Source organism: Battus philenor, unplaced genomic scaffold (assembly GCF_028537555.1).
Source record: "Battus philenor isolate CCGP_79_NKW_IND1 unplaced genomic scaffold, ilBatPhil1.0.hap1 SCAF_18, whole genome shotgun sequence".
Lineage (NCBI taxonomy): Eukaryota > Metazoa > Arthropoda > Insecta > Lepidoptera > Papilionidae > Battus > Battus philenor.
The window spans coordinates 11,851-1,165,283 of NW_027181680.1; the positions used below are offsets into that span (position 1 = coordinate 11,851).

At 36.8% G+C, this 1,153,433-nt stretch overlaps 22 protein-coding genes and 1 pseudogene across 32 annotated transcripts; 8 read left to right on the forward strand and 15 right to left on the reverse strand.

Moving 5' to 3' along the window:
• Window positions 1–4,720: 4,720 nt before the first annotated feature.
• Window positions 4,721–7,399, reverse strand: LOC137920435 (uncharacterized). The gene is made up of 6 exons (XM_068763801.1): window positions 7,321–7,399; window positions 6,844–6,992; window positions 5,811–5,880; window positions 5,377–5,480; window positions 4,966–5,024; window positions 4,721–4,802 (listed from the first exon to the last, which is right to left on the reverse strand). The coding sequence occupies exons 1-6, from the start codon at window positions 7,397–7,399 to the stop codon at window positions 4,721–4,723; spliced, it is 543 nt and encodes a 180-aa protein (XP_068619902.1).
• Window positions 7,400–8,519: 1,120 nt separating this feature from the next.
• LOC137920275 (uncharacterized) lies at window positions 8,520–11,591 on the reverse strand. The gene has a single exon (XM_068763560.1). The coding sequence runs from the start codon at window positions 11,544–11,546 to the stop codon at window positions 8,781–8,783; it is 2,766 nt and encodes a 921-aa protein (XP_068619661.1). The 5' UTR covers window positions 11,547–11,591; the 3' UTR covers window positions 8,520–8,780.
• Window positions 11,592–26,152: 14,561 nt separating this feature from the next.
• LOC137920437 (dystrophin, isoforms A/C/F/G/H-like) lies at window positions 26,153–534,206 on the forward strand. The gene is given in 62 exon segments (XM_068763802.1): window positions 26,153–26,448; window positions 31,185–31,246; window positions 31,613–31,705; window positions 32,081–32,219; window positions 32,693–33,013; window positions 33,089–33,212; window positions 33,214–33,460; window positions 34,750–34,857; window positions 34,988–35,112; window positions 35,281–35,477; window positions 35,624–35,802; window positions 35,938–36,183; window positions 37,047–37,253; window positions 37,342–37,501; window positions 37,754–38,497; window positions 38,595–38,737; window positions 39,054–39,253; window positions 39,304–39,509; window positions 39,786–39,897; window positions 39,967–40,126; window positions 40,927–41,079; window positions 41,260–41,481; window positions 41,559–41,759; window positions 41,936–42,568; window positions 43,262–44,410; window positions 44,701–44,946; window positions 45,372–45,587; window positions 45,865–46,158; window positions 46,247–46,450; window positions 47,043–47,198; window positions 47,483–47,655; window positions 47,805–47,916; window positions 48,000–48,151; window positions 48,230–48,359; window positions 49,735–50,164; window positions 71,823–71,890; window positions 74,939–75,037; window positions 78,279–78,384; window positions 134,083–134,294; window positions 136,955–137,109; window positions 138,825–138,966; window positions 398,228–398,400; window positions 415,294–415,438; window positions 421,649–421,772; window positions 427,087–427,253; window positions 516,283–516,542; window positions 519,299–519,457; window positions 521,008–521,144; window positions 523,347–523,465; window positions 524,271–524,440; window positions 525,557–525,638; window positions 525,967–526,102; window positions 527,315–527,528; window positions 527,991–528,102; window positions 528,253–528,373; window positions 528,528–528,684; window positions 529,228–529,368; window positions 529,596–529,722; window positions 530,154–530,282; window positions 531,355–531,475; window positions 532,265–532,339; window positions 533,441–534,206. Coding segments are annotated over 62 exon segments (12,033 nt in total). The 5' UTR covers window positions 26,153–26,429; the 3' UTR covers window positions 533,560–534,206.
• LOC137920257 (uncharacterized) lies at window positions 223,080–227,689 on the reverse strand. Of its 2 annotated transcripts, XM_068763540.1 has the most exons (6): window positions 227,047–227,689; window positions 226,440–226,859; window positions 226,159–226,296; window positions 225,193–225,313; window positions 224,048–224,205; window positions 223,080–223,253 (listed from the first exon to the last, which is right to left on the reverse strand). In XM_068763540.1, exons 2-6 carry the CDS (start codon window positions 226,468–226,470, stop codon window positions 223,093–223,095), a joined length of 609 nt encoding a protein of 202 aa, XP_068619641.1. In that variant the 5' UTR covers window positions 226,471–226,859; window positions 227,047–227,689; the 3' UTR covers window positions 223,080–223,092. The 2 variants fall into 2 exon arrangements, with proteins under 2 accessions (XP_068619641.1, XP_068619640.1); XM_068763539.1 differs by having other exon boundaries at window positions 226,440–227,689.
• On the reverse strand, window positions 228,771–232,679 carry LOC137920344 (uncharacterized). The gene is made up of 5 exons (XM_068763644.1): window positions 232,646–232,679; window positions 231,969–232,140; window positions 230,515–230,592; window positions 229,668–229,829; window positions 228,771–228,857 (listed from the first exon to the last, which is right to left on the reverse strand). The coding sequence occupies exons 1-5, from the start codon at window positions 232,677–232,679 to the stop codon at window positions 228,839–228,841; spliced, it is 465 nt and encodes a 154-aa protein (XP_068619745.1). The 3' UTR covers window positions 228,771–228,838.
• Window positions 235,483–249,665, reverse strand: LOC137920434 (uncharacterized). The gene is made up of 17 exons (XM_068763800.1): window positions 249,468–249,665; window positions 248,610–249,344; window positions 248,219–248,254; window positions 247,584–247,640; window positions 246,966–247,166; window positions 246,501–246,638; window positions 246,010–246,036; window positions 245,893–245,925; window positions 244,299–244,406; window positions 242,237–242,374; window positions 241,376–241,420; window positions 239,962–239,988; window positions 238,871–238,987; window positions 237,512–238,738; window positions 237,073–237,117; window positions 235,978–236,092; window positions 235,483–235,652 (listed from the first exon to the last, which is right to left on the reverse strand). The coding sequence occupies exons 1-17, from the start codon at window positions 249,568–249,570 to the stop codon at window positions 235,637–235,639; spliced, it is 3,168 nt and encodes a 1,055-aa protein (XP_068619901.1). The 5' UTR covers window positions 249,571–249,665; the 3' UTR covers window positions 235,483–235,636.
• On the reverse strand, window positions 249,917–258,477 carry LOC137920256 (uncharacterized). 2 transcript variants are annotated; one of them, XM_068763537.1, is made up of 11 exons: window positions 258,343–258,477; window positions 257,137–257,238; window positions 256,397–256,531; window positions 255,765–255,788; window positions 254,990–255,082; window positions 253,146–253,607; window positions 252,478–252,516; window positions 251,419–251,544; window positions 251,293–251,331; window positions 250,125–251,213; window positions 249,917–250,052 (listed from the first exon to the last, which is right to left on the reverse strand). In XM_068763537.1, exons 1-10 carry the CDS (start codon window positions 258,404–258,406, stop codon window positions 250,138–250,140), a joined length of 2,160 nt encoding a protein of 719 aa, XP_068619638.1. In that variant the 5' UTR covers window positions 258,407–258,477; the 3' UTR covers window positions 249,917–250,052; window positions 250,125–250,137. The 2 variants fall into 2 exon arrangements, with proteins under 2 accessions (XP_068619638.1, XP_068619639.1); XM_068763538.1 differs by lacking the exon at window positions 255,765–255,788 and having other exon boundaries at window positions 258,343–258,476.
• A 3,348-nt stretch (window positions 534,207–537,554) lies between the features above and the next one.
• Window positions 537,555–542,157, reverse strand: LOC137920171 (cyclin-dependent kinases regulatory subunit-like). The gene is made up of 2 exons (XM_068763429.1): window positions 541,948–542,157; window positions 537,555–540,181 (listed from the first exon to the last, which is right to left on the reverse strand). Exons 1-2 carry the CDS (start codon window positions 542,004–542,006, stop codon window positions 539,959–539,961), a joined length of 282 nt encoding a protein of 93 aa, XP_068619530.1. The 5' UTR covers window positions 542,007–542,157; the 3' UTR covers window positions 537,555–539,958.
• Window positions 542,158–544,447: 2,290 nt separating this feature from the next.
• Window positions 544,448–549,257, forward strand: LOC137920438 (uncharacterized). Its single transcript, XM_068763803.1, has 6 exons — window positions 544,448–544,525; window positions 545,085–545,571; window positions 546,517–546,785; window positions 547,457–547,671; window positions 547,828–547,939; window positions 549,102–549,257. The coding sequence occupies exons 1-6, from the start codon at window positions 544,448–544,450 to the stop codon at window positions 549,216–549,218; spliced, it is 1,278 nt and encodes a 425-aa protein (XP_068619904.1). The 3' UTR covers window positions 549,219–549,257.
• A 1,462-nt stretch (window positions 549,258–550,719) lies between these two features.
• Window positions 550,720–691,881, reverse strand: form3 (formin 3). Of its 2 annotated transcripts, XM_068763516.1 has the most exons (25): window positions 691,798–691,881; window positions 669,738–669,902; window positions 612,166–612,197; window positions 582,313–582,418; window positions 581,866–581,946; window positions 580,474–580,633; window positions 579,497–579,530; window positions 571,418–571,556; window positions 570,019–570,198; window positions 569,258–569,372; window positions 568,345–568,547; window positions 567,628–567,732; window positions 566,337–566,497; window positions 565,469–565,657; window positions 564,013–564,139; window positions 563,097–563,249; window positions 562,219–562,416; window positions 561,452–561,574; window positions 560,351–560,483; window positions 559,547–559,675; window positions 557,545–557,682; window positions 555,149–555,344; window positions 554,361–554,509; window positions 553,274–553,390; window positions 550,720–552,784 (listed from the first exon to the last, which is right to left on the reverse strand). In XM_068763516.1, exons 4-25 carry the CDS (start codon window positions 582,412–582,414, stop codon window positions 551,352–551,354), a joined length of 4,365 nt encoding a protein of 1,454 aa, XP_068619617.1. In that variant the 5' UTR covers window positions 582,415–582,418; window positions 612,166–612,197; window positions 669,738–669,902; window positions 691,798–691,881; the 3' UTR covers window positions 550,720–551,351. The 2 variants fall into 2 exon arrangements, with proteins under 2 accessions (XP_068619617.1, XP_068619616.1); XM_068763515.1 differs by lacking the exons at window positions 557,545–557,682; window positions 579,497–579,530; window positions 580,474–580,633; ... (3 more) ...; window positions 669,738–669,902; window positions 691,798–691,881 and having other exon boundaries at window positions 571,418–571,610.
• A 17,415-nt stretch (window positions 691,882–709,296) lies between these two features.
• LOC137920729 (U6atac minor spliceosomal RNA) lies at window positions 709,297–709,352 on the reverse strand (annotated as a pseudogene).
• Window positions 709,353–724,637: 15,285 nt separating this feature from the next.
• Window positions 724,638–746,518, forward strand: LOC137920263 (organic cation transporter protein-like). The gene is made up of 5 exons (XM_068763546.1): window positions 724,638–724,702; window positions 731,369–731,786; window positions 741,345–741,752; window positions 742,863–743,106; window positions 745,499–746,518. The coding sequence occupies exons 2-5, from the start codon at window positions 731,389–731,391 to the stop codon at window positions 745,919–745,921; spliced, it is 1,473 nt and encodes a 490-aa protein (XP_068619647.1). The 5' UTR covers window positions 724,638–724,702; window positions 731,369–731,388; the 3' UTR covers window positions 745,922–746,518.
• Window positions 746,519–746,873: 355 nt separating this feature from the next.
• LOC137920439 (pancreatic triacylglycerol lipase-like) lies at window positions 746,874–761,431 on the reverse strand. The gene is made up of 8 exons (XM_068763804.1): window positions 761,359–761,431; window positions 755,400–755,451; window positions 753,327–753,428; window positions 752,003–752,144; window positions 749,647–749,795; window positions 748,769–748,983; window positions 748,330–748,483; window positions 746,874–747,248 (listed from the first exon to the last, which is right to left on the reverse strand). Exons 1-8 carry the CDS (start codon window positions 761,429–761,431, stop codon window positions 747,176–747,178), a joined length of 960 nt encoding a protein of 319 aa, XP_068619905.1. The 3' UTR covers window positions 746,874–747,175.
• A 9,456-nt stretch (window positions 761,432–770,887) lies between these two features.
• Sap47 (Synapse-associated protein 47kD) lies at window positions 770,888–844,302 on the reverse strand. Of its 6 annotated transcripts, none has more exons than XM_068763385.1 (10): window positions 843,920–844,301; window positions 843,247–843,456; window positions 834,869–834,948; window positions 832,152–832,211; window positions 830,025–830,146; window positions 778,135–778,275; window positions 776,740–776,879; window positions 774,922–775,034; window positions 773,818–773,931; window positions 770,888–771,497 (listed from the first exon to the last, which is right to left on the reverse strand). In XM_068763385.1, exons 1-10 carry the CDS (start codon window positions 844,045–844,047, stop codon window positions 771,373–771,375), a joined length of 1,233 nt encoding a protein of 410 aa, XP_068619486.1. In that variant the 5' UTR covers window positions 844,048–844,301; the 3' UTR covers window positions 770,888–771,372. The 6 variants fall into 6 exon arrangements, with proteins under 6 accessions (XP_068619486.1, XP_068619485.1, XP_068619489.1 ...); XM_068763384.1 differs by having other exon boundaries at window positions 832,152–832,217; XM_068763388.1 differs by having other exon boundaries at window positions 843,256–843,456; window positions 843,920–844,300.
• Window positions 844,303–845,865: 1,563 nt separating this feature from the next.
• Usp8 (Ubiquitin specific protease 8) lies at window positions 845,866–896,274 on the forward strand. Its single transcript, XM_068763350.1, has 19 exons — window positions 845,866–846,112; window positions 846,182–846,412; window positions 847,690–847,829; window positions 850,137–850,299; window positions 852,529–852,685; window positions 853,518–853,659; window positions 855,767–855,882; window positions 856,126–856,245; window positions 856,647–856,772; window positions 857,268–857,397; window positions 857,566–857,738; window positions 858,635–858,727; window positions 859,953–860,069; window positions 886,002–886,132; window positions 886,819–886,918; window positions 887,740–887,865; window positions 888,484–888,678; window positions 890,111–890,454; window positions 892,139–896,274. The coding sequence occupies exons 1-19, from the start codon at window positions 846,012–846,014 to the stop codon at window positions 892,239–892,241; spliced, it is 2,808 nt and encodes a 935-aa protein (XP_068619451.1). The 5' UTR covers window positions 845,866–846,011; the 3' UTR covers window positions 892,242–896,274.
• A 3,266-nt stretch (window positions 896,275–899,540) lies between these two features.
• On the reverse strand, window positions 899,541–902,218 carry LOC137920361 (uncharacterized). 2 transcript variants are annotated; one of them, XM_068763668.1, is made up of 3 exons: window positions 902,032–902,218; window positions 900,303–900,540; window positions 899,541–899,838 (listed from the first exon to the last, which is right to left on the reverse strand). In XM_068763668.1, the coding sequence occupies exons 1-3, from the start codon at window positions 902,128–902,130 to the stop codon at window positions 899,729–899,731; spliced, it is 447 nt and encodes a 148-aa protein (XP_068619769.1). In that variant the 5' UTR covers window positions 902,131–902,218; the 3' UTR covers window positions 899,541–899,728. The 2 variants fall into 2 exon arrangements, with proteins under 2 accessions (XP_068619769.1, XP_068619768.1); XM_068763667.1 differs by having other exon boundaries at window positions 902,005–902,218.
• Window positions 902,219–903,281: 1,063 nt separating this feature from the next.
• Window positions 903,282–905,785, forward strand: LOC137920124 (uncharacterized). The gene is made up of 2 exons (XM_068763351.1): window positions 903,282–903,669; window positions 905,179–905,785. Exons 1-2 carry the CDS (start codon window positions 903,363–903,365, stop codon window positions 905,400–905,402), a joined length of 531 nt encoding a protein of 176 aa, XP_068619452.1. The 5' UTR covers window positions 903,282–903,362; the 3' UTR covers window positions 905,403–905,785.
• Window positions 905,786–908,807: 3,022 nt separating this feature from the next.
• LOC137920189 (uncharacterized) lies at window positions 908,808–912,614 on the forward strand. Its single transcript, XM_068763456.1, has 3 exons — window positions 908,808–908,961; window positions 909,322–909,477; window positions 912,264–912,614. Exons 1-3 carry the CDS (start codon window positions 908,892–908,894, stop codon window positions 912,485–912,487), a joined length of 450 nt encoding a protein of 149 aa, XP_068619557.1. The 5' UTR covers window positions 908,808–908,891; the 3' UTR covers window positions 912,488–912,614.
• Window positions 912,615–919,187: 6,573 nt separating this feature from the next.
• On the reverse strand, window positions 919,188–962,622 carry Naam (Nicotinamide amidase). Its single transcript, XM_068763617.1, has 8 exons — window positions 962,296–962,622; window positions 956,854–957,040; window positions 955,810–955,914; window positions 925,451–925,585; window positions 923,727–923,855; window positions 922,708–922,876; window positions 920,261–920,403; window positions 919,188–919,751 (listed from the first exon to the last, which is right to left on the reverse strand). The coding sequence occupies exons 1-8, from the start codon at window positions 962,442–962,444 to the stop codon at window positions 919,662–919,664; spliced, it is 1,107 nt and encodes a 368-aa protein (XP_068619718.1). The 5' UTR covers window positions 962,445–962,622; the 3' UTR covers window positions 919,188–919,661.
• A 483-nt stretch (window positions 962,623–963,105) lies between these two features.
• On the forward strand, window positions 963,106–969,480 carry LOC137920341 (chromatin target of PRMT1 protein-like). Its single transcript, XM_068763641.1, has 5 exons — window positions 963,106–963,444; window positions 965,009–965,169; window positions 966,768–966,866; window positions 967,398–967,582; window positions 969,138–969,480. Exons 1-5 carry the CDS (start codon window positions 963,232–963,234, stop codon window positions 969,281–969,283), a joined length of 804 nt encoding a protein of 267 aa, XP_068619742.1. The 5' UTR covers window positions 963,106–963,231; the 3' UTR covers window positions 969,284–969,480.
• A 4,804-nt stretch (window positions 969,481–974,284) lies between these two features.
• mas (masquerade) lies at window positions 974,285–1,015,856 on the reverse strand. The gene is made up of 14 exons (XM_068763601.1): window positions 1,015,752–1,015,856; window positions 988,974–989,120; window positions 987,933–988,046; window positions 986,367–986,560; window positions 985,036–985,236; window positions 984,419–984,546; window positions 982,753–982,880; window positions 981,445–981,672; window positions 980,246–980,320; window positions 979,373–979,532; window positions 977,308–977,495; window positions 976,464–976,553; window positions 975,825–975,979; window positions 974,285–974,605 (listed from the first exon to the last, which is right to left on the reverse strand). Exons 1-14 carry the CDS (start codon window positions 1,015,834–1,015,836, stop codon window positions 974,438–974,440), a joined length of 2,061 nt encoding a protein of 686 aa, XP_068619702.1. The 5' UTR covers window positions 1,015,837–1,015,856; the 3' UTR covers window positions 974,285–974,437.
• Window positions 1,015,857–1,032,453: 16,597 nt separating this feature from the next.
• Window positions 1,032,454–1,064,038, reverse strand: LOC137920202 (kinesin-like protein Klp61F). 2 transcript variants are annotated; one of them, XM_068763469.1, is made up of 20 exons: window positions 1,063,830–1,064,038; window positions 1,057,150–1,057,297; window positions 1,055,986–1,056,135; window positions 1,054,718–1,054,936; window positions 1,053,330–1,053,418; window positions 1,051,294–1,051,542; window positions 1,049,870–1,050,123; window positions 1,048,562–1,048,791; window positions 1,047,639–1,047,802; window positions 1,046,586–1,046,725; window positions 1,044,996–1,045,087; window positions 1,043,105–1,043,308; window positions 1,041,799–1,041,966; window positions 1,040,944–1,041,325; window positions 1,039,787–1,039,902; window positions 1,037,948–1,038,079; window positions 1,036,895–1,037,117; window positions 1,035,343–1,035,452; window positions 1,033,885–1,034,034; window positions 1,032,454–1,032,645 (listed from the first exon to the last, which is right to left on the reverse strand). In XM_068763469.1, the coding sequence occupies exons 1-20, from the start codon at window positions 1,063,892–1,063,894 to the stop codon at window positions 1,032,517–1,032,519; spliced, it is 3,414 nt and encodes a 1,137-aa protein (XP_068619570.1). In that variant the 5' UTR covers window positions 1,063,895–1,064,038; the 3' UTR covers window positions 1,032,454–1,032,516. The 2 variants fall into 2 exon arrangements, with proteins under 2 accessions (XP_068619570.1, XP_068619569.1); XM_068763468.1 differs by lacking the exon at window positions 1,063,830–1,064,038 and adding an exon at window positions 1,059,510–1,059,708.
• A 15,003-nt stretch (window positions 1,064,039–1,079,041) lies between these two features.
• On the forward strand, window positions 1,079,042–1,140,345 carry nab (NGFI-A-binding protein homolog). Its single transcript, XM_068763676.1, has 8 exons — window positions 1,079,042–1,079,174; window positions 1,126,576–1,126,677; window positions 1,130,144–1,130,898; window positions 1,131,160–1,131,287; window positions 1,132,106–1,132,178; window positions 1,135,159–1,135,220; window positions 1,136,391–1,136,466; window positions 1,140,100–1,140,345. Exons 1-8 carry the CDS (start codon window positions 1,079,042–1,079,044, stop codon window positions 1,140,244–1,140,246), a joined length of 1,476 nt encoding a protein of 491 aa, XP_068619777.1. The 3' UTR covers window positions 1,140,247–1,140,345.
• The last annotated feature ends 13,088 nt before the right edge of the window (window positions 1,140,346–1,153,433 follow it).

The following is a 1,153,433-nucleotide window of genomic DNA, read 5'->3' on the forward strand; positions in this document are numbered from 1 at the left end:
TACTGGACATTTTATAAGATTATTTTTTGAGAAATGAAGTTCATACACATTAAAAATAATGTATGTAAGTACATATAACTTACATCGATTTGGTTCACGTGGTGTAAACACTTCTTCAAGTCAAAACTTCTTCAAATAATCACCTAGTTCAATATTCAATAGCATGATAAAAATAATACTTTCAGAGGATACTCCCTGCAAAACGTTTGTCAAATTTACATAAATTACTTCTTTATTAGGTTGTTACCTCACTTCTTTGTGTTGCGTTTTATTGTCTCGCTACAGATAATATTTAATTTTGTTTTAGATGGTTTATTTCAATTTATTTCATTTTATTACATTAAATACCAAACAATAGTTATTGTTATATACGAGTAGATGGCGCGGGTAAACGTAAATATAATTAAAAAACATAAATTGTTGGCGTGCGTGAGGACTATATAAATGGATTAAATAAGTTTAAACGATGGTGGTAATTTAATTAAAGTTTCACAAAACTAGGTAACAATACATTGACGCGTAACAATGGACTGACCGTAACAACATCGCATCGCATGCAAGAGGGCGCTTAGCGTCACAAACTGTCAAATATAAAGAGTAAAGTCAAACGACTTTCTAGAGCAAAAGCAGCCTCTTTTTTCTTGTTTTCGTTTTTTGATTAACGTTAAAATACTAAAGTATGAAAAAAAATATGCGTATTCGGTGCACTTGTCAATTCTATTTATTAAAAGTATACTGTGTCATGTGTGTGCATGTCGTGGCGATTGAGACTTGTATGAATAGTGCACGAGCGTAGAGGAACTGTACTAGCGTGATGGAGGGTTATCTTCCATACTTGAATTGGAGCCTCGCTAACTCGAGCAAGAACAGCGCCGGCACTAGCAAGAGGAACTAACCCAAAGTAGTATTTGTCTTTTATTTTTAGTTTTGTATTTACCACAACAGGTGGCGTTATCATAATAATATTAAACTTTCATATTGATATAACCTAAAATTAATAGCTATCTGCCTTTTGCCAGTATTAAACTGACTGGTCGCTTGCGGGTTAATAATAATATAATTAAAATAATATTTTATATTACCACGCTGTAAGTGGACTATATTTGTGGGACGGTTGTGCAAATTACGCGGTATGAAATATTATGTAGCTTGAGTTTGTTACAACAGGAAAGAGAATAGTAAGATAGGAAGACAAGGGCCAAGGAACTCACCATGTCAGCATTAATTCCTTATTCTCAGAGTCCTGAGAGCGGCGCGGAACTCGATTCTCGTTTTAGCATTAATTGTCTGTTTCACAGTAAAAAAAAACACACGCGGCGTGGATGCGGTTAGTATCAAAGTTTGCGAAACAAAAATGGTGGGCGGAAGAAAGTTTTGTCGGGTTTTTACCCTGTGCGTCAATGTTGCCACTTCACAGCACAGCTTGTTCCCTCGGCGTATTGATGCGTGAGTGGGAAAAGGATGGGAATATAGGAAATAACCGCTACATTTATACATAAATTACTTATGTAATACATACATAAATTTCGAGTGTGAAATATGAATTCGAAAAAGTAAATGTATTGATAATTAGAATAATTGTACGTATAAAACACATCACGGCGTAAACACTGCCTTTATACTCGTATATTAAGCGAAGGTTTGTTGCCGTATTGAAAGAATGTTTCATTTGATCTGTGTACTAATATATATATTTTCTTTTCTTTTACGTTAATGTTGCCTAGTAACCTCTAAAACAATTTTTTCCGGACACAATTTCGATTTCCGCATTGTGTTAATTATATTACAGAAAATTCTCTAGATCGAATGTACTACGAAATTGGATAGAACTGCATACAGTTGCTAGCGACACAACTAGATGGCGTTATCCTCAACATGCATTGTGCGGAAGAGACAACGCTGTATCATATTTCTCGCTTTTTGATTCGCTGCAAATTTGTATTATTTTTTTAGCTACGTATTGTATTCTTAGTTTAAAGATTTCGTATTGTCACCATCTCCAAGGTCTACCAGCCCTAGGAATAAATCCCACAAAGTGGTATCGATATTGAACAAATAAATAAAATAAATATATTTTTCTTTTGTTGTCGAGTTGCTGTTTTCTTTTACCTACCATCTACAGCATTATAAACGGTACAACATCGATGCCGGAAGTCTAATGGTGTCCTCCGTGATGAAAACATAAGATTACGTTTAATCTTTTCTATTTCCCTACCGGTCGCGTGCAAGCGCACCTACTGACGACTCGACTGGAGTTTTAGTTGCAGTAAGTAAAATAACATAAGAAACTAGTCAGTTAATAGCAAGCTATCCGGAACCAAGGGAGTCATAAAGAAACGAAAATAACGAAGAAACTGCGTAAATAAGTTCCTTGAGGAATAAAGTAAGTCCCATGGGCTGCGTTGTTTCATTTGACTGCTGTTGAGACCACCTCTATTGACATGGCGCCGCGGCTTGCGTGGTCACATTTATAGCGGACTCGTTCAGAGCTTAAAAATAAATACAATATATTTACACTATTTATTCATTACACGTACACACATAAATTTCAACAGTAACATAAGCACAAACACCAAAAATGTATTGGATTCATTTTTACAATGTAATAAAGATTTGTATTCACCTTTAAAGTCATCAGCTTCTAAGCGCTAAATCCAGATGAGAGTGAGTCAGATCGCAGGCCTTTTATTGAACGTACGCTACTGCAGGCCGCGTGCGGTGCCGGCGCTGCGGGAGTCAACGTGCCAGCTGGTTATGAGTTCGAAAACTCACTCGCGGATCAAATATCCATGACATTAGTGAATGAACCGTTACCATCCACGACACTCGGGCCGAGTATCTGGCAGCCAGGCGTGGTTTATGCCGACCTCTCGGATCCGAATAAAGTTTATTATATTAAAATTATAAGAACAACTACTTAGAGTCGTACATATTTTTAAACATTCATTTGTACTTAATCAACATTCTTTATTAAAAAAAATCCCTAGGCAATTTATTAATTTATTTATTTTTATGGCAAAATATGTCTTAATGTAGTTTTGAATATTTGTGAAGTTTACTTCTAACAAAGAAACCATTACAATATTTAAACAAAGTATTTTTTTTAAATTTTATTATTACCATTATTACCATCTCCTCGTCATCACCATCACCATCACAATCACAATCGTTGCACACGGGTCGGGCAGCCTCGTCCCCCCCGCGTGTGTGTGGTCGCGGAGGCTTTTGCATACCGATTTATTATTTGCAAGAACGCGGTTATTTATGTACTGCGCTACAGTTTCCAACGAGACAGCGATTTCTCTTAATGTAAATTTAACCCTTCGGGTCGATGGCGCGTGCACTACACGTATATATATATATATATATGTGTGTGTGTGTGTGTACGATCGTATATTTAATCTACTATCAAACGCGGCACGGAGGCCGGATGGTTTTTTTCTCACATCTCCTTACAATGCCAGAATAGAGTTAAAATCAAGAGGGTCCTCTTTCCTTTGTATACTGATATTAAACATAGAAAAGACATAAAGACTTCTTAACACCTAATTTAATCATCCCTTGGATTTATAAATAATTAAATTAGACCACGGCGGTACAAATATGCTGCTTTAAACCAATTAAGGCTTGTTCGGCTTAATTGCAATGCAATTATGTTAATAATTTCAATTGCAATTGATGCACGTGGCTTATTTCCAAAATAATATTTTGTAAGTCGGTTTTCTTTTGGTCTAATCGATATAAAAGGATTGGGTGATTAGTTTCGGCTATCACAATAATTGCGACTTTCACCCAGTCAAGATGACGATAGACGTTTATAGTTCTTATTATCCCACTATTGAGACCCCAAGTGACTTTCGCCGTAAGGTTATGACTTGCGATAAGCTATGAGCTTACTGCGGAGCAGAATCATCTCCTACCAACAACTGATGAAGTTAGGGCAAAAACATGTAAAAATACGCCCGGAATTTATCAATAGAGGATGTGTGTTCTTTCATCATCATAACGCCAGAGCACACACACGTTTAGCCGCTCGGCAAAAATGAAGAAAGTTTGACTGGAAGATGATAATTTCCACTAAAGAAATTGCCACCTGTTTCGGTCGTTCCAGAATTCTTAAAGCGGTGTTAGGTTAACATAAAGGGAGGACAGTCAAAACTTCTTCGTACACGACACCGCGTCGCGACCTGCGCGGTGACAAAAGTACATCGTAAATATCTAATAGATTCAGGCGTTACTTTGCGGAAGTCCATCCTAAGTAAGAAAAGGACTAATATATAGCTACCTATCGCTATGTATCATGTAGTATAGCGGAAGTAGCTATATATTATAAAAATACATCTAACGAAATGGCACCAACGTACATTACCAAAACGAAAATGAAAAAAAAAACTGTTCTAATAAAATCAAAGATTTTAAAATTTTATTCAAAGAACATTCATTCAAAAAACGTAGCAAGTTTTTCCAGCCAAGTATAGATATCTTATATTATAAATCTATTAATTTTAAAAAAATGCCTTTCTGTGTTACAAAATATGGTCTAAAGTATATAATGGTTGACCGTAAAAAAATTTAAACTAAACGGCTGTGCAGTGGCCTTCAACAACGGTATTATATAATTTAACAATAAATAAAAAATTGTAATTGATATTGTGGGGCGCTTGCGGGTTTTGTTGGTGGCTACAAATGAAACGAAGAGTCAGGTTATTTATTTATTGGTTCAGTAGCGGCGCCGGGCGGCGACGCGTGGCTTGCGCTCCGGCACGATGGCGGCGCCCGACACCGACAGTCCTTCACTGGCCCTGCGCACAGACCACAGCAAACTCGGTGCGTGAACAACCGGTGCAAAATTTCTCTTTCAAGAGATTCTTAATTCGAGTATAAGTCTTCTGTTATGTCTAACAGAGCGCAATAAAACGAGACGTACAAACTTAAATAATAAAAGGCTTAGTCTGGCAGTTGTACCTGATCGGTGTGGACAGGTCGTCTGGAAGCCAGCAGTGTAGGGAGTAACCGCGACGCATCTGAAACAACCGCCTTCTGGATCTCAATATACGCTAGAACCGGAGCAGCGCACTGCGCGGTGCATCGCTCCGGTCAGCATCACACTAATAAGCACATTATCTCTGTTATTTAAGGGGAGGTATGGTCAAGTATGATGCCTCTAGAGTTGCAAACTGAAAACAGACTCGCTTGGCTCATCCCGCGTGTGTAAAGGAGCCACGAGTGCGCTCAGTGGCTACTCCAGAAGACGTCGGTCGCAGAGCTGTCCACGAGCGTTTCAGACTGACGCGACTTCGCATCTCTGAGCTGTAACTGTGCGGCGCGCGCGCGCTGTTCGTCGAGGAGCCGCCGGGACACGTGACAATGCTTTACCTTAAGCGAACTCTTCGTTTTGCTGCGAGAAGCTCGAAAGGTCTCAACGTCGGGCAACACCTCCGTCGACTTCTTCACGCTCTTAGACGCAAGAACTGAAGAGTCTACAAAAAAGGAACGTCTGTGTGTATGAAAGAGTTAAAGCAAGACCAGAAAGCTGTTCGTAATATTTGTAAGCGATGCTTGTTGATGCAGCTGCACCCTCAGCACTGAAGCTGCGAGCACAAGAGCTCGCACAGCACAGTGCCAGCGCGGCGCTGGAATATCGGGCAGTCTCCTTAAATCTGCGGGTTAAACAAACTGAGAAGAATATATCCAACGCCACGTGCACGATGCAACAGCACTAGCGCTCACGCTGGCGTGCCGGGGGGGAGAGGGGCAGTAGTGCGCCGGGAGGGGCAAGTGCACGCGTGCGGTACCAACGAGCGGCTCACCCGAGGCTTCCTTCTTCAGTGTGAGCGAGAAGCGGCCCGGCGCAGGGCCCACGCGTTCGTCGCCGGCCACCTGCCCGAGGTATTTTAATTAAACTAAGTAAAAACAAACACATGGGCGTGCGCCAGAGCTCAGCCCGTTGGTCCCCATATTCCTCGAATATTTGTAACCTCCGCCGTTAATGTACGCGATGCGTGGTGTTCCTTGCATTCGTGACGCTTTGTAGCCCAATGTACGTAAATGTAAGCACTCCCGCGCCGCGGATCGAAATCGAAATATCTTTACTCGGGACTTTTGAACCGTCCAATAATTTGCTTGCACCTTTAATTAACAATACAAGCTGTAAGCTACTACCGGGTCGGGACGCTTATCTGATGAGAACAGTCGCGCAGAAAGTCAACAGTTGCTGTTATAAATGAAATTTAACAATTTTGCACGTGTACATTACAACATCTATTGTGCAAATGAGCCAATTAACCAAGTTCCACGCTTTGTAATCAACTAAAAATTATTTAATACTACAATAGAATTTACTTAATAATATTCTTCAACTTTTTTTTTGATGCATGCCTAAGAAACGGAAGATATTTTAGGCGTTAAAGGTTTGTTTTGTTTTTGGTATTTACCATGTGTCTGTCACTGTTTTTCAAATAAATTTAATTTATGGTCCATAAACAACATGTTATTAATGATCAGATGTACCCCAATGAACTTCGTTTCCATATTCTATTAAATATTATTATTGAAAAAGTAAAAGTACTCGTGCACCAGCGCGCCCTGGCAGTTGCCACGGCCTCCGTGGTGAGTACGTCGCTCACCTTCGGTTTGCCGATGATATCGTCCCAATAGCAATAGCTGAGATCGTGGAAGACAACACAAACAACTTAGTTAAGGTCGCGGGAAGTCCCCGGGCGCGGCGATCCGTGAGGGAGGTCAATGCCGTGCCATGCCTACAAGTGGTCGTCTATCGGTTGGAAAGAAGAGGACAAACTTGCCACCGCTGTTTGACAATTAAAGTATGTGGGACGGACGTACTGCGTTGCGGAGCGGCGGCGGGGCGGGCGTGGGCGGCAGCTGGCGGGCGCGCTGGCCCCGGGCGCGCCCCTCCGGGAAGCGCAGTCGCATCTCCACGTCGGCCGGCAGCACGGCCGCGCATGAGCCCGCCACCGTCACCGCCCAGCGCCCTGCGCACAGCGCCAGTGAACCAACGGCTTGCGGCGGTTTTCGCGGCCAGCGCTCTAGTGCAGCGCTGCGACGCCTTTAGACTTTACATAGCAATATCGTAGGTGCGCGCGGTAGAACCACTCAGCAGAACCGTCTTAGCAGTGATTAATTTTCAGTGTTTTTTGGGGGAAAACTATTTAGATTATGGTATGGTATGATATAATAAATATTGTCGTATGGCAAATTCTAACTAATGTTCGGATGGCCAAAATGATGCGTAACTAGACATGAAAGTTGGGCATATGGGTATGACCGTGAAACAAAAGTGTAGTAGACTGTGAACTTTACCAGGGCTTACTGCAACGTTTGCGAGATGGAGTACGGAGTAAGAAAATGAGCCAACAGTTACATCAGCAAGACAATGCATGGTGCCACACACCGCTGCTGATCCACAAGTTTTTGGGAAAAAAATGTGTGAATTAGTGACATGTGATTTCTGGTTACTCCCAAAAATCCAAATCGTTTCAACACAATTCCCTACATTGAAAGAGCTACGACGGAGTAGCTGAAGGGTCTTTCGAAAGAAGCATTTCATAAGTGCTTCCTGTCGTGGAATAAACGTTGGCATTAGTGCTTCGCTAGCCAAGGAGAGTATTTCAATGTGAATTTAATACTTTGTTCGCAATAAAATTAGTGACCGTATTCCTATTATACCTCGTATGCTTGTTCAGTTTGCGATATAGTTTAGTGCCAAACCCTTTAACCCGGGTCCATTGAAATAGGGCTGAATTATCCCTTGCCTGTCGTACGAGGCTACTAAAACAGCATCCAGTTCGCGGGCACTGAAGGCGGCTATAGCTGCGGCATAGCGCGGACGACGGGGTCGATTCAGCTCCAGTGATGTGTCGCGGCATAGTGCCGAGAAGCCACTGCGAATTCTGTAGACGATTCGGCAGCCCTACCCAAGGTAAAGAGAATGACCACCGAGGGGGTTTAGTAAGTAGAAACCCCACATAATCTTTTCCTTACCCTAGAGAGAAGGATGTCTTATGTCTGTCTAGAAGATATCCCGCTCCGAAACAAGTACAAAAGCTTAACCAGTGCAAAGTGTTTTTGCCGGAAACCGAAGGGGAGGCGAGGAGAATAAAGGTCAGAGGTAACCGGTATATCCATAATTACAAAAAAAAACTCTTAAATTAAATTAGTCTTCTAAACTAAATTTTAGACATAGCTATAGCATAGCTTTGCCTCTTTAACTATCAACTTTGAGAGTGAATGATCTATATTGAGAGCTATGCTTGTCCGGCAGGAAAGATATACAAAGTGTAATCGTTGCCTTTGTAGCAGGTTCGTTCGATTCGTGTGTGAGTATCGTAAACAAATTGGAAAGGCTCGATCGGTGAGCTGTGAAAATGTTCACATCTTACAATTTAATCGGCATCAAAGGATAAAGTGAGTGGATGGTACGTGACCGGCAGCAGGTTGGCGGTACGCGTACCTACCTCCGTCGGGCGCGGCGCGGCGGCGGCGACGTGCGTGCGTCCAGGCGCGCGCCGGCTGCCCGCTGGCATCGCTGGAGCTGGAACTGGAGGCGCCGCTGTCCGCGCGCTCAGCTGCGCTCGCCGGGCAGCGCGGCAGCCGCGCCTCCGCCTCCCCGCGCTCCCCCCACCTCTCCTGGCATCCGCCTCGCACGCCTTCTTAACAATGAAACAAGGTTCTGTGCTAATTGTTTATTTACATCATTCGGACAGTGCTTTCCACAAGGAGCTGAAGTGGTTTCCTGGGTGCGACGGTTTGTACGTGCTGTGCTACTCTACGGGAACGGCAGAAGCGGTGGAGCGGGCCAACAGCGGCGGAGCGCATGAGCGGGCCGTACCTGGCGGCGGGCGCAGCGGACGCGGAGGGCGTGGCGCGGGTAGCTCGACGTTGTGTTGCCGGTTCACGAAACTTTTCCGTCTTGGCAGCGGTGTCTGTGTGGACATTGTGAAATTTCTGATGGGGCTGGTGCCTGCAGTTCTATGCAGCGGATTACCTGGAGACAAGCCGCTCTTTTGTGAGGGCACACCGCGACGAGTGTCAAGGCCAGGCACCGGTGAAGTGGCCACACTCCTCGTTTCTTTGCTATTAAACCGATATGTATCGAATTTCAAATCGCTTCCGTCACGAGAGTCAGCACTGATTCGACTCGACGTCGTGACCCCCGTGGAGAGCACGCGCGCCTCCTCCGCGCTTGCGCTGACTCTCTCCTCGGGTATGACGTCAAACACGCGCCTGAAGCGGAGAGAGTTGGAGCGCGACCTCGACTCGCAGACGGGCGCCGCCGCCGCCGGGCGCTCGGGGCTGGCGCCGCCGCGCCGCTGCTGCTGGGGACAGGAGCCGCTCTTGCCAGTTTTCTGGGAGCCCGCGCGCTCCGGCACCGGGACGGGTATTCGCGATTTCTTTTGCACGGCACTTTGGCTGTCGTCGGAGTTTCCTGTCTCCGGAGAGCTAGCGGAGCTGCTGATGTATTCCAAAATCTCTAATATCTCGATGCATTTTTTACCGTCGTGTATTTCTGACTTTTGATAAATCCTTTTAGGGTTACTCTCTTCGGTCGCAAGAGGAGGACAAGTTTGCAGAGAAAGTTTTCCGCGAATTTGAAATTTCTCTTTATGATAATTTTTATCGGTATCCTTGTGTCCGGCCTTAGATATTTTCTTAATGTTATTATTTATTTCTGCGTCTTTCTTTTTGTTCTTCTTGGATAGTGATTCAGACTTGGCCGACACCATCACGACGGATTTCTGTTTGATGCGCATGTGTTTAATCTCATCTTGAGCAATTTTCGAAATAATCTCTCGTAGCAGTGCATCGAGCAGGAGCTCGCACTCGCGCTCCGTCTCCTCTCTGGAGCTGCGCAGGTGACCCCGGCGCTGCTGTTCCACCTCCCTGCGGAGCTGCTTCACCCTGACGCGGCGCGCGCACTCCATGCGTAGCTCCCGCTTCTTATGCCGTCTGTACAGCCGTTGCTTTATGGTATCCGGCATGTGCTCGGCTACGACTATGTCTTTCTTTTCGCGGTCACACTCGCAGCGGTCGTCTTTGATCGTCACGAAAAAGGATTCCCCTTTGTCCTTCACGGCCGCACTCTCGGGTTTATAAGCGTCCTCCGGCAGCAAGTCCAGGACGTCGATTGCGGAGCGCACTAACTCGCTCCGCCTGCTGCCGCCGGTCGCTCTGCGGAGCATCACGGAACGCGGGGAGTTGGGATCGTCCAAACTGTCCACGAGGCTGGTGCATCCGGAACCGATTGCTTCGGCGTCATCCGAAGACGAAGTGTTTACCTCCATCGACTCCGTATGAGGGAATGCCGAGAAGCGCGGCACGATCGCGTCTTCGCACGTACTATCGTAGTAGTTGGCCGCACCAACTCCGCCGAGGGGGCGCGTCCCTGCCTTTATCTGCGCCCCCTCCGCCCCGAGCCGCGAGTCCGCGCCACGCGTACTCCCCGAGGACGCCCCCTGCTCGTCGATATACACGTCTACGTTCGATACCTCTACATGAGAAATGCTCGGTGAACATTCGTCGGTATAGCGCGCTTCCGGTTCCACTCTGTCCAAATCTTCCCGGAATAGTTTTTGTATCTGCTGCAGAACCGCCCTGTTGACGTGCGGAGTGGGCGCGACGGGCGCGCGGCTTTCAGCTGAGGAAAGCTCGCGCGCGCTGTCAACGCTGGGCAGCTCCTTGCGAGTGCTGGGCAGCTCGTCGCAGGCGCTGGACAGCTCGTAGCGGCCGGCGGGAGAAGGTGCGCTGCCGCTGCACAGCTCCGCGTGCCCGAAAATTATTTGGTTGTTGGACGTGGGGCTTAAGTGCACGATGGTGTTGACGCCGGCGTTTTGCAGTTTCACTTTGATTTCTTTTTCGATAATACTCATTTTGTTCGGCGCGGCGATGGCCGCATTCATGGATTCCAACTGATCGGTTAGCGAATTCAAGCTTTCTACTAATATGTTGGAAACGTACTCGTCGATATTTCCCTTGCCAGCCTCGCCGATGCCCCGGTGCCTCCCTGGCGGGGTTCCGTTCGGGAGCGTCGGCGACGTATCGGTGAAATCGGCTTTAGACAGCGGACCGCTGACCGTGTTCAACGTTTCGGACACAACGATCTCGAGAATATCGTAAGCCGGCGTTTCCAGCGCTAGAGGTCGGTCGAACGGCAGCACGTCGCCGGACGCGTCGTGGAGGCTCGTTGTTTCTTCACTAGTCCTACTGTCCGCGCCGACAGTTTCAGCGCTTTCGCCACCCGAGCCCACCTTGGGGCGAACCGTCTCCTGCGCGGTACAGCCTGAAGTTGAACACGGCTCCGACGAGTCGACGAAGAGATCCTCTGCGCCGCAACTAGCGTCGCCTTCGATAGGGACGGTGGACTCGGTCGCCGCGCAGGACGACATTGTGCAGCGAAGAGTATCGGCATCGGTCGAATCCTTATAATCGGACTCCGAAGTGGACACGGCGAGAACGTTCGCGACGACTCGAGAAGAGATCGGTTCGTCTCCGTGGCTCAAGCGCTCGCAGCCCGCGGGGCAAGGCGACATCGAAGTACCGCAAAAGGAGAGCGGGACTGAGTCCGGGCGCGGCCGCTGTGGGGACGTGTGTCCCGAAGCGCTTGGCGCGGAAGCGGGCCGCAGCTCGGCGCGTGACGCGTCAAGCGAGCGGCATGCGGCGCCCCCCTGCAGCCGCCGCAGCAGCGCCGAGCGCCGCATGACGTCGCGCCGCGCGCCCCTCGCCCCGTCCGCTGCCCCGCAGTCCTCGGCGCCCCGCGCCCCGCACACACACCGCTCGGCCGCGCGCCGCGCCTCCTCGCCACTCAGCTGCGTCAGCCGGTATCTGGAGACCAATGTCAAACAGTTGAATGTAGCGTACTGAATTATTGTCGTAGATATCAATATCTCCTATAGCATTCAAAATAATACAGAGCGTATTTGATTGAACCAATCCGTGCCGTTGATTTCAGAATATTTATTTCATTTAATACTATTGAAAAGGCGCGGCCGTGAAGGAAACCAAATAGTCTTTGGACTGAATGGTGAATATGGTTGTGATGTTAGAAGAAATCCAGTTCGGAAACAAAGAGTGTTATCAACGGCGTGACGGGGCGTGTGCGCGCAGCGCGGCAGCGGACCGAGGCGCCCGGTGCACCCGCCGCTCCCGCCGCCCCCCGCCGCATGCCCGTATAAGACCCGGGTCGCGAGCTGCGCGTGCGCGCTGTGCTCACGGGTACAATCTTTCACGCGTAGCGCCAGCGGTGCCGCAGTTCTGATGACCACAACCGGCCAGCGCTTGGCGACGGGTGCGTCTCGATAAGGACTTACTCTATCCAGGCAAGAGAATAAACACTATACGCATTACTACTATAACGAATGTTTTAGAGTTTCAAGAAAGTATGCTAACGAAGGATATTCGATTATTACATTTTCAGTGGACAGAATGAATTTTTTAATAACGACTCTGTGTTTGGCACTAATCGGTGTAACATAACTCCCGAAGATGCCCCGTGGAGAGGTGAAACACGTGTTGAGTGGTTTAACGGTGGCAGTTGTGTAATTCGCATTGTTTGCCGCATACGCACTTATCAGCGGGCTGGCGGGCGGTGCACTTTGTTGCACGACTACCACTGCATGTGCGGAAGTGGCTAAATATTGGTCCTTTTTTTACTTAGGATGGACTTCCGCAAGGTAACGCCTGATTCTATTAAATATAAACAGAATAATCACGGACATGTTTGGAACTGAAGCGACAGCGCCACGCGCCGCCGCAGCGTATTACTTGAAGCAGAAGGAACCCACCACTGCTTTACGCCGACGTGCGGTGCGAGCGCGCGACTCTACCCTTTTTATCAGAACAGCAGATGTCAAAGGACACGTCTAGTTAAGCGGCGGCGGCGCACCTGCGCATGACGGCCTCGGGCGCGGAGTAGCGGCGCCGCAGCAGGCCGGGCGACGCCGAGCCGCGCCGCCGCATGCCGGCGCTGCAAACCAAGCGCAGCCGTCAGCCCGGGCACACGGCCGTCTGCCAACTACGCTAAGCCACTGCGGCAAGCGCTGCTGCAGCACGCCGGGTACTGCGGTGAGCTGCAAGCGCGACTCGACAAAAAGTTTTAAATAAATATAGACATCATTTTAGACATTTCAAATTTTTTATGATATGTCATCATTGGTTCTAGCCCGTGCTCCGCGGGTTGGCACCGAGCGGCGAGCAAACAGGGAACACTCGCCCGCAGGCGGAGCCGCCGGACCAACCGGAGCGCGGCGCAGAAAATATGTAAAGCGATCGACACAGTGCTCATTATGCACTTTCCCGGCGCATCTGCGCACGCCAGCGCAGCAAATGGAGCGGCGCGGGGCAGCACGCCGCGCGCCCTGCGGCCCCCCGGCCCGACGTCTGCGAATGCCACGGCTCGCCCCCGACTCTCCCCGCACTCATCTGTACTCATCTGCACGTTCCTGCGACCCGTGTAGCGAGAAAGTGCAGACAGACACACGACATTTATACAGTTAATACAATAATATCGTCATTATTACATTATTTTCGCGACAACCGGCCCGCGCTACACGTGCGCCTGGCGAACAGTGGCGAACTGCGGCCGCGCGTGTTCCATTGCCCTCCTTCGACGTCCCGACGACGACCGGCGCCCGGAGGAGCGGCAATGAACGTTCCTTAAGCGAATGCAACCTCGCGCCAACGCGGCCCGTGAGTCACGCCGGGCGGCGGCGCCTGGGTCGTACTCGACTTTTTTTATACATTTTTTTCATTCCATTGCAACGCATTCACTTTCCTATTTACAAACACTTGGTACTTAGGCTGAATCATCTAAAACAAGTAGCACTCAAAACGATGAAGTGCCTCATGCTGCTTTTTAGTGGACCTAGTAACAATTGAATCGTGATTATTAAGTTCATTATGTTTGTTCGACTCTTAAATATAGAAGCGCGGTGCGTCGAGGCGGCAGCCCGCTTCGCGCCCGAGAGTGTCTCCGCCTCGCTTTGTTTCAATTTTATTTTAACAAAACGATCAAAGGCTGCGGCTGTCGAGGCCTGTGATTACGTCGCAGAGCTCGGTCGGGTGCGGCGCGCGCTGCCGCCGGCGGTCACCGCAGCGACGCGAGCGCCGCGGCGACCACGCAACGCGTGACCCTGACTGAACCGAATTCCTGGCGAGTCGGGGGCTGGAAATAATCGTGGCAAAGGGGCGGCGGGGCGCGCTGCGTGGCGCGGGGCGGGGCGGGCTTGCTGGTTATTTCTGTCGGCGCGGCGTCGTCGGGCACGCACGCGTCCCTTGCCTCTTCCATATGAACTGAGAGGAACCGACTGACAGGGTCATAACGATATTTGTCGCAAAAGTTACACTTGTTGGTAACGGACACAACCTTGAACCTGCTGCCGACGTGATTTCTACAGATTCCTGTTGGGTTTGTATTAGGTAGCGCCGCCGGGAGAGGCAAGTCGAGAGCGCGCTCTGTCTTAGTCAGCACCGCACAGCTTACACTGTTTGAGTTTGCGCGCCGTAGCCCGTGGAGGGCGCCGCCCGCCGCGCACGCAGCCGCCGCAGCGCCGAGCGCAGCGCGCGCCCGGCCGCTCGCCCGCCCGTCCGCCCGCCCGCCGGGCCTGGAACGACGGTGGCGGCTCTAAGGACACGTCTCCGACTCGTGCTCTTCCAACATGTTCACAATTTGGCTTAACATTTAGATGCACTGCAGCGAGAGCGAATATTTATTTAAAATTAGGATTTTCTACTAACAATTGTCACATTAATAAAGTCGGAGGCCAGTGCTGACAGAAGCATGTGCAGGGCTCGCGGCATCTCAAGTTATGGTAGGAATAATAAAACCTAAAAAGTACATTGTTGCGCGTGTTATATTATTTGTAATTTTTTGAGTTGTGAAGTGTCAAATTGCTGAGAACATTTCGCTACCTAACTAATATGGAAAAATGGAACTGGAGACAACCTAGGTAATCGAGGTCATGACTGCATGCTGGTGTGGTCTTCAGAGTTTTCGAAATGAAAAGCGCTCGTAAATGATATGGGGAAGATAAAAATGAAGTCAATTTATTTTGAATATGTTGATTCCCAGTGCACAGAGCCTGCATTGTAAATTAATTGCAACAAGTCGACCTCAAGACGCGCGCGTCGCGCGGCCCCGCGCCGCCCGGGAGCCGAACCCGCGACAAACGAGTTCTTGTCGGAGGCGCAGAGCTGGAGGCCGGGCGCGGCCGCGCACCGCCACGGGACACGAAAGCGATGTTGAGACGAGTGCTCGCGACTGCGGTCGCGGGGTCGCGGGGCGCCGCCTCGCACGGTGCCTTGTTATTTAAAGCCGCGCACACACTTATTATTATTATCGCCGAAACCGTTGCAAGAGCAAAGATGCATCGCCGGGGACTCTCGCGGGTACAGACTCTCGAGCGTCGATCGTTCAACTTCAAATGACTCATTAATAGCTATGGTTTAATTACATACATAAGGCAGAAACTGCCAGGTTTAGTAAGTCAATAAACACCGGGACAATTTTAACAGAATTATTGTTGAACTTAAAGCCGTTATTAAGTTGTTCAGACAGATCAATACTGACTGCAGGTCGGCAGCGGTGGCGCGGGGCTTGGGGCAGCGCTGTCCGCGGAGCTCGGGCGCGTCGGAAGCCACTCTCGCGCCCCCACGCACTGCAGCGCACGGAGCGCAACCTCACGCGACGTGCGGCGCGTGTCGCAACCCGCCGGCTACTGGCCGCCGCCCGCCGCCGCCCGCCACCACGCGCCACCACGCGTCACCACCCGCCACCACCCGCTACCACTACACTGTCTAGCCTTCACTCAGACCTTGACTACGTGACCGTAGACGACGTCATCGGTGCGACAGTTGCGCAGCGCGAGCAGCAGCGGTCGCCGGCGACCAGGGCTGCTAAACAATAGTCTGCGTAGGTCTGGCCGAACGTCGAAACGAAACGGTAGCGCCCGCCCGGCAGCTTCTCATTTTATCAAACTCTTTAAAGCTGTATTCAATAATTAAATGCACTAGAAAGTAGTATTCAAATACAAAGTTTAAAGTGAGCCACCTTTTTTCTGATGGTGATAATAATGATAACTAACAAACATAAAAAAGTATCAACTTTTATATTTCCTCGAAAAGCGCCACCGCGTGACCGCAGGCGCCTGTAGGCTTAAGAAAGTGATCGATGCGCACGGCCTGCACCCCGCATCCCGCACCCCGCGCCGGGGGCCAGGAGGAAACCTCCATTCCTTAAAAAGGCATCGCCTCGGTCCTCACTCCGGCTGTGACGAGTGTTAGCTAGAGACAGCGAGAAGTCACGTGCTTGTACTGCGGAAGGTGGGAGGGATTTTTTTTCCTCCGCGACGGGCTGGGCGCACGGTCGTGTCTGGTCCGCTATGTACCGCACGAAGATTGTGTCAGAGCAGGTTATGTCTCTGACTTACAAGCCTAAGGTATACCCTGCCATAGCCTCTGAGCCCCGTGTCCTCAACGTGAAAAAAGGCAACAGTCGTAACAGTAGGAATATTTATTTCTTCTTAAGAGGTCAGCGCGTCGTCAAGCGTACACAGCGCCGGCATAAACAAAAACAGCGACGACGCCTGGCGCCGCGCCGCTGCTGACATCTGTAATTAAATCACTTGCGATGACAGTTCTAAATTTATCCACAATACACGACAGATGGCGTAATTAAACATTTATTTACTATTACTACTCTACACAAACGAATACATGAATTCTGCCGCGTAGCACTGCATGCAGTCGCCGAGCTATCAAGTGTTAAACGAAGATCTAACGTACTCACGTAGCCAGTAACGTAAGCAGGTTGTATTGGCGCGCGGACATCAAATTATGGAAAACAATTGAAACGTGTTATCGTTTGATTGCAAGCGCATGCGCCGACTCACAAGCAACAAGAGTTTCAGGCTGCGCGAATGCACCGGCGCCGCGAGGTCGCTCGCGGGTGTCGATTCATCTCATCCGGACAAAACCAGTTGTATGAAATTATCGGTTATCGCTATCTAATTTGATTAAAGTGTTATTTTATTCACAGGATTATCCTCCTGTATTTTTTTCAAAAAGGTTGACTGATGAATGTACAGTTAATGTTTTAAAAACAAGATAGAAAAGGTCTTTGGCCTGCACACAACCACATAGTTAAATAATTAATAAGCAATTAGCAATCATAAAAATCAGAGCACGAGTTAGGTTCCAAAGCTATATGGCAGGTGGTATGTTGACCTGTCAACAACACGTTATTTAAGTTTAGATCCTAATTGCACTTGAAAGGGCACGATAATTTAATGGTTCGAAATATTTTCAAAAGGTAACTCATCAGAAACAAAGAGGGAGCCACGCGATGATACCGGTTGTCTACAAAAACGTTATTTTCTTTCGCCGCGCAAACCCTTTACGATTTTATTCCTGCGACTTTATATATATAAATATATATAAAGCCACGGAACTTTCTAAATAAAAGCAACCTCGTGGACTCGCCCTGTGGCGTACTTCACTACGTTTTTAGGTTAGGTTACAGACCGTTATCCCAAAGACCGTAAAGTTGTTTTTTATCTGATCAGGAAGTCGCCGAGCTCTCAGGTCTCCTACTCTGATGCTCCATGAAGAAGAGAGAGAGGCGTTCAGAAACTCTTGGAAGTGCTTCGGCTTGAGCTGCTTCTCCGTTTATATTTACGTCTAGAGAAAACCTGCTCGGTGTGAGCGGTGTCTCGTGAAGGTTTGCATCCGCCGCCGCCGGCACGGGTGGCGTAGTTTGTCTGGCTACTGTTCATGTTATTTTTGTGTCGAGTTGTGGTCGCGTCGTCCGAACCGTCGGGAGCGCGTCGCGGTCTCAGAACGAGGCGACGCTAAAATGTCTGTTCGTAGGTGTTATAGGTGAGGCACAATCAACTAATTTAGGTGTGAAGCGACTGGGCCAGATTATTGACAATATGCTAACCAGCGTTTTGTTTGGATTGTTTATTGCGGATTGCTTCGGATACACAAGCAGATGCGGGATGACCGCACGCGCCATAGAACCGTCGTGGCCTATTGTTCATACATCTCCATGACCTGAAGTAAGTGAATGCGTAGGGACACGTACATCTTATGACGTCAGATACTTAGCGTCATGCGCGCGGCGCACGGCTTGAGTCGCCAGTCGTCCCCACGCTCCCGTCGCGTTTTCCAAAAACTTTTATTCCATGTCCCATCGCCGTAAAGGCCAGTAACTCTCACACAGAACTGTCATGCCCTGACAATGGATTGCGGAAACTCGTGCACAAGGAGCGCGCTCGCTTGAGACCGCGCCGGTCGTCCTGTCGCTTCGTTAACAGTGAGGTTGTTCAAGAGGGGCGAGAAAACATTTTTCGCTCTTGTGTAGTGGGGAGCGATGGCTACTTTGTTTCCCGGTTTGATGCCGTGCGCGTGCGCACTGAAATTGAAAACGTGTACAGTATCGGTTTTAGAATCGAACCTTGGCGCGCATCGGGCTCAACGGTCCGCGCTTGTGAACACACGTGCTCGCGATGCTTCCTTAACCATTGACTTTGTCTAAGTTGAAAGCTTTGCACAGGTCAAGGAAGATGGCTTCTGTGTCCGCGTCTTTGATGAGCGTTGTGGTCCGTGAAGCGGTGCACTCGACGGGAGAAGGAGTGCTTGGAACCTAAAATATTCGTGAATGGAGAGTCTTTTACTTATTAACTTTTTAACGAACTGTGTAATGGCAGGCTTAATATCGCATAGGCACTCATATGAACTCAAAAAAGTTCTTTAGCCTTCTTGGATATTTTTTAAATCCGAGCTAGTGATGGTCCTTTGAAAATCTTCCCAGCGGTGTCGAGAAGACGTATGCGCTTAGAAGAAGTAAGGTGACGCCGTTGCACTCGCTTGGAAAAACCGATTGGCAAGGCTGCGTTAAAAGTCATCGCTCATCGATGTTCGCCACTTCGCTCGTAACTGGATATCGTGGAAGGTCTACTCTGACTGAACTGAGCACTGGTCTTTGAATATCTGGCCCCGCAATTAGTTTTCTCTTTGCCACAAGTTAAGCGGTGACAGAAAAAACATAAAAACGCTTAAAACAAAACTCACAAAGTGCGTGTCCTTTGAAGTTCGGTCGCAGTCGGCGGTTGAGCGCGCGCAGCACGCAGCAGCGCGCGTCCGGCGGAAGAGCGCGCGCGCCAGCGCCCGGCGGCGGAAGCGGCGGCACGAGCAGCGGCGGCAGCGCGCGCCGACCTCGCGCCCTCGCGCCCGCCCCCGCAGCTGCCGCCGCCTCTGGCCCAGCGCCCGGCACCGTGGCACGCACCACGCGCAACGGCGGCAAGCGCGCCCCGCCACCCGCGCGCCTTCCCGCCCACCGCCACGTCGGCTCGGGCATCAGCTCACCGGGGCTGAACCAAACGTTACACGCTACACGACTGGTACGTGACTAATAACATAAACAACATAGCAAGCGCAAATTACCAAATGCTGAAGGTCAGCGGAAGCGTGCGGAGCAGCGCGTCAGGAGCAGCCTGGGCGGCGGGGCGCTCGCCCGTAGCCTCCGGGGCGGCAGGAGCGGCAGGAGCGGCGCGCCACGCCGCGTGCGGCGGCTCCGGCGACAGCACCCCGAACGGGTGCGCGAAGTAGTACAGGCACAGTGGGCGGGGCTGCGCACACACACGACGCGCTCACTCGACGGCAGGAGAACGACACGGAATGACACACAACGCTTTCTATTTCTAAGTGACTGACGCATACTGTTTGGAAAAGGTAATCGTTTTGATTTAATTTCTCGGAGTATAATGAAAATATGAAACAAATTAACAAATGCATTTTGAAAAAGGTTTTAAGAGTTTGTTACAACTGAGGCCTCACTTGGAAATCTACCGCGCCTCATTCTGGTCTGCGATACAAACGCGACGTGACAGTCCACACAATTCTCAAAATTTTGTATTTAGTCATCACATTTTTATGACCGACCGTATATACCGACCATATATCAACAATATATGTTCCAATAAGAACAGGCGGTGCGTGGACACATCAGTTTATGCTGTCTATGAACCCAACGCAGCACGGAACACGTAACGAAAGTTCCAATCGGAAGCATTCTACTTTGTCAATTAATGAATTCCGAAGACGACGGAATGGCAGTCAGTAGACAAAACATTTTTTTTATTTGATGTGTATGATTTGATTTATTCATTTTCGGAAAGCATGTAGCCTGCTGGGCAAACTAGCATTTGTACTAGCGCTTATACACTTGCCCGCAAAACTGTTTACAAACGGAACAGAGCTTTACATAATGCGACCAAACAGTGAGACAACAATGACACTAAAAGCGCTTTCAAATATATAAACACACAGGGTCGCTGTAAAACACCTGCAACATGTCCGCTGAGATTCCCTCGCGCTGGGCCCGACCAAGCGCTACCGTACCTTCATGTCTTCAGTGGAGGTCGATGCGTCAGAGCAGCCACTTCTCATAGTTGTGGACAGTCTCAAAAAAAATTCTAGTCACAGAAGTTGGTGTCCGGTGCGAGCGTGTGCGCAGATTGAACGCATTTCTCGCTGTAACGACTGCCTCAAAAGATTCCTTCGCGGTGCAGTCGATGGTGGTCGTATTCCCGTTGGTCCCGGGAAGACTGCCGCGCGGCGAGCTCACGGGCCCGCGCGCGCTCCCAGGGCCGGACCGGCACCTCTCAAACTTTCCAAGTATTTTTCTTCGTGACATCCTTTTATAAAGGGTAGAGTAAGCGTTGCCGGGCGTGCGGGCAAATTTGTTCCTGCGACGAAAGGAGATTTGCCTTTTCTGGAGCGCTGCCAGCGCGGACGCGCGGCTGCGACGGGACGTTAATTGAGGAGGCGATCTTCTTCAAGTTAAAAAGTAAGTTGGCCAAGACGCCGTGCTTACCTCCACTATAGCACGATATCTTTAAACTAAAGTGTAATTTCTTAAAATGTAATTATTACAAATGTTTGCACATTAAATGCACTTGCACCTGCAAACTCAGAGTTGATCACGTGAATTCTCTAAGAAACACGACTGTTACCGCAAGGAAAGCGAGCGCTGATCCCCCGGCTGGAAAATATTTAGGTTCGTACGTTGGTCGACGCCCCGTGACGACCGACGCAGCCAGTGCGCGCACCGCTCCACCGACGAGTACTGCGCGCGCGAGGACCAGAACGCTGTCGTCACCGGCTGCCTGCTGCCTGCAGCCTGCACAACGTCGAGGAGCGGTTAGAGCGGTTATGTAGCAGCGGATCTTCAACAACTCGAAATATTTTTCCTTAACAACACCAACATCTCCTCGCTCAGCGGCAACAAATCGCCTGACCGTGAAGATAATTTTTTTCCCTGCAGCAAAGAAGGACACCGCGGAGACTGTTTTTGGCCATATCTGTTACTGGCGGTAATGGTGGTGAACGGCTCGATATCAAAACGACGCTCACTGTACGTCGCACACATCGAGTGAATTCCCGAACCTTTGCGTAGAAACGTCTCGGGTGGAAAGAGAAGTCCGGCTACGGCCTCGTGGTTTCTAATGCTCTGCTCAGAGCTCGGGGTTTAGAAGATTTTTACAATAAGAATGTTAAGAAATTTTATTTTCGTCAAATATTAATTTGTGGAAGAATGCGGCCCTGTGGCGGGGCGGGCGGTAGGGCGGGCGGCAGGGCGGGCGGCGGTAGGCAGCGACGTCCCGGGCGCACTGGCCACGGGGCCGAATGTTCCGTGATCGATCCTATGAATGGCTGGCGGCAGTGCGAAGGCTCGTTCACGGTGTTCGCTCTGGGAGCCACGTATTTGCGACGCGGATTGTTTCTAAAGGCTAAAACATTACGTACGACGGGGCAGCTGGGAGCGCGGCACTGGCCTCCCGCCTGACCGACCTAGGCCTACTTCTATGTCGAAGAAGTACAGAATGTTTGGAAAAAAGATTCACTCCTTAGCCGCCGTACGACGCCAAGTTACCGGTGCTTTGCGTGGTCTCTATCGCCCGAAGAAATTCCATCCGATTAAGACCAATACTGTGTTGCGCAGATCCTCGTGCCCCTGCCGTGAGCTGCGTACATTTCTATTATTCTTCTTAATGGCCCCCGCTATTAGGGGCCTCACGTACCCCTAAGTTACTTATACGTTAGGGACTTTTATTTCTTTTTAATAATTTGTTCACTTGGTGTTTTCGTTTTCGCGCTCTTCTTCTATGCATCTTTCGAGACCTTTCAATCTCTTCCTTTCTTTCCACATTTCGTGTGTCTTTCCCTTTCATTCTATTTCTCTCTTTTCCGATGCCTTTGATCCATCATCTCGTTCCTTAATTATACAATTTTGATTTTTTATCTTATTTTACAGTATTTGTTTATGTACATATTTTAATTGTTTACGTTAATTTTTATTTCATCTACACAGTTTTCTTATAACATCTTATTTTAACTTTTATTCCAATTTATTATTAGTACAGCAATTCTCTTACACGACCTAAGGAGCTCTGGACGTGTCTCGTCTTCCTTGACAACAAGCGAGGCTCCCCTGGGTTACGTTGATGCGTGCTGTTTCGACCTGAATGCAGAATGCGGGCTGAGGCCTTTTGATCATCGAGTCCGTGTCGGGGCCAACTGTTGCAGCCGGTGCGACGCGCGCTGACAAAGCACCGTGCGTTCCACGAGTGGCCGGCAGCCGCGGCCGCAGCTCGCTTAACGTTGCGCGTTAGCGTTCCATGTGTATAAATTAAAATTTTAACATAAAAAATATAAAAGCAAGAAATGTCACATAATTTGAAACAAAATAAAAATATTTGAACATTTGGCGGAAAACGGTACATCTTAAGTGGCGTGGGATCGTGGAAGTGTGCTATCGTTGCGCGCACCGGCGCTAATTCGAATTTACGTTATAAATTTTCGTCTCGGTTCTTTAACTTCATTCTCAACTAAACAATCACATCAACTGCTTTCGGCTTCTTCCCTTCCTTCATTGCAAGCCATCTCGGGGTTTCTACTGTCAGCGGAGCAGACTGTACGTGTATTTATATATGTATATTATAACCGTTACATCTATTCACAGGAGCGAGTTTTATTTTTAAAAAACCTTCGGTTATTGAGGTTGAATATTTATACCTCGCACCGGCACGAACGTACCCTGTCTACAACCGGCGCTCCTCGTTTCGACCTGCTGCCGCTTGACCAGTCCGGGAAAATCGTGCGGCTGCTCACCAACATTATCAGGGGAGTACCGACTTGCGGTGTAAAATCAGACCAGGCCTTCTGCCCACTACCCTTTTGAATTAAATATTTTTTTTCGTCGCAGAGTTCGCTGTTTCTTTTTGCCTCACCACACACATTAGGACCCGGTACAGCGTGCAGATACGACCCTTGACGCCTTCAGTCCAATAACCCGTGCGAGCTCTCGACAGGTAGCTGTATGAAATGGAAAAAGAGTACAGCCGTTTCGAATTTTTCGAGCAAACATGCAGAGGCGTTTCTTTATTAACAGCTTCAGATTATCACAAGTTCTCACTATTTACCCTCTTTCATTAACTACATACATACTCGGTTGTAAACACAAAATAAAACATCACGAAAAGCGTTTATTTCAGGTCCATTTTAGTTATTTTAGAAAACAAAGAACTTTCATTTGACATCTCAATAACAATTGAACAAATATCAAAAAATGGACAGCTGCGCCGGCACTGCAGCGTAGTGTTTATGTTTTCATTTGTACTCGTATATCTACGTTGCATCGGTACCCACATGACGGGTTGCTCTCTGGTGAAAACAAAAAGTGACAGCCGGCGCGCGGCGCAGGCGCACGTGCGCCGACAGTCGCAGGGCGCGCGGCGCGCCGGCTGGTCGTTCTGCGTTGCTTGTGCCGCGCTGTAAGCGCCGCGCACTTTGCGGAACGTCAACCCGTGCGCCAGTGATAATAATTAATTTATTGGCTCCAAATGACCCACATTCCGAACGACAGGAGCACTTAGATAAAATTAATGTCGCTTTGTTGATGACGTGCACGCGCCGGGCCGCTGCGCCCGCGCGTCGCTGGTCACCCCGGGCCTGTGCGGCTTGTGTACGTTTATAATTTTTTTTTTAAAATCCCCTTAGACTACTGCGGTACTGGCATTGGCGTTTATTTACAGATACAAATGTGGACTAGAGGTATACTTCGATAAGTTTGTTGATCCCAACATTCGCGTGCTGTCGTTGCGGTAACGTTCCCTATCCCATTTCCGGCGAGACTGCAGAGCAAGTGAAGCCGGGCTGTGTGCAGGTCGGCAGCTGCGGAGATGTCTCCTGCGCTGCCGAAGCCGCTACACGTTATCGTGCGGCGTAAAGCAGGGCTGCGCTCGACAGATGAAACGCTCACGCCGACTGGTAGAGCGGCCCAAGTGCTGGCTCCGCCGGACGGGTTTTCTCTGTTCGGTGCTTTTCGTCGGTACGCGAGGTAGCCGTATTAGCTCACCGTTGGTCACCAATTTTGTTACGGTGTCTCTAATAAGCGTCACGGCACCAAAGGCAACGCGGCAGAGGCTTAAACAGTTTTAGCGAATTCCGGTGTCGCGCGGCGCTCCCGGCGCTCCCGGCCCCCGCCTTGCACTTTCACTCGTGCCAGGTATTCACCCCTGCGGGTCTATTTTTAGGAGCGCCTCGCGGCAGTTCACCTTGAGAGGCGCGGGCGCATCCTACGCCCCGTCCCCGACCCGCACGCCCTGCCGCTCGCCGCTCACCACTAGACAAACCAGTAACATTTAATGTTACCGACGGCTTGAACACGCGTTCCGACGAATTCTTTTAACTTATTAATTAGTGAAATTATCTTGAGCTATGTGCCTACCCGAGCCGCCCACGAGCCCGGGGTTCGCACTGCGCGAGCCCACCGCGCGCTCCTGCTCAGCTAGACCGCTTCGTACTTTAGATGTTTAAAACTAAAGTCTGCCGTAATAATAACAATAGATAGAGTGGTTCAACGGTGAAGGCGCCACGTCGGCCCCTGACTGCGGGACATCGCGCAGCATGAGCGCCCCTGTCGGCAGCGCGCGCGAGACAGGGCACTCGCCGCATGGAGACCTGCAGCGCGTAGCCGCCTGCAGCGCGTAGCCTGGTGGCCGTGTGCATCGCTGCCGCCAGATGGCTGCGCGCGCGCTGCGTCGCTTCAAGTGGACCGTACAGGTCGGGGAGCTCCCGGCACACTCGTCCGCGCCCTACGAGAAACATTTAAGCCACAGTAAATGTATGTATTTCCTTATTAATACGAATGAAATATTATCGAGCAACTAACTCTATGCTCTACATGATTTTAAGAGGCTTCACTGTGTAACTAAATACTGTCGTATAGAAGTCAACATTTACGGTGAGGTGTTGACTGCACTCTGTGGCCAGAAGACAGTGGACGAGGAAAGCCAGAGAAGTAAGGTGCAATTCATATTTTCCCAAAAGAAAAGCCAATCTCGTCCAACAGTGAATGAATAACTGATGGTGACTATTACGTCATAGTTTCTGGTAAAATTTTGTGTACAGAGACAACGTGATGAAAATTTTTATTTTTGACCATTCGAAGTCATCATATAACATGTGAATAAAAATCTTTGCGTTTGCTATTACTGCCCGCGTTGTAAGAAAATTTAGGCGATGCCCCGCGTATGCATAGATTTACTTTGACCACAGTGTACTCCAAGGAAGTATAGAAAAAAATGTATCAAATTAAAAATAACAAAATTTTGTTAAACTAATACTTAAGCAATTGAATAAAAAACTTAATAGCGGTTTATGTAAACTTAATCAACCCCCTTAAACGGTAAAAAATGTTAATCTTTTTACCAAAGCAGAAGTGCATCGGGACGCCAGTTCATATCCGTATGCCTGGTAAGACCTTTTCTTTTCACCACATCTGTAGACTCTTGTTTTGTCCATTGTTACAACATATTGAAAGCCGCGTATCTATTTATTTACTTTTATAATAAGAATTATTAAAATCTTCAGTGCCGACAAAGAAAGCTTATGGCTTGAAAGCATAAAAGTATCTGCACATTTTTTCTTCGTGTACAAATCCTAGAGCGAATAGTACATTTAAATAAAAAAAACTGGAGGATGTATTATCTGTGGTGGCGTTCCAAACGTCAGTGCGTCACTAGCGCGACGTCCGCCCGCGCGCCGTCACCCGCGCGTCGTCTTGTGTGAAGTTGTTCGCAGTTTCGCTCCGTCCGAGATAATCCCTTAACTTTTCGCGATTTTATCTTTTATGTATTTAACATTAAGTAAATTTATAAAAGTGTCGAATGCCCGAAGTGTACGCTGTGTGGTAACCGTATTAAATAGTTGCTAACATTTGTTACGAAAGTTTCAAAAAGTTTGAGAAAAGTTATAAGAGTTGTTTGTGCGTGTGTTGTCATGTTTCAGAAAGTTTGTTTCGATACAAAAACTTGATTGAAATCGTATCGCAGTAAGAAGACCGCAATCGGGACATGGAGACGGGTGCAGCGGGTGAGTTCTGGGCGGCGGCGCGCGTGACTTAACCGGTCGGACCTTGAGACTAAGTTAAGAGGTGTGATGCAATGAAGCAACGCGACATCCATTACGCACCCGGGCCCGTCGCGCGACTGTGATGTTAATTCGCCGCTTTATCTTATCAGAGAGTGCGCTCACCAAACTAGATATTCTATCTGCAGGCATTCCACTGATGTCACTTGGATTATCCCATTTCTTGCTTTAACTTACTTGTAAACCAAATTAAACCTCAATTTAAAAAGTAATATTGTTTTAGTTAAAACGCGGAAACTTAATCGTGAGGTATTGATCCATTCTTATAAGCCCATGTTCATCTTTACATTTTTTGCAATATCTGTTATAATTTTTTTTATGTTAAAAAACCAAAGACAGACATTCACTGGTAATGGTTTTTGAAACTTTCAAATTATGGCCATGGCTTACACCTATTTATATTAAATTCCCTACAAATTTACATTAATTTTACTGCTCTGTATTCCAAAGTAAAAAATAATAATGATTTTATATTGGAGGATGCAGTGGTGGTAGGTCTTGTAGTGAAGGGGTGTCTTGAGTGTGCAATGCACACAAAGTGTCACGCACTAGTTGTGTTGAAGAAAGCTGTCTCCTATGAAATCTTACACATGCGCACCTCTCTGCGGAGTGCATTGCTTCTGTGTATATTTGTTGAGCATGACTGCACCAACACTAGATTAAACTTGCTTTGCACTTGGATGTTATAAAGGGGGACATTTTATCTAATACTAAATATTTTATAGTTTTGTGGATGTGCTCATTTAGCTTCTGATAAAAATGTACAAAATTTTTAATATCTAATAAAAAAATAAATTGTTTATGTTCGCACCAAATGTATAATGTCGTGCAAACAGAATGACTACTCTCAAGCAAGATTTTGTCATTTATCCTTCATTTTCTCACATATTGAGTAAACAGTGAATGCAGTTGGAAGTTTTTGGAAATTTATTCCTTTACACCCTGCAAGTATGTCGGGCACCAAAAGTTAAACCCTGCAAATGTTGTTAATGAATGTGTAAAAATGAAATGTCATTTATAAAAACAAGCCATATAGTTTGAGAGAATGTCAACTTAGTTTTATTTTACATTGGTACATTCCCCCTTATTACTTAATTCAAATGTATTTATGGACACTTGAGACTAAGTGAATCTGTTAATTTGTAGCTCTGACTTGAGACCTGGTCTCCTATTTTTTGCAACAAACAAGGGTTCCGTTAGTGTTCAAAGTGCAATGTATTATTTTTAATGTACTGCATTAGATAAACAAAAGCATAGAGATAAACAAAAATATAATCACAAATGGATAATTGTCAGCACATGAGAGTTGGTTGATTTAAATGGTAAATGCCTTACAGATGCTACCGCCTGACAGCGCCCTTTATACAATTTTAATAATGTAGTTGCTGTGTAAAATAATAGTGAGCAGCATGTTTCTATAGCCATTAAAAAGTATTGTTTGTTTCCCTGACAGTTTTCAGAGTTAGTTGCATTTCTTGAGTAGCGAGCCCCACTGTAGCCCAACAGTTATGTAAAAGCTTTGTGAGAAAAGCGTGTTCCTGGATTAACTAGGCGTATTCTGTTTGTACAGAAATTTGATTGAGGCAAATTGGTTTAAGTGTTTAACAAGTCCTGGTCCCGCCCAGCAGCCATGCGCTGCCGCCTTCACTTGCACCTCACTGCACATGATATTCCATTTTGTTCAAAATAATATTTCTTCTGTCAAATTCACTGCAGGTCATAATTCTTCTAACAGGTACCAAGTGAAAAACAGTGTTAAGTACTCGCTTCACATTTATCCTTTTATCTTCTAAATAACGAATCCAATTGTCCGTTTTGAACAAAATGTTGTAATCATTGCCTCTTCGTGCTGGCCACTGCAGCTGCACTTGCTGGTGTTTTAGTAAAGCAACATAATGCAAGTATTGCGGCTGATCGCAACGGCGGATTTTGATATGTTTGAACGGAATTGTCAAATTATATTTGACCTGAGTAGAGTTCGCGACGAGTGGGGTGCCCCGCCCTGTTTCGTGTAGGAACAAAAGTTGTTTGTCTATCATTATCATTTGAAGTCGCGGGCGAGCCGCTGGAGATGAATCATTGCAGTCGGCAGCTTACATACTCATGTTTTAATTCGTTCATTTGTGGCGCGGCAGCGGCGCGGGCACCAACGCACGTGCTCGCTGTCGACAGTAAATGAATCCACCAGGCCTCACTTTGATCGAGTGCAAGTGTCGCTGATATTAAAATCAGTAGTTCCAACGCCTCGTAACACGGCACCCGTGCCAAACCCGGCCCTTCGTGAATTGAGTGGAATTACCGTGTCAATCGTAACTTATTAAGTTTTTCAATTAACATCCGCATGGCGCTTTACCTGCCTGCCTGGTTCCACTTCTAAACCACTTCTAACCTACTAAACTCTATTGCTCTCGATTCTGCGCGTGCAGTGTTTACTTACTCGTAGAAAGTCGAACACCTGGCTTTTTTCTCTTATGTTCACTTTATAGTTTGTAATGTGTGTAGTAGACGAGTTTAGTGAACAAAGTAAAAAAATTGTCAAAACTCTGTTCTTCGTTTGCGACCAGCAATCCGGGCGGCAGGCACGGCCTCGCTGTTTGCGACGTGTCACAAGATATTTCTGTTACACGGATACACAGTATCAAAAGATAAACAATTTTATATAACTATTTTGTACATGAATACATCGTCCACAAATAATAACAACGGCGTAGGATTTTATAGACTTCGATTACCAACAGTCGATGTCCGTCACGACACCCGGTCTAAAACAATCGTTACATTTCCAATGTAGTTCTATATACGCAATAATGACAACAATTAATAAACATGTAATTATAAGTGACGAGTACATTCGCGCTATGCGAGGGAGAGGGCGCGAGACGAATGAAACAGTTTGCCAAACAAGCGAGAGCTCCTGTTCGCGGGGCGCAGGCGCGGGCTCCCTTGCCTGCGGCGACCTCGGTCAGCAATGGGTGATGATGCACAGGATTTGTTGTTCGTTGATTGCTAATGAATTGCAGATTCTGTAAAACCACTGTATCTCCTGTGCGCCAGTGGACCCACTTCTCTCTGGACGTATTTTCCACAGCGTTTCCGCGCGCTGTCACTGCTTCTTCAGCATTTGAAACTATCCATAATTATTTCGCTTTATTAGTAATTTATTGTTTTTTAATATATAAAAAAATAAAGCCTGTAAATATGTTATAACGTCGCGGTCGTCAATTATTTATATTCTTCGTTCGTTCATTGCGCCGGCAGTTGATTCGCTAACCGACAGTATCGCCCCGCGAGCAGCACCAGCGCGCCGCCCGCGCCGCCCGCGCCGCTGCGTCGGTCCATGCGCGGATCATGTCAGTAGCGCTCTGCTGTGTGAACTTACGGGAACGGGCGCTTCGTCATTTTCCAGCAAAGAAATTAAATTCAATTGGCCGCACCTATCTGACAATTGTTTCGTGACCAAAGTCATCATCGTCAACTTCACGTCAGCCGCCAGACGCCCCCGCAACATGTAGCCCTCCCCCGAGTATCGGCACGACGTACGGCCGCGCGCGCCCGCGTCCAGCGACTCCCCGCGATTTTAACTATGTGCCGGAAGAATCTTGACATTATTCCAAACATTGATGTTGTATCCATAACGGTCAGCGGTTTGTGAAGTCCAACTGACTTGTCCGGCTTTCTGTCGTCCGGAAAAAAGAATAATGTCACGAACTATATGCAGACATCGTACTAGACATCGTGCCGGGCGGCGGCTGCTGCTTTTTTCTGCGGCACCCGTAAGAATGTAACAACCGCTGACTCAACCGCGCCAGGTCGCGGGCGCTCGTGTTTTTGGCTGGCGCCACTCTGTACACTAACTAATGATGGATACCGTCAAAGGTTCAGGCGAGTTGTCTGCGCGTTCATCGTGAAATCCTTCTCGTTTCCGAAGAGTTGAAAATGATAAAAAAAACTAAATCCCCGGTAGCGTGGCGGTAAGCTAATTCGTTTCATCCCGCCGCGCTCCCGCCGCGCTCCCGCCGCGCTCCCGTCGCGCTCCCGTCGGAAACGTCATCGGACTAGTTTTGTTTATTCATTAATTAAACCTTCAAGTTGCGGGCTTCTGACTAATGCTCATAATTTTTTGTGTACATTCAAACTGTTTGTTCGCTGGAGTTAATTTGAATTTACTTATATCTACATTTACAAATTACTTTCCGGTAAATCGGGCGCCGGCCTCATAAAATAAATAAATTAGACATCGTCCGCAGCCGTGAGCTGCAACAGTTAAAAAGTTTTTTCTTTCAAATTATTCGGACGACGGCTTCCTGCCGCCAATGAGTTGTCGCACCGCGACAGATGCAAAAGAACGGCCCGTGTAGGAACACCGGGCGCAGTGTGTCCAGGCGCCGCGACCCGCCTTCTGAGCCGTTACCTGCTTAGTCTAACACTTGTTTAAAGGTAGCAAAGCTCGAAGGCTCCCTCGGAAGCCGCGCGTGCGGCTCTCCCGTCGTACAGCCTTGTGTTTTTACTCCTCTCCCAAGTTTGCATTTTTTATTTAAAAACATTAACAATCTTTCAGTCAATTTTAATATTATGCAGACTAAATTACAGTTCGATAAAAAGGAAAAGTTGTCTCCGCATAAAAGCTGGTAGATGGTTCGCCATTAGTGCCGTCGGCCTCACGGTTTGCTCTGTTGCAGACGAGCGGGAGGACGTGCAGAAGAAGACGTTCGCCAAATGGATCAACTCGCAGCTGGAGAAGGTACGCGCGCGCCCGTCGCTACATATATTCACATTATTTTTGACATTGCATCATCACGTTACTTGGTGATGTCGCGTACGTAGAGATAACAATGCTGGAAGAGCTCTAATCGATAGAAACTATAACACTCTCGAATCATATTGAGCGCCCATATGAAGGCAATCTTAAATGACGAGGATTCCAAACATTTTCTGATCCGCGAAGTGTCCACCTCAAACTTAATCGTGTTTTTGACACTCGCACCAGCGTCGTTGTTACTGTGGCTAGAGCAGTTCATTCCCAACGTCAATCAGTAAATAAATTCTTAACCGCGAGGTCGCATACCGCTTGAATTTACCGATGAAGTGTTGTCGCGTGCTGTTTCAGAACAACAAGCCGCCGGTGCAGGACCTGTTCCAAGACCTGCGTGATGGCGAGGTGCTCCTGTCGTTGCTGGAGATCCTCACTGCGCAGCAATATGTAAGCATGTCCCGCCTGTAGGCACGAGCGTCCGGCGTGGCTCGGAGTACAGACTGTTCTCTCGCGCCCACATCGATGTTCCGTTTTAATCCAATTTCCCATAGCAAAGCTGCTTCCACCTTTTCTCTTTAAGCCTTTGCAGTGTTCTAATATTACTGCTCTTTTAAAACGTTAACAATGAGTATAGAATACAAGCAGTAAGGAAATCTCCCTGCCGCGGATGGTTCCTCTGCACGAGGCATATTGACCGCACGTGTGACTGGCCGCGTGCTGCGCGCGCCGTGTGCGTCCAGATGTCACGTCATAGTGACCTGTCACCCGGCGGACACGATGCGCAGGCACCTGATGCGCCGCTAACTACACTCGCGGTTACAGCGCCGCGAGCGCGGGCGCATGCGCGTGCACCAGCTCAACAACGTCAACGCGGCGCTGCGCGCGCTGGAAGCGGCCGGCCTACGCCTCGTCAACATCAGCGGAGCCGACATCGTCGATGGCAATCCCAAGCTCATCCTAGGTGCGCGCTTAAAGCTTTTTGTTTTCTTCTTGGGAAATCTTTCGTAAATGAGACGTCTTAGAGGCGAAATGTTTGGGTGTACAGTCCCTCAGGTTTTCGGATGGGTGCTGGGAGATTGGGTCGTTACGGAAAGCGTCTGATTGTGTTGCCTAGATGTGTCTGGAAACCCAACATTCCTTAACGTTTAAACTAGCGCGGCAATACGAGGCTACGCACGCTTCGCTTCAGGGGACCTGCCTCCCTCGATACAATTTAATCCAAATCATCTGTAATACGTCGGCACATTTTACCCAGTCGAAGGAGGTAAGGATAAGGAGAAAGAATCGAAACTGATAGGTTGATGTGTTGCCTGCTTGATCAGGATTGGATCTAGCCCATAGGCCATCTTCACTGAAATGTATTCAAATTAAAACTGTCGTCTTGCGCATTGTACAGCGTGACGTGACGATGTGTATTTGTTTTTCTTGTGGCAGGCCTCGTGTGGAGTATAATCCTGCACTGGCAGGTGCATTACCACCTCAAGGAGCTCATGTCGGACACGCAACAGAGCAACCTGGAGAAAACGTTGTTGGCGTGGTGCCGCGCGCACACTCAGAACTATGCAGGCGTCAATATCCGCAATTTCACGACGTCGTGGTCAGACGGGCTGGCGATCAATGCGCTGCTGCACCGCTGGCGCCCGCAGCTGTTCGACTACGCGGCCGTGCTGCGCGCGGAGCCCGCCGCGCGCCTCGAGCACGCCTTCCGCCTGGCGCACCAGCACCTCGCCATCGCGCGCCTGCTCGACCCCGAAGGTATCGTGCCGCGTTGTCGCCCGCGCCCTCGTAACGTCAGAGGCGCCGCGCTCACACAAGACCTCTCTCTTGCAGACGTGAACACGGAGCACCCCGACAAGAAGTCCATCATGATGTACGTGATGTGCCTGTTCCAGTCGCTGCCGCACGCGCGCGACGAGCTGCCCGACGCGGCCGACGCGCCCGCCGCGGAGGTGCGTCTCCCCAGCCTGCGAGCGCGGCACGTCCCCGCTAACCTTGTCACTATAGTTGTTGTCGTGCGAACAGAACGCGCCGGCGTCGCGCCCGCTGTCGTCGGCCACCACGGCGTCGGAGCTGGGCGGATACGGCGCGGCACTGGAGGAGGCGTTGGCCTGGCTGCTGGAGGCGGAGGAGCGCTTGGCCGCGCAGCCGGCGCCGCCGCAGGCCGACCTCGCTTTGCTCAAGGAGCACTTCCACGCGCACGAGGTGAGCGCGCGCCGCCGACACTCCGCGCTTTGCTTTTTATTTTGTGCACTAGTAACTATCGAGCGAGCACGCTGTCGCCTCGTGTTCCGCCAGGCAGTTATTCAAAGTGCAATGTATAAAGTTGAGTTCTAGTTGTGGAAGCACTGTCGGGTCAGGCCCCGCCATCAAGGAGGATAACTTAACGTGTTATTAACGTTATAAGTTAAAGTGAATAAACAGATGAGGTGTTTACAAATAAAAAGTTATGATAAGACATAAGTAAAATAGTGACTGACGCCTTGATACGCGGTAGATATTAGTTGACTTTATCAGCGAGGCGGTTGTACAAATTACGCGGTATGAATGCTATGTAGCGTCAGTTCGTTACAACAGGAAAAGGGAATAGAAAGAGAGGAAGCCAAAAGCCAAGGAACTCACCATATCAGCATCGATTCCTTATCTATATCCTGATCGTCGTTGTAGCGTTATCCGATACAATTTCGATGAACAGTAAATATCGGATGCGGTTAGTGTCAAGGTTTGCGAACAATGGTAGACGGAAGAATGTTTGTCCGCAGGATTCACAGTTTTAACTTCCGCGTCAATGTTGCCACTTCACAGCATATATTTATTGTCTAGTTCTAGTTCATCACTCGGCGTATTGATACGTAAGTAGGAAAAGGATAGGAATACAGGGAACGACAAACTAACAGCTACATTATTGAAGCGCGCGGGAATTTTAAACTGTTAAGTTTATAGCTAAGGTATTTAATTACTTTCGAGCGTTTTCTTATTGTAAATGTATATCACGGTGTAAACAATACCTAGTGTAGCCGTAAGTTCTGTAACAAAGAAAATATCCGACAATTTCTAAAAAAAATATTTTATTTTAAAGTTTTGGATGTGAAAAAAAAAAGGTGTTCATTAGAAACTTGATCACTGCTGCCTCCGAAGATTTCTTGTGCGACTCAATATTTGAGTGATGCCTAAAGTAGAGCATGTCCTCTAGCACCGACCACAATTAATAGACAAGAGAGTTTAAGTTCGGACTAGCCGAAGGCCAAACATCAGCCTTTAGGAAGTCTGGAGCATTGGACGCCCCCACCAAACCATGACGTATGCTGGATGATGGCCTCGAATAAAAAAAGATATATGTAAGAATGGAAAGAGAAAATAAAAAATGTTAACCTGCAAAAATTATTTAACCTCTGTATACCAAGTCCCGGTCTCACATGTGAATGATGAAGTAGAGAGAAGTATTTCATGAGATGTGCAAGTGTAGTGTGCGCGGGGCGCGTCTCTGCCGGCAGCGGTTCCTGCTGGAGCTGTCGGAGCAGCAGTGCCGCGTGGGCGGCGTGCTGGAGGAGGGCGCGCGCCTCGTGCGGGACGCGGCGCTCTCGCGGGACGAGGCCAACGAGGTCGGACACCTTTCTATTTTGTTTGTATTAAGTACGATGTCGAAAGGTGATGTTTGGTATCAGTTATTATTGCGATAATGTGAACATTGATGAAGCACAAAGTTGTGTAACGCGGTGCGGGCGGGCGCAGGTGCGGCTGCAGATGCGGCTGCTGAACGAGCGCTGGGAGCAGTTGCGGCTGGGCGCCATGCGGCGGCAGGCCGGCGTGCACGCCGCGCTCATGCACGCGCAGCACCAGCACCTGCAGCGCTTCCGGTGCGTACACACGCGCACGTCCGCGACTGTTTTCTGTTGCAATTTCAAAACAATCAAAAAGTACGACCATATGAACTTGGAACATGCAACCGTACCAACTCACCTGTGCTTTTCACTGTTAATCCTACTAGATGTAGATTTGTAATTACAATCGCATGTTAACTTTAGACAATGGCTAACGGAGACGGAGGATCGCATGTCACGCATGGAGGCGGATGGCGAAGGCGCGGACCTGGAAGAGGAGGCCTTGGAGAGCGCCTTACGCGCAGCGCGGGAGCTGCACGCGGACCTCCGCCGCCAGCAGCCGCTGGTGGACGCGCTCGCCGACTGCGTTGTGGTGGTCGACGACGACGGACACGATGACGGTGAGACTTCCATGTCCCTCTCTGGACTTGGATTACTTTGTTTAACATAATTTACTTTCTTTTTAGGTAAACGCTTCGGATGTAGCGTCGGTACGAAGCATAAACTGCTAATATGAGTTATAGAATAAAGTTTGTCGCGCACGCAGCCGGCGTCGCGGAGATCGAGGACCAGCTGCGCGCGCTAGGCGAGCGGTGGTCGCACGCGTGCCAGTGGACGCTGGCGCGGCTGGGTCGGCTGGCGCGCGCCGAGCGCCGGTCCCAGCGCCGCCGGAGCCTGCGCGCGCGCCGCGCCGCCGCAGACCGTCTGGAGGACACGCTCAAACAGGTCGCGACACGTCGTTTCCTGGTCGTTAGCTATCACAAAATATTTATTTCATGGCGTGGGGCTAAAATGTAGTCATTTATCAAAATAATGGCCACTCACTCTGTATATCAATGTGGACTATGTTTTTTTCTCCAGATGGAGGCGAACCCGGTGAGCGAGGTGGGAGAAGTGTTGGTACGCATTCGGGAGCTGCAGCAAGCGCAGCTCGGCGTGCGGCAGGAGCGGCGGGCCGTGGCGTGCGCGCTGCACGACGCCGCGCCCGCTGCCGTCACCGCCGCCGACACCGACGCGGAGCCCGAGCCCGCGCTGGCCGAGGAGGCGGAGGCGCTGCTCGACCGGCTCGACGCGTTGCTGCTCATATTGGACGTGCAAGCTTCGAGGGTTCGTTGTCACTTCGGTTAATCTGATATACTGTACCGCTTCTAGCTGTAAGTGCAAACTTGGTAACAGAAGAAAAATATATTTAAACCAAAAGGGTAGTGGGCAGAAAAGGCCTGGTCTGATTTTACACCGCAAGTCGGTACTCCCCTGATAATGTTGGTGAGCAGCCGCACGATCACCCAGGACTGGTCAGGCGGCAGCAGGTCAAAGCGAGGAGCGCCGGTAGGAGACAGGATGTGTTCGTGCCGGTGCGAGGTACGAATAGCTTCAACCTCAATGATCGAAGGTTATTTTAAGTATAAAACTTGCATCTGGGAATAGATGTCACAGTTATAATATACATATATGTGCAATTTGTGAACCCCGAGATGGCTTGCGATGAAGGAAGGAAAAAAGCCGAAAGCAGTTGATGTAATTGTTTCTGTCAGAACGGAATTACAAAGTTTAAAGCACTGTAAAACAAAAGTAGAAGAGGTAAGCAAATAAACAAACTGATAAATAACAAGGAATACGTAATGATGGAACTATGAACACAGACAAAATATTGTGCTCTGACTTATAACTTGACACTAGTTAATTTATGTATTTTTATAATATTTCAATATTTAAATAATATTCAAAAAGTGTTCATCAATTTTTTACTGTACTGCAATTTATGTGATATTACTCGTGTTTATATTTTTTTGGTTAAAATTTTAATTAAGACGTACGGGACGTCGACATGCAACGTTGCAATGCAATCAAACGAGACAATCCTGGCTCACGAATCTGTAGTTAAGGACGCACATTACTCTGACTGTTTTTGCGTGAGCGAGCGCTAGTTATTATTCGCTAGTTAGCTAGTTATTATTTTGTTTAAATAGATACGAGAACTGGGATTCGAGTTTGACATGGACACGCCGGACGACACGGCGCAGTCGCCGCCGCCGGGCGAGCCCGCGGCGCCGGGTGGCGACGCGCACTCGGCCAGCAAGAAGCCGCGCCTGGCGGACGAGGGCACGCGCGACTTTCAGGCCGGCTACTGCGCCTTCGAGCGCTGGGCGCGCGACACCCAGGTCGTCCTGCAGCAGGTCAGTTTCCGCCGCGCGCCCGTCGCCCGCTCAACGTTTATTGAATTATTCAAAGTTACATAACAGTCTCAAACTCAAATGTTTCCAGTGCCAGAATTCATTGGAGAGTGCTGGAGTCGAAGCGCGCGCGCTGGCAGACGCGCGTGCGCTCGCGGAGCGCGTGCGGCGCCAGGTGGAGGAGAAGCGGCAAGACTTTGAGCACGTCGAAGAGATTCAGCGCCGCCTGGCTGCCGAACCCGGGCTACAAGGTAACCACACGCCACAGAGGCGTCTATTCTTACCTTCATTCACTGGCACCTGGGTATTTCACATCCAGTCTGAAGGCAGCAGCCATAGTACATACCGGCTCTGAGATGCGTCGTCACCGCTGTTCTGTCAGTGATACCTCAGGGCCTCCTTCACGGAGTTGCGCGTTACTTCGTGTCGATAGATGCTTACGGTAGCCCTATTGGGCAACAGCCTGTAGGTGCGCGCGCATTTACCCGGTTTATGCGTTGCAGATGAGGCGGAGCGTCATGCCGAGAGCATCAAAGAGCTGAAGCGGTGTTGGGATGACATCCAGTGCCAGGTGTCGCGGCTGCAGAACACCGTCGATCTGCTGGACGACAAACACAAGTTCGCGGAGGGCGTGGCCTCAGTACGTGCGCAACTGGAGGAGACGCGCGCCTGGCAGAAGCGCATGCTCACCGACACGCCCTCCACCAACCAGCTCATACATCTGCGTAACAAGATCCGCGCGCTCAAGCAGCTCGAGATGCGCCTCAAGGAGCTCAGCGCGCAATCCATCGTGCTGCTGACGAAGGCGCTCCCGCAGGCGCACAAGGACGACATCGACGCCGAAACGATACGAATCAACGACGAATACGAGGAAATCCTCTCGCACCTTCTGCGCAGAGAAGTCCAGGTGAAATTGGCGATGAACAACAAGGCGGAAGAACGCCGCGAGGACAGGTTTAAAGCGTTGCAAGAGAAGGTGGCGGAGCTCGAAGCGCAGGTACTAGCCGAACACGCAGTCGATTCCACACAGGAGGAGATGGAGAAGGAGATCGAAGTCTTGAAGCGGTTGCAGGAAAATTTCCAAGAGCTGCAGTCGACATGCGATGCCGTCGCAAAGGAAAGGCGTGAGAACTACGACAAGGGCAGCGTGCCCGACCTCAATCTGAGGAGCAGCGTGGAAAACTTGGTCACCAAGTTTTCGGATTGCCAAACGATATTGCAAAAGAAAATTGACAAGCTGGGCAAAGGTAAACACGCGGACGTCGATACGTTTCACCCTGACATTTAGTTGGAGTTTGTTTGTGGTCGTGTGCGTGATGCGCGCGGCGTGCGCTACGTTTGCAGGCGCGGCGGCGCTGGCGCGGCTGACGGAGGCGCGCGCCGGGGCTGAGGTGCGCGCGGAGGCGGCCGAGCGGCTGTGCGCGGAGGCGGCGGCGGCGCTGCCCGGCGACCTGCCGGCGCTGCAGGCGCTGCTGGACCGCGCGCAGGTGCGTTCACTGTGCATCGTTTTTCCTTAAATGTGTTCCAAACATGTTTATCTTTGGTAAAAATATACGTCTTATATACTTCGAAATTGGCCCCTGGCTGGGCTGCGCATCCACCTGACGCCAAAACTTCAGGTGCAGACTTTGTATCAAGAGTGCACTGACCTCTTAGCCGTTGTATATACTTTATAGTTAAAAGTGACGTGTGTCAGTGTTCTACTCCTTCACTGTAGCGGTGGCAACAACAACAATCATCTACAACATATATAACGTTCTTGGCGTGAGATTACCAGAGTAAAAAAGTTTATTGTGCAAACAGGAGGTGGAGGCCGAGAGTGCGGAGCTGGAGCGACTGCTCGCGGAGGCGGAGAGTGCCGAGCGGGCGGTGGCGGAGGAGGTGGGCGCGCGCGGCGCTGCGGCGGAGCTGCGCGCTCTGCGGTCGCGCGCCGCCGCGCTGCGCGTCTCGCTGCCCGCCGCGCTGCAGCGCCTGCGGGATGCGCACGCGCGCACGCAGCGCTTGCTCGACGGCATCGACGACGTACGTCGCGACGACCTTTGCTGGGCCAAAGTTTATTCTGCTCGGATTATATTCAAGTATTTTCCACCTTTTCGCAGTTGGAGCGGTTCTTGCTCGAGCTGGAGCAGCAGATGCCGAGCGAGGAGGAGTGCGCCATCCGCGACTCCGCCGAGTTATACCGCATGAAGACACGCTTCCAGACGCTCAAGGAGCAGTGCGACGAGCGCACCACACAGTTCCGCAGCCTCAACGAGGAAGGTGCGAAGCGCTCCGCTTGCTGGCACTGGCCGCTTTAAAATTTAGGTGCCTCTAGAGGCAAAAATTAGTTCTTATTTCGTCGGATGTGCGCAGCGCAGCTGTCGAGTGAGCGCGGCCGTTCGAATTGTCTTCAACTAAAATGAAAACAATTACGGATAGAATTGTTATGTCCGTCACCTCAGTGCACTGGGGAACCCGCAGAACACGGGGGCGCGCGAGGCATGCGTAGCGCAGTGAAAATATTAAGTAGTGAGTGCGTTGTGCGCGTGTGTGCAGGCAACGAGGTGCTACTGGCGGCGGAGCGCCGCGCCGCCTCGCTGGCGCGCCGCCTCACGCAGCTGTGCGCTCTCTGGTCGCGCGCCACGCACGCCGTCTACGAGCGATACAAGTGAGTGTCCGCGGGGCGCGCAGGGCGAGGCGCCGCGAGCCGCTGTACGAGTGTGCCGTGTCTCCGCAGGGTGCTGGCCGAGGCGTGGCACGAGTCGGGCGAATTGCGCGCTTGGCTGGCGCAGCAGGCGGCCTGGCTGGACGGGCTTCAGCGCCGGCTGCAGCGCCGCGATGCGCACGACGACCAGGGCGCGCGCCCTGACGCCGAGGATATCTCCGACCAGCTTTACGTCAGTTTGCAAACCTTTACTGCATCAAATATTTTTATAACACGTCAACGTTGCTAAAGGTAGGGCCAACGTTCTAAACTCGCCTTCGTGTTCGAGGTACCGACTTGCTATTTAAGATTGATCCTCATCACTGAGGAGCCCGCACAGCATCAACAACGCGTTCCAACAAAGCTCGCCCGTCCACCGGCCCAGAGAGTTGCCGCGTGGGCGCCGCGGGTCGGCCTGCCTCCGCGCGTCCTGCAGCGGTAACAGTTCGCGCTAATGTGTTACCGAATGTGTTACACGCAGAGAGATCTGCTCGGTTAAAAAAAACAAAGTTGATTGAGGGTCTCAATCAACTTTGTTTTTTTAACACCTAAGAATGTATACTGTGTTTTTGTTACTGAGGGACAGTAAAACTGACAGACTTGTGTTGCTTGAAAGAGTATTTATTATTTAGACAACTGCTAAAATTGTTACAAACATTGTTAATAATAATGAACATTATAAATTATGAACTAACCTAGAAAGAGAAACAAAAATTAAAGTTATTATTTCACTGTTATAATTTAATTAAAAGATATATAGGAGATGACATTTCTCGTCTGTTCTTTTCACATACTCTCCGCTGTCCCGACGTCAATGCCACAAACCATAGAACCGCATACAGAACGCAAGTACAAAATATCTCGAAGTTGTTACGCGGCAAATAATTATTTATTAAGCCGTTACGCGGTAATTCTATTGAATGATGTATCACGTACCTCGTCTACAAATATATTTTTAAGTTTAAGTCAAATTTGTATCCGCGGGGATCACAGGACCTGGAGAACTACGTGCAGAACCACAGTGACGAGCGGCTGGCACGCATCCAGGACATCGGACGGCAGCTGGTGGACGCGCACATCATGCCCGATTGGATCCGCGCGGAGGTGGACGCCGTCACCACTCGCTGGCACACTCTGCGCGACCAGGTACCGCGCGGCCCCGCTCCGACGCGCAGGCGTCCAATGTCATACAACCGATGTTGCCGCGATGTTCTTATATCATTTGTCAATAGTAATTTCCCATTGAATACGTCTTACAGCCATTTATCTTTAGAGAAGATATATCGGATCCTCCGTAGGATGTAAAACTGTTTTCCTGTCCGTAAGGCGTTGGAGCGCAGCCGTGAGCTAGAGAAGGAGGCGCGGGAAGCGGCGCAGTGCGAGGTGCACCTGGAGCAGCTGCAACAGTGGGTGGTGGCAGCGAGCGCACGGCTGGCGGCACGCGACCCCCGGCTACCGCACGAGCTGCCCGCGCAGCGCGAACTCCTGCACGCTGTGCGCCAGCGCGCCGACCGCCAGCGACTGCACGAGCAGCTGCAGGAGCTTCAGGTGCGTAGGGCACGACGCACTAGCGGCACGCTCGCCTCAATACATTGCCATTAATAACCTTTGACGTTGCAATCCAGGAGAAACTCGACGACATTGAGGAGCAGCTGAAAGGTGTGGAGTCGGAGGCGGCGGCCGGTGAGGCGGCGCAGCTGGAGGCGCGGCTGCGGCGCGCAGCGAGCGTGCTGCTGGACGTGCAGCGCGCGGCCGGGGCGCTGCCGCCCGCCGCACCGGCGCCTCCCGACCCCGACGCCGTGCGCGCGCAACTGCGGCGCTGCCTGGTGCGTGCGCCGCCCGCCACTTGTTGCATTGATGATAAAATAAACGCATACCACATACCTACTTAATGGCTTTTAAATAAATCAAACAACGAATTTGAACACCTTTTGCAAATTTAGTAGCACCAGGTGCCAAACCGTACCCCGTGCCCCGTGTTCACTTGCAGTTTCTTTTGCAGAAATTCTACCGCACCTTGAGCGAAATCAAGTCCGAAGTGGAGACCATTATTAAAAGTGGACGTAAGATGGTCGAAGAGAAGGCGGTGCCGGAGCCGCAGGAGTTCTCCAAGAAGATCGACAACCTTAAGGAGTTGTACAATAAACTCGGTGCGCAGATCACCGAGTCCAAGAGTAAGCTGGAGAACGCGCTGCTGACCACGCGCGAGATCCAGAACGACCTGCAGTCGCTGACGTGCTGGCTCGACGGGCTCGGGGCCGTCGGCCGCCAGACGCTCGAGCTGGAGATGTCACGCATGGAGGGCATCCGGGACAAACTTAATGCCAACTATCAAGAGTTCTCCAAGAGCTGCGAGCAGGCCTATCTCGAGAACTTAAAGGAGCAGATAGACGACATCAACTCGCGGTGGGAAAAGCTGCGACGGCACGGGGCGCCGGGCGCGGCGGAGGCGGAGGCGCCGGGCGAGCTGCTGCGCTTCGTGCGCGACGTGCAGGGCCAGCTGGACGCGGGCACCGTGGACAGCGCGCAGCTGCAGCGCCTGCGCGCCGACATGCGCGCGCGCGGCCCGCAGCTTAGTGCGGCGCGCGATCCACAACTGGCGCGCCTCTGGGAGGCCACGCTCGAGCGGCTCGTCGTGAGTACTTTTCCTAGTGCAGCTGTCGGAACTAAACTTTTTTGTAACAAATATTTATTTTCGACAAACGTGCGCAGCGCGTAAGCTGACCGTTGGCGCGTTCGCTTCAGCAATCATTTCCTTAATTTGCTATTCATTACACTGAATGCCGGAATGCGTTCGTATCATCCCAGTGTTCGTGCTGCTGCGCTTTATCATTTCGATTTGACGAACTTATAAAGGACGCATTCACATTTGTCATGTCACCGGACGCCGAGCGCCCCGCTCGCCGCATCTGCTCGCCGCATCTGCTCGCCTAGCAGACTTATTCATTCCACGCAACCAATCTCATGCGCACTCCTCGTGGACACAATCGGCACCGTGTGTTGCTCGTCCTGCTTGTACTGTGCGATGCGCTGCGCGTGCGGCGCCGCTGTAAATACAACCATGTACATATTGTTAATACTCGTGGTGTTGGTGTCACTGGCGCGCGGTGCTTCATGTCACCGCGTCGAGCTCACCGCGCACCGCGCCGCGCGCCGCTTGCCGCTCACGCCTAATCACATCATCGCACCGCCGCCGGCGCTCGTCCCGTCCGCGAGCGGCACCGCCCGGGGACGGCCCACTAACCTGTGCATAACTGTCGCGTGGCTTGGCAAATAATCTTAACTCACCTTAAAGTGTGATAAGGCGATCGGCGGTTTGTGCTTGCAGGCGAAAGAGGCGGACGCCGAGAGAGACGCTAGCGCACTCATTGAGTACGAGAACGTGACCGACACCATCAAGCGGCGGCTCGAGAGCCCCGTGGACGCCCCCGACTCGGAGAGGCCTGTGCTCAAAAGGTCCAAAATACCTCTCGCTCGCAAGAGCCCCGTGCCCATTAAAAAAGAAGTTAAAGAAGGTGGCATTCGAAGCAGAGGTTCATCTTTGGAGAGAAAGAAGGAGAAAGCAAACAGCCCCGCGACTGAAGCCACGACCGGTGACAGACTCGGCAGCCCAATGTCCGCTGACTCGATCGAGCCCGTCGCCCCCGCGCCCGCTTCCGTACCGTCGACGCCGGAAACCTCGAAAAAAGACAGCAGCACATTCAATCTTCTGGAAGATAGTGACCTCTTCACGCAAATTTCTGCGAACCAAGTGGTCGCCAACAAGCTGCCGACGCAGAGCGACGAGCCGAACTCGGACCCGTATCACGTGGTCGAAGTGAAAGAGCATGAGATTGTGAAATCGACAGTCAGCCCCATCGAACTTAAGGAGATTTATCCGTCCGAGGCCATCGAGACGGTGGTGGAATTCATCCCGCAGACGGTCGAGAGAGTTGAGATCATCGACGACACTGAGGGCGACTCTTCCGATACCGACGACACGGCCGCTTCTGCGGACTTCGGCTCCGGACCCAACACTTTCGATGTTGAAGTGAAAAAACTCGAAGAACGTATGAAACCCACTCTCGGCATACTGAAAAGAAGAACTCTTGAGGACGGCAATCCCAAGCCCCTGAAAGTGAATCTCACTGCACCGGATACGCCGCGAGAGGAAGACGCTGACACGCGAGACGTGTCGATGAGCACTCCGCCGCCGACGCCCACGCCTACCCCGGTGAACGATCAACCGCGGCGCAACGAACTGGACGAGTATAGGATTTTGGACGACGAGCAGAGAGGTCGAGCCTTCGTGTCCGAGTGCTCCGCCGCGCACGACATTATCGCCGAAGAACAGTTGCACGAGGTGAAAATGGTCGACGCGGAGCCGAAGATTGTTAAGAAAGTAGGAGTCAGCATCGGCGGCGCCACGCCCGACCGCCTGCGCAGGCGCGCGCCCGACGACGAGGCCATCTACTCGGAGGTGCAGGACGCGCCGCAGGTAACGACGCCGCGCGCCACACTGTACACTTTACGAACACAACTAGCGCCGACCGCCGGCGGCCGCGTGCGGCTGCGGGGACCGCGAAGAGCTTGGGCCGTAACAAAGTTATCGGGTAGACCAGTGTTCCTCCAGCTTACTCCTTGTCGCTGAGCGTGAAACAAAACACTGACAAGATTTCGTAACAGTACAGTAAAGTTTACGTGTAAACACAAAGTATATCCCCTTGTCTCGTCTGACGAAACATGAACTCTTTTACCGGACCGCATGTGTGCGAATCTTTATTGCAGGCTCGCGTGAGCTCGACGTCCGAGTTCGAGGACAAGGAGCCACTGTCCACGTCTACGCCGATCAAGCAGGACGAGGGCCGCCAGGCGCAGGTGGTGGGCGTGGCGCGCAAGCCCGCCGCGCACGCCGACCGCTCGTCGCTGCCCGCTAGTCCGGTTTTAAACAGCAAGGCCTTCACTCCGAACAGCAGAGATAGATCCATGAACGTATCAAACGAAAAGTACCAGAAGACTGAGGAATACGAGATTGTGAGTAATGTTCAGAAACAAGCCTTCAAACGCGCGGATACCGAGACCTCTTTCGTTTCTATTGCTATCGCGAGATCTGTTCCGGAATGTTGTTGCACCATCCGATCCTTCGCATGCGGCACGCTCCGCGGCGCGTGTGCTGCGACCGGAGCGAACCCAGGAACAGCGTCTGTCTCTGTTTGTGCAACTACGAATCTCGAATTGTTCAAAATTCATTTCTCACAAGCACAATCAGGAGTAACATAGGTAGTTCTATTTATAATGTTTTGTTATTAAGTAACAGAGCGCTTCTTTATTTTTTATTGTTCGTGGTGTTCGCTTTTAGAAAATCGTACGTTAGGTTGCGTTTTCAACGTCTTACTTTTGTAATTGAAAGCTTGTGGAATCGAGTAGTTTGGTGCACCAAATGTACTTGGACGGCGCAGGAGCCGCGCGCGGGATCGCCGGGTGCCGAAGCGAGCGACGAGGAGGCGGAGTCTCCGGAGCACGAGGTGTGCGCGCGCTTCCCGGCGGCGTGCGCGCGCGATCCGTCGTTGCGGCAGTTCGCACGCGCCGCCGCCCGCATGTCGCGCCGCCTGCACGTCGTGCTGCTCACCGTGCGCGCTGTGCACAGCGAGCGCGACCCCGCCAAGCGCCGCGAGGTACGGCCGCCGCGCCGCGCGCCCCTCTCGCCCCGCCCCCATCCGCACCTCTCCGGCGCGCACTCTTTATTACATTACATTTTACCAGCAAGTACTCAATAGCGCAGTAAATTGGCTTCAACTACAACCTTCACAAAATCCTTTACAAATGTTCATCTTGCGTAACAAGTTTAGGAATGATTCACAGTACACGCCTTTTACTGTGAATCAGCTTTGAACTTACTTTTCAATACATAAGGAAAATTTTGAGTTATTTTTGTTAATATCGATCGGACAGATTCTGAAGAACCAAGTGGCAGGCGTGGCGCCGGACGCGGCGGCGCTCATCTCGCGCGGCGACAGCCTGGTGTACGCCAAGCACCGGGACAACCCGCAGCTGGCGGAGTTCTTGCGCGCGCGGCTGCAGGACGGGTTGCGCGCGCAGTGGGCCGGTGTCATGGCCGAGGTGGACGCGCGGCGCAGCGCCGCCGTCAGGGCCGAGGACGATATCAAGGAGCTGAACGCGCGCATGGAGCGGCTGCAGCAGTGGGTGACCGAGTTCGAGGCGCGGCTAGCGACGGACGACGTAGAGGTGACTTCGGTTGTATTTCGAAAATAACAGCAACCGAGTTATTTCGAGTGGCGTCGGGGCCGCCGTACTAAGCGGGCGCTGTGTGTAGGCGCCGCGTATGGAGCGCGACGAGGCGAGCCGCGTGCGTGCGCTGTGCGCCGAGCTGCGCGCGCTGTGCACCGAGTTGCGCGCGCAGCGCGTCTCCTTTCCCGAGCGCGCGGCGGCAGAGTTGGCCGGCGCCGCCGAGCGCCTGCTGCAGCTGCACGGTGCAGCGCTGCCCGACGCCGCGTTGCCGGAAGACTCCGTCGCCGAGGTACCTCTGCTGCCCCTAGCGTTCCGGCTGGGGAGACATTCGACCCCCGTCGATTGGCAGCCGGAATAACGTGTCCAATTGTTTAGACTAGATTATAACGGAAACTAGTGCGCGGGCAAAGACCAGTACGTTTTGCGCGAGCAGTACGTACTGGTCGTTGGTGCCGGATTAGTAGTGGCTATGTGGTAACTCCAAACAGACATGTTCAACAGGCTAGATTCCATGATGGGAATCGAGAAGTTAGTGTGCCAACAACTCTGGCGCTATATCCGGATAGTTAGGGAGCCAGTTCACCTGGCGTCCCGCGCGAGAAATGAATTGTTAGTGTATTGTTACGTACGTTGCGTACGGGAAGTGAGAGCCTTACAATACCATCACCTGCTTGGACTCTCCAGGTAGTGCGATTGTGCACGGAGCACTCACCTTGAAGAGTGCTGCTGTCAGAAACGGTTGATGTAAGACTTGCCATAAACAAGCTTCTGCCCTGGGCTGATGTACTGTATCCATTGGTATTCCTAGGGTTTATCGAAGGCTTCACTTCCAAGCGCCGGTCGCCGCCCGATCGACATATTAAAAAAAAAAATCCCCGCAGGCAACGGGCACAGAGCTGCGGCTGCGGGAGCTGGAGAGGCGCGCGGAGGAGGCGCGCGGGGCGGTGCGCGCGCTGGCCGGCAGCGGCGGGCTGCGCGCCGCGCCGCTCGACGGTCGCGACTATGACGACTTCCCGCTGCAAGAGGACGCGCTCGAGGTGCCTTTTTTATTCCGGGAGGGGGGAGGGGTCTACATATACTTAAAAAATCACGTTTCCTAACATTCCTTCCCATTAAAACCGTCACTGGGGTCGTTTTCCAAGTGGACGATAGAAGTTCGAACCCTATGCATCCAAGCAGGAGACAATTTAAAATCTTGTTAAAAGCCAGACAGGACAAGGTGTCCGATGCCTCGTCTCGCCGTTTCGGGTCGGAGTGGCGGCGGGGAGTTGGCGACGAATGCTTGACTTTGTGTGCGATGATAATTGTTGGATTGTCACAGGAAATTAAAAGGTCGATGTCGGAGCTGCAGCCGCGCGTGGAGGAGGTAGAGCAGGAGTGGCAGTGGGCGTGCCGGCGCGTGCCCGAGCTCGCGCACGGTCAGCTGGGAGGAGCGCGCGCGCTGCGCGACGAGTGGGCGGCGCTGCGACGCGCGTATCGCGAACGCCTCGATCGGTACGCCACCGCGACACACATTACATGCTTTCTCTTATTTTTAAAATTGAAATATGAACTTTAAATTGTGTTCGGAGCTTATATGGAATGCTCCGCTCGCGAGTGGTGGCATCTTTCCGAACTGAACGTTGAAGGCGGTGTGCGTACAGGTGGACGAGCTGCCAGGCCACATGGACGGCGCTGTACGCGGCGCTGGAGACGGCCGGCCAGCTGCTGGACCGCGCGGACGAGGCAGCGACGCCGCAGGAGCTGAAGGCGCAGGTGCCGCCCGCTGCCCCCTCCCTAATCACATTTGCTGTGAATAGCGTACAGTCGCGGAGTTGTGAGCGTGTGCCTGTGCGCAGGTGTCAGCGGCGCAGCGGCACGCAAGTCAGGCGCGCGCGCTTGGCCGGGGCGTGGTTGCGGCGTGCAGCGGCCGCTTGGCGCAGGACGTGCGCGCGCAGCTCGACGCGCTCGAGCACCGCGTGCAGCAGGCGCTGAAGCAGCAGGACGACAGGTGAGTACCCGCAGTACCCGCAGTACCCGCAGGAAGCAGCGCAGTAGGCGAGAACGTGTACTGACCGCCAATTTACAGGACCGAGCCGGGCGGGGCGGAGTGCGAGGCGGCGCGAGAGCGGCTGCAGCGCGTGCACGACCTGCTGCTCACCACCAGCGCTAACCCTTCCGACCACACCAGCCTCTCCATCCGCCTCAGCCTCGTCAAGGTATATGCACCGCGACCTCGTGCCCTACAAATGTAATTGACGATGGGTTAAAGAATAGTGTTATTTGCGACGAATCAATGCAATGTTTTTCGTTTAATATTTGTGGCGGAGCGTAGATCACCGCCCGTGCGTGCCGGTCGCGTGCCGCTCGCGTGCCGGACGCGTGCCGGTCGGTACCCGGTTGCAGGGCGCGTCCCGGCGTCGGCGCCGCGCTGCGTCTATTTCTGTCCGGTGACTGAGTCACGTTGACGCGGAGACGCGGCGCGGCGGCGCGTACAAATGCGTCGCGGCGCGGCGGCCAGCGGACCAATACTTACTCGCAGTCGGCTGTCAGTTTCATGTGATAAATAAAAAATAGAAACGGCAAAGTAAAACTATTCAAAAGCAGTAAAACACATCCGTCGCAGGTTGACTTGTCGGCGTTGTCACAAAGAAAGTTGATCGCAGGGCGGGCACCAGCTGCGGGCACCAGCTGCGTGCACCGCATAATTAATTTGGCAACGAACCGCGCTGTCCATATCCGCACAGTGGAAGTGTTCCAGTGCCGACGGCGTCGGTGCTCGCTGACTTCGACGACTTATTTCTTAGTTCCATGTTAATTGGTGCCGCACTGCTGACGCGAAAGGCAGGAGCGTTGGATTCTGCAATTTATTTTTGTCTGAGATATCCTAAAATAAAGCCTAGTAGTTTCGAGGCGTCCAAATGCTGAGAGCTCGTAGTGATAGTGCTCTTTATAACAACTAAGTTCAAGGGCTTCCTCAAGAGCGTCGCTTGAGACATTACACATTTTGTTATAGAAATGCGAGGCGGAAACTCGATAGTTCATTATAAGGTGCGACGCAAGAGTGAGCTGGCCCCGACATGGGATGTCGCCAGCAACGCGATTAGCTTACCGATCGAATGCGACTGTGTCAGGCTGCAGCGCGGCTCGAGCGAGCGCCGTCATTTGGTTATTGTAAGGAAACGTCCGGCGGCGTCTGCGACTGCGCGTGCGTCGCTATTTCTGAGCGCGTCAAAATATTTCGGTCGCCGCGCTCGTGTGTGCCTAATGCCGGTGCAATCGTCTCGCCGAACTCGGGGCAGACTATCCGTGTGCATTAATGAAATCTTAATGTTTTTCTGTTTGTAGTGCATTGAAAATAACGTTATAGGTTATTTATACAGCAAGCATTGTCCCTTTGACGGCGATCAAGATGAGAAGTAAAGAAGAAAGCTACCGCTTTGCAAACGAGAGCGAACCATTGCAGTTTGAAATAGTATAATATTTTTGTTTTGTTTTGTGTTGTGTTTTTTGTCACTCGGCGATAATTGTGTTTGATGAGTTGTGAGAGCTCGAAGACTCGACTAGCGGTAAAGTGAAGCTGTGCTGCGGCAGGCGCGCGAGGAGGAGCTGGCGGAAGCGACGCGCGCTGCCGACGGGCAGCAGGAGGCGCAGCTGGCTGGAGAGCTGCAGCACGCGAGGCGGCAGTTGGCCGAGCACCGCGCGTACGTGGCGGGCCGGCTGGGCGCGCTGGCGCGACTCACGGCGCGACTGGACGCCGCGCTGCAGTGGGCCGCCACGTTGCACGCGCGCCGCGCCACGCCGGAAGACGTGTCGGAGCATGAGACGGAGGTGACGGAGGTGCTGGAAAACTTCAAGAACTTGGAGCGCGAGTGCGCCGGCGCGCAGCAGAGCGTAGCGGGAGACGTGCGCGAGCGCGTGCAGCGCCTGCGCGACCAGTGGCGCCGCATCCTGCGGGATGCCGCGGAGCACCGCAGCTCAGCGGGCAGCCCGGCCACCAGCCCGGTCAGCAGCCCGGTCAGCGGTGAGTGCGGAGCGCGCTGCGCAGACAACTGACGCACGCGACTCGCTTTGGCTTTGCTTCTTGGACTGGGAACGAGTCTAATTGTCGGATCACTAATTTTTTTGCTTGTAATTTTCTTAACATCGGTCTGTACGATAGACACGCATTTAATTCTCTCTGGTAAACTGGTAAACACTAACATGTTTGCGAGTGCAGAAGCTTATCCAAGGTCGCATCCAACTCCCTGTTGTGGCTTGAGCTTTGTTTCCATGTTGCAAGCAAAATGCTCTCCTACTAACCGCATTTTTCAAGGAGGCGAACATCAAACCATTGTTTTCGGTTTTTATTGATTAATTTAATTATATCTTTTCCCTTTTGGATCATTTCCACAATTTGGTACAAATTAAGAATAAACCCAAGTGACCTCCCGCTTAACGCCATCTTTGAATTCTTCCACAGCAGCCGCGTGTCCGTCTGCGTGACGTCTGCGTGACGTCCGCGGCGGAGGCGCGCGTGCACGCTGTCCATCGCTTTAAGACCGGCCACGATCGGTTTTGTTCTGCTGGGTGTCACGCTTATTTTGCTTGTTTTAGATTTAACTCTGTTTTGTGGGACAATGCATGATCTCTCACTTGGCATGGTTATGGGAATTGCAAACACATCACGCAGTTCCCGGTTACTGTGCGTCGCCTGCTCTGCTGTTGTAGTACCTGCAGCGCCGTCCCCGTGCCCGGTGCGCGCGCTGCTCGTGTTCAGCGGCACAGACCTACTGAACATTGCGCTAGTAACTAACAAGACCTCAACGGGCAGTGGCGCCGTGCCGCTCCTGTGTAAATAAGTACCGTCACTACTCCATTTAACGCGAATGGACTTTATCGAGAGTCTGTGGCGCGGCCACGCCCCCCGCCCGGGTCAATGTATAATACAAATAAGTTGTGTTGGAAGTGTTAATCATATTTTTAAATAACTCGCACCGCTTGCTTGCCGGCTGCTTAATGACTGGAATGTTGGTTTTTCTGTCGTTTACAATAATATTAAAAATGAATTTCGTTTTTGTTTCAGGTACGTAGTAGTTTGTAATTTTTTCAACGTTTTAGTGGCGGCGGCCCCGGCGACGGCCCTGGTGACGGCCCCGGCGACGGCAGGTCACGTAGCGCGTGCGTCGGTTCTTATTGGAGAGCCGAAGGAACAGACGTACTTAACGTCATCACTGTGCTCGACGCGTACTCGGCCTAATGTTTGCGATGTACAGCGTCGAACACCGATACCCGCGCGCACAGAAGCGACTGCAGACTTGTCGTTGAGTTGTTTCCTTGAATAGGCAGGCGAGTTTGATGCTTGAATTATGAAATTACCGCAACGAGCAAAGAAAGCCCGTTGGCCGCGCCGCCCAGTGTCGCACACGCGGGACGGTGCGCGTGGCCTGTCTGCGAATGTCGGCATAGCGGTGCAGCGAGCTGTAAATCAAGTCCGTTTAATTAAACGTGGGCCTGATAGCCGCGCCGTTGTCGCCCCTTCCCCACCCACACCCCAGCTGCGCTGCGGCGGCCACTTGGGCGACGTACCTGCGTGTTGGTAGCTTGATACGTCGTCACTTACAAGAAAATGTAATGGCTAACGTCTCCGGGTTGTGATTGGATCCGTGACGGCCACGCTATCGCATGACGGCGCACACGCTGCGCTACCGTTGTTTGTCCGATCGCAATGAGAGTCAAACAATTTTCATATTTTTAATCCTTAGCAAGACCAAATGAGCTTTTGACTGCAATTCGTTCGAAAAAACGCCCGACTCTGCGGTGTCATCTTAACAATACAAGCAAATAAAATTGTCAAGTTTAGTTATAGCGCGGCGGCTTTCAAAACTTAACTAAACGGAAAGAAAATTTTAAACGAAACTGGTTTCTTTTAAAATAGCCGGCTCTCGGCAACCGGCGCCTGCCAGCCAGACGGAGGGCCGTGAGGAGCTTTGAGGGCTCTCGAGGCCGCCGCACAGAGGGCCCGTGCCTCACCGCGCGAGTGCTCCGCCGCGCGCCGGCTAATTTTTTTCTGCCGACAGCGGGCTTTGTGCGTGCCGGCGGAGTGGCCAGGCACGCCCGCGGCCGTCGCCGGGTGCGCGCGAACTCGCGACGACCCGCCGCCCCTCTGCCCCCGGCGCGCGGTTTCTTTGAGGGCCTACTCTCGCGTGCGTTGAATGCGTCGCGGCAATCTAACGGAGAAGACTACGTTCAATTAATTAACGACGAGCTATTTCATGGATGCTTTTGTACAAATGTGGGCGTCATTATCTTCAGTTCACTATAACTTTTTTTTGTGGAAGAAATGGAGTTTGCGGGCACGGCGCCGGCAGATCCTTGAGGCATAATTTAGTTTGAAGGTAAATTTTTAGGAGTGGACGATGTTAGGCCTAGACCGCCTGTATTACAAACAAGCTGCGGAAAAGGTGGTCTGAGACGATACCGTTGCATGAGTGCGTCTTTACACATATTCGTATTTGTATGTGTACCAGAGAGAGGGTTTTTTTTTAATGTGACAGGCTATGCAACCTGTTGTAGGTACTGGCATCTCGGTAAACATAAAAGCACCTCGCGGCAGATGTTCGGACATCGAGCATTGCAATTCTAAAGTAATGTTCACTTAGCAAACCTTTATGATCGAGCGAGTGGTGCGTCTATGAGAAATTAGAGTCTCGGTTCGGACCTACATTTGAACTCTATGAGCCGAATATTCTTTGTAAAGATCGTTATTAACACTACAAGCTCAGCGCGTGGAGCGATCGGACGCAAATAATGTAAAATTGAAGAATGAGGTGATGAAAGAAAGATATTGAATAAAAGAAAAGGAAAAATATTAAAAGACAATAAAAAGTCCCTTTCCCGCCAACAGATAGGGGTACTAGAGGCGCTCAATAGCGGGGGCCACGAAAAAAACAATAAAAAACCAGACCCGGAAATAGAAGAAAGGATTACTTGCAAAAGTCAAGAAAATAAAATAATATATACTTTAATTTAAACAGGGACAAAGTATAAAGAGTATGGTTTTTAGAAAAAGTAGTATTATAGGGCCAAATTGTAAAATAAAAAAAGAAATGTATTATTGTATATAAATGAAACAAATATAGTCTGTGATTAAAATATTTTGATAATTAAAAAATAACTGCGATCTAGGAATGTAGATGAAGAAAGGAGACGAAAAAAAGATCTGCGAGCGAAGAATGATAGATCATGTGAAGTGTTATAAGAATGTGAAGGTCGATAGAGTATGCAGAATAAAAATTAAAAAACTCATCTTACCCGGATTTGTAATGTCGCCGCCTCGTACGAAGCAGGCGCGTCGAGAAGCTCCCCAAAACAAGGGTCACATCAAAACAAAGTGCGCGACCAACGGGTCGGCGCTTTGTTTTGATGTGATAGATGAGCTGAATACAAGTGCCCCGTATTAGCAACAGTTAAGGCGTGAGACGCTTGCCGAGTGGAATAAGAGTAACGTGGAAGGCGAGACGGCTTCGACAACAAGGAAATTATTCGCGGACGTCGGGTCTGTCTATCGCTCACTGGGAGCAGGACGCATGTTTGACCCAAACGTCACGGGGCACGAGGGATTCTCTGAGCACCTGCACAGTTTTAAGCACAAAGAGAGTTCCCCGTGCAACTGACACCGGTGCACCACAGGTGCAACTCTGCGGTGAACCAAACCGTGGTGCACGTAGAGTTAGGAAAGAGGCTCAATAATGGAACTATAGCCTCCCTTATAGGAGACAAAAAAGTGTCGCCATATATATATATATATATATATATATATATATATATATATATATATAACAAGTGAAAACGCAGCGTCGGTTAGGTAAGAATAAGGACAAGATAACATTTTTTTTAATAGAATAAACAAAATATCGAAATAATGCGGCAAATGTGTAAGAATGCTAAAATAAAAAAAAGAAAATTGAAGCTGTACTGTGATATTCCAAAGAGTGTGGCGAAGGAAGAGAGGCGAGGTGTGAATGTTGTGTACAAATAAATGGTAATGGAAGAAGAAAATGAGAAGTAAGGAACACAAGAGTGATAAGAAAACAAAATTAAATTAAAAAGGCTCTGACCTCAATATGATAAGGTGTACGATAGGCCATAAAAACAGGGCCTCATAGCAACTATCGAGGCTACCCAAAGGCATCTAAGCTCCATCCAGCACTGTCTTCCTTTGCAAGAGCGCCCCGGCCCAGGAGGCCCCTGGCCCCAGAACACTCGGTATTTTCGTGGCCTCGCACAGAGGCAACGGTAAGTCGCACCGGTGAACGCGTGGCTTACGATTAAACCTAACTCGGTTCCTAAAGCCGTAACCCTCTCAGGTTCCTTTTCAAACTAGCACAGAGTTTAGACTTAAGACGAAGTGTAAAGTTTGCAAATAAATTATCCGCGACTGAGGATTCGAACGTAAAAATGCTTCGTGCCTTCGAATATACGAGTATGTATATATAATTTCGCGGATGGCATGTATTTGTCTGTACAAATACATACCATCCGCGAAATTAAATGAAAAGACTGAGTGCGAATGGAAAAAATAAACGGGCCGCTATTGCGATTGGCAGGATTGGCTGCTGAGACAAATCCAGAGCATTGGCCATTGCGTTTTGTAAACTAATGCGCGAACAATTAATACAATTCGTTCGCAACAACCATGTCGACATGAACTTAGACGAAATTCACTATTCAAAATTTACCAGACTATATGCCAAAACTCAATTTTCCAAGGTTTACACTCTGCGCCATCTCACACCTATTAAGCTTTTAGGCTGTACCAACAGCCCACACGTTCCCATAACGTCGAACCGAAAAATCTGGCATTTGCGAAATCTAAGATAGCGGACGCACCACGGGTGCTGTCTTTTCTCCAGGGAATTTTTAAATTTTTTAATCGTGTGATGTTCTTTACGATCAAAGTATGGTGAACTGAGAAAACAAAATGGCAGCCGGGTTACAGCGGTCGCGTGGGATCAGATTTGTGAAATATTTTCTTTTCCTTTTGGAAAATATCTCCAATTTTAGATCCGAATGGATTTTTTTGGCCTTCCAAAATCACTCTGTCAAGGCCCCAAGTAAAACTTACGAAAAATTATATTTTTCGAATTCGAATATCTCAAAATCGCGACGACGGATTTTATAGCAACTGAGGAAGTGATTGCAAGGAGGATTGGAGTTTTTTTTTAAGTTTTTTACCATTCATTCAAAAAAGGAGTAACATTTTTTATCAAGTAATCACACCAGGGTTTTTCGTAGTATTGACATTTCACCATTTTCGTCGCCGTATACTGGCAACACTGGCCACACGATTTTTTTTCAATCGGGAGTTTCACTCAAGTGTCGCTCCAGGAAGGCGGGAGATAGAGATTCGCAATGTATGAGGCATTTTTTTTCATACTCTTTAGTGTAATCCACAATAATATGACAAATGCAAGGTGGCGGCCGCGCTTCACTTTTTTTGCTTTTTCCTTTGTATCGTTTTCGTCTAATTAGTAGATAACTAATACGGTCAATTTTGTAAAAAAGGAGAAAAACAAGATGACTGCCGAGATATTCGAGTTTAAAGGTAGTCGATTTAGATAGTGACTGCGGGATCGCATTGGGTAGAGTTATGAACGGAATTTCAAAATGAATTTTTCATCTTTGAAGAGTCCTAAATTTTGACAAATGTAAAGGATTTTTTGTCAAAAAGGATTCGGGTCCTCGAAGTGATTCCAGTGGAACTTTTAAAAAATTGACTTGTGTGAAGTGAAATCTCTCGGCGTTATCGAATTCAGAGCGAGTTGCTTAATACGTGACTATTATGAGGCGTGTGAAGTAGTGTTGCTGTTTGTAGTTAATTTTCTTCCATAGATACATTAATTTTGAACTTTTTATTCCAAAATATGAAAAGTAGAAGCAGCAAACATTTTTTATTGGGCGACTGAACCGGATAATGTAACGATGTCGTAGCAATGACATTTAACCATTTTCGTCGCTATTGACTGGCAACACCGGCCTCTGGGTTTTTTTACGAGTTTTTACATAATGATCTCTACAGACGAAAATATAGGTGGGGGATGAACTTGTATGACAAAGTTGCTTCATTTAGAACAGTTATTGCAAGAAAATACGAAAGGTGGGTATTGCCATACGAAAATGTCTATACTTTTTATAATGCAACTTTCGGGTTGTTGCCGTTGTTTTACGAGTATATTAAGAACTAAGAAATTGTCGGCGTTTACAAGTAGTATACGATGCTACAGAAAATTTTGTTTTGCCATACGAAACAAAGGTTTATATCTAAAACATGGAAAGTTGAAGGAAACATAATTTTAAATTATTGACTATACCGGGCTGCGTCTTGCGGTGCAGTAATGACAATTTACCATTTTTGTCGCTAACAACTGGCAACACCGGCTGCAGGATCGGTTTTTTACGTTTCGAAGTCCATAGCCGAAAGCATTAGTGGGGTGACAAAATTGTTTGGTTTATTACGGGGACTACAAGTTAATTATGAAACTAGGGTATTGCCATACGAAAAAAACCTACTTTTTATTTTTCAAACTTCGGGTTGAACGTACCATATGACGTATGTACAATGCACTGTAAGTGTGTTGGTGCTTATAAATTGTATCTAAAAAAGGAATAAAAATTGGGTGTTGTCAAAACATCAAAGGTTTTTATTCAAAAACACGAAAAAAGTACAAAAGACTACTCTGATAAAAAACATACCTATTTTAATCGATGTCACGTGGCAGCAGCGGATGGAATTCGCTCATTTCGTGGTCAAAGAAAGTATTGCATCATTTTTTCGGCTAGGTTAATAAAAATCTGTAAATTTTATTTTTAAGTCGCTTAATTTTATGTTTTGACGTACGATAAACAAAGCTTGGTAAGAAAAAGTGGTTGTTAAATAAAAGCTAAGTATAAATTAAATAAAAAAAAGTTTTCGTTTTGTTGTGCAATAGCATGAATAGAGCCAGTCTCTGGCTAGGAGCATGGTTACAAATGGTTAAGAATACTCAATAAAAGCTAAAAAGAGCAAGATAATAATAAATTAATTATTTTGTTTCGCATGTAATAGTTAAAATGTACTTATACGTTTGTATGTAATGTCTGCGTTGAATAATTACGACCTTAAATATATAGTGACATCATAGTTTTTAAGCACAAACAACGTCGTTAACACTAGCCTACAGAACTAGTCTTTTTTGGATCTAAAGTAGCTCTGAAGTATGCCTACGAAGTTCTGGTGATGGGTCTTGGGTATTGCAAACATCTGTAAAAAAACACCGCCGAGATTTGTTTCCTTAAATTTTTAGCCTGCGGGGTCGGTCCGCAAAGGTTTATTTTTTTTAGTGTTTTTCATCAGCAGGGTACGTGTACTAAATATAATCGATTAAAAAAATATTATCGGTGATAAATGTTAGAAAAGGACATTTCTTGGACTGTTTTTTATGTGGCTTTAGTATTTTGTTTGTCTTAATCGACTTTGTCAAGTGTGTATGCTTTTGGCAAGTGTGTTGGTGCACATGTGCCGCGCAAAAGCGCGCGCATAGAGCAACCCAGTTTATTTATAAAGGTAAATACCACTGAACTGAATCTGATATAATACTAATAGATTATTATTAAACTGTGCATGTTGTGGGTTTTGTGTGTTTGCATTTGTGATTATTAAAGTTCGTTTAGATAGTTATTTCGTTTATAAATCTTTCCTTTCAAATGTTCAAGAATTTTTTACATAGTTCAGTTATTAGTTTTTAAAAAGCCCTCACAGTCCATCCGTGCGCGGCATGTTCGACCTATAACTAACGTCGACCGTACGTCATTACTGCAGCAGCGTCATTACCGCGTACACTATTATATTATTATTATATTTATATTAAGCTCAGTGTCCATAATAGCTAATAGTGATAGCAAGTCGTTTCATTTCGAAATCAGTCACAACAAAAAGTGAACCTTAACACCAACACCCGGGTATCATAGCGATAGCATGATAGCATTTTGCGATAGCATTTAAGGAATTGCGCACCAGTACTGCAATCGCTAGAACACAAATTCGTCCTGCGCTCTCAAGCGGTGGCGAGGAGCGCAATGAACCTTTAACTACGTAGACACGCGTAACTTTGTGATGTGAGTACGCCGATGGATCGAGTTGCAGATCATGCATCGGGCACTCCATTAGTTATTGTTAAATCAAACGCATAATTATTTCTAAACTGTCCCGTTGGCTTTCGCTGTTCCACGTTGTCTAAACCTGCACAAGGTAAACAAAGCAGACATTCGCTAACGCGAAGGGATTGCGTTTATGGGGCTGTATCCTACAGATGCACCCCAAAAACAAATCAAACCCCCGCCGGCGCGGGTTCCACCCCCCGCCGCCCCGCAGCCGCCTGTCGCGGCGTGCAGGCTGCGCTTCCCTCGGGAGCAATCGGAAACATATTACGGGGTGCAGTTAGTCCGCCGCCCCGCGCCACGAGCCGCCGGAAGCGGTAGAAACAGGCGTCCGCGGAACGTCAACCATTGAAAACTGGCGCGGCGACACACGCGAGACGGTCGCATTGGGATTCCGCACGTGCGGCAGAGAGGGGCGGCGGTGGCAGATTTCCCTCTCGTTTGGGCGGGCGGCGCGCGGCAGTGTTCGTGGGGCGGCCGCGCTCGTCGGCGGCGCCACTACGCGACGCGCGACACGCGAGCGCGAGCACGCGCCCGCCGCGTTCTGTGACAGCCGGCCGCGCCGCTGCCCGCGCGAGCTCGCTTTGTAATCACCCCGCGCCGCGCCACGTGCACCGCTGTCACGCGAGAGGCATCGGGGAGACTTTTCGACACCCGTTGTGACATCATATCGAAAGGTTGTGTCCGCGAGCCAGTTGACAGCAACTTTTACTTATATCAAGCGAAGTAACGCGAACTGAGCTGACCGCGCTTATTACTCTTGTTGATTTGTTGATAAAGTTCATTCAAACTTCACGTCTTTATCACTATTTTAATGATTCGATATTATGGGTGCAGTCTCTTTACATCTGCTGTATACATACAGCGGCGCAATGTTTATGGCATATGAACGATGTGAGCGGCCATCGCGCGCCCGTGGAGTCTGAAGCCCTGTAGATGCGTGTCTTCTTGTCGAGTCGCTGGCCCGGACATGCACTCCTTCGCTTCGATCACCAACAGCCAGTTGAGATTTTCCTCATTTCGTCACCAACCAACACCAAGTTATTCAACGGAAAAATCTGATTTGCTCTTTATATATGCAGTGTCTTGTTTATAAATAGTTTCTTGAAACCCATCCGCGCGAACTGTGCACACGATAACGTTCATCGCACGTTTTTACCGGGAGTCCGAACAGGAAATGCTGCGCTTTTATTTAAATGCTCGGCGACTGTACAACAGTTAGATGTTTTGGTTCGGGTCTCGTGTCGAAGTAGCTAAGAAGATAAAAAATATGGGAAGTTTTGTGATTTGGTACAAATGTGTTACAATTTGGATAAAACTAATTTAAGACGGACTATGGCCGTTTAAAATTGTAACAACCCGCAACGTCAACGCAGCCGCGAGTTAAATACGATGAGAAATGTATTGGTATATTTGTTTTGAAATTCAACTGACGTTGAAAGCATTTTAATGAAAAAAGTTTCGTCGTCTTGAGTTCGGGCGCGAACGGCGCGCTTCACCGCGAACAGCCAGCACGGTCCGCTCGAGGGGTCGCATGTTATTCTTTTGTTTGTAAGTTCTTGCAAGCCTTTATCGCGGTAAAGTAAACATTAAAGCCTTTGTTTCGTAAAAGAGCCGAAGCCGCCTGTAATTAGGCCCCGGCGCTCGCCGCCGCTCCCCTGACCTACAACCGACGGAAATGTCGAGCGGGCGCGTCGCACCGCGCCGCGCGGTCGTGTCTTGTCGCTTTCTTTTCTAAGGCAGTATGCCTGTCGCACGATAACAGATTAGTTCCGGTATAGATGTCCTTATATGTCACTACGCACACGAGGGCACATTTGCTAGCTAATTCACATCGACAGTCTTGCGATCGCGCCGAGCGAATGCCGCGCTCCCCGAACGTCACAATAATGTTTGCGGGGATTCCCGGCGCGTCCGAGGTCAAGGTCGCGGCAACGTCGCGTCGCGCGCCGCCGGCCCGCGTCGCCCCCGTGCGGGCGCGTCACACGGCTGCTTATACACTTCGTCTCTCTATTTTCGTTACTGTGCCTAATCCAATTCACCGAAGCGGGCCGAACTAGTAAACTAATTGACGAAGGCTTCCTTAAAGCAAATCCTACGAGCTCTGTATTTAGCCGTGCTGGATAACGCAACAGACTCATACAGCGTTCCTTAGACGACGGACGAAGCCCGTCGACGCCGTCACGTGATGGACGAAATAAAATAATTGTTAATATAAGTAGCGTGTCTTGGTGTTCGGGGAAATGTTTATTCGAGCCTACGGAGCCCTCTCCTTCCCTTGTTTTCGCCTCTCCTCTCCTCCTCTCCTCCTCTCCAGGTCGGTGCCACCGACGCCACCAGGCGAGGGGGTAAAGCTATGTCGGTTTCAACTAGAACCTGTACATCCAGTGCAATGGGTTGGCTAAGTTGAAATCATGCTGTTAATAAAAAAGACAATTAAAACAAAGGGTTCATGAAAATACTGTTCCAAAGGATACATTATTTAAATCACGTCAGGATATGCTTTTTGATTCTATCGAGCGAACACAATAGTTCGAATATCAGTTCAAATCTCAGCAGTGCATTAAAGCAAACATGTCGGGTTTGTTGAAGATTTCAAAATCTACAATTTTAACTAACTAACCACTAACTAACTAACCTTAAACGAAGATCTTCGTTGTCTTTGCAAGAGGAAAGAACCAGCTACAGTGCGTGTCGATTTCATTGAAGGTATTTTAGAAAAAACGAGGACCAGCATAATTCTAATTAGTTCGTTTAATTCTTTTAATTTGCAGTACGTGTTCTCAAAACAAACTCGAATACGCAACAGGCACGGCACCGACATGCACAGGCAATGTGTTTAGTCCGTGTGAAGTATTGGTAAAGCTCGCGCGCTGCTTAAGTTCATGTCACTGCAAAAGTTCAAAAAGTAAATTTGCTCAGAGGTGCACTAAGCGCTCAGTGCATCTCTTTGGTAAGGTTCTGCTTGTGATGTCGTCTATGACCTCAATCCTACGTCACCGACGACCTCGCTCGAGTTCGTCTCTTACTCGCTGCCTATGAATCGTTTAAATAATAAACAAATGTGGTTGGGCTTAAACAGCGAAAGATAAATGATGATACTTTGTTTACAAGAAATTTGTACATTGCGCCCGAGTCACTTCACATCGCGTACCTCGTCGTTAAAGTATTCAAAGCATGCACGCGATACACAAAGATATCCTGTGCTACCGCGCGGTGCGTGTGATGATCTAGATCGAGGTTGAACGATGTCGTCTCGTCGTATTTCTTATTTTCCTTCAAAAAATTTCAGGAATGAAATTAGTTACATAATTTTGTATCAATGTCAAGTTTTTTTTTCCTGTGTACAGAATATAACTTGTGTAATAGTGCTTTTAGCGCGTTCTCAGCGAGTTCTGTAGCGAGATTGAAATAAATAAGCTTAAAGTTTTAGTTTGTTAATAATTTGGGTAGGAATTTATATTTTTTGAAGATAAATACCTAAATGTGTAGTTTGCAATCGGCCGGCGCACGGCGCGCGTTCCTGGACAAATATTGACTGGTGATAACTGAGTTGATAGAAATAGAATTGTTGCTCGGTGCTGCTGGGATTGATTAAATGTATACACATCTGTTTTAAATATTGCTTTGTACAACTTGTCTTTTGAATATACTCGTATTCATGTAAAGCTCACACAAATTTTACAATGTCCGACTTTAATCATTTTTCACCGAAAGGCTGCGTTGCGCACGTACCTCGTAGCGGATGAAGGGTCATGTATACGAAAAGGCACTCCTCTGTGTGAAACATAAGAACGTTCGCGATTCCGTAGCCTCTGCTTATGTTCATTCAGTTTTAAATTTTATTTGAAGAAAATCGTTACCAAACTTTACCGATTGGCGCGAAAGGTCCTCGTAAAAATTAATCGCAAAAGTCGTCAGCGATGGTTTGGGCCGGGGTCGCGGTCGCGCGTACCTACCCCTACTGACTGTCGCAACTCAAACACGCGAAGCTGCAAACTTTGCGGCGCGAACGTTGCCCCGTAAACAAAGCGACCCGCAAGCAATCGGCCGCTTGTAGACAACTTATCCGGAGCAGCGGCGGACTCGCGGCGACGCACTCACTCACCTCGTATTTTTTTTTAAAGCTCGGGCTCGTATGTTGTCTCTGACACGACGCTCGTGTCCCACGTCACTAGGTCGCTATAAAAACTGTTTCATTGCCGGCTACCGTGCGTCACGATAAATTTGGGATTTGAACAATTCGATAGGAAACGCATAAGCCGAACGAAATAGCAAAAAACTGATGATACTCGTATTTTGCTGCTCTGACCGCATTAATTCCCGTATTAAAGTAAATCGTCTTTGTATCATACGGATTCCCAAGAGACGCTTACCTGGTGATGAGTGATGCGGCCGCTACTGACGCCTCGGTGACCCTTCTGATTACTTTGTAACTTGTGCAGGGTACTGGCGAGTGTGACTGTAGACAGCACGTGTCTGCGCTGGAGCGCTGCTGAGAAAGTATGCGGGAAATGAAACCAACAATACTTACTCATCCGGACCCGCTGCACGAGTTGTTTGTGAATATGACAGGAAATTTAGAACAAATTGAATGTACGCAAAGTAACCGGAATACTGTCCGGTGAGAGCACGCACTCGTCGCATGGCGCCGCTGCTGCGGCCGTCGAGTCAATGTCTACTCAAAAGGAGTGAGACGATAATGAGTGCGCTCCCGGGGGCGGCTGCAGGGCGGGCAGCGAGCGGCCGCGCCCTGCTTGTTGTTAATTAACGCACGGCGCCCACGCTCGAGGTCGACTGCCGGGTGGGAAGGGGTTCCTCCGTCCATCAGCTTTACCAACACATTTAAGCCAATGTCCTCTGCGATCATTTTTAATGTATTTCAATATATACTTTATGTCAATATAGCTACTATGACATCACTCAAATTCGCAGTTCTTAATCGATAAAAAAGTTAGTATAAATTTTGCTCCTTTTGGTTACCTCGGCATGCGTTAGAATGTTACACAGTGTAAGTATTTGATTGTAACATCACACGCTCACTATGTTCGCTCCGCTTGTTGTGTGCATGCATATATTCCGATGCCTTGAGTGCGAGCGCGAGCTCGTCGTGGAGCGCCTCAAGAATTTAATTACTGCCTCCAACGCAAAATATGCCTCTAACGCTGTTTCCGCGAATTTCTCATTATACTACATTGCGTCTTTCATACTGACTTCAGTATCGAAAAAAGAACGTTTTTTGAGAACGAATCTAATATAGAAAAAAGTTAATTAAACAACATTGACTATGTTGTTTTATGTACGAAACCCGTCCAAACATCGGCATATTAGTGGACATTTTGAATAATTTAAGTAATTTTTAAGTATCGCGATAGTCTCGAGCCAGTAATGGAAGTTGAGCACAGCAGAAAAATCGCCCGTGTGCATGATTATAGCCGGTGGTTATTTCCGTAGCCGGCGTCGCGTTGTAACTGTCCGGCTTATAAGCGCGCGACGCGGGCGCGCACGCGGCTGCTGTTGCGCGCGGATAATTACACGCGACCCACTGCTGCCGCGTCAGGCGGCGCCCGGCCCAGCGCTGCGCGGCCAGTCCTCGCGCGGATTTTTTAAAATCAGATTTGCGCCCAACACAGGTCGGTGCGGCAGAACATGAGGAGTACTCAGTGCGGCGACGCATTGTTCGTTCGTTTCCGCTAAAGGTATAAAACCAAATCGGGGGTAACTTGCGCCGACGGTCCGTTCACTTTGGCTTCGTTAGAACTTTACACGACAGGCGACGATCCTGACTGTTTTGCAAACTCCGAACGAGGAGTTTTCATGTTACAATATCGCACACCTTCGCAGCAGACGTGCCACGTTGTTACATAAGCTTTTACCATAAATGTGGCAAAAATAAGTTTGAATACGATGTAGAATAAATCACAAGAGCATTCATTGTGACTACAAACGGCGCGAACATCTCGTATCGCAGCGACAATTGTCCGTCACTGTCTATATAGGGGAGCGGCGCTTGTAATTCACCATATTGAATGAAACTTTCATTTAAAAATTTCAACGCTAGAGAACATATAATTCAAACGGACCTGTCAGTTAGTAACCAAATGTAATCCACCACCCATCGAACACCACATAAAGTACTGTGCATCTGTACATGAAGATTCGTGCGTTTAGTTTGGTATGAGACGATCGCAGCGATTTATAAATTTCAGTTCAGGAACCCCGCTTAAGCCAGATAGATGTATTTACCCGGCAGGCGCTCTGTGCAAACTCGATGGAGTATTACTATTCATTGATGTGAGCGCGCGCAATATCCGGCTCGTCTGCCGGCTGTCCGCGGCCCGCTCATCGCGCGGCGGGGCGGCTCCGGGCGCCGCCGTTTAGTTGCTGCCGACTCGCTCATCGATGTCTGGAGTGACCTTCGTTTGCGTTCAAATGATTGACACATGACGACTGCGCTGGAAAAATAATATTCGCTAGACTGGCCGGACAGTTCCGGCCGTTAACTCAAACAACTTATTTTGTGTCGTACAACAGCGCGGGCGTGTAATTATTCATCGTTGTCATAGTTCTGGCCGCAGGATGTCCACTGTCGGTCGTAGACCTTCCTCAAAGACTTTCAATACAAAAGGACCGGATGGAAGCGGCTTGTAATATATTACGGGCAACATTCTGCCCCGGGTTTGGTTCTCTTTGCTCCCTGGTGCGTCGTCCGCGCGCCGCGCATCGCTCGCCGCCGCGCGCCGCGTTTGCGTTGCACTGCACCTCTGTTGACGTCTGCGTACTGCGGGCGCCGCCATCGCGACGGCTTTACGTAGATAAAAAAATTGTTTATGCACACGGTGTCCCGGACTTTTGATTTAGACCTTTATTACCTAAACAGAACGTTGGCCGGTATTTAGAACGGCACGCGTCGGGCGCGGCGAGCAAAATTCCTTTAAGCTTACAGGATTTCTCTGCTTACTTCAGGATTTCAGTGAACTGGCACACGGGGCTCGCTCGGCAATGCGTGGAGTGCTTATCGTGTGATATATTGATATGAGATACGGTCTGTTTTTGTCAATATTTGTGCCTACCGAGGGATATGCAAAAGTTTTCAACACATAACATCATTATTAAGTAAATTGGCAACAAAAAGCAGCGTATTACACACACACACACACACACGTGTGTGTGTGTGTGTGTATTCGATTTTCGATATATTCGTTTCGTCTTAAGTTAAATACCTGAAAGCATATTGCCGCAGTCCAGATAGAGTAAATAGTTATTAACATCTAAGTCGGTAGCGTATAGGCGGAGCGTCGGGGGAGGGGGGGGGGGCAGGGAAACGTGAACTTAGCTGTAAAAAAATTTACTTGAACTGCGTTGGTTAATATTCTGATAATGTCTCATTCGATTCTTTTACCTTTATTATTCAACTATATCCTAATTGCAACAATTGGTTGAAGGCAACTCCTGAATGACATACATTTCTGGTGTTGTACGTGACGCTCATGGTTGCATAAGTCAGGAGCACAGCGTCTACCTGCTGTGTAACTCCACAGTTGTAAGCTCTTTTATAGGCCTCCGTCCTTTTCTTTTTCCACTGCTAAAGCAGCGCTATAAGTATAAAAAAGACCGCGTAGCGTGAAAAATATCCAGCAATTCCAAATAAGTTGCGCAGGTGTCAAAAGAAAAATCTTAAAAGCGGGGCAATTGGAATGATATATACTGCGAGAAGTGGGACCACCAGCGAGGGCGGTTAAAACTAGTTCTTGAAAGTGATGTGTTACGATTATTTTTAAAGGCTCCTTGGAAGTTTATTGTATTTAAATCCAAAACTCAGTTTGCTCTCTGGTCGTTTCTCACGCGACACGAAGGCACCCTGGCGCAGCAACATCGTCACTAGAAAGTAGTGCGCTTGTCGTGTCTCTGCCGATACAAAGACGTCGTTATTTCGTGCGGCGTGTTGATGTCGCTGTGGACCTCGTGGCACTGCCGGCCGCGCGGCGCTCTGCGGCACATTAAATAATTTGTGCGCTCGCTGCCGCGCGACCCCGGCCCGCGCCGCCGTCGCCACTCGGCTTGACTCACGCGGCTGATTTAAATATGCAAAAGGTAGTCTAAAGCTCTGGACCTCGTAATAGTAGAGACTGCAACGGCCACTTCGTACGTCCTCGTGAGCTTGCGTTCCGTTCGCGGGCTAGTCATTAATTTGACATGATGTTTCGCTTACATTTTTGGAGAGACTTTTATCACGAAGCAATATAATTCGATTCAAGATTAAAAATTATCGTAATACGCAATTTCATTATGTCAGATTGTGAGCGCTTTGTCCTCTGCTACGAATTAAATCTCCGCAAGCAGCGGTAAAGTCCGATGGAAACAATGAAATTTAGTCAGAGCGGAGATGTCAGAATTCCTGTCTTGGTACTGGGTTTTATAGCCGTCGTCGCGTTCAGTTTCGGATGGACTCCGACTCGTGACTCGTCTCGTGCGTCGGTGGAAGGAAAGAAAACACGCACAGATGGGTTGTTAATTAATTTGTGCACGTGTCAGTTGACGCTCTGCTGCGCTAAATTGCGCCCTAATTTAATAAACACTGTGGGCGCTTCTGCGCGCGCGCACCGTATACGTGCAACTTTTTTCTATTTAAATATTAATACGCTGAGCACAATTGATGCTCTTGTGTGTCGACGAATTGGTTCGCGGCAATGCATCAACGCCATCAACTATTCGACGCGTGCTTATCAGATTCAAAACAACGAAATGAGTTCCTAAAGCGAGAATAAGCTCTGCGGGCACATTTGCCGCTGCACTGGTCCGGCGCGGGGCGCGCGCGCTGTGTGTCGCAACAAAAGAACACATTTAGGTCGCAGCGGCCCCGCGCGCGGCGGCCCCGGCGCCTGCTTTTTACTTTTTAATATTTCCAACGCTCACATTCTTTTTTCAAAAACGTGACGCAACGCAGCACACTCGCGCTTCGTGTTCAGCCCATTGTTTAAAGTTTTATTAAAATATTTAAATGCTGAGGAAAAGGGCTTCTTTCTGATCGAGAGATATTAAAAGCAGCGATGAGTCACTGCGCGGCTTCGGCGCGAGATGTTTTTTGGCACTCGCTTAGGAAACAAACCTAACGGCAGCTCACCAAGCGGCCTGCTTCGCCTCTGAGAGGGTTCCCAGACAGCTGGATACAAACGGCGTTCAAGTCACCTTCGACGGCGGCCGGAGAATGAATTTGTCACATTATCAATGTGAAAAGGAATCGAGGCGACGGTACAGACCGGCCCCGACGGCGTTGTGCAGCTCAACGACAAACCGTTACGATCGTTCCACAAGTACACAGGGGTGTCCATTCATCATCGTCATTATTTCAATTTCTCGACGACGACCGCTGCACAGGTCGCCACCGGACTTCTGATTTTTGTCTATTGTTATATTTTAAAATGATATTGAGGCATATGAAATATTTACCCGCTGCGGCGTTGTCGCGCTCCAAAATCAAAGACAAAGGCGACTATTTATCGCTGGTGGCGTTTATAAACTGACACGGTTCTGCAAAAGCAATAACAAGCGATGCTATAATTAATTTCAACGTAATCTGGTAAACCGGTGCATTGCATTACAAAACGTCTGTGCCGACTGTCTCGCAATGTTCTACTTCAACTCTATCGTGACCACCGACTCGTTTTTCTCTTCAATTTTCATATCCCTGAGCTGTCCCTTGAGACGAGAAATCCCTTGGGGAAGAAGTCCTCGCAAGTTTGAAACCGTCTTATTTTTAAGTTTTTTTTTTAATAAGCACACTATAGGCTAAAGTTAAAGCTAATTTGTAGCGGAATTCCATTGGAATCTAAAAGTTTTTGCCGGCCGTTCGATATCAATTCTTCTGTGTAGTATAGTAATATATCTCGAAAAATATGTGGGCCGCAGGGGGATGGCGGCTGTTCGATGTTTCCTCCTTATCTGTGCATGTTCAGCGCTTAACTATGCGCCGCAGGGTCAGAGCGAGAGAGTCCAGGTCTAGACCACCGTCACAACTCGTGTACTAACCCGCCTGATCCTAAAACATTTTAGACGATTACCATTCGATTGTCTACTCGTTCACTCTTTTATGCGGCGAATGACATTATATTCAACAGTAAAGAAGGTTTTTCTTTCTTTGTTTCCCTGATCTCTGGCCAATCATATCCAAATATATGTTGTACGAAAGTGCTACCATATCGGATGGACGGTGACTCTCAATAAATGGGATATTATCTTTTTTTACTTTGTGTATTTTAAAGATATTTCAATGTATAATTAAAAGTATTATAATTTAGATACTACTATCGGTACTGTCACATCTTAGTTTTATTTATTTTCTTAAACAATTACAGCTGTAAAGCGCCTTGAGAGCCCTTTCTATGTTCTGCCTAAATTCAAAGTTCTATTCGTCGAGTGCGGTACGTGTGAATGGGCAAACTTCGATGACATCAAAATGTTTTTCTCGTAATTAGATACGGTTAAGCTCAGTACCCGACTTATTATTTCCGTAAGGTCTGGATGCGAATCTAATGTTTTTGTTCATTCCTTTTATGTTGGGTTAAAGGAAGAAAAATGTCTTTATTGTTGTTGAATCGCCATGGCAACAGTGAAGGAGACAAAGAAAACATTCGGAATTAATTATCGATTTGTTCGCGTGTCGTGACCCGTCGACGTGTGTTGTCAGAGTGTCGGTCCGCGGGGCGGGCTGCGGCGGCCGAGCGCGGTTACGCAGCGGTTGCGGTGCGGGCAATCGCAACCGACCTAACGACCCTGCGGCCGGCACTCGCTGCGCCAAATGTGCGGACGCGTCCAAGAGTATCCATGACTTCGTTTCGTTGAGCCTAACTCGGCTTGCGTTGTAACCGCAGGCCTAATGTCTGCGGACGAGCTGCAACCACGTGCCGCGCTGCACGTGCGACTCAGCAAAATAATTTTATTTACATAAGTAAACCTTGCGCTACCGCTTGACTACCGCTGCCAGAGAATTAGGCTTATTGCATGAAGGTACGAACGCTCACGATCTACGCGACTTCGTTTTATTGCGTGTGCTTACTGATTAGGTGTTAGTATTGGCTTCAACTATTGCTGTCAACAGATACATTAGTTGGGCGATGATCCGTATCGGCTTCAAAATAATGCTCACAAGATATGTGCTGCTGACGAAACGCTTCTATTTTAACTCGGGAATGAGGACGCTTGCGCGCGACCGCAGGTTGTCGCAGCGCCGGCGCGGCCGCTGCACGGTGCTCCGGGCGTGCGCCCCGACTGCCGCTGATCGTGCGCGTCTGCCCGGCACGGCGCGCGTGCGCTGCGCGTCACTATACTGACCGATTCATTTGTTTTACGTCGCGACGCCCTCAGCGGGGCCATTGTGAAGTGCGCACGCACTGGAATCTCCGAGTCGCAACTTTATTTTATTTGGAGTTCTCCAAAATAATATTGCATAGGAATAAATATAAATAATTACAATTAACTTGTTTTTCTTGATCTCGTTGGAGATTTAAACTGGTAACCTTACGACTGCGAAGCAATAAATCTGTAGTAAGATGTTGTTTGTTTGCAAAACATACAATTTAAAAAAAAAAACTATGATAGACACAATGTTAATACAAGGAATAAAAATAAGCTGTAAGCTCCCAGTTTTCGTCTTCCAAAATTAAATAAATCGGTTAGGGCACAAAATATACGTGTATATACGTATAATAAAATTTGACAGCCAATTTTAGATCTGCCTTAGGCAGATTTAAAACCAATATTACGAAAATATTAATGAAAAAGTACCTTATTGTATCCAAGAACTACTATACTGTTGTTAATTTGTGGAATCGAATGTTGTCGCTGCTCACTCGGGAAGCTAATTATTGTCGCGCACTCTTTATGAACTATATTTGTACAAAACAACTGTTGAGTTTCTCACTGGCTATCAGCAGAACTGCCTTCCGAGCCGGTGGCAGCTTCTTGTAAAGATGACGATGCCGACTTTTGATGTTGATATACGATTCGACAGCGCTTGTAATAGTCTATTAGGATAAAGAATATTTTGTTTTTGAAAATACAGTACATTACGGCGTGCATTACGGGTTAGAAATGGGCTGCAAATAAATGACTTTTAGTTATAAGTCATCATTATCGGCTATGGAACGTCCGTGGTTGGACTTGGTGTTACTAATTATGAAATTATTTAAACTCAAAATCAAAGCGAAAAATGTTTCAGTCCGTAGTCGGGTTGCGCGCGCGGCGCACCGCGATCGGTTCAAGTAATCGGATAATTCTATTCCTGCCTCGGAGCCTACGTCGCTGCTGTTACTTAAAATCGTTTTCTATTTTTTTATCGATTTTGAAATTTTAGAGTCAGTGCATATTTACGTCTACAGTAGAAAGCCAATTAAAAATTTTTACTTTTAGGAAGCATATTACACTCTTATAACTATAGAGTGTAATATGCTTTCTGCTATGACATTGGCTATGTAGATAATATTATATACGAGATTTATAATGACAACAAAGAATTATAATATTGAATATATGACAGCATTTGAATAGCACTGGAATTTTAAATTATTCGAACGATCCACGGCGGAACATTAAATGCGTGTAGCAATCCAAGGGAAGAATTCGCTACTCGTAATCTTACATTTTGTATCGCATGTGCAGAGAAGGTTCTAGCGGCCTCAAACAATGTCGCTTCTCGTGGCACGTATCGCCGGCGCTCAGCGGCCGGCCCGCGCGCTGGGCAACCCGCGCCCTGCAGACCTTGCTTACTACTAACTACGCGCCTACTGCCACCGCCGAAGTTACAGTTGGTGATAAACTAGCTGAACTTAAGTGCAAACGTGGTGTGTACCGCGGGGCGTGTGGAGGGGCGCCCGCGTACACGATCTGGCCCTGTCGGTGACTTACTGTCGGACGTTAAGGCACACGGCGGGCATCTAACCAGGCATCCAGGGCATTCCACGTGCGCACATGACACGCTTCAAAGATTTTAGTATGTTTCATTTAGCTTGGTTATATTACAAGTTGGCTCTCTCGCTTAAGTTTTTATCAAACTTCTTTAAAATACTTCGGCTACTTTGAGGCCGCATCGCTTGGTGACGGACAAAGAAAGCAGTCTAAGGTTAAACCTTAATTATTTGCGTGTGCTGTAAAATAAGCTCAAACCAAAATGTACGGCATCAGTTGTGCTTTATGCAATATTGTTCACATTCGGGCGTTTGCGTGTCCGCGCGGGGCGGCCGCGACGCGACGCTGTTGGTGCGCCCGCCCTGCCGGCTCAGAGCACCGCGCCGCCGCCCGCACACGTGTTTGTAGTAAACCAACGCAGCTTCCTTTCGGAGCCCAAGTGTTCGTTCGCTTCGTATATTCGAGGGTGTCTCACGGCCCACGCCGCTGCGGTTTATTCTACTTCCACGGTTCATGTTAATCGAAGGTTTATGTAATGAAGACGAATGTGTGCATGCTCGAGTTGCTTTGTGCTCTCGTGTAACGGCGCGCGTTGGTTGCAGGGCGGGACGCGTGGCAGCCGCCGCCCGGCGCCGCGTTGCTCGCAGACTTCGACACGACCGCGCAGCAGGTGAGTGCTCGCCGTGTGCTGCTTTTACTTCAAAACAATTACAGTGGTACCTCGACATACGAGTTTAATTCGTTCCGCAACTTTGCTCGTATCTTGAATTACTCGTATCTCGAAGCAAATTTCCCCATACAAAACAATTGAACTACCATTAATCCGTTCCAACCTCAAAAGTGTCACCCCTGTTATTTTTGTTACGTGGTTTTGAATGATAAAAACGTATTTACAAATATCAAATATTTATTGCACAAAAACAAAAAAGAGAATGTAAAGAAATAAATTAGATATCCTCACTGGTCTTTGCCTTTTTCGCTACATTTTTCTCGCTTTCACCTGTAGGCCGTTTAGAAAAAAAAACATGTCCAAGGAGGTTGGTTTCTTCCTCCCTCTCAGAATGTTCCGGAAATGAGTTAGGCAAGTGTCATTAAAAAGGTCAGATGCACGATCTGTTGCAACTTTCTCTGGGTGTTTTTTTTCCACGAACTGTGAAACTCTCTCCCACATTCCTAAGATCTCCTTTATCTCACTTGTAGAAATAACCTCCTTCTCTGACTTCTCAAAACCAATTTCTTGCATAACCTCAGTATGCTGCTGTGACTGTAACTCTTGTATCTCCTCAGTCGTCATTTCCTGGGTGTGCTCCTCGATGAGCTCGTTCACGTCTCTCTCTTCCACATCTAGACCCATGGATTTCCCCAGAGATACAATCTCCTCCTCTACTGAAACACCGGGTTCCAATTCTTCAATATACAACTACACAACTTATCACAGCGGAAGCACGCTGCTAACTAATCGTGATGGCGCGACTGCGTGTTACTACCGAACCGATCTCGTATCTCGAATTTCGCTCGTAACTCAAAGCAAAAAATCACTTGCTCGTCGGCTCGTATCTCGAAAAACTCGTATGTTGGGGCACTCGTATGTCGAGGTACCACTGTATTTTATTTTGGAATAATATAAACTCCGATCAATAACTTATTTTTTATTTTGTAAAGTGACACTTCTCTATAACTATTTTATTGTATTACAGAATTGTATGTATGTATGTATAATGTAATGAAAGAAGTGAGAATTGGTGGGTCCTTGTGCTGAGAGTATACGTTAAAAAAGGTAAAATTATAACTTGGCTTTTATAACAGCCTCTCACAGCACAATCAACTTATTAACAAATCATTTCTCACTATTTTATAAAACTATTAAATTCTAAAGAAAAAATTCTGGGAAACTATGCGCACCTAGACGTCAATTCCTTGTTTAATCGACTACCAATCATTTCTAAAAAGATTAACTTGACTCTGAACAAGTAGCGCAGGCCGCTCAGGCAATCGGACGGACTTCCGCTGTTCACATCCGTATGATAAACTGCGAACGCAGACAGGGGGGCGTCGCAAAAATTTCCAACACGAAGAGCGTCAAGTGCCCCTAGAGCTACTGTTATATTGACAGGAGTGAAAATATATTGTTTTTGATTATTCCGAAACAAATATACGTGATTTTTTAAAGACATTACTGTACGCGTGGAAATTCAAAAGGCAACTACTTGCCCGGTGTTGGGGTTCGTTGTGGTCGAGCTGCAGCAAGTAGGTAGTAAGGTAAACAATAAAACAATTACTCGTGAAGATACATATGTAACAAACGATAGACAGCAGCGCGAAGTAACAGCTGTGTTGCTTACTAAACATTAACGGAAGAATCAGAACAGAACATATTAATTATATTATTTGCGGTGTAAGATTGTGAATTAACATATAATTTTTGAAAATTAATAATGGTGTTTAATTAATTTAAATAAAATATTAATTTAATAATAACAGCTCGCTTAGGTAATATTGGTATTTGTCACGATGGGGCCCAAAATAAATGCCCCCTGTACTCAAAATACGTGTCAACTCACAGGGTCGAAGTTACGATAGCGCGGCAGTAAATCAACATTCCGCCTGAAACATCGTAACCACGCGACCTATCAGCCCCACTAGCGGACGGACGTTTCCGAGTTTTTCTGCTTTCAGACTGCGAGCCAGACGCCAGTAGGCGCCCTTAGAAGACACGATATCCTGGAGCAGCGCACGCCAACTGTCGTTTCTGTATTCGAACTACTTTTGTAATCCGTACCTTATATTTTCTCTCACCGCCTGCCGGCTGCAGTAAAAGATCCAACAAAGCGGGCGACGTACTCGCCGGATGCCGTTTCCAATTTACATAATGTTGTGAAACAGTTCCTCTTAATGGTTCTGTACGGACGATGATTCTCACACTTCGGTATCAGTCATAAGTTCACACTTTCTGCCATTTATTTCCCCGGTTGCTGTGATACTACCTCCATCACACTAGTGTAAAGAGAGTTTGATTAAAGTCAGTCATTGCTCATCCGACAACTTCTTTACACATCTATGTAAAGTCATACTATATATGTTAGGTACATTTGGTTTTTGTTTTTATTTTCATACCTTCTGTAATATTCGTCTATAACAAAATTCGTCTGCTGCCATATGCATCATGAGATGTTAAACCTCCCGTAGACTTTCTCTTTTAAGTTCGCATGCTGCAATAAAATGTCATTATGCAGCAGCACTATATTTTAATATTAAACGCAATGGGGTAAGTTGTAAAGAATCTAGCGCTAAAAGATAAATTGAAAATAATAAGCCAGATTATGAAACAAACAAAATTTAGACATCAGCGTATGAATGTTAACAAAAATACCGCAAAAATCTTGAACGGAACTGTCAGCGTCGATAAAATAATCCAAAAAGTGCTGACACAAAAATATTTTCGTGGCACAGTCACGGGGATATCGCAGGCCGCCACTGACCTGCCTAAAATGGCGGCCGCGAGTGAGCGGTATCTTACCGTTCCACGACGCGGAAAAACCTCTCTGTGTTTTCATTTTTTGAGTAGAGGTATTTAGATCGGAACAACCTACTACGGTAACTTTTATTCCTGCTGTCCCTTATAACTTTCTTATTTTACTTTACTAAATTCGATTTGATGTCGCATTTTGATGATGCGCCATCTGTGAGCGTATGAGAGCTGAGGGCGCGCTTGTTGCAGATTCGCGACTGGGTGTCGGTGGAGGTGGACATGCTGCGCGCGCAGCCCGTCGCCGTCGGCAGCGTCGACGACATCACGCACCAGCTCGACAAGCAGAAGGTGAGCAGATATGTCAGCGCCAAAACAGCAGCTGCAGAGCGACGGGCTCTTGTTTACTACTGCGTTGGGTCGACGTGAAATATAGGCATTGCAACACATGATCGACCCGCCGCGTATTGAACATTAAGTAGCGAAGTCTCCTCGGGGTAAAATGTAACTTAAAAAGTGTTCAGCGTTAATAGCACAAAGGAAAATACAAAGAGCAGCGCGAAGTGTAACCGGCGCGCTGTCGCACCGGCGGCCGGCATCGATCCCGCGCCGCTTCTGCCGCGAATACAAATGAGGGGCGCTCTCGCCGAGGGGCGCAGCCCCAACTATCGCAGCCCTAGCATTGGGCCACGCGCCAGTTGTACGTTGCAAAGCTAGATGACTGACATAACTCACAACGCGGGTGGCGATGACAGTCGTGTGATGCGGTTCTTCCGCGCACAACGGACACGTGCTCTTCCGGTGCACCGTTCAGATCAATTTAAGTACTAAACCGGCACAAATTTCAGTTACAAATATTTCCTAACGTAACCAGCGAGCGAGCAAGCGGCCAATCGCTTGCCGCCGCGTAAAACAGATGGCGCCACCTTGGCATTTACGCACCTTAAAATATTGATAAGCACCATATAAAATAGACGCTCACTGGAGATTATTAGATTTTTGTAACGTTTTCTTATTACATACAACCGCCATCTATATTTTGATTCCTCAATGAAAATATTTCCTCTCGGTAGTTCTTGTAAATGCCGCTAGATAGCGCGCTATTTAATTTTCCGCTGCATTTTTGTTAAATTACCTCATGGGTAACCAACGAATCAAAATTGAAATGAGTGTGCAGCGTGCGGTGCCGGCACTTATGCGTACCCAGGAGTACACGCTGTCAGAATTGCGATCCAAAAAAATCGTCCGGAATGTTCACCGCGACAACGCCGCGTGCAGAAGACGTCACCGAGGTTAAATTTTTTACCGGCAACAGTGAGACGGTGAAGACTTCCTCTGTTTTAATTATTTATGAAGAAGAGAGAGAAGAAGGAGGCGGCCGAACAGGACAGATCCCGCTCGGAGACGACGCCGTCAGCGCAGGGACGCGCCTCGCGACGGCCCTCCGGTGAATGGTGCTCCCCTACCATAAACGATGCCTTCGAAGTCGCGGGAGTTTAGGGTGGGGGCCTTAAACTCCCACTAGCTTCGACGATTCTGAGGCGGACTATGGTTCGACGTGGTTTCGAACCATTGTGATAGCATCCCGAAGGTTTCGGGGGTAGCGTGTATACGCATACCCCGGGACGGGCTATCGAAAATAGCACGGCGCGAGGGAAGACCGCGTGGCGATCCCTGACTGGGATACCGCGGTCCCCCGTATAGCGCAGAGGGTGATCACCGGGGGGGTAGGAATCCCACATACCCGTGTCCTCGCCTCAGAGGCGGGACATCTTGAACGTTCGGAAGATTTTCCACCCGAAACCAAAAAAAAATAAGGAGCCATCAGTGACCATGGCATTACATTAGGTTATAGATTGGTTACGAATACGAAGCAAAGTAAATTTATAGACGGAAGAAGTTTGGCATTAGACCCCTTCCCACCGAAAGAGCGGCGGCCTGAAGAGGATCCATGTCGCGCTGCCTGTTATAAGCCTAAAGCTAAGCTATTAAAGTTATCTCTCGCTCGCACGATGCACTTATTTTGCCCATTGCTAGTTTATGTATTAGATACACCTGCGGGTGGGTGGATTACATCGGACAGTCTATAAGACGCACCGGTCATTTCTTACCCGATTATTTAAAAAAGATTAGCATGATGAAATCAAAAGAACTACATAAGCGGTACGCTAAGAGATCATAGAAAAAAAATTTAACAAGCAAATTGATCGTATTTGTACTGAAAATTTAACGAAGCTTTCCAATTAGTTAACAGAGTGCAACGTGGGCATTATTCCACTTCAGCGATGGTTGTGTGGGGGGTTAGCTATGAGGGAGAGGCTGAGTCATACTTTCGTGCAAAAGTTATCAAAAAATCGGTATAGGACTCGGCGTCGGTTCATTAAGTCACCCAATCCACCCAATCTTGGTTAGAAACGAACGTCCCGGAATTCTTCAGAGCTAAGCATTGGCCATCCACTAGTACTGATCTTAATCAACTGGATTATCTGATTTATGGTCAGTTTTCCGGAAAAGTGAATGTTTGTATAGTCGTCGAAGATTCGTGTCTAGACGAATTGGTGAATCGTCACGTTACAAAGTTGTGTTAATAGACGCTTGGTCTGTCAACTGCGCTGCTTCGTGTGAGTGCTTTTGACGGTCAGTACCTGTTAGTACTTGAGGGTCGCTTTTTGCGAATGAATGAGGCGGCGCCGCTCCACTTCGGTGTTCACATCTGGGGTCTATATGAACAGAAGACCACAGAGCGGCAGACGGTCGCATATGTAACAAATAACGGCGTCTCCGGCCGCCGTCGTGCGACGACAGCCTGCTTAACTATTTAACGTTTGTAAACAATCGCGCATTGATAATTTTAGGATCTGGATCGCTTAATGCAAAGTGGCGGTGTATTATTCAGGCATGTCCCCGGGCGGCTGTGAATATCATTTTCCTTTCGATTTGGATAATTTAGCTACTCGCTTGGTTAGTGTTCTGCTGGTTCTAGCCTAATCACCGGGGACGTTTGGAAACAAAACTTTTAGTCCGAATGCAGTGTGAGGAAGGGTAAGACTTACCGGAGTACTCTGTCTGCAACGAGTTTGTGAACCGTCGCCCTGACGAACGTAGAAAGAATACCCGAAGTGCGCCCGCGTGCCGAGGCCCGGCGAGCCGCGGCGCCCAACGGATTGTTATTCGTAGATAAATAGGTTGTATTGATCGCCTCCTTGATGAAACCACCGCGGTCGCCAGGGGACGCGCTTGTCCGGATAATGTTCCTTTTCTTTTATGCGCCTCTTGTTCACCGAGGGTTCGTTGTCTTTTTGCAAAACATGTTTAGTAAACGTTGAAGCAAAAATTTAGGATATTTAATGAAATTGTACCAGGATCACAAATGCAGTAACGGACTGATTCGCATCCTATTGGCCAACCGCCTGCTTCAACTCCTGGTGCACTGGTGGGTCCGCTGCACTTTGTATGCAATGCAATCAGCATTGCAGACATGCTGCTACATGCGACATATTTAATTTATTCGTCAAAGTCCAGAATTTTCATCAAACAGTTGTTTTTATCTGACCATGCCGTTCGTTATTAACTGTATGCTTGGCTTTAACAGGGCGTGCTGCGCGAGCTGGAGCAGAAGAAGCCGCAGCTGGACGAGCTGCTGCACACGGCTGAGAGCCTCAAGGGCACCGAAAACCGACAACAGCTGCACGGCAAAGGTAAGTGCCCGTCCACAGGTACCGACGCGCTGAGATCGCGATTCAGTTATTTTCGAAGTCACAAAATGTATAAGTATATTTATATTTCAATGTATTTAATTTTTAGTTTCAATGTATTCAAGCAGAAATAATGAATCGTACTAACCATATATGTAATTAGTCGATTGCACGTTTAGTGTTCGTGTGACGTCAACGGATTTTGTTGATTGTTCGTTAGTCACAGACGCTGGCGAAGATTTCGTTACTTATCGCGACGTGTTGTCTCCAGCAGAGGTAGTCATGTTGCTTACTATTTATTGTTGAACTGTGTTCACAGACCAGTCGCTCGTAGGTCGGAACTTCAGGAGCAGATAGAATTTCCTTTGGAGAGCGGCTTAGCTAACAGACTCGGTACAATTTATCAGATGCTATTCCGGTAGTATTGAATTTGTGTCTCAGTAGCGTCACGCACAATCATATCCACCGCTCGGCCACGCTTACATTCGATCCAAAACCTCCGCTGTTGACGTTCCGCGGCGTGGCCGCACGACGCGAAAGATCAGGGTCTGTAAATGTTGAATAAGGAAGAATAAGGAAAAGCGTGTACGACAAACGAATTACGTAAAATTTCGCGTCAGCTTTGGGGTCGTGTTCTCTGTATTCTTTGTGTTCTGAGAATGTAATTACTCGCTGAAGAAAAGCGAATGCTTTGAAGGATCGCGAATCTAGAAAGAGGTTTCCGGTTGGCCACGGGAGGCATATACTTAGCAGTCGGGCGGCGCGGCGCCTGTGCACGGTCAAAAGTCACGCGGTATTTTGCATATAGTTTAGTTGCTGTTGTAATTTACACGTTGTTTTCGTTTGTTTGTTCGGTATAATTTATGTTCACTGGCCCCGCTGGACCGATAGCATGTAGCGGGCTGTGAAGTCTTTGACTGGTAATACTGTTGTGTCAGAAGTACTAAGGTAAATATTTATTTCAAGCCTGAAAAAGATTGTAACGCGGTTCCACCTGAGTTGAAATTGAAATTTCCGTTTGTACTCGTCGACTGACTCGAGTAACAGAGTTGACGACCGCTTGGCTTCGTCTCGCGTCGCGTCGTATCCCGTCAGGCCTAAATTTAAAATTTTGTTTGTAGATACTGTAAGACCGAGCGCCGCGCAAGCTCACAGCGGAGCGCTGCCATTCATGTTTTTGAGCGAAAATTCATTATTTTGACAGAAAGTACTTCGTTGTTCGCAATGAAATTTACTTCATGAACTCTTCACGGACAGAGGAGCTTGTCGGTCTGACACGTTCCCCGCCGCGTGACGCGGCTCGGGGCTCGTTCAATCAAGCCGAGTTTCATTCAACGACGATAGCAACTCCTCAACCTTATTAGTTCCGCGTAAAAATCTTTTTATTTTCATTTTCCTGGTAGTTCGCGCAAACGCCGATAGTGAATTACGAAAACGCATTTTATGCAAATGCCATTTCAATCATTTTTGTAATTCAGGAATACCTAGTTGAAGACGGGCGCGCTAGTCAGGACAAAGTGATTTGTTGATTTACAAGCCTCCATCTCTCTCGGGAGGGCGGGGTGTAACGAGTCCCTCGATTATTTAATCATCACGAATGAAGTTAACGCGTGAACGAGCGCGGCCGCGTGCACCACGTGTCGTTTGAGTAACATACCAGTTTTGTCAATATTTCGTTCGGTAAATATCTTCGGATTATTTTCCATTACTCATAAAAATATCTTGCTTTCATTTATATGAACTAGTAACAAATTAAAGTCAAAAAGCTACGAAGGTTTCAAATGTCCCATAATTTCAGAGAAGTCACACCAAACTTCGCCGGGGTTTTGTTTCCTCAATGGCGCTCGACTGTCGCATGTCCCCCGCTGTAGAGGTTTACGCTGACGTTCCGTCAAGGTCCTAAAATCATAACACGTTAGTATTTATGCGCAGACGTTATTCGGCTCCGGTGCCGAGTCTAAACTGAACCGCCACTATGTTGGAATAATCTTCAAATCAAATTCATCCCTCTTGCAAAGTCGTAGAGCACTCGTAGCACGTAGTACCTAGGGCTACGGCGTGCGCTACGGAGGGTCGTAGAGGTAAGTGCGGAGCTTGTAGACGTCTACGCGGCGCGTGTGCCTATTATACTATTATTTTCATGTTGTAATACAATTGTATTCTCTTTAATATTTTTTCTGTATTGCGTTCAAATAAGATAATATTTAACAAAAATATTAGCCATAATGAAAATTAATCATGCTATTGTGAGCATACGGGTAGGAATAACTGCCAATCGTTGTTGAACTGAACCACGTCCTGAGCTTTCCGCCAAGATTTGGGACTCCAAGGAATTAACTTTTTATTTATTTTGGTGTCTTGAGTTAAGACAAGTTAGGCAACATTGATTTAAATTGGCATTCACAAGTATATACTGAAGAGAAACATGTTCATCGTCATTGAGAACTAGAGTAATAGCCAGAGAAGATATGACGAAGTAATATCTTGAATTATTAATTACAAAAATCGTATTTATCCACTGTTCTCATTTGCGCCCCGAGTTTGTGTGTATTAATAATGAAAAAGGATATCGTGTCGACAGCGGCGCGATGCCGCGCGCCGCTACCCTAGCGCCGCACCGCCTCTTGACTGTGTGAACAGCGGCCGGCGGTCCTGTTGCCCGCTGTTTGTGAAGCGCGCGTGTGTGAGTACAGTCATGCACGTGGGTGTCTGTGCGCGTGCTTGTAGCAGCCGCCTGTGCCACGTTCACATGCTGGTACTAGCCCTAGAGCTGACCTCAGGAACAGACTTTGGCGTTAACTGTCCGTTGAGTACTGGCTGATGTTGGACGCTGGGAGGCGAGCGAAGTGAACGAGGAGAAAAAAACAAAAGCAAGACGCGAATAGTAAATAAGTTAATCGTTCGGAGCGGTGCGGGCAGCCGCAGCGCGAGCACGCGGTCGCGCGGTGCTGGTGAACGTTACGTCTCCTTCCAATGAAAACATTATCAAAGCAGTCGGCGAACGTTCGCGCCTCGCCCACCAAACAGGAAGTCGGTTCGTTTTGTTTTGGGCGGCGGGCGCTCCGCCGGTGCCCCTGTATCGATTTGTTTTACTTCCGGTGAGACTCGGAAACCTCTTCGCCATAACGGATAAGGGACTTTTATAACTTAATACTCTCGATCAATACCCTGTAAACCTTAGCTCAATTCGATTTTAAACTAAAAATGTGTTACATTTTGTACACTAACAGATTTTGATATATTTTATAAAACTTACTTCGTACATCAAATTTAAACAGTTGCGCGCAGAAGTTGATTGCGACGGTACCTGGGGCTAGGAGGCGACGAGTGAAGCCGCGGCGAATGCGCGCCTTGACTGTCTACGAGTACAAGTTATAGTAAATACGCAAATTTTGACATTTGACCAATACAACAACACTTGATTGACTTAATAAGTAAAGACGGCACGAAAAGGCGCGCGCGGCGCGCGGGCATCAGGCTCTCCCATTCAAAAGGCGGCGGCGGGCGCGGCCTGGGCGGGCGGGCGCGGTGCGAGGGCGGGCGGCGCGGGATCGTTAGCGCGCGGCGGGCGGGCGGGGGCCAGTCGCCGCCCGCCCGCGCGTCGCTGCACACGCGTCGGCCGCCGGCGTCCCGCGCGCGCCGTGGCCTCTCCGCACATATCAGTGTTTACCTAGTGTTTTTATAAGGTCCGACCGCACGCCGCGCCTCCGCTCTGCCTCACCGCTCACAGCCCGGCAAGTGTGGTGTTGACGCGAGTACAAGACTTCGCGACGCCACTGCTTGCTCAACTTACCAAAATGCCACTACTTGCGGTCAGCGGCGCCCGGCCGCCATATCCCGCTACGTTTTACTGTCACACGTACATGTGGACTGACCGTTCAAAGCACCGGCCCGCTGCGCTGTAAAATGTGTTTTAAAATAGCCACGCGCGTGTGGCCGCTACCTCCCACAGTTGTAGCGCTGTCCAAAATATTGGCCGCGCCGTGCTCGTCTACACTTGTTTACAATGTGCAATCGTAATAGTGCAAGCCGGTGCAGTGCATGCTCACCCGGTGTGATAGTCCCGACGGCTTCCTAAAAACCGGCAGCCAGCTAGCACACGAGTGCATTACATAACTGCTCGTTGCCGGGTGTGAGGGCAGATGTGGTTCTGCCCAGCCCGTGCCCGTCCGCGGTGCTCACTGTTCGAAACCTGTCAGCAGAGACGACGTGGAGTTAATGGTGTTGCCGGCCAGTGAATGATAACCCGCGCGGTGTTTGTAATGATGTACACTCAGGCAACGTACAATCTACTGTGCGCTGCGCGTAAACGTCGCCACCGCTGACGAAACGTTTTCGTTTTAGTAAACGTTTGTGTACATTACGCGAGTGATTACCGCGGCGCGGCCGAGACGAGCGCGGAAGCCAAGAAGACACGATGATAACGTTCGGAGCCGCGGAGGTCGGCAGCGTCAGCCCCGCGATCCCACGACTACACGAAGTCGTATAAGTGAGCTCCATCAGAACGAGCTCATGTGGATCAGGGCGCTGCAACCATTAGAATAAATCATTGCAGTAGAAAACTTAAACAATATCTTTTACTTCCTGTTGACGTGATATGTTGTATGTACTTCTTTAGTATTTAATGTATATTTCCGTATGCTCTGACGCCGGCACGTGTCGGGGTGGCGGCGGCGCGCGGGGCGCTTCATTGAGGGCCTGCCCGCCGGCTGCCATAAATCTTACAAATTGGATTCCATTGAAGATAAAGACACTTAAATTATTCAAGAGATCGCGAGATCGTGAGCTCCCGAAGAAACTTTTCTTTGCTGCTTTATTATTTCTTGAATAGGTATGAAGGAAAATCAAATATTCATCCATCAGGCTTGAAGGAGCATCGCCGCGCAGGCCGCGCGTTTAGACGCTTTCGATAACGTCTCGCGATGTAATCATTTATTAGGAACGCTCTCTGTTCCGCGAGCTGCTATATGAACGTGCGTTCAAAGCTTCTTGCCCATCGCACGCGCGCCGACAAGGTCGCGCCGACAACTGCAAAAGAACGCGTCACCTGTCACAGCGCACTCGCGGACGCCGCCGTCGAAACAGGTTAATGACTCCACCCGCCAGGCGCGCGCGGCGCCGCGTGTCGAGATACGATTGCGCAGCTTCAGTTGCTTTATGTCACACGGTATTCAAGTGACAGTTGTGGCGAGGCTCTAAATAATAATTCCAAAGCTGTACGGAAGAGGTTTTCTTGTCGCTCACCGAGCGAGCGCTTCTTGACGGCGCCGTTACATTCGTTCTGCAATTTGCTTGTGCAGCAACGCGGATAGATCTTTGCAATAAAACTGGTTCTCCGTGAACATCAATAAACTCGCACAAAGCACGCGCCGCAGCGCCCGGGTGCCGCCGGTTCGGTTGGCTGGTCGTGGAGCCATTTGATTTCTTTTAAAGAGAAAATCTTCTGCATACAAAATACCCATTATTTCACAGGAAAGCCAGTTTTAAGATTTCTATCCATTAAAATTCGCACAGAAGTTATGAGTGTTCTAAAATAGATCACTTCGTGTTATCCTCAGAGTTCGATTCCGTGGATGTGAAAAGACGTCCTCCGTGCCCGTTAATGCAAAGACATTTTAGTCGCATTCTGAGACGAGCAGAGAACGAGGCGTTCTTTGCCGATGACACGTCGTTTTCATCAGAAAAAGGAGAAGGCTCGGAGCTCTACGGATACAGAGAAACAGGTCATTCACAAACACGAGCAGCATTAACTGTGTTACGTCGCGGCGGGTGCCCGGCCCGGCTCCCGGCGCGCTCGCCGCAGAGACACGTATCGATTGCGCCGCCACTCGGGCGCGCAAACGGGCCGAGCACACCACACCCACAGCGACGCGACGTGTGCGCTTCATTTGGATTGGGTCGTTCGAACCCAAGGAGATCGCGTGCCGCTGACCTACATCGCGGCGGCGGTGACGTCAGCGGCTACGGCGTGCGCTACCCGCGTCCTGTTCACTGGCCAGCGACTGCGCGACGCAGCTCCTCTCGTGAGGTAGTTCCCTCGACCGGCTCGCCAGTTGAGACTGATCTTCTAATTATCATGGCAGCACGGATCCTTGTGAGTTATCCTCTTCCGTAACCTCCTCGCAACCGAGGCGCGAGGAGGGCACGATTCACAGGCGTGACCATAAGTAGAAGTCAATAAGTTGTTTATTCGAATATTTGTCACAATAAAGCCTTCGACAGATCAAAAATAAAATATAGAATCAATCTATTAGAAGGCCCCGGGTATATTTGATTTGTTCAAATTTGTTGTCGGGCGCAGTGGAGCACGTGGCCGCTGGTGGACTCGCCGTTAAGTTTTAAAGCGTATTTACTTTTAATAGTAGTTCATAATGACACTTGGGCGACGTGCTGCACAGTTCAAACATGATAACATAGAAGTACCTACTCTTCCTTAGATTTTCACTGCAGTTCAGACGTTTTTAACTGGTCTTTCAGCTCAATGATCTTCTTTTTTCTTGCGCACTCATCATACACACACATGCACCACATGCACGCGCGCCCTCGGCTCTTCCTGGCACAGACAGTAAACATTTGATTCGCTTGCACGTGTGCGCACGACCGGCGCGTCCAGCTCGCTGTGGGCTGCCGGCTGCCGGCCGCGCGTCGCATACAAACGATCTCTTATTAGGAAAGCGTTATCGATAAACGTTATTTGTTACGGTTTCCATTTCAGCCGACGCGTGTTTTTAAATCGGCGCAAATGCACATGAATATTTAATTTGATCACTATGCATGTTATTGTATTTTGTAATCTTGGCATGACACAGAAACACGACGCGGACATGACACGTGGTCTGTCTCGAGATGCGTCATGCTCTGTCGTACATTAAGGTTTGGCGCTGTGTCTCACGGCTTCGCTTCGTTTGCTCTTAGGTAGCCTTCACAGCAGGCATAAATAAAAATTAGCGGACGCGGTTAATTGACAAGAAGCGCTGCACTGAGTCGCTATTCTCTCTGTGAAGTCTCAATTCCGTAGTTCAATATCAACGGCAACGAACGACGGCTCCCGTTCATACTTAATAACCTTCTCTGTCGCGCGGTGCAAAGTCGACGCGATGGTGTAACTTGTTCAGGGTACAGTGAGTTGTTCAAGATCAAAACGTCGCACCGCTTTGCGACGCATGGATCACACGAAGGCACAGAATCGTCCTCCGCTTCATTCGTGAGGCGCGCCTCGCTGGTGCAAGGACGAAGGACCGTGAAGTGAAAGATGTGCAACGACCCCTGTTGTCACAAATGCTCTGTTAAGCGGCTGCCGCTGTCGAGTAGACAATACCGAATTTGTGCAAGCCGCTAGCCTCGTGCTCGCCACAGCGTGCCCGTCGATCATTTGCCCGCGCGCGAAGACTATTAGTGTGCGTGCGAATTAACGGAAATTACGAGAGACTCACACGACTCCTCGCCGGTGAGCCGCGATCTGTCGTCTGGTCTACGTTCGTACGTGTGATATGAATCTGTATTAAGAATAAAAAAAACAAATGCGATGGTTCTTTTAATTATGAAACAGTCCAAACCGTAAGGAAAGGTCCAATATACAGCTACTTCCGCACATGCAGTCGTAGTCGTGCAATAAAGTGCACCGCCCATACAGTCAGAAACTGTGTTTCGTACTAATCGGTGTAACATTACTCCTGAAGATGTCCCGTGGAGGGGTGAAACACGTGTTGAGTGATTTAACGGTGGTAGTTGTGTAATTCGCATTGTTTGCCGCATGCGCATTTATCAGCGGGCTGACGGGCGGTGCACTTTATTGCACGACTACAACTGCATGTGCGGAAGTAGCTATATATTGGTCCTTTTCTTACTTACGATGGACTTCTGCAAAATAATGCCTGATTCCATTAAATATTTAAGATCAAATCGTATTTAATCTGCTTGTTAATTTCAATATTTCATCAATAATTTAAATTGAAAGGTACAACAGCATTGTAGTTATTAGATCGTCGGGGCCGCCGTGCCGCCGCCGTGCCGCCGCCGTCTTCTTATAATATTCATTTATTTAGGTTTTCCCTAAGTACCGCATCCCGTTTATTTTCTTGCAAATACAACAGCTATGGCCGCGATTGTAGCAACAGCTTTTGAATGATTAAAAAAGCCGTTTCCAACTGCAATGCACCACTTGTGAGATGTACTGCACAACAAAGTACGCAACGCAGAAGATTGGAACAGCCACGTTGAAGTTTTTTTCAGTTTGCTCGCGCCGGTGCTGCGTCTATTGGTTCGTTAGGTTCGAGGGCAGCGGGCTCACCGGCGGCCGAATGATTGAACAGGTCGGCGGCGCCGCAAGTTCCTGCTCGATCCGCGACCCTGCTGCTATTCTCTCGCTTCACGAATCTGATCGTTGAATAGCAGCGCCGGCGGCGGGTCGTTGTAACTTAGGCATCCATCGTCAGTCGCAACGCGCTCGTATTGCAGTAGCCGCCGGTTCCGAATGACCCCTCGTTTTAATTTACAATAAATCCTTTTTAATCGTTGTTAAACATCGTTTGTGTTGTTAAAATGCTTGAATCTGACGTTGACTTGATTTGAAATTGATTATCGAGTAAGGGGACTATCAACATATGATCCCAGCTATTATTTCTTTGTCAACTAGTTGTTGAAGCTTTAATGAAATAATAATAATGTTTGCAAACACTAGACACCTGTTAACATCATGTACTCAGTGAAACTGCAATCGCTATCAACTGCGCTCGGCTCCGTCAGCAACCGGAGCAGCAGTAGTTGTATCTTCTGCATAAGAGCGTCTCTGTGTAAGCACGCGTGTGCGTGTGTGTGTTAGCTTTTTAAAATGATCCTGATTATTCTTCACGGGTACACCAGTTTTTAAAAAAAATCTTAGGTATTGTTTTAAGTAAAATTCTTCATCAAATTTTTATTTTTAATTTGTTTTTGCTAAAAATTATTAAATATAAAAGTTTATGATATAAATATAGCTATTTGCTTCAATAATAACTTTATCGTTGACAAAAATTTATTATTTTAACATAGTGTGTGTTATATAATTTTAAATAATTATTAATGATACTAACAATAAAATACTAACATTGTATTTTTTTTAAAAACACGTCACTGTGCATTATAGACAATGGTAAATAGTATTTGTTGACGTAAAACCTATCAACCAATCATTGGGTTAGTATAACTTAAATAAACTCATTACAAACTTATTTCAGGTTAACAAGTAATCTTTTTGAACGTAAGGCAACTGCGCAACCTGTCATTCAATTCAAAAAAATACTTCGCTATCATTTTGGCAGCCGCAGGCTTGGGGTTGACTCAGGCTGCAGATTCACAAGTGAAGTTGTCGCGGCGTCGTTGCGCGGGCGCAGTTATTTCTCACGCGCCGCGCGGACCCGCGGCGAGAAACAACTTATTAGTAGCTCGCAGCCTCGCTTGCTTATTGCGGACTTTCTAAAACCAATCAGTTCGCATGTACTTGTTTTAGAACGAATTATTAGGGCTAGTCGTATAAGTAAAACTGCACTGAGATTTTGATACGAAAGTCAGAGGCAGGCGGTGTGTCTGCTGTCGTCACCGGCACGCGCGCTTAGTAATGAAAGCTTTTATTGTCAGATTGCTTCAAGCGCTTTGCTTGCACCTTAGTGTTCAGGAGCGATCGCGGCGCCGGACGCTCGGTACCGCTAACACTTACATACACTTCCACATGAAACCTTGCTGATAGTGTAATTGTTTCACTTTCGAGTAACTATTGCATCAAAAAAGTAATAAATATGATATATATAAATAACAAATTCCGGCCTCGAGGATGACACCGCATGCGCAGAGTATGTAGTGCCTCTCACTGCCTTTAGCAGACTAGAGTTTTACTTTTTATTACAAAGTTGTTCAAAACTGAATTTCGGCTTAATGTTTATAACAATAAGCCGTGTTTTTCCTTGAGACCCGCCAGCGTATAGGTCCAGTCATTTATTATATCGGTAGGAGGTCGCCACCGAGGCTCGCGGAGGCTTGCTCGCGCACACGGGCGGCGCCGAGCATTGTGCTGCGGCGGCTTGCACAGCCGCTGCGCGACAAGTTAATGCCGCCGGTGTTAATTTATTTATATTATTATTACTTTTGGATCATTCAAAGTGATCGCTAGTGCACATCAGTGGAAAAATGCCACGAACAAATTTTCATACATACTACAATCTAAACGAGTTCTCCTTAAACGACGTCTCAATTTGAAATAAATCTGCGAGTGTTTTTGATACGTTCTGATCAGTTTTTTTTTGTGATCACTTTATCTAACGCGCTTAATACAGGAGAGCAGTTCCTACCCTAGTTGTATAACACTCTCGCCTAATGTCTCCGAGTTATCACGTAATAAATTTAAGAAGTTGCTGAAACAAAAAATTGACTTTGTTTTTTGACTGATAATAAAACTTGGGAATGAATTGCTTTCCTACTGTGTAGAGGGTATTCTAAATGTGAACACTAGAAAGCCTGAGTTCAGTTCTTCTCAGATCGCGGCGCTTTTATAACATTCGAAGCTTCGTGTTGAGGAATGCCTGTAGAATTAGTCCATCTGACTCAAGTTTTAAGGAATTGGATTCTTTTGACTTTTTTCTTTGAATGAACTTAAGTGAATAATAATTAATAATTGCATAAATAAATAAAATCCACTATATTTTTTGACTATTTTTTATTCGACAAACTTTTTCGATTCGTTGTATGAAGTTGATTCTCGTTGGCCGTGCCTGCGAGCTTGCTCACCTGCGCGGGCACGACTGTCTAAGAAAGCGCAGTTGTTTTTGCGTCCGGACCAAATTGTTCAATTAGAGAGAATATTCACGTGTAATTACGTGATTCGCAACAGTTCTGTCTTATGCTGCGTGTGCTGCGACGCGCATCCGACGGACTCCATTTCTGAATAAATCGGACTGCCGGAGGGTCGGCACCGTAACGATGTAAATAGAACACAAAGCAAATTCGGAATCGATCCTCGGACCACTCAGTCGGAGCATTCTAAACCTTAATGCTAATACATATGTCTTTAAATCGTATCAAGAGCCTTTAACAAAACAAAAATGCGCTGTAATTGGGCGATCGATCCACAGCTCAAACTCACGTTTGATTATCGGTTGTAAGTTGTGTCGGCGCTGTCATTGAGCTGAGACTGCGGCGCGTAAGGCCGGCGACACACGCGCTGTCCGGTATCCGGAGCGCTAAGGGCGCCCGCAGCCGCGGTGCTCCTCCCCGCGCGGCCGGCTTACCGCTGTATAGGGCACAAGTTCGTGCGCGCGGTCACTTGCGTTCTGATGCGTTCAGCTGCCCAAAGCAGCGCTTATCCGCAGGGTTAGCGCGGACGAAACTTGACATGATGGCAGTTTTGTATAACTTTTAACAGAAATTTTATATTGTTAACTCTAACTGCACTATATTTGCTCGATCTCAATTTGCTTGGGTGTATAGAAAAAATAACGTTTCGCAATGAAAACGTCGCCAGGATCGTCGTGTTATCATATCGCTAGGGAAATATTAATGGCTCACGTCCACAATCGTACCGGTCGAGACCAGTGGCGCAAGTGCACAAACACTTGTTTAATGTCTGCCAAACATTTCATTGCTCAGTAGCAGCCGGCTGTTGTTTAGAAATTCTGTTACAACCACGGACAAAACAATACGAGTTGTAATAACAAATAACGATTTTTTGGAAACTTTATATGAAATAATTACAAATCGATTTCGATCGATTGATAATTTTCGGACTGGTTCGTCAAAAATAAGCGACGGTGGGCCAAAAACTGATATTGATCAATGTCAACCTGCTCGACTTTTATGAATGGGTGGCTTGTGATCGCAGGGCAAAGAATTTCGTACCAAGAAGTAGAATTAACTGCTTCCAGCCGGAGATCAATCACGTGCGATATTAGCGTTTATGAGTGAAGAACTTGCTGAGTCTGGTCGGAGGAAGTTTTGAAGTGAGATTGGCTTTTGAAAGAAGCTGTCGCTCCGGGCAGCTTGTAGAAGCGAGCAAAATCGTAACGCCGGCAGAACTTTCTGTGTTTGTCTCTAAAACAATTGGAGATGTTGGAATTTCGTTTACGCAAATTTTGTGCTGCGGTGAGGCAGAGCGGGCCGTCGGCCTTCCGTCTGTTCGGGAACGAGAAATGTAAGGGAGCGCATCCGCGGGGCGCTCCCACGTGATCGATTGATGTTTCCTCGCAGCCCCTTTATATGTATACGGTTGTGATTTTTTCCTAAAATATTTACCTGCCACATTGTAAATGTGGAGCCGACCCGACGTAACCAAGACTGCAGTTTTAGTGTTTTGATAAACGAACTATTGCGTAGTCAATTATATAGTGGTAGTGTATACACAAACGTTTTGATGCCCTTTACATAGTCAGTGTCGCACGAGCATGTCGCAGCTGCCGCAGCAGGGCTTCGTGCCCGAGAAGGTGCAGGAGTTCAACCGCAGGGCCTCGCAGGACGCGACCGAGTCGCCGCCGCATCAGAAGCTGCGCCCGCAGCAGGACAGCGTTCCAAAGAAAGAGCCCAGCCTGAATGGCACGGAGCGCGCCCCGGACGAACGGCCGCCCACCGAGGCCGGGAACGCTGCGCGCCTGCTCGCGGACTCCAAGAACCCGTTCTCGCCGCACTTTCACCGGTCGCGACAGCATGCGCACTTCGAGATGGGCCCGCGTGGCCTGGACTACTCGCCTCACCGAGCGCCCGCCGACTACGGCCGCGCGCGCGACTTCGGCCCGCAGCGCTCCACCTCCATCCACGGCCACGAGCTGACGGACGGACCCGTCAAGCCGGAGTACCTGGGCCACCGCGCGCACTTCGGCAGCCAGATCGTGCCGGGCGGCATGGCGCACCCCGACGTCGTGTTCCGGCACGACTACTACGCGCACGCCGGGCTGTCACCGCCGCGCGCGGCGCGCTTCTCCTCGCAGGAGTACCTGAACGCGCCGCCGGGCGCGCGCTGGCCCGACCACCGCGCGGACCTGCGCGCGGACCTCCGCGCCGACTACCGGCAGCGCCGCCGCTCGCAGCAGGACCTGCACTCGCTCGGACACAGCCCCGAATCAGGTATCCGCACGGCTACCGCACGAGCACCAACGTCAGCTTGCACCCATTTACATTTTCTGGGTCTGTACAATACCATCAGAACATTTCAGATTACACAGCTAGGTCCATAACAAGGTTATTATGTGCGATCCTACTTTCTAAAACACGTCGGTTATAATCTTCAGTATATTTGAAGGGTGGGCACCGAAAATTCTTAGGTAGTGCGCCGGTGGCCGGGAAGCCAAATATTGTTCAGCAGACTCACTCTACGCAGCGACGCGGACCACAGCATCCGCGTGTGCGATGTACTCAACACTCATGTAGTTATCATTCAGAATCTCGTGGCCGGACAGATATAGATTCTGAAGTTTTGTTTGTGCCGGCTCTCGCTGCGCAGTTGCGGGCTTCATAAAAATTATTATTGGCCAAGTTTCCATAGCCGATTTCTTTGGCTTCTCTTTAAATATTTTTGCTGATATTGATTAAAACGTTACCGAGCCTCTTTTGTGAAGACATTTTAATTTGTAATCGAGAACATAACTTTTGTACTCAAATCTCTCCTAACTTGCTGTTTGCGTGGTTCATGTTGCTTATATTCTATATAAATAAATATCTAACCTGTTTCTACTTTATGTTCAATCGTAAAGTGTGGAGGCGAGGGAGGACTTTTGAAGTTGTGTTCCACACAAGCAGATACCGCTAAGCTTAATCTCGTTTAGTACACTTCTGACGCGTCAAATGACCGGAGCGCCGAAGGAATTAAGACAACGAAGGCAAATTGCGGCGCCCCCGGGCCGGCCGCGCCGCGCCGACGAGAGGCCCCAACTTCTCGCGATAAATAATGCATCGGGGAGGGTGCTCGCACTCGTCGGGCGAAGCGGGCTCGCGTAATATTTACATAGAATTTATTTAAAACTTTCACTGTCTCCGCCTCCCCGCGCTAATCTCCGAGGAACCGTCGCGGAGCGAACAGCGGAGCCTTCTAGCTTTCCAGTCGAGCCTCGAGTCTACTTTTGAAAATACAACCGCGACTTTTCTACGCTTCAGGCTCACGTTATGCACGATAGAGGCCACGTCGCTACATAAAGACCGCCCGTTTCTGGGTCTGCGTCAGTGTAACTAAAGGATAGTCTAGTGGCTCCATCTCCAAAGCCTGGACCAAAATTCAGTTTATGGATTAAACGCAACCATGTTCCTTATGAAGACTCGCGTCCCAGTAGCTTGATTAAAAGAATTTAATTTGTATTAGACATGATCTCGGTGCGGGCAGGTGATGAGTTTTTGTCTTTGGACTTGAGTAGTTTTATTTATATAGTCGGTCGTGGTCTTATCGCACGGACAGACCAAACCCGCTCAACACTTGACATCGAACTTCGCGGTGCGAGATAGGAACGTAATTAATTTAATATAAGGAGGAAGATACAATAATATCGTTTGTTTTTATCATTATCTGTGCACCCGCACGGCAATGAGACGTATACCGAGCGCGATAGATATTAGTTAAGTAAGAGGTTGTAGGTGTAGTGCTGAGATAAGAAGAGCGCAGCGCTTTGTGCGCTGTATAGAGTTACGCAAACATAATAACTGCTACGTAGCCTTTATTAAATAAAACACTTCTAAATTAGCAAGCGATCTGTCTGGATCATATTTAAAGCAGGTTTTTTTAAAGGTATTAGAAACAAAACATTGTTGCAAATACTTCTAAAGTAAAATATCAGTTAAGATGTAAATGCCGCCATTTGGCAGCTTCATTTTAGTTAAGCAATATCGTTGTTACAAGCCGGACCCAACTGACAGATATGGTCCCTTCTTATGAATAATAAATTCGTATCTTAATTTATTAAAAAGATACAATTTGAAAAAAAATAGTGTTTGGGATGCAAGTCGCGCGGGAAATTGCGATTTTTCCATAAGAACCTTCTACAAAATATTAGGAAACTAATAAAAACGGATGAAAGAAACCAATAAAGTCGTTCTCAAGTTATGGCGGGGCCAAGGGAAATATAGTGGACATTTTATATACGTATATATAGATGAACATTCTTTGAAAAAGTATCGGGGGTCCGGAATTATTGCGGGTCAGACGAGCGCTTCCTTTTCAGCACAAACTAATTGCAGGCGAAGTTATTTCATCTGCAGAGCGACAACCCTCGTTAATGAGCTTATCAAACACAGACGATTTATGATCTGATTATTAAATGTTACCAACGTGTTGAGTAACGTACATGTTATTGTATCTGCTTGCCTTTGGCTACATTTGGGAGCTTGTAGCTGTTTTCGCATTACTTTGGAATGTACTTGTTAATGCGTGTTGTTGGCCGCGGTGTTCGTTTGTAATACTTTAGACTAGTTTTGTGAAGCCGTAAGTTTTCCAAGTAATTATAAATAAATAGTTAAAAGCCAATGAGACCTCAGGCATGGCAGCGGGTGCGGGCGGCGGCTGGCTGCGCCGCAGCGTGCATGCTCTGGCTGCACGCGTGCGGTGCAACAGATACAAGAGGCGCGTGTGTCACCCAATTGAATGGTCCGCGTGAAGCCGGCGCGTCACAGAGCAGTTGCGATCAGAGCAGCAGGTGGCGATGCGGGGTCGTCGACCCGCGGCGCGTATCGATCGCCGTGCGTGAGTGCCGCTGCCGGCTCTACACTGTGCACTTCGCGGTTCGCACATCTTGAGCAATTGCTCTCAAATATTAAAATACTTTGGGCACGGCGTACGAAAGTTGACGCTTCGGTTAAGTTTAGGACTTCGTAAGAAATACGGACTAAGCCCAGCCCGTGCGTCGCTAACTAGAAAAAGCGTGTTAACAAATCAAACATAACTTATGACACCGTTTTTGAAGCACTTCAGTCGTTTAGTACACTCAAGATAAATTGCCTCCTTGTCTAGTATAAAATCACATCTGCTATAGAATACATCCGACCAAATTATTTATTTGCTGTTGACTTTTGAATTGTGATCCGCTTAGCACTCGGTGCTGCTTTGGACACCTTACAAAACTGTCCGAATACAAGCGGTCACGTCGTGCTTCTGCACCAGCTCGCGTGCGAATATCGAATTTGATGCAGCTGCGTGAGAACTTGTCCATGAAGAGATCCCGTTTCGTGGTCACTTTATTGAACATTGTTTTTTTAAAAGATAGAAGTTAAAGGGGACATGGCACTAAGTTCGTCGCTTCAAGAGATCTCTCGCGGCCCGCGCGTGCTCGTCCGTTTTTGTAAAGTGGCACTGGATCTCGCCGCTTGCACAATCGCACGCACATAAGCCGTTTGACTCGACGTTCGTACAAAGTAGTGAAGCGTGCGCTGCTGCGATGTATAAAAAGCAATTCTAGAAAAGAGGTTAACAGATTGAACTAAATCAATATGAGACGGAGCGGCGATGCACTGGCGCTCGTAAGTGACAAAGTTCTGAACTTCGGTTGGGAAGGATCGGCGCTACTTTTATGGGAAAAGTTTATGAAATGGAGCGGCCGGGGGGCGCGCCGCGGCTGCCCTATTTATTTATAGTTCGTCGTTCAGTTCTTTTACGATGCTAATCGAATTTATGAAAAAACATTTTTGCGATATGTAATACAGTTGTCTGTTCATTCACACATTCAGGACGGCTGTTGAAGTAACACATGATATCACGCCCTAAATAAACGTGTTCAATACTTGATGGATAACGGCGGAATAGTACGGATATATACATGATTAATAAATTCATTACATGTACGTAAAGACAATAATGTCGGAAGAACACAGTTTTAAACAGACTCAAAACTAACTCAGCTTCAAATAAATCATTATCCTTAAAAACTTCCGAACACAGGACACATAATGAGACACCAAGAGGCCACAGTAAATGCTGTCGAGTTATTTTTTCTGCGATAATTTTCACGAACATCCTTAAAGCAGTAGTTAGATATGAACACCTCATAGCTTGAGTATTGTAGGTTTTATTGTTATTGTCAACGGAAAATTAAAGAGTCCCTGCCGGGTGAGGTCTGAGTGTGGCGTTAGGATGCAGGACTCATAAAACTTTCGTAGTCTACAATTACTTGTGGCACGTGACCCAAAGAATACAACCTGCTCGAAATCCTGGAGCAGGTGCGTCTGTGTTCTCTTCATGTATGACGTAAAAAGTCTCATTCCTTTTCAATGTGAAAACTTTCTGCGATTGAATTTTCATGGCGAAAGTTAAACCGGCGCGAGGCGGGCGCGTGCTGCGACCGAACTCGCGCACCTCCCGCCGCGAGGAAAAATATTCATTTAGTTTGGTTCCTAACTCTGAATATTGATGGATGGGTATTTTTTTTTTTGTTATGAAAACATTTTAATGATACATGTCTCCCATAGAAGCTGTGTTCGATCAGTGAGTTTTCGTTTTTAAAGTAACAATTGATAAGTTGTTGTTTCTCGTAATGACAGCGGGGCCCGCTGGCTCGCCGCCAGACCGGCGGGCGGCGGCGGCGGCGGCGGCAGCGGCGGCGGGTTCGATCCCCGCAGATTGTAAGCGCGATTGTCTACAGAATACGATTAGTTATTTCGTGCGGACTGTATGCGACATAACACAAATGTTTTCGCTTAATTTTGTATTATAATACCGACCGGTCCTGAATCTTCTAATTCTCGCACACTCATCGGAGTGATCGTGGCCCAGCCCCGGTCGGCTCCGGTGCCCCGCTGCTCTCGCTGAACGTCGTATTTGATGATGTCTGTCACGTCTCAAATATCCAGAGCGAAAGTATAAAACTTTCTGCCTTGGACAACTCCTAACGTCTACTCTTGATTTTATTATAAAATAAATTTTTTTTTCTGCCTGATGCATTAGGAACAAATTGAACTTTTCAATCCTCGGACGCAAGTTGTGTGCGTTTTGTTATGAAGCAAAAACATTGTTCGTTGTTGACGTTTATTGGAGCCGATTATTTGAATACAGGATCCAATATCTGTTACTAGCGTAACGTGTACGTTCGATTTCGTTCTCTTGTTTATATAAAACAATCATTTTTATTAAAAAAATTCATTTAGCCAAGTTTTTAACAGAAGAGTTTAAGTTTTGTTAATATTGGAGTCGCAAAGTTTTTTTGTACAAAATAGTCAAAATCGACACAAACAATTCATTGGATTTCTTTACACGATAACACTTACAACCTGCTCAGACAAACTTCATACATTTCCTGACGCGATCCTATATAAAACATAAACAAGTAAACGATATTGCAGAGTAAACATTATATTGATTGACTAAGTAAAATAAAAATAAGGCAAAATAAGTTTTATATTTCGTGCCCTTCACTTTCAGACGTAACCCACCTGCTAGAATTAAAGTAAAACGCACGTTATAAGTAAATTGATGGAAAAGGTATATTGTTCAATAACCAATATTTACATTATAAGAATCCACGGCAGCGATGTCATCTGATTCTTTTGATTTCATTTAGACTGTATCTGAAAAAGTGAGTAAACATAAATCTGTGTTAAACTTTTGTAAAAAGACGTGTTGTTGTTGAGTTTCTTCCTGCTTCTTCTCCACAACTATAACACCTTACGTAGCAGAGTCAAAAATAAAATAGATTTAAAAAAGCTCCAATGTTGAGTAGATTAATTATATTCTTATGTTTGCTTTGCTTATTTTGAAGATAAATATTTGACAAGTACTCAAGGCGTTTTAATTTACATTATGATTTGTGTAGATACAACAAAATTATATTTTTAATATTTTGATTTGGATTTTTATTAATTGATTTATGATTAATTATTGCTCACCAAGATATAGTAAAAGAAAATAAACCAAATGAAATAGACAAAATTAGAAATACAGGCTACGGGTGGAGATTGATTATAACTATAAAATCTTTATTTAATACAAAAATAGGGGAGAGTAGTTTTAAAAGAAATCGACTATTTAAATAACAACTTTAAATGTCGTTTTTCTGTTTCCAGAACAACGCATTATTGTTTTTATTTTTAAGCATTTACCTATATAATAAAAAATACTTTACATGTTTATATATATTATATATATATATATATATATATAAACATGTATATATATACATATCTTCAATGACATTGATCGGAACCCCTGCCAGGGACTTTATATTTTGTGTTCTCGCTTGCCGGAGCACATGCGCGCACAAGAAAACTGCCGCCGTCGCGCGCGCTGCTTGCGAGTCATGACAAACGTGCCCCGTCCGCCCCGCAGCGCCCCGCGCCGCCCACTCGGACGGGATCAGCTGCACACGCGAGCGCTTTTTATTGCATTCTTTGTTTTACTGCATCCGCGCTCGAGCCGCGCGCCGGTAACTACATTTACTACACAACACTTGGCACGATGTCAACATCGGTGCAATCTGAACTTTACTAAGTATGTGACTTGCGACTGGAACACTCCCTCCCCGCTGCGATCAGTGGTGACGTCGCGCGCCGAGCTTGGGACCAGATGTTCTCAAGTGACTGCGCGCGACGGGCGGCTATCGAGCGCCGGCTGCCGGAGCCGCCCCCGCCGGCCGCTGCTTTGTGCAATCGGCCGCAGGGTTAGGTTCGGCCCTATAACGATAACGAAATGTTGCCATTAGCGTCGGATATCGTGTTTGGTCACGAACAGCGCGTCTTTGTTATCGCGTCACTAACGGCTCACTACTGCGCACGATTCCCCGTCGACTTTGCTTTGTTTACGACTTTGTCCTCGTGCAATACCAGCCCCACCCCCGCACCCCCGCAGCGTTGCGAGGTGCCGCCGCGTGGTTGTATACGCCATCGTTAACGTCATTATCTCGGCCGCGACCCCGCGCGCCGGGCGCCTTCCGGCCGCGGCCCCGGCGTCACTTGACAAGTGCGCGGTCCAACGCGGACGGTACTTTGACAACGCGGCTTATCTTTACATCTGCTGCTTGTCGCGACTTAAGGACGCCGGCGTAGTATTTTAAAAGTAACGTCTTCTTAGCCGTGTGCTTAGGGCCGAGCAATGGCAACCAGGCGACGCGTTGTTCCTCTCGTTCCGTGTGGGTTACGCGATCCGTTGATCGAAGCTTGTCGATCTGTAGTCCCTGTGCCAAATCTCTGAAAGAAACTCCATCTTTAGTGTATGAAGAAAATTTAAAACGACTAAAACTGTGTAGTTATATTTTTGGATACCGAGCTAGTATTTCGATAATGCGTTCACATGCGTAAGATTACGAACAGTTACTGGTATGATTGTATCTACAGATGTTATAATTTTCAATTTTTAGTCGAATAGCATGACCCACGTTATATGTCGTCGGCAGAACTGCTATGGTATAGCGTTTTAACAAAATTCATACAACTTTATGCTTCCGGCGCCGGAGGGAAGCCCACGCCGCTATCTGCATCCGAGATGGAACTTAATTTAAACGCAGCGGAGAAACTCACTTCGGCTGCCTAGCGCCGCCCGCCCACTAACCTAATTTAGTTTCATTAAAGTCCTATTAAACATCGTTTCGAAACAAAACTTGAAATTACTTCAAAGAATTTTTAAAAATATATATATCGGGAGTTTAATAGAAGCATCTAATGGTACCACCGCCCCGTGCGCTGCCGTGGATGCGACTACACTACGCAGCGGGCAGTGCAAGTGCAGTCCAAACATTAATGACGTTACAGTAGTACGGCGCCGTCGCTGCCGCGTGCGGGCAGACTACGTCGAGATCTGCAAGCGCCAGAGACGCAGCACTACTGCACAAAGTACTCGTGACTACCACTGTGAACGATTGTCGCTGTCCGGCGAGTTTTCACGACCTTCACTATGCCTTCGTTTGCTATATTTGTACAAAAATAAAACAGATTGCATGGTATTAGTACTAGAAAAACATATTACAACTGCGTCGCTTCCGGGATTACGTCATCGATCACTGTCCGTAGCTCTACTTTATATTCCCGAAACCAGCTGAGCCATGACCTACTTGATACGTCGTGGACAATTGCTAATGCCGTCGCAATGTTTAACATATGAATTAAATGTGAATTTTTGTAGGTAACATTTAATGGTATAACCATTCAAAATAATTTGTAAAAACCTATTATAGTACGAAGGATTTTTTAAATGATAATAAATGATTCCTTTATCACTGTAGTAAGGATATTTTTAAAGTGACTAACAAAAACAACTGAGTTGGTTGTGTAGTCTTATTCGATCAGGGCGTGTTTGGAATCCTCTTGGCTTTGAGTTTGAATAATTGGCAGGCGACCTCTCGGAGCATTCCTCGCACTGGAACGCGCTTCCCTTCGATATCAGGATAGTCAGGAATCGTTGCGCATTCAATGCGAAGGCTCGACAGCTGTCGCTTGACAAGCTGACGGAATCGTCACGACAATTGGAATACATTATTAATTATATTTAAATACATATATTATGTTATATTTGTACATACATTTTTGTCAGTAGTAGCCATTGATATATTTATATGAGGAGTTGTTTATCTTCGTTGTTGTTTTCCTTTCGATATTTACTTATTACACCTACTTTAATTAATTTATCTCTGCACCGCCTAAAGGCTTAGCTGGTAGAAAGAGACTTCGGCCTTTGGTTCGCTACTATCCATATATTGTATAAGAAGTATTTAAATAAATAAATTAACATACGGATAATCCAACGAGAGTAATAAAGACAAATGACAGAGAAACAAAAAAATGCAGTTTGTACTCGTTCCTATGCCTCTGCTCTACATGCGCTCAAAGCCTGCGTCTGGATTCATTGGTAACTCAACATAGCGACCAACCAGCGCCACATCCCCGACCACATTGCCAAGCGCAACACGGGCTGGCTCCTGTCGGTGTTTCGGGAGTGACCGGCACAGGCAGCGCGCGACGCGCCGCCTGTGACCTTACGCTTGTGATCAAAACGCACTGCGAAGGTGTCGCGCGGCGCGGCGGCAGCGGGGGCCCGCGCAGGGCTCGCGTGCGCGCCGCAATAAAGCGCAAATTAGCATATCGCACGTGCGATAGCAGCTCCTCCCCCCGCTCCTCCCCCGCGCCGCGCCACCCGCGCCGCCCGCAATTAACCGTTGCTTCACCCCGGCCATGACAAATGGGATTGGCAGGAAAAATACCTTCGTATATTTACGTAATCATTATCGTTTCCGGGGTCGCCGCGGCGGTGAGTCACCGGCACATTTAGATGCAGATATGCCTGCCCGAGCCACAAAAAGGAAACCTATCCGAGTTTGTTATGGGCTCTTCTCAGACCAGGTAGCGTTTGAAACATTCGCAGCTTTTCGTTGAAAAATGCCGTGCGAGTGCTCAGTTTGATGGCAGTTTCTTTGAAATTGGACTCCTCTTGCGTTCTTCTTATAATGCACACAAAGTAACCACACATTAAATTAACCGTGTGAATATTAACTTCACTAAATGAATAAGAATGTCGCTCGCTTTCGTTTCGCATGTTTATGACTACTGAAATTATACATATCAAGTCAATAAAAATTCTCGTGTTTCACACAAGTAGTTAAAAACAGGCTGGATAAAAGCAGTTTGGATTTTTAAAAGTTGAGCACATCTTGAGCTTTGTAACGATGCTGCTATTGGAGGGAAATCTTCAAATATGCAAAATGCAAAATGTAGCTGCATCCGGAGTTCCCCGACAGCGGATTGGCTGGCGACAGTAAGCACCGGTGGCCAACATTACAAGGCTAATGACAGTGTAAATCGTTTTGTGGAGAGTGTACCGCGCTCACAGAAAACTTATAAGGCAAAAGTATAGCGCGCTGAGCGGAAATCAATACGACGTCCCCGCGGGCGCGCCGAGCTCTTGGAGCCGAATTTAGAGCGACAGCCGGGTTGTGTTCACTGCATGCGCAGCATCTATGTATTTATACGGCTTTAGACCTTGACCTCTCAGTCCGAAAGAGGCCGCAGTACTCTGTCCTAAGCGTGGGATAGCGTGACGGGGTTCGTAAGTTTTACAATTCGCTGCAACAAACACTTTCATACTCGCAGAAGCACATCCTCGATTTAAACCATTAGGAGCTAGATCTCTTAGAGAAACAGTTTTTATTCAAATTGCTCTTGCCCGGCCGGCTCTTGACTTTTTTGTTTACCTTAATGGAAAACTATGAATAACCTACAGCAAGTAACGCTCGCATAGAAGAAATAGTTTCCTTATCAGAATTTCTAGGAGAATTTTTAGAGTTTATCATCATTGGCTCTAGAAATAAAAATAAGGTTGTTGTACTTTTTTTCAAGAATTCCTGTAATTGGTTACCCCTTTGTAGCTGTGTTGGCTTTAAAGTCATAATGGCTTCCTTACATAAGATCATAAAAATAATTTACAATAGTTTAAAATAAAATTTACGTTAGTCCGTTATGCTCCACCTACGGAAAAGAATTGACAAGAAACTCCGCGGGGTTTTTAATTTTTTGATGACAGTTTTAACAATATTTTTCTTGTACATATTTGGAAATACAAAAATGTGCCTTTTGGCAGAGCCTGTCCTTAATAAATTTCTTCAATTTTATAAGAGATAAATTTGCCGCGACTCGTGGTAGCGTGTTATAAAATCGTATACATCGACTTACGAGTGAGCGGGACACTTCATGTCGCTAAATAGCCTACAATAAACACCCGTGTAATGATCCTTAATTAGACTGCGACAAATTGTAAGAGTTTTTAAATAAAAATAATAAAATGTCTTACTACTGTGCAAAGGACTTTCGTAATATCACTCCAGAGAGTAAGGAACAAACTAGATGTCAATAAAAATAAAGTTGTAACTGTGATACATAAATATAAGAGAAAAGTTAAAATGAAAAATCTAAGGTATTGCAAATTGTTAAAAGACCTAACTGCAGTGATTGAGGGTGGATGAAAGGTATTTAGAGTGGAAGAGAAAAATAGTAGCAAGATAGATATTGTGACAAGTAAAAGAAGAGAATGGAAATAAAAAAAATAAGTAAAAAAAATTGTTATTAAATCCCTGTCCCCAACCAGACAGGGGTGGAAGGAGAGCTGGTAAATGGCAGAGGCCATAAAAAATACCTCTCCAGTGTGCATTTGTTTTGACTGTTGAATTAAGAACATTTGTGAAAATGATAGCAGAGGGACTTATTAAATTGGTTGCGGACTCTTCGTCTTCGTATAATTATGTTAAGTTATTAAGTTGAAGGATCTCCTTAAAAGAGTCATTTAAGTTTTTATCAAATTAGGCTTTTCCATTAATAACTTGCGGCACACAAATTATCACTGTGTATGGTTCTAACTAGAAAATAATGAGAATTTTAAAAATATATAACTGTAACACATGTTAATATGCGGTAGCGAGAGAAAAAAGTAGTCGATGACATTCCCCTCTCTATTCTAAATAAATACATTTAAAAAACTTTTAAGTTAAACGGTTTTTTGATACCCATATTGTGGTGGTTGTGGAAAAATATGTACCTAGTCCGCTATATTGGAACGGCGTCCATCATGAATTTTAAATTTTGACATAATCATTGTGTTTTACTAGTGTAGCCCTTTCATTTGATACCCATATTGAGGGGGTTAAGGAAAAATATGTAATCCGCCATTTTGTATCGGCGGCCATTTTAGATTTATAATGTTATTGATTTTATTATATTGTATTGTCATCTAAATTAAATGTGTGTACCAAATTTCAGATTAATCTGACAACGGGAAGGTGCTTAAATTTCAATTTATAATTTTGACCCAAATAAATTCCGTACGGGTCGAACTAAATAAAACCGTTTAAAAAGGAATATTCAATTTGATCGCAGGTCCAAAGTAACGCAACCCAATGAACGCGGCGTGTCAGTCCATGTCCGGAGCCCGACACTCGTACAATATTAGTATCACAATGTTATCGTCACAATATTAGCCCCGCCCTGTCACAGCGGGCTTTACCCGGACCAGAACAGAGCGGTTCCCTGGCGGCCTTGTGGATGAATTTCACCAACGACGTTTTACTCACTCACCGTGTTCCCCGTTAACAAACACGAAAGCGTTTACAAGAAATTCGTTCACTGCTGCGATTGCGCGAAAAGACAATCGGGTGATATTGACGCCGTCGACTTTGAATGCAATTCTTGTCTGTTGGTCGGGATTAGAATACTGCCGGCGCAGTGATGAGCTGCAACGATTTGTTATTATTTTAAAATTTTGTTTTCTTTTATATGTATACATTTTGTTGTTGCAATACCATATACCATTGTTTTTACATCAAATTATTTATTTATATATGTAAAGTTATTTTCAAATAGTTTTTCAAAAAATAATTCAGCTGGCATTCGGTGTGGGGATCGACACCTCTCGCAGCTTCATAGATCATAGTCTTTAGAAACCTACTTTACAATTCACTGTATCCATAACAGAATTTTATTTTTAATTTAGTATTTTAAAGCACACAGCCTTGAATAAATTGCACGCCAACGGAAACATTTTCAAATTAAGAGCTATTTTGGTATCTAAAGTCGTAAACCATATGTTTCCTCTTGTGCGTGCGATCACTTTTCTCTTCACTCGGTTTATTTTGATTTGATACGGTCTTAAACATTGTGAATTGTTAATGTCGTGTCGCCTATAAAGCAGCACACAACAGTAACATTATTCATACGGTAAGTTTTGATGTAATGTTAATCTGTGCGTACTGGTGGTGTACTAAATAAATAAATAATCGCTGCGTGAAGCGTATGGTTGTAATGTGGAGGTCACTCTAATACATCGTTATGTTATTCGCTATCAACTCTCTGAATGGGCGCCAGGAGCAATGCGCAGAAGAAGCTGCCCAAGTAACATTATAGATGGGGCGACGAAACATAAATAATAGCGGGAAAGAAAAGATGGGAAATTGAACTGTATGGTCGGTCTGAGCTTCAATGACAGATCGACACATAGCAGCGCTGATTTTAAGGAAGAAATGAATGTTTTTTTCCAGTCGTTCGAATAATACAAACTAAGCTTGAGAGTCGGTTCAGAGATTTTTTTGGTTGGTAGGCTACGGGGGCCGTGTGAAAAATTTTCGCGAGCCTGTCGCTTTACTAGACCGCACCGTCTCAGCTTTCCAGGCATTCGAAGCGATTTTGAAGTTTCAGCTGAAAGTTTTCGCTGTTTTTCCAGGAACAATGATGCCGCCGGGGACTATGAGTCGATTTATTGGGTGTATCATCCATTGAGGAGATATACGATTGGTCAGCGGGCTGTTGATCGCAGTACGGTGTTATGATACCCAAAGAATACTGCTGCTCGTCTTTTATAAATTAATTCCTATGTCGTCCCATATAACACCTACGGGGGAAGTACCCCACTTCCTACCTTCTAATCCGCGGAAATTGTGATGCCAGTAAGAACAACACAAAAAGAGCGCGTCGCAGATGTTCCCGCTGCCGCACGTGCCGCACGCTGGGGCGGCGGTGCTCTCGTTGCGAAGTCGGCGCGCGTTTCGCAATCATATCCGGGCGCCGCTGCATCCATTGCAAATACCTCAGAGGTATAATATCTTCTTTTTCGCGTCATTGAAAAACCATGTGAATTGAAATGAACCGTTAAACCGTATTAAATATAAAATAATATATAATAAGCACAAAACTAATACATATCTATAAATCCGATTAGTTTTTTATTTAGAAAATTGTTTTCTTTAAGGCATTAGAAGATCCTAATAGAGAGAAAAATTTAAAAAATTATTAAGTTAATGGTGAAAACAACACTTATTTTCCCATACCAATGGCAGTGCTAGAAGGTATTAAACAAAAAGTGTTGTATAAAAAAGACAACAATGTACATACAATGCCATTATTATTGAAGCACTGCAGCGTGCGAAATAATAATAAAGCTTTTTACTTGCAAATCCATATGTTACACCTGAAATGTTAGTAACATAAATTTTTAGTAAGTGTTTTGTTTGTTATTACGAGATATGGACCCTTCTATGGATGAAAGCCTCTTCCAACTTGTACGCGTCTCTTCCTTTGGACTGAGTCAAGCAGTATTTCCCTGCTGTGTAAATCATACCATCAGTCTACTGTTTATTTCACCTCCCCACCTTTCCGTTTCCTGCTGGTCCTGTCCAATGTATCTCTGTCTGTTTGTTCCACTGGTTGTCGGTGTAAAGAGACACGTGTCCGGTTCACTGCTACTTCAATTTTAGACCGTGTGAGCGCCTGAGATATTTTAGTTTTTTGCCTTATTGCATCCTTTTTAATTTTTAAACTTTTATTGCGCTCCTCTCCGTACTCCTTTGTGTCGTCTGGATCTTTTGTTTGGCTTTATGTATAATGAAAGCCCATGTTCGGTACACGGTGAACGAGGTAAAAGCAAGGTACCAAAAGCAATTTTATCACATTTATTAAATAATCTCCTTTCAAAATTTCTTTGAGTGACCCAAATTTTTTCTAAGTTTTATTTGCCTTTCTTTCATTTTCTTTCGTGTCATGTACTTTGCAGGATGATATTTGGTTGCGTAAATATATAAACACGTCTACATATTTTATTAGGATCTCTTCTCTTTTAACAGGTTATTTAGGAAAGTGTGTCGGTACTCTTGTTTTGACTGTATGCATACCTAAACTTATTCCTTTACTTTTTTCATTTAAGGTGTTAATTATTTTTTTGTAATTCTTTTGACGGTTCGGCAAATTCTGCAAATCTGAGATGGCTTACATTAACTTTTATCCCTTTTTGTTCCTGATTAATATTTTGAAATATATTTTCTAATCGATCATAAATATACAACTTTGTTGACAGTGGGTCTCCCTGTTCGACAACTCTTTATATTCTTAAAGTTTTTCTCTTTTATTAAAGTTCATCCTTCCTCGTGCTATTGTTGTATTTATGATATATAATGTCTGTATATTTTGATTCAATATTGAGTAGAATTACAGCGTTGGAGATAGAGTTGTGGCTATATATATAGTATCACTTTGCTATGATACGAAAAGCAAAATCCAGCGTTTTGTTATTCTCTTTATATTTTTCAATGATCGTATTTTTTGCACGTGATGCATTGTGCTGAGGCCACAGCGGAACCAGTCCATTCGGCTGGTAGTCCGCTGTCAATGACGCCAGTTACACATTTAGTGCGTAGATTCACCATTCGCATCAAAACAAAGCGAGTGTTGATGCGAATTATTTGTAAACGTCGACCATTAGGCTAATGGGTTCCGTAGTTTCGGATGTTCTACGGGCTGCTTTGTTTAATTGCGACGTTTTATGTTTTGTTGTTTTTTTCGTCCAATTTTTATGAGGCAGTTAATTTACTGAGTTTTTACTGTAATTAACACCACGAGAATTTATTTTCTAATTCTGGCTAAACCAACGTGAACGTGTACCGGGAGATGTTTTCGTAAATAATCATTGTTTTATATTGACATATTAAATCAATAAAACTCCGTCGGAGTGACTACATTCGTTCCAGATACCTCACGCTTCTTTCTGCCGTAAACCATTTTCGCTTGCGAAACACAGCGACTCAGTGCATGCCATGTGCGGCGTATACGACCCCGGCTGCACTTCCCGTTTAGGCCATTTGCAGTTCTCATTGAAAACAAAGGATTCCTTAACAAATGAATTGTAGTCTCAAATATATATAACTTCACATCACGTATGTACGTAATACCAGGGTGAATCAAAAAGTTCTTAAAAGTGCACATATATATGAAATCTTTTTGGATCAAGTTCGATATTCAAAGTAAAGAGTGTCTATCACACTATATTTATGCAGACTGTCACTTGTTTTTGTCAGTCCGTTCGCATGTAATAAATTTTTTTGTGCAACGAGTTGCTAAAAAGTCAAAATTATGGATAAAAGTGAGTTACGTGCGGTGATAAAATATCTCAGTTTGAAAAAAATATCTACGAAGGAAATTGTTTTGGACATTCAGCAGACATTAGGGGGTGATGCTGTACCCTATTCTACGGTTGCGTACTGGGTGGCTGAATTTAAAAGAGGTAGATCAAGCTGTAAAGATGACCCGCGTTCTGGGCGGCCTTCAACCTCCGTTACAGAAGAAAATGTCAAAAAGGTTGAGAATCTGGTTTTGGAAGAAAGAAGAATGACTATAAAACATGTAGCTGAGATCTTAAAGATATCTTTTGGTAGCGTTCAATCCATTTTAATTGATTCACTGGGGTTCAAAAAAGTGTCTGCAAGATGGCTGCCACGAATGTTAACCGACGAAAACAAAAAGCGACGTTTGGAAATTTCCAAGCGTAATCTCGAAATGTTCCAGCGTGATTCGGATAATTTTTGCCGTCGTCTTGTCACCATGGATGAAACGTGGGTCCACCATTTTGATCCTGAAACTAAAAGACAAAGCATGTCTTGGAAACGACCATCCTCTCCATCCATTAAGAAATTTCGAGTTGCTCCTACCGCTGGCAAAGTTATGGCCTCTGTGTTCTGGGATAGTGAAGGAATCCTTTTTATTGATTACATGCCAAAAGGCCAGACGATTACTGGACCCTATTATGCAAATTTAATCCCGAAAGTGCGTGTAGCGATTAAAGAAAAACGTCGTGGAAAACTGTCGTTGGGCGTGTTGTTCCTTCAAGATAACGCTCCTGTTCATCGATCGGAAGTTGCGCTCAACGCAATCCGCTGTGCTGGCTTCAATCTCCTTGAGCACCCACCATATTCTCCGGACTTAGCCCCAAGTGATTTTCACTTATTTCCAAAATTAAAAGAGGAAATTCGTGGAACAAAATTTCACGATAATGACGCGGTTATAGCTGCCGTAGAGGACTTTTTCGAGAGTCAAGAAAATAATTTTTTTTCACAAGGAATAAGGAAGTTAGAAACGCGTTATTCTAAATGCATTGCATTGGAGTGAGATTATGTAGAAAAATAAAATATTATTATTTAAATCTTTGCATTTTTTAATATTGATTCCAAGAATTTTTTGATTCACCCTCGTACATATTAAAATTTATAACTTTTTCCCGCTAAATAGCTTTGCAGTATTGAAAAAGTGTAAAGCATGCGTCTTAAACTACTTTTCCTGTAAATTTTAAAGTGTGTCGTTTACGCCCCACGCGGCCTGAATGGAAAATCTTTAACAACTGCCGTAGCACGGGACGTGAAATGTTGTTATTGTACAGTTGTTGCCAACGGGCGGCTGCGTCGAAGCCTTGTATTTTCACGTACAACTACCGCACGCACTCACTGACGGGTTATTAGGAACCAGCGCGGACCATTGTCCCCGGGCCTCCGGCAGCGAGCGCATCGTAATAATCGTTTAATATCTAACGATTGTTCCGCACAACGGCGGCGCAGCGCGGACCAGCTGAAGACAATTGCGCAATGCGCTCCGGCGGCTTTCACGAGCGCTCAAATAACATCTTCATTTTGAGCGGATCGTGTTTTACTTGAAACGACTTAAAACTTTTCCATCTTGTTTTAACGTTATCTTAGAAGAATTTCAAGATGAGATGCTACTGTTGAGTACTTTATAAATTAGTTTAAATAATGTTTATTTCTCCCGCACTTGGGATGTGGAGAGGAAATTGTGATCTCAGTGTTAACTCGGCTGGTTATAAAACTACAATGTACAGGCTACGAATGGTAGCGTTGACATTAGCCCGATGAATCTGAATACAGATACAATTATTGTTTTTTGTCTCTCTATTAGTTCTTTACACACTTCTCTCCATTGCTGTGCACTACCACAAATTGTTTATTCTCTTGTAGTACTATAATAATGTTAATACAGGACACATCTTTAACAAGCAAGTTATATTAAATATAAACAAACATTAATTGCTATAATAATTATAAATTCGCATAGAGTGTAACTTGTTACACGTCAAAACACCTTATCCTCCGTGACAATAAGCTGGTCTCCTCGTGGTCGCGGCGGCCGCTGCGGCGCTGGTCGTCGCAGTCAACTGTTCACGGCTCGTGTCCACTCGAAGGACAGAAAGCGCCACCGGAATGCGAGCGTGGACGGCTTAGCTTAATGAGTCCGGAGTTTGTTAAGACTGCCGTACTGTTTTTATGTACGGCAGTGCAAATATATTTATGTAGTATTTTTCACTTTGTATCATGTACAGTGTTCATTCATGTACGTATAGAGAAAAATTCTATGTTGTTAAAAACTGAACCGAAATTGAGCTTCTTTGGTTTTCCAAACACATCTACATACACGCGAAGAAGAAGGAGCGGGAAGAAGAGTTCATAAACTCACTCGGTTTTTTTAGAAATAAATATAAATAATGTCTTCATTGCATTTATTTTTCATTATAATTTTAAACATACGACATTCACTGCGGGACATAGACTTCCCCATAGTTTAGTGCAATTTAGTTCTAAACCGCATCTTTTACAATTGGTTTGGGTTTTTCAACTACTTTTTGTTTAATAAGTTTTTTTAAATATATAAAACATAATACTCCTTACATGCTGTTAATGTATACGTAAAAATATTGTAGACTTGTGGGCTAAGGAATATAGTAAGTCATTATATTGTTTCAAATTAAAAAGCAATTATTTATTTTATTTATAAACCGTAAGCAATCTGCGATGCTCACGGCCTTGCTAGCACTGCAGCCGCGCGCGCGGGCACCGACCCGCCGCTATGATTGACTGCCATAGATTAGCGCGACGACGGCGCCCACATGCACCGCTTCCGTCGCCGCGCGACTACTTTCCCAGTCCACACGTATTTCGCACGTCGTTCCCAACGCGCAATGTACGCTGAACTAATTAGTTTAACGCGTACTGACGCCAGACGCGACCGAGGCCGAGTCAACGAGTGATTGACCGCCCAACCGAACTAATTCCATGAGACAGAGCGAGTGAAATTGATGGAATCCTCCACGCGGTGCCGAAATATTAGTTACCACATAGAGTATTCTAACCTGAAAAGCATAGATAAATAAATAAATACATAAATCTCCGACAGATTTGTAAAAGAGTTCCGTAAGTAGCGCTTAACATTGCAGTCGGCGCGTCGATCCCCCGTACACGAGCCGTCAATAATGATTTAATAATTTCAAGACAGTTGCACGTACCGGGGTCCGAATTAGATAACGTAAAAGTAACGTAATAACCACGTGACTGACGGGCGGGGAACTACCTGCGCGCGGAATATTACAGACGGAACAACAGAATAAACTGAATAACTTGACACTTTGTACCTGTGTGCTAGTTGGCCGACACATTTAGCAACAAGTTAACTTATTTGTCAAACGTGTACGCAACGTAATTACACCTGTAATTACACAGGCGGGCCCGCGCCCCCGCCGGACCTCTCGAGCATGAGGCCGTTTTGTTTATTAAAGCTAAATACAACCTTCTCTGATAATATTACAGAGCACGACGACGGGTCGATTTAAAATATCCCGCTGTGTGCGCACATTCCTTCACTACACGCACAGCTAAATCGTAGTTGTATTAGATTTGACAGAACTGCGGACATTATTCAATTTTCTGGTCGATAATACGACACGTAATGCCTCGAAACCATGTCGTCTTTTTAAGAACGTGACGTATTTATGTATTTTAATAAATCACGAATCAATAAACAGGACTAACCTTTATAAGTAGTAGAGTTGTATAAATATCATTAACGGCGTCAGACGGTAGTTCGGTCTACGTATCTTGTAACAAAATGCAGGTGTATAGTAACTGGCCAAGAAAAATTTTTATAATTTGGTCACCAAACATGATAACTTCGAAACAACGGTTAAGTAATTCATCCTGAAGAGTTCTTCAGTAGGAACGACGCTCGGGTCAGGTCCAGGGCTGCAAGGGGAGGGGAAGGGAGGGGGGGAGGAGACTCATCAGTATTCTGGCGCGCGGCTGCTTAGACGGAGGCACCACCGCCCGCCCGCTCTCATTGCCGTTTCTTCCCCGCGCGGGACGTGTCTCATATAAATCTTTTCCGGAAGTGTTTATGACGACTTTAATTCTTCACAATATTGGTAGCTTGTATTAATTAAACTGCAATACGCAGAGTCGGAACGGTACTAATTTTGGGTTTTCTCAACGAGACCAAATCAGGAATAAGGATGATCGTTAACGCACTAAAGTAACCCGCCGAGCGGATTGGCAGGTTGACGTGATGGGAATATCGTAATTGAAAGCGCAGAATAGATGGCCGAAGAGATTTTAAGGTCCTAAAGTAGAAAATCGCAGGTTACAGGCCGCTTCCATCCGGTCTTATTTAAAATCTCAGGAAAACGTACGAAATTTACGGCAGCAATCAGCAACGATTTAATTTCATCGACGTGTAGGTGTCAACAATACTCAGTAACTCTCCAATCTCCGAACACTACTTGGTATTAGATGTTTTTTTTTTATTATTTTCCGACGTAAGCCATATGAAAAGATCAATTCCGTTGCCGCGAGCGTGCAGCAGGTCTGACGTCTTGTCGTCGATCATTTGAAATTGTCACAATAATTACCGACACTTCCAACGCACGTTCCATTGCTTTGCAGAAGTGACTTCGAGCTTTGGTTGGCTCCATCACAATCTCGTATTGAATGTCTTGACCATTTTTTAACAGCTCAGTCGTTTTAATTCGTCCAGTTTCGCGCGGCGGTTGAGCAGATCGTATTGTTTTTATCGCGCCAACGCACAGCGCGTGGAGCGACACCACTAGCGATTACGGCGGCACGAGCGACGGAGATACACGAGCGCGCTTCCCTCTCGTTGCGTCGGCTCGGCGGTTGTAAAGAAAAGATACGAGCGCGTCGGAGGAGATAATTGTTTTTTCTATCTGCGAACAGATGGCCAGCGCTTTATGGCCAGGTTTATGGGCTGTGGCTGCCCACGCCGCATCGCGCAACTCCACTCGCCCAAACGTTGATTGTTCACTTACCGCAAGTTAATAACAATTTCTGATTAATAACGACCTCACCTAGCCTCTACTTGTTTTCAAGTTCCTGATTCACGAGTCGCTGTTCATTATCAAGTATTTACAAAATCTGTCTACTCATAGCGACGTTTTTATTATTCGGAAAACATTAAAAAAAGGACTGTCAGCTAGACTATCAAATTCTATTTTGTATCGGCAGAGTATCTGCCTTGTCTGCTCAATATGTTTGTTTTCTCAATTATAATGACATGTTCAGATAACTTGTCCAGTCGGTTTGGTTAGTGGAGAAAGTATTTAGCTATCTAATCTTTTCCTCACTGTTTGCTAACAACCCGCGCGCATCGTGGCGCCGAGTGAATATACCAAGTTGTCCTTGACTCTGCGCCCTTGCTGCGAATGAATATCACCCATGTTCTGTCCGCGTGCGGTCGTGACTCGTGTCGTGTCGTCCGGTCGGGGCTGCGGCTTCGTCTCACAAACTTGGCCGCCGCTGTCAAATTATTTGCAACCAGTCTCGCCGACTTAAGATTGGACTGTCGAGTTGTCGAGCAATTTGCGAACTAATTCCCAAAGGAATAGAACTTTAATTCGATCGCTCGCCACTGAGACAACTTTTGGAAGTGCTATTCGAGGGGACCGGCGCGTGTCTAACGCGCGGGCAGACGTAATTGAAGCGGCCGCGGCCGGGCGCCTCTCCGCGATCAATCTCTGAACGGACTCCGCGCGTCGCCGAGTGGATCGTTACGTGTTCTGTTACACAAAGCTCCCGCCCGTCCTCTGCTACTGCTTATGATTTATTTATTTTCATACAAACGTTCGGAAACGTTTTTTGGATTTTATTCCAGTGCTTTGTGTATCTCGGATGACGGCTACACAAGATGCTGAACGGTGAACGGAGGGGGCGGTTGTAGAGATATTTATTGGCAGTAAATTCTTCTTGACGTTTATTTATTTTCCGGCGGATTTCTTTACGAGATTCCGACGATCATCATTTCGTGCCAAACAAATCTGAAATCTGCACTTTATGAATCGGATGTAAATTGTGTTGTTATGCACACGCGAGCCGCGCACCGCGCGCTGAGTGCTCGTACGTCTCCCACGTAGTTTATTGTAAAATATTTGTACTCCAATATTTTACAATAAAATGATTGCCTCGGCTTCTCACTGTTCGCTGCGGGCAGGCGACATCTCTGCCCGGCGGTATTCTTTGGTAGTATAGATTAGTAATGGAGTTATCTAAATTCTCACTAACTTACCATTCGGTACGAGTTTTAACCCTTCTTTGCATGATTTTTACTATTTTTTTTAAATAAATCAGGGTGATGTAATTAATGCTCTAGATTAAAGGAAAAATATTAAAAAAAATCCTAGTGTGAATAAAAATATGTATTATGTAAAAAACAATATGATGGAAATTTACATCATCATGCAGTTTCACATATTTAGCTCGGTACTAAATAAATAAAAAAAGTTGTTTACTTAGTCTTCTTTATTCTTAGTGATAATTCAAAAAATAATAATTATTTTATTTAAGCACCAATTGACGCCACATTTATTACACGAAATTGTAGAATAGCCTTTACATTTGGGAAATTTGCACCGGGGTGACCCACCTACTTTTGGTCAATGTTCAGCACCATCTTTTCTTATGTCTTTTGGAGGTGGTGGAGCTGGAGAACCTTTTCTTTTTTTGATTGTAATTCTTCTTCTAGTACACTGGTACCAGGACGCCCTCTTTTAGCTGCTTTGGTGGTTCCTTTGTTGCATAGCACAAAGGACAATTCATTTCTGAATTGGCCCATTGTAAGCAGACTCTTTTTAGGTTCATCACTTTCTTAAGCATTTTTTTATAAACAATCCAAGAGTTTATAATAGCAAGATCAAATAGATGAAAAAAATACGCAAATACCACTTTTTAGACCCCATTTTTATATGATTTCTGCCCAAAAAGCTATCCATGAGATCTACTCCTCCCATATGTTTATTGTATTCTTGGACAATAAACGGACAAGTAATATCAGTATATATACCAGTATGATCTTGTGCTAGGAAATTTGATTACTGGCATGTATAATAATATACCAAAGAACTTATACAAATCATATTCTGTAAATGATATAGATGAACTGGGATTACTCTGTTTTTTATATAAATTTGTCTCCTTTAGTAATGTTTTGATAAAATCTTCAGTGATAAAATGGTTAAAACATTGATATGGAGTTTCTAGGTGTGATAGACCACCTGAAGCAGCAGAACTCCCCAAGAAAGTAATTTTATCTGTGTCACACACCAGATTCCTTTTTTTCCAAATCAAGTTTCTTTTGTCAAATGGAAAACTGGATGAAGACTGCAAATTAGATGAATTTGATGTGTGAGAGGGTTCTTGATCGTCTGGTTTTACAAGAGGAGGTTCAATGTCAGCCGTTTCATCCACATCGTCATCATCATTCTCCTCCTGCAACACTTATAATTTCATTCATCAGCATCGTGGTTTTCATCATCGGAATCTTGGTCATTAAGGCCATCTTCTGAGAGCCAACCGCCTTATAACTTACAAAGATAATCTGCAATATCTTTTTCATTCAAGTTTCCCCAAAACAACAACATAAAATAAACATTTACAAAAAAAAATTCCCATACATTACAAGTGGAGTTACTGCATAGTGATGTAAATTTCTATCACAACGTTTTGAGAAATTCATTTATAGTGTTTTGATATAAATTGTACATAAAATAACAAAAACATGAAAACAAACCTTTTTTCCACTCATTTTCATTTTTTATTGTATTTTACATCTCCGTTTATTTCCATAAAACAATTTAAAATCTCGCTCCTTTCTTCCAGTCTCAACAAACAGCAGAATAACAAGTTCTAGGTCTGGACATTCACAGTCACCTTTGCTATTTTTCGACAACCGCGTTTTATTGTACGCAATAGTCGCTTAAAAAGTTGCGAGCAACAACAAATTTACGTTACAAGGGTTTTGAGTATCTTTTTTTGTTGATTAAATGTTATGATGGAAATTTCCATCACCATGCAAAGAAGGGTTAAAAAACAAAACTATGGTCATGCAATAAGTATAATTATGCTAATGTCATCGGTTTGCGGCGAGGATGCGTTGTTGTATTCGCATTTCGTGTTGATCAAGACATAATGGCGCTGAAAATCGTGCACATGCAGTGGAAAATTTTGTAATTTCGAACATTAATCTGCTCCATGAGCAACGTTAGTTACATAAGGTAACTAAGGATCGAAAACCCACTGTTCATAATCTCAAAAGGCAGCGTTACGTGAACTATGAACTCGGTATAAAAAATTAAATCGAAATTTGAAGATGTGAACATCTTGAACGATGAACAAAATCCGAATAATATACTCACTACGGATTAGAGGGCTATGTTACATCTTTAACCGAGTCGCTAGCAGCGCAATCGCGCTGTTCAGATTTTATGTTAAGAAAGCCCAGAACATTCCGAGTACCGTGGACAAGTGACAGTGCGTTTAAGAGCGCTCAGGTCAAAAGGAGCTGCGTGATGTACTTGCGTTGCTTACGCAAGTACATCACGCTTTCATATACTTTACAATAGATAGAATCGTACTATACAAATACAATAATACTTTACAAAATAAAATCCCGTAGTACCTGTCGTACTGCAGGTAGTTGAGTCGAAGCTTTTCGCATAATTATAATAATTAAAACAATGACCTGTTGACACTGTTCAGATTTTAATGTGGTTCAGTGTATTGTGGCGCGGACCGGGCGGTGTGCGGTGTGCGGTGCAGAGATTAATTTTTGTTTTCACGTTGACAAATGAGTTCCTAGTTTCGTGACCCGCCGGCTCAACGTATTGAAATTCTGCCGCAACGGACGGTCATTAGAACCCTGTCATTAATGCAACCGGGCAGCGACGGTCACTGTTGCTTACTGTTGCAATACGATACCTAACGTATATGACTACATATTAATCCGGTCGTGTACTTGGGAGCTGATAACTTATGCAAAAGCGGAAGAAAGCATGTACACGTGACGGGAGCGGTTTAACCGAATCTCTGTGTGCGCGCGGTGCACAGGGGCGAGCGAACTTTAAATAAAACGCCAGCCACCCCCGCACAAGCCAGCGGGATTTGTTATCCGCGCGTTACACGTTTCTTATGTTCATTTATTTCTGCCTCCTGTTTTATTCTTCGAATGATTCATTATCGCGCAAAATAGTGAAACAGCACAACTCGACACAAACTGCAATCAAAATCACTTCTGTATTGTTTTCTACGTAATGACATTCTTTAAAATAACTCGTCCTGTTCTCAGCGTAGGTCGTAACAAACTTCATTAGATTTTTCGTGACTTGATGCAGTAGTTAGAGAAGTTCATTGCCAAATTTTATTAACGCTCACTTTTTAACATTTGCACTAGCGAAGTTCGTTCACGTTGGTTGCGGTTAGAAATGATAGGTTGAAGTTGCCGGAACTTTCTGTTTGATACGGAAGTCAAAATAATTGGCAGCCAAAAATTTTGTTCAGAGATTGTTAAGGGAGCAACAAGGCACGTCCCCGCCGCCCCCGCGCCTGCCCCCACCCCCGCCGGGACGTTGCGTAATACTCCCGTGAGCCGTCCCCGGCCGCGGACAAATGGGGATACGCATTATGAATTTTTTTACGACCTATATTATTGTAACATTCTCGAAGATATGTTATCAGGGAATTTTTACCTACTTATACGTATTACTCGTCGAAAATCAGCAAATTATTGCTCTCTGTAGTTGATAATGAACATGTTCAAATTTTCTCAACCGTCTTGTCTTGGTAGACCAGTATTGAGCACAAAGGTGACTAATCAAGTTCAGATTTAAACTGCGCTCCCGACGAGACATTCAATGTACTGCCGAGTTTGATAATTACAGTTGAGATAAACTGAAGAATAAACTAAACGAAAAAGTCAGCTAGAAACTTCACATCTTAAGGACACACCCTTTAACAATTACGAGGGTAAATAGAAAGAAATATTGCTACTGCCGCTGGGAAGTAGGCCTTCTTCAAATTAAGGGAGCAATGTAATACGTGTAACAGGAGGAATGTCTCTAAATGACCTCGAGATAATTTTTAAATAAATTATTTTAATGTTAGACTAAAATTTTAATAAAAATTCTGTTATCGTGCAAAGGATTTATTAAGTGATAATAAAGCTTGCAAATAAATTGCTTTACTAATGGATTAATATGATTCTAGTTTTCTCAAATTTAATATCGGAAAAAAGTGTACCAGTAACTTTACAAAAGCATTCCTAGAGTCGTAAAAATGTCCGCCGCAGGTGCATTGAAATCATTGCAAGTGTTACATAATTTGCTAGCGGAGGGTGCCGCCCGGTGTTGGTATCAGACCGGGGAATATGAAAAGTTTTAGTGTCTCTTAGTGTTACATCTCAAATGTTAAAATTACAAGCGCGAGAATCAGGTCACACGTTTCCTTGTTCACCGTACGTTCTCAAACATTTATTATCTACGTAATCTCTAAAGGAACAAACAAAACGTCTGCAAATCGAGTTATACGACGTTGAATAATCAAATAATTTCCCGATGAAATTCGCGCGCCATCTTGAACTTGTTGCGCGAATGTTACTTTATTAAAACGTAATTGGTCCGGGCGCTCCGAGCGGCACTTCCCGAAAGCCGGGACTTTGAAGGCGCGCCGGGGTCAGCGAACGATAGCAACTGATTACGATAACATTGCGTCATCACTTGAAATTTCTTTCATTTGTTTTACATTTTTAATTCAAACGCAATCTGACTGCGGCACGATCTACTTCACGATTTCTGATTACATCGCTCGATACTGACCACACTTTTAACTTTCACTATTTAGTACCGGACGATTGATTATTGACGCAAAAGCTTTAAAGGCGTTTATAGCAGATTTGCAAAAAGCTTTAAAGCTTTTCCATATATTTCTAAACACCCTAAACAGATTGATTCCTCTGAAATTAATTACATCTATTTCTTTTTTCTATTGGTATACGAGATGCTCATAATTTCCGGTGGTACAAATTCCGCAGCGACGGATAGTAAAAATTAATAAATTTTTATTTGTAGTTATCCGATTTAAACGAAAACACCTTTTATTACAACATTATCATTACGTTCATTTCATCATTTCGACGCACCATACATTATCACCAGTTAATGAACTGTACATTTACCACTTTAATTAATAAAACATTAGGTAGACTACAGAAAGAATGATTATCACGATAAATAAGTTCGAATGATTATTCCTGAAACCGAAAATGTTGGTCAGGACAATTTACAGTAGCACAATACTGTAAAGCTGAGAGTATCCTTTGTTATGCGCTTAATTTAAACATTGAACGCTAGCTTTTTAAAGCAAAAACAACGCGGTTATCGTACATCCAAGTTGATTTTAATCAGCGCTCGCGTGCGGCGGGGCGACAGCCACTTGCGTTATAGTGGATAAATATTTTACACTGCAATTGATAACATATTATAATTAAGTAGACACACCACGTCGCTGGAGAATCATACTGTGATGACAGTCCAAATATCGGACACAAAAGAGACCGCCGGTAGCGAAGGGAGAAGTCCACGAACGAGCCAGTCGAGGCTGATGGCGCAGCATTAAAAAATGTGCAGGTAGGGTAAACAAGGCAATAAAGTTATGAGTGTGCTTTGTTGCATCTGACACTGCAGCTGGCAGGCGGTGCTAGGAAATACAGTCCGTGATACGATAAAAGCTCGGCCTTCAAGTGGCTTTATTGTTTCTTTACCTTATCTCCCCACGTCGAACCGTCTAAAAATTACCGGCCAGTTGTGTTGAAGGAGTGGTCTCGAGGCAGTCGGGGAGTTATTCATCTGACCTCGGTAATGCGAAGCGATTGCCGCCGCGTCACCGTGGGCGGCGGTAGAGCTCGAGCAGTTACAGTGTTGTGATTGCATAGTTACAGAAATTGTACGCGGGTAATCTATATTTCCGTGGCTATAGTTATTTATATGCCGTATATAAGCACACTTTTTTAGTACAAGTGGCATTTTAATTTGAGCCCTGTGAACATTAATGAATTTTGTCTTCTGGCGATAGAAGACTACAAATGTATATAAAATATCATTTAAATGTAAATAAGTAAAACATCAAGAGCGGCCCGCATCCGCCGGTGCGTCAATAAGCCAGTTTGCGGTCTGGATAAGTCCCGACTTTGCGCAACTGCTTTAATAACTTCCGCGTGAAATCCCTGGGAAGTTGGTCGGCATTGCGAAGCCTTGCCAGTTCAGTGGCTGTGCCTGTCGATAGGCATGGAGGCGTATCGCACAATAACACTTCACAACACGTAACTATGAGTATGTGCTCAGTGCAAGCAGGCTCTGCGAATGCGTTTAATGATCTTATCGTTTTAATTTTGAGTGAGTCCTTTATTATAGTTTTTCCTCAGCAGTTGTTACAACATGACAAGCTTATCATTAATTACTTCCGTAAATTATAAGACGTTGCATACTTGTTGTCGTGAATGTGTTGTAAAATCGTTTAGTTACTCTAAATAAAATATCAAGAAAGTAGTAGAGAGAGTAAATCTTGTCGGTCAGTATAAATAATGTCCCATCGACAGCTTTATTGGGATAAGTCATTAAGTGAATAAAGTCGACTACGTTTTGGAGATATACATCAACTAACATATTTTAATAGAGAGATTAAAATAGAGATTTAGTAAGTTATGTCAGGTGAGAAAACTCGCGCAGAAATAAAAAGTTGTATAAAATGATTCTTAAGCCAGGCATTGGACTACAAGTTATCTATATTTTTTATTTATTTACATCTGTGCAGTACAAAAGCCATGCACTCCGTCTACCTCTTATTTCACGGCAAATAATTCTAACGTCACCGAGCACTTCAAGTCCGTTTACGTTAGCCGCTCTTTGAGACGTTGCCGGGAAGCGGCGGGGTCGGTGCGGGGGAGGCGGGGGATGACTCCTCAAAAGGGTTTTATTAAAATTAAGCAATCAGCATCCGCCCGCCTCGCCGCCCGCCCCGCCGACAGCTCTTCCGTCCCCGCCGCCGGCTCCTTATCCGTAATTGCAATTTCGTTAATTGCATTCGCGAACATTTCATCGCTATTCTGTACACAATGTAAGCGTTAATGAAAATCAGGAAGTGTATAAGCGTCTTAATTAAACTCCTGGTTTAACTGAATCGACATCGTCACCGATCCGATCCTTGCATTTAACGCGGTAATCGCTATGTAAAAAAATACAGGCCACGCGGCTCACCGGCGAGCCATCTTTCAATGCATCATTTAAGCGGCGGGGTGACCCAAGTGCCGCTGCCCGTTCATACGAGCAATATGTTGCAACTATTAAACAAACGCGCACAGAAGTGAGCCGCGTGACCTTGTTATACAACTGGACAACGTGGATCGCTATATGTATCGATAATAGTAAGTAATTTTTGTTCTATGTATAATTAACCGCGTTTAATTTACTTCAGAATGTAAATTAAATTAAAAAAATAAATTATTTCCCGATTTGGCGTCGCGAATGAAGTGTTACGCTGGGCTCATCGATGGGTCGTAAAGCATGCATATCGCAAAAGTTCATGTTATTATTGTATCTGCGTAAACCGGTGCTTGTCCAATAGACTCACGATATTTATGCGAGTGGTATTGCCATGATCCGTATCATACAGCTATTATTTGTTGGGATAGAGAAATTCCTGTTTACATTGGCGCTTCTGCGATTCCTTGCTAGATACACTAAGCTATAAACTACGGATATAGAGTATGAAAACATTAATAAAACATATACATAATGTTTGTAATGATTTGAAATTCGTGAGCAGCAACTTCTTAGTCATCTTGTTTTACTGTTCAGCCATATAATATAAAGATGCTGAGCGTAAACAGAAAGCGTTGACGAGATTATAGCAGCCGAAATAAAAGAAAGATAAAAATTGTCGAGTCAATACATATGTTTTATAGTCAACGACATCTAAAATACCAAGTTTTTTTTGAAAATGTTTTCTCTATTTTTTTACATTAAATAAAAAATGTAAATTTCTTGTTGTAAATATTGTTGAATAAAATTTGAAAACTCGCCGGTAATTACAATGACGGTCATAACTAAACAAAGTAAGAATTGAAAACTAAGCAAACCTTCCGACATAGTTTTTGTTCGCGGTGATCTATTGATTACTGCCTATTAAAGAACCAATTGTATAATGTAAACTTTTTTATGTTTTCCTTATTTAATAACGCGACAGCGCAGAGCGAAATGCAAATTAAATGTGCGCCCGCAGCGATCCGCTTAGAGTAAATCATCTAGGTCACAACCGGACTGAAATCTCAATTAGGAGAGCCGCGAACTTGACCCGCGCCGCTCCCGCCCGCCCCCGCCCGCCCCGGGGAGAATTTGCCGCCGAATAACATTTCGCAATTATCTTAATGAGCGAACTACTCAATTACATAATCAAGCGCCCTGCAGCGCTGACGAAGATAATTAGAACAGTAGCACAGTATATCCTCATCATCGTGCCAGCTGACTGACGCAGCCTGCCGCGAGCCATATCTTCCATCTGTCTTTTACTGCGCGCTAACACGACCATGTCGTCAGTCACCCGGGGGACGCTTATCCTCGTCATGCTCCCGGCTTACGGTCGCTACTCAAGAATCTTTCTGCTCACATAGCCGTCTGTTACACGGGCGATGTACCGCACCCCTTTCCGTTTTAAAAGAGCAATTTTTCGAGCTACGTTGGTAAATTTTCGAATCTCCTTATTTCTGATTCGAACTCATAGCGAAGCTCCGAGTCTAGCCCTCTACATTTGTGGGCAACCTTGAGCTTTTATAAGCGCATCATAAATGACCACGTCCAGTAGACATTGAGAGAGTATCGCCTGCCGGTACGATGGACATGTCCTCCGTCAGGAAGACAGCGCACCTCTGATTCCACAGCGAGAGTGTTTAAGCCTGTGTCAAGGAAACAAATTTCCCACAGAAGGAATCCAACTTTGATTAAAGAAGCGATATCACCAGTAAATAAGTTAAAGCATTTTCATTGTTTCAATGTTAATTCGTATTCGTTTATCCATCATAATGTATAAAAATTCAAAATATCTTAATTCATATAGTCCTTTACATGCACTTTGGTGTCTGCGATTATGTTAACATTATAAGTAGTGAGCTACCGCCGGCTCGGAACGTTGATCTGCTCAGAAGAGCTTGTCGGAAATTCAACAGTCGCTCTTATAAATTAAACTGAGATATTTTTTATTTTTCTTTATAGTATTGATCGTGTGAATCAGTCTATAAACCAAGTTCCACACATTTCAAAAAACTAAAACTCTTGAATGTCATAGTAAGATTTTTTTAATAAAATACTTTTAATTTTGGATGTATAACTAAGAAACGTAAGGTCTAAGGTATGTGTTAGAACTTTATTATATATCCGTACACTCAGACCTCTGAGGCATTTATTAACTTGTTGTAGACGAAATTTAGGCCTTACGAGCTGTAATGAATATAAGATTATTTCTAATAAAACTTGCCAAAGCAATTGACGAAAATTGACGAAATACAGCAAAAGCATCGGAGCGTAAATTTCTCGCAGAATTGTTGCGCTAAGGGTTATTTTCTAATTTAATATTGATTTTTCAAGGGTTTTAGATTTTTTTATAATTTTTATTAGAGTAGTTCCTGGTTTTTAATTTCTTCACAATATTTGTGTGTCCACTATCTAATTATTAAACTATTTATTTATTATCTATATTGCGGCAACTTCCCCCGACCGACCGACGCGACTGTGCTTCCGGAAGGAGTCGAGATGGATATTCGCGACTCATGGTGGAGTTGTCGCATATCCTGTAGGATCTCGGAATAAATCTGACATTTGCAAAATACAAGATGACGACCACGCCTCGAGTACCGAGTTTTGCTATATGTCGTTTTTTCTTGACATTCGTGTAGTTTTCGGGTCATCTAGGGATGCTCTAAACAATAAAAGTCCGGCGAGTCTAAAAAACACGATGGCCGCCGAGATATCGCACACCCGTATAGGAGCGCAGTCACGCAATGTCAATGGATCTTTTCGCTCTCTCGAAAACACCCCTCCGGGGCCCCCAAATAAAATCTGCCAAAAATTGCTTTTTTTCCAAATACGAATACGAGACGAGCTTACCAAAATGCGAACACAAGACTCTCACTGAAGTTTTTCGAAGTTAAGTTTTTTACCCCTCGCTCATACAAATTTTCCGACTTCTCATACAAAAAAATGTAATAAACAAGGAGCAACATTTTTGATTAAAAAATTACACTGGCAAACTTGTCGCCGTCGCAGTCGTTATATTTGATCATTTTTTGGTAACACTGGCTGCCAGTAAAATGCAAGGAAAAGATTTTTTTTCCTATCGGGAACTATATTCGAGTCTCTCTCTTTTTGAAGATTGGAAATGGAGGTTAGGAAAATATAAGGGAGTTTCTTCACTGTTTAGTGTATTTCAAAAAAATGTGATCTTTGGTGAATTCAAAATGGCGACTGCGCTTCATAACTCATCTTTTTTGTTTTTTCTCCAATATCGGTATTATTTTCTGCTAATCAGAAGTTTAGCAAAAAGATCAATTAAAAAAAAAGAAAGAAACGTTATGGCTGGCGCGATTTTGGAGTTTGAAGTTTGATGATTTCAGAGGTGAGTTTGTGGGCTGGCATCGGGTAGGTTTATGAACGGAATTTTGAAATAAACCTTTCATCCTCTTTAAAGTGTGGTGAAATAGTTGTGAAGGATTTTATTTTTTCAAAAAAGATTCGTGTCCCCAGAGTGATTGGTGTGGAAGCTATTGCACTTTTCGAAGTTAAATATCTTGGTGTTATAGACTACGGAGCCAGTTGCTTCGCATGGAGCGACTATAAAGATCATTGAGTAGTAAAACATGAAAACCAGAAGGAAGCATATTTTCAATGAAAAGAATATACCGGACTATGTCTTGTGATTATAATAACGTAAAAATATAAAAATTAATGTTTGCCTATAAGTATGTCCTTTCTAAAATCGCAAACTTTATACACGATCATATGATGATCTCTAGCAAAATTATTGCGCACGAGCCCACGAAGGTTTTTAAGTTGATATGATCAATTTTCAAGAGATGGCGCCACTGTCATTCAAATGAATTTCATCGACTTCATGCTGATTTGAATTGAAACGATAACAGCGGCCAAATTATGAAGTTTCGAGTTGTGGGTGACATAAGAATTTATGTAAATTGTGAAATTAATGTTCGGCTCACAAGTGGATGAAATCGCGGGGTATAGCTAGTTTATAATATTTTTTTCACTTAGTAAATATTTCCTTTAAATTTATGGCACACACTGTTCACGTTGTTAACGTACCGACTTTATTTTGTACGACTCGAATGTGATTTTGCGCTTTGCCTGGTATTTCGTATTAGATCAAAAGTGTCACAACTTAATTAGTGCAGCGTCATTAATATTACCTGCAGTATCCAAACTATAAGCCGTTAAAACCTGAAACGAAAAACTTGTCGACGCTTTTTGACAAGGAAACATAACGTCATAAGAAAAAAAATATTTTCCTTCAATTTTGCAGAGAAATACAGAGCTGAGAATTCGTTACGGCATTAAAAGTTTTTTTTTCGCGTACAAAGACGTCCCTCTGCGTCCGTAGTGTCTACTACGTACGCGCGGCCTTGTTACGGCGTCGGGCGCCGGCTTGCGGAGGCACGCGGCGGCGGGGGCGGGGGCGGGGGCGGGCGGCGTGCATTCAGAGCAACAGATGTCATTAAGGCGACGTCGAGGGCGCCGACTGGCGCGCAAACCGAATTGAGCCGCGGATAAGGGTGCGAGCACACCAAAGCGATGTTACGTGACTCGTTATAAAGCTTATCTTAACATGCTATCTGAAAATGAAACTCGGAATAGCTTTATACTTCGCGAACATTTGCAAGTTCCACTTTATATCTTTGTTAAAGATATTCTTGAGACGTACTAAGCATATAAAATTGAGTTTCTCGTTGGCTCAAACCTGAACGCGTTTGACACCTTTGCTTTATTTTGAGATGTGGGATGTCGATGCAGTAAAGTAGTAGGCTACTATTTAACTCTGATTTATATAAATGTGGCTTTTATCGCAATAAATGACGTATACGAGTAATCGTTTTAAATGACGCAAAAGAGAAAATAACATGACCAAATAAAATACATTTGTAATTTCACCTAGCAGTCATAGTTTGACAAAACCTTTATAAAAAGCTGCGAGAGGTCGCGCCACTGCCTTGAACCGGATTGACAGCCTCAAAAGGAAACCGCCGAGCCCGCAGCGTGTTCGCGGGGCGGCCATGCCGCTGCCGTGTGCTCGCTATTCGCTTCAATATTTACACGCGCGTACAAACATATGAATATTTTATTTGATTTGCTGTTTTTTGTTTCGGTCCTCAGTGCGGTCTGTTTTTCATGAACGTTGTCTTCAAGAAGCAAGCCAGCTTAACTTAAGGCTAAAAACCGCACATTTGCTTTGGTCTGGTTATAGATATAAAAGTTTTAAAGAGATGCCTCGCTTATTTTTTATAAGATACCTTTCAAGCTTTTATGCCTTTTCCTAATCAACTTGTACAGTTTTATTTATTGAATAAATGTGAAATAAAATATTTTTGTAGTAATTAAGTATATGTAATATAAACCCGAAAACGAGGTATCAAATGTGCAAATTTTGAATACTCATCATATCAAACCATTTTTATATATTTGTTATCAAACATTGCATTGTAGTAGTAGTAACGATATTAATTATGTTTATGTGTGTATTGACGTAGGTGGACTGCCCGTGTCGGCCACCGGCGCGCAGTTCTTGCACCTGAGAAATCTATTGAAAGGTTCGACTTGCAGACCCAAAGCCTTTTCCTACACTAACTGCATTTACTTCTGCTGACGATATACTGCCAATGCTGTGTTTGTCGTGACCGTGTGTTGTGTTACATTTTTATTTTCCTCGCATTAAAGCATGAGAATTAAAATATCCAAGGTGTCATTTTATCCTAAGGACAAATTCCAATACAGCATGTACATATTGCTCGCCTACTCGTCAATATGACAAACCTAAGTTGTTACAACAATATGCATATGAAAAAAAGCGTATTATTTTATTAAATAAAATCATTGCCGAAATCGTTGATATAAATTCGGTGATTACAATGAAACATCCAATACAATACAGTTCGCCAAAATGTCTTACATTTGGCTGACAGTTCAAGTGACAACTCACTCTTCGCCGTCGTTGTTTATGCCCAAATAACTTTCGCCAAAGGATCTAAAATGAATGCATTTAAAAAACTTTTAAGTTAAACGGTTTTTTGATACCCATATTGCGGTGGTTGTGGAAAAATATATACCTAGTCGGCCATATTGGAACGGCGTCCATCTTGAATTTTAAATTTTGACATAATCATAGTGATAGTAGTGTAGCCCTTTCATTTGATACCCATATTGAGGGGGTTAAGGAAAGATATTTAATCCGCCATTTTGTATCGGCGGCCACCTTAGATTGATAATGTTATTGATTTTATTATATAGTATTGTCATCTAAATTAAATGTGTGTACCAAATTTCAGATCAATCTGACAACGGGAAGGGAATTTCAATTTCTAATTTTGACCCAAATAAATAAACAAATAAATTCCGTACGGGTCGAACTAAATAAAACCGTTTAAAAAAGCAATTTACTTATAGTTATTTATTGCAAGAATAAATCACATATTATACTTGTATACTAAATAACTTAGCTGTCAACTTCTGTGGAGTGACTCTATTAATCTCTATTTCTTTATAATGTTGTTTCTGCTCAAGTAGCGCTGTATCGGCAGTTAGCGCCTTGCGTTCTCGCGCCTGGCATATTTGGGGTTATATTGGGAGTTTCATGAAGCGTTGATGTCACGCAAACATAATCCTTATACGATACGTATGTAACGTTACATAACAAGACCTACAAATACTCGTCTGTACCTAAAAGTTACTTATATAGTCTCCCCTTAGTTAAATTTGAATAAATCTAAATGTAATTTACATATCAACATAACTATTTTACAAATAAAACTGTTGGCAACGCCACATACGTCATCTAAATTTTGAGTGCTACGAATGACATAAGAATGTCAGTGCGACAACGACGATATTATAAATATTAATTGGAGCACTCCACAAAACTAACTGCATTCTACCGCTTGCTCGTTACAATAATGTAACGTTCACGGTGCGCGGGGTCTCGGACTCGTCGTCCAGCGCAGGTAAGGAGCTGTGCCCTTCCAGCTACGCCCACTTCTGTCCCACAAACAATTGAGTTGCTATAATGCCCACATCTGGTAGCCACATAGTGGACAAAATCTTGAGTCCTACGCTTTTTAATCGTCAGGTGTTTATTAAATATGTGTTAACTGTAGAATATAGAAATTTAAAAAAAAATGTGCGATTTTACACCGCCGTCACACCGATGATATAATAAGGCCAGGAGTTTTGACCCTAGTATCAAGTAGTTAAGTCACGTTGGTAATATTGTGTGAAGGATATTTTAACTTGTAATAAAAATTGGAAATGAATTTAAAGCAGCCTACAGCAGGACTTTTATTACATCGTTTTAGGTCCACCGCTTGTAATCCTTGTTTTTTTTATTAATTGAACGTTGCTATTATACGGAAAATCTACCTGGTCCTAATTTCTATTAAATTGAGTTATTTTTGCATTCTTCTCATAACGTAGTACTCACTGTAAATAATTTAAAGGGGATGATATAAATAAATAAAAAATGATGTTTTTCTGACCAAAGAGTATGCGTACTGCGTAGTGTGAGCTCGCACGTATCGCCGAATGTTTATTGCTTGCGGTCACACGGCGCCCGCAATTTGCATTTCCTGCAATAATTGCACTGCGGGTCACTAGCGCTTATTGACCTCGGTGTACAGGCAGCGCGAGGATAGTTAATTAGCTCGTAACCCGACGTGCTCGATAATGAGGCGGCTAAGCCGTCCTTCGTGTCGAGTGTCTCTCGCTCTCCCGCGCGCTGCAGCGCGTGAAACTCGTTACCGCGATCATTTTATTTAATTTGTAACTGCGCCATATTCAGACATGAAGTACCAGATATTGTACAACTTATATCATTGGTTGGTAATAGTGAACTAAGAATGCGTTTACATGGGGATAAAACGATAACAGCTGTCATTAGCACGGTACGGCATTATCCTTTTCCCTTATAATGATTATTTATCTTTCGGCCTTGTTTTTAAATTGACTTCTATTTGAACTGTATTTAGTATATTTTTACATTGACTACTGTTAAACGATTATAAATTTATTATAAAATCAACAAAGAAATTGCGAAAACATTTTTTCGTCTGCCAGGAAGACAATAATAAAAAATCGCAAGGAAAAAATTGAGTTATGTGACTACTTCATTACTTTCAAACAAATAACCGTCTGCAAATCAACATTTATATTTGTTTATAGTTATCGGAGCCGACTACAGTCTGTCTGTCTGTTTCGCTTACACGAGTACAGTAAAAAGATCGTTATATTAAGTAAGTCGCGCGAACAAAGTGTAATTTCGGGGTTGAATGCTTTAAAATATCACGTTGTACCGTCTCAAGGTAGAGATTATCGTCTTAATTTTAAATGCAAAACACGGGGCGGCAACTGCGCCCGACACATCCTATTAGCCGTTAGTTCCGCGCTGCAACGACTTTCAAAGAGAAAACTAATTACTTCCGGGCGAAAGTTTATATCTGCACGAGAAATAAATGCCGCACTGGTTTCCTCTGCAACCTTGAGACCATAGAGCTTTGATAGACACTGATACTCTCTTTTTCTCAAACAATTTAGAAAAATTAAATCGCCCCAAATGAAGCAATGTTTCTTATTTTCAATTTATATTTCGAATTAAATAAGAATAATGACCGATACTTTATTTTCGGTTCAATTGACCCGAAGGTACAGCGTGAACCACTCGAAGTCGGAGCAACTAAGTGTTCCTCTCAATTAGCAAGTCGACCTTTGAATATTCACGAGCCGTGTTCAATGAATAAAGCACGAGGTGAATACACTCGGTGCTACGTCAGCGCTACGCGAGCGCTACGCCGCCGTAGGAATGAGATAAATAATCGTAGCGCCAGTCACAAGTGCTACGAGGAACGGGAGTGTAACATCAAAACTGTAGCGTTTAATTACAGTTTAATTATATTTCCATGTAGCAAGGTACTGCCTCAAATAGTTTAATAAATGACTACTTAGGATTTACACTAGACAAATAATTAGGTCGTCTATTCAAACCAATTATATTTTACACCCTTTTGCAAAGCTTACTATACTGTACTGTACTTACTATACTGTAAATAAATACGTAAAAGACATCACACCTTGGTATTGATATGTTCACCTCCAAGCTATTCCAATGTTTATTGTATTTATCTCTACATTATTTAAAATGAAACACGTAGTCCCGTTGAGTTTCTCTTGCCTGTTCTCAAGTCTGAGACATTACATCCCATCTAGCGGTCGACTCATGTGTTGAATAAAGAATATTCGAACTTGTATATACACACCCTACGGTTGTAGTCTGTTCTCGACGAAACAAAGCTAATGCCACTCGAACCCTCCGTCGCCGCGCAGGGCTGATGTGAATTATTGTGAGGCGCTTACTACGCGCGATGTAGGTGGTATATCGGCGGATTGAGAGCGTCCTCCGCTTTTAGGGGAACATGTGAAATTATTAAAACTCAAACAGCACCTGAGCGAATACGCAGGGGAACGAAACGCGCGCATCCTGCTTGACTTGCACACTTTGTCTTGCGTAGTGATCGCAAAGAACTTGGGTACTCGACATGCGGACTCTTCAGTAACGTCAATTAATTTGGTTACAACTGAACGTGCTCGTGAGATAATATCATCTGCAGGTTACAAACGAAATGACACAACGTAAAGAGAATATTTCAATACCAAATGTATTTCTAAGCGCAAACGTCGAGAACGTTCCAATCCATTCGGCTAATATTTACTTGACGTATCCCCGTGAAATGCTAAATGTAAATGCGTGAAAAGTTCGTATGGAAAAAAATCTAAGTGTTAGAAAGAAGTTAAAGAAGGAGAAGCTAAGTGAGAGAAAAATAATTTAACAGTGAATAAATAAATATAATTCTTACGCCACAATGTGCGTGATTGAACTCCTCCGAAATGACTCGACCGATTTTCGTGAATCTTCCCGACAACATCTATTTTTCATCCCCATAAATGTTGAGGGTGGTCCACTCCTGTTTTCTTTATTTCTTAGACAACATTTTTTGTTTTGATTTTTTATGATACAGCATACAAAAATAAATACAACCCTAAATTTTCACCCCTCTTCGATCAACCCTTATGTTTTATTTGATAATTATTTTTTTTTTGCAAAACGACGTTTGCGGGATCAGCAAGTATGTATATATATATGTAAGGAAAATATACTTTCCATAATAATTAATTTATTTAGAAGTTAAATGCTTCGAATGTCGTTTCTTTCGTTACAGAAACAATTACTGAGTTTGACTTCACAAATATTATAAAGCATTACATATAAACACACGTGTGTGTGTCTGTGTGAATGCATTTGATTTGTCGCATTTATTTTAACACGGCATTTGCCTTCTGTCGTCACTTCATACGTTAAAGTTAAATGTGTGTTCACATAAATTATAGTATTTATGTTAAAAAAAAAAAAAACTTTCGGACTCCGGCGTGCTTAACTAACAAATTCTTGTAAATAACCCCCTGAGAACGCTTTCATTAACCTTTTGGTAATTGAAGTAGTGTTTTTAATTTAATAAATTATTATTTGCTTGTCAAATACGCTTACAGATATTTGTATTTAATTACTCTTGTTACTTTAAGGACATTTCTGAAAAAAAAATGTATTCATGTGTAATTTATGTTTCAAAAAGTCCCTGCCGGAGAAAATGATGTAATCTCTTCGATGTCGCCTAAATGAATATAATAAAGCAGCGAGGATAACATTTTCATTAGAATGTTGTTCGTTTTTTTTTATTAAGTTCTACCTCTTATATTCGTATTACATATATCATAAAGTTATATTTATAAATATGTAGTAAAAATATGACAATCAGATAACTAATGAATAGTTTGTTTAGTAGTTGTATAGTCTGTGGTAGTTCACTGCGTGGTGGTTGAGTTGCCTTTGTGTTCGATCGGCCGCCTGTGCCTGCGCAAGGCGCCGGTTACTTAATTCAGTTGCTTTGTGTATTTTATAAATAAACGTGTACGGTGTTTGGCCACGTCTCGTGGGACGTGAGAATAGACCTCTCCGAGAGCAGCTTAGGTTTGGTGTCCAAATTAATTAATGGTACACACATTACAGTAAAGTCGCCAATTCTGAGTCAAATGTTGTAATATTGCTTGTATGTCACTACAAATAAGGCACAAGTGCCTCTTGGCTTTGGCTTTGGTGTCTTTCCGGAATAAAAGAAAATAAACAAATTCGTTTAAAATTGATATACCGTTAGAGAATCAAATCTTGCAGATGGCTGTCTTATATGGTAACTGTAAACATTTATCTTTTGTTGAGCATTTAATTATGACATGTATTTTACACTTACATCTTATGAACGCAACTAAATGCTCGGGCAGTAAAATATTGTAGTTTGTTTACGCGCTACAAAACTAAGTCGCATTACTACAAGCGCGCGTATAAAGTTTTAGACACAGAGCGACCGCCCCCGGCAACTAGGAAGTCATTAATTAAACTTTACCTCTCTGTCTGCCGTATGAAACGCTAACCGTTTAAGAGTCAGATGTTTCAACTTCGCAGAGGGTTCATATTTACGAGTTAAATTTGCAAAATTAATTAAAGAGCACAAAGTATAGATGCAGCCGTCCACTGACCTTAGGTAACTGTAATGTTATTAATATCGTGTAAGAAGACAGTTGCCGTGCTTTTCAAAGTGCCTTCCGCTGCCGACGTCTTCCTTGTGGCCTCGTGGATGTTAAGCGCGTCTGGTTCGTGTTTTAAAAATTTAACTTCGCAATGCGTACTGATATAATTTATCTTTACAATAGCACCGTACTCGTGAGGACCTGGAGAATATGTGGGCTCACGAATCTTTCAATTAATCTTAAGTTAATAAATTTAGGCTAGACCGTTGCCTGTACCAAAAACAATGATTGAAATCAGAAAACCGTGCCTGAAGAATTTTAATTTTCAAGTTATTTCATGTTTTATCTTCTCGTTTAAAACTAATTGTCGGTCGATAAAATCGGGTCTGTGGTTATCACTCTTCGTATAAAAAGTAAAATATACGTACTGGAGCACAAACACACTATTGCACTAGTATTAAATGATTCCTTGTCCGCGTCTGTTTTGATTGCTATATTTAAGTGTCAATTGACACTTAAATATAGCAATCAAAAATAATAGTCTACTACGTATTTTAAATATAAATAATCTTGTAGCGTTCCGTTTCTCCTTTAAATTTACGACTTGTACTATTGTTGCACCGATGACTTAGCATTATTGTTCAGGCTGTTGACTCATTCAATTTTACAGTTTGATGCAAATTCCGATCGAAACTCGGCGACGTCCGGCAACATACAGTTCGCTTACTGTACTATTCGACAGCGTGCAATATTGATAAGCTGCAGTAATTTCATGCGGTTGATCAGTTACTGTAACATTAGTTAAATAAACAAAATAACGGTTTTAACATATAACAGTTTTTATGTAAATAATTATCTTAACATATTGCGTTTCGTTAAGTACAGAGAATGTGCCGAATAACTTTGATTGGAGCTGTCGATATTACAGTTATTAACCACGTGGATTACTAAACAGATTCAAATACATTTATAGTCATCACTCAAGCTTTCGTTGTTTACATGGAATCGAACTCGACTTCTTATCGGCTGGGTGGGTGTGCTCCGCGCGCAGTTTATTTTCGCCGTGCAATTCAGCGGACACAACAATTACCCGGCTAACCGGCGGAGCGCGGCCGCCGCTCAAAGGGAACGAGCGCGGCGCCCGCTCGGGGTCACCGGCAGGGCTGCCACCTGCCGATACCTTTGAATTGAAACATCACCAGCGAACTCGTGTACTCAGCCACGCCTTTATTATCACTATCATATCACCCGATAGACGTGCGCTGCAAGGCAAAGGCTTCCTTAAGATATCATCTCTATTAGCAGCCTTGCGCTACCTACATCCAGCAACTTTCCGTGACCTTGACTATGTCGTCGGTCCACTGAGAAGGTGTTCTACTCATCAGGTAGCCATACTACTCGGTCAATGAGGTCTTTAACAAATTTTAAGAAACCTCTCCTTAGTTTTCTGATGCAAACGGCTACATAATTTAATTAGTATTTTTAAAAGTAAATGGACTGTAGTCGCCAATTTGTATGTAATAAAACCTATCACTAGTTTTGTAATTAGCGTGATAGAAAATACCGAAGCATGAGAACAGAAATTTACTAGATGCTATCATTCGAGTTTTAAAGAGGTATTATTAAAAATTAGCTGACCCGAAATACGTTGGTCTTTCTTAGCTATGGATAATCAATTAGAATAAATTGATAATTATTTGCTTTTTTACATTTTGTTTTTTAAATTAATAATATCCTAGTTGTTGCAAGTGAAGACAGGAGTCAATCACTAGTATTTACTTATAACATTATGTTAGAATAGTAAAGTAAATTTATAGACGTAACCAAAAAATAGAGTTAGACACCTTCTTAATGAAAAAACGATAACGAGTCATGGTGTTGGCAGCTTGCGTGACGTGCACGTGGTCTGCCTTTTAAAGTTATTGCTTGAAAATTGTAGCGTGAAGTCGATATTGAGTTGAGTGTTTGCGTTGCAGTGACGGCGCTGCGCGAGCACTGGGATGAGGCGAACGCGCGCGTGCTGCAGCGCAAGGCGCAGCTGGACGCCATGCTGGCCGACTCGCAGCGCTACGAGGCGCGGCGCCGCGACGCCGACGCCTGGCTCGGGCGCATGGAGGCGCGCCTGGCCGCCATGCCGCCGCCCGGGCACACCGCCGACGTGCTCGACGCGCAGCTGCGCGACCAGAAGGTATGCCCCGACTCCTACATTACCCGACTCCATGATTTCTCACCACGGCAGTTGCTGTCACGGGAGTCGTTTCTCTCTTCCTCACCATCTTTTTTTAGCTAAGGTATTTAACACAAACGGATCTAGAGTTAAATCCATAAAAACTTTACCGGTTTTCACAGGACTGTGGCTTATCGTGACAATATCGTGTGTACCGTCGTACGTCGTATGTACACGCAAAACCGACTTCATTGTATAAGCAAATATTTCTATGGATATACGTATACCATACGCGTTTACCTGAGGATCACACAAAATGTTCAAAAAGGTCTTTTGTTTCTTTGATAAAGGTTAATATACCGTCAGCATGCCTTGAGGATAGAAAGTTCGCCTCCAAGCTATATAAATGTTAACATCATATCCAAAAATACATATATATGTTTATATTATTTTATAATATTTAAAAAAATAAATAGTCCCGTTGGCTTTCTTTTACCCGTACTTCTCAGGTTTGTGGCATTTGTCGGACGAACAGGTAGTGAACTTAACTTGAAGTTAGCAAGAAATGTAATTCATCGTATGCTAATTAAAACATTTTTGAACTTGATTTCGGGAGTGCTTGCTGTCTATCCGTCTTGCGCAGTGTCGTCTGCATAACTTGTGCAAATTATTGTAAAACTTTAGACCAACCGATTGCCGAGTCGTTGCTTGATGTTGAGCTCCGATGTAGTGACTGTATCCGTGACTTTCGTGATTACTTACGTGTCAAGTGAAGAGTACTAAAATAGCGCAATTTGGTACAGACTAGAATCAAATAGAGCTTCTTTTTTTAATGATATCTGACTTACATAGGTTCCAAACAAAGGAACGCATACAACAATATCAAGCAGAATTTTTCGCAATCATATTTGCTAGAACTTCTTAACACAGTTCAAGCAACTCAATCCAAAACTAATGTCACATAAATAATCCTTCTCATTGCATTTACGAATTATTTCTTTATCCTGAAATAGTTGTTATATTAATTTCAGAAAAAGATCAGGCTGTCTAATACAAATAGTAAAATTGTAAAATTCTGTTGATTATCCGTAAACATATTATTGTTCAGCTTTTAATATAGTAAATAAAATGTAAGTCTGGTGGGTACCACGGGCCCGGACACAGATGTTTTGTTAGCTTAAAGCATGGTCTACATAACCCTATTACTCGTAAAATAAAAACAAGCAAAACTTAAATTATAAGTGTATAATTAAATAAATTTCATTATAGCATTCAGCAGTTTTAGTTGATCGAAATGTATGTAACTTGGTTTGTATAACTCATTTGCAGAGTTTATGTTATAATGTACACACCAAACATTATTAAATTTAGTTAAAAAAGAGCAAATGTTGAGTTTCCGGCACTTTTCGACAGACCAGCCTTCCCACCCGGAGATGGCTTATAAATAATAATGTTAATTGATGAATCAAAAGAACCTGTAAATGCCTGCTTGAAAAAAATTATGTTAAACTTTAACTTTTTTATGAACACCATTGCTGCCAGCCCTGGTTACGTTTAAACAGTTCAAAGCGCTCACTCGCGTAATTGTTCCCATTCGTTAGGTCACGCGCCGCGGCCGCAATTAGCGCCGCCGACGCAGCGCTGCAGGCAAGAGCATAGCGCTGCGGCCGAAAACATATTATTTTGAACATAGCGCGCGTCTTGGCACACCCAGTTTTGGATTATTTAGACTAAAGGATATTGATCTTCGCCTAACTACTGGGGCAAAGCGAATGGCCGCGGGCGTTCTCAGAGATCTAGCAACGCGGCCACGTAATGGACGGCTGCGAAGTAAAGGGAAACTTTACTTGACTTGCCATCGCATCGCCCGCGGCTTTATACGATACACGAGAAGCTCCTGACCTGCGGCGTCTATCCAAATAAATTCTAGAGGGAATTTCGTTTTTATGTGTACATAAACTGATCAAATATTTGATTTTCATATCAGATTATGTTGATATAATGTATATAGAACACTAAAGCAACAGATAAACAGTCTCGCACATCGGATCTACATCGGATATATGTTATACTCCAGAGATGCACAGTAACGCCCTCTTGTCGTCTCTCGAACGCTCTTCGCACAAGTAGCACGTAATCCGTATGTTCATGATTATTTATCGAAGTATTAATATTAAATAAGGTTAGAATAAAAGTGATATTTTTTGTCAGTTATTTGATTTGTGAGTTGTAAAACAGTTTGTGAACAAATGGCTCTGCAACACGGATTATTATATTACAAATTATAACAGATGTTTCCTAAAATTGTCAGGAGAAAAAAATCCGACTTGGTTATGAGTTCTTCTCAGAACATGACACGTTTGGAACCTTTGCAGCCTCGGATATAAAGACAAATAATACCATTATATATAAGCAAATTTTATTATACATTAATCTATTTCTTATTATCAAAGAGTGTTTTTGAAGAAGTTGCAAATATATAATTTATAAATATTGTATGCATTCCTCTGTTGAAATACTGCGCAATTATTTTTACCGCTCCTAATGCCCTGCTTAAAAGGAGGAATAAACCTCAGACATGACCAAAGTTACAGAAGCTTATCCCTATTTACCTCCTCTCACGAACCTTTTGAAACTGCTGTGTTCATAATTGGTGACGTATGCTGGTTTTGTTGTTGCAGTCGTTCCACGCGGAGGTGCACCAGTACAAGCACCAGGTGGAACTGTTCGGGCAGCTGACGCAGCGCCTCATAGCCGTGTACCGCAACGACGACACCAGTCGCATCAAGCGCGCGACGGAGGCCATCAACCATCGTTACAACGAGCTCAACAACAGGTGAGCCTTCGCCGCTGCTATGGTACCAGCATTTTTCCCATCGAAAATATATAATAGCATAATATACGTAGCAGAGACCACGTCCGGAAACCGCAGCGCAAGTCCTCAATCTATAAGGCGACAAACAATCTTGTAAAGGTCACTGGATGACGCTGGATGCAAGCCGCTTCCGACCGGTCCTCCAATAGGACCGGGGGAGGCTTACGTCCAGCTGTAGACGTCGCCTGAAATTATGATAATGAACTTACTTGGTTTTTATAATAGTAATCTTTGGAAGAATATGAATTTTTATGAACTATGACCTGAATACATGATGTAGTCACTCCGCTCGGCTCTGAATCGAGGTCGAAGTATTATTTATTAACCACTTAAAATATTACCCTACTCAACCTATATTTTAAGATCAATGTTACAGTACCTAAAATTGTGAACAGCGCCCTCTAAAATCAAGGAGTAGAAGTACTTTGGATGTGGTTTTAGCGCCCTCTATAGGAAAATGTTTGCTCTGCTGTTTCTGTTTTTCAACAGTTCAACACAATTTCACCAAAATTAAAATAACTTATTTTTGACAAAATATCACTTTGTCTATTTATTATATTACAACGATTGATTCAATTTTTTTGCTCAATAATTAAAGTGTCAAATGTGGTGGCGCCCGGAGCGAATAACTTTACAAATAATCAAAACATTTGCTGTAGTATGTATTCAAACTGCAATAATGTCAACGGCAATCAACGTTTTCAGAAAATATAGGTTATATAATTAATATTACGGATTCAGAGACCAATAATAAAAAGCCACTCAAGTACGGAAAACAAGTTCTCTGCAACTTTACATTTATATCGCAAACATTATTTTGTATTGTACCCATTGTGTTGTGTCGTACTGCATAACCAATTAAGTACGGTCTGCTACGTACAATACTGAAGATATGAATTTCAATTGGCGCCAACTTTGTATGAATTGTTACTGCTTGAATGCGGTGAAAGAATATATCCAAATAAATTACGAGACAAATCTCTGTTATTAAAAAAGTCATCAAAGATTGCCTCAAACGCATATATGAGAGTTTCTTGTTCTATATTTTGAAACGAGTGACAGCCGATTAACAAGCCGAAATTTCTTCGTACTGATCTAACTCGAGAGCTGTTTTACAACACCGATAAATCGTTAGTACTTACATGTTTGATCACCATTTTACGTAAGAAAATCAATAATCAAACGCATTCACACACATAACGGACTGTGTATGAATGCTAATGATACTATATACTCTTTCGTTTTCAAATGTCGCTGTTTATATTGTATTGTATTAATATTACTGTGCTTGGCGTATTGTAGCCATTAATCACTCAGAAGTCGTAAAACTGAAAAATCGAAAACTAATAGAAGGCTTCCACGTTTATATATTATGTAGCTACTATGTTTTAATGTAGGATAAAATGAATGTTACGGTAGCAAGTGGAATTTTAAGCTGAAACGGTGTTATGTATTATTAAATTGGCGTTTTGCGGCATGAACGCGATACATTTAGCTAAAATGGGCCCGGGGACTGTCGTAAGTTTGTAGACTCATTAAGTCAGTCGTGAAGGACCTTAAAAAGAAATAAATAAACCTTGATATATCGTCTTGTGGTGCCATCTGCCGGAGACCAGTTGTTATTATAGTAGCATCCACACACAGCAACAGATAAAAACATTTGTCTGGTTGTGTAGCATCGTGGGCCGCGGGAAGGCGCTGCACTCGGCCGTGTCGTCGCTGCAGAACTTTGACCGCTCGCTGGAGAAGTTCGTGGCCTGGCTGAGCGAGGCCGAGTCGCTGTTGGACGCCGCCGAGCGCGACCCCCATCTGCTCAAGGTAAGTGCGCCTGTGAATGCATTCTACACACGTAATGTATTTTTCACAGCGACTGCATCGAATGTGTATCTTGAGATTACCGTATTATTATTTAGAACTTGAGAAATTTAAATAAAATGAAAGACTATTATGTGAAGTGAACCGCAGGCATGTTCCATATGGATATCTGTTACAGAATACTTGTATTGCATTTGATGTTATTGCCGTTGGCCGTTGGGCTTTGTGCAGCTTCGTCGAAATTAGTTCGCATAACAGAGTGATCTGTTAACTAAAAACAAAAAAAACCCTTTTCGTTGCACAAGATCACCAAACACGTTTGTATGCAGTAGACTAAACTCGTATAGTATATATTGTAATGAAATGGAAACAAGGACTACCATCGCCTTTAAGAAGGTAAAAGGAACGGGTACAGCCTATGCGAAGCCTTTTGGGCACCTTCAGTCACCCCGGTATTTTAACAGACAGCTGTTGCTCTTGCAGGAAGGTGCTTTCTTGCATTATTACATAAAAAAATTACATGGGTATTTGTGCACCTGCTGGAATAATACTATAGTTCGCTCGGGCTCCAATAGTCGCGCAAGTAGCGGCACGTCGCGACGACGCTTGTCAAGGCGGTGCTCTTCAGGCGATACTCAGTCATTTAAAGGTTGTCGTGGGCTAGCAATTGAACAGTACCACAGGTAGTTTCTAGTGAGTCAGTGTGAATGAGTGTACGTTATAGTCGCTCGTGAGTTTGAGCTCGTGTCGGTCGAACTCTTATTGTGGATGCGCCGTCTAAAAGAACTTACAAGAAACAATAATAATATTAATACAGTCAGATAGAAAAAATAAATAACCGTTAAAAAAATGTAGCAACAAACGCGTCCGGCTTATGTGTGAGCAGGTAACTTTCTCACCGCGACATGTGTAGTCAAATTATGGGGTATTGTCTTCTGCTTCGGCGCAATGAAATTAGGATAGTAGATGACTCGTATAATATTACATAGCTCCACGATATAATCGAACAGAGAGATATCCAATGCGGGTCGCGTGTCTACCAGAAGATACGTCACTGACGTTTAGTTTCATTCGTTTGGGAACGATGAATGTTAAGTGGGCGAGAGTTGCCCCAGTGATGTTGGGGCCACGTATTCTATATTCTTATATTTAAAATGTATATCTTGTATAACTTTGTTTACATTTGTGCTCTTTAACGAAACATAGATGGCAGTGTATTCCAAATTAAATATATGTAGTAAAGTTTATTTCATTCTTTTAAAGCAATTCCGCGAGGTGGCGCTTTGTTAAAATAAATACAACGCCATCTCTGAAATTGTACTTGTACTACGAAGTGAAACGGCTATGTAGTAGCCTCGTTTTTCAAAATAGAAATGTTGCGTGTTTGACTTGATACTTCATAGATGGCAGTGAAGCGCATTGTTTACGTGAAAATAGTTGCAACAACGAAAGACTGACATGTTTTGGTCGACCGATGTCGCCACTAGCCGTGCAGATGCGATGTCGAGTAGAATTTCAGCATTTACGTTATTTTTCCACATTAAGTCACGTGAGCTTCTGAATGAAACGATCCAGAGTTCCTAAATTAAGAGTAATTAGACTCGATGCGGAAGCTGCGCTAATTACTTTATGGCCATCTGAATAGGCTTTTATTAGAAGAGAGAAGATAATAAAAAATATATTTTTATTGAACTATCTAATCTAAATATCTTGATCGAGATACTCTTTGAACTTTCTATTTTTCTACCTTCGATGTAATTAATTTTCAAAAGTTTTTTTTTCGTTTTTTGTTATGCTGTCATCTGGAATCGATCGTTAAAGTATTACTAGATGTTTTACGGGGACGTGAGTTTTAAAAGGCCAGTAGACGGAGGCCTCACTGTTTAATCAAAGCACGTGGTTCTGCAATTTTTTAAGCACATTTTCATCGAAACGCAGTCCGCGAGCGATCGGTTTGGGTCTTTGTGTGAGATATTTACGCTGTCGTTCATAACGCTCGACATCTTTTTATAAACAATGGAGCGTTTGTAATATTCAGTAGGATAACACTTTGATTAATATTAAATGGAATCAGGCGTTATTTTGCATTGTCCGTTGTTTTGCATAGTTGTAGTCCATCCTAAGTAAGAAAAGGACCAATATTTAGCCACTTCCGCACATGCAGTCGTAGTCGTGCAACAAAGTGTACCGCTCGCCAACCCGCTGATAAATGCGCATGCGGCAAACAATGCGAATTACACAAATACCACCGCTAAATCACTCAACACGTGTTTCACCCCTCCACGGGGCATCTTCAGGAGTTATGATACACCGATTAGTGTGACTCTGTGACAGTCTACTATAAGATGATTACATGGAAGTGTTAATGTCTATATAACTCCAATTATATTAGTACTCCTCATACTTTTCGTTTCATATGAAAGTTTAATAAACACGCTGCGAGTGACCTTACAAACGTTGACGTCGCGGCGATGGGGTAGAGTTGCGCTCTCGATAGTTATGTGTGTGCGTCTCTTTACGCATGTTAAATTGTGTTACCTAAGTCCTGTGTACATAAACTAAGAATATGCAGCGATGTCGCTTCGGGAGAGTCGTGCGCTGAACCATTTTGCCCACGACTGCTGTTATCATAGGAGAAATTACATAAAAAACATTTCTTGAACGCCTCTATTATATTTAGCGACGTTTGAAAAATTGTCATTCACTTTGATTTGTCTTACAAAAGTAAATAGAGCTATGTAATAGAGACGCTAGCGAGCCGGGTTACTTTCTTTGATAAATATTTGAGTGCAGAACGCTAAAATCATAGTTTTGTTTTTTAACTCCGGCTGCCGGGGCAAAGTTGGCAGAGCGCCGGAACCGGCTTATTATGGCTCAACCGAAAGTTTGCAGCGCGAATTGACCGCGCGAAGTTTTCGGCCCCGCACAGGGATTGTACCGACCTTTCTGTACTCGTATTTGTTTTTGCGTTAATCTCACAAATAAATCAATTATAATACAAGGTTAGTCCTTGAGCGGTATACAATGCACAATATAATATAGCTCAGGGTGAGCTTATAGATTCATGTTGTGTTTTAATATATATGAAAACCAATCTCGTGGTCGACGAAGTTCCAAAATCGACCGCTTGTTATTAACTCAAGTTCTTATTTCAAACTTTCAAGATACTGCATTAGTTGTGTTACGTGTCATCATGATCACCATTTCAGCTGTAGATAGTGGACGCCCACTGGACCATCTTGTTCTAGAAGTGTCTAATTTTCTAGCAGTAAATGCCCGGTTGTTCTTATAAATAATATTATATTTATTGACTTAACCAACCGTAATGTTTTTGAATTCATAATCATTTTGTAAGAATATATACGAAATACAGACATGTCATTTTTAAAACCGGTTTTTTTTTGGAAAAAGAATCTTCTGTCGTCAATCTCTGCAGTAGAATATCGCAGACCGATGGCATCACAACATTTTGCACATTTCATGTAGTCTTGTGAAGTCGCAGGACCGCAGTAACCTGTGTTCAAACGCTCGTGTTATTGAACTACACAGAAGTATTGTTGTCGATAGAAAAATTAAAATAACAAATCCAAATTGATGCAGAAATATTGAAATGTCCTTGCAAAAATGCAAACCAGGAGGTAACAAGAGTGTATGAGCAGATTTTTAGATAAGCTAATTTAGTTCTTCGACTCATTTAATATGTACCGCAGAAAGTATATGAATTATTGCAGTGTTGATACGTAATAATAAATACAATACGCAAACTGTATTAGCAAGATAAACAAAACGCTAGTTATGAGTGGACAGAAACGTAAAAAAAAGCGTACACACAACGGAGTTTTATTTTGTTAGTTAGGTGCGCAAACTGTAACATTAAATGCATTCATTGAATAAGCTGCGAACGACAAACTCAACGCGCGCCCCGATGAGCAGCGCGATGAAGTAAACAGGTAAAAACGTGGCGCGGTACTAGCTCTCTGTTTTCACTACTGTGTTGTGTTCGAAGCCATTAAATTATTTTGACAAATATCAATAAAATATTAATAATAGTTCAATAGTGATGTGATTGATTTCATTCCGTTGCAATAAAGAACGCATGGCGACTATTTCTTTGAAAACTCTGAATCTTGCTCGATAATAGGCGTTAAATATGACGGAAAAGAAAATTATTAAAGTAGTCAGATCACGCAAAATGCAGCCCAAGCCGCAAGTACACCATCAAGCGATAACTGTATACAGGCGCACTTTAGCCTTGGGAGGTCCTCCCTATTCGTGTAGGTTTCCAATAGGACTTGTATGAAATGTCCTACGTTCAGTATCTTTTGTGAACTTTAACAAAATCATCTGTCCAACTTTCAAAAGGTCGTATACTGCGCCTGTGATATTTTACCTTTGTTATTTATATTCCTTAGTGGCAATATACTTTAATAATATTTTTTAGTTCTCAGTGCATTGTGTTGGTTACGAGCACCTATAATTATTTCATAATTTTCGTACGCGGAGGCTAACGAGTGTTTGTTTGCCCTTGTCAGTATTACTGCGTATGTTACAAATTTCTTAGAAGATTCCTCACTGGGATAGACGCTTTATATAAAACAAAATTGTTATAAGTTGTCATAAATAAACTGCAGCTTAGTAGGTCTTTGTTATAGAAAGTGAAAGGGCCGATTAGTTGCCATCCACCTTGATACATACCCTTTGCATGCGCACAGCACTTTCACTAACATCCTGCTTTACGTCTTTTCGCTGGAAACGCTCTTCAGTAAATACAGTTATTTCGTTAAGACCGCCGCTCGAAGCGGACGCGCCGCCGAATGATTCCATTATAATTTTTCCGCTCCCGTAGCTCCAATTTCTGTAAATTAGAGCATTTCTAGGGATGGCCCCGCGCCGAACTGATCTCGCCGCAGCTCTAGCGCGCCACTTTTAATAAATTTTCCGTTAGACTCGATGTCATCAGATTTACTCTGCAAACGCGCAATTTATTCATTTTAATTTAGAAAAATCAAATTGTATAAAGTGGTGCAATATTTGAGTGGATGTGATGGAGCCGTGGGTCGGCCGCGTCGCGCGCTGTTCGGTTTTGTTTTTAATTAGGACCGTCCGGCCGCGCCTCGAGCGCTCACGGCGCGCGGACACCGCCACGTGCGGTTGATTACTTGAGAGGATCTGTAACATTTTAATTTCTTAGTATTACTTGTAAAGTGTTTGCGCGCATTCACATCAGTGCAGGGTCAGGTGGATCAATTCTTAGTCGCTTTTTTTACTACACAACCACTCGGAAATCTAAGGAAGGATACTAATACTACCTCGCATCGCCCATGCTGTTCGGGGCTTTGAAAGTGGAAGGCCGCTCCCGGAAATGGATCGGTTTATGTGATGTGCCAAATGTGACTTTTTTGGCTCCAATGTTGGGTCTAAATTTACATGAACAATATTTCAATGAAGACTTCTTATGGCGAAAAAAATTCTAAAAAACAATTAGAAACAAACTATAATTTTTACCATTATCATCATCATGCCAGCTGATAGACGCTCACTCCAGGGCGTAGGTCTCCATCAAAGATCACCACAATGACTTCCGCTAAGTGAACAGCGGTGAACTCGGTCCACTTAGCGGGGCGCATAACCGCGCCGCGTCTGCCGGCTTGCAGTCGCTGCTCGAGTACCTTTCGGCCCTAACGGCTGTTGTTTGCACGAATTATGGATATTGATATTAATGTTACTTATCTTAACTCGTTCCGGTTCGGTCACTAGCACTTCATGTAAAGACGTCTGCAAAGACTGAGTTTGTTTTTGCGTTTTAAAATGTATATTTCAAATTGTTTATTTTAAGTTGCTTTGAAGTTTCAGTTGGGAAATCATTTAAAGTAGCAGTTGTACGCGTAACTTCTGTCCCGGAAGACTTTCTGCGTGTTGAAGCTGTCGCCGCTTGAGTATTATAAAAAATAATAATAAGAACTAACAGCTGTATTAATTTCTAATCCTATTGCAATATATTGATGAAGCGTTTAGGAGGATGATCATTGTAATAGGCTCCTACAAATAGGTTTTAGTTTCAACAAAATATACCATTTTCTTATCGAATTTAAATTTAAACGTGATGGGACATTAAGCGCTGGCAGACGGAATTTCCGGTCCATTGTTACTCTATATGTTTTAATACACTTAAGATGGCCGCCACATAACGCAACTAGCATTTATTTTCTTGCCAAATTAACTATTTTTACTTCGCTCTGTCCATCTTCAAAACACGTGTACTTGTGTTCGGCGCTACACTGCAATCATTCCCTCTGGACCCATTGTCATCATTTTAGGTATGTATCGAGTCTCTGTTGATACCTTTTAGTTAATTAATACTGACACTTTATTCGAAAGTTGATGGGCGCTGTTAGCCGTTTTGGCTTTTACAGCTTCATCGGATTCAGGGCTCGCGGATCCGAAATCCGCGAGCTAATAAACTAAAAAAAAAAATAAAAATAAATAATACTGACAATACCAATAGGTGTCCTTATATGCGTCTACCCTTGTCATACGATAGCGCGATGCAATCTACTACTACCGCCATCTATCGACACTGTCCGAATGAACAACGTTCCATATATTTAATACCAACTGCTTCCAAATATTCCGTTAACCTCCGTCGCTTTAGCGAGTTTTACGCTTGGGCTCCTTAGTCACCGCTACTTTGGGTTAAAGTTCATTGTATATTGACACTTGCTGCTCTAATTACAGAGCCGTCGCTTTTTAGCAACAAATGCAAATATCAACAGCCACTAAACTTCTGCTCAACGGTTACCTAATTATGATTTCGACATTTTCTCAGTTAGTTCGCAATCGCTTCGGTTGTTGTGAATGACAAGTCACTCATCTCATTGCGCATGATCTGATATATTAAAAGGGTTTCATAATATAATCAATGTCTCTGTTGAGTGGCCAGCGAAAAAAAATGTTTCTATTCTTCAGTCAGAAAGTCTTCGGGTATCGAAGCATTTATCTATTATTTTTCATGGCAGCCTTCTATAGCAAATCTATTTAATTTCCCCTGCTGACAGGATTACCAATAGTACCGATCTCACTTTCCCTCTTTGATGGTTTCCTTCTCTGCTGAGTATCTTGGTTTTTTCTGAGTCCGAAAACTGGTTACTTCATTTGTCATGCTGCCTTATGTGTTGCAGTAGTAATCAGTAAGCCTGTAATAAAATAAAACTCACCTACTCCTGCAGTATCTGTTTTGACCGCCACTAGGAACTTCACCTTTAGGTTTATCTTTTTATATTACTACTGTATAAAAACTGTGAATAATATAATTATTTATGTATATAATAAAATAAAACCTACAATGTTGGTACTAACATTAAAGGCGAGGTATTCAAAGGCTTTACTTAAAGCTTTTCTTATTTTTGGACCAATGTCGCCGGTGAAATAAGCAGTTTCTGTTATATGAGCCGCGGAATCCGCAGCTGGTGTTGACGCGAGTTGTCGTGTCGTGGTGTTGACGTGGTGCCTCCGTGACTCCGATCACTTAACCTGCTGGCGCCCGTGACGCGCGCTGTCTAACTGGTCTACTGTCTGAAACGTGAGCTTTCTAACTCGCGGGTATGAATTAGAACAATTAAATAGCAGTTCTGGTTTACACGGCGACAACTAAATCTGTTGCGACGACACAAAGCGCGACGCCGCGGCGCTGCATCGTCGGTACCGCTAATGACTTTTTAATGTGCGCTCCTGGTGCTCCGTCTTCAAGTGCTTTAGGCAGCGACTGCGTCTGTACATTTCTCCATTGTTTACTCAGCGTACGACGGAACTTCTTGAACGACAACATTACACGAGCGAGTGATGCCGCGCAGTTCGCTCAGCAGGTTTCGCTTAGATTATTTCGGTTATTGATGTCGTACGCCAAGAGTCTGCAAAATATATTGCCCTTTTTTGATTTTGGTTGTTTGTATTCCATATTTTTATAATTCGAGGAAGGTTTTGTAAGTACAACTTTACTTTAGCAACTCTAAGAGCAACGATGGATCAAAGTCATCTTGTACCATCTAGATAGCGGACGTAACTTAAACAAGGAACATCACGGGATGGATATTCGATTTTAATCGTACAGAGCTGGTGGGTTCTGTCATCAAAGATAAAGACTTGAATAAAATAAATATATTCTACATTGAAAGTTTTAACAGAATTCATATAGATTACCAACCTTTTTTATTTTTATTTTGGACTCTAGTCTGCTTCGCAAGGTTTTATAGTTGCATAGATGATTAGGAAGAAACTAGATCATTAACTAAATATAAGTAGATAAGAATCGTACGTAATCCTCTCCTCTCCGAAGAGCAGAGTATCTCGTTTAGTATAGAATATTCACAAGATTTTCTCTCTGAAATCAGAATAAAACTGTTCTAGTTTTTTACTCTAGCATTAAGATACAGTAAACCTTTGAAATGCTGCCGCGTCAGGAACATATTAGCCAGTGCATCGGTTGGATCGAGTTATGCAATGACGTTAACTTTGAATTTGACATTAATCCGCGAGAGCCGTCTACCAAGGTTGGCTGCGCACTCGATTTCTACGAGACGACAGCCTTTGACGTAGAATTTACCAGCACTCAGCACTGTCCTGCCGCGGGCGATGATGTGCGTAGTAACAATATCACTTAAAGATATATCTACTGTTATTGAGAACAAGTAGTACTTATTTACACTTGCAAATTTTGGTATCCAGGAGAGGATGTAAACAATAGAGGCAATCGACCGACAACTTTCACATTTAAAATCAATTCGTCTATATGTTTTATTTATTTGTTTTAAACAGGTATGACAACTGCAGCAAACTTATGTTAGTTTCTTAAATAAAAAATTGTAATCTTTTAATACTGTACAGGAATTATTTAAGTTCAAAGTTTTGAATATATAAATGCTACCCTTATTATATAATACACGATCCTTTTACTATAATGTATCTCACCGAAGGCAGAATATATTTGATAATTATTTCGGCTTCGGTCTCTTGTAAAATACTTTTTGGACGATGACCACTACAAACCGGAAAAAAGTGGATCAGTCTTTGCTAATTTGAATAATAAAACGCTGAGTCGTACCGCTTTAAAGGCTCAATCAGGTAAACGAATGGACTTACAACTAAACTTAAGTCATATTTTGAATTAACTAACGCCGACAAAAGTTTCAAGTGCATCTGCAAATATTAGACGCAAACGAGAGACTTGGGCTCCGCTACGCACTCGTATTACATATACGTTTATATTTACCGCACTAACTTGTGTTGGGCGAGCTTAATCAACCCTCATATTGTATATAGGCTTTGTTTCCCCAGTGCTGGAGCACCATAAAAAACAAGAATTCATTACACAGTGGAAATAATTCCAAACAATCGACGCATGTATTATTCTCTCTATTATTCGACCAAAAACGATTTTCGTTCGGCAAAATAATCAACCGGATTAGTTGCAGCGACCCGGAACTTTCGCTTCCGTGTGTAGAAAACGAAACTTTGCCGATAAGCTCCGCGCCAGCATCCGGCGCCGGACAAACAAAGCTCGCGCACTGAGCCGCGCCGGCCGCTCACTTCATTTCTAGTTTCGTATGAAAACTGGCGCGGGCCCCTCGCGGCGGCACATTGCTAACAGGAGACTTACTTTCAGGCACTTTTTGATCCGTTAGCGGCCGGGACGGGTGCTGTTAAGAGGGGCCGAGCTTTTATTTTCAGAATTATTTCCCCGGGGCACGATTGATGTTTAATAAAAAGCTCCGCGAGAGCGAATTGCGAGCGGCTACAGTTCCTTGCGTCCGTCACGCTACAATGATTTGAACGCGCGTCGGATTTATTTCAGTCCATTGTTTCAACCGCGGCCAGGCTATTGAAACTTAACGTCGGTCGCTTCCAGATCATAAAGAATTATTCATCAAAAACCTTTTGTTTAACATATACATTACTGTTAATTGCTATCTGAAGTGACATGTCACATATGCGCTAAAAAAATATTGCAACATTAATTTACCAATTACATCAAACCGCAAAATTAAGATGTTAATTGCCCGTCTCAATAACGGTGCTTAGCACCAAAGGGTTAATTTTTTGAACTTATGTTAAAAATGTGTTATCTTTAACATAGATCTCATAAGCAGTGCCGCAGAAATGTGACAAAATTTTTGTTGAAATCTTAATTTAACAATGAAATTAACAGTTGTATGCGTGGTCGCAGTAGGTGATTACCACATAACTATGTTTATATACTGCTTTTTTTTTAGCAAAAACTATAAAAACTCAAATGATTTTAGGAAAATAATTGTTGTATTTTGGTTTAAAACACAAAGTCGTTGTTAAAAAATTCATTACTACAAAAAATATAATTTAAATTCGAAAAATTTCTTATGGAGATGGACCAGGTGTTTTTTCTATGTATCTTGATGGTATGCACTTCAAGTCATCTACTCTTGCCCACCGTTGAGTCACGGGGACCATTTATCCCCATGGCCGTGAGTGCAGGGTTCGAGTGGGCGAGTTGAACGCGCCGTGCTCTCGAGTGCTTCTATTTCCGTTGCACGACGCTGTGAATAACAAGTGCCTGCAACAACCTATAATTACGTTATATTTTTTTGTAATCCTTACATCTCGAGTAATTGTTTAATCGATTGTTGATAAAAGTCGCGCCAAAGTTGCACGTCGCGAACACTGCGCGCCGGGAGGGGGGGCGGCGGTGAACAGTTCAAATAAACAATCTCTCATCGTTAAATGCTCCCCGGAGCTCTACGGCGGCGGCTGGGCGGCTGGGCGGCTGCCAGCGCACCCTCCCCGACTACTCATTTGTTTAACTGAACTTTAAATGCTATTAAGTAATTGAACGTCGGGAAGCGGTGATTCTCTCTTACGTATTATATGAGGCCATGGCGTGGTGCTGGCGGCAGGGCTTCGAATTCCGTAGACTGCTCGTAGAATCGATGCTTCTCGCACTCGCCTTTTCACAACATTGCACAAAGCGTATTTTCGAATTACCGGTCACATAGTCAGAAAATGCGGTGACAACTTGGAAAAACTTTCAATCACCATGAAAGTTGATCGACGGAAACCACGAGGCTGCAGTCCAATGCCTTTGTTCGATCAGGTCTGAACCACGCTCGGTACTATAGAAGACCGGCACAGATAGCGTAGCATAGTGCGCTACAAACTTTCAAAAAGGCTATGTTACTTAGTTGTCAGAGATACGACATTTAAGGAGAAGGATGACATGTAACTATAAATATATAGGTTGAAATGTGATATTATCACGCCTTTCGGAAACTAAGCGTCAACTTGATGCTACATCAGTTTGACCATCAAATATTACAAGGTACTTCATAAATTGCCATATAAACCGATTCGTCAATTGAAATCGGTAAATATTAATGAATAGAGCTGTCGAGTGTTGTGCCTCGCGGGACGATTTCCCCCCACCGCGCACACCACCCCGTTTGGCGCCGGGGTGTAAAAGCAAGCTCAAAAGTACAAATGAAATCAGAATAACTATAAACATAAAGCCAACACCGAGCACTTACTTTTCACTACAAGCTTTTATTAAGTCTTAAGACTTTCGGCGGCGCGCGTGTGGGACGAAAGGCAGTTAAGTGCAGGTGCACTAACGGCGCGATCGCGCCGAGTGCCCGGCTGTTGCCCGCTGATGTACGGCGCGACCCGTGCCGCTGGGGGCCGCTAGTGTATGTGACTGCTTTGTGACTGTTTTATCGCCAGAAGCACTTGGTAGTCGCGACAGGCCTCCACAGGTAGTTATTCATCACACGCTTATGCTCGCAGTCGTATTAAATTTTTATCTTCACCGTTATCAATAAGATAGACAGAAGTTTATGATTTTTTTTCTTATCTGTGACTCTCTATTGCATTCTTACAAATTTTTATTAATATTCATAAAAACAGAGTGAAGAATGAAGAACATTATATATTTTACCTTTATTTTGATAAGAATTAACAATACGTTTCTTGTCGTAGCATTTTTAAATCATAATATGTTACACTAATTGCATTGCCTGTAAAGCGGCAACGTAAACATTCAACGTAAAGACGCAGCACAGCGTCGATGAAATAAAATCCTTACGAACACTTTAATTACCGACTCGTGAAAAATCACTCGAGCTGTCGTTCATTCGCGTAAATCTATTTTAATTGCCTTACGTCCTCCGCGGGCCTTTAAAACTAAAAACGCACCGTCAATCGTCCCCCGAAAAAACGCCGCCGGAACCAAAACACGCGCCCAAAGCGCGGCGGAGCAGGGCGCGGCGCCAGTCGACCGGCGGACGCCGCGCGCGACGCACGCCGCCGCGCCATGTGACGCTGCCGGCCGCGGCCGCCATGACCGAGGGGGCGGGCAGGCCTCGGCCCGCGCCGCCCCGCAAGCCGGACACGCTCAGCCTGGCCTGGCCACGCTGGGACGACCCGCCGCCGCCCGCGCCAGAGCCCAAGCCCAGCGCCGCCGCGCTCGCCGACGACTTCGGCGGCTTCGCGCCTTACTCGCCATACGCACCGCCCGCGCCACCGTCACCCGTGCAACCGGTGCGCCGGCCGCGCCGCCCGCTCAGCGCCGCCGCGCCGCGACCGCCGCCTGCCCGCGCGCGTCGACCGCACTCGCTCGGCGCGCCCGATGACTGGGCGGCGCAGCTGCTGCAGCCCGTGCCGCGCCGCGTCGCGCCCGCGCCGCTGCCGTGCTCGCGTAGCGACTACCAGCTGCCGCGCCCCGCCATCATGACCAACGGCTACGGTGCCGTGCCGCCCGCCGCCTCGCGCCGCCTCTCGCTGCCCGGCTGTGGCCCGCACAATCCTCCGAAACCGTCGGCGACCTTCCACGGTCTATCAGCTCTGATGGGACACCCGCCGGGCGCGGGCACGCCGATGACCCCTAGCACGCCGGCCGCCGTGCGCGAGGCCGTGCGGCACCTGCTGCAGCAGCCGAGGAACGGGTTCCCCATCATGGACCACAAGCTGTCGCTGTTCATCGACATACTGGACGCGCAAGAAAAATTTTCGCAGGTGACTGCTGACAAATTCGAAGTGTTTACTGCCGCCGAGCCGGCCGCTGTCGTAGCGATTCGCGCGCATATTTACTAAACAGATTAAAACTGTGAAACGTCGCTCTACGGAAAGTCTTTGTGGAGAGCTTTTGATTTATTGTGTACGAAACATACGCGAGTGGGCACCTTGTGAAATTATGCACCGGTGCAGCGGAAACGATTCCTTGCGGTTCATTGTGCTTGAAATGAATTACCCGACTTGCATCTTCGAAATATTTTCTATGGAAAAAAATATAGAGCTGGTCGTGTGTCGCAGGGGCTGAGCGCCTGCACTTGCGCGCCGTGCGGAGTGCAAAGTGTTGAAGTGCAAGCCGCGGCGCAGCTCGAGTGTCGCTTAACCACTTGGCGAACACTGCCGGGATCGCGAACGCGCTAACTTGCCTGCTTTTATAATATACAATTATCTTTGTCTAGCGAATAGTCTTGTCGGAGTAAAACGTTTGTGAATTTTGGTGAACAGATAAACTATGCGTTTACTTTATATTTTTAGGCATCAGTGCGACCCGCGTCCGGTCATAATTACATGCAACGCGGCATTACAACGTGGTTTATAATGACTAGAAAGTTAGACAGTTAAAACGTCGCATACCGCGTCTGGTGTTTCTGTTTCGCCATCAGAAAACTTCGTAGCCATATCGTAAAACACTCTTACGGATACGTTATGATGACCATAATAAGTAAAATGAAACTCGGTCGTGTGTTGATATTCTAATTTTAAGTTGTGCACAAACATAAAACCTCGCGTCTCGGGTGCGGAGCGGAAGTTAAGTTGGTGCGGCGTCGGACAGGTCCCGCGGGGCCGCGCGGCGACCGCGTAGCTACGCCGTAGCTACGCCGTAGCAGCGGCAAGGTAACGCGGCGCGTGCTAAGAGTAAACTTAATTACCGAGAACCAGTGATTCCGTGTTCCGTGACGGCAGTAAATTTTAGATGTTAGGATAGTCACGGGCCAGACGCGTTGAGTGAAAATTATTTTATGAGAAAAAAGAACAGTCAGGAACTTAATATCTGGTTTTGCAAAAGTTTTCTCTACGCGTATGCTTGTGTTTCTACTCTAAAGTTCCATCCGATCCATTGCGTTAATTTTGAAATACTCTTTTAATCAGTGAATTCAGTTTTTTCATCACTCCTTCAGTAATATGATTCATCACCTCAACCTGTTTATAAAGATGTCTTAGGGCATTAAGGCCGCCTTCCTAAATTTCGTTCTTAGTAGCAAAGCTTAATGACGACCACGAGAGTCGCGGCTCAGATTGTTATGTAGATTTTTTAACCAGATTTGAAATTTGCTGAACTCTTAGTTCGCAAGAGCCTTTGAGAGGGACCCTCCGCCGTCATTTTTATCATTTGAGCCCATAGATTTCCGATAGGACGGTTAGATTCCTATTTAAGAATAATCGAAAATGCTGAGACTTGGTTTCATTGGTTGTTGTTGTTGGGCTACAAAAATTATAAAATTCACTTCTTATTTTACTCGTGGCAGGTGTCAACGGTGAGATAATTTAGGCGGGAGACGCGGGCGGCGGGCGGGCTGCGCGCGGGGCGGGGGCGGGGGCGGGGGCGCGACGGGGGGCCGCAGCTGCCCGCCCGTCGCACTCTGAATTCATAATACTTGCAACGCTTTATTCAATAACTTGCTGCCGGAATTAGGCTTCGAACGGACAGCTGCAGTTCGCGCGGCCACGCGATCAGTGATGCTCAATGGTTCACTACGAGTGACTTGTGTAGCTTTCAATAATACTACCAGTACGGACGTTCAAGTATACGTCGCCTTATCTAAACCACTTACATCATTATCATCATCATGTCGTTTCTACGACGTTCACTGCTCACTGCTGAACACACTGCCTCCACATTTGATTCCAATACGACTAGTAGGAAGTTGCTCGCATCTAGCTTTTGTACAACCTTTTATTTAATCTTCTTATTTTACAAAATGCATTAAACAAAATGGAGACTGAATAGTTGTAAATGGAACATGAACGCTACAAAACTACTCAACAAACACAAAACTATAACAGAAACGAAGAAGTGATTTTGTGACAAGTTATGAGCAGTCACAATCAGGAGAGAAGTAAACTGAATTAACGTTACCAGCACCACACATAGCGTAGAACTGGTAGCCGGGATCTTTAAGGTTCTGGAGTCGAGATCACGAGTCGATAAGACGTCTTAAGCTCCTTAAGACGTCCCATTAAGTGGATAGATGACCTTGTTAGGATCTTCGAAAGACTTCGCATTTAATCGGTCCGGAGGAAGATCTATGTTCAGCAGTGAAGGTCTTACACCTGAAATAATGATGATAGGCTGACGATGATGAGGGCGCATTCTCAAATAAAATATATTTATACGTAGCAGCTGTTACCTGCACTTTCGAATCGTCAAGTCAAAATAAAATTTCGGCATTGGTGTCCCCACAGCAAGCTATCACCGGCTAATAAGGCAGTTGAGCATGATGAGCACTCAACTTCAGTATAATATTCTTGAATAGATCCGGAGCAGGTCTGGAATTGATTGTGGAATTTTATTGTACATACGTATAGTTTGTGATAAAAATTACTACTTCGTGCTTGTCCCTGTGTTCAAAAGTCCATCAGTGCGAAAGGCATGAATGTATACGTTGAGCTATATATGTTTAATTTTTACATTTACTTTGTGGTGTTGATGCATTTTTCGTGAAATTTTTCTATTATTTATTTATTACTCGAAATGGGTAAAAGATAAAAGGTATCGCATGTGATAATTAGCGGGCCGGTGCAGCGTCGTTACGGGCAGTAATTTTGTTTGTATAAAATCGATATCCTGTTTGTACCAGCACGTAGTCACATAGCTCTATAAAAACACACAAGTATGTGTCGATTAGGAACGTGTCAGAGGCGACGTCATCCCTGAGGACTAAACGGGATTTCCTTTGCCTGCTTCCGTCCGCAGCTCAGCACTCGGCGCTAGCGAGTGTAGTCCCGCGGAGATGTTCCCCTTGCAGCGACTTGTTTTTGACTCTTCAAGTTGTTTGACTGTATATTTTTCTATTAAGTTGGTCGTGCCTCACAGGGAATAGTTCTCGAGGAGTTTGTCTTTCGAATACAAACCTGCATGAGATGCAGCGTCAATATTTGTTAGTTCGCGAGCGGCGCGGGGTCGCGTCGATTGTAGTCGAGTGTTGCGGGTAGACGCCCGGCCCGCGCACGGGATTCGACATCAACTCGATGTAATTGCAACAATTCAATCAAAAACCACTTCCTATCGCTACACAGTGAAATAAAATATAAACATCTTTGATATTCTTTAATATTTCCACTCTGTTACAATTTCCAGTATGATCCGAGACTCTTACTATGTGGATAAATTGCCTCGTGTGATAAGACCGTCCATTGTACTTTTTCTTTACTACTATGCAACTATGTATATATTTTGTAGCGTGTAAAATAAAGAAAATTAAATTAAATTAAAATTATATTCTATTGGTGTTGGCCGCGCTTCGGTAAATGCTAAAAGCAGCTGCGTAATATAGCTTCATCTGACTTAGGGCTCGCGGATCCGGATTTCACTGACTAATACTTGATTTTTTTTTATGTTAAATAAGCTTCTATTGCTCAATTTAACCGTTAATACACGTGTGTCTTAAGAGTTCCCACACTGCAAATGAGTTCATAGAAGAAAGAACACATTTCAAATGGTGTGTTCGCTTCCAAGTTATTCCCATGTTGATTAAATGTGTAATTTAATTTGTTTTAAAAATATGTTGTCGTTCCACTGAGGTAACTCTACCTGGTCTTTTCAGGTCCGAGGTATTTATTATCCGAATAGATCGTATACACATCTTGATATCAATAAGAGATGTAATCGTCGCATCCCTAAATATTTTTTTAATTTTGAAATCACAAGTTATTAAGTAAACAATGAAAGAATACAACTACAATTCACACTGTAACATGGTACTCAACTAACGGAGAATATGACATGCAAACACAGCCACAAAATGTTAAACGCTTCAGAAAATTTAAATAATGGAAAAAGCCCACGACTTACCTGCCTCACCTAAGTGGTAATTATTCGAGATGGATCACCAACATACACTTATACCGTTCATTTATTGTTTCTACGTAATGCTGTTATTTTCTAATTCAATTTTTTCGTGATACCAATTTAAAATTCAATGACTTAGTCGTCATGAGGTCGACGTGTGGTTGTCATTGCTTTAGTCCATTGAGGTTCACTGCAAGGTATATGCCTCCCCTTAAGCTATCTATGGAGATATACCACAATCATCACGCTTGGCTGGCGGGCTGGCAGATGCAGTGTGGTATTATGGCACGCAGAGGACGCTGCTGTCCATCCTGTGGAACATTGTTTGTTCCGTAGCAATGCTATATAGTTAATACACAGTGTGAATTATACAAGATTGTATTCTGAGAATGAACCCCGCGACCGACGTCTTAAGACTCAGTCTTCTACCAATGAACTACCACCATTCAAATGTTTATAATTCCATTTATATTTTTAGTTTTTGGTAATGAAAACACGAGTAAATCAATTATAATTAAATCGCTGCTCCACTGGAACGCTGTCGACGGCGACGCCCGCGGTTTTGTTACTCTGGACTTCGTAAAATTAGTAGGCAGCAGTATTAGTAAAACTTTTGTGGGCAACTTTGTGCGATTTTACAACATACTCTCAGATCATTCTTGAATTGTCATATAATAAAATTAAAAATTTAATCGAACAAAAACTTAAATCGCAATGTAGCGTAGAATAGAAAGATTTTTTATGTGACATATTTAGAAATGAATTGACTTACAGCTACAGTAAGAGTTTGAGAGTGATCACAAAAAAACTCGTCTAGAGTTATTTATGGCTTCTTACCTATATTAGGATATACACAAGTGATCACTGAATATTATTTAGTGGATAACTATATGAAATCTTAAATACACAAGCAAATGCCCGCGCCAACTAATTTAATGACTATATCATCTCACCAAAGAAATATAACATATGCAGAGACGACTACCAAAAGTCTGAAACGCGTTACAAGAACAAGGAAAACATTGACACAGATTTACGTTATTGAAGAAAGATTAGGAAACACCAATGAAATCGTGTAGTGTACACCGAGTATAAGAAAGAGAGCAGCCGTTATTAACACCGCTCGAAGGCACTCGATTTTCGGAATTGAATGCGCCCGTCAGCGCCGGTTCCGGGTCGTTAGCCTCATCATCTCGTAAAACCCATTTCAAATAAAAGGTTAACACGAGCGCGCTCCGCTACGACGCAAAAAGGTCATTAATATCTATAAAAATCCCACAATGAGGAATACAGGAGGCGTCCCATTAAAAAATATGATTCAGTTGGAAAACTCCCGCCGCGAAAGAAAAGGGGGCCCCTTCCCCCCACTCGTCGTATTGTCGCTATTTCATGGACGCTCTCGTCACTTGACCCCGTTCTTTAAGCTTTTGTTTCAATATGAAATATCGCCGAAACGAAAAATGTGGAGAGCGGGACTTGCTTATCGCGCCCGAACCATTCCTCCGTCAAGTAGTTATTCTTTTAATTTCTTTTATTCAGGCCCCGCGGCCTCCGCGCCCGAGAACCGACCCGAAGTACTTCGTCCTTGTGTTATTGTTCACAGGACTCCACTCAACACTACACAAGTACAAGCCGCACACAGCGTTTTAATTCCAATATTGTCTTAACTCCAGTAACTAACCGCCTGCACGTTTACGAAAGTGAACCAACGTAGATAGAAGTAAACATTCATATTTAATAAACAAAGCTAACCATACTACTGCGTGTAGCGTAGCGGCTCGTAGCAATGTCGTAGCACGTACACGCGGCCCGACTGCAAAAACCTTTTCTCCCCCTCATGAATTTAATAATTTTGATTGCAACTATATAAATGAAAAGTTTATGTTTTTTTTTTTAAGTTATGGCCAAACTTATCGAGACTCAATAGAATTTCAATTAATTAATAACGTAAATAACTAAAGTGATAGAAAAGTAAATAAATAGCGTCACTTGCTGTGTACCCAAGGTGTCAGCGAAAACACGGTCGTTTTTATAATCAGACCTGGCCCGGCCGCGAATAAGCGTTAACGTTGTAAGCGCCTCCAGCGGGTCACGTATTCACGATTACAGCTGTTTATGGACATTATTCTTTTTAGATTTTTATGTATTTTAAAGCAAATTTTTTGACAGGTTGATAAAGTTGCTAAGTTACATTCTACTGTATATACTATTGTTGCTAGCGTACAAGTGTAATATGAAATAAGTGACCTTTTTAATACAATGAAATTTTATGAAAAGAAAATATTCCGAATAAAAAGTTTCAATGTTGTAATGAATTCTGGCTCGGTCAATGTCTTCGCAACTCGTTCACTTTAAATTTTCACACTTTGTTATGTTAAAAGTTTTTCGCGTTATGGCCGCGGTTTTGTATTTTAATTAGCAATCGGATACACGCGCGGGAACCGCTCGGGAAAAACGCTCGCGTGACTCGATCGGCCGGTCGCTCGCTTTGCGCGCCGGAGAAGTTATCAGCATCTGGTTACTCACGAAAAGTACAATACAAAGTAACAGTAACGAAATTTGAGTTTCGACCTCATTCAAACATGTCGGGACATGTTTTTCCTTGTTTAAATATTTTTTCATTAAACGTTTATGATAACAATATTTGTTTATCAAAGGATTGTCACTGGTGTAGTTTAAAATATACTTAAATTGAATATAAGTAGGTTCTTGAGTGGCGATCACAGGCCGGTAGACGCGGCGCGGGTAGACCGCCTGCTAGGTGGACCAGTAACATGGTTAAGTTCGCGGAAAATCGCTGGACGTGGGCACCACACCACCGCTTATTGTATTATGATAATAATGAAAAATACAAATAGATCGTCATAAGCGTAGCGTGCGACGATCGAAGCAAAGTTAGGCGCGATGGTTGGTGCTGTTCGTGCTTTTAACTAATCTAAACAAACGGCAATCGATACGCTCTCAGTTCGTCACCATCGACGGACTTGCTAAAGGCTTCCGAATATTTCCTTAATCTCCGCCGCCGTTACAGTTACACGTAGCGAAGCCTACGCCCGGTGAGCTTTTCGTTTCAAACCTTCAAAGTCACTGCTACAGTGGATTGAATTTCATTGTAGATTTACACTTACTGTACTGATTACAAAGCCGACGCTTTGTTTCGAAAGTATACGCTATTGACGACGAATAATGAAACTTAATCACGAAATAATTAAGTTTCATTATTCATTTTATTACCGTTTTTACGTAATTTCGCCAGGTGATTACTGCGTTGTGATTTACATTACTATAACACATCACGATATTAGGCTGAGTAATCGTGACATGTTCATTTTTTTATTTCAATATATCGAAAAGGTTTGCAATAAAACTTTATAGACTATATATATATATATATATATATATATATTTATATATATATATATATATATAAATAGATATGTTATTTACGTATATATTATATTATTTAAATAGATCTCGTATTTAATATCGTGCAACCGATGGCCTTCGGGGCCGACAGGTTCTCGAGTCGCGACCACACGCGGCGGGAGCGGGCCCCTCGGTGGACTGACGACATAGTTCAGGTCACGGGAAGCAGCTGAATGCGGGCAGCGAGGGGTGACCATCGTGGCAATCTTTGGCTCAAGCCTTGCAGTGTGGGCTTATGCCTCCATTGGCTGAAAAGGAGAACAAAGTATTCAATATGTATCTATAGCGTACAGTTTTGTGCCTTCGCTTTTTTCTTTCACGACATTTACAAATGCGTATTCTGATAGAGAGTAACTGTAAGGTATTTAGTCCATCATTGCAATATCAAAGAAGCGTATATACTCGTAAATAGATATGTAACATGAAAAAAATACATTTTTGTGGTTTGCTATCTTCAAATAGAATTATTTCCGTTAGTAGATCGGAACTTTTATGCCGTTATATCTAACAAAGGAGCTTCCGGTTGTTCAACGTAATCGCTGAACGATATCTTCGTTAACCCTCGTCCGTCACGATCGGATCGCGTTCAGACCTTTGCGAGTATCAAAACTAACGTATTAAAAATATATTCTGTATTGGCGATTCTTGTTTGGTTGTACTCTTTTGCCCTGATTGGCAAGTTCACAATTGTTCTAATAGCCACGGAGCGATCTATGCACGGGTTTTCAATGCATGCATGCAATGAGGAGATCCGTAAACGAATGTAAATAACCGATATAGCGCAGGTATCGGCAAATTAAATACACCACAATAAATGGTCACTGGAACCTTAAAGTCTGGAGACCATGGCTCGGCAATAGCGGTACAGATCATTCACTCGGAGGATAAATAGACGATCTTGTCAAAGTCTTAAGTGGAGGTTTGATACAGGGTGCTCTCAGCTAGTGTTATTGGAAATCTATAGGTTAGACTTATGCCCAGGAATAAGCGTCTAGCGTCCAAAATGATGCTGATTTTTTTTAAATTTATACTAATTTATGCTCAATTTATTTTAAAATAATGAACGTGTTATTATTGGTGAATGCAATAAGTGGAATGTTTTCGTACGATAAACATTCTCTCAGCGCTATCGGCGTCCCCGGCGCGCCGCGAGCCTCCTTTGATCTTATAACTCCATTAAGTTATGTACACTAGCTTCTACCCGTAGCTTCGACTTCGTGGAATTTATCATCAACTAAGTCTCGTGTATGGTAAATAATCTTCCATCTCGACCGTTTTGCTTTGTACTAATTTTGTTAAATATGTATACACATTAAAGTTTATAGCAAAGATAAAAGATAAAACTGCTGTCATGCAATGGAAAAAGTTCAATGCAACTTGATTCTATTAACTATGCTGGGATTGTTTTATGGTCTCTATTTTAGACGACCTTGCGTTTCTCCCTGCTATGTTTGTGTACTTTTCGATCACCCACTTTTTCCATGTTTCGCCTTCCTTCCCTCATCTACATTCTTAGATCACAGTGTTTATTGGTTATCACAGACTAAGCTGGGATTAAGTTGCTCCCGCAGCCGGAACTAAATATCAAGGCATCGAATGTCGTGTCGCTACCGTGCCGTGCAGTGTAAGCGGCTCGCGGCTAGAATTCATTTTTATTTTGTTTCCGGGGCTGAATATTAGTAGGTGCTCCGCTCCGAGCTTCGAGCGGTTTGCTTTCCGGATGCGCTTGGTTTCTTTTTTCAAACTTTGTATCCGCTGCGCTAATAAACCGAGGCCCGGGGCGACGTATAGAAGATAATTTGTCTCCGACTGCGCCGGTTTCTCTGCAGACGCTCTGACGATTTCTCGACTTGATTTAATTGCGATGTCGATTTAGTTTGCGCCTTACCAGAGCAAACTCAGTTGAGAGTTGTAGGAACAATTTTTTACAACAAACAAAAAGTTTAATGAATTTTGAGGATTTTATTATGTTCTGTTTTCCGATAAGGACGCATCTGAAACCTATTAGCATGATTCTAGTTTGTATTACATTGGACTGTTCTGTAAATTCTTCTTTTCAACTTTTATACTTAATGATTAGTATAAATGATCCTCATGTAGATGGCGTATCAACAGGCAGGATCACTTTGTCAAAGACTGTAAAGATTCTGTCGGCAAGGCATCTGTTTATGCTAAAAAACAATTGTGTATGACCATGTTCATGCTTAACCCTTAATAACCTAGAGTTTCAATTTTGATACCAATCTTTTAAACCAAATGTTCACATTATTATTAGTTTTTTTTTTATAGGTTGGCTGTATGTATTTTACTGTTGTATAATATTCTTTCCAACGAAATTAAAAAAAAAAAACTGTTTTGCCCTTCATCTAGACTCTCAAGCAAACACAGTAATATTAAAAAAAATCACTTTCGTAAATCAGGATATTAAGGGTTAAAGGTGATCAGAACTTAACAAGATACTTGAATAAAGAATAAACACGTCCCATTTATATTTCAAAATTATGCGTAAAATCGATCATATGATTTTAAAATTATTACCATAAAACGTTATATTCTTTTATATTTTTGTTACCCCTTTTGACGACCAAAAAAAATTTATGCGGTAAAGTCTTAATTTTAAAAGACAATACCAGTAGCAGTTTGTATGACTGCCTTATAACTGGATTTCAAAATGTCGTTGATTTATGGATCACACTCTACATGTATGTATATATGTGTATCTTCTTGTGAGAGGGACCTTTCTTCATCTGTTCATGCTCTACGAACAGTTTGCTTACAGCGTGTTGCAGTAAAGTTAGAGTTTAACTTAATCTCGGTGTAACAAATGACCGCGCAGTCCGTCCACTCCTTTTAAGGTCATTAACAGAAGCGCGCGAGTGCGCGAGGCATTTGTCATCCCCCGTAATTACCGGCGGCCAAGTTAAATTTACCGTAATATATCTCCGCGCAGCTGCACTAAGGACGATTGAATAATATCATTACGTTTTTAGCGAAGCAGCTACGAGTATAAGTTACGCTACCAGTTTTGAAGATGGTCGCGTGCAAGGCACTGGTGGTTTCACTTGATATCTACGTCGTGTCGTGGGAGACAACTTTTGTGTTGCACCATAAAATACGATCTACAAACAAAATCCTTACTCTTTCTTTCCCAGTATTGTAGTCCACCAGAAAGACATCGAATAATATCGAATAAATGTGATTGTTAGTGACAAACGATTTACTTTCTCTTTAATATAAAATCTGTCTGGAACACTAATTGTCGATGGCGCCATCGTTATGGTCCAAATCCCTCACTATCATCGCAATACATTATTAAGTGTACGCTTCACACTGCCAGTATATTTGTATGGGAGTCGACTTAGGAGTAAATCCCCTGTGAACCAATGTGGACGAGATACACGTTCATGATCCACCGCAGGTTCTCAAACATTTCAGTTACATCTATATTAAGTCTTCGATATCTAAGTTGATCTGGACGTGGCGCACGTGGCGCACGTGGCCGCTGGATTATTGCCAATGTGTAGTTTTAAGTGACATGTTTTCGAATATTGTTTTCTGATATCACATGTCATATTTTTTTCCTCGCCAAATAGTTTTTCTACCTTATTTATAGCGAGTGGCGCCATATATCTTCGTTCCGATATTCGGCGCGGCTCCCGGCGATGGCTATATAATTTTATCTCAGGTTTTACGGGTTACGCCGACCCGCGCTTCCTATTTTATATTTTCCTGTATTTTTTTAATAATTTTGAGCGCGTGTCTAGTAGACTTTCAAATTAGGTTCCCTCTCTCTTGACGGCTTCCAATATCCCGGGCGGCAGGTGTTGTATTTCGATATAAACAGTTTACCGTAACGCGACAAAGAGAGCCTTATTGTGTCGTTGAACTCGGTTTCGCTTTGTGTGAGGTAATTTCTGCACGCCATGTACAAACTGCGCTAATTTAGCGCTTCGTTTGAATAAAATCAATATGCGAGCGCCATTAGTCATCGCGATTTATAGCACTGCGGCCGTTTGAAACATAGCTATCGCGCTGCTCTTTGTGTTGCACCGGCCCGGGCCTCGGCGCTCATTCACACGGACCACACGTCTGCAGCGCCGGGGGGCAGCGCGCGCTGTCTCCGGGGCGGGGACCCGCCTCTGGTTTTACGATATCGTTAGTTACAAATTTAAGTTATTACACAGAGTGCACCACGCAAATGACTTCATTTGTATTCATATCAAATAAAGAAGATACGACACGACATCCTACACAAAGTCGTAGTTGAAGTATCACTTACCCAGTAATTGTTACACTTAATAAAATATGTCTAAATATGTTAAGGCTTCTACAGGTTGACTTGTTGGTGTAATAATTTTAAAGAGTACCACCCTGTCCAAAACTATTTAGTTTAAACGTTATGTCAGAAAATACGTTTTATAACTTAAATTGCAACATATATTTTTTGTTTACTATCGGTACTAACTGCACATTTCGAACTGCCTCAAGTTTTCGATATGTTGCTTTCCATAAAGTTTAAAAGTTTTTTTTTTGCTTTTAAATGAATTATACATTCACTCCTTTAAAGATTTTACATCTATAACCAAATTAAGTTAATTGTGGATTTAAATAACGAACCATACAAAATCAATCAAAAATCAAACAACAAAACTATACATTAGCAGAATTAATTAAGATTTACACCGCATCCACGCTGACGATGGAGTTCAGACAACAAATCCTTTTTGTTCGGAGGGCAAAGCATCCTTTGTTTGAAAATTTCATCCCGACGCTTAAAAATACAGTTCTAGACTCGTAATTGTTTTCAAATTAGAGTGACAAAATGCAATTGTTTTCCGATTGAAAGTGCAAAGAGAAGAGTTATTAGTATTTTGTTTTTAAAAAACCGTGCTCGCAATATCAGGTTGCGTTATAAAAGATAGATGAATGATATTTGCTAAAGTCAAAATGCAACCAGCGCGTAAAGAGTATTCAAAGTTGGAAAAGATTCCGTTCATCTAGCGGCCGCTCGCGTAGCATTTAAAGGTTTCATAGAAACTACGACAAAGATTTGTACTTCACCGTTAACAGGATGCAGTCGACGCGGAAAACATTTCAATTCTTACAATTCTCGTTTCTACGCGCGGTTCAGAGCTGCATAAACGCAAGAGGTAAAACGGATCCGAGAAAAAAGTATTGAAAGAGAGTCGCGTTCGCGCCGGTAGTTTGTAATTCGAACCGTAGCGTCTAAGGCCAGTGTGGGGTCAAGTGCCATCTCCAGCTTGCGGGTCCGGCGTAGCTCCCGCGAGCCATGGCCCGGACGCGAGCCGCCCCGGCCGCTCCTTGCCGATTCACTTTGTCCGCAGTAATTGGCGACTAATTCTTAACGACGAGCCGGTTTCAATCAGCACCGGTCACTGAATTAATCCACTCGCGTCCACTGTATCGGTTTGTCGTTCTGATTGGCAACGTTAACATTTAATTATTCCGACTCTGTTGCGGTGAAATGACATCATTTATTCCCGTCGTTGCGGAAGATCGCGTTGTTTTTAATGAGATATATCTTTAATCGTGCCTCCCACGCAAAGTTCTTATCTTAAGCGAGTTTCTTCGAAAAGTAAATGGGACATGTCCTATTCACGATGACGTCACGCCTACACGTTAACCTGAGAATCAGTATGTTCATATTTTTAAATATTTATCGTTTTTTTTTTAAAAACTAAATTCTTTAAAATTTATTGAAGGCTCTTTTACAGGTTACTTTTGAAATCCTCATAAATATGAATTTTGAGTTGAAGAATGACATTATTAGGTAGCTCTATTGTAATTTGTATTGTTTTTAAGTGATATATGAGTAAAAGAAGATGAGAGATTTCTCTTTTATCAATATTCTTTCTTCCGTCCGTCAACGACCCCGGCACTCTCGGCTGTATTTGTGCTTCCAGCTGCCTACTACACGATCGTCATTACAATAAATTAGGTACATTAGACTTGTCGGGATGTTTAGAAAAGTAAACATGATTAGTTTATTGTACAGCAGTAAAGAAAACAAAGATAGATGAATAAATGATGGTGTATAATGAGATCGTATAGACGGTTTGTGATCCGAGGGCAGCTTAGACCGTGGTGCATGTCATTGCCGGCTGTCTTGTGCTTATAGGACTCCACTCCGATAACGAGGTCGAGATGGGGAAGAAGGTTGAAGAAAGCAGCATTGCCCCCCCTCAGGGATGAAGGCTAATATCGCCTCATATTTCTAGAATCCTCTAAAATGGTACTGCAATATACGATTGAAAATAAGACTTGGAACTAAGAACTTTTGTATTAGTTTTGAATCGAAGGTCGTGCAAGAACCCAAGCTAGTCATGAATAAAGAAATATAGCTTTAATAAATAAGAAAAGAAAATAAAATAGCTAGAATTGTATAAAATAAAACGAGAAATTCAAATTACAACAAGTGAAATGTAAATAAAATCATAAAATAGAATAAAAACTGTGGTAACGTAACAAACTGTGGTCTAAGAACGAAGATGGGGGAAGGAAGGTGATTGACGCGAGACATTTTGAATGTAAAGAAAGATTGAGATTTTGAAGTACAGACCAAATGAGAAAGTGAAATAAAAGGATAAAATAAAAAAGTAGTTTACCCTAGTTGCAACGTTCCCGCCCCGCGCATGGCAGAGTCCTCAAGAAGAAGACCTTTCTAAAATTTCACTTCTTACAGGTCTTATTGGAAATCATTTTCTGCAGTAAACGTGCTAGGGCTGGAAATATTTAGACCAAAGAATTATAAAGTTTATTTCCAACCCAGATTCCAATTTTATTATTTCCATCTTGTGACGAATATATTACTGGGGAACAAAAATGTCACCTATTATGATAATTAATGGGATCCAGTGTTTGTGTACAATGTCACATTAAGCTGAGTGAGGCGCGGGGCGGGGGCAGTTCGCGCGGGGCGGGACAAAGCGACGCATTCCGTCGCGTCCCGACAGGGGCTCGTTGAGGAAATTTGCGACATTCCTCTGCACGCGCGCCCGCGCCTTGTCCATGACTTCTCAGATGCTGGCGGCGGGTTTCATGTTTGGGGAATCGGAATTGTAATAAGTAGCTAGCGTCCGGAGCTTTGCGGATGGGCCTATGATTCTAATAATCAGTTTTACTCTTTACATCCTCGCTCTCTCACACTATCTATCAATCTATTTCGCGTATACATTCTTTTTTGAGTAACTTGGCGGTGGCGGTTGTGTGATTCGCATTGTTTGCCGCATACGCATTTATCAGCGGGCTGTTGGGCGCTGCACTTTGTTGCACGACTACCACTGCATGTGCGGAAGTGGCTAGATATTGGTCCTTTTCTTACTCAGGATGGACTTCCGCGAGGTAACGCCTGATTCCATTAAATACATTCTGTTTAACGCATACATAATCGTTTTCTCTCTTTCACTCAAACACTGTATCGCACTCTCTTTCTCTTTACTACTGAATATTGCGATTCCTTCTGACTCTGTCAACCAACTATCTTGCAACCCATTGCTCGATGTAAACCACTATTTGGTGAGTCCAGATACTGCGATCTGTCTGTCTGGTCTGACCACTGTTTGAGTCTTTATTTCGGTCTTGTTCATTTTACATCGACAGTCATTAACAAGGGGTCAAGTTATGGCCATCCTTGCTAGTAAAATAGACAAAATGTAGTGCAATTACTCTCTTTAACAAATACTAAATACTTGATAATATCTAATGATTTCTTGTTTTTTTATTCAAATATAATTTTGATAGTGGTTGTTTTGATAAAAAAAATAGTATCAAGTTAAACTCCTCTGTAATGTCACTCTTCAATTAAAAATACTTCGGTTTCAAATGGATCCCGATCTGAAAGAGTCGATAATAAATTCATTAGAGTAGCTTAGTTCTTATAACGTCATCTTCATTGACTGGAATCCTGTGATCTCTTTATTTATAATCACGTCGTGCGAACAAACCGACTTACAAATACAAATGTAAATGAGCACGCACACCTCGAGCGGTGGTGGGCAGTGGGCGTCGACGGGCGGAAGCAAGGGGAGGAGGGCGTTGCGCTAAATCTAACTGGACCCTAACTCGATCCTAACTCGATCAAGCCAACCGCGCGCTTCCCTAATTCAATATTCGAATTAACAGCCTCCGGGCTTGTTTAGCGTCCATCCAGTAAGAAACTGCAGCCTCCGACACGTTGATATTGGCTCTGATGCACACATGTTCATAACTAATTCGCGCATGTTTCGAAATAATTTAATTTCACTAAAATCTAAATGAACATATATTTAATTGAGGTTCGCTAATGGACAGGGCCTTGTTCGAAATTTATCTACGAGATTTCATCAGGAATGAGTAGATCCCTGGAGGGGTTAAAGTAACCGACGTAGACCAGCAAATATGCAAGTTAATGTGACAGTGGGCAGGTCACGTAGCGCGTAGAAGAGACGCCGGAGGTTCTGCAGCAGAGACTGAGGTCTAGAAAGTGTAACGAAGGACGTCGACCTGCAACGCAGACAGGCGACTTTGCTAAGATCGTCGGAATAATGAGGAAATGAATCCTTGACTTTCCATGACTTTACGTGCTTCATTTATCTTTCTTTATTATATATCCTAATACATTGTGGATTTTCTTAAGGAAAATAAAATTAAGGAAATTGTAACGTAAATATTTCAGATAATACTGGAACTCTAGAAATTCATCCGCTGTTTGACAGTTCATCCGCTGCAAATTTATATGGTCTTTTAACAGCTACTTCAATTAGTATTTATGGATTACGATACCAATGAATTTATTTGACATTTAATCAATAAATAAATCACTTTCAAATATATCACATTAATATAATATTACTATTGGAATGCATCAGGACACACTTTGTTCTGTCAGCTAGTCTAGGACATAAGTATAGTTCCGTGAACACAGTAGTTACATTTTCGTGTCACATTTACTGCACTCAAAGTTTTCATGTAATGAAAAGATAAACATCATATCCGTTACGTACGTTTGCGATAATTATAATTAATTTGATAAAAAAGGTCTCTATAGTGTCAAGAAGGCACCAGGAAAAACTGGCTAAACAAAAATTTCGATTGGTAAAAATATGCAATTGATTTATAATAAACGGTATCAATTTTTTTTTTAAAAATTCGCCATGCGTTATTAAACTACCATTTATAAAATTCAAAACGAATATTAAAACAAAATTGTATTAATAAACGAATATTTAAATGACAAGAATCATTGGCAGTGATGTCGCTTGATTATTTTTTTCTCATTTAGGCAGCATCTGCTAAAATGTATAAACAAAAATCTTTATTATTTAACATTATTAAAAGATGTGTTGTTGTGAAGTTTCTCCCTTCTTTCTTCCACAACCACAACACCCTGCGAAGCATAGTAGCGTCAAAAATAAAACAGATTAAAAAATAAATAGATAATAAGTTGTCAATTAAAAAGTTATGTTAAAAGTTCTAGTGTTGTATATACTTATATTTATCTGTTATTAATAATCGTGCAGTTGGAATATATGTAAACTAAATTCACGCAGTGTTATTACATTAAAATAAAACGGCTCATTGAATAAATAAATACATTCTTACCTTTTTGTTACAACAAACAAATTGAATTGTACATTAAACTGTGTACATTGTTCCGTAACATTTGTAACACTTCAGTGGGCTGTGGCTACGGTTTTACAACGCAGTCCTCTGTATTACTTTTAAATTATAAATGTACGTTTAAAGTTAAGAAAAAGTAAACTCACAGTGTTAAAAGATTTTTAAGTAATAATACGGCTTAGAAATTCATCGCTCTAACTAATGCACAAAGGTATCGTAGAAATGATCATAAAATTAAACTCCGACTCTGATTGTATGTTCTCTTAGAGCAGTATGCGTTTGGAACTCTTATAGGTCTAAGTTAAAGAATGGCATTTTAAATAAGCTTACACTGATAATTAAAAATATTTCTAAATAGTTTATAAAAGTAATGAAGAAAATTTTAGCGAAAGTAGAGCACTTTTGGGGCGGGCGGTATGATGAAAGTTAGTTCATGTGATCATTAGCAACTTTCATCATGAGCTGCCACGTGAACTTCTCAGCGCAAATAACTTGTTCGTCTTTGTCCGGCATTCCCGGACGCCCGGTATTTGTTACGAGACGAACTTTTCTCCAAATGATATCAATTACAGACATTTCGACGTCGCGCTTCATTTGGTTCTTTTGACAGTTAAATTAAAAAAAAGTAATGTCTCCATCGGACGTTGGAGTCGTTTGTCCCCGGGGAAGCGATGGTATGTCTTGTAGTATTTGCACATCGCGTTATATTTTTTTTTGTATTTACGTTCATCATCGCGTATAAAGACAATTCTGTTGCTTATTTTACTAATGGATAAAAAATTTATTGCTTCATAATAATTTTCAATATGATATACAAATCAAAAGATTGTCAATGTGTGCAGGTAAAATTTAACAATAATAGAGGATAAAGGGTATACAATATTAAACATAGTTTGTGTCTATCTCTATCAATTACAGAGATACAAAACAATAATTAAACTTAAAAACTTCGTGTTCGGGTGGTTCTAAATGAAACATTAACTCTAGTACTTAAATGGCAGACAAATTCGTTACCTTACCCTGAGGTAGTCTAGTCCGCTATTTATCCAACATATAGATGTCTACTGCGAAGCATAGGTCTACCCCAAAGGTATCTATTAGGGGGATATGCCTACGCCACGCATGGCAGGTTAACAATCACAGTGTAGTACTGTGGAAAATCGCAGAGGACGCTGCTGCTCATCTTCTTGAAACTTCTTCCTGAGCTGTGCCAATTCCGTATCTAAAAAACTATGCCTGTGGTCTTAGTCTTCTACTGCAGGTCTACCACTGTCACTAGTACATTACAACTCCTTGTTGGCAGACGTACAGAAGGACTTTTAGAGCAGGATGTTAGATCTTATCATCCTCCATAGCATAACCTTGCTGTTGGCAGACGTGCTCAAATTGAAACCCTGTAATGGCACAGCAGTTATTTATTCCACTGTTTTATCTCTGAGAACTTCTTTTCTGCTTTTAGTCTTTGAGGCATCAGACTATCTTTGTGAAACCTACATTAGTGTATGACAACATGCGTTAAAAACCCATCCCCTGCCAAGGTAGTAGAATGATATTTCATAAAGCATTTATGTGTATGTTGAACTCAAGGTTCGTATCTTAAATCCGCGTGTTATTAATATAAAAATATATCAATAGTCTAAATGATATCTACTCGGTTGTAGGAGGGGCAAAAGATCCTTCTAATGTTCATCAATTGTCTCGGTATCGGAACTGCTTTCTATTTAGTGCGCTAATGCCGGAGGTTCATTCACTATGCATCGAGTTTCCATTTAACGAGCTCCGCGACGGGCCATTCAACAAAATAAAACGCCTGCAATCGTTCATCGAGACGCCGATCGTATCCCCGGCGCCGCATTGTGTCCGCTACATTGTCTGCGAGACTGTCGCCATCATTTTTCAACGCAATTTTAAAAGAGATCGAATAACACGCGTAGCGCCTAATGACCCGTGCAATCGCGCTGGCTCACCGAGCGCCGCCTAAACAAGTGGCTCGCGGGGCGAGACGGACCTGCCGAGCCGTCCGCGCCGAGCGCCTCGGAGACATTCGCAGCGGGCACATCTCACTTAGTTTAATGAGTTTCGCTGCACCTGTTTGTTGCTGTAAGCGAAGCAATTTCACGATGTAACATTACATTATTATTTTTATTACATAAATAAAGTCTGAAAAGTTAATACTTTTTCTGCGCTATTAATGCTACATTCAAAGGATTATTAAAAAAATCCTAGCCGACTGCGGTATTTTCTACGTCAATTCAAACCTAATTGTAATCGAGATAACGTTATACAATAAGATATAATAACGATCAAAGAATAACTAGTAAAAGAACGTAATATAGTCCAAAGGTAAAAGTAAATTGAAAGGAATGTCTTATAGAGCAACATTTTCTCTATTTAATATATAAAGAATTCTCATGAAAGAGATCTGTAAATAGATTAAAAACTCAATTGAGACAGTTGCGGAATCTTTTGTAATCAGAACTCGCTTTATTATTAGTTAATTGATGTTATTATCATCATCATCACTTCTGCCGCTGGACCTGAGCTGCCAGACACACGTCTCCCTGATAATCTTTCCGGCTAGAAGCGGCATGCACCCAGCATCTTCTGAACACCTTAAAAAGGTCGTCTCTCCACATTGTAGGCTGGATGTCTTTGTAGAATCGCCCAATTTGATTCTAGTTTCTATTGAAATGACCTGTTCTGGAATTCTTATCATGATGTTCACAAGTGTTAACAGTACTGATGTGTTGAAAAGCAAAATAAATGAATAAATAACTAAGTAACTGCGCCAAAGATTAAAGACACATTAGGTTTGATCCTGGCAGACTAAATGCGTAGTATGTATACTAGTTACATAGATTAAAATAGGTTCAGATCTTTTGAAATGACTGTCGAAATGGGATCTTGTATTGGCTTGTCACGGCAAGGAAATTGGACACTCAAAACAAACGCCGGGCAGTCCGCCCCGGCCCGGCAGCCGGCTTACTTTTCAATTTAATTTCCTGCCCGCCCGCGCTGCTGGCGCCCAACGAGGGCACAATATCCTAAAAATGAAATCGTCATTGATTTGCGAAGGGACCCATTCTGTCGCCTTTTGACATCTAATCATTTCGCTCTGATTCTTTAATTAAATATTTATTATTACCGTTTCCCCGTTCAAACATTTATCAAAAAAACGTCGTTCCATTAAGACCTTTTGCGTAATATTTAATTTACCGGCACAACGCGAGCGTCTCACTTTTAATTCCATCTCCTCTGCGCGTGCAATTTTTAACCCAGAACAAATAATGTATAATAACTTCTCAGATTTACGTGAACATTACTCTCGAAATAAAACTAATTTTTAACGAATTATATCACAGAAACATTGGGAACATGAAACTAAACGAAGTAATCTAATAAAAATTACTTTTATTAACCAAACAGACTTCGTACCGAAGAGAAATATTTGCCTGTTGCGCGCCGTTACAAATAATAATAATAAAACGTGTTTCAAAACTAACTGTTTATTTTTTATTTATTTATTTAATACTCTATCACATGGACCCGCTTGTGTGGCCTCTCGTATCATCTGTCTTATTCTGTCATAGGGACTTTTCCTTTAAAAATATTATTTTCATAACTTGTTTTATTATCATTCTCTATCTTCCATCCATTACAATTTCTTCTATTCTCTCTTCTCTCATTCTTGAAATTGTCTATCACTCTCACGGCTTGCACTTACACAACATTAGTGCATCGCATCTTATCCTTCGTCACGTGTCTCTCAATTTTAATCTTTTACATATTTACAAATAAATTTCATTTAACATTTTTTCCATTAAATATTTAAAACATCTTATTTTATCATTACAGTTTATATCTAGCCTGTATTTTCTTCTTACTCGACCTGTGTTTATGTATAATTTATAACCTGTTTATTAATAAAAAGAAATAAATAAATTGGTCAAGCCGTCCACGAGATTTGCACAACGACACGCCTTCGACGGCTCATAGGATTCAAGTATTGAAATGATTTGTAATTAAATTGGCTTGTTATACTGATAGACAATTGTTGTTATTGGGATAGGTAATGAGAGCGTTAAACAATAAGACAGATGGAAAGGATAAGTAATTACGCAGTCAGGACTCGCACGAGTTCGCTTCACATCTGCAGCGCGGCGGCGCCACGGTCGCTGCGATCGGGGCTGCGACGTTTTTTATTCATAACAATCGCAGCGGAGCCGAAGTACTGCCATTGCTCCGCGTGACCTGTTTCTAAGGGAGATTTGTTTCAATTTTTTTAAAGTTTTTTTTTTTAATAGCTCTCTACGGTAAAGTCTGTACGTCTTCTTCTTAACCGCGTTCTCTCGGCCGATAGGTTGCGATCATCTCATCATCATGTACCTTATCATCTTCCCTTCCCCGGGGTATATCGCAAAGCTGACGCACCTCTAGACCTGGTGCCAGCTTTATTTATTTTAACGTCGTTCACAGCTGACAAAACCACACATAGAAGAATATAAACATTAAATAGTACACTTAAGAAGACAAACGAAAGGGAGCATAGTGTCTTATGACAGTGTGGACGGTGTGTGTTTGTAAAGAGTCCGTCTCTACTTTAGACTGCAAAATTTGTAGAAAATATTTTGAAATGTGAGAGTAAATGAATGTCGAGAGGCGTTGGTTGATTTTCAACACTTGTTACATGGAAATATTAATCTATGTAAATATTGCGAAGTATGTTAATACAGAGTCATTTGAAAAGTTGAGCGAAGGTGAGACTGCAAACTTAAGTCGCGTACAATCTCGTCACGACCGCGAATAGAAGCCCTGTGCCTAAACTTGTACATGTAGTCTACAGTCATTCTTTAAAAGATGATATATCATGAATCTGATCACAATTATCGCAATGAATTAATAATCGTTACGGATTATTAGCAAAGTTGTTATGCATGATTCCACGAAGGTTACTAAGTTGGTAGATTTTTTTGAATCAATAAAATGACATAAAATGTTTTGAATATTTATGTAATGTTTTTCTTTTAAATTTGTTTTGGTTGGTGGCGTAGCAACGTGCGCAGTGTACAGCTAAACTAAAATTTTCGATCAAAGTACACGGCGGTGTTTTACGAAGATGTCTGTTTGTGATCTCACACAGTTTACCTGTTTAACCTTACGCTGGTTTATCATTCTGTCTGTACATATTAACTACCGCAGAACTGTGTTAATTGCGAGAAGTAGAAGGCTTACGAGAGACGAAATTTGTAAAATAAATAGTAGACAATCGTGGGAAGCCTTCTGGTGGATGGCGGCATGTGTATGTTAAATTGATTCTGTTTCAACCGCAAGTGTGCTTGTCACCATCATCAATATTTTAACAGTAAGACATCTTTACTGGGCGTAGTCGTCAAACATTGATTTTCAATAGGAACGGTGGTAAACTTAGGTCCGCACTGCCGTCCCGCTGAGCAAGGAACCGCCGCTGGGCGAGCTCGGTGCGGCTGGCGTCGCGTCGTCCGGGCTGCGCGCTGACACGGAAAGCGCAGCGATTATGTTTCAGCCGAAGCAAAAACTTTCAACCTCATTTCGCGAAGTGGGTCGGCAGCGGTGCGCGGCGCGGCGATTCTACGCAATCGACCTAATTATGCAGTTTCAAAGTGAAAATGTCGGCTCAATTCGTGCAAATATTATTTCTGTTTACTTTTCCGTTACACTCTTAAATGTTTCAAATTACCCTTTGACTTGGAACGCGGCCGCCTCGCGCGCCGGTAACGAGCTCTATGCACATTGACTCCGAGCGCCCCACTGCTGCGCAACAGTAGTAAATCCAAAGTTCTGTTTTGTGCAATTAGTAAGCCAAATCACATTTCAAAGTTATTAGACGAAATCTGTGTTTCTTTCCTTACAACAGGTGTGACTGTTTTTCGCGTCGTCGCTTTATCAATATAAACATCCCATCACAAAGTGACTTCATCTGGCAGACGCGTAAACAATCCGGGAGGAGTAAATAGTGATGAGCTGAAATCTCGTCGCGGTTCCATTGCGCGTCCGTTGATAAGTGAGGAGGAAAAATCTCAATTTAATGAAGCAACTCCGACTTCTCGGCTGAATGTTCAACGCTGAGGCCCTACTGCCGGTTCTCGATCGAACGTCTATCGGTCCACTTGCGATGTAACTCAGTTTTACGAATGTACCGTCATTTCTCATTACGATTCAATTTGTTTTATCAATATTCGTACAACATTTTGACAGCTGTCATCTGTATTGATATACACGAAGGCTTCGTTAGAACGTTATACATACATTTCTACAATAACCTCCTTTGTAATGCTTTAGAATTAAATAATAAAAAAATTAAACACACCGATCTACCGATTTCATACAAACGGCGGCCGTTGGGTTGCGAAAGTAAAGTAAAATCACAATGATTTTTGGCGGAGTCTTGTGCCTTGATATGGGTATCTATACTCACATGGTAATAATGAAGTTTAAAAACTTCCATTGTAAATTCAATTGTAAAATATTTTTAGACGATAACAAACCTTGTGATTGAATTGTTCTAATTACTGCATCAAGGAAATATGTGAAAATGATCACAATTACTCGATCGAGTTTATATTAGGTTCTTTATGTATTGAAAACAACTGAAAGCCTTTAAGCTTCAATTTAAGTTGACTAAAAACATTATAGAGAAGTCTGACTTAATCCTACCTTACACTAATTTTATATTTACATAAGTTATCACTTTATCGCTACCAAATAGAAAATAATGTGAACAAAGAAAAACATTTTACACTTGTTTTTTTTCCGCCATTATAAGCTAGATACATAAGAAGTTTATATATTATCTCGCAAAATAGTATAGTACAATACAATTAGATTTATTCTCAGTACGGATCAGAAGTTTGTAACAAAATTTTCTTCGTCGCGATCGAGAATGAATGATAATGCGTTCTGTCAGTCGGCAGGAAGTGCCTGAACTAATTTAGAGTTTGGTGAACGAAGGACTGTTTGATTATTCTGTTTATTTAAAATAAATAAAGCTTTCGACTTGGATCCGCTGCATTCGTGAATCGTCGGTACTACGGTCGTTCCGTAGCACCGTCGTAGACGTTGCGTAGCGGTAGACGTTGCGGCAAAGTGTACAGTGTATACGAGGGCAAAGTAGACCGGTCAGCGTGGCAATCTTTGGAAAGGGCTTGTGTCTGTAGTGGCCGTCTATCGGCTGATATAATGTTGATAATAGAATGTGCAAGGGAATGGTATTGCAACCTTTTTTCATAGTGTTTCATATCTCATAATTTTACAATTACTTAAACACGAATAAACTATATGTTTATTACCTGCGAAGAAAAATCAAACCGTATGCTTGTAAACTTGAATCTTATATTCATTTATTAATTTTATTCTCATTTATAATCTATTATATATCAATTATCACTTAGAAGCTATTATCAAAATTATGCACATGACATCTCTTAACGTAAAGCTCCGAGAGATCCAAACGCACTCTGCTCGTCACACAACAACAATATTCCGTGAAACATTACATCGATCAAGATGCTTTACAAGCTTTCTGCGCTTTAAGCATTCAGCGCCTCGTTCATCATCTGGGACGCGTTCCGCGCGACGTTAATAAATCGACCGTTGTCTTGAGCTAAATGGTCACTCGCGCTCCGGTGTGCGTCGATGAACTGCTTTCTTTATTCAATCATTTAAAATACTAATATCATCTTGAAGTCATTATACGACAGTGGGTTGCTTTGTTAATGAACAATACTCGGACATTTAATATTATTCATTTAAAATTTTTCCCAAGAAGATCTGTTTGTTTCTACGTCGGATTTAAAGTGTCGACAAGACTACATATCCTCATTTTTGTAATTTGGTAGTAGGGTAGATGAGAGAAAAAACCTTGTGGCGCATTGTTCATATTTATTCACAAATTAAAAGTCACAGAAGCTCAAGAGATTGGACAGTAGAGGAGTTTATAGGAGACCACCAAGCGACCAAAACGCTAGTTATCATAATCGCCTCGTTTGGCAGGCGGGTTGGCGATCGTGATATGATATAATGGAACGCTAATAACGGTGCAGCCATCCCTTGCAAATTTATTTGTGGACAGTAGCAGTCATTTACAATTATTGCACAAATTGTGAATTATATAAGATCGTATTCGCACGTTTCAATCATCTACTCCTAGGCCACTCTTTGGGTCATTCTAATGGCCATAAGCGATTCTAGTAAGGAATATATCTAATTAAGATGTAACCTGCGTTATTGTGCATTTAGTTCTTGCGCGGATGCTTTGCCGGCAGACCGTGACTCCAACGGTGACTTTTAATATGCATCGACCCGCTGCACCTTCGCACGAGTTACGACTCGAGTGGCGTTGATTCAGACCAAAAGCCGCGCCTCTCCTATTACTGATTCCCTTTTCTCTCAATCGTTCGGCGCGTGTTTATTTTTAATTCCGGCACGCGCAGCGCCAACTTACTAAGTTTCATACCGGGCCGCTGCAGTGCTACAATTTTAAATGAACTATTTTTCATAAAAAATTCTTTTTCAGAAAATTATTTACAAGAAAAAAATCCATTCGTGAAGTCGACTCTTGCTCGGATTATAAATAATGTTTTGACATTTTGGAGTTTACACCGAAGTGAAGAGTTATTACAGTTTGGAAGTCTATAGCCGCAAATGAAAAATTAGGATTGCAAAATAGATTATATATTGCAGTTAATTGCTACGTAATGAATTTTATTACCATGCACTATTTAATCGAAATCACTAAAAGGCTCTCTCCCACTGACTCAAATTAGTGTATGAGTATATGAGATGTATTGGCAAGACTATTAACAAATCGGAGAAAGCGATAATCACAAACAAAGGTACCTTGATGCCGTGGTCCGATTCGTATTTATAATGGTGCCAATTCGGCATTGACACCGCTGTATAGCACGCCATATAAAGTAATCTAGTCGTGATCGATGACGTCAGAAACCGGAAACCTAAGGTGTTAGAGAAGATTATAAAAGTGAGATTCCAAAGAAGTTTAAAAGTTATAGTAAATGTTTGTTCGTATCTTTTTTACTTATCAAACGGACTTAGGATATCAGCGAACAGCTTTCTGCGTGTATATAATTCATGTAGGTTATGTGCAGCTTAGGGGTATAGCATTGAACAACAGTAAATCTGATATTAAAACTCCTTCACTCCAGTTGTAACTGCTGTGATGCGTTTGATCGAACTGCGGTAATTTGTTCTGTTAGCAAACGATACAGCTCGTATGAGAGATATTACAATTACCACAGAATAAGTATAGGGCGCCATTGGGTGTACCAATAACGCACCTCCGCCGCCTGCTTCCGCCCCTGCACCTGCCCAGTACCCGCGTCCGCGTGTGCACGCTCTCGCAATTGTTATACAAGCATACTTACCTCCTGAGTCGGAATTACTAATGCAATGTAATGAAAAACATCCAAAGAAAACGCCCTATACTCCTGCGGATGCTTCATTAGTAAGGCAAGTTGAAGGTTATTAAGTCCAACGAGCGTTTGTTAAGCAAAACTGTTACTTGAACGCTTCAACTTGTGGTTTCATTCAAGTTATTCTCGCGTTGTCTCGATGGCAATGTACATCATAAATATAATGAAAAGTGCTTGTTTTATTTCTCTGTTCGTCTTCAATTATAATTGCAACATAATTAGACTTCGCTGTTAACACTTACTCATTCTTTCCATTTTATTCATTCAATCATATTCTAAGGCCATCTTCACCCAAAGAAAAATATTTAATTATAAGCAGCATTCACAATAAACACACCATATTAAGAAATCGAAGCATTAGCTTGCGCTTTCTGGTCTGTTTTAGTTCTGGTCCTCCTACAGCAAAGCAGAAGGTAGCGACATGTATGTACAAGTGCAATGGAGCAGACAGTTTCTTTCCTTACTTACCTTTGCCATTTCTCTTCAATGTTGTGCGTATTTGATATCGTTCATTGCCGCAATACGAGTCGACCGCCGGCGTCGCGGGACGCAATATTGGCTGCCGGCTGCGTTATATTCTAATATTAAATCATTTGCGAGTTCGCGCTGAGATATTGCGGCGCGGAGTTTACCTCGCGAGGCCGCCAGGTGCCGGCGAGGGCCGCGCGCCGCGGGAGTTGCCGCAGTTCGCTCCGTCAACATTATTATACAACGAATAACAGAAAATAATATCTACTACCTTCTATAGTTTTAATATTGCTACTATTGCCGTTATATACACTTAGCGTATGTGAATTAGTTTCAATCGCTGGGAGCCCTCGGGGTGTTGTTCAACGGAAAAAATATTTTTTTTTCTATATACAAACTTTACTTTCAGTAAATAAATACACAATTATTATTTATTATATTCAGTGTTACAAGTGGCTTGTTAAATGTTTAAGAACTTGTCTTATTTTAGTGTTTGCGAAACACAAATCAATTAATTTGCTTATTTAATGGAATCAGGCGTTACCTCGCGGAAGTCCATCCTAAGTAAGAAAAGGACCAATATTTACATACGCATTTATCAGCGGGCTGGCGGGCGGTGCATTTTATTGCACGACTACCACTGCATGTGCAGAAGTGGCTAAATATTGGTCCTTTTCTTAATTAATTTGCTTGCGCGCTTACCTTTTTCCTCTAATTTTAAAACTTACTTATTTATAAAGCGCAGCGCACTGTAATGTGTAGCAGTGCTAAATAATAAAACAAGATCGGTCGTTTAAGTTACCTAATTTTTTTGTATATTAAAAACATCTACTGCGCTTGACGGTGTGCGTTTAACGTATGATGTATGGATTGGGATGATTTTGAAAAATAAAAAGTTTGAGGAGAAAAGTACGGAGCCGGGGTAAAGCCGGTGGCAGTTATAAAAATGTTTGATGCAAACAAAGCCAATTCTGCGAGCACTCGAACCGGCCGGCGGACGGCTCCGGGGAGCGGGACTAAAGTTATAAATAAATTTAGGTGCGCGCCGCCCCCGCCGCGCCCGCCCGCCCCCGCCCCGCGAGCTTCTGTTGCGCCGCACAAAGCTTTGAATGTTTGTGCTGGTTAAGGAATGCAGTTACGGAGCCGTTACGTCTGTGTACTTTGCGTTCCGCCGCGCCTCGGCTGCAGTTCATGCAGATTGTTTTTATTAACGTCTTACTTCTCCTGCCTGCTGAGAAGCAGCTGATGGTGCCTAATTTTTTTTAAACATCACATTAATATTGCAAATTAACTCTAGTTTATTTACTATATGAATTTGTCAGCCAATTGTAATTATGATTAAGTTTGCGTATTCTATTATTTATATTTCGTCCGCCGCATTCGAAAAAAAAAATTACAACATTTGAATTAAAAAATTAACTTTACCCTGTCCAATTCCCATAGATTGTTTCTCATGGCAGGCGCCTATATTTTCTAACACACTGCTTGTCAGAACATATGGGTGCATCATAATTCTACTACTACTACAAATCTTTTTTTGAAGACCACTATAAAGACTCTATATAGAAATGAGGTCGCCAGCCCACGAGATTGTTTCGGACCTTGTTAAGGTAGCTGGGACACGCTAGCTACAGGCCACTTCGAACTGGTCCTATTGGATATCTTTTGGAAAGGCTAGTGGACTAGTAGCGCCAGTATAAAATATCTATCGCTTAAAAATACCGCATTGATATACCATGCCATTCTATCGAATAAATTTATTTCTTTTATGCTGAAAAAAAAAATACAATTTGACCGATTTCATACAAGCATGTATTATTTTAATTCCCGTCGCCGGGTTTCCGCACAGGAAGCTCCGTGCCAGAGGTCACCGAGTTTTCCTTTCTTTCAATGCGCTCGCGTTGCGAAATATTATTTTTCACTTTTTATTTTGACCCCGTTCAGCAGAGGGCGCTGTGTTCATTAGTCGCGACTCAATTTTTGTTATTACGTGCACATAAAAGTTTAGTGCGCTATGTGCGGAACAGTAAATGCTTGTGAATTAACATGAAAGATGAATAGAACGGCCGGCGATACAATTACTTTGATGTTTTGTGTTTGTTTAGATAGTTTTGTTTACACTAAAATGTATGACCGGTATTTTAGGCTTTAAGATTTTTCTAGACTCCTCCACAAGTATAACTATTCATCGTGTAAACTACCTAACTTTTACAGAGTGTGGTTAGATCACATTTGCTGTAGACGCTTGGTTAGTATTGAATTATTTTTTTAATTCTCTATCATCTCTTCTAAGCTGCAAATCTCAATTAAACTTAATCTTTGTGTCAGAAACAAAGGAAGTTTTATTGTATTATAATACAAAGATATCATCATATCAGCCGACAGATGCACGCTGCAAGGCATAGATCTCTATCAAAGATCGGCACGGTGGCCGTCTTGCGCTGTCCGCATTGCACGCCGCGTATGAATAAAGTCATTTATTATAAAGACACAAACATTGGATTTATAACAAGTGGATGGAGAATTCTAAATTCTTTCACAATTTTTATTGCATAAGCAGCCTCGTGGTAAGGACATTCCGGAGGCGTCGCAGTGATATAGATCTTATAATTTAAAATAAGATTCGTCTTAGTTCTTCGCTTTTGGCAGAGCAGTGGTAGCGCATGCCCCAACTCTCCCTCTCCGGTATTGAACAGAATATCACTTGTCAATTTGGCAATAATTGCGAAGGCGGTTCCAGCCCGTGCGTTACCCGGCGTCACGATTTACCGAGCCGAATATCCTCAAAGGGGAAATTTCCTATATAAAATTCGACAATGGCCCGTATCGACGGCTCTTTATTAAGTCGGGGGTTCCCCGGACATTCGTCTTGTTGACACATCAATAGGCGAACCCTCCAATTATTTATTTTGGGGCGCAGCGGGGGGCGCAGCGGGGGCCGCACCGTGCCCGCTGGATATCGCGACGTTACATCACGGGGTTTATTAATATTTCTACACGGAGAAGAATGTAGCGGATGTACGCGCCGCCTACCTAAACTCGAGTGAGCAGTCGTGTTCCAAGTCTTCATAGATCATAGTTAGAAGAATAAGATTATCATAATCGTCTGACCTAAGCTACGTCAGACACCTGACGTAGAACGAAACAAAAAGCTCTCTTTTGAGTGTACAATACCACATTCATCCCTAACTTAAAAGGTCCCCTTTGCGAACCGTTTTTTTGTTTATATTTAGTATTAATTTTTAAATAATCAATTAAATAATATCCATAGGCTGCAAGTTCCAATTTATCTTTTAAAATTAGAGACATGATTCAGAGAGCTTTATTCGTTTTCTTAGTTTGTTTTTACTTGATTTCGGACAGGATTTCCTAAATTTTTTATTTACAGTTTTGGCAGCCATTTTGTAAGAATACAACGTAGACGGCAAGATCTTTTCCTGTTACAAACAGACGAGGTTTCATTGAAACTGCTTATAGGTGTACACGCAAACATTCGAGTATCAAGCCTATGTTTAGTTATACATTTGCGTTTGGCTCCACAGCTACTTTGTGTGATGCTATCACAGTAACTCGGTTTTCACTCGCTTCCTTTAAATATCAAAAAAAAAATATATATATAAAAATGATTCATATAAAATTCAAAATTGAAATGTAATATTACGTAATATGTATAGCTGTATGTATGTACTTTTCCTTGTATCTGGTGAATAACACACAACAACTGGCATTATAGCATTTGTGGTGGTGGTGAACGGATTTATGCAACAAGTATTACGTAGGAAAAAGATCCGCGATCCGTATTTGCGACTGCGAAACTTTGTCTTTGAGACGCGACAAAAGCAAACACAGCGTCGATGTTTGAATGTTTTAACATCATCGATTGCCGACGCAGTGCTGGGGATATTTTTGTATGTTTGCCTCATATTCGAGGCGAGCTATTCTGTTATTCGATTAACTACTCGTTTTTAATTATTTACTTGTTATAGGTTTACATAGATATTTCTCACAAAGGTTTCTGTCTCTAAGAGTTCGGATTTATTAGTCGTTAGATAGATTTCTCTCGAATGTGATTGCTAGATTGTTAACCGTATTTGAATCGAAGGATATGCATGCGGTCACCTGAGTTACGAAAAATTTTTTAATATAACAATTTTACTACGAACAGATCGTATAGCGTGCAGAACGTATCGCTACTAGAGCCTTAAGGTTTTTGAGTACAAATCACGGTCTAGCAAACGTAGCGTGGAACCTCTGCACATAACGTGGACAGATGACCTTGTTAAGGTCTCCTTGGAAACCTATTGGGGAGGCTATAATGATCATGAAGTTGCTATGTGCGTATGTTCAATTGTAATACTGTCAATAGTACCACAGGCACGCGTGTGCATGTGTATAGTGGCAGCTGCGGGAGGCTGGCGGCTGGTGTGTAATCTCGCAGTTAAAAAGCAGGGTTCATTGTGCAGATTGGTTGCGGGCGCGGGTTCGCTGCTGCAGTTCGGTGCATTGTGCGGCTGCGAGCGGCTGCAAGCGGCCCGTAATTACGCGCTCATTAGCGACGCGTTTCTAGGTCGCCGCGACCACCTCGCCCCCTTGTGTTCCCCATTCACTGCGTCTCGTGACTACGAAATTGCTATTAACAATATTTTTGTAACAATTAACTATTTATGTATTTTTGTACTGAAAATATTGTTCAAAGTACCAAAATGCATATTCTCCTTCATTTAATACCTTGCACAGCGATCTTGTTTAAGGTGCAATTTCTTAAAAAATATTCAAATTTCCAATTATTAGATATTTTATTTATTTTCCTTCAATATTTCATTTTGATACTATTTTACAAAATATAATCTCCTAATTATTTTCTGTTTTTTTTTTTTTTTTTTTATAAAATTTTGTTTGTAGATGCGTGATTAAAAGCGCTTGTATCTGGGCAGAGACGCGCGCGGCAAGTGGCGACACTCGTCGGTGAAGTCGTTCGGAAACTCCTCACCTTAACCAGAGAATGCATTCTCTTTAACACTAATTTATTGAAACTTTCTGCGCTGTAACGTACTCGCTAGGCTGTTTCATATATATGAACATATTTATAAATATGTGTGGGAAATTGTAAGAAATGATACAGGTAGAGCCTTCAGGTCCTGCCCGACTTATGGTATCACCATCAGCCCAGCGTTATCTTTATGAATTTATTTTTTCCGGGGGTCCTTTTTAATGTTTAGTTTATTACTTACTTCTAAAGTCTGTATAAGATTTAAAACGACTGGTGGATTAAACGTGGCGCAGGGGTGCGGGACTTCGATATCTATTCATTTCAACTCCTAACTATGATCTCTTACTCCAGGGCCACATTTGAATCCAGTCTACTGGGATCTAACATAATAATGAAAGTTTTATTCAAAACATTTAAATACATGTGACCTTCGTTCGGGCACTTCCACGGTTTATCTGTCTGTATATTCACTCGTCATATTTTACATAACGTTGGCCCTCGGCCCCTCGGGACGCGCGGCGCCGAGCGGAGCGGCGGCCGCAACGTTTATAACGGTTAAAGGGAAATGCGGCGACAAAAACTCTCACCTCAACCGCTCCCGGCGGACAGGCCTGAAATCCGATCAGAACACGAACTCCAAATGAAACACTAGGAAATATTACAGTCAGTAACACTCATCATCGATTCAACCTCAGGTCATTCACTGCTAGAACTAAGCCTCATGTATATACATAACAAGGATTGGTAAGTAACAGTCCACGCCCGCGACCAATGTGTTCAATGAATTTCGCTTTTTAACTCCGAAACTACACACAAGACCTTCCACAGCTACAACTTCGCATGTCTGCGTTGCAGTGACTCGTATCACAACTAAACATTCGTACGCGCTCGTAGCAATTTTTGTTTAAGTAGAATCTACGTTCCACAGACATTAGCGACCGCGCCTTTGTTTTTACAATTAGATTTATTATTTCGGAATTTAATCGCTCTCGTTATTGCACGTTACAGTGTTTACCCGGTTTCTTAAACTATTTACTAAATTACACCCGTATGCTATTTCAAATTAAATTGAAGTCAACTAATCATTGGTGTCTTGTTTGGTGTTTTAGCGACGCCGTAATGATATCCAGTTTTTAAAATTACGGTTCGAAACAATTTCAGATTTTTCTTACGCTCGTAGCCAGTTTATCTTTATCATTTTAGGCTTAGGACATCTACTGTTGCACATAGACTTTTCCCATGGATTTCCAGTAGAACTGCTTGAAAGCAGTATCATAATTAAAAAATCAATTACGCTATATTAGAATGTTTTTACAAATTTCTTTGTGGTAACAAAACACGAATAAACACTAAATAGCTGCTTATTTTGTGTTGTCGCACGTGCCCTCGCCGGGTGAGCACAAGACAGCCTGAACCAGGCGCCCCGCCGCGCCGGCTGCGGGCCCGGCTGGATTTAAATTTAGCATTTCATCGATCCGCACACGTCCAGCTTTGTCTGTTTCCGGCTCTACCGATTATTGGATTTATTGCGAGTGGTTATAAAACGATAAAGGAGAGAATGGAAACTAGATGCTCACCAACAGGTAAACAGTAGCAGCGCAAGACAGTTCATCATGATGATCTTTGGGGATGATGATGATGTCTCAAGATTGAAATACTTTAATAGTGGTCAACAAACAACTAATTTCTCTTTGTTTCTATATTATAAATGTCAAAACACAGTGACATTTCGCGCCATTTTGTAAAAATTAAAGCAAGTTCATATTATAACATTACTTTTGTTTCAAATGTATAAAGTCATAAATAAAAAATACTCTTCGTTGTTCATCGTAAACTCTATTAATAAGTGCGAAAGTGCTTGTGATAGCCTATACGAATATAGAATGTTTTGATTTAAATGCGTACGAAATGCCTCTTTGAGAGAAAGTTTTGGAAAAAGAGGCATAAGACGGGCCGTGCAATGGCACTCATGATCTTTTGTTTTTCAATAATTATAATTTGTATAATATAAGCGTTTTACGAAGAGGATTTGTTACTATTTCATACGGATTTTTCTTTTCCCAGCTACGAGTCACGACCGCTTTTTCATACAATTTTTCTTATTGGTAAACAAGTAAAATTTATATAGGTATATGTAACAAAATATAATTTATGAATTTTACTAAATTATGTATTCATTTCAACATTGATCACAACTGCTTTGACGAGAGCTCTATAAGGTATTAGTACAGATAATAAATATCTGTCTGCAGAGGTCTCGACCTAAAACAAATATGTATTTATCTTCAAAATTCTTCAACAAATCATTCATTAAATGTAATCAGGAATAGTATAACAACGATCATATTCCGACGTACAAGTACTTACACGAGTACACAACGTCCAAGTGGTGCGCGTGCAAATAAACCTCAGTACTGTAATTAAGATTGATTGATGGTTCTCGATAAGCAGACATTATTTGAATTATTGATATTGTCTCTGTGTAAGCGGAGGTAACAATACATCACAGTCTAGGATGTGTTGCTTTAAAATATTCTTACTTACTCCGCTGGCTCAGTGACCCAAAGTGGGTCTTGGCCTCCGAAACGAGAGACTTCCACTTTCCTCTATCTTGCGCCATCGTCTACCATTGGTTGACGTTCAATTCGCGCAAGTCTGCCTCAACGCGATCGATCCAACGATACCTGGGCCTACCCACTGGTCTTCGACCCCTCAGTTTTTCCAGGTACGCTACCTTCACGCTCCGATCCGATCCCATTCGCTCCAAGTAACCAAGCCAGCGGATTCGTTGAGCTTTATATTCGCCAATGATATTTGGCTGTGCTACTAAAGTCTCAAGTTAAGTCTTAAAATATTCTAAGATTAAAAATTTAAAGAAAGGCACAAAATGGAACAGGGAACTATCGAGTACTATTTATACCCATGTTACGAGCAGTTTTTTCCGGATATTTTTATATGCTAACAATGATCTCAAATATCTCATGACTGTCTGAGACTGTTGAGTCTCCTGTAGATTGATTAATAAACGAGCATCCTGAAAGTGAGGCAGCCGAAGTGCAAACCGCTCCACGACAGACCAGTTCCCGCCGCGTCCACTTTTAACGCCGCCAAAGTTTGTCTGACCGACCGGTGAAGCCTAATTACCGCAAGCCGGACTTAATCCGGAACAGGTAGCCCGCCGCATGCAAATGCAACGCCCGCACGCTCGCCCGCATCCGCTGGCTTTAACTTTGTTGTTGTTCTATGTAATTGGCCGGTCTCTCATACTAATATACCTGGCTTCGGTCTACTGAGTTATATATGGGATCACACTAAGCCTTTTATTTATAAAGTCTTCATTAACTATATAGATTACACTTTACGCACGTCGGATCATCGTTACTTTTTAACTACCCACATCAAAAGACAGTGTGAGGCAACCGACTGCTAACGCCATCTATCGATGTTGTAAGGACAACTTTCCGAGCTATTGTTGTAATAGTTTTATAAAAGCTAGTTTTAATTTTCATAAATAGCAACACTATTTGACCCCGTCACTCTTTTGTGACCACTTCCACAAAATGATTGAGAGTGGTAGGGTTGAAACAGCGTTTTGATTATTGAGTCCGGAGCTCGGTCACTCGTTTGATTACCATCAAAGTGATAAGTTGTCAAGTGGAAACTATGCTAGTTGGCTTATAAGAGTATTAAAAGTAGAATAAAAGTAAGTACTGTGCTGTGAATTGGAGTTTTTCCGATACTATTTAAATTCAAAAAATTATTTACTCAACATACGATGGACAACATCTCTTGGTGATGTTATGTTGAGTTGATCATATGTTCGAAATGCCTCGAAACTGAGAAGAACAGGCGTAAGAAACTCAATCATGTCGACGCATAATCACTAAACAACGAAGCACTGACGGTACAGACAGACTGTGCGTTCAGATATATCAAGATATTATAACTCTTTTAATCGAATATAAGAATATTACTTGAAACTGCGCTGTGTATGCATATAAAATTTGATAGGTATTTAATGAAGAGGCCAGCATGGTGATTAATATTTGGAAGGGCTGCACAAAAGTTCGACTTTATAAATAATATGTTGTGGTTCGTTCGGCTCATTTGTTACACATATAGCCTTCACTTGGCGGACAATAGACACAAGGCTCTATGTTCATCGGCTGCGTTTAGTTCGAGACAACAAAAATAATATAAAAACGACAGAAGTACAAAAATATCTTCAAAAGTATCTAATTGTATTTTTTTTTCATTTCAGGTAATGTAACCATTCTCAAGTAACACGACGCACTGCGTGAGTATTCTATTTGGTGAATTTGTTGCGGGGACAAACGAAAATCTTTCGAACTGGTCCCAACCAACCTTTGGATGTGTTACCTAGTATGTATACACCGTTAACTGCAAAAGCAAAACCTTAAACTAATGGTAGAAAACCGCGGGTTAACTGCGTCGTTTAACCCGGGAATCAATTAAAAAACCGATACACTCGGAACTATTGCGCCGAACCGACACACCCGGCAGCCGGGCTCCAATTAGCGGCAGGTGGGAATTTAATCTTGGAAATAAAATCGCTCGCCCCCCGGGCTGGTGCATACCTCCAGCGCCGGCGCACGAATTAATTGTATTGTCGTGTTTGGTTATGATAAATCCCTGCGGCTCCTTATTTCAAAAGATAGAAGGAAGTAAATGGAGGATCTGTAGGTTCTTCAGCAATAATGATTAACAAGTTTGAAGGTACCTATTAATGTGATGTTGGAGTCTAATGCAGTCCTCCTCGAGAACATATGTAGGTGCTGTAAACTGCGCATAACTTTAACTAAATTCAAAACACCAAACATTAACTAAATTAACATTAATGCAATAAAAGTAACTTGTATAATTTACTAGTTTAACCTTTTCATAAGAAAATCTATACTGTAAAAAGATATTGAAGAGCAAATTCCGATAATGGTCGTCACAATTGGAAAGCATAATTTTTTTTATTTAAACAGTTCGAGGCGGCGCGGGCCCCGCTCGCAGCGCGCCTGCCCGTGCGCCTGTCCGCGCGCCGCCACTATTTATGCATGTCCTATTTACATTTATTCCAGCGAATAATAAAGTGCAAACGGCCGTTTCATCCAATTCCATCGCGGCCACTCAAAGAACCGACATTTTTTTAATTAGCCGCGCCGCTTTCATTGCGGTCGCCGTTAAATAAACACTGTCGCGTAACGTTATGAACCTTAAAACCACGACGTAAAGTTCGGAATGCGTCGCAACAAAGTGTCAGGGGTACTCGACCGCCGGGCTGGGAGCGGGTCGACCGAAACGCTTGGCGTTTTGAATTTTTAAAAAGATTATTTCGGAGAGACCCGGTAATGGTTGGATCGCAGGGAGGGGTTTTACGCGACGCTGCAATTACTGTCCCTAACTATGTGACGGGTCCGCGTTGCGGCGGCGCACCTGTAGATGTCGCTAATCTATTATTAAACGAAGAAATACGCCGCTCCTTTAAATAGCTTTCTACGTAACTGCAGAGGTTGAAAGAATGCGTGATTTCGGCAGAGTTTGCTTCGGGGATAAATAATACAGTGGGTCGCGCTCGCGCTCGTGCCGCTGCAAGACGTTCGTCGCTTCGCTTTTAGCGTCCGTGTACGACTTTACTCTCTTTCTGTTCTCAATGGATTTTGTGTTGAAATGTATTTGAATCCGTCTCAAAGGTGATTATACAAATATTTGTTGGCAGACGCACGCTCTGCATTTTAAATATTTTCACCAAAATCTTGTCTACAGAACGCTTCACGGCTGATTCACAATTAAAATATATTCGCTGAACCTTATAAAGGTTCATACAATTTCAATAAAATAAGGTCGTGCGTAGAATATAAATGTTTAGTTATAATTTCCATTAAATAAAAGATTTTTAAAAATTAAGTTTGGGCTAATTTTACACGTTGAATCTCTTTACCTCACAGACTCTTTCAGATTTGATCTTTCAGTTTTTCTTCTTTTCAACTAATAGACGCCCACTGCAAGACATATGCCTCCCCCAAAGATTAAAGAATTGAGATTCTTTCTAGATACAATTAATAACTTCTTTATGGCATATCCCATAACCCCATAACGCAGTGCATTTGATGAACAAAGATAATGTGGACACGACTCCTCTTATGTTCAGTAAAGCCTCCATATCCTAAATGAAAGGTAAGTTTTGTTTGAACGAATAATGTCATTAAAGAGATGGTATGTTGCGGTAACACATGTGTTATCTGTTACACAGTAACCTCTGTGAAAATCTCCAACGTACTGATTCAGTCCGCCTAGTGGCCACCGGCCACGAGCGTCTTTACCAAAATTCGGTACGGTATTGGCGCACGAAGCCGCAACACAGATCGCTATTCTTTTGCCCCGCATATCAAAAATGAACAATGTAATTTCCATTGCGCTTTACATTCCGTCCGCGCACCATTCATCCGATAATCCTTTTAAATACCAAGTCATATCTCGTAGAGATAATTGAAATATTCCGGAAACGAGAACATTTCACATGCTTCCCAGCCTTTATCAAACGAACCCTCCGATCCAGCCAACGGAACCGAATCTTCCTTTTAATTCTCATTATTAGTATTCTCATAACATCGGACCGGCTAAGCCGTAACCCCGAGATAACCGGAATGAAAAGCCGCCCTCCGGGACGCTACAAAGAGAGCTCGGACGAATTAAAAACAACAGATTTAATTTCATCGGTTTAATCAAATCTGCTACAACCGCCGCCGCATTATCCGCCTTATACTATTGTATTAAGGGCGTAATCTGTTCGAAGACGGGTTGTTAACTTTTGGGACCCTCCTCACCTGTTGCAGCCAACAAAGTGTTATGGGTCAATAAAAACTCTACAATTCTAGGTAATGGCAGCCTCTGCGGCTCCCTCATGAATACAGAATGTTCCAGAGACCGCCGACGACTTCAGGATTTTGTACCGCAGCGTAAGACGTAGATTCAAGAAGCATTATCACATAGTTTCGTATAACAAGCAAGTTTGACCTAGTTTGTTTTCGTCGTAAAATTTTATACGCACTAGAATACATTTGCCTCTTTTGACATTAGATATATCTTGTTGGTAGCTTTGCTGAACTTGTTTTATTTTTTAGTTTGAAAAGGTATTTTCTGAATTTAGGCCTGGAAAAGCACACGGAGCGCATGATTTCTTTCTAAAAAAACAATAGAAAACTAAGTTGAAACTTCAAATACCAGTTGCAAGATAACGATTTAGTAGTAAATGGTACGCGAGTATTCATCAAGACTAAAAGTCAACGTACATTTGTAAAGTTTTAATAATTTTTAAACTTTCACAAATCCCGCTCTAACAAGACTGGCAACTTATTCAAACTCGGAAGACAGAGTTATTTGTAAATTTCTTCAAAGTTATTTAGCGAGCGAGGAAGAAGACCCGCGGAAATCGGCGCGGCGCGGCGCGGCGCGGCGCGGCGCGGCGCGGCGCCTGATCAATTTGTCGAACTCGTCGCTCGGGGGAACGCGTTTGTTTCGCTTAACTCGCCGCGGTCGGGCGCTCTACACACTTATCTCTATTTGAAAGATCGTTTTCCCTTTTATTTTGCCGCACGATTGAGTCGGAGGGCCTGTGGCCGTTTGTTAGGGAACGAGTTCGTGAAAACATTAAGATTTTTTTTTCTATAACTCTCTGTCGGTAGCCGGGTATTTCCCTTATCGTAGTTTGACAATTACTAAACAATTTTATCATCCTAAAACACACTACATTTTTTCTTAAAATACCTGTTTGTCGTATGAATAACAAAGATAAACCTTCCTTCCGTTAATTTTAAATTTAAAATTAAAAGCATATCATTAAATAAATCTTACTATAGTATTAAAAAGTTTTTAATTGATCGAAATGTGTGAAACTTGATAATTGTTTATATCAGACATTGTTAAATTTCATTTATTTAGTAAATCATGAGTCTCTCGTTGACTCTTTTCAGCGGATAAGCATTCGGAGCCCAAAGTAGCTAACAACTTATACTAAAATAATTGACGAATCAAAAGTGCGTGTGAATTTCTACTTGAAGAAAGATATTTTCAATTTGAGCTCGGGAGTCGTGAGACGCGGGCTGTCAAATTAGAAGTGTCGTGTAGCATTACAATGGTAAAATAAGAAAAAAATTCGATGTATTAGCGATACAATTTTGTATAGGACATTGCACCCAAATCCAAATTCATACAAATAAAAATAATACGCAACAATAAGAAAGCGTGTAAACAGCTGAAGAAGTTAATAGTTTGTTTCATTTAGTTTGTAAACTGCTTTGGTATCGTGTTTGAAAACAAAAGCATAGTTTTTTTTGGTTTATATACATTAGCGTAGTTGTTTCTCGTACATAACTAAATTAAAATAATCAAGTATAAGTAAGCAGAGGTTCGTAGTACGTGATATCATTCCGCCTGGAGTGTGTGGCTCTGCAGCAAATAGCGAATATCGATAGCACCGCCATCGCTCACGGTTTTTACGTCTGTGTGCGAGGTTTCGTTTCGTTCGTTTCTCCTCCATTAGCCGTAGATGGCTGTTCACGTCGCGATCGCCCCGCGCGTTACCGAGTCTTCACCGACATTCCCGTTCTCTTTAATATTGATTGCTTTGTTTTGTTGTGCTTTTTGTATTGTTTTCCACGTCTGTGTTCCGAGCTGATGGAGATGCTTTATCATTAAGACAACCGTGTAAATATTATTTCTTTAAGGAAATTTCAATCACGTATTGTTATAGCTATCAGTTGTCTTTCACTTTAAAAAGCTTTATGATTACATACAGCACAAATGAAACAATAGTTACTAGAGATTGAGTCATAACACATCGTTTTCTGCACATCTTGTGCAAGTGACGCCACAGTGACCACTAGTGTACGTTATTAGAATTATTCCAGGAGAGGTCAATTTGATAGAATCTAGAATTAGATTGTATCTAAGCACAGCTCTTATTTTAGATCCTCAATATAGGTCCGCAATAAACAGATGGGTTTTGCTGTTATTATCACTTTTATAATATATTTAATACTTTACTGTAGCAATTCATGCCCAAGCGTTGTCATGACTTCAAAGTTATTTCACACTGTAATAGAATTGTTTTATAAGTATTTAATGGACTTCTACACTACACAGAAATATTTTCAAAAACTGCACTCGGTTGCTAATAAATTACTAATTTTATGAAGCAAACAGATGTACCATGTACCATATACAATATATATGTGCAATATGTTTGATTCGATGAATTGTGTATGTTTTCTATTAGTCGAATGTAAAACGGTTGCAACAGCTATTAAGAAAAACGTTCAAATCGATAGAGCACTATGATATACTGTCACCGAACGCGACCTAAAACAATAATTAAAACAAAAGCTTAGCTGTAGCTTTTCTTCGATCCGCGACTCGGTGCACGCGCGGGAGAGCAAAAGAAGTAACTCGATAACTAGTTATTTTGATGAAACAACTAAAGTTTAGGCTCCATTGTGTGTTTCTATAACACAATTCGAGTCGTTACGATAAATAGGTTAAGATTTGTTCGAAAAACTACTGACTTATTGAGTTCGCTGTTGCGAACTAACCGGCGGCTCGTGTGAGCTGTGCGTAACTTGTTGATAATGACATTATTGTACCAAAGTGTAACGTCTGACGTCCCCAGGCGGTAAATGGAAAGTGTTTAGTTCTACTTGCTTCTAAGTCTTCTTCTTTTTTAATACTATCCACTTTTAAACATTCATAGCGGTCACTTGCGAGCCCAATGCCATAGAAACTAGAATCAATCTGACCTCCTCTGAAGTTCTTAACATCAATGATCATCATCATCAGATGGTTCCAAACGCATACCAAGAGGGCAGACCAGTTGTATTTAATTTTTGATTTATCAAAACCGTGTTGTATCGGAGTAATAGCTATCACTAAGATGATGTCAGTAACAATAATCGGATATTCTACTGTTTTAAATTACTCCACAATAAAACATTCCTATTCCTATGTCGTCTGAAGATATTCTTCATGCCAAAGATGATTATATGTCACAATGAAAACCCCTTTTTTACGTTTTACTAAAGTCGAAAGATAATGAAAATATATCAACGAAAGGTATGTACAGTAGGACTTATCGCGTAAATTATTCATCATCTTCATCACCATTTGAGCCGCTAGATGTCCATCTCAAGCCACAGGTCTTCCTCAGAGATCGTTACGATGACCGGTCTTATGCTGCAGCGACTTCCCGCAATCTCAACAATATCGTCGTTACACTTAATGAGTCGCCGACCCGCGCATAGGTTGGCTGCTACAAATTATTTAGACATTATGTAGCGAGTCGCATACTCAAGTAGCGGTCCATTTACTTTAAAATTTGTAAACCTGTTCCAAGTTTAGCAGAGATTTGTTCAATTTAAAACCAAGAGCATTGATTTTTCACGACAGACGACACCGGAGCCGCCGCAGCCAGCGCGCGCGCTGTTCGCCAATTTAAATCTTTATTCCATTTCCAAAGATCCCGATTTGATCAGAAGCCGCGGGACTCGGTAATGAAAGATGTATTTTAAAAGTCTGGAGTGAATTTCATTTTGTTCGAACGCGTCGCTTGGGGGAGCTAACGAGCTGTCAAACAAGATGGAATGAAGGCGGAGAGGGAAGACAAAAGAGGGACCTCCGATTGAGGATTTCGAAGGAACTACTTTAAAATCATTGTTTCAATTTTTTTCACTTTTCATTGAAATATATTTCTATTCGTAAGTTCGATTTGTTCTGAAATTCATGTCGGAAATTATAATTTATTATTATTAAATATGCTTATTAAATTACATTTGAATACAAACTTAACATTACATGAAATAAATAAAATTAATAACGGCTATATATGAACATTGCAATTACCAGATGTAAGCAAAGTTATATATTATAACTAATTGGGAGCACTTCAACTGAAGAGCATCCACTGGTGGACATTGGCTTCTTCTAAAGATTTGCAATAGGATCGGCTGGAAGTAGTATCTATCCAGCATCAAACATAATTACGTAATATTTATTAAAAAAAAACTCAGTGGTGTCTGCAAGAATTTGCAAAATGCGATAACACTATAGTAATGTTTGTATAATATGTTCATAATAAAGTTATTAATTAAGTATAGTTAAAAATATAGTAATTGTGGGCAGTGATGCAGTCATTAAATTTTATATTTAATTCCAATATAAGAAAGGACCAATATCTAGCCACCTCCGCACATGCAGTGGTTGTCGTGCATGAAAGTTCACCGCCCGCCAGCCCGCTCGTAAATGCGCATGCGACAGACAATGCAAACTACACAACCGCCACCGTAAATTCACCCAACACGTGTTTCACCCCTCCACGGGGCATCTTCAGGAGTTGTTACACAGATTAGTGCTAAACACCGAGTGAGCTCAGTCCGCTGTCGCTTTGTTATTTATATGTCACCTCCTCCCCACCACAACTTAATGTCACGTGATCGACCACGTGGGTGTTTTTATTTTACCCTCTCTTACGCATTTGTTATATTTGAGATTTACGTAATAGACGAGTGCCCCGACCGATTCCCCAGACAAACCTGCAATAATGGAGAGGAGGAGACATTGACCTGCTCATTAAATACAAGGGTTGAAGTGTGGTGGGTGTGAAGGGGTGTACGTGGGCCAAACTGGTCGAAGTTTCAACATTCGTTATAAGGAGCATATTTCCGCATATAGAAATGATCGCCCTGAAAGATCTCATTTTTCTAAACATTTATTAGAGACTGGACATAGTTTGCCCCATGGTCATTCCTATGACGTGCTGCACACCTGTAGCAAAGGATTACGTATGGACGTGTTGGAACGGCTAGAAATAATAAGACACGCGGGTAGTGGACCTGTATTTAATGAGCAGGTCAATGTCTCCTCCTCTCCATTACTGCATTGTCTGTCGCATGCGCATTTACGAGCGGGCTGGCGGGCGGTGAACTTTCATGCACGACAACCACTGCATGTGCGGAGGTGGCTAGATATTGGTCCTTTCTTATTTAGGATGGACTTCCGCAATGTAACGCCTGAATCCATTAAATAATTCCAATATGTCGCAGCGCTACCCTTCTGGAGCATAACTTGTCTTTTGTATCGATTACTAGTCCGCCATTGAACACCAGCTTGCCTGTTGGATAGTAACGATGTGGTTGAAGATGAAGTACGTAGACTCTGTACTTGGTCACACTGGCTTTGAAGAGATCCGGGTTATATTTCTCAGGGAATAAGGATGCCCTCAGATTGTTCCATCCACGGGCTGGATCAGAAACGTAGGTGGTAGGAGGTGGTGGGATAAGGTCGTGGAGTTCTCCCGCGCATTCACCAAAACACATCCTGTAGATGATTGATAAACTCGCTGCTTGTCAGCAGTGGTCTAGGCTGCGTTTCTTAGAAACTAACTCATTATCACCTGTAATTTTATTCGGTACAGCCTTAGAGACAGCAAAGCGTTATAATGTATATGCTTCACTGAAGTATAGACGGCGGGGTCGACCTTCCAGGTTTCCTAAACAAACGCTCCACAATCCGTTTTCTCTAATACGAAACTTATTTACGAAAGCATCCGGAGACATAGTGTCTCAGACAATTGACGTCGTTACAACTAACAATATATGTATTTATTAACATATCAGGAACCATTATGGTTTAAAAAGAAAGTTCGAGAACTTTCTCTCCAATTGCATATATATATAAATGTGTGTGCAATTTATGTGTATATAATACGCTCCTACTTATGTGTTTATTTGTTATTAATTATAAAAGACAGTATTTAAAAAAATAAGACATGGGCATACAAGAGACTTGAAAATTGAAAGGAATATTCCTTTCTTTCCTTTAAAAAACAGTGACTTTATTGAATATCGGAGTACATGGATGCGTACAATTCTCAAAAAGGACCCTCGTTTCTCGCTCGTCGCGGCCTTCCCGCGTCGTTCGGACAATGAAATCTATATTTACTTTGTACCGCAGTCAGTATTACTCTAGATAAGAAAATGTTTTCGTTCCAATGCTTTTTAATATCTACGAAACGTATACACGGCGGCCTCCAGCTTCCGATCAAAGAAAACACAATAACGAGTGATGTTATTCTCGCATAAAAACATGAAACTTCTTGTCGAAGTTTTGCCACTTCGAACTTGAAGTTGTGTTTAAAAACTTTTCAATCTAAAGTTATAAGATTTCAATTACAAGAGAACTTTGTTTACAGTCTTCCGCACTCCGTTTTTCTTACTATACAGCGTGTTTCAAAATATTTTGTGCATATTTATTTAAATACAATAATTATTTGGTCATAGTGTGCAATAATGTTTAAATTTTCAAATGTTGATTACTATATTCAACGTAATTTTTCTGTTTTAGAAACGACCTTGTAATAAATACACTAGAAGTTTTGAAAATCGTTCAGAAACTTTTTTTCATCTTGCTGTAATGATAGTTAAACAAACAAAATCGTTACGTTTGCAACCACAGAACAATTGCTTTTAAATGTAACATTGTCGTGTAATGTTGCAACAGGTTTTCACGTAATTTTCTTAACTGAATTCGAGTTCATACTGTATAGTTTGCGCTCCGAAACAGTTTTCACCATATTACTTGAGCAACAAAGTTGAAATTCGTTCGAGCCGAATGAAACAATCTTACATCTAATAGGAATTGACGAAAACTTTAACCGTTTTGAGGTGAGAAGAGTATTAGTTCGACAAGTCGAGGGTGTTTTCAAGTAATCTTGGACGTTGGAAGGAAGTCGTTTGAAAATAAACTTTAATGGAACAGCAGAAGGCTGGTATTTGTGCAGTGGTGGTCGCGGACGGCTGGGTCTCGTGCGAGTGCCGACAGCGAGTGTTTGCGCTCGTGTTCGCGCCGCGGGTTCGTCGGAACAAATGCAGCGAGCGCCCCGCACGGCCTCACTTTTGATTTTTCTATTTCCACTTTGCAAAGTTTCCGACTTCGTTTCGTTCAGTGAGTAATGGCTTGGGATCGAGTGAATAATTGGTTCCGTAGTGCATGGGTTCGATGCCTGGTTGTAGTCCGTCCGACGTATTCTGTATCGGTTTCGAATTCTTTCTTAAATTGTATCTTAGTGCTTTTGTCTACCATAAAGAATTATAGCAGAAATATATTTTACGTGAATACTGACGGCTTGCCCTGTTATAAATAGAAATCTTTAATTTATTAGTAATCTTTGTTTATGACTTTTTGTTGTTTTATTGCTTTTGCCGACCGGTGAATAACTGTTGACAGAGCAATGTTTAAGGGGCAGTTCGTAAATAATACTTTATTAGTGAACAATTTGTTTTTATACATTACCATATTGCAACACCTGTAAAAAGGCTACAGTAAAAAACAGGTTGTATCCTGCAACTAATGTTATGATTTTTTTGCAGCCGTCCACCGTTGGACAATGGCCTCTCCCATAGATTTCCAACAAGACAATGAATACAATTAACCAATATATAGTATACGTGTAAATGTGGTCGCACTAAGCCCGCGATACGTGACGACTCCAAATGAAAATGACCCGACGTGTGCGTATCACGGCGGGCTCGCATTCCGCCGCAGCGATCGCTCGCACGTGGGCGCGCCGGCATCCCGCGCTCTCCCATTAAGGCGCCCTACAAAGTGCTTTTGTCTACCCCCGCATTGTGTACACGGCCTCTTAATTCCGACTCCAATCAAAATGCCTATTCTCGGTAATCGTAGGGAAACGCAAACGTTTAGGGCCCTCGCGTCGTGCGCTGCTCAACCCTTGTGCGTTGTAGCGATTTCGATCTTCTCATTAACTAAAGCTACCCAAATAGAGGCGGTCAAACACCTGCGACACAATAGTTTGGGTCGCCAGATATGGCGCTAAATATAGATTTACTTAAAATATTTGTTTACTAATTAAATAAAAATTGCTTACCTTTAAAGTGACGTGTTCGTGTCCAGGCTATTTCTATGTTTATTTAACACGTAATATTATTTAATAAGAAAGTCATTTCTCGCAGTTTCTATGGCCTATTCTTCTGAGGCCTGAAACATTTCATACGAGCACGCAGTAGACTCAATCAGGCACCAAGAAGTATTGTGATCAATCGATTTTTTTAAATTTGAATCTATTTAAAACAAAAAGTGTTGCTCCTTAAACAAGCTATAACTACTGTTCATTAATTTGTATATTGTTTCATTTATTTGTAATATCATAATAAATTTCTTCACGCTAATCCAAAAATACACGTGCTCTCATTATTGATTCTCATATTATTTAGAACCCATTTGGTTTATAAAAATCTATGGATAATACTTAACTACCTTACTTACTGTATTTCTTAATGTAATACTGACATGTAACAATAAAAGCAATTTCATCATTACTTCAGCCCATAGATGCCCATAGGTGGGCATATGCCTGCTCGTAAGATCGCCGCGATGATTGATCTTGCGCTGTTCAAATTCAGCAACTTCTCATCACCTTAACTGTGCCATCGATCCGCATAGTGGAGAACCGCCTGCCCACGCCACGTCCACCGGCTCGTATTGTATCGGCACAAGCACACAAAAATAAATAAAAACACTTTATCACTCACGTATTGCTGTCAAATAGTCAATTGAAATGTTAGATTTTAAGTTAGGTGTTATGTAACATTGATAAATAAATAAGTATAAATAGAATAGTAAATGATGAGGCCACGTTAATAATTAGAATGGTACGAGAGCTGCGACACCTCTCGAGCGCGCAACAAAATGCGGTACGTTTTTCCAGAGGGCGGGCCCGTTGTTTTGTTTATTCGAAATATTAATTAAATTAAGAGTAAGCTGTGCACATCGCGGGCGGGCGGGAGGCTGTTCGCTCCGCAATTGTGCGGCTGCAATATCGCACGCCTGAACATTTCCGCACAGCAACTGGAGTGCCATTCGCATTGCGGATGCAAAAATGTAGGCGTTTTTTCTGAAATACTAACAACGAAATAATATTTAATTTCGTGGATATTCTTAAAGCGCGCTTTACAATTTGGGCACAATGCGCTTTTCGAAATATAAAACTTTCGCGCTTACTTTGAGTTAAACACGAGTTATAACTTGAAGCCCCAAAAATTCGACCTGAAATTTTAACCTAAAAGTAAATTTTTGAAGGATTACGGAGTTTTAAACACGTGTCCAAATTACGCTCCGTTCGAAACAGTGGCCGCTTGTTTGCGGACCCCGCCCCGCGGCGCCGCGGCCTTCGGGGTCCTTTATAAATTTACTCAGGTTCTCTCCGGTTCAAACACACAACGGAACTTGTCTTTACTGACAAATACTGACTGTTCACATATGGTGATTAATCTTTCTCTTATAGACATATAACAAATAGCCGTGTTTGGCCTCAGCACTGGCTCTTTTAACCTCAGCGATGACGATAAGGATGCGAGGATATAAGGAATACGTTCATCATGCTGGTCAAGACCTTTTTCACAGTCCCCTGCATCTCTCTATCTCCAAGACATTCCCCACGGGCAGCTTCTGTAGTACATTAAATGCCTCCACCTAATCCTTCCATCGTCAAGCCAGGAGAACTTTGGATATTGAGCCATTTTTTTCTATGCTGACGACAATTCCATGCACAGCTCTCGGTTTTTCTTCCGCATGTAACTAAACTATGCAAGTGGGTGCTGAGAGGCATTGCTTGATCTTTAGCTCCTGGGGCATGGAGGTATCAGTGCGTTGCCGGCTCCATGAAGTCCCCATTGTTAGGAGTGTGGCGTCAGCGCTTATTGGTTTAGACCAGTGCTATTTTAGTTCAGCATTGAAATTACTTCGGAAAGGATCCCAGCAAAATAATTTACGTTATTCATAAGTCGCTGTCGGTGTATATTAGAGTGGTCGTGTACTTAGTTCACCTAGCATTCAAACTAGATTATCTGCCGCAGATTTCGTGTACAGATCACGTCCACGATATTATCAAAGTGACACAGATTTATTAGTGAATGCTTGTTGTCTCATTTGCTGCACCGCCGGCGACGGCGCTCGGCGTGGCTTCGGCGCCGCGGGCCGGGCCTTGGAGCGACGCGGGTGTTTCGGTCGCCGGCTGTCGGGAGATACCGCGCACGTCAGCCAGCCCGTGCACCCCGCCGATAAGCCTGCCACGGGCACAAATCACACTTGCGATCATTTTAAATATACGTAACCTTAATAATTACTCACTTATAGGATATATTTTAAAAATGTCATGTTGATTTTAGCATAATAACACAGACTGCTTTAAGTGATGAAAAAGCGCTGAAACTGTTCGCTTTCATGTCACTTCATAAAAGTTTACTGCTTATTAATAGCTTTTTTAGTCGGAATAAGGCCTATGTCCTGCTGTGAACGACCTATAAATTAAATTATTATGATGAGTCGTATGTTACTGTTCGAGCAGCAATGCTCGCGGTGTTCGTTCCACGGTCCTTATAACAAACACTTCAATCTCAGAATCTGTAATGTGATGATATACCACTTGATACCTCCATTTGTAAAGCTGGACAATGTCTAGATCTTGCGCCATTCACTTTACACTTGACTTCAATTATCTCCAAATCTTGGTCTTTATGCTTGTAATATAGCTGTTTATTATTTAAATGAAGTATGCAATTAATCAATTATACAAGTGTATGTGACAATTGTTAATTGAATTTAAGTTATGTGTGATACAGACTGTAAAAAATAAATAAGAATTAAGAACAAATAAATTATTAAACTAATGTATCAAAGTTCAATAATATAGAAATAAAAATAATAAATAAAAAACTGTAGAACCTTTGATGATAGACGAAGGAAGTGAGACGATGTATGGATGTGAAGAAAATTGAAGAATGAAAGACATTGAGTAGGACGAAAGATGAGTATGGAAATAAAAAAAATATGTAAATAATGACCCTGTCCACTTATTACATGATGAAAGAGAGACTTCAAAAACGGGACCATTTAAAAAACCGTCACATGAAAAGGGTAGTGTTGTCGACTTAAAAAAATTATAAAACTAGAATAATTTATCGAGTGATAGCTCTCAACGCTTAAAGCGCATATTAATTGAAAGAAACTGCCTAATAATAAATAGCCAGACCACCGGCCTCAGCTACTATGTAAATACCTGGTAATGTATTCAGCGTCCGGCGCATGACTTTTACACTGAAAGTTTGTTCGTCTTCGTCTCCAGACGAAATTGGACCGCGCCCGGACAACGGCGGGCTCGGTGCAAGTTTGCGACCGCATCGCGTCGCTGTACTTGCACGTCGAAGCCCACCCCTGTGTGTGATTTACAATTCAATTCCAAATGTATTCCTGTACTAGGAACGAAGTGCCTTTATTTGATTTGAAAAATTTGTACAATATTTTTATCTCCCCAATCCAACATCACTTTAAAACAATGTAGCTATCATCATGATCATCACCATGTTTTCTGCCGCAGGACGTTCACTGCTGCGCATTGATTTCTTTCAGATTTCCCATAGGGCTGGTAGGAACTGTCCTGAATTAAGTGTCTTGTAATGATCTTACCAAGGTCTTCATTTCATGTCGCGGACAGACTTTGTCGAATTCTTAAGTTCTGTGTGCTCAGTGGTGTGGCTTTCCTGAAACACACATTGGTCACATTGTTATTATTCCACCGCTAATTTAATAAAGGAGCCATCCGCTCGTATAGTTTTGTTACACGGAGACAAATACACTTCATGTAATCATTCAAAATTTGGCTTCAACAGATAGTCAACATTTTTCCTAAATGCCGAGAAATACAAAATTAAAATATGAAATTACCGGATAAGAATCTAAAATTAAAAAACATCTGGTTCCCAATGTATTGTTGTGTCCTTTTTGATTATAAGATATGTGCGTGAGTGTGTTTGTATGTGAGAAGTAAAGGTGTATTTGACGTCGCTCCAACCTCGCTCCGATGCGTGCGCACGTAGTGTAACATTATTCGATTATTGTAACCTTACCTGCAGTTAACAACTATGGTTACTTGTTGCGACCAAATCTCGCAGTTAGATTGCAAATAATATACATACACTTCATTAATACATTTTAGACGTCAAAGTGTGCATGTGTTAAACCATATACACACTATCATAATTTATTTTGGTATGAGTAGACGAATGAAAGTGTCAGGTGTTGTCTTTTTTATTAAACTGTGCCGGATATATAATAATATATTGTAGGTTAATATCTTCCATGAGTCTGTCTGTTATTGAAAGTTTATTATTTATTTAATTTACAAAACATTGAAGTTGAATTCTGTTTGACTGGAACCTTCTAAATGCGATAGCTACCGATATCAGTTCGAATGTAGAAATCGCAGAAGTTCACTTTCGTAATTCGACAGAAAACAAGCACGGATACTTGTTATGATTTATTATTTACGAACTGTTCCGGCAGACTTTGTGCTGCGAGATGTTACTGGCCTATGACACATAAAGAATAGATAAATAACTGTGTCATATGACAGAGGGATCACTTTATTTATTTAGTGTAAAGCCATCTGGCTCAACCAGTGACTCCCCGCGATCTTAACTAAGTCATTGGTCTACTTAGTGATCAGCGTACACCCGCACCTTAATGTCAAATAAGTAAATTAATTAGTTATCAATAAGTAATGTTCGATGCAGCTGTTAAATGACAATTTAAACTTGCAGAAAACGGACGCGTAAAACAATAATAGTGGGATCATTTAAGATTTGTTACAGCAGGTAGAAGTGTTCCTTTAGGTAATTTGAACGGCAATGAATTGCAGAAGGGTTTCTTTAGACCTTTTACGAGGTTCCACTGCCTATTAATGAAATGCTAAGAAGTTACGTCTCAAAGTTTCGTTTTGTTTTAGAAACTAGGGATTCTTTTTACTCGAAAGAGGTTGGAGGAGGTTAGTTTATGTTTGGCTTCAAAGGTAGATGTATTCAGAATATAGGTAGGTAGGTAATAACAACACAAAGTCCGAAGTAGTAGTGTGTATATTCATCCAGCTAAGCCCATATTTTAAGGGGTTTAATAAAAACTGTTGTCAGCTAATAGCAAGTCGAGAAGTATTGTAGATCGCTCTCTTTTCCCCGATGCGTATAAAGAATTATATTTTTGTGGGATTCCCCTTTTCGATGCGCCGCTGACGATGACGTTATATAGTTCCTACACCTCAATAACCGATCCTGCGCTGCCCAACGACTTATAATTGAATATCCATGTACAAATGTCGATGAAGTTAATATCCAACAGTTAATATTTAACTCACAATTCATGTGTTTATATGGCGCACCATTCAGTCCGCATGTCATAATATTAACCACGAAAAATGTCAGCGCGCCGCCCCCCGACATGATCCTATTTAATACTGAGCTGCGACATCACTCCGCGGCCGCGCTGTGACAGCCCGCCGCCCTCTCGCCGCCCTCCCGCTGCCACCCCTCCCCGCCGCGCACAAACGTCGTCCACCTCGTGCAACATTTCATTAATGCAAATTCCACGGTTTAGCGAATTCGGGGACTCCCCGGGGAAGGGTCTCAGCCACGTACGCGCGAGTTCTCCGTCGCCTGGGCTTACCCGCTGACTGACGCATGTCACGTGCAAATGTTTTAAGATTATTGACCGCTTACATGACATTTTTGTCTTAATATTTTCTAATACATAAAGATTCGTGCGGATATAACGTCAATCAAAAATATTAATTAAAATTAATATTTTTGAGTTCACGTTCACGAATTTTTAACTCGGGTCTTTGGTTATTACGATTGTGGCAGCAGTTATCTGCGACGCCGCGAGCTTCTCGGTTGTATTTCGCAGTTCGAGGCGACGTATCGCGCGTGTCAATCTAACGTAAGCCGGGCTCGTCCGCGATAAAGCTTCGCCAATTTATCTCTTAAACATACATCACGTCAGGCGTGCTTTGCGCGGGCTGCACAATTCACTTCGATTTATTTTCAATAACGCCCCCGAGGCGTCCGGAGTAAAAATCGTTGGGATTGTCTACAGCGTTGCCGAGACGGGCGCGTAACGCTTCCGAGATCACTTCAGTAAATAGAGTTAAAGGTGCCGGAATGAAACTCGCTCTCGGTAGAACTTACAGCGCGTAGCCAGGCTCTGTATACAATGAAACTTTCATGTTATTTTTATAAAGCACTTAATTTTAAAACGAACTGCGTAAATATCAGTAAACAGACGCTGTGAACAGTAGATGTTATTAGAAAAAAAAAATATTTGGCCTTTACTCTAAGAACTGACCACACTCGTATTACTTAATTACACGCTCGATAGATAATTGAAAAAAAAAAATATCGAATTATGAAACAAAAATCATTTTTCTACTCGATTAGTAAATGATCAAAAAAGACTGACGCGTTGTAGATTTACTTGTAGTACTTATGTTTATTTTTGTTTATGTACACATGTTGTTACTACATATAGCGGCAATGGGAAACCCACTGAAAATAGATAAGTACAAGCGGAAGCGTGTAAATGTATAAAATATAAAAATTATCACGAATCTTTATACTTCCAGTAACTTCTTCAAGGACTTTTTATTACTATACAGCCATTTTGTAAAATGTTCATTCCAGTTGGAAAGTTAATCAATAAATACCAAGAAGTTTTAAAATATTATTGCATTGATTTATGAATTTAAAGTAGCAAGAATTTGTAAAATGGGTTTTATTCATATTTCGTATTTGTAAGTTTCCTCGTCATGTTCATCCTCTGCACGACTTCCTCCCCGAAGATCGCCTCGATGCGCGGTCTAGCCCTGCCCGCCTCCAGCGACTCACCGCGACCTTTAATGCGACTATGTTTTTAATTTTTTTGCCAATAATATGCTACTTATTTTTATACCCTATTGATATACAATAAAGGGTAAATTCTCCTCCTCTCACTAATGAGGATCGTGTTCCTGTTCAGAAAGTTTTTCGCTCACTATGTTAAGCTATCTATGCCGATCTTCAGCTGTCTATATTACTTCGGTTTCTGAGATATCGAGCGATATGAGAGTCAAATTGAACCAGCTAATAGATCTGGAGTGTCGCGGTAATTGTTCGTTCACTTTTCCAGTGATTATTTTTTTTTCTGTAGTTATACAGAGTGATTAAATAAAACTTAATAAATGGTATTGAATGCATATTGCATAATAGTAAAACTGTTTTGAATCAGCTGTATATACGCCATATGTTCACACTACACTCACAATATAATTACAACCTAATATATGTATATAAAAATCAATGTAAGTCTAAGATATATAGTGATCGCTGTCAACTTAATCTAATGGAATAAAAATAGAGTTGCTGTATCCGTTGTTAGGTTTCATTACATGCTTCGTACTGTATGTCAATATTTACGATTTTATATGAAACTAACAAACGACGAGGCAAAATTTTCGATTAGCAAATTCAAGAAATTTATTAAGCACACGCTCTTCCAAAAGGTATATCAATGTATTTCAGACTAGAAGTTTGTTAACAATAAAGAGTTTTGAATATGGATTAGTATAATTTTAATCAAAAAATGTTTTTTTGTTAAAACTGTAATAAAAAAAATAATCTACCGAGTTTCTCACTAGTTCTTCTAATAGAGGTGGCATTACGAACTAACTTTAAGTTGATGATTATAAATGATTGCAGTGATCTCATATAACAAAGGCATTTCGACTTTGACAGGGGCGTATAACGCTCGTTGGAGAGAAATGTCAATGATAGTCGATACACGAACACCCAGTAAAAATCTATTTTCGCGGTGACACCTCGCTTATTAGATTCCCGCGCCGCCGAGCGCTCATCTCTCCGCAAATAAGTTCTCAGTAGTGCGAAAATTCGATTGTCTTTGCTGCGACGTACACGGGGACATGCAGAGCTGAGAGCTGATATGAGGGTTTCTTTTTTTGGGGAAAATTGTCCTCGCGCTTAAAGCGATCCTTACACGTATACATCACGTAGCGCTCGCGTTAAATTGCAATCTTGTACAACATCGCCGAAGCGTGCGTTGACGCGAGAGAAATATTTTCAAGGCGCATAAAGACGTAGCGATTGGCTTTGCATATTACTTCTTTGTGTGAAAATAGTTACACGAAATACATTGCTTCTTAAGTATGTTTTCAATTTCTTTGCTTTTGCCCATTTGATGCACATAGAAAATCATTTATAACTAATTTAGGTTACACATCGTCTTTGATCTTCCTTTATAATAACATCTTAGTACTACTAAACTATATTTTTTTAAGTTACCAAGGAGATAAACATTACAATATACACAAAGACGTAAACAAATTTTTAGTAACATAATATTAATTAAGCATCCAATACAGACAGTAATACTCGTATATACGACAATATCTTGTATTCAATACATACGAATCACCTTCTGCTGTTTAAAGTACTAAAATTACATAAGTAAACAAAATAAAATATAACCGCAAAAATAATTTTTAAAACTGAACGTCAATCTTGTAGCGTCAAAGATAAATTTATTAATTTAAACGTGTGAGAAGTGGCCGGGTTCAGAAGTCGAGATCACGCACTGACAAGCGTTGTAAAGGACATTCAACTACAAGGTGGAAGAACAACACTACACGTAGGCCGCTTTCTACATGTCTTGTTACAGATCCGTGGGGCAGCCGATGTTAGACGATATTACACTATGGCTGAAATGATGAAGAAACCTGTCAAGTAAAAATGATCCTTCATATATAGGGATAACTTGTGGCATCTTTCAATTCAAAAATACGACGTGTTATATACTGCAATATGCTTAAAAAGAGAGATAAGACACTGCAAAAGAGGCACTGAATACAAAATGATGTTAATCCACGCGCGGTTAGAAAAAAAAATCCAAAGAGATTTAATTTACATAGCTCACGTATTATTATTCAAAGGTCAGTGAAAAAGGCTGCCCGCGCGGCAAACGCCGGCGAGTCGCGCGCGCGACCGCCCGCCATGTAACCTACTTAGCGCCGAAAGTGGGACAGGCAGCGCCGCGTGAAAAATTAATAAGTTTCGCCGCTACACTCTCGTAGCGCTCTACGCAGCCTACGGGCTACGACGCCCTGCCCGCCCGCGCGCCCGCGCGCCCTGCATGTTTTCTTAATTCACAGCGCGGACTTCGGACACTGGGGTTGTTAAGTAGGATCCCTAAACTCCAGTAACCTGTAACTCGAATTGACGATTGGATTTGATCTCGAGATGTCGCGCCGAAAGTAGCGTTCATAATATACACCGTTGAGGAGATATATGTTCGTTTTAAATTATTAAAGAGACCCTGGTTTTTTAAGTCAAGGACATAAATAAAAATAAAAGTTATAATAGATTTATTTTAGTAGGCATTTATATGCTCGTTGGTATCGTCGATTATTTTAACATTATAGGTGGTAAGCTACCACCTACTCAGAACGAAGATTTGCTGAGAAGAGTAATCTAGAAACTAAACAGTTGCGCTTATAAATTGCATTTAATTTATTTCATGTACACATTATAATATCAATCATGTGAATGAAGCAACAAATCAAGTCCCACACATTTCGATCTACTAAAACTGTTGATTTATTTAATATTATAGTTTTAATTTTAGATCTAAACCTAAGAAACGGACGGTCTGAGATATATCGTGGAACTTTATTATATATACAAGTACACTCAGACTCATAAACCTAACTATTCACACACGTCTAGAGGTGTTTGAAGTGTACTCGTAAAGAAAAAAGCTTACAATATCGTGAACGTTACATTCAATGGCAGAGTGTCAAAGAGTCAATAAGAGAGAGATTTTATATACAATTTAATTATATAAATCGGAACCTGTAGTTTGGATGTTTAATAAGTGAAAAGAAATATAATCTTTTACATTTATCATTGAAGGTAAAACCTACAGAAGCCAAACATCTGGTAAAAAACGCAAGTTTCGGCTGCAAAATATCTGGACAAGGTTTAAAATGAGCAGACAGGGTGATGTTCAAAGATGCAGCCTTGAGGATCAGAATAAATCCTAATAAAAATACCATAAGAGGAAGCTGTTACATTAGTGAACCTGATAGATATCTCTATTAGATTTAGTAAACAAGCAATATATATATTTCAGTCCAAACTGAAATAATTACGCGGTGATAGAGAAGCCGTGTTAGGGGTGATGTCCCCGCGCACATCTTACAACAGACGGCGCATTACACAGGTCGCTGCATTTGTAATCGAGCTCCTTATTTGATTTTTAAATACGAAAGCTCTCCTCAGCTGCATCGCTTAGACGAGACGGCTTATTAATAGGCAATGAGCAGCGCATTGCTTATTAAAACCTGCGAGCGGCAGGTGACTGGACTCGGCGATCTTTACTTAGATGTACATCGCAATATCTTGAGTTCTTATCTATAGAACAAACAGAAAGCTTCAAACAAGTGTATGTACCTTATTTTCTGTCAATAAATGGTGTATACACCGTATCCAAAAATCATTTGTTTCAAAATTTTCCGAAATTCGAATTACTACATATAAAAATATACCTTGTTTACTTACAAAATTCTCTCATCTCATTCATAAAAAAAGCTATTAATTTGATTGTAAATTGGTGTAAAAGCTTAAATAATTACATTCTGTTGACAGAAGCTCGAATTAATGCAGTTTTAAAGAGTATAAATCATTTAGCCGTGACAATTGATAAGTTTTAAAACAAAATATTAAAACGAACCGCTTATTTTGATACATTTTAATTAAAAAATATGCTAAATATGTAAACTTTACTAAAAGCAGTGATAATGAAAGCTCCGCGTTATATCATCCGCTCGCCTTACCCGTTTCGTAAGCAGTAATTGCGTGCTCGAGTGTTGAGTGTAACGACTCTGCAAATGTAGTTACAGCGCGGACGTTTGAAAGGCAAAACATTGAGGCGACGCCGCTGATCTCGTGCAATAAAAAGCTTTTACATTGGACAAAGCCTGGCTGCGCTAAGCACTGCATTAACTTCGTTTTCAGACGGACTTCGAGCTTTACCTCGTAATGCTGTTTCAGCACAAATGGGTTGAGTGGAAAAAGGCAGCAGGCTCCGTCCCAGGATCTGCTTCAGCGTTTCACACAGTTGTGTGTATTTAAATCTATTTTGAGTAATAAATTGAATTCTTTATCTTGCTATAAATGTCACAACTTTATTAAACAACCGCTGAAAATCAATATCAATATAATTAATATTTAGGTATTAAATCAATTTAAAATGAATTGGTGTAACTAAAATGTTAAGGTCATTTGTGAAAGTGATCATCTTGGCACCCGATACACGCCCACTACTGGGCATAGGCCGCCCCCACTCATCGCTTCCATAGCCATCCAGCGACTTCCTATGAGAAAGTAGTCAATGTAATTAAAATTAGAGGCAAAACATTTTGTCGGTAAACTCAAAATTCGCTAACGGTTTGATCAATTTCGATAATTTTCAATCGGGGCACGAGTGAGATTCTGATGAAATGGAAAAATTGTGATGAAAATGGTAATACAAGTCTTCTTTTGTCGTACAAACAATAGCGTAATTAAAATACATGTCTCATGTCATTTATCGACTATCAAAATCAAATAAATCAAAATTGGTGAGAGTGTAATCAAACAAATAAAATATATTACTGTGTGTTAGTTTAATAAATTAATAAAAAATTATTAAAAATCGTCAGGTAGTAACACTACGTCGACGGTCAGATCTTTTCCTGTCACAGAGGAGGTTTTATTGTACCTGTCCATAGCTCGGGGTACAGACATTTGACTAAAGCCAGCGTACTTGCGAAAAGGGAATTTCAATTTTATGTAATACAATCACAGCGATCCGAGTCTCTTGTTCACCCCACTCCATTATAATATCGCAAAACATTTTACAATATGTTAGCGGGAAAATAAGAAAATACAATGAACAGTCATATAAAAATGACAGATTCCAAATTCAAAAGGTATATTTTGTTTATTTATAATTATAACAGTATTTATGGCCCGATTAATTAGTTTTGATTAATAGTAAACAAAATTAAATACTATAACTTTTTTATTTTTTCTTCTGCATTGGACAAGCCAATAATATTGGACAATAACTTTTATTATTTTGATTAAAATTACTACTACAGTAAGATATATAAAAAAGGATTTACTATCGGATGAAATATCTAAGTATTATATTTTTGTTGATGAAAATAATGTTAAGAATCTTCAAAGTTTTAGTATAAAGTTGAACTAGTGTCAGTTTCGAGCACAGGCTGAGTACAGGGCCGTACTCAGACGCATGTTATTTATGTTTGCGGGCGACGTGCGAGCTGGTCTGGCCGCAGCGGCCCCCGTCGTCGACACGCCGCACGCCGCACGCCGCAAGCCTGTTAATTACCTTTCCAAAATTCACGAATTTAACTAAATTCATGAATATTTTGATGTTTTCAAAAGTTTGCAATTGAGACGTGTCAAATTATTTTTACTTTTAATATTTTTTTATCTACACTCGACATGTCCACTATTAAATATTTTTAAGCACACTTGCTTCCGGTAAGCTATATAATTAAAAATCGTAAAAATGCACTCGTCAACAGCTATATCCCAAATATTCGTCACAGAAAGTAAGGGTTCAACTCGTGCAACAAAATTGGTCATACAAAAAAAATCCTGTGCTGACTTGTGGTGTCATACTTCGTATTTCGAATTTTAGAATGAGAGTATGTATGTATGTATGTCGCACATGGTCATGTATAGAATGCTATGTCCATCTGTGGGATTGATCGGCGAAGTACCAGATCGAAGCTTTGTAATCCATACAGAGACAATCCAAGAGGCTGATTGTAAGGATGCTTTGGTGAGCGCTAAGTTGGGAGCTGGGAGCTTCGGCGAAATGTTGCCAGTTTATTAATGTTCTTCAGATTGCATTTTGGAGAATGTGTCGCGACATTACACCAAATAATTCCACATCACCTTTCTTCCATCGGAAAACAAGACATACAGATTCACAACATCCGTACACGGTTGAAATTCCTTCCAACTAAGACTAAGCGTTTTGATAATACTTTTGTAGTGCGATTTTGTAGGAATAGATCTACCAGAAAACTATAACTTAGGTTTCTTCTAGGCAAGCGTGGTACCATCATAGATCACGTCATCGGTTTACATCAGGCGAGACAGATGTTAAATGCTTTGCATAAAAGCGATAAAAAGAAAAGTTAAAAAAGCCAGAATTGTCGCAATTTCTTTATTATTTTTAAAGAACAATGAAGTGAAATGTAAAATAAATTTAACATTTATTTACGGTATATTAAACAATATACTTTTTTTTTCAATATGTATTGTCAAAAGAACCCATGATGGAAAATAGAATCTTGTTGTAGTCCCCTATTATGACATACTTTATCTTAAAATACAACTTCGTGTGTTTCATCTACATCTTCAGATGGCCTTATTTGTGATTACTTAAAGTTTGATCACGTAAAGACGTTAAAGTTATAATTTAATATTTTGTATTTACTAATACCTAAGGATCGTATATTTACTGACTATCTAATATAATATTTTTACATGATACATTTTGAGTTTGTACATTATTTTGCAATGTGAACCTGTGATTATTTCTCGTGTATTTGTTTTTGGAGAACTTAATGTAAATTGAAGACAACAGCGCAATGTACTCTTTCAATAAGAGGCGAGTTAGTTAAAGTATGTTGTGAGTACACAGAATAACATGCGGTAATAAAGATCGGGGCGCGGCGTGGGTGGTGTGAGATAATTTGGGGTCCGGGGGCCGGGCAGCGCGTCATGCGTCGGCAATCTATTAACCGACAAAAACGGGGCCGCGTGCGCTCTCCTGGATCCCATCAAATATTTATGAGTCCTCTACCCTCCCGGCGGCGCTGCAATTTACGAGAGACATTACAAGTTCACGTTCAAATGTTACAACATACTGTACGAATGCGAGTGGCCGCGGATGATCATCGTTCCTTCTGTGATGACGAGGAAAATGGAAGGTGTGATAGAAGCGGTTTATGCAACATAAACATAGACTATGTAAAATCATGAACTATGTACAATTTTAATCTTAACAGATTGACTTGACGGATTGCTTTCAACCATCCGCATACTTCTAATCTCTGGTCCGAGGCCGAAGATTTGCTCACTTCAGCTGGATTATAGTCCCCGGTCTAAGACTTTCGTTCCTCGTTTGCCGCTACTAACACACATAGACATGACAAGCCCCGTGTTATTTCAGTTTTCAAATTTATAGAGACATGTTTAGTTCTCTGTCGATCATTATCGCCTTTTATTTGATGCCAAACAGTGTCAAGCAATGTCAGTTTAACATTGAAATAAGTCACTTAAGCAGTCACTTTACGCACACTAATAATAGTTTGTTTTTTCACATTTTCTTATGTATCTCATGACTAATATAATTTTCAAGTATCCGTAAATTTCTTATATTATCTATATGTATATAATGAACAAAGTAAAGATGCCTATGGTACATAAGGCACTTTTTAAATATTTCCCCGCCTAATTCGCGTCACTTGGGCCACCGCCACTCCGAGCGATGCGGGCAGAAGCCGCTCTGACCGGATCCTATCAGACCCACGCTATACGTGAGTCCCGGCAGCTCGCACCGAAAGTTAGCTTCCGCTGGTACACGGACCTGTGCTGGCCGGAAACTTAACATATTGTTAGTAAGTAAAACTTTTCTATTAAATCAGAAAAATAACTATAGATTTGGTGACCGTTGAAACTTCATTGTACAATATAATAGCGCGATAAATAAATATTTTCACGATATTTAAATATTTGGACAATTCTACTTTCGTAATTGTCGAGTACATCATAATCATTTCACAATCGACATAATAATTTAATTTTAGCGTTATAATGTAAAATAATATTTAAAAACCGAATACATTAAAAGAAGTTTCAATTTATTTTTAAATTACATGTATTGTTTTTGTGCCAGTGTCAATATTTTAGGACTGGCTATGAACATTGAAATCTTTGATAAGCTCTAATATGTGTATCAAATATTTGTAGTATAAGCTAAAAAAGATGAGTTATTGTTTAAAAAAAATAATTATAAAATCTTGTTTTCAAAACAAAAATAACTTTATAAATATGAGTTTCATTCGTTTCACTGCGCCCTGTTTGCACGTATGCCGTGAAGCTGAGCGCGTCGCTGTTGCGCCATAACTCGCAAAAAAAATTGAACAAGGTTCACGCGTCCAAAAAATCCGCCGCAACAAATACAGGCTTACGTTCACAAACTTGTATCCGGAACGCCATCACACCGTCGCGCGAGGTATATACATTTTCAGTCGATTACTAACAAATATGAATTTTATTTCACATCGCTTCATGTCAGACGATAGACGCCTACTGCGAGGCATAGAACACCCGCAAAGATCGCAATGACCTATTTTGCAATTTAATAAAAGTTGTCGTCGTTTTAATTAAGAAAAAGACCAATATTTAGCCACTCCGCACATATAAATATTGGTCTTTTTCTTACTTAGAATGGACTCCCGCAAGGTAACGCCTGATTCCATTAAATATGTCGTTCTAATTAGTGGACTCGTGGACTTAGCTCGTCTCCAACAGCCTTCGTTTCATCGAGTGACGTTTCGCCCTCACTGCCACTTACCTGAATACACATACCTGAATTTGTTCGACTTACGTCTGTAAATCTGGTTGTTCTGCAGGTATCGTCATCTGTGATTTGATTTCGCAGAGAACGTTCTAATGCTGTTCTTGTTTTACTTTCTTCGCTCACAATGCGGATAACACATATTTCTTACTTCTAAAATCGTCTAAATTACTATAGAGAACTAAAAAGTCTTGTGAAATTTCTTATAAAAAATATGCATGTTATTGCTATTGCAATACTTATTAAGAAACTGCTGAAATTCAATTAATACGCACCGTGAGTCAAGAATAAAATGAATCATATGATAATAAGTATGTACTACAGTTATAGTATATTTCAATTAATTTGTAAAAGAATAATGTTCTACGCTTCACGAGGTGATTGTTTATAAATGTAAAAGCTTTAAATGGGTGAATATATAGCTCATTTGCTGTCAATTAATGTATGCAACACCCTTTCCAGAAATCAATGGTTTCAATAAATTACATAACATAATGATACTGCAGTAAGGAAAAGTGTTTTAAAACTCGTATTACCACGTATTAAAATAAATTATTATTTACTGTCTGGCCTTGCAGAGCTTGTGCTGCCGAAGGTTATTGGCCATTCGTTTTCCGAAAAAAAAAAAAATTTTCAGAGTTATCACTTTACACAAGATGATTGGAAATAGATATGCTAAACAGATTTTTGTGTAAATAACAAATCACTCTATATAACACCACTTTTTAATTTTAACAAATTATCATACATTTGCATAAATAACTAGAGCTCTAAAATTTTTTATGACTCAGTATATATAAGCGGTGTTTAAACGGAGAACTAGAATTTGAACCGCGTCGGTGTGATAGGCGCCAAAACAAGCGCCGTATATCAGGTGCAGATGTGCGTAGCGCGCGGGTCGCTGCGGCGCGCTGATAAAAGAATAACACCTTGTTTCAGCGCCGCGGCCGTTTATTTAGGCAGCACTGCGCGGGCCCGAATTTCGCTTACCTAACAGGTTTTACTATTTGTTATTAGACATCGCAAGGGGTTTTTTGTTCCGTTATTAAAGTCAATTTTGACTTGAAATATTTTTAATAAAGGGATTGCAAAACATAGCATTGTTTTAATCGGGAAATTAGTAGATGCTATTATCAACATGTCAGCCGAAGGTACTCACTATGTCCTCGGTCTATACAGTGCAGATAGATGACCGTAACGTTAAAAGTGTCATCTTGTTAATACAACTTCTATATGATAGGTGTTACGATGTACTGAGCCGCCATAACTTAACATATAAGTTATGGCGACTTGTTATGTTGACAATATACTCGTATGTCACGATCGTGAGTTGGGGATAGGGAGACGCAGACACCAAAAATACGCCTTTTAATGTTCTAGAGTTCGGGCAACGAAAATAGCGATTCTGCTCACAGCAGCTCTTTCTTTACTGTTCTCATTATTATGAGTCTTCTTGTTTTTCGCTTCTCTTCTGGATGTAGACTGACTTAAATGCCGCCAGTATCGGCTTTTATAATCGTCAATAAAATTGAATCGGGCATTCTAGTGTGGAATAATTTTGATTTCTGAAAGTTTGAAATTATTGATATTATCTTACGATTTTTTCTCACAAGCCAGCTGGAGTATAAAACCTCTGTAGTCGTTACAAAACTGTAACTTGAATACTCGTTCTAACGGATTTTAGTCATATCAACTTTTTGAATCTTTTCTAAACATGTTTTTTTCGTGATAGCTATATTGTCGTTTCCTGCCTTTATGACAATGTGTATAAGTTATTTCAATAAAAAAACATCATGCTTCATATCTGAATTCGAGTAAGGAAGACCTTATGCTGTGCACCTGAAACCTTGTAAAATTTGAAAATTCAAACAGTGACAATCTTGCGTGAAGCCGCGAGTTATCACCCAGCGCAGCTGGTCGAGTTAACGATATCACAATTAACCAACACTACCCGGGTAACGGTTACCCGGTTCCCGCACCCCGTTGTCCGGTTAATTCGACCGGGAGGCGGGCGGTGTCGGCGCCGGCGCGCCGCTTCATTACCGGCTTAAATTAGCCCCGGCGCCGACAAACCGGATAACCGGAGTTTCGGTTTACTTATCATTTTCGCTCTTTAAGCAGGATTCGGTGACATCAATGTATTTTACTGAAATCACAATATTTGTTATCATCACATTTGTATTTGTAAGTACTTGTTATTGAGATGATGGGTTATAATTAGCTGCCGGAATTTGTCGAGTGGCGATCATGTGCAGACGTGGCGCGTGTTGACTGCCCACTTGTTCAACCGACGACACAGTTCAGCTCGCTGTTAGTCTCTGTATGCGGGCAGTGCACGACCGGTCACAGTAGCGATCTTGGGGGGAAGCCTATGCCAAGAGAACTGGAAGGAAGTACACGAGGATCCAGAGCGAAATTGACTTTACAAAGGGACATTAAGTCAAACTGTCCGTTACTAGCAACTTATTGAAGTTATCTATATATGGGTGGATAGGGTTATGTGGGAATACTGTCCACAAGTGAATAGAGGCCGGGTTACTATGTAGGATACTGAATATGAACTCCCAAGTTACCACGTACCATATAGGAAGTCTTACATATAGCAGTTAACGTGCTTGGAAAAGGCCTTAGCAAATATATTCAACTGTATGTAAGTTGTGTGACGTCACACTTTACCAGACAGGTGGCATGATCTGTGACGTCATCGCTTTCGTACAAATGCAGTTGACACAGTGTTTAAGCGCATTGTGCGCAGCTGCCTGTTCTGTGGTGATCGAATCTGACACACTTACTCTTTTTTAACTTACGATTAGTGTTTGGAATCATTAAATCGATTTTTGATACTTGTACCTTAGTCGTAGTATGGGTAAACAGTTACGTTGAACCATAATTATTTAGAAAGCCGAAAAAAACTGATCAAATATGTATTCAGTGGCCATTTTATATAAATGTTCAAACCTAACAATACGAATATATAACCAAAAATATCAACAGCCGTCCAGTTCAACTAATGCGGTTTCTAGAAATAAATTTTTAAATATTTTATTTTGGAATACCGGCATATCCCTATTAATATGAACGCTTGCGGTCACTTTTGTAAATAGTATCTTGAACTAGTCAATTGCAATTGTTAAATACAATTTTGCTCATTGTAATTGTCTCTGTATTTAAACTATCAAACTAAACTATATACACACACATAAATATATATTATTTTATACTTATTATTATATACAATAAAAATAAATTTCTGGTTGGCCATGTATATTGTTTCTAGAATTAAACTTGTCTTAAACTTTTTATACTTTACTAAAGACTCCCATAATTCCTTCGAATTCTTCTTTTTCTAAGTCGTGCACTCTTGACAATACACAGAGATAACTTTAAAATCAAATGTGCAGACTAAGCAACGCTGAGTGGCTAAGTATTGAAGTAAATATTTTAATTACTACACAGGGTGATTGTTTATTGGTGTAAAAGCATTAAACGGTTTATCTCATTTGTCATCAAAAAGCTTTAAAGTTTTACACCTATTTTGTGTATAGTGTTGTCATTCTGAAACATCAAAATGTTTTTATTGGAATGCGATAGGTCAATGTAGTAACAAGGTATGCAGGGACAGATAGTAAACAGTAATTATTTTTAATATGTAGTAATATGAATTTTAGAAACGATATTTTTAACTTTATTATATTAGGTTAATTATTGTATATAAAATTTAGTTTTTTTAAATAGGATGTTCCATGTAGAAGTTGACGGTAAATAAGCTATAGATTCTTCCATTTAAATCTTTTACACCTATAATCAATCATCCTGTATAACCAAATCTCATATAAAAGAAGTTAATTTCCAAATAATTATTCACGGAGTAGGAGGCGTCGGAATAAATGAGACGGTCTGTTTTCTTACGCACCGAAGAGAGTTCATACGCTTGGTTCAGCTGCCACCCGATTACCCGTAACAACATCATTAGGAGGCAAAGTGACGCGTGTTGTTACGTGCCGCCCGCCCGCCCCCGCCCCACGTCGCCTCGCCCCCGGGGGCTGCGGACGATCGCAGCATTTGCATAATAATTACGTACCCACAAAACCTTTCCGCCTTCAATGTTATAGTCTTTTTGTTCAGCAAGAAAACACAAACGACTCTTTCACCCTAGACCAGTGATTCCCAAAGTGGTCTATATCGACCCCTAGGGGTCTATGACAACCTGCAAGGGGTCTACGTCAGCGAAAAAAAAATTGGGGGTCCATGAAATGAAAATGGGGTCCACGATAGTGGACATCAATTTACAGGAAATCAATATCAGGTAAGTAGGGGGTCTACCCAACAAGGAAATACATGGCAAGGGGTCTGCGACATAAAAAAAGTTTGGGGAATTCTGCTCTAGGCAGTGAACACGTTCTGAAATGAACATCGAACTCTCACGTGTTTATTGAATACTACTTCTAACTGTTCTTACATGATGTTGAATGCTAAACGGTTGTTACCTACCAGTGTCAGTCCAAGCCGAGATGCCCTCGCGGGGGAATTTATGCCTAGTCACTTTATAGAGCGTCCCTCTGAGCCACCATAGAGCTCAACGGCCTTCCTAACAGAATCTCCAGATGTTATTAGAGGAGCACTAAGCATTCGGTCCAAAAGTTATTGAAGCTCTTACGTAAGTTATTGTCACAGCCTGATCATTATCATCAAAATTAGTGCTAGCCACCTATGTAAGAAATAATAATGTGAACGCTTTATTTCACTTGTTCTCATAATGCAAGAAAATATAAAAAGACGAGTTTTCATTGAGACACAATATTATCTTTGAATCTTTTGACGTGCTCGATTTGTGGTACATTAATCGAAATGAGATACTCATTTGCGAGAAGATGACTTGAAGTTATTTGAAAAGTAATCACAGGAAACTCAATGAAGCATATGAATGAGTATAACAGCATCATCACCTTCGTTTATGCCATAAGACGTCCATTGTTCATCATAGGCCTCTTCCGTAGATTTCCTATTGGATTGGTAGTTGGTGTCGTTGTGTGTAAATATGCATCTAAAAGGTGGATGTCCTGTGCTGCGTTTGCTACTCAAATACAACAAACAGTTATGTATGATAAGCGGAAAAAGAGAAAGAGACGTCGAGGGCGACTATGAGACTACTCTACTTAGAACGCAAGAATAAGAGAAGAAGAAGGCACCAACTCTTCAGGTGGTTAATTTTGTTTTCTTTAGTAATTAAACCTATCTATCGACGTGCTCGCAAACTGATAATGAACGTAAAAACCCGCACAAGATGTTACCGGCTCATTACTCCGATCCTCCCTCCTCCCGCCTCCCCCCCGCGCTTAGAGGCGAATAAAAATACGTTGGCAGGTCCACATTACAATGTACATATTGCTCGCATTTCTAAATAAAGGTGAGACTACATTCACACGTTAAAGTTTATAAGAAAATCAAGCTTCGCGTCTCATAAACGAACGCAGAATCGTAATGTGGCTAACACGTTTTAGTTTGTATCAAACGCGCTATTTTATATTCGTGTTTTAAAATTTAAAGAATGAAATGAATCCCAACTTTAAATAAAGCTAATATGATTTAAAACGCATCCTTTTATGAGAAGAGTCGACAACAAACACTTTCACTTTGGTCTCTTCTGTGATCACATTTTCAAATCTCCTTAATAAACTAAGTAAAGCAACTAATATATAAGTTTTATTATCACTTAAAGCATGCAGAAGGATATTTGACTAGTTTTTGGTTCATAAATTACAAATTCCACAGAGTGATTGATAGTAAAGCAAAGGTAAAGATTTAGATGCTAATAAAAATGAGAACAGAAAATATTAATATCAAAATCTCTAACTTAGCTTAGGTCGCTTAGGTCGAACAAGACAGCATCTTCCTATACTATAGACAGCCTTTTTTTATAACTTTAGTTAAACCTTTTTTAAGATCAGTTATAGTTTTACGTGGAGTCATAAACTCTGATTCTGCGACTACAGCTGAATATTTTGGTTTTGAACTTTTCTGAAAGCTACGAAGTTTTTCAGAATTAGCCTGAACGACACATATCCCGGGACATTATGTAAATATAACAGCGAAAGAACTTCTGCGAATTTGGAAAGGAGTTTCCGGAGTCTCTTAGTGTAGAGATAGATCTATGAGGTCTCAGTGGGTAGGTATACCACATACTCGTATCTTCACTAAACAGCCCTGTATCTTGCACTCGCAGAAGATTAATATCCGAAATAACGAAACAAAATTGTCGCTTCCGCTTGTGAGCGTGTCGTGCCCCGCGTCTCGGCTTCGCCCGCATTATCTCCTGCTTCGAACCTTTTCCGAAAAGATTGAGCGCCAACCGCGTCCCGCTGTGTTTGTGTGTGCGCATTGTTACAATATTAGGGTTATTTTTAACGGCTCGCAGCGCACAAAAGCTTGTGTTAGACGATTTATTTCACTACACACAGGTTCGAAAAGCAGCGAACGAACTCTATTTATCGTACGAAACCATTTCTATTTATATTTTTAATCTTTTCTCTTAAATTACAAGTGTCTTAAGATGGTATGGGCGATGTATTTATAACCTTAATAACTTGATAAGTTGATTTAGTTGGAGAGAGTTACACTCGTACGTAATCTACGGTTGGTAGTCCTTATGTTCGGATTTGTTTTAAGTTACAACGTACACTATGTTCCGCGTTCAAATATTATTTCCGTTTTTTATTTGCTAGGGAAAAAACTATTAAACAATTTCTATTACACTGTAAAGGATATTCAAATAATAAACAAATAGATTGGTGTGGATAATGGATTGAGGATATTTATTAAAAAAATTCAACTGAATTTTTTGCGGGTTCTTCGAAAGAAGAATTCGCGTGTGGCACCAAATAACAACGAAATAAAATGTAGGTTTCTAATATTTATCGAATATCACAACGTCACTAATTTATTTTAATACAAATAAAAAATAAAATTGAAACTAATGTAATTTACTAATTTTATATTATCTATTTATCATCATATCAGCCGACAAACTCTCACTGTAGGGCATACGCCTATTCCAAGGATCGCCACACGACCGATGTTGCGCAGTCCATATCTAGCGACAACAACTTACACCTTAGTTATGTCGTCATTCACATCGCGTCTACCTGTTCGTGGTCGCCACTTATTAATTTTAAACGTATTTTTCGTAGGAGATGGTCAATGGAATAATTAATTAAAAAATAAAAGAACGCCATATGTTTAAGCAATATTCCCCTTCCCCCTTTGAAAAGCTTCAACACTTAATGAAGGCAGTATCGACCACCTCAGGAACCTACAGCCCGCGAACTTTGTAACGAAAACAGAGTGAACGTAATACTTGCTGCCATAACACTACATTCACAGTGTCGGTTAAAGCAAATCCGTCTTGATTTTCCTTTCCCCAATAATGGGACGTTTAAATATAGAAAAATGAACCGTATCCCCCCGTAATAAGTCACAGAAGGCGACACGCGCGCTCCACTTAGCGTCACATTGTGTCGGTCTGTCTACTAGTGTATGACAAATTACTCGCTCCATGCGATTAATGGAGTCCTGACAAGCCGTGCAGCTACAGCCGATGTAGATAAAAGGCGGCGTGCTGAATGTACCCGACGTACATTACGTACGGAACACCCAGATTGAGTACCCGCTGTGGTACAGGCTGGAGCGAAACAATTATGTTACTAGACAATTCATCTTTCGAGAATACCTTGGAGATATTTCCAAGCCAACCAAACCGTCATTTGAGAATTTAATTTATAATAAATAAAATTTTAACTGCTATTGCGAATAAAGAAGTTACTCGGATTAATCCTGGAACTGATAGAGCTTCAAAAAATTTCAAATTGCGGACCAATCGTCATGAAAGTTTACTAGTACACTAATCTGATTCCATAAACCTGGATCTCGAAGCAGGTTACACCATCTCCTGTTACTCCCATAATATCGGTATGCCGATGGATCCACGTGCTTTTTAATGACGAGTAAGAATCCTAAGTAGTCAAGATACAGTCCCAGTAAGGTCGTCCATCGATCCAATGCTTATTATTTTCTCTAAAATTGAAATGATCTTTCAGCGGATCTAAGAACTGTACTGCTATTGGAACAGCTGTACCGCGCCAGAGGAAATCTCGGCGGTGGGGGATGAGATCGAAAGAGCATCAGCATCACAGCCACGAGTTGTGACGACTGAACGAAGTACCTAAGGAACAGTACAGGGCTTTTGGTATCGTTTTACTAGTTTCCTTCAACCTTAAGATATGTATCATAGATACATACATGAGGACTTGGAGATGACATATTCAAATGCCGGACACAGCGATCTTTCGGTTGAACCCGCAAAGTATTGTATTCCCCTGCTCTGTACGTTTGAAATGCTGGAAGAAAAAAGAGGAGAAGAAATAAAGAACCCAAATATTATTTTAATGCTGTTAATAAGTAAGGACGTGGCTCTCTTCGGAGGTGGTGCCGGAGCTTTTCTTTGATTCCTCGCTGAGGGAGACCGCGTACTCGTAGAAGAAGTGGTCGCCGTGCGGGAACTGCTCACCAGCGCTGTCGTTGTTGCAGCGTCCCTTGTGTATCTCCACGAACACTGAAACGCGCCACCAGCTCAATGGATACCATAGTTTTTGTTTCGAAATGAAATTGTGATAACTAAACTTTGTATCTGAGTATTTGTTATTAGATAAACATTGTTTATTTAGTGTTTAGTCGTCTATGTACTGTTTCCTGTTCAAATCTATGGAGGCTGGTTGTACACGCGCTCTGCAGCTGGGATTCGAATTGATTGATAACTCACATCAGTTCGATTGTTCCAACCAACTCAATACGATGTTTTAGAGAGAAGGGGAGAGGATTTTTACACATATATATAGATACTCTGCTTTCTGATAGGAGTAAATAAATAAAGAGGAGAAAGTATGAGAGAATCTAATATACTAAAACACACTGGCTGGTTGTCGAAGTTACTGTATCATGGGCCATTGGTATAAATATGTACTTTCTCCATCATTCTTGCTGTATCTGTACGTGACCACTTCGTGTTGCTCCTGACTGCGGATTTCCTTTGACCCCATTCCCATTCCAATGTGATAGAAAATTTTATTGCCTTTGGTGCTATTCAACAAAGGAAGTTGCTACAGCAGTTTGGCTTCTAAAAATTGGTAAAGGTGTCTATAACGAAAAGAAAATTGTAAATAACGATAAACTGAATACAATAAAAAAGTTCTGAGATGTCAACTCTTTATCCGGAAGATATTTTCGGTTATTAAAATCTCCTTTAACTTATTAAGATATGCACTTTAGTAATTGTCGCTTACCGATTTTAGGTACCAACCGACTGAAGCTAAACCTTAATACTGTTTAAAAATGAGTAAATATGTATACTTGTGCCGTCCTGGCAGTTTCGATAAAACATCATGCACTCGCTCTTGAAGGAGCGCCGCGCCCGCTGGTAGGCTCCGCAGATCCACTGTATCCTGGGGTCACGCCACTTCAGCAGCATGTCGTCGAGGCACCTGTGACACTTGCGATGCCACTTCTTCCTGTTAAAATTGACCCATTTGTATATATATATACAGGGCGGAAACTCGTTGGATGCAGGCCAAAAACTTTCATATCTAATGGATTCAGGCGTTATTTTGCGGAAGTCCATCCTAAGTAAGAAAAGGACCAATATATAGCTACTTCTGCCAATGCAGTAGCAGTCGTGCAATAAAGTGCACCGCCCGCCAGCTCGCTGATAAATGCGCATGCGCCAAACAATGCGAATTACACAAATACCACCGATAAACCACTCAACACGCGTTTCACCCCTCCACGGGGCATCCTCAGGAGCAATGTTACACCGATTAGTGCCAAACACAGTTTTTTTTTTAAATTTTGACACTACGAAGTCACACACATAAGGTATGAAAAATATATATGCATTTATGTACAGGTTGTCAGCGCATATTTAAAAATAATAACAATAGTAGTAGCTATTAGGAAAAATGTTTAATGTCACAGTTTCATCTTGATAATGAATCTATATGTAAACGTCGGCATGAAACGAAATGAGGTAAATCCTTTCTAAGCGTCGCCGCCACGTGACGACGCTGTTAGCGATATTGCGAGGTAATTAACACGAGCTCGAGTGAGATGGGTTACCGCGTTAATTATTGAGTTAACTACGAGCTACATCTGCAGACAAAACTGACAAATCATTTATAAAATTAAAACCTCTCTACATGTTAATGTATCTTTTAATAATTGTAATCGCTATGCCTCGTCAACATAATATTAGATGTTCATTAGATCTATGTTAGTAACCTTATTTTTAGGCGCTACGTCTGTTTAAATTAAATCGTTGATAATACTCGATGAATCATTTCTAATTTTAGAATAATGTTGGATATCAGATCACAAGGAATCGCCGTCTTTAAAGATTTGATTATCCTAATGCCTACATTTTGATTTCACTGCACCTTTTGAAGTTCGTTTTGGAACTCAATAAACTTTGAATACCGACTTTCTGTTTAACCGTATCTTACCACCCCGTTCTCTCGATGCTGGACTTTGGTATGATGCCCTTCTTCACTTTGAACAACTCGCTCGAGCTCATGTCCGAACCGCTCATGTCCAAGCTCTCGGACGACGCTTTACTGGAGCTAGCTACAAGTAACCAATCTGATCAGTTTTACTTGAACTATTCAATTATTTATTTCTTTATTCATGTATATTTACCATTTTAAATCAATTTTATTGATCACAAGCGTGCTTCATTGAGACATTCAGACAGAGCTGCTCAATTTGATAACAACAAATTGAAGAATCAAATTGCGTTCCTCCATATTGATATTTTAAATTAAAGCGACGAGAATCGTATTCAATAAAAATATTATAACAATATACAATTTTGAACGAGTATTGTTCATTTTGTTATTAAGTTTAAAGATGTATTGAGCAATAAAAACAGACTCAGTATCAAACTTTGTGGGATACTTATTTTAAAAAAAGTATTCGAAGTATGTTTTCTATTCACATCTATCCTTTTAATTGTATCGTTTTAAATTGATGGCCACTGAGAATTTAAGATTCTAGAGTAGAGAGCATGAACTGGTAATCGCACCGTAAGATCAAATCCCAATATTCATCTCTATATATATTGTACGCTGATGATGTACGCTGGATCTAGGAAGCTTTCAACCGTCCTATAGGAAGTTAATATGGAAAGCCTGTATCTAGCAGTGGAAGTACTATGGTTAAATTTGGTGATAATGATTGCAATAATATTGAAAAATGAAATATACTACCTTTCCCATGTTATCATTGCATACTGAAGACAGTAGTTAAATACAAATAATCTTACCATTGTAATTCTAATTAAAACGTCACATGTTATATCCACGCTAGATCTGTTTATGAAGGGTCTTAGTAGTACCAGCTTAATTTCCGTCAAAACCTGATAGATTTTATCTATATAATAATAACATTACGGCGTTTAATGATCTACACACCGTCTCCAGAAGATGATGTGGATCTGCCTTTCTTCGTTTTTAACTCTTTTCTGCGAGTTATTTTAGTGTTGGCTTCATTGTTGGCGTCAACCGATGATTTGTTTTCCGGTTTAACATTGAACGCTATCGCTGTACTGGCTGCAAAGTGTTATTGAAGACATATTAAAGTAAGTTATTGTAGCATGTGCATCCATTTTCGTCGGACGTAATCATCGTTCAGATAAATATTTAAATGCGAGCTGAAGTTTGTCGTCCAAGTTCAAAGTGGCCGCTCGACTTACCGAGCGCGACGAGTATGACGATCCGCTTCATTTTGTTCAGCTCGTGATATTTCTGCCCGGGCGTCGCCACGCCGGCCAGCGAATGCGTTTATCGGTGTTTCGATTTTATGAATTTACGAAACGTCGCCCCGCCTGCCTTTATTTCCTTCGCAATTTTCAATATCGCATCACGTATTCGCTTGAATTTACATCGTTTTCGTATTTTCATTTAAAATTTCGCATTACAATTTAAAAGCTTTCAATTTTTTACTCACCTTTTTATTTCTTTGACTGAAATGTATGTAAAGATTGTACGTACATTTTGTTAACTAATTCCACCGAAAACGCTATTTGTGACGTGGTTGAAGCGGATTGTTTTGAATAACAATGCACTTTTTACTTGTTTTTTTAAGGTCCCCTGTTTTTACTTTTAATCTGGATCTAGAATTAAGCATTTTATAATTCATAGTTTCCGTACCTTGAAAGTTCTCTCGAAGACCTACTAAATCATAAAGCATATGATCGGAATGGGAGGCCGCTGATATCTTGGACTTAGTTTTCTTAAACACACTCTAACCATGTCTGTGAGTTTTGTCACAGCAAAAATGAATAATATATTTTTTGTTACCTGTCTCTATTTTGGGCGCGGTCTTTTCTTCTTCATTTGATACATTTCGTTGAGAAATTCAGTCTCTTATTTTTTCTGTAATAACCTTTGATTCTCCCTATGTATTCTACCATTTGGGAATATAACAATTTAATTTCTACTAAAATTCTCCCGATGATCGGTATCAGGTTCGGATTTCGCCCTATGTGGTTGTGATCATTGTCGTTGTTTCAGCAGTTCGTCTACCGTCGGACATGGTCTTTTCCAACAGAACCGGTATTTCCAACAGAACCGGTAGAATCTAGTTTCTGATGACCTTGGTGGTTATCCCTGAACAGCTTAAGGTCTCAGTGACCATCTGTTCTGTGTGTATCCTGCCTGTTGATATAACGCTGGCGTTATAGTATTTCAAATTTGAGAATCTTGTCGGCTGGTATGTGTTATTTTAGTAAATCTGGGTCAGTGTCAACTACTAGATTAATGTCCTTTGATGATCAACTGAAAGAGTTAAGAGAGAGCTGGACTCCACGCGACGGCCGCGCACGAGTGTAACACGCAGACGGACTCTGCCGCTAATGGTGTCTCCCAATAACGCTTAGTATTCCCGCGGGCGCGCGGCAAATGGTTAGTCTCCCGATTTGCGCGCGGTATGTTTTATTTATCGCACCGCCCCCAACGCGTTGCGCTCCGGTGTAATTTAATTTGATATTCCTCGCGTTCATATCGCACGTGATAAGGACGTTTAGTCGATTTCATCGTTTTTAGATACGCAATGATTACATTTACTTACCACGCCTGATTACCAATTGTTCTATTATATATTACTTTTATTTTTCATTAAATAGGTTTTCTATTCATATATTTCAGTATCACGATATTTTACTGTGTAAATAATAATTAATTACATATCAGAAAACAAATGATGAGGAAGTGGACTCACGAAACGTATTTTCAAAAACTGGACAATATTTGGTCGTCGTTAAAAATAAACATGACAACAATGAATAAATATATTCGTAATATTTTTAAACTAGAACTTAGTTTTAGATAGTTTACAATATAAATTTGTAAATAGTGTAGGAAAGTGAATACTGTAACATGCAAAACGAGAAAAATTCGGAAATATTAAATGTAAATGTGAAAACGAAAGCATGGATGTTAATGTCTATGGAATATATATCCTTATAATAAAAAACAGTAAATCATAAAACAAGCGTTGAAGATATTTATGAAGCAGTCGCTGAGACTAACAAGTAGCAAATATATAAAAAAAGTTGAATGTCATTCTGACTTTATTCATCAGGTATTTAGTGTTATCAACCGCTTGCATAGATTAATACAAAGCTAGGATCTCTAAACGAAAAGAGTGTGTTGAAAGTACTGTAAAGAGAATGGTATATATAAATACGAATGCATCCGGTCATCTATGCATCCGGTTGATGTCGCTACTTGTATATACATGTATTTTTACATTAAATACGAACTATAGCAGCCTGGAACATCACCTATTGTTGGTTGTTTCGGTCTCAGAATAACACAGAACTGACGCATGCTATGTCTGATATATACTATTGTCACAGTTCTATAAAAACCTTATCTATTAATCATACAAAAAGCAAAATAATATTTAGTTTTATACAATAAACACATTACTTTTATTTAGGATCTATATTCAGGCTCTATAATGACTGTCAGTGTTAAGAATTTAATATTTACACAAATAATTATGTTAATAGAAACAGAACGTTGGTATCAAACTTTGTAAATGTAAAACCAATGTCGTCCATAATATGTGTCGTTTTTGCACCGGCTGTCAGCTAACTTCACAAACACTGCAAGCAAATCAAATATGGAATATTAAAATGAGTAACGTAAGTCCTTCAGACAAGATATGATCATCATTTGAGCCGATAGTCTCCCATTGATTGTCTAATTGTGAGCCACTTTGCCAAAACTATTTACGACCATAACAAAAAACTTAAATATTTTATATAAAGCTAAGTAATCTTGCCTTCGCTATTTTGGCTTGTTATCCATTATCACTTGACCTCGAGGAAATGTCTACAGTTTTCTTTGACAAATTATGTGTCATGCTATTCTTGTTTATTAATAATAAACAGATTTCTTAGCTAATAGTTAACAAATGCCTTATATAATAAAGATTCACGAGATATCTTAGACCTTCCGTTATATTATAAATTAAAATATATATTTTAAAATCAATCTTATTATAGTATTCATGAGTATTTTGTTGATGGAAATGTATGGAACTAGGTTTGACTCATTTACATGGTCGATGTTATAATGTACACATCAAAAAATGTTAAATTCCGTTTAAAAGAGCAACTGTTGAATTTCAGGCTGGCTCTTTTGAGCAAAGTAGCATTCAGAGCCGATGGTTGCTTATTATTATATAGTATTAAAATAATCTTGGATTCAATAGCGCATGTAAATGTCTACTATAGGTGGCCCGATGACATAGTAACAGTCACGGAAAGTCGCTTAGTTCAGGCAGGGCGAGATCAGTTATTTTGACAATCTTTGGGAAGCTTACAGCGGGCGTCTATAATAATGTTGTTGCAGATATCATAACAGAAACCCTGCATCCAGCTTCTTCCTTTATAATCTTCATAATTAAGTACCCACTGGTGCCGTCCTGGCAGTTCCTGTATCGCATCATGCACTCGCTCTTGAAGGTGCGGCGTGCTCGCTGATAACCACCACATATCCACTTGATGCCCAAGTTGGTGTGTTTCTTCAGCATGTCATGCGCGCATGGCGTGCATGTGCGGTATACACGCCCTCTGGAACATGTACCTTTGTTAGCTAATAGATTTTTTACAGAAGGTCATTGTACCATTTATTGACATAGCTTTTGCTGTTTGCTAGTAGCACAAAATCTCAAGTTCAAAGTTCAATTTTCTCGGGAGCCCCTAGCCTTACATTGTGTTTTCAACTTTAATGAGAGGCTGTTGAGCTTTTTTATCGTTTGTTTGGACGTTACAATAACCAAAGGGCTTCCTCGAGAAAACTTCGGTTTACGCTGCCACGCATTGTGTTCTGCATTCAGATTCAAATTGAATATCCACGAGGATATTTCGCAGAGATACTAGTGTGTTAGACTCAGAACTCTTGATTAGATACCTTATTATGTAAGGTTGCTATTAATTTGATACAGCCTTGTTACCATAACCGCTATCTAATGGCTACAATTGTAATTTCGTAAGGCTGGACCAAAATGGAATGTTTTATTTAATGTTACATTAGGAAAACCCTTCGTAGAACAAAGGCACTTAATACTAATCACGTGTCCCTGGAACGTATCAGGTGTTCAATTATTCCGTTGCGACTAAATTCTTCGTTCAGCTTCAAATTTATCGATGTAAATCTACATAGGTTTTGAAACGAATGGCGATTTTGTTTATAATATTGGAATTTTAGCTGTGAAAATATTAGAATAATTTTTGTCAGAATGGATTCGACACTCACGCTCTCTCTTCGATGTTGGATTCTTTGGAGGAGGCGCTCATCGTGGTGGAACTGTGATGCGACCCTGAGCTGATGGAACTGCGAACACACCGTCATCTTACTATTCAAGTTTCTCTACTGTTGCAATATAAATGTAGTGTATTGTATTTTCGATACCATCAAAAGCAATCTCATAAAAGACTATATCATACTACTGCGGCATATATTGTTAATATACAATTAGAGTATTTCTTCTTTATGTTGACTTGTTCTGTTTTAGTTCAGCCTATTTGTCTTCTGCTTTAGTTTGTGTGTATTATTTTGTATAAGTAATTGTGTGTATTCTTGTGGTGTGAAAGAATTTTTTTATCTATTTACATAAGCTTTAATTTTATTGTATCATACGTAAATATGAGGTTTCAGTCTAAGGCATTACATCGGTGACAGCTATATAACAAGCTGTTCCAATAGAATTTGAACTGTCATGAATACGGCTCTATAAAAAAAAAGGTTTTTATATTATAATGATCACTTTACAATCACTAACATTATTTTCGTTTAGAAAAAAATGAAAAATCGTGATTAAAAGAGTTCAAAACATATTTATTGCTAAAATACAATAAGTTTTAATTTAAAACTTTATTTATTTCCCAAATAATTACCATAACAATAATTTTCATAAAAATAATATAACTTTCATTTAACTAACTATTGGCTGCGCTAATACACTTTTACTTTCCCAAGTTATTGGCTCGTAATGTCAATTGAAAAAAAATATTTCAAAGTAATCTGTCTTTGATAATTTTTTAAGTTAATGTATACAGATAAATAAAACCGGAGTTTCATGTTCTATTATTAAAATAACCTTTTTTTACTACATGCAAATAAATGTATTGACGATACATATAAAAAGTTACAACCTTAAATATTTTGTTTGTTTCGGCTAATATCTGAAACGGCTGGACCGATTTTGACGAGACCTATACTGTCAGGTAGCTGTTGTAATAAAGTGTAACTTAAGCTACTTTTATTTTTGAAAAATTCTTTAACGAAAAATAAAAACTAAATAAACTTGATGATTTTGTAATCTCCACGCGGATTTAGTCGCGGGCACAGCTAGTGTTAAATAAAGATTGGTTACAACAATACGTACTATTCCGAGCCCATAATATTATTTGTTCGGTTACATTTTGCATTTATTTGATTTGCAAGCCGCTTCCAACCGGTCTTATAACAAATCTGTGGGAGAATTCCATGTCCAGCGGTGGACGTCTTGTGACTGAAATTATGATTACACTCTAACATATGTTTAGTTCTTTTTGATGGTTCTTAAATATTTGAGTCACGAATCGACGTTTTAATTGAATTCATGGTCTGTTCAGGAGTACTAAAGTATTGTTTTCATATTTTATCTTCGAATCTATGATTATGACTATTTGATGTAAAATAGTTATGACAAAGATCTCGTGAGTGACCTGGTGGACTCGCTGCTGGGGTGGCTCTTGGAGATGTCCCGCTCGCCCGAGGTCATGGAGTACCATTCGGGGCCGCGGTGCTCTGCGTCGCCGAAGCCCGGCGCCTGCTTCACGTCCTCGATGTAAGGCAGCTCATTATACGGAGTCACGCCTTTCTTCCAACACTCAGTTACTAACAATAGATACATTTACTTTAATTTAATAAAATATTTAAAGACAAGACGGAAACATTTTTTAGTTTCAAACTTTTGTGTTTATCTGAAACTTTCTTTTCTTTTTGCTCTTTACTATGTGTTATTGTAGCGCACTACTTTGGGTATATATAAATCAAATCAAGCTGAATCATGACACTCTATAGATAACATTAGAGGCGTGATGAAATGTGAATTCCCGGGTATCACATTCCTTGCTGCGCACAAGTAGAGCCAACGCTTTGAACCGCCGCGGTGATTCCCCCGCGCGTCGGTTGATTTATTCAGTAGACTCGGCGTTAATTTAATATCGCCCTAACAGAGTTTTAGAGCACGTAAATGTATGATTTGAATTTTGCTTGGCCGCGTTATCGCGCCGTATGAAATCACGCGCCCGCATGCATTTGCATGCTAATCCCGCCCGCCCAAGAATGCGGGAATATGCGCATAATCAGCGGCGGCTGCGGCGGCAGCTCGCGGACGTACCTGCCGCTAAACCGCTTGTTCTATATCTAAGCATTGCCACGCTACGCAACGGGAAATATATATTATAATAGTAAAATTGTGACTTCCGGTGCGATCACTTAGTTGTACTAAATAATTTATTTTATAAAATGATGATATTGTAACATATATCTTAAACATTATTAAATTACATTTAAAAGAGCAACTCTTGAGTTTCTAGTCGGATCTGTTTAGCAAATCGGTATTCTGAGCTGGTGGTAGCTAACAAATTGTAATGTGAAAATAATTGACGATTCGGATGGGTGTGTGAATAGGCTCCCTGAACAGAGATATTTTAAATTGGAATAACGTGTTAAGGAATTGCAAGACACCGGCTAAGGTATGTGAGCAGTGAAAAAGGACGGGTGCGCGATTGTCTAGACGAGATGTTAAAGAACAGACCGTTTGACTTTTCTCTATGTCCTGTAAAACTGACACACTTGTTAAAATCACAATAAATATATATGTAATCTTTTAATTATGTTTATTACTCTAAACACGGGGTTAAACATTGTGAAACTTAAATGTAATTCTCGGCATTGACATGCCGTTCGTAAAAAGTTTTTTATCAATTTATTTTTCGATAGATTAATTATATATATAGTATGGATGGTATAGGAGTAACAGATTCAAATGGATGTAAGTATTTCATTTGCTAACAATTAATGTTCAACAGTTTCAGAAATAATAAGTACGTGATGATAATGTAATGAGAAAAATGCTTGTAAAAATTGATTAGTAAATATGTAGTAATAGATATTAAAATTATTTATTGTTTACTGTCTGTTCCCGCAAATTTTGTACTGCTAGAAGTAACAGGCCAGTCGTTTTCTAAAGAAAATAACATTTTTGTAATAATTACTTTATGTGCAACTTTAGATCGCTTTAAAGCTCTTTGCTGAAAATATAAATATAATACGCAATGAATTATCAGCGTTGTTGGTTAATTAACAATATTTTTACTTAAATATTACAGATATTAATAACAGATTTTGTAAAAAAAAGCTCAGTCTGGTGTATTAAATAGAAAATAGGAAAGCTCGTCGGACTTACATCTAACAAGCAAAAGCACAACGAGCGCACCGGCCATCGCCGCGGTACACACCTGCCAGCCGCGAGCGCGAACACGCGCCAGTATAACTTTAATGGTTATTGTATTGCTACAGCGCTCGATAAATCTCCAATAGACGATTGTACCGCTTCCAAATAGAAATATTGTGTACTCGGCAGCCTGTAAAAGGTTTCGTTTACACGTTCAACAAGGCTTTCATTTCTGGAACGCTTTGTGGAGTATCCTCCGGCTTCTTTTTAAAGGAATGTTATATATTACTACCAAATGATTCAATCATATTGTTATGAATTTCATTTTATTTTCTACGCGCCAACAAAACCTACTCTGTTTATTGTTATTTATCTACTTCTATTAAGATACGGCGTCTATGTTACATACTTATCATACTTTAGTACAAAAGTATATACTACATAAGAATGCACATAAATATAACACTCATATATCCTTCCGTGATATCCTTTGGTCACTCCACAGCACCGACTTTTGACTATTTACGTAACCACGTGGTGACCTTATGTGAAAACCTTAATATACTTCTGTTGAACTAATAAGTTTTTAAGTCCAATAGGACCTCCTCAAGAAAAAATCTACGGCAGAATCTTTTGATGATTTGGCCCGGCACATTGTCCTAAACCTCAAGGCATTTAACTGCTTGAAGCGCTTGGGCAGCGACTTGAAATAAAATAATGTACCAATTAATGTATAATTGAGTAATACTTTTAAATTGTGTTGTTTACATGTATACATTTTGGCTGTATTTACCATAAAATTGTAAATAATGAGAAAACGCTGTCGTGATTCGCAGCTGAGAGAAGAAAGATCTGTTGCGAATAGCGGCAACTCTTCCCCAACTGTGCGCTCGGTAAAAGCGAAAAAGAAATATTGCAAATAAAACACTAGCGATACAAATTACAATTAATTAAAAAAAATCCTTTGGTGTTGTAGATTTTTTTGTTAGTGTTTATTTATTAAAATTTAAGAGTGATTTAAGGGAGTGTCTGCTTAAAGTGTAGATGGTTGCCAACAGAGAAAATAAACTCGTCTCTGTTTTTCATTGCTAACCTTATGTATATCGTAATTTTTCGTGCTTTTGGCATTTATCGCGGTGTAATAAAATTGTTAAGAATACGTTTAATTCGTAACATCCGCGACGCAAAATGTTTAATTCCCGAGATCCGTCTTAGTAGCTGCCGCGAAGGAATCGGCCGCGGCGCCCCGCCCCGCGAGCTGTCTCATTACATGCTCGAGGTGCAATTAACTTGCCGTTTTAATTTCACCCGGGGCCCTCCATCAATTTAGCGCAACATTTAATAAAGATTTTTACGCTTTAGATATGTTTCAATTATAGCTAAGCACTTTATCATGAAGTATTAAAAAAGTCATGTACAGGATGATTGTCTAGAAATGTAAAAATTTTAACGTGTGAATAATATTAACTCGTTAAAAATTTCGACAAAGAAGCTTTATCAATTAAAAGACCTGCCCTAAAAGATTTTCAATAAGAAAGACTTGGAGCTGCCTGCATCCAGCGTTGTCTGATGACCTTAACAGGGTCACCACCTTTGGGCGGTGGATGTCCTATGATAAGGCTGCCGCTCCGTTATCTCCTCACCAGAACTGTAAGGCCAGCTTACTACAACTTCCTAATCCGCTGGGCCCTGTTTGTTACATTCGTTTTCTGTGGATCTCCATGTGGATGGATCTTCGTGTATAAAGATTATTTGCTAATCATTTAAAACGAATGTAATTTCGTGCCAAGTATTTTATTAAATGTATTCCGCCCCGTCAAGCGCGCCTTGTCTTTGCTGATCACACGAATTATAAAAATAACATCATCGCTCCTCGTTGTGCGCCGGCCGTCGTCGTCTTATCATCTGCTTACGGCTATTACGTCTCACTGCTCATTTGCGGGCGCTCCTGCAACGGATAATATCATAATCAATATAATATATATAATCTATAATAACATGATGTTAAATGGAAAATATTAGTATAAATTGATTTATTTATGTCTCACAGGCACTTAAACCTGAAGCATGAAACCTAACTGTCGTATTATAAGTACGGAAGGACGTCCAGAAACTTGTCTGCGACCGCCAAATGGTGAGTGTTGTTAAAGCCTAGGCCCAGTTGATACAAGAGAAATTGTACAAAAAAGGAATAGAATAAGAAAAGATGTCGAATCAGAATGTTCGATAGATTGCTCAAGGTGTTGATAGCGTTCAATCTTCTCACTGTTTACCCGCAAGGAGTGCTCAAGCACATGGCAACGAGTCCTCCGCCCTCGCCCCGCACGCAGTGGCAAGCCTGACAATTGTGGTGGTACTTGTCGCCCACGTACTTGCACAGCCCGCGCCCTACGAAACCGTTCCACAGTTAACTACCGCTCAGGTTCCTCGTGGTCTCTACCACTCTACCACTCTACCGCTCCATACTTGTGTACCGAAAGAAGAGCTGGCAATCGCTTATTCATCTTGTTAAACATTTTAAGAAGCTACGGTCACCGACTTTGCAGTAAAAATGTTGTCAGGGGTCTCTCACGTTGAGCCACATTAGCCTCATTACATCACGTTTTCATAACAAGAGAGAATGTAGAGATCCGTAGACGAACGAAAGTTTGGAAATTTCAAGTGGCACTGGTCAGGCCAAGTAGCGCGTAGAACAGATGGCATCGAGGTTGGCTTTAAGGTTCTGAAGTAGAGACCACAGATCTACTGACGACCTTTTTACGATCATAGGAATATACTGGAAGCTTTCCGCTTCCAACCGATTCTTTTAGAAATCTATGGGGGATATATGTCTAGTAGCGGATGGCTTATGGCTAAATTAATAATAATGATAGCAGGTACAGTTATTTTGGTTCATGATGTAACTGTCCATATTCGCAATTTAAAGCGCGTCGAGGAAAATATTGTTACTACTTTCCCTCCAATGTCAACAAAGCAGAAATATTTTGACCGACGGCTCTCTATTTTCTGATTAAGGCACCACGACACGGCCTCCGGTGGGACTGTACAAATATGAACTGCCTACGAGAAAATCTTTTTCGGAATCGCGTTTGTGCTCGAAAAAAATTCAATAAGTAGTGACGTCCAGAGGGAGTCGCTGAAGTTTGATTAAATAGAATTTACATGCGGCCCGCACGCAATCTGCCCCGTAATATATTTTTAATTTAGACCCCGAAGTTACTGGCTGGCCTCCGGGGTCGACAGTGTACTTGTCAAGTTTTGTAACTTTTTCCCGAGAATCCTCTGCGGTCTTCATAAAAGCTCCGTGTTGATGTCTCAAATAGAGATTTACTTAATAATTCAACGAATAAAATGTTAGTTTTGCTCACCCGATCTTATTAAAGGCCGCCCCGCTAGCGCTTGGCTTTGTGCACCTGTAAGGCGAAGGATTATGAATATGTAATTAGGAGCTTCGTCATTTGTATGTGTGCGAGCTTGTACTGATCATAGACATTAACATTCGCTAGTTGTTGGATTGGATGAACAAGTTATCGAAATGAAATCGACTTTATGTCAGACCTCAATGACCTTACGTACATGGAATACAATGACTCCTAAGTGTTAAGTTTATTTGAAATTATCAACAAAAGTGTGCAGGAAAGATATATAAATGGATAGGTCTAGTGCAACGATAAACAGTAATATATCTGAGAACGATCTTTTCCAGTGACAGAGTTGTACTAACTAATGATTATTAAACTAAAATGATACAAGTCTAAAGGAGGGTAATTCAAAAAAAAAAATTAAATAAATCATGTAAAACCTTACTTGCTTGGCTTTGTGAACCACCGAATCCAGGATTTGTGCCCAGTCCAGAAAACAGGTTAGCATTGGCTACCGCGTCGGCTTCTGCGGCGCTGTACGGCGAGAAGCCGCCGTAAGGATATGAGTTGACGTTAGCGGACGCCTCGGATATCGCGTTAGCGGAGCCGAATGCGCTGCTCGGGGAGCCGGGCAACAGGTACCCTTGGTACGCGGACGGAGGGGAGTACCCTAAATTCGCGTTCGCTATAGCCTCTGCCTGCGCCGACGAAGACCCGGTCTGATAACCGGGGACGTATGGATACCCTGCATTAGCATTAGCGGCGGCCTCGGCCTGCGCTGACGCGGGGAAAACGTTTTGTAATAATTGACCATAATTTGTATAACTAGGTTGATAGGTAGTTTGCAAATTTGGATATAGTTGATAAGTCAAGGGGTTGACTCCATAATTTAGCCCACTACTCGCCTCAGCATTGGCCAGTGCAGACGCTGATGATCCAGAGGGATAGCTGCCTGTGGGTGGTAAGTTATAATACGGCTGGTAAAGAATCGGGTTTGCTGAGTTACTTGCGGCATTAGCTTCAGCAAACGCTGACGATGACGCTCCAGAAAATGGTGATAATCCTGAATTAGCCAGAGCGTCTGCTTGCGCTGATGAAATAGAGCTTGGATTGTATAGTGGAGATTGTAGAAGATACGGGTTATTAACGTTATTGTAACCAGCTAATGCTTCTGCATTTGCTGCCGCGGACGCTGAACTTCCAGGCAGATAACCGGGACTGGAAACAAATGGATTATATCCAGGGCCTAAATTGGGAAAGCCTTCAGCGGGACCTGCTGTTGGATATGCCGGGCCCAAAGTCGGTAAAACTTGAGATTGTAAAGGATTTGATCCAGCATTAGATATCGCGTTAGCTGCCGCTGACGCTGCGGATTCGGATAAACCGCTGTAAGCGTTGGCATTGGCTAACGCTTCTGCTTCTGCCAATCCCGTTGATGGTCCAGGTAGATAACCGAGTCCTGGTACGACACCACCACCAACTTCTGCATTAGCCAATGCTGAGGCGGATGAGCCTGCGTTACCAAAAGCAGAGGCATCGGCTAATGCCTGGGCGCTCCCGACGGCGGATGGGAAAGAGTATAAAGAAGGATTAGAGCCATATGACACAAGCGCGTTTGATTCAGCGACTGCGTCCGCGCCTCCGTATGCACCTCCGTTGAACGGACTCACAGCTGAAAAAAACAGTATCAAATTAATGAAGTCCAGTGTGGTCAATTGTCAATATCTTGATAAGTTTTGTCATGAATTTCATTTTATGTATTTTTGTAAGTTGTGTATATCGTAATAATGTCAGTGGGAGTTACCGCAGTTGGGGTCCTGGTTGCATTTGGCAACGACGTAGTTGTACACGGTCTCGCAGGTGCATATGCTGCAGCCGATCACGAACGGCTGCAGGGGCTGTTGGTAGCGGCAGCGCGGTTCTGTTTCCAACGCATTGATTTATTATCCTCAAGCCTACTTTCATACGGTGAGATAAGCATGCTAATATACTAGCAGAGGGTAGCATTGGATTAATTTATGAAAGTAACTTGCAGAACATGTTTTAATTAGAAAACGTTACGTATATGCTCTATTTGGGTTAAGTTTTTTAACCATATCGGCAGGTACCCTAATGCTTTTGACCCGAAACGATACTATGCCATTTTTTCAATTTTTTTAGATGTTGGGTCCGCCTGGAAAGCTCTATTCACGTGTTCATTTATACACAGCCTTCATTTTATGAGATTTCTTTATCCGCCGTTACCGATGCGACTAATTTGGTCAGCTCATTGGCAGTTGGGCTTACAGATTTTGCAGACCTGATGTCAAAAGAGTGTTACTCTATCCTATCCCTGATCCTATCTAGCTGACTTTAAGTGCAAGGCATGGACTTCCCCCATAGATCGCCATGATGCCTGGTCCTGCGCTGCCCGCGACCTAGCTATGTAACCGGTCCACTCGGTGGAGGGTCTACTCACACCACATCTATCAGCTAGTGGTCGCCACTCGGGAACCTTTTGGTCCCAACGGCCATTGGTTTAAGTGATTGGTAAAATTGAATAGTAATACGTTATACTAGAAACTTGTAAAACGCTTATGCGTTTTGCTTACAGCAAAATAATTTAATATCACTGTGAAATAAATCCCAGACTGCATAAATTGAGAATGCGTGTAATACATTTATATATCAGACGAGCTAAAAGTATCATTATGATCAATTCCCTGCCGCTTGCGTTTTGACGGCATTGTCGAGGAATGTCTGTATTTACAGATAACACTAGTATATCTAACTTATTGGTGCCTTGATCTTAGTATTCTAGACAAGAAAAATGTCTAAAAAATATTTCTTAATCTTTTCTAATGGCTATAACATATAATATTAGTATTTATTTTATGTAATTTGAAAGACACTTACCGATATAAACAATGTTTCCATAAGGAGCTGAAAAAAATGAAAAAACGTTTAATATAATTAGATTTTTAATCATAGGACCTTACGTGTATAATAAACTACGTAGTGAGAGGTTTTATATCTCCTAAAATAACGGAACCATGGAGGCTTTGTAATGTAAGGTGACAAGTGCAGGAGTGTCTATGCTTAGAATATACATTCCAAAATGGCGTGGTTATACTGCCGCAGACAGTGCGTATCAATTTGCGGTGAACCGGTACCGCTTTTGCGGTATTAATTAAAATAGAATCCAAATAGAATAGAATGGAATCAAAATGAAACATTTTTGCTGCAGAGTACGTTTGGAATCATTCGTTACTTGGATCGGAGTGTGCGTTTCAAATCGTTTCGTTCGCGCTACCCGCCGCTCCGGCGCCAAATTTTCATCATTTTATTAACGACACCTGTGGCGGCGCCTGTTGTCAATTCCGTCGCTGCGACGCTCTCTCATAAATTTTTACTTCGTTTGTTGTTTTGATATATCGCATACAGTTTGGAGGGTAGGTGGACATTTTTTGTGTCCCCGACGGTATCGTTCCGCGTGGGTTTACGGAGCTGGTATATTATTTCTTGTCCAAGACAATTATTTCTCTCCGAGGGGCTTCTTATTTGAATCTGTCTCGTACGCGATACACTCTTTTGAATTTTAATGTCGCTTCCAGCGTACGCCAGTAATAAATTGTTGGATTGTGTATTATTTCAGTATATTTATTATTATTTTAAAAAACTAAGAATCTAATTGTCCCTTTTTTTAAAAAAAGTTCACGTTAATGATTTCCTCTATGTTTGAAAAATAGACGTTGTTATATATAGCTCGTAGAGCAATTTTCTGCTAATTTATTCTAAAGTTTCGGATTGTAATAATGAATCGTATGTGTAAAAATGAATGTTTGTCTGTATATCCTTAATAGAATCATAAACTATGCATTTGATCGTGTGATGATTTTTAGCAAAGTTGTTGTGCATGAGTCCACGTAGGTTTCTAAGTAGATATCAATGACAAATTTTTGACAGATTGCGGCATTGTCATTCAAATGAATTTAATATATTAGGCAGTTTGTGCTGATTTGAATTGAAACGAAAATAGCGTACGAATGATGACATTTCGAGTTGTGGGTGTTAGTTTATGTATTGTGAAATTCATGTCCGACTCACACAATTAAAATGATAACGAAAAAAAAAAACTAAATGAACTATTTTCTTTTTTAAAATCCACGAGGACGAAGTCGCTGGACACAGCTAGTTTTTTTTTATATAATGTAGTCACATTTCTCGGAAATCGTCCACCTAGTCCCGTTTCCTTATTCCCACTTTCTTAATTTGAAGTTGGTAACCAGTATTGCCAAAGAAATGTAAATTATTTATCAAATATAATTACCCGGTGCAGGCAAAGGTAGCGGCGGCTGCGGAGGTTCTTGAATGCCTGGAATAGATAAACCAGCATATGTACATTTTATATTTACACTCTTACAATACCGAACTTATACCACATTTAACTTCAATATCAGATTCAATCTTTACAGGCAAGGTACCTGCTACCACTATCACTAGCCGCTAGTGTCTGCAAAAGATGTATTTATATAAATATGTGGTGAATAAAGAAAATGTATTCTGCAATCGTCAAAAAAACTCACTACGTCTTGGTCTAAAATATTAAAGATTGTTTGAAAGTGGTCACATATCAAACTTGATAGATCGGGACGTTTTTGGAACTTCCGTAACTTCATTCTTCTTTTTTGAGCTAATAGATGTTATGGAGAAGCTCTGTTTTAAGCTAGTTTGTATCAAATTGGGTTCTTCTGGTATCTCTATTTCGAAATACACAACTTTAAATGTCAGTTGAACATAATCCTTCATCTCTTGTTAAAATAACAAATCTTTCGAATAATAAATATAAGTATACCACCAACTTGTAGTCGCGTGTGTAGCATTCGAATCATCAAAGTACCGAACAAATATAAGTTAACGGTTAGGAAAAACTCCAATAAGCAAACTCGATACGTAAAGATCTTGACTTGTTTCTTGCTTTGGAGGCTTCAATGACAGAGAAATATAAATGGAATTGTTTTATAGAACCTCATTGTGGTTTTAAATTAAATTTTGTAGCTAAGAACTGTATGAAGTACAGTTAAAGAAATAAATAAATAAATTAGGTACGCAAGTGTGATCGTATATATAAATCAGTTTTGTGAATCGAAATAGACAGAAATTTTCTATGTGAAAGTAATTGGTTACTCACAGCAAGAGCTCTTAGTGTAGCATGAGACTTCGACATTGATGATGCCCCAGGCCTCACTCTCGGTGCACACGCACTCCTGGCACTCGTCCCATGGGTGATCGAAAGGTTGTGCGGGCACGAACGGTCGGCATGAGCTATCTGAAAATTGTGTATGACAAAACTGCAGGAAACCTTAAGAAATGGTCTAAATGCACACGACATCAATAAATTTCGATTGTGTTAATATAAAGATATTTAGATACAGTCGAAGTTGTAAATGATGATGATGAATAGTAGGTTAGTAGTTTTGAAACAACTTAGATAACACATTTGACGAAATAGATTTGTACTTGAATCTTAGACATTCATTGATTAGCTCACATGTAGGAGAAATTTCTCCACGAGATCGAATTATAAATGAGCACACCCGTAGACGAGCGGAAATACCGATATAAATATAAAGATAAAATTTATTTATTCAACGTAAACATTTTTAACAGAGCTCTAATTGATCGACAAATTATTATATATTTATGTAGAATGGAACGTTAGAGCATGCGTGAATAGGAACGTCAGATGGTACAAGCGAGAGGCATGTAAGAGGAAGGGAGACAGACGACGTTTGAACGACGAAGGAGCGTGCGCAGTTTTAGGTTAGGAGTTCTTTTTAAAATCAATATTTGTGCCCCACGAAGGACTTTAAAATTCAATCCCTGCATCCTGATTACCACATTTATTTTTTTAATATATTTTATTTTTGACCCCGTTTCGCAAGGTGTTACAATAGGTATATAGTTCAGCGGATTAGTGTGTTTAAGTGTGCAGGCCACATAGTGCTTAGCTTTAATTAAAAGATGGCTTGAAGGCCTTAATGTTCTGTAGAGCAGACCATGGATCGACAAGCAGATCGTATAACGTCCATGCATAAGGTTGGCAGATGAGCTAGAGCTTCGACTTCACGTTTCTGATTCGCATAATTCAACTACGGAACGATCTAGCGCCTTAATTATTTCCCTGGAATTATGACCCAGGTATCTTCAGAATTAAAGAGGTTTCTGTATCACATCGTCGGTTTCCATCAGACGAGTTGGTGCTCAAAGGCAGACAAGAAAGCGTTAAAAAATGACCTTATTAAGGTCGACAATTATACCAAAAAGTTGTTCGAAGAAGAATATAGTTGTCTCTGTGCATTAGCGAGCGTAATAAAAGGAGAGAATCTTTATGACTCGTGCATATTAAACGGAACTGAATTAAATAACCATTAGGCGGCGCTGCGAGGGCAATAAGAGCGCAATACTAGACTATCTGCTGGTGTTCGTTGCGGCGCTGCGGTCAGCTAATGGCCGCTGTTGTGATCGCATTCAAATCTCCGATTCGTAGCTGCCATCCCTCACGAACGAATGCGACTTGACTTACTGTTATTACCTTTGTATCTTTGTCATTGAGGAGTAAACATCTTTAATTTTGATAACTCTACTCATATAAATATATTTTATCCGGCATTTGATTTGGAACATGAGAGCTATCTGTCTACAAATCAAAACTCAGATAATCTAGTTCCTAAGTTTTATTCTTATGCCCCATGTGACAAATCAATTGCCTTAATTAAATTAGTATTGTATTAGCTTTATAATCATCACATTACTGGGACACAAGGTTCCTATCAAATAGAAAGCACGAAGGTCTTGCAGATAGGTGGAGATAATTAGATTGTCAGGTTTTAAGTCCGAAATGCTATGTTTCCATGTGTGCCATTCAATCTTCAACATATGATCTAAAGTTATACTTAAATCTTAATTACTGAGCCATCGGCGCACAGTGAACAAGAGCTGTGCGATATTTTATTTTATATTTTAACCACGCAATCGATTATGTTCGATTTTTATCGATTATCTCGGTACGATTTTATACTAATGTACTATATGCTATATAGTATTTTTAAACATAAATAAAAAGCTTTATCTTACAAGCATAATAAATACTAGGATATTCATTTTATGAGAACATCGTCCTTATTATTCATTTTTTATAGACAAATATACATTTGATAATAGTTTATTATAGTGGATGTTTATGTACTCACGGGGCGATGGTCCCGGCAGCGGACCCGGGCGGGGCGCAGGTGGCGCCGGCGGGGCGGGCGGCAGGGGCAGGGGTAGGGGCAGCGGCTGGGGCGGAATCACTGGGTCCACTGTCCACCAAATGTTTTTATTAACTCAATACTGATTCAGTACAGTCTTCAGAGAAGAGTTTTACACCCGCCTCCGACTACCAAGTACATCTCACATTTTTTGTACAGTTTAACTACTGCACTGTTGTACTGTTTCACTGCTGCTCCGACGAACAATTCATTCTTATGATGTATTATTACTTAAGAAACTTTGCACTATAGCTTTGAAGATCTTTTTTAAAATTTATTGCATTATAATTCTGGGTTGTTTGACTCTCTTTTTATTTTCATATTAATTTATAAGTCTTTACTACGCGGTAATTTATTGTTGAAGCGTATATTTATCGGAGCAAATAGAGAGAAAACAAGTCTTTATTAATTTCTAGTGTAAATCTTAGGTATATCAATAATCTTTTAAAATTTATTATTATACCGTTGTTATGGAGATAGATCAAACATTGTTTATATATAGTTACTTTTACTACTTATTATTAATGAAACAACTTAATAGTAATAGCAATTGTAGCATACCTCGATCTGTTTACATATATTTGTTGAATCTTACCTTGTGCCTGTAGGAACCTAAGTTAAACATTCGCCGTAAAGATAAACGTACTCGTACTTACCGCACTGTGATTTCAGATAACGTATTATATTGTAGATGTAAGTTCTGAATTAACTTGCATTCTGAACAAGTATCGTAGAATTGTGTAAAATAGGCATTTTCTTAGATTCACACAGAGAGGCAGTGCGAGGAAAAATTTGAATAAAGAACTCCTGGCCTGCTGTTAACAGCATACGACTGCTGATCGAGGGATATTTTTATTTATGCGGGTAGAAATACAACGCGCGATAATAATATATAAAGAGGGTTAACCCTCCCTCACGTTGCGTTGCAAAGGTTTGGGCAAACAAAACAATATAATTATTTTTTATGCTTTATCATGATGCTATAATGATCTCCTATTCAAAAATCTGTTTTATTTAGATGTCACCATAAAACGAAATTGAAAAATGTAGAAAGTGTATCCATATATTTTTCCAAGAACCAATGTTTCTCTGATGCCAGAACCTGATCTTTTTTGATGTTTTCATCTGTGATTACTTCTTTGGTGTAATTATTAACAAATGGTGGCGTTAATATTTAATGTAAATTGTCTAACCTCTTGTCGAGCTGCGTAGCGGATCGGTTCTCCGTCCTATTGAAATTATGCACTTTTCTAATCTTCCCAGTCGATTCGGAGGTGGAAAGATATTTTGTTACTTTAGTTACAAAAAACTACGTTTGTTAATGTAGGTCGCCTGCGTTAAGAATTGTTCAACAAATTACTGTTGCATTCGAAAGTAAGCTTTATAGTAGTGATTGTAAATTTGACTTTGTATTTAGCGACAATTTGATTGATTATGGGGCGTAGGCCGACGAACAACGGCATTCTTAACGCGGGCGACCTATAGAATACTTTGGGCTTAAACTGTCCTAATGTAAATATTTAACAACGCTACTCACTCGGATGCAGAGTCGGTGGTATAATTCTCGTGGCTAAAAATAAAACACTCGAAGATAAAATAAGCACTTGTGGAAACTAAAGTTAACAAACTGTTTTTTTGAAAGCGTCTCACTTACGAATAGGCACGATTATTTCTGTATTCACTGTAATGAAACGAGAAAATCCTTTTTAATTAACGAACGGACGAAACGCGGGATCATAATTATACGGCTTTGAATTCAGCGCGCTTAACCTACTGCCGGCGCCGAGTGGCAGTCTTTGCAAATACGAAAAAGGAAAACTAAAAAATTGACTTTCATATTTCCACGCCGGTGTGAAACACGGCCGAGCTGGGTTGCAGGGGCTATCGCTTCATCACAAGGATACCTCATGCGGATATACAAAAACTATATTTATTTACAAAAACCATATACACAGATCGAGATATACTTACGCAGATTGCTATTCAAATTAAATTTTATTATACTTTTTAAAGTAAATATAGAAATGATATGTATGTATAGAATGTATTTTTAACTGAAACATTTTTTAAGATGCCTATCGGGAAAGTAAATAAGGATGTCGTTGGAGAAAAGTAAACAAAAATAGAGCGACCGCAAACACTTACAGCACTCGGGGTTCTCCCGGCAGACGATTTGTACGTCACGCTGCCCGAAGTTGTCCAAAGTCAAGTGGCACACGCATATTTGACACGGGTTCAACGGGTTCTCGAACGGCGTCTCCGTGGGCAGCGGGTCGCATGACACTGTGGATCGAAAAAGAGTTCAGTTCTCACTTTCTCGGCCTGTTTAAATGAATTTGTGATTTATTTCTATATGACGTATTAAATCCTGTAGCAGTTTTTGCATAAGGTGGAATCAATCTCTGTGCATGTTTAGAAGTGTCGTTTACTATTAATTTTCACAACATAAAGTAAAGACGACAACCATCGACTTTCCGAGACCTTGCTTTGCCTGCCTTGGCCTGGTTAGTTTTTATTATTTTTCCAAAACATATTACGTAAATGTCACTTCGACCTAGTGATTATCTTTCTGTTAAAAGAGTTTGTTGTGATGAATTGAGAGAGAGATACCTGTGGGTTGAGGCGGTGGTGGTGGCGGTGGTGGAGGCGGAGGTGGAGGTGGCGGAGGAGCCAGGCAGCCTGCGCAACTGGCACATATTGGCATCAGCTGCCCGCCTAAGTTGACACACGCGCACACGAGGCATTCGTACGCCGATGACCAGAAGTTGTGAAGCTCGCCTTCCGTGGAACACTGCAGCACCTGTTGTCCCCCTGGAATAGACTTATGGTTTCATACAAGACAAAATATCCTAGCGAAGTGTCATACTAGATATAAAATATATTATTTAAAAATCAGTCAAAAAAATCTGTTGTAGTTAATGTATAATTGTAACCAGGGAATGTTGTTTTGATAAGGGAATAAAGGCGACGTATGGACGAAGATTTGCAAATGAGGAAAGGTACAATATGTCAAGGATAAAAGGAAGCCATAAAAGATAGTATCAAAGAAAGAAAACTCATTTACTTGCCATATAACGTCCTTGCCCCTCACATAGCAGAGGAAACGATTAAAAACAACAACCACGCTGACACTAGATTTTAACAAAAACACTAACCTGACTTATAAATAGTTGAAGTATAATATTTTTGAAGTAAAAAAAGGTTATTAGATAGGTCTTTGATATTCACCTGGGATAGTATACGGCAGCACGTACTCCTGCGCAGGGATCACCCTGGTCCTGGCATCTGTTGAAAACTTAAAATCAGTATTTCAACGAAATTAAGCGATAGAAATTAGTGTACAATGATCCATTCGATTGATTTCCGTGTCTTTATTTTGTCAAAATTCATGGAACTAAAAAGTTCACCTTTCGCTTTCTTCCCAGATCTTCGGCGTGCTTACATAGTGTAAGCAAATATTTCTTACAATTCTTTCCATCTGACTCTTAAGTTACAAGGTTTATTTATGTGCCCTTGTGCTGTCATAATTTGTTACGTAAAGTTTTTGGAATTGGTCAAACGTGAATTCAGTGAGTTGAGTCGTCTTCTTGAGTTTCGACTTACAGTCAAAGACATGGTTTATCCCTGATTTTATTGTTAAAGAAAGGATGATGTAAACTGAATGTAGGCTTATGTTACCTATCCAGAAAAGACTATCTAAAATGGCAAAGAGCGAAGAAGATCGCGTGGTGATCCCTGACCGGGAGATACCGCGGTTTCACTGGGTATTAAACCCACAGAAACCTGTTCTCCCCAGAGGCAGGGTATCTTGAACATCCGGAAGATTTACCTCCCGAAAACCAAAAGAGGAATGCTTATGTTACCTGCTAAGGAGTGTGCGTAAGCGGATCCCTGTGCATCTAAAAAGAAAATAATATTAATTTTAACATCATTAAACGCTCTTTATTTCTATTTAGAAAATCTTATTTACGCAATTTACATTTTTTTTGTATAAATAATAATTTACTCTTTGACAAGGTGAATATACTTTGTAAACTATTCTGTGGCGAATGTACCCAAATGTTTAGGTGCACTATGACAGTGACAAGTTTTTTATAGTTAACTATTTAATAGGAAAGTTGAATAACTCAATCGTGTTAAATAATTAAAATTGCAACGGATAGTCTAAAGTAGCGATTCGATACCACGTTTGTGTATCTAATGCCATCTTGCGGCTATAAACCGAAACTCACTAGGATAATTTTATTAACTTACTTGCTTGAGCTTGTGCTTGTGCTTGTGCTTGTGCTTGTCCTTGTGCTTGTGCTTGTGCTTGAGCCTGCCCACCCAGGGACATCGATTGTGACTGGGCTAACCCGTTCCCTGCTTGCGACTGCGACATTGAGCCGAACCCAAGAGCCTGTGCCATCGCGTTAGCTTCTGCAGAACTCGCTCCACCACCTGGATATCCATTGAAGCCCGGTTGCAACTGCGCGTTTGCTAGCGCCTGCGCGTATGCATCTGCAGACCCATAGCCCTGTCCACCTCCTGCCAGCGCTTGCGCCAGTGCGCTTGCATCTGCTCCGCTCCATCCGGACAGAGGTAGACCTGCCTTATCTTGAAATTCTGCCGACGCATCCGCTTCTGCTTGTGAACCAAGGCTATTGTACCCTGCTCCTTTGGAGACCAGATTAGATAAGTAAGGTGAATTTTCTCCGCTTCCTAAAGCGTTTGCTAAAGCGAGTGCTTGAGCGGCACTTAGAACTTTCCCAGCGTATTGGTTGGGTGAACTTGGTCCCAATAATCCAGAGTCCTGTAACGCCTGGGCTTGCGCCAGGGCTTGAGCCTGGCTGGAGCCGTATCCGGGATATGAATCTAGTCCTGCTGCGGCCGCGGCGTGCGCTTCTGCGTTCTTCCCGAGCGCCTCGGTGTCGTAGTCTTCAAAATTTAATGAACTTGAATACTTTCCTTCTGCTAATTCAGAGTCGTCGAAAAGTTCTTGTAACCCGCCTAAATATTAATACAAAAGGTTTCATTGGTGAACGCTTATTTAAATAATCAAATTTTCTTTTGCAAGCAGAACATTGGTCTGTTACACCATACAACAATGGATAATTTTAATGTTTTACTTACCGTTGAGATCCTCCGCATTAAGCGAATTTTGACCTGAACATTTTACTCCTGCAGATAACAGGAAGGCGAGGAAGCAGAAGCTTCCAAGTAAGCCCCCCTGCATCTTTGTTTTGAAATGTTGTGCTTTCGCCCAAAGTCCTGCCAATGGAGTGAATCAGAACCAACAGCTCGACTGCGGGGGCCACGCCGCACCCGCCACTTATATGCACACGCGATTAGCCCTCCGTGCAAATCCGGTGATATTGATTTATTGGTAATTCGTGATATATTATAGTTTCAAATCTCAGTCGATTCGCTCCGCGTGCGGCCGGTTCGTTCCGTCACAAGTATTGGCCGCGGGTGTCGCGGTGATTTGCGTAAATACCGAATGATTTAATTATTCCACAAGCACGCAGCTCGTTGGGCATCGGGAGGTCGCTAATGTTTTTCTTTTAAATAAAACACTGTCATTTGTCAGTCCCACTAAATTTATTTTTAAATGTACGAAGCGTGTTTGTCAGTTTGCTCTGCCGAATTTAACTAATGCTAACGAATCCAGGAGGCTCGCCGTTTTCTCGTAGGGAGATCATTTGAAAGACCGTCGATCTGTAACAAAGGACAATTTGTTGGTATTTTTCTTTTCTTATACGAAATTTACGTGCAGAGGGAGTAGGATACCTCGCAGATGCTTCTAGGCGGAGGTGCGGGCGCTGACGTCTCTCTTCTTCCTTTTGCCCTCTCCGCTCTTGAAGCTTGTGGCTTGTGCAAGGGCCTGCGCCTGTGCGTCGGCTCCGCCCCAGCCGCCCCAGCCGCCGTAGCCGCCGGCGTTGGCCGCTGCGTTGGCATCAGCGCTGGACCAGCCGCCGAGCCCACCAGAGACGGCATTGGCTGCCGCGTTGGCATCAGCGCTGGACCAACCGCCGAGCCCACCGGAGACGGCGTTGGCCGCCGCGTTGGCATCAGCGCTGGACCAGCCGCCGAGCCCGCCGGTGACGGCGTTGGCCGCCGCGTTGGCGTCGGCGCTGGAGCCACCGTAGCCGCCATATCCGCCGTATCCGCCGCTTAATGCGTTAGCGGCGGCGCTTGCATCTGCGCTTGACAGCCCTCCATAACCTCCGTAGCCCCCCGACGCCGCGTTAGCAGCAGCGCTAGCGTCCGCGCTCGAGATGCCCCCGTAACCCCCTGTCATAGCGTTGGCTATGGCGTTGGCGTCAGCGCTGGCTCCACCGTAGCCTCCGTATCCTCCGGTGAGAGCTTGCGCGGCGGCGCTCGCATCAGCGTTTGCCATCCCGCCGTAGCCTCCGTATCCTCCGGTAAGCGCTTGCGCTGCAGCGCTCGCGTCTGCATTTGCAATTCCGCCGTAGCCTCCATATCCTCCCGTGAGCGCTTGTGCTGCAGCGTTCGCCTCAGCATTTGCGACTCCACCATAGCCTCCGTATCCTCCGCTTAGCGCTTGTGCTGCTGCGCTGGCGTCGGCGCTTGATAGACCGCCATAGCCTCCGTAGCCGCCGGCGGCCGCGTTGGCGAGGGCTTCAGCGTTGGCGCCGCCCCAGCCGCCGTAGCCTCCGCTCGCGGCGTTTGCTACGGCGTCAGCTTGAGCTTGTGAGACGCCTCCGTAGCCACCAATGCCTCCGATGCCTCCGATGCCTCCGATGCCTCCGTTGGCGATCGCGTTGGCCTGCGCGTTGGCGTTGGCACCGCTCCAGCCGCCCCAGCCGCCCGAGTTCGCGTTGGCGTTAGCGATTGCGTTGGCCGATGATGATCCCGCTGCAAATTCGAAAACAAAGGTTTGGAATCGAACGTGTGAGGTGAATAAACCAAACATGAGTTAATTTAACAAACTTACGGATTATGGGGTAAGGGCTCGGTGCGATCACGGGTTGTGCTGAAATTTAAGAAGATCGATTCAAATATTGTAGCATTTCACGATAGCATTGGCTTGGTAGCGATGCTGCCAATGTTCTGCACTCACCGCAAAGCGGGTCGATGGAGGTCTCGATGTACACGTAGTTGTATTTGATCTTGCACACGTGTATCCTGCACCCGCCGCCCGGCAGCCGGAACGGTACCAAAGGTCTCTTGCCTCTGCACAGCGGTGCTAAGTAAAAGCGAAACATTTGTTAATTATTGGATACAGATAAAATGAAGTCTAGAAGTTTAAATAATTATCTTCTTTTACTGAAATTACACCACGAGACTTTTTGGCGCAGGAAATACTTTGAGAAATTTAGGTTAAATTTATGCCTTTACCATCTTTATAGGCACAAAAGCTAAAATATCAAGTTGTATCGGTCTTCATCTATCATTTCGATCAGAACTCGAGCCAGACACAGCTGTCTGTATTTGAAGTTTAGCTGTCCGATTTGCAGTAGCAGTGAGCAGGCCAAATAGCGCGCAAACAAGTTGGCAGTTGGGCGCTTAAGGTTAACGTTTAGTGGAGACTGAGGATCAGCAGCCCAAGCTTAGGACCACTCATGAGGTGAACAGATGATCATGGTGATCCTATTGTTAGTCTGTGTAGAGGCCTATAACTAGCAGTGGATGTCTTTTGGCTCAATAATTCTGAACATATATAAAAAGATACAAAAAATTGTAACACATTGAATGTTAGAGCATTGGCAGGGTTAAATCAAGATACGCAAATTATTTGTTTGAAGTGATCAGGCAGCGCGAGAGCTATTGGAGCGGTAATTCGAATCGATTATATAAATTACGTTCTCCATGCTTTGTTTCCGACGATAATTTATTATTTATTGTTCAATTATATTTACACGATTACTCTGATTTAACTTAACGTTTTTTTGAATTCTCGGTAATCTTTCGTAACAGATCCAATACTTGGATATCCAATAACTTAGAATTTAAAATTCTGTCAATATCACCTCAGTTGTTGGTTTTCATGTTAAGTCATATTACCCGCCTGAACAGCCTCACACGGCGCCGAAAGCATGGGTAGATTTAGATGACATTTCTTGTCATTTTTATCAGAAATAAATGTGCTTGGTATTTCTGTAATTTTTCAAATACTCACCTACGTAGATGATGACTGGTACGGGATAAATTTTGGTGTCTGAAAAATAGATATTAGGACTGTTTACAAAAAATACTGTTTTGGGCTAATATTTAAAATAAATTTATGTATATTATAGAAGTTCAGAAGCCTAGGAACGAAGATTTTGTTGTTAATATTTACATTCGTGTACTTTTCAACTTCAGATCGCTTGTAGTGATCACTTGTGTACGTTTCGGGAAGAAAGTCAAATGCGCTCAGTTGGACTGAAACTTGATCAAATTGTGTTCTTCTTTAATGAAGTCTTTCAAAACTATTTCAGTTTCAAACATCTGAGAGGTTTCAAACATCTCGTGATCATTTACACAAATATTTTCACTAAAATATTTAGGGAGATCGTGTCCCGACGACGTTGTCGGAAAATACGTATCCTATTTCCTGATTTTCGGTTGAACAAAAAGGCCAAGTGCGAGGTAAATTTAACTAATTGTAAATTAAATTTTGAGTCATTCATATAAAAAAAGAACAGCGAGCACCTGCCTCTTGGACTAACCGAATTATCAAACATCATCACTTCTACGTTTGTAGCGTCAATGACTATTTTCGACACAAATTTAATAAATTTTAGAATAAAAATATGATAACATTTATCGGTATGCATTATTTTGGGATCACTTCATTGTACATACCATGAATGGGGACTGGAACGGGCACGAGTCGATCTTTGCCGGGGATGGTGATGTAGCGGTTAACGGGGTAGGGCACAGGTACAGGCGGTGAGGGTACTGGTACAGGCACAGGCACGTCGCGCACGGGGCCGGGCACGGGCACGGGGTAAGGCACCGGCGGGGACGGGACCGGAACAGGCACTGGAATCTTCCTCTCAGGACCTGGGATCAACTCTGGTACGGGGTATGGAACTTTCACGATTTGTGGCGGCGAAGGAACAGGGTACGGACGGTTAACCGGATACGGGATGGGGACCTTCTTCTCGTAGGGCACCGGCACGGGCACGGACGGGCCGCGGATGTAGATCTTCTCGGGCGGAGACGGCACGGGCACCGGCACCGGCACGATCACGCGCTTCCCAGGCACCGGCACGGGCACCGGGTAGGGGCGCGGCGGTCCGGGGATCACTATCGGCGGTGGGCCTGCGGGTCGCACAATTATTTGAAGAGTTTTAAATATTTTATGCGTCGTGAGAACCCCAGAACACTCAAATTTAATTGACACCGGAATAAAATGAAGCCGTATGACATCCTTTAATATAATAGACAATTTTAATGAAATCTCTCAACATAATTTAACATCTAATTCATCAACTTGTAAATTTATGTATTCGAACACAGACGTTTTTGATTGTTGAAAATTAATCTCTTTGCAGGGACTTGTAATGCCTTTTAAGCATCATTTTCTCTCTAGCGTACAATTATCTTCAAGACCACCAAGATATTCAATGATGAATTTTATTATGACTATTGAAGGTGTACATTAGATAATATACTTATTTATGTCGATATTATAATAAATCTTATGTCATAATATCTATGTTATGGGCGCGAATAATAATAGTATTGGCCATTTTAAATAAGTTACTTTTATAGTATTGTTATATGAAATTGTTAAGGTTTAGTCACAGTGGTCGTCCTAAATCGGAACAAATTTGTTTTGCTGTATATAAACCGCATATTATAAGCAAATGCTTATTGTTGTCACAGCCGCGAACAGGCGAGACATGCGGTAAGGCTTTATATACTTAGATGTTAGCTTAGAAATAAATATATGTTTATTCGTTATTCCTTTATATAAACTCGATTAAGTTTGCTTATTTGAACACAACCGTGTACAATCACATAAAAATAATTTGCAGTGGGCTCTTTTCGGGCATTTCAATCCTTATTTTAAGTTGAAGTAAATCACTGAAGGGAAATATCTGTTCTGTTTCTATTAAGGTGAACTCCTTTTAAAGCCTTCTTGTAGATTAAACAGGGGATAGCTATGTTAGTTGTGGGCTGATACAAGATTGAGGGATATTTGAATCTCTTCCAGTTTTGTTTTGAGTCGAAGGATGTCATTATAAGAAAGCTTAGCTTGATATAAGTTAAGTAAGTTTTAGTAAGATAACTGTATCTTAGTTTATGGAATCGGGCGTTAACTCGCGGACGTCCATCCTAAGTAAGAAAAGGACCAATATATAGCCACTTCCGCCCATGCAGTGGTAGTCGTGCAATAAAATGCACCGTCGTCGCATTGTTTGCCGCATACGCATTTATCGAGTGGTTTGGCGGTGGCGGTTGTGTGATTTGCATTGTTTGCCGTATACGCATTTATCAGCGGGCTGGGGGGCGGTGCATTTCATTGCACGACTACCACTGCATGTACGGAAATGGCTAAATATTGGTCCTTTTCTTACTGATAACTGTATCAGTTAACTGTCAAATTGGTTTTGGACGTTCTTACTAAGGTTAGTTTATTTGTTAAGGTATTGTAAGAGGTTGTTTTGAATAAGTGCATATGATAGCTTTGTACTCACATATCGGGTTGATAGGTTGCGGAATGGGCCCGATATTGTCATGAATAGGGAGCGGTCTTGGTGGACCCCACGGTCCGTCGATGAATAGCGGACCTGAAATAAAACAGTGATTTATATTTATCAGCAGGACATTTTAGTTGTAACGTAACATTTCTACTCATCTGTACATAAAACATTTCTGCAGAGTCCTGGTCTTAACCGTTTGTTAGGTTTTACGGTATGCTAGAGAATATGGGTGACGGGGTGAACGCAAGTATAGAGAGTAAGGTGCGATGATTCTCCAACAGCGCTCCCTTCCCCTCCTGTCACCGACATCGCATGCGCAGCGGGGTTGTTTATTCTATTTATTATCGCTACTTCATTACGATGTTATAATGCAAGAAATAAACATCTTATGTCAGTGTTGCCAACATTCTAGTGCTTGTCATCGAGGTATGTTTTGTACGGTTTACGTGACGTGTATTAAATTTAAAGTTGTAGTGTGAAAGAAATAACTTTTTGGATTTATCGATTTTACTCTGTGACCACACGTCCGATGGTACATTGAAGCCAATGTAAGGGAGGTGAAATGCAATATTTGATTTAACTTCAGATCGCCGCAGATCCACCGCCAACTTCGTTAGCGGGCGCGGCCGCGGCCGAAGCCGCTGAACTAACTACGAACTTGCTATTCCCATGCGTTGAAATGCAATTAATTACAATTGAAAGGCAACTAAAAAGCGCAAACCGCTTTAGTCGAGTGTTATATGAATTGTGTTATGTGAATTTGTGTTACCTGGGGTAGGTGATATGATCGGCGCTGTAAAAGGAATATTTATATATTAATTTTCAAAGCTTTAGTCAATTGAAAAATGTATACAGGTAATCATTTTTAAATTATGACACGAACAGACAGATTCGGTTTTCTTATAAATATTATTGAAATGTAAGATCGAACAGAATAGTGGCTTAAATATAAATTTAAAGGATGTGTTTTAAGTGCAAACATTTTTTTTTTGTATGTAAATACATATTATCAAGTAATACCAAGTCTTCTGCCATCGGTGCACCAAGCGGACAAGATTTGCGTGTTTGTGTTACTTTGTCTTGTTTTATTGATTCGTTCCTAAGAATTGTTTGTAACTGTAGACGAGTTTTTATTATTACTAGGGATTATATTCCACAGACATTAGCGCCCGTGCCTTTGTTTTATATTAACGTTTAATATTTGCGATATTTTGGTTTACATTTTTGCATGTCGCAGTGTTTACCAAGCCAAGTTATTCTGGTCTCTTCTTAAATTATTTCCTAACTTAAGCCTTAAACTTCAGATGACTATATTTTTTAATTAGAGAGTAATTTATAAGGGGTAAGTTCTATAATAAGTTACAGTGCTGTCCCGTCAGTGTTTTCTTTCCGGGTACATACCTGGCGCGGGACAGTTGCTGCATCGGGCGCACTTGGGATATAGTCCGCCGTAGTAGGTGAAGCAGCCGCAGATGTAGCAGTCGTCGGCAGCGCGGACGTAGTACATGTCTCCCTCCTGGGTGCATCGCTGCTCCCCTGTAAATATAAAGAATTTAAAAAAAGAAAAGACAATCTAAATGCTCTATCCCAAAATCAGACAGAGAGGTACCCAGATAGAGAGGGGCCATTGAAACAAAATTTACAAAACGCACACTCTGCTTACAACTTGCTTTAACAGCCATTTTAGACATCCAATTAAATAAAAAAATGATGTACAAATAGGACAAAATTGTAAGTATTCAGCGTTCACTGAAGCTATCTAATTACGCACAAAAATATTCAATGTTAATGATCCTTCTTGAATAATAACTTATGTCGGCTGCTATTTGATAATATACTGTTTTAGGTCGCTAAATTATTGTTGATTCCATCAAGGTATATCTGAATCGACATGATATTCATAAATGAAGAGACCACTAGAAACCAAAAGCTTTTTTGCGCCGAGGCTGCAGGAGCACTTAGGTTTTGTTACAGTAAAGACCTATCTGATCCACTTATAACAGGCATCATTTGTTAAAAATATCTGATATGAAATGCATTAGCATAGAATCCATTGACGATTTTCTTGTGAGATAAAGTACATCATTATTCAATAGTGATATCATTAAACCTACTGATACCATGGATCCAGAAGAACTTACCGACAGGCGCAGGGTTGTAGATCACATCTCCGGGTCCGACCACCTGCGACTGCGCATGGGCGAAGGCGCTCGCGTCCGCTTCAGCGAAACGATCATCGACCGCTGCGTACGAACAGGAACATATTATTGAAGAACTTATATATTTATATTTCACTTGCGAAACAATCGACTAAAGCGTCGGGAACTAAGGATTTTTTTTTCAATTTTCATAACTGCGGTATAAAAGGTTTAACCTCTGAGTTGTTTTTCTAACCTTTTTATTTATCTTAATAATTATCACAATAAAATCAGAATCAAAATATGACGTTGCTTATATAGAAAAGAAATATTAACATTTCAATTCATTTCCGCGCTTTAATCACGCGCATGCTTCTCTTTTAATATTGAAATGAATTTAAATGTTTATTCAAATGAACTGATAATTAAAACAGTTATATAACATAAAAATAGCATAATAAAATAAAAGTTCGAAATTATAAAATTTTAGAATTGCGTATGCTTAAAATTCGTAAGTACATTTTTACAGAGAAGGTTTAAATGCTATACAATTGTCGTAAATCTGCACCAGATGGCGCTGCGACCTGTTAAAGTTTTTAGCCTTTGTACTGATCATCAGGGAAAGATTATTCAAACAGGACAACTTCTTTGAGCAGAAACAGGCTTTCCACAATTCTACGTATAAATATTACAACGAGTCTTTAATTAAGTTTTCAATCATCTCAGAGCATATTTATGTTTTAAATATTTATATAACGAGATGTAACGTTAGTAAAAAATCTTCATAAATAAAAAAATAATTCTCCGAAAACTAACTAAAACTCGAAAGTCTTGAGTATTTCGGCCGATCTTTTGCAATAATTTTGATATGACACGGAAAGGTTCTTATTAATGCAAGGCTTTTCTTTATCTAACAAAACATTTTTCAAAAAAAAATGTTGTGTTAGAATATAACCAAACTAAATATATATCTTAAACTATAAAACTTTACAACGAAAATATATACGTATTTAAGTCATGTAGTACGTGAAATAAAAAATGAATATTTACAAGTAACAATATCGATGCATTAAATGAAGTATTAAATCATAAGTAAGGTTTTTATTTATTTTTACTTTAATATCGTTTGACAATACGAAGTGTGTCGAGTCATATATTGTTACAATAAAAAAGGTTCAAAAGTAAATCAGAGTCAAATAAAGTGCTTACCTTCGGGTTCGGCGAAGGCCGCGGCCAGGCAGCAGCTCAGCAGAAGCGCCTTGATGCTCCACATGGTTCCTGGGATCCGGCGTACAGTCTTCGACCCAGTGAGCGTCGCCCACTGAAGATGGCAGTCCAGCCGGCCCGGGCACTATTTAACCGGCTCTCTGGTAACGCGTTGATAGGCGTTGTGAATCAATTCACTTATTAAAAAATCCGATAAGTCCAAACGGGCGACGCGCACTCGGCTTAAACTTGCGTGAAAAATTCCATTGCACATTAATCTAATTTCCCAATATGTGTATTAACATTGTTTCCATATGCAATTCGACACTCGTTGCAGCGCCCGGCTGTCGACCGCGCGGGCGCCGGTTCTATTCCCGAATCGACTACATTAAAGTACCAACTCTACTACAGACACCTGCTTACAACAAACCTCCAAAAACCGTTAAAACCTTCACTATAAATTTTTTTTTTAAGTACTGACACGTCTTATTAAAACATTTGCTCCGACTGCTGCACTGTAAACACTTGTTAAAGTGACCACAAGAAAACATTCCACTGACTTTATCGTGATCAAAATGCCTATGTATTCATCATAGCTTTAAGTTGAAAGAAGAAACAGTAATTCAGCCTAATTCTAGTTTCTGCCAAAATGGGTATTTTCATTTATCTCATGACGCATACAAGTGATTACTTCTTATTACGGAATTCAAAGAAAATTATATATATTAATTATTAAATTAAAAATGGCAATTTCTAGCAAATTTCTAGGTAATGTTAGAATTGAATAAGTCATAACAATATAAATAATTGTATTTATTTTGTTTCTTTGAAATAAATGTAACTTCTTTTTTTAATACACTTGAGTGCATTGCAATGGTTGCAATACTATAATTTGCATGAGCCGTTTGTTTTTGAACTCTTTTAAATTCAGAATTATTTTTATTCATGATTATAGTATCACAAAGGTAATGATAAAATTCCACTAGCTATAGAAAATCCGCTCAAATACAGATTTCCATATTAACTACGAGATGCATAAATTACTTCACTAGTCGAAAATATTACGGTTTTTTGTAGATACTTTGTATCAATATTAAATGCACAAATAATTGCTCTATTTTGACAAGCAAGAATTGAGAGACAATATGCAAGAACTTGCAGCTAAATATTATTAAGCATTTTGAATGACAAATAGCGCAAAAAAAAGATGACCATTGGGTTTTGAAGTGGAAACCATGGTCTGGCAACCGCAGATATCGCCAACTTAGAGGACAAATAACCTTGTTAAGGTTGTCCAAAGCCTCTAGTTGCAGTTCCCAACCAGTTCTATTGTAAATCTAAAAGGGAGCAGTGGATGCCTTATGCCAGAATTCATGATGCTGTAAGGTAATGTCGAGATAATTGTGCCACAGTTTGGTGACATTACTAAACGGTTAAATAAGTGTAGATAAACTTGAGTAGCGTCTTCAGCAGTGACTTGATATCAACCGATGTATAGTTGGAGAAACACATGTTAACTATCTCACAATGTTAACTGTCTATACAAAAATATGCAAATGTACTCAGACAGCAACCAGCTCACGTGAAGTCCTTTCTTCGTGCCTTAGACATTGATACGATTTTCCAATGAATTCGTTTACCAGCGGTAGACAGAAATAAGTGTACAGAAGATTTAGAGAACAAACTTAGCAACGATGCATCTGAAGTATTTTAATTGGGTCTTGTTTATGAGACGAAAACCGTACCATGTTTTCAATTGTACGTAGATTGGCTTTCAACCAAGAGGATTAACCTCTCGTTCATATTTTAAATGTTCTTCATGAGTACAACAAGGATTAAGGTAACTATTTAAGACGGTATGTCAATGTAATTCGAACTCGTTGGAATATATCTTTTTAAACTTAATTTTTTTATAGGTTACTTCCTTTTTGTAGCTGTTGTCATCTTTTGGGTAACTTGTAGTTGCACTGATTAACTATTATCAAATAGGCGTACAATAATAATTTACTGTACATGTAAAAAATACATATATTTATCAGTAATATTAAATTAAATAGAGGTATTTGGAGCATCGTTGTAAGATCGAGTCGGGAATGAAGAGAACCGCAGAAGATCCAAAGTCACTGACTTTGCCCAAAGAATTGCCCGTTTTAAAGTGGCAGTGGGTGAGGAACGTCGCTTGTGTAACCGATGGGAGTTGGGGTTGAATATTTCTCGATTAGCGACCACAAGGCCTGCCCATTAGGAGGAAAACATGATGAAGGTTACGAGGAGTCGTTGTTTGTGAAGATGAAGAACGGTCATTGCGGTGATGTTTGGGGGAGGACTATGCCTTGTAGTGGGCGTCCATTGGCTGACATGAATGAATGAACGAATGAAAGTAAATTGAAATCCATGTATTGAAAAAAGTGAAATATTAATAATTTTTTAACACGATCGCTATTATTGCACTCGAGTGTAGTTTTTAATTTTTCATATTTCCCCACTGCGCTCCACTGGTTCAGTGATTGATTAATTGCCTGTCGACTGTAAATATTTATATGTTGTGCGATTCTTTAACATTCAATGGTTCGTTGGAATCTGAATCGTCTACATTATTTGTTTAAAAGGGAAATGGTTTATTGAAAACATAAATGTAAATGTAAAAAATCCAAACAATAAATATAACCTGGTTTTATGCGATATGAAAGAGTTGATGCAAACAAAAACACAAGTGGAGAGGCCGCGGTGCCCCAGCCCTGCCGGAAGCGGCGCCGCCCGCCGGTGGTGCGGTCTGCTAATGACGCTCGTGGCGCCACCTGACGAGCGCGGTGCTTTCGGATCTTTTTCCATACGAGCACTCAACTTCGGAACTTAATACATTACAGATAGTTTTTCACTACGGAGTTATTAAACGTCTTTATAAACCGTCTTTTGATGTAAATCACCAGACAGTTTTTGTTTGGACTCTATTAAGGTTCGTTGGGTTTAAATTCGCCTACCCCTCACGCATGCCCGCCGTTCTAACATCTTCCTAAAGCAATTTAATCTAAGATTAGTATTAAAAAATTCATTTCCTAACAAGTTTTCTAATAAAAGATAATTTATCGAAGTTGTTTCATGAGGAGTTTCTAAATGATGAAATTAATGATCAATTTTGGGACCGTTGGACACTCGACTAAGATCTTTAACATATTGTGTTCCTTTTTAAAAAGTTTATATATATATATATATATGTATATAAATGTATATATATATATATGTATATGTATATATATATTAATTCAAAGTCATGTCAGTTTTGTATAAACGTTATCGGTTATGGTATTTAGTTTATGATAATTGTTCTCTTTCTAATACAGTGTTTGTATACAATAATAACAAATAAAATATAAAGAAATGTATAGTTATATATGGAGACTAAATTAGCGTGGTTACATAGAGTAACTGTTACAAGAGGCTTAGGCACGAAGGAGAAGGGCGACAACAAAAATTGCCTTTTGAGGTATAATAGTTAGAAACGTCTTATTAAAATAGTCCCTTTTACGCAAAAGCGAGACTTAATTAGGTTCACTTAACACAACAGCTTTTAGAATAGGAACTCTATCATTCAACTTCTACAAAATCACGTAAAAAGTTGTCAGTGAAAATTTCATATATGCTAATTATAATTTGTTTTGTTTCAGGTAAGAGAAGCGACATTTTTATTTTGGAGTCAGGATAGACACGATGTATGAGGTACATCGATGTAAGTTTAAATAATTACAGATTCTGCTGTTAGTAACTTTGTAAGAGCGAGCCAGAAACTCATGTTTTGTTTCACCATTTACAAACTAATATGTTTGCGTTTAATATAGTAGCTTAATATATATTTATCTGAGTTATTGCTGTGACGTCCGGACACCTGCTGCGTAGTTAAAGATAATTAACGCTTCTATTCCATATTATCATAGTCAACCACTCCCGACACACAGGGTAGAATATATTTTCTTTATTGCCAATGATTTGTACATAAATAGCGGCAATTTTTTTTATAAACATTTACGTGATAAGGTTGTTTCTCGCTTACAAATCGTACAAAAGTAGAATAGCGCTAGTTCTGCGAGGGATTTCATTGAGTGACGTTGTAACGTCATAAAATGCAGCGGCACTCGCTTCGGACATGCGAAGGCTGCACGCTGCGTACAGCGCCATTGCAGTCGCCCTGGGATATCTTTTATCCCTACTACTGGTTCTCGAAAGTAGATTTGAATATGTTAAAAATGAATATATGGATAATCTTTTAAACAGTCCAATGTTTTATTGAACTTTATAATACTTTTAATAACATTATACATCGTATTGTGCGTTTAACTGTTCGCTTTGAACTTGGCGCGTTCGTTTTTGTACTTTTAACAGCTGTATTGCCGATGCTTGTGTATAACAAAATTATTATATATATTTTGACATCAGACCAATAAATTAAATGATCCCACGGCACATGGATACATTTCGCATTAATTTTTTTATTGGTATTTGACAGGTCAATAATAACTTCGGACAAAATAAAGTCGATCAGAACAGATAGTATTTTTCTAAATTTGTTTCGTAAACCATTAGTAATCTTTTCGCAAGGGTTGAGTGAAAATGCAGCTCGCATTTAGGTTCACCGCGGGAAACTCACCTTGTCGAAATTAAGCCTATTCACTGAGGTTTTACAGCACAGAATGCCTTACTTCGTGTAGAAAAGATCTCTATTAGTTACAAGCTGTATTAGATCTTAGTACTAAAAGCATAAGATAGTAAATGCCTCGAAGCACTCGCGTGGCGTGTTTAGTTTCAGTGCAAGCTCACCGTTGTTATGGACCTGCGGCGCGGGGTGTAGTGAGGTCGTTGTTAGCGCTATATTTAGTGTCATTAGGCGCCCCGTGCGGCAAAACATTGAATTAATTCCAACATACGTTTCAAACGAACTAAAGCTTAACTCTGTGCTTTTCTGTCTTGGGCTTATAAAACTGATTTTGAAAACTTCAAGGTTACACTGGTACGTATGTAGTAGAGTGTCTTTAGTTTGCGCTCGGCGATTTCCAACTCTATGTGAACTTTATTTAAATAAATGACTTATAATAATATTACTTATAACTTAAGAGTATATATATAGCACATCGCGAAACATTTAGAGATCGGAACCTCTCAAGTTTTATTTTAGTTTGATTTTAAGTTGAAAAATATTATAGGAGAGATTGTAAGACGCAAAATGCAGACCGCTTCATTGAGAGGAAGTCTTATGTTCACCTGCAGGTGTGCTATGACTCAAGTGATGGTGATAGGGGAGCTCTATTCGATTCTAGTTCGTGTCAATTTGCGCTCTTCTATATTTGTTTAACACGTTCACTGGGGGCCCAATTTTGAAGAACTTTCAGCTGGTGCGGCTGAGGTCGAATCAGCCTCAAGCTGAACTTCCTAGTAGTGCGGTTGAGGCCTTTTCTGCCTCATGTTCATCAATATTTTTTTACAATATTGAGTCAATGCTTCGCAGACATAAAGAAAGCTATATTTGTCTTTGTCATACCTCATACGGTTGAGTGTAAACAGCCGCCCCACTAGAGAGAAAACACGAGTTTTACGCGCCGCACCAGTGCAAAGTTTACCATGAGGCTGAATCTGACCTCAAGCCGCAGTGAACGTGTTAACGTAAACAAGTAATCGCTGAAAGTTATCTAAAATGGAAAATGAATAAAAATTTGGATCTCTGAAACGGATAACAAACCGATATTGATATAAAGAGAATAAATAAATCTTATTTTAGAATATATTGAAATGGGTATAAATAAAGAAAATAGTATTTGATTTTTGTTACCAATGTCGACGGAATATAGGAAACGTGCACTTACCCACGATGCAGCAGTGGGCGCAGCTTCCGGTCCCGTACCACCTGCACAGCGCCTCCCCCACGCTTCGCGGCGAGCTCGGGAGCCTTTATTTATGACATTTTTATAGAGTCGGCTTTAGAAAATAATCTTACGCTACACCTTTTATTACGCAGAGAAAATTTAATGTATTCAAAACTGCAATAAGCAAACGGCCAAAGACGCAGTTTACGGGATGCCTGTTACTGGTTCTAATTCGTGGCGTTATGTTAAAATTCGAAAACAAGTACAAAATAATTACATGTTTTGAGATAAGTTTCACAATTATTGACATTTATTCAAATTTTTTTTTCTTTTCTGCTGTAAGTTTGTAATTAAAATTACAAATAAATACAAATTGTCGAATTGACATTTTTGAAAACCTAATCATGACTCTTACTATATTCTTAAAATAGTTTTAAACACTGATGTCTGACTATCTGTCTAAATAGTATATACATACAATTTCATGGACCTACTCTACTTCTGCTGGTGACCAAATTTATAAAGCGTGCCATATAAGAGCATATGAGTTTGCTTCCTAGTTCTGCGTGTATGTATATAAAATAAAGTTTCACAAGATATCCCGTTCCTACCGTTTCTTGATCATATATCTAAAATTAAAAGTATTTTATTGAATAAATCATATCACGGCATTCGGTTTCAGTTGATCGAAATGTGTGGAACTTGGTCTGTTGATTCATTTACATCGTGGATGCACAGACGGCGGCCCGCCGGTCGAATACTGGTGGCCCGCCGACAGCAAAAATAATATTCTCGTGCATTCGAAAAATATTGAATTCTATTCCAGAATAAAACCATAAAAATTTAATTACCTATACTTCTGGCGGCAGCCCTGCCATCAGTTCATGATTTGCTCGAGTTGCCCCTTGTCTTAATGAAAAATCATTCAATTTCATTTAAAAGAACAACTATTGAGTTTCTGGCCGGCTGTCAGCAGATCAGCGTCCGTAGTCGGCGGTAGCTTACAGCTTGTAATGTTTAAGCAATTGAAGATAACAAGGGCATGTAAATGCCTACTTAATAAAGATATTTTGAATTTGAATTGTTGCTAGACATAAAACTTTTGACGAATCACTAAGAGAAAATGTGTATGACAATATATTGCCTCCCTATAAATGAAAAACTAGACTACATTTACAACAATAATGAATATAAGAAAAGTGGCGATGTCCACATGCACATGGCTGGCACTATAGACATTTTAAATAATGACTGAGCTTATATAAATCTTTTTTCAGGCTTCGTAAAGTTGGTGAGTGTTAATGACATAAAAAACAACAGACAATAAAAAATAGTGACACGTATGTGTTATTATTATTTATTCACAATGATTACAACTGTAGTACGCGCGGTATTGTCAACATGTCAGATGTGGGCAATATAGCAACGCTATTATCTGTAGGACATAAGTGGGCTTAGCAATGGTGGTAGAGTAGACAGCTTTTTAACCTGAACGGGACAGTTAGTCTAATATCACCCCCCGTGCCGCGTATTTTAACTACCACGCGGTACAGTAAAATTAAGGTTATTCTTTACATTGTTACATTACATTGTTGTCTTGGTTATAGATTTATATAAATTCATGCATGACAAGAAGACAAACTCGTCTTATGCACAAAAACCATCCTCGTACTTTAATACACAATTAAAAAAAACCACATTGTTTTATAATCCTGTGTATTGAAATGTTTTTGGCGGTACGTTTACCGCACAGGCCAATGCGGTGGAACTTTATACAAATAACTTCTAAATTCAAAACTATGCGCTCGAAAGAGAAAAATCGACTATATAAGTTAAAGGCGGAAAAATTCTGAGACGGAGCGGAAGTCGATTTCGTTCAACTGAATAACTTCTTGAAAGCGTTTATCTTAGTGGTTTTGAAATGTATTGAAATAAAACGAAGCTAAAGGAATTTTCTCGCTTAGGTGATCAAATATTAAGAAACCATTCCATGAATGCACGTCGTGTGCTTCGCAAGTAGGCCGATTTGTCCGTACACACGCCCCCGCAGATCGCGGCGCCGTCAGCAGAACTTGCCCCGCCCGCCCTACTCTATCGGATTGCACATATATTCACGACTGCTCTTTAGGCATCCCGGTGTATGCTGCCTTTAAGCATCCACATTTATTCATTACTAAAACATAAATCGCTTACGTCTTACTTCTAAAGTAGCAAATTTATTCCATATATAAAGACACACATGCCAGCATATATAGTTTAAAAGTATTCCGGAAATAATTTGCCACTATGTGGTTGTACTAAATAATGTACTAGCATTCCAGACAGACTATACAGTCAAGTGTTATTTGTATGTCATATTCCAACAGAAAATAAATAACGTTCTTCAGAGCGATCGTTTCATTTATTGATTAAATGTGAAATAAATAAATGAATTTTGTCAAACGCGAGAAGTTCACAGCGTACTGTCAAAGGCCCAAAGTCTTAAAACTTAAACCTTTCTTTAATTTTTCAATTTTATGCGTAATTTTCTTAATTTTACTTATGCAATATTTAACCTGAACGCAGATAATCTTTTAAAAACTAGATCGTCCCTTCAATAAATGTACTCGGTTCGTTTTTAACAATCACATACTGAATAAAATATTTATAATGAAAAATTCCCAGTTTTCAATATGATAGTAGGTACGAGAGCCCAAACCCGTTTTGGGCCAGTAAAAATCAAATTGACCTCACCTGTAATGTCATGCTTATTAAGATAGATTTATTGAAATTAAAATAAAAAATGTAAAATTGACGTACATGAGAAAAATAAATAAACTAAATAAAGCTGTGATACTGCAATAGAAAATACAACTGAAGTGTTTGAGGATGGATGAAAGGAATGGAATGATTGAGAAAGGAAGATGAAATTATGGAATGATAGAAGGAAGAAAAAAGATATTGTGAACTATAGAAGACGAGGACGAAATAAAAAAAAAGTTAAGAAATAAACAACCCTGTTTCCAAAAAAATAGTGGTGGAAGGAGAGGTCTCAACAGCGAAGGCCTCATAAAAAAAATGTCATCCTATAACTTAAAACAAAGCTTTGTGAGTTCCTCAGGTATCTTGATTTGAAAACAGCCCACAAAGATAGTCCAGTTTTTTATTCGATTTTATAACTGACCTTACAATTGTAAAGTATTATTAGTATTTATATTTCAATTCAGTTATTGGTAATCGCTGGCTGAGCGAGTTGCCCGCACGACACGCCGGTTCGAATCCGTAGCAAATGTAACTAATCGTAAATTTAATATTCAGTCACTTATCTCGTCTCCAGTATGAACGCTAAGCACCTGCCGTCTTGAACTAACTGAATTATCAAACATCCCCCCCGCTTCCCTCACAGCTTGATCAACTTGAATCATAATTAGACGACTCTATTATATTTCGGCACAAATTTATTAAATTTTATGATTAAAAGATAATAGATGTAAAGTAAGAAATACTGAACTGAAAATTTAAAAGATAATTTAAAATCCGACGATGTCGACTTTATTCGACTGGTAATCACTTGAAGCAAATTCAACGCAATGTGGTGCGAATGAATCTTATTTAATTATTTATTTAAATACGTCAACTCATAGTTTTCGCAACTTCACAACAACGGTATAAACATCACATTGGTTTATTTATACGTTTTACAGATATGGTGCAATGGACTTTATATATTTTGTCACTCCACCCCACAGACGCCCAATGCAAGACATAAACCTGTCCCAAAGATATCTATACCTTGATAGTTCTGCTTAGCAGACAGGTTGAGAATCGCAGTGTGATATTGCGGTACGCAGAGAACGCCACTTCTATCTTCTAAAACACTGTTTCTTCCTGCCTCCTGCGCCTCCGCCCTACAGAGGGACCATTTGATTAATAAGAGGCCAACTCGAAAGTGGGGTTTAATATAAAAATGTAAAAATCAAATAGGGGAGACGTAAAAATTTAAAAAAAACACACAATTCTATAAAATTGTTCCTAAGCAGTGGCAATCTTATGTATTTAATCTACAAATTATAAATTATATAGGATTGTATTCCCTATATATTACATCCCGGGAACCCAGATCCGTGAACTAGGATCGGGTTTTCAGTTATGATATGCGTGGTCTTTATAAGAAGGTTATATTCGTGGTACAGGCCTTGTTGGTCTGACATACGTGTGCAGCCTGGTACAGGGCTGTTTTTTTAAATAACTTTACACACTCCGGCACCTGTTCTTTAAACAATAGAGACCCACATCTATTACATTTACGGGATATCATCTTTTGCTACGGTGCAATCAAACTAGGATAGTAGATGTTGACTTGTATTATGTTACATAGCTCCACGATACAATCGAACAGAGAGACATCCAATGCGCGTCGCGTGTCTACAAGGAGTGACGCCTCGGACGCTTAGTTTCGCGTTTGGGAACGATGAATGTTACGTAAGCGAGAGAGTTGCCACAGATTTAAATACACCACTTGTGATGCTCTCATACTTGGATATAGCTCGAAGACATCTGTCTACTTCGACTGTTGCCATTACGCGTTCTTCCGAGACGCTACATTAAGGAAAAAATCATAATGGAAACGAGTCGATATCTCATATAACGCGTCCTATAAGTTTCTTTTCATTTTGTGTTAAACTATGAACTTTGTTATGTTAAATCGTGTGCGCTAACTGAACAACTTAACTCAGGTCTGCTCAGTAAATGTTGCTCGAGGAACACTTAACGCATCTAATAAAGGAGTCACTCACTGCGCTGCATTCGCCGCTGTCGGATGCGTCCATTAAGCGCGACATCCCGGAATTACGAGGCACCTGCAGCGCCGACAGCGGGGAAATGCTCCCGGGATTATAACATCCCGAGCGGAATGCTAATTATATTCAGAGTTTACCGAACTGCACTGCAGATCCCGCTTGCATTCTTGAATATGCCTAGCACACGGGTCTCTATATTTATTAAACGTTTATATTTCACAACTTCAATGTATGTAACATATCAATACAAAACGTTACTACGGCAAAGGTTTACGCGGTAATTAACACGAAGAGAATAATTGCAGTAATTCCACTTAAAACACATGTATTATCCACGCTATGTTTATAAATTGTAAAATATATAGTGATTTGTACAGTACATAAACAATTTCGCGCGCAACATCTGCAAATTGTTGCAGTTGTGTTCTTTAATAAAAAATATTTAATTTAAACCCTCTTCAACGAGAAAAGTTAATGGCAAACCATTTGTACATAACGCGTAATACGAGTTCAAGTATAAATGGAGAGAGAGTTATGTTCGTGGTGTCGCCACAACATTAAATCAGCAATGAAGGATCAAATAGTGCGCAAAAAAGGTGGCCGCTGGAGCCTTAAGGTTCTAGAGTGTAAACCATGGAGCGGCCAAGCGTAGTGTAAAACGTTCTCCTGCAAGGTGGACAGGTAGTCGTGTTACTGTCGTTGGAAAACGCCGTAGACAGGCAGCTTTCGATCAGTCTTATTAGATATATTTGTGGAAGGCCTAAGTCCAACAGTGGACGGCTGAAATGATGATGGTTATGACATCCTTCAACTTAAAGCTGGCAGGAATCGTCCACGGCTTTATTTGATAAAATTATATAAAAATACGGGCGGGTTTTGTTTATAATATAACACAAAAAAAAAATATAACAAGAATATCAAAAAGATTTCAAAAATGTGACAGCTATTATGTTAGGGATTGTAATGGTTAAAGAATTGTAAACTCAAAGTTAAAATACCCTTAATGATCGAACCAATAGCTATACTACATATATATCTCGGAGCAGGTAGAACAGGGTACGGGTTTATTCGTTTAAATAATTTAAAAGCCGGGCTAAGCGTCGTCGCCGCACATTCAGCGTCCCTCTTCAACCTCTTATGATAATCGCATAATTCCTTAAAAAGAGGCAAAAGGTTCCTCCCAAATTATACTTTTAACTGGGGTACAAAGTGAGAGGGTGCGGTCGGCCGTAATGTTCGTAGCATTGCTCCCGGAATAACTCAGCGGACCAATCAGGTAAGTGGTCGTATTTCAAGAGGCTGTCGGTGGATGCCTTGCCGGCAGCGCCGAGTGGCCCCCGTCGAGCTAAGCCATTATTCCTGATACGGGTCCAGCTTATTTAACGATTTGAATTTCGGCTACACTTAGTTTTTTTATTATTTACGTTTCATTATTCATAAAAGTTCATACGTCTTTGAATACTCTCATAACCAGTGGTACTCAACTATTTTTAATACGCGCTACAAACACTTGTTAATTATGATGACGAGTTGTTAGCTTCATTGATAGGGTATTTATTAAGTCTTTCGTGAAGTTTCAAAGAATTTGCAATACCCGTGATCATAAGCAGACGTTTTATACAAATTAAGAGAGAAAAAGAAACTAAAAACATTTATTGACCTGGTAAAATGGTTAGGAAATATTCCCACAGACGTTCAATTCAAAGCATATGCCTTCCTCAAAGATTTCTACGGGGATATGTACCATAATCGCCACGCTTGGCAGGCAGGTAGGCGATCATAGTCTGGTATAATGCTGCTCATCCTCTGGAAATTAGTTTCTAAGTAATGGTGATCCTATATAATTCATGCACAAAGTGTGAATTATATAAAATTGTATCCCGGGAATCGAATCCGCGACTTACGATCGCAAGTCCCCTACCCCTAATGAATCACCTACCGCCGGAATACCGTTGCTCTTAGATACAGGTGCTGAACTATAATTTATTTTAATATGAAGTAATCCGAAATTTGAAATAGCTTTTTTTTGTACTTTATTTATTATTTCTGAAAACATCGATTTGCGGATAGGGTGTACCATTGCATTTATTGACTGCAAATAAGCTATATATTATCTTTACTTAGGATGGACTTTCGCGAGGTAACGCGTGATTCCATTAAAGCTATACATCTGTCATTTTAAAACTTTTACACCTGTGAGATATCATCCTATATAAGCGGCGCATACGACATCATGTGATGTTTTCCTTCTTTTTTTCACCCGAAAGACGCCTATTGCAAGGAATAAAATACCTTTAAAGATTGCCGCGATGAGTGGTCTTGTGATGTTTTTACAAATAAGTAATATATAAACTGTCGATAGTCCCAAGAAGTAGTGCAGTATCTGCAGTTACTCTGTGTTTGGCACTAATCGGTGTAACATAACTCCTGAAGATGCCCCGTGGAGGGGTGAAACACGTGTTGAGTAATTTGGTAGTGGCGGTTGTGTGATTCGCATTGTTTGCCGCGTGCGTGTTTGTCAGCGGGCTGGCGGGCGGTGCATTTCATTGCACGATTACCACTGCATGTGCGGAAGTGGCTAAATATTGGTCCTTTTCTTACTTAGGATGGACTTCCGCGAGGTAACGCCTGATTCCATTAAAAGTAGTGCAGTATCGCTAGTGTATAAGTAAGTATCGTGTTTCTAAAAGAATTCCTCTGCATTTCAAAGTAAAGTAAGTTGGACGCGCTTTACTCGGTCGTAGCTCAAACTGTTTTTACATTTATACACAGCAGCAGGTCACAAATCAGCGGCGAGTGCATCCGCACCCGCAGCGGGGAGGTCCGGCGCAGACTCTTTTGTTGGGAGACGACATCCGGTGCAGTCCCGCCGGAATGTTTATTGTTTAGTGCAACTCGTTCTTAAAGAAGTTTCGAAGAGCTCATTTCAAAATATTTCTCATTCATATCTGTTTATATTTTACTTACATAAATTATTTCTTAACGTAATGTCTTTAAGTTACACTGAACTGTGTTCCTACCAACTTGATATAGATTCGTTTTTTGAAATGTAATTTAACACGTTGAACGCCATGGCGGACACCATGTGTCCGACAGAATACTGTCCCCTGGGGCCACACCATTAAAAATCATTTGTTACATGAACAAGAACATACGATTCTCTATATATTTGACTAGTATACAATATTGGCCTGACGAGGTAAAGACACGGTCGAAGATCTGGTTACAAAATGTCTGAGTGTCGATTCCGCAACCTGCGCAGTTTCCGTTCGGTCCGTGTGAATTAGCGCCATTAGTTTCCCGGCCGACTTCATTACTTGTCGGGGAAGTTTTTTCGCGTCGCTCCGGCGCACTGCGAAGCTCGACCCTCGCTAATGTCATTGCGATTAGGAAGGCAGTTGATATCACTTTTTTAGACGGCGATGTACATTATGTTGGTTGATCTAGAACTATATTAATTGATATATGAATATTTCTATTCCAAATGTATGACAAAGCGGATAATTCCGGATCGACTTAATCAATACGGCAACTTTTTATCATATTTTCGTTGAGGTACGAAGGTTTTTATTTGAAAAAAAAATATCAATAAAACAAGAAAAGGACTAATTTTTAGCCACTTCAAATAAGCCTCTTCTGTCGATTTCTCTCGTCGTTCACAATTAATTTTATAACTATTACTAGAATAACTTAGCAATTATTATTATCAAACGTAATGTATATTTAATGGAATCAGGTGTTACCTTGCGGAAGTCCGTCCTAAGTAAGAAAAAGACCAATATTTAGCCACTTCCGCACATGCAGTAGCAGACGTGCAACAAAGCGCACCGCCCGCCAGCCCGCTGATAAATGCGTATGCGGCAAACCATGCGAATCACACAGTTATGTTACACCAATTAGTGCCAAACAAAGACTTTGTGTTTGTCACTAATCAGTGTAACATAACTCCTGAAGATGCCTCGTGGAGTGGTGAAACACGTGTTGAGTGATTTGGCGGTGGCAGTTGTTGTTGCTGCACGACTACCGCTGCATCTGCGGAAGTGGCTAAATATTGGTCATTTTCTTACTTAGGATGGACTTCTGCAAGGTAACGCCTGATTCCATTAAATATCAATAAAACAGTCAGAGCAATACTCTTTTTTCATTTCTATCATGTTGTAGATTAATCAATTTTTTCTGGTTTTCAAATATTATTATTATTACTTATCAATCAAAATAAAAAAGAGCATTTTGGTATGTTTTCCCAAAAATATATAAGCGCTCATAAAGCTATAATTCTATTATTATTAAAAGTTTTGTATTGTACGAAATAGAAAACTGAATGAAAAAAAAACAATTCCTTACCAAATTTGGTTATAAATCGTTTAATATTATAAATATAATAATATAAATAAACGTAGTGATCACTCTCAGATAAGTTTTTTTTTATAAATAATTTCTCTACTAGGCCGCAAAGGATTAATATTTTTTTTCGAAATATCTAGTGCATTGTTTTTGATAGAAGCAAGCGGCCATCTTTATGTGTACCGTAACGGCTTAACTTATGTTACCAGTGACCCTAAACTAAGCCACATCGATCACAGAAGGTCACAAGGAAGGTAGTCAATCCAAAACGCTTAGATAAATTACGTACCAGCTACTAATCAAGTCAAGTCAGTAACTGGACTCATTATTACTGCCATGAGAACACATAGGTTAGGATATAAAAAAACAGTCATGTGTTTCATTAAGTCGTATCAAGAGAGATACAACCTTCAGTAATGACATAACGATTTAAAAAATATATTTTGATCGTGCGTCGAAATAGATATATAAAGTATATATAAAACTAAGATTTTAATGTCTTCTCAAATATATTATTTTCTATTTTTGAAGTATCTTTTCGAGCCAGTATTAAAATCCTTGAGATGTTTAAGTGCGAGTAGAGAATGTAATTAAAAATGGCGCGAATTTCCCGTCCGCGAGCGTTGATTATGACACTGCTGCAAAAACAGGATGTTAACAGCGTGATGTTCGACTTGATTTTAGGTTACTGGGCCAAACTAATTTATATATATTTTTGAGGGACTAGAACAGAGTTCCCCAAACTTTTTTGTGTCGTAGACCCCTAGCCATTTTGGGTAGACCCCCTACTTACCTAATATTGATTTCCTGTAAATTTCTATCTGTAGTGAAGTTTAGTGTTAAAAACTTAAAGTAAAAACACATGTTAATTTATACATTTATCAATTGAATTAAAATTAAAACTATTCAAAATAAAATGTTGTATCAGTTATGTAAAATATACGTAACGTTAAATAAACTGTAAATAAAATAACTTAAGCAAAAAGTCAATATTTTAAGTGAGAAGGATGAACCTGATGCTTTAATAATAAATTATCAACATTTGGCGTCAATTTTGTAAGGGTTAATCTTAAATCTCCTCTGCTAATGATGTCCAGTCTGTGGACCCCCATTTTCATTTCATGGACCCCCAAATTTTTTTCGCTGACGTAGACCCCTTGCAGGTTGTCATAGACCCCCAGGGGTCGATATAGATCACTTTGGGAATCACTGGACTAGAAGAACGTGGTATTCGGAACTTACGAAGTGGTTAATTGCAGATTTAATGGGGTAAATGTATGGCTCAAGCTGTATAGTATCAAACTTTAAAGCCTTCACATATATTTTCAATCATCCTGTATGAAATAATCATTCTGAATGATGTCACGTTTATTATTTCTTCCTATTAGAATGAAAAATGCTAACAAATTCTAGTAGTCAGTGTGCAAGGACAGATAGTAAACAATAATAAACATTAATATTTAGTAATCTGTATTTTTAATTTTCTTACTGTATTATCATTACGTTTATTTAATTTTCTGAAACCACAAATTATTGGTAACTAGATATATATATATACTTTTATATCAATAAGAAATCATATAATGCTTTTTTAAACCGAAGCTCACCGACTGTAAATACCAGTCTCGGTCAATAGAGAGAATAGAGGAGGAGAACCTCGCCTCGTGAGTAAAGAGGACTATGCCAGACCTTTTGGAGGTTTGAAAGAAGGTAATAGGAAATACAATAAATAAATAAAAGGACAAGAATAATGAAAAAAATATTTAATAGAATGAGGCGTTATTTTGCGGAAGTCCATCCTAATTAAGAAAAGGTCCAATATTTAGCCACTTCCGCACATGCAGTGGTGGTCGTGCAACAAAGTGCACCGCCGAGTGAGCTCACTCTGTGTTTGGCACTAATCGGCGTAACATATGAAGATGCCCCGTGGAGGGGTGAAACACGTGTTGAGTGATTTAACGGTGGTAGTTGTGTAATTCGCGTCGTTTTCTTACTTATTAATGAAAAAATTAACAGGAGTGATAAAATAGCTACGATATTAGAAAATAAGATTTAGGGATAAATAAATTGTTAAACAAATGGTAGAAATAATGAAAGTAAAATTGTAAAACTTTGGAGTAAAAGTGAAGGAAATGAGGCGATGTGTGGAAGGAATTATGGAAAGGAATGAAAGACATGGAGAAGATTGATTGTTTTTTTTTATGGCCCTCGCTACTGAGGACCTCTAGTCCCGCCCCCTATTTTGTCGAGAACAGGGTTTTGTTCATCTTTCTCTCTTTAACATTTGTTCTCTTACACTTTTCATTTATCTTTATTCGTCACCTTCCATCCTATACCCAGTCACTAAAGTCTAAGTTATTATTGTTACAATATATTACATTTTTACTTAGATTATAATCAATTGTTCAAGAAGGTGATTATGGTAATTAATTAAAATTATGTGTAATATTACAATGCAAATAAAGTACTTGTCCACCTGTACTAGGGGTTGAACGAGAGGCCACAAAACCTCCATTGAATAAGGAACCTAGCCGAATATCTCACTCTAATTTCCGGTGTTTGTGTTGCTATATAATCATTGACTATTTATTATTGTGCACATTCATTGACATTAAATTCACTGTACACTCTTTAACTAACTAACGCTTATTAACGCTTTAACACAATAAACAATAATCCTGAACACGTGTAAGATGTTCTTGTGGTCGTTATATTTTTGTGAAGTCAAATGATATATTTAGAATCAACTTCCGGCAACTCCAGCTCGAGATGTCGCAACATATTGCCCCGGCAGGCCGTGCAGGTTGCCGTGGACACCCACGTCACTCAGAATTCAATCTCGCGGCCGGTTTCATTCATTAAATTAAGACACGGGCGTGGGCTTCATACCGTTACGCGCCATTCTGTATTTCGTCTCCGGTAAGCTGGTTTTGCTTCGTAATTTTGTTAATAACACGCCATTTTCAGTACTTTGACGTTTGATTTATTGTATAAAAACAAGTAACACGTGATAATGTGTTCAGAAAATGTGATTTTGATTAAACGATATCATTTTTCTCATTAATTTAAAATATCATTGTATATATTTTGTTATTAAAATTAAGACAATTGATAAAAACGTATATTTTATATAGCTCCCGTTTTTAAAATCTATCGTTCACCCATTTATATGTAAAAGGGACTTTGTTTACAGAGGCTTAATAATATTTTCAGGCTAAATTTTTTTTGCTCACATATCTACTTCCATTGTTATAATTTCTTCTTCTATTTCATCTTTCTTGTTTCACAAATTGTAACAGTCTTTATATTTCTTTCAAACATCTTCATTCATACCTAAGGTTAAATAGGTTTTTACACAGTACCTTATATCACAGCGTCAATTACATTTAACTCGTATCTTTCTTTTACTTCTAATAAGGCCGGTTGGAAGCGGCCTGCATTTAGCATCTTCCAGGTGGATGCTCTACCTTGCGCTTACCAGTCCATCCTCTCCGGTCCAACTCAAGGCTTTAGCGGCCACATATACTGAGCTTTATGTGATCTGCCCACCCGTCACTTAACCTGAAATAATCCGCTATATTACATACATGATACAGATATACAAGTATGCAATTATTCAGATCGCAAATATTTTGTATCTGTACCAAAAATGTAGACCGTCATAGTTGCATTCAAAATTAAGAGTGCGCTCCCGGTGTATAGGAATTCATTAATTACTTCCTCTATTGAGTTGAGCCGGTAAATAATAGAGTAAAGAACAAAACTGCTCACAAAACAAGCCTTAATTACGCCTGCAGCTGTTGAGCGGCAACGCGATCGCGCCGCGGCGGCAGGCGCTCGTTAGCGCCGCCCGCGCCGCCCGCCCCGCCCGCGCCGCCCGCCCCGCCCGCGCCGCCCGCCCCGCTGCAACCATTTTAATTACGACCCGCACGAGGACTTTTAAGAAAGCTCCTGTGCACCTGGGAAATGTATCCACAATCATCTTTATAAACATCACCGTGTCTTCCTGCCAAAATCAGTAGGCAATGGAACCTTCCCATTCGTAGTTTCGTTGGCATTTGATTCGGCACATGAGATGAAGAATAAGTCTTACATACATTTTCTATATACAATTCATGATTAACCTGACATATTTATTTCTCTTTTACATGAATGTTGTGATAAAATTTGATAGTTATGTCTATCTTCTGTTTCTTAACTGAAACAACTATTCTGTAGGATTTGTCTTCGAAATGTTCACAAGTTCGAGAAGGCAGAACGCATATGGCGCTTAATATTAATCTCTTTTATAGTTAATCTGTAGCCTTGAGTCGGGTAGCCACGTATAACTTTATTACCGGATGGGATACGTCTGTGTGTATTTGTGTGTTTACGTGTCGGCCGCAATGCACGTGGTTGTAACGCGAGTCGCGTCAATTTCCCTACGGATATCACTCGAGTGGCGGTAGCGGTGATTGTAACACTTCGCCGTGAGCCGTGGGCTGGAAAGTGCCATTGAATAAATAGATCGTAACGGTGCAGCGGGCGTGGGCGCCCACGCCCACCGGCGCGCCGCGACCCGCTCGTTGCGGACCATTTGTTGTGAATAACTAACGGATTATCGCGCCAAGTTCAATATTGAGATAATTCCGCTTCAATTATGTCACTTTAACGCGCAATTGACGCCGCTGTAGCATTGACATCAATACCACTAACTGCGCGCTCTAGTTTCGTATCTAAATCTTTATTACAGTTAACTTATGACGGAACTATATGTATGTATGTATGTATATATGTACATGCATGTACATGTATATATATACACATATATGCATATATTTATAAAGAGAGAGAGAGAAATACTTTGAACCCTTAGTCACATTACAACTTGAGAATTGGAAGGTGAGATAAGAAATATTAAAATAGGTTAAATAAAATATAAAATTAATTAATCTAGAATTAAGGGACATAAAAAAATAAAAGAAATCAAGACATAAACAGTTCGCTAGGGACACGCTTGTTATTAAGGTATATATATAACTTCATATATTTTTATATTTGCATTATACATTATTGTATTATTTTCAATTTTTTATGTTCTAACACAGCAAAACCTCAAGCTGCAATAACTAATATATATGGACGTCTAACACTAAAGCTTCCCCTTAACGTGTAGACAAACACTTTTAAATTGGAATAACGTTTACTTGTTTTCAAATTATGGTTTGTTTTTTTATATCAATAGATGTCGCTAGTCGTAGGTATGAATAAAAAGTTTAATTGAGTTTCTCTCCATTTCACAATTTTGACTATAATTTAATTAGGCTCCATAATAAATGGTGAACAAATTAAAGTGGCTGTTAGTTTCATCACGAGTTTATCACCCGAAACATCAAGATAAAAATAAACCGCGATATAACCTTTTACAGAAGTGTTTTATGTCATTAACAATACTTTTTTTTATCTAGTCGGCTGTCAAGATAGAAGTCAAATGACTAAATGTTGCGCAGAATAGACAATGGCACATTTTTTTGCATTCAAAGCCAGCGGTACTTACTTTAATGTGCTGTAATAAACTTAAGATAGGCCGCAATGTCTCCACGGCTTCGATACAATGAGTCCGCTAAGGGTTGGATTTGGAGGCGGTGCATTGTATCAAAAACATTTATTTCAATTCCAAATGTATAGCTATAGAATTGCATAAAGAAAATCTCATCGTTGCTCCCAGTCTTAGCTACGCCTCTCAATTAAATTAGAAAGCCTTGTTCACATTTACCAGTTGAAGCAAGTTTACTATGATATAGTCGTTTATTTTTAATTATTGTAGTTTAATGGGCTATGTTTAGATAAATGCAATACATGTATAAATTATATATGGACACTAATTCATATTTATTTATTTAAATCTACCAAAAACAGTTCCACAGATATTATAATCAAATATAAATTATAACATAAAACTTAGTAATAAGAGTCTACTGAGAAAAAAATAAATCTAATAACAAAGAAAAATAAGTAATATATTTAATTTTGAAATTATAACTTATAAAGGAAATTACATTAACTTTAATATCAATTTAATAACTTAATTCAAAATTATTTACTGATTATTGCGGGATTCATATCAATCAATCGCGATCGTCGCCTGACATCGTTTCAGCCCATTACGACACATAAACCTTCCCCAGAGATATCTATGGGGATATAGCGTAATCACCACGTTTGGCGATCACAATGTGGTATTATGGCATGAAGAGGATATTGCTACCCATCTTCTGGAAATTTGTTTATGATCAAACCTATCCATGATCAATGTATTACCAAAAATAATATTACGAATATTATATAAAATCGTCCTTAATATTAAAAGGCCTCAAACAAAAAGGCGTGAAAGTTGTAACAGTGTATACTTTAGTGTTTCATAGATGGCTCTAAATTCTGCGTACCCTGTGAGCATTACAACCAAGCAGTCTGGTACAAACCAGGCGGGGCGGTTTCGTGCCCAGGAATCCGGAGTTAAATTCCGTTTCGCTTTCCGCCGTCACGTCTTGAGATCAATGGAATGGAGGTATGCATGGGTGCGTGCTGCCTTCATGCGCGCGCACCGCTGGAAGCACTAACACAGATAAATATATAAACCTGTATCCTGATGTGTCAGAGATGTTATTATAATAGTTAGCAAGTTTAGTTAAAACAGTGAATAAATTCACTTTAATGTTCTTTCAATCTAAGACTGTGTGCAGTTTATATTGCAATTAAGGACATGCTCGCTATACTCACCCGAACAAATCTCATCTGTAGAAATAGAATCCTTTATTATTCTTCGGTTCCGGGAATCCACTCCTAGATACAGGATACCAAGCCCTATACTGGGAGTAAATCTAATATATAAAATTCTCGTGTCACGGTGTTCGAACTTGAACTCCTCTGAAACGACTTGACCGATTTTTACCAAATTTTATATGCGTATTTAGTAGGTCTGAGAATCGGCTACTATCTATTTTTCATATCCCTTAGTGATAAGGGTTGTTCACCCTTAAATTTTTTTTTTTATTTTTTGACGAAATTTTTTGTTTTTATTTTTTTATGATACAACATACAAAAATACATACAACCCTAAATTTTCACCCCTCTACGATCAACCCTTATTTTTAAATTGAAAATTAAAAATATTTTTTTTGCCAAACAACGTTTGCGGGATCAGCTAGTGATTATAATATATAATTCCTGACCACTAAAATACTACGGCGGTCACTCTCCGTACGCTTTAGAGGGGCATGGATGTCTTGGTATCTACGCTGGTGCACTTGACTCGCCAAGGCATATATAAAGCCATAGAGCTTTCAATTGTCACCTTTAAATAAAGCAACTAGATTCCTTTACTCACCCTGCTCAGAGACGAGCCAATAGCAAACACGATCAGATTTTTTTCGTTAAAAGTCATTTACGTCATTATAAAATTGGACGTAAAATTTCGTCTTGAAGCAGCTCTTTGATCAGTAACCAGCTTACATAACAAGTAACAGAGACAAGGAGTGCGACAAACAATTCATCAACTCGTCTCCTCGAGGGAGCGCACAGTCCCTCGCTGTGTATTCCCTCCATCAAAACAAAGACCAAAAAGAGCATTCCGATGAAAGCGTAACATTTCAAAGGAAGGTCTCGAATCGAATTACCGGTAAGATAAGTAATTAAAAGGCACAGGCGACCGGTAAAGGGTGCAAAATGGATAGAGTTCCGCTAACTCGATTAAGTCACCGCCCGGCGCTGCGTCGTCTTTGAGCGGACATCAAACAACTCGCCGGCCGTTCGATAAAGGCTCCATTTGCAAGGTCCCTAGGCTGCTATGTCTTAGCCGGCGAATTCAGTTCAATGACAATTAAAGCTCGCTGCGTTTCTCTAAAACATATAAAAGAAACAATAACATTGGACATCTGAATTGATATCACTACCTCTTTTATTATCTCTACCTGTATTGTCACTGTAGTTGATTGGATGAAGGAGGAACAATGATACAATATTATTGTCAAATTTGTTGCTAATCACAAAACTGCAACAGCTCAAATAATACGCCAAATATTTAATACCACAAAGAATATTCTTGTAAAGTGAAATAGTAAATACAAACATCTAGGTGTCCGTGTGAAAAATTTGACGACAATTAAAACAAAAAGGCGGCGTGTTACGATCATATTTGGTTCTAACACTATACTATGTTTGGTAAATCATATAACGACTACTCTGGTAATGTAATTGTATCCTATTTCTTTGTGTTTTATTTGGTTCTCAAACAAAACTGTTTAATTTTGAAACTTGACGTCGTGATAATAAAGTTTCCTTTATTCTTACATTTTAGTAGAAGTGGTAGTAACGTTGGCCAGGTGATTTGAACAAGACGAAGTTCAGCTCTTGAGTCGGAATGGTAAACGGGTATCATCAACGAGTGGAAGTCCAAGTCCAGGTGCCCCCGTGGAGACCTTTGAATCATCACTGCATGGTGCATCCATCGAAGCGATCTAAGAGGTCGGTGGCCTCCGAATCTTTGTGCCTTCAACACCCTGCCCCGTTGCTTTAGCGAAATACGCAAATGAAAAATCTTTGATGGTTAGAATTTGTGATATCTATTATGTTTACAGTAATACACGCAAATAGATATAAATATTTGCTTTAAGCTATCAGCAAATTGTCAACCATTTTAACTTTAAACGTTTATTATTTATGATTAATATGTAAACTAGAAAAGTTTAAAACTGTAAAATAAAACAGATAAGCTTCTAGAAGAGCAACTGCCTACTGACGCTCAACGGGTTAATTCTGCAGGTCAATGCCCCCATCATTTTCACGACACTCCAGTCAACTGTATCATGAAACCGGAGATTGGTCGCATACTTTTTGTTCAACTGATACACCGCAACGGACCTTGATAATTAAATGTCGTTGAGGCTTCTTGCGCGCGGGCGGGCGCAAAACCATGACCTTTCGCCAAGGTTATAGTTTAACTACACCTTGAGATAATTACAATGAAATCACAACTCTAAGCTGTTGTTTTAGGGTCCCTTTTTGAGCGTTGTTTATATCACGTTCTTTAGACAATTTGTGTTAAAGTTAAATTTAGTTTGTGATGTTTCTAGTTTGCTTCCTAAATATCTTAGCGTACATACAAACAACATTGTATATTGTTGTTAGGTACCGTTTACTGTTGAATAAATTATTAGATAAAAAAACTTCCTTTTGTGCGTAAAAGTTTTCATTATCTTTAGTAGTATAGATAAAAAGTTGGTTTATTTCCGGAATCGAAAATTCGAAAGTAAACGTGAAGGGAAACTTTTAGGCAACGTGCGAAAGGAAAATAAAACTTCATATTTGATTCACGTAAGATTTTAGTCCTGTTATTGTTTTAATGGATCTTCGAGGAAATTATTCAACACAGTATTTTCAACCTTATATCCGTTATTCCATACCTTAGCCTTTCTAAAATTGTTACGCCTCCAAATATAACACATACATCTTTTATATTGAAGCGAAAGAGTTAAACTCATTTCGAGTCCACTTTAGATATACTCCCATTAATTAAACTGGAATTAAGCCTCCCCCATAGATTTCCAATAGAACCGATTGGAAGCATCTTCCAACGACTTCAACAAAGGGTATCTGTCCATATTGTTTGTAGTCTGACGTCGTCTTAATAAATAAAATAATAATTAGAAAACACTTATTTGAAATAAGATTTGTTATTATAAAGCAAAACAATTACATGATTTATTTAGAAAATTAACCCTGTATAAAAATATCAACAGGTACTCATTATAAACAATGAGAAATTGTAATGCAGTAATTGAAGATATGTACAACACTGACAGTTATGTTATCTTATACGTAAATAAACTATTTGTGGTATGCAGAAATCAGAATGAAGTAGAGTAGATTAAATTATATCTCTATTCTATACGGAACCTGCACATAGACGTAATAATATTGAGACCGGACTGACAGAAGTATGCGCATAAATAAATATTGATAATCTTGAATGAAATATTGTTGTGGAGTTATTGCTGCTTCTTCTACACAACTATAATCTTGCGAAGCAGAGTAGAGTCAATAATAAAATAGATTTAAAAAGGAAAGTTGATAATCAAGAAAGAATTCCAATGTTGTATTAATGAGTTTTATTCTATATCTTTGATTGTACATACAATACGCTGCACATTCTGTGGGAGAAATAAGACAACTAGTGATCTGAATTAATTGATATCCAACACTTTATTTCGCCGCTTCAATATCATGTGCGTGTCTCTATTCTTTTTGTTTTAAATCGTCTGTATACTTATAGATCATGTATGAAGTGTAACAATCCAAATTCTTAAAACATAAAACTCTACGTAAAATTAATTTCTTAAATACGTTGACGTTTCCAATATATTTCGAGTAACGTTAAAAGAGTGAATGGGTTATTGCCAGGCTAAATGCCCTATGAAATGACCGTGGGATTTCGATAGACACGTCGAGTCCATGCCATAATAAGGGTGACCACGTTGACATCAGTTATAAATAACGATAGAAACATTATCATAAATCATTATCGCACTGTCCGCATATGTAGAGCCGTGTGGACACCGCCAGCCGCCTAGTAATTACATAATCAAATGGCCATTTGAAACTGCCGCCTATCTCTGCCTTTTAATTAAACAGCACGCCCGGACAGTCCGCTATGGACACGCATGAGCTAGCTTGTGTTCTTTGTTCAATTGTACCAACGTGTATTGATCTGTTTCCTATGCTAACTAAAATAAATTTAAATAGTCGATTAGGAAATTTTAATTTCAAGGTACTTCAGGTTATACTGTTTTGCCGAAGTTGGCTCTAAAGAGGACGATCAAACGATGTTGTCATGAATCACACACACACAGCGAGTGTTCCAGGGGTAGCCTGATCAACGCATACCTCTCGGATATTATATCCTTACACGGAACTTTAACTACACAGAGAACCAGCGCCGAGAAGGGTTCTATTTGGGAAGGAATCATTCATTACCTTGTTCTTTGGGTCAAGTTTTTTGGCTTCTTGGTTTGGGGTTATAAATTGGAGTGATTATCTGTGTAATGCAGCGTAAGGGTCCAGAGAGCCCCATCTTAACGTAACTAGCAAACAAAAAGATCAAAATCTTAAAAATCGTGTCAGGATGTATTCAAACGAAAATGTCGTGCAACATTTCATTGAAAATATAATCACATTATTACAAGTCTTTCAAGACGCGAATTTAAAAACATATTTTCTTTCTTCACATTCAAATCGTCTCCTATGCTTCTCCTTCCTTCCCTCATCCTCGTTTTTAAACCACAGTTTCCTATATTATTTACAGTTTTTACTCTATTTTCCGATTTTATCCACATTTTACTATTTCTTGTAATTACTTTATACTTTCATTTTTATACAATTACATCTCTTCCATTATATTTTTTATTTACTAAAGCTATATTGCCTTATTCATGACTTGATTGGGAGTTATTGGACCCTTTTCGACTTACTTCTGACTGTTATTCTTTTCTATTGTAAATTGTACTACTTTCGTGTATAATTCTAGGAATATCACATTTTGATTGTGACTGTACGTATCTCGTTGGGACAGCTAGCTGTGAATTACTCACCTGTCCTCACTTGACTGATGGCGCCTACGCCACGTCAATAAGTGACTGCGCCTTACTTATCGTAACGAACTTAACGCCTGAAGCGCTGCAATTATAACGGAACGCTGTGAGAATCTTACACAAGACTAAGGCACATTTCTGGTATATTTTCTCTAACCGAAAATATAATGTTTGTTGGACTTTGTTCCACCACTTCTAGCATTCCCCAAAGTGGTAGTAATAGTTGTTACTGCTAGTGGTAGTATCGGACCGACAAGCTTGGTACGACCACTCACAACGTGGACAGATAACATTTTTAAGGTCTAGGCTGCCTCCAACCAGTGTCATCGAAAATTTTTAGAAGATGCCTATGTCCAATAGTAGATGTCTTTCAGAAATGATGATTATTATGATATTGTCATATTTTTTTTAAATTTCTCTATCGCGTGTCGAGAGAAAAAGGTTCTCCGAGGCTTGCTCTCAGTTAATTACACGTTCATCTATACAGCCTTCGAACGTGTTAAATTCGTTGCAGATATCCAATATCTCGTAACAGCGGCTGATCAACTTCGGGATGATAAATGCGTTTTCAACCAGAGAGTGCCTCCTGTCGGGGTCTCTTACGCCTGGTCACAGATCATCCATCCTTGAGGTCACTTGACCTATGAGCACGACAGCTCAAAGAGAAACCTCTAGGGGATCTTTCAGAAGATGTTAACGAGGGTTAGGTTAGTTATTTTACGTCCTGCCACTTCCAACACGCGATAAATGTTACTAAGGCAAACAGTTACACTGCAGTGGTGTAAAAGTTTGTTCAATGCTATTGATTCAAGTCGTATTTACTTATTTAATGTAGATTTATATTACACAGTACCGAGAGAGGAGGTACTCTGTTTGTACTCGATAGAATGTATGAGGTATATAACGCTAATCGTTTTATAAGGCCCTAAATGCAACCAGGCAATGTATGACGGATTCACAGTCTCCCGGGGTGCCGTGGCTCAGGCCGCTACGTACAACTTAAGGTTCGATTAGGAGGCCGCTGAGATTTTGGATCGGTGGACGCTCCATGCCCACGACAAATATTGTAAAGGCCTCCGTGCGCATGCCGGCGCGGATTAGGCCGCACCGCCGCACTACAAAGCCAATATTGATACGTACGAAGCCCCGCGAGTGCGGCCCTGTACAAATAATGCACTTACTCCACGAGCCGTTACATTACGCAACGCCAGAGCGGGACAGGCGCTCCGTCGTTCAGTCATCGCGGCCGCCCGCGCCGGTTCACAGGCTCCGCTCGCGTGCGGTCAAAGTAAAAGAAAAAAACATCGTAAATACACCACGTGCGCGAGTCGCCTTCGAGTTTTTTTTTTTTCGCTGTGGGTGCATAGTGCAGTGTGCAGTGTTTCGAGGCGTCATTGATAAGGGATCTGTGAATGGAGGCTGCGTGAGCGCCTCCGTGCATTCCCGCGCTCGCTAGGTCGGTGCATCAGCTGTTTGCATTCATTCATCCGGCGTCAACAATAATCTTTATTTACACATAACGATAAGGCGTATCGCTTTTGTTTATTATAAAGGACTCTTCGTGTTTGGTATATTAACGATAATACTGTGATCGGAGGAGTTTTTGTATATAAAATGTAAATTCTTTATTTATTCGTCAAAATCAATTTTATCCTCTTCAAAGTAATCCCCATTCCACAAATCGCATTTTAGCCAACGCTTTTTCTAGTCCTAGAAACAGTCGGAATAGTTTTTATTTCGGTAAATCCGTCAAGACTGCCTTTTGCCTCTAATGGCCTTTTGAGTTTGCTGAATAGCAAGAAGTCACACGAATTTTGCGAATTAAGCGAATACGGTGGTTGCAGAACGATTGTAGTTAAGTATTTGATATAAAAAGTTGCGAAAAACCAATACGGTATAACATCGTTCAATCAAGACTTGTCGCGTTTTAAACAAAACATCCGTCAAAATGAAATTTTGATGAACAGACATTTGGTAAAAGTTGTAAATAGGACTATCAACTTAGGAAAAAAAAGTACCTGCCTTCTCGGGAGTTTTAATTGACAATTTTACCTTAATTTTTGATCACAATATATCTACATCAGGACTATTTTAAAAATTTACGTATATTTACTACCCGTCTCGTCAGATTTGTAGTGCTAGAAGTTGAGTACAAAAATATTTTAAATAAAAACATGTGTGAAGAGGCCAGTTTTTAAGGTTCGATGAATAAAAATTTGGTGATATAATCAAAAATAATCTGTCATTGTAAATAATTTTGAAATATCTATTAAAGATATTTAAAAAAATCGACTCATTCGTGTATGGTTGAAAGAACTAACACCTATTGTTGTTGGAAATCTTCACTCAAATAACTCTTACGTAATTGTATAAAAATCTCAGTTTAAAAGTAATAGCAGGCAGGAACGTAAGTAAATCTATTTGTTGAGGATTTAAACCACCCTGTGCTGTTTAATCTCGAACCCTTATCAATGCATCGGGCTTCGTTTGATTCCAATTGTAATTGAAACAAGAGAGCGTTATATATATGTATATATATATGTGTATATAGAGCGAATACATTACTTTTTACTTGTATATACTGGGTGTATTAAGAATACATAATTATCAATAAATAATTATATAGAGAATAATAAACTATATAGAGAAATGAATTCTCGTATACCCTGACTTAGTTATTTCAGCCTACACACACACATTGTAAGTCATACACCTTCCCGAAAAATATCCGTGGTGGGATATACCATAACCGCCATATTGATACGCAGACAACGCTGCTGCCCCGACATGGATATCCTATACATTTAATGTAAAAGTGTTAATTATATAACATTGTAACCCAGGAATTGAACCAGCGACATACAATCACAAGTGTCAGTCTTGTATCGCTGGGCTTCCACTGTAGTATATGATTAATACACCCTATAATATACGTTAAATAAGAAGGCTTATTGGGTAATAATATACAATTTTTAATTCGTGATAGCTTGGCTTAAAATCGGCGAAAAAAATATCGAAACGTAATTTTTATAATAAAAAATAGGCTTTTATTCATTATAAGTAATTTCAGTCACTTAATTAGTTTTATTTCAATTAGGCTATACCTGATAAAGTGTATATGTATAAATCTGTATATCTGTCTTAATTAAATGTGTTGTTGTGGATTTTCTACCTACTTCTTCTTTAATATAACACCTTGCAGAGTAAAGTCAAAAATAAAATAGATTAAAAATATAATAATTAGCTGATAATCAATAAGAGTTCTGTTAAAAGTTCCAATGTTGAATAAATAAATTTTAATTTATCTATATCAGTCGTAGAACATCCACCGTTGTATACGTCTCGTAGATTTCCAATAACATCGATCAGAAGCAGCCTGCATACAGCCTATTTCGACCTTCACAAGGTCGTCTACACATTTTTTATTACAGCCTAATAAAAAGCAATAGGCTTAAAATAGAACACAAAATGTTTTAAAGTTTCCGCATTCCGGTTATTATTCTCAGTATATATAAAACAATTATGATTATAAACATGTGTTTGTTAATGATACGTAAATAGTAAATATTATTACAGTATATTTTTAATAATAATTGAGTGTACATTCATGCAAGTGAATATCAGCTGTGACTTTCAATTGTAGGTATATTATATAATTCACATTTTGTGCATAAATTATATAAGATTGCCACTGCTCACAAATAAGTTTCAATATTATTGGTAGCAGTGTTCTCTGCGTACAATAATACCACGCTACGATCACCAACTCGTCTACCAAGCGTGGCGATTATGGTAAATCGCCCATAGATGTATTTGGGAGAGACTTCTGCCTTGCAGTGGGCGCTAAGAGTCGATCAACCTACTAAAAGTTAAAAAGTCATCATAAATAAAGTCAATTATAAACTAGACAAAAATCAATCGAACGAAATAAATATAAAAGTGACAGTTGCATGATTATTTTATGTTGCTCAAAATTATAATACGAAAATAGAAGTGACTGGTAAATCATTATTACAATAGCTATATCTATACAAATAAATAAAATTGTAGTGTCTGTTTGTAATATTAAAATAAGCGCTTTATACGGTACATATACCAAATTAATTATTTTTTGGCTAATATTTGAAATGGCTGGACCGATTTTGATGTAACTTACACTGGCAGATAGATAATGTAATAAGGAGTAACTTATGGTACTTTTATTTTAAAATAATTCTATAACAAAAAAAAAACGTAACATTCTTTTGTTAAATTCCACGCGAAGTCGTGGGAATAGCTGGTAATAAATAAATATGTTTTATGACGTCATGAAGTACCTACCAAAAATAACTTACCTATTTCAATTGTAAAGTGTCGTGTGACAAACAATAGTAAAGAAGCTGGTAGCGAGCGTATGAACAGGTGTTCAAACTTAACCTACTCATACTTGTGAAGTTCAAATAAATTACGTCAATTGATGAATTGTTAATTATAAGTACTGTGGTGCCACGCTCGACAATAGTGGCCCAAGCAAGAATTGCGCCGAATTCTGGTACAAAAAACGTAAGGTAGTGTACCACAAATTTCCCAAAAAGGAGTCAGAATCCTCACTATTGAGCGATACGGCCCAATAAGGAAGAAATACATAAAAGTAATGTAACCGTATTCGGACGATAAAAAGCATTAAGCCGTAACAAAATTTGGCTGACACATCAAGTGACATTTTAACAATGTACAACAGAATGAACACCCTTATAGTATTCGCGTATTATTAATAAACACGTGCTTATAATCATAATTGTGTTATATATACTGAGAATAATAACCGGAATGCGGAAACTTTAAAACGTTTGTGTGTTCTATTTTAAGCCTATTGCTTTTTATTAGGCTTTAATAAAAAATGTGTAGACGACCTTGTGAAGGTCGATATAGGCTGTATGCAGGCTGCCTCTGATCGATGCTATTGGAAATCTACGAGACGTATATACAACAGTGTATGTCCTATGACTGATATAGATAAAAATAAAATTCATTTATTTAACATTGGAATTTTTAACAGAACTCTTATTGATTGTCAGCTAATATTACATTAGTAATGCTTATGTATATAAATTTATAAATTACAGTAATGTTGGAATGGTAAATAATTATTTATAAAAGGTAACTAGAAGACACTTTGTTGATGCGTTAATCTTTTAAATTTCACTTACTTTTTTAACCGGTTTGTCGCCGCTGACCAAATGGCATTTTTCATTCCCCGAGTTTCAAGTGACAGGGAGCCGAGTGCCCCTATCCTCTAATGTTTCCAGGGAGCTACGACTCGGGCAGCTATATACTACTATTTTATAGGATAATACCCCGACCTCTTAGATCGCTTCATTGAGTGACTAAACTCAAGGGCGCTCACGAGGTGACCTCAGTTTGTTCTGTCACTTGTTTATAATACTCGCTTAGGGCTGAATCTCGGCTTAACCGGTTGCTATGGCCTGGCTAATATCTACAACCACTTCGGAAAGCGTTATCAATGGGAGATGTGACAGAAGAAACTTCAGCAACACTTCTCTGTATGACTGGGGAGATATTTAATTATGGTGTCGCGTTTATCAGTAAAATGCTACTTTTGACTGGTTTTTGATGATTAAATGTCATTTCGGTCTTACATTTGTCGGCAAAATATACTACTACGTTGTTACTTCCATACGCTAAATGTTACTTTGTTCAACTCTCTATATGTGGTACCATGTATAGCTTTTTTTTCAATAAATTGGTTTATGGTTTTAATACGAGAAAACGAAAATTTGATCTCTATTCTATCACTAATGTCTTAAATATTTTTTCACATTAACAAAACCATGGATTTTTTATGTTAAAAAAATTGATATTAACATTTACATCCTTCTATGTACAGTCCGAAACTGAATTCGTAACTTTTTAGTGATAAGTTCAAAACTTGTACAGGTAATTACATATCACCGGTTACAAGTACAGAGCGTATTCCAAGGCTCTATATCTTTTTGTCTAAATCAAGTAGGTACGACTGAAATACGTCTATCATTGTCGAACCTCGCGCAACGGGTTCAATGACCTCTTGACTCACGGCGTTTTTGTTAAATAACTACCGCGCGGTTACACTACATTTGCCTCGACACTTTTATGAACGTGTACCTACTGGTTCAGCGATTGAAACTGCTTTTGTACTAGAGTCCTAAGTACAGTCTCATCTATGATTATTTCCGAATTAATTCACAGTGTTGCATATTTACACTAACCGCTTTTTCAGTTAGTAGATATATGAATGGTAGCTCAGTGGTAGAGAATTGAGACTTGCGATCGTATGTATCCTGGAATAAAGTCCTATTTAATTCACGCTTTGTGCATTAATTAAATAGGATTGCCACTGCTCACAAACTATTTTTCATAAGGATGGGCAGCAGCATCCTCTGCATACCATAACACCACCCTGCGATCTCCAACCCGCCTGCCAAGCGTGACGATTATGGTATATCTTTGGTATAGTCGACGACAATATGGTTACAGCTGGTGAATAAATAGAAGTAACTGTAACACGTGGTGCAAAAGTAATGTCATAATTTAAACCGGCAGCCATTTTATTTTAAAAAAGACTAAGAGTTTTGTCGGAAAGTTTACTTAAAAATGAAAAATTGAGGCTATTAATTGGTGAAAATGATATGTGGCCAATTCTCGAATTGATGCATTGCTTGCAAAACATCTGACTTCGAATTGGCGATATCTTCTTCTAAGTTAGCTTTCGAGGCTTGTAAAGTGTGCGGTTTGTTGCGGTTCACGTGGATCCAGTTCGTACAAAGTTCTCGGCTAAACGCTTGATTGGTCAAGCACATGGAGCACGACAACGAAATTCACGCTGCGCTTAAAATACAGACTGATAATTTGTCATATAAGCAATGACAGTATTTCCACGTTTTTGAGCTATGTATCGCTCTGTTGCCTGTTTCTAACTTATTATCTATATATCTTCATTATAAATATCAAATCAAGAAGACATTTAGCACCATTTGTAAAAATTAAGACGCGTTTACATTGTGACATTACTTTTGCGCCACCTGATATGTTTTAAACGTTTTATTTAGTTTGAATGAGATAAAAAGAAATCTTTTTTTATTAATTTTATACATACAAATTCAATAACAATTGTCAATAAAACAAACGTTTAATTTGTTTGAAACATTGTTCTGAAATGAACGCCACAATATTATCCCGTAACAAAAAGCTAAGAGAAATAACTGACGGGTCTAGACCATCGAGCCAGTGCTGCAACGCGCATAATCATAATGCATCGACGTGATCAATTTGACAGTTATTAATTAAAGCCACGATAAAAACAATTAATAATCAATTAATGTTAATGTAAATTTGTGATTAATTATGAATGTAATTAAGTGTACGAGCCGTGCTTTTGTACGGGGACATTTGACAGTTATTTAATATTATATCCACATAAATTAATTAAGTTATTTAAATTTTAATCGTATCTTTAATAGTTATCTTTGATTATATCCTGAATATTAAATACAAAACTGTGCTTTACGGGAACTAATAATGTATTTATTTAAACAAAGCACAGAGGCACTTGCATTGAAACATTACAGCTAGATGGCATTAACAATTAAAAATTTTACTGCTCTTGTTTATTATTATAAAGGTTTGTATAACATTACTTAAAGAGATTTAAAACAGCAATAAATAAATAAAATACACTAGAGAAGGAATTCATGATTATATATAATATAAAACAAAATAAACTCAACTTTATCAAGCAAATGTCGTGGTTTCTTTAGGAACCTATATAATGATATATAAAATAGGAAATCTTTCTCAACAGATGGCAAGTGTCACACCAAAAATAAATTACTTTATATACGTTTATTACAACCTATAAGTCAAAACTTAAATATCTGTTTTATAGGGATTGATTTTTTGCGGTCTACCTAAAGTTAAATATTGTTTATTAGGCTAAAGTTTATTTTTGAGTTCGACACCCTTGTTAAATATTTATTGCAGCTTTTACCTGTCACTGCTGGTTCAGATGACATTTGCAGATTCCGTGAGTAGTTGATGGCTACCTCCAGGTCCCTATCCTCTACCACCTGCCGAGAGAAACCACGTTTTGTTTCCAATAAAAGTGCTGCCTCACTGATCCGAAAGTCCAGAGGAAGCTGCTCGGCAAGGGTTGGGGCCAGATTCCGTGCTTTTGAGATGATTGGGGGTCAGAATGCGCCTAGCCTTGGATCCTCTTTTGAAATAGCGGAGCTTGAGCGCTTACTGGGGTACCACGGCTCGGAACACTACATACTACTATTTTACCTGACTTGGAGGCCGTTGAGGTCTTAAATCGCTCCATTGGACGCTTCATGTTGGAACCTCATGAAGCTTTATTGGTGCATACAGACGATAGTAATGAGGGAAAAAAAACAAAAAACTTTAAAACATTAGGATTTAAATCTGGAATTAGGAAACCTTTTTAAAAAAAATCACATCTGGGTAAACCAAATCTGTTACATACATTGTCTTTAAGGATATTGTTTAAATCTATACTGAATTTTAAAACGCCCAAATCACTATGTTGGATGAAAGTTAATAATACATTTAGAATTCTAATTCCTAATTAGCAAATCCCATTAAGAGTAATTACAGATCAGTTCCGAGTGATTATAATTTTTGATGCACGTAATACGCATACATTAATTCATAGCACGCGTCCTATTTGGGTTATTACAATTGTAATTCGTATTACAAGGCGTGTACTCGTGTACTCGTGTACTTGTCAATACGAGGCGGCTATGCAAATGCGGTCCGGTTTTTAGTGTAATTTCACGGCTAGTCAAACGGGTGATATACCTTCCTGCCTTTATCAGTACATAAAGAACTTCTTCCTTTTCTACTAATGTTGACTTGACGAATAAACGATTGTTGTATGTGCGCGATAAATAAACTTTATTTAGGTACATGTTTAATATTTCATGAATCAAAAATGTGTTTATTATAAATCCGGTCTCCTATGTCGAACAAATTAGCAACGTTATAGTGATAATATAAATAAAATGGTTCTCCATTCGGAAAGATTAAACAAACTGATTCAACTGTAGGTTGACCAGCGCTGGACATAGATATTCCTTATAGATTTATTCTTTAAAAATCGATGTATTTATTGGATATTGTTCAATTTGTGTATAATACGCGAAAAACTAAAAATATTTGTAATAGTATTGGTTCAAATTGTACCGTACAACTTCAATAGCAACGCCATCTAGTTTTCACCAGATAAAACGCAGACATGCACCTTTAGTATATTTATATGTAGGCGACCTGGTTCCAGCATCTTCCGAGGATCTTAACAAGATGCTTGCCGGTTAGTAACTACCACTTTTTGTAACTACCATTACTATCACTTCGAAAAGTGTTAGCGCAGTGAGAAGTGGCGGAGTCAACTCCAGAAACAATTATCTTCGGTTAAAGAAAACATGTCCGGTTCCCAGAACGCACCATTTTAATAACAGTGCTTAAAAATCGTTTAATACGTGAGGTAGGGTCTTTTATTTAGGCGCCCGTAGTCTTTGCTCTAGAATCTTAAGATCCCAGCGACAATCTGGTTTTGGTTGTCGTGTGGTCGGAATACTAACAATGTTTTTAAGATAAATGGGATACTAGAAACTAATCAGCGTGAGAAATGCTTTAGATGGACCTTACAAAGTATTACGAGCGATCAAAGCAAGTTTCAGACTCAACACCGGAAACAACATTCGTATGCGCTTTGACCGGCCCCGGAGAAGCTTGTTCATTGAAACGTTTATAGGTCCTAGAATGTTTACCTACATAAATGTATTTTGTTTAGAAACATGGTTCAAAAACTTATTCACAAAAATTGCACTGGCGGCTTAAAAACTATAACTTTGGCCGCTATACAACGTGGTCAACCTAAACACTTCATTTCAAATGTGTTCCAAATGAATCCACATAGGTAGACGAGGGATTCAAAGGGGGTTGATGTTGGCGTGACGAAAAATAGGGATTTGTGTCTGCTTTCAATATTGAAGAAGAAAAACCTTGGCTTCGCTCATCAATGACGCCAGATAAAATTTTAATAAAAAATTCCAAATTTCAAATCGAAAGCAAGAAATCCACTGCAACCATCTAAAAAAAGTAGTCTATAAAAGAAAAATTCTGAGAACCTCAAAACAAACGATTTTAGGGTCAATTAAAAACAATTACAACTGAACTTTTAACAATGGAGCAGTTGGAGAAATGATCGGAGATAAAACTGGTGTCGCAAGGGGACCAGACAACCGCCGTTCGACACGCACGGCACAGAACGACCGCGCTACTCGCAGGATCGCTCACCAGCGGAGCGTATCAATCTGTTTTGCCTAAAATAAGTTTTAGAAAATTGTGATGCTGCCTTCTTTTAGTTATTTCCATAAAACCTGTAACGATTTTATTTGGACACGCTCATTATACCATTTCGTTAAAAAAATAGCGACTCGTTGTCACCCAGTTTGGCCACGCCCCAAATCAGGTTTAATTTTAAGAGCTGACTTTAACTGTTTTATGTGAACACGGCTTTCTAATATTGCTCAAGTCACGTAGTGAAAAAATTTCTCGTGTACCAGTGTGTGATGTATTTTACTTATAGTACAGACTGAATAAAAATGATTGAAACACTAGAGTTACAAACGTTATAATGTGTCAAGTAACTTGATAAGAACTGTCACTTACTAACTAAAAAACATTAGACAATATACAGATCACAAATTCAAAAAGATATTTTAATAATAAAATGTCACAAATGCGTTATATTTTTAAGTTTACAACATTTTAGTATCTCTTTATTGTTTGTACACAAGGAGAAAAGACCGTCGGACCTGAATTTTGATGAATGATGGTTTTTTTAATTAAAAAGTTTCAAAAGTCTAGCTACCAGGAGAATATACTTTTATGTTAGTCCAAGAAATTTAGCTTTTATGTTATAACTTAAGTAAAGACAAAAATCATTAAATTTTCAGGGTGTCTAGTAAAAGCCTGGTACATAGCCTGCAAAAATGATATTTTTAAATCATCTTTTCAGTTTAATCGTTATAACAATGTATGAGCCTCCCAAAGATCTTCACGATGTCCGGTTTTTTTTGTGCCCACGTCTAGCGATTTTCTCATATATTGACTATATCCTCAGTCCACTTAGTGGGGAACCTTTCAACCCTGCCACTTCAATCGAGAAATTCCACGAGCGACGTCCATGACTTGGATTCTTCTGCGGATTTTCTTATTTCTGATTCGATCTCCATTTTTCATAGAAATAAGTAATTTAAAAATGATTTGATGTAGAGTAATAATACCACCATTAAACAGTATGGTTGGAAACGCTTAGACTTGAATACCATGCTATAAAGAAAGAATGTAGATTCTGATTTAATCACGAATTATTTAACACATCTGTGAAGTTTTTCCAGTTAAAAATAAGATTTTTAATACAATAGACCCTGAGGCCTATAAAGCCTTTCCCGCCCTCCCGAAGGAACGCGGAAAGAAAGGTCCGTGGTAGGTCAGATCCGCCTCGCGTCAACTTTTCGCTCACTAATGAATATTTATGAATCCTTTGTTGTCGAGCGCAGGCCGGGCAGGTTGCATCTGCAGGAGACATTTATACAAGGACACGTTGCATTGCTCTAACATAGGTTAGTAGAAACTAGTCTTCATTGTTCCATACAGGGTGTTTTGAAAATGTAGCTATGAAATGGTTAAACCTTATTTGTCAGCGAAAACCGTTAATGCTTTTACACCTTTTTACAATTTTCTTGTATTAAATGATCACACTAAATACGTCCAATTAATTTATTGTTTCTACTCGAATGCGATGGTTTAATAACGTCTGGCAATACTGTCTATGGTACAGACAGCAAAACAATAATTAATTTTCATATATTGAAATCGAAACTCATAAATGCTTCTTCTTACTATATTATTATATCGTTACTAATTGTTTCCAGCCATTGATTTTTGTATATGGAGTTACCATACTTTAATAAACAACAAATAAGCTTTTTTTATGAATTTTACGATTTCAATAGTACATTAATACCCCGTTTTACGCGAGGGATACGTTCCAAAAAAAATCGCGTTAACTGAAATTCGCGTATAACGAGGTTTATGATTAAACATAGTCAAAAATTATTACAAAAAAAATCCAAATCATTTTAATCAATCACTTTAATTCTAGGAACACTTTATGCAATACATACTCTTATTTTTTTACGGAAAAATGCATCTATTGTGTATTGGGTAACGTTTTGTTTACGTTCTTGATAAAAACGTTCATAACACCCAACACTGTTTTTAATTGTTTGACAGATGGTCAAGACACTATAGAGAAGTTGATGGCTACATTATATTTATATGCACTCTTTCGCGTAATTCGAGGCATTGGTTGTGTCGAACATGCTAGAAGATTCTTTATCGAGTATTGCGGTAGTGAAAAGTAGTGTCAGTTGCACTGCGTACAGCCGGCCGTGCCTCGTTCACATCGGGCGCGTAATTAAAAGTCGCAAGTCAAAGCGACGACGGAACGCGGCAGCGAGTCCGCGCGGATTCATCCAGGGTTGTCACTACTCGAGCTATATTTTCAGATTTATATTAATACAATTTTTTTTTTTAATTTTGGTAATAATTTTAATTTTTAATCTAATTGTATGTGAGCAATGGAAAACTGCTCATATTTTAGTTTAATGTCGCAGCGAGATCCGACCACAAATGAACGGATTTACAAAAGAATCTAAATCCTCGAGGTAGCTCTAAGAATTGCTTATCTGAGGTGGCAGTGAACCAAATCGCTCGTGCAAATAATTGCCTATGGTTTCCGGGCGTCGACCGTATGGCTCCTATTAGATGAACCCACGACATATTCTAGTTCGCGGCAAGTCGCTAGATGCGGACAGTGCAAGATTGGTCTTTAGTAGGCCTCTATCAGCTGACATGAATGAACGAATGTTTTTTTTTTACCAATACCCGACTCTGTGTTTAGCACTAATCGGTGTAACATAACTCCTGAAGATGCCCCGTGGAGGGGTGAAACACATGTTGAGTGATTTGGCGGTGGCGGTTGTGTGATTCGCATTGTTTGCCGCGTACGCATTTATCAGCGGGCTGGCGGGCGATGCATTTCATTGCACGACTACCACTGCATGTGCGGAAGTGGCTAAATATTGGTCCTTTTCTTACTTAACAATATTTAATATAAAAAATCATTATTCTAGTATGTCGTTGGAGGTTGTACGAACTGCATTACAGTCGTCAGCGTTTCTCCCTAAATAGCAAAATTAATTGATAATATATTCAAACGTACTTAACAAAAAAATTAACTCGTGTTAATAATATATTACAGCATACAACATATTTTTTTATTTATTTAATTACAATATAACTTACTGTCTTTTAAAATACCATTCACTAGCTTAAATAACTGAGTCAAACTTGAAGAAAGTTCAGTAGTTGACACGCCTTTCTTCCATCGGACAACAACACTCACGGAATCAAGGCATCCGAACACGGTTGAAATACCTTTCTCCTGCACTAAGTTTTGCTAATACTATTATAGTGCTAACAGTCTAGGAGTGAAGTTCTAAAGTGGAGTAGAGTGGAGTTCCAGAGTCTAAGAGTTCAAGAGTGAACAAATGTCTAGGCAAGCATGTAGCACCGTAGACCTTGACATCGCTTAACATCAGGCGAGACACGGGGTAAATGTTTCGCCTATAAAATCAATCAATAATCATTCTACTAATATAAAATGATCTAATTGCAATAACAAATCATGAATGTTTGTCTATATGTTTGTATTACGTAGCTTTGACGGCTTGTAATGTTAACAGATGCCTGACTCAATGTCCTAAGTCAAATCGGACCTATCTACTAATGGGTTAGTTTTGCATTGAGTGTGCGAATTGATCCATTCATAGTAAAACTGAACGACCTGAATCTTGAGCCTGTGTACAAGTCAATCTAACAGATGAAAATCAGTTGGTAAGAAAAGCGATTTGGAATTAATTTAATATAATGTGTTTCGCTGTGACGGCTCACCGAAGTTCAAGCTTCAAGTCAAAATGAAACACAAGGCGTTGGGATAATTTCGTCTATTTCAATTTACAATTGACTTCAAACGAACGATTCAAAGGAGGGGAGGAAGTTTTTTGTAGCCGCGCCGCGCTTGTCGCTTTAATGACCCCGCGCCGACAAAGGATAATGTTTCTTTTCATCGAGTTCGCGTTTATTTGCATTTCTATTAGAATTATACAAGGTCTCGCGGTTTTACATTACAAAAATTCTTAATCTTCGCTTTTGTGATCGGACGCTTTCATCGCTTACAATGCCGGTTTTGTTTACGAGTAATACGATGCTGTTGGATGTTTAGTGGCAATGAATTATACGATCGTAAAACTAACTCGACGTGTAATAACCTGTTTAACCGTATATTAAAACACCCACGTGACAGTGAGTTTAAAGAACTTTCTAGAGCACTAACACAAAATACTCGGATTCATTTATGACCTCTTATTATTCAAATATTTAGTTGCATATAAATACCATGGATTATGATAGTAGTTATAATCAAACTATGTATTTCATAATACCTTGCTAGTAAGACATATAACAAGATATACTCCTTGCGTCGTATTCCTCACTTCTGAGGATCGGGACCCTTTTTTGAAAAGTGGTCACGCAATTTGTTGCGCCATCAGTGGTGGTCTTCGGCAGTTTGTATTGCTTAGTCTTGTGCTAAAACAGCCTTAAGATCAAAGCCAAAGTATCAAAATTAGGTATATGATATATACCACTCCGTTCTGGTCTTTAGTGTTTATATCTCATATGTTCTTTCTCTTTCTCTCTTTTTGTGTGAATGCAATACATTACAATGCTGACAACAAAGTAGTTAAGTTACATCAATTTAGTTTAAAATCTTTTCTATAGACCGTCAAGGTATGTATCTACCATGTCTTGTCACTCAAGCGCAGTTTGAGTTTTGAGTTCAAGTTTGTCTTTGTCCACCTTTGGTAGTGTGGAAAGGTATCAGTAATGTCTTAAAATTGTATATTTCTATTTAAATCTGAAGCATATTGTTCTAATAAAGTGAACATCAAAATTTCCCGAAAAATAAAGTTATAATAAACTGTTTTAAAATTTGTTTAAAATATTGAAACTGATGTTATGATGCTTTCTTTCATAATAATAGTTAACCAAGGTTTTGGCATATCACAATAATCTATATATATATAATATATAGACTATATATATATGACGATTCCACGTAATTTTTCTAAATTTATTGCCAATTCCAGTGCTAAATTATTTTCTAATTGCTTTACAATAGACTGCCAACGCCATCTGTCGGCGTCGCCTAAAGTTGCCGCATTTCAAACGCTATCTTGTTTCAAATATTAAAAAGTTTTTTACTCTATGACATATATTAGTAAACATTTTGTTATATTTCATGTTTTCCTATAGATTTTCGATATTTTTCGGTGCTATAAGTATAAGTTTTAGTATAGAAAGGTTTTGTACAGCCCTGCGCAAGTTCCCGCGCGGGCGTTTTGACCGCGGCAAGAAGTACGAACAATCGGGGTCGACGCACGGCGGGCGGCGGGCGGCGGGCGGCGACAAATTTGCCATTTGCTTCCCGCACTTGAGCTGCCCGCCCACTGCACCTTTCCGTTGCCACTATTATTACCTCTTTAGTACATTCGACCCGAGAGAAAACAAATTCGAGCTTTTTGTAACATGCACAGTCACATCAAAAAGTAGTTTGTTACAAATAAGCCTTGATTGTTTATATACGGCCTCCAGAGCCTATATTTATAATGATTTTTTCACATAATATATTAACAAATTACATATTTTTTTAAACATTAAAAATTGTTACAACTGTTGTTAAAAAATTGTTACTTACGGTCTTCTATAAAAACAAATTTATATTTTAATTTCTAATCAGTACGTATGTTGTAGAAAGTAACTTATGTTTCGTTATATGGATAACGATTTTAGTCATAAAACCGCTCGCGCACTAGCAACATATATATAATTTTATCGTTCAATATCCTTTGTATGTAGGTGACATAAAAATAGTTATCTATCATGGGAAGAAAAAGTCAACTTTGAAACTAAAATTTTGCATCTAAACAACACAACAGACAACTTATAATCAGAGATTTGTTAATCAGATGTATAAATATATAGTAATTCGCGCAGAAAATGCTTACGGTATAAGGGATAAAAAATTGTGGAGATTGCTTCTAAGAATTAAGACATAAATCAATTTAAAGAAGTATTTTAGGAGTCTACCGACACACGGTACAGATTTTCTTCGGACTCGCCTATTCACAAAAGTGTTTTCCACTATAAGCCAACACATGACTGCTTGTAAAAATTGTAAATTAATTAATAAATATACTCAGTTCACAGTAATCCAGTTTGATTGGAATCGCGGGGAACATTTTTGCGTTATTCCGTTTATTGAAAATAACTGGCAGCCGTGCGCCGTCTTATTCTCCATTCCCGAGGTGACGATAACAAAGTCGCATTTGCCGAAGATTTTTATTCCCCTTCGTACAGACCGTGCGAGTTATCTACCATTATATGTATCTACTGATGGTCTCATAACTTTTAAGTTGTAAATTCTCTAGACTGTGGGAACATGGTACTTTTTTAAATTTTAACTACATTAAAATGTAAGATTTTATTTGGTTCGACAAATAAAATCTTAACTATACAACCTTGCTTAACACAATTCTAATGGAAACTAATGGAGCCATTAGTGCGTAATAGAGATTCGTACGTTCGTTTGCGAGCCGGGAAACTTCTCGACCGGAAGTTTTCAAGGTTGCATCGGCATACAGGATGATTGTTAATAGGTGTTAAGGCTTTAAAGGGATAAATATATAGCTCATTTACTCTCAATTAATGTAAAGTACAAACTTTTAAATAATCAAAGGTTGCTGTAACAGTAAATAACTTAATTGTAAAAGTATCAGAAGTCGTTTGCCCCGCATCCTCATAGACAAATAACTTATTGTAACTTATTTTAGAATGATTTGGCAGGGTTATGTGGGATTCTTACCAACTGAAACCCCCCGGTGATCACCCTCTTTGCGATGTGAGGAATCGCAGTCCTGGTCTGGGATTTTAGATAACTTGTCTTAAACGCGCTTACTTAGTCTAATCAAGCTAGCACCTATCTTCAGTATCTTCACTACCGTAACCGTTCATTGAATAGTTTTGCCGAAAGAAATTTCCATGTTTTCAGCGGTACGAAAATCTTTCATGTGCGCCATTTGCTTGAAACAATGTGGATCGAATCCTTTTGTCAGAAGACGCCGCGCTAGCAGCTCTCCAGACGATACCGACTGCCAATCTCTAGAACCAATAGCTTAACATAATTTCACCAAACAAACTGTTACTCTAATCCGTTGTAATAGATTTCAATTTCCATTGAGGAGCGGGACGCGCTGCATCCAAATCCGAACACTACGCGACAAGCAATAAGAGCAAATGTTGCTTAGCAAAATTATTATCGAAATTGTGTTATCTTATTTGCGCAGAACGTTTTGGATATCACTTTGAATATAATAACGCTTCTGTACACAAAACAATTTTGTTAAGTTTGAACTCTATTCGCGAGATGTAAAGTAGTAAATTCAATGCGGCGCTCTTGTTAATTTTACTTCACTTTTAGAGCAACAGTAACTGTCAAAGGCATGCGTTGCAGGGCGACTGTAAATGTTCTGAGCAAGGGATTTTGAATTCCGATCGTATGGTTGTGTTTATAAAGGCGGGAATAGCTTGTTCGCGGGCTTGAAAATTCCACAAAATCCGACTTCGTAAAATCCGGTCGCAGCTTCGACTGCGCCCCGCATGATCATTAGTTTCGACTTCCATTTCGCCCTTTTGAACCGGTTTTCACCGCTTTCATCCGGATACATCCGGATTTGTTCCCTTTTTGCACTCGGCTGTTTTCGAATTCGCCGGGGGAATTTTTCGTGGCAATAAAAACTCGGAATTTGGCTAATAGCGGATTTTAATTCTAGAAATGGTTGGATGGCTGGATGAATAGAATTCGGATAGTTCACCTCCATTTACACTCGGAGCCAGTTTTGATTATTAACGGCCGGCCTCCCGCTGCGCTGCTGCGGGGTGGAGGCTGTATCCTCGTGCCAGATGTGCTGATTCTTTTTTATCCAATGGCATTTTTACTACGCTATAGTATCCGGCTTTGGATTTGGTACTGTCTCTGTGCATATCGATAAATGCACCTGCACCATATTGCTACTTGCGGCTCGGGATTCAAATACAGTGAATTAAACGCAGCCATTTCCACGCAGTTCGATGAGTGTCACGACACGGACCTCTTACTACTAAGTCACCAAGCACTGCCACTGTTGGAATATTTCAAAATTTACCTTGACAAAAAAGAGCTTCTGAAATTTCACTCCGACGTCCTTCTTTGGCAATAAAAGTAGACTGCAAATTCCCACTGCTGAGGTACCTCTCCTTAGTGGGCACTAGGATATTTCACGGGAGCCTTGGCTAGCTTGTTCAAAGGGTTGCCACATTGTAATGAATTATGGAAAATTTCATTAAATTTCTATTTTACTATTTGTACATATTTCATAAAAGTTAGTTACGCAATTTTTAAAGCATCATTCCAGTGTAGCAGTTTGGTAACCTGTATCTCTTGACGCAATGGGATATGGGATAAGCGATTTAAACAACAAGTGACAAGTCGCTGGCGGCACTCCACTCGATTAGGTAATATCAACATCCTGGATCGTTGAGCGGCTTGTCGCATCCTGTCTCGTTATTGGATTTATTGGTCCGGCGACAATAAGCGGGAAGCGGTTGATACATCTGACACGGAGTTTACTTTACTCACGCACGACTGTTACGTACGTGACAAAAACATATTGTTACAATAAGCCCTGATTCTTTCTCACGGCTGTGAAATATGTGGGAATATATACTTATATTAATACTGTTCTATTTAATATAATTCTTTTTTTTATTTAATGGAATCAAGCGTTACTTCGCGGAAGTCCATCCTAAGTAAGAAAAGGACCAATATTTAGCCACTTCCGCACATGCAGTGGTTGATGTTGATTCACGTGATGCCCCGTGGAGGGGTGAAACACGTGTTGAGTGATTTGGTGGTGGCGGTTGTGTGATTCGCATTGTTTACCGCATACGCATTTGTCAGCGGGCTGGCGGGAAGTTCACTTTGTTGCACGACTACCACTGCATGTGCGGAAGTGGCTAAATATTGGTCCTTTTCTTACTTAATATAATACTGTAATATGTATAGTGTAGTAATTAATACACATATTTAAATTATAAATTGGAAAGATTTTTAAATAGTATATTGTTGCTTCCAATAATACCATGCTGATGTTAATGCGTGAAATTAAATGTTGTCGATGCTCACTGAGTAAGCTAATTATTGTCGCGCACTTTTTATAAAACTATATTTGTAAAGAGCAACTGTTGAGTTTCTCGCGGGCTTTTCTCAGCAGAACTGCCTTCCGAGCCGCTGGTAGCTTCCTGTTGAACAGAAATGCAAACGTTTTATGTTGGTCGATGATTCGAAAGTGCCTGTAAAGCCTATTTGAATGAAGAATATTTTACTTAAACGTAAGATAAACTGTACTATAACTTTACACTCTTAATAAAATGACGAAAGTTTCAGACGTGCTGATGCGAGAAGAGCCCGCAACAAACTTAGACAGTTTGTGATCATTCACAAATTCCATAGTTAAAATGTAAAACAAGGTCAAAAATATTACCTAATATACGCAAAAACATTTTTGGTTTATAATTAAAGTATTATAACATGTTTTAAAATCAATTAATAGTTACAAAGTTTTTAATTATACTGTTTAAAAATGAATTGCTGCACTGTTACTGACATTTATAAAAGAGGTCACAAAAATCAAACCAAAAACAGTTTGTTGTAGATCGCTAAAATCAGGATGCGTCGAGTATCGTCGTAGCCACGTATATTGAATTGAAGTATTTCATTACAGGAGGTTTTAATTGGATTCTAGCTTGTATAAAATTGGGCTCTTGTAGCTTCCACAGATTTATTTATTTAATAACTAGTGGTTTACCTATGTAACTGCAATGTTTTGGTAGCAATATTTGCATTTAATTGATAAATATAAAACAGACTACAAACGGCAGTGATATGCTCTCTGTGTCCCGCTTGCACGCGGAGCTTTCGCCGGGTTCATTACATTTTAGTGCAGCTATTAGTTGTCGGCGTTAGGTTTCCTAAGCTGTACCGCGTCTGGGAGGTTCCCGCGTAATGTGTCGTTCAAAGCGGCGCTGGCCCCGTGCGCTAAGCACTAGAGTATAATCGCCCAGATCACTGGCAACCCCCTTCCCGATAAAAGCGTAAAGATGTCGCAATGGTTTTATACCGAGATACTAGTAATGTGAATGGAATAAATTTGAAAATGGCAATTCAAAATTAACTTAAAAACATCGGAGAGATAAATTACAGGCAGTTAACGTGTACATGTATACTTATAATAAATAAAGTATAATAAGTAATTATAAATACAATAATAAATAAAAATAAATAACTAACTTGAATCTCATTTGCCTAAGAAAAAATAAAAATAAAAAATGAATTAACGTATACAATAAAAAAAAATGTTTTAAGAAATAGATATTGACTTAGCAAGTCTTATATTCAACGGTAAAGCATTCCACACTTATTAAGAAGTGGGTGGTTAGTTAACTACATTCTGAAGATTTCAGATAAAGATCTAGATTCTATTTGGGTTCCGGTCTATATATAACTTTGTATATGTTAATATAGATATATGTTAAGAGCTCAATTTTTCTATAATACTATATAGTTCCTGTGTATAAAAAACTCTAATCTTAAAATAAAGCTACTAGTTTTCCGCTCATGAAACTTAGCATAGTTTTTTTTGTCGAAAAATATCCGTAACAATATAGTGAGAATAATTTATTTCCAAGCTCCTAGCTCCAAGCAAGTGTGGGACCTGCCCACGCCGCGTCCACCGGCACGTCTCGGGAGCCTTTTCATCCCCATGGTCATTGGTTACACGACCATGTGTTGCTTTTACATGAGCGCCCACTCCCACTTCTCTCATCTACACATTTCTAATGCGACTTCGCAGCAAAATTCCTAGCATAGCCCTCTCCATTGTTCTCTGGGTGACCTTGAGACTTTTATATAACATGATGCCTTTATATAAATATTAAAAAGCACGCCTACTTACACACATTTTGTTAACTACGTTACGAAGTCTTTGTCTTTCTATAATCGAGTTTAACTAACTACTCGCTATATAATCACTTATCTTTACTTTTCAGTTTTTTGTGTATGAGCGCCTTATATTCATGTTGTTAAACGGTTTTATTTAGTTCGACCTGTACGGGTTATAATATTATATAATTTATTTGGGTCAAAATTAAATTGAAATTTAAGCACCTTCCGTTGTCAGATTGATCTGTAATTTGGTACACACATTCAATTTAGATGACAATACATAATAATAAAATCAATAACATTATAAATCTAAGATGGCTGCCGACACACAATGGCGGATTACATATTTTTCCTTAACCCTCTCAATATGGGTATCAAATGAAAGGGCTACACTAGTAAAACACGATGATTATGTCAAAATTTAAAATTCAAGATGGACGCCGTTCCAATATGGCCGAGTAGGTACATATTTCTCCACAACCACCACAATATGGGTATCAAAAAACCGTTTAACTTAAAAGTTTTTTAAATGTATTTATTTATTTCAAGATTCTTCATTCCCCTGTCTAGTCTTAACCGTGCGTCATGAAGCGGTAATTGAAACGTCTAGATCCGCTAGTGTCGAGGCGTGAGTAATGCGGACAGGCCGGCGGATCTCCGCGCCCGCTCCGATTCAGTTTGATGCTCGCGGCCGCTCGTTTGTTTGTTCGGAGACGCGATCAATCTCTGTCAGTGTTTCGTAACTACATTGACTGCCGCTTCTCTATATCGTTGTCGTATATCTGTGTGTGATAATTTAAAAATACATATTTAAATTGTTTCTATTTAATTCATATTTATTTATATATTTATACTGTACAAAGTACAACAGCGAATTTAATGCCGAACGTAACATCACTAGCTAAACATTTGAGTGGTACAAATAAACTAGGTTAAATAAGCAAAGACGATAAGTTTTAAACTCATTTAATTTATATATCTTTCTACTTTTTTTAAGTCTATACCTTCCGTTGAGTTAAAAATAACTTTTTTATTAAAGAGCAAATGAGAGAGAGAGAGAGCCAATAAAATAAGCTAAAGATAATCGAAGCGGAAGATATGCGCCGATAAACCAAGGTAACCATTGGTCGAAGAATTGCTCGCTTAAACTGGCAGTAGGCGGGGTATATCGCTCATGCAACTGATGGCGGTTTGGGGCCGAAAAGTTCGGTAGTGTTGACCACGAACCGGTAAATTTGGTGTGAGTAAGCCCACCACAAGGTAGACCAGCCGGAAGTGAAGATGCGGGTAGCGCAAGACTGATCAATGTGGTATCTTTTGGGTGAGACCTTGAGGGTCTAGCGGCTGAAAAGAAAAAAAAATTAAAGGAAATATTAAAAAAATATATAACATAATATTACTTTTGCATATTCTTCTTCTTCTTCCTTTCCTTTTCCCTTTATTTGAGGTCGAGTCTCCTTATCAATTTGCGCCAGGCCTCTCTATCCTGGGTTGTCTCTGCATCAAGTTGAAGGGTTTCCAGTTCCTTTCCGATATTAGACCACCACGTAGCTTTTGGACGCCCTCTCCCTCTTGGGATATTATGATTATAAATTCAACATGATCCTAGCCTATAGGCATTCCAATTTTATTAAAATTTAAGCAAAAAGAAATTTTCAAATTCCGTTATATAATGTGAAATTTCATACAGAAGAGTATAGTTGAAATTCTCACTTAATTAACTTGATGGAAGAATTTAAAATTGTAAGTAGTGTCAAATTCAATTTTTTTTTTTTTTTTGGAATACGAGGCGACGGTGCAGTGTCGCCTGCCAGGACACTTCTACGCAGTATTTACGTAAATACGTAGATCACGGCAATAAATCCCGGCGCCACTGCCGCAATCATAATTAAAAAGTTGGTGCCGCATAACATCGCCCTAAATAACCCATAACACGACAGGCCATCGGCTGCGCGGAACGCTTGTGCCGTTTTATATCTCGTACTGGACCTCTGAGTCGGATAATCCCTGGATCCTGCTATGCGATTATTTGCTATAGAATTATCACGTTAAGGCTGATATTAGTGTGAAACGATAGATGCACGTAACTAAGACATTCCAGAGGCCTATTAAACATTTATGAATTTTTTTTAATTTGTTCTAAGCTTCATAAATAAATATATATATCAGATTGTCTATAAACTACAAGTAGTATTTACAATTCATGTAAATAGACGGCGAGATTTGAGTGTTTTAAAAACATTTACGTTCATAGAATTATTGTCATTTGTACATCTGTACGCCAACGAAATTGTTTAAGTTCGGACAGTCACTGCTGCCCAAATAGCATTTGCAGATTCCGCCGGTTTGAGACTGCAGACCGCAAAGTGCGTCTAGCTTATGACTTTTTTAAAAGTACCGCAGCTCTTGGGCTCCCGGTGGAGCCTCGTTTCGAACCCCTACATACCACTTTTTTACCGGATAGGCGGTATAGATTATTTCAGTGAAAGCTCCATGGAGTGACTAAACCCAAGGGCCCCCATGGGGGGACCCTGGCTTGGGCTGTCATACCCGTTAATCCTACCTTAGTATAAAACGTAGTCGCTAGCCGTGTTCAGTTTCCGATCCGATAATAATTCTATTTAAGGACTAAAACAGATGATCGAATAAAGCTCCCTTCCTTACGAGGAAGGCCTATAGTTAGCAGTTGAGACCTTTTGGCCGATAAATGACCTGAGCTTAGGATCCCCGATGGGGGCTCTCGAGTTTAGTTTCAAACAGTATTTAGGTGAAGCATTTACCATGATCTACCCTTCAAATCCTCGAAATCTGTTACGCAAGCTAAATCACCAGCTGTTACAAAAATATCTTATTTGAGTCTTTTGTAGTCTCTTCCACGCCAGAGAGCGTATAGAACTAAAAGTTTAATTTAAGATTGCAACGATACGGGAGGCTTAATCTGATTTTCGTGTATATAAAATTAATCCTTTATGTCATTTATGTCATGAACAATGTTAGGGCTCACTATAATTATGATTGACATCGCTTATTTATTACATATAGAAGCAAAGCTTTTACTTTGAAATTAATTTATTGTCAAGCGATAAAACTTGATTTGCTACCGTCTGCGGGAGCTTCTCTAGTATCTTAAGATTTCGATAATTTCGGCTGATGACGTCACATAAGTCGGCCTCACGCACTCCCCGCTGAGTGCTCGCTAATTAGTGGCACTAGCTTGTCATAGATTAGCGCGGATAAAAGGCCTTTACGTACCTCTGCTAACTGACTCCTCTAAGTTATTGAGACTAGTGTCTGACATTGATAAATATCTTCATTTAAGTAAATTGCGTGTAAATCAATTTTTAATTGTTCGCTATTTTGAATAATAAGACTGATTTACTGAGAAGAACCGGCCGAATTTGACAGTTGCTCTTTTTAGTTAAAGTTTAACAATGTATCATACATACATTAAAATATCAACCATGTTAATGTGCAACCAAGTGCCACAAACCTAGATCAACTAAAACTATTGAATACTATAATAAGATTTATTTGTTATTGAAATATAAAACAGGTCTAAGAGACCCTGTGGAACTATTGTATTTAAACGTTATGTGTTAGGGGGCACGACCGTCGTTAATAAAAATAATTTAAAGTAAGAAACGGACCAATATTTAGCCACTTCCGCACATGCAGTGGCAGTCGTGCAATGAAATGCACCGCCCGCCAGCCCGCTGATAAATGCGTATGCGGCAAACAATGCGAATCACACAACCACCACCGCCAAAGTACTCAACACGTGTTTCACCCCCCAACGGGGCATCTTCAGGAGTTATGTTTCGCTATAAATAAAAATTGAAATAAGTTTTACTTTAAAGCAAGAATGAAAAAGATTGCAAGACAGACAATTCCGTTTCATCCATCTACCCGTCAACGTACACCCGGACTCTGGATGCATCTAATGCATTTACGTGTTATTATCTGCTTTCTACCACTTAAGCCGTCAGCCTTTCTGCGGCAAATTGTGTTAAGGCATCTACATAATGTCTTCCCGACTGTCTCGACGTAATTTCAGAAGATGGAAGCCTTTGTCTTATACCCTCACAGTTTTATCAGCTGTGACATTCATGATATAAAACTTATTTAAACGGATCATATTTCTGTTTATTACATTTTCATACTGACAGTGCCCCGGCACTATGTCCGCGCGGAATTTTTCTTTAAAAAGAATATTTATGTGTTCCGGATATAAATTTTCGTTTCAATTCAAATCAGCACGAGCTGTCAAGGCAATATTTTAAATGACGGTGGCGCCATCTGTATAAATTGGTTATACTAGATTAGAAACCTTCGTGAGCACATGCACAATAGCTTTGCTACAGATTATTACATGATCAAGTGCATAGTTTATGATTCCATAAAGGACATACAGACAAACATTCATTTACATATACATAGATTGCTGACGTTTCAAATGCGCTATAGAGCCATGATCCATGATAGTACGAATAAGGTTTTTCACGTGCAAAGGTCACAGTTGTTCCGAGGTACCTTCAAACTTGTTAATTAATGTTCAAGGTCCGAACAGTGTAGTATGAGCTCATGTCATTTTTAGACCTCGCAGTGTTATGTTCGTATAAAAGTCGATATGATCCGTTAGTTTTATACCAGAATTAATATTAGAGTAAATCTTAGAAATTACTCTGCTGTTTAACTTATTTGTGAATCAAGATACTTCTAATATTAGAATTTTCTGCTGTGTATAAAAGATGCACGTATTGTTTCAAGTTAAACCGCTTAAATGTAATGGAATATCTTTTTAATTATATTATAACTCAAATCTTTTTCAGAGTCAATACTTGTTATGCTAAAAAAGAGCTGTGCGCGCAATTTATTGTATGAGAGCTTGGAATTATTTGCGAGAAGATTTTTATAAAGCTGATATTCTACCGTTACGTCGTAATGTATCTATAGTAATGTTAAGTTTATCTCCAAAATAAAAATAATATTAATACAAGAAATTAAAATAAGCTATGTGCTTCGTAGTTTTCGTCTTCATAAGTTAAATAAATCCTTTACGGCATAAGATATACGTATGTACAATAAAATTTCACATTCAATTTCAGATCTGCCACTGGAGATATAAATCATAGAATACTATGCTAATGTTAATGCGTGTAATGAAATGTTGTCGATATACACTCAGGAAGTTAATTATTGTTGCACACTCTTTATAAAACTATATATGTAAAGAGCAACGGTTCAGTTTCTCACTGGCTCTTAGCAGAACTGCCTGTATGTTGATTGATTCGAAAGAGATTTTGATTCATTCGTCATTTATTTTAACTGTATTTACACTTAACTAGCTACAAAAGAATTTTGATTTATTTATCATTCATTTTAACTGTATTACACTAACCTAGTTACTAAAAAACAAGTAACTTCCTATGTAAACATTCTTATGACTTTAAGGATTTGAATCTTTGTACATGGAAATATAACCGCGGAAGTAAGGGTCGATTTGTGACCAATTAGTGTTGGCTAGCGGCCAAGAGCGGAGCAGCGATAGCGGCCGCCTGGGCCCCGACTGACCACTAACAGCTGCGCCAACCATATCGAGCCGAGACTGCAGATTATAAGGCGACTAATGCAGCTCAGCGATAGGCATGCTAATGCACTAACGGAGGGAGCGCTTAATAAAATTTACGAGAGCTGTTTGCAGAAATACTGTTCGGAAAAGAAAATAGTTAAAAACGTTGTACAAAAAAATAAAAATCCAAATATACAATAAGAAATGTGATAAAATAAAACTCAAATGTGACATATATTGTATTATAGAAAATAAGTAAAAATGTAAAACAAAAAAATGTAAAAAGAAAAGAGGAAAGAATGATAGATGAACAGAGCAAAAGGGCAAGAAAGTAGAAATGTAGCATGAAAGATAGATAATAGACCGAAAGAGAAAGTAAAATATGAAAGATGAGAGATAAAATAAAAAAAAATAGAGGACATAAATAGAGGTACGAGAGGCCCCCAATAGCGGGAGTCTTTAAAAAAAAAAAAGAAATACTGTTCGGAATATGTTTTGATCGGTAGACATCAGGTATACAGGGTGATTGGAAATTGGTGTAAAAGCTTTATAAAGGTGAGACGTAAATTGAATGTATAGTACATCATCATCATCTTACCAATTGATTGATGCCCATTGCAAGGTATAGATCTCCACCAAAGACAGCTACGATTGCTGTCAATTGATGTATGAAACAAAACCAAAATATTCTTTATTCGAATTTCAATCAACATAAACTGTAAGTAATGTTGTTCCTACAGGAAGCTAGCGCCGGCTACAGAACCAACCTGTATCCGGCATCTTTCAATGATCTAAACTATATCGTCTTTTTATCTTGTAGGTGGGCATCCCGATGAAAGTACAAAAAATATATTTTCGAAAAGTCATGCTTTTCAACTTCCGAGGAACGTCCCCTTATTCATGAATATTTATTTGATTTAATTATTTCTACTGATATTCTACACTCTTCTTAAATCTATTTTTCTATTTCATTCCTTCCTTTCGGTCCAGAATTTTCTAGAAATATTTCTAAAACCAAAGTTCTATACTTGAAATGTCTATGAAATTTTGAATTGTGAAACATTAGACGGTCTGCCGGGTTCCGTGACATTATGAATGCATGAGCCATGTTATTTCTTATAAAAACCAAACATGGTAAGGAGATAAGTAACTATGTAAGCGTCGCTAATGAGGTCACTTTAACACGCTTCAATGGTCGGGACCGTGCAGCTGTCTCTTTCTATCATGCGCCGGCGCAGCGACGCGCCGTGACACTGGCTCTTTGATGCATAGCGCCGGTGACCATAAACGTTGTATTTATCTAACTTAAGTTTCCTTCATCTTTTGATCAAAGATGTGTTCTTAAGGCTCAGTTCTATCAATAATTCATCACCATCATCATTTAGGATGTTCACTGCTGCACATATGTCTTCTCCGTAGATTTCTAATAGGGCCTTCTCCCTTCGTTCTCGAAATCATCAATCATCTCATGCAACTTGCAATTGAAAGAAATAGAACAGAGCAGTAAAGGTTAGGTAAGACCGGAAATTTGTAAAACGTAATACAAGTATTAAATATAAATAGATAATTATAAAAAATAAATAGATTAACCAGAAAGTCAAAACGGAGGTAAATAACCAAAGTCTAAAAGTAAACGTAACTGTCATATAAAGAAAACCCACCGTGGGTTATATTTGAGGAGCGAAGGTGAAGAATGGGTAATGTGTAGAAGAAAACTAGTAGGCAACGAATGTGAGATATTGTGAAAAAAAAATAGAAGAATGAATGATTGAAACTATAACTGAAAAAAGGCAGTATTTAAATATAAATAAGAAAGTGATAGCATTATTAAAAAATTAAAAAGACTGTCCCTCCAACGATAGTGATGAACGAGAGGTCCTGAAAAACGACCTTCAGGTCTGCAGTCTTCCTCGTAGTCGATGCCCTTCGCTTACGAGTTCATGTCCTCCATTCCAGAATCTTTATAGCTCCAGCAGCTTTTGGGCTCGTTCTGCTCGCTATGTGCTGCCCAATGCCAATTCAAATTGCCAATCATTTGGACAATATCGGTTACGAATCACCTCGTTTATAATGTAATCTCGTAGAGTATGAATTAATATCAAGTTAATTCCATATGTCATATGGAATGTAAAGCTTTTTATAAAAAATATTTATGATATAACTTGACCATAACTTCCGTCTGCGAGCACGCAGCAAGCCGCCGCATCCAAACAACAACAGCCCACTCGAACCACATCAGAGTAGGTCTATAAATTTCTAAATGTAATGCGAGGCAGTAAACTGAATAATTTTATTTAACCAACCATCAAAAATGTTAACAAATATTTATTCTTTTGCTTGCTAAGCATCTTTGGGGAGTCGAGATATTGGTAACATTTATATATATATATACCTATATATAACTTACTAACTGTGAACGCGTCTTTGTCCGCGTGGTATTTAAAAAAAATCACATTTTTTTCGGTTCAACATTTTCTCTAAAATAAAGTAGCTTAAATTACTTTTAATTACATCAGCTATCTGCGACAATAAGTCCTTTTAAAAACAGTCCAGCCGTTTCACAAATTAGCCGAAACAGATAGGCAAAAATTTTATGAATGTAATTTTTGATATATGAACCGTACATATAATCATATGCATGTAGTAAAAAACAGTTATTTTAATATAATAAACAGACACACAGATACGATTTTATTTTTGACAACTGAATCCATTGTAGGCTCAATGGCTCTATGTCGTATGTTACTTTGATCGTAAAAATTCTAGACGATAATTTTATTTGACAGCTGTTCTATTCTCTATGGTCGGAATGCCCGCCGTCATTATTGCGTGGGCGGAATAACGAGGCTGTATTGCTGACAGCTCTGCTCTGCTCTATGTCATGTTTTATACGAAAATTATTAACATGTTTACATGTTTTTAATACATATACGTCACCCATTACGATAAAAATATTTCTATTAATTTGATTTGTTAAGCAATTGTTGTTAAAATTTTTTTGTTATTTCGTTTAAAAGTCCGTATAATTATTTACGCTAAAATTATATTAAACTAATCAGTGCATTGGTTTTAGTAATGTTCTAGATTTTAGAAGTTGAAGAAATAATATTAATAATCTGTATTAATCTGCTTCAGAATCCAGAATCTTAATTAAACAAGTTACAAATGTTCGCATACAGATATTCTTTACTTAACATTAAGTAAATTTGTTCTACCGAAAGCTAGAACGCAAAGGCTCGGCAACGATCACATAAATCAAAATGAAAGTGTATTTATTATATGATTTCTCCGAGCATTTATTTTATTTACCCCTCACTCCCAGATAACCGACAAAAGAATTAGGAATTTCTACGCGGGTTATATTTCTTTCGTTTCTTGAGATGTCGGACAATATCTCTAACATTTTCCCGCCATAAAAGGCAAAGGGCCGAAGGAATCTTGATTTAAAAATGGCCGCTCCAATATGGCGTCGCATGAACGCCGCACGTGTTCGCCAGTTCATACAGACGAAATATTATTTAATATCTCTACAAATTAACCTTCACCTCTTTCGTTATAAGAAAAAAAGTGTTTACTACTATTTTAATGAAACTTATTGTATACAATAGAATTTTCCAATCTAACCACAGATAAGCAATATTATTGTTTTTATTGTAGTCTTTATAAACCTCGTATTATTATTCTTTTTTGTGTATAAATGAACTATCTTAAAACTCTTCTTAATAATATACGGTCAAGGGATAAGTTCCGAAGTAAATTTAAATTTTCTTTCTAGTGTTGTTAATATTGTTCTAAATATATTTTATAAAAACAATTTCCGTAAATTCTTTATTCAAAAAAAATTAAATTAAACAAATCGCAATAAAGCTTCAATTCATGGTGCCTACAATACGCGTTTCGAATGGTTTAGTTTAAGAATCCTAATAATATAGATCTTTTTGATGCCTTAAATAAATTATTATTTTCGATAAGGGACGAAAATAGTTCTAATCTAAAAATAAAAAGTAGAAAAATTAAAGAATTAAATAACAAGTTAAAACATGTGTGAAGAACAAACCTTTTGTTGGTTAGATGGAAGGAAATCTTTTAGATAGATATTCGATACTGTACTCTATGGGAGAAGAACAGAGTTATATGGGATTACAATCTAATAAAACCCCCTTGGTGATCGCCTCACCTTTGTAGTCAGTTGGATCTCCTACGGAAGTCACGTGGGCCCTACCCGCATTCTTTCTGTACTGCAGCAACACGAAAATCGTGTATACCTGTGAAAAAAATTTACGTCTCCTAAAACCAAAAAGACGCGTTATAGCGCAACGAAACACATAACATTGAATAAATATTTATATAATCACATTGTTACTAACGTCTTGCATGTACAAAATAGAAAACATAAATAGTTTTTTTTAAGTAAAATTTCATTTTAAAGATATTAAGCAAAGTAATTACTTTAAAGTTTGTCGTATTTATACGATGCTCTTAAAAGTTGCGTACTTTGAGACGAGGGCCTACTATTCATTGATGTCGGTCGAGAGTGTGTTCCATTAACGCAGACTTGACAATTATAATAAAAAATAAAAGTCACAGTAAAAATTAAATTGAAATGAACGACAAAAGTACAAATGAACATAGTTTACATTTAAGAGTGTAATTTTTTCTAATGCCATATATAAACATATACATACATGTATACATATATAACTAAAAACTGATGACAATTCATCCATATTTATTTTCTGTCTTTACATCATCTCTAACCCTTCACTTTGCTTCCTAAATAAATGCTGCGCTAATTTTACAGTCTTACTGCTTTATTTATTTACTATTTTATCTCTACTAATTTTTTTTACAATTGATCACAGTCTTCCAAATCGAATTATTTATTAATGTTAGTAATAGCAACCGACCTAGAATCGACCCTCTCAGACAAACTTAATGCGTATTGACAAGCTAAAACTGACGGAGAAATAGTTTACTCTAAGGACCGGCTGTCTAAACGATCTAAGAGTTCGATGGCTTCCGAATCTGATAATAATACGTGTGATGATAACTCGGAGGTTACTCAAGGAGACCTCGAGCTAAGTTACGTAAACATGGTCAAGTCGTGGAACCTGCAAATTTTAAAAAAGTAAGACAAAGCTTTGACGATCCTTCTGCGAGTTTAAGTGTCAAATCATTTGCCGCCACAGGCCATGTGCTGACAGAGCCGTCGCCGCAAATTTCTAATTTCCATTAAAAAGAACATGAAATAAAACAGCAAGCACGCCACTTCGCAGTTTATTGTTATTAATCTAAAGTTACTGTCGACGGTAAAAAAGCACAATAAAAGCTCGCGTCGTGTGTAAAATTATAACATTGTTGTGGAGCCATCAAGTTTTACCGGCGCAGCTTTACTGGCGGTTAGAGAGCCGTTCCCGTATCACCTCGAAGCCTATTTGTATCAACAGGCGCTGTGTAAGCTTTATTGCGCGCGAACAAATAATTTTCTAAACCTAACGTTTTATTTGATCCTCTATTTACAGTATCTCAATGTAAATGTTTTCTTATAGTGCCTTCTCTAACATAAGGTTGGCCAACTGTGGGTGCATCTTTCATCTGGTTTTTGGCCCTATTTAGATTTGAATCTGGGTTAGCATAAAAGATTATGTTTACCTTCTTATTTTACAGATTTATCAATCTTCACTTCTTTCATTGTTTTTGTCAGTTTTTTGTTGGTAACAACTTCTAGTTCATAAAGTGCCATCTTATTAAAAAAGTCTGCGACCATTTTTTTTAGAGCTCCCGTTGTCGGGGTCTCTTGTCCGCCTATCATTTCTCGGAACAGAGTCTTTGATTTCCATAAGTTTTAAGTACAATTTTATTTATTTTTCTCCTTTCGTCCATCACTATATCTGTCATTCTATTTTCTTCCTTCCTTCACATTTTCTTTGATTCTTATTCCTGCATTTAGCATACCTTCTATGCATCTCGTTCCATCTTTTGCCACATTTCTTATAATATGACATTTCTTATCTTTAATGCTTTACAATTACCATTTGATTTTTCTTTATAAGCATTTATTAATAATTATGATTTTTGAATGTCTTATTTGTCACAGCTAGTTTTAAATACTTCTTTATTTCTATACACAAATTTAATTTTTATTACCTCCTTTATTATAATTTTGGCATATTGCATGAATGTGTGGCTATTTTTTAAATGTTTGGCTATAATTTCAGTGAGAGTCTGTGATGAAGTCTAAGTCTTCACGCTGAGTTGTCAACTACTTAACAGCGTGATAAAAACGGAGAGCTTGAGAAGAATCAGTTTCAAGTTTTCGAGTTCTTATCGCATTTAAGGAGTTATTATCGTATTTCCTTATGAGGATCTGCTAATATTGAACTATAATTTTTTTTAATTTATGCAATTAAAAACTGAAACCTGTGCAGCCGGATCGCGCCGTGTTTCGCCCATTTACATATATACCCCAAGCCTGTCGATCCCCCAGTGATATATCGTTGGCGTATTTCGGCGGATGCGTATACCTGATGTCTGCGCGGGGTGCCACCAAACGGTCGTATCTATATATTATACGTTTATCTAGATACAATTGCACCAGCGATCTACGCTTATTTTTATTTTGTGCTTGTGCTGTGATACTGACATATTTTTTCTAACGATTTTTTATTATCACGGAAACACTTCCATTTGATCTGTCGCGAAAAAGAGCGATCTCTGGATAAAAAACCATTCATTATACCCAAATGCTTTTTTCGCATCCTAGATGTTTCTTATAAAAGTACCATGAGTCATCGCTTGATCTTGAGTTCCTAGAGCACGGAGACAATGCAACCCTCAGCATTATTCTTCTCCGGCACACACATCAAACAATAGATGAAGCAGAAACAAAATTAGAAAAAAAAGGTAGGTATAACAAGAATAAATCGAATAACCACAGTTCTCCTATTAAATTAGGCAATGTACGTACAATTATAATAACAATTAAACTTCACAATGAAAGTAAAAACGAAGACATGATTTAAAAAAAAAACTGATTTCGTTGTCTCTTCAGTTCAGAGCGTGTTGGGAAATTTCGTATCTTTACTTTAAGTTGAAGGACGCAAAAGGGGCTTAATTTCAGTCTAGACTCTATTTAATTAAGCTCTTCTGAGATTCTTTCCTCGAAGCACACAAGTGATCATTATGTAGCGTTCATTTAAGAACGTATCACTCGGATTTAAGGGGTGGGTCCATAGTAGTAATGCCTACCACTCGGATCCGAGCATGCTTCAAGTTCATTTTGCAGTAATAAAAAAAACTACGGCGTTTGTGACGTAAGCATTGTTTTGCGTGTCCACTTTGACAACGTCAACTTACGAAACCGGAAGTCATCAGCATCTAAGCGAAGTTTATGTGAGACGGTAGTCCTTTTATTCAACGTAAACTATTTAAACCTACATTTGGTGATGACTCTACGAGATTTAATATTTCATACACGTGTAATGTAGCAGCTCTATCTCCAGAGTAACCAAACCTTATGTTGGTTCCTATGCATCGAATCTCGCTGACCAGATTTTGACAGAAATTTTAGTTTTATGTTCAAAAATTTACTCGCGGAACAAATCTCTAGCACTCAAATCCGAAAATTTCGCACTCAGGCGAGCTGTATGCCGACCACTCGGATCCGAGTTAGTAAATTTTATTAAAATTATAATAATATCAATTTACATTCATACATATTTTCGAACATACATATGAACTTAATCTAAATTCGTCTTTGTCAAAATAATTCTTGTTGTTTCGACTTCAAATTAGAACGGGGATTTGAATTCGGACGCTACCAGTATTGCTGTCGTCGTCTTTGCAGTTTGGCTAATTTTTGAGGACTAAATATGCACGGGTGGAAATTTACAACCACCCATTAATCGTGAATATCTAATCCAGAATGAAAAATGATATAATATAGTGTACTTCATTGATATTTTTACAAATTAATTAACATTTCAAATATTAAGTAAGTTTTTTTGTCGATACATTACCATTTACAAATCATTTCAATAACTCAACTGCTAGCTATGAAGCGAATATATTGTCTACAACTAATGTCCCATTTGCATATTCCGCTCGCAGGAAATGCGAAAGCGATACGCGGGGCCTGCAATTGCGTTTCCGAAATTTATTTAACTGCTATGTAAGGACATCCATAGCAGCGCACTCCAGCTGGGAGGAGATTTAAATTATCATTGGCTATATCTTGCCCAATTTAGAGGTTCTGTTACGTGATCTACCTTCCTTTCCATAATTGTCCTGTGACAACATATATACATATACTTAGTCTGGCCATAAATACCATTACAATTAAAAACAAAAAAATATTTTGAATTTGGAATAGGTCATTTCTATATGGTCATTCATTGTGTTTTCCTATTTAAGCGTCAAAATATTTTGTCTTACTAAGTTGGAGTGGGGTGGTAAAGAGAACCGAAACGCTGTGATTGCATTAAATAAAATAGGTACATTCAAATACCAAGAATGGTTTTTCCAAAAAGACTCGGTGAATCTTAAAGCGTGATACCAATCTTGGTTAGAAATTTATGTTCCCGAATTCATCAGACTGAAGACTGGCCGTTATCTAGTCTGAAGATGATGTTAATTCAAGAATTTATGATTTTTGGCCAGTTTTAAATAATAAGGTTTGCTCTAAATGCCATGATGATTTTAAGTCTCTTTATGAGATTGGCAGCGAGAAATATGAAAAAGAAATATGATTCACAAAGAAAAGCTTACTGAAGGACATATTATGACGGTACGTAGTAAATATATGTACATTAATCTGTATATATATATGTGTAGTTATATATATGTGTGTATATATATATATATATATATATATATATAATATATTGTCTATGTGAATATAAAAGTAGCAAGAAAATTAAAGTTTGTACTGGAAATAAAGACAGCCTTATAAACCTTCTTCTTATTCTTTTGCTTGATAAAATTATTAACTCTTCGTGGACAATTATATACAGTATTACAATATACTGCTCACTGGCATGTAATGTTTCTAAATAAACATTCAATAAAAAATAATAAGTTCATTGAATAAAAATTTGTAAAATTATTCTATAATAGTGTGAGGGATTGTTTAGTAATATTAATGCTTTGGAATAATTAGGAACTTTTTTGTAAACATTATTATTATTACGTCATTTATTATGTCTAAAAAATATTTTGTACGATGCGGTAATTGAAGGCAAATGAGCTATACATTCACCCCATAAAACCTAAATTATGTGAATATAAGCAATAATAATGAATCAAAATGTGAAAGTTAGGAAGAAGATAGAATACCAGATGTTGTGACGGACGAAAGAAGACAAATAAATAAAACTATACTGAAAAAATTAGTGAAATCAAAGTCCTTGTCCTAAAAAATTAGAGAAAAACAAGGCGTCCCCAAAAATGGGCACTTAAAAAAGTAAGGTATATGTTGAATGGTACAGGATGTTTGAAATAAAACCCGCGTGGAGGTGGACGAGCGTGTACATTGCCCGCGCCCCCGCGCCCCCCGGCTGTCGTCGAGCCTTCCCCCACCGCGGCCGCTTGGAGCGGCGCCAGCTGCGATTAAATCTCGCTAAAACACAACGCATTATCGACTGCGTTCTGATCGTTTCCTTTCTTCTACGTGTTACCTTTTCATACTTAGTATCACCATACTATTAGTGAATATTTCAGGACTTAATATTTAAGTGCGTTATTTTTGGTGTTAATAGAAAAATCTGGTGATCTTCGGGGGAAGCAGTGGTAGGTTCTATAGGTTGATACGATGATGAAAATTTTATAAGATCAATTGAACTTAATATTAATCGGTTTTATTTAGTTCGACCCGTACGGAATTTATTTGGATCAAAATTAGAAATTGAAATTTAAGCACCTTCCCCTTGTCAGATTGATCTGAAATTTGGTAAACACATTCAATTTAGATGACAATACAATATAATAAAATCAATAACATTATAAATCTAAGATGGCCGCCGATACAAAATGGCGGATTACATATTTTTTCTTAACCCCTCAATATGGGTATCAAATGAAAGGGATACACTAGTAAAACACGATGATTATGTCAAAATTTAAAATTCAAGATGGACGCCGTTCCAATATGGCGGACTAGGTACATACAAAACGTTCTCAAAAATCAATTGAAGAAAAAGACTTATTTCATAATAAACGAATATTTAAATGACAAGTTTACTCAGCTGTGATGTCATCTGATTATTTTGATTTCATTTAGGCTATATCTGATAAAGTGTTTATGTATAAATCTGTATTATAAAACTTTATTGAAATATGTGTCGTTGTAGACTTTCTTCATGCTTAATATTCTTCATTATACACGCTGTAAAATATATACATATATTTATATATATATATTATACTGTAATGCAACTATATATATATTTATATATATATATATATATATATATATATATATATATATATATATATATATATATAGTTGCATTACAGTAATGAAAAAAGTACAATGGGCGGTCTTATCACACGAGGCAATATCTTACAGACAACCATAGTATGGAAACAGTAGAAGTATAAATAACGGGTTTTTCACCACAAATATAAGGTTAAAAGAGTTTAAAAATAAATAAGTTGAAAACCAATAAGATTTCTGATAAAAGTTCCACTCTTAAATTTTTTTATCTTTATTTTTATCTCGTTATACCTTCCTCTAAGCTCTATGGATTGAGTTACACTTTTGTGGGTTTTTATAATATATATACTTTCGTGTCATGACTCCTAATTTTGTGACAATTCATTAAATTTAAACAGTTGACGAACAAAACGAGTTACAACATTCTTTTTGTGGATTCCTCATGACTGACGGTCGTGATGCCAGTCTCTGGACCTCGGAAATAATTGACTTAACTACTGTATCAAATAAGTATTTGTTTCTATCAAATTAGACTGTTCTGGCATCAAAAGACCCAAATTTGAAAATCACGTAAATAAATGATTTGATACGTAAGACGCTTACCTGAAAATTGTCATATATATACATATTATATTTTTACATAGTTCGAATCTAACGAAATCAACGATAGATGCTCGGTTCCTCGCTCCCGGGGGATACCCGTCTATCGGAACGAGCCGTGTGTGTCCACGTGAGCGGGCGCTACGTCAAATTACATCGGAAATGAAACCCGAAAAAACACTCCGGGATCGAATCTCGCACCGCGCCACAATTACGTCGGCAATCCATCACTGTCGCTGCCGCGCGCCGCGCTTCCATTAATATAATAATTTACTCGTTAATCTGCTTTATTTCGGTCTCGCAGTCCGCGCGGGGAAATCCCGTTATTTCTTAATTATACGTTTGTCACCCTACACCCGCTGCATCCATTATTATGATGAACTTTATGCATTAAAGTTTCCCATGTATCGTGAATAAATATATGCTACAATATTACAGCCATTAACCTTTCACTGTTGGACATATGCCCCCCACCCCCCATAGGTTCATAATAGAACCAATTGGAAGGGATCTGCAAACGTCATAAAAAGTATATGAAATGAAAAATCATTAAAATTACAGGTGGTAGTAAAAGTGCCACAACGAAACTAGTCAAAGTTTTGCTATGTCCGAAACTCGATAACGACTTGACCAATTCTGGCAATTTTATACATTCACTTTAAACCACTAAGAAGGTTTATATGGTGAGCTAAAATAAAGAAATTGTAAAAACAACGTCTCAAATTATAACTACAGAACAAACTTAAAGAACATCAACAGAACTAACTAAAGAGTGTTGACATATTTTTGAAAGAGCTTTCGTACCGGCACTTTGAATGGCAGCAACTTAATACTCGTAATTATGGTTTAAGATTGTAGGTCAGGGATTCGATTCCCGGCACGCGTGTACATTCTAAAACACTCGCCAATCTACATTTAGTCCGCGTTCTAAATTATCGTCTTTTCATTCTGGAAGAAAGCATGTTACGAAGATGTTCTTTACGATGAAGTATGATCCAGTGACTTTTGATCGCCGGAAAAGTAGGTGACCACGAGGCCGAAGGCGCACGCGCTGGTTTGTTCAGGTCCGAACCATCGTAGTCACAGCGCAGATGGTGAATCTTCAGAAGTCATACGTCGCTAAGAGAAGGTTCAGTTACAAAAGGCATGGTAATGCCATGCATTTCAAAAAACCGCTAAGTTTTTACATGCTTTGTAAGCCAAATGTTATTATAAGTAGAATTTAATTTTGTTTCGAACAACCTAGCAGCGCCGGCGCAGGTTTCCTTCCGCGCTCAGCTCGGCTCTTGAATACAAATGCAACTCAGCTGCCGTGCCAGAGGATACACCTTGCCGATACACGTTGACATTATCAATAATAAACAACAGTCAATACCCTTTCACAGATATTCTACAATAAGGATGTCAGAATCATTTGTATATATGTATAAGAGCAAAATAGTAAACATAAAGAATTTGGATTGAAATGAAAAAGAATTCGCAGGATACAAGACGCTTCTAAAGTAACTTATTGGAAATCTACGAAGTAGGCCTTTGTTTGGACTTATACCTTTTGTTCCCACTGCATGGAATATGACTCCAAAGGTAGCCAAGATGACCGGTCTTGCGATGCCTTCATCCAAGGACTTTATTCACGTCTTCTGTCGACCTAGTGAGGTCCTCACCTCACTAGGTCGACAGAAGTTGGTCCTCACCAACCCACGCCGCATCTACCTGACATTCATATATATTTAACATTCATATATGTCATTAAAAAAGGACTAACTGTTGCCTGGCATAAATATATATAAAGATCACACGACTACGATGAGCAAGTTTTACAACCTACTCAACAAAATAACTAGGAATAAATTCGTATTGAATTTGTGTGCGGTGGAGGTAAGGGAGGGAGGTGTAAAATGTTAAAGAATTTATCCTTGCTATGAATGAAGAACATCTCTCAGAGCTCATTTCTGGAACGGGTTTCTAAAGAAGTATTAGTTAAACAGGAAGAAAAGTTTAATCAACATAGGCGTGTACCATAGCCGGCCTTTCTCTGTCTTCAATACGTTAGAGGGTGTTTCCATGGCATGCTAAGTTACATTTATACTTTACAACTGATATATAATTTAAATTTTCGTGCCATGTATATAGGGTGAATGGTTTTAAAGAGGTGAAAGTATTTCTCATTTGTTGCCAACTAATATATGATACACTATCAAAAGACAAGAGTATCAGAAATAATAAATATAATAATGATAATATAGAAATATAAACCTTTTTAAAAATTGAGATCTCTCCTTAGAGATTTTATACTGCCAGAAATTATTGAACTAACGCATTCCAATAGAAAAAAAATATATTATATTTCTGAATGATCATTTGATACTGTGTGATTAGATATATGTGTAAAAGTTTCAAAAATCTTAGGTATCAAATGAGCTGTCATACACTACTTTATAGCTTTTGCTAGTGTTTTGAACCACACCGTATTTAAACGGTTTTATTTAGTTCGACCCGTACGGAATTTATTTGGATCAAAATTAGAAATTGAAATTTAAGCAACTTCCCGATGTCAGATTGATCTGAAATTTGGTACACATATTTAATTTAGATGACAATACAATATAATAAAATCAATAACATTATAAATCTAAGATGGCCGCAGATACAAAATGGCGTATTACATATTTTTCCTTAACCCCCTCAATATGGGTATCAAATGAAAGGGCTACACTAGTAAAACACGATGATTATGTCAAAATTTAAAATTCAAGATATGGCGGACTAGGTACATATTTTTCCACAACCACCACAATATGGGTATCAAAAAACCGTTTAACTTAAAAGTTTTTTAAATGTATTTATTTTAAAATCGTTACGATAATTTTACAGCTCATTTCGCAGGCGCTGGCTTGATTGACATTTGTTTTCAATATAAACGCGCGGCGGTAGCTGTCATCTTTGTAATGTAATTGAGCCATTCATTAATTATTCCTACTTCATTGTTTAAATAAAATTTAATAATGATTCGTTAAATGAATTATCATCGATGATATTCGTGCAGCGAGCTCTTGGTTTCATTATTGTTTCCAAGTGGAAAACATCAGTAATGAATTTGTACGTGCCGAGTTTTATCGGATTTAAAATATTTCGCGCCACGAACGAAACTAATTAATGCCCATTAAACATTCAAACGTGTCGATCGTCGCGCGACGAGTTCGCATTAACAGATATACGTCCAATTGACCCGCGGGCTCTCTCGCTTACAATAAACGTAATGTTTTTAACATTACAAGTGATAATACTGAACCTTTTTTTACTAAAAAGAATATCGATTTCTATTTAATAATTAATTATCACAGCTGTATGACGTTCGTTGCTGGATATTTCTGCTATATATTCCAATAATACTTGTTGTAATTGGTCTGCATCATGTCTTTCAACGACTTTTACAAAGTGAATCTTATGGATAAAAATCCAACATTTATAGGTTCATACTTATATGCCATTGTAAAAGTTCTCTTCCTTTTCGAAGATAAAATTGAAATGAATCTAGCAGCTCCCGTACCGTGTAGGCTGCAGTAAATCACAGTAATGTGATATCCAGGCATTTACCCAACGCCTAGATATCGATCTAGCATTCCGCAAGCGAGGTCGACGCAAGGCGACTGACCGCGGCTCGAGTTGCGGGAATAGAATCCGCAACTCGCACGCCGCGTGCCGACCTAATGCATCCGGGACCTAGCAGGCCAAAAAATATTTATCATTTTATTTTTATTAAACATATCTTTATTACCAAAATATCTCAATGTTTAAACACGAAGGTCTTTCACCAATATATGTTATTTATTTACTTTATTGGAGATAGACAGTAACAAAAGGCAGTAAGAAAGTACAAACTTAGAAGCTTAGATAATATAAAATTAGTTACAATTGTTACCTTATAACTATCTCACTGAGAACATATAATGATTTATAGTCAAACAATGAAAAAACAAATAAAAATAAAAACATTACTAAACAGGGATCAAAGACTACGGTTTATATATTTATATTATGGTTTAAATTGCATTGTTACACTCAATAATTTCGAACGAAATTGTTTTTTAAGAGATACGAGAGAGCACGAGAATATATCAATATCACTAATATATGAATTGTGGAGGTCACACATTCTGTATAAGGGTGCACGTTTACCGATATTTATCCTAGCCGTTGATAAAAAAAGAGAGATCTAGAACGCGTTCTTGTTGTAGGAATTCAACCTCGGACAACAGTTCCGAACAGTTAACATTGCCATCACAAATATTTTTAAGGCGTCCATTAGAGAACGTCGATCCTTCAATGATAACATTCGGTATCTGTTTAAAAACATTTTAGTGTTGCCAATGATGAGATAGGATTCGAGGCGTGATCAATTACAAAGAGCCTCATGAGAAGACTCAAGGTCACTTGTGAATTTGGCTGCGAGATCGAATCAGAAAGAAAGAGTTTCGCAGAAGAACTAGGACCACCGACGTAACACAAATGATTACTTGTCTAAAGTGGCAGTAAGAGGATCACAACACTCGTGCGTGGGAGTGGATGGTTGTTGGACTGTAAGGTTCTCCAGTGGCAACCAGGAACCCGTTAGACCCGAGGATAGACCTTCCGCAAGGTAGACCGTTGATATAGTTAAGGTGGTGAAAAGTCGCTGGATGCAGCGTGTGATTGGTTATTGTGAAGATCTTGGAAAGGAAAACGTAAGAAAGGGACTAATATATAGCTACTTCCGCTATGCAGCAGTAGTCGTGCAATAAAGTGCACCGCCCACCAACCCGCTGATAAATGCACGTGCGGTAAACAATGAGAAACACAACTACCACCGTTTATCTACTCTACACGAGTTTAACCCCTCCACGGGGCATCCTCAGGAGATGTTAGACCGACGAGGGCCAAACACCGAGTCTTCATTCCACTACTGCTGCATAACGAAAGTAGCTATGTATTAGTTCCTCTCTAACTCAGGATGGATTTCCACAAAGTACGAATAACGCTTGAATCTATTAGTGACTTTAATAATGTCGCGTGTCTAACTTTTAGGCGGAGGTTCCACGTAGCACTTGCAAGTTCGTGGTCTCCGTTCCTAAAGTTTAAGACCCTAGAGGCTTTCTGTTGTGTAAGAGGCCTACCTAATGACTTTAACTTTTTATTTATTAAGTAAGACATTAAAATGATTACACTGAAATACGATACATCTATTTATTTTTTAAAAACTCTACTGCAACAAGACTAACTTTAACGAAGCCTATCCGAGTAATTAGTTTTGAATAATCAACATACGAAATTGGACCGGGTCCAACAGAGGGCGTTGCTTAATATCAATAAATTACCAATAATACCGAGGACAAGAGATCGTAATTCACTGGCGGACGGAATTACACATGTACTATACCCTCCCACTCCCCCCCTCCGCGTTTCCCTCTGCCCTCCGTATAAGCGGCACTGAAATAATATCCGATAGTCATAAGCCGTATACGTTACGGCGCTTTCGGCATCAAAGAGCCCAGTTGTGTGACGAGCAAAGTGAGCGGTAACTTGTTATTTGACTGACGATATATTTGGTACGGAACGACTATACGTCGTCTCCTCATTAACTATTTTGATATATTCCATAACTGGACTACGTAATTCAAATAATAACTTCTGACTACATAATATGTATCTTTATTCACTGTGGTTTTCCATTCCTTATCGTTTTAATGTTTTGTTTTTGTTGGTTATATTATTGATTAAAATAGAAATAAAAATGTTTTCCTCATTCTTTTAGTCGTAATATGTCCACTACTGAACATAGATAGAACCTCCTATATAAGTTTCCTGTAGAGTCGATTGGGAGAGCCCTTCGTCTAGCGTTTTCCAAAAACCAGGACGTGGATGTTCTCCGCTGCGCTTTCTCACATCACAGCTGTCACCAGCCAAAACGTTGGCACGAGCGAGGCGCTCTTGGTTCTTCTGCGGATTTCGTCCTTACTAATTCTATCTCGTAGCTAAACTCCGAACATAACCGCTTCCATTGCTCTCTGAGTGATCTCCAGCCTTCTTATGAAACTAAAATTCTAAATTTAAAAACAGTACTTCCCGCAACCATAACTATGTCATCGGTCTACTTTGCCTGTGCACGTCGGTTCTACCGGCTCGTGGTCGCGAAGCCTTGAAAACCTTTCTGCCCAATGGTCATCGACGGAACGAGCGAGGTGATCTTAGTTCTTCTGCGGATTTCCTCATTTCTCTGAATGACATCGAGCCTACTTGTCAATCTAAAATTCTAAATTTAAAAACAGTAGATTTAAAAAAAAGAATCTAGCTTAGTAAACAGTACTTAAATAGGATTAGGACAAAGAATGTTTTTGTGATACATTCTTATATATTATATACCTTTGGCTCCAGTATGACTATCTCGGGGAGGTCAATAAAAAGGAAATATAAGGAAGAACATAATAACAAATATAACAGTAAACACCGGCGCCTGAATGGTGTCCTGGGAACGTTTTTCCTTCGCATCGATAATACACGTTCAGAGGCACCGCTTTGTCCCGGATACCATATACAGGCCAGAGCGCCGCCGCAGCTCACGGATTCCATTCCCCTATTTGGTTGCCGACTGCTCCCGCGGTGTAGTTGATTACGTTGATATATCTTCGTACTTCACTCCTGATAGGGCGGCTCCTATTCAAAATATCTTTATTCAAGTAGGCATTTGTAATATAACTTTATCGTAGTTAACTACCTCCGGCTCGGAACACAGATCTGTTGAAAATAAACAGTTTTTCTCAACAAATCTAACAATGTACGTGTATACATTTTCATATTGACCCCCGTTTTTGGGGACATCTCGTTGCCGATGACGATCACCTAATGTTCTGTTAAAAGTTTCAATGGTGAATAAATGAATTTTATCGTCGTAGTCTTTTATATGGAAGTAAAAATATGTATAGCACAGGTTCTAACTAAGGCCGGTAACGGTAGCCAAAGGCAAATTAGAAGCATTTTAAACTAGATGTCTAAAATTCTACTTGGTAATCGTGGTGTTGGATGGATCGTTTTTGTAACGGAAGGATACACAGTAAACGCTGGGAACGTATCACCTAAGTAATATTCTCTGCCTATCGTTTCAAGTGGAACTTAACCACTTAAAACACCTTCGACTACATTTAACAAGCAACCCTCGGTCTATGTGAGATCAAAATTAATTTCTCCCCACTCGGTGAACAAACGCCGGCGCGCGCTGCCCGGTACATCAATCATCTCCTGCCGTCAATCATAAACTCTAATAATCCGCAGCTGAAATTCATAAGCCAATCCCCGCAGATCCGTCTAGTCATTTATCTCAAGACAATGACGGATGGGAACCTGTCCCACATCCAAAGGATTGTCAACCGTATACACTGAGCTACACGAGGGAAATTCCTGAAGACGTTCGTGGAGACTACAAGTGTCTTTTGTTTGTCCGCGGCGGGTTCATCAATGTGTGGGACTTGTCACTGGGTAGGTTGAGAGGCATCCTCAGCTATTGATCCGGTTTAGAAAGTCACTTGTGTAGTTCGATGATTGATTAGTACGTTGCCGCAATTATTTAGACCGCTGCTAAACTACACGTATCCTTCGACCAAACTTTTAACTTCGTATCGGGTATTGAAAGTATTTGGTATCTCTTAGGCTCCGTTGTCAATTTTAACTTTGAAGTGTGAATGTCTTTACTTAATCGTAAGACTATACATAGATATAAAGTAATTTCAGTCTTTACAATCCCACTGTAAATAAGCCCGAAGATATCTATGTAGAGGATAGACCGTAATCAAAAGGACGCTGCCGCCCATCGGACGGAAACTTGTTTGTTAGCTGTGGCAATTCTTTGTTATTAATGCACATTGTGTGACTTATATAAGTGAAATCGAACTCCAGACCTGCGATCGAAAGTCTCTACCCTTTAACTTTTAATTACTCCGTTTAGGTTAAGGCTATAGTTATTATTATTATGGTCAGGACTGTATATGTGTACTATGTATATGAAATTTATTAAAATGTTGAATACGTCGTCCCGTTGGTGTGTTTAACAAAATAAAAAAGAGTATTCTGATTTACTTGTTTTAAGGCGTAAGTAACACGCGGCGTGGGCTGGCTCCCCACTAGGGGGACTGACGACATAGTTTCAAGGTCGCGGTAAGTCCCTGGACGCGGGCATCGCAAAATCGTTAATGGTTGAGACCTTTGGCGAAGGCCTATGCCTTACAGTGGGCGTCTATTAGTTGAAAAGAAGAAGGTGAAAGACAACGTCCGTTGATGCATTGTAAAAGGAGTATCTGTTATTGCTTTCCTTTATAGGATGATCGGGAACAGATGTAAAATCTTTAATCTCTGTTCTTTGATATCTCCACCACCAAACGAAAATTAGCCATGCACTCATCCTTTAAAAGCTTTTGCTACCTATTTTTAATCATCATGTATCTGTGTCTGTGTTGTAGCTTTGTATGTATCTCACAGCGCCTGCTAACGTCAACTTCGATATTTTTTAAACACTTCATGTGTTCCCTGCAGAATAGACTCTATTGTTTAAAACACAAGGCTTTCTTTTTCAAAGCACACGCGTCAACATTGTTAGAATGGTATAGAGTGCAACATGCACACAATGCGGCGCCGATATCGGAAATTAAATATGGAATCTCAGTCCCGCAACTCAATATACACTTCCAACGAAATTAAACTTTATCGCCTGTGGATATGGTCGAGATTATCTCGGCAAACCGTTGGCGCCGGGATTTTACTTTGATACAAACTGGATTTTCTATTGATCTTTATTTTTTTTTCTGGTCTCCTTTCGCGAACGCGTTGATGGCGGTGATGTGGACTGGGTGACTTTATGCGAAGATTTTTTTTATTTTTTGAACGAAATGAAAAGAGATACGTTTTCAGTTGAAATATACATTTTTATTATTTCGCCGGGTCTTACTCTACGACTTCGTGCAGCACTTGGAGTGGTTTTGTTTTCATACAATTAAAAACGTAAATGTATTGACCGTAAAGAATTTGCACCACACGCTGTGCTAGAACTATGGTATAAATTTAAGTTGTGATTAGGTCAGGAAAAAACACGCTATTCAACCCAAAACTGTAGCTGTCGAGTTATATTACCATCGTCATCATTATCATCATTAAACCGTAGAACCTGGTCCCCTGATGGAGCCAGGCCTCTCTTTTAAATTTCCAACTAGACCGAAAGAAAGCGCTTTCCGTCGAATTTTAGAAAGTCTATACGAATTGTGGGTGGACTTCTTACCCAAAGCTTGTCGGTTCGCGGCGTCCAAAAGAAAAACAAAGACAAGTTTTATACGAGCGGATTTTTAAAAATAGAACTCGAGCCGAAAGTCACCTGGTATGTCACAGCGCGATAACCGCGTATCAGACGAGCAGAGAGACTGGACCAAATTAAGGGTAGAGACTCTGTGTCAGTCAGCTATACGATGTACAAAAGTGGAGTCATTTTAGTAATCGCTCTTGAAATTTGTGCGAAGTGTTTGGGAGATGAAGAGATGACGATGCAATCATGATAAAGATGGTGCAAAGAAGGTCCTCTCTGTCAAGAACAAACAATGAGGAACAGAGTAGAAAGATAAGGCGACACCTGGCCAATGTAAAACCCCGCGGGGTCCGAAAGCTTTGGAACTGCTAGAGACCGGGAAAGCTAGCCACCGGGGAATCCCCTATTAATCTTTGTAATTGCTACGCACTGTATTGCTTCAGCAATCAGGTATATTTCCGCTATCGCATCGCCTTTGATATCGCGCCGCGTTCAGAGACCGGAGCTGAGTGGCTCATTTCACACGGGATTGTGGTTAGTTACAAAACTCTTTGTATTTTTGCTCCCGAGTTGGAAATAAATTATCTCGCATCGTCCGGAGAATTGCGGCTGTAGCAATCGGAATTGGAAAGAAAATAAGAAATGTTTAGGATAAATAACATTAATTTTACTCTGTTTTCTTAATTACGCCGACTTGTGATCTAATTAATTGTAACAGAACTCATTCTACTGTTGCAATAAAAAATTAATGTTTAAAAAAAGATTGAGAATTATAGAATAAACATGACTTTTCATTCGAATCAGGTAATGTCTGAAAATCACAATTTATTAATATTATTGAAAAACCCTTTTGTCTTCTTGTTAATGACGTAATTTTTTGTTGAGTAAAAAAAGTGTTGCCCAAATTTTAAACTTTGTGTATTAAATTTAATTAAAGTCAGTTTGCGACCTCCTGTGGAGCCTTCCTTGCCGGAAGTTGACTATCATTAAGACTATCCTGATCTTCGGCGCTGCAGCACTTAACAGCACTTATTATAAACCACTTACTTTTTTATCATTATTCTATTATTTTATCTAGTATTCGATCTCTTTGGATTATATGCTGCTTTATTAATTAAAGAACACTGTATTACTCGTTACGCATTGGCAATAGGTGTAAATGTTTTAAAGAGATGAATGTATAGTAGAAAAACTAATCATCCTGTATATCACGTACATTAAGTGCAATGTACAAGTTGGTACACAGATGTCGCTCGACTGCCCCGGCTCTCCCACGAGCCGCCCGTCGCAGCCGAATTTCCGAAGCTAATATCATTTGCCAAAACAAAATCCAATAGAGTCGGCAGCATAATGGATTGTTCTATAAAGAACCGGTTATTAAATCCGGGCGTGTACCGAATTTAATAAAATTCACCCGCGGACTCCGGACTTTGGGTAAATAGATTTTATCCGAACGCCACAAGCTGCGACGCGGGATTTGATCCCGAAATGAAGTTAGAAATATAAACAATAAATAAATTTGAAATCGAATGAAAACTTTCAAACACAGACGTATCTGAAAATTGAAATGAACGGATGTAGGCTCTCACGGTTCAATTTAACTTAATAAAACACATGACAGTGTAAATAAACTTCAATAATGAAGTAAATATTTTACAAATAACTGATGTGTGGCAATAAAAAGGAGGTTTTATTCGAGGTACGCGTGGCTAAGTCGGCCTGGTAGCTAAGAGGTTGCCTTTCTTAACGACCTTATGACAACAGACATCTGTTTCTCAAACAATAGCATCTTTATTACTCTCACATCTGTTAGTTAAAAGAATAGGATCCCTACTTACAAAAGTCTTGTGTGAATATCGCAATTAGAGATACTTAAAAGTTAACAAGACTGATATTGTCTTAACCGAAGGTTCTGGTTTCTGCAACCACGCGATATTATGTTTATTTTGCAATCCCGGGGATGCCCCCCGCGGACCAGGGTGTGGGGTCCTGTAGGATGCTACGATGCCTACGGGGGTAGAATGTGAGTAAAAATCTCCTCTTTCAGGCATTCCCTGGGACTGTTCGTAACACCTAAAGTAAACAGGTGTTTGTTATAAAGACCATAACTAGCTAAAATCCCTGCCATCAGTCGGAATCGCGAACTTTACAAGGGTTATAGTTTGACTAATAAATTTTGATACTTTTATAATTACATCAAACAGTATCTGAACATTTTCTTACTACAAGTATGTGTACTTGAGATGTACTTAACAATTGTTTACTCATTGTTTCAGGTACAAATCTTTCGCATTCCGACAGTTTCACACTTAACATTCCTTCTGTAAGTACAGCGCGGTAATTTATATTGAAACAATATATTACATAAGTTGATGGACTATGACACAATGGAAAAAATTAAAGTAACTTTAAAAATATACTTCTACTCATCTGATATCTATACACAAACAAAAATAACTATTAAGGCCGTCTTTAAGGTGTGCATTCAGTCGATTTGTAATTCTATGGATGAGACCGTATGACCATCTGTGGACTTTTCGTGGTTTAAATGATGCTTAATACGAACTATCGTTATTATTCCTACTATACTATTCTTCACTAAACGTTTCTTAAAGCGTCTTTAGCTCATATATTATAAGAAACATTACGATTCCTCCGCAATATACAATAAACAAAGTTGTTTTCACAACTTTAAAACGAAGACACAAAGAATACACTCCGATAAATATACGTACGATTAAGTATTGGAGATTGACTTTATTGCTAGGTAAAGAGTTGGCATCTTATTAAAAGATGTTTGTAACACTTTATCAATTTATTTAACACACGAACAAATTTTTATTAGCGCTTGAGGGCGAGCAAAAAAGGGCGTGTATTCGTCGTAGGACTCTGGGGCGTAATGTGCTCCGCGACCGAGTGAAAGCGGGCAATAGAACAAAGGCGCAAAAGAAATAAAAGAAACAAAAGTAACAAAAGGTCTGCGCCCGCGTCACCGGTGCGTGCATGTGCTCGCTGCACTAATTCGGCACACTAAGTTCGCCCGTCGGCTACGCTCGCCCACAAAATCTTAGACCTATTATTCATTCAGACATCACATCAGTGTATATACGACTCCCACACTAGCCATCCTTCTTCTTTTCATCTGATGAAAGCCCACTGGAAGACATAGGTCTCCCCCAAATAACCAACGACTTCTCATGATCTTGACTATGTCGTCAGTCTACCTGGTGGTGGTACCCACGTCGTGATTACCAACACCTGACGGTCACTCGAGATCCTTTTGGCCCCATCGGCTGCACTAACGAGCAATTCTTCGAGCAACCTCGGTGATTTTGATTCATCTGCAGATCCTCTGATTTCTCGATCTGGCAGCGAAACTCCGAACATAGCCCTCTACATAGTGGTCTTGGGCTTTCTTATGAAGCTATCTTGTTAGACATTCCTCGATGTAAATAAATAGTTTGTTTACAACAAACTATTTATTTACATCGAGTCATGAAACTCAAAGTGGAGCTTTTAAACCGAATCTAGATGGGTTAGGAATATCGAATCGTTTTCCAATAGTTGCGCGCAATCGTCTTTGCAGATAACAATTAGCGCGTTCGCGAAACAATTCCGGTGAACCTCCATAAATCAGCGACCACTCGCTATAATTTAATTAATTTAAGCCCACAAAACCCGACGAAGGTACCGCATGCGGCTCTAATCACGAGAGATGCCGTAATCGCGTTATATATTTAATTATTTATTGCAATCACATTATATATTAAACTATTTATTGTACATCGATATTCTAATCAATAGTTTTTTCGTAAAAGATAACATTGGTTTATTTAACATTGGAGCTTTTAATAGAACTATTATTGATTTTTTAGCTTCGAAAGGAGTTTTAGATGTGTATAGGTTTTTATATGATAATTTAAACAAAGGGGTGACCAAGAGCCGAAACGTAGCGTGGATAGTCCTTTCACAAAATGGATCGACGACATAGTCAAGATCGCGAGGATTTGCTAGAAGCGTGCAGCGCGAAACCTGTAGGCGGTGTGCTTTACAGTGTCTTATAAAGATAAAGATGACGGTAAAATATATTTATTCAAAATTGAAGCTTTTAAGAGTCCGTACTCTTATTGATTTTTTCCAGTGGGACCTTATAAGGTAGTGTGTCCACTTATTCCTGTAGTTGTATGTTCTACGCTGCATTTACAAGTCCGTCGTCTCCATTTAAGAACCTAAAAGCTCTACCGACTATTCGTCTGCGCTATCTGACTAGTCTAATGCTAATCCTTACACGTTATAACATCAAAAAGGAATTTAGACGCGCACTGCAATAAAGCTGGTGCTTGTGGTGTATAAGTAGATGTTGTCAGATCGCCTTTTTATAACGCAGAAACCGTCTTTATTAAATCAGAGCTTATAAAGTCCCATCCCCGCTGTTCGGTGTAGCCTTGGACCTCACGCAAGGCGACCCCGCTGATCCTCCTTTCGTTATAAGCGATGTAAATGTGTGTCGGCGTGTCGGCATTATGAGCCCAGTTTAAATTAACTCCCCGCGTAAATATTTGTCGAGGCTGCGCGGCTATGCGTCCAGGAGCCACGGCTGCCGCGGCCCGGCTTGCGTTCCGAGTTATTGTTGTGCATAAATACCTACGCACGCTAATGTTAAGAGAAGTAGAGATTACATTATTTAAGTTACTTTAATATGGTGAAATAATTAATGTACTACACGTGGTTTCTGAGAATACTCCATGAACTTTGCTTATTTGTACACGATAAAGAATGTATCAAAATAGTCTGTTGGAAAAATTTTAATCACAAGAAAAAGTAGATGCATCTAGTGGAATCATTATTGCGCATATTTTCATCCGCAGGACGACCCTAGGCATGGCATAGGCCCTGGACATATGCCTCTTCTATAGATTTACAATGAGACGGGTTAAAGGCGGGCAGTTTCAGCGTTTTCCAACGAGCTTAACAAAGTTTTCTGTTAGTCTGTGACCTCCACTGGAACCTTAAGGCTCCAGGGGCTACATGGCCTGTCCATTGTTTCAATTTCAAATATATTATTTAACACTTGTACAATTTATGCATAGCGGCGAACTTAATGCCCAAGGCATTTTCTACCAGTTAATCGTTATGCGGCACACAGATAAGTTAATAAAGGTAGGTAATACAAGTTAATGTCATAAAAGATAAAAATGAAAAATCAAATTGAGAAGGTAATAATCAATAAGATATAAAACATCTTATATAAATATATTAAAGCCTGCTACTCACTATAATTTTACAAAAATATACTACAATACATATATTTACATATCAACATGTACTATTTTAGACACATTTTTAAACTTACTAGTTTTGATATTTGTATTAAATAGTCATTTAAAGCGATAAATCCGATTTATTTCTTCTTTTTTATTTATTTAAAAACGTGATTCAAAAATTTCCCTTAAAATATATTATGTAAATGAGATTTGTCAAAAACAAAATAAATTGATCATCAAAATCATTATTATATATTTAGCATTTATTTTAAGATTTTTTTAAAAGTAAACAACCGTGTATATTTTAACTCGATAAACAGAAAACTTATTCTGTTATATAGCGAATCAAATATCAGTAAAAAACTTTTCGTAAACATGGTGTGAGAAAAGCGAAATTTCAGTTAAATCGGATCACGCTTCTCCGATGGGCGGGCGCGTAGGGCGGGCGGCGAAACGCTCGTAATATTTTTAATTACTTTTATTCGTTGCGAATGAATAAGTAAATTGGTTTAATGATTGCGAATCGGCGAACAGGCGGACGTATTAATTGCATTGGCAGCGGGCGCGCCCAATTCAATGCGAGGCTTTTTCCCGCCTGTACTCGAGGGCGCCAGTTAGAAATTGGCGAATCTTTGTTTACAAATTTTGACTCGCTGATAACAATATAAGCAGTACAATACTACATAAAGATTTTTTTTTACATTAACATGTTCTCTCACTTAATGATAAACATCTAGCCATTTAAGCCTGTAGACGCACTTGGTACGGCAAAGGCTTTCCCCGAAGATATCATGAGGATATGTCATGAGCGCCACTCTTGGCAGACGGGTAGGCGATCGCAGTGTGGTATTATGGTATGCAGAGGACGCTGCTGTCCATTCTCTAGAAATTTGTTTGTGAACAGTGGCAATACTAAAAAATTAATGAACAAAGTTTGAATTATATACAATTGTATCCCAACCGCGAACCTGATACCTGCGATCGCAACGCCCATTCCTCTACAGCTCGGCCAACCCAGCTCTACATCTATCGTACTATAACTTTGAATAAATATTTTATTCCACAATTATGTAATTCTGCTTTTGCCTTTTTTTTTACAATAAATTAGTGTATTATTGTAAGAAGGACAAATTTTTGTTTTGCCGGGAGCTCTCAAAATCTGATGATCAAAATCAATCAACACCTCTCGACAGTTAGATGGCTCAAATGTCATAAATTAACCACTCTGAATTAATAGTAATGAAAACAAATTTTGCATAAATACTCTTGAATCTTTACGTGTAAATTGCCCAAGATAGAAATTGTTTGCTGACTCATAGATTGAATTTTATAGCGGAAATCTAGACAACTTATTAGAGAGTTTTTACTTATTTTTGTTTCTACTACATCGTCATTTGGATTTAACGAGTAAACCTGTACAGGTTGTTGTATCTTTGGGGAAGGCTTTTGCCTTGCAGTAGGCTTCTATCAGCTGAAGATGACAATATAAGGTTTTTCGTGTATATTGTAAGGTTGTTTTAAGAATTTACATTAATAAAAAAATGATGCAGTTGGTTGATTTGGACTGGTAATTGAATGCAGCCAGGCATGACACTGTCTTCCTTTACGATCGCTTAACAACAGTCACCTAGCATATGTTAACTTAGACAATACTTTTCCATATAGATTTCTTGCACCAGCTGTCTCAATTCATAGCGAAATACCCACATTTACACTAAAATTTACATACCTACTCTCATCGACGTGTCTGCTATATGATCTGCATATAACAAAGGTTTTATTTTCACAGCGAGTGGAGCATGACTCGCGCCGACCCTTTTTTTCTTAACAAGGGTCAAGCGCTGTATTTAAGTTCGGCAAACAATCTGTAAATAGTCCGGAGCGACTCATAAATTACCGGCGCTAAGCGGGGCTCACTCGCGACATTTTTGTACCGACTTCACCCGGATTAACCTGTCCGCAGGCCGGATTATCCGGATTACCGCACCGACGTCCGGATAGCCGGGTAACGGTACAAGTGTATCATTAGCGCGACGGTGTAGTTTTTGCCGGACTTTAGTAATTTCTTGTTTCTACTTTGCTTTCAAATGTGCTTCGCTCAATATGTCCGGATTAATCTTAATTAAATTTGCATTAACATAACATTTTCTCATGTTTGGCACTAATCGGTATAACATAACTTTTGAAGATGGCCCATGGAGGGGTGAAACACGTGTTGAGTAATTTGGCGATGGCGGTTGTGTGATTCGCATTGTTTGCCGCATACGCATTTATCAGCGGGCTGGCGGGCGGTGCATTTTATTGCACAACTACCACTGCATGTGCGGAAGTGGCTAAATATTGGTCTTTTCTTGCTTAGGATGGACTTCCGCGAGGTAATTCCTGATTCCATTTAATATTTAAGATTTTCTCATAAATAATAGTCAAAAATTATATAATATACGGGATGATTGGAAATAGATATAAAAGCTTTAGAGAAGTGAATGTACAACGCGTTTTCAAAGCTTCTGCGTGTATTTACAATCACCTGTATAAAGTGATCATTCTGAAATACGTTTTTTTATTTCATTTTTAATTTTAAAATTACCACTCCATTACAAAACATTAGGTACACCCCAGATATATTTCAGATTCGTAGGCATAAATATAAATATATTTGTATAGATACCTCCTAATAATTACTTTAGTTATTACTCAAAATAAATGTATTTTTTACTTTATCTTTTTTTTCTATATGTAGAAAGACATTGGAATAATTTGTTAATACGAAATTCCAAATATATCACGAGTTACTTCACGTGTAGACAAAGAAATTCTCATATAAACCCCTGCTACACTCGATTAACTCTTTTAATATAAAACGCCTTGTAGTAAGGAACCATAAAAGAATTTTAAAATTGGAAGGTCTAGATTATTACGCATGCTATATTCCTGAATAAATAACCATAGCTTTGGTGCGGCAGTTAAATTGAAATTTAAACACGCGCTCGCTTGTTTCGTGGCCATACGAAAGTCTCGGAATGAAGACGCATTGCTTTCACCACGCCCTCTATTTGCTGTAAGCTTAATTAAAATATATTACTGCTTCTTTAATGGTTATTACGTAGTTATTAATTTCATGCAACCAATGTAGATAACGTAACTGCAGTCAGTACGGATGACCTTTCACATTATGACATTACTTTTGCACCACCTGTTATATACATAAAAAATGGTTTATTCTAGAATATTCCCCTTCAAATCGAGTCGTTAACTAAGCAACACGAAATAACGACACCGCGGTATAAATTACTTTCGTTAGTATATCCATATAATGTGGAGAGTCCCTCCGGCGTCGTGCTGTATCTCTACGAGCAATCTCCGCGACACCTGCCGGGGTTGCGGAGGTACTATCGACCACACAAGTGCTAGCAAAAAATAAACACGTCTCAAAGAACATATTTTTGACGACAAATTATGTATTGTGCTATAGACAAAGCCTTTGATCTTATATCAAAGGTTTTGCCTACTTTGAACTTCTTTATCTTCAAAGCTAAAATATCTCAAGTTAAATCTTTTGGAAGTTTCTTTTTATTTATAACCTGTGAAGAGCAGAGCTACGTTTTTATTTTATTTATTAAAGCACAATCACTTGAAATATCATCTCGTATTTAACACAATTTTATGCGTTATTCATTTTTAGATCTATGTTACAAAAACGATGTGCGGAAGAAATTGTACTGGTTGTGAAATAAAAGTTATATCAGATTACGGTGGATAGTAGCCGCAGTGCAAAATAATATAAAACAGTAGTTTTTTGAAACTAAATAATTGCAATTAACGATAAATCGAAAATAAATTATGCAGAATGATGGCGCGCTATTGGGTCACGTGCGATTGACATGTGTCAAACAAATGTCAAATATATTAATAATTTAGGCAAAGGCGTGACCGCATACAGCCTAATTTATGAAAATTTTTCACATTAATATTACATTTAATTATCAAATAACAGTTCATACGTGTACAGTTAAAAGTAAGGAAATGTGGAAGTAAATTAATATGATATAGACAAGTAAAACAAATAAAAAAAGCACATTAATAAATGGCACGCATGCATGATTATAACATTAAAATTAAGATCTGCATAAAATAATCACACGAGCTAGAGTTAAATAATTTAATATAGTAAATACGAAATTAAGAAAGCAAAGAAAAACTTTACATAAGGTGTACTACCTTATGTAAAGTTTTTCTTTTCTATCTTCGATCTCTGTAGAGATCTCTGTTGTTTTAGGTTAAAAGTGTATAGCGGCTATAAATTAAAAAAAAAAAAACAAGGAAATGTTCTTACCTGTACTGTGAGGCGCCATCTAACTTTAAATACTTTAAAATTGTTATAAGAAAACATGAAAATTTGTAATGACTTTAGCTATTTATTGACATTGCCAATTTTGTTAAGTCTATTAAATTATTTTGGCCTGTTTATTATCATACTATTTTTAAAAGAATATAAATTATCTGCACGTGTACAATTTAAATTTATTTATTTATGTAGAAAATCACACTAGAAGAGGATACATAAAAATGGTTTAAATAAGTCTCGTATGTTTCTTTTCATTTTACTAAATATTCATACCGGGCGAATTAAAGAATGGTAAATGTACCGTTCACGCCCCGTGCTACTGGCCACTACTCAGACAATACTTTTCTTTTAAAATTCGAACGCCGATTTGAATTTAAATTTAGAAATTGGAAATAATCTTTACAAACATGCGAATAAACCATCTCGGTCACTACTGACCCTCATCCTAGCCAACGTGCTCGGGTGGTAACCCGTCTCTACGAATCGCATTGTATGTCCTAAGTATGGGAGAAATTAAACATGTATTGGTACGAACAGACAGCTTATATCGATATTCAATAGAGGAATAATATTCATACGCTACTTACAGATACAGTTAAAGTAATATTAATATACGGCTGCTCAAAGGGTAAAGCTCTTATGTTTCAAAGTAAAGGGCCAATAAAAATTCCTGTAGAGTAGTGGATAGAGCTCTAGCCGTTATGGAGAGCACCTTAGCCGGCTTCCAAATCGGATCACAGGGCACGCATTCTGTTAACTATCCTTGACATTGAACAACTGGAAGTGTCGACACTAAACTTAAAATATTCTCACTTTATATTAGCTAAAAACTATTAATAAATATTTCGAGAAAGTTGTAAGGAATATTTAATGGAATCAAACGTTATTTTGCGGAAGTCCATCCTAAGTAAGAAAAGGACCAAAATGTAGCCACTTTCGCACATGCAGTCGTAGTCGTGCGAACTACAGTGATCTTGGTTCTTGTGGATCTCCACATTCCTAATTCTATCTCGCAGCGAAACTCTAAGCACAGCTCTCTCCATTGGTCTCTGAGTGACCTCGCGCCTTCTTATGAGGTCCATCGTAAGTGACCACGTCTCGGATCCATATATCATCATCATCATATATTTATTGGAATCAGGCGTTACCTTGCGGAAGTCCATCCTAAGTAAGAAAAGAACCATTATTTAGCCACTTCCGCACATGCAGTGGTAGTCGTGCAACAAAGTGCACCGCCCACCAGTCCGCTGATAAATGCGCATGCAGCATACAATGTGAATTACACAACTACCATCGTTAAATCACTCAACACGTGTTTCACCCCTCCACGGGGCATCTTCAGGAGTTATGTTACACCGATTGGTGCCAAACACAGAGTTTCTGAGTTGTCAGAGAGTTGACTAGCCAAATATTGGTCCTTTTCTTACTTACTTGTAAAAAAATCGCTTACTCTCTGGCCTGGTCGAATCAAATCAATAATTGGACTATTTACTATTCTACTGCCTTGAGGAAAACAGAGGTTGTAGTTCCAGATTTTTCCAGACCTGTCATCTGACAACTTGTAAAAATTAAGTGATCTGTACTCGGTGGTCAACCAAGTACCTATTCTTAACTGCCCGAAGTCATACGATATCGCGAAGCAATCGACTAATACCGCCATCTATCGGCGCCGAAGTGACTCCGTTCCGATGTAAAGAAATTGTGCATGTGTGCTGGAACACTTTACGAGAGCGGTAAGAGGAGTTGTTAAATGATTATATACCTCTAGTAAATTTGATGCCACTTCCAGCGGCTTTATCGCGCAGCGCCCGGGTCACGTGCGTCGCTGCCGACCGCTTTTAGCGAGCAGGCGACATTATATCGCGCCTCTATCGGCCCTCATAACTCACAAGCGAGTATAATAGCCATTACACATTTTATTGCGACGCCCTCTCCGCCGCGCGTGGATCGACTGCGAAAACCTTCCGCCGTAACCTTGCAGGAGCTGAACGTAAAGAGTACGTTTTGCACCTAAAACTGGTGATAAATTTGGTGATGTATTCTTTTGTTCTACTCCTATCCTTATAATCCCATCACCACCGACGATTTAATCAATGTCATGTGAAGTCGCTTGATACGGGCAACACTAGACCGGTCATTATAATCTTTGGGGAAAGCCTACGCCTTGCAGTAGACGTCTATCGCCCAACATGATTGAATGAATGGATAAAGTATCCACATGGCATAATTCACCATCACATTCCCCCTCCCCTCTATAAAGGCTCTTTCAATTTAAAGCAAGGTTTCCAACCGTACCATGATCGAATAAGAGACGACAATAAACATTGACTGTTTTTTTTTGTGGTTGTTAATTAAATACCCTTAAGACAGTAGTTGAACGAATCAATATAACGATTCTCAGTTCTTCTGTCCTTCTGTTTGTAGGTGTTCCTAAGGTAGCTACTCATAAATAGATAAATAATTAAATATATTCTATATATCTTTTCTGCTGATAAATACATAGCCACAGGCCTCCGAAGATCGCCACGATGACCGGCGCTGCCTGGATCCAGACACTTGCCACGACATTAACTATGTCGTCTACCTTGGTGGTCGCCTCTCGTGAACCTTCCGCCCCCAACGGCCTTCGTTGCATGAGCAAAATGCCCGGCCCATCATCATCATTTCAAACGAGTAAATCTTCTATATACGTCGTGATCATGCTTCTGCTGCAGATCTACTTAATTCTGATTTGATTCCTTTCAAAATAGCTCGATAATCTGATTTTATTATAGCGAAATAAATTTATTACTTTTTATAAAAAATTGCGTCTTGTTTTCCTGACATTCAAGTTGAAAGAAGCTTTTTAATTTTTAATTACTTTGTTCTTATATATAATATCTAAATTTAAAAGGTTTAATTATTATATCTAACTTGCTCTGCTGCCCAAATCGCATTTGCAGATTCCGCGAACTCACTCTAACACCTCTGTTAAAGTAGCAAAGCTCGAGGGCTCCCTGGAAAGCCTCGGCACGGGCTTCTTACTACAATTTCATCGAATTGTGAAAAGTTTACATACACCATAGTACGGCCGATATACTATATCAGTGCTCGGCAACCCTTCTCATCTAACGGCATACTAAAATCTTTCCTATAATTTCGCCGCACACTGAAAGCTAAATTCGAGAAACAAGTGACGTGCCATTGTGTCTCAAATACAAAATATGAAAAATTGTAAAATTTAAACTTATTTATTTTTACCGCGGCACACTTATATCCAACCTACGGCAAACAATTAAATATGTATGTTTACATAGCCTACTGTCATGTTAATATTGATTCAATAAACCCGGCAATAAAGTCGACAGATATTCTTATAACATCAATTTCATATATTATTCCTATTACAAGAATGTTTATCTTCTATTCATTCTTTAATATAATAGTATGCCTTATTGTTCACTCTTGCACTAACATAAGCTTTGAATTTATTCGATAAATTTAAATTGCGTGCAAAAACCTTCACATGGTCTGTTTCAGCCGTAACGTTTATTCAGCTAACATAACTAAATTAAATATTATTTTTACCGCAATGCGAATTTGTTGTTGCATTCTGACCCCGGAAGTTGGAATAGCTAGTCGGAACTTTGAAAGCTTTGCGCTGAGCTTTGCAATGTGTTGGCATTTTTTTTGTATCGGCGGAATTTTCTTTATGCTTCTACCGGTCGGAGGAAAAATCGGCGTGTTTTAGAATTTTCAACGCTTATTTCTATCGAAGTGATTTAAAATTAACTAATAAATAAATCTGATCCCCTGTGACTTAAGGTTATTGTCAGAATATTTCGTAAATTTTAATATTTTTACATGATTAAGTCGATTTTTTAGATCTACAAAAGAGTAAATGTTCGAAAATACCTTTTGTAGAAAATTACGTCAAAAATCTATGAAATTATATAGTCCTAATTTTATATCATCATTATATCAGTAGCAGGATGTCCACCGCTGGGCATACATCTCTGATGTGTCGATGTAAATATTTATATTTTACGAAATATTCTATGTTCAAATAGTTTGTTACAAGCACTTTCGAATCATCAATCAACATAAAATGTCGGCATTGTTATCCCTACAGAAAGCTACCGCACGGAAGACAGTTCTGATGAGAACCTACGAGAAACTCAACAGTTGCTCTTTACGAATATAGTTTTATAAAGAATGCGTCATAATAATTTGCTTCAAAAGTGAACATCAACATTAAATTCCACGCATTAACATCAGTATAGTATTCTTGGATGGAATAATATACTGTTTTCGATATTTTTTTCGAAACAATCGTTCTTGTTGGCGTCTCCGAGGCGGTAGACGCGGCGTGGGCAGGTAGCCCACTAGTTGGACGACGATATAGTCATTATCGCGAGGAGTCACTGAATGAGGGAAACACAAGACTGGTCTTCCTTGCGATCTTTGGGAAAGTCCTATACTACTCACTATAGATCACAAGCCTTCAGAGGCTATACTAGGTATATCACAACTTTAAGATTGACAGTAGATATACAAGAGAAACAAGAGACATTCTATAGTATTTAATTTTCGCTTTATTTAATTATAATAATTAAACATAAATATAAGAAAGTCATTTAAATGATTTCACAAATATCTGAAACGAAAACAGCAAATAGTTATACAGTCGGTATCATATATACAATTTTGTTATGTACATAAAAATGTAGGTAAATATATACGAAAACGAAACTATGTTGAGCAGCACTGGCCCAGTAAATAAGTGAAGCGGACAGTGAAACCGATTAACGCCAGCGCGTGCACGCGGCCCGGCCGTAAGACGCAGGCCGTCGTCCCGCACAGGCGTCTCCGCCGCCGCCCGCCCGCGCCCCCGCCCAGCTCCCCGCAAATAAATAGCCTGTAAACGTTTCCGGGCTCACTGTACGTCTACCCGTGATTGATCTAACGTTCGCCGTAATAGTAAATCTTTTTATTTGCGACATGAATTCCGTTGTTTCGCGAATCCGTGAAGGGCCGTGACAAATGATTCTATGCGGCGATGGATGGAAAAATATCAGAGCTGCTGGTATTTTTTAACGAAATACAGGATAGGCAAATTAACAATTTTGTGCTGCCGCGTTATGTAACTTGAGCATTGAGCATTTATTTTTTTATTTACTTTATTGGAGATAAACAGTAACAAAAGGCAGTAAGAAAGTACAAACTTAGAAGCTTAGAAATATAAAATTAGTTACAATTGTTACCTTATAACTATCTCACAGAGAACATATAATGATTTATAGTCAAACAATGACAAAACAAATAAAAACATTACTGTTATATATTTATATTATGGTTTAAATTGCATTGTATGTACTCAATAATTTCGAACGAAATTGTTTTTTTAAAAATACGAGAGAGCACGAGAATATATTAATATCACTAACATATGAAATACGAATTTACAAATATACATTGAAATACAAGTAAAGAAAACCTAAGAACTAGACTATTTTAGTGTTGGAGAACCTTAGAAGTAGAATACTTTGGACGTAGAAAATTTCAGAAGTAGACTACTTGAACCGTGTAGAAGCTCAGGAGTAGAATACTAAGGGTGAGAAGAATTGATTTAGCTGTAGACTCAATGTAGTTTCCGTAGTTGAGCGTCAAAGTGACAGCTAATCCAAAGAGCTCAACGTAGTCTGCCAAAGGTACAGAAACATTTTGGAAGAGTGGAGAGAAAACAGAAACGTAGAAACGTAAAAACGTAGAAATCTGCCCGTAGAGAGTTCTCTATAATAAATGAATATATGTGAAGTAAACATCATGATTGTTGCATACGGAACGCTATTGCGAAATGCTTGTACAAAAATAATTATAAGAATATTCATACGTCTGCGGAAATATCATGAAGGCTTCGCACAGTCGTGCGGTGTTTGATTGGCTCGCGATGGCTCGTAATGGCTCGTCGTGGCTCGTCATGGTGACGTTATTGAACCATAACACATGTAGCCAGGACGTGACAACATTTGCTTAATGAACTGTATCACACATGCAGGCGTATTTGCTTACCGGTTATTTAAGTTGTAACTTGCCGGCTGCGGGCCGCCCATGCACTCGCATGCCGGCTCTTTGTAGTGCAGAGTTGATGACAATACATTTATTATAATAATACATACAAACATTACAGGAAAGGATACTAGGGAAGAATTCCTCTCATACTGCAAAGAAAATAATTAAAAAAGTAATACAAAAAAATGAAAATTAAAGAAAATAAGAAAAAATTTAAATAGACAATAAGAAAAAATGTGATAAAATGTAACTCAAAATGTCATATAAAATGTGATAGAAATGTAAACGAAAAGAAATAAAGATAAAATGTAACATGTAATGAGGGAGGAATGAAAGGTCACAGAGTAAAAGGGAAAGATAGCAGAAATGTGGCATGAAAGAATAGATTGAAAGAATATGTGAAGAACGAAAGGAGAGAATAGAAATAATAAATAACTATGTGAAAAAATAAATTCCCTGTAAAGTCCCTGTCCCACCAAAGATAGGGGTACGAGAGGCACAAAAAACTTAAAAAAATACAAACATTACAAAAAACTAAAGCAATCGCATGATAGACTTTTGCAAAGAACATTGCAACTGATATTATTTATTTCAGTGTTATTATCAATATTATCCATAAGAAAGAAAACCTTTCTCATGCTGTTTTTTCGTCAACACATGTATGAAATCCCCCTAGTAAAAATGTACGAATGTATGGTAGATGTATGGTCCACTAGATGGACCGACGACATGGTAAAGTTCGCGGGACATATCTGATCATCAAAGATCTTTGGCTGAAAAGAATAAGAAGTAGAATGTACGCGAGGCACCTGATCTCGATATCTTCGAAATAGCTTTGTGTTTCTAAAAGAAGCATTGACATTGACGCTTGTTAATGTTGAATAATGACTTTGGTTTTGTGTTTTTTGTAATATATATTCTATTTGTATAATTATTTTATCTTAACCTGCTTTTCTTCCGTATTTATTTTAAATATCATATTTGTAAATTTTTAATTATTATAACACTTAATTATATCCCTTTATTGTATCTGCTTCATGTGTGTGTTTATAAATAAACAATAAATAGCAAAATTTAATTTATATCATATTTAGTTAATATTACAATTATGTGGTTGCATTTCCATTAATGAGGTTACCCATAATGCAATCATTTCAAATAACATGCTTGTACTGGTATTGTAACACATTTATTATGCATGTATTCTTGAATTTTTTTGTACTTTATTAATTTTAAAAGTAGGCAAGTTATAGTGGTAGTGAGCAGGCCACAAAGACCGCAGATCAGATGGCCGCGGAAGCCTTAAAGACAGCGTAATTGTAAAATAAAATCAATTTGGAATAATCTAAACTTAATTGTATTACGCATATTTATTTAAACTTATAATAATTTATGATGATAATTTGTGTAAGTCATGAGAAGAATAATGAAAGAGAGCAGAAATTTATAGAAAAAATAATTTACGTAGCTGCTATCGACAATCCTGCAATGGATGTACGGTTCAACTTATTTTCCACTTTTTCAAATTTCATTATCGTCATCATCAGCAGTATCACTGCTGGTCATAGACCGTTCCGAAGTGGTCTGCATCAAGCTTTAACAGGGTGGTTTGTTCACTTTAGGGGAAACGCTCTACACTGCGGTTCCCAGTCTCCACTCCTGAACTTATAGGCCCCTGCAGCCATTGCGCTATAATCTTCTAATATATAAAATTCTCGTGTCACGGTGTTCGAACTTGAACTCCTCTGAAACGGCTTGACTAATTTTTACCAAATTTAATATGCGTATTCAGTAGGTCTGAGAATCGGCTACTATCTATTTTCTATACCCCTAAGAGATAAAGGTTGTTCACACTTAAAAAAAATTTTTATTTTTTTAAAGAAATTTTTTGTTTTTATTTTTTTATGATACAGCATACAAGAATACATACAACCATAAATTTTCACCCCTCTACGATCAACCCTTATTTTTTATTTGTAAATTAAAATATCAATTTTTTTTGCAAAACAACGTTTGCGGGATCAGCTAGTAAAAGATAAAAAAGATAAAATTATTCAACATTGGAATTTTTAACAGAGCTCTCATAGATCGTCAATTCTTTATTTATATATATTTTAAACTATTTTATTTTGACTCTGCTTTACAAGGTATTTTAATAAAATTTAACACAGATTTATATTTATACACTCTATTAGATAAAGCTTAAATGAAATTAAAACAATCACGCGACATCACAGCCGAGAATTATTGTCATTTAAATATTCGTTTATTGAATAATAAGTCTTTTCTGTCAATTTACTTTTAAAATGCTTTTTGAATTTTGTTAATGCTAGTGCAACAATGTTTTGGGTACTTATATTAAAGATTTGTAATTCGGTTTATTATAAATTAATTAGAGAATTTTTTCAGTCGAGAATTTGTTACGACGATGGACGTACCATATATTTTTTTAATTTATTATAATTGTTGTATGTGTAAAAAATATTATCATAATGGTATGTTGTATTAATATACTATATATTATAATTTGTGAATTCATACCCGCGGAAAGTCTAATGAATTGTGAAGTCTGTTAAGCACGTCCGCCCCCGCCAACTTCCTAAAACCCGATAATCGCTACAATATAAAAAAAGTAAAAGCTCCTTTCTTGAATGAATATTGCGCCGAAAATTTAAAAGATTTTTTTCTTCTCTGTTCAAATCCCCAGCGGCTCTTTCTCTAATCTCCCGCTCGATGGGTATGCTCCAATAATGTTAGGGAAATATCTTCCCTCGGAAAAAAAATACTGCAAAGTATTTGAAAAAATATAATTTGATTTTCTTTAAGATGTTCGTAATCCTGTGGCGCAGGGTATTCCACTGCTTGTGTTATATGTCGGCTGTGTTTTAGAGAAACGCGATTTTTTTTTAAATTTTTCTCATTCGTTATATTAACAAGTGTTCATAAACGATTTACAAAAACGATTATCTTTAGAATAAAGGGATAAATAAACAGAATAAATTAAGGGTATGATTTATCCGTAGGATTAAATTTAAAACACGAAACAGAAAAATGCATTAAAACATTCATATATTCTTTTTCTAATGCGATATCTAAGTCAAATTCCTATTCATTTTTCTTACAATTCTATGAGGTACGCCCATTATCTCCATTATATTACATTCAATATTAAAATTTTGACATAATATCCTAAAATAGTTAATGACAAGTGTATTAATTTACCCAGAAAAAAAGGTGTTGTTGCAATTTTCTTTGCAATTTTACACTTGTTTATTCTTACCACAAGAACCTTTCTCATCTCTTAATCAAAATTTTAATAAAGAATATAATATTTGACGAACAATTATTGAGTTTTAAACTCAGCAACACGGCAATTTATTTTTAATTAAAATGTATATTTCATACATATTCATTACAATTTCAACAAAAACAAGGATAAAGCAAATATAAAGAGGCAGAAGTTAAGACTAATCATCATATCAGCTGATAGACATCCACTTGAAGGCATAGCACCCTCCCACAATCATCACCGCGATAACTTGACTTCTGCTGCCCGCATCTAGCGACTTGCCGGTATCTTACCCCATGCCGCGTCTGCCATCTTCGATGACCCTTGTTCTTCTGTGAATCTCCTAAATCTCTTTCGCTAAATTCAGTTTCGCAACGAAGCCCTGACCGCTTTTCAATGCTCTCTGAATCACCTGGAAAGTTAAGCAGAATTGAAGTTATTAAGGAGTTATTCTTATGTAAATTAGCACCTTACACATTACTGCTCCACACCGCTGTGCAACTCTGAATTGTAAATAGATATTATACTTGAAAAAATTAAAATTATTAATTACCCGCGTTAACATATTAATTACTTATGCGACGGCATAGTAAACGAGCGACATGCGAGTGTAAAGCCGTGTACACACCGACACGATAACGCAAGCCGGCCGCGTCAGTGTGCACATGCGCTTATCGGCTAATTGATCGCAACGACCACTGGCTAGGGTAGCACTGGTACCTATCGATGAATATGTAGTGACGTCAGCAAGTCTGACATCGCTAATTTTTTTATTATTTAAGCACATACACATCTTAAAAATAGTATAGCAGAGATCCGAACGCTCCAGCGGTTAAAGCCAAAACTTATTTGATTGTTGTAGGTACGGAAAGCTTATTATATATTCACCATTATCATCAACATTTCGTTTTGGACATATGCCTCCCCCATAGGTTTTTAATAAGACTGGTTGACAACCAAGATCATCCGTCCACATCATGGGTCGACATCCTTAGCTGCAATTGCCGATCTGTGGTGTCCACGCTAGAACCATATGTGGCCAATCTACTGCTACTCCAGCTTACCAATCAGCTGATATACAGTCACACACTCGTTTACTTTTCACAATCAGACATCTACCAAATATATGTGATTCCTACAATAATCAATTTTCAATAATTAGATATCACAATGCGATCTTGACGTATATGGCCTACATTTGTTTTCACGTCTATTACTTTTCTGTCTTCAGTAGGTTCTTCAATAATAAGTATATTAGCTTGTAGATCTATGAATCAATTAATTGCTACCTTCGGATTTTATTTATGATCATTTTCACCTCATTGAGGAGTTTGAACACTTCTGTAGGATGAACAACACCCGATGGACAAAATACCTGACAGAGTAGATGCCAAAGGACATGGAAAGTATAAGATAATATCCAGGTAAAAGGTAGAATGAATGAATGAACCTTTAGCCAGAAACGAGGATCCTGTGGATGCGTGAGGTACGGGAGCGTGATAAATAGAGATTAAGAGAGGCCTACGAGAAAGAGGCGATTACTTATAAGATTACTTAGAAGTAATCGCCTCTCTTTATATTAATAAATATAGGGCAGTTTTTTTATTTTTTATTGTAGAGTCTGAAAGTGTTTGGCTTCAGTAACTGGACATTCAAACGATTTGTTATCCAGCTTTACTTTAACCTTACTTTCTATATTATCTTTAACAATAAAAACACTGTCTACTGTCTTGTTTTATATAGTAACTTTTGGAATAATAAAATGAATGTAACATATTTTAGATTGATCACTTTATACAGGGTTATTGGAAACATTTGTGATGATTTTATGAGAGTTGAGACTATGCTTCTTGGTTATCAATCACCCTGTATAAAAAAACAAGTAGAATAAGATTATAATGCATTCGTGACTAGTACATCACTAAATGTAAATGTTGCCTCTAACAAAGCAAACGTTTACAGTGTCGTAACAAATATCGATAAACATCGATATTCGGCACTACATCACTATTCCTAACACCTCGGTATTAAGAGCAACACGAAATTTGAACGCGGAATTACAGTCACATCGCTCCCGCGTTTAGTCGTTTATTCTGATTATTAAAGGGGAAACATTAGGAAGCTTATTTTGTAATTAAGTATAAATTGATTTGTGCGTCTAGCGTTACAAACAAAACAAAATTGTTTGAATTATTATTTTCAACTACAGTTTTTGAACAATTAGCCCAGGGGAGCTGCACGTCCTCTCAAAACTTGTTTATAATCAGCGGCAATCTTATATAATTAATTCACAAAGTATAAATTATTTAAAATTGTATCACGGGAACCGAACTTGCGACCAACAATCGCAACCCTCAGTCGTCTACCCTTGGGCTACCACCTTTCAGTTCTTTTTTTACAATTTTTTTCATCATAAACTTGCATTCTCATCTTTTTTTGCTTTTCAATTTTATTTATTCATCCATCTGTTATTTTTCACAAATTCTGTATAATTTATTGTAATCCTTTCATTCATCACCTCGCTTTCGGCGTCTTCCCACCACAATACTTACATTTTGTTTTACTTTATTTTAACTTCTTTAAATGTTTTTTTTCTTACATTTACATTCCTCTGTAATTTAATATTTACTTTTCTATTTTCCTTACATTCATCACAGGTTTAAGTATTTATCTTGTAGTCTTACACACTTTTGTTTTTTGGCTGCTTGTTCCTTTTAATGGTCTCTCCTGTGACCCTTCTGCAGTACTCTACAAAGGTCCCGCGACTCTCCTCGTTGTCCATAAGTGATGCGATGTTTCTTGGCACATCTGAAAAACTAGCAATATTTTCTTAGCGCGACAAATACGGGCTACCAATACTACCACTGCTCTGTTTAAATTATATGTTTGTTCTATAAAATGATACATTTGTTATACTAACCTAAAGTACTGAATTGTAATCAAATGTGATGGTTTCCAAACAATTTAATACCAAAAGCTCCTATGGGAACCTTTCCAGCGAAACGCGTCGTGTCTAGACGCAGTTTGGCTGCAGTTCACGACAAAACCTAGTGAATACGAAATGACTAAACTTCGAACCTAGCCGGCGTTGATTGAGTGCAGTTGTTTTTAGTTTTACACAAACTATATTTGTTATTTGTTTGATTTGTACGTTAGTTTTTAAAGTTTAGAAATATATGGTCATACAAGGTGATTGAAAACTGGTGGTAAAACTTTAAAAGCTTGAGTAATTCATTCGTATGCTGATCAATTCACTACTCTATACCTATTGCACCTATTTCCAATTACTCTGTATAAAGATCCATTATTTTCCTTTTTTTTCTTTTGGAATAAGACAGGCCCGTACAAAGTCTACTGGTACAGATAATAAGCAATAATTAATTATATTATACAATAATACGAATTTTGCAATTGCTTTTTCTTACAAAGGTACTTCTTCTTATTTTTAGGAAGCGTATACCATACATTAATTGGCAGAAATTAAACTATACATTCATCACTTTAAAGTTTTTACACCTATAATCCATCAGAATGTATATGATGATTTTGGAATACAAAATGTTGTACTCCTAAATCGATATGACTAATAAAAAGCAACCAAATGTCAGACGAGCGCTCATTTCGACGTCCATTGCCGTTAGCGTTAACTTATGTGCCAATAACGCCTTTACTAAATCACCGATGGACCAAGTCGCCCGAATATCTGGCACATAAATTCTTATATAATCTTATCGAGTAATACCGAAAGCTTAATAAAGCAATCTGCGAATCAAACAAAAGCTTGCTTTTCAAACTTTGTTAATTACATAGTAAAATCTGTATCATAGGCTGCTATACACAGGGTGATTGTTTGTAGATGTAAAATCTTTAAAGGGGTGAATGTACAGCTCATAAGTATGCGAAAATCTTAAAGCTTTTACTCTTGTTACCAATAGCCTCTTATAAGATAATAACTTAGAAATATGTTCCGCCAACTTATAATTCGTAGTGAATTGAGTACTAAGAATTGAATGCAGTCGGCGTCTATCTGAGATGATGAGTATTGGAATGTCAATAACTTCAAGCTGTACAAAGTCTTCAATCACATATCGAACCCGTGACTCGATTACAAGTCCCTGTTTTTTTAATGGAATCAGGCGTTACCTCGCGGAAGTCCATCCTAAGTAAGAAAAGAACCAATATTTAGCCACTTCCGCACATGCAGTGGTAGTCGTGCATTGAAATGCACCGCCTGCCAGCCCGCTGATAAATGCGTATGCGGCAAACAACGCGAATCACACAACCGCCATCGCCAAATTACTCAACACGTGTTTCATCCCTCCACGGGGTATCCTCAGGAGCTATATTACACCGACTAGTGCAAAACACAGTTTCTGTTTCTGTTTTTGTTCTGAGACACGACGAGTGCACGACTACCACTGCATGTGCGGAAGTGGCTAAATATTGGTCCTTTTCTTGCATAAGTCCCTGTTTTTACCGCTGGTTATTCTAAAACAAGACATTTTGTAGGAAATCAAGTGAAAGCTTATTGAAAATCCAATACTGATTTTTAAAGTAATAAATCAGCTTCGGAATGAACTGCATTAAATACTTGTATTAAGGAAGTTCCTAAAAGTGTTTACAATAAAAAATTGTCTGTCGTTGTTATAAGCTCTTCTCAACTTTGTAATCATTCGACGACGGACGAATACCAATAGGGTATCACAACTTGAATCTACTCCACCTTGCGTCGAGTCACACTATTTACGATCTTGATTCATTTTTGGATAATTTATGACGCACTATGCTGAGACATCTGTCGTCTTAAAGCGTGGTTCTGTTTTGATCTAACCAGCACTGTTGGCAATAGTACCAACCAAAAATGTTTTAGATAAGATCTTGTCTATGGTTTGGCGACTTTGTAAAATATTTTTATCTGTGCTCGCTCTCTCTCTCTGCTCCCTGCCGCCACCGAGCACACGTGTCTCCGCTTCCTTGTGAAATTAAGTCTTAATAAATTAATTCTTTCTCTGGACCAAGACCTTTTAATTAAATACAGTCCACTATAGTCAAACCCAATCTTATACAAGCACATAGGCTTCGGCTGTTATAGCGCTCCTCTACCTTTCAAATGATCAAGAGTTTTTCCAAATTGTCACCGCTTTTTCTAGCCTTTTATCCACTATTGGACACTATGAGTTTCATCTGTATCGATACGTTAGTTCTGCAAGCAATCTTCCGTTTTAAGCATACTCCTCCAGCACTACATCTCAAACGCGTCTATGCGTAACAGGTCCAATTTTACAAATTTGGTTTTCGTAGTTAGTTATATCTTCGATTTATTTTAAATACACGAGATAATGATTTCTCGGTGTATAATGTGTAAATAATCTGAAGTTAAAATCAGAAGTTTATCTCAGCTATTGTTTTTTCACGTTCCGCATCAGAATTTTCCTTTTCTATTCTGCTTACGGCGTATAGACGGGCGTTGACATTACTCCTAAACTAATTCCACCCTACAACCCGTGCGGGGTATAAACAAACATATCCTCTGACAAATCGCACTCCCTGTCAGCGGAGGTAAGAGGGACGGGAGTGATTGATGCCGGAGGACTAGGGGCAGCGGCCCCGCTGTTTGTTCAGACGGTGATTTCTGAGAGGATCGAAATTTGAGAATCTTCGGTGTACAAATTACTTGTGATTTCGTAAAAGGTTTTTTGCCCATTATTTTTATTATAGTTTGTAAAAGATCGTATAAGTGCAAATACCGAACTACAGTACGTATGGACGAAATTAATTCAAGTAAAAAAATCGAAGCTAGATTCTGTATTTTAAGACACTCTTAGTCAGTGTTCTAAAATGAAACATATCTTAACTCAGACATCTCATTCCCTTTCCGAACTAAAACTTTATCAATCTTCGCGTTTTCTTACCACTTTAATATATGAAATAATTATTAAACAGCGCCTGTCGGAATAATGTTAGCAAAAATACAGCAAATATTATATGCTATTATGTCACATCAGGCATATCTGCGGTGAACAGTAATAAATAGGTACTTAGTTTCGTTGAAGGCGTTGTAATAACGTGAGGTACGTAAGATAGAGATATGTACACTGTACGTATCTCGCGCTAACAGCGCCTGGAACCCTAGCGGATGCAGGTATATAGTATAGCAAACTGTTATCAAGCTCTGCACGGGATTTAATCTTTATTTTCATTGCGCTGATATCTTTTATGTTACTTTTACAATTTATGTCGTTATTATTCTGATATGGCGACTATGACAAAGATTTCTAGATAGATTTAATGCAGTATAAGACGAAATGTATTCTTTTCCTTTTTATCCCATAGACGCTTACTGCAAGTAAGTAAGGCCTCTCCCTGAGATCGACACTATTGTTTATATTTTCAGTTAATTTTCTCAAAAAATATATAACTTAAATTTAAATTAAGCACGTATATAAATAACTTAACTTAAAATATAATTTACTTAGGTTGTCCATATGTAATAAGACACAATGCCATGTTTTCGGAACTCATCATCGTCACTATTTTAGCCAGATAAAGTCCACAGCTGGACCTTACAACTCCCTAAAGGTATTCAATAGTACCGATTGAAAGCGGTTTGAATCCGGCGTCTTCCGTCAACCTTAAAATGATGTCTGTCCACCTTGTGAGGTTACATCCTACACTACGCTTTCCGGTCCGTGGTATCTACTCCAGAACCTTAAGGCTCCAGCGGAATTTATCCTGCGTGCTACGTTCCCTATCCATTGTACTTGAAATTGCCAATACTAATAGATCTCCTCATTTCTTCAAAGTTAGCTCTCTTAGCCCTCTTCATGGCTTGTTGAGTAACCTTGTTAACGAGGCCCGCTCTTTTCTCGTTCTGTTGATGCATAAAAATCAAATAAATCAATCAAGTAAGAGTAAGTTAATCATTGTCAACGCTTACCTATCTTTTTTTGTACGCTTCTGTTGATGTCGTTTTTATTTTGGACTCTCGCAGAACACGCAAAACTTTTGATTTCTAAATAACACCTGCTGTAGAATATTTGTTTGCGTTTTCTCGTTAAGCCTATTGTTCTGTATTTTTTCCAAAAACACGTCGAAAGCTGCGAACAATAATAAAATTTGAAATTTCCAACTCACGTCCCGTTTGACGTACACGTATTAGGAGAACATGCCAGCGTTTGGCGGGCAGGTAGCGCTTGGCATTTTTTAATTTGTAACCCTCGGAACTGTGGCAAGGGTGAACAACTGCGGACATGTTCTGACATGTTTTTCGCACTTTGCATATTTTTAATATTATGTTGTAATAAACACGAACATGTACACTGTATATACACAAAAGAATTTCTATTTTTTTGGTCACGCTGTACCTTGAGTTTTACGACTTCATTAATTTTTAAATATTTTCCTATTAGTAGGTTATTTAAGAAAAAAAACTGGTTTGACGCGATTTTAATTTGTAATATCGATAAATGGCATATAATGCATAAGGTTAATCGTTGAGTAGAAAATGACCACTAAAATTCTCTGATGAATTTTAGTTTAGTTAGATTGTTATGTACATAAAAAAGAAAGAGAAAATATACAAGTTAAACACTTGAATATAAAGAAACATTTGGAGACAATTTCATTTCCGATATTCTTTGTATCCGGAAGCTAATAGCAATTGTAAGAGCCGCCCGCCCGCCCAAGGAGGGGAATGGAGGAAAAACAAGCTCTCGAACAAACGACTGCGATCTCGGACGAGGCGAATTAGTCGACAAAGACAAATCGAACCAGTTTGATAGATGCCGTCGCTTTGCGGTGGATACGTGCCCTCGGGCGGGGTCAACTGACTGGATTTTTATTGACAGCACTAATGCTTACCCGTTACTTTGCTCATGTCACATCTAATCTTGTAACATAAATGATGAATCACCATAATTATTTTAGCCGTCAATTATCCGATGCTTGTCATAGGCCACCACCAGAGATTTTTATCTTAGAGTAAGAAGATGATGTAAGAAAGGCGAGGAAAGAAAGAAGGTATAAAAGAGAAAAACGAAAGATATTGTGAAAGACGTAAGTAAAGAATGGAAGATATTGTGACGCGTGAAATAGAGTGATTAATAAAGAAAATACTGAAAAAATTATTGAATAATAAAGTCCCTGATCCCAACAAGTTAGGGGTACGAGAGGCCCCCAATAGCGGGGGCCATTAAAAGAAAAACCAGAGATTTTTAATAGACCAGTTGGAGTCTACGTCTAGTCTTCCGACGACCTTAGCAACTTCATTTGGCTTTGTGGGTGATGTGGTATCATGATGGGGTAATCATTTTAGAACTTTAAACTTCCTGCGGCTTTCTGTCCTGTGCGATATGTTGCTTTAAAATAATATGTGAATTAGTATCCTCGTACATAATAACAGCTTATACAATTTTATAAGGAGTAAAAACAGTTTTATTATTTATGTATGTATGTGTATGTGTATATATATTCACCCCTTAAAGCTTTTACGTCTATAACCAAACATATTGTATAGAATACTTTAGTTCGTTGAAGTTAGATATGATATTTCGGAGGCTTAAGCGGGTGTTGATAGAACCTCATTGCGAAACCCTGTAGTCGTTAGTAACGTTTTCATTACGGCAGAGTGGTCCTCGTTACGGAGGCGGCCGCAGTCTTCCATTATCCCCCCCGCGACGAGCCAACTGAATTAACTCTGCGATTGTAGCAGTTATTTAATCGGCTTATAGCGCGATCGCTTGCATGCGAAACTATAAATTTTAACTAACTAATGGAAATCCGTATTCTCTAATTATGATAAATTTGTGCTAATTTGGCAAGCTGTGTGTGTCAGTTCAGCTATTTGTGATGCTATTTATGTAGAGTTCTAGTCGTAAATGATTTTATCAGTAACACTAATTATTAACTTATTTCATTCTTCTTTCTACATTCAACTTTCTAGTTCACAGAGAAAAATATCAATATTAAAATTCCATATAAAAATCATATCTCATAAATGTTATCTGAACAATCTAGCTATTTTGTTTCTTAAAAGCTAAAAGTTAGTACCTCTTTTTTACTTGTCATTCTCCTATCATTTTTTGAGACAAGCACCTTGATTTCACTAAGTATTTCAGTATAGTTATTATATTCACTTTTCTTCTTTCGTCCATTACAATATCTAGTTTCTATTATTCTTCCTTCTTTCACATTTTCTTTCATTTTTATTGCTTTTATTTACATACCTTATATGCGTTGCCTTCCATATTTCGTCACATTATTTTTAAATATTACATTTTTTTACGGCAGGAGAACAGATCTCGAAATAGAATTGGGTTTTAAAATAGTAGCAGCGTCGCCTCCCTGATGAAGGACCCTAGATTCCGCTCCACTTTCTCGCAATATGCCAAATTATAATAAATCAGGTAATAAATAAATAGTATTTTAAATCAGGCAACAAAATAAACCAGTATAAAATAACTATGATATAGAAAGAAGATAAACTCGAAAATTAGAATTATCAATTAATGCTTTAAAAAAAACCAAATGAGAATTGTAAAAAAAATAAAGACAAGTAAATAAAATATATAAAAACTGTCTGGCTATCGAACAAGAACACTATCTTTCAGTTTTATTAAACATCAAAAGATGTACATTACACAGGATGTCCAGTAAATTCAACAACCTCGGAATTTTGATAAAAAACAATACGTATTTTTTAAATTATTATCACTAAAATAGTAAATGAATTTTATACACTATGTATGTTCTCTGGTAGAAAAGTTAGTTCAAATTCAGATAAAAGCCCACTGCCTTCGGTCTTTGGTCTACCTAATGGTAGGTCTACCCACGCAGCTTTTACCGGCTAGTATACATAAGTACTAACATAGCTGTATAAGTATAAAACACAATTTATTTTAAAAATACTATCACTCAACTTCGGCTTGCCGTTGAGTACACCCTGTATAATGTATACCTCTTGAGAACTTTAAAGGCAGTATACCTGTCTGATATCCAGCCTGTATAAATAATGGGCTTTCATAATACAAAAGAAATTGGTTATTTAGAGTTTTTATTTGGACTTGACGTTGATTTATGGGAAAGTCTTAAATATATTTTTTCTTTCAATTACCTAACAAATGGAAGTAGCGAGACATTCTGTTCTTTATAAATCCATTATTTATTTATGTAACGGAGATACACACAGAAATATACGATCGTAAATCTTTCCGCGCTTTCTATTTGTCAACTACAACTAATAGGGAATATCTTTTATTCCCGACACTTACAAACGACTAAGATTGTTAGGAATACCTTATAGCACCTGGAATAACTATCTTTGATTCCAACTTCACTTTGTATTCTCTTGTTTGGAGAATTTAGTAGTTTATTAAAACTTACTCATTTTAACTGTGCTCAAAAATTATGGCGAATTTGTTCATACAGTGTAAACTACTTATTAATTATTTTAAATCAATTTTATCCCCGTCTAATGAAATGCACTTTTCCTAACGCTTTTTCCAGTCCTCGTGATAGAAGGAATAGCATTTTGTTCTGTACAGTCTTCAAGGCCTTCTTCGATCTCCTTAATCGCGCCCAAAAAGGACGTGATCGTTACTCAAGAACCTTTCAGCCCCTATAGATAATAAATCATACATAGAAATAAAATTTCTGACAGATAATTGGTATTAGATCATAAATTTATTGTCTGCAACAAACAGCATACCTAGGAGCGTGTATTTGAATCGAAATAAATCTGAATGCTAGTTGTGTGAAACATTGCCATTGCAGCGGCACTCTGGGACTTCTGCAGAACGCACAGTGCCTCTGGACCATTTCAAAGGTTCCCCAAGCGCCGGATGTGACGTCCCTCGCTTCCAATGTGTATCAACGGTGAATAAAACAAATCGTCTTCGCGGCGCTAAGCTCTTATTTCCATCCGCTTCCCGGCTATTTCCCGGTTGACGTGTGGTACAAGTCATAAGCGCATTATTCAGACTACATTTTGTTCCTTTTTTTTTGATAAGCATATTTATAAATAACGTATCTTTTGAAACATCTAACAGTAAATCAATGTCATAATAAATTTTGTATAGATTGTTCTTAAAAATCTCTACTCAAAGAGAGTAACGGGATTTTATTTTCTTCTCAGATTTATATAAATGGTAGAGTAGGTATGGTGGCCTGACCACGCCGCGCTTACTTGCTCGTGGTCGGCACTCGAATGTTCCAACCGCAACAGCTGTCGGTTACAAAGTACCTTGCACACTGCCACTTTAGACGACTAATTATTTGAACTATGTCGGTAACCTTGATTCTTTTAAAGCATGCTGGCGTTGAAATCAGGGAGGAGAGAGTACCCTCCCTGATAGGCGACAATGACAAACAGGCGTTCATATCCCTTTGTAAAGAGATCGCCAAAAGGGCGATAGAAAGAAATAAAACAAACAGAGTATAAAAAGATAAATAGATTAAAAACGTAAATAGAAACAAAACTGTGATAGAAATAATTATAGAATACGTAATAATGTGTAAAAAAATGTAACATAAAAATATAAATCAAAAAATGTAAAAAGAAAAAGGGAAGAATGATAGACGAACAGAGCAAAAGGGTAAGCAAAAAGAAATGTGGTATAAAAGAATGGAATGAAAGATCATGTGAAGAATGGAAGCAGAGAACGGAAATAAAAAAAACTAAGTGAAAAATATAATTGCCCAAAAAAGACCCTGTCCCACCACAAGATAGGGGTACGAGAGGCCCCCAATAGCGTGCAAAAAGCATGCTACATTGTCCCCGCGAAAGAATTTTGTCTTTTAGCATTCCTATGTTAACAATAATTCGAAAAACCACTCGCTTCCGCTTATACCTTGCAGCAAACATCAGCAAGCTACGCCATCGCTACGATATACACGCTAGCCTCGCCAACTATTTCCTCCATTCTCCCACGTCCTTATTCTATGCATGTAATGTATTTAAGACATATATTGTATATCATATGTCGAAGTAAACGTTTTGTAAAATTGCGTTATTGTCAAAAAAATTAAAAACTTGGGATGGAGATATAGAAGTTCGTTGTTCAAAAAAAGTTGCTGTTTGTAAAAGAGAACAAGAGCAGAATTATAATTATTCTGTTAGCACAATATAACATGATTTTCCATCTTGCTACTGCAACTTCAGATGAGAAACTGTATGACATACGTCATGCGAATGGTATTAAAAAATAAAGCCTACTCTCTCTTAATATGTCGATAAATATAATTTATAAAATTGGAATTATAAATTCACCGTTTACTGAAAGAAACTTGTAAGTCGTTTAAAGCATTTTCCCTAAACCGTATTATCGGTCACGAACGAGCGCGGGGCTGGGGTTTATTTTGCTGACGTGTGCAAATCGCTCGCGAACCGTACTCACTGCCTTTCCGAGCTATTTCACACGTGCCGGCGCAGTCGGCAGGCACTGTGACACATGGACACCAAGAACATCGCGCAACTTGTAGAACAAATAAAATATTAAAGCTTCTGGTTTATACTGCATTTGTCTCTATTTTAAAACATATTTTATTTACTGTTTAATATACGTACATGAATAAGGTTTAAAACCCAAATAAGAGATAAGTGTTAAAGTTTACTGCTTCTATTTTTCTTCCTACACTTAGGGTGATTGGTTATAGGTATAAAAGCCTTAAGGAGGTTGCAGACGAAGACAAGCTGCTACAATTTTCCGATATGTGTTTTTTTAAAGTATGTATTACACGCTATAGGGTGGTTTTAAAGAGAACAAAACGTCGGTAAAACAGTACGACGTCTATGAGGCTTATCGGCTAGCGCCATCTAGTAGCCTTTTAGAGAAACATGGTAAAACAGTTCTATGCATTTACCAGGGGTGAATGTATAAATGTATAATATGACATATTTGTTGGTATTTAATGCATGATACATTAGTATAACCTATATTAGATTTATCACTGAATACAGATAGATTGGAAAAGGTAGATTGCTAGCGATGTAGAAAATGCAATAGGAGATGAAAAAATCTTTATATTTTTTCTTTTATCACTTTAAAGCTTTTACAAATATAACTAGTCACCTTGTATATAGTCAGTCAATTTTTCTGAAACTACATCATACTATATCCTGTATACATGTAGAATTAATTTCTCCCAAGTTATGAAAGTCAGGAGATATTTCTTAACTTACTTATTACTCAATTTTTCACTCGCAGCTTAATAATATATTAACATTATTGGATATACTACTCTAGGGAAGGATATCCACGCCTTGTCTTCTGACCTTTAGGCCCCAACAGGTTATACAATCGTACATTGACAGATATTTAGGATCCCGCCGCTTCGCGTGGAACTTTCCAACAATTAAACAAGACAAAGATTAATTTCGTTCATCTCGCAATCCGAAATTATTAGCCATTATTAATAATAGGCACAATTAATTCTCGACAATGAGTTTCGGAAGCCTCCCAAAAGACAAATCTCTTTCGCAACAAGCGGCAACCGCCCTGGGAAATCTTCTTAAAACGCCGCCACCTAATTCCGTTCTATTCGGGATTCATACATCCAATTAATTGGACCGGTCCAATGTTCAGCGAAATTCGGCCGCGGCGCCCGGCGCCCGGGATTACTTCGGCAACTCTTACGAATTGTTTCTCACGGAGTTCGCTAATGGAATTCTGCTCGATACAGCGGTCTTCGCTCTCTTTGGTACGCACGCGATCTGCCGCCGCCGTCGGATCAATTCGAACTATTTAGGATTTTATAAAATAAATCTTAATTCAAAATATACTTTTAATACTCAATTATTTCAACATTATAAGCAGTAAGATACCGCTGGCTCGAAACACTGATCTAATGAGAAGGGAGGAACAATGAAATTCATTTGTTGTAATATCTGTTACGTTATTCGGTGTAAGTTACAGGTTAAAAGCTAGAAAAATATAAGCGAACCTTTTGCACTAGTAGTATCAAAATATAAAAAAAATTGAAACATACTTTTATACATGTGTCATATATTACAAAATAATATATACAAGTTAATTACTTGTATATAAAATTCAAAAGTCAAAATTTACTAACATTTACACTATTTACATTTAGATATGTTTTATATATTTCATTCATACTTACTTTAAAGCTACAAGTTCCAAAGTTGCGCTGATTCGAAAAGACCCTATAACAAACATTTGTTGTTTTAAGTCCCCGTGCTTTATTAACATTTAATATATATATATATATATATATATATATATATATATATATATGTTACACTTTAGTAGGATCTTTTAATAGTTTTTTATCTGTACATTTTTAAATTTGGTATGATAATTCATAGATATTTGTTAAAGTACGTAATAATATCTAATAAGATGTTTATTTGTTTCAGGTACATTGACATCGCAAAAAGCCGTTGTAAACTCTCCCGCTGGTAGAGTCGGCCCGCAATCGATACCCGCGACCCCGTATGACGGATCCTAAAGGCTCGTTCGATCATTCTCTAGCGTCTTGTTTATCTTTCAGTATTATATCTTCGCGTAGCACATCCATACCCGTTTAGATATCTCTACTTGAAATTATTCTTGACTCTCTCTATTACATATGAATATAATCGATGATCAAAAGCTATTACGATATCTTTATTGAATATTTCTTATTAAACTTTGGTGTCTTTAACAATATATTACTCCTTCTGGGCAGTACAGTTATTAATGCTACCTTGTTACAATTAAAATTTTAAAAGCACTCTTTATAAAACTATGTTAGTAAAGAGCAACTGTTGAGTTTCTCGCCGGCTCTTCTCAGCAGAACTGTCTTCCGAACCGGTGGTAGCTTCTCATTATGATAACAATGCCGGAATTTTATGTTGATTGACGAATCTAAAGTGTCTGTAAGAGCCTATTTAAATATAGAATATTTTGAATCAAAATATCTTTATCGAAATAGGCATACGCATTTTTTGAATCGACTATTATTTTTGACGTATAATATACATACATAAATTGATAAATGTAGTCAAGTGAGCAAGCTACCACCGGCTTAAAATGCTGATCTATTGACAAGAACGAATCAAAAACTCCAAAATAACTACTTTACAAGCACGTTTTAGTTATAAATAAGTTGCGCTCTTGGCGGACCTAAATCTAAGTATATTACATACTTGTATATTCCCCACAGAAATCAGTGTGCCTTTAATACACATCGATCTTAGCAGATTGATGTGTATTAAAAACAATACATTGTGTTATGATACTTTGTACTTCGCCAATGAAACATATTTAAATAAAAACCAATAAAGTTATTTTTCATTAATTGAATTTTCAAGTGATGTAACTTGTTACGCTTGTGGGTCGAGTGTATATCGATGTAACTTGAATAATATCAAATGTATTGCTCCATATCAAATAATCCTCGCATTGAAACTTCCCCACTTGAATTTATATACATTTATTGTTATTTAAGTGAATATTTTTTATATACTCTAAGTAACAGGGCTGTCAAGTTTCGTAAATACGAGACAACTTTTTTAAAAAGTTAGAAAAAATGTATTTTATTCCATTGTCTAACTTATCTAAGAGTCGATTCGGGGACTCTGTGAGTCTGAGCTGGTGCACTGGTGAGCAGCGGTTCCCCTGGACACTGACCCATAACTGCTGCTATTAACATCCGATGTCCCTCACGTACATAACTTGACTTTCTTTGTGTATGTGTACCTTGTTTTGTGGACAGCTTATTTGGCAAAGGAAAGTCTAGAAAATAGATATAACCTCTTTCCTTATTTGCGCATTATTTTATAATAAGCCGTCTGCTGTCTCAATCACTGGGCATTGTAAACATCTGATTGTTAATAAAAAGTGATTAATTACATTTTAACAATCAGGGTGAGAGTGTAATTACGTGAGAGCTTCTGAAGGTAAGACGATCAGTCTTGAAACAACTTCAGAAGCTGTTGAACACCTTCATCCACGAAGGCAGGACACTATAAACGTGGAGCAGGAGTGCCTATGCCTTGCAATGGGAGGCTATCGGCTGAAAAGGAGAAGAATTAATTATTATCATTTCATGTTATCACCCGATGAAGTCAAAGATCACCACGATCACCTGCCTAAATTAATGAAGATGTAGGACTATTAATAATCCGTGTCCTTCTTCTTTTTTTCACTCAGTGGACGCTCACTGCAAGATAAAGACCTCCCCAAAGATCATCACGATGACAGGTCTTGCGCTGCCCGCAACCTTCGTCGTCAGTTCTCCTGGTGTCTCGTCGTCACCACTCGACAACCCTTCGACCCCAACTGTCACTTCGGACAGATCAAGTCTTGTTAGTTATATATAATGACACACCGATGGCACAAAGTAGGGAATTGTCGCTTATATCGCAAGAGCGTTTGGATCTATCAATACGTATTTAATGGAATCAGGCGTTACCTTGCGGAAGTCCATCCTAAGTAAGAACAGGACTAATATTTAGCCACTTCCGCACATGCAGTGGCAGTCGTGCAACAAAGTGCACCGCCCGCCAGCCTGCTGAGAAGTGCGTATGCGGCAAACAATGCGAATTACACAACTGCCACCGCCAAACCACTAAACACGTGTTTCACCCCTCCACGGGGCATCTTCAGGAGCTATGTTACACCTATTAGTGCCTCTGTGTTGGGCATTGGCGGAAGTGGCTAAATATTGGTCCTTTTCTTACTGTCAATGCGTTCCTAAATCGTGTTGCTTCACCTTTAATGTTACTGACGTAAAAGTTGCTGATGTCACGCCTTTTAAAACACAATTGAAAATATTCCTCTGATTAAAATAATTTATATATAAAATAATATCTTAATTGTAATAAAACCATTCGAATCTGGATCTTGGTCAGTGGCTGCTGAGCGGTGGAATATCAAGTTGAGTTCCGTGATACTACAGTAGTACATAGTTGGCAACCTTCCAACGCGTCGCGCTAAGGACCGCACTCTAACAGGCCTTTGATAGCGGACGGACTATCGAATTCTCTTTCGATATCATCGGCCCATTTTGTAGCTTATAAAAGAAATATGTTCCGTACACATTTTTACATTCAAATTTGAATTCGAATGTTTATTAATAACAGGACTTAAATTAAAATTAAATATACCACTTAGATAAAAGAATAATAATAATGTCATATTTATTGTAAAAAAATAATTGCAGTTTATAAAACCACAAACGCAAAAAATGTTGGGCTACCCTCGTCGTCGCACAAGATGCGGTTAATTGCGTCCTCTATTGTTCTCCCAATCTCTAGCTGACACTCTACTCTAGATCTTCCAAAAAATACAGCAAGTTCAAGGTCACAGATGCACGAGGGACTCCCTTTGTGCTTAAACTTATACAGGTACCTCCAAGGATCGCCTTGAAAGTTAGTCTTTTGTTGTCCAAATGCAACAACTTGCTGCAACCTGGAGAATGTTTTAAGCCCATATATTGTGGGATGTACTAACTCCACGAAAAATAGTTCAAGTTTAAAGAGTATCGTATATTGCAAATCAACTTCGACGAGCTTCATGGACCGTGCACTTATTCCTGCTAGAGAACGACAGGCTTCGTTGAGCTTCTAATCAGCCTCAAGTTTTCAACTCACAAAACGATTTGGCCGCTTCCTTTCCGCTTAATTTATACAAGTTGTCCATTCACAGAAAGAGCCCGGCTGTTGCAAATTATATTTGTTTGCCATTGGGCGATGTGCCAACATCTATATGAACGTACTCTCTGTTTAAGCTGCCGTCGCTTTTAATTCTACGACTGCTAATTAAGCAATGTTTATACAAATAAATTTTGTAATGAAACTAATTACTAACGTGTCATGTTATAGTTTATAAAATGCTTATATTCTCTCTGCATTTCAAGCACGAAGGCATCGCGTGTTTTCTTTTTTCATTCCACTATTACGTCGACCTAAACACCCACTCCAAGGTAAAGGCCTCCACCAAGAGATCGCATTCAGTGTTCTTGAAAATTTAATAAAGGACTCACTTTCGATATATATACCGGCTGGTGGTCGCCACTGAAAAACCTGATACTTTAGACGAGTAAAACATCGATAATATCAAATTCATAGACGAGGCAGATATTTGCTAATTTTTCTTTCATATAACTTATGAATAGACAACAAGATGTACAGACATAAAGACATTCACTAATAAGTCAGTAAATAAATGCTCTCACTCTGCTCAATACCGAGCCACATGGGGGTACATTGTGAGTAGTGGGGACACCAGAACCGATTGGGACATCACCACGACTACTCTGATGAGAGTGCATGACAGAGAAAAAGAAGAAGACAACTGTTGAGGCCAAAAAGATAGTAATAATTAAGTAGCTGAATGCGGGTAGTGCAAGACCGATCATTGTAGGGATTTTTGGACAAGACTGAAAAGACATATATATATTTTTTTAGAAATAACATTTCCTCTGCCTGTCTTAGACAATCATTCCAAACCTTTGTTCACTATCAATCTCGCCTTATCGCAGTGAAGGTCCAGTCAAACATTTTGAATAAACTTACTTCAAACTCCACTCGACTGGTTAAGTTTGAACGCATTGTTAGATTATCTGAATGGTTCAGTTAAGATCCGAAGCGCTGGCCAAGTTACCAAGGTGACGCCCGTAGTGCTGAAGTAATTGTTTTAAGTTACCATAAACTTTGTAACATGCAAATTTCTTGAAAAGGTTCTAGTTAATTTAACTGTAAATTTAGCCACAGGCAGGTATAAGATAATTATTATTAGCTAGCAACAAACTTAGTACTACAAAATGTTATTCGCCAGTGGCATTAAAAAAAAGTAAATATTACACAACTTATTTCAGAGAGACATCTTACTTTTTAATTTAACGACATTTTAAATTTGCATAGAACTGTTAAACGTACGAAGTTCACAGTGAACTGTCACATGTTGTCTCAATAGTCATTTATAGGCACACACATTTGATTTTTACTAATAAAACTGCACACACTTTAATCTAAGGTAATTTATGTGTATTCTAATGCAGTTTCGCTGACGGTAAAGTCGGACTTACAATCTTGTACAGCCAGGTGCTGTCTTTTTATTTATTTATTTACTTTATTGGAGATAAACAGTAAACAAAGGCAGTAAAAAATTACAGACATGGAAATATAAAATTTCTAATAGATTCAGGCGTTACCTCGTCGAAGTCTATCCTAGCTAAGAAAGGAACTAATATATAGCTACTTCCGCTACACCGAATTTCGGTGTTTGGCATTGGTCGGCCTAACATCTCCTGAGGATGCCCCGTGGAGGGGTGAAACACGTATAGAGTAGATTAACGGTACTAGTTGTGTTTCGCATTGTTTGCCGCACGCGCATTTATCAGCGGGCGGGCGGGCGGTGCACTTCATTGCACTACTACTGCTGCATAGCGGAAGTAGCTATATACTAATCCCTTTCTTAGTAAATATAAAATTAGTTACAATTGTTACATTATAACTATCTCGATGAGAACATTTGATGAATCAAAGTCAAACAATAATAAAACAAAACCAAAATATTAACAAACAGGGATTAACAATCCAGCGCATTCTGCAGAACAGACAGTAATAACTATGAGTCATAGCAAGCAGTCATATTTCAATGAGGTTTAAATTGTATTGTGTAAGTCCAATTATTTCGAAAGAAATTGTCTCTTAAAAGATACAAGAGAGCACGAGAATATATCAATATTATTGATATATGTATTGTGGAGGTCACACTTGCTGTATAAGGGTGCACGTTTACCGATATTTGTCTTAACAGTTGATAGAAAGAAGAGAGATTTAGAACGCGTTCTAGCAGTAGAAATTTGAAAAATTATCTCGGACAATAGTTCCGAACAGTTCAGAACAGTATCTGTTCCTTAAACAAAAGAGTCACTTCCGTTAAATTTTAAAACACCACTCGTCTTATACGTATTTTCTTAAGTTTACAAATTTCTGCACAATCGTAATTATTTTTCAATAGAATATTTTTTATATTCGAATTTTAAAATACTTTATTAAAAATACGATGGATTATATCTCTTCAAGTTAAGTCTACTGCCTGTTTAAACGTAACTACACAGACCTGAAAAAATTAGGCGAAAGAAATTTTGACGAACTATGTATTCTTTTTTGAAATTATAAAATAACAAAAAGCCTTGAAAACTTGTCTTAAAGACAAGTTGACTAAGTTTATTATAATTTAAGTAAGTGTTTCTTATTTATTTCTAAGTCCTCGCGTTGCACTTTGCGGCGGTAGTCTAATTGGCACTAAAGCTTCTTAAAGGCTATTTATGCAAGAGGCTTTAAATGCCACAGACGTAAAAAACGACCACCGGGTAAATCTCTGTAAATAACGAGGGAACGGGTCGCGTAATTAAGTGCGGAGCGCTCGTGTAAATCGGGAACTTTAGGGGGGTAGAGATCCCGGTGGGGAGGAACTGGAACTCCTTTAAATTTATGCACTGACTGAACATTCGCCGGTAACAGGTGCTAGGCTCGGTGACGTATTAAATTCTCAAGCAAACTTTTGCACTGTCCCCGGAATGCGACGTCTGCCTTTTGAACATTTACTCAGCGGCTCACATCTAAAGTTTCAGTTGGGATGATATGATTTTGGAAACTTCGTCTTTTCATTTTTCATTTGGTAACAAATATTAATCGATTTATTTTCTCTTATTACACATTCTTTTGTATAATAGCGGACCTTATATATTAAGGGGAGAGTCCTGTCGCTTTCTTAAGTTAAATTCACACGACAACATTTTTAACAATATATTCACTTTCGTTATCAACAACCTTTTGCCATCTAGTATACTAAATCAATGCCGGAGCGATAAAAATCATTCGGTTTTTCTGTAAAATATGTCGACAGAAACGACATTACTTTTCGGACTACCTAATTGTATAAATATTCTCTACCAGTTAACCCAGTAAGAATTTCTTTTCCTTTTTTAAATTTCCAATTATCATTTCCATGTATGATAAGGTTGCGTGAAATCACTGGACGCGGGCGGTGCAAGATCGGTCATTGTGGCTAACTATGGAAAAAGGCTGTACCTTGCAATCGCATTTTTTGTATGATGTAATGATGATGATGATATTTAAATCACACACACAGTTCCTTAAAGCGTAATTAAAGCAATTATTAAGTAACTTTACTAGAAAAAGAATTAACTGTTAAACCTTAAGTTTTTTAAGGATTAGTTCAAGATAAACTGGCTAATCACAGTTTAAATTATGATTAAACATAATTTTTCAATATATACTATTTCTTTCGATATTTTGTAGACCTATCGTTCTTTAAAAGAAAAACAATGACTTGTTAAGTCGAAGTAAAAAATGGATAAAAATAAAAAAGTAAAAAAGCTATTTCAAATCAACCCGGAATAACTTGGTAGAGACATTTTCTACCATTCAATCCAGTTGGTAAATTCTTCTTATAAATTCACAAATTTCTTCATTTTATTTTTATCATCATCATCATTTTATTATCATTTCTTTGTCGCGGCAGGGTCTAGACGTAGCGAAATGTCGGCCATTTTGGCGATCTTTGAGGGAGGGATATGCCTTGTAGTAGACATTTATTAATTATGAATGAATATATACATTAGTAATGAAATCCATACAAATAAAAAAAATGGAGTGTTTGTTTGTAATGTTCAAATAACAGCTTTTTACTATATGCATATGAATACCGTACATATCCCAAAGTTATTTTTTTTCTGATTTTTGTCTCTCTATTTGTTATTTAATGGAATCAGGCGTAATTTTGCGGAAGTCCATCCTAAGTAAAAAAAGGACCAATATTTAGCCACTTCCGCACATGCAGTCGTAGTCGTGCAACAAAGTGCACCGCCCGCTAGCCCGCTGATAATTGCGCATGCGGCAAACAATGCGAATTACACAACTACCACCGTTAAATCACTCAACACGTGTTTTACTCCTCCACGGGGCATCTTCAGGAGTTATGTTACACCGATTAGTGCTAAACACAGAGTATCTATTTGTTACAGCAAAAATCTAAAATGTCTAGATGGAATTTGATAGCATTTACACTGGCAGATAGCTGATGTAATAATGAGTAACTTTGGCTACTTTTACTTATAGAAAAATACTTAAACGAAAAAAAATTAACTAAATATTTTCGTTAATTCCACGCGGATGAAATCGCGAGTACAGCTAATATACGTAATGACATACATTTTTTTTTTAAATCACGAAAGAAAAATGTTTAATTTTAGGTAAAAAGTTTTCTGTTCACCTATTATACAGTTGTCTCCGTCCTCCCGACAGATGTCGGAGGCGGACGCGTCCGCAGTTAAGTTTGAACGACCGCACTGGAGGAGCATCGATTTCGAATTCCGTACAAGTCGCGGAACTAACTGCGAGCGACATCCAGCGCGTCCGGAGAACTTGTCCGGCTTAACGTTCAATTGATTGCTTCGAGTCGGCGGCGATGTCGGCCAACTTCATTCACTTCAGCTGTTCAAAGATTACGTTACAACGAAGTTCCTCTTTACTGTTGATTTAAAGGTTTCATAGAACGTTTAAAGGGTATTCTATCTATATATTCATACTTTTTACAACTCGTGTATGGGCGGGTTTGGTACCTTAAAGCTTTCTCTATGAGACAAACGAAAATGTTGTAGAAATAATCAAAAAATATATATTTGGGAGTGGAGTTTAAAAAAAATCTAATGAAGTCTTGTAAATTTAGACAGGTAACGGTTGTTGTTTTAGAAAAAGGACTTTTTAGCAATTGCATTCATTTTAGTTTTACAACTATATTCGAGGGATATTCCATTGAACATCTACAATTCGAAATTCTTACATGTCTCTCTTTTTCTCTCCCATTCTCTCTATTTTTGTCTCGCCTACTACTCTTAGTGACATGTGGTCTACGTTACTAATTTCATTTTAAAGAGAACTCGCTCCAAGATACACTTTTTGACACATTTGTATTGATATACTCTTCAAGCAGTAGTTTCCTATTGCTACGGGAGCGGAGAACCACGAACCATCAAACACAGCGTAGATCGTCCGCCCACACGGTGGACAAAATAACTTAATGTTGTCAAAAGACGCAGGATGCGGACAGCTTCCAACCTGTTCTATTTAAATGTATATGAGAGGCGTATATCCAGTAAGGGGCCTTCTATAGCTAGCGATTATATAAACACACACGTACATGTGAAGATCAATATATATATATATATATATATATTTTCCTTTCAGTCCATAGACGCCCACTGCAAGGGAAATGCCTCCCTCAAACATATATATGATGATATATCATAATCGCCACTCCTGGCAGGCGATTGTCGATCGCAGTGTGATATTATGGTATGCAGAGGACGCTGCTGCCTATCCTCTGGAACCTTGTTTGTAAGCAGTAGCAATATATATAACTTCGTCTAAAAAAAAATCGTCAAAATTGACGCTCGATGTTGTTCACAGTATATAGCCTGGAAATCGTGAAAATTTCGCCGGGCATTTATTTTCCTAGGGGATGACCGCCCCGGGCGTTTTTCATCGCTGACGGTCGGGATATGATTCCATTAAAACGCAGACCCTAAGACCGGACGCCTTCATTTCCGCTGGATTCCACAACGGAGCCGCTTTATAGAACTATTGACACTTGGTATGCGTAAAGTCAATAAGAACTCTGAAATCTTGATTGGAAATTGAATAAAGTTTCTTAAAGCTCTTGTCTGTCAATACTCCCGCTGGATACATGTTCATTTAAAAGTTTAAACTCTGAATTTATAAGTCAAATTGTAAACAAAAGTTTCTGAGGCACTTTTTGATCGATTCTTGTATGTTATATTATGTTTCTATTATAGGAAAAATTACATAATACATTTAATATACTCGTAGAACACAAACCTCTTAATGATGTGTGTTTATTCAAATCGGTCGATAAACGTCATTGCAAGGCATATGTGTCCCAATGATAGTCACCCGTTTTGCGACTTTCCTTGCGGCCAACTGCATCCACTTGGGTTGACTGGTAAATAATGTCTATTCTATAAAATGCCCCTTCATTATCAATCACTTGTTAGAATACTACACACTACTCTTTCATATACTTCCGTTTAAAATCTAACAGAAATTCCGTCCTGTTCATGATAAATCCAAGAAGTTCATGATTCAAAACAAAACTCTATTATTATTTGAAAGATGTTTTTTGATGATAAAAGTGAACGAAAAAACTCCTCTGTGTTTGTTGTGGTCTCTTTTAAGATCAGGATACTGACCAGATTAAAATATAATCTAAGTTTAGTTTCTATCCTGGAATTCTACTCATGGAGTATAAATGTGGTCACTTACACCGTCTTGTATATTAGTAGACAATTTTACTGCATAATGATGTGTTTGAGCGAAGCACGCGTGGGTGAGAGTCGAGGGGTTTGCCCTTGCATTACGAGCGCTCGCCAAACACTCGCCGACTCCCTCAGTTTCCGTAGCAATTCTGCCGGGGTCGTAATAAGTCCTCGAGGAAGTTTGCCACTCATAAAGTAGATAAAGGGTGAGCGCTCCCGTAGGAAAAATCTGGGAAGGCAGGGATTTGTCCGGACATATCCGATTACATCTCGCATAAAATCTTTATACAGAATATGTACAGGCCCGATGTACTTTGGTAGTACTCGTGTTGCCTTTGGTGAGCCGAGATATCCTTCTGGTCTTAGAATATTTATTCATATTTCAATATTGAGCTTCCCGGTTTATCCTTTTCCTTTTTATATGTACACAATTTACAAATTCTTTTATTACGTTTTATAGGCTGCTTTACAACCTTCCAGGCTTCGTTTTAGGTTAAGTAGGTCTTTATTCTAAATTATTAATTTAATTTTAACCGCATTGCGCATTTTGAATTCGGAACTTACAGTTGATCGTTGACAGCTGGATCGATTGTTAAAAACTTTTTGCTAAAAATAACCCGTATTAATTTAAAATAACATTTTCTGTTATATCATGTTCAGTTTTATAATTTGATTTCTATCTGTATCTATATAGAAAATATATACATAATAATATATAATTTAAACAAAGTAAGGAATGCAATTTATCTTTGGATTTTTTAATCTTCCGGAATATCATTCCAAACGATATTGTATTATTTGAAAAAGGAATTGTACTCTGAAAATTTCTGGAACTACCATTTCTTGGCGAAAGTTTTACTTTGATTCAAAAAGTGTTTTGGCAAAGTTGAATAAGTCCGCTCTATTGAAATGTCTCAATAAAAAAATCACAATGGGAATATTTCTAGTACAACCTCACACGTGGCCCTGTTCCGTTAAACTAGGACTTTAAAGTTCAAGTTCAAGCTCATGAAGCTTTAAAAAACAAATGTGAAAATAACTGTGGCCCAGTCTGTAATTTTATATGAAAAATCTTAATCAATCTTCAGACATTTTGTATGGATACATTTGGCGGTATTCCAACAAAAGCAGTGTCTCGGGAATTCCCCTGGACTCGAACTATTGCGCCATCACTCAGTCTGTTTGTACAGCCGCTGGAATTCTCCTAATTAGGCGCCATCTCAGTAGCGGCGCGCGATTCGAGTGACACTTTGAAACTATCCCACTTGAACTAAGAACATGCATTAGTCTTTATTTAATTTGGAACCTTTGCCAAATTTTCCACCGCCGCCTCCTTGGAACTCCAGCGATATTTCACTAAGTGAATTCACATTTTTATATAGAGTAACGAATGGACGTACTTGAAGTCTGACATCTCAAGCCCCCTCTGTTTAATTCCAGGGATATTAATTCAGGATTTATTCCGAGAAATCTTCTTCCGTCCCATTTAATATTATAAGCCTTACAATGAATTGTTTTTATCATTAGGAATAATAAAATCCCGGAACGAATTTAATCCGCTTCGTTAAGAGATTGTCGTCCGATTTATATTTTATAAAGTTCACTAAGATCACGAATCTTATCGTAGATTACGGTTGCAAATTTTTTTAACTGTTTCCAGTTGATTTTTTTGTGAACAGTCTTACCATGCTCTTCTAATTTCTTTTAAATTATAACATTTAAACTATTATAAGTATTCTACTTTGTAACGCGTTCATCCTCCATTTTAGGATGGTCAGGAATCGTTGCGCATTCAAAGCGAAGGTTCAGCAGCTGTCGCTGGACAAGCTGACGAATCTGTCACGATAATTGTGTAATATATATATATATATATATAAATATATATTAACTTAGTGTTTATTTTTCTTCTCGGTATTAACTTGTTTCATCTACCATATTTGACTTATCTCTGCGCCACCTAATGGTCAACTGGTAGAGAATGCCTTTGCATTAAGTTCGCCGTTACACCTAAATTGAATAAGTATTTCAATTAAATAAATAATACAGTTAAGGTATGAACTGCAACACTTTTAAGGACATTATTAAAGTGGTCACTCTGAAATCTTTTCTGAATTCGCTGAAGACTTTTTTGAAGTCAAGGCGCTTTAAGAACATTTATAATTTTTAGTTTAAGTACGCTTTTGTAAGAGAGCTCGATTTGACTCTAGCTTCGATTTAACTATTCTGTTGACCACTAAAAGTTGCCGCTATAAGTGACACCAACTGGATAAATAAATAAAGTTAAAAAACACGTCATATTTTACGTACTGAGAAAAATAACATGAATTTATGAATTTTAATTATTCCACTCCATTAGTTGCGTTCGCCGTGTATACAATAATTAGAAATTTCTTCGTAATTGCGGATTTCGTAATTAATCACGCGGGAGTTATTTGATTAATAGACACCCGATGCGCCGCCGGCGCCATGATTTAGTGGTTTCCGCGGGCCCGGCTCAACGTACAATTTCTCTTCCCAAATTAAGAAGTAGTTCAGGATTTTGGCGGCGAACATTCATCCTTGTCGGGTTTAAGCAAATATCTTACATTTTAATTCCCCGAATTCGACTTCTTTTACGTTATTACAATTCTATCTATTGAACCCTTTTAGACGGGGCTTCCGCTGCCCCGACGGATTTGTAGATCTGACGTATTTTTTACCGGCTTTTCGACCGAAATTGAGAGCAGGAAAAATTCCATTGACATATCCCTTCGATGACGCCTCGATATTCAGCAGCAGTGATAAATGCAAATATTAATTCGCGAGCGCATCCTCGCCGCGCGCGCCCGAGCGGCCGCGACCCATGCTGCGTGACTGAGTGTCCCGAGAGAGAATAAGTGATCTCGAAATGGAGATGGCGGCCGGCAGCTGATAATAGGAGTTCCGAAGAGTGGAAACTGCAAAGGGGCTCACAGGGCCCCAGGCCAAAGGACAGCGCGGGCACATGGCCTCGCCCCCGCAGCGGCCTTGCGGGGGCGAGCCCCAGGTCCAGCGGAGGACGAGGCCCGGCGTGGCCCCACGCATGGGAGCGCTTCGTTCCCAGCGGCGTCTGCTCAGCATGCGGCGGTGACTGGCAGTTCAAAGGAGGCCTCAAAGTGGACATTAACAGTTCGGAGTATACGGGTTACAAATACTTCCACGAGCGGCCCGGGTACAGGGTCAAGGCGCGGTCCTGCGAGGACGCGAGGTTCATCCATGTAAACTTCGTTCTCCTGGCAGAGATCATGCACTTCGAGAAGGTAAGTTCATATTTTTCAGGAGTGAAAGGTGTACTTTGAATTTTAGAAAAAACTTTGCTATTAAAACTTTGCTCATTTGACAGCTCACAGTGTACTTCGCTTTAAACTTTATTTGACAGTTCTTGATAGAAATTAAATACCGCTCTGAGGTATTTGACATTATAATTTCTATTAGACTGCGACAGGTCTGTAACATTCGGCAAAAGTCTGTCGGATCCGCTAATTAATAATAAATATTCCAATTATGTCTTTTCCAGGATGTCGAGGACTTGAATCCGATACTCAAATTCTTCCACTAGCTTCAACATTTTCAACCTAACACTGCGTTGTATTTCATCATCATTATTTCGGCTGTATGGCGTCCATTAGACAAAGGCCTACCTGAATAATTTCTAGTAGAAAGATTTTCACAAGGTCCCTATACATACTTGAAAGTGATATTTTTTTTTTCGCCCCTACTTGTGGAACAGCTAATTTATTTACAAGGGAAATTTTTTTCAGATTTGATTTTTATTTTACTTTTTTTCTTTCTTCTTTACCATCTTTCATTCTTCACAATATCTGTCATTCTTTACATTCTTTTCATTTCTTTCAGACTTCCTCTTACATCTCTTTTCAGGATCCTCTAGATATCACAGTCACACATCATCTGTTTTAACTATTTCATTACTACCACAGACTTATCCTGTTCTTTTTAGTTAACATCTATATTAATTGTAAATTTAATTTTTATTTTTATTTATGAACCACAGTTTTGAGGTCTTACCTGACCCTGCCAAGTCTAACAAAACCAAGTCTTATTATCACGTATTGCACTCTGTTCTATTGTTCTGCACAACCTTAGGATTATCGGGCGATGTTCTTTGTCGTCCACCAGGGAGGCAATGTTGCTCTACTTTATTATTTCTTTAGCTCTATCTCACAGACAGACCGAACTTCTCCAAATACAGGACAGTCTGTCAGTAAATGCACCACGGTCTGAGGGGACATATTCAGATAGTAGAGTCTTTGAGATGCTTTCCGCTACGATAGGTTTACTGCGTAGTATTGGACTTCCCAAACTTTATGGCAGTCAGTCCGCTTTGTAGGTTAAGTCCTGAGCTGAGCTTGCCAGTCCGTGGTCCCTATTGCTGGACCTAAACGCTCAGCATCTGCCTGTTCTACGAGCTATATGGCCTGTCCATTTTCACAAACATCGTTCAACAATCAGATCTGTTTACATCATCACGATCAATCTTCTTCTTCTTCCTTCCCTTTTCCCTTTATTTGGGGTCGGGTCTCCTTATCAATTTGCGCCAGGCCACTCTATCCTGGGTTGTTTCTGCATCAAGTTGAAGGGTTTCCAGTTCCTTTCCGGTATTAGACCACCACGTAGCTTTTGGACGCCCTCTCCCTCTTGGGAATTTGTGGAGGCTTAAGGCAGTTTTTACCACGTGGTCATCTGGTTTTCGTTGAATGTGGCCATACCATCGTAATCTTTTTTCCTGTAATTTGCTGGGGATCGGAGCTACCTTAAACGAACCTCTGATATATTCGTTCGTCGTATATATCATCACGATCAATATCATAATTATATTTCTGTATCAATCTGATAGTTAATTCGCGAATTAACGAAGTAATTGTCACAATTATATTTCGATTGAAGTAAACCGACAATTCAATCGAGCCGAAGTGTCCCCATAACAACCGTGCGAGATACCACCGGCTCCTGAATACCTCTAATTGGAATTGAACCCGCTGACGGCTGCGGGTGCGAACTAATTGTCCCCGGCTCTAATTGATGCCCCGCCGAGGCGCTGCTTCGAGCTCGCTATACACTTTGACACTTAAATGTAATTTGTGTGTCGCCTTCAGCGCACTGTGTACATTATGCTTCTACTTGATATGATTTTGAGATAACATAATTGATGATTATGTAAACAGAATACATCGTATACATATCTACTAATCTTTTAAATCTAGTGTTTTGCAAAACTATTTATGTAAAACAATACCATTAGGGTAGTGGGCGATGCTTTAAGGTTGACGAGTGGTGACCACGACATGGCCAAGATCGTCGCTGTATGCAGGCAGCGTAAGGTTATTGTGGTCTTTTTTTTATGGCCACCGCTATTGGGGGCCTCTCGTACCCCTATCTTTGGTGAGACAGGGACTTTACAAGCAATTTATTTTTTCACATAGTTATTTATTATTTCCATTCTCTCCTTTCGTTCTTCACATATTCTTTCAATCTATTCTTTCATGCCACATTTCTGCTATCTTTCCCTTTTACTCTGTGACCTTTGATTCCTCCCTCATTACATGCTACATTTTATCTTTATTCCTTTTCGTTTATATTTTTATCACATTTTATATCACATTTTGAGTTACATTTTATCACATTTTTTCTAATTGTCTACTTAATTTTTTTCTTATTTTCTTTAACTTTTATTTTTTGTATCACTTTTTAATTATTTCCTTGCAGTATGAGAGGAATTCTTCCCTCGTATCCTTTCCGCTTATCAGGGAGGCTATTGACTCCTCCCTGATTTTATTGTGGTCTGGGGAATGCATATGCCTTGCAGTGGGCGTGAGAAATCGCTGGATGTAGGAAACAAAGGGCCGGTCATTCTGGTGATCTTGGGTTATATCATCCTAATCATCATCATCACTTGTAAGACGTCCACAGCCTCTATAGGCCTACCCATAATTTGCCTATAAAATCAGTTTGAAGTTAGACTTATGCTTCTTTTCAAACAACGAATTACGCCTTTTAAGTTAATCGGAAGACATTAGAATGCAGGCTGTGTCTGATAGGTCACATATGGGGGAGGTATATTGGATTAGCAGTAAACGTTCTACAACTAAAATAGTGATAGAACAAAAACATACATGTCAAGTAATTTTTTATTTAAATTTTACGTCGACCATTTTAAGGTTACGCACGCTGGGTTGGTGATCTAATGACTAGAGTATTATAAACACGTATTTAACAGGAAATTATTTTTATTATAATTAACAGAAATAATGGCACCGGAAATGTATTATATAATATTTAATAGTTTTGTATTTTACTGTACTGTAAGTTACCATATCTACATGGGATATACTGCAATCGCCGCGCTTGGCAGGCGAGTTGGTGATCTGAGTGTGATATTATGGTACACAGTAGCAATCGTATATAATTAATGGACGCAGGGGGAATCATATAAGAGAAGAAGAAGAGATCGAATCCGCGACCTACGATCGCAAGTGTCAGTCTTATACCTTTGGACTACAACTGCTTTACTTTACTGTATAGCAGTGTAATGTATTGTATTATACAAGTTTTGTAACTTTTTACTGCTGTGAAACGACCTACTCTCTGAAAGTGGGTATTCCCATGTTAGTTATTCAGGATTTCACACGTACTTCAATACTTTATACTTCACCGTTTATAAACATTAGTAATTTTGTAAAATTTACACGCAGTATGTTTTTGAAAACAGGTGATGCCAATGGACTTGTAAAATAATATAGTTGTGGACAAAAAAAGTTTCGTAACTTTGTTCTTTGATATTATAGTTTCTGGATTATCCTGTACCAAAAAAAGGCTTTCAAATATCAAAATGTTTCAATGTATATATTTCTAATCGATCTACTTTAGTTTAGAATAAAGAATCTTCCAGACGTGGTCTGTTTTGTAATTTATTTAAATTACGTTGGATTTTCACGCACTTAACCCGTCGGCGCTCGCCCCTTGTAAGTACCGCGTCGTTTACGACAAGCAGAGGATGCCTTAAACCCATTCTTAGGCAAAGACAATAGAAATAAACCTTACAACGCATAATGTTTTGTTCTATCGCTAATGTTTACTTTAGGATATTTCGTTATTCCTCTCACCGTGGCTACCAAAGTCACGACTAGTGTTTTGTTTTGTAATATTCAGTACATTAGGGTAATGAAAATTAATTAGCTCTCTGTATGCACGGCTGCGGGCACGGGGCCGCCCGCCTTCGAATACGCCTAATGGAATTACTCCAGTGTCCAAAAACATCATCTTTCAGGGTGGCTTTCATTAAAATTATATAAATTATATGTTACATTCACGTTTCACTACTTGTTTTAATTGAGTTATGGTAACATGAAATGACTCAAAATTAAAACAAAATAATTAAATTTTTAATTTATATTATAGTTCCGTAATATATACATAATATGTAACTTTGTATAAAAAGTAACATAAAGTAGTAAAAAGCTGGTAATGAATAAAGAAGTTTTTATTTCTTTATTTCATAACTAGTTTTTCACTACTTTTTGTTACTTTTAATTAGTAAATAAGAAAACGTAATAAAACAGCTGTAATTGTATAAAAATAAAACTACAAATAGTAAAATGTAAATAAAATCAATAATGTAGCAAACCATGATCTAGGAACGAAGTCAAGAGAATGAAAGTGATTCCCATACGTGAAATATGTTATAGTATACGTGAAAGAATTATTGTTAGTTGAATTTCAATTATGAATCAAAGTGCAATAAAACGGTATTATTTGTACGCATGAAATCTGACTGCACTTGTACACTAATTTTATGATTGTATTAAAATAACGTCACTTATAATCAGGTGATAGCACTAACGATTATGCTAAGCAGGCATTTGTTTTTCTATGTTTCACAGACAATAGCGTCCGTGGCTTTGTTTTAAAATTTACATTTCCAATTTTTTTTTGTTGTCGTTTATGCAAGTCACAGTGAAGCAGAAGTAGTAAAACATATGCTCTTAAGCCATTGGTGTTAACACTGGCCTCGGCCCTGAGGGATCCGCTAGACCAGAGGTTGGAGCCTGGTTTTGATCAAGGTTCTGATATACGAATATTTCAGGTTTGGTCGCCACCTTCACGCAGCCCAAATAGTTCTTCTCTTCCGCCCTATCGTTCACTACCTCCATGGTTTCTACATTAATTATGTTGTGTTCCCCTTCCCCTTTATTTATTGCTAACTGCTTCAGCAAATTTGATACGCGACCAAGAAGGAATTTTTATAAAATTTATCACTACTTTGCGATGGTTGGTCTGTGGTTGCGCTCAGAAGAACTTGACTTTAATTTCATCTTTTACGTTAAAATTACAAAATTCCTCGTCATTTCTTATCTAATTCCCAGCGCGGTGGAATGTGCTCGAAGTAATTACCAACAAGTACAGCGCCATCGGCAAAATAATTATCTTCTTTTTAATAAAAAAAAAAACATCAGATTAATGGTTCCGCTCTGGCGAAGTAAAAATAGTGAAGCTCTAGCTAGCTGAATTTGTTCAGCGCAGAGCAAACAAGTTTTATTTCCCGGCACTACTTTGCAAAGTGAATTGTATTTTTAGACGTTAAAACTTTCCAACGCTTAACCACCTTCGATACAGACATCTGTCGCATACAACCTGAAAGGTCTGAAGCTTTTCATTATTGTTCTTTTACTCTTTCTAGGTTTATTATTTTGCCACTATTTTTTTTTTATTTCATCATCATAATTGTCATGTCAACCGCTTATCGCTTTCTGCAAGGCGTAGGTTTCACTCACACATCATCTAGATGACCGGTTCTGCGCTACCCGCTTCTATCGACTTCCTGTGATCTTAACTATGTCGTTAGTCCACCTGGTGGGGGGGACCACGTCACGTCTACCGGCTGATGGTCGCCACTCGGGAACGTTTCGACCCCAACGGCCATCAGCTACTTCAGACGAGCGATTTTTCGAACTACAGTGATCTTGGTTCTTGTGGATCTCCTCATTCCGAATTCGATCTCGCAGCGAAACTCTAAGCACAGCTCTCTCCATTGGTCTCTGAGTGACCTCGGGCCTTCTTATGGGGTCCGTCGTTAGTGACCACGTCTCGGATCCATATATCATCATCATCATCTGTTTAATGGAATCAGGCGTTACCTTGCGGAAGTCCATCCTAAGTAAGAAAAGGACCAATATTTAGCCACTTCCGCACATACAGTGGTAGTCGTGCAACAAAGTGCACCGCCCGCCAGCCCGCTGATAAATTCGTATGCGGCAAACAATGCGAATTACACAACTGTCATCGTTAAATCACTCAACACGTGTTTCAACCCTCCACGGGGCATCTTCAGGAGTTATGTTACACCGATTAGTGCCAAACACAGAGTCAAGTCAAAGACCTTCGTATTCATATTGCAAGGTTTTGGACAAGAAGAGGTTTCGAAGCTTCCCGAACTCTACCCATCCAAGTTGAATTCGGAAGATTTGAAACCTTTATTAAGTAACAATAAACGATACTAAGATGTATTACCATCTTTTAAAATTATAAATCGAACACAATATGTTATGTACGCATATATTGATAAGCGTGTCATGCGACGTGATATAACTAGGAGTGGATGGAGGTATCGCGGTCATGTGTACCGGTGTCTGGTCCCCGGGGGCGCTTGCAATTCGATAGCACTAAACGGGTTTGTAGGAACCAACCCGTAGTGGGTTCGCTCTGACGCGCTCGACGGTCGATTAGTTGCATTCCGTGCCCGTCTGTACTTTCATAATTGTTCCTGGATGATTAAAATCATTTGCAAAATTTTAAAATTTAATGTTGTCACATATTAATCAAACTTATTTATTAATTTAACAATTTGTTGATCTCATTGAAAAGAAAATTAAATATTCGACATAGGAAAAGATGTTATAACGGCGATATTAAAGTTCCTTTCAGCTTCTTTTCTGCAACTATAACACCTTGCAAGCAAAGTAGAGTCAAAAATAGAATAGATTAAAAAGTAGGCATTTCAAGTTGGAGGATAGTGAAATTCCTTCTAGCGTCTTTTCAGCAACTATAACACCTTGCGAAGAAGAGTAGAGTCAAAAATAAAATCAAAATTTTAAAAGTAAATGTTATAACATTTAAGTCAAACTTATTTATTAATTTAACACTATATTGATCTCATTGAAAAGAAAATTAAATGTACGATACAGGAAAAATATGTTATAACGGCGATATTAAAGTTCCTTTCTGCTTCTTCTCCGCAACTATAACACCTTGCGAGCAAAGTAAAGTCAAAAATAGAATAGATTAAAAAGTAGGCATTTCAAGTTGGAGGATAGTGAAATTCCTTCTAGCGTCTTTTCAGCAACTATAACACCTTGCGAAGAAGAGTAGAGTCAAAAATAAAATAGATTAAAGAAATAGGCGTTTCAAGTTGGAGGATAGTGGAGTTCCTTCTAGCTTCTTTTCAGCAACTATAACACCTTGTGAGCAGAGTACAGTCAAAAATAGAATAGATTAAAAAATAGGCGTTTCAAGTTGGAGTATAGCGGAATTTCTTCCTGCTTCTTCTCCACAACCATAACTTTGCGAAGAAGAGTAAAGTCAAAATAAAATAGATTATAAAAAGTTACCACACACAATATCAGAGTTCAGTTATTTTAGACAACTTCTTGTGTTTTACTTCGATCTGCATTTATTTATACATATTTTATATTTGATATTTATGTAATCAACATTTCAGTCTTAAAATGTCAACTTACATAGGCCAGATCCATGAGTCGGTGTAAGTCAGTAAAATCTATGGAGATTTCCAAGAATTCGAAGGATTTCCAAGGAACGGTATGAAGCAGCAAGTCTATATATAAAGGAATAATTAGTAATCATCTTATTATATATAAATAGCTAAATATTGAACGCTTAACTTACAATAAAGGTCACTCTATAGATTTCAATCAAGATCGGAAGCATCCTTCTTCCTGTGTCTTACGATGACTTTTACCAGATCATGTCCTCCTTATGAGTTGACATCCTATACTACGGTTACTGTTCTATGGTCTTCATTCCATACTTAAGAATCCAGTGTTGATCTTTTTAGCGCACTATATTGCTTGCCACTACCATATCAACTTGCCCATATACTGGGCTATGTCAACGATTTATTCTTTTCCAAAATACCATAGTAACTGCCCCAAAATCCTTAAAATTTTTTTAACAACGATTCAACTTAGTTCTCCTAAAATAAAGTTATCTCATTTTAATACAGCACAAATACTTTTATAAATAGGCTAAAGAAAACCATTTCAATGTTACAAAGGAAAAATATTTTCAGATTGTAAATCTGAAAGTTGGAAAATATGGTACGACACGAACCGGATGTTCTTTCGTACCTGATATTGCTTCACGCCCGGTTCCATTGTGAACCGGTTTCGTCCGGTTCGCCCGGTTTGGTTGTCACGTCGGCACCCCGTTAGACGTGCCTCTCGATACGGCGCTCCTCGCTCGCAACCCGCATACTGATCAGGGTATTGCAGCGCCGACAATTATTGCTAATTGTTTCAGATTTTTAAATTCATTTAGTCGTATTCAGTTTTTGTGAACTTTTTTAAAATTAAGTTTGTCGTTATGCAAACTTCTTGTCTCGTTTCATTTAGTCGTACAATAATAAGATTCAAGTTCGAGTTTCTTTTAAAACTCTTAAATAAAGGATGTCACGACGAAGTTGAAATTAAGCTTGTTTTTCTTTTTTAACTTCAGTATCAGAGTTTTATATATGTATATATATAAAACTATATACATCATCTACGAGGCTCAGAGGTTAAAGAGCGAGGCGGTCACCGTGAAACAAAAGACACCCTCGGGCTGTACAACAGTGTTCATCACGCGGTGATAGCAATATCACATCAAATCTCGTGCGTGTATTGCACGGACGAGACTCAAGATGCGATCGCAAGGTTCATCGGCAACCGCCGCACAGACACTGGCGCACAACCTGAGGATGCCAATATGGAGTTGGGATGAGGAAGTACTCGGACGAAACGTAAGGGTAAAAACTGAACATTATTAGGTCGCATTAAGATAGATGTTAATATATATAGAGTCACGTAGACTTACTTTCTTACTTATACATGAAAAAACGTGAAAATAAAGTCGGAAATAATGAACGTGAATGTTCGACGAAGACACGGATTCTAATGTCTGTGGTAAAATAAAAAAATCAATGAAAGGAATATGAAAAAGCTCTTATTTGTTTTTTTTTTATTCTGTACTGCGACGGGCTTATATCTTGCCAGCTTAAAGTCTATCGGGACTCCTTGTATACAAATAAATAGTTTTGATTTACATTAGTGTAATGCAGCCAAGGTAGGAGCTGAGAGAAAACAAAACAGTGTTCATAGTGGAACAAAGCGCAAGGCGGTTTTCGACCGCGACACGACCGTTATCGCAGGTGCCTGCACCGGTTAAATCCCGTTACAACCCGGTTACCAGGCGGGGGATTATCCGTCTGATACGGTTCTGCGGTCGTTTGCGAGTTGATTTATTCACTGCGGCTTATGTGAAGTTTTTACGTGTACTAGCTTATTTAACATTACTTGTTATATACTGTGATTATTTTATTTTATTTTGTACTGAACGATAATAAATTTTATTATTATGCGCCAAGACATAAAAAAGTTAACAAATATAATAAATAAAAAAAGTCGTAACGCCTTAATTTTGCTTTGTATGTGTAATAAAGTTCCAACATATCTTATCAGGTATGTTTCATAGTTTTAAAACTAATATTAGCATAGCATTAAAGAGTTTTTAGTTGATCTAAATGTGAGGAACTTGGATTTTTGACTCATTTACATGATTGATATTGTAATGCACACATGAATATATAAGTTTCATTTAAAAGAGTAAATTTAGAGTTTCTGGCCGAGTCTTTTCAACAGATCAGCGTCCTGAACTGGTGGTAGCTTACAACTTATAATGTTAAAGTAAAATATCTAGACCCGGGAAAGCCCACAGCAAACTCAGGCTATTTTTTGGTCGCTTTTATTTTTTACATTTTATCTTTTATCGAGAAGTTATAGTAATTATTTTACAAGTCATATTATGGCTATAAAATTTGTGTCTGTAGTTTTTTTTTAATTATTTAGTTACACATGCAATACATATGAATTAAAATTATAATAAAATTCTCCGTATAAATAATGGTTTTGTTATCTGTTCCTTTATAGGTAACACGACGTTAAAAATTTACTTTATACAACATTGCAGAAAGATCATACCGTATCAAATCGAAATAAACTGATTGAAAAGTAAATTGATCGCACGTAGCAGGAAACATCTGGCTGAAGATACCAAAAGAACTCTTAATTTGAAGATGTTTCCTCCGCGCGCAATCTTATGCAAGGCTTTCTTTCTAAAAATCTGTTATGTATACAATAAGTTATTGGTGGTGGAAGGTTCATTATTAAGACTATGTTATTAAGACTAATAGTCACAAAAGACGACACTGGCAGGGTGAGAGGCCTAGCTTATCGGGAATGATGAGATGCGACCAGAGTTTCTTAGGCTATGTAGAAATTGTCCAAAACATAATAAAAAGAAATAAGAGTCAATGATCTAAGAAAAATTTAATAAAGTTATGCAGAAAAATTTGTAAAATCCTGAGAAACGAGATGATGGATGAAAGTCATCGGAAAAGAGAGAAAATGGAATGAAAGTGCAAGACAGATGAAATGAAGAATGAGAGATATTAAGATGCATGGAAGTAGAGCGCGAAAATAAGAACATTAGTGATCAAATTATTAAAAAGAAAAAAAAGTTAGGGGTACGAGAGGCCGCCAATAGCGGGAGCCATTAAAAAAAAACATTGGCAGTGTTGGCTTGAGGTTATATTATTTAATTTCCAAAATCTCTGTACCCATCTCTGAAGTTAAGTGCTCTAACAAAAGAAAATGAATGACGTTTCTGCATATTTTGCTTTGTTATACAACGGATAGACTTCGTACAAAATACAACCGCGAAGAGAAATCCTTTCCTAATGAGTTCTATTCGATATCAAGTTGATTGCGTCGGTGGGGGCGGCCACCCGCCCCCTCGCCCCCCGGCCCGCACTAGAGCCCCCTTAATCATCTTTCATTATTTCCCGCGCACAAAGCGGAGAGCTCTGCCACGTGATAGTGCCAACCACTCGACACCGTCGCCGCTATGCGAGGATAACTTGATTTTTATTGATATCTCCACCCCGTATCCTACTTGCAGCTATAACTATTCAGCAAATATTTATTGTACATTATATAACTATTATATATATTGTAAAAGATATGACTAAAATAAATACATTTAAAAAACTTTTAAGTTAAACGGTTTTTTGATACACATATTGTGGTGGTTGTGGAAAAATATGTACCTAGTCCGCCATATTGGAACGGCGTCCATCTTGAATTTTAAATTTTGACATAATCATCGTGTTTTACTAGTGTAGCCCTTTCATTTGATACCCATATTGAGGGGGTTAAGGAAAAATGTGTAATCCGCCATTTTGTATCGGCGGCCATCATAGATTTATAATGTTATTGATTTTATTATATTGTATTGTCATCTAAATTAAATGTGTGTACCAAATTTCAGATCAATCTCTCAACGGGAAGGTGCTTAAATTTCAATTTTGACACAATAAATAAACAAATAAACTCCGTACGGGTCGAACTAAATAAAACCCTTTAATAAATCATTTGAGTTTTATTTCGACTCAGATCAGCGCGCGAAGTATATAAAATAAATAACAAAACTTATGTTTATAATAGCTGTTCATTAGTTTCATTATTTATATTATTATATTACAATGAATTACGTTTTATTTATCTTTACTAAACTATGGTACGTACGTTAGGTTTATTCAGTTAATCTGAATCTTTTTGGTCTGTTTTATTAGAAAAAAAATAACCTAGTACATCCTGTGATTGCTTTATATCTGTTTATTTTGCTTTACATTTATATGTAATATTATTAATTGAATCAGATGGATGGTTACACGTAATCTTCTTTTTCTTTTCTTCCTATGGATGCCCTCTGCAAGGCATAGGCCTGATCTTGATATCGCCACTATGACCTTTCCTGCGCAGCCTGCAACTGACGACTGCCACTTCAGATTGCACGTAAAGTTTACGTTTAATCATCTACATCCTTATTTCGGTACTACGTTACTGTATAGGCATAGGTATAGGCTACGTGTAATATACCAAATGAACTTTCTCAACGCCGAACTTTCGTCAAGTTGTTTAATGAATTTCTAAAGTTACTTTACTTGATCTGTGAGAGTGAAGTAATTATTCATTTGTTCACTTTATTTACCACCTTGGATCATATATTAATCACCTGTGTGCGACAAAAGAGGATTGTGTGAAGAATTTTCCTATAATTTCATACTTTTTAGAACGTAGTAATCTCTTATTGATGTCTAGTTGAATCTACCACCAGTGCAGTGGATAAATAGCTTATACCTGAGATGAATAAACGAAACTTAACAGGATTATTTTTCTTTTTAGCTACATAAGATTACATTTTGCGATATACATTGCCTTGAGACGAAAACATTCCTAATGTGTTTAATCTTCTATCATGTCATTTACATTTTAGTAAGCGTAAACACAAACTTTTTTTAACAATTTGTTTTTATTATCGCAATGGAGATTGATTTGCTTCGTTTTACAGTATCACAAATGCTTTAAATAAAGCAACTCTTTCTTAAGTAGAGATGGCAATATTTTATCTGTTTCGTTTTATTTTCTTCATTTTATTTTATTGTATCAACTATGTTTTTCCATCGTTAACATAACCACAAAATAAATAAAAACTATTTAAGTGTAAAGGATTTTTAATTAATAATAAACCTAAGGAATGAATTGCAAAATCGTTTTAATTATTTGTAAAAGAGACCACGAAATGAAACGTGACTGTCATTTAGAAAAATACATAAATTTTTATTTATACATTTTTACATTTGTATATGTTGGAATAATATAAAACATCTGCCGCACGTCTAGTTTGAAAAGTTTAAAGGGCATTTCGTCTGCAAATCATAAATACGTATAAAGCTCACCCTCGTCGCCGTCAACGTTCTGATATTAAATTGGTAGAAACATTATACGCGGCCAAAATGCGACAATTTTGTTCCGCACCGGTTTTTACCGGTTCGAGCCGGCGTGAACCGGTTCATTAAAGATTCCGTGCGCGCCGCGATCGTCCCCGCGCGGTTGACAAATTCCTCCAGTTAATTTGCTACCGTCTTCACGGTGAACGTCTGTTTTGACCCGGGCTTAACGGGCATTCGCATAATTTCGAGATTTTGAGATTCATCTCAATTCGTCCCACATCGAATAGTACACGTAAAAAGTTTTCCTCTAGCTACTGACTAGATAGACGAATTATTTTTGGACAATTTAATATACTTTGTATTTGAAGCTGTTTTTAAATGTTAAGTCCTACTAATTAAAATATTTTTGCTCTGTATTTAATGGAATCAGGCGTTACCTCGCGGAAGTCCATCCTAAGTAAGAAAAGGACCAATATTTAGCCACTTCCGCACATGCAATGGTAGTCGTGCAATAAAATGCACCGCCCGCCAGCCCGCTGATAAATGCGTATGCGGCAAACGCTACGTTGCTACCAACGTAGCTATCGACTAAGTTGAGATTTAGTCCTCACGGGGATCCTAGAGCCTAATCACTTCATGAAGCGTCTATTGAAGCGATCTAAAAGCTCAGTGGCCTTCAAATCCGGTGAAATTGTAGTAATGGCCCGGGCCGAGGCTTCCTAGGAAGCTCTCGAGCTTTTCTACCTCAAAAGAGGTGTTAAGTTAAGCGACCTCAACGCCTTGCATCATACATTGCACACGAGGGATCGGCAAATGCTATTTTTAGAGCAAGAGAGAAAGTCGACAAATACTCTCTTATATCTCTTATCATATTACATCAACACATATTACATCTTCTTTACTACCACAATAGAATAATATAAATAGAATAATTTACTATGAACAGGTTAAGTGCACTAAAAAAACCCGTGTTTAAAATGAAAAGAATCTTAAAAATAAATCCTATATTTATAATTTCAAAACTGAAATACCTGAAGAAAACAACCGCATACTTTTTAAAGAGCCGGGTAAACAATAGATATTTAGTTCGCGGGAAAGTTTACAACTGAATTTTTTACTCAACTCCTTCAGAGACAAGTGGGGGGTGAGGTTTTGTTTCGGCACTTGCGCCTAAGCCTGAAACATTGCTGAAAACTTGTGAGCAAAGTTCAGCGATGAAGATGATAAACGTAAAAGTTTTATATTAAAAAAGTTATAAACAACTAAGATGGCACCGGAAATAAAAACAAAACATTGAAAATGTGAGTTTGCTTTCTACAGGATCCATATACAGGATGATCGCTTATAGATGAAAAGGTTTAAAGGGTTGAATATACAACTCATTTCTTAGCCAAAAAGCTTTTTAGGCTTAACATCTATTTTCAATCACCTGTATAAAGTAATCACTCTAAAACACGTATTAAAATGCGACTGACTTGTAATTTCTGTCAGTACTGAGTTTGCACAGACAGATGGAAAATAATATATTTTTTAATACGCAGTAATTCTATCCTTTATTAGTACTTCTACCTTTTCCTTACTATGGTTGTCTGTAAGAGATTGCCTTGTGTGATAAAACCACCCATTGTACTGTTTGTTACTATGAAACTATTATATTTGAATGTATCCTAGTTAAATAAAAAAAATAATCCGAATTCTTAATTATTTTTTTATTATTCTAAAACCATTGAATTTTGTAAGTTACACCATACATTAAATGACAGCAAATGTGTTACACATTCACCCTGAATAAGTTTTACTTTAACCTAGTTTCTAAATAAGAAAGTAGATCTATTCCACTCTCATGCTTCACGCATGACCAACAACGAAGGGAAACGCGTTGCTCGCACGCGGACAATGAAACAAAGGAACGGATACAGGCGTGTGTCTCGACGTCCAGTCATAAAATGGGAACAGAAAATCCAGTGCACTTTTGCTCTTTTAAAAATATATTACATGCTTTACTAGTGTACTTTGCTATTTAAGCTGTTTGAAAGACTTGAGCAGAAAGCCAGGCGGCCTGGCAGCCAGTCCGTCAGCTAATAAAACATTCAGTCAAACTGTTAGTCAGGCTTTCTGAAATTCAGCTAATCAAAAAATTTGTCAGCCTTTCAGCCAGTTCAAAAGTCAATTAGTCCTCCAGTTGTCATTCAGTCAAACAATATGACTGTCAATTAGTATGTCGGTCACTATATCATTCAACAAATCAAATTTATTTGTTCAATCAGTCGGGTTGTCAAAATTAATCTGTCTAACATTCGTTTAATCATCAAATAATCAAGGATTCTATCATTCAGTAAGTTTTTTTACAAAATATTATTCTCAATAAACCCTCTGTAAAGTATATAAAAGGATGTACGCAACATACGAGATATTAAAATTACGAAGCAAATTTACGCCGACGGTTGGGCGATGCGACCCGCCGGCTTGACCACACCTGTCATCGGCATAGAGTAATGAACAACTAGACACGCCATAATTAAAATATGTACTCTTCATACATTTAAAAGCGTGAATGTATAGTTCATTTGCTGTCAATATATATGTTGCAAAACGTGTCTAAAAACCAATAGTTTCAAAAATAATAAATTAACTAATGATAATACAGTAAACCACAGCATTTTTCAAACTCCGAATATTACATATTGAAATTAATTATTGGTTACTTCGGCCTGTCTCGTTCCAATAAAAAAATTAACATATTTCAGAGATATCATTTTATACTAGATAGTTAGAAATAGGTGTAAAAGGTTTTAAACTTTTTTGTTAACAAATGTGCTGTATTATCATCACTTAAAAGCTTTTGCATCTATAACCAATCACCTCTATATAGATAAAATAATAAAATATTTGCTAAAATCTAATATAATAATAAATGTGTATGTCTGTTATATTCATCCAAAGGTTTACTTCCATCCAAGCATCATAAATAGAGATCGCCTGGAGCGATAACATCTATTGTACCATCTCAACATATTTTTTAATTATTAGTTTTTGTCTTATTTATATATATATACAAAGCACTTGACCGTCAGGCGTAAAAATCAGGGAGGAAACCATAGCCTCCCTAATAAGCGAAAAAGAGACCAAAGACGACTTCCTCTCCTACTGCAAAGAAAAAATTATAAAAGTAATTAACAAAAATAAAAGTTAAAGAAAATGAATACAAATGTAAATAGAAAATAAGAAATGTTAATGTGATATGTGATATAATGTATTATATATAATGTGATATTAATGTTAAGCGAAAAAACAATGTAAGTAAACAGAAATAAAATTACAAAATGTTAATGTGTAATGAGAGACGAATGAAAGGTCACAGAGCGAAAGAGAATGAAAGAAGATATGTGGAAGAAAACTGAATGAAAGATCTTAAGATGTATAAATGAAGAGTAAGAAAATAAAAAAGATTGTGAAAAACTAAATAAATTAAAACAAAAAGTTCCTGTCCCACACCAGATAGGGGGTACGAGAGGCTCCCAATAGCGGGGGCCATTAAAAAAAAAAGCACTTCACCTCTGTCTCCTCTGATATTAAGCAATGACGACTTCGATGCTACATGCTTACTTAGAAGATACCTGTTCAATCTTTTCTTCACGACTCCTATTTTATAATTAGCAGGAATTAAAGACGGTAGGTTGTTACACTCCTTGGCTGTTCGCACTACACGAGTATTAGCAAAACGCTTAGTGCTAGTGGAAGGAATTTCAACCGTGTACGAATGTCGTGAATCCATGCGTCTTGTTGTCCGAGGGAAGAACAGAGATGGAAGTTTTTAGTGTACTTCCGCTAGGTACTCTCCAAAACTCAGTCTGTATAATACTAGAGTACATGCAAACACAAAAAAAGGTAATTGAAACCGGCCGCGGCGTACGTTACGGGTGCCATAAATCTCCGCGGCCGTCCGCGGCTCGAGATGGATCGGTGCGACTCGCAGTAATGGACCGGCCGTGCGATATCCTCGAAAGCAATTAAAATGTTCATGAAGTCAGAGAGCTTTCGGCTGGTGAAGGATATTGATGGTATTATACAAATGTACAACTTAACAAAGGAGATATTATATTTATTCTATGATAATAATGTAACATAACTCCTGAAGATGCCCCGTGGAGGGGTGAAACACGTGTTGAGGGATTTGACGGTGGCGATTGTGTAATTCACATTGTTTGCCGCATACGCATTTATCAGCGGGCTGACGGGCAGTGCACTTTATTGCACGACTACCACTGCATGTGAGGAAGTGGCTAAATATTGGTCCTTTTTTTACTTAGGATGGATTTCCGCAAGGAAACGCCTGATTCCATTTAATATACTATGATCATCGTGTCATCTGATAGACATTCTCTGCAAGACGCCATACGTATTCAACACCTTCCCGAGTGTAACCAGTAAGGGGTCTACCTGCGCCACGAGAACCTTCCGCCCATAACAGCAGTGTTGGTTGCATGGGTGTTGAGCCTTTGCCACAGCGGCTTCAAATCTGTAGTTCTTCGAGATTTATCGGTGACCTTGACTGTTCTACAGCTCTTTACATTTCTCATTCTGCCAGTTTTTCTTCGTCATCAACATAGCTGAAAGATGTTGATAAATATGGGCATAGATAAAGATTTCTTATAGAACACGTAAGAAACGACCTGGAACCGATATCTTCTAAACAAGGTCGTCTGTAACATCTTATAAGTGGACATCCTTCCTTGCCCTTGCCGATCTAAACTCTTCTTGCGGAAAATTATAATAAATAAATATACAGATAACAGGTTCGATTCCTGGGATATAATCTTACATAATTCACACTATACGCATTAATTAAATAAGATTGCAGCGGACAGCAGCGTCCTCTGCTTACCAAAATACAGTGCGATCGTCGACCTGTTTGGCAAACGTGATGATTATGATATATGCCCCCATAGATGTGCTTGGGGGAGGCCTATGCCTTCCAGTGGACGTCTATGGATGGTTTGACGACGACTATCACACACAAGAAGCTCAGATTAACTCACAAACCACGTGAACGACTGTGTTACGTCAACAATTTTTAATCGGTTTTATTTAGTTCGACCCGTACGGAATTTATTTGGATCAAAATTAGAAATGGAAATTTAAGCACCTTCCCGTTGTCAGATTGATCTATAATTTGGTACACACATTTAATTTAGATGACAGTACAATATAATAAAATCAATAACATTATAAATCTAAGATGGCCGCCGATACAAAATGGCGGATTACATATTTTTCCTTAACCCCCTCAATATGGGTATCAAATGGAAGGGCTACACTAGTGAAACACGATGATTATGTCAAAATTTAAAATGCAAGATGGACGCCGTTCCAATATTGTGAATTAGGTACATATTTTTCCACAACCACCACAATATGGGTATCAAAATTCGTTTAACTTAAAAGTTTTTTAAATGTATTTATATATGTAAACGCTTGTAAAAACGTACGTACGTAACATACACTTGTCAACGTAAAGGGGAAACAAAAACGCTGTGAACGCGATCTGAAAGGCGGAACGCTCTGTTCGCACGGCCGTCGCTCCATCACAGCCGCTGACATAATTTTTCCCAACCCGCGGGGTATTAAACATACCGAAACGTCCCGTGAATGGCAGCGTTAAGGCTCGCGCGACTCACCGCTGACGGGCTGTCGGAACGTGAATAGCACTTTGTATGTCGGGATTTGTATTTGCAGTTCTCGTCACATCGACTAACAAAAAGCGCTAACATAACAAAAAAAGATTTCTGTCACCGTCGGCTGTGAACGACTGGTTTAGTTATGTTCTGGAACGTTCGATTCGAATTTTCACGGATGCAGTAGAATATATGCCATTATTATTAGCACTTACGCCGCAGAACTTCATACATTTTCCTAAATTTGATTTCCGAAATTTTTGCTTTATTTACTCTGTTTACAACTTGTCGGACTTTTTTATGACTTAGACTTTCTCACCTATTAACTTAAGGTGGTGCAGAGATAAGACGTTAACCAGCGGATATAGAAAATTATATAAATATATATTACCATATGTTGTATATTGTAATGTAAACATGTACTTAAATACGAGGATACAATGTATACATAAATTAGATATCGTCGTTCTTTCAGCCCATAGACCCAGGACATAGGCCTGCTCTAAAGATATCTACGGGGGGATATCCTGTAATCGCCTAGCTTGAAGGGGTTGGTGATTGCAGTGCGATATCATTCTCTAGAAGCTTGTTTGTGAGCAGTGTCAATCCTATATGAGTAATGCACAGTATGAATTATACAAGATTGTGTAGCGGGAATCGAAACCGCGACCTACAATCACAAGTTTCATTCCTCTATCGCTGGGCTACCACTGCTCAACAAATTATAAACAACAATAAATTTTAAGACGTAGTAATTAAAATTTATTATTTTGTCAGTAACTAGATTTATTAAGGGTGTGCTATATATTAACTGACAGCCTGTATAATTGTAAATAACAATTTAAAAGATTTATTTTTAAAATTCAATATCTTTAATATTTATCCAGATATTGTACTGTTATTATTATAAATTATATTTGTATTTATATTGCAAAAAGGTAGAATAAATGAACAATTTTATAGATCTACGTAATAGTCCATTTCAAATATTTGACGACCTCACTGGCACCGCCTTCAACCAGGGTCTAATTATTTCAATTCTGTTGCTCCAGGACCTGCAGTCGGAGATCGAAACACACCGCGATGTTTACGCGTCGCTCACGGGCACGGGCCGGAGGCTCCTGGGCTCCCTCTCCTCGCAGGAGGACGCTGTTATGCTTCAGCGGCGACTCGACGAGATGAATCAGAGATGGCACCATCTGAAGGCCAAGAGCATGGCTATAAGGTTAGTTTATTTTTACCTCCACACTACCGTAATTATTACAGCGTTCAACCATTAGACTTCCTATCCAATGGTGTCCATATGTCTATCGAAATTTCCAATGAAACCTTTTCAGAACTGCCCACGCACCTTTACACGCATCAGAAAAAACAGATGAAATTAATTTATGTAAAATAGGAACTTTTGACAGAAGTGTTATTGATTGTTTTTTGTCTTGATCCTGCTTGGGAACGTGTAATATTTGTGGAGGAAAAGTGGAAAGAAACTCCAGAAAAGTTTATCTATTAATAGGTTAACAACGCAGATTAATACCTATACAGTTTATCAGTTATAGCCAAAATCAGTCAGTTTCCCAACCTTTTTTGTTCTATGCCTCTCCTAAAACTTTCCAAAATTCATATACTCCCTTATGTAACATATATAATTTTTATATTAGAACGAAATAATTAAAAGCACGTAGACTCCATTTCCGATTGTCTTAACAATCAAATTGCCTATAAGAATAGGGCGACTGCCCCACGTTAAGAAACACTTGCCTAAATTAAATCAAAATAATCGAGTGACATGGCCGTCAAAGATTCGTGTCATTTTAATATTCGTTTATTGAATAATAAGAACGAACGGTTCGATTGATTCGAATATTCGTTGATTTTATTAATAATTATTTTTTATTTTACGTAAATATTACTTTTAATTCTTATTATACACAAATATTATTTAAAAAGAATAAAAAAATGTTTTCTTCCCCATAGCTGTATAAAAATGCGAAAGAATAATCTATTCAGCCGGCGCTACGTACAAAAATAATGATCAGTCATGTCACACGCGCGATATTTTCGAATTACACAAAAAAAATGACACGAACGATTCTTGTTGTAATGTTGTAACGGAACGGCGCGTTTCCGAACACATTTTTAAACGTCAAACTCGAAATGACAGATCGCCGCTCAGCGCGGGAAAATACATGTGAACATCGGAAATAAGGGTTGTGATACATTTGGATTATTGGAATATTTTAATTTACTTTTTTTTTATAAGTTTAATTTACCTCACTTTTAAAGCCTTTATGATATGGGTCATTAAATAAACATTTCCATACTGTTAATTCATTATAATAGTAACTAAACATTTACACTATGTAGTAATTAAAAGTAGATTAAATAGGCAATTACAAGGATAATATCTATTATTGACCTCTATTATGGTTATGAATTAAAATGTACATATTTTTTATTACACAGGATAATTGTTTACTGGTATCAAAGTCAAAATGATTTGAAAATAAATTACAATATTTTACATAGGCAGGTTGGAATTATTTGTAAAAATCTTTTTGCTGGTCAACGAGCTATGTATTTACCCTTTCAATAAAACATCAATAACCGAACATCCTGTGTAAGTATTAATTTTAAAGTATTATGTAGTCTCTAAGTAAAGAATTGACAGGCAACAAAATTAATTCAATAAAAGTAGATAATGTTTGTTGAATAAAAGTTATCATTGTTATATAAATACATTTTAATATAAGGGATAAGCAAAATATCTGAAGTAAAGAAAGATAGTGAAAGTCTTTAAGTCGTTAGTATGTGATTAGAAATGCAGATCTCGTAACGGTCGGAACACGTCCGCCCAGTGCGTCGCCGCCCTAACGCACGCGGCATTCACATTGGGAGGCACGTTCAAAAACTGTCCGCTTGAATCGCCGCTCGTCATATATTTCTACGTATGAATATAAACGTCACAATATATTTAATTTTTATTCAGTAACATACGCTCTCAACAGATAAAATTACAACGGAAAATTTTACATATAATTTGTGGTACATTACTATTTATTTATTTAGAGATGCTAAAGGAATCCGATTTTTCTTTTATTGTCTAAGCTCTCTCCAAAAGACATCTACGAGCTAAGGTTGCGGAAAGACGTGGTCATCTTGGCGATCCTTGGGAGAAGCTATATCTTTCAGTGGATGTCTATCCGCTGATACAGAGGAGTCCGGAGAAATAGAACAGCAAGGGATAATATGCTCAGATAAGGATTATAAAAGTCTTTGGTCAACTACAAAATATACAGTATAACAAATGTGAAAAATATAAAGAGATATGCGGTCAAATAAACGCGATTTGCTCTAAAATTAAACGGAGCGTGTCGCACGTTTATTACGGCGATTTGATCGTAGTTTTTACTGCGACAATAAATTTTAGTTATTTACTTTCAGCAGTGGTAGCTCAGCGGTAATAGCTGTGACATGCGATGGTAAGTTGCGGATTCGAATCCCAGGACACAGTCTTATATATAAATTACACTTTGTGCATCATTTTTATGGGGTTGCCACTGTTCACAATCAAGTTCCCAGAGGATAGACAGCAACGCCCTCTACGTATTGTAACAATCCGCATGTCCAGCGTTGGGATTATGGTATATCTCCCTATAGGTATCTTTGAGGAGACCTATGCCTTTCAGAAGCGATGACAACAATGACAAATTCTATTCTTTCGCTGTTTATTCTGGCAGAATTCTGTATATAAGTGCAGTTCACTGTATTAATTGATGGAGAAATTTAGTTTTGGTGTCAGCTTGATAAACGCACAGCTGAGATACAGAACTCTACTTCAGCGTTCTGACGACCTTATAAAGATCCCAAAAGTCGCTAGGTGGACTTCCTTCACCGTGCTTGCCGTTCCATGTTCTCCACTGCAGAGTCTTAAGGCTGTATCCGCTATCTGTTCTGCGTTTTACGCGGCCTGCCTAGCACCACTTAAACTCGTTGAACTTCTTTTTTTATTTCATGGCTTCCTTTTTTGGGGCATTCGATTTTTTTTCATTTTTTGTTCTTTATTTTTCTTTTATCCTTCACATAAGCTCGCATTCTCTCTTCGTCCTTCCTTTACAATATCTTTCACTATATAAGTTTTATTTACATTCGGCTTATACATAGCTTTCTATTCGTCGTCAAATTTCTCAAAATATTATATTTTTATTATTCATACTTATATTTTATTGTTTTTGTTATTACATTTGTTTATTTCAGCTGTAATAATTTATTTTCTTATCACCATATCATAGCTATGTACCACTATTAGCCGACGTTAGGTTTTGTACCTAGTTATGACTTTCTATATGACCTCTTCGCAGTATCAGGGTGGCGATGCTGTCACTCTACCTTCCTTCTTATCTCAATCTCTTTAGTCTTTGGTCTTCAGGGCTGCATCTGCTAATCTTCTAGGCTATGTTGGTCTATAGATCTCGTCATTTCTGATTAGACTTCCTTGGGAAATTCCGAACATAAACCTTCTCATGGCTTCTCTATAGAAAATGGATTTTTGGAATGACGGGGAGCGAAGTAAAGCGCGAGGCGAAAGATCGCTGGGGATGGCAACGTACTGTGGACGCCCTCTGCCCCACATAGGAATAAATGATGAATGATGATAGAAAATTTATCTATCATATGAGTAGACAGTAAAAGAAACTATTTTAATTTCATTGACATAGTAGAATCCTATTCGAAAGATAATTTGCAATGGATACCTTGTTGCGCTTTCATATTCCAGCGTCTTTATCCTGACTGAATTCATCGTCATTCAACCATTGTACGTCAACTACTGGACATAGACCGAATTAAGTCCGTCCAATTAAAGCCTCGCGTGCCATGTCTACCGATTAATGCAAGGCGCTGAGCGCTCCAATTTGACCGCATTATCATATACATTGACAATCGCAACGTCCCGTGTGTTGGATCTGTTACGCGTAATTGGCAGCCGACCGAGGGATTCCAGTAATTGCGTAATGTCTTTGTTAATTAACAAGTGTCGATATGTTTATTCTTCCGTTCAGTAAACAGTGATGATTTTTACGAAAAAATAAATACATTTAAAAAACTTTTAAGTTAAATGGTTTTTTGGTACCCATATTGTGGTGGTTGTGGAAAAATATGTACCTAGCCCGCCATGTTGGAACGGCGTCCATCTTGAATTTTAAATTTTGAAATAATCATCGTGTTTTACTAGTGTAGCCCTTTCATTTGATACCCATATTGAGGGAGTTAAGGAAAAATATGTAATCCGCCATTTTGTATCGGCGGCCATCTTAGATTTATAATGTTATTGATTTTATTATATTGTATTGTCATCTAATTTAAATGTGTGTATCAAATTTCAGATCAATCTGACAACGGGAAGGTGCTTAAATTTCAATTTCTAATTTTGATCCAAATAAATTCCGTACGGGTCGAACTAAATAAAACCGTTTAATAAAGCTTATATATGGTGGGATGCTCGATGTAAAAACACTCGAATATATTTCTAGAACTTTATTTAATACAACTATTTGAATGTCATTCTCCTAACCACATAACAACTGTCATCTGTCAATGTCAATCCTTCCATCTTTCTATCCTAATGTTGCCATTTTTCTCCCACATATATCAGAATTGAAGTTATATTTTCTTCCTGGCTTGGAAGCTATGTGATATTACAATACACTCCCGTGAACTAGACTTCTCGCGGGTTTTACTAACAGAGATATTTAACAATAAGTAATACGCAATGAGCTCGTGTGACGGAACATGTATGAGTCAATAAAAAATTTGCCCCGACATTCCCAAGCAAGATGGTGCACCGAAAAAAGGATTCGAAAACACCTCTGGAGCAAGAAACGATGGGTACGAATGGCTACGCAGCTACAAATGCATTTCAAAGCCTTACCTCGCATATATGTACTCGTATATAACATTTTTAAATGAAGTTGCCTGTATACCAGAATATTATAACTTGCTGTATAACCTTGATATAATTTTAGTTTTTTACATCTGTAATCAGAAATAATTTGTAAAAAAAAAAACCTTTAGCCAAATATCGAAGGAATTGTGAACAAATCATCGTAAGCCGCTTTCGCTCTTAACTTAAAATTTAATCAACGACCTAATTTTAGTCAATTAATAAAAGGCCAGACGCAACCGACAGCTCGATGAATGGCCGTCAGAAAATTCATTTCACACCCCTAACGGATATCCTTACCGATTTCGATCGAACGATTCATATCGTCGGGCCATGAAAATGGCGGAGTCATATTTTAAAATTTTACTATCACATCTAAATTAACACGCAAAAGGTCACTAATTTATTTCTAATAAATCAAATCATATTTTCTAATAAAATTCCGCAAAACTTTACTAACTAGACTACTATAAAATTCAAAATGCATTTTATAAGTAAATTTACGGAAAAAGCTTATTATTCAATAAAGAAATATTTAAATGACAAGAATCCTTGGCAGGGATGTCGCCTGGCTATTTTGGATTTCATTTAGGCTATATCTGATAAAGTGTATATGTATACATCTGTGTTGAACTTTATTAAAACATGTGTTGTTGTGGAGTTTCTTCCTGCTTCTTCTCCACAACTATAATACCTTGCGAAGCAGAGTCAGTAGTAGAGTACAGTAAATAAAATAAAATAAATAAATAGATAATAAATTGACGATATATATAATATAAATAAAATTCTGTTGGCTAAGCCATAAGTTGAGAATGACTACTTCGTTCATCTTTTTAATAAATTTTTAATAAGGAAATAATTTACATTGCGGCTTGCATTTGCAATACTTAACTTTTTTAGCTTCGAATTGATTACTTATTGCTAAGAAAGACGAACTAGTGTTAGATCAGCTATTATATGTGTACCTCATTTTTCAGCAAAAATCTATAATATTTTTACAATCCTATCCTATCTCCAATCAACCTGTATACAGTGATCATACTACTATATATAATACAATAGGCTAAAAACTTCTGACAGTACAAATTCTACAAGTACAATTATTAATTTTAGTATGTAATAATCCGTATTATTAAAACTTATTTTTCTCTTATATTATCATTACGTTGTGTATTATTTCTGAAAACATTTATTTTTGGATAGAATACCATACAGTATTTGACAGCGAATAAGATATACGTTCATCCATTTAAAGCTAAAAAATAAATCTAAGCTATAAAAATAAATCACTGAATTTGTATGTTGGATGTGAAAATTTCAGAATAGGATTCTTTCACTTCATAATTAATATGAAAAACAAAGTGACGGACATTTTAAAAAAAAATACGTAATGAAGTTATTTCTCAGTCTTGTTTGCGCGGCTATTCAGTGGCGAAAAGCCCGTAGCCTGCGCGGGTCGCTTGCCGGCCAAATTAATCATTTCGTCCTAACATATCATAAATCTTTTCGCGCCCAATCGTTCGGAAAGCAGTCGTAACTCACCGTAATAAAGTTCAATTTTTAACGCTCCGCTGTACCCTGTCCATGTTTAATGCTTTTGGTATTAATTAATTCATCGATGTTTTTATTCTATGATTAATTGCCCCCCAGAAGGGGGCAACCAGGGGGAGGGAGAACTGCGTAAGGCAACGAGGAGGCGGTTACAGTAAATCGCCTTATTGTATTTTATCATCTTATAAGCTCTTATATCCTTCGGAGACATTTAAAGCTCTGCAATGGCGGCCCGTCTCGTTCCTTATTAATGAAGTGAATTACGAATTTATTTTATTTATCTTAAATAGAATCTCCTACTTTGATTTGAAAAGTAATTCAAATTAAACACATAAGCTATATAAAATTAATAACTCCTTTTTAGACAATTGTATAAACACTCACGTGTAGTGTGTTCAAAATATCTGGCCATAAATTTTAAAATATCATAAATTAAAGTTTATTAAAATCATATTATAGTATATATATGAAGGTACTTTTAAGTGATAATAAAGCCTCAATATGAATTACTCTATTTATATATTAAGGATATTTTAAACACTGTAAAAATCTGTCGTAGTTGATTTGGCTTATTCAAATAGCTCATTATGCAATAAAAAGCTTTAAAACTTTTATCTCTATTTCCAATACACGCTGTATAAAGTGGTCATTCTGAAAATTTATTTCACATTAATTAATTTTTCCAATTGAATTGAGAATGGCCAATAACTTCTGGCAGTACAAAGTCTTGGGACAAATATTAAAAAAAAAACTTTTATTTATGGTATTTCAAATTTTAAAAACACTTTCTTATTGTTTTCATTACGCTTTTTATTATATATGAAGCCATACATTAATGCATACTATTTTAATGGAATCAGGCGTTACCTCGCGGAAAGTCCATCCTAAGTAAGAAAAGGACCAATATTTAGCCACTTCCGCATATGCAGTTGTAGTCGTGCAACAAAGTGCACCGCCCGCCAGCCCGCTGATAAATGCGTATGCGGCAAACAATGCGAATCACACAACCGCCACCGTCAAATCACTTAACACGTGTAGTACCCCTCCACGGGGCATCTTCAGGAGTTATGTTACACCGATTAGTGCTAAACACAGAGTCTTTTGTTGTTTGACTCTGTGTTTGGCACTTTATTGCACGACTACCACTGCATGTGCGGAAGTGGCTAAATATTGGTCCTTTTCTTACTTATTAATGCATACAAAAATATAGAATTGGAGCGTGTGTTTGTAATATTAAAATAACCGCACGTTAATACATGCATACGAATATACTAGGCGAACCGGAAAGTAATGTCGTTAAAGTTAAATTCACATGACTACATTTTTAACAAGTTTTTATATCTAATCAACAATATATTCACCTTCGTTATCAACAACTTTTTTCTATCTAGTATAAAACATCTTCCAAGTACATAAAGCTACCAAATGACAATCAAATATCGACTGATATATACGGTGTTGATACCAAATACATTTTTTAAATTAATTCCTTTCTTTGTCTTTTTGCTCCGGATAATCTTTGAAATGGCTGGACCGATTTGAACATGACTTATACTGGTAGATAGCTAATGTAATTAGGAGTAACTAGCGCTACATTTATTTTAGAAAAAAATATATATTTTAATAATACTTTTACAAAAATCGTTGCGAGTCACCAGAAACGAGTGGCTGACATCTAGTTAAGAATAGTTGACCTGTACACTCAAGCCTCTTAAGGCTTTACGCATGTTACCAATCATCATGTATATATAAACTAATATATCGAAGAAGGGGGCATTACGTGTGCATTCATTTGGACGATTTATTCCAGAGTACCGGAGTGGTTTGAATTCACAGTGTTGGCAGCAACTATTCAAATATCAAAGAATTTCGTGTTCCACTAGAGCTGAACAAGTCAGCCGCAACGTGGGATCTGCCAAAAGTTTCAGTCGATCCTTAATCCTTTGATACCCTAGGCGGAGGCTGTATGCACTCAATGCCCGCGAGACCGCAGAACACTTAACCTGTATGTAACGCATTCGTGAAAATTTTCCATAAAATCTCGTCAGTGTTGATTCAGCGAAATATTTTCCGTCTTTGATGCGCGTTCGGGGTGAAGCGTGCCGGGAAGTTTTGCTTTCTTTGAAATTTTAGTTGCGACGTATGGGAATACTTTGTCGTTGTTGGGCGCGCCCCGGCGCGGATTCTCGGAATTGTTTGCGCTGAAGTATGGCGGATTAGATTTACGAACAATCTCTACTAAATACTTGCTCGCTGTGACGGTCCGCAACGATCTAGAACATTCTCAACTGCTACAACTTTGAAGAATTTGTCAATCATTCAGTGGATTTATTCTCACAATACTGTATACATTTTATTAAAGTATTTAATTCATTGACATTACTGTGACAACGAGTAAAAAATGAGATCAACAGAAGAACTAAGATCGCAGGCTTAGCTCGAAGAATTGCCATTCTTGACAAGGAACAGGTAGACGCGATGTGGGTAGTGAATTTTTGGGAACATCTACGCCTTGCAGTTGGCGTTTATCAGCTAAAAAGAAGATACACGTAGATTAGTTACAGTTGTCAAAGGTTTAAAATGCTGAAAATTTAATTTGTTAGCTACCACTTAATATACAGTACACCCCTGGAATAGTAAGGAACAAGGCGAATGAAGTGAGGCGATGAATGAACGGTAGAAAGTAAGAAAAATAAACATAGAAACTGTAGAATGTAAATAGAAGAAAGATAGATCATGTGAAGTATGACAGAAGAGCATGAAAATAAAAAAGAAAAGAAAGTGAATCATTAAAACACAAAAACGTCCCTGTCCCATAAATAAGATAGGGAAACGAAAGGCCCCTAATAGCGGGGGCTATAAAAAATATACAGTGCACACTGGCGGAAAGTCTATGGTTTCAAAAAATAATAGATAAAGTAATATTAGTGTAGTATGACAAATTGTTTTAAAACTTCGGATTACTACATATTAAAATTAAATATTGTCCACTATCATTACTATTGATTTGTGGAGTTTTGTATATATATATATATATATATATATATATATATATATATATATATATATATATATATATATATATATATATATATATATATATACTTATTAACTTTTCGCCAGGGTGTACTGTATATTTTTTATGGCCCTCGTTATTTGGGGTCTTTCGTTCCCCTATCTTATTTATGTGATAGGGATGTTTTTATCTCTTATATATATATTTATATATATATATATGATTGGAGATAAGCTTTAAAGCTTTTTTAATTTAGATTATTACAAAGCCTGGAGCTTAATAGGACGTAAGGCATTCACTCTTATAATAACAAAGTTGTTCCGGAACATAAAGCTCGTTTTATAGACCCGTCTACAAGAGACGCTCCCATAAACGTTCACCAGAGGCACTGCAGACATTGCACCGCTATGCGCCCGAAGAGATATATTACTGTGACCATAAGGATGAATTTATTCCCCCCTGCACACATAAAACACGCCCCCGGGGAACCATGGGGGGCGTGTCGAGTTGTATCGTTATCAAAACAAAAACGTACACTTCGACTTATTGTTTTTTATTACCATATTTAATATATTTCATCGAAACACATAGTAACTTTTAATAGCACTCTTTTTGATCTTCAACTAAATAATTAATTTTATTTTTGACTCTACTCTGCTTCGCATGGTGACGTTGTTGTGTAAAAGAAGCAGGAAGAAAATCCACAACAACAATTTTTAACATAGTTTAACAATACAGATTTATACATATACACTTCACTTTATCATATATAGCCTAAATGAAATCAAAATAATATGACGTCACTGCCAAGGATTCTCATCATTTAAATAAACATTTATTGAATTTTTATCATACATACTATATAAAATATATATACCATATTGATAGAAAGCGCCCACTGCAAGGAGTATACATTTATATATATACTTAGCTAATGTTAACGACGTAAGAATATATCTTTTATAACGTTTTCAATTCCGCTATTGTGGCCCAAACGGACCCTTCCCGCCTCAATCTGCATATCCAGCGCCGTAAACGCTCGTGTAGTGATTTCCTAGTGAAATAAAATAGCGATTTACCCACGAAGCATCTTTATCTCTGTTTTTATGGCCATACATATAAAATCATTTTATGTGTACCATATACTTTGGTTTTTATACCCACTTAATAGTATATATGATTGGTGTTATTTTTATTGTATTTATTTATTTAAATGTTCGTTTATATGTTGTATGACCGCGTTGTTAATTTCATCATCAGTATTTCACATGTGGGATATCCACCGCTCTACAAAGGTTTCGCCCATAGATTTCCCAAAGAGCCTTTGGAAGCAACCTGCATCCAGCGTCTTCTAACAACCTTAACCAGATCGTCTGTCTGCCTCGTGGGCGGGCGTCTTTTGTGCCCGCCCGTGGTCATTACTCCAGAACCTCAACCGCCCATTGTGCGGTCATGTTTTCTGCACGCTGTGTGTCTGTTCATTACTACTTTAATTTGCCAATCTGCTATACTATGAATAGCGTAAATGTTAAAAATTTATTATTATATAGTTAAATATATGTTTTGCATGCACATCTGTGCAAATGAAACTGTCGAGAATGGACATATGTAAAAAATCTCATTGTTAGTAATTATAATATGCATTGATACAAAACGCTTGTATCCAATCAGTTTTATATCTATGTCCAAAAGTGGACGTCCTATTGCTGAAACGATGGTCATGTCAGAGTCACTAACAAAATTATTTTTTTTAAATTACTACTGAGTCTATTTCTACTTATTAAAAAATTTAAGCGTGTTATTCGTACATGCTACTCCTGTAACGTCTCGTTTCAACCGTGCAATGTATAGGCCTTTCTAGATGATATCTATGATGAAATATACCGAAAACCTCCACGGTTGGCAGGCAAGTTAGCGATGGCAGTAGTATTGTGGCACGTTGAGGGCGCTGCTGAGCATTCTCATGAAATTTGCAATCAAAAATCGCGGGTTCGATTTCTTGGACACAATCTTATATAATTTCACTATAGTAATACTGCGCAGTACGAGAGGAACCGCAGTTTCGGACATTTGGTTCATGCACTCGGCCGAGCGGCCGGTGGTGCGAAGCTACCATCCGCGGGATTATGCCTGAACGCCTTTAAGGCCCAAGCCAGCCTAGCCGAATCCGGCAAGGATATGCTCACTGTGGAGCTCCGAGAGTCGGGAGGCTATAAACAATGTTACTTTACTAGGTCGAGGCCCATTTCGATCCCGGTGAGGTCGGTGCTATCGGTTTTAACACCAAGCACCAAGGGGTCAACACTAACCTCAGTTCGATGTCGGAGCTCGGAATAATATGTAGACGACTTACGTTCCATTGAAATTATACATTGCTTTAATTATATAGGATTTCTACTGCTTACAAGTTTCCAGAGGATGGAAACCAGCGTTCTCTGCGTAACATAATACCACACTGCGATCGCCAACACGCTTGCCAAGTTTGGCGATTATGGTATATCCCTCTATATATATAGATATTTTTAAAGGAATCCTATGACTTGCAATGAGCATCTTTGAACAGTGGCAGTCTTCAAACTGGAGGGACAGATATGGATAAACAGATACCGCTACATCATTCTACATGATTGAATATGGATTTAAAAACTTTGACGGGTTGAATATGTATATAATTAGAAATCAACGGTTTCAGAAATAATAAATAGCGTAATGATATTATAGTAAATAAAAGCGTTTATAAAATTCATATTACAACAGATTAAAATTAATTATTTACACACTATCCCTGCAGACCTTGTGCTGCCAGAAATGATTGGCTTGTCGCATTTTAATAGAATAAAAATGATTATTGTTATATATTTACAAAATAATAACTTTATAGAGGTTGATTAGAAATATGTCACCCTTTAAAAACTTTTACACCTTAAGAGTAAAAAGAAAAGTAAGTAAGGTCTTTAAGAGTAAACATCACGAGGACCTCGTGTTAATTTTAATTACATTTCGCATAACTTTTTAAGTGAAGGCATTTATTTTTCGACACTCGGAGCCTGCGGCAGTGTAAATATCTACTTTGCGAGTTGCGAGAACCCTTGCAGGTGTCGAGAACAAAGGGACTCCCCCTCGCGCCTCTTACCCACCCCTCCGTCACCCTGCGGTCGTGTCGCCAACTTAAACATGCAAGCGAGCAAATATGCGCTTAGTGTACTGTGGAGGCAGGGGCGTGTGGTAGATATCTAGGGTTGCCAACCGAATCCTGAACTATTCTGGAGAAGTAAGAGAGCTTGTACACAGGCTGATTGATTAAATTTGTAAAAGCTATAAAGAGGTGAATTTATAGCTCATTTGTGAACAAAAATATTTGAAGGTTTATATTCATTTATTTAATGACTATATAATTTTTTAACTGTAACATGCCAATTACTTTTGATAAAACAAAGTCTTCGAAAATCGAATTTTAAAAACACTTTCTTACTTTATTATCAGTACATTATTTATTATTTCTGAAAGTAATGATTTTAGGATAAGGTGAACCAAATATTAACTATCAATAAATAAGATATACGTTCACCCTTTAGAGCTTTTACACATATAACAAATCACCCTGTATGTTATGTTCATGACAAAAATTAAATGCAAGCATGCATGCCTTGTTAATTTCGTGGAAAAAAAAATATGACAAAATTTTTGATTGTCAATACATTCTTAAAAAAAATTATTTATGCGCTTTTATTTAAAATATTAAATTTAAAATAGTGACAGATATGTGATAAATGTAATAAATAAAAATAAACTTTTAACGCATACATTTCATCTTTTAAAAGTAAAACTATATGAGTGTATACATATATAAAGTTCTCCAAGATATTTTAGACCCTTCTTTTCTTACTTTAAATTATAAATCAAAAGTATATTATTAAATAAATCTTACTATAGCATTAAAGAGTTTTGCTTTAAAATGTGTAATACTTGGTTTGTTGACCCATTTATATGATTGATATTATAATGTATACGTGTAAAATTGTTAAATTTCATTTTATTAACGCAACTGTTGAGGTTCTGGCTGACTCCTCTCAACAGAACGGCGTTCCGAGCCGCTCGGTGGTACCTTACTGCTTATAATGTTGATGCCTACTTAAATAATGATATTTTTAATTGAATTTAATTAATTAATACATCGAATTATATGTACGTACGTCTATATTTGATACAATAAACGAAATTCAACTCTATATCTTGGTCCAGAAGGTACTGATTACTTTGATTATGATATATCGCGGCTACCACCGAATAAAATGATAAGTCGGAAAATATAACTTTACAGGAGAGCCGAAAAACTATATATTGGTTATATCTCAAAGACTTTGGCTACATGAAGCAGTGAAAATATTTATAAGAACATAATTGTATCTATTCGTAGCCGAATAGGAGTGAAGTTTGTACTTATATTATATAATCTTTTTATTCTAGTGTAGTTTACCTTGTTTATTGTTGCCTATCACCGCCATTTTGAGTTAGAAAATTATGGAAAAATTGGCAAGGTGCATTGGAACTCGTAGATTGCAAATATTAAAAACCCCATAAAAATGTCAACAACGATTGTCATTTTTGTCGAAGGAGGTGGCGATACATATAAATCAACTAACAGAGTAATTATCTCTCGTAGTGTAACTTAGATGAACTTATAAAAAATAACTTTAAGTCGAGCTCTGAAGCTGCCCGCAATTAATATATAAATCTCGTGTCATATTTAGGAAAAACCTTAATTTTATATCACTGTTCCCGGTATCTCCAACTTGCCTTATCAAGTAGATACTTGACTACCGCAAACTTAAACTTAAACTTAACTTACTGACGTCTTAGAGAGTAATCTCTGTCACTCACGCGTTGTGATACCACGTTTGAATCACAAAAATCCCTCATCCGCTGCTTAAAGTTAACTAATTAAAACGCAAAGTTTGATGAAGTTAAAGTTAATGAAGGATTAAGTTATCGTGCGAAGTTAAAGCCGCTCTTTATTCAATTACAAGGGGAGTTGTAAAGTATCGCATATTTAAATCCGCGGCCTGTGCGACACGAGCGCGTGCGAATTTCAAGTTAAACGCGCGACTTATAGATTATCTCTAGTGATGCGAATTGAGGATTTTTATATCGATAATAAATACATTTAAAAAACTTTTAAGTTAAACGATTTTTTGATACCCTTATTGTGGTGGTTGTCGAAAAATATGTACCTAGTCCGCCATATTGGAACGGCGTCCATCTTGAATTTTAAATTTTGACATAATCATCGTGTTTTACTAGTGTAGCCCTTTCATTTGATACCCATATTGAGGGGGTTAAGGAAAAATACGTAATCCGCCATTTTGTATCGGCGGCCATCTTAGATTTATAATGTTATTAATTTTATTATATTGTATTGTCATCTAAATTAAATGTGTGTACCAAATTTCAGATCAATCTGACAACGGGAAGGTGCTTAAATTTCAATTTCTAATTTTGATCCAAATAAATTCCGTACGGGTCGAACTAAATAAAACCTTTTAAAAATAAGCCAATCTCTCATATTTTTCTTCTAAATTTTGTATATTACATATAAAATTTCAATAATTCTTTATCGAAGATAAATTTAATGTAGTGGGATGACAATAGATGCGGGCGGCGTAAGGCTGGAATAAATTGATGAAATAAGTGAAATAAATTGTTGATAAAACTATTTGATCACGTCACATGTGGCCACTATCAGCGTATAAACCAAAAAATAACTTGGAACTTACTCACAGTTTTTTGCGCAGTGTTCGTAGGGTCGTATTAAATTTGTTTAAGTAGAGTAAGTAAATCAAAAAAATATCTGTTAAATTTATGATAGACGAGATTTTATACATTTAATGGAATGTAAGAAAAGGACCAATATTCACGAGGGTTGAAACACTGTTGAGTGACAGTTGTGTGATTCGCATTGTTTGCCGCATATGCATTTATCAGCGGGCTGGTGGGCGGTGCACTTTATTGCACGACTACTACTGCAAGTGCGGAAGTTGCTAAATATTGGTCCTTTTCTTACTGGAGATTTTATACTTTCCATACAGTTATATTACAGAAATAAAAAGAAAAAACGAAAATTTAATTTCACGTTTTAAATTTACAAAAAAATAGTTTATATTAGTTTTAGCATATTGTTTATTTTTTTATTAACAATTTATGAAAAACTTACACTTGCATTAAATTATAATAAGACAATATAAATATAAGAACGCCATTTAAAAGTTTCGATTAGAGCTGTATAATATATTTCAAAATGAAATAAATCTATCGATATGGTTGTGTAGCATCACTATTTTATCTAAAGTAGCAGCTTAGACATATTACACAGCGGAGACGGGGCCAAATTTCAACAATTGCTGCATCCCCGGCGCGCCGCGCGGCCGCCAAGTTTTTGATATAGCGCTCCGGCACAATGCTATCTTGCTATATAGCACTGTTATAACGTAACTATTTCTTACTCTGTGCTTGAGTTGTCAAAACGCGAGAGCGTATTATTAATACATGACTTTCTTTTGCGCTGGAACTTTTATAATTTATTTCTTATAAGACATTTTGTATATTTATATGTAATTTAGCATAAGTATAAAAACTTTAAATTTATAGCTGATTTGTCATGTGACACTCTGAAATAAATATATTACATTCATTTATTTCTTCTACAAATGTCTGCGTGGATAGACAGTAAACAAAAATTAATTTCTAAATAATTAATCCAAATTTGTAAAAAGATATTTGTTATTATATTATCATTACGTTTTTTATAATTAATCTCAAACCTTTAATTTTTAGATAGCATATACCACACATATATTGACAGCAATTAAGATTAACATTTAACTCTTTACAATAATAGTAATAAATCCAAAAAATAGAGGACTTCCATAGTGTATTTACAAGGCACCGTGAAAAACTAGCTGTACCAAAGTATATACTGCAAAAAGTCTAATTAATTTATAATAAACTAAATCATATTTTTAATATAATTAGGCAAAATGTTATTGGACTACCATTTACAAAATTCAAAACGCAATTTAAAAGTAAATTAAGGGAAAAGGGTTATTATTCAATAAACTAATATTTAAATGACAAGAATTCTTGGCAGTGATGTCGCTTGAATATTTTGATTTTATTTAGGCTATGTCTGAAGGTGTATATGTATAAATCTGTAGTGTTAAACTTTATTAAAAGACGTGTTGTTGTGGAGTTTCTTCCTACTTCTTCTCCACTATAACACCATGCGAAGTAGAGTGGAGTCAAAAATAATACAGATTAAAAAATAAATAAGTTATAAATAGACGATCAATAACAATTCTGTTAAAAGTTCCAGTATCGAATAAATAAATTTTATCTGTATCCTAAAAGCTTTTTTACAGCTATTACCAATCACCCTGTACATTAAATATCTAAACTAAAGAAACACTCCCCCACTGAAACGCTTCTCTCATATGCAGGACTGATTCCATGTGAGCCTTTGCTTGAACCATCCATCGCTAACGGCTACATCTGGATCCTAACAAATCCCACAACAGCCATACCTTATATAATTAATGCTGATGTACGTTCTTTCCCAGGAATCGTTTGGAGAGTAACGCAGAGCACTGGTCGGCGCTGCTTCTGTCGTTGCGCGAGCTGACCGAGTGGGTAATCAGGAAGGAGACCGAACTGAACGCGCTGGCACCACCTCGCGGAGACCTGGCTGCGTTGGTGAAACAGCAGGTGGGTTATATAGTGTTTTTATGTACAAGAGATTTCCTTTCCAAATAGAAATGAAAAATTAATGTGTTGAGTATACCGTATGAATGTTCCATACGGAACACCGTCACGGAATTCTTGTATTTGTCAATGTTACATAGTTATTATGGTCATTTCATGGAAAGAAAATCACCTCAGGCAGTAACTCACTTCCGTCCATTAATCATGTACAATACCTTCATGACTTCAATAGACAGTTATGTACGATTTTTAAAGAATTTATTCACTACCCGGATATTCAACACTGCCGCATTATTTCCGTGAGGTATGTTAAAGAAAAAGACTATATATCTCTTGTCATTATGAGAACAGCCTTAAAACTCAAAACTCAAATTCTAGATATTGTTAATAAAATATCCACCATTTTGTTAAATATTTTGACATCTTTTTCATTATTTTATCATTTATTATTCGTAATTGACAAAGCTTTCTTTTCAATACAACAGAAAGGTTATATGACGTCATGAAATTTCTTTGTACGATTTAATTTTTTTTCTCCGTATTTATCTGCTATCAGTCTCAGACTTTAAGTAGATATCCTTTTCCTTTATCTCGTATAATGCGCTCCTCAGCGGGAGACATCTCATCCTTCATCTGTCACGAAGTTTTTGTATGTCATGGCGTTTCAACCGTTTAGTGAAGCTCGATTTTAATTTAAAAAAAAAGTTCTTAATAAAAAAAATATTTCAGAAAATAATGCTTACTGAAAAGCGCCTGCAGGATTGTATATAGCAATTGTTACATTAAGTATTATTGCGTTGTCAGCTGTTGCAGGTACAAATTATATTTGCTGTACCAACTCGGCTTAATTTATGTATAAAAAAATATTCATTTGTTTATACAAAGTAAAGTTACGTTTAATGAAACATTGAAGTAGAGTTCTAAATGCGCGCTAACTTCTATGAAATTATTTAATAAGGAAAAACACACCTTTCCACAAACGTTCATTGACATAGTAAGATTTTTTAATTAAAGCATTGCGAGTATTATCAGTGATTCTATTGTAAAAGTATATAATAGTTCATAAAAACGTATGGTGACTCTATGAAGTTTAGTTTTAGGTTTGCAAGATGAGTTTGTGTTTCAATTTTTGGGATATCATGAAACATGTTGACTTGTATAATGTTACATAGATCGACGATACAAACCAACAGCTCGATATCCAATGCGGGTCGCGTATCTAATAGCGGTGACGTCACGGACGTTTAGTTTTGCGTTGGGGAACGTTGAATGTTAAGTCATCGAGATAGTCGCCGCAGGAGTTTAGTTTTTGATTGTCACATATGTGAATATTGAGATAAAGTATAAGACGGACCGGAAAGTAATGTCGTTAAAATACATTTTTAAAAAGTTTTTATTTCTAATCAACAATATATTCACCTTCGTTATCAACAACCTTTTGCCATCTAGTATACAAATTTTCAATGCCGGTGCGGTAAAAATCAACCAATTTTTGTGTAAAATATTTAGACAGAAGCGCCATTACCTCTGGTGCCCTAATATTTTTTTGGGATTATCATCAGCGGTGAATGAATTTTTTACATTTTTAACTATTTTTGGATTTGAAACGATGACCATTATACATGCTGCATCTGACTGTAATAAACATACATGTTAAAAATCTCGTATATAAGAAAATTGAAGTAAGAAAAGGACCAATATTGAGCCACTTCCGCACATGCAGTGGTAGTCGTGCAACAAAGTGCACCGCCCGCCAGCCCGCTGATAAATGCGTATGCGGCAAACAATGCGAATCACACAACCGCCATCGCCAAACTACTCAACACGTGTTTCACCCCTCCACGGGGCATCTTCAGGAGTTATGTTACACCGATTAGTGCCAAACACAGAGTTTTTGCACGACTACCACTGCATGTGCGGAAGTGGCTAAATATTGGTCCTTTTATTACTTAGGATGGACTTCCGCAAGGTAATGCCTGATTCCATTAGATATTTAAGAAAATTTAAATCATTTTGAAATAAATAATATATAAGAATTGAAAAATCTTTTACAAGAATTCCCTAAAAAAAAAACAAACGCAAAAAGGATATATAAATCATGTAGAATAGGTTCAAATGAGACCCTAATAAACTTCTACCACGAAATCAACTTACCGTAATGGACAATAAATTAATACGGGAGCCGTGTCCGTTCGTGTTTATTATGCCAGCTCTAAACGGCCTTTACAACCTTATAAATAATTTCCCCGCGTGTCGCGCCTAATCCAGCCGCATCATAGCGCCAAATCAAACGCCATTTTGTGTCGGCTGACAATTATGTTAACACCACAAAATGGCGTCCAAATGATTCTCATATCATTTGTAGCATCATTACAATATTTGTTTAATTTTATACAATTTTCCTTTGCAACATGTTAATTAAATATATCATTGCAATGTTACACCTTACGGTATTCTGTAAAAGTGCAATTTTCCAATCGATGTAAAGATGAGTTTACATTGGTGTCAAAATTCCAAAGTCTATGGAAGAATACTGGTGCTGTTTTATCACCTTTATAAGAAAAAAAACTTCTCTTTACAATCTTACTTAAAATCAATCATTATTTCTCTCAAACAAAAATTACTTTTTTAATAAGTTTCCTAAAATTATGTTGATATGGAAAAAAAAAATAAAATTAAGAAGAAAATATAAACATGGCGCCTAAACAACAGCACGATCTGAACTTCGCGCGTTTGACAGTTCGCTCTGAACTTTGTGCGTTAGACATCGATCAGTTTATACCGATCAAAATTATCTATATTTATTTATTTTACAATTAATAAATAAATAATGATGCCTTGAAATATGTATTATTAATTTATTATACAGTCTATTAAATATATATTTAAACCGTGAATAAGATAATGGTGAATTATGTGATTAAAAGAGATAGCTGACGGTCAGTACAATCATCTGTCCCTTTCACTCGCTTTTAAGAGTTTAATTGTAAGTTCTACGATGTTTCTCTCAGGTTTAACTTTCTGGTTGGCTGTAAACATATTTTATGAAGAATGTCTTAGGGATTTTGGTTTAGCATTAAAGATAACTTTGGTAGTTAACTACAACAGTTATTGGTTAATAGATCACATATATAAGAGAGTAAAGTCCATTAAACCAGTTAATGCCTGATGAATGCGAGTAGATTGGTCTGAGAGGGTAATAGTCGACAGTACGGAACAAATTACTTACTTCAATGGGAAGTTACTCAAATAAATCTTCATCTAAACTAGTGGTTCTCAAACTGTAGTTAACGCACTCCTAGTGAACCCGTGGTTCCTTTGTGGAATGATTCATAAATGTTTTTATGAGAAATAATTACAAGCTATCAAAAGACACAGAATATATTACGTAAAAATAAATCTAAAAGTTTTGGTCATTAATAATGAAAATCGAAATTAAATATATTCAAATAATTTTACGAAATACAATGCAAAAACCTGTACTAGATGTATTGATATATACTGTTTCTTCTTCCCCATCGCGTACTTGGGTCAGAGTAGTCAAGGACATGCCCAGATCACCATGAAGCCTGGTCTTTGGCGGACTGATAGCATTCATTTACTTAGTTTTCAGTTATGCTCACTCTCTTTCTAATCTATCTCAATTAGCCCTGTGATAACAGTATAGCATCGCAAGACCTCATGTCAAAATACATAGTTTTTTCTCATCATTGCGACCTCAGACATTTAATGCAGAAATCCTGATGCTGTTGGAGTTTACATCTTCAACTCTCCTAACACTCTGAGAAGCATTGTCGAAAAATTAAAAAAGCTCAGAACAAGTGACAACTTTAATTTTTACGCATTTGACAGTTCACTGTGAACTTCGCGCGTTTGACAGATGAACTGTCATTGTCTGATTGAACTGTCAGTTCATGTACTGGCAATTTATGTTGACATTAATTTGCTTCAGCCAATATTAATCAAGCATAAAATTAATTTATTGATTTTATAATTAATAAAAAAAAAAACATTTTTTTTTACATTTTAATGCGACACGCTCTTTACTCCTGGCAGTGCGATCTGTTACGACAGCCAGTAAATGATAAAAGCATTATTAGCCCTAGATATAGACACTTGTACTCTAGAGACAGCAAAAGAAATATTTAAAAGATTGAAAACAGATATAGCTTATGAAAATCGAAACATGTTTTACGAGTAGGTATCTAAATATCTCCCTAAGGAGGCATACTAAAGACACTTTTGTGGGCAATTGTGTAAGGTAGTATAACTTCATATCATGGGTAAGAATAGGACCAATATTTAGCCACTTCCGCACATGCAGTGGTAGTCGTGCAACGAAATGCACCGCCCGCCAGCCCGCTGATAAATGCGTATGCGGCAAACAATGCGAATCACACAACCGCCACCGCCAAACTACTCAACACGTGTATCACCCCTCCACGGGGCATCTTCAGGAGTTATGTTACACCGATTAGTGCCAAACACAGAGTCAAGAGAGAGTCTGAGACACGGAAGTGGCTAAATATTGGTCCTTTTCTTACCTATGATATGAAGTTATACTACCTTACACAATTGCCCACAAAAGTGTCTTTAGTACGCCTCCTTAGGAAGGTATTTAGATATCTACTCGTAAATATTGGTCCTTTTCTTACTTAGGATGGACTTCCGCGAGGTAACGCCTGATTCCATTAAATATTCATATCATAGTTTTAACAACTTGGGTACGGTGTACAAAACCCTACACATAGTCAAGCGTCGACGTTAGCCGAATATACTTGAATTACTTGCAGCTGTGGATGCACTCAGGTGTGCCGGGCAAGTACAATTACAAGTGCAAATTTCTGGAAAACGCGTCCGGTCAAGAGATTAAAAGTGAAGGGTATATTGCTACCGCAGACGTGCGATAAGATACCGCTGCCGAATAATCAATTATGAGAAAAATCTTCGTTTATGATCACATTAAATTTATGAAGCTCATTTAATGAAATAGTGTAAAAATCCTTATTTAATCTAAGGATTTTTATGTAATATTAAATCATAATGAATTGCTCTACTAGTGTATTACGAATATTTAAAAGTGATCACAAAAAACCCATTTGAGTTTGTTGTGAGCTCTTCTAATCTTTAGGCGCGTTTAGGAACCTCGTAGTTTTGTTTTGGTGTATGACATTATATAAGAATAATAGCTGATTCTAATGTTGGGTTCAAATCCCTTTAGTCATTCTTCACATGTAAACTATTCATTGTAAACATATGATCACAATAATAGGAGTAAACGAAATAAAAAGTTTTTATAAATAGGTACAAAAAAGTTTGGGAAGCACTGATATAAACGATAATTACTGAAATTAAACCATCTGCCAGCCAATGTAGTCGTTACATTAAAAATACGGCATAAAACAAAGTTTCCCTTACGACACCGGCATTAACATAAAAGTCTGGGATTGAGATATAAAGTGAACAATCGATCTGTCGCACTCCGCGCGCTGTTACTCGCAGCTTCCGACCTCATCTCGACGATTTATGGCCTCGGACGAGCCAAGAAGTGAAATAATGTTCCCGTTCTCGATATCTCATCATTATTGCCTATTTTCTTGCATATGCTGGCTCTTATATCTTTAAAAATTGCCACTAACTCTATATTTGCGGGTTTATTTGGTTTTATTCCTCTTTGGGATCCGATTCCCAGTTGTTTTTGCCCAATTTTGTTTTATAGTTATGGGATTCTCCCTAGGGTCGGTATTTCTTGAAGATACTAACAATACGTAGGCCAAAGTAGAAGTGCGTATATTCATTCGAGCATCGTCCGTATTTCTACCGATGTAGAATCTGTGGAATTCCCCTTTTTGATACACCGCTGAATGACTTAATGTAGCACTTACTTAGTTATTATTATTAGTAGTGCACGCGACGGGCTATGGAGTCGGAAACTTCTCGTGTGGCGACCACGAGCCATCAGGACGTCGTAGGTAGACCCCCCCCCCACCACTAGGTAGACCAATGCGACAGCAACCATCTTTTGTGTCTAGCCTTTTCTGTTTTCTGAAAGATTTATGTTTGGTGATGTTATACGCTTTAACTATACCGTAGTATCAGGTGACCGTTCTCTAACCCTTTTCCCTTTTACATCCGAAGTTATAACTTGGCAAATAAACACTACTTTAGTAAATATATTTGGTGGAATTGACACGTGTTCATTTTTATTACCAGGATGATCATCGCGCGTTCCGGAGGCAGCTCGAGGACAAGCGGCCCGTGGTCGAGAGCAACCTGCTGAGTGGTCGGCAGTACATTGCCAATGAGCCGCCTCTCTCAGACACCAGCGACTCTGAACGTAAGTTTACATATAAAAGACTTCTAGAAAGATCCGCAGGTACTCCGACATCTCTCGATGTATACAGTGTGATTGTTTATAGGTGTAAAAGCTGCGTCTACGTATAGCTTATTTGTCGGCAATCATCCTGTATAAACTAATTACTCTGAAATATGTGACGTTAATTTATTTTTTCCATTTGAATGATTGAAAATCAAGTGTCGGATTATTTGTATATCCTTCCAAAAAGAGCAACAACTAGATGTTACAAGAGTAACATTGTATTGTACACCCCCGGCTTCATTCTCCGCATATCTAGCGCATTGGGTCACAGGAACATGGAACTCGTTAACGCCTGGCAATCTATTGGCACGCCCGATTCAATTACCGCGCTCCATAGATCATCTGGCAGATGCATCAGGGCCCGGAATACCCAATTATTGCGTCCACTTCGCTTCTAATTGCCAACCTGTACCAAAGTATACGTCACTCGGTTTTTGTCTACATCGGATTTGAACCCTGATCTCTTAATCGCTCCGGTTTCTAATGAATTTGCGGGTAGAATGCAAAAACTTTTAATCAAGATATAGACTAGTAAAGGATACTAGAATAATGGATACAATATAAAACAAATAAATATAACAATCGTAAAGATCAAAATTAAAATGTAAAATTATTACAGTATTTTAGAGGGAAAGCGAAGGAAAAGAAGCGATATATGAAGGGTAACATAGTATAAAAAAAGAATGGTAGAGAATGAGAAAAACAACAGAGGAATGAGTGAAAGATCCTAAGAAGTACAAAAGAGGAGCGTGGAAGTAAGAAAAAATAGGTAAAAAAGTATTTTGAATAATGTCCATGCTTATACATGGTAGAAGAACAGGAGAGGGTCACAAAAATGGGGTCCATTCCCACGACGTCCACTACTGGATATATAGCTGGTGTATTACGTCCACTACTGGATATAGATTTATTTATCTCGATTTTTCCGGCTTTACCGGCTGCTGGTATACAACATAATTTAAAAATTCCTAGTTAAAATACATGGATTTTCCCATCTGCCGTCTAATAATAATTTCACATTAGTTCATGCTCAGGTGCATCATCGATTGCACTCGCGTACAGTAACGTGGAGATATAAACGTAATGATTTCTGGTTGCGGTGCGGAGGGAAATAAAAAAAAACCTCTCCAGTACGACGAGTAACGAGCTAAATAATTACCGGGGCGCACGGGAAACGGACATTTTCAAGGGTCTGGTTAGATTGGATGCATCAAATGAACTAGGATACTATACAAAGAGCTTCTGTGATCATAAATTATAATTTTCGTTTCAATGAATATAGTTATTTGTGGAGATTCTAGAATTTAATTTATATTCGTAAAATATATACAAACAAAAGACATACTTATGGTCCGTATATATGGTCCGACCAAATCTATGTTTGACAGTAAACGACACCACGCAGGTTGAAGACGTTAGATTTAACCCTTAAATGCATCTTGTTGCCAAATGTATACATACCACGTTTCTTTTTTTTTTAATTCGTGTGCTATGTGTTTCCGAACGCACTTCGACGACCATAGATAATAAATATATTGAGTGTCAAAAAAGAAATTAAGCAAGTTTCGGCGGTAAATCTATTTTTTTTAATAGATATTTGTAATTATTGAATACCTACCAGGAAACATTTTTTCCTGGCTGCAATAAGAAACCATGCATTTAAGGGTTAAGCAGTGCTCGCTTGATTTCTCGCGATTTTGACTATGTCATTAACCCAACTAGAGGAGGGCGTATCCAAGCCACATCTACCGGCTTCTGGTCACTACTCGAGGACCTTTCAACCTCAACGTTCATCGGTTGAACGAGGCATGCGGCGTACCCATTGTTAAATAAACTTACTAATCTAAGGGCTTTGTCAATTTATCTACGGATGTCTTCATTCTGATTCGAACCGGTAGAGAAATGTCATGTCCGGCGTTTCTCCCTCTCTTGCCCTGTCCGTTAGTGAGGGGCCATGTGTCTCTACGTACGTCATAAATAACACATTGGTGGTAAACTTACGTGTAAAGTTATCCAGTATTAATGGAATCAGGCGTTACCTTACGGAAGTCCATCCTAAGTAAGAAATGGACCAATATTTAGCCACTTCCGCACATGCATTGGTAGTCGTGCAACAAAGTGCACCGCCCGCCAGCCCGCTGATAAATGCGTATGCGGCAAACAATGCGAATTACACAACTGCCACCGTTAAATCACTCAACACGTGTTTCACCTCTCCACGGGGCATCTTCAGGAGTTATGTTACACCGATTAGTGCCAAACACAGAGTCCAGTATTAATTATTTTCCGTGCCAACATCGAGAAAGATCAGCGAGGTAAGATTTGTATAATGACAAAGAAAATAATTTTTAAAGGTGTGTTATACACAAATAAGTTTATTGAGATGATCTAATCCAAAATCAATGATGACAACGCATCTTAATGCATAATTCTGCATCCTCTCCGTGTATCATAAAGGCAATTGTGACCATAAAAATTGATTACAGTACGGAATAAAATTATATGTATGTTATATTTGTAATATTTGAATTCCGTATAACTTATGCGAAAAAATGAGATCTGTTTTTCGAGGCAAAGCAAAATAATTTTTAATATTCCGCCCAGAGATGCGTCACAAAGCGCGCCGGAAGCCACGCGGGCGTCTTCGAGCGGAAGTTACGCGATAATTATTAAATTCCCGCCTTTTTCGCGAACCGCTCACAATATGGCCGCCCGGCGCGCTCCGCGGCACCAGAACAAAAGGATGCGAAGCAAGACGCTGCCTTTGATTTAACTACGAACTTGTGTTTAGAGTTTTATTAGGAAAAAGTCCTTTCATCGGCGAAGCTCAAAGGAACTGCGAGGACACCATCGTTCTTCTCTTTAAAAACCTATACGCCGTCTCTGTATGGAAAGGATTCATTGCCCGGTTATTGCGCATAAAACAGTGACTTAACAAGAGCGTTCAGTTTTGTAAATTAATTGCGATAATAAAAGCTTTGAAGGACTGAATCTATAGCGCATTTGTGAGGAAATTTTTGAAGCTTTTTCATCAGTTTTCAACTACTTTGTATAAATCAGAGAGATCACATCGGAAATAAGTGACATTTTTTTAAAGCTATGCGACAGGTCAATGACCTCTGGCAATCACATCGTTTCCTGCATTTCACCTTTCTTCTCTCATCTTCGCTCCTAAACCACAGTTTGCTATATTATCAGATTTTTGATTTAATTTTTAGATTTTATTTACATTTTACTATTTTACTAGAAAGATGGAGATAGTGAAGTATAGACAGAAATTGTAATATATAAGACTATAAAGGATGAAAAGAGAAAGTGAAATAAAGAATAAGAGAAAAAATGGTTTACCCGAGTTGGTACGCACACGACACGGAGGAACAAGAGGTCCACAAAAAGAGAGGCTGTATGTAAGAAAACATAACGAAAAAAACCTCTGGCCGTACAAAATCTACAAGAACGGGTAGTAAACAAAAATTAATTTTAATATGTGGTAATCCGAATTTTGAAAAGTTTTAATTACGTTATATATATAATTACGTTAACCAGAGTTTTTTTGGATTGATTATACTATACATACCTTCGATTAGGTCGGCCGCGGTGTTCGTTGTTGAACCTGTTGCTCGAAATCCCTGCACTCCCGGAAGAATCAAATCTTCACTGCATCGCGTAACTGCCTAACATAGGACCGAGAACAAAATTGTCGATGCGCAACTACATACTAATCATTAAATACCTTCCACATTGTTCTTCTGTGCACTGCAATATAATGATCAAAAACCTACACGAAGAACAACTTCCCCTTAACAGTTATGTAAAATTCTTAATTTAAAATTCGAATTCTGCCACCGGACAAATTCTATCTATAACCAATCACTCTATATAACGCTTTATAAAACGGAACCTAGTCGAATGTTACACTCCTCTTTCACGTGCCAAATTAAACGCCGAGTGCAATACTATAATATGATATTTAATGGAATCAGGCGTTATTTTGCGGTAGTCCATCCTAAGTAAGAAAAACCGATTAGATTAAACGGTGTAACATAACGTCTGAAGATACCCCGTGGAGGGGTAAAACACGTGTTGAGTGATTTAACGGTGGCAGTTGTGTAATTCGCATTGTTTTCTGCATGCGCATTTATCAGCGGGCTGGCGGGCGGTGCACTTTGTTGCACGACTACCACTGCAGGTGCATAACTAAATATTGGTCCTTTTCTTACTATGATATGAATCACGTTCCACACTCCGTCCGTACGAAACAGTCTTTGAATCTTAACACTTGGTATGCCATAACGGCGATTAAAAAAAAATTACAATCGTAATACCATCGGGTCTCTCATAATGTTCATTTTAGCCAGTCCATTGTCAATGGGCTTTTTCCACAGATTTTCAATAGGATCAGATACGAAACAGTCTTTGAATTTTAACACTTGTTATGCCATAACGGTGATTAAAAAAAATGTTATCTGCTACAATCGTAATACCGTCAGGTCATTATGTTCATTTTAGCCAGTCTATTGTCCATGGGCTTTCTTCTCAGATTGTCAATAGGATCAGTTGAAATCGGACTGTACACAGTTTCCCGCCACTTCAACAAGGACGTATATCCACGAAGTGGGTGAACCTCTTTCCTTTACCCCTCGTATCCACTCCAAAACCTTAAAACACTGTGCAGCCATCTGTTCCAAACGATATGTGGGTTTCCCACTGTCACTTCAAAGTGTTTTATGTCTTGATTTGACACATGGATTTAAAAGTAATTTACGACAAAGATCTACTGTAGTCAGTTTTATAGAGCACTAGCTGTGTCCCGCGACTTTGTCCGCGATGAATGTAACAAAAAATAAGTTTACTTAGCTGTTTTTTTTTTCGTTTTGGTTTTAATAACAGCCGGATATGAATTTCACAATTTGCATGATCAAATGCATAATTTACGATTCTACGAAGGACATACGGATAAACATTTATGTATATATATATACATATATATATATATATATACATATATATATATATATATATATATATATATATATATATATACATATATTTAAATATATACATATTTATACACTAAGTACACTAAGATACTAAACAGATATATTTGGTGACTTCTATAATACAGATCAACTTGTCAATATGTTGGACATTGGTTATTTCCTTTCGTACGATTGGTCTTCTATTGAGCGACAGTGAACCTATGACACCTAGTCCGGTGGTCTAGTGTAGGGTGACCATAAAGATGTATTATTAATAGACGTGTTGTTTTCAGCGAGCCGGGACAACGAGGGCGACTCGCGTGGGTACCGGTCGGCGGAGGAGCAGGCGAGGGAGTTGGCACGCTCCATCCGCCGCGAGGTAGCCAAGCTGGCAGACAAGTGGAACACGCTGGTGGACCGCAGCGACGCCTGGGGCCGGTGTCTCGACGACGCAGTACAGGTAAGCTTCCAAAATACTTCGACTGTCTTTATTTGTATGATACAAAAAATTATAGCAGGGAGACACTACGAAATATCTTTTTATCCAATATTCCTATGTCTAAAGTTGAAGCTCTACTCATGTTCACTGCATTTATTCCACTATAATATGTGCCCAGTTCGAATGATGCAGAGATATACATATTGGAGAAGCCTTATGAATATCACGCGCTTTTTCTTTGGACTTCATGTTGTTATTACAAGCCCTAGGAACAATCCCACAAGATATATATAGTACAATAATCATTCATTCATAACATAATTTAAGAATCTTTCTAACCCTATCCGAAGATTTATCTGTTCTCAAATACCTCGTGTGCGTCATGTCAACCGCTCTTCTCCCGTCTTACCGTTCTCATACCTCATGCGATGCTAACGTTTACGGATAACTAAAGTCACATCCTATGATATGTGCATTATATGACAAAGAAGGAAGACAAACATCAGGTCGTCTGTTCTCGTATATCTCGTGTGCATCGCTGGTGTTGACTTGCACTTTCGTGTACACTACAGTAAAATGTCACAGCGGACTTATTGTAAAAGTCATTTTACAGTCTGATTCGCCATTGTAACATATGTACAGACAGAGTCTGAATTTTATAGCGGGTACAAAAATTACACGGATATATAATTTTTGAAAATTTGCAATACTACCGACAGAGGGCGTTGATAGTAGATGTAACAAATTCATTATAATTTAAATGAGTGATGACTTCATTTGATTTTGCGTCAGGAATGCCCTTGGTCTATTGTAACGACCGGACGATAAACCGGACACGCCCGGACACGCCCGGCCCCGATTTGAATCTCGTTCAACCGGATGTCCTGACGGCTTACAATGTTTAGTCGAACAATATCAATAAGCCATTATTAATGGGCCCTCGTAATCGACGGATCGTGGCCGCGCATGCAACTTATTGCTTAGTGATCGAAGGCTCGCAAAATGTATAGATAGGTTAGATTAGACGCTCCTTTTCATTCTATTTATTCATCACATCTTTATATCAGCCGATAGAGGCCTTCAGACTTTTCCGCTCTCGCGGGGAAAGTTTTCAAGATCACTTCTAAACCTCCTCCCCTCCTCTCCGCCTCCAGCTACATCAGCTTGGGTTAAGCCATTCTACCCAAGAAGCAAGCCCTCCACGCTCTCCTCCGCTCCTTCAGGTGCTCACGAGCAACTCAAAGCCCTCGCGCAATACAGACTTCGCGAGGTCTGCATACTTACCGCGAAATTCCGCAAAGCCTCCGGTCCTTCGGAACGCTTTCCCTGTGTCGTGGAGTACTCGGAACTTCTCGCCTTAAAGCGGAATTTAGATAAATTCCGCTCCCTGTTTCGTCGTCATGAAATACGCCTCACATCCGCCCAGAACAGTTATCACTCTTATACACTTGACTCGGCGGCCGCGCCCGCCTAACCCGTGTTCAGGCGAGGGCGGTTCGAAAAGGTCCTTCTCACTCCCGTACGCCGAGTAGTCCTCGTTTCGCCCAACTTACGCTACAATACACTGTACACCTACATGGGTATATTCCCTCTAGGTGTGTGCGTCTTCGTTGTACCTAAGGTACGATCACCCGGCGTAATTTTTTGGACCGCGGACCTCCTGTTTTATTTCGATGAGGCTGCACAAAGCCTGGATCGGCTAGCAGCACAACTTCATATACATCAAATGTCAAAGACACCTACTGCAAGGTATTGGTCTCCCCCAAAGGGGATATATACCATAATCACCACGCTGCTGTTCATCATCCATGCGATCACAAGTCACAGTCCTCTACCACTGAGCTACATCTGTTCTATGGATTACCCGGCTGTCAGTCGCGTTGGAGAAGGGTCGGGTTCAGTGCTTATCTGGACCTCATAGCAGGTTTAAGACCTTGTAACGCACTGGCATTTTTACCTACCAGAGTCCTCGCACTACCTAAGCAAGTTTTAACAATGCTGTTGAAGCTACTTCTAGAAATAACGTTGACAGATCTTAATGTTATCACCAGGCTATATCGAGGTTTCGATTTTCGGAAATAATTTTTTAAAATTTTGCTGCGATTTTTGGCCAGAAAATTACAAATTATCACACTATAGATTGTATAAATAGCTCTCTTACCTAGTACAGAAGTTCCGACATAAGCGTGCACGTAAATATTAAATGTATAATCAACAAAGCTATATGTAATAGACGTCAGTATAATTTTAATGTATAACTGTATGAACAAATGTGAATTTAAAATCAAACTTAACAGAACAATTGACGGAACATTAACATGAAGATTTCATACACTTTATTATGATAGTTCCACATTTATTGCAGGAAGCGATTGAAACGGTTGAATGGTCGATTAATATTAATATCCATTGACGCGCGCCAGTCACGCCCCCCGTCGACCTCAATATCTACAACGCAATGTACTTTGAAGCATTTCTAGTATGCGATTAATTAGTGTCATTGTGGAGATATACTGCTAACTGGTTGTAACTTCATAAGTTCGTTCGACGTGACATAGTTTGTTACTTGCATTATGGAGTTACATAAGTACGCGAGTAATAATAATAATGAATTTTATCTCACTCTAGTGAGTCCATAGTATATAAGTAAGTTAGTAACATAATTAACTTAAAGGCTACATTAGTTATGGATTAGTTTTTCACACAATTTAACTAGACCACTAATTTTAAAAAAGTCGCTTAACATAAAAACTTATTTATGATAATTTACAATAGTAGTTTTTATTTTGCCCTTTACACTCTTGTTTACGTGTATTCAGTGGTGATAGAGACCACTTTCGTACACAGCACTCGTATATATATATATATACTAGCTGACCCGGCCACGCGTTGCTGTGAAAATTTAAAAAGTGGAAATAATTGAATTATACGGTATTTCGTTCACTACAAAATAAATTTAATTAATTTTATAGCGTCAACAACACGTGGTAATCATGCTGTTAAAATGTAGCTTATATGACACGTTCGTAGATTTACCATAGCAGCGCCATCTATTGATTACTTACTCAACCCAGTCGAAAGGTATCGACATCTGTTAGAATCATTTGGAGTTAACAGATAATTGTGACTGTCAAATAATAACAGACAATAATTAGCAATAAATTAAAATTGCGACTATAATTTGAGATTTAAACTATCCTATCTCTCAAGTTAGATCGAACTGCACATGGTGTGCGAATTTTATTATAATCGGTTAAGTGGTTTAGAAGTCCATTGAGTATAAACATTGTGACACGAGATTTATATATATTAAGATATATACGAGTATAATCGTGTGTAATAGTAATAGTGTATGCGAGTAAGAGAAGCACGACAACGGACAGTACTAGTAGTGGGAGAAATTTAAACTTTACAAAGCTAACAGATACTAGATAGTAATATCTGTTTGCAATCATCCTGTATCACTGTGAAATACTATTAGAATACGAAAAGAGAACAAACATACAAAGTCTACAGGGATATATTGTAAATAATAATTTGTGTAGTCGTTTTTCCTTATTCACTATCTCTGAAATTGTTGATTAAACGGTTTTATTTAGTTCGACCGTACGAAATTTATTTGTCAAAATTAGAAATTGAAATTTAAGCACCTTCCCGTTGTCAGATTGATCTGAAATTTGGTACACACATTTAATTTAGATGACAATACAATATAATAAAATCAATAACATTATAAATCTAAGATGGCCGCCGATACAAAATGGCGGATTACGTATTTTTCCTTAACCCCCTCAATATGGGTATCAAATGAAAGGGCTGCACTAGTAAAACACGATGATTATGTCAAAATTTAAAATTCAAGATGGACGCCGTTCCAATATGGCGGACTAGGTACATATTTTTCCACAACCACCACAATATGGGTATCAAAAAACCGTTTAACTTAAAGGTTTTTTAAATGTATTTATTTTTGAATATACTGTACATTCACCTCTTTGAAGCTGATACATCTGAGCAATGATCCTTTGGCCAAGGTACCTAAAGATTTCAACTACTTTTAAACATGTATAAGAAGTACACATACAACTAGTATGTACATTGCAAAGCTATTTATGTTCTATATAGCAAATAGTACAATGCTTCTTTCCATATCGTACAGAATGATTCATTACTTATAGTGTATCGCCAGAGCAATGGCTGCTGCGTAATGTTCCACACTCTTGAACATATGCCACATAGCGCTACGATATCGGAACAAAATTCACCTTTTTCACAATTCACTCACGCCCTTATCCGTCTTAAATCTATACGTGCAAGGGCAAAAATCGCATGCATTTGTTCCATGACTAATTTGAATCAGCGATCGTATGGGATACACGAATGCATGTCAATGTGTGCAGCTTTTGTCCATGCTTAGTGACTGTGGTTGTGGAGTTCTCATGAAACTATTGACACCATGATAAAGGTATAAAAAATTAGGACATTAAATAAAATTAGTAATTTTTATATTCCGGATTTATTATTCACATTTGTTTACTGAATATCTTAATTAATTTATATGAATAGCTAAAAAATAGAATTATACCTAAATGATACTGAACATTGAGTGAAGTTTATAGCCTGAGTTGATAAGCAAATGGTGTTACTTTTTAACATTACATTGTCATATTAAAAATGGTAGAAGATGTAGGAAATAACGTTTAATGTTTTTTGGTTGTTCCGCTGTCTAACTAGCTAGATCTTACGGCAAAATACCCTCCTTTTAGACAGTACAGATGTATTATGAAGAACTTGGTTAGTTGTTTTTTTGATCGAATCGTAGAGCGGCGTCTACAATATGGTTTACATTTTGATACATTAAAATTTTCTGTGTTATTTCGTGAAGAAATAAGAAATAAGTTTTTTTTTTTGAAATTTTAATAAACTTCTTTGAAATATATGAAGTTGTCGTATTTTTTGGGTCTATTCAATCGAGCGTACATCTGCTTATTTCTGGAAGGGGCTTCTTTAGAGATAAGAGTTTAAAAAGAAACGCAAGGATCTCGAAACACAGATAAGAGACATCGATAACTGACTCCGATGGCTTGGAGTTTGTCTTATATATAACATAGTGTTGAATCGACACACAGACATTTTTAAACCAAGCTGCAGTTCAGTGTAGGAACATTAAACTGGAGTTTGCTCTTGCAATTAGTTTTATATATGGAAGATTTATTCTCGGAAACCAAAAAGCGGAAGGTCGCTGTCCAAATGAAAATAGTTAACTTGTTTGTTAAAACATTCCTAAATCGATCTATTTCAATTCCATAATTCGATCAATTTAATTACTATGTCACAAAAAATAATTTAGTATTTTCAATTAGAATTCAGAGGGGGATGTAAGTAACATATAAGGGTCAACGTTCTTCTACGTATGTATATTATAACGACATAAATCAGCCAACTATTAAGTTGAACTGGCGTTGGACAGGTACAGTGTACAGACCATAGATCGGGAAGCGCACACAGTTAAACGTTGAACTAAACAAATAGAAACCTGCAGTTTACATGGTGTAATTAAAAGTATATTTTTAATTATGAAATATTCTTGACAACGGGAAAATATTCTAAACTCTTTGATCCTTGGTCACCCTAGCCGTGTATGCAGGCAATTGTCGCGCTGTCAATACGTCACCGAGCGGCGCCATTTTAGATTTCGCAGGCTTTGATGAGCCGGCTGCGAGCGGGCCTTTTGATTTACTTAACCAAGTTTAACTTAGCTCACACACCATACATAGCCCGTAAAGTTAACACGCTTAGTTAATGATAAAAGAGATTGTAAATTGTTTAAATAATAATTGTATAAAGGGTGATTGGTTACGTCTTTAAAAGTTTTAAATCGGTAAAAGTATAGATCATTTGCTGTCAACTAGTATATGGTACATATTGACATATAGATTTCTTAAATTAGAAATAATGTAAAGTATTTTTTTTTTAAATTTAATGAAAACAAAATTGCAAATCGGAGTACAAGACGGTGGTAGCTCACTACTTATAATGTTAAAATAATCGAGGAATCAAAAGCGCATGCAAATGCCTACTCGAATAAAGATATTCTGAATAAATGAAGTAAATAATGTATTAGAATCTTCGCATACAACGCCTCAGTGACAAGGGCGGTTCGTCCGTCGGAGAAAACTATTTTAATTACGGAACCCGGCCGGGGCGCCGCCAAACAATCAACACGAGTAGTTTAATTAGATTACTTTAATTCAGTTTAATCTAAGGTTTAAATATATAGGTTAAATTTGCATGAATATTTCGTTGTGATAAACTCTTACCATATCATAATCTGCAAGGCATAGAACTTACCAGAAAAGTGCCACGATGACCTATCTTATCGTCTATACTATATCGTTTGTCCAGCTAGTGGGCAGGCCTGCCCACGCCGCATCTCCCATATATAATAATCCCTAACCAGGTTTAAATTTTGTTGATAGATACCCATTACAAGGCATATACCTTCTCCAAAGATTACCACGGTCGGACTCTGTGTTTGGCACTAATCGGTGTAACATAACTCCTGAAGATGCCCCGTGGAGGGGTGAAACACTTGTTGAGTGATTTGGTGGTGGCGGTTGTGTGATTCGCATTGTTTGTCGCATACGCATTTATCAGCGGGCTGGCGGGCGGTGCACTTTATTGCACGACTACCGCTGCATGTGCGGAAGTGGCTAAATATTGGTCCTTTTCTCACTTAGGATGGACTTCCGCGAGGTAACGCCTGATTTCATTAAATAGGTAACTGGTCTCACTCTGCCCGTATCGCTACTTCACGTGACTTTAACTATGTCGTCTGTCTACCTAGTTGGGTTCTACCCTCACCATGTCTACCTGTTCGTGGTCGTCATCCAAGAACCTGTCGGTGTCAATAAGAAAATTTAACTTAAGATACCATTTTGATGTGAATAGTCTTGGGTCTTGGAAATAAAATTATTGATTAAATAAAGTCGTTCTGCAGGCTTCTGTTGAAGATATTAAATCAATTCTTAATTTTTTATCGTTAATAAGAAAAGCATTTGGCCTCTGTCTCGCCTGATGTTAAGTAATGACGGTCTAAAATGGTACATGCTTGTCTAGAGTATATAAGAGTAATAAGTTATAATTGGCTGGAAACAATGACATAAATATTTATTTTATTTAGTATTCTTTTTGATTTTTGTTTTAATTATGTGTGCCGGACACGAATTTCACAATTTACATTTTTTTAATTCAATTCGGCATGATCTGTCACGGCTACATATGTAACTTATAGGAATGACAGTGTCGCCATCTGTCGAAAATTGGTCATACCAACTTAGAAAACTTAGCTTAATATCTTCACATGATCGAATGCATAGTTTACGATATTATAAAGGACATACAGACTAACATTCATTTTTATGTATTATATATAGATAACTTTTATTTCATCATTTTGAGTTATTTTAACTCGCCCAACCCTATTTTTAATAACGCAAACTTTTATTTTCGATTTCAAATGCGTTACGCTTTAAGCGAATCACCGCCTTAAATAATGCAAAGTGAAGCATACACAGTGCGGAAAGCGCTGACAGCGACGGTTTACATTTGTCGATAACAATGCGCCACGGTTCGTTATCGGAGTCGTTACGGCGCCACTTGCGACGTTAAGTGGCCAGTGATGTGCCCGCGCGATGTCGATGCCTAATTGAATTGTATCGAAATGGCTTATCCACCAGACTCTTCGGTGAGTTCGTTCAGAGATTTGGAGGTTCTGTAAAATGATTTACAGTCGAATATCAGAGTTCAGTTCGTTTAGTTCATTTCTTTTTCTTCTTGCTTCTTTCTGAGGCAAGTGCGATCGAACCAATACTGATCGAAGTCGATTATTGTATTATATTTATAATATGTATTAAACCTTTCTTATTATAAATATATATTTTATATACGTATGTATGTATGTTTAAGTATGTATATTTATGTTCATTTGTTTGTGAATATGTATTTTTTTTGTACACGTGAACTACCCTTTATAAGTACTTTTATCTTTTCCTTACTATGGTTGCCTGTAAGAGATTGCCTTGTGTGATAAGTCCGCCCATTGTACTCTTCTGTATATTTTTGTAAAACTTATTAAATGTATCTTATCGTGTACAACGAAGAATATTAAATAAATAAATAAATCATCGTCATTTATATTAAAAAATACAAAACAAACAGTGTCGCGTATCATAAATCATTAAAATTAAAATATAATTACATTATAATCAAAGTCTTTATTCATGTCATCCGATAGAAGTTCACTGCTAGAGACTTGGCTGATAGTGTTGGTAAGAAAAGGACCAATATTTAGCCACTTCCGCACATGCAGTGGTCGTCGTGCAATAAAATGCACCGCCCGCCAGCCCGCTGATAAATGCGTATGCGGTAAATAATGCGAATCACACAACCGCCACCGCCAAATCACTCAACACGTGTTTCACCCCTCCACGGGGGATCTTCAGGAGTTATGTTACACCGATTAGTGCCAAACATAGTGAAGAAATCTTTAGTAGTGTCAGCGGGTTGGCGGGCGGTGCATTTTATTGCACGACGACCACTGCATGTGCGGAAGTGGCTAAATATTGGTCCTTTTCTTACTTAGGATGGACTTCCGTGAGGTAACGCCTGATTCCATTAAATATGATAGTGTTGGGATATCATTTGGCTCGGACCAGAATGTTTTAACGTATTTGTGTCTTAAAAGCATTAAGTTTCAATTGGTACCAAAAACACTCATTTTTTTCGGTTCTTCGCGACTTTTTTTTGACAAAAACTCGACTAATGTGGTTCTGCAACCAACGTATTCACATGAACTTGCTATTCAGCAAACTTAAAAGGCCAATGCGGAGATATTAACCGATTCGAAGAAGGTCTTGAAGACCGAAAAAAAATCTATACCGTCTGTTTCGCGGACTGGAAAAAGCGTTGGCAAAAGTGCTTTTTATCTGACAGAATTACTTAGTAGATCATGAAATTCATTTTGGAAGAATAAATAAATAATTTACATTTTATATATTATACCAATACACTTTACATTTTGATGACAGTATTACATCGATTTACAATAACTTAACAAGACATATATTTAGTTAAAAGTTTTTAAGATATTTTTTATTATGCGTACAATCTTTACCAAGTGTTCGTTAAAATAAACTGGGAAAAAATGAATAAATAAATGAACAAGCCATGTTAGTGATGTCCATTTAAATATGAATATATTTGTCGACAATCAATAAATTTTCGTATATCGATGAATTGTAAATTTTTAAGAAAACCACGGCACATCCCTTGCTCGTTAGCATTGCAATTGGTCCGCGAAACTGACTTAGGGTCCATTTACTTATTTCTTCCGCAACCACCGCAGTTATGAGGTCTCCCACTGATTATTTTGATCACAGCTGGACATACTTTTCTCTTATATATTTCTAATAATACCGGAAGCTTCTGGCATCTAGCGATTTCTGGTTACCCTTACACTGTTTAGATACCATTTCATATCGATGACTAAAGCAACATTTATTTATTTAAAATTACAACTAAAAATTTCTTCTCTGAGTTTAGCACTAATCGGTGTAACATAACTCCTGAAGATGCCCCGTGGAGGGGAGAAACACGTGTTGAGTGATTTGACGGTGGCGGTTGTGTGATTCGCATTGTTTGCCGCATACGCATTTATCAGCGGGCTGGCGGGCGGTGCACTTTGTTGCACGACTACCACTGCATGTGCGGAAGTGGCTAAATATTGGTCCTTTTCTTACTTAGGATGGACTTCCGCAAGGTAACGCCTGATTCCATTAAATAACTAAAGATTTATTTGTTTTTAGCATTATATCGCCGTATCGGCTTATATATACCCACTTCAATGCATAGACTTCCCTTAAAGACACATATCAAAAGATATAATCATAATCGCCACGCTTGGCAGACGGGTTGGCGATCGCAGTATAGTATTATGATACGCAGCCAACATTGTCTATATCCTGGAGTCTTGTTTGTGATCAGTGGCAATCCTATATAGTTAATGCGCGATATGAGAATTAAATAAGGTTATATTCCGAGAATTCAATACTTACTATCGTTAGGCCCAATCCTCTACCGCCAGAGTACCACTGCTAATATTATATATTTATTAACTGTGCTACAGTTGGTTTCTCACCGATTAATATAATAAAATAAATTTTGTACACTATTATAAGTAATTTTGTAAATCATTTGTGTATATTGTACCATTCTTCTAATCATAATAACCGTTTATTTATTTATTTATATAAAGCAACCAAAAAGTAGAATTACAAATAGATTTACGCCCTATTCAGTTCTATTAATGCCACGAATTTGCTCAATAATATTATAAATTTTTGAAATATACAGTTACGGATTTTTTTTGTAAACCATGATTATAGATGTTGTTAATATTGTAATAATAATCACTTCTTATTACTATTTAAAAAACATAACTTCATCATCACCATTTTGATATAGCCCTCCATTATAAATTTGCTAGCGGTCTGCAAACAGCGTCTATCAACAACCTTAAATATGACTGAAAGTTATTTAATCTATTTTTTTTATTTAGTATACCATTGACAATAAATAGAGGGAAAAAAGAATCGACCCATATAGTACAAGAGGCGCTTTTATCGCTCGAGGCGATCTCTGCCATACAACCTTTGGATGGCAATGAGAGACATGACATAAAGTATTTAATGAATACAAAATTCAATCACAACTGATTTTTTCTGAGATCTTCTTTCTTCTTCTTCTACTTCCTTCTTTTCCATTAAGTCTATAAGTCTGTGGCAACAACTTCACGTGCGCTACTCGAAGACTCATCCTGCATTTGGAAATATCAAGCTTTTCACTTTTATTCTGCATCAATGTAACATACGCAATACATACGAGTCAAGAACCTGATTTCATTACACTTAAGTAGAAGAAAATATTTCTGTATAATATTGGATTCATTTTACCTCTTTGAAGATATCTATTAGTATATATTAATTACTTATCAAATCAACTTACTTACTCACATTTCAATGCCATAAGCACAGTTTTGTACCTGTATATGTAATACAATACGCTGGTATTGTATTACAAAACTGTTTACAACAGCAGCGTTATGAGCGTGAGGCAGTAAGTACTGGGATATTAGATATGTATAGTGTAAAATATTAAATAAATTTAACTTAATTTTATCTACTTACTATGATTTTCTATTTAATCGCTTCATGACTGAGAGACATGGAAAATTGTGGCAGCCTTCTCTACCATTTACAAAGGCTTTTCTGTTTATGGAAACTTTAATGTTGCTTCAAGGTTGTATTGCATGGTTTTGTAGCTGCGCTGGTCTGGTGCGTAGTAATACGTAGTTCAGGACTGACTCTCCGTGTCACGAGCTTATAAAGGCTTCTTGTAGTGCATTGGCGTTCACTTTCACTAACTAGTTTCCTTTTCTTTCGATTTTTTCAGCCGGTGAGTGCTCTTTGCACGGTACAGGCCTCCCGCAAAAATAGTCACAGTGGCCTTAAGTATGTCGTCGCTTTACCTAGTGTTGCCTTCTATTCTAACTGAACAAAATTTTAATTGATCCTTATTATATCTGTCAGGTTGAAACTGTGCACCTGCTTCCGGCCGGACTTTTGGCTGCAGGTAAAGGAGGAGCAGATTGGGCTAGGCAGCCCAATCTGCTCCTCCTTTACCTGCAATCACTAGACTTGGCCGGAGATTTCATATTATTTCATATTTTAATAAAAAGATTTTACACATTTATGTATAACGGCGAACTTACTACTGAAGGCACTCTCTATCAGATAACCGCTAGGCGGTGTACAGATACACAAATTAAGAAATTTGATACAAGTTAGTGTCATTAAAGACAAATAATAAATTAAAAAAGCAAAGTCTAATTTAGAGGGGAAAAAAAAGTTTTTAATTAACAAATGTAAGATAAGGGTTGATCGTAGAGGGGTGAAAATTTAGGTTTGTATGTATTTTTGTATGCTGTATCATAATAAACTAAAAACCAAAAAAATTGTCTAAAAAATTAAAAATAAAATTTAGGGGTGGACCACCCTTATCACTTAGGGGTATAGAAAATAGATAGCAGCTCAGACATACTGAATACGCATGTAAAATTTGGTAAAAATCGGTCAAGCCGTTTCGGAGAAGTTCAAGTTCGAACACCGTGACACGAGAATTTTATATATTAGATATAATATACCATAACGTATTTTTAAATATCTACGTATACTATTTATATAAATATAATAAAAAATAAATACAAATTATCCCGTCAGCTTATCAAGCGACAGTTTTCGGACCGTTGCTTTAAATGCGTAACGATATTAATACCAGGCTTATTGTGGACGTCCAGTCAAGGACTTCCCTCCTCAAACCATCCTTCAGACCCAACCTCCGGGTAGTCGGATTACAGGAGACACCACGCTCCTTGTCATAAGATCCTACCAATGCGCCTTTAGAAATTACAGAATATCCTTTCCAGAATTTAGCTGATGTCACAGGCTTCAGAACTCTTGTAATTTGATTTATAAACGCGCCTGTTCAGCTTGACATGCTGATCTTAAATATTTAATGGAATCAGGCGTTACCTTGCAGAAGTCCATTTTAAGTAAGAAATGGACCAATATTTAGCCACTTCCGCACATGCAGTGGTAGTCGTGCAATAAAGTGCACCGCCCGCCAGCCCGCTGATAAATGCGTATGCGGCAAACAATGCGAATCATACAACCACCACCGCCAAATTACTCAACACGTGTTTCACCCCTCCACGGGGCATCTTCAGGAGTTATGTTACACCAATTAGTGCCTCTGTGTTTGACGCGAGGTAACGCCTGATTCCTGATTAAATTTTTAAGATCAGCATTCAGAACTCTTGAGCTGGTGCGTTCCTACCTCTACTGCAGACAAATATGAATGGATTCTACTTATGAACTTATTTGATTTTATTTCATTAACTAAGTCGTTGTACTTCTTTACTTAACTTGTGTGGTCTTTGGATATATTTTTTAAATAGACTCCGTTATTTGGGATCCCTCGTATCCCAATTTTATTTTTAAAAATAGGACTTTTTTGTCTTTTTATTATCATTCTCTTTCTATCTTCATATTATCATTCGTTCATTTTCTATCATTCATTTCTTCAATCTTACATTCTTATTTATTCTTAATCTCCTTCTATGCATCACTTTTAATGTTTTCGTCAATCATCACAGTCAAGTGTTTTAATCACATGTTTGTGTGTTTTAATCATAAACAGATGTGCATTGTTTCCTTTTGCTTTTTATTGTATTTTCTTTGGTCTTTGGGTATATTAGTGTAAAAAAATCTATGTTTAATCTGTTACGCTCTTAATGGTGCATTCCAAAATTAAAAACTTGATGCAAATGATCGCTGTACCTAATGACGTTGATGTTAATGAATGAAGCAAACAGAAGCGAGTACACACACAGGCAGGCGTGACGAGACGTGCATACGCATACATTACCGGATTCTCATACTATAGAAACATTACAGGCATATAGTTGCATTCAATCGCATATAAAGGGCGCTCTGTGTTATAATTCTGAATAATTTTTTTTTCTATAGATCAATTTGAACATCATTGAAATAGAATCATGTCCGTTCATTGCTTCACTATAAATTATTCTTTATTGTCAGATAAATGTATCGAAGCTTGACATCAGGCGACACAGATGTCAAATGCCTTGCCTATAGACGATAAAAAAAACTTTCATGAAGCCGGAGAACACTAATCTCTACGGGCCAGATCCGAGAAGTATGATGGATAATTAATTTCTCTAAATCTAATTATGATACAAAATTAGAATAAAAATACGAGTAGAAATAAATGAAAACAAACTAAATTATTAATTAAATAACTGAATACTGTTTTAATTAATCAAAGTAAAATAAAAAAATAGATTTTATAATGAATATTTAAAACAGTTTGTACGTGAATAATCATTTGAATCTTTCCTTTTTTGTAAAAGGAATTTAAATATAGTCCAAATATATTGTTCTGCGATATAAAACGTCGGAATAATCTCTGTTAAATGTCACAAAATAATACAATGTACACCAATACCTCGCTTTGCATCGTTTCGTTTTGCGTTTTTTTCGAAATTGCGTCGCTTCCTAATTAGTACTAATTTTCACTGTGCGTCGTTAGATTTTCGAGGTTGCGTTGTTTTGGGTTTGAGTCTTTAATTTTTTTTTTCAATTTTCTTTTTTTTTTGTAAAAGATGGCAACGCTTTTGTTTCTAATTGCGCCATGCCGTCAAAACTCGGGGATTCCCTTTCTAACTAAAAATTAACGCAATTTGAATACAGTTTTATTTTCACTTTGTTTTACTAATTTTCGAGTACAGTTTCAATTACGTAGTGTGTTGTAATATAATGTGTTGTGCTTTTTTTAAAAGAGAATAATAAATTTATATAAATTTTTACGTATTGTTTCCGGTTACAAAAAAAGGTAAATATTATTCAAATTTATTTATTAGCAGAGGTTTATTATTTTTGTTTTTTTAATGTTTACGTTGTCCAATTTTCTTTTTAAAAAGTAGTATTTTCGTGACCCTGGAACCTATCTTCGATCTTTACATGGTTTGATATAGAAAATCTTAATTCACTTTGCGGCGTTTCAATTTGCGTTGTGTTTTTTTGGAACGTAACCACGACGCGAAGTGAGGTGTCGGTGTATATGTAAAGATATCAAATAGGCCAACCAAAAAAGATTCTAAATGAAAATTTGATTTAAATTTAATTAAATCAAATTATCTTTGTTCGATTAAATTCAACTTTATTAATACAAGTGGATATGAATCAGTGTAACTGCTGATAAAAATGTTTTTGAAAGTGAACACAACAAAAATCTAGAGTTTATTCTAAATTCTTCTAAGATTGTTGAGGGTGTTAAGAAATCTGTTATATAGCATGCTTAATTCTAGATTCTATTTAAAAGGACGAATCAAGTTTTTATAATAACATGGTAAAAACCTCATAAGGAAGAATTGATTTCGGTCGACTTTTTACATCACGAAATTTCTCTAGTTATATCGTTAAGCCGTTTTTCTTTCACAGAGATCAGGTTTGATAGGATTTTGCTAAATTTTATCCGAAATGTCCTTAAGAGGGCATTCGTTTAAATATATATATATATATATATATATATAGCCTCTAAATTACTTTGTCTAACTTGTCTAAAATGTTTTTTTAATTATCGTAAATTAGTGTTGTTCACAAATTAACTTATTTATTAAAAGTATCGATATAAATCCACGTATAGGGAACACATCACTATTTCGCTATTATTAAATTAACATGGCCTCTAACTATCCCACTGCTATGTTACCCCAAAGGCGGTCGCCGTGGTTGCGTGATGACGTCACAAAGCTTCGCAACCGGGGATTAACCGCAGAGACCTCAGCTGTGCTTTCGCGAAGGCTTACAGGGCATCCATATAAGCACATTCAGGACATGTTTCTCTTATATAACTTAAATTCCTCTATTTTGTTCTAAAGTTTTTATTCAACTAGCTGTCTGGACAGACTTCATAGAGCCAATAGTAATTTGCCGGTCGCAATCTGATAGAAAAAAACTATAACGAGTTTTAAAATAATCATTTTATGTATTGTTTTAAAGTCTTAATAATTAACAATGGTAGCCCAGCGGTGGACGACTGAAATTTCAATCGTGGGATGTGGGATTAATTCTCGTGATACTATATAATTATATAAATTATATAAATAAACTAAATTGCAGTAATTGAGGATGGATGAAAGGATATTAAAGCGGAAGAGAAAAATAGACTGAATTGTGGAATGAAAGAACAGAATGATAGAGATTGTGAAGTATGGGAGGAGAGTATGAAAATAATAAAAATGAAGTGATAAATTTAATAACGAAAGTAAATCTTTGTTCCTAACAAAATAGGTGGTGGAAAGGTACCTAAAAGCGGAGGCCTGAAACAAAAAAAAAGATATAAAAATTATTTCTGGTTTACTGTATAGTAGTCTGAATTTCCCGAACTATACGTTCATCCTTCCAAAATTTTTACCTATGCTTTATGGTATACATAATATTATAACCATAACTAGTTTTACAGGTAATTGTCGTTAAAAAACGAAAATTTAGCTTGTAGAGTTTGACCAAATCTTTAAAATGGGACGTGACTTTTGTATCGGCTATAATATCGGTACACTAGTTCCAGGGATTACATAAACTCAACAGAACAAACCGAAGGCTCACCCGCCGACCGCATCGCGCAATTGCTACGGTCGCGAATAAAGTCAATTTGATATAATTGAATATTAATTAATGGCCGCGATGTATACATTGCGGCGCGGGGCCCGCCGCGCGTATTAATTACGGCGTCCATTGCTGTTTGCGTACGGAAATGGTATTTACGAATTAATAACATTTTTGTACGAGCGATGTTTTTGAACGTGTTATTATCGTTTGTCATCGACGCAAGAGCGGAAAGATTTTTAAAAAACTTTGAACAATAATACCTAACGTATTTTATACTTTGACTAAAAATATCTGCACCTCGCACATTGATTTCCAATAAGACGAGTTGGAAGTATTCATATATCTACCATGTACATTGAAATCTTATGTTACGGGTCAATTTTGGTGTTGGTGAATTTACACAAAAACCTGTTGTTCGAAGACGGTAGAGAGGTGTGATTCTAAATAATATAAGTAGAGTTAATACAGTTTCTCTTATTTAAAGCAGTAGGAGTTATCAAATGAACAGAGTGGTGAGATAAAGTGAGAGAAAAAAGAAGAATGAGTTTTAGCCCTCGTCATCGAGGACCTCTATCTGATTTTGGTACAGAGCATTTACAATTTTTTAAATATACTGCTTTACTCTTCTTTTATTAGTCATATGATCTATCTTTCCTCTTCTTTCATTCTATAATTCTCTACCTATGCTCTACATACTAATTTCCTTCCACCCATCGGCTCTCTTCCTTCACCTCGTTCCTCAAATATCACTCGTTTAGGTAATTATGATATTTTGTTCGCTTTTGCTTTATTTTGTATTCTTGTTTCTTATACTTATTTAAATACAGAACATCACTTCTTTTACAGAGACTATTTTTATATTATATTTTATTTTATATATATTTGTATGTTTTAGAGTGAAAGATATAAAATGGATGTAAGAAGGTTGAGTAGAAAAAAATCGTGGAAAAATTATTAAACCAAAATTATCCCTGTATATCTAAGACGAAGGATTTACGAGAGATTCCCAAAAATGGGGCCACTAAAAAAGAGTTTTATCAATTAAATTTATAAATTGAGAATGACTTATACGGAAAGAATGTTGAGCATATAATGTTATGATTTCAAAGAGCAAAAACCTGAATAACTACACTTATTTCGAAAATTTTGTTCAGTATCGTATAGAATGTGTAGCTTGTACAATGATCTCAAATTAAATTACTTACATAGCATAATATCAACGTCGGTACGTCGGTATGCAATAAAGAAATTTTAACACAAGCAAAATAGATATAATTCTTATATTGTACACAATTATTAATTCTTCATTGTGATTGCTATGGCATAACATACTATGTTTTTATAATAATAAGATAGGAAAATAACTAACATAGGTCAGTGTATTGCTTTGTTGAGGTTGTGTTCTGGCCACATGCAAAAATATTTTCGGCGGAACTTTAAGGTTCTGAACGTCAACCTACAGGAGTGTCATACCACCTTATTCACGAAAGACGCTGGATGCATGCTTCCAAACTTTCTTATTGAAAATTTGTGGTAGAAGCCATTTCCACTGTAAGCGTCCTATAATTGAAACGACAATGAACTGTATTTCTATTAAATAAATTTTTTTGTTATTGTCTTTTAATTTTTCGTTAATTAATATAGATCTATGTTGCTATATATAGTCACAAAGTTGGCATGTTGTAACATAACTCCTGAAGATGCCCCGTGGAGGGGTGAAACATGTGTTGAGTGATTTAACGGTGACAGTTGTGTAATTCGCATTGTTTGCCGCATGCGAATTTATCAGCGGGCTGGCGGATGGTGCACTTTGTTGCACGACTACCACTGCATGTGCAAGTGGCTAAATATTGGTCCTTTTCTTACTTAGAATGGACTTCCGCAAAATAACGCCTGATTCTATTAAATTATTTTTACAGTATTATTATAAATCTGGTCTATAACCTAACTTAACAGTCGTATAAACCTCCAACGAATGCTTCCATCTGCCCCTGTCTCGGGCCAAGCGATTCTATGAAGGTAATCAGACTTCTTCGTTCGTTTGCCTTTTTTCCTTATTATGTTTCAAGTGGTTCATGCAGTGGTGGACTGTATCCACTGATAATTTGCTTCAGTCAATATGTCATCAACAAATATTGACACATATTTAATGGAACCAGGCGTTACCTTGCGGAAGTCCATCCTAAGTAAGAAAAGGACCAATATTTAGCCACTTCCGCACATGCAGTGGTAGTCGTGCAATAAAGTGCACCGCCCGCCAGCCCGCTGATAAATGCGTATGCGGCAAACAATGCGAATCACACAACTCTATGTTTTGCACTAATCGGTGTAACATAACTCCTGAAGATGCCCCGTGGAGGGGTGAAACACGTATTGAGTAATTTGGCGGTGGCGGCGCATGTGCGGAAGTGGCTAAATATTGATCCATTTCTTAAATATTGACACTATAAGTATGTGTTATTCTACCCATTATTTTTTAATTATGTGAATTCTATTTTTTTCTATTATTCGCACCTGGAACTAGATTAAAGAGGACTGCTACACTTCCTATTTTCAGCCGATGTACGCCCATTACAAGGCATAACCCTGTTCCAAAAGGCGTCACTATAACCGACCATGCACTGCCCGTATCCATCAATTTCTCGTGGTCAGAACTATCTCGTCCTTCCACCTCGTGGGCGGCCTACTCACGCCGCTACTATCGACTCGCAGTTGTGTCTTAAACCTTTCTCTTCTCAACGGCACCCGGTTGCAGAAGTGTCCCACGCCCACTGCATCTTCACTTTTTTCAGATTTACACTGGTCACTTTATACGATTGGAAATATGTGTAAAGCTCTAAATGTATGAACATAGAGCGTGTTTACAAATCCATGTTTGGTATAATATCTTTCGTAAATAGCTACAATTTTATCGCCACTGATGCATTTTCGGAGCATGGCGCCGACTGCGGTAACAAGATAACGGTAAATCTAAACCCAACGTAAATCGAGTTTTATGACGTCAACCAACACCCTGTTAACCACTTCATTGCAGCCGGTTTATTGTTTAGTACAAGTATCGCTCGTATTAGGTGTGAAAGCTCTTAAGTGGTGAATGTATTGCTCATTTGTTAACTTATTCGAATTCAAAGGTTTCAGAAATAATAAAAAACTTAATCAAATTGTTTTTTTTATTGTTAACTGCAGTTGTTGACACGCCAGTCGTCGACATGGTCGGTAGTTGATTCACTGCTATTACTATCACTTCAAAAGTCCTGACAACTGTGAGGAACGCCTTTGTACCGCCATAAACAAATTGTTGCGCGTGGCAATCGACTTCTAGCGCCATCTATCGGCGACGTCCGATGATACAGTATGATCTGAGCGCCATCTTGTATCTATTATTACAAACTTTGAACGATTCGATGTTTACTTATTTTATTATATCATATTATGTTTTTGTGAGGCTTGTCGTTCATTTTACATTTATGATAATTGAACTGAAAAAATATTAGTATTTCAGAACTTCATGTGTGTATTATAAGTCATACTATACACTCAAAATATATTTACGAGAACCTTATATATGTCTACATAAAAATCCTAGTATATTTAAGACAAATAGTGATTTAACGAGTCAAAATCCGTCCTATTCATTTGCAGGCCAGTGTATTTTAATTTATAATAAAATACCGACGCGTTAAATATTTTTTTAATGACCTCTGTTTTTAGGGACCTCTTGTTCACCCCTGTCTTGGGAGGAGCTGGCTCTTTATTTGTCAATTTAATTATTTTTCCATGCTTCACATTTTCTTTTTCTTTTTTAGTCTATCTTCTATCCTAATTCGTTTCGTACTTTTTTATTCTTTTTCTCTATGTGTACATTACCTCACTCTCTTCTCTACAGTTTCCTACAGTATCGCAATTACAATTCTTCTTAGTTCTAGTTTCTTAGGTTTACCTTATTTAACACTTTATTATTGTAATTTTTGACATTTAGATTTTTTCCTATGATTCATTTTTAATATAATCTGTGACATTATTAAATTCATTTCATTTAACTTCGGACTAGATTTTAAGTTCTTCGACATCGTATATTTACCTCTAAATAAATTCAAGAAATTTGTTAAACATAGTCTCTACCAAACGCATATTACTCAATTCAATTAAACAACAAATCATTACTATTCATTAGTATTCTAGATTTTGTTTTCGTCCACGTTATCCCTTTCTCTAAACAATAAACAAATATTTTTACGGTTTATGAAAAAAAAAACACTTTTATAAACTTCATATTAATACAATATGGAAGTAAAATTTTTTAAACGTCTATACGTTTATTTATGCGACATCCTGTATATGTGTTTAACAATATGGCACCAACAAATGTTTTACATAGCAATGACTTCACCCGGCAACGCTGACTTGCAAGAATTCGATTCGAATGCATCACCTCATTGCAACGAGCAATTGAGATGTAGACGCTTGCAATTGTGAGATGCGCCGGCGCAAATTCCGCGATGCGTTTCTGCATTATCACATCATTGTATTGTATCGTCCTTGTAATAAGCCAGGGTTGAGCAACCTTTTTAATCAATGGGATAGATTCAAACATTAGATTAATTTTTTTAAGAGTAAAATTTGCAAATACATATTTCAATGCAAAATAAACACAAACAAGAGCATAGAAAACGAATTTACTACAAATTTTTGATTAAAAATTTAACTGTTTTTTTATACAAGCTGATCGACATCAAGCTGAATAGTTGAGGTAGCTACATGTGCGCCTACCATAAACAGGGCCTTCGGAGTCGCGGGACTTTAGGGTGGGGGCCCTAAACTCCCACTAGCTTCGGCGACTCTGAGGTGGATGATGGTTCGACGTGGTCTCGAACCATCATGATAGCACCACGAGGGTTTCGTGGGTAGAGTACACACGCATACCCCGGGACGGGCTATCGAAAATAGCACGGCGCAAGGGAAGACCGCGTGGCGATCCCTGACCGGGAGATACTGCGGTCCCCCGTATAGCGCAGAGGGCGATCACCGGGGGAAGGGGGGTTAGTGGGTAGGAATCCCACATACCCCTGTCCTCCCCCCAGAGGAGGGGCATCTTGAACGTGCGGAAGATTTCCCCACCCAGAAACAAAAAAAAAGCTACAGGTGCGCTGCTTTCGAATCGTTCATCTGTAGTCAGATTATAATTACAATTGTAATATATATAATACATTTCAAATTAAATTTACTGTCATAAAATGTGCTTATTAGTTTGACTCATTTTTTTCTGTTTTTTCTTTCAGGTAAGAATCATTGACTAAAATGTTGGCACCGTATCAGTAAGTAGAAATAGCTCTTATTTGTTTGTGTTTATGATTTATTTTTTTCTTATAATCATTGAATAACTCTGGAAATATATATCGCTGTCGACGTCTCAGCCGATACATGTCTAGCAAGGTTCTTCTCCAAAGATATCTATGAGGGGATATAATGCAATCCACGTTTAGCAAGTTAGCGATCGCAGTGTGGTTATATGATACGCAGAGGATGCTGCTGTTCATCTTCTAGAAAGTCTATTTGTGAGCAGTGCAAATCCTATATAATTAATACACTTAGTGTAAATTGTATAAGATTTTATCCCGAGAACTAATGGAATTGATCTACGATCTCACGTGTCTGACGTCGGGCTACCACTGATATATTTCACGTAGAGATTATTACGCAAAAAGCTCGCTAGATGTCGTTCCTTTCTAAATTAAAAAGTTCCGAGCGTGATTTAGACAACTGTTTAACTCAAAAACAATACAAGTAAATAGAAATATATGTAATGTGTATTATAAAAGATATTATAATACATATTAACATATACAGAGTGATTGTTTATATGTATAAAAGCTCTAAATTTTAGCTAATTTATCACCAAAAAGTTTTTAAGTTTTTAGGCATATTTTCAATCAAGCGGAAGCAATCATTCTGAATACATATACACCTATCCCCCGATTTACACGGTAGATACGTTCCTGAGAAAAACGTGTAAATCGAAAATCAAAAATTTTCAAGTCAAAACCGTGTAAATCGAAAAACTCGCAAAAAACGCATAATTTTGCTATTTAACAATTGTGATTTTGGTGTACACATAAATAAAAATAGAATGCATTGACAAGTTAAAATATTTAATATATTACGGAAAAACTGTTTTTTTTTTTAATTTAATTACAATATACATTAAACAGAAGAACAAAAAGTAAATTACTCTCATTCTTTTTTTCGGAATCGAAGGTTCGAATTCACTTTCATCACTCGAAGTTATTTGTGCCGATTCGATGTTTGAAGCAGAAATATTTACATTATGAGAGATGGTAATAAAATCGGTTATTAAAACAAAAAAAAATAACTTTTTTGGAAAACCGTGTAAAAGCGAAAACGTGTAAAACGAGTACCGTGTTAATCGGAGGATAGGTGTATTTAAGTCATTTTTTTATTTGAATGCCATAGGCATGTTCTTGAAGAATAAAGCCTGTTAGGACAGACAGTAAACTATTAATAATTTCGATATATAGTCTTCCGAATTGCGTACATGCATTTTTATTACTATATTATCATTACTCTATCATATCTGAAATTAATGATTTTTGTATAGGTGTACTATATAGAAATTGACAGCAAATGAACTATATATACAACCTTTGAAAGCTTTTACATATATAACCTGTCATATAAAGCCGTACCTAGGACTTATAGTAAACGTATCACGTAGTCGCACGTAACTGCCCGTCTCCCAGCGAAGCCTTCGTGTCGGCCGCTATGTCCATTCCACCCGGGGATGTCTAAACTTGATTGAACAGGACAGGTGGCCCTGTGTAATCGGATTGAAGCCACGACAACACGTCCAAATGTTAATTAATCCTTTATGTCTGCATGTATTATTCAATATCTTATGTTGAATAAGAAACGACTACTTTTAGTGCGAATTGAAACTGTTTATAATAATAGTAAAGTTCACTAGAACGCACATCAATATATGTACAAAGCCTTAACTTTACAGCCTTATACCTTAAAAGGTTGCTACGGCTACTTGCTTGTTAAGCATATACTTGCCGCCATTAGATAGGAAGAAAGATATAATGTTGTTGGTGAAAAGAATATCGTTACTAAATTTGACTTAAACTTGAGACTTTATGGGTCTATACGAAGAAATAAAATTTTAGTGTCTGCTTGTAATATTAAATGAATTTTAAATATATTTGCGGTACATATATCAATATTACATATGAAATTTTTGTGTGTCTTTTTGTTCCGGCTAATCTCTGAAACGGCTGGACCGATTTTAACGGGACTTATACTGTCAGGTAGCTGATGTAATAAGGAGTAACTTAGGCTATTTTTATGTTAAAAATTTTGTTAAACGAACAAATTAAATTCCTGTTTGTTAAATTACACGCGGACGAAGTCGCGGATACAGATTGTATGTATATAGTGCCACCTTTGTGTTTATACATCATTTATTCTCTTACTGAAAATTATCACAAGTGTCGTTTAGGTTGTACTCCGGTACGATACTAAACTAAATGTTCCCATTGATGATACTTTTTTAATGTTCCACGTGGAACGCAAGCACAGTTGAGTTACTACCGTACCGCGTACAATTAATACGTACCGGTGATACAGGACTAGCGGGGCTGGCTGCACAATACAATCCTGCAACGACCGCACATAATTTTCAACCTCATTTCAATACATAAAGCCGACAATAGGGACTACAATGGCGTTTACAAACTTTCCACAATTAACACTACATCAACCTGAGAACGTGCAAGCGAATTTAGTTTTTATTAGGAGTGAAATCAATGCTAAAATTCCGTGCGGGCGATCGTTGTGGTTGATATTAATTAAGGATGAAGCGGCTCAGTGGATTCTGATTCGATTATTGCATATTAAACTGTACGGACGGAGGGGGAATCCGTTCCATATGCTCTGAGGTTTTTGATTAAATAAATTTTATAAGAATCGTCTGGCACACAAAATTCGTACATTCAGAAGTGCACAAATATTCAAAAGAGAAATGACTGCTATTGTAGATCAAGTTTATAGTAAGTTTCTAGGTTTATTTAAGTTATTAATCATTAAGAAATAAAGTAATAAAGAGAGGCTCCAGGTATATTAATAAAGAAGTATGTACACAAGAGAGACTAGACTGATATATTTATATTAAGTTGATATTAAATTTCCCGTTTAATATAAGTTATTCATCAAGTTATTCTTGTTCCTCCTCTTCCTACTTCTCTTATCTCTTGTTTATTTTTAACAATGCAGTAACAATGTTCGGTTTTTAAAAAACAGTTAAAACGCGCAGTTATACGACTTATAAGTTTCTTAATAATCAAATAATCGAAAATAATGGTTTATTTATGTATACACTTCTCGTACTAAGTACAATGAAGCCAGACAAACTAATGACTTATGCATTATCTGTCAGTTTACCTTAGAGGCTTGAAATATGTTATTATAAAGATAAAATATAGTAAAAGGTCATTAAAATGCTGACATTAATATAATTACGCAGATTGCTTTGTACACTTAAATATATTACGATATGAATGTAATATAAGACTGATCCTGTTAGAAATCTGAAATAAATATGATAATACGTTATATGATCAAAAAGTGAGGTGAAATTGTCATCTTAAACCCCGGGGCATTAGAAAGGCAGGTAAGGTTTTCCTAGATTAGTAGGACTATATTATTTACCGAGCGTTGGTTTGTCAAAAATTCAAATATCATTTGGCTCAGTCAAAATCATTTTCTGATATCATTCCGCTACGACTGTATTGGCTTGATTTGTGACTCCGATCTCCGTGTGACTTCTGCCTATTCAGCAAACTGCAGACCAATACGGATGCCGTTTTCACACGATTGAGGAGACAAAAATCACATCGTAGGTGGTATTGAAGGCTATACCGGAAAAAGACACTTCCTACTGTTTTGAGGACTGGAAAAAGCGCTGGTAATATTGCTTTTTTATAGGACAAGGATCACTTTGAAGGGGATAATATTGATTTGGAAGAATAAATGAATAATTTACATTTCATAAACAAATTCAACTTACTTTTTGGTCACAGTTATTACGTCAATATATGTTTGTCATAAAGACCTCTGTGTTAATTATTTAAAAACATTTTTAATCAAATCTCCACAGATAAACATGACAAATTGCAATGACACTACATTATAGAGAGAGTAGTGAATTTATTTTAGTATTTGTAAAAATAAAGGCTAAATCAATTTCGCAAAGGATTTTAATCATGGCAAAAATCTCGTATTCAGAAACAGTCGAAAGTGTATTTTACAAAGAGGCAATCACAGATTTAATTTCGATAGTGCTGCACCACTCGCTCTACCGTTTTACAACACGATACCTTAATAGGCGGGGAGGCGTAAATTCGTTTTCACAATTTTGTAACACAGCCACCGGCTTATATATGCCCTTTGCAATTGATTATTTATTGTTTTACTAAAGATTACGTGTCACATTAGCTGCTATAAAAGCAGTTTGTACTATAGAAAGTTATAAACATGTCGCAGTTACAATAATTATGAGATACACTGCCCAATTGCCCACAATATATGCACATGGAACATATTTAATGGAATCAGGCGTTACCTCGCGGAAGTCCATTCTAAGTAAGAAAAGGACCAATATTTAGCCACTTCCGCACATGCAGTGGTAGTCTTAGGAGTTAACTCCTGAAAATGACCCGTGGAGGGGTGAAACACGTGTTGAGTAATTTGGTAGTGGCGGTTGTGTGATTCGCATTGTTTGCCGCATACACATTTATCACGACTACCACTGCATGTGCGCAAGTGGCTAAATATTGGTCCTTTTCTTACATGGAACATAATCCATAAGCTGTAAATATAAAAAGTAAAATAGTATCACGTAAGGCTAATATTACCCTGTATCCACGCTACTAAATGACATACACGAAATCCTAAATGATAGAAACTAAAAAGTTAAATATAAAAACATTTTATTGAAATATAATTTTATTACTGTTTTAATTATATCTAAGTAAGAAAAGGAATAATATTTAGCTATTTCCGCACATGTCATACATAATGTAGAATTTGACCTTTTAGACCACAAGGCAAGAGATTTCGCTTCACAGGCAGCGCATGATAAATACATAGTTTAGTAACATAAGTTACGTATGTTAACATGAACTCAACGGAGTGATATGGATATGGTGGTTGAACCGGTGGCAGAAATGGTGGTGTACATGGAGAAGTAAGGCGCGGATGTAACGGTGGTAGCGCCGGTGATGGTGACGGGCAGTCTGATCATGTTTTCGACCCACAGGTAAAAAACATGACTAGTATACTATTAACCAACAAAGAGTTAACATTTCTGAAGAAGGGTTGCAAATATAACATAACACCGAATAACACATGAAGTGGCTAAATACTGGTCCTTTTCTTACTTAGGATGGACTTCCGCAAAATAACGCCTAAATCCATTAAATATTTAATTATATCTTAATCATTTAATTTATAACGAAAGTAAAGAAGTAAGTGTGAACATCAAAACTGATAACTAGTTGATACGGTGCAATATTTAAAAAAAAACATTGAATTTTTTGTAAAAAGAAATATGGCCGCGAAATCTCCAAATGTCACTTGGGCATTAAAATAAGTCAGATAAGAAAAAGTAGTGAACTTCTCAATCTGCGTGACACTTCGGTTAAACAAAAAAAATTATAAAAGACATTATGTATTGATATAATGTTTTAAATACATATTTAAAACACTCGTACGATATTATTTATTCAAAGCCACCAAGATGTAATTTGTCTGCAAGAAGCTATTTATGAAGTAATGAGGTGTACTATCACATATTTCAAGATGATACCTTAAGTTACGGGTTTAGAGGTCCAGCGTAAATAACCATCGGATTCATTACCCAGTTCCAGGTTACTCTGTATCCTCCCACTCCCCCCATTAATATTATAGTTATAAAGTCAACCATCCGCGCGAACACCGTCGCTCTATAATGCATCCGAACAAATCCGCAACGTAACGCGGCTCCATCATTTATTCAGATCGCTGTAAGTGCCACTCAAAACAGTGTCTTAATTAACCAGAAACTGAGAGAAGTTGCAACTAAATTCGGGCGCGGCTGGATTGACGAGCGGAGCGATTCTATTAGCGATTTGCGTCGGTCTAATTTATTTTCCCAAATCGTATGCTCATATTATACTGATGATATACAGATCTGAGACGTTATTATTTATGACAGAAGATTTGATAGAAACTGAAATCTAATTGAGGTGAGTTTAACTTGATTCAAATTGGAAACCATTAGGGCGTTGTTAAAAACAAACAAGACAACAATGATTTAAAAGAAATAATTAACTTCAACTTTCTTTTAAATAGTTTACAATGTAAAAAAATACAATGAAAAAACGTATATGCTACAACGTGAGCAAAAAAAAATTAGAAAATATTAAATTTTAATTAAATAAACAATGGCACGGACGCTATTGTCTGTGGAATATATATCCTTATAAAATATCTATATCCTTCAACTTGGAATTACGAGTGTTCCAAACGCATCTGATTATAGAAGAGCCGTGGTTACTAGAGTGAAAAATTTTAGAAAGGCCAAAATCAAAAGATATTGGAAACAGATTGAAAAACACTGTTATTGATATATTACTTACTTACTCCGCAGGCTCAGTGACCCAAAGTGGGTTTTGGCCTCCGAAACGAGAGACTTCCACTTTCCTCTATCTTGCGCCATCGTCTGCCATTAGTTGACATTCAATTCACGCAAGTCTGCCTCAACGCGATCGATCCAGTGATACCTGGGTCTACCCACTAGTCTCCGACCCCTCAGTTTTTCCAGGTACGCTACCTTCACGCTCCGATCCGATCCCATTCGCTCCAAGTGACCAAGCTAGTAGATTCGTCGAGTTTTATATTCGCCAATGATGTTTGGCTGTGCTACTAAAATCTTAATTTCGGCATTCTTTCAAAGCCTCAGGGATCCGTCTTGATTTCTCGCTGGTCCCAAGATCTTCCGCATGATTTTGCGTTCCGTCACTAGCAGTTTTTGTTCTTCTTTCAAAGTTAGCGTCCAAGCTTCACAGCCATACATCAATATTGGTCGTATTACAGTTTTACATCATATAATACGGAAGACATCACCCATGCGTTCTAATTTATCTTCCATCGTTTACAGGATACTATAAATGTTATTACTACTTTCATTTTCCACTAATTTCCGGTTCAACTTTGAAACTTTTCGAATTCAGGAACATATGTGATCTCAATTCCATGAAGGTAAAAATTTGTTATGAAGACACAAGCAGATGCGATTTTGTTTCTAATAAAAATCGCTATCATCTCAAAGTGTAACCGCGCCCGCTGCGGAGGCTTGCATTTTCCCCGTTGCTCATAAATTCATAATTAAATAGGGAACTACGGCTTCGCCTCGTTATGGAGCTCAATTTTATTTAATTCCTCCTCCGGTCCTTCCGCACTCCCGCCGTCTCCTCCGCGGTCCACTTTTTGCTCGGCTGAAAGAGAAATATAAATTTCACTTTACAAGTGCATTAAGCTGGATTTCAAATTTTTAACTACAAACGGATGTTGGTAATTGCGCATTATTAACTGTCGTTGGAAGACATACGGTACAATGCCACTGCCGGTCCTAGTAGAAATCTTTGGACAGGATCCCACCATTGTAATTAAACGGTTTTGTTTAGTTCGACCCGTACGGAATTTATTTGGATCAAAATTACAAATTGAAATTTAAGCACCTTCCCGTTGTCAGATTGATCTGTAATTTGGTACACACATTTAATTTAGATGACAATACAATATAATAAAATCAATAACATTATAAATCTAAGATGGCCGCCGATACAAAATGGCGGATTACGTATTTTTCCTTAACCCCCTCAATATGGGTATCAAATGAAAAGGCTACACTAGTAAACCACGATTATTATGTCAAAATTTAAAATTCAAGATGGACGCCGTTCCAATATGGCGAACTAGGTACATATTTTTAAACAACCACCACAATATGGGTATCAAAAAACCGTTTAACTTAAAAGTTTTTTAAATGTGTTTATAACGAACTGTTTATGATGTTACTTCATGCTAAATAATGTTCCTAGTAATTCCAAATAGCAAACCGTTAAAAAACCAATCAAATACGAAGTATATTAACAGACGATTGACCCATTTAAATGCGTTCATATTTTAGCCACGTGTCCGCGCATCTGTTCTCCTCGTCGGCCTAATTGAGTGGCTTAGTACTATTTAATACCGCTATTGGATGATATACTGAGCTTACTTAAAACATGTATTATTATCTATACAGGGTTATTTGTTATAGGTCACCAAAAAGTAATAAAGTTTTTACACATATTTCCAATCATTTTGTATAAAGTGATCGCTTTGAAATATGTTATATTAGTTAAACGGTTTTATTTAGTTCGACCCGTACGGAAGCAACTTTAAGCACCTTTCCGTTGTCAGATTGATCTGAAATTTGGTACACACATTTAATTTAGATGACAATACAATATAATAAAATCAATAACATTATAAATCTAAGATGGGCGCCGATACAAAATGGCGGATTATGTATTTTTCCTTAACCCCCTCAATATGGGTATCAAATGAAAGGGCTACACTAGTAAAACACGATGATTATGTCAAAATTTAAAATTCAAGATGGACGCCGTTCCAATATGGCGGACTAGGTACATATTTTTCCACAACCACCACAAAATGGGTTTCAAAAAAAAAAACCATTTAACATAAAAGTTTTTTTTAATTTATTTTCTTTTCCTATTGAAATCCTACAGGTAGTAAACAGGTAAATAATGATTGATTTGAATTTGTAGTTATTCCAATATAGAATAAGCTTTTTCTTTCCACATATTATCATCTTATTTATTATCTCTGAAAGATATATCGCACTGAAGTGTTGTGAAACCATACATAGTTGCCAATAAAACAGATACTAATATTATGTAGGTATAATAATAACTTTATCATTATTTCTAAAAAAATTGATATGAGGAGAAAAAAATATAATTTGATGTAACGACACAGGTTTAAAAAACCTAGCGATCACCTTCAAAAACTCACTGTCCCTGGCGATTTCAATGGTAAGAATATGTAGCACCAAAGAGTTGTAGTAATTTTAGCTGATCTGACTGAATCTGCACTAATCTTCTGATGCTGCACATATTGTGAAGACCCGAGACAGGTGGAGGAATATTGTAAGAGATATCATTGCTGAATGATTGTGGTCACGACCTCCTGCGGTGGAGAAACGACGCATGGAGGAGGAGAAATAAAGTCAATTTTAAATCTTGTATGTCCTATATAGGAACATATATCAAAACAATTACTTATATGGCTACTTGTCGTGTGTTTTTTAAATCATAATTAAATAAAAATTTCATCTGTACCTAACTCACCTAAGCATATAAACAAGTTTTCGTCAGCCAATGCTATGGTACAGGGAATGGTTCAAGGATGCTGAACATCCACGAGGATCAGGGGCAAAAGAGCGAGAAATTATCGTAGTCCGTTGAACTACAGACACCCTCGGGCTCTGTAACAATGTCACGTGACGATGCAATAACATGTTACATAAACTTGTGCGTATATTGCACGGACGAGACTCAAGATGCGATCGTAAGATTCGATGTGGCGAATACGGCAACCGCCACACAGACACTGGCGCACAACCTGAGGATGCCAATATGGAGTAAGAAAAAGTGATACAAGAAAATAAAAATTAAAGAAAATAAGAAAAATTTTAAATAGACAATAATAAAAAATGTGATAAAATGTAACTCAAAATGTGATATAAAATGTGATAAAAATATAAACGAAAAGAAATAAAGATAAAATGTAACATGTAATGAGGGAGGAATGAAAGGTCACAGAGTAAAAGGCAAAGATAGCAGAAATGTGGCATGAAAGAGTAGATTGAAAGATTATGTGAAGAACGAAAGGAGAGAATGGAAATAATGAATAACTATGTGAAAAAAAAATTGCCCGTAAAGTCCCTGTCCCACCAAAGATAGGGGTACGAGAGGCCCCCAATAGCGGGGGCCATAAAAAAATATGGAGTAAGGATAAAGAAGTGGTCGCACGAATGTTAAAAACAAGACACTGATAGGCCATCGTTGAAATAGATTAAGAGAGCAAACAATGTAACATGCAAAAACGAGGACAAGATAAAAATCGTAAATATTATATGTAAATGTAAAAACAAAAACACGAACGCTAATATCTGTGGATTATAGATCCTAATAATAAAAATAAATATCATCTTCCAAAAAGATCACCACCGTGATACAAATTATTACTGTTAATAATACAGTGTGCTTGTTTAAAGTAGTTTTGTAACAAAAACGGGGAGCGTCAGGTCGCAGTTGCAACAAATATTCCAGCATCCATTACCCGCGCCGCCAGCTCCGCCAACAGAGTCCAGATTTCCAAGTTAAATAGCGTTCTAATTTACCAGCGGCCTCACTTAACCGGGCGCTTGATTAAGTTCAAGTTAAACTTTATAGTTTGAAGTATATTAATTAATATGGGCGCCGCTGCCGAGCATTAGTTGCTTTAAGACTCGCCAAGTTGTTCGGAGATGAAAACTTTGTTGAAAAAAAGAGAATTAGGTTTGAGTTTTGAATCCATTCATAAAAGCATTTCTCCTGCCGGGAAATTATTTATTTCGGTAATATTTTCTGTTTATTTATCAGCGTTATCTCTGTCGCACGAAATACGACTGACAAAACGTCACATGGGTAGTGTGGGACAGAGACAGTGCTCTACGAAATTAGCCGAATGTCGCTTTCCAAAAGTCGATGTGCAATATTTATGGCCGGGTACTGTACACAGCTAGTAGAGTTAGTAAGAAATGAAATGAATTTATTATTCGAGTCATTAAATATTTCAACTGTTGAGTTCGAAATTTATTTTTATATTACAAATGTTTAACTTATTTCATTATTATTATTATGTAGTGATAAATAACTATATCATTATACAATCCCAGCGACAAAGTTCCCCAGGCAAGTAATACGCAACCGTTTTTGACATTTAACGAACGTAATGCGGACAACATAAGCGGCAATCATCGGAGCAATATGGCGTATTAAAATGGCGGCCGCCACAAGTACTCGACGCATAAATTGTCAAATTTACAACCGCCGAGCTTACGCCCGACGAAGTTGCAATGTTCACGTAATGGTTGCAGTTTTCAGCTGCACAATGCGGTTCAACCAATCCTTGCCCCATCCATTGGTTCTTCAGATGGCATGCATTTATGATATTCATATAATTATCGACGCACCTAGTTTAATACGAAGTAAAATCAGATCGAGCCTCTCTACAAAGACATCCTTCATCTGAAACAGAGTTCCCCAAACTTTTTTGTGTCGTAGACCCCTTGCCATGTTTTTCCGTGTTGGGTGGACCCCCTGATATTGATTTTCTGTAAATTACTAATTGTAATGAAGTTTAGTGTTAAAAACTTAAAGTAAAACACATGTTAATTTATACATTTATTAATTGAATTTAAATTAAAACTACTCAAAATAAAATTTTATATATGTTATGTAAAATATACGTAACATTAAATAAACATAAAATAAACTATAAATAAAATAACATAAGCAATAAGTCAATATTTTTAGTGAGAAGGATGAATCTGATGCTTTAGTAATAAATTATCAACATTTGGCGTCAATTTTGTAAGAGTTAATCTTAAATTTCCTCGGCTAATGATGTCCAGTCTCTTTCTTTTTCGTTAGGAGATTGGTAACAGCGCTGAACCCCCTTTCCACTAGGTATGACGATGGAAAGGAAATTAAAAATTTCCTCGCTATATTCCATAATACGGGATAAGTAACGGATATATTGTTTTACAGCCAGATGTAAATGTAATGATATTATAAGATAGTATGATGTAAGTAAATAGGTACTATCAGTGTATGTGTTGAGATCCACTATCGTGGACCCCCATTTTCATTTCATGGACCCCCAAATTTTTTTTCGCTGACGTAGACCCTTGCAGGTTGTCATAGACCCCTAGGGGTCGACATAGACCACTTTGGGAGTCACTGATCTAAAAGCTGCAAGGGCTACATTAATTATCGCACTAAACATTTTTACAGCAACTAAACTTAAGGGACTCCTTCAGTATTCTCAACTTACGAGTTCAGTCGGCAGCAACCCTTACTTGCATTGTCAATCTAACATCAACTAGTTCCAGCTTTTGACTTCGTGTAGTCTATAAAATGATAGGATATAATGTAAAAGCTCTAAACGATATTAAGTATAGCTACTTGTTAGCGAAAAGCTTCAAAGTTTTTACACCTATTTCACATTATCATCTGTAAAGTGATCACTCTGAAATATGTTACATTAATGCATTTTTTCTATTACAATGCTATATGCTTATAACTAGTTGGAATAAAATATTATAGATATCGAAAACACCTTTTTTTACTATATTATAATTACGTTCTTTGCTATTTCTGAAAACATTAACTTTTGAATCGGGTGTATTATCTATTATTTTACAGCAAGTGAGCAATACATTTACCACCATAAAGCTTTTACGACTCTTACCAAACACCATGTATATCCATCATTTTAGGTTATCGAAGCGATTGCTAAGTTTAAAACGATATTGAAATATGTCTGTCCAATGAAACAATGTTTGCGTTATTCCCGGAAGTTTAAATAGATGGCGCTATTTATGGAGGCGAGAACCGCTTCTGTATTGATGAGGTTCTGATTTGTTTTGTTTTCAATTTCAGAAAATTATATTTACCGGAAAAGTTACTTTCAATGTATGAATTTTATAACTTGTTATTTTCGTGTTGCTTTCTTTTAGTAGGTTTTATTTATAACAAGTCTTATATATAATGGATGTTCCACAAATCAATGCCAAGCCAAAATCAACTGAAAAGGTCGTAAATGGTTAACATCAGAAATTTTAATAAATTATGACAATCATAAACATATAGTACACAGGCGAGCCGTGGTGGCTCGACGGTTGTGGACAAAATTGCTATTTTACGTCGAAGGCTCGATTTCCGGAATACATTCTTATATAATTTACACTTTGTTTATTCATTACATAGAATCGCCACTGCTCACGAACAAGCTTACAGAAGATGACACTGCGATCGCCAACCCGCCTGATAATCATGGCTATTATGTTATGTACTCCCATAGATATCTTTGGGGGAGGCCTGTACCTTGCAGTGGCACCTATTGACTAAAACAACGACAAAACAGCCGAAGCTTGACTGTGTAAATGTTTATTACAACTAAAAACCAATCGTCTAAATTAAATACATCTAAATCGAGTTCTAGATAATGCGTAGATAATAAAGTAATCATTTACATATACAGGATGATTGATTACACATGTAAAGGCTATAAAGGGTGTAAATATAAAGCTCATTGGCGAGCAAAAAGCTTTGAAGTTTTTACACCTATTTACATTTACCTTGTTTAAAGTGATCACTCTGAGATATCTTACATTATTTTTTTTTCTATTGGAATGCAACTGGCCATTACCTTCTGCTATAGTTTCTAGAGTCGAATAGTAAACAATAATTTTTTTTTTGTATAATTCCATTTTTGAAAACGCTTCTTTGTTTCTGAAACAAAAGATTTTTAATTAGGGTGTACTATACATTAATTGAAAGAGAGTGTACAATACTTTCAACCCCTTTAATGATTTTTCACCTATAACCAATCACCTGTATAATAGGTCCTAAATATATATACATAGATTTATATAATTTATTTACCTATGTTATAATCGTCCACTAAATGAAGAATAAATAAAAAAGTCATTGTTAATAGATTTAATTTCGCTTGGTTAATAAAAAAGATTTCAGAAAAAATTATAACATTAATAAATAATAATCGACTCATTAAACCGCCATTTTGAAAAGTCACATGTCATGAATTTTTCCATTCGTAGGCTCCCAGAAATCCTTGATACATATTTTATCTACGTATATTTGATTTTAAATGTAACTCATGCAAATGTATCGTCGTGTATTTTTTATCTGTATCGTAAGATATAATCTAAATTTAAAAGGAAAACAATGTCTTAAGTGTTTATATTTCAATATATTATAAAATAAGAAAGTCTACGTCTAATATGTTGTAGGAATGACGTCGTGAACACAGAAACATTGTCTCACGCTCTGAGGCTGAATGGCAAGCGTGGCCTTGGAGTAAGATATACTCAGGATTTATTTGTAGACAGACGAAAGTAATGTAAATATCTCAACGGATTTCCAAGTTGAATTGGTATTTGGAAGGCTACATAACACGTATAACAATTGACCGCTGAAGCCTCAAGGTTCTGGAGCGAAGACCACGGACGGTAAAGCGTATTTGTCCTCAAAGTGGACACACAACCTTGATAAAATCGTCCAAGACCGCTGCACCGCCAACTGGTTCTATTGGAAATCTACGGGGAAAGCCTATATCTAGCATTAGATAAGCTGGAATGAAGATAATGAGACCAATGATAGGCATGCGTAGAGTAGGACGACATTCCATAAGGTAGATAGATAGATGACCTTTTAAAGTCATCGGTAACCGCTGAATAAATGTCCGTTTCTCACTGGTCCTACTGCAAATCTACGGAGAAAGTGCAGCAGTGGACTAGCTGAAATAAAGATAATAAGACACCGTGGACAAACAAGCGCAGCGTTGGTTGTCCTCCCACAAGAGGGACCTAGGACACACAGGCGCAGAATAGAACCTCCGTCCACAAGGTTGACACACGACCTCTTTGTGATCGTCGAAGACTGTTGGATGCAAGCTGCTTGCAAATGATCATACTAAACAACTACGGAGAAAGCCTTCGTCCAGCTGTGGACTGGCTGAAATGAAAATAACTAGAAAGCATGGACAGAACAAGGGGGACAGGTGATCTTGTTGAACTCGTCGGAGAACACAGGAAAAGTCGCTTCCAACCCGTACTTTTGGAAATTAATAGAAGAGGCCTTTGTCAGTTTACGTCCAACATCTTAAATAATGAAGTTAATGATACGACAGCTATTTTCAATTAAAAACAACCAATATAAACAAACAAATCAATTTCTTAACCTTTAACAACTATTGGTAGTATAAATGACTAAACAGAAGAAGTAAGCGGTAAAAACAACGAATTACAATTTGTTTCAAATGATGGGTTTTTTGTGAGGTCGACAGAAGTTGCTGGATCCAGATCATCCTTTTGGATATCTATAGGGTAAATATATTTGCATTCAGATATTAAGCAATTTATTTCTGATTTCATCCGATACATCCAACTCGTGTTTATTTATCGAACACAAATTCATTATGCTTCTCATAAATGTCATTGAAATCAATCCTTTGTCGTGTTTCAAAAGGTCTGCAACCGCGACGGGATTGCACGATCGACCTCTCACGCACACGAATACATTTTTAAATAATGATACACGCACACAGCTGGCAAAACGTTTTTTATTTCGTTATCATTGCACCGCGCAATGTATGTAAGTTATTGCAGGTTACGTAATGTATGCAAATAATTTTATGGCAAATTTAAACTTGCATTACGCCATGATAAACGAAACCGCGAGGCATGAAGTACTTATTTGGTATTCATATTTAAGATACTTAAAAACATTGTAGGGTTGGTACGTAATTACAATAACTTTAAATGAGGGATAAATAAATTATATATGTTATTATGCATACTATTAATTAAATCAAGTCTTTTGTAAGAAACCTTACAATACATTTAAACTGCAATAGATGGAGACTAGATAAAGAAATCGCAACTAAAATTTAAGAGTTGCAATAAAAATAGCTTTGGGTAAATTTAAAAACATTTTTGAGAGGCGTATAAAAAGTCATGTACAAAATAACTTAAAATCTTACGAAATAATTAGGTTATGCTATAACATACCAATACGCGAATTTGAATGTGATTATCTGATTTAAAATCTCTTTCCACAATTGTAGACTCTACTTCTAGATGTTGAGAATTGACTCTTCTTCAGTTACTATGTAGTCGGTGATTAGTTTCAGCGACAACTTTTGATTTACAAGCTGTATGTCTATGTCTCGGTAACTATTTATACAGGACTCCACCCGCTACTTTTTTACCGTCCAAAAAATCTCCAAAAAAAATGCAACAAAAACAGATAAGTGCAATATTTCTGAATATAAATCCAATTTAAATAACAGAGTTTATTAAACAAAGACCGATAAAAAGACCCTGTAAAGTGAACAAGCCTTAAATGATAATAAAATATGGACGTGAATTGCTCTAGCTAAGGCTGTAATATTGTGAAAGTTATCACGATCGTCTGAGTTGTTGAGAGCTTTTATCAGAGCGTGTAACTTTGAGACGAACCTTCGCAACTTCAAGTTGAAACTTAACATTAACGAAGAGATCAAATTGTTTCTATTCGTTAGATACACAAGTAAATGCTATAAATGATCATAAGTGGGTAATAACTTGAATGAAATCTATTGATTAATCATCATCGTCGTCGATTTCGTTGTCAGCATCATTTTCTTCAACGTCATCGTCAACACTATCATGGTGATCATCGTCACAATTTTCTTCTACATCATCTTCAACATTATCATGGTCATTATCATCATCATCGTCACACTCATCATTTTATTCAACGTTATCATCATCATTACCACGGTTACCATCATCATTATCGCCATCTTTCACTTTAACGTTATTGTCATTATCATGGTCATCATGATTATCATTAATATCATTATTTTCTTCAACGTCATTGTCATCATAATCATAATCAACATCATTTCTCCCTAATCTTCATCAGTATCATGGTCATCTTCATCATCAGTTAGATGCTTACTACTGGACATCGGCCTTTATCATAGATTTCCAATAAGATCAATTGAAAGCAGCCTACAACCTGCTTCTTCAATTCTTGTCCTATGCTCCGTTTGACAGTTCATGATCTTCACTAGAAAACTTTAATGCCTCAGTGATCATCTGTTCTGCTCGCAATGTGGTCTCTCTACTGCTACTTCAACTTGCAATTCCACTGGGCTATTACCCATATTATTAATAATGAACAGCGTCTGCTATAATCTTGGATGACTAATTTCAATTAGAAATAGTTGATTTTGAATTTCGAAGTTAGAATAAACCGTTGCATCACTAAATGTCCCCTTCACGACCACACCCGGCCCGGTTATTAGACCGAAACTGTGTAGACGCAATTAAGCTATTGTTTCTTACAAAGCTTTATACTTAGAGCTTAATTGTCGCGACATAACTTACCGGTAAAGGTATCATTCATTGTACATCTACTGCTGAATACAGGTCTAGAAGGAATCTGCATCCAGTTACCTATAGCCTTCATAAGGTTTATCCATCATTTGAATGAAAAACGAAAAGATAAAGACCCATGCGGTCATATGTCGTTGGAATTCCTATTGAGACTTCAACTTGCCTGTTTGGTTATATCGTTTACTTTCGTTTGTTTACGGATAATATAGCCTTTTTATATTAATATAAGTTATTTAAATCGTGCGAAATAGCAGTGATAAGTAATTGTAATAATAATTAAGGTAGCGAAATGAAACGACTAGTTTGAAATGGTCGTTGCAGAAACGCAGCGCGAGTGGGTAGGTAGGGATGCGCTCGTAAAAATATATCGATCACAAAAGTATATTACTCTATTTTACGATTCATTTTATAACGTAGATTCCACGTGGAGATAGTTGTTCCATTTTCAAAATAACCAAATAATAATAAAAATCGATATCGCATTTCTGTTTTAAGTGCCGACGTAGAGTCATTTGCATTGATTACCTTACATGCTATCGTGTTAGATGTAAATTTAATGTTTGACATCACTACCGGTAGATGGCGTTCGTTTCAAAATTCATAACATCGTTTAGTTTTGGTAAACGTTTTAGATAATTTTTGTAATAATAACTGAATGAGACTCTGAAAGCCCTTCAGGAGTCTTTTAGTGACTCCATGAAAGTTCCGTCGATTAATGAACTCATGTTATTCTGCGCTAAATTCAATAATAGCTTTGGTCTTAAAAAGACCGCATAAAAACAATGAATATTTTAATACTGTATCGATACTGAAAAATTCACACCTAGTATATATTTATAGTCGTCATCATTTATTCCTATGTCATTCCAAATTCTCCAGGTCATTCCAATTGCCTTCACCTTTGCAGCGATCGTCCGCCGTCAGATTTGCTTTGGGTTGCCACGTCTTTGCTTTCCTTGAGGATTTCATTCCAGAACTTGCCTCGGTACGTGATCAGAGTCCGTTTGGAGCGTATGGCCTATCCAGTTCCACTTGCGGCGTTTGATCTACTGGTCGACCATCATCTCACGGTCGGTTTCCAGAGATCTATGTTGGGGACTTTCTAAGGCCGTATATAGATTACGTCGTATATCTTTGACCTTCCACGTCTCGCATCTATATTATCCATCTATATATATTTATAGTAGGACAAAGCAAATTAAAAATAGTGTCAAACTACATGTATAGCTACATACCTAGAAAACATGTTTGAAGTAATAATGTAAAAGTCAGTCTGAATATAAAATTACAACGTTGCCTACACACTTTCGAAATTACTCACAAATCCCACATACGCAGTTTTATAACTGTTTAGGAAGTACTCGTGAATCTTATCTATACGAGGACTTTATGGCGGACCTTTGGCTCAGAATTAATTGTATACCATTAAGTATACTTTCACATTCTTTCTTATCTACCAATACCACTAAATCCGTCTAACGGATTTCTCCTCATAAACTCTATATTTGAGGATATTTTTGTATCGGTTTCGCGAAATTCGTTGGTCTAAATACAATACACAAGATAAAAACAATTCTATTTTTAAAAATTTTAACTATCATAATTTCAAAGGCCAATTCCAATGGGTTTAAAACGGCCTACATCCAACGTCTTCCTCGGATCTTAACAAAGTCGTCTGTCTCCTTGTATGTATGTACATTCCAGTATAGTGAAATCGTATAAACCGTCTGAACTGCACGCAATATATAAAATGCGTTGTGCAAATTTGAGTGTGTTTGAAAAACAAACAAACATAAATACATTTAAAAAACATTTAAGTTAAACGGTTTTTTTGATACCCATATTGTGGTGGTTGTGGAAAAATATGTACATAGTCAGCCATATTGGAACGGCGTCCATCTGAAATTTTAAATTTTGACATAATCATCGTGTTTTACTAGTGTAGCCCTTTCATTTGATACCCATATTGAGGGGGTTAAGGAAAAATATGTAATCCGCCATTTTGTATCGTCGGCCATCTTAAATTTATAATGTTATTGATTGTATTATATTGTATTGTCATCTAAATTAAATGTGTATACCAAATTTCAGATCAATCTGACAACGGGAGGGTGCTTAAATTTCAATTTCTAATTTTGACCCAAATAAACAAATTCCGTACGGGTCGAACTAAATAAAACCGTTTAATAAAAATCATTATTATGTCAGTCTACAACGCACACTGCAAGGCATAGAGCTCCCCTTAAAGATCGCTACCACGACTTGTCTTGCGGTTCTCTCATCTAGCGACACCAACTATCAATGGTCCACCAAAAGAAGGGCCTCGATGTCACATAGCACATCGCATCAGCAAGTAAAACTACTATCAAATCTGAATAAAAACAGATAAAACTCCAACTATGAGGAGAAAGAGGTGTATCAGGATGTCGATATCGATAGAGTCCCCGCACTGTCCGGCGCGGTAGGACTGAGTATAATAATGATTATGTAAATACATGCGCCGGCGCAGAGCGCGCTCGATTTTGCATTTCGACGCGGGCAGTGTCATGGCGACCGTCTGGCAGGCGCCCGCGCCTCGCGCCATCTAACATATCATTTAATTCGACGTACATAGCCCGGTTAATACGTGAACGGTATCGTGCTGTTTATAAAGTGCAATACTATAAGTGCAATGGATTATTTAAAAAGGTTAATGAACGTTTCGTGTTATCCGAAGCTTTGGTTAAGCCGTGTTATGTTTACAAGTTCATATAGTAGTCGTGTCGGATTTCTGTGTTATATATTGTGTTACGTTGCCTTGTTGCCTGTTGTTGATATCATATGGCCGGCTCTAGTGTCAGTCAGGTGTTAAGATTCAAGATCACTTGAATTTACAAATGAGATTTCTTTCTCACGTTTTGTTTGTAATTCTATATGAAACCATTGGTTAAATAAGGTTTTTGACCGTGATATATAAGAGTTTAATTCAGCCTGTGTAAAAAAGGATTAAAATATAAGTAGACTCTACCGCATGTGAACTTGAAATTACTTTTTTTATATATGCTCTTAAAGGTCAAAAAGAACCTCTAACGATTCGAACTAGGGTCCTTGTTTAAAATAACACATATACAAACTTTTTAATATACAGTGTGATTGATTATCGATAGAGAAACTTTGGAGTAGTAGATTTAAATGTCATTTGACAACAAAAATCTTAAAGGCTTTTACATCTATTTGCAATCATCCTATGTAAAGTAATCACTCTGAAATATGTGAAACATTAATTAATTTTTGGCATAACGAAGTCTGAAGGTACAATTTATAAACAATAATTAATTTTAATGTGCAGAATTTTAAAAACGCTTTTTTTACGTTAAACTTTAAAGCTGTTACATCTATTTACAATCATCGTGTACAAAGTGACCTGTCTGAAATGTATTTCATTAATTTATATTTCATATTAAAATGCGATAGGCTTATAGCTTCTGGCAGTAACAAGTCTGCACGGACATATAATAAACAATTATTAGTTTTAATATGTAGTAATATGAATTTTAAAAATTCCTTTCCTTACTGAAATATACTCACGTTATTTGTTAATTTTTGGAACCATTTAAAGTTTTTTCAATCATCCTATGTAACAGGCTCTAAATCTGAACCTAATATTACTTTGTTTATGTATGCACCTTAGTGAAATACAACCTTATATACCTTACAATAGAACCCTTGTTTAGGAAGGATATATCATCACTTTTCAAGGATGAAGAATATAAAATAAAACTTTTCATTGCATCTTCATCTATACATATATGTTCTAATATTTCCGTGTAAAGTATAAATAATTTCTAAATATATTTTAAGCTTTATTTTCATGACTTTCGATTTCTAAAGTCATTAAAACTTAACCTTTTTAGCTATTCGCACTCTAGAAGTATTAGCAGGATGATAAGCTGTATGCGTAAAAGGTTTAGATGTGAAGGTATAGCTCATTTGTACGCAATTTTTTTTAAATATTTCACACCTATTTCGAATCATCCTGTATAATGTTATGAAATGTGTTACATTAATTTATTATTATTTTGCAATACAGGTCATATACTTCTGGCAGTATAAAGCTAGGTGAGATAGTTAAATATGTCGTATCCAAAATTTAAAATGCTTTTCTTTGTGTATTATGATAACTAGTTGTGTTAGTCCAGTGATGAAAACTGAGACTTACATTCGTAGACCGCGAGTTCGATTCTTGAGATACAATGTAATAAATGTCAAACTTAATGTTTTAATTATAGCCTATGCTCACAAAGTGTACAGAGTATGCGGCAGTGCTTTCTGCGTACTATAATACCACACTGCAATCGCTAACCCGTGTGGCGATTATGATATATCCCCCTATATAAGGGAGGCCTTTCAATGGATGTTGGCTGAAACATATTTTAATTTACAGTAAATGAGCCATACATTTATTCCTGCAAAGCCTTTGGCATGTATTGCCAGTAAAGGTTAAAAGTTACGACTAAAGACAGGAGTCAAGTTAAGATAGATAATCTTAAGTTTCTGATGTTTAAGATTGGTTAACTAAACTTTGAAAAGCTTCGACGATTTTGAGGCTGTCGATGGATCAACGTGGTATCGAATAATCGCAATACCACAACATAAAAGGTGGTGCAAAAGTAATGTCAGAATATAAACCTGCAGCGATTTTATTGTAAATATAAAAGAAAGAATTCTATCGTTGAAAAAAATTTTTTTGAAAATGTAAGATTGATGACATTAATCGGAAAAAATGATATCGCTCAAGTGCTGACCATCAGAGTTGATGCATAACTACGCTCGTCTTACGGCTTTTTGGATTGATGTTCGCAAAATATATGGCTCTAAATTGGCGATATATTTTTCAATGTTAGCTTTCAAAGCTTGTAAGGATCCAGGTTTGTTACGGTAAATATGGGATTTTTAAAATCCGGCTAATGAGTGTCATTCGAAAAGCGATGTGCTCCATCCACTACTACTCCAAACGAGCAATTCTTTGAGCTACGTCAAGGCTTGTAAGTTTCATTGTTTTTGCGGTTAATATGAGATTCCAAAAAAATCCCAAACCAAGAAGTTTGGTGCTGTGAGATCTAGCGCCGGGCATGTAGACGAAATTCATGATGTACTAAAATAACAGACTGAAAATTTGTCAAATAAGCAGTAACAACTATTCCACAGTTTTGAGGGGTTTATTGCTTATTGGCAAATAATTCTCTATATATCTACGTCGTAAATATCAAAGCACAGTGACATTTGACGCCATTTGTAAAAGTTAAAATACATTCACATTATAACGTTAGTTTTGCGCCACCTGTTAAAATTAGATTTAATACGATGTAGTCCAACAGAGATACAGGAACCACTTAACAGTCCAGAGAACCAAGGACATTTTGTAGTTAACCTTTATATAGAATACTAGCTGTTCCCGCAAACGTTGTTTTGCAAAAAAAATAGGGTTGATCGTAGAGGGGTGAAAATTTAAGGTTGTATGTATTTTTGTATGCCGTATCATAATAAAATAAATACCAAACAAATTGTCTAAAAAATAAAAGAATTAATTTAGGGGTGGACCACCCTTATCACTTTGGGGTATGAAAAATAGATAGTAGCCGATTCTCAGATCTTCTGAATACGCATATAAAATTTGGTAAAAGTCGGTCAAGCCGTTTAGGAGGAGTTCAAGTTCGAACACTGTGACACGAGAATTTTATATATTAGATTTCTGCATGGTTTCTAAGATTGATAAACTATCCAACAAATCTACGTCATTAATAAGGTCGACAGTGGGCTATAGGATCCACTGTTGGGATACCTCGGAGTCACGGTTCGGAGGACGCTCGCCGGCGTGGAAGGTCGACACGCGCATGCAAAACCTGTTGTACTGGATAGGACAGGTAGATACCGGTGGAGAAGGGCAGGGACGGGATCCGTTTATTGTTAGGATAGCATTGAAATTAGTACAGGTTTTGTACCTGATGACGTAGCAATTACATGTTTAACGTCCGTAGTTGAATTTTTGCGTAGCATTGCATGGATCAATTATTTTGCATGTCTACGATTTTGTTTTTGTTAGGATCTATATTTCACAGACATTAGCGTCCTTGCCTTTGTTTTTATTAAACGGTTTTACTTAGTTCGAGCCGTACGGAATTTATTTGTTTGGGTCAAAATTAGAAATTGAAATTTAAGCACCTTCCCGCTGTCAGATTGATATGAAATTTGGTACACACATTAAATTTAGATGACGATACTATATAATAAAATCAATAACATTATAAATCTAAGATGGCCGCCGATACCAAATGGCGGATTACATATTGTTCCTTAACCCTCTCAATATGGGTATCAAATGAAAGGGCAACACTAGTAAAACACGATGATTATGTCAAAACTTAAAATTCAAGATGGACGCCGTTCCAATATGGCGGACTAGGTACATATTTTTCCACAACCACCACAATATGGGTATAAAAAAACCGTTTAACTTAAAAGTTTTTTAAATGTATTTATTACAACAAAGTTTGATATTTCCAAAAAAAAAATGTTGCTCACGTTTTTACATGTTACAGTGTTTACTAAGCCTCTTAAACTTCTTACTTACTTAAATCATAATTTTTTTTATAACTAAATTGAAGTCAACAAATTATTATTTCCTTTTTAAATCATTGTTGTCTTGTTTAATTTAACGAAGCCTTAACAATGTCCAGTTTGCGAGCACTTTCTCGTCCCTACTCCATATTGGCATCATCAGGTTGTGCACCAGTGTCTGTGCGGCGGTTGCCGTATTCGCCACATCGAACCTTGCGATCGCATCTTGAGTCTCGTCCGTGCAATACACGCACGTGTGCGACGTGATATTGCTACCCCCGCGTGGTAGACACTGTTATACAGCCAGGGTGTCTGTTGTTCGACAAACATAAATATAACCTTCTTCAGCACCTAAACCTCGTGGAGGCAATTTCAAGAATGCTCACCATCCATGAGGCTATATCTATGATTTATCTCTAATCATATAATTTTATATATGGTAATAAGGAATGCAAACTTTTTAATTGAAGTGACATAATGTGAATGAAATGTAATATAGTAAATAAAATATTTCGTGTGAATGGGTAAGTATTCTTCGGCAAATTTGATTCGGAATCTAAGATGCGTGTCAAGTGATAGCCCAAGGTGAAGTTTCTCCTAAAGGACTCTACCATAGAACATTCTAAGTAACTGTGACGTTTTAAAAGAGCTAAATATCTTTATTCAACTTATACCGCCTAAAATAATAAAAACAATGTATTGTATTTTAAACAATACATTACTAATGTAGTGAATATTTATAAATCGAACGGTGGTTTTGGAGGTAACCTTCGAGGTTAGTTACCCAAAAGTCCAAAACCCAAAGCTGGTAATTCCAACAAGCAAACAACATATGACATTTATACAGCATGATTGGTTATATATAGATAAAAGTTTTAAAGATATATATGTGTATCGCATTTGCTGTAAATGTACAGTACGCCTTATTAAATCAATTGTTTCGTAAATAATTGATAGCGTAACTATGTTCTGATTACTAAATATTAAATTTTAATTATTTTTTTACTATCTGTCATTCGTATTGACAGAAGTAAGGCCTAAAATTTGACCTGTCATATTCCAATGGAAAAAATAAAATAATGTTACATATTTTAAAGTGATCGCTTTATATAGCGTAATTAGAAATATCTTTATATATATAATACATTCTATATATAATATAATAATCAACCTGTATAACAAAAGACGGAACCATGTGACCCTTTGTAAAAACGGAGGTATGACAAGACCTCCATTCAACTCACCGGACCTCCTCAGGAAAAAATCAAAGGCAGAATCTTTTCATGAGTTTACCCGGCACATTGTCTTAAATCTCAAGACATTTAACAATCAGTAGCGCGTGAAAAGAGATTTTGAAATAAAATAATGCACTAAGTTTTAAATTATATTGTTTATAGGTATAAATTTTAGCTGTATTTATTTATAACAAAAATTGTAAATAATAATAAAGGCGGTCTTTGATACGCAGCTGGAATAATAAAGATTCGTAATAGCGGCAATCATTCTCTGAACTGTCTTTATAATAAATTAAAAAAATAAATATATAACCAGTGTAATAACTGTGAAAGGATTTTTTTTCAAATTTAGAATTTTAAGTTTATAAATACTTTGTGAACTGGATTCAAACTGAGTCACTCTTTGATCTCATCTATACAAGGCTTAGCACCGGCTGAGTGACTGAACCCTCCCGGAGTGACTCACGGAGCGCGCGCTTCCGGAGCCTCTCGTCCGTCGAACAATGCCTCTGTCTGTTTGTTCGCGTGATTAATATACGTAAGAGACGTTGTGTGAACGATTGGACCAGCTGGTTGCGATGGGTCGCCCACTATAAAACTAAATACGTACATCAAATATCAAAATTTCTTGTGAATAATATATTCACTTACTTTGTTTTTGATTAAGTCTTTAATTTAAATTGCATATTTTTAGATCTTTCTTCCAAAAACAACTTCTTAAAATTACAATTTTATAATCATAAGTAAGAAAAGGACCAATATTTAGCCACTTCCGCACATGTAGTACACAGAGAAACTCTGTGTTTGGCACTAATCGGTGTAACATAACTCCTGAAGATGCCCCGAGGAGGAGTGAAACATGTGTTGAGTAATTTGGCGGTGGCGGTTGTGTGATTCGCATTGTTTGCCGCATACGTATTTATCAACGGGCTAGCGGGCGATGCATTTCATTGCACGACTATCACTGCATGTGCGGAAGTGGCTAAATGTTGGTCCTTTTCTTACTTAGGATGGACTTCCGCGAGGTAACGCCTGATTCCATTAAAAATTTTATAATCATGTCACCCGATAGATAAACAACGCGTTCACCTGTCATAGACAACAGTTTTATTAAATACTTCATGCAACCTTCACATGTGAAATAGTGTGATAAACCTGCAAGCCAACTTAAAATGCTGTTCAAAGTTTACGAAATTTTTAGCGGCAAATTTTGGCGAAATGGCCAAAAAAAAATTTCCCTGCATAGTCAACGTTATGGGTTTTTGCTTTATATTATCATTACATTTATTATCTCTAAATCGACGATTTATGTATATGCTATACAATATATTAATTGAGAGTAAACGAACTATATATGTATATATTAATAAGTGAAGACACAAGTTAAGACAGTTTAACGTTGGCAGCTGTTTTAGTCACCAATTTTGCGTTGCGTGTTTAAAGAAAGACGTTTCGATTGAGAGTGATTTTATTTCGATTATTAACTTCCATTTATATGTGCGAATGAGGGCGCTGCATTTGGCATCCCTCTCGCACACTTTAAGAAGGGAGTGACGCATAAAACGCGCGTTCGCGGGGAAAGTCGGTACTCCGGAGAGGTCCGTGTCTCTCCCGACCGCCGAGTAGTCCTCGCTTCGTACTACATACTCAACACCCCACTCACTACACTATACACCTACACGGTTATAGTTCTCCCGTGTGGACGTCTTCGTCGTAACTGAGTTACGATCCCCAGCGTAAAATTTTTAGTCCGTGGACCTCTGTTTCCACGGGCTCAATTTCGATGAAGCTGTTCAAAGCCTGGATCGCCTAGCAGCACAACATCAATTACATCAAATAGCAAGTCGGTACTCAGTAGCTGTCGAACGGCGTATGCGCAAGGAGCTGCCATGACAGTCATAAATTGTTGGTGTAAAGGGTTTGCAGCGCACGATCTGCGATCGTGGTAATATTTGGGGGAGACCTATGCCTTGCAGTGAGAGTTTATAGGTTAAAAAGAAGAAGACAAACGAAAGTAACAGACTTATCACAGAGGATTATCAAGCTATAATAATATTAGGCAGTCAGCGCGTAGCGCGTAGAAGGGATTGCAGCTGAAGCTGTAAAATTCTGGAATGTAGACCACGATGACATTGTTAACATCAGCAAAAGCTGGATGTAAATGCTGGATTCCTATGTCTAGCTTTGGACCTTCTATAGCTTGAAATGATAATGATATGTATATATAGGTGTATCCGTGGTAATGGTGAATGATTGTAATTGTGGTTGTGTAAGGTAGATGGTTGCAGAATAAGATCTGCGATCGTAGCAATCTTTGAGGTAGACCTATGCCTTACAGTAAAGGCTTAAAGAAAGATGTTAAGGCTATATTACCGACGCACTGTGTTATAATAAAGAGAAAAGGTATGGAATTGAAACTTGAAAAAAATCAAAGTCAGATTTCAATTTAATACGAGTAATAACATTTTCTTCGTTTAACATAATATCAAGTAAAATATTTTAGGGTCAGAATTCGGCCCTGGCGCCGGCGCCTGCTGGCAGATGGGACGTGGCCAATTCATGCCCACTTCACTCTTACGTAGCGCCATACGGGCCGCCCCGCGCATGCTAACCAATGACTAGTGACGCGAGCTCGAACATATCGACTTTCTGACTCTGTGTTTGGCACTAATCGGTGTAACATAACTCCTGAAGATGCCTCGTGGAGGGGTGAAACACGTGTAGAGTAGATTAACAGTGGTAGTTGTGTTTCGCATTGTTTGCCGCACGCGCATTTATCAGCGGGCTGGCGGGCGGTGCATTTCATTGCACGACTACCACTGCATGTGCGGTAGTGGCTAAATATTGGTCCTTTTCTTACTTAATATCGCCTTTAACGATATATCGAATGTCAATTGATATAATTGTGGTAAATAATACAATGCTCTTCGAAATTTTCTTTATCATAATCATCATTTAATTAACACTTAATTATATGTAAATAAATAAACTTCGCTTGTAAAACATCCACTGCTGAATACAAACCTCACAAATAAATATATCGCAAAATAAAAAGATCATTCACTATACTGCACGAATACAGCCTCTATTTCACAAGCCATAGGAGGTCCACTACTGAAGATAAGACCAATGAGACCGGTAATAAGGGGCATTCAACAGCTTTTGACGATGCGACGGTCATTTGTCTGCGTACACACATTAAAGACACGAAATAAGGATAAAATGATAGGACCCAATAAAGTACTCTTTATATAAATAACCTAGACTAAGTATGTACAACTGCAATGATTCAAATAATCGCAGTAGATAAAAAACTAGACCTGTAAAAATTTACACTGTGCGAAATAAAATAAATTAAACATTCCTTAGTTTTCTCTAATGAATTTGGTATATGTGTGTGTGTTTTTATATAATTTATTGTTTCTTTTAACTGTTTCAAATATTGATTGTAATTCCTTTAACTATTTTTATCGACAACGTCTAAACAATGTTGCGCATCACTATACCGTTCGGTGTCGCGTCTCGAATATCGACAGATTTATTTTCACAGATTTCAAACGAAACTCACTTTCTGGCCCGTTTACCGAGAACAATCTATTTTCACTGCCGACTAAATTGAAAATTCGTTCGACTTTTGCTCGCGTGAAACGGACTCCGGCCCTCTGACGGAGCGGGGCATCCGTGAGAAATTATTATGTTCAACTCGTGCTTTTTTGCGGAAACAGGGCCGTATTAGGTTTTTTAAATAAAATTTTTACCTCATCATAAATTACTCCACTACTTAAAATTAGTTTAAATAAATCTTTTCTCATCAACATTTATGTCGTCGAATGTACAGAGCTTTTGTGTGTTTGTGAAAAGATTAGTCAGTAATATATATTTTTTATACTAGAAACAATAATCCAATTTTAGACATATGTCATTCGTACCTAGATTTTAGATTCACGACCATAAATAAGTTTAAGGTATTAAAACTAAAAACATTTCTAAAATTTATCTTGTACGTCTTCTAGATATTTAACTATTATGCTTTAGATCATACTTCTTTCTCTTCTTTGTTTTCCCATGACTTAAGGTCATGGGCGTCTTTCTTTGATTTCATTTTACTCCAGGCTTTCTTGTTTTCTGAAAGATTCTTTTGTAACTGCGTCAGTTCAGCGAGTAGCTGTATTAGCTCTCTAGAGCTTTTCTGAGCTCATCCGTGTAATGTGAATGAAGTATTTGAAGATGAAGCGGCGGTCTATAACCTTGCTTGCATGGAGGCTTCAGAGGTCTGAGAACATTCAAATAAGCTCAAGAGACTGGTAAGAAAAGGAAAAGGAAACGGCTGTTTCTAAATTGTATGAAAGCTAACATTAAAATCGCAGATAAGTAATTAAATATGCAAATCATCACTTTGTCAACTGTTGGACACCAACTTCAAGGCTTCCGTAAAGATCACCACGATAATCGGTGTTGCGACGCCCGCAGACGTATGTGATTAAGTATGCAAATAGCAAAAGCTAATTTACCAATTCACGCAAAGGAAGTTCAAATTAATCGCCTTGCGCGAATAACAATGGCTCCCAAATTAGACACCCCGGCGAAGTGGTGCCCGCGGACGCAGCAATGTGCAATAAACAAGATGTATTTGTCGCGTCGCAATTGCCAATTAGTCACGTCGCTTTAACAAACTTTGGAGAGAGTCCCGTCGGCTTGATTCACGCAATACTACACTCTAATGCGTTATGTTTAAGTTCATTATCGTGTAATTAGTGAAGCTGCGGAACCCGTTACTTATTTCCAGCTCGGAGTTAAAAATGTTTTCCTGCTAATTAAACGGAGCCGCTTTGGCGAGTTGTGAGCTCCGGGCCGAGTGCGGCCTTAGCTTTGAATTATTTAGCTTCCTCTGGGCAGACATATTACTTACTCTTCTTGTACAAAAAGTTTTAGCACATCTGTGTAATAATATTGCGAACCTAAATCCGTACCTGGAGATTCAATTCGGTTAATATCAATGTAGCATCCTAAGGCGAGATTTTCTAAAGGGTCCCTCAAGCGTATTTGGCACTCTAGAATAGGAATGGTATACGCGTTTTGAATGACAACCTGAATCGAAGTCCATACACCTGGTCACTAGAGCATCTACGAGAGGACAACTGATATATATACTCGTATATGTATTTCTTCAAATTAATTAGACGACAAATACAATTTCAAATTACAATTACATATGCAAAAACCTCAGCGGAAGTATTTTTTTATAGATAATATTATTATTATTTATTATAATATTAATATTATATTAATTGAAATTAGTATATGTGTTTAAAAAAACATTAACCACTTAGGTACGGCGCTTGTCGGTCACAACACCGTGCACATAGCCAAAGCCTAAATGAGCGCGGCCGAGCGTCGACTATAGTCGACGGCCATAACGAGTGCGCAAGGCCGAGCGTCGACTATAGTCGACGGCCATAACGAGTGCGCAAGGCCGAGCGTCGACTATAGTCGACGGCCATAACGAGTGCGCAAGGCCGAGCGTCGACTATAGTGGTCAACCAAGAAATCTAATATATAAAATTCTCGTGTCACGGTGTTCGAACTTGAACTCCTCCGAAACGGCTTGACCGATTTTTACCAAATTTTACATGCGTTTTTAGTATGTCTGAGAATCGGCTACTATCTATTTTCCATACCCCTAAGTGATAAGGGTGGTCCACCCCTAAATTTTATTTTTAATTTTTTAGTCAATTTTTTTGGTTTTTATTTTATTATGATACAGCATACAAAAATACATACAAACCTAAATTTTCACCCCTCTACGATCAACCCTTATCTTACATTTGTTAATTAAAAACTTTAATTTTTTTTGCAAAACAACGTTTACGGGATCAGCTAGTTTTAACCTATCCCTGCAATTACAGTTTACTATAATAACATTATGTGAACGTAATGCGTATCTGTATCCGCGAATAATGTAAACACTTTTGTCACAAGTGCGTTAAAAAGCAAGACGCGCTCAGTGTCGCGGCAGGTAAGAGCGGGCTGTGCGCATTCACCTACGGTCATTAAAGTGTCCTGGATGTGAACACGTTATTTCAAAGATGTGCTATCTTATATGAAGTCATTTACAATGTAGCAACTATCACACATCCTTAACAATTTCGCAAGCAAGGAGTTTAATCGCCATTCGTTAACCAACCAGTCTCGTCAGAATGAAGGTCAGGGGATGCCAGATCCCGATCATACTAGAGCGTGGCTGAAGTATCTTTCGTCACTTCATCAGTATTGATACTAGCCAGGCAATAACAACTAGCGAAGCCGAGGTTCAGCAATCTCTGGTGCCCATCTGTCCGAAATCGACGAATGACAGCCTAATCGGAAGTCCAACCGTGAGGGCCCTTGAACCTTTACTTTCATAGAGGTCTTAAACTAGACTGAAGAATTTCCTAAAGCCATTGCATTGTCAGTCCGGTCCAAACAAATTAAGTTTATATAACAGCTGTCAAAAATTCTATCATCTAAATTAATCTGCAAAAAAAATAAAGAGTAATGAAGAATGACGTACTTCCTCTTCCCGTTTGGATTCGTATATTTGCGTCGCGTTGGCGGAGTTCTAAAGTCTTTAAGCCTATTTACGGCGCCCGGCGTCGCTCGGCAAAACAACAAGCGCCTTCCGTCGGCTTAGCCGTTCCGTAGAGCCCGGCTCAGGAGCGACTCGCCGCGCTGTATCAAAGCTTTATTTAGCCGACTGTGTGCGCTTGGCTTTACCGCTCATTACACGACGCCAGATCGACTATTAGAGTACTACAGTCGAATGTCCCGGATTACAATCTCACGTTTTTTGTATCTATTTGTAATTTATTAATAATAATTGTATTGTATTGTATTATATTTATAATATGCATTAAACCTTTTTTATTATAAGTATATATGTTATATACGTATGTATGTCTATGTATGTTTATGTAAACTTATGTTCATTTGTTTGTGAATATGCATTTTTTTGTACACGTGAACTACCCTTTATAAGTACTATTATCTTTTCCTTACTATGGTTGTCTGTAAGAGATTGCCTTGTGTGATAAGACCGTTATAGTTTTCTGTATATTATTGTATCTGTATATTATGTATCTTATCGTGAAAAATAAAGAATATTAAATAAAATAAATATATAAAATAAATAAATACATTTCTAGACATTTTATTCTGGTACAAGGATATATACAATATGTTATGTAGAGAAACATTCTTACAGTACCCGACTATAAATATTGCACATCGACCTTTGAAAAGAGAAAATCGGCTAATTCCGGCTTTGTAGAGCGTTATCTCTGTCGCACAAAATACAGTCTTGCAGTATACATCCGTCGGCTGATAAGAAAAGAAGAAATTAAAAAGAAAGTATCGTCTCTGTCCATCACATAAACACACGAGTTTTTTTTTATGTCCCCCGCTATTGGGGGCCTCTCGTATCCCTATCTTTGGTGGGACAGGGACTTTACGGGCAATTTATTTTTTCACATATTTATTATTTCCATTCTTTCCATTCGTTCTTTACATATTCTTTCAATCTATTCTTTCATGCCACATTTCTGCTATCTTTCCCTTTTACTCTGTGACCTTTCATTCCTCCTTCATTACATGTTACATTTTATCTTTATTTCTTTTCGTTTACATTTTTATTACATTTTATGTCACATTTTCTTTAATATTTATTTTTTTGGATAATTTTTTAAATTATTTCCTTGGAGTATAAGAGAAATTCTTCCCTAGTATCCTTTCCGCCTATCAGGGGGGCTATTGACTCTAAAAACACGAGTTAAGAGATGCTCCAAAAACGGTGACATAAAAAACATATTATAATGGAAATATAGAATATTAATGTAAGGTTAATAACACTTGCCAAATGCGAGGTGATTCTAATTTAAGCAAGTCCATGTCTGTATGTGTCTCGGCACGCAAAAAAGGGCAAAGCGTCTGCCCCGGCGAACCGTCACCGCCTTCAAGTTCAGGACATTCCGCGAATGCTCAGACACTACAAGATGTCCTTTGAATTATGATGTTTTCATATCACACCTATATCAGAAGAATAGAAATTTCATTCGATTGCAAATGGTGTACAGTAATACCCCGCTTTACGCGACCCCGTTATACGCGGTTTCACTATAACGCGAATTGCAAATTTCGCGCTCAAATGCCTCGAATTACGCGAAAGAGTGCGTATAAATATAATGTAGTCATCAACTTCTCTATGGTGTCTTGACAACCTGTCAAACAATTAAAAACAGTGTTGGGTGTTATGAACGTATTTTACAAGAACGTAAACAAAACGTTACCCAAAAGACAATAGATGTATTTTTCCGTAAAAAATAAGAGTATGTGTTGCAAGTGTTCCTAGAATTAAAGTGATTGATTAAAATGATTTGTATTTTTTTGTAATAATTTTTGACTATGTTTAATCATAAACCTCGTTATACGCGAATTTCAGTTAACGCGATTTTTTTTTGGAACGTATCCCTCGCGTAAAGCGGGGTATTACTGTACTAAGACCGGAAACATAAAATTTAGATACACATTGACAACACTTGTATCCTGGTATAAGACGACTAATTAAAAATAGCATAATCTTTGCAATGGTAAATTAAAGTGTTCCTATTGTAGGCTTTACACAAAACAATATTAACAAATGTTTTATACAACAATTGAATTTGAATGATAATGATTCTTGGGAACAATCGGCTGCGCTTGCATCTGCTCACGAGATATGTTTGTTACATTTATTTATTTATACTTTATTTTAGACTAAAATAACAATAAAAATGAAATATGAATGAAAACGTTACTAAAAATTTATAAGGTAAAAACTAAAAATAGAAATATAACCTATATACATACATACATATATATATCTATATTTATATATATATATATATATATATACGTTGAGGTGGTAGAATAGGCAGTAATATTGCTCGAGGCGATCTCTACTTTGGATGCTTGGATTACTGCCTTTAGATGAATATAATAGACATACATAAAAATATAAATATATAGAGATATACATTGATATATAATAATATATATACACATAAGTGTATGTATGTGTAATTATATTAAAAAATGATCATTGAAAATTTATTTTATCTGGAAGTGTTCAAAATCAACAACAACAACTTCGTTTATTTACGTAAGATATATTAAATATTTTATCACAACAACCTTTTTCATATAGCTTTAATATTTAGTTTTGAATTGACTGTCAGACATGCCTGGATTGTTAATGCCTATTTGAGTATATATAAACGTATACATTTTTAAAATATATACATTTTGCAAAGATATTACATGTGAATTACATATTAAATATGAATAGGCAATAAATGCTAGTCAATATACTTTATACAAGCCAAAAAAATTCTCTTTTACCAATAGATACGAGTATATAAAACCTTGCAAATGAAAAATAATGTAATCTTGTTGGCGTTTTTTGTGTATCAAGTTGCAAGTTTTATTTTTGGCGCATGTCAATCAACGCTTGTAAGCTATTTAAACTTTAAATGAATATTTTAATTAAAAAAAAATAACAAAATTAATCCATATATAGCTTTAATAAACTCACTTCCCAACAATTACCTCATAAATAAAGTTTTAACCTAATATAAGACGCACATACGATATAATTTCCGTGTGAGATCTGAGCTTGCAGCGGTATACGGATTTATAAAAAACGACCATATGATATTGCCTATTATAAACCGGAGATTGGTATCAAAACCTCATAACTGCTGGCAAAATCGCACGTGAGCGGGGAGCCTAATTCGCATTGCTAACCAACGCCAGTGTCGAGCCTTATTCACACGACTGGTTCGAACCCGGGACGCCGCGAGTGGGATTACGCGAGCATGATTGAGTTATTTCGGGTCATATGTGAATCATCTTTCCGTTTAGACGCGCGGCTGTGGAATTTTAATTCGGCACTATATATTAAAACAATTGCTAAAAAATATTTTCAAAGTTCACACTATCTTTAAAATTACGTCACATTTAATCATAGTATGACTTCAGCTGGTTGTAAACTATGTTACTTACTTACTTACTCCGCTGGCTCAGTGACCCAAAGTTGGGTCTTGGCCTCCGAAGCGAGAGACTTCCACTTTCCTCTATCTGGCGCCATCGTCTGCCATTGGTTGACATTCAATTCGTGCAAGTCTGCCTCAACGCGATCGATCCAGCGATATCTAGGTCTTCCCACTGGTCTTCGACCCCTCGGTTTTTCCAGGTACGCTACCTTCACACTCCGATCCGATCCCATTCGCTCCAAGTGACCAAGCCAGCGGATTCGTTGAGCTTTATAATCGCCAATGATATTTGGCCGTGCTACTAAAGTTTAAATTTCGGCATTCTTCATTTATCATTCAAACTATGTTGCAGCCGTTAAAGTCATTTTGCTTAGATATAGAAATAAGTGACTTACTTTTTGTTAATAAAACGAAAAGTTTTCAATTGAACACGAAGGCAGTTTCATTTAGAACACGATTCGACTGCCTGAAACCAAACTTCTGCGGTACATTCACAGCGTATCGATACAGAGAGCTTTTACCAGGCAACTGCCGTTTTTATCTACAAGTATCTCGCACAGAAATCTGTAAACACTACGTCTAAATCATTTTCATATATCTTCACTCAAAGGCTTAATACATGATCTACTATTAGATAAAACCAATGGTCAAATCTCTTGTAGACATCTTTTTATAGTTATTGGGCAAAGCCATCCTTTTATTCTCTAACTAAACAAGGTTAGGTACAAACAAAAATTATACGGTATAAGTAACAACTTTGCTACTATTCGGCTACGAATTCGCGTCATGGTGCAAGCATTTTTTTAATTTTAACCAATGTACAGTTTTTCGTCTCTCCTGAAAAGTTGAATTTTCGGACTTATCATTTTATTCGGTTAGAGAGGCGATGTGAGTTAAATCAAATACATCAATATTCGGCGTTCGATTTTTGCAGACTCGAAAAAAAAACATAAGGTCATTGTCCTTGCATTCAAATGAGCGGACTGCGCTATATCGCTAAATGCTGCGCGTGCGACGACTCGCTAATAAACATCTATCGCTGTTTAAATTGACAGAACGAGAGGCGGGACGACTGTATCGCAATTCAATTTTACATTGCTCGCTTTTATTTGTAAAACACTAACATTGCATTTATAAAACAGTAATGAAGACAATCATATAACAATAAAATATCTTTAGTCACACTGCTCTTAGGTATTTTTCCTCGTAGGTTTATCAGATATCGTCTGTACTCTTCTCTTTTACATCTTTCTCTTTTCTAAAATTAGTAGTTCTTTTGTTTATATCTGTATACAATTTTGAAATACACTCGCGCATAATGCCTTTGAGTTATACTATCAATTTAAAATGTTTATTAAACAATAATAATTTTACTTATTATTTATTTACTTAAACATAACTTAAACAACATATAAAGGCGAACTTAATGCCGAATTAATTTTCTATAAGTTAATATAACTTTATTGGCTTATGTCATACGGATCCGAGTTGTGGTCACTTACCACAGGCCTCATGAGAAGACGAAAGGAGGTTTGCTCCGAGATCGAATCAGTAAAGAGGAGATTCACAGAAGAACCAAGATCACCGACGTAGAAGAAGAAGAGCTCAAAGAATTGCTTCTCTGAAGTGGCAATGGATGAAGCACAGCAAAAGGTTCTCGAGTGGCAGCCATGTGCCGGTAGACACGACATGGGCGGGTCCCCCCACTACTCGTACGTGTATCGATATAGTCAAGGTCGCGAAAAGTCCTTTGGGGCTTTTTAAAATCTCGGTTTTACCGTAACAAACCACGCACGCTTATTAAAAAACATATCATCAATTTAGAACCAATTATTCATTAAATGGTGAGGTTGTCACTTAAGCGATATAATTGTTTTCAATACATGTCATCAATTTTACACTTTTAGATAAAGTTTCATTAACAACAGAACTCTTTTTTATAATTAACTACAAAATGGCGGACGCTTGAAATTGTAACATTATTTTTGCACCACGTATTTACTGTCAAATTGGGTTCTTCTCTCATTCTTCCCATAACGTAAACGTAATTCTTATCACGCTTAATATAGGATCTGAAGTAAGTATATAACTTTGCAATACGTCAAGTAATGGAACTCTATGGAAACAGCTGGTTGATTGAATCAAAAAGAATCATGATTCTGTGCAGACATAATCAAAGAAAAGTGTATTCTTTGCAATGCCTACCAACGGTGGATATATATATATATATATATATATATATGTATGTGTGTGTGTGTGTGTGTGTGTGTGAAACACAAACACATTGAAATAGAAACTTCCGGAACCACGCTTATGAAACAGGTTATTCGATCTAAATTTTAATTTCGCACGCACCGCAAAAAAAATCATAAACCATTTTTTTTATTTATTGCTAACAACGTATTATAATTATAATTACTAAGCAATAAATCTTTTAGAAATAATAGCTATTTCGTGCTCTTATAATAAATAACGAATATAAATTAGAAATAGCACGCATTATGCTATTTATTACACACGAGCTATTTTAGATAATCTACATAAATTAGTAAAATTTAAATGTCTGTTTATTATATTAAAATAACCGTTTTTCACTACATGAATATTGATATAGGATACATGTACCAAAATTACATTATGTTAATTTTTATTTATCTATTTAATGGAATCAGGCGTTACCTCGCGGAAGTCCATCCTAAGTAAGAAAAGGACGAATATTTAGCCAAACACAGAGTCAGACTCTGTCTTTGTCTGTCAGACAAATTGACTCTGTGTTTGGCACTAATCGGTGTAACATGGCTCCTGAAGATGCCCCATGGAGGGGTGAAACACGTGTTGAGTAATTTGGCGGTGGCGGTTGTGTGCTTCGCATTGTTTGCCGCATACGCATTTATCAGCGGGCTGGCGGGCGGTGCACTTTATTGCACGACTACCACTGCATGCGCGGAAGTGGCTATATACTGGTCCTTTTCTTACTTTTATTTATCTGTTTGTTTGTTCTGCTAATCTCTGAAATGGCTGGACGGATTTCGACGGAACATATAAACTGACAGACAAAACTTGCTACATACAACAAAATTACTCACACGACATGTTTTAGTAAACACCTTGAGAAATATATGAAAATATACTGCAATTATATTATGAAATAACTTGTAACACGTGAAATCGATGGATAACATATATTTAAAACGTTCCAACAGCTAACCCGTGTATTGTATCTAGTTCTTGACTTTAAAAACCTTCTGAAATATACAGGATGAATAGAAATAGATGTAAAGGATTAAGAGGTGTAAATGTGTATCTCATTTGCTGTAAAATAATGCACGGTACATTTTATAAATATCAAAGTAAGAGAAAGTTTTTACAAAATTCAGTATACTATAATATATATTAAAATGAATTGTTTACTACCATCTAGCCCTGCAGAGTTTATCCTTACAGATGTAATTGACCTGTCGGTTTTTCTTAACATATTTAGGAGTATATACACGTGATTGACAATAGTTATAAAGGCTTTTTAAAGCTATACATTCACTCCTTTAAATTTTTAACACCTATAACGAAACATCCTGTATAATTTCATGAGGTGATGCAATAACATCGAAAATCTACGTGACGATATAAAATCGTAATAATCTTATTAGCACCTCAAAGTAGCAAAGAATTAACTAAAAATAAGTTCGAACAATGAATTTAAAATGTTTAAATTTTAAATTAAGAACACATTACGTGTGCAAGTGTGCGGTGTGCGTGTAATGACGTGTGTGTGTGCATCGAGATAAGAATGCACCTGCAAACGGATCTTGCGTGCGACATCGCGCGCAAGAGCTGCGATGTGGAGAAGATTCAGATATCTCGGGAAGCGGAACTGCTTTACTACGAGCTGATACGCGCTCTGGAGGAGGAGGAAAAGGTGATGTACCATTCAAACACAATATTTGTTAATGACGTCACGCTTAAGCTGCACTTCCACTGTGAAATATAGCTGGTAACATGTCTAGAATTAATTTAAGCGATCGCAGAGCTTTGAGCGCAAAAATTAATTAAATTACGTTATTCTGTATCATAAACTAATAAATAATAATGTTTATAGCTATAGCAATCAGAAAAGGGAATAAATTAACCATTAATAATAGTTTATGAAAAAAGACCTTAAGGCTGAATTACACTAAAACCTTTAATTTGAAGTTAATTAATTATTTGATGGTTGGAGTACTATAAAACAAAAAAGTAAAGATAAAATAAATTTAATTAACTTTGGAATTTTTAACAGAACTGTTATTGATCTTTAACTTCTTTTCAACCTATTTTATTTTTGACTCTACTCTGCTTCAGGTGTTATGGTTGTGGAGAAGCAGAAAGAATCTCTACGACAACACATGTAAACACTTTTTCAGATATAGCCTAAATAAAATCAAAATAATTAAGTGACATCGCTGTCAAGGGTTTTTGTCATTAAAATATTCATTTATTGTTTTTTTTGTTAATATCTGTTTTGAGTTTTATAAATGGATATTTAATAATGTTATGCGGAATATTATCATTAAATCTGATACCGCTTATTAAAATTTTCTTGCAGTTGAAATTTCGGTATCGACAGTTCTTCATAGTGGCTTGTAAATACACTATCGATGTTCCCTATTTTTCTTTGAGTGTAAAGACGTTCCATCTTGATTCTGATCCTGATTCTCATCTGCCTCTGGGATGCTATTTTTCAACTTTACCATCACTGTATAAAGTGATCACTGTGAAATAGTGTATATTTTTTATTGGAACAAATATCGTCTGACAGTACAAAAAAACAAAAATTAATTTTAATATTTAGTAATCCGAATTTTAATAATGCTTTTTAATACTATATTATCATTGCATTAGAGCTTTTAAGTGTAGAAAGGTCCATATGATTTATGATTTATACAAAAGTAAATTTTGATTTTAATTCTTTTTAATTCATTTATCTTTTATCTGTGTACATTGAAATTATTTATTATGACTGGAATTTAAATTTAATGATTATTAATAGTATTTATTATTTTTTTAATGCATGTACATATGACGTAATAATTAATTATATGATGTACTTGTTTAATATAATATTAATTATGGCTTTATTAATTATTATTATTATTATGTTATTATTTCTTCATTCTTTATATAATTAACAGTAAATGAAATGATGTATAGACATTGAACCCTTCAAAACTTTTATACCTATAAGTGATCAAACTTTAGATAAGGATTTTTTTTAAATCGATCGCTTTTTTAGGGATCTTTCGTTCCCGCTATCATATAGTTTACTTTTTTATTCATTTCTTTATTTTCATTTATCCTCATTATTCGTAGTATCTTTTGTTCTTTTTCCTTTCATTCATCATAAATACTTCCACTCCTTTGCCATTCTTGTCATCCTTTCACCCATGGCCTTTCACCCTCTATTCTATCCTCAAAATGTTACAGTTTTATTCTTGTATTATCATCACGTATATAGTATATAAGGATATGTATATATATGGATATATCGTAAATAATGATAGTACACGTGACTCAGAAACATGTATAATAATGTGTCCCGTTATAGTTGGTCACCCTACATGCAAATGTTTCGCATTCTGAGGCAAATCCGGCGACGGTTGCGAACCTGTTCCCGCGTCACGCGAGCCCGGCGATACGTTCTTTTTTATGCCTTACACATAATTAATGCAAGACTCGGCGAAATTCGTCCCGCGACCGGTATCGCTGGTGTCACCATTATTTCTACTTAAGTCAGGACACATGTTTGTTTATTAAATGCAAGAGAAACATATAAACACGACACATTACAAAGATTATGAATTGCTTTTTATGAAAAATAAGTTTCTGATTATTTTTAATAAAATTGTATAGATAAAAAATGTATATATGTATATCCATTTTAAATTATAGATTCACATATATTACAAGTGAGTGTAAATGTAACCAAAACATAACAGCTACACTTTATTAAGAGATGTTTTGTTGTGGAATTTCCCCCTGCTTCTTAAGTAAGAAAAGGACCAATATTTAGCCACTTCGTGCTAAATATTGGTCCACATGTGTGGGAGTGGCTAAAAATTGGTCCTTTTCTTACTTAGGATGGACTTGCGCAAGGTGTCGCCTAATTCCATTAAATATCCCTGCTTCTTCTCCACTGTAACTATAATAAAAGTTCTATTTAAAGTCCGAATGTTGAATAAAAGAATTTTATCTTTATCATTAGTATATATCTATATATTATGTAATAATATCTTTATTAAACATCAGTGATTGGATTTATATTTAAATTTTAATTTACCTTTCGTATATTTTTGGTTTCACTGGTAATATATATAAAAATCTCCGAGTTTTGAAACAAAAAACTAATATTAAATTATTAAAACAAAATAAAGTTTTAACAAAAAAACATGTAATAGGTAATTTCAAAGGTCGTATAAATAGGATACAATTAAATTAATAAATTAAAATCGGGACAGTCCTTTAATAACTACACGTATGGTCGCTGTAACGGTCCCATCGCGTAACAAACTGGAGCTTTTAAGATCGGTTCTTGAAATAAGTCAATTTGCTTTCGCTGCTACAGTTCTTTTACGTTCACTTTATCGTATGAAAGCGCACAAGAGCCTTATTTGGAAGCTTACGTAGTACTTAATATTCCGTGAGAGGTAGGATGCAAGTTTTATTATTAATTGAAACTGAAATGTCGTTAAGGAAGTGTTTATAACACTGATTTTTTTTACTTTTCTTGTGACGTCATTCCAAAATTAAATCAGGCTAAAAATAGAACGTAGCAAATAATGATAAAAGTAAAATGTAAACACTCCAAGTCTAAAATAGGCTTGTTTAAAATAAAATCAAAAATAATATTCTAATTAGAGAGACGGAATTTTGTAAGGAATGTTCGAAAATTTTAAATATAATAGGAATAGAAGCAAAAAGGTATTGCCTTTTTAAATACGCTTCTCTTCCGTAATATAGGAAGATATTTTTTAAATGACATTTAAACATGGAAGGAATGTTTTATGAAAAATAAATTAACCTTCTTGTTCACTCGAAGAAACATGGAAACTTTATTCCTAAATTAAACATTTGACAAATAGCCCGGGAGGCTTTGACTATTTACTAGAGAAGAACTTCTCATCTAACAGGAGTTTCGTAATATTTAGGTTCTGTCGGAGATATTAATGAGTCCGGAGCTCCTCCCGGACAACTCCGCCTGAGTCGGGCAAGTTCGCAATGTTCCGGGTAAACATTTGCTTCGCTCAACGCTTTGCGTTCGTCTGTTTTTAATCTATCCCGGATTATTTATCTAGTAGATGTAATGCGTGTATTTTTAAATTCACTTAATTACAGTTCAAGATACATTGCGTGTTATTCATTATAACTTTTTTATTTAATTTATTTATTTATCTAATATAAAATTCTCGTGTGACGGTGTCCGTGATTGAGTTCCTCCGAAACGGCTCGACCGATTTTCGTGAATCTCAGCGCGCATATCGGCCAAGGCGAAGAATCGGACTATATTTATTTTTCATCCCCTCAATGTTAAGGGTGGTTCACCCCTACATTTTTTTTGTTTTTTTAGACAATATTTTTTATTTTTTGATACAGCATAACAACGTTTGTGGAATCAGCTAGTATATGTATAAGAAATGGACTAAACCGTAAATGCTTATTTAAACAAAATAAAAAAAATTGAATAGTTATACAATAAAATATAAATTAAAATTTACTTTGATCGACATTATATTATGCTATAAAGTGTACAAAAAATATTCCGAAACACAACCCAGTCTAGTATATTAACAATTAAATATTTAATACATAAAGGTAAAGATAAAATTTATTTTTTCAGCATTGGAATTTTTAACACGACTCATTGATTATCAACTTATTATTATATTTTTAATCTGTTTTATTTTGTTGCCTCGCACAGTGTTGTAGTTGTGGAGAAGGAGCAAGAAGAAACTACACAACAACACATACTTTTAATAAAGTTTAACAATAATATAGCCGTAATAAAATCAAAATAATCAAGCGGCATCACTGTCAAGGATTCTTGTCATTTAAATATTCATTTATTGAATAATAATCTTTTCACGTCAATTGCCAGTGGAGTTTCGCTGCGAGATTGAATCAGAAATGATGCGATCCGCAGAGGAACCAAAATCACCGACGTATTCGTGCAATCTACTGCCATTACGGCTGAAAGGTTCTCAAGCTGCAATCGCGTGCCGTTTGATTCGACATGGGTAGATCTGCCACTAGTTGGACCGACGACATAGGCAAGGTAGCAGGTCTTATACTGCTGGATGCAACCTGTCACCGTGGTGAAGTTTGGTGGTGACCTATCCCTTTCAGTAGGGGTTTATCAGCAGACTATTATTAAGAAATTTATTTGCAATTTTACGTTGATTTGAAATTCGAATATTTATTTATTTGTTTAAAATTTTTATTTATCTGGATCGCCGTAATCGGCTACTGATGGTAATTATTTTATTGTACAAAATAGCTTTATTAAAACACAAAATTTCTTTTATTCAAATGAAAATATTTTTGTGAACCGAAATATCCGTGACTTACTCTGAAAGCTCTCGCGCGTTGTTTGAGTTCGACTTGCATTTTATTTTATTTTCGTATCACTCGTAAGCCGTGTATGGGTTAAGTGATAAATATATATATATATATATATATATATATATATATATATATATATATATATATATATATATATATTATCTTTATTTATTTTACCAGTCAAAGAGTATCGATAACATTCCATAAATTTTAAAACTAATGCTTACATTAATTTAAATTATGGGCGACAAAATATTTTTTCCTTTTTTAATATACAATACAGACGCAGTAAAGCAAAACTCAGAATAAATTAACGGATAGTTTAAGAAATAGAACATTGTACAGCCATAGCATCGGCAGCACAGCGGTAGAGGACTATGCCATGTGATCATATGTCTCGAATTCAATTCCCGAGATACAATCATATATAATTCACTCTTTGTGCTTTTAGAATTGGCAGCAGCGTCTTTTGCGTACAATAATATCGCACTGCAATCGCCTACCTGCCTGCCGAGCGTGGCGATTATGGTATATCCCCTCATAGATATCTTTGGGGGAGGCCTAGACCTTGCAGTTGACATCTATGGGCTGAAGTGACGATACAGCTAAAGTATACGGCCATAATTAACAATATAGTTCTAGTTTTCATGCCAGTGAGTTTTAGAAACTGTTTTTAGGTATTCTAAGATACGTTTCCTAAAAGTAAAATAATTTATTTAGTTTCACGAAAATTTTTTACAGCGCCATCTATTGTGCACAAAAATATCTATAATGTCACATAACATGAAGCTTTACGCTTTCTGGGCCCTTGCACCAGGTCATAACACGGTGTCACCGCCCAAGAGATTTTAAAGCTCGGCACAGGAACGATGGCTGTTGTGGCCCGAGCCCAAGGCTCCTGATGTTGCCTTCGAGCTTTACTACTTAAAACGAGGTTAAAGTTAGGCTTCCTTCCCCCAAACATGGGTAATTCGTATGATTGACGAAAAAAAAACTAAAAAAAAAACCATAATCTTGTTATGATATTGTAAATGTATGATATAATGTTATAAATAGGGATTGAACAAGAGACGCCACTAATAGGACCATAAAGAAAAGAACTAAAAAAAGTATAAGGATATTTAGTGCTCTGAAAGGTAAACCAGTGATCAAATTCCACTAACAAATACTTGTAAACCTCATTACAGCACTAAATTTGGCGGGACAAGGTACAGGCTTTTTTAATTAAATCCTTTAATCAAACCTAAATTTACTCGCGAAATAAAAAATTATAGATTATTTTAAGTCAAGATTTATTAACAAAGCTTATTATTGTATTTAAAATATATATGAGATCATCATGTCTTGATGTTGACGTCACAAATGGACAATATATAACAGGAAACATTGTAAATATGGAGTTGAAAGAATAATTATAGAATTTCTTGACGCATTCTTTTCTATAGAATAAAGGTAACAAACTGTTACATCAATGTGTTGGCCTTTCGAAAGTGTTTAGCGAAATCTATTTGAATTTAAAAAATTGTTTCGTTGATAATGTACAGTTGAAAATAAAATCGCGGTTATCTTGTCACTTGGACCACGCACGAGGCGGCCGTGTGAAAGTAATTGAAGTCAATTTCCAGAATCGCATCGCCGACGTGTCTGCGGAGCGCCTGCACTCAGCGGACGATCTTGTTGCTTTAATGCGCTCTTTTCGAATCGAAGCTTTTAGCCGCAGAGAGATGGAGACCTGATGCTTGTTTTGATAACGTTACGGCTTCCGCTACTTTTGTATAGCAGCTGCATCTGTAAATGAAAATAAAACTTATTTTGTATATTACACACTATATGTCCTCCACCCGCTTCGCGTGGTGTTACTAGTTACTTTTTTTATTACGTTTAATTTCCCAGCACTTTTTTATATGAATGTGATTTAATAAAATCATTTATAATAAGCTAAATCAAATATTATAGCCAAGGTTTTTTATCTATAAGAACTATAACTTAAAAGTATTCAAATATATTTTTTTTAATAAACACCATTGACGTCTAGTAAAACCAAAAACAGTTAATAATACAAAAGTACAACTGTCAGTCTTATTTCATTTTACAATTATATTTATAGACAACTTTTAGATGGATTTAAAAAGATCTGTCATTAAAAACTGATGAGGACCACGTCTAAAATTAAAAATTTGATGCTTGAAAATCATCAATTGACTATTAGAGATCTTGCTGATATTGTTGGAATTTTATTTGGCTCAACTCGAACCATTTTGAAGGATGTTTTGTATCTCGATTTATCGATGTCATACTACATTGGTTCGCGACTTTTTTAACAAAAATCTCGACTGATGTTGTTCCGTAACCACCGTATTTATCTTATTTGACTCCGTACGACTTCTGACTGTTCAGCAAACTGAAAAAAAGACCAACGCCGGGATGACATTTTTGAATCGATGAAAGTCATAAAGGTTGTATTGGAGAAAGACTATTCCTACTGTGTCGAGGGCTAGAGAAAGCGCTATCAAAAGTGCGAATTAATGGACAGGGATTACTTTGGAGGCGATGAAATTGATTTGGTAGAATAAATAAAGAACTTACATTTTATATACAAATTCATCTTACTTTTTGATCCCAATATTATAAAAATAAGTATTGTATAATGCATATATAATAAATATATAATAATAAACATGCATATATAATAAATATATTACCTACAAGATAAATATAGACTTAATAATAAAGAAGGCTTTTCTCTGATTGTTACGTGTTACAAAAGCTCGTAATAAGTTTACACCATTATAGGGGACCTCAATTTTATTCTTATTTCAAATTGGGTTGTTCTAGTTTCCTATTCTTATGAAATACACAATTATGTGTACAATCATGAACTTATGTTAAAAAAGATAAAATTCATTTATTCAACATTAGAACTTTTAACAGGACTCTTATTGATCGACACCTTTTTTTTAAATCTACTTTATTTTTGACCTTGCTATGCTTCGCAATGTGTTATATATATGGAGAAGCTGAAACTCATATGGAACATATAAAACATACATTAAAAAATACAATATAATTAGTTATATATGTTTCTGCAACTTAAAGATTAGATAAAAAATCGTTGTCTATTAAATTTTCGACCTCCGGGCCAATCTACAGTTAATTTGGACCGCTATCTAAAAACCACTTATCGTATGTTTAAAAAAAAAACAACTTGACGACGACACCTTAAATCATTCACGCGGACGCCACTTAACCGGTCCAAACGCGTCACTTAAGCAACATTAGTTAAAATGTTCGTTTTTTTGTTACAGGTAAATATGGCTGTGGATTTGCTAACTAACTGTAAGTCGGAGAGAACAGCAATATGGAGGGGATTTCCATTTTTAAATTGACAACTAGGTAACCGGATTGGTGAGTTAAATTGGCAGTGAGCGCAGATCACAAAGCGCGCAGAATAGATGCTCGCTGGCACTTTGGCGTAGCGTAGGAGATCAACTCATACGGTGGGCAGTCGACCCTGTTATGGTCATCGGGAGACCCTGCATGCACGGGGCTTCGCACCCGGTCCAGTTGGAAATCAATAGAGAAACTCTGTGTCCAGCTGTGGAACTCTTACGACTAAACTGATGATGATCCAACTAAAAATTACTTATTTACTAGTTACCCACTATATAATATATGATTACAATTATTATTACGCTCTTTTGACAGACAGTACAGTCAAAAGTTACTGTCCCTTCGCATTCCAATAAAGAAAATAAATTCATCTAACATATTTCATACATAAAGAAGTTAATTTTGTGTATGTTAAATATAGATCGATGCAGCCGTAAAACGACAATATATATTTGTAGTACGTTAATTGTCAAACGCGCGAAGTTCATACCGAATCGTCAAACACGCGAAGTTCACAGCGAAATGTCAAACGCGGGAAGTTCATACCGAACTGTCAAACGCGTGATGTTCACAGCAAACTGTCAAACGCGGGAAGTTCATACCAAACTGCCAAACGCGCGAAATTCGTAGTGAACTGTCAAATACGCTAAGTATAAATAGTTTACGGTGAATGATTAAATTGTGGTGGACTTGAAAGATGCTATTATAAAGGAGTTTAATTTGAAACCGGTCATTGCAAATGAACCAAGTTAATAGTAAAATTTATAATTTTTAGTTTAACAGGTTCACATTATTTATAACAATTTTTCCTACTTTTAGGCTAACAATGCTCTGTATAATCTAGAACGTATTGCAATCATAGGACTAGTTATAATTATGGTATTCATTTGTTTTGTATATCACGAAATAAGAACTCTTAATTATTGCGAGGACAAAGGTACAATTGTATTGTTCAGCAATTGAGTACGTATTCACAATACGATGTCGGTGCTTCATTACTGAATATATACATGTTTTTATTATCTCTTATATAAGCCCTTGGTTCACTGAGTGATCTGTAATATGGTTAGGAAACAAATACATCCAAAAGAAATCTTGCGTAAAATCAATTCCTTCATGCCTTACCTGTTAACATCGGCATCACTTTAGAAGGTGAACACCCACTGCAAGGTGTAAGCCTCCCCCAAGTTAGAAGTGATCATATACCACTTGATAATATGTGGACTGACGACATAGTTGAGGTCCCGGAAGTCGCTGAATGTGGGCAGCATAGGACCGGTCGTTAATATGATCGATGGAAGGAAGGAAGTAAGGAAGGAAGGAAAGAAGGAAGGTAAGAAGGAAGGAAGGAAGAAAGGAAGGAAGGAAGGAAGGAAGGAAGGAAAGAAGGAAGGAAAGAAGGAAGGTAGGAAGGAAGGACGGAAGGAAGGAAGGAAGGAAGGAAGGAAGGAAGGAAGGAAGGAAGGAAGGAAGAAAGGAAGGAAGGAAGTAAGGAAGGAAGGAAGGAAGGAAGGAAGGAAGGAAGGAAGGAAGGAAGAAAGGAAGGAAGGAAAGAAAGAAAGAAAGAAAGAAAGAAGACTATCTGCTAACGTAAGATGAAAAGAAGCATTCTCGGTCTAAACCCAGCTGATAGGTCAACTATATTAAATTTAGGAAAATAATACTCAAGTGGAATTGGGAATGACACGTCTGCAGTATTCCTTTCATAGTGCCAAGGAACACGGAAAGAAGGAGAAGATGACCAAGTAAAAAAAAGAACGAAACCTTTAGCCAGAGACGAGAGAGCCCTTATAGCTAGCTGTCTGAGGCACGAGAACGCTATAGATGGAAGGGTCTAGGATAAGCATAAACCAAAGAGGCGACTACTAGTTAGAAGTATTTTTATGCTTCCTTAATAATAATTTTAAAAATAAATGTTTTCTCCATTATGAGAGACAAATATTTACTACTACTCCGCTGGCTCAGTGACCCAAAGTGGGTCTAGGCCTCCGAAGCGAGAGACTTCCACTTTCCTCTATCTTGCGCCATCGTCTGCCATTGGTTGACATTCAATTCGCACAAGTCTGCCTCAACGCGATCGATCCAGCGATACCTGGGTCTACCCACTGGTCTTCGACCCCTCGGTTTTTCCAGGTACGCTACCTTCACGCTCCGATTCGATCCCATTCGCTTCAAGTGACCAAGCCAGCAGATTCGTTGAGCTTTATACTCGCCAATGATATTTGACAAATATATAAATTTCGAATTTTTTATTTTTAAGCTTGTATGTCACCAATGTTCGCGATCTCTGATTATCGACAAATCGACAAATAAGTAACTTTTCTAATTACTAATACGACTGTGTTTGTAATGATCTTTACCTATCAAAGTGCGTTAGAAACATTCGTAGTTTTTCTTAAAATCAGGTATATTTTACATACCCATATATTGAGGACAATTTTATAACAAACATATTAACAAATTTACAATAATACACAATATCGATAGATCATTAGTTTCCTACTCCAGCTTGTCTTTTGAAAAAGGCATCCTCAAAACTCTTCAGTTCCACTTTATTCCTCGCTTTCTTCTCCATTCTGAAGCATCTGCTTTTTAAAGGTCATCCCTCCATCTATTCAATCGACATTTGTGCTTATTTTCCCGTTTTAACTAACTAATTTAAGATGAAAATAATTTATTCAACACAGGAACTTTTAAAAGAACTCTTATTGATGGTCTAGTTTTTCAATCTATATTATTTTTGACTCTACTCTGCTTCGTAAGGTGTTATTTATTGTGTAGAAGAAGCAGGAAGAAACTCCACAACAACACATCTTTTAGTAGTTTAACAACTCAGATTTATATATATATATATATATATATATATATATATATATATATATATATATATATATATATATTCAAATAAAAAATATATATTCTATATCAGATATAGCCTAAATTAAATTAATCAAGGCACATTACTGCCAAGGATTCTTGTCATTTAAATATTTGTTTATTGTACTATAGCCTTTTCTATTGGTATCACCAGTCATTCAACTCTTAACGTAAATAAGTCCTGAAAATAATTAAAATATAAAAGCATAGTTTTCGAAATAAGGCTATCTAGCTGTGTTATATCTAGCCTTAAGGTTAGTTAGCCCAGGCAAAAGTAAACAAACGACAGCATGCGTTAGCGGTGACTCAGTGTGCAGCTGTCAATATCCTCAGATATGCCGAAGTATGTCGTTCCTTATCAGGAAAACAATGGTTACTAGGCTAGGATTTATTTGATAAAATCTTGCCTAGTATTACATACACGTACAGTACGAGAACTAAATATCTCTTATTTTAATACTAGATATATAAGATCAGAGATACCGGTGAAGAAGTATGAAATTAAAATTTATACCATATTTGCTACACGATCTTATATACAGGAGATTTAGTTTTATATATAAGAGCTGTAAATGGGTGAATTGGCTCATTTGCCAGCAAAAATTTTTCTTTAATCCTTTTACACTTATTTTTAAACGGTTTTATTTAGTTCGACCCGTACGGAATTTATTTGGATCAAAATTAGAAATTGAAATTTAAGCACCTTCCCGTTGCCAGATTGATCTGAAATTTGGTACACACATTAAATTTAGATGACAATACAATATAATAAAATCAATTACATTATAAATCTAAGATGGCCGCCGATACAAAATGGCGGATTACGTATTTTTCCTTAACCCCCTCAATATGGGTATCGAATGAAAGGGCTACACTTGTAAAACACGATGATTATGTCAAAATTTAAAATTCAAGATGGACGCCGTTCCAATATGGCGGACTAGGTACACATTTTTCCACAACCACCACAATATGGGTATCAAAAAACCGTTTAACTTAAAAGTTTTTTAATGTATTTTTAATCACATTGTATAAATTGGTCACTTTTTTTATTTTACAGTAATAAAATTTTTTATTGGAAAAATGCTGGAGTAACAGATAGCATACAATATTAGTAATTTAAATTTTTAAAATGCATTTTTTTCCTATAATATCATCGCCTTGGTAGGAGGCTTGGCGATCGCAGTGTGATATTATGGTACGCAGAGCACGGTGCTGTCTATATCGAAACTTATTTGTAAGCAGTCGCAATCCTGTAATATCCTATAATCCTACTGCGTCTCGAAATTCGAACACCTCTGGGTAATTTCATGCTTTTTCTTACGTTAACATCATTATGTTTAACATCTCACAATACAAAATCTCCCACGATGACAAGCTATAAATAATTCCATCAATAATACGATACAGAATAAGTCAAAAGAAACAACACAAAGCCTTCCATCAGGATGGCTGTGTAGAATCATCCTGCGCCAATATAATTTGTAATAACGAAACAAAGTGCTTGTTTTCCTCGCAAATCCAGCCCCGGCGCTGTAATATCCGGTTCATACCGGGCGACCGTGTCCGGTTGTTTATGACATCCTTGTCCGGGCGGGGATTTCCCCGCCGCTATATTAGAAAGGGGGAGTTGTGATAAGTTACAATAAATGCTTATTGTGAGATATGTAATCCCGCTCTTCTCTTTAGATTTCTTGTGGCTTTTGCTTTTTTAAAATTGTCTTCATTTTTATCAATAATTCCACTAATCCCTCGGAATATAATTTATATTTTTCGATGCAAAAATAAAAGATCTTTTCGTTTTCATTAAACGGTTTTGTTTAGTTCGACCCATACGGAATTTATTTGGATCAAAATTAGAAATTGAAATTTAAGCACCTTCCCGTTGTTAGATTGATCTGAAATTTGGTACACACATTTAATTTAGATGACAATACAATATAATGAAATCAATAACATTATAAATCTAAGATGGCCGCCGATACAAAATGGCGGATAACATATTTTTCCTTAACCCCCTCAATATGGGTATCAAATGAAAGGGCTACACTAGTAAAACACGATGATTATGTCAAAATTTAAGATTCAAGATGAACGCCGTTCCAATATGGCGGACTAGTTACATATTTTTCCACAACCACCACAATATGGATATCAAAAAACCGTTTAACTTAAAAGTTTTTTAAATGTATTTATTTATACAGTATGATTGAATATAGGTGTAAAAATTTTTAACTAGAATAATGTATAACTCTTTCACTGTCAATTAATGTATTGTATTAAAAAATAATGGTTTCATAAATAATAAATATCAAAACGTAATGATAATATTATAAAAGCATTTTAAAATACGTTTTACACCTGTTGGTTAAATATAGGTGGAAAAAAAATATAGCTTTTTATTGAAAAGTGAGCTAAGCAATCACCTGTATATATAACACTTACCCGGCTATTTGCAACGAAGCAATCGACAGTTGAGTAGATTGCAAATGATCGTTGCCCACGCGTGCGGCCGCACTGCCCACGCGGTGAAAACTGGAAACCTACTAATTAGCGCCAACCAGTCTCGGGTTCGACTACCGCGAGGCAATCTATATCCTATTGCGTTTGAACAAACAGTGAAATGTTAGAATATTACATAGTGATGCAAAATGAATGAACGATAGAGATTTTTAATCGGCTTGGTTTCTTCGAAATCAAGGGACCCTGCAAAGCCTTCTTTGAACCCCTAAATAAAAAATAACAATTTTCATATTTATATATGTTAGTTTGTTTTTTTTAAAAAAAGATGTCCACGACTGGACAAATTCTCCGAAGAACCGATTGGACGTGGCTTGCACCTTTACGCGATCTTAACAAGGTGTTCTATTTATAAACAATAATCAATTTCTTTGCTTAAATCAATTTATATATCCACCTTTAGTACGGGCATAGGACATACTAAAGATACGATTCTGTGATTTTTTCCGAAATTTCTAGTTCAGCTATTGATGTGAAGGCTTTAAAGGGGTGAATGTATAGCCTATTTATTAGCAAAAAGCTTCAACACTTTTATACCTATTTCAAGTCGCGCTTCCTAAAGAAATCACTTTGAAAATCTATTGAAATACGACAGGCCAATAAATTCTGGCAGTATAAAATCTGCGAGGATAGATAGTAAATAATAATTAAAATCAATTCTCTTTCTTAATATACTATCATTAACCCTTAATAACCTAGAGTTTCAATTTTGATACCAATCTTTTAAACCGAATGTTCACATTACTATTAGTTTTGTTATAGGTTGGCTGTACGTATTTTACTGTTGTATAATATTCTTTCCAACGAAATAAAATAAAAATCTATTTTTCCCTTCATCTAGACCCTCAAGCAAACACAGTAATATTAAAAAAAAATCTCTCGTAAATCAGGCTACTAAGGGTTACGTTATTTTTTAAAAATCAACGATTTTTGTAAATGGTCTTACAATACATTGACAGTCAAAGAGGACTTTTACATATATATCCAATCACCCTGTAGAACGTTATATATATAAAATGATTACATTTCAAAGTTAAAATAGATGCATTCCATGTAAGAATGCGTCGAGTTCTTGGCATGGCGTGACGTCACAGCGATAGGCTGCATGGCCGCACACTGCACACCCAGCGCATCCCAGATGCATATGAAACTAGTTTTTCCGGCGGCTCTCCTCGCATCTCGCATCACCGTTAGCTCTACATTTGGTAAAGATCCAACAGTCGCGGACTAATGATCTACACGCAGGGTTGTCACACACAATAAATCTTAATTCATTTATTTATACACTATTTTTTAAATACTTATAATTGTGATTAAACAGCTGATAAAAGTAATCTAAATTAAGTGCGATATAGACCGTTAAAAAATAAATAATAATTAAGAATAAATAAAATTTTAATGGAATCAGGCGTTACTTCGTGGAAGTCCATCCTAAGTAAGAAAAGTACCAATATTTACCTCTGTGTTTGGCACTAATGTAACATAACTCCTGAAGATGCCCCGTGGAGGGGTGAAACACGTGTTGAGTAATTTTGCGGTGGCGGTTGTGTGATTCCAATTGTTTGCCGCATACGCATTTATCGGAGGGCTGGCGGGCGGTGCACTTTGTTGCACGACTACCACTGCATGTGCGGAAGTGGCTAAATATTGGTCCTTTTCTTACAATAAATAAATTGTTAAAAAAGTAGTAAAAATAATAAGCGTAAAATTGTAGATCTCTGGAAGGGAGGCGAAGTATGAAAAGGGATGAAAGATATTATGAAGGAAATTAGAGGAAAAAATGAAAGGCATTGGGTCTGAAAAAATGGAATGAAAACTAACGTGTAATTAACTTAAAGCCTTACAGGCATTATCTAATGTTCAACTCAAGGTGATCATAAATAACTGGTATAGAGATGTGTAAATGTAATAGAAAATAATTTATTTATTCAATTACTAGCTGTATACTACTATGCGAATTTAATAAACGCCCCTATAAAGTTCTAAAACATTTTTTATTTACGATCGAAAATCGTAATATTTTTTTTATAAGAAATTATTAAATATAGTTAGTTGCCAGCCCTGGTGACAATGTTAAACTGCAAAGAAATAAATAAGTCTTAACCTTGTATTGGAATATACACGAGGTTGTCCCGTTAATGTTTATTTATTTATTGGTATAATCAATAAAAAAGATGCGAAAATATACTGTGATCAAAAAGTAAGGTGAAATTGCAGTTAAAAATTCCCTAGTATTAGGAAGGCAGGTAATTTTTTTTTCTATGTTGGTAGGGCTGTCTACAATATTTGCCAAGCGTCTGTTTGTCATTAGTTGGAATATCATTCATATCATATCGCTCAGCTCAAACCATTTCGAAGGATGTTTTCTATCCCAAACGCTTCTAGTCTCGATTGGTCGACGTAATGCATTGGTTCTTCGCAACTTTTTTTACTAAAAACTCGATTTAATATTCCGCAACCACAGTATTCAACTAATTTCGCTCCGTGCGACTTCTTTCTTATCAGCAAAAAGCAGCCAAAAGCCAATGCAGGAACGTTTTGATATGATTGAGGATATAAAAACCGAATGGAAGGTCTTGAAGGCTATACCGGAAAAAGACTATTTCGACTGTTTCTAAGACTGGAAAAAGAGTTGACGAAAGTGCGCTCTTTCGTTTCACTTTAAATGGAATGAAATTGTTTGATGAAATTCACCTTTCTTTTTGATCACACCATATGTACCTGTAAGGTGACATACCAAGCGTTTTGACTCAACGTTTCTGTTCCGCACATGGATCTGCTGGCTTCCTTATTACCCTTGAATTATAACCCGGATCTCTTCAGGGTCGGAGTGAGTTACCTACTGAGCCTATTGCTTGCATCATGCAGCTACTTCCCGCGACCTTACCATGTCGTTGGTCTACCTAACGGGCCGCTTACTCACGTCGCGTCTACCTGCTAGTGGTGCCACTTTAGAACATTACGTTCTCAACGGCCAATGGTCGAACGAGCAGTGTGCCCTGCCTATTGACACTTCGAGCAATTCTTGGAGCTATGTCGGTGATCTTGATTCTTTTTTGGATATCCTCATTTCTTTTGATCTCCCATCGAAACTCCGAGCATAGCCCTCTCTATTGCTTTTTCTATTGATTAAAATAATTATCATTTAATATCTACTGACTGTACTACGAGAAGTTACTTGTCATATATATTTCAGAGTAATAACTTTATATAGGGTAATGGAAGTAGGTGTATAACTTGATAGTTTTTTTGCTAACAATTGTGTTAAACGTTGTCTCCTTTAAATTATAACACCAGTAAGCAATCATCCTGTATATATTTGCCATAATAAATGTATTAAATCAAATCGATTGCATAATAACGGGTCTAAAGTGACCCGGATAGCTAGCGCTGCGCCTGCGCATGCGTGCAGCGCCGGAGTAATCGCTTCCCGATAGCAGCTTATCCGACCGTTCCCGCTGCCCACCTATTTAAGGGCAGGCCTATTCATTTACTATTAAAAGGTTCACGTAACCTAACCAAGATAGAGGACGAAAGCGTGTTGATACTTTGAAAATGTTTTGCGAACTTCATTCTTATTCAGTAATTTCTATATTTGTAAAACACAAAACATCTCTTTATATCGAATAAGACATACAAATTCATATTTATGTATAGGTATATATGTGTGAGTGTTTAGTTTTAGCAGCATCATTTAAAAAAATCTAAAGACTTCTTGTAAATATAATGATTTAATGATGATGATAATAATATGTATATATATAAATAAATATATATATATATATATATATATATATATATATATTTATATATATATATATATATATATATATATATATATATAACCGTTGTTTACTCCGTGCATATGAATGTATATATACGGCACCTATACATACACCTATACATTTTTTAATTGTTTTCTGTCTGTTGTTCCGATTAATATCATGGATTTTTAGGGGAGGATTACGCCTTGCAATCAGCGTTGGTCAGCTGAAAAAATTGACATTTAGAAAACATATGTCAACCAATAATCAAATTTGTAGTACGAGTGGTGTTTTTAAATCTAAAGAATGTAGGACTTTATTTTATAAAAATTATATATCGGTGTCGACAGGGACTAACACAAGCAGTCCAATACTTGGATGCACTCAATTTCGAGTGCCATTTTGTTCTGCATATCGCTTACATTATCTGTTTAAATGCAATTTTATGTATATTGTACAATGCAATATAACATATGTAATCCCTTATATTAGGGGAACCGGAAAGTAATGTCACATTCTTAAATTCACACGACTAAATTTTTAGCAAGTTTTTATTTCTAATCAACAATTCACCTTTGTTATCAACAACCTTTTGCCATATTGTATATAAATAAATATCGGAGCGGTAAAAATCAATCGGTTTTTTTGTAAAATATGTCGACAGAAACGATATTACTTTCAAGTACATCTAATACATGGCATAATTTACAATAATTACGAAAAATATATCATCAGGTATTTCCCAAGTTAACGGTGGACACTGCACGAGGATATTTGATCACACAGCCTTAACTTGGGTCGTTGACCTCACGATATGATAACCTAAGTACAATAACAGGCGCCTGTTTCTTCGACCTTGACGCTTCTACTGCCCCCTTCTGTTTACATACTCATTTATAATGTTTATATCAGAAATGGTATATCGTAATTATGTGTTGCTTATTACAATTACTTTTCCTTAATTATAATAATTATAATTGAGACTATATGACAAATAATATATGGCATTTTTTATATTCGCATAATAATTTAAAAAGTTTCCTTAAATATTTTTTGTACAATTATTATTTAATTTATTAATAAAAAAATTATCCAACTAGAACTAAAGTTAAAGTGGATTATATATTTGTATGTATAAATGACTAAGACATATGTAGTCGCTTCATGTTAATTAGTTATTTAATAAAATTATATCAAGTTATTGTACTGCAGTTTCAATGAATACGTCATTTGGCGTCCGAATAATTTTATATACACACACACACACCCACACACACATAATGGTAGTGGTGTAGAAGGCGATTTGGTTTTTTCTTTTGGTATTTTTTTTTTTGAAAAGTGACTGTGAAACACTGACGTAATGGAATTCTTCCTAGGACTGGTAAGTCTTGGAAGTAATAACAACAAGTCCTAAGTAGAAGTGTGTATATTCATCTAACTTAGACCTTAGCCAATAACAAGACAAGAAGTGTTGTAGAGTGATCTCTTTTGCCAGATGCATGTACTATATTTCTGTGGGATTCCCCTTTTCGATACGTCGCTTACGACAACATAATGTAGCTCCTACAAAGCTATTCATTCCGATGCTTTATCATCACTTTTCTTTAATATTTTCTAAATATCATCCGCTCATCTCTTATTCTTTCTACCTCTTTTTCTTTTGCAGTCCAGTGATACCACTCTAATAACATTCTTGTCCGTTCATTCTTCTTTCATAATGTGATCATACTATAAAAGGATTTTTAAATACAAGACAAGTTATTGTTTAATGATCTTCTAAAATATATTACATGGTTAAAATGAATTGATGAAGCAAGCTTATAAATTTAAAAAGAACGAATGAGAGTCCTCGTTGAGCCACGATTATCCTCATAAGAAGAATGATGTATCACTGTCCGTAGTGCCGGGACCAGACATTACTCAGTTGGAAAACCGGGAGAAATATAACCAAGTCCCGCAAGACAGGTATTTGTACCTGAGAAATATAGTTTTAAGTGTTGCCATAAATAACCAATATTCCTTTATATACGCGCACTTTACCGAGCTCTGATATTGCTAGACTTCTAAATTGAAGACTTAGAAATATATATTAAGTATATAAAATATTAAACTTAGAAATATAAAAGAGATATAAAATATTAGACTTCCAAATTTGTCTCTGTCAGCCAACGTTTGGATGTTGGCTGACATAGTCAAATTTGGTAGTTATCCAAATATTTAGATATCTAATATATAAAATTCTCGTGTCACGGTGTTCGAACTTGAACTCCTCTGAAACGGCTTGACTGATTTTTACCAAATTTAATATGCGTATTCAATAGGTCTGAGAATCGGCTACTATCTATTTTCTATACCCCTAAGTGATAAAGGTTGTTCACACTTAAAAAAAATTTTTATTTTTTTAACGAAATTTTTTTTATGATACAGCATACAAGAATACATACAACCATAAATTTTCACCCCTCTACGATCAACCCTTATTTTTTATTTGTAAATTAAAATATCAATTTTTTTTTTGCAAAACAACGTTTGCGGGATCAGCTAGTAAATATATAATACTGTCATAAAAAATAAAGTTGATTTGTATATAAAATATAAATTATTTATTTATTCTTTCGAATCAGGCAATAAAATTATTTTTGCTAACGTTTGTTCCTGGCTTCGCAATAGTCGGAATAATATTTTTCTTTTGCCTTCAACATCTTCGAATCGGTTTTTATACCCTCAATCGTGTTAAAACAGAATCCTCACATTGGTCTTTTGAGTTAACTGAACAGCCAGAATTCGGACTCAAATCAGGCCAATACTGTTTTTAATGTGGTTGCCGAAGGATATGAGACAACTTTTAATTAGAAAAAGTCGCGAAGAACTAGTGCAGTATGACATTGACCAATCGAGACTTGACGCGTTTAAGACACAACATTTCCAACATTTTCCAACACTAAGAGCGAAGTCCCTTATTGTCAATCAACGATTTCAGGCACCAAATCTTTAGTTTTTTGTCGATTTTAAAATACAATTTCACCTTTCCTTTTACTCGCAATAGTAAATTATTATAAAACCACTTTGTACAGGGTGATTGAAAATAATTGTAAAATCTGTAAAGACCTTTGCTAAGTGCTATCTATGTATTCAGACCTTTAAAACTTTACACCTGTAACCAATCATAATGTATTTTATTTTTATGACCACTGTCTTTGGGACCTCTTGTACTTCCCTCGTCTCGGGTAGACCGGGACCATTTATATTATTTATACTTTATTTATCATATTATTTACGTTCTCATATTTTTTTCCTTCTCAATGATATTTATTCATTCATTCATCACCTCACTTTCCTCGCCTTCACACCAGAATACTACAGTTTTATATTTTGTCCTGTTTTGTTTTATTTTTATCACTGTCTACTTTTCAATATTTAAATTCCTTTATAATTAAACTTTACAATTACACAACATATATCACAGATTTAAGTATTTATTTTGATTAATTACATACATGTTTGTTTTCTTGCCTATTTGATTATTATATATATATATATATATATAAATACAGGCAAATTGTTTGTTACAATAGTAGGGGACGCCTAGCTTTGCGTGATGAGTTCTCGTCGTGACCGGCGGCGTGGTGCGATATCGCGATATCTGGACCCTAGGGTACTTAAATAGGTGCTGTTCGTGTACACGTATTTCCTGATTTGAACACGCCCGGCGAAGCGGTCGTGTCTTTGATATATAGACCTGTCGCTATATATGTGTTCATGCTTCTGTAGATGCGTTTGTATGTTTTTCATGTCCCCCGTTTTTGGGGACATCTCATTCGCTATCTCATGTTTCATATATAGTATTTTCACTCTCATCTTTTAACCGTCTCATTGTAACACATTATTTCCACTGAGATTTTAGGAAAATTATACATAAAGATATCTAGAATGTAGTGGTTGAGGATAGATGTATGGCTAATAGAACGAAAGAGAAAGAATCTCTAATTGTGGAATGAAAAAAGAGAAAGTTATTTATAAAGAGCGTGAAAAAATTAATAAAGAAAATAAACGACCCTGTCTCCTTTATCTCCTTCCATACACCGCTTCCCTTATGACTTTTCTTCAGAAATAACACATTAGATTTTGATTAATTTCGATTAATATTTTTGTAGCCTATTCTTTGGTTTACCTTTCATTTTTTTCGTCTTTCTTAATTTCTTACTTTACTTTTTATTCCTTTATCACAATTTTATCACTATCGTATCTATTTTTCATAGCAAGCGTACCTGTGTGCATCTAGCGCATGTGTGATATTACTTTTGCACCATCTGTTACATATGCATACCATCTAAATGCCTTTATATATTACACCGTGTTTATATGTCGATGTTTAAATGCAGTCTATCTGCGTGATAAGAGGTCAAAATTAACAAGTAATAAAACTAACAAGGGGAAGAGTAAATTGACTGTCGACAAGTTTGTTCCGTCCCTTTATATCGCCAATTATTCTATTAAGTTTAATTCTAAGTTATAACTTAATTATGGGTTCCGATACTTGCGACTTCGCCCCTCACAGCGGGAAGGAACAGCGGGACGAATTATGCCAAATGATATTTCTTTTTTCGTCTATTGAATTCGTCATAAGATAAACTTATTTCTAGCGTTGAAATCAACAACTAGCAACAAAAAGCCTTTAAATTTTTTATAAAAATACATTATACAAATTTACGAAGTTTTTAATACTTTTATTTTAGATACATCATGAGAATATTTAAATACAAAAATTAACTATACATTTTGACATTTCAATTTGAGAGATGACAGCTGTCATCGGAACGCTTGGTTGACGTGCCAAATGTCAATTCCAGGAAAGTAACTGCACAGATACATTAGGATATATTGTTATGTTTTATTTTACGAGTAGATAATTACATAGTACATTTTGATTTAATTTTTAATTAAAAATCTAGGGAAATCCCCTATAAATTATATGTACTTCTCCTTGCGTCGTATCCATTACTACAGAGGACTGTGAACCTTCTTGGAAAGTTTGTTGCTATTAACCAATCTTGGAGACCATGGTCTTTGATCTGGATGTTGACGATGAAGACGCATGGATTTGAGACTTGGTTGCTATGGTCCTTGTAAGTAAGATCATGGTTATTTTTGGAGTAATGAGATCCGCAGAGAAACCAATGTCACCGACATAGCTCCAAGAATTGCTCGTCCGAAATGGGTGTGGGTGCGGAGATCGCTCGTGCAACTGACTGCTGTTGTGACCTGGAAAACACGGCGTGGGTCCATTCCCCACTAAATAGACCGAGGACATAGTTTAGGACGCGGAAATTCGCTGAATGCCCGTTCGCTGAATACCGGTCACCTTGGCGACTTTCGAAGAAGGCCTATTCATTGCAGTGGGCTTTTTTAGTTCACATGGTGGTGATGATGAACTAATCTGGAGAAATAAATCAACTTCACTCTTCTTATTGTTTACGTGAACTTAACAAAGAAACATAGTAATACCCGTCGAGTAAATAACTTCTATATGAAATTTTAGCTTAGTTCTGTTCGGGATTCAAACCCGGAACCTGTGATAAAAACGCATTTAAAATCAGAACATGAATAGTTACGTACGCTACGTTCGGCATTTTAATATTCTAGATATTAGGATGTATCCGTAATCCCTGATTGAAACCTTTGCCAACTAGACCACTGGGCTATTGCGAGAAAGCTTCTGTCATTATATAGTCTGTACATATCGCATTGTATGATGTATTTTTAAATATCCCACTGTTGGGATATACTAGTTTCAAACATACGATAGGAGTCGTAATTTTGCGCTTGTCTGTTACGTTTTGATATGTGCATACAGAGTGATAAATGCAAAAGTTAAAGGATTAAATATAGAGCTCTTTTGTTTGCAAACTATTTTCAATCACCCTCTATACAGTGATCACTCTGTAACTCTAGAAGAATGATTTAGATCAATAATTTCTGGCAGTACAAAAACTACAGATGCACATACCACATTTCCTTTATGTTTTATTTGATATCCAATGTTTGACCACATAGGTTCGTATGCGAAAAGAAGTGTTGATATTAACAATTTTTATTTATTGGAATTCATAACATAGTTTTTGAGATAAACTTGGAATCTATTTATCAATAAATATATAACGTATAAATAAGGTTCTTAATTACAAATAAAGCATTATTTAATGTAAAATAAGTACATTTGGTAGATCCTGTGACATAATAATGGATAAATATATAAAAATTTTAATTAATTACAACCAAAAAGTACGTCGATGACCGCGCCAACATGGCGTCGGCGATTTCCCGCCAAAAATCGACGCACATGTTTTTTATTGCCAACGATTGGTGTAATTCATTTATTAAAGTATTAATTAATTAAATATATTTTAATAAAATAAATATTGTATATTTTTACTACTGAATTTGTTAATTTTTAACTAAGAATAAATTACAGTGCTGTTACAACTTGCTAATTTGTTGGCCTCGTTTCTAATTCGATATCGCATACAAATACCAAACATACACCTCTCTATGGCTCTAGCGAATACGATCGTTGACAATCTTACTTATTATACTAAAACTAGCTAATCCTGCAAACCTTGATTTGCAAACAAAAAGTTTTTAATTAACAAATAAAAAATAAGGGTTGATCGTAGAGGGGTGAAAATTTAGGGTTGTATGTATTTTCATATGCTGTATCATAATAAAATAAAAACTAAAAAAAATTGTCTAAAAAATTAAAAATTAAATTTAGGGGTGGACCACCCTTATCACTTAGGGGTATAGAAAATAGAAAGTAGCTGATTCTCAAACCTACTGAATACGCATATAAAATTTGGTAAAAATCGGTCGAGCCGTTTCGGAGGAGTACGGTAACTAACATTGTGACATGGAAATTTTATATATTAGATATAAATAACATATTTATACTGTGGGACTCTTCCTAGGTCTAGTTGATGTGGTTCCAACCTGAATACCAGGACATAAAGCTGCGGCCCCATGGTCACCGTCAATCCAGATCATCGATATCTATATGGGCAATCGACCCATATTTATCACAGCGCACACGTCTCTGATTTAGTTTAGATGGTCGACCTTCCGGACACTAATTTCGGACGAGCGTACAATCTAGACTGTGACAATTAGGGCGGTAGATAGTAACAACACGAAGTCCGGAGTAGAAGTGTGTATATTCATTCTATTGACTATTGTCTCATGTGAAGTTTTTGCTGATAGCCTTGCGGCTTTTACAGCTTCGAAAACGAAACGAAAACGAGTTCACGGAACGGAAGCGTCCATAAACTATATAAAATTACAGGATTCGAGTTTCCGAACCCGTATCAACCTTTCTCCGTATTAAAACCGTTGTAAATGAACAATTTAATTTCTGTGAAATTCCCCTATCCGAGGCGCCGCTGATGATGGCGTAATGTTACCACATTAATACTGGTGTAAATAAACAATTATATTTCTGTGGAATTCCCCTTTTTCGATTCGCCGCTAAGTATGACGTAATGTTGCCTCTACAATACTATATTATAATTTGATAAAAATAAAAGTTCTCACATTTAGTATGTGCCTAAAATAACAATCGAACGAAATGAAATCGTCTTTCTTCAAAATTATCAATATATAACTCTGTCGATATAATAAACGCACTTCATCTGTATAGGACTCCTAGAGTCTAACAATCCAACCATGCTTATCTAAGGTTTTTTTAAGGCTCACATTTTTGTAAACCTCCCGTTCGCCTCTACATGTGGAACAGGTTTAAAGATTTTATTTTATTTTATTTTCTCCTTCCATGCTTCACAATTTTTTCTTCTATGTCTACATCTTTCTTTCTTCACAAATTCTAATATACTTTGCATATATATCTCCTTTTGTTGCTCTATTATTCCTAAGGTATCACTACTTATTTTTTAAGATCACAGTACCTTATATCACAGTCTTAGTTACTATTTTACCATGGTCTTTCTTTTATTTCTTATTTGTAAACACTTGTTGTACAGCTAACTTAGTATTAGCTACAATTTAATAATCCTAATATTAATTAAATACAGTAGAAAGTTACTAAAAGCATTACGAAGCTAAGTTGATGTTAAATAAGTTAGTTTAAGTGAAGCATAAACCTAAATACAAGAAATATCAGAACCTAAAGACTGTGCCCGTGATAGTATCTTTAGACGGCGTATTAAATTATTGTTGGGTACTCGCTGTTTGGTATATGATATTAAAATACTAGTTTCAATATTCAATATAGGATTCAATGTGAACAACTTCATAGATATATTTATAATGGAGCGAAGCCACTGGTTGCGGCAAGAAGCCATAAACTCTATCTTGCGACGGCGGAACCGTTGGATTGGAAAAAATATATAACGTGTAAGAATACTTTGCGGTCTAGATCGCCTACGTCACAGAGTAAGCAAAATACAGAAACTTACACCTCTAATAATAATGTGAAGGGACCATTGATTCCTGGAGTAAGGATAAATTGGCAGGTCAGATGCGGAACAAATTCCCAAGTGGTCTTAGGTTTTAAACTCTAGACCAGAGTTCCCCAATCTTTTTTGTGTCATAGACCCCTTGCCATGTTTTTCCGCGTTGGGTAGACCCTACTTACCTGATATTGATTTCCTGTAAATTTCTAACTGTAGTGAAATTTAGTGTTAAAAACTTAAAGTAAAAACACAAGTTAATTTATACATTTATTAATTGAATTTAAATTAAAACTACTCAAAATAAAATTGTTCAAAAAGTTCAAAATGTATTGCGACCACAAAGCGAATACCAACATCCTACAACCTTCACAATTTTATAAACATAAACTAACTAACTAACATAATATAATATATTTTATACTTCATAGGTACTTTTATAAATAATGTAAATGTTTTGATATTATAAGATAGTATGATGTAAGTAAATAGGTACTATCAGTGTATGTGTTAAGATCCACTATCGTGAACCCTCATTTTCATTTCATGGACCCACAAATTTTTTTCGCTGACGTAGACCCCTTGCAGGTTGTCATAGACCCCTAAGGGTCGATATAGACTACTTTGGGAATCACTGCTTTAGACCATGGATCGAGAAACGCAGTTCAAAATATCCCCATAAGATGGATATATGACCTCGTTAAACTCACCGGAAAGTACCGCATTTAGACCACTAACTACCGTACTTATTGGTAATTTATGGAGTTCCGTGAATGTCTCATAGGATTCAACCGTAGTTGATATGATTATGGTAATGCTAATTAGTGAAATACAAAACCTCTTACGATGTAATACAATTTCTCTGTTACCATTACATTATATATTTCTGAAACCATTGATTTTTAGATAGTGTACCATATATTAATTGTACCGTTTACTATATATACTATATATATACTGTGTAATATATATATACCGTAAAATAATTGACATCAAATGAACTATACTTTTATAACTTTAAAATTTTTACATCTATATACATGAACAATGAAAGGATTATTATGTTAAACATTCAATATAGTTGTACCGAAGCAAATTATTGTAGAACTTAAAACTTAAATTAGAATTATAAATATGCGGAAGGTTAAGAAATGTGCTAACACATTGTTAGCCTGCTCTGTGAAGGCAACGCAAGCCGCGCTCGCAAGGCCGCCCGCCCTACAAGGTCACTGCCACGGGATCTAGATATTAGATCCCTTCGTGGTTTGCAACTATACTTACTTTTACTTATTTTAACTTTATACAAGTTATACAACATGTTTTTATCAACGGGTTTTTAAATATTTGCAATCTACGAGTTCCAATGTACCTTGACAATTTTTTTTCATAATTTTCTGTCTAAAAGTAACGGACATAGGCAAAATTAATTAATTTTTCTTTCTAAATAAACAAAGTAAGTCACAAACAAGAGTAAAAAGTTTATTCGATGTAAGTACAAACTACTCCTATTCGGCTAAGAATAGATACAATTAAATATTTTCACTGCCAAAGTCTAAGATATATTCAATAAATAGTTATTCGTCTTTCCTGAAAAATTACATTTTCGCACTTATCTACCTAATACGATTTTTTTTTAAAAAGTCTTTTCTTTTAATAATTTACATAACAATAATAAATGTCTTACGTATTTACTTTTATTTCTGACTTTAATTGATAGGCAATAAGCTATTCATTCGCTCTATTAAATCTTTAACATCTATAACCAATCATCCTGTATATCACAGTGTAACTGTCAAATCATATTTATTAACGTATCAAGTTTTTCAACGACTTCAAAAATTATGGACATAACGCAAACGGCTAGAGTAACTCGGAAGATCATAATGTAGCGTGTTCTCAAACTGACTTCGAATCTGGGCTTCATGAAAAGTGACAAGGGTTACTTGCCAGCTTCAGAACACAGTGTGACCATGAAAGAGGAGAAGTTCCGGATTTCCCGAACGAGCGACGTAACTGCTTTTATGTCATTACACTAATCTTCTCTACGCCGAAATGTCACAGCCTTCACTATCTCTAAAAAAATTATAATCCTAGTAAAATATAGTACGCTTGTCATCTAATAAACTCCAGAAGAAACACGTACTTAAATGTACAACAACAAAGTATTCCATAGACAGACAGAGCCGGATTTACCCAATTTAAACACAATCACAAAAAAAAACAAAATCCGGGCTTGGAATCAAGCCCTTAAAATTTTCCGACTCGGATCCATGTTGCCTATATCTAAATCCGGCCCTGGATATAGAACTATCATTATTTATCCCGTGATACATATGAACAAGAACATAAAATCAGTTTAATAATTGTCTTTATATTCCTAACGTTGTTTATTTTTTGTAGATCATTCTGTTGCGAGTACTAAAGATAAACTACCCACTGTCACTGTTATGTATAACATAAAAGTTACAGCTGCCAATACAATACGCGAGTTTAAGGGGGTAGAAGTGACTCACATTTACTATCAGCACGGTACCCCACTTAAGACTCTCTAGAGTTACACTATTGTTTTCCCCTTCCAAACGGAGTCTGCTTCCAAATTGCGAGGTGTTATCATCACTTCATCATAAAATGATCACTGTAGACAGGAGTCCTCCCCCATATGTTGCCATCAGGACCTGACCTGCTTTTAGTGGCTTAACCTAGTTGTCTGATCAGTTGTGGACGTCCAAACCTGCGAAAGTCAGTTCATGGTCTTCACCCAGCGACTATCTCTACAACTTTCCGAGCGTTGGGTAAACTCTGAACTGTATTTCAAGGTCTTCACTGAAAACAGAGATCTAATATTACGGAGCAGATGTCAATATTATCTTCTTTTATTCCAGCGCGTCCGGGCTTTCACAACGTCAGTGGAAGAGCTAGCTGCGCGGGTCCAAGCCGCGGAGGCGGCGCGAGCATGCTGGCGTGCACCAGGAGACGCGAGAGATGCGCGTGCGCAACTGGACGCGGTGTCACGTGCACGCGCCCAGCTGCCCCCTCTGCGCCGTCTCGTCGACGAGCTACGCGCGCAGGCCCAGCAGATGGCCCGGGATAACGTGCAGCTCCCGGACCACCTCCGGGCAAGACTCGATGACCTCAACGCCAGGTAAGGAAGACTGAGAAATTGTGTGGTATAGTTTGTATATTGGAGTTTACAGGTCTATTGTGGTGCATCAAGTGGCTGAAAGGTTCTGGAGTGGCAACAAAGTATCAGAAGTTGCTGAAGGAGGATAGACCGAGCTGATTACCTTGCTAATGTCGTGTGTAAAGTAAAATGCTGAAAAACGACCTTCGCTTCCTGGCGGTTTTATTGCCAATCTTTTTAAACAGCCAATGACCGATAGTGGACGACTGACAGCTGAAATTATGATATTCAATGCATCTTTCACAGTAATCAATTGAATTCTTTCACCAATACTTTGAGATTTTCAACCTCGGTAAACAGAAAGAAATTGTATTAGTGGCGGTCTTTGATGTGGTTTTTATATTTCTCATATATGCCTTGTGATGGCTTCTTTCTTACATGATAACGATGATGATGCTGCGGCCAAGCGTTGCAGGTGATGAGCTCAAACTTATTGACATGAGGTCTCCCTTGAGAGCCTTGGTCTAATACTACGGCTTACGTAGACCTCTTCGTGACTTGTTCAAAATATATTACATGTATAGTATTTATATATTTTACTTTTACATAGGCTTTCTCTGTGACTTGACCTTTTAGTAACCAGAGACACATAATTGAAGGTTGATAAAATAAATAAAAATGTCCAAAAAAAGACAAATATACTGTTTATGTATACTGTCAATACTCCATTATATATACGAGTTATTTACGGTTTAGGGTCGCGAATCTCATTGTGTAAGCGGTTTAAAGAGATCAATATTCTTACAGTAGCGCCACAATATATTTAGGATAATATATTATAATTTTTTCTTTTACAATAATCATAATAAATTCAAAAAAATACTGTACGTCCATAATGTATTTACAAGACACCGCGAAAAACTGTCTTTACCAAAGTTTCGACTGCAAATGTCTCTAATTCATTTGTAATAAACAGAATCAGTTTTTTTTAAACGGTTTTATTTAGTTCGACCCGTACGGAATTTATTTGGATCAAAATTAGAAATGGAAATTTAAGCACCTTCCCGTTGTCAGATTGATCTGAAATTTGGTACACACATTTAATTTAGATGACAATACAATATAATAAAATCAATAACATTATAAACCTAAGATGGCCGCCGATACAAAATGGCGGATTACGTATTTTTCCTTAACCCCCTCAATATGTGTATCAAATGAAAGGGCTACACTAGTAAAACACGATGATTATCTCAAAATTTAAATTTCAAGACGGACGCCGTTCCAATATGGCGGACTAGGTACATATTTTTCCACAACCACCACAATATAGGTATCAAAAAACCGTTTAACTTAAAAGTTTCTTAAATGTATTTTTTTTTTAAATTCGCAAAACATTATTGGACCATCGTTTACAAACTTTATGGCAAAAGTCTTATTATTCAATAAACGAATATTTAAATGACAAGAATCCTCGGCTTTAATGTCGCTTGATTGCACTGATTTCATTTAGGCTGTATCTGCTAATATAGTATATGTATAAATCTGTGTTGTTAAACTTAATTAAAAGATGTATTATTGTGGAGTTTCTTCCTACTTCTTCTCCACAACTATAGCACCTCGAAACAGAGTAGATTAAAAAATAAAATAGATTTACAAATAAACGAATATAAAGTTGTCGATCAACAAGAGTTCTGTTAAAAATTACAAGAATAAATTAATTTTAACTTTCATCTTTATCTTATACGTTACTTGAAAGTTGCACTATATTTCTACGTTGCAGTTAAAACTTGTTCTAGATTCAAAATTGATTGCAACAATATACAGTTATGTGGGACAGTAGCGCTTTCCCCCATCGCTTCGTGTTACAGCAATTTTAAACCATTCCTGTCTCTCGCAACATGCCCCGAGTGCTTTGGAAATGTAAATGGATATACTTTCGATTTGCGATCAACATTCAATTTCATTTTTTATGCACTTGTAGGTACTGGAGTCCTGTGTACAACCTAGGCAAAAAACAAGCTAGATTTTTATTTGCTCTCCAAGGCTGTTTAGTTTTACCCTGGACATTGTGCACTGGTCAATCTAAGATACAAGATAACAGGCATTACCATCACACGAAAGCAGGGTCCAATTCTTTCAATTACTAATAATGGTCGTTAAAGGAACAATAATTAATTATTATTTTTTTTTTTTTTGGTTGGATGTAGTTTAGAATCTGAAACTATTTGTAAAACAAGTCAATTATCATTTAATGGAATCAGGCGTTACCTTGCGGAAGTCCATCCTAAGTAAGAAAAGGACCCATATTTAGCCAATTCCGCACATGCAGTGGTAATCGTGCAACAAAGTGCACCGCCCGCCAGCCCGCTGATAAATGCGTATGCGGCAAACAATGCGAATCACACAACCGCCACCGCCAAATTACTCAACACGCTAAATATTGGTCCTTTTCTTACTTAAGTCAATTATCGTACATCATCGTTTTAGCTGTCGGTTGTCCACTGTTGGACATTGGCTATCCAAATAGGATTACAAAAAGACCGCTAGGAGGCGGTCTTCATCTAGCATTTTACCTTCACTTAGCAAGGTAACTTGTCCCACTTGTGGGTGAATATATATTCATTGTTATCATTTCAGCCGATACACGCCCACTGCAAGGCTTTACCCACATCCTATCATTCACATTCAGGTCATCACTCAAGAATCTTTCATCCCCAACGGCCGTGCGATGTGCTTCGAAGATATATTACTTAAATTTATTTGTATATCACCAGGGTGACAGCATTGAGCGCTGGTGGGGAAGAGAGAGCGAGACAGCTGGCAGGCGTGGCAAGAGATGGAGGCGCAGGCGCAGCGCAGGGCTTCCTCGCAGGCTCGGTCAGAGCACCTTGGGAACGTGCTGTTACTCCAGCCAACGTCCCTTACTACATCAAGTAAGTTATCAATTACTAGCTGTTCCCGCAAACGTTGTTTTGCAAAAAAAAATAGGGTTTTAATTTACAAAAAAAAATAAGGGTTGATCGTAGAGGGGTGAAAATTTAAAGTTGTATGTCTTTTTGTGTGCTATATCATACTAAAATAAAAACCAAAAAAATTGTAAAAAAAAAAATAAAAAAAAATAATTTAGGGGTGGACCATCCTTATCACTTAGGGGTATGAAAAATAGATAGTAGCCGATTCTCAGATCTACTGAATACGCATATAAAATTTGGTAAAAGTCGGTCAAGCCGTTTAGGAGGAGTTCAAGTTCGAACACCGTGACACGAGAATTTTATATATTAGATTGACTTGAAACACAAACTTCATTCTTACTCAAAACATCAATACTTAAGAATGTTGTCAGCAATCATCAGATAAATTACTACAATCATTCGGAAAATTAATTTGAAATTTCAAAATAGAATTACACAAAACAGAAGTAAAGCTGATAGTCTTAACTTCAATTTTCTTCTTGTTTATGATTACCTTACGATTACAATTACTTTGGAAGTCAGTATCAAGTCTTACAAGGGTATATAAATTCAATAACATTGTAAAAATTGAAACCACCAGCTCAGAACGCTGATGTGTTGATAAGAGCCGGTAAAAAACTCAACAGTTGCTCTTTTATAATGAAATTTAACAATGTTTGATGTTTACATTATAATCTCAATCATGAAAATGAGTCATCTGACCAAGATCCACTCATTTCGATCAACGATTCGTGATATAGACAGGTTAAATAAGTTTCAAGTTTAAGTTGACTGGTAGAGAATTCCTAAAGACATTAAGTCTGCCTTTACAAATATTGTTAAAATGGTGTATAAATATTTAAATAAAAATAATGTACAGTCTTGACATTACTTCACGATGCATATCAAAAATAACACAACTTACAATGTATATTGCTGATCGAATTTTTAGTTTAAATTATAATCAATAATATGTAAAATCATCGAAGAGTTATTTGTCAATGATCCACCCTTAATTACTAATGATAATCGTCAAAATACCGGCTCGATGCTTTGGACTCCAGAGTCGAGTCAAGAAGCTGACGAACGTCGCTTTGATGAGCGCGAAGCCTCAAAGCATGAAGCATCAGCGATTTGCCAATTTATAAGTATTCTACAAACCGCATCTTGAAGAGTGTACAGCGGAATTACACTAAATAATTTCCTCATCTCCTTTCTTCAATCGGAAAAAACACGCACGGATTCACATCCGTACACGGTTGAAATTCCTTCCACCCGCACTAAGCGTTTTTCTAATACTTCTATAGTGCGAACAGCCGAGGAGTGGAACAACATTCCGGTGTTATTGTTTCCAGGCAATTACTTATGAGTCTTCATGATAAGAGTGAATAGGTTTCTTCTAGGCATCTAGCCTCGTCCTCGCTTATCATCAGGCGAGACAGAGGTCAAAGTCTTCTTATCGACAGTCAATAGTTATTAAAAAAAATGTATTCCGTGTCCGTATATAAAGACATCATAAAATTCCTTTTCAGCCATGAACTGGAGACCACACATTGGGACCATCCGAAGATGATCGAACTCATGAACTCCCTCGCAGACCTCAACGAGGTCCGGTTCTCAGCGTACAGGACTGCTCTCAAGCTGCGCACCGTGCAGAAAGCACTTTGCAGTAAGTCCATCTACAATTCCTTCTTTAATACTGTTATAGGTTCGATATCCGAGAATGATGAATTAAGAACGCCTCCACCACCACCACCTTCGCTCAAAGAGTGACGAGGATGGACTATACATGCACCATACTAAGATTCTAAACCCTTCCACGAACCCTTTTCTCAACCCTTTTCTCTACTTCATGTTACTACTTCTACTTTCTTTGTTTCATGATATTGCCTTGATCCAGAGGTTGTTTCAGCTTCAATGAAAGTGAGCTTGCGGAACCGTGTCCGCTTTGTGCATTTAACAGTTCACTGTGAACTTCGCACGTATTTGACAGTTCACTATGAACTTCGCACGTATTCGACAGTTCACTATGAACTTCGCACGTATTCGACAGTTCACTATGAACTTCGCACGTATTTGACAGTTCGCTATGAACTTAGCGTTTTACATTTCACGCGCTATAAATTTATAATTAGGTATAGGGCTCACATTACGTCATCATCTGCGGCGCATCGAAAAGGGGAATTCCACAGAAATATAAATCTTTATATACATTGTGAGAAAGAGAGCGCTCTGCAATACTTCTCGGCTTGTGATTGGCTGTCGGTTTTTATTGATTGAACATTGTTTGCGTAGTTATAAATCTGTATAAATATACATATTATTAATATACATGTTGTTATTACCTCGAAGACCTACCGTCCTTAGGAAGGATTCCACATTAGGATGATCCTCTGACGATGATGTAATGTATCTCTTACAGAGGTAGCTGCTTTGATTTGTATTAATATAATAAATAACACAAAATTTCATTTTAAATATTCTTTTAAAGTAAAATGATCGCTGTTAAATACATTAAAATGTTTTTTTTTTTTCATCAGAACACGGCTGGAAAATAACTTTTTATTTTTCAAAGTCTGTACAGAATAATGTAGTTAAAAAAACTGCACCACGCTTGCTTCAGTTTCTTTATACATACTGAAAGGAAATCTAAAGTATACGAATTTTAAGTGAGTGGTGAAGTGTGAGTGGGAACGGGAGGCTTGCCCATACTGCAGCGATCCTAGGTGTAGTGGTGTTGAATACATTATCCCGGCGCCAGGCTCACGAACGTGTGACGGCATGAATACGTATGAATTTATGAATATGTATTCATGTATGCATGTAAGCGACTCCATGGTGTTCACGGGAGATTTTAGTGGGGTACAGGGCGGTTGATAATTTATATTTCAATTAATGTATATGCAGATGACACGTGAGTTATATCTACAGAACCCCTTGTTACTCTTCTCGATATTCTTCTGTAAAAATTAGATTATCATCTTGCAGTAATATATTTTCATTTTCGTTTATCAGCTCCTTATAGTCAAATGTTTTTAAAAATAAATAGTTTTGATATTTGCAATGATCCTTTATTTTCATTCAAACAAAATGTTTAGAACATTTTTAAAGTATACAACAATCTGATAATAATAAAGAAAATAAATAAATAATATGAATTATACAAGCCTATATAATTTTTAAATTAGATTTAGGTATGTAGATTATAAATATCGTTATAAATAGATTTATGGTTCTAATATGATTTTTTTTTTCAACTTTGTTTTTAAAAAAAAGCAATCGCGTATTATGGTTACCTGCAATTGAAATTGCAAATAGTCTTGAAATTTTTTTCTCATTGCTTTTCATCTGCCTTAAAATTTTTTAATAATAAATAAAATTAAAAATAAAATTCAAACTTTTGAAACCAGACTTTCAGACTTCCAGTCTTTTTTAAATGTCAAATGTTTGACAGCTAGAAAAATATGTTTTAATTATCTTGGTGGTTTATAAGTGTATAGAAGTGTATTATTGTTTCCTCACAACATAGTTTTCATCACAATTCCATTTCTCCTCTCCCTTAGAACCTTCTTCATTTCTTAACGAAATCGTAACGAACTTCATACGTTTGAAAGATCTAACTTGTTGTAATTTGACCTTTGACCCTCTCGCCAGGAAAACGTGAAATTACGAGTAACCCAGTGTATATTATATGTGTATAATAACTGTATATATATAACTTACAATACACATAAAATATAAGTTAATATAAGTATTTATATTTAAAAAACAGTGGTTTAGATAACTTTTTCAGCCTGTTTACAAGGAATCTTCTATAGCTAAAAGTGATATTATTGTACTTAAGACTCTAAGTACTATATTTTGTGTGCAGTGCATATGCTGCAGTTGGGCGGCGCCCTTGATGCGTTCGACGCCCATGGGCTCCGCGCCCAGAATGACCGCCTCATCGACATACCGGACATGATCACCGTCCTGACATCGCTTTACGAGGTAAGAGATTACACCACATCAGTGTTAGCTATGATTTTAAAATACAAAATTTCTCTACATTGAATACTTTAAGAGTTCAAAATCTAAATCCAAAAATTTTTGCATATCATCACTTGTTAACGTCAAATTCAGTCTACCAACTGTTCAGATGATAAATGACTCAGGTCTATGAAGCTTTGGCTAAACTAAACGTGTCTCCAGGCTTTACGATGTTTTTACTTTGAAGCACAAATTGTTTTCAAGAATTGAGAAAAACTAAATGTAAATCAGTTTACAATTCCAAGGCTTTTGAAATAAAAGTCCCTTCAATTTTAAATACAGTTCTTCCAGAGCTAGGAATACAAAATCATAGGAATCAAGGATTTTAAAAAGAGAGATTCACAATTTTTTTTTACCTCAGGATTTTTAAATCGGAATCAAGTATAAAGTTAATTTTTAAACGTGACAAACAGTAGTAGCACAGTGGAAGAGGACTCGAACTTGTGATGTTAGATCTCAGGTTCGATTCCCGCAATGCAATCTTATATAATTCACGTTTTGCGCATTAATTATATGGGATTGCCCTTTGCATACCATAATACCACACTGCGATCAATTAACAACTTGCCAAGCATGGTGATTATGGTAAATCCCTTCTTAGATATCTTTGGGGAAAGTCTTAGAAAAGGCTTCTATGGGCTGAAAACAGAGAAGAAGATCCATCATGATCTTTCATCAAATCTCAATCACGAACTAAAGGCTTGATATATATGCTAGTAATTTGAAATATCCTCAATAGAGGACTGTATAGAGACATTGGTAACAGGTGATAGCAGCTGAGAATCCCAGCTTGGTGAATGTGCCGCTGTGTTTGGACTTGTCCGTCAACTGGCTGCTGAACGTGTACGACAGCCAGCGCACCGGACAGATCAGAGTGCTCAGCTTCAAGGTCGGCCTCGTGCTGCTGTGCAAGGGACACCTGGAGGAGAAGTACAGGTCAGTGAACTGTTCCTCCTGAGAGGATAACTTCATTATCTGCCCAAAATTTGTAGATTACCCCATTTGTGCCGACATGACAGTATGGAATAGACTCATCACAACATCTCAGGAAATATAAGGTTAATTATATTGTTAATGTAATAAATATTATATTTGCCGAGTAGAAGTCAAGTAAGAAAGTAAGAAAAGAACCAATATTTAGCTACTTCCGCACATGCAGTGGTAGTCGTGTAAAAAAGCATCTTTGAGGGAAGTCTATGTATTGAAGTGGGTATATATGGGCCGATACGAACAAATAAATCTTTAGTTATTTAATGGCATCAGGCGATACCTTGCGGAAGTCCATCCTAAGTAAGAAAAGGACAAATATTTATCCACTTCCGCACATGCAGTGGTAGTCCTGCATCAAAGTTCACCGCCCGCCAGGCCGCTGATAAATGTGCATGCGGCAAACAATGCTAATTACACAACTACCACCGTTAAATCACTCAACACGTGTTTCACCCCTCCATGGGGCATCTTCAGGAGTTATGTTACACCGATTAGTGCCAAACACAGAATAGTTTTATTGGCAAGGGATGTTAGGAGGTTTATTATTAAGCTTGCAAAGCGGGCGTGGGACGGTTAGTATACAGATTGATTAGTTCAATATGTGAAGGCTTTTAGGGTGATGAATGTATAACTCCAGAATATAATATATTAAATATTGTTTACTATCTGTTCCTGAAGACTTTGTATGGTCAAAATCAATAAATTCTTTATTCAAATAGGCAGCTACACTTTCGAATTGTCAATCAACATAAAATATACGTTTTATATATTTGCATATATACAGTCGTCAGTTTATACAGGTTGTTTTAAAATACGTATATAAGTGTTAACGTTTTATATCTTGTATATATACATACATATAAATAGAAAGCTTTGTCACTTTTTATCTGCTACTATATACATATATATATATATATATATATATATATATATATATGTCTATAGAAGCAGATGCATTAAATAATGGTATAATTGTTTTAACAATTATACCATCATTATTAATAAAAATTCTATTGAAAACCATTCCTTATTTCTTACTGTTTTTCATGTCACCTTTTCCAGGTACCTGTTCCGTCTGATCGCCGACCCATCCTGTCGCGCTGATCAGAGAAAGCTCGGACTGCTCCTCCATGATTGCATACAGGTGTGTGATTAATTTACTAACTCAGATATAGCTCGCGCCAAATAATTGACATCTCTGAACTCGTTTTTCGTAGCGGTACAGTCAAAGAGATAATGTTTAGTTACATAAATATTCTCAGATTCTCAAATCTTGTTTTTATTATTTTGAAGTATAATACGAAAAACTAAGTAAATTATACCAATAATCAATAATAAAAATAAACAAGTATACTTAAACTAATCTAGAAGAATACTGTCAAAACCTGGAGCAATAGATATCTGTTTGAACTTAATTTAAGGTCAAGTTTAATATCATGTATGAATGTATTATTAACAAAACTATAATACAGGTTCCCAGGCAGCTCGGGGAGGTGGCCGCTTTCGGGGGGTCCAACATCGAGCCCTCTGTCAGGAGCTGCTTCGAACAGGCCTCCGCCGCCGCTAAGGAGAGTAACAACAAGACTGGCACACTCGACAGAAAAATTGGTATGTGCTTCTTTATATAGAAATTCTGCTAATTAAAACAAGCAGGTTACAAACTAATATTCATTGTTTGTAATAATATTGCTACATAAAAAGCCGCCATATGTGAAATTTCCCGCGGACGTCGTCACAACGCTCAACCGTTTGCTCGTCTCGCCCACTCGTCTCGCTCACTCGCACGGCGTGCACTATACGCGCTCTTGCTTACGCCTTGGCTGCCTGCCAAGGCGCAACACGTGCGCCCGCGGCCGTTGGAGTTCTCGGGGAGTCGGATTTGAACTCATTTTCCGCGCACAATAATTATGTTAATTATACAATAAACGTTTTTCCACATCACATGTTTAAATTTATACAAAATTACATGCACAATGACAAGTGAAGAAAAAACTTGCCAGATTAATAAACCCAAAAACAACTAAAGATAATGTTGCCATTATTAAACGTAAAATTTCATCATTGCATGTGCAATAATTGAACATTTTATTTTGCACCTTCTTCGCACGGAATAGGGTAGATATTAGCATAAAAATTTTCTTGTCTAAAGTTGCGGTGGGAAAGTAACATCGCTCATGCTGACTGAGAGCTGTTGACTCCTAAAGGTTCTCTAGTGGCGACCACTAGGCGGTTGATGCAGTATGAATAGGCCACACACTAGATTAACTGACGACATAGTTAAGATCAAGCGCAGTCGCTTTATGTGGGCAGCGCAAGAGCAGTTATCGTGGCGATATTTCGGGGACGCACGTGCCTTGCAATAGGTGCTTATCGCCTGAAGACAAGAAGAAATATTCATTTTCATAGATGTCACAGCAGCTTAATTTGATTCTAGTTGCTATCAAATTGGGCCCTTCTGAATAAGATCTAAAATAGAAAATAACATAAATAAAGTAATAAATAAGATAAAAGCAAAATGCATACAGCTAATATAGTCTATAATTATATACATTCAAAGTAAATCAGTGTAGTCAGAGTAAATCAGTGTTTACCAACGTAGACCCCATGACCCACAGTGGGTAATTTGATTGTTAAAGATGAAATTTAGAAGAAAACTTGACACGAGTTTAATCATGAATTAATATCATAAATTAATGTTACATAGGGAGGGCATAATAATTTTAGAAAGGCTAAGCTGAGGCAACGTGAGACCTTAAGTAAAGGTAGTTTTACAAAGGTTCTAAAAGCTAATAATATATACAGTTGGAGAGAAGGAGAAAGAGCGCGAGAAAGAAGACAGCAAAGAGAAGACTCTAGAGCGAGACCCGGATGGACAGCTGCAGTACATCGAAGCGTTCCACTTCCTGCAGTGGCTGCAGAAGGAACCTCAGTCCATGGTGTGGTTGCCGGTCTTGCACCGTCTGGCCGCGGCTGAGTCCGCCAAGCACCAGGCCAAGTGCAACATTTGCAAGGAATATCCTATCGTTGGCTTCAGGTAATTTACTTAGTATTGTTACAACAGTAAAGACATTTGCTTCTGGTTTTGGTTGACTTTCTGCTACATTTCTACCGTGTTACAAAAACTAGACAAAAATGTGACAAATGAACCGGTGGTTATTTGAGTATGGAATATTCGGACAGTCCAAGCCCGTGGGGTGCCCTGGACCACTTAGTCACTCCATGGTTCACTTAAACGATCTAAGTGATCGCCAGCCTTCAGATCCAGTAAAATATCAGAGGTTCTCCCGGGAGCCGTCAAGCTTTACTGCTTTAAAAGAAGTCTTAGACTATGTACCCTGCCACTTCAAACATGCGTCATTTGGGCAGCAGTGAGGGTCAAAAAAGTGATTGATTAGGGCACTGGAATAATTTTGTATGAAGTCCACTTGGATCACTTTGGGAACATTGCCCAAATACTAAAAAAGTATTTGATATAATAAAAAAAAATATGTTTCAGGTATCGCTGTCTGAAATGTTTCAACTTCGACATGTGCCAGAAGTGTTTCTTCAGCGGTCGCAAAGCGAAGAACCACAAGCTGACCCATCCCATGCAGGAGTACTGTACAGCTGTGAGTATATTTTAAATCTGGAACTAAACATCCTGAAAACAGTTTGTCATTTTTAGAACAAGAAAAACAATTTTCCTGGACGAGTTTTCTAGCGAAAATGAGTCAGAGATAGAGGTATTACTCTAAACCTCGTTTGTTTTTGGCTAACAGACGACGTCGGGCGAGGATGTGCGAGACTTCACGCGTGCGCTGCGAAACAAATTCAAATCTGCGCGCTACTTCAAGAAGCACCCACGCGTCGGCTACCTACCTGTTCAGACTGTACTCGAAGGTAACACTAAAATCTATTGTCTTACTTCTTTCCTTCGTTCTGTTTATCCTTACCTCTTTCTCCCTCTCTTCTCATTTCCTCTACATTTCTTTTAATTGTTGGTCAACGTAGTAGAGGGCATGGATGTGATTGTATTAATTACGTGTAATTGCAGGTGATGCGTTGGAGTCCCCGGCGCCTTCGCCCCAGCATGCGGGAGGAGCAGGAGGGGCGGCAGGAGCGGGTGATGATATGCACTCCCGACTTGAGCTCTACGCGTCTCGTCTCGCACAAGTCGAGCTCGGCGCACGCGCAGCTGATACCCCCGACAGGTAAAACACACACATATCCAATCATATTTTCTGGGTGATTTGATTTAAGGTGTAAAAGCCTTAAACATATTATATATATTCATATATTATATCAAGTATTTACTTCTACATAGTACCTCTGACACCTGTAGAAGCCTTCTTGTAAAAAGGCTTGCAGCTATTTGTTCCTTATGAAAGTTTGACCTCATCTTTCATTTTGAAAAATTTGACTTGCGCACATTGTAATCAATAGAACTAAACTATATATAAAATGAATATATACCGTTCAAAAATATGGAAATAAAATATTTTTTCATTATTTAATCGTGTAAAAAAGTTTATATTTATATTATTATTGTATTATATGAACATACAAAACAAAAGTTTTTAAAGTTTATCAAAATACGTCTTCATCTTTCCATTACTCTTTTGACAGCTACTTACTTGACATCTTTCATAAAGAAACACTTCAAAATTAATTAAAAAACTAAAGGGTTATAAAACATTTAACCTCATTCCACATATACATAATGCAAGTGGAACTAACACTGTGTTTATTTGCAGCGACGAAGAACACCAGTTGATCGCGCAGTACTGCGCCTCGCTGAACGGAGGTGGTGATGCTGATGAAGCGCCGCGCTCACCCGTGCAGGTGGTCTCCATCATCCACCGCGAGCAGCGTCACGAACTCGAGGCCATGATACGGTGAGCACTAGGACACACCTGCACCAGGTCTAACTGACCAGATGAAGGTAGCAACAAGAGTTAAAAGTACATCAAAGATTCCAGAAGTGATCTACCGTTTACACAGCATATGTCCTGGTCTAAATTCCAATCTAATACAACGCCAGAACTTTCTCCCACCATCTGGTTTTCTTTCCCAACTACTCAGCGACGCAAATTATATTGGCATTTGAACCTGATGTCTGCAGGGAGCTGGAGGAAGAGAACGCCAGCCTCCAGGCAGAGTACGAGCGCTTGAAGGCCAAGCAAACGCCAGGGTCCACTCCTGAGGAGCAGCACGGTCTTGCCGAGAACAGAAATGCACCGGTAGACCAGGTAAGTGGTAAAAATGTAAATCAACAGATAGAATAAGAGAATCAGTGTTTTTTTTTACATTGTACCAAGGTTCGTCCCTGAAAAACCCTCAAATGAAAAGTGGTTGTTAAAACAGCCTCCTTACTTAGTGACTATAGAGGTCAAGGCTTCAGGGATAGCGAGGGGGAGACTATGCAGAATAGAACAGCGCATGGGAGTGTGGATAGAATATTATCTTGAACATACTCGTACATTGACCACTGAGAGGGTTTTAGTGCGAAGGAATCTCTTATAAATGGATGAATTTGATGAATTCTTATGGAGGTCCAGAGGAAGAGTATCTTGAACTTTTAAAAGAATTACGTCGTAAACGACAATAAAGACTTACTTATAATGCCTTAGAATTTAAATTAAAAGGATCTCCTTTTTTACTATTGGCTTGCATCTTTCAGGACATGATGGCTGAGGCCCGTCTGCTACGCCAGCACAAAGGGCGTCTGGAGGCGCGCATGCACATCCTGGAGGAGCACAACCGTCAGCTGGAAGCACAACTCCAACGCCTGCGAACCTTGCTCGACGAGGTACTTTAAACTTTCTAACCCCATCGATCTTTCTTTTGAGGTCTTATCTATTTAGATATAGCAGGAGAAAAATTAATCTTCACTGTGTCAATAAATCTTTTTATTTTAGAATATGAGGAGAGAGATATATCCATTTCACTCTATGTATTTATGTAAAATAGATATCTATTAAATGATACTAAACGAATGGAAGTAACCTGGAACTGGCATTGGGCAAGCCATATAGTGCCCTGAATAAATGGACGATGAAGCCTCAAGGTTCTGGAGACTATGTACCGGTACAACCTGTGGTCAAAGGAGATCCGTAAACGAATGAAAATAACCAAGAAATCCCAGCGGATTAGCAAGTAGAAGTGGCAGTGGCAGGTCTCGTGGTAGAGACGATGATGTAACGGATAGACGACCTTGTTGGTTGATGCTAGATGGCGCTTCTAACCAAACCTATTTGAAATCTATGGGTATTTATGTCCAGCCGTGGACATATGGCTTCAATGATATATATATATATATGTTTGTGTGTGCTTAGTCAATTATAATATTTTATACTTAAAGAAAGCAGTTTGTTTGTTTTTTTATGGCCTCCATTACTCCAGTAATAAATAAACTCCGGGCCTCTCGCCCCCTTTTCTTATTTTTGGGACAGGGATATATTAAACAATGATTTTTTCACAAACTTTTCTATTTTCACTCTCTCTCTCTCTCTCTCTCTTTCTTTCTCTCTCTCTCTCTCTCTCTTTCTTTCTCTCTCTCTCTCTCTTTCTCTCTCTCTTTCTCTCTCTCTTTCTCTCTCTCTCTTTCTCTCTCTCTCTTCCTTCTTCTATCCTTCATATTTTCTATCATTCTCACAGCACTGCAATGTGAATGAAAGTTTACATCCTCATCGCCTCCCATCCTTCGCCATTTTGTGTAAATTTTAATTCTTTACGTTTCCATTCAATTGAGTCTGTCTGTTTGTATATATGAATTAATAATAAGATATTCTTAATTTGCATTCTTCATTAGAAATTCCTTCACAATCTAGAAAGATCTAGGATATAGACAGAGGAATAAATATACATATATTTGTTAACAGCCTTCAGGATCGCCGCCAGCTCGCACGGGTACTCTTCAGACGCGTTCTGTGACTGCCTCCCAGTTGGCAACAGATTCGCCAGCCAAGATGCACAATGGCCTCTACCACGACCCTCATACCAGTACGTAATCCAAAATCAATAATTCTTTAACATCAAACCAACAACATGGAATTTCGTCCAGTTAATAAAAAAAATATTATTTTTTATTTTAACTTTGTGTTTTCAAAATATCTAGTCCATAGAAATAAAAAATAAATTTGGTAGCTTAAATTTTGTAATCAAAAAGTAAATTAAGATTGTAATTAAAAATTTCCGGGCATTAGGAAGGCAGTGTTTTTTTCTTAGGTTGGTAGGAAGAAACATTTGTCTAGTGAAAATGTATCATTATAATGAACTGGACATTTTATTTGTTATTAAAGGAGCCAGAAACATTTACTTTATACTAAGAAAATAAAATACTTCGTTTTAATGTACTAAATTCCAAAAGTGGGTGCAGATATTTTGATATTATTATTACTTTAAATCATTTAATGTAAGTCTACATCAAAAGAATGATTCTAGAATTGTCCAAGTTGATAAAAAAAACTAGAATTTAATTGAACTATAATTGACATTCAAGTTAAAATTACGGGGGTTCTATACGTGTACCTGCTAGGTATATATCGATTTTTCAGAAATGAATGTTTATCTATCTAGATTATTACTTATTTAACATGAAATTTACAAACACAGACACACTATAATTACACTATTACATACAAAGCTATATCCAAAAGAAAATAAGACAAAAACTACACTAAAACAACATGACAAAAAGTTTAATAATCAATTAAAATATGAAGTTGTATTTTTATCTGTGATCAACAAAACCATGTGTCTATATCCGCCATTTTGTCGTGCACACACAAGATGGCGGACGCGAGAGAGATGCGGAGCGGCCGCCACCACCGCCCCACGCCGTACACTCCCTCATGCACTGCGCAGGTCAGATGGTTACAGGCTTTGTGCGCCTTGTACCATTGTGTAACTATTGGAGACTTTGATGACACGTTCTTTTATTGTATTATTCCTCTCATTTTTTATTTCAAATAGACATACACAGCCCTGGATATAAGTATGACTGCTTTTTCTTCTTTTTAGCCAATAGACTTCCATTACAAGTCAAAGCTCTTCCCTAAACATCGCCAAGATGACCGGTCTTGACTGCATCCGGCGTCTTCCCACGATCTTAATTATGCCATTTGTCCACCTAGTGGAGCGCTAGCCCATGCCACATCTACCAACTCGTGGTCGACCCGAGAACCTTTCGTTCCTTTTTTTCGATACAAGTATCTCTTATATTTTGTTCATTAATTTCAAAAAGATTTACCATTTCAATTTATTTATAAATTGTGTGATACCAAATAAAGTAAATTAAAATTTCAAGTCTCCAATAGTTTATATTATTAACTAAAGATGTCGTTTTATTTTGTAGCTTCGTTCGTTTTTTTTATCCTTACATCTAAATTTTAAACAGCTGCTTTACAGACATGGCGAAATGTTCCTTTAAATTTTTGAAGTTTTTGTTCTACCAACAGCTATATGTTAAAGCCTTCACCATTGCTTGTTGCTTGTGTTAGCTTTTTCCCCCACTTTGAAGATACAAACCTATCAACAGGTTGGACACAAATACGTGATAACGAGTGTTGCTCTAGTACATTCTAGCTCTGCACGTTGCATGGTTTGTCGATGTCGTTTTGAATTTCGTTATATTAATCATTGGTTTTATTCCGTTTCACTGGCACCAGGACGCATACCGTGAGGTAAACAAATATTATATATTTATAACATATATATGTCTTTAAATTGTAGCAGACAATATTATACTTATGTCGGAATATCGTTGATTCTCGATTTTAATTATCGACTTATCCTTGTCTTTTTCACCAGACCAGTTGAAAGCGACCCCCATTTAGTGTTTTCCGATGACCTCCACCTAGTGGGCGGACAGCCTGTGTTGTTCTTGACTCAAGAACTTTAAGGCTCTCGGCCCTTGGCTATCCGTGGCGAGAGAGAGAGAGTTTTAACACGATCCTTCGTTTTCAGATGATCTTGGTCGAGCAGTAGAAGAGCTGGTGACGGTGATGTCTGAAGAGCAACCAGATCAGAACTCCAACGCACCCCCGGAATACACCAACGGGAAACCGGCTGCGGGCAAGGAATAGCCCCCGGTCGCCTCCCACTCGGTGCTGCGGGGGCGGGGCTAACTGCGATACGCCCCCTTCCACGTCGACGCTCTGGCAACTAGAATACCTTTCCTTAGATACTCCAAATGGGAGCGCTGCATCTTCACACTTTATAGTTTCTGTCCACCCTCAGTCACTACAAGACCTAATTGACACAGTCTCCAAGGATCACCTAACCCTTGACTCCCCTCCCCCGTGGACATTAAGTCATCACGCGCAATAATTAAATACTTATAAAGGAAATAAATCAAACTACTGATAAAAATAGATTTTAGAAGATTTTTACTAAAATGACAAGTATTTGCAATGGTATTCCAGTAAGAAAGATATGCTTTATTATCTTATTATAAGAAAGAAAAAAAAAACAAATAATCACTATGCCCGGGCACGAATTGACGCCCGTGGACGGAGGAGGGTAAACCTAACTTGACAATTCCTTAGAGCTAGCCTGACATGATGTCTGACGAAATATACAAAGATCGCCACAGTAGCTCATCTTCCTGATACATCTACTGACTTTTCGCGACCATCTAAGTCGTGGGCAATGTAAACGTCCAATGACAATGTATCTTATATTCTCTCGTTTCTCGCACAGGACATACTATGAGACCATTGGAGACTGTGTAGACATGGCAGTATATCTTGCTTTACCTCCATTACTAACTTTCATCTCGACACTAACAAACAACACTGCATGTCTCGTGCACTCAGAGCACCGTCGTCATGCACCGGCGCGTCGGCCGGGACCTCCGGCGCCTCCGCCATGCGGGGCTAGCTGCCGCCGCTCAGCCCCTAATGGTGACGTTCACAACGATCACCGTATGCAACGCTTATTTTATTAATAAGGGCATGCCTTTGTTGCAGTACGTGTCGTGATTGAGACTTCCCTATCTTTTAGTTTATAGTTCGGTCGCGTTAACAATGTATTCCAGACTACATAGCAGAAAAAAATTCCGTTGCGATTCTAGTAGAGGAACACGAGCTGTATAAGAAATTTAAATGGACTAGATGGACCATGGAGACCACGGCTAGCGCCGTCGAAAGACGCATTATTCAGGTAACGTTCTAATCAGCCATATTAGAAATCTATGTAGGAGGCCTGGACATATCCAGTAATGGATGTTATATAGCTGAAATATCAAGTCACCAATCAAGCCTTCTACTTGTATCCAGAGTGAACAAATTATTAACGAACTGAGAATTGCGTTTTCAACGCGAGCGAACTAATTCTATTCTTTATCTCCCTTTAGTTCCCCTCTATTTCCGTTACTCCCTTGTTCCTCCCACGCGGTGTCCAGTGTTGCCAGAGCGTACAACGAAAAAGACATAACGAGCATTTATATATATAGAATGGGAACTGTACCAAATTTATCTGTAAACATGTATCGGTCGTTTAAGTACATATCTTGTTAGTACAATTTTCCATTACCCTCATATCACTTTGTATATTGCCATATCATTAGCGCAACGCGGAAAGAGTTAAATGCATATCGATTTTATATGTTTTGAATACATGAACTTATTGCTTTCGAGCAGGAAGCTAGGTGTAGCCTTAAAGTAATCCGTTGGACGCGCTCGCGCCAAATCTCTGACGAACGAGGGCCTATTAGTGAATGTATTTTAAAATATAGATAACCAATGTTCCGCGGTCCGCCGGTAGCTGTAGCCGAGTTGCGGTCGCGTTGTGTTTGCATGTTGTGTATTTTACATGTTATCGACTTATCGAAATGTATCGTTAGTTGGAAATTACGAATAGTCATGCTTCGACGCGGCGTAGTGGTCGCGTCGCGGCACTCCGGTACGCACGTCCGCCGGCCCCGCATGTCAACGTTCAACTGACATTTTGTAGACAACCATACCATAGATAACATATTCATGTCTTTCTTATCTGTAAACTTTTTCATTTATTCCTGCAAATATAAATAACAATAATTAAATGTATTACATAAATTTTATTCGCATTTAAATTGCACATGAGAGAGAAATATGTTAAATTTAAAAAAATGTACATTTATTTCGAAAGACAACTAAAGTTATATACATGACAACTACAATAAAAGTTTGACGATTTAGTGTGACTCGAGATAGAATACGTTCCGATTCCAGGGCGGTGGAAGAGCGAACCGGCGTGTCGCACCCTCGTTTCGGGTATTTGAAGCGGTAGAGAAACTTTAGCGGTTAAAACTAATGTATTCACTTCTTTCCACTATCACCATGCCGTACCCTCAGGGTGCGCGGACGAGACATCGTTCCCGTCTCCGTACTTTTTGTAACGTCACTACTTGTAAGATGACGCCTACCTTTTAGATAATATTATATTCGAGAGATGAATTTTATACGAATGTTAAGTAAACTGTTAAACGCTAACTATATGTATAAGGACTTCCGATTTAACCATATCAGGTTTATTGTTTTACGTTGCGCCGACGTCCGCCGCCATTAGTGCGCGGCCATCTTGTTGACAGCTGTCATCAGCTGACAGCGGCGGCAATTATATACTTGTTCTATTTTTTAATTTTGCTAATATAGATTTTAAGAAAAAAGCACAATTTATTGTAACCTTAACGAACGAGATACTGTTAAGAGTTTACACTAATATATTGTTATTAATATTATTTGACCGGGCGTAGTGTTTAGTTTTATTTGAAATTATTTGTGACGAAACCATTTTTTGGCAACTATTATAATCATTATACCTAACATGTACTTTCGCATTTATTTGTATATTTTACTGCGTTTATGATGTTTTAGAAGATAAATGCAAATAAACATTCAGCATAGTATGGGATTTGTTTTTTTTTTATTATCCCATCCTTCTTTAGACTTCCATAATACAAAAAATTTCACAAGAACAATCCTACTAACTATTAATTTATTTATTTAAGGCTATCAATGTACATTTCACTATGGCGAACGCAATTTACTATGTTAAAGAGAAATTCTCTCATGCCTTATTTTCCTCAGGAAACCTAAGGTCTCTTAGTTGTAAAATGTTAAAAAACAACGAAAAATTACCAAAAAAAATAAAAATTTAGAGAACTTTAGTAGCGAGAGGCTGTAAGTCTTTTCTAAAATGAATCTTGTGTAAAATAAACCTCATATTCCTTTCGGATATTGACAAAAAATAAAATAAAAATAAAATCATTTTTTATTCCAATTACACAGCACAACAGTGGAAAATAAAGGGTTCTTGCAGTCGTGCGGCGGCCTCCATTACACTGAGCAACAAAAGCATCAATACATTTAAAAGACAGTCCCATAATAATACAAGACATTACATGCAGAGCTTGAAATTTGAAAAATAAAACCTTTTAAATAATTGAAAACTAAGATTTTAACTTAAAGTAGGGAAATGTGGCCCACAAGTGGGACCATAAAAAAGCACAACAGGACACCACATCCACAAACGTTGCTACAATTTGCAGCCAGAAATATGGCAGATAAAGAAAAACATAAATAATAAAAAGAAGTACATATATGAGAGTGTATAGCAATACACTATTGAAATAAATTCAAATATAAAACAACAATAAAACAATTCAATTTAAAACGAATTTTATTTGGTTAAACAAGACATTGTAAACTTAACATAGGCTTTCTTAAATAACTCAAAGTTAAATAATTATTATCAACCCCACTGTATTAGTCAGTTCCCACAGTTGGGTACCTCCTTTATAAACCACAAGTGTGGTCAACTATCCTTTATAGATGCATGGTTTATATACAAACATCAGTTTAGGAACTGAATTTCGGTACATTTGCACATATTACTCATAAATACTAGTATAAAAAGCTACATACCAGTTATTTGGTCTGGAACAAATTTAAAAGCACCACATAAAGATATTGACAGTTATTTCATAAAAGAATTAATACCAAGGCAGTGGAACCATAAAATGAAAATTTCTTTCCTACGTATTACAGATTAGATAAAATACAGAACTATAGATTATAAATGGTTTAATTTGTTACAAACTTGAATTAAACATTTAGAAATATGTATTCCATATTGAAATATCAACTCTGTATAAACAGTACTTTTTAAAATCATATTGTGAATCACCAAATGAAAGAGATAAAAAATAAAATTCTGATTTTAGCAATCTGGATAATATCTAAGAAAAAACTTTACATTATTAATGCAGATATTCAAACTAAACATAAAGTAAAAAATGTGATTTGATCAATTTTATTTGCAATAATTTTTCGTGTATATTTTTTGTAATACATTGGTACATGTTACTAATATTACTAAACATAATTACTTCATATAAACATGCTTTGGGCTTATTTGGAAAGTTATTATTTGTAAAAGCTTTATAACAATACATTGTTTCAGGCAACATGTCCGGAACTGGATGCTCTCCTTACAATAGATTTACAACTAAACTGAAGGGGCTTGTATCTTGTGTCTTCAAATAACCTTAAATGTCATCTCTCCATGTTGTAGATAGACATTCTATAAGCTTGCCAGTCTCTGGTCTCCGCTTCAGAATTTTAAGGTCCAAACGATAATCTGGTCTGCTATGTGGACCTGCCCATTATCACCTCAACTTGCCAATCCATTGGACTATGTCTGTTATTTTCATCTGTCTCTGAACCTTCTTATTCTTGCTTCAATCTTACAAGGAAAACCTAAGCATGGTACACTTATTGTCACATCAAGAGACTGAACTTGCCAATGATGCTCCGAGTAAGAGAAACAATACAATTTATATATTATTACTAAAGCAATGGTTATAACGGACTATAGTGTATATTATTTAATTGCATATATATATCACATTTCAGTGTATTTTTAATATTATACATTTATATATAATCTGTAGGAACAAATACATAATGTAAAAATTTCACATAGCCCTATATGTTTTTTTATATCAACTCATACTGGATATACATATATGATAAAGAAATTAATGATTTAAGTTTAATCGAAAATGTTGAAATAATGTATTTTGTTAATGAATTTTCATTGCATAGTAGATATATAAATTCAAATGTTTGATGCTAAAATTATTTACCAATTTTTTCATATCGCTTAGACTGAAAAATATTTTGTGGATTACAATAGACACCGACTTTGTCGTCAACAATTCCACTTATAGATAAATCAACTTATCTAGGCTAGACTGTGTACCTAGTTGTGTAATTGGGGCGGAGAGAAAGGATCACCAGTTTCAGTTGCAAGACAGGATCAAGGAAGGAGCCATCACCTCACTGAGCAATAAGGAAAGTGAACAGACCTTTCTAGACTTCTGTAGAAAGGTTATAGGACCCATGATAAGAGCAAACATAAAAAAGTATAGATAAGATAATTTAAATAAAAGAATTAAAGTAAGACAAGTAACAAAACTGTGATAATTTAATATCAATTAAAAATAAAAGGAAATATAAATAAAATCTTGCAGAGAAAGTGATGGAAGTGAGGTGATGTTCTAAGGACAGGTAAAGGAAATTAAGATATAGTGAAGGGAAAAAAAGAGAAATGACCTTGGTAGGTGAAAACGAGATGTCTCCAAAAAGGACAGACATCTAATTAAAAAAAAAATTATCTAGAGATGCCAGTCATGGTTGTAACTATGCAACTTCATATAATGCAAGAATTCATCTTTCGAACATGCACATCTTTTAGTACAGTCAGTACTAAAAATTACTGAGTAGTCCAGGGAAAGTCACTTCACAGACTTATTAAAAAAAGTTTGTTGACTGTACCTTTTATTGCAAATTCAACCAAATAGTGTATATAGCTCCGAGACTGTTTTTAAAGAAGCCTTTTCCATATATTTTAATTTGATGTATACCATCATAGGGCACCTCAACTTTCTTCTACTTCCCATTACATCAGACTCATTTCATGCTGTACATGGTAGATCACTTCATATAACACCATGTAATTAATAGTATATATAAATAGATGAATATATATTCTATTTTTGTATAAGTGTAAATATATACTAGCATTCATTTAATATGTAAAAAACTCACTTTCATACATACATATTTAAACTTATCATATTAAATACATCGCATTGAAAGTGGATATTTATCTGTACAAGTATTTTTATCCATTGTTTACAAACTGACAAATTACGATTTATTTAAATATTTTACTGTTCTATTGCAATTGTGTTTTTCCAAACCATTTTTAATTTAATAAATAAATTTTCGTATCAAAACTTCAAGGGAGCAAAGAAGAAAGTCATATAAATTAATATATCCTAGAACCATTATTCATTTAAAAGCCTATATTGTTCCATTATAAAGTCAATTTTCTATCTTTTACAATTAATATAAAGTTAAATATTTTTAAGCGTAATTCAAACAATTTCTATATTCGCTCCAATATCTATCAGCGTATATATTCCATGATAATGTTTACACTTGTACAGTGGACACAGTGTTGCTGTCTAAGCCATTAACAGGTGCTGGAATATCAGTACGAGGTCTCCGGAATAAAAGAACATGGGGCTCAGGGTTATGTACCATGAAATGTAGCCATCCAGGACTCTGCTGAACACCGAGGTTGCGCCACTCAGTCTCGGTCATGAGGTGAGACTTAGGTACCAATCTGGCAATGTCTGGTGGCAGGATCACATGTCTGAAAAGAATGACATTATAATCGCAAAGTGCAAAACAGCTAAAACAATTTTCTATTCTTTTTATATTTCCCGAAAACAACACTCCTCTTCCTTATGTTGTATTGCTTTCTACTGAGAGCCATGACCCTTATTAAAAAGTTTTTTTTTATAGCATCTATGACAGTCCTTGGCGGTGTGTATAGCGAGGTGTTTTCCTTGATAAAAAATGAGTAAAAACAACCATTCCTTTCTCCTAGCCTTCCCAAGCTATCAAACATTTACAGACAATTGTAAACAAAGATTGTTAAAATCATCTTAGATTAACAAATTATTATTAAACTAGTGCCTTGTTCCACAAAGGTTTTATATTTCATTCTATCAAATAACATTAGATAGCGTAAAACCTGTCAGGGAATCTACTAATTGAATGTATTAAAATACACTTTTCATACATTCAACCAATATTGGAACAAAGACTGGTCAAGTTCCACCTACATTCAGCAACTTCCCGCAATCTTACTTTAGCATTGGTCCAACTAGAGGGGGCTTTACCCATGCTATGTCTACTTGCTCATGGATGCCACTTGAGAACCTTACTATTTACACCATAATTACAATACTGACCAATATGTCAATAAAAAACAAACATACAAAATGATAAATATATATAATTATCTAAAAACAGTATAGAATTCCAGAGGATAGATACAGGTGACTATGTTCTAGACCAGACTTATTCATAGTTTCAGAAATAGTGAAACATGTAATATTAACTTACTGTTCCCTGGTAAAGAAATGTATCCAAAGCCTAGATATCTAAAGTGAACAAATACTAACCAAATAACGAGGATTAAATTAAGAATTATTAATTTGCGGCAGAGTTAAGAGAGAGAGAGATTAATTGTGAAATCTCTTGTAACCTACTGAAAGATATACACTCTCAGAAGAGACCAAATTTTGAGTTGGTAAAATGTGGTAAAGCAGGAAGAGGAGGAGTTGGATTGAACCAAGGCCTCCCTAAATCTGGTAAGTAGATATTAGGTGTTTTATTCAACATCTTTCCCTTTAAAAAAAAACTTTACCTGGAACTCTCATAGTAAACCTATGAAATATATTTGAATAATTAATAAAGTTTCAATATAAACTGTAAAAACTATGTAAAACTTATGTTAAGGCATAAAGGCATTATATGAAAAAGAAATCATCATATATATTTCTTTAACTGTCACTATTGTACAATAAAATCAATTTCATAACATTCAACATGATGTAACACATCTGAAATTATATTACTTTACCATATTTTTATTACTGGTTGTAATTACTGATAATGTAAGTAATAATAGGATAAAAATTAAAAATTCAGAAAATGCACACACTAATCTATTTGAAGGCAAAACAGCATAAAAAAAATAAAAATAATTCTTATGCAATTCTAAATATTCTTTTGTGACTTCACTACGCCCTGCCGATGTCTCGATCAATGAGAACGGTATTTTCAAAGTAATATTACTCAATATCAAATATTATTTCACATTATTAAGCTTCTATATACAAAAGCATAAAGGGAAGATAAAAAACAGAAAGTACACGACATTTACACGACGTAATAAAATGCATTGTGGACCACTCCACGAACCTTAACATATGGATCGAAATTAATGTAAAAATTTAAGTATCATCTCAGAGGAAAACTAATATTTTATATATGCAGGAAAACTTAGAGATTGGATAAAACTTTAAAAATATAACGTTTAAATATGTTCCAATAACAAAATTTTCTTACCGATACTCATAAACGTCATCACTGTACCTCTCCGAATACTGTATTTGATCCACGGGCATTTTAAAAAATTTAATCTGTCTTATTAAAATATCTTAGAATTATGTAAGGTTAAAACTATATTCTAAATAAAGAATACAAATGTAAAATAATATTTTAATTACTCCGCACTTTATCTGGCCGTTGGCTCAGCTGAACTCTGTCAATTTTGACACAAGCTCGATCACCGGAAACATGAATATTGCTTAAAAAGCTAACACATTAAATTTTATCCATTATCAACTTTTAAATTAAAATCATATAAAATATTTAAAAATATTTTCACAAGAAATGTGTTTTATATAAATTTCGTCAGAAATTATTAATCACCGACAAAAATTTTAGGGTAAGATAAATTGGTGCATGTTCAAATAGTTTTTGAACGTAATTACAGAACGGAGGGAAAGTCAATATGACATTTTTAATTTTTCTAGATAATTCTTTTTACGCATTACGTCATAATTTTTGTAATCTTTTCGTTTCATCATTTTCAAATGGAAAACTTTAATTACTTAGCAACTATTTTATGATTGTAATTTTTTTATTAGATGCTTTCTTAATTATTTAAAACCTCATAAACAATTTTTTTTTTAAAAACTTGTTTAGCTATTTTATGAAGGCTATATGGAATAACAGGGTTACGCAAGTGGGAAGAGCAAAAACATTGTCGTCGTCATTATCAACGGCGATCATTATTCAATCGCTGCCACCCGAACCGTCGTTATAATTCAACAACGTTTCTCCGGTGTAGATATACTCCACTCACTTTACTTTTTCAGGATATTATTCTATGCTTTATCGGCAAAATGAATTATTTATAATTAATACTAACAAATGTAATATATATTCTTCTTAAAAATAAAATATACGGTTTTTTTAGTTTTATTATTTTAAAATATTTTTACACAACAAATTAAAATTGCAATTAGTTTTAATGCCGTTCCATTCATCTGTAAAAGGTAATAATTTCAGTTCAGACCACGGAACGGCATACGCAGTGTAAGACGACCGCCAACAACCATTTGGATAGACAACCTTATTACGGTTTTCGAAAGACGCTGTATGCAGGTCACAAAGTATCTAAAAAAAGGGGTGATTTTTGTTCATAAGTTTCAATTTAAAAGATAAAATGTAATATTATGATTATGAAATTTATGAGCTTAGTGTAAATATCTAGTTACACTAAGCTCATAAATTTCGCTCTTCTGTTACCTCGAAATGTTACCAACTAGTACAAAATGCTTTTACACAATTATCAACTAGCTGACATTTACCAGAATACATAATTATCTTTGCTCGGATTTCTGATACACAGAACAGAAAACTTTGGATGTATTCAGATTCTTTATGCTAACTGAAATAATAGACTTTTTGGTGAAGTAGACCGTATTTCATACGGCAGCCATAGCGGAATTCTTGTATTTTCTAAATTACATGACTTATACCTCTACGGATATATTATTTAGATGTGTGGCTCGTTGTTGACATTTATCTTCGCTGCTGCAAATAAAGCGTTACTCAAAGTGTGTCGTCCATCAACAAGACGTTCTCCCTTGTTTTGTCGTTTTTGGCCTTGTGTCGTTGGCTGGGACTCGAGTGTTACTATTTGGGCGAATAAGTAGTTTCAAGTGCGGCAGCTATAAAATCTTAGTTACCATACTACCATGACTGTAGCTTATTGTGGAATCATAGTAAAAATATATGTATTTAAATGTGTTATTTATTTATCGATATGAGTTTATCCTTTGTAATCAAGGTGATCAGTTATAGGAGCAAAAGCTTTAAGAGGAGATTGTATATGTATGTTTGTACATATGTATATTTTGTACACGTTAACTACCTATTATGTATACTTCCACTGTTTCAATACTTTGGCCGTCTGTAAGGGATTGCATCGTGTGATAAGACCGCCCATTGTATTTATTCTTTACTTTTATACAACTATGATTATATTTTATAGCGTGTACAATAAATAAAATGTACAGCATATTTGCTGTCAATAAATATAGTACTCACTGTCAAAAAGTTTCAGTTCCAGAAATATAAAGTACAAAAGCCGTTTTCAAAATTCATATCACTACATCATAAAATTGATTATTGTATACTTAGACTTTGTACAAGAGAGATAGAAGATAAGAAGTTAATAGGCTGTCGCATTCAAATAGAATTTTGGGAATGATCACTTTATACAGAATGATTGTACATAGGTGTTTCATTTAACCCTTTAACGATTTACACCTATATCGATCACCCGGTACATTAACATATTTTTTAAAAGAGTTTTCAAATATATTTTTTTTCAAATTACAATAGAACTTTTTGTCCCAAGCTTTTACGTATCTTTTGGTCGCAGTCGCTATCAATTACCAACAACGAGGGCTGGAATAGCAGCACAACCGTGAGCCTGGGTCACAGGTCCTTCAGTTTGAGTCCTCGGCTCATCAGTGCCTGTCGTCATCTCACCATGAGTGCGATCACGCTCGAGTTCCTACAGGATCTTCTCAAAGAGGACCATCCTGATGTGGTTATTCAGGAGTTTGAGGTACGTAAAATATTTAAACAGGAAATTTCTAAAGTATATCAAACTGTAAACTATTAAATCTTTTTAATTAAAGATTTGTGAATTTTTATAGTAAAATTATGTAAAAATACATATTTAAATGTACATTATATCAATGTATTGACTTTTCAAAAGTTTCAAGTACAGGAAATTCGAAAGAATGCATAAATATTGTGTCATTGTTTTGACATATTTTTACTATTAACACTAATGAATGTAATAAATGACGAAAATAAGAGGAAAATTAAAAAGTACTGTTTATATTTCTAAATATGAACAAGTTCATAAATTTAAAACAGATATATCAATTATATTTAGTAATAAAAAAAATGTTTTCCGACAAATAATTCCGAAAGACATTCACTTGTCAAGCGCGAAATTTAAAAAAAAATTATTTGACATTAGAATGAGCAGATTCCCTTTTTTTACGCAGCAAAAATATTTCAAAGTTATATATTTTAAAGACATGTTTTACGAAGGAAAAAAACTATAATTTAGTATTTAACATTTGCACTTAAAGCTGGTGATACATTTGTTTTAGGGAGCTCCAGGAACGAAAAGAGGTGATAACTACACTTCCATGGTTTATCGAATCTCTTTAAAAGGAATCAAGAAAAAAGATGACGATTCCTCTGAATCTTGGGAGGGATCTATTATCTACAAATGTCTCCCTGAAAGCATTCTTCGGCGAGAAGCATTCAAAAGCGACGAATTATTTTGTAATGAGGTGGCATTTTACAATAAAATATGGCCGACGCTATTAAAATTTCAATCCCAGTGGGATAAAGTCACACATCCTTTCAAGTCTATACCGAAATGCTACTTGGCTCAGAACGATCTGGTGATTCTAAAGGATTTAAAGCAGCTCGGCTTCGTAATGCCGGATAGGAGACAGGGATTGACCATAGAGCAATGTTATTTCGTTTTAAAACATCTCTCGCATTTTCACGCGTTGTCTATGGCCATGAAGTATTATAACCCAGAGGGGTTTTACGAGCTTCTGAATATTCAGGATGGCATATCTGAAGGTAACCAAATTATATCATAATTAACATTGCAATTTGTTTTTTAATATTCATTTACCCCAAAGTGAACATTGCAATGGGAGATTCAACCTAGCGGGGGGTAAGACAAGTCTAGCAATATATTAAAAAGTTCAAATCCAAACTAATCTGTGATATCAAAAGATAAAGATTGGAAAATAAAAATGTATCCAGCCACCTAAAAGTAAAAAGATGAGGAAAGTAAGGCGATGAAAGCAAGAAAGAATAAAAGAACAAAAATTGCTAGATATTTAAAGGATAAAAGTAAAGAATAAAAGAAATTGAGAAGTATGAAAGTGAGTGTCGAATAAAGATAAAACTCTGAAAAAATTATGTGTAAATAAAGTCCCAAACTAGATGGGGGTTACGAGAGGCTCCCAATAGCAGGGGCCATAAAAAAAACCTTGTGGGATGGAGCCTACCCACGCCATGTCTCTCAACTCATGATCGCAAGAACCTTTCAATTCCATAAAGCTTTTACTCTCTTTCATTATGAAAGAGTTACAAGCAGTTTCGAATCGTTACTCAACTTAAAATATCGACATTGCCAGTCTTACAGGAAGCTACCACCAGCTCGAAAGGCAGTCCCGATGAGAAGAGGGAATGACAAACTAATAAGTTGCTCTTTTCAAATATAGTTTTACAATGAGTCCACAATAATAATTAGCTTCCTGAGTGAGCATCAACAATATTTAATTCTACACATAATTATAGTATTTTTAGATAGATTAATGTACTTTTTTGTATTTAAATTTTTTTGGTATTTTGAAAAGTTAGTGTCCACTATTTTATTATCAAAAAGAATGTACAAAAACTAGAGATCGTCCTTCAGGATTTTTTCAAATCTTTACACTTTACTCGATTCCGTAACAAGGACTGTCAGAATAAAAATGACATCTAATTACGTTGGAAACTAAACTTTTTTTTCAGTATTCTTCGTACCTGAGAACGTAGACTATTATAAAAGTTACTACACGGAGGCAATTCAAAACGCAATCGCGATGGTCGAAGAGGAACTCCGGGACTCAGAAGATAAGGAGTTGTACTTGGAGAGGTTCAGGCGGTTCTGTAGCGAGGACACCTTCTTCCAAACCATGATGGAGATGGTGGTACCGAAGGAACCTCTCGCTGTTATTTGCCATGGCGACTGCTGGACTAATAACTTGCTGTTCCGATTTGTTGATGGCGATATAGCTGAGGTAACTTCTTTTATTTGTCGTAAATATTAAAGTCACTCAATGGGTGGCTATGTACGTGAAATCCGTAATTGAGATATTAGAATAATTCAGAGAAACTGTACCAAATATTTAAATCGATTTAATAACATGTTTGTGACGCCCAATGTTTGCCACAAGTCTTTCTATATGTCTAAATATTTGTGAAATGAAACCACAAAACTATGTCAGATTTTTGGGAAATTTTCTATATTACCCCACAAATATCATAGGTATGTTCAAAAACATAATATTTATGTTTGAATGAATTATATTATTATTATAATCTATGAAGGAACGCAATGGTGACAGATTGAAAACATCTGTAAACAGAATGTATATGGCAACACCAAAAAAATTACACCGATATATATTAAATATTAATACCTACAAAGCCTCATGGTTGTATTTACTTAATTTGAAATCAAATTGTACATAATCTGATAAATATTTGAAAGCTTTTTTTTTGTATTACAACATTGAGTTCTTTTCTTATGAACAGCTTTTCAATACATGCAAACACCTCATACATTATACTCATACTTATCACATGTCGACATCACTCTATAATATACGGTGCAAACTAAATTAAAATAGTATTTTTTAAGAAACTCTAATTTTTAAAAAATAAAACTACTACTACTACTGGTTTACAGATGTATATAGTGGACTTCCAACTGGCGCGATATGCGTCTCCAGCGTTGGACCTGGTGTATTTGATGTATCTATGCCTGGATAGGGAACAGCGTGCCGACCACCTGCCTTCACTCCTGGAGTACTACGCAGACGAGTTGCACACGAGGCTGGTGGAAATGAGCGAAGAAGATTCTGCTTTCCACACAACACTCAACAGGGATACTTTATTTGACATGTCAGTGTGCCTATAAATTTGCCGAAGCCTATTTATGAGCATCCACAATTATATTTAAAAGCTTATGTAGTTTTTGGTTATAATGGTTATTTTGTAGTTCATATGTTATTACTAGAAATTATTGCAGGATGTGTGCTAACCAAGAGACTGTGTTAGGTTGCAGGAGGAGTTCAAGCGTAGTAGCAAATTCGGCCTGGGTGTAGCACTAGATATGTATCCAATCATGACGTGCGACAGTGACGAGGCACCAAATCTTTATCAGTCCAAGGTAATTCAGACATAACAAAATCAATTGCATATATTGTATCTAAATATTCGCCAAATTTAAATTATTTTGTATTTATCTCTAATTATTTTTATCAGACTAATTTTTAGATATATATTTATGGCTTATGTTAACATTTAATATGTTATATCCAGAAAATTTTACTAGCAGTCAGAATAATTTTCGTACATGTTCTAGCTTATGGCAACTTTTATTTTTATAAATGTCATTGTCATAATAAGGTATCAACAATTTTCTCACAGTTAACGATATTTAAAGGATTTGTGTCGAAATTTCACAATTATGTATAAAAGTTGAAGTTGTATATTACAACATTTGAATTACTAAGTGTAATTTGTGTGAAAATTTAAAAAAAAATATTTGACAATACTGAATATTTTGGCGGTATGATTAATATGCATTAACGTTACGCGAATTTGGACGCTATAGTCTTTGTGTTAACGACCATTTTCCCGTGTGGATATAGGCGCCTGAACAACTCTCATCAATTTTACTTAAAACCGCAAGTAATTAATTAATTATAATATCTTTCATCCTAATCATAAAAGATAGAAACATTGCCGCATTCTTCTGCCACTTCTCCCAGCGTTAACCTACCAAGTCGAGGAAGCGTAGTGAAACCAAAAATTCTACGCTTTGTAAACTTGTAGTACTGAATAACACTATTGATGTTATGATATATCGACTACAAAGACAACATAACTAACATGAAACATTCATTGCAACATTCATCTAATAATTTTGCTTTTCATTACTCTGATATACCAATAGATGCTATGTCATCACTATTGTTACTAATAACAGAGACCATATCATGTTTTGAAAACATGGACTACAGATGGATGGATGGAGGAATGTACCCCATACAACACTTTTTGGACTTCAGACTATGTTCAATTTATTTTATATTTATTTATTCAATTTATTAATTAAAAGAGACTTTTTTAACTGAAAACAATATTCAAACACAAAACTGTTTGAATTTTGAAAAATTTTACTAAGATCACTTTTTTTTTCAGGCCATTCTGGTCCATGGTTAATACTCTAGAACCATAAGGTCCCAGCTGCCTATGTGTACTCATTTGTATTGTGCCAAAGTGTTAATGTTTCTTTTCAGTATGTAATGTCTCTATTTTCATGACAGGAGAGTGAGATCTCAGCATCACCTGACTGTATCAAGCCAGTCTGGACCTCAAACGCAGCCTGCAGGAAGAAGATGACTGACTTAGTTCAGGATCTGGTAGATGGTGGCCTATTATGAGCTAATTTAATAGTTGTTTTATAATTTATTTATTTTGATTATAACCTTTTAAATTATTATCCTTTTTAGTTTTATTAAACCACAATTTTTTATATTGTTTTATACATTTGCACATAAAATTGATACTAGAAGCCAGCCTTTTCCAAATAGGTTAAATTTGTGGGGTCTGTGTCTGTGTTTCCCAATGTGGGTCTACACCCCACAGGTGGGCAATTTGATTGTGAAAGGTGACAATTCAAAAGTCAAGTCAACATGAGTTTCATACTTTAATACATAAAGTATGTATGTTATATAGGGTGGTGTAAAGTTAAGAAAGAATAAGGTGGGGCATGGCACATTAAAGATTGAATAATACAGGTCTCTGTCCATCAAAGGAAGTCTAGTGAATGTCCAATGGTTGAAACACTGATGTTGGTGTTGAACAATTATCATCATTTAATGTCACAGCATATATTGAGAAACAGCTAACTTCCTACTTTTCTAGTATTCAGTAAGATTGGAAAGTTATCTTTATCTAAGAAAGACCCAATGCTTATGGAATTACACTTATTAATAAAATATATTAAGTCAAAAGTATAAAATTTGTAAGGGAAATAATAATTTTTTTTTTCGGGAGACTAATATACACAAAGATCATATCCACCTCCACCAAATGAAATCAAGATCTATTTAAGAACAAAACTATATTTGTAAAGAGCATGTATTAACCTTCTCGCCAGGTTTTAACAGAACTCTGTTCCAAATGAGTATTAGATTGTAGTGACATTAATGCCGACATTTTATGTTGATTGACGATTCAAAAGTGTTTTAACAGCCTATTCCAATAGAGAATATTTTAATTTGAATAGCAGCATTCGTTGAGTTATTTTATATTTAGTTAGGCAAATAAGAGGAATCGAGTCAGTGAAGATAAACATAAATGCATTGCAAGATGGCCTGCCTAAACCTGCTACATAGGTCATCAGCCCCAAACACCTTATCTGGCCACAGTCTTTAAAATATAGATACGGCACTGGCACAGTGAATTAATGGAATATTATTTGCCAAACAATACACAGGACTGATTACCATGGCGCCTCAAGGTTTTGGAATGACGACCACAGATTGGCAATCGCAGCATAGAACATCTACCTACAAGGTAGACAAATGGAGAAGAACTCTGGATGTAAACCACTTCCAAACAAGCAAAGTAACGTTCCTTTTCATCCACAGTAATGATTTAATTTTTAATGATTTTACACTTATTGATCCTAAATATGAATATAACATAACATAATAAACGTTATATCAAGAAAAAAAAACTTTTACGACATATTACTTGAATGGATATTTTGAATGACATGACATTTGACAATATAGATTGTACCAAAGAATAACCAAGGGGCCATAGATAAATAAATATCTAATTAAAATAATGATAAAAAAAAAACAAAAACGTGTGTAGTATAAATTTTATTGTACTTCATTTAGTAAATAAACATATACAATAAGAGATTGGTGTTAAAGACTTAGGTTTATATAAATTTTATAATAACATGCGATCTAAGTATAATTTGTGACATAGGCCATCCGATCTACAAATAGAAGTAACGCAAAATGACATTACTTCAGTTCATAGGTCGCCGCACGTTAGCTGTTGGAAGAGTTGAATAAATTTAACTACATTTAAAAGAGTTTGTATATAAAATAATGTATAAAAAGAGCACATGTTTGTCCTCAAAAAAGGCACATATATTTATTGTTAGTAAATATGAGATTACCCGTACTAAATCGTGGCACAATAATTTAAAGGCGCTGCAGTTTGTAAATTTTTTACATTGTCGATGTACTTAAATATCGTACGGGTGGAAGTTTATAAATTATCCATTTTTTATTTTTATTTATTATTAAATATATGAATATACAACAGATCTATTTTATCCTTTTTTATGTATTAAAAGATCAGTCATTGAGAGCTTCAGACTATTTTATTGAGATTCTAGCACCTTTGTCTGAAGATTCCAATAATATTTTATATACTTTAATAAAGGTTAATATTTTATTTCTTTAATACTTTTCCTCTCTCCCGCCCGAGGCTCTTGGCTTTCATGAAGTCGGTCACTATTATGGTCCCAGAATTAAATTTAACTTCGCTCACTTCACACTAGCCCTTACACTGGATTGAGAAGAAGTTCCTGTCGTTCCTCTCCCCTTAGACGCTTGGGTGGGTCTCATGAAGCCTGAAGTTCTGGGTACAGTTTTAACGGGAGGCCTCGACACACCGACTGAGCTGCCGCTGGATGAGGATCTGGACGCGGGCATCCGAGGCACAGGCTTTGGAATAGGTTTCGGAGCTACTTTCACGGGGGCAGGAGGAGCTCTTTTAACAGTCGCGACTGATGCTGAGCTGTTCAAAGAACTTCTAGAACTGCGTAAAGAGGCTCTGGACGTTGATCTTTCGACTCTTAATGAGCTGGCTCGTTTCGCAAAGCTTCGTTTAGGGTCTATTGGGGTCCTCGGTGGCGGTTTGGTCTCTTTGGTGGGTATTTTCTTTGGAACTTCGGATGATTTCTCTAGCTTCGGGATTGGAGATTCACAGTCAATGTTGCAGCCGGATGAGGCCCCCTGAGATGCGCTTTCCGAATTCAAACTCTGCGTTTCCTCAAAGCCCTCATCGTTCAACTCGTGTTCGCTTTTAACTTTTGGAATTCTTGGCGATATCGTTCTTTCCGTAGGTGTTGATGCCGGAGCCTTCTCTAATCTTGCATTCATAGATTTCCTATATGTATTCCTTGACCATACTCCAGTAGGTGTTTCTGTCGGTGACTTCAGTTCTCTGATTGCCTTTTGTACGTCTTCTTGATTGATTGATGTCTGTCTTCTCATGCGTGAGTACGGTAGGGACTTAGTTTCTTTGGTCGGGGTTTTTTCTGTGCTTTGGCTTTTTAATCTGTCCTGCCAACGTTTAAGTCTGCTTTCTTTTTCGTCTTTTGTGACATCTTCGATTGGCTTGGCAACTTCTTTCGAAGAGTCGACGGCATAAGAAGCTTGTACTTCTAGCATTGACGGCCTGATCACTTGAGTTTCTGCAACCAATTCCACCGGGCTTTCCACTTTCTTTTCTTCTTCAGGTGAACTAGCCTCTGTGTTTCTCTTATACCGCCTTGTTCTTCTAGCAGCTGAGAATCTATCAAATTGTCCATCTCCTAATATCTCTTGACACAAGTCCCTCATCTCCGCGGAAGCTTTTTCACTTAAGTTTGGTTTGATAGGTGTAGGTGATTGGAACTTTCGAGACGGTTCTTTTTCTGGGGATGGGTTCCGGGGAAAGAGTTTCCGTTGTGCTGGGGGTGTTTCGATGTTATCCGAGTCAATTTCAACTCGGTCGGTCCGATTTGGCTTCGTCTCCTTCTCGCTTGTAACTTTGATGTCGGGCAGTTTCCTTCGTTCTTCTTCTGTGATGGACACCAGAGGTTGGGGCGCTTCAATATGTTGCCGAGATCTCTGTCTTCTGAGTCTTCTCATTTCTTCATTCTCCTCCGTCTTTCGCCACGGCACTCTGTTGTCCTTTTTCGGTGGTTGCACATCTTGAAAATAAAGATATTATTAAAGCAAATCTCTAAACATTATAAATGCCTATTTAGAAACTTATTACGAGGTATGCAAGTGTTAGCTGCGTAAAATCATTAACGGTTTTCTGTGCATATGAATATGTAGAGCAGACTCCCGTCTTTGTCACTAGATAAGGACCATAGTATCTCAGAGCAAGTCAATTTTGACCAGGCAGGTCTAAATTGGCTTCCATAAATATATATCCAAGAGAACAAGTTTGCTTCTAGATTTAGTTTAACACATTTTTATTGAACTAGAGTAATAGAGACATTACAAGATTTTTAAGCTGAATAATTGAATAATATCCATATCGGTTATGAAATATCTTTTGTACTTATGAATGCCTGTATTAAAGACACTAATTATTTAGTTGGCAAAAGCTAGGGACTGGATTAAATAATTTAAGTTTGTATAAGGTCAAAGAAGAATAAGTTAAGGAAAATTAAGAAGATGTAGAAGTTCACCTTCGACAGCCTCGAGCGCGCGTACAACGTCGCTGTCGGGTAGAACAGCGGGCCGCCAGTCGCGTCCCTCACCAGCGCCCTCTGCTAGCGGCTCCAACGTTGCGCTGCGCTCGCTCTCTGCACACAATGCGAACGAACCGGTTATACGCACGTTAAGAAATTCGACGTGTAACTGTCCAAGACATCCATCTAGTCACTCCATGAACACCCGAAGCCTTTTAAGAACTTGGGGACTTCCCAATCCGGTGAAATAGTAGTATAAAGCGGCTAGAACTGAGGCTGAAAACTCTAGAGGTTCTTTATCCTTAAATTGGATTTTTTTAAATGACCCTCGTTATTGGGGAACCCTCGTTCACCCCTATCTTGGGAGAGACAAGGTTTTTTTAACGATTCAATAACTTTTTCACTTCCATTTATATTTTTTTAACTTTCCTTTTTTCCGTCACGATTTAAGTCATTCCTCTATTTTCCTTCATAATATCTCATATTCCTTTGGCTTACAACTCTTCTATGCATCACCTTTCTTGCTTCTCTTTCGCTCCTAAACTATTTCAGTAGGTTTCTTTTATACGACAGAACAATTCTTGTCTTTAGTTATTTTATTGTTAGTTAGGGGGTATCCCCTATTTGTATATCCAATCACATTTCTAATTTTTTAATGATTTTTTAACAGTTAGACTAGTCGCCCTTTGCGCAGTCTCTAAATTGAGGAGTCTGTACCGGAGTGAGAGTCCAAAATAAAAGCAGATGGAAGTTAGTTACTTCTTGATGTCGAGAAAAATTAAAGCCTGTGGTGATCATGCCAGTATATTTAAATATATACAGAGACTATTTACAATTATGACAAGAACGCAAAGGTAGCGATTTCTTTAATAATATAAATGTACATATATTTTAAAACTATTGTAATATATATGAAAGAGGTCTATGTCAAATACTGGATATCCTATACTTGCAATGATGATATTGATAAAAAGTATACTGCTTCCAGGTCTGTATATACCTAGGAACCTACCTACCTACCTAGAACCCTGGTATTCTTGGAATTTAACTGGTGCACATAGCGTGTACTGATAAAGAGACGTACCGGAGTCGTTTTCCAAGGAGCGCCTGTTGAGGTGCGAGCTGGCGTTTGTGTTCGCGTGCAGACGGCGTGCTCGTTCTCTCAGTTCGGCGTCACGTCGCTCCTCCTGGCTGTTAGCCCGTAGCCATGACTCTATCTTCTGCCTCCACTCTCTGAAATAATACGAAGATTAACTTTTGTCTTATACACACCTCAAACTTAAAATATATGAGCCAATTTTTACTATTAAAAAAAAACTCCCCAACGCTAAAAACCCGTAGAATCAATCCTGAATAATCATAATCATATTTATATCAGCTGAAAGAGACCCTCTGCAAGGCATAAGCCTTTTCCAAAGATTGTCAAAATGACAGTTCGTGCACTGCCCGCATACAGCGACCTCTACTCTATGTCGTCGCTCTACCTAGTGTGAGGCCTACCAACGACGCATCTCTCTCTCGAAAACCTTTCGACCTCAATAATCGAACAACATCCCATCGTCATGAGAAGACGGGGACTATTTTTATAGTATAAATTTTCCACAGGCTTTATTATTTGCATTCTCATCTTTTTTCATTTCAATGTCATTTGCTCATTCTTCTTTTAAACATCAAAACATTTTCATTTCTTTCATATATCGTCTCACTTACATCGCCTTCACACCTGAATACTACAGGCTTACTTTTTCATTCGTATTTAAATTTTAAATTAGTTTTACATTCTATTACGTATCATTTAATTTTTGCTTTCTTATTTTTCCTAACGGTTGTTCACTGTCAGAGGGCCAAGAAAAATGTAGCCATATGACTTACTTTGGTTTAGCACCAGCTGTACCAGTACTGGACGCAGTTGAAAGAGAGGGTTGAGTGGTGTTGGTAGGATGGGCAGGGTCAGGAGTGACGGGTGTGGAAGGAGGTGCAGGTGATGCGGGAGACGATGCCCGTTCTCTTTCCCTCTCCGGGATGTCAAGGCGAGCGCGTGTTGCTCCCCGTCGGGACCATGACCGATCTGAAAAAAAAAACATTAAGAATTTATCATAAATATAAGCAACTACTTAAAAGAGATACATACAGAGTAATTAAATATTGGTTTAAAAGTCTTAAAAGGAGTATATATAGCTCATTTTTTAATAATAAATAGACAGCAGTATATTACAGATAATAAATATGAAGGTATTGCAGCGCCATCTATCGTGGCAGCAGAGTGGACTGGCTGTGAGTGAAGATAGCTACGAGTCGCTATGTATGTGCTACGCGCACGGTCCGATATTAACTTCACTTCCCTCTCTTTTTTCTATTTATCGCCATTGTTTCAAACGTCACATTCTATCTACTTACTTGAGACGGGCATTACGTGCCTTTATTACATTGATAAATAATTACTTAAACGTTTTTGTCAAAATTTAAGTAACACCATTCATTGAAGATGATCTCTGGCTGTTTTACCTGCACAATAATTGGCCCAGAGTTCACAGTAGTAACTGATTATTAAACAAAAATCAACGATATATATTTGACAAATGATTATATATGTAAAAGCTTTAAAGGGGCATATATATAGCTCATTTTTCAGCAATTTTTAGGCACACGTATTGACAATCGGTGTACATTGATTACTATGTAATAGGTTATTTTAATTAATATCTTTTATTGGAATACAGACCAACAACTTCTAGCAGTACAAACTCTGCAGGGATAGAGAGTAAATATTTGAAACTAATATATAATAATTCAAATTATGAAAACACTTTTTCTTACTATTAGGGGGAACGGAAAGTAATGTCGTTTCTGCGCATGTTGATATTTAATTGTCATTTAGTAGCACATTACGTAAGTACTTGGAAGACGTTGTATACTAGATGTCGAATGATTGTTGATAACCAAGGTGAATAAATTGTTGATCAGATATAAAAACTTGTTACAAAATGGAGACATGAATTTAACTTAAACGAAATTACTTTCCGGTTTCCACAATATAATACACTTAATATATATAGAGAGAAAATGAGCTATATTTACACTTCAGAAGAGGATAAAACCTTCTGTATAAATGCTGTGCAAAATTGTTAAAACCTTGTGCATTATCTGTGGTAGGCTGCAGTTGTGTGTATAAATAATGATGGTAGTGTGAAGTATTATAAAACAGGAGAGTAAGAAGAGACAAAGACAATCAAGAATGATTCCTATTTTTTTTTTAATTTCACCAAAAGTCAGGCTAAATTTACCGATGGAAATATGTTTTTTGGGTACCCTCAAATTGAAATTCTAGACCCATATTGAGTTTTAAGTAAGCTCTTCTGTGTAGTCAATATATGGAGGGTCAGTCTAAGTGACCTTAGATATTTGATATTCCAATACGGTGGTAGCCTGAACCAAGGCTCTCGAGGGAGTCACTTTGAGGGAGGGAGGGAGATGAAAAGGTGGTGGGGGTAGGCGCCCTAATAGATGGCCTGACGACTTAATCAAGATCATGGTAGCGATTTTAAAGTGAAGCCTATGCCATGCAGTGGACGACTATCTGCAGATATATAATTAGTAAAAATTTGAAATAGCTCTGTCGATGTTCCAGAATTCTATATTTCTATATTTATACATGTTCCATTTTTTCGGCAGATGGATCCTAAGCCACTTTCTGCTCCTAATGGATCCGCATAGGTTGAATGAATTAGTCCAAGAATTAGAAATTGACGTTTTTAGAGCCAGTCCATGTGTTAATGCGCATTCTCTGGTTCTCGAATTTAAAATATTTTATGTATGTATGTATGTTTATATATATATATATATTTATATATATATATATATATATTTATATATATATATATATATATATATATATATATATATATATTAACACATTGTTACACACCCTGTATATGGTATAAAGTAGGTTGAGTAACTTTCTTCGATGTAGGATTTCGATCCTTTTTTACGTCGACACTGTCTAAATCGTGCTAAAGACGGAAACATGTGATGGCTTGAATTTGTTAAGTCGCCTATTATAGTGTAACCAGTTTTTGAGTTTCGTTAATAAGTAAAAATAAAATAAATATAATGAATGAACCATGCCTATATACAGCTAAGTAACTGTCGAGTTCTACACTGTGTGTGCAAAAGACCTGAGTATCATAAGGCAAATAGCATTGGTCAATGACGGTAAAACAGTCAAAATCACGATCACGAAAGTGTCAATCGACTTGAGAGGTAGTTACCGAGGCTACCCCAAGCGCTTCGCTCACGCATCTCGCTGGCAGCAGGTGAGGCGTGGCGAAGGAATTCCATTAGGCCATCCTCGTCGTCAGCTGGACTTGCTCGACTGCGTCGGCGCAGGCTGCCCGTTGGAGTTACATCTGGAAGGGAATGATCTATTTGTTGTCCGGAAGTTACTACCCATGGTACGTAGGAGAATGAGAAATTATCATCAACATCGAAATAGATCGCTTTCTATCTGTTTAAGCCACTAGACGCCCACAACTGGACTGCTCTCCCACATAGATTATTAGTAGGACCAGTTCGGAGTTGACTCCAGCGTCTTCCAAGGACCTTAACAAGGTTGTCTGTTCTTTTTGGGTGGAAATATCATGCTGTAATCTCCACTCCAGAACTTTAAGGCGCCGTTGGGCTGACTGCTATTTTTAAACGGTTTTATTTAGTTCGACCCGTACGGAATTTGTTTATTTGGGTCAAAATTAGAAATCGAAATTTAAGCACCTCCCCGTTGTCAGATTAATCCGAAATTTGGTACACACATTTAATTTAGATGACAATACAATATAATAAAATCAATAACATTATAAATCTAAGATGGCCGCCGAAACAAAATAGCGGATTACATATTTTTCCTTAACTCCCTCAATATGGGTATCAAATGAAAGGGCTACAGTAGTAAAACACGATGATTATGTCAAAATTTAAAATTCAAGATGGACGCCGTTCCAATATGGCGGAATAGGTACATATATTTCCACAACCACTACAATATGGGTACCAAAAAACCGTTTAACTTAAAAGTTTTTTAAATGTATTTATAATTTGTCAACTCCAAAGATTAACTTTATAGAGATACTAACATAATCATTCGTTTAAAAAATAATTTTAATAACAATTGTTCCGTATTTTAGACTGTGTGCACAACCCCGTTTATTAAGATCAAGACAATTTTGATATTAGGTAATCGACTGAAGTGATAGAATATTTCTTACATCGTACCTACTACAAACTAGAATTAATTACTAAAATAGCCACCCACATCTCGTCTATCGGTTCGTGTTCATAGTATTAAAAATGTAATACGGAAAATTCTAGAAATCAAAGAAATGGCAGATTGTTCGTTGTTCACGAATAAGATTCAAGTAAAATATCAAATAATTCCAAATTAATTTTTGACTGTTAGAACACTTGTTAAAAGCAGAAATTTCAGAAGCAACGCATGCACCAGTAAACAGAAGTAGAAAATTAGATGTGCTTGGTGTGAAGTAAGCATTTTCAAGATTATATACTACATAATATATCTGTGATATCATCACAGATATTAAATCAAATTATACAGCAATAAATTTTAGGGTAAAAAAATTAAAAATATGCAAAAAAAGTTTTTTTTATAAAGTCTATACTCTAAAACCTCTTTTTATGACCATTTTTATGCCACATATGTAATTTTTTTTAAATTGGATTGAAATTGACTAAGTTATTAATGAAAAAAATAGTTGGCAATATCTTGTATACTCTGTGTATTGTGATTTAAAACTCCCGCGCATTAGGAAGGCAGGTATTTTTTTTCTTAGGTAGGTACGACTATCTATGACATTTGGTAAGCGTCTGTTTGTCAAATGTTGAAATATCATTTGGCTTTACCAAAATTATTTTAAAAAAATATTCTGTATCTCAAACGCATCAAGTTTCGTTTGATCGATGTCATAACGCATTATTTTTTTGCGACTTTTTTTAATTTACATTTTAAAAACACTTTGTCAAGTTTCTTTTGCTTACAAAAAAAAAGTTTTGTCCTCTATAGGCTTGTTGTATAAAGCTTTACCTCTGATATGGTATGTCCATATCACCGCACAAAATCAGGTTTGAGTGTATTTATTAGTGATAAATATTCCGTCTACGTAAAAGTTAATTCCATCAGTTTATATATCTCTCTACTCGTAGAAATATTTAACAAATGATGATAAAATATGTTTGAATAATATTGAATATTGTAGTACATACCAGGTGATGGTGATGGGTCGTGAGATGGTTTTCTCAGCGAGCGTCTTCCAAGACCGTTCCTGATGTCCAAGAGTAGGGACTCCATAAGAGATTCACACTCTGATACTGGTGTACTGCACATACTGCCAGCTGAAAAGATTAATACATATACAGGGTGATAGGTTATAAATATAAAAGCTTTAAAAGTTTGAATGTGTAGCCAATTTGCCGACAAGTACAAGTAGGTATAGTTAAAATCAATGTTTTCTGAAATAATAAATAACTCAATGATAATATAGTAAGAAAAAGCTTTCAAAAATCAGGTTGTTATACGTTTATTATGTATATATAGTGTTATTTAAACTCCTCTTGTAAAATGTATATTAAAAGACAATTAAAAGCAATATGTGTGTGTATATATATATATATATATATAAATTGTTTTTGTCCCTGAATTTTTGGTTCTGCCAGATGTCAGATTTTCAGAGTGATTAATTTATAAAGGGTGTATTATTAACGCACGGTATTTCTGGATACTATGGTGAAAGTACTTTTTTATGTAAAATTATTTTTGGGCGTTCAAATTAAAAACACCGATAATAATTAGGCTGCATTCATTGAGTAGCTGCCACCTTTGCGTTATGGTCAAAATTATAAACACCCTCTATAAACATGTACATGTAATCTCATTCGAACACATCCATTGAAGTCCTCGCTGAATAAAGGTGATTGACGACGGATGTAACTTTAAAATGAACTATACATTCGACGATTTTTTTGAAATGCTTCGAAGTTTCCAGAACGTATGTGCAGCGGTGCAATTACCAGCTCGTGTCTTGGCTGCATCTCTTGCCGCGTCCCGTGCACGTCTCCTGGCCGCAGCCTGTTCATCATGAGCTCGTCGTCTCTCGTTATCAGCAACAGCTGCACGGAACTTGGTGCAGAACGACACGAATGTCTGTGAACAGAGAAATCGATGTTTACAATTATTAGAGAGTCAATAATATAAGTGGTAGAACAAAAAGTTGCGCCTGCACTGAAGAAAAATGATAATAAATTTATATAAAATATGCGATGGAACTTTCTTCCCTAGCTATAAGATGTTATGATTACAAAAAGAGAAAGAGTCTGTAACTCTTATAATTACTCACTCTCACTTTCAACACTTCCATTACATATCTATCTTCAGACTATAGACACCTACTAGTATAGGCCTCCTTCAAAGATATCTATTTGCCCACAGGGGCGGGTAGTCGATTGCAGTGTGGTATTATGGTATGCAGAAGCTACTGTATCTCTTCTGGAAACATGTGAGTAGTGGCATTCCTATATAATTCATGCAGTGTGAATTGTATAAGTGTTTATTCCGGAAATCTAACTCGCGACGTAGTCTAAGTCTCTGTCCTCTGTAAGAAAAGGATCAATATATAGCTACTTCCACTATGCAGCAGTAGTCGTGCAATAAAGTGCACCGCCCGCCAGTCCGCTGATAAATGCGCATGCGGCAGGAGTAATGTTACACCGATTAGTGCCAAACACAGAGTCAATGTCAATGAAACACGTGTTGAGTGATTTAATGGTGGTAGTTGTGTAATTTGCATTGTTTGCCGCATGCGCATTTATCAGAGGGCTGGCAGGCGGTGCACTTTATTGCACGACTACTACTTCATTGGCGGAAGTAGCTATATATTGGTCCTTTTTTTACTTAGGATCCACTTCCGCAAAATAACGACTGAATCCATTAGATATCTCTGTCCTCTATCGGTGGTCTTTCGCCGCTCCTATATCCTATACCATGTAGTTAAATATATATGAAATTTAATAAAAATTTGTTGTGAACTTGCATTAAATATCACAGTACGAGTCAAAAGAAAAAACATAGAGCATGTAATTGTTATAATGAAAGATTTTCAACATTTTCTTTACCTTAAAGCAATCTTCTAGTTTAAATGAAACTGGATCTTCGCAGAAGAATTCCGCCAGCTGTTTCCTCATGTTTTCAACTTCCTCCATGTCTTTGTTGAGTGCAGCCACTTCGGTTTCTGCAACCTAAAGTTAATATACATTAGTATGTTTATCTAACAGATTTATTTTAACCAATAACTGCAATTGTAGTATAAACCTTCTTGAATGTCATCGAATAATTCCATCGATTCTTAAATCAAGACGATTTGCGGCAGGATCGTTTCCCTTTTGGAGGAGGAAGAGAACCGTTTCACTTGCGGTTTTGTTACAAGCTAGTAAGTAATGTAATTAAGTTTAACAAAATCGTGTAACAAGAAATGTGGTGAGGAATGGGAGACGATAAGTGAACGTAATGTTAATAAATGCTGTGAGAATTATAGACAATATGAAGGATGAGAGAGAGAGAGTGATGGTCAAAATTGGAAGGTTTGTATCCCTGTTCCAAATTTAAAATGGGGGAAAAAGGGGCCCCCAATACTGAGGGCCATTATGAAAAATTCAAGACGGTTAGCGACACATATTTTTTGCTTAGGACTTTAATATTTATTATTTTAAAGATTCTATAACATATTCAGGAGATATATAAGATATATATAGTTTAATAATATCTTAAAGGATGGTTACATATCCGCTGAATAAGATCAAAACAAACGCTAGGATCATATAGTTCAAAGAATTAATATAATTGATTAAAAACGATTAAAGCAACTTATTTAATTATATATTACCTGTAAGAAATCACCCATTTGCTCTTTTATGTCCAGCTGCGTGGTTGGAAGTTGTATGTCTCTCTTCAAAGTATTGATCCTTGTTTCCAAAGTCTTTATCTCGTTGGTAATCTGTTCCACGCTTGCTTTTGCGGCTTCTTCTAGAACTCTAATATCGTCAGCGAAGTGAACCAGCTCTTTGTTTTTACGTTCAGCTTGCTGAAATTGTTTAAATCGGATATTATTATATTGTGTTAGCGTTCCATAAATACATAGATTAAAATTTAAATAATAAAAAAAACAAATGAAAAGTCTCCTGTTTCTTTTTATCTTACCACACCTTGGGCAATGAGGTAGTTACACTGGTAGCCAACGCTTAAATAAGGCGACTGGCACACTGGCGCCCAAAGGTTAAATGAAGGTACATTTACCGGTACAATATTAGCTTCAAGTTATAGAGAATTTTAGTAGTAAAGAGAGATTCTCTATCCTGAATGAAGTCAAAGACTCTTGTGTAATTCTGAAGAAAACCAAAATAGTGTTCCATACGGAATGATATGGAATATGTTGATAAAGTTACACAGCTATCTATGCATCTGCAGGAATATTCTCGAAAGTTCTGACATTCTATTATTTACTATTTATTTATTTATATAAACACTTAGAACGAAGATAATCTCTACCAGTTAACTATTAGACGGTGTATATATAAATTAATAAAGGTATATGAAACAAGATAATATTATAAAATAAGAAAAATGAAATAAAAAAGTAAAATCAATAGAGAAGGAAAATCACATGAAAACAACTTGTATAAATATAATTATAATATATAAATATACCATAATATAGTAAATGCCTACTTGAATAAAGATATATAAAGTTTGAAGAGCTTTTACCATGGCGAGATAGTGTAGTAAGTTCATTCCAGGGCGGTTGGCACGGATGTCAGAAAGCTTCTGCAGCGATGCCAGCCTTACGCCCGCCGCGCCGCCTGCGTAGCCGCCCGCGTTCAGGAAGTTGCCAGCGATCAGTGCCAGGTACAGCACCTCCTGTAAACACGATACCATCATCATTTATTACAAAGAATTTGAATGGAAATTCACAACGACCCATTAACAATATATTTCGTATTTATACTGCAATTTTTAAATAAACGGTAGCAGTTAAGGTTTTGATCGTTGATAGAAGATACAGGCAGTCTTCAGCTGGTACCATTTGAAGTCTTTGAGGTAGACCTGTGTCCAGAAATCGACGTCCTAATGTGTAATGACTAAAATGATGTAAAAAAAAGGACTAATATTTAGCCACTTCCGCACATGCAGTGGTAGTCGTGCAACAAAGTGCCCCGCCCGCCAGCCTGCTGATAAATGCGTATGCGGCAAACAATGCGAATCACACAGCTGCCACCGCCAAACCACTCAACACGTGTTTTACTCCTCCACGGGGCATCTTCACGAGTTATGTTACACCGATTAGTGCCAAACACAGAGTCACGTCTGATTCCATTAAATATTTAAAATGATAATGACAAAGAAATACTTGCATTATGTATTAATATTAACAAACTACTATATACGTAATTGCAACTCAAAAATTAGCCCACACACAAAAACGGTATTATTACTTGTGGCGTCCGAATTCATATCCACGTTAGAATTTAAATTCGAACGCGTAAGATTTATTTTAAACACAGTATTGTGATCTTATTGGCCAATACGAAGCGTTCTTAAATGAAAGCTACAAATTAGTTAAATATTATCAATTTTGGATCATGTATAGTTATCACATTGTATGTTAAACTGAATAGATCACCTGAATGGCTCTTGAAGACATCAGGTCGTCACCAGCGACGAGTATAGCATTGATGGCACTCTCCAAATATCCAGCCGTAGAGGGCCACTCTTCTTTTAAAAGCATGCATTCTATGCGGAGTTTGTAACTGAAATTATTTATTTATTTAGACACACAAGCATACACAAGTTAAAAGTACATTTTAAGTTACCTTGTAAATAATGGTTTTGTTATGTGTTCCTTTATAGGTGATACGATATTAAAAATTTATTATATTTAAGATTGTGGAAAGATCAGAACACATCGAAAAATAAATACATTTAAAAAACTTTTAAGTTAAACGGTTTTTTGATACCCATATTGTGGTGGTTGTGGAAAAATATGTACCTAGTCCGCCATATTGGAACGGCGTCCATCTTGAATTTTAAATTTTGAGATAATCATCGTGTTTTATTAGTGTAGCCCTTTCATTTGATACCCATATTGAGGGGGTTAAGGAAAAATATGTAATCCGCCATCATCGTTGTATCGGCGGCCATCTTAGATTGATAATGTTATTGATTTTATTTTATTGTATTGTCATCTAAATTAAATGTGTGTACCAAATTTCAGATCAATCTGACAACGGGAAGGTGCTTAAATTTCAATTTTTAATTTTGACCCAAATAAACAAATTCTGTACAGGTCGAACTAAATAAAACCGTTTAATAATATTAAAAAGGAATCATCTGGATTATGACTTTAGACACCAAAATAGTTCTTAATTTGAAAATGTTATCTCCGCCGCACAGTCTTCAAGGCTGTGTGTTTAAAAACACTGAATATTAAAAATCTGTTACATACAGTCAATTATTAAGAAGGTTTCTAAAGATTCTACAAGAGCCGTGAAAGGTACCGATGGCTGGCAAATGTTCAAATATTCTGCTATAAGAACACATCCGTGAGATAGGAAAGTTTAGCAATGAATTTCAGAGGATGGATTATTTATTTAAACTGCTTTAAACACATTTGCCATTATTAATTAATATATTGTAATTAGCAGCATCTTTTCGGGATATTTCTATGAGATCTGATAATGAATGAGGAGATGCGTAGACAAAGGAACTGCATGACTGCCCAGCGGACTGGCAATTTTAAGTGGCAACAGGTAGACCTTTCGCAGAAAAAATGTCTACTAGGTTCTTTTGATCCGGTGGACTTAAGACCGTCAATCGTAGCATATATGTCAACCTACAAATTGGAAAGGCTGGGTCAAATGGTCCTTTCCAAAATCTACGAGGGAGGCTTATGTCCAACAACGGACATCCTATAGCTAAAATAATAAAGACGATGATTGGTATTATATATACTTTATATTGTCATTTATTTTTTTAAGATTTTTTCTGCAATAATTGTTATGTTTACGTAATAAAATATTACAGTTTATTCGAAACGAACTGTTCAGAAGTCTTATGAATATCCCAAAAAAAAAACTTACTTTGGTAACTGAATAAGTTGCAGAAGGAACTTCTCGGCATTTCCCAACTTCGTGACGTCACCGGTGAAGGCTTTTAACATCTCACACTCGTCGATTTCAGGTAAGATTTTCAGTAGGCCTCTCAACTTTTCAGTGCCGATATCATCGTGAGAACCTTCGCGGATTAGCTGGATTATGTCGTCGTTGGAACTGCAGAAAACATGACATCCATTTATAAATTAAACTATTATTTTTTAAAATATTATTCCTTTTTTAAGAAAAGGACTTATATTTAGCCATTTCCGCACATGCTGTAGTAGTCGTGCAACAAAGTGCACTGCCCGCCAGCCTGCTGATAAATGCGTATGCGGCAAACAATGCGAATCACACAACTGCCACCGCCAAATTACTCGACACGTGTTTCACCCCTCCACGGGGCATCTTCAGGAGTTATGTTACACCGATTAGTGCCGAACACAGAGTCACGCCTGATTCCATTAAATAATTTCTGTTATCTAGGCAAGCATATCTATATTATGAATACCAATTTTCGTTGGTCAAGTTTTTTGGAAACATAATTTTTTTTAAATAGTAACACTATTGTTAATGTGTCAATGTGAATTGTCAAACCATCTCTCTACCGTAATATACTCGGGACAAGATGGCTGCTTCTTATTAAACTTTACCAATATAAAAATTCGTGTTTTACAATGTGATAACATGACAACGACCTTACCGGTTTTTATGGCAAAAAAAATGCAATTTCCAGTGATATTAACCATAGATAAATAAATCGAAATGAATGTTGCGGACGCCATTGTGCAGAGGGGCATTTAAAATGTTTAGCCTATATGTTATTCCAGATCATTCTAAAGTTCTTTGAACCTACCTTCGGAACTGCTTGAGGAATATGTTAACGTTAAGACTCCTCTTGCCGTCCAGAAGTGTGATTTCGGAAGATTCTTTTCTCGGCTTCCTCTCACCGGAGCTGTCGCAGATGGGGCTTCGTCCAAGCCTTGGAGACGATCCAGCTGAGCCCGTCGGCTGGATCTAATAAAATAAACTTGATTAAACTATGTAAGAAAAGGACCAATATTTAGCCACTTCCGCACATGCAGTGGTAGTCGTGCAACAAAGTGCACCGCCCGCCAGCCCGCTGATAAATGCGTATGCGGCAAACAATGCGAATTATACAACTGCCACCGATAAATCTCCGTTAAATCAGAGTCGCACTCTGTGTTTGGCACTAATCGGTGTTACATAATTCCTGAAGATGCCGCGTGGAGGGGTAAAACACGTGTTGGTCCTTTTCTTACTTAGGATGGACTTCCGCAAGGTAACGCCTGATTCCATTAAATATTGATTAAACTAGTTGAAAAAACATTAATGACACTAATATGCCTAATTAAGGCTACGATGATGGATTAGTCCTAAAGGTGTTTCATTATCGTCCATTGGATGTCCGTTGGTGATCACAGGCCTAAAAGTTTGGTCACAAAGGTTTCCAATGAGACCATTTGGAAGTCACCTGCATTCAAAATCTTTCCGTAACCTTAAAAAATTTTGCCTCCACCATATGGATGGACGTCGTACTGTGTTTGGTAGTCCGTGGTTTGACCGGCGTCGTTATTTCCAGCCAACTATAAGTTGGGAGTCTTCTAAGTAAGCATGTACTTTCGTAGAACTCATTATAACTTAACATCAGGGGAGACAGAGGTTAAACTCTTCAAAAATCAAAATTTTAACACCTCATCGTACGTAAATATAGCAGAGTAGTGTTCTTCAATGATTATTTTCTGATCTGTTTTGTTTTGTGTCAAAAGATTATGTGCTTATTTTTAGCTTTAATTGTAAATAATTTATAGCTTCAATATTTGATAACTTTCATTTTTTATGCAATGCATGCTGTTCTTATAAAACTATTTGTATCTACAGTTATGTACAATGTTTTGTACTGTGTATACAATGTTAACTTATTATTCCTTGTACAATATTTCTATAGCACTTAAAAATATCATAGAGAAATATTAAATAAAATTCTTTCTATCTACAGAGATAGAAAGATTTTTATTTAACATCTGAGGTGCAAATCACGCATCTAACTCTGTAGTTATTACGAGATTTGCACCATAGTTACTATAAAGCAAAATCTTTAATAAAAATGAAATCAACGTGATTACCTGTTGACAAAACAATCCTTCTATTTCACTCCAGTCCAGCTCTGCTTTCGGAGAGTGCTTGTGACTCGACGCCACGATCGCCCAAATGTTGTTTTGACCAATTACCTGAAAACGAAAATATGTTTTTATCCTCATCTGCTATACCAAAACGCAAAATCAAAATTCAGACTTTTCTTGTGAGATTGAAACATTAAAGTGGGGCGTTGTTTCATCTCGAGTTCACGGAGAACAGAGAGAAGAGAGAGAGTGAAGCGTTTAGTCCATCATATCTTCAACATCTTATTCAACCACCATATTTCCCTTAATGTATTTTCTTCTTTCTACTGTTCACATTTCTCTTCTGTAGCACACGGCTGATTTTATTTTAACAATGTTTGATGTAACATGTATCACTTAAGAATCTTTACTAATAATTAGAAAATTTTTAACGAAATGCAGTTATTAAAATTTATATAACGAACTACTGAAGGTTTTTAAGTAATAATTATTTACCGCAACTATTAAAGAATTAGTAGCTTTTTCCTTTAATTTTAGCACTGAAATCTAACATTACATTTAAATAGTCACGAAACGGAAGTTTTGAGTTTCATTTTGAGTCCATTTTGAAATTGCCTCCCTTTAATAATCAAATTGTCCTCCTGTAGAGCGTGAGACCTACGCTAGGAAACACTATTCTAGATAATTATTATATAAATTTCAGATGTCTACGAAGCTTACTTTGCTGTTAGGAATCTTGTTCCAATTGATCGTCTTCATTTTGGTCTTCGGAATAGGTGTCTCTTGTTGCGGCAGCTTCTCCAGCGCTGCTGGTGGTGGCACTGGAGGTGCGAGGGGAGTGATACCAGCAGGTGGTGGTGGAGGAGGTGGCCCTCGTGGGGCCAGTGGTGGAGGCGCAGGTGGAGCTGGAGGTGCCATTGGAGCTGTAACATGGTACGGCGTTGTGATAATTCTTTATAGTATATATTACATCATCATCATTAGTTAAGTATTGGTGTCCACAGCTGGTCATAATCCATATATTTCTAATAGCACCCGTTGTAAGCAGTCTGCAGCGACTCCCTGATTTTCGTCTGTCCAACTCGATTGCTGGTCTGAAGTATTCATTTGATGACTCCAGTAGCCATCTACTTTGTACGCTGTTATATTGATAATGATGCCAAAAATTAACAAGCTTAATTTAAACATTACATGAGGTAAATGCTTTTGCTAAAGTTGGTTTGTATGAGCCTAGAACTCTACAATGGTAGCATCTCAGGTGATAAGTACAACTCCAGGAGCAGACTCAGTATTCACATCTGTTTAATAGATTTAGAAAGACGTATTTACAATGAAGTTGCCAGGGTCGGAATTAGATTATTACTTAATTGGTTCAGATCACTAGTTAACAAGTGTATCGAGTGAGTTTTAATTGTCCAGGGAAGGACATAATATATCTATGCACTTAATGAAAGCCTGTTAAGTGATTTTTATTAATCCAGGGTCAGCCTATTCATGCCGTGTCTACAGACTTGTGGTCGCCAGTCTTCCACAAGTGTTTCTCGCCCATTTCCACTTCAGATGAGCAATTCTTCGAGCTTCGAACGGGTTTTTTGTACTGTTTATTCGGTTAAGATTAGTGTTCTGAAGGTACCTGCTGGTGGGGCAGGCGCGGGGGGCGGCGGTGGTGGGGAGAGTGCACGTTGAAGGCTCTGCTTTCGGCCGGCGCCCGACGTATCTCTGTGTTGGCACATGCATCCTACTTTCGCCTGGAAGTATAAATAGAGCTTTAAATGTCGAGGAATCAGAAGCAAGTGTCAAGAAAAAAAATGTAAGGGAGTCGCTATTAGTTTTTAAAGTACTTGAAGCAATAAATATGTACTTGTTAGTATTTTGATAGGTATTACATGACTGGTATACATATATCATATACAAGTATTCAGAGGATGGGCAGCAGCGTCCTCTGCATACCATAATACTACATTATGATCGCCATCCCACCAGCTAGGCGTGGCGATTTTGGTAAATCTCCCCAAAGATATCTTTGGGAGAGGTATATCCCTTCCTGTGTGCTTTTAGAGGCTGATGAGCCATGATGGTTGGCACAGTTAAAAGTAATTTAATTTTCAATTCAGCAACTTGTAGCAAAACTCAATGAAATAAATATGTACTTTGCCTGTACTGCTGCATGTAAATAAAATTATTTTATGGAATTGCATATACGCAAAACAATTATTTGTCAGAAAATCACTTTTTAGTACATAAGCACTTTATTACAATGTCAGTCGATAAATGACTACTGTAAGGTATAGGCCTCCCTCAAAAATCACTGTAATAACCGCTCTTACGAGGGCCGTATTACAAGACTTCTCCATGTCGTCGGTCTACTTAGTGTACGCGTACATAAACACTTACTTGTACACTTGGCGCTCTAAGTAACTTGGCAGCGTCCTCTCTGCTCTCGAGGAGCGTGGCGCGATGCACCAGTGTCTCAGCGGTATCCCAGACGATGTCACTGACCGGTTCCTTGGGATCTATTCGTAGCAAATGCTGCAGGATGCTAAGAAATGGAATCTCTTGTGGTGTATCTGCAACCTGAGAAGCAAAGGGTAAAGTTACAGGATGATAGAAGACGGAGAAAGAAGCCATATCTTCTTAGAGTTCTGCAAAAAAGTTATAAGTGACGTAATTAAAAGAAGTATGTCCTAGTCGAGTAAGAGTAGAATAAGGTATAAATTGTCAAATCATGGAACATAGACAAAAGTAAATATAAAAATAAAACATAAATAAGAATGTAAAAAGTAGTATTCTAGAGGTGAACTCGAAGTAAGGAAGGAAAATAAAGTATAAAAACGAATGAACGATAGATGCGTGGAGCATATATAGGAGGAAAGAAGATGACGGTAAAAAAAATTATTATATTAAGTGAAAAACTTATTAAGGAAACTAATGATCTTGTCCAAAACGGAAGGTGTACTGAAGGTACCTGATAATGGGGGCCATAAAAGAAGGGTAAAGTTATTTTATTTAGGTTATAGCTGCCATACTGCAAATCAATGCGATTTTCTTCGCAAAACAGTGTTTCATACCGGTTAGGACAGAGAAAATTGAAATTAGATGCAGTACATCCTAATTTCAAAGGGCTGTCATTGGAAAAGCTTTGGATATGTGCAAAAGTGAACTACACCTTGCTATATATAGATAATGAAGGAACATCATCGAGCATTTGCAGGTGCTAGACATTTGCACCTGTTAAAACAATTTTTACTGGCAATATTAAATAATGTAATCATTTGTGGTGTAAAAACACGACTGCTTTTGTAGACTTGTTCAAAAATAAATAAATAACGTAATAAAGAATAAAAACCAGCAGACAATGAAGGGAAAAATTAAAAAAAAAATTACAACGTGTTCTCCAAAAATGATAAGACATGAAATAGTTATTGGTTGTTATTAAGAATATGGTACAAAATAACGTGTATTTCCAATCAGAGAAGATACAGTATGAATAAAGAAAATTCTGAGCAATAAAAAAGACTACTCAGGATTTACGAAGACCAAATCAGGCTTTGAATTGGACAAGCTAAAGGCACAGAACAATTGAGCACTTTGGCAATTTGGTTTTGTAGGATCTACGTGTTCGTAGATCAAAGCATGAGATGTCCATCTACTAGGCACACCACAGGAAACCGCTAGGTGAAGGTCAGTCCCCCATTTCTGTTGGAAATCTCTAAATATGACATATGTCCAGTAGTTAGCGTTTTATGATTGAAATGACAATGGTGATGAAATTTAGAACCAAAGAAACACTTACTTGTTTGAGTATAGCGTAGAAAACATCAAGGTGGGAGTTTAAATTGATGCCTCCAGGACCCTGGGCTTCATCGGTCTCCCTCTGTTCATCGAAGACATCAAGCTGAACGCCCAGGTCGGGGTGACTGGCGGCCTCGTGCCTGAAAGTGAAATAAGTGAATAACATAATCCGTATAGCATTGTTGCCAATTCGGTATCCAGTGAGCCAAGACAAACTCGACTGAGACAATTTAGTAATACGAACCGGTGCAGTCATTTTGTCATTTAGTTTCGCCCACTGCATTTAGGGTTGATACACACTAATTCGAAATTGCAGTAAGATATTTACATAAATACAAGTTTCAATCTAATCCACATGCGTTGTTACGTCATTTTGCCTTTGGTTCATCATGATCACGCCCACTGCAAGACATAGACTTCCCCATAACTGGTGTTGCTCTGCTCGTATCCAACAACTTCCAGTAACCTTGTATTAAAGTTAAACTACTACTGCGTTGATGTAAGATGATCAAAGAGACGTAATTTGTCAGCATTTTTGAGAATCAGGCTTTAGGGGAAGAGTCTGGGTAAAACACTCGGAGCTGAAGAGCCTTACAGCAAATTTAAGAAGGCTCCATTGTAATAAATTGATATTCACCTTCACTGATAAAGCTCTTCTTCCTACTTCACCAAAATTTTGATGAATCTATCAAGGGTGCTTCGAAAGTTTGTTAGAACTTAATTCTTGTTCTATTTCATTATATATCTTGCTACCATGAATATAGTCCTTCTTATTTCATAGTCAAGGTCATACTTGTTCACTTTCTTTTTCCTTTTCAACCTATGACTATGACTTCCTCTGACCTTAACAACGTCGTCGGTCCATCTAGAGGAGGACCCCACGTTGGGTCCTCTGGTTCGTGGTTACGTGATCGATATCCTCCACTCCCTGCCACTTCAGACGGGTAATTTTCCGACCTACGTCAGTCACATTCATTCTTCTGTGGATCTCTATTATTTCTTGGAATTTAGTAACAGAATTTTCTCTTTCCAGAAACTTTGTCTTTTGTAAGAAAAGGACCAATATTTAGCCACTTCCGCACATGCAGTGGTAGTCATGCAACAAAGTGCACCGCCCGCCAGCCCGCTGATAAATGTGTATGCGGCAAACAATGCGAATTACACAACTACCACCGTTGAATCACTCAACACGTGTTTCACCCCTCCATGGGGCATCCTCAGTTGTGCAATGTGCTTTGTGAAGTGGCTAAATATTGGTCCTTTTCTTACTTAGGATGGACTTCCGCAAGGTAACGCCTGATTCCATTAAATACTTTGTCTTTTAGTTAACAGGTACCTAAAGATGTATAAATATTTTACAGGAGATACTGTTGATTAGTACAATAAGTTTAAATATTAATGAAAATAGTAATATTTCTAGTCTGAAGTCACCGCTTTATCAATGATACGAAGGTTGTGTATAACTGTAGTAAAGGTGACACCATCAATGTATCCTGGAGGCGTATGCTTGTTCAAATGTATCTTATATCCTAGAATTAAAGGTATAGAAGTACAAAAGGATGCAGGATTAAACGTAAGGGTTAGCCCTACGTAAGGATCGATCAATAACGACTTCCTACTAGACGGAGCGACGAACTACACCGGATTGCCGGAAGTTGACGCGCGATACTGTGCTTATGTTTGGATAGATAAAAGCTTCATAGAGGGTCTTGCTCATTTTTAGGCCAATGCATACGATTTTATAACAAAATACTAAATGACGCGGTTAATCTATCTGTAAGTAAATTCAAGAAACATGTTAAGCATTGTTTCTGCCAGAAGGCATTCTGAGTCTAGTTTGGAAATAAATTGTTCTAATTTAATAGAAAAACAAATGTTGTTTTTTTTTGTTAATATTTTCATTAATATCACAGTAGGTGACGCGTTTTGAACTAACATAAATTTAACTGTATGCTGAAGATTATAAATAATTGCAATGATCTTATTTAGCTATTTAGACTCTGACTTTGGATTTGGATACGATGACGTCATGATTGAAATTTTAAAAATTCAGTCACTAAAATCATTTCAGACGAAGTTTGTCCACCGTTGGGCATATATAGTTTTACAAGATCCAGTGTCCAGTATCCAGACCTTAACAAAGTCATTTATCCACCTTATGGTTGTAACCTGTGACAACGTACAATTTTATTTTCAGTATCTTCAACTTTGTGTAATTTTGAAAAGGAATTCAAGATCATTAAAGACATCATCATTTTAGCAGTAAGATGTCTATTGTTGGATTTAAGCCTTCTCCATAGGTTTCTAATAGCCAGAATTGTTTTTTTTTTTTCATAGTGGCCTCCTTTATTGGGGACCACCCGTTCTCCCCTATCTGGTGAGAAACGGTATTTTTTTTTCATTCTTATTTTATATTTTCTTCCTCTCCTTACATTCGTTATATAATCATTCATTCGTTCTCTGTCTTTCATCACAATGTCTAGCATTCTCCTAGCTTACTTGTCGTCATACTTCCTTTGCTTCCGCTCCCAAAATGTTACAGTAAGTTCTTTTTTAATTTATTTTTATTTATTTCCTTTATATGTATAGTTTATCTAATTTTTATTATTTTTCTTAAATAGCCAGGATTGGTTAGAATCGACCTGGCAGCGGGTCAAACGAGTTCTAGAGTATTTTGGACGCTGCTAGAAGAGCATCCATCGGCTTGGACGGGTCGATGGTTAGCGATGAAACATTGTAAAAGGTTGTAAGGTAATACGGTAGCCTGATCATATTTGTACAACACTGTACACTACAATATATGGCGCTATATATCAAAAATTTATAATTTCTTATGAGAGGTGACAGGGAATAATGTTATGTGTGTATTGCATTTATATATACCATTACGAACACGTGAGATATGGAGGCGTTGAAAGAAAAACTTGAATGATAAACAATTAACATAAATTAAATATATTTTAATCTAAATACGAAATCATTTAATTTTCTTTTCTAGTGAAAGTGTGACGCAGTTGATGAATTTGAAAATGGAATTTTAATATGTTACTTTTTACACACGAGGCGCGGGCACAGTTATGAGACATTTTTAAACGGTTTTATTAAGTTCGACCCGTACGGAATTTATATGGATCAAAATTAGAAATTGAAATTTAAGCACCTTCCCGTTGTCAAATTGATCTGAAATTTGGTACACACATTTAATTTAAATGACAATACAATATAATAAAATCAATAACATTATAAATCTAAGATGGCCGCCGATACAAAATGGCGGATTACGTATTTTTCCTTAACCCCTTCAATATGGGTATCAAATGAAAGGGCTACACTAGTAAAACACGATGATTATGTCAAAATTTAAAATTCAAGATGGACGCCGTTCCAAAATGGCGTACAGGTACATATTTTTCCACAACCACCACAATATAGGTATCAAAAGACCGTTTATCTTAAAAAAAATTTATATTTATATTTTTGATAGATAGGAGTAATATGCGATTCTTGACTATATATATCAGAGCTGTTGGTTGCAGTGTTCAGCACCACGACTCCTCGTTGTATATCTTAAAGATGAAAATGCCATATTGTACTGGCCACTGCTGCCAAGACACTTTTAAATATTTAATTGTTATAAGGCGTTCGAATTGAAATTTGAAAGTAAATTTGAATTCAGAAGACATCAGTAAGTTAGTTGCTGTCTTTGTGTTTCAGTAAAAACTGTAAATAGTACACGACTATAAATAATCTTTCGATATGATATACCACCTCAATTACACCTAGTTTCCATTTTTCATCAAAGATGGATGAAATACGTGCACGGATGATCTAAAACCGCCACCATCCCTAACCTAGTGTATTAGGAAAACTGCAGTGGATCTAAATGGACTACAGCTGTCACTTAAACCATCATATTTTATCGGCAGCTCGCTAACCCGCGAGTCCTGACCAAAGACTATATAGTTTTGTTGATAATAGACTTCCAGTAACGGCTGAAGTGCAACAGGTTCATAACAATGGGAGACGATTTGAATGTGAAAAAATATAGAGATTTTGAAGGACAGAAGAAAATTGTAATATGAGACTGTATAGGATGAAAGGAGAAAGTGAAATAAAAGAATAAAATGAAAATTATTTACAAGAGCTGTAACGTCTTCGCTACACACCTGGCAGGGAGGAACGAGAGGTTACCAAAAAGGGGGGGAGGGGTGGGGGGGAAGGGTAAAAATTGGTCCATGCAGCGTATGATTGTAGGAACTTTCTAGAACATTATTGCTGCAGGCATATAAATAGCCTGGATCTTCATAATTTCGTTCCATATGGAACATGCCTGCGGCTTACTTTACACAAAAGCCTTCTATTTAACTAAGGTTATATATTCCTTATGAGAAATGTGCATGAAAATAAATAGTTAAGATATTTACCACGATCTCTTATCTTAATACAAACAAAATATTTTAGAACGTATTGATAAATAAATTACCTGTAAGTAAATTATTAATAAATGGTTCCAGAATAATATAATTACTTTTTTAATTAGAGTATGTATGTAAATAGATTCATTTTATTTTGTTAACGCATGTGTGTCAGACACGACATTAAAATTGCAATAATTGTACTTGTAACTTGTACTGGATAGTACTAATGTTAATTTTATTGGTAATATTTATAAATTAAAAAAAAATTAGCGTGCGCCAAAAATATGTGAGAAAAGTAATGGCTTTTGTAACGAGTGGTAGGAAAGGGCGCAGTTATATATGCAAAGTAAATCGATTCCGATCAACGAAAAATCAAATTCGTAAATAACCTTATACACTGTATTATGTAAAACTCAAGCTTTCCATCTCATCCATAGCCCACGCAAATATTAAAATTAATTTCACATAAACAACTAAGGAAACAAACGTAATACACAACGATGTTATTAATTCTTTCCGCTGCGAAGGCGCCATGTTTGGCGCGCGTATGCGCCCACGCGACGCCATCTTTGTCGTTTTAGAACTGTATTCATTGCGCACGGCACGTTTCCGAAAGTAAAAGGTGTGGTTGTCATAAAAATTTTAAACTATTCTCATTATATGCTACCGGATTCTATTATTTATTTTACAAAGATCATCAATATAATATAACAAACATAATAATTAAAATAGCTAAGTATAATTACAATCACAGATGACTATAGCGTTCAAAATATATATATTTAAAACGTTCACGCCGGCGCGGGTCACCGGTGACCCGCACTAAACTGTTCCATCTGGCGGCGCGGGTCACTTTGACCCTGAGAAATAGAATAATGAAAATTTAACCTTTATTCATAGGCATTTACATGCACCGGGTCGGAACGCTGATCTCCTGAGAAGTGTCAGCCAGAAACTACATAATAATTTTTTAAATGTACATTATATTATCAACCATAAATAAGTCAACAAACCAAGATCCACATCTTTCGATCAACTAAAAACTATTTAACGGTTTAATAAGATTTATTTAATAATATTTGAATCTAATAAAAGTAAGATCTAAGATATCTTGAGAAACTTTATTATGTACACTCCGACCCGTTACGAGTTTAAATAAACATATACTCGTACTGTCTTGCACTGGATGCACCAGGATGCTAGATCCTGGAATTTCTTGCGACATTGAATATGTAGTTGGTCTACCTACATATATAGAAAGTATACTAAAGCTAATTGTAACAAAGCCAGGGATAAGTATTTTAATTTACTCTGTGGTAACGAAAAAGGACGGTTTTTTTTATTTATTTTGCAATTTTGCAATTGCATTTCCATAAAAACCTTCTTTGTCGCGAAAATACGCAGAAAAATAATTAACGTAATTTCTAGATCTATACTTGAGTTCTGCGCTCTGCACAATTCGCAATTTATTTTCATTTTTATAGATATCATATATATCATAAAAAGTATTATACTTTTTATTAGAGGAAGCAAAAGAAAATTATCACAATAGAATACACTTTGTCTAACTTCAGATATGATAAAAAATCCAAGTGTATATACTAAAGACAATTGAAGACTAAACCATAATTATCGTTTTGTTTAATATATTATAACATGACCAAATTATTCAATTGTCCGCTGGAGACACACGTGGGATAATCAGGATTTGATTTTAAGGCTATTTCATCACCATTATGATCATGTTAACGCACGGTGTAAGAAAAAAGCCTCCCCCCAAAGATTGCTTTGATGACCGGTCGCACGATGCGTGTATTCAGGGACTTCCTTTTCCACTATACGCTTTGATATTCTCGTATTCGAATTTAAGTCCAGAAAAAATTGAGTGAAAACACCAATCAGAAGTTTTTAAAGTCAAGAATTCAGCTTTGTAGAGAAAACGAATGTTACATGTTTATATATTCACACATATTGTAGTGGCAGGTATGTTATATTCAGTACATTGAACTGTAAACAGTCTCTAAAGTAAACAGAGACGCAATAAAAAGCTATAAATTTGACCCTAAAAACGTAACATCTTAAAAGGGTCAGAAATTTATTTCAGATTTAGAATAAGCTGTTTAGGACGATAACAAGGCAGGTTTATTGCAGATCGTTATTTAAGTGGTTTTTAAATGGTCTCAACATTTAAAATGCCTTGATAATATCGAAAACAATCAAATACGAAATGGCATGTATTCGTCCGAGGAGATGGTGAGATTCCTGAGTAGGCGTCCTAACTCTGATAAGAATATCTCGAATCAGAGAAACATCCTGTACCTAACTCACATCCAAGCCGATAAATAAGTGCTCATTAGCTAAGGCTACGGTACAGGTTCCAGGATGCTCATCATCAACGAGGCTCAGGGGCTAAAGAGAGAAGCGGTCATCATTGTTCATCAAACAAGAAATCCTCGGGCTGTATAACAGTGTCCATCATGCGGCGGAAGCAATATCACGTCACACATGTGCTTGTATTGCACGGACGAGACTCAAGATGCGATCGCAAGATTCATCGATGTAGCGAATACGGCAACCGCCGCACAGACACTGGCGCACAACCTGAAGATGCCAATATGGAGTAGGCATGAGGAAATGGTCGCACAAAACTAAACATTGTTAGGGCGTCGCTAAAATAGATCAAAAAAACTTAGTAAATTTTGCATGTAACAAACATGCATTTGACTTGTTGACAATGCAGGGGTTAATTATAGTAATCTTTATTCGTAGTAGAAGGCAACAGAATAATAAGAACTTGTTTTGAATTTACAGACAAAATAAAAAAAAAATTGAAATGTGATATTTACTTCGATTTCGAATAAAAATAATTTAATCCTCCTTTACCTTTTATATCAAATGATTAGAGTCCTAATGCATACGAAATTTAAAATTCATAAGCCATTTATTTTGAGCGTTAAAAAGAAAAGAGAACAAACTTGTATCCGATTACAAATTACTTCATTTTGATCTCGTGTATAAATATTTAAAAAAGGCGCAAACCATATTAAATTCAACTCAGTTTTCTTTCGGTTTAATGACATTTTTATGATATACTAATATCTTCATTTCAGCCAAAGGTCTCACTGCAAGCATTAGGCCACCCTCAGTGATCGTCAAGATATAGGTTCCTGCGCTGAACGCATCTAGTGCCTTCCCGCGACCACCTAATATCATGGTCATTACTCGAGAAACTTCCATCTCCAACGTCAATCGGTTGGACGAGCGATGTGCTGCGCAAACTGCCATTTCAGAAGAGCAATTCTTCAAGCTACGTTATCAATAGTCTAATGACTCTGTGTTTGGCACTAATCGGTGTAACATAACTCCTGAAGATGCCCCGTGGAGGGGTGAAACACGTGTTAAGTAATTTAGCGGTGGCTGTTGTTGGATTCGTATTGTTTGCCGCATACGCATTTATCAGCGGGCTGGCGGGCGGTGCACTTTGTTGCACGACTACCACTGCATATGAAGTGGCTAAATATTGGTCCTTTTCTTACTTAAGATGGACTTCCGCAAGGTAACGCCTGATTCCATTAAATGCGAATATTGAAGTCCTGTATTCACGGTTTTGTTTGGAACTATTAAAATTTTTAATAAACTTATATTTTTAGATTTAAACTCACCTTAAATTGCTTAGCGTCGGAAGAAGTCCAAGACCTGGAAACAGGCGTAAATATTATACAAATGTCTGATTAATGTACGAGATTAGTACATGTTATATTGGTAGTTTAGTGCAAGCTCTTGTGTTAGATTTTTCGTTATATTGTTTCCCAAAAGAACGAGAAAGTATAGAAAGAATTGATTTCTTTTAACTAGATGGCGCTGCAGACCTTGTACTGCCAGTAATTATAGACCTGCCATTTTACGATTGAAAAAAATGTGACGTATTTCAGAGCAATTACTTAATTTTTTTGATTCAATGTGAAATAAATTAATTTTGTGATCGATAAATGCGCCTGAACTGTCAAATGCGCGAAGTTCAATGCGAACTGTCAATATTTTTTATTTTACTTCTCTATTCTCTCCTTTTTATATAAAAATCTTCTAAAAAGTATTAATAAGTTTATTAAAAAAGATGAAAACATTCGATTAGGCCTTTCTCAAGTAACAGCTTAAAAATTGGAATAGTAAATAATTTTTAAGTAAACTCTTGCTTTTTTATTTATTGAGTATGTAATCCACAGACATTAGCGTTCGTGCTTTTGTTTTACAATAACAGTTAATATTTACGTATTTTTTAAATTTTTACTTACATTTTTGCATGTTTGTTTACTAAGCTAAGTTGTTCTAGTCTCTTAAACTATTACCTAACATAAATCTTAAATATTTTTAAACCAAAATTAAAGCAAACCAATATTTTTTTAAAACCATTGATAAGACATCAATGGTTTTAAAAAATTATAGTTTTTTATAACGCCATAACAACCGCAGTTACTCATTTAAACCTATGTTTAAATACATATATATATACCTCTTTTTTAAAAAATACATCTATGCCTCATATAAAGGTTAAACGTGGTGAACTTCTTATTATTTTATGTCTATTTCCATGACATTGTATGCTACTAATGTGTGATAGAATTTATAACCAAAAACTCACCAATAAATTCATTTCTGACCCTTATCCTGTCCGGGAGGCGGGGTGCGGAGATGATGAGACAGTTTATGAAGGCCACCAGCGCGGTCTTGTAGTCGGTGGTGGTTGCATTCCTCAACTCTTCCACCACCACATTCAGGCGGTAGCGGTCGCCTTTTAAGGTCTGTAATAATTTTTAAAAAGTTAATAAAATGGCGAGAAGTTCCTGGCACATGAGCGTTTATTGATCTTTAGGGAGACCTATGTCTTGCAGGAAGTGTCCATCGGCTGTCATTGTGATATCACAAGGATTTTAAAATTAATCTGATCTATATGGACAAATGTAACATTCACATTTGGACGTGCAAGAACATTATTACTGCATAAGAAGTTGCAACTATTATCTCGTAAAGTAAAAAGTAAAATTCAGATGCAATATTTTCATTATTATTTATTTGTTTTTAATAGGTTACTGTTCTGATATTAATAATAAACGGAATAACATGCTTTATTTATTATGATCAATATTTCACACTGTACAATATTACAATATTCCATTACAATGTTTACAAAGTCTCTTAAACTATTTCCTATCTTAAATCGTAAACTAGTGTTGTAATTAATTCTTTTTTTAAATCATTGTTGTCTTGTTTATTTATAACGATGCCCTAATAATATTTAATAATATCCAGTTCAAGAATAAAATTATATTGTGATATAAAACCAGCTGTGTGTTTTAGCAGCGAAGGAGAAGTGAAAAAGGTGATGTATAGAAGGAGACTAGTAAGTAAATAAGAGAATAGAGGAATTTATGACTGAGATTGTGACGGAAATAAGGAGGGTAATAGAATAAAACCCCCTCAAGATAGGGGTGGATAAGAGGTTAAGTTATTAAAGTTACGGTTCATTCGACTACTTCCTCATCCCTACTCCATATTGGCATCCTCAGGTTGTGCGCCAGTGTCTGTGCGGCGGTTGCCGTATTCACATCGAAAAACCTTGCGATCGCATCTTGAGTCACGTCCATGCAATACATGCGCGAGTTCGTGTGACGTGATATTTCTACCGCATAATGGAAACTATTGTACAACCCGAGGGTATCTTTTGTTTGAGGAACAACGATGACCGCTTCAATCTTAAGCTCCTGAGCCTCGTGGATGGTGAGCATCCTTGAACTTAGCCCTGTACCGTAGTCTTGGGATAACATGCTTACAATTTACATTCATCATCAGTCCAGGTGTAGGATATCATACAGCTGGACCTGCCTTCCTGCTTTCAGTGCCTTCGGTCGACCATAACAAGGTCATTTATTCATTGTCGGTGAACATCCTACCTGAAGGACTACAGAACTTTATGGTCACCACGAATAAACCAACTAATTGTAATAATTATGTTATATTAAATGGTATTTATTACCTTATATCGATCCAAAGTATCAACAGCCCTTGCATAGCCATCGGAGTTGTACACACATAGCGCTGAAAGCAGCTCAAACACCTGTAAACAAAAAAATACTGTAACATTCTGTAACCTCTTTTATACAAAATATACATGTATATCTATATAACATATATACTTATAATAAATAAGTTATAATACATATTGTAAATGTAATAGGATAATAAATAAAAACATTAAATTGATTGTGATCCTACTTGCTCAGAAAGAATAAAGAAACAGTGGAAGTAAAAGAAATAGATAAATAATTATTGATCCTATAATATTATATTACAATAGCAAAAATAAATTAATGTAACGTTTTTCAAAACGATCATTTAGTGTATTTTGTGGTATATTCACCTTTTTAAAGTTACACAGATTTCGAATCATCCTTTATATATAGAACAGTGAAAATTTTCTCACCTGCTTTTTCACGGCAGCTGCAGGGGAGGTAAGCGCCGCTGCGAGTTTGCCTGCATACTCCGCATGTTCCACGATATAGTCTAGACCCACGCGACTCTCCATAATTCTAGAGACAAAAAATGTAAAGTCAGTATATATCCTGAGAAGAAATAAAAAAGAAAAAAGTGACAGTGAGATTCTTCATTAGTAAAGACTCGATTGAAATGAAAGAGACAGATAGTGGTCTTTAAAAAACATTTGCTTCTCTTTTTAGTCGAATTCTCTAGATAGAGCAGAGTAAAGTATTTACACAGTGAGATATTTTTTTATTTTGTTTACTAAAACTCTTTTGTACACCATAGACAATATTTAGAGGTAAAAAAAAGAAACAAACAATTCATAGAGTACAAGAGGCGGTCTTATCGCCCGTTGCAATCTCTACCAGACGACATTTGGATAGAGATGAGAGACATTAAGGATACTGGGCCAACGTTTCCTATCCGAGAACCATTGTTTTCATAGATTCTTAATGTTCCCATACCTGATTCGTGCATCGCAAAGATAACAAAACTCGTGTATTCAAAATAGGAACTCTTAACAGAACTCTTATTGATCGTCAATTTATTATCTATTTATTTTATTAACCTATTTTAATATTGACTCTATTTTGCTTCGAAGGTATTAAAGTAGAGAAGAAGCAGGAAGAAATTCCACTACAAGACATCTTCTAATAAAGTTTAACACGAATTTATTCATATACACTTTAGATATATACTAAATGAAATAAAAATAATCAGTAAGAAAAGGACCAATATTTAGTGCCAAACAAAGTCTTGGCACTAATCGGTGTAACATAACTCCTGAAGATGCCCCGTGGAGGGGTGAAACACATGTTGAGTGGTTTGGCGGTGGCGGTTGTGTGTTTCGCATTGTTTGCCGCATACGCATTTATCAGCGGGCTGGCGGGCGGTGCACTTTGTTGCACGACTACCACTGCATGTGCGGGTGGCTAAATATTGGTCCTTTTCTTACTTAGGATGGACTTCCGCAAGGTAACGACTGATTCCATAAAATAAAATTAATAAGCCAAGGATTCTTGTCATTTGAATATTCGCTTATTAAATAATAATCTTTATTAGTCAATTTATTTTTAATATGGGTTTTGAATTTTATAAAAAATCTGTTTTATGGGCGAGCTTTGGATCACGATTATTGTTATGATTTCAGAGGTCCAGTGCTGGACACAGTTCTACCTTCCTGATTCCGTATAGCACTGGTCAGAAGTATCTCCCATTTCAGCATATCTCGACGATTAAACATGTTCATATGCCAACTTTGTGTGTGGACGTAAAGGCTATAGTTGTCACTTGTTTTACGTGATATGTGACACGCTACTTGCTTGTCCACTGAGATATATCGTTCAATTCAGTTCATTAACAGGTCTAGTTATTTCATGTTAAATCCCGTACAAAGATGTCGACCCTGTTCATCTCTTCATGGTTCCTTAAGCGACTGTGAACTCTACATATGCTCTGAATAACGTGCCATTAAATTATAAATGAATGTAAATGTAAGAATAAAGCAGATAAATAAATGAAATTAAAAGAAGAAGTATTCTAGAGGGAACGCGACGAAAGTGAGGTGATGAATGAAAGGATTAGAAAAAAAATGATATAATTTGTGAAGAATAGTCCCTGTGTAACCTAGACATGGAATTATCAGGGGCCAAAAATAATTTACAGTGAATTTATGCTACTCGAGCTTAATAATGAAAGTTTACACTGGCAATGGCAGTAGTAACAAGTGCCAATTATGCCAAACAGGTTGGCGGTATTATGGCATTGCGAAACCCGGATGGAATTTCTAAAATTTCGTTGCAGCTTTTGTCGCCCGGTGTCCTTCGCTTTCAATGCCGGCTACATTACTGACGCCTGATTTGACGTGTGGTTTAAATCACAAGCTTTCTACGTATCTCTGTATGGTTTGATAAAAAATTATAATGTCATGTAATAATTATATATATGTATATTACAACGTAATAGTAATATATATGTAGTGTAAATTAAAACGCACCTAAATTTATTATCTAAGAACGCATCCGTTTTTCTATGCTCTTTTTACATTCTGTACATCTTGCTACCGAGCAGACACGTCGCTTAAGCCACTGTTCAACAAAAAAAAAGAAAAATATATAAATCGCAAATAATGTAGAGCAGTGGAAGTTCAACGGTGTGAGATTTACTATCATAAGTCGCAGGTTTGATTCCGAAATACAATCCTTATTTCCTTTGTTGTACAGCGGTTTAAGCGACGTGTCTGTTCGGTAGCGAGATAAAGAATGTAAAAAGGGCATAGAAAAACGGATGCGTTCTTAGATAATAAATTCGGATGCGTTCTAATTTACGCCACATATATATTACTATTGATGTATGGTATATAAGCAGTTGTAGATTAGTGGTAAAGTGCTGAGATTTGCGATCACAGGTAGCGAGTACGATTGCCGTGGTACAGTATTATATAATTCACACTTTGTGTTTTAATTATATAGTGTTGCCACAGAACACACAAAAGTTTCCATAGGATGGGCAGCATCGGCATCTGCGTGCCATAATACCACACTTTGATCGCCAACCCGCCTGCCAATTGCGATTATGGTATATCGCTTCATATATATCTATGGGGGAGGTATAAGCCTTGCAGTGGGCGTAGAGTATATATATATATCATTGTCTTTAATGCTTGGTATTCTATATATGAAAATTATTTAGCCTAATTCAAGCCATATCTCTTAATAATACTGTGTTTCAAGCTACTCAAGTTATATCACTGCTTATCGTTCTAACATAGCTCGTTAGTATTTACCGTTACCGCTTGTAACTTGTTATAACTAAGTAATCCGCCCACACATTCCTCTTGCAACTTGTCGCCGAATCGTTTAGCTTAAACTTTGATACGAACCTGATTTCTCGATTAAGTTAGAATGATATAAATAAAATTAATTTATTAAACATTTGAAAAGGATTTGTTTTAAAAGGAGTCTTATTGATCGTCAACTTCTTTTTGACTCTTCTCTGCTTCGCAAGGTGTTGTAGTTGTGGAGAAGAAGAAGGTAGAAACTCCACAACAACACATCTTTTAAAAAAATTTAACAATACAGGTTTATGTATATACACTTTATCAGATATAACCCAAATGAAATCAAAATTATTAAGCGACATCACTGCCAAGGATTCTTATCATTTAGATATTCATTTGTTGAATAAATAAACCTTTTCAATCAATTTACTTTTAAAAAGCGTTTTGAATTTTATATATAGTAGTGCAATATAGTGCAACATTTTACGAAATTTTGTTTAAAATCGAACGATTAAAATTAAAGGTCGAACTAAACGGTTTGACAGCTCGTTTTTGGTGAGAGTCGCCAAGATTTAAAACAACCTGCCTTGTTCTATTTTTCCTGATGAGTTGAACTCTGGAGTCTTCAAGAGTAGAGTGAACAGGCTTTTTTGGATGAGCGTGCACCACCTTCAATATTTAATGGAATCAGGCGTTATTTTGCGGAAGTCCATCCTAAGTAAGAAAAGGACCAATATTTAGCTACTTTCGCACATGCAGTGGTAGTCGTGCAACAAAGTGCACCGCCCGCCAGCCCGCTGATAAATGCGCATGCTGTAAACAATGCGAATTACACAACTGTCACCGTTAAATCACTCAACACGTGTTTCACCCCTCCATGGGGCATTTTCAGGAGTCATGTTACACCGATTAGTGTCAAACACAGAGTCAGTACAGTACACTTACTTAGTGTACCACCTTCGTCTTCATCTACACTTTCCATCAGGTGAGATGGAAGACAAACGCCTATTCCATTACAACTATATAAAAAAATTCGGATTCCGTTTATTACAAATGAATTAGAGATTTTTTGCAGTCGAAACTTTGATACAGCCAATTTTTCACGATGCCTTGTAAATACAGTATGGATGTCTCATATTTTTTAAATAATTATTATTGTTATTGTAAAAGTACAAAATATTTTCGTAAATATATTGTAAGGATATTGATTTCTTTAAACCGTTGTCTCAAGGTGAAACATAGCCATAAGCAGTATATTGTTAGTATGGGCCTGTTTTGCAACATAGTGCAACATAGTATGTGGAATTGTTTCAAAAATTAACATATGTAGGACTTTATTGTTTTATTGTTAGATTTCATTTCGCGTATCGCGAATTTTACTTTGGACCACGTATCACAGTGCAGCTGGTGTCTTTTCTACAATATTTTATTTCATATCTATGTTTATTACATTGTTTAATGGAATCAAGTGTTATTTTGCGGAAGTCCATCCTAGGTAAGAAAAGGTCCAATATTTAGTCACTTCAACACCCGTTTCACCCCTCCACAGGGCCTCTTCAAGAGTTATGTTACACCGATTAGTGCCAAACACAGTCTCTGTGTTGAATAATTTGGCGGTGGCAGTTGTGTAATTCGCATTGTTTGCCGCATGCGCATTTATCAGCGGGCAGGCGGGCGGTGCACTTTGTTGCACGACTACCATTGCATGTGCGGAAGTGGCTAAATATTGATCCTTTTCTTACTTATTACATTGTTGTCTTGTTTATAGATTTATATAAATTCAATCATATGACTACAACATATATACATGGTGGAGGTGGTAAAGACCGGGACACACTGCCAGGCGTTCGCAGATGACGTCGTGCTGGTCTTCTCGGGGCAGAAGGCCCAGGACATCTCGAGTCGGGCCAATGCCGTTCTCGCCCATGTTCATGAATGGGGGGTTAGGAACAAGCTGAGGTTCGCACCACACAAAACCAAGGTGATGGTGCTAACCAACAAGCAGAAGTTCGACTACCCATTACTGAGCATGGGGGGCGAGCCGCTTGGCCGGACTGGGGAGGTCCGGATACTAGGCCTCACAATTGACGATAGGCTCACGTTCAACAGCCACGTGAAGAACGTGAGCAAGAAGGCACAGGGCCTCTATCGTCAGCTGTGCAGGGCTGCGAAGGTATCTTGGGGTCTGAACTCGGAGGTGATCAGAGCGATGTATCTGGCGGTGCTGGAGCCGACGATTTTGTATGCAGCGAGTGCATGGGCGCCGGCGGCTAGGAAGCTGCTGGTCCGCAGGCAGTTGGACGCGGTCCAGCGGGGCTTCGCGCAGAAGATCGCGAGGACCCACAGGACCGCGTCCCTGCACTCGGCCCTTATACTTGCCGGGTTGCTTCCCCTGGACCTTCGGGTCCAAGAAGCAGCCCGCTTATTTGAAATAAGAAAGGGTCATTCCCGGCAGGTGGTAAAGGACCGAGACCTGGAGGTACCGGTCAGCTACCTGAGACTACCGCACCCGTCTGGTCAAGTTGGTGTGGAGTTCTCCTGTCTGGGGGAAAGTGCGGAGGAAGTCCGACTTGCCACCGCGGCTGCCGACTTGGTAATTTATACCGACGGCAGCCGCATAGAAGATAAGGTGGGTGCGGCGTTCTGCGTCAAGCGGGGCGCCGCAGAGCTGTACATAAAAAAGCTCAAGTTGGGCAACTTCTGCACCGTATACCAGGCAGAGCTGCTGGCTCTAGCTGAGGCAACAGGGTACGCGGCCGGCGAGTCAGCGCAAGCCTGCGCCATACTGAGCGACTCGCGGTCCGCCCTCGAAACTGTCGCAAGATCGGACACCCTCCATCCCTTAACGTTAAGAGTGAAGGAGAATGTGATGAAAGCGAGAGAAAAAGGGAAGGATGTAAGGTTGTTTTGGGTGAAAGCGCACGCGGGGATGGAGGGGAACGAGAGGGCGGACCAGCTGGCCAAGGAAGCGGCCCTGAAGAGTAAAAGACGACCAGAGTACGAGAGATGCCCTGTTTCATTCGTCAAGCGGCAACTGAGACTGGAGTCGCTCGACGAATGGAACAGGAGGTATGTGGAAGGAACGACGGCTTCGGTAACGAGGATGTTTTTCCCGGACGCCGTCTCAGCCTACCGCGTGCTCCGCAGCATCGAGGTGGACGCGGTCTCGGCCCAGCTCTTCACGGGGCACGGAGGGTTCTCTGAGTACCTTCATAGGTTTAAGCTCAAGGAGGACCCCTCGTGCTTCTGTGAACCGGGCGTGGACCAGACCGTGATCCACCTTGTGGCCCGGTGTCCCGCATTCGGGGGACTCCGGTTCGGCTTCGAGTGCCGGTCTGGTGTGCAAATCAAGGAGGAATCAATAGCCTCCCTGATAGGCGAAATTGAAACTAGAAATGACTTCCTCGAGTACTGTAAAATAATCATAATACAAGCAATTAATAAAAATAAAACTAGGTAAAAACAAAACAAAATAAAAACAAGACTGATGTAAAATAAATAATTAATTGTATAAGAAAACAACTGTGATAAATGTACCTAGTAAATAAGAACTGTAAAAAAATAAGAGGACGAAAGAAAGAGGAATAGAGTATAAGGGCATAAAAGAACAGAAATGTAACATGATAGACAGAAAAGAACGGATGATAAGATGAACAAGAGAAGATCATGAAAATAAAAAAATTTATGTGAAAAAATAATTGTAAAAAAGATCCCTGTCCCAAAAATCAGATAGGGGTACGAGAGGCCCCCAATAGCGGGGGTCATAAAAAAAAAAAAAAAAAAAAAAAAAAAAAAACATATATACATAACAACTTTAAGCTTCACAGCAAAAGTTATTTATAAGCGAGATATGTTTTATAAATATACCGGGAATATAGAAATCGTGAATACGAAATGGTAACTTATATGGGAGCTTATAGCGTATACGTTACTACGTGAAAAAAACTAACATATAACAAAATCAATTTAATTGCAGTTTTCGAACTTATGGATTAGTTATCATAATGCTTAAACATTGGTTTGAATAATTTTGTAATTTTCTCTTGCTTGGCAGTTTTTAAAAGCTTCCTTCAAACTGACATGCAGCAGTCACATTAGCATATTGCATCTTAATAAGACTTCGTTCCATAGACGTGTCAATGTTCATAAATAAATCGCAAATCTCATTTGCCATTCTTATACCTTCGCTAAGATTTTTCAAATCAAATGTCACGTTTCCAGTGCTTGTTGAAGCCTCTTCTTCAATGAGCTGTGAATATTCTTGTGAATCAAGTACACCTAAACCTCACTTTGCGTCGTGGTTACGTTTCAAAAAAAAAAACACGACGCATATTGAAACGCCGCAAAGTGAATTAAGATTTTCTATAGCAAACCATGTAAAGATCGAAGATAGGTTCCAGGGTCACGAAAATACTACTTTTTAAAAAGAAAATTGAACAAAGTAAACATTTCAAAAAACAAAAATAATATAACTCTGCCAATAAATAAATTGGAATAATATTTACCTTTTTTGTAACCAGAAACAACACGTCAAAATTTATATAAATTTGTTATTCTCTTAAAAAAGCACAACACACTACATTACAATACACTACGTAATTGAAACTGAACTCTAAAATTAGCAAAACAAAGTGAAAAAACCGTATTAAATTTGCGTTGATTTTTAGTTAGAAAAGGAATCCCCGAGTTTTGATGGCATGGCGCAATTAGAAACAAAAGTGTTGCCATCTTTAAGAAAAAAAGAAAATTAAAAAAAAAGAACTTTAGAACCCAAAACAACGTAACCTCGAAAATCTAACGACGCACAGTGAAAATTAGTACTAATTAAGCAGCGACGCAACTTCGAAAAAAACGCAAAACGAAACGACTCAAAGCGAGGTATTGGTGTAATTCCTGAATGTTACCTAGATCTATTTTCTTTTTTTTTTAAATCTGTCTGACGGCATTTACAAAGGATATTATTGTTGGATACCCATTTGAATCCTTTAGTTATTACGTTACAAGATCACTGTAGAAACTGGACTAATAATAAAGCAATCTGAGTCAAGATTAATTCATCTCATATAACCCGTCAGATACAACCGCTAAAGGTATCGCGTGGGTGTCTTGAAAAGTGATTAGTCTTTGAACCAATTTACGTTTACTGCTCAATTAAACCGTGTCCAAATACGGAGGGTAATAACAAAAAATAATTTGTATAATTGACTCTTCTGAAGTTGTTACATAAATGTACTCGTGTGCCGGAAGACTGAGAATTGCGATCATATTTCGCGGGTTCAATTCCCGAGATTCAATTTATTTTTTCACACTTTGTACATTAATTGTTTAGGATTGCCACTGCTCACAAACAAGGCTCCAGAGGATGAGCAGCTGTGTCCTCTGCGTACCATAATACAACATTACGATCTCTAACCTACCTACAAAGCGTGGCAATTATTGTTTATTCCGCCATAAATATATTTGGGAGAGGCACACTCCTTGCAATGGGCAGAAATGACGAAAAATGCACATATCTGTATACCGAATTTATCGTCCACCAAATATGAAAATAGAGAATGACAGCAACAATTTGTGAGTTACGAATGAAAGGGTAAATATATATATATATATATATGTGTATATATATATATACATATACCCATCCCCGTGCAAAATTATGCATTTTCTGCAAGCTTTTCGATTTACACGTTTTTCTCAGGAACGTATCTACCGTGTAAATCGGGGGATAGGTGTGTGTGTATAGATATAGTATAGAGGGTTATATGTACGTATATATCTTGTGTATAGAACATTGTTCAGATATCGGATTTTTTCGAATACTTATTTTAGACATAAATAGTGTTACTAAGAAAAACCACAATACTTTTTAATAACATCTGACTAATATCAAGCGTATGAAGGATTATAAAATTTTTACATGGCACCATACCTACTTTATTACCATGTAATACAATCATAGCGATTTCGGTCTCTTATTCACTCCACTCCATTTTAATATCGCAATATTTAAAAAAAATATTGACGCGTAAATAAGGAAACAATGATCCATCAATTAAAAATGACAGATTCCAAATTCAAAAGTGATATTTTGTTAATTTTTAATCACAACATTGCTTTCGGCCAGATCAAGCGTAGACATAAATAGGATAATTTTACACAAATCAATTAGTAATAAAAAGAGTAAATGATGTTAATTTTCTTTTCTTTTCTATGACACCTGTTATATGTGAAGACGGCGATTGATTTGTCTACTCTCTCACCCTCTTAATCTTCATTTACAAGTAGGTTCTAGTTGTACCTTGAACTTGACAACCTTGGCATTAGACTAAGGTCAACTAACTTGCCTCGCTGTGCCGGCTAACCGCGAACAATTGAATAACGCTCTCCCGTGCTCTCAATTTGAATCGCAGCATCCACTCGGCTGCGATCGTGGGTGGTATACTTAATTGTGTATTGTACAAAGATGCCACAGTGTTTATTTCTAATTTTTTACTCGAAATCACGTTTGGCGTCTTTAAATCTATGGTCCGAAAATGCTACCTTCCGGAACACCATTAGTGAAGTCTGATATATTACACATTTATCATTATTTTCGCTGATTGTATTATATATTCAAACTACATATACGTTAAAGTTTGTTTATATGTATATGTATAGTACCCCTAACTGGCCTCTCATTCATGTCTTTCATTTCCATCCAAAGGTTGTGTGGTAGAGATCGCTTCGAGCAATAAAACCGCCTATTGTACCTCTATGTATAAGTTGTTTCTTCCTTTAGTTATTATATGTTTTCTTTCGTTACATTTACTTTGTGTTTCTATATAGTTTTGTAAAAAGTAGATAAGTATAAATATAATAAATGATTAAATTATTTAGTCTCTATTTTGAGATTTTTAAGCCCAAAATCATGCTCTACACGAACTTAGTGTTTTAAAAATAGGATATATCGTCATAAAACGTGAACTCTATTGCTTCAATAATATATTACATAAAAATTGTCTTTCGAATTCATAACTGATGACGTAATAATAATGATTTAAAATAAACTAGAATCTTGGAAAGACCGTTATACCAAACGCCTTATTTCGTAGCCATAAATAATGTTTAAGCGATTTTGAATTATAAGTATAGCGGGCGAAGGTAAGTTACCGCACAAGTTTGTATCTGTTAAGTCATCAACATATGACTTAGCCATCAAGGAGGCTTTACAGGGTGGAAACAATTTTACATCAAAGCTCCGCAAGAAAGATAAAAGCCGGTAGTGATCGAAGAAGGTATATTTACATTTATAAAGAGTCTATATATAATTTAGGAGACCTTAACGTAATAGCAGCAGCGCTTTCGTGACCCAGCTGTGGGACCAGATCGTGTTGCACGTGATCACTAGCTGTCCAGTTTATGGAGGCTTTAGGGAGACTTGTGAAATGGAAATGAGTAACATTGCTTGCGGCAGCATCGCTTCCCTTTTGGAAAAAGAAGAGAGCCACCCACACTTTCTTGCGTTTTGTTACAAGGCAATTTATAATATTGAGAAGTAATTGTTATATAGAAAATGAGAAAGTTACAATAGTATTGTATAAAGTGAAACAAAATAGAAAAATTGAAGGAAATAAAAATAAATGGAGTTACTGGAAATATAAATAAATAAAATTTCAAATGTGGAGAATGATGGTATGCGATGCGTAAATATAATGTAACTGAATGTTGTGAGAAAGATGGAAAGTGTGAAGAATAAAAGAGGGAAGAAAGAGAGAAATCGTTAAGAATGAGAGAGAGAAGGAGAGAATAGGAAAGTTTTTATGAAAAATCATTGTAAAATTTATTTCTGTACTAATAATAAGATAAGCGTAACTAGAAGCCCCCAATAACGGGGGCAAAAAAGCCATAGCAATTAGTTATATCACTGATGGCGTTCGAAATTCAAAACGCGCATTAATCTAATTTAACACAAAGGTATTGTGACCGTGGAGACCAGAAATACGGAGTGTAACACTATATATTTATTCATTAAAATATTTGCGAATTAATAACTTCCGACTGCTACAATAGATGGCGCTAGTGGTAACGAAATTTTCGCGCCGGTTATCATACAAAAGAATACCACACGGATAAAAGCCTCTGCCTCATTCGTATGCCTGCAGCCAACATATATTGTAGTTTCAGTAAAGGAAAATATAAATTAACCTTCGTAAAATTGTTACAATGTTCTTTAAAACACAACCGCACTTTTCACAGACTCTAAACATATGTATAGTTAGTTTGTATTAACACGATTCGATATCGAAGTAGAGTAGGTTAACACCGGAAAAGTAATATTTTTTTCAAAATTTTTTTAGTAAATAGTGATAATATTAATTGAGTATTAGTAGCTCTGTGGTAATGCTCTCGCACTAATGCTCACAGTAAAACGAAGGAAAATCGCTTACAATACAATCTCCTTCAACTTATCATGATGGGAAAGGTCGCTGGTAAAAGGAAGGTTGGTAGGAGAAAGAAGTCGTGGCTTCGTAACATTAGAGAGTGGACCGGAATCGCCAGCGCTGCTGAGCTATTACGCAGAACCAAAAATAAGGAAGAGAGCAGGAAGCTGATAGCCAACCTCCACTAGTTGGAGAGGCACTTCAAGAAGAAGAAGAAGCTCTGTGGTAGAGCACTTGCGATCGTACGTCCAGTTTGATCGCCGGAATAGACTTATGTATAGTTCACAGTTTATGTATTAATTATATAGAATTGATAGCTAGCTGACACTAACACGTTTTCAGAGGATGAGCAGCAGCGCCCTCTACTTTACTATAATACCACGTCAATTACTGTATATCCCCCCATAAATGTTTTTGGGAGAGGTCTGTCCTTTGCAGTGGGCATCTATCCACTAAAATGACGGTAGTATTAAAAATATAGTAAGATAAATACATTTAAAAAACTTTTAAGTTAAACGGTTTTTTGATACCCATATTGTGGTGGTTGTGGAAAAATATGTACTTAGTCCGCCATATTGGAACGGCGTCCATCTTGAATTTTAAATTTTGACATAATCATCGTGTTTTACTAGTGTAGCCCTTTCATTTGATACCCATATTGAGGGGGTTAAGGAAAAATATGTAATCCGCTATTTTGTATCGGCGGCCATCTTAGATTTATAATGTTATCGATTTTATTATATTGTATTGTCATCTAAATTAAATGTGTGTACCAAATTTCAGATCAATCTGACAACGGGAAGGTGCTTAAATTTCAATTTCTAATTTTGACCCAAATAAATAAACAAATTCCTTACGGGTCGAACTAAATAAAACCGTTTAAAAAGTACTAATATATAGCTACTTCCGCCAATACAGCAGTAGTCGTGCAATAAAGTGCACAGCCCGCCAGCCCGCTGATAAATGCGCGTGCGGTAAACAATGCGAAACAATTACTACCGTTAAATCACTCAACACATGTTTCACCCCTCCACGGGGCATCCTCAGGAGTAATGTTACACCGATTAATGCCAAACACAGACTTTGTGTCTATATATTGGTCCTTTTCTTACTTAGGATGGACTTCCGCGAAATAACGCCTTAATCCATTAGATGTTAAAAATATAGGTTCCGTGTTTCAACAAAATGCGGCCATTCTAGTTTGAATTCTTGTCTAAGTTAAAAGTATCATATGAAATAAATATCATTTATTAATTCAATAGTTTTTTGTTGATCGAAGCGCGTGGAAATTGGTTTATTGAGTGATTTACATGCTTGATATTATAATGTACATATTAAAAATTGTTAAAATTTATAAAAAAGAGCAACTGTTGAGTTTCTAGCCGGCTCATCTCAATAGTCGTGCGTTCCGTGTCGGTGGTAGCTTACTACTTATAATGTTTATTTTGCTTGTAAATCCTTTCTTTAATAAAGGTATTTTCGATTTTTAAAAAATGTAGCCATAGGAATAATAAAAACACCATCAGCCAAAATTTAAAAAATACGCTAAACAATTTTTTGATCTCTCCTCTCAAACATTTTAAACTTGTCGTTGATTTATGGGACACTTGTGTATTACAAATCCTATGTGATAATACAAAACAGTATTGTTATCTCGAACAGTGTTCTCTTTGAGCAATGCAAGTTTAGTGGTAGAGTACTAAGGGAGTTCGATTCCAGGATACAGCCTTACATATAATTCACTCTTAATGCATTAATTACATAAGGTTTTTTCAAAGCTTATAAACAAGTCTCCAGAGGATGAGCAGCTATGGTGGTATATCCCTCCAAAGATGTCTTTGAGGGAGGCCTATATCTGAAACGACAATATAGGCTTTCCGATTTTTGAAATATTTATAATAACACAGACCGAATTCTAATTGAATAATCCTATTGCAATGTTACGAGTATATATTCCTTTAAAATAATATAATAATTTGCTTAGTGAACTGATGCATTAGATGAACGATATCAAAATTTTTCTCTTTTAAATACTAATCGTTGACTTGAGTTCTTTATTTGACGAAAATAAAGTAAAAAAGGTAAATAAAAGATAATCAATTCCATACAAATGTACTTGTATTAAAATAAATAGATATATATCTTTTAACTCATTACGAACAAATTGCAAAACATTCGCGTGCGCTGGTAATTGCGCGTGTAAAAACGACCCACTTGACCCCTGTTCGAGCGCGGCGGAGTGGCCTTCCGGCAAGGTTCCCCCCTATTTGGTCAGGCCGTCCGGTTCCGCAGATGCCCTTATGTGTACCGCATGGCCACTGGCAGATATGCGACACGGTATAAACACGTCTCAATTACTCCTTAACGCAACTAAATAATATCAGTCAGATGTTGAATTCGTAGGTGTATATATATATATATATATATATATATATATATATATATATACACGATTGAATTATATATGTTATATATATATATATATAACATATATAATTCAATCGTACTCGCGACACGTGATCGCAAATCTCAGCACTCTACCACTAGTCTATGTGGTATATGTGGCTATATGTGGTATACAACTGCTTATATACCATACATCAATAGTAATATATATGTGGCGTAAATTAGAACGCACCCAAATTTATTATCTAAGAACGCATCTGTTTTTCTGTGCCCTTTGTACATTCTGTACATCTCGCTACCGAATAGACACGTCGCCTGAATCGCTGTACAACAAAGGAAATAAGAAGGATTGTATTTCGGGATCAAACCCGCGACTTTTGATTAGAGAAGATGATAGAGAGAATTTTATATATTATATATATATATATATATATAAAATTCTCGTGTCACGGTGTTCGAACTTGAACTCCTCTGAAACGGCTCGACCGATTTTTACCAAATTTTATATGCGTATTCTACTGAAGTAGCCGATTCTCAGACCTACTGGTCTGAGAATCGGCTACTATCTATTTTCCATACCCCTAAGTGATAAGGGTTGTACACCCTTAAAATTTTTTTTATTTTTTTGACGAAATTTTTTGTTTTTTTTATGATACAACATACAAAAATACATACAAACCTAAATTTTCACCCCTCTACGATCAACCCTTATTTTTAAATTGAAAATTAAAAATATTTTTTTTTGCTAAACATCGTTTGCGGGATCAGCTAGTATATATATATATATATGTATACTGTGACAAAAAATTAATTAAATTAAACATTTGCCGAGGGTCTGTCTGTCAAAAGGTGTTTTTGACAGATACTTTTTTTGGTCAAACGCCTCAAGTCTGGAATGGTGTCAATATGATATCATACCGCAACCACCGTATCCGCCTAATTTGACTCCGTGCGATTTCTGCCTTCAGCAAACTCCAGGCCAATATCTTGAAATACGCTTCATGTAATCGATTTTGTGCAAACTAAAATAGGATACTTACTTACTCCGCTGGCTCATTGACCCAAAGTGGGTCTTAGCCTCCGAAGCGAAAGACTTCCACTTTCCTCTATCTTGCGCCATCGTCTGCCATTGGTTGACATTCAATTCGCGCTAGTCTGCCTCACCGCGATCGATCCAGCGATACCTGGGTTTACCCACTGGCCTTCGATCCCTCGGTTTTTCCAGGTACGCTACCTTCACGCTCCGATCCGATCCCATTCGCTCCAAGTGACCAAGCCAGCGGATTCGTTGAGCTTTATATTCGCCAATGATATTTGGCTGTGCTACTAAAGTCTCAATTTCGGCATTCTTTCGGAGCCTCCAAGATCCGTCCTGATTTCTCGCTGGTCCCAAGATCTTCCGCATGATTTTGCGTTCCGTCACAAGCAGTTTTTAAAATAGGATAGGTTATTTTAAATTTGGAATATTTCACGGACCCTTTCGTTCCGTGAACTTTGTTCCGATGAAGCTGTAAAAGGCCCCAGGACTAACAACGCTAACTTCATCCGAGACAATAGTAGAACCTTAATTCAAAGATGAGGTCAGAGATATTGCATTTGTAGATAAAACATAATTTTAAATATAATTACTCCACCATCGGTGAAGGTTCATTTCAATACTAAGTGACAACGACAAATCAGTTTTTTTAACGCTAGTTTAGCTATATTATATAAGTATGGAGAGGTTTCTGCGCGGAACTCTGCGAGAAATGAGATCATATAAACCAAGGGCATTGAAGTTGCTTGAAAATTTGCTCGGTTGAAATGGCAGTAGGTCTTGTGTAAACCGCGGCTGTTGACTTTCAAGTGGCCACGAGCCACTAGGTGGACCGAAATAGCCAGGGTCCAGATGCAGGCAGTGCAAGACGATTCATCTATCAGTCGTAATGATGATGATGAGTATATTTAACAATACCAGGGTATCATGTTTATATTTTTTACTAGCTGATCCCGCAAACGTTGTTTTGCAAAAAAAATTAAAGTTTTTAATTAACAAATGTAAGATAAGGGTTGATTGTAGAGGGGTGAAAATTTAGGTTTGTATGTATTTTTGTATGCTGTATCATAATAAAATAAAAACCAAAAAAATTGTCTAAAAAAATTAAAAATAAAATTTAGGGGTGGACCACCCTTATCACTTAGGGGTATGGAAAATAGATAGTAGCCGATTCTCAGACATACTGAATACGCATGTAAAATTTGGTAAAAATCGGTCAAGCCGTTTCGGAGGAGTTCAAGTTCGAACACCGTGACACGAGAATTTTATATATTAGATTATTGTTGAGTCAATTCGAAAGTGGATTTTAAAAAAGGAACATATTTTTTTTTTATTTTAGCCACACCTATACCGTTACGTAATATTTTAAAATAAGAATGCGTTTATTAAATAATTAAAGTCCGTGACTCGAATTTAATCCGAACTTAACCTTTTGATTTTTTATCTGTGCCAATGAGTCACACGGTGGCGAGATTTTAAAGAGTTGTTGCGCAGCTTATCGTTCAAAACTGTCTTAAAATTGTATATTTATTTTAAGAATTATCTCATGTTCACACTTAAACCTATGCGATATTTGTCATTGTAATCATCGAATATACACACGGTTATTGGTTATTGGCGTAAAATCTTTAAAAGGGTGAATGTATAATTAATTGGTCAAAGTGGCGTTGGGGCCGAAAGTTTCCCGAGTGGTCACCCCACGAGTCGGACCACAAGTTGAAACGACAACATAGGATTGTAGAATATCATTTTGGGTAATCGTAATGATCCTGGGAGAATTCCTATGGCTTACAGAAAATATGTTACAGCCTATTCTAAATTCAAAGGTTCTTCCAAAATAATAAATAAGGTAATATTAATATAGTAAATAAAATGATTTTCAAAATTCGTATCATTATATATTAAAATTAATTATTATTTACTGTCTATCCCTGCTCTGTACTGTTAAAGTTATTATCCTATCGCATAAGTAGAAAAATAAATTAACGTAACATATCTCATATTAATCACTTTATACAAGGTGTTTGAAAATAGGGGGTAGAAGGTTTTAAGCTTGCTGAAAAATGAGATATACATTCAACTATTACTTCTACATACAACCATATATTGGTTATAGATGTAAAATCAATATATTAGTCATAGAAGAAAGATTTATAATTTGATTCTGTTATATGTAGATTTTGAGTAATCTGACCACCATCTCATGATGTCCAAGTCATGGCATTAAATATTTAATAGAATCAGGCGGTACCTTGCGGAAGTCCACCCGAAGTAAGAAAAGGACCAATATTTACCCACTTCCACATATACAGTGGTAGTCGTGCAACAAAGTGCACCGCCCGCCAGCCCGCTGATAAATGCGTATGCGGCAAACAATGCGAATCACTCAACCGCCACAGCCAAATCACTCAACACGTGTTTTACCTTCCACGGGGCATCTTCAGGAGTTATGTAACACCGATTAGTGCCAAACACAGAGTGACTATGACTACCACTGCATGTGCGGAAGTGGCTAAATATTGGTCTTTTTCTTACTTTCGGCATTAAATGTTTCAAAGAGGTAAACACATTATACTTTCGCAAACGTTTAAAAAAATACTTTGAAAAATGGTACCAAAGAGATAGTATTTAAACTGTTCTAAGCAACAGTCGTAACAAAAGGATTTGCCCTAGTACTGTAATGTAGGTATACCATTGTTTAGTGTCCGTTTCCCCCATAAGTCCTGCGCTAACAGCGACGAAAGGTCACCACCGAGCCGCAGGTCACTTTCACTCCACGCTTACATTCGCGGTATTGTCACCATGATTGTTATAACTCTAGGATTTTCCTATATTTATGTAGTATCTTGCAGATATGCAGTGCGGTCTTAAAGTTTTGGAGTAAAAACCACGGACAAAAGGTGGACACGATATTGTTAAGATAATCGGAAGATGCTGGAGGCAAGGAGGAGGCTTTTGTTCAGCCGTGAACGTTCAGCTGAAATTATGACGCTTATATATTATTAAGCATAATCCTCAAAAATGGGTCTACTGATTTGTTTTTGACCTGTTCCTAATTTATTATTAAGTTTCGTATGTTTATTTTATTTCACGCTTGAACCACATTAGTCGTATAAATATATAAATATAAATAATGACAGAGTACATTAAACATGTTTTATTTTTCTACTGTTAAAATTTAGTAGTATCAAAAACAGCTTGTAACGATCAGTATATTCAACTAGCTTCGTTACAAATATTATTATTAATAAGCTGCGCCTGCGACTACGTCCACGCAAAATTTTACAAAAAAAATGTTTAATTAGTGTTTTTTTTTCTGAGATTTTTTAAAAAAAATAGCAGCCTATGTTACTCCGTATTAAATTGGCTACCTGTCATTATAGGTCCCGTCAAAATCGATCAAGCCATTTCAGAGACTAAGCTTTACGAACAAACAGACAGACAAAAATAGTTTTTGGTATAACAAAGAGACAAACAGACAAGAATAAAAAAATGGTTTTTGGTATATATACGGTAAATATTTTTATGTATAAATTTATATGCGTATAGTAAAAAGTAGTTAATATTACAAACAGACACTCCAATTTTATTTGCTTCTATAGATAACGTTTTCATCATTATCATTTCAGCCGTAAACGCTACTGCTGGACATAATATATGTAGAACACATATATATATATATATAAATATATATATTTATTTATTTATATGTGTGCAACCCCACAATTGTCATAAATTTATGACCCACATAGAAATAGATATATGTATGTATATATATTTCTATGTGGGTCTGGTATGGTGTTTATATATATATATATATATATATATATATATATATATATATATATATATATATATGTATACATAAATAAGTAGTAGTCATTAGTATATTTACATAAGATGTTTTTATGTGATTATTTTCCTTCTCTATTTGATTTCACTTTTTTATTTTTCGTGTTATATGACATTAACTTGTTTCATCTATCTTTTTTAATGTATCTGTGCATCGCCTAGTGGTTAGGTGACAGAGAATGTGGTCGATCAGTCTTTTAAGGACTTTAATAAAGTGGTCTCTTCACATAGTAGACGGGCATTCTACGCTGCGATTCCCAGTCTTCTTGAATTTAAATGTGGTGTCCCCAAAAAGTGTTGTCCACCTAGCCGGTCTTTGTCTACATCGCGGGGGATCCAATTTCGCGTAACAATGGCTTTTGTAAGAAGGCAACTGTATAAAGAGGTTTGCTGTAAGCCGCACCTCGAGCCGGATGATTGCAGCCGATTCTGTTTATGGCTCTAGGAAACGCACAAGCTATTTCATTTTCACAATAAGTGTAATAGTGATAGTTGGGTGCTTATTTTCTGTGAGAACCGTGTATAAATTTTTAGTATGCAGTGCACAGAGGTTTTTAAACCATTACTTCTTCTTCTCTTTTTTTCAGCCGTTTTAATATCCATTTTAATATCTAATGGATTCAGGCGTTATTTTGTAGAAGTCCATCCTAAGTAAGAAAAGGACCAATGTATAGACACAGAGTCTGTGTTTGGCACTAATCGGTGTAACATAACTCCTGAGGATGCCCCGTGGAGGGGTGAAATACGCGTGAGTGATTTAACGGTGGTAGTTGTGTAATTCGCATTGTTTGCCGCACGCGCATATATCAGCGGGTTGGCGAGCGGCGCACTTTATTGCACGACTACTGCTGCATAGCGGAAGTAGCTATATATTAGTCCCTTTATTACTATCCCAATTGTAGCTATGCGTTTCGAGTTATATTCGTTTCCTTGCAATGCCAATTATCAACATATCTAAAAGTTTTATTTAAGCCCCTTGTTTTGTCGAATCAGTAAACAAAAAAATTTAATGCGTTTTAGGATGAGCTTTGATTTATAATTCCATTAATCATCTTCATCTTTTTACACAGACTATATAAGACTAAGTCGTAGCAGTGCAAAAAAAGCGGTCGCGGAATTTTCGGTTCATTGCCCCTCTGGAGTATCAAATTTATAGTCCCACGAGTGCAAATACGTACGAACTTAATGTGCCAGCCGGAAAACACTTGTTAAGATTTTAATTTGTTTAATTTTAGCACATTCTAGAACATTGGTAGCGTCGACACTAGGTTATGGGTTCGAATCAAGGCACACGTTTTTATTTTTGTACATCACTATTGTTTTTACCTTTTACCTCTCGTGCTCTTACCTTATTTATGTGACAGGGACATTTTTTTTTTAATTTTAGAGTTTTTTTTACTCTCTCTCTCTTTTTCTTCTGGTTCTTTTCAGTCGACGGACGATTACTGCAACACATAAGTCTCTCTTAAGGTCGCCACGATGATCGGTCTTGTCTTCGATCGACGTAGTGAGGGGCCTACCAACACTGTCTAACCTTCTTGGTCGCCACTTGAGAACCTTTCTGCCCACTGCCACTACAGACAAGTAATTTTGTCGAGCTACGTCATTGATCTTGATTTTCCTATATATAAATTACACATTCACATCTACTATATAATATATAAGTAATAAATTATTACATCAATTTATCTGCCATGTTTTTAGGCTTTAGCGGACTGAGAAACCTCCATTTTGAATCACTTAAACCAGTATTTTCTAATCCTTTATGGGCGTTCTCCACCTTAGCCTTTATAAAATTATTACGCCCCCCTATATAACATATATTATTTTTAAATTAAAGCCAAATGTTTTACTTCTTGTGAGTCCACTTTTATATCGCCCCCTTCACAATCAAATTGCGCTCCTTTGGGGTGTGGGCTACACGTTGGATAATTCTGATTTAGACAGTCTAAGAAGTAACCCTATGTGAAGCCTCTCAGGATACAAGACATACTTGTTTTTGTTTGATATCAACTAATTCTTCAATATATCCAATAAAAAAGAAATAGAAAATCATTATTTTAAATTAAATAAATATAAAAAAACTTATTTTACTTGTATATTAACATAAATGTATTTTTTATAGTATATACCGGAGAATAATACGTAAAACTCCAAGAAAACATCAAGTAAGACTCCAAAATATACAAAACATCATTTTCCAAGGATCAATTCGGTTTAATCCTCTCTATTTTACAGTATATTTCGTACCAATGGAAACTTTAGGGATCTTGCAAGGTGAATATTTGTTATTTATGTACAGGTGATTTGTTATAGACATAAAATCTTTAAAGAGATATATGTATAGTTTATTTGCTGTCAATTATTATAAAGTTCATATATCCTATCGAAAAATAAATGGATTTAAAAATAAATAACTTGGTAGTAATATAGTAAGAAAATGGGTTTACAAAGTTGGGCTTGGTACATATTAAAATTAATTATTCTATACTATATGTCTGTAGACTTTGTGCTCCCAGAAGTTATTGGTTTATCACATACCTATATAAAAAATATTTCAGAGTGATCACTTTATAAAGTTTGGTTGTAAATAGGTGTAAAGGCTTCAGAGCATTTTTATCATAAGCTATATCACACTTTTAAAGATTTTACAGCTATAATCAAACACCATGTATGTGCATGTGAATGTATAATTCACGTTAACAATATGTGTTCTTGACTTATTACGAACAAGTGGATGCAATTGTTGCTCGATGCATTTTAAACCAGAGAAAACATTTGGAACTAGGCTAGCTGTCACATTGCTGAGCGGAGCGATTGCGTAAGTAACCGGTCCCCAAGGTCTCTGCCGCGACGCCCGCGCCGATGCATCGTGGTGCGGACACAGCGACAAGCGGTAGCGTTCGCGTCATGAGCGGTAGCGAGTAAAGTGTAGTGGCGATTATTGAGAGCGAGAAAAAAAATTTTAAACAAACTTTTATACATACACTATATATAACTAAAAAAAGCACACAATTCTATTCATAATTATTTCACCCATATAACGTCTACTTCTGGACAAAGACTTCTTCTATGGATTTCCAAAAACACCGTTCGGAAGTAGCATTACCCGTCCTTTAATTCCCCGGCCCATAAAAGCCTACTACAAGACATAGGCCAAAAATAACTTTATTACGTCATATCAGACAGAAGAGAACGGTAATAAAAATGTATTGTAAATTAATTGAAACAAAAGTTCTGTCATAGACTGACCATGTCCGGAGATTTCTATGGAAGTATATATGACAATCGCCACGCTTAGCAGGCGGGTTGGCGATCGCAGTGCGGTAGTAAGGTACGCAGAGGATACTACGACTCATCCTCTGGAAACTTGTTTTATTAGCAGCGGAAATCTTAAATAATTAATGGACAAAATGTGAATTACATAAGATTGTATCCTGGAAATTGAACCCTGGGCTACCACTGTTAAGTTGTATAGATGAAATAATTAAGTAAATATCAATGAAGAGAAAAAAAATTAAAAGTCCTATATATAAATAAGAAAACAAAATTTTACACGATTTTGAGCAAAATCAATTTGAATAAATTGAAATTTTTATGAATCGCTTTCTCAAAGCTAATATACCGTATCCCTTACGGAAGCGTATGTTGCGGTAATGAAGTTTATTTATTCGGTTTATCGGTTTATAAGGTCTTGTGTCTTTACACCGTGTGTTTGTGCGACAAGACGCGTGCTTGTGTACTTATTCCACATGTCACTTGTTTACTTATGACTTGACTATTACACAAGGATACAGTTAACATTTAATAATGGTGGGTTTGGTTATGGTGAAGTGTGTTATTTATTTATTTATACACTTCTTATAATACATGTTGATATGTAGAATTTAAAAGGTTTAAAGGGTTATGAATAAAACATTGATCACCGAAAGGTTTTAATGCATTTAAATTTATTTATGATACCTCTGTATATAGTGATTACTTCTACTAAGTAGATTAATAAATTCTCATTAGCGAAGGCAGTACAGAGACAGTTTCAAGGACACCATCCACAAGGCTCAGGAGCTAAAGAGCGAGGCGGTCGTCACCCTTCGAAGAAAAGACACCCTCGGGATGTACAACAGTGTCCATCATGCGGTGGTAGCAATATCACGTCACACACGTGCGTGTATTGCACGGACGAGACTCAAGATGCGATCGCAAGGTTCGATGTGGTGAACACGGCAACCGCCGCACAGATACTGGTGCACAACCTGAGGATGCCAATATGGAGTTGGGACGACGAAATGCTCGCAAACTGGACATTGTTAGGGCGTTAAAAATAAAGAAGGCACTAATGATTTAAAAATAATCATTATAATTGGTTGAATATTAATCAATTTTTTTTTAAAGATTAAAGTTAAGAAAAGTTTCAGAGATTTAGTAAACACTGTAACATGCAAAAACATGAACATAATATTTTTTTCGGAAATATCAAACTACACTGTAAAAACAAAGGCACTGACGCTAATGTCTGTGGAACATAAATTCAAATAATAAAAAATTATAGATTCTATTTTTAAAAATAGTGATCACTTAAAAAGATTTAATAATAAGATTTAATAATATATGTAAGAAACTTTTAATTTTTAGATAAACTCTACCATATTGATAGCAAACGAAATACACATTCACACTGGTGCCTTTGTAACATTCATTCATTACTCGGGATAACGGTAGAGTATAGAAGGCGTGGTTTAACATCCACAGGTAGCCCAGCTAACACGCTACCAGATTTCTACAAGGCACCGTGAAAAACTGACTGTACTAAAGTTTTGACTGCAAAAAATCTAAACAATTCATAATAAACGGAATCGGATTTTTTAATAAAATTCCGCAAAATTATATTGCATTACTATATGTAAAATTCAAAACGATTTTTAAAAGTAAATCGACGGAAAAGTCTTATAATTCAATAAATGAAAATTAAAATGACAATAATCCTTGGCAGTGATGTCGCCTGATTATTTTGATTTCATTTAGGCTACATCTGATAAAATATAAATCTGCGTTAAACTTAATTAGATGTGTTTTTGTGGAAAGTCTTCTTGCTTGTTCTCCACAACTATAACACCTTGCAAAGCAGAGAAGAGTCAAGAATTTAATAAAATTAGTTGGCGATAAATAAGGGTTCAAAGTTCCAATGTTGTATAGATGAATTTTATCTTTATATAGCACGTACGTTTTTTTAAAATTAAATTAAAATATTCCATATCAAAAGGCGTATCTATCTATCGCTGTATCTTGTAATATAACCACTCGTTAGCGTGACGCACTGGTGTCCCGGATTAAGGCAGGTTTATGGTCACCATACATGGCCACAACGACCCATTGTCCGCCATGAATGCAACGAATTGACACATGATAGGGCTGTGCCAAGGGAAATAACGAACTGCTGTATCGACTTAAAAAATAGCACGGTTAACCTGTTTCACGCATTATTACTATTAATTGTATATATTTATTTAATATAGGGTGGGCCATAAATTTTTACACTTTTGAAACATGTGTAGAAATAAAAGTACAAATGCTATTTTGTTTATGATTTATTTACCGTATTTATCATTTATTAAAATTTATTTTTTAAAAATTACATCGTCGACATGTGCTCCGTCTCCTTACTCTCACGGTTTTGAAGAAATCAAGTGTTGCTATTTGCAAAAATTTTTGGCCCACCCTATATTATTTATTGTGCACGCAGAAAATATATAAATAGATGCATAATAGTAAAGAAAAATGTACCCGGCTATAAATATTGCACATCGACGTTTGGAAAGAGACAATCGGCTAATTTCGGCTTTGTAGAGCACTATCTCTGTCCCACACTACCTATGTAACGTTTTGTCGGTCGTTGTATTTCGTGCGACAGATATATATAACATATATACATAATTTAATGTTTGTATGTCCTTTATATAAACGTAAACTATGCATTTTATCATGTGATGATCTTTAGCAAAGTTATTGTGTTTGAGCCTACGAAGGTTTCTAAGTTATTTTATTTAGTTAATAAAATGAATATTTTAAATTTAAATTGAAAATTTCTTTACTGTGGTTCCTTTGAAGTTATTTTAGTTAGTGGGATCGCGTGATTTATAAATTATGTATCAGGAATTGTCTTTTCAGTCTATTAACTGCAAATAATAGGCTTTCAATAAAAATATCTCTGGGGGATGTATCATAATCGCCACGCTTGGCAGGCAGGTTGAAGTCGCAGTGTGGTATTATGGTACGCAGAGGATGTTCCTGTCCATCATCTGGAAACTCGTCAGCGGCAATCCTAGATAATTATTGCATAAAGTGTTAATAACACAACATTGTATCACGAATCAAACCCGCTACATACTATCGCAAGTACCATTACTGGTCATTTATACTTTAGTTATATTAACCTTAAAAAAATATCACTCGAATAGTTTCACGACCTATTATAACAATCTATTCTCTGTTGTATAATAAAGTGTATATCTAGTATACCGACTGACTGGGTCAATGAACGAACATGTTGTCCTCACAAATTAATTTTAAGTGTGAATTATAATATTGTATCCAGGGAATCGAATTCACGACCTATATCGCAAGTCTCATTTTACCTGCAGACAACCACTGCTTATATCATGTATGGAATTTGTTTACGAAAATTCAAAATTCTCCACTAATTAAACGGTTTTATTTAGTTCGACCCGTACGGAATTTATTTGGATCAAAATTAGAAATTGAAATTTAAGCACCTTCCCGTTGTCAGATTGATCTGAAATTTGGTACACACACTTTTAATTTAGATGACAATACAATATAATAAAATCAATAACATTATAAATCTGAGATGGCCGCCGATACAAAATGGCGGATTACGTATTTTTCCTTAACTCCCTCAATATGGGTATCGAATGAAAGGGCTACACTAGTAAAACACGATGATTATATCAAAATTTAAAATTCAAGATGGACGCCGTTCCAATATGGCGGACTAGGTACATATTTTTCCACAACCACCACAATATGGGTATCAAGAAACCGTTTAACTTAAAAGTTTTTTAAATGTATTTATTTGTTTATTTGTCTGTGGAAAGTACACAATCATTCATTATTGTTTTATTCAACTATATTTTACAATGACCGCTATCGTGTAAACTATCGTGTACATCATGAAAATGATTATCAGAATTAGAAGTAAAAAGTATCCAATTTGTTTCAAAAAAATAGAATCATATTGAACTTTTCCTCCCTTAACGGCATGCTTCCATTTATATCTACAAGCGTTTCTAATGCTCTCTAATCTAAAAAAAATCCACAACAAACTCAGACATCTTTGTTTTGTGGTGACTTTTACAACAGCCTTAGTATTATATGAGATTTGGACACTTAATTAAAAAAAAGGTTTATAGAAATAAATGACTGTACATAATATAGTTTTAATAAATTGTTCAGCTCGGCTCGGAGAAATGAAGAGATCAGCATAAGAACCAAGATCACTGACATAGCTCGAAGAACTGCTCCTCTGATCTTGCAAGGGGAAAAGCTTCGAGTGGCTAACACCAGCCTATAGACGCGGCATGGGCGGCGCCCCACTAGTTGTACTTACAACAAAATTATGTTTCCAGGAAGTCGTAGGATGTTTGACCCGTCAACGTGGCTATATTTGAGGGCGGCCTATGTGTTTATTGGCTGTAAATATAGATATTTATCCCTTACTAAACTTAACAACTATGTCAGAAAAGAACCAATATTTAGCCACTTCCGCACATGCAGTAGTCGTGCAACAAAGTGCACCGCCCGCCAGCCCGCTGATAAATGCATATGCGGCAAACAATGCGAATCACGCAACTGCCACCGTCAAATCACTCAACATGTGTTTCACCCCTCCACGGGGCATCTTCAGGAGTTATGTTACACCGATTAGTGCCAAACAGCTTACTTTCAAAAGCTCACTCTGTGGCTATATATTGTTCCTTTTCTTACTTAGGATGGACTTCCGCAAGGTAACGCCTGATTCCATTAAATATATTTGATGTATACATTAACAACTATGTTCAATACTCCATGAATATCTGTGTGAAAACCCTGGTGCATTGGATATGGTTCATAGGATACTATAAAGAAATATTGTCCATCTCTACCAAGTGTGAGAGCCCTTGACTGGACCGGAAATGAATGGTTATATTTCCGGCGACTCATGCACCGCGCGTAACAACGACATACGTTCCACAACGGATGTACACTCCCGGGAGCTCGAAGTGTTCCTCATGTCAATCTCAGGTCACATTCTAATTCAATATATCTTTATATAAGTACGCATTTACACGCACGTAATGGTCAATTATTAAACGGTTTTATTTAGCTCGACCCGTACGGAATTTATTTGGATCAAAATTAGAAATTGAAATTTAAGCACCTTCCCGTTGTCAGTTTGATCTGAAATTTGGTACACACATTTAATTTAGATGACAATACAATATAATAAAATCGATAACATTATAAATCTAAGATGGCCGCCGATACAAAATGGCGGATTACGTATTTTTCCTTAACCCCCTCAATATGGGTATCAAATGAAAGGGCTAGACTAGTAAAACACGATGATTATGTCAAAATTTAAAATTCAAGATGGACGCCGTTCCAATATGGCGGACTAGGTACATATTTTTCCACAACCACCACAATATGGGTATCAAAAAACCGTTTAACTTAAAAGTTTTTTAAATGTATTTATTTTAACATTACTGTAGTCAGCTAACACCGGCTACGTACTTGAACTCTAATCTAGTCAAAACCTCGATGTAATTTTTAAAATAAATTAATAAAAAGTTTTTTATTATAATACCAACCCTGCGAATATGACAACAAATCAAGTTTCAATCATTTTAATCAACTAAAAACATTTGAATGATATAGTTCTTTTATTACAGCGTACAGACGCTCGCTGCAAGGTAAAGGCTTTCAACAAACATTGCCACAATGATCAGTCTCGATCTTCTAGCATTCACCCTCGTCTATTGACTATCGCCACTCGTGAACCTTTTGTCTACAACCGCCATCAGTTGCAGCGATGTGACCCACTTAATACCACTCCAGACAAGCAATTCTATGTTTTGCACTAATCGGTGTAACATAACTCCTGAAGATGCCCCGTGGAGGGGTGAAACACGTGTTTAGTAGTTTGGCGGTGACGGTTGTGTGATTCGCATTGTTTGCCGCATACTCATTTATCAGCGGGCTGGCGGGCGGTGCACTTTGTTGCACGACTACCACTGCATGTGTGGAAGTGGCTAAATATTGGTCCTTTTCTTACTTAGGATGGAATTCCGCATGGTAACGCCTGATTCCATTAAATAAAAAAATTAGCAATTCTTTCACTTACGTCCATGACCTTGGTACTTCTGCAGACCTCCTCATTCATGTTTCTATTTCGTAGTGAAACACCACACAGCCCTCTCCATTGCTCTTTGAGAGACCATGCCACGTGTCGAATCTTTTTTTTTAATATTTAGTTAAATACACTTTATAATTATATATTTAAAAGCACACTCACATAACAGACATATTTACGAAATATATTACATTTTAATGTATTTTATCGTCATCGTCATTTCTGCCAATAAATGCCTCTGCATGGCATAACCCTCCCCCAAAGATATCTATCAAAAGAAATGCCATAATCGCCACACTTGGCAGGCGGGTTGGCAATTCCAATATTGTATTAATCTGGAAATTTATTTGTGTGCAATGGCAATCTTATATAAATAATATACAAAGTGTGAGTTATGTAAGAATGTTTTTCGGACATCGAACCCGCGAACTATGATCGCAAGAATTAGTTCTCTACCACTATACTACCACTGCTCATATATATCGGATTTTTTTCAGGACCTATTATGACAATCTATTCTTTGTTGTACAATAAAGTTAGTATCCTCACTAGCTGGGTCAACGATCCAACAATATGTTTGTACCAATTAACGTTCTCCGTCAACATTTGACATGAGCAGATATAAAAAAGGTTTAATTAATATCACAACGTTCCAACAGTGCCTTTGTTTGATAATCTAGACGCAATACGATCTAGGAAGTAAGTTGTTCACCATATAGGGCGATGAACCATATGCGAACTCGCGGAATCCTTCCAACGATTGTACAGTGTTTACCATTTACGATATCGTGTCCGCATAAAACGATATAAATGGGCATAAATAGCGATAAACGCCACATATTTGTTGATGAGTGCTACGACAAGTGTAAGAGAATAAACAATATTAAATGAAGGCAATTAAAGTGGACACATCTGGTTTATGTTGCGTTATAATGTTCCATTTGGTGGAACATAGGCCTACTTTTAAAAGGTACGGAATATTGTCCACTATTGGACTAGTAGGATTTAATAGGAACCTCGTATAGGAATATAGCCCACAAAAAACGTGTATAGCTGATATACTTAACTATTCCCTTCAAAGAAAGCGAAGCTTGGCAAGTCGCTTGGCGAAGTTCGCTGATAACAGGTGGACACAAGAGTTATAAAATGAACAGGACCATGAGGTATCAGGGCAAGAGGCAGACCTAATGCCAGATGGACTGACGAGATCATGGCAACTGCAAGTCACGGGTGGCTTGAAGTTGCCAAAGATAGAGAAAAATGGTAAGCTTTGGAGGAAGCTTTTACCCTGAGGAGGTCCATACAAAATTAAAACAAAATCATCAAACTACTATTTAAAATTACTAATTTTTAAGTCATTTGTATAGAATGAAATGAAGATTTTTTATTATATTACTAACGATCTTTTTTATATTTTCAGCAGATAGACGCCAAGGCAAATGCCTCCGCCATATTATACAATATTATTTTTAATAATTATATGGTAACATATTATTTAAATATAATATGTTACCATATAATTAGTAAAAATAATAAATAATTATAAAATAAAAATTTTAATTATAAATACATTAATTACATTAATATGAATGCATGATTGTTGTACGCAAAATGTTTGGAGAGAAACGGATGGCTGGAGTATTAGCATATTATAGTATTTCAATAGGTCAGGTCGGTGTGTTTAAGATGATCGTGCGCGATGTTTCAATGTCATTATGCGACTTCAGGTTACCAATTTTTCGAGATACTGAAGTGATCTTAGTCCATTCGTGAATCTCATTTCTGGTTCAATCTCTCTCCTTTGCACTTTTAGTGCCGTCCACATAGGAAGCCTGCTGATCTATAGTCTACATATCAGAAGCTATATCATGCTTAGATATATACAGCAAACTTACAGCTACCATCCACGGCACACCAGCAGGGGCACCTGCAAGCAAAACACATCGTGTCATGAAAAATTCATCAGAGACCGTTAATAGCGTTTTATCTCCGCCGATGCGCCGGATGCCGCTTGTCACGCGAGCCGCGTACGTTTAGCAAAGCGATACGCAACCGATACGTTACAATCGATCTGCAAGTGCCGGGCCAATGGCGTAAGTCAGGTGTTCTCAACTTTCGGCCCGGATTTTTTTTTATATTATATTTACTAGAAAAAAAATGTATAGCAAATAAAAAAAAGTTCATCTATCTTATATAATCTTACCATATAAATTATTTAATAATTTAATTTTAAAAATGTGAGATTAATAGTGATTTTTATAAATAACAATAATTCGTCGTCGTTTCAACCAATAGACGTCCACTGAAAGGTATTTGCCTCAATCTAAGATATAGATATCTTAGATTGAGAGTATATGCTAATCAGTTTGTGTATATTTAATCTGTGTCTATGTATTTAATACAGTTTCTACATTATTTATTTCCTATTCTATTGTACAAAGGACAGTCGATTATGATATACGTCACAGTTGCACGTTGTGCTGTTCTAACATTTAAAGTTATGTAAATACTCAGAAAATCCAGTGTCCAGTGAGTTCAAAGATCACAGTGTCACCTTAGGATTTATAAAATTCTTAAGTTCTCCTATGTTACATATATAATTTTAATATCAAAGCGAAAAGGTTAAATACGTATCGAGGCCATTTTCGAATTGCCTACCTTGATAATCCAATTGCCCCCTTATAATACATGGGCCCTATGATGGAAAACACTGATCTACACTTTTCACTCTAAAACTTTTTTTTAAAATTTAAATACAAAAGAATACGTCAAATGTTAAAGCAAAACATGGAGAATTAGAAACCTATTGATACATGATTTTAGGCTGTCACTCGACATATAGCTATATATAATTTTATTTTATTTTCGGTAAGCTATGAAAAGGTTGAGAACCCCTGTCGCGTGGACCTTGAAGATGCTTACTTGTTTCTTTAACGGCTATCTTTGCATCGTGTTTGCTATGCGGCTGTGGGTGAAGGAAATTGTGACGTAAACTGACATATTTGCGAATTGTTTAACTTTGTTTAACCAATCGACGTGACTCGTGTAGGAAAATAGATTTAGACGAAACGTTTTATATTTAATTTAAAGTGTTTTATATTTAATTTAACATGTTTATACATGATTCTAGAACTTTCAGAGGATTCATTCAAGTATTTAATGGAATCAGGCGTTACCTTGCGGAAGTCCATCCTAAGTAAGAAAAGGACCAATATTTAGCCACTTCCGCATATGCAGTGGTAGTCGTGCAACAAAGTGCACCGCCCGCCAGCCCGCTCATAAATGCGCATGCGGCAAACACCACTACCGCCAAATTACTAAACACGTGTTTCACCCCTCCACGGGGCATCTTCAGGAGTTATGTTACACCGATTAGTGCCAAACAGAGTGAGATTCATTCAAAATTCCTTTTTATTTCGATATAAACCTAAAAGTACTTTAAAAGAGCTGGTAATAGCTGTGAAAAATAATACGTCGACCAAAACTTAAAATACCGCGTGTCATGTGTTTTTAAAGAAAAATGATATTAAATCTTATACGAATAATAGTGACAGAAATATGATTAATACAAGAAATAAAAATAAATATGTACCATCTAAATCTTGACTTCAATATAATAAAGTTCCACGAGATATCTTTGACGATCCGTTTCTTAGTTTTAAACATAAAAACAATAGCATTCAAGAGTATTTAGTTGATCGAAATATGTGAAACATGGTTTGTTGACCCATAAAAATAGTCAAATTTCATTTAAAAGAGCAATTCTTGAGTTTCTGGTCGGCCCTTCTCAACAGGTCAGCATTCTGATCTATTGGTAACTTACTAGTTATACAGTTTTCCCAACTTGGGGCCCACGCCCAACCAGGAGGCAATTTGATTATTGAATTCGAAGGTGGACTCGACACGAGTTTAACTCTTTTGCTTATATTTATATACATATATATATATATATATATATATATATATATATATGTTCCACAGGGCAAGAAGGAATTTTAGAAAGGCTAAGTTGGGACATGGCAAATAAGATTAAAAAAAACCGACTTACACTCTAAAAATAACTGACGTTTCAAAAGCGCATATAAATATCTACTTGAATAAAGGTACTTTTTAATTTGAACACGAAGCAGTTAGTTATAAATGTAAAATCCTTAAATAAATGAATATATAGCTCAGATGGGACCAAACTCTTTGACACTCAGAGCTTTTTTAATTTGTAATTTTATACGAGCCGCAATAAAATAAATATTCAATATGCAAAAGGGTATTAAAAATTACACTAATAATATTTATTGACATTATAATTATTATTTATAAAAAATAGATACCTTTATTTTACTTCTATTGATAATTATTTGTTTTAAACGCTGATCAGTTAATATTGATCAAGCCATGTTTTAAAGAACCGTATGCAGCTCGGAAACAAGTCGCCCCTTCCTTTGGTACAGCTTATTTAGCAAAAAGTTTTAAGGCTTTTTTACACCCATTTACAACACCTTGACTTAACCCTTAAATGCTGTCACCAAATGGCAATATCTCTTCTCAAAACAATCCTCATATAAGGGTTAATACAAAGACAGTTGTATCTATTGTATTTTTGTCGACGTGTTTTAAACACACTTGTTATTACATCAATTATAATATGATAATGAAATTTATCGACAATGCATTTATGGGACAACGTGATAACTCGGAAATATATCACATTAATAACTGACAGTACAAAATCTAGGAACAGATAATATATATTTTTTTTAAATTCTTACTTTGTTATCATTGTGATATCATTGATTTTATATATGATGTTCTGTATATTAATTGAATTCAAATGAGCTTTGAGCCCTTTTTAAACGGTTTTATTTAGTTCTACCCGTACGGAATTTATTTGTTTGGGTCAAAATTAGAAATTGAAATTTAAGAACCTCCCCGTTGTCAGATTGATCTGAAATTTGGTACACACATTTAATTTAGATGACAATACAATATAATAAAATCAATAACATTATAAATCTAAGATGGCTGCCGATACAAAATGGCGGATTACATATTTTTTCCTTAACCCCCTCAATATGGGTATCAAATGAAAGGGCTACACTAGTAAAACACGATGATTATGTCAAAATTTATAATTCAAGATGGACGCCGTTCCAATATGGCGGACTAGGAACATATTTTTCCACAACCACCACAATATGGGTATCGAAAAAATGTTTAGAAAAATGTTTAAAACTTAAAAGTTTTTTAATTGTATTTTTATTTTACATCAAATTATTACTAATCATTCTGTATATTATATACATGGTAAGGCACCTTTCTGTTGTTCTAGATATAATGTAATAAAAGTGTGTATGTTGATATTGAAGGTTCTTATTGTGGGATATCTTTGCGGCGCCATAGATGGCGCGTGCCCTCGGTGGCGGTATGCGGAAACCCATAACCGGCAACAAACACTCTTCCTCCCCGCAAACAATGCTGGGATTTTAATGCTTTTTATAATCTAATCGCATTGTTTAGCTGTTGGAAGCAGTTGAAATTTATGCTTGTATGTTACGACTGCAATTTCACTGTGTTTTTTAACATTATTTATATAATCTTCTGTCATTTATATACGCGAGAGTGTTTAGTTTTAGCAGGAACATTAGAAAAAAAAAATATAACGTCGTGTGGTAAATATTACATTTGCAGCAGTTTTATTAATTATAAAGAGAAATTGCATGTAAATTCAAGTGTCCTTCTATGGACTATCCTTATATATATATATATATATATATATATGTATATATATATATATGTATATATATATATATATATATACACCTGTTTACCATTAGAGAGGCGTAGAGATGGTGTGAATGAATGTGACGTTCAAATAGAAGATATTCTATTTTCTTCTTTTCTCTTTTATATTATATACGAAATGTGCGTAAAACACAAATTTAAAGACGCTGGATCTAATTAGGAAGCTTATGTCCCGTATTGGACATTTTACCGCATCAATATTGATATATACACATATATAATTGAGAATAAATTCATAGTAAACCGTATGCGGTGAAGATAGCAACCGATATAGCTCAACGGATTGGTTACTTAAAGTGGCAATAGGCAGATATTATAGTATATCCCCTAATAGATATATTTAGGGGAGGCCTATACCATGCAATAGGAGTCAATAAGTTGACGAAGATAACTTAATATTAATACTTAAAACAAATATAAACTAATTACTGGTAATGAATAATTGAAAAAGAAAATGCGTTGTAAAAATATTCATCGCGTTTAATTCTATTATCTCCCTAAACTTGGCATTGTGAGGCCAAAAGACGCGATATGCAAAGGCGCCGCGGCCTTCACGACGCGGCGGCGTAAGGAGGTCGGCAGACAAATACATCAAGGAGAGTAAATTTCCGCTATTGTGGCCCTAATCGTGTTCTCATGATTGTTCGCCACGGACCATATGTAACTATTCAAAATAGTTCGTTAGTTTTAAGAATCATTTTTTGTCTCATTATGTCCGTCAGTCATTCAAAATTTAACTAGTGTAGCTGTTAAAGTTGAAATATATTTATAGTAACTATGTTCGTATCTAGGTAAACATTGCAGAACGCTACGCTACAAAATCCAACAGATTGTGCTAATTATTAATAAATTAATTTAGGTGGTCGCTCAACGGAGTGGTTTGAGCTGATAGATCACTGCACTTAGCGATCCCTTGGCCTAAATCTCTTAATAGTAACTAAGTTTAGAAAATCCTGGAATTATTAGTTCGGTCCGCTATGTATTACATTCCACCCGATTCGGAGACTACTAAGACCTAAGATTATATAGGTGGATGCTCAACAGATTGGTTTGAAGTGACAAATCACTGCACTAAGCGGATACTTGGCCTAAATCTCTCTTTAGTAACTAAGCTTGGAAAATTCAGAAATTATTAGTTCGGTCCGCTATGTGATATATTCCACCGGATTGAGAGAATGTTAGGACATTAGGTTGTTTAGGTGGACGCTCAACGCAATGGTTTGTGCTTACAGAACACTGCACTAAGCAGTTCCTTGGCTTAAAACTTTCATGGTATTCCTACTAGAAATGTTCCATATGTAAGTCATGTCATAGATATTTAATCTTGAAGAAGAGCGGTCACTACGAAGTCCAGATTTGACACCTCATGATTTTTACAGGAACATCTCATGAGTCTTTTGTAATTGTCCAAAAACTCTCTTTGAATTAAATCAATGCGTTCAAAAAGAAATGACACCGTCCCAAAAACTTGCAGATGTGTTTTTTTAAAATCCCTCAGTGTCTTCTTCAGTATAAGGTATACAATATAATTTTAAAAAATCAATTACATTTCATATTTTGTAATTTTTTAAAACCGTGTATTTTTATTATCAAAAAGGTTCCTTTATAGATTCCAAAAATGACTCTTTTAAACTGTAACTTTTATAAACAGAGATACGTATATAATTAATTATGAATAGATCCTATATTATAGAAATTATAAATTCTAGTTAAGGCTTTTAAATGAACCGAGGAATTTTTCCATCAAGAAACTTATATATGCGTAAAAATAATTGCAAGTGCACCGACCACCACATACCATCAACTGACCGTCACGAACTGCAGCGACGAGGTCAAGCGACCACCTCGACTAAGTCACGTATTGTTATATCTTATATAAGCTAATAATATGTGATTCGTGATAAATTTTATTTATGAGCTTCGACTCTTGATATATCTTTCAAACTTATTAGTATCTTGATAGTTAGTTTGTATTATATTTTAATTTAATAAGAAATAGGTTGCATGACAGTTAATCTAATATATAAAATTCTCGTGTCACGGTGTTCGAACTTGAACTCCTCTGAAACGGCTTGACTGATTTTTACCAAATTTAATATGCGTATTCAGTAGGTCTAAGAATCGGCTACTATCTGTTTTCTATACCCCAAGTGATAAAGGTTGTTCACACTTAAAAATTTTTTTTTAGTTTTTAACGAAATTTTTTGTTTTTCTTTTTTTATGATACAGCATATAAGAATACATACAACCATAAATTTTCACCCCTCTACGATCAACCCTTATTTTTTATTTGTAAATTAAAATATCAATTTTTTTTGCAAAACAACGTTTGCGGGATCAGCTAATAGAACCATACAATACTTCTTGCATCAGTGTATATGATTTTTAATATACAGTAGACCGCTGTAGACCACTGGTAGCATATCCTTTTAGAAATCTATGAAAGAGGCTCGAATCTAGTACCTTTTACGCTTAAAATGATCATCCGTTAGTCAAACAACCTTGCAGCGTTCATGAAGGATCGTCGAAGCACAAGCAGTTCTGATAAAAAGAGGTCTCCGCTGCTCGTACATAAATAAAGCCTCAACCAAGAGTATGTGTAGAAAGCAAGACAACGAGGAAGTTCTTCCCGGATGCCGAGACAGCCTATCTTGTACTGTGTACAGAGGAGCTGGTCACGTATTTGACCCAAATCTTCAAAGAGCACGGGGGATTCTCGGAGGCCTATATAGATTCAAGCTCAAAGGAAATCCCTCATGCATCTGTGACCAAGCGGTGGACCAAGCCGTGGTACGCGCAATCCTGTGCCGTGTATTGAAAATCATGTGAAATGGAAATGGAGAAGGGCATTGCTTTCGGCAGAATCGCTTTCCTTTTGGGTGAGTAAGATAGCAGTCACACTTTCTTTCGGTTTTGTTAAAAATTAGAAAGAAGACGTATTAAAAAATTAGAATTGTAAATGTAAACTTTTAAAGAAAAAAAAATCAAATGAGAATTGTGAAATAAGATGTAAAGAAGGAAACGTGAATGAAAGAAGATAGAATGCCAGATATTGATACGAACGGAAGAATAAAAAAAAATTCCAAAAATTGATAGGTAAATGAGAAGTTCCCAAAATCATTACGAAATTTGATCGAATTAAATGAATCACTCAGTTGATTATTCGAATAATTACCCTTGACAATCAGGAAGTGAATGACAATTGAAGCGACCAAGAGGAACCTTTTATTTTTGCTATCGGCGTAGAGAGTTCTTGAAGGTCGATACGACCTTACCTTGACAAGTATAAGTGATAAGTTATTTCTTCATTCTAAATTAACAGAAACAAGAGTATAAGTTATCACAAAAATGAACCCAACTGTGTTTAACTCATATCAGATCAGATCCTTTACCGCTTACCTAGTCATGTTACTTAAAGAATGTTTTTACAGGAGAGAAAGATACTCATTACAAGACATAGGTTTATCCCCTTGCGTTGCTCGTATCTATTAATATGAGATTCTGTTTAAGGCGTGAAGGTTAGAACAGTGTCCCATGCGTACCATAATACCACACTGATATCGCTAAACCTCCTGCGAAGCTGTAATAGTGATATATAGATATATATATGTTTAGAATAAGCCAATGCCTTGCAGACTCTATGAACATATAAATGCATATATATGAAGTACTTTAAAAATGGAATGTGGAAGCATATTAAAGTGTTAGTAACATTATGTTATGATAATTTATATATATATATATATATATATATATATATATATATATATATCTTCCGTTTTCCCTTTATCATTTTTCGGGACAGGAACATTGATTATACTAAGCTTTTCAGTATAATTTTTATTTTTCTTCTTTCATCCATCACATTTTTTGACATTCTATTTTCATCCTTCCACCATATTTTCTTTTATTCTTATTGCTTTTATGAACACACCTTCTATCCATCACCTTTTGCCTTTTTTTTCATCTTTTCTTTCATCTCTTTTTTTATCTCCTTTTATAATTCTCATTTGATTTATTTAAAATTCTATATTTTTGACTGTCTTCTTTCTATATTGCAGCATAATTTTTTTATTGTTTGTGACTTCCTTTGTTATTATTTTTATATATTGAAAGAAATTGTCGAGGTATGTTTGGTCCCTCATGATGTTGGCGATTTTGCCACTGACTATATTGACTCTCAATTCTATTTCCAGATCTATTCTCATGCTGACAAGTCATCAAATTTATACGTATACATGTTACATCATAAGAAAAGAGGTGGTTTTACTTAACAGTTGATATAGGCTCTTATCTTGGTTTGATAAAGGCATGATAATCAAAAATGCGGTTGACGACCTTTCTGCATAACAGGATAACGTTGCCTTTTGAGACGCTACCTTAATGTCTATCTTACAGTACTGATTTTACTAACTCCTTCGCATTACAATTCATTCTTAATTCAAAAATCTTTGAAATTAGCAGGATCTTTGATCAACTTGTAGGTTCCAATGCAGTCGCTGGAGTAGTCGTAATCATCTCAATAATTATACATTATTATATATATTACATAATATTTTATTACCTACAGATTTAGTATGTAAGAAAAGGACCAATATTTATTTAGCAACTTCCGCACATGCAGTGGTAGTCGTGTAACAAAGTGCACCGCCCGCCAGTCCGTTGATAAATGGGTATGCGGCAAACAATGCGAATTACACAACTGGCTAAATATTGGTCCTTTTCTCACTTAGGATGGACTTCCGCAAGGTAACGCCTGATTCTATTAAATAGATTTAGTATGGTCAGAACTTAGGCCGGTAGTATTCCAATAGAAGAAATTAATTAAAGTATGATTTTTCAAAATAATCACTTTATTTATTAAAATTCTTACCGAAGCAGCTGTTACAGTTTAACTTTTATTTGAAGTGACAAACGAAGTACGTTCAAAGAAAAAGATGAATAATCTTATTGATCATCAACTATGTTTAAATACATTTTGTTTTTACTCTGCTTCGTAAGGTATTATAGTTATTGTGAAGAAGCAGGAAGAAAACAACCACACATATAAAAACGCGTCAAACATGCAGTTTCAACAGTCAGTATGTTTTGTAATACACACACACACACACGCATATATACACATATATATATATATACTACCGTCCAAAAGTTTGGAAGCAGATCTGTTATTGACCAAAACGAAACAACACGTGCTATAGGCGGTAAAAGTTTGTAACACATGTTATCTTTGCAGCTTTTTACTATTGTTTACATATTAACAAAGAGATCATCTGCTAGCGTTAAACATGTTTCACTTATTTCTTAGATTTTAACAGAGAGATCTACCAATATTTCTGCAGTGATATGTCCAATGCCGGACACAGGCTTCCTAATTAGATCTAGCGTATATTTATGCACTTGTATATTTGGCGTGTTTTTTTTCTTTCATTTATTTTCTCCTTTTCTCTTTTATGATATTTGCATGTCACGCCTTTATTAATATCTCTGCACCTCTCAAATGGTAAACAGGTAGGAAATACCTCCAGGATATTCGTAGATGTATTTTATATAAGTGTATAAATAAATAGTAAATAATGTAAACACTATCTTAGTTTAATGATGGAGTCATACGCATTTCCTTTCAAAACACATTTCGTTGTTTATACAAATATTTATGCGAAGTTTTTGTTCGGTTTAGTAAACTTTTGAGTGTAATGAGTGAACTTATAACGAATTCAGGTCGCAGTCGCCCGGGAACGCTTCCAAGTACGAACAATGTAGTCCTAACTATCTCAGTGCGTGAACATATTCAACGCATTGCTCTACTATTGTGAAATATTTAAATAAAGCTTGCAATGTATATTCAAGACGTTTTGGTATTTTGAATGGAATGTGTCATCATATGACATTAACATTCAAGGATGTATTTACATTCCGTAATTTATTTATGTCGAAGGCTAACATATGTAAGTAATTAAATATATTTATCATACTAATAAATATTCACTTAAATTAAACCTAGATTTCTTTTCTTATACTCACATAAGTTGCCTAGATCATCGGAGAGTATGAAATTGATTTTGCCTGTTCATTCTACTATGTTTATGGAGAAATCTTTCACTTGCCGCTGTCAGGAGTCAGTATGGAAAGAATTACCAGATGCAATTAAATGTGCTAAATCGCTGTCTGCGTTTAAAAGATGGTAAATGAGCACTCCCTTCGCCTCTAAAAGAGGGTATTGTGTAGCATTTGTTATTTATTCGTATTTATATAATACCTTTTCCACGCTGCCCGCTGATGCGCGCGCGGCAAACAATGCGAAACACAACTACCACCATTAATCTAGTCTATACGTGTTTCACCCCTTCACAGGGCATCCTCAGGAGTAATGTTAAACCGATTAGTTAGTCTCGGTGTTTGGCGGTGCACTATATTGCACGACTACTGCTGCATAGCGGAAGTAGCCTATATATTAGTCCCTTTCTTACTTAGGATGGACCTCCGCTAGGTAACGCCTGAATCTATTAGATATTTATGAAAGTGACCATAAAAACTGTCAGGGTTTGTTGTGGGTTTTTCTTAGTTCAGTATGCATTAAGAACCAGTATCTTCTTAAGTAAGAAAAAGACCAATATTTAGCCACCTCCGCACATGCAATGGTAGTCGTGCCACAAAGTGCACCGCCCGCCAGGCCACTGATAAATGCGTATGCGGCAAACAATGCGAATTACACAACTGCCACCGTCGAATCACTCAACACGTGTTTCACCCCTCCACGGGGCGTCTTCAGAAGTTATGTTACACCGATTAGTGCCAAACACAGAGATCGTCTCTCTTCTCTCTCTGTGTTTGGCACGACTACAACTGCATATGCGGAAGTGGCTAAATATTGGTCCTTTTCTTACTTAGGATGGACTTCCGCAAGGTAACGCCTGATTCCAATTAAAATTCAAATAGTTGAAGTTCAATATGAAGATATCAGATGGGCGAATAGAATGTCGCGTGAATTAGCACACAATCAAACGTCGGACCAAATTCAATTTGACAGACGTACATTGAATTGTGTTAGTCACATTCACCACAAACTATCGCGCCTTTTGTCGCATTAGGAACAGTAGCAACAGAACCTAATTGTTATGTCGTACTGGCTTTGTTATTTTAATTGCGAACACTGGGGTTGATTTCAATGAGTGTGGGTTAGTTTTTGAATATTGAATTAGATGAGATTGAGTAATGTAACTGCATTGGTTTGTTATGACATCTTTTAGAATTTGAAATAATAATTATCTAAATTGTTTTCAAATGAGAAATTTAATGTAGAGAATATATTTTTCTAAATATCTTTTCCCGGGAAGTATGATATACTAGATTAGATTTATAGTGTTTCTCTTGTATCTTAATATATCACGATTACAATGAACTTTTAGATAGGAAATTTATATAATCTAGTTTTATAAAAATGCCTTCAGGCGCCAGGTCTTTTGACATTCCTGTGGGGTGCGTTCAGAAACGTGTCTGTCAAACGAGCGTTCCGAAATGTCGTTCTGAAACATACGAATCGCTATACATGATATCAATAATGGAAACTTAAACAAATGCACTTGAATTGAAAATGTTTGATTATGCAATGTATATGCTTTTACAATAGTTACTCAGATAACGTCCAACAAGTCAAAGCTTATATATATATAATATATATATATATATATATATATATATATAATTGTGTACATGTGAACTATCCTGTAAGAGATTATAACGCTTATAATTGTACATCAGGTGCTTATGTTTTAGAGTCTTTAGTGAGTTTAAACAATTTACAAGACATTTAAATAAAGAAAGGAGAAATTTTACCTTTCAATCTATTGACAGATATATGCCAGAGTATAATAGACAGACGTATGACCCGTATAGTATTTATCTTTAAATCGATATATACTTCTTAATTACGCGTTTCGTCTTTATGTTTACACAAGTGGCGCATCTGCGCTCAACGCAGACGTCCAACGAGACAACGACTCCGTTGTACGACAAAGTGCCCCGTCAATCTAGTTCCCTGTCACTTCCTGTTGATTTACACTTAGCGTATTCAATTATTACTTGTCATTGTTTTGTTACATTAACAAAAAGACTTTAACGAGAGCGTTTTGATTGTCACAACCATCATGTACAGTTGATGAAAAAGTTTTAATAGGTAAAACATTATTGAACTACCAATTATAAAATTAAAAACGCATATGTAAATTGAATAGGTTTGTTACTCAATAAGCGAATATTTCTACCTCTTTTTCAGTTGTTGGACGCTCAATGCCATGCATAGGCCTCCCCCAAAGATATCTAATTGTGTCATAGGTTCACCATGTGGGGGGGGGGGGGCTGCCGACGCCGTATCTATCCTCATGATCGCTTCTCTAGAACCTTTCTTTAAAATTCATCGTGAAAATTATTAACCGATGCATGAGACAGAGTTTGAGAAATTATGAAATATGTGTATATTATCCCTCTGTGCATTATGATGAAGATCTAGAACAGTGATTCCCAAAGTGGTCTATATCGACCCCTAGGGGTCTATGACAACCTGCGAGGGGTCTAAGTCAGCAAAAAAAAATTTGGGGGTCCATGAAATGAAAATGAAGGTCCACGGTAGTGGATCTCAACACATACACTGATGGTACCTATTTACTTACATCATCCTATCTTATAATATCAAAACATTTACATTATTTATAAAAGTACCTTCGAAGTAAAAAAATCATTATATATGTTTATAAAATTGTGTTAAAATAGTAGTTACAAAATTGACGCCAAATATTAATAATTTATTATTAAAGCATCAGGTTCATCCTTCTCACTAAAAATATTGACTTATTACTTATGTTGTTTTATTTATAGTCTATTTTATGTTTATTTAATGTTACGTATATTTTACATAACAGATACAAAATTTTATTTTGAGTAGTTTTAATTTAAATTCAATTAATAAATGTAAAAATTAAAATGTGTTTTTACTTTAAGTTTTTAACACTAAACTTCACTACAGTTAGAAATTTACAGGAATTCAATATCAGGTAAGTAGGGGGTCTACCCAACACGGAAAAACATGGCAAGGGGTCTACGACAAAAAAAAGTTTGGGGAACTCCGATCTAGAATAAAATTACCAAAAGCGTACTCAAATAATAGACGAAATAGTTGTATTGTATAATGTTCGGAGGTCAGAAAGGGGTCTTGGAAATGAAAATCGCACAGTCTAACAATTAATATAATATTTATTTAAAAAAAATTATACTTTGCCTCAAATCTTAACTGAAACTTATTAAAGACTGAAGTATGACTTATCTATAATGCTGTTACGAACGTACTGCCTTTACTTAAGGGTGGACAACTACTTATGGTCGCGTATGGTATACATATACATTTTTAATTTTTTTTAAATTTAATAAATAGTACTATTTCAATCAAATTAATTTTGGAACAATATATTGATGGAAACAAGCCGATAAAATAAAGTGTATTTTAAAAATACTTCACGGGCCGCAATTTGCCTACGGGCCGCATGTTACTTATCCCTGATTGAGATCATTGTCCAATAGTGGACGTCTTATATCAAATGATGTTGATAAAATAAAATAAGTATATTATCTGTCATATTTAATGGAATCAGGCGTTACCTTGCGGAAGTCCATCTTAAGTAAGAAAAGGACCAATATTTAGCCACTTTATATGCAGTGGTAGTCGTGCAACAAAGTGCACCGCCCGCCAGCCTGCTGATAAATGCGTATGCGACAAACAATGCGAATTACACAACTGCCACCGTTAAATCACTCAACACGTATTTCACCCCTCTACAGAGCACCCTCAGGAGTAATGTTACACCGATTAGTGCCAAACACAGAGTCATCAATGTTTAATAAAAATTTTGTTCACCGCCTTAATAAATGATTTTACTTTCTTATTGTCAACGGATGTAAACGCAGATGTAATTGTAGGCTATGAGATGAGAGAAGGGCCAGCGGTGAGGGCGTGACATGCTTCTGACTGAAGGGTTCACGGATCATTCGGTTTGTAATGCGTTCTGTGCACACTGACCTCAGATAGTCATAGGGCTGTCAAATTGACAAATGTTAATTTTTAAATGAAATTAATTTATAAGATTTTTATTATTAGAATCTATTTTTAACAGACATTAGCGTCCGTGCCTTTGTTTTTACAATTACATTTAATATTTCTTTATATTCATGAAATGTTTGCTGACGGTTTTGCATGTTACAGTGTCTAATAAGTACTCTTAAATTAAATCGTTATTAACCAAATTAAAATCAACTTATGATTTTTTTTCAATAGTCGTCTGACTACCTTGCGCGTGGACATCCAGAGCTGCCGTTGCCGGTCCGTGGTCTTTTGATGAAAAATTTTTTTGCTCACGTTATTATGTTTTACAGTGTTTACTCAGTTCCTTAAAGTTTTACTTGATTATATATTAGTTGGTACATTATTATATTTCGTTAAATGCCTTGACTACGTGCCGGGCCACCTCATCAAAAGATTCTGCTGTAAATTTTTTCTTAAGAAGGTCCAGTAAGTTGCACGGTATATTAAGGTTTTCACATAAGGTCGCGTGGTTACGTCTTTTGGATTTGAATCGGGAACAGTGTCTGAGTAAGTGATGAAAGGTCTAAACTGTAGAGTCGTCACATGGGCAAGTCTCATTATCGATTATTTTAAAACGGTGCAGGTACTGCTTGCAGTACCCATGCCCGCATAGTAGTTGTGTGAGATGGAAAGATGTTTTGTTGAGTTTTCGCAGTTTTTTTATTTCGGAGAGTTTTGAAAGGAGTCGTTCTATGATAATGTTGGGTTTCGACATAAAACAAGCACATTTAGTTAATTATTTAATGTTAAGAAATCAAATATGTTACACTTGTAAAATGTCCGTTGATGGTAGATGCAAAAAACGATCGTCTTTTGTTAGAAGCTGGTGAAAGACGCCGTGCGTTCCGATACACGCACTCAAGTCCAAATAAAAAGTGTTACGTTCGGATACAATATCGAACAGATAATATTTATGGTAGGATATACCATAAACGTCACGCTTATCAGGCGAATTGGCGATCGCAGTGTGGTATTGTACGTAGCTGATGTCCATTCTCTAGAAATATGTTCGTGAGCAGTGGAATTGTTGATGCACAAAGTGTAAATTATATAACAATGAATCAGGCATCGAACCTGAGATCTACAATCGCAAGTCAATGGCGGATCCTAATGATGATATATTATAAATGATATAAATAATCTATTAAATTAAAAGTATCAATTGACAACCCTACGTAGTTCAAGCGGCGTGACGGTCAAGTGTGCGAGTTTCCTGTACACGTCTCGCTTCAGTACATCCAGCCCGCGCTATCAAAATTAATGCCGCAATGTAATTCAATATTATCGATTGATACGGTTGACGACATTTGTGCTACCGAATTTGACCGGTCGAGAAATCACATTAGCTTTGATTATTACGCTATGTATATCGTCGATACACTGAATAACTATACGCTGGTTATATAACAAATCTTTGACTACATAATGCAGTGAAAGTATTTATAAGGACTTAATTGTACCTGGAAGCACACGAGCAAAACTAAGAAGAAAATTATCACATGTCAAAGAGGTCTAGAACGTTCCCTGTCTACTATCAGGTAGTAAGAAAAGGACTAATATATAGCTACTTCCGCTATGCAGCAGTAGCCGTGCAATAAATTGCACCGCCCGCCAGCCCGCTGATAAATGCGCATGCGGCAAACAATTCGAAACACAACTACCACCGTTAAATCACTCAACACGAGTTTCACCCCTCCACGGGGCATCCTCAGGAGTAATGTTACACCGATTAGTGCCAAACACAGAGTGCTATCATAGTGAGTATCAGGGAGGCGATGGTGTGACTTCTCACCATGTCTTCCAGTTCCATTTTGCGCTCGAATCGCTAGTGAATACAGCTTGTTATTGCTTGCACTAAGGTCTGGTAATGCTGAAGCCTTTAGGGTCTAAAGCGGAGACTATGAAATGATAAAGGCAGCGTGTGACGTCAACCGGATTTATTAGGTAAAGGGCAAAGGATGTCCTATGACATGGAATTATCAACTGATTTATTATTTGCGGTTTTAAAATCGTTAAAAAATAAACACGTATTTATTTAAAGGTTATTAAAGAAAGTATGCCATTTGAATTCTCACAGTATCTCCGAATATAAAGGTCATAATATTACTCCATCGGAGTCCGAATTTACGCGAGTGTGTGGTCACTTGAGTTTTTCAAACTTTTCGAACGTTAATTATTATTAAATCGCTCATCGAAAGGCACTCGAAGTTGTAGTGGCCACTTCAGACACGGCCACTCGCAGTGTTGATGGCGAAAGTTGATAAATATGTTCGGTTAATACAACCTTGAGTTCTTCGGTTGTGGCTTCGAGCCCTTGTTAACACATATCTGTCTATATAATTATGCGTAAAAGCCACGGACGGTCTGACCGTTTCGTGATATTTTAATTTTCGACGAGGAACGAGGAAAGTTCTTCTAGAGTACGAGTATAAAGAAATAAACAACGGCGAAGGAAATAAAAAAAATAATTCATGTCGATAAATTCACTCGCTTTTTCGTTTTGAATATCGTCAAATGTTCCACAATTAAAGACACAAAGTTTACTCAGATTGAAGAGATGCAAATCCTAACGGCAGTAAGTATATGGTTCAGCGAATTTGGCCAGTTAATATAGTGGTCAGGCCAAATAGCTCCAAAAAGATGGCCGCCTGGACCATAAAAAATCTGGAGTGAAAAACACGAGCGAGGACATTCCCCCGTAAAGCGGAAAGACGATCTAGTTAAGGAAGAGGCACGATGCAGGCTACTTCCAACAGGTTGTATTGGAAATCTATGGAGGACTATGCCCAGCAGTGGGCATCTTTTGGCTGAAATGATAATGATGATTATTCTTAACTTTAGCACATAGCAACACATCTATAGATTTATTTTTTTATTTATATAAAAGATATAACCTTTCTAGAGTACTACAGAGAGGTCATATGAATGTCCATAAAAAGGAACGGGAGGCAAAAAAACAAAAATGTATAAGTCTAGTCAAAATAAATACTTAAATCTGTGAAAAATGTAAAACGAAATAGGACAGTAAAAATTAAGTTATAAAGAAACGTAAATGTAAAAGTAAAGCATAGAAAGAAATGGAAATAAAATAAAACAGAATAAAATATAAATCTGTAGTATTCTGGTGGGAAGGCGTTGAAAGGATTTGGAAAAATTGAAAAGAATAAAAATTTTTGAAGAATAAATTTGATGAATAAAGGTCAGTAAGAAGGAAAAAGATGAGAACGCAAATAATATACTTTGCGGCAGAGGTGCGGATATTGAAAATATATTTGTTTTACAAAAGAGAGTCATCCGAGCTATTTACGGCTTGGGGCAGCGAATATCTTTGAGAAATCGGTTCAAAGAGGTCAATATTCTTACAGTGGCCTCACAATATATTGAAAGTAATTTGTATGTTTACAATAATCATAATAAATTTGGAAAAATAAGGAACGTCCATAGTGTATTTACATGTCACTGTGAAAAACTGTCTGTACCAAAGTTTCGACTGCAAAAAGTCTCTAATTCATTTGTAATAAATTAAATCAGATTTTTTAATAAAATGCATAAGGCTTTTTATTCAATAAACGAATATTTAAATGATAAGAATCCTTGGAATTGATGTCGACTAACTATTTTAATTTCATTCAGGCTATATCTGGTAAAATGTATATGTACAAATCTGTATTGTTATACTTTATTAAAAGTTGTGTTGTTGTGGAATTTCCTCTTGCTTCTTCTCCATAACTTTAACACCTTGCGAAGCAAAATAGAGTAAAAAATAAAATAGATTAAAATAATAATAGGTTGTTGATCAAAAAGGGTCCTGTTAAAAGTTCCAAAGTTGAAAATTTTTGTCAAAATATTCTCTGTGTACCTAAGATAGGGGGCGTAAGATATCCTCTAAAACGGAGGTCAGAAAAAAGATATAAAAGCCATAAGCTATAAAAATATCTTAAGAAAATTGCAATAAATCCATCAACACTTTGATTCGAAGTTGACATTAATGACATTATTTATCGAGCCAACAGCCTATGGTACGATGCGATACGTATTCAGAATATTAAAGTGGTAATTAAAATCTAATACCACAACCACACCACCATGACTCGAATAATGATGGGTTTCTCGGAACTGCTGTACATTTTTATCCGTATTTATTTGCAATGTCTCAATGACTTTAAGCAGTTTTGGTACTTCTCTTGTATCAAAAAGTGCTCCTATACAGGACATATCGCATCCTTCACAACCTTTTACCAAGTTTTATATATCCTGGCGTTTCAATCGTACCTTACAGTTGCTAATGACGGTTGTTAACTAGAAAAAAAGCTAATCTTTTTTCTTGGGAACAGTAGCGTTCCTCAAATGTTGCAGACAAACATCCTACGATATTCACAACATCGTCTTGTACGCTAACTTCATACGTTGCGTTTGTAAGATCGTGATCTCTTGAAATTTTAGACCTGAGAAGCCATCCGTCATATAACCTGTTCAATGCCACCTGAACCAAAATCCAACTTAAATATGAATAAAAAAAAATTAGAGCAAACACTAAAATATAGAAATAAAATAAATAAAGTAGTACCAAAAATAGTGCAATAAACAGTATAATATAATAGGATAATTATAAAGAAAATATTTGTTAAATATTTCAACAATAAATGTAATGTTGCAAAATAAAATAGTAAGGAAACCTAGAATGTAGTGGTTGAGGATGGATGTATGGCTAATGGAATGAAAGAGAAAGACTGGGAAAATTGTAGAACGAAAGAAACAGTACGACAGATAATATGATACATGAAAGAGAAGAATGATAATAATAAAAAAAATATGAATAAATTACTAGAAAATAAAAAGTCCCTGTTCCACACGAGATAGGGGAACGAGAGGTCCCCAACAGCGGGGACCATAAAAAAAAATCCAATGAGCTATATCGATTACATTACAGAAATATCCCGAGACTAGCCTTTTCCAGGGTCCGTCGAACTTATGAGATCTCTCTGCACTGTGTTCATGTTATTATCAATGTTGACTATAGGCGTACAATGTATAAAAGATTGAATCTGTAGCTCATTTGACAGCTTTAAAATTCCTCCACCTATCAATAACCCTGTGTAAATATATCACTCTGAATAATATCACGTGATTATTTTTTCATTTATTTATTATCTTTTATTAGAATGCGACAGACGAATAACTTCTGGTAGTACAAATTCTTGCAGATAGTAAACAGTAATTATTTTTCTTTATTTCAGACGATGGACGCCCCCTGTAAGACAGGCCTCCCAAAAAGATAACCACGAGGGACCAGTCCTGCGCTGGACGCGTTCCTCCCACAAACTTAACTATGTTCGTCGGTCCACTTAGAAGGAAGCCTTCCCACGAAGCGTCTATCGGCCTAACAGCCTTCGGTTGCACGAGTGATGTAGCTATTTGACCCGCCCACTGTCACGAGGATTTCATTTCTGATTCGACCTCGCAGCGATACTCCAGGCATAGCCCCTCTCCATTGCTCTCTGGATGACCTCAACCATTATTATGAGGTTCCTCGTAAGTAACCACCTCTCGGATCCGTATTCCATCACCGGCAACACACATTGGTCACAGATCTTTATCTTCAAGTATTGCGGTATTAATATTAACTAGTTTTAATATTTAATAATATGATTTAATGGAATCAGGCGTTATTTCGCGGAAGTTCATCCTAAGTAAGAAAAGGACTAACATTTAGCCACTTCCGCGCATGCAGTGGTAGTCGTGCAACAAAGTATACCGCCCGCCAGTCCGCTGATAAATGCGCATGCGGCAGACAATGCGAATTACACAACTGCAACACACTCTGTGTGTGGCACTAATCGGTGTAACATAACTCCTGAAGATGCCCCGTGGAGGGGTGAAACACGTGTTGAGTGATTTAACGGTGGCAGTTGTGTCGCATTACTTAAGTAGTCGCTTACTTAATAATATGAATTTACAAAGTACATTACATACATTCACCCTTTAGAGTTTTTATTTTATTATTAAACACATTTGTATTCACAAACGTATATTGCTCGGACTGCTTGTCCCCCACATTTCTCTGAAAACAAATGAAAGAACCTCGCAACGCAATAAGTTACACCGGCATGTTATTATGCAAGTAATTTTACAGTACTTAGTAACGGAATACGTACCACATTCAGTATTGCCTGATGTATGGCGGTCTTGGAAAACTACACATCTAATTATCATATGCATTGAAACAGTACACTGTTGAGAAACACAACATGTACTTCCTCTTTGTTTTGTTAGTAAAACTATGTTCATATAGGATTCCATGATCGGTAAATCTATTTGAAGTGTATATATTTTAACCCAACATTTCTTATGTAAAGTGAACTTCTGAATTTTATATAATATGCCAGATATATCGCTAGCTCATAGGAAAAGTTATAAAAAATTTTGAAAATCAATATTCTTGATGAAAAATCATATTTAGTGATCCATCGCACGGTTCGCGTTCTATAAGAAATTTTAAATATCTGACTCGAATGTCTCTAAAATCCTCTTTCTAGTCCTCTGTCTCCGGTCTATGATCTTCTGTGTAAAATCTCAGATCTTTAATGGAATCAGGCGTTACCTCGCGAAAGTTCATCCTAAGTTAGAAAAGAACCAATATTAAGCCACTTCCGCACATGCAGTGGTAGTCGTGCAATGAAATGCACCGCCCGCCAGTCCGCTGATAAATGCGTATGCGGCAAACAATGCGAATCACACAACCGCCACCGCCAAATTACTCAACACGTGTTTCAACCCCTCCACGGGGTATCTTCAGGAGTTATGTTACACCGATTAGTTGACTCTGTGTTTGGTACTAACCTTTGGTGTCTGCTCTTTTGTTTCTGGAATCTTCTTTGGTCATCAGCCTCACACCACGACGATTTTTTAAACAACGAAATATTTCCGAACACAATATGTTTTATTTTACCAAAACATTTACCGTAAATTGTACAAAAAACAGGTATTTTGCTTAAAACAGCGTTGGAAGTGATTAGATAAGGAGCCAGTTTGGAAACTTCGCAGACTGGCCGGCGTACGTGATGTTACACGAACGCATTACAGTACCGTTGTTCACGCGGCTCGCGATCTATGATAAGAACTGAATCATTCCGAAACATTACTCATGACCGCAGCTGACCCATGTGTATACTTTCTTTTGCTTTACCTTTTTCGTCTTCGAGAGGAAGTTTATACAGGGTGATTAGTTTTAAGTGTCAAGTCAAAAAGAAACTGGAAACTTGATATGAAATTTACTCCCACCATGATATCTAAACTATGAAAGAATTATAGGAAAATCTATCCGCAGGGAGGTTGTGATAGGCTTCTTTAGTTTGGAGAATTGGGAAAGGTACAGTTAATAATAAAATAATTATTATTGTATACGAAACTGTACAAAGAACTCCATTCTAGTTTTATATAAGACGATTTAAAGTATAAATGTGTAGCTCTTTTATTGTCTATAATACATGGTACAACTTATACAAAAATCAGAGGTTCCAAAGATAAGTAATAATGTAATAATAATACAGTAAGAAAAGGCGTTTTCATTGATGTTTTCAAACACCTATTACTTAGTTCAATATATAATATTACATATTTCAGAGTGATTGTAAATAGGTGAAAAATAAATAAAGTATTTTCCTGAAAAATGAACTTCTTTCAGATTTGACTCCTATCGTCTATCTTCTTTCAGCTCTAACCTCGGCACTTTACACTCTATCTATACGCTTACCTTATTATTATCATATGGACTTGTCCTCCTAATTGGCAAGTGTGTGGACTATATACACGGATTAAATAAATGAAAATGAAACTTCTAGTTTTATTATTATTTTAGAAAACTAGGTAAGAGTTAAATATTACGTAACAATAGATCGACAAACAGATAAATATATAAAGAGGTATAAATGATCCAGTTATTCGCCAACACTCCCCCATAGACTTCTTTTATATGAAAGTGACTTGCATAAAGCGTCTCAATGACGTCATTCTTAAGAAGTTCTTCTGTCCACCTTCTTTCTACTTTCAGAACTTTAAAGCCCAAGCAGATATCTGTTCCTCGTGTTATATTGCTCGCTTACTACTACTTCAAATGACAAATACGCTTATCTTGCTGTCAATTTATTTAGTTATCGGAATGTATAATAATAGAAAATCATTTAGTGATTACATCGCAATTAAATTTATTAGATAAGAGACGACCTTCGCGGGAAACCTTCCTGATAACATTTTATCAATAAATTGTTTCGATTTTCGTAGTAAATGGCTTTTCGGCGCTTACTGTTTTAATTACGACACGAGGAAACTTTGTGTTCTTCCTATAGGACATTGGACAATAACAGTCTGCCAATGACTACTTTGTGATACCATTTAGCTTGAAGATTCAGGAGATCCATGAGATAAAAATTATACTCTGGCAGATTATATTCCAGTTACAGAAGTCAAGCTTATAAACGGGACAATACCCGTGAAGATGTATAGTATGGTCACCGTAGTATAGGTTTGCAAAGCGAGGGCTATTCGGCGGTCGGAAGCGACGCGGTCAAATCCTGAGTATCCTCCCTGGAACGCAGTCTCTGGTTTCGTGGATACAAGTGTAAAGAGTGTTTGGTCGCATGACGGGAGCCCGATTAAGATCGAAGAGGGAGATTCTTCCCCTATCAACAGTGATGAGCAGCAACCACCAGCTCAGAGAAAGAGAGATTTATATGAATTTAAGTTCACTTACATATTTTAATACGACTTTATTAAGTGATCTCTACAAATAAATTTTCTATAGTAACCAAGTTTATACTGTTAGTTACTGTTGAGTTTCTGATCGACACTTCTCAACAGATCAGCGTTTCAAGTCGATGGTAGCTTACTACTTATAATGTTATAGTAATTGACTATAAAGTGTATAAATGTCCATTTGAACTAAGATATTCTGATTTTAAATTACACTTCGCCTACCTTTTCTAAGATGATGTTATTAAGTGATCTCTATAAACAAATATTATATAGTAAACATGTTTATAATCGATGCGCGAACGCTCACTGTCGTGCTCTCGTCCAAGTAAATTCACATTGTTTGTGTACGCCAGTTCGCGGGTATACGTACACCATTATACAATATGGCCGACGAGTTAAAACTTTGTTTACGTCTCGTTAACGATTATTTAATCTCGTTGAGAGTTAGTTCAACTAACCGGATTGCGTTCAGCCAAGTGGAAATCATTTTATAGTTATAATTACGTTTTTATTTACCGCATAAGAAGTTATATCTTTGAGTATATTTTTTTATTTTATTGTATTATTTATATTCTGTGGTAATTACATTTACATTTGGATGACATGATCTATTTATTTTTATTAAGCTGTGCCATTGTTCTGTACTTAAAAGTGTTGTATTGTTTCTTTTAATAATAATTGATATTAACTAAATACTATGACATTCATTTTTCTTCATTGACGTTTGGATATGTTTAAAGAGCGATTCCAAGAGGAACATCACCTTACCTGTCAGCTTTAATCATCACCATAATCATGCCAATCGATAGACGCCTGCTGCAAATCATAGCCTCCCCCAAAGAGCCTTAATATGACTTGTACTTTGCTGATGGCATCTAATAACTTGCTACAACCTTGACTACATCGTCGATCTACTTAGCGGGAGCCATATCCACGCCACGTCTACCAATTTGTGATCGACACACGAAAACATTTCGATATCTCCCGCTGGCTGTCAGTTCAAACGAACAAGTCTTGGAATTACAGTGACCTTGCTTCACCTGCGGATATCCTTATATCTGATCCATCACTTTGTTTAATCTTTAATCATCAACATCATCATATCGACCGATAGACGCCTACAGCAAGGCATAGACTTCCTTGAAGATCGCCAATATGACCGATGTTTCGCTCCATCCAACGACTTGCAGCGACCTTGACTCTGTAGCTAGTCTGCAGTCAAGCCGTATTTACAGAAAACCTTTCTGCCCTAACAGCCACCTGTTATAAGAGCGATATGTCCTACTCGCTGCCACTTCGGACGAATAATTCTTCGATCTACATATGTGACGTTAGTTCTCCTGCGGATCTCTCTTATTTCTTTGTATTTAGTAAAAGTAGTTTCTCTTTCCTTCTTGTAACAATCTTTTCAGGTAATTTTAATTTTCAGGCTACTGAAGCCTTCCAGAAGGTTTGTCAAGTCATGACCAACTTGCTTGATGTTGACACTTGGCATTACCCAGGGAGCACATACAGGGTGTTAAAAATAATTATTAGAGACCCTTGACCCTATTAAGACTAATTGTATTATACTCTGAAATGTATAGTATATTTTAATATTTTTTTGTTAAGTGTACTCTAAACTGCTCTCTCCTTCATGTCTTGCATCTCCTTCGAAAGGACTTGTGGTAGAGATCGCCTGGTTAATAACTTTGGTCTAGATTTTCTATTGGGACAGCTTGTAATTAGACAGTATTTTTCCTCTGCTTGTTTTAATAGGCACTTTTATTTTCACAATAGATAATAATAAGTGGCGTTGAGCGAAAAATTGCGTCCCATATATATATGAACATTCAGAGGCGCCGGTATATGACCCAAATGTATAAAAATATCGTATGCGCCGGCGTTTGGTTCATCGCACTGCGTTCCAATGTCCCTGGAAAACTGTGGAGTGGTCATTGCGTTTTTAATTTTTGCTCTCTGAAAATTCACTCATGCATATCCTCTCCGTGGATTTCCATGACCTCCTTGGAAAAAGGATTTGTTTTTATCCATTTAAAATCATCTATGGTGATCAAATGATCACCACTCATCTTAGACCTCATAGGTGACAGGTCAAACAAGAAGAGTATATTACAACATCCGTAAGGAAATATTATGCGATAAGAATTAGAATATAAATGACTACGTTAATATTTAAGAAAATATTATCTTAAGAGATGTTTTCAATCCCCTAAGTGTTAAAACTGTCAAGGACATACTTGAGAGATACTTTTCTACTCACAAAATATGATGTAAATAGGTAAAAACTTTCATTTATTAAATGGCTGCATGTCAGTGTAGTATAGATGTATCTTCGTTCCAGTAATAATGATGTATAAAGGGGCCTATTTTCGCCAACAAACTGCAATGTGTGTGTTCGATTTGGTTATTTTATATATACTATTTTTTACATAAATATATGGAAAATAAATAAATAAAAAAATAAGAAGATCAGTAGAAGAACGAAAGTAAAAGAAATGGACTGCTGATTGGTAAGTTGAAGTATGCAGGCTTCACGGCGTGCAGAATACATAGCCAGTTTGTCTTTTAAGTTCTGAAGTGGAGATCGCGGAACAGTTAGGGCAACATTGGTCGTCCTTTCACTAGGGGTGACAGATAACTTTGTTAATGACATTGGTAAATTAATGGGGAAGGCTTATGTTCAGTGGTGGAGGTTCATGTCTGAAATGATGATGATGACACAAGTGATCACTATAAATAAATAAATAAAAATATTTTTTTATTTTTAAAATGCATAAATAGTCAAACATTCCACTGAATCTCATATAATACTGTGATTAAAAAGTAATATGAATTTTTTAATGAAATGTAAATTCTTTATTCAACGTTTCTACTCCTCAAAACAGGCGGTATAGTCTTTTTCCAGTACAGCCTTAAAAACCTTTAATTCTCTGTTTTTAACTCCTCAATCGTGTCAGAACGACGTCCCAGCTGCATTGGCCTGGAGTTTGCTGAAAAGCCAGAAGTTGCACGGAGTCAAATCAGGTGAATACTGTGATTTCGGAACGATATGAGTCAAGTTTTTTGGCAATAAAAGTCGCAAAGAAATATTGACCAATCATACATGACTAATGAGGTGCAAAATATCTTTCAAAATCATACTGACATACAGACGCTTGGCAAATGTTATAGATCAGTAATTCCAAAAGTGTTCTATATCGACTCCTAGCCGTCTATGGCAACCTGCAAAAGGTCTACATCAGCGAAAAAAAATTTGGGGGTCCATGAAATGAAAACGGGGGTCCACAGACTGGACATTATTAGCCGAAGAGATTTAAGATTAAGCCTTACAAAATTGACGCCAAATGTTGATAATTTATTATTAAAGCATCAGGTTCATCCTTTTCACTAAAAATATTGACTTATTGCTTATGTTAATTTATTTACAGTTTATTTTATGTTACGTATATTTTACATAACAGATACAAAAATTTATTTTGAGTAGTTTTACATTTAAATTAAATTAATAAATGTATAAATTAACATGTGTTTTTACTTTAAATTTTTAACACTAAACTTCATTACAGTTAGAAATTTACAGGAAATCAATATCAGGTAAGTAGGGGGTCTACCCAACATGGCTAGGGGTCTACGACACAAAAAAGTTTGGGGAACTCTGTTATAGACAATCCCAGGAAAAAAAATATCTGCATTAATAACGCCGGAAAGTTTTATAAGAAAATTTCACATTACATTTTGATCGCAATAGATATAATATAAAAGCATATTGTAGGTAATATAAAAAATTGTTGTCATTCAAATCAGACCCTCCGGGAGTGCCTCGTCCTCCGTGCCCGCTCAACTCTCTATTGGATTACTCGTCTTAATGCAATTCGTCATCCCATAACGATCAGTATAACTCATGCGTATTAACTCAATTTGTGCATAGATTAAATAATGTATGAAACAGTCACGCTCCAGTTGCATTAACTCTAATAATATTTCTATGACCACCGTCAAATCATATGTAGCGGATTGTTAGGTTAGGTTAGGTTAGGTTAGTTTTTAGATTGTTAAGTTTAACTTTCATTTCTTTTGACTAATGATGTGTTACATGGATACACAGGGTGATTTGGTGTTAAGATCATGAAGTATAACAACAACAAATTTTAAAGCCTTTACATCAATTTTAAAACACTCTGTATAAAGCTATGATATTATCTATGAAAACATGCAGACGATGACATGCTCCTCTTCAAGACCCAGGATGACAGAAACAAAATTATTGTGATATCATTTATTTTTTTGATCACGTATTACACGAATACGGATTTTTTTTAGAGAACTAAACGTCGGTAAATCAGTACTAAGTCTACGAGGTTCACTAGCTTGATTTGGAAGCTACTAGATGGCGTTAGTTTACATGCTTTTCAGAGAAACGTGATAAAACAGTTCTATGCGTTTACAAATTGATCAACTCTGTCGTCTGTCTCGTGATCGCCACTCGAGAACCTTTCGGCCCCAACGGCCATCAGCTGCACAAGCGGTGAGCCACGCCCACTGCCATTTCAGACGAACAATTCTTCGAGCTACGTCGGTGATCTTAATTCTTATGCAGATCTCATTTTTGATTCACGTATGATACACATACATTCGTATGTCATCATCGGTAACACACATTGATCAAAGACTTTCTTGTCTTCAAATATTGAAGAAAAGAGGTTTCGGAGCCACCTAAAAGCTTCCCATTCATCTTTATTAGACTAAGTAAGAAAAGGACCAATATTTAGCCACTCTCGCACATGCAGTGGTAGTCGTGCAATAAAATGCACTGCCCGCCAGCCCGCTGATAAATACGTATGCGGCAAACAATGCGAATCACACAACCGCCACCGCCAAATCACTCAACACGTGTTTCACCCCTCCACGGAGCATCTTCAGGAGTTATGTTACACCGATTAGTGCCGAACACAGAGACTCTGTGAATCTGTTAAGAATATCTCTGTGAAGTAAATATTGGTTCTTTTACTTACTTAGGATGAACTTGCGCGTGGTAACGCCTGATTCCATTAAATCTTTATTAGACAATAAGAAATAGGTAAAAAACAGTGTCGTATCTACATAATTTCTCTGAATACTCTATGACAAGTGTTACACACGTCGTATTTAGTCCCGATACAAACGCGACGAGGATTGCTTGGGTCGAATTGATTGAGCCGGTATAAATAAATTGACCTTAATTACTATCAGCGTTTGGGTACATTTTGGCGCGGCGAGCAGCGATTTCACGCCACATAATGATCACTTCCTTGTCGTATTTCTGATCTCCAAATTAATTAGCTAGCAACAGCGACAGATATATTGCGGCTCTAAATTATATATTTAAATATTTAATCGCATCTGAATACCAACTGTAGAAGTAAGAGCATAGAGAATTAAATATTTAATGGAATCAGGCGTTACCTTGCGGAAGTTCAACCTAAGTAAGAAAAGGACCAATATTTAGCCACTTCCGCCCATGCAGTGGTAGTCGTGCACATGCGTGATAAATGCGTATGCAGCAAACAATGCGAATTACACAACTGCCACCGATTAGTGTCAAACACAGAGTCTTTGTGTTTCTCTGTCTGGCTCTGTGTTTGGCACTAATCGGTGTAATATAACTCCCGAAGATGCCCCGTGTAGGGGTGAAACACGTGTTGAGTGATTTAACGATGGCAGTTGTGTAATTCGCATTGTTTGTTGCATACGCATTTATCAGCGAGCTGGCGGGCGGTGCACTTTGTTGCACGACTACCATTGCATGTGCGGAAGTGGCTAAATATTAGTCCTTTCCTTACATAGAGAATTAGTTCAAGACACATTTTCATATTTGGTCAATAACCTAGACCGGTCATTGAGGCATTCTTGGGAAGGCTTTTGAGTTAGATATAGGCTTTTCTTATAGATTTCCAAAAGGACTAGTTGAAAGCAGCCTGCATTGTATTCGATCACCACTAAAACTCGGAGCCGGAATGTTGCCAGTTAATATATAGACTGCATCTTGAAGAGTCTGCAGAGGAAGTACACCAAATAATTCCCGCATCCCCTTTCTTCCATCAGACAACAAGATGCACGGATTCACATCCGTACACAGTTGAATTTCCTTCCACCCGCACTAAGCGTTTTGCTGATACATTTTTAGTGCAACAGCCAAGGTCTGGAACAATTTACCGGCGTCATTGCTTCCAGACATTTATAACTCAGGAGTTTTAAAGACAAGAGTAAGTAAGTTTCTTCTAGGCAAGAATATGGTATCGTAGACCTCGCAATTGCTTAACATCATACGGACGGTCAGATGTCAAATGCTTCGCTTAAAAAATAAATGAAAATTGCCTGTCCGTGGTCTTACTTCAGAAACTTAAGGCATCTGTTCTACGCTCTATATGGCCTGCGACATAATATTCGCATGGCTATGTCCACTAGACTATGTATCACTTCCGTTGCCATTATAGGGAACGCAATTTATATAATAAATAACCATGTACAAAAAATCAATTATAAAATGACAAATAGGAGGAAAACATTATATTTTGTAAATAATAAATTAATTAAAAGTTTCTTATGTAAGTAGAATGTAAGATAAATTACAATAACTTGCCAATACTTCGTGGAATACCAACAATACATCCGTCGAGAGCGAAAGTAGCAAGTGTTAATTGCAGCCATGTGTTGCGGTGGTGACGTCACCAACCGCTGACCAGAAGATAATTGTGTTACCGTTCAATGAACCTCGAAAGGAACACCTACACAGAATCTTCACTGTACTACTACCTACAATAATAATCAACACTATCATCATCTTAGCCGATAGACGACTCTCGTAATTCCCTGTCTTAAGTACAAAGGGAGTATTTTTTCAATACAATATATCATTTGCGATCTTATATTTTTAAACGGTTTTATTTAGTTCGACCCGTACGGAATTTATTTGGATCAAAATTAGAAATTGAAATTTAAGCACCTTCCCGTTGTCAGATTGATCTGAAATTTGGTACACACATTTAATTTAGATGACAATACAATATAATAAAATCAATAACATTATAAATCTAAGATGGCCGCCGACACAAAATGGCGGATTACGTATTTTTCCTTAACCCCCTCAATATTGGTATCAAATGAAAGGGCTACACTAGTAAAATACGATGATTATGTCAAAATTTAAAATTCAAGATGGACGCCGTTCTAATATGGCGGACTAGGTACATATTTTTTCACAACCACCACAATATGGGTATCAAAAAACCGTTTAACTTAAAAGATTTTTAAATGTATTTTTTTCCTTTTTAATGTCATTTATTCATTCTTTTATTCTTCACTAATCTTTCATTCATCACCTCACTCTTTACGTTTTTCCGCCAGAATACTACAGGTGTACATTTTCATTTGTTTTACTTTAGTTTTATTTCTTCGTTTGCTTTTTTCTTACATTTAAATTCTCCCTCAAGGATTGCCACGATGACTTGTCTTGCACTCCGCGTCCAAATTCTTTCTTTTCTTTCGACTTCTCGTGATCTAAACGACATTGTGCAGTAGTGGAAGGCTTACCCGCGCCACGTCTGCCGGTTCGTGGTCGCCGCTCGAGAACCTATCGAACCCAACGGTAGTCAGTTGCAACAGCGATTTACCCCGCCCACCATCACTTCAGACAATTATACTATGTCGGTGACCCTAGTTCTTCTGTTTTCTCATCACCGTACATATATACCTTATATAATGAATTCGGGGAATTCCCACAAAAATGCCATAAAACTAACAGTATCCAAGAATAAGATAGTTCGAAACGATAAGACCAAATAAAATGGCGAAATACAATAAATTAAACCAAAATGGCGTCTCGCCTACGTTTATGAATATTTTAATTCGGCAAACATTGAGCTTATATCTAACGGATTGAATGAAATATCACAAATATATTTGTGGCTCTTGAATAACGAATTTAAAAAGTTATGGAATAATGATAAATGAAATATGGCGCATCGTTTCCCGCGCTGTCAGAAATAAATTAAAAATGAAGTTAACGAGAAATCAAATTGTGCAATTTATTTATAATTTTAAAATAACGAATTAAAAATAATATAATTTTAGAATAATATTAGCATTCTGACAAACATCAATATATTCTGAAAAAGAAAGATGGCGTAAAGTTTCCCGCAGTGTCAAAAATAAATGCAAATTAGATGAGCGAAGAGAACTATATATTATACGTTTATAATAACGAATAAAAATTAACACAATTATAAAATAATTTTAGTATTCCGACAAACGTCAACATATTCTGAAATAGAAAGATGGCGTATCGTTTCCCGCGCTGTCAGTAAAAAAAATAACCGAAAGTAAATGAGATGTCAGATGGTAAAATATACTTATACGTTTATAATAAAGAATTAAAAATAATATAATTATAATATAATAACCAGAATTTCAACAAACGTCAATATATTCTGAAAAAGAAAGATGGCGTCTGGTTTCGGGCGCTCTCAGTGAGAATTTTAATGCGTTTTAAATAAAATATTCTTCAAATAACATTATGACAAACGTCAATACAACCTGTAAAAAAAGTCAATACATATGTTTTTATTGCTAGCTAAGAGTAAAATTAACACAGATAAGGTAATAAATAAAGCTTATGCCGTAGCGATAATTTTCGATAAAGGGTTTAATTTAAAAAAAATACTGTGGCAACACCACATTTTTGAAGACATCTTACTATTCCGAGTTTTATAAAAAAATTATAATAACTCTGTTAATGTTAATGCTTGTAATTACGCAAAAACAGATAAAAAAGATTAAGTATTTTTTTTTAAATACAGATAAAAATATAATGATTGATATATACAAAGACAATGCGCATTGACTGCAGTGGACGGGCAAATGAAATGAAAAGTTCTCGATCAGGATATAGGCACTTGAGAGGAACTAAGCGGTGTCATTCACCTTCACTTGACGCACTGGGTACCATCTGGGCCACTTTTTGCGATCGTAAAGACCGTGGTACACCGAGATCAAATATTATTAAATTTAAATAATAATTATAGAACATTATCTATACAAATAAATAAAGTTGGAATGTCTGTTTATAATATTAAATTAACCGTTTTTACTACATGCATGTGAAAATATGTACAGAACATATACCAAAATTATTATTTTTTTTTACATTTTTGTCTGTTTGTTCCGGCTAATCTCTGAAATGACTGGACCTATTTTAATGAGACTTATACTGGCAGGTAGCTGTATAAATAATAATTAAGAGATAAAAACCAAAATATCGGAAATTAGTAAATGTGATGATAAAATTGTGATAATAATACTAGAATAAAAACTATAATCTTTTGGAGATAGAATAGAGGGATGAAAGGCTATGGGTAAAACGATGACAATAATGTCAAAGGAGTCAAAGATTTTATAACGGATGAAAGAAAAGAAAAAGAACCAAAGATACTGCAAAGGAAGAAAGAGGAAAACTTTGAATAAAGAAATAAAAGAAAGAGATATATTATACCCGAAAATATATGTCCCTGTCACTACAATACGGTAGGGAGAATGAGAGGCTCACATAAAAGGTAGTCATTAAAAAACTGGTTCTATTGAAAATCTATGGTAGAAGCCTATATCCAACAGCGGACGTTGTACAAATAACTCAGGTTTTCAATTTTATATAAAGTTCAAAGAGTGAGTTTGACTCTTATCGGCACTAAGTAACTAGAGTAATTACTGTAAAAATACCAAATCGGATAAAAAATTTTACACATAAATTACTAAATTAAATTGGTATGTGAGATAGAGATAAGTTGGTAACATTAATGGAATTGGTCTTGGTGTACCGCATTCCTTACTAACAGACGTCGCCCTCAATGAAGTAGTGCAAACATAATCAAACGGAGGGAATGTGGGCCAATAATGAAATCACTCGCCGAGTGACGGAACCGCCTTGGGCACAGCTTCGGGAGTGCGGAATTCTAAATGATTTATTGAATTAAATTGATTCTATTGAACACTTGCCCGGGAGACAGTGGTCGAAAGTGGTACAAATTATTCTTTTTTACAACCGCAATGCGTGATATACGGAATAATTGAAAAAAAATACCAACCATGGATTGAAAAACAAATTTGGTTTTTGTTACACTGTTAGGCTCTGAAATGAAGTTTCTCTTTACTCAAACAATTTCTAGAATTGTTTTTCATCTTTAAATTTTTAAATAAATCAATTAAATAAAATACGGCATATATATAAAATAAAGGAACATAAAAAATAAATAGCTACACACACATATAAACATTCATTAGTTGTTCTGAACTGAATCATATCCGTATATGTGTGCGTGAGTTTTTTTTTTAAATCAGATAAATATACAATTAAGCAGTTAATTATTTATTTACGAGCTATTTATGTATCATCAATATGTTTTAACTGGTTTGCTGGAACGAAGACAAAAGGCTATTGTAAATTTCTAAATTATTTTTTTTTAACAATTATAAACTTAATATTTGTCGTCTGTCCAGTCTGATCTGCAATGAAGAGGTCTGCTGTGCTATATGCTTGCCTGGATATCTATTCAATCTTCTCTTGAAGACTTCTAAGTTATATCTATCTGGAAACAATAACGACGGTACATTGTTCCACTGTCCACACTGTTTGCACTATAAAATAAAAATTTTGCTACAATGACGAACTAGTAGCATGCAACAAATGAATTAATAATTCTGTGATATATATAGTAATATTAAGTAAATTAAAAATATAAAATGATTAATAAGTATATATGTAAATAAATGAGACAACAAAACCTGTAATATTAAAGAACGTGGCGAAGGAAGTGAGGCGATGAATGAATGGTACTTAGTAAGGATAAATAAATACATTTAAAAACTTTTAAGTTAAACGGTTTTTTGATACCCATATTGAGGGGGTTAAGAAAAAATACGCAATCCGCCATTTTGTATCGGCGGCCATCTCAGATTTATAATGTTATTGAATTTATTATATTGTATTGTCATCTAAATTAAATGTGTGTACCAAATTGCAAATCAATCTGACAACGGGAAGGTGCTTAAATTTCAATTTCTAATTTTGATGCAAATAAATTCCGTACGGGTCGAACTAAATAAAACCGTTTAAAAATGTAGAAATTGGAGAATGTAAGTAGTAAGTCTCCAATAGCGGGGACCATACACAAAACAAAGGCCAAATGAGTTATCTTATAGTTAACTTAACACTTGAAAAGCTGTTGATACTTGTAGAGAGAGATTTGAACGACGATGACCCAAGAGATGGCAGTCGAAATATAATGTAAAATTCCTAAACACACAGCACCGCCAGAGGCATTTGATACACGAACAGAGACCGGTTTGTGGTTACCTTGACAAATCGGTTAGTGAGACACTCTCACTGTTGAGCCTCAGGGAAAGCAATACTGTTTGTGTGATTGGGAAACGTGTGTTAATAAATGAATCGATAGATGCCCCTCCTATATATATATATATATATATATATATATATATATATATATATATATATATATATAAAACATGTCAGTTTCTGGCGTTGAAATCAGGGAGGAGACAATAGCCTCCCTGATAGGCGGCGATGACAAACAGGCGTTCATATCATCGTAAAGAGATCGCCAAAAGGGCGATAGAAAGAAATAAAACAAACAGAGTATAAAAAGATAAATAGATTAAAAACGTAAATAGAAACAAAACTGTGATAAAAATAATTATAGAATAAGTAATAATGTGTTAAAAAAATGTAAAATAAAAATATAAATCAAAAAATGTTAAAAGAAAAAGGGAATAATGATAGACGAACAGAGCAAAAGGGTAAGAAAGAAGAAATGTGGTATAAAAGAATGGAATGAAAGATCATGTGAAGAATGGAAGCAGAGAAAGGAAATAAAAAAAAAATTGCCCAAAAAAGACCCTGTCCCACCAAAAGATAGGGGTACGAGAGGCCCCCAATAGCGGGGGTCATAAAAAAAAAAAAACATGTCAGTCAGAAACATGTCACGCCGCCACCTCAGATTGTTCCATACTCGAGTGGGATCAGAAATGTTAAATCGAAATGCTTAGTAAGCTTCCAAGGTAACTCCTTCATGTAAAGGTTGTAGTCGATTCCTGTTACTCATCCTATAAACATAAGGAGATGGTGGGATAAGATCGTAGAGTTCCACACTGCAGTCTAATAAATATCTTAGTAATTAATAACCATAAATAAGTATAAATAGTTGTATAAAAATTAATTTTTTGCAATGGCAACATCGGTCAATTGGCGGAAGTCGGCCATTTTATTCAATTGACAGCGCGCCAACTATACGCCGCTGTCAAATAAATCACAATGGCGACGGAGGGCCTAATAAAGGTTCACCCTTTCCCATGGTTCTGTTATTTACTTTTTTTACACAATTGTAATGGTGGACTTATTTATTTACACTTTAATGTACACCGAAACAATGTCAGAAATTAAATCAAAATTGAAACATACATAATAACATAGATAATAACTAAAAAAAGGAACAGTTTACACAGAGGTACAAAAGGCGGTGTTTTTGCTCGAGGCGATCTCTACTAGACCTTTGCATGTAGATGAGAGACATGAAGGAGAGGGCAGATTAGCGTGTACATAATTAAAAAATAATATATTAAAATATCCTACACATTTCATAGTATTATACATGTCTACTAGGGTGACCAAGAATTATTTTTAACACCCTGTACGTGCTTCCTGGGCGATGCTAAATGCACCAACACCAAGCAAGTTGATCAAGTAACCTGAAACCCTGCTTACTGGGAAGACTTCATTGGCCTAAGGACTTTTATATTAATTGAAACTCTTATTAAGGATAGAGAAACTACTGTTACTAAATCCTAAGAAATAAGAGAGATCAGTAGAAGAGCTAAAATCACTGATGTAGGTCGAAGAATAAGTTATCTCAAGTGGCAGTGTGCAAGACACTTAGCTCTTATAAACAATGGCCGTTGGGGCCAAAAGGTACTCCAGTGGCGACCAGCCGGAGTGGAGAGGCTGTGCTAGGAGTTATGCTGTCAGATCAGATATAAGAAGATCCGCAGACGAACCAAGGTAAGTAAATCCAAGTTGCTCGTTTAAAGTGGCAGGCTGGCGACATAGTCAAGGTCGCTGCTAGTCGTTGGATACGAGCAGCGAAACATCGGTCATATTGGCGATCTTCAAGGAAGTCTATGTCTTGCTGTAGGCGTCTATCGGTCGACATGATGATGGAGATGATTAAAGATAAAACAAAGTGGTGGATCAAATATAAGGAAATCCGCAGGTGAAGCAAGTCAAGTCCAAGAGTTGTTCATCTGAACTGTCAGCCAGCGGGAGAAATCGAAATGTTTTCGTGTGTCGATCACAAATTGGTAGACGTGGCGTGGGTATGGCTCCCGCTAGGTATATCTACGATATAGTCAAGGTCGCAGCAAGTTACTGGATGCCATCAGCAAAGTACAAGTCATCTTAAGGCTCTTTGGGGGAGGCTATGATTTACAGCGAGCGTCAATCGATTGACATGATTATGGTAATGATTAAAGCTGACAGGTAAGGTGATGGTCCTCTTGGAATTGCTCTTTAAACATATCCAAACGTTAACGAAGAAAAATGAAAGTTATAGTATTTAGTTAATATCAATTATTATTAAAAGAAACAATACAACACTTTTAAGTACAGTGCAATGGCACAGCTTAATAAAAATAAATATATCATGTCATCCAAATGTAAATGTAATTACCACAGAATATAAATAATACAATAAAATAAAAAATATACTAAAAGGTGTAACTTCTTATGCGGTAAAAAAAAACGTAATTATAACTTTAAAACGATTTCCACTTGGCTGAACGCAATCCGGTTAGTTGAACTAACTCTCAACGAGATTAAATAATCCTTAACGAGACGTAAACAAAGTTTTGACTCGTCGGCCATATTGTACAATGGTGTACGTATACCCGCGAACTGGCGTACACAAACAATATGGGTTTACTTGGACGAGAGCACGACAGTGAGCATTCGCGCATCGATTATAAACATGTTTACTATAGAATATTTATTTATAGAGATCACTCAATAACATAATCTTAAAAAAGGTAGGCGTACTGAAATTTCAAATCAGAATATCTTTGTTCAAATGGACATTTATACACTTTATAGTCAATTACTATAACATTATAAGTAGTAAGCCACCACCGACTTGAAACGCTGATCTGTTGAGAAGTGTCGACCAGAAACTCAACAGTCGCATTTTTAAATATAATTTAAAAACGTCTGATGTATACTAAGTAAGAAAAGGACGAATATTTAGCCACTTCCGCACATTCCAACAGGTGAGGGGCCTTTTACACGACACCTAAACGCAGTATCCATAACTATACATTTTATATATATATTCAGTTTATTATATTTTGGAGCAATATCGGAAAAATTATCTAAAATATTAGGAAAAAACGGCATTTATGTGGTGTTCAGAACCCACAACACAATCCGGCGTGTGATTTGCAACGGCAAAGAAAGAACCGAGGTTTCCAGGAAGTCGGGTATGTTGAAGTGTGGTGGGTGTGATGGGGTATACGTGGGTAAAACTGGAAGAAATTTTAACATTCTGTGTGAAGTGGCTAAATATTGATCCTTTTCTTACTTAGGATGGACTTCCGCGGGGTGACGCATGTTTGATGTATACATTATAATATCAATCATGTAAATCAACAAATCAAGTTCAACACGTATCAACTAAAATCTATTAAATGCTATAAGATTTAACTATGTTACACTTTTAATTTTAGATTCAATTTTCATTAAAACAAATGAATCTACAACGAAGCGACGCATTTAAGATTAGGTGTTGATTATGAATGTTACGAATTCCGCTCCGTGAACTCAGTACCGATGAAGCTGTAAAAGCCTTAGGGCTAACAGCATTAACATCTTCATAAAAATATCATCTTAAGGTCGGTGACCATTAGAGCATTCTTAATTTTTGACACCACAGCGAACGGGTGCTTTTTCCAAACAACTGACATAAATTTTCTTAACAAATTTGATTATAAGAAAATTTTTGTCATTGTAATTAACGGAAAATATCCGTATCAAATTTTGACAGATCGCGCGCACCTTTCGAAGCGTCTTCGCGCCAAAATAGCTGTCATTCTTTTTGTAATGGCGCGTGACAGGTGCGGCGTTCGGATACGCCGACCGGCACGCGGCGCCGCGGTGCGCCGTTTATTTCCGAACGTCTTTTTCCAGACGGATTTAACCGCCACCCATTCAGGCGATCCTGACACTTGCCCCGGTCGAATTCCTAGTGCTTTTTTGGTCATCTTTTATTCGTTGAGAATACTTTCTTTACGGATGCATCAAATTCTTAAAACTTGAACCATCAGTGTGGTTTTTGACAGTGTATATATTCATTTTTAATTAAACACTGAATCTCAGGATTGTTTATATTATTTATTTATCCCCTGCTGTTTCATTTATTGGTCACGTCATAAATTTAGAGAAATTTTAACGATTTCATTCATCTTTTGTAACTATATCAACAATAATAGTCCAGTGATCATAAAAAAATAATTTAGTTTTTTATGAACGCATCTTAGGTCTACTCCCTGTATTTGAACTCTGGTACTTTAAAGTTGAATGAAGCCATTGTTATTTACTAAGACTAACACTGAATGATTTCAAAGAAATTAATACATCCTTAGAAATAATATGAGTATGTTCACCATCAGGATACTCCAATGTTGATTAGATATGTAATTATTTATTCCTAAAGTCAATGTGATTATACTCGTATATTTTGTTTGAATTTCTTTCGCAAGTTGTCAGACTCATTTTGACAGATAACGTATTTTCAAAATTTGAATATAGAGTTCAATTTAATTTTAGTTTTAATTAAATTAGGTTTTTGGGCGATCCTCTCAAAATATATTATTGTACACTAAACGACCATTAGTAAAGAAATAGTTTACATTCAAAAAAATTATGCAAATGACGTTTTATTGCCTAAAAATTAAAATTATTTTAATACCAAACGTAACATCGAGCTGTGGAACCGGTTTAGCCGACGAGGATCGGTTCCACCAACAATAGATTACATCGTCTTGATTAATCACTGATCGCGAACAGCACTGCGTAATTAAGATACACACCGCCGCGTCCAGTCTGTTTGGTCTCGGTGTCATTGACCGCATAACGGTGTTTCTATGGTCATATCACATGACTGCTGTTATATATTATAGGTGAGACTTCAACCTAACAACATACAAAGATTTAGTTTCATTTGTTTTTTGACCAAACATATATATCTACTGTTCAGCATCTTCCAACGACCTGTCACACTTGCCGGTCTTCAATCACCACTATAGAACCTTAAGGTTCCAGTTTCCATCTGTTCTTAACGCTATGTTGCCTCTTCACTCAAACTTCAACTTGCTATTTAGCTGAGCTATATTGATTAACCTCGTTTGTCTGTTGATCTTTATTTTCTGATTCAATCTTGTAATCTCGGCCGTACCCTTGTAGGATTCTTCCTAGGGCCGGTAAGTATTGAGGTATTAACAGCACGAAGTCCAAAGTACAAGTGTACACACTCGAACTTCGCCCGTATTAATATCAACGTAAGACAACAATTTTATTTCTGTGGAATTCCACTTTTCGGTGCGCCGCTGACGATGAAGTACTGTTGCACCTACACACTCCTAGCTTGTTAAGCGACTGGGAACTTATTAAAGAGACGAAATGAGAAACCAGGTCAACCAGAAGCAAAAGGTATAACAATGAAATCTCTCTGTAGTCTACAGAAGCGGTTAGACATATCAAGAACGAAAACCACCTTATTACTAGAACGTAAGTAAGAAAAGGACCAATATTTAGCCACTTCCGCACATGCAGTGGTAGTCGTGCAACAAAGTGCACCGCCCGCCAACCCGCTGATAAATGCGTATGCGGCAAACAATGCGAATCACACAACCGCCACCGCCAAATTACTCAACACGTGTTTCACCCCTCCACGGGGCATCTTCAGGAGTTATGTTACACCGATTAGTGCCAAACACAGCTCTATATTTATTATTAGTGCCAAGCACTCTGTGTTTGGTACTAGAACGCACTTAAAGCAGTTATGGTAGAATAATTTAAAATTTTGATTTCATATAGAGAGGAGTCTAGTTGGAGAGCGTAAACGATTATGCAATTAAAGTAGTCCTCTCTAAGCCACAGGCCGTCAGCCCCGAGAACCCTGTTTACACTCTTTCGTCGTCGCTTTCTCAATGGAAAATGAGAAAACCAGACCTTCCTGGAATATTGCTAAGGTGATAAATAGAGTAATAAAAGACTATAATAGTCGGGAGAGGTACATAAAAATTTGATGATAAGGAAAATGGGCAACAAAAATTATGATATTAAAATAAGGTATAATTTAAAAAAAAATAGAAATTGTAGAAAGAGAAGCTGTAAGAATAGTAATGGAATTAAAATGAATAGAAGATTATGCGGGGGGGGGGGGGAAGAAGTATGAGTGAGAGAAATTGAGAAGTACGAAATAAGACCGAGGAATTAAATTTAGAAAGCGAAACAATTACTTTTTTAATTTTTCCTTCGTATCCAAGACTGGGGAATATACGAGAGGCTTACAATAGCGGGGTCAAATTAAAAGAAAACACTTTACAATGCTTTGGACCCCACAACTGCACGGTAAATCGATTATAAGCTAATGTACATGACGGAGGGCAAAAAGTACACGGTGAAGAATTTTGTATGTATGGAAGGGGTAATCAAACACGTTATGCTCTATAATGAAGTTTCAATTTATTGTGACGTCACAACCGCAAGTGGCCAGTGGCCGACAAATTGCGGCTAACTAGCTAGCAATTACCACGCGTGGGAGTGGGGCGTGGCGGTTTCAACGATTTGCACCCGGCGTTGAAGCATATGCCGAATGATTTGCGCAGGTTTGTCATGTAAGATCGATTTTATCACAACTGCAATGTATTGACGAATATTTACGAATATTTTGAAATTTAAAATCACACGCATCATATTTTTTCATTCAAATCGTACAAAAGTGATTATTTAGGATTTCGATTGTTTCGATGTTTTGTGGATTCGATTCCTGGCAGACAATATTATCATTCAAACTTTATCATCAATTATATATATTATAATTACCAATGTTCACAAATAATTTTCCATAGGATTGACAGCAGTGATATCTGCGTACCATAATACCACACTGCGATCGCCAATCTACTGATCCTGTCAAATGTGGCGATTATAGTGTTATCCCTATATATATAGGGCAAAGGCATCATTCAAAAATATCTATATTACATATAGATATTTTTGAATGATGCCTTTGCCTTACAGCGGACATTAATTGGTTAGACTATACTAAAATAAGTATTTTTATACTCTTACTTACTCCGCTGGCTCAGTGACCCAAAATGGGTCTTGGCCTCCGAAGCGAGAGACTTCCACTTTCCTCTATCTTGCGCCATCGTCTACCATTGGTTGACAATTTCACACAGCGAATTTTAAACAGCAATTTTGTACAGCGTAGGGGGGCGTCCCCCGGGTGGCGGATGGGGGGACGGTCGGTAGCACAGGCTAGCTAAGCTAGCCGGCTAGGCCCGAAGGGTCCGTTGACTAAAGAAGGATGTGGTCCTCCAGCACATTGGGGGTTGTGCGGAGGGCTAACTACCCTCCCACGTTAAAACACAACAGTTACGAAACCGAAGATTTTTTATACTCTAGGTCAATATTTTTCCACCTTTTATGTACCATGCCTCACCAAAAGCCTTTTTAAAATTCTTACGCCGCCCTATGTAACATATATTTCGATATTAAAGCGAAAGGGTTAAAGTCGAGTACACTTTCGAATTGCCACCCTCAATTAAATTGCCGTCTTGTGGGACGTGGGCTCCACGCTGGGAAACACTAGTCTACACAAAAATTATTAATTTCAATTCGTATTACTACATATTATAATTAATTATTGTAATCTAATTATTCCCTGTAGACTTTATACTACAAGAAATCCTGTACCTATCGCATTGTAAATAACAGTGATCACTTTATATAGACTGATTATTTACAATCATCCTGTATACTTATCAGTTGTGTATAACATAGCATTTCGCTACTCCTATAGTGGGAACACCCAAACCAAAAGCGTACTGGCATCATTGTTTCCAGAAAATTATAACTTAGGAGTCTTTAAGTTAAGAGTGAATAGGTTTCTTCTGGACAAGCATGAAGCATAGAACATATTAGTTTAAAATCAGGCGAGACAGATGCCAAATGATTTGTCTATACATGATTAAAATGATCTTACTTTTTATCTAAATGATGTCAATTCTATTCATTGTTATTCAAGTTAAAAACTAATATATTTATAGTGTATTTTTTTTCTAGAACAGAGACCAATAGGTTGTTTACAATAAAAATATTTATCTAATGTTTGTATGATAATTTAACCAACTATTAATAGTTTAGTAAAGTAAATCTCTTCGAAACAGCGTCATGGTCAAGATAAGTCCATGTTTTGTTTCTTTGCAATAAATATTATATTTATTGTGACGATATACGATTTAAGTAAGAAAAGGACCAATATTTAGCCACTTCCGCACATGCAGTGGTAGTCATGCAATAAAATGCACCGCCTGCCAGCCCGCTGATAAATGCGTATGCGGCAAACAAAGCGAATCACACAACCGCCACCGCCAAATTACTCAACACGTGTTTCACCCCTCCACGGGGCATCTTCAGGAACAGGTAACGCCTGATTCCATTAGATATGCGATTTTAATTTTCAAAACCACTTTTTCTGACCTTTGAATATAATTTTAAATTCATGATAGTGTTACCTCCTTAAGATAAGTTCAAAATAGACAATACGAAACAATGTTAATAACTTATCATATAAATAATGAATATGTTTTATATAAAGAAGTATATTTCAATAACTGGTACATACCAATTAGTTGCGATGAACTAGTATAAGAAAAACAAACGGTTGTATTCGATCGCGCCACCGGTCGTCCTTGGTTGGAACCTGGTACAAACAATAGATTGCCCGTTGACGCGGCTCTTTGTGTGTATATATCTTATAACACTCACACTGTTTCACGAACGCTTTGTTAGGTTTTCAATTATATGTTTGTATAAACAATCTATTTTGTTTCAACGCAAACATAAATACATACACACTTAAACAATAAATATAGTATATGTACCCGTCTCGCAAATAAGATGGGAGAAAAAGTGATTAAAAAAGAACATGAAATATAACACTAGACAGAAATAGATTAGGTAGACGACTGAGCTTTATGAACATGGGTCGCGGATTCGATTCCAGGAGCTACTGCTCAGGAATAAGTTTCCAGATAATGGGCAGCAGCGTCCTTTGCGTACTATAATATCACACGATCACCAACCCGCCTACCAAGCGTAGCTATTACGGTTTAGCCTCTCTCTCTCTGTCTCTCTCTTTCTCTCTCTCTCTCTCTCTCTCTCTGTCTCTCTCTTTCTCTCTCTCTCTCTCTCTCTCTATATATATATATATATATATATATATATGTGTGTGTGTGTGTGTGTGTGTGTGTGTACATATATTGAATGCACGAAATTTAACATCAAATAAAAATAGTCTAGATATACGACTGAGAGATGTGATCCTAAGTCGTGGATTCGATTCCTGGATGCAATCGTATATAATTCACGCTCTGATTTAATTATATAAGATTTCAACTGCCCATAAATAAGATTCCAGGTGATTGGCACTAGCGTCCTCTGCGTACCTTAATAATAATAATAATAAAATAATACCACACAATCGTCAACCCGCTTGCCAAAGGCGGCTATTACGGTATAGCATCTCTCTCTCTCTCTCTCTTTCTTTCTGTATATATATGTCTAAAGGATGATATAATGATCGTGACCAACACAAAATTTTCAGCTTATATGTACATATTAAAATTGTAATTATAATTTTGATCTAAATAAGGTTACCGCTGGATGTATATATACAGATAACTTAGTTATACCCTTCTAGGCTTCATAAGTAACACTTTTGTGTGAAACTGTACACGGTTAGTACACTCGTGTGATAAAATTTAAATTTTACGCATTAATTTTAGGTAGAGATAGTGGAATTGCGCTAGTAGGTGGCAGTCAACGAAGGTTTTAGCGCTGCATCTGAGAAGAGACCACAAAATTTAGATGACTTTTTATAACTTTTACCATATATTTATACATAGCATATATATTTTTAAATCCTTTATATTATAACAGGATTTTTTTAAACTTTTTTTTAATTAACTTTAAAGTTCGCAACTCCCTAGAGAAGCAAATAACCACATAAACGGATTAAGTGAATCTCACATTGCTAAACACACCATAGTTGCGTTGGTTAAATTTAACGCATTCATTCCAGGAACTGTCAATTATTAAACATATACTATACGATACTCGCGGTATGATCACATGGATTAACTCCACTTGTGTATTTATTATGCACCAAATATATTATATAATGTAGTATCTGCTCTATATATATATATAACAGAAACTACAAAACGCGTTCGATGGACAGCGAACAGGATTAACAAATACATTTTAAAAGAACTGAAAATAAATTTGAAACTGACGAAAGTGTATGTAAATAAATGCTGTTGTATATATTTATTTATTTACTTACACTTTATTAAACACTATAGATAATAAGTAAAATTAAAGAAACATTTTATATAGAGATACAAGAAAAATAATTCTAAAATAAAATTGAGTGCCTATTTGAAATATTAAAAGAAACGCTTTTAACTACATGCATAGTAATGTATATATACCAAAATTATATTTTTCTAAATTTTTGTCTGTCTGTTTGTTCCTAATTTCTAAAATTGCTGATTCGATTTTAACGAGTCTTATACTGATAGGTAACCGATATAATTACAAGTAATTTAGTCTACATTTATTTTAGAAGAATTTTTAAACGAAAAAAGAATTCAAAATTTTTTGTTAAAATTCCACACAGATAAAGTCGCGGGCACAGGTTTTTAACTTACTGCACTGTGACAAATGGCACTAGAGATCTAAATAAATAAATAATGTATACTAAGTATGTACAATTGTAATAAATAAACTAAGTAAAGTAGGTTGTATGTGTGCGTGAGTTTGTGTGTGTGTGTGTGTGTGCATATAAACTTATTAAATATGAAACCATGAACAACCCCCAGAGCTCTGACCTTCCATTAGCACATTGTGGATCACTACATGAGTAATTAAAATCAAACTGTATTTGAACTCAAGATTTATTGGTTGAAGACATTCCATTTTGAAAAATAATTAGTTCAATACGTGACTTTGCAACTGTAATCCGACACTCGCGTGCGTTTATTTAAATATTTTAAAACAATACCGAATGCATCGACCTTAACGGGAATGCATAGCTATAAATAGTCCGAACCTCGGCTCTTTCTTGGAAGGCGTGTAGTACTGAAGCTAACAAAGTGTTGAATGCAAACCTAATTGTGATGGCATTCTTGGCACGACCACCACCACCATGGTTGGTCACCGTCGTCACTGTTCAAGTTATGGGGCCATGGGATTCGTTGTGTTAATATTAATGAGCTAATCTAACAGCTTTACTATAAAGTAAAGCCGTGTTTACATTGACCAGTTAAAATATCTCTCAGCCAATAGACTAGTCTAGTGCAAAACATATGCCTCCCCATAAGTTATCTATAGGTGAATATACGATAATCGCCACGCTTGGCAGGCGAGTTGGTGATCGCAGTGTGGTATTATGGTACACAGAAGATTTAGCTGGTCATCCTCTGGAAACTTGTTAGTGAGGATTGGCAATCCTATAATTAATGCACGAAGTGTGAGTTATACATGATTGTGTTCCGGAAATCGAACTTGAACTACAATTGCAAGTTTGAACCCTCTGCCGCTGGGTTACTACTGTTCAATTATAATACATTATACCAGTGTTTCCCAACGTGGGCCCACATCCCACTGTAAGGCAATTTGTTAAGAGGGCACTTCCAAAGTGGACTCGACACGAGTTTAACCCTTTCGCTTTAATATAAAAATATATATGTTATGTAGGGGGGCGTAAGATTTTTAGAAAGGTTAAAGTAGGGGGTGGCACATAGAAGGTTGAAAAATACTGCATTTTATACTCTTATACTTTATAATTACTATGTTCTACCTGGAGTAAATTAAAAACCATTGTTCACATTGACCAGTTCCAGTATATGTATTATCTTTTATAAAGGAACACACAGGATGATTAATTATAAGTATAAAAGCTTTTAAAGTGCTATATATACATCCCATATGCAGCGCTATTGTCTGGAAAGCTTTCACATGTATTTAGAAACATGCTGTATAAAGCGATCACTTTGAAATAAGTTACATTTAACATTTTTCTCTATTGTAATGCAACTGGCCAATAACTTCTGAAAGTACAAAATCTGCAGAAACAGTTTTTTTAAATTTCGAATTTTGAAAAAGCTTTTTTTAAAAAACTAAAAGATGATAACTATTCAGTATTTTAATTAGCAAATAAAAGTTTTAAATGGTTTCTTAGGAAGATTCTATTACCCGCAAGATTACATACAGAATGTCACAAATACGTGGAGAAACTCAGCGAACCAGTATCGAAAATGCTCATTAGACGTAAAAAGTTTTTATATCATTAAAGACCTTCTTGTCCCAATCCATTAATTAGCAAAAACTAAACGCACGGCTTCTGTCTCGCATCTGACAGTAGATAGTGATGTATATATGTCGTATCGATATATATATATAAATTACGAAACATGTTTTTTCGTAACACCTCGTCAAGGTTGTTTAGTGGTGACAAACTAAACGTGTGATTATTGAAAAGTTGTTGCAGTAAGCTATTTGTATAACTTTCTTATACAGGGTGATCGATAATTCAACGCCAGGTTGCAATTAAATGACACGGTATGTTGTAGGTTTTTCTTCTTCATCTTTTTAGACGATAGAAGCCTACTGCTACATAGGCCTCCTATAATCATCATCATCACCACGATGATCGGTACTGCGCTTCCCGCATCAAGCGACTTTCTGTGACCTTAAATATGTGAGGAATAAAAGAAGAAAGAATATTTGACATTATGACGAAAGAAAGATGAGGATGTGATAGAATCATGTGAAGAAATTATTATTGTTATAATATCCCTGTATACCCAAGATAAGAGAAATACGAGAGGCAACCAAAGGGGGGGGGGGGGTATATTCGCCGTGACTGCCGGTTCGTGGTGGCACGAGCGATGTACCCCGCTCGCTGCCATTTCAAACAAGTAATTTTTTGATCTTCGTCAGTGAACTTTGTTCTTCTACGGATCTCCTTGTATTTATTATTATTCTCTTTATTATGCTGCTATTTGTAATTGTTATTTTATTTATTTTATTTTATTCGGAAAACAAACAGTGTCTTATAACTACAAATAAAACCCAAATAAAAACTATACACCAATTACATGTTTTCGCACATTGATATAGAAACATAAAAAACGCAGAAAATAAAAAACAATAAAAAATACATTATTGCCTTTAAGTTGAGCGAATACACTAAAGTTAATATGAAGCTATCATCACGCTCCAGAACTGTCAAACCACGCCTTCGATAAAGTTTGTTTAAAATTATGCGTGTTAGAGACAAACAAATCTAGTTCGGGGTACCGAGCTAGTTTGTTCATCTCTCTCGCTGATCTTATAAAGAAGGAATTTTGTCTGTAACTTGATAATAAGAAAAAGAATTCTGGTAAATATCTAAATTATATATTTTGGATATATTTGAAACAAAGTACAATCCTGATTTTCGACTGCAATGGCCTTTAGAAGAGTCCTTCGAATTGAATCCACGTCGTCGTAGAGTTCCAATCGCAGACGGCAAATGTTTGTGACAAACATCAAATGCCACAACTTACTCACATAGCTAATGTTACACCAAGGGCGGCAACTTTCTCACCTAGTACAGCAGATTAACATTTGAACGGTGGCTCGCTGAATAACGTTACATCACTATTGACAGTTTATTTAAATAAATTATTAGATTCTTTTTTTGAACACTATCCGTCCAGAAAAATTTCTTAGTAATAAAACTATATTTTTTTATATTTTATAGGCAATGATGAAGCCTAACTTCTACATGCTTGCCCAGATGAAACCTTTCCACTCCTGTTCGGACTTCTCCTATATTATAGTTGTCTGGAAACAATGACACTTGTAGGTTGTTACATTCTGTGGCTGTTCAAAATATCTTAATTCAAGTAGGCATTTACACGCATTTTTAAATTTTTGATTATATCAACATTATAAGCAGTAAGTTACCACAGGATCGGAACGCTTTTGTGGCTAGAAACTCAACAGTTGCTTTTGAAACAAAAGTTTCATCATGTAAATGAGTCAATAAACCAAGTTCAACGATCGATCAACTAGAAACTCTTAAAGATAATAAGATTTATTTAATAATATTATTTTGATTTTAGATACAAAACTAATTAAATAAGGTCTAAGAAATCTTTCGGAACTTATATTCGCTTACACTTTTTTTTATGACTATTGGGGGCCTCTCGTACCCCTATTTATGGTGGGACAGGGACTTTATTGGCAATTTAATTTTTCACATGATTTTTTATTTTCTCTCTCTTCTTTCATATTTTACTTTCTCTTTCGGTCTATTATCTATCTTTCATCCTACATTTCTACTTTCTTACCCTTTTGCTCTGTTCATCTATCATTCTTTCCTCTTTTCTTATTACATTTTTTCATTTTACATTTTTACTTTATGCTTACACTTACACCCATGAAAGAATTGTTAAACTTTTTAAAAATCATTTGGCTAAGAAAAAAGATTTCTTCGCATTTAGTATTGAAATACGGGGCATATTATTTTAAAAGTTTATATTCTTTTAACTGTAGTATATTTGTGTCATTTTATTCTTTGACTGTTGCATTTTACCACCTTTTAGATAGTGAAAAGATTTTGTTCCTGTAAAAATTTTACAAGCATATTTTACACTATATGTTTTTTTATATAGACATATTGATATATATATATATTATATCGATAATTAAAATCAAATTTCATTTTCAGTAATGTCTGTGTCCGCCCACTGTGGAAAGATGATCTGGATTATCGGAAGACGCTATATGCAATGCTTATGCCCAACAGTGGACGTGGATTGAAGTAACTATGAACATAGTTACAATTTTAAATATCGATATTAAATTAATATGAATGGCACAACACTATTAATTAATTAAACCTTTTTAAAGGAAAAACAGAGAAAATATAAGATACTTCAATTTCTTTAGTTTACTATACAGTGGTAAAAATCTTTAAAGGTTTACTTCTGTATATTTTTCGTATGAGAACACATTGTTTGTTGCTACTTATGAAGATACAATATACATAAACTCAGCAAATAAAGGTTTTTTAATATTTTTTTATCTAACTAGGCAAACTTCCTGAACATTTTTGGGATGCTATTGTAAAATCGTATATATTGGTTATAGAATTTTCTCAGTGATAAATTCAAGCCAAGCACAAAATATGTTTAAGAGACTTTTTTAGACCGGATTGGATGCCACTTCATTTGTAGATTGCTCGGGTTTAGGTGGCAGAGGGCAAAAGGTGCTTAAGACCCCATTTAAAGTGGCGATGCTGGAGGGCTTCTGGGAGAGCATCGGCTCTGACCCCAACATTATAGTAATAATAAAGCTTTATTTCATTCCATACAAATGACTGAAAATTAGTAATTCAAAATAATAGTTTTGGTAACTTTGTACTAAGTTTGTATGGACCCCCTCAGGGTAAAAGCCTCCTCCAAAGCTTTCCATTTTTCTCTATCTTTGGCAACTTAAACCCACCTGTGACATGCAGTTGCCATGATCGCGTCTGCCCATCTGGCATTAGGTCTGCCTCTCGCACTGATACCTCATGGTCCTGTCCATTTTATAACCCTTTGTGTCCACCTGTTATCAGCGAACCTCGCCACGTGACCTACCCAGCTCTACTTTCTTCGGAGGCAATAGGAAAGACACACGTTTTTTTTGCGAATATCAGGCTTTTACATACTACTATTTTATCGCATTGAGAGACCACCGAACTCTTAGATTGCCTTGGTAGACGCTCCATAGAGTGACGCCGTCATTAGGGGACCATGGCTTGGGCTGACTCCTCGATGATACCCACAGAGCCCCCTCGGCTTGGTCAGCATTAGAACCGGGAGAAGAAGTGGCGGGAGAAACTTCAACAACGCTTCCATCTAGTATGATCGGTTGACGTCCCCTGTGATGTTTGCTCCGACCTCGTTTCCGACAAGACCGGCTAATAATCGAATAGCGACGATGACGGTGTTCAGTAATCATGGCTGGTCTTATAGATCTCTATATTATGCGTACCATATTACAAACTGCGATCGGGAACCCGTCTGCCAAGCGTGGCTATTGAGGTATATCCCCACAGATATATCCATAGATATCTTTGAGGAACGCCTACGACTTGCAGAGGGCGTCTATGGGTTTAAGCGACTGATTTTTAGATTCACTCCAACTTGAATGCCGGTCTCGTGCCGGCGCGAGATACCTACCGATCAAATTTTATGAGCCAGGACGACATCGGCATCATGCGAAGTAACTTCCTAACTTGTGTGCAATGCGCTAGAACGTTTTAACTTCCTTGGCTATCTTTTACAATTTTTTTTATTGCGCCTTCAATATGAGTACGAGAAAATGTCAGCCACGTACCAAATAACGTGATACCCGCATTCATTACGTAAATTCCTTTCGCAGTGCCGGTCTCGCGCTGGTGCGTGATGTTTTTGATATATATATTTTTATTTTAATTGCTTTATATATGCAAATCGTACTTCATTAATAACAAAACATCCTTTTTAAAAGAATAAACAACGAAAACGAAAGTTGGTTTTTCACCGACTCCCATGTTCAAGGCACTGGCAGTACTAGGTACTAGCAAATATTAAATAGATGTATATATATATGTACATATATGTGTATATGTATATGACAAAACGATTTATATTAATTACAAACATTTGCAAGCTATACTGTGTTTTCAAATCCTTATTGTAAACACTCGTGAAGCATTCGTCATTTATTATAAATATTCATTTATAATAAAGTGATATGTTTTCAATTGAAATGCATTTGTTTGAAATAACATCTGAGGACTATTTTTAGTATCGCGTGGGCCGTACTGAGTCACAGGCCACGAGAGCATCCTGCCGCATCTGATGACTGGACCGAATACTCCACATGTCTGTGTTGTTCTTTTAACTCCTTAGTATTTCTATATCCAACTTAAGAATCCTATCTTTATTTTTATAAACTTCATTGTTCTTACTATATAGGAGCCTGTTATCAGTGAACTTCGCCACGTGACCTGATAACAGGTGGATACAAAGGGTCCACGAGGTACCAGAGAAAGAGGCAGACCTAATGCCAGATGGATTCACGAGATCGTGGCTACGGCAGATCACGGGTGGCTCCAAGTTGCCAAAGATAGAGAGAAATGGAAGGCTTTGTAGGAAGCTTTTACCCTGAGGGGGTAGTAACAAACTTAGTACAAAATTATCGAAACTATTATTTAAAATTACTAATTTTAAGTCATTTATATGAAATGAAATAAAGCTTAATTATTATATACTTTAAAGCGGATTGATATTTATAATTTATTTTTATTTACCATAACTAAATCCACTTTATCCTATCTTAAATTCTTACGCTCTCCTATGTAACATACATAATGAGAAAAATGTTCATTTGTTTGTGAATATGTATTTTTTGTACACGTGAACTACCCTTTATAAATACTATTATCTTTTCCTTACTATGGTTGTCTGTAAGAGATTGCCTTGCGTGATAAGACCGCCCATTGTACTTTTCTGTATATTATTGTAAAACTTATTAAATGTATCTCATCGTGTATAATAAAGAATATTAAATAAATAAATAAATAAATATTTTTTTTATATTAAAACGAAAGAATTCATCTCGTATCAAGTTCACCTATTGCCATCTTTAACAATTAGCCCCACTATGGGATGTGGGCACCACGTTGGAAAACACTAGTCTATATCATAATCTGTTATATATCTTTACATGGAAATTATTAAACTGTGTTTTGGGCTTTGGTCCACCTAGTGGGATATCTATCTACGCCACGTGTACTAATTAGTACGAATGCACGAGAAATGTATCCCACTCCCACTTTATAGGAGCAATTCTTCGAGCTACGTAACCATGGTTGTATTTTCTGATTTAATCCCCAACTATAGCTCTCTCCAATGATTTTTTGAAAAAGAATAAAAGTAAATTACCTAGCCACCTAAGAGTAATAAGATGATGAAAGGTAGGCGATGAAAGCAAGAAGGAATGAAAGAACAAAATGAAAGATATCGTGAAGGAAAAAAGGTAAGAACAAAAGAAATTGAGAAGAATGAAAGTGAGTGAAGAGTAAAGATAAAAATTGGAAAAACTTCTTTGTAAACAAAGACCCTGATCTCAACCAATTAGGGATACGAGAGGCCTCCAATAGCGAAAGCCACAAAAAAAATGCTTTTTAGACCTTGAACCTCATAATGTTAGAGACATCTAGATGCAATATACATAATATAACTGGTGTACTGTCTTTTATGCTCACCACTAACACCATTCTACTCTTACTTTCTCTAACAACCTCACTTTTACATTAGCCAAGGTACAGAGACAGGTTCCAGGACGCTCATCATCCACGAGGATCAGGGGCTAGAAAGCGAGGCGGTCATCGTCAAACAAAAGACACCCTCGGGCTGTACAACAGCGTCCATCACGCGGTGGCAGCAATATCACGTCACACACGTGCATGTATTGCACGGACGAGACTCAAGATGCGATCGCTAGGTTCATCAATGTGAATACGGCAACCGCCGCACAGATACTAGCGCACAACCTGATGATGCCAATATGGAGTAAGGATGAGAAAGTGGTCGCACGAACCGTCATGTTAAACACTGGACATTGTTAGAACGACATTAAATAGATCAAGAGATTTAGTAAACACTGTAATATACAAAACGTAAGCGAAAAAAAATTCGGAAATATTAAACGTATATATAAAACCAAAGACAGACGCTAATGTCTGTGGAATATAGATAAAAAAAAACTTATATATAACCTATACTATATATAGCTAAATATAGTCTATACGCATGAAGGATTTGTTAACTTTTTTGAGACAAAACATAGGCGTAAATAGTTTATTTTTATTACTTATATTAATCGTGTGTCATTTGGTAAGATTGAAACAATACCCCTACTATTTGTAATGAAAACGCGGACGAAAATAGAATTGTCATCGTCGATTACGAACCATTCCCGTCTCGTAATATTCGAGTTTATTATTAACAACAATATTGTTGTGGTTTTTCCTTAAGCGCGTGTCCGTAGGCGGGCAACGCGGTCACGGCCGCGCGGCTCTCCGAACTCATCTCGAACTCATTTATTCCGCGAATGAGTTTTGATTAATTAGTAGTAGCTCTATGTATTAAACACAACTTTATTTGCCTTTCGTCTTCATTGTTTTATTTAATGTAAATATAATGTTATTTTTTTCCTCCGATATATTTGTGGTTCAATTTTACTTTTAAATCTTTATAAAATTCGTGTCCATATATTAAAAAAGTTTTTTTACACCCAATTAAATGTCGAAGTTTTTTTATATTTTATTACTATCATCGTTATCATTTCATTCATAAGACGTTCACTGCTGGACATAGGCTTTACCCATAGAATTACAATAAGACTATTTGGAAGTTTTGAAAAAACTTTTTTTAATATACGAACGCGAATTGTATAAAGATTTAAAAGTAAAACTTACAAAAACGTTGGAAGAAAAAAAAAATGAAATTACATTCATAAACAAAACAATAAAGACGAAAGGTACATGAAAGTTATGAGTTGTTTATTTAAATTTACTTAAAAATCTTTTTAATATTTGTACACGAATTTTTTACACACGTTTAAATGTCGAAGTTTTTTTTTGTTTCACATACATAAGCTTTCCCTCATAGATTTACAATAAGACTATTCGGAAGCGCCATGTACATCGTTTTGTTGGTAGACTCATCTCTTATATTATTTAAATCAGTAAACAAAAGTGTTCATATTACAAACAGGATTATCTTCATAATAAATATGATATAAATAAATTACTTAATATATATTTCCCAACACAGTAAAATCTACAATAACTACACTTTACACAGACTTTATACAGAGACGAGTCAAGATACTGATTGTTAACAATGCCTTGCTTTCAGAGCTAGGAATATTGGCGAAAAGTTACCAGTACATCTGTATTCTTCACACTCCATTTTGAAGAGTGTGCAGTGGAATTGCACCAAATTATTTTCCCATCTCCTTTCTTCCATCAGACAACAAGACGCATGGATTCACATCGTAGGTGCGTGTAAAGATAGATAGCACCTATAGGCTACGTGTCGACAAGAGATGCCTCACAATGTTGAAGTATTGCAAGAGGATAAATCAGTATATATATATTTAATAGAAACGGAACTCAAAATAGGTCGGGTAAGATAACAAGAATGTTATAATACGAAAAATATATATAAAGATTCATTGTAAAGTTATAAATAAAATAAATTAAACTAGAAAACAAATCCTGTGATAATAAAATAAAAAAATAGATAGAAAATACCTTAGGAATGGAGATGATAGATATAAATGTTAAGAATATAAGAAAATGTGATGAAAGATAAAAGTGTAACAAAAGAGCTTAAGAAATATTAAAGAAGTAAATGTATTAAAATGAACAAAAGAAACTCCCGAACACACATGAAGGGTGAATGACAGGTCTTCAAAAATAGGGACCTTAAAAAAATATGCGTATTATGTAGGCACATCGAATAATTTTTGAAATCAAAAAAAAAAAATTAAGAAAGTTCTTTTTAAATACAATTTCTAATTAAATGGACTCTTCAAATATTGACCTATATTCACAAGTCTATAGTGAAAAGTTATTGAAAAATATATAATCTGTTGTATAAAGTATTAAAAAGTGTTACAAGCATTAAAAGGACACACTTAAAACTCGCTTAACGCAAAATAACACCGGCTGAGTTGGCGCCGAGCGCGCAAAGGTCGACCGCGTGACAATGACCCCTTTCGCCTTATACGAGCCGAGCACCCACCTCAACATTCCCCAGAACAGATGTTCTACTACCCGACCGAAGGCTACATGGCTCAGGTACTACTCAACCATATGTTGAAGTGATATCCAAGTATCACCAACTTTAATAACAAAAACTACATATTGATTTGTCAAATTATTCAAGATATAAAGTAACATAGTCGAAAACCTTAATATACCTCCGTTCAGCTTACCGGACCTTCTCAAGAAAAAATCTACAGCAGAATCTTTTGATGAGTTGGCCCGGCACATTGTCAGAGACAATTGTGTAAGAAAAATTATAAAACGCTGTCGTGCCTCGCAGCTGGGAGAAGAAAGATCCGTATCAAATAGCGGCAACCCTCTCCCAACTGTCTGCGTTTAGTTTAAGAAAAAAATTAATATTGTAAAAAAAACACTAGCGATACAAATTAGAATTAATAAAAAAATGTAACATAGTTGCATTTCAACATACTCCCACCCCCTCACCTCGACTGATATGACGAAGAAGAAACGAGGAATAAATAAGAGAACAAACTCACATATATCATCACTTTAACCACATCTGTATATAGACTTCCACCATAGATTCAAAATTAAAATATACTTTATTCGAATAGGCTGTTACAGGCATTTTCAAATCGTCAATCCCTACAGGAAGTTCCACCGGCTCGTAAGGCAGTAGGCGGTATTAAATATATATCTATATATATGTATATGAGACAATTTCTCTCAACTATGTAGGTATATGCCTGAAAATAAAAACAATAATGCGTTGTTCTAACAGAGAAACGACATTTTAAGTTATTATTAAAATTGTCGATTCCTTTTAATAGTTCATTCTGCAATATTTTAAATTATCACTTTGACATCTTAAATACCGACTGCTTTACCGACCGGCGGCCGCAATGGACGCCATCGTAACACCGTTACTAACAGCGCCATCTATGAAGTGTCAAGGCTAAACAGACACTGCTTTACCGACCTAAGCGGTGCACTATACAAAATTTGTTAAAGAAACTCGTTTCTCTACATATATATGTATATATATATATATATTCTAGTTAATATTTAAAGTCGAAGTGTTACCCGTTGTTCTATCCGCCGTGCTCAGGGAGACCTTGAAGCTAATTAATCAATTGCTGTAATAAATGGTTCGTTACGAAACACCTCATGTTCAAGTGTACACGAAATAATATCTTCGTTAGATAAAAATTGAATTCATGCACACCCAACTATCTTTCTACACCCTCATTTTTTATACGACTTTGTAATAACTCTATTGGCGAACGTGTGGACTGAATAAATTAATTCAAATGATGTCTAAATGTAGTCGTGTGAATTAAAGTTAAGAAAGTGACATTACTTTCCGCTCCCTCTAATAGGTTTAAATTTGAGCTAAATAATAAATTATACATTCTAATAGTATCATTAGATCAGTGGTTCCCAAAGTGGTCTATATCGACCTCTAGGGGTCTATGACAACCTGCAAGGGGTCTACGTCAGCGAAAAAAATTTGGGGGTCCATGAAATGAAAATGATCCACGATAGTGGATCTCAACACATACACTGATAGTACCTATTTACTTACATCATACTATCTTATAATATCAAAACATTTACATTATTTATAAAAGTACCTATGAAGTAAAAAAATATTAAGATGTTACGTATATTTTACATAACAGATACAAAATTTTATATTGAGTAGTTTTAATTTAAATTCAATTAATAAATGTATAAATTAACATGTGTTTTTACTTTAAGTTTTTAACACTAAACTTCAATACATTTAGAAATTTACAGGAAATCAATATCAGGTAAGTAGGAGGTCTACCCAACACGAAAATACATGGCAAGGGGTCTATGACATAAAAAAAGTTTGGGGAACTCTGCATTAGACTGATAAACTCAACTAGAATATACCAAATTACTTCATTATTTCTAGCATAATTATTTATGACTATTGTCATCAACAATTATTATTGTTATTAGTAGTTTTATATATCAAGAGATATCTCATAGTTCCGAACCTTTTAAATCTACAAATATACATAGAGAAATTTTGTTATATCTAAAGCGAAATATTTCCTAAATTTAAAATCAATGTAATTTTAGGTAAGAAAAGGACCAATATTTAGCCACTTCCGCACATGCAGTGGTAGTCGTACGAGCTGGCGGGCGGTGCACTTTGTTGCACGACTACCACTGCATATATTAATATAAATATTGGTCCTTTTCTTACTTAGGATAGACTTCCGCAAAATAACGCCTGATTCCATTAAATATTTAAGATCAGCATGCCTAGCTGAACAGACACGTAAAAAACCAGATTATTTCAATATCCGTTCCAATGTAATTTTATAATATAGGAATTTAAAACTGATTTTGTTGTGAACTTTCTCAGATAAAGGCTTCAAAGCTTTCGTAGATTTATTATAAGGCAGCAATGTCAACACTTTTTTGTTGTTCTCGTGTTGTTTTTAATTATGTTTTAAATTAATTATAAATTAAATCCACTTACCAATTATAATCCTGGTAAACACGCACACAGACCTCAAACCATGATCACAGACACACACAAGCACAGATCTATATATATCGTATCAATATCGGTTCACTTCACACAGTCGTGTCGTTGCATTTTAAACACTGCGCCACTGTATTTAAGTTGTTTTCACTTTGTAACCTGAAACAAAAAGAATTATTATCGATTTGTCTATGATACCTATACACTAGTTAACTCAAAAGAAATACGTTTGAAAATAGAATCTAATTTAAATAAATACATTTAAAAAACTTTTAAGTTAAACGGTTTTTTGATACCCATATTGTGGTGGTTGTGAAAAAATATGTACCTAGACCGCCATATTGGAACGGCGTCCATCTTGAATTTTAATTTTTGACATAATCATCGTATTTTACTAGTGTAGCCCTTTCATTTGATATCCATATTGAGGGGGTTAAGCAAAAATATGTAATCCGCCATTTTGTATCGGCGGCCATCTTAGATTTATAATGTTATTGATTTTATTATATTGTATTGTCATCTAAATTAAATGTGTGTACCAAATTTCAGATCAATCTGACAACGGGAAGGTGCTTAAATTTCAATTTCTTTTTTTGACCCAAATAAACAAATTCCGTACGAGTCGAACTAAAGAAAACCGTTTAAATACGTTTCGAATCGAGAATAAGTTCCGACACAGCCTAGCTGATTAGTAAGTTAAAGTAAGAGCCCTTTGGATTGTACGGTTTTATCCGAAGCCTTAATAATATCGAACACTAGATAATATTGGCAAACTTTTTATTAAACGGTTTTATTTAGTTCGACCTGTACGGAATTTATTTAGATTAAAATTAGAAATTGAAATTTAAGCACCTTCCCGTTGTCCGATTGATCTGAAATTTTGGTACACACATTTAATTTAGATGACAATACAATATAATAAAATCAATAACATTATAAATCTAAGATGGCCGCCGATACAAAATGGCGGATAACATATTTTTCCTTAACCCCCTCAATATGCGTATCAAATGAAAGGGCTTCACTAGTAAAACACGATGATTATGTCAAAATTTAAAATTCAAGATGGACGCCGTTCCAATATGGCGGACTAGGTAAATATTTTTCCACAACCACCACAATATGGGTATCAAAAAACCGTTTAACTTAAAAGTTTTTTAAATGTATTTATTTACATTTTAAAAACAGTATACCGTTTTTATTCACTACATTCAAAGTACACGGTAACCTACCGCTATAGCCTCTGGCTATTACAAAATGCGATGATAAAATCTCGCAATGTACATCGTAACCCAGTGTTGGGCTTGACGTTTCACAAGCTAAGTGCGAAAAGTGACGAAAGTATGCAATAACACTTGCGAATTTTAAAAAAACTTCGAAACACTTATGGATGCAATCGAATTATTTTTATACTAAAAACTCTAATCAAATTTATGTTGGGCCTTTTTTCAAAAACCTTTTGAAACCCATATAGCGTTTTGTTATATACTACATTTTATAAACATTGCAATAACATTACAAGGCTTCAAGCAATCTCTTAAGGACTACCTTTGAATGGTTTAAAAAACATTATACTTTATTTAAGAGGTTTCAGCTGATGAGAATAACATACAGGATTAGTTATAGCTATAAAATGTTTAAAACAATGAATGTATAGCTATTTTTATGTCGATTAATGTGTAGTATTTTCAAAATTCAATGGCTTCAGATATAGAAAATAACGTAATAATTATGTAGTAAAAAAATTACGTCGTTTTCAAAATTGTGATTATTTTAAATTAAAATTATTTATAATTTATCTATCTGTCACTGCAGTATTTATTGGAATATCGTATTCAAATTTGAGGAAATAGAAATTGTAACATATTTCAGAGTGATCATTTTATACAGAGTGATTGGAAATAAGTGTGAAAAATTTGGGGCTTTTCGCTAAAAAATGAACTTTACATTCACCTTCCAAGCCTGTATGCCTTTAACTAATCATCCTGTATATTTCGAGGAGTTAATTCTGCGTTTTTCGTCCGACAAAGATATGTATACATTCTCCCCTGTACAGCTTATACAGTTATAATATAACATCATGTATAAGTAAAATGTTTGCAAATTTTATCTATTTCTCCTCTCCCGGTGGAAGTTATCTCATTATGCGTTAGATAAAGGAAGCTGTGCCTTTGTGCCTGCCGCAAGTATTTATGGGCACGATCCTGTGATAACAACAGCCCCACTTGCATCCTTATCAGTATAGATATGGCGTGCGAGTTGTAATTAAGATTTCTCTATTCAAAAGCGTATTAAGACCTCTTTGTCTACACGCTATTTAAATTATATAAAATAAAATACTGGCAACTTTTTTACTTTTTTAACCCTTGGCTTTCGATGCGATTTTGCGAATGTATCGGGCGCATGGGTACAATAAATTTACGAAAGGATATCAACGGTGTAGGAACCTTCTCAAGGACCAGTAAGGCATTTCTATCGCTTGAAACTAACTTAGCATAACATAAACACCGTTGTCGCTGTCGCGCGCCATCTGATCTGCGGCTTGAATAGCCGTGGCGCCAAAGAGGCGTCTTTTAACCGCAAAGGGTTCAATTTTAAAAATTTCAGTATCAAAAAAGCATTAGATATAATAAAAACTATAAATAAAGTTTTTGTGTACATTCACATCGATTATTCTAGATAGTATTATATTTTATTCTTACATTTTTTTATTTAATAAAAAATGCAACGTTAAATATTGCACCATATAAACTATTTAATCGTATTTGTTTTAGTGCCAACACTTTCATCTTCACTTAAGTTATAAAATAAATAAATTAAAATCGATACTTGGAAAGAGACAATCGGCTAATTTCGGCTTCGTACAGCGTTATCTCTGTCCCGTACTACCTGTCTCTTTCCAAAGGTCGATGTGTAATACTTATCGCCTGGTACTGTAAATAATAGTTTCACAGATTCCTCGGTTAGTTTTACAATTAAATATTAATTTAAATATTATTATATCATTAAAAGCTATAATAAAATTGTTCTAATTTAATTTCGTAGTTTCTGTTATTTAGATTTGTGTTATAAAAACGCATTCAATGGAAAGTGTACAGGACTAATAAATACACATGTGTGCATAAAATCATGTAGTATAAAGAATATAGTTATTATTTTTAAAAAGATGTGTTCTTGTGGATTTTTTTCTTCTTTCACACAATTATAATATACAACACTTTGCGAAGCAGAGTAGATTCAAAAATAATGTAAATTAAAAAAAAAGTTGAAGATCAAAAAGAGTCATGTCAAAAGTTCCAATGTTGAAAATGTTTATTATATATATGTCCTTAAAATCGAGGCTCTTAAACATATTACCACGAAGACTCTTGGAATTGTTTCGACATATCGCGAAAACCTCGCGAAGCCCTCCAAAAATAGTTTTTCACGTATATATTTATATTTTTATATGCTACAAAATATATTTATATAATATATATTTATATGCTACAAAATATCCTATTTCAGATTCCAAGGAAGTGCTTTTCCTTCTTCTTCAATATGAAGTGGACCATTTATTGTTTGATACAATTTTATAATGTAAGGTTGCTTGAACGTGTTGGAGCAATGCAAAACAAATCTTTAAAAGGCAAATAATGTACGTATATTCAATGGTTGATTAACCAAAGGTATGGAGTGAAATATTTTAGCGCACGGCACGCTAAGAAGGCATGCCCGCAAGGCCGTGCGTGGGACGCGGAGGCGAATATCGCCGATCGGAACCCGACCTGTCGAACGGGTTCCAGGCTCACATCTAACGTAGGCTAATGCAAAATAATCAAAAAATATGATTTTCGTGGAACTTTGGACAATTTGGCGACTTTGTAACATTACATATGAAATAAAGAATCATTTTGTAAGTCTGTAACTGCATAGAAAGTGATCAATCCAAAAGCAGGGAGGCCACCAAAAACATTCATGCAAGAGGTTCACCAGAAAAAAAAAACCTTATAAAGAGGAGACCTCAACATCAAGAGCTACAGAAGCAGCCAAAACAACGGCAACAGAACGAGGACTGCTTTCTCAAACACCACCCGAAGGGGGTAGAAACATTGTTCCCGAGGAACAAAAACGCGCCACATTTTTTTTATTATTTATAATTTGTATCGAAATTTAAAAAACACTAGGTTTTTTTTTTTACAATATTTATTTTTCGCTTTTACTAAAAGCTGACAGTTGGGAGAGGGTTGCCGCTATTTGATACAGATCTTTCTTCTCCCAAGTGCGAGGCACGACAGCGTTTTATAATGTTTTTACAAATTTTCTTACACAATTTTCTCTTATGGGTAAATACAGCTTAAACGCGTCTCTAACATCGAACACATTATTTAAAAATAAATAATAAAAAACTATTTAAAAAATTATTATTCTTCGTACGTTTAAATAGAATATAAAAGATTATGTATAAATTCCTGTCGCCGAGTAAAGCGAACAAGGTTTTATTCCATCCCACCACCAGCAATATATATATATAAGGTTTCGTTAATGTAATATTAAAAACTGAACATTGTTAGAGCGTCTTGAAAAACAAACAAGACACCTATGATCTAATAACCTAAGTAAACATTGTAAAATGCAGAAACGAAAGCAAAAACGTTAATGTCTGTGGATTATAGATTCAATAAGTAAAACCAAAAAAACATAACATGATCTTATATCGTGTTATACTTTAAAAATGATCGAACATAAAGAGCAGCAATGCTTTCATAAACGATGCATTTGCTTATCTCAGATTACCTCCACGTTATGCAAGTGCAAAGTTTGTCCTCTCCGCAAGTCAACGTTTACTTTTAACATATAACTTTAAGTTTGTTGCCTATGTAACTTGAACTGACCCATATTCATTGTTTACTTATGTTTACTAACATAAGATTAACAACGTTTATACTTGAAATGACGTAATTTTAAAACTTTATAAGTCATCTTCTAATCTGCATCCTTTTATCTTTTTGATATAATAGAATAATTAGTTATTTTTAGTTTTGTAATAAGGCAATAGATTGATATCTAATATATAAAAATTCCATGTCACAATGTTAGTTACCGTACTCCTCCGAAACGGCTTGACCGATTTTTACCAAATTTTATATACGTATTCAGTAGGTCTGGGAATCGGCTACTATCTATTTTCCATAACCCTAAGTAATGAGGGTGGTTAACCCTTAAATTTTTTTTTTAATTTTATGACGAAATTTTTTGTTTTTATTTTTTTATGATACAGCATATAAAAATACATATAACCCTAAATTTTCACCCCCCTACAATCAACCCTTATTTTTTATTTCTAAATTAAAAACATTACTTTTTTTTTTGCAAAACAAAGTTTGCGTAGAGTTGAACAAAGTATTTTTCTAGCTACATTCCAGTATAAGTCCCGTCAAAATCGATCCAGCCTTTTCAGAGATTAGCCGTAACAAACAGACAGATATACAGACAAAATTTATACTATTTATTTATATATTCATATCCTTAAAAACGATTATTTTAATTTTACAAACAGACACTCCAATTTTATTCATTTGTATATTTAATATAAACAAAGAAATCGCTGCGGTGATCTCTATAGAACTGTGCGTAGCAACGGCGTCTATCGGATGATAAAATTATGACATTACTGCTGCTACTCTCTTGGTTGGTTTACCCCCCTCCCCCCAGAAGGAGGACATGACATAGTCAAGGTTGAGGGTAGACCCTGGGCCTGTTAAAGAAGCTGAAAAAGAGCAAAGGAAAGGACTACAGAGTTTCACTACGAGGTCGAATCAGAAATGAGATCTGGAGAAGAACTTAGTTCGAAGAATTGCTCACGTGAAGTGGCAATGGTCGGAGCACATCGCTGGTGCAACCAATAGCCGTTGGAGTCGAAAGGTTCACGAGTGACCATTACGAGACAATAGATGCAACGTTAAAGTGAAAAGATGTCACTGAATGTGGACAGCGCATCACAGGTCAACTTGGCGATCTTTGATGAAGGCCTATTACTTAAAATGGGCGATAGACTATGATGTAAATATATACACAACTATGATACAAAAAGCCGTCTTATCACTCTAGGTCAGTGTTTCCCAACGTAATTCCCACGCCCCACAGGAGGGGGGAAGGGCGGTTTGAGTTTCAACGGAGGGCAATTCTAAAATGAACTCGACACAAGCTTAACTCTATCACTTTAATATTAAAATGGTGTTTGTAACATGAGGGGTGCAAGAATTTAGATTGGAATGAGGTGGGGCAAGGCACAAAAAAGTTTGGGAAACACTGCTCTAGGTCAGTGATTCCCAAAGTGGCCTATATCGACCCCTAGGGGTCTATGACAACCTGCAAGGGGTCTTCAGCGAAAAAAAATTTGTCGGTCCATGAAATGAAAATGGGGGTCCACAGACTGGACATTATTAGCCGAGGAGATTTAAGATTAAGCCTTACAAAATTGACGCCAAATGTTGATAATTTATTATTAAAGCATCAGGTTCATCCTTCTCGCTAAAAATATTGACTTATTACTTATGTTATTTTATTTATAGTTTATTTTATGTTTAATTAATGTTAAGTATATTTTACATAACAGACACAAAATTTTATTTTGAGTAGTTTTAATTTAAATTCAATTAATAAATGTATAAATTAACATGTGTTTTTACTTTAAGTTTTTAACACTAAGCTTCACTACAGTTAGAAATTTACAGGAAATCAATATAAGGTAAGTAGAGGGTCTACCCAATACGGAAAAACATGGCAAGGGGTCTACGACACAAAAAAGATTGGGGAACTCTGTTCTAGGTGATCTCTACCAGCTAACATAAAAAAATTATAAATAAATAAAGCGAGTAATTTTTAACAGTAACGATAGTTCCATTGCAGACATGATACCGAGTTACATGGTGTTTGCTTTGCGCATTTTTGGTCACTTTCGTCGTCCGCACCTCGCTTTAAACCAGGTCAAATAGTTTTCTACTTACTAATTGCCATGCGCAATTGGTGTTGTCACATTATATTTTCTACTCGACTGTACAGTTTACGAATCTCGTGTCTAATTTCGTTTATGCAAATGATTGTACATGTTTATACAGCACCTTTATGGTTCTATTATCTCAAAACCGGTAAATTGACAAGAAAAAAAATCGTACAAGAGAGTTAATTAAAAAAAACTTACTATAGATTACATTTGTTATAGATTTCAAGTTAATCCTATTAGGTTTGGAAAGTAACTTCGTTTTTTTTTTGGCAAAAATGATAGACGATCTTCGTGTAATAAATAAATATTCTATTAAATTATACACTGTCTATATTGATCTGATACCTAACCCTAAACCCTGGTAGTAACATAACTTCACACTTATAAAATTGTTGAACTTTGCCGGCAAAAAACTGTCCAAATGATTTTTGACGTCTTCATTTGGGGTAAAGCTGTTACCATCCAAAAGTTTTGTAATACATACCAGGTGGTATTATATACAAAATTCTATATAATAGTTCGGATTTTAAATGCATCAGATTTGAGAACAGGCTAAATAAACTAAAAGAATAAAGGAAGTAATAAACGAAGAGGTATATTCGGTGTTTCATTTCATGTCGAATCAAAAATAAGATCGACAAAATAAGACAACAAAAATGTAGTCCAAATTAGCGGGATGAATAGTCACTGTGTAGACTTGTGTTTCCCAACGCGGGGCCCACGTCCCACAAGAGGGCAATTGGCACTCGGCACGAGTTTAACCCTTTCACTTTAACGTCAAAAATATATACGTTACACAGAGGCGTAAGATTTTTAAAAAGACTAAAAATGTTGAAAAATATTTGTTTAGACTAAAGACTTAAAGTTATGTATCGGAGACCACAGACTGAAAAACCCAGTGTACCACGTCCACCCAGGAGGTGTACAGATGTCCTTGTAAAGGTCATTTGAAGACACTGGATACAGGCTACTAAAAACTGGTCTTATTGAATATATTTGGTGGACGCCTGTATCCAACAGTGGGCGTACTGCTGTTGAAATAGTAAGAAATAATGATACAAAATTATTATTAATTTTAATGTAGTGTTCTATACCCGATCTCTTTAATAATTTAGCTGGTTTCGTTGAACCTTGCACATCTGAACATTCGCTGTAAAGTACGGCGACGCTTTGCAAATCTCGACACGTTTTGAATAAAGAATATGCAAGTTACGACTTAGAAGGCTAAAGATCACCTAGATGAAGAGGGGTATTTTAGAAGTTTGGCTACGTGATAGAATAAGAAATGAGGAGATTGCTTTTCTGAAATGGTAGTTGGTGGAGCTCATCGCTCATGCCACTGATGGCCAGACTGGAAGTTTCTCGAGTGGTGATCACGAGGCAGTAGATAGGTGGACCATATAGTTTAAGTTGCAGGAACTAGCTGGATGCAGGAAGCGCAGGACAGGTGATCATGGCAATATTTGGAAGAGGCTTATACCTTAAAATAATATCAGCTTACATTGTTGATAGATTAAATCAAGCTATATTTCTTTACCATCGAAAACAGATATATTTACATGGACCCCGCTTACCAAATGTGAACTCTCTACATGACTGACGGCTTTGTTAAAGTCACCGCGTAACAACCAACGTCTTACTAGATATATATGGCGGAGGTCTAAATCCATTGGAAGACCTGCAACTATGATAATAACGGTGTTGAAACTTATAATGAAAAAATAAAGATAGAGAACATAAATTAAGAAAAGGACCAATATTTAGCCACTTCCGCACATGCAGTGGTAGTCGTGCAATAAAGTGCACCGCCCGCCAGCCCGCTGATAAATGCGTATGCGGCAAACAATGCGAATCACACAACCGCGACCGCCAAATTACTCAACACGTGTTTCACCCCTCCACGGGGCATCCCAGGAGTTATGTTACACCGATTAGTGCGAAACATAGGGTCTTCAGGAGTTATGTTTGTTAAATATTGGTCCTTTTCTTATTTAGGATGGACTTCCGCGAGGTAACGCCTGATTCATTAAATATTTCATGCTTTGTTTCTGTTTCAAAAGAAACCAATATATCATTACTCCATTGAGTATTCAAAACTAAATATAAAACTGAAACGGACATGATTTTTTCCCGCCGGACCGGCTAGTTAAAATGCCATCTGAAAATAGAAGAATATCTCGAAATGCCGGAAGTGGGCACGGGACTTTCGCGGCGGCGACAAAATACGACCAGACCCAAAGGACATCGGCTGGCGGTACATCAAAAGCGACCTCACGTTATTAGTCTAGCAGTTAATAAGTTTAATGACCTATTTTAAATGATATTTACGTCTCAGTTATGTAACTCACGGGCGCCATTTGCATGGTCTTTGATGATTAATTACACGCGTTATCTCCGTAATGTGGTTTCAAAGTAACTTTCGTTGCGATGCAACAAATTCTTCAAACGTTAACACGTTCACTGCGGCTTGAGGTCGATTCAGCCTCATGGTAAACTTTGCGCTGGTGCGGCGCGTAAAACTCGTGTTTTCTCTCTAGTGCGGCGGCTGTTTACACTCAACCGTATGAGGTATGACAAAGACAAATATAGCTTTCTTTATGTCTGCGAAGCATTGACTCAATATTGTAAAAAAATATTGATGAACATGAGGCAGAAAAGGCCTCAACCGCACTACTAGGAAGTTCAGCTTGAGGCTGATTCGACCTCAGCCGCACCAGCTGAAAGTTCTTCAAAATTGGGCCCGCAGTGAACGTGTTAAATGAGTTTCTTGAATAAACATCTCTGTCCTGGATTTTGAAACGATGGAAGGCATAGTTCTCTTCCAAATATATCTATGGAGGGATATACATCAATCGCCACGCTTGGCAAGCGCGTTGGCGATCACAATGTGCTATTATGATACACAGGGGACGCTGCTGCCCATCCTCTAGAAACTTGTCAGTGAGTAGTGGTAATGTTATGTAAAAAAAGCACAAAGTTTGAATTTTATAGGTTTGCAACCTGAGAATCGAACCTGTCATTTACAATTGAAAGATGCAGCAAAGTTGATTTGTATTCTCTTAAAATTATACAGAATGATCTTATTTAGGTGAAGAAACTTTGGAAAAGTTAATATAGCTCCGGTGACTTTCCACGACCTTGACTATAAGGTTGGTGCGCCAATGGAAGGCTTTACCCACGCCGCGTCTACTGGCTCCAGGTCCAAACTCGATAACCTTCAGACGAGTAATTCTTCAACATGTGATCTTGGTTAAACCAGAGATCTTGGTTCTTAAGCTGATCTCCTCAATTATAATTCTATTTCGTAGCAAAACATCGAGTATAACTCTCTTCGTCTAAGTGAACTTAAGCCTTCTGATGAGGCTTAAGGTAAGTTTAACTTTCAAGTTATACGTACAGTACAACGCGTCGAGATTTCCAAAGCACCGCTGCCGTGTGGAACATTTGTTGAAATGTGCGAGTCCAGTGAAACCGGCTTAAAAAAGCAACGCTGGCCTGCGAGCTTGAAGTTTTAAGTTAAGAACACGGAACAGCAAGGACATCTATAAAGGTAGACAAAATACGTAGAACATAGGCCTATTAAAACTGATCCAATTCGAAATCTATTATGAAGTTGCTAAGTTGGTAATGAATGGAAAAATAAATACATTTAAAAAACTTTTAAGTTAAACGGTTTTTTGATACCCATATTGTGGTGGTTGTGGAAAAATATGTACCTAGTCCGTCATATTGGAACGGCGTCCATCTTGAATTTTAAATTTTGACATAATCATCGTGTTTTACTAGTGTAGCTGTTTGATACCCAAATTGAGGGGGTTAAGGAAAATATGTTATCCGCCATTTTGTGTCAGCGGCCATATTAGATTTATAATGTTATTGATTTTATTATATTGTATTGTCATCTAAATTAAATGTGTGTACCAAATTTCAGATCAATCTGACAACGGGAAGGTGCTTTAATTTCAATTTCTAATTTTGATCCAAATAAATTCCGTACGGGTTGAACTAAATAAAACCTTTTAAAAAAACTAAATTATCACGTACAATACAAGAATAGGTCCCTCCTATCGCCTTCCATTCTTCAAATCATTCATATAACTACTATATTTCAGTAACTAAAAAAAAACTAGATATCATTTACGACAAAAAACCGGTTATAACTGGATATATCTAGATTAAACCGGTGTTACTTTGAACGATGAAAAAGTCTTTATACAAGCCGACTATAGAAGGTTTGAATATATAAAAATATTTGGCTAACATTTTTACATTTGAAACTATTTATTATTCAATTAATACTAAGCCGTCAATGTTTGGTGATGATAAACTGAGGCGATTATAGCACTAATGCCAACGGAAATAGATGTCAAAATGCCATCGCACGTGAATGTTTGAGTAACCCATTGCGCTTGGTGCTTCAAATATGACAAAGTTACATTATCAATTGAATAAATTAAAAATGAATCATCTCGATCTTATTGCTATAGTAATAAAGGTTATAATACTCATGTTTCTATTTAAGTAAGTGATTGACGTGTGAGTAAAGAGGACGGATGCGTTTTAATGGGTGAATGTGTCAAGAATTATTAATTACTTACCTTTTTTGTTCAACCGTCTGCTGATGCCTGAGTAATGTTAAATTACTACACTTAGATTTAAGTTATGTTTATGTTTGTTGTATATCGAGGAATGTTAATAAAAGCTCACATTTTATTTTAATGGTCTTATTATTGAAGGGCAATCGTATCTCCTGTCTAATTTGAGCCAGGGACTTTATTTAGCAATATCTTTTTCTTATTATTATTAACTTATTTCTTTTCTCCTTTTTCATCCGTCCAATGTTTCCTTCTACATTCTCTTTCACTCATCTAATGTTTGTTTCTTCTCTTCCTTTCATTAATAATCCTTACGCACATTGCCTCTCTTACTTAGCCACTCTACTTTATATTTTCAATCCAATCTTTATTTTCATTTACAGTCTCTATGACAACTTTCTTGTAATAATCTGGGAATTTACAACAGCGTTCTTTTTCTACCACTAGGCTGGCGATGGTGCCACTTTCCAACTGTTCCTTCAACTCCACTTAAAACTCATATCTTTCTTTTGCGAATAAGAGATAGCTTTATTGTACCACACAAGTAATATTACATGATACGAAAGATTAAGATATGAAAATAATTTATTGACAAGATCATGGACAAATGTCAAATAGATTCGACCCATAGATATCCCTGCACAGACCACGTGACCTGAAATCGAATGTATTCGAAGCAATAACTTTATGTATAATTCATGCCATTCGCAGTCGAGATCAAGAGATACGAAGATCTATAAATGATCGAACCTTGGTCTCAACTTTGGCCCTTCCACCAGTAGAACCAGTTGTAAACGATGTTGACCAAGTTGCTTTTACATAAATCTGACATTGGATTTAGTTTCTCGCTTTCGGGAATATGTGGGCAAATACAATACTCTATGTCACGTATAAACTTTTCACCAGATACTGTAAATAAAGTTAACAAAATACTTTCATCTAGGTGACACGAATCTCGTTGTTTTAACATTCAGCCTTATTTTGTAGGAGGCCTTGCAGGGGGCATTTATGAGCACAGACGGCTGTTAGTTTCGAAAAGTTAGTTCTATAAAGGAGAACCTTTTAAATAACTTGACATTTACTCTTTTAAAGTTAATTTAAATAAATATCATCGCATGAACATTCGAGACATAATTTTTCAAAGTCTATTTACATTTAACTTAAGTATATATGAGCGGTAGTAGCACAGTGGTACACGGCTGAGACATGCGATCGTATTCAGCAGGTTCATTTCCCGAGAAATAATATTACAAGTCAACAACACGTCCACAAAAACGGAGGCCAATAAAAAATGAATATATTCGATTTTATGTAACGTTTTTAACATAATATTGACAATTATAACAAAAATATCAAGTATGACACATGTGTTACAAATGGACGCGAGTTTGTACAGCTGTTGTCGCACGCGGTACTAGCGAAGATATTTATGTTTTTTAATAAAAAAAATCTATGTTAAAGACGAAAACCTTACAGATGAAATTATTAACTTGTTGTTTATATAAGTTGATGGGATATATGTGTAAAACTTAAACCAACTTAGCTACCGGTCTAACGCCGGCGTCAGAGACGAAGTAAACAGTGAGAAGCCGGTCTCGCGCCGGCGCGAGATGTCTACCAACCAAGTTTTATGAGTCAGCACGGTGCCGGCATCGTGCGATGTAACGTACTAACTTGTCTGCACTACACTTGAATGTTCTTACTTCCTTAGCGAACTATTGGTTATTAGTGATCTTTTATAATTTGTTTCATTGCGCCTACAATAAGAGTACGATAGAGATATTTAGTTCACGGACCCTTCCGCTCCGTGAACTCAGTACCAATGAAGCTGTAAAAGCCTTAGGGCTAACAGCATTAACATCTTCAGAAACAATACAATACAATACATACGATAGAGAAAATTTCTTTTGCAATGCCGATCTCCCACCGGTGCGTGACATTTAGTATTATTGTGATATTATCGTACATACATATATATATATATTTATATATATGTGTGTGTGTACTTCATTAATAATATTTGAATACTTTTCAAACAAATAAACAATTAAAAAGCAGTTAACTTCCGACTGATTCTCCATGTTTAAAGCAGAAACAATAAATAATATAATGATAATACAGTACAAAATAGCATTATCAAAATTCTGTTCACATCGTATTAAAATATATATAATCATTATTTGCTATCTTTTCCCCAGAAGTTACTGGCAGGTTACAAAAATAATTTATCTAACATATTTCAGAGTAATCATTATAATTGGAAATAGTTGTCATAGCTGTAAAGCACGTATTTCAAACATCCTGTATAATATACAATCTTGCATACCTTATTTATGCGACTCGAGTATTTGAAGGTACGGGAACCCCTCCCCCCTTATATATTCCTATTTAAATATATTTTATTGATATATTTTATTTTCATTTACCTTGATAAACTATAATAATTTTGTTATATAAATGTGTATATATATTTATATATATATATATATATATATATATATAGGGTATGTAATTATGTCTGTTAATAATAGTTAAAATACATTTTTTATTATCATTAAAAGCTCTCTGTAATTCACAGAGATATATAACGATATACCGACTAATTCCATTAATTGAGACGCGAGGTACTGAATCAACGGGCGCCGCGGCAACTCGCGACTCTTAAATAGATCCATAAAAACTGGAAGCGCCACTCGAAGGTGGAGTGCTCGTGTAAAAATATACACATGATTCTGAACACGTGCTAAGTGGTTTGTCATCTGGTAATGTTAAACTGTAAATATACACAGTACCCCGCGATGTATATATCACAAAATATAATTACAACTGTTAATAATTAACACTGTTATACCTATTTTTATTTTTTATTACAATGTCTTATTTTAACAATAAGTATATTGGTTTTCCTTTTCCTAAATAATATATTTTTTATTTTATTTTACCCCAACCGCGGATGTCCATCCTAAGTAAGAAAAGGACCAATATTTAGCCACTTCCGCACATGCAGTGGTAGTCGTGCAATGAAATGCACCGCCCGCCAGCCCGCTGATAAATGCGCATGCGGTGTCAAACACAGCCTTGTTGAGAGGACTCTCTGTCTGACACTAATCGGTGCAACATAACTCTTGAAGATGCCCCGTGGAGAAGTGAAACACGTGTTGAGTGATTTAACGGTGGCAGTTGTGTGATTCGCACTGTTTGCCGCATGTTCATTTCATTGCACGACTACCACTGCATGTGCGGAAGTGGCTAAATATTGATCCTTTTCTTAAAATTGGTGTATTTTATACAAAGAATGAAAATAATTAACAAAAAAAGCAAATGATAGTTGTTGTAACAGCTCCTAATAGATACCGGACTGTTTGTATTTCGTGCGACAGAGATAACTCTCATCGAAGCCGAAATTAGCCGATTGTCTCTTTCCAAAGTTCGATGTGTAATATTTATCGCCGATTACTGTACATTAGTATTGTATTTATGTATTTATAGTGCTAGACTGTGGTAATTAAGTCATTCTTCAATTTAAATTTAGAATTCCAAACGTGACCTGATTAGAGAAGAACCCAAATTCAGTCTGGTTCATAATATTCTTCTTCTTTCTGGTCCTACGCTGTCCGCATTCAACGACTTCTAGTGATCTTAACTATGTTGTCGATCCATCCATTGGGCATTGCATGAGCGATTTGCCCCGCCCACTGTCACTACTGGTGAGCAATTCTTCTTTGTTCTTTGTTCTTCTGCGTTCACTTTTACTACTTAATAGAGTATATAAATCACGTGAAATATATTTAAGGTTCTTAGCTTTCTGTAACAGGTACGTGGCTGTCATTCCTGACGCCTCTACCGTCACCAACATATGTTCCTTAAACATTCGTTCCACATCTGTTTGTTTTTAAAACACCACACGTCCAAATACTTTTCTATCTTCAAAAACAATCCATTATATGATAGTTTATAAATATCTTCTAACATTGAAACGTCACATCTTATCGTTGTTATCAGCGAACGAAAGCATATTACGTTATTTTAATTCGATTCTTTAATACGCTGTTATCAACTGATAAGCGGATATAATACATGTAAGTTTAAAGGCCGTGATTTTTATATATCTTGCTAAATTACAAGATAACTGGCTTTATGTCAACGTATTTTGCCTTTTTAGGGTTTAAGCTAAATTGTAAACTTCTTCTGCTACTATTTCTGCCTTTTCTCTTTCGCTACTTGGATGTTATGTGGAACATCTGTGTGTTAGGAAAGTTGTACAATACGCAATGGATAGGAACATATTTATAGCACACACACACATATATATAACATAGGTGGATAAAACATTGTAAAATTAATAAAATAGATTCATTGATATTAAAAAAAAATCAATTGTAAAATAAATCCGTGATAAAATTGTTGTACACGAGAAAATAATTAAACCAATTAACACTGTGATACTGTAATAGAAATGGATAACTGAAGTATTTGAGGATGTACGAAAGGAATGGAATGATTGAGAAAGAAAGATAGAATTGTAGAATGATAGAAGGAGGAAAAAAGATATTGTTTACTTTGGAAGACGAGAACGAAAATAAAAATTCTAGTAAAAAAAAAATTATTAAGAAATACAAAACCCTGTTCCCAATTAAATAGGGGGTGGAAGGAGAGGTACCCAATAGGGGGGGGGGGGGCATAGAAAAAATTTCTACAGACTTACAAGCCTACTTTCATTATGATTTCTCCGTAAATATATTTTTAATTCGATATCACATTGTATCGTTAAAATCGATTTTATTTAATCGACGAATAGTTGAGTTATTAAAAAACGATTAAAGATATCATAATGTAATGTAATTAAAATATTAATACAATTGTTTATTTTCAAAATCACTCGACACAATAACAGCATCTGGTAGAGTGCTACACAAGCCATCGTTAGACTATTGACACTTACTATTGTATAGCGGGTTTAATTCCCAGTATATCTAATATATAAAATTCTCGTGTCACGGTGTTCGAACTTGAACTCCTCTGAAACGGCTCGACCGATTTTTACCAAATTTTATATGCGTATTCAGTAGGTCTGAGAATCGGCTACTATTTATTTTCCATACCCCTAAGTGATAAGGGTTGTTCACCCTTAAATTTTTTTTTTTTTAATTTTTTGACGATTTTTTTTGTTTTTATTTCTTTACGATACAGCAAACAAAAATACATACAACCCTAAATTTTTACCCCTCTACGATAAACCCTTATTTATTATTTGTTAATTAATTTTTTTTTGCAAAACAACGTTTGCGGGATCAGCTAGTAATCTTATATAATTAACACTTTGTGCATTAATTATATAGGATTGTTACTACTTTTTTTTATTAATTCTAATTTGTATCGCTAGGGTTTTTTTACAATATTTATTTTCGCTTAAACTAAACGCAGACAGTTGGGAGAGTGTTGCCACTATTTGATACGGATCTTTCTTCTCCCAGCTGCGAGGCACGACAGCGTTTTATGATTTTTTACAATTTTTCTTACACAATTTTCTCTTATCGGTAAATACAGCTAAAATTTATATATATTAACAATACAATTCGGAATACTCGATTACATATTAGTTGCTACATTATTTTATTTCAAGTCGCTGCCCAAGCGCTACAGACTGTTAAATGCCTTGAGATTTAGGACAATGTGCCGGGCCAACTCATCAAAAGATTCTGCTGTAGATTTTTTCTTTAGAAGGTCCGGTAAGCTGAACGGAGGTATATTAAGGTTTTCACATAAGGTCACAGATTGTTACTACTCACAAATAATTTTCCACAGGATGAACAGCAGCGACCTCTTCGTACCATAATACCACACTGCGATCGCAAACCTATCTCTCAAGCGTGTTGATTATGGTACATTCACTATAGATACTTTAGGGGAGTAATATACCTTATAGTGGATATCTATCAACTGAAATAATGTTTCAGTGTTAGACGATACTAAAAAAAGTATTTAACATACTATATGTGCGATGCCACACCTGTCTTTCTAAAATCCTTACGAATGTATACATATATATTTTAATATTAAAACGAAAGGGTTAAACCCGAGTCCACTTTCGAATTGCCCGCTAGTGGGCCGTGGGCCCCTTATTGGGAAACACCGCTCTGGGGAGTAGCTATAATATCTAAACAATATTAAGGTAAAAACAATTAAATGACTTGATCTGCATGATGACTGATCCTGCGCTCCTGCTGATTATGTACATTTATTTTATTACAAACAGACACTCCTGTTCTATTTATTTGTATAGATACAACGTTTTGGAAAGGAAATGAAGCAAATCCCGATAACTTGAACTAGATATTTTAATTTAAATTACATTATTGTAATAACTTATTTATAACTTAGACCAGTTACCTTTACAATATGGCATATATCGTCATTGGTACAGCCGTTTGTGAAAAGTGTTTTCATTTGTTATAACCGCTTCTTCAAGAGAAATGTTTCTTTACGTAAAGAATCTCCGCTAAGCGAAACACAAATTCTTCGTCTGTTTTTTTCTTTCGTTTTCATAAATGAATAGGGTCAATGCGTTAATTATTGTGATATTTTAAATTTATATCTAATTTTGTCTATTGGTAATTCTATCTTTGGTCTCCGGTCTTTGGCCTTCAGTCTCCGGTTCGTAGTCCTTTCTAGTCTGGTCTCTAATCTTATATTTGCCAGTCCCCAGACTCCCGTCTCCCGTCTCCGTCTTGAACCCTTGACATCGGTCTCTGATTTTAGGCCCCTGATGATGACTCCAGAAAAAATCGGAGGTGCATATTTTTGAAACCACTGATTTCTAGATGAAGTTACAATGGAATCTTAACTTCTTCACCAATATAAAACCTGATAATATGAACGGGGCTAAGGTCAATATTTGTGACATTGATTTATTTTCGGTATTTTTTATGTATTTAAATATATAAATATACATATCGTTATGTATATATACTAAAGTAATCGATTGAGATATCTGATTTTCATAATACTTATAAGCTGTTATATACAGTGTCATTGTATGTTTGTTGCAGGTAATACATATATATATATATATATATATATATATTTATATATATATAAATTGGTTTTTATTTAAAGGAAAAATTAGTAAAGATATTTATATAAACTGAAGTTCTATAACAGAGTTTAGGATATTTAAATCATTTAAATATTTGTTTCATGATATTAAAGTTTGAAAATAAATTATCATACTATTAAAGTGATGACAAAAATAAAATTGTCTGAGTTTTTTAGAGTTCATCTCAGATCAGATGTCATTTAAAGATTAAGATAAAATTCATTTAACATTGGAAAATTTAACAGAACTCTTCTTGATCGTCAACCTATTATTTATTTATTTATTTTTCAGTCTAATCTGCTTCGCAAGTTGTGGAAAAGAAGCAGTAAGAAACTCCACAACAACACATCATTTAATTAAGTTTAACAACACAGATGTATACAAAAACATATCAGAAATAGCTTTAATTTTGATATGTTTAGGAATTTGTAACTTTATGTTGGATCTAGATAAAAAGACAATACTAATAAACGTATAAATGTTAAGGAAATATCTCATGACATCTCCTAAGGTATCTATGGGAGGATATATCATAATTGCAACCCTTGGCAGGTATTATGATATGCAGAGGTCGCTGCTGTTCATCCTCTGGAAATTTATTTATGTAATAATAATCCTGTATAATTAATGCACGAAATGTGAATTTTTATAACACTAGCCGCTTTCTGCGACCCTTTGCTACGACATTAATTAAAATAAATTAAAAATAAAGACATTATACGAATATTCAATTAATTATAAGTAATTTTATTGATAAGATACAACCTCTTAGAAACCTCTATGAGCTCATATCGCATGAGCATACAGACAAAAACTAATTTTTATATATGTAGATTTTTTACTGGGAATCGAAGTCATGACCTACCATCAAGGCTCAGTCCTCTGCCCCTGGACTACTGCTTATACTACTGTATTACATCGCTCAATTAGTGTATTAAAAATATTGTATTAAAAATTTGGGACAAGGTTTGCCATTATGTAATATCTAAATCTAGATTCTACCAAATCGCGCCCTTCCAGAATATATCTCATGATGAATAGATGAAAAATAAATATAATATTGGTAATAGCTATTATAGATATATGATACGCGCTGATATTGTTAAAGAAAAGTCGAAATATTTAATCTTATCTAGAACTAGAAAATATTTATTATTCTTCGAAAAAAACTGATTCGTTGAATTTTATTGTTATCTACAACCATATAGTAACAGTAATTTTTAAAAAAACATTTAAGTAATCCATATATGTATACCTAAGACAACATAAGGTCGCGAGAAATCCCCGGAAACTTGGTAAAGTAAATCAATGAGAAGTGATAGTCGCTGAGGATTCTAGATCCATGGAAATTTAGCGCCCTGGAGATGTGGCGCTGAAGACGGATGGTCACAGTCGATGCACCGAATGTTATGACCCTCAAAGAACTCAATAAAAGAGAGTTTATCTTCGGCTGTTTTAACACAAACACTTAAGTTCCTTGGACATGTCACCAATGAGGACTCAATAGAACGTTTACTAGTGCAAGGGAAAATGAAAGGCAAGCGATCAGGTAGACGCATTCCAGCGTGATGGACAGACATCATCAAAACCATCACCAATAAGTCAATACATGAATACTCTAACTCCAATAATCACCTAACTACATGGCCAATCTTAGAAGGAGCATGACCACGACTACTCTAAGAAGAGTGCAAGGATAAGAAGAAGAATATATTGCGTTGGGCGTTTATCAGCTGTGATGAATTTATTCACCAATACCTCGCTTTGGGTCGTTTCGTTTTGCATTTTTTTCGAAGTTGCGTCGCTGTTTAATTAGTACTAATTTTCACTGTGCGTCGTTAGATTTTCGAAGTTGCATTGTTTCGGGTTCGAGTCTTTAATTTTTTTTTTTGAAATTTTCTCAAAGATGGCAACGCTTTTGTTTCTAATTGCAGCATGCCATCCAAACTCGGGGATTCACTTTCTAACTAAAAACAACGCAATTTGAATACAGTTTTATTTTCACTTTGTTTGCTAATTTTAGTGTTCAGTTTCAAGTACGTAGTGTGTTGTCATGCAGTATGTTGTGTTTTTTTTTTAAAGAGAATTATAAATTAATAAATTTTTACGTGTTGTTTTTGGTTACAAAAAAGGTAAATATTTTTCCAATGTATTTATTGGCAGAGTTACATTATTTTTGTTTTTTTTTTTAAATGTTTACTTTGTTCAATTTTCTTTTTAAAGAGTAGTATTTTCGTAACCCTGGAATCTATCTTCGATCTTTACATGGTTTGCTATAGAAAATCTTAATTCACTTTGCGGCGTTTCAATTCGCGTCGTGTTTTTTTGGAACGTAACCACGACGCAAAGTTAAGTATTGGTGTATATACAAAAGTTAATCCTTACTTCCCTTCGTCACATCACACCTTGATAACGGCTTTATCTAATTCATTTATATTTATTTATTAGTTAGTTTATTAGGTTCATATTAAACGAAATTATAAATAACATTATGGCTTGCATTTGTAACGACTATAGATAAATAGTTCAACATTGTTAAAATGTTTGTGACGAAACATAAAATCCGAATAAATTATTACTCCCCTATAAAACGACTTTACCATTAAGTAGCAAAGGTTTCAGACGGAAATTAATAAAAAAATCTATGATTCGTCTGTTTGACATATCGCAAAAGAATCAAATTAATTTAATTACGCATCAAAAATAAACCTAACAATGTGATATATCAAAAATAATTATATATAAACACTTGGTTTTATATGATCTTTTCTTTTCAAAGTTCAAATTGATTATTCTTACTATATAGAACGGTGGAAGCTCAGTGGTAAACCAAAACTTGTGATCACAGTTCGCGGTTTCGACTCCAGGGAGACAATGTCATTTATATCAAACTATTTATTTATTATATTGGATATACACTGCCCATAAACAAGTTTACAGATTGCGATCACCAACCTGCAAAGCCTTATGGATATCTTAGGAGGAGGCTGCCGTTTTGTGGGCATCTGTGGGCGAAAACAAAGTCCTAAGACAGGACATCTATAGGGTCAAATAATATATATATGACTTACAGATTTCGGAACTCTTTCATCCATGATAATATAGTTTTATATCGTGATATTTATACTCAGAAATATGTTTTATATTTCAGAAATAATTAATACATATTAATGGTGATTTAATGGTAAAGTAAAGTTTCTTAGACATCTAAATAACTTACAATACCTCGCTTGCTTTGTTATGCACAAACACTGTTATAAAATTAAATTTCAAAATCATTAATATTTATATAGCAAATATATATAATTACGTATTCAAACTAAATAATAATAATTCAATTAGTAGCACATATAAATAAAAATAAAATGACGGACATACTTAAACCAGAGTTTTTATATATATCTCCACATACACGCGCGTCGGATTTACTTCGCGGTAACTTTACGTGTGTATCGGTCGAAGCTCGACAATAAACTGAGTGTGGCGTCCTTCGCGAGCGCGCACTTTCACTGGTAATGGCGGTTGAGCCGAGCGGCTGAGCCGATGACTAATTGTTTTCTAACAGCGGTTAAGTTTGACCTTGGTTTTGACTTCGACTCCTGTAACTCAACAGATGTGCGATGAATATATCTAGGATTCGATTCCGGCTAAAATAATAAATGACTATTTTTATTATTATTAAAAGGTTTTTTATTTAGTTCGACCCGTACGGAATTTATTTGTTTATTTATTTGGGTCAAAATTAGAAATTGAAATTTAAGCACCTTCCCGTTGTCAGATTGATCTGAAATTTGGTACACACATTTAATTTAGATGACAATACAATATAATAAAATCAATAGTATTATAAATCTAAGATGACCGCCGATACAAAATGGCGGATTACATATTTTCCCTTAACCCCCTCAATATGGGTTTCAAATGAAAGGGCTACACTAGTAAAACACGATGATTATGTCAAAATTTAAAATTAAAGATGGACGCCGTACCAATATGGCGGACTAGGTACATATTTTTCCACAACCACCACAATATGGGTATCAAAAAACCGTTTAACTTAAAAGTTTTTTAAATGTATTTATAAATCTAATAAAATAATTATTTAAATGAGTTATCAAATAGAAATGTTATCTAAATTCAATATATCTTTATCCAAATAATGCTTATTTGGATAAAGATATATTTACACTTGTGTAGTCATTTATTTTAAAATTATAAGTAGTAAGCTACCATCGACTCGGAAAGCTGATCTGCTAAGAAGAGTTGGACAGAACATCATATCAGGTTAACATTTTGCCTCCATAATGATTTTTGTATGTTGTAATAACGAATATCTAAGACTGTTACAATATTTACTTTATATTTATAAACAGCAGCTGTTGACTTTCACGCCGGCTCTCAGCAGAACTGCCTTCCGACTCAAAGCTTCCTGTAGGGACAACAATGGCGACAGTTTATGTCGATAGAAGATTGATAAGTGCCTGTAACAGCCTATATAAAAGCTATTTTTATTTTTATTAAAAGCTATACATATTACATTTAAGGATACATAAAAACATATATTAAATATTTAATGTATTAGGAACATAGTCAAAAAGGGCAACGATTACTGAAGACTTATCTATAATATATACATATATATATATATATATATATATATATATATATATATATATATATATATATATATATATATGTATATATATATATATATATATATATATAAACGCCCACTGTAAGGTAACTCTTTTTAGCGCTCTTGTAGCCCGCATACAGTGACCTCCTGCAACCTTATTTAAGCCTTCCACCTACTGGGGACCTATCTATGCAGGTTCCACCAGCTTCGAGTCCCCACCTTCCGGTAACAACTCTTCGAGCTACTTCACCTCGGTTCTTTTGATCTCCAAGCGGAGCACCAAGAATCCTATCGATAAATAATGTTCCCCTATAAAAACTACCTTATAAAGTTGATACATATCATTATATGTACAATCTAAATAAATTCCAGTCATATGACAAATCGAACCGATGAAGTGGGTGTCATCAAAGCGAAGGAAGTATATTTCCAAGAACTCATCGCTCACTGTTCGCGGTTAGAACTATCAAACATCTTTTATATACACATAGTCATGTTATAAAAACACCTACTAACAAACAATTACTAATGTACCTATATATAGATATATATATATACACAGAATGATTGCTTTTTATTGTATAAACATTTTTGTCATGGATGTAGATTTGTATTATTTTTTATCTTATACACAACCTCTGAAGGTATACCTTTATCGCCACGCATGGCAGGCAGGTCGGCGTTAGCAGTGTGGTATTATATTTAATGGAATCAGGCGTTACCTCGCGGAAGTCCATCCTAAGTAAGAAAAGGACCAATATTTAGCCACTTCCGCACATGCAGTGGTAGTCGTGCAATAAAGTGCACCGCCCGCCAGCCCGCTGATAAATGCGTATGCGGCAAACAATGCGAATCACACAACCGCCACCGCCAAATTACTCAACACGTGTTTCACCCCTCCACGGGGCATCTTCAGGAGTTATGTTACACCGATTAGTGCCAAACACAGAGTCAACCTCTGTCAAATTCAAGCTCTGTGCGGAAGTGGCTAAATATTGTTCCTTTTCTTACTTAGTGTGGTTTGTGAACATTAGCAATCCTATATAATTAATGCACAAAGTGTGAGTTTTATAAGATTGTATCCGGGAATTGAACCTGTGACATGCGATTGCAAGTTCCTGTCCTTTACCACTGGGAGACACAGAGAGATTTCATACCCACATAAATGTTGTATCTACGACATTTTACAATCACAGAGTTTATTTGTTTATTTAGACTTCTAACATAATGGTTTTGTCGAATTTATGCTTTGTATCCATTCTATACTAGGTGTTTAAATGTTTTGAATAAATCATACAAAGCTCATAAAATACTATATACTATGTCGTTGTAACAGCTTTTAGACCCCGGCTGTAAGACATAGACCTCAAAGATATATATTAGGGAAAATATCATAATTGCAGTGTAGTATTATAGTTCACAGAGGATGCTGCCGCCCATCCTCTGGAAACTTCTTTGTGAGTTGTAGCAATCCTATATATTAATGCACAAAATGTGTACTATTTAAGATTGTACCTTGAAAATCGAATCCACGACATTCGATCGCAAGTCTCAAAAACTGCTGAACTATGGGATGATTTTTTGGATATAGTTTCCTATAAATCAATTGACAACATATAAGCTGTACATTGACACCTTAAGATTTTACATATATTAGCAATCATTCTGTATATATATAATTAGTAAGTGTTTTTTTAACATTGATGTATATGTATAAGATGTTTTATAGTATGTTAAGATATTTGAGGAGACCTATGCCTGGAAGTGAGGGTCTATGGGTTAAAAAATACGAAGAAATATTATGACTAGAATCCTTTGCAACCGAAATCTTTGGAAAATAAATCTCTCTATAACCATAAGTATGTCACAGTAAACTATATTTCTATAATCACGTGTCGTCAACATAGCATGTAAGACTAATTTTCATTATGCAAATCATTGTCTTTATTGTCATGCAAGTCATGTCGCTTTTGTTTAGACGACGCTATCTCGATGGGTTTCAGCGAATCGCCTCCTGCTCACCTGCGCGGTCTTGTTCTTGGAACACCATGTTCAATGGAATTCATTGTCGACATTCCTTCTTTATCCGACATGTCACAAGTATTAAATATTAAAATAGGACGAAATGTAAACCGGAAGTACTTTAATGAGAAGGCGACGAGTGTGGTGAAGCTTAGCGCTTACCAAAGCGTTATTAGCATAAACTATTAAAAATGTTTGAACTTGTGCATGTAGTTCGTTTAAATAACACTCGCCATCATCATCATCACCATCGTCACCACCGTTATCATCACCGTCGTCGTCATCACCATCATCGTCATCATCATGATCATCACCGTCTACGTCGTCGTCATCTTCATCATCGTCGTCGTCGTCGTCACCTTCATAATCATCATAATAATCATCATCGTCGTCGTCGTCACCATCATAATCATAATCATCATCATAATCACCATCATAACCGCCATAATCACCATCATAATAATCATCATCATCGTCGTCGTCACCATCATAATCATAATCATCTTCATGATCACCATCATAATAATTATCATCATCGTCGTAGTCACCATCATAATCATAATCATCTTCATGATCACCGTCATAATAATTATCATCATCGTCGTCGTCACCATCATAATTATAATCTTCATCATAATCACCATCATGATAATCATCATCGTCGTCGTCGTCACCATCATAATCATCATCATAATCACCATCACAATAATAATCATCATCGTCGTCGTTACTATCATAATCATTATCATAATCATCATCGTCGTCGTCGTCTTCGCCATCACATAGACAGGGAAAGTATGAGAAACCCCCAGAACGGAGGTCATAAAATAAAAAAGGTTTAAATACTAGGAATTTTATATAAACCTATGGACTTAATAAATTGAGGACTAGATGTAAAAGTTGCGTTGTTTTTAATAGAAATTACGTTGACGAATGAAATTAATTTTGAACCAAAAAATAACGGATTTTTTGTTAATCCCAGATGTTTTCAGTTCATGTAATGTTGTATAGTTCGTTTTATTTTACAAAAGTGGGTACCTAATAAAGGAAGAGTGGGGGAGAATTTTTTGTTAATCCCGGGTATTTTCAGTCCATGTAATGTTGTACAATTCGTTTTATTTTACAAAAGTGGGAACCCAATTAAGGAGGAGTGGGCGAAAATCGAAGCAAACGTCATGATCATAGTTAAGAAACTCAGAATTTATAAGAGTCATATCTTATGTCAATGCGTTACAATACATGATGATTAGTTATAGGTGCAAAAAAATTTGACAGCAAAAAGGTTTAAAGCTATTACATCTGTTTAAAATTAATGTTATACAAGTGATGTCTCTGAAATATTTTACCCGTTGATTAAAAAGATTGCTCAACTCTGGAATAGACGATGAATAAATAAACATAAAAAAATCGTAAACGAATTTTTTGTGATAATAAAACACAACAATGAATTGCTTTACTGTTTTATTAAGTTCTAATATTTAAAGATTCAAGTTGATTACATTAGGGGGACCGGAAAGTAACGTTGTTTCTGTCGACATATTTTACAGAAAACTCGATTGATTTTTACCGCTCCGGCATTGATTTTTATACTAGATGGCAAAAGATTGTTGATAACGAAAATGGATATATTGTTGATTAGAAATAAAAAATTGTTATAAATGTAGTCGTGTGAATTTAACTTAAGCAAGCATTGCTTTCCGGACCCTCTAGTAATATGAATAGATTTATTATTTTACATTAGGATATTTAATTCAAAACATAAAAATCTTTGAGTCAAATATTCTCATATCACTCAATAAGTCAACCACTTATCTTATTATTGGTGACGTACCTCAAACATGAGGTTAATATCAGCTAGATTGTTGAGAAAATTTCAAAATTGACATGAAATAAGTTCATGGTTCCCTGAGAGTAAATGGTTCACCAAATATGGTAAATGTCACGATCAGTGATTTACACTTCACGGCCTGATTCGTATGATTAAAAAAATCTTTCTTATAATGTCTGTCACAAACAGAGATTACAATGTATCTATCTGAAAGAAAAGAGAATGTAAAAGAATGTAATATTTCAAAGAGGATAGAATGGAAGAAATTGTGAAGGACCTGCGGAGAAGTTCCTGTTAAGGCTACAATACAGGAGGAATGATAGGCTCTGAAAATAGGTGGCCAGTATAAAAAATGTACCTATAGATAGGTACACAAACTTTTTTTCTACACAAACACAGCACCAACACCCCCACTCTAATATCAGAAAATATTTGGAGAGAAAATAATAAAACACCATGAACAATTAAAAAATTGGTAAATTCCAAATTCAAAAATGATATTTAGTTTATTTTCATTTATATCAGTGTTTATAGCCAGACTACGTATTAAGGTTATAATGACAAGAAGTTAATTCAGATAACAATTGTAAAATAACAAATGGCACATATACGTCAAGTGAACTTCGAAGCACGTAAAAGACACTATGTTCTTCTACACGCTTCAGTTTCACTAACTACTATATAACCGCACTAAGCGTTTTGCTAATACTGTTCCATTGCGAACATCCAAGGAGTGGAACAACCAATAATATAATCAGGTATCTTCTAGACAAGCATTACCATTGTAAACCTCTTCATCTCTTAACATCAGACGAGACAGAGGTCAAATGTTTCGACTATAAATAAAAGAGGGCAAAAAAAGTGACAACGAGAACATAGAAACTGAACGTATGTTCGAGATGATAGACCACAATCATCATCATTAATTCAGTCGTATTACACCCAGGTTAAAAGCGGCCTGCATCCAGGGTGTTTCTTAATAAGGTCCTCTGTCCATCTGTGGACATTACTATGTCCACAGATGGACACAGATACAGATCCAGATCAGCATTTGCAGTGTACTCACTGCAAATGCTGATCTGTGGTCTAAACTCCAGAACTAAGACCCTAGTTGCAATCTGGTCATCATGCAATATGGCACCAGTCAATGCCTTTTAACTGTGACGACCTCTTAAATATCTGACAGAAAAGAGAGCGGAAAGAAATAGGTACGAATTCCACGAACGAGTCAATCGGGGCTGACGGTGCAAAATCAAAAAGTTGCAGGTGAGGTAATTAAGGTAATAACAGGTGCGTGCTATATTGCGCGTCGGTCGCTTTGTTGAATCATTGATCAGCTGCACTGGTGTGATGAAAAGAAGTAGGGATAACGATAGAGGTTCATCCTTTAGGTGGCTTTATTGTTATTTAACCTCACTTCCATTTCCGTCATCGAATCGTCTAGAAATAACCTGCCAGCTGTATTAAAGAAGCGGTATCGAAGAAGGAAGTTTCGTCGATAAGAAGGTAGATAGGTAGATAGTACCAGGTGATGAATGATGAAGTGTAGAAGTGTTGGCGGAGTTAGAGCCAAGTATTCGCGTAGTTAAATTGTGTGCGAATAGTGAATATTCGTCCATTGCTATGTCTAAGTTTGGCATTTTAAATCTAATCTAAGTTAGGCATTTAATTACTGTAAAACAAATCGTACGAACTAAAGGCACTTACGTTCCGACTTTAAAAGGGTGAACGTTCCCAAAGGTGTTAAAATAAAATTAAGGCCAACACGAAAATCATCAGAATGAACCAAAATGACGCCATCATCGAGTTGAACAGACGAGGAAACAAATTGTTTCAATTTAAATAATTATCTTTTATTCTGTCGAGACGCATTACTAAGAACGTATTGTTTACATTTCACTGTCGATCCTTGCAACTGATGGATCAAAACATTGAACATGTACTTGAGATATTTTTACGATATGTTATATATAATATTGAAATTAAATAACGCATATATTTGAGTATATGTTGATGTAATTGTTAATATATAGCGACTAGAAAACAAAATAATCATGTATAAACTGATCTCTCTGAAATATGCTCCATTTTTTAAAATATTGGAATGTAACTGGCTTATAATTTATAGCAATATAAAGTCTACAGGAACAGATACAAAACAAAACTATATATTTATATATATATTAGTTCGAAATTTTAAAACGCTTTTTGTAACCTATTATCGTTACGGTGTTCATTTAGTCTGAAACTTTTGATCCAATACTGAACATGACCTTCCCCACTAGATTTCTAATAAAACCAGTTTTAGGTAGCCTAAATCCACTGTTTCCAAAGACGGTAATAAAGTCATCTGTGGATGGATATTCTACGCTGTGTTTACCGGTCTGTGGTCTTCACTCTAGAATCTTGAAGCCCGCTAACCATCTGTTCAGTTCACTATGTGAACTGCCCCCCCCCCCCCCGCCATTTCAACTTATCTATCCACTGGGCTATATACATTCGTTCATTTACGGATCTCCTCAATTCTAATTCGATCACACATAGATCCAAAGTACAGACCTCTCGATGGTTTGTTGAAAGGCTGTGAACTTGCTACTAAGGCCCTAAGTTAGAAAAGAGATTACCAGTTTCAGTTTCAGGAAGGATATAGATAGAGGAAAGTAGAATCGCCTCGCCAGTTAACCAAAAGGACGCCAGATCTTTCTGGAGTATTGTAGGAAGATAATTGGAACAGTATCAAAAAGGAATAAGATGTAAGTTAAAAGAAGAGATAAAAATTGTGAACAAAGTGCAAATAATAGTATATGATATTAAAATAATAAATACAAAATGAAACTTAAACGTTAAAATTGGAGAGAAACAATCAAAATTTAAAATTTCACAGATCTTGGAAGGAGGGCTAAGAGAGTCAATGTTTGATATATTACAAGGCAGGGAAAGGAATGGAAGAGAGTGAGAAAGACAACAAATCAATGAATGAAAGATCTGAGGAAGAAAATACCAATAATTGTGAAAAATGTATTGTAAATAATGTACCTGTGTAAGGTTCAAACAAACGGAGACCAATAAAAAAGTTATAAAACATGTTTTATACCATTAACATCAAAGAGAAGATCCCTTTATATGTATTTATGTACAAAGAAATCATCTAAATGATCTTACAGATCCAGTTGATAATTAGGTGTTAATATTAAGTACAATTGTAAGTCAAAAGCAATTTAACTTTTTAGGTGGCGCCGATACAGTGAGACATTTCACGATATATAAATTAACTTCAATTTTAACGTCTAAGTTGTATCTAGTAAACACTTTGTCCGGGTCTCAATCTAATAATTTCCGGATGGTTAGGATCACCATTACCTCTGACAACATAAACTGTTCGAATGAATTGATCCTTGGCGTACCGGTCGTGTTTATATCCTTTATAATAGTTTAAATTATTATAATAATCATTTCGTACTGGATTTATATCTGTGTATTTGTTAAATTCTGTATATCCTTCTTTATTAGCACCCGGGAAAACGAATCCTCTTGTGTCTCTTTTATTTTGTGAGTACTCTATATCATCCATCTCAGTATATTCGGGAAATTTAAGACCTTTACCAAGTCTTAGATTATCAGTTTTAACAATATTTGCATCTGGAAATGACCATCTAGTGTTATGATTATTAAAATCTGCAATATTAAAACCATCATCGTGTTCATCTAAATATCTTTCAGGCATATTCTGAATTCGATCTTCTATCTCATCTTCTTCATCTGAATCTTTATTGTCTTTGAATCGTACTGTATTTAATAGTCCATATTTGTTTTGCGTATACGGATTTGATTCATATTTATTAGAATAAATAGAATTTGTATCATAATTAGGTCTAACACTTTGATGATTTTGATAAATGTCAAAGTTTTGTGATAGTTGATCATAGAATTGATTGACATCTTGCGGGTAAGGTTGTGGTGCGTTGAAAAATCTGAAGAATCCACCATTGTGGTTGTTAAGGTAATAGACCAAGTCTTCTGGATCCGTTGGACAGAGGGGGTAGGCGTATCGGCAAGAAGCTGGATTATTCTTTGATGATATGCCAAGGAATGCAGCTCGGCCGAAGACAAATAGAGGATTGGAACTGATCCCGCTGTACGCAGAAAGTAACCTAAAATGGAACAAAACAAGTTGTTTATATATTAATTAGATAAACAGCGACAGCTAAACATGAGTTTTTCATATAATATAGTATAAATTTATATATGTTAATGTTTAAGTCGGTTAAAATAAAAAGCAAAAAACATGTTACGTTACCCAAGCTTCTTTGAATTTAGTATGTTATTCGAGTGCAGGGATTGTCATCTTGGGCGCGGGAACATTGTGATCGCTATGGTGTCTTGTGTATAACTATTAACACGCTAATAATTTGATAGTTATCAACTATTCATTTCATCATCACCATCATTTTATTTATACGAAATAACAATTATTAATTTCAATCGTTAGTATACATACTTATTAACAATCAATAATTTCATAATTATCAGCATTGTTATATATAATAATTAACGATGGATTTTTTTTACATATTTTATCACCATCATCATTTCTATACATACTAATTAATACTTTCATCATCATCATTTCTATGAATACTAATTAATAATTCATCAATATCATTTCTACGTGTACTAATTAATAATAAAATAATTTCATCATTATTTCTATACACACTAATTAACAACTAATAATTTCAATCTTTCGTATACGTTGTAATTAGATAATTTTACATCATTTCAACTCATTTCCTGTAAGACTGTTTTTTTTCATTAAATACTCTCTCCCACATTTTATTTTTGGGACTAAGATATATACCTTCCTTTTTTCACCCTCTCTCTCTCATCCTTCACAATTTCTCTCTTTTTCCCTCTTTCATCCTATAACATTCTTGGAAGCGGGAAGCTTCCGGCGCCTTCCTACGACGTTAATAAAATTATCTGTCCAACAGTGGGTGAACATCCCACGCTGCGGCTAAACTTACTTAACAATAAGTAACCTCAGTATTCACCGCGATAAATATTAAACAAAATTTCAAAATTTACTTTTCAGTTGATACTTTATAACTATATAAAAATAATCAAAATGTTGAACCTTATAAATGTAAAGATAGGTTTACTATCGCAAGGATACCGTTGAATTTAATTGGGTTAGATATAATTTTTACTGATGCACCGTTACAGGGGCATTGAAATTCAGTTCACGATCATTCTGTACGTAGTTTGACGGATGACCGACAAAGTTCCCGATTCTGTCATCCTTAACGAGAAATAGATTCAACAGGCTTTGACAACTCCGGTCTATTGAAGGTTTATTTTAAAATCGATTTACGGTTCTTCAGATTTTATACTTTAGATTAAATTTTAGATGATAATCTGTATATATTGATAAGTAAAATAGAATATTGTAGCATTTTTATTGATTTACACTGTATTGAACACTGTAGATAATAGTTTAAAAAAAAAGAAACAACTTATGTAGAGGTACAAGAGGAGATCTTATCGCTCAAGGCGATCTCTACCAGACAACCTTTGGATAGAGATGAAAAAGAAGAAGGAGTGTACATACATACAAATACATACAATACTATATATACATAATACTGTATATATATTATATATATACATATACAAAGCCATGTATACTTAAATAGAGAGAGAGTGATTTTTGTTTTATATTATAGAGAATTTGTTGGTACAGTGTCTTATCTCTAATTTAACTAGCTGTACCCGCGGCATCGTCTGCGTGGAATTTAATTAAAAAAAGTATTTTATTCAATTAGGATTTTTTTAAATAAAATTAGCCTAAATTACTTAACAAGTAATTACATCAGCAACCTACCAGTATAAATCCAGTCAAATTTGGTCCAGACAGACAGGCAGACAAAAATATTTAAAAACGTGATTTTTATTTACGTGCCGTGTATTCATATGAATGTAGTAGAAAGCGGTTATTTTAATATTACAAACAGAAACTCAAATTTTATTTATTTATATATATATTATTCACACTTCGTGCATTACTTATATAGAATAACCATTGCTCACACACGAGTTTCCAGAGGATGGATAGCAGCATCCTCTGCGTACCATAATAATAGACTCCGATCGCCAATTCACCTGCCAGGCGTGGCGATTATGATATATCTCCCATAGATATCTTTGAGTGAGGCCTGTCTTCGATTGGCTTCTTTGCGAGGTGGGAGACTTTCAGACCTTTGATATAGTAGTAAGTTTTTTGAAACAAGTGTTTTTTTTTATAATGGTCCCCGCTGTTGGGGACCTCTCGTTCCCCTATCTCGTGTGGGACAGGGACTTTTTGTTTCTAATAATTTATTGATATTTTTATTATTATCATTCTTCTCTTTCATGTATCATTTTATCTGTCGTACTGTTTCTTTTATTCTACAATTTTCCCAGTCTTTCTCTTTCATTCCATTAGCCATACATCCATCCTCAACCACTACATTCTAGGTTTCCTTACTGTTTTATTTTGCATCATTACATTTATTGTTCAAATATTTAACACATATTTTCTTTATAATTATCATCTTATATTATTCTGTTTATTGCACCCTATTTGGTACTACAATATTTCTTTTATTTCTATATTTTAGTGTTTGTTTTATTTTTACCTATTGCATTTGTCACCACCTTCCTGCAGTAGCTGAGGAAGCATTCTCTCTCGAAACAAGTGTTTAAAAGTACGTACATGAGTAAAGGTTCCAGTCCTGCCACAGACTGGAGGCCCGACCCTCCGAGAGGTCCACCGCTGGCAGCTTCGCAGAGGAGTCTTGCCACACATTTCCGGTCGTCGAAGAGTGCGATGGAAGTCAGGGCTTCAGTAACAGACGACAAAGCTTCGGAAGCCAGTGATGGTCTTTTACTTATATATGTTCCTGAAGTAATAAACATTCATATAAACAAACATATTTAATTATATGTTGGAATATATCATTATAAAGAATTGTAAAATGATTCAAAATTGTAAATATCATAATTAAATAGATAAAACATTTCATACAAATAAAAACTTTTTAGAGCTTATTACATCGTGAAGAATAAAACTTTACCATAAATTAAGAAAAAGACCAATATTTAGCCACTTCCGCACATGCAGTGGTAGTCGTGCAACAAAGTGCACCGCCCGCCAGCCCGCTGATAAATGCGTATGCGGCAAACAATGCGAATTACACAACTGCCACCGTTAAATCACTCAACACGTGTTTCATCCCTCCACGGGCATCTTCAGGAGTTATGTTACACCGATTAGTGCCAAACACAGAGTCACCAATGTTTAATAAAGATTTTGTTCACTGCGTTTATATTTTTTATTGACTACTGTATTAAAAATATTGTGACAGTGATCACATAAGCAGCTGTTTGAAATTGCTGTAGACTCTTCTCTCATATCACAGCGGAGTTCAATCTGATTGTATTTTCAATCAAACTGAACTAATCCAGGCTCATTCTGATCATGATATACACATGTGATAAGTGGAAATGATTGTAAGTGCATAATAATATAAATAATATACCATCAACAGATCCTGGATATCTCAGACCGGAATACCGGTGAGCTTGAACTGCTTGTCCATCACCAGGGATGTATTGCCCAGGATATTCTGATGCAAATTCATATGGTGTTCTAACTCTTTGTTTTAGTTTCTTTTGAATTCTGCCTAGTCCATTAGTAAATGTTAATTTATATCGATTAGCATCTTCTGGATAGTGATCTTGATTTATATCTCCTGGTCCAAAATTATTTATTGGTCGTATAATGTCCTTGTCTGGATAAAGGTTTACGGTGTCGGAGTAATAGTCATCATCAAATCTGAATCTTGTTTTGGATCTACTTTGAATTGTCGTATCGAGATTGAAGATCTTTCTAGAAAACAAAAATGCAACACGTTAACTTATATATGTATGTATTATATGTATGATGATCTGATTCTGGAAATGTATGGAATGTTTTGCAAAAAAAATATAGTTTTTAATTAACAAATAAAAAATAAGGGTTGATCGTAGAAGGGTGAAAATTTAGGGTTGTATGTATTTTGCATGCTGTATCATAAAAAAAAAAAACATAAAATTTTGCCAAAAAATAAAAAAAAATTTAGATGGTCTATCCTTTAACATTTAGGGAGAAGAAAAATAAATGATGTCTGATATGCGAGCTAAGATTCACGAAAATCGATCGAGACGTTTCGTAGGAGGTCAACACACACACACAGACATATATATATATATATATATATATATATATATATATATATATATATATATATATATATATATATATATATATATATATATAATGTGTGTGTGTGTGTGTTATTTATGTATCTTTAGAATTCTTTTTCTCCTTTTTCAGCCTATGGACGCTCACTGCAAGAGATAGGCCTCCCCAAAGATCCTGCGACCTACGTCTATGGTAAATATATTAGTGTACATTAATTAAAGGTATTTTGAATAGATTGCCGCTGGTGCCTTAAGGTTCTAGTGAGGAGAACAAGAACCAGCAGCGCAGTAAGATTCCAGAAGATGGTGGATGTAATCCGCTTCCGACTAGTCTACGTGGAACCCTATGTGGCATGTATGTTTTTGTTACCACAACAACGTCAAACACATCTCTAGTACCTTCGTTTTAAAACTTGAATACGCAGTTATATCAGTTAATAAAATTGCTTAATTTAAATAAGTTATGTTAAGGAAACTTAACTTAAACTGAACTTAATAACCAATGTGTTTCCAGGGATGTATGGTATAGATTCACGGTCTCTAACTTCAGAACTCATTAGCAAAATCACAGCCTCCACTAATCTTGTAAAAGGCTGCGTTTGGGATTTATATATGAGATAGTATTAAGAATGAGGAGATTTATAGATGAACGTAACTGATCAACATAGCCTTGCTAATTGGCAAGTAGTGGACAGACTTCAAAGAGCGCAGAACAGATGGCCAATAGAGCCTTAAGGTTCTGGAATGGAGAAGCGAGAAGTGCAGCGTAAGACGTGAGCGAATGCGTTAGATGCAGGTGTTTTAGAAATGGTCTTATTAGAAATTTATAGTTGAGACTTATGTCCAACTGTGGAATTCCTATGAGTAAAATTATGATGATGATAATAATTTAGATATAATACGTATCCAGTCTCCTAACCACTCATAAGAATTTCCAACAGCACTTGAAACTTCGGTAAAATATGAGAAAATATACCTAAATTAGATTAGTGTAAAAATAAGTTTTTATTTCAAGTATCATTACATTAATCATTTATACCAGTGATTCCCAAAGTGGTCTATATCGACCCCTTGGGGTCCATGACAACCAGCAAGGGGTCTACGTCAACGAAAAAAAATTTGGGGGTCCATGAAATGAAAATGGGGGTCCACGATAGTGGATCTCAACACACACACTGATAGTACCTATTTACTTACATCATACTATCTTATAATATCAAAACATTTACAGGCTGGACATCATTAGCCGAGGAGTTTTAAGATTAACCCTTACAAAATTGACGCCAAATGTTGATAATTTATTATTAAAGCATCAGGTTCATCCTTCTCACTAGAAATATTGACTTACAGCTTATGGCATTTTATTTATAGTTAATTTTATGTTTATTTAATGTTACGTTTATTTTACGTAACAGATACAAAATTTTATTTTGAGTAGTTTTAATTTAAATTCAATTAATAAATGTATAAATTAACATGTGTTTTTACTTTAAGTTTTTAACACTAAACTTCACTACAGTTAAAAATTTACAGGAAATCAATATCAGGTAAGTAGGGAGTCTACCCCACACGGAAAAACATGGCAAGGGGTCTACGACACAAAAAAGTTTGGGGAACACTGATTTATACTTACGCAAGCAAAACCTCGGGCTCATAAGACCTTGTAGTACTGGTAAGTATGTTCGGCTCCTCCCCACCCATGACAGGCGCTAGGACCAGAGACAAAACAATAGGCAGGTACCAGTTGCTCATCTTAAAATACCTGAAATGAAACAAAAACCTTTATACATCAAGTATAAATAGGTCCTTGTAAGAACTTAAAAACCTAACCATGTTAAACAGATAATAAAAACAATAAATGTAAAATCGAAAAACTGGAGGGAAATCGAAGGAAGTGAGGCGGTGAATGGAATGGAACTAAAGATATTGTGACGAAAATAAGAGGAAACAATGAAAGACATTGAGAAAAACAAAAGATGAATATTAAATAATAATGAAGAAAACATTAAATAATAAAAACACATCCATTAGAAAGATTTTTATGGCCTCAAGAATGGGGCCATGAAAAACCTTCATATAAACATTTCCAAAGAATGAACATTTACATAGAACTTGAAATAGAGACATCTCTTTCTCTATAAAATTAACAGTCCTTTTGCGAAAAGAGTCGTTGTGGCAAAAGCTTTTTACATATAAAAGTGTAAGATATACATATATTTATTTACACTACATTTTACACACAAACTTTAAAAAAAAAAACAAAAATTTAATATAACAAAATAACATGAGATAATAATTAAAAAAAGAAACAATCTAATTAGAGGTACAACAGGCGGTCTTATCGCTCCAGGGTATCTCTACCAGACAACCTTTGGATAGAGATGAAAGACATGAAAAAGGCAGTTTAGGATGTACATAATAAAAAATAAACTTTAAAATATACTACATGTTTCTGAGTATATTACATTTGCACACACACGCACACACACATGTAATGTACATATATACATTATTATATATAAACAAATATATTTTACACGGAAAAGGTATTAGATAAATACGAATAAATAACAAAAGCTACACAATACCCTATTTTAGAGCCCAAGGAAGTGCTATTTTACCATCTTTTTAAATGCTTACAGCGATGTAGCGCATCTTATTTATATTATATATATATATATATATATATATATATATATATATATATATGTGTTACATAATTTTTTTTCTATTGGAATACGACAGGCTTATGACAATGGAATTACAAAGTCTGCAAGGACAGATAGAAAACAAAAGATTATTAATATTAATATGTAGAAATTTTAATTTTTATATTTTTGAAATCATTGATTTTTGATAAATACGATATAGTAATAGATAGTAAATAAGCTATATATTTACCCTTTTAAAATCTTAACAGCTATTTTTAATCACCATCATCACGTTTAAATATGTTACATTTAGTTTTAAAACTCTAAATATAATAGATTTAATAAAGAAATAGTTAAAAAAAATACTTACAACATGAGAAAGGACTGGACACTAAACGCGTCAACTTCCGAATGAGCTTCCTCAATTTCTCCAACTTCCAAATGTGTTAGAAAGTGACTATATCATACAGCCTCCGCGAAGGTTCTTAAAAGGAGTTTACGACCTTACAATGCTATAACAAGGATATACCTCGTCACATGTTAGGCAATAGGCGAAAGTTAGTTTATAAATAAATAATACAATGCAAAAGTACATTTGAATTAAAAAAAATATTGTGTAAACACTAGGTTTGAAAGAGGCAATATCTTCTCTATGCAACATGAATTTTGATCTAAATCTAACAGAAATATCCTAAGTCGTGTACTTATACATTTTAGAAGTAAATTTCTTTTTGCTGGCAATTGATTTTTGTTTATATATATACAATGCTTGATTCTATTGCAATTGAATTATTGAGATTCTTGGAAACATATATGCTGCTTTACTTTAATCATTTTTATACATTTACATTAATTAACTTAAAGTACCTTCTACCAAAATTGTCACCCGGTATTCTAGGGTAATTCATTACAGAGTATAGCGCCTAGCTACAAATAAGGAAATTTTTTTAAATTACAAAAATTTGCTAATAAAATTTAACAGGCGTTCGCATTACTCTTGAATTATTTAATAAACAAAATGTATTTTTTACCAAGAATACTCTGAAGAAAAACATAAAAGTACATTAATATGTAAACATAAGACAAGGCGTTTCGAACAGAACTATTACAACGTGGTTGCCATAGTACGTCATAGGTTATTCGATCTGTTTTAATATATTGTCAAGTATCCTCACTGTACCGCAGCAACACTAGAACAATTCTTATTACTATCCTTCTTGTATTCGCTTTATAAATGTGCTCAAATTGTGCCTTAATTTTTATATAAGTTCCATCCTTGTCAGGGTAGTATGGTCTTCAAGGAAAGCGAAGACGTGGCCGCCCAAAGCAAACCTGGCGGCGGACGATCACTGCAGCAGTGAAGGCAGTTGGAAAGACGTGGAGCGAAGTAAAGCGCGAGGCTCAAGACCGCACGGGATGGCGACGTACTGTGGACGCCCTCTGCTCTTGAAGACATAGGAATAAATGATGATCCTTGTCAGGGGGAGTGCTAATCGTGTCTTCTTTCAAATGACAAAAATAAACTTCACACACTCAAGCGAGATTCGAACTCGCGATCTTTTGTTTACTAGACAGGCGCTTTAACCAATTGACCCACTGCGCCTTTAAGTGATACTGTGCCTACCACATCTCAGGGAACGCAAGAAAAGATCCAAATATTTGCTGACAATTATTTATATAACTACATGTATCCGTCACTTAGTCCTCGTGGTATTTAACAAAGAAAATAGTTAGTTTTTTTCCTTTAAGATTTTTTTCTAGATTAAAGGTACTGTAAGTTAATCTTTATTACACCTGCTATCTGCCAGTATAAGTCCCTTCACAATCGGTTTGACCATTTCAGAGATTAGCCGAAATAAACAGACATAAATATTTAAAAAAAATCTCGTTTAATACCGTATATATTCATATGCACGTAGTAAAAATCGATTAAATTAATATTACAAACAGGCATTACAACTTATTATATCAAATTATCTAATCACCAAATTTGCTATTTTATTTTACCAGGCGCCTTCAATATTTAATTAATATAATATATTGTTGTAGTACACCATGAACGTATGACATACGGATCCGAAACGTGGTCACTTACGATGGGCTTTATAAGAAGGCTCCAGGTAAACCAGAGAGCAATGGAGAGAGCTATGATCGGAGTTACGCTGCGAGATACAAAAGAAATCAAGACAAAAGGAACCGAGATCGATGTATAGCTCGAAGAATTGCTCGTTCAAAGTGGCAGTTGGTGGGGCAAAACGCTCGTTGAACCTATGGCCGTTGGGGCCGGAAGGTTGTATAGTGGCGACAACGAGTCGGTAGATGCTGTGATGATAGGCTCCTAGTAGGGATACCAGGTGAACCGAAGACATGGTTAAGAACAAGCAAAGTCGCACAAACACAAAAACGCAAAAACAAACAAACAACAGAGAGATTACTCTGTGTTTGGCACTAATCGGTGTAACATAACTCCTGAAAATACCCCGTGGAGGGGTGAAATACGTGTTGAGTAATTTGGCGGTGGCGGTTGTGTGATTCGCATTGTTTACCGCATACGCATTTATCAGCGGGCTGGCGGGTGGTGCACTTTATTGCACGAATACCACTGCATGTACGAAAGTGGCTAAATATTGGTCCTTTTCTTGCTATATTAGTAGACGTGATGGTAAGAGTATTTACCTCGTAATACGTTGTAGATCCATATCGTTGGTCAATATACGTGATAAGCGGCTGGGAGTGATTTCTCACCCGAACACGTTGGTGAGGAAGATTTATTTACTTTATTGAAGATAAACAGTAACAAAAGGTATCAAGAAAGCACAAACTTAGAAACTTAGAAATATAAAATTAGTTACAATTGTTACTTTATAACTATCTCACTAAGAACATTTAATGATTTATAGTCAAACAATGACAAAACAAATAAAAACATTACTAAACAGGGATCAAAGATCTAGCGCTTTCTGTATATCACACCGCAATAATTACGAGTCACAGCAAGCCGTCACGTTCCAATGAGGTTTAAATTGTATTGTGTGTACTCAATAATTTCGAATTTCGAATCGATGGTTGCTAAGTGTTTAAAAAGTAATTAAAATTTATTTGTTATTACATAAAATGTATAAAAAAGTGTTTAAATAAATATACCTCTACCTCTCCATTGATCTCTGGCTGACCAAAAGCTTTATAAAGAAACCTGTGGTAAGTGACCACGGGTACCGTATTTCATCACCAGCAATATACATTGATCAAAGAATTCCTGTTCAAACATTGCGGTACTTTAGAGACAGATAAGGGAAAGAGAGAGCTTCCGATTGCTGCCCATCCGAGTTGGATTCGGCGAATGATCTCTCTCTCGAAGTTGGACGGTTTGTCCCAGGTGTCTACTACAACTTCGAGCGCAACACCTCCGACTGCTACTTGAGTAGACGCGATATTTGGTTTGTCAAAGTCAAATTTAAAATAGATTTATTATATCAGGGGGTGCAAAAGTAATGTCATAATTTAAACCAGCGGCCATTTTGTTGTAAATTAAAAAAAGACATCTGTTATTACAAAAAGTTTACGTAAAACTCTACAATTGATAACGTTAATTATAATTATATTACTCGAGTGGTCATCTCCCGAGTTTTACATAATTGCGCACGTCTTACGGTATTTTGAATTGTTTCTCGCAAAACATCTGGAAGGAAAATAGCTGATTTTTTAACAATATTAGCTATCAAGTCTTTTAAAGTGGTTTGTTGCAATAAACCCAAGGCTATAAAAAGGCTAGTTTTCGACCATGTGGAGCACAACGACAAGGAAAACGACGATAATATTCACGATGCGTTAAAACAACAGACTGAATGTTTGTCAAATAAGTATTAACAATATTTTCACGTTCTTGAGATGTTTTGCTTTACCGCTTATTAATTACTCATTTTATATATATCCACACCATTTAAAAGCACAGTGATATTTGACGCGATTTGTAAAAATGAAGGCACATTTCCATTATGACATTAATTTTGCGCCACCGTCTGTAAGGTCATTACTAATCATCAGGTTAAAATTAAGTATAGATTAGTTCGTAACGAACTACCCACGGAGAAAAACTAACAAGACATTCAATCTTTAATTTTTTTTTTGATGATTGTATTTAAGAAAAAAATCATAAAATTAGAACAATTCATTTCTGAACATCTTCATTGTTAACATACTCTTAAATATAGTAATATACCTTTTGATCAACTCTTGCCTGTACTTAATTATATGATTGAATTTACAAAGAAATGTGTTTTTCCCCTAGTTCCCCTAGTTTTTTTTTATGGAAACTTAAACATTAACTTTCAATCGAGTGAAACTTTATATGGAGACAATAGATTAAGTAAGGATATAAGTCTAGCAAGTGAAGATGAACTACAAAGCTAGAAGGGTTTTTCCTCTTTTTTACCTCCCACCCCTATTGGGGGCCTCTCGTACCCTTATCCTCGTTACACTGGAATAACAAATATAATAATAATTTATAGACTAAAATTTCTTCCACTCATTCTACTTTGGTCGAAAATTCTTGCATTCCATTTTATTCTTTGCATTCCTTTCATACCTCGCTTCAATTACGTTGCCTTCCATCTACGAATAACTGCAGGTATTACATTTCGTATATTTAGTTCATTTCTTTGCTTTAGAATATATACATTTTAAATTGTGTTTATTTACTTATTACTTATTATTTTCTTAACATATCACATGTTTTCTAATGTATAACATTTCCTTTCTATAGCTAAAGGCTATAAGCTGGAATGGTTAAACAAATACGATACCCTGGATCATAAATTCAAATCATGAATTAGAATAAATTTATTACAAACATTATCCAAGGTCTATATCATAGCGTCATTGCGAAATGACCTTTATTTTACTTTCCTCAAACTTTAGCTACAGGAAAACAATCTTTCCTCATCACCTTTTATGGATATTTAAGATAAAAATATTCGAAAGCATCAGCACAAATTTTTGATGTAATATGATGATATGTATATACTGTGATAAAAAAGTAAGGTGAAATTGTCATTTAAAACTCCTGGGTATTAGAAAGGCAGGTTTTCTTTCTAAGTTAAGACTGTCTATAATATTAGCCAAGCGTCTGTTTGTAAAAAGTCGAAATATCATTTGGCTCAACCCAAACCATTTTGTAGGACGTATTGTGTACCAAACGCATCAAATCTTGATTGGTCGATGTCATACTGCATTGATTCTTCGCGACTTTTTTGCCAAAAATTAAACTGATATCATTCTGCAACCACCGTATTCGCCTGATATGACTTCTTTGTCAAGCGACGGTTTGTTAAAAGTTGGAATGTCATTTGGATCAGCCTTAACCATTTTGAAGGATGTTTCATATCTCAAACACCTCAAATCTCAATTGATATCAAAATCGCTGAATTTGGAAAAAACGCGGCAAAAAATAGACTCATATCGTTCCGCGACCACCACATGTTTACTTCATCTAAACCGCTTTGTTTCGCTAATTCCACTATTTCTTCCACCTCCATTTACCACGTTTTGGATATGGTATATACATGTCTGGAAACTAGGTTTCGCCCAGAGATTTTCGAAACCCCTGATTAAAATAAAAATCGGTAAAAAAACTTTTAAGTTAAACGGTTTTATTTGATACCCATATTGAGGTGGTTGTGGAAAAATATGTACCTAGTCCGCCATATTGGAACGGCGTCCATCTTGAATTTTAAATTTTGACATAATCATCGTGTTTTACTAGTGTAGCCCTTTCATTTGATACTCATATTGAGGGGGTTAAGGAAAAATACGTAATCCGTCATTTTGTATCGGCGGCCATCTTGGATTTATAATGTTATTGATTTTATTATATTGTATTGTCATCTAAATTAAATGTGTGTACTAAATTTCAGATCAATCTGACAACAGGACGGTGCTTAAATTTCAATTTCTAATTTTGACTTAAATAAATAAACAAATAAATTCCGTACAGGTCGAACTAAATAAAACCGTTTAATAAAAAGGCGCTTAATTAAACAGCGTTTAGTCTTACAAATATAATGACAAACATATCGCAGTAAAATAACAGGTTGCATTCCGTTTTGTACATTATCTTATTATCGACTTATCACCTCTTCAAATATTATTATCTACAGACAATATTATACAGACAGGCAGTACAGATCTATTTTTATCTTACTACACTACGATTACAATACTATGCCATGTGTAAATGCTTACTCAGATTTATCTAACATGAGACATTCTCACATGGTATGTCCATCTAGGATTGCTTCTTCCTTCCTTGTAACATCATCACCATCACATCAGCCTATAGAACCCCATTCATCATCCCAAAGATCACCACGATGACTCTTGGTCCCCACTGGAGAAGCTTACATTCCTTAAGCCATCAGCACGAGCGATGTAATTCTTCCAGCTAGATCAGTGAATTTGGTTCATCTTTCTATTGCTAGAATTTCATAGAAGATATCACATCATGAAGTTTTCGCCTACAGGATAGTTCAAAGATAATTATATATGATATTTCGTATTCCTTTTTAAATCTTTAGTTCAGCTAAGTTCACGTCTTCTGTTCTTATCAGGTGTGAGGCATTTATGCTTGATAAGCTAACGGAATCATCGCGATTATTGTATTTTATTGTTTATTGTGATTATTTAAATATGTGTTATGTCAGGGGTGAGTAACTCGCGGCCCGTAGCATTTTTAAAATTAAAGTTCTTTTATCGGGTTTACCTCATCAATAAATTGTTATAAAATTAATTATATTAAAATTGTGGTACATCACGATCAAAACTGAGTGATGCATGGTTAGAAAGCAGCAAACGTATTATATATATAATATATAATATATAATATATATATATATACATATATGCTTATATAAAAAAACGATACATAATATCTCATTACATTTTTCAATGATATTTATTTTTTTCGTTCTTGTCTTTATATTTATTTTGCACTTTTGTTTATTTTTTATTCTAATATTTAATAATAATAAAGTTTTGTAAATATTAAGTGTTACCATACCAGGCGATAAATAATGCAAATCGACCTTTAGAAAGAGACAATCGGCTATAGATATAGATAACGCTCTACGAAGCCGAAATTAGCCGATTGTCTCTTTCCAAAGGTCGATGTGCGATATTTATAGCCGAGTACTATACATTATGTGCAGTTCGCCAAAAATTTTTAAAATTTAAACTAGCTCGTTGATTATAAAAGTTGCTCACTCCTATATTATGATATATCTATGTAATTTATTTTTTTATATTATTCATAATTTTTTTCTTATTCTTGATTTTTTCATTAAATTATCTCTACTGCACCTAAATGGTTAACTGGTAGAGAATGACTTCGGTATATAAGAAGTGTTTTTAATAAGGAAATAAATAAATATATTATCCAATCAGATAGTAGAGTTCACTAGACCTCAATAATATGTATTCATAATAAATTAATGAATTTTTGGATTTAAGCTGGTAATTTTTTTTAATTAGACGAATGTATCAATCCAACTGAATTAACCAACTGGCCAGTTATTTAAGAAAGCCTATGTATTATAAAAAAAACTGTAAAGCAATTGCACAAGAATTAGGTTCAACAAGACCTGGAACTCTGGACTTCCTGAACAAGATCAGTGTCATAGTTCGTAGTGGAATACCACGTTTCACTGATCTATTAATATAGCAATTAGAAATCAAACTATCTTAGATAAATAAATAAAATAAATTACAGTCGTCTAAAAAAATTGTTTTCAGGAGTTTTTTTATCAAAATTTTAACATTTCGTTATCAAAAGTATCAAAATGTACACATTACAGAGTAGTATTTTTCAAGTGCTATTTCTTCGTTATCGCTGTGATGAAGGCATTTGAACGTAAGGTTCTTTTTCTTATTGACCCTTGTTATAGAAAGCCTTATAACTTGGTAACACAGGGACAATTTTTAAATTAATTTATTCACCCTCTAATTCTATTTCTTCGCTCTTTTGGACGAACCTTTCCTTTTTACTCCATCATACATCATCTGTTTTACTTCACCATTACCTCCTGGACTTCTATTTACAATTTTTAAAAGAGACTAAAGCTTCATGAGTTGGTAGACGTGTGCTGAATATATCCTCTACTAGATAGACCAATGACATAGTTCATAGTACAAATATCGGTCATAGTGTCGATCTTTGAGGAAGGCATACACCTTGTAGTGTACTTCTATCAGCTAATATGATGAATATGATTTCTTCTTTGTGAAAATATTAGTTTTATCTTTGTTTTAAATAATTTTTCATTCTAATATATCAAAATTACCAACACCTATGGAACATTTATGAGCAGACTATTAAAATTTTTTACATCATACTTGATGTAATTATTAAATTTCTCATTAGTTCAAGAGAATCATAATCCAGGTGTCTTTACAGTCAGGGTGAATAGGTACCTATTGAGTATGTGGGCTTTATCTTCAATCACATACAAGAAATTCTCCTCTTATATTTATAGTATATCTAAGAAGAGTATATCTACATATATCTAATGGATTCAGGCGATATTTCGCGGAAGTCCATCCTAAGTAAGAAAAAGACTAATATATAGCTACTTCCGCTATGTAGCAGTAGTCGTGCAATAAAATGCACCGCCCGCCAGTCCGCTGATAAATGCGCGTGCGGCAAACAATGCGAATTACACAACTACCACCGTTAAATCACTCAACACGTGTTTCACCCCTCCACGGGGCATCCTCAGAAGTAATGTTACACCGATTAGTGCCAAACACAGTCTCTCAGAACTCTGTGTTTTCAAACTACTGCTGCATGGCGGAAGTAGATATATATTGGTATTTAAAATGTCAACAAACTTCTTTTGTAATCTTGTACCGGATTTCTAATGTTAAATTATTATTTACTTTCTTATGTCATTTTGTTTCGAAATGAACATAAATATAATAAGTTAAAATGAAGTTCACGCAAATACGTATATATTATGTAGTATTTTACAATATACAAGAAATTGTCATGCAATAAGGCTTTGTCAATGTTAGGTACGTGGGGCGAAATCTAGCACAAAAAATCTGATGAGCCAGATCCACTCTCACGTGCGATCATCTTTCTCTTTTTTTTAATTTGATGCGGTCTGATCTTCCTACAATGTTGTACATAGTAAATTTTAAATATCATATCACCTATAAAGGAACACACAACAGAACATTTATCTATTGTCTATACGATGCGCCTGCGCCGCGATGACGGAGAGTGCATTTAATTATTTGTACAATAGGTACGTGATCCTTTAGCTTATACAGGATGATTAGTCATAGGTATGTTAGTAATAGGTTTAAAGGGTGAATATGTAGTTCCTCTATTATCACGTCAGTCAATGGACGTCTGCTGCAGGGCCTGGTCCTCCAGGACCTCCACCAAAGATTGCCTCGATTTCTAGCGACCTTCACAATGTCGCAGAGCCTATCCACGCCGCGTCTTCCGGCACGTGTCGCCACGCATTCATTCATTGATAGCAAATGAGGTATGCATTCATACGTTTAAAGCTTTCACATCTATAAACAATTACCCTGTTTCATATCACGATAGTACAATTACACTGTAGATATATATAATAAATTAATAAAATAAAAAAGTGAAAAATAAAATAATAAAATATGTCACAAGATATAACATTTGAACATTTTTTTATGGCCCCTGCTATTGGGAGCCTCTCGTACCCCCTATCTGGTGTGGGACAGGGACTTTTGTTTTCATTTATTTAATTTTTCACAATCTTTTTTTATTTTCGCTCTCTTCATTTATGCATCCTATGTTCTTTCATTCGGTGTTCATTCCACATTTTTTATTTCATTCTCTTTCGCTCTGTGACCTTCCATTCCTCTCTCATTATACAATAGTATTTTATTTATTTTAATTCTGTTATTTACATACTTTTGTTTTACATTTATTTCACTTAAGCTGTATAATTCTATTTATTTACAATTTACTATAAGTTGTTACCATTATTACTTATTTTCTATTTACATTTTTGTTAATATTATTTAGCTTTGGTTTTTTTGAGTTGCTTTTTTAATAATTTCTCTACAGTAAGAAAGGAAGTCATATTTTGTAAATTTTTCTTTTATCAGGGAGGCTATGGTTTCCTCCGTGATTTTTACGCCAGACCGGCACTCGAAGTCGAAACATTTGAACATTAAAGTAGATCCAAGTTTTTCTATAATATTATTCTCTAAAATGAGATTCTTTACAAATCTGTCTGAGGATATCATGATAATACTAGACCAGATCATCGACCTATTGCCACATTTACAAAATGCTTCACTCTAACAACCACTTCACGTTATCAACGGAATATAGAATGACGTTTGTTTTGACTTACACTCCTTATCACTAATTCCGCTATATAATTGTCTCGTGAACCACTGTTGTTTACTATTGTATTTAATTCCGAGATTAAATCTAGTTAGAACAAGGAAATGCAGTAAAAATACTCCAATTTCAAAATTAAAAATATATTTATTCAAATAGGAATTTTCATGCGCTTTTAAATCGAAAAATAGGTTGCCCAATGTGTTGCTTGCGCTAAATTCGTAAAGACACGAGGAAATGTTTTCATTGCCGAACATATGCGTCCTCTGAAGATATTCAAATTAATAAATACATTTAAAAAACTTTTAAGTTAAACGGTTTTTTGATACCCATATTGTGGTGGTTGTGGAAAAATATGTACCTAGTCCGCCATATTGGAACGGCGTCCATCTTGAATTTTAAATTTTGACATAATCATCGTGTTTTACTAGTGTAGCCCTTTCATTTGATACCCATATTGAGGGTGTTAAGGAAAAATATGTAATCCGCCATTTTGTGTCGGCGGCCATCTTAGATTTATAATGTTATTGATTTTATTATATTGTATTGTCATCTAAATTAAATGTGTGTACCAAATTTCAGATCAATCTGACAACGGGAAGATGCTTAAATTTCAATTTCTAATTTTGATCCAAATTAATTCCGTACGGGTCGAACTAAATAAAACCTCGGCTTCGAGTGCCGGTCTGGAATTCAAGTCAGGGAGGAGACAATACCCTCCCTGATTAGTGGCGAAAATAAAAAGACATTTTTATCCCTATGTCGAGAAATCGCAAAAAAAGCCATCGACAGAAACAAAACAAACATTGTGTAAAAAATATAAAACAAAATAAAAAGCTAGAAGAACAAAAATGTAAAATAATAGTATAAGATCAATGTTAAACAATGTTAAATAAAATTAAAATTATAAATGTAAAAAGGAGAAAAAAGGGAAGAATGTCAGACGAATAGAGCGAATGAGAAAGAAAGACGAAATGTAACATGAAAGATAGACAAGACTGAAAGATTATGTGAAGAACGATAGAAGAGAAAGACAATAAAAATTCTGTGAAAAAATTATATTAAAAGATTAAGTCCCTGTCCCACTCAAGATAGGGGTACGATAATAAAAAAAAAAACTAAATAAAACCGTTTAATAATGTCTTTATCCGAGTAGGCATTTATAAGCGCCTTTGAATCGTCGATTATTTTAACATTATATGCAGTATGACACCACCGGCTCGGAATGCTTTTGTTCAGAAGAGCCGGCCATGTCAACAAATGAAAACTTGTTATAATAAGATTTATTTAATAATATACATTTAATTTTGGGTATAAAGCTAAGAAACAGAAGGTATAGCAGGGGCGGCTCTGGCACGTGTAACGCCCGTGTGCAAGAAACCCTGGCGCCCCCTAGGCCTGGACCCCCCCCCCCCCGGCTATAACTATTAACTTTGCCGTCGTAACAAGAAAGTTTGTTTATATTTCAACAAGCTATTTTATAAGTAGGTGTAGCTTACAGTATGGTATTAGTTACGGCCTTTCTTCTTATGACGGCAGAATAACACTCATTGTTTTTAAACGGTTTTATTTAGTTCGACCCGTACGGAATTTATTTGGATCAAAATTAGAAATTGAAATTTAAGCACCTTCCCGTTGTCAGATTGATCTGAAATTTCGTACACACATTTAATTTAGATGTCAATACAATATAATAAAATCAATAACATTATAAATCTAAGATGGCCGCCGATACAAAATGGCGGATTACATATTTTTCCTTAACCCCCTCAATATGGGTATCAAATGAAAGGGCTACACTAGTAAAACACGATGATTATGTCAAAATTTAAAATTCAAAATGGATGCCGTTCCAATATGGCGGACTAGGTACATATTTTTCCACAACCACCACAATATGGGTATCAAAAAACCGTTTAACTTAAAAGTTTTTTAAATGTATTTATTATGCCTGTAGCACATCTCTGTTGCCGTGGTGCCTCCTGAGCCGGCGGCGCCCGAGTGCATTGTACACCCTGCACTATAAGTTACGCCGCCCCTAGATCTAAGTTACCTTGTAGAACTTTATTATATATACGTATATTAGGACGCATGAAAGTTTTGTTATTTTTGAAGTTGAAATTAAAATGTTACGAGTTTATTTTTATTACTTATGTTTATATATCTGTCAATATTTTTCATATTATTTATAACTATGGTGCAAACAGAGAAATATAAAAGATAAAATTGATCTGAACTTCTTATTGATCTTCTTATCAACATTTTTTTAATCTTTTTATTTTTGACTTTGCTTCGTAAGGTGTTATAGTTGTGGAAAAGAAGCAGGAAGAAACTCCTCTTAATAATATGTTATTTAAAAATATTTTGCGGAATTACTGTTATAATATTTATGTAAGAACATCTCACAGGAAATCTCTATCTTTAAAGTTATAAATAGCCTGTACAGGTCTTATCTGTAAAATAAATATAGAATTAATATCGACGTCACTGCTTCAAAATAAAATAAGGTAAACAGACCATTATAATAAATTATTAGTATCATTATCATCAACATTTTAGGCGCCCACTGTTGGTCATAGGTCTACCTCAAAGATTTAAAATAGGACCAGACGGAACCGGATAGATAAAATTAATAATAGTTTTAAATTGATGTTATTAATTCTCATCTTCTATTCGTAAATAACTTAAAACTTATTTGTGCTAAGAAACTCAAAAGTCGACTCGAGTATGGTTCAGTAACTTAGTTCACAAAGAGGTCCAAGTCCACGCGGTGATGTACAGGCGAGTTCAAAATTCTTAAGACGATATTCACGTATACTTACCAGAATTTTTCACAACTCCCTATGAGAAGTTTTATTATTGAAACTAGTGAGAATTTATACTATTTTATTATCCATTTATAGCATAATTGATTGAAAGAAAAAAAGTCATTTGAAACTATAGTTTAGTAGGATCATTAAATAGGCCTATAATATACAAACGCCCCGTTAAGGTAGCCCAAGAGCCTTGGATGCAGGCTAATTACAACTTTATCTATTGGAAAAGGCTGTGTCCAGCACAGCATGAGATAAGGTTGTTGATACAGGCCTTTCGTCCCGTAGTAGGTAATAAAAATACTTGCCAGGTGGTTTCAATAAATCAATTCAATAAATCTGAGTTACAATAGATCTTTTGTTCCTACAGCGCTCGAAGCGATGCGTCTAGCTGGTGGTGCAGCGCGTCAGAGAGAGAGAGATACACAGAGTCTAAAGATGCGTTCATAAATAATGAGTTTTGGTTGCGTTCTAATGACGCTACAAAGATTTGACATGAATTTGTTCACAGAATATGAACAAGAATGAATCTAACAATAAAATTTCTCAATAGTAAACCAAAAAAAAAGGAATATTCCATATTTGTAATTTACATAACGATATAGATTAATAGAAGGTCAATATATTTTTTTATGGAAAAAGGTTGCAAAATACAACCATATATTAAAGAGTCGAAGGCTTTGCGTGGGTTTAAAAGCACGTCGCGAGCTTGAATTGCGACACTATTGCCATAAAAATTTTGTATCGAGTACTCTGTTTGTAATATTACATTCGTTTTAACATTTTCTGTGCCAACGACCTTTTATTAAAAAAATAACCTAAAATTTATACCCATTACTTATTATATTTTACCACAAACTTATTCGTGCTTCATTCGCGTTTTCACAACTCGTGGATTAAAAAAATGCGATCCAATTCCTGATAAGTGTGTACATAATTATAAAAGGATTCCAATATGCATCCAACACAATATCCTTTGTAAATGCCGTCAGATGGACTAATAAAACTTTTGATAAATGTTATATTCACAGCCTAATGAAGAAGAGGTTTCAACAAGCACTGGAAACATGATATTTGATTTGAAAAATCTTAATGAAAGTTTAAGAATGGCAAATGAGATTTGCGATTTATTTATGAACATTGACACGTCTATGGAACGAAGTCTTATTGAGAGGCAATTTGCTAATACGACTGCCGCGTGTCTGAACTGAAGGAGCCTTTAAAAACTGCCAGGCAAGAGAAAATTATAAAATTCTTCAAACTGTTGTTTAAGCCTTAAGATAATTAATCAAAATGTTCAAAAGTACCAATAAAAATGTGTTTTTTTAATATATTTGGTTTTATTTATTGTCACCTAGGAATGTAACCCCATATAAGTTGCCATTCCGTATTCACAGTGTCCCTATTCTCGGCATTTAAACCGAACATATATCCCACGTAGATTTTACTGTACAAGTGAAATGTTTTTAAGTATATATTTTCACAGTTTTTTTTAATAACCTAAGTTAAATAATATTAACTTCAAGCTACAAAACCTTTTCTCGTTCAAAATACCGCAATGATTAACACTAATCATACCAACACTTAGACTCTATATTTCCTACTTGAATGTATGAAATATAGTTATTAGGAACGACAGGAAAATAAAATGTGTTATAGTTAAACAGAATAGTATATTGACAATTTCTGTTACAAACGCAAAGAAATAATAATTCTTGATGCTGAGTTAAAAATGGGTCATTTGACCCGATATGGTATGTTTAGTGTTAAAGACGAAGGTCTTTCTCCAATGTTTACTGCCGGTGATGATATACGGATCCCAGACGTGGTCTCTTCCAACTGGCCGTATTGGAAGGCTCAAGATCAACCAGAGAGCAATGGAGATAAGACACAGAGTAGAAAAGCAGAAGAACCAAGATCACCGACATAGCTCGAAGAATAAGTTGTCTAAAGTGGCAGTAGGAGCGGCACATCGCTAGTGCAACCAATAGCGGTTGGGGACGAAGGTTCTAGAGTCGCAAATACGAACCGGTAGAAGCTGCGGAGGTAGGTTGCCCATAGATGGACCCACGACATAGTCCACGTCGCAGGAAAGTCTTTGGATGCAGACAGTGTAAGATCGATCATCGTGTCGATCTTCGGGGAAAGATTATCCCTTGAAATTGGCGTCAATCGACTAAAAAGAATAATAATCACTTTAATTTTTTTTTTTTCAATTTATTGAAAGATTTTTTTTACTTACCACCAAATAATTTAGAGACACTTTACAGGAACGTAATGTAATTAGTTGCCAACAAATTATTTACTAGTTTTATGAAGAGAGAAATTTAGAACCAACTGATCTTTACATTTAGTGTTAACCTTATATACATACATAGCTATTTCTCTATATTTATTAATATAGAAAATATAACGTAATAGCATAAGCGTGATTATCATATACATTCATTTATATATATATATATATATATATATATATATATATATATATATATATATATATATATATATATATATATATATATATATATATTATAGGTTTCTGTCATAAACAGGCTTCCAAGGGATAGGCGGCAGTATCCTTAGCGGATAATATAGGGTGGGCCATAAATTTTTGCACTTTTGAAACATGTGTAGAAATAAAAGTACAAATGCTATTTTGTTTATGATTTATTTACCGTAATTATCATTTATTAAAATTTATTTTTTAAATATTACATCGTCGAGATGTGCTCCGTCTCGCCGTTGGCCCCTTACTCTCACGGTTTTGGAGAAATCAAGTGTTGCTATTTGCAAAAATTTTTGGGCCACCCTATACCATATTGTTGTCGCAAACTCGCCTGCGAAGCGATTATGGTATATCTTTGTATAGATATCCTTTTGAGGAAGGTATGTGCATTGCAGTGTCTATAAGGTATATATAGAAGTACTATAATTTAAATCTTATTTGTAAACATATATATATATATATATATATATATATATATATATACTAGCTGATCCCGCAAACGTTGTTTTGCAAAAAAAAAAGTTTTTAATTAACAAATGTAAGATAAGGGTTGATCATAGAGGGGTGAAAATTTAGACTTGTATGTATTTTTGTATGCTGTATCATAATAAAATAAAAACCAAGAAAATTGTTTAAAAAATTAAAAATAAAATTTAGGCGTGGACCACCCTTATCACTTAGGGGTATGGAAAATAGATAGTAGCCGATTCTCAGACATACTGAATACGCATGTAAAATTTGGTAAAAATCGGTCAAGCCGTTTCGGAGGAGTTCAAGTTCGAACACCGTGACACGAGAATTTTATATATTAGATATATATATATATATATATATATATATATATATATATATATATATATATATATATATATATATATATATATTTATAAGCGAGTCGTGACTTGAAAGATCGTGAGAGGTTCATATATTAAGAGGCCGCCTCAGTCTGCACGCAGCGCTGCGTCGGGCGGCTGCGTTTCCGTCACTTCGGGAATCTCGTGAATAAAATAATATAAATAAAATAATAAAAATAGTGCGCGTAATAAAATTTAATTCAATGTTTATTTATATACAGTTAACGTTAAATAAATATAAATTATGTTAAAATATTTCAAGTGATATTATTGTGAAGATTTTAAAATAGTTTTCAGGTAATGCATTTTTGTTTTTATCTTTTTACATCTAGGCAATACATTGACACTGCCTTCACATATCTAAATCCTCTAAGATGCACAGCTGATGTGTCTAAATGTGCAAATATATAAGTTCCACTAGATATATGATCCACCTTTTTTAGTTTTAAATCTAAAATTAAAAATGTATTGGTTAATAAATCTTATATAATTCAAGAGTTTCTGAAGTTCGAAATCTGAACTTAATTTATTAACACTTAAATGCATAGTGGTTAAAAAACTGCGACATACCACTTATACGTAATATTATTCCTACACTTAAAAGTTAATGCATAGTGTTGTATATGTGTGACATAAGGTTTTTTTTTAATAAATAAGTGAAAAAAAATTATTAAAAATTATCTGTAGGATATATATATATATATACACACACATATATATACATATATTTAAATACATATATATAAATATATACATATTTTAGTATTAGCATAGTTAAATCATTCGTGGAGTTATCATAATATATGCGTTAAACATTGTTATAAAATATATTAAGAAAGCAACTGTTGAATTTTTGGCCGGTTTTTCTCATCAGTATTGCTAGAAGTTACTCACGGTCTGACTATATTAACCTTCAAATGTAATTTTAAAATTAATTTATGATTTTGAAGTTCGTATAATTGCTCATTATATATTTTGAATTTAAATATATGTCACATGTTAAACAATTCCATCTGTGACATTCAAACGACATTATGAGATTGAGATACATTCTCGTGTCGCAATGGCAGACCAAAACAAAACATCACAAATCACAGTTAGACAAACCACGTTGTCATCAAGGACGATTGTGAACTGGCTATAAATACCGTCATGTACCAAACAGGTTTTCCCCAATAGTATCTTTTAGCATCCTTCTTTTGTGCGCCTCTTGTTCCTTCATGCCTTGTTACGACGTAACAACTCAGTTAAATAAGAAATGCCAAACACAGAGTCTCACTAATCGGTGTAACATAGCTCCTGAAGATGCCCCGTGGAGGGGTGAAACACGTGTTGAATGATTTGACGGTAGCAGTTGGGTAATTCGCATCGTTTGCCGCATACGCATTTATCAGCGGGCTGGCGGGCGGTGCACTTTGTTGCACGACTACCGCTGCATGTGCGGAAGTGGCTAAATATTGGTCCTTTTCTTACTTAGGATGGACTTCCGCAAGGTAACGCCTGATTCCATTAAACTCAGTTAAATTTTAAATTTATTGTTTTATATCACTCTCACCGTTCATCCTTTCACAATCTTTATCTTTCTTCTCACTCAAATCCTCTCCGGTCGTCTTCCTTCCCTCATCTTTCGTAACACGACCAATTGGGAACGGCCTGCAGTGAACCTTTCAGATAACCTTTATAAGGTTTTTATTATCTGTGAGTTTTTTAAATTTTATTCAAGCGGGAATCTTCTTGGTGGAGGTCCCATAAAGTGATTGACGATATATAGTCTTTGTTTAGAACCTGCGTGCTATAAGAGACAGAAAAAAATTGTAATGTAAGAATTATTACAATTTACTTCAGTCCTTCACAATCTCTATCTTTCTTCACTCCTGCGCATCATCTTTTGTTCCCTAGATCATAGTTTGTTCAATTTCAGTTAGAATCTTTCCTTTAGTTTACTCTACTTTTTTAAGCGCTAACGATTTATAAAGCGAAAGACGTCATTATTCAAAACCAACCGAACAAGTAGAAGTTCGACCCTATAGATCGTCCTTGAACGGATTATCACTTAGGACATCAGGTTCTATAGTGGTGATCACAGCCTGTAAAACGCAGTATAAAGCCTCCATCCATACGTGGGTACACGACCTTGAAAAGGCCGCCAGAAGACCTCTTGCTACTAATCATTCATATTAAAGATAATTTAAAATTCATTTATTCAACATTGGAAACTCTTTTGACAGAATTCTTATTGATCATCATTTTTAAATCTATTTTATTTTTGACTCTACTCTATTTCGCAAGGTGTTACAATTGTAGAGAAGAATCGGGAAGAAACTCCACAACAATACATCAAATTAATAATACAGATTTATACTTCATAATACTCAGGCGATATCGCTACCGAGTATTTCTGTCATTTAAATATTCGTTTATTGAATGATAAGCCTTTTACATAAATTAACTTTTAATATGTGTTTTATATATAATAGTAGTCCATGAATATTTGAAATTAATGGAAATTTAGTGCGAAGAAGATATGTATATTATACATAAAACTTGCAATAGAAATAAAGACATGCTTATTGTACTTTAAACTTTTTAAATAAGTAACACTTATGAGCACAGTTGTTAGGTTGTGCGGTTTTACAATACACTTTCTTGTAACAAAAAGTTTATTTATCCAAAACTCGTAAAAATATCATATTAAAATCTAATGCAATTCAATTGATAATAAAGCATGAGAATTTATTGCTTTTACTATCGAAGGGATAACAAAAAGCCTATCTGAGTTTATAGCGAAACCTTCTCGGATCATAGTGCTTTACAGACCAATGCAGCATTCAGTTTTATGATACATGGTAAGCTGAATTTCTTAGTTTCTTTACCTCACATATATACACTGGCGAATATTGTAAATGTTTCTAAATCTATAACAATATTAATTGATGCATATGCGTACACTAGACTGTCCAAAACACTAGTTACTATATATTCAGCGAAGTACGGATAAATTGGCTTATTGTTTATGACATTTACATATGTACTATTGTTTCTGATGTTATGTTTCTTTGTAAGTCCGGAATGTTTTTACGGCTTCTTAGAAATTGAGTTTACGGAACAGAACCGTGAATTTCACCGCCTGTTTTATATTTATGTACTAGATTTTTCACATGGCGTTTAATGTGTTGGCTGTTCAGCTATTTATAACTCTATACGAATGTTTCCCATACTTTTTTATGCCATGCTCTATCATAGCCTTCCTAAACTTCTTACCCCTGTGTAACATATATAATTTTTATATTAAAAGGTTAAACTCCTGTCGAGTCCAAATCAAATTGCCTCTCTTAACAATCAAATAGCCTGTTCTGTATTTGGAGTACATCATGATCTTGAAGTAAGGAAATAGGTAGGAACATAGAAAAGTGTCGTCTCCCTCATGGGGAAAATGCAACTATCGGTGGACACAAAAGTAAGGACTTAAATCAGCAAATTTAACAATGAATATAGGTGATATGTGAAAGATGATCAAAAAGTGATGAATGAAAGAGATTGTGAAGAATGTAAAGAGAAAGAAAAATAAAAATATTAATACTGAACAAATTAACCCCTGCTGTCCCTGCCGCAAACAAAGCAGTGGGATCGAATGGCAAAACGCCCTAGCGTGGGCCCCACGTTGGGAAACACGACTCAATACTCAGAATGACTGCTGCTTCGTAAATCAGGACATATTCCAAACCAATTTAGCTTCTAAACACTACGTCCTTTTTATTTGGTATTTTTTACTGTACACTTTAGGATACATTTAAATAGTTTCACAATGAGATACAAAGAAGCACAAAGAGCGGTCTTATCACAAGAGGCAATCTCTTACAGACAACTTTAATATGAAAAAGTAATATCGGGTAGTTGACGTGTGCAAAACATACATATTTACAAACAACCATACATAGACATACATAAATATGCATATATATTTATTATAATACCCATATTGTGGTGGTTGTGAAAAAATATGTACCTAGTCCGCCATATTGGAACGGCGTCCATCTTGAATTTTAAATTTTGACATAATCATCGTGTTTTACTAGTGTAGCCCTTTCATTTGATACCCATATTGAGGGGGTTAAGAAAAAATATTTAATCCGCCATTTTGTATCGGCGGCCATCTTAGATTTATAATATTATTGATTTCATTATATTGTATTGTCATCTAAATTAAATGTGTGTACCAAATTTCAGATCAATCTGACAACGGGAAGGTGCTTTAATTTTAATTTCTCATTTTGACCCAAATAAACAAATTCCGTACGGGTCGAATTAAATAAATCCGTTTAGTAAATAAATACATCACACAGATTTGAATCGCACTTACGTCAGAAAGAATAAAAAAACAGAGGAGAGGATATGACAATATAGTTTAATTTGGCTACACGCAGTCACTGGTGAATTATGTTCTTTTAAACCTAACAAATACCTTATTTTTAAATGTAGTTCGTAAAATATTTTCGATTATATCACTGCGTCTGTTTCAACAGCCGCTCGACCCACATAAGCCTTACAATAACCGATGTCAGAGTGTAATTATGTTGTATAACTTATTTTAATGTTGTAAGTAATTCACCAAGATATACTTCAAGCCACCAGCTATTTATTTTGAGTATATTAATTGACATGAGATTGAATAAATTGAGCAGTTATAGACTAATGGTGGGGGACGGATACTTGCGATATTAGGTCGCGGGTTCGATACTACTATTACTAGTTTTCTACATGTTCATTGGTTATACGTGTAAAAGCTTTTGATAATAGACAATAATGACCGCCTCCTCTTCTCCTCTTCCTCCTCCTCCCTTGTCTAACAAGAACTTGTTTATAGACTTGATCGTGATCAAGCTACAGGGTGTTTCTTTATTTTGGAAAATTTTCCCAAGTGTAAGGATGCCTACTCGGAGAGTGTTTAATGGATTAAGGCGTTATCTTGCGGAAGTCCATCGTAAGTAAGAAAAGGACCAATATTTAGCCACTTTCGCACATGCAGTGGTAGTTGTGCACTAAAGTGCACCGTGCATCTTTAGGAGCCAACACTCTGTGTTTGGCACTAATCGGTGTAACATAACTCCTAAAGAAGCCCCGTGGAGGGGTGAATACACGTGTTGAGTGATTTAATGGTGGTGGTTGTGTAGTTCGCGTTGTTTGCCGCATACGCATTTGTCGGCGGGCTGGCGGGCTGTGCATTTTGTTGCACGACTACCACTGCATGTGCGGAAGTGGCTAAACATTGATCTTTTTCTTACTCAGAGAGTGCACCACCTTCTTGGATGAGGTTCCACGGTTGAAATAGTGACGATGATGATATTTTATTATTATTTTTCAATTCAAAGAAGCACTCAATGTTTTCTGTATTTCGTTGCAAATAAAAGAATTTTGCTTCTTTTGTGCGAATGGTAGAAGTTGTCTAATATAAAACAACCCTACTGCCAAGCGGAAATTAGACAAGACGTTTTTTCTTTTCTATTTTCAACTTGATTTTCTCAAATTTTTTGTTATTCTCTTAATCATTGTTTTCTTTATAAAATTATTTAAATTCGATTTTTAGTTATAAACACACTGTTTAACCTTCAAGTGATTTTATGCATCAAATCATCAAATCGAGAATTTACATCTGATTAAAATAGAATATCAACCTGTTTTTGATGTATTTTTTACATTAGTTTAAACTCAACGTGACCGCCCGCATGACCTTTCACACGGTTACATTAAACGTATGCTAACTAAATGTTGCTACTTCGTTCATTATTTAATATCGAATAAAAAGAAAATTTCTCCTTTTCATTCTATTTTTATTTCTTTCTCTCTCTCTCTCTCTTCTTTGTTCTGTGTTGTCGTATACATTTATTTAAGCTGAATACAATTCGGACGAGTATGGTTCGTGAATCTTCAACAAATCTTTTCATCCAATATCTGAAGACGAAGGTATTTGACTATTGTAATATCTATTCCCTACAGTCTTTATAAAATTCTTTCTCTCCCTCTTCATGTAACATATATAATTTTTATATTAAAGCGAAAGACACACTTGTCGATTCCAATTTCGAATTGCCTCCTTATCAATCAAATTGCCACCCAGTGGGGCGTGGGTTTCACGCTGGGGAACACTGAGCTAATGGGTGTAGTCAGTGATAGCTTATGGTTTGTGATAGACCTTATAAGAAGACCCAGGGTCACCCATAGAGTAATAGAACGAGCTTCATTACGTGATCAAATCAGAATTGAGCCCCGCAGACGAACCAAAACCATCGATGTAACTCGTATAATAATATGTTTTATTCGGTCATCGTGGCGATCTTTGATGGAAACCTAATTTGACTCGTGATCTCTGGCTATTCAGCAAACTCCAAAGGTCAATGCAGGGACGCTCGTATCGAATGTCTTGAAGGCTACACCGGAAAAAAGACTATTTCAATCATTTAGAGGACTGGAAAAAGCGTTGATAATTGTTTTATCAGACGGGGATTACTTTGAAGGAGATGAAATTGATGCGGATAAATAAATAAACAATTTATAAACAAATTCGCCATACTTTTTGATCACAGTGGAACATATCTTTACATATAAAAAGAGACTCACCAATGATATGACTCATCACGATATCTCTATAACTATATAGATTAAAGACTTGAAAATTTACAAAAAATGTTTCTTTTTCTAAGGAAAGATCAGCTAAGAACGAATTATATGAAATTTCTCTTCTTCTATTCACTATTCTGTTCACTAAAAAATTCTCCTCTTCTTTTCACGTAAGAGAGGTGAGGGTCTAGTATATTACATGAATGTTTCATATATGCAATGCAGATCTTTTTCCTCTTATTCCTGCTCTTAGATTGTTTCATCTATCTTACTTATATATTCTTATGGAAGTAAGTTGTTTATTTCAATTTGATAAGAAAATTTATTGAAGAAATTATTTTTTTCCAGATAACATCGAACAGTTGAAAATGGTCATACAGACTGCATCGCAAATCACTCGCGTGGTCCAGAAAGAAGACGGTTTCGCGAGCATCCTCGGCCATATTGGAAGATGGCAGATCTTAGTTTGCGCTACCGTGTCTCTGGTGAAGCTCTCCTCTGGATGGGTTCAGATGGCAATCCTGTTCTTAACTCCAAAGCTGAACTTCTGGTGCGTCGAATTCTCAAATTCTTCACGATTCGGTGACAACTCCACCTGTTATGATGACTGCTTGAAGTACGAATACGATCCAAGTCCATTTGAAAACACCATAGTGTCCGAGTGGAACCTGATCTGCAGTAGAGCATGGCTTGCAAGTTTCACACAAACGGTTTTGCAGTTCGGAGTTCTAATTGGCAGCATTGTCTTCGGATTCCTCTCAGACAGGTGAGTTGTACATAACTACCGTAATTTAAGGCTTTCATTTATAAAAAAATATATAAAGGTAACTGATGTAGCTTGAAGAATTGCTCGTCTGGAGGTAGGTGGCCATATAGCTCGTGCAACGGACGGCCTTTGGGTTCTGAAGCTTCGAGTTACGATCACGAGCTGAATATGAATCCCACTAGTTGGGCGACATAGTTAAGATCGTGGGAAATCGCAGAACCAATCATTGTGATGGCTTCTTTGATGTGTTACAAACTTATTTCTATCATCTCCATCCAATAGTTGTCTGGTAGAGATTCGAGAATCAAATCCTAAATTAGTTTTTCGAATACACCAATACCTCACTTTGCGTCGTGGTTACGTTCCAAAAAAACACGACGCAAATTGAAACGCCGCTAAGTGAATTAAGGTTTTCTATAGCAGGCCATGTAAAGATCGAAGATAGCTTCCAGGGTTACGAAAATACAACTTTTTAAAAAGAAAATTGAACAAAGTAAACATTTAAAAAACAAACATAATATCACTCTGCCAATGAATAAATTGGAAATATGTATACCTTTTTTGTAACCAAAAACAAAACATAATAATTTATATAAATTTATTAATCTCTTTTAAAAAAAGCACAACCCACTACATAACAACACACTACGTAATTGAAACTGAACTCCAAAATTAGCAAAACAAAGTGAAATTAAACTGTATTAAAATTGCCTTGATTTTTAGTCAGAAAGGGAATCCCCGAGTTTTGATGCCATGGCGCAATTAGAAACAAAAGTGTTGCAATCTTTTAGAAAAAAAGAAAATTTCAAACAAAAAAATTAAAGACTCGAACCCAAAACAACGCAACCTCGAAAATCTAACGACGCACAGTGAAAATTAGTACTAATTAAACAGCGACGCAACTTTGAAAAAAACGTAAAACGAAACGACGCAAAGCGAGGTATTGGTGTACTATGTTCAGGTTTTTTAAAATATTTGAACAATTGCCTACCATCGATGTCTTTCACGTCTCTTATAGAAATTTTAGATACAATCTTAGTTATTTAACTGTGTTCATAGCAGTGTTTCAATTTGATTTGAATATTTTTAGCCGGACTTATTTATTTTTAAAATCAAGGCTCTTTGGGTGTCTAAAACCGATGTTTCGTCTTACGTGCGATAACTTCTTCAATCTTTTTTTAATCGACTTATATATGTGTAGACTGCCTCATGTGATATTACTGCCCATTGTACTCTTTTGTTTATTATTATGAAACTATTTAAATGTCTCCTAGCGTGTACAATAAAGGATATTAAATAAAATAAAACAAAGTATTTTTTAATGTTATGTTACCTATAAAGTAATAAATATCAGTACCCTTGTTTATTCGGTAATTTAAAATGTAATTTTAGTTTACGTTTACCGCTGATAAATATATAAATAAATAAATAACATTGCCAATGCTTACTTTTAAGGAAAACATCGCATGAAAACTGTCGTGTCCTTGAAACATTATTTTACGAACGTCTGATTACAATTTCAACTATAAACAAAGTATTCTTTGAGATAAAATTACTCGTCCATATGTACACTCAATAAAATAAATGCTTTGCGACAGCAATATCATATCGTCACAACGGACTCTTACAGCACGACTGTACTTCGCTTATCGTTGCACTGATAAACGTTAATTGCATTGAATAGTCGATTATATTGATTTATTCAACTAGGTACAGTTGTGGAGAGATATAAAATGATACATTTAGTTTTTCTTTTGCTGCAGAAGTTAGTGAAAGTAAAATTATGATAAAAATAATCGTGGGAACTCAGTATTTACCTTGTATTAAATACGACTCTTATTACTCATAGGTTTTACAAGAAAGCAAAGTAAACGCAGTGTTAAACGTTCATCTATAAAGTCAACAGATGTCCTTCTTGAGGTTGCTGGTAGACGTTGAATGCAGTGAATGCATATCCCACCGGTGATACTGGTATATATAGAAGCAGCCTGTGTCCATGATAATTATGATGTAATATCTCGTTAATTTGAAAGATGATGCAAGTACCTATTCAGTTAAAATAAAAAATTGAAAACCTTAAAAAAATATGATATAGCCAATATTCAAATGCACATTTGTTTTTTTTTTTTTAAAGAAACAGTATCTAAAAAATTATTCGACCTACTACTCTATTCAAATTATGCCGATCATAACACAACTGCTCTTAATTGAATAACCAGTTAGACCAGTTACAATTAGACGTCTTTGATAGGTTGAAATATAAAAATTAATTATATATTTATATCATCAAAACAGAATTTTGTTTTTGTTAACAACTGCTTTTTGTAGGTTAGTTTTTATAAGAGATCGTATGATTAAAAATTAAGAACACATCATCCGCTGCTTATTCGTTTATACTTATATATAACTTATACATAACTTATACATAACTTATATATAACTTATATATTTTATATGTCCCACTGAAAGTCATAGGCACCCCCCATAGATCACGCGACCTTGACTACATCGTCAGTCAAAGGAGAAATTCTTGATTTAATAAATTCCCCATTTAAGACCATTTATACGATACGTGATTTTTTTTTGTTAATGACCCCCGCTATTGGGGGCCTCCCGTACCCCTATTTATGGTGGGATAGGGACTTTATTAGCATTTAATTTATTCACTTAATTATTTTATTTTCATTCTCTTCTCTTTCATTCTTCACATAATCTTTCATTCTGTTCTTTTATACCACAATTCTGCTTTCCTTCCCTTTTGCTCTGTTTTACCATTCTTTCATCCTCTTTTCATTTTACATTTTCTTAATTTCTAGTTATGTTGTATCACATTTTTATCTTTATCTTTATCACAGTTTAATATTATTTATTTATACATATCTTTTTTGTTTTTGTTTTTGTTTGTGCCTAACTTTTATCTTTTTCTATTGCATATTGTATAATTTTTTTGCAATAACTGAGGAATTCTTTCATGGTTTCTTTTCCGCCTATCAGGGAGGGTATTGTCTCCTCCCTGATTTCAGTTACGTGATATTTCCACGAGATTCATTGCTGCACCTTGCTCTCTTGGGGAAGGACAGGGCTATGTGGGATTCTTAGCCACTAAAATCCCATCGGTGGTCCTCTTCGGTAACTTTGGAAGTGCTGTCAGATCTCCTACGGAGCTCGCAGCTTCCCAAGTACTATGCCAAACCACATCCTGAAAGGAAGCTGTGCCTCCTCCGGCATCCTAGCTATAGCAACGATATCAGTTTGCATTGCTGCTCTTCTCAACTCTTAACGACCGCAAAACCTTTGAGACGCCTCTTATAAGCGCCTTTTATAAGGCATGGAATACCTTAGCCCTTTAGTGAAACCAGGATATTGGATTAAACTAACAATTTTTTCTTATTTATTTTGGTTTCGAATGGGAAATCTTCCGGATGTTCAAGACACCCTGCTTCTGAGGGATGGACAGGGTTATGTGGAATTCCTACCCACTGATACCCCCCCCCCCCCCCTACTCCGTTGTAAACCCTCTGCGATCTTCTTACGTGCTTTGCTACTTTAGATAGCCCGGGCTATCCCCGAAACCTTCATGGACCTATCATGTTACTGAGACTACATCATTCTATCATCCGCTTCAGAGTTGTTGAAACTAGTGGGAGGTAAGGGCCTTCACCCTAAACATCCGCGACTCCAAAATCCTTTTTCTAGTAGAGCAACACCATTCTCCAGACTGCAGTCACTAAGCGCATCCCTCCCCTGTCGGCCTTGGCTGCCTTTTTCTAAACCATGACGGTCTCACAAAAGATACGACGGCTGGCAAGAAAAGGTCCTATCCCATCTCTTCCAGGATCCACCGGACTGCCAAGCATGGCATTGCGCCAGCTTGTGCGCCGCTCTTCAAATTAAGCCTAACCTAACCTAACCTAACCTTCTAAAGCAAGAAGGAAAGAAAGAAAAAAAATTGCAAGATATTTTAAAGGATAAAAGGAAAGAATAAAAGAAATTGAGAAGAATGAAAGTGAGTGTAGAATAAAGATAAAATCCTGAAAAAATTATTTGTAAAAAAAGTCCCTGTCCCAAACGAAATAGGGGGTACGAGAGGCTCCCAATAGCGGGGGCCATAATAAAAAAAAACCTCACCTTCTGTCATTAAATGATCAATACTTCAACTTTAATTAAAATTAATAGGATTTCCACGTGTACTGATCTGTGATAACATTCCATAACAAGCGTTGGTTGTATTATTTTTCTATCATTACACAAATCTCTTTATTGCCTTACAGCAAAAATCGCAACTGTGTTATCATTTTAAATTTCTTTACGCTTTCTTTGTTTGCAAACTTTATTAATTTACTGCATGATAATTCTGTAGCATTAGCTGGTGGTTTTATTATAAAGGAGCATACAGTTGCCTGCAAAGGAATTATTATTTTTATGGAACGGTTATAAAAAACAAGTTATATATAACGAATCTTACATCATCAACAAATGACTCGCATACAACAAATCACTTATATAACTTTACATAATGCCTCAATGACATACATGTTTTAAGGTCATAATGACCTCATTCTTCTTTTCAGCTGATCGACATCCATTGCCCTCCTCCAAAGATCGCCACTATGACCGAACCTGCGCTTCCTGCATCCAGCGACTCCTTGACTATGTCGTCATAGTGGAGGGGGGGGGGGGCTACTCATACCGCATCTGCCGGTTCGTGATCACCACTAGACGATCTTTCATCCCCTGCGATGAGTTGACAAAAAATTGAAGAAATTTCCATAAATGACCATTAAAAAATATTTTTGAGACTATATCTAATATATAAAATTCTCGTGTCACGGTGTTTGAACTTGAACTCCTCTGAAACGGCTTGACCGATTTTTACCAAATTTTGTATGCTTATTTAGTAGGTCTGAGAATCGGCTACTATCTATTTTTCATACCCCTAAGTGATAACGGTTGCTCACCCTTAAAATTTTTTTTTTATTTTTTTGTCGAAATTTTTTGTTTTTATTTTTTTATGATACAACATACAAAAATACATACAACCCTAAATTTTCACCCCTCTACGATTAACACTTATTTTTAAATTGAAAATTAAAAATATTTTTTTTGCAAAACAACGTTTGCGGGATCAGCTAGTATGTATATGTATATTTATTAGTCTCTGTACATCGACGTAATGATGGGCGACGACAACCTTCGCCCATCATTCCTATCGTTTGCTAGTAGGGTGGTGAGTGACACTGTTAATAGAAACAAAACAGTATAGATAAGTAGGTACCTAATAAACTGCACATAAAATAACTAGTCAATTAATAATAGGAAAAATATAATAAGAAAAGTGTAGTAATGTATTAAGAAAGCACAACCCAAAGAAAACTGTGATAAAAAAATAGAATATGTAAATAATAAAAAAAATGTACCTAGCCACCTAAGAGTAATAAGATAATGAAAGGAAGGCGATAAGCAAGAAGGAATGAAAGAACAAAATGAAAGATATTGTGATGGAAATAAGGTAAGAATAAAAGAAATTGAGAAGTATGACAGTGAGTGAAGAATAAAGATGAAAAATCTGAAAAACTTATTTGTAAACAAAAACCCTGATCCCAACTAATTAGGGGTACAAGAGGCCTCCAATAGCGGGGGCCATAAAAAAAATAGTTTCTGTAAAAATAAATAACAACACCCCAACCAGAAAGGCAATTGCTGCTTGAACCAATACCACTAGTAAATCAAAACGAATCATTTGACCTCTGTCTCACCTGATTTCAAGTGAAGTCTACGATGCTACATGCTTGTCTAGAAACCTTTTAACCCTTGACTTGACCACCCAAGTTAAGGTTACCGTTAAAATTGTAAATAAAGTTACCTAGAATGTAGTAGTTGATGATGAATGTACGGAAAATAGAACAGAAGAGAATGATTGACAAAATTGTGGAATGAAAGAACAGAAAGATAGATTATGTAATGAATGAAAGAAGGGAATGACAATAAAAATGAGCGTAAAAAAAACAATAAAGTAAATAAAAGACCCTGTCCTTACCAAAGATACAAAAGAGCCATAAAGATAGCTAAGTATGAAAAGCAATGATAGAAAATTGTAGAAGGAAGAGGAGGAAAGTTAGATGTTAAGAAGAATGACAGAAGAGCGTAAAAGTGAAAAAGAGATGTGAAAAAATTTATTAAACAAAATAACGATGAAGTCCCACAAACCAGATAGGGGTACAAGAGGTCATTAATAGCGGATATCGTTAGAAAAATTATAGTTAGGTGGAAACAAAGATGCCGGTACATTTATCAATACTATAGAAGTAATTTAAACATAGTATTAATGTCGTGAATCTGTATGTCTTGTTGTCTGATGGAAGAAAGGAGATGTGGGAATTGATAAATATAACTTTGAGGCACACTCTTCAAAATATAGTCAATATAATACAATAAGAATAATATAAAAAGTAATAGATTGCAACGTTGGTGTAGTTAACAAAATAATGTTAGTGATGACACCAAAGATGGCATCGCTTTGATAAAAAAACTTTACTAAAGCTATCTTGTGACATGTAAATAAACAATTCAAGATATGATATGTCAGAACAAATGTATCTGTATTATCGGAATTGAAAAGATAATAAATATCGTAAAGATTATTTATTAGAACCCAAATTTGATTATCAATGTTAACCAATTTAAAATTAAGAAATGATTATGAAACAGATTCTACTAGTACAATGATTTTCATACTGCAAGGAAATAATTAAAAAAGTGATACAAAAAAATAAAAATTAAAGAAAATAAAAAAAAAATTAATAGACAATAAGAAAAAATGTGATAAAATGTAACTCAAAATGTGATATAAACTGTGATAAAAATGTAAACGAAAAGAAATAAAGATAAAATGTAACATGTAATGAAGGAGCAATGAAAGGTCACAGAGTAAAAGGGAAAGATAGCAGAAATGTGGCATGAAAGAATAGATTGTAAGAATATGTGAAGAACGAAAGGAGAGAATGGAAATAATAAATAACTATGTGAAAAAATAAATTGCACGTAAAGTCCCTGTACCACCAAAGATAGGGGTACGAGAGGCCCCCAATAGCGGAGACCAAATAAAAAAAAATACAATGATATTGGTTCACCAAAATGCTCATATTATACGAAATGTTGTCAATAAATATTGTCATTCATATAACATTAAAATATCAGGTGGCGCAAAAGTAATGTCATATATAGCGGTCATCTATTCAAATTATGACATTAATTTTGTACTACATATGACATTATACATGTCAAAGCGCAGTGACATTTGACGCCATTTTGTAAAAATTAAGGCAGATTTACATTATGACATTACTTTTGCGCCACCTGTTACATTTAGTATATAACAGGTAGCGTATTTATTCTCCTATAGTTTATAAAACATTTAATTGTTGTATTTTGGAGAATGTGGAGGCGGAATTATACTAAATAATTCCCCCATCTCCTCTCTTCCATCGGACAACAAGACGTACAGATTCTTTTTTTTTTTATGACCCCGCTATTGGGGGCCTCTCGTACCCCTTTTTGTGGTGGGATAGGGACTTTATTAGCATTTAATTTATTCACTTGATTATTTCATTCTCTTCTCTTTCATTCTTCACATAATCTTTCATTCTGTTATTTTATACCACAATTCTGCTTTCTTTCCCTTTTGCTCTGTTTTACCATTCTTTCATCCTCTTTTCATTTTACATTTTCTTAATTTCTATTTTTGTTGTATCACATTTTTGTCTTTATCTTTATCACAGTTTAATATTATTTATTTTTACATATCTTTTTTGTTTTTGTTTGTTGATGCCTAACTTTTATTTTTTTCTATTGCATATTGTATAATTCTTTTGCAATAACTGAGGAATTCTTTCATGGTTTCTTTTCCGGATATCAGGGAGGGTATGAGACGTACGGATTCACATTAGTACACGGTTGAAATTCCTTCTACCCTCACTAAGCAATCTGCTAATACTTTTACAGTACGAACAGTCAAGGAATAGAACAACCTACAGGCGTCGTTGTTTCCAGACAATTATAACTTAGGAGTATTCAAGTCAAGAGTTAATAGGTATCTAGGCAAGCATGTAGCATCTTGGACCTCGTCATCACTGAACATCAGGCAAGACAGAGGTCTAATGCATCACCTATAAAGGAACCAATTTTTTTTTAAATCTGTGATTACTCTTGAGCCGTGGTAGCTCAGCGGTAGAAGATTGAGACTTGAGATAGGTCGCGGATTCAATTCCCGGGATACCGTCTTGTATATAATTCACAATTAATTTTATAGTATTGCTACTGCTCACGTATTCTGCGTACCAACAAATCTGCCAAGCGAGGTGATTATTATATATCCACCCATATATATCAGGCTACAGTTGGTATATCTTACATATAAAATAGTGACAGACACTTGATTAATAAAATAAATAAAAATAAACTCGTAACACCTAAAATCCTTCACGGTTCTGAGTGTACGTATATATAATAAAATTCCAAAAGATATTTAAGACCTTCTGTTACTTAATTATAAATCTAAATTTAAAAGTATATTAGTAAATAAACCTTATTATAGCATTCGAGAGTTTTTAGTTCATCAAGATGTGTCGAACTTGGTTTTTTGACACATTTACATAAATGATATTATAATGTAAACATCAAACATAGTTAAATTTCATTTAAAAGAGCATCTGTTGAGTTTTTTACCCGCTCTTAGCAGATCAACGTTCAAACCGGTGGTAGCTTAATGCTTATAATGCTAAAATATTTATTTACTTTATTGGAGATAGACAGTAACAAAAGGCAGTAAGAAAGTACAAACTTAGAAGCTTAGAAATATAAAATTAGTTACAATTGTTACCTTATAACTATCTCACTGAGAACGATATATAAATAATAAATCGAATGTAAATGCCTACTTAAATAAAGATATTCATAATTTGAATTTGAATCTCTTTAGGTGAGTAATATGACGAATTTTACGCAAACAACACATTCGGCGACACTTTTTTATTTTTATAGATTAACAATTATTTACTTTTAAATTAAAATTAAATTATTATTTGTAATTAGATCAAGAGAACCGTTTTACCTTGACGCACATTGTTATCGTGAACCAATTTTTAATTACATAGGTAAATATAATTTGTCCAAAAAACCTTAAAGATAATAAATGGGTTCAATGGTAAAATTAGATGGTTGAGGGTCATATATGAAACGGAACGACTGTCGTTATATCTATTGGGGTCTCTTCGACCTCTAAATAAGATATTGGGAGACTCCAAATACTAAACAAGCATTGTTTGGAGCCACAGGTTTTCAAATAGCGACATAGAGTCTCTAGACGTGGCATGAGTAGGCCCGCCACTATTTGGACATGTGAAATAGTCATAGCTGCTAATTATGGGCAGTGCAAGACTGATCATTGTGGCGATCTTTCCAGAAAGCCTATCTATGCCTTAAAGTTGGCGTCTATCTGAAATGATGAACCTTTACCAATGTATTTATTTCGTTTTTTAATGAATCCCTTTCTCATTTCAGATATGGGCGTAAGAACACATTCCTTCTGTCAATATCTACTCTTATTATCTTCGGGTTCGCCATCCCTTTCTCACCTGACTACATCACCTTCACCATCCTCCGTTTCTTCTTAGGAGTAGCAACATCTGGAACTATGGTTGTCTCTTTCGTACTGATCATGGAAACAGCTGGTCCAAATTACAGGGAGATTCTTGGATGCCTGTTCCAAATCCCGTTCATTGTTGGACACATGACTGTTCCGCTGTTCGCGTTCTACTTCAGGAGATGGGACAGCTATAGCCTGGCGCTTGCTGTTCCACCGCTGATCTACCTTGGCTACTTCTTCTTGCTCAGCGAGTCTCCGAGGTGGCTTGTTAGTACTGGCAGAGTCAAAGAGGCAACAGTCATCGTCAAAAGGGCTTGTCAAATGTAAGTATTAATATATCCATGTACAGTTTGATTGGTTATAGATGTGAAGGCTTTAAAAGGGAAAAAGTATAACTCACTTTTCAGAAAAGGAAATTTTTTCTCCTCTTTCCTCTATCTTATTTTTGGGACAGGGATTTATTTTACAATGATTTTTTATAAACTTTCCTAGTTTCACCCTCTCTCTCTCTCTCTCATTCTTAACGATCTCCATCTTTCTTCCTTCCTTCATTCTTTTCATTTTCTATCATTCAAACAGCATTCATTTACATTATTTCCACTTATCGCCTCCCATCCTTCAGTACATTTCTTAAAAAACTTTAAAGCTAAAATATTAAAGCCTTTACACATATTTCCAATCACGTATGTCGTGATTTACATCTCGTAATGCTGTGGCGGGATACAGATCCTTATAATGATATCACTTTACTCTAGAGGGTGATTAGTGACACAGACCTGCTATTACCAGATCTCTAAGCTTGTCAAACAAAAAAGTTCAATAATATATAACTAAAGGTTATTTAAAATATTTTTTAACTTAAGTAGTAGTAACTTAAAACTATCGTAGAAAATTCAATTTGCAACGGAAACATTTTCTCGCAATGACATTATTACTACTCCAAGTCCAACTTAAAACCTGTTAAAACTTTTATGGATTAGACGCCTTTGAATCTGTATGATAAAACTACCTCTGGTTTAACAAGTTTAAATACTATCGACGCAATTCAATGTATAAAGTTCTAATTGCAATTACAGAAGAAAACGCGCTACCAATGTACTATCTAATATATAAAATTTCCATGTCCACAATGTTAGTTACCGTACTCCTCCGAAACGACTTGACCGATTTTTACCAAATTTTATATGCATAATCAGTAGTATTCAGTAGTAGTAGAAGAACTCCTCCCCTCCTCTCTCCCCCACTCATCAGGGGAACAAAAGTCGTTTGTGGAGAGATATAATGTTGGTGATACCATGGTAATCTAATTTCTGACCTCAATTATGTATGGTAAATAAACATTATGTATTTATTTCATTTTAGAGTCCCACTGCATTAAAAATAGGAATACATAAGTTTTTTCTCAATATCAAAATTTTAATTAAATCTTCCAGGAACAATCTGCCGACGTCCAAAGTGGAGGAGATCTTGACGAAGTTAGCGCAAAACATCCAATCAAGCAACACCGGACCTAAGCTGAACTACACAGCTCTGTTCCGCAAGTCCTTACGACTGAAGACGTTCTGCTGTTGGGTCATGTGGACCATCAGCGGACTGACCTTCTTCGGCTTCAACCAGTACATCAGCCAGACAAGTCCAGATCCCTTCATAAGCGTAGCAGCAGCAGCCGCTATTCAGGTAATAACATGATTATCATGGTTTAGCAAATTCAGTTTGTTCATATAGAACCATATCTTTCAACCTTCTACACTCAATTTGGTATCGATGTACCGGAAATTAAAGTATTTAGTGGAATCAGGCGTTATTTTGCGGAAAACAATCCTAAGTAAGAAAAGGACCAATATTTAGCTACTTCCGCACATGCAGTGGTAGTTGTGCAACAAAGTGCACCACTCGCCAGCCCGCTGATAAACACACCGATTAGTGTGTTTATCAGCGGGCTCTGTGTTTGACACTAATCGGTGTAACATAACTCCTGAAGATGCCCCGTGGAGGGGTGAAACACGTGTTGAGTGATTTAACGGTGGCAGTTGTGTAATTCGCATTGTTTACCGCATGCGCATTTGTCAGCGGGCTAGCGGGCGGTGCACTTTGTTGCACGTCTACCACTGCATGTGCGGAAGTGGCTAAATATTGGTCCTTTTCTTACTTCCGAAATTAAAAATCAGTAGATAAACGAAAATATACGAAAATATCTCAACGTATTGTCAAGTTGAAAAGCCAGTGGGCAGGCCACATGATATTTATCAATAATTTATTTAAGATGTTGTCTATCTTCATATTCTTTTATTAAGGGAAAGATAAAGTAACGGAGGTTTTCAATACTATATACATATAATAAACTCGTAACACCTAAATTTGGTCTTCAAAAAAAAATCTTAGAGTACATATATATAAAGCTCCACCAATGTCAGACATTTCACTTCTTAGTTTTAAGAACAAAATTAAAAGTATGTTTTATATTCACTTTGTTTTGCTAATTTTAGAGTTCAGTTTCAATTACGTAGTGTGTTGTGTTGAGTTTTTTTAATTTATATAAATTTTACGGGTTTGTTTCTGGTTACAAAAAAGGTAAATATTATTCTAATATATTTATTGGCAGAGTCAATCCATTTTTGTTTTTTATATGTTTACTTTGTTCAATTTTCTTTTTAAAGAGTAGTATTTCCGTAACCCTGGAACATATCTTCGATATTTACATGGTTTGCTATAGAAAATCTTAATTCACTTTGCGGCGTTTCAATTTGCGTCCTGTTTTTTTTGGAACGTTACCACGACGCAAAGTGAGATTATGGTGTATTATTATAGTATGGTGTATATCAAATACGAATGTAATTAATAAAACTGAAAAAACTTTCGCCACCTTATCATTGCCTGGATTCTTTGATTTTTATTTCTCCGATACATTTTAAGATCAAAGACCATAATGTGTTAAGGAACACAATTCGTATAAATTATAACTTCATCATTGCATTACAAAAAAGCAATTAAATATTTTAGACCTTCAACATTCTTTTAACTTCACAGCGGTCTTACTTGCGGCCCGATAGGAATATTTTTACGGCAAAATAAATATATCAAAAAGTAAAAATAAAAAATACTATTATTCACATAAGAAACGAAATCAAGATATTAAATGATGTTATAATTTATTAACATACTATATTAATCATTTTAAATTGTATGCGCGAAAATATTAATATATAATTGACTGAAATGGAGAAATAAATTTCTTATTGAAATTCGAAAGGCCAATAATTTTTTTCCAAAATAGATAAGACAATTTCTAAGAACAGACTTCTAGTAACTTTATATATGTTTATTACAATGTATAAAGCAACATATAAAAATCTATTTTTGTATGAATTTTTCTACTGATCCCCTAAAGATAAGAATTGTTTAGCTATTCCTCTTGACACACCTGTACTAGACGAAGGCTTTACGAATCTAAAACGCTTCAATAAAACGAGGATAAATGTTTCTGGAGATTTTCCTCAACAATTTGGTATGCATACATCAAGCAATTGTCGCATCCTTGAAATTACAATAAGAATCTATTCGATGTCTTGATCATTATTGACTTTTGAAATCGGAAAATAATTTATCGTTTTTTATAATAGTAAATTATGAAACATACCCTTGAAGGAATAGTACAATAAAGAGCTACAATGCAATAAAATAATACATAAAAAAGAAACAATATATACCGTTACATATACCTTCCTCTGTCGCACACATCTTCCGTCGCTCTCACACACATCTGTGATTGGTCGTAAAGTAAGGATTGTGATTGGTTATATAAATAAAGTAAGTTTTAGGTTTCGTTAACTTGGTTCTAAGATTTGGTATAAATACAAGTTCTCGGCAAATAAAATTCCCATAGACGCCTACTACAAGGCATTGACCATCCGCAAAGATATCTATGAGGAGATGTAACACAATCGCCAAGGTTAGCAGGCGGGTTGGCGATTGTAATAAGTACCCTGGAGTATCGTACCTCTGACTTATGATCGTGTCTGTCCACCGCTGGGTACGACAGCTTTTGCACTAACAAGATATTTTTTTCCAGATTCCCTCCAATTTGCTCTCAATATGGCTGATCAAGAAATTCGGTAGGAAGATCACCACCGCAACGTTCTTCACTCTAGGAGGAGTCTGTGGTGTGGTACTGGGAGTAGTACCCGACACGTTCTGGATCACGCTGACACTTGGAACCCTGGGTGTTAGCTGTGCATCTATAGTCGCCGCGACAATATACATTTACACTTCCGAGCTGTTCCCAACTGTTGTGAGAAACATGGCGATGGGTTCAAGCTCAATGGCAATGAGGGTTGGGTCTATGGTAGCACCGTTCGTCTCCAACTTATCTCTAACTGTGTCATGGTTTCCATCTGTCATATTTGGATTGGCACCTATCGGCGCCGGCGCATTTTGTCTACTATTACCCGAGACAAAAGGCACTACATTACCTGATAGCATTGAAGATGATTGAAGAAGATTCAAGAGTAGAATTAGCATTAAAGACATCGTCGTCGTCATTATTTCAGCCCGTAGGGGTCCAATGCAAGACATAGGCCTTCCCCAAATGGATCTTTGCAGGATTTACCATAATCGCCACGTTTGGCAGATGATTTGGCCATCGCAAGTTATGATACGCAGAGGACGCTGCTGTCTATCCTCTGGAAATTAATTTGTGAGCAGTGGCAATCCTATATAATTAAAACACATCATACAAACTGCGAGCTTAGTACAAAGCACTTGGATTGTTAGAAAGGAGCCCTGTTCAACTTATAAGTTGGTTAAGAAACTTCTCAGCCTTGAAACTTTTTATATAGTATTATCTTTGGGCTTTGGACGTTCTCTATCTTATCCCACAATATCCGTTTCTCTATAAAATGAGTAGGAGGTCGGTCCACTACCACCTTTACACTGTAGTTTCCTTGAGAGCGTACCAAGCGTTTCGATTTAACGATTGTGACCCTCACAGCCTGAGAATTATAACCCGGGTCTCTTCAGGGTAAGAGTAAATAGGTACCTTCCGAGTCTGTGTGGTTCAGCTTCGACTACATCGTCATTTTCAGGCGAGTTAATATTCAAAATTTAACAATAAAATTTTTATAAACAAAACGAGTCGACAAGTAAATTGTGATAATTTATAACGTGATCTAGTAATAAAACAACTATAAATAAATAAAAATTATTATTTTGTACATATATTTGTAGACAATTATTAAGGATCAATTATATTCATATATTTACAGTACATTTCTTTATGTTATCAACCAACAAAATGTTAAATCCTAACAATATGGAAATCAAAAACCAAAAATTTAGTATTTAAATGTTTTAAAACTTTTGTACTATATTTCGACCAGAAACTGTTGGTCGGACTGTACACACCAAAGTGATTCAACTTGGATACAATTTAGATTAACTGTGTTTTACTTTGCCCATAAATCATCTTTTTAAAACATTTACATATATTCAATCACCTTTATATACATAAAACTATTTCGACTAATTTTTGGTATAAAATCATAACCTAACCTAACCTAACCTAACTTTATTGCAAATCATCTAAGTATCTTTCTCTTATATACTCATCTTAAATTATATCCAGATCCGTTTATACCACACTTATTCAAGAACACATTTTTGGTACAACATTAGACGAATACAGCAAAACTAGAAGAATTAAACTGTTCTATCTTCTTCCCCGTTCTTAGTCTGTGACGTCACACGTGTGTCAATCGGCACCACGTTCTCCAAGAGCGAACGGAGATTTCGTAGCGGTTCTCAAATAGAAATTGCCCCGTAGTCTGAAACATGAACAAAAAAACTTAGATATTATTACGGATGTCATGTTCAACGAAAGGCTTTGGGTTTATCTGAACACACTTGTCGGAAGCACAACTAGAAGCTGTATAAGAAGTTTCTCATTCGAGGAGCACCTCGACGTGGACTTCCAGCGATCGCCCTCTTGCTGCATTTAACTAACTAATGTTTCCATAGTTCAGTTATTTTTGCCACTTCACTATATCACAATAACAAGACAGACAAACAACCATTTCAAGTGACAGCCACTTTCATCAAGTCCTATTGGAAATCTATGTGGAAGGCTTATGTCCAACAGTGGAGTACTTTCTGTTGAAATTATGATGGTGATGATTACTTTATCACTTCTTTCTTACGAGTCGCTTCGTCTTCACTGATTATCAAATTCTAAATGAGAGATGTTGTCGCGTTACGTGATACCTCAAAACTTGATAGTGTCGCGTCACGCAAAATTTTATGTACTTGTACTAATATATATAAAGCTGCATATGTACAAATATATATATATATGTATATATATATATATATATATATATATATATATATATATATATATATATATATAAGGTCTTAGTTCGGTGCCGCTGATTAACTTTGTATGATATAAATAGGAAAGTGAGAAGCAGTATAACATAAACAGTAGTAATATTAAATTTGTGTATAAGATATGAAGCTTATGTTAATTTATATATAACAGGGCTTAAATCATTTAGGGGTATATTAATGAGATATAGATAAGTTAAACAAAAAAAACAAGCTGGCAATCATGCTAAATGCCATCTATTTCAGTTATAGATGGCGCGCATGCGTAATTATGACATTAAAATTATGGTTAACATAAAACAACGATAAGAGATAGAGTTAAGTAATTTGATAAAGTAAGAAATTTAGAAAGAAAAAAAATGTAAAAGAGGCTATACAAGGTTTCTGCCGTTTAAGGAGAAAGGTGTATGACGACAAAATAGGTCTTAATTCGCTTAACCGGAAGTTTAATTTTTCAAACCAAAATTAAATATATAAAAACCTAAATATATAATAAAATAAAAAAAACATTAGCTAACGTACTCAGAGCTCGCATTGTGGCCCATTTCAACTAATGGGGATTCATGGCATTGTCCCCGTAGAAACTGGTCGTATCCATCGCATTTCCTCGCCAGGAACCGCCCGCCCTCCAGTGCCTCCGCCCAAAATCTCCATGAACGCCAGTGGCTGCATAGATCTGAAATTTATTGTTAAATGTTTAGTAAATCAACGTATGGGTAACCGAGGGAATATACCTGGCTTTGAAAGATGCCGTCGAAAAGATGATTTATTTCTACAATTGAAAGAAAGAGCTAATCAATTCTCTTTAAAAAAAATATATTTATAAGAAAGGTCAAGATCACCCAGAAAGCAATGGAGCCTATATCTTACAGAAGGCTTTCATCAGCTGAAAAGAGGAAGAAGATATATATACTATATGTAGGATAAAATATATAATATAAGTATATAATACAAGGAAAACCTTCAAGAGTTAGCAGCAAGCTAACCGGCGGACATCCAGGCTGTTTAGCATGCCCAGCGTTGGGCCAGAAATCCGCGTGGCCAGTGGCCAACGGTGTGCCAAACGCACCGCCGTCCGTGTGGATCACATCGACGAAACGGGCGTCGTCTTTCGTGAACGGCTTCGATAGTAAAGCCGGATAAAACCCAGGGTATGCTGGATCTAAAGCGGTTAACCTAAAAAAATATTAAATTCAAGTTAAAAACTTCATAATTTCATTTGCAAGACTTCCACTATTGGACGAAGGCCTCCTTCATATATTTACAATAGAAGCAAGCATAGCCTTCTTTTCTCTTTGGGTGACCTTGAATCTCCTTAGAAGGTTCAAGGAATCGATAGGAATACGACAGGCTTATTACTTCTTGCAGTTAAAAGCCTCCAAGGACATGTAGTAAATAATAATTATTTTTAAATGCCATAATCCGAAATTTGAGAAAGTATTTTCTTATTGTATCACCATTACGTTATTTAATATTTCTGAAACCATTGATTTTTGGAAACACCACATAGATTACATTTAAATTCACACAACTACCATACACAAAATTCCTAAAGCATATTAAAATTTAATTTACGGAAAAGGCAATTTATTGCTGTCATTTTAGGCAGCGATGTCGCTTGATTATTTTAATTTCGTCTAGACTGTATCTGATAAAGTGTATATGTACATAAATACATGTTGTTAAACTTAATTGAAATATATGTTGTTGTGGAGTTCCTTCCTGCTTCTTCTCCACAACTGTAACACTACGTAGCAGACTCAAAAATGAAATAGATTAAAAATAGGTTGCCGATCAATGAGATTTATGTTAAAAGTTATATTAAAAGTTATATATTACCTTGGAACTTCAAATCCTGAAGCCTTGAGTTGTCTGCAACAAAAGCCTCCGATATGTGCGCCGAGAGAATGACCGATCACATGCAATCGTTCAAGAGATAGACCGCCCTTGAGGAGCTTAGCTACCGCTGCCCCAGTCTCTTTACCTATCTGAAATACAATAATAATGATCAAACAGTCTTCCAAACTCTTCTAACCAAAACATTTGATGCGTAAATTTAAAATCGTGAAACACTTCACTGACGATTTCTCAAGACGTTACAAATGACCGTGAGTAAGACGTCCTCTGCTGCATATAAGCCTACTCCATAGTTTTTCTTTAGGTCCAATTGGAAGCGACATCGAACCTCTTTCAGCAACCTTAACTAAATCCTCTGTCAACCTTCTGGATTAATGTCCAACGCTATGCAGACCTATCCGCAATCTCCACTCCAAAATCCAGCTTTCAAGAATAAAAAAAATAAAAAAACGGAACCAAGGATTTGTAGATTGTAATCTAAAGGATATCAAAGAATGTGACAAAAGAAGAAAGGAGATGCTTGTATGGATTGAGAATGAAATGAAGAGTACAAAAGAAAATGTGATGAAAGAAAGAGAATGTAGCAGTACAGTTTGTGAAGGACGAGAGAGGAGAACAAAAATGAAACAATAACAATGAAAAGAAAAAGTAAGAAAAGGACCAATATTTAGCCACTTCCGCATATGCAGTGGTGGTCGTGCATCAATGTGCACCGCCTGCCAGCCCGCTTATAAATGCGTATGCGGAAAACAATGCGAATTACACAACTACCACCGTTAAATCACTCAACACGTGTTTCACCCCTCCACGGGGCATCTTCAGGAGTTATGTTACACCGATTAGTGCCAAGGCTCACTACGAAAAGAATAATTACTAAGTAAGGTCCTAGTTCCATACACGATAAGAAGAAAGAGAAGCCTCCATTAACTGATCATTATGTAGCTTAAAAGTAAGAATAAATCTAATAGATAAACAAAAGAAAGTCAGGGAGGACGCAATAGCCTCCGGGATCAAAGAAGAAAAACAAAAACCGACTTCCTCATACTTTGTAAATATAATAAGTGAAGCAATAAATAAAAACAAAAGCTGATGTAAAATTTTAAATAAATAAAATTAATAAAAGTAATGGAAAATAGAAATAGAGTTAAGAATATGAAATAAAGAAAATGTAAAATGAGTAATGAGGCATGTATTGAAGGTACCATAGAGCGAAAGGGAAAGAAATGTAGTAAGAATCGAAATAAATGAAAGAACAGAAGAGAGAAGAGGAAGAAAATAAAAAGTTTTGTGAAAAAATTAATAAATGTAAAAAAGTCCCTGTCCCACACAAGAAAAGGGGTACGAGATAAAAAAAAAGATAAGTTTTTATTAACAAATTTTCATATAGTCACAATATATAAAAGAAAAACAAAACTATTGAATAGAAATGTTGTCTTTTAAAGGGCGCTTCACAAAAAAATAACAACTTAATTATTTATTCATTGAAAAAAATTTTGATTATTCAATTAGTTTACTAATTATAATCTATTTAATTATACAACACTATTGTACCTCGGTTGAATTAAAACAAGATGGTGGATTACAAAATTCCACGTGTACTGCAATGAATTTTTTACATTATACAAAGATTGATCAATGGACCCGCTTTTGGAGGTCTCTCTTTCTCCCTGCTTATTGTAAGGCGGGGACCTTATACGTGCTTTTATATTTCTTTCTCCTTTCATTCTTCACAACCTATTCCATTCGTCACAGTTTGATCTTCTTTCATACATTACTTTATTTTAATAATTTTAGTTAGTTTAGTTAGTTTTCTTTATAAACAACTAGCTGATCCCGCAAACGTTGTTTTGCAAAAAAAAATTGATATTTTAATTTACAAATAAAAAATAAGGGTTGATCGTAGAGAGGTGAAAATTTATGGTTATATGTATTCTTGTATGCTGTATCATAAAAAAATAAAAACAAAAAATTTCGTTAAAAAATAAAAATAAAATTTTAAGTGTGAACAACCTTTATCACTTAGGGGTATAGAAAATAGATAGTAGCCGATTCTCAGACCTACTGAATACGCATATTAAATTTGGTAAAAATCAGTCAAGCCGTTTCAGAGGAGTTCAAGTTCGAACAGCGTGACACGAGAATTTTATATATTAGATTTATTTTACAACACAGATTGGAGGACTGTGATGTAAGGTTGCTAGGGGTTCTAAGGAGACCACAGCATAGGATGTTCATCCATAAGGTGATAGGCAACCTATTTAAAGTCATAAGAAGATACTATAAGCATGTCGTTTCCTACCGAACGTAATATCATAACATCTAACCTAAAATAACCCACCTGCTTCACATCAAGCGAGACACTGATGTAGTTTCCAAATCCAAGGTTACTCCAGTCCAGCAACAGGAAGTTGTACCCCCCGTGCCTCTGGTAGGCTTTCGCCATCGTCTGTACACTGTCATCGTTCACCACTTCCACGTACCTGATGATAATGGAAATCCTTTGTCAAGATAAAATGATCTAAAATGACACGAAGACGCGTAAAAGGAAACGAAACTTGAAACAACAACTGTTGTAAGTTTTTGCTAACTTAATGATTGCCAATAAACTTTTTTTTAAGTTATTTATTTTTAACTTAATTATTATCAAATTTAACAATTTTTTTATCGTTAACGTTGATAATAAGTTTATTGTCAACATACTTATTTACACTCTGCAAAGTGTAACTTACCAATTGTTTTTTTTACTGTCGACCTACTTATTGTCAATTTACATATTGTAATACATTTACTTCATCATCACCATCAACAGATAGATGACCACTGCAAGGCATAGGCTTTTCTCAAACATCGCCACGATGAACGGTTTACTTATAGCTATGTCGTCCGTCCAGCTAATTGGGACCAACATTTATTTACTTATTGTCAAAGTACTTATTGTAAACATGCTTACCATCCCATTATTGACAACTTACTTGACTTAAATTTACTCTCGATCAAATCAATCATAATCATTTACTTATGATCAATTTATTTGTAATAATACTGTGATCAAAAAGTAAGGTGAATATGTTTACAAAATGTTTATTTATTCTTTAAGATCAATTACGTTCCTTTCAAAGTAATCCCCGTCCGATTAAACAACACTTGCCAACGCTTTTTCCAGACATCGAAACTGTAGGCATAATTTCTTCCGGGATAGCATTAAAGACCTTTTTTGATTCTTTTCTCCTCAATCGTGCCAAAACAACATCCACGCTTTGGTCTTTGAGTTTGCTGAATAGTCAGAATTCGCACGGAGCTAAATCAGCCGAATATTGTGGTTGCGAAATGTTGAGTGAATTTTTGTCAAAAACACTCGCGAAGAATCAATGCATCGACCGATCGATCGTATAACATCGACCAATTAAGCCTTAGCGCGTTTTGATGGACACAAAACGTCCATCAAAATGATTTATGCTGTGCCAAATGGTATTTCAACTTTTGACAAACAGACGCTTGGCAAATGTTAAAGACAGTTCTACAAATCTAGAAAATAATTTCCAGTCCTTCTAATGCCCGGAAGTTTTAAATGAAAATTTCGCTTTAATTTTTGATCACAAAATATACTTACATAGTATTTTAACTAACTGTCAACTTATTATTAACTTAATAATGTCACTTACCCGTGTATGTATAATGCAGTTGGTTTGCTTAAATCAAACTCTGGGTTAGTAAGCAGTCGTTCAATGTCTGCAAAGTGGTACATCGAAGGTTTTGCCAAATTGCTGAAAGTAAAGATCAATATTATAGTGTACATGTGTAAAGCGATGAAAATAGCTTTTTAGATTAAAATAAATACAACAGAAAGCTATTTAATTAGTTTACAAAAATAACATTGCTACAAATTGCATTGTAGCAGTGTATCGTATAAATAAAAAATCACAAAAGTCGTTTTAAAGAAGTTCAACCGTTGTACCAGTTGCCTTTTTAAAGCCTGCTCCACTAAGGGTGCCAGTGTACCAATTGCCTTATTTAAAACCTGTCCCACGTTTTTTTTACTGGCCCCCGCTATTGGGGGCCTCTCGTACCCCTAACTTATTGGGATCAGGGACTTTATTATTCAATAATTTTTTCAGTATTTTCTTTATTAATCACTCTCTTTCACGCGTCACAATATCTTCCATTCTTTACTTTCTTCCTTTACAATATCTTTTGTTTTGCTCTTTTATACCTTCTTTCTTTCCTCGCCTTTCTTCCGTCATCTTCTTACTCTAAGTTGGCTAGGTACATTTTTTTATTTGTTCTTACATTTTATTTTAATCATTATTAATACATAACAATTGTATTCATAATTTGTCATAAATTTCTATTTATTTTGTTAAAATCGTTTGCAGCCTGTCCCACGTTGGGTGCCTGTGTACCGGTAGGACAAAATATTTAAAATAAAAGTTTAGTAGGCATAGGCCTGGTTTCATTTTACACCGCAGGGCGGTACTCCCCTGACGGTGATAAGCAGCCGCACGATTTCCCGGGACTGGTCAAGCGGCAACAGGTCAGAACAAAGAGCGCCGGTAGTAGACAGGATGTGTTCGTGCCGGTGCGAGGTACCAATAGATTCAACCTCAATGATCGAAAGTTTTTAATAGTAAAACACACACCCCATTGGGGTGCGAGGCGATATAAAGATTGAGGTGTGAATTTAACCCTTAATAAAAATAATGTAATATAATAAATTTTAATTAATTTCAATTTTGATACCAATCTTTTAAACCGAATGTTCACATTACTATTAGTTTTTATAATATAGGTTGGCTGTACGAATTTTACTGTTGTATAATATCCTTTCCAACAAAATTTAAAAAAAAATCTATATTTCCCTTCATATAGACCCTCAAGCAAACACAGTAATATTAAAAAAAAACACTTTCGTAAATCAGGCTATTAAGGTTTATAGAAACTCTGCCGTAAATTCTAATTAACACCGGCGCTTGATACGTCACATAGCTTGTGAACGCAACCGACACAAAGAGAGTGCGTCGGTGCGTTAGACGTCACCTAGCTAGTGAACGCGACCGAGGCCAGGGTCCTTCTCCTGGGCAATGGATCCACACTCCTGCGGCTAGCGTGCGGGCGCATTAGAATGTCTGTTATAATCAAAGGTCGGCTGAGCCAATAGCGCGCTTCCTCAACCCCACGCCACTTGAAATGTACCTTGCCCCTTCAAGTGTTCAAATATTTTTTACTACATTACAAATTATGTGACATTTCTTACGTTCATATTTATTTTTTAATTTTAACTATTTATGGCGTTACCTTTCGGATGTCCATCCTAAGTAAGAAAAAGACCAATATTTAGCCACTTCTGCACATGCAGTGGTAGTCGTGCAACAAAGTGCACCGCCCGCCAGTCCGCTGATAAATGCGTATGCGGCAAACAATGCGAATTACACAACTGCCACCGCCAAATCACTCAACACGTGTTTCACCCCTCCACGGGGCATCTTCAGGAGTTATGTTACACCGATTAGTGCCAAACACAGAGTGACTGTGTTTGGCACGACTACTACTGCATGTGCAGAAGTGGCTAAATATTGGTCCTTTTCTTAATTACATTAAACACCTCCACCGTAAACATGATCTCTATCAATGTTCGTATTAATATTTTAACTGACTTGCACATTTATTTGTAACATAAATAAATTTTATTATATTATATATAACATTGAAATAAACAGTAAATGATATTTTTAACTCACCCGTAAAATAAAATTCTCACATCTTGCAACTTTGCAACTCTACCTCGGGGCGCTGAAAGAAAAACTTTATATTAATAAAGTTTACCGCGTGTGTTTTCAACTAATGATTGCAAGAAATGTTTTGAAAAGAAAGTTTGTTTAACTAACAACTGCGTCATCAAAGGCAGAAGTAATAAGTTTTAAGTTGATTCCATAGAGTTGTATTACTTGCTGCAATAAATAAAAATAAATGATTATTATTTATTACTCATATATAAGAGGAGTTTGCGACACAAGTTTGTCCATCATTGAGGATGTCTTACGACTGAAACGATAATGGTAGTAAAACAATGGAGCATTATATACCCAAATTAGTCATATTATCCAAAAGTAAGTATATACAATATTTTGTTAAAAAAAGGTTTTTATTTTTCGATTTTTTGCAGACATACAGTGTCTTGAACATGAGAGTCAGTCAGACGCCAACTTTCTGTTTTTATTTGTTTAAAAGTATTCAAATGTTATTTATTAAGCACCATTGCATACACAAGGTGATTAAAATAAAAAAGTTCGCAGTGTAGACATGATACTTCGCGTAATGCCGGCGCTGTACTGGCTCTTAAAAGTTGGACGGTAAATATCTCGCGCCGGCGCGAGACCGGCACCTCACAATACATACCGCGAAACTGACAGCTAAGTTGTTAAAACAAATACGAATTCTTATATCGTTAAAGGGTATTCATCTACAGGTATTAAGGAGATCACAAAGAGTACAGTAATCACAATATCCAGAAGATAAATTTAAAAATCATAAGTATTGGTAATGAATTTTGAGCTGCTTAGTATATCCATCCATTCACAACAGGACAGATGGCCCCAGGGGCCTTAAAGTTCTGGAGACCAGAGACCGGCAAGCGCAGCGTTGGACGTCCACGCCACAAGATGGACAGAAAACCTTATTAAGGTACTTGGAAGACACTGGTTGAATGTCGCTTTTAATTAATTCTATTCCAGCTGTCCTGTTTGTGCTGTTCTCTGATTCCGAAGCAGAGATGATGAAGAGGATCGAAGAAGACAGCATCGCTCCCTAATATCCTCTATATATTTCTAGAAATCGCAATGCTCATTTCCAATTTTAAACCTTTATTAAGATTTTTCAACTTAAATGTCACGTTTCCATTGCTTATTGAAGCCTCTTTTTCAATGGGCTGTGAATTTAACATTTTATCATAACTTTTTTATTAGTCCATCTGACGGCATTTACAAAGGATATTGTGTTGTATGCCTATTGTAATCCTTTTACTATTATGTATGCACTTATTAGTCCGCGAATACAGGAATTGGGTCGCATTTTATTATTCCGCCAATAGTGAAAACGCCCATGAAGGAGCTTTGACTGTATTTATAATAATTAACAATTGCTTGTAAATGTCTACTAGATCAAATATTTTTTTTAATTTTGACAATGTTGTCATGTAATATGACTTCTTACCTGGTATAGAACTGCGCCAGTAATTTCGAAAGCTTCCGAACGAGAACGGCAGTGCGACGTCACTCTGGCTTGCACATGTTGACATGACTGTAACAAATATTGACTTTAATCTAAACATGTAAGGTAAATCATGGATGCACAGACCTCTTGCCGCCGGTCGAATACTGGTGGCCCGCCGACAGCAAAAATAATACTCACGTACATTCGAAAAATATTGAATTCTAATTATCATCAATTCTTTATTGTATTTAATTACCTATACTTCTGGCGGCCGGCCCGCCATCAGATTTGCCCGAGTGGCCCCTAGTCTTAATAAGTCTGTGCAACCATGATATAAATGATAGTCTAAGTAAAAAAGATTGAATGACATGACGAGATAAAAAATCTTTTGCAGTAGGTACATTACGTCATCGTATGCGGCGCATCAAAAAGGGGAATTCCACAGAGATATAATTCTTTTACATCGAGCAAAATAGAGCGCGCTACAATCCTTCTTACCAGCCAACAATTTAGAAGTCTACACGACAAGTATAAATGAGTTTTTTCTATACAAGCTTGTAGCACAGTAGACCTCGCATTCGATTAACAACAGGCAACAGAGATCAGATGCTTCGCCTACAAAGGATAAAGGTTGTTTGAATATGAAAAAACTTTCTTGTTACGACGGCAAAGTTAATCATTATAGCCGCTTGGTCAGGCCTATGGGACGCCAGGGTTTCATTCCACACGGGCGCTACACGAGCTAGAGCCGCCCTTATGTAGGTGGCGCCACCTATAAAAGTATCACATAGGTATCCTTTGTGATAATATTCTCTCCGATGTATTTATACATAGCTTTGCAACTTTGTACAGATATATGCGAACAGCCAGGGCGATCCGTAGTACCATCCCTAAGTTACACACACAATAAACACATCACTACACAGTAACACGTGTAGGACTTTACTTTCGTACATACAACAACGTGCGAACTGAAATAAGTCTCTAGTTTTCCAAATTCACGAAGCCTTCTGTTACGTCAACTTAGATTCGATGAAGCAGTAAAAGCCTTCAAGGCCAACAATACAAACCTCCTGAGAAACAATAAATAGACAGATTCAACACTCATGTCACTTCAAACAATAGTCTTTCATTTCATTTAGGATAGAAAACATTTTTATCATTATTATTCCCGCGGTAACATGCAACGAACCACTCTGTGCTGCGAAACGTGTATAAACTATCAGAGCCGCATATACTAACAAAATTTATTTAACCAGAAACCTTTGTACGGTCATATGCTCTAATTTATCTTATTATATGCGAGTCCATCTTTAATACACTCATTGTCCGCTAGATGGCGCTGTATTTTGAGTGGTCCGTCTTTAGTACACGTATTGTCCGCTAGATGGCGCTGTACTAAATTTTATGATTGCTCAAGAATAAAATCTATGAAAATGATTTTAGTGTTTTATTGTATAAATGCAGTTTCCTATGAAATAAACGGGTTATACAACACTCAGCAAGTGTTTCGAATGGAAAATTTATATTGTTTACTTAACACAACAGAGTTTAATTCCAGTTAAGACAGAGAACCTGTCTCTGCATAATTCTCTACTCTTAGTGGATATCATAAACTGCGACAATTTTAATAGTTCACATAATGTGATATATGTAATTAATAAACAAAATAATATTAAAATAAGACATGAACGTAAAAAGCAAAAATATAGAAACAAAAAAATATAAGAAAATCAAATATATAATTCTGCAGAAAATGCGATATACGAAAAGATGCGCATGCTATTGTGAAAGAAAAAGAGAGGAATGAATGTAAGATATTAGAAAGAATGAGAGAGAAGCATAACAATAATTATATTCAGTGGAAAATTATTAATTGTATAAATAGTAGACTATTTACCACGGTAGGAGTATGAGAGAACCCGAATAACGGAAGCCATAAAAAGTACGATATATAAATATATCATATTATAAATAAATTACATTGAAACTAGACAAAAACAAATAATGATCTTCTACATCATATATACAAATAGAAACATGAATATTAAAATCTTTTGAACTTTTTTTTATTTAGTTATAAGTAAGATTAGAATACGGGAGAATGAATAAATTTATTTGTACTATAAAAACAATACTTAAAATCGACTCGGATTCTTTATTACTTCCTGAATTATGGACTTTTATCAAGGTCACGACTGTATTAACGTGATATATATAATTAAGTCGTGCATCATCATTTTAACCACACAACCTTCACTCCTGGACATAGACTTTCCTCATAGATTTCTAATTGCATCACAGCACACATCACAGCTTCTTTCACATAGTAGGTGATTAAAAACGAACGCTCTGGACTTCATCAGAGCTGAAGACTTGCCGTCATCTAGTCCTGATTTTAAACCTCTTGGTCATGATTTATGGTCTGTAAGAGAGTAAGGCTTATTGTAAACGCCATGGCAATGAATCCCTTGAACAATCCATACAATTGACAGAACAATTTTTACATTTTTTTATTTCGTTACAATTTTTTTCATTTACAGAGTGCGTTTTGCTATTGATAACTGTCTTTAGAGTTTAAATTACTGCATTGCAGCCAATGGAGAACATTTGAAATAAGCTATATATATACACTGATGGCGTACGAATTCAAACCGGCGTTCAAATTTGAATTCGTATGCGCAAGAATACGGCCAACAATACGGAACGCGAATTCTACATCTATTAGGTGAGCTTGTTTTGAATAAAATCATATACGTAAATGTAACAAGTGTTAATAAAAAATCGACGAAGGTCTTCACGTTTACAAAACAACATAAAAAATAAATTTAAAACCTATAAAAAAGCGTACAAAAAACAGCATGAACAGCACTAAAACATATGTTATCGATTTTATCGCATACAACGGAGTAACCGGAAATGACGCATTTATACAAGAAATTTATATACATCATCATTTATTCCTATGCGCCCAAGATGGTGCAGAGGGCGTCCACAGTACGTCGCCATCTCTAGCGTTCTTGAGCCTCGCGCTTTACTTCGCTCCGCGTCATTCCAACTGCCTTCACTTCTGCAGTGATCGTCCGCCGCCAGGTTTGCCGCGTATGAGACCTGATAAGTCTCTAATATTTTTGTTATTTTGCCATCGGATCAAATTTAAGGTGGAAAGCAAATACTTAAAATAATCTTTAAACATGGAATGAATTTTGTCGCATAAAATAAAAGTCGAGGGATCTTTTAGATCTCGTAACGCAATGAACGTGTTAAAATTAATGTATGACTACATACTATAATTAATTATTATATTATAAAGGGTAGTTCACGTATACAAAAAATACATATTCACAAACAAATGAACATAAATACACATAAACATACATAGACTTACATACTTAAACATACATACATACGTATATAACATATATACTTATAATAAAAAAAGTTTAATAGAAGTTATTGTATTATCGAATTGCAATAGAATTTTAAAATGATTACTTTATATAAGAAGGGGATAGATGAACTTATACCTCAACTTTTAAATCTTTTACATCTATATCCAACAACATTTCAGTTTGCAATACAAAGTTGTTAAAAACATTTACTTACATGCAGCATAAATGATTGTCAGCAAATGAAAATTAGATTCGAATCTGCACCACATTCTCACGTAACAACCACTGAACTATACGTATCTCGAATACACAGTACAACACTAAAATATAATTATTGTAAACAAAATTTCAAAATATTCAAATGAAATATTTATGTATAACAAAAACATAAAGGCAATTATTTTTTCTAATATCTTTTTAAGGTTTTATATTCAAGGCTAAATGATCTTCCTTACACTTAAGGTTGTATTTTATTACACTAATTCAAACACATCTACATTAGAAAAGACACGTTAGGATAGAACTGAAACTGTAGAACAACTGATAGGTGAAGAATTCAACTCCGCGTTCACTGTACGTGGTCTCTTTGACCTTTCCGTACATTTTTTTTCTGATGCACGCGATAGAGATACGATATATATTTCAACTCTTGGGAAATCCTAAATTGGTTCAAAACACATCTAATTTTAGTTGTTATTATGCGGTAACATAAACCTATTTCGAAAGATAAACTGTTGGTAGAAAAATTTAAATAATTACCCACTGAATTTCTCTATGAGTTCCAATCATGAGGAGATACGAAACTGATTTAGCATAGGGAGGTGACAAGATGAAGTAGTGGTCGGGCTAGTACACGTGGAACAGATGGCCGCTGGAGCCTTAAAATTACGCAGAGTAGACTTGACAGGAAAAGGCATCATTAGACAATAGGCATTATTAATGTCGTGAGGAATGCGCAGGCTGATTCTGAACAGGTTCTTCTGGATACTTATTCACTGCAAGGTATATGCCCTTTCAATAGATTACCAAGATGACCGGTTCTGCGCTGCTCGCATCCTTCCAGCTTCCAGCGACCTAAACTATGTAGTCGACCCACCTGATGGAGGATCTATCACCAGCTCGTAATCACCACTCGAGAACCTTTCGGCCCCAACAGCCATCGGTTGCATGATCGATGTGCCGGCTCTTTGCCATTTCAGACAAGCAATTCTTCGAGTTGCATCGGTGATCTAGATTCTTCTTCGGATCCCCTAATTTCTAATACGATTTTGCATTACTTAGGGAGGCCAATATACAGCTGATGAGGAAGGTGATGCGTATATGAAATGTAAATAGATGCTAAGACAATGAGAAAAAATTTAAAGGATGAAAGAAGGAAGAAAGAGAGAAAATATGAAGGATGAGAGAGAGTGAAAATAAAAGAATTATAAGATAATAAGATAGGGGAACGAAAGGCCGCCAACAGCGGGAGCCGTATATATATATATATATATATGTGTGTGTGTGTGTGTATGTGTGTATATATATACGGCTCTCGGCTATATATATATATATATATATATATATATATATATATATATATATATATATATATATATATATATATATATATATATAGAGTAGATACAACATTTAATTATTATTTTTAAAAAAAATATTTGAAATATTTACCTTTGATGCACCTTGTTGTATGATCCATGTATAAATATTCAACAGCAATATTATGTATTCAAGTTAAGTTTGAATCGTAATAAGTTATTACTTAAGTTGCCACCGTAAAGTGCGTGGTGACACACGGGTCGTGGTCACGGCAAGGTCCTGCTTAAATTACATTGAGCATGCGATATGATAATACATAATTAATTTTTTTGTTCTAGAATCTTCTACAATAGTATCCTAGATCCTGATTATATCTTATCTATAAAAATAAAACAAATTGCAGTGTTGATTTGTAATAAAATAATATACAGGGTGTCCGGTAATGAATGGATAACCTTGAAATGTCTTATAGTACAACTTATGTCCGTTTTGAAAAAAATGACGTGTTTTTATTAATCCCCAATGATCAGAGACAATTCAATTTAAAAAATGTTCCCATATTACAAATTTTGTTACTTAGTAAAATTTTCTCCTTTTCTACATTAATGGCAATAAGTCACTATTTATGGAAGATACATTTATGAATTATACCATTATAAAATCTACATGAAACCGACATTATTTTAAAATTATTGGCCACCCATACATTCATACATTTTTTTCATACCCAAGAGGTTTGAACTTCGCTTAAATAATATTTTTTGCATGTTTTTCAGAAATAAATTAATTTGCGAATTTTTTAAAATAAAAACTGCAAAAGCTATTCATACTGTTTACTTTTTATCTATTAGCACAGTTAGTGTATAATAATAAAATAACAAAAAACCAATAGAAATCATTCATTTTTGGTCATAGTGTTCCAGACAGTAAAATAAGATAGAAAAAAATCGACTTTTCTTTTAAAAAAATATATCAAAGGTACTACTTGTGATATATTATGTTTCGTATTTTTTTCAAAACGGACAAAGGTTGTACTATAAGACATTTCAAGATTATTCATTCATTACCGGACACCCTGTATACGGTACATATTTTTGGTCATTGTTCTAAATTACTCTTCTGTATATCCTCTAGAATGATTTGAGTGAATAAACACTCCTTAATATTAGGAGACATCTTACTGTGAGTTACTGCAGAAAGAGTTACAAGTCATCTATATATATAAACTAAAATTATAGTGTCTGTTTGTAATAAAATAATCGCATTTTACTATATGCAAATGAATATATACGGTAGGTATACCATAATTACGAGTTTTAAATTTTTGGTTTTTCTGTCTCTCTGTTTATTTCGATTAATCCCTGAAATGGCTGGATTGATTTTAATGGGACTTATACAGACTTAATTGATATAATAAGGAACAAATAAGGCTACTTTAATTTTAGAAAAAAAAATTTTGTTAAATTCTCATACAGATTTAGTTGAAGTAATAAAGAATAAATAAGGCTACATTAATTTTAGAAAAAAAAATTTCTTAAATTCTACACGAAGAAAGTGGGCACAATTAGTGTTGTAATAAATAAATAAAATATTTTACAGTGTGAATACATATTTAAATGTTAATATAACTTGAAAATAAATTGCTCTAATGTGTTAAGAATATTTTAAAAGTGGCCAGGACCCTGATATGTTTGGATATCTCGTAGCTTGGAAGATGGAAGGCAATAAACTCCCACTACCAGGCATAACCTTCTTCAAAGATTTCTGTGGGGTGATTTACCATAATTGCCACGACTGGCAGGCGGGTTGACGATCACGGTGTGGTATTATGGTGCATGGAGGACACAACTTGTTTCTGAGCAGTGGTAATCCTATATAATGCACAAAATGTGAACTATATGAGAATGTATTGCCTGAATCAAACCCGTGACCTATAAACGCAAGTTTCAATCCTCTACCGCTGTGCTACCATTGCTCAATTTATCTATCACTTTATTTTTGTTTTAATCTAAACATATTGTAACAGTTTTCTTTACAGACATGCTGTATTTTTATATTTTCAAATATCTCTTAGCGAACAAAATTTTTCCAATGTAATATATTTTTTTCATTTCTTCCTAGTTGTGCCCGTGAGTATAGTTGCTGAAAAAAAGGTTTAGGAATAGCGCCTTCACGCTAAAAATACTAACGTTAAAACAGCATTTATTAATATCTGATATTTTAAACACGTGTGATTCTTCAAATGACGTAGGTCTTGGAGATAGTGACAAAAGAAAGTCCAAAGCAGAAGTGTGTATATTCAAAGTTAAGCCATATTTATACAGATTATTAAAACTAAGAAAACAATATTCAACCAAAAAACCGACAGCTAAGACAAGGCGAGAAGTATTGTATAGCGCTCTCTTTCGCGCGACGTAAATAAAAAGCGCTCTAACGTGGGATTCCCCTGTTCAATGCGCCACGCAGCTCGGAACAAAAAAATTATCTGCATATCTGTTTAGTTTTATGTTAACAACAAGTAGCTTATAAATGACCTTCGTAAATCTAGTCTCTAGCACGAATGCTCAGTATGTAAACAGATGCAAAATAAACACTAACCTTGATTTCTGTTTATTTTGTTTAAGATACTTGACAACTGTATTTACAACCGACAGTTAATGTTTTACTGTACGCTATAAAATTTAAATATATTGTTTGAACCGCGAGCAGTATATGTCTATTAACACTATATTTAATATATAGAAGTTGTCTATATCTCTGACTTTCTGTTGAAGTCGACGCTGGTAGCTTAGCAAACTGGTACAGCTTTGTGAAAATGTTCTCGGAAAATGCGTGATCCGTGAACTATGTAAATAAAAACTCGATTCGTTTTAACAATTCACCAAATACCTCTGCGAAGAATAAACCTTCGCGTCCAAAATATCTCAATATTCGAAGACGGAGGTCTTCGATCAATGTGTGGTGTACATACGGATCCCAGACGTAGTCACATACAGCGGACCTCATTAGATAGCTCAAGGTCACCCAGAAAGCACTGGATAGCGCTATGCAGAAATGAGTTGATCTGCAAAACTAACATAAAAAGAAGTGGCAGTGAGTAAGGCACATGGATCGTACAGTGATGACCATTAGGACCGAAAGATTCTCGAATGCGACCAGGAGTCGGAAGACTGCGAGGGTAGATTCCCCCCTTCCCTCGGTGAACCTAGGATATAGTCAAGGTGGCGAGCAGTCGCTTGATGCTGGCAGCGCAAAACTGGTCATCGTGGCGAACTTTGCGGAAGGCCTATACCGCAATAAGGCACTGTGGGCGGGGCACGTGACTCATGCAGCCAACAGCAGAATTCCACGACCTGGTAGACGAGGTATCATTTGGCCAAAATAGCCAAAGTCGCAGGACGTCGTCACATGCGTGAAGCGCACGACCAATCACTGTGACGATCTTTGGGGCCTATGTCCTGTAATGGAGATATTAGCTCAAATGATGATGAAGTGAAGAATGGTAATCCCAATTTAATAAATACTAATAATAAATAAATAAAGTAGGTTTTCTCGTCATAATTATTACAAACACTATACAGTTCTTAGAGCATTTATTTCTAAGATATGGTATCGTGTTTAGGTAGGTTTGTAGGACACAGGTTTCTTATAGGTAAACCGTAGTGTTGGAGATAAGCAGCTATTGCTCTTTTTATTGAAACATAAATTTAGCAGTTCGATGATAAGGTATCTTAGTTACGTAATTGTCGTGTTTTTAACTACGTTTTTATTTATTTGCTTTTTTATTGCTTATGCTATTTTATTGCTATTGGTAGAATAACTTTTTCTCGAAAATCAAATTGAGATCCCCTATAAAGATATTTTAGGAGGACAATAGAACAGAAATCTGTTGAGGGGTGGTCGTAAGTACGGGCCCGTAATAGATAATTCGATGTAAAGAAAAACACTTGCCGGATGGTTAAACTTATATAATATCACAGAACAATAAATCTCAATCTGAGTTACAAGTATTTTCTTTGTTGAACAGCGGTTGAAGCGACACGTCCGCTCGGTAGCGCGGCGCGTCAGAGAGAGAGCGAGATGTACAGAGTGTAAAAAGGGGCATGCAAAAACAGATGCGTTCATAGATAATAAATTTAGGTGCGTTCTAATGAACGCCACACTGTATTTATTTTTATCACCTATAAGCAAAGAATTTGACCTCTGTTTCTCCTGATGATAAGTAATGACCTAGAAGAAACCTATTATTTAATAGAATCAGGCGTTACCTTGCGGAAGTCCATCCTAAATTGGTCCTTTTCTTAGAAGAAACCTATTCACTCTGAACTTGAAGACTCCGAAGTTATATAACTGGAAACAACGACGCCGGTAGATTGTTCCATACCCTGGATGTTGATATAAAAGTATTATTAAAACGCTTAGTGCGGATTGAACCGATTTCAATAATATATGGATGTCTCGAATTCGAGTGCCGGACTGGCGTTAAAATCAGGGAGGAGACAATAGCCTCCCTGATAGGCGAAAAAGAAACTAGGAAAGAATTCCTCGCGTGTTGCAAAAAAATACTTAAAACCGCTATACAAAAAAATAAAAATCCAAATATACAATAAGAAATGTGATAAAATAAGATAAAATAAAACTCAAATGTGCAATATAATGTATTATAGAAAATAAGTAAAAATGTAAAATAAAAATGTAAAATGAAAAAATGTAAAAAGAAAAGAGGAAAGAATGATAGATGAACAGAGCAAAAGGGTAAGAAAGTAGAAATGTAGCATGAAAGATAGATAATAGACCGAAATAGAAAGTAAAATATGAAAGAAGAGAGAGAAAATAAAAAATCATGTGAAAAATTAAATTGCAAATAAAGTCCCTGTCCCACCATAAATAGGGGTACGAGAGGCCCCCAATAGCGGGGGTCAAAAAAAATGTATATGGATGTCGTTAATCCGTGCGTTTTGCTGTCGAGGAAAAGAGTAGCATTTCCGTTCCATATTTCTGGCCAATGCGTCAACAATACTTTTATGTAAAATCATTGATTGATCATTGAATTGTAATTCGAACCAATATAACCGACGTAGCTCGAAGAATTGCTCGTTCGAAGTAGCAGTGAGCGAGACGGAACTGGTAGTCGATCGCCGTTGGGGCCGAAGATTTCTCGAGTGCGACCACGAGTCCAAAGACGCAGCGTGTGCAGAACACTAGGTGAACTTAGGACATAGTTAAATTCGGTTTGATCAGTCAGTGTTTGTATTGGACATGACGCCAACTTCGATCAGCTTGGCCAGACTGGATTTACCACGAGAACTAGGACCCCGACCCCTTACGACATAGTTGAGGTGGATGCGAGCAGCCCAGAACTGCTCATAGAGCCAAATTATGCGGGAGGCTTATACCTAGCAGTGAGCGTCGATCAGCTGAAAAGAAGAACAGGTCGTGGAAATTTCCTACGCTGGTTTCGTCTTTCATGTATTCAGCTGTCCTGGCACGACTGTATTGGGTCAATGTTCACGAGATGATTCATTTAATCACTCGTTTAATGTTAATAGTTCAGGAGAGAAAACGTAATATGTTGTTGTTAAGACGTCATTTTAATGGCGTCATATAATGACGTCATTCACCTGTCATTTGTAACAATTAGTACACGTGTGGCGCCATCTTGTTTTAGACGCTTAACACAGAGCGCTTGGTGTTCTGACAGACTGCCAATAACAATTAGATTCGTCATTTTTTGTATTATTTTTTATTTAAAATATTCTTAATAGTTGTTATGTACTGTATATACCAGAGGTAACCAAACTGCGGCTCGCGAGTCACATGAGGGTCTTTAAAAAAATATTTTTATCTCCGATTCATTGTCGAATTATTTAAATGTTTAAATCTATATAACCCTTGTCAGCTGCTGGGAAATAGAAACAAATTATTGGTGTGAATAATTATTATTATTATACCATCATAAAATTAGCGAAATCCAAACACCGATCATAATTAACTAACTGGTATCTTAAGTATTGTTAGGAGTGCTGTCATATACGTGTGTATATATCTAACTTTAATACACATATTTTGTATTTTTGTTCATATAATTTCAATAAATATGATTTAAATATATATATAAAAAAACATTCTTTTGCGTGTTTTAAATTCGTATTCAATTGCGGCCCGCAATAATTTACAAGTTTGTAAGCCCTGGTATTAAATTATTATACTAAACTAAATTTTTTCATTTTGTTTGTGTCATGTCTAATGTCTATATTTTTCGTTTTTGTTGCCTCAACGCAATGACTTCCTCGTAATTATTTTTTTTTAACTTATACTCAACTAGACTTAACTCGTTTTCTATTATTTATTATTATTGTTATGCTCAAACCGAATTTAGTTTTTTTTATACATACATTAGATTTTTTTACATTTAAATATTTCGTAACAACTGAATATTTATATTTTGATTCATTTAGTAAAATGGAGGAGGAATTAAAAAAACAACTCGCACAAAGCGTGTTAGCTGCCATTAACACAAATATATGCTTCTTGGACATATATATCCAATTAATTCAGCAAAGATTAGGCGCAGTTTAAAATAGCTGACATCACACAGAACTTCAAATACAGCCACATCCTTTCGATCTTGTATACTAAGATTGTTGACAAGTTGAAGGACAATATAATATTTATATTAAAAAACTGGATATTAAGAAAGCTCTCTACATCCAAGCTTTTAAATATGGAACAACTCAAAGACCAAAAACCGTCCGTTTTTTAATACAATCCCATTATCTAGCTGGTTCAAAATTGAGCAGTGAAAGTGTGGGATTCTTCCTAGGGGTAGGTTTTGGAGGTAATAACAACACGAAATAGAAGTGTGTATATTCATCAAACTGCCCATATTTATACCGATTTAAAACTGTCAAAACAATATTCCGCCAATAAAAATCGTCAACCAATCACAAATCGAGGAGTATTGTAGTGCGCTCTCTTTCGCACGATGTATATAAACAATTATATTTCTATTGAATTTCCCTTTTCATGTGTGGCGTTCTATAGAACGCACCCAAATTTCTTATCTAAGAACGCATCTGTTTTTGCATGCCTCTTCTTACACTCGGTACACCTCGCTCTTTCTAACGCGCCGCGCTACAGAGCGGACGTCTCGCTTCAACCGCTGTTCAACAAAGGAAATACTTGTAACTCAGATTGAGATTTATTGTTCTGTGATATTATATAAGTTTAAGTATCCGGCAAGTGTTTTTCTTTACATCGAATTATCTAGTACGGGACGAGGGGCCTGTACTGACGACCACCCCTCACTTGTAGTAAAAAATCTACTTTCTCCAACTGTAGATGATCCGGTGACAAATTCACAAACATTAACCTATTTATAACTCATGCAATACTCATCGTCGTTTCAACTGTATTATGTCCACCGCTGGACATAGATCTTTCTCCAGATTTATCAATACCGGTTATGAACAGCAGCCTGTATTCTTTAATAATGCCTTCTTTCCACCTTCTACGGACTATTTAAAAAGAACAGGCTACAATAAAACTGCCTATTATTCATTCTTTCAGCTATAAGTCCACTGCTGTACAGATCTTTCCCACAGATTTGTAAAATCATTTTGAAGCGGCAGAACCTTAAGGCACCACCGGCCATCTGTTCTGCGATGTAGCCTTCACACTGCCTCCTCCATTTGCCAATATGCTGATCTATATCACTAAATTTCGTCCATCTATATATCTCCTTAATTAGATAATGTAGAGAAACATCGAGCATAGGATAAATAAAATAAAAAAAATCGTTGATTTCAAAAGTATTTATTTCAAACATAATATCGGAATGTACACAGACGACACAAATGAACATGACGTCACTACAAATCAAATATACTCAAGTATATATCTAGTTTTAAATATATATTTATAATAGTGAAAGACCCATTGTTAAGTTAAAAGGATATACAGGATTTTTTCAATTTTCGAGTCCTCCACTAGGTATACGGTAATAGTCCAGGTCGCGTGAACGTGATCTTTGGAGAAGGCCTAGGCCTTGCACTGGACTTCAATCAGCTAATATGATGTTGACTGTACTTCAAATTTTATCGACAAAAAACCATATGTGAAAAACTAATAGCGTAAAGTGCAGTAATAATTTTCTGTCTATTTGTGAGGAGAACCAACAAACAAATATAATAATGATCCGGATTTTTAGTTAGAGAATAGTAAATCAAAAAAGGGCACAAAATTTTATCATCTTTTTATAAATTTCATCAATTTTCAAATATATGAAGAACATGAGATTATAAAAAAATTGTTTTAACTCGTAAAAATACGAGAAGACTCCGAGAAGATATTTCACCTTTGTATGGTTTTATATCGATAAAATAGATAAATCAAATACCTAACATCCTGTATAACACTATACAATATCTTTGCCTTATATAAATTAACAAATAAAAACTATATTACCAAATGTTTCAATAAAGATGAAATTGTCTAAATTATAAAATCATTTAACAAACAAAATTTTACACTGCATCTCTTTTAAAAGCGTCTCGCGTTTAAAAAAAAACCTTTACGCTACGATAGAGAGATATAACTAACAGTAAATACACAAAATTCCTTCTTTCTTAATGACAATGAGGTAAGGATGTGTTTACATTGATGAAAAATTGTGGTAACTGGTTGTAGGTGTATAATTTTTAAAGACATCAATGTGTGGCTATTTTATCAGCAAATCTTTAAAGATTTTACATCTATTTCCAATCATTCTGTATGAGGTGATAATTCTGAAATGTAATTTTTTTCTATTATAATGTGTCAAGCTTCTAGCAGTACAAGGTATGGAGAAACAAAATTTTTCATACTAATTATCATTGTTATTTATTTTTACTGAAACTTGATTTCTAGTCATCCTGTATCTGAACTAGTATAAATTGTTCGGGAGAAACAAGTTTTCTACATTTAACATATAACAGTTAATGCAGAAATTTCCTCCATGTTTAATCATAATTAGGTAAGGATGTGTTTACATTGATGGTAAATTGTATACAGTGGAACTGGTTATAGGTGAAAAGAAAATGAAGAGATCAATATGTGGCTAATTTGTCTGTTTTAGTTTAATTTATTGTTCAGAAATTGTTTAATAGAAACAGGAGTTGAACCAAACCCACCAAACTAGATATAGTACAGGTAAATTACCTTTAATTTAACAATAATCATTTCGCTTCCTCACTTATCTTAACAAGTGTCGATTGGCATAGATATATCAAACATGTCATGTTTTAGAACCAAAATACATGAATTAAAACATAATTATAAAAATATTAAAACCTTATTATTAGTTTGGAAATTAAAGAAACTACTAGGATTCGATAATGAAATAATTTTAGGAAATATAAAAAATAATCACTAGTGAACGCATCTTTACATCTTTACAATTGTTGACGCCTACTTCAATCATCTATCTCTTTCATTCGTACAAATGCAGTTGAATGAAACAGAATATTAAATCTGTTATGCGAATATAGCTTAAAACAACGTTTATATGAACTCTTATCTCTCGTTTATTTGCCTACTTGAGATCTACTTCGTCCCCTAGAAGATCTTCGCACTCTTTCTCCCACTTCTCATCACCAGCCTTCTCCGCCACCACTTCATACTCTTTCAACTCCGCCTCCAGCTCTTTCTCCCATTGCTCTGAAAATTTTCATAATCACATTTACTCCATTATCATTTTGTTATATTTAATTAAATGGATATTTATTTACCTAATAGAGTTATTTTGTCTTCTTTCATTTATTTTGTTTTATTCTGGAAGATATTTCTTATATCTTGATTTTAATGTTCGTCTTTAGGCTTTTTATATCAAATGACAAAAAAACCTTCAGTTAAGTCAATCTCTTTGACAGATCATAACTACATATAGGTTGTGTCATAAAAGTTTTAAAATAAAAATGCCTTAATATTTTAGAATAATATAATTATTTCAATTCATAATAGCTAACTATAAATGCCATTAAGTACTATATGTTGTATTCTAGACAATTAAAATTTCCAAGTACTATGGAATGTTACCACTATAGGTGTTCACTAGGCATTCGTAACACACCGCTATGATTCAGTGTTGCCTGAATATTATTTGACATAAATAAAATTCGAAATTATCGATTCGTATTCTTAAACATTTTCCGACATTTACCATAACATTTGAAAGTAATACTTGAACTGTGTCGAATTATTCAAATCGTGCAACTCATAGCTGCAATCGATAATTTTAAAAATTCAACACAACAACATGTTATTAAAGTCTCATTTGGAAAATCAATAGTACAAAACAAATTACGGAAATGGAAATAGAGACAGAGAAACTACATAGGCCTTTACATATCACCGGAAACATTTCGTTATACAACGCTGAGATATTCATCTGTCATTGAAGATCCTTCACATGAACCATTACCAAAGGATAAACAGATGATGAAACTAGGATAGAACTACAAAATTTTAATTGACCTGTCACCATGCTTGATATAATTGGATTAACAAAATAAATTTCAAATTCAGAATTTGTGATAACAGTTCCATCAAACATGTACTTATTTCTAAATCTAACACTTTGTCTACAGTGACGACTCTGATCATAACACTTGTGATTATCGATGATGATAATAAACCTTCCAGAAATAATTGCTAAGATAACATTCATGTGTATTCTAGAAAAATTTTATATTTCAGAATTTAAATTATAAAATCCGACAGCGTTTATTGAAGGAACGGTGATGAGTTTCAACATTGCTACAAAATTTCGATCAGTTACAGATGAAGTTGAAGTTATCAACCAACTTTGAGTAATAAACGAAAGTGTAGATGGAGACGATACCAAAAGTAATATCATATTCAAACCAGGCGGTCAAAACAATTTTGTTAGCAATGTCGAAACACAAGTATAAATGCAACATCTCTACCGAACGGAACATTATTAAAATATGTGAACATTACCTTAATTACTTATACATATATATAACATTCAATAGACATTAAGACATTCTATAGGGACTAGTAAAATTTTTAGACATACATTCCTCTAAGAGACACCTATTGAGTGTTAGACCTTATATTAGTTTATTCAACAGACAGGATCACCGGAAACGAATAGACAATTGTAAAGTTTATAAACAACCAGTAGGCTATATTGTCAATTCGATTATAAACCACACACGATATAACAAGGTATGAAGGTATGGGTACACAGTGAATATAGAATATAAATATCTGGAAACGTGAAACGATGACTTTGAACAGCTAAAGTCTATACACATAAAATTCCGAAACAATATACATATAGGGAACATTATAACAGAGGTGACGTTGATAGAACAATGAAATAATCAAGTGTGATCAAGAGTAAAGCTCAGATGTGGTAGAGTAGCGGTGGAGTAAATTGATTCGGGAGTCGTTTTACATTTCATCATTCTATCAAGACAACTATATAAGAGCTTCACAGATACATTCTCACGCAAGCGACAGATTGCGACGATCACGCGCCGTATCCAAGTTAGATAACTTAAGCTAAGTTAGTGAACGCCAAAACAAAGTAACATCGTCTGACGTTTGCGAAGCTAATGCGGATGACGGCGGATCATCTTAGATCGTCTAGACTGCGGTTGCCCCTTGGTAGTCCGTCTCGTTTAAGCTGCATTCCAGACAGGAAAAAGATACATTTATAAACTCGTTAAAAACACGTAGATATTTCTTTTGGCAAACAATTGTCACTTAATTATTGGTTTTAATTTCTATCGTCTCAATCATTTATTCCTCAAAGTTGGTTTTAGATATATATCCAAAAGAAATATACAATAAACAACATAGATAATCCAAAAATTGTGTTAGTTGAACTGTGTGTGTTGATGAAGTGAACAAACGAACAGAAATACAAAATTAAAAAGCAAATAAATGAAAAATTAAACATAGAAGACAAAATATCTCGCGATTGTTACATCTCACGTGATCGCCTTACCGTCTTCGTTCTCTCTGTCGACTTTCAAAGACTTTATCCGTTTCTTGACGTCGTCGATGGACTCCTGAGATGATTTCTCCTTCGCTATCAATCTCTCGCTTGCCGACGTTTCATCTAATTGTTTTTTTTTTTATTTGAAAAGAAAACGAATGAAATGAAAATAATAAACAAAAGAAATGATCTAGAAATAAAATAAAAATGAATGTAACGTGTATCAAAAAGTGACAATATGATAATCAAAAATGCAAAATTTGATTGTAAAATTTCACTCAAACATGTTTTTGTAAGGTTCACTGGCACTGACAATCATAGAACATTTCTATATAACCCAGACAGATAATAAAAAATAATTAATTTATATGTAGTAACGTTAATTTTAAAAACGATTTTTCTTACTGTATTATCATTGTTATCTATTACTTCTTAAACCTTTGATTTTTGAAAAGGGTGCACCGTCCTATATACTAGCTGTGCACGCGACTTTCTCTGCGTAAAATTATTTTTTTTTTCTTTAACAATTGTTTTAAAATAAAAGTAAAGTTACTCCTTGTTATATCAGCTAGCCAATGTAAGTCTCGTCAAAATCGGTCTAGACATTACAGAGATTAGCCCAAACAAACAGACAAACAAAATTTAAAAAAAATTTTGGTATATATACTGTATATATTTATATGCATGTATTTAAATGCAGTAATTTTAATATTACAAACAATTTTGTTTATATGCATACATTTTACAGTTTTATACACGTATAGCAAATATTCTGTAAATCCTAGTCTGATAAAGAAAACCTTTTTAAATTTTTAATTGATACACCTTTAAATAAATTTTGGAAATTTATTTAAAGGTGGCGTACCTTTAAATAAATTTCCAAAATGATCCAAAATTTCAATGTACCGTACAAAAACAAGTTTGTGTATATATTGTGGTAAAGGAACTAAATTATACTTTTCACAACAGTTAGCAAAACTTGACATCAAAATTGAATTATAATTAAAATAATTTTGTCATAGCAATCAAAAGTCATATGTGCGGAATAACATCTGGCACGTGTATCTCGTGAGGTTGATAAGACACAAATGAAATTACTGGTGATGAGTTTACCTTGGGAGTCGTCGGCGCTGGGCTGACGGCCACCAGCGGCATCAGCCTCGTTGGCTTGGCAGATCAGAGACAGGCGGTAGAAGTAGTTCCGCCAGAAGTTTTCCTCCGTGATGCTGCAAAAAAGTACACCAACATCTCAAATTCTAATCTCAACAAGCAATCAAAGCTTTGGACTCCATACAGAGATGAGCCAAGAGACTGATTGACAACAATTACCACCAATTAATTTCCCCATCATTCTTCCATTGTACCAGAAATTTTCCTCCGTGATGCTGCAAAAGTACACCAACATCTCAAATTCTAATCTCAACAAGCAATCAAAGCTTTGAACTCCATACAGAGATGAGCCAAGAGACTGATTGACAACAATTACAACCAATTAATTTCTCCATCTCCTTTCTTCCATTGTACCAGAAATTTTCCTCCGTGATGCTGCAAAAGTACACCAACATCTCAAATTCTAATCTCAACAAGCAATCAAAGCTTTGGACTCCATATAGAGATGAACCAAGAGACTGATTGACAACAATTACCACCAATTAATTTCTCCATCTCCTTTCTTCCATTGTACCAGAAATTTTCCTCCGTGATGCTGCAAAAGTACACCAACATCTCAAATTCTAATTTCAACAAGCAATCAAAGCTTTGGACTCCATACAGAGATGAGCCAAGAGACTGATTGACAACAATTACCACCAATTAATTTCCCCATCTCCTTTCTTCCATCGTACATCTACATCCGTACACTATTGAAATTTCTTCTACCCACTCTAAGCGTTCTGCTAATGCTTTTATATTGCGAACAGCCAAGAAGTGGAACAATATACCGGCGGCATTGTTTCCAACTATAACAGAGGAATCTTCAAGAAAATAGTGAATAGGGTTCTTCTAGACAAGCATGTAGCATCGTGTACCTCGTCAACGCTTAACATCAGGCGAGACAGAGGTCAATTTTTTTACAACATGTACATGTGCCACTTGAGAACTGCCGGCCCAAATGGTCATTAGTTGCATGAGCGATGTCACCCACTGCCACTTCAGACAAACAATTCTTCGAGAGTAAGAAAAGGACCAATATTTAGCCACTTCCGCACATGCAGTGGCAGTCGTGCAATAAAGTGCACCGCCCGCCAGCCCGCTGATAAATGGGTATGCGGCAAACAATGAGAATCACACAACCGCCACCGCCAAATTACTCAACACGTATTTCACCTCTCCACGGGGCATCTTCAGGAGTTATGTTACACCGATTAGTGCCAAACACAGAGTAACATAATTCGGAAGTGGCTAAATATTGGTCCTTTTCTTACTTAGGATGGACTTCCGCGAGGTAATGCCTGATTCCATTAAAATTTATTCGAGATACGTCGGTGACCTCGGCTCTTCATCCGATTTGATCTCGCTGAACGAAAACTATGATGATTTCCTCTGGAATTGGTGAAGTTGATTAAAAAGCAGCCTTCTTGTCTCGAGGATATTACAAAAGATGGGTTGACAATTCACATTGACACATTAACAACAGGGTTGCTATTAAAAAATTGTATGTTTCCAACACTCGCAGCAAAACTCCGTGTTGAAGAGGTATCAGATATACTTATTATATTATAAAATATCCCGTACTAATGCAATGGGTATAAACTGTAAATAGAAGGGTATAGAATAAATATTTTTTAATCTGTTTGATCGTGAGATTTGTCCCAAATCTATAAGCAAACTAAAATGTAAATCTCTTTCCATAGTTTTACTCTACACAAAGCAGATACGGACAGATATTGTAGACAAATATAAAAGGTAAGTCAATAGAAATAAGGTACTAACACTTTGGGTACAAGATCGAAGCGCATCTTCTCGAGGTTGGGATCTTCAGCCATGATGGCTACAGCCACCGGGTACATCTTGTCGTAGTCGAACTCAAATTCCACTCCGGCTGGCGGCGCGCGCACGAAGTTCCTCCGGTCCTGCAACGAGATTCACTTTCACCAGCTTTCACCAAAAATATAACACAAGACACAGATCATCGAGGTGATATGTCAGCAAAAAGCTATTTAGCTTCTACACCTACATACACCCTACCCTTTCCATCTTAAATAAATTAACTTATAATTAAAATTATAATATTATTAAATCAACGGAACAAAGCGCTGTCGCTTGCCCCAAACAATTAATAGTGATATCTCTCGACAATTGTGAAGTTGCCGCGTTTTCAGCGACATCTTGTATCAAGAATTAGTAACTTCCTATTTTGACATACGTATTGATCGATAAGAAAATAATATTTATTCCCTACTTTTTATATAATTAATGTTTGAAATCATCATAGACACGTATTTCACGTTGGATCATGCTAGTATAATCAAGAACAAATTAATTTTAATTTCGCTTAGTGGTTTCATATGGCGTTTCTAGCGAATATAATTTGAACAAATTAATAAAAGAATCAATTCTAAACACATATTTTATAGATATGGCACATCTTCGTAGATTGTTCCTTATTACTTGTCAACTTAATCTCGCGGTGTCCTTTTGTACAACTACTCGCATTAAACGATCAATAGTAATTCGCGCCATCTATCGACGCCATTCAAAAGTACAGCATTTCGCCCGCCATCTTGTGTCGAAAATAAGTAACACTTTTGTTTCGTACACTGCTACATATTTGAGCCGCTCAGAAGTCAATACGGTTACGTCCTTTTTTTTATATCTTCCTATTTTTGGAAACTAATGAAATAAATAATAATCTTCTTAATTAGTATAGGATTTACTCGTAGCTTACTTTATTTTGGGTTAGACAGCCCTTTTTAATACTTCTCAAAATATCGTATATTAATTTCAGAAGCCATTGTGAATATGTCCACCTTTTATCAATATTTTTCAACTGCCAAGAGGTATAAATCCTAAAATTTTTAAGATGCTGTCATAATTTCAATATATACTTACATTTTTATTTACACATTCTGTACATATCTTGTCCTTTTGCAGGGTTTACGTCTCGAAAAAGACTTTATACACTTTTCTAATTAAATTAATAAACCGAGTACTTTAATAACTAATGTGTCAAAAAACATTAATTTTCTCTTTTTTTTTTTGTTTAGAACTTAACCGCATTGGTTTCTGAACAGCTCATTTAATAATGGATAAAATAACCAATAATTGATTAGATTCCCACAATTAAAGACTTCTCATGATATTATGAAAACAGTGAAGGTAGCGTACAGTCGAGAGGGAGAGGCACTCCTCCTTGAGGGCGCCTTCATTGGGGGCGCCCACCCACGGCGGGGCGGCGGCGTTGTTGCCGCGAGCGTCCTGACCCTTGATGAACGCATCCTGCTCACGGTTGAACTCGCCCAGGATACTCTGCGGACAATAAAAAGGACATTTTAATATTTCCACTAGTGATTGCAGGAAGTTCCTGGATAAAAGTTCCCAGTAGACTCCTATCGGCTGATAAGATGATTCACGAGTAATTATAATTATAATTTCGCTGCAGAACGTCTAATATTGGATAAAGGATTCTTCAAAATATTTCCAAATAAAGATAGCATATTCTAATTTACAAAGTCATATGTTCTTTTTGTTGTGGACGCCTACGCTACGCTTGTCGATCTATCGTTAGCAATATTGAATAAAATTTCAACAAAATTATATTGAACAAAATTTCAACAAGCTTAGAGAAGAGAGAAAATTTTATACCATGGCCTTTTCCTTTTAAGAATAATATTCTTTATGACAGCGTCTTGTGAAAATCAGCACACCAATTTCCACTCGTCACATTGCACTAATATAATATGTATATATAAGTAAGAGACAAGAAAACAATGCTAGAAGACCACAATTTCAAGATGACATAATCAAATAGAGCTTTGTTATAGCAACCTTCAAGCTAAATCTCTGAAGCTTTCAAAGCTCGTCAGACCGAAAGCACACAAAAATCGGCTTACAAGATATCGCATCTTATGAACAACGAGGAGAATTGCGGGAACCTTCTAGAATACTGCAGAAGGGTCAAAGGAGAGACCATTAAAAGGAACAAGTAGCCAAAAAACAAGTGTATAAGACGAGTCAAGATAAATATTTAGATCTGTGATAAATGTAAAGAAAATAGGATAATAAGAATTAAGTAAATGTAAAAATAAATTAGATAAATAAAATCAAAACAAAAGAGAACAAAATGTAAGCTATAGCATTTTGGAAGGAAGGCGACGAAAGTAAGGTAATGAATGAAAGGATTAGGAAAAATTTGTGAAGAATAAAATGACTGAATAAATGACATTGAGTAGTAAAAAAGATAAGAACGCGAATAATGTAATGAAAAAAAGTTAATATTTTGTAAAAATAGACCCTTTGTACCCAAGACAGAGGAAGCACCAGAGGCGCCCTATAACAGGAGTCATTAAAAAAATACGAACATTAGATAAAGGTTTCATCTGTTGTTCCGGAATGCCACCTCAAAGAACACAAAAATAATTAACAAAAACAAAAAAGTATGACGGAGAGTCGGTGGCGCCATCTAGTACAAGAAGATGGAACGTTACTTCCGGAAGTGGACGAGAGTAGAACTGACCGGATGTTCCTGCTCTAGTGAAACGTTAAAACCACCGTGCAGCGATGTTGATTCGGCAGTTCAAGATTGAACGTGGCGCGCGACGGTCGGTGATGACGAATCGCTTACATCCTACCGAAATTTAATCAGCGGCAATTTGCATTGTTTTATGTAATTTATTTAAACCTTTTTAGTGTGAAATCTAAGGCTTTTTTTAACGTTTAACCAAGTCCAAATTAAAGGTGGAAAATGGATAAATCTGACGGCGGATACGGGGCGGATCCCAACCGCCGACAAATACATTAACTCTTGTACAAACTAAACAGTGTTTTAAATAAAGAATTCTGTCGATTAGGAAATTTAACCAGTTACTTTTTATTCGTCTACCCTCCATAATAATTTTGTTACGTATCTACCCTACTCAATTAACAATTTAAATACAATTCCTTTTTTTTTTTCTAATAACAAATATAAAAATAATGATGATATTAATCCTCAACCGATTTCAGAGACTTAAATTTGATTATCTGTTTTATTGGCGGGTACTTTCGATTTTAGTACGTACTGTGACAACTTTTATGTGGTGCTTATACAGCCAACGGTTCACTGTATGTGGTTTTGACCTATTGCGGGGAACATAAAATTTTATGGCGGCCACAGAAGCCTTCACAGCCTTCTTGCAATTCACATTAACTGTCTAATAAATTATATATCTGTACTATTCTTTTTGTATCTCCTTGATCTAAAAAATCTGCCAAAGGTTGTACACATGCCAATTTTAGACGAATTATACGAAGGCATCGTACAATGTATTTAGAGTACAGTATAATAACGGTTTTCGTATAATGAAAAAAAAAAAACAGATACTGCAGCGCAAAGGGCATGTTCGCGGACTCCTGGGTTCACGATTACAGCGCAATGTTAAGATGTCGAGCAGCTAGCGCGTTTTTTTTTTATGGCTCCCCCTATTGGGAGCCTCTCGTACCCCCTATCTAGTGTGGAACAGGGTCTAGTTTACATTATTTAATTTTTCACATACTTTTTTTATTTTCATTATCTTCTTTCATACATCACATGATCTTTCGTTCTTTTCATTCTTACCACAATTCTTCTGTCTTTCTCTTTCGCTCTATAAGCTTCCATTTTTCTCTCATTTTTAAACGGTTTTGTTTAGTTAGACCCGTACGGAATTTATTTGTTTGGGGTCAAAATTAGAAATTGAAATTTAAGCACCTTCCCGTTGTCAGATTGATCTGAAATTTGGTACACATTTAGTTTAGATGACAATACAATTTAATAAAATCAATAACATTATAAATGTAAGATGGCCGCCGATACAAAATGACGGATTACGTATTTTTCCTTAAACCCCTCAATATGGGTATCAAATGAAAGGGCTACACTAGTAAAACACAATGATTATGTCAAAATTTAAAATTCAAGATTGACGCCCTTCCAATATGGCGGACTAGGTACATATTTTTCCACAACCACCTCAATATGGGTATCAAAAAACCGTTTAACTTAAAAGTTAAATGTATTTATTCATTAACATTTTCTTTATTTTGTACCTGATTATTTTACATTAGTTTTATAAATTTTACTGAACTTACTTAACTTTGGTTTTTATCAATTGCTTTGCTAATTATTACTCTGCAGAGTGACAGGAAGTCTTTCTTTGTTGCCTCTTCTCTAATCAGGGAGGCTATTGATTCCTCCCTGATTTTTACACCAGACCGGAACAGGCTACGTAACAGTAGTAATGGCATTTTAACTGTGATCGCGCGTGATGTGTTCAAAAGTGGTTTCTATCACCCCTGAATACATGTACACAAGAGCGTGAATGGCAAAATAAACGCTACTATTAAAAATTATCTTAACCCTTAAATACATAACTTTCATTTATACTTTAAAAATATATACATCTTGCAGATAAGTACACTATAATGCAGGGAAAAATAGAAAAAAATATGTATAACATTTTTTTAAACTAATTTTTTAAGAAACCTTTTGTTGCAGATATACAACATGGCATTGACTTTTAAGGATAATACTCATTTATCGTTTAAGTGGTATGTTGCAGTTTATGCAGTTCTATGGAAACCTGCAAGGGGTCTACGACAGCGTAAAAAATATGGGGGTCCATGAAATGAAAATGGGGGTGGATATCAATATTTACACTGATAGTACCTATTTACTTACATCATACTATCTTATAATATCAAAACAGATTGAATTGACGCCAAATGTTGATAATTTATTATTAAAGCATCAGATTCATCTTTCTCACTAAAAATATTGACTTATTGTTTATGTTATTTTATTTATAGTTTATTTTAAGTTTATTTAATGTTATGTATATTTTACATAACAGATACAAAATTTTATTTTGAGTAGTTTTAATTTAAATTCAATTAATAAATGTATAAATTAACATGGGTTTTTACTTTAAGTTTTTAACACTAAACTTCACTACAGTTAGAAATGTACAGGAAATCAATATCAGGTAAGTAGGGGATCTACCCAACACGGAAAAACATGGCAAGGGCTCTACGACACAAAAAAGTTTGGGGAACTCTGCATTAAACTAAATAATAATAAATACATGTCGTCAACCATCTAATACTGTGAGGATATTTTATTGTTAATAACAGAAAACAACAGATTAGAGTCAAGGACATAACTTCGCAATAAATTGCTGGAATCGATTCGAGTCTAGGAAACCTTATACAATGTAACACTGAATAAATAATTGAGTTTATTTGTTAGAGTTTAATAAGGTTTTATTACGTACTGAACCAGGGGTGAGCAACATTTTTAATCAAAATTCTAATTAAAATTTTTAAATTGTTTTACGGGCCGCATATAAAGTAACACTTATTAATATACAACAAAACATTTATAATAAACATTACAACAAAAAAATATAAAAAAGTATAGTTTTCATATACAAAATCAATATAAAAAATCGGCTAGACGCTTCGCATTCGTATTGCATGTTTGAACATGTCCTTGTGCGAGTAACTCGTCACAGACAAATTGCTTTGGTTCAGTATGTACTACCACTCGATTAAAAGTAATTATCTAATATATAAAATTCTCGTGTCACGGTGTTCGAACTTGAACTCCTCCGAAACGGCTTGACTGATTTTTACCAAATATTACATGCGTATTTAGTATGTCTGAGAATCGGCTACTATCTATTTTCCATACCCCTAAGTGATAAGGGTGGTCCACCCCTAAATTTTATTTTTAATTTTTTAGACAATATTTTTGGTTTTTATTTTATTTTGATACAGCATACAAAAATACATACAAACCTAAATTTTCACCCCTCTACGACCAACCCTTATCTTACATTTGTTAATTAAAAGCTTTAATTTTTTTTGCAAAACAACGTTTCCGGGATCAGTTAGTAATAATATAATGATGGAAGAGAGTCGATAAAATAAATTCAATTTTTGAAATGCGGACCGCGTGTTGCTCACCCCTGTACTAAACAACTATTGTGTCGTTAAATTCGTCACCTAAAAGGTAATCAGATGTCGATATTCATTTACACTTAATTGTACCACAAAACTATTAAAAATCTAAAACTTAATGTATCAAAACAACATAGACAATAAATAAAAAAAACAATTCCTATAGTTGTACAAAAGGTGGTGTTATCATTCGATGCGATCTCTACCAGACAACCTTTAGATAGAGATGAGAGGGTAATTTAGGGTATACATAATAAAAAATAAAAACATTAATTTATATTACAAATATTTCAGAGTATAATACACCTTGCACATATATACACATAAACATACAAGTAAGAAATGAAAAGGTATTTTCTAAATACGAATAAATAATAAAAGATATACAATAATAATCTATTTTAGAGGCCAGTGTTCTTTTACCATATTTTTAAAAGCCGATAGTAATTTAGCGCATCTTATTGTTTCATTCATTCATTCCATAACCTGACAGCGATAATAGTTGAAATATTTCTCCATAAACGTAGTAGAATGAGCAGTCAAAGTCAATTTCAAGTTATCCGATGATCTAACTTTATTGTGTGAGTCGCGTAACAAAAGAAATCTAGATTTAAGATAAGAGGGAGTAAGCGGGTTAGACAAAATACTAGAGAATGAAAAGGTAGTTGAGCTTATTATGAAATTCAGAAACATTACCTTGCTAAGGTTGTCGTAAAGGCTATTATTATAAAGTAAATTTACCGGATCGTAATAAATATTCTACAAATTCAAGCAGATAAAATTGATTTGTGACGTCATTGTGTGGCTTTCATTTGACCTCTGTCTCGCCCGAGGTTAAATAATGACGAGGTCCACGATGCTACATGCTTGCCTAGAAACCTATTCACTCTTGTCTTGAAGACCCCTAAGTTATAATTGTCTGGAAACAATGACGCTGGTAAGTTGTTCCAATCTTCGGCTGTTCGCACTATAAAGGTATTAGCAAAACGCATAGTGCGGGTGGAAGGAATAATAAATACATTAAAAAAAACTTTTAAGTTAAACGGTCTTTGATACCCATATTGTGGTGGCTGTGGAAAAATATGCACCTAGTCCGCCATATTGGAACGGGGTCCATCTTGAATTTTAAATTTTGACATAATCATCGTGTTTTACTAGTGTAGCCCTTTCATTTGATACCCATATTGAAGGGGTTAAGGAAAATATGTAATCCGCCATTTTATATCGGCGGCCATCTTAGATTTATAATGCTATTGATTTTATTATATTGTATTGTCATCTAAATTTAATGTGTGTACTAAATTTCAGATCAATCTGACAACGGAAAGCTGCTTAAATTTCAATTTCTAATTTTGAACCAAATAAATTCCGTACGGGTTGAACTAAACAAAACCGTTTAAAAATGAGAGAAAATTGGAAGGTTATAGAGCGAAAGAGAAAGACAGAAGAATTGTGGTAAGAATGAAAAGAACGAAAGATCATATGATGTGTGAAAGAAGATAAACCGTTTAAAAAATCTTACGTTTGGTAGATTAAAGTGACAATAGACAGATATATGTACTAAACAGATAACCTTTTTAGATGTAGGAGATAATTATATTTAGGATATACGACCGAAACCCTGGAGCACTTGGAACAAATGCAAATTTACCGTTAAAATTTCCGCCGAACAATCTAATAAAGGTTAATGAGTTTCCAGAAAATTCCCGACTCTGGATTAAGATTAATGTTCGTCTCACGCCGCCCCGTCCTCTGCATCGCCGATCCTATCAGCGCCGGGTAATTTAGGAGGCAGGAAAGAATTAACTCCGGTAATAAGGCTCTAAACTCTTATTGCATTTGACGATATTTTTAGATAAGTAAAAAAAGGACCAATATTTAGCCACTTCCGCACATGCAGTGGTAGTCGTGCAACAAAGTGCAGCGGTGCATATATAGGATGGACTTCCGCAAAATAACGCCTGATTCCATTAAATATTTTTAGACCCAAATTTTTGGAAGATTTTGGTAGATCGATCTCCCATCTATAGATGACTACTATATTATATACATCAGGCGTTGCGGACAAGAAGTGACCTTCAAAGGCAATTTAAAAAAGATCTTTGGTTGCGCAGGTCCTTCAGGATTCTTTATCGTCCACCAAAGCCTACAGTAAAATAGGCATTGACCAATGAAAATTACTCTACATCAAAAATATTGTGACTACAAAAAAACAGTACAAGGGGCGTTGTTAATCCTCATAGTTTTAAATTTATCTGTTTATTAATACACCCATTTTTGTAGATCTCTCATTCACCCCTATCTGAACATAACAAGGTGTTTTATTTCGTAATAATTTTTTAACATATATCTTACTAACACTCTCTTCTCCCATCCCTAAGTTTCTATTTCTCTACCATCTTTCTACCTTCATATTATCTTACATTCTTCACGTTCTGATATTCTTTCTTTCCTCGCCATCCCCTATCAAATTGTTTCTATTTCACTGCATATATTTACTTGAGTTATTAACAATTTTTGTTTACCCGAAAGACTTTACAAGGTCCAATTTTCATGCTCGCAGTTAAGAATCGAAACCTACCTCTGTACTGGTTCTATAAATAAGTTTGTGACCTTTATAGGTGTGGGCGTTGTTTGTATAGGCTCAGATATAATTACTTAAAGGATAAATACGCCCACAGATATTTTTATTCTTGTACCCCGTAATGACGTAAAAGCTACTATATAATATTAAACATATACAGGTTGATTGGAAATAGATGTAAAAGCTTTAAAGATATATATAGCTCATTTGCTCTTAATTAATATGTGGTACACCCTATATAAAAATCAATGGGCACAAAAGAATTTTTAAAATTCGAATCACACATCAACTATATATTACTATATATCGTGTTACTGTTGTACTGCCAGAAATTATTGGCCTTTCGCAGTTGAGCTGTACATTCAACCATTCAAAGGTTTACTGTAACCGGCCGATAAATATTGCACATCGACCTTTGGAAAGAGACAATCGGCTAATTTCGGCTTCGTAGAGCGTTATCTCTGTCTTCTTTGTGCGAAAGTTTACATGCGAACAGTTCACACGCGACAAAATACAATTAAATACTGTATGTATGTATATATTTACGGATTGCATTTACTCTGAAATATGCTGAAATTTTTCCTGCCTAGACTAGTGTTTCATAACGTGGGACTCCAGTCCCACAGGGAAGCAATTTGATAGTCAAGGGAGTAGTTCGAAAGTAGAATCTACACCAGTTTAATATAAAATATAAAAAATACATATGTTATATAGAAGGACGCAAGGATTTTAGAAAGGCTGTTTGAATGGAATTTAAATTTGGTTAACATTTTATTAGATTAGTTCACCTAGACAATAACGGATGGCGCCGCTAGTCTTTTACATCGCGATATCGTTATTTTTCTTACAACTAAGATAAGCAAATTCTTTTTTTGCAATTAAGTGATTTGAGAGCGAAGTGTTGTGTTATTTTTACATACAAAGCGACACACACTGGCGCGCACATAAAAGATTAAAAAATACTAGCCTAGACTGTCGGGATTGCTTGTAAATATAATATTACTACTGTTATTGGAACATAATAACAAAGATACAGGAAATTCATATAATACAACGTTACGATGAAATAGAACGCAAAACACACGTTGAAATAGAAGCCAACAATCCGGATCGAATAACCGGACAAAAGGAAGCCTGAACAATAGGACGTCGGCGCATAACGGAGAAAACTACATTATTACGTAAATGGAATTGTTGGCCACAATCGTAGCACGGGAGACATATTCACAAGAGAAAATACGATTCGTAGCTCATATCGTGCTGTTTATCAAAAGCTTATTGCTCTAATTTATGTGATTCCCAAAGTGGCTCTATATCGACCTCTAGGGGTCTATGACAACATGCAAGGGCCTACGTCAGAGAAAAAAATTTGGAGGTCCATGAAATGAAAATGGGGGTCTACGATAGTGGATCTCAACACATACACTGATAGTACCAATTTACTTACATCATACTATCTTATAATATCAAAACATTTACATTATTTATAAAAGTACCTATGAAGTAAAAAAATTATTATATATGTTTATAAAATTGTTGTGTGTAAGTTGTAGGATGTTGGTATTCGCTTTGTGGTTGCAATACATCTTGAACTTGTAAAAACCTGAGAGTCGCAGTCTCAGAGCTTCGCTACCTTGCACTGACTTGTTCAATTCGTCACTCTATAAATACGAATGTGGGACAAAAAAATAAATTTACAGGAAATCAATATCAGGTAAGTAGGGGGTCTACCCAACGCGGAAAAACATGGCAAGGGGTCTACGACACAAAAAAATTTAGGGAACTCTGCTCTAATTCAAGTAAAAGATAAAGATAAAAATCTTTTATTCAACATTGAAACTTTTAATATAACTCAAATTGATCGTCAATTTATTATCTATTATTATTTTTAATCTATTCCATTTTTGTCTCTGCCTTGCAATGTGTTACAGTAGTGATGTGAGCAAACTCTAGAACCTTATTTTTATAGGCTAGATCGAAGGTAGACCACAGGGGGGGAGTCCAATGCACTCTTTATACATAAACAGGGGAAAGTGATCCTTGGAAAGAACTACGCCCATCAATAATGAGGATTTACCACACGAGGTAGATAATGACATAGCAATTTATTAACAAACAGACAACCAAAAAAAAACACTAGTTAATATTTTGGCTTTTATATATTATCTACATTTTTTGTTTCACATTTTCTTCTGGATGTATCTTTAATTGTTGTGTTGGTGTACCATAAGGGTATATAAAATTATATAAATAATCGCGGAATTTTATAAACAACTAGTTGATCCTTGCTGCGGTACCAAATAATAATGACAGTGGAGCTATATGTCAAAATTTAGTTATACCAACTTAAAAACCTTCGCGGGCTTATGCACAATAACTTTGCTAAACATCATCACGTGATCTAATGCATAGTGTAAGATTTTATAGAGGACATACAGACACATATTAATTTTTATATATAGATTATTATCTAATATATAAAATTCTCGTGTCACGGTGTTAGAACTTGAACTCCTCCGAAACGGCTTGACCGATTTTTACCAAATTTTACATGCGTATTCAGTATGTCTGAGAATCGGCTACTTTCTATTTTCCATACCCCTAAGTGATAAGGGTGGTCCACCCCTAAATTTTATTTTTAATGTTTTAGACAATTTTTTTGGTTTTTATTTTATTATGATACAGCATACAAAAATACATACAAACCAAAATTTTCACACCTCTACGATCAACCCTTATCTTACATTTGTTAATTAAAAACATTATTTTTTTTTTGCAAAACAACGTTTGCGGGATCAGCTAGTCTATCTATAATATTAGCTGCCAATGTCGAAGGTACTATGACAAAACTTCCGTCCAAAGTCACGAGATAAAATTCAAGTAACGATTACATGAGCTTCCACGATCCATCACTTATGTATGACGCGAACTTATAAGGCTTTATGCGAACTTTTAAAAGCTTTTACATACCGCCCGGAGCGTAGGAAAGTTAAGCCCATAACGATGTAGCAGCCAAAAATGCAAGTTATATCCAACTTAACATTCTTTTGGTACCATCTGCCCCGATAGGCTTCGTATAGTCAAAGTTATACAGCAAAAAGGTAAAATAAATATGAGGGTACTTTGAAAAAATTATTAATATGGTAAACTGTGGTCTGGAAACGTAAATGAAGGAAGGAAGGAGATGTAAGGAAGATCTGCCAGCGGAGAATGACAGATTATGTTAAGCTTAAAAGGAATAAGAGATAATGTGAAGGACGAAAGAGAACGTAGAAAAAATTGAAACACCCATTTTACACGAATTTATAAAGTCCCTGCCACACGAGACAGAGGAAACAAGAAACTCCCTAAAATGGCGGGTAATTCAAAAGTAATGTCATAGTGTGAACGTATCCTAATTTTTACAAATTGCCCCAAATTTCACTGCAACTATGACATTTATGATGTACATATACATATATATATTCCATCGCTCGTTGACAACTAATTGTCTATACATCTACTAAAATTTATTTTTCTTCACAACTAAACAACACTTGACAAATTATAAAGATGGTTGTCAAAACGAGAGGCATACATGTATTAATTTTTCAAATAATTTTTTTATACATTTAGCAAGCTAAATGTTTTAGGGATCCCTAAAATTTTTATCTATTACAACAATAAAAGATCCTTCATTCGCGTTTTCATTATTCGCGGATTAAAAATATGCGACCCAATTCCTGTATTCGCGGATCTTATAAGTGCATACATAATAATAAAAGCATTCCAATCACATCCAACACAATATCCTTTGTAAATGCCGTCAGATGGACTGATAAAAAACTTATGATAAATGTTATATTCGCAGCCCATTGAAGAAGAGGCTTCAACAAGCACAGGAAACGTGATATTTGATTTGAAAAATCTTAGTGAAGATATAAGAATGGCAAATGAGATTTGCGATTTATTTATGAACATTGACACGTCTATGGAACGAAGCCTTATTAAGAGACAGATTGCTAATGCGACTGCCGCGTGTCTGAATTGAAGGAGCCTTTAAAAACTGCCAGGCAAGAGAAAATTACAAAATTCTTCATTGTTGTTTAAGCTATAAGATAATTAATCAAAATATTCAAAATTTGCAATGAACCACATATAATCCTATATAAGTTACCATTCCGTTTTCACAGTTTCTGTATTTGCGGCATATTTATCGAACATATACCCCGAGAGCCTTACTTTATTCAATTAATATTATATTATCGCCCCTAAATTTATTGTTCAAAAGTTAAGTAATTTTTACAAAAGTTTACGTATTTTTTAGAGACTTATATTTTTCAAAAGGCTGTAAATACAAATACACACACAACACAAAAACCAGTTTTAAGTGAGCTCTCTGTACTAATTTGTAATTAAGTTTACTAAGACAAAACTTAATTAAATTGTCTATCAACGTTGTGGACAATTACCTTTAAGTGAAAGTTAAGTAAAAGACGGACTCTTAAAGTTAACTTAATCCGATGCTCGTTAAGCATTAAGTAATTGATGTTGTCGTGCGCACGACTTTTAAAGGTACTGAATGACTTTGATCGCATAATCGAAAAAGCAAAGCCTCCAATGTGCAACCTGCTTTGTACTTTGATAACCGTTTAGCATTCCTACTTATTCGAGTTAGCTGTAAAGCGTTAGAGTCCAATTAAAAGATTTATAATTAGGTTTGTAACACTTTATAAATTTATTTAGCACAAGTAAAAAAAAATTATGAGCGATTGAGGGCGAGCAAAACGGACGTGCATTCGCCGTGGGACTCTGGGGCGCACTGAGCTCCGCGACCGTGCGAAAGTGAGTAATAGAACAAAGGCGCAGGAAACAAAAGGCCTGCGCACGCGTCACTGATGCGTGCGCGTGCCCACTGCACTAAGTCGGCATATTAGGTTCGCCCGTCGGTTTTGCTTGCTTACAAAATTTTATATTAATTATTTATTCAGATATTATAATAGTGTAAATACGACTACCACAGTTGGTTGCTATTGCTTACCTAACCTTTGTAGATAAAAATGAAAGTAAAAAATTATTTTGAGAGATCACTAAAGACGTTGAACCTAGATAAAATTATCGCACGTATAACGCGCGACGAGAACCTTCGCCCCACTTCTCTCAAGTGCCGCAAAGTAAGTGCAAGAGTAAGATTTAGACTGTATAAAAATCAAATAATAAACAAAACTTTATAATACAAAGATTATTATTAAAATTTATTGAAATTGTAGCGAAATTGAATTGTAGCATTATTTCATGCATTTTCATTTACAGTACCCGGCGATAAAAATTTCACATCGACTTTTGTAAAGAGACAATCGGTTAATTTCGGCTTCGTAGAGCAATATCTCTGTCGCACGAAATACGACTGACAAAACGTCACATAGGTAGTGTGACAGAGATAGTGCTCTACGAAACCGAAATTAGCCGTTTCTCTTTTTCCAAAGGCCGATGTGCAATATTTATTGTAAATGTATTTATGGCATGAAAAAATGCTACAATAAAATTGAACCACCATAAAAAGGCATATTTAACTTTAATTTATATGAATATCATAACGCAAACTCAAACTGTGTTTTTCACGGATATCTTTCATACAGTGTTTAGAGTTATTATCTATCCCTATCCGTTAAAAATACGATGACTGTTATATGAAAGTTTATTAATAAAATTCTAGTCGTTCATATAACAATGGTTAGAATAACAAAAGAAAAAAAGAAACAATGGATTCGTTTCTCATGAAGTCGGGGAAGCGGATACAGGATGCGCCTCCGAACTTGATAACGATGTAACTTTTGAAAACCAGTTAAACTTGTAAGCAGTAAAGTTCCCTGTTAATGTCAAATAATATTAACTTATTTCATAAAGCGTGAAGGTAGAGTACCTGGAAAAACCGAGGGGTCGAAGACCAGTGGGTAGACCCAGGTATCGCTGGATCGATCGCGTTGAGGCAGACTTGCGCGAATTGAATGTCAACCAATGGCAGACGATGGCGCAAGATAGAGGAAAGTGGAAGTCTCTCGCTTCGGAGGCCAAGACCCACTTTGGGTCACTGAGCCAGCGGAGTAAGTAAGTATTTCATAAAGAATATGTTCATTTTTCATCTTCTTGTTTTCAGCTGGTGGACTCCCACTACAAGGGATAGGTCTCTCCTAAGGATCGACACGAAAACAGGTCCTGCGCTGCCGGCATTCATAGACTTCCAAGAACTTAACCGTGTCGTTGGTCCATCTAGTACGGGGCCTAACCTAGCCGCGTCTCGTGTCGTCACGTCTCAGAGAACCTGTCAACCCCTCCTTCCATTAGTTGCAAAAGCTATATACACACACACACAATTATATATATATATATATATATATATATATATATATGTGTATATAGCCGTACCCGTTACACCGTTAATTTACTCAACACGCGTTTCATCCCTCCACGGGGCATCCTCAGGAGTAATGTTACACCGACCAATGTAACGGTGGTGGTTGTGTAATTAGCATTGTTTGCCGCACGCACATTTATCAGCGGTCTGGCAGACGGTGCACTTGATTGCACGACTACTGCTGCATAGCGGAAGTAGCCATATATTAGTCCCTTTCTTACTTACCAATCATTATGTATACTAAAAGAATATTTTAAACCGACCATAATGATGGGAAAAGTTCATAAAAAATTAATTACAAAATTAACATTATATTTTAGGAACATAAACTGTTGTTCAATTTAATGAATAAAGTTATTATTTAATTTACGAATTAATTAAATTATTTTTTAAAATAAAGTTATCGACTAGGTGGATATATAAATAAATATTATAACTACACACTAATTACATATGTATTTACTAAACACATGTCAAAAGACACTTTGATGTATATAATATCTCGGGCGGATTATTCCGTAACGCGTTCGTCCTAATTTGCATAACGGAGCCTACCTCCTTAAACCTCCATAAACCCACGAGTGGGACGAACTCATTATAATTCAAGATACACGATTTATCGCTCAGCTTCACATTTACGTCATACATTATCATATGTAATAAGTTTATTAAGATTTCTCGTATATTATATACACGCAGACATGAACCGATTTGAACAATCATTTTGTTAAAAATTATATTTATACACATGTTTTGTAATCACGCTTCCTGTGAGACCGTCATAGTCCAGAAGAAGACAGCCAAGCGAGATCAGCAGAGGACAGATCCCACTCGAAATCATATAATAAATATCTAAGTATTTTAATATATTGTTACAAAGCACGAGCTACAGAACCCTCTAAACAATAAACACGGAACCCTAAGATCAAGAAGTGCCATAAACACGTATAAGTTAATGACTTGTGTACGGTTCTCGAAAATTCTAACCGAGTACTGTCTCGAACATACTAGAACCTTCTCTGTAGTATAAATAGGTGTACTCCCCATATCGACAGTTCAGTGTTGTTTTTTGAGTTATAAGATTAAGATCTACAATCGGTGATACAAAGTAACTATTTGGCAAGTTATTTGGACAGTGATTTCTTGAGCGATTTGGACTAAGCGAAAGCATACTTTGTATTAGAGTAAGGTGACCATCTGATTTGTGAATAAAGGACTCCTTGTAAACCAGTGGTGTTTTATTTCAAGTCAGAACCATATATATAATTTTAGTGGTTTATATATAATAGCCATTAATATATTTATATAAAGTGTTTTATCTTAGTGATTATTTTCCTTGTTATTTTATTTAACTTTTTTTGTTTTTTATGACATTATCTAGTTTCAATTACCTTCATTAACATATCTGTGCACAGCCTAACGGCTAAGTGGTAGAGTATGCCTTCGGCATTAGGTTCGCCGCTATATATAAATTGTATAGTGTTAAATAAGTATAAAAATAACATAAGATAGTTAAAATATTACTTTAATAAATAAAATATAAAAATTTAGACCGAGGATCAGATATAAAATAGCTTTTACTACCTCTACATTCCCAACTTGAATTTTGTCTTATGTTGAACTGATATAACTAATATATAAAATTCTCGTGTCACGGTGTTCGAACTTGAACTCCTCTGAAACGGCTTGACCGATTTTTACCAAATTTTATATGCGTATTCAGTAGGTTTGAGAATCGGCTACTATCTATTTTCTATACCCCTAAATGATAAAGATTGTTCACACTTAAAAGAAATTTTTTATATTTTTAACGAAATTTTTGGTTTTTATTTTTTTATGATACAGCATACAAGAATAGATACAACCATAAATTTTCACTCCTCTACGATCAACCCTTATTTTTAAATTGAAAATTAATTTTTTTTTTTGCAAAACAACGTTTGCAGGATCAGCTAGTAAAAATATATAAATATTATCCTTTCTTACCAAATATATTTTTCCACAGACCTAAATGTAAACTATTAACTGAAAGTGCACATTAACGTTGTTCTACAAAAGCGTAGCAAAAGTACTCGTAGCACTCGTAGCACTCGCTACGAGCTACGCCACTCCCTCTACGACCAATAGTATAAACAGAGAAATAAAAGTAGCAAGTGGCGAGCGAGCCGCTGAGCACCGGCGGTAACTTTACCGTTGCCGCTACAGCCTTTATTAAGGCACTTTATACTGCTCTGTTCAAAGAATAACTCTTCCACTTCGTTATTACAACTCTGCGGACATTTCAAAAATGGAATCCACTATATTTGCTTTTACAAAGAGCTAGCCAGACATAAAGGAATTTTAGTATAAAATGATCTATCAGTATAACTTATTTTACGTACATATACAGGTTATTCAGCTATAGATGTAAAACCTTTAAGGAGGTGAAAATATAGATCATTTATTTCCTTTTAACCCTTTGAGGCACGGAATTTATTTTCGTTCAAAATTTAACTAAATTGGTGTGTTATTATTAATAAGGATATACAATGATATACAAAAGTAAAAACAAAATAATTTTGTTATTAACTACTAAAAATTTTCGGTTTCAACACTTGATGAACCTGTCACATGATAATAAACCTTGCCAGCGCAATCGAATATATTTTAAACAATTGCTAATGGTGTTGCCAATAACTTTAAATTATAAACTTCAAAAAAAAATGTATAAGCGTGCAACTTTTCCAATATTTCCAAGTGGGTCGAGAAATGTCCCACCATGCGTTACTACGCATAAAAAGGTGGAACATTTTTAATACCACAAAGGGTTAATATAGTAAGTAAAAGCATTTTCTAAAGTCGTATTACTACATATTTTTTTCTATCTGCCCTTGCAGGCTTTGTAATGACTGACGTTATCAGCCTTTCGCATTCTAATTTAAAAAAAAATGATATACAGGTTAATTGAAAATAGGTGTATAAGTTTCAAATATACATTCTAACCTCTAAAGCCTCTTTATAAATAAACATCATGTGTGTACAGGATTTGCTATTTTAAATTCGTTAATATACATTCGCCTAATATTTCAGCCGGCATTAGTAAACTTGTAATATAATTTTATACCTAATGTCTTCGGTTCATATAAGCCAACTGCAAGGCATAGGGCTCCAAAGATATCAATGGGGTATATACTATAATCGCTGCGCTTAGCAGGCGGGTTGGTGATCACAGTGTAATGTTACAGTGCGAAAGCAAAAAAGCAAAGCTGCAGTGAGAAAGCAGCTGCCCAAGCTTTGGAAACTTGTTTGTGAACATTGGCAATCCTATATAGTTAACGCGCAATGTGAATTATACAAGGCAGTCAGTCAGTGCTATGACATTACAGTTAAGAAAAAAGATGATATTCCGCCCAGAAGATGTCGAAGATAAACCCAGTGTTTCCCAACGTAAAGCCCACGACCTACAGGTAAATTGATTGTTAAGGAGACCAATTCAAAAGTGGACTCGACACGAGTGTAACACTTTCGTTTTAATATGAGGCAAAGGTGGCAGAAAAAAAGGTTCAGAATAAGAAATATTTGCTCTAGACCAAGGGTGAATAACCTTTTTTGGTCGGAGGGCCGCAGTTTCAAAAACAGTGGGCCAAAAAATAAAGTATATATTCAAGGTTCAAACCATGTTCTAAACGTAATTTATGTTCGAAATCAATAGATTTACAATTTATTAGACACTTTTATTATCTTTAAAGCCCTGATTCTAGCATTTTTTTTTAAATTACAAAAATAAATTAAAATTTACTTGCCTCGAGGGCCGCACGTGGCCTGCGGGCCGCGGGTTGTTCATCCCTGCTCTAGACAATAACCAACCATACTAACGTAAAATTTGTTAGTATATATTACTAACATTTAAATATGTCGATATTAAAAATAAGGCTTAGTAAAAATAACATAAAACATTATAAAACAAAGGCAGCGACAGGAAGTGTTGTAAAATATTCAGGCACTTTTAGTACTATAATGCCATTAAAAATGATCTGTGACTACCTCCCCCGGCAGCACAATTCGTCTCCGTCGCAACCCCGTTGCTATCTCGCCTCGTTTTCCCTGTTGTAGCGGCGGAAAATTAATTTCGTAAAGCGCACATCGCTTGAATAATAGCTAGGGATTCGGAAAATCTCTTTTCCTTCCACGTTTCCCACAGAGCTCAAATCAATAAATATTGTGACGTAAATTGAGACGTAGACACATGGAACTACATGCGCGAAGTCAAAAACAAACCAAATATGTTGTAGCCACAAACCGTAATGTTAATAACTAGTTCGTCGTTAAAAACAAGACACCGATGAATGACACTGATGAAAAAAAAATTAATTGCCTTCAACTTAGTTTTAAATAGTTTTTACGATTGAAGTCCTCAATTATTTTAAAGAGACAAACACGGTGTTGCAAAAAATGAGCAAATAAAAATTCGGAAACGTTAAACTTAATTCTAAAAACAACTTGACCCTAATGTCTGCGGAATATAGATCGCGATAATAAAAATAAACATCAAGGTATGTTTGTAGGCTTTTTTCAGATAAAAAATAATTTAGAACCTTCGTAAGTATATTTCTGTAAACTGCCTAATCGTCGTTTCAGCCCATAGACCATAATCACCACGCTTGACAGGCGAATTGGCGATAGCAGTGAAGTATTATGATACGTGGAATACGCTGCTGCCCATTCTCTAGAAACTGTTTTGTAAATTCAATAAAGTATGAATTATATAAGATTGTATACCGAAAATCAAACCCACGACGTACAATCAAGTCTCGCTCCTCCATCACTTGGCTACCACTGTTAATATAATTAGTCTAACCATAAATGCAGTTATAATTAACAAAATAATAAACAAAATACATATTTTATCAAATTTAGAAACTGTCATTTTTATATGATTCTTCGTTGTGTTTTCCCATTTTCACGCCAGCATATTGTTAAATATTATGTTATATCAAAATGGAGTGGGGTGATATTAACCTTTTAATTGTATCCCGGGAATCGAACTCACTACCTAGGATCACAAGTTTCTGTCGCTGGACTTTTTCAACTTTTCAGCCGATATACGGCCATAAGGCATAGGCATGCATAGGCCATCCAACTAGTTTCCAAGACCTTAACTATGTCGTTGGTCTACCTGATGGGGGGAAGGCTACCTACGCCGCGTCTACCGGCACGTGTTCACTACTTGAGAACTAACATTAATCCAAAAGCCTTTATAATAAACCTTATTTTACAAATAAAAACAAACATTCACGGATGTTATTTCGCATGACACTCGAAAATATATTTTCAAATTTAATAACCAAAGAGCCGACGAAAATTGAATTGCTAAATCATATTTCCTGATTCCGCCCGCCCGTAACTTATTAAAATACAGGCCTTACGCTCCCTGAACGCGACTGTAAGAGAAATAGAAAAAAGTGACCGCTTTCTGTTTGTATTGCAATACGTAATTCTGGCCAAAAACATAACGCAGTTTAAGTTTTTTTAAAAGTAAAATTAATTTAGTTAATTTAACTGTAATTTTATGCAATTTAACCTCTTTGTTCAAATATACAATTTATTACACAAACTATATCTATATCGTCCAAAATATATGAATTGTCATGTAAAATCTAATTACTGAGTGATAAATAAATATATTATTTAAATCAATCCTCTCCTATTGCCTTCTTCCTTACTTTTCTGTGCAGGATCGTTATCCTTCTACACTCTGGACAAATACAGCTCGGAACTTATCGAGATTAATAAATTATTTCTGATTATACAATCCCCCGTATCAACCCCAGGACACACGCCTCAGATCGAGCCCCGGCGGTCTCGATGCACATGTCATGCACTACACACTTACACATGTAAGAAAAGGACCAATATTTAGCCACTTCCGCACATGCAGTGGTAGTCGTGCAACAAAGTGCACCGCCCGCCAGCCCGCTGATAAATGCGCATGCGGCAAACAATGCAAATCACACAACCGCCACCACCAAATCACTCAACACGTGTTTCACCCCTCCACGGGGCATCTTCAGGAGCTATGTTACACTGTATTAGTGCCAAACACAGAGTCAACTCTGTGTTTGGCACTAATACGGTGTAGGGGTTTTTGGGTAGGGGTTTTGGTGTTTTTAGAGCGGGCTGGCGGGCGGTGCATTTCATTGCACGACTACCATTGCATGTGCGGAAGTGGCTAAATATTGGTTCTTTTTTTACATGTGTAAGTGTGTAGTGCATGGCATGTGCCTTTTCTTACTTAGGATGGACTTCTGCGAAGTAACGCCTGATTCCATTAAACACTTACACATGACACGGCGGCCGCGTCCGCCTAACCCGCGTTCAAGCTAGGGCGGTCCGGAGAGGCCCGTGTCTCTCCCGACCGCCGAGTAGTCCTCGCTTCGTGCTACATACTCAACACCCCACTCACTACACTATACACCTACACGGTTATAGTTCTCGCGTGTGGACGTCTTCGTCGTAACTGAGGTACGATCCCCAGCGTAAATTTTTGAGTCCTTGGACTTCTGTTTCCACGGGCTCAATTTCAATGAAGCTGTACAAAGCCTAGACCAGCTAGCGGCACAACATCAAATAGCAAATAGCATGATTATACAAGTCATTACAGAAACGTAGGCAAAATATTTTTTCTTCAATGTTTTGTCCAAAATCAATCTATCGTTTATACTCCTATCGCAAAAAATAAATTTGTCTAAAATTAAATCCTTCGTAGGTATGAGTGCCCGCATATATAATGAAGCTATACAGATATCAGACCTTCCGTTTCTTGGTTTTAAAGGTGAAATTAAAAGTATATTATAAGTGTAGGAACTTAACCCTTAATAACCTAGAGTTTCAATTTTGATACCAATCTTTTAAATCGAATGTTCACATTACTATTAGTTTTTTTATATAGATTGGCTGTACGAATTTTACTGTTGTATAATATTCTTTCCAACGAAATTAAAAAAAAAAACTATTTTTCTCTTCATCTAGACCCTCAAGCAAACACAGTAATATTAAAAAAAATCACTTTCGTAAATCAGGCTACTAAGGGTTAAAAAACCTAAAGTTTACATTTTGCACATAAAAATGAGAGAGTACACTCAGAGTTGCATACAGTATCAATGCATTTGTTCTACGAACTGACCACAGAATTTAGCTCCTTAAGGTTCGCTTTTCACAAAAGTTACTCCTATATAAGAAGGTAGAAAATTCAAGCATAGTAAAAACTTTTCATTAGTTTTATTGTAAATTTTCCAATCAATGCATAGGCAGCCATGACATAGCGCTCTTAATAAAATTGTTTCGATCACAAATGGGAACGTCACACTTGTAAGGCTTCCTCTAAACGATGCAAAGTGCAAATTACGTTAATGTACTTGTGGGGGTGCATCTGCTGACGCGGTTTTCTTTCTAAAACAATAATCAGGATACTATCATAGGATACGACATTGTCAAATTCTTTCCAAATAAAAATTGGACAGTACATACCAAGATATCCGGAGAGAAGAAATAAGTTAACACAGCAAGAAGGATAGTAATCATAAGTTACATCTTCTAAGTTAAAGCATCAAGTTGGTGTTAAATAAGTCACCTCAAGTCAACCCCCTGTCTTAACCATACGAAATATTGAAACCGAAAATCCCAATTGAATAGCGAACAAAAATACACAGCGAAGACGTAATAGCTAAGTATTGGAAAAACTAATACAGAAATCAATAATTAATGTGAATTTGATATTTATTCTTCCAAATCAATTTTATATTCCTCAAAGTAATCACCGTCAGATAAAACACATATTTGCCAGCGACCTTGAAAAAGTTTGAATGGTCGTTCTATGGTATAGCCTTCAAGAGCTTCTTCAATTCGGTTTTTATCTCCTCAGTCAAAACGACGTCCCAGCATTGGCCTTTTGAGTTTGCTGAATATCCAAAAGTCGCACGAAGCTGAATCAGGCGAATAAAGTAGTCGTGGAACGATGTCAGTCCAGTTTTTGACACATTTTCCCAAAAAAATTATCAATTTTCGCACCAATCGAGACTCGACGTGTTTATTGTAATAAAAAAAGTCGTTTAAGACGCAGTCTTTACACTTTTTCAATACTGCAATTTATTTAGCGGGAAAAAGTTATAAATTTTGATATGAATTACGTACACACTTGATGTGAAGTTATCTATATTCGACCCTACAATTCATTTGTTTAAGAATCCTTTGTTTTTCAATGAGAACTGCAAATGGCTTGAACGATAAGTGCAGCGGGGGTATTATACGCCCCACATGGTATAGAATGTGTTAAATAATGAACGTAAAACAAAACACAAACGTGGGTATTTTTATAAGTAATAGTACATCGCTGTGTATACGAAGCCCGCACGCGAACAAAAGAAATTATATCAATTACATTGCTGTGTCATCACCGCACGAAGTAACCTAAAAAGACATTAAACGAGCAATCGATAGCGACACGAGGCGACGCTCGGTCTGCGCCGGCTCCAAAACTCGCAACTAAGTCTTGAAATTGCGTAACATTTTCGCATCAACTCTTCTTGGATCCTTTTCAACTATTCAGCGCAGATCAAGCGATTATAGCATCTATTCACTCACTCACTTTTTCACGAAGTATTTAATCTCTACTCTATTTATTCTAGTTCTGTCAACATTATTTCATCCATTAGTCTGGCGTGCTATAAATACGATCTAGGAATATCCTATTAGGAATTACGAAAATAGATATAGAAACTAATATTTCATTTATGTGTGTGTGTAATATGTATATATATATATGTAAATATATATATATATATATATATATGTAAATATATATATATATATATAGTACGAGTAGTACTTATCACTTAGGAGTATGGAAAATAGATAGCAGCCGATTCTCATACCTACTGAATACGCTTGTAAAATTTGGTAAAAATCGGTCGAGCCGTTTCAGAGGAGTTCAAGTTCGAACACCGTGACACGAGAATTTTATATATTAGATATGTATGTAATATTATTTTTTAACTAATACGTGAGTGTTAAAAGATGTCGGTTGAAAATACTTTATTTATAGTTTCACTGTTTACATACTATGGTTGGCCTGTAAGAGATTGTCTCGTGTGATAAGACTGCCCTTCGTACTTTTTTGTTTATTATTATAAAACTATTTAAAAGTATCTTAACGTGTACAATAAAGAATATTTAATTAATAATGATACATAAAAAAGAAACAGTTTATATAGAGGTACAAGAAGCGGTCTTTTCGCTCGAGGCGATCTCTACCAGGCAACCTTTGGATGGAGATGAGAAATATGAAAGAGAAGGCATTTTACGGTGTACATAATAGAAAAAAATCAATTAAATATACTACACATTTCAGAGTACTTGTACACACAATGTATATATACACAATGTATATAACAATGTATATATATATTCAATAAATACGGATAAATATCAAATGCTACACAATATCTTATGTTAGAGGCCAAGGAAGTGCTCTTATACCATCTCTTTAAAAACTGCGAACGATTTAGCGCATCTTATTGGTTCTGGTAATTCATTCCATAAGCTGACAGCGACAACAGTGAAAGATTTCTCCATAAACATAGTAGAATGAGCAGTCATAGACAACTTCAAGTTTTACGATGATCTAAGCAACTTATATGAGTACGAACGTACTTTAGTACATTCTACAAAACTACGGGCCGATTAATTACGGTTTTAAAATAAAAATAAATACACTTAAAAAACTTTTAAGTTAAACGGTTTTTTGATACCCATATTGTGGTGGTTGTGGAAAAATATGAACCTGGTCCGCCATATTGGAACGGCGTCCATCTTGAATTTTAAATTTTGACATAATCATCGTGTTTTACTAGTATAGCCCTTTCATTTGATACCCATATTGAGGGGGTTAAGGAAAAATACGTAATCCGCCATTTTGTATCGGCGGCCATCATAGGTTTATAATGTTATTGATTTTATTATATTGTATTGTCATCTAAATTAAATGTGTGTACCAAATTTCAGATTAATCTGACAACGGGAAGGTGCTTAAATTTAAATTTCTAATTTTGACCCAAATAAATAAATTCCGTACGGGTCGAACTAAATAAAACCGTTTAACTACAGGCCGATTATGGGTTTAAAATCTTTAATGGGGTGTTTGTATAGCTTATTCGCTTATATCTTTGCATAAATAATAAAGTATTAATAATATTCAATCAATCAATAGACGCCACAGCGACGTTTCAAATTTATAATCAACCAACAAAGAACCGGATGTAACAATTCAAAAATGGAATGACTTTAATTAAGGCTGATAGCACGGGCGACAAAATAAAAGCCTGCGGTAAGTGGAAATAGGCTGGAGGGGTCGGAAATCAAATTATTGGCCAATAAAAAGCTTTTCAACTCGCATTATATCGGCGAGCTTTTGCCGAGTAGAACTTTAATAATTTACGACAAAAAGTAACTTAATCTAAATATATTTATAAAAGAAATTTTATTATACAGGATGATAACTGTAAAAATTATGGTATATTATCTACAATTCTCTTTTACTCGTATCTTATTCACGTCTTGTATATATAATAAGCATTGAAATAACGCAAGCCTGTGCATGGCAGAGAACATTCCTCGATTGATATGGTGATGGTGAAGAAGTCATTCCCATGGTATCCTACCTTTTTTATCAGCTATTGGCAAAGCATTATACCTATGTTTCTCCTTATGTTAAGCGATGACAAGATCTAAGATGCTACACGGTAAGATATGATAATGATAAAATTCTTTTTTTAGCTTTAGAACTTTTAACAAAACTTTGATTGGTCGTCAACTTAATGTTCTTAAACCTATTTTATTCCTGACTCTACTCTTCTTCTTCAGGTGTTTTAGTTGCAGAGAAGAAGCAGGAAGAAACTCCACAACTATACATATTTTATTTAATTAAATCAGGCGTTACCTCGCGGAAATCCATCCTAAGTAAGATAAGGACCGATATTTAGCCAATTCCGCACATGCAGTGGTAGTCGTGCAATAAAGTGCACCGCCCGCCAGCCCGCTGATAAATGCGTATGCGGCAAACAATGCGAATCACACAACCGCCACCGCCAAATTACTCAACACGTGTTTCACACCTCCATGGAGCATCTTCAAGAGTAACTAGTTAACTTAGTTACACCGATTAGTGCCAAACACAGTCACTCTGCACGACTACTACTGCATGTACGGAAGTGGCTAAATATTGGTCCTTTTCTTACTATACATATTTTAATATATATAACTATATACACATTATTTTTATTAGAATCTATATTCCATAGATATTAGCGTCGGTGCCTTTGTTTTTACATTTACGTTTGATATTTCCAAACTATTTTTTCGCTCACGTTTTTACATGTGTTCGCCAAGTCTCTTGATCTATTTTAACGACGTCCTAATCATCCCAACTCCTTGTTGGCATCCTCAGGTTGTTCGCCAGTGACTGTACAGCGGTTGCCGTGTTCACCACATCGAACATTATCTGGTATCTTATTGTAAAAGAGTATATAATTCCCATAAATAAATTGAAAATATTCTTTATTCGAATTCGAACATTAAATATCGACATTGTTGTCCCTACCACAGGATCGGAAGGCAGTTTCGCTGAGAGCCGGCGAGAAACTCAACAGTTGTTTTTTACAAATATAGTTTTATAAAGAGTGCGCGACAATAATTTGCTTCCTTAACATCAACATTTAATTCTACACATTAACATCAGTATAGTATTCTTGTATACAATAACATACTTGGTCTTATATCTCCAGTGGCAGATCTGAAATTGTTATAGGCATTTTATTGCACATACCTTCACCTTGTGCCATAAACAATAAATAAATAGATTTCCTAACTCAATAAAGTCAAGTCTTTGGTAGACATTTTTTTTTTATTATTATTATTTATGAATTGTATATCGTACGTTCTGGAGGAATCAGTAACGTTTTATTATTTATTCCGTGATGACAATATGTATGATTAAAAGTGAAAATTAAACAGAATAATCTAATTCAGAAATGAACAACCTGCGGCCCGCTAGGTAATTGCGGCCCTTTTAACATGTTTATTCGCCCCGCCGAGCATGCCGGAAATTGAATTTATTTACCGCCTTTCCCCTAAACATATTATTAAATTGTAAAATTTATTACAATAAAGTGGTAGTGCATAGTAAACCAAAACAACCAGCGACTTATTCAAACATGCAATATAAACGCGACGCGTCTGCGCATTTTTTTTTAATAATTTTTTTATACAGACCAACTTTTTAAAATTTTTCTATTGTACATTATATTGTTGTATTGAATAATATGAATACAGTTTTGAAGATTATTTATATAATCTTACATTATATGCGGCTCGACTAACAATTTTAAAATGTTTATTGGTCCGTTGATCAAAAAGGTTGGTAACCCCTGATCTAATTAACGCATATAATTATAATGTAAAAATAATTGAAGAGTAACGTGAAATGAAAAACGAATTGAATCGTTCAATACATGTTCAATATTGAACAAAAATAATTATATTGACCATTTATTTCTAGACCAATTATTATATTTTATTATGGAATAACAAATAATGCATTTATCAAACTACTATTTAACATTATTAATAAATATCATTGACATTAACCGAGAATGTTTAATAAATGTTTTTAATATACATTTACATTATAATCTAAGATATATTAGACCTTTATTTTCTTATTTGTAAATCTAAAATAAAAAGCACTTGATGAAATAAATGTTATTATAGCATTAAACTTGGTTTGTTGACTCATTTCCCAGGCTAATATAAATGTATATCTAATTTTTTTTACAAATAATTTTAATAATTTTTGTTTAAAATAACAACTGTCGAGTTCCTGGCCGACTCTTCTCAACAGAAGCGTTTCGAGCCGTTGGTAGCTTACTACTTATAATATTAAAATTAATAAATATACGAAAGATATTTTGAATTTTAATTGACTGTCATTTTTGTTATAAAAAGTGAGTAGCAGATGGCGTTCAATGCGTTTCAGTATGCGCTTAACCCTGATTTACGAAAGTGATTTTTTTTAATATTACTGTGTTTGCTAGAGGGTTTAGATGAAGGGAAAAATAGATGTATCAAAATTGATACTCTAAGCTATTAAGGGTTAAGTGAATTTTATAAATACAAACAACTACACTTTCCAAACTACGTTACTCTGCTATGATTGAATAAAAGGTATTTATTATACGGACCCTTTCATATAACTGTAAAAATTTTCAGTGTGACGTAGAAGATGAAATCGTGTGATACAAGTCGGTCGCAGTAGGGAGTCAAAGTTTTCCCGAACACTCAGTTCTGGCGCCTCCGCGTCGGCTACGCTTACGTAACGCTACGTATTGATCGCACCCTCCCCTCTCCTCCCTCCTCTGTCCCCTCGCGCCCCAGCATACACCCTTACCACCCCGCCCGGCGCGCTCAACCAATCGGAACGCGGTATTTAATTTTAATACGATGGCAACACTGTTGATTTGTCAGCAAGTCGCTAACTTGTACTGCTACGCCGCTACAACGAGTTACGCGGCTACGAAGCTACGGTGCTACATGCCTACGCTGTTACACTTCCTAATCTATCGCGTTAAACATTCCAAATTTAACGTTCATTTCGAATCAAATCTAAATATTCCTTAAAAATAGATTTTTTTAACGTTAACCTTGAAGTTTATTCCTCTAGAATGTGTTTCTTTGATTCCTTAACCTATTATCATAGCCAGAATAAAACATTTTTTAATTTACCATCAAACTTATTTCACTAATATCAACTGAAGGCAGTTAAACTAAGAATTTTGATGCGAAGAATTTAACCTATACTGAAATATGTTTCAAATAAAAATACAACTTGTAAACGAATTTTTCAAACTACTGTATTAAAAACATTTGAAATAATTATAACAAAAAAATAATCCGAGTAAACATGTGCACTTTTAATCAGAACTGTACCTTCCTGTTTTAAGTCTGTGAAAGTTGTAACAAGGGTTTTTGATTCTATTCTTGACATATGAAAGAGTCATATTTATGACCCTGGTTGCATAGAAAACATATTTCAACTCTCCCTAAATATTATCAACTGTCAATAGGAAACAAAAAAACTATTCCACCTCTATGTTCATTAAAACATCTATCATCTATTAAATTTTATATAATTATTTTAATACTCTTTATTGTACACGCTAGAAAATATATACTTAGTTGTATAATAGTAAAGAAAATGTACAAAGGGCGGTCTAATCACAAGAAGCTACCATTTACAGATAACCATAGTATGGAAACATTAGAGGAATGTTTTCCAACGTAGAGACTTTGTCCCACAAATGGGCAATTCTAAAGTGGACTCGACACTAACCCATTAGCATTAATATAAAGTTATATATGTCACATAAGAGGGGCGTAAGAGTTTTAGAAAGGCTAAGGTTGTACATGGTACGAAAAAGGTTATAAAATGCTAATAAACGTATAAATAACGAGTAATTAAAGTGCACATAAACACATATATTAATGTAGCATATCCTTATAATAAATGCAGTACAAAACATAATTATAAAATATATACAATAATAAATAAAAACACCAAACTAACTTAAAAGAAAAAAAATTAAATAAGGATAAATAATCAATGGTCTAGTAAATATATCTTAACCATTTTTTAAATAAGTAGTGACTTATCACGTCTTATATTTAGGAATAACGCATCTTCGCCTATGTATCAATTTAAGGGTTTCGTATGATTTCATATTAAAGTAAGCTCTAGAAAACGTATTATCCAAAACCGTTAATAAGTTCATTGCGTTAGGAGGTCTAAAAGACCCCTCGATTCTCGACTCCGAAACAGAAGCCATGTTTAAAGTTCCTTATATATGATTTAAATTGTTTCGATGGAATAATAAAGTAATATAAGGGACTTTTTTGGTTCTCATACGCAGTACAGGAAAATTTAGTTATAAGATATTCTTGTATATATATATATATATATATATATATATATATATATATATATATATATATAACAACATTGGCGAATATAAAGCTCAACGAATCCGCTGGCTTGGTCACTTGGAGCGAATGGGATCGGATCGGAGCGTAAAGATAGCGTACCTGGAAAAACCGAGGGGTCGAAGACCAGTGGGTAGACTCAGGTATCGCTGGATCGATCGCGTTGAGGCAGACTTGCGCGAATTGAATGTCAACCAATGGCAGACGATGGCGCAAGATAGAGGAAAGTGGAAGTCTCTCGCTTCAGAGGCTAAAACCCACTTTGGGTCACTGAGCCAGCGGAGTAAGTAAGTAAGTAAACAAGAAACTCATAGTTCTTTTAAAACTTTGACGCAGCGATCGTGTTAATGCCTCGACTATATCTGCCAAACATGTTAGATTGTCTCTTGTCTCATGTGAAGTTTATGCTGTTAGCCTTGCAGCTTTTACAGCTTCATCGGAAACGAGTTCACGGAACGGAAGGGTCCGTGAACTATATAAAATTACAGGATTCGAGTTTCCGAACCCGCACCAGTACTCGGCGGGGAGACGAGGAAGTCACAAAGGTAGTGGCCGCGAGATAGTAGCAGCGGGGCTTTTTTTTTCGGTTGGGGAAATCTTCTGGTATTCAAGATGCCCTGCCTCTGGGGGGACGACAGGGGTATTTGGGATTCCTACCCACTAACCCCCCCCCCCCGGTGGTCGCCCTCTGCGCTAAACGGGGGACCGCGGTATCTCCCGGTCGGGGATCGCCACGCGGTCTTCCCTCGCGCCTTGCTATTTTTCGATAGCACGTCCCGGGGTATGCGTGGATACGCTACCCAGCAGCGGGGCTCACCCAGCCAGACATGTTAGCTTAAAGTTTTACCTTTTTTATACTCCTGGAGAAATCCTACTTAGGATATCCCTCCGCTGCGGGGGCAACGAAAGGTTTATGCCGGAAAACTCCACGGTTTTCTTCAACGCCTTTTGTTGAAACAATGGTAACACTTTTCACATACTACCTTAGTTTCAACGCTTAAAGTTTTACCTAGTTTAATGTCAATACAAACTTAAATCCACAACAATACAAAGTACATAAGACTCACTAAAGATTACTATCCAAGCTTGGATGGATAAATTGGGATAAACTCGGAGGAAATAAATTAAAGATGCTACACACATATCCCTTCCAAGTCACAAGGATTAGTACATCGAAATGACAAAGCGTGTAACAGGATTAAAATTGACAAACAAAGGATACAAGAACCATTGTAATCATTTCAGATTAGGAATTGATAAGATAAACATACAATTCATTTATTCAGCATTGGAACTTTTAACAGAACTCTTATTTATTCTCTTTCATTTTTGAGTATACTCTTCTTCGCAAGGTGTTATAGTTGTGAAGAAGAAACAGGAAGAAACTCCACAACAATACATCTTTTAATAAAGTTTAACATTTATACATCTACACTTTATCAGATATCTCCTAAATGAAATCAAAATAATCAGGCGACATCACTGCCAAGGATTCTTGTCATTTAAATATTCGTTTATTGAATAAAAAGCCTTTTCTGTGATTTTATTTTTGTTCACTCTGTGTTTGGCACTAATCGGTGTAACATGACTCCCGAAGATGCCCCGTGGAGGAGTAAAACACGTGTTGAGTGATTTAACAGTGGCAGTTGTGTAATTCGCATTATTTGCCGCATACGCATTTATCAGCGGGCGGTGCACTTTGTTGCACAACTACCACTGCATGTGCAGAAGTGGCTAAATATTGATCCTTTTCTTACTTAGAATGGACGACTTCCGCCAGGTAACGCCTGATTCCATTATATATTTCGTTTTTATTATGCGTCTTGAATATGGTTAATGGTAGTCAAGCACTCTTTCTCTTAGTGGAACTGCCTTCCGAGCCTTGTAGCAGCCTATTTGAAAATAGAATATTTTTGACACATGTTTTTATATTATTTCTACCGTCACTCCGTAATACCCCTTAACAATTAAAAAAAAATCTATTCCAGTAACTGTGTCATACGAGTAATTGTAATAAATCGCAGGACATTTATTCACGTCCGAGCCAGAAACGGTTCACGTTTCAATTCTTAGTAACAATTGCAAAACATTGATATGAAAACAAAGAATTTCCCGACATGATTTTCCGCAATAGTAATTTTACAGTGTTGGCGTGTCGAACTAAATTGCCCTCTATTTATATAAACTGCGACGTCACGCTACAACATAACGTGAGTAAACGGAAACTAGGTTAGAATTTCGAGGACCCGTGGAATGTACATCAAAGGCCACACTTGCTTTACCCAAAATCTCTCAAATTACTGATAAGATTATTTTGTATACCATCTCATTTTATACCGACCCCGGCATTAGGTCCGTGCTTTTGTTTTTACATTTACGTTTAATATTCCCAAAATCTTTTCTTTTTGTTGCTCACGTTTTGCATGTTAACTAAATCTCTTAATCTATTTTATAGACGCCCTTAAAAAGTTATTTTTTAAAATTACGTTTCGTGCGACCACTTCCCCATCCCTACTCCATATTGGCATTCCCAGGTCGTGCGCCAGTTGTGCGGCGGTTTCCGTATTCACATGGATGAATCTTGCGATCGCATCTTGAGTCTCGTCCGTGCAATACACGCACGTGTGTGACGTGATATTGCTACCACCGCATGATGGACACTGTTATACAACCCGAGAGTGTCTGTTATTCGAATAACAACTATTGCCGCCTCGCTCTTTGGACCCTGAACCTCATGAATGATGAGCATCCTGGAACCTGTCCCTGCTGTGGCTTTACTATTAAACTCTGTGCACATAAAATTCGTACTACCCACATATACTGTTATGTGCAAAATAGTAAACTAAAACAAAATGTACATTTTTGTACTAAAAACACCAAACACCAACATAAAAATATATTTACTACAATACAACGTGAATTTTCTCAAATTTCCATAAAAAGTAACATCTGGAAAACGTCCGGGGACAATTTACGTCGTCACTTCGGGCGCTTGAAAATGTTATCGCAAGAAAATCCTGTACAATATTTCCCCGCAGATGTGAAATTCGTTCGCAGAAGACACAGGGAGCTACGAAAACGTGTGAAATTTTATAACATCTCGTCGAAGCGACATTTCAAAACTATTTTTGATAGAATACATTTTTTGTTACAAAACTATACAATCAACTGTCATCTTTTTATAATTAATTTAATGTCTATAACTTTTGAAGAATCGGAAATAAATGTGAAGGCTTTAAAGATTTAAATATTTAACTTACACCCTTCTACAAAAATCAATGGCTTCATAAAAATTATAAAACCTAGATTAAAATAAATATTTAATGGAATCACGCGTTATTTTGCGAAAGTCCATCCTAAGTAAGAAAAGGACCAATATTTAGCCACTTCCGCACATGCAGTGTTAGTCTTAATTAGTGAACACTAATCGGTGTAACATAACTCGTGAAGATGCCCCGTGGAGGGGTGAAACACGTGTTGAGTGATTTGACGGTGGCAGTTGTGTAATTCGCATTGTTTGCCGCATACGCATTTATCAGCGGGCTGGCGGGTGGTGCACTTTGTTGCACGACTACCACTGCATGTGAGGAAGTGGCTAAATATTGGTCCTTTTCTAACCTAGATTAAATATAAATACTATTTATTAACTGTCCATGTATTTTATACTGCCAGAAGCTATTATCTTACAGCATTCGAATTGAAAATATAATTAATGTATGTATTTCTAAGCGATCAATTTACATGGAGATCATAAATTGGTGTCAAATCTTTTAAAGAGTGAATGTATTGTTAACACCCTGTACAAAAATAAATTACTTAAAACATTTTAAATATGCTAGTGATACTGTAATATAAAAGCAAAAATTTTAAATTTCGAATAACATATTTAAATGAATTATCATTCATTATCTGTACCAGCAGATTTCGTACCTCTAGATGTTATAAGCTGCCATGTTCGAAAAGAAAAAAAATTATTGATGTTTGAGTCATCTTTTATCGCTTTCATAAATTGAAAAATATAAATATGGTGGTTGATATTTCAACAAGTTATGACGCAACAATCGCTCCTCTCTTTTATTTACTTAAAAAAAAACCAGCCGCGCACAGAAGCCTACAATTACCACACACAGCCTTAACAGTAGATCGGTAATTGGCCTGCGAGGCAAACGCCCCGGCAGCGTACACAAACGTCGGTGACAAAAAGGGGAAACCCCGGAACAAAAGAACTGACGGTTGGGGTTTAAATGCGTAATTTTTTATATTTTTTAAATTAAATACCTTTGCCTGTCACCCAGGGTAACTTAATACACAGAATATACAAAAGTAATATACATGTAATTATATATGTATATTTTATCAGTATTTTAGATGCGTCTACAACAGGAATTTTTTTCTGTAAAAGAGAGCGATCCAATCTATTTACGGCTAAGAGCCACGAATATTAAGAAAGCAGTTTGAAGAGGACAAGATTCATACAGTGGCCTCAAAATACATTTCTATTAATATCTTGCACGTTTACAATAGTCATAATAAATTTAAAATAAATACATTTAAAAAACTTTTAAGTTAAACGGGTTTTTGATACCCATATTGTGGTGGTTGTGGAAAAATATGTACCTAGTCCGCCATATTGGAACGGCGTCCATCTTGAATTTTAAATTTTGACATAATCATCGTGTTTTACTAGTGTAGCACTTTCCTTTGGTACCCATATTGAGGGAGTTAAGGGAAAATTTAATCCGCCATTTTATATCGGCGGCCATCTTAGATTTAGAATGTTATTGATTTTATTATATTGTATTGTCATCTAAATTAAATATGTGTACCAAATTTCAGATCAATCTGACAACGGGAAGGTGCTTAAATTTCAATTTCTGATTTTGACCCAAACAAATGTAAAATAAATTCCGTACGGGTCGAACTAAATAAAACCGTTTAAAAAGAAGACGTTCATAGTGTATTTACAAGGCACCGTGAAAAACTGTCTTTCCCAAAGTTTTGACGGCAATAAGTCTTTAATTCATTTGTATTAAACGTAATCGGATTTTTTAATAAAACTCCGCAAAACATTATTAGACTACCATTTACAAAATTCAAAACGCAAATTAAAAATATCGACGGAAAAGGCTTATTGCTCAATAAACGAATATTTAAATGACAAAAATCCTTGACAGCGACGTAGCCTGTTTGTTTTCATATCTGATAAAGTGTGTATTTATAAATCTAGTGTATCTATTAAAAATGTATTGTTGTAGAGCTTCCTCCTGCTTCTTCTCCAAAACTATACACCTTGCGAAGCAGAGTAGAGTCAAAAATGAAGAAAAATTAAAAAAAAATTACGATCAATTAGTTCTGTTAAAAGTTCCAATGTTTAATAAATGAATTTTATCTTTAAAAATACTATAATATTTACACTAGAACCTTTTATGTGCGGTATTTAACTTAAATGACAAGTTATGAATAAGAAAAACTAGGTGGAATATTGTACATTTAACTACCGAAGCTGCATAGTGAAACAAAAGTCGTAGCAAATACAAAATACCAAATTCAAAAAAGTAAATTCATCACCGACTACATGGTGACTGATCAGAAAAGTCAAAAACAACTGCCAATCCACCTGAAACATCGTGTAAAATCAAACCACAAAGGACTAATGATTACATTGTTTATTAAAACCTTTAGCTTAGGCTTTGAGTAATTTTCCACGTATGACTTTTTATCCTATTATTTTTAACCGCAATAAAAAAAAATCTAATTTTATTGCAAAAACTTTTAATACATTCTTTTGAAGGTTTTTTATACAGTCCTACCAAACAAAGACAAGTTTAAATATCGTAATTTCAGCACAAAGTCCTGCACTGCAAGACATAAACCTTCCTGAAATATATCTACAGGGGGATATACTATGATCGTCAGTTGACAGGTAGATTGGCGATCGCAGTGTGATATTATATTATTTCTAATATTATTTAAAATATTAACTACGCCATTAATACCTCGTTTCAGCCTAAGACGCACCCTGCAAGGCATAGGTCTTTTCAATATATCTATGAAGGGATATATCATAATTAACACGCTTGGCAAGTCGGGTTGGCGACCGCAGTAGTATTATGTTTTTTTGTATTGGGGACCCTCTCGTACCCCTATCTCTTATGGGACGAGGCTTTTATTTAATAATTTTTTCTGTTGTCATATTATGGTACGCAGAAGATGCTGCTTCCCATCTAAAAATTTATTTGTTAGCAGTGACAATCCTATATAATTAACGCATGAATTGAACCACATAAAATTATATCCTTGGAATCGAACCTAAGTCTCAGTCAAGATCATAAACATCGTCCAAATATACTATTTATATGTTTATGAATTATGAATGCCGAAGGTTCTCAAATCTCAATCGGAATTAATATCTTAGTGAGCCGGTAATCGTTTTTCCGATTCGTATTTCGTCTAGTACGGGAACTTAATGGCTTTTTCATTTCGACGCATTTCTCGGTATTCCGCGCCTCGTGTCCATTATTAAAGTCAAATAGAATTTATTATAATACGATTTCACCTCGAGTACTGATATTAAATTTTTTTTCTTAATATAGAAATCGTCAACTACTATACTATGCGATATGACATCCCAGAGCTGGACCTGAAAAAGGCTGCTACCAGTGGGTTACATATACTTGATACATATACCAAATCCAAAAATTATAAATACCTTATACTTGATATAGTTTTCCTTCATTTTCCGTTCATGTAATCTATTAGGTGAACCGGAAAGTAATGTCGTTTTTGTCGACATTGAAACAGATTGATTTTTACCACTGCGACATTGAAAATTTGAGTAAGAAAAGGACCAATATTTAGCCACTTCCGCACATGCAGTCGTTGTCGTGAAACAAAATGCACCGCCCGCCAGCCCGCTGATAAATGCGTATACGGCAAACAATGCGAATCACACAACCGCCACCGCCAAATTACTCAACACGTGTTTCACCCCTCCACGGGGCATCTTCAGGAGTTATGTTACACCGATTAGTGTCAAACACAGAGTCCAGAGTGACTGCATACGCATTTATCAGCGGGCTGGCGGATGGTGCATTTCATTGCACGACTACCACTGCATGTGCGGAAGTGGCTAAATATTGGTCCTTTTCTTACTATACATGTTTTTGGATGGACTTCCGCGAGGTAACGCCTGAATCCATTAAACATTAAAAATTTGAATACAAAAAAGCAAAAGATTGTTGACAACGAAGGCGATTATATTGTTGATTAGAAATAAAAACTAGTTACAGATGTAGTCGTGTAAATTTAGCCCTTATCGCAAGTGACCTGTGACGTGACAACGATAGTTCTTTACAGCGTGACAAGTTGAATCATGATGAAACTTGCTGCATATTGAATGCGCATACGACTGCCCGCTTCCATCGACTTCCCGGGACATTTTTTTATCGATTACTAGTCCGCCTTTGACCATCAATTCGCCTGATAGAAAGTGAAGATGTGGTCGAAGATGAAGCAAGTATCCGTTCACTCTGGCATCCAGTGGAGGGATAACCCACGCCGTTTCTATCGACTCGTATTCGCCACTCGGCCATCGGTTACATGAGCTATGTGACCCACGCACTGTCACTTTGGATGAGCATTTCTTCGAGCTACCTCTGTGATCTTGGTTCTTCTGCGGATCTCATTTTGATCTTGCAACAATACTCCAAGCATGAACTTGAGCATTATTATGAAACCTCTTTTTTTGTTTCGGTGGGGGAAATCTTCCGGTATTCAAGATGTCCTGCCTCTGGGGGGAGGACAGGGGTATGTGGTGTATTATAAAACCTATTGTAAGCGAACCTACCTAATCCATTTTAAAACCTGTCAATCAAATTCCTGAGATACACCAGAATAAGTTAATCATAATATAAACATAGAGAAAAGGTCAATATTTAAACACGGCGACGCTGTAATTGAAGTTAAAAGCATCTCGGAACGCACACAAACAGACGGACAACACAGTCACGACCAAATTAAGCAAACGACATTAGCATCCGTAAAGGGAGACGACAAAGTTTATATTCTTTGGACATTAAATTAATGACGGGGTCGGATTTGGGACGGCGATAAGAAATTAAAATAATCGAGCGACCATTTACATAACGAGAAATATTAATCAAGTTAAGTCGCTTGAATATTTATGACTAACTTCAAAGGTTACAATCTCCGTGCTTATATTAAGATCTAAGAATCGAAACCTTTTATGAACATAAAAAAAAAATTAATCAAAATTGGAACTCTATTTTTAATCTATTTCATTTTTGACTCTACTCTGCTTCTCAAGTTATAATAGTTGTGGAGAAATAGCATGAAGAAACTCCACAAAAACACACCTTTTAATAAAGTTTAAAGTTACAGATTTATATACATACACTTAGATATAGCCTAAATGAAAATAATCAAGCGAATAGCTGCCAAGGATTCTTGTCATTTAAATATTCGTTACATGAATAAAAGGCCTTTTCCGTCAATTTAACCTAAATAGAAAACTTACAGATTCCTTAATAGAGGCTTTAGATACTTGTACTTAGAAAAAAAAAATAATTAAAAAAATAGTCTTAGATACGAGAAACGCAAGACCTGTCATCGTGGCGAAATTTGCCTTGAGGTATTCGTTTATCGGGTGATATAATGATGATGATAAAAAATAACCCCTGGAGTCATCACTTAATATTACTTTGTTAAGTTAAACACCGACAAGTGCGAACAAAGCCTATATACTGTAAGAAAAAGACTAATATATAGCTACTTCCGCTATGCAGCAGTAGTCATGCAATAAAGTGCACCGCCCGCTAGCCCGCTGATATATGCGCGTGCGGTAAACAGTGCCAAACACAACTACCGCCATTAATCCACTTTACACGTGTTTCACCCCTCCACGGGGCATCTTTAAGAGTTATGTTACACCGATTAGTGCCAAACAAACATCGGTATTTGGCACTGGTCCGTGTTTTTATATTATTTGCATATCTTTCAGAGTAAAAGGATCTTACACAGGGTGATTAAAGTTGTTAAAGATTTAGACGTCAGTTCATATATCACCGAAAAGCCTTAAATTTTTTACACTTATTTCCCATCAAACTGTATATATTTACTCTGAAAAATGTTAAATAAATTTATTTTTAGTGTAAATAGTAATTATACAGTAAATTGAATTCCAAAATTTCTTTTTATTACTATATAATGACCATTTAAAACAGTTTTTAACACGTTCCGTGCCGCGGCAATTTTTGAAGATTTTCCATTCAGGCCGCGAGGAGCGTATATGATCCACACTTTAAAAATTAAAAAAGTAGTTTAAGACATATGCTTTACACTTTTTCAGTATTGCAAAGCTATAATTAGCGAGAAAGGGTAATTGTAATTTTAATATGCATTACGTACATACGTAATGTGAAGTAATCTATATTCAACCCCACAATTCATTTGTTTAAGAATCCTTTGTTTTTTAATGAGAACTGAAAATGCTCTGAACAGAAAGTACAACAGGGGTGGTATACGACACCCATGGCATGGAATGTGCCAACCAATCAGCCTGTATTATATTATACTTGTAACGTTTTCCCAAGCTCTACTAACGTCTGACATGGATCTTCTTCAAGCAATGCCTCCAATTCTTCGTCTTCAAATTTTGTCGGTGCTCCAGAACGCTCTTTGTCTTCAAGGTCAAAATCATTACTTTTGAAGCGCCTAAACCTCTCTCTGCACGTTGTATTCGACAAAGCATTGTCACCATATGTCTCAACGAGAATTCTGTGTGCTTCTGCTGCAGATTTTTTCTGAATAAATCAGTGCAATAAAATTCCCCGCAAAAACACTTTATTTGGCACAAAAATACACATTTTCACAAAAGGCAAATAAATATGTAGTTGACACTGTGGTAAACTCTATTCTACTATAATTTGAGGTTACATATAGCACTACTTTGGTGATTTGTTACCGTACGAAATTCCAGGCACAGAGTGCCGCAACGCCATCTTTCAAAAAACAGCGAGAACTTATTCAAGGTCCAATACATGCAATGTAACCTCCCGTGAAATAGAGACGAATCAGTAATATATTTAAAAGAAAATTCTTGCAAATAAATTGCCAAAGTTTTACGAAATAAGGTCGCTAAGGAAGAATGATTATAGACATGACCGATTGAACCCCTTTAAGCCTTCGGCATTTCAAATGAGCTACAATTCGAAGGCACTCGAAACCTTTTATTAAAAAGGATCCAATTTATCAAACTGACCGTCGCACTACAAACAAAAAGCTTTTTATAAATCCTTTCATATTAATATATTGGTTTATTTCGTTCTAGCCTTATACATAAATGTAAGGTAAATTTGTTTATGAAATGTATATTCTTTATTTGTTCTTCCAAATTAATTTCATCGCCTTCAAAATGATCACAGTCTGATAAAACACACATTTGCCAATGCCTTTTTCAGACCTGGAAACAGCCGGTGTAGCCTTTTTCCGGTATAGCCTTCAAGATCTTCAATACGGTTTTTATCTCCTCAATCGTTTTAGAACAACTCCCCTCCCCCCCCCCCCGCGCATTGGCATGGAGTTTGCTGTATAGACAGAAGCCACACGAAGCCAAATTAAGCGAATACGGTGCTTGCGGAACAATATCAGCCGAGATTATGGTATAACATCGACCAATCGAAACGACACGTTTGATACATAAAACATCCTTTTAAATGGTTTGGGCTGATCAAAATGATATCCCAACTTTTGACAAACAGATGCTCGGCAAATGTTACCTGCCTTCCTAAGTTAACGAGTTTTAAATGACAGTAGTACATATAAATATTGTCTAGTGATTAATATACATTTATACATAGCATGATGTACATTATAGGGGGAGTTTAATCTTTAAGAAAACTTCTTTCAAAATAGGCTATTTAGACCTTCTTTCCATTATACGAGTATACATATATGATCCCATGTGGATAATCATATACACTAAAATACATTAAGGTAAGCTTCAAATGACATTTGATAAATTAATATATGTTCGACGAGTGGTAACCTGTGGTAGAGGAGTGAGATTTGAAATCGTAGGTCGCGGATTCGATTCCCTTGTAAGAATATCGCTACTACCTACAAATTAGTTACCAAAGTATGGGCAGGAGCATCCTCAGCATACCATATCACACTGCGATCGCCAACTCGCCTACCAAACGTGGCGATTATGGTATATCCCTACATATCTTTGAAATTTCAACAAGGACTAAAATCGAGCAAACGTAATGATAGCAGTTCAAACCGCAGAGACAGCATGAACAAATTAACAACAAAGAAGTGTGGAATCAGTTGGAAGAGTTCTTCTCCTCCTCCTCCCTTCCTCCTCCTCCCTTCCCCCTCCTTCATTCCCCCTCCTCCCTTCCCTCTCCTCCCTTCCCCATCATCCCACCCCTTCCCTCCCCTCTTCCCCCTGAACCCCTAAACTGTTATTCATCATTACTATTATCATCATCATCTTAGGCCTCCTCCAAATATCTCCACGATGACCGATCTTGTGATGCCCGCATGCAGCAAATGCCGGCTACCTTGACTACATCATCACTCTGCCTAATGGGGGGAGGGGCTTAACCACGCCGTGTCTACAGGCTTATGGAGAACCTTTCGGCCCCAATTACATTCGGTTGCACAAGCTATGTGCCCCCTATGTCAGTGATCTTGATTCTTCTACGTATCTTCTCGGTTGGTCTATGAGTGACCGAAATAAAGAAATAAAAAAAATGAAGTATACAATTCTCTCATCAAAGTTCCATAGCTACGAAAATCAATTAAAAACACTAAAGTTACCAAGTTTAACTATAGACATTTCCAAATACGAAACGTTTTCAATTCGTAGACAAACGCGTAGACAGTGCTACGCGGAATTGTTTTCACTCCCAAGGCAAAAGGGCAGAGCAATTTACATGAAAGCGAGCGAAGACGACAAAGTAATGTTTTATTCATGTAAACGATAGAAAAACTGGGACGAATAAACAGTACATAAAAAAGAAGTTTATTTATGAAAAGAATAATCCATGAAAGCTTTCAATATTATCTCTCCGCTTTTCTTAGCGCGTTATTTTTCTATAAGTAATAACAAATGCAATATTTCGTTCAAATTACGTTTTTTCCGAGACAAGGTTATAGAGAAAGTAAGTCGCCAAGCTGTGAGAATTCCTTATATAGGATTGCCACTGCTCACTAACAAGTTTTTTGAGGATGGGCAGCATGGTTCTCTGCGTAACGTAATATCATAAGTAAAAAAAAAAACGTAATGTCATAAAAACGATTGCGGAAAACATGATAAAAAGAAACAAGAGTTGAGCTAAAATTAAAAAAGAAAACAGTAAATAAAAGTATAAAATTAGGCAATTAAATAAATAAGTAAATAAAATAATACATATAAAATGTATACATTCAAAATGTGATATAGAATAAAAACAAAAGAAAGTGTAATAGATATGGTATGTCGAGTAGAAAGGACAGTATCGAATAAAAGGAAAAATGGATATGAAAGGTAAAGAAAAAAGAATTGTACAAAGAAAGTGGAAAAAGGTATTAAAGATCATAGAAAAAAATCCCATGAAATCATAGAAAAAAATATTAAATAAAAACAAAGCCCCGTCCCATAATAGATAGAGGTACGAGGAGTCCATAATACAAAAAAAAACATAATATCACACTGCGGTCGCCAACCCGCCTGCCAAGCGTGGTGATTATGATATATCCCACCATATATATCTTTAGAGAAAGCCTATGCCTTACACTAACGACAACGAAGCGGGCTTAAACATACGATACCAAAATATTACATTTTTTGGACAAACTGTCGACATTTCGATTTTTTGGTATAAGGATGTGTCTATACGAATGCAAAATGTCAGATTGCATCTGCGAAAGTGCAGAACAAATGTCCGCTGAAGCCTTAAGGTTCTGGAGTGTATACAAAAGACCGACAAGCAAAGTAGTGCCTCCACCCCCCAGGATCCACAAATGACCTCGTTAAGGTTGTCGAAAAACGCCGCGTCCAACGGGTGTTACTGCAAATCTATGGAGGAACGTTATGTCCAAACGTGGACTTCCTTCGACTAAATTGTGAAGATTGTAATAATAAATTACAACCTGCAAACAGTGACTGAAAATTTTGAGACATAACTCCTGTAGATGCCCCGTGGAGGGGTGAAACACGTGTTGAGTGATTTGACGGTGGCAGTTGTGTAATTCGCATTGTTTGCCGCATACGCATTTATCGGCGGGCTGGCGGGCGGTGCACTTTGTTGCACGACTACCACTGCATATGCAGAAGTGGCTAAATATTGGTCCTTTTCTTACTTAGGATAGACTTCCGCAAGGTAACGCCTGTTTCCATTAAATATTGAAAATTTTGAGTCAGGTAATGACAATGGGATTATATTTAAAAAATGGTTACTTTTGCACCGTTTAAAAATTGACACGTGTAAACTCATCTTTATATTCCTTTACAATTGACTCCCTCAATTATAAAAGTACTATCAATGTAATTAAGAAAATAAGATCCCAACTAAATAGTTTGTCAATTTAGATAAAGCACCGATAGTTGCGGGCTTTCTGATTGAGATCCAAAAAAATAATTGTCATTTATTTAATCCTTATTACACAGTCTATACGGTCGTGCGTTCATCTTTTAAAGGCTTTACATCTACACAAGCCTTTTATTTTAATTTCTCATATTACAATCGGGCCTTGCAGCGTTGAAATTTTTCCTAACCAAATATCTAAAAAAAAAATTTTTGTAATGATTTAACAAAAGAATTTTTCTACAAAAGTTAATTAAGCCTTCCATCGAATTCTAACAAAGGCTGACATAAAAAACAACACCAAGTGTTTATATTCATTGTTTTTTTGTACACGGGAGATATTCTTTCTCGATTAAATTTGAAATCATTGAAGTCCCTTTTCACATGTTCATTCAACCTAAAATCACATAGCATGAAAACCATATAACGTGGGATGTAATAAAGCTCGAACTTTAGTGGGTGGGTGGGATTGGTTAAAGAGGGATGGGAGGGAAGAGGAGGAATTAGGTCAATGTGACGCTGACGCGGGTCGCGCCTATTTCAATGGAGGCACACGGAAAATCAATCGGTTAAAACCGGAAGTTAAAATTTATATAACGAACAATATGTCGTGTATTCGTGTGTGAATAGATTTAAAAAGTAACTATGTACGATTTAAAAAGTAAGAAGCTATATTTCCAAAGTAATCAAAAAGGGTTACCGCTTTCAGAGCTGTTTAAAATCTTTTGGCAAGTCATTGACTTTAAAAAATTTCTATTAGGATAAGTGGCTACCAAACAGTCCAGACTATAGAGCAGTGATTCCCAAAGTGGTCTATATCGACCTCTAGGGGTCTATGACAACTTGCAAGAGGTCTACGTCAGCGAAAAAAAAATTGGGGTCCATGAAATGAAAATGGGGGTCCACGATAGTGAATCTCAACACATACACTGATAGTACCTATTTACTTACATCATACTATCTTATAATATCAAAACATTTACATTATTTATAAAAGTACCTATAAAGTAAAAAAATATTTATTATATATGTTTATAAAATTGTGTAAGTTGTAGGATGTTGGTATTCGCTTTGTAGTTCATTTTGAACTTCTAAAAACCTGACAGTCGCAGCATAAACGTATAAATTAAGATGTGTTTTCACTTTAACATTACACACTAAACTTCACTACAGTTAGAAATTCACAGGAAATCAATATCAGGTAAGTAGGGGGTCTACCCAAAACGGAAAAACATGGCAAGGGGTCTATGACACAAAAAAGTTTGGGGAACTCTGCTATAGAGGGTGATTATTTATAGGTGTAAACGGTTTCAAAAGTAAATTTATAGCCCCTTTTGTTGTCAATTAGTGTAATTTGTGCATAATATATTAGGGGGCAGGGGGGGAGGAGTAATGTCGTTTCCGTCGACATATTTCACAGAAAAAACGATAGATTTTGTTACCGCTCCGGCATTGATTTATACACTAGATGGCAAAACATTGTTGACAACGAAATTAATATATTGTTGATCATAAATAAAAACTTGTTGTAGATGTAGTCGTGTGAATTTAACTTAAGAAATCGACATTACTTTCCGGTCCCCCTAATATAATTTTGTATATTGATAGAAATTGTTTATCTATGGAGGGATATACTATAATCGCCACGCTTGGCAGGCGGTTTGGCGATCGCAGTCTATTATATATAGTACGCAGAGGACGCTGCTTGCTTATCCTCTAGATGGTTTATTTGTGAGCAATATTAATCCTGTATGCACAAAGTGTGAATTACAGAAGATCGTATCTCGAATATCGAACAAGTCGCTAAAGAAGAAATATCTTCAGACTTCTTCTTTTTCTTCCATTCAGCATATAGACGCCCACTGCAAGGTATAGGCTTAACCCAATGATCGCTAAGACGACCTGTCCTGCACTACCTGCATGCAGCGAGTTCTCGCGGCCTAAGACGCATCATCCGGTTCGTGGTTATCGGTCCAATGTGTTCCACCCACTGCTATTTCAGATGAGCAATTCTTCGAGCTACATCCATGACAATGGTTCTTCTAAGGATCCGCTCATTTCAGACAGAAACTTAGCATAGCTCTCTCTCATAAACTATAAAATTTAAACGCTATTGGTTTCTTAATGATATAAAATGTCTTTGTTGCAAATTTTTACTTTTTTTGACTTACGTAACCTTCTAAACACGAAACCCTAGGATCAAGAACACGCGTGACCTTGAAGTTATTTATAAATTTTTGTGTACGTTCTCGGAAATTCTAACCGAGTGCTTACTCGAACTTACTAGAACCTTCTCCGTAGTATAAATAGGTGTATTCACCATGTCGACAGTTCAGTGTTGTTTTTCGAGTTATAAGATTAAGATCTACGATCAGTGATACAAAATGACTATTTGGTAAGTTATTTGGACAGTGATTTAAGCGATTTGGAAGCGTTGTTTGGACTAAGCGAAATTATACTTTGTGTTAGAGTATGATGACCATCTGATTTGTGAATAAAGAACTCCTTGTGAACCAGTGGTGTTTCATTCCGAGTAAGAAACCACAGTACGTAACAATATAAATGTATACGCGTATATCAAATAACAATTCCAATTATAACTATTCATGTTTTATCACAGAGTATAATGAACGCAATCTAATATCGACAAGTTTTATCTACACGTCGGCAAAGTTACAGAAGTTGAGCTTCTAAAGCTTCGCGCACTCGATCGCAGAAACCTAACGGGACTAACAAAGTTGAGGTCTTGTTCGACAGTTTCGCAGAGTTGTATTAAGATCGAGTTTTATGAGACCTCTCAGTTTACTTTGAAATATATATATACTGTGATTAAAAAAGTAAGATGGAATTATCATTTCAAATTACCGGGCATTTATAAGGCAGGAGTTTTTTACCTAAATAGGACTGTCTATAACATTTTCCAAGCGTCTATTTGTCAAAATATGGAAAACCATTTAGCTCAGCAAAAATCATTTTGAAGTATGTTTTGTGTTTCAAACGCATCAAGTCTGGATTTGTCGATGTCATACCAAAAACTCAACTGATATCTATCCGCAATCAACTTATTAGTTTGATATTGAAAATAAGTTTAAAATCTTTAATATTTAATGGAATCAGGCGTTACCTCTCGGAAGTCCATCCTAAGTAAGAAAAGGACCAATATTTAGCCACTTCCGCACATGCAGTGTTAGTCGTGCAATAAAATGCAGCAAACAATGCCTCCACGGGCATCTTCAGGAGTTATGTTACACCGATTAGTGCCAAACACAGAGAGACTCTGAGGGGTGAAACACGTGTTGAGTAATTTGGCGGTGGCGGTTGTGTGATTCGCATTGTTTGCCGCATACGCATTTATAAGCGGGCTGGCGGGCGGTGCATTTTATTGCACGACTACTACTGCATGTGCGGAAGTGGCTAAATATTGGTCCTTTTCTTACTTAAAATCTTTAAAGCTTATTGCAAATGTGCTATACATTCACTCCTTTAAGGTTTTACACATATTACAAGAACCTATTACAGAGGTACAAAGTCTCTTTGGCAATGGCAACTTGCCAAGCCGCCAGTGCGGCGCCGTCTAGTTACCCGAGATTTCTGTTCGCAGTCTGATTTTTATCATGTTCTAAAACAAGGATCTTCACTTTACGTACAAATTCCAGTAACTGAACACAGGCAAACCATAAATGAAAGATATATCTTATGACGTAACTAAACATTCTTCGGTTTCACCGTGCGGTTGTGACATGTCAGTACATTCCGTGTATAAATAATTTTGTAATCATTTCATCTTGCTCCTCTCTTTCCTCACAAATTCTTCTTCCTTTTCCTCACCTTCTTCATAATATATTTCATTCATCACGTCCTGATCTTTTTTCATAATTGATCTTCCTCTTTTATTACATTTAACATTTAGTTTTTGTTGGCTTACCCGACACCCTATTTTATTCCTTAGTTTTGTCCTTATCGATTGTCTGTTCCTCTCTCCCTCTCTCCTTGTCCTTACATCAAGCCGTTGTCGGCGCGATGGACCGCATCACACAAATACTAAAGACACCAGCGTCCGCAAGCGGGGGTCAAGTTTAACCTATGTCGTTCCTGACCGCTGAGAAATCCTCGCTTCGATTACACTACAGTGACCACACTATACACCTGCACGAGTATAGTCTCTGTTCATTCCAACGTCTTTGTTATAACGGGGATCCAATCTACCAGAGTAAAGTTTTTAGCTTGCAGACCTTCTGTTTCTCAATACCGATGAAACTGACGCCTGAAAAAAAGAAATCCTATGCCGACTAAAATAATATCTATCATATCAAATGCAATGTCCCTATATATATTCAGTGATATATATGTATCTGTCTGTATTTTTTGGTATTTCAATCTGTTTGGCTTATTGAAGGCTATAATATATCTAGGATAGATGTAACTTCTCTGCATTACAAGGCTTCACTGTTCGGAATCCCAGAACATCGCGATGTAGAGATGGGCCGGGTAGGGTTCTCAGCGCAACCTGCATGACGTGTTAAGGAGGCTTTTGTGGACCACCTTTATATGCTGCTCGAGAAGCCTATTCCCAAAATGATTTAATGTTTACTCTTTACAAGATTTGGCAAAATTTCTTTGTACATACCCCTCCAATTATTACCCCTATCTCATACAAATACACTATGAATTTATTCCTTGCCATTTCGTTGAATATATCGCAAAACTAATTCACCCTTTCTAACACTGGTAGTATAGCGGTAGAGAACTGAGAATTGGGATCGTTGGTCGCTGGTTCGATTAAAATTACAATCTGATCTAATTCACACATTGCATTAATAATATAGGATTGCCACTGTTCAGCAGAAGCATCTTCTGCGTACCATAATACTGACTTCAATCGCCAACCCGCCTGTTATGCGATTAAGGTATATACCAATAAATATATTTAAGATAGAACACAAATGTACAATAGATACAGCCTATTTTAAACATGCCTCGTTGAAAATCTATGTGGGCGTTCCTAAAACTGAAATGTTGATTTTGACAATGAAATACCTCAAAACCCACAAACAACAGGTTAGAGGTAAAACGGTATTAATAGTTTGGAACAATGGATCTCGAAATAGCACGAGGTCTCACGGGTTAAATTTACAAATGCGTAGTACAATAGAAATGAAACGATAAACCTTTATAACGAACCTTTCATATTAAATGATTTTATCTATTTCAACTACCAAATGTATTTCACACCAGCTGTACTGTCAGAATCCTTACTCCTAGGACTTCTCAATTATTTGGTGCTTGTTTTTAGGGACCCTTCGTTGCTCCGCCATGTTTTAGAGGTATTTTAATTTTTATTTCCATACTTGTTCCTTCCTTAACAATATCTTTTATGACTTCCGTTTGTCTTTCACATCTTTCCTCATTTGTAATTCCATGCATCGCCTTTTTTCCCTAATCTACATTCTCCGATCATAATTTTACAATTAGAATTAAAAATCAATCTTTAAAAACAACATTTTTGTCCGTTTTGCTTTTTATAAGATTGTAAAGAAATTAGTTTCTTTAATTATTGTATTTTTTATCGTGCCGCGCTTATTTAATGTCGGTAAAGCAGTAGCTGTTTAACCTTGACACTTCATAGATGGCGCTGTTAGTAATGGTGTTACGATGGCGTCCATTGCGGTCGCCGGTTGGTAAAGCAGTCGGTATTTGAGATGTCAAAGTGATAATTTTAAATATTGCAGAATAAACTTTTAAAAGGACTCGACAATTTAAATAATAACTTTAAATGTCGTTACTGTTTTCAGAGCAACGCATTATTGTTTATTTGAAGCATATACCTACATATACATGAGACATTGTCTTATAAAACGGTTCTTACCGACCCTTAGTTTAATTTCTATTTTTTGTGACATGCACCAATTTTCTACAATAGTCAAGGAATATAGAGTGCAGATTGTCGTCATCCATCAGGGAGGCGATGCTTGCTCCCTCTATCCTTTTCCTCAGAATCATAGCGAAGTCCTGCAAGCACAGGACAACCGGCAACTATGTGCACCACGGTCTAATCCACCATCAGGTGTCAGATGCACGAGGGACACTCCTTAAGTTTATCGCCCGTGCCCCGTGAACATCTAGACCAGACACGTGCCCTCCTGGACTTTCCTGTCTTATCTTGAGGTTTTGAATAGTCTCCGAATATCATTGCATTTTTTTGTTTTATTATTAAATGTTATATAGAATTGAATATAAGACAAGTCTAGCAATGTATTAAAAAGTTCAAATCCAAACAAATCTGTGATATCAAAAAGTAAAGATAAATATTGGAAAATAAAAATGTACCTAGCCACCTAAGAGTAAAAAAGATGAAGAAAGGAAGGCGATGAAAGCAAGAAGGAAAGAACAAAAATTGCAAGATATGGTGAAGAATAAAAGAAATTGGGAAGTATAAATAAGTGAGTTTCGAATAAAGATAAAACTCTGAAAAAATTGTGTAAATAAAGTCCCTATCCAAAACTAGATCGGGGGTACGAGAGGCTCCAAATAGCGGGGGCCATTAAAAAAAATGCTATTTCAAGCCGCTGGTAGCTTTACGGATTGACTACACTGGCTTTTTTATAATATTAAAAAAAATGTCGATTCAAAAGTTCATGTAAACGTCTACCTTAAATAAAGATATAATCAATTTTAACATTAAAATCCATAAGAGAATACCGCAATAGGTGACCAATTTAATAACACTTTCTAGTCACAGAGTTGGTCCTCAATAAATCTCTAACACCGTCGTTAGAACTTAGTGCTTAGTAAACCACGAGGGCCGACTTAAGTGAAACTTGAAAAGGTCATTTAAGCTCGGCAGCTCCTTGTTGACCTATATGTAGGTTACGAACGGATTTTAAATCAGAGAGGCTAAAGCCTTCTGATGAAAATTTTTTTTTTGTTTTACTTAGTACAGGATAGGTACCTGCCTACCTTTTTGCAGATTTGTTGATTATACTGACCATAGTTTTCAAACTTTAGGTTACACTAATGACGACAGTATACCTGTTTCAAGGGCAGAGACTTATTTACGAGAGGTCTTGCCTCCTCCGTCTCTGACAGCAGTACAATGCTTGACTCTCCAAGCAGGTGATGGAATAAGTAAGAAAAGGACCAATATTTAGCCACTTCCGCACATGCAGTGGTAGTCATGCAATAAAATGCACCGCCCGCCAGCCCGCTGATAAATGCGTATGCGGCAAACAATGCGAATCACACAACCGCTGCCGCCAAATTCGACACGTGTTTCACCGCACCACGGGGCATCTTCAAGAGTTATGTTACACCGATTAGTGCCAAACACAAGTCAAGAGGTGATGGAATAGTAAGGCTCACTCACTTTCCGTACGTCATCAAGAACGCGATCTTCGTTCGGGAAGTCAGATAATCTGGCTCCTGGATTATCCGGAGTTGTCAGGACACTTCACTTCCGATCTAGTCTAAACTACACCTGACTGCGTTGAGTATTTTCTAGCATTTATCTCTTGCTGGGCAGTAGCTCAAGCTGTTTTATCTTGCCGGTGTGTTTGCGGACAACAAAACCTGACGATAACTTTCCAAGGCTCGATTATGATTTTACCAGTGACGTCAGAAGTGTGAGGTTACGTTTCTGTACCGTAGACCATCACTTGTAGCACACATGGGTCTTTGACCTTCATCTTTACGCTGACAAGCGGAGTAGTTTCTCCATTTATCTCTTTCTAAACCCTTTCCATATATAAAAATGAATGTCTGTGTGACCTTTATAAAATCGTAAACTATGCATTAGATCAAGTGATAATCTTTAGCAAAGTTGTTGTGCATGAGCCCACGAAGGTTTTTCGACAGATGGCGCTACTGTCATTTCAATGTGTTACATGTATTGTTATGACAGTTCGTGATGATTTGAATTAAAACGAAAACAGCGAACAAATGATGAAGTTTCGAGTTGTGGGTGATATAAGAATTTGTGTAAATTGTGAAATTCATGTCCGACTCACGTAATTAAAATAAAAACGAAATAAAAAACTAAATAACTTAATTATTTTATTAAATTCCACGCGGTCGAATTCACGGGGCACGTCTAGTGTTCAATAGAATATTCGTATTGCAAATTAGGTTATTATATACACATTTATTGCATCTGAATTTTAAAATGGCCTCGCAGACATCGTAAAACATAAACATGTGCAACTTGGACAACTGAAATACGTTGCACTAAAAGCGCAAACATTGCGTGTTTTTGCAGTCAAATATATATTTATTACACTTTCCATTGCGGCTATTTATACCAAATATTACCTAATAGATGTAATAAAAGTACTATTTATACGTTTTAGGGTAATTTAACAAATTAATTATCATTGTTATTGCAGTAATAGAGCTATATTTTATTACTCCTGTTCACTTTCAAATACTAAAATACATATACTCTCAAATTTTAAATCTATTTATTCATTCATTTATGCCGCTTCATAGACGTCCATTGCCAGACATCCCATAAGATCGCAAACCATAAGACCTCCCATAAAGATCGCCACGATTACTGTTCTTGCGCTGCCCTGGATGCCAGTCTTCCCACAACCTCAACTATATCATCAGTCTACCTAGTGTTGAGCATACCCACGTCGTCTACCAGCTCGTGTCTCCATTTATCCAACGACCATCGGTTGCACGAGCAATATTCTCGCAAGCTGCCACTTCAGACGAGCAATATTCTCGCAAACTGCCACTTCAGACGAGCAATATTCTCGCAAGCTGCCACTTCAGACGAGCAATATTCTCGCAAGCTGCCACTTCAGACGAGCAATATTCTCGCAAGCTGCCACTTCAGACGAGCAATATTCTCGCAAACTGCCACTTCAGACGAGCAAGATTCTCGCAAGCTGCCACTTCAGACGAGCAATATTCTCGCAAGCTGCCACTTCAGACGAGCAATATTCTCGCAAACTGCCACTTCAGACGAGCAATATTCTCGCAAACAGCCACTTCAGACGGGCAACTCTTCAAGCTACGTCGATTATATCGATTCTTCTGCGGATTCATTTAAGATTCGATCACGCAGCGAATCTTCGAGACCTGACACACTAATTCTAATTATCGTCTCTCTTCTCTTCATGCTACAGTTTTTAGAGAAATAAATCGCAATTACCATTTTTTTCCTATTGTTTAAATACGTTGTCTTTCAAAAAAAATAATTCCAAAATCAAATTAATTTTTATTTTCATACTAGACCAGGGCGTAGACCGGGCCGCAGACCAACATGCAGCACGCGAGCCACATGCAGTTCTTTAAAAGATTATTTCTACCTCTCGATAAATGTATTACATTTGTAACACGCGCAAGAATCAAAATCGTTTCACATCCGTCTACGTATGAACAACAGCTGCAATTTTCAAAACCTGAAAGAAAATTTACAGTGTGAAAAACTAAAAGTACTCACGTTCTCTTCGACCGTCTTCTTGATTTTAGCACCAGCCTCGCTCACTTTGGCGCCGGCCTTGTTCACAGCGGAGTACAGGAAGTTGCCAAGCGACTTGGCACCCGCTACCGCTTTGGTCGTCACTGCCAAATTACGTTACAATCAGTGCAAAGGTTTTTCATCAGAATGCATATATTAACAGAATTAACTAACACATTTTCTCTGCTATCTATCTACATCACCCCCCCTCCTCTTCTCCTCCTCCTATCCCTCCTCCTAGATTTAGATTTAGAACAAGGGATATCATGTCAAAGATTGAAATATATAAAGGCAACATTTCAACATAGAATAAATGAAAAAAAGATTTCCTAATTTGAAAAAGGCTGGTAAGGATTTGACTTCTCTAGGGAAATTACAGATCCAACTACACTCCGTTGGGCTGGACTACGATTCGGACAAAATTACACAAATTTATTCAACTTATATTATTTTCATTTTTACTATTTATAAGCTAGATCTGAGATCAGATAAGTTATTATTATCAAAAATTGAGGTCAATTAGTCATTTTAAATAAGCTTTTTCCTAGGTTATTAGGACTATCTATAACATTTCCCAAGCGTCTATTTGTCATAACTTGGAATATCATTGAAGGTTGTTTTGTGCCTGAAACGCGTCAAGTTCTTACTCGGACACTGCTCCCGATACGCATCCAATAGACGTAACCACGTGACATTATGTGAAAACCTTAATTATACCTCCATTCACTTTACCGGAACTTCTCAAGAAAATCTACAGCAGAATCTTTTGATGAGTTGGCCCGGCACTTTGTCCTAAATCTCAAGGCATTTAACGGTCTGTAGCGCTTGGGCAGCGACTTGAAATAAAATAATGTAGCAACTAATATATAATCGAGTAAAACTTCCAAATTGTATTGTTAATATGTATAAATTTTAGCTGTATTTGCCCATAAGAAAAAATTGTGTAAGAAAAATTGAAAAAAATTATAAAACGCTGTCGTACCTCGCAGCTGGGATAAGAAAAATCCGTATCAAATAGCGGCAACCCTCTCCCAACTGTCTGCGTTTAGTAAAAGCGAAAAAGAATATTGTGAAAAGAAACACTAGCGATACAAATTAGAATTAATAAAAAAAACGCGACAAGTCTCGATTGGCCGATGTCATAGTGCATTGGTTCTTCGCGACTTTTTTTTTTGCCAAAAAACCTCGACTCATATAGTTCCGCATATTGATTTTATATTTAAAATTAAAAGTACATTATTTAATAAATCTTATTATTACAGCATTCAAGAGTTTTGCTTCGAAATGTGGGGAACGAGTTCTGTTGATTCATTTACATGGTTGATATTATAATGTATACACAACAAAAATTGTTAAATTTCATTTAACATAGCAACTATTGAGTTTCTAGCCGTCTCTTTTCAACAAAAGCATTCCAAGCCGGTGGTATCATACTGCATATAATGTTAAAATAATCGACGAATCAAAAGCGCATGTACTTGAATATTTGACATTTTCAATTTAGAAACAATTGTGAACATTTCTGAGGTACTGCTCGATAAATGTTCATTATCTTCTAAATACTTTTTAATAAGAAATGCCTTGACTTATATACTATCTTAGCTTCTGCATTCCTCAGGACGAGTAGTAAGGAATCCACTTCTTAATCTAAACTTGACTAGAGAAGGGCGTAGATCATCTTCTATGTAGTTTATACCTTCAACCATAAGTTCCAAATTATGTTGTCTGTACGGTCGAAATATTACGACGCGATGGTAACATTATGGAATACCTCGTCTTGATCTATGTTGATAGATTTATTTAATACACCAAGTATCAAAATACACATAAAATAAAGTTTAATAATTTAAAAAGCCACCAGCTGGTAGACCTGGCGTGGATGCACTCCCCACTAGGTAGATCGACAACATAGTTAAAGTTGCGGGAAGTCGCGGGAAGTCGCAGGAAGTCGCTGGAAGTCGCGGGAAGTCGCTGGAAGCGGGCAGCGTAACACCGATCGTCCTGGCGATCTTTACAAGAGGCCTATATGCCTTTCCATAAGCGTCCATTAGCTGAAAAAAAAGAACAAATAAAAAACTTAAATCAAATTAAAGCAAAAAAAATACTAACATTCTTGTATATCGGGAACTTCTATTGCGTCAACAGAGAACAACTTTTTACTGTCCGTATCTGCAACTATTTAACACAGGAGCAAAAACTATTAGCCGCTACAAAAGAAACAAATTAAAAATTATAAAAAAAAAATTATATCACTACTGGATCTAAACTACAAATAAATACATTTAAAAAACTTTTAAGTTAAATGGTTTTTTTATACCCATATTGTGGTGGTTGTGGAAAAATATGTACCTAGTCCGCCATATTGGAACGGCGTCCATCTTGAATATTAAATTTTGACATAAATATCGTGTTTTTAGTGTAGCCCTTTCATTTGATACCCATATTGAGGGGTTTAAAGAAAAATACGTAATCCGCCATTTTGTATCGGCGGCCATATTAGATTTATAATGTTATTGATTTTATTATATTGTACTGTCATCTAAATTAAATGTGTGTACCAAATTTCAGATCAATCTCACAACGGGAAGGTGCTTAAATTTCAATTTCTAATTTTGACCCAAATAAACAAATTCCGTACGGGTCGAACTAAATAAAACCGTTTAAAAAAAGGTTGGTGTTTTAAAAAATGTTTAGTTCATTTTTTTTCGTTTAAGAAATATTCTAAACTAGCTCAAGTTACCCCTTATTACATCATCTACCTGCCTGTATAAGTTTCGTCAAAATCGGTTCAACCATTTCAGATATAAGCCCGGCACAAACCGACAGAGGTACAAACAGAAATTATATCAAATTTAATTTTGCATGTAATTATAAGCAGTTATTTTAATATTACAAACAGACATTCAAATTTTATTTATTTATATAAAGTATAGTAAGAAAACTGTAACATATAAAATACACTGCCTTGTTCCTTTACAAAATGATTTATTACAGTTGATAACAAAATGTTTTAAATCTTACACCCATTTCAAAACACCTGTATAAACCTATCACTTTAAAACTCTATTGGGATGCGACAGGGTATTATTGATTTGACATGTGTTTACAAGGTGATTGGTGGAACTCATGTGCCTGCAAAACATTTTCAATCAAATACAAATACGATAGGCTATATACTTCTGGCAATACAAAGTTTACAGGAACAGATATTAAAACATTTAATGGAACTCTGTGTTTCGGTCGGTGTAATATAACTCCTGAAGATGCCCCGTGGGGTGAAACACGTGTTGAGTGATTTGACGGTGGCAGTTGTGTAGTTCGCATTGTTTGCCGCATACGCATTTATCAGCGGGCTGGCGGGCGGTGCACTTTGTTGCACGACTACCACTGCATGTGCGTGGCTAAATATTGGTCCTTTTCTTACTTAGATATTAAAATACATTTATTATTCTTAACACGTTCACTGCGGCTTGAGGCCGATTCAGCCTCATGGTAGACTTTGCACTGGTGCGGCGCGTAAAACTCGTGTTTTCTCTCTAGTGCGGCGGCTGTTTACACTCAACCGAAACATGAGGCAGAAAAGGCCTCAACCGCACTACTAGGAAGTTCAGCTTGAGGCTGATTCGACCTCAGCCGCACCAGCTGAAAGTTCTTCAAAATTGGGCCCGCAGTGAACGTGTTAAAAAAACCCTTGATTTTTATACAGAATGTACCATACATTTATTCACAGCCAATGAGCCATACATTCACAGCTATGAAGCTTTTACACATATAACCTTTTAAACCTAACATACATTATATACATACATACAAAGCAATAGGTATTAACCTTGCGATACTTCGTGCGTTGACCCAAAAACCTTTTACCAAATGGCTCTACCTACATTAACATATTAAAGTTAGTTTTAACTGCACAGTTAACTTTAGTGCGGTAAAGGGTCATGGGAACTCAGAGAAAGCTTTTACTAAAATAAAAACCCGACCCTCTCAATCACAACCAATATATATGTAAACTTTGGAAAAAAAATGTTACTTGTACATGAAATAAAAGAAGCTTTCACTTCGCGGATTGGTAAGTTCACAGTCCCTCAATTAGCTACGGAGAGGAGAGAGAGGAGAGTTATGCCAGGGAGTTGTATAAGAGATCGTGTCAGGAATAGAGAGATCCATAGTAGAACGAAACGAACCGACATAGCAAAACTGAACTTTTAACATCACAACCAATATTTGTAAACTTAAGAAAAAAAATATTTATACATGAAACAAACGGAGCTTTCACTTCGCGGATTGGCAAGCTCACAGTCTCTCAATTAGCTGTGGAGAGGAGAGAGAAGAGAATTACGCCAGGGAGTTGTATAAGAGATCATGTCAGGGATAAAGAGATCCGTAGAAGAACGAAAGGACATAGGCAGTTGATTGAAATTTTAATGTATTACTAGGGAGGCTGCGAAGCAGACACGTGACCGCTGAAGCCTGATCCTTGAGTAGAAACCACGAACCATCACAACATATAATAACCACCCAAAAGTACTGTTATAAATTTATAGAGAATCCTTATGCCCATAAGTGGACTTTCAAGTAAATTCATGATTAAAAAAATTATTTTCTAGATCTAACTTGCTACGTAATTACAGTTTGAAATTGAAATATCTAATTATATCTGATACATCCGGTAATTGCCGATTTTACATACCTCAGTAATAGGTGTTTGACTTAAAAAACCAATATAGATAAATTAAATAGAAAAAGTAAAAATAGCAACTAATTTAAAAGCAAATGAATATGCATAGTTTGTATGAAATATATTATTTAAATAAAAAACTCACCATTGCCCACACCACCGGCCTGCTCCTCCGTTGGTGTGCCGCCTGTGGACCCTGGTCTGCTGTCAGCTCCGCCAGTAGCGCTGCGTGAAATGTCACAGATATTTAAAGCTATTATATTTAATACACTATAGATTAATTTCTAGAAGATTCTTAAGAAGCTGTAGTGAAGTTTAACAGGTTAGGTAGGCAATATTAGAGACAACACCTAGCGAGCTGGAGCACAAAAATTAACACTCTTAGATGAAAGATACGACAGTTTATTTTAAAAGTCATCCGCCTACAACTTCAGATACACCAACGCCGTAATAAATTATTTGTCATACGAAAAAACTTTCACCACTCATTTTTACATATTAAACATTGATTCAAAATATAAGATAGTCTTTAATTCAATATTCCATCAAGCACTAAATATTTAATACAAATTCAAAAAACAACAAGAAATATGTCACTTGACATTTCACAATATTTTTCGGCGAGAGACGCGTTTTGACAACCGCCTACAAATCACACGCCGCGCGTCCTTACATTTTGCGCATGCGTAGACCGATGGATTGACAGATAAACGAAAGCATTTTGACAGCTGTCATTATTTCGCTACAAAGTTTTGATGTAATTAAAAAAAATTGGGCAAATAGTGTGTTAGATTAATCAGATCTCATCAAGTGTTGGACATCCTGTATATCCTGATTTATTATTAGTTCTATTTTTTCGACTTTTTCTAAAGATACTATCGTGCGTTCATAAAAATTGTGTTCATTTTCAGTCACATCTGCGTATTGTTTGAACGAATTTACGCCCGCTAGCTTACTTTCGCTTTGTGCAGGTTCATTGGAATTCAGCTAATATTTTACTTCCCGGGTTAACTTTGCAAAGCGAGGACTACTTGGCAGTCGGGAGCAACGGAAGCAGATCAGGGTCAGGACCCTCGCTTGCGGGTGCCGGTGTTATGCGTATAAATGTGATGCATGTGCGGTGCATGGCGCCCAACGTGGGCCCGACGTGCGGTGTATACATAACGTTGAGATGACGAGGTGAATTTATTTAAATTCCGCTTTAAAAGCTGCGAGGAGCGGCAAATGCTCCACGATGACCATAAAGTGTTTCGAAGTACCGGAGGCTTTGCGGCTAATATATATACATGCGAGACATTGCGCAAAGGCTTTAAGGGTTGGCTAAAGTAAGGAGATATGGCTTAGTGTTTCAAAGTTTTCCGCTGGTCTGACGAAGGCGTAATCATTAGAAAGCGCTCTAATGGACCGAAGGCTTTTGCGGAGTTTAGCGGCTAAGTCGCTTTTGAAAAAGGCTACTGCGACGAGGAGAGAACGAAGGTTATTTATTCGTGGGCGTGGGCACACAACTAGCGACAACATCGCTACAAAATCACGGTGAACTAGGGTCCTTTCTGCTAATGAATTCAGAAATATGTTATATATATATTAGAATTAGTATCACGAGGTGATTTAGACCATCCAAGCTGTTCCAAATACGCTATAGGAGGCCAAATAGTGACAAACCAATCACCAATTGCATCATTATGGTGGTTTTTAATAGTTTAAGATAATAGTATTAAAAAGCATGAGTTACAGAACCCTCTAAACAATAAACACGGAACCCTAAGATCAAGAAGTGCCGTAAACACGCGTGACCTTGAAGTTATTTATAGATCTTTGTGTACGGTTCTCGGAAATTCTAACCGAGTACTATCTCGAACTTACTAGAACCCTCTCCGTAGTATAAATAGGTGTACTCCCCATGTCGACAGTTCAGTGTTGTTTTTCGAGTTATAAAATTAAGATCTACGATCAGTGATACAAAGTGACTATTTGGTAAGATATTTGGACAGTAATATCTTGAGCGATTTGGAAGCGTAGTTTGGACTAAGCGAAAGTATACATTGTGTTAGAGTAGGGTGACCATCTGATTTGTGAATAAAGTACTCCTTGTGAACCAGTGGTGTTTCATTTCGAGTCAGAACCCACAGTACGTGATAGTAGCATCGCTTTCTTTTGGAAGAAGAAAAGAGACGCCACACTTTCTTGTTTTAAAATAATAAATAAATTAATAAATAAAAAATAATAAATAAAAATAAAATAATAAATGAAAAATGAAAAATAAAAATAATATAAAAGAAATAAAAATATATAGAGATAGGAGGCGATGCGTGATTGTAATGTAAATGAATTCTGTGAGAATGATAGATAATAAAGAATGAAAGAGAGAGAGTGAAAATAAGGCCTATATCGTTGTCCCAAAAATAATATGGGGAAAAGGGATGTCCCCAATAAGGGAGACAGTAAAAAAATACGTCAATGACCCATATCTTAACCAAGAGCAATATCGAAAAAGAGTTTCTGATGATTTTGATTAATGTAAATTATTTTAAATTGATTATACAGGTTGATTGGAAATAGGTTTAAAAACTTCAAAGCTGTTTTTTCTGTCAATTAAATTACGTACTCACGACTTAAAAGCTTTTATACATATAAACAATCACCCTATATACGGAATACGATATATAAATCTGACGACCAGACCTGGTATCGATTCATAGTCTATAGGGTGCGGTCTAGTGGACGTTGTCAAATATTCATAACTGCAATGCGCTGACGTCGCAATAAAACTATAGACTACACCAATACCTCACTTTGCGTCGTGGTTACGTTCCAAAAAATCACGACGCAAATTGAAACGCCGCAAAGTGAATTAACGTTTTCTATAGCAAACCGTGTAAAGATCGAAGATAGGTTCCAGGGTTACGAAAATACTACTTTTTAAAAAGAAAATTGAACATAGTAAACATTTAAAAAACAAAAATAATATAACTCTGCCAATAAATAAATTGGAATTATATTTATCTTTTTTGTAACCAGAAACAACACGTAAAAATTTATATAAATTTATGATTTTCTTTTAAAAAAAGCACAACACACTATGTAATTGATACTGAACTGATAAATTAGCAAAACAAAATGAACATAAAACTGTATAAAAATTGCGTTGATTTTTCGTTAGAAAGGGAATCCCCGAGTTTTAATGGCATGGCGCTATTAGAAACAAAAGTGTTGCCATCTTTTAGTAAAAAAAAAGGAAATTTAACAAAAATTAAAGATTCGAACCTAAAACAACGGAACCTCGAAAATCTAACGACGAACAGTGAAAATTAGTACTAATTAACTAATTAAGCAGCGATGCAACTTCGAAAAAAACGCAAAACGGAACGACGCAAAGCGAGGTATTGGTGTATGGTGTAGGTAACCTCCCTTGCATAATCACTTCACTGATCAAGATCAAAACGATATCCATTCTTTTTTATATCCCCCCTTTTTGGGGCCTTTCGTATTTCCTCTATTTTAGGTACACAGGGACTACTTTTACAAAATATATTGTTTTTCATCATATTATTTGCGTTCTCATCATTGCGTTGCGTTGATATTAATATATAGGAGAATAATTTGACCTTCACCCTCCGGCAGTCAGACCACCTCGGCTTCCCGGATCCCATACCTAACAGGTCCTCTTGCACACAAATACAAGAACACTATTCCGGTAGGGACAAGCTAAAAAAAGTTTCGTTTCAGCCCAAACATTTATACTACTGTGATCAAAGATGTGAAATTGTCATGTAAAACTCCCAGGCATTAGGATGGCAGGGTTTAAGCTGGGAGGTATTTTTTCCCAAGTTGGGAAGATCGTCTATATTGTCCAAGCATCTGTTCGTAAAAATTTGGAATATCGTTTTGATCAGCCCAAATCATGTCTCATGTCTCGATTGGTGTCAAAATCGCTCAAGACTTGGCAGGCGGGGTGGCGATTGCAGTGTGATATTATGATATGCAGAAGTCGTTGCTATCCATCCTATGGAAACTTTTTTGTGAGCAGTGGAAATCCTATATAATCAATACACAAATGTGATTAATTTAAGATTGTACACCAGGATTCGAACACACGACCTTCTTTCACAAGTCTCAGTTCTCTACCACTGATCTACCATGCCCTGTGTAGCCAATGCTTATTATGATAAAGGTACGTTAACCCCGCCCGTATATGGCACAACCTTCACGTTTCCACTTCCCGTACGCTTAATATCACGTAACTAAAGCACCTTATCATTAGAACCGTATATTTACGGTTGAAGAAATGGAGCTATACCACCTTATCACAATTACTACGGTTAACATTAGAATGAATAATAAGTATTTTTTTCATTTCTCTCTATAGTGTGATATTGTCGAGTATTAATTTTACCATAAATTCTATTATTAACATGAACTTCTCACTTTGACCTTCCCAAAAGATCTCCACGATGACCAATGTAATATGAAACACAGTCACCAACGTAGCTCGAAGAATTGCTCGTCTAAATCGGCAACGAGCAGACCACATCGCTGAATCGACAACCGTTGGGTTAAAAGCTTCTCGAGTACCAAGCCGGTAGACGCGGCGTGAATAGTCTCCCAATTTGTGAACCGAAGACAAACGTCAATACGTGATGAGAAAGAATGATATACTACGGAGGTTCAATTAAACTTTTAAAATTGAACACCAAACATCATCATCGATAGACACTGAGACATTAAATCATCATATATACGACGATCACAGCTCGACATAGGCTGTCATATAGATTTCTAAACTGACCAGCTGAAAGTGACCTGCATCCAGCGTTTTTCGATGATCTTTACTCCAGGTTCAGGTCTGTTGCAAGTCCATGGTTACTAGTCCTGGACCCTAAGAACCTAACGACATGACCACTGCAAGTTTGACCTGCCCACTGCAAATTTAACTTGCCACTTCTCTGGGCTATTTTATTTACTTCTCACTGCCACAATTTTTTTCGCAGAATTTCGTATTAGCAATGAAGACTATTGGACTATGTTATACCGAAATACAAAAGTATAAAGAATTGGCTAACCGAATCGCCAGTATATTAGTAGCTCTAGACCATTCGCGTTAAGAATGTAGTGAAACATTGTTCACCGACCTATCAACGCCCCTTAACCTATTACATAATTTCTAATCCTAAAGTCAAATTGAAAAGACCCAATTATAACAAATATAGTTTATTTGGGGTAAGAAAATAGTGATTCATCACTTAGATTAGAAAGCCGTGTTCACGTGGACAATTTTAAGTGATCTCTTCTGAAATTTTAGGCGTAATTTCTGAATTTACTATGATGTTTAAGCCAAAAGACTAAGCTAACAAGGATGAACCATTATTTTCTTAACGCGAAACTATTGGAGAAAGAAGAGTTTCGACAGAGTGTAGATATAAAATCGTCTAAAGGTTAATTCGGCTTTTGAATAGAATTTTTTAAATATATAATAAATACAACCGCGAAATACTACCCGAATAATAACTGTTATCAGTTTATTATTCGATATAGTCCTTTCGCGTTAAAAATTCGGTGATCATTGTCCGTCGGCTTAGCCACGCCCCATAACCAATCAAATCGTTGCAATCACAAACTGAAATTCAGCGATCAATTGTATGTGGCCGCGACGGCTAATTAATAACGGGGCGTGGCTAACTCAGCAGACAAAGATGGTTTAACGCATTCTTAACGCGAGCGGACTTTAGATACTACAAATATTGTGATTCGATTATGAACACAGCCACGCCTTTCGTTTTACATTTGTGTGTTCGCAGGCGTCAACAACTTAGATTCCGCGTTAAAATCTTCTTTTTTCAGATAGAATTCTTTGGAGAAAAAGTTCATACCTTTCTTCAATAATTGACTAGATATTAATACCACACGTCAGGCGTCACATCTGACGTAGATTTTTTTTTATTTATTTGCTTGCGGATTACGGATTCGTGAGCCTTAAGAAGCTGTAAAAGCCAAAAAGCCTAACCATGCCCAATGCCGAATAAAATATTGCCATCTATTTGGTAAAGATAGCAAGTAGGTAGGCTTTTATACATTTTCGAATAAGCACAGAAATAAAGTAGGACTGGAACAAGAAACACGGTTTAATTTCTCGCAGACTTTCTAACGGAGCAATCAGTTGAGACTTATTCTCCATGTAAGTAACCAGGTCACGTAAGTTTTTGGCACAGACATACTTGTCTAACTAGATTTTGCTATTTCATTGAAATGAATAATGTGGTGATCCGCGTCGAGGTTCCTGCGAAAGCTAATATCTACTTTTAAAAAGTAATTCCTATATGAATACAGTTATATTACAAGAGCCCAGCATTTAATCACTTCATGGAATGTTCACTCAAGCGATCCAAGACCTCGGCGGCCTTCCAATCCGGCAAAATAATACGGCCAGCTCAGGCTCCCCCGGAAGCCCAATAAGTCCGATTAAAAGACACTTTGGACTAGGCGCACTCTGCTCCCTGCCACCATAAACCTAAGGCATCTGCAAATGCCATTTGGACAGCAATGACAGTCCGGTCCAAAAAAAAGTCAAGGAATTTTAACTAGATTTTGAAATAACGCGGTTCACCGATAAGAATAAATACTAATGAAATTCACTATACTTTTTTAATTATAATTTCGTCAATGCTTACAGAAACATATCTGTACAACGGCAAAACTCAATTAGAGGAATACGAAGTTCTTGAAGCCCAACAATAGTTCTGGACATCTGCATAATTGACGAATCTACTCATGGCATTTGGTATAGTGCGTAACAAACTTGCAAGCTTTTTATCAAGTCATTTCATACCATAGATGCCGACTACAAGGCCCAGGACACCCCAAAGATACATATGGAACTATACACCATAATCGCCATGCTTGTCAGGTGGGTTGGCGGTCGCAGTTTGATATTATGGTACACAGAGGACACTGCTGCCCATCCTCTGGACACTTGTATGTGAGCAGTGGCAATCCTACATAATTAATGCACAAAGTGTGAGTTATATAAGACTATGTCGGGTATCGAACCCGCGACCTATATTCGCAAATCTCAGACGCTGAGGTAACACTCTCATGTTATGGAGTAACAAAGAATAATTACAAAATTTATTTTTATTTAACTTTCGAATTATGGCTATACTAATTTTGATTTTTTTTTTCAAATAAAAAAACTACTATAGTGGATATATAAGTGCTTATGGTATATGGATTTCATTATTACTCCTATTTTTTTTAATATTTATATATTTTTTATCTAAAACTGTTTTAAAAATTTTTGGAAAATTTCGTTAATTTTTTTTAATGTCCTTTCCAACGAATTTATCCACCGAATAAAACGGTTAGGTGTAATCATATTAAAAAAAAATCCGAAATAACTCAATTTTCTAAATACTTGTATCGTCATTCCTCTATAGTTCGTCCGCGTTAAGAAAACTGTGTCACATTTTGGTCAGCTTAACCACGCCCCTTGACCGATTACGTCATAATCAGTCCATACTTTCCGAAGAGCTAACTCAAAATGGTCAATATGAACACTGCTTTCTAATTTGATTTGTCAATGGGCGTGGCTGTGAGTAATAATAATGGTTCGTTATTTTCTTGATGCAAAGAGATATGTAGTCATATAAAGATATATAAGTGTTGGCCACATTTAAAGCAATATGCATTGTCAAAAAAATATATTATAATGTATTCCATATCAATATTCTACTAAAATTTCTTAAAATAATGCTTACATATGAAATTTAATATTCTAAATAAGTTATAATATATTAAAAATATTTTTTCCTACTTAAAGTGGTTATTGTGAATTTAATTCAAATGTATGATAAAAAAAACAACAGTGAAATACAACATGCAGAAACATGAATAATAATGGGGTTGTAGCAGACTTAATGAGTTTCCAAATTTGAAATTTTCTAGATCTTTCTATGTGCCTTTGGTAAAAGTTTTTTTTGTATGCATAAAAGACATCATGAGTGATTTATATTACGATATAAAAATATTTTAAATATGTTCCAATTATTATAATTTGTAGACTGAAATCATAGTACAATTATTAAATAATTTAGATAAAAAAATTAAACAGATTAAGTTCTATATTTTTTTAAGTAGAATAATTTTAATAATTTTAATGCATATCCAATGAGAAATAAGAATTAAAAAATGCAATTTCTGTGATATCAGTGCCTTGAAGCAAATTAAAAAGAAATTTTGATAAAAAAAGCAATCCCAATTAATCTAAGCTAAAGTGCTTTCACAGATTATCTAAAAGCAAATTTTGATTATTTTTTTTATTATTTTGGAATATTTTTTACAGTAATACACTTGATGTGTCATTTCTACAATTAGAAAATCAATTCAATAGAGATATAGGAATGTTATGTAAGGAAAGAAAACATGTGCCCAAAATGGTGATGTAACATGGATAAGACATTTTTATAGAAATGACACATGAAAAGAAAATCCACATTATGCAAACTCATTGCATCTGCCAACCCCTCGTACCTATTATACCTGGAGTTATCATCATCATCCTTCGCCTCAGGCTTAGCTTCAACAGCTTCTACTGGTTCCGGAGCTGAAGCCTCAGCTGCTTCAGCAGGTGCCGCCTCATTTTTCCTGAGTCCAGGTATAGGGATACCAGAACCGAGCCAACCAGTCATTTGTGACTTGACATTGGTGATGAGATCTAGCTTGCTGCCACCTTTTGTTGGGCTGTAACAAAAAGAAAATTTTAAAATTCATGTTCAGGTATTACATAAGTTTTGATCATTGAAGAAACGGTAAAAACATGGAAAAAATTTAATCCATTGTGAATAGTACTGTTCATGTAAATTTTATTAATAAGTCATACATACATTTCAATTCAATTCCTATTGAAGATACTTAACACTATTTGACCTCATTTTAAGTCTCACAAAGTGATTCCTTATGCAATATGCATATTAAAAACTATGTGAGTAATTTTATACAGGTTTGCCTTTATCTTTCGATTACTAAAACAAATCGCTTTTAAAAGATATCGCCTTGACGAATTTATCGTCATAAAAATTCATATTGTACCTTGTATGAATCGACAAGAATAAAGAAAAAACTAGTTTATTTTTTTGTGTGTGATTCACAGATATTCTAAAGAAAAGTAAAATTAAAAAAAGAAGTAAACAAAGAGAATTCATGCCTTTGTTTTTCGCCCTCGGCCTGTTCTCCGGTTGCGTCTTTGGTCGGGGTGGGAACTTCCTCATCTTGGGGTTCGCCCTTGGCCGCTCCCATCCACGAAGATACCTGATTTGTGAGTCCTGAAAACATTTTCACTGCCACTAGCTATACAACTACACGGTAATAAAAGCTTACTACGCCGCGGCAGTTGCAGACATGACACGCGCGAGACTTCTGCCGGGCGGCTGTGGGGAGCGGGACCAGCTCAAGAACTAAATGGAACACCGCAATCGACCAGGAGTCCCGAACGGAGTCTACATTGCGCATGAGAAGTTGCGCAGCTCCAGTTTTTCGCGAGTTGCAATAACACAAAACGTCAAGTACCCAACACAAGACAAATCGATGTCAAATTTGACAAACAGCCTATTTTATTCAGTCATGCCAAGATTTTTATACCATTCCTGGTGCCAAATTATTATTTCCACTGGTTTTAATTTGATTTCGAGAAAATTGCTTCGATAATTTATTTTTACTTCTGTAAAGACCATGTGTAATTAAAAATCAATGGGATGTTAAGGCGGTTCTACAAAAATCATTTTACAATACGCATAAAATCATTGACTTATATAATCATATATTATAATTATTATATTATAATATATTACATAAACATCAGAAAAAGTATATTTTTAAAAAGCTTAAATAACCAATAACAATTAAAATACTTCTTTATCGTCTCTGAGTAAATATTTAAGGATTTAGAACATATTTACTTGCGGATCTCTTTTATACCAAGCTGTCATTGCAGTTTCTACGACAATTAATTAATAATGTATTCCGAATATGGTTGACCTTTATGCAAATCTCAATATTTATATAACGTAGCATATTAAATCTAATGACGATCAGCGCTTATGGGAGTTTGGTACTTCAAATCCTCAATTATATTTAGTGCTAAAACTATATACAGTCTCATATAATAGCTGTCCCCATACAAGTATACGTGGACAATAATTCAATTGAACTAATTTTCAACATGTTCTGTTCTATGTAATTACAATAATTATTAACTTATAATGTCACGTCATAAACCTTTTTTCGACTAAGTGTTGTAATCCCTTAGTGGATATCAAAATTGAAATATTGGGCTTGGGATGACCGTTTATTTCACATTTTCTCGCTAAGTATAGTAATTGCAACCATATAAATGCTTAGTAATGACTAAGTATATTCTGTTTAATATTTAATGAAACACAAGAATACTACTGATACTAAATTCGCAGGACATATTTTATGTATTCTTACAACCGCACATTTGAAACACATGTTTTAATCATTGTATTAAAAAATTCTAATGATATAATTGTTTATTTGTTCAATAGAAACTAAAACTTTGTAATTATGTGTTACTGCCAGTTTTAGTTTTCTGTTTAAAAATTGCAATTAATGATTCGTTATTATGGGCTATGATTTTATTTTTTATTCTACGATTTCCACAACATGTTTAGTACAACTTTTACTGTATAATTTTTAATTTATTTTATTATAAACAAGTAATTTCTCCAAAGTAGAAATCATCTGTCTAAAAGAGAATTGTGGAATATGTTACATACAGTACATATAACTTTGCATAATTTTGTCTGTTCAGCTATTTAAAGTTACTAGTACTTAAAATCATCAACTTTAAAATCTACAACTTCAGTTATTTGCAACTATATAAACATTATCTTAACATATATTAATAGAAAAGTATGATTGATATTAATTTTTAATTTTGACGATTTCCTTACTATATTTATATAATACAATATTAATTTAAATATATTTATTAGAAATAATGTGCTATAATTTTATGAAAAAAGAAGATTATGACAATTTTATTAATGATTAATTCTTGTGCACACTAAATACTCTGTAGACAAATTGTTATTGACAGTTGAATGAAAATTGTGACGTTTTTAGCTTGGATATTTGTATTTATAGACTTTTTGTTTCTCCTAATGTAATTTATAAAATATTACATTAATTACAACAAATGTAGTGAATAACTACGCCGGTGATATTTACCTGTTATAGAAACAGTGATTTGTAATAAAAGAAACAAAATTACCAAGATGACGGAGACGCGACGTTTGCAACTTCATCTCGGGAAATGTATCGAAGATTTAGATAAATTACACAACGTCCCCGACTTGAAGACAAAGCGAGCTACTTTGTAAGTAAATAAAAGTTATAAACTGTGATTTCTTGCAATTAAAGAGTGTTAATGAAATATTGTTTACAGATTATGCAAAACTGCCCAAAAACTGTTTGAAAAAGCTGAAGAAGAAAAGGCCAGAGGCGATGAGGAGAATTCATACGTTTATTACATGAAATATTTACGTGTGATAGCCTTTATTACCAAGGACAAAGAATATTTAAAAGATAAAACTTATTTTAACAACATGCTGGGTTCAAAAAACCCGAACAAAGCTATAGATGCTGCTGAAAAACTGAAAAATAGTCTTATTGACAGGTATGAACCCTTGTTGACTTATTTCGCCTATTTTCTTTATAACATTTTCTTTATATAAACTATATTTGTATTGCAAAAAAGAGCTTTTGAAGCAATATGTTAGTGGGATCAGAAAGTATTGTCGCATTCTTAAGTTAAATTCACACGACTACATTTTTAACAAGTTTTTATTTCTAATCAACAATATATTCACCTTTGTTCTCTATCAACAACCTTTTGCCATGTAGCATACCAATTTTCAATGACGGAGTGGTCAAAATAAATTACATAAAATAGATTAGAATAATAGACGGAAATGTTATTTTCTGGTCAGAGTCCAAATAAATGTAATTCATTCAAATCCCTTTGTAATATATTGATGGAGAAATGTAAAATATTCTGTATATTTCTTTATATCTTCATTTGTTTCTTGTCTTCTCTCTGGGGGCTGATTTCTGCAACCAAATTTCACTGCTCATTTTGCATTGGTATTAGCATTACTCAAGCCATTTAAACTCCTAGAGAAATCCCTGCAGACCTCTGTGATATGAGAAGGGTAGCCCTATAGGGTGCTACTCCTATATATCAGAGTAGTATATGGGCTATATTCTCATCCTCCTCCTGGCCCACCCTGCACAGAGGACTTTTTGTAACACTTAAACAGATGTTTGTTAAAAAGACCATGCTCATTCTAGACTTTCCACTTAATAAGTTTAAAAATTTTGAGAGGAATCATTCATTTGCTAGAAGTGCAATAACTTAAAAGATGAATATTTGAATATCAAATATTCCAAGGACCGTCTGCTTATGTGTCTTGGTTTTTTGAAGACAGTGTTGTCTCTCTTTCTTCTAGCTGCATATCTGCTTTCTGAATTTGGTGGTAAGATTAGAAGATGTATGTAATTAACATTTTGTAAGTGCCTATAAGGCCTGTCTTTATTTGGAATAAATAATTTGACTATATTATGTAACATAGGCAACCTTTCTACAATAAACTTACATTGTTTCTGATGAATATTAAATTTATCTGCTTTTGTAAAAATTTGAGTGCATTATGATGCATTCTTATTTTTCTTCAAAAGGATAAAGGTTTATTTATTAATATTAATCTTATTATATTCATTGCCAAAGGTATGTTACTTTGGCATATTAGAAACTTATAATTGGACTTCATTTATTGGAGTTTGGCTTAATAATAGAGGAGAAATAGTTTATAAGGTGATATTATGAATATGTATATATATGTATGTTATTTTATATACATAATATGTATATAAATAGTATATATATGTCGGCAGATATGCCAAGGAGCAGAAAGCGAAACGCCTACATGATATAAAGGAGAATGAGCTGATCAAACAGAAGATCGATGAAAATAGAAAGAAGGCTGTGGAGGCAATAACTGTTCATGAACCACCAACACCTCTTGGGTTACCAGGTACTCTAGCTTTATAAACACAAATAAAAATGTCACATAAATCAATGTCAAGCCTAAATCCGGTGATAAGGCAAGTAGTGGCTGATGCTTCTGCTTGTGTCTTTGTGATAATGGGTGGGGTCTGCAGCTCTTAGGGTAATTGTTCAAAGTTGGCTACAGATAAAAATAATAGGAGAATCTAATCGTAAGTTACCTACAGAGGTTCCCCAATCCATTTAATTATAGACCACTTTCAAAATTTAGCTGGTTCCAGAGGATTCCCTGAAACTACCAATTTACCGTTTTACAAACACTTCAAAAACTTTGGTAATTTGTGTTACCGTTGATTTGTTACCAAAATAAATGGTTAGGCTCAGAGGCAAGATCTGTGACATTCTCATCATGTACAATGTCATATAATTCAAACTTTGTGCATTATATAGGATTGTCGTTGCTGACAAACGAGTTTCTAAAGCAGTGATTCCCAAAGTGGTCTATATAAATCCCTAGGGGTCTATGACAACCTGCAAGGGGTCTACGTCAGCAAAAAAAAATTGGGGGTCCATGAAATAAATATGAGAGTCCATAATAGTGGATCTCAACACATACACTGATAGTACCTATTTACTTACATCATACTATTTTATAATATCAAAACAGATTGAATTGACGCCAAATGTTGGTAATTTATTATTAAAGCATCAAGTTCATCCTTCTCACTAAAAATATTGACTTATTGCTTATGTTATTTTATTTATAGTTGATTTTATGAATGTTACATATATTTTATATAACAGATACAAAATTTTATTTTGAGTAGTTTTAATTTAAATTCAATTAGTAAATGTATAAATTAACATGTTTTTACTGTAAGTTTTTAACACTAAACTTCACTACAGTTAGAAATTTACAGGAAATTAATATCAGGTAAGTTGGGGGTCTACCCAACACGGAAAAACATGGCAAGGGGTCTACAACACAAAAAAGTTTGGGGAACTCTGTTCTAAAGGATGGGCAGCAGCATTCTCTGCATACCATACTACTCTGCAATTGTCAACCCTTAGAAATATTTGTCTTGCAGTGAGAATCCATGGCCACATATACACACAAACACAAGTTGTGTTTTGTCTCTTTACACGTCTTGACGTGCTGTACTGAATATAAAATATGCAAGGCTTAACAAGTAACAGTTCCTGAGATTTTATAAATATTACCAACCAATATTGATAGGTTAAGTCAAGCCAACATTTTAGTTCTTCACTATCGAAAGCAGATTAATTTTTATTAACTCTCACTTTTGAATTATGGACCTTCTTTTTTGTCAAGCCAACATCAACTCCTGTGAAGTTTCCCATGGACCTTTAAGGTCCACCTGGACTAATTAAAAGCTATGGTGTTTAAGTGTCATTAAGCTGAGTTGATGTTAAATAAGTTAGCGTAAATGAGCCCATAGCCTTAAATACAATATGGAATTGGAAGACAGGCCATGATATTGTTATCAGCTCTAACTTCAGACATTGAGGATCTAGGCTACTGTAGAAACATAGGTGATCTTGTAGTTTTATCAAAAGGCATCAAAGAAAACTCTAGAGCTTTAGCTGGTAGGAGTCCAGTGAAACGCTTTCGTTGTCCCCACTACAGTAAGATTTCTTATGTAGGGTTCCTTCTTTTTGCCCAATCTATGCCCACTGCAAGGTATAGGTTTGCCAGCATCCAGCGGCTTCCTGCGACGTTAAACATGTCATCGGTCCACCTAGTGGCAGGCCAACCCACGTCATGTTGGCTCGTGGTCACCACTCGAGAATCTTTCGCCACAATCGGCCATCGGTTGCACGAGCGATGTTCCTCGCCCACTGCCAATTCAGACGAACATTTCTTCAAGCATTTTTGATTGTTTCTGAATGCCCTTTCCATGTACGGTTTACATATAAAAGTAAAATTTTTTTTTTTTTATTTCTTTCCAAACACATTTGGCCAAATTTGGATGTAATGATATTTGACTACAGATTTTTGTCTGTCAATATGTATATATATATATAGTAGCATTTTACTGTAATATGATAGTAAAAAAATATAATAAAAGTGAAGATTTGTAGTCACAGTAAAAAAATGGATTTCACACATAAGCTTCTAGCCAAAATTAAATATTAAAAATAATAATTGTTTACTATTTGCTCCTGTAGACTTTGTACTGAAGTTACCGGCCTGTCACACACTACAATAATAGGACAAAATAAATTATAACCAAACATATATAAATAAATAAAATTGGGAATTGTATGTTGAAACATATAGGTTGCATTAATAATAGTTTATATTATATTGTAGGTCTAGATGAAGTGACAATAAAAAGTGAGCAGCTGTACTCGATCCTGAAGAGCGGGAAACTGAAGGTGATGATCCTGGACGCGCGTCCGGGGAAGGATTACCTGGAATCCCATATCAACTATCCTGCTTGCATCAGTATACCAGAAGAATGTATATCGCCTGGGTAAGACATTAAAATCTAGTTGAAATTATGTCTCAAGAGTCATGGTCCTTTCCCAACGATATCTATAGGAGGATATGCCGGAGGTGTAGTGATATAGTTTTTTTTTATGGGCCCCGCTATTGGTACCTTTCGTACCCCTATTTTGTTTGGGACAGGGACTTTATTTACAAATAATTTTTTCCGGGTTTTATCTTTATTCTACACTCACTTTTATTCTTCTCATTTTCTTTTATTCTTTCCGTCTATCCTTCACAATATCTTGCAATTTTTTTTTGTTCTTTCATTCCTTCTTGTTTTCATTGCCTTCCTTTCCTCATCTCTTTTACTCTTAGGTGGCTAGGTACAATTTTATTTCTAATCTTTATTTTATTCTTACATTTTCTATCCTTATCTTTTAATATCACAGGTTTGTTTAGATTAGACTTTTTAATACATTAGTCTTGTCTTACATTCTGTTATTATTTAATAAGTTCTTAAGTTTAAGTAGTGATATAGTAAATAAATGACACCGCAGTACATCCTCTGGAAATGTTTGTGAGCAGTGCCAATTCTATATAATTAATTGCACAAAGTGTGAGAATCGAACCTGTGATCTATGATCTCAGGTCTCAGTCTACTCCCCTACTTAGACCATATAAACTATTTTTTATAGAAGTACTCAGGGTTGAATGCGGACCTCCAAATGGAGAGACACTATGTGATCACATGTATGCTTCAAGAGAAGAATAGATGGAGAGTGGACTCTTGACAAAAACTAGGCATATATATAAAGTCTTTCTTTAGGGTGGCCTATTTGATACGGTAGGCAGCTATTGGCTGACATGAATAAGTACACCAACACCTCACTTTGCGTCTGGATTACGTACCAAAAAAATACGACGCAAATTGAAACGCCGCAAAGTGAATTAAGATTTTCTATAGCAAACCATGTAAAGATCGAAGATAGGTTCCAGGGTCACGAAAATACTACTTTTTAAAAAGAAAATTGAACAAAGTAAACATTTAAAAAACAATATAACTCTGCCAATAGGTATTGGTGTAAAGAACTGCTACGCTTCTCACCATGCTTTTCTAAGGCCATGTTCAAAGAAATAGGGGATGTCCATAGTGCATTTACAAGGCACCCTGATAAACTGACTGTACCAAAGTTTTGTCTGCAGAAGTCCTATAATTCACTTGTAATATACGGTTTCAGATTTTTTAATGAAATTCATATTAAAAGTAAATTGAAAGAAAAAGCAAATTATTTAATAAACGAATATTTAAATGGTAAGAATCCTTGGCAGTGATGTCGCTTAATTATTTTGATTTGATTTAGGTTATATCCAGTAGCGTACCTAGAACTTTTGCCGCCCGAGGCGATCTCCAGTTTGCCGCCCTTTCCATTATATGTCAATCAAATAGTGGTTTTTGATTAAAAAAAATATTGATATATCACTTCAAAGTAATCATATAAACTTTTCAAAAGAAATGACATTTATAAACTGACATCAAAAAATTTTAGTTAGGAAAAATTGCCGAACAAAGTCGTAAAGATCCTTTTACGAATTCAACGAATTTCAATGAATACAATAAAATAAAATTATTATCTTGTTCTTGAATTAGAATCCAAAATTTACACTAAAATGCATTTATATACACCGAGGAATAATATTCGAAATCATAAATTTAATCATAATTTATATAAATCGAATATTAAACTTATTATAATCATTTATTATTCAAGAAAGAAAATAAATTTAAGTGTGTGTTGTATTGTAGTGTGTTTTGTTTTTTTTTAAAAGATAATTATAAATTTATATAAATGTTTACGTGTTGTTTCTGGTTACAAAAAAGGTAAATATTATTCCAATTTATTTATTGTTTACTTTGTTCAATTTTCTTTTTAAAAATGTAGTATTTTCGTAACCCTGGAACCTATCTTCGATCTTTACATAGTTCGCTATAAAATCTTAATTCACTTTGCGGCGTTTCAATTTGCGTCGTGTTTTTTTAGAACGTAATCACGACGCAAAGTGAGGTATTGGTGTATGTATAAATCTGTATTAAATTTTTTAAAAAGATCTGTTGGAGTTTCTTCCTGCGTTTTCTCCATAATTATTATATTGATAAAAAAAATAGATAGATCATAAGTTTATGATCAATAAGAGTTTTGTTAAGTTTCAATGTTGATTAAACTAATTTTCTATTATATTTTATTTTATATTAATATTTTTTTCCAACTCCTAGGCAGTCAGCTCATGTCCTGGAGCAGAATCTGCCAGCTGCTTCCAGGTTGGTGTGGGCGGAGCGAGCTGTCATGGAACTGATTGTGATGCTTGACTGGAGCAGCACCGCTGTCATCCCGGGCAAGACACTCCACCTGCTCAAGACTATACTCCTTAAGGTATATAACCTCTTTACTATGTTATTTTCATTTTAATTGTATTTATAAGTTCAACTTTAAGAAACAGATTACTCACTGAATCCATGGGCAGTGTTCGGTAAGCATCAAAGCATCTCGTTTAAAATACCGAAATGTCTGAAGATGCAGGTATTTGACAAATGTGTGTTACCGGTGATGACGTGTGGATCAAAGACGTGGGCGTTTAAGATGGCTCTTGGACATTTCAAGGTCACTCAGAGAGCTGTGCTGCGTGATCACCGACGTAGCTCGAAGAATTGCTCGTCTGAAGTGGAAGTGGACTTGTGCAACTTCGGGTGATCTTTATTATATCATACGTCCACCTAATAATGGACCAACCCACGCCGAGTCCACCGGCTGATGATAGCCACTCGAGAACCAATAGCCGTCAGTTCACTGCCACTTCAGACGTGAAATCAACTAGCTGCGTCGGTCACCTGGGTTCTTCTTCCTCTGTGTCTATCTTACCATAATATTTCACTACAGACATATATATTTAGAAGGAGTACTCACGCTTTCATATAAAAATCTTTAGTCTACATACTATGTGATCAAAAAGGTGAAATTGTTATTTAAAACTCCCGGGCATTAAGATAGATAACTTTTTTTCATATGCTGTAGGACTGTCTTATAACATTTGCCAAGCTAATTTTTTCAAAAAAAGGCAAAATTTTTTTTTAGAAAAAAAAGCGTCAAAAACTCTACTGATTTCGTTTCACAGCCACCGTATTAGCTCCGTTCGATTTCTGGCTATTCAACAAACTTAAAACAATGATTGTGATAATACAAATTTTTTAATAATTTTTGTTTATAGTGGGACGTGAAAGTGCAGTATTCACGTCCACCGGTGGCTTTGTGGGGCGGATACGAGGACTGGCTGCTGAAGTATCCTGCATTCACAACCAATCCTCAGGCCGTGCCGCCCAGTCAGGACTGTATGCTCGATGATATGCTGGGTGAGTTAAAATGCCATGTTTTACTTTCAACACTCATGTCTACTATCGCTTTGTTGAAATCAAACTCAGGTACCCCATACTTTATTTTATCTCACCCACTGCGAAAGTTACAGTGAAAGATGCAATAAAGCGAGGAACACTTGCACTTTGATGTCGCGCCGTTAGCCCCGACTGGCTCGATCGCGAGATTCGTCCTTTGTTCTTGGCGGTATACTTTATGTCGGATAATAATCACATAAACAATAAGACAATGTTAGCTTTCTGTTCATTGAAAATTTACTTAAAGTGTAAGCATATAAAGCTATATATATATATATATATATATATATATATATATATATATATATATATATATATATATATATATATATACTTTGTTAGATAATAAATTACGTAATAAATAGAAATAATATTGGTCATTTATCTTCATTGCTAAAGGTTGCCTGCCTTCTTGAAAAGCCTTGATCGAGAATTAGACAAATTGCCGTCACAGTACTCTTTGACCTGCTTTTTCGAGCTTCCATTATTGCCAGGCCCATCACCACCCGCACATAGCCCGCCCATCGGTTCGATGATCGTCTTTTGGCCTCTTTCCCTCTATTTTTACTATAACCATCAGCTCGAAACTCTCTGGTTGTCTTTTGAGTTATGTGGCCGTAGTAACCCTGAATCCGTTTGTAGCAGATGGTGGAGGGATTGGACTTTTATATGAACTTTATCGCAAAATAGATTTGAAGGTTCTGATAGCCCATAGTATGCGATCATCCAAACTGTCAAGGATTCAAATGCGTATAAGAAAATTAAGAATATAGGAGATCATACAGGTCTTTTTTGTGGTGATGGAGACAATGCCGATATATTCTGATCAACTTACTCATTGAATTATTATATCAAGTTTAAATTGATAGTCATATATCTCAAATAAGAGGGACATGAGAGTATTGTCGTTTCTGTCGACATATTTTACAGAAAAACCGACTTATTTTTACCGCTACGGCATTGATTTGTATACCAGATGACAAAAGGTTGTTGATAACGAAAGTGAATATATTGTTGATAAGAAATAAAAACTTATTATGTAGCTGTGTGGATATAACTAAATAACAACATTACTTTCCGGTCCCCCTAATATTTGAAATGCTCAAAAGTATTTCTCATAAAAAATGGTCAAAAATCAAAGGTCATAGGCCTTCTTCAAAGATTGCCATGATCCACCAGTCTGTCGTTGCTTGACACCAGCAACTTGGCTATGTTTGTCCACCTAGTGGGAAACCTGCCCACAGCTCGAAGGTTCCACCTTTCTATCCCAACGACTGTCAGATGCACTGCACCGAGAGAGCTTTCAAGCTTTTCTACCTGATAGCATAAATGCACAAATCATGATGAACATAGAAGATCAAATCGAATTTTTAAGCCACTTTTTGTTTGTATACTATTATATTTCATGGTTTCAACTCATAGAATCCCACTGTTGGACATGTGAGCGTCTCCCAAAAACATTTATAAGTGGGATATACAATAATCGCGACGCATCGCAGGCGAGTTTGTGAAAGCAGTGTTGTATTGTATTTTTTTTTATAATGAGGCCTCTGCTACTGGGACCTCTGCTTCCACCCCTATTTTGTTGGGAACATGGTTTTTTATTTCTTAACAATTTTTTCACATGAATTTTTTATTTTCGTCATCGTCTTCCATAGTTCACAATATCTTTTTTTCTTCCTACTATCATTCCATAATTCCATCTTCCTTTCTCAATCATTCCATTCCTTTCATCCATCCTCAAACACTTCAGTTGTATTTTCTATTGCAATATCACAGCTGTATTTAGTTTATTTATCTGTCTCATGTACATCACCATTTTATATTTTTAATATTAATTTCAATAAATCTATCTTAATAAGATTAAATATATAATAAGACTTACCATATTTTATGTTTAACTATATGTTGTATTGTATTACATAGAGGGCGCTGGTGTCCATACTTTACCATCTTGTATGTGAATGGCAAAGTGTGAATTATATAAGAGTGTATCCCGGGAATAGATCAAGTCAGGCTAGCACTGCATATTTTAATTTCGATCAATCACTCTTGTATATAATTATAGGTGAAATTGACTACCCCAACTGGTCGGATTTGAACCCACCACCACCTGCGCAGCAACCAGCCGCCCCGGCGCGCTCCACTAAGCCGGGGGAGCCTGTCATTGATCGCAGCAGTAAGGTGAGACTTGAACCTCTCAGTTATTTCTTATTTCAAAGCCTTTTCTATATTCAATGGTTCTATCTTTACGTACAATAAAAAATATATATTGTTTTTCTTTGTAAAAATATTTATGGCAACACTGAGTAATTTATTTTCATTTAATGAGAATATATATGTAATCGTTGCATGCATGTATTTCAGAAAGTAAAAATCATACGGTCGACTGGTGGTGATGTCACTTAAAATCCGGTGTTGTTGCAGGTCGCCGCTGTGCAACTGTACGAGGAACGTTCCCGGAATATGCAGCTGATCCTGGAAGAGCAGGAGCGCATAGCCGACACCTCTCTAACCCTGGAGATGCAGAGAATCGAAGCTGAACAGGTATTTACATTGTTTATGTTATGGTACCAGCATATAAAATCCGCCCATAGATACAGTCCACTTCTAAACGGTTATTGTATATCTATGGGAAAGCCTATGTCCAGCTGTGGGTCTATTTCGATAATTAATGATCTGAAACCCGAATGCGACTATGCGTCTCTAAGAACAGATATGTGTAATCATTTATTAGTTATTGAAGTCGCTTCCATACTTTCCTAGCTAATACCCAATTCAAGCAAATATGCTTATATATGTGTCCGCTTTCAACCGGTTTTATTGAGAATATGTGGGTTTTAGTTTTACTGCTAAAACAATAATGATGACAGCTCTATCTTTGAAGATCATCGATTGACATGATGATAAAAAGTTTCGTTTACTAATCTTTTAACTTCTCTATCCAGGATTGGGAGAAGGTCCGCGAGCAACGAGAGACGGAGCCCCGAGATGAACTTCGTGCCATGTATCAGCTCCGGGAGCAGGAGATCATTTCACAGCTGATGCAGCTCGAGAACAAGCAGTTCGATATGGTAAGCTATTATTTAAGCTGTTGGTGACGTCGTTCAATCAAATTATAGTGAAGGTATCTTACTGTATTACTATTACCTCCGTATGTCTATCTCCTCATTTATGATTTGAACTCAAAGTAAAATATCTGGAATAATTCCTTTCATGGCTTAGCTACTGCAGGATTACCAGTGAAGCCTGATTTTACCATTATCAGGTAACCCCCCTGGGTTAGGCCTAGGGGGCGCTAGGGCTTCATTCCACACGGGCGCTACACGAGCTTGAGCCGAACATTTTATATTTTATTTTGTTAATTTACTCGTATTTACATTTTACAACAGAAAGTTTGTAGGCCTAGGTTTTGTTTCTAGCTATAACTTCTTTGATGACCCTTGTGCAGAAGCTGTAGAAGATTCAAATGGGTTACAGGGAATGGGTTTCTGAATTTCAGTTTCAGGTCTACCTGAATCCAGCGTGTGCAAATGAGGATAGTGTTCAATCAGTGAATTTATTATCAGGAACAAGAGAACCAGAGTCTCCGTGAGCAGTTGGAGGAGTATCAGAGGAGGGAGCGCGAGGAGGCTGAGAAGTTGGCTGAGACCATCGCAAAGGCGGCAGAACAGTCTGCCAGTGACGCTGACGCGCAAGGTAAGTCTTTTTTTATATGTAAATAAAAAAAATCTTAAAAGTCCTACAGTACCCGCATCATCATGTCCAAACCTCCCCCAAAGATACCGCGATTACCTGTCTTCCATTTCACCTAATTGTTTCTATTAGTAATTCCATTGTATTATTTATTTATTTTATTCTTAATAGCGGCAGAGGCAAGGCGACAGGCTGGGGAACAGGCGGGCAGAGAAGTGGCTGCGAGGCGAGCTCGTATCGCTGAAGTTCGTGCCCAGAGGCGTGAGCTGGACCGGCGCAGGGAAGCGCTGGAGCTGGAACGCAAGCGCAAGCTGGCTGAAGCGCGCATGCGCAGGAAACCGCAGGTACACTCACGCCATCTATCTTTATATTTTAGAATTTGCCATTCATTTTCAACTTACGTTGGTTTATTTGTCGTCAAGTTAAGCTTAAATTATTATATTATATATATATATACATGTGTGTATCCCTAATCTTTATCAATACATTAATAAAACAAACATTTGTATATGTATTTACACAAAGACCTCTACCAGTTTCAAAATAGAATCAACAAAGAAACTCAATAGTTACTCTCTTTGAACTAAATTTACTAATTTATTCCTGTTAAAACAATTTATATCATCACCATAAAAATCCTTATATTGTTTTATTAGAGACAAGATAAAATTCATTTATTCAACATTGGAACTTTAAACAGAAATCTTATTGTTCGACAAGTTATTATTTTTCTTTAATCTATTTTATTTTAAATTTTGTTTCACAACAACACATACTTTTAATAAAGTTTAACAATACATATTTATGTAACAAAATAATCAAGAAACATCGATTCCAATGATTCTGGTCATTTAAATATTTGTTTATTAAATAAAAAACCTTTTAAGTCGAATTACTTTTAAAATGACTTTTATATTTTGTAAATTGCAGTCCAATAATGTTTTGCGATATATTATTAAAAAATCTGATTTCATTTATTACAAATGTATTAAATTTTTTGCAGTTGAAACTTTGGTACAGACAATTTTTAATGATGCCTTGTAAATACACTATGGACATCTTCTATTTATTTTAATTTATTAAAATTATTGTAAATATACTAAATATTACCATGAATATATTGTGAGGACACAGTAAGTATATTGACCCCTTTGAACCTCTTACTCAAGGAGTTTGAAGACCATAAGCAATAAGTAACTCGTGATAGCATTATATATATCTATGACGTATTTATCAACAGGACGAAGATGGTGACACGTTCATGGAGCCACCAGAAGACAGCTCGGAGGCTCAGGGTCTGAACCGTTCACAGTCGTCGCCTAATATCGCCAAGGTTGGTGTTAAATATACATCTTTATATATCTTTATACAACTTCTTTAGACTATGTAGGTATATGCTTAAAAATAAAAACAATAATGCGTTGTTCTACCAGAGAAACGACATTTAAAGTTATTATTTAAATTGTCGATTCCTTTTAAAAGTTTATTCTACAATATTTTAAATTATCACTTTGATATTTCAAATACCGACTGCTTTACCGACCGGCGACCGCAATGGACGCCATCGTAACACCATTACTAACAGCGCCATCTATGCAGTGTCAAGGTTAAACAGACACTGCTTTACCGACATAAGCGGTGCACTATACAAAATAGAATTGTTAAAGAAACTCGTTATATGTACATTTATCTAATATATAAAATTCTCGTGTCACGGTGTTCGAACTTGAACTCCTCTGAAACGGCTTGACTGATTTTTACCAAATTTTATATGCGTATTCAGTAGGTCTGAGAATCGGCTACTATCTATTTTCTATACCCCTAAGTGATAAAGGTTGTTCACACTTAAAATTTTTTTTTTTAATTTTTTTAACGAAATTTTTTGTTTTTATTTTTTTATGATACAGCATACAAGAATACATACAACCATAAATTTTCACCCCTCTACGATCAACCCTTATTTTTTATTTGTAAATTAAAATATCAATTTTTTTTTTCAAAACAACGTTTGCGGGATCAGCTAGTATTTATATATATATGTATAGAGAGAGAGAGAGAGAGAGACATACAATGTAGGAAACGGTATATATACATGCCGTGTCGTTGTTGAGGATATTGGCATTATGTAGTTTAAACATTAGATTTTTATTATTTTTATTTTTGTACAGTAAATGCATATATTTATTATTGTAAGTTATTTTAATTGAAATTGAAAACTATTTAAATATTTATTATTGTATTGTGAATGTCGTCTCTACGGCGTATGACTCCCTCAGTTTTCTCCTCCCGTCTCTATTTCTTGCTTCTCTCCTCCACATTAGTCCAAATATTATAGAAACATTATCGTTGGGCACCAAAATATATAAACAAGTTTCTTGTGGTCTCTTAGATTAAGGATTTTGGAACCCTAATCACTTGGGTGCAGTATATTTCTAGTTTCTCAAAAATTTGGGCACTTATATTCTCAGGATGTCCACAAGTGGACATGTATATATAAAAACTCGTTATGAAAGTACCGCGCTATAGGGGGTATTACTGTAATATGAATGTTCCTCCAGCAAGAGGAGGAGGAGGAGGCTCCGGCGCCGGCGTTCGACCGCAGCACCAAGCCGCACAAGGTGGCGCCGTCTAGCGACATGCACCAACGAGACTTTCAACCAGTTTGGGGAGACGTTGTGAGTATTACCTTACATTCTTATAGAACTCTGCACAACTCGCGCTGAACACACTCTTACATCTCCTCGGACCCTTGTATTGTTTTGTGCAGAGATATATTAATAAAGGTGATTGAAACTAGATAATGTCATAAAAAACAAAAAAGTTAAATAAAACTACAAGGAAAATAATCACTAAGATAAAACACTTTATATAATTATATTAATGGCTATTATATTTAAACCACTAAAATTATATACAAATATACCAAAATATATATATTGTTACGTACTGTGGGTTATGACTCGAAATAGAACACCACTGGTTCACAAGGAGTCCTTTATTCACAAATCGGATGGACACCCTACTTTAACACAAAGTATACTTTCGCTTAGTCCAAACTACGCTTCCGAATCGTTCAAGAAATCACTGTACAAATAACTTACCAAATAATCACTTTGTATAACTGATCGTAGATATTAATCTTTTAACTCGAAAATCAACACTGAACTGTCGTCATGGGGAGTACACTTATTTATACTAGGGATAAGGTTCTAGTATGTTCGAGATAGTACTCGGTTAGAATTTCCGAGAACCGTACACAAAAAAAATAACTTCAAGGTGTTCACGGGAGTACGGCACATATCTATTTAACATAATGATGAAATTCCTATACTGTTCATTTTACTAGAATTTTCGAGCTTACTTGATCTTGGGTTTTAGTGTTAAGAGGATTTTGAGGTTCATACAGATGTAACACGTGCTTTGTAACTACACATTTAAATAGTTTCATAATGATAAACAAAAGAGTACAATGGGCGGTCTTATCACACGAGGCAATCTCTTACAGACAACCATAAAATGGAAACGGTAGAAGTATAAATTTCCATAGATTTTAGGGTTCCCACAGAGCGTATTACACTACACCCGTTACAGACATTCACAACACTGCAAGCGCTAACCTCACAGCACTAGCGACCACACAGCGAGTACATCGCTACCTAAACCCTCTCATAGCGAGTGCTTCTTGCTACTCCCTCCATACCTTTGCAAAGATATGTGCCAAAGACATCCTCACACCCATCACAAGGTTCTCACCGAACATGCACCACACCACACCTACTGCAGACACTCACAACACTACAAGCGGTAACGAAAGAGCACTAGCGACCACACAGCGAGTACATCGCTACCTAAACCCTCTCATAGCGAGTGCTTCTTGCTACTCCCTCCATACCTTTGCAAAGATATGTGCCAAAGACTTATCCTCACACCCATCACAGGGTTCCCATCGAACATGCACCACACCACACCTGCTGCAGACATTCGCAACACTGCAAGCGCTAACCAAACAGCACTAGCGACCACACAGCGAGTACATCGCTACCTAAACCCTCTCATAGCGAGTGCTTCTTGCTACTCCCTCCATACCTTTGCAAAGATATGTGCCAAAGACTTATCCTCACACCCATCACAGGGTTCCCACCGAACATGCACCACACCACACCTGCTGCAGACATTCGCAACACTGCAAGCGGTAACGGTACAGCACCAGCGACCACACAGCGAGTACATCGCTACCTAAACCCTCTCATAGCGAGTGCTTCTTGCTACTCCCTCCATACCTTTGCAAAGATATGTGCCAAAGACTTATCCTCACACCCATCACAGGGTTCCCATCGAACATGCACCACACCACACCTGCTGCAGACATTCGCAACACTGCAAGCGGTAACGGTACAGCACCAGCGACCACACAGCGAGTACATCGCTACCTAAACCCTCTCATAGCGAGTGCTTCTTGCTACTCCCTCCATACCTTTGCAAAGATATGTGCCAAAGACTTATCCTCACACCCATCACAGGGTTCCCATCGAACATGCACCACACCACACCTACTGCAGACACTCACAATACTACAAGCGGTAACGAAAGAGCACTAGCGACCACACAGCGAGTACATCGCTACCTAAACCCTCTCATAGCGAGTGCTTCTTGCTACTCCCTCCATACCTTTGCAAAGATATGTGCCAAAGAGTTATCCTCACACCCATCACAGGGTTCCCATCGAACATGCACCACACCACACCTGCTGCAGACATTCGCAACACTGCAAGCGGTAACGGTACAGCACCAGCGACCACACAGCGAGTACATCGCTACCTAAACCCTCTCATAGCGAGTGCTTCTTGCTACTCCCTCCATACCTTTGCAAAGATATGTGCCAAAGACTTATCCTCACACCCATCACAAGGTTCTCACCGAACATGCACCACACCACACCTACTGCAGACACTCACAACACTACAAGCGGTAACGAAAGAGCACTAGCGACCACACAGCGAGTACATCGCTACCTAAACCCTCTCATAGCGAGTGCTTCTTGCTACTCCCTCCATACCTTTGCAAAGATATGTGCCAAAGACTTATCCTCACACCCATCACAGAGTTCCCATCGAACATGCACCACACCACACCTGCTGCAGACACTCACGACACTGCAAGCGCTAACCAAACAGCACTAGCGACCACACAGCGAGTACATCGCTACCTAAACCCTCTCATAGCGAGTGCTTCTTGCTACTCCCTCCATACCTTTGCAAAGATATGTGCCAAAGACTTATCCTCACACCCATCACAGGGTTCCCATCGAACATGCACCACACCACACCTACTGCAGACACTCACAACACTACAAGCGGTAACGAAAGAGCACTAGCGACCACACAGCGAGTACATCGCTACCTAAACCCTCTCATAGCGAGTGCTTCTTGCTACTCCCTCCATACCTTTGCAAAGATATGTGCCAAAGACTTATCCTCACACCCATCACAGGGTTCCCACCGAACATGCACCACACCACACCTGCTGCAGACATTCGCAACACTGCAAGCGGTAACGGTACAGCACCAGCGACCACACAGCGAGTACATCGCTACCTAAACCCTCTCATAGCGAGTGCTTCTTGCTACTCCCTCCATACCTTTGCAAAGATATGTGCCAAAGACTTATCCTCACACCCATCACAGGGTTCCCATCGAACATGCACCACACCACACCTACTGCAGACACTCACAACACTACAAGCGGTAACGAAAGAGCACTAGCGACCACACAGCGAGTACATCGCTACCTAAACCCTCTCATAGCGAGTGCTTCTTGCTACTCCCTCCATACCTTTGCAAAGATATGTGCCAAAGACTTATCCTCACACCCATCACAGGGTTCCCACCGAACATGCACCACACCACACCTGCTGCAGACATTCGCAACACTGCAAGCGGTAACGGTACAGCACCAGCGACCACACAGCGAGTACATCGCTACCTAAACCCTCTCATAGCGAGTGCTTCTTGCTACTCCCTCCATACCTTTGCAAAGATATGTGCCAAAGACATCCTCACACCCATCACAAGGTTCTCACCGAACATGCACCACACCACACCTACTGCAGACACTCACAACACTACAAGCGGTAACGAAAGAGCACTAGCGACCACACAGCGAGTACATCGCTACCTAAACCCTCTCATAGCGAGTGCTTCTTGCTACTCCCTCCATACCTTTGCAAAGATATGTGCCAAAGACTTATCCTCGCACCCATCACAGGGTTCCCACCGAACATGCACCACACCACACCTGCTGCAGACATTCACAACACTGCAAGCGGTAACGAAAGAGCACTATCGACCACACAGCGAGTACATCGCTACCTAAACCCTCTCATAGCGAGTGCTTGTTGCTACTTCCTCCATACCTTTGCAAAGATATGTGCCAAAGACTTATCCTCACACCCATCACAGAGTTCCCATCGAACACGCACCACACCTGCTGCAGACATTCGCAACACTGCAAGCGGTAACGGTACAGCACCAGCGACCTCACAGCGAGTACATCGCTACCCAAATCCTCTCGTAGCGAGTGCTTCTTGCTACTTCCTCCATACCTTTGCAAAGATATGTGCCAAAGACTTATCCTCACACCCATCACAGAGTTCCCATCGAACACGCACCACACCTGCTGCAGACACTCACGACACTGCAAGCGCTAACCAAACAGCACCACACAGCGAGTACATCGCTACCTAAACACTCTCTTAGCGAGTGATTCTTGCTACTCCCTCCATACCTTTGCAAAGATATGTGCCAAAGACTTATCCTCGCACCCATCACAGGGTTCTCACCGAACACGCACCACACCACACCTGCTGCAGACACTCACGACACTGCAAGCGCTAACCAAACAGCACTAGCGACCACACAGCGAGTACATCGCTACCTAAACACTCTCTTAGCGAGTGATTCTTGCTACTCCCTCCATACCTTTGCAAAGATATGTGCCAAAGACTTATCCTCGCACCCATCACAGGGTTCCCACCGAACATGCACCACACCACACCTGCTGCAGACATTCACAACACTGCAAGCGGTAACGAAAGAGCACTATCGACCACACAGCGAGTACATCGCTACCTAAACCCTCTCATAGCGAGTGCTTGTTGCTACTCCCTCCATACCTTTGCAAAGATATGTGCCAAAGACTTATCCTCACACCCATCACAGGGTTCCCACCGAACATGCACCACACCACACCTGCTGCAGACATTCGCAACACTGCAAGCGGTAACGGTACAGCACCAGCGACCACACAGCGAGTACATCGCTACCTAAACCCTCTCATAGCGAGTGCTTCTTGCTACTCCCTCCATACCTTTGCAAAGATATGTGCCAAAGACATCCTCACACCCATCACAAGGTTCTCACCGAACATGCACCACACCACACCTACTGCAGACACTCACAACACTACAAGCGGTAACGAAAGAGCACTAGCGACCACACAGCGAGTACATCGCTACCTAAACACTCTCTTAGCGAGTGCTTCTTGCTACTCCCTCCATACCTTTGCAAAGATATGTGCCAAAGACTTATCCTCACACCCATCACAGGGTTCCCATCGAACATGCACCACACCACACCTGCTGCAGACACTCACGACACTGCAAGCGCTAACCAAACAGCACTAGCGACCACACAGCGAGTACATCGCTACCTAAACACTCTCTTAGCGAGTGATTCTTGCTACTCCCTCCATACCTTTGCAAAGATATGTGCCAAAGACTTATCCTCGCACCCATCACAGGGTTCTCACCGAACACGCACCACACCACACCTGCTGCAGACACTCACGACACTGCAAGCGCTAACCAAACAGCACAAGCGACCACACAGCGAGTACATCGCTACCTAAACACTCTCTTAGCGAGTGATTCTTGCTACTCCCTCCATACCTTTGCAAAGATATGTGCCAAAGACTTATCCTCACACCCATCACAGAGTTCCCATCGAACATGCACCACACCACACCTGCTGCAGACACTCACGACACTGCAAGCGCTAACCAAACAGCACTAGCGACCACACAGCGAGTACATCGCTACCTAAACCCTCTCATAGCGAGTGCTTCTTGCTACTCCCTCCATACCTTTGCAAAGATATGTGCCAAAGACTTATCCTCACACCCATCACAGGGTTCCCATCGAACATGCACCACACCACACCTGCTGCAGACACTCACGACACTGCAAGCGCTAACCAAACAGCACTAGCGACCACACAGCGAGTACATCGCTACCTAAACACTCTCTTAGCGAGTGATTCTTGCTACTCCCTCCATACCTTTGCAAAGATATGTGCCAAAGACTTATCCTCACACCCATCACAGGGTTCCCACCGAACATGCACCACACCACACCTGCTGCAGACACTCACGACACTGCAAGCGCTAACCAAACAGCACCAGCGACCACACAGCGAGTACATCGCTACCTAAACCCTCTCATAGCGAGTGCTTCTTGCTACTCCCTCCATACCTTTGCAAAGATATGTGCCAAAGACTTATCCTCACACCCATCACAGGGTTCCCACCGAACATGCACCACACCACACCTGCTGCAGACATTCGCAACACTGCAAGCGCTAACCTCACAGCACTAGCGACCACACAGCGAGTACATCGCTACCTAAACCCTCTCATAGCGAGTGCTTCTTGCTACTCCCTCCATACCTTTGCAAAGATATGTGCCAAAGACTTATCCTCACACCCATCACAGGGTTCCCACCGAACATGCACCACACCACACCTGCTGCAGACACTCACGACACTGCAAGCGCTAACCAAACAGCACTAGCGACCACACAGCGAGTACATCGCTACCTAAACACTCTCTTAGCGAGTGATTCTTGCTACTCCCTCCATACCTTTGCAAAGATATGTGCCAAAGACTTATCCTCACACCCATCACAAGGTTCTCACCGAACACACACCACACCACACCTGCTGCAGACACTCACGATACTGCAAGCGCTAACCACACAGCACCTGCTACACACCGCACAGGACATCGCGTCATTCACAATAGAACAAAACATTACTCACCACACCACAACACCCGTTCTTAGAGCCGCCCGCTCCCTAACCGCGAACAGCGTGGGCGAACCAAGTTTGGATCCGGATCCATCCTTGGCTCGCCTGTGGTCCACGCTGCCGTCCCAAGCCGCATACACAACATCAACACTACACAGCTCTACTCGGGTAGAGCGGTTCACTACGTGCGAACGTCATCGTACAACTGGAACGCGTCTTTCCAGCTTCTGTTTTATTTTTAAGTTCACGGACCCTTCCGCTCCGTAAACTCAGTTCCAATGAAGCTGTAAAAGCAAGACAAACATACACACATAAACATATATATGTATAACATATATACTTGTAATAAATAAGTTACAATCTAATATATAAAATTCTCGTGTCATGGTGTTCGAACTTGAACTCCTCTGAAACGGCTTGACTGATTTTTACCAAATTTAATATGCGTATTCAGTAGGTCTGAGAATCGGCTACTATCTATTTATATTAGTGATAAAGGTTGTTCACACTTAAAAAAAATTTTTATTTTTTTAACGAAATTTTTTGTTTTTATTTTTTTATGATACAGCATACAAGAATACATACAACCATAAATTTTCACCCCTCTACGATCATCCCTTATTTCTTATTTGTAAATTAAAATATCAATTTTTTTTTGCAAAACGTTTGCGGGATCATCTAGTACATATTATAAAAATTTATTTTGACACCATTTTATCTATTTCACATTCATCTGCAATGATTGAGTCAGTCCGTCGACATTGGTTTTATCTTTTATCTTTTCTTCTATACATTTAATAGATGTCGATAGGGTGTCCAGCCGTGGGCAAGCGCCTATGAGGAGTTCCCTTAGATACACCTATAGTTATAGGGTATTGTTACAAATGTATTTACACGATACAAATTCTACTTTTGGAAATTGTCTTCGTGTACAAACCTGTTCATTCATTTTTCTTGTGTTCATATCATTATAAATATTTCTATTTGACTAGCCAGTGTTATAATACTGTGATCAAAAATATAAATTTCAGATAACATGAAATTTTAAAATAAATTACTTTGACAAAGTAAGAAGGTTTTTTTTAGATATTTTATTTTGAAGAACTAGTCACTTTAGAATTATTAATTCATTTTAGGACATCCTATTTATGTCTTTTCTTCATAAAACTCTTAACTAAGAGTATAATTAGTTCTCGTATGTGAAAGTTTAGAAAATTGTTTTACGTATTTAAACCACATAGATATATTAATTACTATAGGTTTTCCGGTTAAGTTCACAAATACATTCTAAATAAGTAATTAATTTCATTTGATATGGAAACAACGCGTTTGTTGAACCGGACAGGTGGATTGTCACGTGGACGGCGACGTGCCCGTGCACGTGTACGTCCTTTCGGTAGGATTACTCCGCGAAAGCCTCCGTGCACGCTTTTCGGCGATTATAACCCACCTCCCACGTACTACACCCACTTTAGTTGCTCACGTGTGCCCTCTGTAATCTCGTTTGTGTGCGTACTTATGTTGTAGAATACAACTCGATATCAGGCTTTCAGTTTTACGTACGGAAAAAATTATCTTTTCATGTCTACAACCTTATGTCTTGAAATCCCAAAAATGAACGTTGAAATTAAAAAAAAAAACATTTCAACGTTTAGTTCAGGAGACAATAAGTATGAATTACTCGAAAAGTCATTATTATTTTTCATTAAATAAGATTATTTGTGTATGCGTATTAATATTTGAAACAAATTGCCTTGCTTTAATTGCCAGACATTATTTGACTTGATGCTGTCAAATAAAATACTCTCATATAGTTAAAACATCAATCAACTTTAATAATTCTTTATAGGATTTTCCCTTGCGATAGTTAAACAGAGATGTGATAAAAAATAAATTAAAATGTGTTACGGGTGTAGCGTCTGGGAGAAGCCCACATTTTGGTCAACAGACAATGAAACTGCGTCGTAGTTTTATAGACAAAATAACGCAGCACTTTTGCGTCGTAGCAGTCAAACGATTAAGTTCATTGAACAAACATCGCATAACAATTTAAGAGATTTTTAATTGATAAAGCTTGGGAATGAATTGCTTGTTTAAGTGTGTTGTCCACTATTCTCACACTCGCATTTGGAATACTCAAAGTTTTAAGTTTAACAATGCCATCTTAGGGAATGTAATGTGTAATTCAAAGTACATGAGGTTAGGCCGGCGGACAATGGTCATACATTTTGTTCTTAACACAAACCGGCTGTATTTATAATGTGCTGTTATTATAAATCTTTAGTTATAATAAAATCTTTAGTTATATCCATTAAAACAATTAATTCTTTCGAACACAAGAACGTTTTAGAAAAGACTACACCGGCGGACAATTATCATACACCGCATCAGTAACGCGAATGGACTGTATTGACAATATACTCTCGCTTTGAATCATAGGCGTTTAGTTTGATTCCATAAAACAACAAATACTTTCGAACATAACTGGATATTAGGAAAGACTAAACCGGCGGACAATAATCATACACCGCGTCAGTAACGCGAATGAACTGTATTGACAATGGACTCTCACTTTGAATCATAGGCGTTTAATTTGAATCAATACAACACCAAATACTTTTAAACACAACAGCGTATTATGAAAGCCTAAACCGTCGAACAATGATCATACAATTCGGTCACTATACACGAAAAAACGCGTGCGATGATCAAAATCCAAATAAAACGCTACACCGTCACGTATACGGTATCGGGAGGCCGTTTACGTGACGAACAACGTAGGCGATCCGAGGTAGAATCAGTATCCTTCCTTAGATTGCCGAGTAGTCCACGCTGCCCTCCCATCCTCACTCCGCACTCACTACACAAACAACAACACAGACTTGACCAGAAAAGCCACGTCTTAACTGCCTCATTCTCCATTAGAGTGTCTAATGTGACCCTTCCGTGAACTCATATCCGATGAAGCTGTAAAAGCCTTAGGGCTAACAGCAAAAACATCTCATAACAGTACAGTACAACAGATAGAGTAAGAGCTGGAATAAGAAACAGGAGAAACTCTACCAAAGCTTATATCGTTAAAACTGTTTTATTTAACGCTAGGGGAATTAAAAGCCTCAGGGCACAGCAAAAACATATCATAACAGTACAGTACAACAGATAGAGTTAGAGCTTAAATAAGAAACAGGAGAAACTCTACCAAAGCTTATATCGTTAAAACTGTTTTATTTAACGCTAGGGGAATTAGAAGCCTTAGGGCACAGCAAAAACATATCATAACAGAACAGTACAACAGATAGAGTTAGAGCTGGAATAAGAAACGCAGAAACTCTACCAAAGCTTATATCGTTTAAACTGTTTTATTTAACGCTAGGGGAATTAAAAGCCTCAGGGCACAGCAAAAACATATCATAACAGTACAGTACAACAGATAGAGTTAGAGCTTAAATAAGAAACAGGAGAAACTCTACCAAAGCTTATATCGTTAAAACTGTTTTATTTAACGCTAGGGGAATTAGAAGCCTTAGGGCACAGCAAAAACATATCATAACAGAACAGTACAACAGATAGAGTTAGAGCTGGAATAAGAAACGCAGAAACTCTACCAAAGCTTATATCGTTAAAACTGTTTTATTTAACGCTAGGGGAATTAAAAGCCTTAGGGCACAACAAAAACATATCATAACAGTACAGTACAACAGATAGAGTAAGAGCTGGAATAAGAAACAGGAGAAACTCTACCAAAGCTTATATCGTTAAAACTGTTTTATTTAACGCTAGGGGAATTAAAAGCCTCAGGGCACAGCAAAAACATATCATAACAGTACAGTACAACAGATAGAGTTAGAGCTTAAATAAGAAACAGGAGAAACTCTACCAAAGCTTATATCGTTAAAACTGTTTTATTTAACGCTAGGGGAATTAGAAGCCTTAGGGCACAGCAAAAACATATCATAACAGAACAGTACAACAGATAGAGTTAGAGCTGGAATAAGAAACGCAGAAACTCTACCAAAGCTTATATCGTTTAAACTGTTTTATTTAACGCTAGGGGAATTAAAAGCCTCAGGGCACAGCAAAAACATATCATAACAGTACAGTACAACAGATAGAGTTAGAGCTTAAATAAGAAACAGGAGAAACTCTACCAAAGCTTATATCGTTAAAACTGTTTTATTTAACGCTAGGGGAATTAGAAGCCTTAGGGCACAGCAAAAACATATCATAACAGAACAGTACAACAGATAGAGTTAGAGCTGGAATAAGAAACGCAGAAACTCTACCAAAGCTTATATCGTTTAAACTGTTTTATTTAATGCTAGGGGAATTAAAAGCCTTAGGGCACAGCAAAAACATATCATAACAGTACAGTACAACAGATACAGCTAGAGCTGGAATAAGAAACGGGAGAAACTCTACCAAAGCTTATATCGTTAAAACTGTTTTATTTAATGCTAGGGGAATTAAAAGCCTTAGGGCACAGCAAAAACATATCATAACAGTACAGTACAACATATAGAGTTAGAGCTGGAATAAGAAACAAGAGAAACTCTACCAAGATTGTATCGTTAAAACTGTTTTATTTAACGCTAGGGGAATTAAAAGCCTTAGGGCACAGCAAAAACATATCATAACAGTACAGTACAACATATAGAGATAGAGCTAGAATAAGAAACAGAAGAAACTCTACCAAAGCTTATATCGTTAAAACTGTTTTATTTAACGCTAGGGGAATTAAAAGCCTTAGGGCACAGGAAAAACGTATCATAACAGTACATTACAACAGATAGAGTTAGAGCTGGAATAAGAAATAGGAGAAACTCTACCAAAGCTTATATCGTTAAAACTGTTTTATTTAATACTAGGGGAATTAAAAGCCTTAGGGCGCAGCAAAAACATATAACAGTACAGTACAACAGATAGAGTTAGAGCTGGAATAAGAAACAGGAGAAACTCTACCAAAGCTTGTATCGTTAAAACTGTTTTATTTAACGCTAGGGGAATTAGAAGCCTTAGGGCGCAGCAAAAACATATAACAGTACAGTACAACAGATAGAGTTAGAGCTGGAATAAGAAACAGGAGAAACTCTACCAAAGCTTGTATCGTTAAAACTGTTTTATTTAACGCTAGGGGAATTAGAAGCCTTAGGGCGCAGCAAAAACATATAACAGTACAGTACAACAGATAGAGTTAGAGCTGGAATAAGAAACAGGAGAAACTCTACCAAAGCTTATATCGTTAAAACTGTTTTATTTAATGCTAGGGGAATTAAAAGCCTTAGGGCTAACAGCAAAAATATCGCATAACAGTACAGTACAACAGATAGAGTTAGAGCTGGAATAAGAAACAGGAGAAACTCTACCAAAGCTTGTATCGTTAAAACTGTTTTATTTAACGCTAGGGGAATTAGAAGCCTTAGGGCTAACAGCAAAAATATCGCATAACAGTACAGTACAAGAGATAGAGTTAGAGCTGGAATAAGAAACAGGAGAAACTCTACCAAAGCTTGTATCGTTAAAACTGTTTTATTTAACGCTAGGGGAATTAGAAGCCTTAGGGCGCAGCAAAAACATATAACAGTACAGTACAACAGATAGAGTTAGAGCTGGAATAAGAAACAGGAGAAACTCTACCAAAGCTTATATCGTTAAAACTGTTTTATTTAATGCTAGGGGAATTAAAAGCCTTAGGGCTAACAGCAAAAATATCGCATAACAGTACAGTACAACAGATAGAGTTAGAGCTGGAATAAGAAACAGGAGAAACTCTACCAAAGCTTGTATCGTTAAAACTGTTTTATTTAACGCTAGGGTAATTAAAAGCCTTAGGGCATAGCAAAAACATATCATAGCAGTACAGTACAACAGATAGAGTTAGAGCTGGAATAAGAAACAGGAGAAACTCTACCAAAGCTTGTCGTTGAAACTGTTTTATTTAACGCTAGGGGAATTAAAAAGGGCGATTTGTCGCAGAGGTGTTTGCTAAAGGATTGTTAAACACGAACAGCGACTTTGCTAATTTCTGAAGGATCCCTTTGTGATTTGAGGAGGTATACGGAGAATGCCTTATAAGAGTACTTTTGTTCATGTACGTATCTGTATAAAATTAGTAATATACAGGGTGATTGGTCATTGATGTAAGAGATATAAAGAGGTATATATATATATATACTATATACTATATAAAATATCCATGTCACAATGTTACTTACCGTACTCCTCCGAAACGGCTTCACCGATTTTTAACCAAATTTTATATGCGTATTCAGTAGGTCTGAGAATAGGCTACTATCTATTTTCCATATCCCTAAGTGATAAGGGTAGTCCACCCCTAAATTTGTTATTCTATTTTTAATACAAAATTTTTTGTTTTTATTTCTTTATGATACAGCATACAAAAATACATATAAACCTAAATTTTCACCCCTCTACGATCAACCTTTATTTTTTATTTGTTAATTAAAAACTTTATTGTTTTTTGCAAAACAACGTTTGCGGGATCAGTTAGTACATATATATATATATATATGGCTCATCTGTCAGCGAAAATCTTTAGCAATGCTTTTCTCAGCCTTTTTTGTGATAAAAAAAGCCTTAAGGTTTCTGAATGGAGGCTTTCACCCAAAAGGTGGACAGACAACCTTAAAGTCATCGAAGAACTTTGGACGCAAGCCGCTCTTATACCCTCTTATTCTCTTAGCATATATAGAAGTAAAGAAGAAATCGTGTAGGAAGTAAGAGGAAAATGCGGCATTTAGTTCGTAGAGCTACTGAGAAGTACCAAAATATAAAGCCTTAAAAACAGGTCCTCTCCGATATTAACGGTAATGGTCTATATCAGGGCTTCTTAAACTTTTGTCATTCACGACCCCCATTTATGATTGCGAGTTTCTTGACGACCTCATACAAATATAGAATAAAAATAAATTAATATTTTTTATGATTTATTTATCAGGTAACAATATACATATACATATGAAAATATATATTTTCAGAATTCATTTTGAAACATACAAAAGTCTAAAATTAAAAAATGCACAAAAAATTATAAATTTGTATTTATATCAGTTTAAAACCTTCAACAAATGCGCGTGTTTAGACGCTGCAAGTCCACTGTATACCGTCAACTCTAGTGATGTTTAAAATGGTATATATAAATATTTGACATAAAAATCTCTCGACCCCAGAACTTTGCTACGCGACCCCATTTGGGGTCGCGACCGATAGTTTAAGAAGCCCTGGTCCATATCCATCAGTGGACGTCTGAAATTAGAAATATAGATGAATTGCCTTCATATTTTAATAATTTAAAACAATATATTTATAACGGCGAACTTAATGCCGAAGGCATTCTCTACCAGTTTACTGTTATACGGCGCACAGATAAATAAATGAAGGTAGTTGAAATGAGATAATGTCATAACAGGCAAAAATAAATTAAAAAAAGTAAAATCAAATTGAGGAGGAAAATAACCTTATATATATATATATATGTATATATATATATATATATACCAGCTGATCTCGCAAACGTTGTTTTGCAAAAAAAATTAAAGTTTTTAATTAACAAATGTAAGATAAGGTTTGATCGTAGAGGGGTGAAAATTTAGGTTTGTATGTATTTTTGTATGCTGTATCATAATAAAATAAAAACCAAAAAAATTGTCTAAAAAAATTAAAAATAAAATTTAGGGGTGGACCACCCTTATCACTTAGGGGTATGGAAAATAGATAGTAGCCGATTCTCAGAAATACTGAATACGCATGTAAAATTTGGTAAAAATCGGTCAAGCCGTTTCGGAGGAGTTCAAGTTCGAACACCGTGACACGAGAATTTTATATATTAGATATATGTGTGTGTGTGTGTATGTGCGTGCGTGCGTGTGTGTATGCACTCTGTTTAATATTATATCATCACGTGAAGTAAATGTATTTTGATTGTGACGTTGGTACGTGAAGGATTGCCTTCAAGGTATGAACCCTGGTATCGGCTTCAACCGCTGCCTAATCGGTCTCGGAGCTTAATATGAGAGTTGACATTTGACATAAGCCGTCATAATAAATTAGCATTTACAGCTTTTTGTACGTTTTACTGCGAGATTATAAGATTAGCTTCAGAAATAGCGCCGCTTAAAGGCTTAGTAGCACTGCTATATAGCGTTTTACTTTATTACCGTGTATAATTTGCAAATGTAGGTAGCAGGTTTGATAACGAAATGACGATATAGTTAGTGTGAATTTTTATATCCAATCCGGTATAATAAATAATGTGAAGGTTTTGTCTTTGTTTACTGCCTATGACATTTTGTCGCTATGTGAACTTATATAAACAAAAATTTCAATTACTGCTTGTACAGGATGCTTTATTATGGAGATATAGAGTTGAATGTACTGTTTATTTTTCAGTAAAATTCTATAAAGCTTTTACGAATAATTCCAATCATACTGTATAAAGTGATCACTCTGAAACTATGTTGCAATGCGGCAGAACAATAATGGTAGTACATAGTATCCGTGTACACATGGGAAAAATTTTATTTTTTAAACCATTGATTTTTGCTTAAAGTGTACCATAAATATATTGACAGCAAAATAAACTATACATTCATCCAATTAAACCTTTATACATATAACTAGTCATATACATAAATAACCATCACCTTCTGGATGTTAAAGATACCCTCTTCTCCTCCTGAAACAAATCTAAACTAACATTAATATATACTGAGAAAAATGATTATTGAAATTATGTATCGTCGTATGGTAATTTTGCTGTCAAAACTGTTTTTACAACTTGTTTTTTGTACAAAGGTGATTTAAGAGTCTCTCGACTACGTGTCGGTGTACAAAGATTAACGTGAATCTGTCGAAGGTATGCAGGTCTACCGGAAAGTCTTTCGACTGTGTGTCGGCGGAACAAAAAGTCTATTGATTATATGGTACTCGACTAGAAAGTCTGACAGCAACATGTATGTCAACCAAAAAGTCTGTCGGCCGATCAAAAATGATTTCGACTACATGCCGGTCGACTTGATTGTCTGTCTACAAAATGCAGATCTACCAGAAAGTCTTTCGACTACGTGTCGGTGGATCATAGAGTATATCGTCTATATGGTATTCGACTAGACAGTCTGCCGACAACAAGTTGGTCGACCAAAAAGTCTGTCAACTACGTGTCGGTGAATAAAAAAGTGCTATCTACTACATGTCGGTTGACCAAAAGGTCCGTCGACAACATGTAGATCGTCCAAAAAGTCTGTTGACTACCTCTTGGTGGACAAAAAAGTCTGTCGGCTACAAGTCGATATACAAAAGCGTGCGAACAACTACATGTCGGCCGATCTAAAATTCTATCTAAGAAAAGGACTAATATATAGCTACTTCTGCTATGCAGCAGTAGTCGTGCAACAAAGTGCACCGCCCACCAGCCCGCTGATAAATGCGCGTACGCAAACAATGCGAATTTCATAACTTCCACCGTTAAATCACTCAACACGTGTTTCCCCCTCCACGGGGCATCTTCAGAAGTAATGTTACACCGATTAGTGCCAAACACCGAGTTGCTGGCGGGCGGTGCACTTTATTGCACGACTACTGCTACATAGCGGAAGTAGCTATATATTAGTCCTTTTCTTACTTAGGATGGACTTCCGCAAAGTAACGCCTGAATCTATTAGAAAATTTCAATCGACTACATGCCGGTCGTCTTGATAGTCTGCCAACAAAATGCAGGTCGATCTGGAAGTCTATTCACTACATGTCGGTGGACAAAAAAGTATGTCGGCTACAATTCGATATACAAAAAGGTGCTGACGACTACATGTCGGTCAATCAAAAAGTCCATTGACTATATGGCGGTCGACCAGTCTGTCGTCCACATATAGATCGATCAAAAAGTCTGTAAAATTGTACACGTCGATCAAAAAAAAGTCCAAACCAATTGTCAATCGATCAAAATGTCTATTGACTATAGATTGATCGACCAGAAATCAGTCTGCCATGACTCTGTGGACCAAAATATATTTTTGGATATTACGCCTGAATACTGTAAACACACACAGCGGGGGCTACTCGGTGTGCCTTGTTCTAGCTCGAATAGTTTGGCAGTAACTTACAAGAGATTTGATAAGGTATAAGGTCCAAATTCTAGGTGTTAAAGCTTCTATATAGACCTTAAAGGTTTGTTTAAAAAGATACTATATTTACGCTTTTTGCGAAGGCCCACAAGCCCGCGTGACTTGAAGGTCAGGGTCTCTGGTCAGCGTCGAGCACCGCATCCATCAATTCAGACCGCCCCCATATCTTAACGGCTTCACCTTGACCCGCACCGAAGGTTCACTTTGTTATACATCTTGAACTTAAAGCTAAAATAAGCTACAAATGTAAAAGTTGAGATCGTTTTTAATAATATTTTCTTCTAAAATCAGGGAGGAGTCAATAGCCTCCCTGATAAGCGGAATAGATAAAAACTCATTCATAGCCCTCTGCAAAACAATTGCAAAATGTGCTATTGAAAGGAACAAAACGTAAACACAATAAATAAATACTGATGAAAATAGATAAAAAAAATGGAAAAAATAGAACCAAAGTGATACATAAAACTGTGATAGAGAATAATTATAGGATAAATAATAATAATGTTAAATAAAAATGTACAATAAAAAAAATGTAATAACAAAAGAGGAAAGAATGAAAGATTGAACAGAGCAAAATAGAAAGATAGAAGAACTGTAGCATGAAAGATAGATAATAGACCGAAAGAGACAATAAAGTACGAAAGAAGAGAAAGAAAATTAAAAAACAATGTGAAAAAATAAATTGCAAATAAAGTCCCTGTCCCACCATAAATAAGGGTACGAGAGGCACCCAATAGCGGGGGTCATAAAAAAAATTATATTTTCTTTCCATTATTTATCTGATCACCATTTCTGTAGTGGACTGGAGCGGGCTCGGCAACCTATGATTTGCTGATAATATAGTCATGGTGGACCGTGGAAGACCTGGAGACAATTGTCGATGAACCCAGTTGAGTCTCCGAATAAGTTGACCTTAAAATTAATACGGTCAAACGCTCAAGTATTTGTCGGAGTTGCTATTTTAGAAGTTGTAGATGGTTTTTCACACCTGGGACAAAGCTTGCTAAGTTCTATTTCAAGAAAAAGATCACTCCGCCGAATCGAACTTCAGGAATTAAAAATTTCAACACATATAGTTTTCAATAAAACTTGAACACGTTACAATAATGTTTATTAATCCTTTCGCTGCGGAGCGTATAAAATTAAATTCTCTCTCAACAGTCAACGTGATAGTAGAATGTCTATACGAACGACGTGTATTTAGTTATATGACAAAATATCCGCAAAGGATGCGTATGCAGCTGTCGCGTTGGTAACAAATAAATTATTGACCGTGATCAAGCAATTATTGACACGATAATGTAAAATAAATTTATGGCGCCAGAAGGCGCTGTTTGCTGGGAGAAAGCGTCTATAGAAGAGCGCCAAAAGGCGCTGTTCGCTGCGATAGTGTCTATAGACGAGCGCCAGAAGGCGTTGTTCGCTGTGATAAAGTGTCTATAGACGAGCGCCAGAAGGCGTTGTTCGCTGTGATAAAGTGTCTATAGACGAGCGCCAGAAGGCGTTGTTCGCTGTGATAAAGCGTCTATAGACGAACGCCAAAAAGCGCTGTTCGCTGTGATAGTGTCTATAGACGAGCGCCAAAAGGCGCTGTTCGTTGTGATAGTGTCTATAACTGAGCGCTAAAAGACGCTGTTTGCTGTGATAAAGCGTCTGTAGACGAGCGCCAAAAGGCGCTGTTCGCTGTGATAAAGCGTCTATAGACGAGCGCCAAAAGGCGCTGTTCGTTGTGATAGTGTCTATAACTGAGCGCTAAAAGACGCTGTTTGCTGTGATAAAGCGTCTGTAGACGAGCGCCAAAAGGCGCTGTTCGCTGTGATAAAGCGTCTATAGACGAGCGCCAAAAGGCGCTGTTCGTTGTGATAGTGTCTATAACTGAGCGCTAAAAGACGCTGTTTGCTGTGATAAAGCGTCTGTAGACGAGCGCCAAAAGGCGCTGTTCGCTGTGATAAAGCGTCTATAGACGAGCGCCAAAAGGCGCTGTTCGTTGTGATAAAGTGTCTATAACTGAGCGCTAAAAGACGCTGTTCGCTGTGATAGTGTCTATAGACGAGCGCCAAAAGGCGCTGTTCGCTGTGATAAAGCGTCTATAGACGAGCGCTAGAAGGCGCTGTTCGCTGTCATAAAGCGTCTATAGACGATCGCCAAAAGGCGCTGTTTGCTGTGATAAAGCATCTTTAGACGAGCGCTAGAAGGCGCTGTTCGCTGTCATAAAGCGTCTATAGACGAGCGCCAAAAGGCGCTGTTTGCTGTGATAAAGCATCTTTAGACGAGCGCTAGAAGGCGCTGTTCGCTGTCATAAAGCGTCTATAGACGAGCGCCAAAAGGCGCTGTTTGCTGTGATAAAACATCTTTAGACGAGCGCTAGAAGGCGCTGTTCGCTGTCATAAAGCGTCTATAGACGAGCGCCAAAAGGCGCTGTTTGCTGTGATAAACCATCTATAGACGAGCGCTAGAAGGCGCTGTTCGCTGTCATAAAGCGTCTATAGACGAGCGCCAAAAGGCGCTGTTTGCTGTGATAAACCATCTATAGACGAGCGCTAGAAGGCGCTGTTCGCTGTCATAAAGCGTCTATAGACGAGCGCCAAAAGGCGCTGTTTGCTGTGATAAAGCATCTTTAGACGAGCGCTAGAAGGCGCTGTTCGCTGTCATAAAGCGTCTATAGACGAGCGCCAAAAGGCGCTGTTTGCTGTGATAAAGCATCTTTAGACGAGCGCTAGAAGGCGCTGTTCGCTGTGATAGTGTCTATAGACGAGCGCCAAAAGGCGCTGTTCGTTGTGATAGTGTCTATAACTGAGCGCTAAAAGACGCTGTTTGCTGTGATAAAACATCTTTAGACGAGCGCTAGAAGGCGCTGTTCGCTGTCATAAAGCGTCTATAGACGAGCGCCAAAAGGCGCTGTTTGCTGTGATAAACCATCTATAGACGAGCGCTAGAAGGCGCTGTTCGCTGTCATAAAGCGTCTATAGACGAGCGCCAAAAGGCGCTGTTTGCTGTGATAAACCATCTATAGACGAGCGCTAGAAGGCGCTGTTCGCTGTCATAAAGCGTCTATAGACGAGCGCCAAAAGGCGCTGTTTGCTGTGATAAAACATCTATAGACGAGCGCTAGAAGGCGCTGTTCGCTGTCATAAAGCGTCTATAGACGAGCGCCAAAAGGCGCTGTTTGCTGTGATAAAACATCTATAGACGAGCGCTAGAAGGCGCTGTTCGCTGTCATAAAGCGTCTATAGACGAGCGCCAAAAGGCGCTGCTCGCTATGATAAAGCGTCTATAACTGAGCGCCAGAAGGCGCTGTACGCTGCCAAAAGGTTAATAAATACGAAATGATTGCCTATGTTGCCGACTTCACTAAAAATAACTTATTCGCCACCCAAACATCAGTGTAGGGTGCAAGTTCAAACAGTAGTGCTTGGCTGTAGTGGCCAAGGGCCGGCCATCAATCAAACTATATCGCACTTAGCTTCCTCACGTGGCATTCGCACCTTGTACGGTGACCATGATATATTTATACGTGTCCGGAAAGATATTTTTTAAAATATTTGAAAATTTTTGGTTATACAAGTGAGAGATTTAAAGAGTTGAATTCATGGCTCATCGGATAGAAATTATTTACATTTTTACACCTATTTCCAATCAACTTGCCTCTCTCTTTCTTCTCAGCTGATAGATGCCCACTGCAAGGTATAGGCCTTCGTCGAAGATATGTATGGGGAGATATACCATAATTTCCACTTTGTGTGGTGCTATGTTTGGTGTGGTATTATGGTACGCTGAGGACCCTACAATCCATTCTCTGGAAACTTGCGAGCAGAAGCAATACTATATGCACAAAGTGAGAATTATATAAAATTGTATCTCAGAAATCGAACCCGAGACCTACCATCACAAATTTCAGCCTTTTACCACTGGGTTACTTTCGGTACTGTTTCTTTTAATCACGTCCTCTACTACGGCCATGCAGTATTTGAGAAATGCAGACCAATCCTTATCGTCATTTATTAGTGAGGTGACACTGTTCTCACTAATTTTTTCCTATCAGGAGGTATCGCAATCGTACTTTGAATGCGGGACAGTTGGCCAACAGGTGCACCAGGATCCGGAGCACCAGCAGCTCACAGAAGCACGAGAGAATCTCGTTGAGTTTAAACCTGTGAAAGTTTCCGAGAATCCCGTTAAGTGAATTTGAAAAAATTTCCATCTTTGAAAGTCAATAAAGATGATGTTATTTCAACATACAGGTTGATTGAAAATAGTCGTAAAAAGTTTCAAAGAGGTGAATGAAGTAACAACTTTGAAATGTATTAGATTCGCATTCAGCGTGGTCACCCTACGCCACCCTATCCCCTCAACCGCCCTCTCGGACTGTACATAAATCGTCACAATTGTAACGACCTCCGTCAAGGATAGACGTCGAGTTGATCGGCACGGCAAAAAAAATATAGAAAAACAAATGCTCGCGACAGTAATTTCAACAGTTTTCATGTTCTATCTAATAGTGTTACTCGTACTAGTGTTTCCGTTATCAAAATATAAGCATACACATTGGTTTTGAAAATCCACGTTTGTGTATAACATTTGTGGAGTATAAATAGTTGTCTGTGTGTGTTTGTGTAAAGGTTTAAAAATTGCAACATAATTAAAAACGACACAAATTAATATATACATATAAATAGATACGTTAACAAAAATAGATAATAAAATAAATAAATATAAAAGTGACTTATATAAATAAACATCCAAAAGCAGAAATCTATTCAACGCACAATTAAGAATAAAACGATAGGTATAAAAATTAAGCTGATAAAACAAACTTTGATCAAGTTGAGCGAAACGACGAAAATTCTTCGATACGAACAGAAATGCATACCACTGGATACAGCTAACATGGTGTTAAAAGTTAAAGTGAAATTAAAATATTCACAGAATCACATCGTTTGGCTATTCAGGCGTGTAAGTATCATTTATCTAAGTATTTTAACTTGATATCATCGCTACCATTAAGTAAATCCGTAATTGTAGAAATCAAATTTTACAGGAGTAATAAAAAACCTAATTTCTTTAATAACTGCCATTATATTTAACCTTAGGGTAATTTGTATACCAAATCAAATCCATTATTTCTGTATTTATGTTTTAATTTCTAAAGAGAACTATAAAGATATATATTAAGAATAATGTCCTTTATATTTGCTCGCAGGGTGGTAAGCAATGCAATAAAAAAATAACAAAACGAAATAGGAAAACTTGAACCAAAATGAATAATATGCACATGTAAAAGAACTTATTAAATAAAAATAGAATGTAAGACAAGACTCTAATGCATTAAAAAGTCTAATCTAAACAAACCTGTGATATTAAAAGATAATGATAGAAAATGTATGAATAAAATAAAGATTAGAAATAAAATTGTACCTTGCCACCTAAGAGTAAAAAAGATGAAGAAAGGAAGGCGATGAAAGCGAGAAGGAATGAAAGAACAAAAAAAAATTGCAAGATGTTGTAAAGAATAAAAGAAATTGAGAAGAATGAAAGTGAGTGTAGAATATAGATAAAACCCTGAAAAAATTATTTGTAAATAAAGTCCCTGTCCCAAACAAAACAGGGGTACGAGAGGCTCCCAATAGCGGGGGCCAAAAGAAAGTCCTTTATAATGTCATGCTAAATATGATATGCACAGTCATCTGTAAGGTTGCAATAAGACATTATTCACGTGTACATCTCTGCCAACTTCACAGAAATAGTTTTTTACAGTTCTTTTGAAGCTACATTGGCTTAGTTTGCGATAGATTCTTTAACACGGTTGCTGTTATACTGATTTTTACGCACTTTCATACCGTGCTATTAGCCAGGTCGGCTCGACCTGGTAACTTCACTAATGCGAATCAAGCAGATTATGACCTAGTGTTTTCATAGCGTTTTCATATTGAAATCAAATAAAATAGTGCAATATAAATATGACATTTATAGTTCTGCCTTAATTCCGTCATAGTCAACATGTTTATATATACAACTATCTCTTTTACACCTCAAGGACAACAGAAGTTACAGCTTCCGCACAGAGAAAGACGACCAGGTCAAAAAGGCCCTGGTTTCGCAACAAGCGTTTAAATAGATTACGGCACCAAGACCTTACCGTGAATGTATTCATAAAGAAGTACAAAAATAGACAGTAAGAAAAGGACTAATATATAGCTACTTCCGCTATGTAGCAGTAGTCGTGCAATGAAGTGCAACGCCCACCAGCCCGCTGATGAATGCGCGTGCGGCAAACAATGCTAATTACACAACCACCACCGTTAATTCACTAAACACGTGTGTCACCCACTCAAACACCGAGTGATTTGGCACTAATTAGTGTAACATTACTCCTGAGGATGCCCCGTGGAGGGGTGAAACACGTGTAGAGTGATTTGGCGGTAGCAGTTGCGTAATTCGCATTGTTTGCCGCATACGCATTTATCAGCAGGCTGGCGGGCGGTTCACTTTATTGCACGACTGCCACTGCATGTGAGGAAGTGGCTAAATATTGGTTCTTTTCGTATTTAAAAAGACGCTTGCAAATGTTATAGACAGTCCTTCCAACATAGAAAAATGTACCTGCCTCCCTAATGCTCGGGATCTTTAAATGACAATTTCACATTACTTTTTGATCACAGTGGTAGCTCGTATTGAATTTCCGCTGGAACCTTAAGGTTCTGAGACCAAGGGCCAATAATGGAACGTAAAACATTCACCCCCAAGTCTATCGGGGAGCCCTATGTCCAGTTGCCTATGTCCTGATAGCTGAAATGATGATGGAAAAATTGTAATCCCTTCATCACATTTAAAAGGTCTGTTATGGGTGTCCAGCGAAATTACTACAAATAATTTTAAAATAGTGCGAAATAGACAAGGAGAGGAACAATCTACCTGCGTAATTGTTTCTAGAAAATTATAACTTAGGAGTCTTCAAGTCGAGAGTGAACAGATATCTAGGCAAGCATGTAGCATCGCAGAACTGCTCATCGTGTAACATCAGGCAAGACAGAGGTCTATTGCTTCGCCTATAAAGGTTAAAAAAGTAGGAGGAATGAAAAATACATGGGCATACACTAATAATGTTACAAAGCACGAGTTACAGAACCATCTGAACAATAAACACGGAAACCTAGGATCAAGAACACGCATGACCTTGTAGTTATTTAGAGATTGTGTACGGCTCTCTGAAATTCTAATCGAGTACTATCTCAAACTAACTAGAACCTTCTCCGTAGTATAAATAAGTGTACTCCGTCATCACTTAAAATCAGGTGAAAGAAAGGTCAAATGCTTCGCCTTTAAAGGACAAAAAAAAATATCAAGCGAGGTGCTTCGTTTTTACCTTTGAGTTCTAAGTTATTATTTAAAAATTCCTTGACTTGGTTTAACTAGTTTTTTTAAGTACATTCATTCGTTTTCGTTTACCCATTACGTGCATTACGTATACATTTTGTAGTTTATATATAACGAATCCTATTTAATTTTATAGGGTCGACACGACGTAATAGTATTATAAGAAACCAGTTAAAGTATAGATTAAGTTACGCAAACTTAGATGTTATCACTTGGAAGCGAATTTCTCTACGCGACGATGTAAATACAAGAGAAATACGTAAACATAGGATATACTTGATGACAAGGTGGAAATCAACTAGGGTAAAATAGAAGACCAATACGTATCTAAACAGGTGAAATTACTTGAGGTAGCTTAGATATGAGATCAAAAAATAATTTTTAAGATAAAAATATTACAATATATAGTATATCAAAGAACATATTCAATGGTTATAGGAATAAAAGTTTATATATTAGCGGATACAAATAATAGACGAATGCAGTTGATGGAATGAATCTAGTATTCATCCAGTTCTAGCTTTTCTCTGCTATAGGCCGCATATTCGGTAAAATAGAATTGTCACTGCTCCAAGTTTCAAAAGGATAGGCGACACCGTCCTCTGCGCGCCATAATAGCACACTGCACTGGCGTTGAAATCAGGGAGGAGACAATTCCCCTTCCTGATAGGCGGAAAAGAAACCATGAAAGAATTCCTCAGTAATTGCAAAAGAATTATACAATATGCAATAGAAAAAAATAAAAGTTAGGCATCAACAAATAAAAACAAAAAAGATATGTAAAAATAAATAATATTAAACTGTGATAAAGATAAAGATAAAAATGTGATACAACAAAACTAGAAATTAAGAAAATGTAAAATGAAAAGAGTATGAAAGAATGGTAAAACAGAGCAAAAGGGAAAGAAAGCAGAATTGTGGTATAAAAGAACAGAATGAAAGATTATGTGAAGAATGAAAGAGAAGAGAATGAAAATAAAATAATTAAATGCTAATAAAGTCCCTATCCCACCATAAATAGGGGTGCGAAAGGCCCCCAATTGCGGGGGTCATTTTAAAAAAAAAATACCACACTGCAATAGCCAATCTGCCTGTGTCTAACTAGGCGTTTATAGGCTGAAACTATTTTAAATAATAATACTTTTGCAAATTATCACTACATTTGCAGCGTTTTCCGAAACGCCCTAAAAGAACGATGTCCTTCTAATCCGCATGTTATTGGCCGTCATCTTTGTAAATTTATTTAAGGGTTATATATTTTCTCGGAGCACCTACGTATACTTAAAAACTATTATTTTTTAATATAGTTATAATGGAATAGGCGTTTGTCTTCCATCTCACCTGATGGAAAGTGTAGATGAAAACTAAGGTGGTACACGCCCAGACAAAAGAAACCTGTTCACTCTGCTCTTAAGGGCTCCAGAGTTCAACTCATCAGGAAAAATAGACCCAGGCAGGTCGTTCCAATTGTTGTCGACTTTCACCAAAAACGAACTGTCATACCGTTTAGTTCGACTTTTGAGTATGTCAACGACGTATGGATGAAACTTTTATCTGCGCCTAGTAGTCCGATAAATGAATGGAGATGGCTCAATCAGTTTGAAAAGAGCCTTCGAGCACTCTCCAAAGTGTATTCTATAAAAAAACCGATAAGCTGGCAACTCGACAACGATGCTCAAGGGTGTGTGGTCTGCTATTTGAGAGCTTTTCGTTGTTAATTAACCTACGGGCTCATTAGTCAACTAAGTCCAAAGTTTTCAGAAGATATTTGGCTGCACCGTCCAAGAGGTGACTCTAGTACTCCATGCAGGATCGAACTTGGGCAGTGCAAGTAGGGTTGCTACATAGATAAAACGTAATTATTGATGATGAGCGGTGTATATTTGTACGATGCTTTTAGATGGATATAAATAATGATTTACCGACAGCCCTGAAGAGTTGGTTGATCTATGACATCATTTACGCTCATAGTCGACTTCATTATTAAAATTAATATCGAGGCACTGATGTCGACAGGGTCGCGGCTTGACCGGACTGAAGAATCTCGGGAACACCTGCTACATGAACTCGATAATCCAGTGCCTCAACAACACCGCCATACTCGTCACCTACTTCTGCAATGGCCAATACCGGGAGCATGTGAACAGGTAAGTTAAATACATCACCATTCAATAAACCTCATACCCACTATTATTATACTATAAATCTACAGTACCCGGCGATAAATATTGCACATGGACCTTTGGAAAGAGACAATCGGCTAATTTCGGCTTCGTAGTGCGTTATCTCTGTCGCACGAAATATAAACACTCCGGTATCTATTAAGAGCTGTTAAAACAAGTATCATTTGCTTTTATTAATAGTTACTTTTATTCTCTGTATAAAATACACAAATTTTTCTATAAGTGATGGCTGTTGGGGTAAAATAAAATAAAAAAAGCATGTTCACATTATGTTTACGTATTTAATTATTTAGGAAAATTACAACTGTACATAATAAACACCATTATACGTTACAGCTCCTAATAGATACCGAACTGTTTGTATTTCGTGCGACAGAGATAACGCACTACAAAGCCGAAATTAGCCGATTGTCTCTTTCCAAAGGTCGATGTGCAATATTTATCGCCGGGTACTACATATAAATAAATAAAATTGGCATATCTTTTTTTACCTATCGATCTTCTTAGAATTTCATGGAAGAGGATGTGTAGCAGATATGATGATGACCCAGTTACCCGCAAAATGGTTACTAATGGATTCCCAGAAGTAGGCTAGACGTATGTATATAACAATCTACATCAATAACAAGATTTGAGAAATTGTACAACAGGTCACACAGCACACGCGGCGCTATAGCGGAGGAGCTGGCGGCGGTGGTGCGCGCGCTGTGGTCAGGCCAGTACAGGTTCATCGCCACAAAAGATCTCAGGGTAAAGAACAATAGAACATACTTTTATTATCATTGATGTTTGGATTCGATGTACAATACATTGACAGCAAATGAGCATATATACATTCACCCCCCTTTTTTATGGCCCCCGTTATAGAGGCTTCTAGTTCTACCCCTAAGTATGGACAGAGACTTTGATTATTCATAGAGTTTATAATTTTTTTCAGTTAGTTTTTATTTCGTCTTTCTTACTTCTCACTTTTTTCATTCTTCCTTCACAATGTCGCCTCTTATTTTTCTCCACGATTTCCATAACATCACAGATATAGTACGATTTACTTTTAGTTTTTTTATGTGTCCTTTGTGATTATACTTTCTAATATTATACATTTGTTTTACTATAATTGTTACTTCTATTTATTTTGTTTCTTATTTGGTTTATATGCAGTACAGTTCATTATTTTCCACCAATTTTTGCCATATACCTCACCTTAGCTTTTCTAAAATTCTCTTCCCTGTGTAACATATATTTTTATATTAAAGCGAAAGGGTTAAACTCGCTTTGAGTTCACTTTGAGTTGCCCCCTTTAAATCAAGTTGCCCCCTCCCCCCCCATGTGAGACCTGTACTCCATGCTGGTAGACTGGTCTAGATCCTTCCCGACAGTTTTTAATTTTAATTTATTTTAATTGCTTCTTACACTATTACCCTGTAGTACTTGAGAAAAGTGCAGCGATTGTCCTCATCGCCTATTAGAGATGAGATATCCTTCACTGCTACTCTTACTCCATTCGGAGTCCTCCAAATACATTCACTAACATAAAGCTTTTACTATATGTTTTAATTGATCTTATTTGTCAGAATGAGGTGGGCAAACATCAGCGTGCTTTTCGCGGCGCGGAGCAACAAGATTCACACGAGTTCCTCACCATCCTCATGGACTGGCTACACCTGGACCTGCAGTTCTCTATCAAACCACCACAGAAGGTTGGTCACCCATTTCACATTCAAGGCCTATTACATATAATAACAAGTAGAGTCTCGTGTTTGGCACTAATCGGTGTAACATAACTCCTGAAGATGCCCCGTGAAGGGGTAAAACACGTGTTGAGTAATTTGGTGGTGGTGGTTGTGTGATTCGCATTGTTTGCCGCATACGCATTTATCAGCGGGCTGGCGGGCGGTGCATTTCATTGCATGACTACCACTGCATGTGCGGAAGTGGCTAAATATTGGTCCTTTTCTTACTAATAACAAGTATTTGTTGTTACTTATGGATCTGAGATATTGACGCTTATGCCTTATAAAAAGAACCAAGGTCACCCATACAGAAATAAATAGAGCTATGCTCCGAAATAACGAGATTCGGAGACGAAACAAAATGACTTGTCTGAAGTGGCAATGGGGCAAAGGACATCGACTGTGACCTTCAGCCGTTGGGGGTCAAGGTTCAAAAACAAGCACGAGCCGGTAGGAGGAGCTGGGGTAGGCTCTGAGTAGGTAGACCTATGCAGACAGAGACAGACCTATCATCGTGGTGATCTTCGTGAAAAGCCTTTGCGTTGCAATGGATGTGTATCGGACATGATGATGGTGTGGTTGCAGGAGGGGTTGCCGGCCGCAGAGCGCGCGTGGCAGGAATACACGCGATGCCGCGAGAGCCTGGTTCTGAGGTTGTTCTACGGGCAGATTCGGTCTACCGTACGTTGCCTGCGGTGCGGCGAGCGCAGCGCCACCTACGACTCCTTCTCCAACCTGTCGCTCGAACTGCCGGCCGCCGCCAACCGCTGCACGCTGCAGGTACACTCGGCACACACACGCACACACTCACACACGCACACACTCACACACTCACACACGCACACACTCACACACGCACACACTCACACACGTAAAGGCTAATACATAAACGCGACGTATAGTCTACGTAGTGTATACGCACACATGGATAACTAAGACGAGACGCACTTGTAAACGATCGGTAGAGCCTATTTTAAACTCGTCATGTATTAATTTTTAATTATCAAGTTCAAGATTACTAATATTACATTTATGAGATGTCTAGAAATAAATGCAATAATATAATAACGTAACAAATTTCACAGTGATCACTATACAGTGTGATTAGAAAAAGATGTAAAAGCTGTAAATGAGGTATTGACACAGTATAAAGCTTAATAATTCGGTTAATATTTCGTTCTTTATCTTCTCAACAGTATGCTCTCTGCAAATCAGTCGTGATGATTGTCTCGTTACCATTCTCACTGGCCTATCACCTATTCAATGTGAACACTATATACTATGAATAAATTGATAAACATTCCCCTCCACCATTTTTCACCCCTTGAGGTACTTCACACGCAAATTAAAGTTATGATTCGTCTATTATACAACAATTAAAAAGTATATCAATAGAACAGATAAGATATATAAAAAGGAGGAAAAAATACAATTGATAATTTGGTACTGTGATATAAATAAGTAATTTACTGTAGTATTTTATGAGCGGAAGAAAAAGAAGGTGGTGTGTGTATAAAGAGACAAGTAAGCCAAGAGAGTGTAAGATATTGTGATTAAAAATAGATGATGAATGTAAGAAGAACGAATAATAATAGGGACGAATGAACGAATAACAATAGGAATGAATGAACGAATAAAAATAGGAACGAATGAACGAATAACAATAGGAACGAACGAACAAATAACAATAGGAACGAACGAACGAATAACAATGGGAACGAATAAACGAACAACAATAGGAACGAATGAACGAATAACAATAGCAACGAACGAATAAGAATAGGAACGAATGAACGAATAAAAATAGGAACGAGAAAAAACGTAAGTAGGGCGAACGAGAATAATTATAAAAAAAAAACTTTTGAGCATTCATTCTAATATCTTGAGTGTTTCTCTCTACCCTGGTCAAAAATCTCGTCGCTCATTCTTTGGTATACCGTGGTCTAGGTATTTTAAAATAGAAGACTTGCATCACGTACAAAATACCGCAATATCGCTGACGTCGAAGGTGTTTGACCAGCGCATGTTGCCAGTTGATGACTCACTGTGGCAATCTTTGAGGGAGGCTATAGATATGATGATGATGATGTAACACCACCGCAAGACATTACTGTACCTTAAGCTCCTGGATAACAAGTGTCCAGAATATACACTTTTATATTCTTTCATCCACTACTCTATGTCGAATAAAAAGAAATGTAACTGTTCCCAGGACTGCCTGAAATTGTACCTGAACGGAGAGACGATACCTGGTTGGAACTGCCCCAAATGCAAAGAGAAGCGAGACGCGGTTAAGAAACTCGATATCTCCCGTCTGCCTCCGGTTCTGGTCATCCATTTCAAACGCTTCTACGTTGACCCCAAGGAGTACATGAGCAACACGTACAGAAAAAAGCAGACGTACATCGACTTCCCACTCGAGGACCTGGATATGAGCCAGTTCTCGCTTCACTGTCCAGGGAACCCTGTGTATAACCTGTACGCAGTGTCCAATCACTACGGCTCCATGGAGGGCGGCCACTACACCGCCTACTGCAAGAGCAGCGTCTACGGCAAGTGAGTAAACCAATCTCCCCACAAGGAGTGATTTTATTGAGTAAGTCGTAAATGGCTATACACATATAACTGACTTGTTAGTGCCAAACACTCTGTGTTTGACACTAATCGGTGTAACATTACTCCTGAGGATGCCCCGTGGAGGGGTGAAACACGTGTTGAGTGATTTAACGGTGGCAGTTGTGTAATTCGCATTGTTTGCCGCACGCGCATTTATCAGCGTGCTGGCGGGCGGTGCACTTTGTCGCACGACTACCACTGCATGTGCGGAAGTGGCTAAATATTGGTCCTTTTCTTACTTTAGTGTGTCAAAAAAACTGTTTCGGAAAACTCGGTAACATTTTTTTATGTCAGTAACAAAGTACTTAAGGAAATATGGATGGTAAAATTACGAGGAAAATTGTTAAAACGGCATTTTCTTTTTTACAGACCACAGAGTAAATAAATACACATTTCACTAGCTGTCGAACATTTTAAGTCATTCAAAATAAATAAAAACACGCGTTAGGTTTTTTTCCCTATATATATCTATTATATATTTACATATCATATATTCGACTGAAAGGTGTTTTAATCTAGTCAATGAATTTTTATCTTACTATATATATATATAGTAAGATAAAAATCATACATTCAAAATATGAAGAAACAAAACCTAATTTATTGGCCCTTATTATGGTACTATTAATGTTTAATTTTTTCCACCAATAAGTTCTAGTATATCATTTGTGATTTTCAAATAAAAAACTTTTTTAATTGAGTATTTTTAAATAAGTATGATTTTATTCGTTTTAAAGTTTGTCTTTACCTGTGTGACTTGTTAAAGTAAGAATGGTTGAAAAAAAAATATCTGGTGAAGATTTCCAAATATCGCCATCAATGGAGGTCCTGTAGCTGAAATGATGATAGAACTGTTTTATAGTTATGCCTTTCATCACCATATCAAACGATTGACTCCCACTGTAAGGTATAGACATACAGATACTTTCCGCGACCTTCACATTGACAGCCTTTCTACTTCAACTGCCATCAGCTACACCTGTTAGGTGCCCATTGGCATCTTCAAGCATAAATCTCTCATATTGCACTCTAGGTGACCTTGAGCCAAATTTTAAGTTTTTTATTTAGACATATTTGTGTTGATTTTTATTGGATTAATGTACAATGCGATTAAAATAAGAATAGGACGGGCTCTCGGCTAACTTCACTCATATAAGTACGGTCAGCATTAAATATTTAAAATAAAAAAATTATAATAATTGTTTTTGTTGATTGTTTAATTTGTTCTACAATGAGCAAAAGAGGTAGTGTTTTACATCGGCGAGCTCGAGAGATTATCAGCAATGTTGATAAGTACTTCGAGGAAGAGAAAAAACGTGCCATTATGTTGTTGGACCAGTTAAAACAAGCAAGAATTGTACCAGGGCCAGATGGCAATATTCATATATCGCGTGATGTATTTGGAAGTTTCATTAAGCATTTGGAAACTGCTTCGAAGGTAACCGAGCGAGTGACTTTAGCCACTGGTATTATATTTTAACATTGCTTTTTTTGCACACTATACCAAGTTCCCGTGACGTCACAACATGGCGCTAGGCCGGTCCTATTCTTATTTTAATCGCATTGTATGTGATATTTAAATAAATTTATATTTTATTTATATAATAAATTTATGTTACATCAGATGGTACAAATACGACGACCACGTGGTGACCGAAATCCCCGCCAGCGAGGTGAAGTCGAGTGCCGCATACATACTGTTCTACACGTCGTGCGCTCGCTCGTGATGGGAACATGCGTGGGCCACGCCCCCCGCCCTTTTACCGCCACGCCCACTGGCACTCAGCACCGTCCACTGCAACTTTACTCGGTGCATACATTAGTTTATTTCATTTATTATTATCCACGTATGATCATTTAATACGACCACATGATGCCAGTATAGTCCAATTTGATTGAAACTAGAATCAGATTAATCTCTATAAGGCATTCTTCAATTTAAATCTAAAAACTTCCAAATAAGACCACAAGAAACTGTTGTGGACACTTTTATAATTTTCTTTATATGAGAGCAATTCATTCCCAAACTCTACTAAATAATCCCTCACACAGTAATAATGGGATTTTTGACATATTTAGTATAGTTATATGGACTTATTAAGATACAATACATTTGATATACATTACACAGAAGTGTATTGTAATACAGTGTACAAATGCCCAGAAAGGAGTAACAATTTTTTTTTTTAATTCATAGTTCTGAAAAATATTTTTATTTCATTAAACTTAATCGAAGTAAAAGCAATATTGCTTTGTAGATATATGGATGGTGTCTCCAAAATTTTCATTTAAATTCTCTTGTCGACTAAGCCAACCATCTGTAAATGTCTTCAGACCTGAATAAACTCAGCGAAACTACTATATATTTATTAAATTTTTTAAATAATATTTAATTACATATTCAATACATCCTAGAGACAACACATCACCAGGGTGTGATGTATGAAAACATATACAGTGTTTAAAGTAAAACTGGTCAGGTACCTTACCATCCTAAACACAGGCAATGACTTAAGTGAAAATTCTGTCGACACTGCATATATCACAGCTATATATATATATATATATATATATATATATATATATATAATACTATGCTAATCTTTTTAACTATTGTTTTAAAAAATTCACAATTTTTTGGTATCAAATACGTGTAAATATCATCAGAGTCTTAATAAATAAAATTTTACCAAATATTTAAAAACTCTTGACTGGGCGTTTGGATTATAAGCAAAGTGTAAATATAAATTTATACAAATTTGAAGACATTATTCTTCGTCATTATAACATGTTTGTTTTAAAGCGATAGAAATATTTGGAGCTATTTTTCATATTTAGAACGTATTATTAACATGGATATAATAAAAACACATCCGTGTTGACAAAAAACAATAATATTTTATTATATAAAACTACATATAAATTATATATATTTAATTTTAAATAATTAAAGAAGGTTCGCATTAATTATATACAGATTCATAATTGTCCGTCGACCTAACCAATCAAATAGTGTCTGCGAGCTTAAATATTGAATTAAAAAGGCCGACGGACAATGATTTTAACGCGAGCAGCCTGTACGTACAAGATTATTAATTTTAAATTATAAAATGTGGTTTTGTTATCTCGTCATGTACTATAATTTAATTTTAGGTAAAATATTATCTATGATTATAAATTTCACATACTCAGGTATATAAATAAAATAACCAGGGATGGCATAGGAACTCCATTTCAAAGATCAGAATTACCTTGTTAAGGTCGACGGAAGATGATGGATGCAGGTTTCATACGTTCTAGAAATCTTTGGAAGGCTTATATTCAGTGATACTCTTCTTACAGCTGAAACTATTATGAGAAGAGAATAATTGGCAACATTTAAAACGAACACAATCAGGTTATTCAGTGTACACGTAGATAAGAAGAGATATTACCTGCCACTTAGACCTGTCCATATTAAAATCAACGTTTAAAATAATTTACTGTAAATAGCTCCATTTATTTCTATCAGTTTCTAATTCGACTTATGACCGATAGTGTGGAATTTTTAGTTTTTTATTAATAACAGAATAATACGAAATAAATACAAATTTGAAGGTGATATACAAACAGACGTTCTTAAATATTTGCAATATAGAAGCATTACTGTTTTCGAAAAAAAATGAACATTAGTTCGATCGCGTTAAAAACAGTCATTATTGTCCGCCGACTTAGCCTTGTAAAGCCAACCTCTTTTTGGTGAGTGCTATACAGAGCGTACGAAAGCCGACGGACAATTTTTAACGCGAACGGACTGAAGGATTGTCTCTTTAATTTTCTTTTTACTTGATAAGTATTTCAAAGCCTTAGTATCTTTGTTCAATACTGTTTTGGTCTTATTTATGTTTAGTAAATAAAACCTTATTCTTTAAAGCTATCAGTGCATGACACTACACAGTGTATGTCGGGAAGCGTGGATAGTGATATATGTAGTCTAATCATCACAAAAAGTATGAGCGTGTTTGTATGAAGTGATATTTGGCTAAGAAATTATGGAAACGACTTCAATGACTTACTAATTATAATATTTTAAACATCTGTTCTGCCTTTAGGTATAATGTTCATTGGTTGTTTCAACGATTTCTGTGCATGCATGCGACTGTTCTTTCACTAATCATCATCATAACTGTCAGATGTCCACTGCTGGGCATAGGCCTCTACCATAAATTTATTAGCGGCTTGCATTCAGAGTCGTCTGTCAACTTCGAGTGAATATTCTAAGCTGTCTAGGCAGTCCGTCTGTTGCACGAGTGACTGCCCCGCCTTCTGCCACTTTAAACAACCTTCAATTCTTCGAGATACGTTTATGATAATTATACTAGGTCAATAGATGAATACTATTATCAGATCAATAGATGGTCAATTTCATATGACTTATTTATCAACCGATGAAGATTTACCTGCATAACATCGAATGTTATCACATAATCTTAGTATGTTATGAATAAAAAAGTGCTTTCCATATAAGCCAACGCTTCAACATTAAGTAAATGTCTATCTATATATTCGATATGCTAAACATAGTAAGACTGAGTAATGAGCGTTATTACCATGTTAATTTAGTTCTGTTACGGCTTACAATGTTAATATGGTGCCCGGCGATAAATATTGCACATCGGCCTTTGGAAAGAGACAATCGGCTAATTTCGGTATTATCTCTGTCCCACACTGCCTATGTGACGTTCTGTCAGTCGTGTGACAGAGATAACGCTCTACGAAACCGATTGTCTCTCTTTAGTTCGATGTACAATATTTATCACCGTGTATTGTACTTCATTATATATAAATTCTAAAGTAGAATAATTGCTTTCAATTGGTGCATCAAAGCTGTCTTCAAAAAATGCCATAAATGTCAAATCAACGTCTATTGTCAACGTGGAGATATAACATATATCGTTCTTTCAATATCCCATATGCAAATAAATGTGACAGATTTGAGATGTGTTTACATGTGGTCACTTTCTTTAATCTTAACTAAAAATTTATGTATTTTTTATACTTTGTCAACGTCTTCCCGGTTGACCAAAAATATTTATCACGTTACTACAAGGTAAAAAGGCTAATGGGGGTGTAGGACATACGTCGCGGTTGCCGTTGTTGACTCCAGAACCTTAAAGCGACGGGAGTTTGTTCTCCTTTTCAAAGGCTTTTTAGAGGCCCACTCCAGGGCATAGGCCTGCACGCATCCAGCGACTTCCAACTATGTCATTGGTCCGCCTATTGGATGGCATACCCACGCCGCTATTAACCTCCAAAGTTTATTGCACTATTAAAAGTGGTCACATGTAAACACATCTTTCACCTCGTGGTCTCATAAATGTTTACTAAAAAAAATTGTATGTAAAGACTGTCATATGACCAAGCTATATATGTTGAACTTTATTAAAACAGTGAAACCTTTTTATTGTATGTCTCAGTTCGTAGTTTTTGGCGCGTAGATGTTGGTTTGAGATTTCATTGTTATAAAAAAACTTTTTGTAGTCTCACTATACAAATATATTTTTGTAAATGACGGAGACAGTGGGAGCTGGATCTAGATTTTGTAAAGCCTAAAACATTAGATATAATTTATGAGAATACTAAACTTGTTTACTTTGCCTCCGGGCGTTCGATGGGTTATTTGATTTGTTACTGTTGTTTAGAGCGCGTGTACATATTTAAATCTTAACTAATGTGAAAACCTTAAAATATAAGTTATCAATTTATTAAAATTCTTTGTTAATATAACTATGTGTTTTATTGTCTTGTATTCACCCCTTTCAAATCCTGAGGCTGGTCATTGGAAAAAATTTTAACGCATATAGTTGGTGGTTGGTATGAACCGGATAGGCCACATGCTCCGATGGGATCTTAATCACATACCGAGGCAAGCCTTAGAATCCTCAAGGAAAGTGAAGAAGACGTAGTCGCCTGAAGAAAACCTGGCGGACGATCACTGCACAAGTGAAGGCAGTTGGAATTGACGTGGAGCGAAGTAAAGCGCGAGGCTAAAAACCGCTCGGGATGGCGACGTACTGTGGACACCCACTGCTCCATCTTGGGAACACAGGAATAAATGATGATGATAGTAGGTGACGAAAGTACAGGTCGAGACCACGGTCAAGGTAAATTCGCCTTTAACAAGACTAAGACTTGACGTGCTTGGCGAATGGAAGAGGTATGTGGAAGGCTTCGACCACGAGAAAGATCTTCCCAGACGACGAAACAGCATACAGCGTAGGGGTGCTGGACACGGTTCTGACCCAGATTTTTAAGGGTCACGATAGATTCGCTGAGTAATTAGGGCTATTTTATAGGTTCAAGGCTAGGGGAGAGTCCTTCGTGCACCATAACCCAGAGGTGAACCAGACCGTGGTGCGCTTGAACGCAGTTGGAGATCGAAATAAAAAAAGGATTAACCCTTAATTAGGCGCATGGGGTCAGGGCCACTTGAAATTCAAAAAATAATGGCTTACAGTCTTCAGAGCGTATTAACGCTCTTTCTAGCTTCCTAACTCCCCGCGGGGTACGCAAATTAGTCGCATCCAGAACATTAACTCTTGCGCACACATCGCTGTCCTTTAGAGAGCTGACCCCATGCGCCCAGTTACGTCCCATTTTTTGGCGAAGGTAAGTTTTAACTTTTGTGATTTTTTTGTGTTTATTTTAGTATATTGTTTACTATTTATCTTTGTATGTGTGTATTTTGATACGGTATGATTTCTTTATGTATTTTCGAGTTTTTTTCTATACTTTTTTTTTGAATTGAAATGCCTAACGACAAACAAGTATTACAACGGCTGGATGAAGTGCTTGATGAAGAGCAAGATGTTGCTGCTTCGGATTTGCAAGACGAAACTTTAAACGATGCTGTCATTAATAGTGCTCATAATTCAGAAAGCGAAATTGAGGAGTCTGAACATATGCAAGACATATCTGTATCAACGGAAGATAATTATTTTTTATCTCGACATACTCAGAGAAATGGCCCGAAAGTGAAATGGTGTAAAGTACCACCGTCGAACGTAGTAAGGATCCGAGCACAAAATATTATTTTACATTTACCTGGAGTATAAACATATCTGGCATCGACGCATTTGTCAAAACGAATACTGAGAAGACTTTGACATATACAAGACGGATTTTCTTGGAGAAAATAGCTGCGACACTTGTGGAAGATCACAAAAACGTCGCATACAACTACGTGCTGTACCAGCGACAACAACAAAACGGCTCCATGAAGTTTATAATGTGAACAAGGCGGTCTATGTCGATTGATAAGCTAAGCGCGGGCGCTTTACATCATGTCCTAGAAAGGACGACAAAAAAGTGCCAACAAAATGTTTCAAGTGTCGTAAATTTATTTGTCAGCAACACTCAAGGATTTACTGCGTCGGATGCAGAACAGAAGATTCTGCTGATGAGGCTGAATAAACTTTATTTCTTAAGTTGATCTCGGCTATGCCAAAAAAAATAGTTTAAAGAGAGGTTTACTGTTTTTGTTTTTTTTTTATTATTTTTAATGTCATAGTAAGTATTTGTTAAAGTTAAGTATATTAAAGAATTTATTAAATACTATAGAAATCCATTAAGTTTAATTCTTTTTTGATACTCTTTTCTCCATGTTTTTTTGGGGTCATTTAAGACCCCATGCGCCTAATTGAGTGATTTTCTTAATGCGCCTAATTAATGGTTAAGGTAAGAAACATAGCCTCCTTGGTTAGGAAAAACGTCGCTCTTCGTTTTCTTTAACGAGGTCGCACAGGTTCTTCTTCCTTCCCTTTTCCCTATATTTGGGGTTGGGTCTCCTTATCAATTTGCGCCAGGCCACTCTATCCTGGGTTGTCCCTGCATCAAGTTGAAGGGTTTCCAGTTCCTTTCTGATATTAGACCACCACGTAGCTTTTGGACGCCCTCTCCCTCTTGGGAATTCTGGGGGGCTTAAGGCAGTTTTACCACGCGGTCATCTGGTTTTCGTTGAATGTGGCCATACCATCGCAATCTATTTTCCTGTAATTTGCTGGGGATCGGAGCTACCTTAAACGAACCTCTGATATATTCGTTCCGTATTCTGTCCATTCTAGTGACGCCACCCGACCATCTTCATCTCATTGACATGAAGTGTTTGCTCGTGTCTCTGACTTACAGTCCAGCATTCCGAGCCGTAGAGCATAGCTGGTCTGACAACGGCTTTGTAGACAGGTTGTAATAGAAAAATAAAACAGAGCAGTAAGGGTTGGGTAGGATCTCTTATTTATAAAATTGTACCAGAAAGTAATTAGATTGACAAATAGGAGGTATATAACCAAAGACAAGAATTAAATCTCACCGTCATATAAAAGGAAACCTACTGTGATATTTTACAAGCGTAGGAGGAGCAAGAAAGGTGATGTATCGATGATAAGTAATCCAAAAGAATGTGAGATGTTGTGTTGATAAGAGGGAGTCAGCGGATTGAAAAAATATTTTAGAGTAGATTTAGGATGTGACCGTTCCGGCGAAGCCTTATCAGTATCCAATTGAGCTTCTCGAGGCGGGAGGGATTCCAGGAGTACCTGTATAGATTTAAAACCCTCGTGTATCTGTGACCCAGCGATGGACCAGATTGTGGTGCACGCCATAACTTGCTGTCCACTGTATGGAGGGCCAATAGCATCGCTTGCGGCAGCATCGTTTCCCTGGAGGAAGAGAGCCGTCACACCTTCCTGTGGTTTTGTTACAAGTGTAACAAAATCGTGTAACAGGAAATGTGGCGAGGAATGGGAGACGATGCGTGTGAATGTAATGTAAACGAATGCTGTGAGAATGATAAAATTGTGAAGCATGAGAGAGAGGTCGTAAAAATGGGAATTTTTATATCCCTGTCCCAAAAATAAGACGGTGTCGAGACCCCAAATAACAGAGGCTATGAAAAATAAAAAAACAAACTCCGAAATTCGGATTTTTAAAATATTTTTATATGAAATAAATTCAATTAATACTATACAAGCGAAATTCTTACACCAATTTCAAACAATCTAAACATTTATTGTATCATTGACTCGCCTAAATAAAAATACTCTGATTCTGTTTATTAATGTATTTAAAATTATTAATCTCTCAATGTAACATTCGATTTGGTAAAATTAAACATTGCATATCATCATCTCTTACTTTTCATCAACTATGTACATCCACATCTAATGTTGCATGTGGCTCACTTTGTATTCCCATTCATTAACATGTTCATGTCTATCATTATATCATCATCTTCTTCTTCATCATCATCTTCCTCCATATTGCAGGACATACTGTCTTGACTGTTGGCTAAGGGTAAATTTATTAATATTATTAAAGGTTCCATATATCATATTAAAAACACACTTTGAATCATCAATTATTTTAAACTTATAATTAAATTACCAGAAAAGCCACCCAGAAACTCAACAAATGCTTATAATAAATAAATTCAACAAGGCGATAAATATTGCACATCGACCTTTGGAAAGACACAATTGGTTAGCCAATTGTGTCTGTGTGTGTGCTGCACTATCTCTGTCCCACACTACCTATGTGACCTTTTGTCAGTTGTGCGACAGAGATAACGCTATACGAAGCCGATTATATTGTACAGTTGTATGTAATTTATTTTATTATGTGTGGTAATATTACCTTAAAACAAATAATAGATCATACAATTGTACAATGGTAATTTTTTACATTTTGTGCATTGCAACACTGGATATATCTGCCAAAAAGAAAGATGAATGTTATAACAAATAAATACCAACCATAAATACAATTGGAGATCATCAAATCAAGAGCCTGTTCATTGCAGAAGATCTCTTCATCAGTCACACCAAGTGTTATGTCTGGTTGGTTTATGTACTTTGGCACACTCTGCATTAAATTCACTGCAGACTGTGTCGGTTCATTTGAATTTTCCTCCTCTATTTTCTTAACCATAATGTTCACCTTGGTCTCACCCTTCATCTGAGCCTTTAAACTTTCCAGGTGAAGTCTTTCAATCTGTAATAAAATTAGGTGATTACAGTGTGGTATTATAGTAAGATACAGACACTGCTGCCCATCCTCTGGAAACTAGTTTAAGAACCATGGCAATCCTGTATAATTAATGTTCAGTGAGTGAATTGTATAAGATTGTATCTTGGAAATTGAATCAGCGACCTTCAATAGATCAATCAACTGCGGGGCAGACTACTTGCTGGGCTACCAATAACTATGTTTTAATATGTTAACTACTAAAATTTAGGATATTACATAGTTTTTATCTATTAATAACTATTCATTATTTATACTTCTACCTTTTCAATACTATGGTTGTCTGTAAAAAATTGCCTTGTGTGATAAAACCCAATGAACTCTTTTGTTTATAATTACGAAACTATTAAAATGTATCCTAGCCTGTACAAGAATGAATATTAAATAAATAAATAATATAGTTCCTTAGTTTCTGTAGTGGTACAGGTGGACCCCCCGGGGTGTTGGGGAAACTCGATTCTATGTTGTTATCACAAAAATATGAAGGTTAATAATTTTGTGTGGTCAGCGAAAATTTATTTGCTTTCTATAGTGAAAGTACTACTTGCATATTCAATGATTGGTACAAGATGAGGGGACTTGCAAAGATAGAGAATCATTTAAAAGTAAAAATTTAATACATTGTTTGAAAATAGAGACAATGCAAATTTCCTAAGTTAGATCTAATTTTCAATAGAGGACCAACAGAACCAGCTAAATTAAAAAACTGGTTTATAAGAAAAAAGTTTGAGAACCAGTACTGTATAAGATATTTACTATTACTTACTAATTTTTAAATACATTTATCGCCTGAACATTTTGTTTAGCGAATGTATTTACTATTAGAGAATCCTTCTATATTGCTTTTTAAAGATTCTTATTATTATTAATCAAATCAACAACATGCATTATTTCCAGTAACTCTAAAACCTTAAAATCTCTTCTTAACATAACATACTGTTAGTATAGTAATTATAAAGTTCATATAAAATTTTTCACACCAATATTTATGAAATAAGATGCGAATTGTGAACAATCCTTAAGTATCCTTTAAGAAATTAGATATTACATGTTTAGTGTTGTTCAAGAGGGGGAAATAGTTAAGGAGTCATAAGTCGTTTAATATAAATAAACTATTAAATATTTAACTATATAAATGAACATGACGATAGAATGAATAACTTAGAGATACATAAGTATAAAATGACTATTTAAATATGTTATAAGACAGAATCTTATGTTATTCTTATGAAATAATGCTAACCACCAAGACAATAGTAATATTCCAATTACCACCTCAAGAAATATCATGTTTTCGTGAAAATGTTGCTAACAACAATGGCGTTTAAACATAAACATTATATATTACCGTGCTATGCTGAAAGGTTTTGAACGAGCTGTGCAATAATTTTCTCTATTGCATTATAGCAAAATAATCAAAATAACCAATACCTGAAGGCAATTCCGTTGGTTTCTAACCTTTGTGAGCGCTTCCATTATCCATTTCTTCTCAGCCAGTAACTGTGCTTCTTCTAAGACATGGTTTCCAAGCCTATGGAATAAGGCTCTTTGAGTCATAGCTTTACGATGCAATCACGTCTAATTTTCTCTATAAAACCAATTTTTATACATTACTGTACGTACAAAATTGTCACTTTTAGGATCATATTTCTTTTGATATTAAACAAAAGTGTTACCAGTATCGCTCATGCAAATTCTATTTGCTTATACAAATTTATGTGAATTAAAAATTTCAAAATAAAATAATAAAATAATTCACATTATTTCTTCATATAAGAGTATAAAGGGAACTAGAATAAATATAATTAAAATTTGTATTTATTTAAGAAAATACCTAAGCCACAAAACTAAAGCGCGGCTTTACCAGAAAATAAATATTATTTTAATTACTTGGTCATGATTATTATAATATTGGATAGAAATACATTTAACAAATTTGTCGTACAATAAAATTTTATTACATGTCAGGAAGTTTTTAAATTGATGTTGCCCTGAAAAAATTCAGATAAACCTTTTTTTCATAAAGGTTGAAAAAAATAATAAAAAGCTGTCCAGTCTGTTTACGTTATTTATTGTTGAAATATCTCAATAATAAACATTTATTTTTATATACTATATTAATATAATACTCAGTAAGATCAGTAATAACGTAATTATTTTTTTTTTAATAATGCTTGTACCATAGACGATATTTACTTTTTTTTATAATTAACATCCTAACGCTTAGAAACACACCGATTAAAATATGAAAACTACTATTATTATAGACAGAAACGTTACTGGAGTTTCTTTAACCACTTCAGCTATCTATCCAAAGTGGCATTAATATTATCAGGCAATAGGAACCAATGAAAGCGAACCTCACCCTACTGTGCCCTCTCTAGCCCGCATGTGTTAATGCTAGCAAAGCAAGTGACCTTCCGTCCAAAAAAAACATTCTAAAGCGCCTTTTCCTTTGACAACAAATGTTTGACATTTAGGGATGTTTTAGTAAACTTTGTAAAACAGGAATTTTTTTTTTAATAAGGTTTCCTAGCAATTCTTTAAGTTGTTCTCCATAAGAACTTCATCAAATATTAACGAAAATATTAAAAAAATATACAGAATTGGTGGAACTTTCTCGAGGTTTGCACTTACCGACATAAACGGCAATTGATTTTTATTAATACAGATAAAATAAAATTACCCACAAATCCGCGACAGCAAGATTCCCACACTACAAGCAAGATCAGTTGACAAGACCATTTGTTTTAATTTCTTTTTTATTTTAATTAAACACAGCCGTCTCAATGGATTCAGAAAATAGCCAATCCGATTCTGACAGTGACTTTGAAGGACAATATGATTTGTGTCGTTTAGATCGTCCAGATTTAAGCTCTTTGCCTTTCGACCATTCGGTTATTGAAAATATCATATTACAAATTAGCGACAAATTCGATTTCCGCGTGCTGTGGAATAACCGCAGGATGAGGAGGGCGTTCCTGGTGACCGCAGGACTATCGGTTGCCGGAAGTATAATTGGAAGTCATTACGGCGGCAAACAAGGTGCAGCTATTGGTGGCGTAGTTGGCGGCGCATGCGGTGTGGGATTTGTTGGTAAGTACAAATTAAGAAGGTCTGTAATTGAATTCATTAATATGGTAATTAGACGCGAGATGAATTTAGAAACAAAGAGATTCAGGTCACCTACGTAGCTCGAAAAATCGGAGAGGGCAAGGTTCAACTCTCGTGCAGCAGCCTCTGAGTTGGGGACCACGAGCCAGTAGGCGTTGCAAGGGTAGACGCCTAATTTTAATAGAGCTAAGGCCCCGGATAAAGAACGTTAACAGAGTTACATACGGATTAGGTATTTCAACAGGTGCTACAATTGTAATAAAAGTTAGGTTTTAATATAAGATATCGGAATGTGCCATACTTGAGAGTCTGGAAATGCTTTCAAGCATAAATTACCTGAATCTTCTTCTTTTCCCCGACTGCTAGCCATAGGCCTCCACGAAAGATATCTATAGGAGAATATACCATAATCGCCGTTTGGCAGGCGGGTTGGCGACGGGTCTTATTATGATACGCAGACGCTGCTGTCCATCCTCAGGAAACTTGTTGTGAACAGTCGCAATCCCATATAATTCACAAATTGCGAATAATATAAGATCGTGTCCCAGAAATCAAACCCTCGACCTGCTTTCGCCAATCTCAGTCCGCTAAGCTACCGCTGCTCGATGATGTTCAAATACTTAATATAACTGGAATAGAAATATAAAACCTTGTCTGCAATTCATTTGATATAGATTTTATTATGTTTTCTTTACTAGTTTGGGGGTAGCTTAATTTTTTTGTTATAAATTCATTTTTTTAAAGGTTATAACTAAATAACCATAAATAATTACGACCAGGGTTGAGTTCTGCAATACTAATGTAAAATTATGGCGTTCATATTTAAATAAATACATTATCATCGATGGTGATTTGAGTGTTCACAACTAGATGATAAAAAACAACTAAACATTCGACAAATCATCACGTCAACTCGTACTGCAAAACATAACCGTCACTCAAATATTGCCACAATGATTATCCTTATCTTTGACTTCTGATTCGATCTCGCACCGAAGGTCCATGTATAGCCTTCTCCATGGGTAGCCTTGAGTCTATTTATAAGGCCAACCACATCTAAGGTCTACAAGTCTTCACCACTATGGCCTATAAGTACTAAATTTAATAGAAAAAATATTTTTATCTAATAGATTAAGGCGTTACTTCGTGGAAGTCCATTCTAACTAAGAAATGGACTAATATATAGCTACTTCCGCACATGCCAAACACCGAGTGAGTCTTGGCACTATGTAGCAGTAGTCGTGCAATGAAATGCACCGGCCACCAGCAACTCGGTGTTTGGCACTGGTCGGTCTAACATCTCCTGAGGATGCCCCGTGGAGGAGTGAAACACGTGACAGTTGTGTAATTCGCATTGTTTGTCGCACGCGCATTTATCAGCGGGATGGTGAGCGTTGCACTTCATTGCACGGCTACTGCTGCATAGCGGAAGTACTTATACATTAATTCCTTTCTTTGTTTAAAATATTATTGATTTGCTTTCTGTTTTAGTTGTGTCCATGAGGGATATATGGGAGGACGTAAAGCCTAAACTGTCTGAAGTTTACGACGTGGTTTACGATTACTTAGCCGGTCTGGGATTCGAAGACTACCAGCGTGCCGCATATTTCTTGTTCAGTAACGGCGATTGCTCGAAGCAGCTGGCCCTGCTCATATTACAGATTTCGTCAGACTTGTTGGGACAAAAGATATTATCCAGCTTGACATCTGCTTAGCGAAAAATAATATTTTTAAAACATAACCTCAATTATTTAAATTTGATGCATTTTAATTAATAAGGTGGTTTATTTGATTTTATTATTATTAGCTATTAATTATAAAAATAAACATAATATTTACAATAATTATGACTATGACAAGACAAATTTATACCATAGACATACTGTCAATTGATTATCTGGGGACGAATGACAGACGATGCCATTGTCTGTGACTTTACGATACGACGACATTACGCAAAAATAAATAAAAACTGTCTCTTCGACTCAATATTTTAAACAAATCTTAATGACGTTGTGTTATGTTATATTCTGTTTCATTTTGTGTATTAATTTTCAAATCGATATTGTTTAAATAATTAGTATTGAATGTAATTATGTCCGTGAATTGATATTGCAATAAAGTGTACTAAATATTTTGTTTTATTTATAGTGTAATATGTTTTCTTTATTAACTTGTTAAGTTTATTTTAGCTTGAGGAAATAGAAATTCTTCGGGTGAAATCTGATATTATGTAGTTAACATAATTATCAGTATTAAAATTAGGTTACTGGATAATAATTTTCTTTTAAAGGCATACCACGGATACGTGTGCGTGTGCCGAGTACATGAAAATAGTAATAAGTCTATTACAGAAGACATCACTGCCAAATCTTCAGTGGTTATCTGATATTGTATTTTATGTATTGATTAGTAAATCATTTAAAAAAAAACCTTAAACCTTATCATTTTTATCAAATTCCTAACAATTAATAAAATACGTGTTCAACATATAAGGTTATTCGTCAAATATTTCTTTCTTATTTATATTCCAAAACGCATTTTGCATTAAACTAGCCTTACTCTGTATGCCATTTGTAAAACACAAATAATAATAGGATTTTGTAGAGCAAACCATGTAAAGATTGGAGATAGGTTCCAGAATTACGAAAATACTACTTTTTAAAAATTTAAATCTAAAGTAAACATTTAAAAAACAAAAATATAAAGTATTTGAACAATAAAGCACTCCTTTTAAATCGTTTTAGCATCTAATGATGTAGATTTTGCAGCCTCCTATTTTAACTTGATCTCGGTCTCTAATAGTTCTGACAGTTCTTGCAGCTAGACCAATAGCCTCTGCTGTCTGTGGAGACATGTCTTCTCTCTTTTATTAAATCGTCGTAGAATATCTTGTCTCCGAGTCAATTGTTTATTTTTGGTAATTCCACCAACAGCGCCCTTTCCCCTCGTTAAGCAAAAAAAAATGTTTTTATTATTTTAATTATTATTAAGTGTACGTAAAAAAAAATTATAACCCTGCCAATAAATAATGGAAAATAATTTACCTTTTACGTAACAAAAAATAACACGTAAATATTTATAAAGATTTATAATTCTCTTTTTTAAATAGCACAACACTTTTACAACACACCACATAAATAAAACTGAACTCTAAACCTAACATCTTAAAGTGTAAAATAAAACTACTAAAATTATATTGATTTTTAGTTAGAAAAGGAATTCCCAAGTATCGATGGCGTGCGCAATTAGAAACAAGAGTTGTTATCTTTAAAAAAGATATTTAAAAAAAAAAATTAAAGACGCGAATCTAAAACAACGAAGCCTCGAAAATCTAACGACTCGGTGAAAATTAGTACTAATTAAAAAAAAATCAAAACGAAATGATGTAAAGCGAGGTATTGGTGTATATATATAATACATATAAAATTTAACATTTCGGCACATTGCTAAAACGACCATTTATCTACCAATTTTACATTGAACACGTCTTATTTAGCTTTTTTTGCCGTCGGAATGTCTGACAATTTTTGACAAGCGATAATGTTTGACTTTAAGATTTATATGAGAAAAAAGTTGTTTCACAATTTCCTTTGCTAATTTTTTCTCCATAAGAACCATTCAGTGTTTTGCCTAAAATAAAATACCTTAATTTTTCATTTGAATAAATAATGAAAGCAACATTTTTCACAATGGCGGCATTGTAAATTATATTTTATTTAACACTATATGTCAATATTCATGAATTTGCCATTTTTAAAAGAGTTTTTTCTTGTATAACGTGGCATATTGTTGCCACTTCCACCCACATTAGTAACTAACAATAATAAGAGTTTAGTAACCTGCTTTTTATCTCCTGAATTATGTGCAGCCAGCCCGTATTATAAAACAAAATAAATAAATAAAAAGTAATCTCTGATATTACATAATATTTACATTGGCCTTATTATGAAATCTCATTAAGAAAATAAAGTAAAAAATCTCTTCATAGTACAATAATAGGACTGAATAGAGTAATTAATATTTTAATAAAATATAATGTAAAATAATCCGATGTAACGTAACACATGAAAATAGGCTACATTACTACTTTTTCTTCAATCTGAGTAAATATTACAAGTAAATATTTTTATCCAGCATTTATTTTTAATCGACACAGAAATCATGTTGTTCTTAGTTTGAGGCAGCATTATTTATACAAAGGATTTATATATTTTGTTAATAGTCTCCAAGGTTAATAATACAATAGAACATATACTAAAAAAAATGTAAAATGGGCGCACACATTATTTAGACTAAATATCTAAATGCTTAAAACTGACAGTTGGCTTAAAATCTTGACATCTGTCATTATTGTCACAAAATTCTGTCTGTTGCAAGGAACCGAGTGTGACGAGGGAATCCTACCCGATAGAAGTCCTCAAATGCGACTAAATATAGAGAAATTTACTATATAAACACGAGATTTCTCACTTCGGACAAAAATCTGTGTTACAGCAACCTGACACTTGAAGGAGTCCAAGAGTTTAGTATCTAAAATCGATGTATGGTCTATTTGCAGAAACTGTTAATGCGCGTAGACGCTGTATAAATCTGCGATTGAAATTCACAGAAAAGAGTAATTCAACGAAATCCAACAGTATTTATATAATATTAAATGTTGTTTAGTATATACTTGAGGCAATTAAGCGTAAAAAACTTATTTTTTTTTGATGATATAAGAATGCATTGACATTGGTGGCAAAACAGCAAATTAAATCTTGGATACAAATGACTGGTTTTATAACATTTATTATGTTATTTAGATTTTGCTTAATATGAGAAATTTAGAAACCGATATTGCATCGGGGATTTAATAAATATTCGAGTACATTAAATAATTGTTAATTCGTTTTAAAAAATAGCTAACTTTGTTTAAAAAAATTTTTTTCATTAATATTTTATATAATTCCCTGGAATGGACCCTATATTGAGTTTGTACGTTGTATTTAGAGTAATTTTAATAATTTACTGAATCATTAAAACGCACTAAATTGATTATGGTATAAACAGCTATTTTTTTATATGGCAGCACTGATTTCTATATAAAGGTTATAAACCTCTTTGGCAAACGAAACGAATCTATTCGTACTCTAGTAAGCGGTACTGCCAATTGGGATCCATCTGCAGTCTAGTTCGTTACGTCTGTTGAATAAAAATTTAAAATGTCGACGATTAGTCATCTGTATTATGCGCCGAACATTCAAAGCGTGAAAAATTTGATTTTATTGCTCGGTAAGTATTTAAAATTCTTTTCTTTATAGATTTTTTTACAGAGTCCATGATGCTTTGCTTCCACGAACGTTTAACCCTTGCATACGTGGAGGTCGCATAAAGTGAAAATCTTTGTCTCTAGTGCTACGTATTATAATTATTATTATGATTTTTTTATTTGGCACTTTGCCATACACGACGTTACATAGTTAAATATACTTTGATGATTACTACGCAGCAAAATATTTATTTATCTCTATATATATCCAAACTTATTAGCTCTATTCGTCGTTACCTTTTGCTCGATAAGCTTTCGTAAATTATAAATGACGCAAACTGAACGTATATAGTGGAAAATTATGTTTAAAATTTAATTTTCAGCCGATGAATTCGAAATTCGTATATCGTGGGATAAAGAGACTGCTATTATAACAGGCATAGGAGCTTTGTTGGGAGGTTTAATCGGAGGTTATACTGGAGGTAAAATATCGTCAATCGTAGGGGCTGGTGTGGGAGGGCTTGCAGCTTACTCAACAGGTAAGATCAATAGTTTATTCTTATTTAACATAATTAAAAAAATAACATATTTGATGACTAATACAGGAAAAGATAAGAGACCACCATGTTTTTTAAGCTAACATATATAACAGAATTAATAATAAAATAATTATAAATGACAATGTCTAAGTTTGTTAGATAGACTCAGAATATAATTAAGTTTGTATGTAATGTTTAAGAAATTACTAAGATTCTTGTAGAAATAGTTTCAATGTAAATGAGATTGCATTTATAAATTATGTTAAGGAATTAATTATTTTTTCTATTTGCATATATTTGTTTTTTATTGTTAGTTGTTAGTAAAAGTTTCCTCTGTTTTTAATCATCTAAGCTTGGGCCTCATCCTGTATATTCTATATATCCCTCCTTTAACCACTCCTTTGATATTTTTTACAAAAATGTTATTACTCTATTTGTAAGGTTGGTATTGGTATTGTATTGCATTGTTAAATCAACATTTAGATAATTGTAAAGTTTTTTATATTGAACTAACTTCATCTATTTATAAAAATAAACAAATTTGTCGTCACCAACATTATTCATTTGTTTTTTTTTTTATAAATTTTGAAATCCTTTTGAGAAGGGTATTATGGGAATCAATAACAATATATAATTATAATAATTTTGGATAATTTAATAAATAAGTTACAGGTGAAAATTAATGCTTTTCACATGCCCAAAAAGCTTAAAGATTACCATGAAGTTTTTATAATTTTCTTTTTAAAGTTCAATTTGAATATTTACATCCAAAACAGAATATCTGTCAGTATCCAGATAAATTATGATCAAAGTTAATCATATTTTTAAATTTCCATAACAGCCTATTTATTGAAAATTTTGTTACTAAATAAAGTATATCACTGTTTTAAACACTATATAAGATGTTGTGTATGCATTTTGGTGTGTTGGACTTACATCTCCTTTCTTTCATTGGACAACAAGTATGTATTGTTGTATGTATGTATATATATATATATAGGTATGTTCATATATATGTATAGTAATGTATGTATTCTATCTAAAAGTTTGTCTGGTAGGCATCACCTTGAGCGATAAGACCACCTTCTGTACCATATTAATTGTTTCTTATTTTTTCCTCTATTTATTGTCTGTGGTGATGTCTGTGTGGACAAGATGGATGGATTCACTACATCAATCCTTTGAGATCCACTCAACCTAGACTAAGCATTTTAATACTATATTTATATTAATAGCCAAAGTATGGAACAAAGTACAGGCGTTGTTGTTTCTAGGTAACAACATTTTAGGAGTCATCAAGTGAAGAGTGCATAGGTGTCTAGGCTAGCATGTACCATAATCATCATTTAACATCAGACTAGGCAAAAGTCATGTGCTTTGCAAAAGTTTTAAAATGTACACATATGTATCCACCAGTTACCGAAATAATAAATTAATATTAATACAGTAAGAAAAAGCATTTTCGATTTTTTTGAAATTTTTATTATTTGAATTTAAAAATTTATACCTTAGACTTTTGTACTGGATTAGCAAGCTTGTATCGCAGAGATATTCTTGGTTTATTATGTTTCCCTAGAATCAATTGATTTATTATATAAAATAAATAATTACTTAATTTTCCTGAAAGTGTATTCCTGTATGACAATGTGCATGTGAATAGGTACATATATATTGGGGAACCAGAAAACAATGTCGCTTTCTTAGTTAAATTCACACAACTACATTTCTAACGAGTTTTTATTTCTAATCAACAATATATTCACCTTCGTTATCAATGACCTTTTGCCAACTAATATACAAATTTTCAATACCAAAGCGGTAAAAGTATTCCTGTAAAATATGTTTACCGAATCGACATTACTTTCCGGTAAATATATGAATAAATATAGTATATATGGTTGTGGATTATATCTAAATCTGTTATTAATTATTTCAGTTCCTTTAAATTGTCTTAATTCAAGTTCCATAGAGATTATAACCAAAGTTTTATTCTTAATTTTGGTAATTTTGGTCTTAAGGTTTTGATACATAAGTTTGGTTATTGAGAAGACTTATTTTGTGTATTATCAATGTACGAAGGATAAAGGATATACGTTTTTTTTTTTGTTTCCGGGGTAAATATTCCGGACGTTCAAGATGCCGCGCCTCTGGGGGGATAGGGGTATGTGGGATTCCTACCCACTAAAACCTCCCCGCTGATCGCTCTTTGTACTATCCGGCGGAGCGCGGTATCTCCCGGTCAGGGATCGCCACGCGGTCGTCCCTCGCGCTGTGTTATTCTAGATAGCCCGTCCCGGGGTATGCATGTATGTTTCACACTTCCCCCAAAATCCTCGTGGTGCTATCACGAGGATTTTGGGGGAGATACACGTCCTAGCTTGTTTTGTGATGGCGCGCTGGTTTCCGCAACTAAGCGGTAAGCGGCGTTGTTGGTCTTAATCGAACCAACCCAGCTTCCAAGCTCTCAGCTGACCCTTGATGTTATCGGCGATCTCTGAGAGGCCCCTCCCCGATCCGAGGGTAGCGCTGTGGGGTGCTACTCCAGTGCACCGAAGTAGTACATGAGCAGCAGTCTCGTCCTCCTATATATGCGATTCCTACTTATTTATTAAGAATTATTTTTTTTTTCACAATAATTGCTTTTAAAAAAAACTTTTAAAAATTTGATTCATATGTCATTCCCTGTATCACAATAGTTCATTCCTGCAATATTTAATACACAGTTTATTTCATAACAGTTATGTCTTGTGTTTACTTTTTTTTTTAATATAGTTCTCTTCTTTCAGCCAAGTCCTTACGCGAGCTGTGGGATAGAATCGAACCGAAGTTAGTTGAATTAGTCTACATCACCATAAACTTCTTGCGCACTTTACACCCAAGTGACTACAGCAAGGCGTTCGTTATTCTGATGATGTCTGCAAACAATAAACGTCTGCTCGTCCTTACGATTGTGGAATTCCTTGCAAATAAATTTGAACGTCAAGTGTTCTCTACGATCAAAGCTGCGTGATTGATTTAATTCAATTTCAACATGCAACACTTAAGTTTGATATATCATATGTATAATTTGGTATTAATTCGTAAACAAATGTATATAAAACGATTTTCATTTATTAATAAATAATGGTGATGGATTATTCATTTAGTTTGACAATTTGTTTATGCAGTGATATATGTCGGCGGGTCGGTGGCGCCATCTAGTATAAGAGAATTGAACGTTGCTTCCGGAAGTGTATGAGAGTGGAACTGACCGGAAGTTCCTACTCTAGCGAAACGTTAAAACAAACTTGCAGCGATGTTGAGGGGGTAGTTCGAGATTCAAAGTGGCGCGGAACAGTCGGTGATGGCGGATCGCTTACTTCCTCCTGAAATTTAGTCCGCGTTAATTTGCATTGTCAGGTTTAACCACACCCAGAGAGATTATCCTTACAAATGGATAAATTTGACTGTGGTTCCGGGGAACGGATCCCAACCGCCGACATATAGATTCCGCTGTTTTTTTTTATTAGGTCCCCGTTTTTAGAGACCTCGTATATTCCCGTCTTAGGTACGCAGGGTACTTAAAATTTTCTTTATGAACTTTTTTTTATTTTCATACTCATCTTTTATCTTTCACATTATCTTCTACACTATCTTTAACACGTTGAACGCCAGACTAAAAACCATGTTTAGTTCAGTGGGCCGCGACGGACACCGTGTGACTGCCATGTTGGGTCCAAGAGGCCGCGTCGGGCACCATGTGTCCGCATGCCCTCGATCACTTCAGAAGCCTCTAGGGAACCAACGGACAGTGTTTCGACTGTTTTTACCAAGGCATGTGACCCGCGCGGCCCAAAAAGTGTACGTTGCAAATTTGTATTTGTGCGTTAGTGACCAGACCCTAATAAAAGTATAGTGGGATTGGTAAATAAATAAACTGTTTTATCATATTTCTTCTAAATATCTACTGAATGTCGCTAATAAGTATCATTGATGTACTGTTTTACCGACGGTACGCGTGTATTATGCGATTCACAAATAAAAAAATTAGGTATCCCTAAAATTGTGTTTGTCTTCCTTGACCTTGAAGAACAGCTTAGCATGGCCTCAAAGATTCTGATTCCATATAGAGACTAGATAAGAGGCTGAATATGAGTGCTAAGCTTGAGAGTTCAGAAAAGTTAGAAAAGGACCAATGTTTAGCCACTTCCGAACATGCAGTGGTTGTCGTGCAACAAAGTGCACCACCCGCCAGCCCGGTGATAAAAGCGTATGCAGCAAACAATGCGAACTACACAACCGCCACCGTTAATTCACTCAACTCGTGTTTCACCCCTTCACGGGGCATCTTCAGGAGTTATGTTACACCGATTAGTGCCAAGGCTCACTCGGTGTTTGGCATGTGCGGAAGTGGCTATATATTGGTCCTTTTCTTACTAAGGATGGCCATCCACAAGGTAACGCCTGATTCCATTAAATATTCGGAAAAGTTGCCAATTTACAACTAATTGTTACTCCCAACTTTCTTCCATCGAACAATAAGAAGCCCGGATTCACAACATACATAAATGGTTGAAATTCCTTCTACCCGCACTATGCATTTCGCTACTATTTATATTGCAAACGGCTAAGGTGTGGAACAAAATACCGTCGCCAGTTTCCAGCCAATTATAACTTGAAAGCCTTCAAGTTAAGAGTGAATAGGTTTCTTCTAGACAAGAATGTAGCATCGTAGACTTCGTCATCGCTTAACCCTTCTTTGCATGGTGATGGAAATTTCCATCATATTGTTTTTTACATAATACATATTTTTATTCACACTAGGATTTTTTTAATATTTTTCCTTTAATCTAGAGCATTAATTACATCACCCTGATTTATTTAAAAAAAATAGTAAAAATCATGCAAGGAAGGGTTAACATGAGACAAGACAGGTCAAAACTTTCGCCTATATACAATATAATTAGTGTGAGAATAGCGCCATCTTTTGGTGGAGTGATAGAAAACGAATGAGGGAAGGTGAAAGCAGAAGGTGTATATCCCTGTCCTGAAAACAAGATGGGGAAAAGTATTTGAAAGAATCTTGCGGCAGGCCTTTGACTTGAAACATTTATTGGCTAAAGAGCGCCATCTTTTGGTGGAGTGATAGAAAACGAATGAGGGAAGGTGAAAGCATAAGGCTGCAGAAGGTGTATATCCCTGTCCTGAAAACAAGATGGGGAAAAGTATTTAAAAGAATCTTGCGGGAGGCCTTTGACTTGAAACATTAATTGGCTAAAGAAGAAAGGGTTCCACAAACAAGTGACTATTGATTATGACAATCTTTACTCCTAATGTTGCCATGTGAAACAAAATAAAATATTTATTTATCTTACATATAGAAGAAAAAAACCATTCTAAAGCAATATAAAACTATGAGCTATTGTAAATAGGTGTTTTAAGATGTGAATTTTTTTAAGTGTAATTTTGGAGCATATCACATGAACTTAATAGATTCAATTAGAATAATATTTTCATTTTTTTATTAGTTGCTGATAAAAGATAACTTTATTCAACATCGTAACTTGACATAAGTCTTATTGATCGATAATTTTTTTAGTCTGTATTATTTAAGACTATTTTGTATTAGAATTGTGAAGGAGAATCAAGAAGAAACTCCACCACGTGACCTTGGTTCTAGAAGCTCCATGAAAAGCCGCTGCTCTCTGGGTGGCCGAGCCTATTGATGGCCTTTGACGCCGAAAGTTTCCGGAGTGATGACGAGTCAGTACACTTAGCGAGGGTGGGCCCATCACACAGTGGACTGGTGACGTAGTTAAGATCGCAGAAAGTCCTTGGAACTGGTGAGCGAAGACCCGTCATAGCGGCGTTCTTTGATGAAGACTTACGCATTCCAGTAGACGCCTATCGGCTAAAATGATGAAGAAATTTTGTTGAAGATGTGAACATCTATTATTAACGTATTCACCATGTTGAAGCCTTAAAAATAAAATAAAACAAACATTCAATACATAGCATTTATTTGTAAGGAACGATCACAAATCATATATATCAGTGGTTCCCAAAGTTTTCTATGACACAGGCGTCTGCGAAAAACAATTTTATACAGGGTGATTGTTTATAAGTGTAAAATCTTTAAAAGGGTGAATGTATATCATTTTTGGTGTCAATTAATGTACTACATAACATATACAAAAATTAGTGGTAATAAATAGAGTAATATTACACAAGTAGAGAAATGTACGGTTGCCGCTGTCAAGTGGAGTCGTATAATTGTGCTACAGATCATACAAAAACTAGATTATCTGTGGCTGTGAGATTAAAAATTGTGTTGATCAAAAGGCGCCATCTACCATCGTAAACCTTGTCATTGACAATAGGCGAGACATAGATCAAATGCTTTTGTCTATAGACGATAATTAAAAAAAAATCGAAATCTGAAATAAAATTTATGTAACTAGTAGGTAGTTACAATATATTTTAAAATGTAACTACCATGAAACTTAAACAATTTTCGACCGCATAGTTGACAATAAGTGTTGCCATTGTAAAATCAAAGGTGCATATGATTTAATTATACTAGCAATTATAATATTTCTCGCCACAGATCCACAAATGAAGTTTGAAAAACTACAGTACACGGCGATAAATACACCAATACCTCACTTTGCGTCGTAATTACGTTCCAAAAAAACACGAAGCAAATTGAAACGCCGCAAAGTGAATTAAGATTTTCTATAGCAAACCATGTAAAGATCGAAGATAGGTTCCAGGGTCACGAAAATACTACTTTTTAAAAAGAAAATTAAACAGAGTAAACATTTAAGAAACAAAAATGATATAACTCTGCCAAAAAATATATTAGAATAATATTTATCTTTTTTGTAACCAGAAACAACACGTAAAAATTTATATAAATTTATTATTATCTTTTAAAAAAAGCACAACTCACACATTACAACACACTACGTAATTGAAACTGAACTCTAAAATTAGCAAAACAAAGTGAAAATAAAACTGTATTCAAATTGCGTTGTTTTTAATTAGAAAGGGAATCCCCGAGTTTTGATGGCATGGCGCAATTAGAAACAAAAGTGTTGCCATCTTTTGGAAAAAAAAATTAAACTAATCGAATCCAAAACTACGCAACTTCGAAAATTTGACGACGCAAAGTGAAAATTAGGACTAATTAAGCAGCGACGCAACTTCAAAAAAAAAAACGCAAAACGAAACGACGCAAAGCGAGGTATTGGTGTATTGCACATATCGACCTTCGGAAAGAGACTACGGCTAATTTCGGTTTCGTAGAGCATTATCTCTGTCCCACATTACCTATGTGGCGTTTTGTCGGTCTTTGTTTTTCGTGCGACAGAGATAACGCTCTACGAAGAAGTTAATTACAAGGTTGTCTCTTTTTAAAGGTCGATGTGCAATATTTATCGCTGTGATCTGTACATTATGTCATCGTGAACGGCGCATCGAACGCGAGATTCTCATAGAAATACTCTATATTCTGTCTAAAGAGGGCGCTGTACAATACTTTTCATCTTGTGATTTGTTGACAGTTTTAATTGGTTGATTAGTGTTTTTATGTGATGATCTTTAGTAAAGTCGTTTTGCTCCTCCGAAGGTTTCTAAGTTGGTATGAATAATCTTAGATAGATGGCGCTACTGTCATTCCAATGAATTCCATATATCGCCGTGACACGGCTAATTTGAATTGAAACAAAAACAGCAAACCAATTATGAAGTTTCGGTCAGACTGGCGTAATTTAAATGCAGAATAAACGTAACCATTTTTTTATTCTTAAATTCCACGCGGCGACGCACAGCTGGTATCCTACTTATGTGTGCTGTTGAAATGATTTCAGTGTCTTAATAAAATACACATAAACAATTATTTATGTTTAAATTGTGAGAGTTAAAATACATTGTTTAACCTTTACCTACACATGTATAACGATAACATTAAAAAAATTATTACATCTGTGCACGGACTGCAATATTCTTGCTGTGCAACTTGTAAAAATGTATAAACTATAAAATTAGACCTGAAATTACTCCACCAAACACAATATAATCATCCTGTGTAGTATATTTGTTTTATTCACGTTTTACATACCTACTTTAAACTGTTTTGAATCTGTTTTATCATTTTTAATCTATATTCAAATCAAGGGTGGTCTGTGAGCAAGAGAAAACGCATTGATACGTCAAAAGTTTGAGAACCACTAACATATATTTTATGTCTAAATAATGTAAATAGCAGATCATTTATTTTTAATCACAATAAAAGCCATTTTGTACTTTATTATATATAATTAAGTTTGTATTAATAAATGAGATTATTTTTGAGCGCCATTAGATTGATTGACGACGTGGTCAAGGGTCTGGAAGTGGATGGAAGCAGGCAGCGCAAGACCTAGCGTGGTGACCTTCGGGGAGGGCTATGCCCAGCAGTGGTACCGGCTGACATGATCACAGTGAATTAATTTTTAATCTACGATAAACTAATTGAAGTTTTTTATTGTATTTATTATCTGTGCGTAGAGTAATTAAAAAATAAATGTCGTCTTTACGGACAGAGCCTGTGTAATACAGTACCCAACGATAAATATTGCACATCGACCTTTGGAAAGAGACAAACGGATAATTTGCGCTTCGTAGAGCGTTATCTCTGTCGCACGAAATACGAGCGACAAAACGTCATATAGGTAGTGTGACAGAGATAGTGCTCTATGAAGCCGAAATTAGCCGTTTCTCTCTTTCCAAAGGTCGATGTGCAATATTTATTGCCGGGTACTGTACTTGATATCATTGTTCATTTTAACAAATTAAAAATAAACGGAGGTAATGTAAAATACAGTGTACCTACGGTACGAACACCTACATCTAGGAATGTATGTTATAAGGCCTTTAGCCTTGTTCTAAATTTAAATGGTAGATCTATTAAGTACGCTTTGAGAATAAATATGTATCTATTATTAATAGGGGAAGATTTACGCAGCTATCAAGGTGCTAGTGTGCGAGCAGACGCGCCGTAAGAACGAATGAGACGCATGCTTTCATGGGAACATCCCACAAACATTTAATTTAAGATCTGTCGTATATTTTCAAATTATACTTCTTTGTGCATGTGGTGATGTATTAATTATATTTGAAGCTATCTCTGGAATCTATAATCCACGAAATTCTTGCACGGGCACTAAATGAACGATGTCCCATAAATCAACACCAAGCCGAATCAGCTTACAAAAATCGAAATAGGTAAAGCGATTGTTTTCTCGGCTCTATGAAAAAAATCACTTTGCCTATACCAATCGCAAAAGAATGTAATAAAAAAAATTTAGTTAGGTTAACTTTTTGCCATGATAACACAAGTGTCATGTGCAGCAAATGTCACATAAAGTTAACTATAAAGTCGACGTATGGCAACACAGTGTTCGTTTCAGCACGATATTGAAGAGAATCGGAAATTCTTCACAACTTCATTATTTATAAAATAAAATTCCCGTAACATTAACACAAAAAACTACCAAAAGTATGTTTAAGTGTACACACAATTCAAAACCCAAAGTAAAAACCAAACCCAATATATATTTAACATGACAGATTCATAATATCCCAAACCGTATTGTCGTTTTATAATTTATTTTTAAATCTATAATAGGCGTTATAAAAAATCCTAAATAAATAAAAAAATATCAGAATAAAAACTTCTGCCCAGCAGATTAAAGGAATAAATTATAGTAAAACTAATCAGACAATTAAACCCTTAGGAATATAAACAGGATATCGTCACGGACGTACAAATAATAAATTAAAAGTTAAAAATTATTTCAACTAATAATAATTTACGGAGTGAATGTAAATTTTAAATTAGCCCAGTGATAAAGATATGAGTGCATAGATTATATCTTACTAATCAATCGGTGGCCAATGTGCATGTATCTAGGCGTGTAAACACAGATGACAGATAAAATTAAACATTTTTTGACAGGTGACATACTGAGACTCGAGATTCATAAACGTTTTGATATTTCATTCGAGTTTGTCGCATTAATTATTATAGGTTTTTTTTTTATCAGGACGTTTAGCTGTCATGATAAATGTTGCCACAGTGCTAAAATGGAATGACATATACCTAATTTGATAAGACAACTAATTTCTAGAGTGTAGGAACTTATGGCGATTTACTAAAGTTGTTACTGATCTTCCATGGCGTTCTTCAGTTCCATGGCCAGCTTGTATCCAAGCTCCGGGCGACGATCACGCCCCTCCACCATCGCTAGCACCTGTGGTTAATTTTTTTTTCAAATACATTTTATGTCAACTATATTGTACCAACGACTAATAATTCAAAATTGTTAATAAAGTTATACAGAGGTGAAAATATAGCTCCTAGGCTGTCAATAAATGAATGGTACATGAATATACAGACTACCTTGCCAATTTCGTCCGAAAATGCTCGTCCCATTGGAAATCTCTGGGAGAGACATAACCAACTATGAGCGTTTTACTACTGAAATACTGAAAGCATCCTCGGAGGTCGTCTTCCTTAAGAATTCTCGATCAAGATATCCAGTACAAAGGCACCATCGTTGGAGCAAATCCAATGTACGATATTTTAAAAATCTTAACGATGGATATACATTCTGAGGGAAAGGTAGGGTTAGTGGGATTCCTGCCCACTAAGACCATTTCGGTGGTCACCTTCGGTACTCCTACGGAACTTGCAGATGCCCTAAAGTACTATCCCAAGAAACATCCCCGAGAAAGCTGTGCCTCCCCATCTCCAACGTACCTGGTCGGACGTGACGATGACTCCATGGTTGTTGATGATGGTGGACTTCGTCTTCTCAATATCGGCAAGGTCCACGCCTCGACTGGCATCGTCTATCAGCACAGCACGGTAGCCTATGGCCAAAGCGTCAGCTATTGTTGCCCCTGAAACCACCACCATTTCTACTGTTAACAGCGGCAAGATATAGCCAATGGGAGTCTCAAATGGTAGCTTTAGAGTTAGCCATGCTTCCGTGGACAATTCGTTCCGTACTATCTCTATAATCAATTTTCGTATTAATTTTTTAAATTATATATGAAGGTGTGGGTAAGTCCTTCCATTAGGTGGACCTACGATATAGTAAAAGTCGCGGGGAATTACTAGATGCAGGCAGCGCAAAATCGATCATCTTGACGATTTTCGGGGGAGTCCCACGTCTATCGGTTGATATAATGTAGGTAAATAGATTTACTATCCAAACATTTTTATCGCATATTCTGGCCGTGTGTCATTCATTGCAAATTTATTCTGGTATTATTTAATGGCTTTTGTATTTACATGTAATATTCTATGCTTTGTCGACAATACTTAATAAATAAAAATCTCTCTTGTTAGTTATACGAGGGCCAAACTGAAAGTTTTTAGAACTGGCAACTTAAAAGCATTATATTAAAAAAATAAGTTTAAATTTTGAAAAGAGAACTCTTTACCAATAATATTCAGTATACATTTCATTCATTTGTCATTTGTTTTACGATTTGGCGGCAAATTGAAAATCTGTGCACGTCAGAATGAATTTAAGCCGAGAAAATTTTCGTGCAATGATTTTTTATGACTTTCGATGTCATATAAGTCAACAAGAAAGTTATGATAGACTTCGATTGGCTTTTCACGATGAAGCCCCATCTCGTGCCACAGTTTACAACTGGTTTAATGAATTCAAACGTGGTCGAACTAATCTCACCGATGATTTGCGTGAGGGACGGCCTTCTACAGCGACGACTGAAGACAATATCAGTGTTGTGCGGCGTATGATAGAGACTGACAAAAGAGTGACCTATCAGCAGATTCGGACAAGTCTAGGCATAGGTATGAGTCAAGTGCACAAAATCCTCCATGAACATTTAGCGGTCAGGAAGCTTTGTGCCCGCTGGATACCGCATAATTTGACCGAGGCTCAAAAACTCCGCCGTGTTGATTGGTGCCGAGAAATGATCCAAAAATTTAACGGAGGTGACCTAAATGCTGTGTTCGACATACTAACGGGTGACGAAAGCTGGATTTACTGTTATGATCCGGAAACCAAAAGACAGTCTGCTCAGTGGGTGTTTCCTTCCGAAGAGTTGCCAACTAAAGTGAAGAGAGGTCGAAGTGTTGGAAAAAAGATGGTGGCCTCGTTCTTCGGAAAGACAGGTCATTACGCGACAGTTGTCTTAGAGGATCAGAAAACGGTTAATGCAGAGTGGTACATTAACAACTGTTTGCCACTTGTCTTGGAAAAAGTTCGAGAGAAACGACCTCGCAGCAAGATCCTCCTTCATCACGACAATGCCTCGTCGCACACCGCCAAGCAAACGATCGACTATTTGGCGACCTCAGACGTGGAATTACTGGGTCACCCGCCGTATAGCCCCGACCTCGCACCCTGCGATTTTTATTTATTCCCGAAAATAAAAGAAAAACTTCGAGGAAAACATTTTATGGACGCCGAAGAAGCAGTGGCTGCGTTTCAAAACGCCGTCGAAGAGACCCCTAAGGCCGAGTGGGCAAGGTGCTTTTCTCAATGGTTCCATCGAATGCAGCGATGTATTGATGTAAATGGACGCTATTTTGAAAAGTTATAATAAAACTAATAACTTGCTAGAATGCTTAGTTTTTGATTTTCTAAGAACTTTCAGTTTGACCCTCGTATGATCTCGATACAAGCGTTGCTTTTATATGCGACTGGCCGATGCCAAAAGATACGCGAGGTAATATACAACTAGCGCCATTTACACCGTCAGAAGTATATTATAAACTTTGTAGTTTCGGCCGACGTTAACAGATGGCGCTAGACGTTCGTAAACTTTTGAGAGGCATGGCGCAGTAGAGTCGACATTAATAAAAAAAAACATACGTCACGAAAAATACGAAATTTGTTGAAGTTGGTTATGTCTTCTGCGATACATAGATCTCACCCAAACATCGCAACCATGACCAGTCTTGCGCTACATTCAGCGATTAACCTGTCTGCCTATGGACATATGTGCCCGAAATAAGTTAGGCTACATTATATAGTATTACCTTAAATATACAGTTTAAAATCGCTTGCTCTGGATGTACACACCACAGGACCATAAACAATAATATTTAATTAATCATTTAAAAAAAATTCGTTCCCGAGTCTGACAGGCGCTATGTTGCGGTAAAAGAAAGCTAAGATAGGGGTTGTATGATAGGTCCCCAATAGTGGGAACCCAAATACATACCAACACAGACGTCATAAGCAAGACCGCAGATGTAGATGTCGGTCGCACCGCGCATGCGCAGCTGGATGCTAAGGTTGGTATCAGTCAGCTTTTTGTTATCCCAGAACACGGAATACGAATCCACCTCGGAGTTGGTGCCCTTGTATACCTTCACAGCACCTTCCACCACCTAGAAGAATACGAGGTAAAAGAAATTCTTGTAGCATTTGGTATACACCAATACCTCGCTTGGCGTCGTTTCGTTTTGCGTTTTTTTCGAAGTTGCGTCGCTGCTTAATTAGCACAAATTTTCACTGTGCGTCGTTAGATTATCGAGGTTGCATTGTTTTGGGTTCGAATCTTTAATTTTTTTTTTTCCCAAAAGATGGCAACACTTTTGTTTCTAATAGCGTCATGCCATTAAAACTCGGGGATTCCCTTTCTAACTAAAAACAACGCAATTTGAATACAGTTTTAATTTCACTTTGTTTGCTAATTTTAGATTTCAGTTTCAATTACGTAGTGTTTTGTAATGCAGTGTGTTGTGCTTTTTTTTAAAAGAGAATAATAAAATGATATAAATTTTTACGTGTTGTTTTTACTTACAAAAAAGTAGAAATTTTTTCAATTTATTTATTGGCAGAGTTATATTATTTTTGTTTTTTAAATGTTTACTTTTGTTCAATTTTCTTTTAAAAGTAGTATTTTCGTAACCCTGGAACCTATCTTCGATCTTTACATGGTTCGCTATAGAAAATCTTAATTCACTTTGCGGCGTTTCAATTTGCGTCGTGTATTTTTGGAACGTAACCACTACGCAAAGTGAGGTATTAGTGTATTGACTGAGATCAAAAAGTCACCTTACTTTGTAATTTGTTTATAAATGTAAATTCTTCATTTGTTCAATCCGCGGCTAATAAAACGCAGTTTTGCCAATGTTTTTTTCAGTCTTTGAAACAGTAGGGGTAGTGTTTTTTTACAGGCTGGAAAAACCATCACCCCCATCACCAATCTGAAACAATTGCACAGCGTGTTCTGACCTTCAGATCCTTGTGCAGCTCCGCCCCCCAGGTGTCCTGAACACAGTGACGCGGCCATAGTCGCTGCTTCATTGGCGGCGGTCCCGCGAATACAACCGTGTCATACGCTTGCGCCTTATCAGCAGACACCTGTCCCAAAAAAAAAAATTAACACTATTACGAAGGCAGAAAACGTCAATATAGCTGTCACACACAAAATGTTTAAAAAAAGATCCAAGAAGTTTGTATAAATTATAGTTTTGTATTTGCAGAGGTTTTATAATGCAACTGGCTTGCAAGAAAATCGACAATGTCATCAATTTCAAACTTACAAATATCAAAATTATCACATACTAGAATGCTCGTTGACGACTATAAAATCTGAGTAAGAAAAGGACCAATATTTAGCCACTTCCGCACATGCTTGTGTCCGTGCTTATGTCCTTTTCTTACTTAGGATGGACTTCCGCGAGGTAACGCCTGATTCCATTAAATATAAAATCTGATACTGGGGGCATTCTCAATCAGTCTACATCCTAAATAGAAAGTGAAGAATATAAAGATTCATAGTAAAGAAAGCCGTAGAGAAATAGCTGCTATGGGCGGAATCGCTAACAGTTTCGCTGCCCAAACTCTAGAACATTAAAAGGCTTATTTTGGTAATCTACTTTTCCGTATCCCCAACGCATAAATTCAATTTTACAGGAGAAACAGAAAACCGAATTTCTCTAATAAATTCCATTATATTGAACTTGAAGGGTCATTTATATATCAAACCAAAGCTATTTTTTTCTGCATCCCTGTATATAATTTATTTTAATATATTTTATATCATCATATATCGACACCAGTAAGGTTGCAATAAGCTATTATTCAAGTGTACATCTCTGCCAACTTCAACGCAATAGTTCTTACAGTTTTTTCGAGACATTGGCTTAGTTTGCGATCGATTCTTTATAATAGATTATGGTAACAAGACATTACTTTAAATATATTTATAAAGAAGTACAAAAATAAACAGTAAGAAAGTGACTAATATATAGCTACTTCCGCTATGTAGCAGTAGTCGTGCAATGAAGTGCACCGCCCGCTGATGAATGCGCATACGGTAAACAGTGCGAATTACACAACTACCACCATTAATTCACTCAACACGTGTTTCACCCATATAAACACCGAGTGATTTGGCACTAATTGGTGTAACATTAGTCCTGACGATGCCCCGTGGAGGGGTGAAACACGTGTTGATTGATTTAACGGTGGCCGGGCTGGCGGGCGGTGCACTTCATTGCACGACTACTGCTACATAGCGGAAGTAGCTATATATTAATCCTTTTCTTACTTAGGATGGACTTCCGCTAAGTAACGCCTGAATCTATTATGATATTGCAATAAGAAAACAAATTTTGACAGCAGAGACAAACAAGTATAATAATAATAATAATGTAGTATTTGGAGAAATGTGAATCGTCAGAAATTTGAAGAAGTGTAAATGGGATATCATGTGAAGGATGTAAAAAAATGAAGCATACGAAACAAAAAAAAAATAATTTCGAAAGCAAAATCCCTAACATAGATTGAGGTAAGGACTCTTAAAAAAAATTACAATTATCACCTACTCTGGGAAATATGAAGTCTACCATTTTAAAATAATCATCGGTTGATGTGCTGGCTGTTTTAAAATTATCTCCTGGTTTATAGCATGAGAAGTGGTTCGTGTGAACCTCGGTACAGCTTCCACTTACCGGACTGGAGACATGCAGCTCGCGTAGATGCACGTTGTCTATGAATGAAACGTGGTCAGGCGGGTGCCAGTCCAGCGAGTAAAACACGGAGTCAAACGGAACACTCTCCAGCAATCTGTTGATAGGCTCCACCACCTACAACAAGAAACACTCTATAAATATTTACATATAACAAATGTGGGAGTCGTATATACACTGACGTGATGTCTGAATGAATAATAGGTGTAAGATTTTGTGGACGAGCGTAGCCGACGGGCGAACTTAGTGTGCCGAATTAGTGCAGCGAGCACATGCACGCACCGGTGACGCGGGCGCAGACCTTTTGTTACTTTTGTTTCTTTTATTTCTTTTGCGCCTTTGTTCTATTGCCCGCTTTCACTCGGTCGCAGACCACATTGCGCCCCAGAGTCCTACGACGAATGCACGTCCTTTTTGCTCGCACTCAAGCGCTAATAAAAATTTGTTCGTGTGTTAAATAAATTGATAAAGTGTTACAAATATATTTTAATAAGCTACTAACTCTTTACAAAACCTTAAGATTTAGAGATTCTATTTCCTAATTCATCATGTATGATGACTTAAATGTTCCATATGGAATACCCTCATTTGACCAAGTAGCCATAAACCTGCAGGAATAATGTCACACAAAAAATCCCACAATTGTTGCCGTCGTGTAACAACAAGTCAATTGTTATTGGCGCCGGTCAAGACCCACAGATTAACAAAAACAACTATATGGATGAAAAAAAGAAGTGGCAGACGCATACATGCAATGTTATCACGATGGTTAAGAACTATTCTATTATAAATCTACAGGGGGAGTATTTTTACTGCTGTTCAGGAGGCGTACTACGGATGTGCAGTGTATGAACAGTGTTCATTATGCGGTGGTAGCAATATCACGTCACACACGCGCGTGTATTGCACGGACGAGACTCAAGATGCGATCGCAAGATTCATCGATGCAGCGAATACGGCAACCGCCACACAACTGGCGCACAACCTGAGGATGCCAATATGGAGTAGGGATGAGGAACTGGTCGCACGAACCGTAAGGTTAATAACTGGACACCAATGATTTAAGAATCTAAGATTAAAATTAGGAAATAGTTTAAGAGATTTAGTAAAGACTGACATGAAGAACCATTGGCGATAAAAAAGAAAATTTAGAAATATTATATAATTGTAAAAACAATTTTCTCGGACATTCTAACCGAGTACAAACTCGAACTTACTAGAACCTTCTCCATAGTATAAATAGGTGTACTCCCCATGTCGACAGTTCAGTGTTGTTTTTCGAGTTATAAGACTAAGACTGACGACATAGTTAAATAAATAAAAAAAGTTTAATGACCCCCGTTTTTGGGGTCCTTTCGTTCACGTTCCTTGGATGGAACATGGTCTTTATTTTTCAATAAAAAAATCACTAAACATATTTATCACAATTAATTTTATAAATATTTATATTTTTACTCTCATCTTATATCCGTCTAAATATCACACGTTATTTACTCTTCTAACCATCACAGACTCTTGTATTCCTTCTCTTACTTTATCTCCTTTCATACATCGCCTTCTCTTATAAACACTACTCTTTAGTAGGGAGACCTAAGCTTTGAGTGTTGATTTTAAGATAATAAATGCGATTAAATTCGAACAACTTTGGAGCCCACTGTATACAAAGTCAAAGGTGCGGTGAAACCCTCCTCTTTTATAAAGGATGTTCATTTTATGGGTTGGGTGGTACCGCATGTATAAGGTTCCATTTGATTGACTACAATGTGAACGTGACGCGCCGATCGAATGACGGGTTCACGGGCGACTCAACGTACCGCAACCAATTTAGCTGTGTCGAAAAAAAAGGCATTAAATTTATTGCGTTTATATAGGGTCGGCCAAAAAATTTTGCAAATAGCAACTACGTGAAGATGTTGCGAGAGTTTTTGACACCACAGTTGCATGAATTTGAAGGATACAATAGCCAGACTTGGATGCAACAAGATGGTGCAACATGCCATACCTCAAACGTGACTTTACCAGTGGTCTTTGTTTCCTAACAAATTGATTTCTCGCAGATGTGATATCCCATGGCCTCCCAGAAGCCCGGACCTTACACCTTGCGATTTTTTCTTGTGCGGATATCTGAAGAGTCGAGTATACCTTAATAAACCGACGACCATATCCCAATTAAAAGAAAACATCCACAAGGAGACAGCCGCGATTCCTCGCAGCATGTGTCAACGAGTTTTCCAAAGTTTACGTAGTCGATTACAGGAGTGCCAACGGCGAGATGGAGCACATCTCGACGATGTAATTTTTAAAAAATAAATTTAATAAATGTTAATTACGGTAAATAAATCATAAACAAAATAGCATGTAGGAGTGGTCGTAGTACTGTAGTCTTGTTCTTCGGTAGCCTCTTGTTCGTCGGTTGTATCTTGTTCGTCGATTGCTTCTTAATCTTCAGTTGCTTCTTCCTCTGTTGACCGCACCTCCGCTAGCCCTTATAATGAGCGCGGAGACTCTCAACAGCGCGATGCAGATTTTCGTTGCGTCTACTGTGGCGCCATCTGTCATGCATCTGTTTCACTGCCGCCGCCGCCATGCGATTGACGGTTACGTGGGTAAGAGCTTGGTGTTTGAGTGGCGCGCGATATGCACGCCACAAGCATTTGTACTTTTATTTCTACACATGTTTCAAAAGTGCAAAAATTTATGGCCCACCCTATACAAATAAGCTTGGTATACATGTTTCATAAAATTATTAACTGTTTTTTGCACTGTATACACCTTCTAATATGCAACCTTAGCGGCTTCGACAACGAGGATATTTTTCCTGAACGTTCACGCAGGTATACTACGTACTACTCCAGGTACAGCTGGAGACAGTACTGTTCGAGATGTTCACAGAGCACGGGGGATTCCCGGAGTACCCTTATCGGTTTAATTATTATAGTAGAGAGGGTAATAAAAATTAACAAAACATATACAGGTGGATAGAAAAGAAATGGGAAAATAAATATTATATATCAAAAAATCTAATATAAAAATTCTCGTGTCACGGTTTTCGAACTTAAACTCTTCTGAAACAGCTCGACCGATTTTTACCAAATTTAATATGCGTATTCAGTAGGTCTGAGAATCGGCTACTATCTATTTTCCATACCCCTAAGTGATAAGGGTTGTTCACCCTTAAAATTAAAATTTTTTTTTGTTTTTATTTCTTTACGATACAGCAAACAAAAATACATACAACCCTAAATTTTTACCCCTCTACTATAAACCCTTATTTTTTATTTGTTAATTAATTTTTTTTGCAAAACAACGTTTGCGGGATCAGCTAGTATAATATAGAATATCAAAAAAAATTATATATATATAAATATATATAATATATATATATATATATATATAATATACATATACCAATTACAAAATTCAAAACACATATTAAATGTAATTTGACTTATTACATTTATTATTAAATAGACAAAATATTAAATGACAAGAATCCTTGGCAGTGGTGCCATATTATTTTGATTTCATTTAGGCCATGTCTGATAAAGTGTATATGTATGAATCTGTATTTTTACTCTGAGCTTCTTCCTTCTTCTTCTCCACAACTATAACACCATGCGAAGTTTAGTATCATCTTAAATAAAATACATTTTAAAAGAAGTTGTCGATCAATAAGAGTTCTGTTAAAAGTTCCAATCCATATGGTTCTTAAAGACTAAATGAGCCGCGAAAGGTATTATCTTCTCTTATAATATATATATAATATATTAAAAAAAAAACACAAAAGTCAAATATATAATTACGAAAACTGTCTTAGCATTGTAATCATGAAAACATGTGAACACATCCTTTGAACACATTTTTTTTTCGTGGTTCTGTTTTGGATTCTCGTGTCCACCCCTATTTTAGGAGGAAAATGGTCTCTATTTTTCAATATATTTTTCAGTTGCTTCATTATCATCTTCCATTCATCACATTTTCTTTCGATCTTATCACGCGTCTTTCATCACAATTTCTATCGTACTTTTATCATTCTTTATCTTCCTTTTATACATCACCTCTCTATTTTGTTGTTTAAAACATTTTTCATGTTTTTTATCTCTAATTCTATATTTGTGAACACATCCTTACAATACAAATGCTGATTATCAGTTTTCCATCTCAGAATAGAAGGAAAACCGCGTGACGTCATCCACGGGAAAGCCATATTAGATGTCACATCAAAGTTTAACTTCTAATAGAAAACGTTTCAAAATAAAAGTTATTTAACGGGAGAAATGTTCGCAGTTATCTAAACTGTTATTGATAATATATAAAACAGGTTTCGAAAATTCAATTCATACTAACGGAATATTAACTCAAATTATATTTTACCTAGGACAACACTAACAAATAAATTAGATAAAAATGTAATTAGAATAAAAACAACTAGAAATATACGAAATTTTAACAAAATACATTTTATCGGTATATTCGTGTCTAATATATATGAGTAAGAAAAGGATTAATATATAGCTAATTACTAAAATAAATTATATGTCAAAAATGCGAATTACACAACTGCCACCGTTAATTCACTCAACACGTGTTTCACCCCTCCACGGGGCATCCTCAGATGTTAGACCGACCAATGCCAAACACCTGCTGCTGGTGGCCGGTGCATTTCATTGCACGACTACTGCTACATAGCGGAAGTAGGTATATATTAGTCCTTTTCTTACTTAGGATGGACTTCCGCAATGTAACGCCTGAATCTATTATATATTTAACATATATGAGCAGTGGTTTCCTAGCGACAGGGCATATGTTCGTTAGAGGTGGAACACTCCCTGGGTAGGCGTTCTAATTTAGAGGAGAATATCCGGAAATAGAGAAACACCCTGTATCTGACTCACAGCCGACCTGATAGACAACATCTCACAAGTTAAGACGGTAAAGAGAAAGGTTGATTTGGCTCAGCCAAAATCATTTTGCATGATGTTTTGTTTCTCACACGCGTCAAGTCTTTGGCCCAGCTCTTCACGGGTCACGGGGGGTTCTCTGAGTATCTTCACAGGTTCAAGCTCAAGGGGGACCCCTCGTGCTTCTGTGAACCGGGCGTGGGCCAGACCGTAGTCCACCTTGTGGCCCACTGTCCGGCGTTCGGAAGACTGCGCGCAGATTCCGAATGCCAGACGAAGGGGAGAGAGAATGCTTCCTCAGCTACTGCAGGAAGGTGGTAATAAAAATAAAATGAACACTAAAATATAGAAATAAAAGGAATATAGTAGTACCAAAAATAGTGTAATAAATAGTATAATATAAGATGATAATTACAAAGAAAATACGTGTTAAATATTTGAACAATAAATAATGTTGCAAAATAAAATAGTAAGGAAACCTAGAATGTAGTGGTTGAGGATGGATGTATGGCTAATGGAATGAAAGAGAAAGACTGGGAAAATTGTAGAATGAAAGAAACAGTAAGACAGATAAGATGATATATGAAAGAGAAGAATGATAATAATAAAAAATATGATATAATAAATTACTAGAATTAAAAAGTCCCTGTCCCACACGAGATAGGGGAACGAGAGGTCCCCAACAGCGGGGACCATTAAAAAAAAAGTCTTTGAACGATGTACCAAAAACTCGATTTATATAGTTACGCAACCATAGTATTAACCTTATTTAATTACGTACGACTTCTTGTTATTCAGCAAACTCAAAAGGCTAATGCTGGAAGGCAGTTTTTTCATGATTGAGGTGATAAAAACCGAATCGAAGGTCTTAAAGGCTATACCTAAAAAAGACTATTCCGACTTTTTCGAGGACTGGAAAAAGCGTTGGGAAATATGTTTTATTAAACGGCGATTACTTTGAAGGAGATGAAATTGATTTGTAAGAATAAATATAGAATACACTTTTTGATCATAGTATTGTAATTTATATTGGAACCCTTAGAACTTTAAGAATCCTTCAAAGATGCCATTATGAGGGCAACTTGATTCTAGTTTCAATCAAATTGGACTCCGTTGGCACTTGTGTATAAAATCCACTTGGAAGTGGATAATAAGTAAATGCATACGAAATTGCTCTTTGTTCGACACGTGAATTCATAAAAACAAGCGTCATATACGCTTTGTTACATTGTGTGCAGATTTCTAAGAAGGCGGTACGGCCACGAAAAACGCGATAAATTCAATAACCATTCACATGCCATTGTATACTATCTTGGCGTTTATTGTTTGTACTACTAGTGATCTAGAAGTTTCGACCGCCAAAAATATCTTGATCATCGATTCTGATTTGCGAGATGGCCAAGCAGGATGCCAAAGTTATGCACACCAAGATTTGCCGCTAACAAATGAAGATAGGTGTCACTAAAAAGTTGTTGTAATAGGTTGGGGAAAAACTTCATTCGCATTTTATATAAAAACTCCAAAGTATGTTTATTGTTGTTACAAAATACAAACTATTCTTTCTAATAATTAACGCACACATGCATACATGCTATCTCTCTCTCACACATATATACACACGCAGAGACACAAATATGCGCGTGCGCACTCGCATACAGGTCCTTGCACATCATACGCACACACAGAGATACAAACACGAGCGCGCGCTCGATCACACTGAAACATACGCACTCAGAGATATTTTCTCTTTTACACACACACACACTCAGCGAGTAAGAGAAAGAGAGAGAGATAGATAGACAGTGACACGAGAAAGTAACGCTACAGTCACAGGAGCGCAAAAGTATCGCGACGGTTACGCACAATAGTAAGGCAAAAGTCACTTTGTCGGCAGTTTTTATAATTAAATTACTAAAATATGGCCAGTTTTTGGGTCACAGGAATTGTTTTTAGTTAATCGTTTATTCATATCCTTTGTTTATTATCTCACTGTTCTAATATCGATCTTCGTATCTCATTCGTTCTTATTTTATCCGTCATAACATCTTTCATTCTTATCCATTCATTCCTTGCATATCGTTTAACTTATCTCCTGGATTGTTACTTTATAGTTTTCGCTTCATGTATATATTTACTTATTTTTTTACATTCTAATTTCTTGTTTTAATTTATGTCTGTAACACTGCATTATCACACATTTTAATAATTACATTTTCTTACACTTTTGTTTTTAAATTTTTACTGCTTCTATTCCCTTTAGCTTTTATTACGATCTTCTGGGAGAAATCAAAGAAGGTCTGGCTTTCTTCTTTGTTTACCTATGAAGCGATATTACCTTCTATTCTTTCTTGCAACCAATTCATATACGAAAGGAGATGGTTGAAAGAATGACAAGAATGCTGAAGGAGTGAAAGATACGATGAATAAAAGAAAAGAAAAAGAATGAAAGATATTGAGAGAGAAGAAAGAAGAAATATGTAAATAAATATCCATTTCTGTTCCTATTAAAAAAAAATCCGAAGTTGCAAAATCAGGGCTATGTTTGGCGGATACATTATCATCTATAACTTTATAATAAAATTTATTTATTTTATTGTCATGTGTTTTTATGATCACACATCTAGATTTACTGTTTCTAGACACTAACATAATATCTGAATTTTACGACTAATTGTATCTCAAAGTGAATATATTTCATACCTAATGTATTATCTCTAACAGTGTGTTGGTCAAAATCGTTTCGTATTGTCTTAAATCTGACAGTATTTTTATTGACATTATTTACTATTTCTATATTATAAACTGTCGCCATGGAATAAACTTGTAATCGCAAAAATATAATTTCACAGGAAAAACAAAAAACCGAATTTCTCTAATAACTTCAATTATATTCAACCTACAAGGGCTATTTATATACCAAATCAAAGCTATTATTTTCTGTATACATATTTAATTTCTCTTTACATAATTTGCGTGTAATATCCTTAACAATGTGCTAAATTTGATATTGACCGTCATCAGTAAGATTGCAAAAGGACATTATTCATGTGCATATCTCTGCCAACTGCACCGCAATAGTTTTTACACTTTTTAAACAGTTTTATTTAGTTCGACCCGTACGGAATTTATTCGGATCAAAATTAGAAATTGAATTTTAAGCACCTTCCCGTTGTCAGATTGATCTGAAATTTGGTACACACATTTAATTTAGATGACAATACAATATAATAAAATCAATAACATTATAAATCTGAGATGGCCGCGGATACAAAATGGCGGATTACGTATTTTTCCTTAACCCCCTCAATATGGGTATCAAATGAAAGGGCTACACTAGTAAAACACGATGATTATGTCAAAATTTAAAATTCAAGATGGACGCCGTTCCAATATGGCGGACTAGGTACATATTTTTCCACAACCACCACAATATGGGTATCAAATAACCGTTTAACTTAAAAGTTTTTTAAATGTATTTATTTTAAGTCACATTAGCTTAGTTTGCGATCGATTCTTTCAAATAGGTTATGGTAACAAGACATGACCTTAAATATTCATTAAAAAAGTACAAAAGTAAACAGTAACACCCATCACTGTAAACTTTTGAACATTTTTCCTGCGAATATCGTACTATCTCTCATGATCTACTTGCTAGAATTTAGCTCCCAAATTATATCGTAATAGTGGTATTTAAAGTTTCACTAATATTTTCGTTACCAGCGCCGGAGTTAGCCGGCACCTTGTAATGTGGGCGTATGTATAGATCCCTGTTTTGAGATTTATTACATCCAAATAAATTACTTAGAATTATCCTAACATCTATTTTTAATTAATATATCAGTAAAATCTTTAAATATGTAACACAAATGAAAATATTCGAACATCAGCTTTCCGCCATGCAATGTGCACATGCCCGGTTTAGAAGCGTCACTTTGGCGAAACGGAACGGTAAGAAAAGGGTTAAACTAAGTAAGAAAAGGATCAATATTTAGCCACTTCCGCATATGCAGGAGTATTCACGTGCTTCACCCCTCCACGGGGCATCTTCAGGAGTTATGTTACACCGATTAGTGCCAAACACAGAGTCCTAACACATGGCACTAATCGGTGTAACATAACTCCTGAACATACCCGTGGAGGGGTGAAACACGTGTTGAGTGATTTGGCGCTGGCAGTTGTGTGATTCGCATTGTTTGCCGCATACGCATTTATCAGCGGGCTGGCGGGCGGTGCACTTTGTTGCACAACTACCACTGCATGTGCGGAAGTGGCTAAATATTGGTCCTTTTCTTACTTAGGATGTACTTCCGCAAGGTAACGGCTGATTCCATTATATATTTAAGGGTTAAACTATTTTCGTATAAGAGTATTACTGTCTTTTGCGTGGAAACATTGATTTTTCATTAGAAAAAATTATAAGGTGTAATACTATCTGTAGATGCCTAATTTGACAGAAAAGTATCAAAGCGCGCAATAGCAATAATATGGTTTTATTCGGTAGAGACGACGAAATTAGCATTTAAGAATACAAAAGTGTTATTGGCGTGGTATTGTTTTATCGCACTTAGAGACACTTAACATTTAGATGGAAAAATATATTAAAACCTCGAGGGAACGATCTGGCCATTGAACACAGGACATAGACAGCTCTAGTCCAGATGATCACGGGTCACGGAGGATTCGCTGAGTACACCAATACCTCGCTTTGCGTTGTTTCGTTTTGCGTTTTTTTCGAAGTTGCGTCGCTGCTTAATTAGTACTAATTATCACTGTGCGTCGTTAGATTTTCGAGGTTGCGTTGTTTTGGGTTCGAGTCTTTAATTTTTTTAAATTCACTTTTTTTCTAAAAGATGGCAACACTTTTGTTTCTAATTGCACCATGCCATCAAAACTCGGGGATTCCCTTTCTAACTAAATATCAACGCAATTTGAATACAGTTTTATTTTCAATTTGATTTGCTAATTTTAAGAGTTCAGTTTCGATTATATAGTGTTGTGATTTTTTAAAAGATAATAATAGATTTACATAAATTTTTAAGTGTTGTTTCTGGTTACAAAAATGGTAAAGTTACATTATTTTTGTTTTTTAAATGTTTACTATGTTCAATTTTCTTTTTAAAAAGTAGTATCTTCGTAACCCTGGAACCTATCTTCAATCTTTACATGGTTCGCTATAGAAAATCTTAATTCACTTTGCGGCGTTTCAATTTGCGTCGTATTTTTTTGGAACTTAACTACGACGCAAAGTGAGATATTGATGTACCTGCATAAGTTTAACTCAGAATTCCTCGTGCTCCTGTGACATTACGGTGGACCAGACGGTGTTGCACCAGATCTGTCTGTCTCCGCATTTGTCACGCTAAAAATTGATTACCAGTTTCGGGTCGAAGAAAAATTAATAATTCTCGATCTACCCCCATTATATCATTTACAACACATATTGGGCTGACCGGAAAGTAATATCGCTTGTGTTAAATTCACACGAGTACATTTTTAGCGAATTTTTATTTCTAATCAAAAATATATTCATCTTCTTTGTCAACAACCTTTTGCCATCTAGTATTCATATCAATGTCGGAGCGGTATAAATCGATTTTTCTGTAAAATATGTCGAAACGACATTACTTTCCGGTCCCTCTAACACATTAGAATCGACTTCGAGTGCCGGTCTGGTGTGAAAATCAGGGAGGAATCAATAGCCTCCCTGATAAGAGAAGAAAAAACAAAAGAAGAGTTCCTCCTACTCTGTAGAAAAATAATAAGTATAGTAATAGATAGAAATAAAAGCTAATAAAAATGTAAACAACAAAAATCAAAAAAAGATAATGTAAAACCAGGTGATATTGTAATAATCCTATACAGATAACAAATAATAAAAATGTAAAAGAGTAATGAGGGATGTATGAAAGGCGTTACAGAGCGAAAGGAAAGAACAGAAGAATTGTGGCAAGAATGAAAAGAACGAAAGATCATACGATGTATGAAGGACGATAATGAAAATAAAAAAATATGTGAAAAAATTAAATAATGTTGAATAGTCCCTGTCCCACACAAGAGGTACGAGAGGCTCCCAATAGCGGGGACCATTAAAAAAAAACATATTAGAAATACTCAAGTATATACTCAGGGGTGTCTCCAGCTCGTGTAGCGCCCGTGTGGAGTGAAACCCTTGCGCCCACTGGGCCTGAACCCCCACCTCCCGCGGCTATAACTACTAACTTTGCCATCGTAAAAACAAAGTTTTTTTCATATTCCAACAAGCTATTTTATAAGTAGGTACAGCTTATGGTATGGTATTATATACGGCCTTTCTTCTTATGACGGCAGAATAACACTCATTTTTTTATATCTTTGCTGTTTCAGGCGGCGGCGCCCGTGTGTATTGCACACCCTGCACTATAGGTTTTTTTGATGGCCCCCGCTATTGGGGGCCTCTCGTACTCCCTATCTTTTGTGGGACAGGGACTTTTTGGGCAAATTTATTTAATTTTTCACAGATTTTTTTTTTATTTTCGTTCTCTTCTTTCGCACGTCACATGATCTTTCGGTCGTTTCTTTCATTCCACAATTCTACTATCTTTCCCTTTCGCTCTGTATCGCCTTTCATTCATTCCTCATTTCTTTTTACATTTTCTTAAATTCTATTGTTATTGTCTATCACATTTTTACTTAGGTACTATAATTATTCTATATCACAGTATTATTATATTATTTTGTCTTTATTAGTTCTATTTCTTTGCAATATTTAGTTTTTATTTCTTTCTATAGCTTTATTTATAATTTTTCTACCGAGGTTGATGAATAATTTTTTGGTTTGTTTTTCGCTTATCAGGGAGGCTATTGTTTCCTCCCTGATTTTTAAGCCAGACCGGCACTCAAATTCGAGCCGAAGTCCCCCACGCCCGGTTCACAGAAGCACGAGGGGTCCTCCTTGAGCTTAAACCTGTGGAGGTACTCAGAGAACCCCCCGTGCCCCGTGAAGAGCTGGGCCGAGACCGCGTCCGCCTCGATACTGCGGAGCACGCGGTAGGCTGAAATGGCGTCCGGGAAAAATGTCCTCGTCACTGAAGCCGTCGTGCACTATAGGTTAAGCCGCCGTTTAGACTAAGTAATAGATGTAATGCGAAATTAAATTTCAAAGTTTGAAGTGTTAAAGTTAAAGTTTAGACTTGACGCCAAGTTAAATTGATTAGGTGCTAACCAATTTATAAACGCTGGCTTCGATCCACCCCGTGTTACACAGGGCGGTACCAGGCGGTTCCGATGTTGTAATTACCTACTACTGATACGCGTTAGTTTGAAGGTGTTCGATGCGGTTTGTTAAAAGATCAAAGGGTGAAGCGAAAACGATTTGTCATTAAAATTGATTGTATTCTGCACTACGACTGATTGAGGTTGTGTTATTAATGTTTATTTACCACGTATATCGATATTATACAAAAGGTGTATCTATTTTAATATTGAAATATATTTCAGTCCCCCCTCACACTTCGTGTGGCCAGACATCGCAAGTTTTTCAACCATTTATGTGCCATGCCCCATCTAAACTTTTCTAAAGTTCTCACGCTCCCCTATGCAACATATATATATATATATATACATATTACATACCTTATCTTACATTTGTTAATTAAAAACTTTAATTTTTTTTGCAAAACAACGTTTGCGGGATCAGCTAGAATATATATATATATATATATATATATATATATTCTAGCTATATATATATATATATATTTTTATATTAAACTCATGACGAGTTCTCTTTCAAATTGTCCCATTTAAACGAATTGCCACCCTTTGGCGTGTGGATTCTAAGTCTATAAAAACTGGTCCAGATCTTTTCGTTTTTTTCAAATTTTAGTCCCTTCTTGCACAATTATTCTGCAGTACTTGAAAAAAGTGGAGCGACTGTCTACGTCACCAATAAGAGATGAGATATTTCTCTCGTCCACTCTTACTCCAGCTTCTATCTCGAAATCCATTCCGAGTCCCCCAAATACATTCACCCACTTAAGGCTTTTATTTACAAAGGTACAAGGGGTGGTCTTATCGCTCGAGGCGATCTCTACCCGACAACCTTTCGATGGAGATGAAACATGAAGGTGAGGGCAGTTTAGGGTGTACGTATAAAAACTACACATTGCAGAGGACAATACACTTGAACATATACATACATATATACAGAGATAAACATACATACATTACTATAATACAATATTGTGTACCATTTGCTATTTATTCGTATTTATGTAATAACTTTTCTATGTAAAGTAAATACATGATAAAACAATTTCTCTCGACTATGTAGGTATATGCTTCAAATCAACAATAATGCGTTGTTGTAACAGAGAAACGACATTTAAAGTTATTATTTAAATTGTCGATTCCTTTTAAAAGTACATTCTGCAACATTTTAAATTATCATCACTTTAACATGTCAAATATCGACTGCTTTACCGACCGGCGACCGCAATGAACGCCATCATTAACTTACAACATTGACAGCGCCATCTATGAAGTGTCAAGGTTAAACAGACACTGCTTTACCGACATTAAATAAGCGCGGCGTAATACAAAATGGAATTATAAAAGAAACGAGTTTCTTTATATGTGTATATGTATATATACATACACACATACATATATAAATATAGATGTTTGTATCTATGTATGTGTAATTACATTAATAATTTCATGAAACTTTAACAAATGTATAACAAACTTATTTACATTTCTAATGCTTACCATGTGTATGTATATTTTTATATTAATTAAAAATTTTATGCACAAAGGCGTTGGTAAATATATCGAATTCTTTTATCATATTTTCTCTAAAAGCCCACTAGATGGCGCTAGCTGGTAAGCCTAAAACGTGGTGCTGATTTACCGACATTTCATTTCCTTTTAAATCACTCTGTATGAGTGTAATGAGCAGTAGCAGTACCAGAGCAGGACTGAGACCAGCAGTTATGGGTCGCGGGTTCGATTCTCAAGACACAGTCTCGTATAATTCACATTATGCTTTAAATATATGGGATTGTCATCGCTAACAAATAGTTTCCAGAGGATGGGCAGAAGCGTCCTCGGCATACCATAATACATACTACGATCACCAACCCGTCTGCCAAACTTGGCGATTAAGGTACATCCCCCCCTCATATATATCTTTAGGAGGCCTATATCTTGCAGTGTGTCTATGAGCTGAAACGACACAATAGCCTTCCTGATAGACGGAAAGGATACTAGGGAAGAATTAAAAAAGTGATACAAAAAAATAAAAATTAAAGAAAATAAGAAAAATTTTAAATAGACTATAAGAAAAAATGTGATAAAATGTAACTCAAAATGTGATAAAAATGTAAACGAAAAGAAATAAAGATAAAACGTAACAAGTAATGAGGGAGGAATGAAAGGTCACAGAGTAAAAGGGAAAGATAGCAGAAATGTGGCATGAAAGAATAATGTGAAGAACGAAAGGAGAGAATGGAAATAATAAATAACTATGTTGAAAAAATAAATTGCCCGTAAAGTCTCTGTCCCACCAAAGATGGGGATACGAGAGGCCCCCAATAGCGGGGGCCATAAAAAAAAGAGCTGAAACGACAATACCAATGGGCAACAAAATTTGTCTAATTAGCTGTATGAATCCAGAAATATAAATAAAAAATTTAAATCCGGAAGACATTTCTCCAACATTGCCTATAAGTCTAACAAAAGTCTTGTCTTTGTGCAAGTCACGCGAGAAGGGGGTGCCGTTAACCCCCCTCCAATAATAGATCACTCTAAAATTGGCTTAATCCCAATCTAGGCCTCAAAGCGAGGCTCCAATTTAAGTGCCTGGTACTGGCGGTATATTTTTTAATACGGGCTTACCCTCTGACCCCGTGGTTGTACAAATGATTTATTGTACGCTATTATTTATTTCCGAACGCATTACTTTATTACTAAATCTAATTTAACTGTTTTTAACACGAAAGAAATAGTTATTTTTTTAATTCATAGTATATTGTATTTGAGGTTTACACATAGCAAGCGACTTGCTTTAAAAGTTATAATATACACCTATCCCCCGATATACACGGTACTTGTTTTACACGGTTTCCGCAAAAAATTTGAAGCAATTGTTAATAAACGATTTTATTACCATCTCTCATAATGTAAATATTTCTGCTTCAAACATCGAATCGGCACAAATAACTTCGAGTGATGAAAGTGAATTCGAACCTTCGATTCCGAAAAAAAGAATGAGAGTAATTTCTGACAGCGATAAAGGGTTATAGAACAACTTTGGTTTTATTTTTTGTTTTTCTGTTTAATAAATTGAAATTAAATAAAAAAACAGTGTTTCCGTAACATATTAAATATTGTAACTTGTCAATGCATTATATTTTTATTTATGTGTACACCTAAAAATATTGAAAAAATCACAACTGTTAAATAGCAAAATTATGCATTTTCTGCAAGCTTTTCGATTTACACGGTTTTGACTGGAAAATTTTTAATTTTCGACTTACACGTTCTTCTTAGGAACGTATCTACCGTGTAAATCGTGGGATAGGTGTATATAAAAATAAACAAAATATATTTAATAACATACGGACATAATATTAATTTGATGACATGATTAAATTATTAAATACGAGATAAAAAAACAACCTTTAAGCTGATATACGCTCACTGCAAGGTATAGGCAAACACAAAGATCTCCACAATGACGGATCCTGTGCTGCCGGCACCCCGCGACCTCCTGTAACTTCAACCATGTCATCTGTCCACCTGGTGGAAGGCTTACTTGCGCCACGTCAAAGCCTTTCAGATAGATGTCATTATGGAGAAGTTCAATTTGATTCTAATTCCAATAAAATCGGACTCTCTCGCATTTTTATTGCGACGTATATATGTTATTTTTATTTTAATATTATTATTCTTGGTTGTTCGCACTATAAAAGTATCAGCAAAACGCTTAGAGCGGGTGGAGGGAACTTCAACCGTGTACGGATGTGAATCCGTCCGTCTTGTTGTCCGATGGAAGAAAGGAGATGGAGGGGGAGGAATTGATTAGCATTAAACTGGCGATTTTTCGCCGATACTGCCAGCTTTAAGGCTTTAGCGCTCACCAAATCAATGCCTCCAATCAGCCTCTAGGCTCTTCTCTGTATGGAGTCCAAAACTTCGAGCTAGTACTTCGCTGTTCCATAGTTAGGTACAGTATTCTATACGTGATCGGTAATTTTTAAATAATAATACTGAACTGAGAGAAATAAAAAACTGATATATATAAGTCTAAGATGTAGAATTAGATTAGAAATTGTTATATATCCTAAATTATATAAATAGACCAAAATGTAATAATTGAGGAAGTAAGGTAATTGGAGTGAAAAATAAAAAAGAGAACTAATTGCAGAACGAAAGAGAAGCAAGATAGACATTGTGAGGAATGGAAGAAGAGAAAGTAGATAATATAAATAAAATGAAAAATTTAATAAAGAAAAACTAAATCCTTGTTCCCAACTACATAGGCGGTGGAATGAGAGGACCCCAAGAGCAGGGGTCAATAAAAATACGTGACCTGACTTGTGCTACATACAGATTTAAGAGCTGCCCTGGTGTAAAATACCGAGGACGCTTCTCCTGAAATCCCAGATTTTTGACAACCCAAAGTTAATATTTGATTTTATCTATAACCTATCATCCTGTACCTAGCCACCTAAGAGTAATAAGATGATGGAAGGAAGGCGATGAAAGCAAGAAGGAATGAAAGAACAAAATGAGGGATATTGTGATGGAAAAAAGGTAAGAACAAAAGAAATGAAGAATGAACGTGAGTGAAGAAAATTTGAAAACTTATTTGTAAACAAAGACCCTGATCCCAACAAATTAGGGGTACGAGAGGCCTCCAATAGCGGGGACCATAAAAACCTATCACCCTGTATAATAAAAGTATGTTAAAACGTAAAAAATTGGAAATTGATTACAAAAGTTTGGCAGCACACAGTCGAGAAGCGAGTTATTGGATTCGTTCCAAAAAACCTTATAATTAACTGCAGTTTGGACAAGTTTAAGTTAACCGTGACTTGAATCTCGTGTTCCGTAACTTAAGTTGAGGTCAAATTTAAACTTAACCCACCATAATGACGGGTAGCTCGCGAGCTAAAGACAAGATATATATCTTTGCGAAAGATATAATCACTCTCTATCGCGTGTGTGTTTCAATTGTATCTGTATATCTTTATACTTAAGACTCAATTTTCCTGATGAGTTACGTCTCGTTTATAAATTTACACGTAAAAGAGAGATACGGTTAGCTATTGCATGTTTAGTAAGAAAAGGACCAATATTTAGCCACTTCCGCACATGCAGTGGTAGTCGTGCAACAAAGTGCACCGCCCTCCAGCCCGCTGATAAATGCGTATGCGGCAAATAATGCGAATCACACAACCGCCACCGTTAATTCACTCAACTCGTGTTTCACCCCTTCACGGGGCATCTTCAGGAGTTATGTTACACCGATTAGTGCCAAGGCTCACTCGGTGTTTGGCATGTGCGGAAGTGGCTAGATATTGGTCCTTTTCTTACTAAGGATGGCCTTCCGCAAGGTAACGCCTGATTCCATCAAATATTCGGAAAAGTTGCCAATTTACAACCAATTATTACTCCCATCTTTCTTCCATTGAACAATAAGACGCTCGGATTCACAACATACGTAAATGGTTATTAGTAGTATTAAAAATATAAGCTATTGATTTTCGCAACGACAGAACACGCGCGGGCGTTTATATTTTTTCTGCTTTATAACAAAGACGTAAAACGTCTAATAGGAATATTTAACACGTTTTATTCCGCCTTACAGAGTTCTAAGTCTGAGCTAAAAGAGCCGAAGATATAAAGGATATATTTTCTCTTAGCTGTCATTTCCTTACCGAGTCCGTTTCGCCGAAGTGACTCTACTGAACAGAGCAGGGTGGTAAGCTGATGTTCGAATTTTCTCATTTGTGTTACATATTTAAAGATTTTACTTGTATATTAATTTAAAATTGAAGTTAGGATAATTCTTAGTAATGATAAATCATAATACAGGGATCTATATATAAGCCCGCATTACAAGGATACCGTCTAACTCCGGCGTTGTTACACATGAGTAGTCAAATGGGCGCCAGTAACAATATATATATCTTAATATATATAAATCTCGTGTCACAATGTTTATACTCAATGGACTTCTAAACCACTTAACCGATTATAATAAAATTCGCACACCATGTGCAGTTCGATCTAACTTGAGAGATAGGATAGTTTAAATCTCAAATTATACTCGCAATTTTAATTTATTGCTAATTATTGTCTGTTATTATTTGACAGTCACAATTATCTGTTAACTCCAAATGATTCTAACAGATGTCGATACCTTTCGACTGGGTTGAGTAAGTAATCAATAGATGGCGCTGCTACGGTAAATCTACGAACGTGTCATATAAGCTACATTTTAACAGCATAATTACCACGTGTTGTTGACGCTATAAAATTAATTAAATTTATTTTGTAGTGAACGAAATACCGTATAATTCAATTATTTCCACTTTTTAAATTTTCACAGCAACGCGTGGCCGGGTCAGCTAGTCTTTATGTATATTTTCAATCTTGGGATATATATAAAAGAGTGATATATATCCTAAGATCGATAACATATAAATCACTCTTTTCTAATCAAGGATACACACTACCTATGTGACGTTTTGTCAATTGTATTTTGTGCGACAGAGATAATGCTCTACGAAGTTTACTACCCAATTGTCTCTTTCCAAAGGTCGATGTGCAATATTTATCGCGCGGGTACTGTAAAAAAAATTGACAGGATGTGTTACCACAGACAAAACATACATTTTAACTCTAAACAGATAACTAACATAAAAAGGTTTCATATCAGATAATTAGTTATGTGATACGTTTTCGGAGACATTGAATAAAATGTATGACTGTATAATATATTTACACTATTAATTACACTTAAATGTAGATAATAAAACATTTTATATAAAAGGCTATATTAAATACTAGTTTTACAATCCATTTTTATCCACCTAGGGAGGGGACAATGCCCATTCTCTGGATATCCACGGAGGAAACGGGTTGGACCTTTTCTATGCCAGATCTGTACGGCACTGCGACATCCATACATGATTAGAATCGCTCCTACCCGCACTTAGCGTTTTGCTAATAATTTTAAAATTCGAACAGCCAAGAAATAACCTACCGACGTTATTTTCAGCCAATTATATCTTAGGAGTCTTCAAGCAAGGGCGGCTTAACCTATAGTATACGGGCGCCAGAAGAAAGGCTGTAACTAATACCATACTGCAAGCTATACCCACTTATAAAATTGCTTGTTGGAATATGAAAAAACTTTCTTGTTACGACGGCAAAGTTAATAGTTATAGCCGGGGGGGGGGGGGTTACAGACCTAGGGGGGCGCCAGGGTTTCATTGCACACGGGCGCTACCCGAGCCAGAACCGCCCCTGTCTTCAAGACAAGAGTAAATAGGTATCTAAGCAAGCATATAGCATCGTAGAACTCGTTATCGCTTAACATCAAACGAGACAGAGATCAAATGCTTCAACAAAAAGGAGTAGGTATAAAATACATGGGCATAGACTAATATTGTTACAAAGCACGAGTTACAGAACCATCTAAACAATAAACACGGAATCCTAGGATCAAGAACACCATGCGTGTTTGCACCTTGAAGTTATTTGTAGATTTTTGTGTACGGTTCTCGGAAATTTCAACCGAGTACTATCTCGAACTAACTAGAACTTTCTCTGCAGTATAAATAGTTGTACTTCCCATGACAGTTAGTGTTGTTTTTGACTTATAATATTAAGATCTACGATCAGTGATACAATGTGACTATTTGGTAAGTTATTTGGACAGTGATTTCCTGAGCGATTCGGAAGCGAAGTTTGGACTAAGCGAAAATATACTTTGTGTTGAAGTAGGGTGACCATGTGATTTGTGAATAAAGGACTCCTTGTAAACTAGTGGTGTTTCATTCCGAGTCAGAACCCACAGTACGTAACAATACATTGTTAAAATGCACATATAAAACAAATGTGAAAGAAAAAAGTCTAATCTAAACAAATCGGAAATATCAAAAGATAATTATAGAAATGTAAGAATAAAATAAAGATTAGAAATAAAATTGTACCTAGCCACCTAAGAGTAAAAAAGATGAGGAAAGGAAGGCGATGAAAGCAAGAAGGAATGAAAGAACAAAAAAAATTTTGCAAGATATTGTGAAGGATAAAAGAAAAGAATAAAAGAAATTGAGAAGAATGAAAGTGAATGTAGAATAAAGATAAAACCATGAAAAAATTATTTGTGAATAAAGTCCATGTCCCAAACAAAACAGGGGTACGTTTAAAAAAAAAACAATACATTGTTTTGATCCGATTTGTATACGGAACACTGGAGTACATACCTCATACATAATTGTATGGTATCATTGTTCATTCGACCACCGCTTAATTTTGAAGACTATCACAGTAGGTTACAGTTTGAACAAGATGGCGATATTTCTAACGCAATACAAAGAATAAAAAAAATTATCAAAAGAAGCAAATGATACTTGTTGTAACAGCTCCTAATAGATACGGGATTGTATTTCGTGCGACAGAGATAACGCTCTACGAAGCCGAAATTAGCCGATTGTCTCTTTAAAAAGCTCGATGTGTAATATTTGACGCCTGGTACTGTACATCCTTTATGTTCAACATGTAAATATAAATATAAACGTGAAGGATGTAATAATAGTAACAAAAAATTGTTAAGAAACAAAAGAGAATAATAAACATACTAAAATTAAAAAAAAATACAAAATTGTAACGTAAAATAGGGGTTACAAGGGGACCCCAAAAACGAGGGTAAACAAAACACGCATAGTCGAATTGTTTAGTTCAAAACTAATATCGCGTCGATGGAACATTTTGTGGCCTTTTCCGAACAATGAATTCACGTCACTGGGTTTTTTCCGTGTAGTTACTTCAACCGTCGCGTTGTTGCGAATAAACGAAAGAGTGAATCCAAATCAAAATGAACAATAAAGAAGAAACATCCGATATCCAACTATTTATATCTGTGACCTAGATTCGAGTGAATTCACTTTTTTAATTGTATTAATGTGGTTTGAATGTATTAAATTATATATATATATATGATTTAATACACGTGTTTTCATGGTTACAATGCTAAGACAGTTTTCGTAATTATATATTTTACTTTTGTGTTTTTTTATTTTATTTTATATATATATTATAAGAGAAGATAATACCTTTCGTAGCTCTTATAGTTTTTAGGAACCTTTTGGATTGGAACTTTTAACAGAACTCTTATTCATCGACAACTTATTTAAAATCTATTTTATTTAAGATTTTGTTATAGTTGTGGAGAAGTAGAAGGAAGAAGCTCAGAGTATGAATACAGATTCATACAAATACACTTTATCAGATATGGCCTAAATGAAATCAAAATAATATGACTTCACTGCCTAGGATTCTTGTCGTTCAAATATTTGTCTATTTAATAAGTGTTAAGTCAAATTACATTTAATATGCGTTTTGAATTTTGTATATATATTAGCTGATCCCGCAAACGTTGTTTTGCAAAAAAAGTATTTTTAATTTTTAATTTAAAAATAAGGGTTGATCGTAGACGGGTGAAAATTTAGGGTTATATGTATTTTTGTATGTTGTATCATAAAAAAATAAAAATAAAATTTTAAGGGTGAACAACCCTTATCACTTAGGGGTATGAAAAATAGATAGTAGCCGATTCTCAGACCTACTAAATACGCATATAAAATTTGGTAAAAATCGGTCAAGCCGTTTCAGAGGAGTTCAAGTTCGAACACCGTGACACGAGAATTTTATATATTATATATTATATATATATATATATATATATATATATATATATATATATATATATATATATATATAAATAAATTTTGCACATCGACCTACAAGACTGATCATCGCGGCAACCTTTGATGAAGTCTATTCCTTGCAGTGGACAATAGCCTTATGTGATGATGATTTATAATTTACGCAACGGTAATACAAAATTTAAAAAAAATTGGCTAATGTAAAATGTGGGTATTTCGATATTACACACAGACAGTTAAATTTTATTTTTTATATAGTTTGTTCAGATGGCGAGAAATTAATTCGCATTGCGATTTGGAACACTTTATTTCTGTGTTCTTATTTCAAAACAATACCTACTTGTATTACAAAAGCCTACCCCCACTTGCTACCTTTATCGAATAGCTGTCTGTATTCGATTGGTGTTAATGTTAGCCTTCCAGGCTTTCACGGCTTCTTAGGGCTCACGGACCCGAAGGTCGTGAGCTGATGAATTAAAAAAAAAATCTACGTCAAATGTGATGCTTGACGTACAATACCCGTTATCTCTGTCGCACGACATACAAAACGTCACATAGGTAGTGTGGGACAGAGATAGTGCTCTACGAAGCAGAAATTAGCCAATTGTCTCTTTCCAAAAGTCGATGTGCAATATTTATCGCCGTGTACTGTACTATTACATACAATATAAAAAGCTCGTTTTTGGCACTAATCGGTGTAACATAACTCCTGAAGATGCCCCGTTGAGGGGTGAAACACGTGTTGAGTAATTTAACGGTGGCGGTTGTGTAGTTCGCATTGTTTGCCGCATACACATTTATCAGCGGACTAGCGGGTGGTGCACTTTGTTGCACGACTACCACTGCATATGCGGAAGTGGCTAAATATTGGTCCTTTTCTTACTTTGGATGGACTTTCGCACGGTAACGCCTGATACCATTAATTATTGTTCAATAAACGTATATCTAAATGACAAGAATCCTTGGCAGTGGTGTCGCATTATTTGATTTCGTTCAGGCTATATCTGATAAAGTATGCATGTTTATCTATATTGTTAATCTTTATTAAAATATTTTTTTACAGTTTTATCCTGCTTCTTCTTCGCAACTAACACCTTGCGAAGCAGAGTGAAGTCGAAAATAAAACAGATAATGAAATAAAAAGATAATAATTCGTCTATCAATGAGAGTTCTGTTAAAAGTTCCATTTTGAATAAAATAATATTCAATGCAGTGGGCGTGTTAGGGTAAAAAGACAGATCAATAGTCTAGTAAATATATCCTATAAAATTAATAAAAATAATATTTAAAAAAATAAATTAATACAGATATTGCGGACTCAGATAGTATTGTTATAAAAACAATATCGAGTTTCTAGACGCTTATTCTCAGCGTGCCTTTTGTGGTAAATCACACGTACACCAACACCTCGCTTTGCGTCGTTTCGTTTTGCGTTTTTTTTCAAAGTTGCGTCGCTGCTTAATTAGTACTAATTTTCACTGTGCGTCGTTAGATTTTCGAGGTTGCGTTGTTTTGGGTTCAAGTCTTTAAATTTTTTTTTGAAATTTTTTTTTCTCCAAAAGATGTCAACACATGTTTCTAATTGCGACATGCCATTGAAACACGGGGATTCCCTTTCTAACTAAAAATCAACGTAATTTTAATACAGTTTTATTTTCACTTTGTTTTGCTAATTTTGTGAGTTTAATTTCAATTACGTAGTGTCTTGTGCTTTTTTAAAAGGAAATTATAAATTTTAACGTGTTGTTTCTGGTTACAAAGAAGGTATATGTCTTTCTAATTTATTTATAGGCAAAGTTATATTATTTTTATTTTAATGTTTACTTTGTTCAATTTTCTTTTTAAAAAGTAGTATTGTCGTAACCATGGAACCTATCTTCGATCTTTACATGGTTTGGTATAGATAATCTTAATTCACTTTGCGGCGTTTCAATTTGCGTTGTGTTTTTTTTGGAACGTAACCTCGACGCAAAGTGAGGTATTGGTGTATATTTATGTTTACGTATTATAATAGATTGGATAAACAACCTTATATCAAGTTAAAACATCTATTGTTACGTAACTATAATATGTTATTAGAGTCATAAGAAAAATAAATGGTGAAATAAATGAGGTATTGTTGTATTTCATTTTATATGAAGACATATTGTATTTTCACAGCCTAGTATATTTTAGTCTTATACAGGTTGGCCCATAAGTCCTTTGATATGAAAAAAAATTATTAAAATAAAACTTATTACAATATGAACTAATTTTTTATTTACCAAAAAAGCTTATAAAACGGGAATTATTTTTTGAAAATAACGTCTTCTAAATGTAATCCATTGCGATCACGGCACTCTTGCAAACGACGTCTAAAATTGTCGATGACTGTGCGGCACGTCACTGCTGTAATGCTTGTCATTTCTCTGCGGATGTTTTCTTTTAGGGCCTCAATTGACCGCGGGTTTGTGTCGTATACTTTAGCCTTAAGGTAGCCCCACAAAAAAAATCCATCGGGGTCAGATCTGGCCTACGTGGAGGCCAGGAAATGTCTCCTCTCTTAGAGATCACTTTGCCAGGAAAAAGTTGACGGATAACGGGCATAGCAGTGTTAGAGGTGTGAGAAGTGGCCCCATCCTGTTGAAACCACGTCCTGGCATTAAAGCCTGAAAAGTTTTGCAATTCTGATATAAAAAACTCTTCGATCGTAGCACATATCGCTCCGACGTAACAGTAACTGCGCGCCCTCTGCCATCCTCAAAGAAGTAAGGCCCTAGGATACCATGGGCTGACATAGCGGCCCAAACAGTCACTTTCGGACTATGTAAGGGCTTCTGATGCTTAAGTTTTGGATTGATGGGGCTCCAATAGCGGCAATTTTGTTTACTAACATGCCCGTTAAGATGGAAATGAGCCTCGTCAGAGAACATTATGTTATTGAAGGAAGTAAACCGATTCAACATTTCATTCGCATAATTTTGTCTTTGAATACCGTCAGTTTCCTTTAATTCTTGAACCAACTGAATTTTGTAAGGGTGCATATGTAAATCTTTCTTCAAAATCCGTTTTAACGATGTCCTGGATACATTTAATGCTCTGGCGCGCTTACGAGTTGACTGTGTCGGATTTTCGCGAATAGACTGTGTCACTGTGTCTATGTTTTGTTCCGTACGTGACGTCCTTGGGCGACCCAACCGCGGTTTATCTAACGTCGGACCGGTCTCCTCGAACTTAGCAACCCAGTTCTTAATCGTTTGAAGAGTTGGAGTGTCGTCAAAGTTGTGTAAACCTTTGTGTTCTCGAAATTTACGCCGCGCAACGGTTGCCGAATTATCGTTTTTATAAAACTCTCGCACACAAAACGCACGGTCCGCTCCGGTAAAACGCTTCATCTCGACTAAATTCCCAGAAACCGAAGTTACTCCCCCCCTTCCCCTGCACCGCTCACGCGCGCCCTGTTCGTTTTATTCAAATTTTACTTTTTAAAGGACTTATGGGCCACCCTGTATGTAACATATATATTTTTTATACAAACGAAATGGTTTAACTTGTATCGAGTCGACTTTGGACTTGCCCGCCTTTATCATCAAATTTCGACACTGTTCCGCGTGGGCCCAACGTTGGGAAACGCTGTGCTAATGACCGTTGTAAAAAGGTTTAATTTAAAAGTACAGTAATCGGCACGTGATGCTCGTTATGATTTGTTATCGTTACCGCACTGTACTGTCTGGTTCACTGTTATCAATCGATCAAACTTGCGCTGATAAGGATACGCGGAAATTCATTGCACTAGCCACTTCAACATCCTTTAAAGAAGTATCATAGCCGATGAATCTGTTGTCTGTTCCAAATTCAAAATATCTCATTTTTTTTTAGTATCTAATATATAAAATTCTCGTGTCTGGTGTTCGAACTTGAACTCCTCCGAAACGGCTCGACCGATTTTTACCAAATTTTACATGCGTATTCAGTATGTCTGAGAATCGGCTACTATCTATTTTCCATACCCCTAAGTGATAAGGGTGGTCCACCCATAAATTTTATTATTAATTTTTTAGACAATTTTTTTGGTTTTTATTTTATTATGATACAGAATACAAAAATACGTACAAACCTAAATTTTCACCCCTCTACGATCAACTCTTATCTTACATTTGTTAATTAAAAACTTTAATTTTTTTTGCAAAACAACGTTTGCGGGATCAGCTAGTATGAATATAAAACAAAGGCACAGGCATTGGCATCCGTGCCTTTGTTATTACATTTACATTTAATATTACAGAACTTTTTTCGCTCACGTCTCTGCATGTGTTTACTAAGTCTTGATCCATTTTAACTATACACTAACAATGTATAGTTTTTAAAATTACATCTAGTGCGACTATTTCCTCGTATCTACTCCATATTTTTTTTATGACCTCCGCTATTGGGGGCCTCTCGTACCCCTATTTTGTGGTGGGACAGGGTCTTTTTGGGCAATTTTTTTTTCCACTTATTTTTTATTTTATTTCCGTTCTCTGCTTCCATTCTTCACATGATCTTTCATTCCATTCTTTTATACCACATTTCTTCTTCCTTACCCTTTTGCTCTGTTCGTCTATCATTCTTCCCTTTTTCTTTTTACATTTTTTTTACACATTATTACTTATTCTAAAATTATTTCTATCACAGTTTTGTTTCTATTTACGTTTTTAATCTATTTATCTTTTTATACTCTGTTTGTTTAATTTCATCTACTCCATATTGCAATCCTCAGGTTGTACGCCAGATGGTATAATACCAATACAAAATATTTCAATTGTATTTAACAATACAAAAAGGTAAGTCAATCAGGAGCCAGTAGACGCGGCATGAATAATCCCCACCACAAGGGATACAGGACGCCGTTGGCCGCAGCGCTGGCGAAAAGGTGATCATAGCGAAATTAGCTGATATGATGATAAAAAATATCGCTCATAATTCTCATCTGCAAAGAGCCGGCGTTAAACTCAACAGTTGCTCTTTACAAATATAGTTCTATAAAGATCGCGCGACAATAATTTGCTTCATAAACATTTAATTCCACGCATTAACATCAGTATAGTATTCTTGGATGCAATAACATACTTATTTCAAATAAAAAAAATTACAACACAATAAAAAAATGGTGACGTGGCAGTACTGTCAAAATAACTTGTCGCATTTTTTTTTAAAAAAAAAAACAAAGTTCCTACAACAACGATATCATGTCACTACCAACAATATAGTAAAAAGTCATCGGATAACATTGCATCTATATACTATAGTTAAATGTAAATAAATAAAAGAAATGAGTCTTGAATTTTCATATAAATTCGAAAGAATTTTTGCACAAAGTTATTTGCAATTTCCTTTCGATTTTTTTAATAAGTTAGTTTATTGTACTGCAATTATTGTAAATACATAGTTCTTCTATTTATATCTTCTTCTTTTTGGACGTTTGACTTCCATTGCACGAAATAGGCCTCTTCCAAAGTCGCCTATTCCTTGCAGTGGGTGTCTATTGACCGATATGATGATATTGTTATACGAGGGTGAATCAAAAAATTCTTGGAATCAATATTAAAAAATGCAAAGATTTAAATAATAATATTTTATTTTTCTACATAATCTCACTCCAATGCAATGCATTTAGAATAACGCGTTTCTAACTTCCTTATTCCTTGTGAAAAAAAATTATTTTCTTGACTCTCGAAAAAGTCCTCTACGGCAGCTATAACCGCGTCATTATCGTGAAATTTTGTTCTACGAATTTCCTCTTTTAATTTTGGAAATAAGTGAAAATCACTTGGGGCTAAGTCCGGAGAATATGGTGGGTGGTCAAGGAGAGATTAAAGCCAGCACAGCGGATTGCGTTGAGCGCAACTTCCGATCGATGAGCAGGAGCATTATCTTGAAGGAACAACACGCCCAACGACAGTTTTCCACGACGTTTTTCTTTAATCGCTTCACGCACTTTCGGGATTAAATTTGCATAATAGGGTCCAGTAATCGTCTGGCCTTTTGGCATGTAATCAATAAAAAGGATTCCTTCACTATCCCAGAACACAGAGGCCATAACTTTGCCAGCGGTAGGAGCAACTCGAAATTTCTTAATGGATGGAGAGGATGGTCGTTTCCAAGACATGCTTTGTCTTTTAGTTTCAGGATCAAAATGGTGGACCCACGTTTCATCCATGGTGACAAGACGACGGCAAAAATTATCCGAATCACGCTGGAACATTTCGAGATTACGCTTGGAAATTTCCAAACGTCGCTTTTTGTTTTCGTCGGTTAACATTCGTGGCACCCATCTTGCAGACACTTTTTTGAACCCCAGTGAATCAATTAAAATGGATTGAACGCTACCAAAAGATATCTTTAGGATCTCAGCTATATGTTTTATAGTCATTCTTCTGTCTTCCAAAACCAGATTCTCAACCTTTTTGACATTTTCTTCTGTAACGGAGGTTGAAGGCCGCCCAGAACGCGGGTCATCTTTACAGCTTGATCTACCTCTTTTAAATTCAGCCACCCAATACGCAACCATAGAATAGGGTACAGCATCACCCCCTAATGTCTGCTGAATGTCCAAAAAAATTTCCTTCGTAGACATTTTTTTCAAACTGAGATATTTTATCACCGCACGTAACTCACTTTTATCTATAATTTTGACTTTTTAGCAACTCGTTGCACAAAAAAATTTATTACATGCGAACGAACTGACAAAAACAAGTGACAGTCTGCATAAATATAGTGTGATAGACACTCTTTACTTTGAATATCGAACTTGATCCAAAAAGATTTCATATATATGCACTTCTAAGAACTTTTTGATTCACCCTGGTATATATATATACACCAATACCTCGCTTAGAGTCGTTTCGTTCGTCGTTGTTTTGAGTTCGAGTCTTTAATTTTTTTTTTTAAATTTTCTTTTTTTTATAAAAGATGTAAACACTTTTGTTTCTAATTGCGCCATGCTATTAAAACTCGGGGATTCCTTTTCTAACTAAAAACAACGCAATTTGAATACAGTTTTATTTTCACTTTGTTTTGCTAATTTTGGAGTTCAGTTTTAATTACGTAGTGTGTTGTGCTTTTTTTTAAAAGAGTTACAAAAAAGGTAAATATTTTTCCAATATATTTATTCGCAGAGTTATATTATTTTTGTTTTTTAAATGTTTACTTTGTTCAATTTTCTTTTTAAAAAGTAGTATTTTCGTGACCCTGGAACCTATCTTCGATCTTTACATGGTTTGCTATAGAAAATCTTAATTCACTTTACGGCGTTTCAATTTGCGTCGTGTTTTTTTGGAAAGTAACCACGACGCAAAGTGAGGTATTGGTGTATATACGTGTGTGTGTGTTTGTTTTGGGCGCACTTGTCAAACAATATACTATTTACGTAAAACATTATACAGTTAATTAGGTAGATATAGGTACTGTTATCATAGGATAAGATATGGTGGGGTGGTGTCGGATAAGTAGGGGGGATAGCGATTGTTAAAGAGAGAGTACATATCAAGGCTAACTTTTGTTTTATACCTGTTTGTTCTATGGAATTCTAATTCACCGGATCTAAGGTGACAACCTTTGCTTAAGCTAGGTAGTATTGTTACAAAGCACGAGTTACAGAACCATCTAAACAATAAACGTGGAACTCTAGGATCAAGAACACGCATGACCTTGAAGTTATTTATAGATTTCTGTGTGCGGTTCTCGGAAATTTTAAACGACTACTATCTCGAACTTACTAGAACCTTCTCCGTAGTATAAATAGGTGTACTCCCCATGTCGACAGTTCAGTGTTGTTTTTTGATATTATTGATTATATGATTTATCTACGATCAGTGATACTTGGTAAGTTATTTGGACAGTGATTTCTTGAGCGATTTGGAAGCGTAGTTTACTTAGTATAATTTTTGTTAAATTAGGGTGACCATCTGATTTGTGAATAAAGGACTCCTTGTAAACCAGTGGTGTTTCATTTCGAGTCAGAACCCATAGTACATAACAGTACTTAGGTTAATTATATATGTTAAGTTAGTTATTTTTATTGAGAGGCCAATAAAGGTTTACTAGTTACATTAAAGGTTATTTTAGTGGACGCTCCAGGAATTGATTAGAAATTAATGTTTTTTTTTTATAAAATATATGCGGCAAACAATGCGAATTACACAACTACCACCGTTAAATCACTCAACACGTGTTTCATGGTGTAACATAACTCCTAAAGACGCCCCGCATGCGCATTTATCTGGCTGGCGGGCGGTGCACTTTGTTGCACGACTACCACTGCATGTGCGGAAGTGGCTAAATATTGATTCTTTTCTTACTTGTGACAACAGTAGTTTTCTAGAGTTGTAAGCAACGTGTGAAGTGACATGTTGGATCATGTTGAAGCATGCAGCCTATTAAACGCGCATACGGTTGTCTTTTCAGTTTATATACCAACAGAACATTTACCTTATGCAAATAAAATATTTTTATTGCATGAATGAATGAACAAGATACTCACCTCACTGCCATCTTGCTGCGCGTTGCATTTGCTTATGTTGAGGGTCCCGGAGATGAAGTCGTTCTGGACGTCAACGATCAGGAACGCACTCACTGGACGGACAATCTGCGAGTTGAAGGACAATTTAAAGACTTTATATATACAATTAACTCTATTGTTATATCACGGTATAATCATGCAATTAATTTATAAGGACTTTTAATCGATAATAAAACTTGAGATTTAATTGCAATGCTAATGTAACGATGATATTGTAAAAGTGACTACAGAACACACTACATATATACATGTTTATATATAAATGTGTGTGTATGTATGTATATATATATATATATATATATATATATATATATATATATATATATGTGTGTGTGTGTGTACATATAACAGAAGGAGCAAAAATTTTTTTTTGTTAAATACAATCATTTAAAAAAATTAAAGACTGAATGTCTTGTTAGTTCTTCTCAGTAGGTGACTAGTTACGAACTAATGTAAACTCAATTTTAACCTGATGATTGGTAATGATCTCATAGAAGGTGGCGCAAAAGTAATGTCATAATGTGAACGCGCCTTAATTTTTACAAATGGCGCCAAACGTCACTACGCTTTGACATTTATGATGTCGATATTTAAATAATTAGTTATTAATAGGCGATGAAGTATATCTACATATGTATATTATAAGTGTACAATGACATTTGTAAAAATTAAGACACCTACACGTTATGACATAACCTTTACGCTACCTTTTACACACACATTTAATATACATATATATATATTTAAAGACAATCGGCTAATTTCGGCTTTGTAGAGCACTATCTCTGTCCCACACTACCTATGTGACGTTTTGTTAGTCGTTGTATTTCGTGCGACAGAGATAACGCTCTACGAAGTCGATATTATCCGACTGTCTCTTTCTGAAGGTCGATGTGCAATATTTATAGCCGGGTACTGTATATATATTATGCAAATCTACATATTTTGCATCTATTCATATATTTTTAAAATCAAATATATACAATAAGTTCAGAATAAACTAACCACTTTAATCCAGTGGTTCCAGCAGAAAGTAAATTCTTCTTTATCTATAAACCCGTCGTCGTTCTTGTCGAACACCTGGAATACGTGTCTCGCTCGGTCTTCTGGCAGGGGATAGATGTGACCTTTGTCGTTGCGGAAGAGAGCCTTGCAGATCAGACGGAACTCCTCAAAGTCCAGCTTCCCGTCTCTGATATCAAAAATCGATTTATATATAACATGTTATCACCTTATATCACTAATATTTCATGGAAGTCCATCCTAAGTAAGAAAAGGACCAATATATAGCCACTTCCGCACATGCAGTCGTAGTCATGCAATAAAGTGCACCGCACACCAGCCCGCTGATAAATGCGGATGCGGCAAACAATGCGAATTACACAACTTCCACCGTTAAATCACTCAACACGTGTTTCACCTCTCCACGGGGCATCTTCAGGAGTTATGTTACACTAATAAGTGCCAAACACAGAGTCTCTATCTCTTACTCTGTGTCACGACTACGACTGCATGTGCGGAAGTGGCTATATATTGGTCCTTTTCTTACGTCTTACTGATATAAAACTTGCTGAAATGTGGCTCTGTATCTAGGGACTTCTAAGGTTTATGTACTTTTTATTTACAGTCTTATATTCCACAGACATTGGCGTCATTAAAATGTATTTCTACAATCACATCTTTTTTAATTCCGGTTTTATTTCCTTGTGTTAGTTTTTAATAAAAATATTAAATGTAAAAACTCATAGCGACTAAATTTCTTATTCAAAAACAATAAATCATGGGTCTATGTATACGTATATATAATAAAGTTCCACAAGATATTTTAGATCTCATAATATAAAAGTATATTATGAAATAAATATTATTATAGCATACAAGTGTTTTATTTCGAGATGCGTGGAACTTTGTTGATTTAGATAATTGATATTATAATGTAAATATAAATAATTGTTAAATTTAATCATAAAAAGCAACTGTTGAGTTTCTGGCACAACAGATATATATGTTACACATATAGTGTTAAAATAATCGACAATTCAAAAGCGCATGTGAATGTATACTCAAATCAATATATTTTGAATTTGAAAACAAATGAATTTGCAATATTATAATGATATTATTTCTAATCATACTTACTACTTCTAAGGAAGGTGATGTAATGTTTCCGTCAATACTCGAGTCGGATGATGGTGACAATTTATATTTCTACGATGATCACAAGCCAGGGGTATTAAACACAATAGTTATATTTAACACACAAACGTTAATTACAATCAATGGTGTTGCAACATTAGAATTTTATCTAGACAAAATTTATAAAATGAATAATTTTAGCACTCAATTTTAGCACGCTAATTACAAAAATGTCTTTCGAAATTCGAATATAAGCTATCGTAATATCTGTTTCGTATCACAGATAACAAAATAGTATATACATAACTGTACAGAGTGATTGATTGTAGACATTAAAAACTTTTACAGTACACGGCAATAAATATTGCACATCGGCCTTTCGAAAGAGACAATCGGCTAATTTCGGCTTCGTAGAGCACTATCTCTGTCCCACACTACCTATGTGACGTTTTGACAGTCGTTGTATTTCGTGTGACAGATATAACGCTCTACGAAGTCAATGTTACCCGATTGTCTCTTTCCAAAGGTCATATCCAATATTTATCATTATTTATATATATATTATTACAATATTCTTCTACTCTTACTTTATAGGGGGTGGGTGGGGGGTATACCAGGAGGACCGACGACATAGTTGAGGTTGTGGGTCCTCGCTGGATGCGGGCAGTGCAAGACTGGTCATAGCGACGATCTTTGGGGTAGGTCTCTTCCTTGCAGTGATCTATAGCCTTATGATGATGACGATGATTAATAATTCACGGAATAGTGATACAAAATTAAAAAAAAAATTTTTTGACTAATGTAAAAAGTGGGTATTTTAATATTACAAACAAACAGTCCAATTTCATTTATTTATAGAGACTGTTCAGTTGGCGAGAAATTAATTCGCATTGCGAGTTGGAACACTATTTCGGTGTTCTTATTTCAAAACAATACCTACTTGTATTACAAAAGCCTACCCCCACTTGCTACCTTTATCGAATAGCTGCCTGTATTCGATTGGTGTTGATGTTAGCCTTTCTGACTTTTATAGCTTCCCAAGGCTCAAGAGCCCGAAATCCGCGAACTAAAATTTAAAAAAAAATAAACGTCAAATTTGACGTTTGACGTATTGTATAATCGATATCTACTCAGAGGAAGATGTGAACCTTTTCTCTGAAGAACTTTTTAGTTGAATCGATTTTTTTTAAACATATATTTAATGTATGTATATATCACAGACATTAGCTTCCGTGCCTTTGTTTTTACAATGACAGATAAAAATTACGTATTTTTTTGGTTCGCCTTTTTGCATGTCAGTGCTTTTTGCATCGCATCGATGAAAGAATGAAACAATTTGAATCAAGAATTATTCGACAACCGTATTTTGAACATACGCAATCGTATACAAGCACTAACAAGGGCTATCGGGGCAATAATCGATATTCATTTTTTGAGTTCATTTTAAAATAAAATCGATTATAACTGAAAAAGTAAAATCATGAATAACTGTTTTTTCATAATTTTAGCATAACTTTTCAAAAAAAAAATACTTTTGCAGCTAAATTAATTATTGGTTTTAGTACTTTGACCAGAAGTAATTATCTATAATATAAAAATGAATCGCAAAATGCGTTGGTAAGCGCATAACTGAACAACGCCTTGACCAATTTAGCCAATTCTTTTTTTTCAAATGTTCGTTGAAGTTCAAGGATGGTTTTCACAGCGAGAAAAATTCACCAGGGTGAAGGTTATGTTCAGGAGAATTTTTTGCTCCGACTATAAAATAGTTCGGAACAAAAAACTGCCACATTACAAATCTTTTTGACAGAACGAAGTCTGTCGGGTCAGCTAGTTTTGTATAAAACGAGTCGAAAAAAAATAGTTCTTTGTGTTCTCCTAATTGTGCAAGTTTGTGTATTCCCTAACTTCAATCGTAGTTTCTTAGATCATTAATGTCTTGTTTATATTTCACAACGCCGTAACAATGTCCCGTTTTCAAAATTACGTTTCGTGCGACCACTTCCTCATCCTTACTCCATATTGGCATCCTCAGGTCGTGCACCAGTGTCTGTGCGGCGGTTGGCGTATTCACATCGATGAACCTTGCGATCGCATCTTGAGTCTCGTCCGTGCATACACGCGCGTGTGTGACGTGATATTTCTACCACCGCGTGATGGACACAGTTGTACAGCCAGAGGGTGTCCATTATTCGACGGATAATGAATCGATACCAGATGCATTTGATGTGATGGACTTCATGCTGCTAGCTGGGTTAGGCTTTATGCAGCTTCATCGATCGAGTTGCGGAAACAGTAGGTCTGCGAGCTAAATATTATACTTTAAGCGATCGTATCCCAGTTACAGAGGAGGCGTACGAAGAAGGGCTATACCCGTGTAGGTGTATAGTGTGGTCACTGTAGTGTAGTGTGAGTTTGCGAAGCGAGGACTACTCGGCGGTCGGCAGCGACGCGGGCAGATCCTGACTGCCTTCGCTTCTACACGAACCAGGTCTGACGTATTGTACGAACGTTAATGCTGTTAGTCCTAAGACTTACAGCTTCGTCTGATATGAGTTCACGGAGCGGAAAGGTCCATGAATTATATATATAGGTTTCCGAATCTAAAATAGACACTGATGGAGAATGAGGCAGTTAAGACGAGGCTTATCTGGTCAAGGCTGTGTTGCTGTTTGTGTAGTGAGCGCGGAGTGAGGATTGGGGGCGTGGACCACTCGGCAATCTAAGGAAGGACTGATCCTACCTCGGATCGCTTATGCTGTTCGCGGCGGCGGCGTCGGGAGGCCGACGCAGTTTACGTAACGGACGGTGAGAAGTGTGGTGAATGATTTTATGCATCGCACGCGTGTTTTCGTGCGGTGAGCGGTGGCCAGTGAAGTGGTTTGAAGTCTATTGTCTCGTATGATGTTGGTGCTGTTAGCCTTGCGGCTCTTACAGTTTCATCGGAATTGAGTTCACGGAACGGAGGGGTCCGTGAACTTAAAAAACTTTACAAAGTTTGAGTGTCGGAACACGCATCAGTGCATTAGGAAGACAGGATTTTTTTTAGGTTGGTAGGACTGTCTATAACTTTCGCCCAATGTCTATTAATTAAAAATTGAAATATCATTTGGCAAAACCCAAACCATTTCTAAGTATGTTTTATATATCAAACATGTCAAGTTTAGATTGGTGCCACAATCACACAATTTTTTAAAAAAAAAAGAGACAAAAACTCATCTCATAATTAATTCAAAAGGCTAGAGCGGGGGTGCCATTTTGATGTTTGAGAGGATAGAAACCTTGAAGGCTATACTGGTAAAAGACTATTCCCACTTTTTCGTGGACTGGAAAAAACATTGGCAAAAGTGTTTTTTACCTGAAGGAGATTACTTTGAAAAAATATAATTATTATAAACAAATACAATTTACTTTGTCATTAGAGTATTATATCAGAAATTAGTGCATTAATGGATTCCCTTGTTGAATATACACTCCACCATTAAGGTGAACAAATACAACAACCTCAAAATAACTAAAAATGAATTCATAGTGATTTGTATACAGTGGAGGTAGGAGAATGGTGGAACAAATCAATGAAAATCTCTACAGCCTTCTTAAGGATTTATGTATCTTGGATCATTTAATATTTATTTAGGTATGGAGAAGAATCTAATTTGTGAAACTGTCACCTACATGTTAAATAAATTAAATTCTAAATAACACCTTTTTTAATGAATGCTATATTTTAAATAGACCTGAACATTATATACCATGATATATTAAATCATATATGTGTAATGTATGATGCACTTCATGCTGATAGAGAGCTTGCTGTGTTGTCAATAAGAATGCTCATGTTTATCAATTGTTGTGAAAAATTATTGACAAAAATTAAAAAAAAAATACAAACTTAAATAGTACTTACTATTGAAGAATTTTATAAATAGTTTTTTATTAATAAATTCTAACTTATTATTATTATTATTATTGACATTACACAATGCACTGTAAGTTATTTGCATATTTTAATAATGTAAGCTTTAATTGATAAGTGATTGTAAACAATTTAAAAATGGATTGTTTCAATGTCTTAAGACTTCATAAACCTAGCATAAAAGGTTTACTATCTGTAAAGAAATTGAAAACTTTCTAGCAAAATATTCAATAAAATAAATTAAAAATATTTGTCAGTGTATACAAACAAAGAATTTGAAATGAAAATTCCTTAATGGTTGTGCGCGAAAGTGATGGCCCTTTTAAATTTTCATAGATAAATACATATATTAATAAGGGCATGTGAGGGATGGTTCAAGTTGGAGTGTGACATACCCATCCTTGTCAAAAGTTTCATAGCAAGCGTCCATATCGAACAAGCAGACTTCGTCGACTGATGGGTCGTTGGCAACGTCCGACATCGTAGGTTTGATCGAAATGAGCGGTCCGAACTCGCGGCGCTCGTTTATAAGGCAAACCATCATCGCGACCGGGTTCTTGCACAACTTTGCGCATAAACAAATAACAACGCTAGTTGCACGTAATAAAACGCTAACATACAATAGCTACCAGCCAAAACTTTGATTAAGCGGTTAGAGCGATGCAATTTTATTTCAGGTATCCAATTATTTCTAATATAATTGCAGGTAACTTAGCACGGTATTTTCCTCTTAATGTCAATCACAAAATGTCAATGTCAGTGTCTCAAGGTCGACATTGACATTTTAGGATAGAATATGCTAAAAAGTTAATTTTAAATGATTACTTTAAAGTTTCAACTATGAAACCCAGGTGTCGGATTATAATTTATGATAAATTTACTTTATAAATTTTTATAATAAATTTTCATTAGTGAGAATGAAATTAAAGTTGATGATTATAAAATGAAAATAGAAACGTAACAATATATAGTTTCAATTTACGCACAAAAATTAAATATATTTAAATATTAATATCACGTTTAGAATTCCCTTATTCAATATCAATTTTATTAAATTAAATGGGTTTGTTACAGTTATTTATTATAGGTTGGAATTATTATTTTTTAAAACTTTGTCATATTGCGTGACAGCCATTGTTATTAATAAGTATCTATACCACAGATAAAATTAAAGCAGGCATGTCATATTCGCGGCTTCACCGTCATAGACACTATTTCGGGATTAAAATTACGTTGCCAGACAATATTTGCTGGAATTAAATCTAAAAGTTATTAATGTTCCCGAAAGCGTGGTTGTTTAATTACGAATAGAATTAGGATTTATCTTCAAGATGGTTATAGAAAAAGTGTTTTGTGTGCAATCGACGTCGTTAACTCTCAATGATCGTTTCACAATGCTAGGCTCCGCGGCTCCCGCTAGAGCAGCGAGGGCTAGGACTCCACAGAAGCGCTTCAACGCCGGCTCAGTTAATCGAAATATGAACTTTAACAATCCGAACCTTATAGAGCTTATCGCGAAGAAGCTACAACAGCAGGCTAGAATGGTATGTTTATATTATTTTGCTGCATTATTGTTGACGTGTGAAATGTTCAGTTTTTAATATAATATAATCAAACTAAAAGTGTCAGGTATGTTGTCGATGAGACCACAGCGGGCCATCTTCTGTAATTCTTAATGGGCTAGTTTCAGCAACAAAGCTCAAAGTTTGTCTCATGGTTGTTTTAGCCAAGTTCATTCGCCTTGTGCTTGTGCTTGCTCAATCCATAAAACTTTCACCCAAGTAACTTGATAGCTTATCCTGTTGCTATGAAATATCTGTGACACCTTTTGTGGAACCTCACAACAAACCTTACAAGTTTAGGTACTAAATAAAAAGTTTAGGCTTGGCACTCTCAGTGTTCTACCTTCAAAATGCAACTAAATGCTTTTGTCAGATAAAAAAGTAAAAATATATGATTGGCTAATTAAGGTTGTGATTTTTTTAAAATATGTGATGGAAGAATGTGGCATTAACTCATTTGCATTGTAAGTGGATGTTTTGTCTGATTGTAACCAGCTGGTTTCCACAACCAAATGGCACTGCACTTATGCATCAGGGTTGGCTTTAATCAATGCTACCCAATGTTATAGTGGGAGCACTTCAATGCTAGGCGGTAAACCTGTCTGGCTTCTGTGCCTGGTCATAATGAATATTTGTACATTGATGTCTATCGTCAACATGTTTCTCACAATAATATTATTATTAAATTTGTTCATATGTATATCTTTATGATCTCTTCGCAGTAGTGTATGTATCTGTAGTAGCATCTTGCATAACCTAGCAGAGAGGTATTACTGCAATCTTACCTTCCTTCCTAGCTCAATCTCAGCATCTGTTCATATTGCACTGAATAAAGGATAGCAGTATTATACTATAGACCTCTTAGGTATAGCTTACTACTTAACATATAGTACAGCAGTAAGATAATACACAACCTATGTTACTGGTTTGTTAGATTATTTTGTTCCTTAAAAAAAGGGGTAGTATGAAATACCTCTATTTAAAAAAAAACAGTCATTAAAATATTTATATAAGTTCTGTCGTTTGGTATCATTTTATGTTTAGTGTCCATAAAAAAACCTATGATTTAAGTATGTATTAAATTTAGTTGATCCCTCATAACTAAGGGTTTTTGTCAAAGTGTATCTCTGGTATCATTTTCTATTTTTTTTTATTTTTCTATATTCTGAAAGAGATATGGAGTCATGCATGGTAGTTTTATGGTCTCATAAATGCGTTGTCTAGCCAGTAGGTGACCATCCTCTAGCCCAGCGTTTCCCAACAGGGGGATAATTTAATTGTTAAGGGGACAATTCCAAAGTCTACTTGACATGAGTTTAACCCCTTTATTTGAATATAATATATATATATGTTACTTAGAAAGGCTATGATGTGGAATGCGACATAAAAGGTTGTAAATTTCAAATATTGCTGTGAAAAATATGATAATTATTACGAAATAAGGAAATATACAGCATATGAAAATGTAAAGCCCTTAGGTTCCATCATCTCTGTGCGAAGCTACGAAAAAATAAAATTAAAATCTTTAAATATGTTGTTATTCTAGAAATCCCTAAAACAGCGTCTCAACATGGGTAATCCTCTACGAAGATATGGCAGCGAGGGTAACCTTCCAAGTCTGAGGCGTTCAAATAGCTTTGGAAGCCTGAACCAGAGGCAGGGCATCAATAATAAACAAGTCTGGCGGAGATCAAACAGCAATTTAAGGTAAGTTTTTAATTTAATTTAAATTTGTGAAAATAGTTTTTTTTACCAATATATAGATAATTACAATTATCAATATATATATAGGGAAGATATAGTTTTTTTTACATTTACCCCCCACATTATGATACCGTTGTCTTTGATATACGGTTCTTACCATTTAATAATATTTGGTACTCATATTAATTGGCCTCTTTTATGCTTTTATGTTTTATTGTTTTTTATTTTGAATGTTATAGAGCAGAGGCAGCCAACCTGAGGTTGTTTGAATGATTGTTATTGGCACGGATTGATTGTAGAATTATTTCAATATTTAAGTTGATATTGTAAATATCATAGTTCCAATCGAGACAAATTAAGTCTTGATAAATTTATTCTAAAAATTTGTAAAGTCCAAATACAGATCATAATTAACTAACCACCATTTAAAATAATTACCAGTGTCAATTCCTAATATCTAAATTCAATAAACGTATTTTAGTTAATTATTAATGAATATCATTATTATATATTAATATTTTGAATAAGAGCTTAGACCATCAAAGAACTTGATCACCCCTGTTATAGAGGATGTGCAACTAATCAATGAAGTATACATGGAGGGAACATGCTTATATGCACAGCTACTTAAATGTGTACATGCACATAGCCACTGAAATACACATACACGGAGAGATACTCAGACAAGTATATGTGCATATGTGTACAGTCACTGAAACTCTTGCACACAGAAATACACGCATATGCATGCAAATGCACTGATGATTCACGTACACAGAGGTACATACAGATTAGTTATGCACATATGCATGTACAGACACTAAAACACACACATGCACTTATAAGTATGCACAGATACAGATTAATACACACATACACAGAGAGATACACACTAAAGTGCACATGTTCATATGGGTACATAGGCACAGAAACACAGAGGGAGAGGCATGCAGATATATACAGAGGAGTGGGCACTTGTTATGTTATAACATCTGTGACACAGTTCTTAACAAATATATATGTTAGCAAACATTTGTATTGTATTGTATTTAGTGTAACTTGTATTAATTTTATTGTACTAATGTAATGCATTAATAATTAAAAATACCACAGTTTATTTTTTAATTTCTACAAAAAATAAACAGCAACTATCATGTAATGACTCTGAATTACTATGTTATTGGTTTGATTAGTTTATTTAACAACACTTGTTTACTGTGAAAGATTTTTTTAATTGTAACACAACTTGGGAAGGAATTGCTGTCCTAGTGTTAAAAGGATATTGTAAAAGAGACTATATGAAGGCATGCAGGTCACCTAGAGAGCAATGAAGAGAACTATGCTCCGGGGGTACATGAGACTCACAATTATTGGTACATAATTTTTTTTTTACTTAACACTCAAATATTCTTGGTAATTTTTTTCAAACTTCATGCCAGTCGATAGAAGGTGATCTATAATTAATTGTCAACAAGCGATATATACATCATAAATATCAAAGCACAGTGACATTTGACGCCATTTGCCAAAATTAAGGCGCATTCACATTGTGACAATACTTTTGCACTGCTTATTAATATATAATAATTGTATGTTTTCAGTCGTTCCACATCCTTTGGTAACCTGTCACAGGCCGGCTGGCAGGGTCGAGGGTTCCGGCGCCGCGGTGGCAGAGTACCAGGCATGCGTGGCAAATATCGGTATACATATTTACAAGAACCTATTGTATTCTCATTACCAATGATTCAACATGAGGCGAATTATTGATAATAGAAATTTACTTATGGATGCCTATTGCAAGGCCTCCCTAAAGATCATCATGATGCCAGCATCCAGACTTCCCTCGATCTTAAGTATGAAATATCACAACAGTGATTGTGATTTTTTCTTACACCCCCCTACTTCTTTCCTTCATATGTCATTTATTTACTTTATTGGAGATAGACAGTAACAAAAGGCAGTAAGAAAGTACAAACTTAGAAGCTTAGAAATATAAAATTAATTACAGTTGTTACCTTATAACTATCTCACTGGGAACATATAATGATTTATAGTCAAACAATGAAAAAAACAAATAAAAATAAAAACATTACTAAACAGGGATCATAGACTATGGTTTATACATTTATATTATGTTTGTTTATATATTTATATTATGGTTTAAACTGCATTTGTAATATAACCTTTGTAAATTGTCCACTTAGTCATTTAATGTGTTTATGTGTTTGCAGCGGTGGTAGATTGCAGTTGGGACGGAATTTCGTTCGTTCGAACCGAAGTCAGTCAGTCACTCGTACGCAACCGCGTGCGTCGCAGCCACGCACGCAGCCACGGACGCAGCAAACTCCCAATCCACGCACGCAGCAACACACGCCGAACCCACGCAGAAGGATGCGCGGTCGTGGTAGGGGCAGAGGTAATATACTCCACACATTAATTAAAAATTATATCAAGCCTAAATTTATAAATGATTTCATAATTTATTGTTGTTAAAATACTTCTTCGGATAAATACCAAATATTTATAAATACGTTTTTATTATTCAAAACCACGTAACAAAAATAACTGGAGTGACATTTTGGAGGTTGGAACGGATTAATGGTAGTTCAATTGTTTTGTATGGGGAAATTTGCTTTGAGATACGAGTAATTCAAGATACGAGCAAGGTAGCGGAACGAATTAAACTCGTATGTCGAGGTATCACTGTATATTTATCCTAGCATCCCATAAAACAGTGAAGAAAATATATCTGTATAATCAATACATACATATAAACACTGACCAAAAAGTAAGTTATTCTTCCAAATCGAATTCATCTCCTTCAAAGTAATCCTCATCTGATTAAATTCACTTTTGGCAAACAGTCGGAATAATCTTTTTACGGTACAGCCTTCAAGACCTTCAATTCGGTTTTTATTACCTTGTGTGAAAACATTGTCCCCGCATAGGCCTTTTGAGTTTATTGCATAGCCAGAAGTCATACAAAGTCAGTCAAGTTGCTTTATTCTTTCAAAACTTTTAGTGATTTTGGCACCTATAGAGATTTGACGCGTTTAAGATATAAAATACCCTTCAAAAAGATTCTGGCTGAGCCAAATAATACTCCAACTTTACAAACAAACAGATACTCAGCGAATGTTATAGACAGTTCTACCAACCTAGGAAAAAAATGTTTATCTGTCTTTGTAGTGCCCTGGAGCTTTAAATGACAATTCCACCTTACTTTTTGATCACAGTAGTATATGACTATTTGGTATTATTATCATAATATACTAACATAATGTTTCATAGTGTGAAGTATTTTGTAATTGTTAATAGAGCTATGATATGAATTGCTATATTATTGTATTAAGTGTAAGAATAAAGTATAATCAAAAACTTGTCCGAGTTTTTTGTGGGCTCTTCTCAAATGGATGCTTTTCGAACCCTTATTCCTTGAAGATTAAGGATATGTCATTATAAATGAGTTCAGACAGACATTGTTCTTGTGATGTTGTCGCTACAATAACCCTTTGTTTTTGAAAGAATGAAATGAACATGATATCACACCAAACTTACAGAATTATTTTAAATATTCCCAATGCAACTATTGAACTTGCTAATGCTCCGACTATCAGTAAGGTGATGGATTTATTTTCCGATAATAGTGAATTTTATTTAGTCATTATGCAGACCAATTTGCACCTGTACCTTTGTTTATACCTTGTAAAGAGTTACATACATGAGATAAATAGCTAGTTAACAAGGAATAAAAATATACATATTTTAAAACAAACCAACAATGTTTGATTTTTAATCATAATTGCTTACTTTTATTGTCGGAAACATTTTATTCTGTTTATGTCAAGTATACTTGTCTTTGCTGTAAAATAATATAGCTGGCAGAAAATATTTTCAGAACCAAATTAAACAGAAAGGTTAATAAATGATGCCTTTGTATGTAAATTAAAATTAATTCATTAATATTGCAGGCGGGGGTGTGAGGAACCAGGGCAATAAACCGGTGCCAACCAAAGAGGAACTTGATGCACAGTTGGACGAATACATGGCGAGCACAAAGATGGCACTCGACAAAGAGCTGGATGTCTACATGAAGAATGCAATGGATATAGATTAAGATGTTCAGAAGTCAGTGATAAAGTGATTTAGTGATTTAGTTTTATACACTGTGGACATGTTATATCTGAAATATCATCATGACAGCCAGTAGATGTAAGGCATAGGCCTCCAATCATCACCATAGTGACTAATCTTGCATTGCCTGCATAGCGGGGGAGATTACCCACTCGAGGATCTTTCGTTATCAACAGCCGTCAGTTGATGTTTCCAGGCTCCCACTTCATACAAGCTATTGTAAGTTTGCCAAACTATGTCATACACTATTTACCTGTATCTTTCCGTTTATAAACCTTTTATCGTAAATTCTGTTTTTCCCGATGTATTTCTAGATAATTTGCAGACCAGATTCATTGTAATTGTTCACGTTAGTTGTGTGGTCTTATGTAGTAATATTTCTAATGTAGTAAGCCGGAACACTCAGTGCGGGTAGTTCCATATTAGGTAGACCCATGGCGAAGGTTGTGGGAAGTAGCTGGTTGCGGGTAACACAAGACCGGTCTTTGTGGCAGTCATCTTTGAGAGAGGCCTTTTTAGCCGAATCAGTATTTCAATCATGCCGTGGTGGTATTTGAAATGGCTTGTTATGGCTTGATAGTATGACATGTTCCTGGTATAACATTTAAATTGAATCTTAACTAATTGAAGAAACACACACACGATTAGATGATTTTAAATTTATATTTGTTTTGTATTTTATGTCTGGTCAAATGAGCTATCTATTTATAAAGGCTTTAAATTAATTTGTTTGTAGGTTTTTTTATTAAACAGTATTTAGGTTATAATCCAGTCCATGGGTTATATTTGGGGGACCGGAAAGTAATGTTGCTTTCATAAGTTAAATTCATACAACTACATTTTAACAAGTTTTTATTTCTGATCACCAATACAATATAATAATTCACCTTCATGAAACAACCTTTTGCCGTCTAATATACAAATTTTCAATGTTGAAGCGGTAAATATCAATTGGTTTTTCTGTAAAATATGTTGCCAGAAATTACTTTCCAGTACCCCCTAATATTAATTAGCTTAATTTTTTTCTTGGAGGATAGATAATGTTTCTGTGAAAAGTTTAATCTTCGAATTGTAACATTTATTATCTGTCAAAGAGAGTGTTCCTTATAATATAAACCGGCAACACTAGTTAGTATATATCTATTGTTGCCAGTTGAAAAAAAATAAATTGTTTATAAACACACATGTCATCTGCTTTGAGCAATTAATGTTTTTAAACTAATGTTCATTTAACCCTGTTCTTTTAAGTAAAGAGTGTTTTTTTCTTTGTTGAGAAGTGTACATTTGTGCGTTCAAAAATTATATATTGTAAACAAAATGATTAGTTACAAGATGTCTTAATACAGTTTTGTTCTATTTTTTATAGATAATTCCCGCAATTTCTACCAGAAAAATTAGTTGTCAATGCAGCTAAATATTATATATACCATTAAATATATATACATCTATAGATTCAGTAACATGGCATAAATATTTCATTTATAACAATTTTCAGTAAGGATTTGGAATATATTTTTAATGTCATATGAGATAAAAGCACATATAACCGTGGTATGCAATTGGCATTACCCACCAACGTATTGTGATGAAATTAACAAAGTGCATCTATATTGTTCCCACTCGAGAACATTAAGGTCCAAGTGGCCATCTGTTCTGCCTTTTCGACCTGCCACTTTAATATGCCAATCGGTTACTATCATACATTTATTACTTAAACAGATCGTTACACAATTATTTTTTCTTATTGGTTGATCAAAATAACAAATGGTTTAAGAAAATATTTCATGTAAACACATTTTTATTTTACCAAAAACTAAATGATTGTTAAATTTTGGTCATGTTTACTGATATCTGGTATAGATAAAAAATAACTTGGTCATTAAATACAGTAATTTTAAGCTTATTAACTTAGGTTTAAAACGTTTGAAGAGAATGCTTTGTGTAGCTCTCATTGCATAGGTTTGCTTAAGTTACTTTTCTAACATGGCAATGTAAATAGGTTGTATAAGTTTGTTGATTATTAAACTACATTAAAGAATATCATTTTGTTTTAACGTTTAATTTGAGAGTGGAGAATAAAGGATGATTAACACAAGTATTCATTTTATTTATTATAACTTCGAAAGACACTAGAAGACGTTTCCAACTGATATAGAGAAACTGGGCATGGCATATGTCCAGCTGTGGACTTCGTTTGAAATGATGAAGATGTTTATAAAAACTGACTACTTATAATCTGCATATTTATAAACAATTATTTTTCTAAATTGGCTTCAAAATATTAGTGTTCTATAAACTTCCGTAATGGTGTCCATGTGAACAATCATGTATTTTTCATACGGTCTATTTTTCTGAGTTGACTGTGTTTGGCACTAATCGGTGTAACATAACTCCTGAAGATGCCCCGTGGAGGAGTGAAACGTGTTGAGTGATTTGACGGTGGCAGTTGTGTAATTCGCATTGCTTGCCGCATACGCATTTATCAGCGGGCTGGCGGGCGGTGCACTTTGTTGCACGACTACCACTGCATATGCGGAAGTGGCTAAATATTGGTCTTTTTCTTACTTAGGATGGACTTCCGCAAGGAAACGCCTAATTCCATTAAATATTTTCTAAGGTTATGTGTACAGTACCCGGTGATAAATATTGCACAACGACCTTTGGAAAGAGACAATTGGCTTATTGCGGCTTTGTAGTGCGTTATCTCTATCGCACGAAATACGACTGACTAAACGTCACATAGTGTGGGACAGAGATAGTGCTCTACAAAGCCAATTGTCTCGTACTGTACCTAAATTATTGGTCACATACTTTATTGTTTTCTTTAGGGTTTGTCTTTATTATGAATGAAGTTGGTTTTATTTGGTTTACATTGATTTCAGGTTTTCTTCACTTAACACGCGAAATTAAATGGTATGTTATATCAGTAATTTAGATTTAATATATCAAGTTGGATATTCAATTATTAAAATATGAAGTATAGTTTTATGTGTAATATACTGGAACGTTATATATAACATTTCCATACGGAATGTTTGTATATACACAATTATATGGTTTTATATAGGGGGACGCTGAAGCGAAGGACTAGGTGTATCTTCATTTAGGTGTCATTATTATTATATATTATATCCCTATTAATATTTATGTAATAGCTACCGTGTCATTGAAGTGAACAATTTTTTTTATTCGACGCTAGATGGCGCAAATATAACAAGATAATCGAGTAGATGGCGCTTATCGTTAGGCACATGCTGTAATAAAAGGCTACTGTTCTGTGAGACTTCAGTGACGTCTGTCACGATTGAGAGGTTAACAATTGGACCAGTGATTCCCAAAGTGGTCTATATCGACCCCTAGGGGTCTACGACAACCTGCAAGGGGTCTACATCAGCGAAAAAAAATTTGGGGGTCCATGAAATGAAAATGGGGGTCCACGATAGTGGATCTCAACAAATACACTGATAGTACCTATTTACTTACATCATACTATCTTATAATATCAAAACATTTACATTATTTATAAAAGTACCTATGAAGTAAAAAATTATTATACATATTTATAAAATTTTGTAAGTTTTAGGATGTTGGTATTCGCTTTGTGGTTTGTTACGTATATTTTACATAACAGACACAAAATTTTATTTTGAGTAGTTTTAATTGAAATTCAATTAATAAATGTATAAATTAACATGTGTTTTTACTATAAGTTTTTAACACTAAACTTCACTACAGTTAGAAATGTACAGGAAATCTATATCAGGTAAGTAGGGGGTCTACCCAACACGGAAAAACATGGAAAGGGGTCTACGACACAAAAAAGTTTGGAGAACTCTGAATTAGACGATAACCTTGTAAATACGTAAATATTAAATATGTAATATTATATTATTTAAAAAATAAGCAGTCCCGTTGAATTTTATTCGCTATTCTTCTTAGCTTCGAGGAATTTTATTCGAACAAGTCGTGGAATCATCGTGACGTCAAAAAGAATTTTAAGCGTCTGATTTTTGAAAAAAGATTTTTAAAATTCGAATTAGCCATGGAATTTTATCAATATAAGCATTTACGGAGGAGCTTTGCGGTTACTTCACTTAATAATGTTTCATTTATATACAGTACCGAATTAATAAATAGAGAAAATAAATGAAAGTCTGTATTATTTTTAATACATGTATTTTCCAACAAGTGAATATTATCAAAAAAAAATGTATCCTGAGCGGTGAACAAAAATGTCGCAGGCAAATTAGCACCGAAAATCTATTTACAATCTATTTACGACCGTTAAACAATTCAAATGTGACATTTATGGCTCGAGAGAAATATGAGATGAGTTTATTTTCTTAATAAGTCTAAGGCTTAAAGCTAAAATAAATTACTAGAATATATATTAAAAAATGTATAAAACTTACTGTTTGGTCTTTCACACTAATACTAAACTGTTCCCACGATGTAAAATACATCAAAATATAGGTTATTTTTAGCGCCTTGTTAACACTTGCTAGGAATCTAAATGTTACTGGTAAACTTATATTTGTGAACACATTGAAATCGTTTGAGCAATATTTGAAAGTAATATAACAGAAAGAAAATATTTAAAAATAATCAACATTTTTGTTTACGTGTCATTTGCAAATGACATTTCAATGACATCAGATAATAAAAATGGTGGGAAAGCAACGATAAATGCCTCGAAATAAATTAATTTAAAAACTATAATAAATAATTTAACCTAAAACTGAAAGCAGAATTTTTAAGTCTATTTACATTTTGTGTTTCGTAATTTATTAACCGTAAATAATAAATACAGTAGAAGACTATAAAATACTGCGTTCAGAAATCAAATCAGAGATATCAAAAAAATCGGAAATTTTGAATTTAAAAATAAATTTGAAATGCATCAGTGCTATAATCAAAGCCATAATTTTCTCTAAAATTGAAATTTTGGTTATTATATTTAATTTAATTTTACAGACCTGGGAGACTATCGAAGTGTTCTTATATGTTAGTTTATTTTAATCTGCTCTTTTTATATTATTAAATTATTGATCAAATAAATATAATATAAATGCAATTTAAGGCAACTTAGACTTTTGGGTTAGCAATTCGATAAACTTCCAGGACATAAACCGGTTCGTTATGGGTTATTGACGGATATGATTTGATTGATCCAGCCGATGAAGGACGAGACCTTGACGTAGACGCCGGGTACGTCTTGCCGGCCGCAGCCGAAGCCCCATGAGACCAGCCCCACCAGTTCGTAAAAGCCGTCGTCTTGGCACACCAGTGGGCCACCGCCGTCACCCTGCGTGAAAGTTAAGCTATTGTTATTCTACGAGTGCTTAGTGTTATGTGAAGGTTTTACCGTCGTCACCATATCTGCCGATAGACCCCCCCCCCACTGCAAGGCATGGGCTTCCCCCAAAACTTGTAACTTCTCGTGAGCTCAACTATGACATCGGTGCACTTAGTTTTTTTTTTTAATTGTACCTGCTATTGGGGGCCTCTTTGTATCCCGCAGTTTGGCGCAGGGACTCTTATTTTTCGTTTAATTAATTTTTTCACATTTATTTTATTTTCGCGCTTTTCTACCATGCGTCTTAAGATCATTCATTCTTTTACTTACTGCATTTCATCTGTTCTACCCTTCATTCCATTTTCCCTCTTTTTCGATGCATTTCATCCAACATCTCATTCCACAGGTATTACAATGTTTGTTTTTATTTCATTTTATAGAATTTTATTTGTATACATGTTACTATTATTTACAATTATTTTTATTTTGTTTACATTTTTAATTCTTATTTCTTTTTATTATTTGTGTTACAATTTTTTTGGTACGGTGTATCTAGTTGGGTGCCTCCGTCCACGTCGCGTCTGGTTTGGGAGCATGTTTGTGTGCGTGTGGGCGTGTGCTTGGGGCGATTGTAGGAACTTTCAATGTTATTATTCCGGTATTTAAATATAGACATGGCACTTTGAAAAATACAAACAATTCGTGATGGTGTTGTTCATGGAACAGTCATGTGGATTATATCACTGTACAGTCTTTTATTTAATTTAGGATAGAGAACCACTCAAAAAATGCTGACCAAAAATGCTCACGAAGCAGTACTACGATGGAACAGTAGGTTTATTTCACGTAGATAGTTTTCATAGCTAACGATAGATGAAGAGTAGAAGAGATATTGCATTATCACACTACAATTCAGTTAGTATAATACACTACAGGTTTTTTTTTATTTTATTTATGTCATATATAAAATATACATAATTGTACAGAATACAGAGCAGTGTTAGCTAAGCGGCAAAGGCTGACTTGCGATCGCAGGTCGTTTCGATTTCCAGGATACAACCTTTTATAATTCAAACCTTGTACATTAATAATAAAGATTTGTCACTGCTTTTAAACTATTTTTCGCAAGATGAACAGCAGCGACCTCTACGCAAAATAATACCGCATTGCGATAGACAAATACGTAATAATTTGTAAATTCGGTAGTTGGTCCGGTAGATGAACCTACCTGACAGGCGTCGTTGCCTTCTTCTCCGCCGGCACAGAAGGAGCTGGAGGGCAGGATGAAGACCTTCTCGGTGACAGCGTTGACTTTCCTCACGCACTCCGAGTCGTTCACGATTGGCAGCTCGGCTTCGCGTATTCGAAGAGGAATTGGTCCAGCTGGAATAACATACTCTTCTATTAATACATATATATGTACTTAAATATTGAAAAATAATAATTGATTTGAAATATATACCAATGTCTCACTTTACGTAGATGTTACCTTCCAAAACAACACGAAGCAAAGTAAAGTAAGATTTTCTATGACAAGCCATGTAAAGATTGAAGATGTTTCAGGGTTACGAAAATACAACTTTCAAAAAAGAAAATCAATTTTCTTTTTTTAAACGAAGGTATAAAAATACACGGACATAGACTAATATTGTTACAAAGCACGAGTTATAGAAACCTCTTAATAATAAACACGGAACCCTAGGATCAGGAAGCGCAATGTTTACTATGTTTAACGCAATGTTTGTTGATTTAATTTCTATTTCCACCTTGTAATATTGATTTATAATTTTGTATTTTCTAACTGTCAGTATCAAGATGATGGTAGGAATAGTAGGCAACGAAAGAAAAGAAAGAGAGGATAACTCACTCTCCCCCATGTAACCGTAGCCGGTGACCGTGCAGCGTTTGCCAGCTGGATGCTCTTCATCACGTGCTGGGAGGCACACCAGGCACACACCTACAAAGCAAGGAATTATTACTTATACCAAGGTAAATGAAAGCCTTTGCTAAAATCGAGCCAAGTGCAATGATACCATACTGTGATTGGTCCCATAGATATCTTTGGGAAGGTTTATGTCTTGCAGTAAGAGTCTATCTCCTGAAAAGTCGATATACAGCCTTTGTCAAAATAATAAGGTATTCACATAAAAATACGTAAATTGACACGTACAGTACATGGCGATAAATGTACTACTATGTACTACTACCTTTGGAAAGAGACAATCGGCTAATTTCGGCTTCGTAGAGCGTTATCTCTGTCGCACGAAATACAACGACTGACAAAACGTCACATAGGTGGTGTGAGACAGAGATAGTGATCTATGAAGCCGAAATTAGCTGATTGTCTCTTTCTAAAGGTCGATATGCAATATTTATCGCCGGGTACTAAACTTATTGTATAAACGAAACTATTTGTTAAATAGTTTGCAATAAGAGCTGTAAATATAATAGTATTTTAAACAATAGACAAAAGTTTTTTAGGCAGTTACGTATGTCTGCAATTTGTAAAAAACAATGTTATTGGAAAATTAAAACGATATGTTTGACGGTCTGTTTTACCTCCATTCGTTAAAATAAGCTGTTGTGTGTTATTCATTTGAAATGAAATGAAATGACGGAACAACTTGAACTTAGTATAAAAATTAGGAAAAAAACCCGAATGCAAATGAAGAGAGAAAGTCTGAACTCGAGATTGGAATTAGAATACTAACCGTCTTTGAGCTCGGCTTTGGTCTTGAGTTTCAACAAGGCGATGTCGTTATCCAGGGTTTGGCTGTTATGGTTGTGGTGGATGTACGTGGTGGCCACCAGTAGAGTCTGGGCGCTGGGCGATCCGTACTTCCTCGTCAGGTCATTATCACCAACTCTTACGAAGTAATCATCTCCGGAGCGCACGATACTGAAATGTTCAATGGTTTTATAAGAGATATGAAATGAGATGCGCAGATGAACTAAGATCAGTAAGTAACTCCAAGAATAGCCCGTTTATAGTGGTCAGGGTACATCTCTCTTGCAAAGGATGATCATTTTTTTTAAATGGCCCCCGCTATTGGGGGCCTCTCGTACCCCTAACTTTTTGGGATTATGGACTTTATTGTTCAATAATTTTTTTTTTCAGTCTTTTCTTTATTAATCACTCTCTTTCACGCGTCACAATATCTTTCATTCTTTACTTTTGTCCTTCACAATATTCGTTTTGCTCTTTTATACCTTCTTTCTTTCCACGCCTTTCTTCCATCATCTTCTTACTCTAAGGTGGCTAGGTACATTTTATTTATTTTTATTCTTTAATTTTATCTTATATTTAATTTATCTTTATTTACACATTTATTTTACTTTCTTAATTCTTTATTACACATTTCTTTTTATTAGTTAACAATTTATTTTGTGCAGAGTTTATTAAGTACCTTATTCTATACAGTTTTATTTCTTTCAACCGTATCACTCGCCACCCCATGAGCGAAAGATAGGAATGATGGGCGAAGGTTGTTGTCGCCCATCATAACGGCGATGCTCTCTATGTCTATATTTATCTTTATCTATCTTTAGCTTTGTTTCAGTCTCTAGGGCACTGCGCATCCGTGCATGTGCGAAGGATGATCATTACTGTCGAAGGGTTTTCGATTGATGACCAAAACTTCGGAAGACACGGCGAGGTTAAGCTCCCCACTTGCCGATGACGTATTCAAATTTTGGGAGTCTAATTTTACGAAGGAAATTGCAAGAAGTCACTGGAAGCGGGTAGCGAAAGGTTTAAAGTGAACTTGGAAGAGGTGAATGACTAGCATTGGCTAATGATGATGATCATCAAAATCAAGCGACCTTCTAGGCATTTCTTTACGTTGAAATATTTTTTTTGTCCACGATATGCGAAGGAAAGCCGCAATAAAGAATTGTTGTTCAGTGTAGAGTGAACAGTTCAAAATTTAGACGGCGAACATACGTAGTAAGTGAATAAATAAATCAATTAAAAATAGTTGCAAACAGAAAAACTTTAAATTTGCAAGATTGGCTGATCAGCAAGGTGAAATGAGCAGGCCTTCTACCATAAAAAGGAGCCCACAACTGGACATTAGATTCCCTTGAATATTACCAATAGGATCTATTGGAGGCAGCCGGCATCCAGTGCCTTCAGATTTTTACAATGTCATCTGGTTGCTTGTGGTTGGACATTCTGCCCTCCGTTAGCCAGTTCTTGGTCTCCATTCCGAAACCCATCACCTCAGTGACCATTTGTACTCTTTTCTCTTTTTGTTCTCTCTTCTTTATCGACTATTTTCATTTGTCTACGGACCTCATAATTCCTGATACGATCTACAAACAAATCTGACTTCCATTTGGGTCTGGTATGAGAATTTGTCTGTAGTCTTAATTAGACCATGAATGTTCTTGTGATGAAGGTATTTTTAATGCAATTTCACTATTGCCCAAGTGGGATTTGCAGATTTCATGGGTGCGAGGCACCAGGGTGCTGGGGATGCTTAGACAATCTTTAAGGTAGAGAAGCTCAGAGGTTCCTGGAGAAGGCTCGATTCAGGCCACTACATACCACTTGTTCTCTAGATATGACACAGGTAATGCGTTCGAACACGGAGCTCTCACCTTAAAGAGTATTGCTGTCAGATATGGCGGAGGCAATACTCATTGTAAATAGGTCCTGTATTGTACCCATGGGAATAACCTAACATTTGGGAACTTTGGGGACAGTATAATCAACAAATAAGGAATAGATTGGAGAGGATATGTACTCTAGATATGTGGTGGTATATAACTTACTTGGTGACGCAGTGCGCTGCTGTGAGAACCCACTGCGTGCCCACGAGCGCGGCACCACAGACGTACTGGTTGTTATTGTTGATAAGAGCCACCTGCCAACACCATTCACCAGGTGCACCGTCCTCGCCGCCCATCACCCTAGCAGCACGTGCTGACGTACCTTTAATGTAACAGGTACAACATTTAGTATAACAATGTGTACAACAATTGGAACGACGGATATTTGAAAGATCGCCGATCTACTTCCGATGTATCTACTACAACAAATAGTACAACAATTGGAAGATCTTATATATAGTTATAATACACCTGATATAATAATAATAACTATTAAAAGCTAACTGAAGTACCTGTAAGTCAAGTGTAACAATTAGTACAACAATTGGACGATTCCTGATTTTTTGTAGTACACCAAGTGTACCACAAAAATTAATGCATTTACAATTGAGTAATCGCTGAAGTATCAGTAAGGACACATTAATAATTACTAGAACAATTTAAAGATACATATAGCCAAGATTTATAGCCAATGTAGCGATACTAAATAGGATGTTACATTAAATACAATAATTGTACAATCATTTCAATGTGTTAATTATTCATATCACCTCTTTATTACAGAAAGATACAGTTCGGTTAATGGATTTTATATGAGCACATCTTAATATATTTTAGGGAAGTCATGCAAGGCATAAGCAACTCCCAAAGATATCCGCTCTTATGCTTCAAATGACCAATTCTTCCAGTTATGTCTTGTCTTGCAATAACTCCTAATTTCTGATGCTCGAACATATCTCTATGAATGATTAATCCTACTAAAACCTGTTGTTAAAAGAAAATATAAAAACACATTTAAAATCAAACTGAACATACCTTTAACACCGCATACATATTTATTGTATTTCTCAGACACGTGCATCGTTGACCCATAGCCGGTCTCGTACGGATCTGTAATATTAACATTAATTCAATTAAAAAAAAACAAATTAGATATGTTTTTATATAACAAACAACCATATTACGTAGTTGACACTGAAAAGAAATAGAACTGGCCAGTTTAAAAAGGATATTAAAAAAATATTTTAAAATTCGTAAATAAAATGTTCCTCTATTTTTCTTATGTGCGATGTATAATCTGTTTTTAAACGGTTTTATTTAGTTCGACCCGTACGGAATTTGTTTATTTATTTGGGTCAAAATTATAAATTGAAATTTAAGCACCTTCCCGTTGTCAGATTGATCTGAAATTTGGTACACACATTTAATTTTGATGAGAATAAAATCAATAACATTATAAATCTAAGATGGCCGCCGATACAAAATAGCGGATTACATATTTTTCTTAACCCCCTCTATATGGGTATCAAATGAAAGCTAGTGTAGTTATGTCAAAATTTAAAATTCAATATGGACGCCGTTCCAATATGGCGGACTAGGTACATATTTTTCCACAACCACCACAATATGAGTATCAAAAAACCGTTTAACTTAAAAGTTTTTTAAATGTATTTATTTATTTTAACAAACCGACAGCTAGTTAAAAATTACGCTATTTCAACGCCATAATGAATTCAACATCTGAAATATTAACGTAAACGTAACTATCTTTACGACGTAGATTATTGTGCGACAATAATATCGTTGTAATAAAAATACGTATGACATGTAGTAAATTTGAGAATATGTTTATCAACTTAAAAATTCTAAATTAAAATCTAAAAACCGAAATTAAAAAAAAATAAATTTAATGAAATCTTTTTTCTCTCGACCGAATTTATTCTTCTTCAGCTAATAGAACCTCACTGCAAGGCGTCGCGATCGCAACGAGGACAGGTCCTTCGCTGCCTGTATTCAGCGACTTTTTGCGACCTTTACAATGTCCTTGATCCACCTAGTGGTCCAACTCGCGTCTACCGGCTTGTGGTCTTTACCCAAGAACCTTTCGGCCCGAGCTATATATATATATATATATATATTTATATTTGTATGTATGTATCCGTTACGTATAACCGTTATTATCTATGGTGTATAAAGTGTAAATAAATAAATGTTTATAGTATTTCAGTACTTACAGGCGATACGATCGATGGGCGTTGTATGAGTCACATGGGTGGCGTGGGGTACGTGTGCAGCGTGGGTCGTGGGCGTGTGGTAGGTATGCGCAGCCAGCGTGCTGGTGGACAGTGGGTAGGTCTCGTTTCTCTCCGGCGTGCCGACTACCTCCAGGACCTTCGACTTCGGCGCGCAACACTGCGTGCCAGCCTTCTTGCATTTGAACACGTCTGTTATCTCAGCGTTATCTGTAAATGCAATACCATGAAAACTTTATAGAAAATATAGCTCTGACAAGGAACGGCAGCCTACTGCACCCAGGTTCAGGGAGAGAAAATAAGGCCCATGCGCCGGTATGGACCAGAAAAAGCCACCTATGTGTAAATAAATCGCACGCACACATGTGTGAGGAAATACTTATATTTATTTCCAGCATGCAACATAGACAAAAACTCGTCAAAAACTCGATTGATATCGTTCTGAAACCACTGTATTCGCCTGATTTGGCTTTAGTGTTACAATTGGCTAGTCAGTACATTCAAAAGCTAATTGCGTGGACATCGTTGATAAGATTGAGGAGATAAAAACCATATCGAAGGTCTAAAAGACTATACCGGAAAAAGAATATTCCGAATGGAACGAGGATTGAAAAAGCGTTGGCGATATTGTGTTTTATCGAACGAATATTACTTTGAAGAGGACTAAATTTATATGGAAGAATAAATAAAGAATTTACATTTAAACAAACTCACTTTATTTATTACTCACGGTAATATATGTATACACTCAGACGCGTGAAGGAATTGTTACCTTATAAAAAAATTTAGGCAAAGTTTATAGCATATATGTACACATGTACAGTAATACCCCGCTTTACGCGAGGGATACGTTCCAAAAAAAATCGCGTTAACTGAAATTCGCGTATAACGAGGTTTATGATTAAACATAGTAAAAATTATTACAAAAAAATACAAATCATTTTAATCAATCACTTTAATTCTAGGAACACTTTATGCAACACATACTCTTATTTTTTACGGAAAAATACATCTATTGTCTTTTGGGTAACGTTTTGTTTACGTTCTTGTAAAATACTTCATAACACCCAACACTGTTTTTAATTGTTTGACAGATGGTCAAGACGCCATAGAAATGTTGATGACTACATTATATTTATATGCACTCTTTCGCGTAATTCGAGGCATTTGGGCGCGAAATTTGCAATTCGCGTTATAGTGAAACCGCGTATAACGGGGGCGCGTAAAGCGGGGTATTATTGTAATGGTTAAGTTTTATTATATATGTGTCGTCCGGGGTTATTTACTTACGGAAGCATGTGAAAGATAGGAGTGGAACTACGCAAGATCCAGGACAATCAGGTCGAGGGTCTGCCGGCGCTTGGGTGGTGGTTGTGGTTGTTGGCCGCTGCGTGGTTGGTCGTGGTGTTTTCGCTGCCCTGAAATACATTTCATCTCACTATGTATAACCTACCCATACTAAAACACAGATAATATTGCAATTCAATATAAAAATCACTAATATGTTATCTGTATTCTTGTATCAATACGTCAGACATGTAGATTCCTTGAAATGAGATACTGTAGGAACCTCGAATCCGCGACCTACGATCTGAAGTCAAAGTCCTCTATCGCTTGGTTACCACTGTTCTGTTTATTTATAGGCGTATTACAAATAATCGAAACAGGAGAAAGAGTTCGACACGCTTCACTGTATACAGGGTGATTGATATAGATGTAAAATTTTTAAAGGTGTTAATATTTACCTTATCTGTGGGCTGATGATTTTAAATCTATCACACCTATTTCCATAAAATATCTATAAAGTGAACACTCTGAAATATATATTTTTTTAAATACCATAGGCCAATAACATCTAACAGTACAAAAACTATATATAAAGATACTAAACAATGATTAATTTTAATATATAGCAATCTGTATTTAGCAAACCCTTTTGTTTATTATTTCTGAAACCATTGATTTCTTGATCTGATGTACCATACATTGATAGCAAGTGAATTATAAATTCACCCCAAATTTTTACACTTAATACAAATCACTCTGTATGTGTTGTTCTTATAACACACGTATCATCATTATTACATCAGCAGAAAGACGTCCAATGGAAAGCACGGGTCTATCATCAGATTGACCGTTTTTACACTGCCTGTATCCAGCGACGACCATCTTAAATAAGTCATCGGTACACTAAGTGGGGGGAGTATCCATGCCGCGTCTACTGGCTAGTGATCGGCCCATCGCCACTTTAAACAAGCAATTCTTCGAGTGACATCAGTGACCTTAGTTTGTTTGTGTCTCTCATCACTTCTGATTCGAGCTCACAGCAAACTCCTTGAGTCATATTAGGCTTATCATCATAATATGTCATTAGACACCCTCTGCAAGACATAGGCCTGCCGCAAATATAGCCATGACCGGTTTCGTAATGTCCGTATCAAATAACTTCTTGCGACTTTAACTGTCGCTGGTACTCCTTACAGAACCATCATTGTAAACAGAAGTTAATAATTGTAACTCAAAGACTTTGACATCCTAAGCAAGAAAAGGACCAATATTTAGCCACTTCCGCACAACCGATTAGTGTCAAACACAGAATCTCTGTGTTTCTCTGGCACTAATCAGTGTAACATGACTCCTGAAGATGCCCCGTGGAGGGGTGAAACACGTGTTGAGTGATTTGGCGGTGGCGGAATCACACGATTCGCATTGTTTGCCGCATACGCATTTATCAGCGGGCTGGCGGGCGGTGCATTTTATTGCATGACTACCACTGCATGTGCGGAAGTGGCTAAATATTGGTCCTTTTCTTGCTTAGGATGGACTTCCACGAGGTAACGCCTGATTCCATTAAAGACTTTGACATCTTCATCGTTAGTGCCAAGATATTAGGCTCCATAAAGCGAAATTGCCAATAGGCATTGTAATACCAATATGTGCTGCCAAAGAAACATACCTGGTATTATCGCAGCAGAACATGTTGGCAAGTTTGCAGTTGGTATATGAGATGATTTCGGATGGGTATTTGCAGAATGCCGCCATCACCGTGGGAAGACAGAAGCTGGGGCAGCGTGGTAGCGGTGCCTGCGATTTGACAAAAAAAAAATAACTATCTTGAGCTTCAATCCGAGCGTTTTGAAGTAAAATAGATAAGAACAACACCCGATAGTAAAAAGTACATAACGCCAACAAAATTATGAAAATTATATTCAGTATTTCTTTTGCGAAGATAATAAAATGTTTATTACTACGTATTTTAAAATTTAATTTATCCTTTTTTTAAACAGTTGACACTTTAGGAAAATTAATGGCAACACTTATAAAGTCATCAAGATGGCGACCGATTTCTTTTTTTGAACGAAAGTGTCTAAAATAATCCTGATTGGAAAGTTGAATAGAACGTAGAACAGATCTAGCAGACTTATGATTCAGAAGAAAGCCTAACGAAGGCGCTTCTTCTACTTCTTAGGACTCTGGCATTTATTATCTGAGCTGGTAACCCATCTTTAAGTTAAACAAATAATTTTTAAATTTAAATCTTTTCTCTGCTAGGTGATAAAAAGTGATGCTCACAGGCGTGGTGGGACGAGGCGTGGTTGTGGGTCTCCTGGTGGTGACGTCAGTACCCTTGGTGTCGGTGATGCAGCAGGTACCACCTTCGGCACATGTAGCCTGTTCGTCCACGTGGTCGCACAGAAGTACAAACAGACCGCTTATACATTCTCCCCTACAACTTCTGTCAATCTTCTTTTTCGGTGACGGCGTGGTTGTCAGCTGGAACATCAATAAATAGGAGATTGATATTAGAGAAGAATGTTCTTAAATACTATTACTCGCAAAAAAATTAATTTGAATTTGTTTTTAGGCGTTCCATTTTTAAATATTTTTTAAAGACTACATCATGACGTAATTTCAATTCGTCGGCTGATGAGAGATGGATCGCTAATATTCACTCTCTCTTCTTTTATGCACCTTCTTCCGCTCCAACTTCCTACGGTTGCACGAGCGATGTACCTCGCTTCGCTCTCGCAGCGAAACTCTAAGCATAGCCTTCTCCATTGCTCTCTGGGTGACGTTCAGTCTTCTTATGAGGTCCGTCGTAAGTGACCACGTTTTGGAAACGTATATCACCGGCAATACATTGGTCAAAGACTTTCCACTTCAAACTTTGCGGTATTTTGGACAAAGAGATTTTTGGAGCTACCCGAATTGGATTCAGTAAGTGATCTCTTTCTCAAATTTGTACTTAGCAAGTTGGACGGTTTACCCCGGGTATATATAGTTGTCTACAACTTTGAACGTAGCACCTCCAACAACTACTTGAACAGGGACGACACGGATATTATTTTAAAGCCTACTGATGCGCATCCTTGTATGTGCCCTGGAAACGGAGGTAAAGTTAAAGATAGATTTAGAGAGCATCGCCTTAATGATGGGCGACGACAACCTTCGCCCATCATTCCTATCGTTTGCTCGTAGGGTGGTGAGTGACACTGTTAATAGAAACAAAACAGTATAGATAAGCAGGTATCTAATAAACTACACATAAAATAACTAGTCAATTAATAATAGGAAAAATAGAATAAGAAAAGTGTAGTGATGTAAAGCACAACATGAAGAAAACTGTTATAAAAAATAAAATAAGTCAATAATAAAATAAAGAATAAAATGTACCTAGCCACCTAAGAGTAATAAGATAAAGGAAGGAAGGCAATGAAAGCAAAAAGGAATGAAGGAACAAAATGAAAGATATCGTGATGGAAATAAGGTAAGAATAAAAGAAATTGAGAATCATGACAGTGAGTGAAGAATAAAGATGAAAGATCAAAGACCCTGATCCCAACTAATTAGGGGTATGAGAAAAAAAAAGCCTACTTATCGAATCATATCATAGTTTAACTTACAGCTGTGCTAGGCCTTTTGGTATGATGGTGTTTCTCGTTCGGTATCACCAGGTTGTCAGGCGGGTTCTCTCCGTAGTAGTCCTTGGTGACGCAGCAGACGCGGCCCTTTATGCAGAGTTTGGGGCTGGTGAGATACGCCTGGCAGTACTGAGCCAGCTGAACTTCCACGCAAACGTCTGGACATGCGATGTTTCCTGGAATATTTATTCTTTGTATTAGATTTTTTACAACAGAAGACCAATAGGAACAGCTTTGCTCAGAGTTTTGGAATGGAATAAGAAATGAGAATATTTGCGGAGTACCCAGTCATTGACGTAGCTTTAAGAATTGCTCGTATGGATACACCGCTCGGAAAAACAAAGGCCTTTGGGGCTGAAAGTTTCTCAAACAACTTCGAGTTGGTAGACGCAGTGTGAGTAAACCTTCCATTAGTTGGAGCGACAGCATAGTCCGGGTCGAGAGAAGCAGCTGGATGCGATCAGCGAAATACCTCTCATCGAGAGGTTCTTTGCAGTGAGAGACAATATAGTAACATGATGAAGCTAAATTTTTTTTTTTAAAAACAATTCCCGTAAAAAGACACTGAAAGTTTACTAAAAATAAGCTTTTGGATCCGCCGCTATTTCTTCGCGAATATTTAACTATAATTAAGAAATAGTTGTCAAGATTAAAAGAATAGAAGAGTAGGCTCTTGATATGTCCTCATAAGTCACAAAACGACTTCATGTTCACCACTGTAAGTCACCATTTTCGATATCACTTTACTACATATGGTCATTTAAATTCACCACTCGTGTATATAGAAGAATGTTTAGACCGATTTGAAAGAAACAAGAATCAATATGAACATCCTGTAACATCCTTTAAAAGAAATATGTTTCTCGTATGATCTCCATGGTGTATGGGTGACTACTGCTCCGTCCTCCTGGAACCAGGTCATGAAGATATACTCATTGACTTCTTGAAGTTTTATTAGAAATTATTCAAGAAACAAAAGTGATATTTCTTCTCTATGAATTGTTTTTTACAATTTAGCGGTACAGAGAATGTCCAATGTTATAAATACATTTAAAAAACTTTTAAATTAAACCATTTTTTGATACCCATATTGTGGTGGTTGTGGAAAAATATGTACCTAGTCCGCCATATTGGAACGGCGTCCACCTTGAATTTTAAATTTTGACATAATCATCGTGTTTTACTAGTGTAGCCCTTTCATTTGATACCCATATTGAGGGGGTTAAGGAAAAATATGTAATACGCCATTTTGTATCGGCGGCCATCTTAGATTTATAATGTTATTTATTTTATCATATTGTATTGTCATCTAAATTAAATGTGTGTACCAAATTTCAGATCAATCTGACAACGGGAAGGTACTTAAATTTCAATTTCTAATTTTGACCCAAATAAACAAATTCCGTACGGGTCGAACTAAATAAAAAAAAAACCGTTTAAAAATACGATTCTAGAATAATATAACGTAAATGATATTAACAAATGGCAACGTTTGCTAACCGTTGTTATATCAAGACCTTATATTTAATACGTGTACCTAATAATTACCACTGTCTTTGTGTCTGTCCGGCGCTACGGTGGTGAAGAAGTCCTCATCGTCCGCTTCGGTGGTGGTGTAGCGGGTGGTGAACGGCCGTCGCGTGCTGATTGCCGTCTCGTTCTCTGTAACACACAACACTATACTGGTGATAAACTGTAACGCAAATGTCAGCAAAACAACCAACAAAATCTAGGTTCTGCCCTTTTAAGCGCTCTGAAGTAGGAATGCTAAAAAAAGCGACTGTCTCCCGCCAAAATTCCTTGTGGGGGACCACAAATCCTATGAGCATAAGACCTATGAGCTCCACAGACACTTAATTCGGTGAACCAATGGTCACGTATTTACGAGGTATGGACTGCCAGTTTGGAATACAGAAGAGAATAGTGGAAGAAAACATCTTCAGGCTGTTATAAGAAGAGAAAAGACGCCACATCTTCTTAGATTATTGTAAAAACGTAACGTAATAAAGAATAACAAATCCTAGTCGCATTAGATTGGAAAAAGAAATATGTAAATCAAAAATAGAAGTATATTAATAGTGTAATAAATAAAAGTAAATTAATAAAAATAATAAGTAGTATTCTGGAGAGGAAGGCTAAGTGAGGAAGTCGATGATGACGATACATCTTGTATCTATTGTGTGAAAGATACTGTAGAGGATAAGGACGGAAATAAAATAGTCTGTGAAAATTTATCTAAAAATATTGTCCCTGCATACCTAAGACAGAAGAAGTACAAGAGGTCCCAATTAGAGGGAGTCATAAAAAAAGAACTGGCAGTCAATTCTGTAATACGACCCCTAAAAATACCTGGGCTTTCCAGTTTCGCTATCTTAAAAGTAGTTTTAGGCTGTATACCCACGGTGTCCTGTCATTTCAAGCCCCCAAATTCTGCAAATGCCACTTGAGCAGCATATAAATAAAGTAAAAAATAACACAGAACATTAACTTTAACTGTAAAATGAACTGTATACTTAAAACTTGAGTAACACTTGTGAAACATCTGGTGGAGAATAAAACAAAGAAGAAAGGAATAGAACAGAAGATTACCTATTGGTTCGTTCATACAGCATTTCATGCCTTTGGGGCACTCCGCATCGTCCAGCACGTTGGAACAGATGAGCGTCGTGAGTGTGTGCATACAGACGCCTGGACATGTCTTCGTCTCCACCTGCGTGTCCAGCGACTCGAATAATTCTGAAAAAGAGTTTCGTTTTCGTTAAATATTTTCGTAAGATTGAACAATACATTACATTTTCATTTTTCTTTTATTGATCTTAGTAATTTGAAAGCCTTGAAATAAAGAAAGGAACTGACATAGCATAAACTATTTGTATCTCGAAGTGGCAGTAAATAGAACCTCAGCGTGTAAAACAGATGGCCGCTTGAGCCTTAACCCTTTCTACTCCAATGTCGAGTGTCACTCGACACTGATTTTGTTCCACAAGCTCCACTGTCGAGTGATACTCGACATGGTGTAATACTTCTTTTTGCCCAAAATTTTAAAACAGGAAAGATTTTTGTTACTAAAATGTTTGAATCACGAATGAATGAAACATATTCTAGAATTGCAAGATACTACAAACAAGATACTACTACTACTCCGCTAGCTCAGTGACCCAAAGTGGGTCTTGGCCTCCGAAGCGAGAGACTTCCACTTTCCTCTATCTTGCGCCATCGTCTGCCATTGGCTGACATTCAATTCGCGCAAGTCTGCCACAACGCGATCGATCCAGCGATACCTGGGTCTACCCACTGGTCTTCGACCCCTCGGTTTTTCCAGGTACGCTACCTTCACGCTCCGATCCGATCCCATTCGCTTCAAGTGATCAAGCCAGCGGATTCGTTGACCTTTATATTCGCCAATGATATTTGGCTGTGCTACTAAAGTCTCAATTTCGGCATTCTTTCGGAGCCTCCAAGATCCGTCTTGATTTCTCGCTGGTCCCAAGATCTTCCGCATGATTTTGCGTTCCGTCACTGGCAGTTTTTGTTCTTACTATAATTCAATTAAATTTTATCGATGCTACATAACAGCCTTAGAGTGGAAAGGGTTAAGGTTCTGGAATATAGACCACGGATAAGCACAGCATATGCCGCCTTATTCCACAAGATGTACAGACGACTTTATCGAAAAGACGCTAGATGTATACTACTTCCAATAGGAGTGCTATTGGAAATTATGTCCATTAGTGGAAGTAGAACAGCCGAAATAATGAAATAATATGATGTGGTGGTGAAATGAGATAAACGGATGCTATTGAGAAAATCCTAATTTATTGTTCACACAACCACTATACAAGGGTAGGCGCCGGAGCGAGAGTTTATTACGGCGGGCTTGCGCGTGCGCAGATGTGCGGCTGAACCCAGAGTGCCGTGGGACGCACGCGCCGACCGACCGGGGATCCGGGCTGCTGGCATACGACAATGCGCTAGGGCGCGCATGTTGCCGCCGCGGACAGGACAGTCCGACGTAGTGGGACTGTCCGCCATGATGATAATAAAGAAGAAACACGTGTTTTAGAACGATGATTTATTAAATTTATATGTGATAAGCTATCGCCGTCTTTGAAAGTTGATCTGCTGAGAAGATCTGCCCAGAAACTCAATAACTGCTCTTTTAAAATGAAATTAACAATGTTTTATATCTAATATATAAAATTCTCGTGTCACGGTGTTCGAACTTGAACTCCTCCTAAACGGCTTGACCGACTTTTACCTAATTTTATATGCGTATTCAGTAGATCTGAGAATCGGCTACTATCTATTTTTCATACCCCTAAGTGATAAGGGTGGTCCACCCCTAAATTATTTTTTTTATTTTTTAGACAATTTTTTTGGTTTTTACTTTATTATGATACAGCATACAAAAATACATACAACCTTACATTTTCACCCCTCTACGATCAACCCTTATTTTTTTTGTTAATTAAAATCCTATTTTTTTTTGCAAAACAACGTTTGCAGGAACAGCTAGTATACATTATAATATCAATCATGTAAATGAGTCAAAGATCATTGATGTAGCTCGAAGAACTGCTCGTCTGAAATGACAATGGATAGGGCTTATCGCTCGTGGTGAAAGGTTTTAAAGTGGCCACCACGATTTGGTAGACGCAGCGTGGGTAAGCCCCCATTTGTGGACTAAGGACATAGTTAAGGTTGTGAGAAGTCGTTGGAATCGAGCAGCGCAGGACACACATCGTGGTAATCTTTGGTGAAACCCTATGCCCAGCTGTGGGCTTCCATCAGCTGAAAAGACGAAATGAATCAAAGTACCAAGTAAGAAAAGGACTAATATATAGCTACTTTCGCTATGTAGCAGTAGTCGTGCAATGAAGTACACCGCCCGCCAGATCGCTGATAAATGCGCGTGCGATAAACAATGCGAAACACAACTGCCACCGTTAAATCACCCAACACGTGTTTCACTCTTCCACGGGGCATCTTCAGGAGTAATGTTACACCGATTAGTGCCAGTAGTAGAATGGAATTCCGCAAAGTAACGCCTGAATCTATTAGATATCAAAGTACCAAGTTCCACACGTTTCGATCAACTAAAATATCTTGAATGTTATAATAAGATTAATATAATAAATTATTAGGAACTGTATAGGAGCCTGTTATCGGCGTACCTCGCCACGTGACCTGATAACAGGTAGACACAAAGGGCTATAAAATCGACGGGTCCATGAGGTACCAGAGCGAGAGGCAGACCTAGTGCCAGATGGGCTGACGAGATCGTGGCTACGGCAGATCACGGGTGGCTCCAAGTTGCCAAAGATAGAGACAAATGGAAAGCTTTGGAGGAAGTTTTTACCCCTAGGGGTCCATACAAATTTAGTACGAAATTATCAAAATTTTAAGCCATTTGTATGGAATGAAATAAAGCTTTATTATTATTATATAGGAGCCAGAAATTATTTTCTAAATATCGTACTCCGTTTCATATACACCAATACCTCGCTTTTCGTCGTTTCGTTTTGCGTTTTTTTTCGATTTTGCGTCGCTGATTAATTAGTACTAATTTTCACTGTGCGTCATTAGATTTTCGAGGTTGCGTTGTTTTGGGTTCGAGTCTTTAATTTTCTTTTTTTTCTAAAAGATGGCAACACTTTTATTTCTAATTGCGCCATGCTATCAAAACTCGGGGATTCCCTTTCTAACTAAAAATCAACACAATTTGAATACAGTTTTATTTTCACTTTGTTTTGCTAATTTTAGACTTCAGTTTCAATTACGTAGTGTGTTGTAATGTAGTTTGTTGTGCTTTTTAAAAAGAGAATAATACATTTATATAAATTTTTACGTGCTGTTTCTGGTAACAAAAAAGGTAAATATTTTTTTCAATTGGCGTTAAATTATATTGGATTTTATTGGATTATATTGGAGTTAAAATATTTTTCTTTTTTAAATGTTTACTGTGTTCAATTTTCTTTTTGAAAAGTAGCATTTTCGTGACCCTGGAACCTATCTTCGATCTTTACATGGTTTGCTATAGAAAATCTTAATTCACTTTGCGGCGTTTCAATTTGCGTCGTGTTTTTTGGAACGTAACCACGACGCAAAGTGAGGTATTGGTATATATTTATGTTTACGTATTACAATAGATTGAATAAACAACCTTATATCAAGTCAAAACATCTATTGTTACGTAACTATAATATGTTATTAGAGCTATAAGAAAAATAAATATCAATAAATTTAAATAATATAACAAGATGATACAATTATAGATAGATATTTCTTTTATTGCATCATACGTGTAATTGTTATGGACTATATATAAAAGAAAATAGTTTGTTTGTTTTAAAACGGTTTTATTTAGTTCGACCCGTACGGAATTTGTTTATTTATTTGGGTCAAAATTAGCAATTGAAATTTAAGCACCTTCCCGTTGTCAGATTGATTTGAAATTTGGTACACACTTTTAATTTAGATGACAATACAATATAATAAAATCAATGACATTATAAATCTAAGATGGCTGCCGATACAAAATGGCGGATTACATGTTTTTCCTTTACCCCCTCAATATGGGTATCAAATGAAAGGGCTACACTAGTAAAACACGATGATTATGTCAAAATTTAAAATTCAAGATGGACGCCGTTCCAATATGGCGGACTGGGTACATATTTTTCCACAATCACCACAATATGGGTATCAAAAACCTTTCAACTTAAAAGTTTTTAAATTTATTTATTATTGCGTGATTCTGTCAATAATGTGGCATGTCTGTCACCATTATTTTAACGAACACAGTACTTCTTTTTAGCTGATGAACGCCTACTGTATAACATAGACCTTTCTATAAGATCGCAAGGATGACCAGCTATGCGTTGCCCACGACTGGAACTCTGTCGTCAGCTTAGTGTAGAACCTCTCCACGCTACATCCACCAGCTCGTGGTAGCAACTCCAGAACTCTTCGGCTCCAACGGCCATCAGCTGCACGAGCAATGCGCCTTACCAACTGCCATTGAAGACGAGCATTTATTCGAGCTACATCGATCATATAAACAACTTTCGTATCCCATCTTCACACGTAACATTAATATAGATACGTATTAAAATAAATTATTTGTTTACTATGTTTCCAATCAAACATTGTAATCCCAGAAGTTATTGGATTGTCGCATTGCAAAAGAATAAATAAACGATGTAACATATTTTCAGAGTGATTACTATATATAGAAAGATTGGAAATAAGTGTAAAACTTAGCTGCAAATATAAAATTAGCTGTCGATCTCACATCGGCGCTAAACGCGGGTTGTATGGTAAGGAGCCGGTCTCGCGCCGGCGCGAGACGCCTACCAAACAACTTGTATGAGCTGATACGGCGCCGGCATCGCGCGAAGCAACATATTAACATGCCTGTACTGCGCTTGAACATTCTAACTTCATTGGTGAATCATTGATTTAAACAATATGAGTTATAAGAGTCCGCCACGTGTCAAAAAACGGGAGACACGGCACTTATAGAGAGAATTTATTTCACAGTGCCGATCTCGCGCCGGTGCGTGATATATTTTTAATTTCTTTTATTTATTTTAATTACCTTATATATGCAAAAGGCACCTAATTATTAACATTTGAATCCTTTTTAAATAAATAAACAGCAGAAAAGATAACTTCTGATTGACTCCCGTGTTCTTTTTGTTTTTTTTTTTTTTTAGACCCCCGCTATTGGGGGCCTCTCGTACCCCTATTTGTGGTGGGATAGGGACTTTATTAGCATTTAATTTTTTCACATTATATTTTATTTTTTCTCTCTTCTTTTATTCTTCACATTCTCTTTCGGTCCGTTTTCTATGATTCCCGTGTTCAAGACAATGGCACTGAAGGTTTTAAAAGCGTAAACACCTTTTATCTATCACCCTGTAGATTAATAGACGTTACTTCATGCGATATATTGCCAGGAGTTTAGTTGGCAGTTGTAACAGCGGGAAAGCGGTCGAACGACATACAACGTCTAGTTTTAAATGTTTTTTTTTTATTCATTTTCCACGAAGCTTTTCTCTGCTGCATGCAACCGGCGGGTCGGCGCCACTTGCAACGTGCTTACTCGACTTTTACTTGAGATAACTTCTGAGGTCGTCTATGTATTGTTGCATCTATATCAACTTTCGGTGACTTTTTTTAGTAAACTTAAAGGATCAAGTGTGATCAAAGAGCACACATACAGCCTCCAACCATCAATCTCTTCTGGATAGAATCAAAGGCATATGCTACCCCAGAAGATCTGTCTTGTCTATTATATTAAGAAAATTTGTACCAAAAATACACGCAAATGTTTATTCTTTCAAATAGGCTTATATTTTACTAACCATATTTGAAACGCCTCTCTTATACCTAAATTTATATATATATATATATATTTATCTATATATGGATATATATATCGTATATATATATATATATATATATATATTTATATATATATATCGTTTTTCCTCGACAACCGAATTTTTAATGTTGATTTGTTTGTATTGTTATGCGTATATATATAAATTAATTTTATATATATATATATATATAGCGAGAGAGAGAGAAAGAGAGAGTCTTCAAATAATTAGCAATGTGACTCAAGAAGCAAAAATATAATAATATATAGTATAATTGGTTGTAGGTGAATTTGTAGCACTTATTTCTAATCACTTATATAGTGTTTACTCTGAAATATGTTGCTTTAATTTATTTCTTCTACTGGAAGGGGGCAGATCAATTACTTTGGCAGTACAAAGGGTAGAGACAGATAGTAGAAAATAATTAATGTTAATGTGTGTTTATCCGAATTTTAAAAATGATTTTTCTTATATATTAACATTACGTTTATTATTTTTATAATAGGGTTTATAATATATATATATATATATATATATATATATATATATATATATATATATATATACAACATATATATATCGCTGGTACCGTTATGTTTAGAAAATTGAAATTTAGTAAAAATATTTCTTATACCAAATAAAAGCCAGCTAAGAACCAATTTTACGAAATTCCTTCCTCAAGAGGGTTAAGAGGATACATTTAAAAATTCATATTTTCTAACTCTCATACAAACTTACAATATTTATTGGCGTATTAAAAATTAAGTAAGAAAATGACCAATATTTAGCCACACCGATTAGTGCCAAACACAGAGTCTAATCGCACTGCACTAATCGGTGTAACATAACTCCTGAAGATGCCCCATGGAGGGGTGAAACACGTGTTGAGTAATTTGACGGTGGCGGTTGTGTGATTCGCATTGTTTGCCGCATACACATTTATCAGCGGGCTGGCGGGCGGTGCACTTTGTTGCACGACTACCACTGCATGTGCGGAAGTGGCTAAATATTGGTCCTTTTCTTGCTTAGGATGGACTTCCGCTAGGTAACTCCTGATTCCATTAAGTGTGATAACAACATGGTTTTTATGAACAGTCGCTTGTAGATCGCAAGTTTCATCTACCAGCCAACCCGTCTGCCAAGCGTACCGATTGTGATATATTCCCCTATAGATATATGGAGGAGGTTTATGGGTTGAAGTATAACTCTGTCGTCTGAAAAGAGAAACACACAGAGCACAAAACGCAGTGCACGCCATGCGAAGCTAGTAAGGGATAGTTAGTAAAACATAATATCATTATCAGTAAATTCATTCTGGTATCTTGCCAAAGTAATGCACACGATTGTCGACCTTATTGCTTAATAACTGTCCTAAGCCTAAACCTACATTCCAAACTCCGTGAAGGCCACCTGACCGTTAGACCGACAATCCCGTGCGCTAGCGCATCTGTATACAGATACACGCAAATGAAAGGAAAACATTTGGTTATTCAAATCATAAGCGATAGCGTTTTAGTATTTTAAAATAAAACTTTATTTGTAATTATAAAGAAAACTCGTATATATATAAAGAAATTATTACATTATTTACTAGCTATAAACTGTAGCAGTCTAATAGAATATATAAAAAAAGTATTTTAGAGAAATATTTTGCTTATTTTATGTATTAATAATAATGAATAATTACTGATAAAAATAACTTGTACAAGCAACCAGTACTTTCACATTGATACACAAGCACCGGTAGCCCAGCGGTGGGAGACTCAGCCATACGGTCGTAGATCGCAGGTTTCGATTTTCCGTATACAATCTCAAATAGTTCATACTTTACGTATCTATTTTATAGAATTGCCATTGCGTACCATAATACAACACTGCGATAACCAACCAGCCTACCTAGCGTAGTAATTATAGTATATTCCCCATATATATATATATATACTATCTACAGAGGCGAGTGATCTTTTATGAATTAGGAGTGAAATTAATAGTAATTATATTAACATGTTACCCTATTTAAGTCCACCATAAAAGACGGATTTATTAGTGCAGCTTATTCTAAATCTATTTTAAATTATTTCATACTTGTTATTACTTAGGCAAGGGTACCTAGATACCTTATCGTAACACAGAAGGTTCGTTTAATCGCCAAAAATAAATTAAAAACATCATAGCATTTGGTAACATGAATAAGTTATTTCGATTTTATGTTTATAATTTGTAATCTGTTCGATGTTATTAAACATGTTACTGTGTATCTTTAAAATCAATTGTTGCTAGTATAAAAATGTGATATCAATGATGATAAAAATAAATAGATAATTCGTATACTCTAAAAACGCTTCCGCTTATGAATAGAGCCAGCGGTTAATAAATTAGTACACCGTTACAAGATGACCTAACGCGCATAGTGCGGTGAAATCGCCGGCGGAGTCGCCTGAAGAAAACGAAAGTAAACCCCCCCTAAAGCCTCCGCACACTCCTCTCGTCATTCTCCCACCAACAGGACTGTACCCACCATTTTACAATGAATCCAAAGATATTCATTCTATCTTGTCTTTATGCTTATTTAAACGTCTAGATTTGTAATCGTTTTAAAAACTCTAATTTCTCGTAATTCATCGTATAGATCCGGGGTAGCATATACTACCACGAGCTGGTCTTGAACCTACCTCTTTTTTACCCCACTCGAACTTTCATTCACTATTTATTTTTCATCTCAATTACACTGTAAACAAGAATACTAGTAAATGGGTCCTGAAATTCAACGCTTTAGTATGACTTAGGCTGTACGTGTGTGTAGTTCGTGATTTACGTATTAGATGTAAAGAGAAACAGCGCCATCTATTGACATGAAAGTAAAACAATTTTAAAACAAATTGATGTTACCGCGGAATTTATTTTGGCGTGTTGGCCTGAATATCTCTGAGTAAGGAAAGTTTACAGTGCGTTATGTTTTTACGTATGACAATGGTAATCTACATTCTTAGTTGTAAGTGAAATTCTTGTTTTTAAATATTTATTTATTCATTAGCGTTTTATTTTTGTTTGGATGTCAACCTCCTTGGGATTAAATGCCAATTTGTTAAGTAATGTATTCACTTCCTAGTATGGTTCCGGCAAAATAGTTTGCGCGTTACCAACACTGATATAATTTCAATTACCACAGTGACTCTTTTTACTTCTATTTTTGACTACAGATGGGCACAATCTATCCCTGATAAAAAAGAGTGATATATTTCTATTCGATCTTGGGATATATATCATTCTTTTATATCTTTAACTAATTTAGAATATTTAAGACTAAAAATATATCCTTTATATCTTCGGCTGTTTTAGCTTAGATTTAGAACTATGCATGTAGCACTGCAGACCTCGTAATCGCTTAACATCAGGCGAGACAGAGGTCAAATTTGCCCATAAAGGATAAAAAAAGAGTTGGATGTATTTACATCAGATTTTTGTCTCCTTAAATCACTTGATGACCACTCGTGATTAAGTCCTTTTAATGATTTTAAAGTCCATTAGATATTATGATAAGTATATATCTAATATATAAAATTCTCATGTCACGGTGTTCGAACTTGAACTCCTCTGAAACGGCTTAACCGATTTTTACCAAATTTTATATCCGTATTCAGTAGGTCTGAGAATCGGCTACTATCTATTTTCCATACCCCTAAGTGATAAGGGTGGTCCACCCCTAAATTTTATTTTTAATTTTTTAGAAAATTTTTTTGGTTTTTATTTTATTATGTTACAGCATACAAAAATACATAAAACCTAAATTTTCACCCCTCTACGATCAATCCTTATCTTTAATTTGTTAATTAAAAACTTTAATTTTTTTGCAAAACAACGTTTGCGGGATCAGCTAGTATAAGTATAGGAGGTTTACAACAAAGTAGCAAAGGTTTAGTAAATGAGGCGACGGTTTCCGTTGCGAAGTACTTCGCTGCGGAAGTGTCTTAGACCGCGATGTGGCACTTTGGTCCCACCTTCTTATTAGGTTCATTAATATAACGGCTATAGAATACATGACCCACATGATATATGTATGTATGAACCACTTTGTAACAATTTTTTTTTAAATAGCCCCCGCTATTGGGGGCCTCTCGTACCCCCTATATTTTGTGAGACAGGGACTTTACGGGCAAATTTAATCATTCACATAATTTTTTATTATTTACTTTCTCTTCTTTCATACTTCACATTGTCTTTCGGTCTATTCTTGCCACAATTCTGCAGTCTTTCTCTTTTGCTCTTTATCCCCTTTCATTAATTCCTCTTTTCTTTTTACATTTTCATAATTACATTGTTATTTTATATCACATTTGTAACTATTGATTTGAAATATGTTTTATACGTAAAAAAAATGAATAAATTACTAGAATTAAAAAGTCCCTGTCCTACACGAGATAGGGGAAAGAGAGGTCACCAACAGCGGTGACCATTATATATAAAAAAAAATATGTTTTAAACGAAACTTTTTATGACGGGCGTCATAAGGAAGCTCAAGTTTATCCAGAGAGAATTGGTGAGGGCTATGCATGGAGTTTCACTGCGAGATGTGTATAAGAACCAAGATCACTGATATATCTTGAATAATTGCTCGTCTGAATTGACAGAGGGCAAAGCTTAAAAGATATATTATATTAAGATTGTAAGTAGTAAGATACAACCGTCTCTGAGTGCTGATCTACAGAAAACAGTCGGCAAGAAACTCAAATTTGCTCTTTTATAATTAAATTTAACAATGTTTCATGTGTACATTGTAATATCAATCGTATAAGCTAGTTATACACTGCGAGATCCAATCATAAATGAGAAGATACGCAAAGAACTAACATCACCGACGTAGCTCGAAGATTTACCCGTTTTAAGCGGCAGTTGATGTGGCACATCGCTTATACCGATGGGCGTTGGGACGAAAAGGTTCTATAGTTAAAGTCCCAGGAAGCCGCTGGATGCGAGCAGCGCAGGACAATACCAAGTTAAAAATAATAAAAAAAATTCATCAACTCAAATATAATATAACACAACGACCTCAAGTATATATTATTATTAGGATATCGGAACCTGTTTTAATTTACGACACACGTACACTGATCGAAAAACGAAACAAAAACCAGTGATGATGACGCGTACCAAGCAGACGGCTCGCAAATCCACCAGCGTGAAAGCCTCCGCGGAGGCAGTTAACCACTAAGTCGGCGCGTGAGTACGGGATCGTTGCTCTGCGTGAGATCCGTCGTTACAAGAAGAGAACTGAACTTCTCTTTCGCAAATTGTAATTTCAACGCCTAGAGAGTAAAATCGTTTAGGACTTCAAAACAGATCTGCGCTTTCAGAGTTCCGTTGCTATGGCTCTTCAGGAGGCGAGCGAGTCTTATCTGATTCACGCGAAGAGAGTCACTATTATGCCGAAAGATACGTAAAAGATATATAGAAGGGAATGTATAGTTAATTTTCTTTTTACTTCTTTTGTCGATCGTAACGAAGTCCTCCTTCTACCTTGCGGTCTCCACTCAAGAACCTTAAGGCTCCAGCGGAAATCTTTGCTATGTTGCCTGAATGTAGGGGACATTTGGGATAAGTCGGGCATTCTTTTATCAACTGACCCCCTTATTTCTAATTTCATCTTGTAAATAAATTCCGATTCTAGCCATCTTCAAAACTCATTTAATCATTGTTTTTAAATTCCATAATAAAATAAAATGAATGAAGGTTGAATAAAAGTTGTCGAGCGAGCGACTAGATTTAATAAAAGTAGAATTAAAAAAAAAAAACAATTTCGCATAATAACCTAATGGATGTAGACAATTAAAAAAAAAACAAAAATTGTTTTGACTCTTGTCAATGTTATAATGGCGGCGGATTGCAGTAATTTCCCGCAATTTTGATTATAAACGTCAAATAATAATAAAATTATGTTGCTTGTTTTGTTATATAAAAGTTAATAAAATATTAAATTGAATAATAACACAAGTAAAATGACGCAGCTCTGAGAGAAAGCCTTTCGTCGAAATTACATGTTATTCATTGTTTTAAATGTAAATTTGTGATGTATGTTGTCGGTGTTTCGTTTGTGAATTTATTATGCGTTTCTTTTATGATTCATGGAAAAGATGTTTATTTTTTTAACGGACTTGAAATTCCTTTTTTTGCGACAAATTACTTTTTGTATGTCAATCATAAAAATTGATTTTAAAATATAAACAAACTTGTATGAAATCACAAAACTATGGTGAAGATTCGGAATATGGTGATGTAACAATCACTCAGAGATATGAGATGATGAGATTTGGCAATAATAGCTCATCGGTAAGGACTGACACTTGCAATCGCAGGTTGCGAGTTAGATTCCTAAGGATACAATCATATATATTAGGGGGACCGGAAAGTAATGTCGCTTTCTAACTACATTTTTAACAAGTTTTTATTTTCAGTCAATAGTATATTCACATTCGTTATCAACAACCTTTTGCTATCTAGTATACAAATTTTCAATACCGGAGCGGTAACAAATCAATCGGTTTTTCTGTAAAATATCGACAGAAACGAAATTACTTTCCGGTACACCTAATAATTTACATTTTTTATGGGTTTCATTTCATTTGAGTTAAAACAACGACATACACACAACAAATGCATATTTTTACACCAATGTTTTGTTCTAGAACATACCCCTGAAATTTTTTTTTAAATTCAAATTTTGAAAGTGTTTTTCGATAACAATTTTTGAAAGTACCTCGTAAGTTTTGAAAATTCTATTATTAAGATTCACTCGAGTATATATTTTCTTTTATACGTATGACGTGTAAAAACGTGAAGGCATTGTCGAAACACTAGAAAGAGTTAGTCAATGAATATTTATGAAGCGCTAATAAGTCGCTACTCGTTTCACTGTTAAGGCATTCGTAAGGCGTTCGGAGGTATTGCACCCTGCACTGTATACAGGGTGTTTAATTAAAGCTACTCTGAAATACGTTTTTTTGCTAATAACTTCCGGCATTCTACAGAGTCAGATAGTAAATAATAATTAATTTTAATATGTAGCAATTAATTCTTTCTCTCTCTCTCTCTTTCTCCCTCTCTCTATATATATTTATATCTAATATATAAAATTCTCGTGTCACGGTGTTCGAACTTGAACTCCTCCGAAACGGCTTGACCGATTTTTACCAAATTTTACATGCGTATTCAGTATATCTGAGAATCGGCTACTATCTATTTTCCATACCCCGAAGTGATAAGGGTGGTCCACCCCTAAATTTAATTTTTATTTTTTAGACAATTTTTTTGGTTTTTATTTTATTATGATACAGCATACAAAAATACATAAAACCTAAATTTTCACCCCTCTACGATCAACCCTTATCTTACATTTGTTAATTAAAAACTTTATTTTTTTTTGCAAAACAACGTTTGCGGGATCAGCTAGTTTATATATATATTAGAAACTTTACAAGAACGCTTTTAACTATAATCTGATTACGTTATTTCTTTCTGAAACATCACCTAACAGTAAATGTGGTAAAATTTATAGAATTTACACTCAGATTTCGTTGTCAGTCTTGAAACGGCATGATGGAATCGACAAGCTCTTTTCATACTATCGTATCTTTTACTTTATTCTAGTAGTAACAGAGGATCATATTGACTTGAACAGCGAGTAGGATTCGTAAAAAAGTTTAAAAAATAACTGATTGTAGTTTAACACATTCTTTGCCATGTGGGGCGTGTATGACCCCCGCTGCACTTTCCGCTCAGGCCATTTGCAGTTCTCATTGAAAAACAAAGGTTTCTTAAACAAATGAATTGTAGGCTCGAATATATATAACTTCACATCACGCATGCGCGTACGTAATGCATATTAAAATTAATAAGTTTTTGCCGCTAAATAGCTTTGCAATATTGAAAAAGTGTAAAGCATGCCTCTTAAACGATTTTCTAAAGAATTTTAAATGTGAAAAAAATGAATGATGTGATAATCTTCAAAAATTGCCGTGGCACGGAAGGTGTTAATATATTTACCAAAGCCTATTATCAAAAATTAAAATGACAATAACACATTCAATTTAATATTTTTATAACAAATTAGTAATACTGCACCCGCGACTTCGTCCACGTGGAACTTAATAACAATAAACAATTTATTAAGTATTTTTGGCCAAAGATTTAAGATTCTAAAATACAACTATTCTATGTTACTCCTTATTACATCAGCTCCCTGACAATATAGGTCTCGTCAAAATCGGTTCAGCCATTTCAGAGATTCGCGGGAATAAGCAGACAGATTTAAAAAAATGTAATTTGGGTATATGTACCGTATATATTCATATGCATGTAGTAAAAAGTGGTTATTTTAATATTACATACAGAGACGACAATTTTATTGATCTGTATATATATTACAGTGAAATTTCTTATCGGTATACAGTTATTTAAGATATAAGTAATTGTAATGTTGTATAATTTAGTCTAAATAAATTCATTATTTTCATTTCAATGAAATATTTACATGTTATGGCCATCTAAAACTTATGATGATTAGCTCTATCTACCTATCTATCTATGTTGTATTTAAAAGATAAAATTAAAAATATTTATAACGAAAAGGAAGAATTTTTGTATCTAGTTGATTTTTTGCTCTACTCTGCTTTTTCATTATAATATTAATAATAAAAACAGAAGTCATAAAATAACATAAAATTCTAAAATATTATTTATGATAATGACTACAACAAAATAGTGAAAATAAATCATTTTGTAATGGGATATAGATAAATATAAAAATCATCAATTCAATATTGGAACTTGAAACAGAACTCTTTGATGGTCAACTGATTATTTATTACTTAATCTACTTTATTTATGACTCTTCTCTACTTCGCAAATTATTATAGTTGTAAAGAAAAAGCAGAAAGAAACTTCACAACAACACATCTTGTTATTTAAATAAAATAAAATTAAAATAATCAAGCGATATCACTGCCAAGGTTTTTTTTCATTTAAATATTCGCTTACTGAATAATAATCCTTTTCCGTCAAATTACTTTTAATAAGCAAAGTTCAATTATGTTTTGCGAGATTTTATTAATAAATCTGATTTTGTTTATTATAAATGAATTAGATACTTTTTGTAGTTGAAACTGTAATATAGCTAGTTTTTCACGGCGCCTTGTAAATGCACTATGGACCACGTGAATTTTTTCACCATGTGAAATGGACGTTCCTTACTTTTTTAATTTATTGTAATCATTGTAAATATACAAAATATTATTATAAATATCGTGTGTGGCCACTGTAAGAATATTGACCCCTATGAACCGATTTTTTGCGGTGATTCGCGCGCCCAAAGCTGGGAATAGTTCTGATAATAAATAATAATGTTTAATATTTAATATATGCAATGGATGCATAGGACCACCCACAATGTGAAAAGACGAGCTTCTTGAATTCTTCGGATGATACCGGATGTAGGATCCAACTGATTATATTGGAAATTAATTAGAGAGGTCTATGTCCAACAGTGGGCATAGTACAGTTGAAATGATGAAATAATATTAATATATTTAACATTCATAAATGTTAATAAATGCTACGTTTCAAAATGACTGAGCGTGAATGCTAAAAGATTACCGACCTCGCGTGAAAATTAGCTAAAGTGTACAAAGTGAATTGTGAACGAGACCAACGTCCGGACGAAGGACTTTCTCCACCGCCTCCCCCTCCCACTTCCCCGCTACACTCACGAACCGGGCGTTCGCGACGGTAATAGGAGATTGGATAACGCATTATCTTTTATCAATGAACACTTCGAAAGTGTTTAAGGTGCGACGAAATGCAGTCGTTAAAATGCGATAAAAACATCAAGTGTTTGTAAATAAATATATTTATATGAGCATAAAGTTGTGTTTACATACCACTTCGTAGTGTATTTACATTGTCATTAACAAAATCATTTGTTATACCGACATTTTATATGAACGCGTTGATGTCTTTTCTATCACCGTTTTTAAAATCAATTCGAAAAAAAATTACTTAAAGAATATTAAGGTTGACTTTCATTAAAATAATAATAATAAATGTATTGTAGATTAAAAAATTACAGCAAAAAGCTACAAAGCTTTTATTTTTAAAAAATAACAACAATGAAATGAGTGTCATCTAAAATCAAACTTAATTCGTATCTAGGCTACAAAATCGTGAAAACTCATTGGTACGTCGCTAGTGGACACGTGGACATTTTTTCGCGATTGTTGTTTCGCGAATTCTCGTAAACGCGGCACTTGAGGCATTGAAGTACTTCTAGTGAAAAAAACCTGAGCATGAGATCTGGATTCCTAGTCGGTCACCGAATATCGTCTCCTCAATGCCGATATCAGATTTGCACTAAAATTGCGTTTGCGAATGCTAAATAATCATTAGGTGTGTGAGATATTGCGCCATCTTGTTGAAACTACTTTCTTCTATTGTAGGATTCAAAATTATTTTATTTCTTTATTTACACTTTATTGTACTTCAAAGATAATAATTAAAATAAAGCATTAATATATATAGAGATACAAGAGGTAGTTTTATCACTCGAAGCGATCTCTACCAAACAGCATTTGGATGGATATGACAGACATGAAGGAGAGACATTTATACAAAATACTTATATACAAATACACACACGTATTTATATATATTTACGTGGAAAAGGTGTTACATAAATAAGAATAAATAATAAAAGCTACACAATATTCTATATTAGAGGCAAAGGAAGTGCTCTTTAACTTTGTGGTTGTGGAGAATAAATTTTAATTTCGCGCGCCCAACCTATGTTACTGTTGGTAGAAAATGTAAAAAAAATGCGTTGATGTCTTTTCAACGTAAGTTTAATAGAAGCGAGTGTAACTTGAATACATTTGTAATACGAATATCTTAGTTGACTTGGAGAGATTGATCGACGAATTAACCTCGGCTAAGTAACTTTCGTTGGACCGACCACATAGTTAAAGTCAAGGGAAGTTGCTAAATACTAGCGGCGCAAGACTGGTCGTCGTGGAGATCTTTCAGGGAGTCCCACACCTTGCACGGGGCGTCTATCAGCTGAAAAGAAAATGAGAGTAACTTTCGCGAAACAACGGAAGATCATTTCATCCAATATCCTTAATGGACTTAGAATGAACTTGATGTCTAGGGCGTGTTACCAGAAATAACTTAAGGCTTTAAAATATTTCTTACACTCTGAACGAGTAGAGAGATGAACAAAAGAAACTGATGTTACCTTTATTTTTAAAGAAAATGGTTAAGATGTATTTATTAGATCAATGATTATTTATCCTTTTTTTTCTTTCTCTATTTCTTAATTCTAACGCAAGTGCGATCCAAGTCAGTTAGATGATTTTATTTATTATTGTATTAATAATTATATATTATACTGTATTAATTATAAGTGTATCTGCTATATACATGTATATAAATATATTTACGTTTTGTTTATGTGTACATATTGACTACCCCTTATTTATACTTCTACTGTTTTAAGACCGCCCATTGTACTATTTTATTTACTATTATTCAATTATGTATATATATTTTCTAGCGTGTATAATAAAGAATATTAACATAACTAGTTGTATTTCTTTTTTATTGTTTACTAGTTCGCCTTTGACCACCAACGCATGTTGGAAAGCCAGGATGTGGTCAAAGATAAACGCAGGTTCTCTAAGTACCTGTTCACTCTAAACTTAAAAAGACTTGGGTTACATTGTTAGAAAATAAAGTAGCTGTCACATTTCATCGAAACACTATACTAAGTGTCCTCCAAGGAAACTCTACTGTGTAAGAGTGGTAGTGGGGCGACCTGAGAAGGCAAGCTGTAAGAGCACAGCATACGTTGTCTATCCACAAGACGGAAAGACCTTTTTGTATAAGATTGGGATTGACTTTAGTGGACTGTATTTAATTAAAAGGCCTCGGTCCAGAGAATGTATTAATTTATTAAGAATTAATTTTACAAGGAAGAGAAAAAACATGTGCTCGGTAGCGGTAGGGAGCAGAGAGAGAGCACAGATTAAAACATATTTTACCGATTCGCAAAACCATAGATAAAATCTTAACTAAAATAATTTTTGTTGGTACTATTGCCAACACTTGTAAAGTACTCCTATCAAAAATTAATAGGGGTAACCTATGTCCAACAGTGGACGTCTTGAGACTAATTTTAGTCTCAAGACGTCCACTGTCGTCGTCCACACGTCCATCATTTGATGATGAAACTTTTTAAATATTCGATTTAGAAACAATACATTGTAATACACTGTGACGGAGCCTATCGAAGCAACTTGTACTATAATACAAATGTATGACAACGGGTCATAGACGAGGCAGTGGGTGTGGTATGGGGCTCGCATAACGGTAAGTGGGTCCGTTAAATGATTGCGCACTAGACGGCGAAGCTCTTGGACCATAACGCGTTTCATTCGCTCCGAGGAAGCGGGTTCAATTGTATTATTTGTATTATTTGACACGCAACTATGAATAAAGATCATACGAAATTAGACGAAAAAAAACATGAGTTTATATACCTAAAACATACTAAACACGACATGAATTATTAAATTTTATTATATATACAGGGTGTTTGATTAAATTAATCGACTATAAAAGATTTAAATTGGTAAATGTATTTAAGAATTTTGCATATGGTAACTATATAAAAATCAATGGTTTCGGAAAGTTCAATTGTATTATTTCTTTTATTTGACACGCAACTAAGAATAAATATCATTCGAAATTAGACAAAATAGAAAAATGACTTGAGTTTAAATACCTAAAACATATTAAATACAACATGAATTATTAAATTTTATTATATATACAGGGTGTTTGCTTAAATTAATCGACTATAAAAGATTTAAATTGGTAAAAGTATTTAATAATTTTGCATATGGTATCTATATAAAAATCAATGGTTTCAGAAAGTTCAATTGTATTATTTCTTTTATTTGACACGCAACTATGAATAAATATCATTCGAAATTAACCAAAATAGAAAAATGACTTGAGTTTATATACCTAAAACATACTAAACACAATATGATTTATTTAATTTTATTACATATACAGGGTGTTTGCTTAAATTAATCAGCTGTACAAGGTTTAAATTGGTAAATGTATTTAATAATTTTGCTGTCAATTTACATATGCTACCTATATTAAAATCAATGGTTTCAGAAATAATAAATAATGTAATCTAATATATAACATTTTTATGTCACAAAATTAATGATATAGTTAAAGTTATAGGAAGTCGCTGAATGAACGCAGCGGAAGATCAGCTGATGATGAATAAACCTCAACGTAGTTCAACGTATTTTCACCGTTACGCACGTAAGTAAAGACAATGATAATTACTGTGAGAGCCTTTTAATTCATTATCCATATCTCTAGCGTGCACGTAACCCCAAAAACTTTGACACAATATTCTCCTTTGAAATGAAGGCGTCTCATGACAAAATACATTGTATTATATGTCAAAAAATATTTCTTTACAAGATTTTAAAGTAATGCGGTTTACCAAAATAGAATAAATAAAGTGATTTACATTCGTTGATTAGCGTATATACTGCATAATGGATTAAATAAATAAAAATAATGGTTGTAATTTTGATGTTTTATTTTAGTTATAATTTTAAAAAATTAGAAAATAATATATAACAGCAGACTGACACGAAACGAACGAACATACAAATAGCCAAATCACACTTACTGTCTATTTCAAAAAGTTTTCTATTTTTATTTCTTCTTTGTAAAGAAATGTAAATAGAAAAATATGAAGCAATAAAACGCCCAAGCCAACCGCAATATTTTATTTTACCAACATATATTAACTTAAATACTTTTTGGGATCTCTCCTTCCGCCCTGACATGTGAGGCAGAAACGATACACTCGAGTAAAATAATTTTCTTTCATTCCTTACAATCTCTTATATTATAATTTCTTTCTGTACTTCCCAATCTCCATTTTTATTCACATTCAAATCATCTCCCGTTCATCACCTTTCTATTTAATGGAATCAGGCGTTACTTCACGGAAGTCCATACTAAGTAAGAAAAGGACCAATATTTAGCCACTTCCACTATGCAGCAGTAGTCGTGCAATAAAGTGCACCGCCCGTCAGCCCGCTTATAAATGCACGTGCGGCAAACAATGCGAATTACACAACTACCACCGTTAAATCACTCGACGCGTATTTCACCCCTCCACGGGGCATCTTCAGGAGTTATGTTACACCGATTAGTGCCAAACACCGAGTGACACTAATCGGTGTAACATAACTCCTGAAAATGCCCCTTGTTGCAAGACTACCACTGCATATGCGGAAGTGGCTAAATATTGGTCCTTTTCTTACTTAGGATGGACTTCCGCGAGGTAACGCCTGATTCCATTAAATATTTAATAAGTAGTTGTCCAAAGAATTTTTGTAGGCAGTGTGGGGTCATGTAAGCCTCTAAGTGTACTAACACAACCAATTCATCTAAATCAAATTAACGGACATCTCTCATAATAAGAAAGACAATAAAAAACGGGGTCAATGATCTTTAAGCCGACCATCGGTATTTTATTTTCCTGTTGAAATGACTTTATAATAATTAAAGTTCGTTAGAGCCTTTAGAAGTTTTTAAACATAGTTTAATGAATAATTTTAATAATACAGTTATTGTATCGCATCGGACAAACGTTGAATAGGACAATGATTGGTAAAAAACAGTTTCTAAAATTGATTTTGAATTTAATATAATATTAAATTTATACACAACAAAAATTCATATCTAAAATATGTTAAAAATTATCGATTTGAAAAACTTAAATGTGATATTAAATTTGGTTTTGAAAAATATTAAATCTTTTACTCAACATAAAATTAAAAGTATAAAATTTCAAAATGAATTATCGATTCGAAAAGCGAAAATGTAATTCGAAATTTGATTTACAATTAATTTAAATCTGAAATTTAGCAAAAAAAAGCTAAAACTCAATCTTAATATGATTTTATAATTAATCTTATATTTTTAAACGGTTTTATTTAGTTCGACCTGTACGGAATTTATTTGGATCAAAATTAGAAATTGAAATTTAAGCACCTTCCCGTTGTCAGATTGATCTGAAATTTGGTACAAACATTTTATTTAGATGACAATACAATATAATAAAATCAATAACATTATAAATCTAAGATGGCCGCCGATACAAAATGGCGGAAAACATATTTTTCCTTAACCCCCTCAATATGGGTATCAAATGAAAGGGCTACACTAGTATAACACGATGATTATGTCAAAATTTAAAATTCAAGATGGACGCCGTTCCAATATGGCGGACTAAGTACATATTTTTCCACAACCACCACAATATGGGAATCAAAAAACCGTTTAACTTAAAAGTTTTTTAAATGTATTTATTACGCAACAAAAAGTCGAAAGTACGTATGTTGAGAATTCGAAAAACTGAAACGTCATTCAACATTTAATTTTGAATTAATTTTAATATTACATTACAAGAATTTGTTATGTAGAGAAACGAGATATCACAAGTACCAAAATAGTAGAGTATGAAATTGGTATATCATCAGTTGTCACAAGACGTCCACTACTATTAAAGTTTCCTCAATATATTTAATACAGAACCAGTTGGGAATGATTAGCATTGAAGGTTTTCTGAAGACCGTTAACAAGCCTGTCCATCCTGTGTTTGTCGATCTATGCTGCGCTTACCAGTACATGTTCTTTTCACCAAAACCAAAAGGCTTCTGCGCGCTATATAGCCTGCACCTGCCTCATCAACTGGCTAATCTATTGGTATTACACTCGTCGCAAGGCATAGGACTCCTTCAAAGATATTTAATGGAATCAGGCGTTACCTTGTGGAAGTCCATCTTAAGTAAGAAAAGGACCAATATTTAGCCACTTCCGCACATGCAGTGGTAGTCGTGCAATAAAATGCACCGCCCGCCAGCACGCTGATAAATGCGTATGCGGCAAACAATGCGAATCACAACACCGCTACCGCCAAATTACTCTACACGTGTTTCACCCCTCCACGGCGCATCTTCAGGATTCTACACCGATTAGTGCCAAACACAGAGTTACACCACGCTTAACCATATGGCTGGTGATAAAGAGTGGTATTATGGTACGCAGAGGACGCTGATGCACATCTAGAAACTTGTAAGCAGTAGAAATCCTATATAATTAATGCATAAAGTGTGAATTATATAAGATTGTATTTCGTCAATCGAATCCAAGACATACGATCACAAGTTTCAGTCCTCTACCGCTGTGCTACCTCTAATATATATATATATATATATATATATATATTTATATATATATATATATATATATATAAATATATATATAAATATGTGTGTGGGTGTGTAGTGAAGTATGTATTTATATGCAAGTAAATGTACCAAGTATATTTTTATTATGATCATCCTAAACCGCCTATTCCTTTATGTCTCTCATTTTATCTCCATCCAAAAATTGGTAGAGATCGCCTCGAGCGATAAGACCGCCCTTTGCAATACACTTCTTTATAAAGATATACAAAAAATGGTCTTATTTTTAACCTTTATTTATTATCTATATTTTATTCTATATCCATTCGAAATACAAATAAATATATTGTAGATTTAATGTATAATAAAGTTTAAATGAAGCAATATGAATGAATATATTGAAAAAAGATTATAGGAGGAAAAATATTGTACGTAATAGATTGACGTCATTCACGCGAGCGGTAAATCTTCACAAAATAAATACACCGCCGAAAGATCACACAGAAAGCGACCGAGCGATGGACGGTGAAAGTATCGATTGGGTCGCAGGGGGACGGTTCCGACGCAACACTTATGTAGCGGCCCTCTGCGGTCAGTTTCGATGTTCGGCATTAAATATGCAAATAGCGCTGCGAAATAATCGCCGGATTCTTGTAAATGAATTCGATATGATATTAGAAATCTTTTCATTTTCACTCGTACCATTTGCATTGTTACGTGAGTGAAATAATCAATTAACAATCGGTCACGGGCTAGCACAGGTTCGAATCCAGTCTTAATCTGCGAGAATTACATTACATAACATTGTGATCAAAAAGTAAGATGATATTTTCATTTAAAACTCCCGAGCATAAGGAAGGCACATATAATATATGTGCACATGTAATATCTAATATATAAAATTCTCGTGTCAAGGTGTTCGAACTTGAACTCCTCCGAAACGGCTTGACCGATTTTTACCAAATATTACATGCGTATTCAGTATGTCTGAGAATCGGCTACTATCTATTTTCCATACCCCTAAGTGATAAGGGTGGTCCACCCCTAAATTTTATTTTTAATTTTTTAGACAATATTTTTGGTTTTTATTTTATTATGATACAGCATACAAAAATACATACAAATCTAAATTTTCACCACTCTACGATCAACCCTTATCTTACATTTGTTAATTAAAAACTTTAATTTTTTTTGCAAAACAACGTTTGCGGGATCAGCTAGTATAATATATATATAGAGTCTGTTCGTCAATCTGAATATCATTTGACTCAGTCCAAACTATTTTGAAGGATGTTTTGTCTCAAACGCGTCGTCTTGATTAGTCGATATCACACTGCATTGAATCTTGGCGACTTTTTATCCCAATAAATCGATTCATATCATTCATTCCGCAACCACCATTTTGACTGATTTGACTCCGTGTGATTTCTGGTTGTTTAGCAAGCTCAACTTTTTTTTGTCCCGATCAAGGAGATAAAAACCAGAGGTCTTGAAGGCTATACTTGAAAAATACTATTCTGACCGTTTCGAAAACTGGAAAAAGCGTATGCAAAAGTGCGTTTTATCGGAAGATGATTACATTGAAGGTGATGAAATTGATTTGGAAGAATAAATAATTAATTCTCAATATTGAAAATATTAAGTTTACTGAGTGAATTATTTTTAGAAATAATTCTAGACTTCAAATTTCAGACGGAAAACCTGTTGTATACACCTAGTTTTCGTGTTTAAAAATTAATTAAATCGCTTTCAAAGATCAAAAATTTTACCAAATTGTCAACTCTTAAAACGCGTAAAATGTTTAGTCCGTGGACCTCTGTTTCCACGGGCTCAATTTCGATGAAGCTGTACAACGCCTTGACCAGCTAGTAGCACAACATCTAATATATCAAATGTCAATGTCAATGAATATACACACTCACAACAGCGGCGTCGCGTGTGCTCGACCGCGTGCAACCGAGGGTCAGGGTCAACCCGTGTCGCTCCCGACTCCCAAATTGCCCTCCCTTTACAAACCTACACCACACTACTGTCTACAAACAAAACGAGTATAAGAAAAGAACTAATATATAGCTACTTCCGCTATGTAGCAGTAGTCGTGCAATAAAATGCACCGCCCACCAGCCCGCCGATAAATACGCATGCGGCAAACAGCGTGACTCGGTGTTAGGCACTAATCGGTGTAACATTACTCCTGAGGTTGCCCCGTGGAGGTGTGAAACATGTGTTGAGTGATTTAACGGTGGTAGTTGTGTATTTCGCAAAAAAAATGCACTTTATTGCAGGAATACTGCTACATAGCGGAAGTAGTTATATATTAGTCCTTTTCTTACTTAGGATGGACTTCCGCAAAGTAACGCCTGAATCTATTAGACATACGAGTATAGTCTCTCTTGGTGCAAACGCGTTGTAACTGGAGTTCCACCCGACGTAATATTTTAGCTGAATTCCGATGACTAAGCCAAAGCCGGCTAGCAGCATAATTTCGTACATACATACAATAAACACACTTGCCTTTGGACTTAGTGTTGTCATTACTTACAGGGCCTATTCTAGGATGTATCCCACAATTGTACTTATTTTATTTTATATTCATTTAATTTAATTCATTTGCCGTATCTTTATCATAAACATAATCTAAAAAAAAGTAAAATATCCTAAGAGTAAATAACTTAGCTGAGTCTGTGTTTAATAAATTTATTAAATTAATGTTAAGATAAATTTATTTCGTCGCTTGATAGTATATTATAAAATTGTACACCTACGAATAAGTGACACTTTATGTATCTTAAAAGCCGGCACAGCAAGTTTATTTTATTAAAGTTAAATAAATGGAAATCACTATTTCGCTTAAATTTACGTGGAATTTTATTTAAGTAAGTTGAATTTGTTATATAAATTCTTTATTAATTCTTTAAAATCAATTTAATCGAATTCAAAGTAATCCCTGTCAGATATAACGCACTTTCGCTTACGCTTTTTCTAGTGCCCGAAACATATAGCCTTCAAAATCTTTGATTCGGTTTTTATCTCCTCAATTGTATCAAAAAGCTCCCCTACGTTTGCTTTTAGAGTTTGTTGAATAGCAAGAAGACGCGTATGTTTGCGTATGCCAAATCAGGCGAAAACGATGAATGAACAATATGAGTATAGTTTTTGACGTCGCGGGTTTAATTCCCAACCTAACCTAACCTAACCCAAACCTATAATTCACACTTTGTGCATTAATTATATAGGATTATCAGTGCTCATATAAAAGTTTATAGAGTATAGGCAGCAACGTTCTTCCCGTATCAAAATACAACACAGCGATCGCCAATTCGCGCCTGCCATGTGTGGCGATTATGGTACATGACGACGACTAACTTACACCAAATGAGATACACATTACAAAAAAAAAAATTGACTTACAATAGTGATTATATTTCCAGAACATTATAAAGTTTTTGAAAAAAAAAATTCAAAGTGTTTTATTCTTAAGACTCCTATGCAAATTATTATAAAACTTATAAAAATGATGAATGAAATCAGCCGAGTCATTCTCGATTTATGTCGTTATCAAATGTTATTAGGCTATATTTTTATATATACAGAATGATTGATTATAACAAAAAAAGGTAGAGCTTTTAAACACTATTCCAATCACCCTTTATAAAGTGATCAATCAAAATCAAATTCTTTATTCAAATATGCTGTTACAAACACTTTCGAATCGACCGTTATTGTTGTTCCTATAGTAAGCTACCATCAGCTCGGAAGGCAGTTCTGTTGAGCCTGCGAGAAACTCAACAGTTGCTCTTTACAAATATAGAGTTATAAAGAATCCGCGATAATAATTAGATCCCTGAACATCAACATTTAATTCCACGAATTAACATCAGTATAGTATTCTTGAATAGAATAATATATTTTTATATCTCAAGTGGCAGATCTGGAATTGACGTGAATCGTGGATTGTGAATTGTTACATTTATTTATTTTTCTATTAGAATTGGACTGGCCAATGACTTCTGGCAGTAGTCTGTGGGGATAGACAGTAAATAATATTAATATGAAGTAATCCTAATTACGTTATGTTATATATTATTTCTGAAACATTAATTGATTGAGAATTAACTATTTATTGACCATCTTTAACACTAATCACTCTGTATAATATATATACAATTAATTGATATATACATTCCAAATATAAGCTTTTATATCAATAATAGATCACCATGTAGATTCTCTATTAAAAGACTCATAATATAATGGCTATATTAAAGAAGAATTGTGTTTAATATAGGAAATAAAGTTTTAAAATGAACATTGCTTCTAGAAATGTAGCACGTCATAACGGATTTAGAATCTAAGAGAAATTTAATCATTTCCATCACATAACATGCCATACGAATCTAGTTATATACATAACTGTATTTATAGATGATGATATTGTTGTACACTGTACAAGTGTGACGTGTTGAAGTTGAAAATTAATTAACGGTATGGTTAGAAATGGTCGCGAACGCAATAATGTAGACACAAAATATATGAACGTATTTTCAATTCAAGAAACGTGCAACCTAAAAGCGGTTGGTCGTACGCGCCGAGTGAAAACTTGACCCAAAATCCGACCCATCTTGGTGAAAGTGACCACTTACCTGATATGAAGGCACCGATCCCGTTCTGAGCGCGCGCTGGGACCAGCGCCGCGAGCAACAGGAGGGTGACACTCGCTCGTGTCATGGCACCGTCCGACTGTCGTCAACGTCAGAGCTCTGCAACGCGCATGGCGGGACGTCCGTACGCCGCGACGCGTCCTTTCGACTGACGCCTTTCGCTCACCGGGCCCCCACCAGCCCGTGGTCACAGATCAACAACACATACTTTCACAACTGCCGACTTTTACTGCCTACGTCCGCTTTTTTTTTAACATTTATATTTAAATTTAGAATAGTGACAAATATTTTTTTTCTCTGTAAGAAAGGGACCTATATATATACTTCCGCTTTGCAGCAGTAATCTAATTTATAATTTAATTCCGTAGACGAAGACGAGAAAGGAAATATCATAATAGATTCAGGCGGACTTTGGGACTCGGTGTTTGGGACTGGTCGGTGTAACATTACTCCTGAGGATGCCACGTGGAGTGGTGAAACATGTGTTGGGTAATTTACGGTGGTAGTTGTATTTTGCATTGTTTACCGCATGCGCATTTATCAGCGGGCGGGCGGTGCTCTTTATTGCACGACTACTGCTGCATAGCGGAAGTAGCTTTATATTAATCCCTTTCGTACTTAGGATGGACTTTCGCAAAGTAACGCCTGAATCTTTTAGATATTTCCTTTCTCGTCTTCATCTACGGAATTAAATCAGAAATGAGATCCGAAGACGAACAAAGTGAACCGACATAGTCCAGTGGATTTACTGGTTGAAGTGGCAGTATGGGATACCTTGTCATTCCGCTAGACATTATAAGAGAAGCCTAAAGCTAGTGTTAGCTGTAGGTGTCACACAGTTGAAATCTAATCAAATAGATCCGTAAACGAAAGAAATTTACCGATATAACCCAGCGAAATGGCGGGTTCAAATGGCAGATGGCACCTTAAATTTCTGAATTGGACACCTCGGACAGCACTGCGTACCTTGTTGAGACGTTGTATTCAGCCCGCTTCCATTCTGTCTTATCGAAAATAATATATATGGGTGATACCTATGACCAGGAGTGGGCAACTGGTAGTACCAGGTCCATCTCGTTGTATGACGCCATGGTACCGGGCCTAACTAGCGTAGTAAGTAGGCCTAGGAATATCTGCCAATAATGTATAATTTGTCTATTTCAGAAATGATTTAGTGTTCTTCGTTCCTGAATATCGTTACATGAGTCCACAGAAACTAAATCCAAGATATATGCTTCCCTAAGATCGCCACAATGACTGGTTTTACACTGCACATTGTGAAAGCCATTCGATAACCAACCGGTCTCTTCGGAACAAGGCCTCATATCATAGAAGATGCTAACCCACTGTCATACTAAATGGAAATGTTGCTGGAGTTTCTTCCGTCACTTCTTCTTACAGCGCCAAGTCTATTCCAAGACCAAGTCGAGGTTATCACGGTCTCTTTGGGAACCTCTTAGAGACAGGATTTTTACAATTCAATAAAGTTTCCAATGCTATTTTTATCCTATTTACTCTCCTTTTGTCCATCACAATCTCAGTCAAATCTTCTATTATTCTTCACAATTTCACACATTCTTCTGGCTTACTAATCTTCTATGCATAATCTCTCTTGCTTCTTTTTCCAAGAATGCCAAGCGTGTATTAATAAAAAGCGACAGCCTATGCTGAAGACCTCTCGTCAGAACCATTAAGCCTAGAGACTCCATAAAAGCAAAATAACATTAAATTCTATTAATTTTCTAAACATTCATTGTTTTTGAAAATATAAGTGAGTATGATTTAAACTAAATTCACTTGTGCCAGATACGATTACATCGATTGACATATCTGTATTCGTATTCATAATCTTTGATAGAATTATCACAGCTTAACGGCGAACAGGTTGACCACGTAGCTGGGAGACGGTGGACGGTGACCACGTACGACATCGCTGTCCAACTGCGTAACATTGTATGAAACATTTTTTAAGCGACTACTAAAATACAGGATGATCGGTTATTCCTGTAAAAGCAAGGGTTGAATGTACAGCTCTGTTAATTAAATAATCAAAAAATCACTGTTTTCATAAATTATAATGTAATGATATTTAAAAAAAAACCTTAAAATTAAATATTGATCATCATCTGTTCCTTTAGACATAGTACTGCCAGAAGTCATTGACCTGTCATATTAAAATTTAAAAAAAAAACAAATTAAACTAACATGTCTTGTCTTGTATCAGAGGGATGGTTTCCGCAACCAATTAAGCCAAGTCAACTCCTCGAGAAATCCCTGTAGACTTTTGATGTGGCCGGCGGTATCAGAGAGGCACTTTGATCCGAGATGGGTAACCCTGAAGGATGATACTCCCGTACACCGAAGTAGTACGTGAGCATCAGTCTCGTTCTCCTCCAGGCAGGCTTTGCACAAAGGACTATCTGGACTGTCTGACTATTAAGATGCCACTAAACGCAGTCGGGATCGCCACAGCCGGAGCAGGGAGTAAGAGAGCCGTCAGCTTATGATAAGCGTTGTCTTTATTGTTTGTGTTGACTCCTAATACGCTCCACTACCAGAGATCTGGCTTTACCCATTGGTAGTGTGATTAAAGTAACATATTTCATCATTTAGTCCAGAATGATTGAAAATAGACATAAAACCTTAAAACCTTTTTGATGATAAATAACCGATTTACAATTTCTGCTACGTATGTCGTCCATCTCGCTCGTGGTCGACACTAGAACCTTTCGGCTCCAACAGCCATTGGTTGCACGATGTCACTGCCTCTTCATATGAGTAATTCTTCGAGCAATGTCGGTGATCTTGGTTCTTCTGCGATTTCTGATATCAGCGAAAGTCCCAACATAGCTCTCTTCATTGCTCTCTGGGTGACTTTGAGTCTTCTGTCCAAATTATATCGAGTGTAATTAGGTAAATGATAAATATGTGGGATTCTTACCAGGTCCGGTAAGTCTAGGAGGTAGTAACAACATGATGTCCGAAGTAGAAGTGTGTATATTCTGGTTATATTCCATTGTTGCCTGACGCTGTTAGCCGTTCTGGCTTTAACACCTTCTTCAGGGCTCGCGGATTCGAAATCCGCGAACGAATAGACAAAGAAATCTACTTCAGATTCGTAGCCTACAGTACACCTATCCCCCGATTTACACGGTAGATACGTTCCTGAGAAAAACGTGTAAATCGAAAATTAAAAATGTTCAAGTCAAAACCATGTAAATCGAAAAGCTTGCAGAAAATGCATAATTTTGCTATTTAACAGTTGTTGTGATTTTTTTCAATATTTTTAGGCGTACACAGAAATAAAAATAAAATGCATTGATAAGTCGAAATATTTAATATATTACGGAAACACTGTTTTTTTTATTTATAATAATCTAAATTATGCACTCACTTGTAATTTACGAATATGAAAAATTAAATCTTTCTGAAACTGTGAAACTTTCGCTCAAATACAATTTTCCGTAGAAAAACCTTTAATTTTATGCGTGAAATACAGACACAGTGTGCGTGTGCAGCAAATCAGTACATAAGCTCGGGATTCCCCGTGAAATGTGTACACAGAACACGTGTTCACTCACAGTACCATTTAGTAGAGTGCGATAAAAACAAAAAAATAGTTATTTGGAAAACCGTATAAAAGCGAAAACGTGTAAAACATTGACTAATTGTTATCTATTTAATTTCTGTAGAAAGAAGTGAACTTACCTCCGAAGATATTTTAGCTCAGAGTTCCCCAAACTTTTTTGTGTCGTAGACCCCTTGCCATGTTTTTCCGTGTTGGGTAGACCCCCTACTTACCTGATATTGATTTCCTGTAAATTTCTAACTGTAGTGAAGTTTAGTGTAAAAAACTTAAAGTAAAAACACATGTTAATTTATACATTTATTAATTGAATTTAAATTAAAACTACTCAAAATAAAATCACTCAACACGTGTTTTATCTCTCCACGGGGCATTCTCACGAGTAATGTTACACCGATTAGTGCCAAACAACGTACGTAATAGATGAGCGATTTGAGCGAGTCTCTTGGTAAATTTGTAATAATGGAGAGGATGAAACATTCACTTGCTCGTTAAATATAGCTAATAACCCGTGTCTTATTATTTCTAACCGTTCCAACATGTATCCTATCGTAATCCTTTGCTACAGGTATGCAGCACGTAAAAATGACCGTCTGGTAAACTATGTCCCGACTCTGATAAATGTATAGAGAAACTAGATCTTTCAGGTCGATCATTCCTATACGCGGAAATATGTTCCTTATAACGAATGTTAGAACTTCAACCAGTTTGACCCACGTATACCCTATCACACCCACCACACTTCAACCTATATGCACCTGAATGCGGTTTTTGCACGAGTGATGTACCGCGCCCGCTGCCAATTCAGACGAGAAATTATTTAAGCTACGTCGGTTATCTTGTTTCTTCTACCGATGTTCTCATTTCTATTTCAATCTTGCAGTGAAATTCCAAGGACGGCGGCTTCATTGGTGTCTAGGTGAACTTGAGCTTTCCCATGGAGTCCAAAGAATATGACCACGTCTCAGATCACTATGTCATACAAGCTACAATACGTAATAATAATTATACATTATAAAATATAAAATAAAACTTATTTGAATTTATCTTTTTTCTCATAAACCCGTTAACGGCGCACCGAACCAACCTTTCGATCCTCAAAGAACTAAACATGAAAAAGAAGTTATCGTCGACTTTTTGGACATATTTCCAGTTAGGATAACTCCATGTATCATCTGGTGGTGCAAGATAGAAGTGAAAAACAAGCGATCTAGATACTCTCTTTAAGATGTACAGGCATCATCAAAACTATCACTAATAAGTCAGTAAATGAATGAACTCTGCCAAATACCGAGCTACATGGGCACCAGAACAAAACAGGTCATGACCACGACCACTAAGACAAGAGCGCACGACTAACAAGAGAAAGATGTAAAAGTTGAATGACTACGGAATTTTATTAGTCATTGGTCGCAATGTTACGGTATAGTCACAACATAGGTATGCATTTCTTTCCGGTCCTTTTCTTTTTGATCTCCGGAATCTTAAATGTCTTAATTGTGGATCAGAAAATTCAACAAATGCTTCATAGGTTTTAGTGTACGCATATAATAAAGTTCCACGAGATAACTTATAACTTCCTTTTGTTTGTTATAAATTTAAAATTAAATATTATTATAACAAGTGTTTTTTGGTTATTAGAAATGTGTGAAACTTTATTTGTTGAGTAAGAAAAGGACCAATATTTAGCCACTTCCGCACATGCAGAGGTAGTCGTGCAATGAAATGCACCGCCCGCCAGCCCGCTGATAAAGACAGAGAGACACTCTGTGTTTGGCACTAATCGGTGTAACATAACTCCTGAAGATGCCCCGTGGAGGGGTGAAACACGTGTTGAGTAATTTGGTGGTGGCGGTTGTGTAATTCGCATTGTTTGCCGCATACGCATATATCAGTATAGTATAGGATGGACTTCCGCAAGGTCGCCTGATTCCATTAAATATTTATTTGTTAACTCATAAACTTCATTTAAAGACATAAATTTCATTTATAAAGAACAACTATTAAGTTTCTGTAAAAGAAATGAACTGACTGAATAAGTAAGCATTACTTTGAATAAAAAGCTCCTATGAAACCCCCATCAGAAGGTAAACTCAACTCGGCTGTCTTTCCAAATAAAAAGCAAGACAATTATTGAAAATTATTACGGCACGTATCGTCAAAATGTAAAAAACAATGACAGACACATGTTAAATACGAGAAATGAAAATAAACTCGTAACGCCTTAACACGTTGAACGCCATGGTGGACACCATGTGTCCGACAGCATACTGTCCCCTGGGGCCACACCATTAAATCGAAAATCGTCAAAAAATTGCCAAGGTGTTTTTTTGCTAATATTGTCAGTAAAACCCTTAAAAATAATGGGCGACTTACGGAAACAGCGATTTACCCATTATTTTTCTGCTGGGCCGCGCGGGTCACATGCCTTGGTAAAAACAGTCGAAACACTCTCCGTTGGCTCCCTAGAGGCTTCTGAAGTGATCGAGGGCATGCGGACACATGGTGTCCGACGCGGCCTCTTGGACCCAACATGATGGCAGTCACATGGTGTCCGTCGCGGCCCACTCAACTAAACATGGTTTTTAGTCTGGCGTTCAACGTGTTAAATTCGTCTTCAGTTTCAAACCCTACGTCCGTCTGACTGTACGCATATATAAGTTCCACAAGATATTTAAGACTTTTATTGTCTTAGTTTTAAATTTAAAATAAAGAGTATGTTATTAAATAAATATTTTAATATCATTCAAGAGATTTTAGTTTATCTAAATATGGAACTTGGCTTGTTGACTCATTTACATAGTTGATATTATAATGTACACATCAGAAATTATTGAAATTCATTTAAAAGAGCAACTGTTAAGTTTCTGGCTGCCTTTTCTCAACAGAAGCGTTCCGAGACGGTGGTAGCTTGTTGCTTATAATGTTAAAATAATCGACGATTCAAAAGTTCATGTGAATGCCTAATTGTTTTATGATATTTCGAATCTGAATTTGAAATTTGGTTTTTGGTTTGTATTTTCCAGATTCGTGCTTTTTCTAAAATATTTTATTATCTGTGGAAACTTGTTATGACTTTCCTATTTGAACTTACTAATTTTGTTAGCCTGAAAGCTTTCTATTTATCATTAAGTAAATAGATGTCGTCAATATTTTTTCATTTAAAGAGCTATATATCGTTCGCCGAACAGAATATTTAAAGAGAATATACAGGGTGTATTGCTATAGGTGTAGAAGCTTAACGGGATCGGCAGAGGACAGATCCTGCTCGGAGACAACGCCGTCAGCGCAGGGACGCGCCTCGCGACAACCTTCCGGTAAATGGTGCTCCCCCACCATAAACGGGACCTTCGGAGTCGCGGGAGTTTAGGGTGGGGGCCCTAAACTCCCACTAGCTTCGGCGACTCTGAGGCGGACGATGGTTCGACGTGGTCTCGAACCATAGTGATAGCACCACGAGGGTTTCGGGGGTAGCGTATACACGTATACCCCGGGATGGGCTATCGAAAAAATAGCACGGCGCGAGGGAAGACCGCGTGGCGATCCCTGACCGGGAGATACCGCGGTCCCCCGTATAGCGCGGAGGGCGATCACAAGGGGGGGGGGGGGTTTAGTAGGTAGGAATCCCACATACCCCTGTCCTCTCCCCAGAGACGCGGCATCTTGAACGTCCGGAAGATTTAAAGAGTTTTAAAGAGGTTCAACTTATTTAGCCAGAGATTTTAATCGTATTTCTAATCAACTCTGTATAAAGCGATTGGTTTAAAATCTATTACATTTGTAGGAGCAACATTACGTTATTGCATCGAAACGGGGAATTCCATAGAAATACACCTATCCCCCGATTTACGCGGTAGTTACATTCCTGAGAAAACCGTGTAAATCGAAAAGCTTGCAGAAAATGCATAATTTTGCTATTTAACAGTTGTGATTTTTTTCAATATTTTTAAGTGTACACAGAAATAAATATAAAATGCATTGGCAAGTTGAAATATTCAATATATTACGGAAACACTTTTTTTTTATTTATAATCTATCTATATTATGCACTCACTTGTAATTTACGAATATGAAAAATTAAATCTTTCTGAAACTGTGAAACTTTCGCTCAAATTCAATTTTGCGTAGATAAAACTTTAATTTTATGCGAATAAATACAGACACAGTTTATTTAATTACAATACATTAAACAGAAGAACAAAAAATAAAACTAAAAATGTTTTGTTATCCTTTATCACTGTCAGAATTACTCTCATCATTACTCACATTCTTTTTTCGGAATCGAAGGTTCGAATTCACTTTCATCACTTGAAATTTTTTGTGCCGATTCGATGTTTGAACAGAAATATTTACATTATGCGAGATGGTAATAAAATCGGTTATTAACAATTGCTTCAAATATTTTTGTGAAAACTGTGTAAAACAAGTACCATGTAAATCGGGGGATAGGTGTTTAAATCATTACATACATCGTGCGAAAGAGAGCTCTCTATAATACTCCTCGGCTTATGATTGACTGTGATTTATATTGGTTGAACATTGTTTTCATAGTTTTGAATCGGCATATAGTCTAAACTTAAATAAACACACTCCATTTAAGTTCACAGACTCTTCCGCTCCGTGAACTCAGCTCTAATGAAGCTGTAAAAGCCTTCGAGAATCCTCGAGTGTCCCAATTAATCTTGTAGGATTGGCGCCAGAATGACACGAGCACTAAACATATTAATTTAATGATTATGATTACACACTCTTTAATACCGTACGTTAAGATAAAGATAAAAATGTGATACAACAAAACTAGAAATTAAGAAAATGTAAAATGAAAAGAGGATGAAAGAATGGTAAAACAGAGCAAAAGGGAAAGAAAGCAGAATTGTGGTATAAAAGAACAGAATGAAAGATTATGTGAAGAATGAAAGAGAAGAGAATGAAAATAAAATAATTAAGTGAATAAATTAAATGCTCATAAAGTCCCTATCCCACCATAAATAGGGGTACGAGTATAAAAAAAAATAAAAAAATACCGTACGTTGACATGTGTCAAACCCGATCTGACAGGCATGTCAGGGTTGCCTGTACATAAAAATAATTGCGTAAAGAAAAACGCCACAAGCCTTATGTCTAGAGAAAAAGCATAAAAAAGCAACACACTGCTACTTCGTACTTCGTGTTGTTATTAACCCTTAATAGCCTGATTTACGAAAGTGATTTTTTTTAATATTACTGTGTTTTCTTGAGGGTCTAGATGAAGGGAAAAATAGATTATTATTTTAATTTCGTCGAAAAGAATATTATACAACAGTAAAATTCGTACAGCCAACCTATAAAAAAAACTAATAGAAATGCGAACATTCGGTTTAAAAGATTGGTATCAAAATTGAAACTCTAGGCTATTAAGGGTTAACTCCAAGATATATCCCTAGAAACAATCCTATACATTCTTTCTATTTAAAGTTGACAGGCCAATAAGTTCTAGCACTACAGTCTGAAAGGACAGATAGTATGTAATAATTATCACACAGATCTGTAGTTGGCACTAATCGGTGTAACATGACTTCTGAAGATGCCCCGTGGAGGGGTGAAACACGTATTTAGTAATTTGGCGTTGGCGGTTGTGTGATTCGCATTGTTTGCCGCATACGCATTTATCAGCGGGCTGGCGGGCGGTGCACTTTGTTGCACGACTACCATTGCATGTGCGGAAGTGGCTAAATATTGGTCCTTTTCTTGCTTAGGATGGACTTCCGCAAGGTAACGCCTGATTCCATTAAATACCGCAAGTAAATGGTACATCGATATGATTTTAATTATAGAAGTTCGTTATCCACTCTTTTCTCTGCTACCATGTTGTAAATAGAGATTTGTTCAACTCAACTGTGGGTGTTTCACCAAACATAGCGGTAGACCACTTTCACTGTTAATAACATACGCCAACACAATTCTATTTCACTCAATAAAACGTCACAACGGTCAATACGTTTTACTTTTATTATTTATTAAATGACACTATATACTTTGTCTTATCTCATAATAAATTGTAACATTAATAAATGATATAGTTATTATTAATGTATAGTGTAACATATTATTTCGTTTCTGTTAGATTTCAACGCTGTTAAGCTTTGTGGGAATGATACAGCTTCGTAGTTCACACGGATATAACTAAAGTTCAAATATCTATATAATTGGATGTTATGTGACGACTCCATTACACCATTCCCAAGTCGTGGTCTTGCTTGTAATAATCCTGGTTCCAAAGCCGTTGCTCCATGGAGCATCCTGCGAAATAATCTAAGAACTCGGCTGCCTCCCTATCAAGTGTAAAAGTAGTATAGGGGAAACATAACGTCAACATCAGCAGCGCATCAAAAAGGGGAATTCCACAGGAATATAATTCTACATTTACATCGGTAATATGGCAGCAACATACGTCATAGTCAACAGCGCATCGAAAAGGGGAATTCCACAGAAATATAATTCTACATTTACATCGGTAATAAGTAGGCAACATATGACATAGTCAGCCACGTATCGGAAAGGGGAATTCCACAGAAATAAATTTGTTCTTTTACGTCGATATAAATACAGGCAAAGCTCAAATGAATATACAGCTACAGTCCGTAACAGAAACAGCGTGGGCGATCCGAGATAGGATCAGTATCATTCCTTAGGTTGTCGATTGCTCCACGCTGTCCCCTAATCCTCACTTCACACTCACTACACAAACAGCAACACAGACTCGACCAGGAAAGCCTCGTCTTAACTGCCTCATCCTCCATCTGAGTGTCTAATGTAGGTTCGGAAACCGAAATGCTCTAGTTTATAGCATAGTTCACGGACCCTTCCGCTCCGTGAACTCATTTCCGATGAATCTGTAAAAGCCTTAGAGCAGATACATCATAGAAACAATACAATACGAATAAATATACGCACTTCTTACTTCGTATTGTTAATACCTCAAGATATATCGGCCCTAGGAAGATTCCCACAGTAGTAGGTAAGGAAGATGAATGACTATATGACATGTATAAATAATAAAAGTAAGAAAAGGACCAATATTTAGCCACTTCCGCACATGCAGTGGTAGTCGTGCAATAAAGTGCACCGCCTGCCAGCCTGCACTTTATTGCAGTCGTGCAATAAAGTGCGGGCCACTGCATGTGCGTAAATGGCTAAATATTGGTCCTTTTCTTACTTAGGATGGACATCCGCGATTTAACGCCTGATTCCATTAAATAAATAATAATAGGCTGTAAAAATAGTGTTTATCTGACAGACACACGAGTGGTCTCAAAAACGGTGCCATAAAAAATTTGTAGCATGCAGCGGCCTAAGCCAAGTCCTCTACGTTACTTTAAGAGGTCTAAAATAGCGGAATCTGCAAATACAACTTGAACAGCAGAGAGTTCGATTCAAAATAAATATGGATATGGAAGCGATAGGCTTTGTGACGTGATGAACTAAGTATTCATGATGTGAACACTAAACCACCTGAGTGAGACTAGATGAAGCAGACGTGGAGCGGCGAGTGTTGGTTGTGTTAACGCAATGTCTTGGGCGCAGCTTCAAGCGTTTATATATTTATCTATTTAAACCACGTGTAAGCAACCTTTAATTGTTGCGTTCATTAGAACGCACCCAAATCTATGAACGCATCTGTTATTGCATTCTTACACTCGGTACATCTCGCTCTCTCTCTCTGACGCGCTGCGCTACCGAGCGGACGTGTCGCTTCAACCGCTGTTCAACAAAGGAAGTACTTGTAACTCAGATTGAGATTTATTGTTCTGTGATATTATAAGTTTAGCCGTCCGGCAAGTGTTTTTCTTTACATCATCATCTACTACGGGACGAGGGGCCTGTACTAACAACCACCCATCATATTAAACGAGTAAATTTTTTGGCAGGTCGCACATATTGTAATTATTTACAAAACTATTCTCAATAAACAGAATAAGGCATATTTTTTAACTCTTAACTTAGCAGATTTTTTTAAATATTACATTAATATTCATACCACTTGACTTTTAAGACCCAAGGATGCCAACAGAAAAAACTGAACAAGCGTTCGAAAATTAAGAAATTACCTAAACATTCACAAACAAATGATTACTTTGCGTTCAAAATTGATGCCACTCTTTTTTTTAATTCTGATTTATCTTTACAGATACATTATCGAGAAAAGGATTAAAATAAGTTATACAAAAACATATTTATATATATAACAACCCGCTACAACACAGAAATCAAAAAAGCTATAGATAGTTCCAAGTTCGTTTTTAGTCACGAAAATTCATCAAAACATATTGTTCCGATGAATCCGCAGCCACCTGTGTTGTACGGGTTACCTAAAATACATAAGGACAATGTTCCGGTACGTCCGATAGTTTCATGCATTGGCTGTCCAGCATATCAGTTAGCTAAAAAGTTAAAAAGTATAATAAAATCAAAATCGGCATTTTCTCCAAAATATAGTTTACAAAATACTCTTGATTTGATAAATAAAGTAAAGGATGTTACTTTACTAGAAAACTCGTTGTTCTTATCTCTGGATGTAGATAATCTTTTTACCAATGTCCCTTACCAAGAGAGCTTATCATTATTATCAGATCTATTGGAGAGAAGGGCACTGCATCCGGAGGAGTTGAACGAAATAGCAACGTTAACAAAAATTTGCATGCGACAAAATTATTTTAGGTTTAACGGTAGTTATTATAGACAGAGTGAAGGATTGGCTATGGGATCTCCGTTATCCCCTTTGATGGCGGAGATCTTCATGGACAACTATGAGAATAAATATATTGTGGGTAATAGTAACATCCTTTACTATTATAGGTATGTGGATGATATTCTTATATGCTGGACAGGTACAAGGCAAGACTTGGACAATTTTGTAACTAATTTAAATAAATTTCATCCAAAAATTAAGTTTAAATTAGAAGTTGAAATTAACAATTCAATTAACTTTCTTGATATCACGATCAAAAAGGAACATTGTCAGCACGTTTTTGAAATATATAGAAAGCCAACTGATACGGATTTGGTAATTCCATCCTCTTCTTGTCATCCTTGGCAACATAAGCTTGCGGCCTTCAATTCATATATAAATAGATTAATGACAAAAACATATTTATCTTATTCTTTTGTTTAACTTATCTAAGAGTCGATTTTGGGACTATGTAAGTCAGAGCCAGCACTCTAGTGAGCAGCGGTTACCCTGGAACCTAACTCAGAACTGGCGCCATGACCATTTGATGTCCCTCAAATTCATAAATTGGATTTGTTGGAAGCTACATCGGATGTTTACATTTTGCGGACAGCTTATATGGCCATGTAGTCTAGGAAATATATATAACTTCGTCTAGTTTACAGATTATTCTGTAGTAAAATATCTGCTGATTTTAAAACTAAACAAATTTTAAGGCTTGATTTTAATGAGATACAATACAAACAATACCCAGCGATAAATATTGCACATCTACTTGAATAAAAACAATCGGCTAATTTCGGTTTCGTATAGCGTTATTTCTGCCGCACGTGTGGGACAGAGATAATGCTCTATAAGGCCGAAATTAGCCGTATGTCTCTTTCCAAAGGTCGATGTGCAATATTTATGGCCGGGTAATATATATATAATATGAACGCAGGTTTCTAATCATGTTTCATTCAGTTTTGGTCAGTGACCAAATTTGTTTTAACATGTACCACCATTTTAATATAAATTTTATTACAGTAGAAAAGAGGCAATAAAAAATCGATTTTAGAAATGCTTGAAGGATAGCATGCATCTAGAGAGATCTTATACTGCACTTGCAGATCTGTGATCTGTACTCCTAGACAAAGACCACAGTGGCTTTCTACACGTGGCCTGTTCATTCCCAAGAAACATCAGGTAAATAGTAAAATAAAAAAGCGGCCACACGTTTATTTTTATTATATATAGTAACTATTATTATATTATCTTAAATATATAAATTTAAACTACAATATAGTTCGGGTATCCAAATAAAGATATCAGTATATCCGTATTAGCTTATGTAAAATGCCTTTAGATTTTTGTCAGCCCTTCATACAAAACACAGTTAAAATCTGAAAGCGATAAACATATAAACGTATTTGAAAATACATTCATTACGTTTATAATTTGAAAAACATATACAAGCGCTTAGTATAATTGGAATTAACAATTATATTAAATTATACTTACCGTGTCAGGTTATATTAGCTAGACATTTGACCGACAGCCATTTACCAAAAAACCACTACGAAATTTTAAAAAATATGGTTATATTTACTAGAGTAATTAAGTATTGCATATTATTAATATTAACAACATACAATAATTTTAAAGGTAGATGATAATTATTTCTGTCCTCAAAAATGTAACTTGTCGGACAGTTGAAACTTAGGTCTTATGTTCGTCGGAAAAATGTAACTTAGGTTTAGTTTCTGTCAGACTTATGTTACCCTATACTTATGTTTGTCGGATTAACATAACGACAGTCGCGTTTTTGTCGGACAAATGATAATTCGTCTAGTTTCTCTGCCAGACTGGTTACCGCTTATATATTTGTCTGATCAGTCGTAGAGTTTTGTCTGACAAATGACAATTTTATCTACTTTCTACCAGTCTTATATAAGTGTACTTATATTTGACGAATAAACATAACTGGTCGCGTTTTTGTCAGATAAATAATAACAATTCCGTCAAATTTCTGCCAGACTTGTCACCGTGTACTTATGTTTGTCGGATAAACATGATCATAGTCGCATTTTAGTCGGACAAATTTCAATTTAGACTTTATTCTGTCGGACAAATGTCACTTTGGTTTTGTTTCTGCCAGACTTACTGCTTTTTAGTATTTGCCTGATAAACATAACAGTCGCATTTTTGTCGGACAAACGTTCCTTCTGTCTTATATCTGTCTGTCAAATACTACTTCTGCCTTGTATCTGTCTAACAAATGCCTGGCCCTAACAGGACACTACTTCTTTATTTTTTCAGGACATCTTACTAATTTTAGGCAAACATAGTATAAGGTATGGCTTCAGTTGGATTTTTGTAAGAAAAACTGACTGTTACATTGTACCGTGCCTATAAAAAAACCATTCTGAATAAAACTAAAGGTATATTAATAATACAAAGTAATATTTATATAGTGAAAAAAAAATATATAGCCCATAGAAACAATGTATACACAGTACATAATATAAAACTACATAGTAAATTAATATAATACTCACACACCTTAGACTCAACACACAGCACATACTCTAATAGTCTCTATTCGTGAATAAATTTAAGACTAATCATTTTAATAGATTTAATTAGAATAAATATACACTTTTATTGTAACTATTTAGTCTGGCCATAAATACTGTTATGATTAAAAATAAACAAAATGTCACTTTTGAATTTGGAATCTGTCTTTAATTGCGTCTAATTTTCGCGCCAAAATATTTGTAAATATGTGTTATTAAAATAAAGTGGGGTGTGATCGCATTACATGTAGTAGGTATGGTACCCGGCTTTTTGATAGATACAATAAAGCCTATTCTATTTGTGACAGAAGATCTGGTCAAAGTAATGGGGAAAGAATTACAAGAAATGCTGTCCGAAAGAAAATGATTTTATCATGAGAGTTGAAGATGGCATTTAAAACCATGTCGCGTATTTTAAAACATTACTTTGGACTTGCAGCTTGTAAGACACCATTATTCTTTTCTAAATTGATAATTTGATAAAGAATAGTGTGGTAAAATCAAAACAACTACAGCGTACAAGGTTATAAAAAAATTTGTTTACGGATTAGACTGAATGATCTAAAGCCTTCTAATTAGTAAACACAGTACAACATGTGGAATATCCAACTTCTGTGAAGGTTCTGTGGGGTGTTAGCTATGAATGAGGAACCGAGCCATATAAGCTGATACATCAATTCTCCACCAAGATTAATCCGATCATTAAGCTTGATCCACAATCTTGGTCAGAACCGAACATTGTGGTCTTCATCAGAGCTGAAGACCATCTAGTCCTGGTCTAAATCCACCAGATGATTTATGGTTTGTTTTAAACGCCATAATAATTCGGAGTGCCTAAAACAACTGCAAAGATTTTTTTTTTTCATATAAATAGTGCATGCTTCTATCTATATCTGGCCTTACAGTTAAAAGGACTCTATTGCAGGCAATTGAGACAGTTTCAAATAGGCTTTATATGTTTTTAATTGTTTTATATGAATATTATTCATATTGTCACATACAATGATAATGTTGTCTTTCTTTGTAACAATATTTATGACAACACTAATAATTTTTACTATAGTAACAATGAATTGTTTGTAAAAATTAAAAAAAAATTAAATCAAGAGACATTCCCAACGAAAATTGACCGAAGCTTTTTCTCACCCAGGCGTGTATTGGCCTTACAATCTGTATGAATCACAAAATCAAAATGATGAAGGGTGATAAAAGGTGATATTTGTACATCACATCGTATGCGGGACTATGAGAGGCGGCCATTTTAAAACATTCTATTACATTATGATAAATAATACTACATATCAATTTTTCCTTGTATTACTTATTACAGGGGTGTGAAACTAATTTGGGCTTAGTAGAGCGTTATCTCTGTCGCACGAAATACAATGACAGACAAAACGTCACACAGGTAGTGTGGGACAGAGATAGTGCTCTACGAAGCCGATTGTCTCTTTCTATAGGTCCATGTGCAATATTTATCGCCGGGTACTCTACGTTAGCGTCCCAATATATTCAAATCTTTTCTTCCTACATATATAACATATTAAAACAGATTTCAAGTATGGGGACGTAAACAAAAATTTTAACTTATATATTTCTCACATAACATTTTTTCGTTTTGATTTTTGCACAAATCTAAAGTTAAATATCTGGTAATGTGTCCCAGCTAGCAGTGTTAGCTTTTAGTTTGACACTTTTGACTTTGAAATATATATTTCAAGTCACACATACAAGCGACCTTCTTTTAAAAACTTATATGTGATCCGATCTCTTGTACCAGTCAACTGACGATTAAGATCCGAAGACTGAAGGGTGCAGGAGAGGAGTGGGGGAGGGGGAACTCTTCGGTCGGGCTCGCACGTGCTCTCGGCGGGTTACGTCCACTCTGGTAGACCGGTGTCAGTGTGCGTTTCGTTCAGCGAATGGTCTCTTGCTTCCTGCGGTAACATTTGACGGCGCTGGCAACTTGGAGGGCTTCTTGAACGACATGGACCGGTTCACGTTCTCCTTGCCCTGCTGATCCTGCCGCTGAAGGTAATACGCGAGTTATTAATAACCAAACAATTTGAATTTTATGAGCTCGAACAATTGTCTGTCTGGAGTGGCAGTGGCACATAGATCGTTGAGGCCCAATGATTCTATAGTGACGAAATAGTGAAAGTCGCAGGAAGTTGTTAGATGCGATGTAAGACGGATCACCATGGCGGTGTTTGGGGAATAATGAGTAAGTAAATTCTTTTATGGGTGTAATATCAACACCCCGGAGACAAAAAGAATGTTGTGGCTTGAACCAATGATATCACCCATTTTAATATATATAAAGACAATTTCTCTCGTCTGTGTAGGTATATGCTTCAAAAAAACTATAATGTGTGTATATATACTATACTATTACTATAATATTACCGCTGCAATAAGACGTGCCAAGTCACTACCTATTTTTAAGAAAATGGTTAAAAATTATTTACTAGATCTATGATTATTTATACCTTTATTCATTACTTTTTCTTCCTCTGTTTCTTTATCTTATCCAAGGCAAGTGCGATCCAAATCAGTTGGTGTTTTTATTTATTATTGTATTATATTTATAATATGTATTAAACCTTTTTTATTATAAGTATATATGTTATATATGTATGTATATAACATATATACTTATAATATACATAAACATACATATGTTTAAATATGTATGTCTATGTATGTTTATGTATATTTATGTTCATTTGTTTGTGAATATGTATTTTTTTTTGTACACGTTAATTACTCTTTATAAGTACTATTATCTTTTCCTTACTATGGTTGTCTATAAGAGATTGCCTTGTGTGATAAGACCGACCGCCCATTGTACTTTTCTTTTGTATCTGTATATTATGTATCTTATCGTGTACAATAATATCCAATATATAAAATTCTCGTGTCACGGTGTTCGAACTTGAACTTCTCTGAAACGGCTCGACCGATTTTTACCAAATTTTACATGTGTATTCAGTAGGTATAAGAATCGGCTACTATCTATTTTCCATACTCCTAAGTGATAAGGGTGGTCCACCCCTAATTTATTTTTTATTTTTTAAACAAATTTTTTGGTTTTTATTTTATTATGATACAGCATACCAAAATACATACAACCCTAAATTTTCACCCATCTACGATTAACCTCTATTCTTTATTTGATATATATATATATATATATATATATATATATATATATATATATATATAACAACGATATACGACAATGGTGTATATATATATGATACTAACTGTGCGCGTATAGACATCTGTCTCCGAAGTGCACTTGACCAGCACGTGTTCCGGCGGCGAGGGCACAGCGAATGCGGTCGAGTCCTCCGAACAGGTGGACTCCGAGTCGCTGACCGTCCGGTTTTCCTCAGCCTCTATCACGACGCACTCCTGAAAATCCAAAGGTACATTAACCAGTGCTTTCGTCCCATGTTATATAAGCTCAAGTATTGCGACATGTTTTTACCTGATTCTGCAAATAAATAACATACAGTGATATGTTTCTCTGACATCATACGTGGAATCTGATTAACCATTGCAAGGCTTTATCTCTGACGTATATATTGCACTAACTCAATGTAGGCAGATATAAATATCTAATGGATTCAGGCGTTATTTTGCGGAAGTCCATCCTAAGTAAGAAAAGGACCAATATATAGCTACTTCCGTCAATGCAGTAGTAGTCATGCAAAAGCGCACCGCCCGCCAGCCCGCTGATTAATGCGCATGCAGCAAACAATGCTAATAACACAACTACCACCGTTAAATCACTCAACACGTGTTTCAACCCTCCACGGGGCATCCTCAGGAGTAATGTTACACTGATTAGTGTCAAACACAGTCTCTAATCGGTTGCAATTTCAGTTGCTGCTTGCATTGGTGGAAGTAGATATATATATATAGTTAGTGACTTGTATATATACATATATGATGGTATATTTATATATAATCATAGTAACAGCCATTAGTACATTTATATAAGGTTTTTCGTGTTTCATGATATTAACTTGTTTCACCAGCCATTATTAACTTAACGGTTAACTGGTACAGAATGCCTTCGTTAAGTTTGCTGTGATACATAAAATTTGAAGTGTTCTCTCTCGCTCATATAACGCACCCTCTCGCACATTAGACAGCTTCTCGGGGCTGACGCCGGTAAGCACGACACGTGTACAATGCGATTAAAATAAGAATAGGACCGGCCTAGCGCCATGTTGTGACGTCACAACGGGAACTTGGTATAGTGTGCAAAAAAAGCAATGTTAAAAAATAATACCAGTGGCTAAAGTCACTCGCTCGGTTTCCTTCGAAGCAGTTTCCAAATGCTTAATGAAACTTCCAAATACATCACGCGATATATGAATACTGCCATCTGGCCTTGGTACAATTCTTGCTTGTTTTAACTGGTCCAACAACATAATGGCACGTTTTTTCTCTTCCTCGAAGTACTTATCAACATTGCTGATAATCTCTCGAGCTCGCCGATGTAAAACACTACCTCTTTTGCTAATTGTAGAACAAATTAAACAATCAAAAAGAAAACAGTTATTATAATTTTTTTATTTTATATATTTAATGCTGACCGTATTTATATGAGTGAAGTTAGCCCAGAGCCCGTCCTATTTTTATTTTAATCGCATTGTAGGTGGTGTAATGGTACAGTATGGTAGCGGCGGTGATGGTGGTTGTGATGCTTACTTCATCGCTGTTCTGGCGCGCGGCACGGAACCTTGCCAGCACGCGGTCGCGGGGTGAGGAGACTTGAAGCCGGCGCGGGTAGCGGTATTCACTCCGTAGCGGCGTGCGACCTGTGTAAATTTTAATTTCGTAGATTACATCAAAATATTTTTTTTTAATTTAATGTTCACTAACTAGCCGTAAACCGTAATACGACCAATATTGATGTATGGCTGTGAAGCTTGGACGCTAACTTTGAAAAAAACTGCTAGTGACGGAACGCAAAATCATGCGGAAGATCATGAAGCGAGAAATCAAGACGGATCTTGGAGGCTACGAAAGAATGCCGAAATTGAGACTATAGTAGCACAGCCAAATATCATTGGCGAATATAAAGCTCAACGAATCCGCTGGCTTGGTCACTTGGAGCGAATGGGATCGGATCGGAGCGTGAAGGTAGCGTACCTGGAAAAACCGAGGGGTCGAAGACCAGTATCCCAGTAGACCCAGGTATCGCTGGATCGATCGCTTTGAGGCAGACTTGCGCGAATTGAATGTCAGCCAATGGGAGACGATGGCGCAAGATAGAGGAAAGTGGAAGTCTCTCGCTTCGGAGGCCAAGACCCACTTTGGGTCACTGAGCTAGCGTAGTAGTAGTAGTAACTAGCCGTAAAACTAGCGGAGCTGCTGACAGGAGGTGTGTGTGTTTTTTTTTTAATATTTGTGCTTATTCACTCTGAAATTTCAATGAAAAATGAAAAATTCACAATGAAATATTTGTGCTTATTCACGCCACGCTGTCTATTGTATGTAAATATTCTTCCCATAGCCTGCAACCACGCAAGAAGGTGAACTCGATTCTATACACTAGTCGATGCCTTTGTTATTGCCGTCGAAAGACACAAGACGGTGGTCGCTTTTAACTAATCGTATTGGAAATCTACTAGGGAGGTCTATGCCCAGCAGTGGACATCTTTTGAATAACTTAGGACATGTACAAAGTTAGCAATATACTCGATATGAAAATAAAATTTAAAATATTACACATTTATTACTGGTGTAATTTAATTTCTATATCTAAAAAAAAAAAACAATTACCGGTTTAATACTGTGATCAAAAAGGAAAATATAAATTCTTCATTTATTCGTCCAAATTAATTTCATCCCCTTCTGATAAAACCCACTTTTCCCAATACTTTCAGGAATATACCTTCAAGACCTTCGAATAGGTTTTTATCTCCTCAGTCATATCAAAACGGCTTCACCACATTGGACTTTTTAGTTTGCAGAATGGCCAAAAGTTGAGTAAGTATGAGTCGAGTTTTTAGTCGCGAAGAACCAATGCAGTATGACATCGACCAAAAACATACTTTATAATGGTACAAGCTGAGACAAATGATATTCCAACTTTTGACAAACAGACGCTTGGCAAATGTTATAGACAGTCCTACCAACCTAGGAAAAACAAACACTGCCTTCTAATGGCGGGGTGTTTTAAATGACAATTTCACCTTCATTTTTTAATGACTATTATACATATATATAAATGTGTGTGTGTATATTTGACACATACCAGTGGGCGAGTAGACTTTGTAGTCCTCCCCGAGGCACTTCCCTTCCAATTCAGCCTGCCGGGTCATCTTCTGCTGGAGGCTAGAGCTGAACCGGTGGAGTTCTTCCTGGGCGGCGTTGAGGCGGTGGTTCTGTTCGCTTCGGTGCTCTTGTGCAGCTGTCTGCAGCGTTACTGTGCTGGTCTTCAAGCTCTCCAGCTGTTGGATTGTTGAAGTGCCATTGACCTGTGGACAGTGTAAATGTAAATAAACCTGTTTAAACTAGTAAACTAGTACGAAGTTTCTTTTTAAATAATCCATCATAACTAACATGGCCGAGTTTTTATAATCCATAATATATTAAATTTATGTGTTTTATGTTTTACTTTGGTGGCAATTATTTAAGGCTCTATCATTCCGAGGACACTTATTGGATATGATAATCTTCTCTTATTGTTGAAATGTCACAGGTCTATAACTATTGGCAAGTCAGCTAGTAGGTTTATATAGGCTCAAAGGGCGCACATTCGTCATTTCAGTCTTTAGGCGCCTAGTGCTAGGTATAGGCCTCCCCCTAGTACTCATTAGCCCGGGTTTATTAGAATAGATCTTAGGTATCCAATGCCTGTCGTAAGAGGCGACTAAAATTGCATAGGATTCCTCAAAGGTCTAGGCCTTTATCGTAAACTCAATGCAAATCTGATAGGATGCAGAGGAAGGCACAGCTAACTCCCAGGATGTACCTTGACATTGTACCAAGGAGCAGAGTTCCTTTTCCAAAGATACCGAAGACGACCATTAAGGAGGTTTTGGTAGGTAGGAATCCCTCATAACCTTGTCTTTCTCCCAGAGAGCTGGGTATCTTCTCCGTCCAGATTTCCTCTGATACCAAAAATATACCATAATCGTTAAGAATGGCTAGCTAGCGACCGCAGTATGGTATTATGGTACACAGAGGACGCTGCTGCCCATTCTCTAGAAACCAGTTTATGAGCAGAGGCAATCATACAAAATTATATCTACCGAACTAGCGCGTTTTACAATCACTAAAAACATTTAATTAAATATATACTCACGTCGGCACAGCGCACGATTTCTTGTATAGTGTTTTCACAGTCACGTGCCAATCCATCCAATGCAGCGGTCACATCTGCAGACACCTGCGCTGTCACTTGTTGGTTCGCTGTGATCATACTGTTGGTTCTGGTCTGCAAGACAAGATTACTCTTAATGCATATATTATGGTATCTCTAGGTGACGTATGGTTATGTTATTTCATATTAGACTGTTGCAGATGGCTGGCATTGCGCAGAGCGTGCATATGCAGAACCCCACCACGATATCTACCCCACTAGTGCGCAGGCTCAAGTAAATGAAAGTAGGGTCCAGGGTGATAGAGACATGAAATTAAAATAAACTTGTAAAGCCAAAGATTCTTTCCTGTTTTTTTTAACTAAAATTACTTTTTTTTTCATCTTTCACTTCCTTTTAGTCGATATACACTTACTACAAAGCATATGTCTCTGCCAAAGATATTTAATGGAATTAGGCGTTACCTTGCGGAAGTCCATCCTGAGCAAGAAAAGGACCAATGTTTAGCCACTTCCGCACATGCAGTGGTAGTCGTACCACAAAGTGCACCGCCCGCCAGCTAGCTGACAAATGCGCATGCGACAAATAATGCGAATCACACAACTGCCACCGTCAAACACGTGTTGAGTGGTCTAAATATTGGTTCTTTTCTTACTCTGCCAAAGATCACTTTGATGACTAGTCTTATATTACACATCAAGTAGCATCCTATGACGTCAACCATGTTGTCGGTTCACCTAGTGGGGGGCCTATCCTCGCCGCGTCTACCGGCTCGTGGTCGCCATTCGAGAATCTTTCAGACCCCACGACCATCCTTGGTCTTTTAATTTATGTGTACTGCTGGTGTACATAAATAAATAAATTATGTCAACCTTGTTACTCCTACGTCATCTAGCGGAGTTGCCGTGAACATGGTCGGATGGATACAAAGTGCAGAACCGTGTGCGCAGGCAGATGCTCGCAAACATCAATCATCTTAGCGAGAGCTCGAGCACGGTGCTGAACGCGTGTGTTTCTTTTTATATTTTCTTACAGCGTGATCTATTAAAAATTGTCTGGCATACCCAATAAACTTATATCACAAATTGTTGTTTTCAGTTTATATCCTACAGTAAATCATCATCATATGAGTCGATAGATGTTCACTGCAAGATATAGGCCTCACTCGTATAGCCTCCATGACTAAGTCTTGCTCTGCCTGCATCCAGCAATTTCCCATGACTTTTACTATGTCGGTCCACTTAGTGTCCACTTGGTACTTTGACTCGTTTATTCTTTCCAGCCGATTGACGACCACTGCAAGGCATAGGTCTACCCAAAAAAGATAGCCTGCCGCCTTAACTGTGTCGTCGGTCAACCTAGTGGTGGAACCTTTCGGCTCCGACAGTCGATTGCACGATTGCCCCGCCTATTGCCACTTGAAACGAAAAATATTTCGAGCTACATCAGTGATCCTAGTTCTTTCCAGAATCTCATTTCTGATCCAATATCGCAGCAAAACTCCGAGCATAGCCCTCTTCTTCATTCTCTAGGTGACCTCGAGCTTTCTTATGAGGGCCTTCGTAAATGATCACATCTCAGATCCACATATCATCACTGGCAACACACATTGTTTCACATTTGTATTCAGTTCTTTTATTCATATTCAATATCAACTCTTTTAAAGTAATAAACATAAATCATTTGTACATAACATATGAATTCATATGAGAATGCTCATACAAAAAACTTACAATTTATTTAAAACTACCCACCTATATAAATAAAAGTTTTATCGTAATATATTTTACAACTATATAATGCATTGAGCTAGAATCAAATACCTCAAGTTTGTCTTTGGCTCCATCTATGACTTCCACCAGCTCTGTCCGCACCTGTCCAATCAGGTTCAGAACATTCTCACTCAATGAGGATACATTGGTTGAAACAGCTGCAATTCCTGAAATGATAGTTTGTGAAATAATGCGATGATATTCACCTTGTAAGGCTTTCATAAAACTCGAACTTGGTTTGTTGACTCACTATTATACATTATAATGTTAAAATAATAAACTGCTAAAAAGTTTTTGGTCGGTCCTTAGTAGATCTGCATTTCAAACAAGTTGTGGTTTACTATTTTGTTAAAATAATTTACAATTCAAAAATTCATGTAAATGCTTATTTTAATAAGGACATTTCCAATATGTCTCATCATTATAGTCATTATCGATATTTTCATTTCGACAAAAGCACATACATTGAAGGATTTCTCTCCCGAACAATTTAATTTAATATATTAAAAACCAATTGGCGCACGACATTGGAGCCCCATAGCCAGACAACTTTCTATTAAAATATACATCCCATCATAAACCAGAGAAGAGATTCGCAGAAAACTTGTGATTGATGTGGTTCAAATTGCTAGTCTGTAGTGTCAGTGAGGAGCAGATCTCTCCTGTAACCTATGACTTTTTGGGTGCGAAATCTTTTCAAATTCATTATTTCAAAAGGGATTTGTCAATAAAATATACTCATTAAAAATTTAAAAATGGCAACACTGAACTTTTCAATAAAAAACGAATCACCTATATGTATTATTAAACGGTTTTATTTAGTTCGACCCATACGGAATTTATTTGGGTCAAAATTAGAAATTGAAATTTAAGCACCTTCTCGTTGTCAGATTGATCTGAAATTTGGTACACACATTTAATTTAGATGACAATACAATATAATAAAATCAATAACATTATAAATCTAAGATGGCCGCCGATACAACGATGATGGCGAATTACGTATTTTTCCTTAACCCCCTCAATATGGGTTTCAAATGAAAGGGCTATACTAATAAAACACGATGATTATGTCAAAATTTACAATTCAAGATGGACGCCGTTCCAATATGGCGGACTAGGTACATAATTTTCCACAACCACCACAATATGGGTATCAAAAAACCGTTTAACTTAAAAGTTTTTTAAATGTATTTTAATCAACTAACCTTCACTGCAAGCCTGTGTGAAGTTCTCCACATGGTTCAAACAATACGCTACATCTTCTTCATTCTGTTTCAAATCTCCATCCGCCGCTTGGCTCTCCTGTTCACTCACTCTGAGCATTGCATTGAGCCATTCCAAGTTATGTGTCATCTTCTCTTCGTGCTGTCTATTCTGTTGCATAATTTGAGCGACTCTCTCCTTATATCGTGTCTCAAGAGCTGTCCTTTCTCTCGCAGCGTGGCGTTGGATACGTTCTTCAAGAAGACGTCTCTCTTCCTCCTGCCACTGGGTTAAGCGGAGCTCCATATCGTTTCTCTCTGCATCTAAATCTGCTAGTTGCTTCGTTATTAGTTGTTGCCTGTATGCTCTTTCTTCTTCAATTAGCTGTGAAGTAAAATATAAATACATTGTAATCTAATATATAAAATTTTCATGTCACAATGTTAGTTACCATACTCACCTGAAACGGCTTGACCGATTTTTACCAAATTTTATATGCGCAATTAGTAAGTCTGAGAATCGGCTAATATCTATTTTCCATACCCCTAAGTGATCAGGGTTGTTCACCTTTAAATTTTTTTTAAGTTTTTGACGAAATTTTTAATTTTTTTATGATACAGCATACAAAAATAGTTGTACGTAACCGTAAATTTTCACCCCTCTACGATCAACCCTTATTTTTTATTTGTTAATTAAAAACTTTTTTTCTCAAAATAACGTTTGCGGGATCAGCTAGTATTATAATTCTCGCAGATGACTGGAGCTTATTAATGTCAAATGGCCAGACGGCTTGAAACCAGTGCTATTGGAGATCTGTGGAAGAAGTCCTTCAGCTGAAATGATGATGATGTGTTTACCGTGATCTGTGCTCGATAGGCGGCCTCGCAGCGTTCCCGGTGCGTGCGTCGCGCGTCTCGCTGACGGCGAGCTGTAGCCGCTCGCGCCTCTGCCGCTCCACGTACACCATCCGCGAATCCCAAGTGGCTGGACTGTAGTGACGTCATCTTATATGCGACGCCCGTATGCTGTAAAAGAAAATTTTCTAATTTAATGTCCAAGACATTTTCTACCAGTTAAACACTTGGGTGGTAGAAGGATTCTAACAGTGGTATCTCAGCGGTAAAGTCTGAGATTTGCAATATTACATAGGATTGGCACTTCAATACATAAACAAGTTCCCAGAGGATGTTCAACAGCATCCTTCGCATAATCCCTCACTATGATTGCAAACCCACATAACAATCTGTGGTGTGCATATCGCGCGCCACTCAAACACCAAGCTCTTACCCACGTGACCGTCAATCGCATCGCGGCGGCGGCAGTGAAACAGATAAATGACAGATGGCGCCACAGTAGACGCAACGAAAATCTGCATCGCGCTGTTGAGAGTCATTATAAGGTCTGAAGATCAAGAAGCAACCGACGAACAAGAAGCTACCGAAGAACAAGAAGCTACCGAAGAACAAGAAGCTACAGTACTACGACCACTTACAAATCATTGCAATAAATGTATATCCCCTCAGATATTTTTGCAGGAGGCCTATACCTTGCAGTGGGAATAGATTAACTGTAGATGAAATAATCAGTAATCTTTTAAATACTAGAACATAATGGTTAGTGATAAGCTCTGCCATTGAAGTAAGATGTTTATGTTAAGAGCGCGCCCATAACTTTTTGCAGTTACAGTAAGGCAATAATAGTGTAATTTTTAAAATAGTGAAGTAATGTATAACATAATAAAATCCAGGATTTTAAATGATATGTAAACTTCTAAAACATAGAAAAAAAATGTCATCTTAAATAAACATTATTTTTTATCTGTCAAAAGAGTAACTTTTGCTTTACTAAACATATTATTTTTTAAAAATTAAAAAAACTATTCAATTACATTTTTTCTCCAAAACAGCACATACATTTTCAGGACCTTATGCCGTGCAATTATATATGTGGCAAAAGCACCATAGGGGGCCTTTGCTCTGGTCACTAAAAATTATTATCACTAATGATTAGATCGCCACTATCTTAAATCGCTTTAAATGGTAACGCTACATCGAGAGACATGGTGCAGGGGTCCCTAAAAAGTGACAAGGGATGTCACCAAATACACATTCAACATTCCAACTCGCCTGCCTAATCAGGTAGAACAAGAAATCTCCGTCTTACCCATTGATCCAAATATGCAGCCAAGGATGCTGTCAAGTCCATTGCAGCTATGGCGTGCAGGGCCCCGAGGGTGTTGGACCTGGTCTGCACCATCTCTTGCTGCAAACGCGCGCCGTGGTTGTGCAGTGTGGAATGAATGCCCGCTTGCTGCTCCGAAGTGCTGGAGTGAATTCGTGCCACGACTTCACCCTGGAGCGCTGCCATCTGTCATGAAATTCACATTGTGTCAGCTTAAGATCTGGAACTGGGGCTTTCAAAGTTGTTGACAGACTTTGTTAAGGTGCAATCCAGTGTTTCCTAACCTTTTCTGTGCCATACCCCACATAGCCTTTTTTTAATTTTTCTACCTCCGTGAGTAACTTAAACAATTTTATTTTAAAGCAAAAGGTAGGATTGATGTCCAGTTCATATTTCAATTGCCCCTTCTTAACAATTTGGTCCCACGGCCCCACACACTGGTACTGTATCATCTTACAGCTGAAATGATGATGTTGATGATAAAACTATATAATAATCTTTGTTAAGACCGGAGACGAAACTTGGAAGTAACAACTAATTATTACAGGGGTATAACTTATATATCAATAGAAATAAAGGTGAAAATATTACAAAGGAAAATAAAAACACTAATGTGAAATATATAAAACTATACACAAAACAGAAACTTATGTAAATATGCAAAAATTGTTTTACTGTGAAAGTAAAGAAGTATTTTAACTAAGGATGTTATATATTATAATTAGATTGTAATGCCCTGTCCCATAAATACGACAGGGGAGAGCAAGAAGCCCCCAATAGAGGGAGGCAAAAAAAAAAGATCTTTTGAAGCTTTTACATATTTTCCTAATCTAAAATAAAAAAAACTGTTATGAACAAGACAAAGACATGCTGATGTGCATTTGTGTGTACTAAATGTACATGTGAACACCTGTTGTCAATTATTTAAATATTTCCTATTGTTTGATGCCTTAGGTCGCATTTTAAACGATTTTTTCTAGCGTTCTTGGAGAGACAAAGCTTCTTTCTGGCCATGCAGCGTTTTAGGTCAACTTCTAGGAGTCCTCTAACAGTCCGATAGCTGATAGGTCATCCCAGGTCTTCAGATACATCTGCAGTGAGCTCAGGTGTGTTATTTCAGTTATATGTATTGCAATATAAAACTAGGAGTTGAGTAAAGTTCGTCAAACTTATAAGAAACACTGTATTTAATATTTCTAGTCCATTGGTGCTAATCTATTTGGTTCTTGATTCTCTTCTGGCTTGTTCTTACGATTCTTTGTTCTTTGCTTCTCTTGCTTCATTCGGCTTCTTTATTTTGCCGCTATATCTATACATTTTGCGTAGTACAACTCATGGGTGAGTGAAGCCGCACAGGTCTGCGTGTAGGTACTGTGCGAGCAAGACAGCACTAGACATTAATGTTTGATGTACTATTGGTTGATTGGGCGATTCTCGTAACATCTTTCTCTGTCGCACACATCTTCCGTCGTCTTACACAGATTACACGTGATTGGTTTTGTAAATAAAATAAGTCCAACTCACAAGTTTTCTGACCTTTCATTCCATAGTGATATGACTTCCTCCCCTTTATATTTACCTTTTCATAGCCTTTTAAACCTTTGCAATGGTCGACTGCACAGTACATCTCGAAACTTTCACACATATCAGTATATAAGACTCTCCCTGTTCATATGGTATCTTTATTTATAGCCAAATATCTATACTACGCTCTCGTTCCATAATTTTATATTACAAACTATATCTACTTTACAAATAAACGAAACTCAATAGCTCCTCATAGCCACAGGAGTGAAAACAGATTGACAAACATATTAATTTTACAATAATTATGATAATAATTAATTATAAATGTGTACCATTTGCATCTTACCTTACTTAGCGCGTCTGCGGCATTAGTGGAAAGTTCATCAAGTTTATTTTTACTGTCTTCATATGTCTCCTGGGTTCCATCGGTGTGGTTATCTGTGAACAAAATATTTCTTTAAGTCATGTAAACTATCAATAAATTTATTCTGATTTCTATAGTGTATAGGTAAGAGAGAGAGTTATACCTCTCTCTCTTACCTATCACCATCATCACCCATCGAAATCTTTATTACCTGCTGAGGAACTTGGCACATCAAGAGTGAACATAATCTAACATTAGGTTAGGCAGGGAGAAGAGGTCATTTCATAAAGATGAACGCTAACACTTTGAAAGGACTCCTAAAGCCTATACTGGTTGTCAACCACCAGCACTTTATCCTACCGATTTTATATACTACTATAAATACATGACTTATTAAGAAAGCGATGAAAGATAAAAGGTATGTAAATAAAATCAAAAAGAATAAAAGATAATGTGAAGGAAGGAAGAAAATAGAATGCCAGATATTGTCACAGACGAATGAAAAACTTAGTAAAATCAAGACTGTAAAATCATGATAAAAAATGCTGAGTAATGGGAAAGAGAGGTGATTAATTAAAAAGGAAGGGTTTCAAAGCTTGCTTGAACACATATCCAGAGACGGTAAATACCACAGTGCAATGAACTTTAGGTATTTCTTATATTGAAGGTACCATCAACCCTTAAAACACAGATGGCAATCACCGAGTAGGTTTTAGTGAGTTGGCATCCCACATAACCCTTTTTACCTCCCAGAGATGGTATAATCCACATATTGAACCAACTGACTCAACGGTTTTCTTGGGCATTTCTTTGGACAAGCTCTTGTGGAACACCCATCAGCAGGTAAACTCGACTCGGCTGTCTTTGCAATTAAAATGTAAGACAATTACATGACATTAACATGACTCAACTCACTATATATTTTCGCTACTTTCATAGTATTATTACGGGGCAGTGCTGCCAATAAGAATATTGGCAGCACTGCCCCGTCCCAATATTTATATCAGCAGCACAATATCAATATTTATATTTATTTTACAAAAAAGGATTGTGCAGGCTTGTTTATGACTTAAAAAAATGGTGGTCTGACAGTTGCTTCTCAATATTTATTTAATAACATATTATTTTTACGATAAAATTTTAAATCTTGCATATTAATAGTGCTATCACTACTATATACTACACATGCAAGACATATAATAAAAGAAATAATAATGGACATGTAACACAAATTTATGTGTCTTCAAAGTTAAAAATTCTTTCATGCTTCTGGTTATGCATATATCTCAATTTCCACAAGATAATTTAGACCTTCTGTTTCTAAGCTTTAAATCTAAAATTATTTTATAAATTTTATTATGGCATTAAAGAACATGTTTTGATGACTCATTTACATGGTTGATATTATAATGTAGACATTTAACATTGTTGAATTTCATTTGAAAAGAGCAACAATTGAGTTAATGGCAGACTCTTCTCAACACATCAGCATTCCTAACCAGTGATAGTGGTTCTAAAGTGCATGTAAATGACTACTTGAGATAAAGGTATTAATTTTGTAATATAACTTACCGATCGAAGCCTGCATGTCTCCAAAGGTCTTCGCCAACGATGACACGAACTGCTGAACGCCGCCGGTGATGTGATCACGGTGCTTGCTCGATAGCTCTCGGTACGAGGCAGTGATCTCCAGGTTCTTGGCTTCCACTGACCTGTATAATTATTAATATTTATATATGTATACATAATAATGATAGAAGATCCTAATTTGAAAACTAGTGACATTTAACTCACTATAAATCTCCTCCAGACTGATAGAGTCTATGTCTTGCATATTTAAATGACTTAAGCAAGGTCCACCATGTGAGTTGAGATCCCACGCTTCACTTGTCAGTCCATGATTTTGACTCCAGAACCTTAAATCCTCAGTGACCATCTGTTCTGCTGTATGTGATCTGACCATTGCCATTTCATCTAACCCAGTGATTCCCAAAGAAGTCTATATCGACCCTAGGGGTCTATGACCACCTGCAAGGGGACTACGTCAGCGAAATTTGGGGGTCCATGAAATGAAATTGGGGTCCAAAGACTGGACATCATTAGCCAAGGAGATTTAAGATTAACCCTTACAAAATTGACGCCAAATGTTGATAATTTATTATTAAAGCATCGGGTTCATCCTTCTCACTAAAAATATTGACTTATTGCTTATGTTATTTTATTTATAGTTTATTTTACATAACAGATACAAAATTTTAAGTAGTGTTAATTCAAATTCAATTAATAAATGTATAAATTAACACGTGTTTTTACTTTAAGTTTTTAACAATAAATTTCACTACAGTTAGAAATTTACAGAAAATCAATATCAGGTAAGTAGGAGGTCTACCCAACACGGAAAAACATGGCAAGGGGTCTACAACACAAAAAAGTTTGGGGAACTCTGCTCTAACCCATCAGGATTCCCTAATTAAAAAATTGCTCATGTAGACAAAAACCGAGTATAACCACTTATAGCCCATTGAGCAATGATATAGTCTGTTAAAGCTAGGAGGGTTTCCAAGTTTGTACCGATCGGAGAAGAATCCACAGTTAAAGAAACCAATAACAAAGTGTGGAACTCACTTGCGCTTGTCGACAGTATCCTGTAAACACTGCACATGTGAGGTCGCTATATCTGCCGCAGACAGGATCTCGTACGCTTGAGCAGTAAGAGCACTCTCAGTCTGCTGATGATACTCCACTAGATGCTTCTGTTCTTCATACTGCAGCTTCGTGCTATGCAGCATCTGAAAGAAGACATGCGGTTCACATATGAAAGTGACGTCTAGAAAAAAACTTGTACACAAAATATCAAATTAGATATACAAAAAAGTGGATTTTTCAATAAAAACCTCATAAGGACATTCAGACATACGAAAATAACCAAACCAAATGTTCAAGCAGATTCGCAGGATGAAGTGGCTGGAGCAGATTTTTGATTTTCAAAATCCTAGCAAGACCTAACTTGTCAGTATTCCATGGATTAACCGTGCAAATACCGGGTCCATGGCGTCGTAGAGATAGGATCTAAATATGGTGCTCCTTGGATTGAATTGAATTTCACCTACCAAATTTTTAACTATCCTATCAATGCTGCTTTGGAAGCCTATATTCAGTGTCTTTGGTCGACATTAACAAGGTGATATGTCCACCTTATGGATGAAATTACTGGTCCGTGATATTCACTCCTGAAGTCCCAGAATCTACCTGAGAGCTATGTCACCTGCCCAGCCAGCTGGTAAATGCGCGTGAGCCAAACAATGCGAAACACAACTACCACCGTTAATTTACTCTGCACCTGTTTCACCCTCCATGGGGCATCTTCAGGAGATGTTACAACGACCAGTGCCAAACACCAAGTCTTCATTGCACAACTACTGATGCATAGCGGAAGTAGGTATATAAATATTAGTCCCTTTCTTACGTAGGATGGACTTCTGCGAGGTAACGCCTGAATCCATTAGATAGCGAATATTAATATTATTATTGAAATATAGTAAACTTACATTATTAGTGTTAGCTAATTTAATCTTTGTCGAATTTAAAGCTTCCCTTGTGCTATTGAGTTCTGTCTCCCTCTGTTGCAACTTCTCTTGGTGGTCATTAAACATGGCCTCAACGCTATCTCTCTCCTCTTCCAGTGCTCTCTTCCGGAGAAGGAGATCTTGTATCTCCTTCCGTTGTTCCTCCTGCTTCAGCGTCATCTCCGCGAAGGTCTCGCTGGCGAGGTATACACCTATGCAAATATTTAAATTTTTAATTAATAGTGCTTTGTGCTAAAGCATGTTTAGGTGGTTATTATCATAACTCCAGCCCATAGAGACTCATTGCAGGGTATAGCTTCCTCAAAGATCGTGATCTAGTTCCGCAACCTTAACTTTGTCTTGGTTACACCTAATGGGAGGCCTACTGCGTAGTCACCACTCGAGAACCAAAGCCCTAACGGCCCTCGGTTGCACGGGCAATGTACCCACTTTAGGCGAGCAAATTCTGCGAGCAACGTCGTTGATATTGCTTCTTCTGGATATCTCATTTCTCTTCATCATGCATTGAAACTCCGAGCATAGCTCTATCTACACACGCCACGTCTAACGACCCTTGGTTGCCACACATGAGAACCTTGGATGTTATACGAAAACTATTTATATGAAATGATATAACTATATTAAAAATATCGTTTTCTATAATTAATACAGTGATTATCGTGTATATATATGTAGGACAGAATAAGATATAGTTTATCCTTTTTCCAAATCCGACTGTCTTTGTTCTTCTCTACCTATCCAAATCATCCTACTATGCAACTCCTGCTCCAAAATAAGAGTTCGCAAATCTTTGTTTATTTATTTAAATCGAATTATTTAAATTATGTTCACTCTATTCATATTATCATCATCATCATTTTAGCCATATGACATGATGGCAATGGTGCTAAACATAGAACTCCCTGTAGATTTCCAATAGGTGGTGGGTGGGTGGTCCCACTTCAGTCTTAACAACCCAACCATCTATATATAGTATATATCTGTTATTTATGTATATACTATATCCTCATAAAGGTATAGTATTTATTATGTATATAAAGTACATGGTATGTTATATACTTTGCATTATTTTTATTATATTTATACACCTGCTTACTATTTCAGCACCTTGTTGATCATAGCCTTTCTAAAATCCTAAACGCCCCCTTTGTAAAATACATATTTTTTTTAACAATTGCCCACCCATGGGACGTGGGCCCTACATTGGGAAACACTGCTGTAGAGAATTCTAAGGCATTAAATAAAGGGTAAATAATTAAACGATCGTACCATTTTTGTCTCGAGCAGCTTGCAAATCCCTCTTCAGTCTATCAATCTCTTCGGCATATTCCTTCAGAATAGCCTTCTTCGTCATCTTCTGATTGACTTCAGGCTTGTTCTGTATGTTCTTCGCTCTGTTGGCATATTCAAGGGTACTCATCGTCTCCTCCAGGTCCTTGTGTCCTGGTGACACTGTGGCTATGATGGATGTCTTAGTCCGGCCGCCGAGGGACTCTTGAAGGATGCGCGTTAGTTTCGACTCCCTGTTGTAAGTATTATAAGTTATAAGCTGGTATAGGAATTTATAATGATTATACATCAAAAGTAATTTTTGGTAATAAATTATGGAAGAGGCTTTAATGTCATGATAATAATCGCTATATATACTACTGTGATAAAAAGGTAAGGTGAAATTGTCATTTGAATCTCCCGAACATTAGTAAGGTTGGTAAAAGTTTTGTTTCCTACGTTGGTAGGACTGTCAATAATATTTGCCAAGCATCTATTTGTCAGAAATTGAACGATCATTTGGCACAGCCAAAGGCATTTTGAAGGTTGTTTTGTGTCTCAAGCACATCAAGTCTCGATTGGTCTATGTCATACTGCATTGGTTTTTCATCACTTTTTTTTTGTCAAAAACTTTACTCACATTGTTCCACAACCACCACAATGCTGGAACTCTGGTTAGACATGATTGAGCAGATAAAAAACTAATCAAAGCTCTTGAAGGCTATACCGACTGTTTTAAAGACTAGAAGAAGCATTGGCAGAAATGCTTTTCTTCGGACAGGTATTACTTTGACGATGAAATTGATTTAGAGTAATAAATATAGAATTTAAATGTCATTAACAAATTCACCTTACTGTTTGATCACAATATTACAAAAGAGAATGTCAGACAAGACGTCCGTGCATTCATTATAAATAATCGTCTCGTCTATTTCATCTGCCATGACGAAAGGGCACAAGCACTTATAAAAACCAAAAACTTTTTCGATGTGTGCAACTTATTGTTACCTAAAAAAAACACCAACAGAACTCAGCGATACTATTTATACTATTTTTCGCGCGACACTACTGTGGTGTCGCCGGACGGCACAGTGCTTTTAGAGGAATGTACAAAAATATTCACTCTTTTCTATTTAACATTTTCATGTTTTTCTCATGTCATCGAACTCTGTACTGTTTTCTTTACAACAAGCACCACATTTTGGTTAGTTATAAGAAGGTAAAGATGTGTTTACATGTTTATTTTTTATGTTGATTGTTCCTTTATATCATACAACTTTGATATTTTTGTATACTTGTTAACAAAACCACTAATGTTATGTCCCTTTCATTTGTTTAAATTCAAATATAAATCACCTTTTCGATTTTTCGAAAAAAATGTGTCATTTAAAATATAAATACATATATAATTAATAATATATTACCTATATGGGATATGAGGGTGCCTTTCGACCAGCGCTGTGATAACCCTGCCGAGCGTAAGGAGGGACTGGTTGATGTTCACGCACTCCCGGGCCCTCTCCTTCTTCGCGGGGTTGTCCGACCCCGCCTTGCTGATGTTCTCCGAACCAGCCAGGTCCACCAGGTTCAGTTTGCCAATCTTCACCAGTTCTTCGCCTTCGGGGCTGTTCTCCTTCATGTGTACCACAATTGTGAATACTGTATGCGAGCGACTAGAATATAAGACATTTGTAAATGTATTATTTCACTACAACATCTAATTTTAAATAACAACAAATCATACATTTATTATTTTGATCCATTTAAACGTAAACGCATAAAGTATTTAGATTTTAATTACTGCGGGTAGTTGTAAAAATGATACTACAGTACCCGACAATAAATATTGCATCTACTTTACTACCTACTACTTACTACTTTTGGACAGTATAGTATACGTTTGGAATGTACAGTTGTAATTTTTCTAAATAACTAAATACTCAAACAATGTAAATATGCTTTTTTATTCTATTTTACCCCAACCTAAAGCCACTGCTAATAGAAAAATTGGTGTATTTTATACAAAGAATAAAAATAATTGTCAAAAACAAAAAAAAGATACATGTTGTAACAGCTCCTAATAGATACCGGAGTGTTTGTATTTCGTGCGAAAGAGATAACGCTCTACGAAACCGAAATCAATCAATTGTCTCTTTCCAAAGGTCCATGTGCAATATTTATCGCCGGGTGTGGTACATATAAACCTAAACTACAATGTGTATGTTTAATACATGAACATATCTAAATACAACAGTATGATGCACTTTGTATATGCTTCCTCGAAATAACATTGCAGTAACCACATTAAAAAAGAAAAATAAACTCCAAGATTGTTTATGGTTTGAGGAAACATAAACAAATTGGTAAAATTCATATTGTTTATAACTTACAACAATGGACGTTTAGGCTTTTCACCATGTTGGTTGCTGCAATGTATCAAAAAAAATTCTTTTGATATTGATATATATATACAAGGTGTTTGGTTATAAGTGTATAACTAGACACAGATCAAAATCCATTTAATTATAACATAATTTAAAACTAAAAGTTATCCAAATGTGGTCTGGTATAAGAGCCCACAGCAAACTTAGACTGACATGTATATAGTTGTCTATGATCTATGCCAGGGATGGTCAAGCACCTACATAGTTCAAGCCATTGTTCGAATTTTGAAATTTTTAAGCATATGCATCTAAAACACGAAAACGAATATTTTTTTATAAATATTTATATGACAAAACTACAAAATATGTGTATTGAAGTTAGATATTTGCACACATATATCACAGCACTCCTAATAATACTTAAGATGGCAGTCAGTTGATTATGATCGGTGTTTGGATTTCGTTAATTTTATGTTGGAATAATAATAATTATTTACACCAGTAATTTGTTTTGATTTCCCATGAGCTGTCATATAAATTTAAATATTGAAATAATTCGACAATCAAGAGGAGCCAAAAATAATTGTTCACAGAGCCGCAGGTTGGATACCCCTGGTGTATGCAATCCAACTTGTCCATGGTTATATTTAGTTGATGTAGTGACAGGAATGACGTGTATGAATGACCTCTCGTTACCAGGCTTTGTTAAGGCGATGGTACAGAACGAGCAGTCATGGAGAGCCTTCTGGGAAAAAGTGATATCGCAGAAGGAGGCTGCAGAGAGAGAGAAAGAAAGAACGTCTGAGCTCCTCATCCGCATTCGGAGACCTGGACGTTTGAGGGTGTTATACCTCGTCTTTCTCCAACCCTCTTTGCATGGCTTTGCATGTCAGTGTAGCTTTGGCTGCGTTCCAATTGGAACATTACAATACTCTCTCTCATTACTGTTAGAGGCGTTAGAGATAAACACAGAGACTAGGATTGGTTTACATATATATTTGTTATACTGCGCTCTCTCCAACCTCCTTAACATGGCAGTATAACAAAAAAAAAGCAATGACATATCAGCGACTTACCTAGACTGTGCGTTCATCAGAGTGGAAGCCACCCGCTTTCGCTCTTGTCCTTGGGCCATAATTTTGAAGACTTCATTTTTGTTAGACACCTGAAATTGAAATATTTTATAATTTATTATTATGTTTCCCAATGTGGAACGTCCCACAGCGTGGCAATACGAAAGTGGACACTCAACACGAGTTTATCCCTCTCGATTTAATATAAAAAAACATATATATGTTACTCAGGGGGGGGTAAGAATTTTAAGGGGGCATGATACATAACAAGGTTTGAAAACATTGTTAGTCTTACCAACCTAGGAAAAAAAAATTACCTGCCTTGACCTGACACTTACACTTGACAATTTCACCTTATTTTTTGATCATAGTATTTATATATATACTAACTAATCCCGTAAACGCTGTTTTGCAAAAAAAAATTAAAGGGTTGATCGTAGACTAACATTGTGACATGGAAATTCTACATTTCCACATTCACGCTTATTTAATTTTTATACAGGACACCTAATGTAACACTTATTAACAATTTACAAAACTTTATATATAATAAACATTAAAATAAAAAAATGTAAAATTTAATTAAAAGTAGAATTCATATACAAATTTTAATGTACAAAACAAGGTGGTTATTTTTATAAATTTCATTGTTAAAAATTATTTTCAATTTTTCACAAATATAAGAACTTTCGAACAGAGACAACTTTAGTGCTTTTTTCGTCAAAAGATTTGATAACTATTTTAGATGTTTGGTGAGAAAAACACATTTTTAAATTGTATCAACTCAAGAGCAACTCGTCATAATAAATGTTTTGGTTTAGTATGTACCACCATTCTATTATAATTAATTTTATTGATTGAAGAAAATCTAGAAATAATTTAATCCAAGAAATGCTTGGCGGGCCGCATGTACATGTTTAAAGAGCCGCAAAGAGCTAGCGGGCCGCGTGTTTTTCACCCCTGGCGTAGCTAACTATCATAGTGTATACTACAGATAGTACAGTTCACTACCTCTGGATTAACTTATAACTTGGAAAGAAAAACATTTGCATTTGCACCATGAGCTTACAATAACTTATATTTCTGTCAAAAATATTTCAATATCTAGTATTTTTTTATAGTTCAATTTTCTCTATCACGTCATTTTGAAATTATGTTTTTGAAAAACTGTTCCTTGACTTCATTTCTAAAATTTCTAAGTATAAATTTTCGGTTAAAATAAATATTTCACATTGCTATTCTTAGCAAACTTGTTATTATTTTAATTAACCCATAGACTTCTCGGGGCAGTCCAAGACCTTGGACATCCTATGCTTGCTGGTCAGTGGTTTTTACTCCAAAAACCTAAACATTACAAATTTAAACAAAAATGTGTTTGCAGTGAAACTTACAGTGATCTCCTCCAAGCCGTTAACAATATTGGCTCCCTTCCTCGTCACGTCTTCGTAGATCCTGAGCTTGGAGTTGTCTTCCGATGATGAGAGCAGATCGAACAGCTCCTCATTGTACAGCTCGAGGTATGACACCCGTACAGTGTACTCAGTGTTGGTGAGACGAAGCTCGTCGAATAGCTGACTTAGCGATCGAGGAATTATGCCTGCCAGTGGATCCTAATACAAGAAAAAGTTTATATTAGTGTAAAAAAGTTTAAAAAAAAAATCATGACAACTATAAAATAAATATAAACAAACTAGATACATAATAAAAGAGAGAAAGTTTTGAGAAAAAAGAACTTGATGGACCCTATATTTATAACAGTCGTTAGTCTTGAAAAGCTTTCAAATTACTCTAATATGCTATATTTAGGTAATTATTAGTAAATGTGTTTTGTTGTGAGCTTTTTTCCTGATCTGACTTGGTCGGCAACCCAAATAGTATTTGAAGCCTGTAAGTGCAAGGGTGCAGGGCGCTGATGACACTTAGCCTAATACCTCTTTTAAGGTAATGTGGGAGTCGTATATATACTGATGTGATGTCTGAATGAATAATAGGTGTATGATTTTGTGGGCGAGCGTAGCCGACGGGCGAACTTAGTGTGCCGAATTAGTGCAGCGGGCACATGCACGCACCGGTGACGCGGGCGCAGACCTTTTATATATATATATACTAGCTGATCCCGCAAACGTTGTTTTGCAAAAAAAATTGATATTTTAATTTACAAATAAAAAATTTCATTCTCAGACCTACTCAATACGCATATTAAATTTGGTAAAAATCAGTCAAGCCGTTTCAGAGGAGTTCAAGTTCGAACACCGTGACACGAGAATTTTATATATTAGATATATATGTGTGTGTGTATACATATATATATAATACTGGTTAAGTACATAGGGGTGTCAAACTCATAACTTAATTTAGGCAAAATAAATATTGTTTTTTTTTATTGTGACTATTACATTGTAATAAAAATATGTTATATATGTTTGTTTCTTACTGATTGACATCTATGACATTATATTTCCCGTTTTGAAAAAAAAAATTATTAGCTGAGACTACTTTCAAAATCAACCCAATAGATACAGGATGCAAAAATATTTATCTCGTGCGATAGGTTTAATACCCCTGATATAACAGTTTGCTATCTCTGATTCCAGATGGAACTTTATTCCAAAGCAGAACAATTTAAACAGGTATATAATAAAACAAAATTACAACATACATTTTGCCAAGTGCTTTCTTCGCCGATGTTTTCACCGACCATGGTGTGCGTCTTCCCGGTGCCAGTCTGGCCATACGCGAACACCGTACAGTTGTAGCCAGCCAGGACTTCCTCGATCAGTGGACTGACCACCTCCTGATATACTTCCACCTGTGAGGAACAACAATAATCATTAATTATTTGCTATATATTTTTATTTACATTAGTATTTTTTTTATAACTAGTTTTAACTATTATGTGACAAACTATAATATAAGACTCTTTTATAACATCATTTTTTATTTTAACTTCATGCTTTCAGTTTCTATCTAAACAACTGCTGCACAGGTAGGTACACCTAAATTCACCAGGGTGGCTCCCCAAGATCAAAGGTCTGCTGTATTTCTTCAAGAAATTGGGCTATCATTTAGTTGTGGAAATTAACCCTTTGATACAAACATAAATACCCCGATATGAGTCCTGGACTTTCTCTAAAGACTTAGACATCATCCTAGCAGTGTCACATAGTAAACACAGCACAGTGTTCCAAGCTGAATGCATGGTAACTGCTACAAAGATAAGAGGTACCTCCATTCAAATTCTCAAACAGTATGGCAGTGTTACTATCCCGCAAGCAAAACAATTACTGAGTTAATATATGAAAGTCACAAATATGTGATGGAGGTAAGTAGTAACAAACTTGTAACAATACAGTGGATAAAAGGTAAAGGCTCCTGAAGCAATAATGCTGCAGATGAGCTGGCCTGGAGAGGCTCGAGCATAGCCTTGAGTCCCACGTCCCACATCCAATATGAAAGGCCAGTTCTCTTGTATTGTAGCACACTAAGAGTAAAACCATTGAACAAAGGACACAATGCCTTCCACAAGCTGCCAGCTCTTAAATACCCTGCACCGGCTGTCACAACTCTGAATGTTTCTGGTGGCAGAGATCTTAACAGGTCATGGTTTTTCTAACAAACATCTGTGCAGAATGTGCCTGGAAGAGGATGAGAGTGCTGCCCAGAAACCACTTTGATGTATGGGGCTTGGGTTGGCTTTAGCTAGGCTAACCCCATCTCATGATCACATCAGTGCTGCTTGGTTACGGAAACCTACCCAAAGAAATATGACTAGACCCCTAAATGGATGACAAGGTAGTTAAAATGTTAGAGATAAAATCTAAACCTGTTTAGCATATGGTCCAAAGGCCCTGTCAAATGTGAACCTCTTGGTGTGCGAGGTCTGCTGCGACTGGCGCACCACTACCTCCCGGCCATTGACCACTTCCACCACGCCCAGTGATCTAATATCTCTTTCCCGCTGGTTCAGAGGCCTGAAACAAAATTCAAAAAAAATTGTCTTTAATATACATATTTCTATTGGTTGTTGAATTTTATACATAAAGAAAACAAATTCTTTTAACATTTGTGAAGTTTTAAATGTTTCATAACTATTTATACCATTTGCTAACACCATCAACATTACAACCAACCCCAACAGCCATCTAGTGATGTGCTCTGCTTGGTTTTGGTTGAAATTGATGCTGTTAGCCCAGGGGCTTCTACAAGTTCATCAGATATGAGTTCATGGAGCGGAAGGATCTATGAACTTAAAAATAAAATGGAAGCTTGACAGACTCATTCCAGTTCTATGATGATGTTTGTACATAGTAAAGTGCTCTATGCCAATAGAGCTGTGTAGTGTGTGTTGATGTAGTATATATGTGGTTTAGGATGACAGTGTGAACCACAGGCAAGCCAAGGATGACCCGGATCCAACCTCAATTCGCCCATGCTGTTTGTGGGCGGGGAACAGGCAGCAGCCTCCTAAAAATGGGTGTTGTGATATGGGTAGTGTTTTATTCCACTGTAAATGATGCGATGTCCTGTGCAAAGTGTTGCAAGTGAAATGGTCGCTGGTGCTGTTTGGCTAGCGCTGGCAGTGTTGCGAGTGTCTGCAGCGAGTATGGTATGGTGCATGTTTTGAGCTCTGGGAGGGACATAAGGAGTACATCTTTGGGACATCTCTTAGCCTTTGCTGAGTTACAGGGAGAGCAAGAAGCACTCGCTATGAGAGGGTTTGGGCAGCTATGTACTCTGTCCACAGCTAATTTGTTATAACAATGACATAACAAAAACAAATACCATTTGTTTTACTGTTAATAATATATTTTGTCTTTAGATTATTGTATATTCAAATTCATTATTGTTTACAAAATATCCCAACAGATTTTGTACTGCTCAGAAGTAATTAAACTGTTGCATTCCAACTGAAAATTAATTAATGTAATATATTTCAGAATGATCACTTTTAACAGGATGATCAAAAATAGATATAAAAGATTTAAAGAGGTGAATGTTTAACAAAATCAAAAAAACAAAGAATTCTTTTGATAATAAAACATGGGAATGAATTGCTTATCTACTGTATTAAAGATTGGAAGTCTGAGGACAAAAAATATCTAAGTTTGTTATGGACTTAGATAAGGAAATGATGTGGGTTAAAGAAAAGATGGCGGAACATTTAGAGAAGAACCTAGCAATGAGCCCCATCAAGAGGTCAAATTGCTTGCTGCATTGAGAATAAATAATTAAAAATTTAATCAGGAAGCCGCAAAGTTTAAATTGAGCTTGGGAATGAATTACTCTTCAACTGTATTAAAGATGTAAAAGTGACCACAAAAAACTCAACAGAGTTTGTTGGAGGGTAGTTCATTCTGATTCTGGTTTCAATTTAATTGGACTCCTGTGGGATTCTTCTCAAATTGTATACACATCACTTCAAATAATTCTAAATGGATAATAAAATAATATATAATATTAAAACACGAAATACGAATATTCTATATCTATTTATAGTCATTTAGATTATTTCAACAAGATGTAAAATAAACACGAGGTCTTAAAAACAAATTCAAAAAGCATATACCTATCATCTATGTATAACAACATGTATAAATGTTTTACTGTAATTGGGAATAAAGGCAAGAGATTACAAATTAAGTAGAGATTAATTACATGCAAATTTCAACTGTTAATTATTTATTAAATTGTGCAAACTCCATATACAAATATATACAAATGAAATATTTTAATCATTAATGAACATTGCAAGTATTTGTATGTCTGTTTGGTATTACACAATTCTCAAATATTTACTTAAAAATTAATAAGAGATAATATTTTAAAGTCGGGTATTAGTAATCTAGGCCTTGCAGTAAATAATAAACTATTTTTCAAATAAGTCATAGTGAATTCAATCATTAAATGATTGTTAGTCGTTATAAAAATCAGTATACTATCTAATTTAGAACAAATTTTAACTTAAACAAATGTAGAAATTGTTTAAATTTTAACCAAATTTGAGTTGTCATGATTTTAATGTACAGGCGTTTATAAGATACACAATTAATGTACGCATTTACGATTTTATATACGACTAACATTGATAAGGAAAGTTATTAACCAAGTTAATATAACAATGTCATGTTTAGCGGTAAATATTGTACACTTTAAAGCCATTTTAACAATTATAAACGTTGTTACCTTAGTCGAACGAAAACTTGTATGTTCTGGTTTTTTTCCTTCCTGTTTCCTTTTTCAGACGTCATATCGACACACTAAGCTTAAAATTATTCACAAATAGTTTATTCACTGAATTCACGTTAAAAATAAGAAACAAAACATCAAATAATGCATCAGTTCAGTTTCAACATCAAGAGATATTCGTACACTTATTAGTCAATAGCGATACGTTACAGTTTGAACGAATTCAAATTTTGTTATACGTTAGTGTTGCCATTACGAAGAAATAAATTTTCATAATTTAACAATTACATAAAATTTATTTCTTATCTATTAAAACTCATTTATTTCTGTATTTAATAATCATAATATGTAAAAATATTTAGACTTACATTAAACATATTTTTTATTTTTTGTTAGTACCTAATGTCACCGCGAGATGTCACTAATACAAAAGTATTGTGTTTGTGTTTTGGTAAGTAAATGAAGCATTCACTTGATTCGTATTTCCATATTTAATTGATATTATAAAAGAAAACTAATGTAAGAGTTATAGAAATGTACCAATTTATTAAAAGTTATAAATAGTCCATAATATGGTTTAGAGATAATAGATGTATTTAAATGTGATTGTAATGCTTCTGTGTGGTGAAAATCGGTCATCAGATGGAATATTTTTGGTGATTTGACGATGACTGTATTTTATTTTTGATTTTTATTATTTAATGGCCATTTGTACGCCATCTTGCGGAAGATAGAATTATTACCAAAATAATATTATCAAAGCAAAGGACTTAATTGTCAAAACAATAATTACGAATTCTTTTTTTAATGATTTAATGATGGTAGTATACTTCAGCGGTATTTGTTTGATATGTTTTTTTAGTACACATGAAGAAAATAAATTTTCATATAAAAGAATAAGAATTTGTAGCTCACAAGACATGATATGAAAAATGGAGCCCGAAAAAAAAGTATGGTAGTTATCGTACAGCGTAGTGTTTTTGCGTAAGTTAGTAGCGTTATGGCGGCACCAGTTAGCTTTTTGCTAGCGAAGAGAGCAGAGTTCCCAGACTCAGGCCGTCTGGCAAAAAGTCGCCGCGCCGCGACTGAAGGAATCTAAATAAAAACACTAATTCGCGACTCCGATGAAATACTATGAGTTCCTTCATGTTTTAACTCTACGAAAGCTTTTTTCGCGCGCATTTGCATAGCTCCATCTGGCGGTCATTTTTCTCCTAGTTTTTCGTTCAGAAAATTATTGCAAAATAATTTTTTCTAAAATAAATTTGTTGTGAAATGAACGCATATTTGTGAAGTTTTGGATGTTTTGTAAATATTTATACCATTTTGCTAACACCATCATCATGTCAACCTATCCAAACAGCCATCTAGATATGTGCTCTGCTTGGTTACGGTTCAAGTTGATGATGTTAGCCTGGGGGCTTTTACAGCTTCTTCTGAACTGAGTTCACAGAGCGGAAGGGTTGGTGAACTTAAAAATAATACAGAAGCTGGACAGACACATTCCAGTTGTATGGTGACATTCACACACAGTAAGCTGCTCTACATAAGAAGAGCTGTATAGTGTTGATGCAGTATATATGTGGCTAAAGATGACAGGGTGAACCACAGGCAAGCCAAGGATAAATCAGGATCCAACCTCTGTTCACCCACGCTATTCACGATTAGAGAGCAGGCGGCTGCCTCCTAAAGATGGGTAGTGTGGTGAGTAGTGTTTTGTTCTACTGTGATTGACTCGATGTCCTGTGCAAAGTGTTGCAGGTGAAGTGGTCATTGATGGTGTGTAGTTAGTGCTGGCAGTGTTGTGAGTGTCAGCAGTGGGTGTCATGTGGTGCGGGTTCTGGGCTCTGGGATGGGCATGAGGAGTACATTTTTGAGATGACTCTGAGCCTTTGCTGAGGTACGAAGGGAGTAATGAGAAGCACTCGCTATGAGATGGTTTGGGTAGCGATATGCTCTCTCCACAGCTAATTTGTTATAACAAATGTGATTTATCAATGTGATTCATCAAATGTAATTTACAGTAAATACCATTGTTTTACACTTAATAATTTATTTTGTATTTAGATTATTATTATTTAGATTTTAATTTTTACTGCCAGAAGTTATTGACCTGTCGGATTACTATTGGAAATTAATTAATGTAACATATTCCAGAGTAATCACTTTTAACAGAATGATCAGAAATAGATATAAAAGATTTAAAGAGGTGAATGTTTAACAAAATCAAGAAAACAAAGATTTCTATTGACAATAAAACTTGGGAATGAATTGCTTATCTATTGTATTAAAGGTGAGAAACCTGACGACAAAAAATATCTAACTTTATTATGGACTTAGAAAAGGAAATGATGTGGGTTAAAGAAAAGATGGCGGAACATTTAGAGAAGAACCTAGCAATGTATAATGTAATGTAATGTAGAGATGTGTGCAATAAAATAAGGTATGTATTTTAAAATGGCACGACAACAAAGTGGTTACTGTGGCAAGCAGTTACGTGTCAGAAATGCCTGTTGGGATCATACAGCGGTATAATAAGGATTTAAAACGAAGAGCTGCTGTCCCCTGTGCCAATATAATTAAGCATTACAGTGCACATATGGGCGGAGTCGATTTTGCAGATAAGATGGTCGCTTTGTACAAAAGGTAAAAGCCACTAATGATATATACCCTGATTTTTCCAAATTTTAGATATGCGTGAATAATAGCTGGATTTTATATAGAAGACACATTGCAGTGAATAATGTAAAACGACTGAGCTTAAAGAAGTTCCAGCATCATTTTATACAAGGGCTACTACATTCTGGGAGACAGTAACCATTTAAAAGCTGTAACGCTGTACCACCAGCACCAAAAAAGATAATAAAAGCTTCCTGTAATCTAAGGACAACTGGAGATGTGAAATATGATAGTGTACAATCATTTCTCTACATTTGGATCCAAAACATGATGCAAGCTATGTATCAAAGGCCTGACTTCTGTTATGTGCATAAAATGTGATATGAGGTTGTATCTTTTACCAGATAGGAACTGTTTTTCGAATGTCCACTATATAAATTTCGAAAATTAATTTAATTCTGTTTTACGTTTTTACTGGAGCTTTAGTTTTTTGTAAAAAATAATAAATGTTACAGACTTTTGATTACCAAAGCAGTTTAATTATAATTGTTTTCATAGAAATGATTTATTAATAAAATCTCAGGTAATTTGCAAAGTATCCCATAAGATGTGTTTGATTTTTTTATAAGACTATCTTTACTTATTTTTCTAGACATCCTTGGGTCATAAAGTTAAGTGGTATAAATAGTATAATGGCATATAAAAATCTGCTAAATTAAGGGTTAAAGACAAAATCAGAAAGAATATACTATTATCTATGTATAATAAATATATACTAGCTGAAAAAAATAGTTTTTAATTAACAAATAAAAAATAAGGATTGATACGATCAATCCTTATTTTTGCGGGGTGAAAATTTAGGCTTGTATGTATTTTTGCATGCTGTATTATAAAAAATTAAAAACAAATAATTTTGTGTTTTTCATGCAAAATTTTTTGTTTATATTTTAATCTTTGTTAATTTTTTTTAATAAAAAATTTAAGGAAGAACCATTTTTATCACTATGGGGAATGGAAAATAGATAGTAGCCGATTCTCAGACCTACTGAATACGCATATAAAATTTGGTAAAAATCGGTCAAGCCGTTTCGGAGGAGAATGGTAACTAACATTGTGACATGGAAATTTTATATATATATACATACATGTATAAATGTCTTACTGTACTTGGGAATAAAGGCAAGAGATTACAAATTAAGTAGGGATTTGCATTGTACAAACTCTGATATATGCAAACGAAATACGTTTTAATCATTAATGAACATTACAAGTATTTGTTGCTTCTATTTTGTATTACACAATTCTCAAATATTTACTTAAAACTTAATAAGAAGTAATATTTTAAAGTAGCGAATTCGTAATCTATGCCATGCAGTAGGTGTGAACTATTTTCAACTTAGTCATAGCGAATTCAGTTATTAAATGATTGTTTGTCGTTATAAAAATCAGTATACTACCTAATTTAGAACAAACTTTAACTTAAACAAGTATATAAATTGCTTAATTTTAACCAAATTTGTGGTCACGATTTCAATGATCATACGGTTATAAGATACACAATTAATGTACGCAATTGCAATTTTATATACGACTAACATTGATAAGGGAAGTAATTAATCAAGTTAATATAACTAGGTAATAATTATCAGTGAATGGTGTACACTTTGAAGTCATTTTAACAATAATAAACGTTGTTACCTTAGTCGAACGAAAACTTGTATGTTCTGGTTTTTGTCTTTCCTGCCTCCCTTTTCGGACGTCATATCGACACACTAAGCTTAAAATTATTCACAAATAGTTTATTCACTGAATTCACGTAAAAAATAAGAATCAAAATATCAAATAACGCGTCAGTTCAGTTTCAACATTAAGAGATATTCGTACACTTATTAGTCAATAATAATACGTTACAGCTATGCGTTTGAACGAATTCAAATTTTCTTATACGTTAGTGCTGCCATTGCGAAGAAATCTGTTTTCATGATTTAAGCGTAGCTAGAAAAAAATTAATACCTCATGAAGAAAATTATATAAAATAAATTTAATTTAATTATAATACTTCTCTTTACGTATATAATAATGATATGTAAAAATATTTAGATATATATGAAACATATTTCTTATTTTTTGTTAGGACCTAATGTCACCGCGAGATGTCACTAATACAAAAGTATTGTATTTGTTGCGTAGTAAATTAAAGAAGCATTCAATTTATTGGTATTATTATATTTATTTAATATTCTTAAAGAAAATAAATATATAAATTATGTACTATATATTTCAATAAAAGTTATAAATAATTCATAATAACTTTTGGGGATAATAGATATATTTATATAAATGAGACTTCTGTACTGTGAAAGTCTGTCATCAGTCTGAGATGGAATATTTTTGGTGATAATTAGACACATGACTATATTTTTTAATTTTGTAACTGTAATGATAACATTCAATAATGAAGAAAATGTTAAATTTAGGAAAGGCCAGTAGACTTAGTCGAAGGATCAATAGTTGAATGAGAAATTATATATAAAAGTTGCATCACAATAAGTTTGTCATAAAATGTAAAGATGACCTAATATACTAATGGGGCTACTTGGTTTGAGGATCATCGTATTTTTTAAAATTTACTGACCATTTGTACGCCATCTTGCGGTAGCTAGAATAACTACTAAAATAATATTATCAAAGCAAAGGACTTAATTGTTAAAATTTTAATTATGAGTTGTTTTTTTAAAGATTTAATGATGGTATTATACTTTAGCAATATTTTATTGACATGTTTTTTCACATGAAGAAAATAAATTCTCATACAAAAGAATAAAAAGTTACAAGTCCGAGAATTTGTTACTCACAAGTCGTGATATGAAAAATAGAGCTCATAAACGAGCATGGTAGTTATCCAAGAAAGTTTTTGTTCGCAAACAGTCATTACATCGTTTCCTCTCGTGCTTTCTTGAAGCAAAATTAAAGAGTCCCCCCATTAATTCCGTTCGTACGTCGGAGTGTTTTTGCGTAAGTTAGTAGCGTTATGGCGGCACCAGTTCGCTTTTTGCTAGCGAAGAGAGCCGAGTTCCCAGACTCGGGCCGTCTGGCAAAAAGTCGCCGCGCCGCGACTGAAGGAATCTGAATAAAAACACTAACTCCGCTCAATAACTCGCGACTCCGATGAAATACTATGAGTTCCTTCATGTTTTTACTCTACGAAAGCTTTTTTCGCGCGCATTTGCATAGCTCCATCTGGCGGCCATTTTTCTCCTAGTTTTTCGTTCAGAAAGTTACTGCAACATAAAACTTTTTAAATAAATTCTTGTTATGAAATGAATGCAACGATTTCATTGTAAATATATTTATTACACAGCAATAGTAGGACAAGTTATGAGTCATTTAAAGATATTTTCGTTTCGGGATGTAACGACTTGAATTAATGAGCGCGAATAACAGCACGCCCTCAAGTCATTTAGAATGATTATTGCCGCGAGAAGCATGTGGTTAAGATGACATATTTCATTGTAATGAAACCGGTATGAAGGCTATATATTTTAATTGGTTAAACAGTATATTTGTTCAATGCCGATTGTTCATAAATTAAAGTTGTTTTTTGAACAGACTATAAAATGATTAACATACATTTTTTAAATTAACTTGCCTTTGAAAATTAATTGCAAATTATTAATTTGGAGTATTGATGTATTTCGTAGAGTAAGAAGTTTGAAAAGTATTTGTAAATTTAAAACTTGTATAAAAAATATCTAATAGAATTTAAATAACGTGATTAATATTTAAAAAAATATAATAACTGCAGAATTTATGTGCTGTAAATATTAATTTAATAAATCTTATTGGATAAAATATGCAATGATTGAATAAAATCTTATTTATTCATTATTCTAATAATAAATTAAACTTTATATTTTATTTTTTATTATAGATTAAAAATAATTTTCTATTTTTATTTAAAAAAAATATTGCTACCATGAGTGTAATATTTTTTGTTTACAAACTTATTAGATTCATACGACAATGTTTGTAGATTCTTGTTAGAGTTTGTTAGAAATACTTTGTACGGCCCGAAGCGGCTTGTCGTTTTCCAATAAAAAAATAAATTTATATTACATGTTTTACAGTGATCACTGTATTTATTTAAATGAAATGAATAATTTTTGTGAATAATAAACACTGTCCGGAGTAGTTTTTAAACGAAAATATAAATTTGTGACACGTTACTTACCAACGTGCGTAGTTCAAAGCGAACTGTCAAACGTAGAAAGTTCATGAAGAACTGTCAATTTTTTAAAAAGCCGTATTTGCCTCTAAAATTTTAGAAAACATGAATAAAGTTTAAAGAAATCGGTAAATTGTTCTTAAGGTATGACGTGACCAAGAAGATTATTTATTTATTATTATAAATAAGAGGATTATTTATTATTATATATAAGAGGATTAATTTTTATACATGGATCATAGTTTTAATCTGTGCCTATATTTCAAGTTTCAAAAAGTGGCGTCTATAGTAATGGCGCCGAAGTATCGACTGAAAGGCGATACGTAACAGCGCATTATAAATCAATGAAACATTTAAAGTTTCTTTTAGGATTTCTCGAAATAAAACTATTCGATACGTGATAGTTTTTATTAACACATGTAATAAATATATATCTGGGAATTTTAATGTAACTAAACCTGAAAAATAGATGCTTTGAAGAAAAAAACTGACTTCTATAAATTCAAGTGACCGACGCCGACGTTTATTGCAGAATAAGCGAGCCAAGATCTCCGTTTTGATTCATTTGCTAGGGTTACCATGCTTCGTGTTAAATTCGGATGAACGGTTTTTTTTATTTTCTTATTTAATACATTTATTAGGTTTTTTATGATAAATCATATCGGGTATGTTAGGTTTAATAATTAAGAAGATTTTTTATTTATTAATATATAAAACAAGTATTTATATGCTGTCTATTTTATTGTAAGTCAGATGTATTTATTATTTTAATGGAATCAGGCGTTACCTTGCGGAAGTTCATCCTAAGTAAGAAAAGATCGTGCAACAAAGTGCACCGCCCGCCAGCCCGCTGACAAATGCGTCCAAACACAGTGACTCTGTGTTTGGCACTAATCGGTGTAACATAACTCCTGAAGATGCCTCGTGGAGGGGTGAAACACGTGTTGAGCGATTTAACGGTGGCAGTTGTGTAATTCGCATTGTTTGCCGCATACACATTGATCAGCGGGCTGGCGGGCGGTGCTCTTTGTTGCACGACTACCACTGCATGTGGGGAAGTGGCTAAATATTGGTTCTTTTTCTTATTTATTATTTTATTATACATTATTTTATTAGTGTAAAACCGATGATTGAAAAAGAATGCCTATAAGGAATTAAATCAACCATTTTAGAAAGTGTATGTATTAATATTTATAAAAATAATATCGGTGAAAATAACATTACTTAAAGTGAATCTAGTAAAGAAATAAAATTGAATTACTTCAAAAGACGTTAAGGAAAATTTTGTAGCGCAGGATGAATGATTCAATTAATATGTTTTGTATTAGTATGTTTTTCAAAAAATTGGCAAAGTTTCCTAACAATTTTTTTGGATTAAGTTTTTTTTTTAGTTTTTATTAGTTCATATGTCCGTATTTAGAATTATAAGATGGCAACCCTAAACTGAATAGATGAAGTAATTCGTGAACCAGTTCGATAAGTCGGTGCGTAGGGCGCGGGTTTGAATTTCGTGTGGGCGATTTTAGAGGCAAGGCGGATTGGTGATGAAAACGCTGCGATGTGTGCGGAATCCGCTGCGCTAGAGGGCGGGGTCCGTGAGAACACCGCCGTTCGAGAGTGCTTTACTGATGCAGTGGGCCACGAAAAGTGCGATCTACAGAATTTAAAGTATTAACTATTCCATATTTCATTTAAATATTACTATGGCGAATGATAAATACATCATCCCTGAGAACAAGCGAAATAAACTCAGCGTGTCTAAATATTTAATTAATATACGAATAAATGAATATTTAAAAGGAGTTAGTTATATATTTCAACAATTTTGACGAAGTTTTTTATCACCTGCTCGATTTTTCACTATGTAGAATGTGGCAAATAGGCTCTATTTCACGGCAATTTATTCGAAACAACACTTTAAAAAAATGAAAGAAAAAACAAGTGGATAGTAAGAACTAAAGAGGGCGTGAGATTCTTCCTAGGGCCGGTAAGTTTTGAGGTAACACCAAGACGAAGTCCGAAGTAGAAGTGTGTATATTTTATACCGAAACAACTATTATATTTCTGTGGAATTCCCCTTTTCGATGCGCTCCTGACGATGACGTAATGTTGCCACTACAAATGTATTGAAAGGCATATATGAAGTTTGTTACTGACTGCGGGCGGGGAGTCCCCGAACTATATGTACCCACTATTTAACAGTTAAGTTTTTTGTGTCACTGCCTTACTGTAATATCAGATTGGAGTTACTTAGATTGATTCTTTTTTTTGGCCCCAGTTTTTGAGGATTTTTTATGCACGAGTATTTGATCTTTTTCAGTCGTGATTTTTATTTTATTTTCTTCTTCCGTGTTTCATATTTTCTTTTGTTCATCATCTTGCAAGTGTTTGGCACTAATCGGTGTAGCATCACTCCTGAAGATGCCCCGTGGAGGGGTGAAACATGTGTTGAGTAATTTGGCGGAGGCAGTTGTGTGATTCGCATTGTTTGCCGCATGCGCATTTGTCAGCGGGTTGGCGGGCGGTGCACTTTGTTGCACGACTACACTGCATGTGCGGAAGTGGCTAAATATTGGTCCTTTTGTTACTTACGTAACGCCTGATTCCATTAAACATCATCTTGCGTTCAGACTTCTTTTCACATCCCTCTTCTGCATTCTCAAGATATCACAGATTTGTTTTACTTACCACATTACTTCGCTATCACAGACTTAGTTTTTTTCTTATAAACACATATATTAATTAAAAGTTTTTTTCAATTTTTATTAATGAATCACAGTATCGTGGAAACGACTTGAATGGAAAGATTAGTGAAAATTCGTCTGTTTTCCCCGCCGGTTTCGTAGCCCGAGTTTCACCGCGAATAATATCAGTCTATCTGTTAAGGTGGCGTAGGTTTTTCCTCGGTCCGGTGAAAGGCCGATGTCGGATCGTTAGAAATATGTCCACACTGACTGGCTGGCGGCACCGGTACTGTGGGAACCTAGGCCTGCGGCTGGGATGCGGTCAGGCGCACGCTTTCATACTCTGAGAAAACATCGCGTAAAAACACGTCCGCACCGACCGCTCTGGAACATCGAATAACATTAAATGTGTCGGCAATAACGGTGACCGCTGATTTTGATTATACAGGATGATTCAATACGACCATCGATGTAGTAAAGACTAGATTTAATCAACACACATCTACCTTACTATATACTCAAAAATTTTAACTTAGAACACTAAATTACAGAACATACAAACTGAAATTAGCAACACCAGTACATCGCTTTGCGTCGTTTCGTTTTGCGTTTATTTCGAAGTTGCGTTGCTGCTTAAATTAAAAAAAAATAGTACGAAATTATCAAAATTATTATTTAGAATTACTAATTTTAAGTCATTTGTATGGAATGAAATAAAGTTTTGTTATTATTATTACATAGGAGCCAGAAATTATTTTCTAAACGAAGTACTCCGTTTCATATACACCAATACCTCGCTTTGCGTCGTTTCGTTTTGCGTTTTTAAGTTGCGTCGCTGCTTAATTAGCACTAATTTTCACTGTGCGTCGTTAGATTTTCGAGATTGCGTTGTTTTGGGCTCGAGTGTTTAATTTTTTTTTTAATTTTTTTCTAAAAGATGGCAACACTTGATTCTAATTACGCCATGCCATCAAAACTCGGTGATTCCCTTTCTAACTAAAAATCAACGCAATTTTAATACACTTTTATTTTTACTTTGTTTTGCTAATTTTAAGAGTTCAGTTTCAATTACGTAGTGTGTTGTGCTTTTTTTAAAAGAGAATAACAGATTTATATAAAGTTTAACGTGTTGTTTCTGGTTACAAAAAAGGTAAATATTATTCCAATTTATTTATTGGCGGAGTTATATTATTTTTGTTTTTTAAATGTTAACTTTGTTTAATTTTCTATTTAAAAAGTAGTATTTTCGTGACCCTAAAACCTATCTTCGATCTTTACATGGTTTGCTATAGAAAATCTTAATTCACTTTGTCGGCGTTTCAATTTGCGTCGTGTTTTTTTGGAACGCAACCATGACGCAGAGTGAGGTATTGGTGTACTGCAATCGCTGCACAGACACTGACGCACAACCTGAGGATGTCAATATGGAGTAGGGATGAGGAAGTGGTCGCAAACTGGACATCGCTAGAGCGTCGTTAAAATATACTAAGAGACTTAATAAACGCTAACATGAGCAAAAACGTGAGCAAAAAAATTGGAAATATTAAATATAATTATAAAAACATAGACAAAGCACAATTTATAGTTTTTACTTCGTAAAGACGATGATGTGTTGTTACAAAACACCTGTTCAGGTGATACTCATTCGTAATAGATGCAGTATCACGGGAAATATAGAGATCAAATATAACATGCCGTCCCACGGTCAACGTTAGAAATAATTTATTCAATAAGGCAACAGATATTCGATAAAAATGTTCCCACACGCGGCAATTTGCAGCGAGCGCTTTCTTCATCTTTCACTGGCTCCGATATGGTGATGTTACATGCTGGGCCTTCAATATGCAGACATCAACATTCTTCAAATATACTGGATTTCAATTCAAATATTATTGCTTTGATTTTCAATAATAATTTTTCTCTTACTATCCGTATAGAAACACACTCCTGAAATATAGCTTGTCCAAAAATGATCATTTTTAATCAAATACACATTTTCGTGCGCTTTTGAATCGTCAATTATTTTAAATTATAAGTACAGTACCTGTCGATAAATATTGCACATCGACCTTTGGAAAGAGACAATCGACTAATTTCGACGTTGTAGAGCACTATCTCTGTCCCACACTACGTATGTGACGTTTTGTCAATCGTATTTCGTGCGACAGAGATAACGCTTTGAAAAAATATTTTAAATAAATCGGTAGAGCACTGGAACTTGCGATCGTAGGTAGCGGATTCAATTTCCGTAAAACTACTAATAGTACTAGAGTTGTGCAAATTTCGAAAGATTTTTGTCCCTGTTATATATACCCATATCACACCAAATTGAAACGCTGCAAAGTAAATTTTGATTTTCTATAGCAAGCCATGTAAAGATCGAAGATAGGTTCCAGGGTTACGAAAATACTACTTTTTAAAGAGAAAATTGAACAAAGTAAACATTTAAAAAACCAAAATAATATAACTCTGCCAATAAATAAATTGGTATAATATTTACCTTTTTTGTAACCAGAAACAAAAAGTAAAAATTTATATAAATTTATTATTCTCTTTTTAAAAAAGCACAACACACTACGGAATTGAAAATGAATTCTAAAATTAGCAAAGCGTAGTGAAAATAAAACTGTATTAAAATTGCGTTGATTTTTAGTTAGAAAGGGAATCCCCGAGTTTTGATGGCATGGCGCTATTAGAAACAAAAATGTAGCCATCTTTAATAAAAAAAATATCAAAATAAATATTAAAGACTTGAACCCAAAACAACGCAACCTCGAAAATCTAACGACGCACAGTGAAAATTAGTACTAATTAAGCAGCGACGCAACTTCGGAAAAAACACAAAACGAAACGACGCAAAGCGAGGTATTGGTGTATCCACATAGATGAACTTGCGATCGCGTCTTGAGTCTCGTCCGTGCAATACACGCACGTGTGCGACGTGATATTTCTATCACCGCGTGATGGACACTGTCATACAGCCTCAGGGTGTCTGTCCTTCACTCTAAATATCATTCATCACCATTTCCGGTGATGCTGCACAAAGTTAAAGTCTGCAGCATAACTTTTGCCAATAACATATAACTTATTTTCCAGCCTTCCGTACTTTATGATAATATAGTAAAAAAATTAACCATTCTCAAAAATTGTTTACTGCTGCTGGCTGTATTGTCAGATGTTATTTGCATGTAGCGTAACATAAAATAAATTAATCTAACATATATTAAATTATATAGTGTTCAACCATAAATTATAATTTTAAATATCTTACATCGAAATATAAACATGATTAAGGACTAGATGATGAACAAAGAAGTATACATCAATACCACGCTTTGCGTCGTTTCGTTTTGCGTTTTTTTTTCGAAGTTGCGTCGCTGCTTAATTAGTACTAATTTTCACTGTGCGTCGTTAGATATTCGAGGTTGTGTGGTTTTGGGTTCGAGTCTTTAATTTTTCTTAAAATTTTCTTTCTTTCTAAAAGATGGCAAACCTTTTGTTTCTAATTGCGCCATGCAAAACTCTGGGATCCCCTTTCTAACTAAAAAACAACGCAATTTGAATACAGTTTTATTTTCACTTTGTTTTGCTAATTTTAAGAGTTCAGTTTTAATTTCGTAGTGTGTTATGCAGTCTTTAATAGAGAATAATAAATGTATATAAATTTTTACGTTGTTTCTGGTTACAAAAAAAGTAAATATTATTCCAATTTATTTATTGGCCGAGTTATATTATTTTTGTTTTTTAAATGTTTACTTTGTTCAATTTTCTTTTAAAAGTAGTATTTTCGTGACCCTGGAACCTATCTTCGATTTTTACATGGTTGCTATAGAAAATCTTAATTCACTTTGCGGCATTTCAAATTGCGTCGTGTATTTTTGGAACATAACCACGACGCAAAGTGAGGTATTGGTGTAGAGTGATTTTAGAGTGATCACTTTAAACAAGATGATTATATATATGCTTATAAGCTTTTTTAGGTCAAATATGACATTTTCATCACTTTAATACTTTTACACGTATGAAAAATCATACTGTATATTATTAAAAATAAAATAGACTGTAATAAGTATATTTGCTTTATATGCTACGTACGTTTGGCAAACTGTTTGGCGGCTCGCCCACCAGGACATAAGATTATAAGCCTGCCAATACATTCAAATGGCACCCTTACATTGCATGACGTCATCAAGTCTATATGTGTTAAGAAAATGGCGACGTATTTTGCACGGCTTTTGTTTTTTCATCCCGATGAACTTTTAAGGCGACGTCTGTTATTTAAAGAGCATATTTAAGGTTAATTGGTTTTTAGTAAGCTTTTAATTTTTTTTTTCGTGTAACTGATGACTTTTTGGGCCGAAAGATTCTTTAATAGCGTTCATGGTGCAGTAGCGGCGTGGGTAAGCGCCCCCTTTTATGTGGACCAACAACACAGTTGAGATCGTTGTAAATCGCTGGATGCAATACCGCAAACAATTACATTAAAAACATTAAATAATTTTTATTTATTATAAAAATACACCTATCCCCCGATTTACACGGTACTTGTTTTACACGTTTTCGCTTTTACACGGTTTTCAAATAAGTTTTTTTTTTGTTTAATAACCAATTTTATTACTATCTCTCTAATGTAAATATAAATGCTTTAAACATCGAATCGGCACAAATAACATCGAGTGATGGAAGTGAATTCGAACTTTCGATTCCGAAAAAAATAATGAGAGTAATTTCTTTTTTGTTCTTCTCTTTAATTTATTGTAATTAAATAAGAAAACAGTGTTTCCGTAATATATTCAATATTTTAACTTGTCAATTATCATTTTTTTTATTCCTGTGTACACCTAAAAATATTGAAAAAAAATCACAACTATTAAATAGCAAAATCATGCATTTTCTGCAAGTTTTTCGATTTACACGGTTTTGACTTGATAATTTTTAATTTTCGATTTACACGTTTTTCTCAGGAACGTATCTACCGTGTAAATCGGGGGATAGGTGTATGAATAATTATATCATTTCAAAGGTAATAAATAATTATAACAATTAGAAATGATATTTTTTTAATTTGTGATAAAATTAAAAAATCGTGAACAACATTATCTGTGATAATCGAATAAGAAATAAATATGAATTGACAAAAAGAAATTGAAATTATTGTTAAAATCAAATGACATTGTCAAGTGAAGAATGGTGAACGAATGAATGAAGAAAATGAAGGATGATAAGAAAATAATATTATTGTACAAAACGATTCCCGCATACAGATAGTAGAGAAGTATGAAAAAAAGTGTTATTTAAAAATTCACCATCACTATTTTATCTGTACCACATCCATTGCACACATAGATGTATATAGGCTTTCCCCAAAGATTTCCAATAAGATTTGTAGGAAGCGACCAGTATCCAACGTATCCCGGCGACTTTAAGAACACCTAATTCCAATTGAGACAAGTTATTCCAAGTAAGAAAAGGACTCATATGTATTTGGCACTAATCGGTGTAACAATACTCCTGAGGATACCCCGTGGAGGGATGAAACACGTGTTGAGTGATTTAACGGTGGTAGTTGTGTTTCGCATTGTTTGCTTCATGCGCATTTATCAGCGCGCTGGTGGACGGTGCACTTTATTGCACGACTACTGCTACATAGCGGAAGTAGCTATATATTAGTCCTTTTCTTACTTGGGATGGACTTCCGCAAAGTAACGCGTGAATCCATTAGACAAGCTATTCTCAAGCTAAATCGGTTTCTTTGGTTCTTCCTCATTTCTTGGTGACCTTGATCCTTCTTAGACCCATTGCTAGTGATCACGTCTCGGATCCGTATGTCATCACCGACAACACACTGATCAAAGATCTTCGTCCGGAATAAACCTATTTTGTAAGGGATGTATCGGAGATATTGCTCTCTGCGTGACTTTTTTTAAATATACCATAAGCGCTTATAACTAATAATTTAAAAACAAGCTTCACACTTACAAAACAACTTATTTAAATATCTCAATTTAAGTACATATTAATGAGGTTATAGTAATTGGCGCCATTACGTCACTTTCAACTTTTTTTTTAATGTTCGTCACCGACCGAAACACGATAATGCCATTTTAAATTTCGTACAGTCATTCATTCAAAATAAGTCATTAATTTTATTTCTTCCTTACATTATTGGGTCAATATATAACATACATATATTGTATATGTAAATAATGTCATAATAACGGAATATTTATTTTATTGAATTTATTAATATCGTACCGAATTGACTATAGCTGGACATAGGACTCCCCCATAGGTCATTTGTCCAGCCAGTGGGTGGACATCCCACTCTTCGCTGGCCAGAATTTGGTCTCCGTTCTAGAACCATGAGGCTCCAGAGGCCACCTATTCCGCTGTAGAGGTGATCTGTATCCACTGGGCTATTTCGCTTACTGTGGTCCGCCTGTGGAATATCTTTTTAATCTCTTAGTAGAGCTGGCTTGATCAATGGAGCTGTGGGACGTTTTTAGCAATTTCCCGTCATTTCTATTCGACGCCTATACGTCTATTTTGTGAAAAACTAGGGTTGCTATGCCCGAAGTTGTATACGATTATTTATACCTAGGACAAACCATCCAGTTTGGTAAGTCCACCTTCAAGAAAGAGATCGCTTGCCTGTGACTTTTACTATATCGTCTGTCCATCTAGTCTAGGTCGCCACTAGATAACCTTTCTGCTCCAACTGCCAACGGTTGCACGAGCGATGTACAAAACCTAAAATAGACAAAAATATTTAATTTTGTACTATGTTTTATGAAAGTAATATAAATTTATATTATACATTGCTATCGGTGTGCCCATTTAGAATAAATAAATAAGTTAACGTCATTAAAACTTGATGAAATATCTCTAGGTATTTATTTCTTTAGTAAAAATCTTTAAAAGTATAAAAAACTAGTTCGCCATTCTACCTTTCGTGGTCAAATTAAAAATGATAATCAGTTGCAAAAGCTTAATTCGTCCGATGGCTCCGAAAGCAGTCGGTTTCTCGGAAACGGTTGGAAGAATAATAAAAAAAAAACTTATAAAATGGCCGACCTGCCAACGGTATCGTGTGATTTGCAAAAAACTATGAGAGTCGAGAGCGAAATATAGGTTACACGTATTAATCCGGCTGCGAGCTTTTCTGCCTTTGCCGCTTTTTGATTTTAATTAAATTTTTTTTCGCGGGATTTTTTTTTAATGACTCCTTGTAAGTTAACTTTTTAATAGACCATGACAATGACATTTTGAGTCGTTGACACAGATTCAAATTAAAAAAAAAACTATTTTAATAACATACGAATCTTTTGTCGATATAATTTTTTTGGAGTTTTTTTTTCAAAAGAGTTTTTATATTATCTATACATATAGGTAAAACTTTACTTAATGAAATATTATGACGATACATAATCGATATATAACAATCTGATTTATATGTATATTACTTACTTGGTTTCGGTTGAATTTGGTACGTGAACTTAAATTATATATATAGGAATATTAATAAATTAAAAAAAAAATCGATGCACATAAGGTATTTTTAAAGGAGTCCTCCTTTTTTGGGGTGATTTCTTATACCTCCCTTATTATGTATTTACAAGGGCTGATAAAACAATAATATGTTCCAGATACTATGTATATGTATTTACAAGAGCTGATAAAACAATAATATGTTCCAGATACTATATATATTTTCTCGCTCCTTTATCATTCTTAATATCTTTTGCACATCGTGCAACCGAAGGCGGTTGGTACTCAAAGGTTCTCGAGTGACCACAAGCTGGTATACGTGGGCACGCACGCTTCCCACTAGGTGGACTTACGACATGGTTAAGGTTGTTAAAAGTCGCTTGGTGCAGGCAACGTAGGACTGATCATTTTTGTGTCGGCTGAAAAGAAAAAAAAGAATACTGTCTTTTGCTTATTCTTCTGTTTTCCGTCACAACATCTTGAATTTTATCATACTTTTCCTTTCATTTAGATCGCGTTCCAGATCCTACAATGTGTATAAGGTTAGCATTACAAATAAAAAATACAATGACTTTATATAAAATCCTATGATTATATACAGAATTTTTATATATATATAGCCTCGAAATGAATTGATCAGAGATCAGAGTTGAATGTTCGTTTTTCTCGGAATCGTTTGGAACCCTTGTTGTTTAAGATGAAGATTGGCAGTACAGGAGGAGTTCAATTTGATTGTATTTTCTGTCAAATTGGAATATTCTGGCATTCATCTCATAGAACAGTGGTAATGGATGATCTATCTTCTAATTTTCAGCTGATAGACGCTCTCTGCATACATAGGCCTTCATCAAAAATTAATACGATAACTTCTCGCGGCTTTAACTATATCATCGGTCTACCTAATGAGAAACCCAGGTCTACATACCCCTGGTAAACACTCGATCTTTAATCCCAACGGTCTGACCACGAGCGGGCTACCGTGCCATTTCGGACGAGAAATTCTTCGCACTACTTCCGAGACTCTGTCTTCAGCTGATCTCCTCATTTTGATCTCGCAGTGAAACTCCAAGCATAGCCCTCTCTATTGCTTTCCTGACCTCGTGCACTATGAGGCCCGTCGTAAGCGACCACATGAAGTACATGATTACACCTAATTGTATTAAATCTAATTGCATGAAATAGTTGCATATTTAGTACACCTATTTATTTATCTATCTATATATGTGTATACACACACATATATATATATTTAAATATTTACAGTTGATTGTAGACCATAGATAATAACTAAAAAAATGGAAGAATTTATGTACATGTACAAGGCGGTCTTCTCTCTCTGATGCGATCTTTACCAGACAACCTTTGGATGGAGATGAGAGACATGAAGGAGAGGGTTAAGGGTTTAGGTTAATGTAAGGAAGAAATAAATATATACATATACATATATATATATGTAAATGTATATATTTATATATATATATATCTCATCACAATATCTAACCATACGGCTTGGAGTCTAAAATTAGTGGAAATAATTTCTCGAGTTATATCCGTGACAAAAAGAAAATGATGAAAAATGATACGATGTGGATAATAAAGTGAATTAATTCTTTTTTTATGTTATCACTGTTATCATTTATATCTTCAATAGCAGACGTTCAACGCTGTACATAATTCTTCGAGCAGATTTTCCATACCGTTTGAAAATTGCATCTAGTGTTTTCCGAAAGCCTTAACAGAATCATCTGTCCAACTTGTCACTGACTGAAGAAACATGGTCGCTTCTCCTAAACCACAAAGCCATCTATTCTTTGCAGTAGTTGGCTTGTCTTCAGCCATTTTACCTTGCAAATCTTATTAGATGCAGGCCGCTTACCTTCAGCCTTATTGGAAACATCTGGTGGAAGCTTCTTGCCCAGCTGTGGACGATTAATTGTAGGATTAATGATAGAGATCTAAATGTATTATTATTATATATTTAGTACTTAAATTAGAGGCGTAAAGTAAAATAGTGTACTTGTAAAAATACGTTTTTTTTAGCCCCGATCGATAAGTAAGCCGTACTTTCAAATTAAAAAGCGACCGTCGACCCTCAAGCCTGTACCCTTTCATACCCTCTACATAAAGGCACCAACACTAATGTAAATCACGCATACATTAAAAGATTTTTGTAGGTCCGACCGGCTTTATATTCTTTTTTATGTAAGAACCCAGGGCAAGGAAAGCGGTCGTGGGGCCACGTGGAGGGAGCGCGTGGGGTGCTGGGCGGGGCATGCAGCTGCAACGCGTAGGGCTCCGTTGCCGGCCCGAGACGGCAGTCGCGGCGCGAGCTTCAAACCGCTAACGTCACGGCAGAATTATTCGAAAAAATAACCACCCGAAATCGCGAACCAACTCACAAAAATAAAATATAATTAAAAAAAAACACCCACATTTAATTTTTAATCTGTGACACAAAATTACAATGTCAAACTGTTGACAGTTGAGAGTTTTGGTGAAGTTTTGGCGGGTTGATGTGTGCAAGCGAGAGGGGCGATATGGAGAGCCCGGGCGAGGAAGCGGGACGGAGCGTTCCCCCCGCGCCCGCAGCCGCCGCACAGCCAAACGGCTCCAATAAGATCATCGGACGCAACGTGAATGGAACCAGTAAGTCACCGCGATTGTAATTTTAAAAAGTCGCCTTGAATAAACAACGAAAATAATGCCATACTAATTACCTGATTAATATCTTAAATGACTTATATTTAATGCTAATGCAATATATTTTTACGAAGATATCAGTTAGTTGATATATAGTTTTGTTAATAAACATACAACGTGATAAGTTATAATTATAACAACTTTAAAGGTGTGAATGTAAAGAAAAATCAATGACGTAATTATAATATATTATGAAAAAGCGTTTTTGAAATTCGAATTACTGGATATTAAAATAATTTATTATTTATTATCTGTTCTTGTAACTTTATACTGCAAGATGTTTTTGTCTTGTTACATTTTTATAAAAAAAAATATGTGACGTATTTTAGTGATCTTTATATAGGTGATTGAAAGGAAAACTTTAAAAGTTTTTATTGAAAAATAGGCTACACAATTTAAAACTTGCGCATCTTTTATATCTATAATAAAGATAATAAAAATACACATTTAACCCTTAAATGCACGACTTTTATTTATACTTTAAAAAATATTATCTGACAGATAAGTACACAAAAATGCAGGGAGAAATAAAAAAAAATGTATATAAAGTTTTTCACACTTACTTTTTAAAAAAAACTTATTTTGCAGATATACAACACTATGCATTTATTTTTAAGTGTAGTTCTCATTTTACGTTTAAGTTTTATGTTGCAGTTTTACATCATTATGCATTTAAGGGTTAAATATAAAATTAAAAGTATGTTATTATATACATATTATAATAGTATTGAAATTTTTTTAGTTAATCGAAATATTTGCAACTTGATTTGTAATAGGGTTTACTAACTAAGAAATAGTGCATCTCAACAGATGCGTTCTTCAAAAAGTTAAATCCTTCATGTATCTGAATGTGAACATATATAATAAAGTTCAACAAGATATCCTAGGCCTTCTTTTTCTTAGTTTTAAATCTAAAATAAAAAGTAACTAATTACATACGTATATCTCACTACAGTAATACCCCGCTTTACGCGACCCCGTTATACGCGGTTTCACTATAACGCGAATTGCAAATATCGCGCTCAAATGCCTCGAATTACGCGAAAGAATGCGTATAAATATAATATAGTCATCAACTTCTCTATGGACGCGGGATCCCAATCCCCAACAGTGTTGGATGTTATGAACGTATTTTACAAGAACGTAAACAAAACGTTACCCAAAAGACAATAGATGTATTTTTCCGTAAAAAATAAGAGTATGTATTGCATAAAGTGTTCCTGGAATTAAAGTGATTGATTAAAATGATTTGTATTTTTTTGTAATAATTTTTGACTATGTTTAATCATAAACCCCGTTATACGCGAATTTCATTCAGTTAACGCGATTTTTTTGGAACGCATCCCTCGCGTAAAACGGGGTATTACTGTATTTCGTGTTATGTTATTGTGTATTCTTAATATTTATTTATTTAACCGTTATCATTGTGACAGCTGGTAGATGTATATTGCAATGCATATGTCTCCCCGAAGGATCGACACTATGACCTGTATCGCTTTGCCTGCGTTTACTTAATAAGGTTAAATTATTATTGTGAAAAAAATTATAACACGAACATATTTAAGAGCAAAGGTTGTTATACCATTTATTCGAATGTAATCACAGACGGAGCGGCAATGGAGAGTGTTGTGATCGGAGTTACAATGTGGTATCAAAAATATGGTGATACGCAGAACTAGGGTCATTGATATAGCTCGAAGAATTGTTTGTCTGAAGTGGCAGGGCCACATCAGCCACGGTGCCGAGTTCGAGGTGGTAGACGCGGTGTGGGCAGGTCGTCCACTAGATGGGCCGATCTTTTAGGTAGCATCTTTGAGGGAGGCCATGTCTTATAGCGACGTCTATCAGCTGAAAAGAAGATACAGTCATTCTAATTATTCTTATGTCGTTTCTAAGTTACAATCAATTATTACCCGAACATTTTCGAAAGGAACGCTATAAGTTCTATACACAGAGTATTATTTTAATATTCAAAATATTTTTAAAATATTTGCTTTATATCTATCAACAACCGTTACTAAGTGAATAAATCAATATACAGGTTGTTTGGTTATATTTGTGAAAGGTATGAAGTCGTGAATATATAGGTAATTTGTTGGCAATAACATTAACATATTTTATGGAATCCGACGTTACCTTGCGAAAGTCCATCGTAAGTAAGAAAAGGACCAATATTTAGCCACTTCCGCATATGCAGTGGTAGTCGTGCAACAAAGTGCACCGCCCGCCAGCCCGCTGATAAATGCGTATGCGGCAAACAATGCGAACTACAAACTGCCACCGTCAAATCACTCAACACGTGTTTCACCCCTCCACGGGGCATCTTCAGGAGTTATGTTACACCGATTAGTACCAAACACAGAGTCTTAATAACTTTAACAACATTTCATCTGCGATACTCTGCACAGGATAATGCGTCATTCACAATAGAACAAAACACTACTCACCGCACCACAACACCCGTTCCGCCTGCTTCTTAACCGCGAACAGCGTGGACGAACCAAGTTTGGATCCGGATCCATCGTTGGCTCGCCTGTGGTCCACGCTGCCGTCACAAGCCGCATACACAACATCAACACTACACAGCTCTACTCGGGTAGAGCGGTTCACTACGTGCGAACGTCATCGTACAACTAGAACGCGTCTGTCCAGCTTCTGTTTTACTTTTAAGTTCAAGTACCCTTCTGCTCCGTGAACTCAGTTCCGACGAAACTGTAAAAGCCTTCGCGCTAACAGCATCAACTTCAACCGAAAGTAAGCAAGCAACAATTTTATTGCATAAGATTGTCATAGCTCACAAAGAAGTTTCCAGAGGATGGATAGCATAGTTCTCTGCGTACTTCACCGCCTAAGTATATCCCCCCATAGATATATTTTGGGGGAGACAACAAGCTGAAACAACAAACCATTAATAGTGCACTTTAGTATTATTGTCAAATTATTTTTATTAATTTTGGAGCGGTTTTCAGAAGGATAAATAAAATTTTGATGAAATAAGTTAAAATAAGCAAGCAATTATTACAAATGTTTCCAATCAACCATATGTTATATATGTATATGTTATGTTATGATATTATATATTCATTTTAATATATAAAACACAAGGGTGACCAAGCTTCAAGACAGTTCGACTCATTTTTTCAAAATTTGTAATTTTTGTGAGGTCACAATTAAATATATTTTTTTAAAAATTAAACTAATTATATTTATTTAAATCATATAAATTTAAATTTGGGCTATTTATTACATGGGAGATTGTGATTCTTTGGGAGAAATCTTTAATAAAGTTTACGTACGGTTGTGTATATATCTATAATAATGCTTTGTTTTTTCGCAAAAACATTTAAAATTATAAAAAAAAAAAACAGTAATAGACAGTGGTAATACAAGAAATAAAAATAGGCAGATAACACCTAATTTTCGTAAAAATTAAATAAATCAATTTCAGATCTGCCATTTGAGATATAAAACGAAGTATATTATTGTATCCAAGAATACTATACTGGTGTTAATGCGTGGAATTAAATGTTGATCTTCAGGATTCTAATTATTGTCACGCACTCTTTATAAAACTATATTTGTAAAGAGCAACTGTTGAGTTTCTCGCCGGCTCAACAGAACTGCCTTCCGAGCCGGTGGTAGCTTCCTGCACGAACAACAATGCTGACATTTTATGTTGATTGACTCGAAAGTGCTTGTAACAGTCTATTCAAATAAAGAATACATTGAAATTGATTTTGGAAGGAATAGAATTATTCTTCCTTCCCTTTTCCCTTTATTTGGGGTCGGGTCTCCTTATCAATTTGCGCCAGGCCCCTCTATTCTGGGTTGTCCCTGCATCAAGTTGAAGGGTTTCCAGTTCCTTTCCGATATTAGACCACCACGTAGCTTTTGGACGCCCTCTCGCTCTTGGGAATTCCGGGGGGCAGTTTTAACCACGTGGTCAACTGGTTTTGGTTGAACGTGGCCATACCATCGCAATCGATTTTCCTGTAATTTGCTGGGGATCGGAGCTACCTTAAACGAACCTCTGATATATTCGTTCCGTATTCTGTCCATTCTAGTGACGCCACCTGACCATCTAAGCATCTTCATCTCTTTGACATGAAGTGTTTCGAAGGAATAGAATATTTCTTTTAAATCGATTTATGTTATTTCTCAGTTATTCTTTAAGACGTTGACTAGTTAATATAATCGGTGTTTGAATTTCACGATAAATTTTTAAAATATATTAGGAAAAATTAAAAAGGGAACTAAAAGGGTACATGTTCCATAAATATGTCGCGAATAAAGCCACCGTGCATACGGAATGGTAACTTATATGTGATTATAGGAGATACGTTCCTAGGTAACAAAATAAATAAAAAACAAATGTATTAAAAAATCAATTTAATTGAAGTTTTTGAACATTTTAATTATTTATCTTAAAGTTTAAACATTAGTTTGAATAATTTTGTAATTTTCTCTTGCCTGGCAGTTTTTAAAGGCTCCTTCAATTCAGACACGCGGCAGTCGCATTAGCAATCTGCCTTTTAATAAGGCTTCGTTCCATAGACGTGTCAATGTTCATAAATAAATCCCAAAGCTCATTTGCCATTCATATATCTTCACTAAGATTTTTTAAATCAAATATAACGTTTCCAGTGCTTGTTGAAGCGTCTTCTTAATTAGGCTGTGAATTTAACAGTTTATCATTACTTTTTTATTATTCCATCTGACGGCATTTACAAAGGATATTGTGTTGGATGCCTATTGGAATCCTTTTATTATTATGTATGCACTTATTAGATCCGCGAATATAAGAATTGAGACGCATTTTTTTTTAAATCGCGAATAGTGAACGCGAATAAATAAGGTTTTACTGTACATTTATTGAGCACTACAAATGCACAGCTCTTGTGGCTCGCGGGCCAAAAGTTGGCGACACCTGATATAATATATAACATGGATGCACAGACCGCGGCCCGCTGGTCGAATACAGTTGGCCCGCCGACAGCAAAAATAATACTCTCGTACATTCGACAAATATTGAATTCTAATTATCATCAATTCTTTATTGTCTTTATTTACCTATACTTCTGGCGGCCGGCCCGCCATCAGTTCATGATTTGCCCGAATGGCCCCTAGTCTTAATAAGTCTGTGCAACCATGATATATAAGAATAATTTTTCCAGTACGCTATAACATTGGGATGATTTAAGTGATGTTTCATATATATATTATATATTTCTTAGTGTTTTATAGAAGATACTTGTAGCGGTCATGTAACAACTCTTTGTATTGTTGACCAGTACCACCAAAATATATTTTTTTAAATTCTTGCGCATACGAATTCAAAATTCGAACAAGATTTTGAATTCGGACGCCGCCATTAATGCTATCGACGTCTTTGAATTCGTGATGATTTTTAAGGAGAAAATAGGCGTGGTTATATCTGCAAATATAGAGTTCAACCAAAATTCCCGACGGAGTCCTAATTCCAATCTTGACAAATCTTGACTTTACATTTTTATTTTACATTTTTACTTATTTTCTATAATACATTATATATCACATTTGAGTTTTATATTATCACATTTTATCACATTTCTTATTGTATATTTGGATTTTTTTTTGTATAACGTTTTTAACTATTTTCTTGCAACAAGCGAGGAATTCTTTCCTAGTTTCTTTTTCGTCTATCAGGGAGGCTGTTGTCTCCTACCTGATTGTGAAGAGTGTATAGGTTTCTTCTAGAAGCATGTAGCATCTTAGACCTCGTGAACATCAGACGAGACAGAGGTCAAATATTTTATCTGTAAAGGATAAAAAATACATAAGTAAGAGAAGGACCAATATTTAGCCACTTCGCACTGCGCATATCAGCGGACTGGCGGGCGGTGCACTTTGTTGCACGACTACCACTGCATGTGCGGAAGTGGCTAAATATTGGTCCTTTTCTTACTTAGGATGGACTTCCGCAAAATAACGCCTGATTCTATTGAATATTAAAAATACATACTTATGGACGAATATATTTTCCATTACGGATTACATTTGAAGTGTTAATAAATAAATTGCATGAGTAGTCGTAAAACGTAAGGACGGTTCAAACTAAAAATACACGTTTTCATATTGCCAACTGTATTATATTGTAAGAAAAGGACCAATATTTAGCCACTTCCGCACATGCAGTGGTAGTCGTGCAACAAAGTGCACCGCCCGCCAGCCCGCTGCCACCACCGCTGCATGTGCGGAAGTGGCTAAATATTGGTCCTTTTCTTACTTAGGATGGACTTTCGCTAGGTAACGCCTGATTACATTAAATATGTATTATATTGTATTGCATTTGTCAATCGACTTCATCGATTTAGGTGCTTGATGAAAGTGTAAATTTGAACCTCCAATTCCTCATTCATTTCACGTGGAACTCATCAAGTATCTTTAGTATTTTTAGGCAGGTGAAATATGAAGAAACCTTCTGAGGGGGAATCCCAGGCTTGGTTGAATTGACAGCGTATTATAGATACATTATTGCGTGTTACATTACACAGATTAGTGGTTTACGAGGAGGTCCAGGTGGACTCACAGAGGTCTGAACGGAGGTCCACGAAAATTTATCTGTCTTTGATTGTGAAGAACTAAAGTGTTCATTTGACTACACCTTATTTATGACTCTCCTTTTTGGAGAAATCTAGTTCCACTCTGCCATGTGTGCCCCAAGTCGTGTAAAGTATTTTTAAATTTTATTCTATTATTTAACTATCTTCTTTCATTCTTCACAATGTCCTTATTAATCTCTATCTTTCTTCACATTCACTTCGTCTCCCATGCATCACCTTCCTTCCATCATCTTCGCTACTAGACCACAGTTAGTTCGATCACAGTTTTGCAGTCGCGTCGTGTGTGGACCGGGCCGTCCACTAGGTGGACTGAAGGCCCTGGATGCTTCCATCGCATAACCGGTGATCGTGTTGATCTTTGGGGGAGACCTATGCCTTGTTGTGTGCATCTGTTGCGTGATGTGGTGATGATTGTAAAGGCTTCATCTATCAATGTAAATTAAAGAAGCTTAGCGACTGTTATTTGTTAAAACTTTTTTAATATTCAGTACGTATTAAAAGGCGAAAGGGGTCCACCGAGATAGCAAACTTCTGAAAGTGGTCTATGAAAAAAGAAGTCCAGGAATCTCAGAAATAGTACTTTGTGTGAATATATATTACATAAATACGGAGTTCTCGAATAAATTCTATGGTATTTTAAAGCATTCTTCCCCGGCAATACGTCTTGTTTTTTCTTCTACCAAAACATTGTCGACAGATAATAAAATTTTATCTTCTATCTGTATTCACGTATATGGTACTGGCATGTACGGTCAACCTTCAAGAGACATAATCAACACCTTTCGATAAAACACAAAGGGCAGACGGTAATTAAAAAAAAAAAGTTAAATTTCTACTCGTATTTAGCCGCAAGACTGTTGTCGAGCAGAAATAAAGCCATAATTATTTATCTAAATTCTCTAGCAGCGGTGTTGCCATATACGAATCGATTTAAGTGTATCGATTAGCATAGTGTAGGTATAAGAAAATCGATTGAATGACTTCCAGGAAGAGGTGAAGTAGAAAAAAAATAAAGACAGAAAAAAAAACAGACGTTTAACTGGGGTAATCGATGCGTTTTAAAACCGACGGTATGCTGTTTTAAAACCTTACAAATTTACGACCTATGTTACAGTAAATGTAATAAAACGATAATTATACATAATTACCAATAATTATTCATGATAATAATTACACTCGTGAATTATTGTTCATCACCCAGGTAAAGGAATTTAATTTCGGTATCTACATTTTTTGTCGGTAAAAAATGCCGGCAATTTTTTTTAATTATAATCGATGTAAAGGTTGTTTGGTTAGATATGATTGAAAGGTTTATTGGCATTTTAATATTCCGTAGGTTTGAGGCGGCAGGAAATATAATACGAATACCTCTTTTAAGGTTGAGAAGCTCGAAATTTCTCATAGAAGCCTCGAGCTGCTATGTGCTACTATTTTAACGAATTGGTAGACTGCTGAGCTATTAGATCGCTTATATATATATATATATGTGTGTGTGTGTGTGTGTGAGTATGTGTGCGTGTGTGTGGGAATCTCATATATATATATATATATTTATTGACGAATCGTCATTAAACACAGACACGTTATACCTTCTTTCGACTTTTTTACATTATGTTGTCATCTTAAACCAAAAGTTACCATAATCATAAATATGCTTAACTATATTATAACCTGAACCACACATATATACATATATATATATAATACCGTTGAAATGCTACAGTCCACTAATTTACAAAGTCTGCATGGACAAATATTGAATGATTAGATGTAGATGTAAGATTCAAAGTTCTTTTAAGGAGTTTTACATCTATTTACAATTACCTTATATAAAGTGATTACTTTGAAATATGTGACAATTTTTAATTATTCACTCTTGACAAAGTAAGTACTGATGTGACTCATTGCTAGGTTCTTCTTTAAAATTCACGCCATATTTTTCTCTCCGAGGCACCGTGCGAATCCAGGGTCATAAGAGCTTTCACCTGGTACATCCATCGCCAGGCGACTTTCAGATCTAATGTGATTTACTCTACAATCTCTACTCTTTTACAACAAGTTCATCTATATCGCAAATTCCATGCTATATATATTTATTTATCTCTTGTAAATATATGAAAAGAGAATTTTAAATATGAACATTTCAGTCAGAGGACGCTCACTGAAAAGTAAAAAATCATCCATATGAAATGGAATAAGCAAAAAAAATCCTTATGGCGGCCTTTTAATAAGCTGAAGACTGTTGAAAAGTCTTATTGACTAGGAAAATGATGAGAAAATTTGCCAGAAAAGACGATAGATGCAGATCGCTTCCAATCGGTGATTATAATGGATGTTTCTAATTTCTATTTACTAATATACTATTCTACTTATTTAATGGAATCAGGCGTTACCTCGCGGAAGTCCATCCTAAATAAGAAAAGGACCAATATTTAGCCACTTCCGCGCATGCAGTGGTAGTCGTGCAATAAAGTGCACCGCCCGCCAGCCACCTGATAAATGCGTATTCGGCAAACTATTTAATTTAATAATCATTTCATAATAATTTAAAATGTTATCATAATAATTTCTATTTAATAATATAACTACGGATATTAGAAAAAAATCACTAGACGATCGCCATGTTGTATTTGTTAATAATTTGACATTTCATTTTTTTTTTCTTTTTGTGTTGACATTTAATAATTTAAATTATAATTTGAACATATAAATTCTAAAAGTTTATATATGTAAATCCGTAACAGTGATAAAAATCTAATGTAGAATTCTATGTCTAGTAATGGAAGATGAGATCCAGGTCGAAATGATGATTAAAACACGTGACAGCAGAATAATGAAGCGCCATCTATTATCACGAGAAACAATCGCGAACTTTTTCCAACGCGCAATTCCGGGAGTGAGGTGATATAAAAACCTATGCTAGCGATTCGAAGTTAATCGCGTCATACAACTGGATCCCAAGTCGCTACCGAGAGGTAATTTGTGTTTTTGCCTACCACCGGGCCAGTCGCTTTGTCTTCCACAGACTTTTTTATAACCACGCTTCTTAATGCGGTCGCAGCGACCGCGCCATCTTGATCCTTGCTAAATATCTTCTTACCATAAACATTTGGTTCGTTTGTTTCTTGTCTCTTTTGAAATATTTGAATTTGATTAAGAGTTTTTTTTACGTCTCTTTAAAACAAATTATAATTAAAATATTATAATAGGTATTAAGAAATAACGTCTTTGGATTTTGTTTTTTTTTTATTTTAAAATACATCGATGACAGTAATTTTGACCAAACACATATTAACATATTGTGTATATTTAACAAAAATATACTTTGTTTGACACTAAAAAAAAAGAAAAAATAATATATACTAATTTATTTACACTATATATGTACTATAAAGTGTAAATAAATTAATAATAATTTAAACAATTTATGTAGAGTAGGTATAAAAGGCGGTTTTATCGCTTGAGGCAATCTCTATCAGACAATCTTTGAATAGAGATGAGAACCATGAAGGAGAGGGCAGTTTATGTATATATTTATATATATATATATATACATACATATATATATATACATACATATATATATACCATATAATAATTACACATAAATGATATTAAAATAGTGTCCCAATAACTGTTTACACTTTTTTTAGTTCTGTCCTGTATTCTTTTTGGGTTTGAATGGATGGAATCTTACGCAGTTCCCCTCTGGGGGGAGGACAGGGTTATGTGGGATTCGTACCAACGAAAACCTTTCCGGTGGTCGCATTAAGAACATTTTTATTATTCGAACAGTCCCTTGCGATGTGATATTATTAGTGTGATAGTGCGTTCCGGGGTATGATATCTTCATTCTACTCCCGAAACACAGGAGATATCAAGATCACGTTGAAGCACCTTCTGCCTAAGAGTCGTTGGAGCTAGTTATTAGGGCATCTCGCACTTCCCTATCGTGGGTGGATTTACTTTCACACTCTTCTATCCATCTCAATGTTTTCCGTTCATTCTTCTATCCGTCACATTTTGCCAACCTTTACCTTTCATATATCGCCTCTCTCTTCCCTTGCTTTTCCTCCAAAATACTCATCATTTATTCCCATGTCCTCAAGATGGGACAGAGGGCGTCCACAGTACGTCGCCATCCCGAGCGGTCTTGAGCCTCGCGCTTTACTTCGCTCCACGTCATTCCAACTGCCTTCACTTGTGCAGTGAGGTTTGCTTTGGGCGGCCACGTCTTCGCTTTCCTTGAGGATTCCATTCCAGCGTTTGCCTCGGTCAGAATACTGCATTTTACAATTTTTGTTTGTTTGTATTTATATAACGTTTTAACTTCCTTGATATTATATTTCTTATTTTTTTACTATGCTAATTAAATATGGATGTATCACATATCTCTAATGTCACTCTTTTGAATTTCGAATGCATGAAATTAAGTGGAGGAAGTGCTCGCATAGTAAGATATTGTCGTTGACTCACTCTAATAAATAATTTACATAAATAAATTTTCTTAGCCAGATGTTTTTAATAAAGCTAGTATTGTTACGGTTGCGTATATATCTATAATAATGTTTTGTTTTTCCGCAAAAACATAAAAAAACAGTGATAAAAACGGTATTAATACATGAAATAAAAAAAAGATGATTACTTCTAGTTTTCATGTACAAAAATTAAATAAACCGTTTATGACGCAAGGTATACGTATGTACAGTAAAATTCTCCAAACAATTTCAGATCTGCCACTGGAGATATAAAACCAAATATATATTTGTATCTAAAAATACTATACTGATGTTAATGCGTGGAATTAAATGTTGTCTCTGTCGCACGCAATACAACAACTGATAAAACGTCACATGGGTAGTGTGGGACAGAGATAGTGCTCTACAAAGCCGGAATTAGCCGATTGTCTCTGTTCAAAAGTCGATGTGCAATTGTTATCGCCGGGTACTGTATGCGGGGCAAATTTGGAGTAAAGGTATTTCTATAAAAATACGGTAAATATATTATCAAAGAGATGTTATATTATTTTTTTAAGCCTAGATAATGTTGAACTTTTACAAATGTATAAATGTGAATACAATAATTAACAATTTATTTATTTATATCAAGTATCAAATCGTTTCAGTCCGCATGAATTCACAATCGATGCGGCAAAAAGTTCACTCTACATAGATGACGGAAAAACCGTGGAAACGTCGGAAAAACCGCGCTCACATGCTGCGCCCGCAAAAAGCGGCAGCTTCGCGAAAGTTCTGTGACGTTTATAAAAGAATCAACTTCTTGCAGCTTCTGGCTTCGCTCGCGTCATCTTTTGCGATGACGGTCGTCACTCATCTATAATATCGAAACAAAAACTTAGACATAATTCTAAATTCAAATCTATTTATTATAATTTAAAATCGTCCAAACATTTTAGTCATTAATAAAAACACATTATTATTTTTGGATTCAAAATCGGCAATACAGAAGAGGGAGAGTTTTAATAGACTAGACTAGACATAACGCTATTTATATAACATTATTTATGACTTATCATATATATATGTATATATATGTATATATATATATATATGTATATATATATAAGTATATATATATGTCATACCAACATACCAAAAAAATATTCTCGTCAAGTATTAAACTAACCAGAAATATAGTTTCAAGACAATACATTTTTTTAAATTAATTACCTCTCAAACCTTCTGTGTTGGAATTTCGTACAACTCTGTTGATCTCTGATAAAAGGATTACTTCCACCAAAAGATTCAAGTCATGAAGTCTGCAACCATATACAGAGATTGTGATGACCCTATAGGTGGAAATATATATGTATGTATAGATATGTAGTCATATATGTTACTATATCATGCATTTAATAACACATTTAAGGTAATTATGTACTTTATTTGGTCCACTTACCATGTGCCTAATAAGGGTCAAGGCCACAAGAGAGCAATGGAGAAGTATATGGTAGGAGATTAGTAGAGAAGTCAAACTATTTATCATATTGAGGACTCACATTCTTCACATCTTTCATTCTATTAACATCGTGCATCTTTCGACACTTCCTTTTGGAATATTGCAGTACAGTTTAGTGTAATATAACTCCTGAAGATGCCCCGTGGAGGGGTGAAACACGTGTTGAGTAATTTGGCGGTGGCGGTTGTGTGATTCGCATTGTTCGCCGCATACGCGTTTATCAGCGGGCTGGCGGGCGGTGCACTTTGTTGCACGACTACCACTGCATGTGCGGAAGTGGCTAAATATTGGTCCTTTTCTTACTTAGGATGGACTTATACGTAACGCCTGATTCCATTAAATAGTACAGTTTCAATTTCAATATTATTTTTATACTGTCTTTATTTTAACTTATAACCTATTTGATAATTTTTCGATTTTGACACTGAAAAAGAATATAAGTCACGGGCATAGATCGAAGAATTGCTCTTCTGAAGTAGCAGGGAACATCGCATGTGCTCGGAACTTTGGGACGAGAGGCGTGGCCACGAGCTGGTGGAAGCAGCGTGGGTAGGTCAGGTCACTCAAAACAGGAAGTAACAGGAAGCTGCCAGTTGTGGAAATGCAATATTGCTCAACGTGACGATCTTTGGAGAAAGCTTATTCATCGCTATTGACATCTATCTTTGTGAGAATACTATGTTTTCTTCTTTCATAGGAAAGTTTGATTGAGGAATGGCAGAAAACATAACTACCGATATGGAACCTTCCAATATATTGCATTTTATTGGTTTTTGAATATAGAACGCTGTGTAGATATATATCTGTGGATTCCTTATTAACACTCAGATATAAGGAATCTATTTTTAGGAAACACAAATTATCGTAAAACATAAATTAGCATTGACAATAAAAAGAATTCACTTAACAAAAGTCACGTCAAAGACCAAAGAGGCCAGGCGCCCACATTACGCCCCCCCAAGACCGTGGCTACGGTCGATAGTAGTCCTGAAGATGGGAAGGAAAACATATATGACGTCTGCTATACGACCTATGATTGGTACTCTGGTCTCTGGTAGCCTCATCGCTGATTATGTCAGTTGGTGTCATGCATTCTTTTGCTAAATACGCCGGTTTAAGCCGGTCGATCGTGACAATAATTGTTTTTCCCTTAACGTCTATGTCAAAGGTTTTTGTGCCGTGAGCACCTTAAATGGACCTTGATATGGTGCTTCCAGAGATCGACATTCGGGTCCTTGACTCAAAAACACTTGAGTTGCAGTCTGCAAATATTTTGGAATATAGGAAGGACAATTAGAACTAGTATACCAAGAAATTGGCCGAGGTGCTAGTTTGTTAATGTGATTTCGGAGACGGCTTGCAAAATAAGCGAGGTCTAATACCGCATCTTGGGCTGCAGCAGAAAAGTACTGGCCATGCGCCACATATTTAAATAAAATTACTTAAAATCAATTTTCTTTTAACTTAACAAAGTAAAAAGGTTCAGTGCGCCTTCACCCGACCGCTTCGAGTTGTTCTCATAAGCCTAAACAACAAAAAAGTATATTATGTAAATAAGTTTATAAAAATGCAGAATGCAAAAAAGTTCTTGCGAGGTTTTCGCTGTGTAATAATAAAGCATTACTATGTTGGGTACGCCGGAAAAACTCAACGAAATGAAACAAAATAGTGGTTGATTAAAAAAAACTATCTTGCACGAATCGGCGAACAAGCGCAGGGTTCCGTATCAATATATTATTACGGGCTTAAACATTGGTTAATAACAAGTATCAAGATGATGAGTAGCAGCGTCTACCGGATACCAAAATACCACACTGCATCCCCAATCTGTCTGCCAAGCGATTATGGTATATATCCATTTTTTTATTCCGTATTAAACAATGTAAAAATCCAATAAACCAGGTTCCATGCATTTACATCAATCAAAAGCTTTTGAAGTATATAATAAGACTTATTTAGTAACATAATTTTTAAATTTAAAACTAAGAAAAGCAATGTTCAAGATATCTTGTGGAACTTTATTATATATGCCTACACTCAGACCCATAAAGTATTTTTATATATCGAACACGAAATTTAGACGTTACGAGTTCATTTTTCATTTGTTATATTTATATGTCTGTCACCATTTTTCATATAAGATTTAACCATTATAATACCAATATGTTAAAACATCCCTCTGGTAATCTCTAGGTTTTAAGTTATATATAGCTCGTAAAGATCTTATTATAAAATAAATATTTACTTAATTTCAACTGCACTGACCCGTAATAAAATACAGTAAGAGTGAATGCTATGAAAATTAATAAAATTTACGAGTCGAGCAGTCTTAAAGTTCGTTATTTGAATTACTTTTTTAATTGCAAATACAGCAGATCTGAGTTTACCTGCCAGTGTTAATAGAAGGAGGTTTCACTGAAGTTCAATTTGATTCTAATTTAATTCAAATTGGTCTCTAAGATTCTTCTTTTGCTGTGTAAAAGTGGACTTCTGTACCTTCAGAGAGAGTGAAGACAGTCCACACATTCACTTACCTCGGTAGCGTAATGTCATAGTCAGGAGGGAACGAAATGGACACGGCTTCAAGAATCGCCAAGGGAAAGACAGCCTTCGCACAGTTCCGTTATGTATGGCAATCACAGAAGCTGACTTGGAGAGTTAAACTCAAAATATTCCAGTCTAATGTGAAAAGCGTGAATGTGGGATGTGAAAGGTCACCAAAGATATCTCGTGTCGGCTCCAAGTCTTCGTTAACAACTGTCTTTGACGTATTCTCGGTATATACTGGCCTGAGAAATTCTCCAAGGTAGATCTCTGGAAACGCTGCGGTTAGATGCCGATCGACCAGCAGATCAAACGCCGCAAGTGTAACTGGATAGGCCACACGCTCCGAAGCGACCCTGATCACATACCGGGGCAAGCCTTAGAATGGAATCTTAAAGGAAAGTGAAGACATGGTCGCCCAAAGCAAACCTGGCGGGTGATCACTGCAGAATTGAAGGCAGTTGGAATGACGTGGAGCGAAGTAAAGCGTGAGGCTCAAGACCGCTCGGGATGGCGACGTACCGTGGACGCCTTCTGCCCCATCTTGGGGACATAGGAACAAATGATGAATGATGGATCTCGTAACTATAATGGGTAAGAGATCTTTTTCCAAAAATTAACATACCTTCAAAGACAAATAACTTTGAAAATCACATCTACAGTGTGTTTTTCTTTTGATGCAAAGTGAACTTAAATTATCGCTGCAATGCATTTCTTATAAGTGCCATCATCCAGTTCGACAATACAAAGCATTATATGACTGACTTAGACATTTTTTGCACGAGTGTTTTGGGAACTAAAAGTTTATGTGCGTCGCATTCTTCTTTTGAGTTGTACATATAATATATTGTTTATGTATCTATTATATGATACCTTTGTTGTAATGGTGGGGACGAGGAAATTTTCAGGATGAACACAAAATACTCTACCCTTTGGTGAAGGCACAGGGTAATATAGGATTTTTACCCAATAAAGCCTTTGTGGTCATCTTCGGTACTTTTGGAGGGTCTATCAGATCTCCTACGGAAATAACAGCTGACTCCGTGCTGGGATACATCCCGGGAGGAAGCTGTACCTCTTCCGGTATCCTCGCTGTACGGCAGTAACAAGAGCCCATTTTACGTTACTGCCTTTTTGGGTTCCCTTTCAGTGGACGATAAATGCCGCCTTCCTTAACACTCGCGAACGTGATGCCTGTTTAGTCGCCTTTTACGATAAGCAGGGAATACTGTAGCCTTATTCTAGTGAATCTGGACTAACAGGCCAATTTCTAATGTTTTAACTGCGTACTGCATTGTTTAATAGAAAACTTGTAACTGGCCGCCTTTTATAATTGTTAATGTATAAATATCTGCTAGCTGTAACTTAGTTTAATCTAGTAAATTTAATATCGCTTACTCATCAAAAATAAACAAAATATATACACACTTGAGACGTTTAGCATAAACAACTTATAAATTTAATAAAGGATATTATGTTGATAAATAGAAGTCAATTTTTAAAAGTTGACAATCGGACGCCATCTTGACAAGTTTCTTTTTTAAAATTAAACGACTCCATAATTTGACGACTTCCATTTTCTGCCATGACAGGGGCGTTACAGTCCGTATTTAATTTTTTCATTAGTTCTTTGTTTTGCATTCTTCTTACTTACTTTACAATTACTTCTACACTTCCTTCTTTTTTACAGCATCTCACTTTTCTTTTAGTACATATCCTCTTTCATGCATTGTTTTCCTTACTTCATTACTCCTAGATTACAGTTTATTTTAGTCTCTACCTCACTTTAACTTATCAAGTTTGTCTGCTGTATTTGCCGGCCTGTATTCAGGACTGTATAACTTTAAGGCTCCAACGGCAATCTATTCTAACACTGTTATTTTCAAGTCCAATTTTAGTAAAACTTTCATATAATTATATGTATATATGTTTGATCGAAAGAATATACGTTACCTTCTTTGAATAGGGTTTTCGTTTCGGCCGAGGGAACCCTGTTTGGGGGCGTGCAGTATTTTTATTTTTAGCAACGTTTTTACAGCGGCAGACGGCTCGGGGCCGGTCCTTGTGCTTGCGAAAGCACTATTAAGGCGATTCAGTACGATAAACTCACTCCGGAATTATCACGGCTCGAATAAATTCGGCACGGTGCCGCTTCTGTGTGATATGTTACACATAACTACGCTTCCTTGTATATTGGCTAGCTTATACAGGCTGATTGTAATTGTGTAAAAGGTTTAAAATGGTGAATGTATAGCTCATTTCCTATATATAATATATGTTATCCAAAAATAAATTATTAATAATATACTCTGTGATGAAAAATGTGAAATTTTCATTTGAAACTCCCGGGCATTAGGAACGCAGGTAATTTATTTCTCTTAGGTTGGTAGAACTGTCTATAATTCTATCATATCTATTTATATATTCATTTGCCAAGTGTCTGTTTGTCAAAGGTTATATATATATATACGCAATATATATATATATATATACGTTATATATATACGCAATCGTAAGAATACTAGCTGGTTCTGGTTGAGAAAATTTATTTTCGTAAATTATTTATTACAATGAGTCCACGACAATAATAAGCTTTCCATATGAGCACCTAAACCATTTAATTTCATGCATTCGAAATTCAAAAAAGTGACTTTAAATATATATATATATATATATATATATATATATATATATACTGTATCCTGTACACTATATCGGTTCGATAATCATTACATGCAGCAAGAGTTTTTTGATCGGAGACAGTAACAAAATTCATCATCAAGTCAGTTGACAGACGCCCACTGCAAGGTATAGCTTCTCACCTCTTCACCAGCGCGTATGTAGCAACTTTCTGCAACCTTAACTACATTGTCGGTCCTAGTAGAAGACCTGCCCAAGAGGCATCTATCGTCTGGTGGAGTATTTCCCTACCTAAGCCTTTATAGAATTTTTGCACCCCCCATGTAACATACATCATAAAGTGATATAGTTAAGCTAGTGTCGCTCCATTTTCGAATTGCCCCCCGTTAAAACTACAATCGCCCCTCTGTGGGGCGTGGGCTCCACGTTGGGAAACACTGGTCTAAAGGTTCTTTATTTTCCGATAGATGCCTACTGTAAGGCACATGCCTCCCCTAGAGGTCGCAAAAATGACAGGACCTGCGCAGCCAACAACCTTAATTAGGTGTTTTTTTTAATTCGTCCCTGTTATTGGGGTCCACTCGTTGATTCCTCTGATCTTTTTTATTGACTTTTTTATTTTCATCCTTAATTTTAAACATTATATTATCTTCTACATGTCTTTCTCTCATTCGTTTGATTCTATTTCATTTCTTTCCATGCTTTATTATCCTTACGTCACCTAATTCGCCTTCACCTAAAAAGTACCACTTTTATTTATTTTTTATATTTTTTTTGCTGTTAAATTCTACATCATATACAGTATACAGTTTGTTTTATCGTCCCAATCTTACACGACTAGAAGTTGTTGCTTTTAATTACCTTACACATATTTTTAGCTATTTATTTAATATTCTTTATTGTACACGTAAAGATACATATAATAAGTTTTACAATAATATACAAAAAAGTACAATGGGCGGTCTTATCACACAAGGCAATCTCTTACAGACAACCATAGTATGGAAAAGGAACACAAACAAGAAGTTTTGGCGTCTTTCTTCTCATATTTTTCCTTAAACCACTCAATATGGGTATCAAATGAAAGGGCTACACTAGTTAAACACGATGATTATGTCAAAATTCAAAATTCAAGATGGACGCCGTTCCAATATGGCGAACTATGTACATATTTTTCCACAACCACCACAATATGGGTATCAAAATCTTCTAATAGCTTGGCAATGTTTCACTCTATATATTCTAACTTAATAATGGTTTTTTATTACTCCTGTTATTCCGGACATCTCATACTCCTTATATTGTTATAGGTGGAGTTTTGATATTGTGATTTTTTCACCTTTTATTTCTTTTATCATTCCTCGTATGATCTATCTTTCCTCTTCTTTCATTCTACAATTTTCTATCACTCTTTTTTTTATACTACCGTTCATTCACCGCCTCATTTCCTCCGACCCGTTCTTCAAATATCACAGATCTGGGTTATGTGGCATTTCTTTACCTTAATTATGTTGTCAGTTCCCCTAGTAAGAGGCTTCGTAGTCGCCAGTCGAGAATCTTTCAGCCCCAACGGCGTCTGTTGCGTTAGCGACGCCCCCCCCCCCCACGGCCACTTCAGACAAGCTTTACTTCAAGTTACATCGGAGGCTTTGGTTCTTCTGCGGATTTTATAATTTTTGGTTACATCTCTGTATCTTGAACCTTCTTATATGATCCATCATCAACGACCAAGTTTCAGATCCATATGCCATCAGAGACCTGGAATAAAAACAATCTATGAGCATATACGTCGTATTAAACAAGTTGATTTTAAAACTTTACATACATCTATCATATTCGTAGTTGTAAAATGTATGCACATTTTAATATTATAATCACCAATACGTAGATATAAATATTATAATTGCATTCAAAACTACACTATGAATATACAATACATTAAAAGAAATCGAATATAGTTAAAGTTTAACAAAAACATCGCACGTGAACTTCTTAAAATGGTGTTTTAAAACGGTACATTGAAATGGCGGGAAAAATATGTATTGTCTGTACGTATATGACGCCATCTTTTTTTTTTTCGCGCGTTTGCCTAACGGACGTTTTCTGTCCCAGCCGCAACCGCCGCGGTCGTGGGGCGTTTTTTTAGCAGTCGTACCATATTCTTTTATCGATACTTCTATAGTTAACCAGTAAGACGGTAAAATTTCCTATTCAGACTAATTAATACCATTATTGACTGTATTTTCATCTCGTTGCATGTCATTTGCTACTTATACTTCAGTTTAATGTACATTTTTTTGCGATATTTCGCCTATTTTGAATGGAATGTATGAATTAATGGACAGTTATTTTAAATTAAGAAAAAATATGTTAATTTTTATTGTACAAATTATCATATACACCACCTCTGTAGCGTAAAGTTCAGATGTAAATTAAGGTTTTTTATATTATTGCACGAGTCCATAATTAGACCAATGAGGTTATAAAGAAAGAGGTCCTATTAAATCATGATTTTTTTTTAATTCAATGCCAAATCGATTTTTACCATTATAGTATAAGCTATGCTATATATATATAGCACTTGGTCATAGATAATAAAATAAATAAATCTTTGAGATACTCAAATTTATGTCTAATGTATTATAATATGAGTCCGAAATTAAGCCAATGAGGTTATAAAGAAAGAGGATCAATTTCACTTTAATGTCAATAGAATTTTAATGTCTCGTTAGATATTATAGAAAAAGGTTAGAATCATTTTTAAACATAAACAAGGAGTATATTTAATAAAATACCATTTGTATGAACGCAACAATGGGATGCACATTCATTTTCGTTTAAGCGGACATGATAAGGCGGGTTTGCGTTCTAAAACACGCTGCCGTCTTTTATATCGTTTTTTAACCGATCCTTTCATCCAAACTTCTTTCTTCAGCTTATTTAACAATACGTCTGTGAATATGCAAATCGTGTTTAATTGTTTTGGGCAAACATTTCTTTCTTTTTTTAACACAACACTACTGTCTTTTGACTGACGCATCTGTCATTTTATTTTATAATGCTTCATTGCAACTTTAAAAAGATCACGTAAGACAAGGTTATGTTTTTTATTCTATCTTTTTTTTAATTTATAGTGGTTTTAATATTTGTAACGGATGAAAATAAAGGACAGGACTGAGTTAGAGGGCGTTAGTGTCGTCGGTGCGCGCTGAATTTTCATGAGCGATACTTTGATGCAAGGGGCTCGGTTTTTAGTCTGTACCATATAATCTTATATTTTATATAATAAAAACCGTCGGCGACACCGCTCATATACGTTTATCGAATCTGTGTTTTTTCACAGTTAATTCCGCAGATAATGGCCGGAGTCAAATGACCGGGCTGCAATAAGAAATCGCGGGAATTTCAGCGATGGCCGCGCAGTCTTTTAAACGCGTTTTTTGCTGAGACTGGTTCGCGGCGGCGGTTTTCGATGTTTTTTACAAATCCCCGATGAAAACCGTAATGGCATTTTATCGTGCATAAGAGCGGACGGAATCATTAATTATTTATAATAGGCGGCTAGCGCCGAATCACGTCCGCCATGTTTGTTTCGTCCGCGACGTTTTCGCGCGCTGTCACCGCGGCGCCACAGAGCATTTATTTTTTTCGACACCGATTTTTATGGAACTCCGATATTAATTCAATAATTTGTATTTACAAATTACAGATGTTTTTTATATATTTTATCGATATAAATATGGTGCGCCGTATTATATTATCATAAATTATCGTATCGTTAACAGTTTCCTTCGTACGAAACGCGTGACATTGTTTTATATGGAATAATTTAATTATTGTATTTGCATTTTAAAAATTTAATTAATGGAACGTATCAAGTTCAAATGTAACCATGTTTTTTGACATACGTCAAAATGATAATTAAAATTCTTAATGACAATTCGTTTCAATGTCATATTAAACTTAAATCATTATATTGTAACACCGCAAGCATTACAAGTTAGTTATAAATGTTGCAGAGAAGTTTCTAGATATTTATGTTTCGACTAAGAAGAAAATTATGCGCAGTTTTTAGGCGTAAACGCATTGTTCAAATATCTGACTTTCTCGGAGTTTATATCTGAAATTAACAAGCAGGCCAAATTGGGGGCATCGGCTGATGATGACTTCTTGGGGATTTTTAATTGACTATAGGCAAAGCATTTGACCGCTGTCTCGCCTGATGTTAAGCGATGAAGAGGTCTATGATGAAACATGCTTGTCATCTATTCACTCTCGACTTGAAGACTTCTAAACTATAATTGTCTGGAAATAATGACGTCGGTAGGTTGTTTCACTTCTTGGCTGTTCTCACTATAAAGTAGAATTAGGATGCTCTGTGCTGGTAGAAGGAATTTCCACCGTGTACGGATGTCGTGAATGCGTGCGTCTTGTTGTCTCTTAGTATGTGTAAGAAATGCGAATTACGCATCGAAATTTTTAATTTGGTTTGTTGACTCATTTACATGGTTGATATTATATTGTACATATAACAAAAATTGTTGAATTCGATTTAAAAGAATCCTGTTGTGTTTCTAGCCGGATCATAGCAGATCAACACTCCGAACGGGTGATAGCTTACTGCTTATAATATTAAAATAATTTACGACTCTAAATCTCATATAAATTCCTACTTGAATAAAGATATTTTGAATTTGAATAAATAATTAATACAGAAAGTGTGAATTATAAAAAACATTGCATTTCGAAAATTGAACCTGTAACCGTCAAGTCTCATTCCTCTACCATTGCTCGTGATTAAATATATTAAGAAACATTTAATGGAATCAGGCGTTACCTTGCGGAAGTCCATCCTAAGTAAAGGACCAATATTTAGCCACTTCCGCACATGCAGTGGTAGTCGTGCAACAAAGTGCACCGCCCGCCAGCCCGCTAATAAATGCCGACCCGACTCTGTGTTTGGCACTAATCGGTGTAACATAACTCCTGAAGATGCCCCGTGAAGAGGTGAAACACGTGTTGAGTGATTTGGCGGTGGCAGTTGTGTATTCGCATTGTTTGCCGCACTTTGTTGCACGACTATAACTGCATGTGCGAAAGTGGCTAAATATTATTGTTCCCTTAATTGGTTTCGTTGTTGAACGAAACGGTTTGCCAGCTCGTTTTTGGTGAGAGTCGCCAAGATTTGGAACGACCTGCCTGGGTCTATTTTTCCTGATGAGTTGAACTCTGGAGCCTTTAAGAATAGAATGAACAGGTTTCTTTTGGATGGGCGTGTACCACCTTTGTCTTCATCTAAACTTTACTTTAGGTGAGATGAAAGACAAACGCCTATTCTATTATATATTAAAAAAATTGTGCTGGTGTATTTAGTTAATGCACAAATGTGAATTATGTAAGAGTGTATCCCAGGAATCGAACCTCGGGCTACTAGTGAAAGACTGTTATAGATATATATAATTTATTTATATCATGTTTTATGGGTGTCATCAGATGTTTTATGTGAAGGAATGTCAGAAAGAAATTTCTGAATAATCGGAACTTTTTCTTCACTTTTTATTAATATTCATGTTATTAATTTGTGTGGATACTAAAATTTAATATAAAACAATATCCATATCAATTGTGGCGCGCCTAAGGACTAATGTTGCCAGATAAAAATGTGACACATTGCGCGAGTGTTGGCAAAAAGTTAGGAATCCAACTGCTTAAGTCGCGAGGACGTCGCATTAAAATTAAAAAAATATATATACCCTCCGTATAAACAGTTAGTACAACAATGTACTACGAGGCATTTTTATTCTTTGCATTTTTCTTTTACAATAAAAAGTTAAACTATCATTTAGCAAACATTTAATTAGGGTAGTGAGAAAATGGCGGCCGTGTTGCGTGTTCCATATTTGAAATGTTACTAGTTCTGTGTAATCGATTGCCGTTGGGGACGAAAGGTTCTCAAGCAACCCACAAGTGGACGTGACATGGTATAGTCAAGATTGTGAGACGTCGCTGGATGGAGATGAAGAGGAGAAAGACCGTTCATGGTCTTATTACACACATCTATTTACATCAGGCGTTACGGACAGTCTTTCGTGCAGATCCTGCCTGAAGGAGGACGATACTGCTGCTCACGTACTACTTCGATGTACGGAGTATCACCCTTTTTTTTATGGCCCCCGCTATTGGGGGCCTCTTGTACCCCCTACCTTTTGTGGGACAGGGACTTTACGGGCAAATTTATTTAATTATTCACATCTTTTTTATTTTCTTTCTCTTCATGTATATTTCTTAACATCTTTCATTCAGTTTTCTTACACATTTCTCCTTTCATTCTCTTTCGCTCTGTGACCTTTCATTCCTCTCTCGTTACACATTACATTTTATATTTTTATTTCTGTTTGTTTACATTAATATCACATTTTGTTTATCACATTTACATTTCTTGTTATCTATTTACATTTCATTATTTTCTTTACTTTTTGTTTTTGTGTATCACTTTTTTAATTATTTGCTTACAATATGCGTGGAATTCGTCTTTGGTCTCTTTTTCGCTTATCAGGGAGGCTATTGACTCCTGCCTGATGAGTATCACCCTTCAGGGTTATCCATCTCGGATCGAGGTGCCTCTCCGAGACAACCATTAAAATCAAGTGTCTGCTGGGATTTCTCGAGGAGTTGGATTAGCTTGATTGATTTTGGAAACTAGCCCGCTGAGACAAAACAAGAAACCAATAGACAACTACTACAAGTTATAGGCTGCCTCCAAAGATATCTATAGGGGGATATTTCCCTAATTACCGGGCAGATGGGTTAGCGATTGCAGTGTGGTATTATGGTACACAGAGTATCCTGCTGTATCCTCTGGAAACTTGTTTGTGAGTGGAAATCCTATATAATTAATACACACTTTGAATTATATGAGATTGTATTCCGGGAATCGAAGCCTCGACCTGCATTCGTAAGTCTCGATCCTAACCGCTGCGCTATATATATATATATATATATATATATATATATATATATATATATATATATATAATATTAATGTATATATAAAAACACCTGATGACACTTCACTTCTTACATAATACAGCTGAATTAGATAAGGCTATAACAGCCTTTCAGTGATAGCGCAGCGGTTAGGATATATACATATATATATATATATATATATATATATGTATGTATATATATATATATACTTTTTATTTAAAATCATTCTGGAATGTTGGAATTGAATTTCGAACGCGGATTTGAATTCGGACGCCATCAGTGATGTGGTCGCTTTCGTTGTAAATACTCTTTGTACATATATGTACACCTTTTTCGATCACTTTTAGATATTAGTTTTTCTTTTCAACATGCTCGGTCGATAAATATCTTCCACTATTCCATTTCATAAGATTTTATAATATTTTTCGTTTGCTGCTAAAATTTTTAATGGAATCAGGCGTTACCTTGCGGAAGTCCATCCTTAGTAAGAAAAGGACAAATATTTAGTCACTTTCGCACATGCAGCCACATAGGTTCTTAAATTTTGCTACAAAATTATAAATAAAAGTAGATACTAAATAAATGTCGGAAACATAATATTTATTTTCTTTTACTTTATAGGAAATAAACAGTAACAAGCAGTAAGAAATAACAAACTCGGAAATATAAAACTAGTTACAATTGTTACATTAAAACTATTGCACTGAGAACATTTAATGAATCGAAGTCAAACAAAACAAAAACATTACTATACGGGGATCAATAATCCAGTGCATTCTGCAGAACAGACAGTAATAATTACGAGTCACAGCAAGCAGTCATATTCTTATTACTATCATTATTATATATATATATAGTAAAGTTTAAAGCTAAGAAGTTGTAAAACTAAAGTAGCGAGAAAAAAGAGGCGATGTGTGTAAGAATTGTGAATAGAAGAAAATAGAACGTAAGAGAATGTAATGTTTAAAAGAGAATAGAATAGAAGAAATTGGTGAAGACGTAAGTAGAGAATAATAAAAATGAAATAGAAAATATTATTGCACAAAAAGTATCTGTTACAGATAAAAAAAATTAATTTATTTATGACAATTTTTTTTCATATTTTATCTGTGGACTCTTTTTAAAAAAAATAACCCTTTAGTGAACCCTGAGGTACTGGACAGTTCCGATCTAATCTCATCATTCAGCTGCCGGCAGATGTTTTGTTACGTACGAACAAAAAGTTTGACAATGTCAATTTATTGTATGCATTCAAATTTATAACCACCTCCAATGTTAATTAGGTTCATTTTAGTTTGATTAATAACTTTAGGTGAATACAAAGCTATGTTAAACAATCTATGATTGGTTGTTATGTTGGTAGTATTGGTTAGGTCGTTGACCTCGGCGCGGTTTTGGATTGATACTTTATTGGCTGTTTATTTAACAGACAGGTGTCGTCTGCTGTTGAATGCTGGCATCCATTGAATCTTTTATTTATTGACTTGTCGCCGGTCGCGGTTTAGACCCTGTCATGGATGCTGCTTTTGTTTAAAAATCTTTAAAAATATATTTAACTTGTAGTTCAAATATAAAAGTTTTTTTTTTTAATAAAAAACTTAAAACGTAAATAACCATGACTGTTTATGTTATTTATTTATTCAATGTAACATTATTTTGTATAAGTTTTAACTAGATCTAGACCTGTTTTTATTTTAATAATAATTCTGATAATATAGATAATAATATCGATCACAATTGTATCACAATTATGGGAAACTTACTGATATAAAATCGATTTAATTTTTAGATTAATACAATAATTAGATATACAAGTTTATCGGTAAAAGCTTTAGCTTATTGCAATAAGATATTTATATACTTATATACTAGATAGATAGATAGATATTTATATACTGCTGCATAGCGGAAGTAGGTATATATTAGTCCTTTTCTTACTTAGGATGGACCTCCGCAAAGTAACGCCTGAATCTATTAGATATTAAACCGAAATAAAAACTGTAATGTGAAAAGGTATAATAAAATATGAACGCGAAAAAAAACTTAAATGAATATAAAATCAGAAATAAAATTTATAATTGTTCAGTATTGTGAAAGGATGGTGTAGGAAGAGAGGCGATGTATCAAAGGTAACTAGGTATAGAAGAACTGAAAGAGAATGAGAAGGTCAACAGAGGAATGAATGAAAGATCTTAGGATGAACAAAAGAGTAGTGTGGATATAACAAAAGAAATTGTAAAAATCATTGTAAAAAATTTCGAAAGAGCACGATAAAAAAAAACACAAACTGTAGAGAGCTTTAAGAGGGTGAATGTATAGTTTTTCTTCTACTTCTTAGTCGATATATTTTAGTAAATTACTTTAAGGTTTATCTTTGCGATAATATTTAAAAGCCTTTTTAACTATAGAATCATCATGCTTTACATGGAGGAGGTTTCTTTAACATCCAGATAATATATATAAATATTATATAAAAACTTTTTACACGTAATTGACGCCATGTTTAAAAAAATAGTTATAACTATTTTTTTCTTAGTTCTAACGCAAGAACTGCCTCGAATGTAGGTCAAACTTGTTTTTTGTCATTATATATATAATATTATTTATTACCTGCCTGCCATAAATCGCAAATATTATATTCAACAATTTATAATTAGATCTGCGTGAAGTCGTTTTTGCACGGCATCGACATCTGTCAGTTGACCCAAATATGACACATGCACGTATCTATGAACATATTGAAGGAATCCAATCGCCGATATATCAATTATTGATTATAAGATTGTTAATAGAAAAAAATAATGTTGTAATTTATAGACGCCATAAATGGATGGTAAAGTTCGTTCGGTTGCAACAAAGTAAATGTGTAATTAATTGTTGCTTTATTTGCACGTTGCCACGGTAAGGTTAAATAAAAAGAAAAATTTGATACAATTGTAGCGTTATATAAAAAGGTTATGTATGACTGGCCAGTACGGCCAAAATACTTTTTTCTTAAATTATTCTTACGCGTTTGATTTAAAATTCGAATGATAATTTGAATTCGGACGCAGTTATGAAACCGTCGTGTTCACGTGCACGGGTGGTAGTTTTGTACCAATCTATAAAGGTGTATATTATCTCTGATTTCCTCAATCGTTATTAGATTATTTATCACAGTTTAACATATATATTCTTTTAAGCCAGAGTTCCCTAAACTTTTTTGTGTCGTAGACCCCTTGCCATGTTTTTCCGTATTAAGTAGACCCCCTACTTACCTGATATTGATTTCCTGTAAATTTCTAACTGTAGTGAAGTTTAGTTTTAAAAACTTAAAGTAAAAACACATGTTAATTTTATAAATATACATAATATTTTTTTTACTTCATAGGTACTTTAATAAATAATGTAGATGTTTTGATATTATAAGATAGTGTGATGTAAGTAAATAGGTACTATCAGTGTATGTGTTGAGATCCACTATCGTGAACCCTCATTATTTCATGGACCCCCAAATTTTTTCTCGCTGACGTAGACCCCTTGCAGGTTGTCATAGACCCCTAGGGTCGATGTAGACTACTTTGGGAATCACTGTTTTGAGCAATTGGACGCCCCTTGCAAGGTATAAGCCTCTCTTAAATATCGTCATGATGACCATTCCTGCGCTTCTCGCATCCAGCTACTTCCAACGTCCTTAAGTATTTCGTCATTCGTCTTTCCACCTTGTACACCAGCTCTGCCCACTGCCATTTCAGACGAACGTCGGAGCTTCAGAGTTACGTCGGTGATCTTGGTTCTTATACAGATCTCCATATTTCTGATTCAATCTTGCAGCTAAACTCCGAGTATAGTCCTCTTCATTGCCCTCTGGGTGACCTTGACCCTGTTTATAAGGCCCGTCGTAAGTGACCACATCTCGGATCCGTATGTCATCACCGGCAACACACATTGTTCAAAGACCTTCGTCGTTTGTGAGCTGTGACAAACCCATGTAATTAATGCACAAAGTGTATATATATATACGACTGTCTGAATGTCCCAGAAATTGAACTCGCGACCTACGATCCAAGTCAAAGTCCTCTACCGCTGTGCTTCCACTGTTCAATCATTCTCATCATCCTGCTTTGAGCCCTTAGAAATTATATTATCAATTTGTATTAATTTATCTCATAATATTCCGCCTTTCACCACCAGCTTGTATGTTGGAAAGGGACGGTGACAAAGATGAAACACGTAGATTCAGTTACTTATTCTCTCTGACCCAGAAGTGACCTGGGTTGTATTTCTCAGGAAATGAGGAAGCCGTCAGATTGTTCCGTGCTCGAGCTGTGCAGATTAGAAGTGTCCAAACGCTTAGTACGTTTTCCAGGGAATTCCATTGTGTAATAGTGGTGAGCCGATCTTGGACTCGTTCTAACGAGATACGGGGATGGTGGGATAAGGTCGCGGAACTGCGGAATTTCTCATTCCTCATTCCTCAAAATGAATCCCATAGAAAATAGACAAATTCTACCATCTCTATTTTTTTATTCTACCATTTCAAAAAGTACACAGCCGATCTTATTAATTTCGTTAGATGTTGGTAGAAAGCCTCTTCCTGTCTGTTCTTTTGAAAATCTATGGATGAGGTGCAGCCTGCTGATAAATGCGTATGCGGCAAACAATGCGAATTACACAACTGCCACCGTCAAATCACTCAACACGTGTTTCACCCCTCCACGGGGCATCTTCAGGAGTTACGTTACACAGATTAGTGCTAAACACAGAGTCTCTGTGTTGTGTAATCCGCATTGTTTGCCACTGCATGTGCGGAAGTGGCTAAATATTGGTCCTTTTCTTACTTAGGACTTCCGCAAGGTAACGCCTGATTCCATTAAACTATTTTACTAAATCACAATTTTACTAAATTACTATATTACCAAACTTTGTACTGCCAGAAATTAAAAGCCTGTCGCGTTGAAAATAAAAAAGCTTTTATGTTTTTTGCTGACAAATGAGCTATAAATTCACCCTTTTAAAGCATTTACATCTATAATTAATCAACCTGTATATGTCCTGTTGTAGTGCAGACTTGCTTCTATAATATATTCAAGCCTTTAAATATTCCAGCCAGTTATTATAACATCGACGAAACTCAAATTAACTTTAATGAGACAAGTGAAATATATCTACCCCGGGGTGTATCGTTAACAACTTTCAAAACCGAAAGGTGGTGTTATTAAAAAGAAAATAATTAAGAAACCCCAAGCGAAAGGGTTGACTTTCAATTTTACCGATTAATAAACGCGCGGAACATATGTTTGGACTTCTTATTTTGTTTATTTGTCACGCTTTCTCTAACCATAGATAAAGCATTAAAATTATTAGACCGACGTCTACTAACCCTTTGCCACCTGTTAGCATTAAAAAAAAAACAACACTGACAGTTGCTCATTTTACCGCCATTTTTGACATTGACAGCGGCGTAGATTTGTTTTATTTCTTTTTAATTGTCAGTCAGGCGGATGCTGATTTTGGGCTTTAACTGATTTTAGTGGCCACTGGATCGGAAGTAACATATGTCTTCGTAGTTCCAATAGTCATTATATTTAATTTTATTACCCTTTGTGAAATTTCTTTCCGACTTGATGACTACCGGTGAATCCTACGTAATAACAGAATATTACTTTTGATGTTACAAAGACGTTGAATTTTTTATAAATCACTTCTAATATATTTCATATTGATCACATTATTTATTGTTTAAATTTGAAATAAATATGATTCACTTTTTAGTCGACAATATAAATTTTCAGCACATGGGCTGTCAAACGCGCTATGTTCACAACGAACTGTCAAACGTGCAAACTTACAATAGGCATTATGTATCTTAATGTTTTTGCGTATTTTATTTAAGTTTTTAGGAAACTTAAACAATGTATTGAGAAGCATGAATAAAATCAGAAGTTATTTGTCATGGCGTGACGAAGGGAAATAGAGATTCATGTTTATGTCGTTTCAAGGTAAGAGATAAGCATTCCCCTAAGATATCTAAATGAAGATGTGCTATAATCACCACGCTTGGCAGGCTGGTGAGCGATCACAGCGTGATATTATGATACGCTGGGCACTTCTATCCATCCTCTGGAAACTTCTTAGTGATCAGTGGAAAACCTATATAATTAATATCGTCATTTTTATATAAGGAGACACAGTGCATGGTTTAATTAAATTAAATTATCTATATGTCTTGTTACTATTGGTTTATGTTACTCATAATATATTTTATTATATATTCAACGTATTTATATTAAACACAATTTTTATCACGGTTTTTAAATATTACGTTTCCTTCTGTTATTGCTTACTCAACTTATTTCTCTGTCTTTATACTCTTCTTCTTTATGCATTTACTGTGTGATTACTGTATGCAGAATTATTTAAATTAAGTGTCAAAGCTTAAAGTAAATATGCAGTTTATATGCTGTTAATTAATATATATCCTAAAAGAAAATCAATGTTTTCTGAAATAATAAATAAGGTAATAGTAAGAAAAAGAGTTTTCAAAATTCTAATTACTACGTATTAAATTTTATTATAGTTTACTTTTCTTACTTATTTAAACGTTATTGTACACCACAGATAATAACTAAAAAAAAAGACTCTATATAGAGATACAATAGGCGGTCTTATCGCTCGAGGCGATCTCTACCAGACAACCTTTGGATGGAGATGAGAGACGTGAAGTCATACCATCTGTCATTTCAGACTGTACTTATTTTGGCCAATGGAAAATGTCAAATTATTGACTTGACGTAATCAAATAGAGAACATACATAACAATGAAAACTTTATACAGGATTATTGTAAATAGGTGTAAAAATTTTAAAGCTACCAAGAATATTCATAATTTTTATGATAAAAGTTCTAAAAATGTATAACGAAGTTATATATCATAAAACTTTATATAATCTGTATTTATTTCATTCCGAGATTCAATTCTCACAGGGCTACCTTTTACATTTAATGGGAATTATGTTGTTTTTTATATTCTTTTTTACCTCCGATAATGAAGATAGGTCGGTGAGAAAAACGCGGGAATACACATTGCTTTATAGTCTGTGCTTTTTTCGTCTCACCTGTAACCGAGGGAGAGACAGAGGAGGGCTGTGAGAATGCCTTAAAAAGTAATTTAAAAAACTATAATTATTAAAACGTGAGAACTATTTTGATTGATGTTTAGTTATAGAAGGATTTATTGTTTTATTTTTTAAAAATAAATGAACTTGTCAATGTCATTTCATTTTTATAAAGTTCACTAGTGGACACAGGCCTCTTACTTACGATTCATTGTTTTTTTTTAAATAGTAAAAAAAATCTTTTCTGACGCAATTTGACACAGATCTGTCAGAAATTAAAAAAAATATTCTTTATTTAAAATTTCTAAAATTCATTAGATAATAAACAGTATAGGTAAATACTTATATTTATTTATTATGGACTCACTAGATTCTGAGATAAAAATTTATTATTATTGTAATTAAATAAAAAAAAAACATGTAGATGATAATATATTATCTGTGTTTCATAGAAATATATTGTAGATAGAAAAATAAAACGATGTAACAGATAAAATCCGTCTTAACAAATTTATTATTCATTCAAAAGCAATAACTCTTCCCCAAGTCCGCCAACTGTCCATTCGCGCCCCTAAATTAATATTTTTTACTAGACCATAGAGTCTTTAGTTTTTTTTTAAAACACTCATGTTTGACATTCTCACGGAAGAGATTGAATGGACTTTACAAAATGGCGGCAAAAAACGCGGAAGGGTTGTCTGTATTAAAATTATTAGTCTGAATGTCCGTAAGGTGTTCTGTGGGAATAAGTGACCCCTCAATTTGAATTTTTTAACATCCGGGAAGATGGTGAACGTAATGGAGGGATGTGGACAGATGAAAAGATGATGGACGTCAAATGTTTATTGATTTACTCTGTGATTAATATTTTATATATTTTGTTTTGTAAATCTATTCTATTGTTTCTGAAGATGTTAATGCTGTTAGCCAGTGGCGTAGCTAGGGGGTGGCGAGCGGTGCGAGCGCACCAGGCACCACAAGTGGGGGGGGGGGGGGGCACCAAAGTTGAAAATATTTTTTTGGAATTTTTTTTTGAATGATGAATAATGAAATATTAAAAGAAAAATGAAAACCATAAATTAAAGTAAATAACATAAAAAGTATATCGAATTTTACTATTTTTATGCTAAAAAAGTTTTTAAATAATATGAACATTAAAAAAAATAAACGGTTACAAATTATAATATACAGAGTATTTAACCCTTTTCATTCACAAAACACATAAAGTGTTTTTAAAAGGGCCCTAAATGACAAAATATTAAATTATTACATTATTGCAAGATTATTTAATGACAAATAGATTAAATAATCTTGCAATAATGTCAATAGAACATGAATTAGTCGACACTATTGATTTTGAAAATGTGATTAATGACTTTGCAGGCCAAAAAGCGAGGAATGTTCGTTTTTAAATTTTCCCAATAAATTTTATTAAGATCTAATGTTATTTTATATATATTTATTATTATTTTGAACCAAAAAAATATATATTAACTACATTTTGTTCTGAATTTTGAAATTATTTACACTTTAGAGGGGGGGGGGGAGGGGCACCAAGCTCCAATCTGCCCTAGGCCCCAAATACCATAGCTACGCCACTGCTGTTAGCCCTAAGGCTTTTACAGCTTCATCGGTACTGAGTTCACGGATCGGAAGGGTCCGTGAACTAGATTTAAAACTAGAAACGAAGCTGGGGGGGCGCCTACCAGTTGCACGGGGACGTTCGCACGTTGTTAAGGCTCTTCGCGGTAGAGTTTTGACGGGGTGTGTTGCTGGAGTGTGCTTGCGGGTTAGGACGACAGCGTGGAACACAGGCGAGCCGAAGAGGGATCCGGATCCAACCACGGTTCGCCCACGCTGTTCGCTGTTATGGAGCGGGCAGTCTCTCACTAAGAACGGCTGTTGTGGCGTGGTGGGTGATGTTTTGTTTTGTTATGTAGAAAGCGACGACCTGTGAAAAGTGTTGCAGGTGCATTGGTTGCTGATGATGCTGAGTGATTTGCGCTTGCAGTTTTGTGTCTTCGTGGGGCTTGGTGTGGCGAGTGTTCCATGGGAACCCTCTGATGGGCGTGAGGAGAACGTCTTCAGGACGTCTCTTGGTCTTTACTGAGGTGCGGGGGGAGTTTTGTAAATAGTGTGATAATCTCGTTGTTAAAAACATTTAGGATAAGAGATCTTTGAGAGCAGAAAGAGATTCTATCTCCAAATTGAAATGGAATATTAGATTTACTACGCAATAGTATACCGTATGACTGTTCCATATGGAACGCTGTTGAAAATGCTTATATTAACAGATCTTCTTGGTCATCAAAGCCTTGGTCGATAATTCGACGTATTACTTCAGGTATATTTGACATGCTTTTGCTATAATGAGTCCACCCATCGGGTTGGTAATCACCTTCTTAGTCTCTTCTCTTCTACTTTTTCTTCGACTAACCAGCTCATCTAGGTTCTCTGATTGCTACAGAGCTTTGTCCGAAGTACCACAGAATCCGCCCATGTCAGATGGTGAGGTACCTGGTGTTTACAGACTTGGTACAGAACAGATCTAATCATTCTACTGGAAGTCACCATAGCACCATATTTCAAAAGCGTCGATCTTCCTTCGGTCTTACGTGCGAAACTGTCCAGGATTCAGATGTGTATACAAAAATTGAAAATGTAGAAGTTCATAATGGTCTCATTTTCGAGATGTTGGATACGCTTCTACCATATTCTGGTCAACTAACTCATTGCATTTTTTCAATTCAAATTCTTCGAATCTCCTTGTCGCACACTCCTTGATGGCTGATACATAAAATTATTGCACAAAGTGTGAATTATTTAAAATAGTATCTCAGGAATCGAACTCGCGACTTACGCTCTCAGATCTTGGTTCTTATTGTTCTTAAAATTGACAGAAAATGAGTTTTTGTGACTTAAAAAAACAAAATGTCAGTGACAAAAACTTTGCTAACATTTTTAATTTTATAGGAACATATGGAAGCCAGTATTAATGGTCAACAAGGAGGATATAATACTTCATATATTTACTATGTAAGACAAAAAGTAGTTTATTATATCAATTCAATGATAAAACAAACAGAAACCGAACTGACCCCTCGCTTGAGCCAAGAATTCAACCCTTCCCTTGATAGACAGATGGCGTTGTCGATCCAGGGCTGTCCCAAGACTCGCAGATATAATATAGATTGTAAAAAATATATTTTTTATTTGTTTTACAGAATCAATATTAAAAATTCGTCGCTCATACCAAATAAACCCGTAATCGCAAAAATATAATTTTACGAAAGAAACAAAAAACCGAATTTCTTTAATAATTTTCATTATATTCAACCTACAAGGACTATTTATATACCAAATCAAAGCTAATTTTTTTTCTGTTTATATATTCTAGAATTATCTGAGTAATTACAAGAGTAACGTCCTTTATTCTTGTAAAATGTAAAATTCATGTGCACATCTCTGCCAACTTCACCGTAATAGTTTTTTTACTGTTTTTTTTCAACGCCATTTTGGCAACAGCGAGTGTCGCTTACTACGTAAGTTTGACAGTTCGCTGTGAACTTCGCTCTTTTGACAGTTCCTTACGAACTACACATATTTGACAGTGCGCAAGTTTGACAGTTCACATTCGAATTTCAAAATTAATCCGTAGATGTAACAATTAGTTACTATTAAATTTTATTTATTTATTTTTCATAAATAAACCATTGATTGTTATCAGAGTGTACATGTTTCTAGGGGTAGCATGTATAATATAAATAAAAGTATTATCGTTAGTAAATAATTTAATTTAAAATTTCTCGAACGTTGACAACCCTGAGAGAATCTACGTCATCACAGAGCTGGGGTGGCAGGAGTCGGGCCAGTAATTTCTTTGGAGTTTTTTTGACCCTGTTTTTAATAAAACCGTACGGCGCTGCCGAGGTGCTAACTGCGTGGCCCCAGGGCTTCGATAGCGGCCCCGGGGCTCCGACATCGGGCAATTAGACGATCGTCTTATAGACAACATGTGTAAAAGCGTTAAGTGGCGCTTTGGGTTAAAATTCGTTTTGTGGTCGAACTGTTGTTACATTAAAATGAAGAAATTACTCCAATAGTATTTTATTATAGAGCTTCATAAAAATATATCACAATACTTTTGACAATTTTAACTATAATTTTGGAACCTTAAAAAAATAAATGAAATAGATTTTTGCCTTCGTTCCAATGCAAGAACCTTCCGTAAAGATATATATGGGAGGATATTCCAAAATCGCCACGCATGGCAGGTGGATTGGCGATCGCATTGGTGTCATGGTACGAGGAGTATGCTGCTTTTAATCCTCTGGAAACTTTTGAGCTGTGACAATAGAACTAATGCACTTTGGTGAATTTCTAAGATTATATCCCGGGAATCGAACCTCTCTCTCTGACATACACGCACTTGTGGATATATGTGAATAAGCCTTTGTATCTTCACTCCCTTGTTATCTTATTCTAACTCAGGTTCGTAAAACTGATTTATGTTTTTTAATTTCCGAGGTTTCTTTTAGTTACATACAATATATATATATATATATATATATATATATATACATACAATACATATATATATATATATACATATACATATACATATACATATACATATTGTATCACGGGAATCGAACACGTGACCTATGATCGCAAGTCGCGTTCACATCGAGCTACCCAGTGGCGTAGCTAGGGGGTGGCGAGCGGGGCGGCCGCACCAGGCACCACAAACAGGGGGGGCACCAAAGTTGAAAATATTTTTTTTTTGAATTATAAATAATGAAATGTTAAAAGAAAAATGAAAACCATTATTTAAAGTAAATAACATAAAAAGAATATCGAATTGTACTATTTTTGTGCTAAAAAAGTTGTTAAATAATATGAACATTAAAAAACGTAAATGGTTACAAATTATAATATACACAGTGTTTAAGCCTTTCATTCGCAAAACACATAAAGTGTTTTTAAAAGGGCCCTAAATCACAAAAACACATATCTGTGTTTCAAACTAGTCGACACTATTGATTTTGAAAATGTGATTAATGACTTTGCAGGCCAAAAAGCGAGGAATATTCGTTTTCAAATTTTCCCAATAAATTTTATTAAGATCTAATGTTATTTTATATATATATTTATTATTATTTTGAACCAAAAAAATTTATATATTAACTACATTTTGTTCTGAATTTTAAAATTATTTAGACTCTTTGGGGGGGGGGGGGGGGGGCACCAAGCCCCAATCTGCCCCAGGCCCCAAATACCTTAGCTACGCCACTGGAGCTACCACTGCTCATATAGATTTTATTTATTTTATTATTGCTGACAAAATGAACTATACAATCATTTCTTTAAAGAATTTATATACTGTAACATCTTTCTGCATTTCTCATAGGATATCTCTTGTTTACGTTCCTGCGCATAGAAGTACGGCATTTAGTTTCATAGAACTCTTCTAGATGACTTCTAGAAGAATAGACGTGATAAAGTTTCTGTATACACAATTATTAAATAATATATTTATTATTTTAATTATCTGCCTACAACTGTTTACCTATATTGAAAAGTCTAGATCGTGAGCACGATGACAAGTTTCATAAATCCGTAACTTCTTTTTTAAAAAGTTAGACAAGAATATATAACTTATTCTATTGTTAAACTTATCTAAGAGTCGATTTTGGGACTCTGTGAGTCTGAGCTAGCACTCTGGTGAGCAGCGATTACCCTGGATATTTAATGGAATCAGGCGTTACCTTGCGGAAGTCCATCCTAAGTATGAAAAGGACCAATATTTAGCCACTTTCGCACATGCAGTGATAGTCGTGCAACAAAGTGCACCGCCCGCCAGCCCGCTGATAAATGCGTATGCGGCAAATGATGCGAATTACACAACTGCCACCGTCAAATCACTCAACACGTGTTTCACCGCTTTACGGGACATCTTCAGGAGTTATGTTACACCGATTAGTGCCAAACACAGAGTGAGCTCAGTCCGTCGCCGCTTGCGACGCGATTACCCTGGAGCCTAACCCCAGAACTGACGCCATGACCTTCCGATGTCCCTCACGTTCATAAGTTGGATTTCTTGGAAGGGACATCGGATGTTTACATTGTTTAACATACAACTTATTTGGCAAAGTAAAGTCTAGGAAATAGATACGACTTCTTGCTTAGTTCACATATTATTATTATTCAACTGTTTTCATAACTAGATGATAAACATTAACATAAACGTAACAATATCTTACCAGCCAGTTCAACATTCATATAATAGATAAAAAAAAAAACAAATAAAATAACGACCCGATTCATGAAATTGATATTAAATTAAATAAGAAAAAAGTAGGCAAAATATATAATAAAATAAATAACTAAACTTATTTAATCAAAATTTTATTTATACTTCTGAAAACCGCACCAAAATTAATTAAAATAAATTGACAATAATACCAAAGTGCACTATTAATGGTTTGTTGTTTCAGCTTGTTGTCTTGCCCAAAATATATCTATGTGGGGATATACTTAGGCGGTATAGTACGCAGAGAACTTTGCTATCCATCCTCTGGAAACTTCTTTGTGAGCTATGACAATCTTATGCAATAAAATAGTTGCTTGCTCAGTTTCGGTTGAAGTTGATGCTGTTAGCGCGGAGGCTTTTACAGCTTCATCGGAACTGAGTTCACGGAGCGGAAGGTTCTGTGGACTTCAAAATAAAACAGAAGCTGGACAGTTGTCGTTCCAGTTGTACGATGACGTTCGCACGTAGTGAACCGCTCTACCCGAGTAGAGCTGTGTAGTGTTGATGTTGTGTGTGCGGCTTTGGACGGCAGCGTGGACCACAGGCGAGCCAAGGATGGATCCGGATCCAAACTCGGTTCGTCCACGCTGTTAGAGATTGGGCGGTCGCTTTTATCTCGGGAAATGAACTCTCGACCTACGATCACAACTTTCAATCCTCTAATCAAATTATTGATTCGATTGAAAATCTAAATTTGAATTTCAAAAACTGTATACCCAATATACGATAGACGATGACGCCAAATTAAGTCTATCAATTGTTTGAATTAAATACTTCAAAATTAAGAAGAACAGATGAAATAAAATAAAAGTAAATATAAATTTTAATATAAAATATTTAATGAATCATATAGCAATGTTTGAAGACGATGATGATGATTTGAAGGTGATGATTTAGGGATCTGAGACGTGATCACTTACTACGAGCATCTCGAAGTCACCCAGACAGCAACCAAGAGGGCTATACTCGGAGTTTCGCTGCTAGATTAAATCAGAAATGAGTAAAGTCGTAGAAGAACCAAGATCACCGATGTAGCTTAACCCTTTCGTTACTGGTGCCGGAGTTAGACGGCATCCACCTTATTATCCACCTTGTGGGCTTGTGTAGATCCGTGTTTTAAGATTTATCACAGCCAAATAAATTACTAAGAATTATCCTTACTTCTATTTTTAATTAATATATCAGTAAAATCTTTAAATATGTAACACAAATGAGTAAATTCGAACATCAGCTTACCGCCATGCAATGCACACATTCATCATTCCATTCTTTTATACCACATTTCTTCTTTCTTACCCTTTTGCTCTGTTCGTCTATCATTCTTCCCTTTTTCTTTTTACATTTTTTGATTTACATTTTTTTTACACATTATTACTTATTATATAATTATTTCTATCACAGTTTTGTTTCTATTTACGTTTTTAATCTATTTATCTTTTAATACTCTGTTTGTTTTATTTCTTTCTATCGCCCTTTTGGCGATCTCTTTACAAAGGGGTTATGAACGCCTGTTTGTCATCGCCGCCTATCAGGGATGCTATAGTCTCCTCCCTGATTTCAACGCCAGACCGGCACTCGAAGCCGTGCCGGAGTCCCACGAATGCGGGACACCGGGCCACAAGGTGGATCACGGTCTGGTCCACGCCCGGTTCACAGAAGCACGAGTGGTCCTCCTTGAGCTTGAACCTGTGAACCCCGTGCCCCGTGAAGAGCTGGGCCGAGACCGCGTCCACCGTCCGATACTGCGGAGCACGCGGTAGGCTGAAAGCAATGCACACCTCGCGGCGCACATGCCCGGTTCAGTAGCGTCAATTCGGCTGAATGTACTGCGGTAAGGAAAGGGTTAAAGAGTTGTAGCTTTTCTAAAGTGGCAGTAGACGGGGCACATTACTCGTGGAAATGCCATTGGGGCTGGAATGTTCTCGAATGGCGACTGCAAGCCGGTAGACACGGCGTGGGGAGAGTTCCCACTAGGTGGAACAACGATAGTTAATGTAACGGGTACAAGCTGGATGCCATTGTTTCGATCATGAAAGCCTACGTCTTGCAGGTGGCGTCCAACGGGTGAAAAGAATGATAAACATTGAAATATCCTGGCAGGAGATGAACATTTTACTTATTTCATCAATCAAGCAATGGTAGATTTCTGAACTCTTTCTGGGATTTTATTATTCATGCATAAATGTAAGAAAAGGACGAATATTTAGCCACTTCTGCACATGCAGTGGTAGTCGTGCAATAAAGTGCACCGCCCGCCAGCCCGCTGATGAATCACACAACCGCTACCGCCAAATTACCCAACACGTGTTTCACCCCTCCACGGGGCATTCACTCACTTTCACTTCTGGAGTAAGGTGGCTATGTGGTGGCTCCCTGATCACCTCCAAACACGTCCTCACAGCCGCGCACTGCATTCACGGCCACGAGAATGATTTGTGAGTAGCTATTTATTTAATATCATCACATATTTAAAAATAAGGCATTGTTTGGCTTACTCCCCCATACCTGTTGTAAAGACCTGCACTCTGTGTTTGGCACTAATCGGTGTAACATAACTCCTGAAGATGCCCCGTGGAGGGGTGAAACACGTGTTGGGTAATTTGGCAGTGGCGGTTGTGTGATTCGCATTGTTTGCCGCATACGCATTTATTAACAGGCTGGCGGGCGGTGCACTTTATTGCACGACTACCACTGCATGTGCGGAAGTGGCTAAATATTGGTCCTTTTCTTACTTAGGATGGACTTCCGCGAGGTAACGCCTGATTCCATTAAATATCATGCGTATATATTAACAATAGAGATATTTTTTACTAAATAACTTGTGTAGTGTCTTGATTTTTGGTCTTATTTGATCTCAGAATCGTTTTAATGATAGAACAAAGAGTTGAGATTCTATTTCTGTAGGGTAGTAATCAAAAACACATGCTCTACAGCCGGACTATTTTAATTTCTTTATTATATTTGATTAACCCTTCAAACACCGATCACTGGCATAATTACCAGCCAGATGCAAACCAGATTAATTACTAGAAAAAGTGTTTCGAACGGCACCTGCCTCCAACAATTTCACTTTCGATCCGACGAAAGGATGAAAAAAAAAAACATTCAAACAGCTCACCGATGCCTTTTTTTCCCTAATCTCAAAATTTAATCGCTAAGTCATTGTTTTTAAATCTCAGTTTTTTTTTTATAAAGACATATGGGTTGAGATATTATTCGTTATCTGTAATGTTGTTTTTGTTATTCAACACCATTGAAAGTGGAGGGACAATTTGTTACTTTGTTTTTGATTTGTTTCAAAGCGACAGATGATACCGAACGGATGCGTTCTGATTTCGGAACGAAAATATAGGTAAGACGGGTTTATAGACTATACATTATTTTTAATTAACAAACGCAGAAGCCGTTTTTATAATAAAATCAAGAAACCGTGGCCAATAACTTAGTCAAATTAATAGTAAGTAAAACCTTGTAGTAATTATCATTCGTTAAAAATAAAGATATGTACAGGGTAATTTGTAATAGGCTAAAGAAAAAACTTTACCTGTATAAATAAAATATATCATAATTTCGTGTAAATTCCAATGAAATGCAATTGTAATAATTTTTTTCTGTTTAAAAAAAAGTTCTTAAACATTTTGGCGCTAAATCTAAAACGTCATGTGTATTGAAAAAAAAAACAAAAAACATTTTCTTGAAAAAGTAGATTATAATTCTTTGGAGAGTTTAACCATTATATACCACTCTTTAAAATAAATTTATTCTACACTTCCTTCACTTTATTGTACTAAAAACACGGTTTCGATGTTTTAAGTAAAATCGAGTTTAAATCGAATATTAAAAAATACAATTGACATAAAATGGCGCATAATTTCTCATAATTATTATGACTGATTTTTATTGTAAAAAAACAATCTGCTATGCAATTCTCGTCACTTTATTGTTAAAAAATACAGATTTGTATTAAAATTAACTTAAATTACAATTTTACTCATTGTTTAAAAATAAATTGGTTAATGTAAAAAAACATTTTGGCGCCAAATAGGTGTGTACCAAAAAAAAAGCCAGCAGAATTTTTTAATCTGTTGAAACTGTCAATGGAGTTTCGCACGGAAGTTAAGCCGCCAAAAAAACTGTCACAGTCGTTAGCGCAACCTGCACAATGAACTCTTTAATATTCATAAACTACGAGACATTGCGCATATCAATCACAAGGCAAGTGCTAAAAGCGCCTAATCTCATGCGCGAGCATATCCCGCCATCTTTGTCTTCTCCGCGCAACTGTCATTAGCGCGGTTTTTGTAGGGTGACTATGGATTGTTAATACGTTAGGAACTACTGTCTCGAAATTTAGTTTTTTTTTTTGTTTGTACCGTTAACGGAATTTTATTTTTCACTTCTGATCTGACACTATCAGAATTGTAATAGTCTTCTGGTCCCTGTATTGCTTGTATTTGAGGCAAGGAATCGTTTAAGGTAACATATTTAACATCAATTTAAGTTATTATAATTAATGAAGATGTGACTAATGTGTAGATTCTCTAATTATTATCAACGGTATACTGTGTATTTCATTATATAAGTAATTTACTATTTAAAAGTGGTGCACGTTCAAAAGATACTGAAAAACTAAAACCATACTTTACCGCTAAAAGTTGTATTTAACATAATAATAAAATTTAAAAAAGGTTAAACATTTCTATGATGTCCAAGTCATTCAGCCTATAGACGCTTACTTTAAGACATAGGCCTTTACCCATGGTATCTATGGGGGGATAAACCACGTTTGGTGAGTGGGTTTGCTGATAGCACTGTGGTATATGGTACGCAAAGGATCTCCTGCCCATCCTCTTGAAACTTGTTTGTGGTCACTGGCAATCCTATATATTGTTTGCACAAAGTGTCAATTCAATATCCCGAGAATTGATTAAACGATCAACTATAGTACTCGTAAGTCTTAGTCCAAACATATCTGAAAGTGACATCCAAGTGCAAAACATTAATTTTTGCAAAGGATTTTGATTGTTATATATTAGAGAATAGAATTTGAATATTTCACTTGGAACTAAAACAGTAAGTTATCATCGAAGATTTATACAAATCTTGTGTGGTTCGAAATTAGGTTATTTTTTTTAAATATATGAAAAGAAGTTTATGTATCTTTATTTTATACCTTAGATGAAAATTAGACCTCTTATTAAAAATAAAAGATAAATAACCAAAAAGTATAACCTCGATATACTTTAAAAATTATGCATTGAAAATTATTTCTCAATTTGTGTAGAAAGTATGTAGACAAGAATAACAAATTATTTCATTTTTATATTAGACATAAGATATCGGTATTAAAAATAAAAATAAGTAGCTAAAATGAATGTCCTCAAAAAAACTTTATAAATTATGCACAGCCTACCGGTATAAGATCATTCATGTCGAACACAACAAAAGAGTTTTTGTTTACAGATAAAAATATTGTATTATCTAGGTTTCATTCAAATGACGCTACTTACAAAAGCAACGGGTTAAAACGCCCAGCGGATTGAGGCCTAATTAGTATCCTATTGCTTCGTAGATTCGCACGATGCACGTGTTTATACCACTGCGGCGTGTAATTACCCGGTAAGATGGCGTTTATGATGCAAATTAACAATATGCACCATTCAGAAGTTTTGACACTGAATTAATTACGATATTTGACACTAAATATAATTTGATTACGTTTAGAAGCTAACCTGTTTATATTTATTACGTCAGTTGTCTAATGTCATAAATTGGCGGGAAAATATTACGACGGTGTTATGAAAAAAAAAATAAAAGTCAAAAGCAAATCTGTTTGAGGTTAGGTTATTTTATTTAAAATTTAAAACTCATAAGTAAAATAAATGATAGTTTAATTATTTTTGCAATTTATTTTTAAAATAAGGGAGAGTAGCCATTGATGAAAATATTGAACATAGTCTAAGATTTTGGAAAAATTAAAATGTAGACATTCATGACGTATTAATTAAACTTGAAATGCATAATGATGAAAAACTGCAACACAACACTGAATACATATCTGCAATTTAAGATTTTTTTTAATAAATAAGTATAAAAAATATTATGTATATATTTTTTTCTATTTTTCTCTGCATTGTAGTGTACTTATCTGCAAGATATGTATTTTTAAACTATAAATGGAGCATTCACACAGAGTCTAAGCTTCCGATTTCAAAATACTCTGATTTTATATTAATTCTATTTCACATTTATGGTCTAACTCATTGAATTTATATTTTAAAAAAATGAGTTTTTAATAATAGCCGCAATATTTAGCTAAGACAGAATGTAAATTCTTAGTTACAAATTTACACTAAAATTCAATAATATGTTACCCAACTTTTTAAATTTGCTATTATAATATATTTTAATTACAATTAGAACAATAAATTTGTGTTTTAATGACCAATCGATGATAATATTTTTTAATGAAAAAACAATACAATTTGGTTTAAATAGATTATTGATTCTCCATTCCACAATTCATGTATCATGTTAGATTGAAATCACAACTATACAACGTATACTAAAGTAAATATAATTATTAATTAATTTCTACCAATATTTTTTGTAATTATTGAAATATTTCGTTTTGAAATAAGTTAGGTATTAATAATTTTAATAAATTAAATTAGGCTTAAAAATATGGAAAAATAGTGACACTATAATATTTATAATTATAAATAACAGTGTTCAAATATTTTTAAAAATTGTAATTAAGTGTTATCTTCCATTTATCTTTATTCGTGTTTCCGTAAAAAACAAAAATAATATGTTGTTCTGTGTTTAACAAAATGCCTATATTATTATTAATTCACGTTTTATTTTCAATAAATTTAATGAGATGTCGTGAGAAAAATATTAAATTACTACTTATTAATCAATTAAACCCTTCTTTAGTTTTTTTCTGCGGAGCAAACTCAACAAGAAAAAAAATCGTAAAGAAACTTGTAAAAAGTTAATACCTGCTTGAAACCGTGAGAGTCGCATAAAATTAAACATTGATTGCCACAGTGGTTGTATGCAAAACGTTACGTGACCAATTTAAACAGATAAAAAATTAAGAAAAGATTAAAAAAAAGACAATGGCAGGGCCATCTGGCCGCGGCGCTGAAGGGTTGCCGTACCGAATTTGCATACGGGACTTTTGGCGATTTTTTTTTCGCGCTCAAAGATTATGCAAATACGTTTTTTGGACAGCGCAGTGAGAAAAAGCTTTTTTATACTTTGAGAAAGTGTTCGTGCCAGTGTTTTTTTGCCACGAATCAAGAAAGTTCGGTTTTTTGTGTCTTGAACTGTGAAAAAACGTTATTTAAATAACAGCAGGATGTTGCATCATTACAGTTTTATGATTTTTAAAATTATTATTATTATTATTCAGTTAATAACAATGACACTTACACGTCGAAAATGATTTAAAAAAAGTTTATAAATGTCAAATGAATTGTTTGACATAGGTTATGTTTTCATTTTAACCTGTTTAATTTTATTCTAATACGTATTCTTAAATTATTGTTTTTAATAATAAACACCTTATTATTATCAAAATTAAAATATAATATTTATCTTTATTAATCTATATGTAAAGTTAAGTTTCATTTTCTATTTAACGACTAAATGCACCAATTCTAAAATACATTATGTAATGTATTACACTATTTACCCTAAATTGAATACACATATTTTTTGTTGACGTTTTTTTGTACCTGCTCCCAGGGGTGGAGTTTCGGACCACCCCAAATTTTTTCTAAACAAAAAAACACCCCAATAGTGCATCGTAAGGGTGGCAACATTTTTTTTGTCATGGCAACCCGGATCGATATTTTTCCCGCGCAAACTTCACATTGGCGCGTCTAATGCGACCCGTTCCGCGCGACAAAAGAATCGACCCCTTTATATAAACTTATTCATTTATTTTTTCGTCCGCTAACGGTCGCTCCTTTTCGGTAATAGCTGGGGATGTTATTAAAAGGGGGTTGTTTTTTGTGCGGAGCTCTCCTCACGCGATTTTGGCTAAATTATTACAGGCACGCAAGGATGCCCGAATGTATTTAGTTGGTGCGCGCAGGGATGCATGTTATTACGAATCACATTGGATACGAAAATGTATCGATTATTTTATTTTCTTAATTATTATTCGTGTTTAAAAAATATGCACGTTAAAAAATAATATTGAAAAAATCAAGTTAAAAAATAATATTGAACATAACTAAACATTGTCAAAATTTACGTACAGATTAAAAAATTAAAAAAAAATTGTGAAGTCTCTATATATTTATAAATGTTAAATAGTGTTCATTTTTATTAATGATTTAAGTAAATAAACAATCTTTATTAAAAGTGTATTCACATTTCTTACAGTCTATTTTGTTTAATAATCTGTGAAGCTAAATAACGCAGAATTATGATTAAACATATTTATACGGATATTCTAATAATGGTCCGACGGAAGAGTCATTTAAACTTTAAAGTTATTTATGGTTAGAAGATACGATACATGATAAATACATGATATCAAAATAAATAAAAATAACAAATTCATCATGCCTCTAGGTGTACACGTATATAATAAAGTCCCACAAGATTCCAAGATTTCACGTGTCTCTTTCCTTAGTTTTAAATTTAAAATTAAAAGTATGTTTTTGAATAAATCTTATTATAGCATTTAAGAGTTTTAGTTGATTGAAACGTATGGAATTTAGTTTGTTGAGTCATTTACATGGTTGATATTGTAATTAACACATGAAAAATAGTTAAATTTCATATAAAAAAGCAACTGTTGAGTTTCTGGCCGACTCTTAGCAGATCATCATTTCAAGCCGGTGGTAGCTTATTGCTTATAATCGTAAAATAATCGATTATTCAAAAGCATATGTAAATACGTACTTGAATAAAGATATTTTGAATTTGGAATTTTTATAATTTATAATATTTTTTTTTATGAGTAACCATTAAAAAAATTAATATCATTATACATTAACAGATAAAAATATTTTATTGTTTATTATATAAATTTATTTGTTAACAATTATATTTTGTTAATAAACATAATAAGAAATATATTTTCAAATTCTTTTACCATATCCACGGCCCAATATTTTGCGAAAGCAAATTTAAAAAAAGAACGTTATTTCGTGTTCCAGTGGTAGTGACGTCAGCACCGGCAAACGAGGCAGAACTGCAGTTGTACAGGGTCATGCAACGAGCGAGTCTCCTTGCCTACTATGACACACTGCTCGAAATGGGTAAGACGAAATGTTTATATACATCGACACTTTATTATATACTTTTATACATTGGTTTATTGATTTAAGAAATACAACCGCAATGTATATAATACATGCGTGCACATTTCGATTCTATGTTTAAATATTTGTACAATAGTGTATAATTCGAAATTTAAGTATAAAAGTTTTTAAAGGAATCGAGTGATGGATATATAATGTCTATCGATATATAATTGAAATAAGAATGAAGCGTTCATGTAAGAACGCGTCGCATGGCTGGCCAAAATACATTTTGTTTTAAATAATTCCTACGCATAATTAAATTTTTTTATTTACATTTTTTATTAATGTGGCAACATTTATATTTAAATTATTGTATATTAAGGTTCTGTACAATTTTAAAACATATCATATTAGCAATTCAAAATAATATTATGTGAAAAAATAAAATTAATATTTCCAACTGTACAATAACAATAAGAACTTTTTTAATTATACTAATATTTCATAATTATATTTAATATAGATACATACTAAGACTAGACAAGCCGACAATAGTTATTTAAGACAAAAACATTTACTATTTAAGAATATTAAATTCAACATTCAACTCAGGTTTTTTTTTATTAAAACCGTATCTGTAATTATTTTATTATTTGAAATGTATTTATGGACAAATTATTTAGGTACACCAGCAGTATATATAAAATGCCGTATATGTAATAGTTCTGGTGTATATTCCTTTATATGTGATACATTTTAAATTTAATATATATAATGACATAAAAAACATAAAACATATAATATAAGTGATCGCACGTAAAAAAAAGTACAGTGCCCGGCGATAAATATTGCACAACGGCCTTTGGAAAGAGACAATCGACTAACATCGGCTATGTAGAGCACTATCTCCGTCTCACACTACCTATGTGACGTTTTGTCAGTCTTTGTATTTCGTGCGACAGAGATAACGCTCTACGAAGTCGAAATTAGCCGATTGTCTCTTTCCAAAGGTCGATGTGCAATATCTCTATCTGGCTCAACTTAAGACATTCAGAGAGTTCTTAATGTCAAATTTTTTCCACCAATGTTATTCAAGGAAAGTGCTTAAAAATATGTTATTATATTAATATAATGGCGGGAGATATTACATACTGAAATAAAATAAAAAATGATCAATAAATTTCTTTCTCTTTTGATTGTAATAGATTTGTAAAATCAATAATTGTTCATAAGAAATAATAATTAAGAACTCGCGATGCTATTTCAATGAGTATTCAATGTAATATGCCGCGGCCATGATTCAAGATGGCGGAACTTCAAATTGCATTTCCCGCCAAACAAAGAGTACAGGAAGACAAATAAACTATTTAATTCATTCAATGTTTTAATTTCTATATTTATTGAATTGATTAGTGTTTTGATATTTTATTAATATTCAAGTCAAATGACGAAAATTTTAAACTTCTCTCTTCAATTTTTAAGTTTCCTCAAAAAAACTAACAATGACTTACCATAATTTTTTTGGATATACACCAATACCTCACTTTGCGTCGTGGGTACGTTCCAAATTGAAACGCCGCAAAGTGAATTAAAATTTTTTATAGCAAACCATGTAAAGATCGAAGATAGATTCCAGGGTCACGAAAATACTAATTTTTAAAAAAGAAAATTGAACATAGTAAACATTAAAAAAAAAAAAATATAACTCTGCCTATAAATAAATCGGAAAAATATTTACCTTTTTTGCAGTCAGAAACAACAAGAAAAATTTATATAAATTTATTATTCTCTTTTAAAAAAGCAAAACACACTACGTAATTGAAACTGAACTCTAAATTTAGCAAAACAAAGTGAAAATAAAACTGTATTCAAATTGCGTTTTTTTTAGTTAGAATGGGAACCCCCAATTTTGGATGGCATGGCACAATTAGAAACAAAAGTGTTGCCATCTTTTATAAAAACGAGATAATTTCAAAAAAAATAAAGACTCGAACCCAAAACAACGCAACCTCGAAAATCTAACGACGCACAGTGAAAATTAGTACTAATTAACGGCCACGCAACTTCGAAAAACACGCAAAACGAAACGACGCAAAGCGAGGTATTGGTGTATATCACATATATTTTAATATAGGTTATCACGTCGTTTCTTCATCGTGGTGATCTTTGGAATAAAGATTCTTCTTTCAACCGCTTCCCGCGAACTTATTTCGTTTGTCCACCTATTGGGTGGCGTACCCACGCCGGCTTCTGGTTGTCACTCGAGAACCTTTCAACAAATTAATATTAATACTAATTATTTAAACTAAACTTTTGTTTATTACACAAGTTTCTAAAACACGGCTAACCACGTAAAAGTTTTCACAAAGCGCTTATACATTAATATGCAAAATCTATCTCGTGTGGCAACTTCATTTCGACTTCATTGTTAGATATAAAAACGTGTGATATGGCAAAAAGCTATCCTCACACTCCGGTTTTAATTTAGGCGAATATGCAAATATCTTACGTGACCACGTTGCGAAGGGGCTGAGAGGAAAAAAAAACAAAAGGGATAAACCCTTGCCCGGACTGGATAATTGGCAGTTCGGAAAGTAAGAAATTAGAAAATATACGAGGATAAAAAAAAAACGAAATATATTTGCATGGGACGTCTGCGATGTTTTTTCGCGTATGGTAATCTATTTTTTGACGTCATTACGCTCGGGAACGATGTGAAAATTTTTTTTTCGATATCTGTTCACAGATATAAAAAAGATGACGTTAAGTTTTTTTTTTACTTGCAGAGTACTGTGCAAGTAAAAAAAAAAACTTAACGTCAGAGTATTATTTTCACAGCGTATTAGATTCGAAAAAAAAAATATATGCATTATTTTTTCACACTTAGTCACAAGATCATTGTCTATACCTTAATTCGAATAAATAAAAATCTTAAATAATTGATTATATATATTATATTTATACATAGGTAAAATAACCTTATCACGCATCATATTGCTGGCAGTTACGGCCACAATAGTTTAAAGTTAAATCATTATTATGCGTTCGAATCTAAATTAAAAATCGAACGCCGGTTTGAATTCGGCCGCCATCAGTCATGCGATCGCTGCCGTTGCGTTAGGTCGTGTAAAATGTAAATACTCTTTGTACATATATGTACACCTTCTTCACCCTTGGCTAACATCTTCCTCACTAACGTAAAGCTTTAGCAAAAAGTATTAAACCTTTTCCTTTTCCAATCACCCTGTATGGAGTGATAATTCAGATGTAAGGTATTTCATCTATTAGAATGCGATAGCCCAATAACTTCCGGCAGTACGAAGTCTGGTAAAATAATAATATTATCAATATGTTAAATATACCAAAAGTAAATTGAAAGCAATTGAGACAAGTATTCACTGTTTTAAACTTTTGCATCTATAACCAATCACCCTGTATAGATTTTTTTATTGTAGTTGTCAATAATCATTATTTATTTCAGGAGGTGATGACGTCCAGCAGTTATGTGACGCTGGTGAAGAGGAGTTCCTGGAAATAATGGCACTGGTTGGCATGGCGTCTAAACCGCTACACGTCAGACGCCTTCAAAAGGCTCTACAGGAATGGGTTAATAATCCAGCCCTGTTCCAAATCCCAATCGTACCCAATATATGTCCCACCGAGAATCCTTTTATCCAATGCAACCAAAGACTACTGAACATCCCACCCGCAATCCCCACCGTCCTTCCAAGATCAGTAGCATCACCTGAAAGCAGACCAATGTATAGTCCGTCACCAGGTGCTCCAGAAAACAGCTGTGGGTCAACAACCTCAGCACCAAACGTCAGCCCTGTACATAGCCAAGCTACCTTCACCAAAATCGTTCTACCGTCCTCCCCAGCTGCAACCGCCCCTGTCACAACAACCGCCAGGTCATTTTCCCCCCAAAGCGCCTGCCCGCCCGCATCATCTGGATCTAGTCCAAGCTCTGTTACCTCCCCAGTCCAACTGACCCCAGTCCTCCTAGATATCCATGTACAGAAGCTAGCGGCAGCAGCGGAGAAGTTAAGTAAACATTTGCCCCAATTAGAACCGAAGCCGCAGAATACGAAGAAGAAGATGTGCAAGGATTTGGAATTGGTGATGATGATGCCGGAGTCAGATCCAAGAAGAATGGAGGAGATCAGAAAGTATGCGGCGATATACGGCCGATTTGACTGCAAGCGGAAGCCTGAGAAACCGCTCACTTTACACGAGGTGATAAATGTATTTTAACTAACTTTCTTGAATGTTCAATAGCAAGCGAATTGGTCAATATTTGGGTGCACAGATAGTCTCTCATCTATTATATCTTCCGAGTATTTTGTAATAATAGCAAGCAAATTGGTCAATATTTGGGTGCACAGATAGTATCTAATCTATTATATCTTTCGAGTATTTTGTAATAATAGCAAGCAAATTGAAAAAAAATCACACATCCTAGGAACTGGTGTTAAGAACTGTCCTTCATATCCACAGGTGATGGTGAACGAGGCTGCTGCACAGTTATGTCGCTGCGTACCAGCACTTCTCACGCGGCGCGACGAGCTGTTCCCTCTGGCGCGTCAGCTGGTGCGGCGAGCTGGACTTCATTACTCTAAGCACGGGTAAGATTCATTCTCGCTTCTCATTCTTGTAGGAAATCGTGAACATTTACGACATCTTCACCAGCTAGAGCGTGGTTTCAACCTGAGTGGTGGTGGGCATGGGTCTGCGGTCCCAAGGTCACTGTCAATCCAAATCATTGAAATCTAAATGGGTAATTGATCCATATTTATCGCAGCGCACACGTCTCTAATATTCTGTGTAGATCATCAACGTTCCGGACGCTAACTTCAGACATCCGTACAATATATAGTATAGTGTTCAATTCCCCCTAGGTCCGGTAGATTTCGAGATGGTTGTAACAACACGAAGTCCGGAATAGAAGTGTGTATATTCATAAAGCTTCGCCCGTATTTATACCGATGTAAATGAACAATTTTATTTCTGTGGGATTCCCCTTTTCGAAGCGTCGCTGAGTATGACGTCATGTTGCACCTACAGTATTATGATTAAAGACACTATTCTTAGTTAGAAGATTCATCAAGGAAAAAATATGACAGTAGATTTTTTTTTACATAGATAATACTATATATTAAAGTGACATTAATACATAAAAATTAAAAAAGTATATTATTCTATTAAAGAATACTATACTGATGTCAATGCGTGGAATTAAATGTTGATGTTCAGGGATCTAATTATTGTCGCGCACTCTTTATAAAACTATATTTGTAAAGAGCAATTGTTGAGTTTCTTGCTAGCTCTTTGCAGAACTGCCTTCCGAGGTGGTGTTAGCTTACTTAAGGTTTAAATAAATAAGGATTGTAAAGTGCACGTGAATGCGTGTAAATAAAGATATTTTGAATTTAAAAATTTTCAGCCTCCCAGCTACGGCGGCGACGGATGAAAGGGAGAGAGATGAAGACGAGACGCCGAGTAAACGGCAACGTCAGGTTGCGCCCATCACACATGTAGATCTAACCGACTAGCACTAAACCGCTTGCAACTGACAGTAGCTAATTCCTAGCTAATCTCCTTTCAACTAACTAAACCTCTAACTTGACGTACAATGCAATATTGGCGGGAAACCGCATTTAATTTTTTTTTAAAAAACAGTACCTAAAGCTGCCAGATACAAAAAGTATATTCAAAAAGTTTTTACTGAATTTCACTTATATAATAGAGAACCATATAAATGGCCTCATCATATATTTAAACTTGACTAAGATACTAAACCACTTGCATAACAGTAGCTACAGTAGTACAGTACAGTAGCTAACCTTTTAATAAACACATAGTAAACCTTTTAGGTTAAACATTTACAAGTGGAATTATTTGAATTAGTTACATTCCAATATAATCAAGTGGTAAGACTGTCTTACTGGTGAAGAAGTTGATCACCACGGACAGACAACCTTTGTTAACTCCGTTGATAGACACTGGATACAGGCTTCCAATCATTCTAATAGGAAATATATTGGGGAGACTTTTGTCCAGCCGTGGGCGTTTGAAATTATGACCATAATGAACCTGGACTAAGCTATGTTCGTTTGTTATAAAGAGAAGACTAGTCGTGTAAAATTGAACGTCATTGCATTGTAAGAAATCCTGATAAAAATCTTTGAAATTCTAAGAGATTACATCTAATAAGTGTATTTCTATTATAGATTTTTTATTTCATCAAATGAATATTCCAGTTTCATGTTCACTAATAAGAATACACATAAATATTCCAATAATATTATTATACAAGATAATTAAACTATAAAAATGTAATTTAATTAAAATTTTTACGTACCATTTTTCAATTACTAGAGATTTACCCATTAATAAAGTTGCAGATAAAGTATTGTACCTTGTACTCGTTGTACCTCGTGGCTTATTTGGGCAAAAAATTAAACGCTTATGACTTTTTAATTGTAAACGCAATCATAGTATAACAAATTACTGTACCTGGCGATAAATATTGCACATCGATCTTTGGAAAGAGACAATCGGCTAATTTCGGTATCGTAGAGCGTTATCTCTGTCGCACGAAATACGACTGACAGAACGTCACATAGGTAGTGTGGGACAGAGATAGTGCTCTACGAACTCTAAATCAGCCGATTGTCTCTTTCTAAATGTCGATGTGCAATGATCGCCGGGTACTGTAGTCAATTTACTAATATTACTAAAAAGGTAAGCATGAAACACTTTAACGCTTTTTTAGAACATCCTGTATTTTGTACGATACGTATGTATTTCTTACTTTCATATAGATATTTGGGCGTGGCATGAATCTTCGGTAAGTATCTTCCTTCATATTTGCATGACGTTGTATATCATTTTAATTTTAACGTTCAATTTTAAGCTAATCACTGTTTAGTTTAATCACTGTTTAACTTATGATTATAAATGTAGCTAATAAAGCCTTTTTTTTAGCTGCGCCTTTAGTTAAAATTTGATTTTCATGTCGCTATCGAAAGTGTCTTGTTGAAAAATTTATTTTTATTTACAGAATGATTGTTTATAAGTATAAAATCTTTAAAGGCATATATAGCTTATATATAAGGAAAAATTTTAAAGTTACTTCTGTCAGTATAAAGTATGCCGAGATATATAGTGTACAATAATTAATTTCAACATATAATCCGAATTTTGATAAATATTTTTCACACTATTATTGATATAGATATAGTGTACAATACATTAATTGACAACAAATTACATATTATTATTATATATATACCTTTGAAGCCTTTACACATATAACCAATGGAAACATATTTATATTAATACCATGGTCACACCATAACATGAGTACAACTTTATTTCTATTTAATATTTTATAATGTATGTTGTAGAATTTAGAATATCTACTGCGTGATATATGCGTCCCAAAAACTATATTGGAAGGCATCATCTTCTATATTCAAATTCAAAAAATTCTTTATTCAAAATACGATGAATTACATCTATATATAAGCTATTTAAATCTAAATAAAACTTTTTTTACAATTATTTATTCGATAGAAATTATAATAAACAGAATAATATTTAATATACCTTGACCTGCATAAATCTCTCTTCATCATATGTCAATATTTTTATAATATATTGTCTTAATTTTAAAAATTAATAACATCAACCATAAGTAGATAAATTAGATGTAAATCATATAAAACATATTTTTTTTAAATTATTAATTATCGTTACGTATATATTCTGACTCGGAATGAAACACCACTGGTTCACAAGGAGTCCTTTATTCACAAATCAGATGGTCACCCTACTTTGACACAAAGTATACTTTCGTTCAGTCCAAACTTAGCTTCCAAATCGCTCAAGAAATCACTGTCCAAATAACTTACCAAATAGTCACTTTGTATCACTAATCGTAGATCTTAATTTTATAATTCGAAAAACAACACTGAACTGTCTACATGGGGAGTACACTTATTTATACTACGGAGAAGGTTCTAGTAATTTCGCGATAGTACTCGGTTAGAATTTCCGAGAACCGTACACAAAAATCTATAAATAACTTCCAGGCCACTCGTGTTTACAGCACTTCTTGATCTTAGGGATCCGTGTTTATTGTTTAGAGGGTTCTGTAACACGTGATTTGTAACATTATTAAAAACTTATTTAAAGAATAAATTTGAAAGCATCATCTTCTATATTCAAATTCTAAAAATTCTTTATTCAAAATATGATAAAGTACAATTCTTATACACGTCAAGTTGCTTCTATCGTCTGTGTGGATGAATGTATAAGACTTGAGATAAACAGGCAAAAGATATAGAACAACATATATACTCTCGTATCTTATTTAACAATATAAAATCATACATAAAATTCAGTAAGAATCATTTAATGTAAGTTATATCTAGTTTAACATACCAAAAGTAATTTCAATATATTATATATATATATATATTTTCTTCACAGGAAGAGGATGGAATCGGAGTCCGTGCAAGTCCAGATGCAGTGAGAGGTGCTACAAATCATAAGTAAGCAAAATATATTTAATGTTATATAAAATATACAACTAGGAACTGATTTTAACGTTTATTAACCTTTTAAGTGCCATGAGGACCGCCGGCTACCTCACAATTTTTTATCTGTACATCTAAGGAATATTATTTTTTTCCGACCCTCCGGTAATTATTAGCTTCATTAGGCACCTAGCAACTGGATCACGGGATGGTATACGATTTGCAGCATGTTTTAGAAGCGGTTACCATGGGTGCCAATGAGACCGCGGGAGGCCTCACTTTTTATATAAAATTTACATTTGAATATGTATGTAGAAACCTTTCTTTGTATTAAATTCACAATTTATTCATATTTCAAAGCTGTCTTTGAAAATTTATCGTGTTTTCTGTGTTACAAAAACGTGACCCGCCGGCGACCTCATGGCACACCGAGTACTCTGTTGCCTTTAAGTGCCATGAAGGTCGCCGGCGGTCTCAGTACATAATGATATACATAATGTGTTATATTCATTCATAGAATGTAAAGATCCCAAATTTTCACAGAAGGAAAGCCTACACTTGATATTTCCATTTGGCACCTGGGGAAGTCATGGCCAAAACAGCTTGGCAGTTATAAGGTTAAAACATATGTCTTCCCCAAAGATCGTGAATGTGACTTTCCGTAACAGGGGCGGCTCTAGCTCGTGTAGCGCCCGTGTGCAATGAAACCCTGGCGCCCCCTAGGCCTGACCTCCTCCCTCGGCTATAACTATTAACTTTGCCGTCGTAACAAGAAAGTTTTTTTTATATTCCAACAAGCTATCTTATAAGTAGGTATACCTTACTGTATGGTATTAGTTACGGCCTTTCTTCTTATGACGGTAGAATAACACTCATTGTTTTTATGCCTGTAGCACATCTCTGTTGCGAAACTAAGCGACGAACATCGATAGATTTCAAGACGATGCTCTTAGCTGTCTCATCGGCGTCCATGTGCATTGAACACTCTGCACTATAGGTCGGACCACCCAGTGGAAGGCTTACCCATGTCGCTTCTACCAGATCGAGGCTGCCACTCGAGATATTTTCAGCCTCAAATGCCATCAATTGCACGAGCGATTTTCCCCTGCCCACTGCCACTTTAACGAGCAATTCTTCAAACCACTTCGGATACTTATTAAATCAATTTATTTATATTATTTGCAGCTGGTGGGGGATGAAGACCGAGAGCGATGACGCAGACTCCAGGTGTTCGTATTCCAGCACGAGCACTCCACCGCCGGTGAGATATTACATATGCCTTCCTTTACAACAGTACACTTTTCTGATATTCTTCTACTGAATAAACAGAACAGAAGAGACCGACAGAGTATCATATACAGTGATTACTTCTTTACGTCATGAGATAAATGGAAGGTCAATATTTAAAAAATGTGATCATCCTTTATTTTAAATCTAGGAGAGTTCCAAACGCGCTTTATCTGGAAAGAGTCCACGCCAAACTCAGATGGGGTTTTATGTGATCAAGTTTACTACTGTTTACGTCACGAGATAAATGGAAGGTCAATATCAAATTTGATCATCCTTTATCTTAAATCTAGGAGAGTTCCAAACGCGCTTTATCTGGAAAGAGTCCACGCCAAACTCAGATGGGGTTTTATGTGATCAAGTTTACTACTGTTTACGTCACGAGATAAATGGAAAGTCAATATCAAATTTGATCATCCTTTATCTTAAATCTAGGAGAGTTCCAAACGCGCTTTATCTGGAAAGAGTCCACGCCAAACTCAGATGGGGTTTTATGTGATCAAGTTTACTACTGTTTACGTCACGAGATAAATGGAAGGTCAATATCAAATTTGATCATCCTTTATCTTAAATCTAGGAGAGTTCCAAACGCGCTTTATCTGGAAAGAGTCCACGCCAAACTCAGATGGGGTTTTATGTGATCAAGTTTACTACTGTTTACGTCACGAGATAAATGAAAGGTCAATATCAAATTTGATCATCCTTTATCTTAAATCTAGGAGAGTTCCAAACGCGCTTTATCTGGAAAGAGTCCACGCCAAACTCAGATGGGGTTTTATGTGATCAAGTTTACTACTGTTTACGTCACGAGATAAATGGAAGGTCAATATCAAATTTGATCATCCTTTATCTTAAATCTAGGAGAGTTCCAAACGCGCTTTATCTGGAAAGAGTCCACGCCAAACTCAGATGGGGTTTTATGTGATCAAGTTTACTACTGTTTACGTCACGAGATAAATGGAAGGTCAATATCAAATTTGATCATCCTTTATCTTAAATCTAGGAGAGTTCCAAACGCGCTTTATCTGGAAAGAGTCCACGCCAAACTCAGATGGGGTTTTATGTGATCAAGTTTACTACTGTTTACGTCACGAGATAAATGGAAGGTCAATATCAAATTTGATCATCCTTTATCTTAAATCTAGGAGAGTTCCAAACGCGCTTTATCTGGAAAGAGTCCACGCCAAACTCAGATGGGGTTTTATGTGATCAAGTTTACTACTGTTTACGTCACGAGATAAATGGAAGGTCAATATCAAATTTGATCATCCTTTATCTTAAATCTAGGAGAGTTCCAAACGCGCTTTATCTGGAAAGAGTCCACGCCAAACTCAGATGGGGTTTTATGTGATCAAGTTTACTACTGTTTACGTCACGAGATAAATGGAAGGTCAATATCAAATTTGATCATTCTTTATCTGAAATCTAGGAGAGTTCCAAACGCGCTCTATCTAAAAAGAGTCCACGTCAAACTCAGATAGGGTTTTATCTGATCAAGTTTACTACTGTTTACGTCACGAGATAAATAGAAAGACAATATCAAATTTGATCATTCTTTATCTGAAATCTAGGAGAGTTCCAAACGCGCTCTATCTAAAAAGAGTCCACGTCAAACTCAGATAGGGTTTTATCTGATCAAGTTTACTACTGTTTACGTCACGAGATAAATAGAAAGACAATATCAAATTTGATCATTCTTTATCTGAAATCTAGGAGAGTTCCAAACGCGCTCTATCTAAAAAGAGTCCACGTCAAACTCAGATAGGGTTTTATCTGATCAAGTTTACTACTGTTTACGTCACGAGATAAATAGAAAGACAATATCAAATTTGATCATTCTTTATCTGAAATCTAGGAGAGTTCCAAACGCGCTCTATCTAAAAAGAGTCCACGTCAAACTCAGATAGGGTTTTATGTGATCAAGTTTACTACTGTTTACGTCACGAGATAAATAGAAAGACAATATCAAATTTGATCATTCTTTATCTGAAATGTAGGAGAGTTCCAAACGCGCTCTATCTGGAAAGAGTTCACGCCAAACTCAGATAGAGTTTTATGTGATCAATTTTACTACTGTTTACGTTATTAGATAAATGGAAGGTCAATATCAAATTTAATCGTCATTTATCTTAAATCTAGGAGAGTTCCAAACGCGCTCTATCTGGAAAGAGTTCACGCCAAACTCAGATAGAGTTTTATGTGATCAATTTTACTACTGTTTACGTTATTAGATAAATGGAAGGTCAATATCAAATTTAATCGTCATTTATCTTAAATCTAGGAGAGTTCAAAACGCGCTCTATCTGGAAAGAGTCTACGCCAAACTCAGATAGAGTTTTATGGTATCACGTTTACTACTACACTTTATTGTCATTATAATCTTTCACACTATACTAGATTTTTTTTAAGTTTAATGAACTTAAAAAAATCTTAAACTTAAGATAATACAAGAGAGTCTTGAAAATCCTTGTAGCCGGTAGATTCGGTGTAGTTAGACCCCCTTTAGGGAGACCGACGACATAGTTATGGTCGCAGGAAGTCGCTGGAAGCGCAACCGATCAGCACTGCGCTTATTTTTCGTCAAGGTTTTTCCTCACGTTCCTTCCGTCATATTGTTGGAACAAAAAAGTACTTTACAAATTATACTATCATCATCTTTTTTTTACATTCTCCGCTTTATCTTCTTTAGAACTGTACAAGTTCTTACATTCTCATTCTTTCATTTAGTCCTCACACCCTTCGCCACTCTTTCTTCGCCCTATTCTTAAATAACACTGTTGGTTAGAATTTGTACCTATAGTTATCTTAAGAAAATATGGCGCCGTTCTCTGTCTACTATCAGGGAGGCGACGGTGTCACTTCTCACCATGTCTTCCAGTTCCATCTCACACTCTAATCCTTTCCTAGTGAATACAGCTTGTTATTGCGCCCTTCACCACGTGTCGGGGTTAGCCTTACCAACCCAACTCTTCCACAAATCCCATCAGATCCTTGATGTCGACGGCATCTGGGAAGGTACCGCGGTGTTCCGAGATGGGTAGCGCTATAGGGTGCTACTCCTGTACACCGAAGTACATGGGGCAGCAGTCTTTTCCTCTTCCAGACACACCCTGTATAGGGGACTGTCCGTAACACGAAGTAAACAAAAGTTTGTTAAAAAGACCATGACCAATCAGGTTCCTGTCACCAGACACAGTCAGGGTCACGATAGCTGGAACAGGTTGTTAAAGAGTCGGCAGCTTATGGTAGGCAACGCCTCTTTTGCTTATCTGGACACTTCATGGCTGGTATATTGTTCACTTTGTTGACTTCTAAAAAACCTAAGGGTGGACTATATTTATTTTTAGAAACTCAATAAATGAATACTCTTATACCGCCAAACACAGATCTACATGACGACACATAGAGCAACGAGGAAAGCAAAACCTACCAGAACATGACCAGGTCAATTTTAATAAGAGTGCAATTGTATTTATTTATTTGTATTCTTATATACGTATACTAGATTGTCATATATACATATATAGACTATTTATATATGTGTATATATATATGTATATATGTGTATTTTATGACTTAGATAGTAAGACATCACATTATGTTACAGGAGACAGAAGAATCGCGGCCACAGGTGGTTGCATCCCGTGGTGATAGCATTATAGCGGTCGCCAACCCAGCACTACATGCTCCCCACCAGCCACATCCAGCGCATACCACACACCCTGGTCATCCAACCAGGAACCACTCCAACTGACGCAGCAAGGACTCTACCAAACGGATGCAATCGACTCGTTATAAAATACGAGTTTCTTTATCGCATCCTTTTATGGTTGCATTCTTTAATAGTGTATTGAATGACATGAACATTTTCAAACTCAAACCAATTTTTATTTCATAAAATGAACATATATATACCGTTCTTGAACCACAGATAAGCATATGGTTATATATGTAATATTTACCAAATAATGGCCAATAATTTTAGATACTATTTGTTATCAAAAATTTTACTTTATTGATTCAGACATTTGGGGTAATTTTCTCTGGTTATACTGTGATTTCCACTAGTATATATATACTCTTTATTATCTATATATACAGGGTGATTGTTTATATTAAAGGGGTGAATGTATAGCTCACGTATATTCAATTAATATATGTGAACCATCCAAAAAATCAATGGTTTAAGAAATAATAAACATCCTGTATAATATAGTAAGAAAAAGAGTTTTTATAATTCGAATTACTATATATTAAAATAAATTATTGTTTATTGTCTGTCCTTGTAGATTGTGTATTACCAGAATTTATTGGCATGTCGCATTTAAATGGAATATAAATATTTCAGATTGATCACTTTGTATAGTATGTTTGAAAATATGTGTAAAATATTTAAGTCCTTTTGCTGAAAAAAAGAAATACATATTCATCTCTTTTAAGAAATGAAAGAGTAGTAAAATGTCATGAAGATACTGCAGTCAATTGAGTGTTTTTATTGGACTGCAATAAACAGGGGTGTTCAGCTCAAAAGCTTACTTGGTCCAAATAAACAAAGCTTAGCGGGCCGCAAATAAAAATGAATGTTAACAGAAGAAGAAATAAATATTTTTATTTTTACTAATAAAAAATACAAAGTAAAATTTGACATCTAATATCAGATACGATATCTATGTCGAGAGAAATTTCATATTCGCATTTATATTGACTAAAGCATAAAAACGTTCATTACGGGCCACGAGTTTAACATCCCTGTTAAAAGTATCATATATATATGTTTTGTTCATCTTTAACAATTTTTGTTTTAGTTTTGACATATGTCAAATCTTTGACATAAGATTTGGAGGGAAAAAAGTGAGGTTATGACAATTATGTACATGTATATATATAGATACTAACGCTATCTTTAAAAGGAAGCAATTCACACTGTCGAAAAAAAACCGAACAAAAGTCGACACATGGCATAACATAATGCACGATAAACTTTACAATAATATACATGTATATATATAATCATATATATACAACTTAAAGAAATTAGACAACAGTGAAAAGTATAGAAATTCGTTCTAGAATTAAATACAAAAAAATTTCTCACAATTTGTATACCATTCTGGTAACACTGTGCGCCCAGCCGTGGGAGACTTGAAGTATACCACTGAAATATCTGTACATATGTAATAAACCCGTATTCCTTAATGCTAGTTTAAGTGAAGATACTTAGAAATAAGTATGGCTAACAAACACCACCAAATAACTAACATAGTTAATGTAAATATTATTATATATCTAAGTTAAAGCCATATTATGCCTTTTAGTCAATATCTTAGTAATAAATAACATAAGAGATTTGATGCAAACGGAAGATATTTTATCTAACTTTGAAAAAGAAAATATGTTAAAATCACTGCATACAGGATTTTTTTCGATTTAAAACCTTTAAAGGTGTGAATGTATTTACCATCAATTATGTATGATATACAAAAATTAATGGTCAGAAATAATAGATAACGTAATTATTATATAGTAAGAAATTCAAAATTATACACAGCACCCGGCGAAAAATATTGCACATCGACTTTTAGAAAGAGACAATCGGCTAATTTCGGCTTCGTAGACTACTATCTCTGTCCCATACTACCTATGTGATGTTTTGTCTGTCATTGTATTTCGTGCGACAGAGATAACGCTATACGAAGCCGAAATTAGCCGATTGTCTCTTTCCAAAGGTAATAATTATTGTTTACTATGTTACCCAGTAGACTCTGTTCTGTGAGAAATTGCCGCGTTCATAAATAAAAAATAAATCAAAAACGTGTTTTGAAATATCCCCTTTATAGTTGGTTTTGAAATAGTGAAAAAATTTAAAACTTTTTGCTGTCAAATGAGCTATATATTCACTCCTTTAAAGCTTTTACAACTAAACCAATCATTCTGTATATTATTTCTCACTAACGAATGAATACAGTACAATTAATATAAATATAATGTCCCCTAGTCGCAATTTTACATGGTGGCTATTTATTATCTGTATTACATTTAAGGTGGCGTTCCACTAGTAATTTTTTGGGTGCGAAAATTAATCGAGTAGATTTTTACCAGTGGAATTCCACTTTAATCAACGTGAGATATTTGTAATTATCTTATGTTTCAAGTGTGTTTAAAAAGTGAACTTTTTTATAAATTTTCTTTATTTATTTTACAACATCCTGTTTAGTACAACACATCATGATGGCGCTAGTGTTGAATGTATACAATTAATACTGTCAGGGCTATAATTATGCGCGCAGTGTTATAATGGGGAATACCCGCCTCTTCAGTCTTTCTTTTTCTCTCTTTTCTTTGGCCCCCACTTCGCAGCGCTTTTCTGGACGCTGTACAGTGAGTAATAGAAAATTTCAGTGAAAATATCTAATTTTCAATTGTTTTTTAATGTAGAATAAATCATCAAATTAATATGATAATATATTGTTTTAAATTTCAATATTAAAAGCTATGTTTGATATATATAACATATTGCAATTGATATTTAGATTTCATCATCGTTTGTCAGTCGATGGAAGCCCACTGCTGGGCATAAACCTTTCTCTTACGCTTGTGTTACGCTGCCAATTTGCAGCGTTTTCCCGTGACATAACTATGTCGTTGTTCCACCTACTGGGAGGTCCACCCAGACGAAGAATTCCTCAGCCGATCTCATTTCTAACTCGTTCTCCCTGCCAATATAGCAATTTAATTTTTTTTTGATAAAAAATTCTTGTTGACATTTACCACTAGCGCCATCTACATATTAATATGCATACAGTACCCGGCAATAAATATTGCACATCTTTGGAAAGAGACAATCGGCTAATTTCGGCTTCGTAGAGCGTTATCTCTGTCGCACAAAATACAACGACATACAAAACGTCACATAGGTAGTGTTGGACAGAGATAATGCTCTACGAAGCCGAATTTAACCGGTTGTCTCTATCGAAATGTCGATGTGCTATATATGTCGCCGGGTACTGCACCACAATTGACAATACGATAAAAATGACAATGGCGTGAAAATTGTATATATTATTAATTACTAAAACGAATCTGAAATTGCAGCTGCGATTGATTTTTATTTAGCATAAAGTAATCTAAGATAAACTATTTATATATAAAGTTGTTTTATTAATACAATACCTTTTGTACATAATCCTATATATTAGGAAGGTCAACGAGGTAGCTAGGATTCTCGTCTGAAATGGCAGTATGGGATACATCGCTCGTGTATCCGGTTGTTGGAGCCGAAAGATTCTCCAGTGGCGACCAGGAGCTGATGGATGCATGAGTACGCCACCCACTAGGTAGACCACCGGGAAGATCATGGGAAAACGCATGCGTGCAGCGCAGTACCGATCGTTGGAGGAAGAGGCCTTGCAGGGGGCGTCCATCGGCTGAAAAGAAGAAGACATCGCCACCCCTAGATCTCTTTCATATCTCACGATCATGCGCTCTCACCCATCTTCCATCTGCTGTTGTTTTAAGATCATCTCGTCTGCGTATTGATCTTCCACTCTTGTATTTATATTCTTTCGTCTACCATTACATTACGTTTTTAGCTTACTTCCCTTACATGCTGCTGTTGGTACGTCCAATGTACCATATTAAAAAAAAATTATATATATATATATATATATATATATATATATATATATATATGAGGGGTGGTCGTTAGTACGGGCCCCTCGTTCCGTAATAGATAATTCGGTGAAAAGAAAAACACTTGCCGGATAGTTAAACTTATAATATCACAGAACAATAAATCTCAATCTGAGTTACAAGTATTTCCTTTGTTGAACAAGTTGAGCGGTTGAAGCAACACGTCCGCTCGGTAGCGCGGCGCGTCAGAGAAAGAGCGAGATGTACTGAGTGTAAGAAGGGCATGCAAAAACAGATGCGTTCACAGATAATAAATTTGGGTGCGTTCTAATGAACGACACATATATTTAAATAAAAAGGCAGTGGCTAACGAAAAATATATTTATACATACCTGTTGGTGGTGGTAGCCAGCTGCACGATCTCCCAGGACTGGTCAGGCGGCAGCAAGTCGAGAGCCGGTAGTTCACAGAATGTGTTCGTTCCGGTGCAAGGTGATATAAATTCAACCTCAATGATCGTAGGTTTTTTTAGTATAAAACCGGACCTGTGAATGTCACAGTTATATACATATATAAATATATGTACAATTTGCTCCGCTGACAGTAAACTTCGAGATCGCTTGCGACGAAGGAAGGGAAGAAGCCAAAAGCAGTTGATGTGATTATTTACTGTCAAAACGGAGTTACAAAATTTAAAGCACGTAAAACTAAAATAGAAGAGATAAACATATATATTGAAAAATAATTAGGAATACACAATAATGGAACTATGGACAAAGACAGAATCTTGAACTGTAACTTATAGCTAAACATTACTTAATATTAATGTCTTTATTATTCTTTTGTCACACACGCACGCACGCACACACACGCACCCACGCGCGCACACACACACACGCACACACACACACACACGCACACACACGCGCGCACACACGCACACAAGCATAAACACACACACGCACGCACGCACATGTATGCATATATATATAGTCATGTTAAACCCTGTATAATAATAAATTAAGCATGACAGTCGTTGGGAAATTATTTAGACATTGAATGAATTATTAGTATAAAGTAAATGACAATAGGAAGTGATTTCCTAGCGCATGTCGTATATAATTGCAGTCCACCGCCTGTTATGGTTCGTAATTGTTATATTTCTCGATTGTACTTCCATATTATCGGCTTTATTTGTAACAAAAAGGTTTTTACCTTAGTATCCCATAACAGCTATTACAGTTGATTAAAATATATGTCTCATATACTTTTGCTAGTCCAGATAAAATGTATTTGATTGCACGCTATTTCGTTTCATTCCTATTCATACTTTATTTTTCTTTCTTAAGTTAATTTTCTTTCTTCGCCTTCACTTCCGGAGTACATTTTTTTCAATTTTCATTCATTTACTTTAGTTTATCTTTTAATGTACATTTATCTTTTTGCTTCGTTAAATTCTACATCACGTTACAGTTTTTTTTTCTCATTCTAGTCTTACCAAACTAAGATTTGTCGCTTTTAATTACGTTTCTTTTTACAATGCTCTATGATTTTGTCGTCTTTTTTCTTCCTCTAACAGCATGGCAATGTATTCCTCTTCTATTCTAAAGTAATTATGTTTAAGTCTATCTAGTGGGGCGTCTACCCACGCAGTGTAGACAGGTTCTAGGTTGCAACTCGAAAATTCTTTTTTCTTTCATAATTTCCTACTTACTATATCAAATTACTTACCTCTAGCTATATCTATATTACAAATCTATTCACGATTTATGAATGTATATATTCAATTACTAATCGCTTAGAAAGCCGTATTCACAATGACACTGTCTTTACTATAATTTTATTGATGAAGAATCATGACTTCTTAACGCAAATGTACAGTATTTAAAGATTTTAAAACAAGTTCTTTGTGATAAAAAATTACATAAAACTGTTGAATATTCCCTAGTTCCACAGAAATCCGAATGCTAAAATCGATTCTCACTATTTAATGGAATCAGGCGTTACCTCGCGGAAGTCCATCCTAAGCAAGAAAAGGACCAATATTGAACCACTTCCGCACATGCAGTGGTAGTCATGCAATAAAATGCACCACCCGCCAGCCCGCTTATAAATGCGTATGTGGCAAACAATGCGAATCACACAACCGCCACCGCCAAATCCCTCAACGCGTGTTTCACCCCCCCACGGGGCATCTTCAGGAGTTATGTTACATCGGTATAACATGTGCGGAAGTGGCTAAATATTGGTCCTTTTCTTACTTAGGATGGACTTCCGCGAAGTAACGCCTGATTCCATTAAATAATTATACATTAGTTTGTACATTATTGTATTTCAAGTCGCTGCTCAAGCGCTACAATCAAATGCCTTGTCGTTTGAGACAATGTGCCGGGCCAACTCATCAAAAGATTCTGCCGTAGATTTGTTCCTGAGGAGGTCCGGTAAGTTGAACGGAGGTATATTAAGGTTTTCACATAAGGTCACGTGGTTACGTCTTTTGGATTCGAATAGGGAGCAGTGTCTGAATAAGTGGTGAAAAGTCTGTACTGTTGACCCGTGGAACGAATATTCCGTGACTAAAGAGGTTATACTGGAATTGGCCAGATGTTAGTTTGTCCGCGGATGCAGCCATTTGGGATGTTCCCCGTTGATATTGAGTCTTCGTATGACGATATCTAGTAGTAGGATAAAGATAACTGTCTGGAGGGAATCTCCTAGTTTAACTTCAGAGCAGTGGCGTACCTAGGGGGGGGGCGGTGGGTGCGGTCCGCACCGGGCGGCACTTACCTAGGGGCGGCATTTTTTAAATTTACTTATAGTTGTAAAAAGCAACATATTCATTTCATATTTATTTTCTTTCTTGAATAATAAATTAAATATCTGTTCCTAACATTGTAATTTTGTTAAGAATTTTTTTAACAATTTCAATCAGTGTCGGTAGTTGCGAAAGAAGCTTCTCAAAATTGAAGTTGATAAAAAATTATCTTCGATCTACAATGAGTCAATTAAGACCAAAAACTCTTGCAATATTGCCAATAGAACAAGAAATTACAAATAATTTTAATTTTGAGAGCATTATACACGATTTTTCTAGTATGAAAGCTAGAAAGAAGAGTAGATATTATATAAATATGTTTACGAGTGCATACACATAGGTCTAAAAAAATTTACTCTGTGTATTAATTAATATTGATTAAATAACTTAATAATTTATTTATGTGTATTAATTTATAAAAAAAACCACTATTTGATTGACTTATAATAGAAGGGGCGGCAAACTGGAGATCGCCCCGGGCGACAAAAGTTCTTGGTACACCACTGCTTCAGAGTATATGCAGAAAGGTACGCGGTGCACATTTTAAATAGCCATCATTTACCAAACGAACTATTAGGGTGACCAGGAAGTAATGTTTCCGTCGACATATTTTACAGAAAAACCGATTGATTTGTTACCGCTCCGGCATTGATTTGTATACTAGACGACAAAAGATTGTTTGACGAAGGTGATTATATTGTTGATCATAAATAAAAACTTGTTGAAAATGTAGTCGTGTAAATTTAACTTAAGAAAGCGATATTACATTTCGGTCCCCCTAATATGTATGTATATACCTATATACATATATAGAAGACAATAAACTTTTTAGACTTTAAAAGGAAACAATTTACACGGTCCAAAAAAAAAAGAAAAACGACACAGATGGCGTAACATATGGGCATGACAACCTTTAAGATTATATATATATATATATATATATAACTTCATGGGTGTGAATACTACTACACAACAAAACACCAAGGCTATTGATACCATCTCCAAGTGGACCCCGCAACAATAAACCCAAGAGGACCCAGGAAATGGTGGGTGTAATGTGTAGAGGATTATCACAGGAGTACTGGAAGATACCTTCATCTTGGCAAAGAACGGCGAAAAATAGAGAGAGAAGGAAGAAGGTCGTGGAGGAGGCCGCAGGAAGACGAAGAAGTTAAAGCTATACTCTAATTTAATAATCACCGAATCTTTTGCACTAGAAGGATTATTTAATAAAAAAAAATTCACTTAGATATATTTTTTCTGTGACCGCTTTCACCTTTATTACAATATATAACAACGAAGTATAACAAAGTAGACAAATGTGTATATATATATATATCTCTCTAATATATAAAATTCTCGTGTCACGGTGTTCGAACTTGAACTCCTCTGAAACGGCTTGACTGATTTTTACCAAATTTAATATGCGTATTCCAGTAGGTCTGAGAATCGGCTACTATCTATTTACTATACCCCTAAGTGACAAAGGTTGTTCACACTAAAAAAAAAATTATTTTTTTAACGAAATTTTTTGTTTTTATTTTTTTATGATACAGCATACAATAATACATACAACCATAAATTTTCACCCCTCTACGATCAACCCTTATTTTTTATTTGTAAATTAAAATATAATTTTTTTTGCAAAACAACGTTTGCGGGATCAGCTAGTATATATATATAATTTCCCATGAATGAGTCACAGGGATCGCTACACCCGGGTGGATATTTCGTAGAACGGATTGTGTTTGTACTGAATCATTTCGTCGTATGCCTCGCATTATCGTTCGATGACTCGTTCGACATGCAATTATCTAAGTAATGTAATGTATTTTCTTTAAACATCAAAACTATACTATTTTTACGTAATTTGAAAAGATAATTTAAGAATAAAATTGATTAGTTTTTTATTTATTTATATATTACAAACAGGGAAGACATACTATAATCGCAGTATGGTATTATGCAAAGCACGCTGCTGCCTATTCTCTGATAACTTATTTATGTATTTAATGGAATCAGGCGTTACCTTGCGGAAGTCCATCATAAGTAAGAAAAGGACCAATATTTAGCCACTTCCGCACATGCAGATGAGTCTGATGACTCTGTGTTTGGCACTAATGGGTGTAACATAACTCCTGAAGATGCCCCGTGTATGGGTGAAACACGTGTTGAGTGATATTGCGGTGGCAGTTGTGTGATTCGCATTGTTTGCCGCATACGCATTAATCAGCTGGCTGGCGGGCGGTGCACTTTATTGCACGACTCCCACTGCATGTGCGGAAGTGGCTAAATATTGGTCCTTTTTTACTTATAATGTTCTATGTGACCTATGTCCAGCGGTGGACAGTATGAAATAATGTCGCAGTAAAGACAGTATGTGGGGAACACGTGCCGCAGCGTGGATATGCCCCCATTATCGTGTCACCTGATAGACGCTTACTTCAAGGTACTATCCTCACTAGAAGGGCACCATATACCCGGTCTTGCACTACCCAAAACTAGTGATCTTCAAAATATCATCAGTCTACCTTATGGGTGCTTACCCGCTTCGTCTATGGGTTTGCATTTGCCAGTCGAGAACCCTTTCGACCTGTTCGCTGTCACTTCAGACAAGCAATTCTTCAAGCTACTTCAGTGACCTTGGTTCTTCTGAAGATCTAGCAACAAAACCTCTAGCTTACCCCTCTACTTTGCTGTAAACCCTTCTTATGAAGATCAATATAAGATCTATATGTCTCCACAGATATATAAAATAATTTACTTGAATTTACGTTAATAATAGATCTGATAAATAGAATTATACAGCTTAAGTGAAATAAATGTAAAACAAAAGTATGTAAATAACAGAAATAAAATAAATAAAATACTATTGTATAATGAGAGAGGAATAGAAGGTCACAGAGCGTAAGAGAATGAAAGAAGAAATGTGGAATGAACACCGAATGAATGAACATAGGATGCATAAATGAAGAGAGCGAAAATAAAAAAAGACTGTGAAAAGTTAAATAAACGAAAACAAAAGTCCCTGTCCCACATCAGATAGGGGGTACGAGAGGCTCCCAATAGCGGGGCCAAAAAAAATAGATCTGTGATATTGAAACACACCGTATAAGGTAAACTGTGTTTCTATGCAATATTTTACTTATACCTTCTCAAGACACACGGTCAGTTTTTATCTTGATATTATTTTTAGAATATTTTGTCTATTTTTATTTAACATTTTCCTAATGAATATTTTTATTATAAATAAAGCCCACAGTTTGTATATTCCTTTTTTTATTTATCACGTTCAACGACTGTAAATATCAACAGTTATTTATTATTGAAAGGTTTAATATTAATTCAATTTTAGTTCTTATTTCGCCCTTGATGCTTTACATTTTCTTTCACAATTTTCATCGATCTTCCTTTAGAAATTCTATTATTCTTTCTTCTCCACAATATCTATATCACAGATACAGTACAATTTGCTTGCTTTAGTTTTCTTTGGTTAACTTATGTATCTCTTTTGTGATTTTTTTTAAATTGTACTTTACTGAAAGGAAGGCAAAGGAAGTGACACGATGTATGGAAGGAAAGTATGAAAATGAATGAAAGATATGATGAATGATATTAGAGGAAAGAATGAAAGACATTGAGGAGAGCTAAAGAAGAATATGGAAATAAATAAAATTATTTGAAAGAATTGTAATGTAAATAAAGACGCTGTTCACCCATGATAGGGGTTGAACGACAGGCCGCAAAAAACGGGGCTCCAAAAAATAATTACTTAATGTAACATATTTCAAAACGATCACTTTGCTGACCCATTTAAAGCCACCTATTTAAATTTTTAAACTTTAAATCAGTGATTCCCAAAGTGGTCTATATCGATCCCAGGATCTATGACAACCTGCAAGGGGTCTACGTCAGCGAAAAAAAATTTGGGGGTCCATGAAATGAAAATGGGGGTCCACGATAGTGGATCTCAACACATACACTGATAGTACCTATTTATTTACATTAAAGTACTCGTACCTATGAAGTAAAAATTTTATTGCTTATGCTCAAGGGGTCTACGTCAGCGAAAAAAAATTTGGGGGTCCATGAAATGAAAATGGGGGTCCACGATAGTGGATCTCAACACATACACTGATAGTACCTATTTATTTACATTAAAGTACTCGTACCTATGAAGTAAAAATTTTATTGCTTATGCTATTTTATATATATTTTATTTTAATGTTACGTATATTTAATGTTTCGTATATTTTATATAACAGATACAAAATTTTATTTTGAGTAGTTTTAATTTAAATTCAATTTATAAATGTATAAATTAACATGAATTTTTACTTTAAGTTTTTAACACTAAACTTCATTACAGTTAGAAATTAACAGGAAATCAATATCAGGTAAGTAGGGGGTCTACTCAACACGGAAAAACATGGCAAGGGGTCTACGACACAAAAAAGTTTGGGGAACTCTGCTTTAAATTCAAGCATTATTATAATACGTACAATTTATCTATTGTTATTCCAACAATCGTTAGATAAAATCAACTATATTTCGTAAAATCCATTGAATTATTACCGCAATAACATATTGCAACATCTAATTGTATATCTAGCCATTATTGTTAAAACTTCACGAAATTGCGTTCAGTAGAAACTTTAGTATACGGGCATAGCTGTGGTAAAGTGGTCTGAAACATGACAATCAGTGGAAAAACTCTATGTAACGTTATTCAAAGCTTTCCCGTGCTGTTGATACTTGCACAGAATGCTCATAAATGTCTGAAGACACCATTCGTATACACACCACCTAGTCCAATACATTCACCTGAATATTATGAAGCATACGATGCATTGATACATAACCTCTTCACCTACAACTGCAATGGTTATAATTATCAAACAGACTACGGCTATGGAAGGAAATGGTCAGAAGATTACAGTGCATCTGTTAAACCTTGCCATCCAGTGCACACTGAATATCCGTTTCAAATACACGGTTACAATTCACCCGGGTATCTATATAAAAATTCCTACATCGTCAACAGTTCTAACCATGAATATAAATACGCGAGAAATCACGTCAACAACATCAAACAAAAATACAAGGTTGTCATTTTAAAACAAGGAAGAGGACAAAGAAGATCAAAGAAAATAATAAGTTAGTAATTGTTTTAATTATTTTACCCATTCAAGACCGACTTCACACCGTGCGTGCTATGTATTTCCAAGGCAAAAAGACAGACTTCACACCGTGAGTGCAATGCATTTCCAAGGCAAAAACACCGACTTCACACCGTTCGTGCGATGCATTTCCGAGGAAAATACACCGACTTCACACCGTGCGTACAATGCATTTCCGAGGTAAAAACACAGACTGCACACCGAGCGTGCAATGCATTTCCGAGGCAAAAACACCGACTTCACACCGTGTGTGCAATGCATTTCCGAGGCAAAAACACCGACTGCACACCGTACGTGCAATGCATTTCCGAGGCAAAAACACCGACTTCACACCGTACGTGCAATGCATTTCCGAGGCAAAAACACCGACTTCACTTCGTGCGTGCAATGCGTTTGCGAGGCAAAAACACCGACTTCACAACGTGCGTGCAATGCATTTCCGAGGCAAAAACATCGACTGCACACCGTCTGAGCAGTGTGTTTCCGAAGCAAAACACCGACTTCACACCGTGCGTGCAATGCATTTCCGAGACAAAAACACCGACTTCACACCGTGAGTGCAATGCATTTCCGAGGCAAAAACATCGACTTCACACCGTGCGTGCAATGCATTTCCGAGGCAAAAAAACCGACTGCACACCGTGCATGCAATGTATTTCCGAGGCAAAAACATCGACTTCACACCATGAGTGCAAGGCATTTCCGAGGCAAAAACACCGACTTCACACCATGAGTGCAAGGCATTTCCGAGGCAAAAACACCGACTTCACACCGTGAGTGCAATGCATTTCCGAGGTAAAAAGACCGTCTGCACACCATGCGTGCAATGCATTTCCGAGGCAAAAACACCGACTTCACACCGTGCGTGCAATGCATTTCCAAGGCAAAAACACCGACTTCATACCGTGAGTGCAATGCATTTCCGCGGTAAAAACTCCGACTTTACACCGTGTGTGCTATTGAATAGCTGATAATGATATTGAATAGCTGTTATCAGACAGTCTGGAAAAAACAGCCGTGAGAACAAAATTAAGCTAAAAATAATCTAAGAAGTTTGTAAAAATAAAATTTGATTTTGGTTTCAATTTAGCATCTAAAATGAGTGACCCAAAGCCAGGACAATCAGGATAACAGAAAATGAGCAGCGATAGTGAAAGTGATGATTTGATGCCTACGGAAACTAAAAAACTGAAATATTATAATATATATAGTGACAGTGATGAAAAAATGAATATAGAACAGTTAGATGATGTACATGATGATAGTGTTGAGCATATTAGGAAGATTTTAATGAAGATGTTACCTGATTGTTTTTGG

Coding starts and splice junctions, on each gene's coding strand:
- LOC137920256 (XM_068763537.1), bottom strand. CDS start 258,406: ATGTGGAGCATCAAGGCGCTTCTGCTGAGCTGCTGCCTGGCCGCGGCC. Junction 255,083..255,764: donor GATCATATCACCTACCCCAG/GTAACACAAATT, acceptor GTTTTATTTCAG/GTCCGCTATTCATCGACGGA. Junction 251,214..251,292: donor GAGCCCTTACCCCATAATCC/GTAAGTTTGTTA, acceptor TCGAATTTGCAG/CGGGATCATCATCGGCCAAC.
- LOC137920439 (XM_068763804.1), bottom strand. CDS start 761,431: ATGCAACCGATGGCTGTTGGGGCCGAAAGGTTCTCGAGTGGTGATTAC. Junction 752,145..753,326: donor ACTGCATTATACATACACGG/GTAAGTGACATT, acceptor CATTATCATCAG/GTACGTGGAAGTGGTGAACG. Junction 748,984..749,646: donor TCAGGATTTGAAGTTCCAAG/GTAATATATAAC, acceptor ATATTTTTTTAG/GTTAACCGCTTTAGATCCAG.
- LOC137920171 (XM_068763429.1), bottom strand. CDS start 542,006: ATGCCCGTGGATCAAATACAGTATTCGGAGAGGTACAGTGATGACGTT. Junction 540,182..541,947: donor GATGACGTTTATGAGTATCG/GTAAGAAAATTT, acceptor CATTCTTTTCAG/ACATGTGATCCTGCCACCAG.
- Usp8 (XM_068763350.1), top strand. CDS start 846,012: ATGACGGAGACGCGACGTTTGCAACTTCATCTCGGGAAATGTATCGAA. Junction 850,300..852,528: donor GAAGAATGTATATCGCCTGG/GTAAGACATTAA, acceptor TCCAACTCCTAG/GCAGTCAGCTCATGTCCTGG. Junction 853,660..855,766: donor TATGCTCGATGATATGCTGG/GTGAGTTAAAAT, acceptor ATATAATTATAG/GTGAAATTGACTACCCCAAC.
- LOC137920438 (XM_068763803.1), top strand. CDS start 544,448: ATGAGTGCGATCACGCTCGAGTTCCTACAGGATCTTCTCAAAGAGGAC. Junction 545,572..546,516: donor TCAGGATGGCATATCTGAAG/GTAACCAAATTA, acceptor CTTTTTTTTCAG/TATTCTTCGTACCTGAGAAC. Junction 547,672..547,827: donor AGGGATACTTTATTTGACAT/GTCAGTGTGCCT, acceptor AGACTGTGTTAG/GTTGCAGGAGGAGTTCAAGC.
- nab (XM_068763676.1), top strand. CDS start 1,079,042: ATGTGTGCAAGCGAGAGGGGCGATATGGAGAGCCCGGGCGAGGAAGCG. Junction 1,079,175..1,126,575: donor ACGCAACGTGAATGGAACCA/GTAAGTCACCGC, acceptor TTCGTGTTCCAG/TGGTAGTGACGTCAGCACCG. Junction 1,126,678..1,130,143: donor TGACACACTGCTCGAAATGG/GTAAGACGAAAT, acceptor TATTTATTTCAG/GAGGTGATGACGTCCAGCAG.
- form3 (XM_068763516.1), bottom strand. CDS start 582,414: ATGGAGAGTCGCGTGGGTCTAGACTATATCGTGGAACATGCGGAGTAT. Junction 579,531..580,473: donor GGTCAGAAATGAATTTATTG/GTGAGTTTTTGG, acceptor GCCTGTTTCCAG/GTCTTGGACTTCTTCCGACG. Junction 553,391..554,360: donor CTCCTTGGAAAACGACTCCG/GTACGTCTCTTT, acceptor CATTGTGTGCAG/AGAGCGAGCGCAGCGCAACG.
- LOC137920341 (XM_068763641.1), top strand. CDS start 963,232: ATGGTTATAGAAAAAGTGTTTTGTGTGCAATCGACGTCGTTAACTCTC. Junction 963,445..965,008: donor TACAACAGCAGGCTAGAATG/GTATGTTTATAT, acceptor TTGTTATTCTAG/AAATCCCTAAAACAGCGTCT. Junction 966,867..967,397: donor GGCATGCGTGGCAAATATCG/GTATACATATTT, acceptor ATGTGTTTGCAG/CGGTGGTAGATTGCAGTTGG.
- LOC137920124 (XM_068763351.1), top strand. CDS start 903,363: ATGGATTCAGAAAATAGCCAATCCGATTCTGACAGTGACTTTGAAGGA. Junction 903,670..905,178: donor ATGCGGTGTGGGATTTGTTG/GTAAGTACAAAT, acceptor TTTCTGTTTTAG/TTGTGTCCATGAGGGATATA.
- mas (XM_068763601.1), bottom strand. CDS start 1,015,836: ATGACACGAGCGAGTGTCACCCTCCTGTTGCTCGCGGCGCTGGTCCCA. Junction 980,321..981,444: donor GCCCATCGATCGTATCGCCT/GTAAGTACTGAA, acceptor TTAATATTACAG/ATCCGTACGAGACCGGCTAT. Junction 975,980..976,463: donor CTACGGTTACATGGGGGAGA/GTGAGTTATCCT, acceptor ATGTTATTCCAG/CTGGACCAATTCCTCTTCGA.
- LOC137920434 (XM_068763800.1), bottom strand. CDS start 249,570: ATGCAGGGGGGCTTACTTGGAAGCTTCTGCTTCCTCGCCTTCCTGTTA. Junction 245,926..246,009: donor AGAAATAATCGTGCCTATTC/GTAAGTGAGACG, acceptor TTTTATTTTTAG/CCACGAGAATTATACCACCG. Junction 238,988..239,961: donor TGGAAACATTGTTTATATCG/GTAAGTGTCTTT, acceptor CGTTGGAAACAG/AACCGCGCTGCCGCTACCAA.
- LOC137920202 (XM_068763469.1), bottom strand. CDS start 1,063,894: ATGACGTCCGAAAAGGGAGGCAGGAAAGACAAAAACCAGAACATACAA. Junction 1,053,419..1,054,717: donor ACGGCTTGGAGGAGATCACT/GTAAGTTTCACT, acceptor TTTCAATTTCAG/GTGTCTAACAAAAATGAAGT. Junction 1,050,124..1,051,293: donor CACCCTCATATCCCATATAG/GTAATATATTAT, acceptor TACTTACAACAG/GGAGTCGAAACTAACGCGCA.
- LOC137920257 (XM_068763540.1), bottom strand. CDS start 226,470: ATGAAGCGGATCGTCATACTCGTCGCGCTCG. Junction 225,314..226,158: donor CACATCATCTTCTGGAGACG/GTGTGTAGATCA, acceptor GGTTACTTGTAG/CTAGCTCCAGTAAAGCGTCG. Junction 224,206..225,192: donor AGCATCGAGAGAACGGGGTG/GTAAGATACGGT, acceptor CAATTTTAACAG/GAAGAAGTGGCATCGCAAGT.
- LOC137920189 (XM_068763456.1), top strand. CDS start 908,892: ATGTCGACGATTAGTCATCTGTATTATGCGCCGAACATTCAAAGCGTG. Junction 908,962..909,321: donor AAATTTGATTTTATTGCTCG/GTAAGTATTTAA, acceptor TTTAATTTTCAG/CCGATGAATTCGAAATTCGT. Junction 909,478..912,263: donor GCTTGCAGCTTACTCAACAG/GTAAGATCAATA, acceptor CTCTTCTTTCAG/CCAAGTCCTTACGCGAGCTG.
- Naam (XM_068763617.1), bottom strand. CDS start 962,444: ATGATGGTTTGCCTTATAAACGAGCGCCGCGAGTTCGGACCGCTCATT. Junction 925,586..955,809: donor CGCAGCAAGATGGCAGTGAG/GTGAGTATCTTG, acceptor TTCTTGTTGTAG/GTGGTGGAGCCTATCAACAG. Junction 923,856..925,450: donor AGCTGCATGTCTCCAGTCCG/GTAAGTGGAAGC, acceptor TTTTTGGGACAG/GTGTCTGCTGATAAGGCGCA.
- LOC137920361 (XM_068763667.1), bottom strand. CDS start 902,130: ATGACTCAAAGAGCCTTATTCCATAGGCTTGGAAACCATGTCTTAGAA. Junction 900,541..902,004: donor ACCAACGGAATTGCCTTCAG/GTATTGGTTATT, acceptor ATTTTATTACAG/ATTGAAAGACTTCACCTGGA. Junction 899,839..900,302: donor GATCTCCAATTGTATTTATG/GTTGGTATTTAT, acceptor ATTTACCCTTAG/CCAACAGTCAAGACAGTATG.
- LOC137920275 (XM_068763560.1), bottom strand. CDS start 11,546: ATGTCGCCTTGCCCCGCGGGCTGCGAGCGCTTGAGCCACGGAGACGAA.
- Sap47 (XM_068763384.1), bottom strand. CDS start 844,047: ATGTTTTCAGGACTCACAAATCAGGTATCTTCGTGGATGGGAGCGGCC. Junction 834,949..843,246: donor GATAACTCCAGGTATAATAG/GTACGAGGGGTT, acceptor CATTTCACGCAG/CGCTACTGGCGGAGCTGACA. Junction 830,147..832,151: donor AGTTCCCGATATACAAGAAT/GTTAGTATTTTT, acceptor GTAATTTGGCAG/TGACGACCAAAGCGGTAGCG.
- LOC137920435 (XM_068763801.1), bottom strand. CDS start 7,399: ATGCATTGTCTTGCTGATGTAACTGTTGGCTCATTTTCTTACTCCGTA. Junction 5,025..5,376: donor AAACGAAGAGTTCGCTTAAG/GTAAAGCATTGT, acceptor CGGTTGTTTCAG/ATGCGTCGCGGTTACTCCCT. Junction 4,803..4,965: donor GACCTGTCCACACCGATCAG/GTACAACTGCCA, acceptor GTCTGTGCGCAG/GGCCAGTGAAGGACTGTCGG.
- LOC137920263 (XM_068763546.1), top strand. CDS start 731,389: ATGGTCATACAGACTGCATCGCAAATCACTCGCGTGGTCCAGAAAGAA. Junction 741,753..742,862: donor GTCAAAAGGGCTTGTCAAAT/GTAAGTATTAAT, acceptor TAAATCTTCCAG/GAACAATCTGCCGACGTCCA. Junction 743,107..745,498: donor CAGCAGCAGCCGCTATTCAG/GTAATAACATGA, acceptor ATTTTTTTCCAG/ATTCCCTCCAATTTGCTCTC.
- LOC137920344 (XM_068763644.1), bottom strand. CDS start 232,679: ATGCTTAGATATAGAACAAGCGGTTTAGCGGCAG. Junction 232,141..232,645: donor AACAAGCGGTTTAGCGGCAG/GTACGTCCGCGA, acceptor ATCTATTGTTAG/TAACTGAGTGTTGGAAGAAA. Junction 230,593..231,968: donor CCCAGCAGCGAGTCCACCAG/GTCACTCACGAG, acceptor GTGTGTTCGCAG/TTCCATCAGCTCAGGGTCGC.